This window comes from Balaenoptera borealis, assembly GCF_965194805.1.
Source record: "Balaenoptera borealis genome assembly, chromosome: 20".
Classification (NCBI taxonomy): domain Eukaryota; kingdom Metazoa; phylum Chordata; class Mammalia; order Artiodactyla; family Balaenopteridae; genus Balaenoptera; species Balaenoptera borealis.
Window position 1 is genome coordinate 4886987 of NC_138879.1, and position 855199 is coordinate 5742185.

Below are 855199 nucleotides of genomic sequence, written 5' to 3' on the forward strand. Positions count from 1 at the left end.
TTTAGTCTACTCTGCCACGGTGAGGTCATCCCCTGCAAAGTGACATATTTAAGATTGCAAGTTTGATGGTGTTCATCAGACCTATGTTCTTTTTTTATTAGTGGTAAGAGACATATTAAGAGGTGATATTCATTGAAAGCTGACTGTGTTTTAGCCATTATGCTAATGACTTTACCTTCATGGACACTTCTAAGCCTCAGAAACTCTATGAAGAATATAATTTATTCTCTCAGTTCACAGATGAGGAAGCTGAAGCTTGGAGGGGGTTAAGCAGCTGGCTTAAAATTATACAGGCAGTGCGCAGAGCTGGGATTCCCTCATGGGCCTGCGTGACCCTGAACTCAAGTTCTGAACCAAATTCATAGACTGTCCATCTTAGGAAACTGTGCGACCAAGAGAACCTTGATATCTTGTCTATGCTGTTCCCCCAAGAAAACCAATTCAAGATTTATTTTATGGCTACCTTGATTTTAATCTACAAACAAGATCAGAATAACATATTTCACCCCTTATCTTTTGAAATTAATTAGGAGTTTGGGATTAACATATACACACTACTATCCATAAACTAGATAACCAACAAGGGCCTACTGTAGAGCACAGGGAACTATACTCAGTATTTTGTAATAACCTATAAAGGAAAATAATCTGAAAAAGAACATATATATATGTGTGTGTATATATATATATATATATGTATATATATATATATATATATAATTGAATCACTTTGCTGTATACCTGAAACTAACACATCATAAATCAACTATACTTCGATTTAAAAAAATAAAAAATAAATTAAATTAAATTAAAATTGAAATTGTATTCAACAGCTTACAAGAATAATAAGAGGATTAAGTCCATCTTTTAAAAGAAACATCCAAATGGGTATAATTTACCTTCATCCTAATATTTAATTCCTGGGTCCCCATGTGGATCCTACCTTTGAGCCTAGACTTGAGAAGAATATTTCTCTAGCTAGCTTTTTTTTTTTTTTTTTAGTCCCTATTAAGTGCCCAGCATTAAAGCGTTGCAGTTGCTTTAAAGCTACGACTATCTTCCATGACTTCAAGGAACGGAATCATTCCTGTGCCTGCTTACCACTCCCTCTGTGGTGGTTTTGTTTCCCCCCATTCATCTGCTTTTTCTTCCATGAGGAAGACGCATAGAGAAATCTGTTGTGTTTTGTCCCTTTGCCTACTGTACGAGCCCTGAAAGATCGTCCTCCCATTTACAAGTTGTCTCCCAGCATCTAGCTCTAGCCATCTTCTTTCCTTTGATTTTTTATCGGGTGGATGTTTGTGCCAAGTTTTCCCCGCCTCTGATGGAGGCCTTCAATAGACCTTCACTTACTAAAATACGATTGTGTGCGTTACTCCTGGCATCCGGCAACCTTCACAACTGAATTGTGACAAAGAGCTGAGTTACAAAATTTCAACTTATGCAAGTAACTACATCTTTAGAAGGGAGGTGACCGTGACCGTTCCACTCCAAAGCATTTTCTCAAATTTTCATATAAACTTACAGGAAATTAGAAATAGTATAGATAACATCTATATAGCTGGTCCCTAGACTCAATAATCATTCATAATTTTGCCATATTTGTTTTGTCTCTGTGTGTGTAATTTTTGGTTTTAGTTTTGTTTCTGGACCACTTGAGGATAAGTAGCAGACTTCAGGACACGTCACCTCTCAAAAGCCTAGAATGTTGGCATCCTCCTACGTAACCGTATAGCACTGATGCACCTAAGAAAAACTCACAGTTGTTACCCATCATTGTCTGCTACCCAGACCATGTTAAAATGCCCCAACTGTCTTACAAATGTGTTTTAGAGCTGTTTGAGTTTTTGTTTCTGCTTTTTTACTCTGAATTAGAAGTAAGATGACAACTCTCTTGGTTTGGATCTATGTGTCCCATCCTCGGGAAAGTCTGGGGAAAGTCCCTCCTGATTCCATCCTAGGCAAGCTGGAGATGGTCAGTCCCCCTCACCAGGAGCCAATCAAATTTCCTGCATTGCACTGGATTATTATACCTACTTCGTATTTAATCTCTTTTAATCACATGTGTCACCAGACTGAACCCAGAAAGTTCAAGGTTTTCAGTTCAGTATCTAAAGAAGGCTCCTTATACCTAGGGCAAGTCTTGTTTGGGGTGATGGTGGTTTGTCCACAGAGAGCTGGCACAGACATCCAACAGATCTGGTCTTACCAGTGAAAACCTTCTCAAATGAAAACTGTTGACTGTCACCCCCAAAATAGTGTTTTTCTTTTGTTGTGCTTTGTTGTCTAGGGTCTGATTTGTTATTACGTTTCAGAAGCATTTACAGGTGAGTTGATGGATGGAATCATTGGCAGAGGCAATATCAACAGGTAAATGACCCGTTCAGACGCTGGACCTGGTCACTGGCCGCTAACGCTGAGATATCTGAGTGCTCCTGAAACCCTTCCTCATGAGACTGCGTCGAGGAGGAATCAAAGGGTGGCCATCAGAGAGCCTGTGCCTCTCGTACACCATACCCTTTGACAGCACGTTCAAGACGTTCCTGTCTACAAAGCCCTCCGTGAAGAAATGTGGGAACCAAGGTGACACCCAGCCTCAAGGTCCAGCTCTGCATACAGTTGAACAGTACCACCTTGGTCAGAGTATCTCTCTTCTCCGAGGCTCTGTTTCCTTATCTGCAAAGCAATGAGCTGCTCTAGCCACCTTCTTCTTGGCTGGCCTCACTTCAGGCTCTCCCAGGAAGGAACGCCTGGGGCTCTGAGCACTTCCTCAGAATATAGTTAGAATTTCCTCACTCGTCTCCAGGAAGTCACCTCTCTGACGCACACCTGACAAATCAGTGGACGGTCAGGAGACTGGCCATGAGCAGGCTTCGAGGGTCTGCTATGCCCTCGTCCTGCCCCAGAAGAGTAGTACAAATGATACACCTGCCCCTCAACCCTCAAGAGCAGCCCTACCTCATCCACTCTTTTAGCCCCTTCTGTGCTTCCCAGGGATTGAGAAGACCTCGCTTCACTTCATCCAATATCTTTATGAAATGGTGGGAAGTTCAAGTAAGAGTTAAGATACCGGCCCTAAATTATCTGAGTGCTCTGAGCTCTAAACCTGTCCATTGGCTGCCTCCCCCGCATCTCCAGCTGGATGTCCAAGAAGCATCTCATTCTCAACTTTCATTATGTCTTCAGCACAACTCTTAATGCCCTTTAAACCACTCCTCCCCTAATTTTCCCCAAAGCATAAAACCCACGGCTGTTTACCCAGTTGCTCAAGACAGAAACCTTGGAGCCATTCTTGATGCTTCGATTTCTGCCACACCCCAAATCCAATCCATGCACCTGTCAGGTGAGCTCGACCTTCAAAATGCAGCTGAGATGCTCCTTCCCACCAGCCCCACTGTTGTCCCTCTAATTAAAACTGCCACTGCCTCTTGCCTGAGCTACTGCAAGCATCGTCTGTATTTCCAGCTTCACTTTGCCCTCCTACTGTCTAATCACTGCTCAGCAACCCCTGAATAATCTTTTCAAAACCGTCAATCAGACCAGGTCTCTCCCTTATTTGAAATCTACAAAGAGTTTCCCACCACATTTATGATAAGTTCTCAACACGTCGCCTTGGCCCTTCCTCTTCCTCTGTTCACCTGGACCATCTCACCTCACTCCACTTTCTCCCTTCCCGGCTGCAGCCAGCTACAAAAGGCATCTCACTGTCCCTAACCACATCAGGTCCATTAGACCCTTTACCCCTGCTGTGCTTGTTCACCTGGGCTACACTTCCTTTAAATGGCAACTTTGCCACCTACAGGCCACCTACCTGCCACCCCACGCCCACTATCCCTGCCCCACTTCTCTCTGCCCTCCTGCCCCACATCATATTATGTGGCCTATGCACTTGCTATGTGTCTGCACACTGCGCCCTGTGACAACAGGTGCTTGGCTGGCTTTGTTCAACACCGAATCCCCGGTGCCGAGAACACTTCCTGTCTCGAGTAGGCACTCAATAAATCTTTATTGAATTCATGAATGAATGGAACATCATTATTCCAATTAAGACAAAGGAGCATGCAGGAGATAAGCAAAAATACCTTCTGTACTTTGCCATTTTGTGTCACTGCCTTTCATTCACTTAAAAATAAGATTTAACTGTTACGGAATCTTACCAAACTGGTCCCCAGTGCATTTCTGTCACAGTAGAACATCACTCTGTTCATTGTCTTCCTGGCCCTTCTTACAACTTGTAATTATTTTATTCGTCACTACCCCCTTTTCGTCTGTCTCATCCATTTTAGGATATAAGATCATGAGGGCAGGAACCTTTTCATACTTGTTCCAGGCCGTATCCCCAGCACCGAGCTGTTGGCCCGGCGCACAGGAGGTACTCAATACACGTGTGTTGAACGGATAATTAAATAAGAAAGTAACCAGAGCTGGAAACCTCGTTAAAAGAGATCGTGAGCTATTCAAGAACAATAAGCAGGTTTTTTCTTCTTTACTCCCCACTAAGAGCCTAACACAGTGCTTTGCACTTAGTAGGAGTTCAGTAAACATATTTATTGAGTGGAATTTCACTGAACAAGCCAAGTTTCAGAGAGGCTCCATGCCCTAATTAGAAAAACTCTTCTGGAGAGGGTAAAGGCTTGGAGGAGGAGGTGTCAGGAGACCCACGTTCCCAGCTTGGCAGGAGACAGACAAAGGGTTCAATGGACTCATTTGCATTTGTTTTGCATAAATATGCAAGCTGAGTGGCTGAGATGGTGTCTCTAAGTATGTCAAACGGCAACTGACTGTGTTCTCAAATAGGATATTCAGGATCTTACAAACCGGCAGGAGATTCCCACCCCCAAAAGAAGGCGCTTCATCTGTCCTGGTTATGGGGAGACACCCCGAATTTGGCTGAGCAAATGTCACCTGACTGGGTCCTCCCCATGCCCTGGCCACTGCCAGCCACTTCCCCATGCTCAGCCCTCGCCGAGACCTTGGCGAGCCTGTCTAAGGTGTGGTAACTTCTAACAGGGCGCCGTTGACAGAGCTTAAAACAAACCTCCCTGTTCACACAAGACTCCGCTAGATGGAAAGAGCCAAGCTGGGCTGTGGACTTGGTACTGGCTAAGGCTCCCCGGTGCAGAAGAGAAGTTTCTAACAGAAAACAGTACCTGAAAAAAAAAATCGTCTTTTCTGGAGCCAACACAGAGTGCTGGGAAGGCTCAGAGAGACCATGGGATTTTTTTTCTTCCCAGTTCATCCAGTTGCCCCGATTTGCATGGGATTTGCATAAACAGCACATTGTGTTCAAGCAGCCCTCACTTCAAGGGCCAAGATTAAGGCTGAGGATTTGTCCCACCCACAGTAGTTTTGTTCAACTTCCACTGTTGAGAAGCTCAGGGATACCTAAAACAGCTCTTTATCTACTGACCGAGGTGAAAAGGATACAAATGGTGATGGAGAATCGGAGGGGCCTGGACCCAGGGGATGGAGCGTTCTGTCTTCTCTCCCAGGAGGGGAGGTTGAACGATATGAATTTTAAAGTTGCTTCTAGTTCTGGAATTCTGTCAATCTCTGCAGGGTGCCAGGCACCAAAGGGCTGGCCTCGCCAAAGCCCGGGATGACCCTGGGAGCGAGATGTACTGCGGCCAGATCCAGGCTGAGCTAATATTTGTGGAAGGCTTTTCTGTGACAGCCGCTGTCATGTGGGAGAAGGGCGGAGATGTAACGGGAGTGGACAAGGGGAGGGATGGGCAAGACGGAATGTGGAATTCTTCCACCGCCCCACCACCGTCGCCCTGCAGGCCGTGAAACTGGGAGAAGCCCTCTAAAAGGCTCTCATTTACAGACCTCTCTCAACTCCCAGCCATCAGGCCTTACCTGGTCCTTGAGTAAGAAACAAGAACTCAGAAGCACTTGTTGGCACTGGCCAATAGCCATATTCCATCTCCCAATGTCAGCTTGACTCGGAGTACTTCCATGTGGCCCTTCCCACCCACAGTTGGCTCTCCCAGTGCCAATGGGGTCTTTGGAATTCCCTGTGTTTTTTGGCTTGGAGGAAGTTGCTTTGGCCCGAGCTCTCTCGAGCCCACACCCAGATGGCCCAACCTTAGCTTCTGCATTGTGTCAAGAAAGATCCTGGAGCATACTAGGCTACCCCAGGTAAAATGAACAGAAGTAATAACCTTCCAAGAGCAGATCGGGCAAACCGGCAGGACACTCACGAAGAGGGATGGGGGAACAATGTCCAAGGTCCCTGTTTCTTTCTCCCTCAACTTCTGCCATATGTGCAGAGTACTAGTTGCTGAGTACTACTTGTACAACTGAGCACCTGATACACGCAGCTTCTAGGAAAGCCCTGCCCTGAAAAGGGGAGAGAGGAAGGCAGTGAAAGGGAAAGGACTGGGGCCCTAAGATCTTCCTGACTTGGCTTCATTAAGCACCACTCACTTTATCTTCATAAAATCATGTAGGTCATCTCTCTTCTCCGGAGGATCACGGCCAAAGGGAAAGAAAACTGGACAGGAGTAAAATGAACAAGCAAAACCAGAACACTGGTGTCTAGTCTTAACCCTAAGGCTTGAAAGTTGTGGAACTTACTCAAGGCATTTTAATTCTCTAGGGTTTTTGCTTATCCATCTTCTTTATAAAATGGAGATTTTAAAAGTCTGCCCTACTTACCCTCCCAAGGCAGTTGGGAATCACAAAAGAAATCACACAGGTACTGATGGGGATAGACAGGTGTCAAGTACTGTTAGTCCTGGCCTAACCCATACCCAGAAAAACAGACATCCTTAAAGTGTTTTCCAACTTGTCCACAGATACAGAGTTATTCTGATCATCTTGAATTTGATTTCCCCTAAACATTTTATGATCAATTTCATTTCCTTCTTTTATTTCCTTTTTTTCTTTCCTGGAGGATATTGGAAGAAAGGAGCTAGCGATTCCTGGAGTTTTTCTATCCACATGCAGCTTCTTTAACCGCCGTTAGGATATACACGCCTGACCCATGTGAACAATAATTCATTATGACCTTATGGCTTAAGAAAACCCTTTGTGATTAGGTGACTCTAAAATAAAGAGGATTTTCCCAAAAGAAGTAGGGTGTTTGGTTTTCTACAGTCTTAGGATGCCCAGGAACCAAACTTACCGTTTAAAGATGTGGAACAGAATGTCCAGTTCCCATTTTTGATGCTGACCTCCTATCAAGCTTAGATGCCGGTGGATTATCTAGCCCAACTTTAAACAGTTTCTAATAACATTAATTATCCTGCTTCACTTCTCTGTCTCTCTTTTTTAAGGTAGCCAGGAGGCTCAAAAGATTAAACTTGAGGAAAATTTCCCAATGCCCTTAGGCTGGTTTCCCAATCAAAACCCCATTTTCCTCTGAAATCCTTGGCTCTCCATGGCAGATGAACAATATATTTTAGGCCCCCTTCAGCTTGTACCTGAGACCAATGTGCCCCAGCTATTTATTTACAGAAGGTTGGGATGCTCTTCTTTCCACCATGAAATGTTGCCAAAGTCCAGAGACTACGGATATGAGGAGGGAAAAAAACAAAAAACAAAAAAACCCCATATTGCTGCAATCCCCTCCTCCCCCTTGGTCATTAATTGTATCCTGCTGGGAGCCCCCCTGTGCGCTCCGGGTGAGCATATGTCAAACACATTTCCCTCTTCCCAGCACTTGAGGCCAAGGGTATGTTAGCCTCTTAGTTTTGAAACCTCCACTTTGAGGCAGAGGGAAAGTCAGACCAGAGGAAGGAGGGAGAGGAAAAGATTACAGCGGTACAGCGGGCTGAGGTCAGGCTCTGGGCTAAAGCCTGCAAGTCTCTTTTCCTCCTCGGACAAAGGAGGGGGGCCGGTCAGCTCTTCTGCAGGGACCAGCTGGTAGCTGGGCAGGCAGAAGGGATCCACTGTGGTGACCGGCAGTGAGGAGGCTACAGACTCAGTTGGGGATCTCCTTAAATGATGGAGCAGCTAACCCTCTCTTCACTCGTTCTGACCAGCCCCCACCCACCCAAACACGGCTGTTTCCCCTCCCAGCTGTTTTGAATTCTTCTGAGAGAGCAAAGTAGAAAAATCCTTCCTGGATATTGATTTCCCCCAGGGGGCCAGAAGGTACATCGCCAAGGGACCAGGAACAGTCTGTTATTTTCTATCAGGGGAAGGGGCAATCACACTCTGGGGTTTCCTCAGTCAGCTCTGCTCACGTGGAAGGGTCTTGCATCTCAGAGCTGCTCCCCGTGCATGAAACCCAAGTCAGCCTCAGCAATTCCCCTCAAGGAACTGGAGGCATGAGGGTGTCTTCTGCCACCCGGCTTAGCCCTCTCTTCCCTTTGGCCCCAGCAATGTGGAAAGAAATCAAATTATTCTTGCAGATCAAGGCTGACTCGAAGAGATGTTATTTCTCCAAGATACTGGAGGATCTTTTCCCAGGATCCGGAGAGGGAGCTAGCAAGCCTTCATTTGGTTTCACCCCAACCTCTCCCTTTTGTAGTATTATACACAGTACCTTCAACTCTCCATTGGTCTCATGCCTGCCTGATCCTTGGGATAAACTGTAAAACTTGCTGGGAAGTGGTTTTCAGTATAACAGGGCTACTAAGATGTCAGGCTTAGAGGCAGAGAGATCTTGGTCCAAATTTTCTCTCTCACTCTTATTAGCTGCATGATCTATCTTATCTGAACGTCGTGAGCTTCAGGGTCATCATCTCTTACAGTTATTTTAAAATTTCCTTTTAAAAGACTGAATGAGATTATGCATGTAAAGATCATGTATGTAAAGTATGTAAAGGGCACAGGACGCTCAAGAAATCTTACTTTATTATTGCAAGAAGGTTAAAAGTGGTTATGTTACCGACCAGGGTTCTTGGCCTCCTTATTCGATAGAAATTGATCAGAGGCCAGACAAGAAATTCAGGCAAGGCTTTACTGGGGTCCCTGCTGCAGCAGCGGAGAGTGAAAACAGGTAACAGGTTCCTGGGCTGGTTCCCTGTCGGGGGCGGGGGGTATGAGCTGGTTCCTTTTATGGGGTGAGGGTGGGTTATATCCAGGGGTCGGGCCGGAGGGGTGGCTCAGGCATTGTGCCCACCCCTTTGGTGGTGCTGTGTGCAGGGGGCCTGCACAGTACCCTGCTTTTGCTCCTGACACCCTCTTTTTGCTCCCAGCCCCTCAGAAGTGTCAGTTGTGTTTTTGGTCTTTTTGTATCTTGTTGTCCGTAATTTGCCCCAACTGCCCATGCACGCAGTTATTTTTAGTCCCTTATAGCTTCTTTGTATTTTGTTGCTTGAGGAGACGTGTGTCCAGGTGCAAGCATTGCAGCAAAGGGTCCCAGCTTCCAGCTTGTCTCAGTAAAAGTGACATCTGCAAGCTGTGTTGGATCGGCCACACTTTCCAGTGCCATCTCCTGGCCGTATTGCTCCCATTGCCTCATTCAAGGTCATCTCCTCTCTGGGCTGAGAGCACACGCATGCCCATTAGCCACAAACCCTTCACCATCCCAGGAAAACTCAACCCAAATGGAGACAGGCAAAAAAAAAAAAAAAAAAAAAAAAAAAGTGCCAAAGTCTGGCTCTCCGTGGACCCTTGCTTTACTTCCATTCGGCACGTCACCCACTTCTGCGCTAACTGCACAGCCGCCCTTCCCACCACGCTCAGCCCCAGCACCTCGTATGTCCCCACAGGCTGGCATCCTGAACCCAAGTCACAGCTGGCTCCTTGAGGCAGCCTGAGGCCTGACACCACCTGTAAAGAAAATGCTTCTCGCCGGTGAAGCTGCACAGGGCCCCCTCTGCCCCATCCCTGCCACTCCCCCGACGTTGTCCTACTACTGTTTCCGTGTAGCGCATCTGGCCAAAGCAAACAGCTCTCCGGAGCCAGCTCTCCAGCAAGCAGTTGCAGTACAAAGTTGGCAGGCTGTTTCAGGAAGCCTCGGCCTTCCCCCGCCTCCTCACCCTGTGAGCGCCCCTGGAAGACACAAGAAATGAGGCCACACCTTTTAACTGGCCTTCACACGGAGCCTGACCTCATTCTCTGGAGGAACTGGACCTCTCCCCGCCCCCCACTCCACTCCCCTGCCATCGATCTCATCCATCTTCCATGTGTTGGGTGCCTGAAGCCTGGGATTCACTTCTGTCCTCTTTGAGGAAAGGGATCGTGTACTGTGGACATGGGGTGATAGGAGCTAAAGGAGTAATTAGGAGGCTCAAATGAAGGAACTTTTTTTTATTATTCCATATTAATGGTTCCGTTTGCAGTTTGGGGATGGGTGAGGGTCTCAAATCTAGGAGTAATGAGAAGAGGAAAAATTGGAAGAATAAAGAGAGGAAAAGAAAGAGGGTGGGAGGGAAAAAAGAAGGGATTTTTAGCATCTCTTTTATAGGTTAGGGGATGTGAAAAATGTTTTATGTGTGTTTTCCCCTTTAAACTCCATAAGGCCATAGGTATTGATTACCCCCGGTTTTATATATAAGACACTGAGGCCCCAAAGACAAGTGTCTTGCTCAAGGTCACTCAGTTGGTAACAGGCAGAACCTGAATTTTCTGGCTCCGAGGCCAGAAACTTTCCATCAAGTTGCTGCTGCTGCCAGTAGCTTTGGGATTGCCTCTCTAATTTACTTATTCAGTCCCATCATCTGGAAAAAGGCATCTATAGACTCAGTGGCCTCCGTCTCATTCAACAATCAGCATGCATCATTTTGGCCCAGGTTGGCAGTCCTCAGCTTTGGGTGCTCCTAGGAGCTCCTTGGTAGTGGCAATGGTGGTGGTCAGGGCAGTGAGGGTGGGGAGGGAGTGGAAGTGGTAGTGGTAGCCGTGGTGATGGTAGTTATGGTAAAGGTGGTGATGATGGGTGGTAGTAATGGTAATGGTAACGGTGGTGGATGGTAGTGATGATGGTAACGGTGGTGGTGGCAGTGACCGTGGTGGTGACAGTGTTGCTGCGGATGGTGATGATAATGGTGGTGGTGATGGTGGTGTTGGTGGTGGTGGTGATGATGATGGTGATGGTGGTGATGATAATGGTGGTGGTGCTGGTGGTTTTAGTGGTAGTGATGATAATGATGATGAGGGTTGTAGTGATGATGAGTTGATGGTGGTTGTGATAATAATGGTGATAGTGGTGATGGTGATAGTGGTGATGGTGATGGTGGTGGTGGTGATGGTGATGGTGGTGGTGCTGGTGGTGTTAGTGGTAGTGATGATAATGATGATGACTGTAGTGATGATGAGTTGATGGTGGTTGTGATAATAATGGTGATGGTGGTGGTGATGGTGATGGTGGTGATGGTGGTGGTGGTGATGATGATACTGGTGATGATGGTGATGGTGGTGATGATAATGGTGGTGGTGCTGGTGGTGTTGATGGTGCTCATGGTGGTCCAACAATGATGATGGTGGTGGTGGCGGTGGTTCCATGTCCTTGTCATCACCAGTGGCAACTGTGGGGTTAATACAAGATATAAATCAGCCAACTAATTGCCTTTCTCTGTCTCTAAAATCCTCCCTTGCACCCCACACGCCACCTCCTCATCTTCTGACTTTGTAAAAAGTGTCCGGAGTTCTGAACCTTTGTTTGTTGGTAGGAGCATCTGTAAGATGATATGACAGCCTTATATTTATTTATTTTTGGAAGGATGTAAGGGAAACAGCTCCCCTTATTTAAACAAAACACAGAGTCCCCAAGGCTTTACAACTGGAGGCCAACTCTCCAGGTGGGGAGGGAGGGCTGACCGAGCAGAGACGCCGTCCCTCCTGATTCTCCTCTTCCCCTCGCCCTTTGTTCCCTGTGACGCCTCTCCCACAGCCCTCTCAGCCCAGCCGTGGGCCACTGCTCGTCCTTCAGAGCTCGGGCCCAAGTGTAGCCTGCCATCTGCCCCCTTGATTCCCTTAAGCCCAACTGAGAGACTAGAATTTCAATGAGCAGGAGACAGAGACAGAGATAGAGAGACAGAAAGACTGAGAAAAGAAAACCGAAAGGAAAACAAACAAAACAGGATGTTTAGCCAACATCCAGGTTACAAAGCTTACTTTTCTGAACCTTCACAGCTAACTCAGCCCCAGGCTCCCTGGCCATGTGTCAGGCCTCACCTTGTCTCATCAGCTCAAGGTGCTTAGGACCGTTTAGGAGACACCTTCCAGGGCTCACACACCCCAGAGCTCCTGACTTGTCTCCATGGGGAAGGGGTCAGAGCATTTATTACACATTCCTCTACCTCTAGTCACTTGGTGCTCTCGGACCCCAACCGAAGATCACCCATCTCAGCTACCCACCTGGGGTGCCCCATCCCGGCCCCATCGGCCCGGACGTCCGGCACCCCTGAGATAAATGAACACGCCCTTTAGGTGCCTGGCCTGGCTCTTCTGATCTAACAGCACAACAACCTCAGAAGCACACACTCCCTTTCTAGTTAATTTCACCCACAAAGCAACAGAGCAGCCGCCCTGCAGGAGGGCTCAGGGCAGCAGCAGGGTTGAAAATCTGGGGGCCTGGGACCACCTTCAGCCGTCTCCCCTGTTCCCTGTTGAAGGCAACGTTGAAAAAGATTTAAAAGAACAGCAAACTTAAAACCCAAACGAGAATAATTCAAACGTCCCCAGGGCTGCAAACTGTTACTTTAATGACAACTGAATTTCCTTTTGAAGCATGAAACAGAAGGTAAATAGACAAACGGTACATTGCACTTCCGCCGCCCCCCCCTTTTTTTCCCATTAGTGCTGTGTTCCTGGGCGATTTGGGGAAAATCTGGGCACTGACTGCAAGCGGCCAGCTCCCCACCCAGGGGTCTCCCAGGGTGGGAATACCGATGTGAGGGTGTTGCCGGGCCCCCGGGCTGCCCCTCTTCTGGCCCTCATGCAATTGCTCCCTTTGGGGCTTGATAAAGGACACAGGATGAGAAGATGGAAAACAAGCACGGGAAGCATATCTGGCACATTTTTTTTTTTTCTTCGCTGTTGTTCAAGCAACAATTTACGCCTGGTTAGTTGGGACAGCAGATTTTATTTATTTTGCTAGACTCCTACCCTATTCCCATCCCAGGGGTGGGGCAGGCTGATATTTTTCTTTCAAGGCTGTACTAAAAATTCCAGCCTCCCTCATGACTCTGACCCCCAGAATCGCCACTGCTGGCGGCCAGTACCTCTTCGTCCCTCTCAAGACGGATGCCGAGGCCGGCCTCCCCCGACTCCCATGCTATTTGGGGTGGCCTTGAAGCATTCAGAGACACGTAAAGCACAAGACATTCTTCCCCTCTCCTATCTCTCCAATGTGTTACTTGAGGATTGCAATTGTTTCCTTTTAGCAGAACATCGCTGACAAAACTCCTTGGAGGTTATCACTCCCCACCGTATAATGAGTCCTAATCTTTCTACAGAAGTAAAACTGTTGCCATGTCCCATCCCTCAGCTGGTGACTTCCAGGCCTCTCTCCTGAGAGTGAGAGTGGAGTTTGGGGGGAAGTCTGCAGGCTGGTACTGGGAGGGTTAAGTTAGCCTGGCCGTGGAAGGAGAGAGAGGGACCACGGCATTCTCCTGATCCCAGTTGGAGGATCCTAAATAACTCCCTTCAGCAAGTCAGCTTGTTTGGTTGTCCTGGAGTGTGTAGTGGGGCTAACTCATCCTGGCCGGTCCTTCCGGATGTAGCCTTGCTCAAAAATCAAGCCTTATTCCCCGGGGGCTGCCTCCTCCTGCCTTGATAAAGAGTCTCATCATGGATGATTCAAGGGCTTGAGATGCAAGCTCTAGTGATAGCCGATGAGGCCTCCAGCCCCCAGCTGACCTCACTTTCTGGTTGTTGACAAGTTCAGTCAGGCTGGCCAAAGAGCATCCCATCCGAGCCAAGGCAAATGATCTCCAGCTCTTGCAGCCCCTGTGCCTCCAAGTCCTTCTCCTGGATGGCACTCCACCTCCAAGCCTCCCCATCAATCATCCCCAGGTGCCGCTTCTTCCACAGGCAAACGAGCAGACCGAGATGGAGAAGGCTGGTTCTCCACTCCACGCTGCCATCGCTGGCTGTCTAGGTAGAGCTTGGCCTGGGTCCTCTTGGAGCCTCCTTACTTCTTCCCAGACTCTCTCCTTCCCACTCAAACAGTTCAGGACCTGAGTAGGTGGTTTTGAGTCTTGAGTCACTTAAAAGCATGCAATAGACCCAATCCTCTTGTGTTTAGAGAAGACTTTAAACTAGGCAGGGACACGCACGCGCGCGCACGCACGCACACACACGCACGCACGCGCACACACACACACACACGTGCATAGCAGCCCAGCCGGGACTCTAACGGGAACTGGAGGTCTTTTTATCATCCACACAGCCAGCAGCACTGAGGGTCCCCAGCTCCTGGGGTCCGAGTACAGCACTGGAAGAGGTCAGGGAGATTGCAAGGCAGCTCCGAAGTCTCTATGTGGGCACCAGACAGACTGGTCCAGGACATAATGTTTTTTCTGAGACTTCTAGAGTTAAGTAAGTATCTCTTTGGAAACACTGGAAGGGACAGAAAGTGCCAGGAGTGTTTGGGAGGAATCCTACCCCCTCTTCACCCGCACGGCCAATGCTTGGGGACCAGAGCTCACGCTGATGTACAGCTTGGGCTGTGTCCACACTGAGCTCAAGGCTGAGGCTGAAAAGGCTCCAATTCTGGTGCCAATGTAATCCACAGGGAAAGACCCAAGGGCCTCAATAATATTGATAATAAATCACACTCCCTGACCACCGAGTGATACTTTGCTGTTCTCTAAAGGTTTTTCGTATATATTATCTGACCCTCATGACACAGCTGTTAGTTAGATATTATTACCCCTCTCTCTTTTATAAAGGAGGAGACTTGGCTTGGTAAGAGCAGAATGAGGACACAAACCTTGGACTTCTGACCCCAGGTCCTTTGTTCCTCCTTTGCAGAAGAAATTTAATTAGACTTGGAAATGGATAATAGTTTACCACAACATAGGGAGTTGCAGGCTTAAAGGCACAATGATGAGATTAATAAAGGCAAGGTGACAAAAGAGTGGAGGACATTTTTCTTTTAAGAATTTTTAAATCGTTCTACCTTGGCACATTGTAAATGTAATTATTCGTTACTTTATGTAGTTAGTCCATGGTTATTGTAGAAAAATTTTTAAATGCTGATAAGAAAAAGGACAAAATAAACCATTAACTCTAATTCCAGCCACTGTATGTGTGTACGTACAGACATATGTACATATATATCCATGGAGAGTTGTTCTATTTCTTTATGCATATAAATATTATATATAAAGATCACACATAAATATATATTAATTGTACATTAGTATAGATCCCGGCATAGCTTCTTTTTTGCTTAGAAACATAGAAAAATGCTGGAACGATCTTCCCATGTCAGTGGATACGTTTATATTATTCTTTAATGATTGCCTAGTGTTCCATTGTATTGATATTATTGGACGCTGATACTGTTTTCATTTTTTTATAATTGCAAATTATGCTGTAATGAAGCTTCGTATGCACATATCTTTGTGCAGCTGTCTGATTATTTCCTTAAGATCAATTTCTGGAAGTGAAATAACTTGGTCAAAACACTCGAAGGTTTTCAATCTATTTTGCCAAAGGGTGTGTGCCTTTTTATAGTCCCAGCAGCAGTATCTAGGATTCAGAAGGCTTAGTCAAAGGACACAGGAGTAGGAGGAGAGCTGGAGGGTCAGAGAGCCAGCCGTGTTTAAGGGGACCTTGCGTGACATGAAGTAAAGGTTGGACTTTGATTTCTAGGGATTAGAGAGGTACTAAAGTTTTTGAGCAGAGATTGATTTGGCCAGAAGTGGCAAGGCAGAAGGAAAGACAGATTGGAAGGGGGGAAAACCGGAATAGTAGAGAACCCTGATCTAAGAAAGGGAAAATGGAGCACTAGGGTACTGAGATGGGCTGCGTCAATGTGGGGGGAGGACAGAGGGGGGGAAGAGATGAAGAAGGAGAAGGGGGAGAAGGAGGAGGAGGAGGGAGATAAGACAACTGGGAGTCAGGGCATATATGGAGATAATTAAAGATGATACAAAGCTTCTGAGTCTGAGCAACTGGGAGAACAGAGATGCTAACAACGCCAAAGAAAACGGAGGGAAATTTCAAGGGAAAGTGGGATTTGGGTTGAGGAGTTTGATGGTAACATCCGTGCAGAGCTGGCCCTCGGGCTGGCTGTGCAGGACACGTCAGCCTCAGAGGCGCGGGTCCAGGCGTTAGGAGGTGGCGACGTTGCAAGGAGTGACGAGCTGTAGGAAAAGAGGGCCAAGGACAGATCCCTGGAGAAAACCAACTTTTTAATAGTGAGGGAGACAGAAGGGCCACGGAGGATCGTACAGAGAGGAAGAAGGAGAACAGGGAGTGTTCTGAGTGGTGGCAGCGGAAGACCGGAAGCCTAGAGGAGGAGTGATAGTATGTTGGAAAGGATGCAAAGGGGCCAGATAGAAAAATATGGAGACGGAGCCATTCGCTTTGACTGCACTGGTGAGGTCCACATAGAACGAGACGGGACACCATCCAACTTGCCGTGAGTCCAGGTAGAACTTGGTCCCAGTCTTTGCTAAGGGCAAAGATGAGAGTGGAGCAAAGCAAAGAGTACACTGGGGCCAGGATGGTGGCAAGAAGGGGACTTCTAGGCCAGGTCCAACCAGGAATGTTTCCACCCAGCTGGCCTGGCTTCAACTATTTAAGCCTGATTGGGGGTGGGGTTGTGGTGGGCAAAAAGTCTTTTTGTGAATTATCTAAATGAATGCATAGCAAACAGGCAGGGTCAAAAATGAAATGAGATACACATATTTGCATGCTCTGTTTAAGGCAGTGATACAATGGTAACCTAATCAATTTTTTTAAGTAACATTCCAACCCAGAGTAAGAAAGATAAGATCTCATTCTCTGTTAGGGGGAGGTGGTAAAATTTCCTTCCTCTTAATTTCACAAAAAAGTTCTTTGGGTCGACACAAATACCACCCTTCCTCTTAAAACATAAAATCTTGAGGTACAGAAAAATTATTCTCCCGGAGAAGGCGAGCACTTGGTTATAATCTCCACGTCTTGGCTCTCTCTGAAGGCAGTTCCCGTAGCTACATCCCCCCTCCGAAGTATCAGAGGGCGGGAGCAACCCACCAGCTGAATCTCTCTGCTCTGCTTTGCCTTCCCCAGGACTCAATTGAGAACACACACTAGGCAGAACAAAACAGTGGCAACTGATGACAAATGGACTGAGCTGCCCCCAGGTCCCCCTCCCCACTCTCTGTTACCATGGTGACACCAGCCAGCCAAAGCCAAGAGATCAGGAAATATCCATAAAGGACAGTCTGGTGGACACAGGTGTCTGGGGAATCAATGTGAGCCAACAAGATCCTTCAATCTATTGAGGGTCAGAGGGGGATAGGCACCGAGATGCGGAACTGGGGGCTAAGGTACCAACAGGTGGGCTTTGTCCTTGAAACTAGAAGCCTCCTTTCTCTCCACAGGGAGTTGCATCATTCTGATACTTGTTGACACCATATACCAAAGCTCTGTTTTCTTTTCCATGTTCATTTCTTGTTGCTGCTTCTACTTCACCTACAAATCTGGATAACATCTAAAATGGGCAGCTGTATATATGCTCAAGAAGGCATGAAAAGAGGCAAAATATTTGAAATACGGTCACTAGAACCTCCTTCAGCCACTTTGGAAAGTAGACCGCAAGGCCCAAATGCCACCCACTCTTTCCAGTTGGAACAAACGGTAAACATATCATCTAAATTTACAGGCAGAAAGGCATCTGTTTGAAAGGGTAGTGACAACCAAACTTTGAGGAAGAAAAGGAGAAGAGGAGACTTAACCTATATTGTGGTTTATTCTTCACTATTTAGTTTTTTGTGTAACAGGAAGCCAATAGTCAAATATTAACTGGAGTTGTATCACAGCTCAAAAGGTCTGGTGGACATAATTTCCACCAAACAACCATCATCAAACATAAACATAGGAGGAAGGGAGGAAAGAATCTTCTCAGTTACTCCTACTTTTTAAAAAATGTAAATAACATGTTCCTACTTAGGTGCTTTGAAACTCGGTCATTTGAATCTTTCAAATTCTAGGTACACATCAGGATTCTCGTAACAAGCCACTCTCCACACTCAGCCCACAGCAGCTGGAGGACTGATCCAGCCTGTTGCTCTAAGCGTTCAGGTCATTGCTCCGTCATTGCAGTAGCCATAAAGGTGAAGACCAGGATTTTTGCAGCCAATTGCCAAAACCTATCAGGGTTCATTGCTTGTGGAGGGCACTCAAAACATGTTGGTTTATTGAATATTGAAAAATGTTTAAAGTCTTAACTGTAGTAGAAATTATAGCTGAATCTCCAACCATTCTTCTTTCCTCCATGGTTTAGCAGTCATGGAATTTAAGTGGAGATGGACCCCACCAAGCTGCAAGTTTGGACCAATCAGAGATTAGATTCCAGTCCTCCTGTCACAATGATTGGTTCAGGTAGATAAAGTCTGATACATCAATACATGGTCTTTTCCCATCTGAGTCCTGAGGGCAAGATTGCTAGGACTTCTGAGAGAGTTTGTTCTTACCTTTTTCAGAGAGGGCCACCAAAACCCAACTCCTCCCTCCTAGACAGCATGATATGAAGATAACAATCCGAGAGATGTGGACATTTTGCCATCCTGAAGGAAACTGGCTTGAAGATAAAGGCGGCACCAATGAGAACAAAGAAAAGAAGCAAAATAAAACCAGGTCCTTGATGACTTAATTGATCTGTTGGATCAAACCAACCCTGAATTCCACTTTATCCAGTTTTCTTTCAATCAAGTGAGCCAATAAATCCTCTTTGTTGTTTAAGCCATTTTGAGATGGACTGTCTTTTCATGTACTTGTTTGTTTTGTTTTCAAAATAAAGAGTTCTAATAAATTGTTTTAAAAAACTTAATAATAAAGAGTCCTAACCAATATACTTAATGAAACTGTCATCTCTTTGACAATTTTGTTCTTAATGGACAACAAAAATAAGTTTTGGAGTCCTGGAAACTGAAATAGCAAATGGAACCTCCCGTTTGGAGAGATACAAGCTGGGGAATCCAATCCACCAAACTGTCTCACCAGGAGTAACCTGTCCAAGGCATTGATGTTCAATCAATTCTTGATAGTTTTCTTGTTAAAGGGCATGGAAAAAGTCCGAGATGATGGAAGACATTTTGCAGTGCAAGGTATGTACTCTGAAAAGGAGATCCATCTTTATATGTAGATAAAGCTAGTATTTAAATGAATTTGAATTCTCTAAGCATAAAATGTGGACCACTGTGAGGACAGACAATGAAAGTGCTCAAGCATTCCAGAAAATAATAAGGAATTTAAAATAGAAGTGAATAATATAAAATGTAAATAATCCCCATGCCGGCTGCTGAGAGTCTCTAGGAATTCTCTTGAAATTAAACTGTTTGTCATTTAGCTGAAAAGAAGTGTTAACTGACTATCAGTCTGCAAGAAGACCCCCTAGTTTCTCTGATCAGTTACACAAGTGAAAGTACTGACAATATGATGCCAAATTTTTTTTTGGAGATTTGGTGATTTACTGGCTATATCTGTTTCCTGCTAATCAAGGGGTAAAGCTGTGTTTTGTTTTTTGACCCTCCAGAAATACAGAGTCAAGAAAATATGAGATGCTCAAGAAATAATGGTTAGTTGTATGGATGGATGGAGATGGATGGATGGATGGAGAGATGACAGGTGGAGTTTTACTGGAAAGAAGACTAATCCATACCATCCCAGCTTGTCCTAAACATTCTTTGCAAAGGCAGGAACTAGCCTCTAATTCTGTGATTACTAGCGATTACATTCTCCAATAGCATTTATCACTCACCCTGGCCCTAAAATCCCAATAGTTTTAGATACTTCAGCAAATGTCATGATAGTAGATGACCTGTAGTATCTTAGCCTTACATATCGCAGCATCTAACACATATATCTTCTTATTTATTCCTTCTTCAATGAGGACTTTTATGTGACTTAGGTTCGTTGAGTTCCAACCAAGCTATGCCCTTTTGCGGACCCCTCTAACTTTGTTAATAAAACTACCATTTTTCTTTGCCAAGAGTCCAAATTAGGAAAAATGGTCGTTGTTCCAGACTGCTCATTTGGCCCCCATATGCAACTTGCAAGCTCTTAAGAACCTATCTTTTCATTGTTTTACATCTTGTTTCCCCTTTTCCATTTCAACTGCTACCCTCTACTTCAGGTCTTCAGTAGCTTCTCACTTAAACAATATCAATTTCTTCTAAATTCATATCCTTATTTCCAGTTTTTACTCCATGCTTTTACATCTTACCCATCATAAGAAAACATGATACTGTTTCAACAGAATCTCCTGGTTTTTTTCCAAATTGAAGTCTTACATAAGATGGAAAAAAGCAAAGTTTCCTGGATAAACCTGAAATAGGGTTAGAGGAACAGACAATGCATTACCCCCCATGACAATCCCTACAGCAATTCTGCAGGACCCTACAACTCTAGCTTCTCTTCTGATGCGGCCACTGGTGCCCTCTAGGAGAAGGCTGCTGAGTGGGTGCAGAGAGCAGAGCATCAACTTTGAGATGCTAAAGTGTATGGTGTCCCTTCATCTTCACTGGGCTGTAATCACATCTGGAGCCTGGAAACAATGGAAAGTGTTCCCATTTCCCCAGCTCTGGATCTCAGAGTGTCACCTAGATACACCTCATTTCTGACATTGAGTTTTTGCTTGCAGTTGCTTTTCCTATAAAAGATCAAGCTTGCGTCTGGGACCAGGCTGGGGAATGGTCACCATTCTGTTGGCTACATTATTCCTGTCTCCTCATCTCTCTCCCAGGGACCAAAACAATACGATCACACTTCTCTAGATAGATAGATGATAGATAGATAGATAGAGAAATAGATGGAAGGAAGGAAGGAAGGAAGGAAGGAGGGAAGGAAAAAGGGAAGGAGGAAGTAAGAAAAAGATATTTAATTTAGATATGGATATGCCCAAGATTTTCACTGACCCACCAATTTATCATACCCACCCAGACCAGGACTACTGCTACAGTCCATGTCTATAAACTTGTTTTCCAAATGGAAACCTGGAGGTTGACCTCAATATTTAATTTCTTTCATCCAATATATAGTTAACTGGTTCTGTTGATTCTACCTCTTAAATATTTCTCATTTCCATCACCTTCTGGCCATCCTCACAGTTCATCACCCTACTTTAGGCCCCAAACATCTAATGCTTGAACTGCTGCAATAGCTTTCTGACAGGTCTCTCTACCTTAAAAATCGTCTCCTTCCTTTCCATTTGCTATATATATATAGATAGATAGATAGATAGATAGATACATACATATATATATATATATATATCTGTTTAATTCTTCAGCTTAAAATTGTTCAGTGGTTTTCCTTGGCCTAAAGACAAAATCGAAACTCCCTTAATTATCTGGTCCTTTCTCTGTAGTGGTTTCCTGTATGGTTGTCTCCCCAGAAACTCTTTTGAGGACTGGCCAAATCCCGCATCCCCATTCATGGGGGCTCAGAGGAGATTGTCATGGTGGAACATAAGCCTGCCCCCGGGGCCAGAGTTGCTCAGTCCTGAGTGGGCATTTGGCCATGGTTGGGTCAACCATGGTGAGTTAACTCACCAGGAACTCTGTGCAGTGTTAAACTCAGGAATCATTGTGACCTATGTTGTCCACTATGCTTTACGTGAACCTGCTGTGAGATAGAATGATGGAACCAGCAAACACAGAGAAGTGGGAGTTTGCCCCAGAGTGAGGGGCCTGATCACTCTTCAATCTCTGGTCCTAGTTGTTCCTGAAGCCAGGCTACGCCCCTACTCTTCCAGGTGCATGGCTGAGCGACTCTTCCTTGGATCCCATGAGCTACACGTGTATTCTTCCTTTCAAGTTCTCTTTTTATGCATGCCAATTAGAGTTGGGTTTTTATATTTGCAATCAAGAGTCCAAGCTATGCACCCCACCCTCCCAACCACCACCACTTCTCAGCTCCTTGAAGCCAGGTCTCAGGCATCTCTGTTATCCTCAAGGCCAATTTATTGCTGGCGCAAACCGCTTGTTGAATAAATAACTGGTTTGTTACCAAGTATAAGTTTCTAGCAATCTCCTTTTGGCCGCCTTCCTAGCTCACAACCAAAGAGAAACTGAATAATAATTTGATTTACGAGACATTTGCAGCTTTCACCTCTTCCATGCTTCCTGGAGTAGACGCACCTTCTCTTTGGAGAAAGTTTCAGGTATCACAGCAACTGCAGTGGACACTGACATCCACATGCGCTACTCATTTGATCCCCCCAACAATCCCATGGGGTCGTGCTATTGTTACAACCATCTCCATTTTTACGGATGAACCGAGGCCTGGAGAGATGAAACAACTTACCCAAGATCAAATGGTGACACTGCAACCCCAGCGTCGGTCCGCCTGGCTCCAAACCCGTGCTCTTACGATGTCGCTTGCTGGCCTTCTCCTCGGATTTCCTGAACCGATTGCCTCTGTTTTTAGAGAGAAGGAGCCCCAGAGTGCGAGCAGGTATTTACAATCCCTGTTCGTCGGTCTCCAGCCTCTTCTGCCAGGTGGAAACAAAGCCACCCGAACACCTGTGGAGAGGCGACCGGTCATATTTGTGCTGGGCTCAGACCAGATGGCCTTTCCTGCCAAAGCAGGACCGCGCGGGCCGGGGACACTGTCGATGGCCCCAGAGCATCCCGCACGTGGGATGTCACACGCCTCTCCCCCTTTCGGCATCGATGCCATCCTCCAAGCCCAGAAAGGTAATTTTAAGAGCTGGCATTTTGAGGAAGGAGCAGAAATCGGAGGACCTTCAGAGGTGGGTGAGAAGGAGTTAAGGCCGCAGCCGCGGGCAGCACATGGAGTGTGGAGTTACGCTCAGACTGGGCCTGCTGGAGACCAGGTCAGCTGTCATCGGAGAACAAAGCATCCCCCAGAGCCGCTCAAGTTGTGTTACACCCGGGAAGCCCTGAGAGCTCCCTGAAGCTGAGGAACAATGAGCAGACCACATTCACACAGGCCGCAGCCCGGCCTGCCGCTGGCCCCCACCTCCATGCCCTCCCACGGGGCCCCAGAGACCACTACACCTCCAGTGGCTGGGCGGGTGTCCAGAGAGCTCCAGCGGGGCAGGGGTGTGGGGAGATTTGCCGCGCGGGGGCTCCCGGTGCTCTCAGAGGAGGGGGACAGAGGAGGTCACTCAGGTGTGTGTGTGGGTAGGGGGAATACAGAGGGGTCCAGGGCAAGGATGGGGGTGCCCTGCAGGCACAACAGAGGCTCAGCTCAGGATTTGGGAGCTCAGATTTGGCTTTCCTGTTTCATTCTATCCAAGTCTGGGTGATAAAGAATTTTGTGCTGGGCTTCCCTGGTGGCGCAGTGCTTAAGAATCCGCCTGCCAATGCAGGGGACACGGGTTCGAGCCCTGGTCCGGGAAGATCCCACATGCCGCGGAGCAACTAAGCCCGTGCGCCACAACTACTGAAGCCTGCATGCCACAGCTACTGAAGCCCGCGCACCTAGAGCCCGTGCTCCACAGCAAGAGAAGCCACCGCAATGAGAAGTCCGCGCACCGCCACGAAGAGTAGCCTCCACTCACTGCAACTAGAGAAAGCCCGCGCGCAGCAACGAAGGCCCAACGTGGCCAAAAATAAATAAATTAAAAAATTAATTAATTAAAAAAAAAAAAAAGAGTTTTGTGCTGGAATCCTGGAAAGCTCAGATCCCTCAGCCCCAAACCTTGGAATTCCTCTTGGAAAATAGCTCAGGCTCCCAATGGGCCCCCAGACCCGTGGTAGTAGCAGAACCACTGAACAAGGAAGATTTCTTTTTATGGTCAGAGCCTATCACAAGACGTGGCACTGTTTCTGAAGCGCCTTAAATTCAGAGTTTTGACTTCACCCCCATGTGAGAATACACGTAAAATCACTGCAATCGTGAGTGTTGTCAAATCTGTTCCTTTGTTCCATGCCAATGTTTTCAAACTACCAAACTGTCACAACCTTGAATTTGCATATATTTTTAAATTCAAGAAAAGGGCTGGCCGAACCCCTCAAATGCTGAGGGTTTTTTGGTTTTCATTCAAACTTGAACATTTTTCCTTTTTTTTCTCCCAACTGCCAAAGTCATTGCCTGGTACAGTCTTTCAGCTCCAGGAGTCACGGGGTCCCTAACAGGGAAGCTCTGGGGAGCTTAGGGGGATGTGTAGCTGCATCTGGGGCTTCTGGCCGTTTCCTTCTCTGCCTGTGTCTGGATCAACTCTGGGATCTGCGGGTTAGTCACGGAGGTGTCAGCATTTATGAAGCCCACCCAGGGCCAGGCCTCCGTGGCATGACCCGGGGAAGCTCTGTCTGCCCTGTGCTCTCCCATCATGCCTTTCACCTATTGGAGTCCCAAGGAGATGTCCTTGCATCTTTAGGTCTCTGCTACACTTTTCTGAAGGGGATCGTAGGGGAAGGCGTGGCCTGGACTCCCGGACCATCTCTTACAGCTCCAGCTCTGAGATCTGAAAGCTAGAGGGAAAAGGGATCTGGTCCTTTGCAGCTGAGTAATTCAAGTGCTCACTGGTTTTCAGTTGTAGGGGCTCTTCCAGGAAGCTGAGTGTAATCCACAAGTAAATATACCAAATGCATCATAGCTCCAAGATTTTCCCAACAGGACATGCCCAAGATGGACAACCCATCACAGAATCCAAGTTCCGCAAAGACCCTAGTACTCATAACACCACCGTGTTAAGCGTTTCTTGCAATTTAGAGAGGAGAAAGTTGGGACTCAAAAGTCTTTTCGGGCTACATAAGTAGAACACAGAGCAAAATATTGACAGAGCCAAGATTTGAACCCAGATCTGTCTGCCCCCCAAAGCTCTTGATCACTGCATTTCCTGGGTCCCTTCTCCTCAATTGAATTCCCAATCTAAATTAAAAAGTCTTCAGTGTGCTACACTTACCTTCTGTTTTCTTCCTTTGTTTTCTCAGTGCTCATGAAAGATGGAACAAGATGGAATTATCACCACCAGAGGACATCCATCCCTGGTAGAACAAAGGGCATGGGTGCAGGAACCAGCCAATCGGGTCCAGAACTAACTCTGCTGACTACAGGCTGAGCACCTCGGGCCAATCATCTACTCTCTCTGAGCTTCAGTTTCTTCATGTGTGAAAGTCTGGAGATAGTACCAATCTCACTGATATTGTGGGGATTAGAGGGAGAAACCAGAATAGAAAAGCCTGACCCATTGTATGTATTCTATAAATGCTAGTTTTTTACCTCTTCCCTCCACAGGCGTAAAAGTAGCTATTAACGCCTTCCTCAAATCACGAGGCTCCAGATGAAATAACCTCCCAGAAATGGTTCCATTTTTCAACTTTCCATTTTCTTTGCTCTTTTTTTGGACCATCTTTTATTCTTCCTTAACACCTTCTTGAATCCTGGCAGGACCAACTGCCAAGAAATGTTGTCTAAAGATGCACCTTCATAAAAAGGAAGAGAGAGAGAGAAGAAAACAATGATGATGTGGTCGTGTAATGGATTCATTTTAAGACTTGGAAATGCATAAGTAAAGTGAAAAAAAAAAAAGATGAGTTTTCAGAACCCTGGACATTAGTGGTAAATTGTGTTGCTTTCATAATCTGGAATGCAAGTCTCTTTCTCTCTTTCTTAAATTTTTATTTTATATTGGAGTTTAGCTGATTGACAATATTGTGTTAGTTTCGGGTGTGCAGCAAAGTGATTCAGTTATACATATACATATATCTATTCTTTTTCAGATCCTTTTCCCATATAGATTATTAGAGAATACTGAGTAGAGTTTCCTGTGCTATACAGTAGGTCCTTGTTGATTATCTATTTTATATATAGTAGTGTGTATATGTTAATCCCAAACTCCTAATTTAAGTCTCTTAATTTTAGCAGAAATGCCCCTAAGCTTGTCACCACTGCTTCTGGATCTGAGAAAGGACGAGGCACTAAATGAGAGGGGGGAGCGTGTTCAAAGCAGGAGGTTCATCTAACACTAATGGCCAATGTGACTGCAAGATGCAGGCGGTGGTGACGCCCTTCACACCCTTCTCCAAAGTCCTTTTATGTTGCTTCAGAGTGAGGCGTCACACACAGGGTCATCAGGCTGGAAACTGGGGACCTCAGACTCTGGAGGGAAGCCACTGTGTTCTCAGGATATTGGTAACTTCAGCTTCTGTTTAGGTATCTGAGCTCAGTGGCAGCTCGATATGTCTGGTGTGTTGAATGAATGAGTGAAGAATGAGTGAATAAATGACATGGACCCCTCAAATCAAGACTTTCTCTACCTCCAACTAACTCTTGCCCAATGACATCAAAGTATTATCAAACCTCTTTTCCCAGATTTCATTTTACAAAGTCAGCTCTGCTCTTGAAATGAATGAAACTTTCACATTGATGTTGGGAGATGCCAAGCAAAGGCATGAAAAATGATTGCTGCACCTTAATGACAGGACAGGAGAGCAGAGGTGGGACATGATTGGCCGGGGCGGGGGATGGGATAGGACTAGGGGAGTGAGGATGTGTCGAGCCTGGGAAGAAGAATGAATAATAGATCTGAGTAAGACATGATTGTCATGATCATTTTGTGCCGTTCGGCCCACTCGGCCACTTACTGAATGGGAAACCTCAATTTCCTCACCTATAGAATGTGGGAACAAATACCTATGTTTTCACAAAGCTGTTGTGAACACAAATATGGAGCCTAGCACAAGGAGACACTCAGTGAATGGTAATACTCTGGGGCGTAAAGATCTGTGGCCGTAACCGCAGCGGTGACTGTTCCACAGGTAAGAACGCTTCCTGCAAAGCTCCTCTCAAGTGATTAATTATGACATTTAAGCCAATAAGAGAAAGAGAGGAAATACCTATTAGCCCAGGGGAAAGAGAAGAGTGTGCTCTGGATGATCTCCAGGGCGGTGGCTTAGCCCCAGGAGAGGCCCCTCTGATGGCCACAATGGCCCTGGGGGCCAGGACAGTCCAGGTGCAAATTGTGAAATGCATTACATCTGACCTTGCTGTCACTGCCTTCCTGGTCTGTACTTGTTCTAACTCCAGATTTTACCCTTATTCCCAGAACCCAGAGATTTCACACTGTCCCCCTCTCCCTGATATAATGCCTGCTCTGCAAACATTCATTCATTCATCTAATGCCAAAACATAGGAGACGAGTGCCAATCTAAAATAGAAACCCACCCCACAGTTATTTGCATTGGAAAGCTAATTAAACAAGAGAGCTGATTTGGCAAACGTCTTTGGAACTCTGGTTTGTTCCAAGCACTGCGACAGACACTAAGGAGTACAGAGAAATTCTCCGTTCCTGCCTTAATAACATGATATGGAGGAAAGGGAACCCTCCTACACTGTTGGTGGGAATGTAAACTGGTGCAGTCACTATGGAGAGCAGTACGGAGGTTCCTTAAAAATCTAAAAATAGTTATATCATATGATCCTGCAATCCCACTCCTGGGCATATATCTGGAGAAAACTCTAATTGGAAAAGATCCATGCACCCCAATGTTCACAGCAGCACTATTTACAACAGCCAAGACATAGAAGCCACCTAAATATCCATCAACAGAGGAATGGATAAAGAAAATATGGTGTATATACACAAGGGACTACTACTCAACCACAAAAAAGAATGACATAATGCCATTTGCAGCAACATGGATGGACCAACAGATTATCACACTAAGTGAAGTAGGTCAGACAGAGAAAGACAAATATCATATGATGTCACTTATATGTGGAATCTAAAAAAATGGTACAAATGAACTTATTTACAAAACAGAAACAGACTCACAGATTTAAAAAACAATATATGGTTACCAAAGGGGAAAGTAGTGGGAGGGATAAATTAGGAGTTTGGGACAAACAGATACACACTACTGTATATAAAATAGATGAACAACAAGGACCTACTGTATATCACAGGGAGCTATATTCAATATCTTGTAATAATCTGTAATGGAAAAGAATCTGACAAAGTATACATATATACATACATATATACATACATATATATATATATATATATATATATGTATATATATATATCTGAATCACTTTGTTCCACACCAGAAGCTAACACAACATTGTAAATCAACTAGACGTCAATAAAAAATTAATTAATGAAAAAACATACACTCCTCTCACAAGCTTTGTCAATGTGCTTGATTCTTTAAGGTCTATGCATGTTCTGATTATAGTTATAGCCCAAACTGGAAACTATCCAAATGCCCATCCACAGCAGCATGGAAAAAAAAATTGCGGGATTTTCACACAATGGACTATTTCACCGCCATGGGAATAAACATTCTACAGCTTGATGCAACCATCAGACTGAATGTCGAGTAAAAGGAGCCTGATGCAAAACCACACGTACTGTTGATTTCATCTCTATAAGGTTCAAAAATAAGCAAACGAGTTTATGATGTTAAAAGTCAGGAGAGGGCTTCCCTGGTGGCGCAGTGGTTAAGAATCTGCCTGCCAATGCAGGGGACACAGGTTCAAGCCCTGGTCTGGGCAGATCCCACATGCCAGAGCAACTAAGCCAGTGCGCCACTACTGAACCCGCGTGCCACAACTACTGAAGCCCGCGCGCCTAGAGACCGTGCTCCGCAACAAGAGAAGCCACCACAATAAGCCCGCGCCCTGCAAAGAAGACCCAACGCAGCCAAAAGCAAAAACAAAAACAAAAATCAGGAGAGGGGCCTCCCTTGGCGGGGAGGAGGATGAGCTGGAAGGAAGAAAAAGGGGCTTCCTAGGTTCTGTTTCTTAATCCCAGTGCTGGTTACAAAGGGGTGTTCAGCTCATGAAATTCATCAACCTGCTCACCGATGATCGTGGACTTTTTATAGGTATATAACTCTACTTCAATCAAAAAGCGAAGAGCTAGATGTATAACTGTGGTAGACATCAGACCAAAATAACACATAGAAAAACATACAGATTTTACAAAGCAACTTTGAGGTTGATGGTATTTGGACTCTACTGCTGTCCTAAAACATGGAGATAAAGAACATGACAGGAGGGCTTCCCTGGTGGCGCAGTGGTTGAGAATCTGCCTGCCAGTGCAGGGGACACGGGTTCGAGCCCTGGTCTGGGAAGATCCCACATGCCGCAGAGCAAATAGGCCCGTGAGCCACAATTACTGAGCCTGCGCGTCTGGAGCCTGTGCTCCGCAATAGGAGAGGCCGCGATAGTGAGAGGCCCGCACACCGCGATGAAGAGTGGCCCCCACTTGCCGCAACTAGAGAAAGCCCTCGCACAGAAACAAAGACCCAACACAGCCATAAATAAATAAATTAAAAAAAAAAAAAAAGAACATGATAGGAAACCACTTTGTTAAGAATGCTTGCTTTGGAAGAGTGGTTTTTCACTTCAGATTGTAAACTCCTAAGAAGTCGTTCTTGACCCCATCCACGCTGGTGAGAATTCATTATGACATCACCAATTCAGCTCTAATTAACTGGACCTTTATAAAAGGTGTGCAGATTCTCTTAAAAATTAGGAAGAGAGCTAAAGCTGTTTCTTCTTGTTTTTAAATTATGTATTTTTAAGTATAAAATGACAAACCAATTAACTTGAGAAAATCAATACCAATTTCAATGCTTCCTTTTGAAAAAAAACCTCTTTGAGATTTTTTTCCTAACCCATTCCCTGGACCTTCTCCCTAACATTTTGTCCCTCACGGTTCTGAGCCAATTCAACTCTGTTATAAAGGGAGACATAAACATCCAGGGCCATGCCCGATTCCTACAAAATTCCCTCTCAGACAAAGTCTGAGCGCTTAGAAGGTTGAGAATGAATAAATGTATTATTTATGCATAGATGCAGATAAGTAGATAATAAAGGCATGGTAGCTTTTCACAACCCTATTTAGAGTGAGGCACTCAACTTTTTAATGGCAATGGGGGACTTTCATTTTAGAGATTGTCTTTAAAAGGAAAAGTTTCTCAGAATGTCCATTATCCTATCACGTTTGCAAATCTACCTTGTAACCTCCAATGCCTTGGAAGATGAATCTTCATATTTGAACATGAACCTTTTTCTATTAAAACCAGTCCTCTTAAAAAAAAAAATAAGTAGGCTCTTTGGGTTAATTAATTGAATTGAAAGTGTTTTTTTCTTTTATCTTTTTTTTTTTTCATTTTCAAGTGTTAACCACTCCTAAGGCTGTTTAACTCAGAATCGCTGTCTGCTTCCTCGCCGTCCAGCCTCCTCTCTCGGGAGGGCCGTGGATACTGCAGTGGGCTGGGTACTTGTCAAAATGCAAATTCCCAGGGCCCTCCCCCAGAGAATCTGAAGAGTCTCAGCTGGAGACCAGACGTGCATTTTTTAACGCCCCCAAGTGACTGCTGCAGGTCTCCCTTGGTGGACTCATTGGGATACGTGTTATATAGAACCCCCTGGCTTCTGCATGAATCAAATAAGGAGGATCAGCTGCCCTCAGAGGCCCGGCCACTTCCTCTGTGCCCTGATTCCCTGCAGTTCCCATGTCCAGTCTACACACGGATCCCAATTTGGGAATAGATGGCATTCCAAGTAGTATTTTGTCAAGCTTAATTGGAACTAAGAGCTCATGTGGCTTTTTTGTTCTTGCCTTTTGAATGGTGCTTTGGTCCTTGGGCGCCCTTATTTAACCTATAAGGGAGCAAAGTTGCAGCAATGACTATTGTCTGCAAGGTTCTGAGAGCAGAGGGGTAGAAAAGTGAAAAGTCATTGTCAGAATTCCCAGACGGGAATGATCTTAGGCAAAACGTTGGGGGGACAGGGGAGAAGAGGGGGGAGTTAGTTTAAAACCACACCTCTCCCTTTCTGCATTTCTCTTTCCTGGGGTCCTTTCTCTGAGGCCGTTAGGGCTTTCTTAGCTCTCATCCAGCCCATCCCAGCTAATCAAGTCCCCATTCTAGTAATCAAGTTCCCATTACCTAGGGCAGCTAATACCCGTTATTAGTTAAGAGAAAGGCAATTTGATGGGATCAGTTTATGCTCATGTGTGAGTGGCTGATACAACTAAGTGATATTTCAATAGCACAGGTCAAAGTGTCTCTGGGCCCTTCTCACTCCAATTCTCTGGTTTCTCCTGGAAGAAGGCCGCCTTCCAGCCCCTCAACTGTGTACCTAAAAGACATCCTACTTATCATCGGAAAGTTGGCCATCCCACTTAGAAGCCCCTTCCCACAATCTCACAGACATATTCCACTCACAACCAGAACTGGCCAGGATCTCGTCTGAATTCTGGATAGCACTGCTTGTACACCGGTAAGGATCTGACCTGGCTTGTCCATTAAAATGCTACCATTTCCCTCATTTTTTTCCTATTTTTCCTCCTTGCCCATTTGTACATCAAAGGCCGTCCCACTTCCAAAACTCAATGGCAACTATATTAGAAAACAGCAAAGACATTCCCAGCTGCCAATGCAAAAGTAATCACCAACCTGACTGCCACGCAGCTGGTCCTACAGACAGAGTGGCCTCCGAGCAGCTCAGCGGAGTGTCGTGTCTCCCCCCGAAATCCGGGAGTAGGTCTCTCCGTCCTCCTTATACTGGGATCTTCCTCAGCGTCTAAGCCTTTGAAATGCAATGGTACCGGTAAAACCATTCTCAGGACAGACAAACGGAAAGCCAGGTTGAAGCAAACTTAGTGTCATTTTCAAATGGCAAAAAAAGGCATTGCATACTTTCTAGATTAGTCCCAGCATCCATGACAGATCTGAAAGAGAAATTCAAGACCTGGGGGTGGGGTCCAGCTGCATTCATTCATTTCACTTAATCAACAGCTATTGGGTAATGCCCCCCAAGTACACACATTCTAAATCGACACTGGTCGGGGGCAGGTGGGGTGACAAAGGTGAGCCAGAGACAAACCTTCTGGGCTGGGGAGCGGGGTAAAGCGTACTCTGGAATCATGATTACTTAAGCGCAATGAAAGAGGTATGAAATCACATGAGAGGTCAGAGAAAGAAAAGAGTTCTTCCAATTAGGACAGTGTGAGAGATGCAATCTGAGCTGGTTCTCCAAGACCTGGGATGTAATTATATAAGAATCAATTATATAAGAATCAACATCGGGGAAGAGTGATTTGGGTAGAAGCGCCAGAAGGGCAAAGGGCAGAGAGAGAGGATGAGCCTTCAGACAGACACTGGGAACCGGAGAAAGCAAAGAGAGCCCAGCGTCTCCACGTGGGAAGTTTTCGGAACAGGTAAAGGGCGGGAGGCGGGGCGGTGGGCAGGGCTAAGATTACAGGTGGGCTGCCAGAGTCACGGGACTCAGTGAGCAGAGAGAAAAGGCGGGTCCTGAGGAATGTGTCCCATTTTCCTGGCTCCTTGGGGACTTCAGGCATTCTAACAAGAGACGTGTCGCCTGCCAGCCAGCAGATGTGGCCCATGAATAAACATCCCCTCGGGGCCAGGGAGGTGGGGGGAATAACAAATATGAAGAAAGTGGTGGCCTGCCCCTCCGTGTCCCCCTCCCCTGCTCCCAGGGCAGCAGACACGCTCGCTGGCCCGAAGGGGCGGACTCAGACGGCCTCGCTCGGGGCTGGGTAGGCCGCACATTAATCCGGGTGGATTTGGCCATCTTGTGACACAGCCAATCAGTTCGAGGGAGGGGACGGCAGGAACGCCTCTCCTTTCACGCCACAAAAGGATTTTCGTCCCTTGAGAGCACAATGAAAAAAAAAAAAAAAAAAAAAAAAGCCAATCAAGGCGGGATCAGCTGTGGGCTGGTCGCTGCAGATCTGTCTCTCCCAGAGGGGGGTGAGGGGGACATATTGGTCCGTGTGGGAAACCCACAGCCTCGGCTTCTCACACATTGTTCTCCTTCTCTTCGACTGCACCCCTCCCCACCGGCCCGTACCCTCCCCTCTCCCCTCCCGAAAGAAAGCCGTTAATGCCACAAAAGATACTTTCCCCATTGTGCCCGGGACAGCTGAGAGGTCCCAGTTAGCCCTATGCAGCTGTGCGTCCTCTCCAGGGAGAAGGGGCCTGGGCCATCCGAGTGGAGAACGGGAAGCTTATCATACAAAGGAATTAAAGCCACTTGGGCTCTCTCCTTGGGCTCTCTCCTGCTAATCTAGGACTGGGGCGGGGAGGGGGGCTCTCTCCTGCTAATCTAGGACTGGGGCGGGGGGCGGGGGTGGGGAGGTTAAACACGGTTACATTTTCATTAGGTGCTAATAGCAAAAGGGCAGCTCCGGGCAGCAGGGACCAGACATTGTTATGCAGAAAGTACCCCCCCAAAGGAAGGGCAGGGCAGGTGGGGGGGGGGAATGGAAGGGGGCAGCCAGTGTTAAAGCTTGGTGCAGGGGGTGGGGGGGGGCATGCAATGGTGCGTTGTTGGCCCGGGAGTTCCATCAATGGGAAAAGTCATGTTTTCTCTAAAGGAAACAAGTTGAAACTGTTGGGGAGGGGAAGGGCTAGTGCGGGGCTGGCGACAGACTAAGGCCACATTCTGCGGGGAGCATGGGGTCCCCCATCACCAGTTCTACTCTGAGGCTTTGCCCGGGAAACTGGAAGATTCTGGTGCGCGTCTAGGAGGTGGCGTGGAGCAGGGGCAAGTCTGGGGATGGGGAGAATGAAGGTGAACCCTGGCTCTGCAGCTGTCTCACTGGCCCTGGGGCCTGGAGCATCTGTGTGACTCTAAGCCTCAGTTTCTTTTTAGTGCCAAATGGAGATAAATCCTACCTCCCCGGACCCTTAAGAGTCTTCAGTGAACTTCAAGTGCCGGGTACAAATGAGGGGCTCAAAAAGGGGAAAGGCTTTCTCCTCTCACCCTCAACAGAGGAACCCCACTCCCAACAACTCCTAAGGAGACATTTGAAAAGGCCAAAGGAAAGAAGGCAGGCTTTGATACATTGGGCGAACGTCACTTCACGCCCTGCCCCCCGGCTCCCCTCCCCCCCCTCCCAGTACAGACAGCATTCCTGCTTCTCCCACTTGGGAGCAAACTCCTCTTGTCTTCTCTGCAGTTTCCTCCAAAACCCCGTCCGGACCTCAGCTCCGCCGCAATGTCTTCTTGCTTAGACTTGAGTCCGTTCAGACATTACCATCTCCCAAGCCCTGAATACCTGTGCATAAGTAAATCAACGAGTAAGCCAGTGAGTTTTCTTCTGCTTTGCGTTGCTCCGTGTACGTTTATGAACACACTGTTACGAGGACGTCACTGTGGGAAGAGGCTGTGCAGGATGGACTCCGTGGGGATGCAGGGGGGTCCGCGGGGGAGACAAGGAAACGAACCTTCGCACGTGCAGGTCTATCGCTCTTTAATTCAAGCTCCAAGCCCGTGTGTCTCCCATCCTTCCGCAGTGCACTCAGGAGTCCCAGAAACTCAGGACTGAATTGAAAGCTAAATAACAAAGTGGTGGATAAAGAACTGCCAAATCAAAAATACGAATGATCCTTTCTACATAGCAAATGAAAAGACAAGGTTCAGTCTCGGCAGCATGAATTCAGCAGAGGCCAAATTCGTATTGACATTGACTTTCTGGACCCAGTGGGGTCAGGGTGGGAATCACACCCTTTCACTCGTGGTGACGTCACCGCCGGCTACTCCCACTTTCTCTCTGGTACAGACCTCTGCATACAGTGGTCTTGGATCCACATGGAGCCACTGAGTGCCTCTGATGAGGTTTCAGGCTCCACAAGAATGCTTTTCAACCAGAACAAAGTGCCAAGTCAGGCTAACTATCGCCAAGAGTTCCGACACGGGTTACGTACGGTGTCTCTCCATGGGAGTCTCTCCGTACTGACTCACGAAAAAAAATTCATTTGGGATATATGTGTGGATGGGGAGGGTTAGGAAGTTATTTCTTAAACTGGCCGAGAGTGTCTTGGCTGGTGCTAACATTTGTCTTATCATGACCGAGTTTCTCTAGTCATTGCTACTTTGTAGAAAGTAGTTTGAGAATCGCAGAACAATGATAATGGAAACAATGGAGTCATCTACAGTATCGCTTGGATGAGAGAACGGATAGCATTCAGAAAACCTCTTCACCGCAAATTCATAACCAGTGGTCTGATATGTAAAACCTTTCATAAGCTTCCTCTTAACTTTCATCAAATATTGCATGTGATTTTTGATCTCTTAGTAAATGTCAAGGTCCAAACTAAAGAATTCGGAGGAAGCTAAGCACGGGGGGTGGGGGTGGGCAAAATGAGGTTTCCAACTTCAACCTGGATTTCCACCCCCCCCTACCTTTGAAAGATGAGAATATGCCTCACCCAACTGGTTAATACAATTAGCATTCAAAATCTTTCCAGGTGCAATGATAGATCCCTTTAAAGGAAACTGCTTCCCTGAAGCCAACAGTGCTCAGAAATTACAACCGGTTTCAGCAATTAAGAGAAGTAAAACATTAAAAAAGCATGAGGCAAAGTACATTTGCATGCTAATAGTCCCTTCTGTAGTGCTGGGAAGCTGTGTTTTACAACAAAGCAGATAACTTTCCCACTAGAGCAATATTAACCCTTGGGTTCTCACTCTAACTCCTTGGACCCATTCTAATGTCTAGAATTCTTCTGGCCCTGGTTGGGGAAGATACGGGTTAACTTTGCATATCAATCCATTCACTGTGGCCTAATTCTCTCTGGCTTGGGTAGGAGAAGAAAGAGAAAGAGACTTAAGAGTTCTGAATGTCTTTAGGGGTAGAGAGAGGAGGGTGGAAAGATGGACCAGGGGGTGGAAAAGAACGTTTCCCTAGAGAACACACTGGAATGTGTTGGGCACAGGCACTGGTGTCAAATGAGACTTGAACTTGAATCTGGCTGTACCTCTTCTTAGTGATGTGACATTGGACACGTTACTTAAATTCTTGGAGACCCAGTTTGCTTATGGAATAAGGTGAAATGAGGATTAAATGAGGCGATGAGGATAACAGTTCTCTTCCCCAGTGACTGTCTTGGTTACTGTAACGGGACTGTAGGTGGCATTTGCAGTGTTTCAGGAGGAACATTACAAAGACCTTTTGGGTACAACAACATGAAAAAGCGCTAAGGCTTTGTTGAAGATGCAAAGCAGTCCTTTTTGCTTCATACAGAAAGTTAATCTTGGAATAAGCGCAGATTATGTGTAAAGAATCCTTTTATTTCTTTCCAAGGTGAAAACCACCAACGTATTAGATTTCTTCAAAGGTAGCAATCCTCAAGAATATACCATAGGCCCCCAGGAATCAGGAGAAAACTCTCAACCTCTATCAGAAGAAGACAAGACATTATGGCATATAGAGCTGGGGTTTGGGAGCTGGATAGACCTGGATTTGAGATCCACTTGCTTTGAAACTGCCTGGCTGTGTAACTTTGAACAAATTTCTTAACCTCTCGGTGCCCCAGTTTCCCACTGTAATGAGGATGATAAAAATCTCACACATATGAGGTAAGATTTCTGTGAGTAAGCGCTCAATATGTCAATTATTAAGGGACATTTCTTGTTTCTCTTTTTAAAACACGTTTTCCCTTGCCCTTCCCCACGACACAATGAGGAAGCAATGCCCAAAGTATGTCATGTCTTAGATACCAAGCCAACTCATTGAAGTCAAGTAAAGATGAGGAAAGAGCAATTTCTGTTCATCCACCAATGTCCTTGTCACTCACCGCAGTTCTCCTGATGGGAAAGAGAGGTGGCCGGAAGGAAACAAAAGTTCATCAAGGACTGGAAAATATTAATCTGGGAGCTCACGGATGGGCAGTGATGCGCGCTCCCCAACAGCGGGCACTGCCTTCATGTTCATGCTACCTGTGGGCTGAGCCGCCCGACACTGACGCTGCGGGCATTCACTGTGACAGGCCGGGCATCCCCGGTTCTAGATCCACTTCCAAACTGCTTTCCAAGACAGGGCTGGGGAGGGGGTAGAGAGACAGAACTTGGACTAGAAGACAAGAGAGAGCTCTGACTCTGCCAACGGCCCTTTTCTTTAGAAGGATGCCTTTCCCCCCCCCCCAGATGGGTGGCTTTTAACCATGACTGTACATTAGAATCACAGAGGAAGCTTTAAGAAAGTATGCTGGGGCTCTACCCCCATTGGTTATGATTCAATTTCTCTGAGGTGAGCCTTGAACACGGGTATTTTTAAATTTTCTAATAAGACTAAATTTATTCAAGACCCTAGTAAAAGTTTTGCTTTTAAGTACCCAATAGTATAAAAAGTACAAAACAGATGTATAGATTTCTGATATATTAATACAAAGTGCATGATGGCTACGTACAGTACATCCTACAGGCAAAGAGAAGATTGTGGTTGAGGTCTAGTAATAAATAAATAAATACAGAAGTAGCAATGATCCATATTGTAGAATATTCTACCACCAATACTGCAGCCACAATGTATTGGGCTGGCCAAAAAGTTCGTTCGGGTTTTTCTGTAACGCTGTTATTGAAAATCCTGAACGAACTTTTGGGTCAACCCAGTACCCCTCCCCGCCGTTCCCCCCCCACACCCCCCAAAAAACCTTTTCAACATAACTCAGGAGGAAGATGATAATGGCTGGGGTTCTTGTAATACACCTCGAAGTCTATGGGAGAGCTGACCTAGCTCACTGTGTAGTATGTGCATATGGTGGCTTGTAGTTTTTTCCAAAGGAAGAAATACAAAATGTTAAGTTTAGATTAAGAACTATAAAACTATAAGGTGCCCATAAAAAGTGGCTCACTCCTTATTAAATAGCTCTTCGGCGATTCTGATAACGGAGCCAGGCTTGAGAACCGTCGTCCTGCTTGGAAAATCCACCAGGAACATCCCCACCGTCCTCTTTCTTTCCAGGATGTGTTTGATCTGCAGGAGTGCTGCTTGCTATTGGCTGATGTTAGGATTACCTGGAGGGCTTTTTAAAAATGAAGATGTCTGGAACTCACTCCCGGAATTTCTGATTTAATTGGCTTAAAGTGGGGTACAGGATCAAAGATACCTCCACAAGCTTATAATTCCATATATATAGAATTATTCATTACAGCATAATTTGTAACAACAAAGATTGGAGGCAACCCAAATGTTTATCTGTGAGAGTCATTAAATAAACTCTGGTCCAACCTCAACCTAGAATACTACACATCTGTCCAAAAAGAATGAGAAAGATCTCTCTGCACTGATATGGAAAGACCTCTAGGATATACAGAAAAGAAAAAAAAAGCAACAGCCAAAAGACTGTTTATAGGGTACTATTGTTTGCGTAAGATGGGAAGAAAATCAAGAATATGCTTTTAAATTGCTTGCATTTGCATAAAGAAACACTGGAAGAATGTACGAGAAAATAATAAAAGTGGTGACTCTGGGGATGGGGGGTGACAGAATGTTTGGGGACGTGGGTGGAATAGAGACTTTTTATAGTGTCTTGACTTTTGAAACATGTAAATCACCTCTTTTCAACAATAAAGTTCTTAAAAATTTCCTCATGTGTTTCTAATGAGTAATCAGGTTTGAAAACATTTATCTAGAGCAGGAGTCAGCACGCTATAACCGGTGGACCAAATCCAGCCTGCTTCCGGTATTTTATTTTTAATTAACTATTTTAGAACAGTTTTAGATCTTCAAAATTATTGAGACTATAGAAATAGTCTCAGAAATTCCCCATATACCCTACACCTGGTTTCCCATATTATTAACATCTTTTGTGAGTGTGGTACATTTGTCACAACTAATGAGCAAATATTGATAAATCATCATTAGCGGCAGGCCAGACTTCGTATTTCCTGTTTTCCCCTCATGTCCTTCTTCTGTTCCAGGGTCCCATCCAGGATCTCACATTACATTCAGTCATCATGTCTCCTTACACTCCTCTTGGCTATGATAATTTCTCAGACTTACTTCCCCCATTTTTGATGACCTAGGACATTCTGAAGCACACTGATAATGCATTGTGCTGAATGTCTCTTAATTGGATTCGGGTGGTTTTTTTTTTTCATGATTAGACTGGGATAACGTGTTTTGGGAAGGAAGACCACGGCAGTCATGTGCCGTTCCCATCACATCATATTGCGGGTACATGCGATCAACAAGATTTATCACTGTGGATGTTAATCTGGGTCACCTGGCTGACGTAGGGTTTGCCAGGTTTCTCCAATGTAAAGTCATTCTTTTTTTCTCCTCCCTTTCCACACTGTACTCTTTGAAAGAAAATGACTATGCGTAGCCCACACTTAAGGGTGGAGTATCTACGTAAATTATTTAGAATTCTTCTGCATAGGAGATTTGTCGGTTCACCTCTCTTTAGTTATTCAATCACTAATTTATGTCGTTATGAACTCATGGTTATTTATTTTATACTTTGGGTCATACATAATATTGCTCTATTTTCTGGCTCAACCATCTTTGACCGTCAGGAGCTCTTTCAGTTGGTTCCTGTATCCCTTTAACATATCCCATCATTGTGTGGCCCTTTTTCTGGTGTTGTTTTGTTTTCTGAGCATTTTCTTATTTTCTGGCACTACAAGATACTCCAGGCTCATCTTGTATATTTCCTGCCCCACCAGAATTAGCCATTTCTCCAAGGAGCCCTGATTCTTTTTCCTGGAGAAAATCTTGTTATTAAGAACGAAGATCTGGGCATTAGGTGTGCTCATTGCTTTGGGGGTATCGTGGCTTCTAGGTTCTCTCAGCTGACAGAGGAAAGAGACATAAGTGTATATACTAACCTGCATGTACACACGTATCTATAACTATTTCTGTATGCAATCATCTGTATCTATGTTGACCTAAACATGAGTTCGTACTGATGTCTCCAACTTTATCCCGTTGTCACATGGATCATTCTAACCTCCTCTTCTTGCTCATGTGTAATCTCCCACTCCAGCAATGAAAACCCTGCTCCCACCAACCTCCATCCATTTTCTTAATTGTCCAGTCCCAATGTACGTACATAACGGTTTCAGAACTGTTAACTCGTATGCCTTTAGTCTTACCAACTCCACTCATTTCCAAACTTACTTAGGTCAGTACTTTGTTCTCTAACGCCATTCACTGATGTGCTTGCGTTTGTAGTACACTGAAGTTCTGTGGTCACTTTCCTCCTTCATCCTAGGATCTCCCAAACTCTAAGATGATTTTTTTAAATCTGTATACATTAAAGTTTACTCTTTGTGCTGTAAAGTTCTATGGGTTCTGATAACTGCTTAATGTCTTGTGCTTATCGTCATAGTATAATATGGAACAATTTCATCACCCTGAAAAACTGTGTTTCTATTCAACTCTCCTTCCCCTTCAAACTCCTGGCAACCCCTCATCTGTTTATCATCTCTATAGATTTGCCTTTTCCAGAATGTCACATGATTAGAATCTTACACTGTATAGCTTTCTCAGACTAGCTTTCTTTACTTAACAATATGCAATTAAGATCTACCTGTGTCTTTTGATGGCTTAAAGGGTCATTTCTTTTTATTCCTGAATGATATTCCGTTGCATGGATGTACCACAGTTTATTTACTGAAGAACAGCTTGGTTGTTCCAGTTTGGGCAATTATAAATAAAACTACTATTCACAGGCATGCTTTCCTGTGGACAGAAGTTTTCAAACCAGTTGGGTAAATACCTGGGAATGTGATTTGCTGAAGTGTAGGATGAGATGCTTAGTTTCAGAAGAAACTGTCAAACTGCCTTCCAAAGTGGCTGTACCATTTTGCATGTCCACCAGCAATGAAAGAGACACCCCGTTGCTTTGTATCCTTGCCAGTTTGGTATTGTCAGTTTTGGGATTTTGGTCATTTTTAATAGATATGTAGTGGAATTTCATGATTTGAATTTGCAATTCCCTAATGACAAATGGTATTGAGTATTTTTTCTTGTGCTTATTTGCCATCTATGTACCTTCTTTAGTGAGGTTCTTGTTCTTATCTTTTACTCATTTTTAATTAGGTTTTTTTAATTGTTCAGTTTTAAGAATTCTTCTTCATATATTTTTTGATACAAGTCCTTTATCAGACATGTGTTTTGCAAGTGTTTTTTTCCAATCAGTGGCTTGTCTGTTTCTTCTTTTAATAGGATCTTAATAGCAGAAGGTTTCAATTTTAATCAAGTCTGACTTAATTTTTTTTTCTTTTCTGGATTGTGATACTGGTGTTGTATTTAAGGATTTATCACCAAACCCAAGGTCATGCAGATTTTCTCCTATATTTCCTTCAAGAGTTAACTTTTGTGCGAGGTATAAGATCTGAGTCTAGATTCTTCTTCTTCTTTTGTTTGCATATGGATGTCTAATTGTTCCAACATCGTTTGTTGAAAAGACTATCCTTTTTCCGCCGAATTGCCTTTGTTCCGTTGTCAAAGGTCAGCTGACTATATCTGTGTTAGTGTTTTCCTGGGCTTCCTATTCTGTTCCATTGATCTATATGTCCATTCTTCCACCAACAGCACACTGTCTTGATGATTGCAGCCTTTGAGCAAGTCTTGAAATCTGGTGGTACAAGTCTTCCAACTGTGTCCCTCTTCAATATTGTGTTGTCTAATTGAGGTCCTTTGCCTTTTCATATACACCCTAGAATCAGTTTATCAATATGGACAAAACAGCGTGCTGAGATTTTGACTCGAAGTGGGGTGAATCTACAGGTCAGATTAGGAAGTTTTGACATCTTAACAGTATTGAATCTTCCAACCCACGAACATAATATATGTTTCCATTTATTTAAATTTTTAATTTTTTCAGCAGCATTTTTCAGTTTTTCTGCTTGTTTTTATAAATAAAATTTCATTGGTACATAGCCATGCTCATTCATTTATGTATTATCTGTGGTTGCTTTCATGTTATCTTGTCAGAGTTCAGCAGTTGCATCAGAAACCATACAACCCGTAAAGCCTAAAATACTTACTATCTAGCCCTTTCCAGAAAAAGTTTTCTGACCCCTGATCTAGAGTTTAAATTGTAGAACACCTTTTCTTCAATTCTGTTTTCTATGATCTCTTTCGTTTTGCTGGCTTTGGGAAAGAAGGCATCATCAAAAAAGGAATGAGAGCCCCTTAGCTTCAGCAATGAGTAAAAAATTCTTTTCAGACAGTGGACAGGAGATCAATAGGAGCCTTCTCTATTATCAAGATCTTGTGGGTTGGGTTGGGAAGTAGATTATTACCAGGTTTGTTTATGTTCTGAGCTCCGTGCAGCTGACCTACAGGTATCTCAGAATGCCCATCACAGCACCTGGAACACAGACGGTTCTTAACAAATGCTTGATTGATGGATGAAGAAGGAATAAATGATGTGTGACAGAAGACTCCTGCAGTGGTTCCTCTGGGGTCAGCTGAAGGGCAGAAGTGACATGCTTAGGAGCTATGAAACTGGGGACGAATGCAACAGACCCATGAGGCTGTAGCCAACGGCAGGTACATAGAAAAGATGGTCCTTTGCCTGCCAAGAAAGCTAACAGATAACATGAACACTGCTTTCTACACTTAGCAAATGTAGTCTTGCGTTGAGTCTGTATCGGTACCACTGCAATATGGAAGAGAATATGTATTAAGCATTATTTTGTTCCAGGTACTGACCTGGGGTCTTTACATATACTATTTCCAATCCACGTAACAGTTGCAAGGTATCCATTAGTATTCCAATTTCTTAGCAAACTAAGACTCAGAGAGCAAAGTGACTCCCTTACAAATGTCTTCATTTTGAAGTAATGGAGCCAAAACTAATTGTGGTGGTGTAAAGGAATCTTGAACCACACCACGCTTTTCATCCACACTCAGTGTAAGCACCAGCAAATAGCACGATGCGTTGCATAGCTCTCTGCTTTTATTCGGGTGGCATTTACAGATGCCAACTCTGGGGATTTCATAGGCATGTCACAGATGGGAAGAAACTAGCAAACATATTTCCATGGCTGTGAAAGACCATCCCTACTCCTAGTTTGTTAATCAATTGGTTGGTCAGCCAGGGGCCGTGATGTCCAGTAGCCTTTCACAGTGGGCACTGAAGGGCATCAGCAAAGGGCGAGGCCTATTTCCTGCCCACAGGAGCCTCATGCTTTCCTGGAGATCATGCACCTCCCCGTGTCCCCACGGGGGGGCCAGTGAATCCATTAAAAACACAGTCAGACACATGATAATTGCTATAGATTTATATATACAGGCATGGGCTCAGTGTGATTAAAAAACTATGGAGCCTTCAAACTCTTCAATTGTTTATGCATTCATGTATAGAGCAAATCCTCATCAGTAACCAATTTCCACTGTCCAAGTGGTCATCTTAAAAAAAAAACTAACATTTTATATCACATTACCGTTCACAGAGACCTCACAAATGCATTACCTACCTTGCAAGGTAGCTGGGGCAGGAGTTATTATTGTACCCATTTCAAAGGTTTGTGTACTGAGGCTCAGATAGGTGAGGTAATTTGCCCAAGGTCATGCAGCTAGTAACTCAAGGTCTGTCCACTAGCTTACCATTCCCTTCACTACTCTCATGTCCCCAAAGCTCTCATGCTCTAATCTTTTCTCTCATTCCATGTGAAATCCACATGTCCCCCAAGGCACTGAGAATGTAATGATGAGAGTCTGCGTTTCTTCTTCTGGAACTTCGACACCAGACGGCTCTCCAAGAGGTGCTTGGTAATCCCCTTGCCCCATGTCCAGTGAAATGAGATGGCACCAGTTCCAAGGACCAGCACTGATACAGTCTGCCTGGCAGTTGTGCAGCATCTGCAGACTCCAGCTGCCCCAGCCTAGCTGGTGTGTCTCCTTCAGTGTGGAAAGCAGGTAGGCTCAGCAGAAGCCTTCCCAATGCAGCGGCCACAGAATCTTCCGCGGACCTCTTAGCACAGGCAAGTGAATCTGCTTGAACTCTATAAAGCTCTGTGGCCCCAACCCACTCCCTCCCTCCACCCCCAAACCAGTCCCCCATTCTCAGCTCTACCACTGTCTTCCCACACCCTGTGACCTTCTAGTGTCTTCCAGCCAAAGAGAGACCTACCCCTCCCAGGGGGTAAACAAGAGAGAGGGAGATGGAAGTGGGGGCAGGCTCCTGGAGAGGATAAATGGCAATTCCTGCACTACCTTCCTTCATCAGCAGCTAAGCACCCACCCGCCAATGTCTCACATCCCTCCTGAAGGGCAGGCTGCGGTGCAGGAAGGTTAAGTGGATTCACCGTTCTGCGGACGGGCAGGGAGTATGACCCGACCCCCCGGGATACTAGGGCTGACAACCAACCCAAGTGTTCATCTTGTAATTCAGAGGACTGACATGCTTGACGAATACGAGCCCAGGAACCAGAACTGGGCCAGCATAGGCTCTGAAATGCTTCCTACATCCACCAGGCTCACTGTGAGCAGGGGCTCTTGTATCTTGTCTTACACCATCTCTATCTTTGAGCTAAGTCGGTGACATTGAGACCAAGCCAGATCAATGCATTTCAGTGGGCACTGAATCCAGGACCCCTGGCCACTTTTCCATGCTGCACTAACAACATGGACCAACACGGTTGTAATACAGCTTCAGAATGCAGGAGGGGCGTGGGGAGGATTGAAGGACGGAAGGTGAGCCGTCATGGAGCTCAGAGTATCACACCATCGAGACTGGAGAGGACCAGCCTGCAGACGCATTAAAGATGATCAAACTGAGAAGGTTCTGTGCAGAGGAGAAGAGTCTTGAGCCATTTCAGAACAGGCATTTCATTCTCTGATTCAAGATTCGCAGCTCTAAACATCAACTTGTGAAACACTCAGAAGTAACGGATAGATTTCTGCTCCAGGAGCTCCAGGAAAGGAAGTATTATTATTATTATTACTGCTGTTGCCGCTGGTGGTGGTGTTACTACTATCACTACTGCTACTGCTACTTTTTCCTTCTCTGACTCATTTTCTCCTTCAGCTTCAATTTCTTGCTGGAACCGCTCAGGAGATCATAAAGAAGGAGCTACCAGCACTCTCTCCCCACCCCGCTAAATTTGTTTAAAGAAATATGTATGAATCCATAGAGAGAGACAGATCACAATCCCAAGATTGGGCAGAGCTACTGCAGCTGCAAAGTTATAAGCCCATAAATAAAGTTTATGGTTAAACTGGCCTGACCTGGCTTTGCCCCTAGGTACAGAAGCAGTATCTTGTCATTAGTATGCAGAACACATCAGCCTAATGTCTGCTCATTTGTTCTCAAGCCACTCTGCTCTATAAATCTTTTGGCCAGGGCAGAGTAGGGAAGGGGGAGCCAAAATGAGGGGCAGACAGAAAAAGGGTCAGAAGAAGGAGGGGGAGGGCTGCCAGGAGAGTTTCACTGCTGAAACCAATAGGCGGCCACTAGCTCCTGTCGCTCGGTGGAGAGGAAAGCCACACGTCACAGAAAATAAAGTCTTTAGCTTCTCCGGTGATAGGTGGAGAAGTAAGAGACTGTGGGAAACAAAAATCTCATTCATAAAATATTTTTGAACTCTTTTAGCTCAAAAACTGAGTTCAAAATGATCTGTCCTATGCTTTTACTGAAGAAGCCAAGTCCCCTCCCCGCTTTTTTGGTTGCTTATCTTTGTTTTGTTTTGTTTTTGTTTGTTTGGGGGGTGGTTTTTTCCCCACTTTAAACAGAGCACGGTGATTCGGCTTACCCACACCACACGGGGGGCCCTTAGAGAAGCTGATGGGGGCGTCTGCAGTATCCCCATCCTTGGCAGGCTGGCACGCCGCTGAGCGTGAGTGCTGAGGAGTCCGTAAGAAAAGGATGGACAGGCATGCAGGAACGCAGACCTTGAAAACCTCTCTGCACGAGGCCTTATTGAGAATTGACTTGGTTTGCTGAAAACTGAGAGTTATTCCTTTGCTGGGCTGACTTGCCACCCATTTCTCCTGTTGTAAGAACCTAGGAATAAAGATTCTGACAGCCTCCTGCCTGGGGATTCTGCTCAGGGAGGGAAGGAGAGAGGTGGGTTCCAGGAGAAGGCAGCCCTATAGTTGCTGCCACGTCAGGGCTTTCAAATTTCCCACTAGGCAGCAAGCAAGGGGACATCTCTCTTTCAGCTTCCATCTGGGCAGAAAGAACACCTGCATATTGGAGAGGTGTGTACGGCTCCCATCAGGCAAGGACGGTGGCCAGGAAGGGCAGAGAGCTGGAGAAGAGGGCCCATCCCCCAACGTTGTTCTATGCAAGAAAGATGGTTAGAATTAACCTCGGGGCAGCCTGGAAGGAGAAATCAGAGGCTGCGGCCTGCAGGCTCTGAGTGGAGGCGTGGGAGGGATTATAGGTCCCCGGCTGCCCATCCAACCCTTGATGGTGATGCTGGGGGCCTGAGGGTACTTTTAAGCTGAGGGTTTGTATTTAAGCCTCAAGCCTGTACATTAAAACTAATTTGTTTCTTCCTTTATTCTTGGGTTTCTCAACAGCAGCCATCTTTACATTTGGGGATGGATAATTCCTGCGTGCGTGCGTGCGTGCTTGCGTGTGCATGTCTGTAGGTTTGCAAGGTGGTCGGCAGCGTCCTTGGCTCTTACCCACAAGATGCCAATAGCATCCGCCAACCGACTGTGACTACCAGAAAACACCTCCAGACATTGTTAAATGTCCCCCGGGTGCTCAGTCGTCCCCAGTTCAGAGCCACTGCCCTACGCATCTTCTGCCTTGTGCCTCCTCTGGTCACCGCCATCCACTTCGACTGTGCTGGCCTTCCACGGGCCTTCCACACAGGCAGGAGGGGCGGGGCCCCCGGGCACACAGAGAGGGAGGAAGCACAAGGAAAGATGCCCAGTTCCTGGCCTCAGGGAGTTTATTCCCCCAACGTGTTTTTAAACTCATCCTTAGGACCCAGACCAACGAGATACAAGCAGAATGACTCTTCAGGTGGGGCTTTCAGATTTAGCAACAAAGACGACAAGGAGCACATTTTTAGTGTATGTCCTGTGTAGCATTCAGGACAGGCTTATACTAAAACATTACTGGTTGTTGATCTGGAATTCAAATTTACCTGGCCGTCCCGTATTTTATCTGGCAATATGGCCTTCAGGTAGAAGTAAACGCATAAGGAAAAAATCCAGAGAGGGAACAGAGAGTCTCATGATGCAGGAATATGCCATTTTCTTGGAGCAGGATTTGACCTGTAACCAAAAAAAAAAAAAAAAATAGGGGACCTCTCCTTCATCTCACTTAATGAGGCTGGGCTGAAAGACCAGAGCATCTCTGAGTGATGGTCTAGATTCCTCTTCTGCTCCCCATTGGTGGTCTTACACGCCCCCTCCGGAGACTCTCTCTGGGCTCGGCTGCAAGAGGAAATGAGACCGTGGGCGGGCGAGTCTCTGTCAGGCTTTATCTGGAAGAGGGAGACGTGACCACGTCATAAATCCACAAGGAACAGGCACATTTGCTGCTGGAGCTGGAGGAGCAGGGGAAAACCTTCACTGGCCTTTTTCCTCTGCCATCAATCTTGCTTCCTCTTTGAAGGAGAGAGATCATTACTCACGGCCTGACAAAGTGAAAAGAGGGAAGGAGGAGCCAGGGGAGAAGAAGAGAGACCTAGCGTGGCAGGTGAAGCATCAGCATTTGGGGACCCAGAGGGGTGGAGTGGAGAGGGACAGCTGGGGTGGGAAGGGAAGATGGGCACAGCCAGGGTCCAGAGCAAGAGTGAGGCCGACCATGAGGCAAACCCAGAAAATCTGGTGTGTCTGAGTTAAAGGGGGAAACCTACACACAGGGAGGAGGGAAAAGCAGGAAGGGGGCCGCCACCAGCACAGAGACACACAAGTGCTCATGTAGGTCCTTCAGGACCATCGGACCCCAGCGTCAGCGTTCAGAAAGACGCAGCTAAAAGCCCTGGCTGGGAGTCAGGGCCACGGTCCAGTCTTGGCCTGCCTGGCTCTGGTCACTCACTTTCCCGTGCACGCCTTGGTTTTTTCATCTGTCAAATGAAGGTCCTGTTTTTTGGGGGGTTTTTAAAATAAATTTATTATTTTATTTATTTATTTTTGTCTGCGTTGGGTCTTCGTTGCTGCGCGCGGGCTTTCTCTAGTTGCGGCGAGCGGGGGCTACTCTTGGTTGCGGTGCGCGGGCTTCTCACTGCGGTGGCTTCACTTGTTGCAGAGCACGGGCTCTAGGCTCGTGGGCTCAGTAGTTGTGGCATGTGGGCTCAGTAGTTGCTCCATGGCATGTGGGATCTTCCTGGACCAGGGCTCGAACCCATGTCCCCTGCATTGGCAGACAGATTCTTAACCACTGCGCCACCCGGGAAGCCCCAAGGTCCTGATTGAAATGATTCTTACAGTCCCTCTGGTTGTCAAAATTCTGCCTTGACCGGTTCTGTTTTTCTTTCCTTTTCCCTCTCATGGGAAATTGGGAATGCCCAAGCTTGGGGCGTTCTGCCATTTTCTTCCTTCTGTGAAATTCCGAAGCTCTGAGAAACCCTAGGGAACCCTTGACCACTAAGGTTTTCTTTGAAGATGATGCAAAGAGATGCTATGTCCAACAGGAGAGCACAGCATGTCAGAGGACTAGCCATTGTAATCCTAAGGAGTGAGGAGGGAACCAGGTAAGACGGAGACTCAGTCATCCCACCTGTAAAATGGGGGAAGTAATCCCTGTACAGTTGAACTACTAGGAAAACAAAAGAGATGGCTGCTAAGGAAGCATTTTTTAAAATAGAAAAGCCCTACACAAATATATTACACATAATAACAAACACACACACAAAAAAACACACACTGAGCTATATGACTCCAGCAGTCTCTAGCCTCCAAGAGGGGAAGCAAAACAAGAGCATGTCTGGGAGGGAGGGGGTAGGTTTTTGGGAAGACGCTGCCAGTCTGTCTTTCCTTCAGGACAACAGCTGAATTCCAGAGCCTCATCAGACGGGACCTCCATGTCTCTGCAAAACTAAACGGACAAGCATGACCTCCCCTTGGCAGTTAACCTTATTGAAGCTGTCTGGGAGGTGAGACATTTATTAACACAGATGGACTGCCTTCCGAGGGGGCCCCGCTGCTGAAGGCTCAGCAGAATGAATCCTTCCCCAGATGCAATAAGTCTCTGCTTCAGTGTGGAATTTGATAACATCCCCCTTGCCAAAGGGCCTTGATGGAAGGGAAGCCGTGCTTTTGACATGGGAATAGTCAAACCATGGGGCTGAGGAGCTCTACCTGCAAACACTGGTCCTGGGAGGCACATGGTTTCATAATTCTGGATGAGCAGCTGCAAACTCAATTTCCCTGTCTGGGATCTGGGTTAAAACTCTCTACAGTGGGGATGGGGGTGGGAGGGAGAGGGGTAAAAATATCCCTGATGAGTCATCCATTCCAATGTTCTCTATACTGGAGACCCAGAACACATACCCATATTTAAGATGAGATATTCGGGAAAAATTCTCTGAACCAGCTTAAGCAGCACAGAAAATGTATCAGCTATCTACTGCTGTGTAACAAACAATCTTAAAATTTGGCACTTTAAAACAACAAACCTTTATTGTCTCACGGTCTCTGTGGGTCAGGAATCCAGGCTAGGCTCAGCCGGTATCTCTGCCTCTGCATCTCCCAGAGGCTGTGTTCATCTCAAGGCTCCACTGGGGTGGGAGTGGGGAATGCTGTCTGAAGGACTGATATGATCTGACTGATATTTTAAAGTTCTGAGTGGGTGAGTATTTTACTTATTCAGTGAATATCCAGAGCAGTGGTTCTCAATCCGAGCAGTACATTGAAACCCTAGGAGAGTTAAAATAAGAAAAGAAAAGCTTACACTCCACCTCAGAATGACTGAATCCAAGTCTGGGGGCGGGTAGTATCCAGGCATCAGTTTAAAAAAATGAAACATGGACATACATACACTACCAAATGTGAAACAGATAGCTAGTGGGAAGCAGCCACATAGCACAGGGAGATCAGCTCGGTGCTTTGTGACCACCTAGAGGGGTGGGATAGGGAGGGTGGGAGGGAGACGCAAGAGGGAGGAGATATGGGGATATATGTATACGTATAGCTGATTCACTTTGTTATAAAGCAGAAGCTAACACACCATTGTAAAGCAATTATACTCCAATAAAGACGTTAAAAAAAAAAAGAACTCAATGGTGAAAAAACAAAACAAAACAAAAAAAATGAAACAAAAAACCTCTGAGAGTGATTCTACTGTGAAGTCAGGGTCCAGATCTAGGGCCTAGAGAAGGGTTGGCAAACTACACCCCAAATGGGCTTCTCTCCCTGAGTTGAAATATCACAACAGCCTTTTCAGTCCCTCATGAAACCGTGGTGTGATGCCCTCCCACACAGGTTCCTGAGTCACAGCCTCTGAGCATTCAGAGGTTCAGAGGCAGCATCACTGGTTGTAGCCAAGAGCCGGGGCAAAGTGTGGACCATGTGCACGAGCTGGTTATGTCCTAGGGCAGGATGTGCAAGGCCCACACCTCTGTTCCCAGCGCTGCCTTCTTTGGAGAGTTTTGCTCATGGGAACAGCCCAACATATGTCCAACACAAGGGGCGTTTCCCTGGTGCAGTGGCTCTCAGCCGCGACCGATCATCCTTAGGACCCCTGTGCAGCTGAAGAGAACTAAACAGTAATCTGATGCTGGGACCACAGCAGATTCTGGGGAGTCTCATTCAGTAGGTCTGGGGTGGCAGCTGCTTCGCTGAATGTTGTAAACAGACTCTTATGCCTGGGAATCATCGTATTAGACTCCAGCAGCTAGAGCAGTGATTTCCAAACATGAACATGCATCAGAATTCCCTGGAGGGCTTGTTAAAACACAGGTTGCTGGGCCCCATCCTAGAGTGTCTGGGAATTCTGGGGTGGGATCCATGAATGTGCATTTCTAGCGGCCTCCTCGGTGTTGCTGAAGCTCCTGGCCTGGGGACAAGACTATGAGAAGCAGTTTCAGCGGATTGTGAGGTTCTCCCACGAAGGGGACTTGAAGAGGCAGAGGAGCGCGGGCTGCGTTCTAAGCACTTGAGTCCCGTTGCTAAACTATGCGCAAGGCAGACGGTGTCTCCAAAGCTCTCTACGGTTGTGTGTAGACGCCCGCCAAGTCCCCTGAGGGGCTCAGCGGGGTAGCCTAACATCAGCTGGTCTCTCCTGGAAGGCACCAGAGAAAGAGCAAGGGTGATGAAGGAAGGGTGAGGAAAACAAAGCCTTTCGAAAATGAAATTACTCAGAGCTCCTTTAAAACCCACCAGCAGTGGGAACCCGAAAGTGTAATTATATAACCTGTGAGTGTCATTAGGCACTTCCCTTCTGTCCCACCCACTTCTGCCAAGCTTTGCGTTTGGGAGAAGCAGAAGGGGGTCTTGAGAGCCTCCAGACTCACCGCGTAATGCCCCACATTCCCCTGCCCTGACAAACTTCCTCAAAAAATAGGACTTGGATCTGTCTGGAGCCAAACCCCAGAGCTTCCCGTCCATCAGTTAATATTTATGGGGCCTTCACAATGACCTAAGCAGGGATATAAAAGGAAACTGTTCCTGCAGACTGTTATTGAGCCAAAGGAGAACAAGCACCTCGCCTTCCTTTTCACAGGGTGTTGCCAGGTGGGTGGTTTGTGTCTGGGTCAAAATGAGCATTCGACCACTCAGCCCCTAAGCATTTATTGAGCACTCTGGATGTCACAGGCTCTGTCCTAGGCTCTGGAGGTGTGGCCGTGAGCGAAACAGACAGAAACCACTTCCAGAGTGGCGGGGAGAGCAGAGAGGCCCTAAGAAGCTTAGGGGCAGAAGCTAGAGGCCGATACCCACACTCGGGAGCCCCATTCTGTGACTGGGTCAGCTGGTCTGCTAGAGAGCTGCTTGTGCATTTCATATGCCCTTTTCCAAAATCTACTATTGGGGCTTAAACATCTGCAGTTTCAAGGCCAGTGGGCGAAGGGGTCTGAGTTTAGACACGTGAAATGCACTTTCTCCACAGAGGAATCAGATGCTTCTTGGATTTCCAGATCTCTTGCCTGAATGAAATATTCACTCTAAAGCCACGAATCTGAAGCCTCGACCACCGCCTGCCTCGCCCTGGGACATCTTCTCCGCAGCAACTCTTCCCCGCAGCATCTTTGTGCCAGTTCAGAGGCTGCCTTGACCCTTGCTGGAAGCTGTGGTCAGTGGTAGCTTCTTGACCTCCCATCCCCAAGGGACAAGTGGTTTTCCTACAGGTAGCGCCCTTCTTGGAAGGTGGCTGGGTACTAAGGAACCCAGATCCCCAAATCTGAGCCTGACTGGTGTTCTGAATCAGGATCTTGTGAGGGTGAGGTTCACAGTGACAGGTACCATTTGCTTTGTCCAGTGTGGCGACCCCAGTGCCTAGCACTTTGCTTGGTTCCCAATAGGTGAGTGAAGGAATGAATGAATGAATGAATCAGAAACAGTTCATGGAACTTTGGAGTCCCAAGGGCTTGTGCCAGGAACACTTCCCCACCCTCGTGCGTGTCACGTTGACCTCACTGATGACACTCACAGTGCCCATGGGGCATGGAGGTGAGACATGAGGCCACAACTGTTGTTGGAGACCCACAGAATAGGAGAAACATCCACCTGACAATCCACACGATTGTCCCGCAAGGGATGAATGGAGGGATGAATTGTGAGTTGGAGAAAAAGCAGTGGGCCTCCTTTCCTTCCCTCCTGCAACCCCGCTTCCAGACATCAGGTAACAAGGGGGAGCTGGGGTAAATTTTGAAAGAGAAGGATTTGAACTCATTACCTTTAAGAGCAATAGATCTGGGCTGAATGGGGATTGAGCCCCATATTTGGAGATGAGAAGGAGGAAACAATACATAAAAGAAGCTCAGCATGGTTACAGGGTGATACATGAATGTTTTTAGCATGCATAGCATGTTAGCATAAACACACCAGCCTGCGCAGAAAATGTATACAGAGCAAACCTAGTATATGTTCTACAAGGAAACAAGAATCAAAAAACCAGACAGAGCTTCCCTGGTGGTGCAGTGGTTGAGAATCTGCCTGCCAATGCAGGGGACACGGGTTCAAGCCCTGGTCTGGGAAGATCCCAAATGCCACGGAGCAACTGGGCCCGTGAGCCACAACTACTGAGCCTGCACATCTGGAGCCCATGCTCTACAACAAGAGAGGCCGTGACAGTGAGAGGCCCACGCACCGAGATGAAGAGTGGCCCCCGCTCGCCGCAACTGGAGAAAGCCCTCGCACAGAAACAAAGACCCAACACAGCCATAAATAAAATAAATAAATAAATTTAAATATCACAACACCAATTCATGATTAAAAAAAACAAAAACAAAAAACCAGACAAGTTCATGAGAAAAGTCCCACTTGGGATAAACAATTCCACGGACTTGTTCTCACTCTATAGACCATGCTTTGCTCTCCTCTACCTTGAGGTCTTCGCTCTTGGCAGTTTTCTGTTCCTGGGATGACAAGACTTCTTCCCCTGGAAAACTCCTATTCAGCTCTCAAAACTTAATTTTCATCTCCCACCCCCAAAAAGACTGCTTTCCCCAAGGACTACCATAGCACTCTGAACCTCTGCTATGGTTGCGTGTATAATTTAACACTGTGGTTGAACGTGTTACCCATCTATCTACTTTACTTGACTGTGAGTTCCTGAAGGCCAGGATCCTTTCCTATTTATGTCTCTCCAGTATCTGGCATGAAGAAGTCCTCAATACAGGTTTTTTTTTGTTTTTTGTTTTTGATTAAAAACAATGCAAAAAGACTGTTATACATCATGTCCAATTTGAACATCCAATAGGGACACGTCTCTATGAAGAAGACCAAGTTTTCACAGAAAGTTGAAAAATACTCCCTGCGTCCGGCCTTCCAAGTTGTGGACCATGGCGAAGACCACATGTGAACGCTGGGTGAGAGCTACCCCATCGTTCAGGAGGCCCTCTCAGGAAGCAGGGAAGCTCGTGGACGACTGAAAACTTGTTTGTATCAAATAAGCACTCGCTGGAGTGTTCAAAAACCAGCAGGTTCCAACTTGAACTTTCCAGAGAAATCATTGCCATATACCCTACACTTGGTGCGACAACACGGGCAGCCAAACCGAGAATCCCTTTGCCCCTTGATGAGGGACCCATGGGAACAGCTGGAGCTCCGGTCTCAGCAAGACCTCCAAAACTTTGTGACGATAAGCCACCCCCTCTCGGTTCCTTGCCAGGTGTCTCAGTGTTGCTGCCTGAAAGAGCGGTAAGCAAGATGAAATAACTGTGGGATTTATCGCTGTGAATTAACACCAAGGTGTTCATGGCTAATGTGGTGGTATTAAGGGCGTGGTGCAGCTTTTGGTTACCGACTGCCTCCTTTGCAGGGTTATAAACTCCAGAAGAGATGTTCCCTCCTGGCTGAAACTTGGCCGCTGGCCTGAGGTTTTTCCCTGTGGCTGGGGCCCGACCTGCCTGCTCGTCAGCCTGCCGAGATCTGCCTGCAGACACTGCTGGGGCCACGAGCTTCTGGAAGAATTGCCCATTGGAAGCCACTTCTGCTGTGACACTGGCATTCGCAGCCCCTAAAGCAAAGAATTAAAGAGTGAGATTGCCATGCTCTAGAAGTGTCCAAGTCCTTATGAAGTCACCCAAAGAGCCGCCAGGAGATTGTCCATGAAGTGGACAAGGCTGTCGTTATAGGGCAGGTAGCTAGCTGCAGAAGTGTTAAATCAAGAACGAATCTGTTATTCTTGTGACTCAACTCTCCACCTTTCCAGCAAAAGCCCTCAAAGGGTTGCTTCAGACTTGAGGATTTATTAGGGAGTGGGTAGGATGGTGCATCTTTTATTTGGATTCTGTTTCTAAGTTATAACGTTTCTCGTCCCTTGGGCAACTCTCACATCCAACGGTGTTTTGCGCTTTGCCCATTCTCTTGTCCACAAACAAACTATATCTCATTTTAACTTTCCTCCCTCCAGCAACCCTCTGAAGTAGGCAACAGGAGGTACTAGGACTCTGATTTTACAGATAAAGAAATCGAGTTTCGGAAAAATTCAAATGACTTTCCCAGATTCACACGGCAGTGACCAGATGCAAACCCAAATCATCTGATGCCAAGCCCAGCGCTCAGACTTTCCACCCTAGCATGTTCTTAAAAAAAAAAAAAAAAAGTCAGCATTTTTCTCCCACCTGGTCCCACTTCCTGCAAAGCGGACGGGCAAGAGGTTCGATGGTACTGAATTATGAATTTCCCTCTGGGAAAAGGTGTTGCTCAGTGAGCCGCGACTCTCTTCCACTTAAATTTAAGAGCAGCTCGGTTCAGTTGAGCTCAGATTTCCACTGGTTAGGGACCCAGGATGAAACGCCCTTCTGAACTCTGCCATCCAGGGTTCTGGATCAGAGAAAGAGAACCAAGGCAGATGACTCCAAAGACCATTGCCAGACCCTACACCCCAATTAGACAAGAGCTATATAATAACGTAACCTTATCCCCCAAGTCCTCAAAAAGCAATAACGTGGTAAAAGGAACCAACAAATTAGTAACCCATTACCTACAGATTTTAATTAGTGATGGGAACTAGATCCAACGTGAACGCCTCCCTAGAAATTCTTCCTGTTCCAACCACCTGGCAGGGACATTCACTCCGATCTGGGAGTGCTTTCAGGAAGCTAGCAACAACCAGCTCAACCTGCCGCATCTTCTAAGATGAAGAAAACAACCCTTGGATAAGCCACGGAAGCCCAGCTAATGACTCCAGCAAGGCTCAGAGACTAATGTAAAAGGGCAAGCGTGTTGGTCACAGTTGCCTCTGATTTCTTAGCAAATTTTGGCTGAACCATGTAGAAACCAAAGACTGAGTGACACCTCATTTTCATACTTGAAGATTTAAGTGCTACCCTTGATTATCCACCTGAACAGGATTCACTAACACAGAGTGTGTAAAGAGGTACTTGTGTTGAATTTTGAGATGAACTAAATATGCTTTATTTTGCAATTGCTTCCCTACCTGCTTAGAGTTGCTTTGGCTCACATTTATGTCTTGTGTAGCCCTTGATCACACATCAGCCATGCAATGGGAAAAAAAAAAGCGATGAGAGGGGCACGTGGACCGAATATGAAGGATACAGCACGGGATTGCACACATGAAGCGCCTGCATGGCATATGGCCCTTGGTTCTTGCTCACAGCCGTTTTCCTTGCTGACCAATGAAAGGAGGAAGAATTAGTTTTAGTGTCTCCTATGTCCAGGGAATTGTCTTCGTCACTGCCAGTCCTCAGGCCCCACCACAACTGCTGCTTCGCTGAGATGACTTGGCGGGTGATCCACAGGATGCCCGTGGGTGCTCTCTCGGCCCCAGATCCGTTGGAGCAATCCACAAGGTGATGGGAAGCAGACATCCCTTCTTTTCCCTGGGACTTAATTGAGGGTAAGCCCAGGATTGTAATCCATGTCACCAAAACTTGACTTCTTCCTTCTGCCTTTCTGGTCTTCCCCAAACCAGAAAGATGTAGATCATGTAGATCTACATGAACATCTACATCTTTTCACAGAAGGGTCAGGAAGATCTCAGAAAGCAACACTGGGAACTCCACCTTACTTATTTCCTTGTACCACACCAAGAGGAAGAGGTGCCATAGAACTCAGGAAGGCAGGGGTCCCACATGGGTGCTCCCTTTTCCTGACCTGTCCATGTCCTCACTTTCCTCAAGAAATCCACCCTTCGACAGAGGAATAGATAAAGAAGATGTGGTACATATATGCAATGGAATACTACTCAGCCATAAGAAGGAACGAAATAGTGCCATTTGCAGAGACATGGATGGACCTAGAGACTGTCATACAGAGTGAAGTAAGTCAGAAAGAGAAAAACAAATATCATATAATATCACTTATATGTGGAATCTAGAAAAATGGTACAGGTGAACTTATTGGCGAAGCAGAAATAGAGTCACAGATGTAGAGAACAAACTTATGGTTACCAAGGGGGGGAAAAGGGAGTCGGACGAACTGGGAGATAGGGATTGACATATACACACTACTGTACATAAAATAGATAAGTAATGAGAACCTACTGTTTAGCACAGGGAACTCTACTCGATGCTCTGTGGTGACCTAAATGGGAAGGAAATCTATCAATAAAAAAGAGTGGATATATGTATACATATAATTGATTCACTTTGCTGTACAGCAGAAACTAACACAACATTGTAAAACAACTATACTCCAATAAAAATTAATTAAAAGAAAAGAAATCCACCCTCCCCCTCGTTCCCTACTTACATCTTGCAAATTTAGCATTCTACTAGATGCTAATGGAGGATCTACCTCGTCGACATGTGTTTGGAAACAGAAGGAAATGAGTTCCAAGAGTTGGGAAGAAGGTAGGAACTCAAGTTCACATTACACGTTCAATAGAAAGCTGAAGCTGATATGCTTACAAGTTGCCTAAGAAGCAAGCTCTCCTCCTCACAACCAGCATCATTATTTTCTTCTTAGACACATCCCTTATGGGTCTTAGATGAGGGAAACACATCCCTCCTAATAGTACAGCTTAGATTTTGTTCCTTTTGAAAACAATAATTCTGGAATTATTGTACTAAAATATATTTGATTCCAGAGATTTACTTATATAATAAGAGTATATTATGAGTGGGTGAAATTTACTCTTCCAGGTAGATGGTGACAGTTACAATCAGATAGTGCTGGTGACCTAATCTTTCCTCGGTTTATCTCACCGCAAACTGAGGTGGTTTTCCAGAGTCTTCTTTTCATGAACAAAGCTTGCCTTGAGCTCCTTCCCATGATGAGATGAAACATAAGTAAAGTTAATAATGGAAAGAACCCCGGAAGTTTCCCCTATTGTGTGATACGTATTACATTGCTGCAAAATGACAGCAAGCAAGACGTGAGTGTTTTAACAGGGGCGGTCAGCTACTCACAGAACTTGATGGGAAAATTGGCCTTCTCAGTGGAGGAAGAATGCCTCTTCTCAGCTGAGCCCACAGATGTGGGAGAATGTGCGTTTTTTACAAAATGGGATGCTCCCTTAGCCTGCCAGATTACTCAAATAACCCCTGTGACCAGTGGGTGACAGATCATTCTCACATCTATAAACAGATATGAATAGATTACATAGAATAGGCAAAATAAATCAAAATTGGTTGAACTTTTTCAACCAGCCATGAAAGAATACACAGAAAGCCCACGGGAATTTGATACTTCCCTCTGAAGAACTCCACCAGCAAATGCGATGCTTGCAAGACCAGTCACTATTCCATGCATTCATGTGATGTGTGTATTATTTCAAAGCCCTTTCACATCTCTAACTTGTTAACATCACAGTCTATGAGGCTTATTGTGAGGACATTTGTATCTGTAGGTTTCAAGTGATAAAATGGACAGCAAGGGTAAGTGACTTTTTCACGGTCACATGATCTAATTAAAGCTATGTCCAGGATTGTAATCCATGTCACTGAAACTTGACTTCTTCCTCTCCTCCCTAAACATAAGGTTCTGGTTAACTCATGCCATCTGGGTCATTCCATTTCCAAGGAGAATAAGTGCCTTTTTTTTTTAAAGGGAATGCTATTTATTTATTTATTTATTTATTTTGGCTGTGTTGGGTCTTCGTTTCTGTGCGAGGGCTTTCTCTAGTTGCGGCGAGCAGGGGCCACTCTTCATCGCGGTACGCGGGCCTCTCACTATCGCGGCCTCTCTTGTTGCGGAGCACAGGCTCCAGATGCGCAGACTCAGTAGTTGTGGCTCACGGGCCTAGCCGGTCCGCAGCATGTGGGATCTTCCCGGACCAGGGCTCGAACCCGTGTCCCCTGCACTGGCAGGCAGATTCTCAACGACTGCGCCACCAGGGAAGCCCCTAAGTGCCTTTTTAAGCTAGACTAAAGGAAATAATAATCTAGAACTGCTTTGTCCTCTTGACCTTAAGGCACCCTTGTTAAGTGTTGACAGGCATTTGTCAGAATGAATGAATGAAAAAGAGAGTGTGCCCATCTCCCCCTCTTCCCTTTTCATGTCCTGTGGTTACTGCTCAGGTATTTCAGCCCCTGCTGTACCAGGGAACAGGATTAGACAGGTTAGCTAGGCATCAGATTTCAGACTCTTCACTTTTTCACTTTTCTTCTCAGCACGTAGGCTTGAGGACTGACACCAAGACAGGAAGAGGGAAAGTGGCAGAGGCAAAAAGGAAGATTAAAAGTTGATAGACAACCCAGAGAGATAGAGGAGAGAGTCAGAAAGTGGGGACGTAGAGATCCCAAGGGATTGCCTGTAGCCAAGCAAATGGTATTATGTGGTGGCCATGTCAGTGTTTGACCTGGAGACATCTGAAGCCTTAAAAAGGAGGGAGGGGATGAGGGATTCAGATAGAAAGCACACATGAGAAAAGTAAGTCTTATCAAAAGCGGGAGAATCAATACTGACTGTTAAATTCTGTGCATTCTAGTCCTTGACGAAAAATAGATATAGCATTTACTGAGATGACGATCTGTGTAAACTCCAACGGATAAAAAATAAATAAAGTTTTTAAAATTGTCTTGAGCTGTAGCAGGAGAGAATAGAGGAAAGGTGCCAGAAAAGATGCCTTATCAATCGTGAGGCTGATTTTAAAAGAGGCCAAGTGATCCAGGAGTGCATTAGAAGAGGGGACTCCATTTATTGCCTGGATAAGAGGCTGAGCTGACCTCCAACAGCCCACTTGAATTCTACATTCCACAGCTGCCATGTGTAGGAGACAGTCTCCCAGCCGGCACTGAATCCCACAGCAAGGTGAGGTTAAAAGCCGAAAGGACCTGCTGATTGTCAAGTTCAATTTCTTCAGTATGATGATCGAGAAGGGCACAAAATTTGGAGTCAGAGACTTGGGTTTACTTCCTGAATCTTTCACTCACTGTGTGACTCTGGGTGAATCACTGGAAGTCTCTCTGAGCCCAGTGTTTCCATTGCGTATGACATAAATGATCATGCTCATCACAAAGTATCACTGTCAGCATCATACTTGCAGAATAGGAGTGAAAGTATTCAGTGCCAGAAGACAATTTGTAAGTGTTGATGTCATTCATCGTAGAGCGTCAAGACCCAAGGGGTAAATTAACGCTCAAGTAGCTAGTTAATAAAATAGCCGAGACCATAACTTAGCTAATGCTTCTTGCTAGCTGAGAACCAGTGATTCAAGGGTGTTTATAAATGTTATAATGTGGTGATTTATTGAGATGCTCCCTTTTGCCATCTGGATTGAGCCGTGAACAAACCAATTGCCAAGGCATTCGTTTTCTTCCCACTCATCCTGAGGGTGCAGAAAAGGAGTGCTTCCCTCAGAGATCAATATGGCAGCTGCCCAAGGGCCGTGGGAGCTTTCCATTCAGCTTGGCCATGAGGAAGCAGCAGTGGGCAGCCTGGGGAAGGCATGCCAGCGTGCTCACAGAAAGCCTATCAAGGTCATAACAGAAATCTTCTGGGGTGCAGACAACCCCTATGGGGCCGAGAGGTGAGTACCATCTTAGGAAGGAAAATGGGACAAGTCACAAGCAAAGGCACTCTTCTGCAGCTCCTCATGAGATTGCCTTGTGTTGCCTGCCCAGAATGCCAGCTAAGCCATAAATCCACCCATTGGGCGACTCCCAGCAACCTGTCCATCCCTGCTGGGAAACAGCACATCCGGCCCTTGACGGCACTCGTATGACTGCTTGGCTGAGAAGTGGTATTTTAAAGAAAGAGAGAAAAAAAACCACCCTATTATTTTACCTGGTAATTGACAACAAGTTTCTCATGAGTAATTTTATAGCACTCAGGGTGTGCCGGGGTTTGATTTAACTTCTCTTTACAGGAGCCTCAAACTTGCAGTACAAACACTATTTTGAATGGAATGAAACATGCTTCAAACATCCGTATGGATCTTGTCAAAGTTTTCATTGAAATAGTCTGATCCACTGCATCATTAAAGGCCTATTTCATAGTTTCCTCTCTCAAATTTTACTTTGGGGAAGAGAAAACATCTCAGATTGGGGATCCTGAAAGATTTTAACGAATATAACAACTCAAGTTGTTATATCTCAAATCTAGTCTACATATATTTTTTTTTCCTCTTCCCCTCCTAGTATCCTTATATTCATCAATGAAATCATTTTCTATGATTCCCCACCCCCTCTTTCCTTTCTCTTGGGTACTTGCTTTTGAAAACACAGAACTTTTTCCTTCTCTTTTCCACTTCCCATGGGCACTAAGTAACGAAGATGTGTCCTTTCTTCTTTGAAATCTCTTTTATCTACACTTTCCTTTCCCTTTCTATTTGCTACCGATGTAGATGAGCTCTTACCCCTTGCAGGTGGATCGCCAGCCTTCTAACTCCCGGACACTATTCACTCTTCCTGGAGTATTTCTCATACCAGGCAGAACCACGAGAGTTACTGCAAATGAAATTAAACTAAACTAAAACAAACAGATACTCTGGATGCTGTGTATTTACTAAGTCCCCCAGCTAATCCTGATGTTCTGCCATGGCGCGAAAACACTGCCCCATTTGCTCTTGGTGGCAAGGTGGTCTCTGTGATCACAGCATCTCCTGGGACACGTTCTCGACCTCCTCATCAGCCACAAGGAGCCACATCTGTTGCCTGCTTACTGTGTGCCAGGTATCTCCTCAGTGTTTGCTGCCAACACTGTTAAGGAGCTACCACTACACACTCTTCGTGGAAGAGAAATCTTCTGCCATCAACATCTAAAACCTCAACAGAAGTGACTTCCCATCTTCCCCATGAGCGTGGACATTAGGGAAGACAGACAACATCTGAGTGAGTTAAAATCTAAACTCGCATAGACATTGTTCTCTTTACTTATTTGAGCATCAGTGGAAATCATCAAATCATTGCAGACAGCAAGTGAGAAGTGAAGGAAATGCATGTCTCTTTTGGACAGAATTGGAGGTAGCAAGCAGAGAAGAAAAATGGAAAGCCTGAAACAAACAAGTAACTGCCCGTTTAGGACATGGGCACTGCCCACCGGTGCACTGGGACCTGTGGTCATTGTCAACCTCAATGTCAACTGAGTAGCTTGGCCTTGTTTTACGTTTTAAAGAAAAGCCTTAGAGATCAGGCCCCTGACCCAGGCTGTTTGGGCAGGGACTTGTTCAAACTCCATCCTCCATGGAGTAGAGTTCTTGGACCCCTCACCAGTTTCCTCCAATAATGCTGTCCACCTTCACGTCGGCTCCATCATGTCCTTGCTAATCCCAGCAGAGTCTTCTCCTTGCACTTGCCTCCCCTGTCACCCTGGCCCCAAGAAAAGCAAAACCAGGCAAGGGGGGACGGCAGGATTACCGCAAATGAAGTAAAGCTAATCCCAGGCAAGGGCCTTTTATCCAGGAAAAGTCTCCATCGAGCCGTCATCACAGCCCTCCACAATCTCCTCTTAATAACTCGCATGCCGGAATGTTGCAAAGATTAAACCTTTGGAGGAATGTGGTGCTTTGTAGCCCTGACATGGAGCGCTCTGAGCCAGGCGAAGGGGGGGGGCAGGTGGAGGGCGAGACAAAAGTGAACAGACGCTGCAATCTTTCTGCTAAGAGCCTTTGTTCAGCTGGCACGTTATTTGGTGATCTAGATGAGGCATAATAATGCGCTTTATCTGTTCAGTTTATTATGTGTGTGTGTCATAGGTGTACATGCACGTTACTGGCTATAAAATATATATAATAGGTGCCAGAAAGAGAGAGAGAAGAGAGAATGTAAATGCCTCTGACTCAGTGAGAGTTTGCTTTCTCTTAGGCAAGCTGGCCTCTGGCACCCTGACTGCCACTAGCATCTCAAGCCCAGCAGTGATTTTTGAGAAGAGGCCATTTCATAAAGTAGAAATAACTTTTTAAAAATAAAAAATGACTGCGTTAATTCTCGCGTTCCAGAGCTTGGACAAAGAACAAGCAAAACAACTTTCCTTGACCTCTAGTTTATTTTCTGGAAGTTGCAGTGGAGGAGAGAAAAATAGGATAAGAAAATGACCAGGATACTATTGAAGAAATTACTTTACTGCATGTTCACTTCCTGTTTGCCAACCGACTATAGCAAATTTGTGGATTTTTATGTTTTCTGGAACATGTTCTTTATTAATGAAATTTTCATGGAGGGGCTTCCATTGTGGAATTTTAAAAAGAACTTTGGGGTTAAAGAAACCTGGATTCAAATCTTGCCTCTGCCGCTCGGGAGCTGTGTGATCTTGTGTAACCCTCTTTGGTTCTTGGTTAGCTCGTTTTTAAAATGGAATAGCAATACCTACCTCGGAAGTTTCGTGTAGAGTGAAGGTCATTTATGCACCCAATACACTGCACAGAGTGTTGTCATTTCATATTTACAAGTATGCACCTGGGGAGTGATTTTGTTCCAGCCTCTGAGACAGTCCTTCCTACCTTCTGAAAAATAGATGGGACGACACCATGACAAGGGGATAAGATGCTGAAGGTGAGTGGCTCTCTCTGACTGCCTTTGAGAAGCCATCCTAACCCCTTGCAGTGTCCAAGAAAGAAAGACAATGAATTCTAATCCATTAAGCTTCCCCAGAGCCTCAGAGCACATGTCATATCTTAGTAATGTAATTCTCTTACGAGAGTGGATTGAGATCAAAATTAGTTAATTTAGACTTCCCTAAGAAAAATGGGGAGACGTGCACAAAGCATCTTCAGGACCATTTGTTGCCTCTGGGTGAACTCACTATTTACAGGACATAGTTTAGAGCCCTGGATTCATGTAGGACCAAGGCTGTGCTCTGTCACTGACCATCTGAGTTACTCCCCAGTCATCATAAGTTGGATCTCTATAGCCACACATTCATTCACTCATTCACTCAGCCACTGTTTGTCTGCTTTAAGAATACTCGTGGGAGTTATGATACGTGCAAAGGAGATGTGACAGAAGGACACATCTGCTTGGAGACCACATCTTAAAACAATAATAGACAATTTTGACAAGACTTAAAAATTTTATCCTGGGCCTTTCTTGCTGCCTTCAGCTGTTTTGACATCCATGGAGATCATCAAAGACAGGAGAAGACAGGGAGAAGTGAAATGCACATTTTTATTCAGCAGCATTAGAGGTACTAAGAGGATAAAAAAGCAAGGATCAAAAACAAAAGAAACATCCTGTTTAACACACGGTCGTTGCCTTCAAGAGATATTTCATCTGGAATAGAGAAAAAACTGGGCATAGGTGTATGAAGAAATCACCATTTAATGTAACAATTCACGAAAAGTCAAAGCACTATTCTTTCAACTTTTCTGAGGGTTCAAAATTAAAAAAAAAATAAAAATAAAGATGTTACATTCATTTTCACATCAGTGTCTCAAACAAAATCTGTATTATTGGAAGAGTTTAATGCAGGAAACAGTTGTCCTAACCTGAAATGCAGAGGAAATTATCTGTGAAGGAAAAAGGACTTGGGTTGAGTCTTTTGAGATAAACCATAAATCTCATGATTATTGATGAGATAAGGAACTTTTATTTCTCAAGTACATAGGCTATGCAGACACTCTGCTACGCGCTTTATCAAACTGCCCCGTGCACCTCAACATCATTTCCCTAACATCAATAGCAATAAGTCAGATTGATAGCTCAGCAGTACCATGTGATTGTTTTTGAGGTAGATTAATGACTATGAAATATAATTACTGGCCTCAAGAAATTTCTGGACAGGAGAAATATTGAATGTTTTAATAGATAGTGTAAAAGGCGTGAGCTTTACTTCTCACCTGTTCCTCAATGAATTCTTTTTTTGAGTTTGGGGAGACTTCTTTTTTATTGTGGTAAGAACACCTAGCATGAGATCTACCCTCTTGATTTAGCCAACGTAAAAGAGGTCTTTTACATTTTCATTTTCACCACAAGAACTTAACATGGGCATTAAAAAGTGCTGCTTTTAGACGTAGAGAATGGACTTGAGGACACAGGGAGGGGGAAGGGTAAGCTGGGACGAAGTGAGAGAGTGGCATGGACATATATACACTACCAAATGTAAAATAGATAGCTAGTGGGAAGCAGCCACATAGCACAGGGAGATCAGCTCGGTGCTTTGTGACCACCTAGAGGGGTGGGATAGGGAGGGTGGGAGGGAGACGCAAGAGGGAGGAGATATGGGGATATATGTATATGTATAGCTGATTCACTTTGTTATACAGCAGAAACTAACACAACATTGTAGAGCAATTATACTCCAATAAAGATGTTTAAAAAAAAAATAGATTATGCCCAGAAACTAAAAAAAAAAAAAAAAGTGCTGCTTTTAAAGTTAAGGGCCATATTTAACTGGTGGCTTTGCAATAAAAGAATATAAAGTGGCAAAAAAAAACACAACTGCCCTGTGTGATCCTCATAATAATAACCCACGTTAGTTTTGCTATCCCATTTGACAGAGGAGAAAACTGAGGCTCAGAGGCATTAAGTCCAAGGTCTTAGGGCAAGTGAGGGTGGGAAGGCTGGGATCTGAACCTGGTATTGAGCAAATCCAAGGTCAATGCTCAATTCCCTCATTTCTCTGAGAAGCAGGATTTAGATAAGTCAGAGAATATGTCAGGCAAAGAGACCATTTTGCACCAGCATGGTGACAAAAATATCCATGGCTTTGAGGAACAGAAAAGGTTGGCTGTCGCAAGGATCACTAGCTGTTCCTACCTTCTTGCTTTAGTAAGAAAACCCTGAGTTTTAGCTGGGTTAAGGTCCCCCAGCAATAAACATACATTTCCCAGTCTCCTTTGCACCTGCATATGGTCACGTGACTCAATTGTGACCATTGAGATTTCAGTGGAAGCCATCCAATTCCCAGAAAATGTCCTCAAAGGAAAAAACTGTATCCTTCACTCCTTCCTCCTCTCTGGCTGGGCTGTGGGTTTGATAGTTGGGTCTGAAATGGCTAATCGTTACCCTGGGTGACCTTGGCAAGGTAGGTCACACAAGGGAGAGCAACAAGACAGAAGCAGCCTGGGCCTCCAGGCACTTGGTGGAGAAGAACCAGCATTCCTGTCCTGGGCTGCCTAGACTGGGTCTTTGACATAAGAGAGAAATAAGCCTCTGAGTAGTTTAAGTCTCTGTTATTTGGGGTTACCCTGTTACTGACAATGAACTTAATCCTAATTAGAACATAGTCTAATTTGACCTGAGCCAAGCGTTTCTGCAGGTGATCAGTGGGAGAGCAGTTTGGAAAGACATCGAGATCACGGAGAACTTCTCAAGTCAAGTTAAGGCTTGTGTCACTCGTTTTGTAGGCTTTCCAGGCAGACAAATATAATAAAAGTGGCATTTCCAGAAGAATAAATGCTTTGGCTGGGTTGTGTAGAGTGTCCTAGTTTGGAGAACTAATGAAAGAATTTTAAGCATTTGGGAAATCGCTCCAATAAGCCAGTTGTGAGGTGTTCAGGGCCTCATAAAGGGATGGGGCCGAGGGGTCAGTAACTGAAGCTGTAGGATTTGGATACAAAGTTGATACTGAGGGTCAGACTACAGAGTCATCAAAGATAACTGAGATTTCTCTTGGGGGGCCATGGTACCTCGGCAAAAACAGAGAAATCAGAAGGTGAAAGGACAAACAAAGAGGGACAGAGACTTCTCTTTTAGGCTTGTGGAAATCAAGACAAGACATCTAGAGAGATACAGCTGGGGTGGCCATGCCTACAGCTCGTTAGAGGAAAAGTCTGAACAACGGTCAGCATAAAAGATAGAGCTGAAATTGTGACAGTAGATGAGTTTTTCAAGGAATGTGATATGGAAATCAGACCAAAATCATAGGTATAAGGACGGAAAAAGAGGCAGCAGAGAGAGAAGTGGGGAGTCAAGAGGGAAGCGGTGAATAGGTATGATATACTGTCTTAGACACTAAGGAAAAAGCTTCCATCAACAATGCAATGTGCCAGAAAAGGAAGAGAAGCCCCAATGGGAAAAGATGATTGAAGGTGACAATGAAGAGGTAGGTTATTGCTGACCTTTGAGTGACAGTGTCAATAGACAGCTGGGAGTGGAAGCCTAGTTTTAGGGGCTTGAAGGATGAATGTCTTATAGGGGAAGAGAGGTACATTGGAGAAACTTGCCTGTGAATTGAAGAAAGAAAAAGGAGCCAGAACATCAGGTTAAAAGGACTGTGGCGTCAAAGTCTTTATTGGGAGAGGGGATTCCCATATGGATTGGTTAACAGTGATATAAAGTGGGAGGAGCCACCTCTCTAAGCCTTGGTAGCTTCGTGTGTCCAATGAAAGTAGAAATATCTACCGTGTGGGATTGCGGCGAAGATAAATTAACATCTGTGAAAAAGACACAGCACAGAGGTAGTAGTTATCCATCAAAGGTCTACTTATTCCTGAATGCCTTCAGATGATTTCTTTCATTTCATCATGTAAGTTTAGACCCAGCTAATTGGCCCTCACATGAGTCCTTGTGCTTCTGGAGATCAGATGAGAGCTCGTCATAACCCCCATACCGAACATTTAAAGAAACAGTCCATTGCACCTGTCCTTTGGGACCTTGCAGGGTCCAACAGATTTTGAGGATGCATTAGGGAGGAAGGAACCCTCAAAGGCGGTGGCTTAAACAATTCCTATTGGTCTACAGCACCCAAGGAGCATACAGAGGTATAGGAATACCAAAAGCAATAGCTTGACCACGTGCTAAGCCAAAGCATACTTCATTTCACCGAATCCATCCTATGAAACTGATACAATAATATTCTCCATCTCATACCTGAGAAATCTGAGACTCAGAGAAGTTTAGCAAGTGGTCATCTGTTGCAGAGCTCATGCGAGGGAGAGAGGGGTTTTGAGCTCATTCGGAGTCTAGAACCCACGAGTTCTACCATCATTCTATGAATCTCTTCTGGCGCAGGTGTTTTGAGACCTGGAAGCTTATCTAGCGCTCTCTCTGCTTCCATGAGCATCTTCCGAGGAGGAGTCAGCACTGACTCAGATCCTGGGTGAGACGGTCACAGGATGACAGTGAGACTAGCTAGCACAGTTACGGTCAAGGGCAGCCAGAATGAAGGACGAGCCTATTCTCAAACAGGGAGAGGTCAAGGGGAGGTCAGTGAGCCAAGTACCAGAGACAGCAGAACCCTGTCACCTTTTTCATCCAGAATTGAACCAGAGCCACAGGCCATAGCTTGAACTTCCAAACAGTCTGGCAAATCATGAAAATTGTACGCCTTCCCCAAGGGCCCTTCAGCCACCCAAAGCCACTACGCCAGGGAGCCAGAGACAGCTCGGACCTTCACACACCACAGTCATTGTGGCAGAGGCCGGCCCCCCAGATAACTCCACCCAACTCAGACACCTCCAAAGAGCTATTCTCTAAAGCACGCCCAAGACTGTTACCTCTCTAAATGAAGTAAGATAAAAGATGAAAGACCAAGGTGATCATTTTAGTTCGGCTTATGCATAATTATGCATTCATCTGTCAGAGCTCTAATTACCCGGAGATAAAGGTACCATTAGCGTTTGGGGGAAAAACTGGCTCCAGCAAAATGCATTTCTTTTGTCTCCCAGCCAGGGACAACGAACTTTTATCCTGGGAAGGGCTTAGAAGGGAGACTCCAACCTAAACCATAAAAGGCCCTCAGCCGTAAAAGGTGACGCCACTGAGATGGGCACAGCATTCTTGGGAGGTGTTGCATGACCGGGAAGCCCAGATGAGCTTCCGAGGCAAGGGCATTCCTTGAATGATGGAGAATGAGAAACGTCAGGGACGAAAATGGAGGCGTGGAAGAAAGAGGGAAGGGGAAGCTTCGGAGCCTTATGTAAAGCATTACCCTGCTACACCCTGGCATGACGTGCAAAATCTGGGGTTCCACTCAAGACTTACAGAATCAGAATCTGCATCTCCCAGGAGCCCCAGGTGGCTTACATGTTCATTAAAGTGTGAGACGCGTTGCTTTAGGGATCCTCATACCTCAAGACAACATGCCTACCGCTCATTATTAAAAACAAGGAGGTGGGCTTTGCTCATCTCTCTATTTATCTGTGTGTGTTAAAGAGGAAAACTAGAGGCAGAAATGTGTGTGTGTGTCTAAGGAGCGCTTTTCTTTTCTTTTTTAAACATCTGGCAGGAGGCATAGATTTTTCCCCTCCAGCGTTGCTCTAAAAGGTAAACATAATTGAATGGGGGCAAAGTAGGGGCGGAAGTAAAGACCATAAAACACACACGATGTCAAATTGACATGATTAATAAAGCTGAGAGGCAAAGCATCCCCCTGTGTGATGTAAGATGCGACAGACAGGTCAGGGCAAACGCTAGCGAATCAATTTCAGTGCCTCTCGCCTAAGGGCTGGAACAGGCAGCAACAGAGAGAAAACCATTTCGCAATGAGGAGAAGAGGAAACTGGCAAGAAAGAGACCTCAGAAAAGCGGGGGGACAGGGTGAGAAGGCATCATGTGGGGAGAGAAATGCCTTGGGTGGCGAGGTTACAGGTGTGGTGGGACGTTAGTGCAGCATCGAGACCACACCCACAAGATCGGATTAACAGACCGCAAACGCCAGCCATCCAACCCCGAGTTTTGAATAATTAGCCAAAGTTCTAAGGTCTGAGGACAGATTTGCCTTCTAATGCCAACGCTGCTACTTATTAGAAATGTAAATCTGGAGGAAATGTAAATTTTCTCATTGATCCTCAACTTCCTTATCTGTGAAATGGGGTCATTCTATCAACCTCACAGAGTTGTAAAGATGAAGTGAGATAATGCATGTTAGACCTTAGCACAAGTCACAAAGCCACGCCCAGTTTCAAGGGGGTGGAAAAATATTACAGACTTCTTGAAGGGAGAAGCCATTTTTTCTGATTTATACAGGATATAAATGCATTTATAAACAAACAAACAAACAAAAAACCAAAATCCTTAGTACAATGCCTGGTACATATCACACTCTCAAAAAGATAGCTATTATCCTTTATTCTTTTCCCAGCAATACTCCCAGCATTACCAATTTCCCAGCAAATTTCTTCTCTTGGCCCTGACCTTAATCTGTGTTCTGAAAGAGGGATGAGAAATGATTCATTTGCTTTTATAAGCACTGACCTCTGCTCTCTTAGGGCTCTCAAAGTATGATCACTTATCCCATTCATTCACTCTTTCAAGAATACCGATAGCTTAATGTATTAACCAATTCAATTGCACCCGTTGGAATCAAAGCATCAAAGCATCAATGGGAAGAACAATGAAAACGCACAAAACCAGGCAAGTGCCTGGTATCTTCTTGAACACATGCACCTGCATTTTCTAAATTCTCCTTAAATTACCCAGTTTGAGGGTGCCGTCTGTTCCTGCCAGAGCCTTGAATGATACAGAGGTAGTTACTAATATGATCCCCATTTTACAGGCAAGGAAACAGAAGCTTGTAAGTTTCAAGCTTACAAGCTTGAAGGCTCTCTCAAGGCTCTCAAGAAGTGCGGGAAAGGGTTTGAGTCAAATTCCTGGGCCTCCTGGAAGTGAATCTCTGCTCTCAGGAATGACTCTAGTAGGAGGTGAGCAGCTCTGCAGTTCCTGCCTTTCACGGACCATCCCCCTCCTCGCCCTGTCCCTCTGATGAGGGGACACCGTGCCGAGGAAGCCAGGCTCGGTCACTCCTCGAGTGACTTTTCTGCACAGCAGTGCAATCTGCATCTCAGACCAGATCCGCCACGCGCACACCTGTCTTCTGTCCAGATGACGGTGGCATGAGAAGGCAGGTGTAGCCTCTCAGAACCCCTCTTAGGAGGCAGAGTGGGAGGTGGGGAGGCCTCGAGAGCAATGCTTAGTGGCTGATGAGTCACGGGTGCCGTTGTCAGACACTCTCAGCCGGATAGAGGACCTTCCAGAAGTGCTGAGGTGCAGTCAGCAGCCATGAGGCTCTGAGATCAGACACACCTGGATATGAATCCCTATTCTACCTCTTATTGGGCGTGGCCCCTTGGCCTTAGCTGAGTAGCCTCTCGAAGCTTCCGTTTCCTTGCCTATAAAATGGGGATCATATTAGTAACTACCTCTGTATCATTCAAGGTTCTGGCAGGAACAGATGGCACCTTCAAACTGGGTAATTTAAGGAGAATTTAATAAAGGAACTACTTATAAAGGAGTGGGCAGAGTGTAGGGAAGTATCGGAGGCGGGGATAGTCCAGTGCCCTAGGGCTGGAAAGAGTAGGGGCCCAGCATCCGGGATGGGAGAGCAAGATCTCAGAAGAACAGTAATGCGACTTAGTAGTAGTTATGAACTCTGATGAGAGACGCAGCCAACAAGGTACCCCTGGGAGGCAGGGCTCGGCTCGATTTCCTCTCCTCCCCTCCTCGGCTGAGCCCAGCTGGAGGCCAAGGGCAAGGCTGCCTATTGATGATGTCCCTAGAGCTCAGCCTCGTGCAGACACAGAGCAGGGCACAAAAGAGTAGAGAGCGGATCTGAAGAGGAGAACCGGAAACAGCCAGCACAGTGCAATTGGGTCATCGTAGGACTCGAATGAGATCAGACACATTAAGTGCCTGGTACAGGTGAGCACGTGACAGTGCTAATTCTAACAATGACCCTTTTCTTTTACCAGTGAGGCAAGTAACATTTAAGAAGTTTCAAAACTTTTTAAAAGTTATACGGAACGGGGACTATTACTGATCATCAGTCCAAAGCTCCTCGAATGCTACCTCCCGGGTATGGATACTACGGCAGTGACAAGGGGACTTCTCAGTGCAGGTGGAGGGAACACCTAGAAGAAAAATCTCACGCTATCCATAAAATTGGTCACCTACCCACCCTTTGTAGCATCTCATATTAGGTTTTGGAAGGAATTAATAGGAAACCTCACCATCGAAAGGATTTATGGCATAAAGAAAGGATTTGGGCTAGACATAAAGAACCTACAAGGGTACAAAGAGAAATATTTGCAAAATGCGGGTCTGCCTTGACTTGATCTGAGCAGATTTAGAGCTAAGCGTTGTCCCTGCAGGACCAACACTTCTGTGTACCCATGAGCCCCATGCTGGCAGACCTAGGTGGCTTGTCAGGATTGCCCACAGAGTGGTCTGGAACTTGACTGGATGGTGGCAGTTGGCATAACCTGTGCCATCTGTCCCATTCAAGTGCATCAATTGAGGGTGGCTGCAGATTGGTTCATCCAGAAACTTGGTGAGAAGACAAACGTGAACTTCCAGGCTTAGAGATTTCCGATAGCTTTCTCAGCCTGTTTCCGCATTTGTAAAACGGGGCCAATTACATGGCCTGTCACGTTAAGGAGGCTTGAGGAGTCAGCTAGATAATTCATAACACACTGAGTCTAACAGACTGTAGCATTCAATAAATTTTAAAAGCAAACAGGAAAGGGACTTCCCTGGCAGTCCGATGATTAAGACTTTGCCTTCCAATGCAGGGGGTGCAGGTTCGATCCCTGGTCCGGGAGCTAAGATCCTACGTGCCTCACAGCCAAAAAACCAAAACATAAAAAACAGAAACAATATTGTAACAAATTCAATAAAGACTTTAAAAAGAGTCCACATCAAAAAAATCTTTAAAAAGAAGAAAAAGCAAACAGAAAAAAAATGCCTGAACCCTTCTCTTTTCCTTCCACCCCTAAAGCAAGTTAAAAATACCATGTTAAACACCAGAATGGTTTGTTTCCAGGCAGGAATAGAAAAACCGTCCATCCTAGAGGCATTTCAAATGAAATAGGCATTTCACCTCATTGATGTAGATGCAGAAAGAGGTGGCGTGGGGCGTGAGGGACAGGCCAGTTTGACCAGGGGCCTGGGAGGAGAAGCAGGGGAGGTACCATTTTAGTAGCTCAATGGTGCTCAGATGAGGTTTGACTCAACTTCTCTTAACCAGTGAGATGCTGACTCAGTTGATGAAAGATGGAAACAGTGAATAGGAAAAAATGAATCCCATTAGGCCACCTCCTCTTGCGTGCTGGCTACAGAGCTAAATGCATCACAGGCTTCCAATAACTACGAACTAATAATCAAATTTAAAAGTGAGGAAATCATTGCTCTTCCCAACCTGGCTGCCCGCCCAGCTGCTGCTCTGAGGATGATGAGCCTCTTTTTATCTGAGAGCAGATCTCCCCTTTGCCTGGAGAAACTGTTAGGAAGCCCATCCAGCTGGAAGACTTTTCTCAGCAGTGTTTGCTTGGACCGTGTCCTTTCTTTCCCAGCACAATCCTCACACCACACCCCAGGGAAACTCACCCTTGGCTTTTTTTTTTTTAATAAACAACTAGATTTGTTCCAGTTTCCTCAAGGATCAAAGTATAAAGAGTCTACTTTTGGCAAGTCTATATTGCCAAGACCGGAGTTATATTAAAATCGATCAGAGCCCAGGAAAGACCAGAGGAGAGATTCCACTAGTTCTTTAAACTAGGAGAGCCCTGGGGGTTCCATATTGACACAGACTTGGAGCTGGAAAGCACTCTCTTGTCTGCAGTGGATTTATTCCATCTCTGCCTATCTTCCCCTCGTCTCCTTCTGTTAGGTCCTCTTACTTTTTCCTGTGAAGTTGCTGACTCAATACTCTAAATAGTCAAAGGGGGTTCTTATCAGAGATGGCAAAAAAGTTGAGTTTCTCAAAGGAGCAGGGGTCGACATATATTAAAGGTGATTCTAGAAACTCTTGGTTTCTTAGGAGTTTCTGTGCCACAGAAGCTACTAAAATACAAAAAAAGAATTTCTGACAAGGGCATTTCATTTATAAAGAAGAAATATGACCTAAGCAACTTTAAAGTCCAGAAGAAAGGATGTCCACACATCTCCAAAACGCTAAGTGGATCTCAGAAGGAGAGGTATGAAGGTGCAATGCACTTTACACAGGAATCACCAAGGATATCCTCTGATGAGCGCCTTAAATGTATTTAAAAGTTTCCCACTTCAAATGTTCCATGTCTATACACACGGATGTCTAGGTTCCTGTCTATGGCCAAGGTAAGGCTCACATCTGTAGACACTGTAACTTTTCAGATGTTTTGTCTTTGGAAAAGAATATCCTATCGTTATCCCAATCAGTAAGAGAGTATAAATTATATTTCCCAAACACTGGGAGGAAGTGCAGAGTGAAGCCCAGTCTCCACCAAATTCTCCGAATTGCAGCTGTGGATTCCCTCCCCAATGTCCAGCTTTGTGGCGCTCACAGAACCTGGAAAATGAGATTCCTGATGTTGCTTAAAGATTGCCCACACATCTTTAGAAGATGAGCTCCAGAAATCCCTATATCCGTATTTACTGGACCAATTTTTGGCACGCAGGTAAACTCGATGCTTCAAGCATGCAGCCTCAAAGTCCAAGTCAGAAAAGCAAGAAAATAGAAGAGCCAGGGAAGTCCAAGAGACTCACTGTTTTATAAATAAGCTCTTGGAGGTTTCTAGTGTCAACCCCTAGAGGGGACAGGGGATGTGAAATTGTTTCCTGCATCTGCTCCGGGCCCCTCTGGAGGAAGCTCATTTTGATGTTCCAGGGTCCTGCTGGTGTAAGATCCTGGGGCACTAGGTAGACAATGGCTCACATTCTGGCTAAACAGACAAAAGGCAACTTAGGTGTCACTGGCTAGGACCAAGAGTCATCAACCCACCCTCCAGTTATCGATAAAAGTCAAGGACCCCAGAATGCCTTGGGCTGACACCTTAAGATGAATTTTCACTGACAATTTCAGAGCCAAATATATCCAAAGGTAAGAAATCTCTTAAAAAAGGAGTCAATTAATCCAGCTCAACTGTTCTTTACCTTAGGCTAGTGTTGAGAGAGGAAAGAGAAAAAGAAGAAGAAAGGAAGCTATCCCATAATATCCATCCTCAGGCCTCTGAGCCAGTTTACCTAAACGTTGCCACGGTGATGTGTATATGAGTCGGTCTTCACTCTGAACCACAATCGCTGACTTGACAGAGAACACCCGTCTGGACTCCACAGTCAGCTAACAGCCAGGGAGCGCGGTGGCAAAACTGCATTCAGGTTCAAGCCCGATAGTTCAGCTCGCTACAGGAAGTCACGAGGTTTCTGCATTTTGTTTGTTTTTCTCTCTGTATCCCCCATCCTCTTCTCATCTGTTCCTCACCTTTGCAGGGAGAGAGGAAGAACAGGCTTCTTCTGACCCATGAATCCAGTCCTCCCTGCCGTCAGAGGAGGGACAGAGCGTCAGAACTGGCAGGAACCTCGGGGGAGAAACCCTGTGATGGAAGTGACTTGTTCAAGGTCACTCAAAGACAGATTTTGTCTCCTGGTTCCCATGCAGAGCTTTTCTACAAAAACGACAAGGACCTCACCCAGGATTGCCCAGGAAACCAACATACTTCACACACATAGAGAGGGACAACAGATGTTTGATGAATCAATGAGTGACTATATGATAGAGAATGGGCAACTCTTTTTTTTTTTTTAATTTATGAGCTTTTATTTTATCTTTCATTACCTATATATTATGACTTCATGTATTATCAAAAACATATTTCACAACACTTGATATGAATAGAAAGCCTATCCATATCTTATTTCAAAATGATAAAGACAGGATTTTTAGTAAATATGAGAAAGATCTTATTTTTCTGCATCCTGTGTTTCAAAACATAGAAAATATATAATCCATGAAGAAAAAAAGAAAGAGCATGGCAAAATGTATTCTGAATTTAGCCCTTGATGTCCACCTTAATCTTCTGGGAGAAGCCCTGTAATTATACTTCATCTGAAAAAAATAAAGGTCCATGGATCGCTTTATAATTTCTCCCTAATCACAAGCTTTCTGTTTTTTTAGAATGTTTCTTTTTTTTGGAGGGAGACACAAGAGGGAGGGGATGTGGGGGTATATGTATATGTATAGCTGATTCACTTTGTTATAAAGCAGAAACTAACACACCATTGTAAAGCAATTATACTCCAATAAAGATGTTAAAAATTTTATTTTATTGAAGTATAGTTGATTTACAATATTGTGTTAATTTCTACTGTACAACAAAGTGATTGTTATACATTTATACCTTCTCTTTCATGTTCTTTTCCATGATGGTTTATCACAAGGTATTGAATATAGTTTCCTGGGCTATACAGTAAGACCTTGCTGTTTATCCATCCTATATATAATAGTTTGCATCTGCTAATGAGAATGGGCAACGCTTTCTTTTAAGGTTTCTGGATTCCAGTATATACTCACATCTACACAATAACCAATAGCAAAGACTCTTGCATCTTTACACGCCCAGTTCACGACCCAGAGTCAGTCCTCTGCCAGGACCCCAGAAGTAGCCACCTCTGCTGAGATGCAGAACTGCCAGAGTTCTCCCCAGTGAGTCATTCCCCTGCCCATCACAGGGATATCAAGAAATTGACACACCAAACTGTCGTTCAAGCGTGCGGCGAGGGGTGAGGCAGGGTGGCAATGAGAAGGAAGCTGTTTGCACGTGCTGGGAGTAGACAGAGAGTGTAATCCTTACCCATCCTTCCTCCTAGCCCCATTTTGGACCCAGGCTGCTCATTTATAAAAGTACCATCTCAGATCAGCGGTGCCTTCTGCGGCTCCAGAATAGAACCAGGCTAGTTAAAGGGGACCGATCCAATGGAGGTGTCCTTACCTTAAGTGAAGCCAATTAGATCAGCCAGTGACGCACACATCATAGCTCCCCAAATGACATCCCCAATAACACCGCTCATCTATAAATATAAGAGCGCTGGAAGACATGTGAAGCTTCTGCAGAGAGAGAAGCTGCATGGAGACACAAACCCACAAAATGCTACCTCCTCAGGATAAGCTTGCTGCTTCATGGGCTTTTGTCGACAAGCCCTGCTGGCTGGCAGCGTGCTTTGTCTCCTTAGTGGGATCCATGATGCGTTTGGCTGGCTCTAGACTTCCAGTACTACTTGTAACCTGAATCGAGGGTAGATGGTCTGGGTCGGACAGCGAGGAGCCTACAGGCTTAGAGGGGAGACTCCTTGCTTGGTGAGGCCCCACAGGGCGCCCAGGCAGGAATCTGCCGTGCTCTGCGTCCTACGCTGGGTCCTTCTAAAAGTCTAGGAGAGGGCAGGATTCAACTCTGGCTTTAGAAACTCCCTGGGGCTGAGGGCACAACACACCTAGATACCCAACGGCTTGCCATTCCCAGGGCACCACGAAATGTCTTGTTTCAGTATCAAGGCTGAGATGGATGCTGCGGCCGCTGGCTGAGAATCCCCAGGGGAAAGCAAGTCCAGTGCTCGGTACAGAAATATCTGTGCCACAAATATGTGTGGGTTTAAACCAAGAGCATCTGCTTCTGCCCCCTTTCTGGCTTATCCTATTGCCAGACCAAAGAGGAAAGAAATAGTGGTAGCGGATGAATTTTTTTTAAAAAATGGAGTTGGGGGCTTCCCTGGTGGCGCAGCGGTTGAGAATCTGCCTGCCAATGCAGGGGACACGGGTTCGAGCCCTGGTCTGGGAAGATCCCACATGCCACGGAGCAACTGGGCCCGTGAGCCACAATTACTGAGTCTGTGCGTCTGGAGCCTGTGCTCCACAACAAGAGAGGCCGCGATAGTGAGAGGCCCGCGCACCGCGATGAAAAGTGGCCCCCGCTCGCCGCAACTAGAGAAAGCCCTCGCACAGGAACGAAGACCCAACACAGCCAAAAATAAATTAAATACATTAATTAATTTTAAAAAAAATGGAGTTGACTTTGGAACCTATAATATAGTGCTTTTTAAAGTGGTTTCATCAGATTTACTTTGTTCATTCTTTTGACCAGGTTGATAAAGAAAGCCCTCTGTGCATAAGGCCACATGTGGATCATAATGAGGGGTGTCCAGAAGCCGACAGGTAGGTGTCTCTGGCTGAGGAGGTGAGTGGGTGAAGCAAACCATAGAAAGCAGGTTCTTTCTTGTTCTACGGGAGGGACGTGGTACCAGTCAGAAGGAAGTGGACGGGCTGGGCGGGGCAACGCGTGTTCCAAGACGACTCGGTGGGGATCAGAGCTCAGAGTGGGTCTCAAGGGTCCAGAGCCCGAAGAGCCAGGCAAGCCCAACTAACTCTCACAGACCCTCAGAGGAGTTTGCTAACTCAGACCTGCCTCTTCCTACCGCTGTCCTGTCAGGGAAGGCTTCAGGAGTGTAAACTCGTCTTCACAGCAGCCCAAGAAACATATATAATCATGAGCGTGAGTTTACCTTCAAAGTTAAGTACATATGTTTCCAAGCTAATAATTGACATTGTTTTTCTGGATTCTCTGCTGATCAAAATGATCAGAGACAGTTCGATCTCCCAATATTGCCAAGGCTACAGGACTGGGGTTCAGGAGGCCTCAGCTCTGCCTGTTACAAACTGTGTAACCTTAGGAAGGTTGCTAAGCCTCCGTTGGAACCCTCAAGATTGAGGCATTTGTCACCTATGATCTAGGAACTGTGCTAGGTGCTGGGGACACAAAGATAGCCAGGACAGAGACCCTGTCCTGGAAGAGTCTACAGGGACCATTAACTCCTCAGCCAAGAATTTCAAGATGACGTGGTCAGCAGTGAGATGTACTGGGGTGTGTGTGTGTGTGTGTGTGTGTGTGTGTTTATGTGCACACGCGCACACACGTGTGCTGTGGCGCTGGAGGGTAAGACTAAATTGCCGCATTTACTGAAAGCACCCTATACTTTTTTTTTTTTAATTAATTTTTGCTGGAGTATGGTTGCTTTACAATGTTGTGTTGGCCTCCACTGCACAACAAAAAGAATCAGCCATACACGTACAGATATCCCCTCCCTTTTGGACTTCCCTCCCATTTAGGTCACCACAGTGCATTAGGTAGAGTTCCCTGTGCTATGTAGTGCGTTCCCATCAGTTGTCTATTTTACACATAGTATCAATAGTGCGTATGTGTCAATCCCAGTCTCCCAATTCCTCCCACCCCACCCCTATATGTTTTATATCCACAACCTCATAGGTAGCTAATATGATCCCCATTTTACAGATAAGGACATTTTACGACTCAAAGAAGCAAAATAACATCTTAATATTATATAGTTAATACACGATTGGGGCCAGAATTCAAACTCAATTCTGTCTGAGCTCTGAATCCATGCATCATCTCTGAGCTTGGGGACTTGAGGTCTGGAGAGGGGGAATGGGCAAAACAAGGTAAGAAAGAATGTACGTCAGTGTGAAAAATACACATGCACAGATCAGTATTTTCATTTCAGCCTTCTTTTCCAAGTTCCCCATTCAGATTTCCAGCGGCTGACTGAAAAGTTTTCCCGGGGATGATGAGAATCCTACAGCCTCCTGAAAATTAGCTAACCCAACACCATCATCCCTCCCACCTCCACCGGTGCACACACACCTGGTCCCCCCTCCTGTATCCCTTACCTCAGTCAGCGTTGTAATTGTTCAAACAAGTGTCTGCATGACCCTTCTTCTTGCCCCACGCACCCAAACCCTGCTGAGTCTACCTTCTAACTTCTCACAAAATTGTTTCCGCCTCTCTCTACCCACTGGCAATGCCTTAGTTGAGACCACCTGACAGGTCTTCCTACGCCTCTCTCCTCCACGCTGTCATCAGTGTAACTCTCCAACAAACCCGCCTCATTGCGTCACTGTCCTGAACTAAGGCATGGTATTCACCATGCCTTTAGAATAAATTAAAACTCGGTCATGTCAGTCTTTGCAGGCCTGCGATCCCATTCCAACATTCCGTTCTTCCCCCGTCTGCCATCTTACATCCTACTCACTAATGACTCTGAACATTTCCCCGTTCCTGAATCACTTTCTTTTTTTTTTTTTCAGTTCAACAAACTTTACCGAGTATCCTTTTATTTGCCAAGCACTGTGTTGGGCATAGGGATGCTGGGCAAGGGTTCTCAACTGTAGCCCTACTGACATTTGGGACAGAGATTTCTTTGTTGTGGCAGCCTATCCCATGCATTATAGGATGTTTAGACCATCCTTGGCTTCTACCCACTAGATGCCAGTAGCAACTCCCCCCAAAGTTGTGATAGCCAGAATTGTCTCCAGACATGGCCAAATGTCCCTCAGAGGGCAAAATCATCCCCAGCTGGGAACCACTGTCTAGAATAAGACATGCTCCCTGCCCTCCAGGGACCTGCCCGTGGTTTGTTAGAAGTGATGAGTTCGTACACTGTGCAATGCAGCATGAGGGATGCTGAGAATACTAGCTTTTAGACAGGCTCACTCTGAGTTAGTCCTGACTCTTCTGCTTCCTTCTGGGGGACTTTGGACAATTTCATTAACCTTTCTGAGCCTTCAGTGACGCACGTGCAAAATACGGAATCTAATTTCAACTACAAGGCCTATTGTGTGCGTTACATAAGTGAACCCCTGTCAGTACTTGACATACTGAGACCCTCAAGATGTGATCTTTTCCCACCTTCACCCCACCCCTTCCACATCCTCAGGACACAGCCCAAGAGTAGCCTTTGTGCCTCTGCACATGATGCTTCCTCTGCTTAGAACCCCAGCCCTTCTCCCCTTCCCACCCTTGGAAGCTCAGCTCCGACCAACTGGTACACAGAGGCTCCGTGCTTTGTGTTCCCCATGCACTTTGCTTACATCTCTCTTAACATAATGTCCACTTTGTTGACCAACATTCCTCTAGGTCAAGGGTCAGCACACTTTCCTTTTAAGGGCCAAAAGTAAATATTTTAGGCTTTTGGACCTCATAATCTCTGTTACAATTACTCAGTTAGCCACAGTAGGTAAAAGCAGGCATAAACAATAGTAAGTGATTGGGTGAGTTTGTGTTCTAATAAAGTTTTATTTATAAAATAAAATGGCGGTGTGGCTGTGTTCTAATGAAGTTTTATTTACAAAACAAGATGATGGGCTGGATTTGGGCAATAGGACCCCTGCTCTGAGCAGTGAGCTCCTTGAGGTCAAAGCCTGAGTCTCACTGACTTTTGTGTCTAACACCTCACACAGTACCTGGTGCATCTTAGACACTATTTAAATGATTAATAGATCAATGGATCCACGATAGTCATCATACCAGTATTAATACGACACAAAACTGTAAAATCTTTTGGAGTGTAGGCATTAAGGAGCTGACCAAAACGATAAAAACAACCTCTACTGTGAATTCAGTAAAGAACGAACATGCTTGGAAAGAAGAGTAGACAACCTCCCTTCTCTGGAGCTGGGAGCTGAGGTTCAGGTGTAAGATGGCTAGAGAAAGTACAGGACACGCCACCAAGTTTGAAATTCAGAGAAATAACAAATACGCTTTGGGCATAAGTATGTCTCATGCAATGTTGGGGACATACTTACACTGCAAAAATTATTGATTGTACATCTGAAATTCTAACTTAACTGAACGCCCTTTATTTTTCTTTGCACTTTATTTAGGCATCGACTGTTGATCTCTTCTGTTTCCTTCTCTCAGCCTTCCTGCAGGAAAGCTGGAAACCTGTCTGACCAGCGGATCCACCCTCTCACCCCCCAGGAAGAGGGCCCCCCCCCACCCTGTACACCTCACACAGCAGCAAGCAGTTCTGTTGGAACTGGAAATTTAATTAACAAAACGCGAACATGTAATTTGGAGGAGGAGGGAGGAAAAAAAAGCGTTATCGCGAAGTTAATAACAGAACTATTTTAATTACGGTATTTAACAAGTTCTGACCAGGCCGCTGTGTTCTCTGGGGAAGGATTCACATTGTTCAGGAATCTTGGAACAGAGAAGGGATGTGATGGGGAGCAGAGGTGGAAACGTCACCACGCTGTGCTTTTCTGCCGTGTGTCTTCGGGTCCTCTGGCTCCGGCATTTAGAAGCCCCCAAGGAGTCGTGTTCTTCGCCTCCCGTGACTCAGAGAAGAGAGTGAGCTGTCCCCATCTTCCAAGTTCCAACCAAACAGGACCTGGGGAGGCACGTAAAACCCAGACCTGATATGCAAAGCTGCCCTTTGTCCCCACGTGCACTGGAGGGGAAAGAGCTGGATTTTCTTTGGCGCCCTGGCTCCTCCTCTCTGTGATTCCCCTGCTTGCTCATCCCCCCGAAGTGGCACCTCTCTGTTCTCTTCCCCAGATGCACCAAACAGCAGCAGAAGCAATGGGCCTCGATGCAGGGAAAAGAGATGGTGGCAGTGTCTCAGAGATGTGACCTGTGGTGTCACAAAGCAGACATAGCCGTAGTGGCAGGGTCACATGGCCTTTTGCTCTCACAGGCTAATCCCCAATCAACCAGTGGTGGGAGAGGGCCTGTCCTCAGTGTGCAAAGTAGTGGATCCCACTCTTTCGCCAAACCTCAGGAGGATGAGGTTGGCCCCAGGGAGTAGGAGGAATGTGGCCTCATGGCATGAAACCAGCCAGGCAGGGGACAGGCATGGTCTTGGCCTTCCCCATCACTGATCCTGCGTGCCATGACTCCCAGGCATTTTGTCACAGAGGGGCTTCTGTGGGGGAAAGGGACAGGCAAAGAGCTGGGAGCTCAGCCTGTAGAAGTGGCCGTAGGGGTGGGGAAGGGTCAGGGAGGTGGGGGCAGAAGGCACTGCCCCCAGGGACGTGCCTTCCCTTCCTGTCACCAAAGGAGGCTCTGCAGACCAGACCGGGGAAGTTAAGAAGCAAGGTCTGGAGTTTGGATCATGGGTCCTCAGGCATTCACGGCATCATTAAGGGAGGGAAGAAGAGAGAGAGAAAACATACGTGACATTAGTGTGATGTAGCTACACCCACACAAACAAGCTTCATAAGACAGATTTAACAGATCAAACTGCTTACAGAGTTTCATCCACTCTGGGCTCTAAAATCATCACTGCAAAGACCAGGTAGAGCTTTCTCGACGCCTTCCTTTTCTTCTTCCCCTTCTTATCTTGAACACACAGGTCACAAGCCATTGGTGAAGCTGTCCACGCTAGGAGGACAGGGATGGGCCGTGATGACCCAGGGTCCAGTGTCAGCCTGAGGGTTGATGAGGGTGTCTACACAGGAGGAGAAGCCCAGCGTGGGGTGCTGGAGCCCGTGCAAGATGAAGAAGCATCATGCGTGGGAGAGCGTGGCAATTGTGATAAGATCTGAGTGATACACGAAGGGGTTGGTCAAATGGGTAACTATACTCAAGGTAACAGAAGCCAAATTCTCACTGTTGGGAAAGAGAATTACAACTGCAGAATGGGAGAGAAAAAGAATGAACCCCGTGGTGTTGGACTGAAAATTGAGATGATGTAAGGGCATGGCTTTCAATAGATAGAAATGGATACAGAAATAAAAAAGGATGTAAATTTGAGTACGTGTGTGTGTGTGCTGTATGCAATGCCACATATGTGTGTGCACATACCTTCCACTGGGAGGGTCTGGGAGCAGCAACACCTTAGAAGTGATGAGAACATTCCCAGAAGTGCGTACTATTTTCCACTAAAGGGAACCAGGGATCCTTGGAGAAATCGCTGATTTCAGGGCTGGGTGGGGAAAGTACAAAGCGAGCCTGGATCACTCTATTGTGCCATAAATTAAGGGAGTACTCAAAAAATAATGAAGACATCTCAAAAGGGCCTCAAGTCAGCTTGAAGGAGCTCCCACTTGCCAAATCTGGGATCGTTTGAGCAACAAAATTAATGAAGGAATAGTTCATGGCTAATAAAAATAAGAATCCATGAGTCCAATCTGATATAAATAAATAACTCAAAAGTTTGATGGGAAACAGAATATTTGCAGAGTCTCAAAGTGCCTTCTCACACAAGAAAAATATTTATTTGCTACACAAGGAAAAAGGGGTAACTTTAGGATGGAGAAGTCTGGCCGACCCACATTAGTCAAAGGCTCAGCATTGTGTATCATGCATCAGGGTGTGCATAGCTTCTGTGATATCCTTGCCAAGTGTGCATCACCTAAAGGTAATCATCAGCCATCGTCAGACAAACTAAAGCTGAGAAATAGTCTAAGAATTATTGGCCTATATTCTTTAAAGTTGCCAAGGTCATGAAAGCTGAGGAAAGACTCATGGCTCAAACCATGAGTAACTCATGGTTCAAAGGGACCTAAAGTGATGTGACAATGAGATGACAACTGGATCCATTCTTGGAACAATCAGTGAAACTTGAACAGGGCCCATGGTTAAGTTGGTAGTAACGTGTTGGGAGTGTGATGGCTGGATCCTAGCTATGTAGGATACAGTTATGTATATGCAGCTATGGAGGAAGCTATGCTGTTCAGAGGAATTACATACTAATATTTTCACAGTGATGGGGCATCACGTTGGCAACTCTCAAGTGGTTCATGGAGAAAAAAAAAAATTCTCTGTACAGCATTCACAATTTTTCTCTACACTTGAGGTTGTTTCAAAATAAAAATCTAAAAAATAAAATAGGCCCATAGGGAGACATGATACAGATAGCAAAATGTAATAGGAGCCAAAGGGGAAGTGGATTTGGGATTCTATCAAGACAGAGAGATTGATTACAATTCCAACTGGACCCAAACTTGTGTTGGGAACTACGGACTCGACTGTACAGCTTCCCAAAGCATGGCGGAAACACAGAAGGTTCCAAAGTGGAGGCCCATGTCCTCCTCCCCAAAGCGCACATGATAATTGATCATCAATGAACCCGAAGCAATTGTCTTGGTACAGGTTCAATGTGGGCATCCTTCTGCTGCAGGGTGCCTTGCCTATGCCCTGGTTGTAGCAGCAGATTCCTGGGGAAGGCTCTGACCCCTTGGCCCTACACAGTGTGCTTCTCCAAGCCTGGCTGTGCTTGTAGCTGCAGCTCTCTGTCTTTCCCGCCTCAAGGCTCTACCCACGCATCTCTGTAGAGCCTGGTGGCCCAATGGGGCAAAGACAAAGCCTCAGCAGGAAGCATCCTTTCTTCCAAGAGAATGAGCTGAAAATACAACCCTTATTTGTCCACTATTAGTAAGCCTTCTAGCCACAGTTGCCCAGATGTATTCAAGCCTCATCTAATCTTTTTATCCCTACTATTTTGGATCACCACAAGGGAGATAAAGGGGAGATTCAGTGGATACTGGAATGAGATGGTTCTTCCCAGGCAGCCAGCCCTATGTCAGGGTGACATGTTTGAGGAATCAAAGTTGAGCTTCTTGATCTCTGTGAAATACACATGTGCTCACACGAAGGTCACAAACACTCCCTAAAATCTGACCTAAATGCTTATGGAAATCATGGTCTTGTCTGATTGGCTAATAAAACCTCAGAACACACTGATGCTCTCCCTCCCCCCCACCCCAACCCCAGTTTCGGTTTCAGAGATGGCAGATCCAGCTGAAAAAGGAAGGAGAAAATGCCCAGAGGACCAGTGCAGGTGTCTTTCTGCATAGAATTCCCCAGGAGGGGAAGAATGTCAACTATGCTTCTCTCTCAAATGCTGGCTTGCCATTCGGCATGGCAACAGGCAGGTCAGCGGGATGGCTCAGATCGCATAACACGGCCCTGGCACCCAGAACCACGTGGCACCTTGACAAACCAAACACGAAACTGCCGGGCTTATTCTATGCCACCCGCGCTGCCGGGAATTCAACTCTCATGTGAAGTGAGAGTTTGTTTAAAAGTGGGAGAGATCAGCCCAAAGCTCCCAGCAAATTTTATAGTGTAGCCTTGAGAAATAGGTGGCTACCATCATTCTCGTGAGGTGTTGTTGCATAAAGAGCACGATTGTGATCATCCAGCTGAGACACAGAAATGTTAGATGACCAGCCCAAGCTCCTATTTAGAGATTGGGCCAGCTGGGATGCTTCTGGCCATGAGTTTAAAAAAATAGCCATAGAAAAAAATGACTTTAAAATGAAGACATTTAATTATGCCATAAAACAAGAGGGATGAAGGTAGATGGTCCCTGAGTAGGTTAATTTGGCAGCTCAAATGTGTCAGGGCTCTGGGTCACCTTCCCTGACATTTTCTTCACTTGTCCTCATGGTCACAAAATGGCTGCTGCAGCTCCAAATATCAAATCCTGTATGAAGCACCTATCATCTGCTAAGCACTGTACAGGAATGAACTGAAAACATGGGATCCCTGACTTCTTCAGGCTTACAGTCTATTTTTGGTCCAGAGATGGCCCTGGATCACGTCCATCTACAGTGATTTCTGTTCCTTTCAATTCTGTTTGCAGAAAGCAGCTTTGAACAAATCAATCTGTACTCATATATTGTAAAACTGAGAGGTAGTTTAAGAGCTAGCATATCCAGAATTCCTTTTCTCCAGGATTCCCACTTTCCCAATTCTCCAAAGGAGTGTTATTAAATAACTTAAAAATGTTAAAAATAGAAAGCAACTAGAACAGTGCCTGGAACATGGTGAGTACTTAAGTAAGTTCCCATCCTTGTTCTTTTCTTGATATTCGAGGCTCCTGGCCACCACCACTACACCTCCTTCACTTTCAGGAAAGAGGGTCTTCTTGTCAAGTTCTTAACCACACTGTTTCCTAGTGACATAATGGACCATGACCTATAGAATGCCTTCTCTCCAAAGCTTCAATTCACCCACATGGGCATCTGAGCTAATTAGTGTTCTCGGAGTATGGCTTGTACTGTGTCCTGGTCATGAAGTCAATTGCAGATTAATTTTGTACAGAGCAAAAAGCTGTTCCACAGCTTCAGGAAACACTTCTTAATTAGTTTAACATCTCAGAGACACATGCCCTGAGACCAGAAGATGGGTAGATTGATGTCTACATGGATGGGGGTCGAGAAAGAATCTTCTCTTAATTGATGCATTTCTACATTTCAGTTACCTGGCTACCTGCAATCAAATTTAACATTCCTCACAATCTAATGAAGGAGGTATTATTTCCTTTTATTTTCACATGAAGAAACTGGGATTCAGAGAGTTTCAAAGATTTATATGAGGCCACACAGCTAGTAGTAAAGCCAAGATTAAACTCAGGGGGTCTCAGGACCTGATCCTTTTTTTTTAACCATTTTTAAAAATTGAAGTATAGTTAATTTACAACGTTGTGTTAGTTTCAGGTGTAGAACAAAGTGATTCAGTTATATATATATATATATATATATATAATATATATATATATATAATATATATTATATATATATAATATGCATATATATATATTCTTTTTCATATTCTTTTCCATTATAGGTTATTACAAGATATTGAATATAGTTCCCTGTGCTATACAGTAGGTCCTTGTTGTTTATCTATTTTACATACAGTAGTGTGTACATGTCAATCCCAAACTCCTAATTTATCTCCCCACTACCACCCGGCATCCCCTTGGTAACCATAAGTTTGTTTTCTATGTCTGTGAGTCTTTTTCTGCTTTGGAAATAAGTTCATTTGTATGGTTTCTGATCCTTTTTCTTTTTACCATTCTTGTCGCCTTTATCCAAGGGAGCCACGGATGAGCAATGAGGGTTCAGTGTAATGTATCCCTGACACTGTTATTCAAGCCTCAAAGTACCCGCTTCAGAGGGGTAAGCAAAAGAGTTCCATCTGTCCATTCAATAAATACATTTCATTCATTCGATAAACCCACTCGCCCTGTGTTAAGGACCGGAAGACTTTAGAAGATTCTAAAATCACTAAGACGCAGTAGAGTGCCCATCTTCAAGGACCTCACACCTAGGTGAGGTGATATATATGATATGATATATAGATCATTATTTTTTTAAAAATGGAAGTGGAAACAGATCCAAGCACGTCTACTACTGAAATTAAAAATATAGGGATTTTTAGCGTTTTGGGTAAGAGAAGGCCTTTTCCAAGCAAAAGGTATTGTTATGGAACCATTACATCTACATAAATAGTAACAGAGTTGGAAGGGAGGAAGAAGAAGTCATGATTTGATACCTCTTGTTGCTGTGCAGGAAAAACATTCCCTCCTGATTTTCATACCCCTCTGCCAAGTGGGAAAATTCCCCTCCAGGTCCCTGTATCAAATCTAAATGCCAAGTCTCCAGAGGGCGTGCATGGAGAAGGTCCCTGCTGATCCAGCTTTGCTGCAATAGATTAAATGCAAAAGCAGAAGCCAAGTGGGGAGGACGAGGGAGATGAAGCGACAGACTGAGGTCAGCACCACGGGGGTGTCATTTTGGGCAAGGCATCGATGCTCTTGTCAAAGTTTCCACTTCTCCGTATGCTGGGAATAACTAGTTTTGCCCCTTCACTGTTAAAACCAGCATTGGTCCCCTGGCTCGTGCCCTGGCAGAAGTGGGCAAGGAGACAAAATAGAATGGACCCTCCCTGTTCTTCATCTCGTTTGCCCAGGAGACCATGTTTATCAAGAATCCTGCCTTTAGATTTGGGGGTGTCTTCATTGCTAAGAGGAGGCTCATCTCTTTAAGCACTTGGGTTCTTCAATGTCATGCTTGTTGCCTTACAGCCTCTTCCCGTGACAAATCCTGCAGCCATCCTAGGTGGTCCCCATCCGGCGCACACTAGAGCTTTCTGGTCCCTTGACCTCCATTTCAGTGCTTTTTCACTGCCTTTGCTCTTCACCAACCAACCCACTCTCCTGGCCACATCTTGGACTTGCCATCACCCAAAACAGTCCCACCTCTGGCATTTTAACACCTGAGATCTCTGACACAATGTCCTATCTTTCCAGCTCTTTCTCTCTGCCCACTCTCTCACCTCATCACATTCTCCAGATTTGGGACATCTCCCTTTTCTCTCAGTTTGTCACCTCCCTCCTGGTGTCATTTTCTTCCCAATTAAGCCCATTTGGCCATGGCCACTCTCTGCCAATAACTAAAACAACACTGCTTGTCTTTCCACTTCCAGACCCACTGATGGACCAGGCCAACCAAAGGTCTGCTTCGGTCCCACTTCCTGATGGCTGGGCACAGCTGGAGAATTTCTCACAGACCCCACACATGGGCAGGACTACAAATGCCAAGAGCCTATCTTGGCTGAGTTCTTCACAGTGCCCAGCAATCCTCCTAGAATTTTCAGATCAATCCCATCCCTCATTTTCCTAGCAGCAATGTCAACATTTAAGCCCCTTCTGCCATCTTTCCCAACAGAGATGACCTAGCTTCTTATGTCATTGAATAAAAAAGGGGGCAATCAGGTATAAACTTCCTCACTCGGTACCCAACCCTACCTTCATCCCTACCTCCATCCCGTATCTCTAATACAAATTGGACCTTCCCTTCCATCCCAGATGAATCCATAAACTCATGCTTATTTCTTCCATAACCTCCCTCAAAGAGCTGGCCCCAATATTTTCTGCATTTTTTATTTCTCTCTCTCCATTGACTTTTTCCTCTTAGTCCATTAACCTACTCAAGTGTTTTCTATCTTAAGAAAGAGTCTATAAACTTTTCACCCCCGCTAAATAATATTTGATCTACCTATTTAACGATCATCGATCTATCTCTCTTCATTCATGATACCAAGTTTCACTTAAGTGTAGCTTACAGGTAGAGCATCTACTTTCACACCCCTCAATGCCCTTAGCTCATTAGATTTCTTCCCCTCCCTCTCTGTACTAAAACAGCTCTCTCCAAGATCACATGTGACCTCCTAATTCCCAAGCACAAGAGTGTTTTTCTGTGGTCTTATTTTCCCTTTCTGCGATGTTTACTGTATGACCCACAACATCCTTCTTTAAATGTTCTTTCGTTTCCATTTTGGACACTCTCCACTCTCCTAATTCTCTCCCTTCTCCTCAGATTCTCATCCTTAACTCTTATGTGAACTTCTCTTTCTTTACCCAACTCTCAAATATGAGTGTTTCCCAAGACTCAGTTCTTTTATCACTCGACATCCCTTCCTGTCTGTGACTTAACCATGCTGAGGTTAACCACCACCCACGTGCTAGTGACTTCTAAATGACAGTCCCAACCCAGACTCCTCTCTTGGGTTCCGCGTTCATAAAGCCTGCTGCCTGCTGGACGTACGTACTCATACCTTCCACACGCATCTCATCCGCAGCATGTCAACCTCTAACCATCTACCCCCTTCCAACTGCTCTCTTTCCTGATCTCCCTATTTCTGAGGATAGAACCACCAACCACTCTTTGTCCAAAAAAGAAAACCAAGAGCTGTGCTGAATGCTCCCCATTCTCTCATACTCGCAGGTAAATAAAAATTAAGCCTAGTCGACTCCACCTGCCCAAAATCTCTCAGGTCAACTGCCCCCTTTCCCTCACCATTTGCGCCCCACTGCTCTCAGCTTCCCTTGCCTGGAATCGTGTATAATGTCCTTACCTGGTCTTCCTGCCTCCAGCCTAATTCTGCTACAATATATCCCCAGCGGATACCAAAGTCATCCTTGTAACATGCAAAAATGATCCTCTCATCCCCATGTGCTTAAATTCTTCATTGGTTCCTTACTGCTGATAGGATAAAATGTGCCCTTCTTTTCATACCATGTAAGACCTTTTGTGATCTTGGCCCCTTCATCCCCGTGTAGCCTCAAGTTTCATCATGGCTCCCCCAGTACATGCTACTTCAGGCATCTGTAATGACTCACCATCCCAGAAGAGCCTGCCAGGTCCAAATAGGAGAGTTTTTATCAAGAGCAATTGTCTTGCAAATTGAATCACATAAGTAACATGGGTTGTCTGTGAGTAGAAGACCCTTGCTACGTGTGCGTTGATATATTTGGAGTAGGGGATGGTTGCTATCAAATCATCCTCCAAATCCCTAGAATGTTTACTGTGGGATAAGCCTCTTTGAGCCCCCTACCCCATTTTCCCACCACCCCAGGAATGAAGGCCTTGCCTTGGAGCATCTGGCCGCCGGATGGCCTCATGCAGCAGCTGGGTCGGCACCCCAGAGAGCAGACAGCCCCCCCATGTGTCACGTTGCTGTTCTCCACGTGACTTTAAATTTCCCGAAACCAAGTCTCCCTGTTGCTCTTGGCCAGAAGCAGCAGCTTCTCAGCAAGATGGGAGGTGAGGCCCAGAGCGGCCAGTTCAGCCCCTCCTGCCCACGGCTTCTTGGGTACATGACTTAGCAACAAGCTGGCCCTGAGCTCGGGAACCAGAGGGTACAGGCGGAGCCGGCCAGGAAGGGGTGCTCGCTGATTCCGGTCTGGTTTTCCAGCTGCTGAGATATTTTGCTCTCTTTAGGCCTCCAGACAAGCAAATCTTTTGGGAACAAAGCCAGGTTGAAGAGGGTAGCAAGAGAGAAATGGCTTCAAGAGAAAAAAAAAAAAAAGGAAAGGATTCTACTATGTCACCACTTATGATAGAGCAAGGATTCCCAAAATGTTTTAGGCCATTTACTAGAATTTGGGGTGGGTTTGCAGTCAAGGAACACTGGGCTGGATGGCCTCCCAACCCTTCCTCCCCTCCTATGCCCATCCCCCACCCCCACCCCACCCCCACCGAAGAATCCCAGGGTTCACAAATTTATATATCAAGTTTCTTCCACTCTCTTCTCAAGTCATTGTCAAACCGCTGGCTGAAAATGGCCAAAGACAAGTGCCACCTTCTTGGTGAATTTGCTTTCAAATCACCAGACCTGAAACTAGATTTTTTCACAATTTCCCAAGCGCAACAGTTTATGTTTTGGGGCCGTGCCAACTAGCACAGACCCATTGATCCAGGACTCCAAAAATTCAGGCCAGAACTAAGAAAGTGTATTTGGTTATTTCCTGTCATCTCCAGAGAATATCACCAGGTGTGGCTGGATTTTATTAGGACCTCTGGAGACTTTGTTTCACAAAATATAACCCTAAAAGCTAATGTATTGACTATTGATAATATATCAGGCACTGTATTGGGCACTTCACATGAATTGTGTCATTTAACCCTTTATAAGGAAACTAAGGGAGAAAAGAGAACTTGCCCACCTCCCCTCCGACCCCTTCAACCATCCCCAAATGCAACAATGAAGGAAGCCCAGACCTCCCAGAGTTTTTCCCCTCAGCTGCCCAGGGAGCTCTTGGCTTCACCTAAACTAGGCACTGTCTCAGTCATGACAGACCTCTGAACCTTTCTGAAGCATCCTACCTCTGGATCTCTGGACATCACCTCCCAGCATGTGACCTCTGAACCTCCTTTACAGGCTCCTTCTGATTTGCCTTCACCCTGGGTCCTTTCCACCCAGCCCTGGGGCCCTTGACACCAACCCCTCATTCAGGCAGAAGGATTGCTTTGGCCACTGCAGCAAAGGGCTCCCGGGCAGAATCTCAACATATCAGGACGGTCACCGTCACCTCCCTCCGGTCAGCACCACACACACGTGAATGGTGCCAAGTGGGGAAGGAAGGACAGAGAAGACGCTTCGAGAGGGACAGGGACACATCCCAGCGTCCAAGCAAAGCCAGCGTGTCGCCTGGTTAAGTTGCCTCAGTCCTGACTCTGGCCCTTCTTCAAAACCAGTCCTTCAAAGAGAAGGACACTGCCCTGGCAAGAAAGGTGATCCCTCCTCCCGAGTTCCTGGCAGCGTTAGCCCTCAGAGCCTCCTTGCTCCCTGCCAGGAGGTGAACCTGGTCAGGATGAGCTAAGGGGCAGGAGGGCCTGAACCAGAAACTCGCGGTCACCTCACCAGTTGGGACACATCTCCCTCTTGCTGCTAGGATGGCACATCTTAGGAAAAACAGTCTCAGATGCTTTGGTTGCAACTTCCCTCTGAGTTTGTTTTCAACTCCTGGTTCTTTCTCCATCCTCCCTACACCCCCTTCCCCATTCTCCGGACTGTCCTCCCCCTCCTACTCCTGTTCGCTAGCTGTTGTCCTGTCGAGCAGACGAAGGGTTAAACATTCCCAGGACTGGAGAGGCCAGGCAGAGATGCAGGTGCTAACAGGGAAAGTGTGGGCTGGAATCTAGAATGATCTGTCCCCATTCCAAGAGGTGGGGACAGAGGAGAGAGGCGTGATCCCAGATTTCACTAGAAGTCTTTGGGTGAAAATTCCGTAAATCTAGAAATGACAAAACTCAACGGAAATTTAATTAAATGAGCTAATACATGTAGCGTGCTTGAGACAATGACCGGCACACGGTGAGCTGTATAAACACTTGGAAATGAGTCAGAGTTTGGGGAAATATACATTTCAACAACGCAATAGTCTATATATTTGAGAATCCTTGAAAATGGGTACTTGACCCTGTACCTGTGCATTCTAAGTCTCTGCTCTCTTTGCCACCAGTCCTGAGGTTTTCTCTCTCCTCCATTTCAGGTCCTAAGAATCTGTGAGTTTGCATCCATGGCTAAAGATCTCTACCTTTTGTTCTTGCCACCCTGCCTTCCTCTCAAATCCAATAAAAACCCTGATTTCCCTAAACCTTAGGCTGCTGTGGCTTATATAGTGTCTTTCCTATCACCTTGGCAACAAACACATTGGCTTCATAATAATAACCACTTAGTGCTTTAGAATCAAGCAATAATTATAGGAATGCACTGGAAAGCTGATGTCAAGTAAGCTTTCCTCTCCCAAATGCATTGGCAAGGATTCTGGCTGGGTTTTCAGCAAAGACCCTTTCCGGAAGTGTCATGGGAAAAGGGTCAGAGCTGTGGAGGGAGGCGAGACCCCAGTGGTCTTATCTTCAACGCTGGCTCTGAGCCAGCCCTTCGCTGCTGCACGCTGCCCGTGAAAAATGCACACTTCTTCCCTCCAAAGCAAATAATCCCCAGTGTCCTTCAGAATCACGACTCAAAGAGGATAGAGGAAAAGGAACAAGAACACTTTCTTTCCCCTTTCGAATGCTTCAAGCAGGAAGGGAGGAATGCAGCTAAGAAAGCAGGAAACTTCCTTCACCCAAATGTGCGTAGGACCCACACTGGAAGCAGACCTCCCAGCTTTGCTAATTGCTCAAGGATTATGCCCGGTCCTGGCTGTGCTGAGTTACAGCTCAGATTCTGCCCAAACCCTCCCGTTTTCCAGGAGAAGGAAGTGACAGACGCCTCTCTCCTGAGACGTGATGAAAAGCATGAGTCACAAGAAGTAGGAGGGAAATTGGCTGCAGGGTCAGGGGCCCAGCGCACCGGCAGCTGGATGGAGCTGAAGCAAAAGAAGGGGAATCCCTAAGGGAAAAAAAACTATCTCCAGCTGCCTTCTTTCTAACCCACTCCGTTCAGAAATATGCCAGATACAGAGCGGTCGAGTCTGAGAACCAAGGAGCCATCTGCCGATACGTACTGAGTGCTGATTCTATCTCGTGCTGTTCTCCATGCTGGGCTGACGAACGGCTGGGGCGGTGGGATTCCGGTAAGGAGACAAGGGTGATAACCTAGCTTTGATGTGGCCACGCCAGGTAATGTCAGAGTTAGAGGAGATCTGAGAAACCACGGATTTGCAGAGAAGCAAAACAAGGCTCAGAGAGGGCAAGGGGTTTGTCTAAGACACAGAGCTCCCTAGTTGGCTGGCAAGACTTTGTCTGGCCCCCAGGACAATGTATGAGAACTGCATAGAAGAGCTGGTGCGTGAATCCTACAGAGACCAACTCCAGAGTGGGGACACTCCCCTCATAGCAGGTCTCCACCACTTTGTCACCTGTAGGTCATACAATGGACACACAGGTGACCGCCATGACCATCTCATCCACCTTCCTTGTGGTCTTGTTCCAGGTTAGGTTCAGTACCTGTGATTAACAAGCACCCCCAACCCTAAGAATGTCAAAGAAATCCAGGTGTGGTGGAAAGTTTTTCAATCAAATACAAGGAGGCGTGTGACTCTTTTGCTACTTTTTATTGAAAGGGAAAGGAACCCACCGCTGATGTAGGCACTGTACCACCTACCTCAGGGCCTTTCAAAAACAAACAATAGGATAAACAATCTGTGATCCATGTAGACAGTGGAATATTATCCAGCACTAAAAAGAAATGAGCTATCAAGCCATGAAAAGACACGGAGGAATCTTAAATAAATATTACTAAGTGAAAGAAGCCAATCTAAAAAGGCTACATATTTGTAGGGTTCCAACTATATGACATTCTGGAAAAGGCATCACTATAGAGACAGTAAAAGGATCAGTGGTTGCCCGGATTTAAGGGAGGGGTGAATAGGCTGAGCACAGAAGATTTTTAGGGCAGTGAAACTACCCTAAAAATATGAGACTATAATGGTAGACACATGTCATTATATATTTGTCCAAACACTTAGGACGTACACTACCAAGAGTGAACCCTGTTGTAAACCATGACTTTAGGTGATTATGATGTGTCAGTGTAGGTTCATCAGTTTGAACAAATGTCCCACTCTGGTGGGAGATGTTGATGGTGGGAGAGACAATGCCTGTGTACGGGCAGGGGTGTCAATGAGAAATCTCTGGACCTTCCTCTCAGGTTTGCTGTGAACCTCAAATTACTCTCAAAAAATAAAGTCAAAAAACCCCCAAACATCTGTGGTAGCAGGACTCCAATTCAATTCAACCAACATTTAATTGAGCTGCTAATTTCACCAGAAAAATTTTTTTCTCCCCACCATTTGCCATTTTCCGTTTTCACAATTTTCTGCTTCCTGTTTTATTTTGTGGAAATACCGATGAAAATAAAGAGGCCTCTGGTCCTAGGAGGTATTCTCAAATGGCAGTGCCCACATTTCCACGCTCACCGGGTATTCTCATTCAAAACGCAGATTCTTGAACCCTACCCCTGGCCCTTTAATTCAGAATCTCTGAGGGCTGGACCAGGTAATCTGCATTTTCACAACTTCCCCACGTGATTATTGTGGGTGCTAACTTTTGATCAAAACTGCCTCCTTGGTACCTGGAGCAGAAAAAGCCTCTGGGGAGAAGTGTGCCGGACTGCTGCGGCCTCCGTTTATAATCTAAGATTGATGGGAAAACACACATAAAGGACCATGGGTAACAGGTTAAGATCAGGAGGCATGGAGCTGACACTTCTTTTACAACAATCGTCAGACCCGACGATACAGGTCCGCCTGGGCTTTTCCCCTCCTAGACCGTGAACTCCAGTGTCAGGCTTATTCGTGACTGCCCCCCTAGCCCCTGGCTCAGGGTAGATGCTCAATAAATTAGTGCCAAACAGAAGAATTAGGCTTGTCTGGGAGAAGGCACAAGTAAAGATGCAAGCAAAGATTTTCCCAAATGATTCGATCACCCCCTCCGTTTAAATGTGTTGCTTTCCCCGGAGGTCATACTGCAGGGGAAAATGAAGCTTGGACACAACGCATTAGCTGCTAAGGAGAATGTGACCCCGGGGGGACTTTTTTTTTTACCTTCTGGAAACCAGGAACATTCTGTATCCACAAGTCACAGCTCTAGGGAGCCCTGCTTGCTCGGGGTGGTGGTGGGAGCATTGCTCAGTTTCCAGGATACCAAAACGAAGCAGCTAAACACACACCAAGGTCTCAGAGGGGAGGAACGTGGAGGAAACGTGTCTGGTGGGGGCTGAGCCCAGCGAGGCTGCGAGGCTGGGTGGCAGAGGTAAAGCGATGCCTGGGACTCAGAGATCTGCTGCCCCCCCCAACATCTGCCCGCACCCCACCCCCCAAATTGCAGAGTGCCCCGTATGCCATCCTCTAAGATACGTTTCTTTGACTCTTTTCCTAGCCTTTGAAATCGAAAATGCTCCTGGAATTGTTGTAAACCGATTCATGCTAGGAGGTATGTCACTTACAGCTTTAGTTTGTTAGGGCTATTGTAACAAAGTACCGCAAACTCAGTGGCTTCAACAACAGAAATGTATTATCTCATAGTTCCGGAGGCTGGAAGTCCAAAACCAAGGTGTCGGCAGGGTGGGTTCCTTCTGCGGCTGCGAGGGAAGGGTCTGTTCCAGGCCTCTGTCCTTGGCGTGCAGACGGCCGTCTTCTCCCTGTATCTCTCCACACCATCTTCCTCTGTGTGGGTCTCTGGGTCCAAATTTGCTCTTTTTATTAGGACACCGGTCACCTTGGATTCGTACCCACCCTGATGACCTCAGTAAAGACCCCAGCTCCAAACCAGCTCACATTCTGAGGTTCTGGGGATTAGGCAGGACTCCACCATATGAATCTGGGGGAACACCATTCAACCCTTATGCACCAATCTCCTTCCTCTGGGACAGAAGCAGGACAGAAAGAAGCTTGAGGAGAAAGGGATCCTGAAGGTTGGAAGAGGCAGTGAACAAAGGTCAGCAGCCCTGGGGGAGGTGGGGGGAGGGAAACACACTCACAATTCTGCCCAGCATTGGTCTCAGCCCCTGAGGGTCTTTTAACCGTCGTCATTTTGCTAGGGCATTTGGAGACGCCACTTTCTCCCCGCTGCATGTAACCCTCGGGGGAAATGGGCAAGCTGGCGCCCTGCCCCTGCAGAAAGGGACTGTGCAGAATTTGGAGGTCGGTTCACTAACTCCATCTCTTAAAGCCCTCAGTCGCCCCAGTGACTTGCTGACAGACTGAACTCCCTCCAAGCCTACCACGCAATGCTGCCTTTGCTCTTGGGTTGCCTTGAAAATATTATCCATTGGTGACGAGGGGATGTATTCTGTCACTTTTAATACATTTTAAGTTCTCTGGGCATCAGGCCAACCTGGGATCTCATACTGTTGCGTCACCACCTGCATGGCCTTGAGCAGATTGCTTAACTTCTCTGTGCCTCAGTTTCCTCTTTTTCGGTGGAGATAGTGGTAACTCTCTCCGTGTTACTGTAATGATTAGACAAGGCAGCATATGTAAAACATGTGCGTGTGTAATAAATGCTGGGCGCTACCCACCTCTGTGCATATGCATGCCTCCTGCTGTGTTCTACCTGTACAACAGATAACAAATGCTCCCTTGCACCTACTGTTGTGCCGTGTATAGGGAGATACTAAAAAATGTGCCCCAAATGAGCTGCGTGTTAGTGGTCGTGATCTGAGTCAACCTCATTCTTTGTGCTGCTCTCCATAGAAGCTAGGTACCATCCCAAACTCTGCACCCCATACTCTCCGTTCAAGCCCCAAACATCTTAACCTGGATATACCAGTTCCATGGATCACTTTACGGAAAAATCCTCTAGTAAAGTTTGGGAGGACACAGTCAACTGGGGTGGTAGGAGAGGGATCATGCCTCAATCTTGAGGTCCCCAGGTCATCACAGCCCGATTTCCAGGGGATGCTGATTCCCAGGGCCCCAGATAATCCCTAGATCCATATATTCAGCAAGCAAAGCCAGGTCCTCTGCCCCTGATCCGTGGTTACTTTGGAAACCCACCACCCAGGCTAAAGAGTTAACATAACCTCATTGCACAGAGATTTCTCCGTAATCTGTACACATGTCCCAGGGGTCAGGATTGTGTGAGGTGCGGCTCAGACGGCTGGCCCACAGCCCACCAAGCTCCCAGAGCCCTCTCATTCAAGTCGATTTCAAATTTAATTAAGAACAACCGAGCAGAAGCTGAGGCCTCTGGGGGGCCATCACCCCGGAGGTTGGAGACGGCCAAGGAGATAAGCATCTCATCATGAGACAGAAAGTTGGAAGAGGCTCCCATCACCCTCACCTGTGAAAACAAGCCAGCACCACCCACCAGGGCGCAGAGGCACAAAGAGTTTGGGCCTCACGGGAGCCAGAGCTGCGCCTATGGATGGTGCGGTTTGGGAAGCTATGCAAAGCACTCTCCAGAACGGTCTCCAGGAGAGCCATGCTCGCACCGTCCCCAGAGGCAGCAGAAGGGCCCTGCCTGCCTCTCCAGCTCCCTCCCAGCCTCCCTGGCCAAAAGGCCTGGCAGCAACTCCCCCCTCCAACTGGTGTGAGTTAATAACCAATGTCTGAGGATTTCAAGAGGCAAGAGAATAGAAAGGGAAGAGAGAAGGAAGGTGAAAGGGACCAGATGGTCTGACAGAACTCCGGAGTTGGAGCCCCTGGGAGGGTAGAAGCGTGGAGAAGGCTTACGGTCTTGGTGGACGAGCCAGATGATTGTTGGGTATTTCTAAAAGTGGGGTTCACTGGTTCCCAACATCAGAATAGTCCCCAATTCTGGGATGCTTTGGATCAATACAGATTCCTGGGCCTTCACCCAGATTTAGGATTTAGGAAAAGGCCACCTAAGGGGGCCAGGAAATTAGCATTTTAAAACATCCTACAGGTAATTTTGAGCCCACATTTTAGAAAGCTAAGGTAATCTAGAACAGGGATTGGTAAACTACAGCCCAGGGGCCAAATCTGGCCCATGGCCTGTTTTTATAAATAAAGTTTTATTGGAACACAGCCACACCCACTGGTTTATATATTGTCTATGGCTGCTTTTGCAGTACAGTGGTGGAGCTGAGGGTGCTGTGACCCTCAAAACGTGGTCCTTTGCAGAAAATGTTTGCCACCCCCTGGTCAAAGACAGGGCCACTCAACCTTAGCAGTATGTTAGAATGACCTAGGGAGTTTTTTTAATTACTGATGTGGACCCACCCCAAATCAATTAAGTCAGAATGGGGGTAGGGATAGCCTCAGTCATGGATAGATTCTTATGCTCCTAAGGTCTAGACAAAGTTTGGAGAAATCCTGTGCAAGTATAGAGCTGGCAATGATTCAGAATTTTCTGCTGCCCCCTCCTTTGCCAGTCACCAAGTTCAACAAATATTTGTGGGGGACCTTCTAGTATGAAGAAGACACTAATGCTAAAAGGTGATTCAGCCATACCTTCCTGCTAGGGGAGCACTGATTTTGCAACAAGTGAAACTCAGAGAATTTTCCCGCTTGGATGCCGAAGTCCTGCTCTGTCCTTAGGGGGACTTCCTTCAGCCTGCTGTGGTGGCTTCCCAGCGCTGGCCGGCCCAAGCGCTGGTTGCATCAGAATCACTTGGGGGGAAGGCCCATTAGAAACCCAGACTCCGGATCCCATCCCAGAACTCTGAAGCCAACTCTCCCAGGCTGGGGCCTGGGAATCGGTTTTGTTAACGAGCTCTCAGGTGGTCCTTAGGGCATCCAGACTTAGGGACCACTGGTAGAGATCTCTTTGAGGCTCAGCTGGAGAAAATTTGTTTTAGTCAGATTGAAGATTTTCCCCTAAAGCCAAATAGGCTCAAAGGAGTCCTTTTTCCTACCGATGATGTAGATTTGGAAGAGAGCGGATCCTGTTCCGTTTCTTGGCTCCCAGTAAGGAGAAATCAGACCAGAATGCCATGATCACTCTTAAAGTCAGTGTGTGTGTGTGTGTGTGTGTGTGTGTGTGTGTGTGTGTACATGTGTGTGCATGAGTGTGAGAGCATGTTTGTGGATGAGTGTGGGTGTTTGTGCATGTGGTGTAACACGTGTGAGTGAACAAGTTAGTGTGGGGTGTGTGCATATATGTGAATGTGAGTGCATATAATGTGCATGAGTGTGTATGTGGGTGAGTGTGTGTGCGTGTGTGGGTGTGAACATAGTGTGGGTGGGTGTGTGGGTACATGGGTGTGAGCATGCGTGTGAGTCATCACTACACGAGGACGGTTCTGGCCGGTGGTGAAGATCTCAGGGTCTACGGGAGACAGACGGGACCCAGGCAGGGCAGGGCCGGGTGAGGTCAGCGAGGTACCAGAGATGCTCAGCCTCAGGGTCATGTGCCTCAGCCGAGTACTGGTCCTGCTGCCAGCATTCAAACCCCTCTGCTTTTTACCTGCTCTGTGAGCTTAGGCAGCTACTGTAGCTTTTTTTAAGCATCAGTTTCCACACCCAAAAATGTGGGATCATAGCCATGCTTACATCATATAGACTTTGAAGAGGAAACAAAAAAGGAAAAGTGAGATATGCCTTTAAGTGCCCAGTTCAGTGCCTAGATATTAGCAATTGCTCATTTGTTCATCCTTTCACGAAATACGTAGTAAGAACTGGCTCTGGACAGGTTCTGTTGTAGGTACTGGAAATAAAGCATTGAAAAAAAATTTGTAATCCCTATCTTCATGGAATTTATGCTCTAACAGGGATGGGGAGGGGAACCCCACCAAAAAAACAACCAAGTAAACATATAATCGTTTCAGATGACAATAAAAGAACAGTAAACTGGGCCAGACTTCCCCCTAATACGGGGACACGATGTTTGGGTATAACTCAACAAAGGATGCAGTTGATGGCAATGCCTCCCCATGGGAATGGTTTGGTTCCTTCATTCCAAGATTCTCTAACTTCCTGGGACTCAAATATAGTTATCTGTGGTTAAAAATTGAGCATTCTATCAAGGAAGTTATGCAACGCAAAACAAAAATAAAAACATGAAAACAAACAAACAAAGCCCCACACTCTTGCCAGAGGTCTGTTTTTGCTGGCTTCTGTGCTAAAAGTGAATATTTATCCACATGCTCCGCAAGAAGGTGGGGCTTCCAGAACCCAACAGAAGCAGGGCTCGGTTTCCAGAGGCAGCCAGCCGTCAGCTACAGGGACGGCTGGGACCCTGAGGCCGCCCCTCCAGAACCCACACCCTCATTTTTCGTATGTAACTCTATAGATGCATGAAAGACAGGGAAACCAAGATTGTGGCAGCTAGAGCCAACCACGCTCCCAGGGGAGTTTTGTAATGGAGGAAGAAGATTTTGAAATAACTCTCTCTTCTAGCCAGTGGGAAATGAATCTCAGTTTCTGGTCAGAGGCTGAGACTGAGCGGTCCTTGGAGTCACTCAGGAGGGGCACCCGCCACCTCTCCGCTGCGCGTCCCCCTCTGCGCTGTGCCACCAGGAGCGACCGCCTCCATGCGCCGTCCGCCCGGAGGTCGAAGGGCCTTCGGGGAGTCGAGGCGAAATGCTCTATGCCGACTGTGGTTTCTCAGCCATCACCGGGGGGCAGGGGGCAGTTCATACAAACTAGAGATTTCATGCAAGTTGTTTTTGGTTTTTTTTTTAATAAATTTATTTGTTTATGTTTGGCTGCGTTGGGTCTTCGTTGCTGTGAGCGGGCTTTCTCTAGTTGTGGTGAGCAGGGGCCACTCTCCGTTGCGGTGTGCGGGCTTCTCATGGCGGTGGCTTCTCTTGTTGCGGAGCACAGGCTCTAGGCACACGGGCTGCAGTAGTTGTGGCACGCGTGTTCAGTAGTTATGGCTTGCAGGCTCAGTAGTTGTGGCTCACGGGCTTAGTTCCTCCGCGGCATGTGGGATCTTTCCAGGCCGGGGCTCAAACCCGTGTCCCCTGCATTGGCAAGTGGATTCTTAACCACTGCACCACCTGGGAAGCCCTTCATGCAAGTTTTGTTCCTGTATTTCAGTTCCGCTCATCCCCTTCACACACACACACACACACACACACACACACACACACACACACACTCACACACACTAGCAGTCGGGATCCTGGAAAGAGTTGGTTCCAGGTTGGTGAGGGTCCTTTAAAACCTATGCGCCTATGCAAACTGGGACTATTACAATTCCCCTTCAAATAAACGGGACTCTCTCCCCCGAGGCCCCACGGATACACACCCCAACGCAACCGAGCATGTTGACAGTATTCAGGGGGCTGTTTGCATTTATTGCCGGCCTTGTGAGGGAAGGACAGTGAAAAACGGGCAGCAGTGATATGGGATTCTGCCATACAAACTGTACCCTTAAAGACATTCTGGATTTTTCTGTCGATGGCCACCACACCCTTCCTCAGAGTTCATGGGCCAAGCGGAGACAGACCAGGGAGAGAAGTTATTCCCACTTGGATCTTAGCAATGAACCAGAAGAGATCACCCAGTATATATTTCCCAGTACCCGCTCTGTCCTCAGATGATACTAGATACCCGAAATGCAAAAATAAAGAAGCCATGTTCTTTTCTTTCTAGGAATGCAGAGTCCATAAGGATAACAGATAAACAGATGCATTTTTAAATGACAGTAACATCCAATCTCCTTTTTTGGACCGTTAAGGCCTTCTGTGATCTGACCTCCACTGATTTTTCTGAACACAGGTCATACTTTTTTTGCCTTATTTACTGTACTCCAGCTACACTGCCTTCTTGATGTTTTTTGAACATACTAAGAATGCTCCTGCTTCAAAGACTCAGCATTGTCCATTCCCTCTGTCTGGAAGGTTCTTCCTGCTGACATGCCAATGGCCTGCTCCCAGGCTTCTTTGGTCTGCTCTCCTGTGCCCCTCCAGGGAGGCTCCCCTGGCCGCTCTACCTGAAACAGCCCTGTGGTTTCTCCACCTACCCTCTTACCCTGCTTTACTTTTCCTCCATGGCACATGTCATGTCTGACATGAATTGTACAAATCTATTTATTATCCATCTCCCTCACTAGAAGTTGACCTCAGGTTTCTTTTGTTCCTTGCTAAATGCTCAACGCCTCGCGTATAATAAACACACAATAGATATTTACTGAATAAGTGAATAAATAAACGCTATAGTAAAATCAGAGGGTAGCATCGTCTATCCAAACCACTCACAGGCTAGTATGGGGATATTCCACTTGAAGCATCTCCCTTTCCTGGAAAGTTTCCTCTAAGCAGTTTCAAGGATCGACTCTTATTTCCCTGATGACATTTATTATAAGCATTGGAGATGCATTTCTCCGGAAAAAGAAGTTTACACCAACGTACAATGAAACCTCAGACAACTGTTCCAGATCATGTAAAAATATAATATGGAGATTTTCTAAAATACTGGCTGCAGAGTTTCATAAAACGCATATGTGAATGCCCTGGCAATCAGGCGAAACGAAGTCTAGATGGTGCCGTGGATGTCGGAGCAGGAACCAGAGCTTCATCTACTGGACCCGGGTGTTTATTTATTTATGCTTAATCTGCATATTAACTGCTGAGCACAGAGACCAGAGGAGGGGGACGTTTATTGAGATGCTACCACCTGCCACCACGTTATCCCCCCACCCCTCCCCTGCTTATTTGCATGAGATAACAGCTGTCTGTTCGCTGCAACAGGACAACAGAGACCAGGAGCTACAATAGCCAGGGTGTCCCAAAGCAGGAAGTGATAAGGGTTAGAGGTAAGGCAGGAAAGCAAAAAGGGACTAATCAGGGCGCAGATGACACTTAACCAAATGTGATTTTCCACGTTCCTACAGAAGAGCAGCAAATGCAAAACTATTTGCATGCTCCTGCTGCACGTGGCTTCTGCTAACGCTGCAAGGGTGCATAATTCAAAGGCAGAACTATTTGCGGGATCAGCCTCTGACCACAAGCAAGAGCTCCCTGTGTGAGGTTCGAAGGTGGCAGCGAGTCAGTCCACAGGGTTCTGGTTTCTGTGCTCGAGGTTTCTCTACTGGAAGGGTCCCCTTTCCACAATGACAGCCAGCACTGGTTTCTTGTTCGGGGCCTTGCGCTTGGTCATGGAGGGGCCAGATTTGAGGCTGGGAAGTGCCGGCCTAACCCCTGGACCTTCAAAGTGTGTCTCAGCCAGAGGAATTGGGTTGGCTGAGAAGGGCAGTGATTTCTGATAAAAGGTTCCCATTCACCCTCAGAGGGGCCAACCCTGCGGACACCTCGATTTCAGGTTTCCAGCCTCCAGAGCTGTAAGGCAGTACACTTCTGTTGTTTAAGCCACTCAGTTCTTGGTTTGTAATGGCAGCCCTTAATACCATCACCAATAATAGCTTCCTCTCCACGGCAGGTCTCTGGCAATTGTTACGTTCCCTCGGGCCCTCCCTGATGCCCTGCGGAGGGTGTTCATGGGACAACCGTCGTACGGTCTTGAAGGATGCTGGGTTCAGCTGACGTTCTGCATTAAGGGTTGTGAACACACCCTCTCCCCCCCCCCCCGCTCCAGATTTTCACTGCTCACTTTGTCTTAGGCAACATACAAAGACTCTACATGTACTGTCTCATTTCATCCTCATGATGACGGGTGCTTCTGTTCCCTCCATTTTATAGGTGAGGAAACAAGGGCATCCGTTCCTATACGATATTCAGGATAGACTGAGGAATCTGGGCCCCAGAAGAATCCTATTGAAAAGGACTCTACCTCTAGGTAGGGGACGGCCGTGGAGTTGTGAGTTCCCCTGATCCAAGGAGACATGTCCCAGAGAAAAAGAGGCACCCGGCCTTGGGCACATGGATTCCAGGGCTTTCTCCATGAGAGGGGTGTTGTCAGGAATGCTCGTGCATAGGCCACTCAGCATCCCTAGAACATCCCCCCAAGTCACTGCAAGCAGTGTCCCCACCCCACTGCTCCACAGGCATTGTAACTTCCAAAATCACCCGCCACACACATTCCAAATACCCCTTAGGGGCCAGTGCCTTATCCAGTTGAGAACCACTGAATCACGCTGCGTCTCATTAACTTCATCTCTAGAATGAGAGATTGTCCCTCTTTCCCAGGTCGTGAGGGAGGAGAGACTTGAGGTACCCAGAGAGCAAATTTTTCCCAACTGCAGCATCACTGACATTTGGGGTAAGATGATTCTTTGTCATGGTGTGGGGGGGTCTGTCCTGTACAGTATCGCTGGTCTCTACCCACTAGATGCCAGGAGCAGCCCTCTCCCAAGTTGTGGCAATCAGCCATGTCTCCAGACATTGCCAGGTGTCCCCTGGGGGGCAAAACTAACCCCCGCTGAGAAGCACTGATATAGAACCTCCAAATACTATGAGGTTTATAGCAGGGACTGAAGGAATTATTACTATTATTATGAGTTCATTCTCATTTGTCTGACTGAACTGGATTGGTTGTTGTCACTGAGTAGAACAAGAAGAAAGCTGGGTATACTCATAATAATCATGATAATTCCTTCATGGAATTATATATTCATATATATTAATTTTTATTGAAGTATAGTTGATTTAAAATGTTGTGTTAGTTTCAGGTGTACAGAAAAGTGATTCACTTACACACACATATGTATCTATTCTTTTTCAGATTCTTTTCCATTATAGGTTATTACAAGATATTAAGTAGAGTCCCCTGTGCTATACAGTAGGTCCTTGTTGTTTACTTATTTTATATATAGTAGTGTGTATCTGCTAATCCCAAACTTCTAATTTATCCCCCCCCCCACCTTTCCCCTTTGGGGACCATAAGTTTGTTTTCTATGTCTGTGAGTCTATTTCTGTTTTGTAAGTAAGTTCATTTGCATCTTTTTTTTTTAGATTCCACATATAAGCGGTATCATAGGATATTTGTCTTTCTCTGTCTGGTTTACTTCACTTAGTATGATCATCTCTAGGTCCATCCATGTTGCTGGAAATGGCAATATTTCATGCTTTTTTATGGCTGAGTAATATACGGAATTATATTTAAAAATGGCAACTCCTCCACCACCCCCAGGACCCCCATCCTCCTCACCTGCTGGGAACACCGCAGCTAAACAGACCGAGGAGGTGTTGCTTTCGTGGCGTTTACATGAGCTGACATATTTACTTGGACATAAAATAGATGCTATTCATTTCATTACTTATTTCATTCACAGACAGTTCAATATCACATCTGTTCTCGGTATTTGATTATGACTTCATATCAGCATCCTTGATCTTGACTTTAATCTCAAGGGCAAGAATCTTTCCGGGTCTTTTTTAATGACTTTTCATTTTAAAAGAGTTTTCCATTTACAGAAAAGTTGCGATGTTGGTGGTTAGTGCCACGACTTCCTATATGCCCCACACCAGTTTCCCCTACTGGTGACCTTTCATACATCCTTGTGGTACATTTGTCACAATTTATGAACCAGCGTTGAGACATTGTTATTAAATACAATCCCCAAGTTTCTCAGATTTCCTTAGTTCTTCCTAATGTTCCTTTTCTGTTCCAGGATCCCAGTCAGGACACCACATTACATTTGGTCCTCAAGTCTCCTTACCCACTTCTTAGCTGTGACGGTTTTCAGACTTTCCCTGTTTTTCATGACCTTGATAGTTTTGAAGAGTGCCGGTCAGGTATGTCAGAGAACGTCCCTCCATTTTGACTTGTCTGATGTTTTTCTCATGAATGCACTGGGATTATGATTTTGGAGAAAGAAGGCCACAGAGGTAAAGTGCCACTCCATCATGTCATACCAGGGGTCCACGCTCTCCCTATGCCTCATCATGGTTGACGCTGACCTTGACCACCTGGCTGAGGTCGTGTCACCAGGTGTCTCCACTGTTTTTCCTTCTTTCCCCTCCTTTCCTTACTGGGCTCTTTGGAAAGAAGTCACTAAATCACAGCTCCTTGAGGGCAGAATACCTACATAAATTATTTGGAATTCTTCTGCACAGAGAATTGTCTATTCTCCCCCATTTCATTATTTATACACTCGTTTATTTACATCAGTATGGACTCATGAATATTTATTTTACATTTATAATCCAATTCCACGTTATTTACGTTTTGCTCAAATTGTTTCAGCTTTGGCCTTGGTGGGCTCTTTCACTGGCTTCCAGTGGTCCCTTCTCCTACCCCCATGGTTGTGTATGTGTGTTTTTATTTGGGTTTTGTTTTTATTAGTTTGCATTATTTCCTTACTTTCTGGCACTACGGATGCTCCAGGATCATCCTGGATATTTCCTGCCTCAGTCCTAAAATCAGCCATTTCTCTAAGGAGCTCTCGTTCTTTTTTACTGGAGGACGGTACGAGAAACAGAGAGCTGAGTATTAGGTGTGTTTGTTGCTGCTGGGGCATTGTTCATTCTAAGCCGTCTCAAATGACAGGGCGAGGAAATCTATATGTGTGTACTAGACCATGTTCACATACACACGTACATATTTATAAATGTTTCTATATGTAATCATCTGTATCCCTATTAAGCTAAACATGAGTTCATGCTATTTCCAACTCAAATCCACTACGCCATGGATGAGTCTAGCCTCCTCCCCTTGCTTATCTGTAAATTTCATCCCAACAGTGAGAACCCAGGCTCCCCCTATCCCCCCCATTTACTTAACTGTTCGATTCCAATGTACCCGTATCTCAGCATCAGGGCTGTTAAGCCATAGCCCCATGGGAACTAGAGCACTGTTATGTACACTTCCTGCTGCCTTTAGTCTCAGAGACTAGTTTCCAAAGTTACTTCGGGCCGCACCTTTTCCTCCCAATCCCTTCAAGGAGGTTGTTTCATATATTTGTAATACAGTTAGATTCTTTGGTCACATACTGCATTCTATCCTGGGATCGCCCCACTTCAAATAACTTTAAAAAAAATGCATACGTGAAGGTTTGCCTTTGTGCTGTGAAGTTCTATGGTTTTGGCAAATGTATATACCACTACAGTACCAAACACAATTGTCTCATTGCCCTAAAAAATCCCCTGGGCTTCACCTATTCAACTCTCTTTCCCTTCTGATTTTTTTATGCCATCTATAATTTTGCCTTTTCCAGAATATCATAAAAATGGACTCATACAGTTTTAGTTTTCCAGAATAGTTCTTTCTGCACAGCAAACTGCATTTAAGATTCATCCACATCTTTGTGTGTCTTGATAGTTCATTCCTTTTTTGTCACTGAATAGTATTCCATTGTATATAGCATCAAATGTTCTTGACCCATTCACCAATGAAGGACATCATTGTAGCTCCCAGTTTGGGGGACCATGAATAAAATTGCCATAAACATTCGTGTGCAGGGCATAAGTTTTCAAATCAGTTAGGTAAATATCCAGGCGTATGATTGCTGGATTGTAGGGTAAGACTGTGTTTAGCTTTGTAAGACTTTCTCTGTCTGTCATTTTTTGTTTGTGTCTTTGTTTCCTTGTGTTTTTAGCAATGCTCATTACTAAGATGTCTGCAGGCAAATATTTGATTAATAACTTTTGATGTATTAAGGGTCAGACTTTAATTGTGGATGAAGGAAGGGAAGTCCCCGGCACAACTTCCTTCATTGCCAGTACGAGATGAAACCAAAGAGGACTTTGGGTGTGTCTGTATTCTCCCGCTAACCTCTGAAGATTAAGCCAGAGCTGCGGGTCTGGGACTGGAGCCTCCATTCAAGTTACCCCAAGGGCTTGTTAAAATTCAGACTGCTAGGACCCATCCCCACAGCATCTTATTCCGTAGGTCTGGGGTGGGACCCATGGATCTGCATCTCTGTCAAGTTCCCTGGTGATTGGATGCTGCTGGTCCGGGACCACTCTTGGAGGACCAACTCCCTAGAGGACTATCTTTCATGCATCCAAACCTGTCGCCATGTTTAGGATTTGACTTCACTGCTCAGATGGGAGACGAATCTGAATGGAAGAGCTTGGGAAGGTTAAGCTGAGGGTTAGGGAAGGAGAGGCAAGGAGTCTCAACACGTTGACCCTGGGCACACCTGTCTCCTGCCATCCTGGAAGTACATGATTTTAGAGATGAAATGGACTGTCGTGACCAAAATCCCTTCATTGTAAAAGGGAAGGCAATGAACCCAGTGGGTGGAAGCCATCTCACACGGCAACCAGGGCAGAGCCACGGTGACCTAAATCTTCTGTATCTTTCACGATAGCAGAGCTACTCTTCCTCGTTCAAGGCAGCACAGGTGCCTTTTGCGCTCAGAGGTGACGAAGGCAGAATAAAGCCCATTGCGGGAGTGATGGTATTTGAATTGTTATCTCAAACGGAATTGAACAAAGCATCGCTGCTCTCATCCACACCCCCTGGACACACACACGCCCAGGGGTTCACAGCGCCAGCACTCCAAAGAAACAGAGGGTGGGAAATGGACAGGTGGGGAGGATGAAAGATCACGGTTTTTACAGCACCTCTCATCAGAGCCATCATTTGACCATGCGGGATAAAGAACGCCAAGCACCTAGAAGGTGAGACTGCTGAAATTCTCGACTGAAAAACCGAGGGGGCAGGAGAACCAGAGTTGATGCCTTTAGTTCCTACCCACAAATAAAAAACTCCAGCCATCTTGTCCTCATAACCCTGGAGATTGCTCACCTGAGCCATTCATCTTATTTGTTTAAGATAAATTCCCAACGAGGTGTTTGGAACCGGATCCAAAAAAGGAAAGAGGTGTGAGACTAGCAAAGGAAGACAGGGTGGGGACAGAAGGCTTTGTCTGCTTTTAAATATTATTCGATGATTTCCTTGAATTTCTAATAAGCAGGTTGAAGTTTAAATTGTAAGATCTCTAACAGAGTCAGAATCCAAATAGTGCAGGAGCCAGCAGACAACAATGGCCATGGCCGGATGGGTTTCAGCTTTGTTCTCTGCAAAGACAAAGCTCCCATTGATTGAGAGGAGACCTGGGCGAGAGGAGAGAGAGCCCGTGGAGGGTTTTCATTACCCTGATCATCGTCCCCATGGCCAGGGGACGACGTTGGAGCAAGAAAGCATAGCCTTACCTGGCCAATGTGTTGCTGAGAATGACAATTTGGAGTGAAGCACACAGTTGATATTTGCGGTTCCTCCAGAGCAGGGTGGAGACGTAAGACCAAAAGGAGGAAAAAAGGAGACAAGCTGAGCTCTGCAAGCTCATGCATTCAGCAAAAATGTAAAAGCACAAACATCAGAGTAGAGAACGGGTTCTTGGAGCCAAACAGCTATGTCCTGATTTGTACTAGAGGGAAGAGGTCTTGCTGAGGGGTTATGGGAACTGAGGTCCACACTTCCTTCATTTTTTGTTTAGGAAGAATTTGCAAAACCTTTAAGCCAGAAAAGTTCATTGAATCTGTTCTCTGAGAGGCAGTGGAGCAGAGTGGTGATGATACCAGGATTTTAGGGTGAAGATTTCAATCCTGCTTGGGATAATTAATATTAAATCACATCTAAGCCCCATATTCCTCATAGGGCTTTTGTGAGCATTTAAGTGCAAACATATGCCAACATTAGCAGTGTTTTTAGCACTTATAAGCACCCAACAATTTATAGCTATTTTCCTTCGGTCTCCTTGCACCTTGAGGAAAGGGGTTCCGAGTAGCCTTTGACCATTCTTAGGATCATTCTCCATCCAAGGACCTTCAACCGGTTGCTTTCTTGCTGAAGTTTCAACATTTCTCGTTTCTTCTCGAGAACAGCTGGTCCCAATCTACTAAATAACCCCTTTGCACACTTGAAGACCATTATTAAGACTCCCTTTGGCCATAAACATATGAAGACGTGTTTAACATATGAAAAAAATGTTTAACCTCACCAGTAATCAAAGAAATCCAAATCAAAACAACAAAATGCAATTTTGGCCTATCAATTTGGTAACTTTTTTTAATGATAGTACTCAATGCTGGTGAGAGGAGGGTAAGGGGGCAATTTCGTACATTGCTGGTGGGAGCATAAATTGGTACAGTCTTTCTGGAAAGCAATTTGGCAATATGTTATCAAGACCCTGAAAATTGTCCTTACCCTTTAACCCAGTAATTCCACTTCTGGGAATCTATCTCAAGGAAATAATCGAGACTCAGACAAAGATTTCTGCTCAATGGAATTTGCTCTAGGGCACAATATTTTGACTTGTGAATAATTAAAAACTACCCAGAAGTTCAGTGATGCTGAGACACCTATTAAAAAGTTATTCAAAGTCATGTTCACAAGGACTATTCAAGGACGTGCAAAGTGGTCACTGTAAAATGGGAAACACAGGCACACAAACCGGGTACAAAACTAAACACAGTAAGATTTTAGTGGCATAATTATATATACTTACATTTTTATATGTAAATAGAAAAAGACCAGATGCAAACACAGCAAAATATTAACAGTTCTTATTAGAGGGTGATAGAATTATGGGTGCCTTTTACTTTCTTCTTTATAATTTTACAATCAAAAAAATTTGTGTGAGAGCTCTCATGGCCTTATACATGTTTCCTAAGTAGCTCAGTGTGGTCCCATTCTGCCACAACATATTGTCCACAATCTAAACAATGGAATACCAAGGGTTGTAGAGTTTCTCTAAAAAGGGCCAGATAGTGAATATGTTAGGTTTTATGGGCCATACAGTCTCTGTTGCACCTCCTCACCTCTGCTAAGGCATAGCAAAAGCAGCCATAGACAATATGACGAGTGGGCATGACTGTATTCCAGTCCATTTATATTTATAAATTAGGCAGTGGGTTCATTTTAGCCCTTGGTCTTATTTTGATGACCGCTAGACAAGATGATCTGAATCTCTCCCAGCCCCTCCCCCCAAATCTATAGTTTAAAGCAAATATAGTTGGGGAGACTTCTAGAAGGTGAAGTTCTTCCCCATACCCCTGGTGAGTCAATCGGTCCTGAAACTTTTATTCAGAAGTCAGCTAGGGGGGCGCTCTTCATGCGCCTTGTTTATTCACCGCTGACAGGTGACCACTCTTTCAGATCATTTGGTCCCCTCCCACACTGGTCGTTCTGCACCGTCCACTTTAGCCCTTCCTGCAGATGGGTGGGGGTGGAGGAGAGTTGCGTAAAGAAAGCCAGAAATTGTAGCGATGGCAGGAAAGGGGCTGGGGACTTGGCAGAGTTTGAGATTCCATCTCTCTACCATCCACTTGGCAGTAGAGGCTTCCACGTTCCTAGGTCTGCTGTTCTTCCTTCTGGCCACTGTGTTCCAGAGGGAGGGAAGGAGAGAGACAAAGATTCACTGTGCGTTTGCTGTATTCCAGGCAATGTTCGAAGGGTGGCACAAAGATGTTGTTTAATGGGCTCAGTTTTATAGAGAGACAAATCCAACCCTGAGCGGGGCACATGATGCACATAAGTAAATGTGTGAGTATGATAGGAAGCTTTGGAGATTCCCTTCTTGTGATTGGAATCCTTATTCACTCACCTGTATAAACACAGGTCCTCACCAGGTGAAGGAAGTCTTCCTCCCCACTCCCAGCTCTCTTTCCCTGTCCCAGCTCCGGTTGTACGTTTCCAAAGGAGACACCTTGTCTTGTCTAAACCACTTCAGACATTGGGCTCTTGTCCAGGAGGTAGGAATGGCATCTCAGAGCTGTCTGCATATCAGACATAGTGACGCGTTAGGAGGTTCTAAGATGAAAGTGACATTCTAGTGGGATGGACCGGGAGTTTGCGGTTAGTAGATGCAAACTGTTACATATAGGATGGATAAACAACAAGGTCTTACTGTACAGCACAGGGAACTATATTCAATATCCTGGGGTAAACCATAATGGAAAAGAATATAAAAAAGAATGTATAGGACTTCCCTGGTGGTGCAGTGGTTAAGAATCTGCCTGCCAATGCAGGGGACACGGGTTCAAGCCCTGGTCCGGGAAGATCCCACATGCCGCGGAGCAACTAAGCCCATGAGCCACAGCTACTGAGCCCACATGCCACAACTACTGAAGCTTGCGTGCCTAGAGCCCGGGCTCCGCAACAAGAAGCCACCGCAATGAGAAGCCCGCATACTGCAACAAAGAGTAGCCCCCGCTCGCCGCAACTAGGGAAAGCCCATGCGCAGCAACGAAGACCCAGCGCAGCCAAAAATAAATAAATAAATAAAAATAAATTTATATTAAAAAAGAATGTATATACGTGTATAACTGAGTCATTTGCTGTACAGCAGAAATTAATACAACATTGTAAATTAACTATACTTCAACTTAAAAAATAAATTAAAAAAAAAGAAAGAGTTGAGAACTACCAAGTGAAAATGGCCCAAGTGGAAAAAAAAGCCAGTAATCCAAAGGTTCTCTCAAAGTCCTCTTTTGGTTCTTGGTTTTGATTCCCCTGACATGGTTCAGACTTACTATCATATTTCCTCTTGACTCTGAGTCCAGGAGACAGGCACTGGGGTAAGCCAACTTTCCATAGAGATTCACTCCACCATCCTGGTAGTTCAACAGTGATGAGGGAAGAGAGGAGAAGAAGGAGATTTTTGCATTAGAAAAATTAAAAGCTTCAATGGCTTATTTTGCTTATAAAATCTCTCACACCATCACCAAGACAGAAAGTATTTATACGCAACCCTGACCTCCACCTACACCCTCCAGTAGGCTGCTTGTCTTTGACTTGTTTTCCTGTTTAGGATTGACCTTAATGCATATCTTACTCTGATTTCCCCTGGATGGAAGTGTTTGGTTATTGTTTTGTTGGAGGAGGGGTGTGTTGAGGGCCCACTGTAATTTCATTATTGCACACCACGTGCTATTTCTATTAAATCTTATAATACACAAAAATTAGAAATAGCCCAGTGTACAGAAAGATCATAGGATTAGAAGTCATCCATGCCTGCTTTGAAGGCATGTTCTCTAGAGAAGACAGGTCTCAGATTGAAATGCAGTTCTGTTACTTGCCCTCTTTGTGAATTACTTACTCTCTCAGGCTTATCTTTTTTCTATTTAGAGAAAAAAGAAAGCGCGGAGGTGGCAGGCATAATGGTATCCGTCAAGCAGTGCTGTCAAGTCAGAACAAGAGACCACCTGGGAATGCCTGGCACAGTGTAGGTGCTCAGAATGTTTCATTCCCTCTTCACTCCTTAAACAAGAAATAGTGCTACCAGCTCTGGGAGATGCAGAGAAGAATGTGGTCTGGCCCTACCCCCGGCCAGGTGCCCACTCTTCAGGTTGTGGATACAGATGACTCCAACCATGGGCATCTGTGAATGATCATGCAACGTGCTGTCGGAACAGAGAGGAGGGGGAAATTCTCTCTAACTACTGGTATTAGCGAAGGCTTCAGGGAGGGTGTGGCATTTGAGCGGAGGCTTAAAGAACAGGGATGGAGGTGCAGAAGAGTCTTCCGGGGAGCAGAATGTCAGAGCACAGGCTACAGACGGGAAAGGACAAAACACTTCAGGAAACGATGAAGCGTTCAGGATGGTTCAACACTCAGGTGCCTAAGAGTCCGGAGTGAAGGTGAGACTAAAATAATAAGGAGGCCAGATCATGATGAGCCGCAAACCACTACACTGAAAAGATTACACGTTGTGATGGCTGCCCTGAGATTCTGAAACTGGGAAATGACATCTTGAGGATGTCATTTTCACAGGTTGAACACGTATCTCTGTCTGCCCGGGACAGTTCCATCCTGTAACTATTAAGACAACTCCTTTTTACTCCCCAAAGCGTTTCTGTTTGGACACTAAATTACGTGGCCACCCTAAGTTTAGATCACCTTGCTGTCAATGGGAAACAGAAACTGGGACAAAAAGAGGCTAGACCCAGACAGGCCAGTTCAAAAGCCGCCACTCCAAGTATCTGAGTAGGAAATGAGTGTCCAAAGGCAGAGAGCTCATGGGAATGGAAAGAAACTAATAGATCAAAGACCCACTTTGAAGGCAGTTTCGATAAGATCTATGGATTGATAGAGGGGAGAAGGAGTGAGAAACACGAAGGCATACGGGGTGACTGATATCTGAGATAAAAAATGCTGCATGGATGGGGCAGAAGAACAAGGAGCCAGAAGTGAGAATCTGGAGCTAAGAAGAGGTCAGAGATGGAGACGCAGATCTGACAGACTCCTGGGTAAAATCCTGGCTGAAGAGGGAGCGCACGAGACCACCCAGGGGGAGGGCAAACCAGATGACCCTGGGGGAACACAGACAGAGGAGGGTCATGAGGCATGTGCAAAAGAGACGAAGAACCGGGAGGAGGAGAATCAGGGTGCCCGGGGAGAAGGATGTTGAGGATGACTATTTGGATCAACAGAGCCAGACGGTCCCGCAGGACTGAGGAGGATGGAGGAGGGCCGTTAGGAAGACCTTTGATAGCTCCATTTCAGCAGAGTGGTGGGAGCAGGAGACAAATCGCAGTGGGCCGGGGAGTGAGTGGGAGGTCAGGAAGTGGTGTCAGTAAGCGCTGATGATTCTTGGGATAGTTCCATCCATGAAAAGACTGGTTTGAGGGAATGGTCCAGAGAAAGGAAGCACCTGGGGGAGTTAAGTGGAACCTGAGCACATGTGAACACCAAGAGGAAGGTGCTGGAAAAGAGAGGAAGATTCTAGAGATAATCATTTGGAAGAAGATGGGAGCAGATGCTTTCTGCTTGAGTGGAGAGGCCAGCCATTGACGAGAGGCAGGACTCCTCCTTCTCTGTGGAGGCTGGAAGGAAGTGGGGCTGGACCAAAAGAAACTCTTGATATGTGAGGATGATAAGACGGCACAGTGAATGGAGGTGATGGTGTTGGCAGCCGTGATAGAAACAGTAGTGGTGCTGGCATTATGCCCAGCGGTTAATAATTATTATTACTTTTCCTCTACATGCAAGTCCCCTGCCTTGTTTAAGTTAATCCTCACGACAACTCTCTTTTACATGGGAGGTAACAGAGCCTGAGAGAGGTTCAGGAAATGGCCCACCATCCACCGTAAAAGCGGCAGAGCACGGATTTAAACCGAGGTCTTCCCGATGGCACAGCCAGACTCCTGAGCCGCTTGGAGTCCGGATAGACCAGTGGCTTAGTCCTCACAGCAGAGCGGGAGGTGAAGTCATCTTCTGTGAATGATGGGGGTGGATTTGGAGGCCTGAGGAGGGAAGAGAGTTGAAACAGCTGCTGTGAAGAATGTAGCGGGGATGGGCCAGGGAAGAGAGAGGGCACGGCAGCCTCCCAGGGGCACGCCGAGAGCTTCCGGGAGATTCACCTTGTTCTTCACCCTTACTCCCAGCCCCATTTCCTGCCGAGAACCCGCACCCCACACTCTGCTCTTTTCTTTTGCTGTTCTCTCTCCTCTTATCCCTCCCTCAAGAGATAGGAGTCACGTGGCTCAAGGAGAACAGGTCAAAGATGCTTCCACCTGCTGGAAGATTGTGGGTGATGGCCAGGGAATGGAGCTGGGGAGGCAGCCCTCAAAGTCTTTGTGCTAACAAAAACTCACAGCTTGAAAGGTCTAAGGAAGCAGTGCATTCAGTGGGCAATAATGGCTGCACATGGAATGTTTGGGAGCCATGGTCCAGTTGCTTGGATCCAACCAATAGAGAAAGAGAGCTGGAGCCACACACCTTCCCCCAGGCCAACTGGCCACGCCCCTCCACTCAGGCCACCAGCTTCTATTCCATTCACTGGCCCACCCATCCCATCCCATCTCTTTCTACCAGAGAGGTATTAATTTGAGTTAGCAGTCAGTAAAGCGAATTCCTTCATTGGAGCCCAGAACTTAAATCTTTACCTCTGATTCACTGATTCAACCGCCTTGAAAATAGTAGCAGACTGAAACACACTGGCCCTCCCTCTTTAGGAGATCACCACTGAATCATTAACCGAAGGTGTTGGCCTTGGGGACAGTCTTGAAGACACAGGATTACTCCTTGTTGGATGTGGCCCGCCAGCGCCAACAGAGCTATTAAACCATCGGTTGAATTAATAAAATCCATACGGGACCAGAGTCTAGAAGAAGCTGGGCTCAATTCAAATTTCCATAAAAGCAGCTAACAAAACCAGAGAATTGGCATTCAATTCTAGAAGTGCACTGGCTTCCTGCCTCCAAATGTCATTTTCAACACATCGGGACTCAGGATAGAAAAGCTGTGGGCTGATTCCAGAAGCTTTTATGAAAATCTTCTCAGGGCTCTCTTTTCCACGGGGTTAGAAACTCACTTGTAAGACAGTCATCACATTTGATGCTTAAAAACAGAGAAAAAGCAGAGGAAAATGACCATGTCTTCTGTTCAGGCGAAAAGGGAATCATTTGAGGGGCTGCAAGCCAGGGGTGCTCTAATTTCTACATGTGTGGGACCAGTTGTGAGATTGGGGGCAAGGGAGAGAGAGGGGAGATGAAATTTTTCATACAGAATTCTGCTAAATTTGTGTGTATTTGGAATCTGTGGGCAAATGATTGAGAAGCAGTGATGTGTGTGTGTGTGTGTGTGTGCATATTCACACACACAGGCTCCCGGCTTCTGAAGAGGTGTGTACCATTCTCCAGCCCAAGTTAAAATCAAGAGCCCGTGCCTCTCTGTAATCCCTGGTTTAAATTGGTTTCTCCTCCCACAGGCAACAAAGTCTCCTGAAAGCCCTGGCCAAGGCCAACTCTCCAACAGCTTACCATCTTTCCCTTAAATCGCCCTGAAAAGAAGCCCAGGGGCAACGAATCCCTCCCTCTTCCAGGCGTTCCAACATTTCTCTAATTAATGCAGGAGAAAATTAATTACAGAGGGATTTTCAAGACCTCGGCATCTAATGACCAGCCTAGCTTCCCGGCCTCCCCCCTCCCGGCCCCCCCCTGGCTCCCTGCAGCTCCCCATTGGTCCTGCCCTCCTCCCCCCTGCCTGTCCCCCTCCCCTCCCTTCCCAGAACCCCGAACAATACCACAGACTAATTAGGCAGGGAAAGAGTTTCTTGGCAAAGACGGCTGAGTGCTAGGTCAGTACCTTGAACAACCCAGAAGAGAAACAAAACAGCATTAAAAGAAAAAAAAAAAAAGAAGAAGAAAAAAGAAAGAAAGAAAAAAAACCCTGCTAATCCCAAGCGCATTTCCGCCAAATATTCTCCTTTTCAAGTGTTTTCTTCCTGGTAAACAAAGTTCTGTCGCTGGCTCTGGAGATTTTAGGACACGGTTGCTTAGTAATATTGGGGAAAACACGCCATCCTCACCTCAGCTGTATTTTGTTTCTCTTCTCTCTTGCTCACTTCCCCGAGAGGCCCTGACATTCCCACATCGCGAGGGACCGCCTGTTGGTAAAGAAGAACTGGGTTTTCTTTCTTTTTTTCTTTCTTTTTGGTCTAACTGCTTTCCCAAGCCAAGCTAGGAACAGAGATCATGTCCCCTAGGTCAGTCTTGCCCAGGAGGACCCTTCTGCAACAACAGGAAAGTTCTACGCCTGCGCTGTTCAACATGGTAGCCTCGAGCCAGGAGTGGCCGCTGAGCACTTGAAATGGGGCTCATGACACTGGGCAGCTGAAAGTTAAATGTTATTGAATTTTAACTCATTGAAATTTGAAACAGCCCCATATGGCTCAAGGCTTGGAGCGCCACAGCTCCTGACATAACCCCAGCAGAGCCACTGAAGGGACAGCCATAGCGTCTGGGTGGCTCGGTGTCATAGTGAGGGACAGAGGATGCTTTAGTGTAAGGAGCACACTGGCTTCCACTTGAATGAAGCCCCATCTTCTCTCTCCGTGGCCTTGGGCATCACTGAAATCTTCTGTTACGTTCAAGACACTCACACAAGTACACCTCAGGGTATGTGTTTGGTCATGGACCCCAAGTCCCCGGCACATGGGTGGGTCCCTGATGACCCCTTCCACCAGGAGTACTGAGTACCGCTGGCATGGGCCCCTTGGCAACTGCTCTTCTGGGCTTACAGTTTTGCTCCCAGAACCCGTGCTGTTTCCCACCTCCACGCCTTTGCCCACACTTTCCCCTCACCCTGCTCGCCCTGTTCCTTTGCCTCAGCTTCAGGGATTCCTGTTCAACCCACAAGGTCCTACAGACTCAGCTTGGGCATCCCCTGAACTGGGAGGCCTTCTCTTCTCCTCTCTTGCCCTCCCTCCCCTCTCTCTGCCCTCTCTATCCAATATGGCACCCATGAGCTCCATGTGGCCATTCATCGCCTTGGAGTCCTGGCTAGTGCGACTGAGCAACAGAATTTTTGTTTTTAATTTTAATGATCGATTAATTTTATTATTTAATTGTATGTAATTTTAATGAGTTGAAATGGAAATGAATTGACATTGCGTTAATTGAAGCTGAAATGGCCACATGTGGCTCTCTCTCTCTCTCTCCCTCTCTCACCACGCCCACACACATGCGCACACCCATGCACACACCCATGCACACACCCATGCGCACACACATGCGCACACACATGCGCACACCCATGCACACACACATGCACACACACATGCGCGCACCCATGCACACACACATGCGCGCACCCATGCACACACACATGCGCGCACCCATGCACACACCCATGCGCACACACATGCGCACACACATGCGCACACACATGCGCACACATGCACACACACATGCGCGCACCCATGCACACACCCATGCGCACACACATGCACACACACATGCACACACACATGCGCACACCCATGCGCACACACATGCATCCCACAGTGGCCTGGATGCCATTCTGCAGCCTTGTCTCTGTGAACAGCTGCTCCTCTGCACTGACCCAGGATCTTGTCTTTTAATGATCTTTTTATAAATCGATCATCCCCATTGGAAAGTGAACCCTTAAGGACACAGACTGTATTTGACTTTGTTTCGTTTCACTTGACAGTGGTGTCCCCCACGTCCAGGATGGTGTCAGGTACACATTCATTTCTCCGTAAATATTTTTCAGCCAAGAAACAGCAATTATTCATCACAGTTTACGCCCTACATCAGGGGTCAGCAAACTATAGCCCAGAGGCCAAATCCAACCCACCACCTACGGTCCTCAAGCTAAGGTGTTTTTGTGTGTGTGTGTGTGTTTTAATGTTTAGTTAGATTTTAAATGGTTGCCTACATAATATCCTCGATTTTGTTCTTGGCCTGCAATACTGGAAAGAATCACTTTCTGGCCCTTTAAGAAAAAGTTTGCCGACCTCTGGTCTAGATCCTAAGAAGACAGGTTGATGAGGCCTAGTGTCACCTGTAGTCAGAGAAAAGGAGAAAGGCTGCTTGGGGAGGGGCGCTGAGGAAGGGGCCCAAAGCTCGCATCTTGGGCATTTGCAGCAGAGCTGAACCCAGGATGCTGGGTAAATCGGCAGGAGCCGGTCCCCGGGCCCGTGCTTCCTCTAAGCGCCTGCCTCTCCCCGCTGCAAACAGCTCACGAGTGGGGCTTGGAGGGGCACATGATGTGGACTTCTGAGAAAGTTCTGCCTTGCCCACCCCCGAGCCACGGCAAATGGAAGAGGGGCTTTTCTGGCCTCCGTGTTGTGGTTTGGCTGCAGTAAGTAGCAGTTTCCACTTAAAGTCAAGCCCCCGAACGTGTTTTTCATAGCAATGGAAAGGTCTTCCAAAGCAACAGGCATAGGGCTTGGAAGCAATCAGCCGGCAGGCAGGAAGCAATCCGCTCTCCCCTTTCCTGCTAAGACATGAACTGGGGTTTCTAAGAACCAAGGCAAAGATTGTTCCAGGCTCTGAGCAAGGTGAGCGACAGGAGCCCCCAGAGTTACCCCATCACCGTCTCGAGTCCCTTCTTACCCTCCACCCGCCCTCCATGTCTTCCGGACCCCCCAGCTCCGAAACAATTTGCCAAATGTCAGGGCATCTGGGAGTGCCCGGAAGGCTCCTTTGTTTCCCTGCTCCGCTCACTCTTCCCAGTGGGGAAGGGCTGAGTGCACCCAACGAGCTAAAGATTTCCCTGCTGGAGAATCTATTTTCCTTCTGCTGCTGCTTCGCAGCAAAGAGACAGGAAGCTATTTAGATATATTATCTTCTTTTTCAGAAAGTTTAGAGGAATTTTCTATTGCAGTTCACACAAACATCCCGCCTCATGGTCATTTACTCATGCCCCTCATTAGGTCACCAGCGAAGAATGCTCGGCCTGATTAAACATCATTTGACTTTCCCTACACTTGCTGTCCCAGATCCAAGGGAGGAAAAGAGTTTCCCTGGCCTGGTGGTGACCAGCCTAAAGGCCATGAAGGTCCAACATAAAGTGATTCTGACTTCCCAGGGTCCTTTATAGTTTTAGAGAGTAATTTCTATGTCAACAAGTAAGAAGGTGGCCTCTATGAACAGTTTCCGGCCAGAGAATGCTGTCTTTTCAGGGGGAATCAAAGAGAATTCTTGGCAGGAAGTAGTGAGAATGCTGTTACCAAAAATGTGATATGGATTCATGGACTAAATCAGGTCATGGAGATGAATGAGGAGCTGGAAAACGAGACCAGTGTAAACCAGAATGGCTAACTGTGATTGACCTGGTGCTATGCTCTAGACATTCTTCTAAGTGCTTTACGTGTATGAATGCATTTAAAGCTCAAGCAAGTCCAGGAGGTAGGTGTTACGAGGAAATTGACCCAGAAAGTCAGATACTCACAGAAATGGCGAGTGACAGAGCTGAGATGTGGATCTGGCCTGAGTTGTCCAACAGGATTTTCTGCAATGATAGACACATCCTATATCTGTGCTTTCCAATATGGTAGCCACTAGCTACATGTGGCTCTTTGAGCACTTGAAAGCCTCGGTATGGCTGAGGAATTGAATCTTTCATTTTTTTTTTTTAATTAGTTGTTTTGTTTGTTTGTTTTTTTATACTGCAGGTTCTTATTAGGCATCAATTTTATACACATCAGTGTATACATGTCAATCTTTCATTTTTTAAAACTATAATCTATTTAAATTTAAAGAGTCACATGTGGCTAGTGGCTACCATATTTCATTCCCAGACTTAGGCAGTCTGGCTCCAGAATTCACAGACTTAAACATTAGACTATCCTAGATTAGACTAGAAATCAAAAAAGAGAATTTGGAACTATTTATTCGGATAAAGATTAAAATATAGAGACAGAGTTTAATCAATATCTTCAAAGACAGGAACATATGAGAAATTATACTAAATGGAAATGCAAGAAAGAAAAGTTTGCTTAAACTAAAAAAGTAGGTGTTTGGGTTAGATGATTGGTAATATATCTGTAAAGGAAAGAGGGTGAAATACCAGCACGGTTTGTCAAGAGAGGAAGTGGTTTCCTTTTGTTTAATCAATAAATTATATTGCGCTCAGATGTGACCTTATTAGGCCCCTGCTCTCTAGAGCCATGTGGTCTAGGAGGAAAACCAAGTCTAATCCCTCAAACAAATCAAGGCTGCATGATCCAGGGTGGATGGTGTTACTCAAGTCCGTTCATCCTGTTGGAATTCAGGTTAGATGTTTATCAGTAACCACAGGAGTGATCAAGGAAGTCTTCCTGGAGGAGGTGGCATTTTAGATGGCCCTTGAAGGAAATGGCTTATATTGGGACAGTGGGAAGTTAGAAAGAATGAATACAGTGGCAGACTTGGCAGGAAAAATGAACTGTTCTCGGTGACTGTCTTGGAGGCTGAGGTACAGGGATTAATCAAAACTGACTCTGAATTTTTTAGCTTGGATAAAAATAGTGGTTCTGGGGGCAGACACAGGAACTTTAGGGGTGGGTAGGAAACAGTTTAGGGAAATTATTACTTTGGTTTTGGGCATGTGGATTCTGAGGTGACAGCTTGTATAAATCTTGGACTAATGTTCACTTTTCAAGAGCCATTAAATATCTAGTTTAGATGGGAATAGGGTGGATCAGAAGGCAGTCCAAGATCACCTCCATCTAACACTGAGAGTTTGCTTTCCCTCTAAGCCTGACAAATCAGACCACGGCAGAAAGGAAGAGAAGCCACAGGACCCCAGACGTATCCACGTCACCCACACACACACTGGTGACAAACACAGCCCCTGCTTTCTCTGCTACACTGAGTTGACAGACATCCGGTTACTTCATCTTGGAAGTTATATTCATTTGCTGTTTAGAACGTCCTGCCCAATGACCGATTTTCTTTTAAACGCTTTTTTCCCCTGATTATATTTGTAATACCTACTCACTGCAAAACATCTGGAAACTTCAAAAACAGAAATAAGGAAATGCAATCACACATTTACACACACACAGAGACCCACGTATGTATATGGCTGTGTGTGTCGATGTGTGTATGTATATAGTTTATAGTTTTCACCCATTTGTAGATGGTATTTTAAAATACACTTTTTAAATTTTTAAAAAATTTTTATTGGGGTATAGTTGATTTACAATGTTGTGTTAGTTTCAGGTGTATTACAAAATGAATCAGATATATATATATACGATATATATATCTGATATACATACCCATTCTTTTTCAGATTCTTTTCCCATATAGCTTATTACAGAATACTTAAAATACATTTTTTAGCTCAGAAAAATCTGTACAATTAAACATGAAGACAATGCTAGCAAATTTTTGTTGAGTTGTCAGTATATTCTAGACTTACAGGGAAAAACATCCTTGGATCTCTGCACACAAACACTTCTAGAAGAATCTCTTCCTGAAATGAATCTCTAGACTTTCCCCTTATTGCCCAGGAAGTACGTCTTTCACATCTCTTTTCATCATTTGCTTATTTTCCTTTTAACCGTATAGATTCAGAGCTACTTGTAATGGACTGAGAGGCAGCCTGTGAGAGGCCAAGAAGAGCCAGCCACTGGGGCTTAGGAGTGAAACGTAGGGACCAAAAGAAGCAGGTGACCCACCAATATTCCAAACTTCAAACCTGGAACTCCTGACTCCAAAGGATGCCCTAGACAAGACAACAAACATTGAACCAGCGTAGGGGAAGACCGCAAGCAGACAGATATTAAGAGCCCATGGAGAGAGGGGAAATACTCCCGGGGTACAAGTGGAGTGGAAAAGGCAGAGGATGAGATAGGGGGCGACCAAGGGGAATCTGTGTGTTGTCCCTAAACTGTCCCAGGGAATCAGGGACTGAAATATTCCCTAGTGAATATTACCAGTGTAGACCAGGAATCTATGGGTAATTGAAACACACACACACACACAAACACACACAAGCACACACATATACATAAGCACACACACACAAGCACACACATACACACACAAGCACACACACACAAGCACACACACACATACATACACACACAAACACACACAAGCACACACACATACACACACAAGCACACACGCATACACACACACACAAGCGCACAACCTCAACCAGAGATTCTCCCTTCCTGCCTTGGTTTCCTGGGGCCTCAAACTAAGGGACTAGGAGACACCCACAAACACCAAGGGTGGATCCTTATCTGGTTCGTTTTTTCGAGAAACTGCTGGCTCCGAGCGAAGCTTGTGGGAGGAGAGAGTTGCCTCCGTGTACACTCCTTAGGAGGGGAGGAGGGGAGGCCCTTCCTCCAAAGATAACACAGCACCCCGACACCGCCTGTGATTCTCGCTCCCAGATCTTCCTAATGAGCTGTCTGGGGGAGCGGGTGGTGATTTTCAACCGTATTTTGGCCCCTACTTGCTTTTGAGAATTCCGTCTCCGCTTTTCGATTTCATAAATGCCGTTTGCAATCTTTTCCTCGCTGCCATCTTTGACAGCTTCTCAGGCGTGAAACATATTTTTGTTCATTACTCGGTCGTCCGCAACCTCCCCTTGCGACTGTCCAGCCCGGGTCTCCCTCCCTGCACCCTTCACCCCCATGTCAGACGTATAATGAATGACCGTTCCTTCAGACAAGGAGGTTGAAAACTTCTGGTCGCCAAGGCAACGGGGTATCCTGGGGTGGGGTGCTGGGGAGGGGGGCTGGAAGGAAAAGGGGGTGGGAAGCAGGAGCAGAGATGATATCATTCCCGAAGCCTGAAAGCAGCCAATCGGCTCACGGGGATGTGATGTCACCTCCCACCCCACCCCCTTTTAGCCTAGGTAGCCCCACTGAGAATTCTAGACAAGCATTGAACTGAAGTTGTATTGCTGTGAGAGAAAGGGGGTGGGGATGGCCAGGGCGGGGGGTGGGGGTGAGAGAGCTCTAGCCACCCTCTGCATGGCCCGAGCAGACACTAGTCTTCACTGGAGGCAGCCCCATAAAAATGTCATCGGCTTGGGCTCTCCCTGCGTTACAACACAATGATTTCTTTGGGGAGAAGAAATAAGAAAACCAAAGATTTATTTTGCAGCCACACCCCCGCCTCCCTTGGAAGAGAAAAACCAACCAACAACAAGTTGTGAATGAAGTGTCTGCAGATCAGCTCCCACCAACCCAGCCTGAGAATTTTCTGAACAGAAAGACGAGAGGCAGCCGCTCACGTGGAACCCGCTGGGCACATGCGCTGCTCTCTGCAGCCCTGGGGATGGCGCAGTGGTCTGGGTGCTGCAGGGTGGGAGCCTGGTCTGGGGCAAAGTTGCCCAGCCAGGTGGTACCAGCCACTGAAAGCACCGGAGGGGAGGGAAGGTGTCTGCCCCCAGGCCATGACAGCATGGGGGGGCTCAGTGCCAGGCCCCTAGGACAAGCACAGACTGTAGCTGTAGGGAGGGGGCGGGCTCATTAGAGTGCCCACCCAAGGGCCAGCATCAGCCGGGGTGCAGGGTGTGGGGTGGCGAGAGAGTTTTCCCTTGAGCCTGGGAAGCAGCGCTGTTTCACAGAAGTGTCCTCAAGAGCCCAGGCCACGGCACGGTGTGTCCAGGGGTCCAGACCAGGTTAGGGCTGCTCTCTCCTTAACCTCGAACCGTGCAAAAGGTGCAGGTTCCCCAACATGGTCTTTCTGGAGTCTTTCTGGAGTTGTCCCACATGGACCCACCTATACCAGCTTTGAGGAAGCAGAAGCAAAGGCCCCATGTCCCCTCCGTACTGTACAGACGTTGACACCAAGGCCCAAAGAAGGGAAGGGACCAGCCCAATGACCAACAGAGTCACCAGTAGATCTGGGGCTCCAACCCACTGTTTGCTGTTCTTAGTCACAAGCCTGTGATACGTGAGTAGTATTTGAAGATGGAAAGCCTGCAATTTCAGCATCACCGGTTCACCATTTTCTTTATTTTTTTATTGAAGTATAGTTGATTTATACTGTTGTGTTAGGTTCTGGTGTACAGCAGAGTGATTCAGTTATATATATATTCTTTTTCAGCTTCTTTTCCTTTATAGGTTATTACAAGATATTGAATATAGTTCCCTGTGCTATACAGTAGGACCTTGTTGTTTACCTATTTTATATATAGTAGTTTGTATCTGCTAATCCCAAACTCCCCCCCTTTCCCCTTTGGTAACCATAGTTTTCTATGTCTGTGAGTCTGTTTCTGTTTTGTAAATAAGCTCATTTGTATCTTTTTTTTTTTTAAGATTCCACATATAAGTGATATCATATGGTATTTGGCTTTTTCTGTCTGACTTACTTCACTTAGTGTGATAATCTTTAGGTCCATCCATGTTGCTGCAAATGGCATTATTTCATTCTTTTTTATGGCTGAGTAATATTCCATTGTATATAGGTACCACATCTTTGTCCACTCATCTGTCAATGGACATTTAGGTTGCTTTCACGTCTTGGCTACTGTAAATAGTGCTGCAATGAACATTGGGGTGCATGGATCTTTTTGAATTAGAGCTTCCTCCAGATATATGCCCAGGAGTGGGACTGCAAGATCATATGGTAGCCCTATTTTTAGTTTTTTAAGGAACCTCCATACTGTTCTCCACAGTGGCTGCACCAGGTTACATTCCCACCAACAGTGTAGGAGGGTCCCCTTTTCTCCACACCCTCTCCAGCCTTTATTATTTCGGTTCACCATTTTCTGCACAAGTAGTTACGTGGTTGGCATGAGTGCATGATGACCTCCACCCCCTTTCCTATGAGCTGTGAGCAAGGTCTCTCTGCAGACACCTGCCCTGCACCCAGCCTGCGTCCAGCCTCCCTTGCCCACCAGCTCTGACACACACAGAACCATAAGGCACAGCCACGCTCCCAAGGGACCCACATCCAGGAGGGGGACAAAACGGGGGTCATGAAAACATGTGCAAATTTTACCCATGAGTGTTATGAATCGGGGCTGGGGACGCTCCAGGGAAGGGGTGACATCCGTGTTTTAGCAAATACTTATTGATTTCCTACTCCGTGGCTGGTGCTGAGAATAGAAATATGGCTAAGTCTGAGTTCCACCTTCATGGCACTTATATCAAGGAAAAGAGATTGAGGCTGTAAACACACAATATCTCCCCATGAAAGCTCCAGAAGGCAGGGTCTTGGCTGTATCGATGGTGTTTAACCCCCAGCACCAAGCATGGGGCCTGGGATAGAGCAGACACTCAATGACCAAATAGAAAGATGTCTCTAACTCTGGAGACACGAGCGAGGAAGTGATACCTGAACAGGGCTTTGGGAGATAAGTAACAATTTGCCAAGTGGAAGGAGGGGCACTAATCGAAGTAGAGGGGACAACATTTGTAAAGACAGAGTGTATAAGAATAGAACAGTACAGGTTATGCTAAGGTAACAAATAATGCCGAAGTCTCCATGGCTAAATATAACGAAGGTCTACCTTTTGTTTTTGCTACACATCTATTACAAATCAGCTAGTGGCTCTCCTCCATGCCCTGGTCTGTCCTCTGACCAGGCTCATGGGGTAGCCACTACTGGAATATTGTTGATCACCACGGAAGTTGCTGAAAAAGAAGGCTTAGCTCTGAAGTGACAAGTCTCTCCTGCTCACAACTCATTGGCCAGAGCTGGTCACATGATCCCACCCAATGCCACCAGCCAGGAAATACAGTCTTACCACGTGCATGGTGGGCAAAGAACTGAAAATATTTCATGAGCAGTGTTAATGACTATCATACATGGACACGTGTGTGGCATAGTTGGGGAATATTGTTGGGGAATATGAGCTGGAGCAGTCCAGAAAGGCTTCATGGATGAGGTGGGCTTCAACTAGGCTCTGAAGACTAGGCAAGAGCCAGGTAGACAGAAAGAAAAAGGAAGGGCACTCCTGATGGCAAAAATGCCTTAAGCCAAAGCCAGACACGGAATGAAGCTGGTACCAGGCAGTTGGCTGGGGGTGGGGGAGAGTAGACTAAAGCTGCAGGATTTGGTTATTTTACTGACCGAATGCCGATCCTTTCACAGTGTCAAGCAAAATTGATCCAGCATGCCCAAATGACAGGTGGGTCTCCAGGAACCCAGGCCTCCTCTGCCACGGTTGTCTCACTACACAGACACCACCAAAACTTAGTTCATAGCACCTGGCATCCAGAGCTGAGGGGCAGAGCAGCACTGCAATAAAATCACTAATGGTCTCTGGCTTCTGATAAAACTGGTTCTCGACCGCCCACCTGCCCACTGGGCCCACAGGCAAGGCTACACGGAGAAGACACTGACTCTGTGAGTCACCTGCTCAACCTCGGACACGGCTGCTTGGGGAGGGCGAGGCCTGAACCCACCTGCCACTGTACTAGGGCAGATTTCACAGGGTTTTTTTTTTTTTAAGGTTTCTAATACTATAGTGTTATGTATGAACTGGATTCATCGGCTAAAGTGGTGTCTCTGGACTTTACTTACTGAATTTCGGTATCCTTAAGGATTTTGTCTTGTTGTAATCAAAGCAAAAAGAAAATGCTGTATAAAAATACCCAACTTCAGCAATCATTAATACTCAGATCATATACTTCTTAATAAAGAGCATCTTCTGCTAATTAGCCCTGCAGAGCGAAGTACAGAGGAAATTGTTCAAGTATTGGATTTGAGAATATTGCGTACGTTTGACAGAACTAATGATGTATTTAAACAATGTATTATGAAAAGCTAAATTATACGTATTGTAACTATGTAGAAAATATAGACTCACATAAAATCAAAATGCTAAGAATTTTTATATTTTTTCAAATTATTTTTTATTGGAGTATAGCTGATTTACAACGTTGTGTTAGTTTCAGGTGTACAGCAAAGTGAATCAGTTATCCATATACATATATCCACTCTTTTTTAGATTCTTTTCCCGTACAGGTTATTACAGAGTATTGAGTAGAGTTCCCTGTGCTCTACAGTAGGTCGTTATTAGTTCCCTATTTTGTATATAGTAGTGTGTATGTGTCAGTCCCAATCTCCCAATTTATCCCTCCCCCGCCTTTCCTCCCTTGGTAAAACCATGAGTTTGTTTTCTACCTCTGTGACTCTATTTCTGTTTTGTAAATAAGTCCACTTGTACCGTTTTTTTTAGATTCCACATGTAAGTGATATCATGGTATTTGTCTTTCTCTGTCTGACTTACTTCTCTCAGTATGACAACCTCTAGGTCCATCCATGTCGCTGCAGATGGCATTATTTCGTTCTTTTTTATGGCTGAGTAATATTTTTATATGGTTTTATATGAAGGGAGTTTGAATGTTAATAAATGTTTTCCACTTTAAAGAAATGTCAGATCAGGGTCCACAGATCCCCCAGCCGGACTGATCCGACAGGGCCAGGAAGAATCCCCACCCTCCAGCGTTCTCGCAAGGCCACCCTCCTGTCCTTGTGTCACACAGTCCCAGCCGCAGCCCCCCGACTAGGAAGCTTTGGAGACAGAAGAGTGTCTGGGAGGAGGCATGGAGGAGGAAAAGGGCCACAGGGGGCAGTGGGACTGGGGCCCTTCCTGACAGTTCAGTTTGGCTCCATTCACAGGGTCGGCGTCCTGCACTCGGGCTCCATTTGTGGCCTGTTCCCATGCAACCTTGGCCTTCTCCCTGCGGGCAAATCAGGGCATTTCCAGAAATGATTATAATCAGCCACGCTGGCCTGAGAGCTGCCCCAGAGCCCTGCCAGGACTAAAAACACACTGTTCTTCCATTTTATGAATGAGCAAACCTGTATGCTTTCTCTAAACGTTGGCGTCAATCACCAGTGTGCATTCCCATCTTGACACAAGGAAAACCACCCCAGGCTGCAAAGATGGCTTCTTCCCTGAGAGGGCGGCCCAGGGGCCACCGCCTCCATTTCTTCTGGGCCCTGGGGAGCTGCCTGCTGGGCTGTCCCCTGGCTCTGTAGAGAAAGCTCTTGCTCAGACAATGACTCAACCCCAAAGGGGCGGCAGCTCACCTCTCCAGGGGCCCCCTGGGAAGAGGTCCAGGCAAGGCCCAGCCACACCTGCTGGGGTTCAGGGCATCCTTCTAAGCTGTCCTCCTGGGAGCTCCAGGTCTCCCAGACCCACGGCTGCACCTTGCCTAGCACAGCACACACTCAGGGGAGCGCCTGCCCGAGTTGGCCTTTGGAAAGGGGTCTGTGCCGCCGGCTTTTTGTGTAAAAGCTCCATGTCCACTTAACTAACAAGTAATGATTAATATTACCCCTGGCCCATGTATCCAACTGTTAAACTGACGCTAATGAAATGAGTCTCAGGCACCATGACCAATATTAAAACTAAGTGTGAACTGTTAACTTAAATGACCCAGGCTGATTTATATATCGTGCCTTGCATTTAACCAGAATGGACGGTACTTTATATCAAAATGCACAGACATTTCTTCCACTCGGGCTTTATTCTTTCTTACTACCTCCCAGCCCCAGCTGGATCAGACCAGACCACACTGAACGGTCCTAGCCTTAATTGTTGGGATCATAGTTTTGCCTTCTTGTTGACAAGGGATTCCCAACGGAAGGGAAATTTCATGGAAAATCTAGTGTTGAAAATAATGCAGTGCATGTGACTTTGGAATCTGCTGTGATAAGCAATCTATGGAATCGGGAGAGAGAAATGATGAATTGGGGATGAACATATACACGCTACTATATCCAAAACATAATCAACAAGGACCTGCTGTAGAGCACAGGGAGCTCTACTCAATATTCTGTCATAACCGATACGGGGAAAGAATCTGAAACAGATTGGATATAGGTATATGGATAACTGAATCACTTTGCTGTACCCCTGAAACTAACACAACGTTGTAAATCAACTATGCTCCAATACAAAATAAAAATTAAATTAAAAAAAAGTTTGAGTCTTTGTTATGATTAAAAATAAATGTGTGGGGCTTCCCTGGTGGCACAGCGGTTGAGAATCTGCCTGCCAATGCAGGGGACACAGGTTCGAGCCCTGGTCTGGGAAGATCCCACGTGCCGCGGAGCAACTGGGCCCGTGCGCCACAACTACTGAGCCTGCGCGTCTGGAGCCTGTGCTCCGCAACATGAGAGGCCGCGATGGTGAGAGGCCCGCGCACCGCGATGAAGAGTGGCCCCCGCTGGCCGCAACTAGAGAAAGCCCTCGCACAGAAACGAAGAGACAACACAGCCATAAATAAATAAATAAATAAATAAATAAATAAATAAATAATATAAATAAATAAATAAATAAATAAATAATATAAATAAATAAATAAATAAATAAATGTGTGGGGCCGGGGGCCCATTTGGGGAGGAGGCTCCCGGAGGGGAGGGGCTAACTCAGCAGACTCTGCTTCTCCATCTCACCTCTTTGAGGCTGGCCTCCGGGAGGCAGGAGAAGGTCAGAATCCAGAACCGAGTTGGGGAAACCCTGGAGGCCCTTACTTCTTCCCGGGCGTGCTGGGGTCAGAGGTCTCCCTTAATTTAGATGCAAGTGACACATTCATCCCACAGAACACTACACTTACGCTAGCCAGCCCGCCTTTCTCCCAGCCCCACCCCTGGCCTCAGGAACACAGCCCATTTTGCACACCCAAGACAGCTACTCAGCTTCCATCATCTCCCCATGAATCACCGGCTCAGTGTGGGCGGGTGGCAGCCAGGAGAAACAGAGCTACAGGCAGCCGTGGTTCTCAGGCAGTCCTCGGCGGGGCACACGTGGGCGAGACCAGGAGACCAGGTGGCCACGGGACCCCGAGGCTCCTCCATGACAGAGGGCTTGGGCGTTAGGGGTTAGGCAGCTGCTGGGATATTTCCCTCCAAAGGCCTTAGAAGCTGGTGCTTCCATAGCCAGCACTGAGGATGAGGGGGTGTTCCAGGTGGGCAGATAGCATCTTCTCCCGGTAACCACCTGCCGAAGACCAGGGGGACCAATGCAGGGGGACAGGTAAGGAGCCATCCAGCCAAGGAATGAGTTGAGGCAGCCCAGAATAAAAGATGGAGCTCACCCTCCCATCGTGGCCGGCACACCTGCCCTCACCCTGCTGTGTAGCTCCAGTCGGCTTGGAGCAGGCTCATTTAGAACAAAGGCTCCAGACTCGCACTGCCAGACTTAAAAAAAAAAAAAGAAAATCACGACTTTGTTTTGATTCCTAGATTTATCACGTATTAGCTGTGTGGCCTTGGGCAAGTTACCTACCCTCTCTGAGCTTCACTTACTACATCAGTGCCACGGGCACGATAACAACTAAACCACTCACACAAAAGGATAAAGCGAGACGCTACATATAATGCCCTCTGCACAGTGCCTGGCACATGGTAAATGCTCGATAAACATTTTCGCCTTCCTTATTCTTCCCACCGGTGTAAACGTCACCACTGGAGGGGAGGCGCTCTTTCCTAGGCTCCCACCCTTTCCTCACTCAGCGGCTCTATGTCCTCAGGCTTATTCTGCTCACACCGGCTCTCCCTGGGGAGAGGGGCCACGGGTGGCAGGATCTACCAGCTGCCAGTTGGCATGGGGCGAGCTGAAAATCTCCCCGCAGAACCAGCTTTTTCAGCAGGTCCATTTCCACCTGGATTGCCAAGTCCCAAGGCCATGCCCGCGGGGTGTCACGTTCAAGTTCAGTGCTCCCCCTTCCTCCCGGCCTTGCCTCGCCTGCTCCTTCCGAAGCTTTCAGACAACCCCGCTGCCTCCGTCAGGCCCTAACTCGTCCGGCTGGCTTGCCTGGGTCCTGAGGCTTATCCAAACATCTTCATCGCTTTTCATAAATTCAATCCCTCCTTATCAGCTGCACCATCAGGAGGAAGGGCAGGAGGGGCTTGTGACTGAAGTGGGGGAAAGAGCAGCTCTAATTAGCCTCCTTGCTCCGAGGGGTCACCAACAGTTCAATCACCCTGGCTTCACGTGGCCCCGATCACGTAGTGGTAACCGAGCAGCGCACACAGCATTTGCAGCTGTCCCCGCCCCCTGCGTACAGGGCCGGGGTCCTGTCCCTGTTTCTCCTCTGGGCAGGAAGGCCTGCAAGTTGTAAATGGAAATGAGCTGGCTTGATACCCTCCGAACGTCAGTTCTATAAAAACAGCTTTGTCACCATTTCCCAATTCATAGGAGCTTCTCTGATCCGACTGGTCCCTGAATTAACTGCTACCGCAGAACCCCAACCTCAAAACACCTCTTATTGGAATGCAAAGTGCTTTGGCCAGTCTTCCAATACTATCTCCAGGATAATGACCTGGAAAGAGTAATGGGCTTGGGAGAGCTCACCGAGACCCTGGATTCTGCTACCCTTTAGCTGTGCAACTTTGGAAAAGTTTCCTTGTCTTAAAAATAAAAAGTGGGGATGATAATACCTTTCTTCTCTACCTCCCATTGCTAGGAGTCCTGAGTCAGAACGTATGCAAATATGCTTCCTTATGTGCCAAATTCTAAACAAATGACACATATTCCTAACTATCCAGCCCACTGGATGTGTGGTAACATATTGCCACAAATAGGCTCAGAAGATGCTCCTTGTATTTTTTATTCGAATCTGCCATTCCTGAAGCCCAATTTCTTCCACAAAGACCTTGACTTGAATCAAGCATCTTGCTGATAGGGTTTAAAAGCTGTGGCTAGTTTTTCACAGTGTAACCCTGTCACACAAATGCCACCCCCAGGCGCCTCTGGACACCGACTCTTCCCGCACATTCTGTCCAGGGGACCTAACACATCTGTTCCCAGATCCCTACCTCAAATCTCCAAGATTACCAAATAAACTGGTTCAATAATCAGCATTTTGAGGACCCTCCTCTGTACTAAGCCGTGTCCTAGCTCCTAGAAAAGGTCCTTGACTTTTTCATGGTTGCCCAGAAGGATTATAGATAAATGAGACCATAGAAATTGTCATCCAAACTGGAACACTCTTGAGAACGGACACCTGCTATTAGTAACTACGCTGGGAAAGCCAGTGTAAACTGGGACTCTCTCGGGCAAATGGAGAGGTGTGGTTATGGATTTTCTAAATCTTGGGAGAGAGAGGAGAGGAGGCAGGAGCAGCTTCTCAAACAGAAGTTGAAAAGCAGATGCCGAAGGGGCTAAATGAGTGAATTCTTTGGTCACCGTGCTCTCTGGGAGAAATGGAAACTCTCATTCTCTAACTTGGTTCATTCGGGGTCCCACTGGGGAATGAGTGCCCCTCCCCCATGCTCAGCGCAGTGCCTGGCACATTTACATGCAGTACGTGGTGGCCGGCCTGAGCTCCAAGGAAGAGACAGCTCTCAGGGAAAGAGACACAAGCCTAGATTCCCCAAGAGGTCCCAGCCCGAGCATTTATGATTATGATTATAACTGGCGTGTGTGCGGTAACCAGGCCTTCCGAGCACATTCTCATGCATTTTCTCTTTTGATCTGAAGCAGATAATGCAGACGGGAGCATGCGTCTGAAAGGCCACCCTGTGGAACAGCACACTGGCTGAGCAAGAACAAAGACCATAAATGAAGAAGGATGTTTGCACTATGCTTCCCGCTTGCCTGAAAACAGGAAGCTTCAGAGGCCTACTCTGGCGAGGTCTCCACCTCTTCCTTACCCCAAAGCTACATGGCCTCAGAGGCTTTCTTTTTATGACATTTTTTTTTAATGCGGCAAATCTCTTCCAAGACCCCTTTTTTTTCCCGTCTCGCTTTGTTGCAATGAGAAGCAGCCATGTCTGTTCTGAGGGGTCAGTGGGGGAATGAGGATGGCCGACAGCTGCCCCATTTCCTCTCGTGTAACCGGACACACAACCTCTGCAGGACTCACCTTCCACAAGCACCTTCAAGGAGAAGTTGTCACCCGTGGGGAATGCCAGCAGTTGACCCAATTGAAACAGCTGGGCCGACTTCCAGGACTAATGACTTGGAAGAAGTCAGAGGTGGCAGGCCGTTGAGGTATGCTTTCCTGCAGATGACAAGGACTGCAAAACTGTGAAACTGACTTGTCATGAGGATGGTATTCACTGACACCAGAAAGGAGTGGAGGAGAGCTCTTTTGCTGACAGAGGAGGACCAGGGACCAGCCAGCTAGCAACCCTGAGGGCTGGATATGGCGGAGCGGAGGCATGAGAGCGGGTGATGTCTCTAGAAGCAGCAGGCAGAACATGGTCCAGACTGGCTCCACATGTTTCTACTCTGCAGCCTCAGCAGCCTCTGGGTCTTCCAGTCTCCCGTCCTTAAAATTTAAACATGGGCAAGAGAAGAAATCTCTGAATCAGTCAGGGTCTCCAGAGAAACAGAAACAATAGGAGAGATATAGATAGATAGATAGATAGATGATAGACGATAGATAATAGATACATAGATAGATAGATGATAGACGATAGATAATAGAGAGATACATAGATATATAGATGATGATAGATAGATAATAGATACATAGATGATAGATAGATACATGCATACATACATTCATACATACATAGATACATACATAGGTATTAAGAGATTTGTCTTAAAGAATTGGCTCATGCAATTATGTTAAGGGCTGGCAAGTCTAAAATCCATAGGGCAGACAAACAGGCTGGAAATCAGGTAGGAGTTGATGCTACAGTCTTGAGACAGAATTTCTTCTCTGAGAAACCTAAGTTTTTGCTCTGAAGGCCTTCAACTGGTTGGATTAGGGCCCACCCACACTGTCCAGAATGATCTCCTTTCCTTAAGGTCAAATGGTAGTCAACGTTAACCACAACTATAAAATACATTCACAGCAACATCCAGGTTCGTGTGTGACTAAATACTAGGTACTAGAGCCTGGCCAAGGTGACCCAGAAACCTTGCCATCACAGTGTCACTCGTGAGAAGTTCTCAAGCCATTTTGCAGGCTCTGCCATCCTCCTGAACAAGAACACAAAGGTCTACCTTCAAGTGACAGCTTGTTAGTGGCAGGAGCGGTGGGAGGGTACTGTATTCACCTCTAAATCACCAGCCCACTTCGTAGTCTGCTAGAGTGAGTAGGTACCCAGTAATGTCTCTTGAGTTGGACTGAATTAAACTGAAGATATTAATTTAGCCTCATGAAAAGTTCATGGACCTGAGAATCAGAAGACCTGGGTTCAAGTTCTAGTTTTACCATCCGTTGGCGGTGGTCTTGCAGGCAGGTCATTTTTACTCTCTGGGCCTCAGTAAGATGTATAGAAGTTGAACAGAATGTTCTTCAACCCTCATCAATGATTGTTCCCCATTAAGGACACATGCCTTAATGCCTTCAGAGGCAGTTGCACTCCAAGAACATAGTGGTAACATCAGAGCAAATTCAAAGAGTAGACAGATGGTACATAGACAGATAGAGATAATCTGTAACTAAATATATCAAGTAGAATATAAAATTATATGAGTAGATATGAGGGGATCCACACGTTTTAAGATTTGGATCTTCCTCTTTCGTTTCTTAATCTTGGTCCTCTTCGGCCACTCACTGAAAATCTCTGGCAAAATCAAATGCTTTGAACTTAGAAATAACTGCAAAGAACAGCCCAAGGACTATGGACTATGTTTCCCTGTCTCCACAGCTGAAGATAATAGGGTCAAAGACAGCCACCCTGGAGAAAGACAATAAGTGCAGAAAAGGGAACAGAAAATTTGCAGAAGAAACTCAAATGGAAAAAAAGCAGTAAAAGATGCTCCACCTCGTGGTAATCACAGAAACCAACATTTTAACAAGTATTTCTTTTTTCTTCCATCTGACTGGCAAAATTTAAGTGGGTTGATACTACACCGAGTTGGGGAGAGTGTGAGGAAAATGTACTCTCACACACTATTGAAGCAGCCTTCATCGAGGTCAGCTGGGCAGATCTACCAGATTTAAATTATATTACTTAACCAAATTCTATGTTTAGGCATCTATCCCAAGGAAATACCCGCTCTAGGGTGCATGTGTGTGAGTCAGTATGGGAAGGCTTACTGCAATTTTGTGTGTAACAGTGAAAACCTACAAAAAACCTACACAACCACAAAATGGTTAATTGGCTTGTTTATATCCAGGGTATGGAATATCATGCAGCAGTTTAAAAAAGAATGAGGTATCCATAGCTATTGCTAGGGGGAATGGCAGAACAATGCATCTACCAGGGGCCAAATTTGTTTTAGAAGATCTATATTTGTGTGTATATATAGATACACGGATGTATACAAAAATATCTAGAAAAAAAGACTAGAAAAAAATGCACCAGGCAGCAGGAAGAAGAGTGAGTTTGGTCATGGCACGAGCAGAGACTGAATCATTCAACCTATACACGCTTGCAGTGTCTTATTTGTTTACAATAGCAATGTCACCTGTCAATGTCACCTGCCAATTGTCACCTGTATAATTATAATAACAATAGAAAAACAACAACAATAATACTAAAAGGACAAACAAAAGAAAGTGGGTAGATTTTACTGGTGCCTGATATTATCTCAGTGTCGTCCATCCTCTCTACTACCCCAAATTCTCCAAAGCTTAGCTAACTCTTAAGGAATGTGAAAGCAGAGTTCAGTAAATGCCACTGCAATATTTAAATGCTTCCCGTTAACCTTCAGTTATTGCGTCAGTCAGGGTCTTGGCAGGAAATGCACAACACACTCAAATTAGTTAATTTGAGGCAAGTTAGTAAAGGGATCATTTTACAAGGTGTGGGCAGGTGCAGGAAGCGGTGAGGGGTAGGACCATCCATAGGGGCTCAGCTGCTGCCCTTGAAAGAGCAGACGCCAGTGAGCACACAGGGGGATAGAGTGGGGAGGGGCTGTGAATACCCCAGCTCCACTCTCCTCCCTCTCTCCTGTCTGCCACCAACACTCACCATTGTCCAGAACCACGTGGAAACCAGAGAGGCAGAAAGACTTTTGATGCAGTTTATACAGGTTAGTCTCCTGGAGCACAGGTGAGGCACGTGGGAGGGGGCAAACAGGAGAAATCCACACGCGTGGTTGTCTACTCTAATGAGGGAAGACATGCAAACTCACAATTAGGTTTTTAGCTCAAGCATCACACATCCATTTGGATGTACAGTTATCTATTAGTCTGCCCTTTACTTTCCTCTCTACCACTAACTGGCTCTGTGCCTTTGGGCACCCTCCCACCCCAGTCCTGGTCCCCTAACTTCTTGATCTGTAAGACGAGGGTGTTGAGTGGACCTAATTACTTCCGAGGTGCCTTCCAGCTCTAACTTCCATGACTATGAGTCCAGACCTCTGCCTGAGCCTTGAGTCCTTCCCAAGGTTGGTAACCGTTGGTGACAGCTATCAGTTCAATGGCAGTAAGAAAACAGCCAACGTTGAAGGACCGGGGCAGGCCGTGCATCTGCGGGAATTTTCAAGCAGCTGCTGCCTCTTCCACGTGGCACAAAGAAGGTAAAACAGCTTTGCAAAAGTGGACCAATCCTTAACACTTCCTCTGCCTGTCTTCTGCAGTGGAGTGGTAATTGAAATCCACATTGTTGAACCCACAGGTGGTATTACTGATTCATCACTTCCAGACAAGAGGTAGGTATTGGGTAAAGGCAAAAATAGGTGACAGAGATTTTCACCTAGTCCAATGCCCCCTTTCCCTTCTATGCCCTGCTCAACCCCCAGCCCCCTGAGTCAGAATAAAGACAATTCAATTCCCAAGGAATGTTACCAAGAACCCTCATTTCTCAGCCAAAGACTCACATCTGAGGAATGTAATATGCCATACACGTTTATATGGGCCCCCGGATACCATCGAAACAAGAGGATGGTCTTGTATACAAGTGACCCCATTGTGGTTTGGCCCTGCCCCTCCAAGGCCTTAGGTTCTGAGCTCTCCTCTCTCCCAAAGACAGCCATTCCTTTGAAATCCCAGCATCTCCTTTGTCTCCAGAACATAAGGGCTCTTGGCAGTGACCTTGAACCAAGAGTGCACAAAAGCTGAGACATCATCTAACTTCAGAAGGGTGCAGAACCCAGCTTTAAGCCCAGAAGAAGCTGTAGTCACGATCACAATGGCTTAAAAAAAAATCATTCCCCACCATCTTTCCTGCAGACTTTTGGTTTCAGTATATGGTGAGTTCACTTAAAGGCAAGAATTTTATCGTGCATCTCCTTCTAAAGTGTTACAGCTGTACTTCTACTGGGTAGGCACCCATAACAATGAGACATGGAATGGAGCCAATCAGCCGAAGAAACTGATACTGAAAAAGGAAACACATCTTACCAGTGAGAGACTCTCAGGTATGAAATAAGTCCCCCAGCAATGCAGGGCATTGCTGGAGATTGAGTCACACCATGTTAAGATCTGTGCCAGGATGAGATACTCAGTGACCCCATCTTCCCAGGTACCAGAGCTAAGAAAGAAAGGGTAAAAAGCTCTGAGGAATTCTTCCTCTGAATTTACTTGATTTTGGTTTTCAGGGGTTGAGGGTCCTGAGTATTCTCAGAATTAAATACTCAGACCCATAGAGATGAGAACTGCCCTCTCATCTATGGACTTCCTAGGGGAAAAAGAAGGGAACAAACAGTAATTGATCATGAACAGACAAGCCAAACACTGTTCTCAGGGCTTTATAGACATCATTGTATTTTATCTTCATGGTGATGACGCCCATTTAAAAATGTGGAAACAGAGATAAAAGGGAAATGAAATACATTTCCCAGGATCACTGCTACCTTGCAGGGCTAATATTTAAACCTGGGTCACTCTCACTTGGAGTCCTTGCCCTGTCCACATCAGTGCACTACCTAGACATGGGTTCAGGGAAACTGAATCTGGATTTAATAGCTTTTGAGATTTCCAAAAGGCATCACTTGTATGTTTCTGCTCTGTGGGCTGTGCCACTCTTCCCAGCTCTGGGTCTGTTTCCCCACCCTCCTGACTCAATGTAAGGGGGTCTGGCCATTGCAAAGGAAGGGCTTGCTAATGAAAAGGAATGGAAAGACTCACCAACCTCAGTACCCCCATCAGTACCTGACTGCATTTTTGCCACCACCGAGGATGGAAGATGGCACCAACTACCTTTAGATGAGGCAGAAGAGGAGTCAGGCTCGAAGCAGGAGAAGCCCCAAAGCAAGTGTGCGGGGATAATGTTTCTGAAGTACTAACCAATGTTCACACTCCTGCCTGCACCTTACAATATTTCCTTGCACCCCTTGGCCTTTCCTCATGTAGTTAGTAAGGCTCTACTGAATCTACTGCATTAGAGAATGGGCAATACAGCAAAAAAACTAGGAAATAATAAATTCTTGTTTTTGAGTTTCAAAGAACGCTTTGAAAGTGTATAGCAAATACAACAAATATGTATGGGAGAACATATGATGAGGGAGGGCAAAGCAGCCCTCGGATGAAGACTGAGAGATTCCCTGCACCAGGGGAGCAAAGGGAGCCAAGCAGAGAGAGTCGATATTCTGGGAACCAGGTAAGGGTTGCTACCAGGAGCCTTGGAGCAGTAGCCGGAAGTGTGTGGCCCTGGAGGGTCTCTGGCTGGGAACAAGAGACAACCTAGCAGTGACCAGCGTGAACGAATGGCCGGAGACCTCTTGATGTATAGTTGGAAGTCTCAGAGGAGTCCCGTGTGGATAAATGATGCCGAAGGAGCGTGCTTCCCAGCCCCCAGTGCCACTGCATCCCCCCCGGAAACTTGATGCAACTCCAAAGACAAAGGTAAGGGCGGGGTGCGGCGGGGAGAACTTGAAATGCCCTGGTGGAATGGAGTTATAAGAAAATCATAGAACTACCATACGACCCAGCAATCCCACTACTGGGCATATACCCTGAGAAAACCATAGTTCAAAAAGAGTCATGTACCAAAATGTTCATTGCAGCTCTATTTACAATAGCCAGGACATGGAAGCAACCTAAATGTCCATCGACAGATGAATGGATAAAGAAGATGTGGCACATATATACAATGGAATATTACTCAGCCATAAAAAGAAAGGAAATGGAGGTATTTGTAATGAGGTGGATGGAGTTAGAGTCTGTCATGCAGAGTGAAGTCAGTCAGAAAGAGAAAAACAAATACAGTATGCTAACACATATATACGGAATCTAAGGAAAAAAAAAAAAAAAAGCCATGAAGAACCTAGTGGCAAGACGGGAATAAAGACACAGACCTACTAGAGAATGGACTTGAGGATATGGGGAGGGGGTGGGGTGAGATGTGACAGGGTGAGAGAGTGTCATGGACATATATACACTACCAAATGTAAAATAGCTAGTGGGAAGCAGCCACATAGCACAGGGAGATCAGCTCGGTGCTTTGTGACCACCTATTGGGGTGGGATAGGGAGGGTGGGAGGGAGGGAGATGCAAGAGGGAAGAGATATGGGAACATATTGTATGTGTATAACTGATTCACTTTGTTATAAAGCAGAAGCTAACACACCATTGTAAGGCAATTATACTTCAATAAAGATGTTAAAAAAAAAAAAAAGAAAATCAAGTTGTAGTTCTTGCATTTCTGAGTTTGTAGACAGAGGTTCGCACCTGCTCTCTGAGCCAGGCATCTCTCCAGGACAGACCCCCACCCCCCTGTCCTCTCCCCACAGCACCCAGAGTTCACACCCTCCCCTCCTTACCCCAAAGCCCCTGGGCACCTGCCCCACGGGCGTCTCTGCCACCCAGGAAGATACTCCTGCATCCCTGGGTGCTGCATACGTGGGGCTGCCTTGGAATCTTGGGCTTCAATACGCCCCATAAAAGACTGCAGCTCCGGTGACAAGCCCAGCCCAGCCCGATTCATTGGCAGAGGAAAATGCTGGGGCAGGAGAAAGGCTAAGCAAGGAGAGGACACTCCCCGCCACCCACCCCGGTCTCTGGGAACACCATATCTGAAGTTTATTTGGCCACCCAAGGTGCTGGGCTCTGCCAGACCCGATAACCATTCCGGTCTGACAGGCACCCACGGCCCCCTGGAATGTGCCTTTGGCCCACCTGGTAGTTCTGTTTTCCTTTTCCTCTGAGATCCCCCTGGGCTGCTGTTTTCCCCTCATCACCCTCCCTCCCCCCTGACTTACACAGCAGGCTCAAGAGATGTCACCCAGCCAACCCGTAAGAGGCAGGTGACAGGATACCCCACCATGGTGATTTTTTTAACTTTTAAAACCTTGGAAGCACTGCCAGGTGAAAAATAGTTTGAGTGGTAATTCTCTGCCTCTCCTTCCCCAAAACACGTTTGTCTTTCCATAATATTGTTTGAGCATCTGTGATGCTCTGTTCTAGGAAATGGGGAGCAGCTGTGAGAAGGGTCTGTGAGATCCCTGCTCCCAGAGGACGTACATGGTAGCCCAGGAGGGCAGACCCAGAGATGAGCCTCCCAGATCCCCCTTCAAGGAAGGACTCACTGCCTGGCCAGAAGGACAGCCTCAGCCACTAGCGTCTCCAAGGTCCCCTTCAGCTTTCAAGCTGAGGTCACGCTCTTCTGGGGCAGCCCCTGGTCAATGGCCGTGCAAGGTGATGGGCAAGGACCAAACCGTGTCCACCCACAGGGGTTCGTCCAGTGGGTCATCTCTGCTCCGGTGCCCCTCACGGGCCACAGAGACTTTCTAGGTCTTCACACGCTGATGGCCCCTCCTGCCCAAGCCTGCTTCGTCCCCTTCCTTTTATAGGGGTTATTCCCATTGTAGCATCTTCTTCCTGGGGAGCCCATCCCGTACTTGGGGGGCATGCAAACCAGGGAGGCGGCAAGCAACGACCTGTGCTATGGAGAGAGAACAGGGCAATATGCTAGTGGCTGACTTGGCAGGGGAGGACAACGTCAGCACGATGTCAAGGGCACCCGCCTTCTCTGAGAAGGTGACGTTGGAGCTGAGACATGACGGAGGAGGAGTGAGCCATGCGTGGGGCATCGGGGGAAGGAGGCCAGGCAGTGTGGGGAGGAAGATGTGTGGCAGAGGTAGAGAAAGGGGTGCCTGTGGTTGGGGCACAGCCGTGAGCGAGGGGGGAGTTACGGGAGATGAGCCAACGGGGCCGACAGCGCCTTGTGCATCACACCAATGCGCCCAGCTTCTCTCGTACGTGGAGCCAGAGGATGGCAGCCCTGTATGTGCCATGGTCCCCTGGGCAACCCCAGATTGTGATGAAACAATAAAAAGCGGCAATACCTTGTAATTGAAACACGACTCGGGGCATATTAGCAAGAGCTGCCTAGCCGATGTGGGCTGTGCCCGAAATGAGACAGGTGGGGATAATTCCAGTTCTGGCCACTCGGAAAACCGCACCGGAAGGCAAAAGAGTGAAAGCCGTGTTGCTATGTGAATACTCATTCGAATTTGTTTTAAAAGGTGAATCACTCTCAAACCTCAGGATGTTATTCATAGCAAGTCACTTGCTCCCCTCCTCAGAACTGATGGTGACACACTCGCCTGTCACTTCTCCCTGGATTACAGCGGCTTCCCTGGAGCCGAGTGGGGATGGGGAGCGGGGTTTCCTGAAACGTGGAAGAGCTCCCACCTCCCGCCCGGACACCCGGGACGCAGCAGAAATTCCAGAGAGCCTTTCCCTGAATCAGTGTCTCTCAACTAGAGGTAATTTTGTCCCTGGCAATGTCTGGGGACAATTTTGGTGCCTACAGTTTGGGGGGAGTGGGTAGAAGCCGGGGATGCTGCCAACATCCTCCAGAGCACAGGACGGTGCCAGCGCGGAGTCATCTGACCCCAAATGCACGTACTGTGGAGGGTGAGGACGCCTGCCTCAGAGCAGGGTCCTGCAGGGTGGTTCCCAGACCAGCAGCTTCAGCTTTACCTGGGAACCTTAAGAATGCAAGTCCCCGCGCCCCACCCCAGATTTTCTGAATTTTCTGCCCCAGCTATTTCCTTCTTTCAAAGATGGCAGAATGAGCCTCAGACAAGACCCATTAAGAAATTCTCAGTGTTGACCTGGAAGAGGTCACCTCGCCCCTTTCCCCATCCAGATCCCAAAATTAGAGCCGATCAAACCAGGAGCGATTCTGCCTTCTCCCCAGGGGACATTGGACAATGCCTGGACACATTTTTTGGTTGTCACGTGGCGGAGGGCGGGGTGCTCCTGGCAGCTGGTGGGTAGAAGCCAGGGATGCTGTTAAACATCCTGCAATGGGAGGACAGCCCTCACCGCGTAGAATGATCCAGCCCCAAATGTCAATAGTGCCGAGTGGAGTCTGAGAAACCCTGCCCTAAATCAAGAGCCAAATTATGCATCTCGGAACCAAGGGATGCCTTCCGGCAGGTGCCTTCAGGTGAGAAATTACAGCAGTTTGATAAACATGACCAATGGGGGCTTCCTCGCTGTAATTCTGAAACTGCAAGCACAACCTCTGAATGTTTGCACTGTCCTACTTATTGTAGTTCAAGTACCAAGAAGGAGTTGCCTTGCAGACCCTCCCTCGCTGGCAATCTCCTAAGGCTGGCTGGTAGGGCCAGCCGGGGTACAGACCCAGGCAGAGGTGTGGGGATGGGCAAGATGACCCTCCCAAGGGAGGTCCTTTCCAGGCAAGCATTCCTATGATAAGAACGTGAAATGTGGCAGAGTGCTGCGTTTTAATTAATTTTAGTCCCTTTCAAGACCACAGTTATTGTTATAAAAACACCGATAATACCAAACATATGTTGAATGTACACAGCCGGCTGCAGCCCTGGAGACCCGGGGACGTGCGAAGTCATATGTCATCTGGGCTGGTGAGAAATCAGCAGGCCCCCTCCCCTGTGCCCTCGGAGACCCAGCACCCTCCTCGGTAGGCCTGCTGTCTCTCTGTCACCAGCCAAGCCCCTTCCCAGACCGGCTTCTCCCCTCCCACCAAAGCTCAGGGCTCCCCTCCCCTTCCCCGCAGAATCTGCTAGTGCGGTGAGGTGGCGGGCCCTCCAGAAATCCCAGTTTAATTATTCTATTGGAGAAAGGGTTGGGGGGAGGGGGAGAGTCAAGAAAAGGCGCATTCTCTCATTTTGGAAGAATGCTTCATTATCTGCCTCTGGAGCGTGTGAAACACCTCTCGGGCTGTAGGCAGCGCTGAATTATTACGTGAGACGCTCAGGCGCCTGCGCTTTCTTCCTCCTCCCGTCCCCCCCCGCCCGCCCGCCCACCCTGCTGGTTGAGGGGTGCGAGCAGCGCGGCCCCACTTTCCAGGGAAGCCTGGGAAAGGCCGAGAACTACAGGATAGCTCGGCGTTGTGGAAACAGGCTGCGACCTCGCCCCATGCCTGCAGCCCCTCCAAGAACTCGTGCCCAGGAAATACTCCCCAAGAAGAGCGCTCAGGCTGGCAAGGACCCCGGAGTACCTCTGGGTCCATCTCCGCTCTTGCAAGAACAATTTCTCCTGCATCCTTGGCCCCTTGTTCATCACTTCCGGTTCCCAGGGGCCCCTTGCCCCCTACAACCGCTGAAGTCCAAGTTAAGAGGTTAGGAGTTTCCTTTGTAGCTGAAACGGAACTAGAGAGACCTGCAAGGCGGTAGCACTTTGTGACCGGGAAGTGAGTTTGTCAAAGACTTCCATAGCCACAGTCTCACGTAGCATTCCCTCCTCTTGGAGATGACAGAGCAGGTATTGTGAGCCTCATTTCACGGTGAGAAAAGTGATACCTAAAGAAGTTAAGTGGCTTATCCAAGGGCACACAGCACTTATGAGGCAGGGTCCTTGGGGGGGACCTGAGGCCCTTGTCCTCAGCAATACATCATCACCTCGTATCTGCTCACTGACCTGCCCCAGGGGTGGATCATCCCACCCTCTTCTCAGATACTCTCTCCAACCCCGGGCTTCTGCGGCCCCTGGAACACAGGGAGGGTCTGGTCCTTGTGTTCTAGGTGGCGGCCTCCATCATCAGAAGGCATCCCTTCTCAGGTTCATGACACTCGGGTTCAGGGTTACGAGCCAGATGCTGCTTCTTACGCTGGGTCCTCCCCAGGGAACAGGGGCTCCACCACTGGCCTTGAACATCCACCCTCTTCCTCCCCATCACCGCCCCCCTCCTGCGGGATTCCCTGCAGGACTACCCTCCCCCACCCAAGGCACTGAAGGGCAGGCCAGGCCTTGAGTCCATCATCTATGGACAAACCAAAACCTCTTTCTCATTTGTGGAGAATCTGATCCACGCAACCTTCTAAAGACCTGAGTGGGCTATATTCAATATCCTGTGATAAACCATAATGGAAAAGAATATGAAAAAGAATATATATATATATAACTGAGTCAGTTTGTTGTACAGCAGAAATTAACACAACACTGTACATCAACTATACTTCAATAAAATTAAAAAAAAAAAAAAAGGACCCGAGTGGGGAGTTCTTTGAGAACAGCCCCTTAAAAAGAAAAAATGAAAAAAAAAAAAGAAAAAACACACAGATTGGCATTATTGTATATTGTGTGATTAATTCATTAACTCTCACAAAAACTCCATAAGGTGAGTGCTATTTTTGTGCCCATTTTATGGATTAAGTAACTGAAACACGGAGTTGTCAAGTCACTTGCTGGAGGTCACATCACTAGCAAGTGGGGAAAAGTATGATTAGACCATTAAAAAAAAAAAAACTATTACTAGAGAGGGAGAGATAATTGCTTATATAGGAGCCATTTCTCCAGGAATCTTTCCAGGAGGATAAAAGTCACCTTCTCATTCTTTGAAGTGTCCTGTAGTTGTGAGAAGAAGACAGAATCTCAATGGAAGATTCTGCCCACATATTCTTAGTGCACGACCATCACTTTCTCCCTTGGATGCTCTCCCACAGCTGTATTAGAATAATCGGCATAGTGAATGCTGGCTGCTGTAACAAAACGCTCCCCAGATCTCAGTGGTTTAACACAAGAAAGTTTTCTTTTTCATTCTTTTCATAGTCCGAATGAATGTTGGATGGGAAAGCTTCCAAGTGGGATTTCAGTGATTGCAGGTGCCCAGCTCCCTTGATCGTGTTCTGTCGTACTCTTGGGGACAGTGAAGGAAAAAAGCAAGCACATGGATAACATCAGGAGGACATTTTACAGGGCACTGGAAATGGAGAGCATCCTCTCTACCCATATTCCATCACCCAGAAGCTAGTCAGATGAAGGCCCAAACTAACTACAGGGGAGGCTGGTAAATGCTGCTTTCCAATGTGCCTGGGAAGAGACTGTGGGATGGAGAGCATCTCGTGGGTCTCTACCATACCACTTCTTCCAGGTCAATGTCTTCAACTCCACCTCCATTGTATGCCCCCAGTGGTCACTCTGTTTCTCTTCAGATGTGATGCTTAGGATTAAACATGCTCCTCTAGACACGGCCTGCTCAGGCCAGGAGACCCTGTAGCGTCACCTTTGTGGATCTGGACACCATATGTCCATTAAGGCGGCCTACCAGCATTTTTAACATTTTTAGCAACAGTCACACTGTTGGATCAAATTAGCCTTGTGGTCAACTAAAACCCCCAGATCTCTTTCATGTGAACTGCTGCCAATGGAGGGCTCTCTAATCTAGTTCTCGTGCTTCTGAATTTTGAGACCACATGAAACCGAACAGCAATAGTTGAAACTCTTCCATCTTGTTGGGTTTGGCTGAGCATTTGGGTCCGTGGAGAGTATCAGGGATCCTAACGCTGGCATCCATCATACCGGCTTCACTCCTAGTATCATCGTAGGACTTTCTTGATCTTTTGTCAGGTCACTGATAAAAATTTAGATAAGCATGGAGACCAAGAGCCAGACTACGATTTGAAATGAGCCTTTGGTACTTTGGGTATGGTTGTTTAACCATCTGGGAATCAATCCGCCAAACAAGACTATTTTCCAGCTCACGTTTACTCTTTTAACCAGCCAGTAAAGTCAAGTGAAACTTCATTTATTTAGAGCTTGCTCTGGGAAAGTATCTAATTTCCCCCAATATATCATTCTTATCAAATTCAATATGCTATAAACCCTAGGTAATCCACAGTCATGGTGACTTACTATTAACAGAATTCAAGCTGAAAGTTAGGTGTCCTGAATCCCAGGGCTTCCTACACCATCAGGAATATCGTGTGCACCCCACATACCAAGAAAAGACTGAGGCACGTGGCCTTGAAACAGAAACCAACCCTGCTAAAGTCGTGCCAAGTGGCTGTTAGTACATCCTCTGAAATGCCCACATACTTTCCAGCTTGCAGCTTCCCATCCATCAACCTACCTCTTTGCCCTTCCAATTAGAAAGACAAGAACTATGACTGCCAAATATCATGTTGGGTAAACTACCTGGAGTCATTCAGGTATGACTCATGTCCTGTGTGTGTTCATCACATGCTTGGAGGTGGCCTCCGGGGGTCTCCCATGACACTGCCCATCAAGGTCAACCTCCACACAGCTCCCAAGGTCAAACTCAGGGAGGAAGACAGGTCTGAATGCTAGAAAACCTTCAGTTACAGAAAGCTGCCAAAAATAGGGATGCTGATACTATTTTCGGCTAGAGTACATGGTCTAGAAAGGCACAGCCAAGAAGAGGTTCTGTGGGATCTGATAAGAATCCTCCCTAATTAACACACAATTGTTTCCAAGTTGCTGTTTCTAAGGGCTGAAAATCTGGTTGCCTCAGGTAGACCAAAAGCCTACCCCTCTCCATCAACTATTGTTTCTATCATTAATTCTCTGGACTCAACTTTTTATCATACAAAGTTTAAAGGTAAATCTAAAACATGGTGAAATTATTCTGAATTCTTAATGAATGAAATCCCTGTTAATTACCTTTTAAAAAAAAATTTCAGTTTTCAGGACCTTACTGGAGAATAGGAGAAAATCATGTGTCTTTTGTGGACTTGAGTTTTAATGCTAACATATAATATTTAACCAGACAACTTTCTATGGAAGAGTCAGGCACCGGGCTATGTGCTTTCATTTATTATCTTAGTTTATCTGTCAAAACAATCATATGAAACACTGAGAGTGAATTAGCCCCATTAACAGATGGAGCTAGTGAGGCTTAGACTGGTCACAGTGAGTGACACTTAGCCAGGAATCATACTTAAACTCTGACTCCAGTAAGACTTTCCTTTTGTAAGGCAATATAGGCACAGTGATTAAAACCTACAGGCTTTTCATGGGCCCATGAAAACATTTGAAAGAAAAGAGAAAGAAAAAAAAAACAAAAACCCACTGGCTTCAGAATATAAAGAACTATGAAACCTATCTTTACCAAATGTTCAGTTAAGCATCTACAAAATAACATTGTTAACTGGTCAATGGTAATTTAACTCAATTCTCAAATAGTTATTAATGAATATATAAAGCTTAAATCACAAGAATAGATCTTTTTTTCTGAAATCTCCAAGTTAGAAAAAAATCATAAAAGTCTCCTCATTCTTTTTTTTTTCCCATCAAATTATATGTAATGTGGGGTGTGGGTGCATTTTAACTCTTTTGATAAGATGTAGGGTGGAGCCTCCAAAAATAAGAAAACTTGGGAACTGCTAAGATCTGAAACTGTCTGTGGATTTGAGAGTCTCACCTTATTATCCCTCTGCTGCACTACATTTCGTGTCCAAGTTCATACTTCTTGGTCCCTGAGATGAAACATAAGCCAGTTGTTCTTGGTGATTTTTACATTCATTTACTCATTAACTTTTTCAGTATCTTGGCTTTTAGGATACCATCAAGTTGAATGTATAGGACTTCCCTGGTGGTGCAGTGGTTAAGGATCTGCCTGCTAAAACACAGGGGACACGGGTTCGAGTCGCGGTGTAGGATGACCCCCACATGCCGTGGAGCCACTAAGCCCGTGCGCCACAACTACTGAGCCTGCGCTCTACCATCCACGAGCCACAACTACTGAGCCCACGCGCCACAACTACTGAGCCCACGTGCCACAACTGCTGAAGCCTGCGTGCCTAGAGCCCATGCTCCGCAACAAGAGAAGCCACTGCAACAAGACCCCGTGTTCCCCAACGAAGAGCAGCCCCCGCTCGCCACAACTAGAGAAAGCCTGTGTGCAGCAATGAAGACCCGACGCAGCCAAAAATAAAATAAATAAAATTTTTTTAAAGTCGAATGTATAAAACGATATTTCTTTATAAATAGTCTAAATTAAGGATTTAAAATACTGTAAAATTAAGGATTTGGGCTGAGTCGGATGGCCTTGGGGACACACTGGTATTTCACGATGATCAGAGCAAGGGCGGAACAATCCAGGAAACGGGCTTTGTCACACGTTCAGCAATAACCCGGCCCCGCTCAAAGGGACTATTTCGCGCCTAGGGACACTGACCAAGCTTTTTCCAGGAGGAGCCGGAAGGGCTGAAGGCACAGAAAGCTTGCCAAACCCCACGTCCACCCACTTTCTGCAGAGAAATCACACGCAGTGTCACCGGTCACAAGAGCCCCGACTTCCTGGAGGCAGTGTCCGGGCCAGGCATCCTGGGCGTTGACCCCACTGCCAGGAGGCTCTCTGCAGCTCATGAGGCTTTGTCTGTGTCAGAAGCCAGGACAAACAGGCAAAACCAACTCCTTGATTTAGAGAAGGTTCCAGAGAACCCAGCTAGACCTGATGGTTGGGGGCAGGGCGGGGTGGTGTCAGGGCGGAGGTCACATGAGCCCGGCTAACCACCGCTTCAAACACATACCAACAGCACCTGACGCTTTTTAGAGTATTTGCTTTGGAAGATACTTTCGAACATCTGTCCTCTGACCTAAGCGCCATGTCAACTCTGGGAGCTACATGAGGCAGAATGCTTCCACTGCAATAAATAGGTGAGGCTCAGGACAGTTAAGCCACTCCCCCAAAGCCACCCAGCGATGCCAAAGCCTTCATCAGCCCAGGGCCTCTGGTCCCAAGGATAGTGTTTTTTGGGGCTGTTGCCAATGGCTATCACCCGTGGTCTGAGCCTCCTAAAAGAGATACCATTGCACATCCTCCAGGTCAGGATACAGAAAAACAAAAGCAAAAACAGAACCTGGAGACTCAGGCCTGCTGGAGGAGGGCCTCAAACTACCCACGCTCTTGATTCCAAAATAGTGTTTGGGCATCTAAGGCCCGGTAACTGAAATGAGGCTTCTCATTTTTGTCCTCGGGAGGAGGCCAGCTGTCCTGGAAGGTGCAGCCTCCCCACAGCCCACTGCCCCTCCCACCCACTACGCTCCTGCTTTCCTGAGCTTGCGGGTAGAGCTGCCTTCTGGCCAGACTAAACCCCATTCTCTCTATGCTTTAGACACCGGGCATTCATCCTACCACGTGGCTTCTACCGCTACGCCAGCCGCTCACGTGGTGGGGGGGCAGCAGCGTCTCTCAGAGCAAGACTGCTGCGTGCTCTGCCCACCTTAGTCCTCCCATCACAGGTAAGTCTCCCACACACCTAAGACCCAGGCAGCCCCACACAGGACTCTGCCCATTAGGAGGTGAGCTTCTTGAGGACATTCTGGGAACCGGTTCATCTCTAAAAGCCCTGTCGTGTCCACCATAGTGACCTCTCCCCCTGATCCCTCCCACATATCATTCCATAGGCATTCGTTGAGCTTCCCTGGAGAGCCAAGGCTTGTGTCAGGCACCTGGGCTACAGCTCCTACCTTTGCGGAGTTCATGGCCTAGGGGACCAAATGGATAAAGAAACAATTACTATTCAAACTGATTCATATGATGGGGGGGGGAGCACAGGGCAACTGTAAAGCCAGGGAAAAAATTTGTTTAAATGTGTATAACTCAGGGAAGGTTCCCTGGAGGAGGTGATGCTGGAATAGAATCATAAAACCTGGATCAGATTCTGTTTCCAGTCAGGGCTCTGCTGGGTCATTTGGGACCAGCCCAACCGGGCAAAAACTCTTATCCACATTCATTCCAGTAGGTGCAATCTCCCCGGAATATTGCCAGGGTCTCCAGGGACCCCTGCCCCCAAGTCAGTAGCTGGTCTGTCCTATCTCCCAGGTTGGTGGCAAAGTTTCTCTAGAACCTGGAAGCTGCGGCAGCAGGGAATGTTCTGATGAGAGCCTTCCTCATGAAGGTAGGGGGGTGGCCGGAGGGATGAACCCCAGAAGTGGGCTACTCAGAACCAGTGGCCTTTGGGGGTGGTGGGGGAGATGAGGACCCTCAGGTAAGCCACCAAACTTGGGGTCTCCAGGCCCCTGGAGAGTGAGATGCCGATTTGGCTTGGCAACCTTCCCAGGTGACGAGACACGGCATAAACCTCAGGGGCAGCCATGTTATTCCAGAGGCCAGGCTTCTCTCCACAATCACATTAAGCTCAGCTGCGTCTGTGCACAGGGACGAGGGCCACCTCCTGGCTGGCCGCCAGGAACGTGTGACCAGCGGCTCCGAGCTGAATTTCTACCCCATCCTGTGACTACCTGCAGGCCGGGAGCGTGTTGGCCCAACCTGGCTCCTTCCAGGAGAGGGGCAGACGCAGCTTGGTCTCTGGGCTCCAGCAGGGTCCCGTGGGATGAGGTCTGACAGCAGAGGGTCTGGGATAACCACAGCGGGCAGGGGGTGCAAGCCACAGAATTACTTGAGGGGAGGAGGAAGGACATTACAGAGCAATTTCTTCCTTGCTTGTTATATGTGCCAGGTGCTGTACTAGCGGAACGGAGGCTCAGAGAGGCTGAGTAACCTGCTTGCGGTCAAACAGCCCAAGTGACTGCGCTGAGGTCGGAGCCTGGTTCCTCTGATGCCCATCACCCTGCTCTCCTCCCCCATGATCTGGCCTGGACAAAAGGCCCTCTTCCACCCCACCCGACTGCTGTTGGATAGAAAAGCTTTTCAAACTGTCCGGAGGTCAGGGGAGAGGGGCAGGACAGGAAGTGGGGCGTCCCAGAGCAGGGGCTCAGCGGTGCCGTCATCTGGGCTCAGCCGGGGAAGCCTGTGCGGTGCTGCGGGGAGGGCGAGGATGGGGAGCGCGGGCCAGGACAGAAGCGGCGCCCGCTGAGTGGCTCCGCAGGCACGTCCATGCTGTGTCCCCCGGGCGCTCTTGCCCACTGTCCGCTCGGACCCCCCTTCCCATGCCCCAGAGGGGGCCCCCCAGGGGACCTGTGTGCATCCACCTGGAGCCCCTCTAGCCCCGCCCACCGCCCACCTCCTGCCGGCTCCGGGGAGCCGGGCGACAACCTCTCCGCCACCCTCGGAGGCGGGTGGGAACGCTGGTGCCTGGCTCGGGAGGCTCCTGGAAGCCCCGGTCACGGATCACTGCACTCAGCCGTCGGATTGAAGGGGCCCTGGGCGAGCGCGCCTGCACGGCCGGACCTGCCGGGCCGCTCTGGATCCAAGCCAGCCGCCCGGCCCTGCCCGGCCCAGCCGCTGGGGCGCCGGGCGGCCCCGAGCAGCTGTGGACGGAGGACAGGAGTTCGGTCGGCCTCAGCTTCTCCTTCCGGCTGCCACGAAGGGCAGGGCCCCTCGGGGACCGGAGGTGGCCTTTCCTGAAGGGAGGCAGGCTCAGCGTGGCCAGAGTCCCTGGGTGGGCACCCCGGCCTGCTCTGCGGACAGCGTCCCACCCGGGTCTTGTTTAGAGTGAATCACTTGGAAGGGACCTGAAACCGTATCCTGCAGGAAATGAAAGGGCCAGGAAGAAACCAGGTCAAGCTTCATGGATTCAGGCCACCAGGAAGGAAGGCAAGGAGCGCGAGGTTTATGGAGTATCTTCTCCACGCCGGGCACGCTCGGCGCACGTGAAACCTCGCCCTTCCAGCGACGAGGTCGGGCTTTACTCCTTTCACAGGTGGGCCAAGACAATACGTGATTGGCTGGTGGTTACCTAAGCGGCAGGTGGCACAGCTAGGATGCAAATCCAGGTGTGCCCAACTCCAGAGTTGAACTCTGTTCTTCATACCCAAGACCGTCAATAAACTGATCTGATGGTGGCCTCCAGACACCCTCGCCTAAGCCCCAACCCAGGAGCACAGAAGCACACAGCATGGAAATGCTCAGAGGCTACCTCCCTCTAAGAGGCAGTAGAGCGTAGACTCAAGAGCATGTAGCCCGAGTTCAAACCCCGGTTCTGCACTTACAAGCTGTGCGACTTCAGGCAAATGTCTTAACTTCTCTGTGGCTTAATTTCTTCCTATGCAAAATAGAACTATGGACGGTCCACCCTCGGAGCTTCACAGTGAGGATGAAAGGAGGGATTCTGGGTAAAATGTTTAGGCCGGTGCTTGAATGTTGTAAGTGTTCAATAAATTGTAGCTATTATTGTTATTACTGTTACTATCAATGTCAACTCAAATGTCAGAGACCCAGCTCCTGTCACCAGACCTTCCTTCACCAAATCCCCTTGTCTAAACCCCAACCAAGGAGCAGGCTTTTCGGCAGGTTGCTGCTCAGGGCGGTCCCGCAGAGAGAGCTGAGTCAAGCAGGAGGCGAGGGCTGGGTGACTGAAAATAAACACTCATCAGCAGACCACACACTTCACCTCTTGCCCCTCCCACCGGGAACGGAGCAGGAGAGCATGAGGATTCCTCATCCCAGTGGAGTCAAGGCAAACATGTTTTTCTTCTTCAAGGGAGAGGAGGCCACGTGAAACCAAAGGCAGGCATCCCCAGACTACCACCCTGGATGTCACCTAGTCATTTAGGCAGCCGCACCTGATACAAACGTGGGGAGGAGCCGGGAGCTGGGAAATCTGGGGATCATCAGCGGTTAGGAGGCCATGGGTGGGCACATGAGCCCAGAGAGGGGTCCCATGCGCAAAGATGCACGAACACGCCTTAACTCAAGGGCCCTGGCCTCTGCGGGAGCCACAACCCTATTCAACCTTCCCCCCAGGACACAAGACACAGAGCCACAGGGCTTGGGGGACTCTAAAAGGAACACAGAGTCAGACACAGATTCCCACATAAGGTCCCTGGAGACCGGACCCTCCTTCACCCGCCACCAGGACTACGCCCAGACCCTCTCAGGGTGGTGAAAGTCCATTTTCTTTTGAAAGACAAAAGCATCTCCCCCTTCCTCCTTCCTCATGGGCCTCTGCCATAATGTGTTTCTGCAGGTTACCCGTTCTGGTATTTAACCCACGATCCTGCCAAGGAAGCCTCCGTCTGGGTACCCCAAGGGCCCCGGGTTGCAGCCACACTAAAATAGGATCACACCTTTTAAAAGATATTTCCACCTCGCAGCCTGAAATCAGACTTCACCTTTCTCCCATCCTCCACAACCACCATGCTGGCCCTCTACACACACACACACACACACACACACCCGTTTCGCTACCAGACTTCCCTAAGCCAGTTTAATTGAAAAGGCATGATTTAGGCTAATTGACAGCAGATGGGTTCGGCTGCAAAACGCAGAGAAGCATTTGCTGAACATGATTTACAGCAACGAGGCAAAACTTTCTCCTTTTTATATCTTTCTTCGAGCTCCACGGCCAAAACACCTCAGCAGAAATGAGAGGAGAAAAAAAAGTAATTAGTGTTTAATTTTTTAACAATTTTTAACTCCCTTTTTAATTGCTTTACATAAACCTGTCCTAGAATTTTACAGCCTTCAAATCTCTGTCTAAGTCTGGTCCTTGTTTCTGGTTTTAATTACAGGGAGGCTTGTCTGGCACATTAAATTAGAAGAAGAAGAAGAAAAAAAAAAAGAAACACACACATGCACAATTTCAGAAATATTTTTCTGTTGGACTCCCAGCTGAACATCTAATATTTCAGCGTGCGGACGGGAAACTCGGCCCGGGAGGGCTCTGGTGGAAGGAAAGTAGACTAAGGGCTTCTGCAGCATTATTGCATCACCTCCTAAACTGTCTCTTACTGTTATTAGGATTGAGAGACCAGTCATAGGACAGCGTCTGATAGCCCACAGTGACCCTGGACACCTCAGTTTTGCTCGGAAGGCTTCCCAGAGAAGCTGGGCGTGTGCAGATATCTTAGGCTTTGGGCAGACCTGAGGTTCTTATTTCCAAGCCAGGCCATCAGATCTTCTGCTTACTCCTCGGCAGTCCGTTTTAAGCAGGACAGGGACCAGTGAGGAACACAGCATGCACAAAACGAAGGAGATGGGCCCCCGCAGTGCAGGGCGGATGGGAGCAGATTCAGGCTGCGGGATGACCCGGAGGCTGCCCCTTTGCAGAGAGAGCCAAAGCCGGGCCTGGACCTGCAGTGACCGGCGGGACTTCCCGTGGTTGCCAATATGGCAGCCACTAGCCTCCATGTGCTGGTTTAAACTGAAATGAAGGAACCTTTAATAAAATCTAAAATTCCATTCCTCAGTTGCACTAGCCGCATTTCAACTGCTCTGTAGCCTCCTGTGGACAATGGCTCGTTAATGTACGGTACACATGTAGTGTATGGTACACACTGTATATCATATAGTGCACACGTGGGACGTTTCCATCTCCGAAGAAGGTTCTGTGGCACCGGGGTGCTCTGGAATCTTGCTATTGAAAGTGTCGGTGGTGTGGGCGTCCCCGGGGAGGTGGCTGGAAAGGCAAGATCTTGGGCTTCACCAAGACTTGGAAACTGCCTCCTAACAAGACCCCAGGTGATTTGAACACACATTCAGGGTCACATCCCTGACGCAGTGTGGCTGGCTGGGCCTGGAACGGAGGAATGGTCCGTGGATCCCCTTCAAGGTGTGCTCAGAGCGTGCAGATGCGGGGTAAGGGGGGGGGCGTGCCATAAAATGTCCTCAGGACACAACCCCGCAGGGCTGAGGCTCCCCGGCTTGTGTTCATTAGCTCTGAGGCCCCAGACCCCCGTGGCAGACCCTGCCCAGGCCTGCCCTGGGTCCCTCCAGAACTCACGCTGGGAGGCAGAGGGCTGCCTGGCGCCGCTGGGCGGGCAGCTCTGGGGATGGGGCCAGGCCAGCACGGGCTCCCCCCACATGGTCATTACCTCCCGAAAACCCGGGAGTTATTACAATTAAAACACGTTGCAGGGGGGAGAGGGGGCTGGGAGGAGGTCCCGTTAGGAAGGAACACCGGGATTAAAAGAAATTAGGGCAGTTGCCATGGCGACACAGCCAGGCCGGGCCTACCCTGTGGTTATTTCAGTGGGAACGAGATGGGGGCAGATGGGGTTGGGAAGGGGGGTGCTGGGGAACCGTACCCAGCTGCACGGCTCAGATCTCTGCTTTTCCCTTCAGACTGGGACACAGCAGCCCGGGAAATTCTCCCGAGGCTGATTCCTGATGGCCTTCCCGTTCTCTGGAACGACTGCTTATCCCGTGGACCATGGTGCCCCAGGAAGTCTACACCCCAGGCCTCAGTCTGGTTTCTTTTGAAACCAGGAAACTCCCAAGAGGCCCCCTGCTCTCACGACCTCGTGGGTGGAATGACCTGGCCTGGTTTCCTATCAGCTCAACTCCGGCGATTAGGAGACCCGGGGAAACCCAGCCACCCATTTCTCTCACCTGAAACGGGAAGCACAGGGGTGTGACGGGCGGGGTTGGAGAAACAAGGGGTGGGGATGTCTTGGAAGGGGGCCCATGCTAATGTGGGAGACAGAGATCCGTGCCGGGGCCGCCTCCAGGTACCAGCAGAGGACTGGGGTCCTTGCAGAAGGGGAAGCCTAGTTTGGTACAGCTACAGGGCCTGCAGAAGAGAAAACCGTTATTAGCTCTCCGTCTCGCTGCTGGTCTCCGGGGGAGGCCCAGCAGCCCTGAGCAGGACGGAGAGGCTGTTTGGACACCTCTGGGGGAGCAGGAGAGGATGGGCTGGGGCGGGGTGATGGGGTGATGGGGTGAGAGGGATCCAGTCTGCTTCTCCAGGCCGCGTAGCCGGCAAATCCCCATCTTCTCCGGTCTCATTTCCTCTCATGCCACCTTAGTGGGCTCAGGCCACGGGGAAAGGGCTAAAAGCACTAGCCCAGGTAGAGGGGTTTCACACGTAGGGAGGTTGGCTTCCATCCTGAAGGTTAACCTGACCCCAGGCAAGTCCTTGGTCCTCCTCAGGCACCCAGGCTGGAGACCTGTGAGCTGCCAAAGCCGCGGGCAGGAGACCCCATCTCGGAACCCTCTCCTCTCCTGGCCCCTCCCTCCCTTTTGAAGGCTGACTAGTTCCAACCCCAGAAACCACTGTCCCTCATCCTGAGCTTCCGCAGAGCTCTCCCTGTTTGTATTTGCACCATCCAAGGTGCTCCTATGTAAAATGCATGGCGTCGATGGTAGACCCAAGTGCAAGACTTGCCTCAGTCACGGACTCAGGGCGTGAACCTGGGCGCCTCCGTCAACATCTCCAGCTCACTTTCCTTCTCTGCCAAAACACCATCTCATTCACAGCGTCATCATGAGGATATGAGATGGTGGACTTCTGCCGCAACCAGCCTTCCCAATTTGCCCCAGTCCCGGGGGCTCTGGCGATGCAGAACTTTCAGTTTTAAAATCAGGACAGTCCCCGGCAAACTGGGACATGTTGGTCACCCTTCCAGGTACATGGTGTGCGTCTTGGAGGTCCAGCTACTATTGTATGTAGGGCCTTTGCTCCCTTGTAAAATTCTTTATACATTGTATGTATGTACACAAAAGTATGCATATATATATATATACACACACATACATACATGTGTACATATAGGCATGTGCCTTTTCCAAAGAGATAAACTGGGAGGTAATTATTCACATGTCAAAAAGAATATTTACCTGGCAAAATGATAAAATGTAGCATTCTTGGGACTCTGTAGATGGAAAATTCAGAGAAACTAAGCTGATGGATTAGAAAGCGACGAGCAGTCCATTTCCCAACTGAGATCCTTTCATTTCTGGGCGAACCCCACAGCATTTCTAGAAGATTCTTTTGCACCCAGCATTGCTTCCCTCTTTCTGGGGGGGAAGCCGAGCACACAGCCGCCACTGCCAGCCGCTTGTCTGGGGAAGTGCTGTCAGGAGCGGCGGTTTTCAAAAGGCTCCTGGGTGTGCTCAGCCCGGATGGGAGTTCTGAGCTGGCGTTAGCTTTTCATCACACAAGCACCCTGTTTATTTTTCTGCCCTCACCTCAGTTCAGAGAGTTCATAGACTGCCAGGTTTTAGCAACTCTGAAAGAAACTCCAGGTGGAGAGTTCACACACAAATCGAAAGCACCAATATCATGTCATCTTGCCCAAGACTTTTTTTTTTTTTTTTTACCACTTAGCTCTCGGAACAATGCGTAAGAGGGGATAGGAGAGAAAGGGCGGGAATGACAAAGGGGTCCCCATCCCCTCCCGGCCCACGTCCATCTTGAAAACCCAGAGGCACAGCTGACTGGTGCAGGCAGCTTGGCCCTGTAAGGGGCTTTCAGGAGGGATGGAGTGCCGCAGGGCAGGCCAAGTTGCAGTCCTAGCTGCTGGGCCATCATCCCTGGCTCCACCACAACGGACCCCCAGCCTGGAGCTCCAGCAGCAAAGGCCAGCTGGGCAAAGCGGGTGGCACCGAGGACCCCGTGTCTCTCCACCTCCCCTCCCCTCCACCTGATGCTCTCAGGTGCAGCCGGAGCCCTGTGGCTACGGTCTGTTTCCCGAGCTTCGCTCACTCCCGGTTCAAACCGGGAAGAGAAAGGGTCCAGCTGGAAACACATCCTTTCTCCTTCAAGGTGAGGTGACAGCGGGGCCAGCACAGCCAGGGGGGAGGATATTAGAAGGTGCTGAAAAGGGAGAACTCTCTTTTCTGCTCATTGGAGGGATCAAAGTCCTTATTTAATTAAAAGAAGGCAGATCACCTCTGTGCTCCCCGGAGCCCCAGCCTCCCCAAGGCCAAAGCAGCCCCCGGCTTAAGGCTTGTATCCAAGGGAGCCGCAAATGGTCCACCTGCCCTGTAACACCGGGCAGTTGTGCCAGGGACTTTGCAGTGATGTCTGGTCTTATTAGCTCTGACTGTCATTTGGTGAGAAGTGCCCCCTGCATCTCCGAGACTAAGGCTCAGTCTTATTTGGAAGAGAAAACTGAGCTAAAGGATTCCTGAGCCCCTGCCCATACACCCCATCTCCATCCTACCTACTTCTTCCATTGAGTTTATCAAGCTACTTTGAACTCTCTCTCTCTCTCATCTTTAACCTCTTACAGGAGACGATGGGCCTTTTTTGTGTGCCTTTGTATCCCATGCACACAGTAAGCACTACATAAATGTTCGTCTACCTAAACAGATTCTTTACAGCTTTCCTACTATGTCTGTCCAGGGGGCACAAAATCTCTATGGTACCCAGGCCAACGCCCCAGGAATCCAGGCAGGGTATCCTGGCCTTTCCTTGCCCCTCACCTCTCCTTTTCCACAATTTTCCCGAAGGAGGCCCTCCTCACACCAATTAACAACGAAAAACTGCAAACAAGCCTCAGAGGAAGAAAAGTAGTAAAGAGAAAAAACAAACAAACAACAACCGGGAGAAAAGAAAGAATGCAATGTGCATGAGTCCAATAGACCATGAGCTAGCATATCCCAACTCCCCCCCACCACCACCCCCCCAGGGAACCAAACAGGAAATCTAGAATCATTACCAAATGCACTTCCCCTTCATGCCTTGCCCCAGGCCCCCGGGGTCAAGGATGCTCAGGCCCAACTAACCTGCTGGAAGCCGCAGGAGGGTGGGGCTTTGATGGATTGATTGGCATTTCCTCCCTCTCTCTTCCCTCCTGCCCTCTTGATAGGCTTTCTCTGTGGATGGCTGGTGGGAAGGGACGGAAGCCTCTTGCTGCCTCCGGGAAGCCACAGGGCTCCGGGCTTTTCCACGCAAGCCTCCCACGGTGCTGCCACAGAAGGGGGCAGGCAGCTGGTCTCCCTTGCCCCACTCTGCAGGGAACCCTGTGACAGCCCTGGCTTTGGGAGCAAGACCTCTTGCTCTTCAAACAGATCAGAACTTTTGGCATGAAAATAAAATCTGTTCCAAGGAAGCAAGTTGTAACCCTTTTGGAGTAAAACGCAGGCCACGAGATCGAAGTAAAAAGTCAGCAGAAACCAGAGCTACAGGGACCGTGAGTTCAAGTTCATTCTCCATGGGTTATTCCTTCTGCGCGGAGCACAGCCAAGGATTGCTCCCCGGCTCTGTGCTAGCTGTCTCACCAATCCATCGAGGGTCACCCAACTCTTTTCCGTCGGGGGCCAGAGATAAATATTTTCGGCTTTGCAGGCCCCAGGGTCGCTGTTGCAAATGCTCAACTCTGCCATTACAGCACGAAAGCAGATGCAGACAATACATAGATGAAGAGGCGGGGCTGTGTTCCAATAAAACTTTATTTATAAAAACAGGCAGTCGGCCAGACTTGACCTGCCCACGGGCTATAGTTTTCTAATTTCTTGGCAAAGATTGTGCAGACAACAGGGTAATGTGATAGTTAAAGAGTATGGCCTTTGAAGTCAGGCGGACCTAGTTCATACCTCCGTCCAAGCCTTATTTATTAGCTGTGTTACCTTGGGCCAGTCACTGAACTCAATGAAGCTCAACTTCCCCATCTTTAAGATAGGATACTAATGCCTGCCTCATGGGGTACTGTGATGATGAAATGGACTAACAAAAATCGCCTGACACTCAATCAATGCTGGCTGTCAGTCATTCTCGTCATGAGGGAAAGGAGGTGGGTGGCTTTGAGTCTTTCGTGGTTGGAAAAGCCTCTGCACACATGGGTGATGAGGGTCCGCAGTGGCTTTCTGTGCAAAAGTTCATTTCCTGAAATTTAATATTCCATCGATTCCCTTCGTGACATGAAATCAGCGCTTGCACATTAGAATCATCTGAGGGGTTTTTCAATCTCATTGCCCATGCTGCAGCCCGGGCCAATTAAACCAGAATCTCTGGGGGTGAGACACCCCCCCCCCCCACTCCCAGCCATCCAGTTTATTTTAAAGCTACCCAGACGATTCCAGTGTGAAACCCAAGCTGAGACCCACTGGACTACTCGGATGCAGACAACACGGAAGAATACTCTCTTCCTTCTTGCTCCAGGTATGGTCCAGGCACGGGCAGCGTCAGCCTCACCTGGGAGCTTGTGAGAACTGCACACTCGGGCCCCACTCCGGACCTGCTGGATCAGACCCTGCATTTGACAGAATCTCCAGGGGTTTCCTGTGCGCATCCAAGTTTGAGGAAAACCAATCTATTCCACATGGGCCCCAACAGGCTTGGCGCATTATCAGAATCCCTTGCAAAGCTCAGAACATTCCTAGACCTCATCACCAACTCACTGAATCTGAATTACCATGGGTGGCCCAGGGCTTGGTACTTTCCCCCAATATTTTATTTGAAACCGTTCAAACACATAGAAATGTTATACCTGCATACCCACCTAGACTCTGTGACGTCAAGATGCCCCTATGTTTCGTCACATATCTATGCATCTATCCATCCATCGACCCATCTTACTTTTTAAACATAGGTCAAGGTAAAATGCAGACAGCAGGACCCTTCAGCCCTAAATATTTCAGTATGTACATGACATCGCTAATTTTTAACAAGGTTTCCTTGATGAGGCTATTCATCTAGGGACAGTCTTTTCCTCTGTCCAGAAAGAACAGTACTTAAGACTTGGTAAAAAGCATTCCTCTCCCTCCTAATTTTAAAAAAGGGATACTTCAGCCTCTCTCGGTGCTATCACTTTCAGTATTACCAGATGATTTCTGGTGTTTGACCTACTTCCACATTGCTCCATGAATCCCATCTCCTTTTTCCCTTGGTAGGACGTTAGAAGACAGTCACTCACTATTATCTCTACCGGATATCTTGTATTTAACTCTGTTAGTCACTGGACGCTCCAAAACCTCCCCTGGGGGACTTCCCCGGTGGTCCAGTGGTTAAGACTTTGCCTTCCAATGCAGGAGGCGTGGGTTCGATCCCTGGTCAGGGAACTAAGATCCCACATGCCATGTGGTGCAGCCAAAAACTTAAAAAAAAAAAAACAACCTCCCCTGGTGCTTTCCCTCCAAAAAGCATCTCCTGGCAAAACACTGGATCTTTTCAGCAGTGCATCTGTGGAAACTAATAGCCTTCCTCTGCACTTTCCAATTCTGTAGCTGAGAAGCTGTGGAAGAGGCTTAAGGACAACACGCTCTATTGCTGCTACTTCCAGGTTTTGGAAAACCGTGGACCAGAGAGCAGCGATCTTAACTATACCTCTGGTTTTCCCTCCATCTTGGGTTTACTTGGACCGTTACCTGCCGAATACAAAACTCCAAACTCTGTCATTCAGGGCTGATGTGAACCCCAAAACTTATCAGAGATATGTTTCTGCTAGTTTAACCCAGAAAGGAGGCTGGCCCCAGGACACAAGGCAGGACCATTCATTCTAGTCAACAACTCAAGCGGTTTTAGGAAAGAGGCTCTGCCATTCCAATAGTGCACCAGCTCTGCAGAATCTTTCAGAATCTTAGAGGTGGGGCTGCATTTCGAGCCAGTCCAGCCCGCAGCCTTCCAATCCTCCCCAAGGCACTCAGACAGACAGTCATCAAAGCCCTCAGGATAAATTAATCAGAGTGATTGCCCAATCATTGCCCAGCGATTCCCAAATACTCTTTTCAACAATCTACCAAAAGGCTGTCCCAGAGTCTGAACACCGCCCAACCACACCAAGTCACTCTGTCTTACATAACAAGATAGAAGGGCCAAGAGTGAGGCAGTAGTCACTCAGCATTTTCACCTACAAACCTAAAAAGGCCTGGGTTCTCTGACCCCCACCCCGGCCTGCTTCATGTCCGGACCACCCACTCTCTGTTTGCAACTGTCCCTCCACCCTTGAAACCTGACACCCTCCTCTGTAGGAACCACCCATGTTTAAACAAATAAATATCCCACAGTAACCAGTTCCCCGGTGGGATTCAAATAAATGTCCCAGGAAGGAGTAAGGGGGGAGGGCGAGGGTACCCTGGGCCTCTGTGCAGCTTGGCGGCCTCAGAGCGTCCTTGGGCGGGGGTTTTGCTGCAACCATTGGGTCCGTCGGTGCTTATGTCCAAGACTAGCAATGAGACCCACCCCCCAAATCGGGGAGGGACTTCATGGGTTGAGGGGTTCTGTACATGCCTCCTGGGGAGGTGGCAGCTGCTGGAACTCGGGAAGGAGCGGCAGGGATGCTGGAGAGCGGGTGCTCAGTCAAAGAGGAAGACCCCCCCCCCGAAGCTGTGCAGAGATTCCCTCTGAGCTCCGGGGTAACTCAGCCATAAACCCTGAATTCCCACTGCCATTTGGGAGGGTGGAAGGGTGGGTGGCGGAGAGGAGAAGGAATCGGCTCTCGATGACTCAGAAACACTTAAATATAACCCAGAGACTCGCCTGCAGTGAGGAGGGGATGGGTGGAGAGAAGCAGGAGAGACCCACAAGTCAAAAATCTCCTTGCCTCTGACTCAATGGAGAAAACCACCGGGCGTCCTCGGTTTCACGGAACGCGGACGGCTGGGAATAAAGGCTCAGCTCTGTCACGGGTCGGTTGGTCCACAGAGTCACTAATGAAAAGGATCTTCAAGCGTATCTGAGAAATCAGAGGGAAGACGACAATTGCCCCATTGCCACTTTAAGAGAAACTCCAGGAGTGGCAGCCTCCCCCCAAACTCCCAGTGGAGGCAGGAGAGGCTGGCCCTCCCTCCTCAGAAGCTGCCCAGTGGGTTTATGGATGGAGGAAAATGTGGACGAGACCGTGCTAGAAAGCTGGCCGCACACCACTAGTGCATAAGGAAGAGAGGGGGGATGAGGGTGACCACGTTTCAAAAATAAACACAAACCCCAAAATAAACACTGTTAATGGAAGTGACTAATCAAGGGTGTGCTGAACTTGGTGGTTCTTGATAAGATACAGGGGGAAATGCACTTGGAAAAAATAACAGATTTTTTTTCCCCGTTTGATAAATAAAGCAATGGGGAGAGGGCAGGGGGGTGATGAGGGTTCATGCTTGTTTCAACCTGGCAGCAGAGGTTGAAAAAAAGCACAGTTTCTCAATCCTGACACTATAGACATTTGGGGCCGGATAATCCTTTGTAGTTGGGGGCCTGTCCTGTGCATTGTAGGACGTTTAGCAGCACCCTGGGTCTCTCCTACTAGATGCTCATAGTACCCTCCCCTCTAGCTGTGACAACCAGAAATATCTCCAGACACTGCAAATGGCCCCTGGGGTGCTGGGTAGGGGGACAAAACCACCCTTGGTTGAGAACCAGTGGTTTCAAATCCGGAGCACGGCTGAGTTTGAAAGTCACCTACGGGCTCCTGGAAGGGCTCAGAAGGACCAGGCAGCTGGCCAGCAGGAAAGGGATGTAGCGTCTCATGCATTTGAACATTCGCTGGTCAGTAATGCTGTGCGCCAGCAGGAAGCCACCCACTGGCCTCCAGACCCACACGCCCAGAATCCTGTGGGTTAGGGAGGCCCTAAGATTTAGCCTGTTAGCAAGTGGGTACACAACTCTACTGCTTCCAAAGTTCTCGAAAAACTGTTGCCATTGGTCTCAAAGTTGCCTTGGCCGGGAAGGTGAGTGACTCTGGGCCATTTCACAGAAGAATTCTGCAGAGAAAGGACATCAGGGGTGCCAACTGGAGTCCAGTGGGCAGAGCCAGCTGTGTCACTCAGCTCCAAAGGGAGCTGCACGGGGGCCCATGGGAGTCACTTCTCAGACACCAAGTTTCTCTCGCAAGACAAAGACTGATGCGAGGGCAAGGGATGGGAGAGGGTTTTTAAAGACACAGAAATCCCTTGGCCACCCACAACTTTCTCTCTGCCCACCAAGTTTCCTGTATTTAGCACAGCTGTCTCTTTGGTGGGGGAGGGGGAGGATTATTCAAGTCCTGTAAGCAAAGCGTCAAACAAACACCTCCTGCGCCATCTTTGCTGGCAAGCACCTCCACGGGAACCACCTTTAGTCCAGGCTGCCCCTGTTTCCAGAAGAGAATCGCATCCGAGGTCATTCTGCACCCACGCAGCCTGGCCTGCTGTGTCATGAGTCCACGGGCAGCACACATCACCAAAGCGGGTATTTGCTGCAAAAGGGCTTTCTGTTGGACGGACTCGGGAATTTTAAAATGTCGGGTGCCTATGTCATTTTGCAAGAGGGAAAATAGTTCCAGGTGCTGCTACCTCACCTCCGTAAGCTCTGCCCAGAGATGGGCTGCTGGGCTGGAGGGGAAAGGTGATGGATGGGGACGAGATGAAGAGGGGTGAGAAGGTTATTGGCTGGTGCATCCTGCTGTGAGTCTTCGCCTTTGCCTCTCCCTCCCTCCACCCCCAATTCTGGAAGCCACCTCTCCGCCTGGCCGGGTGCTCTCCTCCTCAGCAATCTGCTTTCCACCAAAAAAAAAAGTGTTCTAAATAGAGCGGAACTGAGAATGGGATGCAGCCCGGATGAAGTCTTCCCCACCCTGGAGAGCTCAGCGTCCCCGGTGGAGGGCTGGTCCACCCCCAGTGCCTCTTATTCAAAGCATTCTTGACCCTGGAGCGCCCAACCCTGACGGCAGGCATGAAGCTACCATGAATGGATTTTGCTTCTACAGCACTTTGCCTGGACTGGATCCTTCCTCCCTCCTAGGCTTTCCAGGTACCTGCTCTGGCCTCCTCTCCCTGCAGGTACTACCCTCTAGGCACCCAGAGAACCCTAGTCCAGGTGGGGACCAGAGGCCCGATGCATCAGTGCTCACCATCAACTTGCCGAGTGAGGTTGGGTGGCTTAATTGACCCACCTGAACCTCAGCATTCCCCAAACCGAGGTCCACGAACAAGGACTGCAGTCTCTCATCACATCAGATTGTTGAATACTAATTTTTATTAAGTTAGAAACTCCCATTGCTCTCAAAGGGGCCTGGGCACCAGGCTGGGGGTGGACCTTTAGACATATCTCCTCCTGTGTTCTGGAAAAGTCTACCCAAGGCTCATCCCCACCAGGCACAGAGCCAGCAGCACGTTTTGGGGTCGAGGCTCAGCACATGGTTCTGTGCATTTCACTCATTAACACACACGAACAGGATTATTCCCATGCCAACCAGGTTTTATTAATGAGGGCCTCACACCCCCTGGAATAAGAACCCTTCAGCCCTCAGAAGGCAGGGCCGTGAGAAAACCCACATCTTCCAAAGAGGAAAGTGTCTCCAACATCCTCCAAGGGGCGAAGGGTCTCGCTTCGCCCTTCCCCACGTCACCAACTCGTGACCCAGGTAAGGCCCAGGACAAGTGACCCTGTGACAGCTCTGGGATGTCTCTGGGAGAAGGTTTGGGAGTGGCAGTTGGGAAGGCCATTTGCAGGCCGGGGCTCGTGGGGAAGCTGTGGTGGGGTGGCAGGGCGCACCCTCCACCCCCCGCCCCTTCCTGGTGCCACCCTGAGTCCAGTCTTTTAAGGACTCCAAAGCCAGAGCCACCCCGTGTCTTGTCCGTGAGTCAGCGTCACTCCGCTCCTCAGGGCCTCTCTGAATTCAGCACCGCCAAGAACACCAATTCATCCAACCAGGCGAAGGCAAGGAATTTAGAAAGTGAAGTGAACTTAGGCAGAAAGTAAGTTATCACCCACACTGACCACTGTCTGCTTAGGGTGTGCCTTCCCTTCCTCCATCCCAGCACAGAAGGAAAACAGGGCAGAGGGGAATGAGGAGGGGGAGGGGGAGTTTAAAATATGCAAATAGGGGCCCTTCATAACTATGCGTTTCTAAACAAGTAAACAAGAATAATCATTGTTCCAAGTTGTTTGCTTCTTTTTTTTTTTTTTTTTTCCACCAGTTACATCTATTTCAGAGCTAGGAAAGAATAAGTTAATCCTCTCTATCTCCTTTCTTACAAGCCTGGTTCAGAGCCCTGGAAAAAAAATTAAAATGCTGAAACAAGGTATTTTTTCCCCTCTGGATGAACTGCTTTACAATAAGCTACCTGCTGGGGTCAGGAAACCTGAGATCAATGGCTTTCTGCTCCCACGAAAACTCACAAGGGGGATTCATGCTGAAGAGCTTTCTCAAAGAGACGGTCACCCACACACAAACCTTTGTATCTGTTCCAGCTTTTATTTGAAACCATTTCTCTCCTCTGCTTCACCTCCTTCCCTCCTTCCTTCTCCCCGGAGAGCAGCTTCCATCCAGGGCAAGATGCCCGCCATGTCCTTGCCTTGTCTGGAGGTGAAGGAGTGATGGAAGAGACGAGAGAAGGAAGGCTTGGGGGGTTGCTCCCAGTGCCCCGGGAGGGAGCACAGTTTCTTTACTATTAGGTGTCTGATGCTCAGAAGGGGGAGAAACGGTCAAAATCAAAATAAATAGCCAACGGAAATAGGCAGCCGCTCCCTGGGAATGGTAATTGCCCAGAATGAACGTTTATCCAAACACATGAGGAAAATGGTTCCTGGTGAAGGACCGGGCTAGGAGCGCTCCTTACTGGAAAGTAAATTTGTTTACCACGTTTTATTTGTTCCTTAGTTTTTAATGCTGTTCTGGCCCCATCTCCTGTAAACAGACCAGCTTTTCCATTCTCCGGCGGTGCCAGGAGAGCCGAAGACAGAACAGACGAGCTGGTGCCAGAATCCTGAGCGACTGAGGTCTCACAGCTACAAGAACCCACACCCAGCCGGGGGGCTGAGAGAGGAGCTCGCTGGTCTGCAGTGGAGAAGAAGGGTGTGATGTGAAATCTAGGTGTGGAAATGGGGAGAAGGCGGCCTGGCTTGTGAGATCAGCTCCTTTCTCTGCCCGGGTAGAGGAGGCAACAGAAAGGGCTTCAAGAACTCAATGTGTATGTCTGATTGAGTAGTCTGCAGGGCTTCCTTAGTCAGTTGAGGCAACTGACAAGTTCTGGAGAGAACCTGGACTTGGGGAGAAAAAGCTTGACCGGTATTAGAGTCAGATGAAGCTGATGTGGTGCTGAGGGTCCCCAAGAAGGAGAATCACCGTTCCGAGGGCTGGTATCCAGGCATCATCATCTACACTCTTGGCTGGCAACCCAGCTCTAGCCCCCAAACCAAACCGAACAACCGAAAGGGCTCCCCACAGCTGGAGAGATTCAGTGATGCCTTGTCCACACTGGGGAAACGTAGATGTAGTGGCGGGGTTCACATTTGAAGTCTCCTGCTACCCAGGCGCAGAAATCACGTGAGCCCAGAGTCACGGCAGATGGGCCCATACAGTTCCACGTTCAGAGCGTAGAGCGAAGAGCCCACATTTATCGAGCGCCGCGTCCCTGGCACCGTTCTAAGTGCCACGCCTGCAGTAACTCATCTAAACCTTGCAACCACCTTACGAAGCAGTTTAAAGATGAGGTTAAGTTACTCCTTGGACGTGTCACTGCAAGAGGTCTGGTGATGTCCTAAGACAGGAACCTGAGTCTCTGAATATCTGCATGAAAAAGAGCATCCTGTTTCCACCACAGCCAACTCACATTCCCCCTGGAAAATGAATGGGAAATCGGCATTAGGTAAAACAACAGAGATTTGGGGCTATTTTGTTACAGCAGCCTACAGTGACTAATACAGTTTGCACAGAGAAACTGTACCACTGCCCTTAGGGCAGGGGCCTTACGGGGTGTACTCTAGGGCAAGTCATTGAACCTCCCTCACCTTACTTTCCTCACCTGTAACAAAGAGGTCTTAATACCATCTCACAAAGTTGCTGTGATTCCAATCAGACGCTTTGGCGGGACCTTTTAAACCGTAAAGCACTGTATGTAAGAGGTTGGGCTGTATTCTTTCCTGAACCGCCTGATTTTTCTTGGCCAAGTGTCTTACCATCTCTTGAATGTCTGAAATTGGTCTTGGTGACCAGAGCCCACAGATGACCCCCACTTTGTCCAAATTCTAATTTTACTCATTTGTACAAAGAAGAGGGGGTGGTCTTTGAGTTCTTCTCTTCCCTCAAAAGGTGAAACTTGTGCCGACCTTTCTGCTCTCCTCCCCACAGAAGTGTTGGTTCATCAGATAGCAAATGGGAACAGACTCTCCTCTCCCGGGGTGTGCTTGCTCTCAAATGGTGCGTCTCCCACCTTTGCCTTCTGTCCCCCAGTGGTAAGCCCTAGAACCCAGGAGGTCCGTCCCCATTAGGGGGGCTGCTCATCATCATCCAACTTCTCTGTTTGCGACTTGCTGGAAACGTTCATGACAGGGCGAAGAGCAGGCAGCCTCATCCACCCAGATTCTCCAGTGATACTAACCGTGAGTTTATTTGGCAAATGCGCTTGATGATTTTGTGTGTGCCATTCTTGTCTGACCAGACTGTAAGATCCCGAAGGCAAAAGACATCTCATATCTGTTGTGTTTTTCTTCTGTATTTCTCCCTATTAGACACTGTGAGATTCTTTAGAAATTCTGACCTCAACTTTTGATTTTAAATTTCTCTTTCCTACCTTAAAAATCACCCTAACTCTCAGATAACTGGCAAAAACCAGACATATTCTATTTCAGGAAGAGATTCTGCAGGGAAAGCAACCAATCAAGGAACAAGCACATTTTCTCTGCTGTTCAGAACACACTTTATTGATTAATAGGCAGACAAAAAACAGGCAACCTTAGTGGTATACACAGTAACAGATCACTAATAGGGAAAGTCAACTCAACATCTCCCTTGTATATCTACCAGGTAAAAGCCACTATGATACAACTTAAGAGCTCTGAACTTCAGGTGTCCAATGACCTTGGTATGAACCCCAGCTCTCATATATAAGACTTGAGCAAAGCCGTGGATCCCTGTACAGCTCTAATTTCTGAGGATGAGATGTCAATCACAGTGCCTGCCATGTGATCCTGAACATTATTGGGCATTTTAGGGATACATTTCAAAGTGTACGGAGTGACCCTGTTCCTGCTTTTATGAGAGAGAGAGACAGACAGACAGACAGACAGACAGAGGAACGTTGGGAGAAACAAGTTTAAAACAAGTTCAATATAAGCATAGTAAATGACATATGAAAGGTGTTCTGGTGAGGAAGGAGGGATCAGTGTTTTGGGGTACCTAGCCAGTGCCAGATGCTTTAAGAGAATATGTGACAGAGGGAGAGGTCACAACTGGTTGAGAGGGAAGAAGAAACCCAAGAAGGCGTCCTAGAGCAGGGAGCATTTGAAATGAGCCTTGAAGGATTAACAGGATTTCAGTAGCCTGGTGGCCCAACATAGATCTTTTAAAGCATAGACTCATCCAGGAAGAACTGCCAGAGGATTAAAACTCATGCTGAGTTCAATCAAAAATCACCACTGGAGTGTGAAAGGAACTTTCTTAATTAAGCAATTCCAGAACATTCCCAACTCTTGACTGCATGAGCAGTGGTGGGGAACTGCCCGTCATATCCGGGTGGGCTGGTAAGATGCCTTCTCCGTGGACAGTGACCAGGGTGGCCTGGAAAAGGGCATAGGGGTCTGACACGGAGCAACGCACCTTGGTGTGCTGTACCCCACAGTGGGTGGGTGTTAGCGAACACCACCCAGGAGACGCGAGTACCCCGGAACTGCAGTGCTTTAGAACAGACTGAAGATGCTTACGGCAAAGGGTAAAGAATGTGCCATCTAGTTTAGTTTCACTGCAGCTCATACGTGGAAACAGGATAGACTGGGTGGTTGTCTAGCTCCCGGAGGTCTGGATATCTCACTCCATGTGATACCGACCGGGGTTCTTGGCCTTCCTCAATCGATCGAAATTGATCAGAGGCCAGATAAGAAATTCAGGCAAGGCTTTACTGGGGCCCCTGCTGCAGTAGCGGGGAGCAAAACAAGTAACAGGTCCCCTTGATTGCTCCCTGAGGGGGTGTGAACTTGTTCCTTATATGGGGTGAGGGGAGGGGTGTGTCCAGGGGTTGGGCCGGAGCAGTGGCTGAGGTGGTCTGCCCACCCCTTTGGTGGTGCCGTGTGCAGGGGGGGCCTGCGCGGGACCCTGCTTTTGCTCCCGACACCTGTTTTCGCTCTTCAGAAACAGGCAGTTGGGTTTTTGGTCTCTTTGTATCTTGTTGTCCAGAACTTGCCCCAACTGTGCATGCACGCAGTTATTTTTAGTCCCTTATAGTTTCTTTGTATTTTGTTGCTCAGGAGTCGTTTGTCCAGGTGCAAGCACTGCAGCAAAGGGTCCCAGGTCCCGGGTGCCAGCCTGTCTCACATGGGGAGTGACAAGCTGATCAGTTCATCTTTCAGCACGTCAGGCTGGAATCATCTGTCACTGTGAAACCACTTAGAATAGGGAGATCTGTATCTTTTATCCAACGGCTGTGGTGATGCTTATTTTAAGTTTAATGAGAGGCAAGAGCTTCACCCAACAGCCTGGGACCTAACTTTTCGAAGAGCTCAAGGATGGAGGAGATGCCCAAGGACCACCTGGTGGGCTTGCAGCCCTGAGCCAGCGCGCCATGGCCAAGGGTAACCCCCAGGGCAGCCGGAGCCCTGAACACAGGCGACTTCACGCCCAGGACAACAAGTCTTCCGCATCCTGCGCTCCCCGCCTCTCCAAAACCCAGGCCTGAGCTACCCTTACCCTAGAAGGTGGGAGTGGGGGGCAGGCAAAGGAGGAAGGAAAGGAGAAAGAGACGGAAAACAATTTTTTAAAATAAAACCCTTCGGCAGAACCTGATAACCTGGAGTACACGGTGATCAGCGCTGGACAGCATACAAAAGCCAAAAGGGAGGTCCCAGGACAGGTCAACGTAAGACTTAATGTTTGCCTTTCGCTAAGCAAACTAAGAAATCCCCTACAGTTTTAGCCACGCAGAGCTCCCAGTTTTTATTTATTGGTCAAAACGGCAGGTGGGTTTTTTCCCCCTCCCAGTCACCCCAGGTAAACAGCAGTCCCCCTTCCCCTCTCCGGTCATCAGTCTGTGTGTCTATTTGCCTTCTCCCTCGACAGACTCTTGCTCCGTGTAGCTGACAACAAGGGCAAGCAGCTTTGAAGTAGTCTTTGGTAATGGACTTCCCAGGACAGCCCCATTTTTGGCCTGTGCAGCCGAAGGCAAAGGCAGAGAGAGCTACTTGTCAGACATCAGCTGCGTCAGGCAAGGCTTAGAACTTGACACATGGGAGGGACCTTGGAGGACCATCAAGGCCACCCACTCCACACTCCCCTCTCCCATTTTATTGATGAGAAAACTGAGAGCCGGAGAAAAGGCTTGAGTGATTTATACATGATCTTGGAGCAAGTTGAAGTTAAGGCAGAACTAGAGCCAGAGAGAAAAAAAAAAGCAAATCTTACCTACTGTATAGCACAGGGAACTCTGCCCAATATTCTGTAATAACCTAAATGGGAAAAGAATTTGAAAAAGAATAGGTACATGTATATGTACAACCGAATTAACTAACACAACATCGTTAATCAACTATGCTCCAATATAAAATAAAATTTTTTAAAAAAATAGCAAATCTCTTAAGTCATGAATTCTATCCAATATGGTGGCATTGTGGACGGCAGAGGCAGAAGAGGCTTTGGGGAATGTGTGGCCTGACTCCCTCATTGTACGTGGAAGGACTTAAGAAGGGGGACTTTCTGAGACAAAAACTTAGGTCTCCTTGTCTTCTGACTCTGTGCTTTTTATCAGCATAAGACACCTGGACCCAGAAATAAGATGCACTGTGGCTCAATATCCAATGAAGAAATTGACATTCGTGGACACTTGGCAGCCTATGAACCGCTCTTTAAAATTCTGCTTCCCCACCAGGTTGAATATCGTCCAACCTTCTCTCCCAGTTCTCTCCCACTCTGCCAAAAAGGTTGACCTCCCCCAGGCCTGGACCATCCCTCATCTGATGTGGGAAACAGGATCCCTGCATTAGTCAGAGGTAGATCTAGATAAGAGTGATGCTTTAGACCACTTCAGGCTCTGGGAATCTGGGATTCAACGTGGATGAGAAGATAAGAAAAGAGAGAAAAAGAGGAAATTGTTGCTTTTGGCACAGCAGTGGGACTTCTTCTGGAACCAATGACCGTGTGTGGGATATGAACGAAGGAAATATCTGCAATGAGTCCATCTTTTAAAAAAGAAAAATGACACCCCAGGAGCTGGCTAGCATTCCTTCAATGGCAGTGAAGGCAAGGAGAGTCAGAACAGGGGCAAAGACCCAGGTGCACAAGGTCGGGTCTTAACCTCTACACGTGTGTAATGAGAGTCCTTTCTAGGTGTTTGTGTGCTCATCTCCACCCTGACAGGCGATGACCTTCTGGGGCCACACCACGCAAGATGAGCATGATTAGCTGAAGACCTGTGTTCCAGGGCTCCAGACGCTCATGCTTGTCTTTCAGCAGAAAAGATAGAGACTTGATCCCCTCAGCAAGAAGCAACAACTTCAGGATGGCATGCCATCCTGAGAGCCTGGCTTTAGCGAACCTGAAAAGAACCTGTAATTTGCCTTCAGATTGTTCTTACTTGTCATGAACACCCCACGCTGGGCTGGCACAACCTTCTCCTCCTTCCCTGCTACCACCACCAAGTTCCGCTGCCTTATCCCAGATAAAGCCAGTGTCTGGAAAGGTAAGGGTGAGCTGGCGGGGGGGGGTCCCCATTCAACACTATCTGAGTTAAACTCAAAGGTTATCTAGGAGACTTCAGACAGAAAGTACACACTTAGGCCCAATTTACATGCCCCTGATATTTTAAGGGACCTTAGAGTTCAAAGGGATTTCAGGAAGTCTTGTAGCCAACTCCTTCCCTCTCCAGACAACACCATCCCAAAGGTATTTAGCTCTTAGTCTCGCTAAGATGCAGAATTTTCTTCTTGGCTCATTATTCTACACAGTCTGTGCTTGTATGATACGCATGTGCACACACACACACGCACACGCACACGCACACACCATAGTCTTTTTTCCATTGTTTCCAGTGGCTGTATTAGTTTTTGTTTCACAGTGAACTGTTTTCTTCTCAATGGAAAAGATTCACTTCACCTTTGTAAGTAGGACTGTACGGGAAAGGAACCTCTGGTACCTTGAATGCCTACCATGCCCATCTGTCCACAGCACGCTTCTGAAGGATGTGGTCTCAGCTGGTTCTTTATAGCCAGGTTTTGATTCAATATCATGCAGTCCTGCCACCTTGGAAACAACTGATGTGGTCAAGATCGGTTGGTGCGCCTGGTCCATCTAGAGGCTGCCCAGTGGCCAATGAAGTGGCCAGACGCAAGGCCTCTGGATGGCATCTGGCCAAACCAATCAAGAGCATCAGCCAGTTACAGCAGATGAAGTAGAAGCAGAGGCAAGGTCATCGAGTCTCCAGTAGGGTGACCAGTTGTTCCAATGTGCTTAGGACTGCCCCAGGTTTAGCACCAGGAGTCCTGCATCCCAGGAAATCCCTCAGTCCCGGGCAAACTGGGACAGATAGTCACCATCAGCCCATCACCATGGCAGTCTCCTAGAATCAGGAGCAGCAGGTGCTGATGCCAACGGAAGATCAAGGTGAGCATGGTGGTTCAGTTTTGCTATCCCTGGAAACCACCCACTGAGACTGGGTATCTTGAATGACTTGGGCTTCTTGGGAAGGTCTGGGTGGGCAGCTGCTGAGTAGACTGTTTCCTTTCTATCAATACGTTGTTTCCATGGCAACCTGAAACACACCAGCATTTACAGAGGTGATATAAATGGGTCTCTTTTCCTTAAAACCCGAAGGAAGCTAATGTGAGGCGTGTGTATACTGGTCAAGGAAGGAAGGTGAAAACCCACAAACAAGCTTCCCATTTCAATAGCACGGAACATCCCTCAGAGGTTCCCCTCATTTGTTTGGTGGTGAATCTGAGACGCCAAGATGGACCCCATTGCTTCCCTGACAAGACACTGACATCACTAAATGGTCATACATACGCAGCATCTACAACCCAGGGAACATGTATACGTCTGGCTTGAATTCTTTTTACAAAGGCAAGTCATCCATTTGCTTCGGAAAGAGAAAGTACACACATCTTTGGCTCTGCATTTTGGACAAGGTTGAACCACAATCAGCCTCCAGGAAAAGTTTTCAGCCACATATATGGTGGCTACAGAGTGAAAGGAACAAACAGGACTTGTGTTTCGTGGGGCCCCATCTATGGTCGGGTGTAGGTGTCACCAGCACACACTGGAGGGAGAGGGTCCTCAAGAAACACCATCAACTCTGGTCGCTGGATACTCTGTAATGAAGCATCATGTTCTGACATGGACCCCAACTGCCCAGCTGGAAGGAAGAGAGTCTTCACAGTGGACCATGCATCTGTGTAAACAGAAGGCGTATTCATTTTCTGCTCCTCCAGACGCACACCTGCATGCGATCCAAACCAAGAAAGTTGAACGTGGGGGACGCTAGCCTTCAGGATCCAGCTCCCTGCCGAAGCCCCCTCCAACATCCTAGCATATTAGAGCCTGAAGGATTTCCGCACAGATGCGCAACACTCTGGAGCCTGTGGGGGCCAGATCCCACATAGATGAGAAGGGATACTATTCCAAGGCTGCTTGTACAGCAATGTGCAAACACCAGCCTCTTTAGAAGAAGCAGGAACAAAAAGTAAGATCCCACTGACCTACGTGTAGGTAACTATTCACTCTGTATCTGGGTGGGAGATAATGGAGCGAACGAGAAGAACTGCTGAGTCCAAAGGCACAGCAGACGTGGTGGGTGCAGGGGGCAAGAAAGGGTGGGGCAGAAAGTCCTCTGGTTCCCGAGGACTGGTACAGGGGAGTCTTAAGACCAGACAGCAGCAGAAGAAACGTTTCCCACCGGAAGGAAGAAGAAGGCCCGGGACCCTGGCATCTTCTTTAATTGTAGGTGGCCTCCAGTTCATGCAGGTCAACACAGACACTATTCTTCAGGGCAAGGGTCTTTGCTTTCTCATCAAATGTCTTCTCCAATCCAGAAGTTTCTTTATTCTCCAAAATAAGAATTCTCAATCAAATCCAGAGCTCTTGCCTCTTAAGAGATGGTCCTATCTTAGCCAGGTCCTGTGGTGGTCCTAGTGGCAAACTTTGGCTCCACTAAGGTTCCTGGTGGGAAGTGTGGGTGAAGAGGAACAGCTCTTTACCTGTCCTGCCTTCCAGGCCTGTGGACCAAAAAACAGCATAACAGTGAGATTCCGGCTTCTGTCCTTTCAACAAATGTCTTTCAACAATGAGCGTCACCCTACTGCCTTTAGTCCAGAAAGTTCTAGCTACTGAACAGAACATACACTGCTTCTAAAAGCATTATTTTCCTTAAGGAAGAAGAAAGGCCAATTTATACCATTCAAGGAACTCCCTGTATGCTGAATCATGGCTGGGAACCCTCTACACAAATCTCACCACTACACCCATAACTGATTTAAAAAAAAAAAATACCACTGAATACAGCCTGCTCAGAGGAAGTGGAAAATTCTATTTTTCAGCATGTCCCTGTTATGTCCATGAGATATGGGGCCGGGGGCATGGAGGTGTCAGACTACCCAGTTTACACATGGGAAAACTGAGGCACAGAGGGTGCCAATGTTCTCAACATAGGATGACAAGCACCTGGTCCCTCATCCTAATGTGCACTTCAGCTGGAACGTCTCTCTGCTTTCACAAGACCCTTAACAACTAATTAGGAGATTATCCAGAGTGGATGGGGCCCCTCCAGGGAAATGGGAAGATACGACTTAACACAGTTCCCTTTCTGTAATGCTGATTGCAAGCAAATGAAGATGCACTTGGACTCGCCATGCTTTCCTGGCTTCCCACTATGCCATCTACCCCATTTCTGAGTGCCAAATATGTTCATTAGCATTAAATGCCCTCAGGGGACTTCCCCATTTGAAAATAGGTGCTGAGACCTATTCACGAACCCAGATAATCCGGGCTGCACGTCTCTGGTTCCAACAATCACCATCAGCCTACGAGGAATAACTTGCAAATCCATGCGTTCACAAGCACCACATTGGATGAGATGCCCTGAACGCAGATATAAACCAGACAGGCAAACCCCACCCCTGTAGGTCATGGTAGGGAGGCAACACTGTAAAGCACGAGGCCAGAAGGACAGCAATAGCTGAGGGAGATGCACTAAGGCTTCTGGGGGCAGTCGGGCCAACGGGGCTCCCTCCGTCCCCCTAGAGACCGGCGAGGGTCGGGCTCAGGCTGGTTCAAGGCAGCTCTCCTTCCTGCGGGCTTTGGCTGAACCCCTGGTGGGGCTGTGGGCGGCTACCGTGAAACCAGAGAGAAGGGTGCTGATTGTCAGAGATGGGAGGACACCACCTAAGGGCCTGGAGGAGGTCGAGTAGGGAGAAGACGGTTCAGGACGCTCGTCTGCAGGAGAACTGTGACGGGAGAGCGAGTCTGCCTGTGCACGAGCCAGCACCCCAAAAAAGCCAGCCAACGAGCCTAAGCAGAGGCACCCTGGTGCTCCGGGCGGCTCTCCGATCGGCGGCCAAGAGGGACACCAGACACCTCGCCCAGGTGTTGTCCAGGCCCCCTGGACACTCCCTTTCCTTTGGACCCCCAAACGCCCCCCATAACCTCAAAGTTCTGCTAAACGTCCTGGTGTCCTTTCCCCTCCTGGCCAGCAGCCCTCTGAGCTGCCCCAGAGGGAACCAGGGGGAAGCCCTTTCCCCAGGGAGACTCACGTAGCTAGCAAATTAACTGGCAGCAGCCCGGTGAATCACACAGGGACTTCCTTCTTGTCGCCTGGCAACCACATGCACTTGGCAGTGGGACATTAAACACAGAGGGGAATGTCGGGAGGCATGGGCAAAATAAAATAAAAAGCAAAACACACGACCCCACCCCATCCCTCCCCGGACTCATCCCAGCCCGGCAGACCCAGCCAAGGGGGCTGGGGGAGGGGTGGAAACGAGGGCATCAACCCAGGGGAGGAAAATGAGGTTAGGACCAGCCTAAGCAGAGCCGGACACTCGCCCCTCCTCTCATCAAACTCTGCTAGGTGCAGCATTTGTATTTGGCCAAAGACACGCCTCTATTAGCTTAGAGAAAGGCAGTGGGGCCCTTGGATTAGCAGGCACCTAGAGATTTGAAAGATTACTTAGAAACCCAGCCCGGAGGGGTTAGGACCTGGGACCGCCAGGGCAGCTGTTCTTGCCTCTCCCTCCAGCATCATTCCCCAGGTTAAGTCACTCTGCCACCTCTAGGGCCGGATCCCCTTCCCCAATCTTCTCCCACTTGAATGTTTTCATGCCCGTTTCTATGGCCACTAGGAGCTGGTTAGACAAGCCTCCAAAGCACCACCTGGCCCTTCAGACCCTGCCTCTGGCCTCTTTGAAAACTCCCGGGACGGAAGTAAAATGCATGTAGAGTTGACATGTGGAACAAACCATGGGAGAAAAACTGGGGACCAGGAAAGGAAGAATAGCAGCAAGACGGCCCCTGCGACGGGCTGAATATTAGCCCCCAAAGATACTCACATCCTAATAAATCCAGCAACCTGTGAATGTTACCTACTACAGCAAAAAGTTAAGGATCTTGAGATGCAGAGATTATCCTGGATTATCGGGGGAGCTGGGGCAAATGTAATCACAAGTCTCCTTATAAGAGGGAGGCAGAGGGAGATGTGACACAGGAGAAGGAGCAGGAGATGTGATAACAAAAGCAAGAGGCTGGAGTGAGTGATTCAAGGAAGAAAGCATGAGGCAAGGGAAGCAGGTGGCCCCCCAGAAGCTAGAAAGGCCAGGAAACAAACTCTTCCCTAGAGCTTCCAGAAGGAAACAGCCCTGCAGATACCTTGACTTCAGCCCTGTGAAACTGACTAATGTAAGAGACTGTTAAGAGAATAAATGAGTCTTGATTAAAGCCACTAAGTCTGTGATAATTTCATGGCAGCACAGAGGAAACTAATCTTGTCAATCAGGGCGTATCTTGTCTGTTTCCCCACAGACCTAGAGAAGAGGGTATCACAGCATAAATACCGATGACAATGGGGAATTTGGCTTGGGGAGGTCTAACAGCCACTCTACAGGCTGAGAAGGAAAAAGTCAAGTCTCTGAGGCAAGAAGCAGCCCAAGCTTTGAAGTGGGCTCTCAGACGACACCACTGGTGACCGTCACTGGGGCCAGTAGCTTCATCTCCGAAAGCCTCAGTTTTGCCATCTGCAAAAACAGAGGTAATATTATCATCTGCCCTGCAGAGCTTTTAGGATTAAATGAGATACTGCATGAAAAGCACATGGCACGTGGCAGATGCCAAATAAATGATACCTCTTAGGAAGGATTAGACGTGCAGATATGGGCAGACGCTGTTAAGTGCCCATCCCAGTATCTCTTCTCCCTTTTCTACTAAGCAACATAACTCTCATTTTTGGCTGGCACATTGTGGCCCAGAGTAAAAAGACTATGTTTCTCAGCCTCCCTTGGCAGCTTAGCTAGGGCCATGTGACTAAGATCCGATCAAAGAAATGGAAGTGAAAAGTGTTGTGGAACTTCTGGGGAGGCTGTTCCAAAGGTGTTTGAAGGAGCCCCATTTTTCCCTATCTGCCTTTACTCCCTTCTGCTTTCAGTGAGGACATAATGGCTGGTGCCCCAGCAACCATCTTGGACTCTGAGGGGCTCCAATGAAAATGGGAGTCATGCACTAAGATAATCTAACCAGAAGGTGGAAGCCTGGATCCCTGATAACTCCAGAACTGCCACACTAGCTGTGGATGGCCTTTCTTTGGATTTCTGTTACGTGAGAGAGAATGCTCTTCTGCCCTAGTCATTAAGTCACTGTTATTTTAGACTTTTCTACTAATCATAATGGATCCAATATACCACAGATCTAGAGAAACAGGATTCAGAGTCATTCTAGAGTAGTGGTCCTCAATGTGCAGCCCTTGACAACAGCTTCAGAAGCACCTGGGAACTCAGAAATGCAAATTCCCAGGCCCCACCCCAGACTTACTGAATCAAAACCTCTGGGGGTGGAACCCAGCATTCTGTGTCTTAACAAGCCCTCTGGGTCATTCTGGTGCACACTCAAGTGTGAAACCACCATTCTAGAGCAAGGTTTCTCAAATTCTGGCACTAGTGACTTTTGCGCAGGATAATTGTTGGGCGGGGGCGGGGGCGGGGATGCTGTCCCATGCATTGTAAGACGCTCAGCAGCACCCTTGACCTCCACCCCCTGGAAGCCGGGAGAAGCCCCTCTCAGTGCTGAAAATGTCTCAGAAACCGGCCTACATCTGGGGTCGGGGGCGGAGCGGGCAACAAAATCGCCCCCTGTAGAGAAACACCGCCTCTGAGTAGCGGTTCATTCTTGACTTTGGCTGCACATTAGAATCACCTGGGAAGTTCTTCAAACTTCCTGGGCCAAAATTCTCACCCCAGCCTGGTGAGGTCAGAACCCACTAGGACGGGACGGGGCAGGAGTAAAAGCTGTCCAGGTGTTGCCGACATGAGGCCAGTGCTGAGAACCGTTGCACGTTGCAAAGGGCCAGTGGGCCCAGAGGAGAGCCTGCTCCAAGCCGGAGAAGGCAGTGACACACCTGAATCCGGACGATGGCCGGGACACAAGATACTCCTAGGCAGAAACCGTAATGAGGGCGACCCGGGTAGACTTGGGAACGAACATCCCAGCTGCCAGACGGGGTGGCTGGATGGCGTGGAATTCCTGGTGGCTGTGTCACCTCGTTTCCCATCAGAACGGGGTGGACACCTTTCAGTGTCTCCCATGAATAACAACACAAAGCCTCAGTTTCCGCCCCTAATGAACCCAGCACACAGTGAGCCGGCTCCCACCAGGCACTATAAACATGAGCTCACGCAACAGGAACAACTGTCTCAATGAAGACAGCGATACAGCGATGGGGCCTATTTAGAAACGAGGAGCCTACGTTCTCCATCCAACTGGTAAACTCCCCAGGCAGTGAAACCAGAATCCTCTCACAGGGCTACGCTCTGAGCAAAAGGAGAAACTCCACACGTATTGAATGTAGCCCTGAAAAGAAGCTTGGCTGGGGGTCCCTAAGTAGGTCGGAGTGGAAAGGGGGGAGAGAATTAAATGAGAAACCAGCCGCCAAGCAAGAGGGAGAGCTGAACAGGTTGACAGGTTGACGCTCTGACTTGGTGAAAAGAAGGATGCAGTCATGTGTAAATTCTCTCTCCTGCCGGGACTTTTTCCTTCATTATTTCAGCCCCAGCCTGCCCGGCTGAAATGCTCAGCCAAGCGTTTCCTTGTTTCCTTTGGCCCAAATCGTGAAGTCCAGGATGTCACTGGGGGAGGCACGGGGAGGAGGTGGAGGAAAGGAGGAAAAGGAAGAAAAAGAAGAGGAGGGGAAGGAGGTGGTAAGGAAAGAGGGAGAGGAGGGACACGAGGACGCTCACAGCACCAGGATGAACCGGCCTCTCTGGTCCCTGCCTATGTCAGCCCCGCTGGGCCGCTCGGATGGAAAGATGAGCACGAGATGTGAGTCTGGAGCTCCTACAGGAGACGCGAACTCCCCGTGGGTCTCTAAGAGGAGACGGCTCAGTGGGATGGAGCCTCCCAGCGTGTGCCCTTCCCTTGCTGGGGGTTCTGCCAGCCCACTTAATGCACCTGACTGGAATAAGGTAGAAGAAATCCGGCTGCCCTGTACCAGTGCTATCAAACAGGCAAGGAGCCCAGGGGGCCTCTTCTGTTCCCAGAGTCTTTTTTTTTTTTTTTTTAAACATCTTTATTGAAGTATAATTGCCTTACAATGGTGCGTTAGCTTCTGCTTTATAACAAAGTGAATCAGTTATACATATACAATACGTTCCCATTTCTCTTCCCTCTTGCATCTCCCTCCCTCCCACCCTCCCCATCCCACCCCAGAGTCTTTTAACAGGTTCCTGTGCAAAGAATACATAGGACTTTGCGGCTCCCACTGACCATTTCCAAGGCTCCCACCTTCCCTTCTTACATACCGCCCTTCCTCACAGAGTCAGAATGCATCTCACTCTTGGGCTTCCCTGGTGGTGCAGGGGTTAAGAATCTGCCTGCCAATGCAGGGGACACAGGTTCGGGCCCTGGTCCGGGAAGATCCCACATGCCGCGGAGCAACTAAGCCCGTGCTGCACCACAATTACTGAGCCTGCGCTCTAGAGCCCGTGAGCCACAACTACTGAGCCCGCGTGCCACAACTACTGAAGCCCGTGCTCCACAGCAAGAGAAGCCACCACCACAAGAAGCCCGCGCACCGCCACGAAGAGCAGCCCCCGCTCCCCGCGACTAGAGAAAGCCCGTGCGCAGCAACGAAGACCCAACGCAGCCAAAAATAAATAAATAAAATAAATAAATTTATAAAAAAAAAAAAGAAACAGAATGCATCTCACTCTTAACTGCAACCCCTGGGTTCCCTCCAGCCTGTAAACCTCGTGTGCAAATGTCCTGACTCTTGCAAATGCGCTGAAAAATAAACTTTAAAAAGCTTCCGGATGTTCTGTTGTAGGGTGGTGTTTCTCTGCTCCTGCCTCCAGGGGCCCACACCCGATGCCCAGCAGCCCGACTGCCCAGATGAAATCTGAGGCGCCCAAGAGGCACTGCCAGGGGGCAGGGGGGCGGGGTGCCCTTCCCCCCAGGACCACACTCCGCCACTGTCTCCGTCACTCTATCCCCGCGCAGATGTGACCTTACGCACCCCACTGATTCTGCCACCATCCGCCATGCCCGCCCTGTCTCTGTCACTCTTACAGGTGAGATCTGCGACCCTGAGGTTTGATCCACATGGGGCAAAAACCTTCAAAATCAACAAAGGAGCAAGTCTGCGATTCCCAAATGATGAGCTTTGTTCTTTCTGAGCATACACCTCATTTCTCCCTTAAAATTCTTTTTTTTTTTTTTGGCTGCACCGTGCAGCATGTGGGATCTTAGTGCCCTGACCAGGGATCGAACCTGCGCCCCCTGCACTGGAAGGGTGGAGTCTTAACCGCTGGACCTCCAGGGAAGTCCCCTCCCTTAAAATTCTTATACCAACTGCCTCTGTAGCATACAGTCAAGGACAAAACAACATGGAGTGGCTCTTCCACGTAAGATGTTAGACCATCACCTGCAGGTACCTCTTAGGAGCTGGACCAGCCAGAACAAGGGAGTGGAGTTTGTGACTTGTCAAGGCCCCTCTGGGGCTGGTGGCCTCTGATCTCTAGAAAGGAAATTGCCAACGGGCAGCCTTGTGCACACACAGCCACGCACACACCCTTCCCAACACGCACACACCTGAGGGCCCGGGATTCTTTGCACAAGGTGACGCGGGCTCCCTTTGATGCTCGCCGGATGTGTTCCCATTGGGCGAAAACCAGACCTCAATAAAACCCGGCATTATCAAGAGGCCGGTGGTGGGTGATTGCACCGGCCTGTTATCTCTATGGCCCTGGGTGGGGCTACTCTGTGGCTCTCCATTGAAAAGCATTAACTTCTAGGTGGATCAAAGACGCTTCCGAACCGGCTGGCCCAGACCCCTTGTTGATCCGCAGGGTACTGTTCCCAAAGATGGACTTTAAGATAGTATGGACCCCAGTCCCAGACTCCCTCTGTCCTCTCCTTATCAGGCAACATGTCCCTCGGAGGGCCGCCCAACGGCCAATCACAAGGCCCTTCTCCTCTCCCTCTTCAGATGGCCCATTTAACAACAGCAAATGAGGGACCGGGCCCGGGCGTGTCCCAGCCCTGCTGCAACCATGGGTATCCGGGGACAGGGAGACACCTACCTGGGGACCATGAAGGAGCTCCTCTCCCCTCTGTGAGTCACGCCAGGGAGGGGGTTCCAGAGAGCAGGACATTTACTACACCCTTCCCTCAAGAGGGAGAAACTGACAGCCTTCACACCCGGTCCTTGATGTCCCTTGTTGGACTCCACTGCCTACCTTAATGTTCAAGGCCTGCGACCCACCCTCAGTGAGGACACAGAGGCACCTCTGAGCTATCTGGATCTGGACACCAAGACGGACTGCGCATCGGCCTGGAGAGAAAGAGCATGTGCACTGAAGGCAGGCAGGGGCTGGCAGGTGATTGGATGCCTCCTGAACCTTCCTGAGGCCCACGCAGGTCTGGCAGCTGGAGGGGTGCGGCCAGGTGTTTCTTCTTTGCATTCAGAGTACCTGGCTTACTGTGTGGACCTGAAGAGGCACGTGAATGAACGAATGAATGAATGAACGAACGAACGAACACGTGAATCACTAGCAACTCAGTGGCATGGACACTCAATCCTACCAACGGAAAAAGCTTCAGGGAGCACATCTCACTGGAGACACCTTAGCTCAATGACACAGAGTCAGATCGAGGTTCAAATCCTGGGTCCCGGGCAAGAGACCTCCATTCTCTTTAATCCATCTGTAAGCAGGAATAATGGTCATAGCTCCTCCATCGCAGGGTTGTTAGGAGGACAGAGGCTCAATGAGTAGTGTTTGTCATTACAGTATTTCCCTGTAGCACTGTCTCTATTAAAGAATCCAGGTAGTACGCTTCCAAGGAAGGAGGAAGTAAGGGCCTTGGTTATATTCCTGGTGTAGCCCAGACCTAAGGGGTGTACAAAACTCCAGCTCCATCTTCCATCGCTCCTTTTTTTTCCCCCTTATTTGATCCATAAAGTTGTTTCTAGCATTGAGATTAACCCTTACCTCTTTCCATGCTCTCTTGACGGCCCCTAAAAAGTCTGGGAACTCCAGGTGCAGGGAGCTGGGGAGGCAGCCACGAGTCATGAGCAGGTGACAAAGGCCATGCACAAGGCCACTGAGAGAACAGGACCACGCCCTTGATTCCAGCCTAGCTGAGGCCACTGGGAACTCCACCTCTGCCATCATGTAAAGGTGAGATGCACAGACCCCCTCTGCCTTCAACTCGTACGTCCTTCCCTGGCTTCTCTCATGCTTTTAATGTGTGTCCTGTCTTCCTTAAACCCCCGGTTTGTCTATCTCTGTCTCACTCTCATTAGAGACGCCACAGCCTGAAAAGCCAACCCAACAGGGAAGGACGGGGCTCTGTCTTGTCTGCCCCGGCCCCGGCCCGGACAGCGCGTGGTGCACGTGTCAAGGTGACAGGGAAGCTGGGTCTCAGCGCCCTGCGGTCACGGCGGGGCCAGGCTGTTCCCCAAGGCTGCAGCTGGGCTCTCAGAGGCGCTGGGAGGTCAGGCAGCAAGTTCACAGGACAGGCCACCCACACGGCACATCAGGGCCGCGGGGCTGTCCCCCGGGGCCAGCTCGGCTCTGGCCCTCGGCCCTGACTCAGAACACTCCACCATATGGCCTCCCTTGGGGAGAATGAGAGGAAGAAAAGACTGAAACCAGGGGCAAGAAAGAGCCCCACCTCCCTTGACATGCCAGGGACCCTTCCTGGACACGGGGGTGTGGGGTGCGGCTAGCACTGACCCCACCAGGTCCAGTGAAGGACAGAGGCAAGTCTGATGGCAACATGCCCGCAATGAGACTGGGTGTCCCTCTCTGCAACCCCCAGATGTGTTTCCAGGGTTTGATGTGAACTCGAAAAACCCTGAACCTTAGGCTACTTCACACTTTTCTAATTAAAGACCCAAACTGGATTGTCATGTTTGCAGAGAGAGCTTTGACCAAAAGTGTAGGCAGCGGAGCAAAACAGGAAGAGAAGGATCTTTCTCTTGTTCTCTCCCTCCCTTCTTTTTTCTCTCTCTCTCTTCCCTCTGCAAGTACAGAGGGATGGGGCGGGGGGGCAAACAAGATCTTGGCAGCCGTGGCCTCTACGGTCCCCTGGAGCCTGCCTGTGTTCTGTTGAGAGCTTTTCTCTTTTCTTTGGTCCCATAGACACCGGTCCCCATCCCGGTTGGTTGGGCAGGGGTGGTGGCAGAGGGGAGCCGGGAGAGGCTCTGGGAAAAGAGAAAGAGGCGAAGAACAGATCTTCGGGCACAGCTGCCAAGAAAAGAGCCCGAATGCCTCGTCTGGGCAGAAGGCAGCCTTCCCAGGTTCCTTGGCGTGCTGGGACTTGCTGGAAACCAGAGCCCTGGCTGGCAGGGCGAGGGCGGACAGTGGAACCAGCCGAAGGAGGGGGGCCCCAGGGGGGAAGAGGGGGAGGTCTCAGTGAATCATATAAATTAGAGACAGAAGGGATGTCAAGCCACCTTCACTTCCTTCCTCTCCTAATGGGAATTATCTCATTAGCCCCGAGCTTCCTAGAGGCTAACTTTAAATGATTCCTCTAACGGGGATTTCAATCTACAGCCCGCCCCCCTGCCCCCACTTCCCCATCAGATCTGACTCCAAGGAGAGCTAAGAAGGGCTCTTAAAGGGACAGTAGCAAAAAGACACCAGATAGGGAGGGTAGGAGGGAGACGCAAGAGGGAGGAGATATGGGGATATATGTATATGTATAGCTGATTCACTTTGTTATAAAGCAGAAACTAACACACCATTGTAAAGCAATTACACTCCAATAAAGGTGTTAAAAAAAAAAAAAAGACACCGGTTCAATCTATTTAACTCTGCAGACTTTCTCCAAACATTTCACGCAAGGTTAGTTTTGCCCTTTCACCCTTTATTTCCACTTACAGGAATTTATTGTAAGAAAATAGTCATGGACGCGGTAATAGGCTCAATAATGACACGCCTTAACGCGCCCCTCCCCCAAGATAGACATATTCTAATCTCTGGAACCTATAAATGTTACCTTCTGTGGCAAAAGGGACTTGGCAAATGAGATTAAGGATCTTAAACGGGGGAGATGATTCTGGATTATCCAGATGAGCCCTAAATGCAATCACAAGTGTCCTTATAAGAGGGAAGCAGAGGACGATTTGACTCCAGAGAGGAAGACACGATAGGACCACAGAGGTAAAGACGGGAGTGATGGGGCTACAGGTCAAGGTATGCCGACAGCCTCCAGAACCTGGGAGAGGCCAGGGACAGTTCTCCCCCCGGGAGCCCCCAGAAGGAACCAGCCCTGCCAACAACTTGATTTTAGCCCCATAAGACTCATTTTAGACTTCTGGCCTCCAGAACTGTAAGAGAATAAATGTGTGTGTTTTTTGTTTTGGTTTTTTTTGAATTTTATTTTATTTATTTTTTTATACAGCAGGTTCTTATTAGTCATCAATTTTATACACATCAGTGTATACATGTCAAACCCAATCGCCCAATTCATCAAAAATGTGTGTTTTTTAAAACCACCAAGTTGGTGGTACTTTGTTACAGCAGCCGCAGGAAACTAGTACAGATATGAATACAGTTCTTGCTACCAGGATTGTCATCAGGCCTTATTTCACAGCAAAAGAAAAAAACAAAAAAAGCATTGGAAATGTTCAAAAATTACCATGTCATAATGCTATGATGAAATAATACCCATAAACATACAGAAAAACTATTTCATAATAATGGAGTAATATATAACTGAATATGGATCCTAAATATTTTCCTTGCCTTTTGTAAATGTTTCTAATGGTAAGCATCTTATAATTACTTCTGTCATTGTAAAAGTCACATATTTATTTGCAGGGTGGTATAAGGGTTAAGGTTGGTTTGATCCCTTCCCATGAATAAAGAAGGAGGAACTGGGGACCGTTTAGCAGACAGAGGTCAGAGTCAGAGAAGCCAGGGTGGGTACCTTTCTGGGCTCTGAAGACTGTCAAGTTTCCTGGGAAACGGGTTCTCCTCTATATACACCACAGCCTGGAGGCGTGGTCCTCCACCCAGGGGCCCCTCTGGCCTGCAGACCCTCCTCCCTAACAGACGAGCCTCCCTGACGTGTAGCCCATCCCCCTCGGCCCCTCACCTCAAGTCTGCTTCCTCCAGGCCCCCAAGAAGCACGTTTCTCTCTGCCTCCGTACTCTCATGCTGCTCTTCGCAGCTGGACGATGTATTAGTTTCCTGAGGCTGCTGTAACAAATCACCACCAACAGGTGGCTTAAAACAACAGACATCTATCTTCTCGCAGCTCTGGAGGTCAGAAGTCCAAAGTCAAGGTGTCGGCACGGTTGGTGCCTTTCTGGAGGCCTTGAGGGAGCCCCCTCTCCCAGCTTCTGGTGGCTCCCAGCAAAGGCTTGGCTTGTGGACGCATCACCCCACTCTGCCTCCAGGTTCATGTTGCCTTCTTCTCTGTGTCTGTCTCCCCTTCTCTTCTCTCCTAAGGACTTGCCATTGGATCCTTAACTAACTACATCTGTAAAGACCCTATTTCCAAATAAAGCCCCACTGTGAGGTTCTAGGTGGACATGAATTCTGGGGGATACTATTGAACCCCCTACAGGTGGTCTGCAGCTCCTTTCTCTCTCCACTTCTTCAAGTCTCAGTAACCTCAGTCTCCTTTGATTCTTCCAGGTCCCAGACGTCAATTCCTTTTGGAAGTATCCAGAAGCACAGGGAGCCTCCCTCAATGAATGAACTTCCCAACAACTGGAGTTGCCAATGTGAGAGTGGGTGGCCTTAGGAGAGATGGAATTCTCTGTCGTTGAAGTGTTCACGCAGGAAACACCTCTCTGGAAAGACGTACAGGAGGTCCTGGGTGTGGATGGGGGATGGGATGAGGTAGTCAAAAGAGTTGGGTTTTATGAGAACAAGAATTGTACCTAATCCATTCAGCACAGTGCTGGGCACAGAAAAGGCACTAAATAGATGGTTATTGCCCCATCAGGAAAGAGCCCTTCAATCTCAACAGTCCTCTTTTCAATGAATGCATGGAACACTATAAAGCAACATAAACTAAGAATTAGATGATTTGTGTATTCAGCAACTCCTGGTCAAGCACCTCCTTGGTATACAGCATAGGATCGGACACTCCTATGCGCCTCTCTCTTCTTTGATGGCTAGAAGGTGACAAATCAGGACAGATCATACGGCAGGAGACACCAAAATCACCACCCCAGTGATGACGTGGACTCGGCGCCACCAGAGTTCCTACGTGGGCAGTCGGAAGGTCTCTCGGGAAAACCTAAGAGGCAAGACCCTAGGGTCTCTCTTTTTTTTTTTTTTTTTTTTAAATAGTAAGGGTTGTGATTTTTTAATGGATTATTTATTTATTTATTTATTTATTTATTTATTTTTGGCTGTGTTGGGTCTTCGTTTCTGTGCAAGGGCTTTCTCTAGTTGCGGCGAGCGGGGGCCACTCTTCATCGCGGTGCGCGGGCCTCTCACTGTCGTGGCCTCTCTTGTTGCGGAGCACAGGCTCCAGACGCGCGGGCTCAGTAGTTGTGGCTCACGGGCCCAGTTGCTCCGCGGCATGTGGGATCTTCCCAGACCAGAGCTCGAACCCGTGTCCCCTGCACTGGCAGGCAGATTCTCAACCACTGCGCCACCAGGGAAGCCCCGACCCTAGGATCTCTTTTTGCTCCTGCCCTGTCCACTGAGAAAGGGCGAGAAGGCAGAGAAGCATGTCCTGCAGCTGCCAAGGGCAGGCTGTGTGTTCAGGCTGGAGCCCAGACAAAGCACACGCACCAGGCGGTGACCTACCAGCTGTGTGAGGCCCAAGAAGCTCTTCAGCCACAGGCGGGTGCCTGCGAAGCCACCTTCCCAGGAGAGCGCCAGCCTCGGGCCCTGCTTTACTGCTAATCACCATAAGCACCCCGGTGTCTCAACCCCAACCTGGGTGGCCTTTACCACTCCTGGAGCCCTGTCACGTGCTCAGTGATCTCAGCTGGCCTCACACAGACCCTGTCAAGTAAGCAGGACAGGCGTTGTTATGATTCCCACTTCACAGATGGGGAAACTCTGCTGCAGTAGCTCGATGACTTCCTCAGGGCCACCCAGGGAGTACGTGCCCCAGTGGCTAGCCCAGGGCTCCTTCCATAGCCCAGGGGGGCAAATGGTGACCCCACCCTCTCTGTACTGCCCCCCAGGACTTTAGGGCTTCACATGTGGCAACAAATATTGGGGGATGGCTCTTCCCTCTGGGCAATGGGCTTCCTTTTTGGACCCTGGGAGCCTGGCTCACCAAAATTCCCACCTCTTCCCATTCAATCTGTCCTCCTGTTTGACGCCTGGAAGTGGAAGGGCATGGACTTGGGGGAGGGAGGGAGGAAGGCATGGCTTGTGCCCGGGCTGGGCCACCCCAAGAGCAGTGAAGGATGCTTTGGGGGATCTGGGAGGAGAAGCTGCCCATCGTGTACTTTTTTATTTTTAAAGATTTTTTCGATGTGGACCATTTTAAAAGTCTTTATTGAGTCTATTACAATATTGCTCCTGTTTTATGCTTTGGCTATTTTTTTTTTTTTTTTGGCTGTGAGGCATGTGGGATCTTAGTTCCCCGACCAGGGATCGAACCCGCACCCCTTGCATTGGAAGGTGAAGTCTTAACCACTGGACTGCCAGGGAAGTCCCCCCACTGTGTCCTTTTCCAGGCATGGAAAAGAAAGAGGAGAGGGCAGAGCTGATTTGAATGCCGTGCTCAACTCACAAGCTACGGCTTTCCCAAGCTGCCCCGTAAACGTGCTCAGAGCCGGGCCCTCTGTTTCCCTAAGCTGTCCCAAGCAGCCTCAGGACGAGGTGGGCTGCCTGCAGAGCAGAAAGGAGCAAGAACGCTACCCTCTTCTGGGGTCACAGGTCAGCAGGGCCTCAGTTGATGGTCCCGGGTCAGGGGCCTCCACGGGAGGTGGCAGAGTTCCTCTTCGGCAGGGCCCCTGGACGACGTCGCCCACACCACCCGAAGTCATGCACGGCAGGTCTGACGGAGCCCCAGAAAGCAGAACTCTGGGGGCAGCACCCGCAGGGCAGGCAGGCCGGGCCAGCCGAGCTGCAGCCCGCTCCTGGAATGCCTGTGTTCGGGCTGATCTGTTGGCTGTGGTTTCCCCTCACCAAACCTCGTCCTTTGCGGAGTCTGCACCCCGAGGGGCACCTTGAGAGATGCTCTACAACTAAGAGGTCCGTGGCCTCTTCTGCACTTGGGGTCAGGCCGGAAGGAGCCCTAAGAAGGTGAGTGGATGGTGTGGGAGCTGTGAGCAGTCAGGCCGCCTCCAGCAAATCCAGGCCAGCGTCCGGTTCCCATGACACTCTTACCGGCAGCGTTAATAACTAACCATGTCCCAGACAGGTGCTGGCGGCCTGGCCTTAGGAGTTCTCGTTCAGGGTTGAAAGTGAGTCACTTCCCTTTTATCGTTTGCTAGCAGAGTGAGTCACCGGAGCTTCACACAAGCTCTCACACCTTGGCCAAGGGACATTCATGCCCATACCTTCGACCACCTGTTTTCCAGGTCAGCTGAGCCCTGTGGAGCTGACCCTCATTGGTTTAGGCCAAACAGCATCCCTGGTACCCAGCCTCCCCGCTTCCTGCTCTTCACCCCGCTCCCTCAACTGGAACAGTGAGTCCTGACCCACCAGGAGTCTGGAGAGAGAGCCTTGACGGGTGTCCACCCAGGCCTGAGGCTGGGTGAGGTCTGTGTCACCTTTGACCTTTAATGGCGCTCTCCTACCTTCCCAACCCTCTGTCTGGGAACGGACTAGAAGTGGAAAATTCCGGAACTGATGAACCAAAGGACACAACTGTGAGGCAATAAGTCAGCTTCCTTCTTGGGAATAACAGGGGTTGAAGGTAGGTAAACTGAGTCCCATTGCTATTAACATGTTTCCCTCCTTCTTGTGTCGGGTGAGAGCAGGACTGGCCACCAAGGCCAAGATGCTGGCATCAGGCTCCTATGGTGGGTCTGGAGTAAATCTCTCAGGAGGAATCACCCAGATAGACATCTAATAAATCTCATCCGGGAAAACAAACTCATATACCTTTTTGGGTAATCCTTCTTTCCCCACTCATGTATGGTCTCTCCTACAAAATAATTTTTTTTTTGTAATTAAAAAGACAAAGTTAAAGAGAGAAAAGGAAAATATGAAAATAAAGCACAAGAGTTAAAAAAAAAACAAAACCCTCACTGAAATAGTTTGGGGATTTACTTTTTTTTTATCCTCAAAAAGTCCCTCTCGCTACCTGGTTTCTAAAACAGACAGTAAACAGAGATGACATCAAATTGGATAGCAACTGGGCGTCTCCCAGCCAGGAGCTGCCGGCAGGTGTGAGACTGACAGATTGAGAAAAGATGACACTATTTCTATCCTTAGAAGATGAAAACCAAGGAGGAGAAATGACAGCAGAGGCTGAGCCCTGGGTGTGGTGAGAAACCTGACACCCTGCCAGCCGCTGGCCTCTTGGGTGAACTCGCTTGTCTAGATGGGGTGCCAACGTGGAGCTCCTTGCTGGTGAGCGTTGTTTATCCCCCCACCTCTCAGGTATCACAGCGTGACTCATCCCCGGGGGGCTCAGAGAGGTCAGGCTCTGGCTGTCTTCGCTCCACGGAGCACCCCGTACTTTCCAAACTGCATTTTGAAATCCACTGGCTGTGGCAGTGGCTTTGGCCTGACCCCTGCAGGGTGTGAGGTGCTTTCCCTGCTACACACGTCCCGCACATAGCATCTGCCTTGATAGCACTGAGGGGACAGATGCCAGGAGAGAGACTCCACCCCCGGCTGCTGGCTCGAGGGACCGAGTGAATCATGAGGTCTGACCAGTGACCACGATGTCCCAGGGTGAAGTGGGAGGCCTGGGGACGGAGCCCGCTGCAGGGACCAGAGCCATGGTGACTCACATTTGGACCCCGAGGGAAAGTTCCGTCGGCGCGTCCTCTGGATGGCTCTCGTCCCCTGGGTGAGGTCATCCCCACGGCCGCTCAGAACTGGGACTTGCTTCGTCTTCCCAGAGCCCCAGCTTTTCCCTCTCAATTATGGTTATGGCAGCAATCACCATTTTAGCTGCCGCACCTCTCCCCTACCCACCACACACACACACACACACACACACACACACACACACACACACACACACGCACACACACACACGATGGATGGACCGGAGGAAAGAGCCCGTCCTCCCCCGGGGTGTCAGATTTTTCATCTGTAAAAATAATTCCTCTTCCTGATGATCTCACACAGGAGCCTCTGGGGCTCAAGGGCAGTGAACATGATGGTTGGTTGAAAGGAAGTCTGCTAAATCAATGCAAGTCGGTAATATATGAATATTACTGTTTACGACTACTGCTCCGTGGACCCAGCCATCGGGCCACCATCTCGCTCCATCTCCCTGGGCCATTTGGTTGGGAAGTAAAAGAGTGCAAGGTGATGGGTAGGAAAGTGTCCCCAGGAGAGCCGGTACCCAGGAGCTTGGTGCGGCCATTTGGAAGTACACTCAAGTGTGGGGGAAATATGCAGCAAAAGACTCCACTCCGCCCTTCGTCTTTTCCTTTCTCCAAGCATTTCCAACAGAGCGCGGACACATTTCTAAGGCGTCGTCAGACACGGGGGTCCTCAGCTACCACAGTCCTCAGCTACCTCTTCCGCCATATGTGTGAGTCACAGAGAAGTCCCCCAAAGATGGGCACTAGGCGTTCCATTATGGGCTGAGTTTTCTTTCTTTTTTCCTTTTTTTTTTTGTTGTTTTTTAAAAAAAATTTTATTTTATATATTTTATTTTTATTTATTTTATATATTTTTATTTTATATATATTTTCTATTTTATATTGGAGTATAGTTGATTTACAGTGTTGTGTTAGTTTCAGGTGTGTTATGGGCCGAGTTTTCAGTGCACCTGCCATCATAGGGCATTTGCTGACAGCCAAGACCGGGTCTTCCTGGCAGCATTTTAAGAAAGACCCTGTTTCCGAGGTGAGCTCTGGACCACCCTTAGCGTGCCCACCTTGGTGGTCCCTGTGACCACAGGACAGGAAAGATGAAAGAAGAGCCGTGACCTTCCTACCATTACGCCGTGCATCCCTGCGTTTGTCAAGGCCCACGTTCTCGGGGGGAGGGGGAAAGGGCATGACCTTGAGCAGCACTGGTCACTCCGAGGGGTGAGAACCCCACTGCCAGGGGTCCTTTGAGAGCAGCCTGCACCCCTCACCGCCCTGACACAACTAGAACGGGGAAACAGGGGTAGCTGGTCTCTCTCCTCCTGTAATTTTTTCCCTATTTCCTTTATTTTTTCCTCTGTCACTACTATTCTTTGCTGCCGAGTCTGCAGCCTGCCCGTGTGACCCCGGGTGGCTCCACCGGCAGGGACGAGGGGAGACTAAGCCCCAACCCCAGTGCAAGAGCCTCTGCTGAGTAAGGCAGGCACAGCCGTTGAGACTCAGCCCCTGGGAAGTGGCAGTGGGAGTTTCAGCTCATCCCCACCTTAAACATCATTCTATTGTCACGTGGATGTGAGCGAAGAGGAGAGAAAAAGCACCTTCAATGTCCCTTTTGTTCGTACCCTCATCCCTCAGCTGCCCTGGCCTCTCGGCTTCCATACAAGCCCCTAGTAAGTGGGCTGCTGGCACGGCTTCGCTCCAAATCCTGCCATGGCTCCCAGGGCCCTCGGAGGGAAAGCCTGACGGACCCAAGGCTCTCCCTGGCCTGTGCCTCATCCCCAGGCACCGAGCTCCCCCGCTTAGCTCCAACCCCACCTGCGCTCCTGTCCTCAAAGACACCAGGTGCGCTCCTGTCCTCAGAGACACCAGGTACGCTCCTGCCTCGGCCTTGACGGAGCTGTTGCTGGCAGAGACCTCACCTCCTTGAAGGCCGGTGCTCAGATGTCACCTTCTCGTCCGACCTATTCAAGGCTGCAACCTGCCCTCTACTCCCCAGCCAGCACATCTGAACAGCTCCTGTTTCTATTTTCTTTTCCACAATGCTATCGCCTTCTTATGTACTAGATAAGTTAATTATTTACTATTCTGCATATTATCGACCCGCCCCCAACGCCCCCTAGTCCCCCCGCACTGGAAAGCAAGCTCCATGAGAACAGGATCATGTTCTCTGCCTAGAACAGTCCTGCCACAGAGCAGGCACCCAAGAACGATCTGTTAGATGAATGAATGAAAGAACGAATGAATGAACGAATGAAAGAATGAATGAGGGCATCACTGCCATCCCGATGGGGTAGGGACTGTGCCTCTTATGGAATGAACTGGCATTCAGGTTGTGGGGGGGTCGTCCCGGGAGGGAGGGGAGAGGGCGGGCTAAGGCAGAGACCGCTGTTCTCAGAAAGGCAGTGCCCACAATTTGCCTGGAAATCCCCCTGGAGTCACTCATTAACCCCCCTGCCCCCGCCCCCATGGCTCACACACAGCCTGTCAGTCACCCAAAGCCACTCAGCAGCTAAAGCCTAATTTAAGCAACTGACTCTCCTTTCCAGGCCCATCCTCCCACCAGGTAATCCACACCATCATCGTCTGAGCACCCAGTCTGTGCAGGTCCTAGAATGAGCAGCGAAAAAGGGGTGGGATAAACAAAACACCCCAGTAACAGAAAACAAGCCCCACCCCCCCTCCACCCACTCTCAAGGCACCAGCTGGGGAGGCACAGCAAGATGGCAGGTGAAGTCCTGAAAGTAAGGTGATGTGGCGGGTGCAGGAGCCGCCGGTGCGGCAGGGCCCTACAGGTGTGGGGTTTTGAGGAGGTGAGGCACACAGATGGGGACACAGGGAGAGGGTGGGGAGAGCACAGAGGCGGGGTGCACAAGTAATCCAGTCTTGCGGGATATGATCCAAAGCAGGTGAGCTCAGCTGAAAGGCTTCAAATTCGAGTGGGAAGTGGTGGGCGATAAGATTAGGTGCCCAGTGAGATCTGGTTGCTGAGATGATTAATAGAAATCCGTGAAAGGTTTTTCATTTGTTTGTTAGTTTTCAGTCAGAAAGCGACATGATGAATCCTGGGTTTAAGAAAGAGGCTTAGGGAAAACACAAATAGAATTACTTTGGAAAAGAAAGACTGGAATTCCAAAGGTTGGAGCCCCTAGGGTGTAGCCCAGCTTGTGCTACCAAAGTCAAGAGCAGCGGGGCGGCTGGGAAGAGAGAAGGAACAGACTGGAAAATCGGGGTTGCAGCAACACGGATGGACCTAGAGATTGTCATACTGAGTGAAGTGAGTCACACACAGAAAGACAAATATCGTATGATATCGCTTATGTGTGGAATCTAAAAAAAGGGTACAAATGAACTTATGTACGAAACAGAAGTCGAGTCACAGATGTAGAAAACAAACTTATGGTTACCAGGGGAGGGATAAATTGGGAGATTGGGATTGACATATACACACTACTATATATAAAATAGGTAACTAATAATGACCTACTAATTATAGCCCAGGGAACTCTACTCAGTACTCTGTAATGGCCTATATGGGAAAAGAATCTAAAAAACGAGTGGATATATGCACATGTATAACTGATTCACTTTACTGTACACCTGAAACTAACACAACATTGCAAAGCAACTATACTCTAATAAAAATTTTTTTAAAAATTGGAAAATCGCTGTAGAGCAATTGTTGGGACTCGGTATTCTAGTGGATGGAGGGATTAGCATCACTCATTGGCTGCCTTCCTTCTGATTGATCCATGTAGATAATGATAAATGAGCATGAGAACGAATAGACAGGGCACCTATTGTGATCTACGCTTTTTTGTGTCATCTCGTTTAACTCACGACCTCCCCTGAGGATAAGGCATTAGCATCACCAGCTTACAGATGAGGAAACCGAGGCTTAGTAATTTACCCGAGATCATGTGCAGAGCTAGTAAGAAAAACAACAACAACACCGACGTTGATTGTATGCTTCGCATGTCCCAGGCACGGTGCCAGGCACCTAACTCGGTGTATTCTCTCGTTTCACATCACACCGTGGCAGGGATAATCCTTATTATCCCCATTTTACAGATGTGGAAACTGAGGTTTGGAGAAGTGAAGGTCACCAGCCTGTGGTCACGAAGTGAGAAAGTAGCAGAAGTAAGATATGAACCCAGGACTTCTGGGTCCATGCTGTTTACCCTGATGCTAGACCAACAGTGGCGAATTTGCACCATAATCTCCCAGTTCCAAAGCCCTGCTCTGCACAGCACAGCACACCCCTTATTAGACCATCTGCTGCCTCCAGTCAAACATGCCCATGTTCCGAGCTTCCAGCTACCTTGGCAGGACTGACGTGTACGTGTGCCTGGGACGTACAGCCAGAACTGCAACTTCTGTGGATGATGGGGTCTAGAGAGCTACAGGCAACCCAGCCCTCGCACCCAGGGAGTGGCCCCTTGCCCCACATCCTGCTTTATTAGGGCCAGGCTGCAGTCAGCAGCATTCCAGAAGCCCTGCGATCCCCTTGAATCCCGCAGTCAGTCTCTGCTCCTGAAGGGCAGCGGGAGAAATCCATACGCCCCCTTGTCTCCTAGACCTGCAGCCTTGGAGTCTGATGAACCTGATGGTTCTCCCTGCAAAATGCAAGACATCTGTGTCCCGCCTCGGACCCATGCGTCTAAAGAGCAGGCGGCAGGAACACTGATGCACGGGGCGCCGGGCGACTGGGACAATTCACTGTCACTCGGAAGGGAAAGAGGTCACAGCGCCGGTGCCAGCTCTGGCTTTGAATCCTGGCTCCCTCGCTAATTAACTGTGCAGTCCCGGGTGAATGACGGGACCTCGGTTTCCTCCTCTGTAGGCTGGGTATAACATGACTGATTGGCTTGGGCTGTGAGAGGTAAGAATGAGTTCATCTAAGTAAAAGCTGTGAGAGTACAGCCTGGCCTGAATTAATCGTGATGACTGTTAGAATTTATCAGCCCATGTCTCTGGACCCTCTCTGATGGCCAGTGCAAGGCTCCGGCCTGCCAGTTGCCACTCCAGGCGGGCACGCAGGTGCGTAGGGATATCGGGGCAACCAGGTATGACACGGAAGGAGCAGAACCCCCAAAGCAAGAGGAGCAGCAGGGCTGTGCCCTGATTACCATGTGCAGCTCACCTTTTATCCTGTCCTTCTTTCTCGGTTCAAAGCACCTACTCAGGTCAGTCACGAACCTCTGATTTCACCTGGAAAAAGAAAGGGAGGTTTACAACAGGAAACTGGATAACGAAACTCATCTTCAAGCTTAAAACGAATGCCAGCCAGCCTCCCAGGGACACAGGAGTTTACAGCTGTTTATTCTTCAATATAGAATAAAACTGCATTAATTCAGAATAAAGGGAGAAATCCATTTCCTATCCATCGTGTACATGGCAAACTGAAGAATACTTTCAAAGAAATATAGGTTATCACCATAATAAACTAGATCTAGAATAAACTAAGACATGAATGGGTAGGACACTGGATAGTCATTTTTTTTAAGTTATAACGAAATTTAAATTCACAATGGACCTTTACTACAAAATTAATCTATTGCCACAGTCCTGAGTTGGGAAGACTTTTGCTCAAAGATTTCTATGACAGTATTTCTGAATTTTTATACACTCATGTTTGAATTCATTGAATGAGATAACACATGAGGAACACCTAGCTCTGGGCACTCAATAAATATTAGCTATGCTTTTATTAATTTTACTCCTTTGCGGGTTTCTAGAGAACGAGGCTATTCCACGCCACCCGTAGAATTCCTGAGCAAACGTACACAGTTACCAGCATAGCCGCTGTTGCTGCAAAAGAATAGATATGTAATCTTTAAATCCGACCTCTGTTCAACCTAATTCAGACACCAGGAAGAGTAGTATTTCAAAAGGTGTTTAAAGATAATAGCCTCATTCTAAGCTTTGCCATCGTAAGGCTCAAAGAAATCACTCTAGACCCTTAGGTTGGCAAATGAAAACAGAGAGAAGAAAGAAAAAGGAGGAAAACAACACCATCAGGTTTGAAACAGAAAACCTGTAACCTTCACTCACAAGAGAAAGGATTGTTTGGGTGGCGTTCTGTTCCTTCGCTGGACGCACACCCATCATCGTGGGGCTTGGATCACTCGCTAGGTTTCTAGAGTTTCCGAGGATGGGGCTGGGCTGCAGCCGCTGGATCATGGTCCCCGTGCGCTCCAGCACCCCCTCTCCCAATCCTGGGGACATGTTCGCTGGGCTGGCTTCCTAACCACAGCCAACCTCAAATGCAGTATAGGCCTCTTGACCATGGAGCAAAGAACTGGACAGTTTTAGCTCCGATGAACCGTGCAGCTCTTGGGACCTAACCAGACAACTCGCAAATGCTAGAAAACTCATTGAAAAGAAGCAAGCAAAACAGCAATATGCTCTCCAACTCCAACCCCAGCATCCAGAATGGATTCCCATTCCTGTTACTATTTTATGCAAAGCCAGCCCCCTGCCCAACCCATGTTCAGCTTATTAGGTGGAAAGCATCCGATAAACTCATTCAAGCTCAAGCCTAGGTGACTGGAAATGATTCCAATCAGCCTTCCAGGGGAGACGAGAAATTTAACGCAAGTGAATCTAAACTCACCCTGCCCCCATGACATCTCAATCCAGCCAATTTAGCAGCAGACATTGGAGGGGAGATAGTGGGACACTCGAGGGGGTCTTCTTTAAATCTTATGGTGGAGGAATGAGATGGGGAGGGGAGGGACAGTCCCCAGACTTGGCTACTCACTGAAATCGCCATTCCCGCTGCCCAAGGGGAAGCCTGGGTCCCGCCCTCAGTGGTTCTGATTGGTCCTGATTAAGGTCCGGGCACTGGGTTTTTTAAAAAAAAGTTTTTTTTAAGTTCCCAGGGAAAGTCTAACATGCAGCAAAGTTTGAGGACCATCTGACCACCTGGAGACTCAGTAGGTCTGACGTGGCGGGCGGAGATTCTGCATTTCTGACAAGCTCCTGGGTGAACCCAACGCTGGTGGTCCACAGAAGCGAGCGCTTGGAAGGGATCCCCTCACACACCTCCTTATCCCCCTTCCCCAGAAACCTCATGCAAGCTGACCCCTCCCCGCTCTTCCGCTAGGGCTTTCCCCTCTTCGCCAGCTGGTTTCTGGACCTGCCCAGCTGACTCCTGCAGTGTAGGAGGGTGAGAGAGACATTACTTGTACCCCAAGAGAGAGCGGCCCCTCCCCCTCTCCTATAATCCAGTTCTAGGCAATCCAGCCTCTAGCCTGAAATACATTCCTAAGAACCACTGCTTTGAACAGAGTGGTTTGTGTTTGCTCTGCTCTTTAAAACAAGCAGGGGTCTCTTTCCCCTTTGCTTTTCTCGTCGCCATGGCCATCCAGGGCAGACAAGATGCAGGGCCTCTCGGGGGGCTGGATGGAGCACAGACGCTTCCTCTCTCTGCCCACAGCACACTGGCTTCCACATCTGCCGAGGCTGCACGCACACCTCCCCGCTGCCTTTGCATCCTCAGGGCAACAGCGGGAGGGGAGCGGATGATCCTCCCTTGGAAGCAGGCCAACAGCAGCACGCCACGCCCAACACCAAACCTCCAAGGAAGGCCAGAGACTGCCACAGGCTACCCACAGCCTGCCCCCGCAAGGTCCCTGCCTTCCTCCTGCACCTCCCAACCCTGACAGGTTCCTTCCTGACATCTCGCGGATGCTGTGAGCCAAACATCATCTAGTAGTGGTTCTCGGTCCAACCACCTCCAACCAAGATGGAAGGGGCAGGTCCTCCTGGATAACTTGGACTGAGGAACAAAAGGCCCGGCTGGTGAGACCCCAAGAAAACATTAGCCTGAAACATGTCCCATCCCATAGCAGACTGCTGCAGGAGAAGACCAGGGTGCGGAAAGAGGAATAAATGGGCTGGAACACAGGATTTCAACACGTTGTAAGCGAGAGCCCCGCCTCTGGCCAAAAAGGGGTGCCGTTTGGGGGAACTCTTGAACCTTCTGAGTGGGTCCAAAATCACAGGGGAGGGACTTCTACAAAACAGGCCACGTAGCTGTCAGGACACCAAACTGCCAGGTCCCCTTTCTAGGAACCTACCTGAGGCCGACACACCCACTGGTCACACCTGCCCAGGACTCAACGATAATTTAGGGGCCCACGAAAATGTTCCAGTTTCTTTTAAAATGAAAAGGAATAATCTGACAATAAGGTTAATGCCTATGTAACAATGAATCCAGCCTGGATTACATTCATCCTTTTATGGAGGTGTAAAATACCATGATTGATTGATTGATTGATTGATTTTTACCAGGAAAGGGGCTCCCAAAGCTAAAGGTGCCTAAGGTCACAAAATTCTTAATTCAGCCCTGAATTTGCCTACTTCCTTCCAATCTCCCGACCTCTCAGTCTTTACTGAGACCCTCTTGTTGAGCGCTCCCACTGACCACCCACCCCCTGCAGCATAAACACTGAGCATACAGCCCACCCAGGCCTATAAAAGATAGTTATACCACCTAATCTGGCAAATTCACACAGTGAATTCGAGGGTTCAATCAATAAGAAAAATGAACCTGGATCTTTTCCGGTATTTGTCTCCAGGTCAGGATTAAGGTTTATTTATTTATTTATTTATTTAAATTACCAGCCCCTGATCACTTTTAAATAAAAATTCTTGGTCTTCCCTGGTGGCGCAGTGGTTGAGAACCTGCCTGCCAATGCAGGGGACACGGGTTCGAGCCCTGGTCTGGGAGGATCCCACATGCCGCGGAGCAACTGGGCCCGTGAGCCACAACTACTGAGCCTGCGCGTCTGGAGCCTGTGCTCCGCAACAAGAGAGGCCGCGATGGTGAGAGGCCCACGCACCGCGATGAGGAGTGGCCCCCGCTTGCCGCAACTAGAGAAAGCCCTCGCACAGAAACGAAGACCCAACACAGCCATAAATAAAAATAAATGAAAAAAAAAAAATTCTTTCACGCGTGTTAGCCATTAAAAAATACATAATACTTAGCTCAGTTTTTCTTGGTTTATGAAATATCTATGTTAATATGAAAATAAATAATTTAGAATTATGATTAAAGTGAGCACTTGCCTACTGTTATTGTATCTATTTTTTCTCATCTAGTACATATTTTATACTGTTGTACACCCCTTCTTGGAAACATTTTCCAGGGACACAGTGTTGAAGTGCTCTGTATGCTGCAGTTTAACAATCAACATTTATTAAGAGCCAAAAAAAAATTTTTTTTCTTGCTGTAGAAGGGCACAAAGGCCTTTCTCTGCCTGCAGCCCCTAGTAAGCCTCTTAGCCACCATCATTATGCTATTTCTATTTGAGGATGTAAAATAGAACTACACTGGTCTCCATTTCACAGGCTGCTTATTGGTGCTAAATTAAACCATGTGTTCAACTGCATAGCACATTTCCTGGCCCGTAGTAAGTAATAAATAAATGCTAGCTATTATTATTATTGTAAAAAAAATTACAGAATTGCATAGGTTATAGAAACAAGCCTGGAAGAAAAAGCAAAGGTAACAGCTGTCATCTGGGGGTGAGTAAGTTGACGGGTGATCTGTGTTCTCATTTGTGCACGTCTAAAATGAACAGGCATTGTTTGGTAAAGAAACACAAAATGCCATGGTATTCAATAAATAATAAAAAGGCAAGGGATATTCATCGTCTTGAACTAGAAATAAAACTATAGATGCAATTTTTAAAAACAGTCAAAGTAGAAGTTGCAGGATGGCTTGTGAAATCAGAAACAGCTTGGAAATCAGGGATCAATGGCTGCCAGCTTGACCCAAAGTTGGGGTTTGAGGTGCAATCCAGCAAGGGTTCCCTTGGGACCTCCTGCAAGATCAGGGTGAGACCAGAAGTCGGACACGCCCAGACAGCAAGGGCCGCGGGGTGATCTCAGAGGCAGCCTGAGATGTCACTGATAGGAGAGCAGCGCTTTCCACTGAAGGATATGGTCAATACTGGCTTGAACTGTGTACTTGACCAAGAATGCTCGCCCTGCTGACAGGCTGCAGCCGCAGGGCTGAGCAGACCTGCTCTGTGGCATTTTCCAAATACCTGCCTTGTTACAGACGGAGGGCTCTCTGATGGCATTCACGTTTCAGTTCAGGACCTACCACTTCTCTCGGAGCCTGTTACCCGACTCCAGGCTGCAAACAGAGGCCAGGCTCCACGACGCAGCTTGCAGGGGCCGTGTGGGAGATAAGGGGCCTGCTGCCCCCCCAGGAGCGTGGACAAGAGAGAGGGTATGTGAGCCTGAGGACCGGGATCCTTGTGGACCCCGTTCGGGCGCCCAAGTCTCACAAGATCGCCTTTCCCCTCTCTTCCTTGGATCCTCTTCTCCCTCCTGGTCCAGCACAGAGGGGAGCCCTGAGGCTCAGTCCTCAGCCAGCTGAATTTCCACCCTTTCCCCTCATCCTTGATGAAAGACTCCCCCAAACCCTGGCCCTAACCTTTATCCTAAGCCCCGGTGTGCCAGCTGCCTACAGGGCAGGGTGATCACCGATTGCCAAATCATCTCAAATTCTCCACATCCAAGTGGTACCTCTCCTACCACCTCAACCAGGCTCCCCTTGGAAGCTCCCCACTTCGGTGCATTTAGCTTCACTCTCTCCATCACCCAGATGGGCAGCCCTCCCCCTAACACTGAGTATTACTCTACCTCCAGTTGGTTCTTCTGCTAATGTCGTTCATGGTCTGTCTTCTGTTATATCCCCATGGCCATGATAAGAGCTCGGGCCCTCGATAACCCCAGGTCCATAATGTTCCCATAATAAGAATGTCATTTCTTGTTTACTGTGTCCCAGCCCTTCACATGTGTTCCTTACTTAATTCCTCGTCTGGTATCACTGCTCACCTTGTCTACTATCCTTCCACACACTGGCTCTATTTCTGGCCTGGGAAGCTCCAAGCTCTTCTGTGCCTCAGGACCTTTGCACTTGCTGTTTCCTTAGTGGAACCACTTCCCTTAACTTCCAAAGTCTCTGCTGCTCAGACAGCACGTTCTCCGAGAGGCCCTCCGTGACGACTCTATTACATGGGCCACCCAAGCAGTGCAACTCGGCTGTGTCCTTCACAGCACTTAACCTAATCTGAAATGACCATATTTGTTTATTTCATTTTCGCTTGTGTCTCTGCCTACTAGATCCCCGAGTGCAGACAGCGCGTCTGTTTTGTTCTCCACTGTATGATCAGCACACATTGTATGGTACAGCCCGCTTTTGGCTGAAGGAATGAATGAATGTTAGTGATAAGGTAATTGACGTACAGAGAGATTTAACGCTTGCCCAAGGTCACGTGGCTGTGAGTACTTGGGTCAATATTTGCACCAAGCTCCTCTGGCTCCAGGGGTGAAGCTAAGTGCAACCTTGTTACTCTGCCTTCCACTGTTGCAATAACCCCCAACACGGGCTCCTCAACTTCAGACTTGCCTGTTCCAGTTCACTCTATACAGCTCTCCGGCTTATCATCCTGAAGTATCAGTTAACTCAGCCAGACTCTGCCCAGCAGCTGTCGGTGGCTGCCTGCTGCCTAAAATCAGAGGCCATGCGCACGCAGATCCACCCTCTTCTCCCTCCAGCCTTGCTGTAGGGTTGCTTTGCAGGCCTCTCAGCCCATGTTTGCTCCCCACAACCTGCAACACCTCCCTTGCCCTGCCGCTCCCCAACGCCTTCCCTTTAAGCCCGGCCCAAATCCCACCTGACTTGCCAGTTGTCAGTGAAGGCTCACACTTGAGCCACAGGACTACTGCCCGTACCCTTACGTTTGTGCTAAACACAGGATCCTGGAGGGGATAGGTTATCTATCTTCTCTCCCCAGGGAGACCTTCAATTCCTTTGGGTGGGCAATATGCCTCACCTGTTTGGATTCCTAAGCGCCCAGCACAGCGTACAAATCATTCATCATAGCAGCGACGTGCTCTGGCCCGTGGTACTCCATAAATGTAGGTGGCTGATCTCAGCAACGGCAAAGCTCTCCCAGGACTGCTAAGCCAGAGGAGCTGGACTTGCTGCTTTGGGTAGCTCTCCGAGCTCCCGTCTTTCCCAGTCCACCTCATTCTGGAGCTGCTAACATTGGTGCTACTCTGAGCTCTCTCCTGGGTCTTCCCTGAGCAGAGTTTTTGACGTGAGCCTAAAACAGAGCCCAATCCACCATGCTTTAAAAAAAAAAAAAAAAAGTGTTACAAGCTTTCTCTTTTAAAATCACATCTTTGCCTCGAGGGACACCCTCTGAATACGGCGTGTACCCACCAGCAACACGGAGGTGCAGCGTCACCGGACAGGGATTAAGGTGTTGCTGTGGTCCAGTGCCACCCCCAGCCTGCTGAGGGCTGACCCGCGAAAGTGCACGAGGCCCGGGTCACCCACCCTGCAGCCCAGCCTGGCCCCCGTGTGTCAGTTTCACCATGGTTGAATGGAAAATAAAATGCTCAACTCAAAAACACTTTTCCAATGATATTTTAAGGAAAAATGAGATCACAGGAAGTCAGGGAGGTAAATTTAAACGGTGTGACCCCAAGCAACATTTTTTTCAAAGAATCCCCTTGAGACGATTGCTCACCAGATTGGGGGGGAACACATCTGGGGAGACCTTAGCCCCAGAGACCACCTGGGCGGCAGCCGCAACACTTACGCTAACAGGAAAAGCCCCCTTGATGCTCCGTAAGGCCACACTCTGACTACAAACAGGCCTAAATGGGCCCCGAGGTCCCTTACGTTTGCAAAAGCGGCCGACAGCCCCCGTGCCAGCCAGGTCAACATTCCGCCTCTGCCAGGGATACCAAATGTTCCCTCAACCCACCCCAAGCCCAGCTCACTGAGCTATGAATAGTTATTAACGTTAACTCAGGGCGTTAATTAAAAAATGTTCAGCCAGGCAAATTCTCATACTTTTAAAAAGCCATTTGGGCAATCGTCTTTCCATGCTGCAAACTTTCCAAACAGGTTGACATTTCACAATGTTGTTTGTTTTAATCAAAACACGGGGAAAGAGCCGGTTCCCGGTTTCACTTTTCAGGTGCCTTGATTTATGGATGGGCAAATCCCCACTTAATAGCTGTACCTCGAGGCCGGGGGACAAAGAAGCTCCCACCTCCCAGGGTTGGTGTCTGGGCTGGCCAGGAGGGAAGTGGTCACAGGACCTGACGCGGCCCTTCTTCTGTCTTCCCCCCTCTCCCAACGCCCAGCCATCAGCTTCCTCTGTTGCTATTCCAGCAAACTTAGGAGTTAGGGGGAAACGGGGACTAAACCCTTAATGGTTCTCCAAGTTCTTTCTTAAAGCAGCAGCACTCAGAATCAGGCGGGATCATATGAGTGTGAATCCCACCTCTGTCACGTAGTACAAGCCTTGGGCTTTTCTGTGCCTCGGTTTCCTCATCTGTCAACAACTGGTATAAAAATAGCACCTCCCTATAAAGCTGTTTGGCGGGTTAAATAAATTAGCATTGGTAAAGCACTTATGACAGTGTCCGGAGTGTAATAAATGTAATATATGATAGTTTAAATGCCTCCCCTCCTCCCTAACGAACTCAGATGCAGGACCCCAGAAGCTAAGTACAAACAGAGTTGGACCTGCCCTGGCTGGTGGGAGCGTGGTGTCGGGCCGCCCGGTGCCCTGCTTCTCGGGGAGACACTGAGGTCCCTCCAAGGCCCACGTGGGCCCTGGGGACACAGTGTGACAGCTCATTCTGGGTACTGAAGGCTCTCGCCCTTCTGTTTGATGCACAGAAGCTTGCCCCCATCAGGGCATGAGCTCTCCTGGGAAGCCTGGCCCAAGCACTGCAGTGCCCCCCCACCCCGGGTCCCTGCCGTGTCCAGGGCAGGCAGATGACAGATGGGCAGCCAGCGTGAGGTGTGAGGTTTGGGAGGGATGCACACTCACCCCCCAGCCCTTCCTCAGGACCGCAGCGTGACCAGCCGGCCTGATGGACGCTGGACGCCGATAGCAGGCACCACACACCCCTACAGGGAAGGAGGGGTTTTCTTAAGGAAAAACCACCACGAAGCCTCCCAGCAATTCTATAACAACAAAACACAAAACACAGGCGGGCACAGACCTTGTCTAAAATCACTGCACACCACAAGGGAATTCTGATGTTGACAAAGCACCTACTATGTGCTCCTGCTTTTAGAGGAGGTGCCAGAAATGCCAAGCAGGAAGGGCAGGTCCCAGACTCACCAGGGTAGAAAACCTAGTGGGAGAAGATGACACTGAAAACAACTGATGCTCATATTTTGTGATACGTATTATAGCATATTACACGTGGGTATATTACATATTCTATGTGTACATTATAGATTACATCATATGTGTTATATGTATGTACATACATGATATGCCCAGTATGTGCAGTGAGTAACTGGGGGAGAACACGGCTCCCACCGCCCTGGGGGCAGGTGGGAGCATCTGGGCAGGTCGGGAGGGAAGGGCTGCAGGGTCATTTGCCAGACGGTTCACCTGGCTTAGTGGCAAGGAAGACGCTGGGCCTCGCCAGGTGTGAATTACCACTCTGACAATTTTTAGCTGTACCACCTTGGGCACCGGCGTTTTTACCACTTTTTTGAGCATCAGTAAAATCACATAGTCCATAGTCACCTGCAGGCAGGCAGACAGAAGGTGATCAATAAATCGCCAAGGAGAGAAAGCGAGAACGCTTGGCAAAGGCAGTGTCCGAATGAGGCCATCGGGAGGTGCGTGGCTCAGCTCAAAGCCAGAAAAGCAAGCGAGAGGCCCTCGTGGGAGTCCTGGGGCAGCCCAGCCCCGACCCTGCATTTATGTTGCTTTATCATCTCCATTGGCAAAATCGGGACCATCGTTCCTCCTCTTCCTGTCTCCCTGGGATGTCTGGGGACACAGAAGAACCAGGCTGGGGGCTGGGGGAGACGGGGTGGAGATGTGCCATTTCAGAAGAAAGACAAGCCCTGAGCGGGAGGGATGATTATTTTACTTGTGGAAGGCATGTGTGGGCAACGGCTGCAGGTTTCTTTGGGTTTATCAGAAAATCCTAACAGAAGAGGGGTTATTTAACCGAGACCAGGAAAGGAATGTGCAGATATTTTAAAATATTAAACGGAATTCCTAAGGCCTCATAATATGACGCCTCCTTTTCCAGGCTTGGCTGATTTTAAAGCCTCGAGCTGTGACTCGGGGCCGGACAGATGAGAGGGCTGATTAACTTGGCCTTCCTGATCCCACGGCGACAGGCCCCTCTTGGGACCGGGCAGCGCGGGGACCCAGCCCGGCTCCAGATATGGTCTGACACCACCAGCTCCTGGGCTGCGTGTGGAGCGTGATTTTAGACAGTTACTTAAACGAGGGTCAGAGGTAAGAGAATGGTGAGTCTCAGTCATCACATTCCAGGCTTCCAAGGAGACCAGGGACCTGCTGGGACTCTCGGGCCGCACACCCACCAGCCTATGGACAGACGTGATGGACCCAGGAGGAAGCCTGGAGGAGATGGAGGGAAAAATGGAAGAAGTCCAGCCCCGCTGCCAAAAGACTCAGAAACCCCCAAACACAGGGCTAAACGGCCCTTTAAGAGGGCAGCAATTCGCACACGAGGGCATATGCGTAAAGGAGCACAGAATAAACACATGCCTGGCCACCCCGGGGCTTGGAGTCCGATGCAGAAACTGGACACAGCCCAACTGTGCAGTGCACAGAACGCACACACACATACAGGCTGCCAAGCCATGCCTTACACCAGGACACGAGCAAGCAAAGTTTTGTCAACTCACGGAGCTGAAGGGTCAAGTCCAGAATTGGGGAAGAGATCGTGTGGGCCTATCGCCTAAGACGTTTCGTTAAGAAGTGGGCGGAATTTCTGTTTACGTAGGCATAGGCGTCAATACAAACTTCAGCGCCACTGGTTTCTCGGAACACTTGGTATACATTCAGCTCCTTCTACCTGGCTGTTCGGAGACCACACAGCTCTCTCACGCTCTTGTAAATTTCCAGCTCGTCTGTATTCTAAGAGCCTGTGGCCCTGTATTAACTGTCCCTGCTCGGGTGGATGCCCCTTGAAGGCATGGTCCACACTGACTCATCTTTTCACGCTGCTGGATTCATGTAAAAACCCTTCAGAGTTTCTCCTTAACAAATCCCACTTCCCCAAACCTCCTCCATTCAGGATGGAGATGATTATTCTACTGCCTTATATGTAGGTAGATCTGGGGGTGAACAATTCTGCCACCATCAGATTCCAGGCCATTTCCAACGGATAACGGGCAGAATTTCCCACTACAAGGTGCAAGGGATTGTCGAGAAAACCAGAGGCTGTAACGTCTGCCACTAAATGGCTTAGGAGCCTCATAAGTTAGAGAAGATAACGTCTTCCAGTGTTTCGCTGGTGGGAGTGATAGCTATTGAGTAGTTCTGAAAACAGACAGCATTCGCAATCACGTAGACAAGGCAGCAGAGAACAAGGGGATCCACAGGAGACCAGAAGCCAAGAAACCTTGATCTAGAGCAGGGTTCTCAGCACCAGCCCTAGAGACATTTGGGGCTGGACCATTCTCTGCGGTGGAGGCAGTCCCGGGCACTGTAGAATACAGGATGTTCGGCAGCATCCCCGATCTCGACCCACTAGATGCCAGTGGCATCCCCCAGTTTTGACAATCAGAAATGTCTCCAGACCACTGTCAAAGAGTGGGTGCAAAATTGTCCCTGGTTGAGAATCACCGGGCTACAGTCAGCTCAGCCACGAATTAGCAACGGAATCTGAAGACTGTCAGGGGCCTTCGTTTCTCAGAGGCCTTAAGTTTCTCATCTAAGAGATGGGGCAATTGGACTAGATCAGTGTCTCCCAAAATAGGGGCGATATATAACCTAGTGGCACCTGGGATAAATTGGCCACACTCCAACATGACATAAAATGACACTGAGCCACACAGAAATGCTTTTCCTTTTTCTAGTCTCTTTTCATCCTTTTTTTTCCTTTTTTAAAAAAATTTATTTATTTTTGGCTGCGTTGTGTCTTCACTGCTGCACGTGGGCTTTCTCTAGTTGCAGCGAGCGGGGGCTACGCTTTGTTGTGGTGCGCAGGCTGCTCATTGCGGTGGCTTCTCTTGTTGCAGAGCACGGGCTCTAGGCGCACGGGCTTCAGTAGTTGTGGCACGAGGGCTCAGTAGTTGTGGCTCGCGGGCTCTAGAGCACAGGCTCAGTAGTTGTGGCGCACGGGTTTAGTTGCTCCGCGGCATGTGGGATCCTCCCGGACCAGGGGTCGAACCCGTGTCCCCTGCATTGGCAGGCGGATTCTTAACCACTGCGCCACCAGGGAAGTCCCATCTCTTTCCATCCTGATCAAAGCAGGAAGAACATCTCCAATTGATGCTTCCAGTCTTGAACACCTCTACAATTTTCTAGCTACACAAAAGAGAAAGAATACTTCTCGGGCTCAGAGCCTTGGGAAAGCCACAAAATCTACATCTTTCACGATTTCATCGTATCTTCTATTTACACCCAGTGACCCTGGACTCCATTTGTGATAGTGATACAGGGTTTCCTTTTAAAGTGTGTTTAAGTAAATTATGAAACTGGGTATAAAAATATTAAGAAAATAATAGTACGTGTACCAGTGTACACGTACCAGCGTGGCAAAAATCATAAGTCTTAGGAAGCGCAGGAAGGGTTAACTCTGCCCTTCCCCCACAAATTTCTAACTACCCATTGGACATTTTCTTGGATGCCTCAGATTAATCTCAAGACTTGAGGTGACATTAATAATTTAAAAGTTTTTGAATCCAAGTTCCCTCTATAGTTCTGTTGTAAGGCTTGGTCATTTGTTATCTATTATGGGTTGAACTGTATTCCCCTACCAACCCCCCCAATTCATATGTTGAAGTCCTAACCTTCAATCCTGCAGAATATGATCTTATTTGGAAATAAGGTTGTTGCAGATGTAATTAGTTCAGATGAGGTCATACTGAAATAAGGTTGGGCCCCTAATCCAACAGTATTGGTGTCAGTATAAAAAGGGGAAATTTTTGCTGTACACCTGAAATTAACACAACATGGTAAATCAACTATACTCCGATATAAAATAAAAATTAATTTAAAATAAATAAACAGGGGAAATTTGAATACAGACACACACACAGGGAGACTGTCCCATGAAAGTGAAGGCAGAGATGAGGCTGGTGCTTCTACCCACTAATGAATGCCAAATATTGCCAGCAAACCATCAGAAGCTAAGAGAAAGGTCTGGAACAAGCTTCTTCTCACAGCCCTCAGAGGGAACCAACCCTGCCAACACCTTAATCTTGGACTTCTAGCCTCCAGAGCTAGGAGCCAATATGTTTCTGTTGTGTAAGCCACTCAGTCTGTGGTACTTTTTGTTATATCAGCTCTAGCAAACTCATACATCATCTTAAACTAGTTTGCTAGTTTGGCAACTGTATTTTGAATTCCTGAATCTCCTTACAGGGCAGGAAATGCAGACATAACTTGCAGAAGAATTTGTGTTCATCTAGAGATGGGCACAGATGACAAAGGAATACCAAAAAAACAAAAACAAAAAACCAAACAAAACCCTCTACACCATCTGTGTTTATATACATTTTTCTATGTTTGCCATAATTACATCTTTGCAAGTTGCATAAATTAGATATTTGCTCATTGCTTTCTCTTCTCTGGTTATCTACCCTCAGTCAGTCTCCAACTGTGAAATATGGGTGCCCGGCTTTGTAGTAAAAGGAGGCCCAGGGTGGAGGCAAAGCCAGGCCTAGAACTCAGGTCTCCTAGCACAGGCATTATCAACTAGACCCCAGAGCCTGTAGGATGCACCCTCTCCTCCCCGGAGAAAATGTCTTGGGCCTCTTGTGCAGACATTCACACCAACTGGGCCTTTCAACCAGAAGGTTCTGGCTATCCAAAGATGCTTGGAGAAAACGCCAAAGTTCCCAACATGTGGGCATCTGAAAATTCATGACCAAACGCAAACTCTCAGTTTAAAGGGATGCTGCGGTGAGTGAAAAAACCCATCAGCCCTTTGAGCCCTCCTGCAGAAAGTGCCGACCTGACATGGTCACAAGATAAGCAGCTTTGCAGGTGACCAGGGCCACCTTCCACATAGCCAAGAGTAGAAGGAACTAGAGATTTACCTTATGCGAACGCCACATCAGAACCCAGGACTTTTAGAAACCTGCCAAGTAGCCAGGACGTTGCAACTCCATCTTTCCAGTTAAGAAACATGCCCCTGCAATGATTCATCTCTGCAATAATGGCAAAGAAACTCATGATCCTGCTGGCATTTTTTTCCCACCTAAAATAAATACACCATAATTCTGCACCTCTGATCGCAACTGTAAGGTTGAGAGATCAATAATCAGGCTTGAATGTTAAAAGGAATTCCTTTTTTTCCCCTTCTCTGGAGGCAGCCAAGTATAAACCAGAGCCAAGAGAAATGCAGGAAGCCGGAAAGCACAAGCGCCCAACTGCAGCCACGTCTGATCCGCCATATGCGCCATTCCCCAGCTCCCATCCTGGAGGTGTTAATTCAAATACCGCTTGGGCATCTATGGGGTGTCAGACGCCACGGTGGCAGTTGGGGCTTCGTCAGTAATAAGCTGACAGCCTCTGCCTGTCCTGCTGGCTGGTATTCCAGGCAGGTTCACAGATCATGAACACAAATAAAGACAAACATTGGATTCTCAATGATAAAGCTTCTGTGAAGAAGAAGAGAAGAATGCTATGGGGGTGGGAAGCGAGTTACAGTGACAGCAGAGGCCCCTTGAAGGAAATGACATTAAGCTGATACCTGAAGGGTAAGACTTAAGTTAGCCCCGTGAGGTAACGCAGGGAGCTGTCACCTGCTGCCTGTACCCCAGGCATAACTGGGGTGGACCCCAGCTCCAAGGCCACACTGCAGAGAGTGGCAATTCCGAAATGGTGAAAACAAAAAACAACTAGACTTGGGAGAACACAACACCCATGAGTATAACAAGCCAGGGGAACACTCATTTTCACAGAAGTGCAGACGTGACCTCGAGGTGAGGGGAGAAACTCAGGGAGCCCTTGAGAGCAGTGTTTCCTTGCAGCACCTGCCACTGAGCTGAGAAGTTCGGAAGGGCCCAAGCAGAACCGTGAGATTGTACTTTTCTGGCCCTCTGGGTTCTGGGAAGGCATTGATGAGGGCCTCAAGCATGACCACTCAACTTATCACCATGAGTGAAACTTGATTAAAATAAAAATAAAATAAAATAAAGGCTTCCTGATTCCTAGCCTCTGGTTGGGATAACCTTCCCGAGGCAAGCCTGGAAAGTCCCTAGGCTGCGAGGTCACTGGGGCTCAAAGTTCTCCTCTTCTCGGCACCACCCATCAATGGAAAAGTACTGGCATCTCCATGGCTGGGTTTCTCCCAGGGGTCCCTGCTGGGGACATGTCTGTGACCCCTATCCACCCCCCATGGGGAAATCCCAGCCCACTGGATCGAGCCTTAACCTCCCTCTCTGGCCCAATTGGTTTCACACCCTTGAACAACCCTGCCCGAATAACCAAGCAGTCACTCAGGGCCAGGAGCCAGGAAATATGCCTTGAAAAGCAGTAAGCTCTTCAGCTCTGACAGCTGGCAGCTTGGCTGGGACACTGCCCGGCGAGGACAAGGAACATGGTGACCTGGGGGAGTGAGAAGGGGAGGAAGCCCCCATACCCTGTATAATAACAACAGAGGGTCAAGTCTCCCGGGACACGCAGTGATCCTGAAGGGGGCGCTTCCCAAAGTATAGGGAAAGCTCTGGCACGGGAAGGCAGCGGTGGACACTAGGACCCTCGGGCTTCTCTTCATAAGATGACACACCTGGCTGGCCAGGGCACACCTGGACTCCGGGGCAGGCCAAGCTCTCCAACAGTTGTTCAGTGTTCCCTGACCTGGCAGCCAAGCCCCTCGCAGACAGGGTGGGGGTTTCTGCTCCTTGGTGGGCCACGCCCTCCCCGGGCACATATTCTCTCCAGCCAAGTGTTTCGTCCAAGCCCCGGGCCCTGACCACAAAAAGTGCCCTTTTCTTCGGCGGGCTCACCTCAGACGTGAGGTACCACAGAGCCAAACCGCCTGCTAAAAGGACATCCCCAGCACATTTTTTTTCTCGTCAGAGGGGCCGTGGCTGGCAGCCACAAACAGCACACCCTTCCCCCCATCCTGGGGCCCTCCAAAACTGCTCCCTTGGTCGCTGCTTTATTTATGGCAGAAAAGCAGCTACCTAAAGGAGCTGCTGGCTTAGGTAGGATGCTCCCAGTTGACCCAAAGCAAGTGGGGCACATCTCTGGTGAGAGCCAAGCTGTCGAACAGGGTTGCACGTCAGTGCTGCTGTGCCCGCTCCAACATTTCAGTAAAAATGCAAAATATAATGGCAACGCCCTTCCCCAGGGGTTTGGGGTGGCGGGGGACCGGGGAGGGGTGGGGCGAGGGTGGACCACAGCCCGCGTGGAAATACTCCAGTGTGCCCCGGGAAACGTTCCACCCGAGTGGTGGGAGAGGAGGACACTCTTCACAAGCGTTTAGACGATTTCTTGTTTTTAAAAAAAAAAAAAAAAAAAAATTTTTTTTTTTTTGGGTCGTACAAAACCTGGTTGTGAAAGGAAAAGAAAATGCCAGCCCTGTTTGACAGACATCAGATTTATGACCGTTTTTTAAAGCCTCAAGTACGTCACAAGAACTGGCCCACCCACTGTCCTGCCCCAATTGTAAACACGGCCGGGGGCCCAGTCCCACTCTCCCCCTATCAGATCTGTGGTCCTCCACCTCTGAACAGCCCTTGTTCCCGTCCACTGGTCTCTGCTGGGTTAAAAAGATGCCTGGCTGTATATATACGGAGAGTACACCATGGAGCTCTCTGAGCTAAACCTCCAAGACAAACAGGGCCGGCTCACACCTCCACCGTCTGCAGGCAGGCCGCAGATGTTAATAAACAAGGTTGGGGTTTATGGTCTGCCCATTGATTTCTCCATCCATTTTACACCCGACAAGTCAGGAGACCGTTTTGTTTTTTTTTGTTTGTTTTTTTTTTCCCCCCCTTGCCTTAACGTACAAACTCAGTAAACTGTTGTCAGGCTTGGCGATAAATTTATGAATTTTGGCCTCCAGATGTGGCTGGAAATAAAAGTAAACACAGGGAATGAGCAACTGCCTTTCAGGTTTATGCCCGGTGAGGCTGAGTCTGCAAAAACCAGGGCCGAGAGAGACTCTCGTCTGCCCTTTTCAATGAGACACCAGGAGATAGTTTTCTTAAAGTTAGGGATGCTATTCAGAGCAGGAAAGAGATGCCAAGGTCCTCTGGACAATTTTAGGGTGAGGATTAGAAGGTAGAGATTTGGACCCCCATCCAGAATCATTCATAATCGAATCCCTCACTGGCCTGGTGGGTCACAGCCGTGGCCTACAACAACTTGGGCCAGGACACGAGCCTGTCGGAAGAAAGTCTTCAGATGAGAAAGAACCGAAAAAATGCCTTTCATGAGATCTTCTTTTCTGGTATCATTTATCCAGAAAGAAGAGACACGGAGGCATTCAGAAAAAACCCAAAGGATCAAGTGTAAACTGACAGGTGTGTCTATTCCAATCACAAACCAATAGGTTCTACTTGATTTTGTAGGTCAAAGGCTTGAAGGCATTTCAAATCAGAAATCCAGCTAACTAGCCACAGCGAGACACAGGACAGAAAACACCATATGCATCTGAAAAAGGCCGTGTGTTATAACTTGGCATTTCTTATGCTTCTTCTTTAGAAGAAAAAGAGAGAGAGAGAGAGAGAGAGACAGGGCCCTAGGCATAGCATTTGAGTGAAGTGAAAGACTGTGTGTCTTTTCGGAGTGCGTTTGCTTCAGCGAAGTCATAAAACAAAAAATTCATAAGGCAAAGGTTTCCTTGGTAACAATTCTGTGGAAATATCTGTGAAGTCGTGACCAACTGCACATACTGAAGATGCTCCCCCCCTGGAAATGGCTTGGCAAGGGGGGAAATGACAGGCTAGAGTGTGTATTAACAGGGAGGGAGCGGTTGTTGCAACCCCTCTTTGTTCCAGAGAAGAGGCTAGTCACTCATCTCCAAAAATCGAGTAACAGAACTACGTTTGCATTAAGACTGGATCCAGGAAGCCACTGGGAATTGAAGCTTCAGGGAGAGGTCATTAGCAATACACTTGGGACTTATATTAAAAGAAAATCGTTTGGGTTTTACAGCATTGGATTTTATACCTTGTTTTGTTTTTTAAATGGAACTCTAAGATGAACCTTAAAGAATTCTTCCTCTGGATGAGAAATCACAGGATCATCAAATTATATATCCTCAGGAAGATTCATGAAAGGTCCACTATCAATTCTCCGCCTCTGTACTTTGATGAAATCAGGGGCCACAGCCATGGAGCGAGCTGGCTCAGCTTATAGACCTGAAGTGTCCTTTATTTAGCCTGAGGTATGCTTTAACCTTTCTAAAAAATTAGGTGATAGGATGTAACAACGGGAGATTTTTAGGTTTTGCACAAAAATCTGGATTTCTGGATGGTCTTGAAGAATGAGAAGATCTGGCAACCTCACACCTATGTTCCTACACAGGAACAAGTAGTCAGAGCCGAGAAGCAGCTGCCTCTTTAAGGCAGGGCATGTGCTCTCCAGTGTACTGCAATCCACACCCTGCCAAAGCACATGCCTTATTCATTTGAGTTACCTTCCTGGACCCTGTAGGCATTTGAGTTTATAATTCCTGGTAAGAAAAAAAAATCATCTCCACTCTGAGGTTTCTATTTGATCTTTCCCATGTGAATGTCAACAATAGATGTTGATCCACTAAGCCCTTCTACGTACATATAAGTAACATGGCTTGGTAAAAAGACACTCAAAAATAAGAGACGACTTAACATCAGTAACTGTCACTCTTAGATTTTCCAGTGCAAGCCAGTAGCACTTTCAGTGCTGTGACACTCCAAAGTTCCCAACCGTGAAACGACTTGAGCAGATGTATTAGATCTTTATAGATGTTACTTAACAGCAGCATGAGAGGACCCAAGAAAGCAACCAACAGACACAAGTCATCTCTCTCTCCTAACACATTTTAGTAACTATCATGTATGGATCACAATATTAATATATTCTTAAGGGACTTACAATACAGTAAGTGTGCATTTGTTAAACACACGTGAATCTGAGTCAAGGATATATGAGTGTTTCTTGTGCCATTTTTAGAATGTTTGAATTATTTCCAAACTGAAAGTTTAAAATGTGTGAGCACGTGCACGTGTGTATAAAAGCAAGGCACAGCACACAAGCGGATTTTCAGCACAAATGTGTGGGACAAGCCCCTTGGAGTGGGAGGAGTGGGAACCAGGGATGCTTTAACGTAGGTCTCACACACAGGTAGCTCTTACAGTTAAAAAGGAGGTGGGGTTTTCCAGACAAAGGGAATAAGAACTAAGATTAAGCAACTGGAACCTAAATGCCTGCTGGGGGAAAAAACTGCCCAGAACGGACTGCATACGTCAAAGGGAAATGGCTGCTGCCGCTGGAGAGCCTGGGAGCCTGGGCTGGACCTGGATGGCAGGTTAAGGAGCTTATTTTCAGGATAAAATCCAGGGTAAGAGCAAGAAGGCTTTCAGCAGGAGGTGGCATACGCAGAAAGGTGCATAACCTACTAGTGTGTAGGACAGGCTGGAGGGATGGAAACTTGAGCCAGGAAAACCAATTAGGAACCACTGCCAAAGTCTAGGTTGGTGGTCACCAAATGGCCACAAAATTAAGGTCAGGGTCCCACAAGACATAGGCACACTGAGCGCTGTTAGAGGACTGAATGCATAATGTCTTACGTAAACGTTGTATTTTTCAAATATTTGGTAGACAAATTACTAAATTATCATCCAGTCAATAGGAGTCTGTGAAAAAACGTAATATTAAAACGTGTCTTCACATTCAAAAGGGTGGGAAGCTTTGAGGGTGAGGTGTCAACCTCCCGTCCAGGGTGATACCCTGGAGAACGGGGAAAAAAGAGAGCGGGTAGACGCTAAGTGCTGTACAAGATGCGGGAACAATACTTTTAGTTCAATTGTAACACATCCTGTTAAAGACCGCAGAGTATAACGCACACCCAGCAAGTACCAAAGAATAAGACATAACCCTTGTTTTTGAAAAGCCAACATTCCAGGTAAATATTAAATCATAGTGACCAGCTGAAATCACTGCCAAAAGGTAAAGAGATAATGAAACTTAGCATTGACGTCCAGACAAATGATTTTATCCTAATGAGAATGATGAGGACAACCAGAGCAGAGCACATCCGGGACCAAGAGGCCATTGGACTTCAAAGGTAATGAACTTGAGGAGGTGGACCTAAAAAAAGGACACACAGAGCTGACATGTGAAGAAATCTCAAGGCTATGGATGCAGGTTTGGGAGTCGTTTTTTCCAAGGGGTGTGGCCAAAACCATGGCAGTGGGTTGGAATTTATAGAGACCGAGGGCTGAAGCTCATCCATGAACAGAAGGTGGGATGAGAGGGAGTCTGTGGGTGGTCAGTGTGGAGTGGTCAGGAGTGAACACAGGGAGGAAAAGCTAAGAAAAGGCAACCAGATCTGAAGTGGTTTGGAGGGACCCACACAGAAGAGGTATAAAAGCTGGAGTTGTATTTCCAAGAGGAAAGGATGGCTGAGTTGTTAAAATCAAATGCAGGATTCATGGCAATCTCCTCCTCTCTGTGCAAGGAAAGAAACAATGAAGGAGCCATGTCTGAGAAAAGTGCTAAGCTAAGAAAGGGCCTTATCCGTGGTCCCAGAGAGGGTAAGAGAGAGAATTAGAGAAAAGAGAGGGAGTGATCATTCATGTCCATTTTCTCAATTGCAGGAAGGATTGTTTGGGCTCTCAGCTCCGGAGAGAATCGCAATCCAGGGTGAGAACAAAGCAGCCATGTCTTGAGAGGACAGGATGGGGACGGAGGGGCAGCCTCAATGTCAAGAATGAACCGAATGGATCAAGGTGAGGATGAGGCATGAACAAACCTGCGGGGTTGGGCTTCTGAGCTCTCTCACCTATACAGTAAGTCCCCTACATACGGACCTTCAAGTTGCGAACTCTCAAAGATGCGAACGTGCATCTGGTTCCAGCAAGGAATCGGAACCTGTGCCGTCAACTCCAGGCGTGAGTGAAATTGCAGCTTGCCCTCCATCTCCTGTTGCCGACAATCCTTCAGCTCTGCCATCTCCCACCTCCTCTCCCTCCTCCAGTCAGTACCTCTTCTTGCCTGTTCACTCGATGCCAGCCCCTGTATGCCAGCTGTTGTACTGTACTACTGTACATTTCAAGGTACTGTACTGTAAGATTAAACATGTTTTCTTTATTTTTCGTGTTTGTTTTCTGTATTATTTGTGTGAAAAGTATTATAAACCTATTACAGTACAGCACTATTTAGCCGATTATGTTAGCTGGGTACCTAGGCTAACTTTGTTGGACTTATGAATAAATTGGACTTATGAACGCACTCTCAGAACCGAACTCATTCGTATGTAGGGGACTTACTGTATTTGTGATTTGGGGAAGGAAGGGGTTAAGTGGGATGATCTGGGGAAGGAAGGGGTTAAGTGGGATAAGGGAAAATGAGCACAGATTTGTCCAGCAGGGAGAGGCAGGAAGAGCCTGCAGACAACGGAGAAGGACAAGGCAGAGACCCGGTAATGTGCCTTGAGAGGGTATTTTTAATCCCAGTGGGAGCCCCCTCCCTTGTCTCCATCCCATTCGATCCGAGTATCATTTACCTGGCTTGGTTAGAAACCATGGTAACAGGAAGCCCGAAGAAATGATTGAAATGCGAGGAGGACACAGTGCCACATGGGGCCACACTTCTGTTTTCTGGGGAACTGGATCCTTTAGCAACAAAGGGCGGGGTGACAAGTGGGCCTCTGCTGACGGTTCCAACAACCGGATTTGACCTTTAAGGGACGGGCGAGATGGCCGCGGCAGTGGATGGGCGTCAACGGAGCCCGGGTTTCCAGTGTCGCAGGAGCTCCAGGGCCTCTGGGCCAGGAGCACCCTCTCTCTCCCGCCGGCTCACGCCCACCCCAGCCCTGCTCTCGTGGTCCTTCTTCACATCCTACAAGTGGCAAGTGACCAAGTTCATCAACGGACGCAGGAGGACCTGGTCTAGACTCTGCTCCTGCTCTCAGGTCTTAGCGAGTGGCTATTTGCTCTTCATCCTTTTCCCCATCCATACCGGGTGCTTCATAACCCCAAGATCAAAAAGAAAGGTGCTGTGGACTGAATTCTGTATCCCGCCATATGTTGAAACTCTAATCCCCAATATGATGGTATTTGGAGATGGGGGCCTTTGGGGGGTAGTTAGTTCGTGAGGGTACAGCCCTCATGATGGGATTAGTGCCCTTATAAGAAGAGACAAGAATTAGTCACCAAAAATTAGTTCATAAATTCAGGGTAAAACACAGTCCTTCCTACCTTCCAGACAGGAATTTACTCTCTCTCTCTCTCTCTCTCTCTGACCCCCCACCTCCCTGCCGCTGCTTCCTCCCTCCCTCTCTCTTTCTCACCCTCTCTCCTCATAAGACTACAACAAGAAGACATCTGACTGTAAACCAAGACCCTGACCATGCTGGCACTCTGATCTTGGATATCCCAGCCTCCAGAACCCTGAGAAATAAATGTTTGCAATTTAAGCCCCCCAGTCTGTGATATTTTTGTTACAGCAGCCAGAGTTGACCAAGACAAAAGCAAAGGCTTTAGATGAACGCAGCGCTGAGCTGGGGCTGTCCACTCCTTCACGGACAAGATTTAAAGCAACCCAGAATGTCCCTTGCCCTATGCCAGGCACACATGAGGATCTCCGTGCCACGAGAAGTTTGTCCAATCCACACCTGGTGGCACTACCAACATAAACAAAGACTCCACTCCACCCCTCCAGCTCCGACTTGAAGTACATTTTCTGCCTTGATTTATTTGAGTCTGTGGTGGAGCGTATTGAAGGGCCAGTATCACAGGATCCTCACGTGGCTCCCATTGGACCATCTCCCCTGAAGTGAGGAGACTCAGAGACCCATGGTGATCCACTGGCAGGTTTCGGTGTCTCTTGAATCCTGAAGATTCTACTCTTTTATTTTTTGAACCCTTGGGAAATAGTATGAGATGGCTGCTGTCACCCTGTAGCTTCTGTCCCCTAAGCCCGCCCTGCTGGTTCTTTTCCCTGACGCCTCCCGTTGGCTCCCCTCCCGGCCAGGTCCAGAAGAGTCTGGGATAAGCGCAAAGGAAATGCCGCCGTGTCCACAGGCACCCAGAGGCTGCTCGCGCCACGGTGGTCCTTGTCAATGCGGTCACGGCTCGTAGCCAGACACCCTCGGCCCTTATGCTCGGGCCCTGCCAACCACAGACGTCTTCAAACAGAGCCTGTGAAAAGGAGCTTTGCTCCAGCCCCACTCCTGCCAACATCCTGGGAAACAGGGTCCACAAGGAAAATATTTTCTTAAAGTAACTCCCTGGTTTTGGGGGGTTTACCTGCCATAGGGGAATTATTTATTTATTTATGTATGTATTTTTAAAGAAAAGCATTGAGCTGCCCCTGTAAGAGCTGCCCTCGGAGAGAAGGGAAAAGAAATGTCACCCTCTCTCTCTCCAGACCCGCCTGAATTTGAGGTTTGGCTCAAATACCAAGGCAGGGCCGGCCAAGAGAAAGGTGTGGTGCAGGGAAGGCCATGTCCAGGAGTCCGGCAGCTGTAAACTTGAATCCCAACCCTAACCTCACCTAACTCCCAGCCTGGAATGCTATGACTCACTTCATCTCTCTGGCCTTGGTGGCACCATCCAGTAAAACATGGGACTCCTGACCTCACTGGGGAACAGGGAGATTAGCTCATGTTTATCAAGCTCTTTGAAGATGAAAAACGCCTGTGCCTAAAGGGGGCTGTTATTATTATAACTACCTGTGAAAAAAGAGAAAAAAGATTCCCATCTAGGCCTACTGATCAGCTCCAGCACCCAGGGAGCCAGAAGTACAGGGAGTCCATCCTTGCAGGCAATAGCTCTCAGCTGCTTATATCGATACTCACACCCACGGCACTGAGATTGTGTTTCCCAAAGCTTGGGATGGGGCACATCAAGGGGGTAACCCAGATTTATTTTAGGTGGTGGGCAGACAGCACAAAAGAGCACCAAATCCCAGCAAGAGGAGGCAACTCTCTTTACCTTCTTCTCTTTTAATCCTACGGATTACCTGCAAGGAGAAAAGCTCGGTTCGGTGCTGCCTGGGATGTCTGTGACATCTCCCCACGTGCTAATTTCCCTTTATTATAAAGAGAAAGATAGCCTCAAGCCCAGAGGCTTGGCAGACAATAGCATCTACCTAGAATTTATAAACATGGTTTTGATTTCAACGTGCTCATTATTTTTATATTTACTTTGGATGTATGGGAAGTGATACTGGTTCAGTAAATTTCATTTAAAACTGACGTTTATTTACCCCAGCGTTTCTCAACCTCAGCCTTATTGGCATTTTGGGCTGGATAATTCCTTGTGCCGGGGGCTGTCCTGTGCCCTGTAGGACGTTTAGCAGAGCCCCTGGCCTCATCTGCCCACTAGATGCCAGTGGCACACGCATTCGTCCCTCCCCCCGCAAGTGGTGACAGCCAAGAATGTCTCCAGACATTGCTCCGTTCCCCAGGGGGACAACACCCTGCCTCTGTTGAGAACCACTGCTTTTATTTTTTAAGTTATAAGTGATTTTATAAGCGATTACCAAAGGGGAAAGGTGGGGGGGGAGGGATAAATTAGGAGTTTGGGATTAACAGATACACACTACTATATATAAAAGAGGTAACTAACAAGGACCTACTGTATAGCACAGAGAACTATACTCAGTATTATATTATGTAATTACCTATAAGGGAAAAGAACCTGAAAACGTGTGTGTGTGTGTGTGTGTGTGTATAACTGAATTGCTGTGCTGTATACCCGAAACTTACATGATATTGTAAATCAACTATACTTCGATAAAAAGTCTTTAAAAAAAAGAGAACCAGTGCTTTTAAATCAAGTCACTTAAAAAAAAAAAAAGTAATAGAATTAAATAGTAAAGGTTGGACTAAAATGGCTCCAGTTTGGGAAAACCTGTAACAGAGAAGCAGTCCTTCTTGGGCATGTCTGCTTCAGCTCCAGAACCACAATTTAAGGCCCCAAGGGCAGGCACTGGTTCTGGATCCAGATACCATCTTTCCCAAAGGCTCCATTATGGCAGGGGCCTTGTTTGTGCTGACGGATGCACAAAAGTTCCAACCATTTCTGGAAGTCACAAACAAGAATGCTTAGGAACCATTTTCATTCCAGGCTCCTCCCAGGGGCCATGCTCCGCTTATCAGATCTCCAGAACTCAGCAGACCCCTGCTTGCCATGGCTGGAATAACTGCCTGGAAGCCAGAAAGAGGATGAGACTGGGGCAGTCACTGGGAACCGTGGGCGGAGCCCATTCAGAAATGTCTTGAGGCCCCAGAGGGGCCTTAGGACATCTCCCAGTTCTTTCTTCCAGTGGGGAAACTGAGGCCCAGAAAGAACGGCTCCCCGTGATGTGGCCCAGGGCAGAGTCCGTCTGGAGCAGAGCAGGGCCTCTTCCAGCATTACTCTCCTCCAGCCCTGCACTGTATGTGGCAACATGCAGGGTACAGAAAATGCCACCGCCCTCACACCCGAAATATGAGGCAAAGGCTTATGAATGGGCCGCTTTCAACGTTCAAAAATCAACAGCAGCAACGTTATATAAACGAACTAATGAAAACCTGCATTGGCAACCACTCGACAGCAAGAGGAAGGCTTATTCCCTCACCACCTCCAGCCCAGCTCCCACCAAGCACAGGCTGTGAGAGCCACTATCAAGGCCCCTCAGCACCGCCATGGCTGGCTTTCCATGAGATGTTTTCCTTCCACCTCTCTCTCCCCTCCCCCCCCCCCCGCCCCCCTCCCCATCCAGCATATTCATTCCTCACCTCCTTCTCCAGAGATCACAAGGAAGTTAAATGGACAAACTTCCTGGTTCATGCAAAGTTGAGACTGTCAATTAAATAGACGCCGGAAAAAATAGTCTTCATTTCGAAGATCTGGTGTCAGCTCTGCCCGAAGTACTTCTCTATCCCAGGGACCAGCACCAGGCATCTAAAACAAAGTCCAACTCACAAAAGGAACTACTCTGGACCATCAGCAGAAAGGATCTAAGAGAAACAGGGATGGTACTTTCTCAAAGCACTCGAGGCCTGGCTCCTGGGAGAATCAAACCAAAGTAAGATTGTGGCAGATATTAACAGGGCAACTTACATCGGTTGTACTATCAATGGGCCATCCTATCAATCAATAAATCAATATGCACTGAGCCTGCCACACGAAAGCCCAGAGCCAGCCCTCCAAGGACCATCCAGACCCACACACCGTGGTCTGAGCCCTAAGAACCCTGCATCCCACGTCCACTTAGACAGATGCCACAGGGTGGCACGTGATCCACTGCCAAATGCACGGCACAGTTACTAACGCTGTGAAGTCAAGAGAAAAATTTCTGAGGGCCAAGGTTACGGAAGAGCTGGGTCTGCAATGCTGAGAGAAAGACACAGGCCTGCAGAGAGACCCCAGGCTGGGTAATCCTGGCAGGAGGACGGGCACGGGCAAAGGCCATGCGGTGAGAACACACAATTCTGCGCGCTTGTGCAATTTCTCTGTAGCCCAGGCAGTGACGCCACTCAGCTCTACGCCATCCACTGGGTCAGGATGCACCCGACTGTCTATTAAGCATGATACGTACCCTCCAAAAACAAAAAAAACAAAATCAGTGCCTGAACTCGTTTCTGTTCAGCTTTAGAACGTAAATGATTGTTTTTTAAAATAACAAATTTCTACTTTGCTCAGAAGCGCTTAACAGGAGATGGCATTTCTTTATTCAAAAAGCATCTGCTCTGTTCCCATTAAGTGCCAGCACTCTGCCAGGCTTTGGGAATGGAAGGAATGGACCCCACGCTCAGGAAACTTTCAGTCTAGATTGGGATGCTGAAGGAAGGGGAAAAATAAATAAAATTTTAAAAATGAAGAAAATTTTTAAAATCTGTACTATGGATAAGTTACAGCGCTGAGTTTAAGACCATCATCTTTTCCCATCTCCACCATTTATTCAGCCTTTATTGGTCTTCCAAGTGCTTGCACGGACATGGTCCCTTTTGAAGATGCACACAAACCCCTGAGAATGAACCAGGGGTATTACAGGCTCTGAACAAAGCCCAAATAAGCCCCTTTTGTCCCTGAGAGAATCAACAGCCCTGGTGGCAGGATGTACGGTAGGTTCTATAATCTGATTAAAATCGCCTGTCGGCAGTTTTACACTCCCTTGCTCATCCTAACATGAAAAATAACTTCTTCCCTGGAGTCTTACACAGGTAAACCCAGTGACTTGGGAAGGATGGATGATTGAAGAGTTGTCTTTTGTGCCCAAGAGTTGGGGACCACTTAGGTGTCCATCAGCAGGAGAATGGACCCATAAAGAGTAGTGCGTGCACGCTGCTCCTGCCTAGGTCAGGAGCTCCCGAACTTTCTCTGTCGAGGCCCAGACAGCATGTAGTCTCTGTGGGCCAGGCGATCTCGGTCACAACTACTTAACGCGGCTGCAACGGTGAGGAAGCAGCCACAGATGACACATAAATGGCTCGGCGGGGCCGAGTTCCAATCAAATTCTATTTACAAAAACAGGCGGCAGCCAGTTTTGGCCCGAGAGCCATTGTCTGCTGACCACTGGCCTAGAACATTCTTCCCCTAGACACCTGCCTGGTCTCGTTCAAATATTACCTCCTGAGAAAACCTCTCCTGGCCATCCATCATCACTCTATCCCTTGACCTCTCTCTTTTTCTCCGAGCATTGATCATTTCTGGATCTGTGAGTGTATCTGTTTATAGTCTGCTATCTCTCTAGTGATGGAGAATGGAGACCTTTCTCTGTTGTGTTCACGACTAGCCCGTGGCACTTAGTAGGCGCCCAGTGGATACCTGTGGAGTGAATGACTGGCCGATGGCTCATTCATCCGTGCATGTCACCCAACAATGCATGTGGCTCATACTTTAGGGCAGGAGAAGACTGAGAGGTCAGCCAGGTTATCAGACCACCTCCCCGCCCCAGGGAGGCTGCGTGCAAAACCGCCCTACACAGATCTCTGTCTTTTTTTCTCCCCACTTTCTTTCTAGAATCTCCAGAGAAACCAGACAGTGAAATGCTTCTTGGTACCAGTCCCAGGTCATTGCTTTGAGTCGCTGCTGAGAAGATCCCATGAGCCAACGACATTCTCTCTTAGAAACTGCCAATCCTTCAGAATATTCCGCAGAGGATGTTAAGAGGGAGAAGACGGGAAAAGCGACTCCCAAGAGCCCACCCTACGTTTCCCCCAACACACCTAACCCTAACCCTAACCCTAACCCTAACTCTAAGTCCTACTCAGGAGGCTGAGCAAATACCTCTCCTTGTCTAGTTACTGTGGGTCCTCGAACTCCAAACCGGTTTCTCAGTGCTGACATAGTGAAACCTGCCTTCCTAAACCCCAGGGCTTCTCAAGAAGCCAAAGCCTCCACCATTGCACAGCCCACAAGACTTTGCAGAGTGGATTATAATCCCCAGCTCCCATCCTCCCTCATGATTCAAATCTCAGCTAATCTCTACTGACAGATTGGGGCTCGATGGTTCTGTTTCTCCCCAGGGCCGGGGGAGACCAGACAGGACTGCCGGCTGCAGAAAGGACATAATCCCACCAAACCAACGAAGGAACCAAACTGAAGCTTTCCCCTCCAGTGACATCTGATGGATCGCCAGTCCGGGGCTGTTCCCCCACGCCGGCCACGCCACTCATTTTTCTACTTCCTGCTCCTCGGGACATGGAAGGAGCTCCAGATAGCCTCCAGGTTCCTTATGGCTCAGTCTCAGTGGAAGTTTGTGGCCACACTTTCTGTCCAACCGGTTCTGCCTTTTATTTTTGTTTCAGGGAGGATTATCGCCATGGTGATATCCAGGTGACAGGGACAGGAGGGGGAAGAAACCCACCTGTGTTCAACCTGTAATCCCTGAGAGCATGTCAGAAAGCAGCAGCCTTGGAAAATGAGAACCCTGGCCGCTGTTTGGTACCCATCCCAAGACAGAATAAACTAGAAAACAGCTGAGCTGCGGCCGACAGGCAGCTCTCCTGGAAGGAAACTTGGTCCCTCTGGCCTCCTCAGACACTCTGCAAATCACCCCCCACGAGGAGGCTGGCCTGACAATGTCTTCATTTTCACAAGGAGCGTGGCAGAGAGGAAATAGGAAGCAAAGTCTGTGATGAGGAAAAAAGGAAAATGCTTCTCGAATGTGTTTCAGATAACTCTCTCCACGACCCAAGGATAACCACAGCACGTGTGTCTCCTGCCCCGGCAGTGCTGGTCATTTCTGTGATCGCTGTGCCCACCACGTGGCCGCCTTCTCTGCCCCTCTACCCTCCCGTGGGTGGGACAAACAACACAGAAGCCAGTTCCTGGCTATTAGCTCAGCAGCCCGTCCACAACGTCCTCTCTCTGCTCCTAGGGAACGGCCAGGCCCCCAAAGCTACACCTGCTCACAAAGAACATGAGGAAATGAGGAATTCACTGGAAACCCACCAACTAGGTTGGGATGAACCACCCTAGGTACCCCTGGGGGCTACCAGCACATACACAGGAGACAGACGGACTCAATGGGATACGAGTTTATAAATATGAACGTCTAAGTGTAGGTTACTGTTTTTAGGAAGCACTGCTTTGGTTTAAATAAGCATTGTGGACTAGTGCGTGGGACGAACCAGCTATCCAGCAAACATCACGGATCAGCGGGCTTCCACAGCCAAGTCACGTCCCCAATTCATACACCACGTCACTGACCCTCATGTGAACCCCATCACAGCGCCCTGTTTTTTCATTTAATTGGTAAGGAGGCATCCACTAGATTCCTCCTCTTCTCGGCTCCACTGTCCATAAGAGATACTCGATTTTTAAAGGTTTTCAGGTTCTTGCTACCCAGGAAGGTTGGGACAAGCTAAGGGCTTTTCCACAGGAGGGCATCACAGGTGAGCAAAAATAAAGATCTTATAAAAATATAAAACAAAGATTTAATTCAGCAATGACTGGTAACAGTGCAAAGACAAAGGCTACCTGGTATCTGGTCATTTGGTAGTCAGGTTTGTAAAAGAAAAGGCAGTGGTAACAGAGGCTGCTGTGAGGTCTATTCTTTCCCTTATGAACCACCCATGCAGAAGAAGCCCTGATGGGCTGATTTGTCTAGAAGTTGCCAGAGCTGTACGGCTGAGGCTGGGAGAAATAAGCAGCTGTAGAGGGCTCGCCTGGCCTTTCTGAAATCAATTAAAGGTGGCCAGCCCCCTCTAACCACACGATTCAAGTGTGCGGGCAAATGAGGAGACCCCGTGGTTGAATTGGTAACGTTTCTTGCAAATCATGGGTTTGGAGAAGGGTTTTGTGGAGGGAGAGTCTTTGAGAAAAATGGTGGGATGGCTACAGACAGGCAGGTTCTCCAGCAAAGCCACATCTTCCCTGTGATGGTGGAGATGAGGGTCCTCACCAGCCTCCACGGACACAGAGTCAGCAGCTAAGAGTGAGGTCCCAGAATGGACCAGACATGTCCTTCACAATGCGAGTGTGTGCACACGCACACACACACACACACACACACACACACACGAAGGTTCAGAGCCTCATCTCCTTTGCCTGGGATTTTTCACGCTGGGGAGCTGGGTGTTACCCATGGGAACAAGGTCCTCCGAGGCCACATGTTGTTGAAACTCCTCTCCCAGGGCCGACGTCACATCTCCCAGACACTGGCTCCCTTGGGAATGTGTGAACCGCTCCTGCAGAGCCAGGAGCAAAGGCTGGGGTGATTCATAACCTGTGCTCTCAGCCGGGTCACCCATGGATTCGTGGTTTCCATCCATTACTCAGTCTCGTCCCCGAGCCCGTCCCGGTGGCTGACCCCGGGCCTGAGGCCGCTGCTCCCAGCCTGGCCTTCGCTCCGTGCCGGCCCTCTCTCCTGCATCGGTCCCCAGCACACTCACTGGGTCCCGTGAGCAGCAGGGAGTGGGAGCAGGGATGGGGGTCCCAGCGGGCAGAGAGAAAAAGGCAAGAAAAAATGCTCCCTTGGTTGAAAAATTCAAAGCTCAGCTCCACTGTCACCTCTTCTATTTTTTTGCAAATTCCTTCCATGTTGTTTCTTGATACATGTTCTAATAGTTATTATCATTATCGATGCTATCATACTGTTTTGCATCTTGCCACTTAACAGAACACCTTGAAGAACCTTCCATGTCAGCACACACAAATTTACCTCACTGTGTTTTTGTTTTACTGAAGTAGAGTTGATCCACAGTATTGTGTTAGTTTCAGATGTACGGCAAAATGATTCACTCATACATATCTTTTTTTCCGATTCTCTTCCGTTATAGGTTCTTACAAGATACTGCATATAGTTCCCTGTGCTATACAGTAAATCCTTGTTGTTTACCTATTTTATATATAGTGGTGTGTATCTGTTAATCCCATACTTCTAAGTTACCCCTCCCCCCTCCCATTTCCTCTCTGGTATCCCTAAGTTTGTTTTCTATGTCTGCACTGTCATCTTTTTTAAATCACCAATGACACTTCACTCAGCTTACTCTTCTCACCATAGCCCCTAAGTTTTGCTTCTTCTGGGGTTTGTGATTCACACATTCGAGGGTCCTGGCTGCCGTAAATCCTTTCTATAACAAGGTGGAATGAGGCAGAATATAAACAGACAAATACACACGACAGGTGAAATAAAACGAGCTCCCCAAGCAAGGCTCTGTTTTCACAAGTGGGGTCCACTTGGAAAAGGGAGGAGGGACGGGGGGATGGAGAGGTGCTGGGCCTGCCCCCTGCTCTCCTGGCCCTCCCACCCCTGTTGGTACTGACCCATTCAACAACCTGGCGGGTTCTCTCCTTAAGGGACTTAAGAACACACCGCCTCTGCAAACACTTGGGGCCTGGGGGCCTGAAACTCAGCGTCTGTTTCCGAAAAAATAGCATGACCATCACTTGCAGGATTTCCAAAACTCAGACCCTGTTTCCTGTTCTCCTATTTTAAAATAGCAAAGCTTTATCTTCTTTTCTGACTGTGAGTGGGCTTTATTGCAATCAGCATTAAGCCTATAATTTTTGTTCTGGGTGCCTACACTCACCCTCCCTGTTTAATAATTAGTCATCTAGAACAGGGATTGGCAAACTTTCTGTAAAGGGCCAGATAGTAAATATTTTCAGCTTCATGGGCCGTATGGTTTTTATCACAACTACTCAACTCTGCCTTGGCAGTGTGAAAGCAGCCATAGGCAATATGCAAACAAAGGGGCATGGCTAAGTTCCAATAAAACTTTATGTATGAACACTGAAATTTAAATTTCATATCATTTTCACGTGTCAGAAAATGTTACTTTTTAAAAGAAAACCTTTAGTGTGAAAACGATTCTTAGCTCATGACCTATACAAAAACAGGTGGCAGGTTGGTTTTGGCCAGAGGGCTATAGTTTGCCAACACCTGCCTGGTCTAAAATCAAATATTTAAAGGGAAACCCTCTGTGAGTTCTTTCTTTTGAAAAGAAATGGAAGAATAATAAGAGCTAACATTTATTGAGCACTTACTACACGGAAGAACTCAACATGGAAAACTTTTTTTATTCTCATCATAATACTCATCATAACACTCGAGGGTAGGTAAATATTATCTCTGTTTTGTAGATGGGGAAATCGAGGGTTATGAGAAAACAGTGGACACGTCAAGTTCACACAGCAAGGATTTGAACCCAAGCAATGGGACTGCAGACAGAGACACAAGGACACACGTGTTCAGCATCCTTGGACAACATCATAAGGAGGAAATGAAGAGAAGCAGTCACCTGTCTCGCTCAGGCGTCGTGTGACTAGTTCAGGAAAACCTCGCATCCCAGGCCCCACCGAGGAGGGACACCCATCTCCTTCCTGCGCCAATTCCTTCTCAAACATCCTCCCAAGTGAAACAGGGCTCGAAGAGGCTCCAAGAATAGCTAGCTTTTGGGTGAGGGAAGAGGGTGGTACATTTTACAAACTGTTAAGTACTACCTTGCGGGGTGGCTCACAGAAAGTAGAGCAGTGAAGGGATAAGCTGCGGAGACGTGAACCTCAGGTCATTCGTGTCAGCTCTGGTGGGTGAACTGGCTCACTGGCTCCCGAGGTTCCACCCCCCGGCTCCCCAGAAGTAGGGTTCTGCCCACTCACAGCCCCCCACGAGAGGCCTCTGCCTTCCAGCCACTCGGGTCTCCCGAATCTTCCGTTTCTGCCTCTCTTCCCACGGCTGGCCTCCTCCTTCCAGGCTGGATGCAAAAACGCCCTGGTGTTTCTGCTGCCACCCAGACAGAAGGGGGGCAGGGAAGAGGGCTGGGTGGCTGCTTTCCATTCCTTTCAGGCTCACTGCCCAATTTCTTTCCCATCCCGGGCACCACGGCGCATCTGGGTAGGAGATCATCCCTTGGCCGCTCTGGTCTCACCACACCCGGTGGAAAGCCATGGATCCTGGATGTAAACCTACCAGAGCGAGAGAAAGCTTCTGCTGGAGCAGCACCCTGCCCACCGGACACACACGCGGCTTTCCTGATCCTCAGGGCTTCTGGAAGAGGAGGCCCGACCCACCCGCCTCGGCACTCCGAGGGGCCGAGCAGGCAGGAGGCAAGCTTCTCATCATGTAAAGCACTTGGCTCTTTCCTCTTTCTCTGCATCCTGCTAGCAATTTTGTATCCGGTTTGGGAATTCCAGGAACATCTGCCATTGTCTTCTGCCCAACCACACTTGTGCGAGCAGCGGAGCCCCAGGGCGTGATCGTGTTCCTACCTGCCGATGCCCTGTCATTAGCTGTGAACTGAGCAGGGAAACACACAAAACCGCGGCCGGCAACCACACCTGCAGAATTCCACCTCTCTGCCTCATCCCGCTCAGACCAAAGGCACAAAGACCACGTCCCTTTCCTGCAGGGAGAATCGCAGGGCGCAGAGGGCCTGTTTGAACAGCCGACATCCTCTAACCAAACAGACGACACCTTGTCAACACTGCACTCGCCCGGCATCTCCTTTCGTGTTAGCTTTTGAGTGGCAAGGTCAGGGGAGGCCGGGAGGAAACAGGCGAGGTGCAGCTGAGTTCAAGAAGAAGCACCAAACGAACCTTATCTACGAAACAGAAACAGACTCACAGACATAGAGAACAGACTTGTGGTGGCCAAGGGGGAGGGGGGAGGGAGAAGGAGGGACTTGGAGGTTGGGGTTAGTAGATGCAAACTATTACATTTAGAATGGACAAACAAGGCCCTACTGCATAGCACAGGGAACTATACTCAATATCCTGTGATAAACCAGAATGGAAAAGAATATGAAAAAGAATGTATATATGTGTAAAAAAAAAAAAAAAGAAGAAGAAGAAGAAGACCAGCTTGGGTTAGTTCTATTTCAGGCAATGCAGACGGCCTCTGTTCAGATCAGACAGTGACTCCTGGGAGAGAAGCACCCAAAATACAAGAAACGGTCATCTCTGGAGCCAGCGACTTCTTCCTGCCTCTCTGAACTTCAATCTGTAAAATGGGGTGAAACCAGAGCCTACCATTGCTTAACGAACTAGATTTTGGTGCATGTGATGCGTTTACAAGGCTGCACAGGCCACAGCCCACACTGAACCGATGGTCATGGTCAGTTGTTATTATAGGTCTGCATCCCCATTATAAACCCTGTCTTTCCTCCCCAACCGGCACACTCCTGGCTCCCTTCTGTGTCCCCCATGTCTCACCTGCCTCTACCCAGCTTATCACTGCCATGTTCTCCAGGGTCCCATCCTCACCCTCCCCTCCCCTTCATCTCCCAGACCCCCCGCTATGGGTCCACCCCAGGGCAACATCTTTCCTGGGTGTGGGTGCACATCCCCCGTCTCCCCCAGCGTCCCGTGGCACAGGGAGGTTGACCATCCCTGGGCCCCGCTCCACCCTCTCCTCCACTCCATGTGCTTTCTTTGTTCATGTGTTTATTTCCCACCATCAGGCACTCCACTCAGCTCCAAAGGGAACTAGACGCCACGCATACATTTATCCCTAGGATCTGGTATTATCTGAGGCAGAGAAGGAAGCCAATAAATGTTTAAATAAATAAAGCACTACCTCTGGCCTCTCTTCCTAATTTCAAATTCCCATCTCCAGCAGCCAAGAAGACATCTTCCCATGAACAACACCCAAGCAATTCCAGAAACTCATCGTAACCCCTCCTGCGTTATCCATCTCGGCTTACGCATGACACCCAGTTAGGACAAGAGAGACACCCAATAGACTCAAATTAAATAATTAGGGAAATAGGGAGGACCCACCTATTAGGTTAGACTTGGGCTTATACTTGTGACATCACCTTGGATGACCTCTTAACCCCACAAGCATTCAGTCCCCACGTTGTCAATTTCACCCCCCAACATCACCTGCTTCATCACCCCCTTCTCTCCACCACTGCTGAGATCCTGTGCAGACCCTTTTTGCTGGGCCTCCCATCTACCTTCTACCCCTTGCTCACCTGCCTTCTCTCCCTCCCTAGCCTCCCTCCCAGTGGGCTCAGGTCGAGCCAAGCCCTAGCTCAGAAGCCTTCTAAGTTCTGCAAGCTCCCAGGCCTGCCCAAGATCCTCCCTCTTTTTTATCCCACCCACCATTTCTCCGCTCTAGTCCTCCAGCCCTACCCGGTCCTAGGAAGCCCTGCCCAGATCCACCTCTGGCCCCAGGGCTCAAAGCATGCATCCACCTGAAATGGCCATCTTTCCTCCCCCACTCCAGCTCTGCCATGAAAGCCGGAGACCCTTCGAGGCCTCCTGAAAGCTTTTATTCCTCTCTGACAACTTTCTGCATCTCCCCTAGACACTCCTGCCTGGCACATTCTCCCACTGAAGTCGCCCAGATGCTAAGCCTGCACTCACACACTCTACCTGTGTTATGCTGTCTGCCACCCCCTTGAAGATAGGAACCAGATCGTACACTTCTAGAAGGGCCTAGAAGAAATGCTTTGCACATGGCAGCCACTCATACATTAGGAGTGTATATATAGGAAGAGGACACATAAAGGTACTTTTCCTCCTTTCATGCAATGACCACTGGGATAAGCTCTGTACAATGGGCACCAGGGTTCACATTTGCTCCCACCAGGTAGGACTCACACTTCCAGAGGCTTCTCCGTGGAGGCCTTAGGGAACAGTGCGAAACCCCGACACGCCCTTTCAGGCTCTCCAACTCCCTTCAGCTCCTGCATTCAACCATTCAGGATATTTGACCCTCATGTAAGATTTTGTTTACACCAAGGGATAAGCGGCTACAACTTTTTAAACTACTAATGTACTCCTTAAACAAGAGAAGAGTGAGGCCCAGAGAGGGGAGGTGACTTGCCCAAAGTCACACAGCTACCGGGAGGCAGATCTACCTCCAAATCTGCCAATGGACCTGCACTGGCCAAATAAGTCTACTTTCCAGAGAGAGGTCCTGCAGCTCATTGCAGGGAAGCACATGCACACACCCCAAGGTCATCACCTGGTGGGTAACTCAAGGCTTCTGCTAAGGCAGAGAGGTCTCAAACTCAGTCGTCTTCAGGGACCAGGTGGAAAACAGAAATGAGTGAAGTTGGCTGAGCATAAAAATGAATTAAGAGGTGACGGGAACGGTGACAAACCCGAGGAGGTGGCACTTTGCAGCTCCCGGAGTCTGTAGCCGAAGAAGAAGACGGGCTCTGTCCTCAGTTACCAGAGATCCAGAATTATATGAAAGACCCACAGTTGAAGTACTAGCAACTAACGCAAACCATTTCAGCACAAGGTCTACGCACAAAATAAACACCCTCATACCCAGATCTCCGGGGCCCTTTGTTGGTGAATCCCACCCCTGAGAAATGCCTTTCTGGTTGAAAGATCAGTTAACAAGACAAAGAGAAGCAAGGTCAGGGATCCAGAGGTTATAATGAACGTTAGGTCTGAAAGAAGCCTTCCGGTATAAAATATAACTTCTAAAAGTGAGTCAATTTCAAACAACCTACAGAAATCCCATCCTTGTATCCGCCATGCCCATGCAGTAGCTCAGGATAGAGGATGTTCCGGGGAGAACAGGCAGTAGAAACAAACCAGCCATGTTTTTCTAATAAACCTCTTAAAATGCTCTCCTTAAGTAACCGCGGCTCTGATTTTACAGTAAGAATGACAACAATAAATTAAAGCAAGGAGCCCCAGCGGTTTCCAGCTGGAGGTTGCTCTCTGACGGAGCATCTGAAAATTCAGACGGACGTAAGTAGGAGAAATGACCCTAGTTATCAGGGCCAGCCCATCTCCCACTTCCCTCCGCATCCCGCCCCTAACACACAATGATTTACAGAGACTTGGGGAGGGACCTCTCGCTTCCCCTCTGCGGAATTTATTTCTCTTTAATGGGCTGCCATACCTCCCCTTCCTTCTAATCTCTTCCTCTCCCTGCCGGCTTGCCCTCTCCTGTCTCTGCCTCTCTCTGCTCTTCCAAGCGACAGTCAGTGGGGCAAGGTGGCACCACGCTACTGGCTGAACAAAACGGTTAAAGGGGCAAAGCTGCAGGAGAGGAAGTGGCCTCCGGCCGCAGGGGCTGGCCTGGCAGATGTGGGTTTCCCTAGGCCCCCACCGGGCTTTTACTGGGGAAAGAAACTTATTAAAGCGAACAATCCAGCCTATGGTGAAAACTCGGAATGTAGCAGACAGTGCTGGCCACAGCGCGGGGGATGGGAGATTCGGTCCCTTTAAGGGGGACACAAATGATTTACGCTCCTTGCACACGGCTCCAGGACTAATGGGGACCAGGATCTGTAATTATACAACCACTGCAATTACTCCAAATCCCTAACCCTTTCTTGCTCCCACCCAGTTCTTGTCTTTTCCAATAAGCGACCGCTCTGAACCCTGGAAGCCAGAGGTTAGAAAGCGATGGAAGGTCTTAGAAGTTACGTACCGGCTGGTGAAGGTTCCTACCTTGGACTGTGGGAAGGTCTCCTCTGGGGGAGAGCTGAAAAAAATCCCCAGTCCAAGCAATAAGCCACCTGTTTGTCACATGTTACAAAGCTCCTTCTTTAATATTAGTTCCTTAGATCTTTGCAGCTCTGCTAGGTCAGTGTGACTCTACTTTGTGAATGAGGAACTGAGGCTCATAGAGGTTAGATGACTTGCCCCAGGTCACACAGCCAGCTAGCGACAGATCTTCTTAGCCCAAGTCTAGAATGATTCCTACTTAAGTACTCCTACCAGAGTTGTTTGGGAGCAGGCAAAAAAAAAAGAAAAAAAAATATATATATAACAGCGAAAAATGCAAATATTAAAAGTTAAAAGAAAAGATCTAAAGGCCTATCTCAGGTGACACTAGGACAGAAACAGTCAAGCAGGCATCCTGCTAATTCACATTTTTCTTTTCAACAACAGGAGAGGATTTTCCTCCCCTCAGCATCTCAGAATTATGTGCTCTCTCTTCCCTTCAGGCCCCAAATGCCTTTTAATCTTCGCAATAGCTCTACAAGGAGAGCCGTGGGGCAGGAGACTGTCAGGGATGACGGACTCCAGATCACGCATAACTTCCTCGGAAACCTGCACAAGCCCCCTAGAGGCCAAGTAACCCAGATGGCTCCTCTGAGAGGAGTTTTCTCTGGGTGGAGCCAAAGCAAAGTCAAGGTTAGGCTGTGGTCTTCAGGCCCCAGACCCCCCAGATTCTCAGAAAGAAGGGTCTCTGGGGACAGAGTCCTTGTGTTTCCACACCTGGACGTAGGCTATCTCCACCCTGGTAGACAGACAGACACCTGGGGCTACTTGACGGAGTCGGCTAGAAGTGAAGTGCATATTTATGAAGAGTGTAGGTCCACATGAGTTGTGAGAATCTCACAGTTCCACTGATGGTCTATATGAAGATAGACTCGAGACCAGGTGGCCAGGCACAAAGCCTCCATCCAATGTGAGTAAACTTCAAGGCCAATCCATACCACAGGCTTGGTAGACCAGTAGATCTTCTTTCTTTTTTCTTTTTTTTTTGTTTTGTTCTCTTTCCCTACAGGGACTTCCATGCCAAGGTTTCTGGCTGGCTCTGACCCTCCTAAGAGCAATGGGGAAGGCTGAGTGTTCATTTTGCCTAATCTATGCAAAGCAACCTCCTTACGACATCAGGAAAGGCTGGTCCATTATTCTAGCTTCAGAGATGCAAGTAATGGGTCCCCAGCTGGACTTGACTGGGGTTTTGCTCATAGAGGGGAAGGCTTTGGAGAGAAAGAAAGGGGACCCTTACCAGGAAAGCTCACCCTCTCTTAGAAAATTAGGAAGTTGTGACCTTTAGTCTGTGGGTCACTCAGCTCTCATTACCTCCTGGCTACCCTCCTCCCTCAGACACCACCTGGATCCAGGTCTTATTCTCAGCTGGCTGCCCACGAAGCCCCAGCAGGTGTTAACTGATCAACAAGGTAGTAATTTAGTCATATATATGCCTAAGTGTAGCCAACCCCTCTCAGGGCCTTCGGCAGGTCAAAAGAAGATTCTTTTTAGGCGAAAAGTCTCTAAAATTCAAAGGAAAGGTGCTCTGACACAGGGTTTCTCAACCTTGGCGCTCCTGATCTTTTTGGTTGGATAATTCTTTATTGAGGGGGGCTGCCTTGTGCACTGTAGGATGTTTAATTAGCAGCATCTAAACTGGCCTCTACCCACTAGATGCCAGTAGCACCCCCTCTCCCCACGAAGTTGTGGCATCAAAAATGTCTCCAAACATTGCCATTCGTCCCCTGGGGAGCAAGATCGCCCCTGATTGAGAACCACTGATCTGATGGTAGAGGAGGGGGGTAGAGGGGAGAACGAGAGGACCCATTTCTGAGGCCCCGTCAAATTGCATCACCCGGGCAGCTCCTTAACCAGGCCTGCCCATAAAACTCTGACCATAGGGCATTTTGGAAACCTCAAGGTGATACCAGCAGAGGGAATGACATGGGCTTCTACATCAGAAGCAAAAGCCCAAGCAAAGTCCTATTTCCAGAGTCCTCAATCCTTGGCAGTGGCAAGAGAAAGAGAGACTGTGGATGTGACAGCTAAACCCAAACGTTTTTGAGAAACCAAGCGCCACTTCTCAACTCCTTGCCTTTTCAAGGACACGACTTGTCTCTTGATTGTTTTGCTTTCGGCGCCTTCTTTGTCCACCATCATTATTGCTCCTCTCTCCCTTCATCTCTTCTAAGGAAAAGTCTTGTGATGTTTCTTATTGGTAGAGGAGGAAAGAGGGACCCAAGTTGGTTTTTATTGACCTGGGCAGGTGTCTGTCGGGCCCCTGAAATTCCCCTGGAAGCTGGAGTCAAGCTAGGACCCTGATGAAGATGCCGAGAAAACAGCAGAGGAGAAGGGCGGGAGGCAGGCCCCTGATTAATTGAGAAAACGCAACCGTGCCACGTCTGAATAAGATTGCCCCGTGGAATGCAGGGCCCTTTTTTGTGTGCTCATTCGTTTGAAACAAAAGCGAATAGAGTGGACAACAAAGGGGTCAGGGGGAGGAGACACCGGTAGCCAATGGATTCCTGCGAACAGGCCCTGTTGAGGAGATGGAAGTGCTACGGTGACAGGCAGTCAAGAGCATTTGTGGATGAAAACTGTCCACCTAAGTCCTTAAGCTCATTTTTTATTCCCGTCTCTGATGAATAGTTTTTCCCCCAAATTTAATCACTTAAACTTCCTCTCTAGGCCAACACTGTCCAGAACAGAAGCCACTAGCCAATAATCACTGGAAATGTGACAAGTCCGAATTGAAATGTGCTAAGTGTAAAATACACACCGGATTTCCTAGACTTTGTATGGAAAAAAGTAGATTATCTCAGTAATAGATTTTTTTTATATTGACTGCATGTTGAAATAAGATTGGGGATATACTGGATTATATAAAATATATTATTAAAATTGATTTTATCTGCTTCCTTTGTCTTTTTTTAAATGTGATTACTAGAACATTTAAAATTACATACATGGCTTGAGTTTTATTTCTATGGGACGGTGCTGCTCTAGGTTAATAGTTCTCACCTGATGCTTTCTTTCTCCCTCTTCTTCTACCTCTTCCCCTTCCTTGCAGACCTACCTCAGATTATCTGGATCCTTCTAAAGAGTATATCAATCTTCACTCGTTTGCCAAAAACAAAGTGTCTTCTGTACATAAAGCACTAAGTTGGCATCTGTGTGGGATACCAAAATGAATCCGAGTCTTGGATAGAAGATCAAGGCTCTGAAGGACCTGATACAGCCCATAGCCCTCATTTTAGAAGTGAGATTGAGAGAGCTGGCCCCAGGGGGTCCACCAACACAGAAACTACAAATGGTCTCCCCTCCCAGGCCCAGCCGCCATGTTGGATCAATTCCATCTAGGCAGCTGGCGAAGCTTAGCTTCCCCTTCAACACAGAAGTGACTTTTCTGGTTCTGCTTATCTTCCTGGTGACACTAACCCTGCCACCTGCTGTCCCTCTATATATCACAGCTTTCTTTTTCCCTTCCCTGGTTAACACGAGGACTGTACATCTGCCACAGAAGAACCTGTTTCGGGTTCATCCAAGCCAGCTCCTTCCCTGGTCGAGGGCTTTGGTTGGTCAAGTCAGGGGAAGTCCAAAAAGAGAGCAATGGGAGATGGTTAAGAAAGGACATTCATCATCCCAACCTACGGCATGGCCTTGGAAGAATAATTTTCATCTAAAAAGTCCAAGTTAAGAACGTCAGTGACCGGTACCGTTAACTAGAACAGGGGTTCTCAGTTGGGAGCAATTTTGACCCTACCAGGTGGCAACTGGTAACATTTGAAGATATTTTTGGTTTTCAGAACTGGGGTTGGGGAACATTACTGGGACCTAGTGGGTATAGGTCAAGGGATGCCACTAAACATCCTACAATGCACAGGATGGTGCCCCACAAAAGTGGCCCCAAAAGTGAACAGAGCTGAGGCTGAGAAACTCTGACCTGGAATATGGAGGCGACCAGCATCCTGCATCAACCACCACCAAGCAGGAGCTTGCTCTAATCTCTGGCATCAGCAAACATCCATCCTCCCCCAATACCACCTTCCAACAAACACTCCTGGGCATGGATCCAGGAAAACCTGAAGGATCAGGGCAAGAAGAACAACTGCGAGAAGAAAAACAGTACAAACATGATGAAATAAATTAGCCCGGCTAATTACCAAGTGTCTAACTTAGCACCTGGAGCAACAGCTGGTGTTACACCGAATTGAGCAAACATCACCCCCAATTCGGGCAGGCTCTGGGCACACTGACTTGCTCCTCCCTGCCTTCTTCTGGCAAAAGACTTGGCTGAGAAAAGACTAGGCAATAAAGTCTCAGAGCAGAGTGCCCGCCCTCTGGAGGTGGGTTCCACGCCACAGCTGCCCCAGATGCACCTGCACACCCCACCAAGGGCATTCCCAGAAGGGACGATTGCTCAATGCAGTAAAAGCTCCTCTTGGGCTGAGGTCCCAGCTTCCCAAGCTGCTGACTTTTGCAACTTACCCAGTCTCCTGCCACCATGAGTATTGTTTGACTTTTGCTTGGGAAATATCTAAATAGAATGAGACTGCCCCTCTCTCAGCCTGTTTGAACCGTTTCTCTATTCTGTTCCTCTGGGCCAAATTGTAGTTCCTTGATTTCTCAATTCTGGAAGACCTGTTATTTATTCTATGAGGCACCCCCACGAAGACCCACAGCCCTGTGATGTTCCCCCTGGGCAGCATGGTCTAACTAGAAGCTGCTGAGCTGGGTAGACTCTCTGGGCTACCCAGTGGCTCCGCATGACAGCCATGCGGCAACCAAACACTGCCGCATCATACGTCTCCCCAGTGCCCATGCTGCTTCCTCCCTGTCACCACTGAAATGAATCACGACCATGCGGACGCAGGTAAAGAGCGCCAGGACTCCTCTCGGGGACCACATTTCATTTTGATTTAAAACCTGCTGTCAAAGTGATTTTCCCAGATTGCACACTTTACGGGGTTGAATAGCGGCCCCCAAAAGATACGTCCACATCCTAACCCTCAGAATCTGAGACTACGTCCTTATTTGGGAAAAGGGTCTTTGCAGGTGAAATTAAGGATCTCAAGATGAGGTCCTCCTGATTACCCAGGTAGGTACTAAATCCAATGACAGGTGTCCTTACAAGAGACAGAAGAGAAGACAGACACACAGAGGAGATGGCCATGTGAAGATGGAGACAGAGATTGAAGCATGCTGCCACAAGCCAAGGAAAGCTTACAACCACCAGAGGCTGGAAGAGGCAAAGAAGGATGCTTCCCTAGAGCCTTCAGAAGGAACCCAGCCCTGGTGACACCTTGATTTTGGACTTCTGGTCTCCAGGACTACGAAAGAATAAATTCCTGCTTTTTCTGCCCAGTTGGTGGCAATTTGTTCCAACGGCCCTAGGAAACTAAACTAATACACACGTTCAACCCCACTCCTACCGAATCAACAATGTTGCCCATGTATATGGCTTGCTTAGCATAAACTACGGAACTCTGGGCTTGAGTCGTGTGTTCATTAATTCACTTTTATTAGACATCTATCCTAATCTCACCTCCTGGAGAGTTTCCATAATAACTCCATCAACAATGGTCTTTACTCAGCCCTCACATACCCCTCTGCAGCCTCTGGTCCTGCTTCCAGTTTTTTCATATCCTTTATTGCTCCCCAGCATTATGTATTTATTTGTAAACTTGAAAATCATCTGTCTCCACCATTTGAATATATGCTCCTTAAGGGCAGGGGCTAGTTCTGCTTATTTACTGCTAGAAGTCCAATAAGGAGAATGCCTAGCACATAGTAGGTTCTTAAAAATATTTGGTTGGATGAATAGAGTCATAATCCTTATCTTCAAAAGCAGAGAATCTAGAACATTCTACCGTCTTCTAATTCTAGAGCATTTTTACAAATAAAGAAGTCTTCCTACACCCTCCCTTCAGGTTACCGAGGTCTTTTATGCATATCACAGTAGCTCGGTGGGTTAGAAGCACATCAAGATTTGCCTTTGGAAAAAATGGGAATTTTCTCTGAAGGGAAATTCCTGTGCTCCTGGTGGCTAAAGTACATTGCCTAAAATGCCCCTAAATTTTTAGCAAATGACCAGTTTTTTGCATCTCTCATTTCTAGCACTTTCTTTAAGAAATACAAGTTCAGGGGCTTCCCTGGTGGCGCAGTGGTTGAGAGTCTGCCTGCCGGTGCAGGGGACGTGGGTTCGAGCCCTGGTCTGGGAGGATCCCGCATGCCGCGGAGCAGCTGGGCCCGTGAGCCACAACTACTGAGCCTGTGCGTCTGGAGCCTGTGCTCCGCAACAAGAGAGGCCGCGATAGTGAGAGGCCCGTGCACCGCGATGAAGAGTGGCCCCCGCTCGCCGCAACTAGAGAAAGCCCTCGCACAGAAATGAAGACCCAGCACAGTCATAAATAAATTAATTAATTAATTAAAAAAAAAAACAAACAAACAAAGGAGAAAAGCCCTTCCCGTGATGCACAGGTAGTTCGTGCCCACATGTTAAAAAAAAAAAAAAAAAAAAGAAAGAAATACAAGTTCAGATGCACGGTGAGTGATGATTTAGGGAAGAGATGGTGACTCAGCACACAGAGGTCACTCTGATCAACAGACTGATACGCCCCTGAGCAGCCAGGGGCTCGGAGTGGATGGTTGCCTGTAATGTTCCTGCACACCTGAGGACATTCATGCCCCTGAAGTTACAAAGAGAAGATCCAGTTGGACCTCTTCTTTAGGAATTCTAGACCCAAGAGCCCTCCATGTAAAGGAATTATACCTTTGGTCAAAAGGTGGTTGCATTTCTAGCTCAGCCCAGATGAGAGCAACAGGACCCAGATAACTGGCCATAGAGAAAGCTCCGGTCTTTCTGGAAGGCATAAATTCACTCTTTCTAGCCTTTAGGTCTGCTAGTAACATCATAGAGCTTTTTTTAAGGCAGGATAATAAGTAAACAGAAGTCTTTAGGGGTTTGATGCAGAGGGGCATTAATAGGAGGAAAAACTTGGAGTAAAGGAGAATTTGAAAGCTTTAAAGAACCTTTGACCTTCCAGAGAAAGCCAAAAATAGTATTTGTACTTCGTCTGCATTCAGCTGGAATGCTTACAAAAACTGGTCAGGATAGTGACACCTTTTCCTAAGCTTTCCATCAAAAGTGGTCTGTCCACCATATTGTTTCCCTGGCCCAAGGACCATGTTGGGAAAGGAAGTCCACCCTTAAGAGACAGAGAAAAAGAACAAAGTGATCTTCATGTAACAGAATTCAAAAGTTCATTAAAATGGTTTCAAATTTATATTGCAATCAACTTTTTTTTTTCAGTTTCTTTTTCTAAAATTTTATATCAGAGTATAGTTGATTTAAAATGTTGTGTTAGTTTTGGACGTCCCTGGTGGCGCAATGGTTAAGAATCCGCCTGCCAGTGCAGGGCACATGGGTTCCACCCCTGGTCCAGCAAGATCCCACACGCCATGGAGCAACTAAGCCCGTGTGCCACAACTACTGAGCCTGCGCTCTAGAGCCCGCGAGCCACAACTACTGAGCCGACGTGCCATAACTACTGAAGCCTGTGTGCCTAGAGCCCATGCTCCGCAACAAGAGAAGCCACTGCAACGAGAAGCCCACGCACGGCAACGAAGAGTAGCCCCCGTTCGTCACAACTAGAGAAAGCCCGCGTGCAGCAACGAAGACCCAACGCAGCCAAAAAATAAATTAATTAATTAAGAAAAAAAGAAATCAAAAAGGGGAATAGAAAATTTTAAAAAACATGTTGTGTTAGTTTCAGGTGTACAGCAAAGTGATTTAGTTACACATATACATATATCTATTCTTTTTCAGATTCTTTTCCCATATAGGTTATTACAAAGTACTGAGTTCCCTGTGCTATACAGTAGGTCCTTGTTGGTTATCTATTTTATATATAGTAGTGTGTATATGTTAATACCAGCCTCCTAATTTATGCCCCCCCACCTTTCCCCTTTGGTAACTGTAAATTTGTTTTCTAAGTCTGTTTTGTAAATAAGTTCACTTGTATCGTTTCTTTAGATTCCACATATAAGTGATATCATATGACATTTGTCTTTCCCTGTCTGACTTACTTCACTTAGTATGATAATCTCTAGATCCATCCATGTTGCTGCAAATGGCATTATTTCATTCTTTTTTATGGCTGAGTAATATTCCATTGTATTATACATACCACATCTTCTTTATCCATTCATCTGTTGATGGACACACAGCCACCAACTTTTTAAAAACTACCACTCGCCGAGTTTTGGTGAAATACGAGAGAAGAATATTCACAATTATCTAAAAAGGCTATGAATATAGTTCTCCTTTTTTGTAGTACGTATAAAGATGAAGCTGGATCTTCATATACTTCACAGCAACATACCTCTCTATAGACTGAATGCAGAAGCAGATATGAGAATCCAGCCACATTCTATGAAGGCAGACAAAGTAGAGCTTAGCAAATATAGAAAAAAAAAATGCCACTCTTCTCAATTTTTTTTGTTTTGGAAAATACAACTATCTTTCCTAAAACAATATTATAAGGTTAAAATGCAGTGGGTTTATTATTATTTCTAAATAAATAATTTCTAAGAATTTCTCGGTTTTCATTTCTGACGCAGTCAATACCATAATTGTGGCCAACATAAAAAAGCTCTTTGGGGCTCTCACTAATTTAAGACTATAAAAGAGTCCTGAGACTAAGAACCACCACTATAGAAGAATACTTGACAATTTTGCTAAATAGGGAAAAAAACAAATCGTAAAAGATTATGGTAAATGTCCGTGATCTTATTTTCTTCTTTGGGTTTTTTCCCTAGTTCCAATTTTCTATGAATATACAGTGCATATTATATTTAATGTTCTACAGATACAGCAATAGGTGAATCAGTAGATAAATGCTTTAAAAATTATTTCAGGCCTTCTCCCATCTGGGCCTCTCTAGTGAAGTCCTAGCTGGTGTCTGGTACATAACGGTAGGCTGTTAGTAGTTCTTCCAAATGGCCTGGAAGAGTTTTTCACACAAGGCCAATGACCAGTTGGCCTAGTATTATCATGTTTTAGGGAGGTTTGTCTACTTTAAAACAAAAACCAAAACAAATAAATAAATAAATGCGGGTGTATCTCATACACCAATGCAGCATTTAACCAATTCCTGTATTTAATACTGTTTTCCACAATGCAAAGAACAATATTTAGAATGTATCTTCGACTTAGGTCCAGCATTAACAATTCCGAAAACAAAATCTAGTTTCTTCTGGGAAGTTATCAAATTCTCAAAACAACAACAACAACAATATATGATCCTTTCAATTCAAACTTTTTTTAAAAAATGCTATGGGAGACAGCGGGAAAGTCATAAAACTAAACCCAGGCCGGCTGGGGCTGGGGGAGGGTTCAACTTTGAAAAGAAGGTTGGGGATTGAAGCTTGGCTCTGTTTCTTCCTGTGAACAGGGAAAATAAGCCTAAACAGCACTGTTCACACATCACTCGAAGATGCTAAGGAAAGAATAACTGGAAAAAAAAAAAACCAAACCCGCCTGGTCTTTTGGTCACTTGGCTCTTCCTGGGTGGCCCTGAGCAACCAACTCTGAGATTTCTGATTCTGCAGTCACAAAAAGAAGGCCATGGGCATTCCCAGAGGAGCAGGGAGAACCCGAGAGCTGAAGACCAAGGTGGCTGGTTCTACGAATCTCTGGAATGGGCGCCCTGGATTTCGGAAGCTCTCCAGAGACTCGGCCTGGTCCAGAGGAGGAGGTGCCCCCAAACTCCGTCCTCTCCTGCATGGAGAACCGCCAGGAGACTAGGTCTGAAAACCATTCCTGCTGACATGCAAGCAGGTGGGGCATCCAGTGCTGTTTCCCGAAGGCCCAGCATCGCAGCGCCTGAGGCTATTTCCTGATCAGCCCCAAGGCACACAGACCCCTTCTGAGGTTGTCCACACCACCTCTCCAGGCGGCTCTGGCAGGTCCACAGGGCTCCCTGGGGCTGCATAATTAGCGGGCTCCAGACCGCCCAGCCTAGTATGCTGTGGTTCCCACCCCAAACACAGCCTCCAGACCCCTCCCCACTGGCGCCACTCCTGCCGCCACCCCACACACATCCCCACCCTCCCTTCCCCTCCTCCCCGCCCCTCCTCGCCCTCGGTGGGTCCCCACAAGGCAGCTCTGGGGCTGCTGCCACCACCCGCCACCCTCAAGGACGCTCTCTAATCCGCTGGCACACGCAGAGCCAGTGGACATAATGCCGCTGTCACCACCTCGGAGCCAAACTCAGTCTCACCCCATTTGGAGACTAAGCTCTGGTGGGAATAAGGAAAATGCAGAGCGCTAAAACAGATACTGATCTCTCCCCGAGATCCAGTCCTCCCCATCTCACTCCATCCTTCTCCCCACCCCCACCCCCCGCAAAATCACAAATTCCACTATCGGAAGGCAAGGTCTTAAGAGGCCATTGAGTCCAACCTCAAAATAAATGTGAAATGTCTCTCTCTAAAGGGCTGATTCCACGGCCACCCCCCTTCTAGATGTACACGGGCTGTGAATGCACGGTCACGGTCATGCATTTGACCGGTAACATTAAACACACAACAAAACACGATCTGTAACTGTCTCCAGGCCAACCGGGTCCCTCCCCTGGGCCACATGGACACCCTACTCCCCACCCAAGCATTCGTGATGCTCTCTTCAAATCAGCCTGGAAAAGGCAAGAGAGAACACACCACTTGATGAGTTTTCCATTTGCAAGAGTAGGGACCTGAGAAGCATACCCTCTCTTTGTGCTCTACAGTTTACTTTCAGCTTCAGCAAGCGAAAGGATTTTTTTAAATATAATTTTTTAAAAAAGTTATATGACTTTAATTAAATGCACTTATTAAAAGGGTGAAATATTTGGAGAGGCCATTTTTGCGCTAGAGGCACATTTTCCAGCGTGCTGTAGAGCGTCTGCATCCGTCCGCTCTAGGCAATTTTTAATACACAAATAAATCCGCACCTGACGTGCTGACAGATTATTATGCGGTGTGGCAGCCAACAAAAGTAAACACAGGGGCACGTTTTAACCTCTTGCAGTCCCAGAGCTTTCCCTGCTGGGCCCAGCTCAGGTGGACTGGGGCTGCTGGCAAAGCCTTTCCTTCCAGAGAGCATTGTCCTGTCCTGGGGCCTGTCCTGTCCCTACAAACAGGGGGGCTCCTCCCCCATCAGGCTGCCCGGAGTGTGGCCTGAGCCAGGGGACAGGGGGTGACCAAGAGAGGGGACAGAAAGGAAGACGGGCAACATGCGGTGCCCCCTGCCTTCCCTCCATCCTGTTTATACTACGGCCATGAGCTCCACGGGCTTCTACACAGCGGGCCGGTCAGCAAGCTGCCAGGACAATCCTGCCAGCCGCCAGAGCTGGCTCTGCAGATGGCGAGCCCGGCCAGGTGTTTCTCCCAGCTTTGCCCAAAGTGCAAGTGTCAGGACAGTTACTAGAGAGCTAAAGGGGCATCAGGCTATAGCATATTATCTCCAAATACATTTTACCTCCAAACCCTCCAGGGTACGGCTCATTAACCCACTTATTATTACCACTAATTTAACAGCCATTGATGCTTCACCACTGTTATTTCTCTCAACAACCTTATTATCCTCCATGTACAGCAGAGGAAACGGGTGCTTAGAAAGAGTAGGTGACTTCGCCCAAGAAATCCGTAACACGAGCCCAAAAAGCACAAATACAAAGACGCGATCACATCAAGATTTAGCAACACCCTGCAGACATATTTCAAATTACGACTGCTGGAGAAGTAGTCTTATTTTTTCCTCTGTGGATAATATTGAGAATACATTAATTTATTTTTAAAACAACAAGAAAATGTGGGCACAATGAAATGTCATCCAATAAACAAAAAACAATTCCTGCAGCGGGTGGAAGGCTGTACCAGGTGCCCTTCAAGTATCCTGCCGACACATCTCTTTGCAGAGCTGACTGCTCTGACTCTGGGACCCACCCCCAGCCCTAGGATTTCGGGGAGAAGCTTTGGTACAAGCTTCCCATTTAGCAAGTATCTTCATTTCCATCCTGCCCCTTCAAGGCACTTGGATTGAATGCCCCCTTCCATGCTGCTTGAGAACTCTGGGATTGTGGTAAAGGAGAAAAGACTTCTCTTTGTGGTCACGCTTTCCCTCTGGTCTAGGAAGGACCAGCAAGATTTGCATCATCACACTGAAACCTTCTGCCGCCGGAAGCTAAGAGATCCAGTTGGCTGTTACCGGGCAGATGATCTTGCTTGTGGACATTTGTCAATCTCCTGAGTTTGGGGAATGCCCCTGCAGGCCTGACACCTGCTACTGAAGCGGAAAATGTCTAGTCCTTCTTTCTGCAGTTTCCCTTGCATGTAGGGAGAGACCAGTGGGCTGGGGTCCCCCAGTCAGTCCCACCCATGCCTGACTTTGAGCCTGGAGCAATAATACAAAGCAACGTAAGTCCTGAGAAATCCTCTCTGGAGAGGATGCGGTAACAGCAGCGGCAGAAGGGATGGACTGCTTGGAAAGGCAGAGGCTCTAGTTCAGCCTCCTGCACCCAGTATCAGTGGTGTAGGCTGTGATGGAAGTGCCCCGTGATTAGAAGCGATGTGGTCATCAGACCAACTTGACAGCATTTGAGACATGTTCCTGGCTGCAGAGCCTCCAAACCTGGTTCCCCCACCCTCATGGAGATGCTGAGCTAATGCAATCTGCTTTTAATAAATCTTTTTCCAGCTTAAATTAGCCAGGGGTGATTTCTGTTGCTTGCAAACAAGAACTCTGATGGATATAGGATTCTGTACAAAAATCCTGGCACGGGTACTTGGAAATTATAACGCTGAGCCTCTTAGGTTGGGTGTTTGTGTTTTTTGCCTTTATGAATTTTAACTTTGCATTGCAATAAAATATACAACAGAAAAATGCACATTTCATGAGAGTACAGCTCATTGAATTTCGCAAAGTAAACATATCCGTGTAACTAGTACTGCAGATCAAGACGCAAGATCATTACCAGTACTCCCCGAAGCCCTTCTTGTCAGCACCATCGACCAAGGGCAACCACTACCCTGACTTCTATCACCTTAGATTAGCTTTGCCTGTTTTTGAACTTCATGTAACTATAGTAATACAGCACATAGTCTTTCTCTGGTCTGTGCGTCACCTCTGTTCATCTTCCACTCAACATCATGCTCGGGAGATGCAGCCATGCTGTAGCTGTAGCTCACTCAGTTTTGAGTGCTGTATAGTATTCCAGGGAATGAATCGACCACAGTCTTATTTATTCATTCTACTGCGGACAGGCATTTGGGTGCTTTCTAATTTGGGGGCTATTTCAAAAAGGGCTGCTATGAACTACTTACAATAGCCAAGACATGGAAACAACCTAAATGTCCATCGACAGATGAATGGATAAAGAAGATGTGGTATATTTATACAGTGGAATATTAGCCATTAAAACGAATGAAATAATGCCATTTGCAGCAACATGGATGGACATAGAGATTATCATACTAAGTGAAGTAAGTCAGAAAGAGAAAGACAAATACCATATGATATCACGTATATGTGGAATCTAAAATACAACACAAATGAACATATCTACGAAACAGAAACAGACTCACAGACACAGAGGACAGACTTGTGGTTGCCAAGGGGGAAGGAGGGGGTGGGGGAGGGATGGATTGGGAGTTTGGGGTTAGCAGATGCAAAGTATTATATACAGAATGGATAAACAACAAGGTCCTACCGTATAGCACAGGGAACTATATTCAATACCCTGGGATAAACTGTAATGGAAAAGAATATGAAAAATAATGTATCTATATGTATTACTGAATCACCTTGCTGTACAGCAGAAATTAACACAACATTGTAAATCAACTATACTTCAATAAAAATTTTTTTAAAAAGGGCTGCTACGAGCATTCTAGTAACATCTTTGGGTGCAATGTGAACATATTTTTGTTAGGTATACATCGAAGTTCATAAAGTATATATATGTTTAACTTTAGTAAATGCTGCCCAACAGTTTTTCAAAATGGTCCTGTCCATTAGAATGACTTTAACTGAACTCCCAGAACAATGTTTGCCCCTAAGATATACGACACTGGGGAAGAATGAGAAAAGTAAGGAGAGCCATGTAGGTAAAAATTCATATGGGGACATTTTCCCCCTCTTAAATGATTCCATGGCAGACGTATTCAGAAGCCCTGGTATTTGGCACTTTGCCACTGGCTTGACCCGGGTGAAATGATTGCTGACAGGTCACCGTGAAAGTCAAGGGCACAGCTGGAACAAGACTTCTGAACTCTTGGCCTTTTGACCCAGCAGCAGAGATTCGCACATTCGTGGCGGTACCACTGGCCCCAAGAAACCGGCAGCCAAGTCTCCACACCTCACATAGCATCACCTCCTTGCCCAGCATCCGAGAGGAGGTTAGCATGCGGACTGAATGCTCTCGGGCCCAGCAGTAACTGAAATCAGGCCGCCGTGAGGGCCAGGCATGATGGGAATCGGGGCAGGAGTCGCGGGGACTTGAATACATTGAGAGCCAATGTCTAGTCTTAAGGTGACAGCATTACTCAGCTCACTGATTTTTGCCATCTGGGAAAGAAAAGCCCACTGCTGCCAGATTTTCTCACCTTTCAAGAGAAGCTGGAAAACGGGATTTTTAAATGAGATATTGCAATTGGCAATATTGGCGACTAACTTTAAGAAACCCATAAAAAAAAATGAAATAATGCCACTTGCGGCAACATGGATGGACCTAGAGATGATCATACTAAGTGAAGTAAGTCAGATAGGGAAAGACAAATATCTGACATCACTTATATGTGGAACCTAAATATGATACAACCATAATGGAAAAGAATAGATTTTAAAAAGAATGTATATATATGTATAACTGAATCACTCTGCTGTACAGCAGAAATTAACACAACATTGTAAATCAAATGCACTTCAATTAAAAAAATAAATAAAATATGATACAATGAACTTGTTTACAGAACAGAAATAGACTCACAGACATAGAAAACAAACTTATCGTTACCAAAGGGCAAAGATAGGGGGAGGGATAAATTAGGAATTTGGGATTAACAGGTACACACTACTTTACATAGAACAGATAAACAACAAGGACCTACTGTAGAGCACAAGAAACTACATTCGATATCTTGTAATAACCTATAATGGAAAAGAATCTGAAAAAGAATATAGATATATGTATATGTATAACTGAATCACTTTGCTGTACACTTGAAACTAACACGTTATAAATTACTCCAATCAAACATTATTTTTTTAAAAAGAAAAACACCGAACACTGTCAGCCCAACAAAACACACCTATGGATCAGATCTGGCCCAAGACCCATGGGTTGACTGTCTTCGACTCAGATGGACTCAGCACTGTACATTCACCAGAAGAGGTCTTCTGTGACCTGAATGAAAAGAACTGACTGTGAGCTCCGGGGAGCAGAGACAAGAACCAAATTCCTTCTCTCTTACGTGGATGGACTCCCTCCTTACCGATGACCCTTTTTGTCACCCTGATTAAGTCACCATGAAACTTAAAGCCCTAAACATCGTGAACGCCTTGGACAAGGTGCCTCACACCTGAAGGAGAAGAGCTCTTCCCGCTCTTCGCTCTACATCTGGCAAGGTCGTGTCATGTAATTATTGGGGTCGCTGCCTCCACCCCCAGCCCTCGTTTCACTTGGCAGAATCCAAAGGAAGCGACCACACCTGGCGCGGTGAAGCACAGCCTGAAAAACAAGGTATCCACGAAAGAAGTCATCAATGAGAAGACAGCCCCACTTCAGCAAATCAGGCCTACTTGCCCATCAGCCCCATTTCCAGAAGTGAGTTTTCAACACTTTACTGAACTGAGCCAGCTACCATCGCATGTAGGAGAGCAGGCCAGTTGACAATTTTTTCTACTTCTCCTCCAACTATTAAGCACAACTACCATCTCCCTGCTTCTGCCCTCATTTCCTCTATCCAACTGCCGTCAGAAAACGCATCTTGCACACATGCAAACAGACGCACACACACACACACACTCAGCAATTCCAAGAGTGAACAGGTGGGAACAATCTAGCAACAAACAAGGATAGAAATAAACTTGCACTTATTTTTTCCTGGCCTCGTGTCCCACTCTAGTTCCTAGTTAGGCCAGGCTCATAGTGGGCACTTAATAAACATCTGTCAAATGCCTTTTAGTTCCGAAGACGAATTTGAAAAGTCTCATATGTGCAATTAGCAAAGAAGCCAACGGCCGCTTTGGAATGACATGAGTGCTTACCAAGGATGTGTAATCTCGCCACACCCCGTAGGCAGGTTAGGACAGGTGTGTCCCCCCAGACAAGAAAAGAGAAGCACAGAGGGCTGCCGAAGCCACCTGGGCAAAGAGCAGTCAGAGAGGAGAAAGGAAAAGCCTGTTCCAGACCGTCAGCCTACTTCCAGAGTGGTCACGTGTCATCTGGTGACCACGATGATTATTCAATAAATTAATAACCTAAGTGCTCAATAAACATTAGCTACGTACCAGACACTTTACGTCATGACCTAATGTAATTCTCACAACAACCCTCTAAGGTTTGATTGCAGAGTCTTAGGAGGACAAATCGCCTGCCCAAAGACAACCTCAAGATAGTCTCATAGGTTCTCAAGTGAGGGATTTGGGGAACCATGATGCAGGGACATCTTGGCTTTGTCACAATGTGTGGGTAGGCAGGTGTCATTCCTGATGAATATCTGCATCACTCAAGACTTTCCCTACTTAAACACCAGCAGCACCCCAGTTGAGAAACACCGGTTTGCTTGTTTTTAGCAAAGGCAGAGCCAGGAGCTGAACTGGGACAAGTCAGCCTCCAGAGTCTCTGAAATACTTACTTCTCCATCCTGCGATTTCAAAGATGTTATTAACGCCACGTGGACTGCTTCCTGGTAGAATGACTGATTGCCCTTTGGGCAACATCTTAGAATAACTTCAGCACGGAGAGAACAGATCTTGATGGAGAACAAAAAGGGTGTCTCTCCAACAGAAAAAAAGATATTTAAGAACTATCCCCTACAGGGGATATAGCTCTGAATTTAGTGCCATGAGGACGTGTTTTATTTTATTATTATTTTTTGAAAGACAGAGGCATTGCTTCAAAGGCTGCAATGTCACAGAAGAGAGAGAATTGATAGACTACAGCAGGCCATGAGCGGCTCCCACATGACCAGTAAAGATGATAGATGCTCAAAGATTTGAGTGCTACGGGAGACTCTTCGTGACTCGGGTGTTCAGAGAAGGTGTCATGAAGAAAGTAGGACTTCAAAGGGGGCTTCAAAAGACAGGACTGACTCCAATCAGCGGGAGAGACGGACAGAAGGAAATCCAGCGTGCAGAAGTGAGAACCAGCCTCGGAGTTGAGGGGCACTGAGAAGACCGTCCTAGATGAATCACAGATTCTGTTTCAGAGCAGAAAGGGGTCAGCCTAAAAAGGACTGAGGAAGGATTCCATCGATATCCAAGGAATTCCAATCTATCTTGTAGGATCTAGAAATCCATCATAGGTTGTGCGTAGGGGCAATGAAAGTGATCATTTCAGAAGTAAACAGACTGGACAGGCATGGGTGTGGGTGAGGGGCCAGTGAGAGGTTCTCTCGATAAATCAGGAAGCACCTCCATGAGGTAGTAGCAACAGAAACAGCCACCAAGTCCTGCCAATCCCTGCTCAATACCCCTTTTTGTGTTCAGTTGGATAGGAAACCTCATCGGAGACCTGACAGAAGGGGAAGGGCTGAACCTCACTTCATTTTTTAGAGTCTGGTAACCAGAAAAATGATGGCACTACTGCTTTTAAAAATTACTGAGGAAGGGGAGTTTAGCCACAAAGCATTCAGCTAGAAATATGGAGGGAATGGGAAAAGGTAATGGAGGGGTCAGAGCTGTGATTCAGAGTCAGTCTTGTCTTTCTCAGATACAAGATGAGACCTCTCCCATCAGCCAGCTTTAGGGACCAGCAGCCTCAACTTCTTGCGCTAACGTCAGGTCGGCGACTCCCACTGAAACGCGTCTCCTGATACCACACCCTCACGTAGTTCTCCTTTGAACTTAGGCTGGCCCTGCGACTTGCTTTCACCAACAGAATGTAGCAGAAGTAATGCTGTGCTAGTTCCAGGCCTAAGTCTTAAGGAGATCTGGCAGCCGTGTAAGCGGTCATGCTGCCCTATTGGAGGGATCACGTAGGGAGACCATGTCGAGAAAAAGAAGCCCTGAAATGATCAGGATAATACAGAGAAAGGGCCGGTGTCCCAGTGACCCAGCTGAGCCCAGCCCGCAGCTGAATGAAACTTCCCAAGCAACTACCACCCAGACCAACAGAAGAATCACCCAGCCAAGCCCAGCCCAGATTCCAGAATCATGAACAATAAAATAGTGGCTGTTTTAAGCCCCTGAGTTTCGAGGCGGTTTGTTACACAGCAGTAGATAAGTGATACACCGCCGCAAGGCCATCAGCTGTGCCAGAGTGCCCTGCTGGTCCTTGCAAAGCTCTGCGCACGAGCACGTATGTGCCTCTCCTTAGCGATGAGAAGCATGAATATAAACAGCAGCGATACAGAATCACTGCCTCCTACAAGTGATTCTCAACTTACTGGTACCCAAGCTTAGCACAGAGTTGGCCCTAACCCTAACCCAAGCTAGATAAACATTTGCAAAATGGATGCATAACAACCAATCTCATTTTAATAAACTCTAGAGACGCCTGTCCAAAGCTTACTTATTCCTGCAAACCTTACCAGGAACTCATAACCTTCAACATCAGGAAAGATTCCTCTTCTCCAGAATGAGTGGATACCAGAGGGTCACCAAGTCCATGTTCACCAGCTCAGCACCACCCTCAGCTTCACCCAGCTCTCCTTTCATCAAGAAAGAAGGCATTTGACTCCTGCAAATGGAGAGGTGCTTTTTCTGCTTAACAAGGACCTCCCAGGGATTTTGTTAAAATGCAGATTCTGATTCAGTAGGTCTGGGGTGGGGCCTGAGAGTTTGCACTTCCAGCAAGAAGTCCTAAACTATGCTGATGTGGTGGGCTCAAGGACCACACTGCATGGCTCTCTCATTTTATAGATGTGGAGGCTGAAGAGCAGAGAGAAGGTTCTGCCGCTAATTTCAGGTCCCAGACCAAACTGCACGCTCCCCACGGAAGGGCTGGGCTTAAACCAGGGTGGGACGTCAGGGCTGCCCTTACTCAGCTACAGAAAACCAGTTTTAGCGCTGTAGCTCCCCCGCCACCTAAGAAAAGGCTTGCTGCGTTGGGTTCACCCACGGAACTTATAAAAGGCAAGTTCCCAGGCTTTCCTGCTGGAGACGGACTCAGTGGACCTGGTGTGAGGCCCTGGAAACTGTGCCTTTAAAAGAGCTTCCTGGGGGCTTCCCTGGTGGCGCAGTGGTTGAGAACCTGCCTGCCAATGCAGGGGACACAGGTTCAAGCCCTGGTCTGGGAGGATCCCACATGCCGCGGAGCAACTAGGCCCGTGAGCCACAACTACTGAGCCTGCGCGTCTGGAGCCTGTGCTCCGCAACAAGAGAGGCCGCGATAGTGAAAGGCCCGCGCACCGTGATGAAGAGTGGCCCCCACTTGCCACAACTAGAGAAAGCCATCGCACAAGAAACGAAGACCCAACACAGCCAAAAATAAATAAATAAAAATTAAAAAAAAAAAAAAAAAAAGAGCTTCCTGGGTGATTCTGATACACAGCTGGGTTTGGGATTATTCATCTAGACTCCCTGGGAGACACTGACCCCGAGAAAGGGAGACTCAAAATTATTAACTAGCCGATATGTAGTGAGGGGTTTCTACTGATTCCAGGCACTCTTATTAATTCCAGGCACTCTTATTAATTCCAATTCTACTGATTCCAGGCACTCTGTATTAAATGATTTAAACTTCACCACAATTCTATCTGGCAAGTACTATCGCTCTTCCCATTTTACAGAGGGCAAAACCGAGGGCACAGAGCAGCTGTATAACAGCAAAAGTCACACCCCTAGTAAGTGGCTGAGCCACGATCAGAACCCAGGCATTTAGCTTGTATCCACATCGTAGTAACCGCTATGTTCTATTCCTCTTGTCTACAGTAAAAGTAAGCCCCTTGGAAGATCCCAAGGGAAAAATAAACTCTGACCCAGCAGAGTAGTATTTTTCCAGGGGGAGAAATGGCAGATCTGAGTCAAATTGGGGAGACACTGGGTTAAAGCAAACTAAACAGATTTCTTCCTGCAGAACTTCTGAGACTTCCCCCAGCAGATACAAGCATATTAATTTCCAAGGCGGGGGTGAGGGTGGGATGTGCATTTGGCGACATTCTCCAAAGAATCCTTTTGTGCAAGAGTGGAAAGACAGAGAAAAGGGCATCTCGAGGTACGAGAAGGATGTCGGGAAACTCCCCTTGGGAACCACGGGCCCAGAGCTGTGCTTCTCAACCTTTCAGGCACCCACGAACCACCTGGGGACCTTGTGAAAATGCAGCTTCCCATTCAGTAGGCCTGGGTGGGGCCCGAGTCTGCATTTCCAGCTGCCAAGGGACGCTGAGGCCGCAACCCGCTTGGCGTGGCGAAGGCCTGAAACGCGGCGCTGGCCGGCTCTGCCCTCTTCTACCTCCCCAGACAACCTTATTCCAGCTCACCATCCCCAAGAGAACACGCCTTACACACATTTCCAGGGGCTCCGGCCACCGCTTACCTCCCCAAGCCTGGAACTAGTCCACACATTGCAAGTTTCATCACAGACCCTCGGGGGATCCAGACGCTTCTAGAAAAGCATCGATCCCGAGGTCTGCACCCCAGCCCTTCTCTCTGTCTTTTCCACCCATCGCACCCCTGCCCTGGCCTCCGAAAGCTCTCGTTCTGAAGGTGAGGTCCGCTCAGCGGGCAGCCTCACTCGCAGCAGGGGAAGCAGAGGAGGTGAAAGGAGGATAAAGTAGAGAGCGAGGAGGCCCCGTGAGGTCTTGTGACCGGCTGGGCCTCCTGGTGCCGCCGAGATGGCAGTGCCAACGCGCAGAGCTGAAATCCTTGGCCGGTCTCCGAAGCAAACACCCAATCCAAACAGGCCCTGGTGTGTCTCTGAACAGACTGTGTAAATAAGTGGGGGGAGGGAAAAAAAAAAAAAAAAAAACAACCAACTGGCCACAGATCCCGCTTTCAAACATGTTGAAACAAAATAATCCCTCTCTCTCTCTCTCGCTCACTCCCTCCTGCTCGTTCTTTTTTTTAAAATTTCCACTGGTGCCGAGGCCTCGGTGGACCCCGGCCGGCGGCGTGTCAGAGCCTGCAGTCTACCTGTCCTGCATAGGAATGAAGCCTGGACGCGTTACATGATCCGCCCGCGCTGCAGGCCCGGGAACCCCAGCTCCTGCCTTCCGAGCCCAGGAAACAGAGAAAAAGCTGTTCTCAGAGCTCCGCGGAGAGGGGACACCCCCCGGGGGGTGGGACGGAGGGGAGCAGGATAGGCAGGGGGGAGGCGTGCCGCATGGGACACGGTCCAATCGCCCTGGCTTTTAAGCAGGGTGGCCCGGTCCCCTAACCCTCAGAATCACACCCTGCATGCAGACAGCAAGCCCCTAAAACAGGATGTTGATGCCACAGAACAGAGCCGGAAATACAAAGCAGATCAGAAGGAACTCATCCTGGGGAACCTCTCTCCAGGGGTGTCTGAACTCTGAGTGTGTGTGCAGACAAGGGGGCAGCTTTCTTGTGGTTTGTTGCTGGTTGTGTATCGGGTTTTGAGCTTTCTAAGGGCAGGGGGGCGGGGGGACCGGGTCCATGAGTCACTGGCAGAAGAGAACCCACCTCCCCCTCTCTCTGCAAGTTCAAACAATTGAGCTGTCTTGCCCAGTTTCTTGCCAATGTCTCTTACTCAATCTTGGATCAAAAGGGCGGTGGAGAGGGAGGCCGGGAGGGGAATCCAGACGGTTCTCTGCCTCTCACATCAGGCCCAGATGTCAAAAGGCTGCTGTGGAGACAGAACCCAGAGGGGAAGGCAGGTGAAGAATCGGTGGAGGGTGATTTGACGTGCGGAGCCCTGGGAAGCGACGCCGAAGTGAACCGGACGCAAAGGACCAACTGCAGGGAGATTTCCGATCCCTGTCGGCTCACCAGCTCTCTCCACGCTCATATTTTAGAAATAGGGCCGTGACTCCATCCTTCACAAAGGCTCATCCCTGTAGGCATCTCACGTTGATTATTTACAATCGTCGTTACTAAGAAGAGGCCAAACTCAGCCGGGTGAGCCCCAATCGCCCGCGGCTGGGCAGGAAGAGAAGTCTGGGTCCCGAGTCCAAGAATATCATCAAATCCTTATGAAGCATCCATTGTTGTAATTTTAAAACACTGGTTTAAAGAGCCTGTCTGAGATTATCCAGGTCTGTGGGCAGAGCCAGGGCCACACCCATTGTGGGCTTTATGCTTCCTTTTCAAAATTAAAAAAAAAAAAAAAAAAAGCCCTTACACATGGATCTCCATTGAACATGGAGCGTACACTCGGTCTGCAGTCATAGACTCGGGACAATATACTCGAGGGAGAGCCCAGAAAAATCGGAAGAGATGATCCCAGCTTTTAAGGAATTTATACCTTTGCTGGGAGAGATCCACCTTACCCACTGGAGCTGAATGGCTTTTGAGTCCCAGATCGAACACACCTGTAAACGCAATGATTCTGCAAGCTTTCCCTCCTCCAGTGAGCTTTCTGTACCAGGCGTCACGCTCGGGACTTTCTCGGCTGGGATTCTAATCCCCGCAACCACCTTGTGAGGCGGAAACCACGATGATCCCGTGGCGCCGATGAGCACCTGTAGCCTTCGGGGATAAGCCACAGCCGGGTCACTCATGCAGGTGACAGTGTGCACTTCCTTCCCTCAAAGCTCTCCCAGCATTGACCACCTTCTGCCTGAAGTCCAGCTGCTTTCATTCACCTTCTATTCCGAACAGACAGAGCACCCGAGGCAGGCACCATGGCTTATTTACTTCCAAATGGCCCTCAGCCCCCAGCTTAGCGCCGTGGAAACAGCAGACCCTTAGACAACGCTTACTGAATAAATGGATAAAATAACTTGCAAGAGGGAAAAGGCAACTCTATCCCTGTATTCAGATATTTATTGAGTATCTATTATGTGTCTCTCATTCTGCTGGACATGGGGACCCAGCTGACCTGAAGAGCCCTCCCTGGTCTCAGGGGCTAGGTCTGGTGATGCAGAAGGTTCTAGAGTCACAGGAATGAGCTGTGCTTGCCCAAATCCCCGAGGATCCCTGCTGTGCTCCCCGCACTGGGAATCTGATGGAGACACAGTGCCTGCCACGGAGACGTTTATCCTCTAAGGAGGGAAAACAGATCCGCAAGAGCGAGACTGGAAAATGGAATCAGAAAGTTCTGGTTTCCTAAGAGAAAGGAAGGTTCCTGAGGTCCTCAGAGGTCAAACCAGAGGGAAGCTGGCCCAGGAAGTCATCCTTACATCAGCATCCCTCCTCCTGCCCTCTCAACCCACAGTGTGTCTAAGCAGAGGCCACACGCATACCGAAGAGTGAGGACACGTGATACCACCACACACCCACCAGAGCGGCGGAACCAGTCAAAGGTGACAGCACCAAATGTTAAAGAGGAACAACCAGAACACTCACACATTGTCGGTCAGAGCGTGAAAGGCTGCAGGCACTTTGGGGAAAGGTCTGGTGGCTTCTTATAAAACTAAACAGCTACTCTGTGACCCAGCGATTCCACTCCTAGTTATTTACCCAAGAGAAATGAAGACATGTGTCCACAAGAAGTTCTGTTCAACAACGTTCAAGGCACCTTTATTCAAAGAAGCCCCAAACTGGAAAGAGGGCAGGTACCCATTAATAGGAGGATGGGCAAACTGTGGGGTAGTCATTCATCTGATGGAGCAGCGCCGGGAGGTTAAGAGGCACAGATCCCTGCTACACGCGATAACGTGGATGGATCTCAGAAACATTGTGCGGAGTAAAAGAGTAAGAGGTTCAGGATGGAATACACACCGCACGACTCTGTTTATATGAAGTTCCCCTTAGAATCGGCAGAACTAATCTGGGGAGAAAAAGAATCAGCAGAGTCATTGCCACTGGGAGCGTGAGGGTGGGGACGAACTGGCAGAGGCCATGTGGGACCTTGCTGGGGTGCTGGTAGCGTCTGTATCTATGGGACACGTCCGATTTGTGCGGAACAGTGCATGTAGATTTCACCTTAAAACGAAACCAAAAACACCGTGCAACCAAATATCGAATTCCAGCTAATGATATGCACGCTGTAGTATTTGGAGGGAAGCATATGCATGCGTGTCACTTACTTTGAATGGATCAAAGAATACGGGACAGTAAGATGCCTGGAAATTAGGCTGGATATGTGATAAAGCAAGTCCAGCAAAAGTCAATTATAGAATCGATGCGGTGGGTATATGGGTGTTCAACGTATGATTCTTTCCATTTGTACACATATTTGTAATTTTCCATTACAAAATTTGGGGGTGGGGGGGATGAAGGGCATCTCAAACAGCTTCATGTGAAAAGAACATTGATGTGGTGAGTTTTCAGAGCTGTTCACACATACCCATGGAGATTTAGGAGGCTGGGGAGAGCCGAGAGGCAGGCCAGACCTGGGAGGCACTCAGGGCTGGGTTTAAAGCCACTCGACGTAGAGATTCACTTCGGGGTCTGGGTCAAGACCAAAGTCAGTGCAGCCTGGGTCTGCAGTCAGTTACTCCGCACGAGATACAATTTCCTGTTCCTCGGATTCAGCACCTCTTGGACTTGAAATACCTCTCACTAAATAGCATTTTGATGACTTAAGTGGAAACGATTCAGAAACAAATGGGTTAAGTTTCTCGGCACACATACAGGATTGAAGCAGGAAATAAAAAAGGGAAAGGAAGAAGGGACATCACGGGGCAGGGGAAGGGTCCCTGTTTCAAACTGTGCACAAAACCACCTCCTGAAAAATACTTGACTGACTCACTGATCTCCATCTCAGATACCAACAAGGGCTTCTGGGGCCCTCCTCTTTAATATTCAAACGACTTTGAAAAATATTTCTCCTCCTGGAAAGCAGAGGGGAGAGGAAATGCTTTGAAGCCCTCCTAGTTATTTAATTTTTTTTTCCAAAGGTAAAGTAGTCTATTTTTAGCCAATATTAAATAAACGTCTTCCTAAATGGTATGTTCAAAGCCTTTGAGCCTCTGATGTTGGTTGGGGTGTTTTTTGTCTTGTGTTCTGGAGGGTGAGTGAGGACGGTGCCTCTCCTTGCCAAACGTTCCAGAATCACAGAACATTAGACCCAGGAAAACTAAGCAGCCCATATGTTATTATGGAGGAGACGGAGGCTCGGACAGGCTCTGGTGACCTTTCTAGAGAGGTCAGCAGTGGCCCGGCTGGTTTCAGAATGCAGGTGGCATGGTTTCCAGGGCAGAACATTCCATTCTCCGCAGGAAAGCACCAGGCTCCGGCTCTGAGTTGACCATCCTGGGGTCAACCTTCCTGGACACGCGAGTTTATGGAAACATCTTTTATCAGTCACCACAAGGGATGATGGCCACAGCCACGCCCCCAGGGACACACGGAGACTTCTCAAGTACTTAGAGGTGAGGTAGGGCAAGGACATTTGAAGTCAGTGCGCCTTTATGAGAGAATATGGGCTGAGAGGGAGAGAGAAAAAAAAAAAAAATCACACCTACGATGGATTTTTTCCCAATTGGTCCCATTTAGACACAACATATACAAATGCAACCCGCAAAGATTATTTGGGCACAGGGCACGGGATGGTGGGAATGAACTGGGAACAGCAAAATCATGATTCTCTAATACTCAACGTTTTAGTAACAGCCCATAAATTCTTATTAAGTGAATTAACAAATAAATATAATTCACACTCTCTTCTATCATATAAGTGGTAATGCTTAGTGTAAAAGTTTTCAGAAAAGATGTATTCAGGGTAAGACACAACAAACATCAGATTCTCTTAAAGACAGAGACCACCTAGGCATCCACTGTTAGTAACACAGTATTACTTTAATTAGCTCTTAAAAATGGCCTTATGAGGGCTTCCCTGGTGGCGCAGTGGTTGGGAGTCTACCTGCCAATGCAGGGGACACGGGTTCGAGCCCTGGTCTGGGGGGACTCCACATGCTGCGGAGCGACTAAGCCCGTGAGCCACAACTACTGAGCCTGCACGTCTGGAGCCTGTGCTCCGCAACGGGAGAGGCCGCGGCAGTGAGAGGCCCACGCATCGCGATGAAGAGTGGCCCCCGCTCGCCGCAACTAGAGAAAGCCCTCGCACAGAAACGAAGACCCAACACAGCCAAAAATAAATATAAAATAAAATAATTTTTTTAAAAAATGGCCTTATGAGATCAGGGTTATAAAACCCATTTTACAGATTCTGAAAAAATGATCCACAGACAAAGTAAGTAATTGGCCAAGACCACACAGCTGGATTCAAACACAGGTCTCTCTGATTCCAGAGAGACTTCATCATATGCTCTTCATCATAGACTATCTTGCCTGCCTGGCTGCACCCAGAAGGAAGAACTAAAAATCCTGCAGGACTCTCTGAAATCTAATGGAGCGAGAGATAGGCTATCGGATCAGAACAATGATAACAACAAAATTATATTCGTATGCTACTTTCCTTTGCCAGACGGAATGAGCTTTATTGATTTTTTTAACCTAAAATAACTCTCATCGTAAACTAGAAAATTAAGATCACCTATAATCACAGCACTCAGAGGTCATCTGTTAGTCTTTTAGTTGAAAATCCTCCCCAAAATTTTAAGTGTTCTCATATGCTTTTTTTAAACTTTTTATTTTGGAATAATTTTAGATAAACAGAAAAGTTGCAAAGGTCGTACAGAGTTCCTGTGTATCCTTCACCGATGAAGGATAAAATGTCATGAATATTTTACATAACCATGGCTATCTGTCAAAACTAAGAAAGGAACATCGGTACCTTACTGTCAAACACAGATTTTATTTGGATCACCCCAGTTTTTCTACCCATGTCTTTTTTCTGTTCCAGGATCCAGCCTGGGGTACCACCTTGTAGTACACGCGTATAGTTTTTAAACAGATTGCTTTTTCTCAACCGTGCGTCATGAACATATTTCTGTATCAACATAGATGTCCAACAGCATTTTCAACAGCTCCCTAGTTTCCCATTCTATCAGTGGGTGATTCCCTCCTTTCAAAGGGCATTTCCATCAGTGTAGGATAGGCAAACATCCCTGCTGGGCACACCTGTCTGAGACAGCATCAGGATGAATTTCTAGAAGTACACTGAGAGCAGGTCAAGAGTATGTCCTTCAGGGCTTTTCATTCACTGAGTCACACTCTCCTCTTGAAAGCCTGAACCCACTTGCCTGCCCACCAATAGATTAGTAACTTTAACTGAGATTCATTTGGGACCATAAAAGACTGTCTTGGTAAACCAACTCTTCCATACTCTAGAGAGACAACCATGGGATGGGAAAGAGTTAATGGACTTTCAAGACAGTCATTTCCCCCCCAAAACCAGCCTGATCATTTTCAAGAGCCACCCCGAGATTACACCTTCATTCTCTCCCATTCCAACCAGCCCCACTCTTTGGGCCTGACGGACGGCGAGATTTTCAGGCCTTTGGCATTTCAGTTGTGGAGTTACTTTCGGGGTACGGGGCAATCCCCACTGAGTTTAATTTCCTTCTCATCGCCCTGTAGTGTCTCTTGAAACTCCCCAGAAGGGAAAGCTCTGAGCCGGCTTGTGCAGTAATGCATGTAGCAGGAAGGACAAAAGGATTTGATAGTCAGCAAAGTTATATGCCTTTTTTTCTTCCTTCTGGTGGTGAAAGGAACAGGGGGAAGGGTAGTGATTACAAAACTGCTTGCCTATCTAGAAACAGTTCAAAGAGAGCTTGAACCAGGGACCTGCCCAGCACGCTAACCGTGGCCATGGTCTCTCTTCCAAAAGAAGCCCATATTTTATCCGGAGACTCCATTCTTCAACGCAAAACACTTTGTCCCTGTGCACAGCAAAATGTTATATATTTGAGATGACTGGAGGAAAAAAAAAAAGGTCGCAGGGTAAGTTCAGAGAAATGGAGACCTACCCCACGCTGGGGAATTCTTAAGTGCCATCCTGGCTTGCAAAAAGAAAAGAAAAGAAAAGCAAAAGAAAAAACAAGCTACTGGTCAGAGGGAACGCACTTCCATGCCAAACTCAGCTTGAATTAATACACAACACAGCCTCTTAGAGGGGGAAACACTGCTTTAAACTAAGAGTCTCTTCTCTAAAGGCAACTGATTAAAAACAACAGGAAGTTAAGAATATTCTGGGAGGAGAAAGGGCTGCCCCGTGAGCTATTTCCTTCACCCCAATGTTTGCAATCTTGTCGCTCTGGTCAAGGCCACACCTTCAGGTCAGGAGGGATCAAGTCTCTGAGGCTAAGGATGCCAGGTCCATTTCCCACAGAAGAACAATGCCCATACTCTTGGACTTATTATCTCCCTGGGGCTTCTGTGGGTCTGCTTGAGTGGCTGGGAGAACCCATTTCACTTTTGAATTCCACCCAGAAACCACAGGAGGTTCTGCCCAGGGAAGAGAAAAATCTAACTGGTTGCAGGGATCTAGGGTCTGCGCAGAGGACATTCCTGTCCCCCTCTCCCAAATGGGCCCCTGGCCGTTATGGAGAAGAAGACTTCAGCTGAGGCACAGCGTATAGAATCTGAGTATGAGGAAGAAAAAAAATAGGCTTTCAAACAGAGGAGACGTTTTCTCCTGTTTGCTGATGAAGTACTGTAGTCATTCAAGAAGAAGGAGTTACTGCACAGAGAAACAAAGCCTTAGAAAGCAAAACACCATTGTTCGTGTCTTCCAGGGTGAAGCAGCCCATTTCTGCTAATGGAGTCCTTTTAGGCCAAATTGGAGATCTCTGACATTTAGGTGATTCAACCTATCAACCTTAAATTAAAACTCAGGCCATTACAAGATCAGACCTTAGGATTCGAATCACGTGAGGGTATCAGCGTGTGTTGGATCGTGAAGCGGAATTTGCGAAAAGTGACCACACTTCCATGAAGCTTGACCAAAGCCCCGAGCTATAAGCAATACTCCCTCAGTGTTGTGTTTGTTTTCTTTTAATTGTGAATACTTATGTGTGCTCAGGAGGCACAGACTGCAACAGAAAGAGGAACTACGGACAGACCTTCGTACTGTAAATAAAACATGCTGCTGGGATCAAATAAAACTTGCCGCAAATTAAGCCTGACGTTTAGGAATAACCACGGTGTTATGGCACTATGCAGAGCTCCAGCATAAAAGACAAACCTCTTACAGGGGTGACAGAAATGACACCTCTGAGGGCAGAGGGAGGAGGGAACCAGGGAAACAGAGAACTTCCCGTAAGTCCCTCTACTGGCTGGGTCACCGACGCCTTAGCCAGGACGCAGACGTGGGCAGCCTGGATCCAGAACGCCACCCCAGGCCGTGCCACAGCATAAACAAAACCACATATTCCTTTGCTCAGGGGTTTTATTCCAGTCAAGGGCGGGGTGGATGTTGCAGACCTCAGAGTGGGCTTGGAAGCACCTGCTGGAAAGAAGGGGGCTGAGGACCCCAGACATCCCCTTCCTCCCAGTGTCTCCAGGTCAGAGAACCCACAAGGCGTACTTCAAGGACAGCCGTGCCCCTCCTTTAAAGACCGTCAGTTCCTTGTTCCTTCATATCATCTGTAATCACTCCAAGTACGTATTTACTTGCATTGTAAGCAAATGTCTGTAAGAACTCCAGAGCATTTTCAGTCCCTTTGAACTTGGTTTGGCCGGTTCGTCCAGTGTCCTTTCTTAGTTTGTCCCTATCCCCTCCAGCCTCCCAGAAGAGGACTGGTTTAACCCCTGGGTCCCTCTTGCCGGCCCTCCTTACTGTGCCTACCAAGAGGTGAGCAGCGAGAGGAGGGAAAGGGGAACCAGGGCATCCCTGGACCGGCCACCCGAGCCTTCAGGCTGTAGCAAACAGATGGCGTGGGCTGGTTGGGAGCTGGGCAGGACGTGGCTGCGCTCTCTGCCAATCTCCCGGGAGGGAGCTGAACTTGGCCACCCATGTGCAGAGGGCCTTATATTGCATGTACACAACCAAGGCAGGAGGCTGGGGTCTACCAGATGGCAGAAAGTTGGACTGCAGGAGCTTTGGGATCATCCGTCCATTCACACATTTAACAATTAAAGAACCTGCTCTGTGCCAGGTTTTGGAGACACAGTGTGGAAGAAAACCAGCCACCTCCCCAGTCCAGTGGACGAGAGACCGACATTAATGTAACAGACGCGGTAACGCATCTACGGCTACAAATTGAAAAGAGCCCTTGGAGGGTTGGGAACCCAGGTGGACCAGCCTCATTGACAAATGAACTTGGCCTGCAAGGGTAGAGATGAAACCCAAAGAAGCAACTGTTGATCTGCTCTTGACTTTGGGTGAGTTCATCCTTGGAAGCCTCGACTTCCTTATCTGTAAAATGGGCCCATCTCCATGTGGCTACTGGGAGGCTTAAATGTGAAACTGCATTTTTAAGGACTTCGCTGAATGGCAACTCTCAATAAATGTTACCCTGCTTTATTAGGAGGACCGCTTAAAATAAAGGGATGAGGCTAAAGCCCACAGGGCCTGCCCTGAAGACTCCCTCCCTCAGCAAAGCCAAAGAGACCCACCCTCATCTCTTCCCCGGCAGACAGCCCTGGGCTTTCCCCGAATCTCGGAAGATTGTGATAGATTCTGACCCTTTGCATTCCCTGATCTAGCCCGATTCCAGGGAAAACCTCTAACCAGTCCCTTTATTTCAGTCCTGGGTCTCTTTAAGCAGCCGCTGCCAGCACTGTGGGAGATTCGTGGTGACTCAGCCCTGGCCCCGGAGAAGCTGGAGGCTCTATCTATCGCTCAGCCAGGATGTGGCTCTGAGCCCACGAGCTGCTGAGAGGAGAGAAAGCTGTTCTCTCGGGCCTCCTAAAGCTCCCTCCCTTCTGTTTATCAGGCTTGCTGCATCCCCACCACCATCCCCGAGGTGCACACCAGGAGGCTGGCTGCATCCTCCCAAGGGCTTGAAAGGCAAGACAATCGCCTGCCTGGACCCCAGGAGGGAGCCAAGCAACTGGCAGAGAAAGCAAAGACTGTTCCTGACTCCTTCTCTTCCCTCTCCCGTTTGACGCAGCTCACCTGAGTGTAGAGAGCTCTGCTCCGTCCCTCCTTGGCCAGGACACAGGAGCAGTGAGGGAACCGGCAAAGTGAGGGCAGGAAGCCTCGTTCCAAGATGGTGGACCCACAAAGTCCAGCTGCCCCACTTAGATCGTAACTGGCCTATTTCCACCCGTTTCCAAGCAACGGGACACAAAATCCATAGGAACCTGAGCCCTGAGCCAGCAAACTGGAAGGCACCGGGACCACTCTCCCTCACACTCCCCGCATCACATCGAGTGGGGGGCTCAGGCTTCAGGGGGAAGAAGACGCAGTCTCTGCCCAGAGCTCAGGACCCCAGGAAACTCCTTTCAGGGTTGAAGAAGAAAAGGAGCCTCAGCCTCCTGCAGGCAAATGACAAGGTCACCCAATGAGGGGGCAGCTCGCTCAAGGGTATTCTGCACGCCCACCCTCCCCGTCCGCGGATCCCTGCTTGTCCGCGGTTTAGGGGTCCTCCAGGTACCCGCGCACAGCCGGGCCAGCCTCGGGGAGTTAGGACAAGGTTGCCCGAACCCTTCCTGCTGACATACAACTCACCTCCTCTAGTTCAGACCTCCTCTGCTTAGCATGTTCCTTAAGACATTTGGGCAAAGACCTAGCAACTGTTACTCAATTTCCCTAAAAGAAAAGAAAAATCCCTTTACCCATTTTTATCCGTCTCCCTAGGACCACATTCTAATTCCATTATCTGAAACGGTGTCATCTCAAGGGTTAAGTACATGGAGGGATGCCTTCTCAGGTACTCAAGTCTGTAGGTAGATAGAGTTGCTAGGCTCCAAACTGAAATCTTGGGGATATTTTAGGAAGGGAGCCTGACATTAAAGACGAAAATCCACTCAACCACAAAAAAAGGTGGGTTTCTCTGCATGTCAATTAGAACTTAATAAACCTGACTTTAGGAAAGTATCTACAGATTCATCCTTCCTAAAGAAAAAACACACATATATACACACACACATTATTAGAGAGAAAAAAAAGACGGAAATCGACATGTTTTTGCTTGACTGAAGTGGGGTCTCTTTTTTTTTTTTTTTTTTTTTTTTACTTAAACGTAAAAACCTCCATCGTTCAGGAAACAAAAGTGGGCTGAGTCCCAAGGGAAGCAAAGCAATGGACGCATCCTTCTGAGGACCCTGTAGCTGGAAGGCCAGACCTGTGTCTGCCCAGCTCCTCTGAAAGGCCCACGGAACACCAGCCAGGAGTGAGAGCCAGGCTCTGTGCAGGGAGCGGCCCACCTCCTCCCCTTTTTAAAAAATTCATTTTATTGAAGTACAGTTCATTTACAATGTTGTGCCTATCTCTGCTGTACAGCAAAGTGACTCAGTTATACACATACATTCTTTTTTTTAATATTCTTTTCCATTATGGTCTATCACAGGATACTGAATATAGCTCCCTGTGCTATACAGTAGGACCTTGTTGTTTCCCTTTGCACTGCAAGACACACATGGGCTGAGGGCAAATGAGTCACAGACGTGGAACCCAGCAAGGAACTTTCACACCTCATTCACTACCCACAACAGCCCTCAATGGACCCCTAGGTCACGTGCCCACCCACCAGCATCTCACAGACTGCTTCACACGCTCACATAGTAGGTGTTCAAGAAACCTTGAAGAATTACACTAAACCTGCTGCAAATAAAATGAAGCCACTTCCCCCCTAACCCGTGAGGCCTGGGCCCTCGGGATGCATACTAACTCTTTCATACTTTCCAGACCCCACCTGTGTCACACGAGATTAATGAGTGCCGTGTCACCAACATCCCTGGGGTCGGCCTACTGGAATGGAAACAGGAATGAGGAATAGCCTTAGAATGGCAGAAATTCCCAAAAAGGTGGCAAAAGAAAAAAAAAAGCAGAAACGGGGACATGTTGTTTTGTGGCTGACTTCTATAGAAGCAAGGTTTTCTCCTTGTCACAGACCAAACCATGATCTGAGTTTGGAGCTTTTCAGAATCCTGAAAACCAGCAAATGCACCTAATTAAACGATACACTAAAACCCTGTGCACTTTCCAGAAGTTGCCAGAAGTCTAGAATGGTGAAAGTTGATGGGGAGCTGAGGGAGGGAATAGTGCACTGATTTTTTTATCCTAGGTTTTATTAACAATAACCAATTACTGTCCACATCCTAAACGTCAGACCTGATGCAGTGATTTATGGTTATTAGCGCATCTCATCCTCATACAGTCCTCACAGCCCTAAAGGATGGGCACAGTCATCCCTATTTTACAGGTGGAAAAACCGAGGGCTCGCAGCTAGGTGAGGGCAGAGGGAAGACTCAAAGGCCCAGCTGACTCGAAGCCCACACGCCTAACGCTGTTACACGGACTCTCTGATCACAAGTGAGGGCTCTTCTAACCCTTTGTGCGGAGCCCCGGTGTCTGATGAGGAACTGGTCCTAGGATCCGTCAGATTTCCGATCCACAGGATGGAAGGATAGTAGCACTTGGCCGGATCACGGGGGTGGAAAGCTGCCCAGGAGGGGCCCCTCCCCACGCAGCCTTCCCCAAGCCCCGCAGCTCCAGACTCTGAAGCCCACATGCCTCTGCCCAGCCTGGCAGACAGGGAGGGCCTGGAGGTTTCCATGAAAATCAAAACGACCTCCCCCAGGAGGCAGTGGAAAGTTTCAGGCAGTAGCAGACCGCTGATGGAGCAATCAGAGGCTCAAGCCTACCAGGGCCAAGCTAAGACGACCCCAGACATCCCCAGCAACTGCCCCATTGTCCTTTGGAGGGGGTTCCCCGCCCCCCCGCCCCTGAGCAGAAGACAAAAGTGAATCTCCGGAACCTTGAAGACATCACACTAAGTGCAAGAAGCCAGACACAAAAGGCCACGTAGCGTGTGACTCTGTTTACGTGCAATACCCAGAACCGGCAAATCCATAGAGACAGAAAGTAGATTCGTGGTTGCCAGGGCCTACGAGGAGGGAAGGAGGGGGGGCTGACTGCTCGTGGGTGTGAGGCTTCCTTCTGGGGTGATTTTTTTAAAGTTCTGGAACTGGACAGTGGGGAAGGTTGCACAACATTGTGAATATACTTCGTGCCACTGATCGCAAGGGTAAATTCGATGCTATGAGTATTCTACCGTAATTTGGAGGCGAAAAAGTGAGACTCTAAAGAACGCTTGAACTTATTCAGTCAAGCGTGAGACCAAACCATGGAGCCAGATCTTAGCCTCTCTGAGGCTTAGAACTGGACGTTCCCCTAAGATCCTCCAATTTATAAAGTCCGTGTTTAAAGAGAGGGTGGAGCGGGCAGAGAGGAAAGGAAGAGGCGGGCAAGGCAGCCCGGCATCAGAGCCACAGGCTGCGGCGGCTCCGGGCCCCGAGGCCCCCCCTTGCCTCCGCCCACCTGGCGGGCATCGTGGTGACTTTCTTGGGGCTGGGAGCCCAGCGCTCTCGGTCCGCACCACAGACTCAACAACGGTTTATCTGCACTGGGCAAACAAGGCAGCAGTAAGTGGCGGAACTCTGACAATATTTAATGATTCAGGGGCGGAGGCAGCTTTGCAGGATGCAGGAGGCCAGGCAGAAAACTCCAGGGGAAATTCCGTGGGGGGGAAGATAAAAGAGGCCCGTAAAGCAATTTTGACAGGTTAACAGACAGGTAATATTCCAACACTGTTTACTTAACCAGGCTAGCGCGGCATGCGGCCCCGATAGCCTCCGCAGCTGATGGTTTCACGGAAACAAAGATCTAGTCAGAGAAAACCAAATAACGGCCAGTCAGATGCTGGCAGCCGGGCCTGCCTCTCCCCCAGCTCGGAAGCCACCCGGAGATGCTTCCTGGAGACCGATCTGGAGAGATAACTTCCAGCGAGACGGATGTGGTACAGGAGCTGCCACCTAGGAACAGCTCCTTGAAAAGGCCGGGGCACCCATGACAGGGCAAAATGCCCCCATGCCCCACCTCCCACATCAAGGCAAGCCAGTTCTGAGATTCCCAGTCCTAGAAAGACAGCCTTGCTGGTCCCACCCTCTGCCCCAGGGCTGCCGGTTCAGGCTATTTAGACAGCAGTGAAATTCATGCCAGCTCCAAAATTCCAACTTATCCATCTAGATTCAAACTCCTGTTCTGCCAGCTCCTACCTATGATACTCAGGATAGGTTCCTGAACCTGCCTCCACTTCCTCATCTATAAAATGGGACCATAGTTCTCCCAAGGCTGTTTTAGGATTAATTATGTGTTCATGTAGTTGGTATAAATAGCAATACTACTGAATACATACTTAAACTAATAGGAATAGATAAATAACGTGAGGGTTGAATGGACCACACTGCCTAGTGATAGTAGGTCCCCAACACATTTTAGTTTCCTTTGACAACTGCCTCTACCACCCACCTGCCCAGATTGAGAATGTGATCTGCTGAATATAGCAGAACAACTTACAGACTGGAAGGTGCTTGATTTTTTAAAAGGTATGAAGGTTGTTCAATCTCCACCCAAGCTCTCAAAGAATGGGGAGAAAGCTCCTTATGGGGAATAAAAGAGGTGTCGCCCTGGCTTAGGTACCAGAGTCAGTCACCAAAACCACCCCCCACTCTCTGACACCTTGGCAGACACACTCAGCTACTTGATATAGTTCCATGTGCCTGTATTGCTCGGAGAACGTAAAAGTTCTCAAAGCCATTGAACCAGCACGTAAGGGGTGCCAAGATTCTGACTTCATTTCCTACAGGGTTCCCTGGCCTCTGTTACAGGACACTATTTTGAGGTTGGATTATATATTTTTAGGTTATTTGGAAAATCACTGTGGCTTTAAATAATAAAATTTTGAGTGACATCTGTCAGCCCTGATTACCGTGAGTCTGCTAAGCAGCGTTTTCTTTCTTTTTCATTTTTTAAAAGTGCAATGAAGTAAGTGTTACCCAGAAAGGCTTGTAAGAGTCTAGAGGGTTGTGTATTAAACACTCTCTTGAAACGGGTCCCAAGGTGTGGACCAGAGACCTAGCTACAGGCCTGAGGTGGCGTGCCCACGAGCTGAACTGGCAAACACTGCCGGAAATGTGGGGCCGGAATCAGAAGCTCCCGTGAAGAACCACAGGGGCATCTGGTCAACCTCCTTCATTTCACCAGTGGGGAAGCAGAGGCTGAAGCGGGTAGAGGCAGGTCTCCTAAGGCTCCGTCCAGTGCTCTCCAGCTTATCTACGAGGGCCCTGCACTTCCTCTCGTTCCATAACTTGGAGCGGCACACCAATGAGAGTTGTCTCCTGCTGTACCAGCCGAGGAATCATCTCACAAAAGGAGCCCTCCCATGAATCTCTGTCCCACCTCTTTATCTTCAGGATGCAATCATCATCCCTACTCAGGAAAGTGCATCTTCTGTTTTTTGTTTGTTTTTGTTTTTTTGTTTTTTGTGGTTTTTTTGGCTGCGCCATCCGCAGCATGTGAGATCTCAGTTCCCCAAACAGGGATGGAAGCCACACCTAAAGCGCATCTTTTGTAACTGCCTCCTGGTTATTCATCATGTGAGTCTTACCTAGTACAGGACTGGTAGTTTAAGAAATACCTGTGGCTACTGCAGTTTCAGTCCTGAGGGGAAGGTGCCATCGGCAAAATGAACTTGGAATACCTGGGCTCAGACAGCCTCTTCCTTAGAGAGCGGGGGCCCCTGGACCAAATATTTGCTGAAAGTCATCTCCACGACCCATCCCACCCCCCCCGCAGTCACCACCAAGCTCTGTATCAATAATTCGTTGATACTTCCCTTTGGTAGAGAAAGCCATGGGGACATAGGTCGTTTGCCTCTAAGCCCTCAAGGTAGTATGTGAGTGCCAAGAACATGCTGGAAACTCATCCAAAAGGGACAAAAAAACTGTTAAAAGAGTCAAACAACTTTTTTTAGCGGGGAGAGGGAGATGAGGATTGGAAACAAAGTCCGAGCAAACCTCTGGGCATTACAATCATCTGCCGATATGGTTTCACAGAATCCTCCTTTTCCTCCCCCCCCACCACCAAAAAAGTTTGATCAGCATACATTTAATGTCTGAAATTTTGTTCACCCCTCTCTCGTTAGGATGTTAATTTAGCGCCTAACACAGGAAACAGTCAATGAATATTTGATGAGTAGATGAACAAATTTGGAAGGTAAGCGTTTTAGAGGAAACAGTGAGATGGATAAATGCATGCAACGGGAGCACACACTCTGTTACAAAGATCCTGGGATTGGAGAGGGGTTGGGAGTTCCATTCAAACTGATGGGAACACCAAGGGGGGAAAGGGGGGACTGGGATGAATTGGGAGATTGGGACTAACATATATACACTAATATGTATAAAATAGATAACTAATGAGAACCTGCCGTATAGCACAGGGAACTCTACTTCACTTCGCTGTACAGTAGAAACTAACACAACATTGTAAAACAACTGTACCCCAATAAAAAAAAAAGTCTCTGAGCTTTGAAGCATCTTTCCCCATAGTGACCTCTGTGACAAAGGGAGGGCGGGACTATTCTCCACGTGTCACCAAGGAGAAAACTGAGCACCAGGCACGAAGATGAACCTCCCCAGAGTCTCAACATGAATTCACAGAAAAGCTGGGACCAGTACTCGGCTCACTCATCTTGCTGGGTATTTTCGATTTCTTGAAACGTTGTTTTAGAGACTTAAACCTCTCAAAAAATATATCTTCCACGGCCCAGCCAAAGCCTTCCAACAACACTAACTGAAGGGACAAGGAAATGATCCCACATCCCACCAGCCTCGCCAGCAGCTGATGCCCAAACAAAGTCCCCGCATGTGGCCTTTACACCCAGGAAAACAATCCTAATCACATTTCTGGAAATCGACAAGAGGCGGCTGGCCAAAAGAGGGAAGGATCAGACCACACCTCAAAGCTCTCTGCGCAAGGCACAGTGGAAGTCAGAAACACTTAACCCGCACCTGGAAGTCCCCCAACAAGACGCCAGCTGCCTGGTCAGGAACATGGTAGGTTTTTCATACACGCGAAATTAGGAAGACTCTGGGTCCATGATGCACCTGCATTAGAAGCTCTACGCTCAGGGGCCAGGTGGGGTGCAGGCGGGGTGGGGGGAGTGATGAATTGGGAGTATGGGATTAACAGATGCACACTACCATACATCAAGCAGGTAAACAGCAAGGATTTACTGTAGAGCACAGGGAACTCTATTCAGTATCTTGTAATAAACTGTAATGGAAAAGAATCGGAAAAAAGAATATAGATATATACATATATATGTGTATAACTGAATCACTTTGCTGTGTACCTGAAACTAACACAGTGTTGTAAATCAACTATACTTCATTTAAAAAAAAAAAAAAAAAAAAAAGCCCTATGCTCCAAATGAGATCTATTATTCAGCCTTAAAAAGGAAGGAAATCCTGACACAGGCTACAGTGTGAATGAACCTTGAAGAGATTATGCTTGGTGAAATAAGCCAGCCACAAAAGGACAAATACTGTCTGATTCCACTTATACGAGGCACCTAGAGTAGCTGAATTCCTAGAGACAGAAAGCAGTAAGGGGCTTGTAGGGGCTGAGGGGGCAGGAGGAATGGAGAGCTGTTGTTTAACCGGGACAGAGTTTCCCTTTTGCCAGATGAGAAAGTTTTGTGGATGGGCAGATAGCGGTGACAGTCACACAACAATGTGAATGTACTTAACACCCCTGAAATATACACTGGAAAATGGTGAAAATGGTCGATTTTATGTTATGTACATTTTACCACAATTATATAAATACATAATGGGAAAAATAATTCTATGCTCAAAGGGTAATCTGAGTTTCACCCACCTTCTCCCCGATAGGGCAGGAAGCAGGAAGGAAACTCCCTCAGCAGACGTGGTTTCAGAGTCACGGTGCCTATTACTCTTTCACCAGTGGCCCCAACACAAGACAGGAGCCAATGTGAAGGGCACAAAGTCTCCCCAGACATTCTGAGACTGTGTCCTCAAGGGGAAGCTAAAACCAACTAACCAACCAATCACCAGGCAGCTCACTGGAAAGCAGCCTTCAGTTCTGGAAACAAACGGACTCAGGAAAATCAACGTGAATTGCTACACATGAACTGTCCAAAGTCCAGAAAACTGCCACTCTTTAAAGGAGGCAGAAGAGAATGAATTAAAAACCAAGAAGGAAGAAGCAACTGAGGATAGATAAAGAAGGACCCCCCCCCCCCCCCCCCCCGCCGCCAGTGCAGCCAGGAGGAAGACTTCTAGAACGTGGCCAGCCAGGCAGAGCTGACAAAGAAGGTTTTTCAAGCATCCTCTCTCCCGCTGGGCAGGCAGGAGTTCTCTCTAGAGGAATACATTATCTTTAGCCCCTTTCTAAGAAGTCCGCTCCAAGAAAAAGAAGACATGTTTAACCAGAGATACACGCTAGAGAGGGCAGCCGGCTCTTAAAACTTGGGCCATAAACGTGCTCGAAGGCTGATTTTGCCCTTAAAGGAAAGAAAATTTATGGTTTGTCAGATAAGTAGAAAGGAAAACCCTCAGGATGGAAACCTGGCCAGATAAAAGTCTACAAATGCGTAAAAAGTTTTCTTAAAATACAGTGTCTAAATATTTCAGCCACAAAATCGTCCTAGGATCCACCAAGCTTCATTTGTAACTCCAACCAAACGTAGCCACATCTCCACAAGAAAATATTCCTTTCTTTCTTTGTTGGACGGGTTTGTCTGTGGACCATTTAGCTGGGAGAGTGTAACCCTTCCCTTCTGCCACATTAACGGTACGATTAACCGTATAGTGGTTAAGGGAGAGCGCGGTTATTGACTGAGAAGGGACAAGATGGTACCTTCCAGATGGCTGGAAATATTCTATTTCTTGATTTGAATGGTGGTTACATGGAGGTATACGTATGGAAAAAATTCACTGAGCTGTACATTTAAGATTTATTTTTTTGTTTGTTTTTAATTAATCTTTTATTGGTGTATAGTTGATTTACGATGTTGTGGTAGTTTCTGCTGTACAGCAAAGTGAGTCAGTTATACATATACATACATCCACTCTTTTTTAGATTCTACTCCCATATAGGTCATCACAGAGCACTGAATAGAGTTCCCTGTACTATACAGGAGGTTCCTTTTTTTTTTTTATAAACATCTTTGTTGGAGTATACTTGCTTTACAATGATGTGTTAGTTTCTGCTTTATAACAAAGTGAATCAGCTATACATATACATATATCCCCATATCCCCTCCTTCTTGCATCTCCCTCTCACCCTCCCTATCCCACCCCTCTAGGTGGACACAAAGCACTGAGCTGATCTCCCTGTGCTACGTGGCTGCTTCCCACTAGCTAGCTATTTTTACATTTGGTAGTGTATATACGTCCATGCCACTCTCTCACTTCGTCCCAGCTTACCCTTCCCCCTCCCCGTGTCCTCAAGTCCATTCTCTACATCTGCGTCTTTACTCCTGTCCTGCCCCTAGGTTCTTCAGAAACTTTTTTTTTTTAGATTCCATATATATGTGTTAGCATACGGTATGTATTTTTCTCTTTCTGCCTTACTTCACTCTGTATGACAGACTCTAGGTCCATCCACCAGGAGGTTCTTATTATCTATTTTATATTGGGTTGGCCAAAAAGGTCGTTCGGGTTTTACGTCGCACCTGACAGACACACCCGAACGAACTTTTTGGCCAACCCGGTATATAGTAGTGTGTATATGTCCATCCCAATCTCCCTATTTATTTTATATATATTACTCCTTAGTAAAAAATAGACACACATGTATACATATAGATTTTCTAAAAAAATCACCGCAGGTTTATTTTATGCCCAACTAGAGCCAAGCTGTTTGTTTAAAAGGGTCCAAATCAACAGCTACTTCATTCCCCAAGCTCCCACCTCTCCTCCCATGAACCCCACATTCCTGTTGTCTAAGCTGGTTCTACCAGCAAGCCATCTGGAGGAAAAAGAGTAACTGAAACTCACTTCAAGTAGCTTATGTCCTGTTTGGATGGTTTTTGCAAGATGGTAGACTGAAAATGATAAAAGCAACTAGAGATCCTCACCAATCAAGCTCTCCCCAAAGTGTGCTGACACCTGTCACTCAAGAACTTTAACAAAAGTGTCCTCTTCCTGCACTAGAGGACAACGTAGAACGAATATGCTGTTCTCAACATGGCAGGCTCTCAAATACCAAAATCCGTGGCTATTCGCACTTCGATTCCCTTTCCTCCAGGTGATTCACTCATTCAACATACAATACTGATCGGATGACCACAATAGGACCACTATTTCTTACACAGCCTGATTTTTCAGCACCTGCCCCAGACTGTCCTGGCTCCACTCCCCCAAATACACTCCTGTGTATAGGACCCCAAAATAACCAAGTACCCTTAGTACTCTGTGTTGCCCAGAATAGATGATTACTTTTCATTATCTGAACATTGTGATCCTATTAATGCAGCTTAGTGTTCCAACCCTATGACTGACTTCCAAAGAATCAGCCCTTTTCCTCCCTTGCACATTTATGATTTTGTAGCAAATGCAGGACCCAACATTGCTGAGTTTTGTCTTGCTACTTTCAGCCCATCATTCCTGCCCCTTGTGGTCGTTTGGAACACGATCCTCTTTGGTGTGCCGAATGTCCTCCTGGCTTGGGGCCATCTCTGTAAAAGTCCACCACTCTTCATCCAAGCAAGATGCCAGCAGCCACTGCGGACTCCCACATGGTTCAAAACCAGCCCACCCAAACTGGGGGATGCAAATACACTTAAATTTTCTAGTATCTACTCTACAATTTCAATCTCGTCCAGAAGCATATCAAAAAGGACCGTCATATTTCTTGAAATCAGGATGTTCTGGCCTGCAGCATTTCTCTGATTGACCAGCCCCAGAAAACTGTGTAAAGTCTGTGCCAGGTAACCGCTTTCTCTTCTCCACATCCATCCATGTTACCGCCAACTTCCTGCTACACAATTAGGAGACTGTTTTCTTGTCCTTGTCTACTTCCTCCTCCTGTCATCGCTCAGTCCCCACTGGCCTTGCTAATTTATCCTCTGGGAAATGTAATGCTTTCCCCACGGTGTATGTAATCACCATCCCCGTGGGGGGTTCACACTGGTCCCTTGGGTCATTACAAGCACGTGTTTGTGTTCGATACAGATTCCCAGGCCTGGTTCTGGACCCACTGAGTCAGGCTCTGAGGGTGAGGCTCAGAGTTGGTGCAATGAATCAGCCCCCGAGCAGAGAGCAATGCAGCCCTGGGAAACATGGGCTGAGGCTGACTCAGGTGCCCAGGCTCAGGAGAAAGAACGTCAGGTCTAGCTGGTCTCCCTGGGACCGTCCATCCCATGCCCAGCTCCCCAGGGTCTCCCCTGCTCCCTTTGTGATCCCATCATTTCCCTGCTTAGCCACCCACAGCCTCCACCTTACCCGAGCCCACAAATCCGCACTCTTCTCTCTGGCACTCCATCAGCTAGCTTCTCCCCCCGCCTTCCTGACCTCACCTCACTCTCAACAGTCCCTGCCATCTCATCCCCCGAACCTGCAAGGCACCCCACCTCCCCATTCCCCCACCCCCATACCCACCTCCATGGAATGCAGGAGGCTCGCCTTTAAGGACCGTCGTGCTGCATGCTCAGGGCTCCCGGACTTGGGTTCCCACGAAGTTCTCCTCACTCTCTCTGCCATTCTCTCAATGCCCGGGATGCCCCTCGCCGCCCCAGTTCCGTTCATTCATTCGATGCTTTTTCAGCTCACATACATCGATCTGGCCTCCTCTTTTGCCCCCTCCTTGCTGCCTCCTGCCCCCAGCAAAGGTTTCACACGCTCTCCTTGGCTGGCATTTTCCTAGACAACGAGGGGGGTAGCAGCCCTCTTGGGTCCACCCAACCTCTGGCATGATAACTCTTAGAGGCCTGGACCTTTCCATTCCTTACTATGCCTGCTCACAAGGGTCCCTCCCAGCCCACCCTCCCCAAAGGTCTTCAGGTGGCCTTAGAAACCTACAAGTGCCGTCCGTAGGAAGACCTGAGGGAGGATTAACCGTCTGTCCTTGAGGACCATGCTGCATTGCATGGCCTTGGAGCATCAAAATCAGTGTTTATCCTTCAAGTCAGCACAAGGAAAATACACCCACTGGGAAAACAGAAGCCCCCAGAGCCCCAGCACCCTCTACCAGCCCCTTTCCAGAGCTGCTCTTCCCCTGGACTTGGTCGCCTAAGGAGATCTGCATGCCTCATTGACTGCACCAAATAGAAAGGGTAGCCCTCATGGTTCCCTCTAAGGCATTCATTTGTGGTTTTTATTTATAGTCCTGCATATATTTGTGCACAAATAGATGTGCCAGCCAGGAAGCATGGGCCCAGGTACACATGCAAGTGCACACACACACACACACACACACACCAGAAAAAGCAACATTTATTTCTAAGTACGCACAGCCCAGTTAAAGATAAGTCCATTCACTGCTTCTAGAAGCCAAGAACCTATTAAGCTTGACATTTTCAATGCCAGAAACAACCCTAAAAATAAACATCTAGTCATCAGCTTTCAAAATCATATAAATGAGTGCAGATAGTAGGAATTCTAGCAAGTGTTCTCCCTTTGCTCTGAATTAATCTAAGAATTTGGAAAATGGATGGGGAGCATCTGGCCTCCAAAACTGATCCCCAAAGCAGCCTGTCTCTGACAGTATGAAACCATCTATTCTCTCCTCTGCGATTGAGGAACTGGCTGCTTGTACACAATTCACTCAGAGACCCTTTAGCCACTTAGTAGGTCCTGAAATGTGTTCAGATAGTCTCACGGGGGTGGGGATGGAGGACAGAGAAAATATTCCTAACGATGTGACCCATTGGTCACTATGAACCACAAGGCAGCAGAATGGACAGGCCAAGAGAGAACCCAGGTTAGACTATTCCTTGTACTTTAAAATATAACCACCCCACTCGCTGAAATTCCGCAGAAAAAAATCCGGTAGTTGATATGAGGTTTCCAGTAACTCTCTCTCCGCGCATTTGTTTCTTTTTTCATTTTGATTATCATCCAGGACACCAGCTCCCTGGCTGTCCTTTCTCACTCACTCCCATGCCTATCCGGACAAAAGAATCAGAATTCCTCTCCTATCCACCCACAAAGGCACTTGATGAAAAAAAAAAATTCCCCGCTAGAGCTATCTGGAGCCTGTGATACAAGAACAGAGCCTGCAATAATGTTGCAGGTTGCAGCCCATGAGTTACCCAAATGGTGGGAAAATTTTTGTTGAGCGCACACAAGCCAACTGGAAGAAACGGAAAATGTTCTCTGGCTAGAATAGCTTGTGCCTGGACCCACGATTTAATAGAGAGGAGAGGCCAGGAAATAAGCATCCTCAGTAACCTGTGCCTGGGTTTAGGATGAGAGGGGGCTGGAAACCCATATTACGTATAGTCTACAATATGTCATTTCACGGTGGCATGGGTTCAATAAAGGTGACTTCCAAGAAATTTCCAGGCTGCAAAGAAATGTCGAGACCAAACCCCTAGACCTCCTAGAAGTATCGGTTCATTTCTGTGTCTATAATCTCCCAGGAGGGTTTCGACGTTAAAACTTGAAAAGCATTTCATGGAAGAGAATGCCTTCTGCATCTTGGCTGTACACCCTATCCTCAGCCTCTTCCTTGTATCCACCCACTCTGGCCTTTCTCCCATCTTCAGCACCCTCCCAATAAAGCCCCCCTACTACTCCAAGATATGCAGCCGAATGCCTTCCGAGGGGGTATTAGCCTAAACTCAGAGTACGTAAGAACACAGAAGGCGTGAAAAAGCAATTTAAATGAAAAAACACACTAGCTTTGACCATCACAACACATTGGTTATCCATCATAATTACACGTCTCCGAAACTCAAATTCCAGCCATCAATTCAACCCACACTAAATTCCAATCACTCTTGAAAGGAAACATATCACCCCAGTTCAAAGCAACATAGTATATGAATACGTCAAAAATAATAGCCAAGGTTTCACAAGGATAATATTAATAGTTATGTCAAGTGTTCCTTTGACAACTGTCATCCATCATAAAGTTTCTCATTCTTTCATGAAGAAATACACTAAGGGTACAAGAGGAAGGAGGGGAAACTCTGACAAGGAGGGGGAGAGAAGTGACGTTAGTTATCTTATTATCAGTCAGATAATAAGAGCTAATGTTTTTTCGAGCACTACTTCCCTGATCGAGCTATGTGTTTTTACACGCACTGGCACATGTTCTCTTCCTCAAAGCCTTTCCCTCCCAGTGTGCACCCAACTTGCTGTATTACCATTCCTTAAAGACACCCCATCAAGCCTCTGTGCTTCCATACATGATGTTCCCTCTGCCTGAGATGCCCTTCCTGTCTCACCACCTCCCTGAAACATTCTTTGAACACCTCTTATTCTTCAAGGGGCACTGACTGTCCCTAGGGAAGTCTTCCCTCTGGCCCCAGAGTCACCCATCACTCACTGCTCCCCTAGAAGTCCAGACTTCTCTCCAGCCACTCATCACAGGTCACTGTCACCACTCATTCACAAGCCTGTCTACCCATCATCTGAGAACTGTCCTCAAGGGCACTGATCTAAATGAACCTTTGTCTCCCCAGCATGTCACACACAGAGCCAGGCCAACAGGACAAGCTTAACAAATATTTGTTGAATAAAGCAACAAATGAATACACTTCTCCCATGAAGATCTACAGATAAGAGGCTTTAGTTTTTAAAAGCAAAGCACATATCAAGACTCATTCCAGGTACAAGTGTTTACCAGCGGAAGACACACACCTCCACCCCAGGACAGTCCGTGGGGATGGTGTCCAGCCTGCAATTTACTTAAGCAAATTTCTCCATTGTCCATTTTTCCCAAGCAAACAACTGCTTTGCTTTTTGCTCTCTCTTGCTAAGAATTTTCAGAAAGTGAGTCTTAAAGGATTTCAGGAAAGGGTGGGAGGGTCAGGCCTCACTGTATTCATCTAATAAGGTTTAGGTCCTAAGGCCAAGCAGGGTCAGCTTGAGTCTCCCCCCATCAATCCAAGGATAACAGCTTCTTCACCTGCATTTCAAGCAGGAGAACCACCCACTGCCTGCAGGAAGCCACCCCCGGAACCAAGTCACTGGGCTGGGAGGACATTCAAACCGAGGACAGAGAGTTCTCCCTGCTTGCCGCGTCCAGAGCTGAAGGCCCTCGGGTGTGTGCACACGGCTGTCACCATGCAGTCGGAGGGTTGTGTCTTAGATGCCTTTTCTGGAGACATTTCTTAGAGATTCTACTGGTAAGGCAGAAACCCCAGAGGGGTCGGACCGCAGCACGTAGCTGTCTAGCTGGTTCTTGGATAACTGCCAGACAGGAGATCAAATCTCAGGAGCCAAGTGCATGTTCCTCTGTCCTCTTTGCCCAGAGGGCTATCACCCTCCCCTCCCCTGCCGCCAGCCCATCATCCCAGGCGGCCTCAGGGAGCAGGGCAGCGGGCTGGTGGGTCAGCCGCTGGGGAATCTTACCTGCAGCAGGCCCTCGGGAGGGTAGAGAGCAAGCCAGTCATTTAGCTCCTCTGAGACCTGTGTGTGTGTGACATCCAGACCCCAGCCCAACCTCATTCAGGTGGGTGGTCAGGCAGACAGATGAGGGTCAGGTTCCCAGCTCTGCCCCCAGAGAGCTGTGTGACCTAAGGCAAGTTGCGTAACTTCTCTGAATATGTTTCTTCATTCATAAAACGTAAATAACACCTACCTCCCAGAACTGTGGAAGGTATGGGGATAACCTATGCAGAACACCACCATCTGGGCATAGAATGTGGTCAATAAACAGAAGCTTTATGGTATTTACATTACATTTGTAGTATTTACATTGAGCGTTTAACTCTAAGCTCCCAGAGGGCAGACTTCCTTCATTTCCTATGAAGGGTGTTCTTAGGACAGGCCTGACGCAACACAGCGCTGTTGGGAATACCATGCTCTACCTGTTGGCAGGATGTACACATGGTGACACACACCCAGTAACGCACAAAGGTCTCTGGGACAGGCAGACAAGAGGCTCACACAGCATCAGCCTTGGCCTCCCCACCTGGGACAGACAGGAAACGCCAACATCCACCCAGGACCTTTTCCATCACGCTTCCCAAACTCCATCACCACGGGGCTATTTCTAGGGCATCTCCGTCCCAGCAGTAAATCCACCGGCCGGCCACCAGCATCATAAAATGGAAGCGGCAATAACACTCGCTGAGTGAAGAGTCACCTGTGGGAGCCTCAGGGCAACGTGGGACCGCACAGTGTGTTCTCAGGATAACCGCACCTTGGATGGGACCCAGGGCGGGGACTGGTTTCATCCAGTCACCCTGATCTGCCGGGGGACCACTTCTGGTTTTCACAGGTGGTGACTGGCACCCATCTCAACTGGACATCTACTCCAGCAACAGTGTGTGCGTGTGTGTGTGTGTGTGTGTGTGTGTGTGCACATGTGAATCTTCCAAAGCTGTACTGTGCTCTCCCAGACTTAGTGACTCAGGATGGAAAGAAACATCAGCAAATCCTAGGGAGAAAACCGATGGAGTCAGCTGGACCTGAAAAGGAAACAGCTCTGGCCCACACCGATCCATCCAAAAGCCCCTCCCTACAGATACCTAGCCCGGCAGAAAGTAAATGACATCACCCTGGCAAAGCCGCGTCTCCTGGTTCGCCCCGAGTCCGGCCTCCTCTTGCCGGCTGTTGGCACCATCCTCACCCTCTCCAGTGGGACAGGGTCTGAAGAGCCTGCATGCCTCCTCGCTGATTGATTCTGCTTCCACTGAAGCTCATTCACACCCAAGTGTCACCCCGGGCACTGCCCTGTTAAGCCTCACCCCCTGAGTGTCCAGTGAAAGGATTTTTTCTTCCTTGAAGGAATCTGCAGAGGTACAGCAACAAGGAGACGGGGGCCCTTAGGCGTGGGAGCCCCAGAAGTCGCCCTGACCTTTCACCCTGCCCTGGGGGGCTCTCTCTGCCTCTCCTCCCAGCTCCCCTTGCAGGGGAGATGCTTTGTCTCGAGGCATCGCCCAGTCTCATGCCCTGGGTCACGTCTTCTAGCGTCCGTGTTCTTTTCACCTCCAGGAGTGAGATTCTCCACACACATGCAAGTGCACGCACGTGACACACACACACACACACATGCTTGGAGGCGTGTTCTCCATTCGTGGAAACAAGACATGATGATACCTTTATTTTTCAGGTCTTATGACCACAGTTGAGCACGACCATTACGGAACACCCTGCTCCTTTGTTCAAAACTCCAGGGTTGTTTACTGTACAGCTTCTAACGCGGGGAACGGGTCCCCTGGCTTTTGGAGGAAGACATGCACAAAGCTCTCGCAAGGCCAGCATGAGCTGCCTTTGGCCAGATGCCTCCGCGTCCAAACCCACGGGGATGGGGGTGTAACGGGAAAGGGTGAGGGTGGAGTGGGGAGCACCAATCACTCAGCAAAAGGTTCCGAGGCCACGGCTCCGGGTCCCCGTGGCTGCGCCAGTGCCTGACAACCGGGCGACTTCGGGCACGGGACCGTGAGCTCTCCGGGTCTCACCTCCCAGCATGGGGACCACAACAGCGCCAGCGCTGGGCCCTTGTGAGGATTAACTGGAGTCATCTCCACGAAGCCCTCAGCACCGCGGCTGGCTCACGGGAAGCGTTCAATAACCACCAGCTCTGAAGAAGTTACCATCCGTTATCTACGCTTCCCTCTCAGCCACGCTGGGGATGGACCGCGGGGCGTCTGCTCCATCTGTGGCCCATCGAACTGAAGCCGGGCGCGGGCGTGATCCGCCGGAGAGCACGGAGCACGAGGCCGGCGGAGCCGGGCTGTGGGCACTGTTGCGTGTGGCTGCGGAGGGTCGTCCCCGCCGCCCGGCCCCAGGGCCACCGCCAGCCAGGGGACCTGAGTGCCACCTTCCCTGGGTCATCAGGGCTCTGGTTCCTCTGTCCCTGTCCCCTGAGTCCTGAGAAACCACCTACCCCCAGAAGGCAGCCAGGCAGCAGGGAAATTTTGAAAAAGAAGAGAAAAAGAGAAGAACGCTTTCCTGCTCCGGGGCAGGTACCCCGCTGCCCTCAGAGGAGAAGAGCTCTCCAGGCCTGCCCTCCTCTCTCTGCCCCTGCCCTCTGCCGCTCTGGGTGGGCACACGGCCTGCTGAGTCCCGCACGGCGGCCTCCCTCGGAGCTGCCAGAAGACATCAGCTCGGGCCGCCCCATAGCGCCCGCCCTGGGAGGGGAGCAGGCCTGGGGGAAGCAGCCTGAAGCCCCTACACGGGCCTGCTGCATTTGTCCTGCGGCCCTCCAGAGGGGCAGGGGCCTGATTCTGTGACCCCTGAGCCCTGCCTCTCCGGGCCCAGACCCCAGGCAGCCGGGGAAGGCTCCCACCGACATGCAGATAGATGCCAGGAGACCCCAGGCAGCTCGGAGCTCGGAGGCCTGGGTGCTGGATCCGAGAGGGGGCCACTCCCTCTGCGACCAGAGACCAACCGGGCCAAAGAGCCCCATCCGCGCAATCCTGCCCTCCCTGGAAGCTACAGTTGCAGCATCCTTTTCCAAACGTCTGAATCATGGCTTCCATGAGAACTTCTCACGCAGAAACCTAGCTGACAGCCGCCTGCATGTAAAACTTCAAAAGTGGACCCACTTCAGTGTGACTTTCAGAAGCCGGCTTGCCAAGGGAACACGTACACCGCGTATTAAATTTAAAAGCCCAGCCATTCACTCCAGTGAATAAATGGATCCCGTGAGGGGGATGATGGGCGACAGGCCTGTGCAGCGAATGACAGTAAATCTTGGAACCAAATATCCAAATATACAAGTCCTTTCTAGGTGAAAAATCGTGGCTGCTTTTGATTTCCTTCTTTGTGTTTTTCAGCATTTTATCAAAGCCCGCTGCAGAATGTTTGGAGTCGGATAAAAAGCTCCTCTTTCTAACGCCTCCTTTTTTCTTCTTAATTTTCTTCTCTTACATTCCACTCCGGCCAGCTCGCTTGAACTGGGTGTTCAAACACCTTTCTCTCCCAAGCACAAGCCCTAAGAGGCATTTTCCCGGAGCAACGTTAGGGCCACAGGGAAGCTTAAACAGAAGAAACAGACCAGCCCGGCCATTTCTGCCTTCAATTCCTCCCCCAAATCAGAGTAGAGATTAAATTAAACTTCATGGCTTCAGGGCTCGGGGTAACTGACCTGGTAAATAGCTATTGGTGAGACCGCAGAAACGTGGTACAAGCACATAAACAAATGAAAACAAGAAAGAAAGATGGTTTAAGAAGAATAAAATCAGTGGCAAGAGTCCTCTGCATGGCCAGGCCAAGGAGGGAAAACAGTGCCAAAGACCTGAGCTTCTTCCCTCGGGGGTGGTCAGTGGGGAGGCCCTGGGCGCTGAGCAGCGGCTTTGTGCTCCCGGGAAGACTGGCCGGAGGGGAGGGAGGGGGTGCTGCGCCCCACAAGCCGGGCACAGCCAGGCGCCTGGGGTTACCGGGCAGTTTGGCCCCGAGGCGGCGGCAAACGCACCGCCCGCGCCCGGTGGAGCCACAGCGCCATCATGCGGCCGCTTGGAGAACAGCCGCGCAGGACTCAGGGAGGAGGACCAGGGCTCCCAGCCTCAACTGGCCCCGGGTAGGGTCTGGAGCCAGGCCTGGGCCCGCCAAGCTGTCACTCCGGGCCCCGAGGCAGGGGCCTGCAGACGGACACCAGCTGTCCAGGCAAGCTACACAACCCAGGTCTGGCCTGGAACCGGCGGCCCCAGAGGATGCTCCGGGGCTGCTTGTGCAATCCCAGACCCGACCCACCCCTCTCCTCCAGCAGCTTACTCCAAGTGAAAAAGGTTTGCTTCCCAGAAAGAGTGGGGTCAGAGGAAAGGGGAGGTCTGATGGGCAGCAGGACTGCCGGTCACACCACCCAGGGTCGCACGGAGGCACACACAACAATGCGTCGGGAATTCAGCCTCAGGCCTGTGAGACGGGCCACTGGTACACGTGACCCCAGAGAGTCTGGGCTACAACCTAGAACACGTCTCTCTCGGAACACAGCCCGCGATCCCATGTGCCTCCCAGGACAGAATCTGGTCCTCAGAAACAAACGTTGGGATTATGGGGGAACTAACTCAAGAACATGTGATCTCCATCTTAGACCACTGGAGGAACGTGACACAGGAAAAAAAAAAGAAAATCCTTAGAACGCCAGCCGGGAATATGCGTATTACTAAGAATATTATATAACAGGAAACCATAGCAGAGGCATTGAGCAAATCACTTTATACCATCATCTTATTTAATCTTTGCAACCACCTTGGAAGACGGGCACTTTTCTGATTTTTGTTTTACAGAAAAGGAAAGGGAAGTACCCAGAGGTTAAATAACTTGCCCAGGTCTGCAGCGGGCAAGCGGCAAAGCCAGGCCTGGATCTCGGAGCCTGGAGCCTGCTCCTTTGCTTTCTGCCTCCTCAGTTCCGTCTTTCCACCCAGCTCCCCCTCCCGAGAACGAATCCAGGTTTTGTGGGACCTGAAGCTCGTACGTTTTTCTGGAGGGAGGGGCAGTTTCTTTAAGAAAAATAATGAGCTTATAAATACACATGAGCGTTTAAATCCACACCCCGGTGCAGGGCGTGGAGGGCCCGTGTAGGGGAGGGGCTGGTGCTTCATTATCTCCAGGGCAGTTCCACCTCTGCTCTCCTCCGCCTCCCCTGCAGCTGGCTTTCCTGAATCGCTGCATTCACCCCTCCCGCCGCCCCGCTGCTCAGGCCCCTGCAACTGACATCCACGCCCAGCTCATACCTGAAACTGCTTTAAGTCAAGGTCACCCAATGACACCCCAACTGCCAAGTATGATGGGCACTCTGCAGCCCTTCTCTCCTGGAGGAATGTGCAGCCCCGATGACATCTCCCCTTCTGGAGACTCTTCTCGCATGTCGGACACTACCATCTCCCGGCTCTCCTCTTGCCATCTGGCAACTCTTTCTCTGGGTTCCTCATTGGTGGAATTTCTGTCTCCTGTTCCCAGAATGTCCTGGTGAGCATGGGCAGAGGAATGAGGGTAACCTCAGAGACAAGCCAAACCCAAGGCTGCACCCCTGGCCCCTGGTTAAGAGCTGTGTGACCGTCAGCAAACTAGTCACCCTCTCTGAGCTCACTGTCTCTTCTGCATGATTAGGATTATACACCGTAAATTATTTAGAAGGTTAAATGAGATAATATATGTAGTATGCTTAGTAGGATGCCAGACACACAGTAGGGCTCCATGATCATTGAAAGCCATGGTCAGCCCTGAGAACTAGATTACTATTTCTAGCACCTACAGGATTATCTCACCCATGGGGCCCTCCCAGGAACTCAGCTCGTCTAAAAGTGCTCTTCCCACCACCCACAAGCCCACTCCCCCCCCGTTTTTCTGCTGATTTCTGAATGGCACCACTGACTATTTGGCATGGAGACAAGACATCCAGGACCCATCCTGAATCCACCCTCCACCACACCAAAAGTCTCCCTGGATCCACACCTAGGGTCCCCCCTCAAGCCACACCGTCCTATCCCACTTGTGCCCACGTTCTCCTGATCTCGCCCTTGGACCTCTGACCTGCCTCCTAGATGAGGGGCTTCCCCGCTGCGCCTACCCATCCTCCTCGCCAGAAGGCTAAGCAACCTCAAACCATCTCCGATCATGCTATTTCTCTACTTAAAACCCTGCAATGTCTCTCCGTTTCCATCAGTATGAAGTTCAACACGACCACAAAGCCCAGGATTCTCAGGCTCCTGTCGCCCATGTGTTTGCATCATCTCCGCCTAAACCTGTGAAGGATTCTCCTAAAGGATTCTCCCCCTAAAGGATCCGCTCAGACATCCCAAACTGTCTGCATTTCCTCTCCCCTCTGTGCCTGTGCCCGCATGAGTCCACCACCTGGAATGCCCACCCCTTTCTCTACCCACCACCTTCAGAGCCCAGTTCAAATGTCACCTCCTCTTGGAAGCCTGCCAGGATGCCCCCTCAAAGTTCAGGACCAATTCTCTGTGCATCCTGCATGTACCCAGATCACAGCACTATTCGAACCCTACAACAGTAGTATTTACTTCTTGTTTCAGAGGCTATGTGGTAAGTTCTCTGAGAGAACCAACATCTTAAAAGATAAGAGAGTGCAGTGGTCAAGAGGGTGGCTTCTGGAATCAGACACCCTGGGGACAAATCTAGCTCTATTTATCCTGTCGCCACAGCCGGGTGAAGTTACATCACATCTCCGGCTTCCATTTTCTCATCTATCTCATGGGATAAGTATGGGATGTCCCTTAGAGGGGGTAGGAGGGATGAAATGGCTTGGAACAGTGCCTGACACAAGCCAACGCGGACCAAGAGAAGTAAAACACCAGCCCCCTACAATCTTAAATCGTCTATTAGCCACATTGAAGAGGTTAAAAGAAAGACAGCTGAAATTAATTTTAATCATGTTTACTTAATCCAATAAATCTCAAATCTTACCGTTTCAACATAAAATCAATATTTTTAAAAACTATTCATGAGCTCTTTTATGTTGCTTTCTCCCCACTAAGCCTTTGAAACCCAGTGTGCGTTTTCCACTTAGAGCACATCTCAGTTCTCACGAGCCACACCTGACCTGCTCCCAGGCCACAGGTGGCTGCTGGCTGCTGTCGTGGGCAGCATGTTCTGGGTGACAACCCCCGCCCGCCCACGGAAAGGACTCCTGGAGGCTTGTGCCTGGCTTCCTCCCGACTCCACCCCACACGCCTTTCCCCTTCGCTGATTTTGCCCTTTATCCTCCACTGGAAGAGCCACGGGCACAACTCCATCGAACCCAGAGAGCTCCTTGGATGCAGGTTTTTCAGTACAGCATGTTCACTCTGGTCTGCAAAGCTGGATGGTCCCTCCCGCCTCTGTGCCCTCCCCATTCCTAATGCACAGCCCAATCTTAACCCACACCATCAGAGGCAACAATGCATTTAAATTTCTGAGCCAGCGTCAGACAGAGGGGTCCATTTTTATTCATCTCTGCCTCCCAAGGCCCAGCACATCACTCCGGAGGGGAATTAAATATTTCCTGAACGTTAATCACATGTACTCACTATTCCGATTGCCTTTATAGCTGAGGGTATGATAAGCTAACATGAAGAGTTTTAAGCCTACAGCGTCATAAGCGAGAGTTTTTATTCATTCCTCCCCAAGACACAGGTGCTATTCTTTCCATTTCACTGATGACTCAGAGAATTTGCCCAAGGTCACTCAGCGAGTACATCCTGCCCAAAACACATTTATGATGTGGCAAACACTAATTACTCTTATTTTCAAACAAATAGAAGGTGAGCATTCACTGTCCGGGCTGGCTGTGCAGTGCCATCTGTTTGGTCGAGGCTGGCTTGTAAACGGCCGTGACTTCTGTCTTGCTGCGCCTCTCTCTCACTCTCGCTCTTTCTCTCTCTTCTCCAGCTGCTGCAGTGTGGCCTGCCCTATCGAAGGGCCCTCAGTCCAACAGCCTGCAAGGGACCCAATCTGGCCGACAACCACTGAGTGAGCCTGGAGATGGACCCTGCCCCACTCGAACCATCAGGTGAGTGCAGCCCAGCCATCACCTAGACCGCAGCCTCCTGAGAAACCCTGAGCCCCAGGACACAGCTAAGCTGCGCCCACGTTCCTGCTCCACAGAAACATGAGACGATAATTGTTTTGAACTGCTGCGCTTAGGGGAATCGTCATGTAGCATTTCCTTCTCTCTGGAGAATTGCTGGTGTGAGCCAACAAGCCTTTATATCATTCACCTAAGTGCCTGTAGGGTCATGAGCTCTGCCATCCCATAGACCTTTGAGTCGGTTGGGATGGAAACCCCTGGGAAAAGAGCATCTCCTTTAGACCCCTAAAGCCCCCACTTTACCCCCGCTCTCCTCACACCTCCTCAGATCCATCCCTTATCAGCATCTTCCCCTTTTATACACACCTGTACACACACACACAGGCCCCAAGTGTGCATCTGCCTCGCAATTTATGATCCAATTACAAAAGCCATCAGCATCATGCATGTGTGTATTAAATAGAAGCCAGTGAAATCTTAGCAGCAGAAAAACACAAAAGGGTAGGCGGGGAGGGCTGTGCCTCTGTGCAAGTGGTCCATGAGGGGTCACAGGAGATACCTCCCAAAAACTTGAAAAAAATAAGAAAAAGCGCTTCCTGTGAAGCGTCAAACTAATTAAGTCAGGGGATAAAGAGAGAAGACAGTCCCCCAGACGAATGGCATTGGGATGCTTAGCGGGTCACACTGATGCGGCTAAAGCCGGCAACACGGAGGCAGTGGCCTCTGCGCACACAACTCACACGTGCATGCACACCTTCCAACACGTGTGCACGCCCACCCCTCACGCATTCACTCACGCACCTGCGCACACGTGGACTCACACATCATACACACTCACACACACGTGCACTCCCATGTATGTGTGTGCACATCCCGCCTACACACACAATCACATGGATACACACCTGCACTGACACTCCATGCACACACACACATGCACACACACACCCCAGGTTCAAAGAGCCGACCCAGGCAGTGCGTGCTCAGCTCCAGCTGGGGAAGAAGAGGCTGTTTCTTCGACACTTGAGGGCACGTCTCTCTAATCACTAACCCCACGTTCACCAGGCAACAGCCGGGATAATACGGTAGCCTCTTAGATGCCTTGAAACCAAAGAAGCTGCTTCAGCAGAAACCCCAAGGATTCCAACACGGGAAAAGGAAGGCTCCTGCTGTCAGAAGATCCATCCACACCCCTCCTGCTCCCTCCAGGGCCATTCTGTCCCCAGACACCCGGTCATCTCCAATCCTGATGGAGTCGGGGCCCGTGACACCAATACCCAGACCCTGGAGAATGGCAGGTCCGCTGCAGTGAGGCCTCTGACCCCTCTGAATTTCCTCTCAGCCCAGGCACCACTGAATGCTGGCTGAGCCGGGGGCAGGGGGGCAAGAAGAGGCCGAGTGCAGGAGTGCGGGGTGGCTCCCCGTACCCAAGGTCAGCGGTGCCCTCAAGGTGCCACCGTCGATGCCAGGGAAATCACTGAAGCTGAAACTGGGTATGTCAGCGCTGCTGGAGACCAGCCCCAGGTGGCCTGGCCATGACCTTGGAGAAAGCCCTGAGCCGTTCAGCCTATCAGCCTCCTCGACAGGAAGCTGGGAACGACGCCTGCATCTTCGCGCATTCTCGGGGTTAGGTAACAGCGAGAACTTCTGTGCCCGATGGACGGGGGGCAGGGTGGAGGGGGGCCGGGGGCAGCGACTTTCCCAAAGGCGCGCTCAGCAAGAGCAGGGCCCGGACGGCCATGCAGGAGTGGAGGCTGAGCCCTGCTGCGTCTCCCAAAAGAAGCAGCCAACGTACCCAGGGGCACTGCAAGGGGCCCCGCCGGGGCCTGCTACCAACAGAGCCTCCCCACTCCCGCCCCCCGCCCCCCGAGTCAAAACGCAAGTGAGTCATTAAACCTGCTCGTTATCATGGGCTTTAAAAAAACCTAGAGCTGAAAGAAACGATCAAGCACTATCCCCTCAAAACCCCAAACTACACCTAGGGACTGTCCCTCCAAGCTTGAAAGGAATGATTCCGTGATCAAGACAAGGAAAAATGCGTTTTAATAGGCATCCGTGAGCCCATGCTGATATAAATAAATGACTGAATGGATAAACTCAAGGGGGAGCAGAAACAAAAATTCCTTACAGAAGAATTCCAAACAATGTATGTAGATACTTAAACCCCTCCAGGAAATGAGCTTGCTTCCCCTCCCGCTGAGTGTGGGCTGAGCTTGGTGACTCTTCCAATGAAGAGAGGACGAAAAGGGAAAAGAAGAAATTTCCAGTGGAGAAACCTGGCAGCCCCCACATTATCCAGGTGATCAAGGTCAACACCATGCTGATATCACATGCCCCTGATACAATATCATGAGACTACTTCACCTCTGTGGTATTCTGCCCCAAACCCCAGTCCATTATGAGAAAACATCAGACAAACCAAAATTGAAGGACATTCTTCAAATCACATAACCAGTACTTGCCAAAATCGTCAAGACCAGACGAGAGTAAACGCGATGTGGGATTCTGACTGGATCCCAAACAGAAGGAAGTTATTAGTGAAAAATCTAGTGATACCCAAGTAAAGTGTGTGGTTTAGTACACAGCATTGCAACCATGCTAATTTCTTAGTTTTGACAACTCTCCCAGGGTTATGGAAGATTATGGGGAAACTAGGTGAGGGCTATGCAGGAACTCTCTGTACTTAACTTTGCAACTGTTCGGTAAATCCGTAACTATTCCAAAATAAAGAGTTTATTTTGGAAGGTGTACTTGACACAGCAGGTGGATAACTAGTTCAAACCATCACCCCCCACCCCCCCCACCCCCCCCCCGCCCCCTGCCCCCGGAACGATACAATAGGATGACGTCAGAAAGTTGTGTAGTTTCATTCCACGATCCATCGTGAAAGGCAGCAGAACAGCTACTGCGTGCCCGGGCTTGATTATCTCTAACCCCCAAACCACCAGGAGCACCAGCCTCCCTTTACATGGGAAACTGACTGGGGGGAAGTTAAATAATCTGATAAAGTCACACAGCATTCCGGCGTGCATCGGATCCAGGGCTGGCCCCAAAGCGCGTGTTCTCTTCCACGAGCCCCCACTGCCCCTTCCCAGACGGGACCCATGGAAGACCACCACCTCGTCCTATCAGAGCCCTGGGTGCCCTTCCAGGAGGGGTCCTCTGTCAGATGCCTTTCCCAGTCCCAGCCGCTGGAGTGAGAGCTTCTTTTGAAAGCTGATACAGAGAGTAACCACTAGGTGGCGAAAGACCCCACCAATGCCAAGGAACAGTGTCCGCCAAGGACAAGAGACCACACCCAGCTCAGACAGTTCTCTGCCTAAGAGTCCCAGCAGCAAAGCTTGTTGTAAGCCATTTGGGGCTTTCGTCTTGGCCAAGATTTGCGTAAGGGTAGAAAGGAGGGGTGTCCCTCACCACTGTTATAATTTTTTAGGTCCAGCTGCAGAACTAACCAAAGACTTATTCCTTCCTTGGCAAAAACCGGTAGACAGCTCTGAGCTCCTTACGTAGGGGCACACCCCCAGATACACACACACACACACACACACACACACACACACACACACACACGAACACATATATACACACGCAGCGGGGGTGGACCTTTAGATTCACTCTTCAGAGTCAAGGTTAGCAGGACTCGTCTTGACAAACAGGCTAACCATCACCACCCTGGAACACGGACATAGGTGCTGGTCCCCGTCGTTGAAACCTCACGAGCTCCAGCTCCAGAACCCGACTGCCCGGACTGGAAGCCCAGCTCCGTTGCTTACGAGACATGTGACCTTGGGCACCTGGCTTAGCTGTGGGCCTCACCTTTCTGGTCGAACACCTGGAGATGGGAGCAGGACCGAGCCCACGAGATCCACTGTGACAATTAAACAGATTAACAGGTGAAAGTCACTTAAATCAGTGCTTAATAAATGTTTGCCACTTTTTGTTGCTGTTTCTCCCCCTTGAGGGGGTATATCTGCCCCAGCCCTCAACCCTCCAGCCCTGAAGAGAATAGGATGCCTTCATAAGGGAGGAGACGGTTGCTATGGCAACCCTAGAAGGAGCCGGAAGGGACACCTGCCCTGCTGTCTACTCAGTTGTGAGAACCGAAGGCTTGGTTCACGGGGTTATCATCACGACTTCTAGGCCGTTTCAAAGACCCATCATAGCAGACCACACACCTCCCTCCGCAGGGAGGACACGGGGCAACCTGCATCTCCAGGGAGACTCCAGAAAGTTCCCCGGGCAACGGTGCGATGTTTTATCCCTGCTTTACTGAGAGGTTTTGTTTTTATTTTTTTGTTCAAGGTCAAGGCGAATGTGTAGGCACAACTGCTTTTAAACCTGTTCTAGGCTCAGACCCTGCAGCTTGGAACGACTCTGGCACCTGACCTTGTGATTCTTGTTACTCGTGTGCGGAACAGACCACTGTGTTCTGGAGCCAGCTGAGCTGCAGCAGAGCAGAGACAAGGCTCCCACTGGGGCAGGAGCCCCTCGATGTTCACAGGAAGGTGTCAGCCTCCTCCTGTCACCTGGGCAGGGGGCATCTGCTTCACACACACACACACACATACCCCCATAGAAGAGCTGCCGCCAGGGCGGGACCCGCACGGCAGAGCTTCCAACGTTGTGCCGGGGAAGATTCAGCAAAAGCTCCACTGCCAGCAACCGTTCATGGAGGGGAGAAGAAAGATGTGCACTGAGCCGTTCTTTCTAGACCAGCGGGGTCCCCAGCCCTGCAGCATCAGCACCACAGGAGCTTAGAGAGATGCAAATTCCTGGGCCCGGCCTGAGAACTACTGAATCAGACGCTCCGCAGTGGGACCAGGGGTCTGTGTTCTAATGGCCCCTCTGGTGGCTCAGATGCCCTCAGGCTGGAGAACCACCACCCTGGATATTGGAAAGGGCACTTTCGTTACACCCAACTGTCAGTGCACTGCTCCTGTGTTTACACCACAGGCCTCTTTAGAGGGACGCGACAGGGCACAAACCTAGACGTTTCCTGAAGTTCAGAATTCCCTGTGAGAACAGGATGCTCTGGGGAGCCCAGAGTTCCCGGGCGTCTCTACTGGTGACACACAGACAAAGGGGTCTGATGAGAACTGCCAGAACTGGTCTAGAAAGCTCTCGACCACTCTAGACCATATCTGTGCCATCCTCTGCGATCATACAGGGATTATAGATTTTATTTGATCCTAAGATATTTTATCCTGGCCTTATCGATGACTTCATCTTATTTTTTCTACCGTTATTTTTCCTACTTTTTTTGATATAAAAATAAAATTTAAAATAAGCTTGCCTTAAATCCTTTTAGCGACAAAGCCAGGTTTAAATGTGTTTATTAATATTTTTCAAAGGCACGTGACTTTTTTTAAAGCAATGTCCAAGTGGGGTGAAAAGGTAGGCTGGATTTGGTGTTCTTTCAGCCTCAATCTGAAGTTGGGGAAAATTTGTAGAAGCACCTGCAATAAGCTGACTTGAACACTAGAGGGCACCACAGCCCACGAGTCTGGCTGGCCCAGCAGCGACCCCGGGGCAGGCTCCAGGGATGGAAACATCAGAATAAGAGAAAAGCCTACTTCAGACCCCATAACCGTCCGGACTGCAGGAGACTGCAAGATGCTGCCAGATGCAGGCCCTCTTCGGGCTCACACCTCCGAACCCCCAGGGCAGTCAGTAATTAGGTGTCTAAGGGCACGGAGAGCTGCCAACCTGGCCCACTGGGTCTGCATTTGGATTAATAAGCTCCGCTGTGTGTCAAGCGCTGTGAGGATTACAAGAAACCGAAAAGACGATGCCACTGAGCATGTGCACAGCACGTCACTTTACAGAACATCTTCTCCTATACAGACACCCGCGTGCACAGTGCCTCATCACACCGTCAGGGCACCCTGGCACACAGTTCCATCAGCCCACCCTGCAGAGGAGGGAAGCGAGCCCCAAACGTGCCAAGGGACTTCTGCGGCCTGATGTCTGGGCTGGCTGGTGGCCGAGCTTGGGGAAGTGTAACTCAGACCGGGCGGTTAGCACTTAAGCACAGCACCTCCCCAAAGGCAAACAAGAGCCTGTTCTCAGGAGTGAGTCCTGCCCTCAGCGACCTGGAGGTGGGATAAACCTGGGGGGAATCACTGCTGACAAAGCTCAGGGCAGGTCCCCAGGATCCTCGGCCCATCGCCAGCCACGCAGGGGAAAAGCCACCGCTCGGAGGTCTGTAGCCCCTTTACCTGCCCTGTGCTCCCCCCACCCCGGCTCTTAACAGCACTTGCAGCTTGTGCTGTACATTACGACATCACATCTGCTGCTGCATCGCTCTATAAAAAGTAGGGTAGGGACTTCGCTGGTGGTGCAGTGGTTAAGAATCTGCCTGCCAGTGCAGGGGACACGGGTTCAAGCCCTGGTCTGGGAAGATCCCACATGCCGCGGAGCAACTAAGCCCATGAGCCACAACTACTGAAGACTGCGCGCCTAGAGCCCGTGCTCCGCAACAAGAGAAGCCACCGCAATAAGAAGCCCGTGCACCACAACGAAGAGTAGTCCCCACTCGCCACAACTAGAGAAAGCCCGCGCGCAGCAACGAAGACCCAACACAGACAAAAATAAATTAATTAAAAAATATATATACATTTTTAAAAATATATTAAAACAAAAAAGTAGAGTAGGAGTGTGGGTGGGTGTGTATGTTCCCCACCCCCCAGAGACACGTGGGCCAGGAGAGACCTGCCTGTCCTCGCTCCCATTCACCAGCCAGCAGTGTCCTGCCCCAGAGAGACTCGGAAAATACAAGAAAGAGACAAGGAGCCTCGCCACGAATCCACAGAGACCAGAGGACACCCCAGGCAGTGCTCCTGCCCCACGGCCAACAGGGACCGTGGCTTCCCAGGCAGAGGGTGGCCGCCCTGCCACCCAGGCCGACTCCCCGGGCACAGCTGATGTCGGAGCCAACAGGCCAGGATCGCCCTGCAAAAGGGCACAGCGGGAGTAGCCACTGATTTTTTTGTAGCTACTTCACCTTAAGGTCAAAAATGTGGATTAAATACTCTGGCTCCTTTGTTCTAGACATATTCCCTTTTTGTCCTCCACTAATAAGTATTTTATGTCAAAATAATCCCCTAGAATGGTTTTCTGGCAGAGAATGACAACATCTAGCTTTCCGACATCCAAGAGGGGGATGAATCTGTTGAAGTCCACATAAACCTCAAATGATGCATTTCCCCTTCATGAATGCCACCTCACTGCAGCCCAGAGTGACCGTGAATTCCTGCCTGGTCTACATCGGTGGTCCTCGGAGCATGCCACCTTGAAATTCTTGGCTACATACACAGCCTAAGCCAGTCCGTGCAGACCGTCACGCCCCTCTCAGCCCTGTGTCCCCCACGATGCATGAACCCAAATGCCGGGGGAAAGGGATCTGGAAGTAAGCTTTGCTTTGGGTGGAGAACTATATTCTAATTCATCCACCTAATTCCTGAAATAAGGCTCAGCAGGGCCCGTGCTTGGAGCAGATGTGAGAGAGCCCTTTTCCCGGCCACCAGGCTCATTGGCGTCCACCTGAAGGATGGATGGAGGGGGTCTCGGTGCCGAGCTCCTGGGGGGAGCTGCAGCCCCTCTCTGGGACCTTCATCTCAGAGTGAGAGGCTCGGCCATGGTAAGCTGGGCCGGGAGGCGCAGTGCCAGGGCCCACGGTACTTTTACAGGCCCGTGAAAGTGTTTTAATTTCTTTTAAAATCAGAAGAAAAAGGAACACAAATTTTCAGGCTGGAGAAAATGTTTTAATATGTAATATTAATGTAGTCATAGTTATACCAACAGAGTTAACAAAATTTTTTTTTTTTTTTTTTAAAGAGGAGGGGAATGACAAAGTCAAACGTGCCCGGGACTCATGAAAGGCTGAATGCAGCCCTGAGCAGCCTGGGGTGGGGAGCGACGGGGGTCCCAAGTAGGACAGCTTAGGCACACTTGCCAGGGGCTGGAAGAAACCCCTCCTCCTCGGCCCTGAGGGTGGAGCTTCTGCACCCCCAGCATCAGGACCACTGACTCCATGCTGCTCCCCGTAGCTTCCTGCCGCCAGGAGACTCTTTACAAACCAGGTGCGCTTGGCAAAGGTTCTCATCCAATCCCAGGGCCAGGGGGCGTACAAGGCAAGAGGGGACACCGGAGGGCTGGGTGGGCACAGAAGGCCAAGTAGATGAAGCCCGGAGCCTTCCCCTGAGACAAACCCCCTCGCAATCCATTTGCTCCCTTTCCGTTTTTATTTTAATATTCACCTACCATAAAACTGTACCATTTTAACCATTTTCAAGTGTCCGATTCAGTGGCACCTAGCACATTCCCAGTGTGGTGCGAGCATCATGCCTCGTCGGTTCCAGAACATTTTCATCCCGCCAAAAGGAACCCCTTGCCTACTAAGTAGTCACTCCCCATCCCCCCGCCCTCCTCCAGGCCCCGGGCAATCATTAATCTGCTTTCTGCCTCTATACACTGGCCTATTCTGGGTATTTCACATAAGTTGAATCACACAGTGTGTCGTCCTTCTGTTTCTAGCTTTCACGGAACAGAATGTTTTCAAGGTTCATCCATCGCTGTAGCATCTACCAGTACTTCATGCTTTCTACGGCTGAGTAACATTCCATTGTATGCTAACTCTCATTTTTTTTCTCCCCTTTATAGGCATGAGAGCACTCAGAAGGGAAAGCAAACCTCTGTGATGGTTATCAAACTTCAGGGGCAAGTGCTCAGCTCAGTGAGAGATACGGGTCTTAAAAACAGAAGAGTGGGCAAAGGCATTTTTAAATCGCAGAACGTGCAGAATCAGATACACATACAAACCATACAAACATCCATGTGGATGTTTATGGCTTCTGTCCTAATGTCCTCCCCTCCGCCCCGTTATCCAGGGCCTCGGGAAGTCCAGTTCTGATTCAGCACTTGGATTAGGGGATTCTAGAAGCAGCAAGGCGAGCTGGGTCTCCCGGACTTGGCTGTAAACCTGTTTCACCCGACACTCTGGCAAACGCTGGCTGTCGGGTTTCCCACCACCTTCATCCGTGGAGTGGGGAGGGAACTCACCATGTGTCCCCGGAGAAACGAAGTCAGAAAGGGAGGGTGGGAGGGAGAGGGAGGAGGAGGGAGTGAAGGAAAGGCTAAGAGGTGGGAGACGGCAAAGAGGGCAAGTCTGGAGAACTCGGGGCTCGCCCTGCAGCGCCCGGGAAGCAGCATCTTTCCAAGAATGAGGGTGTTTTTATTTGAAGTGAAGAAGGATGAAGAGGGCAGAGCACGAGGCCCAGAGCGAGAGGAGCCGGCTGAGATCTCCGCGGCCACAGCTGACCGAGTCCACGGGCTTCCGCTGGACCACATCTCCAAACGCCTGGTTGAGAGAACCAGGAATTGGGGGCACATTTTGCCCCTTTCCCCCAACCTCCCTGGAGCTTCAAGGAACTGGTTATGGTTGCCAGATCAGGGACTCACGTCAGTTCAGATGTTTCTATTACTAAAAAGAAAGAAAAAAGGTACACAAGTACAAAGACGTTTATGGCAGCCTTGTGCTGAAAAATGGACACCCAAGAGCCCCACATTGGGGACTCAGTAAGAAAACAACAGTCCACTGACTCACTGGCCCTCGGGTCTCGAAGGATCCTCATCAACATTGAGACACAGGAAAGCCACCCTTGCTATAAAAGCGAAGAAGAGAATGGAATCTGCACTCTGTGTACGTCACACCAACGTGACATGGACACCCCTCACCATGTCCAAGGAGACGTCCGACATATTCCATCTTTAAGGCACTGCCGGGTGTCCGAATTTTCTGACACGGTTTTAATGTCACAGCGGCCATGAGAATGTATAGTAGCAGCCTAGGCAACAATCATTCGCAATCTGTTTACTTCCCTGACGTTCCGCATCGCCTTCCCTCCTCCTACGAAAGGCCTTTCTTAGACAGGCTCTCTTGGAGTAAGCGCTGGCTGCCGCACCACACGCGCGTGTGTGTGTGTGTACATGTGAGTGCCCGTGCGCACACACACACACTCTCTGCAGTGCCACTCAGCCATTCTCAAGGCAGGGCAATGGGTGGCACTTGAGGCCAGGACGTCAGCACGGGGAGCAGAATTAGCTTTTCTCTTTCAAGGGGTGTTTGCTTAACACTCAGAGCTCCTGAGCGGGACAGGGTCACGAAAGGAGGAAGACCTCTCAGCGCCTGGAAGGAATCCCAGGGCAGGCGGCTCCCTCCGGTCCAGCTCTTCTGTGCCCCCTGATCCTCCCAGCGGGGGAGGGCAGGAAGAGAGGGGAGGGCAACGGGTAGAGCCATGGGTCAGTGAGGCCAAAACAACCTGGACGGAGGGTCCCCAAGGGACACGGAGCCAACCCGGAGACTCAAGTTTCTCCTTCAAGTGTCCTTCCAGAATTCTGCACTCCACACAGAGCCTGAACGTCCACTTCAGGGGACAAACAGTCCTTAAGCTGCAGCTGGGTGCCAAGCAGGTCCAAGAACAAAACCGAAGAAGGGTCTTCAAATACTTCCAGGATGTGGAGTTTGTGAGGGGAAGAAAAGGAGAAGCCAGAGGCCAGGAAGACGCCTGTTATTTGAAACACCCAGTTCCGCCAAAAGGTAAAATGGAGAAAAAAAGTTTCAGAGCATCGTTTATACGATAAAAGTCAGCCATCTACTACTACTCAATAGTTACATTAAGCAGATTGTGATGTCAGTTTTGCAGAATATTGTACAGGCATTAAAACTAAATGGAAAGACGAGGAACATAAGAATGTGAAAAACAAAAGGTTAAGTGAAAAGTGAGAAATCATGTGCTCTGAGATTATGATTCTGCAAAGTCCACAGAAAATGCAAACCCTTGATGATGAGGCAGGGTTCTAGTGAGAGGGGTTTTTTTTAAAAAATATAAAGTTGTTCTGAATAACAAATATGGTTTAAACAGTGGTGTAAAACAGAAACTCCCCAGAGCGCCTGGAGAGGGAGGGCAGCGGAGAAGAGCACTGACCGTGTGTCCAGGAGTCCAGCGTGCTCACCCCCAGCCCCGGGGTCAAGTCCGTCCAGAGTACGGAATCAGCATCTGCCGTCATGTTTCCCCACCCCTGACAGCCAGGTCAGGAGCGGCCGCAGCCCTGCAGCCTCCTGACGGGAGCCCTGGGGGCTGCCTGTCTCAGGGCAGAGCTTCCCACCTTCTCGGCCACGCCGGGGTGCATCCCCGCCGGGAACAAGTGCTCCCTGCCGCCTCCAGCAAAGCCTCGTGAGTTCTTCTGCCCACACTGCAGTCCCCTCTTCGCTCCCCACGTCCCAGCCCTCAGTGTTCCGTGTCCACCTCCTTCCTGACGATTCCAAGCGGCACTGTGGTCTCCCTGACCTGGGAGCTGGTGTTCTTGTTCATTCTGTCTTTATTCACTCACTGCCCTTAGGTTGTTCACTTCATACCTTCTCTGCCAACTCCGGCTTCGGGATCTGAAGGTCTGGGGCTGCGTCTGCCTCACCGCCTCCTCCCCTGCCCGTGCCAGACAATCAAGACAAGTTTGCTGACTGAATAAATGGCTCCTCCCCCTCTCTGTCTCCTTGGATTGGGGTTGAGGTGACAGGGAGGAAGAGGCCCGAAAATGAAATTAAATGGCATTTTTGCTTTTGTATGCAACAGCCTTGAGAATCAGCCGGGGGCGGGGGGTGCGGGTGGAAATCAGCAGTGCGGGGAGCCTTCGAGAGGGAAGGGATTTGCCAACATCCTCCCAGACCCCCTCTGCGGGGAGCAGGAACAATGAGATGGGAGGGTCGAGTCCTTCCTGGCTGGACCAAGTTCCAATCTTCCACTGACTTTAATTGCTAGGAAACAGACCTTCACCGCCTGTCATCATGACGTAAGTCACAACAGCCGGAAGGAGGCAGCCAGGTCCATTATAGCTGGCTGGCAAGGTGGGACGCACGGATCGGGAGCCTGGGCAGGAAGTGCTGAAGACAAGACACTTCTCAGACCCCCAGGGGCAGCCCACACTGCACCCCACCCCAGGCACCCGTGTTGCATGTTTCCGGTTAACCCATTCACTGCCACGTGCTGAAGTCTGGACACACACGCTAGACTCAATGAAAAGTCGGTGGTGGCCACTTTCTCAGAAACATACTAAGCAAAGGAAGCCAGATGCAAAAGACTACAGACGTCTCATTCCACGGACACGAAACGTCCACAAAGGCAGGTTCACAGAGCAGATCGGCAGCAGCTCAGGGCTGGCCGTGAGGACGCCTCAAACAGGCATCGAGGAGACCTTCTGGGGTGGATGGAGATGTTCTGAATCTGCATGGCGGTGATGGTCGCACAATGCCACACAGTGACTAAAAGTAACTGGGTCGTACATTTATAACAGATGAATTTTACAGTATGTGAAGTACACCTCAATAAAGCTGGTGTAAAAATAAAAAGCTGGGGCTTCCCTGGTGGCGCGGTGGTTGAGAATCTGCCTGCCAATGCAGGGGACACGGGTTCGAGCCCTGGTCTGGGAGGATCCCACATGCCGCGGAGCAACTAGGCCCGTGAGCCACACGCATGTGTCATGTCACCAGAAGGTGCAGGTCACAGGCCCTCCAATGCCACTTTTAGTGCTTTTTCTTTTAATTTAACAGGTAGTTAAAGAGGTCTACGCAGTGTGCCTGGTACTATGCTAGATGCTTTAGGGGATACAAAAGTAACAGAAAAGGGCTATTTTCAAGTTTACCGCCTTGTTGATATACTTATAAAGCAGCTCGAGGTAGTTGAGGACAAAACCTCATAACCAGGATCTAAAAAGTCAGTGCTGAAGAGTCCTAAGGTCAAGGGGGCACGGCATGGAGGGAGGGGTGCTCAGAGGAGCTGCGGGCTGGGCCAGCGTAGACCAGAGGCAGGAGGGTCGGGGAAGAGCAGGGCTTTGCAGTCCTGAGGTCCGGTTTGAAATCCGGGCTCTGCCACTTCGCAGCTGTGATGCTGGGCAGACACTCAACATCTCAAGCCCCATCGGGAATTCCTTCCAAGGTCTGTGGCAGGAGGGACGAGAAAGGCGCAGGACAAAGACCTACTGTATAGCACAGGGAAGTGTGCTCAATACTCTGTAATGGCCTATATGGGAAAAGAATCTGAAAAAGAATAGATACATGTATATGTAGAACTGAATCACTTTGCTGTACACCTGAAACTAACACAACATTGTTAATCAACTGTACTCCAATATAAAATAAAAATTAAAGAAAAAAAGAATGTCACAGGGCCCGGGCACATAGTAGGTGCTCAGTTAGGATCAGGAGAACACACTGAGTCACAACGGAGTGAAGACTGGACGTGGAGCAGCCGTGAAGGCACTGGCCTGGCAGAATACCATCTCTGAGCTCCCCTCTTCCTCCCCCAGAAGCCCCCTAACTCCTCTCCTCCTCGGCTCTGGGTCCCTGACAAACAACGAAGGAGGCCCCGACCCCAAACAGTTAATAGGGAAGACAAGAGCCATTTCCTTCAGGGAAGAAACGGTCCCACTTGGCGTCTGTCTCAGCCCAAGTGGGCCATCTTCGTAAGCCCGACGTGTCATCATAAATGAAAAATGAGGGAGGACCAAAGGCCAGAAAAAGAAGAGGAGACTCGCACCAGCCCGCGTGCAAGGCCCAGGAGTCGGGGCTGGTGGGCAGCCAGAGTCAGCAGGGCCAGCTGGGGGTGCGGGAGCAGGGCGACAGGAGAGGGCAAGGTGACCAGCAGGACCACGCCCCTCCCCAGCCAGGGAAAGAGCAAAATCCCCTCCTTCCACCGCAGCGGGGCAGGGGTGAACCTGCTGCAACCTCCGGGCTCTCCCTCAAATGCAAAAGATAGAATTTTGATGATGCAAACACCCCCCTCCCAAGCAACGTGTCAACAAGGAGCAGGAAGGCCTTTTGACCCGGGAGGGAGCACAGGCCTCAAGAGTCGACAGAGCTGGGCTGCCAAGTGGGTGACCCTGAGCCAAGTCCCGCGACCTCTGTGACCTCAGGCAGGCTCTGCCACTGGGAAAGGAGGATAAATGACAGCCCTCGCGGGGCCATCGGGAGGGTGGACATAGCCACGGAATGCCTGGCACAGAGCAGCCCACCAGGTCACTGGCAACATCGCCTGGTGCTCGGAGCCCAAGGGCTTGGGTTTGGGGCCAGGCTGTACCACTTCACAGCTGTGTGATTTTTGATAAGTTACTTGACCTCTCTGTGCCTCGGTGTCTTCATTGGTAAAATAGGGACAATAGAAACGCCTACTTCATAAGGTTATTTGAGGAATAAATGAGCGTGTGTGTGTGTCTGAGCACACCTACATGCACGTGTGTGCGCATGAGTGTGTGTCTGTCCTAGAGTGATGGATGTTTGGAACACAGAATAGCAGCAATTGCTATTATTAGCTAATACCATTAGTGCTTGTTATTAACTCTCAATGGTAGCTGAGGTCGTAACAACCTCAACATTGCAGCACTTCCTTCTCAGACCACATGTCTCTCTCTCTCCCGTCAGAGGCAGCCTCAAGGGGGTTAAACGGGCCCCTGGGCTGTCCCGGAGCTGAGCGTCCACAGCCAGCACCAGGGCTCCCCATCACGGCTTCCACGGGCGGGTGGCCGGCAGTCCAAGTTCACCCGGCGCGGGCCTCTTACAGGCAGTCAGGGCTGCGGTCTGGGGAACTGGAGACGCCCCCAGGGGGGCAGCCACACCTGGCGGAGGCCGCCACCTGCACCCATCACGTGAACAAGGGCAAGTTAATTCTCCAAGGACCGCAGGGTCCTACCTTCTGCCAAAGAGAGAAGGGTGATGGGAAACTACTTAAGGCCTACCAGCCCCTTGGGTTAAAAAGCAGAAAATCATGAGTTAGAAGTCTGAGTCACTGGGTTTGGGGAAAAAGGTCCATGGGGGCAGCAGGGGCGTCTGTGGAAAGATGACATCGTGGGGAGGTGCTCGGGGGCGGGGGGGGGGGTCTTGGAGGGTCTCCCTGCTGCTTCCAGACACCTGAGGTCTCCGTCTATACCATGAGGCGAGGGGGGCGCTCTTCTCCCCACATCCCACAGGGCCTCACCCAGCTTCTGGGGGCTTCTCCAGCCACCCTGAGCGACAGGCGGAACTGCAGCCCACCAGAAGCCTCCACGTCAAGGTAGACCCTCTATCCATCCTCTCCCCCCAAAGCCCAGGTCTCTTCTCCAGGAACAGAGCGGATAAGGAAGAGGTTCCCCCGAATCTGCCCCAGAATACAAGGCATCGGGACCCGCCACCCGGAAACTTCCACCAAGCTTGGGTCCCCGGCTTCTCAAGCCCCTTTCAGGGGCCCAGGCTCAGGGGACAGAAGCCGCGATTCTCTCTACACCCGTGTCCTCCTTGCACGCCCTCTCCCTGCCCCCGGCCCTCGCTGGCCCCGACCTCCCGAAACAAAGGTGCTTTTTTCCCTGCTACTCGGGGTCACCACATTTTCGTCAAACCTGTGCTTGTTTTCTTTCTGCTGGGGCCCATCTTGGCCGGCCTCCTCGGGCACCACCATACCCTGGAGACAAACCCCGTATTGTTTCCATAGACCTAATAAATGACAACACTCCGCACCTCCTGCCACTAACCCTGCTCGCCCGCCCAGCTCCCCCACCCCGTCCCGTCCCGTCCCGTCCTGTCTGAAGTCTCCCTTGTGCTAAGTGCCGCCCTCCCCCAGCCAAAGAACAGGAGGCTTATGTCAAGCGGGGAGAGAAACCGGCTTGTGCTGGAGGTGCCTCCCCGTCTGCGTGCTATCAGGTGAAGATCTGGTCCAGAGAGACGCTGCATCAGTGAGCGACGTCCATGAGCCGGGCCCTTCCTCCCTTCCTCCCGCTCAAGCCTGGAATGGAAGGGAACGGGGGAAGGTGGCCAACGGTGCCGCGGAAGGATGCTCAGTGAGTTTTCCAAAACACGTCTTTCCTCAGCAAGCAGGCTTTTCCTCGCCCTTTGACAAAGTCGATGACGAAAGGCGTAGGGGAGGCTTAACAAGCACAGCCTGACTTCTCTCCCCACTGGCCCAGTGGATGAGGTCGGTCAGGCGCCGTCCGGAGGGGACTGCGGGCGCCCCAGGATGGGTAATCATCAGTGAGAAGGGCTTCTGGGCTGTTTGGGTGTGGGATGTGCCCGTGTGCGGGGTCAGGAGCCGAAATACGAGACACGCATCACGCCACCCAAACACAGATTCGCGCACGGATTGTTCTGGAGTCTATAAACGGTCCCCTGAGCCTCCAGTTTTCGTTGAGGGAAAAAGAAACCAGAAAGAGACAGCAGCTGCCCAACCTCTGCAGCCAACTTCTCCGGACCCCGACCTCACACTCAGCAAGCCCGTGCACCAACCACCAGTCAGGAGAAATCAACCACCCAGGAGATGGGCACCTTGACTTCCGACCCCAACCCGGCTCTGCCTGCCCTGACGGCCCTCGGCAAGGCCAGATGGGCCAGTGGGCTCTGCGTCCTCACTGCTGCCACTGCAAGAGCCCTCCTCTGGGCAGGGTGCAGGGAGGGGTGACATACTATCCAGGGCAGGAGCGACTGAGCCAGGGGGAGATGCCAGTAAAGAGCCGGGAGACAGATGAGCCCACGGACACACCCAGACACGCTCAGGAAGCCACATGCGGGCACATCCTAAAACGCGCTTGTTTTATGCGTAGGGCTGGACGGGACTTGAGAGCTCACCCCTGCTGTCCTGCTTACAGATGGAAGCACAGAGTGGTAGAGGAACCTGACCAAGATCACTCGTCCAGGAAGGAACGAGCTAAGACTGGGACCTAGAGCCTTCGAACCAGGGTCCAACATGACTCCGGCCCTCTCCTCTGTGGCAGCCCTCTGGAGATCAGTGAAACCCAAAGCTCATGTGAGGAGTGGGTCCCATACACTGATCTGGATGAAATGAGGGTTCACAGCCTGGTGATGGGAAAGAAAGGACCGGGCACACCTGCCAAGGCAGCCACCCTGCCAGGAGGGACAGGGGGACGGGGTGGGAGCCCAACACACACCCACCCGCCATCTGGCCCCATCCGGTGGACGGTGCCATCGCGGTGTAAGCGTTCCCGGGATCGGCAGGGGCGTCAGGCCAGTAGTTCGCATTTTCTGGGTCTGGTTCTGGAAGACTGGTCCAGGGACACACCGAAGACGCAGAGACCCTCCCTCCAGCGGCCCAAGGCGAGGCTGCCGCTGCTTCTCCAGGGAGTCTACCCTCCGGCGCCATCCTCGTGCCCGTTGTCACCCACTCCCCGCCCCCACCCAGGACAAGCGCTCTGTCCCCTCCCTGCTTGTCCTTCCACCCAGCGGACTGTCCTGTGGGCAGCCACTGGTGCCCGAGGTCCAGATAACCGCGGAACGGAGCCCAGCTTGCTCGTCACAGGGGGCCCCTTTGGCTCCACCCTGAATTCCCCATCCACCCTCCCCAGCCTCTCCCCAGCCTCTCCCCCATTCACCCTCCCCAGCCTCTCCCCCATCCACCCTCCCCAGCCTCTCCCCCAGCCTCTCCCCCAGCCACCCTCCCCAGCCTCTCCCCCATCCACCCTCCCCAGCCTCTCCCCCATCCACCCTCCCCAGCCTCTCCCCCAGCCTCTCCCCCATCCACCCTTCCCAGCCTCTCCCCCAGCCTCTCCCCTAGCCTCTCCCCCATCCACCCTCCCCAGCCTCTCCCCCAGCCTCTCCCCCATTCACCCTCCCCAGCCTCTCCCCAGCCTCTCCCCCATCCACCCTCCCCAGCCTCTCCCCAGCCTCTCCCCCAGCCTCTCCCCCAGCCTCTCCCCCATCCACCCTCCCCAGCCTCTCCCCAGCCTCTCCCCCATCCACCCTCCCCAGCCTCTCCCCAGCCTCTCCCCCAGCCTCTCCCCCAGCCTCTCCCCCATCCACCCTCCCCAGCCTCTCCCCCAGCCTCTCCCCCATCCACCCTCCCCAGCCTCTCCCCCAGCCTCTCCCCCATCCACCCTCCCCAGCCTCTCCCCAGCCTCTCCCCAGCCTCTCCCCCAGCCTCTCCCCCATCCACCCTCCCCAGCCTCTCCCCCAGCCTCTCCCCAACGCCGCTGCCTGGAACCTGCTCTGAGATCCGCCCCTCCCTGGGCAGGATGTCCATCTGCAGAGCCCAGGAGAGCTCAAGGTCTCACCAAGGTCTCTCCTCCACCACTGCCCAGCGTTTCGGGGGCGGCTCTCCCAGTTCACACTCTGCACAGGCCCAAGAGGATAAGGCAGGCTCAGCCGAACCAGGGGAAGGCCCGGGAGCCGCCTGCCACTGGACGCCTGACCGCCCTGGCGGCTATGACATGACAGCACGGACTCAAGCCGGCGGGGAAGGCCCTTCTCGCCACCGCCAGACCCCCGCCCGTCTCCTCCAGGCCGCCTACCCCCGGATGAAGGAGGAAGGGTGCGCTGCAGGGTAGAACACAGGCAACCTGGGAATTTCAGGAGCCAGCCCTCCGGCCCCCGACTCACACACACCCAGGTCGATCCCCAGGGCCCACCGCTACGCCCCAAGACAAGAAAATTAGAGGAGCGGGGGCACAGATTCGGGGCCGGGAGCTGGGTCAGGGTTCCCCTCTCTAAGACGTGAGTGGGGAAGGCTTTTTCTCGGCCATACTCCAGCAAGGTTTCCCAATCCTCTTGTTTGCCAAAGCAGCCGGGCGTCTCCTTCCCAGCCCCAACTGAGCCCACGGGCTCCAGCCTCTCTGCCGCTTGCCCAGTGGAGGAGCAGGTGCCCGGGGCGCTGAGCCCTCCAAGGGCACACGGTACCAGGGACGCAGGGCAGACGATGACACACAGCAAGGCAAGGGCAGGCAGAGGCTTTAGAATCAGACACGGCAGGGCTGGAAGCTCAAGCATTCCACTGCTGGGCGACATTAGGGGAGATGCTTTCCTTCTCTGAGCCTAGCATTCCAGGTCTGGAAGACGCTGTAAGGACTGAGACATCAATCCACGTGCAGGGCCTTCAGCATGTTCCACAAATGACAGCCCAACGTGAAGAGCTGATCACGGAAACCTCTCGTTTACATGACTGAGTGAAAAGCTCTGAACCGTGTAGTTAAAAAGGGCTACACCACATAGTGACAGGTACGGCCACCTGGGGAAGCAGGGGGTGCCCACACACCCACACCCCCCTAGATGGGATGCACACCGACAGGGCACACGGGCGCACACGCACCCAGGTGGCCAACTTTATCCATGATGTTTGCTACCCAAAGTCCCTCAGTTCGAACATCTTCTAAACATACACACACACACAGCTGGGACCTGGCCCACCGAGTGGGTGAGGTGTTTCTGGGTTGTTTTTTTTTAATGCAAATAGATAACTGAAACTAGGAACTTCTCCCTGGCAAACCAAGAGAAACTTGCCAAAGAGCATCCCAGCAATTTAGAGAGGAGAGGGGAGGTAATTCTAGCAGAGTTACAGCCACTGCCCCACGCTGAGATTTCCCCCCAAAATAAAATGATAAGATAAAAACCCCTAACCCTCCCGCAGCCCCCTCCGAGGTTCCTCAGACCCCACCTCCCACCCCATGTCCAGCACCAAGTCTCTGCCGGTCTCCACGCAGGGGTGAAAATAAAGGGAGTTTTGTCCTTCTCCCCTCCTCGGCGGGTCTGAGTGAGTTTATCTGACACTCCAGCAGGCTTTGTAAACTGAGTGTCCCAGGATAAACGCTCCCTTAAGAGTCGCTTGGCCTGGGACAGAGGGACCCTCTCCAGAGGAGAATGGGAGCTTGTTCCGATGGTCTTTTAATATGGGGGGCGGGGTGTCACCGAGGACAGGCCTCCGACAGACTCTCACAGAAGGGTCTCTGTCCCAGGGCTACAATGGAGGGAATTCTTAAAGACACAGATGCTGAAAGGGGGAAGGAATTTTTTTTTTTTTCCCTAAGAGGAAGGGAGGGAGGTCAGGGCGGGAAGGAAAGGGGGTGTGGTGAGGCCTTCTCACTCCCCAGAACAATTCAGGTTATAACAAGGCATCTCAGCCTGAGAGCAACAGATAGGCAAGCAGATCAGAGGCCCCACGGAGCAGAATTTAAAAAAAAAAAAAAAAAAAAAAACAGAAAGAAAAAAGAAAAAGTTAAAAAAAAAAACCCCACTTCATCTGATGTATGCGGCCAAGGGTATGGCCATGTTATCCCATGATTTAAATATGTCAATCTTGTTCAAACTTGACTCTTGTAAACATCTGCTTTTGCTCAGAATAAAAGATGAAGATTTGATACAAAAAAAAAAAAAAGAATTCTACTCGAATCTGTTTGCTTTACGGGTTCCCGGTCTGCTTCCCAAATCCAGGATGTGAACCCCCCAGCCAGCAGGAAAGAATCACATTTTTTCCTACGTGAAGGGCCTCTATTCCATTATCAATCCTTGGAAGGCCGTCTGAGTCCAAACGTTCACTCTGGGAAAGGGGGAAGCAGAGCCCCCGAAGGCCCTTAAATAAATAAAATTCTCTCCGTCCACAGGGAGAGGAGGGTCATTTATTCTTCTAGTTCTTGATTTTGGTACAGGGTCACCCTAACAGATTTCTGAAGACATCCCAAACTATCACAAATGACGTTTTATAACGACTGCCCTGCGAGCCTGTTGTATGTTTTGATTTCGTTTAAGTTGAACTGAGCATTTCTCCAAGAAGTCAAGCTGTGCTCCACAAAGAGCTGGGAGCGGTGTGCCCACTGGGAGGGATCAGGCATTTCTTCTTCCCCACCTTGCTCCTGGTCACCTGCCCAAAACAGCGAGGGAAACAAGGAGACATCCTTGTTCATTCTCCATGCTGAAATAAATCAAGGAGTCACCTAGTCCACACCTAAAGTACGCAGGGAGGAAACTGAGGCCCCACGATGTGACATAACTTGGCCCAAACCACAAGGCAAATTTGGAGACTGAAATGGGCAGAAACCAGGTCTCCTGGCTGAGCGACCATCTTACGGCACAAGGGAGAGACACGTGCTCAGGACACCACACCAAGCAAAGACCAGTAACACCTTCTGAAAGCAAGACACGTAGCTGTTTTTCCAATGGCATGTGTTGGGATAATCTAGCCAGAGGCCATGGACCCAGCATCCACAGACACAGAGCAGCAAAATGGCAGAACAGTGTGGGCCTTGGACCTGTCAGGTCACCGAGTATATATTGTCTTTACTGGAGTCGGCATCAGGCCAGTTGCTATGAAATCGGAGAATGCACACCTCTGATTTCATTGAAGAAAAAAGATCCATGCATGTGAAACAATATATAGTATTAGGCAGGCAGTATATAATGTTATAGGTTATCAGTGCTGTAGAAGTTCAGGAAAGGAAAGATTGGATGAAAAAGAAAACATTGCAAAAGTAGACAGTAAGTGCCCGGTTGGTGAGTTTATTCAAGTCTAATCCGGGCAATTACCGGGCAAGAATATTGGATGCTATGGCCCCTGCACTGGTGAATGTCACTGACCTTGCACTGAGAGAGTCCAGGGAAGGAGAGTGGAAGGACACAGCCCATGAGGAAAGGAGCAGCGAAGAGGTCACAGGGAAGAACGGGTTGAGATAAGCTCATCGCAGACCCCAGGAAGGAAGAGCTAACTGCAGCGCCTCCTCTCCCCAGACCCCGCCCCACTCAAGCCAACAGAGGTTCCTGGGGCTGGTCATTTGCCATATTTGCCTTGCACATCCGTGGGGACATTCTTTACATAAGTCATCGCACATAAGCCAATGGAGGCTGCAACCTAAATTCTGCACCTCCAAGAAGAAAGCCAAAAGTGAATTGGACCTCTTGGGTAGAAAATGGGAATTTTCCTCCCCAATTAAACCCAGCAACATCCGAGCAAAGCTGTAACTGCAGGCCAAGCAGACAGAGCCATGGAGTTGGTCCATTTCTTTAAAATCGACACAGGGTTTAAGCCAAGAAGCGGGGAGAGAATAAGTGGGAGGAGAAATCCAAGATTCAGTCCACCTGGTCCAATAAATGAGACGTGCTCCGCCTCCCATCTGTGTCCTCCAACCTCAAGGACACACAGGCTCCTTCCTCCACCCCACCCAACCACGTCCATTAAAAGGGTCTCTTAATTGTGCGAAGGACAGAGTACACGGCGGCTGATGGGAGTGCAGCTTAGATGGGGCAACAATTTCTCACCTGATCCTTATCCCATTTGGAGGTGACGATGGCACAGCATCGGCAGCTCCCTCCAATGTCCAAGTATAACATCAGAAGGGCAAGACTGGCCATGGGTCTGCTCTGCAAGCGCAGCTAAGCTTTGAGCTCATGGAGTAAAGTGTGCACAGCGCTGTTCCAGTGACCGAACGTTAGAACCTCAACACAACACTTCCACCGAATCCCGGGACAATGGGCCAGTCTGCTTTCCTGTCCCACTCAGATACACGCACCCACCCTTCCAAGCCCTCTTTATCCCCAGAGTCATCCTCTACCTGCCCACAATTGCGCGAGATGGAAAACATGACAGGAACCCAACTCGGTATGCCCTGGCCTCAGCATCCTCCGTGGGATTTCAGTAACAAGGGACAGGAGGCTGACGCACGGTTTGGACTTGTGCATCTTCTAAGTGAACAGAGTCAGGACCAGACTATGCGGAGATCTGCTGGTTTGAAAAACAAACAGACCTGCATCTGGATCCTGACTCCGTGCTTGCCAGTAGGGGTGTGCAGTGACTTATAGCTCTCCAAAGCAGACTTCACATCTGTAGAGAGGAACGAGAGGATGGCAAAGCAGAAGAGTGAGACCTGGGGGAAACGCCTAGACCTTGCAGAGCAGTTCCGGAGAATTCCTCATCAGGGAAAACTCTAGTAGATGCATCTTTCAGTTAATTTTGGTGTTAACGGTCTTCACATTGAATTCGCTGTCCCATCTGCAGAGAATAGTGAAGTCTATTTCCAGCTCCACTCCCAGAAAGACGCAGGGCCTTGCCTCCACCAGGAGAAGGAGGAAGAAACACTGCTTTAGACTTATCGGTGGGTTATTGGGGAGGAAGAAGTGAAGGATGGGTGAGAGCTCTAGAGCCGCTATCAAGTCCACGTGATTTGTGACTTCTAGCACTTTTCAGAAAAAGCAGGGAGCCAAGCTTGCAGCTGGATGAAGACAGTCACGTGCCAGCCTGGAAGCAGATCAAGTTCGGGCTCTGCCGCCGACCAGCAAGGTGACTTTGGACGAGTAGCTTAAGCCCTGGAAGCCTCAGCTTCCTCATCTATGAAATGGGGCAACGCTAAATACAGCGGCCAGCAGCCTCCTGGGACGTCATCGCCTCGCACACCCCCTTTCCTCCCACTCCACCACCCTCCCTAAAAAGGCTGTCGATACTCCAGCCGCAGAGTGGAAATAACCTATCACCATGACAAGGAGCTTTTCTCCGCACGATGGCAGATGAGGACGGCTGGGAGCACCTGCCAGGGCAGCAAGGTTTCCTTTCGGAGCTCGTACAACCCACAAGCATGAGTCACAGCTTCTTAAACAAAGGCTACCTGTGTACCGTGAGGACAAAGCAAGGAAAATAGGGTCCCCCACCTTGAGCTCAACAGCCTGGAGGGCAAGGCCGTGTCTCTAACACGGAGCCCCCAGAAGTTGGGGCACAAGCTGGCCCAGGGATGTGCAAACACAATGGAGCCATCTACGTCGATCCACTTGGAAGGCCGCTCCAGAGCGAGCCCTCCATCTGACCAAACGGGGTAGCCCGTCTCCTCCCTGGGCTGCCAAACACAGGAGCCCGGCGAGAAGTCGGCACAAATCCACTGGCCCCAGCTCCCGTCATGGGGCTTCTCCTACCCAGTACGGGACACATGTGCCCCTGCAAGGTAGACTGGGAGCAACGCCACTAGTCAAGAGGTGCTCAGAATTAGGGAAGGTGTTTTTCTTCGCTTTGAAGAAAGCTCGGTGAGAGGGGCCACTCTAAGCGGTGGCTGCTATTCCCAGGAACAACCCTTCTGTGCAGGGAAATGGGAACCCAGTCGCGGGCGATGCACTGGGAGGCTGGACTTCCCAGCTCCCCGATGGAGCGACATTATGTCCCTTGAATAAACAGACCCTCGGAACTTCCCTGGGGGTCCAGTGGTTAAGACTCCGTGTTTCCAGTGCAGGGGGCGCGGGTTCGACCCCTGGTCGGGGAACTAAGATTCCCACGTGCTGCACAGTGAGGCCAAAAAAAAAAAGGAAAAAGAAAAAATGGACTCTCAGGTTCAGAAATTCAGAGGAAAGAACTGCTGAGGTTCATTCACCTGCCCTGCGCTCTCCCAGGTCCTACGTATCCAAAGGTAAACAGAATCAATACCCTGCCCCTACCTTAAAACGCTCTGCTGTATTATCCAGTAGCCCAATTCGTCCACGGCAAACATCTGGTGTTGTCTCTCTGCATCTTTCCCGCCCCGATTTGCAGAATCCTTGTGGCCCTGGGGAGGGAAGCTGCCTCCACCCACAGACCCAGGTGTGAGGCACGTGAGCACAGGACGCAATCAGGGCATTCCACCTCCGGGCCACAGGGATGGGTCCAAGGGTGAGCACACTTCCCGGGTCGTCACGCGGGGGTGCTGAGGCAAAGGCATCCTCTTGCGTCTGCCGGGTCTGCAGAGGCAGGGGGCCTGCCGATGCTTCTGTTCTTTCTGCTTCCACTAGGGAAGTAAAGCTAAGAATGAAAGGAAGAGGAGAAAAACAAAGAGCCAACAAAATCCCCCGACAGCACAACACCTAGACTTCACAGTTAGGTGGACAACCCCAAACTCATTGGTTAAAGCCAGTTAGAGTTGGTTTCTCTGAAACTTGCAGCTAAAAGTGACCCACCTAAAAATACCCTTCTTTTATGGATGAGGAATTGAACGCAGAGAGGCTCAGTGACTTGTACAAGGTCACACATGCATTGGTGACTGGGGCGGGACGTGGCCCCAGTGCTGGGCACGCACCACGACCTGGGTTGGAACCGTGGCTCCATCCTTCAAAGCTTTGGCGCCTTAAGGATGTTCCTTAAACTCTCTAAGCCCCAGATGTCAGAGACGAGAGTGCCCACACCCAGGGCGGTGAGGACCAAGGAAAATGGGCTCTGGACCACCCGCTCTGATCCGCCCTAGGCTGGCTTCTCTCTCTTCCCAATGTAACAGCGCTCCTGGTTGCCGGTGCTGGCTGGTGGATCCCTTATGTGGGGATGTGGAAGGAATAGGGCTGCTTGGGGACAGGCAACATCCAACGGCCAGTTTGACCAGTGAACGTGGCCACACAAGCATCTCCCCCACGTCAGTGTCCTACAGACAGCTGCCCAGGGTGACAAGGGCAGAGACAAACGTTTGGAAAAGAGGAAAGGAGCTGGGGAAGGGGGGGTGCCAGGGGCCAGGGTGAAAGAGGAAAGCAATTCCAGGAAAGGCAGAAAAGCCCAGTGGCCGGGGTGGAATGAGAAGCCAGGGCCATCTCAGCTCCCTGGCTAACCACATTCCTGGTTCCCATTTCGGAAATTTAATTAAAAACCCAAACATCTATATTTCCCAACTGGCTGGCCAGTGGCCACGGATTCCCTTCGATTCAGAGAAACTCCCTCTGCGTGACCCTGGGGCCACGACACACGCCCGGTGTGAAGCCAGAGGAGGAAGGGTCGCGGGCAGGGGTCACGGGGTGGCAACTCCCCCATAGAGAAGAAAGCCTCCTCCTGGCTTGGAATGATCCTGTACTGTCACCCCAGCCATAGGAATGGCAGCGTTGTTTCTCATTGCTTCATTTTAAAAATTTTTTTAAAAAAATCATGATAAAAAAATAAAAATGAAAAAGAACCACATTCATGGTGGCTCCAGAAACACAAGGTCACCTTCCGCCCACCGCGTAGGGGAAGGTACAGATGCCAAGAGAGGCAAAGCCGCCCCGCATCTGGGGAGCAGACCACCCGGCCCCCGGGGTCAATAAAACCACTTACTGCCGGTGCCTTCCCTACGCCCACCGTGAGGCCGGACACATGTGCTTGGGACGTCGGATGAGAAACGGGATCAGACAGAGCTTTCAGGGCTCAAGCACAGCTTCGGGAAGAAAACCCGAGACCAGAGGCGCTCATCCTAACCCAGGCACCGACCCAGGGCTCCGTGAGAGCTGCCGTAGAAATCTGACATCTCACCCCCAGGCTCAAAAGGGCGTGTCTTAGGACACTCGACTACACAGAAAAGGGTTCTACGGAAAAGCAATTTATTTTTCCAAAAAACCCCACACTCAGCAAACTTCAAATATGCAATGTGACCATGCAGGACACGTGGACAGAGAGGGTTCTCCCTGAAGTTCTCTCAGATCATGAACCCACCTCTGTCTCCCCAGCCCTCCCTGCCCCCTCCCTCCCCCACCAACACTAAAAAAATAGTCACTTTTCACAGGTGTGGGAGGTGAGGGGTTAGGGGCTCGTTCTCCTGGGTCGGTATCTAGCTGTGTCATTACACTCATCTGTGCCTTAATATCCTCTTCTGGAAAATGTGGATGACACTTATTTCAACAGGTTGAGGGGTGGCACCAGATGGGGTAGGGACATAAGAGCACTTGAAAGACTCCAGTGCAAATAATGGGGGCGTAAGGAACCCACTAGATCACCAAACGTTTTCATTTAGAAAGAACGGATGCAGCAGACTCAGAGCCGAGGGCCCCCCACGTAAACTCTCTGCACCTTACTTCCCTGGGCTCTTAGCTCTTTGTGAAGATTCTTCCTCAAAGTGAGAAGGAGATCCCAATGGCTCCCTGAGTATACACTGGGGGAAAAAAATCTAATCGTCCTAGTCAATTTGCATTTAAAATTAGTCAAGTGCCAATTCACATCCACTGGGATGGTGATTATTACTAGAAAAGGAAGAAGGAAGGGAGGAAGGGAGGGAGGGAGGGAGGAAGGAAGGAAGGAAGGAAGGAAGGAAGGAAAGAAAGGGTTGTCAAGGATGTGGAGAAACTGCAACCCTTGTGCCTTGCTGGCGGGAATGTAAAATGCTGCAGCTGCTGTTGGAAAACAGTATAGCAGTTCCTCAAAAAATTAAACGTGAAATGACCATATGACCCAGCAATTCTACCTCTGGGTATACACACAGAAGAACTGAAAGCAGGGACCCGAACAGATATTTGTACCCCTACGTTCAGAGCAGCAGCATTCATAGCCAAGAAGCAGAGGCCACCCAAGTGTCCCTCAACAGATTAATGGATAAACAAAATGTGACGTATACATAAAATGGAAAACTATTCAACCTTAAAATGGAAGGAATTCTGACACACACTACAACATGGGTGAAGCCTGAGGACATGATGTGAAATAAAGCAGACACAGAAGGACAAATATTGTATGATTCCACTTACAGGAGATACCTACAGTTGTCAAAATGATGGAGACAGAAAATAGAATGGCAGTTACTGGGGGCTGGGGGCTGGGGGAGTTAGTGTTTCATGGCCACAGAGTTTCAGTTTGGGGTGATGAAGAAGTTTTGGAGATGGATGGTGGTGATGGTGGCACAACAATGTGAAAGTACATAATGCCACTGACTGCACACTGAAAAATGCTTAAGGTGGTAAATTGATGTTATGTCCATCTTACCATAATTAAAAATGGTTTAAAATTTTTCAAAAGTTAGTTAAGTGAAGAAGGTACAAGGGCAGAAACGATCACTGTCACTTGGAGCTCCTGAGGGTTTCACTCACATACTGAAGAATTTGTCCCCAAAGGTCAGCATCTCAGACATCTTCTTTTCCACGCCTGAAGCACAACACTGGCCCAAAGAGCACTATCGCCCAGGTGCTGACCCGAAGCAACTGCACCAGTGTCTAAAGAACCATCCAAGGACTTCCCTGGCGGGCCAGTGGTTAGGACTTCACCTTCCAGTGCCAGGGGTGCAGGTTCGATCCCTGATCAGGGAGCTAAGATGCCACATGCCTCGTGGCCAAAAGACCAAAACATAAAACAAAAGCAGTATTGTTAACAAATTCAATAAAGACTTTGAAAATGGCCTGCATCAAAAAAAAATCTTAAAAAAAAATAAAGAACCATCCAGCAGGCACCAATATTTGCAGAATTAACGAGCGAGGGAATCTGAAGCAACGGATTGGAAATGCGTCTATAATTAGGGAGAGGGAATATACTCCATTTGTGACTCAGAAAGCATGGCCGAAATCCCCAACGGATTATCTGATGGGACTGCTGGGCAGGCGGAGATGGTCTCTCCCGCCCTGTCCTGCTTGGGCTCTCAGACCAGTGAAAGGAAAGGGGAGGAAACTGCTAAAGAGAAATGAGGTCAAGGGCCCACGTTTCAGGCAAAGGCGGCGGGTCTGAAAACCATTAAAATCAGACGCTATAAGAGGCATTTTCCAAACACCTGGGAGCCTCACGGACCCGAGGGGAGGGACTGATTAATTTCCGGAGACCCAGAACCGCAGTCCCTCTGTCATTTGCCCGAATGCGGCTGCTTCTGTTTTCACCATCTCCAGAAGGCAACTGGTTTCAAGACTTCTGTGTAAAAACCTGTACCAACACACCAAATACGGGAGGAGGTGATGATTCACATTACCAAAAGAATTCTTTGACAGAAACTTGCCACTTCAGCATTCCTGGAGCTTACAAACTTCCTCCAGGCCTTTCACATATCATGTGATCAACCGAGATTGGTCTTGTATAGATATTCTTCCAGGCACAAACCTAGTCTGTAAAGCAAGGGAGCCGGAGTGGTTTCGAACAGACTGTCTTTCGCCAGTGGCATAGCTCAAAGAGAGGAAATCCACCCAGGACCATTCCTGTCCTCTTGTGAAGTGAGCTGAGTGCATCCATCCTGTGATGAAGGGGGTGCTGACTAGACGTGGGGGACCCCAACCAGTTCCACGATGACAGTGGACATTGCCTAGGATGATGCTGGCCAGAAAGAGAAGTAGCAGGATCTGCCTGGGCACACAAATGTCCCAGGGAGCTGCCTCTTAAAGCTGCCCAGGCTCCCAGGGAACTCACAAACCCCAGAGGAGAGGCTGCAGATCTTATACCTAAAGCCCAGAACTGCAGTTCTTTATCGTTCATCCAAATGCAGCCACTTCTGTCTTCACTGAGTACAAAGGGCACCAGATTTCAAGACTTCTACGTCACAACCTGTGCCAACAAAACAAGTAAGTAGATGTGGGGGCCAGACCAGGTGGAGGCAATCCGGGAAGACTTCCTGGAGGAGGAGGAGGACAGAGAAGCTTTGTGGCTGGGTACGCTTGAGTGGGAAAAGGCTCATTTCTGGCTTTAGCTGGCCAAGAAGTCAATCAACTCCCTGTTTCTTACAGTGTCCACCTGTATTAAAATGGCCTGGGGTGCTTGTTAAAAATACCCATTTCTGAGTGCTACCCCCGACATGTACCAAAACAGAACCTCTAAAGGTGGGGGGAGGGTGGGGATGGTCTCTAAGAATACTCAGAATTTTACCAAATTCTCCAAGCACTTCGTTTTTATGCAAACCACAGGGTGCAGGCCAGGGGGCTGGGGGAGCAGCTCCAAGTACACTGGCTGAACTGGGTCCATGCTGATCTGGGAAGAGCTGGGCAGGGAGGACCCATGAGGAGTCACCGAGGAGAGGGACAAGGCAGGTGCAGACAGAGGGCTGTTCCAGGACTGTTTAGTCACAACATCCCCGAGCCCTCTCCCACCGACACTTCCTGTTATGACCCTCACTGGAGCTGGCTGGTGATAGAAAACGTCTGTGCCAGTGCACAAAGGGCAGGGGAGAGAGGGAAGGAGGGAGAGAGAGAGAGACAGAGACAGAGAGAGAGGATGAATATCTTTCAGTTTACAAGCTATAACAGGAAGGCTGGAAGTATAAGAAAAATCACGTCTAGGCGACCAGACCCTAATAGTAATGAGAAACTCTATCTGGACAACAGAAGTCTGGTTGGTTAAGATTTAAGTAACCTCAGAACTTCCTTATCCCAAACAAACATCACCTACACTCTAACCGCGGGCAGCCACCCCCAGCTGGAGAAGACAGCCCGAGTTTGCGTGTGTATTGTCGGTGGAAGGTTTGGACTACTGTGATCTCTGTTGCAGGTGGCAGGAGAAGGGCCTCTTTCATGAGTTTCCTCAACTTCACACAAGTGCTCTCTTATGCAAAGACGCTGGGCCAGCCTCCATCCACATGGGTGGTTTCCAAATACCCCTCCAGGCTGGCTCTCCTCAGCCCTAAAGACGAGGGGGATCCCCCTCTCCAGCCCAAGATTGCTGGACAAAACCCTCAGTCCACACTGAGGCACGAGCGGAAACCCATGTTCCCTTAGATCTGCCCAGATCACCAGTAAACGCTGCCTCTGCTGGGTTTGCACACTTAGCGCCCGACACACCTGCTGCTCAGGCGGTGTGAATCACAGGCGCGGCACGCTGGACTCGCCGCCGGCGGGTTCGGGGCTTGACAGCTGGCTCTCACACACCCGGATGTCATCGTCCACCTACACACCCCCCCAGGGCACGCTGGGACAGATCAGGCTACAACCCAATTTCTCCTAAACGACTCATTCCCAGGGGAGGTCCACGGAAGGAAGGAGAAGAGTACACAGAGATGCTTCTTCCACTGATGGTCAAGGGTCCTCTCCCCTCTACACCCTGGAGGGTCTCATCTGCCCTGCTGGCCATAAACAGTGAGGAGGGGGTGAGTTAACCTGGGGAAGAAGATGGGATGGACTTCTCAATTTTGAACCTTCTCCAGAATAAAGACCGTCTGCCTAGATGAATAAGCTTTAGCGCTCTCCTGTAGCACAGCGCTTATCGTTAAGGATCCTATATTGTACACTTAAACATTTGCTAAGAGGGGAGAGCTTCCATTAAGTGTTCTTGTCGCCAAAAGATAATAAAATAATAAATAAGAGGGCGGGAGGAAACTTTTGGAGGTGATGGGTATGCTTACGACAAAGATTGTGGTGACTGTGGTGTCAGTTTCACAGCGTATACTTATCACCAAACTCAGGAGTTGCAGACATGAAACATGTATAACTTTCTGTATGTCAATCATGCCTCAATTCAGTGATCTTTAAAGAAGACAGCCTGCTGAATCCCTCTCAACTTTCACTTTTTTACAAGACAGCACTTTCTGCCATGCAGGATCCTGAAATGGATCCCGGACCAGAAAAAGGACATTAGTGGGACAACTGGAAAAATTTGAATAAGGCCTGGAGATTAGTTCAAAGTATTCTATCAATGTTAATCCCCCACTTTGATCATCTCACTGTGACTCTATAAGACGTTAACATATAGGGAAGCTGGGTGACAGGTATAAGGGAACTCCGTGTACTCTTTGCGCAACTTTCCTGTAAATCTAGATTTCTATCAAAATCAAAAGTTGATAATAATTTTTAAAAGGACAGCATTTTAAATCCAGCTTCCTAGTAAATCTTAGTCTCTGGCATTGCTAATATAATTTCGACCCTAGTCCTGAAGGCAAATTTCAGGTTACTCTCATAACCAATGCTGATCAACTCTTTGCTTCAGGAAAACCAAAACGAAACAAAAACTGCATTCACTCAGTAAGCACTGTCTGGGCTCCTACTGTATTCTGGCTCCCAGCTGTGGTATTATCTGCTGGCTAAGTGGTGCAATCTTCCTCCAAGCCCACCTCGTAAATGTCTACCAAGAGGAGCACTCCTCTGATTTTAGACATGACTGACTTAGAGCAAAGAGAGTGATTTCTGGGAATTTTCCAAAGGAAATAATTCAGAATGTGCAAATCCTTACGTACAAAAGACACTCACCAATGCATGAATTCAAAGGGTAAAAATCTGGAAATACCTTGGTGTCCAACAATGGGAGAATTGTCACGCAAACTATGATTCAATGCCTGCAGCGAATACAGTCATTATGTGGGGAAATGTTCAAAAAAAAAAAAAAAAAAAGTGAGGGGGAATAAAGCGGGAAACAAAGTTGTATATATTGCAGGACTTCAGCAGTGAGGACATATGTCAAATTGCCAGCATTACTGTGGGAACTGGGTGTTTCCTTTCCTGATTTTTGCTCTTTTTTGCAGTTTTCTATAAAAGACAGAGAAAGGGCACGGATTACCTTTAAAATCAGACAGGGTGGGGCTTCCCTGGCGGCGCAGTGGTTGAGAATCTGCCTGCTAATGCAGGGGACACGGGTTCGAGCCCTGGTCTGGGAGGATCCCACATGCCGCGGAGCAGCTAGGCCTGTGAGCCACAACTACTGAGCCTGCGCGTCTGGAGCCTGTGCTCCGCAACAAGAGAGGCCGCGATAGTGAGAGGCCCGCGCACCGCGATGAAGAGTGGCCCCCGCTTGCCAAAGCTGGAGAAAGCCCTCGCACAGAAGCGAAGACCCAACACAGCCATAAATAAATAAATAAATAAATAAATAAATAAATGAATGAATGAATGAATGAATGAATAAAAAAAAAAGGCTTTGGTTGATGGGGAATTCCCTGGCGGTCCAGTGGTTAGGACTCCATGCTAAAAAAAAAAAAAAAAAAAAAAAAATCAGATAGGGTGCAGAGGCAGGGCTTCCGGCCATCAGTGGGACAATTTCAACAGTTCCTCTCCCAGAGAGGGTGGGGAAGGGCCACAGGGTACACGCTGCACCAGCGTGGGCAGTTCCACGGACCTGGGTGTGGCCGGGGCACAGGCTCCTGGGGGAGGGGCGGTACCAACACACATCACCTTTTTTCTTCCCGTGGTGTCTGGCTCTCCCCCTCTTCCCAAGCAGGCGCTCACGGGGGGCACGGGCACCCTGCACACAGTCCAAGGCAGACCCGTGACAGCTTGCAGAAGTGTTCTGTGCAGGAGGGACTTCTGGGCAGGAAACGGGTCATCACAGACAGACTGCCAACAGGGCTGGAGGGAGGGGAGGGAACCCCACATCTGGGAAAGCACCCCCAGGAAACCATCTTCGGGGGAAAGAGTTGAGGACAAGTGCCAAAGAGGGAGGAGGAAAGGGAGGCCCCCAGTTTATCTGTGCATCAAGGCGGATTCGCTCATTCATTCAACAGACAGCTACTCTGCACCTACTCGGTGACAGGCACGGCGCTGCTCCAAACAGCGCGCACACAAAAGGACAAGGAGAGGAGGGCGCTATGGACTCAGAAGCAGCTTGCTTCCAGCTCAGGACTCAAGACTACGCCCCTCCCCACGCTGGCCGGGAAACCTCTTCCATTAACAATTTGCACTGACGGCGGGGGGCGCGGGTACGCACTGGGCCGAATGCCTGCTACCTCCCACCCGTTCAGAAAGCCGCCTGATGGGTGGCGCAGTCCTTGCAGTAAAGCCGCTCACCAGCAACCAGGACCGGGGACCAGGGACATTCACACCCCACCCCCGGCGAGAGGGGCTCCAAGCGCTGCGCCCCGATCGCATTCTGGGTCGCCAGTGGACAGACGACGGGAGCTCACCGAGGCGGCTCAGTTCCCGAGGTAACGGGCCCTGCAGGGCGACGAGGTGAGAAGGTAAGTTCGATGGGGGGTCGGGCGGGTGCGCCCAGGACGCGGGCCTCTCCCCAGCCTGGGGCTCTGTCCCCCGGGTCAGCCAGCGGCCAGGCGGCGTTGGGAAGGGAGATGACCGAGAGCGCCCAGAATGGGCGATGACCACCGCCACCGGGCGAATCGGCTCCGCTTGGAGGCAGAGGGATGGCTAAAGTGACCTCTGGGAAGATGTCAATTACAAGAACAAAAATTTCAACCCAGAACCTCAAGACCTTCATAAAGCGACGCAGGGGGTGAAATCCCCCCTCTTCCCCCGAATCGCGGGGAAACTTACCTACAGGTAAGGGACTCGACTGTTAGGTAGAATGTGCATCAATCCACGGTTGGAGACGAGGTTGTGGGTCATCCGAGCCCGGCCGAGACGCACCAAGTAATCCACGTTAGGGGGTCCGGAGGCCCCTACCCCATTCCCCACTTTCCATCCAAGGCCAAAGCGCCGGCAGCCCCGGCCTCTGCGCCCGGGACCCGCGGAGATCGCGCTTGGATTCGCTGGCCCGGGTTCCCCAGCGGCGCCCCGGCGACCCCGGCGAGCGCATCCCGCCTCCTCGCGCTCGGAGAGCAGCGCCTCGCCTTTCTTCGCTGCGCATCGCCAGCGCGACCCCAGAGATCCCAGCCGGGAACCCCTCTGCCGAGCCCGGGAAAGCGCCAAGGGCAATCCGCTCCGGGCCTGGGGTTTGCAGGTCCGCGGGGCCCGGGCGGCGGGGGCTGGGCGCCCGCCGGGCAAGAGAGACCCGGGTGAGAAGCACCGAGCGGCGGCTGCCAGTTACGGGGTGTGACGCCCCGCGGACACACCGCCTCGCCCGCGCCACCTCCGCGCTCTGCCCGCGGCCGGACCATTCTGCCTTTAAATAGCAGCCGGGCCCAGGACGGGGCGGGGCGGGGAGGGCGGAGAGGGCGGGGAGCGGGACGAACTGTTTCCTGGGAGATGTAGTTCCGTCTTCCAGCCACAACAAACGCAGAGCAGCATAGGAATGGTTGGGGTCCGCCCGCAACAGCTGTCCTCCCCTGCGCCCTAACTCCGGAGACAAGGCTGGGATTCCAGCCTCACTGCCAGCTCCGTTAGATCTAGGCTGCCCTCTGTGCATAAGGTGGGTCACACCAAGCTAAATTCTGCCCAGGACGACCAACCTTAGTAGCCCTGGAGTCGGGCAAACCCAGCTAAGTTGCAACCCCTGCCTGCCAACAACTAGCTGTGTGACCTTCACGTTGGAGTTACCATGTATGCCTCGGATTCTTCATCTGACACAGAGACAGGATATTAGTATCTGCTTCCACTGGATCGTAGAGGGAGGTGACCCTCCAGGGCGGCCTGATCTCCCCATCCCTAAGCGCTAAGCAAACTTGATTTCAAGGCTTCACTTGTGCAAACCACTTGCCATCCTGAGACCCTCCTAGATTAAAATTCTGGAGCTCCCACGGCCCGGTCAGTCAGGCTTCAATTTCTGCAGCCGCCTCTCGTTCATTCACCACCTGCACACACTGGACGCAGGAAAGCAGGAGTCAAGCCAGAGGGGCTCACGCAAGCCTGAGGAGGAAACAGCATCGTGATAACCGCGTGGACGTGAAAGAGGCCGTATGGACCACGGGCACCTAACCCTGCCTGGGGGCAACAGCCAAGGTGTCCAGAAGGCAGGTGTCTGACCTGATTCTGGAAGGAATAGTTAGGAAGTAGCCAAACAAAAAGACACAAACACAAAACAACCACAGAGGAGGGCAAGAGAGCCATGCATATGGAGGAAACACTGAGGGTATAAAAGAAGGAAGGGGGGCAGGCTGAAGAGGAGGGGGGGCTTGTGTTAATTTCCTGGGGCTGCTGTACAACTGCGTGGCTTAGAACTACAGAAATGTATCGTCCCACAGTCCTGCAGGATATTTATTGATATGTGTATACACGTGGGTTAGTATGCACACATGTGTCTCCTTGCTCTCTCTGCTGAGAGGTCCTAGAAGCAACGATACCCCAGTAGCAATAAGCACTAGAGCCATGGTTTGTTTCTAATACCACTGTCCAATAAAAGGATCCAGGGCTCCTTGGAGAAATGGCTGATTCTAGGACTGAGGCAGGAAATATACAAGATGAGCCTGGAGCATCTGATAGCCCCAGAAAGTAAGACTGCATGAAAGCACATGCACACATGCCACACAGTGATGGGGTACATCAAAAGGATACGGAAACCAATTCAAAGAGCTCCTAATGGCCAAAGTTGGGGAATGATCTGAGCAACAAAATAAGTACAATAGTGTAGGATTATAACCCAAAGTATAAAACAAATATTCATGATTCCATACGGATATATGTAGATAATTGAATAAATAAATATATGAGGGAACATAAACAAAATTCATGTCGATATTCTGCCTTGAAGGAACTAGAGCCCAACTTCTGGCTCCTTCAGGGAGGGCTGCTCTTCCTTCCAAGAGTAAAGTGTGGAGGGTGGGCAGGGGACAGAGAACTCCCCTATCACGTAAGCATGAGAAAAATTCCAGTGCAGGGACATTCTACAGAATGCCTGACCAGTACCCCTCAAAGCTATCGAGGTCACCAAAAATAAGTAAAGTCTTCTGTGAGAAACGTCACAGCCCAGAGAAGACTAAGGAAATATGCGACTAAATGTAATGTGGGACCCTGGACCAGAAAAAGAACATAAGATCAAAACTAAGGAGATCGGAATAAAGCAAGAGTTTAATCAATAATAATGTATCAATATTGATTCATTCACTGTTGCAAGTAAAAGATGCTAATAAAAGATGCTAATCAACAGGAGGAACTAGATGTGAGGTATATGGGAACTCTCTGTACTATCTTTGCAACTGTTCTGTAAATCTATTCTAAAATAGATTAAAACCATATATACACACACACACACACACACACACACACACACCCCTTATAAATATCCACCCACATGCAGGTGGTAAAAAATTGCAGTATCTACTCTCTCATGCATCAAGTTTCCACATTTTGGGGGCAGGTTCATAGTTCTCTGTTCTGTTATTGGTCCATTTTTTTCTAACTCCATGCCATCATCACACTGCTTTAATTCTTATAAAATTCTTAGATCTTAATATTCAGTGGGACATTTCACCCACTTTCCTTCAAGCGTTGCGTGGCCATTCTTGGACTTCTGCATTTCCAAATTAAATTCAGAATTAGTGTTTTAAATTTCAAATACATATAAATGAAAATTGTGGAGGAAGAATACCTCCAGAAGCCCCTCACTGCTCACAAAATTACATGTAAACTTGACAGCCTGGCATCAAAAGCCTTCTATGGTCTGACCTTATCCAACAAACCCCCCTGTACTCCAAGCTAACTGGAATATTTGCTGTTTCCAAGCTGACCTCAGCTTTCTCTAGTCCTCACTGTAGATCCAAGTGCCTCCTCTACCCAAACTGCTTCTGCTTATGGAGCTCTGTACATATCTTCTACCTACCTTCCAAGGCCAGCTCGCATGCCACCTCTTCCATGAAGTCCTCCCAGATGTCCATGACCTGAGAGAACTCCATTCAACCAACGAGCACTTTGAGTCTTTTCTAGACTAAGTTTCTTGAGGTCGGGCATTCGTTCCTCTTTGTCATGATCCTCTTATCCCCAACGCTGCACAGAGTAGGAGCTTCAGAGGTATTTGGAAATTCGATGTAGTGCTTGCAATAGGGTTCTTGGCACCAGCGTACACTTGTTTTTACTGGTAGCGCCAATACCAATGTCATAGTTGCTGAGGTTCTCCGTTCTCTGGGAGCTTGCTGTGTGCCAGGCACTGTCCTGAACATTTACGATGCATCATGTCATACAGTCTCTCAATACGCCAACGGTAGGTGCTATTATTAATCTCATCTTAGAGAAAAGAAAAATCAAAGCTGGGAACAGTTAAGCGATTTGCTTAATGTCGTGGGGCAAGTAAAGAGCAGAGCCAGGGCTCGAACCCAGAGACGTCTCTCAGAAACATCTCTTCCCTACTCCACGCTTCCAGATAGTGGGGCTATAAATTTCCGGGAAGCAAGGGCTAAATCTTCTTACACCTGTACCTGCTGCACCAGAGTCTGTTCCAGGAGGAGTAGGTGCCCTGCTCAAGCTGGTGTCAGAACGTGGCTGGACAGGTCGAAAGCACCCAGCACAGTGTCCTTCCTATGACAAGTGCCCAATAAATGTTAGTGACCCCATGATTCCACCTGCTCTCGGGTCCTTCCTTCTGCCCCATCCCTGCCCCATGCATGCTCTTCCGTCACCCATTCTACTCCCCCTTATCGAAAGGAGATGCCTCCAACAGTCCGGCAATGGTGACAAACAAAGTGATGGATCTAAATGGACCACAGTGCAGGAGACAGGGGTCAGTGTGATGGTGGGAATAAATAAAGCACTGGCTTGGGACATGAGTGCTCAAAGTCAGACAGCTTGTCTTCATCAATCAACATACATAACACATGGTATGAAGGCACAGGTCTGCGGGTCATGACTTTGGGAAAGTCTCTAAGTTTCCATTGTTTTGCTCATCAAAAAGTGGAAATCTACCTAAGAGTAGATACACTCTGAGGCAAGATAGCATCAGGTTCAACGGGTGATCTGAGCCAGACTAAATCCTAGGCTCAAAGCCCAGCTCTGGTACTTTCTAGCAACAGGGTATTGATGGATCTGTCCTCAGTGTCATCATCTGTAGAATGGGGATAATTCATAGGGCTGTTTCAAGGCACAAATGAGTTAAGAGCTGGAAAACATTTGGGACGGTGCCTGGCACAGAGCAAGCACTCAGTAAATACCAGCTCCTCGGTATGCTCCTGGGACTTGTTCAGCTCTTTGCAGGAGCATCTCAGAAGTGCCAGGGGCTTAATCCCTCCAAGGAAAACCCTCAAGCAACGAGGGAAGGGAGTTATTGGTTAAATATCCCATCCTTTCCCTCCTTCGATTTGGCCATTCTGAATTTTACTCTACCCAGTTGCTCAAAGGGTCTCCAGTAAGATTCAGCCCTGGATGCTCAAGGCATAACCTCTCCTTAACCCACCATTAACTGACTTCCCCCCTCCTGATTCACTCCCAGCACCGCCATCCTTCAAGGTGCTTCCAAAGATAAACTCCCAAATCAATTACTTACACCCAAGTACACGTCTGCTTTGAGAAGAATCCAAAATAAGACACCACCCACAAATTGGCTTTCTTTTCTAGATTCTTTATTCGTGCCTATGATTTTCTAAGTCTCCCAGACACCAGGGTTGAAATCTTTGCATCAGTTTTGATTCTTTTGCTCCATCCCTTCTCCAAGCCCTCCATGCCTGGAGATGTCTGATTTCCACCATTATTCCTACCCTAGCTCGGGTCCTCATAACCTCCCACCTATTACTTACACCATTCTTCCTGCCTGGAATGTTCCTCCGCCTTTGCCAGGCTTGTCCTTACTGAGTGGCATCCCTATGCCATGCCCTGTGCCAGGTGTGCCCGTCAAGGCTCCTCTGGGCTGGCCTTCCCTGCCGCCCCATTCCGGTGCTGGCTCTCTTCTCAGAACCTGCTTTACACTGTGATCCATGCCGGTCATTTAACATTGACAACGTGCTCTTTTGCATCACTGATTATTTGCATTATTGGCTCCTCCAATAAATTGTTTTGTCTTAGGGTCAAGAAGCATATCATATTTTTAAAATACCCTCAATAGGGCCTTATGTCCACATTGGCTGGTTCCATTTGGCTGACAAGCTTACCTCGGTAGCAAGGTAAAGGCAGGTAAATGGTGTCCTGGCAAGTGGACAAACTTATTCATTCCCCACATTGTACTGAGTCAACCCCCAGAATCTCAGGCACAAAGCCCCACCCAAAGCGCGATCTTACAGAAAGCTGCCCAAGCTGGTAGAATTAATTGGCTGCCCCTACACGCCAACACCACCCTGCCAGTCAGTATTTTTGACGGTTTATGGCATCATGAGGGGTTAAGGTGGGAGGTGTTACCACATATAAAAAGGATAGTGTCGGGACTTCCCTGGTGGTCCAGTGGTAAAGAATCCACCTTCCAATGCAGGGGACGCAGGTTCGATCCCTGGTCAGGGAACTAAGATTCCACATGCCGTGGGGCAACTAAGCCGGCTCGCCCCAACTACTGAGCCCGTGCACCTCAACTAGGAGCCCGCGTGCCGCAAACTACAGAGCCCACGTGCCCTGGAGCCTGCGCGCCACAACTAGAGAAGAGAAAACCCGCACGCCACAACTAGAGAGAAGCCCGCACACCGCAACTAAGACCCGACACAGCCAAAAATAAATTAAATAAATAAATAAATAATAAATTTAAAAAAAAAAAAAAAGAAAAAGAACAGGGCTCAAATGGTGACATCCCCACCACAGCTTGCCAGGTCTCACAGGACCTGGCCCCCCGCTGTAAATGAACAACAAAAAACAACAAAAAACGGATAGTGTCGGCCTGAGAAGTGCTACGAAGGATGGAAGTTGGTAGTTTTCTGCCTCTGCATGGAACTGGGGACCACTCACTCATTCGATCATTCATTCATTCAACTATTTGGCACCAAGTAAGCACCAGACACTATGCAAGGCACTGGGGGTATAATTACAAAGTTGAGAGTCAAGGTCCTTGTCCTTGCGGGAGAGACAAACAATAAATAAGTGAATAACCAAACTAAATACTTGCAGAGTGTGATAAGAAATAAAGAAACCAACAAGGATAGAAAGAAGAGGCTATAATAGAGGCAAAAGAGAGTCTGACTTGGAAAAGCTTCTCCAAGGAAGGGACAAGTTACAAAACTGATTAAAACTAGATCACTGCTGGTGCACACACCTGTGTAGCCAGAGAAGGCTTCCTGGAGGAGCTGCACGCTACTTTGGCTTTAAAAGCAGAGAAGTTTGGTCAAAGGATGGTGTAGAGGTGGCTGAGGCAGAGGCTAAGATGCAGGAAAGAGGTGCGTGTGAGGGAGATGACCAGGGAGAAAAGAAAGCTTGCCCTCTTCTGCCTGAGGACATTATCAGAACAGGTGTGACACAGTCTAACCTCCAGGTGAGACGCAGCAGCCAGTTCTCCTCCACGTCTCCCATGATGGCAAGAAGCTGTTGGACTCAGAACGCACATCTTCCCCTGGAAATGCAGCGGCTTCAGAAAGCCCCAGACACCCTGGCGCCCGGGCCCAAGGTGACGGAAGGAATGGGACCCATCTAAGAATACGCCTTCTCCTTTTCACAGAACTAGCAAAATTAAATACAGCATCGCACAGAGGGGTCCCCGGGTGTGTGTGGTGGGGAATCAGAGCTTGGGACTGGCCCTGGGGTCCTCCTCGGGTTAGCAGGAAGCCCTACCCTGATTTTGCGAGAAGTTTTGTGATGCAAATCGTCTCAAAGCACTGGTCCAGGCCTTCACCTGAGATGCCCTCCATTCTCCCTTCGGTCATTTCTTCCACTCCAGAGAGGGGGTCAGATGGGTGGGAGATGTGATTGAGTGGCACTGGGAAAATGCCTCGGCCCCGCCCACTGCTCCTACCACCCCCCACCCCCCCAGGAAGGAGGAGACACACACCTGCCCTCCTCTGAGAACACTGAGGCTTTGTTTGCTGGAGGTTCGGAAATCACCTCCTCAGTTACCTCAACCAACCCTGAAAGTTTGGGCTGGACGGATTGAGGGGCAGAGCGGCAGAAAGGTGGGGTAGCTAGTAACAGCCAACAAGCACACCCAAGCCTGTCCCCCAGCCCCAGTGAGGTGAGGCCCACTGTGACCCTACCTCCCTTACAGATGACACAATCAGTTTAGAGAGGACCGAAGACCTTGACCAAGGTCTCATGGCGGGCTTTGAACTCCAGTTATTCTGACCATATAACCTGTAGATTTTCCTTTGACATCCCCTACCTCTCTGCCGGCCAGACTTCAGAGCAACTGAAGCAGTGGGTCTCTATTGCTCTAGTGAAGAAACTGCAGGTGGAAGGATGTAAGGGTGTTGAGGGGATCAGGTGACTGCTCTGGGAGAGGGGGCTGGTGAACACGACAGAAACTTGCTCCATCAGTCCAAAGAACACACAAAGATGGCCACAAAGGCTTCGTTCCTCCTCTCACTGAGAGGTGGAATCTAATTTCTCTCTCCTTGTTGCTGGAGACGAGTGACTTGTTTTCATGCCCAAGCGCACGTGCTAGGAGCAACAGTCCCAGATTTCTGAAGCCAAATTATAAGAAGCCATGCAGCTTCTTGGCATTCTTGAGCCACCATGGAAAATTCTGAGTAATCTGAGAGCACCTTCGAGAGACCATCTGTGCTCTGGCCAGACCGTCGGTGCTCTGGCCGACCACCCCAACTGAGACATCTCCAGCCAAGTGTCAGAGATGTGGGTGAGGCTACCTTGGACCCCCCCAAGACTAGCCACGCACCAGCTGAAAACCACTGAATGGCTGTCACTGATGCCACATGAGACAGAAAAACTGCTCAGTTGAACTTCGCTCTAATTCTGACCTACAAATCTGTGAGATAGAGGTCAAGGTTTGTGAGTTTTCAGCCACTAAGTTTTGGGGTAGTTCTTTACACAGCAGTGTGTCATTGCTGTTTATAGAATATGTATAAACATATTCCACACTCGGATGACTGTTTTCTTTTTTCTTTTGTGAACAAGGAAGCACATAGACTTAATTGTCAATAGCAGCCATCTGCACCCAGCAACTAGCCTTAGGGTGAAGGCATCTCAGGGGCTGGGAGAGCTAAAATGAAAGAACCAGGGTCCCCAGTGACATCATTGATCTATTGAATCCACTGGTTCTGGAGCCTGTCCTACCACTAGAACTCTTGCTATGTGAAGAAGTACATGTCATCACTGTTTAAACTCGTAAGTTATGTCAGGGTTTGTGTCACTCGCCCAGAAGGCATCCTTGACTAACCAGTCATGTTGACTGCTCCAGGCTGAAGTTTGAATGCCTAGCACACTCAGGTACTGACTCTGCTGTGTGATCTTGGTGAAGTCACTCGACCTTTCTGGACCTGTTTACTCCACCTCAAATGTGGGGAGACTTTTCCCTATCCCTCCTTATTTTGCAAGATGACCTTGAAAATCAGTGAGCTGCAAAGGGCCTATAGAAACCTGAGGCAGTGTTGGGATTTATGCATCGGTTTCTCCCCTCTTGCATCTTAAAATCTAAGAGGCTTTGCGACATCCTTTTACAAACATTATATCATTCAAACTTCATGTCCATACTTCAAGGTGACAAGTACCACACTTCGAGGTGACAAGTACCATGATTCCCACTTTGGGAGATAAGGAAACAAGGAGTGACTTGCCCAAGGTCACACAAGCTGCGGCTTGAAGCCATGTCATCTCACTGATGGTCCATGATCACACTGCCTCAGTCACCACCCTATCAAATACCTAAGCTGCATCCATCCACAGTCAGAAAGTAATGAGTTACTCCTCCATTGGCACTGCCATTACCCCATTCATTTATTTGCTTAACTGATAGCTTCTGTCTATTAAATTGTGAATATGTCAAATGGTGCTTGTTGAACTTAGTAAAGTCTCTTTAATCCTCATTACTTTGTTTCTAAAAAAAACTGCTGTTTAACAATGTCCAGAAAGAACATTAATTTGCCTAGTACTCCTCCCTTCCTCTGAGGACAGTTTCTCTTCCCACCATGTGAAGAGAGCAGACCTGCAACAAGAGAGAAGAAAGCTACCCTGCAAAGAAAAACAGTACCACACGTGTTCTGAAGACAGACTATATTCTTCCCAATCTGCCTTTGATATTTCATTCTTCCATTTGGGTTTATTTTTTGCCCCCCAAATCTTTCCAATCAATTCCTCTTTGGGTCCATGCTAGTTCCAGCTGGGTGTCTATCACTTGCAGCTAAAGTTCAGCTCCAAAACCATGTGCTAAGAGGTCGTGATAAAGACAGCCACAGCAACCATCAAGATGGGAAAGCCATCACAGCGTGGTGTGCATGCACGCATTTAAAAATAGACTGAATGGAGGTTCCTCAAAACACTAAAAATAGAGCTGCCATATGATTGGGCAATCCCACTCCTGGGCATATATCCAGACAAAACCCTATTTCAAAAACATACACGCACCCCTATGTTCACAGCAGCACTATTCACAATAGCCAAGATATGGAAACAACCTAAATGTCCATTGGCAGATGAATGGATAAAGAAGATGTGATATATTCGATATATATAGAGATCTCTCTCTATATATATATAATACTACTCTGCTATAGAAAAGGATGAAATAATGCCATTCACAGCAACATGGATGGATCTAGAGATTATCACACTAAGTGAAGTACATCAGACAGAGAAAGACAAATACCGTATGATATCACTTATATGTGGAATCTAAAATGTGACACAAATGAACTTATCTACGAAACAGAAACAGACTCACAGGCGTAGAGAACAGACTTGTGGTTGCCAAGAGGGAGGGGAGAGGGGGAGGAATGGATTGGCAGTTTGGGATTAGCAGATGCAAACTATTACATATAGGATGGATAAACAAGGTCCTACTGTATAGCACAAGGAACTGTATTCAATATCCTGTGATAAACCATAATGGAAAAGAATATGAAAAAGAATGTATATATATATATCTGAATCACTTTGCTATACAGCAGAAATTAACATAACATTGTAAATCATACTATACTTGAATAAATTTTTAAAAAATTAAAAATAAAAATAGACTGATACTTATAGACTATCTTCCAGCTAAAAGATTCCCTAAGTTTTAGAAGAAGTCGCAATAAACTTGAAAAAGACAATTGCTCCTGTTCAGAATTCCCTTGTGCTTAGGTAATGCTGGCTCCACTATCGGTGACCCATCATAGCCAAAAATGTCCATCTCTATCGGCACCGCAGGAAAGAAAGCAGAAGCTGATCAAAAGGCATGGCTTCAACGTGGAACAGCAACTCCCCTTAGTGTTAAGAGGAAGGTCTGAAGTCACCTAGGTAAGTCGGTTGAAGACACAATATGACAGAGAAGAATCCAGAAATGTTAAAAAGCAAGAGATGAAGAACCAGTACATTAACATTCAGAAGGATGAAGGAAACCTTGACAATTTCTGAAATGTCAGCTCGTAAAGCTTTTCTGAATTGTAATGATTATGTGCCCGTTTCTTAGAAGGCCTCGGTTGGTCAGGAATATCATCTGTGAGAAAGAGAGAGGATACTTTCTGTGTCTCTTTTGACTCTAATTTTTGTATTATTCAGGGTCCTAACAGCATCCAGATGGCCCGACAAACTGGGGGACTGAAGAGAGCTTAAGAAAGGGACTACATACGAGGGGATGGGAAGGAAAGGTTCAGGGAAACCAACAAGCGAGAGGGCAGAGCCTCAGGACCAGCCACAGTGGTGAGGCTGGACCCCCGCTAAGTCAGCAGGAACAAGGGGAGCCGTTGTTTCCAGAATTGAGAGAGGGCAGCTACACAGGGGGAACCACCTGCCAAGAACTGTGGCCACTTGCCTTTCACCCGCCAGTCTCTGGCCTGTTGCTCCCCTGGCTGAATCCAGAGGCCAAAAGAGCCTGTTGATTCCATGCTGATAGGGCAGCTCTTGGAGCACAGAGCAGGGTGGGGAAGGGTGGAATAGGACCGGGACGGGCAAAAGGAAGAGATCCAGCCCTTGTGGAGGCATCAGAGTGGAGAGCTAGTGAGAGGTGACAGCCCTGACCTCCCCCCAAAGCTCCAGACCTCCATTTCCAACTGGCTCTGGGACATCTTCCCCTTGGTGGCCTGCTGGCCTCTCAAGCTCAGCACATCCAAACCACATTGCTCATCTTGCTTCTCAGTTCTGGTCCTTCCCTGGACCTCCTGATTTGTTCTATTTCCCTAGTTCTGTCCTGCGGGTCACCTCGGCTTAAAGCCTCAGGGCCACTTCCCCTCTGCCCCCTCCATCAGTTGCTAAGCCCTACATTATCCTATGCTTCACCATCTCACCCATCCTGTCTCTTCTCCTTTTCTTCTATCGAGACTGCTGGCATCTTCTTCTAACTGGTTTCGACATTGCTAACATTCTCCCCTTTAAATGTATCTTACACACCGTAGCTCGATGCATCTAAAACATACCACGGGTCTTGATTCATCATACCATGACTTAAGCAACCCAGCTCCTCCCCGTTCCCCAGATATGCCACATGCTGGCCGGTCTCAATTTCTCTGTTAAAACTTTTCCTTCGTCTGGAGGAGGGACCACCCTCCATCTTCACTTCCTGGAGCCCAGCCTTCCCTCATGCTCCCCAAAGATTCTGATCTTTCCCTCCTCCACTCTCCTTAGATATTTTTGCTTGTACCTCTCTTAGGGCATCTATCCCATTCTACCTTATATAACCATAATCTAAGGGCATGCGTTCTCTCCTAGTTTCCCCACTACATTGTAAACTTGAGGCAGAAAATCACGCCCTGTTCATTTCTGTAGTTTCCCCTAGGAACGAGCCAACCAGCCAGCTCACTGTAGGTGTTTAATACCTGTGTACAGAATGAACGGATGTGACTATCGCTCCGGAGATTTTCCACAGGCCAAATGTGCAGTCTCCTTCTTGGTGTGTCTCTCTTGTCTACATCACGATGCAAATCAAGGCCAGCCCTAATGAGCCGCCACGTTGCTGGTGGAGCTCATGACTAACCCCATAACAGACCTGGACTGCTTTATGAAAGCACTTTTCAAATAGCTTTATAGCACAGCCCGGCACACAAGGTTGGGAACAGGTATCTAGAGATTTATCGGATCATTAAGGGAAGTAGGAGGCAATAGGTACTGTGTTCATCTACACAGTAAGGGAGACCCAGGGCACCTAAACTGCCCCCATGCTAAACATCAGCCCTCGGGCTCCGTGGCATCCACAAGCCACCCAAAAGCACCCGGCGAGGTCTGGATGAGCCCATCCCGGGGTTCACGTAGTCAGGGAGAAGAGGCTTAAAGTCTGAAGTCTGCGATAATGGGTACAGGTCGGGGAGGCTGGGGGGAGGCGAGAAGAGAGGGATTGTCAAAAGTGCAGTGATTTAGTGTCTGTCTCTTTCTCCCTCTCCCTCCCTCTCTCTCCCCCTCCCATCACCCTGCCTCTTGCACAAGGAACTATTGAGAAGGGACAGAACAAACGCGCCCTTATGCAGCTCCCGCGGAGTCTCGGGGCTTGTCCGAGACAGCTGCCTGTAGCACGCTATGGTTACTCATTACCCGGGTTCCCAGGCAGGAAAAGCAGCAAGCTTAATAGACCCGAACTAACCCTCAGCACAAACACTCCAGCCGTAAATAAATAAATAAGTCAGGTGTACCAGGACTGGGGGAGGGCAGGCGGGAGGGGAGGAGAGGGAAGGCAGTGCAAGCTGACCGATGGGGGGAAACGAAATGAGGGTTTCTAAAAGGGGAGGGGGAGGGGGACGGAGGAAGGAAAACTCCCTTTGGAGGAAGGACAGAGGGGTGTTTGTGCCGCTGGCTTGTCCGTGCCTGCACAGTGGACTCGAGTCTCAGCTGGCCATTCGCAGAGGTCGCGGAGAAACAGGACTTCGAGAGGAAAGGCAAGAAGGCCCCATTTCTCCAGCTCCCCGGCCCTAACCCTCCCGGGCGTGACTTGCTTCTGGAAATGATCACCTGCCACCACATTTGCTGGGGGGAGAGGTGCTGTGAGACATGGCATGAGTTTATCTCCCGCCTGACTCCCAAAGCAAATGGTCTGGTCCACAGTCGTCACAACACCCATCGAACAGATGGGAAGGGTGTGGACGGATGGCAAAGCCAGAGGGACTAAGAGGCAGGGCAAGGGCTGGCATGAGGACAGTCACAGCCCCCAATTTTAAACTATCTACACCATTGGTTCCTGACCGGCAGTGGTCTCTCTCCCCTCCCCCTGCGGACACGGTCTGGAAACATTTTTGGTTGTCACAGCTGGCGGGGGGGCGGGGGGTGGGCTGGTACTGGCATTTAGTGGAGAGAAGCCAGGATTCTGCTAAACACGCTCCAACGCACAGGACAGCCCTCAAGACACAGAACGCTCCAGCCCTGAGGTCACAGTGCTGAGCTTGGGAAACCCTACTCTGGATCTAATTCTCAGAGCCCAGCCCTCAGCCCGGGCCACCTCTGATCTCGCAGATGGCATCAGTCAGTCCGTCAGCCCGTGACAGTCCCATAAACCCACCCATTCTTCCAGGACGCATGAGGGAGGGAAATCCTAGACCCACGCGTGCCAACAGTGCCGTAATCTCCTTTTGACTGACTCTGGAGACAAATCCACAGAGGATGTGTATCAATCACATTCCTAAGTCACTGCCTGACCATTTAGCAGATTGGCCGAGTAATTTCTGTACCAAGGGGTGCGGGCACCCATTACTTTGTCTTAGAGTCTCTGCCAACCCTGGCACATTGGGGGTTTGGGAGGTTGCGTTTGGGTTTTGCTTTCTCCTTACTCAATCTGTGGTTCGCTAGTGGACCAGTCTTACACGAGACTCTCACCCTCACTGGACCTCAATTTAATAAAGTCAAGGTGGGCAGACAGGGTCCCCAGCCATCATCTCATGACCACTGCAAAGTTTAATGAGCTCTTTCAAGAGTTAAAGTGGTCCCAGAAGACCTCCTGCAAAGATGAACATGACCTGATTATGGGAGCCAAGTATGCAGTAAGTGTGGACCACTTCAAGGGCCAGTATGAGGTTTGTTTTCCAGTGTGGCCCTGGCTGCCAAGTGTTGGTGGGTCTAGCACAACCCTCCGTGTATTTCTGGAAGACTCTCGGTCTTTCCCCAGCTGCCCCAGGAATTGCTGCTGTAGGGTCAATGATTCTGTTGCAGTTGAGCTACTTCCTCAAAGGGGTGGGGGAATGGGGGGATGGGAGGGGGTGATGTACATATGCATGTAAGCGGGGTGTGCTGTGTATGTGCATGTATGTGATGTCTGTGTGATGTGTGTGCCTGCATGTGTTGTGTATGTGGTGTGTGCATGTGTGTGATATGTGTGTGTGTGTGTGTGTGTGTGGCCAGACCAGCGATTAATGCCAGAACAAGAGGGCCAAGGAAGATTCCAGAGATAAGACTGTCCTAAAACATCTCTGATTGATGGGCACCTTTAGGAAGACAGAATACCTGGAGTCTAGAGACTCCAGAAAGAGGCTGTCTGAGTTTAATTCCTGTCTCTGCTGCTTTAGAGCTACGTGACCTTGGGCAAGGCATTTAACTTTCTGGTTTCCACATCCCTATGATGGGATAATAAAAGTACCCACCTTGAGGTTACAGGAATTAGTGAATTCATGTCAAGCACTGAGTGCTGGGCGCCTGGCAAGCACTCAGCAGATGCTGGCTACTCTCGTTATTGCTGCTTTGGGAGAAAGTTCTTCCTCGAGTCTAACCTAACACGGCCTGCTCCCGCCCCTGCTTCCCAGGAAACCCATTTCCCCTGGGCTGATCACACCTCTGCCTACGGCTCCTCTGTTGGCTTCACTTGCCTCTCAGTGGAGACCTCAAATCTGCCCGCTGCATCTGTTCCCGGGCCAGACAGGAAGCGACAGGGTGAGATGGTCACCAACCTTCTGCCTCGGGGACCCCGAAGCCTCCCCTGGTGGCCCAGAGAAAGCCTGGCTGGGCTTTCCCCCACCGACGCCCACGGCAGGCGCCTGCCTTCCTCGGTCCCCCAGATGCCTGATGACAATATTATTGCCACAATAAAGCAATGACGGCCACTATCAACACTCAATCAGCCTGGCCTGCCCTTCACAACCGGTTTGTCAAAGCTGCCCCTCCCTTCCCTGCTGTTAGCTCTCCGCTTGCTTATCTGCTCTGGAGACAGAAGTCTCTGGTTGAATTGTGGCAAATTAATTATTGAACTTCATAGCCAGCTCCTGCCCACGCACACGACAATCACTCCCATTGACCGCCGAGGCGAGGCGGACTCCACCGTCACCGCAGGCCAACCGGGGAGAGAGTCAGTCCCACCCCTGGAGACGGGCTCCCAACTGCTGAGCCAAATTCCCTTCCTCTAGGAAGCCTTTCCCAACCCTTGTGTCCCTGATACCTGAGTGAAAGAGCGTCTTTATAACAACACCGGTTGCAGCAAATGCTTTCCTTATGAATCAGTAAATGGTGCTGGAGCCACAGAACTCACCAGCTTATTTCCGCTGAGCCATATAAGCCCCCGTGCCTGGCTCAGAGCAGATGTTTAATCGGGGTTGAATTGATGAAGGAACACAGATGAGTGTCCTCTCCAACTCAGTCCAAGCTACCGTGTAATCGTCCATATATACAAAATAACATCTGTAACTCATTTATTTAACCATCACTCATCGCACTTCCTCCCACGAAGTCTCGGAGGTCGGCACTGGTACCATCAACCTTGAATTTACAGATGAGGCACAGAGCGATAAGGAGGTTAAGTCACTTGCCCAAGACCTAATGGCAGCAAACCAGGATTCAAACCCAGGCAGAGTCCACACACCTACGTATCACGTCACGCTGCTTCCTGTGTGGACATCACCCTTACGTGTGGGTAACAGGAGACCTGGACGCCACCGCCCGCCTTAAGTTCTGGAACGTGATCGGTCCCGCTGACATTCTTTGCACAGTCCTCTCTGCTCCCCAGAAGGACGAATACGCTGACTTCTGTTTATTATTCCCTTTATTTTCGGTTTGACTACACGTGTATTGATCTCTAAAAACACGTTGCTTAGTTTTGCTTTTGAACTTCATCACGATGGTATTAGGTTCCATGCAGTCTGCAACTTCCCCGACCCTGAAGTGATGAACATATTTTCCTGTGTTTTCTTCTCCTCCACCATTTTTGTTTCTCTCTACTTCAACACTCCTGGGTATCATCCGTGCTATTTTAATTTATATTTCAGGATATACTTTTCACATTCCCCTCTTTATCCAGTACCATGGAAGGCTCTCTACAGTGAGGATCATAAAACGGGACCCAGGCTGCACAAAGGGTCTCTGGGCGCTTCTGGGCGGCCTGGGAACGGCCTTGGGCACACAGATCAGCATCTCCTGGGTGTTCCGTGACCTGTGGGGCAACATCCCAGGACTGCAAGGTGGTTAAGAATGAGCTTTGGAGCAAGCCTCTCCTAGGTTTGGATCCCCCTGTGTTATCAGTTACTGGCACAACTGTGTTACAGACGAACCACGGGAGCACTCAACGTCTTACAGCAAGAGGCCTTTATTCCCACATTTGCAGGCCTGCAGGTTGACTGTGGTTCTGCCAACCTGGGATGGATGCAACTGGGCGACGTGGCTTGAAGTTGCCTATTGGCTGAGCTTGGATCCCAGGCTATGAGTTGATATTAGTTTTCTATCATTGTGCTTAACAAACTACCCCAAAGCTTAGCAGCTTAGAAAAACAACGATTTCTTTCTTTCTTTCTCATGATTCCTCAGGTTGGCTGGGTAGATCTGCTGATCTCACCCGGGCTCACTCGTGTGGCTAGGGTCCCAGATGGCCTCACTCAGATGTCTGGCAGTTACTGCTGGCTCTCCATTGGGGAGCCCAGGTTCTCTTTCTCGGGGACTCTCAGTCTCTAATCTGGACCAACGTCTTCACAACATGGGGGGCTCAGGGTTCCCAAGAGGGAGTGTTCAATATGCAAGGTCTCCTAAGGGCTCCGCTCTGGAACCCACACACATCACTTTGGCCACATCCTATTGGTCAAAGCAAATCACGAGGTAGAGAGACATAGGAGACATAGGCTCCCCTCTTGATGTCACCAACGGCAACTTCACATCGTGAAGGGGGATGGACTCGGGGTGGCATGATTCATTGGTGGGGCAGGGCAGAGAGCGAGTTATTCACTCGATCTGCCCCAGGTGGGTTCAGATCCGCTCCACCTGTGTTTTTGCCAGAGCCAAGACTGAAGGGCCAGCAGAGACCTGGGACGTGCTCTTCTCGAGGTGGACCACAGGAGCCCAAAGCACCAGACCAGGAAGCCTCTGCTCCTGACCTGGGTGCTCACATTCCAGTGGCCAAAGCAAGTGACATGGCCAAGGCCAAGATCCCTGGTGCAGGGAGAGTGGGGAGAGGAAGAGGGTGCACGGAAACGGAGCAACCGTCAAGGCAATACTAGGACCTCTGTAACTTCCAGTGTTCAGCGCTGGCCCCCAAAGCACGGGTAACTCCTCCTTTGGAGGGTTAAGGCAGGGGTGACCCACTCGTCCCAGTTTGCCTGGGACTCTCCTGGTTTTAGCTCTGAAAGTCTCACATCGTGGAAACCCCCTCTGTCCTGGGCAAACCAGGATGGTTTAGGAACCCTATTTTGAGGACTAAACCTCCCAAAACCCCCAACCAGCTTTTATTATGACTAGCCCCGCTCTACAGAAGCAAAAGGCAACTTCTCAGCGGCCACACAGTCGGTGGGAGAATCTGTGTGTCCCTCGGACCCTTTCCAGCGGTTGCTGCCTACACCCCTGCCCAGCCCCTCCTCTCGCGAGGTCCTCTCTCTGTGGTCCTAGTAACAGGCCCCCTGGAGGAGAACGGCCGCCTTGTAAAGAGAGAAACGGAGGCCCAGAGAGGTTAAAGGGGGCAGCTGCTGACAAGAAACGTGGAACACCTGGGCCGGGCTGGAGCAGAGGGGGCACCCTGGAAACAGGGGCTGACCCACAGAAACAGAGGGTCTAGCCTATAAGCAGGGGGAGCTCCCCAAAGGCGGGCAGGCCGGCAGGGGTAGGGCTGGGCGGCCTCCACGTGGCCTGATCATCGGCCGGTATGGCTGGGAATGGCTGAACCCTGGGCGAGCTTCTCACCCTCCTGTAGCGTCAGGCCATCAGAAGAGAGCCCTGTGCTGGCTGCAAAGTACTTTGGTTAGTAACCTTGTAGGCAGCTCCAGAATCTCTGGCCTTATGGCGGGGCTTTGGTATTTTAATTTGCATATAAACTACTTGTGAATCTTGTTTAAAAAAAAAAAAAAAAACGAGGAGTTTTTGATTCTGTGGAGTGGAGGCCAAGACACTGCATTTCTTGGAGGAAACCAACACTGCTAGTCCGGACCACACTCGGATTACCAAGGCTCTATGTTACTGTCTGACCCTTTCTATTCTGGCGAGTGGATGCATACCCCAGAAAGGACATCATCAGTAGTTCAAGGTTCTGCAGTGATAACTTTCTCTTCGTTATCTCCATTATAATTTGAAAGCAGAAAATTTGTTTTGATTTTTTATTTCTCTGTAATCATTCCTCACTTGATTATTTTTTAATAAGTGCTTGCTCAGGGCTTCCCTGGTGGCGCAGTGGTTGAGAATCTGCCTGCCAATGCAGGGGACACGGGTTCGAGCCCTGGTCTGGGAAGATCCCACATGCCGCGGAGCAACTAGGCCCGTGAGCCACAACTACTGAGCCTGCACGTCTGGAGCCTGTGCTCCGCAACAAGAGAGGCCACGACAATGAGAGGCCCGTGCACCGCGATGAAGAGTGGCCCCCATTTGCTGTAACTAGAGAAAGTCCTCGCACAGAAACAAAGACCCAACACAGCCATAAATAAATAAATAAAAAATTTAAAAAATAATAATAAAATAAAAGCATCTCCTTCAATAAATAAATAAATACATAAATAAATAAATAAATAAATAAATGAATGAATGCATGCTTGCTCAGGTTTCACATGTACAAAATCTCCCTGAATCCTACTGAATGTATGACTCAAATTCTCAGAACTAGTTTTTTTGGTTACAATTATATTAATTTCACAGTGGAAAAAAAAAAAGAAAAGAAAAGAGCCCTGTGCTAATCCACCGAGAGCCGGATTCCAGTCCTGCCCCGGCCTCCCACTCACTCGTTGTGTGGCCCAGGGCAACTTGTCCCAGCCCCCTGGGTGGGTCTCAATTTCCCTGTTTATGAACCACCTTCCTGACTTCCCAGGCATCACTGGGCCCCTTAGAGCCAGGAGGTACCATGACAGGTCAGCCCAGGTGAGTCCCCAGATGGGGTGGTATGTTCTATTTTTCTTGAGGAACTGATAAAGAGGAGACCTGCTGTGATGGAAGAGTTGTTGGATTTGGAATCAGAACACACAGTTCTGGTCATGTGTCCTCCATTTAAAAGTCATCCTTCTTCTTGAAGTCACGGTTTTGCTTGAGTGTGAATCACAATTCTTGGCCGTGTCTTAGCTCAGCTGCTGTAACAAAATACCACAGAACAGGGGGCTTGAACAGCAGACATTTACGTTCTCCCAGTTCTGGAGGCTGCGAGTCTGACATCAGGGCACCAGCATGGTCAGATTCTGGCCTGAGCTCTCTTCCTGGCTTGCAGATGGCCACCTTCTCGCTGTGGGCTCACAGGGAGAAGAAAGGGAGATCTCTCTCTCTCTTCCTCTTATTATAAATTTATCAGATGTTATCAGGTGAGGACACCACCCTTATGATCTCACCTAACCTGAACTCCCTCCCTGAAAGCCCCACCTCCAAGCACAGTCACGCTGGGGGTTAGGGCTTCAATGTGAATTTTAGGGGGGTCCAATTCCACCCACGGCACCTTGCACTTGCACTGATCTTTGGGTCAAATTAAACGGACACGTGACCAAGCTCAGCCAACTTGAAGGTACACACCCGGGAGAGGGTCCCGGTACAGGGCTTCTGCTGGCACATCAGTCAAGTGCTGAGTGAACCAACGGGGACCAAATTGACGAGGATGGGGGACATGATACCACAGAGCACCCACAGTTTTCCCCAGCTCCCGCAGGGAGTCCCAACTCTGAGGTCTGGGATTGCCACTCCTGAATCCCTGTCCTGGATTCATTCCTCTTCCGAGGGCATTTGGAGGACAAATACTTTCCGATCGGAGTATCTTCCAAATACTCAACATCTGGAAGGACCTGTGACAAAGGCCCCCTTTGTGTGGCAGGGAAATGGGCTGGCGATAAAATACAGCACCAGATCCCGGAGAGCTGGGAATGGCAGGGGGGCAGAGAGGGTGAGGGAGTGAGCGAGGAGAATGGGCGTGAGAGCCAGGTCAGCAAGAGGTACGCCTAGGAGAGTAAGACAATAAATAATGGCCAGGGCTTGTCTAGCGCTTCCCGTGCACCAGGTGTTCTTCTAAGTACTTTCTGTTTTTAGCGCCTTATTTATATCAAAGAACACTGAAGAGGTGCTCACGGAGAGGGAAGAGGATGGATCTGAGAGCACGTGGGGAGGGATACTGAGAGACAGGTTGAAGGAAATAGAGGGAGGGTGCAGAGATGGAGGAGTTCACGCAACAAGGGAACATGTTTCACGTCTGGACAGGGCCAGGCAGAGGAACAAATGTTGCTGGAATGTTCAAAGGGGACAGCATCCCAACTCCATTTCTAGCCAGATGATTTCCTCGCTTCCTCAGAACCGTGTGCAGGTACACACAGGTACAGGTGTGCTTGCAGAAGCCTCGGTCCCTCTGTTCCAGCAGGCGGCCGCGCCTGCCTGTGTGTGCGTGTGTGCGTGCACACGTGCACCTGCGGGGGCTACGGTAACCTGGAGTAACAGAGCACGGGGTGCCGTGGCGCTTCCTACCCGCCCTGCAGCAACCCCACCTCCACCGCAGCGTGGTTCCAGCCCCGAGGCTGTCCCCAAACCTGACAGGAGCCCCCTCTGTGGAAAGTTCCTCAGAGACTGAAGGTCTGGGATGCCAAAATTCCTATCAAAAAGCCAGGCATGGGGCTTCCCTGGTGGCGCAGTGGTTGAGAATCTGCCTGCCAGTGCAGGGTACACGGGTTCGAGCCCTGGTCTGGGAAGATCCCACATGCCACGGAGCAACTAGGCCCTTGAGCCACAACTACTGAGCCTGCGCGTCTGGAGCCTGTGCTCCCAACAGGGGGGGCCGCAATAGTGAGAGGCCCGCGCACTGCGATGAAGAGTGGCCCCTGCTCGCCGCAACTAGAGAAAGCCCTCGCACAGAAACGAAGACCCAACACAGCCAAAAATAAATAAATTAATTAATTAATTAAAAAAAAAAAAAAAAAAAAGCCAGGCATGGAGAGCTATGAGGACACTGCTTTCCTAAAGTATCTGAAAATCAATTCAGCTTTTGCAGAATCTCAGAATTCTGGAGCTGGAATGAACCTCAGGAATCTGGTCACAAATGGGAAGGGGATGGATGACCCTGGTGACACTTGTTTAAAATGCAGATTCCCAGGCCCTGTCCTAGACCCACCCAATGAGCAGGGGTGGGAAGAGGGAATCTAGGAATTTGCATTTGGTAAACTCTACAGGTGATTTTTTTTTTTAAACTTTATTGAAGTATAGCTGATTTACAATGTTGTGTTAATTTCTGCTGTTACAGCAAAGTAACTCAGTTGTACATGTATGTACATTCTTTTTTGTATTCTTTTCTACTATGGTTTATCCCAGGACACTGAATATAGTTCCCTGTGCTCTACAGTAAGACCTGTTGTTTATCCATTCTCTATATACTAGTTATGCACCTGCTAGTCCCAAACTCCCACTCCTTCCTCTGGCAACCACAAGTCTGTTCTCTATATCTGTGAATCTGTTTCTGTTTCGTAGATATGTTCACTTGTGTCGTATTTTAGATTCCACATGTAAGCGATATCATATGATATTTGTCTTTCTCTGGCTTATTTCACTTAGTATGATAATCTCTAGGTCCGTCCATGCTGCTGCAAATGGTATGATTTCATTCTTTTTTATGGCTGAGTAGTATTCCACTGTGTGTGTGTATATATCTTCTTTATCCATTCATCTATCGATGGACATTTAGGTTGCTTCCATGTCTTGGCTGTTGTAAATAGTGCTTCTACAAACACTGGGGTGCATGTATCCTTTCAAATTAGAGTTTTGTCTGGGTATATGCCCAGGAGTGGGCTACAGGTGGTTTTTTAACGCACATTCAAATGCAAGAAGTCTTGGTGCAAATCATGACCCACCTTCCAGCAGAGCAGCACTGACTAATCTGAGACACACGCTGTTCATTCAGTTCTTGAACATCTCTAAGGCTGCACAGTTGTCAGCATTCAGAAAGTCTTTCCCAACTTTCTTTTTTTTATATCTAACCTGTATATTCTTCTTGAGCATGAACAAAGCGCTGGGTGAGCTCATTACATATCACCTTATTTAATATTCGTGACACGCCTCTGAGTTACATACAGGATGGAGGCAGTAAGAGAAGCAGAAGAGAACAAGAACAAGGGAGGTCACAGGAACAGGGGAAGAGAAGAGAAGACATTCCCTAGTCTCCTGGCTTTGGGGAAGCAACAAGCTGACTTCTTGGTGTGTCCCTGTCACTTTTACAACCAGAGTATGTCGAGCGGCATCAAAATTCAGAACTGTCACATTTGGAAAAAACAAATTCTACTTTTGTTTTGCCAGACTCCCTTGCAGCTAGGATTGGCCATATTACGTATTTCTCACCAGTGAGATGTTCCAGGAAGTCTGCTGAGTTGCAAACATTTGCTGTGTGTCAGTGGCTGCTTATATTATATTGTTCCGAGGTACACTGAAGAGGCAAAGGAATTGGAAGCACTGGTTTCCTCCAAAGGCAGAGTGTCAGGTGGGGTGGGGACAGCAGATACCTTGAAGGTCTGCACCAGGGGCTGCTACAGCACCCAGACCCCCAGAACATCCCCACACTGTGCAGTCACTTTCACCCCCAACCCAACAGGAGCCTGAGGATTTAGTTGCCAGAGAAACTGAACGAGAGAGAGTCCAGACATGGGCACTTCGGAGGGCAGGGGCAAAGCAGGGAGCAAAGACGGGGATATTGAAGGAATGTCCACCTGCCCCTTCACCAAGTCAGGTCTCCAAACGTTACTGCTCAACTTACATCCCCCTGACAAGACACATCTGGGCTCCTCTCTGGTAAAATTAATCATCCCAAGAGAAAAGACCCAACAATAATGATATTTGAGGGCCCTCAATGAAAAGTCTAGTTTTTCCCCAAATGCCTTCCATGGGGCTGACTAGCTTTCACATCCCATCCAATCTCACTCCTACATACAGAGCTTTCAATGAGACAAGCATCACCAGACATTGGGGGAAAGTTCCAAGTAGGACAGACAGAGACCAAAACAACAAAATGAGGTAGGGGTTAGGGGGAGAAGAAAGAAACCCGGGGGAGATGGAGGCAATGCAGGGAGCAGAAGAAACAGAAACATAACAAAAACCACTAACTCCTTTCGTTATTATCCTTGGAGAGATAGAAGAAAGTACTGCATCCCAGAAATAAGAACAAGAGACCCCAAGAAGAATTATTATGGCAATTTGAGCCCCTGGAAATTAAAAATGTGACAGCAGAAATTGAAGAGAAAAAATCAGCAGTAGAATTGGAATACAGTGTTAAGAGAACCAAGAGACAGAAAAAGACCGGGTAAATCCAGAGGAATAAGAATGAGGCTCAAGCCAGGGGTGCCAAGACCCAACAAAGAAAAATTCCAAGAGAGAAACAGAAAAAAATTAGGGGGAGAAAACTGGGAAATAAATAATATAAGAAAATGGACATGAGTTTCCAGGTTGTAAGGGGGTATCAAGGGCCCAGGACAAAGAATGAAAACAGACCCACACCAATATCCTGTATCGTAAAATTTCAGCTAATTAGGAATAAAAAGAAGACCTTCAAAGGAAGGAGGTAGGAGGGGAAGAAAGGAGACAGAGACATAGATCTCCCATACAAAGGACCAGGAATCCAAATAGCATCAAACTATTCAACAGCAACACAGGAGAGAAGGTCATGGCGTCTCGGCAGAGGGGAGGGGGAGAAATCATTTTCTTGCCTCTTCCGGCTTCTAGAGGCCACCTGTATTCCTTGGCTCACGGCCCCTTCCATCTTCAAAGCCTGCAATGACCAGTCCGTCCTTCTTACATCACATCACTCTGCCTGCCCTCCCCTCCTCCCTCTTCAGCTTATGAGGACCCGTGTGACTACACTGGACCCACAATCCAATGGAGAGGATCCAGAAGGATCTCCCCATCTCAAGATCAGCAGATCAGCAACCTTAATTCCATCTGCAACCTGGATTCACCCTAGCCTGTAACAGAAGATAGTCACAGGTTCTGGGGCTTAGGATGTAGACAGCTCTGTCTACCAAAAGGGGCATATTGCAGCTTTGTACAAAATCTGGGTCATTTTATTTAGGAAAAAGGGGAGAGGGGATGTAAGGCAGGCACACGCGAAGGATCACGGAGCAGAAAAGGTAAGAGGAGGCAGGGCCCCCCATGGCACCACGGAGCCACTGCTCCAATCCCAGACTGGACCTCTATCACATTTTAAATTACGAGAGAGAAACATACCCTCGTTTGGTGAAGCTTCCGTAGGGAGACTTTTGTTGAATGAAGCTCAATCTAAAGCTAAGGGAACTGTCACTTTCCAAGGTAAGAAGTCGACAGATAATGTCTAAAACCAAAACAGGGAGCGATGCGAGGACAAGCATGGTGTTGGGAAATATTAGGAGGTAAACAGCCAAAGAAACATCTACAGGGGAATGGAAAGAGATTCCCAGCTGAGGAAGAGGAGGGGAGAGCATCGCTGCATTTCTTTAAAAATGTCATCACACTGTTTGACTGATAACGCTTCATTTACCTGGTCCTTAATAAAAATAAGATTTTAATTTTAAAAACGATGAAAATGGTTTGGAGCACTATGGCAACAACCCAGAGGTGCAAGGAAAATACCTACCCAGGCTATGTTCCCTGGCTGGGGTGGGTCAGGCTGGAGGAGCCTCCTGGGAGACGGGAAATGGTCCCTGAGGGTGCCAACGGGGAGCACAGCCTCTGCTCAACAGGTAAGGAGGTCCAGTGCCCCCCTCCTCCCCATGCAGCTAAAAAGCGCAAGAGGTCAGGACAGGATCCAAAGTTTCCCATCATCCCTCACAACTTGCTGTTTTTAGGAGCCGCACTGCAAAGAGCGAACTAGGAGAAGAAAAGTCAGGGGCCGGTTTCCAGGGAGAGGAGAGTGACCACGGCCATTCCTCTCTGCACATCTGCTGCTCTAAGCCTGGCCCTGGGGAACAAAGCCAAGATCTTAATCACCCAGTGTCGCTCTGGCACGCTGAGCCTGTGATACACCTGTCTCCACCATCAGGCAAATGAGTGGGTTTGCAGGCAGGGGCCTGCCCCGCCAAACAATGCACCCCTTTGTCCCTGCCCAGAGCTCTCAGGATCCGCAAGGAGGCCAAATCCATCAGCGCCTGTCAGGGCCCTTGATGCACACAATACAAGTTATGAGCCACATTCTCCGGCAAAGCCCCAGGCTTCCAGCAGGCAGCTCGAGCTGACACGCAAAGTGTCAGTCAACCTTTGACAAGCCCAGGGTGGGGACCCGGGTAAGCTGTGGGGCGGGGCGGGGGGGGGGGGCGGACAGGGCACTAGCTCTCAGTCCCAGAAGCCAAGCAGGGCCAGAGAAGGTGTCCCTGGAACTCTGATGCATCCTTTCTAAAAACCAGCCCCGAGCAAGCTGCATTAAGAAAAATCGTCTTCCCGTGTGGGCAGAGGGCTTTCCCAGCTACTCGGGCACAGAGGATGGGCACATGTGCAGGGCACGTCCCCACCCCTGGCTCACGTGGCCAGCAGTTTAAGGTCCCAGAACCCTGCCTGGGAAGGCGGGAGGATGGAAGTATGAATTCCCGAATGAGATTCCCTACAAATGTGACACCAGACAGAAAGGTGTTTAACTCTGTCCTTTGTAGCCAGAGAGGTGGCAGGCGCTATAGAAGTTTGGGGGTTTTGTGTCCTAAGAGAACCCAGAAGTGGCCTCTGCGGACGCTGCCCAGGTTATGTGTGTATTTTGCGACAAGCTTTGCGAACCATCCCTGGCTGCCCTATTCTGTCCGGCCAGCCCCTCCTTTCCCACTCTCCATCCACGTGACCCCCAGTCACCGCGGCCAGGAATACACAAGTGCTTTCCTTGGGCAAACAACTGTTTCTTCACAGAATCCTAGGTTGGCCCCAGCAGTCAACACAGAGAGCAGGGACGGGAGAGGAGGGTGTGTCCCTCTGGGGTGGGGTCGCTGGCACCATCTGCCCAGGCCGTGTGTGCGAGTTCAGAGCTACGATTAGCGCCAACTCGGCCACACTCCCCGGACCCCATTCCCCGGGCTTCCCCCACAGGCTTCTTTACGGGAATGAAATGACATAATGAATGAGTTTTGAGAAAAGCACAAATTCCTTTAGCAATACAGGATATCTGAGCTGAATCATACTGGGTCATATTTTATTGTTTTTGACCCAAGGCCACTGCTCAACTTAAAGAGAAGGAGTAAGACATATACAATATTTAAAGTAAATTATATAATGTTCCATTGTGTATGTCTAAGAAAAAAACCTTTCCTTTTCAAGATACATACGGACCTGTTTATGCATAAAATGACACAATGTCTGAGCTTTTTTTGTTTGTTTGTTTAAAAATAATGAGGAAGGGCTTCCCTGGTGGCGCAGTGGTTGAGAATCTGCCTGCCAATGCAGGGGACACGGGTTCGAGCCCTGGTCCAGGAAGATCCCACATGCCGCGGAGCAACTAAGCCCGTGCGCCACAACTACTGAGCCTGCACCCTAGAGCCTGCGAGCCACAACTACTGAGCCCGCGTGCTGCAACTACTGAAGCCCGTGCGCCTAGAGCCCGTGCTCCGCAACAAGAGAAGACACCGCAATGAGAAGCCCGCGCACTGCAACGAAGAGTAGCCCCCGCTCACTCCAACTAGAGACCAAAAGCAGTCAAAAATAAATAAATAAATAAAATAAAAATTATTTTTTAAAAAAAGACAAACAACCAACACCCATACAAAAATAAATAAATAAATAATGAGGAAGACGGAGGTGAAGGGGGCCAAACTGGCCGAGGGGGGGATGGTTGTCGGAACTGGGTGGTGGATACATGGGGTTCAGGACACCCTTCTGTTTACTGGAGTGTAGGTTCAAAATTCTTCATAATAAAAAGGTGAACAAAAACAGACTTCAAAGAGAAAAAAAAATGAGTAAAGAATAAATCTGCCAGTGTAAGAACTTACATAGGCGTTGTAAGGCAACTCATCAGATCTGGCCTTGCTTTTACATTGTAGTGGCTAAAAGAGACGTGGTTTTGGTTTTTTTAACCAGACAGTATAAAGGTGACTAAGTCCCTGCTCATGTCGGACAATGAACCACTCCGCATTTTTGGTAGGACTCCAGAACAGCATCTAGTGACACTGACTCCCAAAATATGTCTGCTGTAGTACAGACTTATGTCACAGAGTAGAGATCGCGGGACTGAAGGCAGTTCCTAAACTCAGGATACACTGTGATCAAAGTTGTAGGGATGGTTTTAAAGAAGACGCCACACATGAGAATAGACTGGTGGTTGCCAAGGGGGCGGGGGTGGGGAGGGATGGACTGGGAGTTTGGGGTTGGCAGATGCAAACTAGTCTATAGAGAATGGTAAACGACAAGGTCCCTACTGCAGAGCACAGGGAAGTATATTCAATGTCCTGTGATAAACCATAACGGAAAAGAGTATGAAAAAGAATGTATATATAGGTATAACTGAATCACTGTGCTATACATCAGAAATTAAGAAAACATTGTAAATCAACTATACGTCAATGAAATAAATTTAAGGAAGAAAGGCAGAAAGGAAGGAAGGGAGGGAGAAAAATAAAGAAGATGTCACAAAGACTTACTGAGTAGAAGGAAGGGCAGATCGACTAGCTAGCATGAGTGGCAAAAATCACTCTTCATCACCTGGTCCTCCCAAGTAAAGCATCACAAACAGCCTGAAGGACATTGTCATTATTTCTGTAGGATTTTTGTGAGAGCAGCAGTTCCATTTTTAACTGGTACATTGCTCACGCTAATGGTATCTGCCGAATCTTTTCCTCTTGCTGTTTTTGTTCTTAGCGGACTGAGGTGACGATTAGAGAGGTAATATCAAAAATCACCAGTTAATGCCTGAATCATAACACCTTGACATCCGAATGCACAGGTGCTAGCTTTCCTTCTCATTGGCAAGTTCCTAACCTTCTCAACTTATTTAAGCATCTAACACCCTGAGCTGTCTTCATCCCTCTTTACACCTGCCAACAAAATCTAAATGAGGAATGGTATTGACCCATGCATGAGACACGGGAAACACAGGAAGTCAGTGACCGAGCAACACAGCATCAGGTGCTGATGGGTCATAACTCCAGGGGCCCAACGGTTGGGACCAGCCTCCCTGACCAGTAAAAGGAGGGAGGAAATGGATGTGCTGAGCTGACAGTGGAGGAACCTGGGTGTGGCAGAGAAGGGCGTGTTTCCGGGGGAGCCCTGTACCCTACTTGTTTGCTGCACTTTCCCAAACCACAAAGCCCTGCTAGGAGCTCCCCTGCCAAGGCTGGTCGCAATCTCCCGTGCTATCTGCATTGTCATCTCTCATGCAGATGCGCAGTCAGCGCCGTGGATGCTAAGGGCGCTCCCGTGGGGAATCTCGCCTTTTCCCAGAGCCAGGTTGTCTGGGCAACCCGGCCTAGAGCCGCACATATCTCCAGCGGTGGCGACGTTGCCAACTGCATCCCAGTTAACTTCCTTCTCTCCTTTCCTACCTGCCCTTCTCCGCCGGCCCTACCACAACCCTAACCTTAAGATGAGCCTAACCCATGCTCCCCTTTGCGTCCTGGCCTTTCACAACGAATATTCAGGATGACAGAGCCCCTTGAGGAAAAGATCTCACCCGGCTCTCCCTTTAACCTTGATGGCTGTGTCATCCAGCCAGAGGCTGTCACTGTGTCTGGCGCCTGGGTCCCCTGAGTGCTAGGAGAAGTGGCCCTCTGCCTGGTGGGGCTGTGAGGAGGAGGATGGGAAACTGGCATCCGAGTTTTTCTGGTTTGGAAAAAGAGGATTTTACTTTTCAGCACCTGCCAACCTGACAGGTTTGCCAAGAATTTTACATTTGCCAAGAGTTCTACATTAAATAAATACACACCTACATCACCTCCTCCCCCCAGGCAGGCATAACCTACTGGGTAAGGAAACAGCTCTTAGGAAGGAGGACCATATGGGTTCATGAACCTTTCTGGCTTCCACAACATAATCCATCCTCACCTCCGCCAGATGACCTGAAACATCTCCTTTGTGTTCAAGTTTGGGTTCCAAAGCAAGAAAGTTAAGGCTTGATTTTGACCTACAAGATTGTTGTTCTTTTTATCATACAAGTCTATTATACACATTTTGAATGTACAGCTATATATAAAAAAAAAAAATCCTTGGGAACTTCTAGGTCTATACGCTCTTATAGATCTGGTTACTGGACTCTGTTTTGGGGGTACTGTTGTCCTTTCCTTTTGCCTGCAAAGTGTAGCCAATGGCTGAGCCTTAGATAGCCATGGCCATGGAATTCATCGTGTTGGGAGCTGATTTGCAAAAGTTCCTAAATCTAACTAAAGGCAGTGACCAAAATGAAGACACCTCCACACTTAGTTTGTGCTAGCTCGCTATACAACAGCAGAGAACTAATACAACGACCCTCTCCTACCAAGTGACCAAATATGACCAATGTCTACGTGGAAGAAACCTGCAGATTCACGAACCGTTTACTTAAGAGCAGTCTTTTTTCTTTCAACCTGTGTTGTAGGCTTGCAGTACACGAACGCTTTCACGTTCCTTATAATTTCACACGTTCAGTTCAATCAGCATTTTCACTGAAAAAGCAGGAAGGGAGCAGGTTCCTGTTCAAGAAAACCTTTCATGAAGTATAAACCTAAGTACTAACCTTACATCAGTTCATTGTTCTTTTCCATGGGACACCCTCCAGGGTGTGGTAGTGACCAACGTAGTCTGCAGACCCCCGTGCATATTGAACTCTATCCCTAAAAGGCAAAGGTCCGAGAAGGGAGTACACCTGTCACACCCTTACCGCACATCTGGAAAGCTGAGACAAAATGGCTAAGTGCCTCTCCTCTCTTCACACGTTCCCCCACCCCACCGTCCCCGCCACCCTCCCGGCTTGTCCTGTATTTTCATTCTTCCCTGGCACATCCTGGGCTTCTTGGAGGTCATGGCTCCCGCATCAGTGGAGGGAGACGCTAGCCTGGCCTTAATCCCCAGGGCTGGGTCCTCACCAGCTCCAAAGAGCCTAGATCCATACCCTTCGCTGCTGATTGGAGAGAGGCCAGTGAGAGACATTAATTTTATGGCTCGTAGTTTGCCAGAGAATGGGGACTACGTCAGAAAAGATCCCACACAATTTCCAGTCTGATCTTCTAACTGCGGGTAGGATCATGGGGTGCAGGGATGCTGGGATACAGGTTCCAAGGTTTACCCTGAACAAAGAATCGTATGTGCCTGTCTTTGGGCCACATAATCCCATTGCCCTTTGAGCTCATCCATCCACTCACGTCTTCCATGTCTTGGAACAGAAGGCAGTAGCAAGTGCCCTAAGGATGCTGGGGGGCCCTGAGGCTGTGCAGCCCCATCAGAAGCTGCAGACCTCTCAGTGACAGCTCTTGGGGACAGACGGTGGCCATGTAAGGCCCCTTTGCGGTCAAGCCTCTGGCAGGGCCAGGGCACCGTCAAAAAGATGAGAACCAAAAGAGAAGAGGGTTGAATAGGTGCAGGGCCCGAGGTGGGTGCAGGGTCGCTGCTTCCCACAACTCCGGCAGCCCAGGTCCAGCCTCCCTCCTGCGTTCTGCTGGAGGGAAGGCAAGCCGTCCACTCGCCAGGAGGAAGAACTAAACCCGCCTGGAGGAACCTCCCTGCCTAGGAACACGCTGCAGGGCTGAGCTGTGTTAGAAAGATGGTCAAAACGTGAATTCACTACAGAGGCACAGTGAAGTTTCTGCTGACGCTTCGACGAAATCCCCTAGGACTGCAGGCCTCCCCGCCCTGCGGTCAAGCGGAGTAAATTTAAAGCACGCACGGGGACCAGAGGTGCACCTACCTTAAAGCCAGCGAAGCCTGAACTGCAGCGACGCTGGTTCACAGGCGCCCCTCCAAAGCTTTGTGCCTAATTTTGTGTTTTGTACTCGAGTACTGTTTTTCCTCAAATTACACAAACTCCAGATTCCCCCAAACCCGGGTCCATCATCAGAGGGGACAAGCTGGGAGTGACCAGCCGCAGTCGGCAGGAGCCCCGGGAAGCCAGGGGTCCCTTTGGTGGGGTGGACTGGCCTCGCGCGAGCCCAGCGGCGTTACAGGGGATGATGGTTACGTCCCTCCGCAGGCGGACGACGGAAGGAGGCGGTCCCAGGGCGCCGGGAACGCAGCGGGCTGCGTGCGTGCAAAGCCCCGCCCACCCCCGGGCCCGCCCCGCCCCGCCCCGCCCCGCCCCGCGGACCCGCCCCCGCCCCCAGCAGGTAAACAGCGCCGCGCCAGGGCCCCCGCGGGAGAGCCTCTGCGCCGCGCCCCGGGAACGCGCGGCCGGGCTGGGAGCGCACCTGCGGGCAGGCCAGTCGAGCCCAGGACAGTAGCCAGGCGGAGATGACCCGAGAGCTGGGGAACCCGCGCCTCTGGAAGACCCTGCCGCAGGGCCGACCCTGGGTGCTGTAAACACAGAAGATCGGTGCCTTTCGTTATGTGTAATCATACCTCAATTTAAAAGGAAAAAAAAAGAAGAACAGCCCCTGGGCTCCCATTTAGCCAACTTTCACGGAATCAACCAACTTTTACGGAAGGTGGAGGTGTGCAGGATGTTGCATCAAGAAAGCCCTGAGGAGGAGGGACGGGAAGTCCATTTGGGCATCCTCCGCGCAAAGCAGAAACGACTCTGCCGCTGCCCAGCACCACCTTGGCGAGTAAGACTCCTGGACCTCCCCGGCCTCACTGTTCAAGTGCGGTTATAATATAGAAGTCAAGGAGGACTCAAGATGACGAGGGCGGGAAGCACTCTGCCTGGCGCGCAGTCTAACCAATGGCCTTCTGGTCCCTCCGTCAGCACGGCAGGATGAGAATGTCCCCAAAGCAGATCCAGACGCTCATACCTTCCTCCACCTCCCCACGTCCCATACCAGTCCCCTGGGATGAGTCAAGGTGTCCATCAAAGGCAAAGCCTTGAGGGAATGAGATGTTTCTGCCATCAGACAGTCAGGGATCTGAGAGACAAGAGGCAGTCCTGGTAAGTGGTGCTAGCAGCTTTAAAAAAAGACAGTTTCCAAGTGACTGAGAGAGGAAAAACTGCTGAGCCTAGTTTACCGGTGGCTCTGCTGATATGCTGGCCCCATCTAGAAATGGACTGCTGTGGTGTTAGAGTTCCACTGAGGGTAGCAGGTGAAGAGAAGAACTCCCAGTGGGGAGAGTTCTAAGCACCCATTTCTACGTCCGCTTTGCCTGAAAGGAAAGATGATTTGATGCAAGAAGCTACACCAGTTTATGAACTGTGACAAATGGTCTGGCCACATGGTCAAGCACTGGAAAGAAGCAAGATTAGAGGTCTGGTGACAGAGACGTTTGGGGAGGCAGAGATGGCTGCGCCTCTCAGGAAGGGGCAAGTGTGGAAATAATTGTCCCTCGAGTGAAAGGTCACCCATAGTCTCCACTGTGGAGGAGACTCTTACTAATTAAGTGGCCAAGACTATCTACGAATGACAGTTTCTTTCCCCGGGGACATCGTTGCTTTCTCAACTGATTCAAGAATAAAAGTGGCCATGTTGCCAAAGATGGAACAATGCATGGATTCAACCACTTGGCTGTCCATCATCCGTCAGGCCTGGCCAATGAGTGCACATAGCATCGGTGATTGACCCCTGACCCCAGATACTGATGATACTCCAATGGTCCCACACACCGCTTGGTTGCAGACTGATTACTTTGGACCTCTTCCATTACGGAAGAGGCAGGCTCGTATGTCTGGATTTAGAATAGACTTCCTGTCCGTCCTATCACCGTGGCATCCTATAACATTAGTTCTGACCAAGGGATTCACTTTACAGTCAAACAGGGAAGGCAACAGGCAGATATCCTTAGAATTTGATCCCACCATCCAGAAGCAATCATCTTTTTTGAACTGAGACACGAATTATTAAAGATTTGGTTTTATGACTAGCTATGAGACAATATCTAATGAGGTTGAGATACTGTTGGCTAAGATGGGTGTTTGTTCAGAATGAGTATTCAATATGTGGTGTTATTTCTCCCATAGCCAGACTAGGCAAGTCTGGAAGAAGGGAGGGTGGGGATGGTGCCACCCCCATTTTACCAAATGACACTCTCTTCAACGTTGGGTTCCACCTGGTTAAGACTGTTTGAATCCAAGAAAGGAATGCTCCACCACTGGGCGGCTAGCCACTGGGGGAAAAGGGAATTCTGAAGTTTCCACTGCGTGAGGTACGGCTCTGTTATCTAAGCAGGGAGTTTTGTTTGTTTGTTTGTTTTTGTTTTTAAGACAAAATGGAGCAATCAAAGTATATGTAGATGTCGAACAGCAAAAGAGTGAGGCTGTCATAAACATATTTTTTTCTTCTTTTGGCTCTCCACCATCTGAACTCATTCCCCAAATTGGAAAATCCATTATTATGTGAGTCTTAATAAGAGGGCAAGACCGGTTAGTTCCTGGACACAGGATCTAAACTCTGCCAGCTAGATGATCCTGCCCTGCTCAGAACGCTGAATGTGAAGCCAGGACACAGAGAATCAGGGTCACTTTAGAGCTCTTTCCCATGGTGGTGATGGCAGCAGTCTGAGTAATGGTCCAGTTTGGAGGGACCACGGCATCCAAATCAAGCTGTTTTTGAGATGCGATTGGGCCATAGTCCCAGACCTCTAGTTTTCTTGGATCCAACCCATTTTCAAGCCCGATTTTCTATAGATCCCACGAGTTCCCTGATAACCTTCCATTAAATTCTTTGCCTAAGTAAGCTGGAGTTGGATGCTGTTGTCTGCAACCGTGAATCTAGCTAGCCCTTCTCATGTGAGCTCTTTCCTTTGCTTCCCCTGGTGTTGGGTAGGGTAGATATTAGGACTAGCTTTAGTTAGCTCTTATATGATCAACCCTGGAAAGAAGCAGCTTTGAGAAGGACTGGACGTAGCACAGGTCATCCACAACAATATCCCCTTTATTGGTATTAATCACAGTTATGAGGTCTTGTCCATCAGAAAGAAGTCTGCATTATGTAGAACGACATACAAAGACATAAAAATACCCATATGCCAACCACCCAACCAACGAATCTCCACCAGTCAAACCTCTGCATGTGTCTTCACTTTTGATCATCAGTGCTCCGGAAGAACGTACATAGATCTAGCGTAGGGTTATAGGGCATTCCCAGAACAGAGTATTCACCCTTGGCAGCAATGAGACATGTAAACGCAGGGCAGGCACTGGTAACACAGTGTCTGAATACCTGCCTCCTGGGCTGCCTGCCTTGTCAGCAGAGCCCACTCAAGGTCCCAAAGGCTCCTATAACCAGTGAGGACGGCAGGCCTTAGCTATGTTGGAAGCAGACAAGTTATGTCACCCCTGATGGAGCAGCTGTGTGTATAAGGGAGTAGTCTCGTTCAAGTCATTCTTTAGGGTCATTTTAGAATGATGACTTGACTCAAATTTACTTTAAAAGGGAAATGTAAAAAATACCTCTTCTTTTCCTACCCCTTTTCCTGTCTTATCCTGAGCTCTCTGGCCAAAATCCAGCAAAGCAGCTTAAGAGCTCTGGGTCAGGTTATAAGTTACCGAATAGTCAACAGAGAAGGACCCAGTGCAGATTCCAAATGTCTTTCGTTCACTTAAATGAGCTTAAGTGGCTCCCTCCGTAAGTAAATGAAGGGGTTGAGTTCTAGCAGTTTGCTGGTGTCCCCAAGTCTCTTAGAAAAATGAAGCCTATAAGCTTATCAAAACACATGTCTGGGGGACTTGGAAACCACGGCAAACCGGTTTGCTCTTGGAATCCAGAGAGAGCAGAGGTCTCCGATCAAAGCTCTACCCTGTCCTCTTTTCACAGGGCTCACTGTGTGTTCACAGTTGTCCTAATTCCCTTAACTTCAATAGTGTCAATCTTTGCCTTAAAAAAAGAGAAAGAGAGAAAGACTAGCTGATTTTCTTCCCTTTGTCTGTGTCTCGCCCCATGCAGCGCCCCCCCTTGGGGGAGGCAGAAGAAGGCATGTTCCTCCTTGGGCCTTGGGAAGTAGGTTGCTTTGTCCACGATGCTCCTGTTCCAGTCTTGATGGACAGAGGATCAACGGTAAAAGATCGGGAAGGACAGACAAGAGCTGTCCTGGCCATTCTGCTCTGAGTCACTAGGCAAAGATGCTTGGGAGACTTCTCTCTCGGTAGCTTGCTTCTGTAGGTGACCTTGAGGAGTTGCCATTGAGTCCAGTGAGGGAGACCAAAGGTACAAAAGCAGAGACTTCCCTGATCTGTAGGTCCTTGGTTTTCCCACCGAAGAAAGATTCCATGTAGTGGCCAAGCAAAAATCTGTAGTTCCGTGACTACCTGAAATTCCAAATAAAACCACTATCTCCCTTAAAAGAAAACTAAAAATTGTCATAATCAGAGTCAATCAGGATAATGAGACAAAAAGGAGGGAAAGGAAAAACGTTTTGATGTGAAGAAAGAGGCTGTGGTCCTGAAGAAGCCAATCCCGGCCGTTTCCTCGTGCTGCCTTTCCCGGGGTCCGAGGCACTTCAGCAACTAGCCCAGACCAACGTCCAACGACATCATCACCACAAAACCCAGGATGGAGGCCCAGGACGCCAGTTTCCCGTTACCACTAGGAGGGAAGGAAAGGAAGAAAAGGAAGACCTTGATGCACTGCGGGACCGCGTCCAGGCTGAAAGCATCCTCCGCAATGTCCAATTCCAAGAGAAATATGCTACTACTATTAATAATAGTCATAATAATATTGACTTGGGATTAACAGATACACTACTATTTATAAAATAGATAAACAACAAGGACCTACTATATAGCACAGCGAACTATATTCAGTATCTTGTAATAACCTATAATGGAAAAGAATCTGAAAAAGAATATCTATCTATCTATCCATATATATATATATATATATATATATATGTATGTATAACTGAATCACTTTCCTGTACACGTGAAACTAACACAACATTGTAAATTAACCATACTTCAATAAATAATAATAATAAGTATCATTTATTGGGGCTTACTATATATATGCCAGGCAAACTGAGTAACTCATGTAATACCAAAGGATAAACACATGAAATCAGTACTATTATTATCCCCATTTTACTGTGGGGAAACTGAGGCATAGAGAAGTAAGTAACTTACTCAAGGTCACCTATCATGGCTCTGCAATCCATGCTTGAATAATAAAAAGCAGCAATGATTTCCTGAAGATATTATGTAATCTGACCTTGAATACTAGCCTCAAAATCATTCTTCTATAAAAACCAAAACGAAACAAAGAGAGGAATCCTCCATCCCCAACACTTGGCCTATAGCTAGACAATGAGAACCTGAATGAATAGCTGTGGTCAACATTTAAGAGCTCACTTCTCCCTCATTCCAGCCCCAGATAAATCTAAAGAGAGAGAGAGAGAATATATGAAAATAATAGTCTGTTTCATTGGGGGTGGAGGGCAGGGCATGTATGCCACTGCCTAGTATCACCTGGTCTGACTCTCCACCCGCCTGCCCATTATTCCTCTTTTAGTTTCAAAGAACGCAGTTGGGGAGGGGGTGAGGATGATCTTGGGAAGGGGCTGGAAGGCGTGGGAGTAAAGAAAAGAGTAGCAAATAAAGACAGGGCAGATCCAGAGGTGGGGGCCAGCCGGGCTGGGACAGAGACAAGGACAGGTGAGGGAGGGGAAGCTCTCCCACCTGATGTGGGCTTCGGGGATGATGTCATCCATGATCACATAGACCATGGCGCCGGCAGCAAAGGCCAGAGCATAGGGCAGGATGGGCTCCGCCAGCACCACGGCAAAGGCACCAAAGACCCCGGCCAGAGGCTCCACCATGCCGCTGAGCTGCCCGTACCTAAGGAGAGAACAGAGACACGTCCCACCGCGGGGAGGGTCAAGCAGACACAGGCATGCTCAGACTGCTGACTCAGTTCTAGAAAACCATGCATTGTCTTCCACATCGGATTGGCATGACAGTGCCAAAGCACTTCGCTGTTTTTTGTTTGTTTGTTTTTACACCACCTCTGTCTCCTTTCCCAACTCCCTATTACAGAGTTACAGGAGACACCCCTCCCAGGTTTATTTTAGAGTTTTAAGTTTCCCACATTGTCCTTTTAAAATAATGACATTACTGAGATATAATTCACATACCAAATGGCGCACCCATTTAATGTGTACAGTTCAGTGGTTTTTAGTATATTCACAAGGTTGCAACCATTTCACCACCATCTAATTCCAGAACATTTTCATTATCCCGAGAAAGAAACCCCACACCCACTAGCAGCCACTCCCCATTCCTCCCTCCCACCAGCCCCTGGCAACCACTAATCTGCTTTTTGTCTCCAGGGACTTGCCTATTCTGGACATTTCCTATAAACGGAGTCATACAATAGGTGATCCTTTTTACTGGCTTCTTTCACTTAGCATCCTGTTTTCTAGGTGCATCCACGTTGTAAAAAGTTATCAGGACTTCATTCCTTTGATGATTGCATAATATCCCACTGTGTGGATACACCACATGTTATATACCCATTCACTGGCTGACGGCTACATGGTCTTCTGAAGGATAGGACACTTGACGAGGAGTGGTATGGACATTTCCCAAGGACGGCTGTGCCTGGTATCTTTGGGGGTTCCGGCCACAACGGCACCCCTTCTGAAGGAGCTGTACCCACCTACCTCCGCCGACAAGGTGGACCTACCTAGCCATGTATGTAGTGAGGACCTGTCCCCACTGCCCTCCATCTTGGATTAAGGTGAGATTTCTCCTTTCAAAAACTCCCTTTATTTGAGCTAGTGAGAGTGGGTTTCTATAGGATGAAATCACATGAGCCCTGATTAAAACAGCAGCCCACGTGAGCCCTGAGAATTCAGTGCCAGGAGGTAAGCCAGTACCTGAACCCCACAGCTAAGCCCTACCGCCAAGAGACTCCTGTACAGGCTGAACACCAATACACGAGGTGTTGGGACATCTTTCCCACTGTTCCTTGCTGTGGGCACTTGGCGAGATATTACTGGCTCCGAGCCTCAGTCCGTTCATCTGTAAAATGGGGGTGAGAGACAACTTCCCCTCCATTCCTCCCCAGATGACAGGATAGGACTGTGGACTCCCACCTCCCCCCGCTTCTTCCCGGCCAGGAGCAGACGGTGGGCACGGGGGAGACACTGTTTGGACCGTAGCATCCTCCAAGGGGCCACCGCTTCCTGGCTCCGTGCTCGCACGCATGGGCCTGCAGACTCTGCAGCTCTTGAGTGTGTCCAGTTAAACAAACACTTTAATCTCAGGGTCTGGACACTGACCACAGATACCCCCCCCTTCCCTCCCCTCCTCGCCCCTGGAGTTTCTCCTGTATGAGATGGCAGTCACGGCTTCCGGGCTCACGGAACTCACATTTGAAAAAAATTTCTAGGGCCATCTTGCTCTGCCCTTCCCCCGAAACCTCTATTCCGTAGTCTCCAGCAACGGAGAAAGAGATGACACAGGATGGAACTAAAATGATTTAAGTATATGCAAGAACCTGTAAGTCACAAGGCCCTATAAAATGGAAGGCGTTTCTTAATTGTTGTTATGAGCGGTCCTTGCGTGCTCTCAGCGTACATTCTAGAGCGGCGGCTCCTTCCATAAAGAGGGGTTCTGAGGCTCAGAGTCCTGAGCTGAGGGGCAGAAGAGACTGCAGCCTCGGCCTCACCACTTGATGAGCTGGCTGGTGACACTCCGGGCCATGATCCCCTCCTCTGAAACCTGGGGCCTTACCTGACAGGTCACTGAAAAGGTAAAATTAGGGAACAGACTGGAAAGCCCGCTGGGGGCTATGAAAACACGAAGCGTTGAGTACCACAGGCATCACCTTCCCAGATGCTGTTGACATAATCCTGGTCTTCGCTGTGACAAGGGTCACGACAGGAGCTAATGGGATGACTCTTGAGGACAGGCTGTGGTGAGCGCGTCTCCTTAGGGCATGGGACAGGGAGAGTGGACACAAGGTCTGCCTTGGTTCTCCCCACCCGAGAGAGAGAAAACCCCCCAGAGTGGGCGTGTCTATCCCTGGAGGGGTTTTGAAAATAGGAAACACGGCCATTGGGGGCTGAAGGTCAAGAGATGAGTTTCTGGAGGTTTCTCCCAGCTTTGGGGGTGCAGCATTCAACCAGGTTGTTGGTGTTTCCAGAAGCTCTGGATTCACTTCCGGGCCAGAAGAGGCTGCTCTTGCCCGCAGGAGGACTGCTCTGAGCTCCACATCGGACCCGACCCTGGCCTCCGACAGTGGGCGTCTGGAGCACTTACCAGAAGGCTCTCCAGGTGGAGAATCCAGCCCCTCGCAGCGGGAGGCTGACCGCGAGGCCCTCCGGGAAATTCTGGATCCCAATTCCAATGGCTAAATTCCTGAAAGACCAAGAAGGCACGTGAAGGCGGATGTCCAGAATGGAGCACCCACACAGACGGGGGCCCTGGCCTCTGCCCAATGCCCTCCTATGGTATTATAGAGGCCCCAGCGGATCCCTGTGACAGGGGAGGGAAGGGGAAAGCTTAGGGCATGCGTGCAGGTGGAGAACACGAGGAGGAGGGGGACACGGGTCCTCCCCGCTTCACGCTGTCCTTGGTCCCTGGAGATGCTCCATGTTTCTGGACCTTACAGCACGGCGGGGAGCACGCTGGTTGGGTGTTAGGAGAACCCGAGTTCTGCCACTTAGCTGCACGACTCTGCACAAATCGTTGAACTTCCACACCTCGGATCTTTGTATGTAACGTGCAAGGGGTCACGTGGGGACACTAACTTCAGCCATGAAGGATTGCTGTCACCCAATGACCTGATTTCATGCCTATCAAGTCCCGAGCACATATGAGGTGTTCGGCACTTTGGGGGTTCCATTCCCTTACGGCATAGAGATGGAGAGATCACATGTTGTCCAGAAGCAACTTCAGAAACGGGACAAGGAAGAATGGATGCAGACCCCGATGGGGACCCAGATGTGGGTCTGGGCTGGGCTTCCCCACGGGCGCTCTGCGTGCTGCTCTGGCACTGGCACTGCGCTTCTTGGGGCCCCCGGGGAGCTCACGGTGACCCTCTGCCCTCCTGCCTCTGCAGGACACATAGGGGCTGGGCTCTGCGAATTGGTCACTTGGTCAGAGCCAAGCCTTGAGAGCCTGCTTTGCACACAAACCAGGTATTGGAGTACAAGGGAAGGAGAAACAGAAAGAGACGGGGACAAAAGCGATACGTGACCCCCCAGGGAGGTCCCCAGGCACGCACATAAATTAAGAACCCTCATTCCCCATGCAGCAAACTACCATGACTAAACTGCATGTCCATTGGCAGAGGAAGGAAAGGCAAGATGGGAAGGAAACAGGGTCAGTCTGAAGGCAACAGGAAGGCAGTTTTAGGGTATCTCCCCAGACGAGATTCTACCTTGGCTGGACAGGTCCACGAGGACTCACCTGGTCACTAAGGATCTCAAGGGCATGAGATGTGGGTGCCGCTTGGCAAGCAATGCTGGGATGTGGCCTGAGGGAGTTGTGGATGGATTGGATAGAAAAGGGAAGCTCCACTGTCACTTGGCTTTCCGGTCAATTTGCTCACGTCCGTCTACCTTGCTGCCAACAGGAATCCACCCATCAGCTCTGGACAGCGGCCAGGGAGTGCTGTCGACCAGCAGCCGGCTCTACCCTGTCCTCCTTGCCCACTCACCCACCCCAAGATCCTGGGACAGGGACACACTTCCATTAGGCCACAGCCTCCTGTTCTACCTCCAGCAGAGAATACCTACGATAATCCCCAGTGTTTAATATTTCATATCCTTTTTGTTTGAGGGCCTGAAACTCAGCCTGTGTTTTCTTTTATTCCCCCAACTCACGCATGCATCCTTCATACGGGACTCATAGCTCCAGACATCTTGGGAGGAGGGAGCCTCCACCCGGGAGCTGCCAGGTCAAGGAGACTCTTAGGAAGATCCTGACCCTTCCAGAGTCTTGGACTTACATTTATCTTGCATGGGCTTCCTTTAATCAACTCTCATCCTGTCCCCTCTGGACAACTTCATGGTGTTTCCCCTCAGCATCCCCCCACCAGCGCATCAAAGTGACAATGAGCCTCTGAAAAATTATTATTAGTCTTTTGATAAAGGAACTGTTCTGGTGGCTTAGGGCTGCCAGGGTCATTGAGCGTGTCCCCCCAAAGCCAGGCAAAACTCTTCATAAGATGAAGTGGGCAGACAGGAAGACACCCCGCCTGGCATGTCCACAAAGGGCCCCTGGCGGTACCGCTCAGTGGGCGCTGACCTCCCCTGCAAGGTTACTGGCATCCTTGCCTACGTTACCTAAGGCAGCTCTCTCCTTTTACTTCTTAGAGAGGGAGGGGTTCAGACATGCTCTGACCTCATCCCAGGAGCCAGAGGACAGCAAACAGGGCCAGTAAGTAAATATTTTAGGCTTTGAGGGCCATCGGGTCTCTGTTGCAACTATTGAACTCTGTCACTGCAGTGGGAGAGCAGCCAATATGTAAAGAAAAGTGCATGGCTGAGTTCCAATAAAACTTTATTTATAAAAGCAGCTCGGGGGCCGGATTAGGCCCACGGGCTGCAGAGTTGGCAGACTCCTGCCCTAATGCCTGAGGGGTACAGAGAGATCCGACAAGACGGAACCACAACCCTGGGCCATGAGCCCCCCACACCGCCCCAAGGTCCTCGCCGCCCGGCACACAGTAGTTAAAGTTTGGGCTCTGCAGTTCGTCTTCTTGTGTTCGACTCCTGGGCCCACGATATGTTGGCTGTGCTACCTTCCATTCCCCCTGCCGTGAAATTCAAAGAACAATACAACCCCCCGGCATCCCAGGGTTGCCAGGATGATGACCTTGGACGGGCCCTCTAAAGCCCTCGGCACACAGGAGCTGGCGTGTCCTGAGGGCCTAATCAAAGTCTATTGTGGGGTGGAGGTGAGCATTATCACTAAGGTCCCAGTGTGAGCTGATGACAGGAGGGGTGACAGAGAATGGGACTGACTGTAGGACAGTCAGGGTCAACAAGAGGACTGACTCAGCTTCAGGAAGCAGAGCTGGGCCAGGGTGAGGCTGAACCCTTTCCAGCTGGGAGGTCTTCCCAAGAACTCACAGGTCCCATTTCCGAGACAGGCTCAGAGTACTTGCCGCCCTGGGTCAAGACTCATGCCCTTGCCAAGTCCTGCGTCAGACAGATCTGACTTTGGCCCACCTGTGCTTACATCCCCACCAGCACTCGTTCATTTGTTCTTGTTGACACTTCTGTGAGACATTTACACCCCTGTAAGGTTGGACAGGCCAAGCGTACCTCCTTGGAGAGCCGCTGTGAACATGGAGGTCTTTCTGATACCGTGCTCCTGCCTGCTGGTCAGTCTGTTTGCGGGGCACAGAAACTCCCAGGAGCCCCAGACTCATGATTCCCCTGGGTGGGCATCCTTCCCCTGGTCACCTCCAGGGTCCATCCCCGCTGAGACCCAGGAAGTGCCCAGAGATGGATCCTCCCCTTGACACAGAAGGGACATGAGCTGCTGGGAGGGCTTACGGGGCACTTTGATGAGCTTGGACTTGACTGTCCTGCTGCCTTTCTGAGTATGGACATCCGCAGTGGATGACGAGCCTAGAGGGTCGCCTCTGGGTGACCCTTGAGATTTTGTCCGAGGCAGAAGTACCTCTGCCAGGTGAGGGCTGGGAGTGAACCTTGGCCCACACCTTCTCCACAGCAGCCCAGATCTGCCCCAATTTCACAGGAGACAACGAGAGTAGGAGAAATTAGACAGGGTCCAGAGAGAAATCTGGCTTGTGATTTTTAGGCAAAAGCTGCTGTTCTGCTCCTTTGCTTTCTAAACAGTCTTGTGTGCAAGGCGGTGAGCCCTGCTGGCCAGCTAGGATTCCCCCCTTTCTGAGTCCCTAGCCATCACTCCCCAGCCAGTCTAAAGGGCAGGGTAAAAGGGTCAAGAGTGTCCTTTCTTGCCTCAAAAGGCCCGAGGACAAACACCTCTGTTGTCAGGGGCGGGGGGATGAGAGCCGGCCTCGGGGGGTGGGGCTGGGGGCTGGTTTGGGGATCAGAGTCAAGGGTCTCGCCTCTTCTCACCTCCTGGGTCCCGGGTCTAGGAATCCAAACCCAGCTTTGGGTCACTTTGTCCAGCCTTGCTCAAGTTACAGGACCCTGACAAGCATGCTCCCACCAGCCCTGGGCAGGAATACAGCCTCTTCTAGAGGCTTCTGCTGTCACTTTCATAGCCCAAGCTGACCCTGAGCTCCTATTCCAGGAGTGGGGAACATCTGAAATATATTTCTGGTGATGGAGTGAACCTTAAGGGCAAATCCTTGCCAATAGTTCATTAGCCCCTGCCCTGCCTTCTTGGACCGACCCTCACAGCGGGGTCTTTTTCCTCCAAACCTTTTCACTATCCCCTCACTGCTCCCCAGATGGTTGAGTGAATACAACCAGCTCCTTGACCTTTTGCAAAGGTCCAAGGTTTCTTTCAACGAGGAAGGTCAAGGTGTCTGTCCAGGCCTTACATCCCTCGTCTGACAGCACTTTGCAGCTGGCTCGCTGTGCAAGGCCACCGCCTGTCCCCTGTGCCCACAGGCAGGCGCACGACTCACCCCAGACCTAACCGGGGAGGGAGCTGCCGCCCCATGTCGCCAGTGAGTCGGAGGTGGGGTCCCCCGTTCGAAGTCCTTGCCATGACTCAGGAGTGACTGCAGCCATCCGCTGGGCGGGCTCTGGAACCTCCTTGCATCCCGCCCGGGAGCCGCCATCCTGATAAGCAGCACAGAAACCCCATTCTTCTACGCCTGGTGAGCCGCATTCCCTAGGCCCTGCCCCGGCTCTGGCACGGGGCTGCCAGCCCAGCCAGGCACCACACCCTCGGGATCCTGCCAACCTTTCTCAGCAGGGCGCCGCCTCGCTGGGCGACCGTGGAATCTCTCCTGAGTGCACCTGGGCTCCTGCAGCCCAGAGCAAGGGCTGGACTGCAGCTTCTCTGCCCTTCCCGCCTTCGTATACGTCCCTTCTTAACGTGGCTGTCCTCTGCACACACACACCGGTGCATCATGTTCCCTTGGCCTCTGTGTGCTGTGCGGCTGTAGGGGTGACCCCATGGAAGGGCTCAGTCCCCTCCACACCCTCTACTCTGCTCTTCCACTTGCATCAGCCCAGGAAATCGAATGAAACCCCCTGGGTATTCTGATAAGCTGTGGCGTCAGCAGCGGGTCTGCAGGTTTCAGGAACGTGATGACCACGTCGAGGACCACTGGCCTAAGAAGTTATCAAAGGGGATGAGGATGAGGATGGCGGCCACGCCCACCTCCAGCTCAGGAGCCCCCACCCTGCTACCTGACACCCAACAAAGGAGTATGCCAGGGCCGGCCCCTGCTGGGAGCCGAGGACACCAGCGGCCACTTGTGACTGAGTCAGGCGGCCTGCAGACTAGGTCGGGGCGCTGGAGGGGATCCTGGGAAACCGCAGGAGCATCAAAGTGGAGGGTCACTGGGGACACAGGACATTTCAACAAAAGTGATAGGGGATAATGGCCACCGTGTGTCCAGGTGAGAAGCAGCAGCAGTGAAGCCGGGGCTCAGGGTGGCAGGGCTGGTCCCTCGGAAGCCCGAGCTCAGAGCTGACTTAGGAGCAGTGGGGGCCATGACTGGCTGGCAGGGGTGGGCGTGCAGCCTCCACGGGCACTGGGCGCGGAGGCTGCTCCAGGCGCGCTCACTCCCTCCTGCAGCCCCCCTGTACTCCCCCCGTGGCCTCCACACCTACGGACACCCTGCCGCTGCCGGCCTCCCCAGGGCATGGGGCTTGCTGGGCTCTCCCCTCCATCCTTTACACTTGGGAAGGGAAAGCCCAAATGAGAGGCTTCTTTTCCAGGATGGGCTATGAAGATTCCAAGCAGGATTCAAAAGCAACAGGAACAAAGACGCAGACGTAGAGAATGCACTGAGGACACGGGGAGGGGGAAGGAGAAGCTGGGACAAAGTGAGAGAGTGGCATGGACATATATACACTACCAAATGTAAAATAGATAGCTAGTGGGAAGCAGCCGCATAGCACAGGGAGATCAGCTCGGTGCTTTGTGACCACCTAGAGGGGTGGGAGAGAGACCCAAGAGGGAGGGGATATGGGGATATATGTATGCATATAGCTGATTCACTCTGTTATACAGCAGAAACTAACACACCATTGTAAAGCAATTATACTCCAATAAAGATGTTAAAAAAAAAAAAAAAAAGCGCAACAGGAAAAGCCCAAACCCTGGCCCTTCGGAAGACTCGAGGCCCCTGCCTTCTGTGTTTTGTTCTTCCAGGCAGGGGCACAAAGGCACCATGACCAGTCTGGACCTCAGCGAGTCAGCGGCAGGGAGAGGGAAGCGGGAATGAAGGGTTCTTTAAGGAAGAAACCACAGGCTGTCCCTGACAGGGTCCCTGCCCTTTGGTGACAAGTCAAGCTCCACGGTGACCTGTTCCCCGGGACTTAAGGGAGCAACGAGGGAGGGAATCCTGCGAGGAGGGCCGGGAAAGGCCGGGAAAGGCTTGTCTATGGGAGAACGGGGCCGGGAAAGGCTTGTCTATGGGAGAACGGGGCCGGGAAAGGCTTGGCTATGGGAGAACGGGGCCGGGAAAGGCTTGGCTATGGGAGAACGGGGCCGGGAAAGGCTTGGCTATGGGAGAACGGGGCCGGGGCCGGGGGGGGGAGAGGGGGGGAGAGCAAGTGGAGGGAAAAGAGGGGAAGGAGGAGGGAGGGTTAAGGGCAGGGTGTCATGGGGCAGTGGTGGGGGGTGATGGCTCCTGGGGGCTGGGCTGCACGTGCAGGCGCTCCGGGTAGGTGAGCCCAGGGTCTGTCCAGAAGGGTTACCTCTGCAGGGGAGCTGGATTTGGCTTGGACTGTTCACACTTCTCTTTTCCTCTCCCTTAAGAACCTGAATTTTCTAGGAAGGGCAGACCCAGTCCAGCTGTTTTTAAAGTTCATTTCCTAGGAGATTTTTTTTTTTTTTTTTCACATGCCAAGATGGAAGAGAGAATGGCGGGAAGGAAGAAGACAAAACCTCTCTCCTCCCCTGACCTGGGGGAGGACGTGAGCAGCCACGGCTTCCCTAACCTCAGAGCCCCCCTGTCCGCAGCGTAAGCAAACACGTAAAAGTCACAACTCCCCGACTGCAGTCTGAGTTTTGTGATGGTAACTGGGGTGCCCAACTGCCCCGGTTTCCTGGGACACTGGACGTTCGGTGCTGAAACGGGGGCTGTCCGGGGCCAACTGGGATGAGGTTGGTCATCCTTGGAAGCACCCAGAAGCCTGGTGGGTGGCAGAGGCAAACTTGGGTGAGAATTTTAATTTGCCGCAGAGGATGTGCACACAATCTTGGAAGCTGAGATGTTGTTTTGTTGTTGTTGTCGTTTTTCACTATCCAACGCTGCTGATGGTCTAACGCAAGTTCCAACTGCTCCTGGACCCGTCAGATACATCTCCCTCCAGCCCTCACCAGCCCCAGGAGCGTCAGGTCGGTCCACAATGAGTGTGGCCCTCTGTCTCCAGCCCAGCCCCGAGCTGGCCGGGCACGGCAGGGGCAGGAGAGGTGGCCTCCCTGCAGTGACAAGCGGCAGGCACTTTGCTCTCCGTCTGGGGTAGGGACACAAGCGGACTGGTCAGCCTGCTTGGGGCTAGAAGGCAGCTGGAAACCCTGGGGCTGGGGGGACCTGGAGGGGGCAGGGAAGGCACGGGGCTCACCCCCAGGTACTGACTCTCTGCAGACAGAGTGGACTGGGCCCATGGGGGCTGCCAAGGAGGCGCAGGCAGGGCAGTGGGTGCCCACGCCCCAGTCTGGATGCAAGGGCGGAAGCCAGAGCCCCAAGGTGCCCCTCCACTGCCTCTCGTATTCCTTGCTCTCCCAGCCCGCGGGGGCAGATGGCCAGGGCCTCTGAGGTGCAATGCTGGTCCTCCAGGCTGCCAGCTTGGGCGGGGTGGTGCTACCCACCCTCACCTTCAGATACCAGTCATCCCAAGAGGTGGGCGACAGGAAGGAAGGCCGTCCCAGTGGGCAGGTGCTTCTGCTTCTTCTTAGAGGCCTGACCCCCTTTCCCTCCAGGGGCTGCCTTCCCAGCTCCAGCTCCACCTCAGAGTTAAAAGTCACCCAGGCTGCGGGGCCTTCCGAGTCCCCTTGTTCAACACCTTCTTTGTTAGTAGAAAACAAAAGCACAGAGAAGTTCAAGGTCTCTGCAGGCAGTGTGACTTGCCCGCATCCCCAGGTGCACCACTGTGACCCGCTGCGTCGCGTTGGCTTTTACTTTGTAAATCGGGCATAAACTGCCCCATTTTCAGGGCTCTTCTGAGGGTGGGGGATAGTCTCTGTGAAGTGCCGGGCACAGCTCACAGCCCAGAGTGGACGCTCCTTAAATGGCAGCTTGCGTGAAAACTGCCCGAGGCTCCTGAATGAGCCGGACACTCAGGCCCCTCGGTCCCCGCAGCCTGGTGGCCTTTCCGACCTCACACGAATTTCACCTCCAGCTCATGCTCCTAACCCTTCCAGATTCTGTGACCTCCGGGTCCGAACCAAGGCTGGCAATAGCAGCTGGCGGCCAGTGGGGACCCTCTTCTCAGGAGTGACCCCAGAATCCAGCACTGAGCCCCAGCCATGTGTGAGAGCTCACGCGGCACACGAAGATGTTCGGAAGGGCCGCCATCTTCAAGGGGTTTACAACCTAATAGCGGGTGAAGAAACCCACCTACAAATGCCTACAGGACAGCATAGAGCTTGCCAAAGGCCATAAGAGAAGCACAGAGCCTACAGGGAGGAAGGTGATCCGGGAATCCTTCCTGGAGAAGGTGGCACTCAGGATGGACTTTGAAGGGTGGGGAGCCTTTCGATAGCTAGAGAGAGATGGGGAGATGCTTCTGCTACAGGAAGAAGCGACGATGGAAGCAACAGTGTGAGATGCTAGGGCAGGGCAGCCCAGGCCTGCCCTTCTCTCCTCTTCCCCCATTTAAAGCCAACGCACAAACAAGAGCAGAAAATGCTTTGGAGTCAAAGCCTGACTCTCCTTGGCATCATCTTCTAAGAATCTTTCCTGTGCACAGCTGAGTCTGCCAGCTTTTCAGGACAAGTGCTAAATGCCCCAGCTCCACCCCAGGGGTCTTCGCAAGGCCAAGTATGAGGTTGCATCCCAGGAGTCTACATCCATCTTTGGAGACCGACCCCTGTGCTGAATGAGACCCTTGAAATCCATGCCTTAGCCGTCTCCACTCAAGCCTTTCACTTAAGAATGTCTCCAGGGGACTTCCCTGGCGGCCCAGCGGTTAAGACCCCGTGCTTCCACTGCAGGGGGCGTGGGTTTGATCCCTGGTCGGGGAACTAAGATGCCGCACAGCCAAAAAAAAAAAAAAAAAAAAACAAGAATATATGTCTCGGGCCTTGAGCTTGGGGAAAGCTTTCAGCAAGGGTCGGAAGCAGCACAAAGCCTGTGCCAGGAGCAGCACAGATCCCGTTGCAACAACCTGCGGCGGAAACCAGCTTCTCTTTTGTTACCACGCCCGTCAGAGGGAGACTAAGGTCCTCCGGCTGGAATAAGAGTGATGATAATCATCTCTGCCGTTTATGGAGTGTTACTAAGTTTCAGGCGTGGTTGGAAGCATTTTACAGGTAGCAACACGCCTCGCCCTCGCAACCAACTCCTAAGTGTTTCCTACCATCATTATCCCCATTTTACAGATGGGGAAAGTGATGCACAAGGTTCAGTGACTTGTCTCCAGGGCTACCCAGCTGGGAAGTGACAGAGGGTACTCTTAACCACTATTCTGTAAGCCTCGGGTCCTCTGGGCCTCACACGGACCCATCAAAGCATCGTGGACACAGACGGTTACCTGGGCTCAAAGCCCCAGCAGAGAAGCAGGTGCTGCCTCATGCCTGCTGGACCAGTGAGCTGAGGCTCTGGCCCGCTCTGGTAGACAGGAGAGAAGGCCAGGTGGGGCAGATGTTAACAAGTGGCCTCCAGGGTTAACGGGGTCAGAACATCCTATCTACAGCAGGCTTCTTGACCTTGCCGCTCTTGACATTTTGGACCAGTTCATTCTCTGTTGTGAGGGCCCGTCTTGTGCACTGTAGGATGTCTAGCAGCACCCCTGGCCTCTACTCGCTAGATGCCAGTAGCACCCCGCTAGTGGGGACGACCAAAAACACCTCCAGACATTGCAAAATGTCCCCTGGTTAAGAACAACTGACCCAGAGTACGCAAGAGTTTAGGTGAACTTGCTTCTGCAGCAAATATCTGAACGCTGGAAACTGCTCAGACTGCGCAAGAAGAACCTCTGATCTTGTCCATCTTATTTGAGAATTTCTAGGCTCAGTGGAGTCGAGTCCTCTAGGGAGCTTAGCTCAAGCAAGACAGATTCCTGGGGTTCAAGGTAGAAACAACACCTGAGAACCACCAGGCCTCTGCTCCCTTGTTCCAAAGGCAGTAGCTTCCGAAACTCAAGGTTGCACAATTCTGGGGGCACACTGTGTGCTCGGTGAATGGCACCCCCTGGAGTTGTGCAGTGGGACATTCCTGCTGGAACCCCAAGCACAGATTATGCTCAGTGTAGGGGTTAGTTCTGGGGTTGGAGGTGAGGCGTCCTGGGGAGGTGGTAGAGAGAGTCCTGGTTTTCTCTGAAAATTGGCAAGTGAGCGTCCCTGCAACCCGCAGCTTGGCTCTCCAGGCTACGTCCTCTGGCCGGCTGAGTATGCAAGGAGCTTGGCATATTCCTGACAAGACCTGCTTCACCTCGGCTTTCAGATCCTCCCATGAGCCATGAGCGTGTGTGTTCTTGCGTGGCAGGCCCTTACATACTGTTTTGATTGTTATCACCCTGCCATGAAAGGCCTGATTGTTCAGGCTCTGCGGTGACATCACCGCTTCCCACTCGAGCAGCTTGTCGAGGTGTGTGATGAGCCCGCAGGTGGGCTGGGTGCTCTCCGCAGGGCTGCCCGGCCCTACCTGCTCAGTGGAGCTGGCTTAGCACGCAACGGATCTTCCCCCACCCCTTCTTTCTGTTCTGGGAGGCTTACTGCCACGGGCTGGAAAGATGAGATGACCCGTGGGTTCCCTACAAGTCCGCCGCCCTCCCCAAAGTGGGCGGGGAGCAGCCCCAGGAAGTCAAGCCACAAGGCAGGGTGGTGTCTGCGGGTGATTCAGGCCACCTCTGTGCACTTCTCCTTGTCAGAAAGCAGAGAAGCCTACACACAGCTAGGGGATCTCTAGGTCCCCGAGGGATGCCCTGGGGACCTTTACTTGCTAAGTATCCCAGCAAGTCAGTCAAGCCTATGCACAGGCCAGGTATGAGGCTGCCTTATGTGATGTGAAAAGCACCCAGGGGTACATACCCGAGAGCAATACGCTTATATATTCACTCAAAGACATGTACGAGGAGGTTCACAGTAGCCCTATCCATAATGGCCCCAAACTGGACGTGAAGCAAATGCCTGTCCAAGACAGAATCAATCAATCAATTGTGTTCCATTCCCACAATGGAATACGGTGTACAGCACTGAGAATAAATAATCTCTGGTGCCATGCTACAGGGTGAAGCATCTTAGAGACAGAATTTTGACTGAAAGAAGCTAGACACAAAACAGTAAAATGCTCTGTGATTCTATTTACAGAAAGTCTCTAAACAGGCAAAACTAAGCTGTGCTTTCTCATCCGTGAATTGATATAAGGTGCTGGTGGCCGAGAGCAACAATTTTTTTGGTTAATTCTCCCTAATATACTTGGAATTTTATTTTATTATTATTATTTTTAAGCCATCTGCTCCAGGAGAGAACCAAGAAAAGTCCATTTGTATACAAATCACTAACCCTGCTAGAAAATAAACCCAGCGTGGTATACTTATCAGAAATAATTAAACTTTAACTTCTTTTATAGTAAGGTCAAGAAATATCACTCTTGGGACTTCCCTGGTGGCACAGTGGTTAGGAATCCACCCGCCAATGCAGGGGACACAGGTCTGAGCCCTGGTCCGGGAAGATCCTACATGCTGCGGAGCAACTAAGCCCGTGTGCCACAACTACTGAGCCCATGTGCCACTACTACTGAAGCCCACACGCCTAGAGCCCGTGCTCCACAACAAGAGAAGCCACCGCAATGAGAAGCCCACGCACTGCAACGAAGACCCAACGCGGCCAAACAAAAGTAATAAATAAATGAATAAATTTTTTTAAAATCTATTTAAAAAAAAAAGAAATATCACTCTTATTTTAAACACAATGCATTTGAGCAAAATATAGGGACTCTAGAATAAAGGCAGGCATTCAAGTCCTGGGTGGGGGTCAGACTTTTGGGAAGAGCATAACCTCCTTTTAATAAAGATGTTTCATTGAAGCTGAATGTACGTGCAGAGAAGAGCACATATTATAAGTGGCCGGCTTGATGTCTTTTCAGAAACTTGCTGAATTTCATGAAACCCACACCCAGATCAAGAAACGGGACAGTACCGGCATCCAAGAGCCCCTCAGCCCTGGGCTTCCTGCTCCTCGCTGCCCTGGCCCCAAGAGGGGCCATGATCCTCACCTCTAACCCGCGAAGCTCAGGGGTGCCTGCTTTTGAACTTCACATCAACAGTTTAGGCAGCCGTGTAAGACCCCAGTCGAGGGTTATCTGGGGGTTTGGATGCAAGGGCTTTGCATTCTCATCTCCCGTGAACTTGGCATGTCGGTAGTCTCCTTAGGCCGTAGGCTTGGACCTCTGTACAGGCGCACCTCGTTTTCTGGTGCTTCGCAGATATTGCGTTTTTTTTTTTTTTTTACAGATTAAAGGTTTGTGGTGACCCTGCACTGAGCAAGTCTATCGGCGTCGTTTTCCCAACAGCATTTGCTCACTTTGTGTCTTTGTGTCTCATTTTGGCAATTCTTGCAAATGTTTCAAACTTTTTCATGGTTACTACATTTGGCATGGTGATCTGTATGTAACATCTTGGATGTTACTACTGTAATATTTTGTTTATATTTTTTTAATTCAAGTATGTACATTGTTTTCTTAGATATCACGCTATTACACAACTAACAGACGACAGCGGAGTGTAAACATCACTTTGACACGCACTGGGAACCCCCCAAAACTCGTGTGACTCGCTTCGTGGCAGGGGTCTGGTGTCTCTGAGGTGTGCCTGTATAGGGTATTTCCTCAGGATACCTAAGTTCGTCCCTCTGCTTTCCTATTCACTGAACGCTGTAATCAAGTCCAGATCAACATTTTAGGGGAGGGCTTGGGACTAAAACATTTCGTTCTCCAGCACACGAAATACCATTGCAAACCACTAAAACATTTTCCAGCATTTTGGCACTTTCTTCTAAAGGGCGTTTTAAAGTGCCTTTATAAGCATTTATTATTTCTTTCACTTAGGAGGTATAAGTGCGTTTTCCATTTTGTACATGTAGGAATCAAGGCCTAGAAAGGGTGAGTGATAAACCTGAGAAGACAGCCTGGGTCACTGCAGTCGGGGAAACGGTGCTGGACTCCAAACCCTTTCCCACACCTCCTCTCTCCGGGAGAAACAGTACACGTGGCCAGTGAGCCAGGTGGGACCCTCCCCACCGCCGCCACCATCTCCTCCTTGGTTTACTGGGCTCCTTGCTTCTCCCCTTGCCCCTAGAGTCTATTCTCTGCTACGTCTGCTACGTCTGCTTATGATGCTTCTCTGCTCAGAACACTGCCCCGGCTGCACATTTAACTCGGAGGCAGAGCCCAGGTCCTTCCCATGGCCTTGGTGACCCACGTGCTCCTGCCCTCCATTCCTCCCTGGCCTCTTCGGGTACACTCTTCCCCTGGTTCCTTCTACTCCAGCTTCCGGCCTCCATGCCCTTCCTCAAATGTGCTTGGCTACTCCCACCTCAGGGGACGCATCTACTGGAACATTCCTTCTCAGATATTTGTGCCTCACCGCTTCACCTTTTTTAAGACTGAGCCGGGGCTTCCCTGGTGGCGCAGTGGTTAAGAATCCGCCTGCCAATGCAGGGGACACGGGTTCAAGCCCTGGTCCGGGAAGATCCCACATGCCACGGAGCAACTAAGCCAGTGTGCCACAACTACTGAGCCCGTGAGCCACAACTACTGAGCCCACGTGCTGCAACTACTGAAGCCTGTGTGCCTAGAGCCCGTGCTCCGCAACAAGAGAAGCCATTGCAATGAGAAGCCCACGCACCTCAGTGAACAGTAGCCTCTGCTCGCCGCAACTAGAAAAAGCCCGCGCGCAGCAACGAAGACCCAACGCAGCCAAAAAACCAAAAACAAGACTGAGCAGTATGACTTTTCCAAGGCTGGGTCATAAAAGACACTGCAGCTCCCGTCTGTCTCTCTGGACCACTAGCTCTGGGGGAAGCCAGCTACCATGTTGTGAGGACCCTCAAGCAACCGTAAGGGGGCACCCATGGGACAAGGAGCTGAGGCCTCCTGCCAGTAGCCGTGCGGGGGCACCACCTTGGGGAAGCAGATCCTCCAGGCCCCGTCCAGCCTTCAGACGACGGCAGCCCTGGCTGGCCTCTTGACTGCAACCTCAAGGGAGACCCTGAGCAGGGGGACCATTCAGCAGAGCCGCTCTCGAATTCCTAACCCACACACACAAAAAAGTGACATAATGTTTACTGGGTTGAGCCAATGATCTTTGAGCTACTTTGTTATACGGTAATAGATAACTAAGACAGCCACCTTCTCAGTGAAATCCACCCTCATCCCCTTCTCTAAAATGTAAACCACCCCAGCACTGTCATGCCCCCTTAACTCTAGTCTATTTTTCTTTTTTGTTCTTTTTTGGTCAGCAACTCTTACCTTCTAACCTACTGTATAATGTACGCATTTTTTATGTTGATTGTTCTTTTGTCACCCTCCCATCTGACCTGGCATCAGAACAAGCTAGGAACCTTTGTCTGTTCCCCGATGTGTCCTGAGCACCTAGAAGAGTGCCAGGTGCGCACAGCGATGAAACAGACCTACGTACAGACAGGGGCCCGTGAATTCTAGCAAAGGCTGAGGTCTTGTCGGCTCCCAGACGCAGGCAGTCAGTCAGCAGTGAGCATGTCACAACTCCCTGGACCTCGGTGTCTTCGGCTGTACAGGAAGGAGGTCACACTGGGCGACCCACAAGCCCTTTTCCAGACCCTAAGCTTTGTGGCTCCCACACGACGATGGCCTTGTGGGTTGTCCAGAGTCCAGGGGCTGCAGAGACAGGCCCCCGCCTTGGCCAGAGCTCATTTTCCTGTCTGTGCACATCTGGAAAGCCAAAAAACCAAGCCCATCGCATTGTGCGCATCTGGACGGCATAAACCGATCATGCCAAGAGGAAACTCCGAAACGGCTGCTCAGCGAAAACTGCAGCACAGGCCACACGAGATGGGCTGAAAGGCTCCTTTCTTTTGCAGCCGCAAAACAATCTTCTGGGCACGATCTCAGAAGCTGAATGCTCCGCGGCTGAATAACATATGCTCTCAATAGCCTTCGACGGCAGTCGCTGCCACACTGCCTTTTCTGCCTGGCTCTCGGCCAACGCAAAACTTAAAGAACCGGGACATTTTCCCCCGCTCCTCCCTTGTTCAGACCGAACTATACCTTCAGTTATCCTCGGGGCCTGTGTACCAAGTTCAAAGCTGAACACCACCTCCCCCTCCTCCTCCTCCTCCGCCCCCTCCTCCTCCAGGGAAAGTAACTGGACCGCAAGCTTAATGCAAACTGAACAAGGAGCTTTGAGCTCTGGTGGGAAATCACCGGTTGTGTGCATGTAGTTAGAACGTGCTTGACCCTCCGTCCCTCCACCCTTCCGTGGCCGGGAAGAGATTACTACCCCTTAACATGTAGTCAGTCTGACAACCAGTCTGGGCTCCCAGAACAAAGAGGGAGGATATTCCTTTGCAAATGAAAGGAGTTTCAGGGGCTCGGGACTTCCTGCTAGCTCTTCAGCAGTGCGGGGAGGGGGAGAGCAGGCAGGGAAACGTGGGGTTCTCTACACCTGCAACTTCACAGCTGGTGACGTCAACGGCTTGATGGCCAGGACAACCTGGAACACAGGAAGACTCAGGTTTGCCACAGGGAGGCTTTGGGTCAATGTCCTGTGAACAAGGGGGACGGATGCAGAAGGCCTTGGGGTTGGGGTGTCTGGTCATCCTTCAGCATCCTTCTTTAGACTTCTCTTAAAAGTACAGGAACACAGGAAGTTACAGCCCTGAAGCCCAGCCCTGAACCCTTGCCCTCAAACAACAGCATGTCCTCAAGACTCAGAACATCGACGTCGGTGATACCACTTTCTACTCTGAACCCTAACAGCACTGAAGGCACACGGCCCGGAGCCCGCAGCCCCCTGCCCCTGGGTGCAGACTGGACCTGAAGAAAACCAGGCGAGATGCTGGAAAGAAATCTGAAGGAAGAGGAAGCTTTTTCATCCTTGTGCTGTGTATTTCTGGGATGCTTTCTAGCTAGCTGGAGACTCAGAGCTTCGCCACTGGGCAATGTCTCTGTTTTCTTGGCTTCTCAGTATGGATAATCGTCAGCTGGAAGGTTCCGCGCCCGCTGCTGTGCACGTGCTACTGATGACACCAAGACGGTGGGCGAAGCAGCCACCCCGAATCAGAGCCACTTCCTTTAGAAATGCCTGGCGGTGACTGCAGAGGGGCCCGGCTAACAGCAACCACAGCCAGGGCACCACTGTGACTTACTGAGTACTGTTCAGGCATCCTTTGGGTTCACCCTGGCAGTGACCCGATGGAGGAGGTGCTATCAACCCATTTTATAGATGAAGAAACTGAGGCTTAGAGAGATCAATCTCTCTCCCAAGTTCACCAGCCCATAGTCGCACAGCTAAAATTCCAGTTCAGGTCTGCTGATTCCAGAGCTCAAAGGCTTCACCCATGTGTCCTACGCAGCCCACCACACTCTGCACACAGGGCAGAGCGACAGTGGATCTTCCAGTTTACGGCGGAGGTGGGGGGGGAGCCTGTGATTATGAGCAGCATTTCGTATCATGAAGCCATCTATCACCAATATCCCACTGCAGGGCGGGACCTAGCACAAACATTGAAAAAGATCCCTGTTTGTTTAAAATATGAATGCTGTTTAATGATCTTAAAAAGAGGTTCCCGGTATTTTCAAAGGAATGGCTGGCTTCTGACACATGTCTGGTGTCCTTTTCTCTCTGGACCAAGTCAGTAACTGCAAAGAATTCCTTGGCTATTATATGTAGATCTTAATGGTTCAGTGGGGGGGAAAGTGAGCACGTGTGCGTGTGTGTGTGTGTGTGTGTAGTGTGTATGAGAGTGTGTTCATCCATCTATAGAAAGAACAGTAGTTTCACACACACACACACACACGTGAAAAAGAGCCCCTCCCCCCCACCACATACATGTAAAACGTGTCAGTCATCAACAGGCCACCATGCTGCCTTCTGTAGCTACGGCAGACATGTTCAACCACCCAAACGCCTCCTTTGTCTTCCTGGCTCCCCCTATGACAAGACATCCCGGGAACAGCTTCAATGCCGACAGGCTGGGCACATCCCTATGAGGCCAAGGAAGCTGGCACAGAAGAGAACCCAGGTCTCCAGCCACTGCTCTCTGAGTGCTATCGGTGAGTGACGACCCCAGCAGGGGCCCCATGTCTCCTGGAATCCTAGAGCCGGGCCTCCCCAGGCCTCATCACTCCCGCCAACCTTAACAGTGTTCACCACACCCACGACTCTTGCACGATTACTTGCTTTAAGTCAACTCCCTTTCTTTTCTTCAAATTTATTTTCAAGTAAAATTGTAAGACTGCTATAAGTGGAAGAAACCATTATTTGCCTGGCACAGGGAGTAACTGTAAAGGCACACATGTTGAAAGCAAATCAGAAATGGTGGGTCGAATGGAAGCAACCTAAGTGCCCATCGACAGACGAATGGATAAAGAAGATGTGGCACATATATCCAATGGAATATTACTCAGCCATAAAAAGAAACAAAATTGAGTTATTTGTAGTGAGGTGGATGGACTTACCGAGTCTGTCATACAGAGTGAAGTAAGTCAGAAAGAGAAAAACAAATACCGTATGCTAACACATATACATGCAATCTTAAAAAAAAATGGTTATGAAGAACCCAGGGGCAGGACAGGAATAAAGACGCAAATGTAGAGAATGGACTTGAGGACATGGGGAGTGGGAAGGGGAAGCTGGGACGAAGTGAGAGAGTGGCACAGACATATATACAGTACCAAATGTAAAATAGATAGCTAGTGGGAAGCAGACGCATAGCACAGGGAGATCAGCTCGGTGCTTTGTGACCACCTAGAGGGGAGGGATAGGGAGGGTGGGAGGGAGGGAGATGCAAGAGGGAAGAGATATGGAGATATATGTATATGTATAACTGATTCACTTTGTTATACAGCAGAAACTAACACACCATTGTAAAGCAATTATACTCCAATAAAGATATTAAAAAAAAAAAAAAGAAATGGTGGGTCGATGTGGATGTGATGGAAACCTAGACGCTGGTGGGTGGTCCAGGGAGGGACCCCAGCCCCTTGCCACCTTCTACAGTAAAATCTCCGATAGGTGTCTTCCACAGAAATTCCAGATAACTGCGGGGTGGGGTAGGGAGAAGATTCCCAGTGCACATGGTGTCTGTAGCCTGGATGATCGCATTGTTCCAATACGGTGCCTGGGAGGCAGATGAAATTAGTCAACACGCTGAAAATTCTGCAAATGGAGCCTGGCACACAGTAAGTGCTCAGTAAATGCTCACTGCTTTTCATCATCTACAGTGTGCAGAGAAGAGGTAACAGAGCAGGCCTGAGACTGCTCGCCTCCTTAGAAAGGCCTGTTTGCAAGGCTGGCACTTGGCTGGCATCTTAGAACTTGAATGGTAAACTGTCCCCTCCGCTGATAGAAAACTTTCCCTAAATGATAAGAGCGTTCACTGCACCTAAGCTGTTTGTGCAAATAATATTGTTTATGCTGAGCACCTGCTTTCCTTCCAGGAGCCTGGAATTTTAGCATGTGGTAGGCAGAGGGCACTGTGCGACCGGCCCCCAGTAAAATCTCTGGGCTCTGCGTCTCTAATGAGCTTCCCAGGAGGACAATAATTTGCACGTATTGTCACCATGCACAGAATTAAGCGCATCCTGGGTGACTCTACAGGGAAGGGACTTTTGGAAGCTTGTGTCTGGCTTCCTCCAGACTTTGCCCCGTGTGCCTTTCCCCTTGGCTGATTCCTGCTTTGTACCCTTTCACTCTAATACATCTTAGCTGTGAGCGCGACTCTATGTTGAGTCCTGTGAGTCCTTGAATCGCAAATCTGGGGGTGGGCTCGGGGACCCCCAGCGCAAGAAGCAGCAGCAGGGGCTGGACCCAAGGGAAGCGGCTCACAGAACCCGTCACAGCCCAGGGTCGTGGGTGGAAGGCAGCCAGGGCCCCTGACTCCGTGGACTGGAAGTGGGACCTCAGGGTCGGGAGGGCCAGTGGGCTGGAAGAGGGTTGGTGCACAAACCCGAGGGCCAGAGGTCACAGCGGGACCACAGGAACCAGCAATAGAGGCCAAATGGAGACGGTGCCCAGTGCCAGGTGTGCCCTGTCACATCACGGTGGACGCTGCAGGGAGAAAGGCGGCATCCGACCAGATGCCTCTCCCCTCGGCCAAGTGATGGGGGACACTGGGAACTCGGATCTCCTCTAGGGAACCGGAGAAAAGGGAGGGGGAATCTCCAACTGACTGTGTTTACATCCTGAGCTGAGCAAGTTTAAAAGTAGAAGTGACAGGGCTGTCTTTAAAGGGCATGTGTTTACCAGTCAGGGCAAATGAGGGCTCAGCGCAGGGATCCTGGGGTGCGGGGCTGGTGGTCCTTACACCTGAGCGTGCATCGGAATCACCTGGAGGGCTTGTTAAAACAGACTGCTGGGCCCACGCCCGGAGCATCCCGGAGACTGGGGTGGGCTCCGAGAATTTACTTTTTTAATGAGTTCCCAGGTGACACCCATGCTGCCAGAAGACGCACACTTTGAGAACCACTGATACAGAGACATACAGTTACGTGTCCCACGTCCGGATTGTCTCTGAGAGAGGAGAACCTGAGGAACAGGCCTCTGCAGCTTAGGAGAAGGAAGAATTACCTGCCCCCAAACTGTATGAGCAACGCTAGGCAATGCGAGCTTCAAGAGTCCACCCCACGGGCAGCCGCTGGGCCCACGTGGGGCGGCTGGAGGCTGTCTGGGCAGAGCTCTGGGGAAGGGGAACTGTGGCTGGTTCCAGAGCCTTCCAAGAAGCTGCACACGGCGACCCTGTCTCAGGGACCCTTCACCAGGCGTCGATGTGCAGGGGATGCCCCAGCCAATGTCAGTGTCCAGGCAGGACCCTCTTCACAGCGGGCAGGTCCTGGCCCTGCTGCGGGATCCTCCCACCACATGGGCACGCGTTCTCTGCTCCAGAAAGGGCTGCAGGCATCTGGGAAAGCGACTTTCCCCCGCTATTTCCGTAGACCAAGGAGGCGATTTGGCCGCCCAGGGAACACTGGTCATGTCTGGACACATTTTTGGTTGTCACATCTGGAGACAGGTGACTGATAGCGAATGCGGAGAAGCCGGGGATGCTGGCACACATCCTACGACACCCACCCCTGTTGCAGAGAAGTATCTGCTTCAAAATATCAATGGCGTTGAGAGGTTGAGAAAGCCCACCCGAAACCCTGCACAGCACCCAGCGGGCTCTTACACAGGATACGCGGCATCAGTGGAGAGTGGTGATGTTGGGAAAATGAAGCTAGAAGGGCCCTGCTCGGTTTCCAGAGTCTAGCTGTGCCGAGAGGGTCTCCAGAACGCAGTGTAGCCCAGGGCCAGGCACTACAGCAATGGGAGGAGTGGAAGGAGGGAAGGAGGCCCACAGAAGGCCTCTCCTCTGCCACCAAGGCCACGGCCGTGGCCACATCACCACCTCCAGGCCCAGCGAGGCCCACCGCACTCTCAGTTTAGCCTGAATCCCTAGCTTAATCCAGCTGCTTCTCCCCTGATGCATCTCAGGAAGAGTCAGTCACATTCATCAACTAACAGCCCATGAACGGAAGAGGAGAGGCCCAATTTCAATGGCATTCACGGAATAAAAACATTTGTACCTTTTTGGCGCTCCCAGCACATTTTCCTATAAAGCTGTGTTATACATGACAGGTTGGGTGCCCGCTGAGCTCACAAAAGCCCATGTAACTCCTGCATGAGCGGTTTCTAAGGATTTAAATACCTTACGGGTTACATAAACCTTGTGGGGGAGTTCAGCACCTGAATCACCATCTATAACCTGTTTGGTTTTTTTTTTTTTTCCTATGGGAAAACGCCTTCCCTCTGAATAGTGGGAAGGAAACAAGAGGGCACTAAGGAAATGAGCATGAAACGGAAAGGGGGAGACTGGAGGAATGGTCCCTGTGCCTTGAAACTCCGAGGAGTGAATTCCTGTGCCCTTGGTGTGACGATAATGAAGTGATTTGGCGATGGATTGATCCGTGGGTAGCTGCTGAGTTCCTATTCTCTCTCAGACACAACGCTGAGGATGCAAGAAAGAGCAGAGCTGGCCAACACAGAAGGGGCAATAACTCCCGGGGATCCTGTTTTGCAGGGAAGGGCAGGAGCTATTGGAACAAGAAGGACGGCCATACCAGACCTCGGGTTCTTGAAGATTCCTTAAGGGAAGCTGGCCAGGCACGAAGATGAAGACCACGCGAGGCAACGGCCAGCCTGTGCAGAGCCCGGTGGCCGGAAGCTGCCGGAGATGCTGATGGTGATTGGAGGCAGGAGCAAGGGGACGATAGCCTGGTGCAAGGCCAGTTTGGAGGACACAGTAAGGATTTCTTTTCTTAATTGTAGTAAAATTCACGTAGCATGAAGTTTACCATCTCAACATTTTTAAGTGTACAGTTCAGTGGCAGTTCGTACATTCACGATATGGTGCAACCATCGCCGCTGTCTAGTTCCAGAACATTTCATTGCCCCAAAAGGAACCCAGTACCCATTGGCCACCATTTTCCATCCCCTTCTCCCCGCAGCCCCTGGCAACCACGAATCTGCTTTCTGTCTCTGTGGGTTTTCCAAATCTGGACTGCATATAAATGGAATCACACAAGATGTGGACTTTTGTGGGTGGCTTCTTTCACTTGTCACAGTGTTTTCAAAGTTCATCTGTATTAAACTCTGTGCCAATGCTTCATTCCTGTTTATGGCTGAGTCAACATTTTACTGTGTGGCTCGACCACATTTTGTTCATCCATTCATCCGTGGCTGGACACTTGGATGGTTTCTACCTTTCGGCCATAGTGAACAGTGCTGCTATGAACATGGGTGCACACGTTTTTGTCGGAACACCTGTCTCAGTTATTTGGGGTAGAAAACAGGAGTAGAATTGCTGAGCCGGATGTTGGGGATTTGGTGTTTGTCTGAGGAGCAGCTGGAGACTGTGAAGTAAGAGCCACACGATCAGAACGGTGTTTCTGAGCCTTCGCTATGCTGGCATGGGTAGAGGGTCAGTGGAGGCAGGAGTGGCCGGCGGGGGGATGGTAGTTCAGGTGAGAGAGGTCAGACGAGAGAGGCAGGGGGAGGAGAGAAGTGACAGATCCCATCCTCCTTGTTCTGCCATCCCCTCCTGCTCTTCCCATCATAGCTTTGGACATCTAGCCTCAGGTGAGAAAGAACCATTTTCCCCTGAAACTACCAGAGGGTCAATAGCGGAGCCTAGCGCAGGCCAGACAGGTGTGTCAGCTGATTTTGAACTTCTTCCCAGCTGGACTCTGAGAAACTCACTGGTCCCCCCCAAAAGCTTTACATGATCTTTGTATCTTCTGGCCAAGCCGCGTGGCTTGCGGCATCTCAGTTCCCCAAGCAGGGATTGAACCCGGGCCACAGCAGTGAAAGCGCCAAATCCTAACCACTAGCCCACCAGGGAACTCCCTACGTGGTCTTTTTTCAAGCTAAGAGTCCCCATTACTATGTCTGGAGGAATCTTCGTGTCCAGACCATTGCCTGTAACCTGGCCACGCAGCTCAACTCCTCACCTCCAGTCCCGAGGTGATTTCCACCCTAAGGGATGCTGTTTATTGAAATGGAGTCTCTGCTATCTCCGTATCAACCCTCTTATTTATATAACTGCTTGACTTACGAGTCAATCTCCAGCACAGGATGAAAGTTCAAATCTGAATAAGTTAAGACCTATAGCATTACCTTGAGGCACCATTTCTTTAAAACAAAAACAAAATGTCAGCGACACAAAACAAAATGAAAACGGTCCACTGGCACCTCGTCCCTCTGCAGGGGACCAGCCTCTAGGAGAGGACCTCTTGCCCAGAGTCTTTACAAGGAGCTATTTCCATTCCTGTTCTATAGTTGAGGGTGGTCCAGGAAGGTGCGGGCACTAGACCCTCGGACTGAAAATATGTCATGTGGCCAAGTATCTTCTGAAGAAGGCTTTGCTTCCTGCAAAATCTTCTGGGTGCCTCCAACATGCTACTTCCTCACAAGCAACTGTGCTTGGCAGAAGACCTATTCAAGACCTTCCCATGTAGCTAGCTCTCAACAGGTCCCAGGTGGAAGGAAGGAGGGATGGGCAGCTGAATGGAGAGAACAGACACTCCCATGGAACAGAGAAGACAGACAGCCAATGCCATGATCGCTTTGGACTTGCTACTGCATTTCCTAGAGGCTGATTTGGATGACAAAGAGGACAGAATTGGGTCAGCAGGGGATTTCACAACCCACACTTGACCTGTAACAGCTCCTGCTGAGAGGCAAAGAGGTGACCTGGTAGAAAACTTCATGTAGGTAACCACAGAGCCGGGAAACCAAAGCCAGACATGGTAGTGGAGGATGGGTTCCCCAAAGAGCCCTGAGTCTCTGCGATGCCATCGTCTGCATTTCCCTGGAGATGACTGAGTCCAGGCTTCCTCTCGGAGGTCTGGCAGCTTGGGGCCCTTCCCAGGCTCAAAGCAGGGAACCATCTTGCCTTTTCAACACTGCACATCCAACCGCTGCTGGCAGAGGGGCCCTTTAAGTCCTGAGGTTGTGCCATCCAAGAGCTTAGATTTCCCAATCGACATTTCGAGGGTAAATATTTGCAGTGACTCACAAGAGAGGTTTTCTGATCTCGTTTTGGTCCGCAAGGAGCCATGGGGTTAATTCCTGTTAACAGCTTGGGATTATCCACAGGCTAGGTCCTAAGGTGGGTTTGTCAGGCTCCCTGGACAGCTCATGAGTCAGGACTCACTCACCCTCCCGGGAAGCATCTGGGCTCCCCGCACCAGAGCGCTTACGGGACCACATCCTGGAGAAATCAATGATGCAGGTGTCCAGCTTGTGGGCTGGAGGCCGTGCCCAGGCTCGTGGGACAGGCAGACAACTTACGAGCGAGGTGACACATCATAAAAGTGAAGAGTAAATGCTAAGAAGCCGAAAAGCCAGGACAGATGGCCTTTCTCTCTGACCAGGGAGGCTGATGGAGCCCCCACCCTGGGTTGGGGCAGGCCGGACAGCCAGCCCTGACAACAGTGACCGAGGACAACTCATGGGACTTTCCTCCAGACCCTACAAAGCTACTGTAAACCCGGGCTTCTGCAGCCTGGGGCCCCTGTGGCTTGAATTTGTCAGCACACGGGTTGTCCCAGGCCACTGAGAGTTTTGGTGAAACGTCCAGCTCATGGGTGACAGCTATGTCACCCCATGGCCTCTGATTCCAGCTGACCCGATTGAGGATGGGCCAAGCAAGGGATAGAAACAGTGCTGAGCAGGAAAATGATCTTCTATGAAACTTCGCTGAACAGACATTCATCTAGTTGACAGAAATGTCCGGAGCGCATCCTAAATGCCACGTTCCACACTCTCATGAAGACCGGGGGCAGACAGGTAGAGAATTTCAGGACAGGACCTAACTTAGAAAGGGTGGTTAGAGATGGACTCTTCGAAAAGGCGAAATTGAAACTGGGATCTGAAGACTGAGAGTGAGTATCAGGGGAAAAGAACCTTCTGTGCGGAGGAAAGAGCCAGAATAAAGGTGAGCAAGACCTTCGTGTGCTCAGGAAATGGGAAGAAGTCCTATGTGGCTGGAGCCTACTGAGTGAGGGGGAGACTGAACTTGAACTTTATGCCAAATGCTATGAGCCCTAAGAGAATGAATCTCAGGAACATGGCACAGGTTAGTTCTCATGATGGGTTTGAACCAGGCCCCTCATGCTTTCTGCGTGGCCTCTGCTGTCACACCCTTACAGATGCAAGACAGCCAGCTAGGATTAGGGGATGCTTTGGGAACACGGGCAAGTTTCTGCTTTCGAAACAGCCAGATTTCCAGCCTCTGAATGAGATCCATCCATGCCGGACCCCGTGACCCCCACCTGCAGGACCAATCTTGGTTGAACACGCGATACCCTTAGGAGTTCCCAGTCCAGTAAGGTGAGATTCAACATCCCCTCTTCGCTGTTCTGCAAACTGGGTATCTGTCTTCTTCCGACGCTTGAACAAGTCCCTGCAACTCAGCTCTGTCGCTGGCAAGCTTCCTGCCTGATGCTGAGTTTTTCCAGGACTGGAGCCTCCTCTCACTAGTTGCCTGCCCCTCTGCTCCAAGAGCCCACGTCCTGCCAGGACCATCGTCCCGTGTCTAGAGCCCTGCTGTGTGGCGACAAAACTTCCCAAAGCCAACTGCGATCTGCCTGTGCTTTCAAATAGCACTCGATCCTGAATCCTGCCACCGTCATGCCCCACCTGCCTCCAGGACCCCACGTTATGCGTTACTCTCCGCTGGTTCTCGTTGGTAAAGACGGCTGCCCACTACCCCTCCCCACAGCCACCTGGAGCCCTTCCCTGCAGACCCTGGATCTGCCTGGCTGGTGGAGCCTTCTCTCAGCATCTGGAGCTGGGCGCTTCCGTCCAGGGAGGAGGCTGCGTCCCAGGGCCACGCCTCTGCCCATCTCTTCTCCAACTGCTGCTGTGAATGCCCCGCTGTGGCCCGAGATATAACCACCCAGGGTGCCCACCTGAGATGCCCCACAGGCAGGCATCAGGGATGCGTTCTAGTTTATGAGGGGAGATTGCGAGCAGACTGACAACCAGCAGATTTCCCTATAGTTGCAGTAGAGGAGATTTAAATCCGAGTGTCATCAGATGAGGGACATAACGGGACCTCTGCAGGTCACTTGGTCCCTCTCTCTGCCACTTGCCATTAAAGGTGGAGAGTGTTGGGACTTCCCTGGCGGTCCAGCGGCTAAGACTCTGCCAATGCAGGGGGCCCGGGTTCGATCCCTGATCAGGGAACTAGATCCCGTGTGTCGCAACTAAGAGTTCACACGCCACAACTAAAGATCCCGCATGCCGCAACTAAGTGTTCACATGCCACAACTAAAGATCCCGCATGCCGCAACTAAGACCCGGCACAGCCAAATAAATAAATAAATAAAATAAATAAAATAAATAAATATTGAAATAAGTAAATAAAATAAATAAATAAATAAATAAAATATTTTTTAAAAAAGATGTAGAGTATTGGTGCTACCTGGCAAAACATTCATCCCATGGCCTTGTGGCCAGGCAAGAAGTCTTGCAGGCTGTTTACTAAAAGAGTAAACAGGCTCTCAAGAGGCTTCTAGAATAGCTACTTTCCAAATTCATCAGGCTGGGAAACGCTTTTCCTCCAGCGAAGTCTTGGACAGAAGCACAATACTGAAAACAGATGAGAACAGAGTCTGGCTCCCCACTCCCACCACGGAAACTCTAGAGACAGTTGGAAAACCGTTGTGGAAAATTCAGAGATCCCAAGCAGTGGAGCCGTAGAACCCTGGAGGATGAGGCATGGAAAAGGGAAGGTCCCTAAATGCTAACAGGGACGCAACGACAAAATCCTAACAGCCTTTTGCTGTTAATAAAATAGTAAACATATTCATATTTATACAAATATATAAAATATGCTTTAACGATAGCTACCTTTTACTAAGCAAGTGCGTGCCCAGGCTGAGCTAAATGCTCCGTATGTTCTGTGGTTGAACCTCCAGAATCTTTGTCAAGTAGGTGGAATTATCCTAATTTTATACAAGCAGAAACTGAGGCTCCAGGAGGCTAAGTGACGTCCCCAAGGCCTCCCCCACCCTCCCGAAGAGTCACCATTTAAACCCCAGGTGTGCCCTACTTATAACCACTGGCATCAGAGGGCAACTCTCTGTGAAGGGCTGCATGACTCCAGTCCAACGGCCCAAGCTGATTACAAACCAGGAAGAACCCAACAGCTCTAGAGGCCACTTGACCTGATTGTCGAATGCTCTGGGCTGATTTGCTTGAACTTAAGGAAAGACAAATGTGCTTTGACACCCCAGATCTCTCCCGGGCCTGCTGGGGCCTGTTTCCGCCCTCTTGAATGAGGAAGCTGTGCTTTGCAGGCACCCGGCAGAACGAGAATAGGCCCTCAGATGCCCGAATGAAGGGGAAGGAAGGACAAAGTATCGCCATTGTTGGAGATGGAAGCCGGTGCCAGGCGACAGGAGGGCCCCGGGGCCAAGCATTACTGCAGCAAGGGGATGATGTTAATATTTTCCGGGCAAACAATGTCACTTTTCTAACTGCAGACCATGCAGCCACGACCTGACTCTGGACAAACAGCTCAACCCAGGCCAGGCCAATTGTTGGCTGCCAGGCCATCACACGTGTGTCCAGGGCTGGGCTGCCCTCCCCCTGGGACAAATGTCCCCTCTGAGGGCTGCTATACAGGAGAGGGGAGATGCATTAGCTGCCCCCTGGGTGTCCCCTAGAGGCTCCACGAGTTTAACAGGGCTTCAGCTGGCAACGGGAGGAGGTTGTTAGGATGGGAGCTGTTCACAGATAACGTTTCCTGGAGGCCTCAAATGGCCAAGTTACCTTCCACAGGGCAAGGGATGGTTTCAGGCAGACCAGAGGTGACCGTAGGACCCCAGGGGGAGGGACTGGTGTCAACTGTCATGTGTACATCCCTAGAACCAAGCTGCTGGTTCTGATGTACAGGGGTCCAGGAAGAGGTGGGAAGGGCAGGATTCCCCTTGCTGGGCAGGCTCTCCGGGTGCTCAGGAAATGGTGCTGTGGCAACTCCATCCCCGACCTTGCTCCACACGTGAAGCTGTCAAGTTCATCTGTGACATCTGTCCACTCACCCTTTAGGCTCTGGGCACCCCTCTACCCCCAGACACCCAGGGTTCTGCCTGCCGCCCAGGCTGCTCTCTGGTGCCCAGGGCCCCTCTGGGAGCAGGCATCTGAGCTGCGCCAGCCAGCGCCCCACATTCAGCCACCTGTGCTAGGGAGTCCTCCTGGACTTTTTTCTTTTTTTAATTGAAGTATAGTTGATTTACAATGTTGTGTTAGTTTCAGGTGTACAGCCAAGTGATTCAGTTATCCATATATATATATATTTCAGATTCTTTCCCCTTAGACGTTATTACAAAATACTGAGTATAGTTCCCTGTGCTATCCAGTAGGTCCTTGTTGGTTATCTGTTTAATATATAGGGCTGTGTATATGTTAATCTCAAACTCCTAATTTATCCCTCCCCCTCCTGATCTCTGCAATCAAAATCCTGCACAGGGACAACCTTGTAGGTGATCAGCCAGATCCTTGGTTTCATGCTAAAGCCTTACACGCGTGATTCTAAATGCAACTGAAAAGATAAAATCTCACCTCCTCTCACCTTCCCAAGACAGATATATGGAGGAGGATTTGCCTTTCCTAAGAAATTAGCCAGCTCTTACAAGTGATCGTTTGAAAACTTTCAGCTGGGCCCTTGTGCAGCTACTGAGGAACACGGAAGGCCTGATGGAGCACCATTTAAAAAAAGGAGGAGATTGTACACTGAATGCCCATATGACCCAGCAATTCCACTCCTGGGTAGATGCCCCAAAGAATTGGAAATAGGCACTCAAAAACACAGTAGTAGTACATTCATAGCAACACTATTCACGATCGCCAAAAGGTGGAAACAACCCAAATACCCATCAGCTGATGAACGGATAAACAGAATGTGATACGCATATAATAGAATATTATTCAGCCATAAAAATGAATGAAGTACTGATAAAAGCTGCAATGCAGATGAACCTCAGAAACATCATGCTCAGTGAGAGAAGACAGACACAGAAGGGCACATAGTGTATGACTGCATTTACATACAATGTTCAGAACAGGCAATTCCATAGAGACAGAAAGTAGATTAGTGGTTGCCTGGGGCTGGGGGCAGGGAGAATGAGGAGTGAGCGCTTAATGAGGACGGAGTTTCCTTTTGGGGGATGCAACGTTTTGCAACTCGATAGAGGCAGTGGTTGTGCACCACTGAGAGTGTACTAAACGCCACGGCATCTTGGAGAATTATTCACAAGTGGACACTATATGAATAAAGCGTGTGATTGCACTAGACTCACACGTGAGTCACGTCCACGTGTAGGTGCCTTTCGTGCCTGAATGTTATCTCTAAAACCCAGATGGATCCTTGCATACTTGTGGATTTCCGGACCAGATATTTCTTTTCCGGCTTTGTCACTGTCAAAGTTTGGTCAAGTGGGCTAAGTAGGCGGGGTGACGTCTGGCGTTGAGGAATCAGGAGACGGGGGACAGGCCTCTCCCCTGAACCCAGGGAGCCTTGACCTGACCCAGGGAAGAGCAATCCGTTCCCCTGCCGACCGCAACTGCACGGTTATCTATTTGTGCCGAGCGCGTAAGACTGCTCAGACCCCAGGGCAGCGAGGTGAAGTGGGGTGAGGAGAGAGAGGAACATCTACACATACGCACCCAATGTCCACGAGACCCTGTGCTCCCCGGTGAGCCGGCGGCCGAGGGAGAGGGAGAAGCAGAGAGAAAGGCACTGAAAGGTCACAGCTGCATCTCTCAGCAGCATTCTGTCAGCTCTCTTCCTCTCCTCACCCGAACGGGGCTCTGACCTCGCCAGGGTCCGCTTTCTCATGTGAGACCTGTTTGCCAAGAAGTGACAGCATGACACGCAGCTGGAGCGCACCCAGCACAGCGCGAGTGTTCAAATCTGCCAGCATCCCGCTGGTTTTATCAGATGTCAAGAACCTTCGTGGAAACCAAACATCTAGATCAATTTTCAATTCGCGAGAGCCCTCAGACGAAAATGTAAGAAAAGGGCTTCCCTGGTGGCGCAGTGCTTAAGAACCCATCTGCCAATGCAGGGGACACGGGTTCGAGCCCTGGTCCCGGAAGATCCCACATGCCGCAGAGCAATGAAGCCTGTGTGCCACGACTACTGAGCCTGCGCTCTAGAGCCCGCGAGCCACAACTACTGAAGCCCACGCGCCTAGAGCCTGTGCTCCGCAACAAGAGAAGCCACTGCAGTGAGAAGCCCGCGCACTGCAACAAAGAGTAGCCACCGCACACTGCAACTAGAGAAAGCCCGTGCACAGCAACGAAGACCCAATGCAGCCAAAAATAAATAAATAAATAAAACAAGTGGGGCTTCCCTGGTGGCGCAGTGGTTGAGAATCTGCCTGCTAATGCAGGGGACACGGGTTCGAGCCCTGGTCTGGGAAGATCCCACGTGCCACGGAGCAGCTGGGCCCGTGAGCCACAACTACTGAGCCTGCGCGTCTGGAGCCTGTGCTCCGCAACGAGAGGCCGAGATAGTGAGAGGCCTGCGCACCGCGATGAAGAGTGGCTCCCGCTTGCCACAACTAGAGAAAGCCCTCGCACAGAAACGAAGACCCAACACAGCCAAAAATAAAAATAAAATAAATAAATTTAAAAAAAAAAGCATCAGCCTCAAATCCAACCCATTTCCTTAATAAATAAATAAATAAATAAATAAATAAATAAATAAAACAAGTAAATTTATTTTAAAAAAAAAAGAGACTGGAAACTATTGATCGCCTCTGATGAATTTATGAACAAAGGGGTGTCACTTCACTTCTAAAAAAAAAAGAAAATGGAAGAAAAGAAGGGAAGTACTAATGTCGGAAACCAAATCCCCCCTCACCCCCCACCAATTTAGGCTGAGCCTCCCCGTCAGGCACATCCGCCAGCCACCCCCTCTCCAGTTGTCCTCTCGGCCCCCAAAGGGTGTGTGAGCTCCCAGGCCCTCAGAGGGCCACTTCTCCGGAGCTGGCCGTCCCGCACACTCACGGCCTGGGGAAGCTCCTCCCTCGCGCCCTCCCATCTTTAATCAAAACAGACGTGGAGACTGAGGAGCAGCCCGAAAAGAGCGCTCGAACCAGAACCTGCCTACCTGCCGGGAGGGTCCTGGCCTGGAGAGCGCTTGTAAACGTTACTAAAATACTTTATTTAAAAATTAGATCACTAAACCGTCCTCTCCTTGGGTGGTCCCGGAGTGGCAAGCGTCCTGCTTTCCAGAAGGGTGGCAGGTACCGCATTACCTTGGGAAAACCGCTTCATCCTCAGCAACACTGGGTCCACTGGCCAACCGAGACCCCGAGCAAAGGGGACCTCAGTCTCCCCGGCCCCTGGCCCACCTCTGCCGACCGCAGCTGCCCCAGCCATCTTCCCAGAGCATGGAACTGGTCACACCGTCCCTCTGCTTGGAAACCCTCCCCACCATCTACACCAGGGTCAACAAACGATGGCCACTGGCCGCCGCTAACCTGTCCCGTTTCGGTAAATAGAGTTTTATTGGCGCCCGGCCAGACCCCGCCCATTGGTACCACTGTTTACGGCTGCTTGGGGGCTACAAGGGCAGAGCTGAGCAGCCGGTGCAAAGCCTCAACGTTCGCTGCCTGGCTCTTTAGAGACACAGGTGGTCACCTTGCCGTGCCCTCCTCCCTGCCCTGACGCGCGAGGGGACGGTCTCAGTCTGCGTGCCGTGCTCAGGGAGTCTGGGGGGAAGAAGAGGGTGAGGAGAGAGAGGAGGTGGGGCCGGGGTCCCCAGCCTGAAGCCACGACTGGCGGCCACCGCCTCCGGGAAACAGGGCCTGGCAGGAGCCGAGGCAGCGCAAGGCTCTCACCTGCTGAGCGCGCATGCTCTGGGCTTCCGAGACCAAGACCAGGGTCGCTGGGTGCTGTGTACTCGACCTCCCAAGATGCACGGTGCGGTCACTACTGGACTGTGGAGCGTAAACTTAAACTAAAGATGCTGCTTATTCTGAGCATTTTGCTGTGCATTTTCTCATTTATTTAAAGTGCAGTCAGGAAGGCGGCTCCGGGACATTCCCGGAGCCCTGGTATCCTTTGCGGCTTCCTGGTCTAGCCTCCTGTTTCACAGGCTTCAAAGGAACTGTGTCCTGATGTCTCTCAGGGTTGACGGTCCCCGTGACCTCAGGGGCTGGCCACCCTGCCGTCTCTAGGAAGCCTCCGTGGCGCCCCCCTCTGCAGCCCCCAGCACTGGGGAACCTCTGGTCTCGCAATGAGCTGGCTCGGAAACGCCTCGAGAGACAGCGATTCTGTTGGGTTGCAGACCCTGAACCAGTTGAAGCTCGGCTCCCCCCAACTGGTGAGGCCCCCCGGACCCGCTTGCTGTGGGGTTGCAGCTAGCACTCTGTGAGGGGAGGTGAGGTGTCCCCTACCCCCGAGCTGCTTGGTCCTTTCTGTCACCTCCAGTGGTTGAGGTCAGGTGGCAGGAAGATGACCACACGCCAGGGACACTCAGAAGGGCGACTTACAGGGTCCCATCAGGGTCTGTCCACCACAATCTGAAATAGCGTTTTCCCTTTAACCAGCCCTGGGCCACCTGAGAAGAGACATGGGGCTGGGGTCAGCCAGACGACCGTCACTGGGCCGCCCGCAGACAGACTCTGCCATCCTTGCTCTGTGGCCTGGAGGTGGGGGGCCCCCGGTGGGCATCCACTCCACATTCTCCTCCTGGGGCGGGCGGGTCCCTCTCTCTCAGCCGCAGCCTGGCGTGTGGTGTGCGCAGGGCCGCCCTCCCCGTGGTTGAGCGTAGACCTTCCCTGGGTCCTTCCTTCGTTTTCTCCTCTCTTTAAGAGTAATCTGCCCCTTTTCTTGGTCTAGTACAGAATTCCTTGCTTCTCCTTGGCAATCAAGGGAATGGCCTACACAGAGGTCAGAGGTCAGGAATGCCAAGAAGGGCAGAAACGGGACCCTTCGCCCCTCCTCCTGCAGGCCTCCCTGACCTCCTGTCCACAGAGGACCCACCTCCACCGCCACTCCCGGCCATGCTCGGCCTCACTGCCGCCTTGATTTCTCTTCTCAGCGCGTGTGTCCACCTCTGGACACGTTCGCGCTTGCGAGCTCACCATCAGCCCTGCCCGCTCGAAGAAGGCAAACTCCATGGGAGCAGGATACTGCCTGGGGTCCGGCTGGCTGCATCCTGAGCCCAGTGGGCACACGGCAAGTTGTTCCTGCTGGAAACGTCTTTACTCCAGGAGAACCTCGCACAAAGCAGGGTGCGGTGGGCTACACGGTGGTCCCCGAAAGAGACGTCTGTGTCCCGGAACCTGTGAACGTGACTTTACTTGGAAAAAGGGTCTTTGCAGATGTAATCAAGGCTCTGGAGATGAGATCATCTGGGCTTTTCCGGAAGGGCCCTAAATCCAACGGCAAGTGTCCTTATAATTGACAAACAGAGGAGACACCCCAGAAAGAAGGCGGGAAGGAGGGCCGTGTGAAGACGGAGGCCGAGCTGGAATTAGGCTGCTGAGAGCCAGGGGTCCCCTGGAGCCCCCCGAAGCTGGAGGAGACAAGGAAGGATTCTCCCGAGGAGGCTTCAGAGGGAGGGTGGCCCTGCCCTCGTTCTCGACTTCCGGCCTCCAGAACTGTGAGAGAATCCATCTCTGTTGTTTTGAGCCTCTCGGTTTGCGGTAATTTGTTAGGGACAGCCACAGGGATTAATGCGGAGGGAGGAGCATCTGTAACACCTGGATGCCAGGTGGGGCGAAACAGACCCATGTGTGAGGCAAAGAGTCTGCGAGCAGACAAATAATAATTAAGGAGAAAAGCATATATAATTACAGCTTGCAGAGGGCTCAGGAGGAAACAGTTTGGCTGGTGGGATCGAGAGGAAACGAGGGTGAGGGCAGAGGGGGAGGCGGGGCGTTTCGGCCCAGGTCTCAGGGGTGGGAAGGAGTGGCAGAGCTGAGGTCTGCACCTGGGTCCTCACCTGGTCCTGCCTCCGGCCTCTGCCTCAAGTAGCTTCTTCCTTTAATCTACCCCCATCCTCCACCCCACCAGCGGACCATCTTCCTAAAGCACAACCAATAATAGTCACCATTTCAAAGGTGCCTATCAGGACAGCTGCAGGATGTGAGGTGACAGATACGAATTCGCATTCTACAGATCAGAGACCAGAGGCTGGGGGGTTAAGTGACACTTGCACGTTTAAACTGAGATCAGACTCCAAAGCCTGTTCCTCTTTCCCCTGGGCTGCGTGGACCCCTCACCGTCCCCGTCTTATTCCAGAGCCTCCAGGGATGGTCCACCGCCTCACATGAAAAACCCATACTCTTGGGGGAGGACAAATGAGGAGGCTGGGATTAACAGATACACACGACTATATATAGATAACCAACAAGGACCTACTGTATAGCACAGGGAACTATACTCAGTATTTTGTAATAACCTATAAGGGAAAAGAATCTGAAAAAGAACATATATAAGTGAATCACCATGCTGTAAACCTGAAACTAACACGATATTGTAAATCAACTATACTTCAGTTTAAAGAAAACCCCAAACCCTTATACCCCTTGATGGAACACTCAGTGCCCCTAACTCTCATTTCCACATAAATCTTCTTCTAATTTACTGCCACGCACCATCAGGAACCTTCCAATTTACCTATAGAGACCTACTCCCTCTTTTTAGCGCCTCCATGAACCTGTATTTATTATACATAAATATCATTATAGATAATGTTTGTGTTATATTATCACTGCCCACATTTTTTGAGCCCTGCTATGGGTTATGCACCAGACGTTTTACATATATTATCAACTTATTACTACAGCAGCCTCGTGAGAAATGTTTCAGCGTCTGCCTTTCGTACACGGAACTTAGCCCCCCGGGGCCCCAGGTGACGTCTGTCTGAGCCCAATGCATTCTGCTACACCGTACACATAGCATTCTTATTTCTTTCTGCTAATAACATCAACTTTTATACGGCCTTTTATGGTTTTGCAAAGTACTTTTGTGTATGTCATTTGACTTCAAAAACTTCCACTCCCACACGAAGGCATCTCTCTTCAATTTGCCCCCAATAGGGACCAGGACACGGCTGGGTTGGAAGCAGGAGGCCACGCACCCAACTTCCCCTAGTTTCCATCAGTGCCCACTGCCACCAAACCAGCTCAAAGAAGCCCAAAATCCAAGTGTCCAGAACAATGAGCTCGCTGTACTGCAGGGCAAATCCCCGGATCGGATCACCACGGCTGAGCGGTCCCTCTACGAAACACTGAGGCACGGCTGGGGACGGGTCCCCGGCGGGCACCACACCCCTGAGAGCAGACCCCGCCACTCCATGATCCCAGGGGCTCAAGAGACACTCTTCTGTCTGATTCGATCTCTACGTGGCCGTCGGGATGCGCTCGGAAAGGAGAAAATGCAGGTCACAGCGCTCTGCCAGGGCCCCCTGGCCGCAACCCTGGGGCCCGGCAATTTATTACCAGACACGGGCCACACAAGCTCCGTTATCACAGTTACAGCCTTGTCCGGTAACAATGTTGCCTTTCAAATTGTTTTCCGCCTGGGACAGTGGATTTATAAACGGAACTGGTGACTAGGAGTGGAATCGCAGGCTGCAAAGACTAAACGCCTTGTTCTAAGGGGGCCTGGTTTAGTATTATCCTGATAAGATAAACACAGATGATGACCTGCTGGAGGTGGGGTGCTTTTATACATATGTCTCCGTGTCTGCGTTTACTTGGGCACCGGCTGGCGTTCGGGGGCTGCCTCTCAGTCCAAAGGGAGAAGAGAAAGCCATTTTCTGGATCTCTTTCCAGTGAGGAAGTTGCGTATAATTATAAGACGTTAGGTCTGTCTCCCTCTAAACAGCTCAGAAATATACTGATTTGGTTACTTTCCAAAAGGGTGGCCCTAAAATTGTCATGCTGTTTTCAGGGCAGTGAAGCTGGGTGACCCACATGTGGGGTTAACGAAAGCAGGCTCCTACCTTTGTGTATGTTTACAGATTTCCACAATAAAAGCAAAAGTTATATATAAGAGGCAATTCTGGCTGAATAATTACTGAAGCTGGGTGATGGGCATATGGGGATTTATTATTAAAGTTTTCTCCTCCCTGTATGTTTAAAATGTTCCGTGGTAAAAAGAAAAAAAAAAAGGGGAAAAAAAAGCACTTTGGCTGAAAGGCAATGGCTTAAAACCCCCTCTCCTCTCATTCAATCATTCAACAGATGTTTGTTTGTGCCACATACTGTCCGAGGTGGTGGGAAAACAGTGTGGACAGGACAGGGTCCCTGGCCCCGTGGAGCTGACATTATCCCCAAAGTTCAAATATTCCTCCAGTGTGAACTTCTGGCTGGGTTTCCTCCAGGGGACCCTCTGGGGGTGGGTCTTTGTCGGGGGGAGGGGGGGTTTGAAATCATTCTAGACTTTGCTGGGGATTGGGGGAGGGGCTGGCCTCTGGGGAATCTGTCCAGTCTGTTATTCCTAGGAATCTGGGAGCAGGATGGAGGGACAGGGGCTTTAGGAGGCCCCCGCAACGTGCGCTGGGACCTGTTTATTAATGTCATTCATTAATAACAGCCACCCCATTGTCCCTGAGAGGTATTTCCAGAGAGGCTCCAACCCACTGGTCGCCTTGGGGGCCTGCTGTAAACACTCCGGACAAACCGCTGTCTATCCCGTTTTGAAAGGTCTCCGGGGGCCAGGAGACAGAGGCTGGCAACAGCTGCCGGTGCTGTGAACGTTGTCAGCTAGGGACCAGGGGACAAAAGCCTTCTGTGCTGCTCTGTGCTGTTAACTGCACCGCATGTGATTCCTCTTAATTGGCGGCGGGCGGGCAGCTGAAATCCTGGAATTGCCAGCTTTCGCGTTTGCCGCGTACGTTCATCCTTCAGGAGCTGTTTTCAGAATCTGGGTTGAGATGGAGTCCCACGCCTAAAAATCAGTCCAGGGGACACCCCCAAGGGGAAGTCTGCCCTCTCTGGAGCCGCACCTGCGCTAGCTCAGCCAGGGCCAGACAGAAGACGAACGACAGGGCTTCTGGAAAAAACGGGAGCTCTTGGAAGAGGAAGGTCAAGAACGTGAAAACCTGGCTTTGAGGTCAGCATGTCCCCGTGCTCCTTCCAAGGAGCTCCTTCAGGTCGCTGGCTTCTTTGCCAGGAGATGGGCAAGGTTTGCATCCGCTTCTCTCTTTTTTTTTGCAAAGTTCCTATTCTTGAACCCTGTGCTTGTTCTGATGAGTTTGTTTGAAATGAGGAACTGGCTTCGGATTTTCTGGACGGTTTCCCGTCAGGCGGAGAAGGTGATTTTCAGACTCAGAATCCTTAAGTCATTCCCATGGAATCTCTGGGGAGTGAGTGCAGCCGCTCAGGAACCAGACGGTTTGAAGGGAACCTAAAATGCCAGGGGAACATTTGACTGTTTCTAGACGTGGCACCAAACATCTAGAGGTATTTACCCGTTTTGAAGCATCTCCTGGACACGCTACCACAAAAGTGGGGGCCGGGGGCTGCCAGGGAGGGAGGAGTTCAGATGGCACAGCCCCTGCCCTCGGGTTCTTGGACCCTAGCAGAAGAGACATACGACGAGTCCAAGGTGAGCTGACGGGGGGCCCAAGAGAGGGAGAGAGGGAGTCCCCACCCTGGCCCACAGCAGACCTTGCGGCCCAAAGCGCCAAATCAAGCATGGCTTTTATGACACGGCGGCGGGCCCCTTGAACGTTCCACCCCGGGGGCAGAGTTTGGAGATGTGGGCAGCGCTGGCCGCGTCCTGCGGTTCTCATCCAGATGTCTGGCACGATTTCAGCCTGACCCACAATGCCTCCCCAGGAGGTCTGAGACCTGGAATTTCGCCTGGAGAGAGGGAGGCAAAGAGGAAGCCAGCCAAGCCTCTGATGTTGGGTCTATGGGAGATGGGGAGCAGCTGCTCCTTCCCACCGAGGAGGGTGTGCAGGACGGTCTTCAGGGGCAGCTAAGGGGGAAGAGCTCGGGGCCAGTGAGAGCCCTGTCGGAAGAAGCCGAGTGACGCCGTTTACTGAACAGAGACATTTGTCAGCGTGAACAGATCACCAGTTTACCCCGGATGCACCAATCCACGACCTACGCATTTCCACTGATTTGCAAGTGGTTTAACTCTGTTCTTCTGAGTCCGAGCTTAGGGACCTACTGCTTTTTAATCTTGAAGCAGCGCCTGGTACATAGTAGGCTTTCAAAGATTTGAAGGACGTATTGGGTTGGCCAGAAAAGTTCATTCAGGTTTTCCCATAAGATGTTACAATACTGTCTATGGCAGTGGTTCTCAAGTGTGGCGATTTGCCCTCCCCCCGCCCAGGAGACACTGGGCAATGTCTGGAGACATCTTGGGCCGTCACAGCTGTGGGGAGGGGTCCCACCGGCACGTAGTGGGTAGAGGCCAGGGATGCTGTTAAACACCCTACAAGGGACAGGAGAGCCCCCATGACAAGGACAATCCGTCCGAAATCTCAACAATGCCGAGTTCTGGCAATCACTTTTGCACAAAAGCAGGAAGGATGCCTGGGAGAGGATGTGAATTTCTTTTTTCCGAGGAATTTTAAGAATGGATTCCAGCTGTCCTTGTGGGTTTGGGAGTCTGGGGTGAACAAAGAAGACTGAAATGGGCAACTTGATCTCTTGAGCTCCGTCACTGCCCGTCACCAGGCACCAGAGCTGTGGATCGCCTCCTCTTTGTTCTTCTGCCTCTTTCTCCCACTCAGGTTTATTTCGTAGGCTTTTCCTGAAATGTTAGGGGCTTTCCATCAGGAGTGGACCCTTTCCAAACCATAAGGCAGTAAAAAGTCCCACCCATGGGACCAATGTTCCTGTTGTGTCTGTGCTTCGGGATGGAGACAGACAACAACGTAAACCCTGTGTATCAAAATCAATCCCTCTAGACTCAAGTTCCAACCTGCAGAAACTCTACGGCCAAGTCATGAGGTGCAGAGCTGATGGCCTTTTCATTACAGCAGTTCTGCAGGGGAAAGAGGGGGCAGAACTATGACAGTAGGAACACAAGCAGGCAAAGGAACACCTTTAAAGGGGCATCTTCCTGCCCGGGTGAAAGAAACAACAGCAGGGGCCCCGCCCATGGGTGAGACCCTCGGGCCGTCTCTGCCCCATGGGGTTCCAAGCGTGTCACCCACATTCTTTGTCTCGACACCAGGCCTGTGAAGCACACACAGTAAGATTTTCTTGTTCCAAACCACTGTTCTGATGCGCTGAAGTAGTTCTTCTAAGGCCAAACTGAGGAGCAGGCAGATCCAGTCTAAATCCTTTTCAGAAAGTGGGAACATCCCTTTGTGAACCAAGATGGACTCAAGGTTTTTAGGGACCAAGACCTTGAATGAATGTAGGAGAAGTTTAGCTACCTTCCACCTCAGCATCTCTTTGGGAGAGACTTAGAAATTAATTTGTTGGTTTGATGATCCCTAAAGCTACTTAGAAATTAATATGTTGGTTTGATGATCCCTAAAGCTATTATTTTTACTATGAAGTATATGCTACATGCATGACGCTGTTCTGAGCAACTGACGCGTATTGACGTTGACACGAGGGAGATAGTCTTATCATCCCCAGTTTACAGATGATGAAACCACGGCACAGAGATGTCGAGTAACTTATTCAAGGCCACGCAGCTCATCAATGGCAGAGCCCAGACTTGGACCCAGGAAGGCTGGTTTCAGAGTTCATGTTTGTAACACTGTGCTAAGCTACCTCTCTGGAGAATAACTCTCCAGTTCTTCACCATTTAGACTAAAGAAGTAAAGGAAGCAGCTAACTTCACAGGTCCTAAGAAATAACAGTAAAAAGCAGTATTTTGCAAACTTTGAGTTTGCAAAGTGCTGGGCAGTTTACCAAGTACTTTTCTTCAATATGATCTCCAGTGGGTCCTGCAAGGCCCTGAGTTTGATGGTTGCCTCTATGCATGCAATGATGCTATCACCAAAAAGAGCCAAAGCACCATCTCTGTGTGTGTGTTACATCCAAGAAGGACCAATGGAATCAACCATGAAGGACCAAGAGTATGAAGGCCCCCTCTCATACCTCAGAGTGACCAGGAAGTTCTCTCTGGGGACCCCCACTCCCCCACTCTCAGTCCATGCGGCTCGGCGGAGGCTCCATGCCAAGCTCCGGAAAGCAGGCTGAGATGCCACTCTGGACAACGGTTTTAGTTCCATCCTTCCAGTCCCAGTAACTGGTTCAAGGGGGAGTACATGATGTAAGTTGGTCTAATCAGACCCCAAGAGAGCTACTGAGAGGAGACGAACTGTCTCTGTCGGACTTGAACCTGGGAGGACACAGGACTGGAGACGTTAGCAGGAAGCCATCTTGCCACCAGGGAGAACCTGAGAATCAAGCCAACGCTGAAGAAGACAGAGCTGAGGGAGAGAAAAACAAGCAGAGGCCTGATGTTACAATTTGTGGCCCTGGATCAAACTGTTCCTGAAGTCAAATCCCTGAAGTCTTCATGTTGGTGAGCCAGTAAATTCTCTTTTCAGCTTCAGACAGTATGCATTATGCTTCTGTTTCTTACAAATGATAGAAATGAAAACTAAAAATATCTTATTAAAACAGTTGCAAAAGGACACTATACTGGTTGGCAACAGAGTGAGGAAAAGGTTAGTCACTGAGATCCTGCTCCCTCTCCCCATACCTCTACCTAAAAGGAGAATGTAATGGTAGGAGAGCATGGGAAAGAAATGGGGTTGGGTTTGTTATTTTTTTTAATTTATTTTTGGCTGTGTTGGGTCTTTGTTGCTGTGCACGGGCTTTCTCTAGTTGCGGTGAGCGGGGGCTATTCTTCGTTGCAGTGCACGGGCTTCTCATTGTCGTGGCTTCTCTTGTTGCAGAGCACAGGCTCTAGGCGTGCAGGCTTCAGTAGCTGTGGCACGTGGGCTCAGTAGTTGTGGCACATGGGCTTTAGAGCGCAGACTCAGTAGTTGTGGCGCACGGGCTTAGTTGCTCCGCAGCATGTGGGATCTTCCCCGGCCAGGGCTCGAACCCGTGTCCCCTGCATTGGCAGGCGGATGCTTAACCACCGCGCCACCAGGGAAGCCCGGGGTTGGCTTTATAGGAACTATTTCGATAGGAGCAGTAGATTATCTGTGAATGTCATTAGTTAATTCATGGAATTGGTTCCTCTGTGAGTTATTCATCAACCCTCCCATCTATAGCCACATGGTACCCTCGACACCAGCTAGCCATTTGCAATTATTGGCTCTGGGTGACGGGCTGGACGGATAAGGGTGCATGGGTTGGCCCATCTCCTCTACCTGAAGGTCAACATAAAGGGTCTGGCACCCCAGCAGATGGAGGGCTACCTAGCTCAGTGGCAAAGGACTAGACGCGTCTTCCCAAACACATTCACTACCGCAAAAAGCTTTCGCTTGGACCAGTTACTTCTTTATGAATTCTGGACTGAAGACACGCAAACAGGGTAAAGATCAAGCAAGTGTCACTTGCTCCCCGTGATTCTCTTCTCCACGTATTTCTCTCTGGTTTCACAGCCCCCAGGAAACCCTCAGCGATTTTCTATCCCCCAGCATGCATGGCTCCCAGCTCCGAGCCGTCTGTGGAAGTCCAATTTGAGTGTGAGGGGCCAAGTAGGTAGATGGGGCCCCCGGGGTCTGTGAGGTGCTGGGACTGGCAAACAGCTGCCTGCCGGCACCCTGGGTTTCAGACGTGGGGTCGCATGGTGTTTGTTTTCCTGCTGATTGAATTACTCATGCCTCATTTGCCCACTTCCCTGAAACAATCTTTTCTGGATGCATTTAGAAACCTGAGTCTCTGTGGTTTGTCTGGACTGGTTTCTATTTGTGGAGGAGAGTTCACTTGTCTAGAGCAGAGAAAAATGGGTCCTGCAGAAGTCACGGTATCCCTGGTTTCCCGTCACATATATTCCTGCTGTTCTCTCCAGCAATCAGTGTTCCCCATGGAATGCTTTCATTCCCACTGGAAGCTCCCGATGGAACAGGGGCGGGGGTGATGGGGGAGCTGGGAAATCTTGCCAAATCTGCAATGTTCCTAAATGATTCTCAATTCTCAGAGAACAAGAAACACATTGCAAGCTTCAAGGGCAGTGGCAGAACAAATAATTACTGAGTCTGTTGGTAAACAGACCCAGAGAAGACAACTGAATTCAGCTTGTTCACTCCTGCCTGTCAGACAGAATTTAATACCATCCTGTTTCTGTTTTTCTTCTACCCGTGACCCAAGTCACAGCTTGCTTAATTTCTGTTTACACTGTAAGCCTCGTGGTGATGGAGGGGAAGAGAGGTCTGGTCAGAGTGGGGGAAAGGACACGCTTTCCCAGAAGAGCGCCCGGTAGACCAGCGCTTCTTAACCCACAAGGGTCCTCAGCCTGGACAGCCCAGCCCCATTAACTCGGAATCGCTGCAGGGGAGAATCTAGAAATCAGTGCGTTCATGTCCCCCAGGTGATTCCAACGTGCAGCCAGGTTTAGAACCACTGCCCGAGAGCTACGCTATCCAATGTGGCGGCCACGAGCCACATGTGGCTGCTGAGCGTTGCAAACATGGTGCATCCGAATCGAGATGTGCTGTGCATGCAAAGTCCTCACCAGATTCCCAAGAGTCAGCATGAAAAAGGCAACGTAAACTACATCATTAACAATGTTGTTATGTTGATTACAATGAAAACAATGTGGGCCTGTCCTGAGTGAGAATGGGTGTCTGTGTGTAGGCAGGACCATGTGGGTAATGCCGTGCGGTAGACCAGAAATCCATAAGGAAGCCCTCCGGGAAGAGAAAGACAGAAGAAACACTCGCATGACTTAAAGCAACTCTTAAGACATCATCGGGCTTCCCTGGTGGCACAGTGGTTAAGAATCCACCTGCCAGTGCAGGCGACGCGGGTTTGATCCCTGGTCTGGGAAGATCCCACATGCTGTGGAGCAACTACGCCCAGGCACCACAACTACTGAGCCTGCGCTCTAGAGCCCACAAGCCACAACTACTGAGCCCATGTGCCACAACTACTGAAGCCTGTGCACCTAGAGCCCGTGCTCCGCAACAAGAGAAGCCACCGAAATGAGAAGCCCGCGCACCGCAACAAACAGCAGCCCCCGCTCGCCACAACTAGAGAAAGCCTGCGTACAGCAACAAAGACCCAATGCAGTCAAAAATAGATAAAATAAAATAAATATATTTAAAAAAAAAAAAGACATCATCATTTTCATTTATAAGGAGCACAAATCCCTAATCATCCCCCTGAGCACACCCACACCCACACGGGCACATAAGCTTGTTGTGGTACATCGTCCTGAAGTCTTGGTTCATTTTCTCTCCACCAAAGAGAACATGATAAGGAAGGCAAATTCTGTGGTGTGGAACTAGAGTTTCCAAGAAAAAGTCACAGTTCGGACTTGAAACCTCTTTTTAATCCATTCTTCTCAAGCACGGCCAAAAGATATCCTCAAAGTATAACCGGTTTAAATGATAAAATTTTTATCAGCAAGAGGCAAGTCACTAGAACTTAAAGATAAACGCATAATCAATGATAATCTCCGAAGAACAATAAAGAACTACACAGTCATAATCTTGTACCAGACATGGTGATCAGTTTGCTTGCCAAATCCAGTATGCCAGTCTGCTCCACCCCATTTCCCTGTGTTCCTGCCTGAATTCTGGACTTTGGCAGAGAATTTCCTGAGCAGCCCCAGAGATTCCCACGTGTGATGGTTCATTTTACGTACCAGCTTGACTAGTCCACAGGGTGTCATGATATTTGGTCAAACATCATTCCAGGTGTTTTTGAAAGAGTGTTTTTAGATGAGATTAATATCTTTTTTTTTGGCTGCGTTGCACGGTTTGTGGGATCTTAGTTCCCTGACCAGGGACTGAACCCGGGCCCTGTCACTGAAACTGCCGAGTCCTAACCACTGGACTGCCAGGGAGTATCCAAGATTAATATCTTAATTGGTAGAGTAAAGCAGATTGCTCTCCACAATGTGGGTGGGCCTCATCTCATCAGTTGGAAGACTGATTAGAAGAAAAAGACTGACCCTTCCCGGAATAAGAAAAAAAATCTCCATCAGACTGCCTTTGGACTAGAACTGCACCCCATTGGCTCGTCTGAGTCTCAAGTCCGCCAGCCCAGAGGGGCAAATTTGAACTTGCCAGCCTCCTTAAGTGCATGAGATAATTCCTTATAATAAATCTTTTTCTATATATATATATATATATATATATATATATATATATATATATATATATATATATATATATATATGTACACACGCATCCTACTGGGTTCTGTTTCTCTGGAGAACCATGAATAATCCATCATGCCATTCCTAAAGTCTCAACTGCAGTCTGTCACCTCACCTCCTAACACTGGGGATGGTCTCAGGGAGGAGTGGCTCAGTGTCTTGTCCATGATGCCTGAGCTCACAGCAGCTGAAGCGCCCACATCCCCCTGACTAAAGCCATAGCAGCCCTGGGGGAGGGGGGCGGGGATAGGTAATACAATTCAGAAGCATGAGGAAGGTGGACTTGGACCAAACAAGCAGGAGATGAAGGAATCATGAGATCAGTTGCTTATCCTTTCTTCTACCACCCCTTTTGCACCTTCCAACACACAGTTCTGAGACTCAGCAGTCCCATTCAGTCTCTCTGAAGATGTTCTTCATGACCCAGGACTGAGAAGAGAGAATTACTTTTTTGAGAAGCTACAACCATCTCAATGATATGCCTTCGATCTCCTTTTTGCCTTTCCTGTGCCATTCACTTCTTTTCCCCCTCACTCTTGCTTCTCTGGGAGTGTACCTCCTAATAAATTGTAGAATGTCATCTTTGCCTTAGGCTCTGGTTTCTAAGAAACCCAGGATCAGATATTCATCCTTTTTCTTCTTCAATTCATTTGCTTGACCAGGAAAGAGCTAAGCTCTTTTTTGTTGGGAGCGCCCACACATTGGACCAGGAGTGGATACCCAGCCCAAGGTGAATAGAGGCTGGTCCTGGACCTGTTGTTTGAGGGTCCCTCCCTGAACAAAGACGAGATGAACCAAATATCTTCCCTTTCTCAGTTAATTAAAATTTAACAGAGAGAGGTGTACTCAATGGACAGTGGTTGTTGGGCAAAGATATTACGGACTGACTGACTGACTGACTGCCTTATTGAGCCGTGCATTAAATGCAAAGAATGTACGTAAGTATGTGCATGTGAGTGTATGAGAGAGATTTTCTAGACCTTATTTCAGTTGTTCACTAGGCTGCTGGTTTTCTTGCTCCTAATCTCCTGTATCCTTTCAATGAATGTCCCTTTTCACTAGAGCTAGTTTCTGATCAATCTGAATTTAATCCCTTTATAAGTAACCTGCTTGTCCTACCTGGACAGTTTTGTGACATTTTATTTACCTTTGTAATTCAAAAAATTTCCAGGGATATGTCTAATTGTGAGTTTCTTTTCATTAAATTTACCTGAAATGTGGTAAGTTCTCTTCCACTGCATCCTCAGACTTTTTTTCCCCCTCCAGGTCCCTAAAATTTTTCATTATAGCTTTGATTGTTGTTCCTATTCTAATTGATCTGGTTGCCCCTTTGGGAACACATGGAAATCTCAGAGTGATCTATCCCACCAAACACACCTATTACTTGCCCTCTGTCTCATTTTAATCTATCTTTAATCTATCCTTTTCCACTTCTCATTTTTTAAATAGAAAGTCTTCTAAAAGGTAACAGGGAAAGAACATTTGATGTATCGTTAGAACCAGCTAAAATCTTGGATATGGCCCTACCAGAAAGCAGTGCTTGTGATTCCGAGGTTTGAGTTTTTGGTCTGCTTTGAAAGGTTTCCCATGCTTTGCTGGGTGATATGAGGAACCTTCCAGACAGCTTACAGGTAATCCTGTAAGCTTACAGGTAATCCTCCCCTGGAAAGCTGTAGCACTTCTCTGTTACTCCATCTATAAAGACCCTTGGTCAAAGGATATGCTTTCATGTATTAAACTAAACCACAGAGGGAAACAAATTGAATTTTTACCTTGAAAGTGAATACCATGGGTCACAGTTGAGACATGACCAGCAGCAGGATGGGACAGGCCAGGGAAGGCCAGGACCGACAATATGGACAGACTAGACATTGTAGGAGTAATGGGGAGAGGTGAGGTCGGTGGGTATCAGGACAGCATGTAAGAAGAGTTAACCCCAGGTAGGGAAACAAAAGTCAAGATCCCGTCGATAAGGGGAAATGGGAGAAGGCAGTACCAGTGAGGAGGAACAGAGAAGCAGCTCAAAATTCATGCAGACAAGACAGTTTAAAGAGTCCATGTGAAGGTAAAGGTAGAGGAGAAGAAGCAGGTTCAAGCATGCAGAACATGCCATCTGAGCCTGGGGCAGTGAGGCTCAGCGCCCATGGAGTGCACGAAGGATGAGGACTTCTGTATCCATAGACCAGGTGGGTAATGGGGTCAGAATCCAGGCTGAAGGAATTCATAGCCAGAACCTAAAACCCAGGTCAGAAACTAAGTATCAAGGTGGGAGCCAAGTACAGGGGAGGGGTCTGACAACGAGTCTCACTTTGATATTGTACACGCATCGTATACAGCAGGAACTACTCCTGCATTCTTTGAACAGAATGTAGATGGGAGAGTTTCGAGGGTAAGTGACAGGCCAACCAACTATCCCAGAGAAGGCATTGGTCATGAGCCATACTTTCCCTAGTACTGATTAGCAATTGCTGGGTCAGCAGGGTAAAACCCAAAGGGTTCTCATATTCTGTTCCTAACTAAATGATCAAACTCACCATTCTCTTCTTCTCCCTTGGAATCCCAATCTGTGTGAGAGGCACTAACATCTAGCTGTACAAATCCAAAAACATTAGGAGGTTTTCTAGTCAGTCATTCTCATTCCTTATATCTAATTGGACTCCAAGCATTACCCTGATGCTAAAACCAGACAAAGACATCACTAGAAAATAAAACTAGAGAGCAATATTTCCTATGAATATAGATGCAAAATTCCTCAACCAAACCAAATATTGCAACGTATAAAAAGAAGCTATACATCATAACCAAGGGAGATTTATCCCTGGAATGCAAGATTGGTTTAACAACTGAAAATCAATGCAATATTCCATATCAATAGGATTAAAAAAATGAAAACCAAATAATTATCTCAATAGATGCAGAAAAAGCACTTGACAAAATCCAACACCATTTCATGATAAAAACCCTCAACAAACTAGGAATAGAAGGGATCTTTCTTGACCTGACATAGAGCATTTATGAACAACCCACAGCTAACATCATGCATCATACTTAATGGTGAAAGACTGAAATCTTTCTTCTTAAGAACATGAGTAAGACAAGGATGTCCACTCTTACCAGTTTTATTGTGGAGCACGGGCTCTAGGTGCGTGGGCTTCAGTAGTTGCAGCACGTGGGCTCAGTAGTTGCGGCTCACAGGCTCTAGAGCACAGGCTCAGTAGTTGTGGCTCACGGACCCAGCTGCTCCGCGGCATGTGGGATCTTCCCGGACCAGGGCTCGAACCCGTGTCCCCTGCATTGGCAGGCAGATTCTCAACCACTGCGCCACCAGGGAAGCCCCGACAGATTAACTTTAAAAACATTATATTAGGGCTTCCCTGGTGGCGCAGTGGTTGAGAATCCGCCTGCCAATGCAGGGGACACGGGTTCGAGCCCTGGTCCGGGAAGATCCCACATGCCGCGGAGCAACTGGGCCCGTGAGCCACAACTACTGAGCCTGCGCGACTGGAGCCTGTGCTCCCCAACAAGAGAGGCCGCGACAGTGAGAGGCCCGCGCACCGCGATGAAGAGTGGCCCTCCCTTGCCACAACTAGAGAAAGCCCTCGCAGAGAAACGAAGACCCAACACAGCCATAAATTAAATAAATAAATAAGCCCTCCTTCCTCCTTGATAGTCTATAATTTAAAAATATATATATATATATTAAGTGGAAGACACCAGTTACAGAGGACCGCATGTTATAAAGTTCCATATATACCTAAATATCTGTCTATCTATCTATCTACAACGAGAGGGGCCACAATAGGAGAATCTGTAGATAGAAAGTAGATTAGGGGTTGAAGGGGTCAAAAAGAAATGGGGAGAGGCAACTGCTAAAGGGTACAGAGTTCCTTTTTCCTTTTGAGGGTGATAAAAATGTTCTAAAATTGACTGCGGTGATGGCTGCTCAACTCTGTAAATAAACTAAAAACCACACCAATCTGTGTACCTTACAATGGGTGAATTACACAGTATGTGAATTATATCTCAGTAAAGCTGTTACCAAAATATGTTATTAGGTATATTTATAATGGTTATAACAAATGTTAATTTTTCAAGCATTGTCTGGTACACACCGAGGGGCATGTCATGCCAGGTTCCTTTTTAGTCTTTAGGTGGGGACTCGGGTAAACTCTCAGAGTGTATTAAGGCGGCAGAAGACCCAGGTTATGGACCGTCATGTGGCGTTACCGAGATGTCCACATGTTATACGGCACACAGGTTGCAGCGACGACGTCATGGTTCTCTAGTGACATAAACTGCTCGTGTATCACCAACAAGCAGATGCCGTAAGGACCTAGAGTCAGAAGAGAGACATGCGCCCCCAGCTACCAGCCAGCCCCTGGGTGGGGGGGTCTCCACATGCTGCAGCCACAGCCGCCTGCACCCTCAAACCAGCTGCTGGGGTTGTTAACAGCTCCCGAGGGTCAAGTGCCAGCTGCCCAGAAGAGACTGACCTTCTCGGCTGTGTACTCCTCAAGGCAACCCCATTTTACAGATGAGGAAACTGAGGCTAAAGAAGAAAGCTTGAGTTTGAACACTGCGTGTGTTTAGACCCCGGAGAACAGTAACCCTTTGTAATCACGGGGCTGCTCCCTGAACCTGGCCGGAAGGTGGGCCCGCCAGGAGCCCGCAAACTGTGCACCTCCTGCCCCTGCCCCAGGTTCAGACCTGGGTCCTCGGGGCTGCCCACCTGCCTGGCTGAAGAGGGAACGTGGATGCAGGAGGCCAACCATGAGAGGTTCACTTGGTCGAACAACAATTGACGGAAAAGTCTGGAATCACAGACCTTTATATGTACATATTCAACATCACCTCACCTGGCAACACCACAGCTCCTTGACGCTCACTTTTTCTCCCCCAATTTCTTTCTGCTCTCCTTCATGCAGGGCTGAGTAACCGGGGCAGCCACTCAGGGGCCTGGGCACCAGGAAGGTCAGGGTCGGACACACACTCCCCAGGCACCCGGCCATGATCAAGTGGGGCCCTGGGAGCCTATGAGGGTCTGCACTCCTCCAGAAAGCACCCCTGCCTTAAACAGCAGATAAAAAGCACCATGACAACGTTCCTCAAGAAACTAAAAATCAAATTCCCACGTGGTACAGCAATTCCACCTCTGGGCACACACACAGAAGAATTCAAAGTAGGGTCTCAAAGAGATATTTGTGCTCTCGTGTTCACAGCAGCACTATTTACAATAGCTAAGCTAAGAGGTGGAAGCAACCCAAGTGTTCGTCGACAGAGGAATGGATAAACAAAATGTGGTCCATACATACAACGGAATATTATTCAGCCTTCAAAGAGAAGGAAATTCTAACACAGGCTACAACACGGGTGAACCTTGAGGACATTGTGCTCAGTGAAATAAGCCCGTCATAAAAAGACAAATATGAAATGACTCCCTTTCTGAGGTCCCTATAGAGTAAGCAGTCAAATGCCTAGAGACAGAAAGTAGAGTGGTGGTTGCCTGGGGCTGGGGTAGGGGGATGGGGGATTGTTGTTTATGGGGACAGGGTTTTAATTTTTTAAGATGAGAAGAGTTCTTTGGGCTTCCCTGGTGGTGCAGTGGTTAAGAATCCACCTGCCAGTGCAGGGGACACGGGTTCGAGCCCTGGTCCGGGAAGATCCCACATGCCGCGGAGCAACTAAGTCCATGCGCCACAACTACTGAGCCTGTGCACCTAGAGCCCTCGAGCCACAACTACTGAGCCCATGTGCTACAACTACTGAAGCCCACGTGCCTAGAGCCCGTGCTCCGCAACAAGAGAAGTCACCGCAACAGAGTAGCCCCCGCTCGCCGCAACTAGAGAAAGCCCTCGCGCAGCAACGAAGACCCAACGCAGCCAAAACAAAAAAAAAAAAGATGAAAAGAGTTCTGGAGATGAAGAATATGATGGTTGCACAATAATGGGAACGTACTTAATGACACAATCATACACTTAAAAATGGTTAATTTTATGCTATGTATAGTCTACCACAATTACAAATTTTAAAAATAAAATGAAACAAAACACCATGACAGGTTGAGAGAGACATCACAGAACAAAGGAAGAAGCTTTTTTCCTGCTTTTTGAACAAGAGAGCCTGCATTTTCATTTTGCATGAGGTCCTGCCAATTATGTGGTCTTTTGCCCTCCTGCAATAAAAAGCCAGCATTTCTTTCGTTGTCATTCACCTGCAATGAAATGCTGGCCTTAAGAGGATGCATTCTCTGAAGCGGTGCCTCTCTCCCCTGACTTAGGAAAGCCGCAGCCTTGGGAAGCATAACACCCTTCGGAAGGGACAGTGGGAACGGGGTGGGGGGGTCCCCTAAGCCTTTCTTCTCCACTTTCCTTCTAGAACCGTGGTTCTCACGCCGTGGGGTGCAACCCAGCACAGGGGAACCCTGTTGAAAATGCTGATTTGCCCTCCCACACCCCACCCTGAGATGGTCAAGGGCGAAAGCTGGCCCGGAGGGGGCTGAGGTCATTGTGCCAAACAGAAGGCTCGGGCCGCAGCAGTTCCCGGTGCCAGGCTGGGTCAAGGGGCATTTTGGCCAGTGGTCTTGAGCAGGCAGCAGTGGTGTGACATTAGGGAACGAAGTGGCCTTGGGCATGTCACTGTCCTTCTGTTCCTCTCCTGCATGAAACGAGGCTCTCTGAGGCCTCTGCCAGAGCCAATGCTAAGTCAGAAGGTCACCACGCATTTGTAACATGACATTTGTAACTTGGCCTCTGTGACTTTTTTCATCGCTTCCCCCTTCCCTGCACTGAAAACTAAGTCAGGCCCTCAGTCTCCTGCGAAACCTCACCCCACCCCCTGCGCAGGTCCAGGGCCACCTCCGACTCCCCTACCTGCAGGCAGGCAGGCATGACATCTTGCAAACAGGGAGCTGGGTGGAGGCCCCCAGCCCTCGGTTCTGGACAGAACTAAAAACCCGACGACCTATCTGATGGACTTAACACCAAAGAAAGGAAATTTGTCTTTTAAGAACAAGTGAGAAGCCGATGACTGAAGTCCCAAAGAATTTTGTGGTTGGACCTTTTTTCCTGTTGTTTGTTTTCTGGCACAATCTGTCTCTGTTTCTGAGCCGAGGGCCGTGTTCCCCGTGACAAAGGCCTCTTTCTTATGACAGTTTAATAGCTCCAGTGCAGGGGACAGCCCGGACTCCCGCGGGCCAGCGTCTGAAGGCAGCCTCTCAGAAAAGGAGAAAGCTGCTGCTTTCCTCCAGTTGGGTTCAAATTGAACTGAGAGAGGCCTAAGGAAAAAAAAAAAAAAAAACTAAAACCAAACCAAACCCGAGCCTCCTTTTGAAATAGGAAATGAAGACCAGCAAAGGGGTGGGGAAAACAAAATGCATCGGGATAGAGAAGAAGATGGATTCAAGCGTCATGCTCAGAGCTTTCCATCCACCGCGGGAGGAGGTGAAGAAAGCCTAGTGGGGCTTGGAAGATGTGGATGGACACTGGGGAGACCCTATCTATCGGTTCCCTGTGGCCACTGTAACCAAGGACCACAGATTGGGTGGCTTAAGACAACAGAGATTTATTCTCATGGTCCTGGAGGCTAGATGCTCAAAAGCAAGGTGTCAGCAGGGCCATGCTCCCTCTGAAATCTCTAGGGAAGGATCCTTCCTTAGCTCTTCCAGCTTCGGGCGGCGGCCGGTAGCATTTCTTGGCCTCTGGCTGTGTCACTCTGATCTCTGGTTCCATCACCACGTGGCCGTCTCCCCTCGGGGTGTCTCTGAGTTGTCACCCGGCGTCCTCCTCTGTGTGTGACTTTTCTCCTTGTCGAATAAGGACACCAGTCGCATTGGATTTAGGGTCCACTCTAATCCACTGTGATCTGATCTTAACTCTCTACGTCTGCAAAGACCCTCCTGCCAACTAAGGTTACGTTCTCGGTACTGGGGGTTAGGACTCAACATTCTTCTCTGGGGGATGCCATTCTACTACAACACCGTCGTTCTAAAGACCCGCCCCCCCCACCACCACCTCTCCGTGTCCTGGAGCCTGTAGGCAGGTAACTCTTCCTGGGGAGCTCTGGCCTCGCAGTGACCCAGCCCAGCCGTCTGTCCGCTTTCCAGGAGGTGAAGTCCCAAAGAATTTTGTGGTTGGACCTTTTTTTTGTTTTACCTTTTTAGCTGGAAGTTGGTCATGACCTAGCGGCCGCCCGGAGCATCTTGGTGCCGTCTCTTTGCAGCGCTCTCTTCTCGCTCCCTCTTCCCCTCAGCCCTTGCTGCCTGGAGGCACCTGGCAAGGGTTACGGTTCCCTACTGTGGCAACAAATGCCAGGAGTGATGTGCCACACGATCTTGAACATGTATGTTTGCTGCCAGTGAGGCTGGCTGGAAAACCTGCCCCTCCCTGAAGAGCTTTCACATCTGCTTCTGTTTCCCAACTCGCCCAATGAGACATGATTTTAAAGACGCTCTGGACAGTGGAATCAGAACTCCTGGAGCCGACGCTCAAAGTGCTTACAATGGGAAATTACACACTTTTTACAATGGCGCTGACCTCCTTTCCCACACCACATTGGGGGCCAGTTTTCAAGCCTCTACGGTCACAGGAGGCAGGAGGGTGTCAGGGTTAAGGGCACAGGCTGCAGGGCCGGGTTGCCTGGGCTCAAATCCTGCCTCTGCCCTCACTCCCTTGTGCCTTGGGGCACATCCTGCATCCGTAAAATGGGCACAGTGATTTCTCCCTCACAGGCGGCTTTAAGGATTAGTGAATTCCCCAGGAGTCAAGGAGCACAGGATCTGCCCGTGGAAAGCACTCAGTACATGTTAGCTTTCGTGACTGTCCCATGATTGCCAGAGGCAAGGGTGGGGTGAGAGAGCCAGCAGGGGCAGAGGTGTTAATTCAAAACGTGCCACCTGCCGTAAGCATGACCTCAGGGAAAGTTCCCAGGCTCTGTGTCCTCCCCTCTTTACTGGGATGGCAGTAAAGACTGAGCAGTGCATGTAAACAGCCCCTAAAGGCAGCCACTAGTGCCACGTGGCGAACCCACCGATGCGCCCAAGCTGCCTCTCTTGGCTGGCCCGGCAAAATGCAGTGCAGTCAACACCAGCAGCCCAACCGAACGCTGCCCACGGCTCTGAAAAGCACAGTCGCTCTCGGCCTCTCGCCGCTTGTAACGAGCTGTCCAGGAGGATGGACCGGGCAGCGATGGGACTAGAGGAGGGAAAAGTCTGTGTCATCTCCAGCGCCTGGGAAAGCCACAGAGAAACGACGCTGCTGTTCTCAAAGAGCCTTGCGGGGTCCGAGCCTCCCCTGAAGCCTGCTTCAGGCTAAACGGAGTGCACGTTGTGTAGAGATCGGTCCCCCGTGCCAAGACGGCCAACCCTGTCGCCGGGGACTTGGGTGGAGATGGCCGGGGGCCGTGCAGGGGGAGGGGCCCGGCATAAACGGCTCCTCGTGCTGCTGCTGGAGAGGGGCTGCCTCCGGGCAGACACAGGAGGGCACTCAGGGCCTCCCTCCCTGTTCTGGGCGTGTAACTCGTGCGGTGACACGGGGGGGCCTGAGAGTGAGTCCAGGGAACTGGGGGGGGGGGGGTGGGGGGGGCAAGAGGGAAGCAGCAGCTCGTGCCGTCTGGACGGGGCTGCCCGCTAGAAAACCACCTGCAGAATTCAGGCGGGCCGTCGAGGCCGGGTGTAGAGCAGCCCACTCCCAGCCCGGTCCTGGGTCCCCCGTAGGGTAGAGAAGAGGCTCCAGGTGAGGGTGCGGGATGGACAAATAGCTACATTCACTGAGCAGGACCAGGGCAAGAGCCAACCAGCACGCCAACTCCGCGCTGAGACACGACAGCAGAATCAGCCTGGGAGGGCCAAGGCGGGGGGGGCGGGGGGGACGGAGGGGAGGGTACTAAGGCCTAGTGTCAGGCATGGAGCCCACGACACGGGAGAGCAGAAGCGACACCTAGAGACCCCGGCGTCCTGGACCCGGGCCTCTGGCCTGCGTGCTGGGTCCACACGGACTGTGGAAGACGCTTCTGAACCGGTTCTCTTTCGGGGGTGGGGGGGGTGGCGAGGGGGGACACGGAGCTCTTGTCCTGGAGGCCGGGCTGGGACAGGGATGGGCTGGGCATCTCTCTGGAGTGTAGTGTCTGAAACAGGCAGGCCAGGAAGCAAACATCACAGCCACACTGTATACAGCCTTCCTACACGCCGGCCCTGTGCCGGGGCTTTGCGCGTATAAACTCAGTTAATTCTCAGAACGATCCATTGAGGTAGAAACGATTATTATTCTTCTTTTGCAGATTAGGAAACAGAGGCACAGGGGAAAAAAAAAAAAAAAAAAAGCAACGCATCAAAGTCGTACAGCCAGAGACCTAGGAACATACCTGGCCCTTCGCCTTACCAGCTCTGAGGCTGTGGACAGAGCACCTCTCGGTGCCTCAACTTTCTTGTCTGTAAAATGGGGCAACTCAGGGGTCCTTCCCCCATGAGTATTCTCATGGAAAAGCCAACAAGAGAACGAAGGGCGAGGACAGTGCAGAACGGAGCACACAGCAAGCACACGGCGGAGACCACCTATGGTTGTAACGCTCGGCATTCCTGTGGTTTAAGGGCCGAGAGGAAGGGGATCGGCCCTGGGAAGGGCTCCTGCGATGATGATGTTTGGGGAATGGAACTTTCAAGGTTAAAATAAACTCTTGGGGGCTTCCCTGGTGGCGCAGTGGTTGAGAATCTGCCTGCCAATGCAGGGGACATGGGTTCGAGCCCTGGTCTGGGAAGATCCCACATGCCGCAGAGCATCTGGGCCCGTGAGCCACGGCTACTGAGCCTGCGCGTCTGGAGCCTGTGCTCTGCAACAAGAGAGGCCGCAATAGTGAGAGGCCCGCGCACCGCGATGAAGAGTGGCCCCCGCTTGCCGCAACTGGACAAAGCCCTCGCACAGAAACGAAGACCCAACACAGCCAAAAATAAATAAATAAATAAATAAATAAATATTTAAAAAAAAAACTCTTGGCCTAATCTGGATCCTTTTGTTTTGGCAGAGAAGGTCATTTCTAAAACTCCCTTCCTCAAAGCGTTAAATTTAGAGTTACCATACGACCCAGCAATTCCACTGCTTGGTATGTACCCAAGAGAAATGAAAACCTATGTCCACACAAAAACCTGTATGCCAGTATTCACCGCAACACTATTCGTAATAGCCAATAATGCTGAAACAACCCAAACCTCCGTCAACTAACATGGTACGGCCATACAACAGAATATTCTTCAGCCATGAAAAGGAGTTACAACACAGTTGAACCCGGAAAACATGATGCTAAGTGGAAGAAGCCAGACATGAAAGACCACACATGGTTTGATTCCATGTACATGAAATGTCCAGAACAGGCAAATCCATAGAGACAGAAAGTAGACTCGTTCGTGGTTGCCAGGGCCTACGAGGAGGGAGGGAGGGGGACTGACGGCTCGTGGGTGTGGGGTTTCTGTTGGGGGTGACGAGAATGTTCTGGAAGCAGAGAGTGGTGAGGGCTGCACAGCTCTGCGGCTGTGCCCTGGGAGAAGCGGGTGGGTAGAAGGGGAGGATGCAGGAGGGGGGATTAAGTCGCTCCCAGGTAGGATGCCGTGCCCAGCTCTTTACCGTCCGGTCTGGAAGCCGGCCGGGGTTGACTCTGGGTTTGCTCACAGCTGGGTGCCATGCGCCTGCATTCCAGGGCTCTGGGCTCAACGGTGCCACTGGGAGCCAGGTAGGAGGCTTCATTCCTGCTGCAGCATCCACCCTGCATGAACGGCGGGGATGGGGAAAGAGAAGGCAGCCTGGGAGCCATCCCTGTGGGCGCCTGGCCTTCTGCCCGGAGCGCAAATGGGGTGGGGTTGGATGGATGGTGACGAGGTCGGAGACGCGAGCTGCCCTCACACAGGCACTGCTCAGCCACCTCATTCCCCAGAGAGCCGTGTCCCAACCCTGCAGCGCTACCCAACAGCCCTGAGTCCCACGGGCGCCCCAGCTCAGAGCTGGGAGAGGGCGCTTCGCGCCTACCGCTTCTGCTGCCGCCCCCGCCCTCTGGGAACGCGCCTGTGCCACATCACGGGGCCTGGGGAGCGCGGGTCCCGGTCCTCTTCCCCACCCCCATCCCCCCAGTGCAACCCCGGAGGCCTCCCTGACTGGGTCCTCAGGGCTCCCCGCGTGCGCAGCTGCCCGCAGGGGGCGCTCCACCCCCTCCCCACGTGTGAGCACCTGCTTTCTTCGCGGCCGTGGGAGCAGAGGACAAGGGTCTGGAGTTGCCTGTGTTCCTTGACTTCTCTCAGCTCACACCGCAAACCCCGTTTTGGGCAAATGAGCATATTTCATGGGTGTCCATGTCAAGATTTACACCCTGTCCTATAGCCCCCATTTCCACACAGCAGCGGGAAAAAAATTAATCAATTAAATGGAGTTTCCCCTTTTCCAGGATCAGATTCTTTCCCAAGCTAAACTGCTCTCTTTTTTGGATAAAACTAGTAATTCAGGAATCAAGATCCTTCCCGAGGCTGTGACTTCCTCTCTCCCCACCCCGAGATGGCTTCTGTGTACACGGAAAGATGATAGGGAAGAAAAACACAAAAGAAAATAATAAAAAATACATCATCCTGGTTTAGAGAAACTGGATTTTCAACACAGATTAAAAGACAGTAGTAGAATAAATTGAAGAGTCAAGGTCATCTTTATGCATTAGCCAATGGGACTTAACAGACTAATTTGTATTAAGAACATAATTACATATTATTATTGCACAAGGTTTTCGTGAATTTGAATGGAGCAAGAAAGAGAGAGAGAAGTAAGTTCCTGTCTGGGGGCAGAAAGGACTTTGTTCTATCCTGAGTTTATGAACTAATTTTTGGTGATAATACAATTTCTAAGAGAGAGTGATTGGCAGTGAGAGCAGCTTTCTCTCAACGCCTTTACTTTGCAAATATAAAAGGTGGTATTTCTACATCAGTCTTCACGTGCCTGGGGGACATTTTTATTGTCCCACAAAGCCTGGTGGTCTTAGAACCACAGATGCAACCCACCTCTCTCACATGACACACGTGGAAACTGAAACGTCGGTAGTAAGAGCCAAAGACGCGGGCAGATGGCCAGGTGCGTGTTACCCAGAGTCAAGCTATGACGTCCCACTACCGCACGGTGGCACTGTCTGCCAACCACGGCCTGCCCTCCACCACTGCCAAACGCTCTTAATAATTCAAGGTAAGGCGAGCAGCTGTGTGGGAGGACCGGAAAGAAGAAGTTTCGGGAAGGAGCTGTCAGTAGATGACTCTAGAATTCCAGGCAAGGTGGTTTGATGGGTTCAAGAGAAGGGCTTGTTTGCATATACTAAAATGGATCTGCTAAAGTGCCACCTGCTACTGCAAATAAGCAACAGTGCAAGAATTTCCTTCCAATTCTGCTGACGTGATGGAAGGGAGGGGTGGTGGGGAGGACAGCACGGGTGTGGCTGGCTGAGTCAGAGCGTGTCCTCACGCCGGGGTTCCACGTCTCAGGCTAGAGACCACTCTCCAGGGAGCCTAGGCTGGGCTTTGGCTCCCGCCTCCCCGCCGAATGCTGAGACCCAGTTCAGTGGGCAGGGAGGGGGGCAAGCTGGGCAGCCTTGAGGAAGAGACGGTCTCGTCTGGGAACTCGGTCCCGCCACAGGGAGGCCTGGGGACACTGGGAGACCAGCCTGCTCCTTAAGAGACGCTTGGGCGAACTCTAATGAGAAAGCGCATCTTTTATTTCCCTAAATCCCCTCCCCCCGCCACGTGTTTCCCTGAATAAACTTGAGCGGAAGCAGGGGGACACCTTGCCCAGGTGGATGCGCACACACGGGTCTACGCACAGAGACGTACCCATCGACTGCTTGTCCTTGTTTCGAAACAAACGGCTGCTTGGCTGATTAGCAGCTGCTGTCTTAAACGAGCGCTGCTATTTCAACAGGCATAACTGGTTTAGAAGCCGGGCAGAAAGATATACCTGACTTTTGCTTTACTCTTTGATCCGAGGGGCACACCCCCTAAAATTTATTTTGATGCCTGCATGTGTAACTCAACGAGCTATGTTAGGTCCGAATGCAGGCTAAGCTACCAGGCGTCCTTTGCTAAGCGTCTGGGTGTTGACTAGCATCGGCTGGTCGGGGCGCTCAGCAGGAAAAAAACCAAAAATCCAGGCTACGCTCTGTGGCTTCTGCGTGGTGCGCCGTGAGGTGTGCGGCCAGGGTCCTCTGCCCGAGCCTGTTCCGGGATGCCTGCGGTACCTGTCGGTCAGGGTGTGCTCCCGGATTACAAACGCCTCTCGACTTGTGCTTAAGTCAAAGCTTAAGTAGGAAGCAACGTGTGAAGTGAAATGCTGGCGCATAAATCACCTCGCTCTCCCTGCTGGTTTGAATTATGCCTGCGACGGAGTTAAGTGAGAGCGGAGGGCATGTTTCCTCTCCGGAGCACGCGTGCTCTGGATGTAATGACACTTCAGAAAGGAAAAACCGCTGAAGCAGCCAACTCCCCAAGGACAGGAGGTCTGAAGAATTTCTTTGCGGTGAAACCCAAAGAAATTGCTGTGGGACCAGATCAGAAAGAAGAAAGCTGTGTTTCCCTTGAATTACAGGCAGCCCTTTGCTGGCTGAGACTCGTCATCCTTCAGGGGATGTTGAATTCTGAAGGGATCCCCCGACGATGTAGGCTATCTAGTGCAGGAGGAAGGTGGGCCAGGTGGAAGAGGGCCGGGGGCGGGGGCGCTCCATAGAGGTGATGAAGTAACAGCATTGGAACACTAGATGGCAGCAGCCGTACACAAATTATATGCTGGGACCCTACCTGTCCTCTTTCCTGGTGTCAGAGCCTTTGATGGGGAACTTGGGTATGGCTGTGTTCCAATAAAATTTCATTTACAGAAGCGGGTGTGGGCCATATTTGTCCCACACGCCATCATTTGCCGACCCCTCCGCTAAATGAACAGAGAACTCTCTCTGGCTCAGCTAGCTTGGTCCACACGTCCCAGGCATTTGCCAGCTAACTCTTTTCTTTTCCCGAATCCATGCAGACCCATCCCTCCTTCCCTCTCAGCCCCTTTCAGCTACCTATGTGATTACTTATGTCTCCCGAACTTGAATTCTCCCTCCCACACGACAACAGAATCGGTTGACAAATGCTGCCTGTTTGTTCTGCACTTAAAACGTTTTCTTCCGATCAATCTCTCTTCATTCCCACCATCGTCAACTCATCCCTTATCTTCCTCGCAGCTGCTATAACACGTAGCAGTGGTGTCAATAGCATCTGTTCAATTGCTGGGTTCTTCACACGGATCTGTCTACCTCTTCCCCCCAAAAGTATTCCACTGAGCCAGACTAATGTTTAAGTCTCCTCCTGGGCTTTAACATTGCTGGGCACTGGAACCCACCAAGGCTGTCAGCCTCTTGCTGAAGAACGCACTTTTTCTTTGGCCTTCAGTCTAACTTCCACAAAGCGCCACACGAATCCCATCTCGGTGACATCTCCCACCCACCAGCTCGCAGTACTAACTGCCCTTATCACCTCCGCTTCTCCAGGCGGACAGCCGCCACGCTCCTGTTTTAAGGCCACCCGTTCTATGAAGCGCCCCTGAGATGGGGGAAGACCTTGCCCTTCGTCCACTGGTTTCTTAGGTAATTTGGTTTGCATCCCTCCCTGTGCTCATCTTATGGCACCTGACGGTTTCACCGCCCACTAACCAATTATTTTAGCTATCTCTTTTGTTACTGATTTTCAATTACATCGCACTGAGGTCAGAGTGTGGTCTGAATGGTATTGATCTGGGGGTGTTCTGACTTTCTCTGTGGCACAGTACTGTAATCAGTTTTGGGAAACATACACACATGTGCTTGGAAGGAATGTTTAAGTTTTTCTAATTGCTGGGTTGGGGGTCTACATGTGTCCATTATGTACATTTGGTAACGCTTTATTTTATCAGTGTCAGAGAGGGGAATGGTACTCCCCACCATGACTGCAGTTTTGTCTGCTGTGCCCTGCAATTCTGACAATTTTTCTTGAGCATTTTGAGGCTGATGTTGCTAGAAGCTTACGGATGCGGGATCGTTCTGTCATCCCGGTACACTGTTTCTCTTTTCATTAAGCACTGACCTTTATTCTTTCTGTAGCTGTCTGCCTTGAAGTCGGCTTGGTCTGATACTGACATTGTAATACCTGCTTTCTTTTGATCAGCATTCACCTTGCGTCTTCTTTCATTCCTCTATCTGCCACCTTTGCACGTTGTGCTTTAGGTGTGTCGCTTGTTAATTACATAGAATTGGAATTCTAAAAAGCAAAACCTCGCTCTTTCAAAAGATGTATTTAATCGTCTGATGACTGTTTCTGCACCCCTCCCCTCAGTGTTAGCCTGTTTTCTCCTTTTTTTCTCCCTCCCTCCCTCCTTTCCCTCCCACGAAACCCTGGTCTGCAGCATGAGCTAAGGGCTGAGAAGGCTTACAAGCCTTGCCTGGGGGCTGTTCTGAGTTTTACCACTGAAGAGTAAGATCAGAGGAATCTGAAAGGAAGAACCCAAATCACAAACTATATATGGATTTGTAAGTGGGGAAGACAGGCTGAAGGAGCGGGTCTGCATGAGGTCACCCTCTTTCCCTCTCTGTGGCCTGCGTGAACATGCTCTCCCCCCACCCCTACTCCTGATACCCTGGACACAGTGGTGATGCGGGCAAAGCTCTAACGGCTCTGCCCACCGGCTGTGACGGGGGTGGGTGGAGTGTAGGGGCATAAAACCCCCCAAGGATGCTTGTTTATCAGAGGGTTTTATGAGGCTGAAAATACCCAGTCCAGCGCCCCAGCCCGATCCCAGCTGGAGGGCCCTGTTGAGGGTTTATGTAACTCAGAGAGGATCTGTCTGGCCTAGGGAAGGGGGGAGTTGGGTTGGAAAGGCTTTCGCTCTGCTTTCTTCAGAAACGTAAAGATTAGCAGAAAGTGCAAGTGACAGAATAGAGGGACATCGGAGTTGACATCTTGAGGTTGCAGGAGACATGGTGCCACCAGACAGGAAGCCGGGCCCGTGAGCGCAGTGCGTGGCGCTGGGCTGTCACTCGCTGGCACAGACATTTCTGGAGCACGTGCAGCTCCCCGAGTTCTGGGAGGACCTGGCCTTTGGATGCTTAAGGGGTCAGCCCCGCAGGGCTCCTTAGCACGTGCCCCCCCCCCCCCCCACCGCCCAACACTGCCCACCCCTGTCGTTCCTTGTGGTCTAAACCAAGTCAAGATCAAAACGGCTGTAGCTGTACCGGGGGACAAAGCCCAACTCCCCCTCCCCGGCCCAGGTCAGGAAGAGCAGCCCGCAGGGCATGACGAATCACAGTCAGCCCTGGATTTTGGTGACACTTCTTACATTCTAAAGGCTTCTCCCCATCCATGGCTCCTGTGATTTTCGCCACAGGCATCTTGTTAATGATGACCCTGGAGTCAGGGCAAGGAAGTGACTTGGGAGTCCAACAGGCAGGAAGAAGAATTGAGAACAGAGAAAATCTCAACCTAGAACTGTGCCAGCCCGCATGTGTGTTCGGGGCCTCGTGGAGCAGACACGTCCCTCAACACGAAGCATTAGAATTCAGTGACTACAGCGACACACAGGGGCCCCACAGCAGCTGAGGGAATCGAGAAAAGGAGGTGATGGGCTGTAAAGAGGCCCCACGCAAGGTTGGGAACAAGGTAAGAGGGGAGAAAGGGATTCCGTGAGGAATGAGTTCCTGGCAACCATGATCCCTAGACACAGGGCAGATCATTAAAGGAGGTGGTGCCATTGCCTTAGGCGGGTAAAAAGTAGAGTTTGAGATTATACCAGTCAGAGGGCAGTGGAGTGAGAAATGTGTGGTTTCGATACAGAAACCAGGGGCCCCTGGACCATCTCTTTGACCTGAATTATGTTTTCAAAATAATTGTGATTTCGAGCACCTTTTAGACAGTGTGCGTGCCGTCTGTTCGAAGTTCACCTCTGTCCTCGCCACTCCCAACTGTCTCCACCTGCCTGTCTGCACTTATCTGTTACCTCTTAGTTCTCTACAGGCGTCTGAGTTTGCCGCCCTTGGACAGAAGGCTCCACCCACCCTCCTTCAGCCTGGAGGCTGTAGTATTCCTGGTTTTGTGGGCACAGGTGGACCAGGTAGCTTATCTCCATGATGCCTCTCTGTGGTCCCAAGGCTGCAGCCTTATCTAGGCCCTGTAATTCAACAGAGCGAGAGGAAAGGAAGAATCTACAAGGCCTGCTGATTGTCTAGGGAAGACGAGGGGAAACAGGAAGCCGAGGATGACAGTGAGTTTGGCTTGGTCGACCGGGTACCAGGTGGTGATGGGGAACCCTGGGGTTTTGCATGACAGCGGATGGGGACAATAGTTCGACTTTGGAGATGCTGGGTGCGGGGATCCTGCGAAATACCCGAGCGGAGACATACGGATGGTGGCCGGACCCGTAAGAATAAGTTCGGGGGAAAAATCTAGGCAGAAGATCAACTTGGGCATCACCAGCAAACAGATGGAAAATAAAGCCATGGGCATGGGGCAGAATCCCCAGAGAGAGTGCGCTAAGTGAGAAGAAAGGGTGCCCTAGAGATGGAGCGCTGGGGGACATCAACATTTCAGGACGGGCCGCAGGACACGAACCTGCAGAGCCTGTGAAGAAGCAGACGGAAGAGGGAGGCAACCCGGAGAGGCCAGTGGCCAGAAAGAGAAAGCGAGGGCTTCTAAAGGAGAGAGCGGTGAGGAGTGTCAGCTGCTGCCTTCGAGGTACAGCTGGGCCTCCGGATCCTGCCATCCCCCCACGGCTGAGTTCGCAGATGCGGAACCTGCGGAGGCAGGATCCGTGGATACCGAGGGCCGACCGTGGTACTCGAGCATTCGAGGATCTTGGTATCCGCCGGCGGGTCCTGGAACCAGTCCCCCCAGGACACTGTCTTTATCATGTACTTATACGTTTAAAGCGTTTGGAGAACAGCATGCGATTATATCCATGGTTGGTTTTCAAAACGGTCACCCATCAGACAGCTCATTGGAAAAACGTGGTGTAAACCTGCTTCTTGATAGAGTACCTCTCTCAGGTATGAGGGTCCCTGACCTCCTCCTCGCCTCCGCCAGTCAGACCTGGGGGGCTGGGGCTGCTGCACAGTTATGTGCAGACAGCTCACCCGAGGCAACAGGCACTTCCGGGCACCACCGGGTGCAGTGCCACGCTCTAAGGCACTAGGTGTCGGCTTACCTGGCACTCTCAAAGGTAGCAGATGCCGTCTTTTCTACAGCTCCAAATCCAACTCCAACAGCAAGACCCTCTGAAACAGACATAAAAAAGTACAACGGGTTAGGAATCATTTTTCTATAATACATGCATGTAGAATCGAAGCTTGCTCAGAAGCCAAAGCCAGCAGACTCCTGTGGGCTGGATTAGAACTGCTGTCCATTTGGGGTTGGGTGATGGCCCGACTCGCTTGGTGGGGAAACCCTGGGACACCATGGAACCAGTTACACACTTCATCACATTGGCAAATCCCCTGGTCTTTTTTGCATACTTTATAGTTACTCAACAGGCTTATACTTAATTAGCTGTTAAGAGCAAGCAGTTTCTTCACTTCTTCCATAAGAAATCAGAACAACAGCATTTTGATGTGACACAATACAGGTTAAAAGCAGATCTTGCTAAGGCTAATCTCTGAAATGGGTGCACCGCTGTATTTGCAAATGCAAGTAAAAGAACTCCATAAAAAAATGGATCTTACATTTTTTGGGCTTCCCTGGTGGCCCAGTGGTTAAGAATCCGCCTGCCAATGCAGGGGACACGGGTTCGAGCCCTGGTCCGGGAAGATCCCACATGCCGGGGAGCAACAAAGCCCGTGCACCACAACTACTGAGCCTGCGCTCTAGAACCCGTGAGCCCCAACTACTGAGCCCACGTGCCACAACTACTGAAGCCTGCGTGCCTAGAGCCCATGCTCCGCAACAAGAGAAGCCACCTCAACGAGAAGCCCATGCACCACAACGAAGAGTAGCCCCCGCTCGCCACAACTAGAGAAAGCCCGCGCGCCGCAATGAAGACCCAATGCAGACAAAAATAAATAAATAAATTTATTTTTAAAAAATGGATCTTACATTTTTAAATGTCATTGGATTTTTCCATTATGTGTTGATTTTGCAACTAGAAACTAGAAGTTTTTGAGTCCCAGAGTTCATTTGAATTTGACTGTTTTAATCCTTTTTATTAATTAAAAAATGCTTGCCAAAAAAAAAAGGTTCATCCCCATCACTACGTCACATAAAATTGCACGAGGCTGCCAGAAACAGAAAATCCACGGAACAGCAGCTTCAACCAAGGGTCAGCAGACTATAGCCCAGGGGCCACATCCAGCCCACTGCCTGTTTCTGTATGGCCTGCAAGCTAAAAATGATTTTTTTTAAAATTTATTTATTTTATTTATTTTTGGCTGCACTGGGTCTTCATTGCTGTGCGCGGGCTTTCTCTAGTTGCGTCGAGCGGGGGCTACTCTTCGTTGTGGTGCGCGGGCTCTAGGTGCGTGGGCTCAGCAGTTGTGGTGCACAGGCTCAGTAGTTGTGGCTCACGGGCTTAGTTGCTCTGTGGCATGTGGGATCTTCCCGGGCCAGGGATGGAATCCGTGTCCCCTGCATTGGCAGGCAGATTCTTAACCACTGCGCCCCCAGGGAAGTCATAAGAATGATTTTTACATTTTTAAATAGTCAAAAAAAAAAATCAAGGAAAGAATATTTCATGACACATGAAAATTATACGAAATTCAAAATTTAGTGCCCATAAATAAAGCTTTATTGGCACACAGCCATGCTTGTTTGTTGATGAATTGTCTGTAACTGTTTTGTGCTATGTCAGCAGAGAGTAATGAGAGACCAAATGGTCTGAAAACCTAAAATATTTATTATGTAGCCCTTTAAAGAAAGAGTCTGATGACCCCGGACCTAAACACATAGGGTTTTATTAGCTCGTGCAACGAGAAGTCCAAGGTTGATATGGTGGCCCAATGACGTCATCACAGACATTGACGATCCAACCTCAAATGGCAGGGACTCTTACAGTCTGCTCTGAGATGGTGTGACCATAGTGTAGCTTGAAGCTTGGGGATGGACAGAGGATCTTCCGAGTCCTGTCCAGTAGGAGTGAGCTTGCCAAGTTCACCAACGCCCTGATCAAATGTGGAAGAGCCGTGCTGGTCTGCATATATCTGATGGAGAGGTAAGAAGGGCTATGAAAAAGAAAGAAGGAAGGAAGGGAGGGAGGGAAGGAGGGAGGGAGGGAAAGGAGGAAGGGAGGAAAGGAAGGAACTGCCCCAGTGGCCTGGGATCAATGGCGTAGAAGCACAATGTTAAGACCCTTTCTGACATCTATGGGGGAGTGCAACCCCAGTCCAAATAGGAAAGAGAATAGCCAATATTGGTCAGAATCAAGACCAAGGGCTTGGGGCCAGGAGGAACTTTTGTTACGAAGAGGGAAGAGGTCAAAATCTACCGAGTGAGAAGGGCGTGTCTTCTTTTGGGATTCACTGCCCTTTAAACTGCCCCTTTTTGTCCGTGTGTCCTGTTTTGTCCATGTGTCCTGGAGCGGGCCCAGGACACTGGGATTATAATACTGGCTCTGGGTGGCTTGTCCCATGGTGAGGCCAAAGAGCTCACCTGTGACCCAGTTTGGTTCGCCAGGAGACCACAATGAGGCTTGGAGCCCAAAGACCCTGCTAAAGCATGAAGTGTTCCATTTTGCCTCACCTTACCCTTACGCTCTGTGCTTTGGTCCCGTGGGGACCTTGTGGGGCAGCTGTGGCCCCTGGAGGCTGTTGGTTGAGCATCTGGGATTCTGATGCCTCAGCAAACATCTCCCCACATTTCTCGTAACAACCGACCATGGGATACAGAGTCCTAGGACTCCAGAGGTGGAGGAAACCCCAGAGACCGCCTGGCACGACTCCTGGGCCACTGCCAGATCCAGAAGCCAGGGGTTTGGGAGTCTTGCCAGAACCAGACAGCAGGATGGAGGCTCCTGGGCCCGGGCTCCCTGCGTGCATGACACACACCACAGCAGGTGCAGAGAAGCCCCCGCTACCAGCTCTTGGCTAAAGCAGCAGCCGAGTCAGCGCTGCCAGAGCAGCCAGACTTTTCAAGATCAAGGTTTTAAAATTTTATTTATTTTTAAGGTGCCTGATACCAATTCTTAAGAAAGGCTGAGTCTTCATTCACCAAGCCTATCCTCTAGGATGACTCTAGGTTCCAAAGTAGGCCTTGTAATTCAAGATCTTAGTCTCTCTGTGGTCTTTCTCTGGAGAAATGAGGGGCTGGCGGCCCTTTCTAGGCCACGCCCCGAGGCAGAAGCTCATGAACTGAAGGTGGGAGCCGTCACCTCCACTCTACGGATCAGAGAGGAAAGGTGACGATGAGCTGGTCTGAGCGCCCAGCTGGGCTCTGATTCTGAGGTCCAGGCTTCTCATTCTTTACAGCTGCTTGTCCTTTTCTTTCTCTTTCAGAAACTTCCTCTGAGGGTGGGCTCTGCAGAAGCCACCACTCCAGGGAGGGGGGTGGATACAAGTTCAACACTTTCAGGTTTGCCTGATGCATCTGACAAGCTTCAAAAGGAATGAGTGTCCTAGGTGAGGTGCCGGATATTGCCTAGAGCTGAATTTCAGGACGGGCTGGGGTGAATACATCTGAGGGTGTCAGGCACCCTTGCCATTGGGAAGGAGGCAGCCTCTTTTTGTGCAGCCCTTGCATCTCAGGAGTTGGCCATGGTCCCGAGAAGATAAAGTCAGAGGACACCTGAGGCGGTTCCACCTGGCCCGTCTCCTACCTTCGGGGAGCCCAGCGTTTACAAGCCTGCTGTTCTTCACCTTGTTTTGTACCAACACGGCCCAGACCACAACCCACTCCCATTGGTAAGTGTGGGTCTCCAGGGCGAGGTTCTTCACCAGGTGTCAAAAGCTAGGCAGAGACTGACCAGGGGTTTCCTGACATCAGAGGGGCAAATCCCTCCCTTTGAAAAAACTTGCTTTTCTAAACCATAAACAACAGCTGGTGGCTCTTTTGTTAAAGATTTTGCTCTAATTAGTCATTTTAATGTTAATGATAGTGCGGTCCTGAGGACAGGACCTAACATTAATTGGCAAACTAACCCTTTCTAGTTATTTAGCAAGCAGCCAGCAGCACTTGGTTTACTAATGCTCACAACGGCTCATTAGGTTACCCAACTAATGCAGGAGAGAAAGGGCTCGCCCACAGTGACACAGCATCAAGGGGCAGAACCAGGCTTGACCCTCAGTCCCCCCCCGGCCCCCCACCACCCCAGTTGGCTGACGTGGGCTGTGGTTTTCTCCCAGGTGTGGGCGGCAAGGGCTGGCATCAGAATATCTGTATCCTAAAGAGGTTGCGGGCAAAGTGAACACAACCTGCCTCTGCCCAGCCCTGTACCTTGGCCACGCCCAGAGTGGGTACCATGCCCCCCCACCCCCCCACCCCCGCCAAACGCACACCACATGCTGCCTTAGGAGGTGGCCAACTCCGTCTCCCCCTGGATTTAGAGTAAAGGAGAGGAAGAAGAGGTGATGGAGGAAGGGAATGTAATTGTTACCGTCTCTGAAGGTGGAGGGATTACCTGAGGGCAAAACTAATGAGAAACCAAGACAAATGACCCACTCGGAACATAAATAAGGGAATGAAGGCAGACACTGAAGATCAACAGATGGTAGAAGGAACCCGCGGGATGAAAGAGAGCAGAGGAAAAAATGCAACTGGCATTCACACCCCCAGGTCTTCCACCAAACGTGCAAATTAGGGAGGTAATTAAGACAAGAATCCAAAGTGGCTGGAATACTGTTAGTAAGCCAGACCTCTTTTCACAGCTACTGCCATTAATTCAGATGCAGACCGAAGGAAAACAAACTTCCAAACCTGGGGTTATAAGCCCCCGGGATGCAGGGTGAGGCAGAGTCCTAAGGGCAAACTTGAGAATAAGCTCTAAAGCGGATTCCTCCAACCCCACACCCCTGCTCCAATCTTCTCGGGGGGCGTTGGAAGGTGGGTGTGGCGGCCTCTCTCCATCCCCCATCCCTCCTGAATCTCCGTCTCTCCTCATCCTTGGGGCACGGTGGGGATGGAGGCGCCTGGGCTTTTTGTTGAGACGGACCTGGGCTCAAATCCTGGTATATGATTTACGGTTCTTGTACAAAGGAAAGAAGGATGACAATGCTTTGCTTACAGGATGGTATGCACCCAGCAGGGGTTCTCACTGCTGACATTCTGTTCTGAGAGGTTGGCCTGTACAGCCTAAGACGTTGGGCAGCATCCCTGGCCTCTACCCACTAGACGCCAGTAACACCTCCCCCCAACCATCCCCTCCCATCAAGGGGTACTTTTCACAAAAATTTTAAATTATTCTAGAACGCTCTTGGAGTTTACGTAGGTGGTCGGAAAGTGAACGGTTAAAAACTAGTGTTGGGCTTCCCTGGTGGCGCAGTGGTTGAGAATCCGCCTGCCAATGCAGGGGACACGGGTTCGAGCCCTGGTCTGGGAAGATCCCACATGCCGTGGAGCGACTAGGCCCGTGAGCCACAATTACAAGAGAGGCCGCGATAATGAGAGGCCCGCGCACTGCGATGAAGAGTGGCCCCAGCTTGCCGCAACTAGAGAAAGCCCTCGCACAGAAATGAAGACCCAACACAGCCATAAATAAAATAAATTAAAAAAAAAATTTTTTTAAACAAAAAACAAACAAACAAAAAAAACTAGTGTCTTAGTCCATCCAGGCTGCTATAACAAAATACTGTAAACTGGCTTCTGGGTGGCTTAGAAACAACAGAAATTTATTTCTCACGGTTCTGGAGGCTAGAAGTCCAAGATCAAGATGCTGACAGGCTGGGTGTCTAGTGAGAAACTACTTCTTGGTTCTCAGATGGTGCTTTCTCTCTGTGTCCTCACATGCTGGAAGGGGCAAGGGAGATTTCTCGGGCCTCTTTTTTAAGGGCGCTAATCCCCTTCCTGAGGGCTCCACCCTCATGACCTAAACGCTTCCCAAAGGCACAACCTCCTCATACCATCACTTTGGGGGTTAGAATTTCAACATATGAATTTGGGGGGCCGAATGCAAAACATTCAGACTATAGCAACTAGTATTTTTTTTTCAATTGAGGGCTTAGAAGCTCTTAGTTTGAAGCACATGGGGTGGAGCTCACAGATCTTCTGTAAGAGACCTCTCCAGCCTCCAAAAACAGTGACACCTATGTGATTGCGGCCTTGCCTGACATTCATGGGCATTGGGTCCCATGGGTGGATGGGAAGGAATGCCTGTGTGGGGTAGAGAGAAAGGGCGTTATCTTGGTTCAGCTGAAATCCCTGCTGGGGTGGAAACAGGGCAATCCGAGCTGCTGTGGGGACATCCTGCTTCCTCCTGCCTGGCTGTGCTCCTCTGAATGTGGGTCCAGCTGTCAGATGATCTCAGCAAGAGTGGAGCTTCTGCAATGGAACTCAGTGGTCTGACCAGGGCTGAAGCCTGTGGGGTCTCATTTCTCTTGTTCTGGGTAACAACAGCAACGCAGGAAATGAGCAGTGATGTTATGACTTTTTTTCCTATTTAACTGTTGCTTTTTTTTTTTTTTTTTTTGGAACTATAAAACAGCAGTTTCCTATGATCCAACCTAATGAGTTCTGGAAATATTTTTTTAAATATTAAATTTAAGACAGCAGCTAACATCTCGTGGGGGCTTAAGAAATATTCAACACAGCCACCAACAATGACGACGACAAACCTCAAAGCTGGAGAGATGGGGAATTCTCTGGCAGTCCAATGATTAGGACTCGGAGCTTTCGCTGCCATGGTCCGGGCTCAATCCCTAGTCGGGGAACTAAGATCCCACAGGCCGTGCAGCCAAAAAAAAAAAAAGGTGGAGAAATGATGCGAAACAGGATGGCTTACTCATCCCCTTCTCCATTGAGGACAGAACAAGAGAAAAACGAGTCAAATTGCAGCCAGAGGGCTTTAGGCAAGGGAAAAGGGGAGGGAAGAGGGTTTTGAAACATATGATTAGCTCGTTGAAGGGAGGCTGAGAATATCCCTCCCCTGGGTGGAGAACTGGTCTCTGAAGGTGGTGCTACTCCCCAGTCAGGGACGGCTGTAATGGGGAGAGAAGGGTGAGATGAGAAGAATGGAGGGGGTGGCCTCATAATGTCCCTTCTAGCCCTTTAACATTACGTGTGGGCCCAGTTCTAGGAGAAAGTTTGAACATCCACTTATTCGTTCCCAGGTCACTCATTGAAAATAGAGAAAGAACCATCTTAGCGTATCTGCTGCTGGATGGGACCATGGCGGCCATGGGGGTGGCCTCAGTAGCCGCCAAGGGTGCCGGGCGAGTTCAGCTTCGATTCCTCCTCTGCTCCTGCCCATCTGGGCACTGTCACTAAGCTGGGAGACAGGTACCAGGCCAGGTGAGGGGGCCGTGTCACATCACATGACAGTAGGGGTTCCCTGGCCATCAAGGGTCAACATGTGTGGCTTACACACACCAATGGGGCAGTCCTGCTGCCTTCATTCCCACTCTGACCCCATAGCTTGGCTGAGCCTTCTGGGGATACTGGCCCCCAATATGCTAAACCCCCTGCCTGGCCTGTCTTTGGCCGCAGATTTCTAGCGGGAAGGAAACCCAGGAAGGTGGGAACTCTGATCATATTACACATTTATTAAACAAAATGTTGGTATAGCCCAGCCAGGTATTGCCACAGAATTCCTATAGGGTTTCGAAAAGGCCCTCTAGAGAATGGAAGTTATCAACTTAGTGTTATTTTTTTGGAAAAAGTAGTTCGACGCACTTTTCTACCATGGATTACGAACCCTGCTATTCATAGCGGATGAAGTTAAGTGTTGGGAAAGATGAAAAATAGCGGTGTTCCAGAAGAGTTGAATTGAACTCCAATTCTTAGCAATATCAATAAAGTCATGCCTTGGAGTGTATTAAGAGACGTCCATAGTTGAAGATACTCTAACGTGAGTCCCGCTCTAATTGAAACAACTTCCTCATTGATGTTTGCAAGTGTGCGGGTTTTGGGTGTTTTTTGGTTTCGTGCATATTCTACTGTCCGCAGTTAGGCTCCCCTTACACAACGATGGACCCAGAAAACCATGCTCCTCCAGTCACTCCAGCCAAAAGCTACTCCCATGGCTTCACTCCCACTTCAGAGTGTCACTGGAAGGAAGTCGTAGGGGGAATTAAGCCAGATACCCCTCCTTGCTGAAACGTCCGAGGCTGAGAGCGAGCACGTGCACGGGCAGAGCAGATAACCCAGCTTGCCACCCGCTTCGTGAAAAGGATGTTCCTCCCCACAAAGGACCGGGATACCTGGGCAAGGCAAAGGCAGGTGAGCCGGGGAGTCAGCTGTCCCCCAGCAGCATGCTGGTGTCACCCACTCTGCGCCCCTCGAAAACCGACAGGATCGAACTGCGAAGGGTCCTACCCAGAGGATTTATCGGCCCTCAGGAAGTGGACGGCCACTGACCCCTGCTCCTCCTCCCCTGATTCCACCCGAAGAGGCACCGCAGCCTGGGTCCGTCCCAGGCCGGGGCGAGCAGCCTCGCTGCGGGGAAGGGCAGCCCGGGGCCAGCTGCCTTGGACTCACACCTACACCGCTGTCGGTGCACCTGGCTGCACTCTGCCCTGCAAGCGGCGTCCTAACCCCTGGACACGCCTGGATGGGGGACACGTCTGGAGGTGCGGAGGGGTACTTAGCCATGGTTTTGTAATTCCTCTGGACTAGAGAGCCTCAAGAAATTGGGAGGAAAGGCTCTGTTAAATCCCTTTGGAGGACTTTTCAACAAAATTAGACTCTGGTAGTTCTTTTAGGATGATGAAGAATCCCCATTATCATGCCCCATAGTTGACTCCCACCAAAGCATCTCCAGAAACCAGGCAAGGGAAAGATTTTGACGTCTCAGATCACTGCTATGTTTTGGTACGTCGAAGGCAGACGGTGTAGCACAATGATGTAGCTAATGGGGGCAGTGGGGGGAGGGGAGGGGTACTTGCTTTCTTACAGGGAAGTTAACTCAGGAGGAAATTAACTCTCAGCCCTGCACACCCCAGTTCTGGGGCTGCCAGGTGAGGGCCCACGGGCTCCTCAGGGTGGGCCCCACGTGGTCCGGATCATGAGGCGTGGACCTGTCCGCACAGCCATGGCGCCTCACGCACAGGATGGAAAGCTCAGAAGCTGTCATTGTCCTGGCTCTCCACACCTTGTAGACAAAGCTGACCTACAGGAGGAGAGAGCGTCGCAGGCATGCTGACAACAAGAGAACTGGCCCGGAGGTGTTCGTATCTATGTTTCTCATCCATCCCTGGAGCCCGAAGCCCGGCTGCACCTCCATCCTTCCTTCGTGTGTTTGAGGTGCACCCACATCCTTTCAACACCCCGCTTTTCTCCTACACCACTCTGAGTTCTCGCTTTGCAATCTGCAGCCCAAAGACTCAACAATTCAGCCAAACTCTGTCCTAGGCGTTCTAGGTTCATCATCTGGCTTAAACCTGTCCAGACCTTACAAAATTGATACTATTTGTATTTTCCAGAAAAGGAGACTGGGGTTCAAAGTGGTCAAGCAACATGCCCAAAGCCACACAGCTTGTAAGATGCTCAGCCCACATGTTCCTTCTGGTTCAGAGCACATCACACTGACTTCTGGTTTAATTGATCATTATGACTCCTCCCTGCTCGGGACCCAAAGGACTGAGCACTGAGTCAGTGTCAGCAAGAGGGTCCACTTGGGTGCCATCTCTCCAAATATGCGTCAAATAGCCATTAGGTGTTGTGTAGGATACAACACACATTGTGAGACGTGGTTCCCATCTTTAAGGGATTCACGATCTAGAATATTCTTTTAGAGTCATAAAATTAGAAACGTATTTCTCTGCTCAAAACGTTTAGAAAGAGTGATCTGGAGAACAATGTTGAAATATGAGAAAAGCTGGAGTCTGGGGACAGAAGGGAGGCGGGGGACTGTCTGGCAGAGATTGCCGTATTCGGGCACAGGGTGAGGACCAGGTTCGAGTGGGCGGATCAGCCTCAGAGCGTTGCCAGGCACTGGCGAGCCTCGGTGAGGCCCCAGGCACGAGGGGAAATCGCAGGGGATGGCTGAAGGGATGCCGAGATGAAGTCTAGGAAACTGGCATAAAGGCGTTAACTCAAAGGGGAGGTTTGCAAAGGGCATTGACTGGGCAGAAAAGGATGAATACGGTTTTTGATATGTTGAGTCCAAAGTAAAAAGTCATTGAATGCAAATGCTCTAGGTGGCTCCAAACGTATAACAGGTTGGGGATGAGAGGTATGAATTCAGCGAGCCATCTGCAATTCTAGCTAACAAGTGTGGAGGCTCCGTCTGGGCTCTTTACTGAACTGTTTAATCTGGTCCTTTCAACAGCCCTATGAGATTGGTACTATTGTTCGTCCTGTCAGAGATGTGGAAACTGGTCTCCACACCCCTGGGCTCTGCTCTCTCCAGCTTTCCTTTACTGCTTTCCAGGATTCCCTCCGTTCAAACCCTCATTAGTACTAGTACTATCTCAATTGCTACTATCTCCATAAACTTGAAGACCATTTTCCAGTTTTACTTTGTCAAAGACTTTAGGCACATAAAAAGGCCTCATTTCACACTCTTATTTTGAAACTAAAAGGTGGTTGTTTTCCATTACACTGCTTTTTAATCATGGCGATATCCTTACACATGGAAAAAAATTCAAAATGCTCAAAAGAGTCTAAAGTAATAAATTTCCCTATCTCCACTTCCCCACCCCTAGGTCTACTCCCAAAAGGTAAAGTATTTTTTAACAATTCTGATTTTCAATTCTCTGATGGGTATCACTTTAAATAACATGAATACATTGGTTTCTTAATTTATCACAGTCTTGATTTAGATAGTCTGTTGACAGCATGATGGTTTCCTCCTTATCGACCTTACTCTGTTGAGTCTTCCTTATAAATGTTGAGGAATACAGAGCACATGCTTCCGACCTCTGCTTTCTTTCTGCCTTTATCAAAGTTAGAGCGTTTGATATTGTTCTGTAAATAACATTTCATTTATGATTTATTCTCAGGCCAATTCAAAAAAAATGCAATCCAAATAAAAAGTGAATTTACAATATTGGTGCTAACATATTATTCTTTATATAATCAGGTTGCTATGTGAAGGGAAGGAAAAACAATCCTAAGGCTTTAAACTCTTCCCATTTGAAGAAGATGGTCCCAAGAGTCAAGGCCCAGTGGATTCCTTCTTGATTCTTTTTGGCATTCTTTCCATCTTCTAGGTCTTTTTTTTTTTTTTTTTTGAAAGGAGAAATAGATAAATTTATTTTTATTTATTTTTTTTGAATTTTTGAATTTCATTTTATTTATTTTTTTATACAACAGGTTCTTATTAATTATCTATTTTATACGTATTAGTGTATATGTCAATCCCAATCTCCCAATTCATCACACCACCACATCTTCTAGTTCTTAGATACCATCTTCCTTCCTTTCTCTTCTTTCCTTCCTTCCTTCTCCCTCCCTCCCTCCCATTCTTTCCCTTCCTTTCTTCCTCCCTTCCTCCCTCTTTCTTTCTCTCTCTCTCCCTTCCTTCCTTCCTTCCTTTCCCAATTGTTACTTTTAACAATTAAATACATACAACATTTACCATCTTAACCATTTTTAAGTGTATGGTTCGGTGGCATTAAATACACTCACATTGTTGTGCAACCATCACCGCCATCCATCTCCAGAATTCCTTTCACCCTGCAAGGCTGAAACTCTGTCCCCATTAAACTCTAACTCCCCCTCCCCCTCCCCCAGCCTCTGTCAACCACCAATCTACTTTCTGTCTCTGTGGATCTGACACCTCCAGGTCCCCCCTACGAGTGGACTCACACAGTATTTGTGATGCCGCCTTTCTTATGTGTCCTGTTTCCCCCTTCTTGGGTTCCTTCTTCATTTTGTTAGAGGACCTCCTTGAGCTCATAAGAGATGAGTGGGTGATAAACTTCTGAGTCCTTGCATTTGTAAAAATAATTTTGATTTTGCTCTGTGACTTAATAGCTTGACCTGATAAAAAAATTCTACGTCCTGGATGACCTCTGCTCAATATCGAGGTCATTATTCCATTATCTTCTCGGACCCAGTGTTGCTGCTGAGAAGTCTGATGCTAATTTGATTCTTGGTTCCTTGTAGTTAAGCTAATTTTTCTCTCTGGGAGTGCTTAAATTTTTTCATCCTTGTTTTTTGGAGTTTTGAAATCTCACCAAGATCCATCTGTGGGAGAGGTCTTTGTTCATTCATACTTCTCAGCACCAGGTAGCTCCTTTGAATCTGCAAGGTTGTGTTTTCCTGCCCTTTAGGACAAATTTCCCTGCATGTTTCTACTTCCATTTTACAGCCTTGCCTTTCTGTCTGTGAGCTGGAGGCTTGTTTTCTGCTTAACCTTCCAGATGACCAGCTTGGCCTTTCATCCGGCATATTCTTATCAGTCTACCCAATTAACTTCAAAAAAATTCTTTAACAATTACAGTATTAATTTTGAGGAAGACTTTCTTATTCTCTGACTGTTCCATTTTCATAATAGTCAGTTCTTGCTTTATGGGTATAATGATATCCTCTTGAACTGGATGAACATATGACTTAGAATTTTTACAATCTTTTCTTTGGTCTCTTGGGTTATCTGTTTTCTCCAGGGTAGGCTGTCTTATTCATTTTGGTCCTTCTTTCCTATTCTCTGGGTTTTTCTCCTATGTCTGGTGGTCCTTAGCTCTGGGAGTGCATTTATAGATGCAGAACAAGGCTGACCAAGGAGCTAGAAAGGGCTTCCTCTGTGGTTGGTTGTACAGTCTGTCTCCTCAGGAGGCAAATAAACAATTTCATTTCATGAGGTTACTGCTTCGACTTGGCTTTCGAGGCAGAGAGGATGAGAGAGGACCAAGGAGGAGAAGAGAAAAGTGCAGGAATAATAAAGTTAAGTGTCATCGATTTTTAGATTACAACCTACTACAGTGTTAAAAATGATTTAATAACATGTTCTCCACATAGCTACTTCCTAAGCAAAAACACCAGGTGCGATGGGCAGCAGCGGGGTGACATCTGCCAGGAACGTGATATAGGAGGCGCAGAGCATCTCTCGGGAACAGGTCCGTTCTCACACATACACACACACACACACACACAAAATTCACACACGTGTAGGCGGAAATAGACTGAGAAGACGGCCTAAGTACACGGGAACAAAAGTCTGACTCAGTTGTTTTAAATGCTAGAACACTGGAGCACACTTTCACAAGCCTGCCTTATTATATATACACAACACCTTGATGGTGTGTCATATAGAAACTCAGATCTGGTCTCTCTGATCAGGGACAGCAAGCTCAGGACCACACACACACGGGGACCCTGAGGGAGGAGAACGAACCAGCCCCGGACGCTGGTTTCAAATACCTGCTGGGGTCACGGTTGAAAAACAAGAAAGGTCTATGAATTTGTCTGGAAATAACTTAAAGGAAACCTTTGCAAGTAAAGTGTTAATAAAGAGATGGATGAAAGACAGATTGCAAAGGATGAAAGAGGAGCAGGAGGTAAAGAAGTGGGGGCAGTGGAGTAACAGAGGGAAGCAGATGGGCGAAGAAGTTAGAAGGAAAAGTTAGGACCAAACCCACCAGGATGAAGCAATGGTATTTTGAAAACTAACCAAGAGAAGCAGGAAAAGCACAGAGGAGCGAAAAAATCAGCGAGCAGAGGAGCTGGGAGAATGGCCTTGGATCTCAACCTGCACAAGCAACAAAATTGATGACGGCTGGCTGAACAAGGTAGCACCCAGGCAGCAAAGGAGCAGTAAAGATGATCCCGTAAGTCACTGCAAAACACTTGGCAAATTTAAAGTCCAGCGTAAATGCCGGATATTAACAGAATATTCAACTCAGCCAGCAAGGTGCTCTAAAGCCCAGAGGTCTTCTTTTAATTAATGTCAGGTTTGATCCAAGACATTCCCAAGACACATGGGCGGGCGCTCAGAGAATCCTCCCCTGACCAGCTTCATCAACAGCTCCTGCACTCCCGGAGAACCTGCTTTCGTGCCTGGCACCTGCAATCCTGTGTTTCTTATGTGGGAGATGCAAGACAGACGTGGGCTATCTCTGGAGAGTAGGGGACCAAGAGATAGCTGATAGAGGAGAGGAATATGGCAGACATAGGGGACACTGTCATAAACCCAATGGGGGTCAGCGTTCTAAAAAGAAGGCTGAGATTTAAAAGTGCTTCACTAATTAAACCTATAAGCTTTCACACAGCAAAGGAAACCATCAGCAAAATGAAAAGACAACCTACTGAATGGGAGAAAATATTTGCAAATGACGTGACTGACAAGGGGTCAATATCCAAACTGCATCAACGGCTCATACAACTCAATATCCAAAAAACAAACACGATTGAAAAATGGGCGGAAGACCGGAATAGACATTTCCCAAGGAAGACGAACAGAAAGCCAACAGGCACATGAAAAGATGCTCCACATCGCTAATCATCAGATTAGCAAAGCCTGACCTTCAACAGGGACCCAGGAGGCCGTGGATATGCCGTTTCCCCCAAAGGAGTGGAGTTTGCCGCCTTGACCTCATTTCCTTAGACCCACTGCAGGCCTTCCCTCCATCCCTGCTCAAACACAACCCTCTTCTACAACTACAGACAGACAACCTGAACGCCCGGGAAGTTCCAGCCTCCCCAGTATCTGTTCCTTATTATTTCCTGTTCATTATTGCTTGCTGCAGCTCTTCTGACTTTTAGGGCCCAGCTAGACTGTTGCTTGTTTGGGATGAGGAAACAGGCCTTGACCTCCAGCAGATAAGTGTCTGGTCTTTCTAGAGGTTCTCTCCCTAGCCTGTGGTTTTCAGGTGGCTGCTGCAGGGTGGAGGTGGGGACAGTCTGAGCCGCATCTCCGGGAAGAGGACGTAACTGTGGAAAGGCTTTCCAAGTGACTTAAATTCTCATCCATGAACCCTCCAGTCTCCTCCCCATCTTCTTCCCCTCCTACAAAAGGAAAACCAAGGTCCTAGATCAATGTTTTCCCAATGGAGCACCAGTAACAACTGAAGAGGGTTGTTGTTTTTTTTTTGAATTTTATTTATTTTTTTATACAGCAGGTTCTTATTAGTTATCCATTTTACACATATTAGTGTATCCATGTCAATCCCAATCTCCCAATTCATCCCACCACCACCACCCCCCCACCGCCACTTTCCCCACTTGGTGTCCATACGTTTGTTCTCTGAAGAGGGTTCTATAGTCAAATATTGGGTTGAACCATCTGATATAACTGCTATTTAATTGTTGCTTTTTTTTCCCCCCCTGGAACTATAAAACAGCAATCTCATATGGTCCAACCTAATGAGGTCTGGAAAACCTGAATATTCAGAATCCACATGAACATTTTAAAGGCTCGAAGAATTCCCCACAGTGAAGAAACCTGTACAGCTTTGTTTTCCAAATGTATTTGACAATAGAACCCTTTTATTAGATAACACCTGTTAACATCTTGCAGAACCTGTGTTTTGTGGGACTTGTTTTTCGGGAAACACTGCCTGGGAGAATTCAAAATAATTAAGAGCTTTCTGAGCTGGTCTCAAACCCGTCTCCCCGATCACATCACTGTATTTGAATAAAAGGAAATTCACTCTTCCGTGTGTCTTACTCAATTTATCCAACTCACAGGACTTATGGAGTGTTCACTCCATCCACACCAGGCATCTGCTTAGAATTGTGGATGCGCTGAAACACGAGTGTTCCAGCCAAGGAAGCAGCCCTCTAAGGAGGAATGACCAGCTTGGCTTGGAGGAGTCAGTGAGGACTGCATGGAAGAAGCGATTTTTGAATCGAGGTTTCGTGGAATTTTCCAGAAAAGAAAGCTGGTGGTCAGTGCCCAGTGCGGTGAGGCAGCCCCAGCTCACCTGGCCACACCCAGTTCTGTTCTCAAAGCCTGCGTCCCAGGAGCCCAGATCACCTTGTTAGCAGAACCATGGACCGAAGCCAGCCGCCCTAGCCAGGCACGACGTAACTACCTGCATGAGTTCTCTTACAACAGGACGTCCTGGTAAGGAACTCGTAACTAACAAGCTACCACCAACCGGAAGAATTCGGGAAAGGTCAAAAGGAGAGAGGAGACACCAGCCCGTATGTCCTACCAACCTCCCAGAATCCTTCCTGCTGGAATCCACCTCGGCTGAGCGATGTGCGCGCCACCAGGAAGGACCCTGCATCACAGTGACTGGCCAGAGCCAACCCGGAAACTAACCCCATCACCATGAAACCCGAGACTGCGAGCCACGTGGCAGGGCAGTTCTCCTGGGTTCCCTTACCCCACTGGCTCTCCACCCGGGCGCCCCTTCCCATTAAAGTCTCTTGCTTTGTCCGCACGTGTGTCTGTCTCCTCAGACAATTCATTTCCGAGTGTTAGACAAGAGCCCACTCTCGGGTCCTGGAAGGGGTCCCGCTTCCTGCAACAACCTGGCAAACGTGATTATTCGTCAGCTGCTTCCGCTGCCTTGTTATCCCCCATCTCCCTTGATAATGGTTTACTCCATTTCTTTTGGATCCAATGCTTCGCCATATGTTCTGAAGTTAGAGCCCAATGGGAGGCCCGGGGCCGCTAACCACTGGCCTCTTTCCCAAGACCCTTCCCCCTCTGACTCCTTGTCTGTCTCTGAGCCTCGTCACACATCTGGCCAAGGATGTCCCAGGTGGCTGAGTGAGGGGCCATCATGATGGCTGACCTTTTGGGGGGGGTGGGAGACAGAAAGTGGGGTCTCAGAAACTGTGGCTCACAGAAAGGGGAGAGTGCAGGACGAGCCGTGTGCTGCGCTGTCCCCCACTGGTTTGCAAGCCCTGGGCCTTCACAGTAGCAAAGCAGTGGTGGAAACGAAGGTAAAACTCTTCTGCACTTGCCCGGGGCAAAGGGCATTTCTACAATTTAGAATGATGTCCACCCCATTCCCACTCCCCACCGCCCCAAATTTCCCTTGATTCATCCGTAACGGTAACTGAAGTGGACCCCCTGGCGGGGAACTGTGCATTGGCTCCAGGCACTGGGTCGTTAGCAGGGACGGCAGACTTCCTCTTACGCTTGCAGCCCTTGGGACCACCCTGGTGCCCCATGCTTTCCCCTAAGGTAGCCCCAGGGTCTGTCTCATGAACAAGAAGAGCCTAAGTGGCCTCACCAGTGAGACAGCGCATGGACCACCGGGTCTGGACAGAGTGACGGGGGCGCAGACGTAAGCTGGCCTGTCACCCGACTCGTGTTCCCAGATCAGTGGTTTGGGTCTGACCCTGCATCTGGCAGCAGCTGTATTACACGCCTGCAACTTGTAGCCCAGAAATAAGAGGGAACGTGAATAACGGCAGGTGTGGGAGAGGCCGGTCAGCCACCAAATTCTGCGGACCTACCACAAAGGGTCATCCGTCCAGTGACGGTGGAATCAGGTCAGTCTGACTGGAGGTACCCGTCACTGATGTGCAGCTCGGGGAAGCTGGGCTGGCCAGGGTGCTTCCCTCTCCAGTGAAATCCCAGCAATCTATCCCCGCAGCCACAAACTTTTAAAAACAGGTCAATCGCAAGCCATCTGTTTTTCAAGCTGGTAATGGCATATTTGTCCGTTTCATCTTTATCTTTGTGTTCTAAGGTTCCCCCCAAAGAGAGATTTTTTAAAATGTTCTCTCGTCCTGCAAAGGACAGTCTGACTCAGAGCTTGGCCCAGCGCTGGTAGCGAGATAACAAGACATTTTTCATCAGCCTCTGGGGCTCAGACAGCACTGCAGCTGTCAGCCTGTGCGGGCTTCTCCACAGTTGGCAGCTAGAGGGTGGGCAGGAATCACCAAGCCCCTGGGAGCTCCTCTTGGCAAAAGAGGCCACAGGGTGTTGCGGTGGAACGTGAGATGCAAATCTAGGAGCGAAGGTGATGCCTGAGTGGCCTGAGGTCATTTACCAGTGGAGTGTCCTTCCATGAACTAACCCAGGGGCTTCGCGCTAGACCTGGGAGGGTAGTATAACACCTACCCCACAAGGTTGAGGTGAGGGTCCAGGGAGATGGTGTGCATGAGAGGTTTCCCCAACAATAAAGCACTATGTGATGCAGGCCGAAACCAGCGGCCTATGTTCAGCGGCCATAAAGGTGGAAAGAGAATTAGTCTCGAAGGAACCAGAGCCCAAAAGGGGGTCTAATCATAGCCCTATCCCTCACTGGGTGGAGGAAAACCTAGTAATTTAGTCATTTTAAACGTGTTTTCCTGGTAAAGGTAGAATTTTCCAGTCCTTGGGACTTTTGGTTTTCATAGATCCGCTTATCTTCTAGAAAAAGGGGGAAAGAAATCACTCATTCTTTTATAGTCATGTTGACCAACGGCCAGAGATGCTGCCCCAGCCTGCATCCATCCCAGACGGGCACCTAGTTTTGCCACCTGTGAAACGGGTGAAGGTGCTCTGTCATTACCTTTCCTGTCTAAAGGTAAAGACGGACTGATCAATATCTAGGCAATGGCGCCCGTGTACCACAGACCCACGGGTCGGCTTGGCCATGGGAGGTTCAGTCCTTCGCCTCCACACACTTAAGGATGGACTCAGGTTGGGAAGCATTGGTGTCATAGAGGTAACTGGCACACAAGGCTGTCTTAGCTGTTGCTTCCATGAGCATCATAATCGACAAACACTTCCTGAGCGTCTCCTTCTACACTGAACAACTGAAGCCAACAGAACATTGTTATTACTACTGTTATTGAGGTGAAATTCACATAACATACAAGCCACCGTTCTCAAGCGTACGATTCAGAAGCGGTTTGTGCATTCGCCGCCATGCTGTGTAACCACCACTTCTATCTGGTTCTAAAACACTTTCATCACCCCGAAAGAAAACCCCATATACATTAATCAGTCACTCTCCCTGACCTCAGCCCAGCCCCTGACGGCCACCAGGCTGCTTTTTGCATCTATGGGTTTGCCTATTCTGGATATTTCATAGAAATGGGATCATACAATACAAAACAAAAACAAAAACAAAAAAACACCTTTTGTGTCTAGCTTCTTTGATACTGTTTTTGAGGTTTCATCCCTGTTGTAGCATTCAGCAGCACTTCTTTTTATGGCTGAGTAATATTCCACTGTACGGGTAGATAGTGGATAAAACCCATGCTTTGTTTATCCATCATCCACTGAGGGACATTGGTTTCCACCCCTGGGCTCTTGTGAATTGTGCTATGAACATTCATGTACGACTGTTTGTTTGAGTACCTGTTTTCAATTCTTTGTGATATATACTTAGGAGTGGAATTGTTGGGTCAATGGCACCTTTTGAAAGCACAGATTTCAGCATTGTTCTCCTCTACTTAAAACCCCCTAACGGTTTCCCTCCGCACTTAGGAAGATGTGAAAATGGAAAGCTGTTCCATCTGGCCTTGTCTATCTCACCCTGTGCTCTCTCCGTAGTCCAGCTTCCTGGACTTTGCAAATAGTCATGCTTACTCCGACCTCTGGACCTTTGGCCCATTGCTTCCTCTGGTTGGTGGCTCTTCCTCTCTCCACTCTGCCTGCCTAGTTAACACCTACTTAGCTCTCAGATCTCAGTTTTCATACAACTTCTTCAGAGAACCTTCCTGAGCCCCCAAAACTAGGTCAGGCACGCCCACTCTAGGCTCCCAGGGCACCTTCCACTTGTCCTGTGCTACAGTTTGAATTGCATGTTTACTGCAAGTATTTCTTTTGCTGATTTGCTCAGTAAGTATTTATCCAGCACCTACATTGGACTGGAGACTGCTCTAGGTACTTAGAGGCAGCAATGAATAAAACAGTCTCTGCCCTTTTGGAGTCTACTTTTTTGTAGAGGAAACAGAGAAGACCAGATAAACAAAGGGATAGAATACAAGGTCAGGTAACGGTTAAGTACCATACAGAAAAGTAATCCTGGACTGGGGAGAATACTCCACAGGGAGCTACTTTCAGTGGGATCATCGTGGGAGCCTCAAAGAAGAGGGGCTTGGATAAGCATCCATCACCCCGCAGACTATGAGCTCTGGGTAAGGGGTGCCTGTGTCTGTTTTATTTCCCATCATGTGAATCCCCAGCATCAAGGCAACTGCTTAGCACATAATAGGATAAATGGATAAATGAAACGACTCTGCCTTCAAGGAGCCCTAGCACCCTCTGTCCCTGTGGTCATCCCTGGTAGCCTGGAGGAACCCCAGAGTCAGAGGGTAGTCTCCCAACCACTGACGCAAGCAGGAACTAGGGAGCAGCTTTCTCTACCTCTCCCACCCCCAGACCTGCCGACTCCAGCCTCCCCACCCCTCCTTGCTTCTCTAGTGCTGGCATATGGCAAAATCGCTGGTGCAGCGGGATCCCAGGCAGCCTCTGAGAGATGACCAGGTGTGAGCCAGCAGGGCTCCCACTTGGATTCTGGACTGAGTTTCTCAAATACCTTCCCCCACCCCCTGGCCCAGGTACCCTTCACTGCTTATCACCCCCCCAAGTGGCCTGGAGTTCACACTATTAGCCAGTGGCTCTGACTTAGAAAAAAAAACCCTTAATACCAGGTGGTAAGATCCTGGAGCCCATGATATTCAACAACTCTTTGCCCTGCCTGGTACGCACCTTCCCAGTGTATCTCTCATCTGTGACACAGCAGAGCAGAGGTTCGCAACCTTTAAAAACCCATTAGTTACATACAAGGGAATAGTATTCAGCCTTAAAAAGGCAGGCAATTCTGACACATGTGACATGGGTGAACCTTGAAGAGATCACGCTAAATGAATAATCCAGTCATACAAGGACAGATACTGTATGATTCCACTTATATGAGGCACCTAGAGCCGTCAAAGTCATAGACTCAAAAAGTAGAACGGGGGTTGCCAGTGGGTGTGGGGAAGAGGGAGTGGGGAATTATTATTTAATGGGTACAGGGTTTCAGTTTGGGAAGATGGAAAAGTTCTGGAGATGGATGGTGGTAACAGTTGCACAACAATGTGAACGTACTTGATGCCACAGACCTCTACACTTAAAATGGTTGAAGTGGCAAATTTTATGTGATGTATATTTTGCCACAATGAAAAAAAATACGAGGTGCAGGGGGAAAAACGTGTGCCCTCTTTAGATGTAAAACTTACACCATATCTAACATTATTGGGACATTTGATATAAATCAGCTCCTTGATTAACAAACCTCTACGGAAATAGGAAGGAGACCTGCTTTATTTCCAAATATCACCCCCAAACCTTGATCTTTGTGGAGAATCATTTTATAGGTAGGCTAGGCTGCTGATGAAAACTGCGGGCACGCTGGGGACAGGAGGAATCTATCCTTAAGGCCTCAGTAATCCCTGACAGAACGGAGCACGGTTCAGCACGGATGTGTTGTTGAATAAACCACTCAGCAAATTCATTAGCAAGTCAGGACGCCAGTCCAGATACTCAGATCTCTAGGTACATTACCCTTCCACTAAACTACAGTGACCCTCAAGGTACCTGAGATGATGAACCAGGAGCTAGAAAACCAAAGGTGAGTTCTCAGATCTGGCCACTAACAAGGCAGCGGTGGTGGTGGATTAAACACGTCCTTCTGGCTCTTAGCTTTTCAGTTTCCTTATCTGCCGAAGGATGGTGGAAAATACATTCATTGTTTTCCTGGGATGCCAGTTCTCCTAGGAAGCAGTTGGCTCCTCACATAACTAGCTGTCTTTCAATCAGAATTCAGCACTAGGGCTGCTGGACAGCACCTCGCCACCAATTCTTGATGACCACTGGTCTTCCCTCTAACTCCAGGCTTCCCACCCCCAGGGTGTGCTCATTCGCCTGCTTCCTCCTGAGGAAGCCTCAGCAAACACACCCAGAGCCCGCACCCCAATTACAGATAAGTAACAGACACCAAAGTGGGGAAAAAGAAAAGCAGAGACAGTCCATTCCATGTCTCTAGAGATTATAGCCTGTCCTAGGTTGACCAACTGCGGTGGCCATGAAAATGCATCCTTCAGATCTCCTGCCGTGGGGAGCACGGTGCCGCCAGCTGCGGCTCTTCACAATCCAACACCACGTCCCCCTGCCCCCAGCCACTCCCGGCCAACGACTGGTGATGGTGGGGGGGATGCCGTACAGGACAGGAGACATCCTAGAGGATGCCTTTGGCTCAATGACCTTCCCCACATTGTCCTGACTGAAACATTCTTGGAACTGTGCCCTGGTTGAAGGCTCTTCCTCCCCAGCCCTCCTTCCTTCTCCCTCTCCTTTCCCAGGTGCCAGGCTTGCATCACAGGCTGAAGGCGCTCCCTGCCACCTCCTGTTCCCACCTCTAATCTCTTCTTGGTACCTTCGTCTTGGACGACCTGAGCTGATACACATCACATTGTCAAAAGAGGGAAATACCCAATAAATGCCCTGCAGAACAGCATATGCGTTTGGAAGAGCAGCAAAAAAAAAAACGCCTTAAACTTCTCCAGACCTTACAGTTTCCATTTTAATAAGTGTGTATTAAGCCCCTGCTGACGGCAAACGTGCACATCCCACACTCACAAGGCAGGCTGGCTTTCTCGTCCCCATTTGCACATGAGTAAACTGCAAGAGACTGTGATAAATGTATAAGCTGCTTATAATTAATGATGATAAAAATAATGGTCAACATCATTTAACATTCACTGCATGCCAGGTACTGTTTAATACTTTTTATGTTCTGCTTGTTAAAAAAAAAAAAAAAAAAACCCCAAAAACAGCCCTACACTTTAGGGAAGGATGAAGAGTGAGAGCACAGATGTGTACTGAGACCCACTGGTGCGCTACCCTCCAGAGGAGGTGACCTGGAGGAGGAATACGGAATCATGACATCCCTGGCCCTGCAGGCCCCCCTTGCAGGCTGCCTCCACCCCCCGCCAATCAGCCTTGCCCTGATGACACAGCCTCCGAGTTGAGTCCCACGGCCTGACGGATTATCTTTAAAGCTTCCTGCAGCCGCCTCTGGTTTCACACCAGGCACCACCAGTGAGAAGACAGGACAATGGATAATCAAGCGCACGGCTCAGATTCCTAATAAAACAAGACGGTGCTGTAATGCACCCATCAGCCGTGGCTAAAGCCAAATGCAAAATGAGAAAAAAATAAATGTGTGATTTACAGAAAGAACTATTTTTCTCTTTTTTTTTTTTTAAGACTTTTTTGATGTCGACGATTTTTAAAGTCTTTATTGAATTTGTTACAGTATTGCTTCTGTTTTACGTTTTGGTTTTTTGGCCGCGAGGCATGTGGGATCTTAGCTCCCCGACCAGGGATCGAACCCGCACTCCCTGCATTGGAAGGCGAAGGCTTAACCACTGGACCGCCAGGGAAGTCCCCTATTTTTCTCATTTAGATGTCAAACAGTCAAGGAAAATGTAACGTCTCACACCACGTTAATTTTTTAAGTGCAATAAACTGGTCATCAGAAAAAGAAACAGTGGGTTACTCCCCAATACCCTCACCTGAATTGCTGTTATCCTTCCACGCCACTAAGGGCAGTCTTTGGGGTTCCCATCCTTCAGGCCATACTTGTTCCTTCCCCATTACACCTGAGTTCTCTGTTCCCTTACTGACACATCCAAGTTCAAGACCTTCCAGGTTTCCAGCCCACCAGTACCCCCCAGGTTTAGCACAGTGACATACACCTCTGCCCTCTACTTTCCTCGATCCATTTTTATATATGATACCCCCTCCCCTACCAGGTCTCGAAGCTACCTGGGGTTGGGGACCACAGCTCTGCCTTAAGCATCTCCTGCATCTCCAGGGCTCTGGTAGCCAGACAGTGAGTGTTCAAAACCACATGCAGAATGACGGACCCTGCTCAAGAAAATGCTGTCTGTGGTTCCGGTGAAGGGAAGAAATGAATAAGGGAACCCAGTCCCCACTTGGCAGGACTCAGCCGGGGGGAGAGACAGAAAGAGAAGGTACGTGGGACGAGCTGCAGAATTCCTAAGTTCAGGTTGGAGTTCTGTCACCCACACTGCAGACGGTCTGCCCATAGCACGGGGCATGGCTCATGACGGGTGAACGAATGAATGAAACAAATGAGTGAAATGAATAGAAGGAGCGATCAAAAGAACAGAGAAGGGGAAAAGGAAAGGGAGAGAAACACACAGATATTCTTGGATCTGGAAGAGCTGGTTGGAGAAACTTTGCTTTGGCACAAACTGTCCTGAAATGCACTGGAGGAGAGGCACGCTTCAGCCCTCGGCTGGTCTGCTGCTTTGAGATGCATCTTCTATAGACAGGGAGAGACCGTCTTCCTCCATCACCCACGCACGGGATAGCATGGTGTGGTGTCCCCCGCCGTGTGGCCGAAAGCACAGGTTGTGACCTGGCACGAGGCTGACCTCCACAGCCGCTAGAAGAGGACCTGAACAACTTAACCATCGCTGACCTGTCGACCTGGAAAAAACCTCGGGCTTAACCATGAACCAGGTAGACACTTCTTCAAGGAGGGGTGCAGGGGCTGGAAGCCACAACACCGACCTTCCCCACAGTTTCTGAACTGGTAGGAGGAGCTTAGCCCACAGACAGAGCCTGCAGCGCGAGGCATGGGTATTTCCTATCAGCCTGGCTGTGCAATTAAAAAGCCAAAGAGCAAGGGATGATATTAACCAGGCCAGAAGCACCAGTGGGGACAGCTTTGAAATCCAAGCTGCTTGGGCTTCCAACTAACTGCTCTGGGCCACGTGTCTCTCTTGGGTTGCAGGACGTCACGGCATCATTGTTGGTTTCTGTTGTTCTCTGCATCCTCACGCCGCACGGTGACTTGGTCCATGGAAATGCAGGGACTCAAGTTGTCCGCAATTGTGGGACAACAGCACAAAATCTCCCTCTTCTTGCTCCACTGATTTATGCCCGGCTCCTGAGAAACTGATGACTTGGGAGAGCTTGCGGCGGCTTGCCTTCCCTCCCCAGAAGCGCTTGGTGACGGCTTTAGGTAGTAAGAGCACTAGTTTCCAAGCAACCAAATAACAGGTCTTCCGTTACAGCTCTTCGTTTTGCAAAAGCAAAACAGAGCAGCAGGTAAGTAAATTGGCCAAGGCGACATCTCCCTGGAAAAGCCTGAGCCTGCTAAGATCCTACTAAGACCGCTTTTCACCAAATAAAGGAAAACAGACTAGCCTGACCGTGACTTGAGGGGACTCCCAATCTTGCATTAATTGGGGGTGTCAATGGGCCCTAAGAATCCAATCACCCAGGTAGCAACCCAATCAACGGCTGACAAATAGGCCATTTCGGTGCCCCGTTCTTTTTTTTTTTTTTTTTGGCTGCGTTGGGTCTTCGTTGCCGCGCACGGGCCCTCTCCAGTTGTGGCGAGTGCGGGCCACTCCCCGTTGCAGCGCGGGCCTCTCACTACGGTGGCCTCTCCTGCTGTGGAGCATAGGCTCCAGGCGCACAGGCCCCAGCAGTTCTGGCTCACGGGCTCTAGAGCCCAGGCTCAGTAATTGTGGCTCACGGGCCCAGTTGCTCTGTGGCATGTGGGATCCTCCCCGACCAGGGCTCGAACCCGTGTCCCCTGCATTGGCAGGCAGATTCTCAACCACTGCGCCCCCAGGGAAGCCCCCCGTGCCCCGTTCGTTATTGAAAAAATTAAAAAGCTTTTTTGAAAAGGAAACAGTGGCCTCTGGTTTGAACAGTCCCCCATCTGTCTGAATCTAGCCGTATGCATCTGCCACTTAGGCTAGATTGCTTTACTCTTCTTTCTGAGCCAAGGTCAGGGGGACATCTCATTTGCCCAAGACGACCTGGAGCTCAGAAAATGACGTCTTCGTCCTCTCCTCCCTTCTCTTCCTCTCCACGAGGCTCAGGCACTGACACCTCGCCCCTCTGTTCTGTTTCACGCCGGATGCACCATCTTCGGATTCACGCCTGTCTACCTTTCAGGCACTCGTTGTCAAGGGAGTCGTGGAGCCTGGCTTCGCAGCAGGAGAAAGGAAAAAAGCTCCGGCTCATGCTGTGAGCACCCACTTCTCCCACCACCCCAGCCCTTTTCTCTGCTCCACTTACTTTCCACAGCCCACTTTCCATCCCTGAGACCCTTCGCTGCGGAGCTCACCCCAAGTAGCACCTTGGCCCTGTCTCTGTAACCGCTCCTGTGGTTCTAAGCCTGGAGCACTGCTAAAGACTCCAGACCCTGGCAGCCCCATCTCCAGGCAGCTGGGGTGCCCCGCTGGGAACACTCCTCCCGGCTGGTCCTTGCATGGGCTGCATCTGAATCATCTGCGGCCCGCCTCAAAAATAAACATTATGGAGTCAGTGAAACACAAAAGGGCCACGGAAGCTATATTTGTGACGAGTGGGCCAGACTGATCCTAGCCCTGTCTACTGGAGTCACTGGGGAACCAGGTCCAGGGCACAACTAGATGGGGTTAAAAGAGCTCTCACAGCTGACCCAGCGGGAAGATCTACATCCTAACAGAAGCCTCCAGGAAACAAAGTCTTTCCTAAGGGATTGCATCTTGTAAGACCATCATGGCGGCACTGGACCTATAACATCAACTGATTACCTGGGAGCAGCCGCAGGAAGCCAGGCTACAAGGTACCAGCTCATTTCAGTGGGTGAGCCTCAAGCCTCATCACTCAGGAATCGCCCTGCCCTGAGCTCAAGGCCAGACTCTACCTTAAGGCATGTTTTCCGCTCTGACTTGAAGGACCAAGCTAATTCCCTTCTCTGGAGCTGGGCCAGAAATGAAGGAGAAGATTTTAACTCCTGCCCTTCAGCTGCTGAGGAGAGGTGGGTGCTCGCCGGCTCCATATTTATGCACTTAATTTCTGAACAACCACGGATATTCACACAGAACTCCTCCACCAGGCCTTCCCCAGGTCCCCTGCGGCGCTGAGCTATTTATGAAGTCTTCTTTTCCAGGCAGATCCCACAGGTTACGTCTCCTTGGATCAGGCTCATCCGGGAAGAACTGGGAAACGCAGATGGGCAAGATGCCCCTGCTTGGGCGAGACGGGATTACACGCAGCAAGACGGGGACGTGTGTTTGCAAGTGCCAGATGGCAGGGTGGAGTCACACACCGCCCCCACCCCGGCATGTCCACTTGGTGCCCATGCCGGACAGACGCTGGGATCCTGCAGGGACCCACAGCCACTGCCTCCGTTCTTTCTCCCCCCCCACGAACGCCCACTGCACTTGACACTTAGCAAATGCAAACCATCCTGGGATCGCGCAGGGCAGGCATTAAGCAAAACCTAGAGACAGGGTATTGATTTCAAAGAAGACGTCATCCATTCCATCCTACAGGTGCCAAACTTGTGGTGGTCCAGAGAGGTGAAGTCACCTGCCGGGGTACCAACCTGCCCACGTAAAGCACGGACTCTGCCTCTTACCTGGTCCCCACCTGCCGCAAGTCCAGGAGTCCAGGGCCCGGGCTTTGAAGCTGATGTTTACAGTTCATCGCTACGTGACCTTTCCCAGCTGCACGTGTCTCATCTGTCATATGGGGCTGTCTGGCCTGCCTATCTCTGGGGGGCTGTGAGGATCAGCTGAGGTCAAGTGTGGACCTGCTTTGTGCGTTGAATCCCTCAAATCACACTCGGCTTCAGTATTTAAATAAGACGTAAAAAGACAACAGTTTTCCTCTCGGGAAACTGTAAGTCACACTCCAGGGAATAGGGTACTAGGTTCATCCTGAACCCCAGAATATGATCTTACTTGGAAACGGGGTCTTTGCACATGTAATTATTTAAGATGAGGTCTTACTGGATTAGGGTGAGTCCTAAATCCAATGACCGATGTCCTTCTAAGACGAGAAAATAGAGACCCACAGACACAGAGAGAAGGCCGTGTGAACACGGAGGCAGCGGTGGGAGCGATGCGTCTACCAGCCAAGGAATGTCAAGGAGTGCCAGCAGCCACCGGAAAGCTAGAAGAATCAAGGATCACCCCTAGAGCTTCAGAGGGAGCACAGCCCTACCACCCCCTGGATTTCACACTCCTAGACTCGGAAGTGTGAGAGAGTAAACTTGGGTTGTTTGTAGGCCACCCGGTGTGTGGTACTTGGTTATGGCAGCCCTAGGAAATTAATACAAACAGTCATGGAAGTTTCTGGGGCGAGCACTGTGCTTTAAGTACATTTGCTCATCCATCCTTACGCGGGGGGGGGGGGGGGTAGTATTAGACCACCATCTCACAGAGAGGACCGCGAGGGCTTAGAAAGGCGATGGAACTCGGCCAAGTTCACAAGGGCCTATGGAGACAGCAGGACTCAGGACCCGATCAGCCAGCCTCGGTCTCAGCCACTGGACCACGCGGCCAGCAGGGCTGCTCCAGCCTTCTCACTGCCTGCCACCGTGATCAGCGCACGGGCCCCGATGGAGCGAAACGCAGTTACTCAGAACCTCTGGGGAGCCGCGGTTTAGTTAGATTGCCGTTCCCACAGCGGCATTTCACAGATGTTATCCATTCCGTCCTGCAGGTGCCAAGCCTGCGGTGTTCCAGAGAGGTCAAGTCAGCTCTAACGACCTAATTAACACGGGTTTTCCTCTAGCTGAGGGTCCATCCTTAAGCACGGATATTTTCCTTCATTTCGATAGAAGTTGTTCTCAAAAAAACAACTCGTCTTCCTGCATCCTTAATTTAACTGAATGTCGCTTCTGCGTTGATGACTCAGAATCAGCTCAGAAACATTCATTACCGCGTGGGGACATGAGACATGATGGCCTCAGACATCTGGAGGTAGGAGGGGATGTCAGTCCTCATTAGAGCCACCCAGCTGGTCTGCTGATGGAGGTGGCATCTGCATGAGTGACACTTGGTCGTCAATTTTATGTACCAGTCATTGTTACTAGGGCATTTGCGTTCCTATCTCCTGGTTGTCAGGAGGCCTGCACAGAGCTAGACCTTTCTCTTTCACATTTCATTTAGTCTTTCTTCCTCATCGAATGAAGGTTTGGGGAGCAGATAACCAAATTTCTTAGAGTTGGTCAGAGACTAAGGATAAGTAGTATTCTGGACTAAAGCATTCTTTTTTTTTTTTTTTTTCCAGTATAGCTGACTTACAATATTTTGATAGTTTCAGATGTACAGCAAAGTGATTCAGTTATATAAATACAATAAATATATATATATATATATGTTCTTCTTCAGATTCTTTTCCATTATAGGTTATTAACAAGATATTGAATATAGTTCCCTGTGCTACACAGTAGGTCCTTGTTGTTTATCAATTTTATATATAGTAGTGTGTATCTGTTAATCCCCAAATTCGTAATTTAATCCCCCCTTTCCCCTTTAGTAACCATAAGTTTGTTTTCTATGTCTGTGAGTCTGTTTCAGTTTTGTAAATAAGTACATTTGCATTATTTTTTAGATTCCATATATAAGTGATATCATGTGGTATTTGTCTTTCTTTGTCTGGCTTACTTCACTTAGTAAGGTAATCTCTAGGTCCACCCATGTTGCTGCAAATGGCAAAATTTCATTCTTTTTATGGTTGAGTAATACTCCATTGTATATACAGACCACATCTTCTTTATCCATGTGTCTGTCAATGGACACTTAGCGATTTACAATAGCTAAGCATGGAACACTGGGATGCATGTATCTTTTCGAATTAACAGTTTTCATCCTCTCCAGATACATGCCCGTTCTTTTGTGCATCAAGTCCATAAGCTTCAGGATTTTTCTGATCTTTCTCTTGGAATGCAGAGCCTTTTACCCCTGATTTCCTGTAACCCGGCTGCATTCTCCATGAAACAGCTCTTTACCATCCTACTCCGACCTTGTTGAACTGCAGAAGCACCCGGTTTCTGGGGCTGGGAGTGAATTAATGAGTTATAACAGGCTGCCAGCATGCACAAGAGCACGCACACACACACACACACACACACACAATGTCCACCTAGTGTTCATCTACTTTTTTCTCCAATTGGCAGGATGGTCTTTAGAAGGCATTTAGGGGGCTGGCTTAGAGAGCCTCCCAAAGATCCTGGGACATAAGAGGTAACTCTTGGCTGGCTTCTGCTTCTCCAGCACAAGCCCTTAAGAGCTAGTTCATCTGACTGGACCCCCCATCACTTCACTCACTGTAGCTGCTGAGGAAAGGAATGCCACCAATACCCCACCCTCACCCACTCAACCCTGTCACGGCAGCATCTCAGGTTAAAGGGGAAATACACACCTCCCGGTCTCTACTTTCATTTGCCGCGTTCCTGCTGAAATACGTGATCCCCAGACTGTGCTTAACTTACACACAGTCCGTGGTGAGGAACACCATCAAACTCAGAACTGCCTTTAGACCAGGGCCATCCGGCCCGCTTATGGCCCCGCAATGACGAGGGGGCTCCTGTCTGGGTCTCCTGCAGCCACTCCCCTCCCCACGGAGCAAGGAGTCCAAGGGACCCAGGAAGCATGTCTACCTGTAGCCCACACTCCCTTCTATTCCGAGTGTGTGGCATCAGGGGTTCTTTTCCCGATGACCCTGGACCCACTTCCAAGGCCAGCACGGACTTTCTCGTGGTGATAAAGCGTTGACCAGCCCCCAGCCTGGGCACCCAAGGCCCACCAAGTGGCCAAGGTGACACAGGGCTAAACCTTATGGTCTCTGTTTCAACTCGAACATTTTGTGGATTCAAGCATGATGGGAAAAAAATGCAAAAGGGAGTAGGAACTCTGAGTGGACCAAGGTTGTTCAGAGAAAGTAGTGAGAAGAAAGTGATTTAACTGCAGCGTGAATGCAGGGTCAACCAGGCCATCTCTGAAAACCCCTCCCAAGCAAGACTGACTATAAACGCCCTGGTTTCTCTTGGTTGGGGGGCTGACTTTAATATCCCTGAGCTGGGCATTTCCACATCGTGAGGAAACAGAGCTTTCCTAAGAGGCCCAACAAAAACACCACAGTTGGGCTTCCCAGGTGGCGCAGTGGTTGAGAGTCTGCCTGCCACTGCAGGGGACACGGGTTCGAGCCCTGGTCTGGGAGGATCCCACATGCCACGGAGCAACTGGGCCTGTGAGCCACAATTACTGAGCCTGCGCGTCTGGAGCCTGTGCTCCGCAGCGGGAGAGGCCACGATAATGAGAGGCCCGCGCAGCACGATGAAGAGTGACCTCCACTTGCCGCAAATAGAGAGAGCCCTCGCACAGAAACGAAGACCCAACACAGCCATAAAAAAAAAAAAACAAAACACCTCAGTTGTGATTTAAGAGCTGACAGTTATAGGATGAAAGGGGCAGTATTCAATTTGTGGGAATTTATTACATGTCTCCTACACGCCCTGCACAGTATGAGGAGCCATGGGGGTACAGAAATGTTTCCAGACTTTTACAAGTTCATCCTTCCACACGGACCGGAACTGTTCTTTCCTTTTGATCTCTTCTCTGTATGAGATCAGCATTCTTTTTATTTTTTTCTTTAACACATTTCCTTTTTTTAAATTAATTTTTATTGGAGTATAGTTGCTTTACAATGTTGTGTTAGTTTCTGCTGTACAGCAAAGAGAATCGGCTATACGTATCCATATATCCCCTCTTGTTTGGATTTCCTTTCCATTTAGGTCACCACAGAGCACTGAGTAAAATACTGCCTAAATTAATTTCTTTCTTTCTATCCCACACTCATCATCTCGGCCCAAGCTCTTATCACCAAGCTGGTTTGACATCTTCAGTTTTCTCCTCTTTCCTGTGCTTCACCTATAACGCCATCACCAAAATAAACATTCTCTGCAACAAGGTTCGAAAAATCTACATGCATTTCCCACTGTCGCGCTGCTTCCTGAACCCGCCCTTCTCATCCTTTTGCTCCTCTCCTGTGCCATCACCTCCCCCTCCACCGCAAGCCAAGAAAATCCACTTCAGAGAATCCCTTTCCCCAGAAACTTTCGAGGAGAGATTAAACTCCATCCTCTCACTCCCACCTCCTTGGAAATGCTTTGAAGTTTCCACCAGTTTATTTTATTCCCTTTTATTTTTTAATAGCTATAGAACAACTACATTTATTTATTTCACATAGGTTGAGTTTTGGTACTTTGCAGTGTTTGAGAATTCGGTCCAGTTAATCTAAGTTCTCAAATGTGTGAGCACAAAGTTGCCTATAGTAGTTCCTTAACATTCTTTTACTAGCTGCAGGTACTGTAGTGATATCTCCTGTTTCACTCCTAATATTAGAGATTTGTGTCTTTTTTTTCTTCTTTCTCTAGGTCTCTAAAGTTCTTTTTTTTTTTTATACAGCAGGTTCTTATTAGTTATACATTTTATACATATTAGTATACAGATGTCAATCACAATCTTCCAATTTATCACACCACCACCACCCCCTATTTTATTTCCTTTTTAATCCAACCTTATGTTGGGGGTAGGAAGTGGAGCTCATATTACCAATATTCTTGAAAAAAAAAAAAGCAGATCCAGGACACTGTTGTTTTTAAAGAACAGGCATACAATACATTTGGTCCTGGGAAGATACTTCAGACTTTCCATCCATCACCACTGGGGGGAAGGGAGGAGAATCTAAAGATTCTATTTCTAGAAAGACTCTCCCACATTGTAGTGGGTTGAACTGTGTCCCTTCCCAAAAAAATACGTCCAAGTCCTAAGCCCCTGTACCTGTGAATATGACCTTATTTGGAAAAGGGTTCTCGGCAGGTATAATTAAGGTCAGGATCTCAGCTGACAGTGTCCTGGATTGGGATGGACCTTAAATCCAACGGCAGGTCCCTGTAAGTGTAGAGATGGGGAAACAGGCAGAGATACACAGAGGAGGAGAGAGTGTGAAGATGGAGACAGAGACTGGGGTGATGTGTCTATAAGGTAAGCAAAGCCAAGAATGCCAGCAGCCACCGCAAGCCAGGAGAAAGGCACGCAAGAGATTCCCCCTCAGAGCCTCCAGGGAACCGACCTCATCAACACCTTGATTTTGGACATTTTGCCTCCAGAGCTGTGAGCCATGAAACCACCCGCTGTGTGGTGCTGTGTTACTGAAAACTAACACACCTGGCTGAGCCCCCGACACACACTTTCTAGGGACAGAATCTGAAGCTACCACTTTGCTAGGTGGGGAAGACAATGGGGTCGAGGAAGATGGCAAAAGAGCCAACGTTTCACCCCCACCTGTCATGAAAGCTGTCACTGAAATTTCCACTTGTTCATTTGAATATGAAGGGGTCACGGTAACACAGATGGATGACAGGGTCACAGCCCATCAACATGGCAAAACAGAGCTCAAGTAAAAGAACAGAGCTGCAGACTGACCCCTGCCCACCCCGCAGACTCCCCAAACATCCGCCTTCATAGGATGGGTCCTGATGTAAGCCCGCCCTCTTCCTGCCCTACAGGTCACCTTTCGTTCCCAAATTACCCACTTTTACTACTGTTAACTACATAGAAGACTCAAGTTACTCATCTTTGCCTTTTCAGCTTCCAAAGCGATCTGTCACCCAGGACTGTCCGTTCTCCCAAAAGGCCTCTCAGGTTCCCTCGTTCCTCCATTTACCCATCACAGCCCCAGCCAAGGTCCCTGCCACCTCGTTCTGGAACGATCTGAACAGCTTCTCAGCACCCTGCTTTCAGGTTCCTCTCTCTAAAGTGACACTCTAATTGCACCCTTTCCCAGGGACCTGTCACAGCCCCCGGCCTCCTCTCCTCCGTGGGTGTTCACGCCTGCCTCTGCCCCGAAGACGGTCACTGCTCTGTGAAACCAGACGTTCTTCTCTGTTCCCGTCGGGCTGGCCTTCCCGAGGGCCCCCTCCTAACACGCACACTCATCCCTACGTCTGTGCCTTTGCGTCCACTGCTCTCCTAGCCCTGATGCTCTCCCCACCCCTCGTCCATAAGAACCTCCACACAGCTTCCAAGGTCAAGTTCCCAGTCCCACTTCTCCCCATGAAGCCGATTCAAAGACAATAAACTAGTGAATAGAACAAATAGGAAGCAGACTCACAGCTACAGAGAACAATCTAGGGGTTACCACTGGGGAGGGGGAAGGGGGAGGGGCAATATAGGGGCCGGCGATTAAGAGGTACAAACTGTTATGTATAAAGTAAGCTACAAGGATATATGGTACAATGCGGGGAATATAGCCAATATTTCATAATAACTATAAATGGAGTATAACCTTTAAAATTTGTGAATCACTACATTGTACACCTGTAACTTACATAATATTGTACATCAACTATACTTCAATAAAAAAACAAAAACAAAAACTCTAGACGCCTCAATCATCTTGCCGTTGCCAAACTGCCCTAATAGGAACGTAGCATGTCTTACACGCACTTTCATTAAGTGACTTACAGATCTCGACTCAGCCCCAGGTAGGACCCAGCGATAGAAAGATGGACCAGAGCCAGTCCCTGCTCAGTAGGAACAGGCAGCCCGAGGGCGGAGGCAAACAGGTAAGCGCACAGGTGCAAGTCAGAGTCATGAGCGCCGGAGTGACGGGAGCCCACGGAGGGGAGCGGGTGACCCTGCTGGGAAGGGCCACGTCCTTCAGTTCAGCTGCATTTCTTCTGTACGTACACCTCCAGGCTGAGCCTCGGGGACCCACCGTGGAAGGAGGCGTAGGAGCTCAGCGAGGTTAGAGATGTGCCGATCTTGACTCAGAGGTGTTCCCGTTTGCCTGAAGTCTTCACGGAGGAGGTGGCTTTTGAGTTGGATGTTAGAGGATGTATAGGGGTTTGCCAGGGAGTGAAAAGGGGAAGAACCCTACAAAGAGAGTGAACTGCTGCCTTTGGAGGCTGGCTTTCTCAGAGAGCGTGGCCCGTGGATGGGGCGGTGAGGAGGAGGGTGTGGCTGGAGCCGGGGGCTGGGATGCAATGGCAGGACAGGGGGATGGGGCTAGGGCAGTGCTGTGCTAGGAGGGGCCTCCTCTAAGTGTGCTCTTGCCTGCCTGTTCACCTCACTGGCCCAGACCTCCCTCCTGAGCTCAAGGTTAGTATATGGGGTTTAAGAGATGGACGTCTGCCCCCAGAGGAGCTACAGGAAGCTCACAATCCACATGTCCCGCCAGAAGGCCCCAGCTCTCCTCTCGGCCTGGTTCCTTCTCCTGGACTTCCTGTCTCTCTTGAGCCTGAAACAGGGGCTATTCGCAGTTATCCCCTCTTGCCCGTACCAATCAACTGCCAAGCCCAATAAATGCTGGACCTCCCCCAGCAGAGACGCCTAACTAACATCATTACTGTGGCAGCCCGAGTCCACGCCCTCGGAATCCATCCTCTCCTCCTTCCCCAGTAACAGGGTCTTAGCTGGGCACAGGGCTGTCAAGCCAGACACTTTATTTCTAGCCTCCCCCATAGCTGGAATAAGGCATATAAACTATCACGACACAAATGCCCTTCTAGCTCACACAAGCCACTGCATTTCAGGTCTGTGACAGACACTTAGGCAGTACCCCAGATAACACAGGCGCTGATGAGCTTCTGCTCCGATTACTGCAACTGCCTTCCAACTAGCACTTCACACCTCTAGTTACCCCTTTCAAATGTGTTTCCCATGATGCTGCCAAAGTGATCTGGGTCAAGTGTACATCGAAGTGGCATTTCCCACTGCCTGCAGGATAAAGGCCCTCTGGCCCCGATTTTAATCAGACGACAGCCCTCAGCAAGTCCGAACTGCTGGCAGATGCAGGATGAGCCTGAACATCCTTACACCGGGCAGAACAGCATTCGCTATTCATCGTCCTCCCCACCACCCCCCATGGGATGCTCTCCTCCTGTATCTGCTTCCATCCCCCTTTAAGACCCAGCACAGGTGTCCCACTTCCAGGAGGCCTTCTCTGACCTTCCCTCACCCCTCCTCCATGCCCTCCTCATAGCTGACTTACCTCCACGCTAACACCAGTCACACTGTTTTGAAATCATCTGCCAGTCTGGGAGATTCTTTCCTAATGTACAGGGAGCACATCTAACAAGGCTTTGTAACACCCACTAAACCTTTGTTCAGCTGCTTTCAACTGGAGGGAAAGTGGCAGAATGGATGGAAGGTAGAAGATGGGCTTCGGCATTTACACGGTGATACCAGAGAAGATCTGAACATCCACTAGATACCATACATGAGAGAAAACAGATCGAGGATATCACGGTTCTTTCTTGGGGAAATGAACTGTCGTGATATTAATGGACATCGAGACTATAGCAAATGATGCAGGCTCAAGGTTTTTAACATGTGGAGTTTGAAGCTTATAGAGCATTCAGATGAATTGTGACGAGGCAATAAGCAATATGACCTGCAGCAGAGGAGAGAAGTTTGAATGGCATATATTGATTTGGAAGTTATCAACGTACAGATAGTCTGAAGCCAGGGTGGCAGGGAAAGATGACCAGGACGCAACAGTGGATTCAGAGATCTATGGGTCAGATCAAAGGGAACATCAATTTCTAAAAGGCAGCAGAGGACCGGCCTGCAAAGGGAAGGGAGAGGGAATAGTCAGAGACAAGAGGTGCCCAAGTCAGACTGTGGTGGACTGAAGAATTAACAGGAACCGGAAAAGCAGTCGTGAGTGTAAATTTCTAAAAGGTTAGGGGCTTTCAATGCCTCCCTGGCCCAACTCAGCCAGTGCGGAAAGGCTTCTGGGGCCCTGGGTCCTTCAGGAGCGCGGGCTGGGCTGTCCCACAATTCAAGTGCAGGTCAAAGAGTTGTGGGAACAGGTGGGAACAGGTGGGGGAGCTCTGGGGAGGGAGGATGAATGAAGCATCCAGAAGTGCTCAGAAGATCAACAAAGCAGAGCAAAAACGTCCCAGGCAGAGGGTTTGTCACCAGAATGTCAACCTAGCAAGCACAGTTAGAGAGAGAGTATTTCCTAAGGCCTCGACCTACTTTGGAAAAGAAACAAGGAAATAGGATGAGGGCTTGAGGGGGATATTATCACTGAGGATAATTCCCTTGTCTTCCTCTCTTCTTTCTTGCCTCTCTCTCTCTCTCTCTCTTTTCCCTCTAAGGCTAGAAGAGATGTTTGTAGGCTGAAGGGAAGAAGCCAGACAAGGAGAAAGAATAAGGAGAGAGAATAACCGACAAAACTTTAGAGAGCGAGAACAAGATTGAGGAAAGATGGCCGGAGAGTGTGTGAGATTACGGAGGCATCAGCCCTGCAGTTTTGGGGCTCCTCCATCTCTGAAGAGGAGAGAAGCTTGAAAGGTGGGTTGTGGTTTCATTTACGCTCACAGGTAGAGAGAGGGGAGTGAAGGAACTTCCACCCAGATGGCCTCACAGTTTTCAGAGAAGTTGGAGGCCACAATGATCAGAGCTGGGGAAGGTGGAAGGACTTGGTGGGGACTTGAATTTCCTGCTGCTGGAAGGAAGGAAAAGACTGAGGAGAAACAAGTGCTGGGCAAATGGCTTTCTTTTTTTCCATGTGTTTTTCTTGCCCTCCCAGCTGAAAATCTGAAGAGCTTCAAGATTAAGGTATATATGCATCTGAATCTTCCCGGTCCTGTCACACAGAGATGCTAGATGCATTTCACATATAGGTATGCAGAAAATACCTTGGGCCAGGAAACTATATTAGCTTGCCTAGAAATGATCTTTTATGCTCAAAAAAAAAAAAGCTTCACTGGACTGGTCAAAGCTCCTCCTTCAGACTGCTGAATATTCATCTGCTTTACCTGGCCGCATGAGGTTTTCCCCTCCCATCCGTGGATCACGATGGGGTAAAGGATCAGAAACCTACAGGGAGGTTGGAAGTAGCCTCAAAGGGCCATGAGCACATGCTGAGGTCTTGTGGCACAACCTTGGCTTTTAGTAATTTACTGGACGGGAAAGCAGGCATCAGGGCCTGGGCACCCAGCTGGCATCTGAGAGACACATCACCCTACCCCATGTACAAACGTATGGGGAGCTTCAGTTAAGACTCTGAGTGTGCCAGAGGAGCCAATGGAAAGTTCTATTCTTAGTTAATACTGTAACTACAGATGCCTTTGATCCTGACTCTTCCAGACAATTAGCCTATAGCCTGTGCCTGCAAAATTTTTACATTTATCTTCCTGTCTTACTGTAAATAACCCAATTTCAAAGGCAAATGCTCTATCCACCCTCCCACATATATGCCTTATTTTAGACATCTTGCCTTTCCATCAAGATAGGAAAGGAGTCCTAGATACCAAAATAAGCTCTCCTCCCCATGCCTAAAAATGCTTAGTGAGTGAGAACAAAAGATTTCACCGTGAATTCTGGGGTCTTTTCTGAGATTAGAACACCCCGGGACATTCTTTGATGACCAGGGGGTACGCAGAGCGACTTCCTGATCTGTCTTAGACCCGGCCCCCTTTCTGTTCAGGTGGGAAGTGGGATCTACATCTGGATGGGCGATGAGATTAAGGGATACTGGAAGTAGTGCTATGAGGGATGCTACAGACCGGGGTCCTCGAGGCAGCCTCTAAGCATAGAAGCAATCCCATGTCTTTAAGACACAGTGCAGGGGACCTGGTATCAGCTTACTGGGACAAACACGCCTCAAGAGGCTCTGAAACAGTACGCCTCCGGCATCCACCATTTGTCACTTTTGAAACCCAAAGGTTTCAAGGCAATTCCCCTTTTAAAAGTTGAAATGTTGGGGTTCCGTAGTTGCTTCCCCTTTTCTTGGAGTCCTTCCTTCTAACTATTCAGACCGTCACGACTCAGCCAATGTCTACTGACCCTTGGGGGTAAAGATAATTTTTAAGGTAGCAAAAGTCAAGCAGGACACAGAGAATCCATCTCTGGTCAGCTAAACTCAACTTCACAGCCACCATGTCTGCCACATCCAAAGTCACCGTGCCCCTCATCCCCTGCCCGTTCCGTCCCCCTCCTGGGATGCACTGTCCATCCCGGTTGATTCTCCTCCCTCCCTGGACCCACTCCCTGGACCAGTCCGGTTATCATGTGCCCTTGTGGCGCCATGTCCCTCTCTGCTGTAGGTAGATCTATCAGGGTTGAAGATTCACATTTATCTGTATAATTCTTTAATTAATGTCCTTCTCCCCACTGGGCTACAGCAGGGCAGGAACAGCATGTTTTATTAACCACTGTATCCCCAACACTTGGCACAGTTCAAGTAGCCTTTGATTTATTAATTATTGTTTTCCCAGCACTTAGGGAGTCAAATAACCTCCAATTACATTCTCTGGGCTTGGGAAAGCGAGGTCATTTCCCCACTGATTAGACCCAAATTAGCACCCGAGGCTATTTCCTCCTCACCTCCTGGATCCCTTAATCAGAAATTTCTTCATCTAGTTCCTTTGCTAGCACCCACCTGCATCAAGCTCTCCCAACGGCCCTCTTGCCATTACTTCTTCTGGCTGAATTCATTTTTCCCCTGCTTCTGTGCATGAATAGTTTTCTCTAATGATCTCTTTCATCTGAGAATGATACCGCATTCGCATCTGGAGAATTTCTGAAGATTAGTTTGTGTTTATCCACTTTCTTTCACACAGAAGAGAAAAAAAGTTAAGGAAGTTGACCGACTTCACACAACCAGTTAGCAGTCCCAGTTTGTACTTTCCATTCCTTAATTTTTCAGCAATTTTTGCTTCCTGGCTTTCTCAAAACCAAATTTCCATTAGGCATGCTTATTAACCCACCCCTGGAAAAGGAAATATAAGATTAATACACACAATCTGGGGGGCGAGCGATAAATTAGGATTTTGGGATTAAAATATACACACTACTGTATATAACACAGATAACCAACAAGGACCTACTGTATAGCACAGGGAACTATACTCAACATCTTGTAATAACCTGTAATGGAAGAGAATATTAAAAAAGAATATATATATGTATGTTTATATGTATAACGGAATCACTTTGCTATACACCTGAAACTAAGCCAAGAGTGTAAATCAACTATATTTCAATAAAAATTTTTTTAAAATAATAAAATAAGCTTGACCTCCTAGCCTGGACTTTTGGATAATTTATGAACAAGATCAAGCTTCATCTTCTATTCTTGTCTGGCAAACCTGGAGATGTTTGTGCAGGGAATTTTACATAAATTTGGGTTTCTGGCTTCTCCCAGAGGACAGAAAAGTCCTGGGGGAAATCAGGGCTGGGGGAAATCAGGGCTGGGGGAAATCAGGGCTGCCAGGATGCTATGAAAAATCAAATCCACTCACCGCCTAGGATTCAAAGATGTATAGTAGTTTCTAAAGCAGCAAGGGAGGCTACTTATCTATGGCTACACAATGGGGACCTGGGAATAACAAACCGGGCAGAATATCCATTTATTTTTCTTTTCCTGTAGATAAGGCATCATTTAGTGTCAAAGTTTCCTGTGCCTCTAGGAGAGCAGACTGGTACATCCAGGACCGCAGGCTGGGCTAATCCCAGAGGTTTTCTGACTGCGAAAAAAGATTCCATCCTGGTTGCCCACGGTCAAGTTCTCACAAACGAACATCCGAAACATACACCAAGCGAACTGGACAAACAGAACCCGGCAAGGAAGTAGGCAGCCCTGCTCTACAACAGAACTGCGCTAGCATATTTTCCTTGGCCGTATGTTCTTTACACCATGGAGAGACCTGAAATCGCATCTCCAAGGAGTGAGACTGTAGGAAGAAAATGCTTCTTTCAAAGGAAGCGATGAATTTCTGAAATTCATATCACATTTGCATGCAAAGTTCATAGGACACTGAACAAAGGAAGAAGGGAAGCTGAAAGAAAACAACTGGACCAAGTCCATATGGTCACTTAGCCAAGTCAAGGTCAAAACCCCTGACTCGCTCCCTGGCAGATCATCTTTCCACGAAGCTAGTGGTTCTCAAAGTGGGGCCCCCAGATCAGCAGCATCATCATTACACAGGAACTTGTTAGAAGTGCACATTCTTGGGCCCCATCCCAGACCTACTGAATACGACACTCTGTAGGTGGGATGCAGCAAAGCCCTCTAGGTGACCTCGATGTCTGCTCAAGTTCGAGAACCACTGCACTAGGTCAGTAATAGCAAATTATAATAGCAAACACTCGCATTGCGTTTCCTGCGTGTCAGACACTGCTTTAAGTCCTTTACAGATATTATTTCATTCAATGCTCATTGCAACCCGATGATGTAGGTACTACAGTAACCTCTCATTTTACAGAGAAGGAAACCTAGGCACAGAGAGGTTAGGACACTTTTTTTTTTTTACAATGTGTTCTGACCACCTCTTATTCACCCCAGGAGTGAGGGAGGGACTCCCCACCCTAAATAGCGTGAGATGGCCAAACACAGGACCCCTGACACTGGGCAGATGAGACTGTCAGCAGTTTACTGGTCACAGACGTTCACAGCCGGGGGAGGAGGGACCCCACACGCCACGCAGGGCCACGTGGGGCTTGGATTTAGGAACCGAGTGAGCCAGAGGGGCCCTGGGAGGCAGGCTTTGTAGTAACAAGAGGGTGAGGTGGCTCTTGATTCCTGAGGGAGGAGGTGAGTGGCTCGTTTGAATAGTCCTGCTGGCTGGGAGGTCCAACAACTAGGTTGAGGACCAGGTGGGGTGCAGCTGGAGGGGCTGATAGGGAGCCCCATCCCACTGGGTGGGGAGCATATCTGATGAGAGCAGGGAACTCACGGCTAGAACTCTGGGGGCCCTTTGAGGCTCAACGATGTCAGGGCAGCACAGAGAATTTCAGGCCTTAAAACAGACAAGGTCACCTGGTAGGAGGTGACAGAGTCAGGATGTGAAGCCAAGCCCATGTGTTCCAGAGTCCCTGCTCTAGTCTTAATTACCATTCTACCTTGTCTCCCCACTGCCTTACATCAAACTGCATCGGACACCACTGCTAGAACTGCCATATCCCCCTTGGGCCAACACACCCCTGGAAAAGCAGCAGGCTGAGTCAGCGAGGCTGTGCATAGCAAGGGCAAAGGTCTTCCTCCTCTGAATTCAACGCTCCATCACGCAGTGGCCGCGCTCCCTTCCCAACCCCTCCACACAGCCCTCTGGTAAATCAGTAAGGGCATACCCACGGTCCAGTGTGCAGGGTATATTCATTCACTCAGCAAATAGCACTGATTCTTTTCGCCAGAACTGTGCTAGGAGCCAGGCGTGCAAAGGCAACACGTCACAGACCCAAGAAGCTCCCAGCTGGGTAGGGGAAATCAAAACAGGAACGTAGCATCTGGGGAACGTGACAAGGAGCCTTCTGTTCATCTCTGAGATGTTTCGACCGCCTCCTGTAGGCTCTGGGGAGTCGGCAGAGGCCCTTAGTGGGGGATTAATGAGCAGTTTGCCAGTTTAGGAAGATAATTCTGGGGACAGACGGATGGACTTATGGCAAGCCTTCTAGACACAAGTCCTTGTACAGTTTGTAGGACAGTCAACGATCAGATCAGGGGCACAAATTTCCAGGTTGTCGCCAAAAAGGGGCACATTTGAAGAGGTCCTGAGGCTGGGCAAGTGTTCTTTGGTTAGTCACAGGCCCTACCCCTCCCTATTGCCTTTTTTGAAAAAAAATATACATTTATTTATTTATTTTCGGCTGCGTTGGGTCTTCATTGTTGCGTGAGGGCTTTCTCTAGTTGCGGCAAGTGGGGGCTACTCTTCGTTGTGGTGCGTGGGCTTCTCACTGTGGTGGCTTCTCTCGTTGCGGAGCACGGGCTCTAGGCACGTGGGCTTCAGTAGTTGTGGCACGTGGGCTCAGTAGTTGTGGCACACGGACTCTAGAGCACAGGCTCAGTAGTTGTGGCGCACGGGCTTAGTTGCTCCGTGGCATGTGGGATCTTCCCAGACGAGGGCTCAAACCCGTGTCCCCTGCATTGGCAGGTGGATTCTTAACCACTGTGCCACCAGGGAAGCTGGTCTGCCTTCTTTACACGAACTGCTGGGTCCACCAAAGCATTTATAGCTGTAACCCCTGGACTGGACAAATTTTTTTCTTGAATATAATACACAGGATTTCATGACAGAATGCATTGTGTGGAACAGAGAAACGGACAGATAAGGGAGGAAAGGCTTAAGGATGATAGATTTTGGGACTTCCCTGGTGGCACAGTGGTTAAGAATGGTTAAGAATCCGCCTGCCAAAGCAGGGGAGACAGGTTCGATCCCTGGTCTGGGAAGATCCCACATGCCATGGAACAACTAAGCCCATGGGCCACAACTACTGAGCCCACGAGCCACAACTACTGAAGTCCGCGCGCCTAGAGCCCGTGCTCCGCAACAAGAGAAGCCACCGCAAAGAGAAGCCCGTGCACCGCAACGAAGAGTAGCCCCCGCTCACTGCAACTAGAGAAAGCCTGCGCGCAGCAACGAAGACCCAACGCAGCCAGAAACAAATAAATCAATTAATTAAATAAAATTTAAAAAAAAGGATAATAGATTTCAAGCTTCAAAGGGGGAAAATGCCTCTTGATATGCACATTGTTCTGTCTGAATTGCTGGCATGAGGGGCACAGAAAGGGATAAGCGATGATGGTAAACAAGCTCTGCTTCTCGGAGATTAGGGTTTAGGGTAGACCTGAGCTGTTTCCAAACCTGCATCCTGAGTCCTTTCTCCTTTCATGGCATGGCCAGTAGAAGCAACACAGTCCTGCTTGGCAAACGTGAACCAGAGCTCTGGGCTTCCCGAGCCACGTCCCCACCCCCACGTGAGCACACAGGGAAAAGACTGAGTCCTCAGGCTGGGAGCTTGAGAGACCCACGTCCCGCCTCCAGCTGATTGCAGCAGCCTTCAAATCTAGGCCACGGTTAGTACCCAGCTGTGCCTGAGATCTGTGGCGTTCTCCCCAGAGCCACCCCGGGGAAAGGAGCTGATGGTAACACCTGGGAACAGTCACCATAAACTGCTCACGGTGGGTCGCGGCGCCTCCTTTCACCCAGAACAAGGGAATTCAGAAGCTCACGCTTATTGCAGCCGTGTGGTCCAGGAGTACAAATCGCCCAGAGTTAGGAAAGAGGCTTGTCCAAGAGAAGGCAGCACAGCCTTGGAGAACGGAGCAGAGCAGACCAGCCCCCCAAAAGCCAGCCAGGGCAGTGAGGACCAGCAGAGTGCGTGTCCTTCTTTCCTTGGGTCCCAGGCAATCATTTTGCTAGTTGAGAGAGAACATCTGGTAAACCGCGCCCCCGACTAAAATCTACTCTGCTTCCCACTGCTCTCGAGATGAGCAGCAGAATATTGAACACGCTCCCTGAGGCGCTGGTGCCCTGTCCGCCGCCCCATCCCAGCTTCACCTCGGCCGCTCCCGGCTCCCCCCGCCTGCACTCCAGCCGCAGGGGCCTCCTTTCTCTCCCTGCATCTCGTCACGCTCCTTCTGGGTGCGGGGCTCCTGTGCACATCTGCCCCGACAACCACCTCTGCGCCTGGTCAGCCCTTCTCTTCCTTCAGGTCTCGGGGTATCCCTCGCTTCCTGGAGCAAGTCCGCCATGGTGCTCCTGTTCTTCTCCCTGTCTCTCTGTATTAGCTACCCACTGCTGTGCGACGAGTTAGCCCCAAACCTAGCAGCTTAAAACAACAAACGTTTACTATCTCACACAGTTCCTGTGAGTCGGGGGCTCTGAGATGGAAAGAAAGGCACTGGACACATCGATATCCACACTGCACGAAGTGGATGGATGCCTTCAAAATTCCAAGGGAAGAATTCCCTACCGTAGAATAGAATTCTGTACTATCCTATAGTCAAGTGATCAATCCAGAGTGAGGGCATACAGTCAGAATGGTCAGCATTAAAAAATCTATAAACAACAAATGCTGGGGAGGGTGTGGAGAAAAGGGAACCCTCCTGCACTGTTGGTGGGAAGGTAAATTGATACAGCCACTATGGAGAACAGTATGGAGGTTCCTTAAAAAACTAAAAATACAATCACCATATGACCCAGCAATCCCACTACTGGGCATATACCCAGAGAAAACCGTAATTCAAAAAGACACATGCACCCCAATATTCATTGCAGCACTACTTACAATAGCCAGGTCATGGAAGCAACCTAAGTGCCCATCGACAAGATGAATGGATAAAGAAGATGTGGTGCATATATACAATGGAATATTACTCAGCCATAAAAAGGAACGAAATTGGGTCATTCTTAGAGACGTGGATGGACCTAAAGACTGTCATACAGGGTGAAGTAAGTCAGAAAGAGAAAACCAAGTATCGTATATTAACGCATATATGCGGAATCTAGAAAAATGGTATAGATGATCTTATTTGCAAAGCAGAAATAGAGACACAGATATAGAGAACAAACATATGGACACCAAGGGGGGAAAGGGGGGTGGGTGGGATGAATTGGGAGATTGGGATTGACATATATACACTATTGATACTATGTATAAAACAGATAACTAATGAGAACCTAATGTATAGCTCAGGGAATGCTACTCAATGCTCTGTGGTGACCTAAATGTGAAGGAAATCCAAAAAAAGAGGGGATATATGTATACGTATAGCAGATTCACTTTGCTGTACAGCAGAAACTAATACAACATTGTAAAGCAGCTATACTCCCATAAAAATTAATTTAAAAAAACAAAAAAGCAAAGTGAGGGTATAATAAAGACTTCAGCTAAGCAGGGCATCGAAAAATTAATCTCCACCCTACTCCGGATTATTCATCTATTTGTCTATTTAATTTGTGTGTAACAAATTACTCGAAAACTTAGCCCTTTTAAACAATAAACAAGCATGATCTCTCAGTTTCTGTGAGTCGAGAATCCAGGAATGGCTTAGCTGGGTGGTTCCGGGCAAAGGCCTCTTGTGAGGCTGCTGTCAGCACGCTGGCCGGGGCTGTGGTCATCTAAAGGCTGGACTGGCACTGGAGATGCGCTTCCAAGCTTGTCCATGTGGCTGCCGGCTGGAGGCTTCAGTTTCTTACCACCTGGGCCTCTGCAAAGGGCTGCTCACGATGTGGCAGCTGGCCTTCCCCAGAGCAAGTGATCCAAGAGAGAAAGCAACCCAGACGGAAGCAGAGACTCTTGACGACCTAGTCTGTAGGGTTACCCTACCCACCGTTGCTTCTGCTTTTCCCCGATCATGAAATCCAGCACACGCAAGGGAACGGAAATTGGGCTCCACCACTTGGAGGGAGGAATATCGAAGAACTCATGGACATATTTTTAAAACCACAACCTCCCAATATGTGAGGTCAGAACCTCCTGCTCCATGGCTCAGTGGTCACAGCGTGCCACGCTTCTGCTTCTTACGACTTGTCACAATGGCGGGCACGTGTAATGTGTAGGGTGCTGTCTGTCTCTCTTTCTAAATTCAGGACTCCATGAAGGCAAGGACCGTGGCACAACTGGTGAATAACACAGCATTTGGTACATAATAGGGGCTCAATAAATATTTGTTGGATGAATGAACAAGTAAGTGACAGAATGAACAAGGAACAAACAGAAGGGGAAAGAAGGATGGGGAAAAAGCAGGATACAGAAAACGCCTACAAGGAAGAAGTCAAAGCTTTTTTGTTTAATATATAGGGCAAGGCTAACACAATGACGTGCAAATTCCACTCAGAGCAGCGTGCCAGGCAGCTGCCCTTTCTTTTGACTGCAGCTCAGACGCTCTAAGTTATGAGGAGCGAGCCCTGGGCTCAGCCTCGAGTGGCAGGAAACTCCTTCGATCAGCTCAGCAGGCCTCTGGTCACAACAGAAAACCTGTTTTCTGAGCATATATGAGCATGCAGAGGAGACTGAAAGTCACATCTCACTTGTTAAATGAGGCTTCCTTCCCCGTCCTCCTGGTAGTAACGGTCTTCAAATCCACCGGCTCCCATCAACAGCACCCAGGGAAGCCAGCCGGCCGGTTTGCCCTGTCTCCTTCACTTGGGGTCATCCCACATGCATGGCAGCTCCTTGCCCTGCTGTTCCCCGCACCCCTGCTCCAGGGTCCTGGAAGCACGCCCTCCCCGTGGCGTCGGGCTGTCATGACCAATTAGACGGCAGCCTGAGACGTGGTCTCTGCAGGCGGGACCTTCCAGCTTCCCCCGGGGAAATGTCAGATGGGGGGCGCGGGGGCAGGAGGCAGAGGAGGGAGGCCGGGGAAAGGTAGGGAGAGGGAAGGATGGAGACAATGTTTCACCAATGGGAGGCCAGAACGCAGGCCCTGGAGAGGACACGCAATGTCCAGAGCAAACCGCACACACCGAGATCCAAGAGCGTTGCAGCACCCAACCCGATACAGACGCAGCACTGACCGCGTGCAAGACACGGGAAGTGCTCGGTATACGGCAAGACACCATCCCCGGTCCTGATGTTCAAAGCGCGCACGCGTGCGTGCACATACACATGCACACACACACACACACACACACACACACAAAAAGGGTAAATGACAATATAATGCAAGGTGGCAGATGCCACAGGCTAAATAAGTGATTCACACGAGAGTTGTCAGAACAGAGCTGCCCACTGGGATGAGGCACCCCTGAGAGTTTCTGCAGGAGTTGGGGCGGTAACTCCCCAAATTCCCGCAGCGCTTCGGGGAAGACTACTCCCAAACTACTCCCTGCCCGTGCACGAGGAGTGCGCTCTGCTTTCCACGCGCAGGGCACTGTGACAGCCTGAGACGAAGCAAGGACCTGCCCACCGGGAGTTTACGCTCTAACTGAGGACGCGAGGTTCCCGTGTGCACCAATACTTGTGATCCAAGCAGCGCGTGGATCACAGATATTACTGGGAATGATAATAAATAAAAACAACGATGTGCCTGAGGAATGCCCAGCAGTCTACTCTACCGGGAGGCGATGTGGAACCTCTGCAGGGCTCAGTTTCCACAGCTGCAGAATGGGTTTGTGATCACTGACTGCGGTAAGGAACAAGGCGGCCACCGGCAGTACAGAGGCCTTGAATGTCTTTCCTTCTTCCTCCTTCCCTTCCAGCAAGGGGATCAGGCAAGAAGACAGCATTAGACAAGGGCTTTAAAGGATGGGGTGCTGGGAATGGGAGGTGCTATTTATTACAGGAAAGGCTGGAAAAAAAGGGCCAAGGGTTTGGGGAAGGCTGACTGATTGCAGTACACATAATCAGACCAGTGGGTCCACTTCCTGGCTCTTCGTAAGTGCCAAGTTGGCAGACACGGTCTCGTCTAATCCTCACCACTAACACATGAAATGCAAACCATGAGATGCAACCATCGCTGTCCAGATGAGGGGACTGATGCTTAGAGATATCAAGCATCCAACCCAAGCTAGTGGCAGAGTCAGAACCCAAACCCAGGTCCTTTGCTTCAAGATATAGGCTCATAACCACTTCTTCAGGCTGCCTCTGGGGGGCGCTTCATGCCAAGGAGTGGAAGGCTTGATGACAGCGTTTGCATCTAGGATCTGGCAGCCTAGGAGTGAGTGCCCTGTGGCCTGAAGGAGGCAGTGTCCCTCCACCTCTCTCTCTCTCTCTCTCTCACAGGAGTGAACAAGAGGGAGTAGCGGACTTGACTTGGGACTTCGGGAGTGCAGATCTAGAAAGGAGGGGGCTGGACGTAAGACTGAGGCATCTACTTTGGGTTCCAGGGAGGCTGGTGTTATCACTGACAGAAGGAAGGATTCCTGGTGGAGAGAGGATGAGACGGGCTTGGGTTACATATGTGAAGTGTGAAACACCCCAACCTATCCAAATGGGTCTTAACCTGCTCAGGCTGCTATAACACAACACCATAGACTGAGTGGCTTAAAATATAGAAATGTGTTTTTTCACAGTTCTGGGGCTGGAAGTGTATGATCAGAGCATCTGCATGGTTGGGTTCTGGTGAAGCCTCTCTTACTGGCTGTAGACAGCTGTCTTCTCGATGGATGTGTCCTCATAGGTGGAGAGAGACAGAGCTCTGGTCTCCTCCTCTTCTTATAAGGACACTAATCTCATTGTGAGGACTCCACCCTCATGACCTCATCTCAACCTAATTACCTCCCAAAGGCCCCTCCTCTAGATACCATCATGCTGGTGGTTAGGGCTTCAAAATTCATGTGAATTTGGGGATGACACAAGCATTCAGTCCGTGACAAAATGTCAGCATCTAGCTAGCGGAGTGAAGTGATAAGGGGGAGCTTGAGAAAGAAGAAAGGTCCAAATGTAGAGAACGAGAAGCATTTGGACAACAAGAGTTGAAAACCCGAAGGGGTGTGAGAAGGCCAAAGCAAGAGAGAAAGGGGCCAAGGGTGGGGGACCTGCCTTGGCTGGTGGTTGAGGGAAGAGGAATTGGTGAGGGTTTGGCTTGTGCACTCGGACATGAATGAGTGTGTGTGAGTGTGCAAGGGCGTGTGTGCACACGCATTGTTCATGCATGTATACATGAGAGAGAGAGAGATCACGTGAATGCAAGCAAGCAGGAGGGAAGCCAGGGAAAGGCAGCGTGGAAGCCAAATGTGGAAAGCACTCCAGAAATGAGGAAGGAGGAGAAAGTCAAAACTGTATAATGCTCCACTAGGACCAGGAGATGCAGAAGAATTTAAAAGCAGCTAAGAGACTTAGCAACCAGGGGGGCAACAGATTAATATATAACCGTTTTCATGAAGTGATAGGGGACTAGACACTGCAAGCAAACTGAGGAAGGGGCTAGGCAGAAGACAATGACTCAAAGGACAGCAGGGCCAAAAGAAGGACTTGCAGGATGTTAGAGAGATTTGCTTGTTTACAGATAGAGAATTGAGAAGGAGAAAACAAAGAGTCCAGAGCGGGGAGGGTACTGCAAGCCAGCTCCGGAAATGGGATGGGCTGTCTAGAATTTAGAAAACAGGGAATGAAAGGGGCAGAAAAGTGAAATGCCAGAATTAGTAGTATATTTATATCATGTGACTCAAAGATGACACTTAAAACTACTGTGCCACGCAATGGGATATTATTCAGCAGTAAAAAAGAATACAGTACTGGCACGGACTGCAGCATGGATGAACCTTGAAAATGTTATGCTCAGTGACAGAAGGCAGACACAAAGGATCATATATTACACGATTCCATTAGTATGAAACGTCCAGAACAGGCAAATCTGTAGAGACAGAAAGCGGATTATCAGTTGCCTAGGTCTGGGGAGGAATACGGCTAAGGGGTGCAGGGTTTGGGGGGCAGTGAAAAGTTCTTAAGTTGATTGGGGTGATGGTTGCACAACTCTGAATATACTAAAAGCCATTGAACTGTACACTTTAAATGGGTGAGTTGTATGGTATGTGAATTATACCTCAACAGAGCTGTTAGAAAATTTACTATGTATGCATATGGATGTGAGGGGCCTTTGGGGGTGATAAAAGTTCTACATTTGGATTATACGGATGTTTGCACAATTATAAACTTACAAAAAAACACTGAATTGTACATTTAAAACTGGTAGATTTTATGGTACGTCAATTATATCTCAATAAAGCTGTTTAATAAAATTTTTTTAAAACTTCACAATGTAGGTAAAACACTCTACAATAGAGCTTCCGTACATTCAGATTAAAACGCTTCAAAAATATACCAAGCCATCTATCAAATGAGAATTACAGCTCTGCAGAATCACCGTGAGGATAAGAGAAGATCTTTTTCGTGACCCACAGAAGACTCTCAATAGAGTACAGCTCTGATTAAGGGGAAGAATCTCAACTCTAAAGTTGCAGCCTCTGAGATACAACCCAGGGAGGGAGATAAGAGGATTTCCCCTTCTGGGTGGAGAGTAGGCTTGTGGCCCCAGGGATAAACTTGGCCCTGAAATCACACTGGCCAATGTGAGTGGGGAGGGGAGGGAGCGAAGAGATGCAACATCAAGGAATGGGGAAGGGCTAGAAAAGTCATTTCTAGCTGTTGGACAAGAGAGAACTGTGCATTGTAACGGGCAAGGCTTTGTAGATGCCCTGGGGGAAGCAAGAAAGAGGATGGTCATATGTGTCAGCTGGCTGTGTTCCCAAAGCCCAAAGGATGTGTCAAAGTCCCCATCGCCGATGAGCCAGCCCCAGACTGCAAGTGTCCACAGAATCCCTCTGCCTGTTGGGACAAGCCACTGAGCGGTCCTGAGGGACCCGCAAGGGCAAGCACCCAGCCTCAGCTCTTTTAAACGCATGGTCCCTTCTACCAGACAAGAATGGGATGTCTTCCCCAACGTTCAGTGCAGCACTATTTACAATAGCCAGGTCATGGAAGCAACCTAAATGCCCATCGACAGACGAATGGATAAAGATGTGGTACATATATACAATGAAATATTACTCAGCCATAAAAAGGAACGAAATTGGGTCATTTGTAGAGACGTGGATGGATCTAGAGACTGTCATACAGAGTGAAGTAAGTCAGAAAGAGAAAAACAACTATCGTATATTAATGCATATATGTGGAATCTAGAAAAATGGTACAGATGAACCGGTTTGCAGGGCAGAAATTGAGACACAGATGTAGAGAACAAACGTATGGACACCAAGGGGGGAAGTGGCGGGGCGGTGGTGGTGGTGGTGGGATGAATTGGGAGATTGGGATTGACATGTATACACTGATGTGTATAAAATAGATAACTAATAAGAACCTGCTGTATAAATAAATAAATAAAATAAAATTTAAAAATTCAAAAAAAATAAATTAATTTTTTTAAAATGGGATGTCTTTCTTTCTTGTTTGTAGAAACAAGGGCTTTGGTTTTCCCATCAGCAGATTAAATCTCAATGCCATGTGCTGCTTTTAGCCACACTGCACCCCTGAAGCACCTGCCCCCGGCCTCACTGCCCCTGGTTAAGGACCCCCAGTGCAGCTCCATCCCGCACGGTACAGCAGGGGCAATGCTTCCAGAATCTTGGGCTCGCAAATATTGTTATGGGGTCACACTCTCCAGCCAGCCTTTCGGCCAGCCAAGGGCTTGGCAAGTGACCTCAAATGCAGACTTCACTGGCTGTGTCCCTGCCTTTGCAGAAACAATTAAGGACCATGAACCTTTCCAGGGTTGAAGCATCTCTGCATCCAGAATCTGCACCACCTGCTTGGGCATGAACTCTTGGGCAGAGAAAACCAACACACTCAGGGGACGCAAAGAAGCCAGACAGGCTACCGAGGGGCCTGGGCTGTGCCGCGCTAGGCAGGTATGGCGTGCCACTTCCTTTGTGGACGCAGGGCTTAAAGAGTTTAAAAGATGATGGTAAGCCCCGCGGTGAGGTTCCTTCTGGTGTCCTTTTTCCATCGCTTGGCAACAGACCCACTGAGAGCGGACCCCGCCCCAGCCAAGTCCTCAGACCCTAGAGGGCAGATCCCATCAGTTTTCTCAGCTTTGCATCTCCACGCCCGGCACAGAGTGGACCCTTGATAGGTATTTAATAGAATAAAGGATGAGTCTCGCTTCATCCTTCCGCCAAGCTCCCCACTGTGGCCTTAAACGGAGGGGAGGTGAGGAGGACCATGGAGGTGAAGATGATTCAGCCAGGATTCAGGTATTTTTGCTGCCGCCCCGTGGTAAGATGCCCTTCTTTTTCTCAGGCCTCATCAATCACACCCCATTCTCACCAACCTTACACACGAAATGAACTCTTGGAGACAAATGCCTGCAGTCCATGCCAGAGCCCTTGTTCCTGTTTCTACATTTCTTTGTAAACATTGTCCTGATATATTTTTATTCTGAGTCCCCACGTTTGAATGTGAAGTCCTAGGATCGTGGAATCACCATCTATGATTTCCCCGGAGTCCTGCATGGATCTCTGTCCAGCAGCCACCGTCATGGAAAGCCCTGGCCCCAGTGCAAAGCCAGCAGGGGGCCACACACCCGTGTTGGAAGCATGCACCCCGCTTCACTCCCACTCCCAGCCCAGGCCAGGGTGTGTGGCCATGACTTGGAATTTAGAGTCTAGAGTTGGATACAATCTATTACAAAGATACCTAAGCAATTTAACTGCAACTCTAAGACTGCAAAACGAATGGTTAACCACACAAGAAGGTAATGTGCTTTCAAGCAGCTTAAAAGCTTTTGCTGATGAGGGAGGCAGAGTGGAGTAGTAGCAGGACCACCCAACAGCTCAAGAGCCCTGCTTCTGGTCCCATCTCTGCCACTACCTGGCTGTGGAAGCTTGGACAAGCCAGCCAGTTTCTTGATCTGTAGAGTGAGCATACCAAGGTAAACTAGATAATTTCCAAAGTCCCCATCAGCGAAGGACTTTACTATTCTAGGACACATGGATGAACAAGTGCGATGATAAATAAATACCAGGTCTGTTCTTGTAACTCCCTCCTGTGCGTGTAAATATCGTGATACTATTTCAAGAGTCGCGGTGGGTGGGGGAGGGGCTCAGTTCTCACATGAGCAATCCTACCTGAGAATCAGCATCCCTCCCCCTACTTTTGGTGACGGCACCCGCCTTTCTTTGAGAATGCCCCCACCTCCAGCCCTTGCGGTCTTGACGGACTGCTGAACAAACCCCATCCCACCCTCACCTCCAGGCTGCACATGAAACTCTCACCCACCCTCACCCCGGCCTGCTGGCATCCCAGGCCTCTACAGAGGCCAAGCTCGAGGGAGGCTGACGGGCGAGCTGGGGTGCCGGCAACAGCAGACCAGCTTGTTAATTCAGTGGACTTTGCAGTTAGCACGTGGAGTTGGCCGCAGGCGACGCCTGATGTTCGGTTTGTCCTAAGTGCTGTCGGGCATCTGAGGACAGCGGATTAATATTCATGAGGGCAGAAGACCCGGCCGGCATTCCCTCCTTCTGTTGATGGGTGAGACACAGCCTCAAGCCTCCCTTCCCCCTGTTTGCAGGCTTGGATTTGAAGATGACCTCATCAGTTCGCTCGGGAATGGCAGGTGGGCTCCCACATCAACTCGAGGCTCCAACGGCGGAGACCAGGAGATGGAACTGACTTGTGTCAAACTTCTCTGGCCCCGAGGTCCTTTAAAGCATGGAAATCGGGAGAGACACCTGTTCCAGTCACACCTGGCGATCCTTTCCACTAATGAAAGTGGCACCTGTCATTTTAGTGGGATTTGGGGAAGAAGTAGAAATGCAGGTGCTAAAGCTGCCATGTTTAAAGGAAGTTTGCTTAACTATCTGAAGTCTCTGTTCTGTTTTGTTTAACTTTTAAAATAGAGAAAACACTAGTAATAATAATCACGGAACAGTATGGTAAGAAAATGTCTTTCCCAATTCTAAAACAGTATTGGTTAATCTACTGAAGCTAAACATATATCTACCCTTCACCCAGCAATTCCATCCCTAGGTATATACAAGAAAAATGAGTGTACATGTCCACTAAAACACACATGGCTTTTCTTCTAATGGCTCCAAACTGGAAACACCCAAGTATCCAACCACAGCAGAATGGACACATGGCAGCATATATAAATCAGTGGAATTCTATTCAGCAGAATAATAACAATAATAGTAAATGGATGCAACATATTCACGAAAGAATCTCAAAGCAAAAGAAGCCAGATACAGAAGAGAACATGCAGTATGATTCCACTAAACGATATTCAAGAACAGGCGAAAACTATTTATGATAAAATAAGTTAGGGAAGGGAGGTAAGGAAGTCTTCTGTGTTGCTAGAAATATTTTGCCTTGACCTGAATAGCGGTCACAGGGTTGTAGACATACGTAAAAATTCTTTGAGGTATATATTTAAGATGTCTTACTGTGCATGTGTTATAACTTGATTTTTTAAAAAGAAAAAACATCACAAAGTATAATTTTAAAGCTTTGTGGGAAAATATTTTCTGAGGAAAAAAAAAGATACATTTTATTTTTAGAAACCCACCTGGGTCTCAGAAGTAAGGGGAGGGGCCGGGCATCTTTGTACATCAGAGGTGCAGTCACTGAGATGCTGTAACTAAAACACAGAGCTTAATCCTTCCTCCTCCAGCTCTGGGTTCAGTGGTGTGATCCTTGGCAAGTCACACCTTTTCTGAGCTTCAGCCATGACGGACATTATTTTATTTATTTATTTATTTATTTATTTATTTGGCTACATTGGGTCTTCGTTGCTGCGTGTGGGCTTTCTCTAGTTGGGGCGAGCAGGGACTACTCTTCGTTGTGGTGCTCAGGCTCTAAGCACGCAGGCTTCAGTAGTTGTGGCACGCAGGCTTCAGTAGTTGTGGCACGCAGGCTTCAGTAGTTGTGGCTCGCGGGTTCTAGAGCACAGGCTCAGCAGTTGTGGTGCACGGGCTTAGTTGCTCTGCGGCATGTGGGATCTTCCCGGACCAGGGCTTGAACCCGTGTCCCCTGCACTGGCAGGTGGATTCTTAGCCACTGAGCCACGAGCGAAGTCCAACATTATTTTTAATGTTCACTTCTAAATTCTTTGACCACTGAGTAAAAGGTGGGATTTTTTTTTTTTTTTTTGACAAAAAGGTCTTCTATCTCTTTCCTCCTTTTCAACCAGACACACAATTTCTTTGCTCTTATCCTCCCACCACTGACCGGATGAGAAGCTCTCAGCGTTCAGAGACCACATCACCTGTGTCTTCTCTACTCAACTAAGTACCTCAGTGAGATGAATACAGCAGACACTGTTAGATGAAAGAGCCTTATTTTGCCATAGAGTATATTGGATCTAAAGCAAAGACTTATATCTATAAACCTATGAAATCTACAATAAAGCTGATGCATCCACAATAAAAATTCTATCAGCCAAGCTGTCTAACAATATAAGGTTTTGGAGAGAGTTAACTATTTCTACCAGCCAACTTAATGGACCCGTGAATAAACTGCCTTTTTCCCCCACCTCGAACTTGGCTTTAGTAAAAAATGATATTGTATTTCCTTTGGCCAAAAATAAGAAAAACTAAACATATTGTGTTTGGAGAGAAAGCTACTCCCCGAGGTCATCTTAATTTAACCAGAGATCATTTCTGTGGGAAGACAAGTGTCTGGGCATTCAGTTTGATGGGCTGGCAGCCTTTTTCCTTCAGCAGATCTTCCCCCAGAGTCGAGTGTAAGAATCAGCACCATTATATCCTAGACATTTGGGGCGCTATTTGAAACCAGAGCAACAATAAAAAGTAATGTGAACCGGAATGATTTAGAATCTAGAGTCTAGGGTTGGATACAACCATTACAAAGATGCCCAAGCAATTCAATTACAACTGTAAGGCTGCAAAAGGAATGGCTAACCACACAAGAAGGTAATGTGCTTTCAAGCAACTGAAAAGCTTTTGCTGATGAGTGAGGCAGAGTGGAATAGTAGCAGGACCACCCAACAGCTCAAGAGCCCTGCTTCTGGTCCCATCTCTGCCACTAGCCAGCTGTGGAAGCTTGGACAAGTCATCCAGTATCTTGATCTGGATAAAATGGGTAAACTAAGTAATATCCAAAGTCCCCTTTACATGATGAACTTTACTATTGTATGATACATGGATAAAAATTGCAAAGATAAATACAAAGTCTGCTCTTATAACTTCCTCCTGTGCCTGCAAATATTTTGACAGTCTTTAAAGAAGCACTGTGTCTGGGAGGGGCTCAGTTTTCGTATGCTCAGAATCCCTACCTCTTCTTTGTGGAGACAGCACTCTGATTTTCTCTGAGAAACCCCACCAGACTAGGCCAATCAGATTTTCTCTTCCAGAATTAAACCTTGAGCTGAACAATACAGGGGCAGAAAAGAGTTGTTTCTGAGTCATTATGGTGTCAGCCCTTTGAAGAGACTGTCTATTAGCTGACATCTACCATTGCAGATCTTGGGATGTCTCACCCTCGGTCCCCCAAGGCCTAGCTATTCCGTTTTCCTTTTGATTCTCTGAGTTACTCCTTATACTTCTGATAAACTCCTTGGTATGACTAAGCTGGCCAGAGCTGACCTCTGTTGCTTGCAAAGAATCCTAACTGACACTGAACTCTTTTCTGGTCTATCGTGGGACTTTATCTTTTGAAGTAATAGAATTGTATTCATTTTAAAGTATCCTAAAACAAAACAAAACAAAACTAGATTTTAAAAATCTAATAAGACATCCCTTTCCTTTAACTAGAAAAAGTGGAGCTATTGCACATTCCGAGTCATAAACTTAATTTTCTGCTGTCACCGTACTCAGATTAACTTGGTAAAAGAGCATGGCTCTTTATCATGCTGGACCAGAACTAAGGTCAACTGCATTCAAGTATCAAACCCTGGAACTAGTTCTGTCCTCCTCTATAATCAGGGATATCACCAGAATCCTTTGCAACTCTCGGCAGCATCCAATCTACCAAGCACTCCCTGGAGAGAAAAACAGAAGCTGATCACTCAGCCAAAAGCCCATTATGGCACCTCTGGGATTTCTTCTGCCAGGAAAGCAATGAGCTTCTTTTTAGCAGGTGGTCCAAAGCTATGCCAGAGCTATGACTTCCAACGTTACTTTTGAAAAGAGTAAAATGCCTATGGTCAGGGCAGAATGGCACAGAGGGGGGCTTCAAGGAAGGACACCTACACCCCATTAACAAAGACTAGAGTCAATCTCCCTGCTAGTGTGGCTTTGGGACCCAACATTGAAAACTTGTCACTGACAGTGCTACTTATTTATCGTTGGGGATGGCTGGTTATAAGGCTTTGAGGATGACTTTCTTGAAAGGGCGCAGGGAGACATATCATGGGACTTACCTGGTCTCAGAACTGCTGCTGACAAAGACAACCAGCATCACCCTCTCGTTCTAAAACCGTGCTGTCCAATACGGTAGCCACGTGTGGCTATTTAAATTTGAATGAATTAAAACTAAATAAGATTACTATCCGCATATCCAATATGGTTGCTAGTGGGTACCATATTGGCCAGGGCAGATACTGACTATTTCCATCACCGTAGGACGCTCTCTCTGTTGGACGGTACCGATCTACACAGAGGGGCCTGATGCTCTGTGCAGGTCTCAGTGAGGAGCGGTCCCTCCAGAACGGTGCTACTCCCCAGTGGTCCCAGGGAAAGTGGGGGAGCAAGGAGGACAACCACATCAAAGACCCCCTTGAAGAGAATTATCAGAGTAAGGATGAAAGAACGTCTCCTTACTCAAGACAAGGGAGGGGCCGCCCCAAGGAAAATGCCTGCAGCGCTCGGCACGCTTCCCTGGGGAACTGCTCTCTGACCGTCTCCTGGAAGAGTCCCGAGGGCAGAAGGTGGCTAGGAGAACTCCAGTGGCAGCCTGAGGAGGGGGGGCTGCCTGGGAGTAGCCTGCATTTCCAGAGGACAAAGGGGCCAAGCGAAGGGGACCTGATACAATCTGTAAAGGTTCACCCCTCAGAGGTCTACCTACAAGGGCACATTGACTCTCATGGAACTGGTGCAGAGAGGACCACTGGGGGTGAGGGGGACTCCTAAGTGGTCATCACAAGAAGCCCTGCCCCCACCAGTGGGTATTCCCATGAGGAGGCTCAGAAGACCCCTCCAAATTAGGACCCCATGAGATACAGGTTCCACACTTGAGCATATGCTACCTTGAGGGCACCAGCACTGAATCGCAACCCTGACCTTCAGGGAAGACCTTCTGGCAGCTGCCACCCAAACACAGCCGCCTCCCCACCTCTTCCTTCTCTCTTCCTTCAACTGCAAGGCACCAGCAAGATGAGCAAAATAGGGGGTTAAAAAAAAACACACAAGGAAAAGAGAGACCACCCACCTCCGACCCACTGTAGGCCGCTAAGGCTAATCACACCAGGAGCTCTTGGTGGAGAGGCGGCACTGAAGTTACGGTGGACTGGCTCGTCAGCACTGAACGTGACAATCAACCCAAAACTTACTGGAAAATTTAGGTATCTGCTCGTGAAAGCATCCAGGGGTGAGGAAGGGAGAATCAACAGGGGAGTTAGATAGACAGGGATGTGAAAATAAAGCCATTCTATGATGTTACCCTACAAATTCAGAAGGTTCTAGAAGAAATGCATGAGAAAGGTGTAGCCCAGGTAGGACAGAGGGATGCAGTAAGCCCATGAAGAGCTGGTGGTGGTAAGAGAACAGCATTAAGAATGACACCAGAGACCTGCCAGTTTTGGAAAGTAGACCACTGGCCATGGCAACACCATAAGGCATAGAGAACTAGCTCCATCTTACACAGAGAAAATGGTGGCTCAAAGAAATTCAACAGCTAGCGCAAGAAGACTAGTGAGTGCCCAAGCCGGGATTCAAACTCCAGTGGGCTCTTCACCACCACACTGCCACTTCTGCAGGGAGTGGTCTTGAATGGGGGGCCCTTTTCAAGAGGTAGCTTAAGCACATCACTGGTTCTGAGACTCTCTGGTAAACCACTGTGTAGGGCAGAGCTGATGCTGATTTCCGATATCTGTTCTCCCCCTTTTCTTAGCAAGAGAACACAGTGTACTTGAACTTTCCAGAAGGCAGAGCAAGAGTTTGAAGTTGTCCTCCTTGGTACTATCGGAAGAAAGGAGTGATGGCTGGAGCTCCAATGGCGATCTTGGACTATGAGGCAACTTTAAAGCCACATGCAAAGCAAAAAACTAGAAAATGCCTATGTCTCTGGATTTGTTTTGTATTTGCCGTACCCATGCTGGACTGCCTGTCTCCAGACTTCTTTTCAATGAGAGAAGAAACCATTGTTTGAGGTTTTCTGTGTAGGCAGCCAACCCCTTATCCTAACTGGGAAATCAGAAAGACCACTGGAGAGATTACATACCATAGTCTTCAAAGTCCTACATGCCTCCTTCGAAAGCATCTTGACAAGATTTCTGTGGGCTGAGAAAAGTTCCTGACAGTGGTCTTCCGGTTGTAGAGTATATATATATCTCCACGACCGTATTCCTCAGATTGGGCTTGAACTCAGGGATCCCTACACCTTTTACAGGCATAAACTCCAGACACAGCTTTGAGCAACGGTGGCATTGGGGAGTTATTTTTTAAAACATCGCTTAGCTATTTCTTTTGCTCTTTCTTCCCACCCCCATCCCTGTGCTAGGGAGAAAAAAAAAAAAAAATTAGCCAGGCAAGAGTACATTCAATTCCCTTTCTTAATTAGAAGCAAAACATTTGGAAAGCGGTGGCACAGTCGCTTGAAGAGCATTTGCAAATTATCCACGAGCGCAAAGCTAGCATATTAAGCAAAGCAACGGGGGTTGGAGAATACATTCCAGGCTAGTGGAGAGGGTGATCCAGACCTGCAGAGGCATCTGTCAGTCGCAGCTGGTGCAGGGCTCCTAATCCCTTCACTCATTGCTGGCCACGCACGGAGAAGGGCTCGCGTGAAATACAAAAACAAAAAACAAAAAAACCCAAAGTGCCAACAGCATCGCCACGAACTCTATCATCCCAAACTAACACAGCAGAGCACCTAATGGATTTTAGGGAAGCTTTCAGATAAATAATCATTTCCTGGTAGCGGAGATTAGATTTCATACACCATGGCTCAGCCCAAGCTGAAGCAGAGAGATGTGAAGAACAGAGTTCTTTTTCTAAAAGAAAAATTCACTTCTAATCCACTAATAGACAAGGAACTATGCCTTCCAAACTCTGTGGCCTGGGGAAGGAAGTAGTTATCTTGATCATGAGCATTTTCTGACTTCAGCGGTTCTTGGGAGCCAGCTGTGTCATAGCAGATGTAGGAATGGCTGACTACAGCAGATCCTGGGCTTCCTTTCACCGAAAAATGTTAAGAGCAAGTTGGCACACAGTAGGCACTCAATGGATGCTGGCTATGACAACGCCATGACCTCCCAAGATAAGCCAGGGTATTTCATTTTTAGACAGTTCTAACGGAAAAAGCTATTCCTTAAGCTGTGCTAACATCTATTCCCCTGTACGTTTCACTCCTTGGTTCTACTTCCGGTTTGGAAGGGAACACAGGATGAACCCAGAGTCTTTTCGCCATGGTGGTCCCTCTAAGATGGAAACTAGATTCTATCACCCACATCTGCTTTCTCCAGCCTAAAAGGTCCAGTCATTTGAGCCACTGCTTCCTCTTCGAGTTTCTAGCCCAGCAGGCTGGAGACTCTCATCTGCAGGCCCACGGGTGTGGAGCTGTCTTCTACCCTTGGGAACTCGGAGGAGGGCGCAGATGGACCAGGAGCCCCGAGGGGAACCACTTCTTGGGGTTGACTTAGCTTCCCGGCGCTTCCTCAATGCCTCGCAGAGAGGAGGTGAGCAATGAATACTGAGACCAGTAAATGACTGAATGAACGATTATGGCTCTTACTGAATTAAAACCCAAATTCTTTTTCTTGCTCCTGAACATGCTTTTATCACGTGTTTGGGGGATCTAATTTCAGGACTCTACTTGGGTCCCTGTTTCTACTCATTTTCACCTCGTTAGAGCCCATCGGAATTCCAGTGTGTTGAGATCTTCTGATTTAATGACTTAATCATCCCACAAATTACCTGTCCCTCCCAGCTTTGTGTCAGCTACAGACTAATTGGCATGCCATCAATATACTCATCTGAGTTGATTAATTATATTTGGCTTATATTCGTATTACAGGTTTTTTAAGGGGCAGGGTAAACATCCTTTGTCTTGTCTTTCTGAACGGAGGGTGTTATGGACTCAACTGTGCCCCACAAAACCCATATGCTGAAGTCCTAACCCCCAGGACCTCAGAACGTGACCTTATTTGGAAATAGGGTTGTTGTAGGTACATTAGCTAAGATGAGGGCACACTGGAATAGGGTGGGTCCCGACTCCAACATGACTGGTGTCCTTATAAAACAGACACTTATAGCGGGAAGACGAACGTGACGAGACACAGGGAGACGACGGCCATCTACAAGCCAAGGAGAGAGCCTGGAACAGACCCTTCCCTTGCAGCCTCAGAGGAACCACCCTGCCGACACCTTGATGTTGAACCTCCATCCTCCGGAGCTGTGAGGCAATAAATTTCTGTTCTTTAAGCCCCTCAGTTTCTGGTACTTTGTTAAGCAGCCCTAGGAGACTAATACAGAAGGAGAGGAACACATGGCCCTGGGGGCCCTCTCAGCTAAAATTGTTACCTCTGAGACATGAAGAAGCTTTATCTGTGCCTTAAACGCGCCAGGGGGGAAGGGAGCATTTAGGTACCACTCCTGGATGTGGTCCCCTTCAATTCTTCAGCCTGCTGACACAATAGCATAGAGCAGATGTGAACTTTTGTGGCTTTGACAAAGAATCCCTTGAGGATGGCCGTGAGGATTTTTTTTTCTTTATTACGAGCGCCAGAGTTCAGAGGAAGATATCTAGGTTTATCGATTACCACCATCTGAAACATGCAAATAATTCAAAGATGGAGAATGGAAAAGGGCATGCTGCTGCTGTGAAATCTCCAAAAAGAACATCTCACCCCCATGGAAAGAGAAAAGCTGGGACAATAAATGAAAACTCCGAATTCAAGAGCCAAGTTGTGTAACAGCGGGGGGTGGGTCCTGGGGTCCACACGTCTGATAAGAAATCAGGATTAAAATCGTTGCTTAATTCTGTCTGTATCAGAAAGTGCTCACTGATAACAAAAAAAGATGCAAACCTCAACTCCCTGTTTGTCAACTTGGGTACTAACTCAGCTGTGTCTTGGATAACAGATCAATTTGTTAAAAACGCACACAGCAGAAGAAGCTACTTCTCTTCTTCCAGTTGTCAGAGCAAAACTCCTTTACTCTTCTGTCCAGCAACCTGAAGGAAAACAAGGGAATTTGTGGCTTGGTTTCCTTGACAACCTTATCTTCACTCCAGGCACCGTCTCCTGTCTCTAAGCAACAGCGCACTCTTCAGAATTACCGGGAGGTAAAACCCAGCACTCATCCGGAGTCTTTGAGGACCAAGCAAATCAGGGCAGAGCAACTGGTCCCTTACAGGGCAGGGGCCCAGGAGCACGGAAAGATGAATGGACCCAAATGTCCTCCCCAGACCCCATGCACACCCCAGCATTCCCCCCGAGTCCTTGGCGCTTGGAATTCCACGTCTCCACCCTCCTCCCCTGGTTTATTCCTCTGTCCTCTGCAGGGGTCAGTGACTCAGTTCATCAGCTGGCTTCCCCCCCACACGCCCCACGGCCGACAGAAAAGCCCTACGTGGCCCTTGTGTGAAGGAGAGGCTGACCCTGGAGCACAGGGCACAAAAAGGAAAGCTAAGATGCCACCGTGACTTTTCGTAAACAAATGGCTCGGCTGGAGAAAAGTGTCTGATTAAAAGAGAAGGGTTGCTGGGTTGACATTTAAGAAGACTTTGTTTGCACCTGAAAACAGGATTCAGAGATTTTTATTTCTTCCCTGGCACCAGGTCCCCACCTCTGCCCTAGCATCTCTGCGCCAGGAAGCGTTTCTGAGAATATACAGAGAGGAACAAGTGAACAGAATCTCTGGAAATGAAAGCTCTGAACCTTAATGACAGCAAGAGAAGAGAGCTGATGAGTGCGAAGCTCGGAAGTTGAAAGGGAATGAGATCTGGAAGGCAAAGGTGCCGGTAAACGGCGCTTTCGACTGCCGTGTCCAATAATCAGGATCACTGCTGCTTACCTGGTACCTTTATGTCTCAGGCAGGCTCATTTCCACGAACATAGTTCGTTCTTAAATCACCCGTGAAGTAGGGGTTGGGGCAAGAATTATTCACCTTCCTTCCTTCAACTTGGAAGTTGAAAGTTGTCAAACGTAAGGATCACACAGTTATTTTCAAAATGAGATAAAAACTAGAGACTCTGATTCCTAACTCTTAATTATCCGCGGTTTGGCTCGTCTAAACTGCTATAATGCAAATGCAATTTCCAAGTTTTCTTGTCCCCAGGAGCTGTGAGTTATTTGCTGATTAATGTTTTTCAGGAGCCCATTAACATGACAGATCTGTTTGAGATTCCTGTCCTTGTTCGTTCTCCCTTGAGTGGAATTATTAAGTAGAAAAGCCCGATTTCACCGTCAAGCCCTCATCCAAGTTCCATTTCCAATAGCTGCTTTGCCGAGGGTGGCGCTGAAGCCGCGAGCAGGGGCTGCAAAGATCAGCTGATTAGGGACACTTCCAGGGTCAGGAAAAATACCAAGTAGTGGGAGGAGGAGATTAGGGGCTGGGGGAGTGACTGTGCTGAGTGATTTGTAGGACACGGGGGCACGGCAAGCTTCGGCACAAGGTCCGGGGCAACAGGAAATGGGATCAAATATATACTCCCAATAGCTACCAACCAGGGCAAGGGCGGGCAGAGTCACCGCTGATTAGGGCGAGACCTTGAATGAGGATGTGGTGCCGCCCCTTCGGGCAGGTAATACCCAAAAAACACAGACCATGGGGTTGTCTAGTCTCTAAAGAATGGGGCCTCTGAAGATGGGTGGTTTGAAATGGCTTGAAATTTTAGTCTCTAAAGAGTTGGGCCTCTGAAGATGGGTGGTTTGAAACGGCTTGAAAATCTAGGTGTTGGAGGGAGCTCGGGTTCATGGAAAGCCCCCAAGGGGCTGCACACAGACTCAACTGGCAACCTTTAGGCTCGCTGTCAGGAGCCGTGCATCTTTTCCTCTCTGCGCCCAAATCCCCAGGCTGAGTGCACCACCTCTGAAGGGGTCTCCACGTCACCAAGAAGATGTGAGCCCAAAGCAACGGACGTTGTTGAGTGAAGTCACATCTGTGCTAAGCGGGGAGCTCGAATGGCAATTAGCTCCCTGAAAAGGGAGACAAACCAACGAGGGCAGGGATGGACCACAAAGTACATTTAGGCGTCATTTCACTCGCTGTACTTAGCCAGAGAAAGGAAAAGAAAATGGAATGTTGATTTCAGGATTCATCCTTGGTTAATTGGTATTTGCAGAACACAGTAACATTTTAATTATTTTCAATGCCACATCACAACAGCTATCAAGGGAGTACAGACAAAATAGAATAAACAGGGACTTATTAAATACATAATTAATGTGCACTAAAATTAGCATATATGAATACGAATGAGCTGAGACCATTAGAAAGTTCGCACCTCAAATGTTATCAATGGATGAAGCTGCACCTCGGATGTCAGCGACTGATTAAACCTGTTACCTGCTACAGCTTCTGAACAAATGAGGTCACTCAACAGGGGAGAGGCAGGCTTGTCAGAAGATGGCACGGTTCCCTTGGTGGGTTCTCAGGCTAGCGCGAAGGTGCTGGGTATTTTTATAAACCAAAACTTTAGAAACGCCACCATTCTCTTTACAGTGAAGCAAGGACAAATCCAGCTCTTGTCAAAGATCATCGCAAAGCCAGCGGGGACTCTGGAATTTTTAGTTAGCAACACAATCATACCTTCAATTACTGAGGATGGCAGCAGACAGCACGGGGGTGCTGTCCTGGGTGGTTTTTCCAGGAGCAGGAAAGGGTCTGAAGGTATTTCTCACTGCAGCCTTGGGCTCGGATGGAGCCGCCCAACTGAACAGAGCAGAAGTGATAAAATTCTGGCAGAAAAGATGACTGCTGACAGTGAGGTGATCTGTCCCGCACCCACGGAGGCAAGTCGGCGCTGTGGCTATGTACCACCTCCTAGTTACCTCGTCAACTATTGGAAGAAGGAGAACAGCCTGATGTCCAGCCAGCCAGTGGCTTCGACCCTTCCTACCTGCCTGTGTGCGGGGCCTCTTCTCATCCCCTCTACTGTGGACGGAAACACTGGCAATTGGTCCTACAACGTCTGGGCTCAATCACAACTCTTTAAACAGTAAATATGATTTTTTATGCACCATCTTCAAAGTCTTCGATGTTCACTGAACCAAAAGAAAGATCACACCTTTGCAGTGAGAGCTTGTCTTGATTCTGCTGACTTCCTGTGAGAATCGATTCATCCGGCACTGTATTATAATATGTGTGTATAAACTTTCTCCTGTTGGATTGCAAACTCTTTCAAAGTAAGGACTGTCTTGCATTCTTTTTTGTACCTCTGGGAGCACCTACGTCTGTGCCATCCAAAGTGGCAGCTACTGTGGGACTTCCCTGGTGGTCCAGTGGGTATGACTCCACGCTCCCAGTGCCGGGGGCCTGGGTTCGATCCCTGGCCAGGGAACTAGATCCCACATGCATGCCGCAACTAAGAGTTCACGTGTCTCAACTAAGAAGTCCTATAGATCCCGCATGCCACAACTAAGACCCGGCACAGCCAAAATAAATAAATAAATATTAAAGAAAAAAAAACCCAACGTGGCAGCTACTAGCCCTGTGTGGCTACAAGACACTTGGAATTTGGCTAGTATGATGGAGAAAATAAATAATTTAATTTTAATTAAATTAAGTTTAAATTTGAAAATGAAAGAAGTATAAAATCTTTTTGCATGACACACAATTTTTTTTTTCGGTAGGGCGACATTTTACTTGAATCACTGAAAATTTCACTTGAATCATCCAGAATACGATGTGCCAGAAGTGTAATATACACACTGGATTTCAAAGACTTTAGTATGAAAAAAAAGAATGTAAAATAATCTCAATTTTTAAAATATTGATTCTATGTTGAAATGATAATATTTTGGCTATTTTAGGGTAAATAAAATATATTTTAAAAACCAATTTCACCTGATTTTTTAAATATTTTTTTTTAACATGGCTACTCGAAAGTTGAAAATGACATGCGTAGCTCGCATTATATTTCTATTGGACAAGGGTGATCCCAATGCTCTATATATAGAAAGTATCCAGAAAGTACTGTTGACTGATTGATTATCCGAACACGATAAACATGACTTCATCACCTCTCATCTGGTGCCCATTATAACCAGAGAAAAGCATTTTTCAGGCCACGTATCTGGCTTAGATATATAACCTGTGACCAGGAAAGAGAACACAGAAGACTAGTGACAATGGAATAAAATCACTTGTGCCAATTAATAACCTCCCTCCTTCTGAAATGGGTTAAAAGTGCAGAACAACAATAGGTTGTAAAATGAGAGAAGAATTCAGAGAATCAGACCCGAAGAATACATTCCATTCTTATCTCAGCCGCAAATGGGCCTCTGGGCTTCTTGGCAGCAAAGGGTGAAAAAAAAGGTATACACACTAAATTACAAGTATCGTTTCAACAAGGGAGACAAAGATTTTCCAGGCGGTGCATTCTGAAATAAATATTTAAGAGAACTGGGTGATGAACTGGGCAGTGTCCCCAGCAAAAATGTGACAATAAATGCCACGATGATTTTCACATGACAGTTAACGTCCTTTCTTCAAACTCCAGGGTGAGTCAGGAGCAGCTTTTCTGTGGGGGGCTAAGCTGACACAGACCAATGCTGTCGCCTTGCTCGGGGGGTGGGTGTGCGTCTCTCTAAAGACAACACATCACGCCCAGAGGAGAGGGTGACTAGCTGACCTGGGAGCAGCTCTCCGTTGCCCCCGGACACTGGACGTGACACAAGCCTGCAGCACGATTCCCCCTGCACAAGCCGCCCTCACCCTGTGCCGCCCCCACAAAACCAGATCAAAACCAAAGGGAACAAGAATGATGGCACCACAGGGATGACCCTGTACCACCCTTAATTTATTAAAAAAAATAATAATAACTTGCAAATTTTGATCTCTAAGTATTTTATTCATAACGTATTTTTTGACACACCCCAAGACTGAGAAAAACCATCTCAGGAAACAAAATGTCTTCCCTAAATAAAACTCGTCCCAAGGCAAGCTTGGGTAGGCTCTGAATAACTGGAGAAGTTACATTTCTATGCGGTCCATCCAACAGCAGTGCCATCCAATAGAACTTCCTGTGATCATGGAATTGTTCTCTGTCTGCTGTCCAATATGGCAGCCATAGCTGCATATGGCTCTCCAGCACTTGACATGTGGCAAAGTACAGCTGAGGGTCTAGATTCTGCATTTTCTTTAATTCTGATCAATAAAGAGGAGAACATTTGGTGGCTCCAGGATTCAAGCCCGGGCCTTTCTGATTCTAAAGCCTGTGCTTGCCCACATGGCTAGTAGCTGGCATTTTGGGCAGTGCACCTCCAAAAGGGCTTCACGCAAACCACGTTCCAGCCAAAATCTGCCTGCGCATAGTAGAAAGACAATTGGAGGTGACTGGAAACTTTGAGTCCTGATACAAAAATAGGTTCAAATTCTCTTGCTTCAACTTTTTTCTTCAATTTACATAATAGGTAGAAGGAGGACATAACCTAGGAGATGTGGAAATGGGTCTCAATTTCAAACCCTCATCCTTGTGCAGCCTTAGAATGTAGGCTTCTTGATCTGAAGGCCAGAGTGTAGGGCACAGGCATCTGTGTGTCTGCTGGCCTTGGGGCCGGAGTTGACGGCGAATCTCAAAGTTGCCGAGTCGCTTTCCAGGGATCACGCAGGGATCCGAGAGCTGCGATTTCACTCGCTGGGTGTTCATGCTGCCGGTTCTCAGCTCAAACCCAGCAGCCTGATTTGGGAGCGTGCTGTGAGTTTCTGCTACGGCACATGCTCAGGAACACAACATGCCAAGCAGAATGTCACCCCACACAGGAGCCTGTGCTAATTATAATGTCAGGCTCCCCACTGAGAATCAGATAATTACAGGAGAACATTACAGTGTTTCCAAACTCCTGGAGTAAACGCATCTTCACGTGTAACCTCGTGAAGGTGCAAAGCAAAGTGATCTGAGATGGTCCCACTCGAGACCACCGAGACCAGAACCAAACAATCTTTGGGGAGCAAAGGGAAGCCAAAAGTAGGTGGGAGGAGGGGCGTGGGGACCAGGAAGAGGTTGAGGGAGATTAACATTGTTCGGGCCCTACTGTGTCCTGGGCGTCGTGATCTGCACTTCATGGCAGGCAACACGGAGAGTGGCCTTGCTTGTTGCCATGCTGTCATTTCCCTGAATACTGAATAGCAAGATAGATGTTATCTCCATTTTTACAGCTGGGAAAACTGAGACTCCCATAATCTTACGTAGGGACACCCAGCTAGTAGAGTTGGTGGCTGCAGGGTCCAAGCCCTGGCCTTTCTGACTCTAAATCCTGTGCTCGGCCCCTCCCTCACGTCTCCTTCCTTGACGTGGTTGAAGCGGTGACCGTCTGCCTGGGAGTCCCGACCGTCCTCGCTTGATGGTGGTGCTGGTGGGTGTGTTGGAGCTGCACGGTGTTCACCCCGCACAGATATCTGCAGGGAGCCCCCAGCGGCAGGTGCCCTGGCGGGGGTGCGGCCTCCGCTCCAGGCTTCCTCCGCCCAGATCTCCTTGCTGAAATGAGCCTGCGGCATCAGGAGTGACCATCACGGAAGCTAACACCTGACGTGGCAAGCTCCAGAAAGTGAGACGCACTTGCTGAACTTTTCTGGAATCATGGCTGAAAAGCTCTGTGATCCACCGGAAGAAACGCAACGGAGCTCCCCACGGCAACAGGCAGCCTGGAGGCGGCATATAGAGATGAGTGTGAATCACGGTCTACCAGGACCTGCTGTGTGACCGTGAGCTCGGTCTTTGACCTCTCTGGGTCTCAGTTGCTAAAATGTAAACCAGGGGTGCAAATACCTAAATCATATACGTGGAGCACTTGACGTCTGGAGCTTCGAAAGGCCCCAGGAAGTGGTGGCCTCCGGTGTCATCAGGGCATTGCATTCCTGCCAATGATTTGCGGTTTGGAGTGGGGCTCAGCTTACTCACTGACTGAGCCTGGGTGTCTGGCTCACAAAATGCCCCTCCAGTTTCTGGGAGCGGAGCAATGTGAAGCGGAGGCTGCTGCGTCAGGGTTTTCCCTGGAAAGGTCCACGGCTATTAGTAGAATTTTCTATTCACTCTTTGCCCCAGGAAAATGAAGACTCAGTAAGTTCTTCTTTTGAGCTGTTGGCTCCTTTCCGCACACGCTCAGTGCTGTTTTGTCAAAGCCACAGCATGTGGAGACCACGGCAGAATGAAGCAAGTGCCCAGGCTCAGGCCACCAACAATACCTGGAACCTGGGAGTGTCATCTTTTCCTGGTAAAGGAGACTCTGCAGATATGATTACCCTGGATTATCTGTGGATGGGGTAACGACCCCGGATTACCTGGCTGGGGCCCAAACTGCAGTCACAGGGTCTTCATAAGAAGGAGGCGGGGGAGATAAGATACAGAAAAGGATGCAGTGTGACCACGGAGGCCGAGATATAGATAGATATATGTAACGAAATCACTTTGCTGTACAGCAGGAATCAACACAACACCGTAGGGACTTCCCTGGTGGTGCAGTGGTTAAGAATCCGCCTGCCAGGGGCTTCCCTGGTGGCGCAGTGGTTGAGAATCTGCCTGCCAATGCAGGGGACACGGGTTCGAGCCCTGGTCTGGGAGGATCCCACATGCCGCGGAGCAACTAGGCCCGTGAGCCACAATTACTGAGCCTGCGCGTCTGGAGCCTGTGCTCCGCAACAAGAGAGGCCGCTACAGTGAGAGGCCCACGCACCGTGATGAAGAGTGGCCCCCACTTGCCACAACTAGAGAAAGCCCTCGCACAGAAACGAAGACCCAACACAGCCATAAATGAATGAATAAATAAATGAATAAATAAATGAATAAATAAAAAATTAAAAAAAAAAGTATTTGTTCCTTCTTCCCATAAAAAAAAAAAAAAAAAAAAAAAAGAATCCGCCTGCCAGTGAAGAGGACACAGGTTCGATCCCTGGTCCAGGAAGATCCCACATGCCACGGAGCGACTAAGCCCGTGCGCCACAATTACTGAGCCTGTGTGTCACAACTACTGAGCCCGTGTGCCACAACTACTGAAGCCCACGTGCCTAGAGCCCATGCTCCACAACAAGAGAAGCCACCACAATGAGAAGCCCGTGTTCCCCAACGAAGAGTAGCCCCTGCTCACCGCAACTAGATAAAGCCCATATGCAGCAATGAAGACCCAACGCAGCCAAAAATAAAATTAATTAATTTTTTAAAAAGGCACTGTAAATCAACTATAATTCAATAAAAAAATAAAAATAAAATAAAAACAAAAGCACTTTTATCTGATCACATGAATCATAAATATTCATTATAGAAAAGTTGAGTTATAAATCTCACAAAACACGCAGGAAATAAAAATCAGCCATAATCCTGTAACTCCATAAGCCCAAGAATAACCAACCACTCTTAACATATTAGTGTATAAATCTGTGGGGTTTTGTTCCCTCAAACAAAATCACTTCTGATGAAAACGTCAAGTGTCTCATTTAAAGCCATGAAATGGGGTCTAGTAGGAGCCGTCAAGGAGGACAAGCCAAACAATTAAAATCAACTGTCCTGCTGTTCTAGAGACACAGGCAGTGACCTCCAGCTCTCTCTGTGTCACAGTCACAACCAGCAAAGCAAACTTGACCCCTGGCTCTGATGAGAGGAAAATATAAAGTGTGTGATTCACCCAGCCTCTTTTTCTATGGACCTTTATAAATCATGTCAAACAGCAAGGAAAGTCCAGTGTGTCCCAGAGACCCACAGAAGTTAAATGCGTCCCTTAGCCCACCTGGCGGCCAAGGTGGATAGGAAACTGAGACACCTGACTCCCCTCCTAGAAAGGAGGCCAGGTCCCCAAATGCACCAGCCATCCCTGGAGCCCGAATATATAATGTGCTTCAATATGAACTGTAACGTGGGTTCCAAAAACAAGATGGCACAGGCCTTCTTGCAAGAAGCTCCATGTATGGGGGGAAACAAATACATTCAAATAACTGCCATTCAGAGTGATAACTATCAAGACAGAGGCAGACACAGGATACAGGGAGGTGTCACCCAGGAAGGTGTCACCCAGGAAGGTGTCACCCAGGAAGGAGTGATGAACACTGTGAAATAAATGAAATTAACAATGTACTACTTGTCTCCTTTTTCACCAAATCATCCAGTGCCAGAGCTGGAAGGAACCACAGTGATAATTAACACACACGCCTCCCACCCCACCCCTCCCCGCCGCCCCCCCCGCCTGCCAACCCCACCAAATTTTCCGATGGAGCAGTGCTTGAATGAGATAAGTTCTAGAATCCCTTTAAGCTCTAAATTTAACGTTCTCACGTACACAGACCATAAGCTACTCATGAAAAGAGATTAGTGGGAACTCGATGGCTGGTTGATTTTTAATTCCACTCTGATACAGAAAGGGAGCCTGTTTTCCGAAAGCCTGGAAACCCCTGGAAGGCTCCGAGCCCAGGAGTCTGTATGACGTGGCAGGAGAAGCCCGTTAAGGGACAGTGTGCTTCCAAGGCTACAGAGTGGGGTTGCTTTCACAGAAAACATGCCGTTTCCTTGGGAGACCATTTTCCAAAGGACTCAGCTCCCCGGGCTGAGCCACAGAAGGAACGTGGGGTGAAGGGGGAAGCACCCCCATCCTCGGGAGCCTTTGCACCCACCCCTCGCGGGGGTGAGCGGGGCTCCCGTCTGCCAGCCTCCATCGGGCATCACCCTTTCCTCCTGAAACATTTCAAGTGCTTGCACGGCTGGACAGTTTGTTTCTCTAAAGCAGGGGTTCCTTCCTGCTCTGGAGCCGTGGGTGGACCTCGTGAGATGTGGGAATACCCAAAACTGCCTGGTAACTGGTTTGTGTGCAACCTTCTCTTACGAGAGGGTCCAGAGCTCTTAGCAGATTCCTGGGGGGGCTGTGAGCTACAGAAGTTTCAGGACTCATTTATCCTTGCACACGTGTCTAAAATAAGAACCCAAGCGCCCTGGGTGTGCGCTCACGTCCGCGTGTGGGTCCCCGCACTCCAGAAACCTCTGGGAGACAGCACACGCGCTAATAAGATTTCCTTTTAACTCCTACATTAAAAAAAAATTTTTTTAAACAAAATGTCATCCCTAGGACATATAAAACTGAACCAGCCAAGACAAAAAAACTTCAAAAAAATCAATTATCCATTTAGTTGCTGTGAAAATCTACCTTTAAACCCAGAGTCTCAGGGAACATCAAAGGTCTAGTTAAATTTTTAATAAACCATGAAGGCTAGTGTTAAAGAAGAGACCTTTTCAAAGAAAAGCTGGCGACAGACAAGCTCTCGAAATGGTTCTCATCAAAAGGCACGAAGCTGCCAGAAGGCAACGGTGGGCGAGTGAACTTCCCTTTAGATTGAAGTTAGGAGCTTGAGACTCTGGGAATGAGCCCCAGGGGGTCTTCAGAAACACATCTATTTATATTTAGACCTTTATTCTTTTTCAGCTGGTTAAAGAAGGAGTCTTAAATGGTAGAAAGACAGCCACTAACTATTATGACTGAAAAGACAGCCTAAGTAACTTCTCTTCTCGAATGATTAGCATTTAACAGGTTGAAAGTGACCGTGGAGGTTTTGGAGCTGCCCTCTGCAGAGACCCTGGTCTCTCGATGAGCTCTTTAACATACTGGGGGTGAGTATGACCAGATCCTTCCACCCAGGCAAATCCACTTTCGTCAGATTTGTGTGCTGGGGTCCCACGTAAGACATCACCTCAAGATGTACTGAATAGCCAGCTCTCGGAAAACAACCAAAATAGTTGACTCAGAACCCAAAGGGAAAAAGCCAAGAGAGAAATGAGAGGGAAACAGATGCTGAAAAAAACTGGCAGCAAATTGGCCTATACGATCCTATGATAGAAATTCTTAAGATCATGATAGAAATAAAGAGAGGAAAATGCTTCTCATCTAGAGGAAGATCCGAGCTGAGTGATTAGACACGATGTTCTGACAGATTTCATATATATACTGCAACAGACAACATATTGATATTTTCATTCCTTAAAGATGACCAAAAAAAGTCTTCATTGCACAAGCAAAAGACTATAAGGTACACACAGGGGAAAAAACTCGGTTTGGCCGTGGCCTTCGCTTCCACAGTATTGAAGCCAGAAGATAACAGAGCAACATCTATAAGAGCTATAAGGAGAAATAGGTGCCTCTAGCAAAAGCTATGCCCAGTCAAGTCTTTGCTCCTGTACTGGGGTAACAGGTTGACATTATGAACTCTGCAAGGACTCAGATAATATATCACCTGGGGCTGCTCCCTGAGCAAGGTTATCACTCAAACTTGAGTTCCAAAACTACGAAAGATGGATCAGAATGTTTAAGAACACAAGACTGAAGGAGGCAGGAGTATTATCAATGCTAATAACAGCTACCACTTTTCAAATGCTCAAATGGCCCAGGTACTGTATAGACTGTATATATATATATAATCTTATTTAATTATCAAAATTGGTGTAGTTCATTTTGTAAATAATATCCCAGTTATCTCAGTAGTAGCATTATCTCCACTTCATAGATGAGAACGCCAAGGTTCAGAGAGCTCACGTCATTTGTCAAGATAAACTAGTTAGTTAAGTAGTAGAGCTGGAATTCCGCAATGTAACCCAAGGAGTTCCTCAGGGTCTCTCCATTTGTTTTTTTAATAATATCTTTATTCTTTTTTTATGCTTATCTGTCTTTTCTAGTTACTCTATATAAAACATACTATTTTTGAAATAGAACACCGGTAAGTTTTCTTTTCAATTAAAATAAATCCAAAGACACAAAACAAATTACTCCAAAATGTTAAAAAGGAAAAGATTGGTAATGTAACAGGGAAGAACCTCTGTATTCTGTTACAAATTCGTCACTAAAGGGATGCGGCCTGCAAGCTTAAATTATACATAATGGCCCATCGCTGGGAACCCTGCCTCCCAGGTCATGGGCATGAAAATACCCTTGTTCAGCTCAGAGGAGACATCGCGACCAGGCCCACCTGTGAATCACTGCAGGGAGGACGAAATTAACACACCCCCTCCGGAGTCTGACTGGAACCAGGAAGTGTCTGACTTTACTCCCTCCCCTTTTAGTATAAAAGAAGCCTGCATTCTAACTCAGGCAAGATGGTTCTTTGGGACACGAGTCCACCGTCCTCTCGGTCTGCTGGCTTTCCGAATAAAATCGCTATCCCTCACCCCAACAACTCTTCTCTCGATTTATTGACCTGTCACGTGGTGACTCGGTTAACAGTGAGGACATCTCAGAAAGATGTCCCCATGAAGAAAGCAGGTAAGGCAAACATCAGTGTACAACTGTACTGAATTCAATACCTTTAAAAAGGATTAAGAGGAACCAGAGACACTCCGTGTTTACGAGAGATGCAAGCCACAGCTATCGGGCAACAGCTATGAATTTATGCCCAAATGACTTGGTATCACATATGTGAAGAAAGGAACTCATAGGTGGAAACTGGAGTGATACTGTCTGCAGTAACTGGGACCAGAAGTTTTAACATGCAATGATCCATCTAGAGCCGGAAACCCAAAAAATAAACTCAAGAAAGATTTGCACTCCCTCCCCCATGCCCCGTCGAGAAAGGACCGGCATCACGATTGCCCAAGCTCCCTTTCCAGCCAGGCAGCTGAGCCGACAGAGTCACGTCCCCCTCAGACCCGAGGCTGGACCGCTCGGGGCAGGACCTCACCTGGGATGTTGTGTATGGTGATGGCCAAGATGAGCAGCACGATCCTTCTCCAGCCGCTGCCGTCGGGCAGCGCCGGGTTCCCCTGAGACGGCACGGGGGCAGCTGGGCCCCCTGGAAGGCCGGTGGTCACTGCCTTCTTCCTCTGATACGCCTCGCCATTCTCACTCTTGTCTGAGCAGAGAGAGAGGGACGGAAAGAGAGAGTAGTTTGAAAACGGGCACGCCAGTACTTGGACAAGCATCAGCCGGAAGAAGCTTCCAGGGCCGGGAAACAGTCTACTTCCTAACTTCCTAAGGGACCGTGTGTGCTTCTGCCTGGCCCTCCCCGCCTTTGTTCATTCACTTACTCATTCATTCATCAATCAGTCCTTGAACAGACATTCAGTGCCCAACGTACGGGTACCAAAAAGGGTAAAAAGATACATGTTTATGTAGAGCTGATTCACTTTGTTATACAGCAGAAACTAACACACCACTGTAAAGCAATTATACTCCAAGAAAGATGTTAGAAAAAAATGGGAAAAATTTGAATAATATATTGCTAAATGGAAAAATTATAATATAGAACGTGATAGCACAATTTTGTTTACATTTATGTACCGAAAACAGATTGAAACTATAAATGTCAAATAGTAAGCCATGGTTATCTCTGAGTACAGGACTTATCAATGAAAAAAAAAAAAGAAAAAGGGCAAAAAGATGAAAATGGGGCATCCTAACACTGCCTGTTTAAGAGAAGCAGCACTGAACACAGATTCTGGAACTAGGCTGCCTGGCTCACGTCCTGACTCAGCCACTCATCAGCCGTGTGGTGCGAAACAAGCTATCTAACCTCTCTGTGCCTTAGTTTCCTGACTTATAAGATGGGGTAAGAACAGGACCTATGCCACAAGGGTTTTGTGAGAATTAAATGAGAGGCTGCAGCAAAGTGCTCAGACCATACAAAGTGCTTATGTGTGGGACTGTGGCTGCGGTCACACGTCCCCTCCCTCCTGCAGGAGGTGACCCTGCTCTACAGGTCACACTGACTCAGGGGGAACCAACTCGGATGCCAGGCTCAGCCAATCAGATTCTCCCCCCAGGGATGGGGGACGGGAATGGGGAAGGACCACGTGACCCCCAGTGTGGGCTCTGCATCCGAAAGGTCATGTGATATAAGGGCAGCCACAACGTACGTGCACGAATGGGAGGAGGGGGCAGCCGGACAGAGAGACAGAAGGTAACAGATGTACAGAGACCAGTAGAGATGGGAAGCCACGCAGCCAGAGACAGACAGACAGACAGAAAGACAGACAAATGGCAGCCTGGGTGCCATAGGACATTCTGACCCTCATGGGCTGACTAAGGTACCCAGCCCTTGGGTTTCATGAGCTAACCTTCCTTGCAAAAATCCCCCTTTGGGGGGAAGGGGGTGAGGGATAAATTGGGAGTATGGGATTGATGCACACTGCCAGATACAAAATAGATAAACAACAAGGATTTACTGTATAGCACAGGGAACTATATTCAATGTCTTGTAATAAACTATAATGGAAAAGAATCTGGAAAAAAGGATATACATGTATGTATAACTGAATCACTTTGCTGTACATCTGAAACTAACACAAAATTGTAAATCAACTATACTTCAATTAAAAATAAAATCAAAATAAAATGAAGTTCCCCTTTGGGTATATATTTGAAAAGTGTCATTTCTTAGGGCCAGATTATGCCAAACACCCACGGTCTCCTGGGTTATTTGCTAATCCCTAATGGAGGCAAACTGCCTGGGTCTGAAACACAGGACCGAGACTGAGGCAGGGAACCCAGGCTGCGGTTCACAGCAAGGGAAGGATCTGTCAGACAGGTTTCCTGGAAGACGAAGGGAAACACCTGGGGACACAGATGGAGACAAGCGTCCCTCCATCATCTGAACCTGCAGAGCTTGACCCAGATGTCACAGACAGGTCACCAGAGCCCGTCTTTGGGACATCCACCACAGGACAGGGCAACCCGACAGCCCAGTGTTGGCTCTGCTATCCCAGGGGGATTATTAGTGGCCCCTTTCACTCCCCAAAGTGTCCTGGTTTGAAAGATACATTTTATGGCTCCCCAGGTTGGGGGAAGAAACAGCAGAAGCTTGACTAATGCTCTGCTCAGATGGGGCCCAGCCGACTTGAAGGGTAGGAGGGAACTCTCCGTGGTAACTACTTCTCTTCTCTAGGGACAAATTTTTCACAAGCAAAATCATTCTCATCTCTAAGCTGAAAATAGCAGAAATTTTTTCCCAAAGTCAAATTAAGAAACTTTGAGGATTCCTTTACACCTGAGCCCAGGCATTTGGTGCGGCCTCTCCTTACTCCTGGAAGTAAAGCAAGAAAAGGGCAGTTATCTCACCCCCTCAGGTGCTTCAAGACCAGGGTCTCACTCTATAAACTGCACCAGATCTTTGATTCCCTTTCTGGATGAACCTATCTTAGTGGAATACGGTTTTGTATGCCAAAAACATGAAAAGAAAAAACCACTTCTTTTGAAAAACCATTATGTGTTTGTTGATTCAAATCAAGCCAGTGCAGCCTGAACAGTAAGAAACAGCCAAAGAGCAGGAAGACTCACTCCTCCCTAGTTGGTTCTCTCTTAGAAACAGCTGGATCTCAGACCCACTGGGGAGAAGGCGCCTTTTATCGATCCTCTGAAATGCCAGGGTCGCCAGCCCTCCAATGGTCAGTAGGCACAACTCACAACACTGGCCTCTGGAGGAGGCAGCTGTCTCAGGGGATAGCAAAAACTCCTCCTCGACAATATTTGCACGAGCTGAAGCTAAATATTCACCACGTGGTATCTATACTGTGTGTGTGCGTGTGTGTGTGTGTGTACACGCATGTGATTACCGCTGGGTACCATCTTTCTTGCCTCAGATATCAGACCGTCTTTGTGTGTGTATGCATAGATGTGTGTTTCTGCGCACACACGGGTGTTTTTATACTGTTGACAATACCTGATGACTCGGGCTGCAGAGGCTGGTCGTGGAACTGAACAGAACATGTGGGATTTCAAGCCCATAGACACTAAAGGCACAAGCAAACAGGCCCAAGTGCCGTGTAGGAAGGAAGCCGAGTGGTGATGGAGGGAGCTCAGCTGTCTCCTGGACCAGTCAGTGGACACCACGGATTCCCTGGACCTCCTCTGCGCACACGGCCCTGATCTGGATGCTCTCCGGTGGGCGCTGATAGGGACAAAAAAAAACCATCTCCTCCCTTTGGGATTTTATAATTTAAGAGAGGACAGACAGGGAAGACGTGAATACATTCCTGTAAATCTAAGGGACAGAAATTCACACTCTCTAACAAGCATGGGAGGCTAGACTGATTCCTGTCAGTGTCACAAAAGGATGCGACTCTGAATTTCCTGCAAATAATGCACAGAGAACAACGGAGATGGGCGCCCCGTTAGCAAATTCCAGCACCAAACACGCGTTTAATAGGAACATCGAGAGGCATAAAGAGTTATTAACCGAGCCGAGGATGCACGCCTCGCCTTGGGGTCCCGAGATGTGAAAACTGATGTCACTGCCTTTCCTAGTGGGAAATGGGAGGGTGTGAACGTCTGATGCACTTGAGAAAGTTAAATAAGTCACCGTTTGGTAACAGTCACTAATGAGTCTGCAACGAGGAAAAATAGCCCAAATAAATCATTACAGAGAGTCCGGATGCATCCCCAGCAATGAATCCTCTTGTCTCTCCCAGAAAGGCTGCTTAAACCATTGCACACCATCTAGTAAAATGCCAGCGCCGTGGACAAAGGGACCACTTAAAGGAGGCCTGGCATGGGGTTAGGGGTGTTGCCAGAGTAAGCACCCGTGAGATTTCCTGGGAGGGGAAAGGTCTGGGCATTTTTCAAGTAGGATTTGGCAAAGAGGAAGGACATTTTGGGGAAGGAACACCCGATGTCGGGTTCAGAAATGAAAAACGTCAGCAGCGACATCCAGGAAGAGGTGATGCCAAGAACTTATTCTCAATTGACCCTCGATCCTTACAAAAGCCCCATGCAGTGGAGACCAACCCCTTTAACAAACAAGGAACTTGAAGAACAGAGAGGTGGAGGAACTGGTCCCAAGTCACACAGCCGGTCCAAGATGGATTCAGGAGTCAAGCTGGGTCCTCTGCCTCCAGAAGCCACTTCTTCACCAGGGCCCCGTGGTTGACCAGGGGTGGGGAGTGGAGTGGTGACCTGCCCCTTTGCTCGCCAAAAAGGGTCACGAGTGAGTCACTGCAGTGACATTTAGGAGCCTGAAACCCCAGATGTTTAGTTCAGAGAGAGTCCGGTGAGCTTGCACTACACGACACCAGAAAAGGCAGAAAAGGCTCAGTGGGAACCTCGTATCTGTAATCAATCACTCCTGCTCGCAGACAAACCTGAAAACATTTCAGGCAAAGCTGTTTCTTAACCCATCAGACCTACTGTTTTTAAGTGTAAAGCAGCTGGTAAGTAGGACATATTTATTAACACCAAGCACGGGACACAGCGTTACAATCCTTTCGGGAAGGTGGAAAGGAAAGACTTCAAGGTTGTCCATCATCAAAAAACATTTAAAAAAAAAATTAAACTCAAGCGTCTGTGAATCCACACAAAGAAGGGGCCCAATGCTGGGGCTCGGCCTACCGTCCCCCGCTTCATCCTTCCGGGAGAGGCACCCCATCGCTAAGTTCGAGAATGAGAACCGCAGGAGAACAGACAGACCGATCCAAAGCTCACTCTTCCCGCTGAATCACCGGGTGACCTTATTGGACACCTTTTGTTCCCTGCTTTCTTCTCCCTCAAACAAGGGACGTGATTCTTATACCAACATGTTATATTGCACAGCAAAAACAGAGCCAGGTCTGGTGGGCACAAGCCGGGGAAGGGGCGGGGAGGGAATAAGCCTCCTCCCCTTGACGTGAAAGGCCTTGATGTCTTTAGTTCATAGGCTCTAAACCATTTGGGATCAGCGATGCTTTTGAAAGTACGGTGGAGCTTACACTCCTCCCTCCAGCAAAACAATACACAGACGATTTAAAAATAATGTTTGAATCCTTATGGACTCAAGGTCATCAGACTGAGCGCATCTTGCTAGATAAATGCCACGGTAACCTTCGTTTCATAACCCGGGGGCCAGTCTCAGCAGGAACACAGGATGTTTGCTGTCCCTGTGATGATGTAACCGGCCAAATCTAATAGGCCCAGTGATACAAGCTCAGGCCTCCGAATAACGGCAACACTAATTAACAGATCACCAGCCACAAGAGCTTTAAAAATGTCCCCAAGATATCACTGGAGATGATCTGGTCGAATTAGCACAAATATAGGCAAAGCCTCATCTGCTAAACACAGAAAGCTTCAAATCCCTGGGAAAACTCCTTCTTTCTAAACCCCTGCTATAAAACATAAAATGAAGAGTGATATATATTCACTATGCACTGTGCACACACAAAATCCAAAGGCTGATCAAAAGCAGGGAAAGAGGAGGATTCATTCACTTATATTTCTTTCCCCTTCCTTCTTGTTTCCCAGAGAATCAGAATAACTTGGGGAGAAGAAATTCAATTACCAACATGAGTGTGGCAATGTTTGCTGAGAAATTTGGTTCTGTTTCTTCCGTCATCTGTAGGATTGGCACAACTTCCTTTATATAATGAAGGCTGAATTTGAAACACTGAACGTGAAGCAACTACTCAACATGGGTTGCAGCAACCTTGGCACGTAGGGAAAGCAAGGCTCATGGAGGCCCTTCTTAGCAGCCACGTGGATCTTCAAGGAAGAGCCAGCGTGGTTCTCCCCATCTTGGCAGAAGACGCCTCAGCTTGGAGACATTCAGAACTACAGCCTGTTTCTGTCTCTAAACCTGTCCATCATTCTCATACTGTTTCCTTTTTGTAAAGCTGTAAATATAACTACGTGAAAGACCATTACCCAAAGAGAGTCACCAATATCCCCGACACACTGACTGCCACTTGTTCCTACCCCTCGTCCAGTATGTGTACGTTGATGTTTTGCACATTTGCAGCCAGCGCACGTGGTAGAGACAACAGATGCTGGAGCACACGGGCTGCTGTGGGATCACGCTTCCGTCAACTGTGGGATCATGGCTCTGTCAACCATGGGTCTGTGGCTCTGTCAATCATTAGCCATAAGGGCTTTAGGCAAATGCTGTATCTGTGTCTCAGTGCCTTGATAGTAAAATGGGTTTCATAGCCATATCTGCTTAGGAAGGCTGTTATGAGGACTAAAACATATGTAAAGCACTTGGCACGGAACCTGGCACCTAAAAGTACGATTCATGTTAGTTATTGCAATTGGTTATACATACTTTTTTTTTTTTTTGGTACACTTCCTTTGAATTTTATTTTTTCCTCATACATTTCGTTTTATTTTATTTTTATTTTTATTTCTTTTTTTCTTTTTTGGCCGCACCACACGGCTTGTGGGATCTTAGTTCCCTGACCAGGGATCGCACCTGGGTCCACAGCAGTGAAAGCCCAAGTCTTAACCACTGGACCGCCAGGGAATTCCCTGGTTATACATCTTAATATACAGTTTCATATTCCACTTGTTTCTTTTAAAACTACAGAAATATTTTCCAAATTTCTTAGCCTCTGGGACTCTAGCTTTTAATGGCTCGAGGGCATTTTTGCTTAGTTCCAAGCCAATCATTTGCAAAACCATTTATTTTTTATTCAAGTCTGAGCGGTTGCTCTTTCTTTTCCAGATGCTAAAAGATATAGTGCTTCTCTCTTGCCACATGGGGGCGTACTCTTCTGCTCCCTCCCACCCAGGATGGGCACCCACCCACCCAGGGAAAGTACTGCCTGACTTCACGAACCAATTCTCTGTTTTACGGCTTCATGATTCATACATACCGCTGGAACATGTAAAAGGGCTGACCTATCACAGGAGACAGAGCTTAGCACATGAGGGAAAATTCCTATTGCAGTTGGGGGTGATGGGGAATCTTTGTGCAAAGATCCTTAAATCTTTCAGGTGCTTCCCTGCTTGCTTGTAAGTAACTGCCGGCCAAAAATTGGTTTCCTAATATTGAACTACAGCGGAGCTGTATCACACGTGAGTTTTACAAATGCAAATGCAGATAGATGCATTTGAAAAGAAACAAGAAAATTCCCTTCTTTGACCCATGGCTCCCCTTCCACCTTCCAGTACTACCTCCTGGAATTAATTTTGGATTCGATCTCCCAAGAAAGGAGAGGCGTCAGTGGAAATGGAGAGAAAAACAAAACAAACTCATTCTTGGCTTTTGATCTTGGGGGGTAAGAGGCAAGTCCTGGTGGTTTAAGAAAGAAAAAGGATTTTCAAGGGGGGCGGGGCAGATTTTGACTCTTCAATATTTTGCCTTAAATGCTGTCTTTAGAACCCCATGGGCACTTGAAACGTGCCTCAACTGTCAGGAACAGGGAAGCTGGGGGGTGCAGTAGAGTGTGATATAATGCAGTCTATCGTTGGTCAAGAGACAGAGGAAAGAGGAAAGGAAAAACGATGCTCACGCCTTTCCTGGGAGAAATTCCTTACAAGGTCACCCACCCAGGAGTGTCCTTAGATCCTCCGGAACCCCCTGGAAAGACCGACATCTAGGCTGCAAATGTAAAGTCCTGGCATAGAACCAACGGCAGGACATTCATTTAAATGTCACCAATTTAATAAGTTTAGTGGGTTGAACTGGTCAAGGCAGGGCTGGTCAGCCATTAATCCATCTCACCTTTGGGCAAGTACCCCCAGTACAACTCTCCTTCCAATAACCTCATTTCTGATTCTAAAGGTATAAATGCATATTTAAGCAACCTTGGAAAACCTCAAAGTATACAGAAGAAAATTGAAATCCCATCAGCTAAAAAAAAAAATTTAGAGTTTGGTATATTTCCTTCCAAGTTTTTTCAGGTGGTTTTACATAACTGAGATGATCATATTATACAACTGCAGACTATTTTTGTTCCCATTAAACGTAACACAAACATTTCCGCCATATGATTAAAAACCCTTATAAGCATTTCAAGCAGTACAAATTACTATTTACATTCTCATACCATTGAGCATTTAGGCTATTTCTAAATTTTTTTCCCTATAAATATCACTGCAAAATCTTTAACCTATATAAACAATCAGAGATCTTAATCAAGTTCCCAGAAGCTGAAATGCTAATCAAAGGGCCTCGATGTATTTGTCTAATTAATTTCCAGAAAGGCCATGCCATTTATAGTCCCCTGAGCAGAGTTTGCAAGTTCTCATCATGCCATTTTTTAGTCAGCCTGGGTATTTCTCATTTACAAATAAGTGCATTCATTTATGGGAGAAATGACATTTCCCTTCTTTTGTATTTCTTTGACTACAAGTGAAATTGAACATTTTTCATAGTTCCAGGCATATTACTTTCCTCTTCTGTGAAAGGTCCTCTGTCCAAACAAGGCCTCTTTAAGGAATGAGAATATGATTAGCTATTTCCTTACAGATACGAGTAATTTTCCTGTGATCCACTTATGTGTGTCAGTGAGTAATGAGATGGAGCTGGGAGCAGCAGGTATTATTACACATCAGATGGATGAAACCACCTGGTCACACTGGAATTTCAGCCTCCATTTGCTAAATCCCTTTTTGCCATTCCTCAAGACGGCAAGGTGCCCTTAAAAAAAAAAATGTTGGACAAAACTCTTATTCAAAAACATACATGCACCCCTATGTTCACAGCAGCAGTAGTCACAATAACCAAGGCATGGGAACAACCTAAGTGTCCACTGACAGATAAATGGATAAAGAAGATGTGGTATATATATATATATATATATATACACACACACACACACACACACACACACACATACAATGGAATACTACTCAGCCATAAAAAAGAATGAAATAATGCCATTTGCAGCAACATGGATGGACCTGGAGATTATCATACTAAGTGAAGTAAGCCAGACAAAGACAAATACCATATGATATCACATATATATGGAATTTAAAATGTGACACAAATGAACTTACTTATGAAACAGAAACAAACTCACATACATAGAGAACAGACTTGTGGTTGCCAAGGCAGGGTTAGGGTAGGAGAGGGATGGATTGGGAGTTTGGGATTAGCAGATACAAACTACTATATAGAGGATGGATGAACAAAAAGGTCCTACTGTATAGCACAGGGAACTATATTCAATATCCTGTGATAGACCATAATGGAAAAAAATATGATAAATAATATATATATATGTGTGTGTATAATTGAATCACTTTGCTGTACAACATACATTAACACAACATTGTAAATCAGCTATACTTCAATAAAATAAAATTTTTTTCAAAAGTGTTACCTGCTTTATTTATACCGCCACCTGGTATGGCCCCAAAAACTAATTTTTTTTTCTCTCTCAATATTCAAACACCACTCTTTTCTTTTTTTTTAATTTTTTCTTTTTGCAGACAGTGTACTTTTATTTTTTAATTTATTTTTTGAAGTATAGTTGATATAATAGTTTGCATCTGCTAATCCCAAACTCCCAATCCATCCTTCTCATCCACCCCCTACCCCCGGGCAACCCCAAGTCTGTTCTCTACGTCTGTGAGTCTGTTCCTGTTTCATAGATAGGTTCATTTGTGTCGTATGAAACACCACTCTTTTCAAAAGCAGAGGATATTTGAGAGCTTCTCTTGCTTCCCTAGCCTTCTGTCCCCCCACACCCCTGGGATTCTTGTACGCAGCACAGCAGTTTTGCAAACAGTACATATAGGCAGACCTCAGAGATACTGTGGGTTTGGTTCGGGACCACCCCAATGAAGCCAATAGCGCAATAAAGCGAGTCCCACAAATTTTTTGGTTTCCCAGTGCATATAAAAGTTATGTTTACACTATGATGAAGTCTATTAGTGTGCAACAGCATCATGTCTTAAAAATATCTTAAAAATACTTTATTGCTAAAAAAATGCTGACCATCATCTGAGCCTTCAGTGAGTTGTAGCAGTAACATCAAAGATCACCGATCACAGATCACCGTAACAAATAGAATAATAATGAAAAAGTTTGAAATAGTGTGAGAATTACCAAAATGTGACACAGAGACACAAAGTGAGCAAATGCTGCTGGAAAACGGCGCTGATAAAACTTGTTCGAGGGACTCCCCTGGTGGCACAGTGATTAAGAATCCGCCTGCCAATACAGGGGACACGGGTTCGAGCCCTGGTCCGGGAAGATCCCACATGCTGCGATCAACTAAGCCCGTGCGCCACAACTACTGAGCCCATGCTCCACAGCTACTGAAGCCCACGCGCCCTAGGGTCCATGCTCCACGACAAGAGAAGCCACTGCAATGAGAAGGCTGCACACGGCAACAAAGAGTAGCCCCCGCTCGCCGCAACTAGAGAAAGCCCACACACAGCAACGAAGACCCAACGCAGCCAAAAAAAAAAAAAAAACTCGTTCAATGCAAGGTTGCCACAAACCTTTGATTTGTTTAAAAAAAAAAAATCTGCGAAGCTCAGTAAAGCAAAGCATAATAAAACGAGGTCCGCCTGTGTAGCAAAAAAATCTAATGTGGACAGGACCCTTGCTAGAGTTTCTGAATTTAGCAAATAAAAAGACAGGGTGCTCAGTTGTACATGAACTTGAGATAAAACAAAAACTTTCAGTATATCCCGAATATTGCAGGGGATATACTTATGCTAAAAAGTATTCATTGTTTATCTGAAATTTGAATTTAACTGGGTATCCTGTATTTCAACCAACAGTCCTACTTACCCAATCTGGGGTCCGAGTTCTCGGGCACGGAGAAGTTGGGCAGACCGACTGCACTCTCCTCTGAAAGCAGCCACACAATGAAAAATCTTTCAAGGATGCACTACATGGGTCATGTATAATCCAGGGTAGGAAAAGATTCTGTTAGAGACCAAGGAAACTTCATGGAAAGATAACTGAAGTACGTATGTATGTATGTATTTTTATAAATTTATTTATTTTTGGCTGCGTTGGGTCTTCGTTGCCGCATGCGGGCTTTCTCTAGTTGTGGCGAGCAGGGGCTACTCTTTGTTGCGGTGCACGGGCTTCTCATTGCGGTGGCTTCTCTTGCTGCGGAGCATGGGCTCTAAGTGCACGGGCTTCAGTAGTTGTGGCACGTGGGCTCAGTAGTTGTGGCTCGCGGGCTCTAGAGCGCAGGTTCAGGAGTTGTGGCGCACGGGCTTAGTTGCTCCGCGGCATGTGGGATCTTCCCGGACCAGGGCTCGAACCCGTGTCCCCTGCATTGGCAGGTGGATTCTTAACCACTGCGCCATCAGGGAAGTCCCAACTGAAGTATTTACTTTGCTTAGTTACTAACCTTTAGGCAGAGACACAACTGGAGTTTAAGAAACATAATGAAAACCTTATTTACAATCTTTGTAACTATAATAGATTTCTCCATTTATCATACTAATAATCTCAATCCACACGATTGTCAGAGGGTGAAATGCAGTCTGTGTAAGAAGGCTGATTAGATTCCCTTGTCTTTTCAGTCAGTACATATTTTCCAGGCCCTGAAAGTCATCCATGCCTTAGCTTTGATGTTTATGAATAAGCAATTGCTTTGCTACAACAGAGAAACAAATAGGTCTGTGTAATTGGTAAAAAATTAAATGTACGCCAGAAGAAGAAATGGGTTCACTATTAGCTAAAGATTTCTCATCCATTAAGCAAACCACCCACTAAAACGTTGTTTGTTCCAAATAGCTAAGTAAGATAATAATTTCTACTCTCGGTCACCGGAACCAAGATTTCCAATAAGATTAAAACGTCCACCTACCAGGTCAGCTCTTCTACTTTAAAGGGACAAACAACCGCTTTATCAACATGAGCTCATTCCTGATGAATTAACTGTTCTCCAAAAATAAATCCCAAGTGGACTCCAGAGCTGCCTCTAATTCTTCTTAGCTTACCCTACACATTGTGTTCAGTGCAAACACCCTGGTGGGGAAGAGACCTCCATAACTACTGGGGGATCCACCAGCAGAAGACATTTGCTTCAAAAGAGTTCCAGCCCCCTCAGTAGAGAAAGGGCATTTTGGAGAATTGAAGACTGCTTATAAGAGCTTTGCAAAGGACTCTCCACCTCTCCGGGAAAGATGGGGGCTGCTCACTTGACTTATACGGTTGTAAATTACCAGGTCGAGGAGGAGTCGTCCAAGAGGACAGCACCTATTTCAGGCTTGTGTCCAACTGCTAACATGAACTTCATAGTCATTTGGGTCACTTTCACCTTTGACATAAGGCCGCTCTGCCATCTCCTCTAATTCTGAGAATAAAGATTCGTAGCCAAGACCACTGTATCTCCAAGCGTGGAATGAAGACATCCATTGCTGTGCATGGTGGAGGCTCTTAAAAGATGACTCCTGGACCCCCCACCAGTAGCTCCTGAATTAGAACCTCTGGGAGAAGGGCCCAGGAATCTGCATTGTACAAGCCATATGTCCCTTCACTCTCACCCCAACATATTTCTGATACAGACTATACTCTAAAAATGAATGTTTCGGACTGCCCAACTACAAGTGAGTCGAGGGATTACCTCTGCACTTAAATTTACTTTAGTCCAGGGACTTCCCTGGTGGCGCAGGAGATAAGACTCTGCACTCCCACTGCAGGGGGCCCGGGTTCGATCCCTGGTCAGGGAACTAGATCCCACATGAATGCTGCAACCAGGAGTTCACATGCCACAACTAAGGAGCCCATGTGCTGCAACTAAGGAGCCTGCCTTCCGCAACTAAGACCGGGTGCAGCCAAATAAATAAATAAATATTTTTTAAAAATTTACTTTAGTCCAAATACTACTGCCTAATTTGGTGTCTCAAAGTACTAGACAGAGATATACCTGACCCTTAGTCATAGCTGGGCACCTAAAGATTCATATGACTTTTTTCCAAACACGCAGTGGGAAAGGTAAAGGAATTTAAGACTAGAAGGTGAAAAGTAATTGAACTGTCTTGATAGGAACCATCATTTCCTTACATCAAATAAAAATCCTTTTCTTTTTTTTTTTTTTAAGAGGATAGGGGTCATCTTAAGGAAATGCAATCACCAGCAGAAGAATTGAGAGAAAAATAAATTCCTTCAAACCAAGACACTCTCTCATCTTGCCTAAGTCGATATAGGGTCTATAGACAGGGACTCTATAGGGTCTAAATCAATATAATCCCTCTGTCTAATTATATATATAGCGTTTCCTCTTTTATCCTAGAAGTTGGTCACCAGGAATCAAAACATGACAGGATAGATGAAAACTCTTAGCTTCTATAATTAAGAGAGTATCCACACTGCCAATATTAACACACAGCATGACATTCTGCAAACCACAATGGAAAACAAAATCTTTCTTTTGTGAAAGGCTGCAAAACTGAAAGGAAAACATGGTGCTTCTAAATAGGTTTAAGTGAGACTAAAATTCCACAAATATTTCTCGGTTTATGGATTTTCTTTGCTTTTCGGGATACAAACAGTTGATGCTGGATCACAGGATAATCGCTGGAGATAACAACGAAAAAAGAAAAAGATAAGCACAGGCCTGAAGATTTAGGGTTTGTTTTTGTCTTTGCTACAAGAAGGTCAGAGAGCTGGGGCTTTACCCGGATGCAAAGGAGACTGTAAGTCCATGTCTGGCTTCAGTAGGAAGTGTTTCTTGGTCACAGTCCCCAGTGCTGGGCAACAGAAACCAACTCATTCATCGGAAGTGTCCCGAGGGAGGGGCTCGTGGAACCAACCCAGGAAGGCCACAGAACCCACCCTGGAACCCAGACAGGGCCAAGGGAGACCAGGAATTCCTGCTCCACCCACAAAATGCCCCCACGTTGCCCTCAGGGTGGCACCCTTATCCCCAGTGTCCCAAAATGCTGGCCACTCCTGCTGTAACACTGCCCCCTTTGCCGTCAGGCCCATCTAACTGGCCAAGTCAAGGTCACCTCCAGTTGCCAGACAGGCTGGAAGTCCAGCTTCTATCCTGAAAGCCAGGCTCTGTCTTTCACCAAGACTTGCGAGATGGGGCAGAAGGGAGAGTCCCAAACATGCTCAAGGGGTTCAAGAGCCAAGCAGCTAGGGGAGAGAGGGGCAGAGAGAGGGAGGGAGAGATTCATGTCCTCAGACATCTAAGTCTTCAATGCCTTATTCTACATTAAAGTTGCACCATATTTTTCTCACTCTTTAGAAAGACACAACGAAATGAACGGAATCTATGGTAGACAATTCTCAAGCCAACTTCATCTCCAGTTCTGTACACGTCACCCTAGGAAAGTCCCAACCGCTCAAGGTTTTTGCCTCTTCCAAGTGTAACTGAGCTGAATTAGACAGACTCCAGGGCCCCTTCCAGCACGAACCTTCTGGGCTTCTGGAGACAGCCTCTGACACAGCTGGCCTAAATGACCACTCATCCCTGGTGAGTAGGAGAGAGCAGCTGTTTCCAGTGCCAGAGTTTCTAGAACTCTGTTCTAGCCCAAGAAATTCCCCAAGATGAGTTTCATGGACCGCACATTCCAACCGTTCATAACATAAGGACGTGTTCTAAATGAACAGCAAGTTCATCTGCCCCAGGGGAATCAACCTCTTTTGTGCCCTCAAGTAAAAGCACTATTTTCCCTTAAAATGTATTAAAATATTTTCTGACAATACCCAAATTCCCATCCATTATAGGAAATACACAGAATACTGATGAGCACAAAGACAGACAGAAAACCACTCACCACACAGAAGTGACCGCCTTTCAAAAATCCTAACAATCTTTTCTATATTTATACTGTGTGTGGATAAATGCAAACACACACACACATCTTTTAATTGAATCATACTATTTGGAAACATGACTTTACACAGCAATAAATCGTAACTACATTCCATATCATAATACATTCTCCTGTATCAGAGGCTCTCAACCAGATTCCCGTTAGCTGCTAGAGGTCGAGATGGGCATGATGTAGAATTTCCAGTAGCCAAACAGAGAGCTAAGAATACATACTCAAACATATATACAATGGAACATTACTAAGCCATAAAAAAGAACGAAATAACGCCATTTGCAGCAACATAGATAGACCCAGAGATTGTCATACCAAGTGAAGTAAGTCAGACAGAGAAAGACAAATATCATATGATATCACTTATATGTGGAATCTAAAAAAAATGGTACAAATGAACTTATCTACAAAACAGAGTCACAGATGTAGAAAACAAACTTAGGTTACCAAGGGGGAAAGAGGGGAATAGGGATAAATTGGGAGATTGGGATTGACACATACACACTACTGTATATAAAATAGGTAACTAATAAGGGCCTCCTGTATAGCACAGGGAACTCTACTCAATACTCTGTAATGGCCTATATGGGAAAAGAATCTAAAAAAGAATGTATATATGTATATGTATAACTGATTCACTTTGCTGTACACCTGAAACTAACACAACATTGTAAATCAACTATACTCCAATATAAAATAAAATTAAATTTAAAAAAAAAGAATACATACTCAAGATTTCTTTTCCTGTCAGAAGAAAAGATGTGCTTATGGTCCAAATCATTTCAATGTCAAGCACAACCAATTAACTTCCAGGCCTCGAGTGAGGTTTGGTGTTTAGAATAATAAAAGGTGGCTGGACAGGAATGATAAATCACCAGTTTAAAATTGGCCAAATGTTGGTGGAACTTAAAAGGGCCAATATTTCTTGTTCTGAGACTTCTGTGATGTAAACGTTATCTTTAGGAGTGGTTTCTGAGCCCTTCCTTCTTAGGCTCAATTTAAACGGTATATGAAAAAGAACATGTGTCTAGGCAGGGGTGCTTTCTGCAGCTGACTTTTCCATCATATTTAACATTTTTCCCGTGCATCATTTATTTGTTGTCTGTTTGCAAGGCCATCATCGCCTCTTGTGTCTGGGCCTGAGCTTTGCTCACAATTATATCTACGGCGCCCAGCACGGTGCCTGGCACAGAGGAGGTTACTTAAATATTTTGTGTACTAACCCTATTACAGGTGCTGTCCTAACTACCCACTCACAGAAGACACTACTTCAACCTAACCCTCCCCAGGAGACAAAGGGGGAAAAAAAAAAAAGGAGGGGAGAGCAGTTCCATGAATAGTAAATGTCAACCTGAAAAGCAGGACAATCAAACTCATAACCTTATATAATCACCAACCCCTCCCACCCCATGACACACAGCAGCCCAAGATGAAGCTGATTCTTGCTTCATGACCCCCTCTGCTCCCCGATTCACGATCAACTATCACTGACCGAGTATTTGTTGTACACCCTGCAAGGCCCTAGGTGTTCAGTGACCTCGAGAACTTTTTATCTTCTTTAATCCTAGAAGCAGCTCTAGGAGGTATGAACCCTATCTTACAGGTAAGGAATGGGTTAGCTCCGGGCCCTACCCAACACCTTCCTTCCAAGTAGCTGCCCAGCCGCTCTCCCCAGCTCCACCCCCTTCCTGTAACTGACAGCCTACAGTGTGCGTGTGTGTGCGTGCGTGCGTGCGTGTGAGAGAGAGAAAGAGGGCACACATGTGTGACCACACCCAGATTATGATCAATTTATTTGCTTTGAGGTGGTCTAGCAGTTTCTCCTCATCCTCTTCGGGGGACTGTCAATTAAAGCAAAGGACGGTGGGCTTCCCTGGTGGCACAGCGGTTAAGAATCCGCCTGCCAATGCAGGGGACACGGGTTCAAGCCCTGGTCCGGGAAGATCCCACATGCCGTGGAGCAACTAAGCCCGTGCGCCACAACTACTGAGCCTGTGCTCTAGAGCCCGCGAGCCACAACTACTGAGCCCGTGTGCACAACTACTGAAGCCCGCGTGCCTAGAGCCCGTGCTCCACAACAAGAGAAGCCACCGCAATGAGAAGTTCACGCACTGCAACACAGAGTAGCCCCCACTTGCGACAACTAGAGAAAGCCCGTGCACAGCAACGAAGACCCAAGGCAGCCAAAAATAAACAAATAAATTTAACCAAAAAAAAAAAAAAAAAAAGCAAAGAACGGTGGGCGGGCCCAGCCTGAGTTGCTGGTGGGCTGGCTGAAGGCGCCCAGAACTCCAGGAGACACACACCAGGGAAACACGACAAGGGGGAAGCCCACAGCAGGCTCTCCGGCACTTTCCTCTTTTCTCACCTCTCCAGGCTTCCCTCCTTTCCTTCTTCTCCAAGGTAACGACACAGAGTTTCTCTGTCACCGGGTATGAAGGATGCGGGAAGAGCGGTTCTGGGGGACCAGATGAGACTCTGGGTTCACTCCCTTTACAGGAGCCGGCTCCCCGGCCACCCAAGTTCCCAGTCTTACCACTTCCTGGTTATGCATCTTTAGGGATGTCACTTGGTACCCTTGGATCTCAGTTTCCACGCTTGCCATGTGTGGATGATAATACTGCCCGCCCTGAAGGACAGGTGAGGGGAGATGGGGGGGTCCCCTGGTGGGCACACATCAAATACAACACGAACCCCATCTCAGCAGTTCCCACCATGAACTTGTATTACATTTATAAAAATATAAAAGAAAGGCTAATGGCGTGTCTAGTACACCTCGTCCATTCTTCACTTAAATCCCCCAAATCAGGAGGTTCGTAGTGAAGGAGAAAAAATTAGATCATGATAGGACTGAATGTAGAATTTTCAAGTACCGTCCAATCCCAACTCTCCACGCCCGCACAGCAGAAACGTGCCTTGGCTGTTAATGTGAACATTTCAAAATTCCACAATCATACTGACATTTTTAACTTTCAGGAAGGATCCCCTGCTGCTAAAGATAATAGGGACTTTCCATCAATAAAAGGAGAGGGCTAGTGCCCTTCAAGATCACTGTCAATTTTGCTTTGGAGTACAAAGTAACTTTTTTTCCCCTTCCTTTTCTTTCATTTAAAAAAAAATAGATTTACTGATCTAATGTAGTTTACTACAGAGGTTAACAGTAATACCAGTTTGCACTTCCTAAAAAATGTTACAACCAAGGAGATGGGAGCATTTGGAATCCCTGAAGCATGCTGGTTGGTTGGTTGCTTATCCAGATATACATAGATAGACAGATGGATAGACAGACAGGCAGATCTACATACATAAATACATACGTGAGCTGTGTAATATATATAAATAATATTCCGATGCTATTTCATTAAGCCATTATATTTCCATTTTCAGATTTTTTTAAATTATACATATACGTATAATGATTTTACACACACACATATATAATTTTAGAACTCCTCCTTGGAAACTGAAACTTAATGGCTTAATGAGATAGCATCAGACAGCTAATTGCCGGGAAGAATAAGCACCACTCTTTACTCTCTGGATTTGACCATAAAGACAGTTAATAAGGGAAATGGCTGGGAGGAAAATTGGTTTCTAAAAACTAATCAAGCCAAAAAGAATGCAGCTCCCAGCAAGGGAAACACATCTCTTTCTCTACCATTTTTGGTTAAGAGTTGGGGGTCTTCAAAGGGTGGTTGTCTTTGCGTAACCATTCCAGCGGCACTCTGCGTAGACGGCCCCCTGCCTCGGAGGGGGCTCCGCGGGGATCCCTTCCCATGTGCGGGGAGGCTGAATCCCCGAGCCTTCTGCTTTCTGAGGCTGCTGGGAGCCAACAGAGCAAAGACAGAAACTGGTTCTGATTTGGCAGGAATAAGACGAATTAGGAATCCAATGGAGTGGGGCTGACCAGTGACAACAGCATGGGGACGAAGGAGGCCACACTCACGCTCAAACGTGGACCCCGCCTGGCGAAATGAGACGATTTAATGGGGACAGAACGGAAACCCTTGCCAGGCTGGGAACACACTTTCTCATGCTGTTCCCACTCAGCGACCACAAGGAACCCATGAAGGATGGCTTGGTTTCCAGTGGGAAACAAAGGCCACTCAACAGAGGTCCACAGAGGGGGAGAGACGTGGCTGGGGAGAGCTCTGTACTCCTCCAGCTTCAGCTCAAAGCAGAGATGCCTTCCTGAAAATGAAGGCTTCAGAAGGACAGACTCTCCAAGGGATGTTCACATTATTACTGACCATTAATGCAAAAAAGGACCACAGGGTTGCAAGACAGAGCGTCAGTCATCCTCAGGCCACACTGTGGCGCTTATTACACAAAGGGGGTAGGGAGGCCAAGATGGGTATGGTAGGAGCTGTCTGTGAGCAGCTGGACGGTAGAAGACCCTAACAGAGCCCAGGCCAGGTTTAGAGTCTTTCACGGTGGCTCTCAAACTTGAGCATGCTAAAGTGAATGAATGAATAAACAAAAAACAACGGAAGATCACCATTTAGGGAGCCTGAGCAAAGTGCAGGTTCTTGTGTTCATTTCAGCAGCACACGTGCCAGAATCAGAAAGATACAGAGAAGACTAGCATGGCCCCTGAGCAAGGATGACACCCACACTGGTGAAGCATTCCATATTTTTCTTTTTCCCTTTATTTTTTTAAAATTTATTTATTTAATTTATTTATTTTTGGCTGCACTGGGTCTTTGTTGTTATGCACAGGCTTTCTCTAGCTGCGGCGAGCGGGGGCTACTGTTTGTTGCGGTGCGCAGGCTTCTCATTGCAGTGGCTTCTCTCGTTGTGGAGCACGGGCTCTAGGCGTACGGGCTTCAGTAGTTGTGGCACGCGGGCTTCAGTAGTTGCGGCTCACGGGCTCAGTAGTTGTGGCTCGCAGGCTCTAGAGCGCAGGCTCAGTAGTTGTGGCGCACGGGTTTAGTTGCTCTGTGGCATGTGGGATCTTCCCAGACCAGGGATTGAACCCGTGTCCCCTGCCTTGGCAGGCGGATTCTTAACCACTGCACCACCAGGGAAGCCCATATTCCATATTTTTGAAATAGGGAGTTAACAAATTGTCGACTGAAAAAAAAAAAGCACAACCTAAAAGCTGAGAATTATGTTTTATTTGGTGGACTTGCTGAGGACTTCAGCCCGGGAGACAGCCTCTCAGATGGCTCTGAGGGAGGCTCTGAAGAGGCAAGGGAGGGAGCCAGGATATATGGGAATTTTTGCAAAAAAAAAAAAAAAAAAAGTCAGAACATCAAAAGAAAAACCAGACATCTGTATGGGAAGATGCAAGAGTCTGGCTCATTGAAATCATGCCTTTGATGAGCACCTTAACCACCTAGGACCAGTCTCCCGTTTCTGTCCATCTCAAATCCCCTGAGGGTGCACAGTCCAGGGTGGCCACAGTGGCTGAAGGCTTGATGGCCTCAACATCCTTTGTTTACGGACATGGCAGGTGACATTCTTTGTCCTCAGAATCAAAGGGCATAAAATTTCAGTTAAGCACGATGAGATGCCTCAGTTCTTGAGATCTGCTGTAGCACTCAGTACCAACAGTCAACAATAACGTGTTGTACACTGAAAAATTTGTTACGAGGGTAGATCTCACGTTAAGTATGCTTACTATAAGAAAACAAAATTTAAAAAGAAATATCACCTAAATAACTTTTATAACAATTGTACTTTAAAAGAAATTTTTAAGTGCAGATTCTTGGAACTCATGGTAGAACTGGGCAGGGCTCAGGAGTCTGCAGGTATAATAGACACTTTAGAAAACATAACTTAGGGGACAGAGAAGGATCCAGGAAAACAATGGAAACCCATTAGGAATGGACTCCCAAGCTTGCTATGGCCAGCCCCGATCTCTTGCCAACTGTTCACTGGGCGTCTTCACTTGTGGGTCTTCTCATCATTTTGCTCACCTGGCACCGAATGGAACACATCACCTTATGCCCCAAATGTGTTCCCACTCTTGTAATCGCTCTTAGGATAACCGATTCCATAATCACCTCCACTTACCAAATGAGGAACGTGGGAGCAAGCATCAGTGCAGAAAGCCCAAGGAACCCACACTGAGAAACCCTGTTCCGAGGGGACCCAAGGGAAACCCACGGAGGGATGCTGGGGGAGTGAGTGCGGAGGGGACGGGGCACGGAGGTGTGCTCTGCCTGGGGGATAACCTGCCACGCCTTCACTCAACGGTCCCTGACTCTGGTCCAAAGCACATGAGCAAGAACAGAACATCCGACCCAGACAGAGCTACCTGGCGCTTTTCTTGAAATTATTAGAGTGTAGCATTTACCCACCCTAAACCCCCCTGCCAAGTTCTCCCCTGCCCACCAAAATCTGTCCCCCATTTTGCCACTGCAGCCCCCAGCCTGCGGAGAAGTCAGGTCTGGGCTCAGCCGAGCCTGTAGGACCGCCGGTGCCAGAGGCAGGTAGCGGGGGTGGGCTACACGTAGCAGTGTGCCTGCCGCCATGGCAACCCACAGTTAACCAGGGATGGGGAAGAAGGTGCTCAGCTAACTGAAACCCAGGCAACGTTCTAACTCAAACCCCGAGGCAGTCAGTGCTCCGTTAGATTCTCTCCTGTCCTCTTTCCCCACGCCCCGTCTTTTCTTGTCACCAAGTGGCTTTAAACCATCTCCCCCCTCCACCCACCCCCCAAAATCACCTCCGAAGATGAGGCTTTTCATAAACCACTGAGCCAAACCTCCCTCCCACTCAGCACACCCAGGCCCAGGGCAGCCTGAGATCCCCGCTCTGTCTGTCTGTCAGCTCTCCATCTCAGAGGAAATTCTGTTTGCCCCAAAGATTCTTAGGAACGCCTTGGCTTCCCTATCGCTTCCTCACTGCGGGAACCCAGGACAGATATTCTCACACGGTGCTAGGACTGAGAATCACCTGGAATTTTAAAGGCAGGTTCCCCGGCTCCGTCACTAGAGAGTTGACTTTGGCAAATCAGGGGCAAGCATAAGCATCTGTATCTTTTTTTCTAGCACCCCGAGGAGTCTTGATATAAATAGATCAAGAGTCACCTGGTGAGAACCGTAAACCAACCAATTTGGGGTTTTCCCATAGCTCTGTATTTCATAGGGCGGGCTGAGCTCAGCTAAAGCTGGACATTTAAATGGCCTCTTGGCCATTAAATGAGCCACAGACTGTGAAAGGGTTAACAGGAGACCCCCTGCTGCTGCAAGGGGAGTTCCCTAACACATGTTCTGAATATGCTGGATGCACACAGGAAACACCTCCTAGGATCCTCACCCTCAAGGCACGCCTTCTCCAAGCTGCGAGGTGGGACAGGAAAACAAACACGCTCAGAACCCGAAACATTCACGAAGAACTCACCGCTTATAAAATGAGTCCCTACTCAAAAATTCCCTCCCAGCCTAACAGTTTAACAGAAGTCCTAACCCACCTCTTACGTCAGGTCTTGAGGATCGTGAACATTTGTTTGTATTTTCATTTGCTTGTCAAATGTATGGAAACGTCAAATCACAAGTCATGAAAAAGATACAAGTTCGTGAAGCTGCAGGAAGTGAGGCTGAAGGATGGCTTGTTGCTTGGCAGAACCTGGGACACAGAGGACCTGGAGAACAACTGAAGACAAGACGCAGCAGAATTTTTTTGCAGATTTAAGTCTCTGCCCAAGATAGGTCAGTTTTCAGCAAGATTAAAGATTAAGATAAAACCAAAATCTCCCTCCACAAACACCTAGAAATGATGCATGAAATAAACAAATCAAAAGGATTTCAAATACACATCTGAGTTTGCAACAAAGAAAGGGAATCAGGAAGCATAAGGAGGCTAGAAACCAAAGCCTATACAACAAAAGCAGTCCAGAGGATGCCTAGGGATTAACGCGGTTTCCAAGAACAGGCCCTGGGTGTTACCGTCCACCTGGGGGCCTTGGGCCACATCAAGTAGGAGGTGAAATTCTACAAATGCAAGTGTCACAAAATTCTGTCCCTGTGTGGAAGAGTGGGCTAGAGAAACAAATCCATCCAGCTGCACAGAGGGACAAAAAAGATGACTACATGTTTCTGCCTGGTCTCTGGAGAAAAAAAAAAAAAAACTAGTAAAATTAAAACCTTGGGTTTACACTTTGAACAGGTCAGACTTCTGAGTTTCTGCTTTCTGTATGGGCTAGGAAACCCCAATCTGAACATCACTGTAGAAATTGGTTCCAGGCTAATGTTATGGCAAAAAGGTCTTACAGAAACAAATGCAAAACTACTCTGAAGGGTTTTCCACGATGCGGGACACTAGGAATCCTTAAGGAAAAATGCAGCCCACTAGAGAAGGATTGATGCTAAAATGTTACGAAGCCTAGAAGAAAACAACACACTATGAATGGAAGTCAGTGGACACACACAGAGGGAGACACATGGCCTTTATGTAATAGACATGATTTAAAACATACATGCACCCCAATGTTCATAGTAGCATTATTCATAATAGCCAAGTTATGGAAGCAACCTAAGTGTCCATCAACAGATGAATGGATAAAGAAGATATAGTATATATACAATGGAATACTACCCAGCCATAAAAAAGAATGAAATTTTGCCATTTGTAAAGACATGGATGGACTTGGAGGGTATTATGCTTACTGAAATAAGCCAGACTGAGAAAGACAAATACTGTATGATATCCATTATATGTGTGATCTAAAAAGTAAAACAAACTAGTGAATATAACAAAAAAGAAACAGACACATGGATACAGAGAACAAACGAGTGTTTGCCAGTGGGGAGAGGGAAGGAGGGAGGGGCAAAATAGGAATAGGGGATTAAGAGGTACAAACCATTATGTATAAAACAGATAAGCTACAAGGATATATTGTACAACTCAGGGAATATAGCCAATATTTTATAATAACTGTAAATGGAGTATAACCTTTAAAAATTGTGAATCACTGTTGTACACCTGTAACTTATATAATATTATACATCAGCTATACCTCAATTATATATGTATATAATATATAATATATGCCTAACCTGATTAAAGACAGAAGAGAAGAAATGAAAACCATAAGAAAAGAAGCACATGTAACAAAGAAAAAGCAGACATCTTAACAAGAACCCACTAGGACAATTAAAAAATAAAAACTATAGTCATTTCACTTAAAAACTCAACAGACAAGTTAAATAGTAAACTAGAATCAACTCAGTGACTTATCCATGGACTAGAGAATATATCTAAAGCACAGAAGAGTAAAGGGATGGACAATATTAAGAAATGCTTAAGGGGCTTCCCTGGTGGCACAGTGGTTGAGAATCTGCCTGCCAATGCAGGGGACATGGGTTCGAGCCCCGGTCTGGGAAGATCCCACATGCCGCGGAGCAACTAGGCCCGTGAGCCACAACTACTGAGCCTGCGCGTCTGGAGCCTGTGCTCCGCAACAAGAGAGGCCGCGATAGTGAAGAGGCCCGCGCACCGCGATGATGAGTGGCCCCCGCTTGCCGCAACTGGAGAAAGCCCTCGCATAGAAAGGAAGACCCAACACAGCCAAAAATAAATAAAATAAAGAATTTAAAAAAAAAAAAAAAAAAAAAGAAAAAAAAGAAATGCTTAAGACACATGGGAGATAAATAAGAACACAGAATATACATCTAAGTATATAATAACTGTTGCAGAAGAAGAAAATAAAAAATATGAGGGAGAAGCAAATTTGAAGAGATAATTACTAAAAAACTTTCCTGGAATAATATAATAATAAAATGAGCATTCACATTAAAAGAGCACTCCAAGTCTTAAAGCAAAATAAACACACACGTGCGCGCGCACACACACACACACACAAAGCTACATCGTACTGAAAATAAAAAACACCAAAACAAGTGAAAAATGTATAAGCAACCAGAAAACTGAAATAAGGCTGCGGTCGTGTGGATTTTTATGATGCTTGCAGAGAATATATAACCTATAACACAATTCTTTAGTTTGATGGAAGCAGTCTAAATGGAATAATAAGGAATAATATTGTCAAAATGCTAAAGGAAATAAACATTTCTGTCAACCTAGAAATTTAAGCAACTCAATTTTTCTTTCAAAAGTCAGACCAAAATAAAGATATGTTTAGATGAGACTAAGATTTTCCCTTCATGGATCCTAAGTGAAGAAATATTAAAGGAAAAATAAAAGAGAATCCAAGAAGGAGTGCAATGCAAGAAGCAATAGTGAAGAAATTAGCAAAATGTTGGAAAATAGAAGCAACCATTGATTATTAAAAAAAAACAATAATGCTAAGTGGTAAGCTGAATTTCAATAAAAAACTTCTGCTCTGCCAAACACAGTATCAAGAATGAGAAGACAAACCACAGACTAGGAGAAAAATCTTTGCATAAAGAACTGTTATCCAGAATATACCAGGAACTATTAAAACTCAACACATAGAAAACAAACAACCCAGTTAAAACAAGGGCCAGAGACCTTAAAAGACTCCTCACAAAAGAAAATATACAAATGGAAAATAAGCATATGAAAAGATGTTCCACGAGATATGTCATCAGGAAAACGCAAATTAAAACATAAATGGGGGACTTCCCTGGTGGTCCAGTGGTAAAGAATCCTCCTTCCAATGCAGGGGACACGGGTTCGATCCCCCATCAGGGAACTAAGATCCCACGTGCCGCGGGGCAACTAAGCCTGCAAGCCACAACTACTGAGCTAATGTGCCTCAACTAGAGAGCCTGTGTGCCGCAAACTACAAAGTCCACGCACCCTGGAGCCCGGGCACCACAACTAGAGAGAAGCCCGTGCGCCACAACGAAGAGCCCATGCTGCAGCAAAAGATCCCACATGCCTCAATGAAGACCCCATGTGCTACAACTAAAGACCCGACGCAGACAAAAAAATAAAAATAAATAAATAAAACAAAAGTGGGATACTGTTACAAACCTATTAGAACAGCCAAAATCCAGAACACTGACGACACCAAATGCTAATGAAGATGTGGAGCAACAGGAACGCTCCTTCACTGCTGGTGGGGATGCAAAACGGTACAGCCACTTTGGAAGGCAGTTTGGTGGTTTCTTACTAAGCTAAACATACTTTTACCATATGATCCAGAAATCCTCCTCCCTGGTATTTACTCAAGAGTTAAAAAACTTGCACACAGATGTTTACAGTGGCTTTATTCATCATTGTCAAAAACTGGAAGCAACCAAGATATCCTTCAGTAGGTGAATGGGTAAATAAACTGTGGTCCATCCAGACAATGGAATATTATTCAGCAGTAAAAAGAAATGAGCTATCAAGCCACGAAGACATGGAGGAACCTTGAATGCATATGACTAAGTGACAGAAGCCAGTCTGAAAAGGCTACAGACTGTAAGAATCCAACCATATGACATCCTGGAAAAGGCACAATTATGGAGACAGTAAAGCAGTCAGTGTTCTCCAGCAGGTAGGAGGGAGGAACAGATGACGAGGTGGAGCACAGAGGGTTTTTTAGGGCAGTGAAAATACTCTGTATGAGACTATAATGGTAGATACATGTAATTATACATTTGTCTAAACGTATAGATCGTACAAAGCTAAGAATGAACCCTAATGTAAACTATGGGCTTCGGGTGATAAAGACGTGGCAACGTAGGTTCCTCAGGTGTAACAAATGCACGACCCTGATGGTAATGGTGATAATGGGGGAGGCTATGAATGAGTGGGGGCAGGGGGTGTATGGGGAATCTCTGCACCTTTAGTTCAATTTTGCTGTGAGCCTAAAACTTCTCTAAAAAATAAAGTCTATTTAAGAAATAGCAATACGAGTGACTAATCTGAAGGTATTAAAAAAAAGGGTACAACTAAAATATTAGAAAAATAACATGGACGATGAGGGGGAAAACCAAGTTAAAGCATTCTACGGTCCTTCAATTGTTAGAGAGAAGAGTACAGATACTGATTAATTCTGAATGTCACTGAGTCAAGTATGCATGTTAAAAAAGTAAAGGTAGCCACAAAAGAAAGAAATTGAATTTAAAACTTCCAAACTGGGAATTCCCTAGCAGTCCAGTGGTTAGGACTCTGCGTTTCCACTGCAGGTGGCCTTGGGTTCGCTCCCTGGTCCGGGAACTAAAATCCCACATGCCTCAGTGTGGCCAAAAAAACAAAAAAAAAAACCTTCCAAACTAATAAAGACTAAGGAAAAAAAGAGGGAGATAAAGAAAAATCAATCAACCCCAAAAAAGTACAAAAAAAAAAGGGAAGAAAATGCATGATAAATAAAAAGGACAAAAGAAAATGTTGAGAAGCAGTATCAACCTTGAACAAGGCCATGCCAACACCCACAGCATGCCTCCAAGGTAAACAGCCTCTGGTATTTTGGACGAGGCACCCATGCATGCACATATGTATACACAAACACATTAGATGCAAGATGGTATCATTCATAAAAGTATTGAAGGAGATCAGAATATGCCTCCCTCAAATATACCACTATGGCATATGGATTATTTTGAGCTTAAGGCACTGAGAAACAGCAGATACAGAAGGAACTCTCTGTCCTCTCCCTTTCTGCCCAAAAGTGGGACATAACTTTCCCTTTGTAACGGTTATATAAATTTTCATTTGTGAAGGTGTGTCCCTTCCCTGTACCAGGAAAAGGCAAACACCAGAGATGGCTTGAACCTGAATAACAAACCTTGCTAAATAGCCCTTATCTACCATTAGTTTCCCCCATGTATTTGTCTTCCCACAATTTATGGCCCCTATAAGTCCAAATCTGTTTTCTTTGTCTAGCCACTTCTCTATGATTTATTGCCTCTTGTTAAAATGGTAATATAAGCTCTCAAGGCAAACCATTTTATGAGTTTTCATTTCTTTTCTGTGGAGCCCATGTGCACATAAAATTAAAAATAAAATTTGTATGCTTTCCTCCTGTTAATCTGTCCCTTGTCACTTTAATTCACATGCCTCATGTACAAAACATAAGAGTATAGGAAAAGCTTTTTTTTTTATCATTTCTATTCGCAAATTATCAAGGATTAAATAATCTCAATCTCATGTTAGCTATTCCAGAGAAGTAACTGGGGGAGGGGAGGAAGAAGAAGCAAAACACCCCAACTTTGGATGAGACTGGTATTACCTTAATATTCAAACCAGAGAAATACAACATAAGAGATAAAAATTTTAAGCCATACTCATTTAAGAACATAGATGCAAAATACTATGCATATAAGGGAGCTATCTTTAGTATCTTTCAAAAGGTATCTATCAAAAATCCATAGTAAATATCACATTAATGGTAAAAACAGAAATCTTCTCTTTAACATCCACATGGTATGCAGAATTCTAAAGACAGAACCCAAGATACCCCCTCCCCCCTGTGTACACACCTTGTATGACCCCTGGGACTGTTAATACAATGGATTTCACTCCTGTGATTAGTCACAATTGACCTTAAGACAGGGAGACCTGCCAGGTGGGCCTGGCCTCATCTCATGAGCTCTTTAAAAGAGAGAGTTTTCTCTTGCAGGTCCCAGAGGAGAAAGTCAGTGATTTCCCTGGGGATAAGGCTCAGAAACATGCATTTCAGGGGGGCACCCCCAAGTAAGTGCCCCAGTGCTGCCACCCCTGAGTGGTAGCAGTGGAAGTAACAAGCAAGCAGCAGACAGCACTTGCTGACTGGGCATTTGTCAAGAAGTACATTTAGAAGTAAGTGGAATTAAAAGCCAGATTCTTATAGGGAAGGGAAAAAATAATTTCCTCTACCCACTTAGGTTCTGTGCTAGGGGCCCTGTAAATTAAACTGACAAAGACAGATTAACAAGAGAAAAACAAACAGAGTTTATTAACATGTGCAGCGTGCACACACATGGGGGAAACTCAGTGATGAGTAACTCAAAGGGGTGGTTAGAACTTGGAGCCTATGTAGCATCTTAACAAAGAACAACAATTTGTAGAGAAGGGACAAGACAAAGGAAAAGAAATTTAGGCTCTTAGGAGTGACAAACTGGGAAGGTCAATATACAGGGGAACTAATGGAAGAAAAGGGTTGTTTTAGGAAGGCCTGTTACAGATTCCTTGGTGCCTTCTCTGGGCTGATAAGAGTCTCTGGAGGTGAAGAGTCCTGCCCTTCCTAATGCAGGGAGGGTCTCCTGCTCACGGGCAATTTTATGTCCTGTTTTTAGGTAAAAAGAGGGAGGTCAGAGAGCGTGTCTGCATCTGCCATTTCTCAAGTGTTCTTAGCTCCAAATAATCAATACACCCAAGAAGCATATTTTGGGGTGGTATGCTCAGATCCCCTACATTCTCAAATACTGGTGTGCATGTTAAATATGGAACCCTGGGCTCCTTCCCCTGAGAATCTGGTACTAGAAGCCAGTGGCAGATTCCTATTTCTAAATTGCATTTTTAAAAATTGATTTTCTTAATATGAAAAGAGCATAAAGAAGAAAAGAAAATGGTATGTAATCCCACTGCCCAGATAATCCGTGCTGACATTCCAAAGCATAAAAGTCATAGAGATACATGGTGAGAAATGCAAATAGAACAGAAAGGGCTGAAATGAAAACTCGGAGTCTCTCTTCCGTAGGTAACCAGTGATCACAGATCTTAATGCAGGCTTTCAGAAAAAAATATTAGATTAATACCAGGATTTATGTCCTTTTCAACAGTCTTTTCCCTACCCAGAAGGAATGAGAGTGTATCCCGTTTTGTAGTTTGCTCCTTTTTTTTGTTTAATATAACCTGCAGATTTTTCTACACATCTGCACTTGAAAAAACCTACCTTGTTCATTTAAGTAGGTTTAAAGTAGGGAAGGAATCACATCTGCAATCAGTGTCTGCGGTGATTCTAATGCGGGGGGTCAGCAGAGCACGCTGAGAAAGCCTGACCGCACTCTCTCTGCTTGCAATGTCAATCCACGCAGAGGCTTTGGAAATGCCATCCGCTCCTCCCTAACAAGCAGAGCCCTGCAACGTCTCTGAATGGCCTGCATTTCGGCACTGCTCTCACAGTAGGTGGGTAAATATTCCTGTCCAGACTCTCTTCATCCACCTGCAATGGTCTCAGGATAACTGCTGGGGGGTCAGATGGCACTAAGGCAGGAAATTATTCCTGGCTTTAACCTCTGAAAACGGTGTGCCCTGAAGCAATCAGTGCGCTTGCAAAGCACCATGGGCAGACCCCAAATCACCACTCATCCATTTGCAATCTCGGTTCAATGCCAAAGCGAAGGAAGCAGCCAAGGGGCTGGCCCTGCACAGCCCCGGAGGCTCTCCAGATGCAGAGAGACCCCTCCCTCCCCTCCTCCTCGGGCCACACTCTCCTGTAGATCTGTGGTTGACTGTTAAGTGGCTCCAAAGACAGCGTTGCTGTTGATTGGTTCAAAGCATCATTTTGCAGTCTCCCTGATCTTTCAGTTGGAAAAGGTCTGCCTGCTAATGAGCTTATGATATCCTTCACCTAACTATCTCCCCAAATCCCCGGCCACCCCCCCTTCCTGGCTGCAGAGATGATGTCTACCACTGGACGATCCGCAGCTGGGAGGCCTGTGAGGGTGCTTTCGCTCTTGTCCAGATGCCGGGGCCTGGGAAGGGGCAGGTGGTCCCATCCAGAGGACAGAGTCCTGGAGGGAAGGGGAGCTGGAAGCTGAGACCTAAATCCCGAGACTTATAGCTCTTCCAGCGGGGGAGGGGGGGGTGGGTCCCAGATCTCCACCCACACCCCAGCCACGTCCTCTGAGGGTGCCTTCCCGCAGGCGGGAGAGCCTGGGACACAGGCGTGCTCCACCATGCCCCCCAGGAGTGGTCACCTGGACCAGGCAGGTACAACTCACCAACTCTGCCAGATGCTCAGACTCGAACGTTCTCTTGAACTGAGAACACAGCACCCTGGGAGCTGTGGGGTAGCCCTTAACTCGCTGTGGCACAGCTGGCAAAGCACGTTTGCAGAGTGAAGAAAACAGAAGGAAAGCAGAAATGAGAGGCCTTGGTGAAGAGGCAGAGTAGAATGAATAAACATGGGCCCTCAGCTTTGCATTTCCTAATTGCAGTACCCACGAGGCCCCACTGATCTCATTGCGCTTGGATTCAGTGTCCTGAAAATGCAGTCTCCTTTCCTCCTCTGGCTAGTGTGGGTTTCCCTCCCTTTCAACTGCAAGCTCATTTTTTTTTTTTTTTTTTTTTTTGATAAAGACAAAAACCACAGTTGCGGGAAAGTCTTGATGGCTAACAGTGGAACAAGAGAATAGCAGGTGGGAAATAACCACTTAAATGTTTGCCCAGGGAAAGCAAGCCTGTGGGAGAGATGAGCATGGATGATTTTCTCTCCGAAGAAAAGAGAAAACTCCTGAGTCCCCTCCGCCTCTCCTGATGGATGCGGGGACATCTACGCTCACTCCCCCCTGACCCCAGACCCGATTCTACTCCTAAACGGGGGGAGAGCTTCCTCCTCGGCAAGGCCGGACGCTCAGAGGAGGAAGAGCTGGGGCATCTGTTTCCAAGGCTGTTTGCGATGCTGAACAAGCCTCACGCCAGGAGAAAGGGGAAGCCCCCGCTGCTTGGTAGTTCCAGGTCCTGTACATCTTTCCCGTTGGAGCTGATACAGGAGCCGGAAGTTATCAGCCCAGAAAAAAAAAAAAAAATTGAGGTGTCTGTCTCCTGCTTTCACCTTCAAAACCTTGCCCCCAGAGACACCACCAGGGGCAACCCTGAGAGGAGAGAGAGAGAGCCGTCGACACATGAGCAGAAGTGCTCCTGATGGGGCCGGGGCAGGGGGGGGGGGAGGGAACGTGGTGGCCACTGGGGGTGCTGTCTGTATTGGCCACGCCGAGCTAGGGCCCCAGCCCCATCCCTCCCCCTCCCCGAGGGAAAGAGCACAGCCAGGGTTTCCCACCCAGCAGTGGACAGAGCAAGCTGGACAAAGATTGCGGGGCTCGGGGCCCATTCACAGCTGACGCTTTCCCCTGAAAACATGGTCTAATCCTTCTATACCCCAGATGAAACTACGGGATGTTACAGTGGCTGCAGGTTGAATAAACTGGGGGGAGGGAAGAAACCTCACAACCGCAACACCCAGGAGGGTGCATGTATCTCAGACACAGTAGGAGAGACAGAGCAGATCGCTGTGGAGAGAGGAGAGGAGGAAGATGGGGGCTACTTTGAGGAGGGAAAGCTGTGGTGCAATTAGGCTGGATGCTGGAAGAACATTTTGAAGGTTGGTGGGGGGGAGACACAAGGAATGTAATTAAGTGAACTGCAGACATTATTTTAAATCCTGTTCACATTAACGCTGCGTATATTCCACTTAATTCATCATTACTGAATTTGCCAGCAAAGCTGCAGGGTGAAACTTCAGCCCAAAGCTCAATTACACCCAGGCAGAGTGGAGCATTTTTCATGTCCCCGAGAGCAGCCCAAAGAGAAAGATGCACTTTTCATAACATCCTGGGTGACAGGGACCTTTCTGAACACAGCGGCCACCCTCTTGAGGACTCCCTAGGAGGGCAGAGGGACCCTGGAACCCCCTGAGGTCATCCAGCATACGCTGGCCAAAGGCTCCACAATCCACCCATCCTTCCTTTACACACACACACACACACACACACACACACACCATGCATGTGTCTGTCCTCCTACATTCATGTGGTTCATATTCATTACGCTGTTTGTATGTGCTCATTTATTCATGATTATTTGTCCTGAAGTCAGGGTTTCTTTCCTAGCCCATTTCCTTCCTTTTCCCCTAGAGCACTTTCAGTGCTACTGTGTTAGGCACCTCCTTCTTCGTAGTTAAACCTGGAATTTTTCTTGTGACATCATTACGCTCTGCCATGTCCAGAAACCTCCAGCTCACTGGGTGGAAATAAAGGCTGGATTGTGATGGCTGAATAAAGAATAAACAAACAAAGGGCGACTGTGGGCCACTTACAGAGAGAAGTTGGCAGAAGGCAAATGCTTCTTACCAGGGGCTGATGTCCCCTGACCCCAAAACCAAAGTCAAGTCGGGAAGAGCCAAGGGAGCATGTCATTCAGTTCTAAATGTTTGACAGTGCTTGTTAGAACATAGTGCTAGTGGGGCCGCAATCACCGAAACTCACATCCTATGGGACCTCGGCAATTTCCCTGTGCCCACAGCCATGACACGAGCCCCCAGGCCCCAGCCAGGCACCCAGCATGAGCAGGCCCTTGGTGATGAGGTGACCAAGAGGAAGCGCATCACGTGACTTAGTGTCCCACCTGGTTTAGATGAAACGTAATTAAGCACCATCTTACCAAAAGATTCAAAAGCGTCAGCATCTCAATCAAGAAGGGCAGCACCACACGCCCGAAAGATCACTGTACGTGTCTGAGAAAGACGTGTTAAGTCTCAAGTTATACTGAGAAAAGCTGGGGTGTGTTAAGGGGTGTGCTTTTGAGGGGAAATGCTGGGAAAGACTTGGAGATAAGCATTCACGTCTTTCCAATGTAACTGTGTGTCCCTCTCGCCCTCTTTTCTAGTTGGCTTCCCTCTTCCCTCCTCTCTTAAGCCATTGCTTCGTGATCATCTATCACACTGGGTCTTTGAACAGTAATTCACAAGGCAAAAATTATCGGTGGCTTTATAATCAGGCCCATTTCCCTGACTCCTTTGAAGGGCAGGCAATTAGACCCACAAAGATAAATTATTTTCACTCTGGTCAGTGTCATGTTAAAATGAGGAAAGAGGGGGAAGAGAGATCCAAACCTTTATTTGCAATTGGCGTATCATGCTCACTCAAACCCACCAATTAATTTTTTTTCCAATTACTCGTGAAAGATAATTAGGGTAGAAGAAAAATCAGCAGCTGGGCACAGAGAAAAATTGCAGGTAATTTTCGATGAACGGGATTTTTCTAGCCACTGGCCTGGGCTGACCCTATGGGGAACCCATCAAACGTGCTGCCTGGGATAGATCACGGAGTCGTGATAGATTTGGACAGACAGAGCCCCAAGACGAGTGTGCTTTATGCTGCTGTGTGGTGGGCTCGCGTTTTCACACCAAGGGCAAGTGATTGGACGGGGTTTGTCTTCATTCTGAAAACGGCACAAGCAGATCCCTCCTCTCCAGAACTGGAGGTGCTCCCCTGCAAGAAGCAAAGCTCTTGGAAACACGGTAGCTCCGTCACACCGACACGGTCAGCCTTTGCTACTGCTGCGGAAAGGGTGTCACTTGTCTTGGAGATTTCAGGGGAAAAGCCAGCCTGTCAGTATACAGTTGACCCTTGAACAACGTGGGTTGGAACTGCGCGGGTCCATTTGTACACGGGTTCTTTTCAATGGTAAATACTGCAGTAGGACACCATCCGCGGTTAGCTGGACCCCAAACACCAAGGAACCGCGGAGGGCAAGCATCCACTCTAAGTTATACCCAGATTTTCAACCGCGAGGAGGGTCGGAGCCCCTAACCTCTGCACTGTTCAAGGGTCAGCTGTATTTTCTTTGAATATTTCAGGAAAACACACGAACGTCCAGCCCAAGGGCCTTTGTCCTATTTGAACACACCAAGCTTGCTCCTACCTCAGAGCTTTTGTTTCTGCTTTTGAAACAGGAGGGAAGGGGGCAGGAGACAAGCCTTTAAGAATGACATAGCTGTTGAGGATATGACATAAACTGGTTAGAACCGGTTAGGTCCAAGATGGTGGCAGATTCCACTTCAGGTAGACCTTGAGCCTCACTATACACTCACTGTAATGCATTATTAGCTAAATGACACACCCACAGGTGCCAGGACAGTTCCAAGGCCAACCATAAAAGGCCAAAAAGTAGGCAGTGGCCCAATTCCTGGAAATCCCCGCCCCTTCCCTAAAATAGTTGGAATAATCCTCCCACTCATTAGCCTATGAAATTACCCAGCCCATACCAGCGAACCACGCCATATTTCGGGGCCTCTCGTCTTTTGAGATGGACCACATTCTTTCTATGGAATGTGTATCTCTCTAAATAAATCCACTTCTTACCTACCACTTTGTCTCTCACTGAATTCTTTCTGCGATGAGACATAAGGAACCTGAACTTCAGTAAGTCCTGAGACCAGGTGTGTGATTTCAATTAAAAGACAGTGGGTTCGGGCTTCCCTGGTGGTGCAGTGGTTAAGAATCCGCCTGCCAATGCAGGGGACACGGGTTCGAGCCCTGGTCCGGGAAGATCCCACATGCTGTGGAGCAACTTAGCCCGTGTGCCACAACTACTGAGCCTGTGCTCTAGAGCCCACGAGCCACAACTACTGAGCCCACGCGCCACAACTACTGAGCCTGTGCTCTAGAGCCCGTGAGCCACAACTACTGAGCCCACGTGCCACAACTACTGAAGCCCACACGCTTAGAGCCCGTGCTCCGCAACAAGAGAAGCCACTGCAACGAGAAGCCTGTGCACCGCAACGAAGAGCAGTCCCCGCTCGCCAAAACCAGAGAAAAGCCCACACGCAGCAACAAAGACCCAACGCAGCCAAAAACAATAAATAAATAAAATAAAATAATAAAATAAATTTATATTAAAAAAAAAAAAAGACAGTGGGCTCAAGTCCCATTCTGGGTTTTGGCTAGGTTCAAGTCCCATCTGAGTTGAATGGTTTCATTTTTCCCTGTCCATTTGGTACAGCCCTCTGGGTTGTCCCCTTACCTCCCCTTACCTATTCTCGGTAAATAATCTCAGGACCCCATTTAAAGCATCAACGCCCGCCAACACCCCCCTGCCTGCTTAATTTTTCCTCCCCATCACTCACTGCCATCTAGGTCCTGCGGGTTCTGCCTTTTCACTTTGCTCATCACTGGCGGTCCCCCATACAAACACAAGCTCTAGGAGGGCAGGAGGGGTTGTCAATTCATTTAATGTCCTACCCCCAGTACCAGACACAGGGGAGATGCTCAATGAATACTTACTGAATAAATCAACGAATGAATGAACAGAAAAACCTGTATAATGGAACCAGTGGGAGGTATTTCCATATCACTGAGGATGTGGGAGCTGCTCATTTGCACCAGCAGCATTTAAAGATGAAGGCAGAGTGTGATACATAAAACCTCCCGGGTGAAAAAAAAAAAATTAAGTCACAAGGAATAAATCTGGGGGACAGCAAGGAAGAGCACAAAGATGAAACAGGAAGCCCACGTTCCCCAGATGCCAGGGTTGGAAAAAGTCTTTCGGAACGGGTTTGAAAAAGTTTGTTTCAAAAAGGCAAAATATGTCTAAAAAGTGATGTCGTGGAGTCAGAAGGTATTCGTGAGTCATGACCGGCTTCAGAAAGCGTTCAGAAGGAAAACCCAGTTCACAAGCGGATCTGACCTTCCCTTTAAGCTAATTTGCACCTAAGGACAACCTCCAGCATGGGCGGTCCACAGGTGCGGTCCAGTGCAGGTCTGGCTTTATCTCATTGGCCGGCTCCACCCGGCAGGCCCTTCAGAAGGACCGGCTTACGGGCCCCTTGTTCCCTTAAATAATAACATGTGGAAGTAAACAATAGGTTACAAGAAAAATACAGACCATGCTCCAGAGCTGAGGACCTCAAATTCCGGGTTGAGAAACAAATGTGATGTACTATACAGGATGCAAAGTAAGGACCAGAAGGCTGAGAAAAGATCACCATAAGGAAAGTGGTCAAGTCACAAAACCTCACGCACTGGTTGCAACTGATGCCATGAATCTGCCACCAAAAAACTAAGCCAGAATCTACATAGGGAAAGGGAAAGTCAAAGAGAATGATGTCATTGTGCTGTATTTTTGCATAGCTCTTATTTTCAAGTTAAAAAACAAAACAAAACAAAACAAAAACCTACAACTCTCCTTTTGTCCTTGTAGCATCCGACAAAGGAACAAAAGTCGCTGTCCTCTTTTCTGCCCAGAGTTACACAGGGATCCAGGTCTCGCCTGCTGGTCCTGGGTCTGACACTCTCGGCTGCAGCATATGTATGTGGTATCAGGCAGAGAGATGAGCAAACAAACACAAGAGGAAAAAGAGGATAAATACATTACCAACCAAATAAAACCACTTCTTAGTGGTTCTTGGATGGAGCCTGTCCCATCATAGCGGTTCAATTACGAACTGTCAGAAACGCTGACTTCGCAGCTGCTGGGCAGAGAATCTGGAGAAAAGCTGCAAGTACGGGTAATTACACCACTTTATTTCTAACAAGCCTGCCCATCTGACTCAACAGCTCTCAAACCCCCAGCTCATGGCTGCTCTGAATGAGACAGGAAATCTACCCAGGGAGAGCTGGCTTGACCGATAAGCAACATCTCCATGAAGGAGTGAGGATGCCAAAATGCGGGGAGGATGGCGAGACTCTGAAATCACACCTCTCCGGCACCAGAGTCCTTTCCTTCGTGTTCAGGCACCACTCTGTGATCAGGCTTCTCAACTGGTGGGTTCTCATGGGCATAAACAGCAAGGCAGGGGACTTCCCTGGTGGTCCATTGGTTAAAGAACCTGCCTTACAATGCAGGGGACGCAGGTTTGATCCCTGGTCAGGGAGCTAAGATCCCATATGCCACGGGGCATCTAAGCCTGCATGCCACAACTGTTAAGCTCATGTGCCACAACTACTGAGCTCGTGCGCCTCAACTACAGAGCCCGTGTGCCGCAAACTACAGAGCCCACACGCCTCAACGAAGATCCCACGTGCAGCAACTAAGACCCAATGCAGCCAAAAATAAACTAAATAAATAAATAAATAATAAGTAATACAAATTTAAAAAAATAGCAAGGCAGGGTCCCGTTCTTCATGGAGTTTACAAGCGAGGAGGGCATGATGTCGCAGGGCTGAGATGAGCAAAGTGCAGGATGTCCAAGTGCAGGATGGAGGCATGCTGACTGCGCCTGTGAACCCTGGAAATGACTCTTCATAAGCACAACCCAGTGAGCTGTCAGAGCTGCCCTAGGATTTCTGTCAGCCTGCACCTGCCCCTTTCACTGCCACCTCCAAGCATTGGGGGCATCTGGGCAAAGAGGAAGCTGGCAGTAGCTGAAGAGTCGAGGTTAGGCTCCAGCCACGTTGCCCAGGATGAGGCACAATGCCGTCTGCAGTTTGCCAAAGAGACTTGGACCCTTAGCCCAGCTCTTATAGAGCTATAGATCCAACCTGTTGCCCACCCCAGGTTGAGATGGTTAGCGGGTGCCAAAATAATTCAATGGGGAAAGGAAAATCCTTTCCAAAAGTGGTGTTGAATTTCAATATGTTAAAAGAGGAAGGAAGGAAGGAAGGAAGGATGGATGGAAGGAAGGAAGGAAATCTTAAATCTTGACCCTTCCATAACACCACAAACAAAAATTAATACAGGATGCTTTACAGACTTAAGTATAAGGCTAAAACTATAAAGCATCTAGAAAAAAATATAGGACAGTCCCTTCACAACCTGAGGGTAGGCAAAGATTTCTTAGAAAAGATACAAAAGGCACAAACCACAGAAGAAGAATTTGATTAATTAAACTTGATCAAAATTTAAAAGTTTTTCTCATCAAAAGATGCCATTAAGGGACTTCCCTGGTGGCGCAGTGGTTAAGAGTCCGCCTGCCAATGCAGGGGACACGGGTTCGAGCCCTGGTCCGGGAAAATCCCACATGCTGCGGAGCAACTAAGCCCGTGCGCCACAACTGCTGAGCCTGTGCTCTAGAGCCCGCGAGCCACAATTCCTTTAGCTATACTTCAATTTTCTTTTGCTTCAGCTAAATCCAAATATAATCAAAGTTAATACTTATTTTTAAAACAGCATGGACCGCGATGAAGAGTGGCCCCCGCTCACCGCAACTGGAGAAAGCCCTCGCACAGAAACGAAGACCCAACACAGCCAAAAATAAATTAATTAATTAATTAATTTTTAAAAAAAACAAAAAACAGCATGGAACCCCCTTTCTATAGTAATTAAATTCTTTCCATCTATCCTTCCTGTTATCTGTAAAGATGCAAAGACAGATTCTAGAATTGCATTTACGAAATAGTTGTATTGATTATTTCTGGGAGGTGGATTATATCTGGGATTATTGGGGGAGATTTCTTGGCTTTTCCTCTGGACTCTTCATATTTCTTAAATGTTTACAAAGAGCATGTTTTGTTTTTGTGAAAATGACTAAAGTCGACAGGAAAAAAAAATAAAGTAGGTTTTCTAGTCCTAATCTTAACAGCATGTTCATTTCTTTCATAATACACCTCGAAAGTGATAACCGCGTGTATATTTCCATGTGTTTATTTAACATCTGTTTCCACCACTGGGCTCTGGGACCTGAGAGCAGAACCAGGAATGGTGACTGGCACACAGTGGACACACACAACACATTTGCTCTGAAGAGGTGGCAGAAAGAGAAGCAAGATAATTAGCTTCTCTGCTCATATATTTTCTAGAGTTAAAAAAAGTCACCAAGACTGACCCTTTCTTTTTTTTTTTTTTTTTTTAGATATATCTAAAATGACAGAATAGTCTCTGACTTCAGAGACTGACCTTTTAGAAACCCCCAGGGCTTTATTTCTAGTCTTTCATCAGAACCTGAGGGCAGCAGAGCTGTCACCTAACTAACACCTCCATACTCCTGGAGGAATGAAACAAATTTTAGCATCATGAGCTGCTTCTTTCAACAGGTTCCTGGAGAAAAATGAGAGAATGTGACTAGTAGATCTTGATTCTTTCCTAAAACTGATTCCTAAATTGCTGGGATGGAAGGGTTGGGGGGGAGGGGGGAGGGGGGAGGCTACCATCCTGGTTCCACTGTTTGACCACAGAAATACTCCTTCAAAGGCCATGAAAGCCATGCCCATTTGAGAGCTGCAGACCCAGACAGAGCAGTAATGGTATTTTAAGGTAATACACGGGCAGGGGTATCTCTCGTTCTCCCTGTGTTTAGTGACTCTCATCCCCTTCTCACTTTTGAACCTTTTTGCAACAGTTAATTCTGCATTCCTCCTCTGGAAACAGGGCGAAAGTAGTTTCTGCTCTTCTTTAATAATGAATCCGTTCTAAACGTTCTTAGCAGCTTAAGTGCTCTGTACTGTTGCTGCTTAAACTTTCATTAGGAAGATGAATTGAGATGCTAAACCATTTAACATCTAAGTGGTTCTTTCATCTATCAGAGAGTGCACGGTGGTGCAGGGATTTTAGAAAAAAAGTTTTATCAAGAGTTTCTGATAACCAAGGATTCTACTGTATAGTACAGGGAACAATGCTCAATATTATGTAATAACCTGTAAGGGAAAAGAATCTGAAGAAGAAATATATATACACACACATACGTATATATAACTGAATTGCTGTGCTGTACACATGAAACTTATACAATACTGTATATCAACTATACTCCAATAAAAAAATTTTTTAATTAAAAAAAAGAGAGAGTCTGTTTTAAATAATAAAAATAATAATAAATAAAACTAAAGAGTTTCTGCTTTGGTTTTCAGTCTGTGAGAGGTACCTGGTGTTAGTCTGAATCTTTGGAGCCCTGGAGCTGAACTGCATTTCAATATGTTCCCGTCTCCAAAGTGAATTCTTGTAAAGATCAGGACTAGCTTCTCATGACAACAACTAAGAAATTTGAGACTGGGGGAAAGCGCCTGAGAAATATAAATGTTAGCTTTCATCTTTCCCATCTTTCCCACATCTTGTCCCGAAAAAGTGATTTTTAACTTTTTCTGTGGTCAGATGTCTTTGAGAATTTTTTTTAATTTTTTAAAAATTAATTAATTTATTTATTTATTTTTGGCTGCGTTGGGTCTTCATTGCTGCGTGCGGGCTTTCTCTAGTTGCAGCAAGCGGGGGCTACTCTTCCTTGCGGTGTGCAGGCTTCTCATTGTGGTGGCTTCTCTTGTTGAGGAGCACGGGCTCTAGGCGCATGGGCTTCAGTAGTTGTGGCACGCGGGCTCAGTAGCTGTGGCTCGCGGGCTCTAGAGTGCAGGCTCAGTAGTTGTGGCGCATGGTCTTAGTTGCTCCGCGGCATGTGGGATCTTCCCGGACCAGGGCTCGAACCCGTGTCCCCTGCATTGGCATGCGGATTCTTAACCACTTCGCCACGGGGGAAGTCCCAGTCTTTGAGAATTTGATAAAAGGTATTAGCTGTCTCCTTAGAAAAATGTACATGTACACAAAAATTTCTTGCAACTCCAAATGGCTATTAATTAATCCTAGGTTATTAACTTCTATCCTACAGAGAAAGTGTGGCAGGGACAGAAGTACCAAGATGCTGTATGAAGTGGCTTCTGGGCCAGCAAGACCCCCATCCTTACCCCACATCTTGGAGCTAATGCTCAGCTGACTCTGATCCCATTAACTAGAAAATCAACATCAAATTTTGGACAAAGGAAAGCTTACTTCATACTGTACTTATAATTCTTCCTTAGCCTTGAAATTTAAGTCCAGTGAAAAGTTAACCCACACATAGAAAGTTTAGTTTCTTGAATTGACACTTCAGCTTTTCAATATTAGTCACTACTTAGGTCTAAAGAAGTAATGCAAGTAAACACAATAAATGCTGCAGAAGGGCAGAATACACACACACATGCATATTCTAACATTTGTTAAAACATTATCTTTCAGGGCAACCACCTCTGGAAAACTGTGAGACAGAGATGACTACCTCCATCCAGAAAGACAATAAATAAGAGTCTTCTTTAAACCATTATTTAAACATGGAGCAAAATATTCTCTCCTGACCAATCACAGTGATCCACTTCAACACCAAAACGCACAACCTCTTTAAAAACTATAAGCAAACAAATCTGAACAACAACCAAACACCACCTCATTCTGCAGAATCTAAGAAGGACACTGAGAGACTTGGACATAAAATCCCACAAAGCCAAACCCTCTCTGGGAGAGAATGGCCAAGGAGGAGAGACAAGCGGTCTGAAGGGACCTGCTGCTCTGGAACAACTCTGAGAAGCGGGGGTTGCACTGCCCAGCTGTCTCAAACAGCCACAGAGACACACCGGACCCCACGCAGCCGAAGCTCCAGTCCAGAACGGCACAGTCACGGTACTGCCTGAGGGAGGACCCCAGATGGATGCTGGTCTGAACGGCAGCAGGGCTCTGTTTTAGGCAGAGACTACTAAACTGTCTCCTCAGTAGACGTACAGACCTACCGGGATGGAGTTTTTTTTTTTTTTTTTTTTTAAATTAATTAATTTATTTATTTATTTTTGGCTGTGTTGGGTCTTCGTTTCTGTGCGAGGGCTTTCTCTAGTTGCGGCGAGCGGGGTCCACTCTTCATCGCGATGCGCGGGCCTCTCACTATCGTGGCCTCTCTTGTTGCGGAGCACAGGCTCCAGACGCGCAGGCTCAGTAGTTGTGGCTCACGGGCCCAGTTGCTCCGCGGCATGTGGGATCTTCCCAGACCAGGGCTCGAACCCGTGTCCCCTGCATTGGCAGGTGGATTCTCAACCACTGCGCCACTAGGGGAGCCCCGGGATGGAGTTTTATGATTTACCTGTGGCCGTTTAACTGTGTCAGGCACGCTGAGGAGGCCCTGCCTACACCTGCTGGTCCTCCAGCGAGCTGGGGAGAGATAAGGTCTTGGCGGGCTCACTCCTTGGTGCCCCTGGACTGCAGCCACTGTTGCAGGAGCACTGGAGATGCAGGGATAAACAGAGACCAAGTTGCTGCCCTAAAAAACTCACCGCCTAGTGCATCTGAAGGAAGGGGAGAGGAACATACGGATAGTTTCTGTTTTTTTTTCTTAACTGAAGTATAGTTTATTTACAATGTTGTGTTAGTTTCAGGTGTACAGCAAAGTGATTCGGTTATATATTCTTCTTCCGATTCTTTTCCCTTATAGGTTATTATAAAATACTGAGTACAGTTCTCTGTGCTATGCAGCAGGTCCTTGTTGTTTATCTATTTTATATATAGTAGGGTGTATGTGTTAATCCCAAACTCCTCATTTATCCTCTTTCCCCTTTGGTAACCGTAAGTTTGTTTTCTATGTCTGTGGCTCTATTTCTGTTTTGTATATATTTGTATCATTTTTTTTTTTTAGATTCCACATATAAGCGATATCATACGATATTTGTCTTTGTCTGGCTTACTTCACTTCGTATGATAATCTCTAGGTCCATCCACGTTGCTGCAAATGGCATCATTTCATTCTTTTTTTTATGACTGAGTAATATTCCATTGCATGTATAGACCATATCTGTTTTATCCATTCATCTGTCCATGGACATTTAGGTTGCTTCCATGTCTTGGCTATTGTGAAGAGTGCTGCTATGGACATGGGGGTGCGTGCGTCTTTCCGAATGATGGTTACAGGTAGTTTTAATGCAAAATGGTAACACTGGTGCTAGCCTTGCTGAGGCTCTAGGGTAGCAAGAGAAAGTAATGACTCTGCCTGGAAGGTCAAAGGAGTCTTAAGATCGAAAGAGATGACTGAACCATCTTGAAGGATAAGTGCTTCTCCAAACAGATGGAACATTTCGTAGAGGCAAGGAAATGTCAAAGAATGGGGCTCTCTTTTTAGAACAGCAAGTAGCTCCTTGTGGCTGGAATGCAGGGTGTGTAGGAGGGGGACGATAAGAGATCACGCCACAAAAACAGGCAAGAGGCAGATAATAAAAGCTTTTTGTTGTGTTAAGCACATTGGGTTTTATCCTACAACTGTTGGAGGTTTTAAGCCTAAATAGAAAAATCATTGCATCAATTCTGCATCTTTAGGAAGTTCACATTCATAGCAGCATGATGATGGATTAGAGAGAAAATCCACATTCGTCCTGAAATCTGGTGGTACATCCCTTGGAGGTTTCAACATAACCAGAATAAAGGCAAAAAGATATTTCTAGACCTCTATTCACTAAGGATCAGTATGCCTGAAAGATGTTCATTAAAAACATGTGTGACATTCTTTCCTCGTTTTTAAAATGGAAACACTGACATCTGCGTCAACTACAAGCCTGATACGTGAAGATGAAATGTGCATATCACATTACATTTCACATAATGAAAATGCAAGGAAGAATTACAGAGGCTGTAATTCAAATAAATCTGGTATGCGTTAATTAAAAGCATAGGGCTCCCTGACCAAGTATATTAACTACAATCTCATCTTGGTCAATATGTGCTCCAGAACAAAAATTCTGTGAGATTAAAAAAACAAAAAAAAAAGGATAAGAAAAACTGATTTTCATAGCCAAATAAACATAAAACAGTATTTTCAGAAGCTTCTGTTTATAGCAAAGATGGAGTAACAGGGGTTGGATTTAACCTTCCACCCGAAACAACCAAAACAAAACAGACAAAATATATAAAACAACCATTTGAAGTGGGCAACAGGAAATAAAAGACAGTAATCTCTGAGACAGAGGAAACAAAGGAAATGAGCCCTGTGATGTTCCCAAGTTACCATCTTGAGAAAGGTTCCAGGATGCAGGCAAGAAGAGGGACCTCGGGGGGAAGCCGGCAGACTCCTGGAGTTGAGGAGACAGAGCTGACGACGCATAAGCATATGGAAAGATGCTCAACATCATTCGTCACCAGGGCAATGCTCATTAAAACCACAAGGAAATACCATTACACACCTATTAGACTGAAGGATACGGAGGAACCGCAACACTAAATCATCTGAGCACTCCGGAGTGTGACATTCTAAGGAAGCCAACAAAACTACTTCTTCAACTCCTTTTTAAGGGAACACAGCACGTACACCCACAGTTCAACAGACAAGGAGAAGAGAAAAGCTCAGAAAACCCAAGGGCGATGGTAAGGAAGATGCTTCCGAACGCTTGGAACGCCATAGTGTATTGTAAATGTCACTGCCCTGTTCCTAGTTTCTTTGACCACTCCAGGACTGACCCCAAGAGCTGCAGCTCTCCACGGATGCCTTCTAACCATGTCATCCGGCTGGCCTGCTCTGCTATTTCTCTCTCTCAGGTCTCTTCAAGCAATCGTTTAATCTAGTAGGCTGAGTGTCATCAGGAGCTTTAATCATGGGAAGGGGTCACGTCTGACTTGAACAAGACTGGGTCGCCTGCTTTTCTGGATGAAAGATCTCACAGCCTGCCTGAGACAGAGGATGCTTTTAAGTGGAATCATCCGGAGGGTTCATCCCTCAGCCGCACGTCACTTGGGTGGATTGGCTCAAAGGGAGGAACGGGCATGTGTGAGCGGAAACTGCGGAAACTACGGTCAAGGGCTGTGTTCTCTGAAGAGCACCCTAGTCTCTCCACTACCTACGATTAACGCATGCACACCGGAGGCTGCTCTGCTGGCGGACCGGCCCTTATCAGAGCTGCCTGCACCGGCTCCGTCTTCTCAGTAATGCTTCCTCTGTAAATCCTCTATAAAGCCACAGAGCGCTGCTGCCAAAATATCTGGATGAGGGCTTCCCTGGTGGCGCAGTGGTTGAGAATCTGCCTGCTAATGCAGGGGACATGGGTTCGAGCCCTGGTCTGGGAAGATCCCACATGCCGCGGAGCAACTAGACCCGTGAGCCACAACTACTGAGCCTGCGCGTCTGGAGCCTGTGCTCTGCAACAAGAGAGGCCCGCGCACCGCAATGAAGAGTGGCCCCCACTTGCCACAACTAGAGAAAGCCCTCGCACAGAAACGAAGACCCAACACAACCATAAATAAATAAATAAATAAATAAATAAAAATTAAAAAAATAAAAATAAAAAAACGCAGTTCAAGTACTTTCTAAAAAAAAAAAAAAAAAATATCTGGATGAAAATCACAGAGGCGACCGACCCAGAGTGGCACCTTCTTGATGCGTCCTTCTGGGTCATATTTAAATATGCAAAACCGATGCTCAGGCGTCATTTATACCAAAACTTTTTAAAGTTTCATGGAGGTAGGACCTAGCCACTTAGTTCCAGGGAAGGCATTCCAGACTCAAACCTCTGTTCTCTGGTGCACTGATGGATCCAGGGTGAAGTGACCACATCTTCTGAGGTTTGACCGAGAAATGACCATTGTCGGCAGGTTGTAAGGGAGAAACAGCCTATAAAAATGTGTTCTGGCCTCATCCAAAAGACTTGGTCTGGTGGAAAGCCATGAAGATGGCTACCATACGTGTCCCATCCCTCTTTATTTTAGAGGGAAAGAAATGCTATCCTTATATAGCATAGGTTGAAGACTGACGTGTGACCTTCTCCTGCTGGGCCAAGGAGGGACTGGTCTTTAGCCCGACTCTGCCCATGGGAAGCAGAATCTGTTATTCTGCCCACCGTGCCCCCGGGCCTGCTGGCTGCCCCGAGGTTGGGCCCTACAAGGCAACAAGTCACCGCAGACGGTCCCGGATAGCGTTGGTCCACGCGCTGGGGCTGTTACCCAGCCAGAGCAGGAACGGTGCATTCTTTTCCATTGCATTTCAGACGGTGAATCCTCAGAGCATTATTTCTACCCACCCAGTTCTTCATCTACTGCAGTACAAGGCTGTGCTCAGAAGTCTTTAGTTTTAATTCTTTAGGAAGACAAAACCGCAGTAAGCATGACGACCTCCAGTGAATAATCCGCTCTCAGCTTCATGCAGAGTTCAGTAAGAAGGAACAGACACCCTGTTCATTTACCTGTGCTGTACCTTGCTTCGGATTTGCCAGGTAGCCTTCTGTTCTAAACTATCATACTCGGTATTTTAACGACCGGACTGCATTGCTATGGTGGGATATGTAAGCAAGAAAGTTCTGGGGTCTGTCTTGAATGGTAGATTTTAAAAGGAAAACATGAGAAAAACTGAAATATATAAAATAAGAAATAGATGAGATATTCTGTGTTCTCGGATAGAAAGGTTACAAACTATAAAGCTACTAACTCTTTTCAAATTCACAGCTTTAATATAATTCTAGTTGAAATAACAGTAGAATGTTTACACTGGACAGAGACAGCCTAAGGCTCATCTGCAAAAAAAGAAAAGTTCACAATGAGCGGGACTCATCGTTAAGTATTTTATAGAACAGTAATAATTAAGACATCTTTCTTGCTGTAGAAGGATACTTAACTTTCTTTAGATTTATCATCACCTTAAAAAGGCTATTTCGACAAAGGCATTACACACAGCACTCAAATGATTTTGTGTGTATGTTTCTAGAGTACATTGAAAACATAGCAATTCTTATCCAGTTGTCTCAAGGACTTCTGATGATACTTGTAGGTTATCAAAAGAGAAGAGATTTCCTGTGGACTAGATTTGGATTCTGAAACCAAATGCTAGGTTTTTCCTACATTTTCAGACCAGCTACTCTTCAGCATCTGTTTCCTCACTACCTATTCAGGTGAAATAGCTTGTGATGGAGCCTGGAATGTCAATGCTTCCTGAATACTCAAGTTTCGTATTTATTCAAATCAAGCATTGGGTCTACGCAGCTGTGACTCTATTCCAAAGGCGGGATTAATTCTATCCGTACTCTTGACATCCCTCTAATACTGATAGCTAAGAGCTCATCTCTCACAAGGATTGAGTTCTCACCTAGACCCTTCCCCGTTCATTGAAGATTTAAGCTCCATCATGTAGATAAACCGTCCAGTAGCTTAGTTTCAACCCCTTATTTGGTTCCTTACTTGCCTCACCTTCAATGAACTTATCCTACCCACTATTTTACCCAGTGAATCCCAAGGGCATTATTAATAATGGAACTACCTCCAAATTTTCAATTCTAGGCATCCCAGATGGCTGACCACCTGCCTTCTATCCTTCCAGCTCCTCCCTTCTGAACCCGCAATCCAAGAATTTTTTGGTCCCACCGGCACCTCTGTTTCACTGGCCCAACCACCTTTTTACTTTCAACACTCACCTTGTGTCCTCACTTCCCTCCTTAGCCAGCAGCGTTCCTGTGTTACAACCAGCCTCGCACGTGCCTAATTCATGTCAACCTTCCATCTTCTCTGCACCTGTCCCCAAAGAGCTGAAGGGGCCTGGAGAAAAGCATCCTGCCATGATGCCTGGCTTGACCTGAAATCTCTCTGGGCTCCCTGACATTTCTACGGCATTCCCCTCGAGAAGACATGCTCCCACTTCCAAAGGTGTCCGTCTACTCCATACTTTCCTTCTCAATTTCTCCAAACCTCCTTCCTCCCAGTTGATGTTCTATTTCTTCATTCTTATTTCACTGAGACACTGAAAGAGATCCCTCTTAGCCTGCCACCACCAGATGCACCAGCGTTCCTGTACCTGCATCATCTGCTCTGCCTTCTGCCCTGACACACGTACAGGTCATCCGTACTCTTACCCCAGCCCTGCTCACCCACCAGCAACATGGCTCCCGCAGTCCTCCTCTCCCCTGGATTGCTTCTATCAGCATGCACCTTCTATGGTGTCCCTCTCTTTAAAAAAGTCCTGCCACAGATGTCACATCCGCCTCCGCCACCTCTCTATTCCTCTGCCCCCTTCCTACAACATAAACTCCTCAAAAGAATCTTCTGTATTCACTGCCTTCGCTTGCCGGTCCCTCCCACTCCCATCAGCCTTTCATGTCCACCATTCCACTGAGACGGCTCTTGTCCAGGGTCACCGGTGGGCGCCATGTGGCCCAACCGACTGGTCACCTCTCAGACCTTATCTTGCTTATCCTCTCAGGATTTCACATGGTCATCAGTTCCTCCTTCTTGAACATTCCTCACTCAGCTTCCAAGATGTTATTTATCCTCTCCTGGTATAACCGCATCCTCACTGGCCACTCCTCACGTCTCCCCTACTGGATTCTTCTCAACCTCCTGACATCTAAACGGAGGGTCCCGGGGCTCGGAACTCAGCCCTCTCTCTCCTGCCCACACTCACTCCCTAAGGGATCTCAGCCAACCCCACGGCTTTGACCACCCGCACATTTATGTCCCCCGCCCCTACATCTCTATGAGCTCCGAAGTCACGGCTCCATCTGCCTGCTCGATATTGCCACCTGGATATTCGCAAGGCATCACACACGACACTCCTCACACCCTCCCCCCGCCAAACGTGCTCTCCTCCAGCCATTCACCCAGCCGCTCAATCCAAAGGCCTCGGAATCTTTTGGGCCTTTCTCCTCCTCTCACAGACCCCGTCCATCAGGAAACCCCATCAGCTCCACATTCAACTCCACCATTATTTCCTCAGTCCAAGTCACCCCTCCTCCACTGCAATGTACCCTCCCAACGGATAACCTGGATGCCACTCTTGTCCCCCAGCCCCCAGGATCTCCTTTTCACGTGGCCACCAGAATAATACTTTATAACTTGAGTCAACTCACGGAACTCCTCTGAGCAAAACCTCCTGACGACTTCCTTCCTGTCATACTTGGAATGAAGTCTGAAGGCCCTAGTGGTCCAAGGCCCACTCACCCTACTGGCTGCCTGTTCTCTGGGTTCCCCTCATTCACACTGGCCTCCTGGCTGTGTGACACCAAGCACTTGCCCGCTCCAGGGCCTTCTCAATGATGCTTCCTTAACCAGGAGGTTCCCTTTGGCTGGGATGGTCCCCTGACGAGGACACCCTCTCCACAGACACTCTAACGGTCCCCTCCTTCTTTACAGAAGCCACCTTCTTAGAGAGGCCTTCTTCCCTGACTGCCTTCCCTAAAGTAACAGCACAGTCACACTTCCATTCTGGAAGTGCTTCATTGTTCTCTGCTTTATTTTTCCCCACAGAACCAGAGAACGTTGTCTTATGTACTGTTTACTATTTGTGTCCCCCCTATTGGATGTCAGTTCTGTAGGGCAGACACTTTGTCCTTTTCAGGATGTTGATGTAGCCCCAGGATTTCGGATGGCACCAAGTAGATGCTCACTGGGTGAGTGGATGAATGAATGAGCCCATCAGTCAGTCAACTGGTCATCAACTGAAGTTAGAAGCTGCACCCCTTGCAAAGTCTGTCTAGCCTTTCCGCTCTGTATCAGAAAGGGGTCTATGCAGCAGGGCAGGATAGCACCACAAAAACTCTGTTTTCAAGTCCATACCCTAAACCCAGCAAGGAAACATCTGTGAAGACCGCGTACACTTCTCCTGGGGCTTTGCTTCCTACTTTTTCATCTGCACCATTTTCCCTGTGCCTGTGTATGCAGTAGGTGGCTCTGAGCAGCAGACAGAAATGTCAGCAAGCAGAGCTAGGAACAGTTCCCAATGCTTTCAATAGCTCCCTTTCTGTCCCCATGACGAGAACAGTCACTGGTTGCATCTATAATTTTCTGTTTAGGTAACATCTTATTTGCATGCTGAAACCATGTCCTTTTCCCCTATTACTGATGTAAAAGATTGCTTCTTTCTAATTATGCTGCAGGCACTCAGGGAATTCAAAGAGCAGAAAATATGTCAGGAACAATTTACGAATGGCGGCTATTTGTGTGCACGCTGGCCTGGACTACAGCAAATATAGAAAGGGAAAAAAATGCTCATTAAAAATTCCAGCTCTCCTCAGCAGACCTCTGCGTGCATGTGTTCTCCCAGTGCTAGCTAAATACAAACCCAAACCCTACATATGAATGTGACTGTGGAAAAAGTTCTTTTTCCCCATCTCTTGACTGTTTTCAGTGGGAGTTTAGAAATGAAAGTTTCCCTAATTGCTCCGATCCCTCCTTGAAAACTCCATTTCTCTTGCCCTCAAGTCACTGTTTCTAGAAACATGCATTGTCTTCTGTTTTTGTTAACTGAGCCATCCCAAGAGCTGGAAAATTCCTCCCAGAGTCGTACGATCAGGACTGAATAATTATTCCACGGACACTGAGATGAAGCTATCGCCCATGAGATGGAGGACTTCAACATTCATCTCAAGACTCGGAGACTAAAATTTTTTTCTACATTTTCAACTCCATTAAATTATAAGGTACTCAAAAGCCTAAAATATGCCTTCTATTTCTTTGGTATCTTACCACAGTGCTAAGGAAGGGACTGTACAGAGCTTTCAACATATTAACTTTCCATCCATTAACTTGTGGTAGCTGTGAACAAAGCCACTCAAGAGGACCCAAATCCATCAGTTCTACCCATGACCAACAGATGGGGTGGTGGTTCCTTGTCGACTTGGATTTAGGAACGAGAGGTCTTTCAAAAGGCCTTCTGGAACATTCACCAGCCCAAACAGAGAAGCTTCTCAGCATCGTATAAGCCATGGCCTTTTCAGAGTCCCATGCTGAGACATTACTTGGCCTCCTTGGTCAGCTCTAAGCTTGTTTCATTCAAGGTAAGTGTTGGGGGGTAACCAGGTACAGTCACAGAGCTCAAACATAACCATGAAAAGGCCTAAGAGTCAATCAAGGTTCGAATAAACTCTTACATTGTCCCAATATACACTGACTCTGAATCTAGGGCAAATCCCCATTTTCCCATTGCAAAGGAAAGAGTTGGCTAACTTGAATACGTAAACTTTCAGAGATGCAGAAGTGGATGGACTCGTCAAAAGCCTATTTGCACTACTGAATTCAGTAATTTAGTTCTACGTGAGTATTTAATGTAAAATATTATATATTAGCTTAGAAATGTTGCACTTGCTCATTCTCATGTCACAGAACGGTTTTATTCCATCTCTGTATCTCTGATGCCAGTGCTGTTGCATTCACAAGAGGGACTTCTTGAGTCATCAGGTTTCAACAGCACATCATTTCTACTTTTGCCTAAGTTACTCAAGGTTCGACTCTTTCATAATCCACATAGGATGCTGTCACTGTAATTTTATTCGGAACCACGAGGACCCACTTGCGCAGCACAGCACCAGGATACTTGTTTTGTTTTGTCTTCATTCATCGTGGCGGGAGTACGTTTGACTAGCACTCAGTAACCTCATGTTATATTGCTCGGCACGGCTGGCGTGCCTTAAAGAGCAATGGGCTCTGACCCAGCGAAGGGCTGAAAGCAGGTAAATGCACACAGTCAGATGACAGGGCAGGACCAAAGGCAGGGAAACGTGTAAGGAGGCCACTGGGATGGTCCAGGCAGGTTACAGTGAGGGATTCAACAAGACCAGTCTTAGTAGGAAGAAATTCAAGAAATATTCAGAAAGCAAAATCAGCAGGGCTTGATAACTAAGGGGATTTGGGGGATCAGAAAAGGAGGAGAGGTAAATGATGCTGAGATTTCTGGCTTGGGAGGCTGAGTAGACTTGGTTCTGTTACATGCTTCCTGGTATGAGGAATAAAGAAGACAGGGAAAGCTGAGGTCAGGGAAAAAGGAGAGCAGGTATTTCATGTTAGACCCATCAAACCTAAGTGGCTATCGGACAAAAAAGTCAAGATATCCAACAAGAGCAGGGATATTTGTTTCTGACACCCATGAAAGAGAGGTGAACTCAACAATCGATTTGGGGGCCTCAGCCCATAAGTTCTAAGTAGAACTGTGAGCCTGGAGTGAGATCCCCAGGAGAGAATGTGAGTAAAAAGAAAAGAGGGCTGCTGATGAAATGCTAGCGGGAAAAAAAAAAAAAAAAATTAATTCAATGAATAGACAAAGAAGAGAAGCTCCAGAGGGAGATGGGGAAAATATCACCAGAAAGGAAGAATGAGCTGAGAACCGGGAAAGAGAAGGGATCACAGAAGCGAGGGGAAGATATTTCGAGAAGAGGCAGAGGCTAACCCTTGTAAATCTACCGGGAATTTCAGCAGATGACACAATATCCCGTTGGACCCAATTTTCCGATATTTAGGAGTCTCTAGTGGTCAGGAGGTCATGAGAGATGAAGAAATGAAGACAGCTAATGTGGCCCTCTATTTTCAGAAGCTCTATTGAAAAGATGAGAAAAGAAAGTAGGTGGTGGCTAGATAGGGGTAGCGGTGCTGAAGGAAAGATGTGGTTTTTTTTTCAAGATAAAAGATAAAGAGGCATGTATGAACTGACCTGAAAGAGTCAGGAGAGGAGCAGGGAGAGGGGAAAAAGGAATCTTTGATGGAAGACCAGGAGGGCAGAACACAGACCGACCTTGACCTGTGGGAGCAGACACCTCACCTTCTGGGTCTGAAGAGAAGAGATGGTTGGTAAATGGGTAAATTTGGAGCGAGGGGAGCAGGAAGCTGAGGGTGACCTTGTCTTACTGTCTTTTACGAAGTTGTTTGCTGAGAGTTAGAAGGATGAAGGCAGGGAAGTGGCTTAAGGAGTCTGGGGAATCTTTGAATAATCACCTGAATAATCACCGAACGCCTGGTGGAAAGAGCTGGCCAAGCCTTGATGGCTGGCAGAGTTGGAGACCTGGAATCCGGAATGGCACTGATCCCCGGGGTTGTGTGTGATCTTTCTCAGCGGCCCTTGGCAGCTCAAGTCAGGAAGCAGAGGTGGCTCGTAGGACTGGACAAGGCTGAGGTCGGAGGACAAGGTGTGAGGGAAGTGAGAGAGCTGGGAAAAGGGCAATTCAGAGGATCACCAGAAACGTCAGAAAGAAACCAAGGAAAGGAGGGATGTCCAAAAAAAAAAAAAAAAAGTGCAAAACAGAGGTCTCTGGAGGAAGTGGGATAACAAGGGGCATGGAAAGATAGGATGCTGAGGTCAGAGGACAGGATACTGACGTGTAATTGTGAATTGAGAACAAGGCCCAGGGAGTGACAAGGGAGGACCAATGAAGGGCACACCAAGAAGTGTCCACATGGAAGCTGAAAGCGGTGGTGTGTGTGGGGGGGGGGGGGTGTTGACAAACTCCATTTCCCAGCATTCCTGGCAGCTACGTGGGTCACGTGACTCGGTCCTGGCCAATGACACGTGGGCAGAAGAGATACATAACATTCCTAGACTTGACCCCTGAAACATTTCTCACAACAACCTCCTCGCTTACACTCTTTCTTTGTCTGTAGGTCAAAGGCAGAGGGTCTAGTGGGGAACCCTAAGACCCTGGGGGCCACCAGATGGATGGAGTCTGGGACCAGAATACAGCAAGGAGCATGGGACAGCGTGTGGAGCAGAACACCCCTTCCCAACCTACCCAAACGGGACTGTGGCTGAAGCAAAAAGCAATCCTTTACTGGGGCATTTGGGGCTGTTTGTTACAGCAGTTAGCTTGCGTTGACTGAAACAGGAGTGCTAAAGGCAGGGAGCACGAGCCTCAAAGAGGAAGGGCTTTTAATGAAGGGTTAAAATAAGAGTGATACGAACCCTGCCTCTTGGTTGGTTCCACAGCAAGAGGGGCTGAGAGAAGGAGCCTCAACTTGGACAGGACAGCACAGTAGGTGCTCAATAAAGATTTCTTGACTAAACGCTATGAAGGACCCATGTAGATAGAGGTAAGAATCTTGATTTTTACCAACTAGTGCACAGGATGAAACGAGCTTCCATGACAAGATAAGGAAAGGCATTTATAACTCTCTTTTCTAATTATAAAAGTTACTGAGGGACCAGAATAGATGACAATGAAAAAATACAGAATCTTCTTCTCTTGAGAGTCATAGCGGAAGAAAAAAAAAAGATAATTATCTTCCTGGCGAAGAAGAAGGATGAAGAGAAATAGTTTAATAATATTGTATAGTTCCTTCCAGGTTGAGTGGTCCATTTCCCCATTGATTTGGGATGATTTTTTTTCCAGATCTTTTCTAAGTGAGCAGCAGACTATATTGAATCTCTCAGTTCCAGGGCTATAAAAGACACTCTAAATCTCTAGAGATTCTAGGTGAGATGACACCATGCTAAAGCAACTGGTCCACAAACCAGGCACTAGGCTGATTCACACACAATCTTGGGAGTTAGAAAGAGCTCAGCATGGCACTGTTCAGGGAGATTTCTTGGCCACTGCCCACCAAACTCCTTCTCCAACTAACTGACTCACTGGATCCAAGAGACGAGCTGAAGGGATGAGAGCAGCTCGTAACTCATTGCCAACATTGATGTATTTTCCAGGGTAAGTTGTCCAAGAGGCAATTATGTTACATCGATCACCAGGAAGTGAGGTCTTCATCATGATAGCTGTGACTCTGATTTCAAATATGGTGCCCATCAGGATGAGGGCAGGGTAGCACGGAGCGGTGGGGCTACAGAAGGTGCAGCTGGGGTGCTGGACTGAGGTCGGACTGGGAAGGCCTCCTGCATGAGGCTGGAGTTCGGACTTGATCCTACAAGCAGCAAGGAGCCATCGAGAAGCGCCGCAAGGGGGGACCGCTGCATCCTATGTGCCGCCGTCTCCCCAGAACCTAGCACGGTGACTGACACGTAGCCCTATCTTTGCTTAAGTGATTAAAATCAGAAGAAGGTGGAGGTCTGGGCGGGTTTTGGGGGAGGGCGGTATTTCAAGAGGAATACCGCTGGTAGCACGGCTGGGAATGGGGTGGGGATGGGAAGGAACAGGCGGGTGGCAGGGGAAGGAGGGCAGCAAGCAGGGGACAAGCCAGCTGGCGAACATTCCCCAAGATGTTAGCGCTTGGAGAGAAGGCAACCTCCCTGGCCCGGTTTGAAAACTGCCCAGATGGGCCAAATACTTCCCTAAATGTGCGGTTCAGATGAAGAAGAGCCTTTCCCGACCCTTCCTCTAAAGAGAAGCAAAGCACTTCAGCTGCTAACTCCCCACCAGCCGTAACAAAGTCTCCACTTCCATTTTCCTCCTCCTTCTCTATCTTCTGTTCTTCCGACTCAGCGCTCCCCACCATAGTGTGCTTTGAGATCAAGGAAAGAAAATTCCACGTTCACATCACCTTCAGCAAAACCTGGTTGAGAATGTTCAATAAACTCTTTCTCTCTGAAGAACGGTTGGAAAGGGGTATTTTATTTAACCAAATACTGTAGTTCAATGAAAATTGCTAATATAGATCATACACAAGTTGCCAATTTTGAAAGAATTAGTGGTTAATAAAGCGCACTAGTCCCAAAGCCCTATTAAAGATATTTTTAATCCTTTATTTTTCCTGCCGTGTGTTTGTATGATTCAGTAACTGTAAATCAACAGTCCTCAGCGAATCTAACTTATTTTATGGTACTATGAAAACAGTTTCCAAGTTATATGATTTTTCAATAGATGGAATTTTTACAACAAATATTAGAAACATATAATATGATCCACAGCCCAAGGGAGCACACTGGGGAGATTATCCACAACACTCCTTCATTCGCTCGGTAAACATTTATTAGCGCTGTACCCCACACACGGCTCCAAAAGATGAATAAATACCAGGCTGGAACTATCCCACTTCTGGGTATTTATCCACGTAATGTGAAAACACTCATTCGAAAAGATATGTGCACCGCTATGTCCATCGTGGCATCATTGACAACAGCCAAAATACGGAAACAACCTAAGTAACCCATCTGTGCGTGAATAAAGAAGATGTGGTCTATATGTACAATGAATTGCTGCTCAGCCATAAAAAAAGGATGAAATCTTGCTACTGCAACACCATGGATGCACTTGAGGGTATTATGCTAAATGAAACGTCAGTTGGAGAAAGACAAATATTGTATGATTTTGCTTATATGTGGAATCTAAAACACGAACAAAAAACAAAATAAAGGAACAAACCAAACAAACAAAAATAAGCATGTAGATACAGAGAACAGAGTAGCGGTTACCAAAGGGGGAGGGGTGGGGGGGGGACAAAACGGGTAAAGGGGCTCAACTGCATGGTGACTGATGGACACTAAGTTTTTGTAGGGTATACAGAAGTAGAAATATAATGTTGTCCCCATGAAATGTATATAATGCTATAAATCAATATTACCTCAAGAAAAAATAAATTCTACATACACAAATGTGTGCACACGGGCATGTGTACACACTGGCATGCACACACAAACACGCATACATGCACACAGTTGCGTGCATGTACATACATGTATGCACACGTGTACATACTCATATACAAACCTGCATCAACATGTGTGCACAAGCATGCACATATGCAGCATGATACACATGAACACACATCCAGATGAAGGCACACGTACATGTGCGTGCTAGTGCACATGCATGCACACACTCCAGGCCCATGTGTGCACACTTGTGCACACACTTGCATCACGTCTGCACATGCACACACACAGACATGTTTGCACGTACACACATGTACACACTCGTATACACACGTGAATGTGCAGGGTGCGTGCGTGCATGTGTACGCACACTTGCATTCATGTACACACGTGCACACACATGCATCTGTGCTCATGCATGCACCACATACACACCGCCCTTGTTTTCTTTTGTCTTCTACAGTGGCCAAGCCTGGTAGAACCCAGATCTCTTGCCTCCAGACCCAGCACTCTTTCCTCCACAGCAGCCGCTCAACGCTCAGGGAAACTACTGCCAAGAGAAAGCAGACGATGTTTCTTGCAGGGCAGGAGGTGACGTTTCATGGGTCACGCGGTGTCCAGCCTGAGTGGCTGCCAAGTGTCCAGAGATGTCTGGGTAAAAGCCACTTAACTGAGCGCCATCAGCCCAAGTAATTGGGTTGCAACCTCTCTGACTTCATCCAGGAACCTGAATGGCTTTTTAGAAACCCAAACATGGAAAAAGGAAACCCAGCGACCGTCTGAGGTGGGCATTAGCTGTGTTGGGCTTAACAGTGCCTCGGCTGAAACGGTCTTGCCTGGGTCCAAGCTGGGTGAACAGGAAGCCCCACTGCCCTAACTGTACCCACCCACCCCCAGCTTCCCGCTCCTCCCCTCCGCAACCACTACTTGCTCAAAGTTGGAGGTGGAGGGGAAGGAAAAAAAGCTCCTGGAATCTCCCTCCTAAGCCTGCACCAGACCCTGAATCCCACTGGCTTCCTCATCCACAAGCCCAACAATCACAGCCATCTAAAGGTTTTTGTTTTGTTTTTCTGTAAATCCCACGTTCTTTGTGTCGAGTCCTGATTCGAGGAGGGGAGAATAGAATCCTACCACAAGGCAAGGGTCTGATAGACTTGGTGATCCCTCTCATTCTCCTTCATTTCTTCAACACTACAATCCCCCTTCACCAACGTTCACCACCTCTAAAGCACGTATCTCATCACTGGGATTACGACGATGGACAAAACAGAGATCCCAAGGTCTCTGGAACTTACATTCAGGAGGGCAGACGGGCCACAAAGAAACGCACGTGTAAACAGGAGGTCTGCGCGCCGTGAGCGCGGCCAAGAGAGACGGAGAGGAAGAGTGGCTGGGGGTGCTCTTCAGTGGGAGGTGATCGCCTCTCCACGGGGTGTCATTTGAGCAGAGAGGTTAGTACAGGAGGACCAAGCCCTGGGGACAGCCAGAGGGAAGGGCAGGTCGAAGGCTCGTGCGTTTGAGGACCTGCCAGGTCCAGTGAGGATGAGATGCAGAAGAGAGGTGGGGGTCACAGTAGATGAGACCACAAGGGCAGCCAGAAGCCTGGAAGCCCACGGTTAGGTGCCCAGGACTTGGTTCTGACACAATCTGATTTGCATTTTTATAGGGGCACTCGGCTGGCTCGCCGGAAAACCGGCTGTAGGAGGGACGAGTGAACGGGATCGGTGAGGGGGCAGGTGCAGCCCCCCAGGGCAGAGAAGATGGCGGTAAGTAACTGCGAGCAATTATTTCACGGGAGCCTCATCAGACAGCCTTGCCCGCAGTTATGAACGCAGCAACAACAATGAACAGCAGAAGCCACGCTTGCAGGCGTTTCTGAGACACTGGGCTTGGAGAGCGGATGCTAATTAGGCAAGTGCAGCCGTTGGAGGGTCCGCATCCGCAGGCAACCACGCAGAGGGGGCCCTTGTTTTCAGCTGCTTCTTCCCCCTAAGCAGAACGCAAGCTTCAAAATATCACCTTCACGCCTATCAGAGAAAGAAAGCACGCCGCCCTCCAGAAGAATGTTGCATGAGGTCATAACACCGAAGAATCCATCAGAATACCAGCAATGCTGGTAAGACGTGAAAAATAGGGTTTAAGCAAAGTTGGCGAGCGAGCTTTCTCCCTGCAGATTTATGAGAACCAAGGCTGAAAACCAAAGAGGTGGCCTCAACGGCTGGAATTCCAACGTGGGCCAGAATCGTGGGTGATGAAGGCTTTTAACTGCAGGTACTGGACCTCTCATACCAGGCAGGAGGCTGTCCTCGCCCACAGTCCTCCCTCCGCCGGGGTGAAGGCCACTGCATCCCGAAGATGATCAGCGCGGGGCTCAGCGTCCGACCCCCAGACAATTCATTAGAGGCGTGGGCTGCAGGGGAAGGTCGGGGCCTGGCAGTAAGAGCCCTGCCCTCTCGGGCTGGGGACCAAGACAGCAGCCTCAGGCGTGCCCTGACTCCCTTTACGAGAAGTGAAGACCCAGGCGAGGCACGGATGAAAACGACGCCCCGGGTGGGAGGACGGGGAAAGCAGACCGCAGGGGAGAGGCTGCAGCTCACACCTGGGTACCTACTGAAAGATTCCATCACTGTCTTCCCCACCAGTCTGGCAGGGCAGGACCACATCCGCGTTTGCGCGCCACTCCACTCCCAGTAGATGGCGCTGCGCCTGGCACGCTTTATGTGTTTTGATGATACTGGCTGCAGTGGATGGGAGAGCATCCCCTGCCCCCCAAAATTCACGTCCATCTGGAACCTCAGAACGTAAGCTTATCTGAAAACGGGGTTGTCGCACATGTGATAAAGTTGAGGGCATACTGGCGTAGGCTGGGCCCTGAATCCCACGAATGGGTCCTTATAAGAGGAGAAGACACACAGAGAGGGAGGAGGCCATGTGAAGACGGAGGCAGAGGGTGGAGTGATGCAGCTACAAGCCAAGGATTGCGGGGAGCCACCAGAAGTTAGGAAGAGGCGAGGAAGGAGCCTCCCCAAAAGCCTTCAGGAGAGCGTAGATGGCCCCGCTGACACCTTCATTTCACTCCTGGCCTCCAGAACCATGAGAATACAAATTTCTATTGTTTTAAGCCATCCAAGTTTACGGTCATTTGTTACAGCTGCCCTAGGAAACTAATACAGAAGCTCAGGGAGGAACGAATGAATGAATGAATGAGCAAAGGAAAGGGAAGGCTGGTTCACACCACCACACCAAGAGCCGGTATATGTAGACAGGATAACTGGACATGCTTTGAAAACCAGTAAAAGAAAGAATAGGTTTGACATGCACCTGGTGGAAATAAACCAGAAAGCGTAGTATTAGCTTAAAAACCGCTTTGTTCTCGAGGGCACCCCTCTGCCCAGGAGGGTTGCTCGGTAAGACCCAAGGCCTTTCCCTGGCACTCACTCTCTGTCCCCGTGGCCATTACAGAGTAGAGCTGGCCTCACAAATAGGTAGTGGAACCCAAGAATTATTTTTTTCCTTTTAGTCAAAGATGCTCAATTGTACTTAGGAAAAAGTTTAGGAAGAAGGTCATTCGGAAGCTCCATCCAAGGACACAGGAGCGGCCACAGGCAGAACAGGCATGCAAGGGCAGGCCTGGCTTCTTGGACGGATGCTCCCCAGCAAAAGCCCATTTCAGCCCCTGGTGCTGGGTGTCTTGGAGCTACACCTCAACCTGCAATAGCTCCTAGTTTCTAAGACGCCCCTTGTCAGGCATGAGAAAAAGAATCCAAGTTTCGGGCTTCCCTGGTGGTGCAGTGGTTAAGAATCTGCCTGCCAATGCAGGGGACACGGGTTCGAGCCCTGGTCCGGGAAGATCCCACATGCCGTAGAGCCACTAAGCCCGTGCGCCACAACTACTGAGACTGCGCTCTAGAGCCCGCGAGCCACAACTACTGAGCCCGCGTGCCACAACTACTGAAGCCCGCCTGCCTAGAGCCCGTGCTCCGCAACAAGAGAAGCCACCGCAATGAGAAGCCCGTGCACCGCAACGAAGAGTAGCCCCTGCTCGCCGCAACTAGAGAAAAGCCCGCAAGCAGCAACGAAGACCCAACGCAGCCAAAAATACAGAAAGAAAGAATACATTAAAAAAAAAAAAGAATCCAAGTTTGCCCGTGCTCTGCAGCCACCACTTGTAAGAAGTCCGGCAGCTGTGAAGACGTCAGATGCTTTACTTGCTGGACCGAGGCTGTAGAGGCCTGAGCTGCACCACGGCACAGAGGGGCAGCCAACCCCGAGAGGAATCAGCAGACACGAGATCTCCCGGAGCCTGGCAGCACCAGATCATTCATCTTCATGTTTTTATTTTCCATTAAATTTGAAAGGGGGGAGGTGGGGAGAGAAAAGAATGGGGGGAAACAATCATAATTCTTCAAAAGAATTGGGCTTGACTGGTCTTTTATCTGTCTGGAATGATCTGTCTGCCTGGAGGAAAAGGGGACAAAAGATCCTGGAGGCTCGATAACCAGCCTCCTTCCCTTACCTGTGAACTCAGCTGCCTCTGCCCTGAAACCACCACCCTGCCTTCCTCTCCACTTCTGCCGCATACAGAATGGGAGCCTGTGAGCTCCCGGGCAGGGAAACACGCTGGTGGCCACGATTCTTTCTTTTTTTAATTCCTTGGGTTTTTTTTTTTTCTTTTATTTTTTCTCTTTTTTTTGGCCGCGTGGCTCGCAGGATCTTAGTTCCCCGACTGGGGATCGAACCCGGGCCCTCAGCAGTGAGAGCGCCGAGTCCTAACCACTGGACCGCCAGGGAATTCCCCACACTTCTGGTTACCGCTGACTGTGGGACCGGATGCTGGTCGCTCGGGACCCTGAGATGAAGAAGACACAGCTCGGGCCTTGCTGGGGAAAGGGACTTCAGAAACCAGTAATTCCCAGCAGTAACTCCTGCAGGGGAGGGGAAGACAGAGATGAAGGAGCAGTGACCACGCTCCATCCAAAGAGGGAGTGAGGGAGCCCGGTGATGGAAGCCGGGAAGGACCCTTCCAGGAGTAAGCGTGCTGTAAAATGAAGGTCTGTGTCCCCACAAAACTCATAGGTTGAAACCTAATCCCCAGTGTGATGGTATCAGGTGCCGGGGCCTTTGGGAGGTCAGCAGGCTGCACCCTCACGAACGGGATTAGCACCCTTACGAGAAGGAGACTGAAACCGAGAAGAGTGACCACTGACCGCAGAGAAAGGCAACGGCGGGCGATGCCACTGGGTCACAGCTGCTGCTGGAGGCCTCTCTGCTGACCACAAGCCTCTGGCCTCTCACCCCATCATTCTTCTTTTTTTTTTTTAATTTTATTTATTTTATTTATGGCTGTGTTGGGTCTTCGTTTCTGTGCGAGGGCTTTCTCTAGTTGCGGCAAGCAGGGGCCACTCTTCATCGCGGTGCGCGGGCCTCTCACCATCGCGGCCTCTCCCGTTGCGGAGCACAGGCTCCAGACGCGCAGGCTCAGTAATTGTGGCTCATGGGCCCAGTGGCTCCACGGCATGTGGGATCTTCCCAGACCAGGGCTCAAACCCGTGTTCCCTGCATTGGCAGGCAGATTCTCAACCACTGCACCACCAGGGAAGCCCCACCCCATCATTCTTGACCTTCGACCCCTATGCTGTACACCTGTGCAGAAAGCCACAGGCTGCACGTGATGGAGGTGACCCGGCCATCTGGAGCGGGGTTAGGAAGGGAGGATTGTCCCCAGAATTCTGCTCCCTGTCCCCATCTGTCGCTCCTAGGGACACCGAATTTAAGACCTACAGGCCCCTGGACAAGCGCCATGCCGGACTGCCCACCTGGAGGGGCAAAACCTCAACTGGACGTGCAACCGACCGCCTGTCCCCACCCCTCCCCCATCCATTCACTGTGAATTAGACTCCCCTGGACTGCTCAGGGGGGGCCCTGCCAAGAGGAGGACAAACAAAGAGACAGCGGCAGTGCCCAGCTGGCCCTCAGATGTGCCAGCATTTTCCAGGCCATATTCCACCCGAGTGCCTGTAAAGCAAGACAATTTGTGCTTGTTAAATATGGGGGCATGTTGACCCCTTACACGTCTTCAGAAAAATCATCTCATCACTAGGTTCTGGTCCACTTAGAGCTCTGTCTACAAGGCACTGCGAACATGCCAGGTGTCCTCTCTACCAGGAGCATCTTGGGAGCAGGGGCACATACGTAGCCTGGAGCACGTCCTCAGGACACGCCTCTCAGAGTCGACAGCACAAATGCAAGTGCACACCTCTGCGGACACATTGTGTCAGGCCAGCCCCGAAGTCCAAGTCACCTCGGTTCTTCTTTTTCTTGGATGGGCTTCTCCTAACCTGATTCCAGCAGATACTGATCCGATCTGCTCTTAGATTTCACTTTCCGAGAACAGGCGCTTCTGCGTCTCCTGCATCACCTGTCCTGGCAAACGCCATTTCCATGCTGCTCTAACCTCTGGTTTCAACCTCCACCCCTGCAATGACCACTCGTAGCATTGAAAGTAAGAAGGTCTCAATGCTTAATGTTTGTTTTAAGCTCACAACTAGATAGATTACACCAGAAGGGCAAGAATGAGGAGTCCAGCCAGAGGACACCTAAAAGTTCCTGTTAAGTCATACGGGAAAAAGATCAGATCCACAGAGGTCAGTGATGGCAAAGGCAAGCAGGTGGGAAATTGGCTGGGGGTTCGTGTCCAGAGCTCTGACCCTGTCGAGGAGTCCAGAAGAGAAGGTGAGGGAGTCAGCCAGAAATCTGAGCTGCAAACGGCCAGGAAGCCGTGCCAAGGAGTCCTACGAAGTCAGGATGGAGACATGGGCACTACAGGTCAGGATGGCACCCCTGCCTTTGGAAGCAGCGTTATGGTCTCTACTTCCTTCCTACCCAAACCAGAACTGGGCTTAGGGCTCAGCTGAATCTGAGCCTACAGGAGGAAAAGGTAGATAGCCTCTGGAGCACAGGGCTAGGGAGGTACGATGCCAGGCAATTTCTGATCCAGTGCCCGGAAGGATGCCCATGCCTAGGGTATTTCAGTTGGCCTGCTGTGTTTCAAGAGACAAACACTGAATCCTCCTGACTCCAAGTGATGACAAGGCAACTCATCTGAAATAGACCCTGTTTCATGAAACGTGGCTCTAATAGACAACAAAGAATAATAACCACTGGCAGAGCTCCTTAAATAAATCTCATAAAGGGCCTAAAATCAAAATCCAGTTATGTCTCAGATAATCCTTCCCCTCTAGGGCAACCTTTACAGACCCCTACGGTATTTCTTCTCTCGTCCACCTGATGATATTCGGTTGGAAACCTAGATGCAAACGTGACAGAGTAGATCCAGGCCACCCTTCAAGACAAATCCCGCCAGCAAAGCCCCTGAGTCAACTCCTGCATCTGCAAGCCAGGGTAGCCTCATCAAAACGCCTGCTCCTGCCCGGGAAGCTCTGACAGCTAGTTTCCCTACCTACCGCGTGAGATACCGCCGTCCAGAAGCCAGAAGACTGGATGATTAAAGCCCCACACTCGCAAGGGGAGGGAAGTGGGCGGCAGGGCTGGCATTTAGGAAGCAGTGATCTTTCCCGTGTTTTTCTTCAGGGGTCTCTCCCGCGCGCCTTTCTCCCGGTCCTGGGAGGGGTGTGGAAGGAAAGCACTGTCAGAGAGAATGAGTCAGGAAGATGGCATTAGACCTCCTTCCTACATGGAGCCAGAACCCAAGTGGAAACGGGCACCCATCTTCCTGCCTCACAAACATCCTAAAATAGCTGTCCTTTCTCCCCCTCCTCCCCGAAGACAACGAACAACTCTAACTGCTCCGCATCCCACCTCCACCCAGCTGGGCCCCCGAACAGGTCCCGGCACATCTTCCTACCGCGTATAGAGATGACAACCCCAAACCCTCCAGCAGACAGCTCTGCACGCAGGGCCGGTGCCATAGGACGTGGTGAACCAGCCCAGGGCAGTCACAGAAGAAGAGGGAGGGTTAGTGTGCAAGGGGGAAAAGAAGGGGATGGAAGGAAGAGAACAGCTGCTCCTGGGCGTGGGGATGTGCATGGGAGTGGAGGGGGAAGGCAGAGAGAACAGCAGAGAAAGAGCTGGTCTCCAGCCTGCCTCTCATCTGGTCCACAGAGCACTCAAAGCATCCTGGGATGCCCTTGGTCAGGCCTCCGGGCAGGCATGGCCCTGATGACCCTGCGGGGCAGGACCTTCCCTCCTCTTCTCTCTCTCTCTCCACGTGTTCTTTCTCCAGGACCCACCACAAGCGAGACCCCAGACTAGCCTCTGGCATCCCGGGCTGGTCCCTTCTGCGACTGCCCTCACCAAAACCTCAGGCTTCAGTGGCCAGACCCCCAACGTTGGCATATTAACCACCCAGCCTGATAAATCCACAGGTGGGAGTGGGAAGAACCTAGGAGCCTCCGTGCTTTTTCAAATAAAGGGCCTTTGAATAGTATTCTTCTGTAGGTAGAAGGCAGGAGGAATCATGGGAGAGGGATTTCGGGGGAGGTAAGGTCTTAGCACCCCCTCCAAAGCACTGCTGGAATGTGCTTCCCATATGGACCAGGCCCAACTCACCACCTTAGAACCCAAGCAATATGGTCACACCTGACCAAGATGGTACACAATTAGCCACATGACACCATGCAGCTATCCATACCATCTCTGCCAGGAGCACGAGGAGAGTTACCCGGAGACCCTTGGCTTACTAGGCTGGCTCTCAACGAAAGCAGATCCACACAGACCATCATGGCGGACAGGTCTCTTAAGCAAGGCTCTGAAGAAGCATCTACTCCCATGGAAATGACCACCACTGTCAGTGAGAGAGGAGCTGGGGATGCCATGGGAATGACGCCAGGTGGGTGATACATAACAGAGGGCGAAGGGACCCCAGGATGCTGGCAGTCAGCACATGGGTGAGACCTGTACCCTGGCTGGCTTAGCTTGGGCTGCTGGGACATATCATCATAGCCTGGGGGGGGCTTAAACAGCAAAAACGTATTTCTCACTCTCCAGGATGCTGGAAGGCCAAGATCAAGGTGCCAGCAGATTTGGTTCTTGGCAAGGGCCTGGTTTGCAGATGCTCTCGTTGTATCCTCACGAGGCTGGGGGCACAAAGAAAAGCCAGCTCTCTCCTGTCTCTTCTTACAAGGGCACTAACTTCATTGTGAGGGCCTCGCCCTCATGACCTAGTTGCCTCCACAAGGCCCCACCTCCTAATGATATCACATCGGGAATGAGCGTTTCAACAAATGAATCTGGGGGAGACACAAACATGCAGTCCAAACAGCAGTTAATTCCAGTTTGACAGGGAGCAGAGACCTTTGGCTGCCCCCATGCCGAAACTATGACCGTATCTACTCAGGCAAGAAAGGATGCTGACCAGAGACATTTCCAAATTTTAAACCATGACCAGAGATGTTTTCACATTCTCCAAACCATGGGAGACCAGTTAAGCTGTCTTATAGTATATGAAGATTAACCGAAAAGTATCTCCATATGTGGAACCCCAAAGCTGAACTGAGATGTCTCAAAACTATACTGCTCAGATGACTGAAAATGATCTCAGAGAATGGTTTCCTTAGAACTGGTGCATTCTAGAAAGTTCTAACTAGTCACGTGCACCATTCTGGCTAAAGAGGGTTCAACAGCCCAGAAGGTATGAGAAGTGCTGTCCTGGGGAGAGTACTGACCTTTGAGAGGTCTGGCACTTCAGAAACCCGTTTAACTGGAATCACATTTTCCGAGCTCGTTTGCCCAGAGAATACTCTTTTCACTAGTCATCTCCTGGCACCCAAGGGAAGGGTCTCCGTGGTATACACTCTGGGGAGACTGACTTGGAAAACGATAAAGGAAAAGCTGCTCCAGGGGTTTATAAGCTGCACTTCAGAGGTTCAGGAACCATCCAAAATCCTAAGGGAAAATAGTATATACTTTTAGGGAAGAGGATTCTCGGCTTCGATAGAGTCCCAGTAGGCCCGTATTGGCAAATATAAAGAGTTGCTTATCTGGGCCAAATCCCTTGCACATCAGGAAACCGGGGCCAGTTTGCTCGCGTTTCTCTGGCAGTTACTGGAGAAGGTTGGACCAGAACCGGAGTCTCCTCATTCCTGAAACTCTGTTCTTGGACCACAATCACCCTGGCCACAGCTCCAAGCTTCCCACCATATCTCTGTGGGACTTTTACTGTAGACTCAGTACAGATTCTTTTCTCTTGTTTAAAACATATTAAAACCCACCTATAAACTAGGCAATTGAGTAATTATACCTTTAGAAATAGATCTTCCCCACACATGCAAAATAAAATAGTATCACCGCCTCCACCACACAGACTCGGAAATTAACCAGGTTTTAAAACTTCACCCCAAAACATTCTGCTTGTAAACATCCTGTGCTCTCCCTCACCTTGCACCTCTGTGACGTGCTGTGTCCAGGAAAGAGCTGATATCGTATTAGATATTGCACAGAACGGACACTGAATAAACCGCAGCATGGGCCTGGTCCATATGGGTCCTAGATTCATCCATGGAACAAATCTTTCCTGAGCACCTGCTGTGTGTCAAGCACTGGTCCAGGCACTAGGAATGTGACAAAAGATAAAAGGTGGACAGAGAGGGCCCTCGCCCTCAGGGAAGTGACATTCTAATGGGGGAGGTGAACAAAAAGCCAGTAAATAAATAAACAAGATTGTATCAAGAGAATAAGTATAAGAAAGAAACAGGTTAATGTGGTCCAGAGAGATAAGTGGGCTATAGGAGCTGAGGAGTGAATGAAGAATGAAGAGGAGCCAGCCGTGAGAAGAGCGGAGGGACAGGCATTCTAAAGCAGAGGGCACAGTCTGTGCAAAGGCCCTGTGGCAGGAATGAGCTTAGTGTGTTTGCTGACTAGAAAGCAGGCCAATGTGGCTGGAGCAGGATGAGTGGAGGGGACAGGGCGTGTGAGCTGAGGCTGGAAAGGTAGCCCAGACGCAGAGCACACAGGGCCTCATCTGCCACGAAAAGGAGCTCGAGTCTGGGAAGGAGAAGGAATGCAGAAAGCACAGAGCCAAGCTCCTTTTCGTGGCAGATGAGGCCCTGTGTGCTCTGGGTCTGAGCTTCGTTTCCAGCCTCAGCTCATCCCTTTTCCCCTCCACTCATCCTGCTCCAGCCACACTGGCTTTCTTTCTATTCCCCAAACACAGCAAGCTCCTTCCTGCCCCAAGGCCTCTGTACGTGCTGTGGCCCCTGCCTGTCTGTGGCGTACCGAGCAGTCCAAGGGGACTGGAGTTCAACGTTCGTGAGTAAGAGTGGAGGAAGCCGAGGCCAGGGGCCAGCTTGTGAGGGCTTTGAGCTTCAAGCTGAGGACTGAGACTTTATCCTGGAGATGATGGGAAGCCAGTGACCAATTTTAAGCAGGGGAGTGATAAACTGGAGAGGTGAGACTCCAGGCAAGCAAATCTTTAAGGCGTCTAGGGAAATAGCCAGGCAGGAGATGACACGAACACGACACAACCAAGTGGGGCAGAAGCTGGGAGGAAAGGGATGGATTTGAGATGTTTTTAAGGAAGAGAATCAAGTGGGCATGAAACACCCAAAGGAGACTTTGGGATTCTGACTTGGGTGGACGAGTGGCTTCATTCAGCAGTGGAAGGAATACACAAAGACAGATTTGGACAGTGAGAAATAAAGTTAGTTTTGGAGAAGTTGAGTCTGATGGACATGTCACTTTGGACGTTTCTAATAAGCAGTTGAAAATTCAGGGCTGGTGCTCAAGAAACAGTTCTGAGGTACATTTTAGGATTTGGGATTCACAGGCATACTGTTGGGGATAATTGGTGCTGTCGGCATGAAAGAAATCACCCATGGGGCGTGCAGAAAGTGGTCAGCCAAAGAAAAGTAAGAGCTTCAGAGAGAGCCAGACCCTGGTTTATCCTCCGGCTTTTCCACCTAATACATGGGGGTGTTGAACAAGCAGGCCTCTGTGGGCCCCAATTTCATCTCCAGCCAGGACAGTCCTATAATGCGCACCCTGCAGGGGTTTTTGCGAGTTTGCGCTTCGCGGCGTCTGCAGAGCGCCTGGCACACAGGAGGTACTGAAGCCACGTCCACTCTTAGAAGCAGTCAAAGAAACAGGAGAACCTGGAGACAGTGACGACTTAAATCAAAAGAGGAAGGGGTATACGTATAACCGATTCACTTTGCTGGACACCTGAAACTAACAACGCTGTAAATCAACTATACTCCAATAAAAATTAAAAAAAAAAAAGGAGGAAGGAGTTATTAATATTATTCACACCCTGAAGGTCACGTAAGACGAGATGATTAAATACGTAAGACAGGGTCCCCAAGGAAAGCAGCTCCAGCAGACGAGTAGGGGAAAGATCCTGCAGGCATCACACTGAGGAGTGAACGTTGGGTTAGAGGCACCAGTGAGAGCATCTAACTTGGCGCTGTTTGTGCCAAGGGCACGCTGACGTGGAGAAGGCAGAGGACGTAATCAAGACGGCAATCGTACGCGTGACCCCCCCATCCCAGCCCTGACTGCACCATCCCACGGCCCCGCCCCTGAGCTCCACCACCTTCTCTAACTTCTCCCCCATCCCTCCCGCTGCCACGGGCAATTAGCTCGAAAACTTTGACTTGTGAGATAGCTGACCATCAAGAGCTCCCCCCAGACACAGTTCCAGGATGGCAGCAAAATACACATCCCAGCTGCTTTGTTTCTTCTCGGGTAACAAAGTAGGAGTACAACCATTCTAATATTTGTGTCTAGTTCCCAAAAGTCCCGATTTATACTCTGAATGCCCAAATGTCCTCAGCCTACATTTCAGATTGGTGTAGACCAGAGAAAGTTAGCGATGAGTTAAGAGGGCAGCAGCGAGACAGAAGATGTAAGGTCCAAAAAAACATTTTTTTAACGGACAGCCCTGAGCATCTTTATAAGCTGAATGAAAGAAATCAACGCAGGGGCTACTGTTGTAAAAGCAATAAAGGAAAAGCTAACTGTTGAGATAAGCTCCCTAAAGAGATGAGAATACAGCTGGAGAAATTAATGCTGCAGAAAGAGGGGGGGTCTGACTTCCTCTGAAAGGAAGTAGTAGGAGGAGTGCAAAGTCAAGGTACATTTCTTGGCAAAGGGGAAGGAAGTTGATGGAGTCCCTTCCCGGGAGGCTCTATTTGCTCAGTAAAATAGGAGGTGACATCATCTGTTGAGAATGAAAATTCTGAAAGGCAAGGACGAGGCAGGAGGTGTGGGGAGACAGGTAAAGATTTGGACTGGTCACCATGGGAAACAAGCAAGGGAGCACATGTGGTGTGTGTTAAAGGCTCGGGAACTTTCGCTCAAGGCTCATCCTTGGTTAGAGACCATGACCTTGACGGGGAGACCACCTGCAGTGTCATGGGGTTATGGGCCAGCTCTCCGGCAACCAGGCCACTTCTCTGGTTGAAGAACCAAGAAGAGACCTGGTAGAAAAAAACCTCAGTGTGCATATATCATAATCACTGCGCCATATCCTTCCAATGTCTCCAGTTCCAGTCGACAAGGGAAATGTGTAAATATCAGGGAGTCTGGATGTCAGCGTTGGAAAGTTAAAATGTGCAATTGCAAAAGGAAAAGAAATCCGTACGTAAAAGTCTGACTATCTGAGCCTTTTGTTCATGGAGGGGTTTTGTTTTTTTGCTTTTGTTGGCCAGGCAAGTCATTCCACTGGCGTTCGAGGGGCACCGTTGGATGAGTTTCTTCTTAAGTGGGAAAATTTGATTGATTCTTTCTTTGTGGATATTTTGCTGCCCTCACGTCGGCTGCGCCCAGCCTTGAAAGCTTGTTGTCACCCCCACCCCAGGTGTTAATCATGCAGATGTTTTGACATCTAGGGGATCCTGCCAATCCAGGCGACCTGGGGAATGACGGTCCCTCCCAGGACTAGCTAATTCCTAAAGAGAGTAAACAACTTACCTGGGAGAAGAATGCCTCTTAGACACAGACCAACCATCACCTTATCAAACTCTCACACACCAGGCCAGGCACTGGACCACCAGGGACAGCTCCTAGAGCCCGAAGCTTACCGGAATTACTCAGTCAGTGCTAAGCTCTTTACCGTGCCTGCCTTGCTTTTCCCACGGAAACCCCGGTAAAGGCTCTGGTCTGGGCTTTCCCCTCCCTCCTGCCCTCTGTCTCCAGACCCCACCCCCCCCCACCATGTTTCTGCGGCGGCCCTGTGTGCCCTGACATGCCCCTTCCTCTTGGGGAATGTAGGTAAGAAATTCTTCCTTCCAGGTCATCGCTCAGTCACCTCCATATCAAAATCCCACAGGGCCAAATGAGACACCCACTCCCCCTCCCCCACCTCCATGCTCCTCTCTCCAGCCATCACCCCTGTCCGGCTCCCCGCACCTCTAACTCACATGCTAGCCCCTTGCTAATCCTGGCAGCGGGTGACAGCTGAGCCAGTCGGATGAGAAGCCCCAAACCAGAGGGACCAGATGGTCCCGAGCATTGCCAGCCTGGAGCAGCTCACGCCGTGGCAGCTCCTAGATTCACACCTTGGTGACTGTTTTAACTGAAATGTCCCAGAATTTGTTGTTTTTTTTTTAAACCGCTAAGTAGACATTTTTAAGAAACCTCCACTTTTCTCTTTGTGCAAACAGAAACCAGCCACCTACACCCACGGAACCGTATGCCGAAGTCTAGTGCCGACGGCAAAACACGTGTCCACGCGTCTGGACTTACCCAGGGATGCTCCGGTACACAGAGGAGATCTGGTCTTTTGTTTTACAAAAGGGGATTGTGTTGGGGGGTAGCCGCTCCATCCTTCAGAACAATGGGAATTTCTGCTCAGTGAGTGAGCCCTGGAGTTCACTGCATGCGACTGCTCCATTTATCTCAATACTACATATAATACTCCACAGAATACTCCATTAATCTCAATACTACATATAATACTCCATGGAATACTCCATTAATCTCAATACTACATGGAATACTCTACGGAATACTCTATTAATCTCAATACTACATATAATACTCCACGGAATACTCCATTAATCTCAATACTACATATAATACTCCATGGAATACTCCATTAATCTCAATACTACATATAATACTCCACGGAATACTCCATTAATCTCAATATTACATGGACTACTCCATGGAATACTCCATTAGTCTCAATACTCCATGGAATACTCTATTAATCTCAATACTCCATGGAATACTCCATGGAATACTCTATTAATCTCAATACTACATGGAATACTCTATGGAATACTCTATTAATCTCAATACTACATGGAATACTCCATTAGTCTCAATACTCCATGGAATACTACATGGAATACTCCATTAATCTCAATACTACATGTAATCTCCAAGACAGGGCATGCTGGAAGTCATCTCACAGTAGTGAAACGCACGCACATTACACACGTGCACACACACACACACACACACACTGTGCACACACACACCCAAACTTAAAACAGGAGAGAAGAAAGACCTTAAAACACTATTTGATTGTCTCGAACATAAATATAACCATATGGCACTAATTCTGGCCACACTGGCTAAGGCAGGCCTCCAGGCTCCTACAAGTATTTCTGGGAGGCCTCAGGCCAGTCCCAGGAGCTCTGCCGAGGTCCCACTGCTATGCAGGCGGCAAGTACTGCATCTTCCTTTTCTTTCTTTCCTAGTCTTCTTCTGGGCCTCCTAACCTGGAGGCAGCCATGTCCAGCTGTCATCACGGCGGCAGCTTAGCTGGGACCTACGGCCACGTCTCCAGGATGTCACTCCTCCTATTTCACAAGCCCTCCTTTCTCTGCTCTCTCTCCTTAGTACTTGGGGAGGAACCCAACAGTTGAAATTGAACCAGAGGCCAAGTTCAAAGGAGAAAGCCCAGCCTCCCCTTGACCCCTGAGCCTGTCTTCCTGGGCCCACGTGTGGCTGGCTTCCCTTCTCCAAGAACGAACGCTGCCAGGAGGCTCCCGCGTCCCATCTGCACCTTGACTCACGTCAAGCCCACCTGATCAATTTATCACACGTGCCCAGACAGGACGGTTTCCCACTAGCAGACACAGCTTAAGCTCAAGCCAGGAGTATACACACGCCCCATACACACAGGGAGACTGCACACTTAGTCAAGGTTTTGATGGAACTGTACACTTCTGAGAACTTCCACAAATTTAACAGGGTAAGAGGAAGTTGGAAAGAGGAGGGGTGTAAACGTCATGATTGGCTAAGGGCTGCCCTCCCTAACCTCGGTGACCAGGTAAGAAGTGATCCTCCCCTTGGTAAAATGATACCCAAAGAGGCGAGCAGCTCCCCACACCCACTGCGATGCCTCAACCACTGTAGGACACATAACGCTGCAGAGAGGAGGCTCAGACCCCAACTCATGCCTCCGAAGCTGGTTTCACAGAATACACCTCTCTGTGTTATCCATCCGGGCCCACTACAAACTTCCCAATTTGCCACGGCAGACCTTAGAAATGGAGGAGAAGAGACGGAGAAGGTGCTGGAAGACAGCCTCTGCCCACTCTTACAAAAATGTTTTAAAAGGTATAGAATAGGAACTGGCAGGAAAGGGGTAAGCTATTTCAGAAAAACAGAAACGAACAACCAAACAAACCACTTTACCGTGATCATAAAGATGGGGAGACAGAAGTTTACAGTCCACAGCGACACTGACGGGCAGCCTAGAGAAGCTTCAGTAACATACATGGAGCCCAGAAAGCCCGGAAGTGGATCTTCCAGAAACGAAGAGAAGGTCAACAACTGACAACCCACAGGAAGAGAGGTTCAGAGCCCTCTGACCGTGAGGACCCTACCTGGGGTAGAGACCAAGCTTCAAAGGGTGACCGGGCAGCGCAGCCGCTGGGGCTGTGTCTGTGACACTTGGCTTTACCCCAGTGCCCCGCTGGGAACGCACGATCTGGCCGAAATTCATTTTCATAGAGCTCTGTTGACAAGGACAAATCCGGTCATGATGAATTTCAAGGACCTCTTGAAATGCTGTGTGGCTATAGATTTTCACAGTATTCAACGATGTTTGCGAGACATGGACCACAAGCCGGAGCTTAGATTATTTTCCATTTTGGTAGAGAGAGTGACAGTAATAAATTTGGCCTGGATGGCAATTCTCTAAAAGTCTTACTAAACAGGTTATAAACTTAACAATTTCTCTGCCCACCAAACACTGTCGGAACCATTTAGACGTAAGTAGATGGGTATTCACCAGGGGAAAGTTCACCAGAGCTGGGACAGACACCAAAGCCAGGATGATTGTCTGAAAACTCAAGTCAGGCCATGTTCGAACCCAACATGGCTTGTTGGACCCCTTAGCACCAAAGCCAAGCGTTGCTACGACGTAGGAGGCCCCCACTTCACCTCCCACCTCCCACCTCCTCCTGCTTGGGCCACACCTCCCTCTTGGTTTCTTTGAACATGTCAGATGCAACACCACCTGAAGGCATTAGCACCTGCCGTCCCTTCCTCCTGGAAAGCTCCTCCCCCTACATACGGGCACGGTTTGGTCTTTCACCTCCTTCAGGTCTTTCTATAAATATCACCTCTCAGGTGACACCCCCAACCCTGCCACCTAAGTTTACACCACCTCCATCCCACACTCACGCACCCACCCACTTCCTATCCCCTCGCCTGCTTTGTTTCTTTCCTCCTAGCCGCCGACACTGTCTAACATAGAATGTATTTCACTCACTTGGAACTTCTTCTGTCTCCTCCACCAGAATGTCAGCTCTCTATGTCGTTTTCACCATCGGGTTCATTTGTAGTACCCAACTTCTGCTTACTATTGTATTGCCCGGTGCCTAGAACACATCCGGGAGGCACAGGAAGGATCTGCTCATTGCGGGAAATGGATGACAAGATAAGAACGCAAGCCCAGCGCACTGCTCCCTCTCCCTGCCTGGACCAATGACTACGGAACTGTACTTTGTGAGAACCTGCCCCAGTGCTGGACTCGGGGGCGGGATGTGGGCAGTTGGGTGCTGAAGGCTAGCGCTCTTCCTCGGTGGGGATGCCAAGTCAGATAAGAGGGAGGGTAAGGACAGGTGAATGAGACCCGCAGGGCAGCCACTTGTCGCAGGAAGACTTACATTCCCTAAAAAAGTGAAAAAAAAAAAAAGATAACAGCTACAACTTGAACACTACTCAGTGAGCAAATTGGAGTGGAGAGGAGGAAAAGAAAAAACAAAAGCAGTCACAATAATAATAAGGCACAATATCCTTACCTTTTCCCAAGGGGGTAGGTCGGGGGAAGAGCCCTGGGGTGTTCTAAGACACCCTGAAATTATATGCAGAATTTTGTGGGACTACGCATACTTCTGGAAAAAGATCTATATACTTTTCATCAGCTTCTCAAAGTGGCCGTTGACCAAAATAAAAACTTCCAGAAACACTAACTTACACTTGAATGTTTTCTGTAATTCGTTTTAGTCCCACCAACGCCCATGTATTAAGTGCTGACTACCATACTTCACCAAATCTTAAGACACAACGATTTTAAGACACGCTTTTATTTTAGATGGCATGTCAATTCCACTATGCCATTGGCTGTAAGACAAATACTAATTTCAGAGATGTTGAAAATGCAAAGAAGAGTGAGTCCTGGAAACTACAAATTACACTGCATGTCAAGCACCATGCTAGTCCCTTTACATATTTTACCTGAGTCCCAATGCAATAACATTATGATTCCTATCTTATAAGCAACAATTCCAAGAACTCAAACCTAGGTTTGTCTGAGAAGCCTCCTACAGAAGCATCCGAACAAAGAGACAGCTCCCACTGCTGCAGATCTTAGCACCAGCGAAGAACCTCTCACAATCAAGTGCACTGGGAGACACAGAGAGGTCATTCTAGTTGCATATCAAATGACTGCAGAAGCACCCAGCTTGAATCGGAAGCCATGCTTCAAACAAACTTCCAAATGCCCAGAGGAGAGTTTCACATTTATTAGTCTAAAGAGCATCTGCTCCTCCATCAACTTCATAGCCTTCTCTCACTTCAATAAGCAACTATTTAAGTGGAATTTAATGATCCAGAACACACAGTGCACTGTGCTGAAAGTGGGATTCAGAAATAAAAGATGCACGATTCCTTGTCAATTTTAAAATGCATCCCTACTATCAAAGCATTAACAAAAGAACGTCTCCAAAGGTTGGGGTGGGATAGTGCATGAGCACGTGTGTGTGCTATAGAGGGTGAGGAGAGAGAGGCTGAGATGAAAACGCCCACTGCACTGGGTATCTTCACAAACAGGATATGCTCCCACCCCCCCTGAGGAGTTCTTAGGAACTCAGTGAGTAAAACCACCCCCAGGGAAGAATCAGAAAGAAATCTCTCCAAGAAAACAACCTGCAGCCTGAATGTAACTGAAAGCAACATCAACCTTTGTGGATGTCAGCCTCTGAGATTTGAGAGCTGCTTGTTACAAGGCAAAGCTGATGCATACAGCCTGTTACACTCAGATACATGAAGTCAACGTGAAAACTCTCGGCAGCACACACTCTAATGTAAGGACTGTACCTGGAGTCACATGTGAGCCCTCAGGCTTTTAAATCTTCATCTTTCCCGGGAAGGAGCCTTAGAGCACAATTGGCTCTATATATCAATACATTCTTCTTCAAATTTTGGGTCAATGCCATCCTCTTTGTGAGTCACCTAACAGTGAAACTTACTAATAATGAAAACAAAAATGCAAACCATGACTTTTTTTTAAACCAGCCAGGCGGTGGATGACAAATTGTATCTCGAGCTTGTCCTCATCTCTCTTCTCAATTGCATTCTTCTGGTAGCCTCTCAATTAACCTCGATGGCTCCTGAGACCAGGAGGAGACCAGCTAAAGCCCCAGAGGCCAAATAGTCATGAGAAAATGTCCTAGACCACAGTACAGGGAATGGGTTTGCCTTGGGAAGCCCCCTGTTGGAAAGCAGCAGGGCCAAATTATAATTCAACAATTATCTTGGGGCTTCCCTGGTGGCGCAGTGGTTGAGAATCTGCCTGCCAATGCAGGGGACACGGGTTCGAGTCCCGGTCTGGGAAGATCCCACATGCCGCGGAGCAACTGGGCCCGTGAGCCACAACTACTGAGCCTGCGCGTCTGGAGCCTGTGCTCCACAACAAGAGAGGCCGCGAGAGTGAGAGGCCCGCGCACCGCGATGAAGAGTGGCCCCCGCTTGCCGCAACTAGAGAAAGTCCTCGCACAGAAACGAAGACCCAACACAGCCAAAAATAAATAAATTTTAAATATATATATAAATAAATAAATGAATAACTATATTTTTTAAAATAATAATAATAATAATTATCTTGAATGTTTTGGAGGAAGTTACTGAGAATATTGTTGTTGTTAAAGATCATGCCCAAACACACACACACACACACACACACCCACACACAAGACTGCCTTTTTTAAAAAAACTTGGATTGTAAATCAACCCTCAGAAGCTTCCTAAGAAACTTCCAAAAGTTTTCCAAATAACACCATCCTCCCAAGTTGACCGCTTCCAGGGAGCCCAAACTCATTTGTTCAGACGAGTTCTGCGGTGTGTGTTCACATGTCAGTTTTATTACTTTTTAATCTGTTGTTATTTTTTGACCCCAAAAGGGGGTGCTGAGCACCTGGGCACGGCGGGCCCTAGCGGTCCCTTCTTCTCCTGATCTAGCTCCACGGGGGCTCCCGGGGATCGGGCTGAAGCGAAGAGCAGACTGAAAGCTCAGGACGCGGCTCCACCACAAAGAACTGTCCCCCCCCAAAGGCCAGTAACCCAGCAGTCTGTGGTTCTCATCAGGTGCCCGGGTGGTCTCCTTCCCACAAAATGGTCAAGGCAGGTGTTCTGAGCACGATGGGTTGGGAGGGTCCTCGTGTGAGGGTCCAAACAGGAAAGAGGCGAGTAGCTACTCCAGAGCACCTAGACAGACATCACGGCAACCTCAGAAGACACACCTGCCCCCTGATTTGGAGGCAACATTTCTGTTCGATGTAACGTTTTTTAAATACTGAAACTTCACATTTTAAGTTTAAAGTCGCATCTCTGTTTCTGAAGGGGAGGGAAATAGGAATCAAGGCGGATGAGTCTCTTCCCCTCCTAGCTGCCCCGGTGGTGTCCCTGGGGTCTTGGAGCCCTTGGAAACTGTAGATTTAATTCTCGTTAAGCACCCTGTAGATTAAAGGAAATAACCGCCAATAGGTTCAAAGAAGACACTGTGCTTAGAAAATAAGACGACGCATCTCTGCGTTCAACGGACGGTGCTGAAGGGTCCCCTCCCAGGAAAGGCGAAGTGCTTGTCTACCTCCATGGACCCACCGCAGTGTGACGCTGAAACGTCCCTGCTTTGCACACGTGACTTAAATGGGAAGCCTGGGCGGGAGGAAATGAAGAGAGCAGTGGGAAAACAGAGCCTCTGCAGTCCCGTCCGGGAGCTCCCCTAATCAGACTTTCAGAATACAAGTTCTGAGTCAACGTGTCCTGTTCTGCCGGTCAAGACAGATGATCAAAACTTGCCTCTGTGCGGCCTTCTGCAGTCAGAATTTTAAACACGCTTTTGGGGCCCCAGGACTTCCCAGGGGCAGGCCGGCGGGGGAGCCGGGAGCAGCTCAGCTCACGAGTTCCGGGAGCACCGCTTCAATGCCCATCGAGTTGTAGCCTCTCCTTTTCCCTCCTTTCGCTGTTAAAACATCACGCCCCCAAAGGCTTCACTCCACTCGCCCAATCCTGAAAACTGGCTGAGCGACAGGACTGCTTAACCCAATCACTAGCAAAAAAGGCGGCTCTGGAGTCTTGGTCAGATCATAGGATCCCGTTAGATGCCAGCGTGGAACCTTTATTTGCATCCCTGCTGCCCTTTTCCAGTCCGAGCCAGGCAGAGAACAGCAAAGGGGATAAGTGAGGTACAGGTAGGGTCCTCGAGTTGAGGCGTGTTGGAACATAAGACCCTGCGAGAAAGGAAATTAATATGCAAATCTTCTGTATCCCCTGCTTGTGGGAGACTTGCCAGAAGCAAGTACAGTTTGACACCAAGTGGTCAATAACTAACCAAGTAGCGCCGGACGACGGGTGGGTTGGAAGATTGTCACCGAGACACTTGAAGGATGACTTCAGGGAGGGGCCGGTTCTCCATAATAAATCTCACGGGCGCCTAGACTTGTCACGGCGCTCCACCCCAAATGTACGGCAGGGACCCTGTCAACAGATCGCTTGGATGAGCTTAATTAGCGCCGCCGGCCTTCCGCTCTGCAAAACCAATCCGAAGCAAAGTCCTGGAGGAGAGCTTCACCCAGATCAGATTTTCTAGAAAGAGGGGAGGGGCCCCAGGGTAGAATCTGCCCACGTGGGTCTCCATGCACGGCGGGAAGAAAGGGAAGAAAGTGCCTCCGAAGAGCTTTTCCGATTACTGTACCACCCAGGAACAGCTGCGCTGGGGCTGCAAACGGCACTGCTGGGCCCGGCAGAGCCCGAGAGAATTCTCCAAGGACCCTGTGTACTGAGGGGGAGGGGGAGAGAGCGGGAGGAAGATCACTGGAGAGGGGAGATGAGGAGGGGTGCGGAGAGGAGATGGGAAGACGCAGGTGAGAGAGACGGGAGAGATGGAGAGGCCGAGAGAGGAGCGACCAGGTGAGGTGAAACAGGCAAGGGAGGACACGCTGCTAAGCAAGCCGAGAAGTCCTGGGGGGCTGCGGAAAAGACGGGGAAAGGTCACCACGGCCACTCCCTGCGGAAAGCACAAGCTGCCAGGCCAAGCTCAGAGGAGACACCTGCAGCCCCTGATGGCCATACCTGCCGCCACTTCTGCTCCCCTGGGAGACTCTGCCTGGAAGCCTGTGCCCAAGCTCCCACTCAGGACCTCCAGGGTCTCAGACCAGAACCCGCTGCCCCAGACTTTCAGGTCCCATGAGCCCTTCCCCTAAAGGCCAGAGGGGGCAGGGGGGCCCTCTCCCCGATGTTCTTGGTTGGCTGATGAGCGAGGAATTGTGGAGCAGGAAAGGGGTCTCAGCCCACACGTTCACACTGCACAGGAAGCCCCTCTATAACCTCCCTGACCATTGGTCACCTAGCTTGTGCTTGAATCCTTCCAGTGACGGGGAGCTCAGTCCAGTCATGATTCCATGAGCCCCTGTTACTATCACATCTACCACATATCCTGACTCTACCCTCCCCCCGCTCTTCACCACATACACACACACACACACACACATACACACACACACACACACACACCCCTTCTCCATTCACCCCATGATTCTCTATTATTTTTCACATCAATCTTATCATACATTTTTCCTTAACCACACTGGCGCTCCTTTAACTTCTTTAGGGATTTCCTTTTCCTCTGAGAAACCTCCTCTTCCAGTTTAAGGACAATCTGCTCTTTTCTAGTGTGGATACTCCATCCCTGATTTGTTGCCCTGAATGTAAATGCTGTCCATCTTTCTGAGCACCTCGAGAGCACTGGAGACACAAGGGTGTTTAATGACCAGAGAAAAACACATCCAAACCCAAAAGCTCTCTGTACTTTTCAAGGTGGGCAGCAAAATCTCTACAGTCTGGGTCAAAAAAAAAAAAATCCCACATTCAGGCACCCTGAGTGCTCTGGCCATTTTTACTGCTGTCCAGACAGAATAATAACTAATATTCACTGAGGACATACAAAGCAGTAAGCACTATTCTAAGCATTTTACTTGTATTAACTTAGCCTGTCTTCACTGTAACTCTGTCAAGTAATTACTATTATCCCCATTTTAGATACAGAAACTGAAGGAAAAGGCAGGGTAAGAAGGTTGCCCAAGGTCTAGTAGCTGCTAAGAGGTGGAGTCAGAATTCAAACCCAGTCTCACAGTTATCCAGTATTCTCTGACCCACTCCAACTCTGTACCGTCTCTGCAGCATGCCACCTTTCAGGAACTTGACGGCTTTTCAAACATCAATGCCTTTCGTCTACCATAAACGTATAGATGACATTGTACTTAATGGTGAAAGACTGAATGCTTTCTCCCTAAGATCAGGAATAAGGCAAGAATGTCTGCTCTCACCAGTCTTATCTGACATCTTAGTCAGTACAATTAGGCAAGAAAAAGAAATAAAAGGCATACAGATTGGAAGGAAGAAATAGAACTGTTAGTATTCACAGACATGACATAGAAAATCCCAAGGAATCTACAAAAGAACTCTTAGAACTAATAAATGAGTTTAGCCAGGTTGCAGGATACAAGGCGAACATGTATAGATCAATTATATTTCTGTATACTAGAAATGAATAATTAGAAATTTAAAACACCATACCATTTATAATAGCACCATAAAAGGAAATAATTAGGTATGAATCTAACCAAATATATGTTAAGATATATATGCTGAAAACCACAAAACACGGATAGAAGAAATTAAAGACAAATTAAATAAATGGAGAGCTATACCATGTTTATGAAATGGAAGACAAGATTATTAAGATGTTAGTTTTCCCCAAATTAATTTATAGATTCAATGCAATCCCAACCAAAAGCCAAAAGCCCATCAGGATATTAACAAGCTGATTCAAAGGAACTAGAATAACCAAAACAATTTTGAAAAAGAATAAAGTGGGAGAACACACAATACCTGATGGCAAGACTTAGACTAAAGCTACCATAATTAAGAGAATGTGAGATTGGTGAAAGAATAGACATATAAACCAAAGAAGCAGAATGGAGAGTCAAAAAGTAGATCCACACAAATATGGTCAATTAACTTTTTACAAAAGCACAGAGGCAATTCGATGGAGAAAGGTCAGTCTTTCCAATACATGGTGTTGCAACCATTGGACATCCCCATTAAAAAAAAGCCTGAACTCCAAACTCGACCTCACTCCTTACCCAAAAATAACTCAAAATAGAAGGCTCTGGGCGGGAGCACCAAGGACATATTCAAGACCCACTTGAGGGATGGTCAGCGGTTTACATATGTTAGGGTGAACCATATAAAATGCCCAGATTTGTTTCCCGAGAACGCTTGAATCTCCTTGAAGGCACATGTCTCCTAACTGTTTCTATGTGTATGACAGGCGCTTCCCTACTAGAAAGAACACGATCAATGTTTACTGAGATTGACCTGAGCAAATCTTTCCAAGACCTGCCGGGGATCGGGGCGGCAATACCGCCGCTGAGCCTGCTTTCTTAGGGAAGAGGGCAGAGATCTCTGGCTCACATATCTGAGAGCTGCGAGAGACATCGCATGCTTCCTCTGCCCTCCTCAAGGAATGCCTCTGCCTCCCCCCCGCCCCCCACTCCCAGGCCAATGACTAGTTTGGGGTCATCAGGAGTCGGGAATCCTGAGAGTCAGCCCTGTTTTGGGTAACCAACTGTGTCGCTGGCATATCCCTCAACATCTCCAAAATATTGCGACCCTCAAAATCGACAGCTGATTTAGTGTTCAGACACTTCGAGCTGTTTTCTTTCTCTGGTCCCAGGAGGGGAAATGCACCAGAGAGAGGAAAGCAGAACAAAATACCAGAACGCCCACAGCCCAAAGAGGAGATGGGAGTCCGAACAGGAGGTACGCGCTGACAAAGACAGCCCAGGTTGAATGGAGCTTCTCACGGATGCCTTTTCTTGCAGGCAGGGCTGCACTGACCTCATCCCAGACGCCGGAGTTGTCACTGTTGATGACACAGGTTCAAAGCCCAATTCCTCATCCACCCCATCAGCACATTCCTGCTCTACGGCTGCCTCTCTCAGTAAGCGGCATTCGTTTCCTCCCAGTTTCATGGGCTCAAAACCAGCTCCCTCCTTGGGCTCTTTCCATAAAAGCCAGAAGGGGGGAAAAATAAACAATCGAGATGGGAGTGAATAAATAGAAAGGACCCCTAAAGATCTGAAATACTTGAAACCAAAGTGCTGCCCTATGCTTCTCCAGCTTCAGGAGCTTCTGCAAAAAGTAACATCTGGGAAACAAAACGAAATGATCTGAAAAGAGCCCGGGTTGCCCGGCTTTGGCAGCAGGCACCCCGAAATCTCTGGGTGATGAAAGCTTGGCAGGAATATCCTGACGGGGATGGCGTTGCCCAAGACACTTGTCTGCTCTGCTTCCCAAAAGCACATTGAAAACACATTTCCCTGTTTAATAGACTTGTGAGCTGAAATGAATGTGTCAGAATGCTAATAAATAGGACAGAACCTGCTAGCCCAGCAAATGTTAAATTTTGCATAAGGAGACAGTATCCCTAACTCCTTGGTAGACGCTTAATGGATATTTCAGACAAAGAGCCCTGGCAGCTGCTCTAAAGTCTCCCGATGAATTTAAGTCGGTTTCTATTATTGCCAGGATTAGCCTCCTCTTGTTTCCTCCCATTTTCTCCCCTCTCCCTCCCTTGTGCATGACAAAAGGCCCTCCGGCCTAACCAAGCTCCCTGAAGCCTGGCCACGGAGGGGGTCAGAGCGTGGGGCTGATCAATGGACTGGGTTGAAAAGGGTTCCCCCCAAATTCTTGTCCACCTAAGCCTCAGAATGTGACCTTCCTTGGAAATAGAGTCTTTGCAGATGGAATTAGTTAAAAAGTGGTCATACTGGATTAGGGTGGGCCCTAAATCCAACAACTGGTGTCTTTGTAAGAGAAAAAAGAGGGTGATTCAGATACCGACACACAGAAACACACACAGGGAAGAAGGCCACATGACAGCGGCAGTAGAGGCTGGCGTGATGCGGTTACAAGCCAAGGAATGTCAGGAGCCACCAGAAGTTACTAGAATCAAGGAAGTTATTGGAGTGTGGCCCTGCGGATGCTTTGACTTCTGACTTCTAGCCTCTGGAGCTGTGAGAGCAAACGTTTCTGTGAGGACACACCGTTTGTGGTACGTTGTTATGGCAGCCCTGGGAACTCAACACAGTCAGGAGAGCACACCTACACGTTCCAATGTATATGAATATGAATCTCCCCCGAAGGTACCTGAGCCGATCATGTCAGGTGATGGTGGTGGTGAACAGCATTGCCCCACCCCTTTGATTTCATTAGCAGAGAGCGCACACCTGCCAGGAGTCTTGTAAGATCGGACTTCGAATCATTTGACTTTCTCTCTACTTGCTGTCTCAGAGAAACTCTCCAACTTCATCCAACTCTTTTCCACACTTAGCATTCCCAGCACATCCAGGTACGAGACAAATAGATAAAGAGACAGAAATACAGTGAGAGAATTTAAAAGATGGAAGGAAGGGAGGGAGGAAGGAAGGGAGGGAGGGAGGGAGGGATGGAAGAATGAAGGAAGGGAACCTAGTAAGAGCTTGTGCCACCTGGTGTTCCTTCAGGTGGGTTACCATCCACGGGAAGACAACGTTTCAAAAACATTGTTAAGCACTATTATGGGCTGAGTCGTGTCCACCTGAAATCCATGCACTGAAGCCCTAAGCCCCAGTACTCACAATTTACCTGTATTTGGAGATAGGGTTTTTAAAGAGGTAATTACATTAAAATGAGGTCATTGGGGTAGACCCTAATCCACAGGACTGGTAAGAGGAGGAGATCAGGACACAGGCAGAGGGAAGACCAGGTGCGGACACAGGGAGAAGGCAGCCGTCTACAAGCCAAGGAGAGAGGCCTCGGGAGAAGCCAACCCTGCCCACACCTTGATCTCAGACCTCAAGCCTCCGGAACTGTGAGAAAATCGATTTCCGCCGCACAAGCCACTCATCCTGTGGTGCTTTGTTAGGGCAGCCCAAGCAAACGTATAGAAGTACCAGACTGCCTTCTAGGCCTGGGCCTCATGAAAATGCACTCCAAGTTGGCTGCCTAGCTCAGAAAATCGGGACAGGAAAAGAAATTAAAAAAAAGCAAATAAACAGGAAAAGTGCTGTTGGAGTGGTAAATATGAGGCAGGCAGAATGTAACATTCATCAGAAGCAGAAGAATCTATAAAATGTATCCACCTAATAATGTTCCCCTGAGTCAAAACACTCAGGCCACCCACACAGAGCCCTGTTCCGGAGGGTATTTCTGTACCACTTCCTTATTTTATTTAACATCCATGATGCTAAAGAGCTCCTGGTAATTATTATCGTTGAACACTTTACTTTATCCTTTGGCAAAGTATTTTGGGTTTTTTTTTGTTTGTTTTTTGTTTTGGAATTAAGACGTGGCATATTTTAATAGCCTAATAGCCTCAGTGCTATTGCCATGTGCTGACAGGTTGGGTTCGTGCCCTTTTGAATGAAGAAGCCCAGGTTACAGGCCCTCACCTGGAAAGGATGGAGCAAAAGCTAGGACCTGCCTATTTTTCAGGTCCCAGGCAACTCCTCTCAAGGAGGCCAGGAGAAGACTTGAAAATGTCCCCTGACCAACCAGTTATAGAAAAAAAAAAAAAAAGAGTCTAATTGCTAAAACCACATGCCAAGACATTAAATTACATGAATAACTGTGAAGTCATTCTTTCATCTGTAGAGAGCTTACTGATAAAAATTCAAAATTACGAATAACCTCTCAGAGACTTCCCTAAACACATTATTTTGGAGACCTAGTCATAAAAAAAATAAATAAATAAATCAAAATTTCTCCTAAGAGCTACATCTGGCTCCTGATCAAATTTAAGTGTACTAAATTTGACTGGAAATATCGGTGACAGAAGTCAAGAAGACTTGGAAAATTAGAAGATATGGGAGAAGAAAAAGGTGATTGTCAGAGGAAGCTTGAAGCTGTTTAAAAAAAGTCCTCTTTGCTTCCCTGGGATTCGGCTATCTTAAAGGATTTTGGTGCCAAGGAAATCTAGGAGCTGGGAGTTGAATACACGTGGCTGGTCTTACAGAGTGAACAGGCAGCTGGCCTCCGAGAAGGGATCTCACCCCACAGCGACGGCTTCCCAGCCCCAGGCCCACACGTTGTGCTGGAAAATATAATCCTCCAAAGACCAACCAGTGTGAAAACCCTTCAGCTAAAGAAACTGTCCCCGGTTAGGACGTAACACATGAGCGGGAGTAAAACACTGTCGATAACTGATGCCTCCACGTTCAACAGTTGATCAAGTCTCTTCCCAGAGGCACCGAAGGGAGGATACTTAAAGGCGAAAACAGGGGAGAGGAATGATTCCAAGTACATGAGTGAAAGACAACAGTATGATACCTGGAGGAGAGGTGGGGGCGCCTTGGAGAGGGGGAAGGGCATCAGAGCACATCCAAGCGCCTTCCTGACTCTCAGTGGACAAGCCCTGTAGATGCTCATCTCGGGGTCGGGCACTTGGGAACCTTGAGCTGGAAAAGGCAAAGTCTGTCTCCCAAGATCAGCTCTAGTTCTATGGGAAGATGCCACCCAGCAAGTCCAGAGCACAACCAATGAGGAATTCCTAAGATACAAACAAATACATGTGACTGGAGTTGGCAGTTTCTCCAAATTTATAAGCCACTTGACGCTAGGTCTGCATCGGTTTCGTTGTGCAAAACATGGTTGCTCATCTGCCAGGCTGTCCAGGTAGAATTATCATTGCCAGGTGAATTCTCCTAACATAAAAGAATAAGGCATCAAGGAAAAATGTGTTTCTAACCAGAGTTTCTTACGGCTTACTCTTGCCTGACTTAAATCGCCGTTCACTTCTCCACCCAACAAGCTTTGGAAAGGTTTATAGATAATAAATAGAAGCCACTTCACAACTAATTTCCCAAATTAAATCCACCTCTTTCTGTCCTGGAGAATAATGCCTACTTCTGTTCCTTCCACAGGTACACAAAATTACAGACAGTCCTCCATCTGCCATGATAATGGATCCATGAGAAAAAAACCCTTGAAAAGTTTCAGCTTCCTCTCTCAGAACAAACAACATATGGAAATGGGGCAGTTAACAATTACCCTTCTTTAAAAAAAAAGTGGTTCTGACAAACCCAGGGGCAGGACAGGAATAAAGACGCAGACATACAGAATGCACTTGAGGACACGGGGAGGGGGAAGGGTAAGCTGGGACGAAGTGAGAGAGTGGCATGGACATATACACACTACCAAATGTAAAATAGATAGCTAGTGGGAAGCAGCCGCATAGCACAGGGAGATCAGCTCTGTGCTTTGTGTCCACCTAGAGGGGTGGGATAGGGAGGGTGGGAGGGAGACGCAAGAGGGAGGAGATATCGGGATATATGTACACATACAGCTGATTCACTTTGTTGTATGGCAGAAACTAACACAACATTGTAAAGCAATTATACTCCAATAAAGATGTTAAACTAAAAAAAAAAAAATTTAGCCTAAAGAGAGTGCTAGTGAGAAAAAAAAAGTCCACTGGAGGCTGAATGGGGGAGGCTGAGGCAAAAAAGCCAAGTTCTAGATAAACACTGGGGTCGTGGAGCCATCTGAAATGTGATGGACGTTATAGATCTTTGCCTTCCAAAATCACGTATCTTTTTGCATTAGATTCCAAGAGGTTCATAAATCCTTTGCTGCCCACTCATGGACCCCAGATGTACAGAACCCCTGGCCTTGTTTCTAGAATTTACTCGACAGTAGAATTGCCCACAGAGGTGTATGCATGAAAGTGCTCTCTGCCACTTTCTTTATAATAGCAAAAGAGTGTAAACACCCTAAAGGGCCATCAAGAGGGGACTAATTAGGTAAGATCATGGCCAAGAATAAGAATCAATGAATGCCCAGGAAACAAAAACCAAAATGTGTTATTAAGTGAAAAACACAAGGCACAGAATAACGGGCCAAGTATGATGGTATAAACATAATATTTCTGAAAGGAAACACAAGAACCTAGAAACAGCGTTTGTGTCTGAGATGGGAACCTAGACCATAAGGGATCTGAAGGTGGAAGAAAATTTACTTTTATTTGTAATCCATGTTATTACTTTCTTAATTAAAAGAAAGCTAGCTGGAGAGAGATAAATAGTTGAGGGGGGTGGGAGAGAGAGAGACAGACAGAGAGAGAGAGACTGATTTATAAGAACTTCTGGTCTAGCGAAGTCCCAAAATATCCCCGGCCCTGAGAACAGTTGATATTGTAAAACATTTGGCACCAAGACGTACACAGGAAGGCACTCATAAATGCATAAATGCTTTTCCCAGCTTGGGCTGCTGGCGATGCTCAGAGCAGCCTTACCTCCTCTCCACAGTGTGGTTTTTCTGGCTTTTCCTCTTGTTGAACCAATTATGGGACATTATAACAGCAGCGCCAACATTATTTTTTAAAGGCTGATGTTATTCACTAAACACCCATTAAACCAATCTCCGGGCTCCATTTACAGCTAGCTCAAGGGCAAATCCAGATGGTAGTACAAATAACACGTATTCAGACTTGATCTGCACAAGGCCAGCCATCAAATAGCCATTACCAGTTTTAAAGTCTTCAACTGCCTGACAGCCACAGGTGTGTCCAGGTGAGAAGAAGAGCAACCTTTCCGGAGGTGGCTGGGTTCCCTCGGTCTCTGCAGACCATCTTTGCGCTCCCCCAAGGGCTGCATTTGCCTCTGTATCTGAACAGTTAGCAACAACGACTGAGGGTTGCTTGGTAACCTGGTAACAGGCGATGCCTAGGTGTTTCTGAGCAGAGGACGGGTTGCATCGTCTCCCACGCAGTCTCCGCTCACGGCTCCACCCTGGGGTGGCCAAGAAGATCCAGCAATCCTGGGAGACTTTCCAGGAAAGTCAACTCCCGCTGGCCCTATATTCCCATGGCCCCAGCGGAAAAGGTTCATCTCAAAGGGATCGCCCCTTTTTACCTTTTTTTTTTTTTTTGATTGATTGACAGGCACTGAACCTTCCCCCCTGTGGCCTTGAAGATTGAAAAAACGGGATAGAATAAAATCTGCCCAATTTCTTCATCATAGAGAAGGCTCAGAATCAGGAATGTAAATATGGCATTGGAGTGATTTGGGTATTTCTGTCTTATTAAAAAATATACTGGTCTGTAGTTTTCTTGTGATGCCTTGATATCCATTTGGTATCAGGGTATTACTGGCCTCAGAATAAATTAAAAGGTGCTCCTATTCTATTTTTATAGCAAAAAAAAAAAAAAAATCAGGACCATAAAGTCTCCTATTTTATTTTTATACCGAAAAACAAAAAAAGAATCAGGACCATAATGTCTCCTATTTTATTTTTATAGCAAAAAAAAAAAAAAAAAAAAAGAATCAAGACCATAAAGTCTCCTATTTTATTTTTATAGCAAAAAAAAAAGACAATCAGGACCATAATGTCTTCATAGGGGATCACAGGAGCTCCACGACAGGACAGCTGGGGAGAACTGAGAGAAAGCCTCCTGTCCCTGTGTTCCCACGACCCGGCATGGAAAATGACGATCTCTGCTGGGGGATGGTGCCCCACGCTGGCCACTGGCAGCTCCTGACTCTCCAATAAGAGGAGAACAGCAGACGGCACCGAGCGGTTCTGATTTGAGTATGAATGACAAGCGTGACTGGACACAGCGGGCAGGTTTTTCGTGCTCACCCTCTATTACTTGAGCTCATGTTAGATGGATTTTCGTTTCCTGATTACATCCCACATCCAAAGCGGCAGGCGGCAGTGAGCCGCAACCCAAGTGGAGAAGGTATTCGAGTTCTCCATGAATAATTCATGCAGGACATAAGCTGAACACAGATAATTGAGAACTGGCCGGGGCATTGCTGTAACTTTTGTACGTTTACTGTACCGCGGTCTAGCGATCACCTCAGCCGACACAGGGTGGAAAGAGCAAATTAACGTGCCAGCCCGGAAACATGAAAGGACTTTCTCCCTTAAATCACTAACGTGAAGACAGCGACTGGTCACCAGTCTGTTTCTCCCCGGCGCACCTGTGGGAGAACTCCAAGCGAGGCAGGAGGCAGCCGCTCTCAACACCCTTTGCCTGGTTTTAGTTCCCGAGTCTGAGGTTTACAGAAGTGGGGAGGGGGAGGGACAAACGTTTCACAGCCTTGGTGGGGGGGGGTGGGGAGAGGGGGAGGGGGTGGCGCTCGCCCGCTAAACGTGGGACTTGAATAAATGCAAAGGAAAAAACAGGCATCCACCTCTCCTGGTGCAAACTGGTGCTTAAATTAGCCAACTGCCCTTGGTGAGCCATGACCGGGCAAGGAGCGGGGAGTCCTACACGGAGACTGGAAACCGGCATGATCCTCTGAACTCCTTCTCAGGGGGCACTGGCCCAGTCTGCACCTCCCCGACGGAGATTCAGGAATTCCTACCCGATTCCTCTTGAGGGACGCAGTCCCTCTAACTTAAGACAAAAGGCATGACTTTGCCATCAGTGTTTTCAGGTTTTCTGGCTCCAAACTGAATCAGTGAGAGCAACAGTCAGTTTCCCCAGATGGACCAGAAAGATGAAAGTCACGTAAATGGAAAGGAACATCCAGGGTCCATCAGGGAGGGGGAGACCGAGGGACAGATGTCCATCCACTCCAACCCAAACCAGTCCAATCCCATCAGAGTGGCCCTGGCCCACTTGTCCAAGTTGGAAAAGCAATCAAAAGGCCCTGTTACCTCCTGTGCACTAAGCGGGTGGTTTGGAGAACCAACGGGGAAGGAAAGCACGGGGCCAGACGCTGGCTCAGGGCCGTGCGACAGTGGGGTGGGTACTTTGCGAGGACAGGACACAGCACCTGGCATTTCCCTGCCATCCCTCCCGCCACCAGGCCTGAGTCTCCCCTGTCTCACTCGGCCCCGGGTCTGCAGCAGGGAGCTTGCCTGAAAGAAGCCCAGCTCTACCTATCCGGATGGAAAGTTCACTCTCGGGGAAGAGCAGCCTGGGACCCTCAGCATCAGACTTCTTCATCAACGCAGGGTCGAGGTTCAGTGCCAGGGCCATCTGGGGGTCTTCTGCTGCACCCTGAAACGAGAAGCAGGGGCATCACCGTAACACCTCTCTGCCTTCACTCCCCCGGCCCCTCCAGCTCCCGGCAGCCAAGGTGGTTTGCCCTTCTCTACCGAGAGCCCCGGGCCAGCCCCAGCTGTCAGGCTGGGCTGAGTCATGAGCAAGGCGACAAGCTTTCCGGCTGCAGAACTTTGAGGATGACAACAACGGGACCTGAGGCGTCGGTGCTGATCCTAGAAATGGGAAGAACACACACTGGGAAAGAGCGGGTCAAACATCAAACCCCCCTCCACGATTCATCACCGCCGGGCAGATGGCAGAACGGACTCAGTTCCCCAACTGTCAAAAGAAGCCTGGAGGGCAGGTCCGCTCAATGGCAGCCTTGGAGCAGGCACCAAGGTCACCACCTCTCCAGAGATCAAAAGGGGACGAGAGTCAAACAAAAGCACCTCAAAGGAGGGAAAGTGACAGTCGTGGAGGACACAGCACAGTTGGAGGCAAGCCCAGACAGCCTTAAGTCACCATGTCCCTTCTGCTTTGTCCGTAACCAGTCATTTTGACTGCTTTTGCATTAACTACGCAGTCTTGATTTTGATCCCCATGTTTATTTAACAAATATTTATTGACTGCCAACTGTGTGGCTACTTGGTGAACGAACAAAGTTCTAGCTCTCATGGAGCTTATGTTCCAGTGGAACACAGGAGGAGAAAACAGGTGAACCTACAATGGGGCTGTGAGCTTCTCCTCCAAAGACATCGGCAAGAAGCCGCTGACCCTAGGGAAGGTGAACAGAATCATCTCGATGGGGAAAGGAACGGCAGGTATTTTTTGAAAACCAGGCAAAAATAGTTCTAAACAGAAGTTTCCATTTCAAATGTGTGTCCCAGGACTTCCCTGGTGGCGCAGTGGACAAGCCTCCGCGCTCCCAATGCAGGGGGCCCGGGTTCAATCCTTGGTCAGGGAACTAGATCCCGCATCCATGCTGCAACTAAGAGTTCGCATGCCACAACTAAGGAGTCCACGAGCCGCAACTAAGGAGCCCGCCTGCCACAACTAAGACCCACTGCAAATTAATTAATTAATAATAAATAAACGTGTGTCCCTAATAAGGGAGAGAAGAAGGCTTATTAATCCAATCACTGAAATGTATCTATTCATAAGCAAATACTGAAACTGTTTTCTTGGGTAAGTTTCATGAATGAATCTCACAAATGTTATGCCTGGCTGTGTCTTACACACACACACACACACACACACACACACACACACACACACACACACACACCCCTTCTTGTTTTCTCATCATCATGTTGATCAGGGATCAGAAAGAGAAACTAATGATTCTGACATTTTACTTCATTATTTCTGTCCAACTAAATGTGAACAACGAAAACATAAACCCTTCCTCTCACATCCTCTCATTTCCATTTCTCCAATATATTGATATTGTCCTAATCATTTATTTACAATGTCTTCTATAATGCATTTTTTTAATTGAAGTATAGTTGATTTACAATTTTGTGTTAATTTCTGCTGTACAGCAAAGTGATTCAGTTTTATACACACACACACACACACACACACACACACACACACACACACACACACTCCTTTTCACATTCTTTTCCATTATGGTTTATCACAGGATATGGAATACAGTTCCCTTATAATGCACTTTAATAAGGATGCCGACACCTCCTTTAACTTTGCTTTAAAAGGGAAAAAAAGCCTGGTGGTGTGGTTTGAGCTGCCCTCGTTAAAGTTCTTAGGACCCTCTGTAGAATCCTAGGGGCTGCGGGCTTTCACCTGCTCTGTCACTGAGAGAGGCACCGAGAGAGGCAGACCGTCCCATTGTGTGACCGTCCCATTGTATGACCGTCCCATTGTATGACCGTCCCATTGTATGACCGTCCCATTGTATGACCGTCCCATTGTATGACCGTCCCATTGTATGACCGTCCCATTGTATGACCGTCCCATTGTATGACCGTCCCATTGTGTGACCGTCCCATTGTGTGACCGTCCCATTGTATGACCGTCCCATTGTATGACCGTCCCATTGTATGACCGTCCCATTCATTGTATGAGTCAAGGTTGACGCTGCAGATGGATGACTCTTGGGGACAGAAGGGACTTGGGGAAGGCCAGCCTCTCCCCCCACCCCACCCCCACTGAGTGACAGCTGGTGTCTGCGCCATGTGCCTCGGGCCACATAGTCGCAGCTCTTTGTTTGTTTATAAGCTTTAATTATTTCTAATCCTACACCTCACGCTGACATCTGAGGAATCACTGCAGCCATAAAAGACGTGTTTCACTAGGAGAGTGTGTGCGTCGGCTGGTGTTTCTTCCTTTGTCTTGCTTCTTTTTAGAATGTGATTGATGCGGAGCTTTGGGAAGGATACAGAAAGAGAACCACTTCATTACAGCAGAGATGCGGCCACCTTAATATGCTCGGGGCTGCTGCTTTGATGGGGGCTGATCAGTCGGGTGCAGCTGGGAGAGACCCTGGTTTTAATCGAGGACAGCAGTTTTCAACTGGGGTGTCTCTGTCCGCAAGGGACATCTGGCAATGGGCGTTTTTGTATGTGGGCGTGGGGGGAGAGGAAGGGTGCGGACATCTAGTGGGTAGAGGCCAGCGATGCTGCTAAAAGCCCCACGTCATGCAGGACGGCTCCCACCACAGAGGATGATGCGGCCAAATGCCAATAGTGTTGAAGTTGAGAAACCCGGCTTCAGAAAGATTTAGGACGATCAGGACCTCCCTGTATTGCTGGTCATGCTGAGAATGCACAGACCCTCTTTTTGTTGTCAAGATAAGAATTTTCCCGCTTCCTCCAGGAAGCCTGCCTTTCACGTGTTTGGCAAACTTATATTAAGCATCAACTGTGCACCAGAACCATTTTAGGTCCTGATGGTACAAAACAGTCAAGTCCCCTCTCCTCACGGATTTTCCAGAGACAGACAATAAACTAACAATAAATTATAAAGTCGAGGGCCAGGTCGGGATAATGTTGAGAAGAAAAACAAACTCATCGCCATAGTTACACAGGACAATTGTCATGTGTACCAGGTTCAAGCCCCGTGCCAGGCATTCTTCTAGCATCTTCTAGCACCTCATTATGAAACGCAAAGCTGGAGGGCTCCTCCAGATACGGTGCTGAGGGAGGTCTCTCTGAGAAGGTGGTGTTTGAGCAATGACCTGAACAGAAGGGAACAAGCCACACTGACTTTCGAAGATGGGGTTTCAGGCAAGGAGCAGGAGGGCACACACCTCGCACCACGACCCCCCTGCCGGCCACATCCTTTGACCATTTCATCAACCTACATTCCGCTGGTTGTACTGCTTTATTTCAGCGCTGGGGGCGGGGTGTACTGATACGATCCCACCCCAGCTTCGCTTAGAGGCTGCCGTGTAAAAAGCTGGACAAAACCCCAGCAGATCCCACTTGTACCCACCCCCGTCCTGGGCACTCGGTCCCACGTGTGGCCTTGGGAAGGGCGGGGCAGCTGTGCAGCGTGGGAGTGGCAGGGGGCACCCACAGGGTGACGCCGGGGGGCAGCTTCTAGGCCCCGGCGCTCCCTGAGAATCCTTGAGCCCAGGCACCGGCCAGCCTCCCGGGGCTCCTTTCACGCTCCCTTCTGGATTCCAACATCCCCTCCCTCCACTCTCAACTGCTCATGAAGAAAACAGAGAAATACGTCCCTTGGAATTTCAAGGAACAGCCTGGCAAGGGACACCAGCCGTGCCTTGGTGGCTTTATCCTGACGTCCGTGATGTTGCGGGAGAGTCAGGAAGCACCTGCAGGGCCACGGGGGCTCTCACGCTGCAGGGCTGACGCCACCCCTTACTCCCTGGAGCCCTGTCTGCTCACCCAGCAAGGACACTGCACGTGGAGGGGATGCTGCATTGTTTCTTTTACCAGAGCCTTAAATAAACACAGCTTTGGCCTGTGCAGGGGCGACCAAGTCCCCCGGGGGCGGGGGGGGGGGGGGAATTCCTTCTCTACATCTTCTTGCTTTGCTGAGCATGCCCCCTCTCTACTTGATATCAACACTGTCTTTCACTTCTGAGGCTTTTTTTTTTAATCTCTGCAAAGCTTTTCCATCCGGGCTACCTCACTCAATCCTTGCAGCCCCGTAAGGACGGTGAGGTGAGGGCGTGATCCCTTCCAGGGCAAACATCTGACTAATGCAAGCTGTTCTCGACTTTGCACCGCGTCCCTGAGAGCCCGCTAGGCTGCCCGTCGGCGGGGCGATGAGTCAGTCACTCTCCTCCCCGTGACCGTTTCATCTGAGTTCCCGGGACTCTGGGCAGCAACTCAGGGTTGCTGTGTCGCCTTGTAGCTCCCAAATGTCAAGGCACTGAAACACAGGCTCCTTCCCAAGCTACAAATCTCCCCCTCCTTCTAAATCACCCGCCACCCGCCACCCGCCACCCGCCACCCGAGTGCTTCCCCTGCCCTCCTCCCCCGTCCCCACCCAATCCTCCCAATCCAGCTCGGTACAGAGAGCGGGGAGGGGGCTGCTGGCAGGCGCCGGGCGACATCCATCCAGGGCCAAGGAACCTGAGGTCATTGTCCTCTTGTGACTGTTATTGTTATTATTATTAATGGTTGGGGCAAATCCCTGGCCCAGAATAAACAGAGCAACTTCCACCCACTCTGAAAAGACAGCGCCAAGAGACACGAGCTGGAAAAGCCTAGCACTTTCCAGAAGGAAAAGAGGGAGAGTGGAGAGACAGGGAAAGAAGGAGGAAACAAAATGAGGTGGGAAGGGAGGAAAGCAGCCCTGCAACACGCTCGACGTGAAAGCAAAAGAACTTCAAAACATAATATGTACGTCTCCCCCAAGGAATAAAATCCAGACGCTGTTCATCGGCGTTTGCTGCCCCAGGAAGACAACTGCTGGCTGCTGACGTTTCTACAGCCCCAAAGAGACGAGCCACAAAAGGACTGAAAGCCTGGAGCGCAACCCGACAGGATGCAGGCGCCTCCAAAGGAAGTCTGCGACGGCAACGACAGCCCCCCACGCAAAGCACAAATGGAAACTCGCCACGAGGTCCCGAAGCCCCGCAGGCCCCGCAGCCCCCAGAACTCAGGGCAACCAGCTGGATGCGTTCGCCCGCATCCCAACAGCACCCGCCCCTGCGCTCACCTGTCTCTGGTTCTCCTCCCGCTGGGACATACCATTGCTGTTACCAGCCGTCAGGGGAAGCAGAGCACGTCAACCTCCGATACTCGCCCACGTGCTCGTGGCGAGCCCGACCTCCGCCGGACCCACACAGGCACACCCTCTATCATGCCGATTCGGGCCACGGGGGTCCTCCGGGATGTCTCTGCGCCTCCCCGGCCCTGTGGAGAGCAGTCTCTTTAACTGAGCTTTGTCAGGGGGCCACGGGTCCCTGATGAAGAGCAAAGGGAAAGGTCGCAGGATTCACAGGTGCCCCTTGCCAGCCACACACAGCCCGAGCAAGGCGGGCGCTCCACCCCAGTGGGGAAGCCGCAGCGCGTCCCCGCCCCGGGGACCCAGGCGCACTGATGCTGGGGGTTGGGGGGGCCTGGCATCCCCGAGCAGACTTTGTCCTCTCCCCCCACCGCCCCACCAGCTGCTGCCTCTGCCTTCCCCACTTAACCCAGACACACAGGGTGAGGGGAAACAGTGGATACTGTTTTCATTACTAAGAAATTGCAATAATAACGACACTCATACCACGATCTGAAATTATTCCACATAATGGAAAAAAAATTAAATGTCGCCCCTGATCACCAGCCGGAATACGGGTGATGCTTACATAACAGATGACCTTCTCTCCCGGGGAGGCCGGTAGCGCCCTGCTGCCTGGGGCCAGGCGGGCACGGGGCTGTGAGCGGCCGGCCTCACAGCAAACAGGGACACAGAGTGGCAGAGGGGACAAGTAGTTGCTGTCTTCCCTGCCTCGTTTGCCTACACATTGAGGGATCCCGGGTCATAGCCAGGAGCCCTAAAGACAAGGAGAATGGCAACCCAAAGTCCTTGGTCCCTACTGGTTTGGGAAGCACAGTTCATCTCGCCTGAGCACACTAGGATTCCACCCCAACCCAGTTCCGTCCCTTCTCCCTACAGTAACAGCATGGCATCTCGTCTGTTGCCAGTGAAGCAGGTTTTCAAGCTTCTAATTGTTCCATCCTTGATGCTTTTAAAATCCTGGCTGAGGAAGCCTGAGCTCCCTCTTCCAGGAAGCCTTCCTGGATAAACCCAGCCTAGTCGGGATTAAATGCGCCTCCCTCTCTGTGCTCCCCTGACATCCCACACATGTTTCCCTCATCACATTTGCCAAACTGCGCAGTAACTCTCGGTTTCCTTGGCTATCTCAAAATCGTGAGATTCTCAAAGCAGGAGCTGTGTCCTCCGGCTCTCCTATGAGGGCCTAGCACAGCGTCCAGAAACCAAGAACTCAGTGAATTTACAGGAATGAGCTCCGAAATGAGAGGGGAAATGCTGTATAAGACAGAAGACAAAGATCCGGGTAAACACAAAATGTTTAGGCCGTGAGAAAGAAGGCAAAGTGGTTTAGTGCAGGGAGGGCAAGAAAAGGCTTAAAAGTATCAAGAGTTTCTAGGTAATGACAAAAAGCATGACTTTCTACCCAACGCCAGCTTCTCTCCCCTTGATGATTGTGTAAGGTCCTCAACATCAGCCCTGAGACCACGTGGGGATGGGCAGCCCCCTACCCTGTGACTCTCCACCCAAAGGCTCCAACTCTACTCCCCTTCCGGGTACAAATACTCAGAGCGGGGCAGCTCAGCTCACTTCCCGGAAGGTAAGATCTTTCCACCCCGAAGCCCAGGATCCCACCAAGGCCACATCTTTCAGCTTCCCCCCCATTTCCTCCACGACCTCAGCCTAAAGCTTCCCAAAGGCAAAGTTAATTACAGAGTTCTAGTTATGTTTAAGCTATGTAAGTATGCTGTTACTCAAACTATCTTTTTAGGGACAAAACCTTCTCCTATTTCTGATGCCAAATTACTATTCATAATCAAGCCTATTTAATCACGTACAACAGATTCTAAAGCACCACACAGCTCTCTCTGCAAAGGTACAGCTCCCTGAGGGTCTGCAAAGATAGCCCTCCAATCGCCACTCCACATAAGTGGCTCTGTGCTGTGTTCCAAAGAGCCAGGTTTCCTACTAGCATGGTTGACAGAGAGACGGCGAGTGGCAGAATTTTCCAAACCATTATGCTTTTTCTTACAACTCAAAATATGACTTTTCCTTAAAACAATAATATAAATCTAAATGAACGCAAATACCTAAGTACAATGAAGTATTTTCTTTCTAATCCTCAATGATTATCCTTAATCCTAGAAGTCATTAAAATATATCTATAAAATCCACATTGACACACTACTATATATAAAATAGATAACTAATAAGGACCTACTGTGTAGCACAGGGAACTCTACTCAATACTCTGTAATGGCCTACATGGGAAAAGAATCTTAAAAAGAGTGAATATATGTATATGTATAACTGATTCACTTTGCTGTACACCTGAAACTAACACAACATTGTAAATCAACTATACCCCAATAAAAATTAATTAAAAAAAAAAAATCCAGGCTGAGCCTTTTCTGACTTCTTAATATTTTGAGAACCCCCAGCTGGTCTTTCCAGGCAACTTTTTCTGACCTCTGTTATCCTTTTGGAGAATATCAGATTCCTCCAGAAATCTGCTAAAAGACAAGATTTCTCTTCTCAGGAAAAACAATGCATGCGTATTAGACACTTATTGTTGGTAACAAAATACCCCAAAACTTAGTGGCTTAGAACATCAATCAGTTATTATTGCTAGATTCTTCTCCATGAGGCCTGTCGTCCTCCAGCAAGCTAATTGGGCTCATTCATATGGCAAACTCGGGTTTCAGGGGCAGCAAGAGAAGGAAATATCCAATGTCAAGTGCTATAGTCAAGTCTGCTTGCACCACATATGGTACCACAGCAGGTCAATGACCACCCAAACTGAAGGGATGGATAAACCAACTGTACCTCTTGTTGTGTGTGTGGGGGCGATGGGGGGGGGGGAGCCAGGGTCATGTGTCATCGTATGGATGACAACAGGGGGAGAATTTGTGGCCATCTGTGCAAACAACCACAGCACATAGGCACAGACAGACAAAATGCAGCCTTCTTGATCCATGGGTGAACCTCAAAACTCAATCTCACACGCCTAAAACAGTGCTTCTCCAATGGGGACCCAAGGACATATTCGCAGAGGTCGGAAAGTTTTCTATAAAATTTTTTCAAGTTTGTATTTTCATTTAAACTATAATCGAGGGCTTCCCTGGTGGCGCAGTGGTTGAGAATCTGCCCGCCAATGCAGGGGACACGGGTTCGAGCCCTGGTCCGGAAAGATCCCACGTGCTGTGGAGCAACTAAGCCCGTGCGCCACAACTACTGAGCCTGCGCTCTAGCGCCCACGAGCCACAACTTCTGAGCCCGCGTGCCACAACTACTGAAGGCTGCGTGCCTAGAGCCCATGCTCCACAACAAGAGAAGCCACCGCAATGAAAAGCCCGCTCGCCGCAACTAGAGAAAGCCCGCGCACAGCAACGAAGACCCAACGCAGCCAAAAATAAACACAAATAAATAAATTTTAAAAAATAAAATAAAAATAAGCTATAATCGAAAGAAAAAATAATAACACCACAATCTGAATCACCAGGGTGGCCTCTTTATAGCCAAATCCTACCTCTGGATTTCAGTGCCTTTGTTGGCCTTTGTGTTTATGACGGAGCGGGGACCGAGCCGTACTGCTTTCACCGTTGAGGGCTAATTGTTGAGGGCAGGCTCAATGGACAGATGATACTGGGAGCCAAGCTCAGGCCAAATACCTTCGTGAAGCCCTGTGTAGATGGGGGAGGTTCCCAAGTAGTTCTAGAACAGCGGGAGAACTGATTCCTTCCAGCAGTATTCCTGGGACAGACCTGCCAGAAGCAAAGGCAGCTGATGGCGGCAGTCAGCACACCTGGCTCTCGGAATTGGTGGTTTATTTTTGGCAAAACCTCGTCTGCCACATCACAAAAATGTTGTTGGTTTTGATTTGATCGGTTTTGTTGTTTTGATGTGAACTGACACGTTCTGGTTTCATGACTGGGGAAGATCCAAAAGCATAAGGACTAACATATACCTTAACGTCATGCTCGTGCGTATTCAGGCTTATAAATGCGTCTATAACGGGACAGTCAAAATAGCTCGAATCAACCTTGGGACTGTGTGAGCTTTACTTCCTTTCAAATGAATACGTACATTGAGTCAAACGGCGAAAAAAACACTGGTCTACAGGGCGAAACAACGGGTTCTCCTCCTCTGGGTTTCCCTCCATATCAACTCTCCTTCAAAATACAGCAATGTCTGCCTTCCCTTCTCTAAAACTGAGAACTTAACAGTACACAGTGACCCAATGATGGTTCTTCTATGCTCAGAATAATGGAAACTGTTGAAGTCACAACTCTCTGGGCCTCCTGTAGCCAAAGCAGCGTGTTGACCGAGACACCATACACACTTCTGTGTGTGGACACAAATCTCCTGAATCACCCCTTTTGTCCTGAGCAGCCATTTCCCAGGGTCCCCTGTTCCTTGAGATGCTTCAAGAGAAAGGATTCCACAGATAAACGTGGAAAACTTGAGCACGGCCGTACGGAAGAGACAAAGACTCTAAGTCCCACAGCAAAGAAGCGGTTTTGTTTAAACCTACATTTCCCATATTGATTTGGCCACACACAGAACCTATTAATATTCAGCAGATGAAGCCTTAGGGAAAAGTGCTCAAAGCAATCCTCTTCTGTTCCCAATGCTCAGAACATTCAGCAAAATACTTCTGCTTACACTGGAATATGATCATATTTATCCAGAAAAAAATCAAAAGGCTGGATGAGGTATCTTGGACTCAAATATCTATCACTTTCACAAATACAGGTCTGTTGATCATCCTTAAAGATGAGTCAGTAGAATGTATTGTGTGTGTGTTTCTCCCCTTGCAGTCACACCAGCTAGAGATTATGAAAACCAAGAAGGTAATTATTCTATAAAACCCAGCCCTTCCTTTTTTTTTTTACTACTATAAATAATAGTAACAAAATAATAATTATATACATATATATATATATATTTTTTTTTTTTTTTTTTAAACAGTCTTTCTATTGTCAGTGCTGGAAAAGAGATCTTTACCAGAGCACCGCTGAGGAGAAAAAAACGAATGTTTTTGGCTCATCACCAATATATAGCTTTGACAACCATAAAATCATAAAACGATTTTTCTTGACTCTAGGAAGAAGAGAGAGAGCAAAAGGGCATCTGTAAGACAGTCACGACCCACAGGGTGAACTGATGACTCAAGAGGCCTCTTCCCATAAAATTCTGGTGAGGAATCAAAGTACTAAAACAATGCAACACCAGATCCAGGGTGAGTTGAGGCACAGAAGATGGAGTGGGTTGGAAAGAAGTATCCTTGGTATTGACCCCAATGTTTGCACAAACCCTCTTGTCTATCCCGTGCTCAGCTTCTAACCGCCTTTTCTTGTGTTGTCACACTCGATCCTCAGTATCTTTTTGTGATGTAGACAGACAGACAGCGCCACTACCCCTATTATGGGCTCAACTGTTGCACCCCTACCCTACCCCAAACCCTGCTAAAATTCATAGGTTGAAATCCTAACCCCCAGTCCCTCCGAATGGTCCTCTATTTGAAGACGGGCTCTTTAAAGATGTAATGAAATTAAATGCAGTCTTTAGATGGGATCTAATTTAATATGACTGGTGTTCCTGTAAGAAGAGGAAATCTGGACACAGACATGCATGGAGAGAAGACGATGTGAAGACACAGGGAACAAGACGGCATCTACAAGCCAAGGAGGGGGGCCTAGAACAGACCCTTCCCTCATCAGTCTTGGGAGGAACCAACCCTGCCATCACCTTGACCTTGGTCTTCCAGCTTCCAGAACTGGGAGGCAATAAATGCCTGTTGTTTAAGCCACCCAGTCTGTGGCACTTTGTTACGCAGCCCTAGCAGACGAATACACCCCCTATTTTACATTTGAGGGAACTAAGTCATGAAAGCTCAGGGCCTAACATCACACTACTCATCAGAGGCATGAGCAAGATGTGAACCCAGAACTTCGGATTCCAAATCTCCCTACTCCTCCCACCACCATGCTGTGATCAACCAGGGATACACTAAGACAAGGGGGGGCTTCAAGAAGCAACCCCACCCATATCAACCCAAAGGGTGTGCCTGGGAATGCACATACTAGGTGCCAATTTGTGAGTTGTGAGCCAGTACATTCAGCGGAGAGAGCTGTCCAAGTGTGATGTGCACATGGAGGGGTGATCAGTGGCCCTGTCTGTGGTCCTGGCAGAATCTCAGAGATACGGAGCCACGAACCACGCGTGATGGCCCATGAGAACTCACTTCACGGATGCAGATGGACAGAAGCTAGCACGATTCTATGGGGTAAGGACCCGACCGAAAACCAGGTCTCCAGGCTACAAGGGAAAAATGGGGGAATGTTACTATGGTTGTTAAAGATGATCTAAAATGAGAAGTAAGGCAGAGAGAGGTTGGTCGCCAGAAGGGACAGAGGTGCCCTCAGCGCCGTGCTAGGGGCCTCGACCCACCAGACATCTGTGCAGGGGATTGGCGTCCAGGGAATCGGAGCGAGAAGCACCCACTCCAGACCAGGAGAGGAAGTGCAGCAGCGGGACTGAGACGTCAGGAAGGCTTCAGTGTGTGTCTCCTGAACCATTTCAGGCAAACCACGACCTTAACCGCAGTCCACCGGAGAGAGGCCTGGGAGGATGGGGTGGGGAGGCGGGGGGCAGGGTGTCGGCAGGGCCCCGGGGTGCGGGAAGGACTTCACAGCATCGTCCCTGCCTCTCAGCCTCACAGCCGATGCCTTCGTCCATCCCCCAGCCTCGGCCCCTGTTCACACGGCCAGCCGTCTTCTCAGCAGCGTCCCATCCCCATGGGGCCTTGACCAGCAGGATCTGAAACCTCGAACTGTTTCTGGAAATAGTCTTTCTGCCTCCTGATAACTGCTGCCTCCAAGGCTGAGACACACAGCTTCCTAAACGGAACTGTTGACCAGGGTCTACAGCCCAAAGGAAGCCGGCTGGGAAAGGTGGAATCAGGGGCCAGTTAGTGACTCCAAGGATGGCGGGGAGGGAAGGGGAGGGAGAGGCTCTGGAAGGGGGTGGAAATCCCTGTGCATTTTTATGCTAAGGAGCTAGTGTGCAAATGGCAGGCAAACCACTTCAAAACAGAAGCTGTGGCTTTGAAGAACATGCTTGATTTTTTTTTTTTTTTAAATGGGGCTTAATCCAAAGCATCACTCTGCTTGGAGCAGAATTAATTATTCAACTGATCTGGGCTTGATGAGGGCTTGGCAGCTGAGAAGGGTTCGAAGCAGCTTGCTTCTAAGGAATTTTTTTCTGCTTCCTGCTGTGGGTACCTGGGGACCAGCATCTTCCCTTTTTCTCTCTTTTCCAAGCCTCAGTCCCGGAGCAAACAGCCAAGCTGAGACACACAGCAGGGCCATATGAGGTCTCAGCTGCTGCACAGCAAATTACCACAAATTCAGGGCTGAAAGCAACACTCGTTTCTTATCGCTCAGTTTCCACGGTTCAAGGATCCAGGAAGGGGTTCAAATGGGTCCTTTGCTCAGAGTCTCACTGGGATAAATTCAAGATCACAGCCAGGACTTCCCTGGCGGTGCACTGGTTAAGAATCCACCTGCCAGTGCAGGGGACACAGGTTTGAGCCCTGGTCCGGGAAGATCCCACATGCCACGGAGCAACTAAGCCCGTGCGCCACAACTACTGAGCCTGTGCTCTAGAGCTCACGAGCCACAACTCCTGAAGCCCACGTGCCACAACTACTGAAGCCCGCGCGCCTAGAGCCCGTGCTCCACAACAAGAGAAGCCACCGCAATGAGAAGCCCGTGCACCGCAACGAAGAGCAGCCTCCGCCTGCCGCAACTAGAGAAAGCCCGTGCGCAGCAGCGAAGACCCAACGCAGCCAAAAATAAAATAAATAAATCAATTTATTTTTAAAAAAAGAAAGATCACAGCCAGCTGGGGCTGAGATCCCATCTGAGGCTCTCATCCAAGTGCACTGGTTCTTGGCAGAATTCAGTTTTTTGCAGATGAAGGCCAGAGGTTCCCATTTTCTCGGTGGTGGTGCTGGGGACTCTTCTCCCAGCAACCAGAGACCACCCTCAGGTCCCTGCAGGCAGCCCCCACGGTGGGCAATTCACAGCACGGCTACCGGCTTCTTCAAGGTCAGCAGCGGACGCTGTCTCACGTCATATCCCTCTGACCTCAAGAAGGGCCAAGACACTCTTTTAAGGGTTCACCTGATTAGGTCAGGCCTACCCAGGATACTTTCCCTATTGATGAACTAGAAGTCAACCGACAGACGACCTGAGCAGTAACTAAGGGGAGTGAAATCCCACCGAGGGGAGGGGATTCCACGGCGTGCACACCAGGGGGTGCGACTCATAGGGGCCATCTCGGGATCCCACCTACACCACAATCCCTGTAGTACAAAACTCTCTCTTTAACATCCCTATCACCCTAAGATTTCTAGAGTCTAAATTTTCCCTTCGATGACTAAGTCGGAAGGCATACATTATGGACAAGATTTAGTGGTCTACCAATTCTTTGTAGCACAAAGTCTCCATCAAAGCCCCAACCTCATACAACACATCTAGTATCTTCTGGCTCATCAATAAACCACGGCAAGGCGGTGGCATATTCCAGGAGTTCTAACAGGCAGAGGTTTCGGCTCAGCCATCACTGCGGAAGAGACCAGTGGTGGCCATGGGGCCAATTGATCCATTAGGTACAGGAAGTGTAGAGCCCAGCACCCATTTTTAGGGGCCCCCCAGAATGTTTTAATCTCTTTAAAATAAGAAGAAACGAATAATAATGAAACATAATAACGAATCCAGCCTGGATTATATTCATCTTTATGCCAACACAGCTGTAAAATATAATTTTCCATCTTTTTTTTTTGGTGGAGGAAGGGGTCCACAAAGATGAACGTTCCTACGGCCCCCAAAGGTCCAAAGGTGGGCCTGGCAGTGGTGCCCCTTCAAGGTACACATGGGTTTTCCTTGCACAGCCCCCCAGTGACTCCAGAGGGCATCTGACTCTGCCTCAGAAAGAGGACTCAGGCAAGCCCAGGGTCCTACAGTGGTGACCTTTGGACTAAGTGAATTGAAAATACTGAGTGACAAAGCAGGATAGATCCCCGGCCACTGCAGGACAGTGCTGATACGCTAATTAGTCTGATGGGAACATATCAGCCTGAAGTTATAAACACGGGGCTAATAAGGCCGTGTTTAGTCCCTGGATGAGCCCCATGGTTATGTCGGAGACCTAATGACCATCAACCACCTCACCGCTGGGAGCGGATGGCCTCCAGGGGGACGTAAGGACATAAACGAAGCAATTAAAACCCTCCTCAAACGCCAGGAAATGGGCATAAGACTATTTATTATCAACAATGTCAAGAGGATCATCATCTTATTAAAAAAGAAACAGAGAGAGGAGAAAATTGAGCGTGTCACTCGGTGTCAGAGGTAAGTATTAGGGTGACACTTGGGCATTAAGATGGAAGGGGCCAGAGACATACCAACACGAGCTGGAGGAAAGAAAGGGCGGAAAGATGCCAAGATGGATAAAAGCATAAAGAAGACGGAGAGGCTGAATGGGTGAAAAGGAAACCAGGATGGACAACGAAAGATGTAGGAAGAGGCAGGGGTGTCACCCCCCGCAAGAGCTGTGACACTGGGTCACACAGGGAGCTCTGTTATTAACGTACTTCAGCTCTTGTTCGTGAAACAAGGGGATTCAGACTGGATAGTCCCTAAGGCCTGTTCTACACCCAGCCTTCTATGAATCTATAAATTTCTAGTTCCAGACAAAGACATCAACTCTCACTCCATGGAAGACAGAATCCCACCAACTACTCCTCCTCCCCACCCTAACTTTGCAAGCCGCTGAGACAGTGCATCTCAAGGAAAAAGCCCCTGGCTGCAAGGTGGGACTCCATCCCAGGTGGGTCAGGGGGACAACCCAGCAGAGGGCAACGGCACGGCCACCCCAGACCCTCAAGGGCGTCTCACGGGGCCAGAGGCTGGCACCTCTCACCGCAGCGCGTAGCAGGCCTGCCGTTTCTCAGGTAGAGGCTCCTCGTGGGAACATCACACCCCGTGGGTTCTCGAGAGGAAGAATGCCCATCTCTTCCGAGGATGGATTCCCCCGGCTTCAAGGCGGGGCCTGAACAGAGGAACATGTGACGCCCACACAAGCCAGCCCAGACTCTTTCAGGCAAGGGCGTTTCTCCCCTGAGGATGATCTGTAGATAACTCCCTCCCCATCACACAGGGAAGCCGGGGAAAGAGCCACACATGAAAGATGTGAACGTCTGGAAGGTGATATTGTATCTAGATATTCACGGACCTGCTACAGTTAGACACTATACCTTTTTACTATAGAGAAAGCACCCTGCCAAGAGGAATATGCATATACAAGTGTGTGTGTGTGTGTGTGTGTGTGTGTGTGTGTGTGTGTGTGTCCCTGTTATTTGGAAGACCCAGATACAAATATATCATGGCAGAAGTCCTCAAATTGGCCTCCACATCAGAGTGCCCTCCTGGGAAGGAGGTCAAAGGATTGATGTGTCCACTGACAGAGGTGGGCTAATTTAGGAGAGAAAAATCACAAGCATCCCTTCCCAAACTAGAAAAAGAATCCACATGGAAAGCTCCGACACAGAGGAAAGAGCCTTTTGCAAAAAAAAAAAAAAAAAAAAAAAAAAAAAAAACCCACAAACCCACCACAGACAAAAGGTACTGACTGCGTTTCTCCACCACATAGCCACAGGTGGAAAAATATAGGAGGCGTTCACACTATACACCTTCTGAGCGGATGCAGGAGGCCAGCAAACCAGCCCCCGATTAACGAGAGAGCCGGTTGGGGAGACAGTCACTGCCAGGATATGAGAGACACGAGGGAGGGTTAACTGTGTCCTGGCCCCTGGACCACACATCTAAGGCCAGCACTTCCCTCTGCCTGCCAGGTTCTTTTCCACCTGCAGCTGTTTGTTGCTGTTGCCCGCCCCGAGGGCAACTGGGATCATTCAGACCCCCTCTCCCCCACCCTCCTCCTCCTCCTGGCGGCCTCATCCCTCCTCTAACCTGTAACATCCTCCTGCTTGCCCCGGGCACAGGGACGGGGAAAAAAAGATTAATGTGCTCTCTGGGGGGAACCGGAAAGCAATACTGGGATTTGGCAGTAGAAGCAAATGCATATCTGGAAAATTAGCTGTTGCCCAAGAAACCCCATGAGCTGCAGGGGCGAGCAGGAAGGGAAGGCGTGTGTTATTGAATTTAGATGGGTGCCCCTGCGCAGGTAAATACAGAGAGCCTGAGGCTCAGTGCAGGAAACAGTTTGGACCCATCATCACAACCTGGCTGCTGGCTGTTCTTTGTCTCTTTTCCCCCCCATTTCTAATTGTCCCCCCGACAGGACAATCGTGTGGAGGGAAGGAGGTGAGAGACCGAAGGGCCACTGGCCGGGCTTAAGGCCACACGGAGGCAAATGACTAATGGCTGTCGGGTCCCCTCAGCCATGCTGACTGCAGGCCACCTGCCTCCGCCCAGATCCACACCTGGCCTGTGGGTGCAGGTGGGTGGGCGGAGCCGAGGGCCACGTGACGTCCACAGAGGCCCCGCCTTCCACCCAACTTTCTCACCTTTACATTTGCAGTACTATTAATTTGGGCTGGTAATCAGGAGCTTATTACAGGTGACAAGCCATTCATCAGAAGCTACCGCATTCAGGTCCCAGCTACACTGCACTAATACAGGATTTCCCTTTTATGCCTGAAACAAAGAAAATCCTGGGCATATGTGCTGTCGAACAGCCAGACAGGCAGGGAAGAGAAGCCACTAATAAGACAAAATATATTACAGCCCCATCAGCTTAATATCTACATGAGAAACCCAGCTTTGACATCTTGCTGAGGGCAAACTCGCTGATGAGAATTAAGTCAGCTGTAATACACCAGGATGTGCCCCAGAAGGCTCTTGTTCTATGCCTATTAAAAAGGCGACTGGGGGATTAGCTAAGAGAACGGCAACCCAGGGGGGGCCTGAGTCAAAGGACTAGGAGTCCTGGGGTCACGCAGGGCTTCTAAGCTCCCCAGGCGGGGAGGGGAAGCTGCCCCATCAAAAGCAAAGCAGAGAACCAATGGAAACGCTTCTCCTGAAAGGACTCAGGCAAGCTCACCTCAGGGTGCCCGGCATCCTCAGAGCCCAGCCCGCTGGGCTCTACTCCGTGTTCCCGCGCCACTGCACCTCCTCGGGATGCGGGGGACTCGGCATCCCCGCCCCCCTCTCCAGGGCGCAGGACACGGGCTGGCCGTCGTCGGCTGGACCTGCCCTGTGCTGCTGGATGGTAAAACTGCAAGGCTGACTATCCTGCCTCGGAATCACCCAGACCTCTTGTTTGTTCACATTCTGTGCTTTTTGATCAATCCTTGCTTACCCCAAGAGGGAGGTGGGAGGAGGGAGACGACAAAACACGGTGTGTTGGCTTGCTTTCTAGGGCCACCTCTCAGGACAGATTTGGGAACTGGTTGAGAGCTTGAGTTAAGGTGAGATTTCTGGTAGCCAGTTACCTCTAGAATCTGCTTATAGAGGTGATCAAGGTGTGTATTCACCATCCCTTGTGCCCACGCACACATTCTCATGTTCTCTCTATCTCTGAAAATCAGTTTATTTCTCAGGTGGCAAAGAAAGAAGTTCTAGGTGGATTGTTCAGCTGTGCCTCCTACAGGAAATGGCACAATGCCCCGATTTCAATGAAAATCTCAGCCCTTTATTCCCAAACCCCTCCTGACCGAGAATGTGCTTTCTCCTGTCTTCCATCCAGATGGAGAGCAAACATAAAAATCACGAGAGTGAGACCGCCATCAGCCCTTGTGATCAAGAGCTCGTCAAGGAGCTCTGACTGGAGCAGAGAGCAGATGGGCCATGGTTCCAAACAGCTCGAGTCCATCCTGGGCTGGAGCAGAGTGTGAGGGCCGCACCTGTGGGTCAGGCTCTTCCTTGCCCAGAAGGAGGACCACCCCGCCCCAGAGGAGGACTGCTGTTAGGAGCCCACGGCTCCCTCACCCCAGTGTAACTGGACACAAAACACCTGAATGGGTTCACAGTTTGTTTAACTAAAGAAGAGAAGCCAGAGGCAGTGAAGGGGCTGCAGACCTCCAATGAAGCCATTTGGGGAGACAGGATTTTATCTACAAAGCATCTGTGGTTTGCATAAAGGAGCTGGAATCCAACTCAGGGACACAGAGATCCAAGTTCTGCCTGCAACCTGCGGGGACTTGAGTGTCCCTCTAGGATGAGAGTAAATACATTTATACAAGTTGAGCAGGACGCCTCGCATGCGATAAGCCCTCAATTAATATCAGCTGTGATCATCATCAACCTCATTATTATTACACGCAATACTATTACTGGGACTGTCTTAGCAGTGGAAACACAAGGAAGGGGAAAAAATGGACTCACTATAGTTTGTCAATCACTCAGACCTAAGTGAGTGGATAAAAGCATATCCCAAGCAGAACAGAGAGAGACATTTTATGATTATCAGCCACTGCTTTCTCCCTACGCCACGGATGGCAACCACCATGGGCTGTCACTTCAGGAACGTGCACGGTGAGAACCAGCGGGCAGAAGGGGTGGAGGAAAGGGCCCGGAGCCCGCCCCGGTTTGGCCATTACCATACAGATTGCTCCCCTCCACCCTGACCCCGACCCTTCCGCTTGACAGATTCATTCTGTGGTCTCCCCATCCAATCGTAAGCCTAATATTTACCCAGAGAAAGCAGTATTTGTGTGCGTTGCCATCGAAAATCCAATAAGTATGAAGAAGAAAAGAAGCTGCCTGCGTATGAGGCATGAGGGCAAACACAGCCAGCTCTTTAAAGAGCCATTGTGATAATCAATACCCTCTCCCATTTCCATTCAGGGGCCCTGGGCCAACCAAGACTTAATCATTATTTTCCATCGTTACATCCCTCAGAGAAGCTTAAAAAGGAAAGGTCATTGTTTCAAAGTTTGCTCTACTCTATTTGCCAAACACAGATTATTTCCTGGGGTCCGTGGGGCTCCCTTCCCAGACTGTATCAACCAAAGGCAGCCGCACTGGGCCTTCTGGAGCTGACTTCAGAAACAGAATACTGTTCCACCTGTGGAAATCACTGTAGTCATCACATTCAGTTGCCTGGCCTCCTAACCCAGCCTCCTCTGCCAGGGTGAGGCTTTGGACAGACCTCTCATGGGACATTTTTTTTTCCTTTGTCCAGAACTCAAAAAATAAATACCAAACTCTGTGGTAGGTCGGGCAGGAAGGAAGGGGATGCTGTGGGTTGCTGGACACCATGACCAGCTCCTTCAGTCTGATTCCTTTCTCTCCAGCAATCACAGAGACTTCCAGCCGAGTCCCCGTGCCCACCAAGGATACCTCCAGGCCCTCTTCTGCTTGTCCTTTTTATTTAAGGAATTTGAGCTCACAGTAAAATAGAAAAATTATGCAATCTCTCTTTTCCTTGAATGGAAGTCAGTTCAAATAACTAGTTAAGATTAGGTTCGAAGAAACATAAAACCCTACTGCAGTGCCTCAAACACATAAAGGGTTTATCTGTCTCACTCAGCAAGAAGGCCAGGGTACAGTGGATCCAACGTTGCCAGGAGGAACCATGCTCCTTCTGGCTTCCCGCCCTGTCGCCCTCAGTGATGGGTGTGGCATCCCCGGGTGCTTCCCATTGGTCCGTGAAGGAGAAGGGGTCGGGAGAAGACGAGAAGGAAAGCCGTCCCTTAAGACTTCTCTGCCAACCCTATCACGTGGGTCTAGCTGCAAGGGAGGCTGCCAGACTGAGGATTCGTAGCTGGCACATCACTAGATCCAACAAATTTGGGGTTCCATCAGAAAGGAAGAAGGAGTGAGTGGAGACAAGCAGACCTCACTTTATTGCGCTTCGCAGATACTGCATTGCTGCGCCATTGCTGGCTTGAAGGTGGGAATGGCCACGTGAGAAGGAATGTGGGTGGCCTTGAGGGGCTGAGAGAGGCCCCGGGCTAACAGCCAGCAAGGGAACGGAGACCTCACTCCTACAACCCAGCTGAGTTCTGCCAGCAGGAACGAGCTTGGAAGGGCGTCCAAACTCCAGGTGTCGATGCTGCCAGCCAACATCTTGACTTTAGCCTGTGAGATCCCAGCAGACAACCCAGCCACGGCAGCCCAGGCTTCTGACCTACAGAACTCTGGGTGCTGTTGAAAGCCACTCAGCGCGTGGTAGTTTGTTACAGAGCAAGAGAAAGCCAACACAGCAGGGCAGAGCAAGTGGTGTGGCCCAGGGGCCTGGTCCGTGCAGGACAAGGCCCATACTGTACATCACTGAGGCAGTGCGACAACGGCCCCTGGCCCTGGTGAGGTACGCCTGCCACAAGATTTAGATTTACCACCTGCAGAAGCATCAGAGAATGGGAAGAAGCCAAGAGCAGCTCCCTACCGTGCCCAGAGAGGGGCTCAGCAGGGTAGGTGGAGACTCCCCGCAGGGTGCCAGCCCTTTATATAATAGATACAAACGAAGGAGCTCAACAGAAACCCTCACACAGCAACAATGAGTGCGGGGAGGTGAGATGAGAGCCGCATTAGTGGTGAGATCCAAAGGGCAACAGCTCCCAAAGTAAATAAATGCCTTCATTCAACAAAGCAATAAAGTGGCTGAGACGGCTGGGAAAGCACCAGCAGCGAGCCAGCTGCCTTGGAGATGGAAGGTACCCAGGAAATCGACTCTGTCAGCATCCGTTCCCAGGGGCCTCTCACCCACATAGCTGTGGGAATGAGAACCAGCTGTGAGTCAGCAGACCACCAGGGAAAAGGTGACACAGTGTCAGTCCCCAAAGCTCTCCATCATCGTCGGCTTTCTAGCTGGCTGTTGGGAGCCATGGGGGCCACCAGCCTCCAGCCTGCAGGCAGAACTAGGGAGTCAGAGAACCCGGCTGCCCCCAGCTTCCAGGCCGGGCCCCCATCTGTAAACGCTAGGATAGCACTCACCTTACCTGCCCCTGGGGGCTTCCTTCCTTCCTTCCATCCGCAGATATTTCCTGAGCATTTACCGATGTCACCCCCTGTGCTGGGTGCTGGCGACCCAGCTGGGACCAAGCCTGACAGCTCCTGCCCTCAACGAGCCTACATTCCGGTTGGGGAGACACTTGGTCAAGAAGCAAAACACACTGCTGCAGAGCAGAAATCAACACCACACTGTACATCAACTATACTTCAATTAAATTTTTAAAAAGTTTTTAAATTCAAAAGAAAAAGAAGCAAAACACAAACACACAGAAACAAACCGGGGAGTGAAGGATGGTGACAAGTTGTAGGAAGGACACGAACTGGGAGAGCCATGCACGTCGCCGGGAGGTCGGGGAGGAGGAGAGACTTGCGCCGAGGCAGCCGCGCACAGAGCTGCTCAAAGCCTAGCAGGCAGGGAGCAGGGGGCACAAAGCCCCAGAGGAGGGACGGGGCTTGGCGAGCTCACGGTGACCCAGGCAGAAGCCAGAGGCCACGGCTTGACCTTTCCCTTAGTTCTAAGTGCAAAGGAAAGTTGTCAAAGGGTTCTGAGCAGGGAGGCAGCGTGCTGTGATGTATGTGCCAGTGCGGGGGGCGGGGGGGGGGGGGCGGGGGACCTGCGGGGAGGCTCCTGCAGAGGGGATTCCAGGAAAGAGCCCATGATGGATTAGGACGTCAGCGGTGGAGATGCAATGGATTCCAGAGACCTTTCGAGAAAAGAGCCAATAGCACTTCTCTGTGAGAATGAAACGAAATGACAGGTCTTTATTCTCATCACACGCTCACTGCAGGCCGACTCTGGATGAGGCGATGCCCCCAGCCCCTTCCAAGAGGTGTCCGTCAAGCCAGAAACTTAACAGACAAAGACGAATCCGTGGCACCGATAATCCGCTAAGGGAGCGTTGAGAGAGAGGAGGGCGGGCCCCATCTGAGAGCACGTCGGGTCAGGGAAAACCCCATCTGTCCTCAGCTGGCACTTGAGAAGCAGCAAGAAGACAGAACATTCTAGGAAAGGAGACTGGGAAGGCGTGGAAACATCCGATGCTGGAAATCATTCTGGAACCATCTGTCTCCTCCCTACTCAGTTGACTGCAAAGAGGCCATTCAGCGGGGCTCCCCCCCAATCCCACCTACAACGTCAGACCTAAACAAATCGTGCCTAGAGCAGGTGGCGTGCCAGGAAACAAAGACCTCAGGCCAAGCGGCTGGCAGATTCTCAAACCAGTGCTGCGGCCACCCAAGGTGTGGGAGGCGTGCCGAGGCAGAGCCGCTCGCCAGCTTCCTGTGACCTGCCCTCTCCCCCCCGTGCCTGGATCCACTGACCGCCACACCTGTTGTCCAGGTGGGACAGCAGCCGTTCTCTATCCCCAGCCAACCTGGTCTGTTAGGATCATGACATCCATCTCCGCGTCTGTAACTCCCTCCACCAGAAGCTGTGCCAGGATGCTGGCCAGGTATCCCGCCTCTCCTGGGAAAACCCAGCAGACTCAGACCCAGCTCCTGCCTGAGTCCAAGCATCTCCAGTGCGTGTAAACCCCCAATGCCACGGCCCCACAACTCATGGGCTCCGGACCTTTTGGGGTATTAACAGTGGACTGAACTGGCCTAAATTTCTCACATTCCTTTAGACGCTGTGGTTCAGATAGCTCAACCCTTTTGGGGAGTTTTGCGTAAAGCCCGTACACACCTACCCTCCCCACCTTCCTACCACTTCTAGCTTCCTTCCTGGGCCACCCCCAGCCTATTCCTCTGAAGTTCCAGAGTGACTGACAGCTCACCCAAAGCATAAGGAGTGAGAGCAGGATAACTGCTCCTGGAAGATCTCGATTAAACCCTGTAAAGCTTTTAGAGTCGCACGTCTTGGTCTTTAACTGGTGCACACAGGGATCTTGTTAAACCCCGATTCTGCTTCAGTGGCACAGGGTCAGGGCTCCGGGTTCTGTACTTCTAACAAGCTCCAGGTAATGCTGATGTGTAGGTCATGGACCACACCTTGAGTGGGAAGGTCTCAGATGAGACTGGAGTATCCCAGACACAGTCCTTTCACAATCCTCACCCACCAGCTTTAACATCTCCCAGCCTACTTTCTAATACAGTTCCATAGATCGGACGTGGAAATACACATCACAAGTTGAGATGAAGGCACCAACTGTGATGAAGCATCTTGTACACACAAATACCTAAATGCACGTGAGAAATGAGGGTTAGAGCACCAGAGATGAGCCCTACTGAACTTCTGGCTAAAATATTTCAGTAGTCCTTGTTCTTTCGCTATCCCATTACTGCCGTCCAATTAAGTTCCTAAAGCAAAGGAATAATGACACTCAGCCTTGAATGGTGTGATGCTTACACCCAGCTTTGAGAGATGGAACTAGTGCTTCCTGGTGAGGATGGGGTGGGACCCACAATGCACACCACTGGGCTGCTTCCTTAGTTTTATTGCAAAATCTCGGAAGGAAATGGACAAAGCTAAAACATGGCGGGCCCGCAAGGAGGCCCCAGGCTTTCCTTGGAGTGACCACTGCGGTGGGGTTCACCAAAGGGAAACACTCAAGCCACTGAAACACGAACCAACATCCACAGAGCTGACCTGAAGAACCCACCAGGCAACATAGCTGAGTAAACAACAAATCGCACCAGCAGGAGAGCTCCGAGAGCCTGGGGACCCCCCTCATAAGAACAGTTACTCAACTCAACTGCCTTCCTTGCGGCTACAGAGGAACTGGGAATGGGAACAGTCCACTTGTCAAAATGTTTCCACCCCTAAGTAGATGCAGGGCCAGAAGACACACCAGGAGCTGAAGCCCATTTTCTGTCCAGCTGAATCACGGCTCCTCTCACCTAAGTGGACTCCCAGCCAAAGCGCAGCTGGAACCCTGCAGTAGAGCCAACGCCAGCCAGGGCACCTGGAGGGAACAGGTGCCACACCCTGGAGCAGAGAGTCAGCACATGCTGCCGAGGAGACCTGGGGAAATCAGGAAAGAGGTGTCAATGAGCCAGTGGGCTGTTTCCCACTGTAGGGTCACAAGCATCTTTTGGTAGTTAAGGAGGAGGAAGGATGAAGATGTAAGGGAAGGCCATACTCTGCCATGAAACAAAGTCCAGATTCTCTGAGGTTTGGCACCTGAAGGAGAATCATCAGGCAGAGAAAGTGCTCTGGGGGTGCCTCGCTCTTCAGCATCCTTGACCTTGATGGCGCCACACAGAGAGAAGTGGAAAGCGAGGAAGAAAAGGGTAGAGGCAAAATGCCTGTGAGGTTGTGCCGACCCTCTGGGGATGGACTGTAGCCGTCGCACTTGTCGTGTGAAAGAGTGAAGGTCCCACGATCCTGGGAGTGAAGCTGCGCTTTGCAGGCTTCTTGCTTATTTCCTTGTCATCCTCCCTCTGTCGTTAACAAAGCCTCTAAAAACGTCAGCCTGTCTCAGCAAAGAAGGATCAGGCATTTGGGTCCATACGTTCATGTTGAAGGGGGAGTGATATCAGTCAGAGTGAAGATCGGGGAAGGAGGTGGATCCCGTTAGGTGCCTGCCAAGGAGTCATCCTCCAATCTCAAACCTCAGGCTCTGAGTTTTCCTTAAACAAGAAGGAAGTTATGGGCTTCCCTGGTGGCGCAGTGGTTGAGAATCTGCCTGCCAATGCAGGGGACACGGGTTCGAGCCCTGGTCTGGGAGGATCCCACGTGCCGCGGAGCAACTGGGCCCGTGAGCCACAATTGCTGAGCCTGCGCGTCTGGAGCCTGCGCTCCGCAACAGGAGAGGCCGCGATAGTGAGAGGCCCGCGCACCGCGATGAAGAGTGGCCCCTGCTTGCCGCAACTAGAGAAAGTCCTCGCGCAGAAACGAAGACCCAACACAGCCATAAATAAATAAATAAATAAATAAATAAATAAAATTAAAAAAAAAAAAGGCAGTTATTTTTGCTAAAAGAGTCTCACTTAAGATAATAATAGTTAATATTAGCTGAAATGTCAGGCACTGCGATTATTGCTTTACATGGATATTTTCATTTAACTCTCTCAAACGATCCTATGGGGCAAAAGTGATTTTTTTGTCCTCATTTTACCAATGAGGAAACTAAGACTTGGAGAGCTGAATGAACTTCCTTAAGGATATACACATGGTAAATCCTGGAGGAGCCGGGAAATAAAAGCCAGGCGATCTGACTCCAGAGTTCTGCTCTTACGATGACCACCTATGCCACTTCCCACCACCCAAGATGCCATAAATACCAGGACTATGGTATTTATGGCTCCAACAGTAACTCCAACAGTAACTTTGAGGTAACAGGAAACTTTGGCTCCAACAGTAACTTTGAGGTAACAGGAAACTTTGGCTCCAACAGTAACTTTGAGGTAACAGGAAACTTTGGCTCCAACAGTAACTTTGAGGTAACAGGAAAAGGGATGGAGGGGGAGGTGCACAGACCAGAAAGAAGAGAAGGTCACCAGCTTGGTCAGAAGTCCTCCAAGCAGGGTCCACCCCAGCAATCCCTAGAGTTCCCAGCAACAGCCATCCCAAAAGACTTTTTAGACTCTGGCTGAGCTGGTTTCCTGGTTGGCCTTTGAGGTACGGAGCATGGCTCTCTCTCCTTGACTTGCAAGTACAGTAATGCCCTAGACTCAGGCTTCTGGAGTGTCACCTCCCTGAAGCTCTGAGAGCCACCGTCTCAGGAGCCCGCCATCACTAGAGGAACCTTCACTAAGCAAACCACTTTCTGCCTACACTGGGCATCTAACAACCCCTTTTTGGTTTACTTTCCCATTCCAGTTGCCATCTGGTGAGTCTTTGCCCAAGGAGACCAAGAATTCAACAAAAAAACAAACAAACAAAAAAGTCAGGGACTCCAAAAGTGGTTATGCCATTGCCCCTTTGATACTCAAGCCCAGGATAAGCCAAAGAAAATCATATCAAATGGCTGATTTACTTGCTTTAAACATATTCACTCCAGCTCAAGGAGGCTTTAGTCTGGTTAGCATCTGAGATACTTCTGCATGCTTGGTTTCTTCTCTGCAAAGGCTCTGCTGAGTTTGCTAAAAGCCATTTAAGTCTCCAATGGATACTTCCTAAGCTATGTTTCCCAGCTGGCAAAATGCCCTCTGTCCCTCAAGTGACTGCTTCCCTATTTGGGAACCTGGGGCTGTTAACTTACTCTGAAGAGCTCTCTGACTGCAAGCCTGATGTCTAGGGAACAGCACAAAGTTTTTAGGTCACTTGCCTTATAAGAAAAAGCCATTCATTGAAGCCAAGTAGGATTCTAGAATCCATTTCTCACCTCTGCTTTGTCCCACTCCTTCGTCTCGTTTTAACAGAAAAATAAAAGGACTGCCTTACTCAATATTGTTCAAAAATAGAATACACCATTTTGTGAAATAATAGGTTACTGGTTCATAGAATTGTCCAAAAACAGAGGGCACCATGACCACCTGTCAGACAAGCTGAAGCCAAGATTTCCATACTGGGTGGACTGTCTACCTGGAGGCCACCAGGTCCCTTCACCTTTAGGTCCTGTCCCTGTGGCTCATACGGTCACTCCATAGATTCCCTCCCCACCCAGGACACTTTAACAGCAGTTGCAATGCTCCTTTTGCTGGTACGCTAGACTCTCATTCATCCAACCTTCTGCAAAGCCAGCCCTACGAGGTGAACACGAAATTATCCCCACTGTCCTGAAAACACAGGATTAGAGCTTTGGAAATCAGACAGAATGGGGTCCAATGCACAGCTTCACCGTTTTGTTTTGTTTTTTTAGCCATTTAACCTTGGGTACATTATTTAACTACTCCAAGTTTGGGTTTCACCAACTGTAAAATAGGAGCAAATATTGCCTATGGTTCTAAAGTTTAAATAAAATCACCTGTGCATTGTGTAGTTCAGGATGCCTGGCTGTGAAGGGCACCAGTAAACATGCACTTTCTCTCCTCTGCTCCTCTGAGCACCCTGCCTCTCTGCCCCTGCCTATTCTGTAGGTTGATCTTGGACAAAATGACAGATCCAGAGAGATCTGAGTCACAGAAGCTTACTTAACAACACAGGCTGGACACATTTTGACAAGTCCACATCCAGCCTCCAACTTCATGACTTCACTCTTCACAGCAGATGCTCCAAACCTTCTCTTCTCCTCTTTAGCTTCCAATCAATAATCAAATATCTGCCAAACAGGTAGTCTTCTGAAATCATCAAACTTGAAGTTGTAGGGACATCCCTGGTGGTACAGTGGGTAAGACTCCGCACTCCCAATGCAGGGGACCTGGGTTTGATCCCTGGTCAGGGAACTAGATCCCACATGCATGCCGTAACTAAGAGTCCACATGCTGCAACTAAAAGATCCCATGTGCCGCAACTAAGACCCAGCGCAGCCTAAATAAATAAATAAATACTTTTTAAAAAGATGCCCAAACACAAGCACACTGCTGTGTGATACACACGACCCCATCTCCCTCTGGTTTGTTTGAGATCCTGAACTGCCCTCTTGCCCTTTAAGTGCACGGGTTTTGTTTGTTTGTTTCGTTTTATTTGTTTCTTGGCCACACCAAGTGGCTTATGGGATCTTAGGTCCCTGACCAGGGATGGAATCTGGGCCCCCGGCAGTGGAAGTGCCAAGTCCTAACCACTGGACCACCAGGGAAGTCCCAAAGGGCATGGTTTTTGTCTCCTCCAAGAGTCTGTACAGTTCTTGAGGACATGGACCTCTATTTCTCCTCTGTTTCTCCACCATGCCTGGAACAGTGCTGGGTTCAGTTATTACTTAAACAAAGCAGGAAACACCAGCTAGAGCTGAAAGGGCCCAACTTATGATGAAAGATAAACCCATAGGATAGATGGCTTTATGGCAAAACAGCTATAAAACCCCCAGAGAGCATGATGACAAAAACATTAGTGTTCCCACAAGAGCTGCTCAAATATAAAGCCAATCTTGCTCTTTTTTTTTTTTTTTTTTAAAAACAAGTCTTGTGTTAATGAACTTCCCCACATCTGCCCCAATTTCAGTGTTAAATATTTTGAATTATTTGGGCTATTTTCCAGAATTTCATTGTATCCGTAGGCTTTTTGCTGTTCCCAGTCAGGCAGCCCCATCACTCAGATTGGGGAGAAAAGGAAACCAAAATTATTGATAAAGATGTTATTGTATATACTTGTCAGAGAATCATCTAAAGAACAACAGCTGTCTATAAGAGTATTCACTTTGGCAGTTCAGTACAAATAGTCTGGAAAAATCAATAATTTTCCTATGCAAAAACAATAGCCAGATAGAATATATTATGAAAGAAAAGATCCCATTTACAACAGAAACTAAAGGAAATGCAATACCCAGGAATACACTCAAAGAGAAATATGAAAAATCCTGATGAAGAAAACTGAAAATGCTACCAAGAGACATAATCAATGACTTGAATAAGTGGAGTTGCGTACCTTGTCCTTAGATAGGAAGTCTCATCATCCTAAATCTGTCACTTCTGCCTAAATGAATCTATAAATTTGAAACAAACCCCATAAAAATACCTACAAGATGCTACTGAAACTAGAAAGTTGATTCTAAAGTTTGCATGGAGAATCAGTCTATAAGAATAACCAAGAGGGACTTCCCTGGTGGCACAGTGGTTAAGAATCCGCCTGCCAATGCAGGGGACACAGGTTCGATCCCTGGTCGGGGAAGATCTCACATGCCGCGGAGCAACTAAGGCCGTGTGCCGCAACGACTGAGCCTACGCTCTGGAGCCTGCAAGCCACAACTACTGAGCCCACGTGCCACAACTACTGAAGCCCGCGTGCCTAGAGCCCATGCTCTGCAACAAGAGAAGCTACTGCAATGAGAAGCCCACACACCACAGCAACGAAGAGTAGCCCCCGTTCACTGCAACTAGAGAAAGCCCGCACGCAGCAACAAAGACCCAATGCAGCCAAAAAATAAATTAATTTATTTATTTATTTAAAAAACAAAGAAAAAAGAATAACCAAGAAACTTTTGAAAAGGAAAAGTAATACGGGGGGGGGGGGGACTAACAGACAATAAAACAAAATTCTAATCACTGAAACAGTATAGACACGACTCGATAGACCACAAAAGGTTAAAGCAGCACTGTACGATAAAAATATAGTGTGAGATGCTCAACATCACTAATTATTAGAGAAATGCAAATCAAAACTACAATGAGGTATCACCTCACACCAGTTAGAATGGGCATCATCAGAAAATCTACAAACAACAAATGCTGGAGAGGGTGTGGAGAAAAGGGAACCCTCCTGCACTGTTGGTGGGAATGTAAATTGATACAGCCACTATGGAGAACAGTATGGAGGTTCCTTAAAAAAATAAAAATAGAATTACCATATGATCCAGCAATCCCACTACTGGGTGTATACCCAGAGAAAACCATAATTCAAAAAGACACATGCACCCCAATGTTCATTGCAGCACTATTTACAATAGCCAGGTCATGGGAGCAACCTAAATGCCCATCGACAGACGAATAGATAAAGAAGATGTGGTACATATATACAATGGAATATTACTCAGCCATAAAAAGGAACGAAATTGAGGCATTTGCTGAGACATGGATGGATCTAGAGACTGTCATACAGAGTGAAGTAAGTCAGAAAGAGAAAAACAAATATCGTATATTAACGCATGTATGTGGAACCTAGAAAAATGGTACAGATGAGCCGGTTTGCAGGGCAGAAGTTGAGACACAGATGTAGAGAACAGACGTATGGAAACCAAGGGGGGAAAACTGCGGTGGGGTGGGGATGGTGGTGTGCTGAATTGGGCGATTGGGATTGACATGTATACACTGATGTGTATAAAATTGATGACTAATAAGAACCTGCAGTATAAAAAAAACAAACAAACAAAACAACTAATACTAAACTTTCATTGGGTTATTTGTGTGGAAATATGTTAATATAAATGTTTCAGACATTACATGAAATTTCTAAAAATCTTATATGTTCTGGTATAATGTTATAAATCATAATTCTAGTTATTACTTTAAAATGTCTATCTCAGAAATAACTAAATTTCCTTGTCAATTGCATTATTATGAACTTTCATCAAATCTTTAACCGTGGTCATTTTTAAGTCTTTTGTCATTTACAGACAGTTCTGGGTGTACTGTGATTCTTTTGCAAATATGTTCCTATAAAAGGGTTTCATCTTCAAGGAATTCATGGAAAAGACTCTGACAAGTACAGGTTTCTGGTAACTGACTGTACTGCTGAACTGAATGAATAAGCATTTTCAGAACTCTAATGAAAAACTGATGAACTCATAAAAGTGCTAACAAAAGATCAAGACGAAAAAAAAAATTAATTACATGGGACTGAGTGAACTGATGAGGATGATTATAATTTTTGTGACTTTCTGTTTGAATTAAAAAAAAAATCCCACAAGGACTCAGAGGCAAAGAATATACAAATCAATTTTCACTGCAAAGTAAAGGAGCTGTTACAGTGGAGGATTACTGGACTGAATGTCAATATTATGACATAGCATGAGTGTGTTTCGTGTTTGGTAATTGCAATCATTGTTGCTTTTGTTGTGGTCATCCATTTACAATGCTTGGTGTCAGTCTATTTATCGCTTGTAAAAATAAAATACAGTGTGTGTGTGTGAAAAATATATATATATATATAGTGTGAGCCACAAATACAATGTTAAATGTTTTAATAGCTACAATAAACATGGTAAAAAGAAATGGGTGAAATCAATCTCAGTAATATATTTTATGTTACCCAATACATCCAAAATATTACCACCTTAACATGTTGGCAATAAAAAATTACTAATGAGATATTTTATATATATGCATATATATGTATGTGTGTGTGTGTGTATATATATATTTAGTAAATCTTCCAAATCTGGTGTGTAAATGGTGTGTGTAAAATTTTACATTTACAGGACATCTCTGTTTGGGCTAGCCACATTTCATATGCCGAACAGCTACATATGGCTAATGGCTGACACGTTATTCACCTTAGGACTAAAAAATCCAGAAATGAAAAATAAATACTTCCTCTAATTTAGTGAATAATATAGTTGGCATTTCATACCAATGGAGAAAAGTATGTATTATTCAACAAATTAGGTATTAGGACTTCCAGGAGCCATCTGGAAATACATGGATCCTAATCTCTACCGCACTTCTTATACCAAAATGGATTCCAGATGGATCAAATGTTTAAATGGAAAAAATGGAAACAAAGGCATAGAAATAATAGATAGTATTTTGAATCATCTTGGAATGAGGAAGACTTTACTAAGTAAGACTCAAGAAAAATTATTAAGTTCAAATAAGTACAAATTAAATGAAAATCTACATAGAAGCACCATAAAGTTGTAAGTGACAAGCTGAGAAAATAATTGTGATAATATGACAGATAATTTCCTCAGTATGAAAGCAACTCCAAAATAATAATAAGACCAACAACACAATAGAAAAGTAATAGAAAGATACAGACGATTCACAGAAAGGGAAATATAAATGGCTTTGAAACATATGGAAAGATGCCCAAGCTGACTTATAAGAAGAGAATGCCCCAAAAGACTCCACAAAATACCATTCTGTCTATCCCTATCGATAAAAAAAAAAAAAAAAAAAAAAAAAATCCAAAAGTTTGCTAAAACTCCACAGTGTTGAGGGTGTCCTTCTCAGATATCGCTGGTTAAAGTGTGAATTGGTACAAGCTCTACAGAGGGCAACTGGGGAATTCCTATAAAAATGGAAAATTCACAAACCATTGTATAATCCTACTCTTAGGAATTTCTACTAAAGACATGTTCACATGGACCCAACTGTACACAGTAGATATTCTCCCTTCTGAAGTGACACAAACTGGTCATTAGTTAATTTTAATAGTGGACAAAGGGTTGAATCTCCCTTCCCCAAATAATTTTAATTTCAAGCAAATAAATGTGCGTTAACTTGCCCGTCCTATGATGTTAACACAGAAGCCATTTCAGTGCATCTAGGTCAACTGATCAAGTCTGGCTTCATCTACATTGCAAAAATCATACCCATAATATTTCATTTACAGTCTTCCGATCTGGCTTCTTTAAAGTGGTGTAAAGACTTAAAGATGTGGGAAGAAATCTGAAAACAGAAGCGTTCTCAATTTTTCTGATTCGTTGCCCAGTCTTTGACAGCTGTCTCTGCTATGCCTTATTTGACAGAAACTTGGTGATTCAACACTAGCAAATCTATTCAAAGTGGTTGACTGAACTTTCATCAAAACTCCTTTTCCTTTTTCACCCTCCTATTTCATCAATTTGTGTAATATTTGGTTACATCAAACGATTGCAACAAATACAACTGGCATAAACAGTCGCATTAAACAACTGACTCTGGGGGAGCTGAAGATAGGGCAGGATCTCACCAGTTGGTATTCAAAGTGTTACAGGTAACAAACACAGAGCGCCTGTTAATCAAGCAACTCCATTAAGTCAAGTTCAACATCAGTAAAAAATGTCTATTTAATGGACCAGGATAGTCACTGCACCACTGTTTATAAGAGTAAAAGCATGTGAATCAACCTAAATGTCCCTCAACAGGGGACTGGTTTTAAAAGTTACAGGGCCTCCATTTGATGGAATACTATGCAATTGTTAAAAAACAACACCAAAAACCAAAAAACCTAGATGGCTCATTGAGATGTGCTGATATAGAACCTTCCTCTAAGAGGTGATGAAATCAGGGCGCGAAGCAGTTTCGACACATTTATACTTGGGTGCTGAGAGAGACATAGGGCGCTTTGGCCTCTGGGGAGATGAAACAGGCAACAGGTAGACAGGAGTGAGAGAGAGACTCACTTTGCACTGAGCATGCTTTCTGTACCTTCTGACTGGTGAGCCAGGGGCATATACAGTTTTATTTTTCTCTAACAAGAGCAAGCGTACTCTCCACCCTGTCTCAATAAAGATTCCCGATAGTGGGAAAGAAGACATGACATGGGGAAGGCTGAGAAGTGGCGGGTCACTGAGAAAAAGGAGCCCTGTGACCTGCGCCCACTGCTGGGCCCGAACTCCCAGATGGATCTGGGAATCAAAGAGCAGGGATCTCCAGACCCTCGTTCCCGGGTGGAGCTCGGGGCAGGCAGCACGCTCCGGAGAGGGGGCAGCAGGGGGTGTCCAGGCAGAGAACTCGAGACAGCCTCACCGTTTTCTTCTGACCCAAGGTGGCCCTGGAATAGTGGAATAATCCTGGGAGCCTCAAAGCCACGCTGAGATGGGGGGACCGGGGGCAAGCCTATTAAGTTTCCACCATCCAGGGTGGGGAGCACAGCGAAAACCAGCCTTTGCCCCCGTGCCTCCCCCATGGAGGAGAAAGGCCTTGGAGAGGTCCACAGAGCGGAAGAACAAACCCAGCCACCCCCAACCCCACGACAGGCAGAGAGGCAGCCTAGACACCTGAAGAGGCTTGGTACTGCATATGGGCCAAATCCGGCCCACTGCCCATTTTTGTAAATAAAGTTTTATTGAAACCCAGCCATGCCCATTCATTTATGGATTGCCTAGGGCTGTCCTCACACTACAGTGGCGGAACTGAGTAGTCACCACAGAGACCATATGGCCCACAAAGCTGAAAATATTTATCATCTGGCCCTTTACAGGAAAAAACCATTGCTGACCCCTGGTCCAGGGAACACAGAACAACTCAGCAAGACCACGGGGGCCAAAGAGGACCCAGATCAGATGCCTGTGGTCCTCAGCCCCTGAAACGATGTGCCAGGCTGGGGAGTGGGGAGGAGGGTGGGGAAAAACTCTAAGTTCACAAGGACTGAGTTTTTGCCATCCCAAGAGAATGAGAGCTTGGAAAGAGATATTAGGTACATGGAGTTTGTGGACCGAGATACACTCTCATGGCCCTTACAGGGCTGCAGTTAACATGTGATCATGATCCCCAAGAAAGTGGTTTCATGTTGGATCAGGCCAACATAAACCAGGACTTTGATGAGGACCTAGGGGCAAACTGATGGAAGCTAGAAAATGTCCAGGCCCATCACCATTAAATGACCTCAGTGGACATTATTTGCAATGTTACTTGCTAATTATACAGTCAGCTGGACCAGCACTTCTTAAAAACTCAAACACAAGTTCCTTTTTCAGGCTTCCCTGGTGGTGCAGTGGTTAAGAATCTGCCTGCCAATGCAGGGGACACGGGTTCGAGCCCTGGTCCGGGAAGATCCCACATGCCGCGGAGCAACTAAGCCCCTGCGCCACAACTACTGAGCCTGTGCTCTAGAGCCCACGAGCCACAACTACCGAGGCCTGCACGCCTAGAGCCCGTGTTCCGCAACAAGAGAAGCCACCGCGATGAGAAGCCCACGCACAGCAACAAAGAGTAGCCCCCGCTCGCCGCAACTAGAGGAAGCCCGTGCGCAGCAACGAAGACCCAACGCAGCCAAAAAAAAGACTCCTTTTCTCTGGGAGTAAGCTTAGGCACACTGAATCCAAAAAGCTTCCCAGGGGCCTGGGTTTTATTCGGGGAGGCAGCAGTTCTCAAAGTGGGGTCACTTTGAGACCCGGGCCAGCCTCAGCAAAAGCCCAGGGACTTATTAGAAATGCAAATTCTCAGGCCCCATTCCAGACCTCCTGAACCCTCACCCTCTTGGGGGGTGGGCCCAGCAATCCAGGGGATTCACGAGCTAAGGTGTGAGAACCACTGCAGTCGGGCAAAGCCTTTTACAGGAGCCAAGAAAAGTACCGTCACACTGCATCCGGCAGGCAGTCCCTTGTGCCACAAAGTATTTCATCAGGCCCTGAGTCATCCACCATTTCCCCCTGGAAACAGAAGACTAAACGAATAAGGAGGAAGGCCATGAGTTTATATGAAATGTTAACAATATCCCAAGTCTATTTCATTTACTTCTAAAGCTAATGATTCTGCTAACCAGTAACTCTGGCGAATTGTGTGCAATAACCCTCTTATAGCATCGATCTTCTCTGGTTAGGAAACAAAGAAGTCGCTCCCGCTAACGATTCAGCCTGCACTGATTTAGTTCATCAGAGCGCTAGGTGGCCCAGCCTACGGCCGGCTGGGCACAAGGTCATTAACTCATGGGGGGCTGCAAATCACCCATGAGTGTGCCCACTCAGCGTGGCACCAGGCACAAGGCAATGAGCTGCTTGGCCTGAAGTGGTCGGGGAAGGACAGCCATAACAGGCTGGGCAGAAAGAGCTGGAGGCACCCGGAGGGGATCAAGTCACAGCATCGCTCTCTGAGTGTCCGCCCACAGCTCCACTGGCAAGGCTGGTTGCGGTACCCCCCAACGTCAAGCAGTGCTCATCTGAGATGTTCATTTCTACCCAAACCCTTCTGACTAGCATGGAGCCCCAGTTTCATTTCTCCCCTATTAACGCCAATGTCTGCCATTTTAATATGGCATCTATTAATCCCCCTGTTATATGTACCCTACCTCCCTGTTATGGGTTCAACTGTGTCCCCCCCAAAAGATGCTCTAGTCCTAACCCCCAGTACCTGTGAATGTGACCTGATTTGGAAATGGTGTCTCTGCAGATGATCACGTTAAGATGCGATCATTAGGGTGGGCCTTAATCCAACGTGACTATGTCCTTATTAAAAGGGGAAATTTGGATAAAGGGACGGAGACACACAGAAGCCAAAGAACTACCTGGAGCTTTCAGGAACATGGCTCTGCCAACACCTTGAACCCAGCCTTTTAGCCTCCAGAACTGACATGATAAATTTCTGTTGTTTAAAGCACTCAGTGTGTGGCACTTTGCTACAGCGGCCCTAGGAAACTAATACACTCTCCAGGGAGACCCTAGTTCCCCACGAGGCAGGAGGGCACTGGGAGCTGCCTCTAAAAGCGGCACCTACCAGTCTCTGCACGACCTACAGGGGGAGATGCTGAGGCAGAGATTCAAACCACAGCTGGCGAGCCAGACTAGCTCTGCTGGTTCCCAAGCCTGGCTGTGCACCCGAAGCCCCCGGTGAAGCTTCTTAGAAATACACATGTCTGAGCCCTACCCCAGGCCTCCTAAATCAGAATATCAAAGGGTCGGGCATGAGAAGCCCCCTGCCGAGCACTGACCCACAGGCTCCTCCGGGGCCCCTCCAACCGCCGGACTCCATCACTGCTACACGGCTGTACCCTCCACCACCGGCCGCTCCGAACGGGCCCCAGGGACCAGCAGCACCAGCCTCGCCTGGGAGCCTGGAAGACATTCAGAATCCCGCGCCCACCCCAGACCCACCGAATCGGAATCTTGCGTGTTCGCGAGATTCCCTAGGCAAATGGTGTACACCTTCAGGTGTGAAAAGCGCTTGCAGATGCTCGAGGAAAGGATCAACAAATGAGAACCGTCTGAGAGGCAGCGCTGCAGAGTCGTCAACGGCGTGGACACTGCAGCTGCACTCCTTCACGGCACCACTCTGGGACTCAGGACTTTGATCTGGAAAATGGGGATGACGCAGTCAGTACCTGCCTCATGGGATGGAAGACAATGAGTTAATACACAGGCACGGCTTAGAACAGCACCTAGCACACAGTAAGCACTCAATAAGTGCTACTTAGCCCCCCAGAAAGCTAAGGGATGCCCTAGTTACTGTCTTCAACTACAATGACTACAGTTTTTTACACAAGAAGGGGAAGAATAAAAGGGTAGGATGTTACGGAGCTCTGCAGAGACCCAAAGTTCTCTCTCAATAAGTATTTACCAGAGGGACTTGTGTAAAGTATACTCAACTTGATTGAATGGGCACGTAGCAAAGACTCTGATTTGCAACAAATAGAACAGAATGAACAATTCAGCCCACGATCCAGTGAAGAACTCAATGAGAGGAATCTGCTGCTCCCCATGGCAAATTGAGCCATATTAAAAATGCTCCCCATGCCCTGAAAAAGGAACAAGAATGGGCTATTACAGGAACATGTGGGTTGCATTAGATTTCTATGGAAAATCTCTGAAAAAGAAAAAGATTTTTTTTTCTTTGAGTGAAGACAAAGTTCTGAACCAGAATACTCTCTCCAGGTCCTTCCCCATTCCTCAAATTTATGAAATTTACAGAGAAAGGTGACATTCTAAAGTCAAGCAGAGGGACTTCCCTGGTGGCACACTGGTTAAGAATCTGCCTGCCAATGCAGGGTTCGAGCCCCGGTCCAGGAAGATTTCACATGCCACGGAGCAACTAAGCCCATGTGCCACAACTACTGAAGCCCACGAGCCACAACTACTGAAGCCCACATGCCACAACTACTGAAGCCCACGTGCCTAGAGCCCGTGCTCCGCAACAAGAGAAACCACCGCAGCGAGAAGCCCGTGTACCGCAATGAAGAGTAGCCCCCGCTCAGCAACGAAGACCCAACGCAGCCAAAAAAAAAAAAAAAAAAAGAAGTCAAACAGAAAGGGTCTCCCTCATCCACTCGCCCATCCAAAAAATGACATCTCTTAAAAATAAACAGCGGGGGGGCGGGGGTTGGGGGGTACTATTTCTTCCAATGTTCTTGTCCTGGACCCTAGAGGAGCAAAGCCTAGTTTACACTGCATTTGAGCCACAGCATGGATGGTTTTAAAAGTGTCCATAAACCAGAAAAGAGATACACATAAAAGATGGTAACTGGTTTCTATTTTTTTTCTTTGTTTGTTAGCTGAGTAGATCTAAAACAAATGAAAAAATTCCCAGGCTTGTGTTTTAAATAGCCAAGTGTTCATTTTGCAAGTATAGCTATCTTTCATTTTATGAAATCAAAACTTTTGTTTTTTAAAGTTAACTATAAACAGTTGATTTTTTTTTAGGAAAAAGATTCTATTTTGCCACTGATTTTCACTTTTTAAAATAGAGGTGCCAAGCTTTTGCACAGCAAAGGAAACCATCTACAAAACAAAAAGACAACCTACTGAAAATATTCACAAATGATATGACTGATAAAGGATTAATAGTCAACATATAAACAGCTCATACAACTCAACATCAAAAACAAACAAACAAACAACCCTATTTTAAAAATGGGCAGAAGAACTGAATAGACACTTTTCCAAAGAGGAAATGCAGATGGGCAAGAGGCACATGAAAAGATGCTCAACATCGTTAATCATCAAGGAAATACAAATCAAAACCACAATGAGATATCACCTCACACCTGTAAGAATGGTTATTGTCAGACAGAACACAAAGAGCAAATGTTGGTGAGAATGTGGAGAAAAGGGAGCCCTCGTGCACTGCTGGTGGGAATGTAAGTTGCTGCAGCCACTGTGGAGAACAGCGTGGAGGTTTCTCAGAAAATCTAAAAATAGAACTACCATATGACCCAGCAATTCCACTCCTGGGTATATATCCGACACTAATCTGAAAAGATGCATGCCCCCCAATGTTCACAGCAGCATTATTTACAATTGTGAAGATATGGAAGCAACCTAAGGGTCCATCAACAGATGAATGGATAAAGATGTGGTATATATAAATATATATACAATGGAATGCTACTCAGCCATAATAAAAGAATGAAATTTTGCCATGTGCAGCAACGTGGACGGACTTGAAGGGCATTATGCTAAGTGAAATAAGTCAGAGAAAGACAAATGCTGTATACTATCACTTATATGTGGAACCTAAAAAATACAACAACAAAGTAGTGAATATAACAAAAAAGAAACAGATTCACAGATGTAGAGAACAAACTAGTGGTTACCAGTAGGGAGAGGGAAGAGGGGAGGGGCAGTATAGGGGTAGGGGATCAAGAGGTACAAACTATTATGTATAAAATAAGCTACAAGGATATATTGTACAACACGGGGAATATAGCCAATATTTTATAACTATAAGTGGAATATAACCTTTAAAAATTGTGAATCACTATATTGTACATCTGTAGTTTATATAATATTGTACAGTAACTATACTTCAATTAAAAAAATAGAGGTGTCATATTTGAAAAGAAATTTCTCCCCCAGTAAATTAAATTGAAAAGCCTGGATAGGAAAATAGTCAACAAGAAAGTCAAATAACCCTATTAAAATATGGGCAAAGGACTTGAATACACATTTCTCCAAAGATGCTACACAAATGGCCAACTTACGAAAAGAGGCTCAACATCACTAATCATAAGAGAAATTAAAAACCACAATGATATATCATCTCACACCAATTAGGATGGCTACTATCAAAGAAGGAAGCAGGAAGGGAGGGAGGAAGGGGACATCACAAAAGAAAAGGAGAGAAGGGAAGGGAAGGGAAGGGAAGGGAAGAGAAAACAACAGAAGAGAACAAGCTTTGTTGAGAATGTGGAGAAATTGGAACCCTTGAGCCCTGTTGGTGAGACTGTAAAACGGTGCAACTGCTATGGAAAACAGTATGGAGTTTCCTCAAAAAATTAAAAACAGAACTACCATACGATCCATCAATCCCACTTCTGGGTTTCCAAAGAATTGAAAGCAGAGTCTTGGTGAGATATTTACAAACTCATGTTCATAGCAGCACTACTCACAATAGCCAAGAGGTGGAAGCAATCCAAACATTCATCAACAGATGAATGGGTAAACTAAACATGGCATACACACACACACACACACACACACACACACACACACACACAGTGGGATATTATTCAGCCTTAAAAAGGAAGGAAATTCGGACACATGCTACAACATGGATGAAACTTGAGGACATACTAGGTGAAATAAGCCTGTCATAGGGACTTCCCTGGTGGCACAGTGGTTAAGAATCCGCCTGCCAATGCAGGGGACACGGGTTCGAGCCCTGGTCCGGGAAGATCCCACATGCCATGGAGCAACTAAGCCTGTGCGCCACAACTACTGAGCCGGTACCCTGGAGCCCGCGAGCCACAAATACTGAGCCCACGCACCTAGAGCCCGTGTTCTGCAACATGAGAAGCCACCGCAATGAGAAGCCCGTGCACTGCAGTGAAGAATAGCCCCCTCTCAGCACAACTAGAGAAAGCCCGCGCACAGCAACGAAGACCCAGTGCAGCCAAAAATAAAATAAATGAGTTTATTAAAAAAAAAAAAAAACCTGTCATAAGAGGACAAATACTATATGATTCCACTGACACGAGGTATCTACAGTAGTCAAGTTCATAGAAACAGAAAGCAGGATGATGGTTACCAGGGAACCACTACGGGGGCAAGGAAATGGGCAACTGGAGTTTGATGGGTAGAGAGCTTTCGATCTGCAAGATAAGCAAGCTCTGGAGGTCTGTTTCACAACAATGTGGACATACCTAACACTACTGGATTGTACGCTAAAAACAGTTAAGTGGTAAATTTTATGCTGTGTGTTCTTTACCACAATACACAAAAAGAAAAAGGAAACAATACTCGCCAGCAGTATGTACTGCATGTTCCCCCCGACCTTCTTTTTTCATTGTCATAGGTGTGTAGTGGTACTTCCCTGTTGTCCTAATTTGAAATTCCCTAATGACAACAGATATTGAGCATTTTTCCATATACTTATTTGCCATCTCTACACCATCTTGGCCAAGTTGTCTGTTCACATCTTTTACCTATTTGTAAATTGGATTTGTTTATTCCTTTATGGTTTGGTTTTAAGGTTTATTTGTATATTTTAGATATAAGTCCTATATCAAACATTTGTTTTACCAGTATTTCCTTCCAGTCTCTTGGCTTATCTTTTCATTCTCTTAACAATGTCTTTCACAGAGCAGAAGATTTAAGTTTAATAAAGTCCAACATCAATTGAAAAAAAAAAAAGAAAAAACACCACCAACAAAAGAAAACAGTCAGCCATCCTCCTTAAATGCTAGAGGCTGGAGTTCCACAGCACAGCCAGATCTTGGCTGCATCTTAAATTGTTCTCTTTACTCTGGTATCTCCTTTCCTCTAATTGCTTATTACTTCTATTTGCAATGAAATGATTTTCCCATGATAACAAGGAATAATGAGCACGGGGTCCAAGTGTCTCTTAAATTGCTTGGAGCAACTATCATGCCTTAAAACATGATTAACAGCAAGGGTATAAACATTCCATTATGTCAAATCATTCTGTTTACACCACCCCAAGATATGTCTTAAGGATAGAGATCACCTTTAAACAATGCAGTCTGGTGTCTTTGTTTTTCCCTTTTAATAGAATTCTAAAAGAGCATCTTCTGTTCTAAGAAATTAGCATTGTGGTTGGGAAATATGTTAACTTATACTGACAATTTGTCATGCACCCTCATCTCCTATAGTTTATCAAGCCAGGCTCTGAGTGAAGACAGTTTTTCTTATTCTACTGCTTCAAGCTGTAGACTTTTGCATTCATGAAGAGAAAAATAAGTTCCCGCCTTGAAAATTAAACACAGTCCATTGCAGAAGAGTATCTATCAGTATTTGAGTCCTGGGATATTGTTCTTCCAAAGATGGTCTTCGCGTATGGGTATCACAACACTCAATTATTTGGGGTCATTACTGTCACCTAGGATAAAATGAATGTTCTTGTAAGAGGCTCTCCAGCCATCAATTTCCTCTTTTGGCGAGAAGGCATCCTAAATTACAAAGCATAAAAATGGACAATGCTGCACATACTATCGGACTATTTGCGGATGATGTTGTAAATGGCTTATCTATCTCATTACATGAAAGGCATAACATCACAAACATTCCATCTCAGGAGCAAGCCTTAGGCTGAGAACTTAATTAACAAAATAAGAATTGGTGATGTGGACTGCCCTTGTGTCCCGCCTGGTTTTCAAGTTAGAACGTTGGAATCCAAACCAGTGCAGTACCTTGATGACCACTAAGAATCAATTCTTACAACCAGTTACAGACCCAAAGACTGTCACATTTTGACAACTTGATTCTCAGTAGTTATCAAAATTAGCAATGTAACAACAGTCGCTACGAAATGACCAGGAAGAAAAACAAATCAGGTGGGGTTCAAGTATAATGGTGTAAATACATTCAAGGTAGGCATTTCCTTTTAATTTTAGGATTTTATAATAATTATCTCCCTCCCCCAACATACAGACACACACACACACACCACACACCGAAATCTTACAGATTTTTTAATAGCCTATATACAAAAATTTAAGAGTACTTTAATTATATGACTGTCCAAGGCTAGGGACCATTACTAAAAAATGTGGAAGATGTTTTGGTAACCACTACATGAAAACACAAACTCCACTGATCCACTGTCAAATACAATTTTCTTCCTTCATTTTGATGTCATTTATTTTTATTATTTACAATTTTATCTATAGTTTTTAAGACTCCTCCTTAAGGAACTATTTCAGAGATGAACAGACAACAACAAGATCAAAATCCATGCACCTCCCACCTACAGTTAATAAAGCTTAGCCTTTTACTATAGTTGATACAGATTTTTTAAAATAAAATGTTGCAGAAAGAATTGAAATTCCTCTCTCCTCCTACCACTTAGAGATATTAAGTATCTTGAAAAGCTCATGGGTACCCTCCTTAGCCATGTTTTTACACTTTTCATAAACAAGCTTATATAATTTTTTTTTTATAAATTTGTTTTACTTATTTATTTTTGGCTGCGTTGGGTCTTCATTGCGGTGCGCAGGCTTCTCCTGTTGCAGAGCACGGGCTCTAGGCACACGGGCTTCAGTAGTTGTGGCGCACGTGCTCAGTAGCTGTGGCTCACAGGCTCTAGAGCGCAGGCTCGGTAGTTGTGGCGCACGGGCTTAGTTGCTCCGCGGCATGTGGGATCTTCCCGGACCAGGGATCGAACCCATGTCCCCTGCATTGGCAGGCGGATCCTCAGCCGCTGCACCACCAGGGAAGTCCCTATAATTTTATATATAAAATACTTGTATATAAAATAGGTAATGTTACTTGACACAATTTCAAAATTTAAATAGTATTTTACTACGTGCAGCATTCTGCAACTTACCTCTGGTTTCTGCTAAACATTGGACATTTATCCATGCTGATTTATAGATCTAGCTAATGTATTTTTTTTTATTATTAATTTATTTATTTATTTATTTTTGGCTGTGTTGGGCCTTCGTTTCTGTGCGAGGGCTTTCTCTAGTTGCGGCAAGCGGGGGCCACTCTTCATCGCGGTGTGCGGGCCTCTCACTATCGCGGCCTCTCTTGTTGCGGAGCACGGGCTCCAGACGCGCAGACTCAGTAATTGTGGCTCACGGGCCCATTTGCTCCGCGGGCATGTGGGATCTTCCCGGACCAGGGCTCAAACCCGTGTCCCCTGCATTAGCAGGCAGATTCTCAACCACTGTGCCACCAGGGAAGCCCTAACTCATGTATTTTAACTGCTGTTTAGCACACCGTTTTATGAATTTATCACAATTTAATTACCCACTCATCTGATGACTGGTATTTTATTTCCAATTTTTCACCATTACAAGAAGTGCTGCAATGGAACATTCCTACGCCTGGCTCCTTGTGTACATTTGCAAGAATGTTTAGAGAGCACATCCCTGAAATTGGAATTGCGTGGTCATAGGATACATGCATCTTCAGTTTTACTAGATATTTCCAAATTACCCACCCAGATGGCTGAATTAATTTGCACTCCCACCAACCGGGCACGCAGGTTCCCATTTGCCCAAATCTTGTTAAACAGTATTATCAATTTTTTTTCATTTTTTGTCAGATATAATGGGTGAGAATTTAAACTGCATTTCCCCAATTACTAGTGATGTTGAACATCTTTTCATGTATCTGTTGGGCCTTTAGGGTTTCCTCCTCTGAAATTCCTAATCAAATAATTTGTTCATTTTTTGAGTATGGTTTGCCCTTTTCTCATTGATTTGTGGGAGCTCTTTATATATTCTAGACATCAATACTTTGTGTCAGTTATATGCATTGCAAACATCTCACAGACTTTGGCGTGGCTTTAACTTTATGGTGTCTTGTGTCAGACAGAAGTTTTTTTGTTTGTTTTTTAATGTCAGCAAATTTTAAAATGCTTCTGTTTTATCGTTAGCCGGCTACTCATTAGAATCACCTGAAGAGCTTTTGAAACTACTGAGGCCTGAAACAGTAGTGACAGAAGGAGATCAGTGACGGCCTGGGATTAGATTGGGGGTGGGGGGCTAACTGCAAAGGGGTACAAGGGAATTTCGGGGTGCTGAAATCGGCAGTTTGGTTGTGGTGAAGACCACACAAGCGTATGCACAAGCAAACCACACAAACATACGGAGCCAACAGCCATTCCTACGAATACCTACGTTCTCCTCTTCTTTCTGGACACAGAGGTAGATTTTATTCGATCCAGCCTGCCTACCTCTCTTGACTTCATCTCTCACCGCTGTCACGCTCTCTGCCACAGGCTGAGCGATGGGTCCCAGTTTTTATCCCTCCCCGCGTCCTTGCCGTGGCCTTACTGTGTGCATCGCATATTTCCCCATCCCTTGACTTCGGGCTTGGTCATGTGACTAAGAACTGACCAGGAGAAAGGGGGCAGGTGACATGAGCACCGCACCAGGCCTGACCCATGAGCACTGAACGCCTCCGCTCCGTAACCAGCTCCTCCGCTTGCTGTGTTCACTTTTGCAGGAAAGGCACCAAATCCACTCGGCGTCCCAAGCCAAAAATAAGGATCAATCTAGATTCTTGCCTTCCTTTACTCCTACGTCCAACTGATTACAAAATCCAACTATTTCCTCTAAACATTGTTTTTAGGTCTACCCATTTCTTTCTGAAGTGCTACCCTAATTCCTACCCTCCTCTTTTCTCACCTGGCTTACTGTCATAGCCTGAGTCTAGACCAACATCCTCCACTCTGCCCTCCATTACCCCAGAGCCCTCCTTCTAAAACCCAGATCTGAAGAAGTCACGCCCTTGCCCCCAAACCTTCATTCTCACCATTGCCTACAGAAGAAAAGCCAAACTTTTTGTAGAATACGCCACACCCTCCATGTGTAATATGCCAGCCCTGCCTACCTGTCCTGGCCCCGTCTCTCTCCACCACCAGGATCTCTCTCTGTGGCAGATGCACTCACGGGCCCCAGTTCTTTACTTCTCTTTGCATCCATGCTCTTGCCATGGTCTCATCACGGGCATAGTTTATATATGGCTACTTTATTAGCTTCCTAGCGCTGCCGTAACAAATAACCACCAACTGGGGGGCTTAAAACAACAGAAGTTTATTCTCTCACAGTTCTGGAGGCCAGAAGTCTGAAAGCAAGGTGTCAGCAGGGCCGGGCTCCTACTGACACCTGTAGAGGAAAGGAGCCTTCCTTACTTCTTCCAGTTTCTGGTGGTTCTGGCAATCCTTGGCATTCCTTGGCTTGTGGTGGCAGAACTCCAATCCCTGCCCCCTCTTCATGTGGCCTTCCTCTCTCTGTCTGTTTCCCCATGTCTCTTCTCCCCCTTTCTATAAAGACACTAGTCATATTGGCTTTAGGGCCTACCCTAGTCCCGTATGACCTCTTCTTAACTAATGACACCTGCAAAGACCCTGTTTCCAAGTAAAGTCACATTCTGAGGTTCCAGGAAACAAGCGGATTTGGGGTGATCACTATCCATCCCAGAACAACCACCCTCAACCTTGGATCCTGCCATGTGACTCGCTCAGTCAATAATACATGGATGGAAGTATCCGGGTGTCAGTTCTGGGCCTCAGCCCTAACAGGCCTTGTTTGCTTCTGCTCTTCCTTTCATGGCTCTGCCCTCGCTGGAAGAAAAACGTGCCCTGGCCCCAGGTAGATGACAAGAAGACACTTGGAGCAGATTCACCACGCCCATCTGCAGTCCTGCAGCTTAAAGCAGTCAAGATCGGCTGACCTCCAGCTGAGCCACAGATGCATGAGTGAGCCCAACTGACATCGGCAGACTTGTCCCAGCCAGTTTACAGGCAGCTGGGAAATCAATCCTTACTGACTGTGGTGTGTCACTGAGATCTTATGGTTGTTTGTTAGGCAGCAATGGCTAACGAATACACATGCTTTGTACCACCACAACAATGAACTAGTCAACCTGCTGTAGTGCATCTTTAGATATATTGTTCCCTCTGTCTGAAATGTATACCCCACCACCTCCTGTCAAGGCCATCTACCTGACGAATTCCAACTTAATCTTTAAGTCTGAACTCAAGCACCAACTTCAGGAAGCCTTCCCCAGGTAGACTGAGTCACGATTTATCAGGGCTCTCATCTTATACTCTTCCACTATAGCAATGACTGCTCTGCCATTGCTTGTTTATCTAATTATAAGGCTTTTGATCCCTGGGACTAGCAAAATGACTGGTACCAAAGTTTGGCACCAAATGAATCAAAGAAAAATAGACCTGGTGGGGACAGGGCAGTAGGGGGTAAGGGGGGAAAAGGGAAGAAGAGTCTCAGCCTAGGACAGAAGACAGCAAAGGTCTACAGAAGTGTGCAGGTCCAGATGCCCATCACAGTGTGATTCTGACACATGCAGCTGCTTTGGGGGTACTCCTCATGGTAATAAAAACTCATCCAGTCACCAAGCCACAGAACAGAATGGGAAAGGGAAGCAAAAGTCTTGGGGGGAGGGGGTCCCTGCTGAAACATCTCAGTGAAGATGCAAGAAAAGCCAGACCACATAGGATTCCAGAGAGATGGAATGGAGCTGATGACATTTTCTGTGACGATAACGACAGAGAAGGGATTAAAAGAGAAAAGCAGCCAACACACACACATACACACAGACACACTTACAAATGTTTCATCAAGCCTGAATCCACAACTTGTGCAAATAAGAAACATAACCAAAAAGTTATCCCCAGCTGCTTCCACATTTCTTGGTATAACTCATATTTATGAAACACCTACCGTAGGCTGGCCAGACTATGTGTTAGGTACTCTATAGGCATTCATTTTAGTTAATCCTCATGGCCACCCTCTCAGGTAGGATTATATCCATTTTACAGATAAGGATACCAAGGCTCAGAGAGGTTAAGTAACTGCCCCAAGACACACAGTCCTGTGAATCCAGGGCAATTTGATCCAATGTCCATGCGTGTTCCAGTATGACACATTGCCTCTAAAGAAGCTTTAATGCAACCGAGAAATGTGGACTTGGGTGGGGAGCATGGGGGTGTTAGAAAGAATGACGGTACACTCCATCTAATGATACGTCGCTACATAATGCCATTATGGAATATTGTTATATCATATATCATCAGGTAACATATCATTGCATTCTAGTGTATCATCATATAATATAAATAACCCAGCACTAGCCCCAACTGTAATGCCAACCTAGAACTCCATCAGCATGTAAGCCCAGCACAAGCTCGCACTTCCCCGGGCTCGTTATCTGCCAGTCCTGCCCTAGATCGTTCCTGCCATTGAACCGGAGGAACCTTGGGCATCACCAAGGAGCCAGTCTGCTGGGACTCCTCCAACTGCCGCTCGCTGTACCATATGGAAACTTGATACGCAAGCCCTTCTAGCAAAACGGGGAGGGGAGAGCAGAGTCCGGATCAGGGTGTCAGACAAAGCGGGCAGTTATTTTTACGACAGCTGTCAGGAGACTAAGGGGAGGAGAAAGGCAGGGGTAACAGTGCAAATGCACCAAAAGGAGACTGGAGCCCCTGGGATTGAGGAAGTGAGGAACACAGCCTCACCCAAATTCATATTTTATGGCAAGGCAAGAAAAATTTAAACATAAAAAAATTTCCTCTGCCCTTGGGCCTCCTCTCCCCCCACCACTGTGCATTGTGTGTCTGCATTATGTCTCCACCAAACCGCCCCCATCCACAGAAATACCTGCTCAACCATAAAGGATAACATTCTCCTAGTGTTAACAAGACAACTCCTTAAAAGATAACATTCTTTCTTGATCTTATAAGAGGTCACATGACCCAGCACTGATGACACTCAGATCTGGATTGTGTAAACTGTCAATAATACGTCATTTAATGGCTCTGACGAACCTAAGGGCAGAACAGGAATAAAGATGCAGACGTAGAGAATGGACTTGAGGACACGGGGAGGGGGAAGGGTAAGCTGGGACGAAGTGAGAAAGTAGCACTGACATATACATACTACCAAATGTAAAATAGATAGCTAGTGGGAAGCAGCTACATCACACAGGGAGATCAGCTCGGTGCTTTGTGACCACCTAGAGGGGTGGGATAGGGAGGGTGGGAGGGATAGGCAAGAGGGAGGGGATATGGGGATATATGTATACATATAGCTGATTCACTTTGTTATAAAGCAGAAACTAACAACACTGTAGTAAAGCAATTATACTCCAATAAAGATGTTAAAAAAATTTTTTTTAAATAGTAATACATCATTTAATGTACAGCCCTCTGTCTCAAAAAACTTAATGTAACTGTGCCTTGACTTCTAAGGGGTGGAACGATCCTCTGAGCTTTGTGAGATGCTGTTCCCAGGTTATAATCCTCATTTAGGCTCAAATAACATTTCCCATTTCTATCTTAGATGGACTGATTAATTTCTCATCAACAAAACACATAAACAAACAGAAAGTATCCCACCAAAATGCCTCTGGCATCTAAAACAAGGGTACAGAGGCCCCCGAGATAGCATTACACGACTAACACTGATGCTACCCAAATGTCTCAGTGGTTCAGGGTTATCAGTCAGGATGGGCTGTGTTTTGCTGCAATAACAAACTACCCTACTCTTCTATAAGCAGGGGTTCTGCTCATTCCAGCCACCCAGGGACCCAGGGACAGAGGCTCCTCCTCAACACATGCATCTGCCATCACCACCTGGGCATCCCTGGGCTTGCTACTTAGTGAGACGGGTCTTTATGCATCTAGATCATTCGTAACACACAAGTGAGCCTCAGTTTCCTCATCTGTAAAGTAAAATTAACAATAGCACTGACCCCACAGGATTATGCATGTAATGTATAATTACATGCCCACAGTATATGCTCCACGACTGCCCACAGTATATGCTCCACGACTGTGAGTTATTCTTATGACATTTCCCACACAGAGAAAAAATACAACAGGAAAAGATACAGAAAGCAAATGTTCCAAGACATGAATTATAGTTGCTCCCATGCAGTGGGATTAAGAGTAGATTTTTCTTATGTCTTGGAACTTTTCTATTCTCTAGACTTTTTTTTTTTTTTTTTTGCAATTAACACATATAATTTTAACCATCAAGAAAAAAGGGCCATGTGTAAATGCATACAACGTGACACCACTAAAGCCAAGTTTAAAAAGTAACTAGCCTTAAAGAACCTTGCAAATCAAGAGTCTACACACTACAGCCCGTGGCCCAAATGCAGCCAGTGCCCTGTTTTTGCACGGCCTATGAGCTACAGATGTTTTTCACATTTTTAAAGGGTTGTAAGGAAGAAAAAGGAAACGAAACGAAAAAGGCAACGGAAACCATAAGAGGTCCGCAAAGCCCAGGATACTTACTTTCTGGTCCTTTTCCGAAAAAGTTTTTTGACCCTGTTTTAGCTCATCTGACCACCTGATTCTTCACAAAGTCAGCCTTCTCCCCTCTACTTTACTTAGAATTGTTTGTTTTTTTAAAATGCCATACGCACATATGTAAATACACGCAATACGTACAATTCTCCTTTTCATTCAACGATCCCACGTTTAGGAAGTGTTTGTGGTGTTGGGAGGTGTTAGAGGGGCCAGAGCATCTAGCCTGGTGCAGGCGCTGATGTAGGCTGGAGGATGCAGTGAGGGATAAAGTCCCAGGATCAAACACACACTCACTGCTTCCTCACGTCACAGCAAATCACGTTCTGAGCCCCCTTCTCCATGCCAGGCTCTGCGGCAGGTGCTGGGGACTCAGGGCAAACAAGACTGACCAGGCCACTGCCCCCAGGGAGCCGCCGGTCCGCCAGGGAAGCAACTGCCAGGCAGGGGCTCGGCGGGGAGAGCTACAAAGATGCAGGGGCACCTCGCCCAGATCGGAGCTCCGGGAAAGCTTCTGGAGGAAAGGATGCCTTTGTCCTGACCTGAAGGGGAACCAGGAGTTGGCCAGGTGACGGCTAAAGGAGGAAAGTGGTTCCCGGCAGACGGAGACCGCGAAGAGAGGCTCAGGATGACGGAGGGCACGTGTGTCCTGAGAACCCGTTGCAGCAGGTGGCGGCTGGTTCAAGTGGCGGAGGACCAGCCTGAGCTGAAGCTAAGGAGGTAAGGAGGCGCCTGGAGGAGCGCCCTGAAGAAAGTCCGTGTTAAAGAAAAAAGAAAAAAGATAAAAAGGCTTGGACCCGATGGGGAGATCGCAAAGGATTTGGGATGGCGAGTGAATGGTCAGAATGTTTTTTTTTTTTTAATTTATTTTGGTTGCACCAGGCAGGCTCCTTAGTTGTGGCATGTGAACTCTTAGTTGTGGCACGCATGTGGGATCTAGTTCCCTGACCAGGGACTGAACCTGCGTCCCCTGCATTGGAAGGTGGATTCTTAACCACTGCACCACCAGGGAAGTCCCAGAAATGTATTTCTAATAAGATTACTCTGGCTGTTTCCATTGTAACCTTGCTGAGAAAAGGCACTTAAAACCGAAGCTAGCCTGAAGCTACAGCCAAACAGAACTGCACTGCCCCACCCCGACCAGCTCCCTCCAGACCTCCCCTCCCTCTGGCCCTGTTAACTGCCCAACTGTCCTCCTGGCCACTCCTTATTGAGAGCTGAGCTTCAGAGAGCTTTGCATCTGTTACTCCAGCAAACTGTGGGTCGTCTGAGCTGCCAGCAAGGCTGCCCACGTGGACTGACCTGATTTAACCACTGGTTAAGTGGAGATCGTGATACATACCCCCAAGGAATGAGAATTAGGGTGTTCAAACAAATCCTGTACCCCACATTCACAGCAGCACTGTTCACAATAGCCAAAAGGTGGAAACAACACAAATGTCCGTTAACGGAGGAATGGAAAAGCAAACGACGGCACATCCATACAATGGGAGTGTTCAGACATAAAAAGGAATGAAGTTCTGACACAGGTTACAATGTGGATGAACCTTGAAAACATTATGCTGAGTGAAAAAAACCAGACACAAAAGGTCACAAACTGTATGACTGCATTTACATGAAATAGCCAAAATGGGTAAATCCATAGAAACAGAAAGCAGATTAGTGGTTGCCAGGGGTTGGGGATGAGGGAGGGAGGGAGGGGGAGGGGCCGCTTAGTGGGGATGGGGGTTTCCTTTCGGGGGGATGGAAATGCTTTGCAACTAGATAGCAATGCTGGTTACACAAAATTGTAAGGTACCAAATGGCACTGAATTGTTCACTTTAAAATGCTTAATTTTAGGAGTTCCCTGGTGGCCTAGTGGTTAGGATTCCGGGCTTTCCCTGCCGTGGCCCAGGGTTCAATCCCTCGTCAGGGAACATCCCGCAAGTCGTGAGGTGCAACCAAAAATAAATAAATAAATAAAAATTAAAAATAAAATGGTTAATTTTATGTTACGTGAATTTCACATCAATTAAAAAAATAATTCTTTGTACAGTTGGTTTACACGATGGTGTTAGTTTCAGGTATACAGCAAAATGATTCAGTTATACATACACATACATATGTTTTTTCACATTCTTTTCCATTATGGTTTATTACAAGATATTGAATATAGTTAGTTCCCTGTGCTATACAGGAGGTCCTTGTTTACCTATTTTAAGTAGAGTAGTTTGTATCTGCTAATCCCAAACTCCTCATTTATCCCTCCCCCACCCGCTTTCCCCTTTGGTAACAAGTTCATTTTCTATGTCTGTGAGTCTGTCTCTGTTTCATAAATAAGTTCATTTGTGTCATAAAGAAATACACTTTTAAGGAGACCGTGAGATATAGAGGATTCTGGGTACCCCACCTCCCAAGTTTTCTGTCTGTGCCCCTCACATACTACAGCTTTCCAGGCTCCTCCAGCACACCTTCCTGGACTGTTCTGTGATTCCCTCACTTTGGTGAGTGCCAAAAGTCCCCTAGGGACCTATTTTAAAATGCAAATGCCTGGGCTGCATCCCAAGAGCTTATAAGTCATTGAGTCTGGGGTGGGCCCAGGCACCTGCATTTTTGAAGCCTCCCAGGGGATTCTGGTGCACTCTGAAGTTTGCAACCCATAGAACCAGGTCCTTTCCCTCCTTTCGTCCTGAGACTGTACCTTCATCACCTACAGGAAGCCCTTCTTTCCCTCTTTACTGAGTCCTTTGCAAGACTCTGGCTTCCAAGGGAAAGAGAAAGGTACTTGAATTGCAGTGAACCATCCAGAAAACATCACTTGAATCAAAGCAAGTTATAAGTTGCCTTCAAGTGCTGGCCACCAACCTCGGCTGAACATCAGAGCCTCTGTGGGGATGTTTTCATTTAGATACCTAGGCTCCACCTGGGACACCATGACTCAGAGCCTCCAGAGGGAGGCCCAGGTGTCAATATTTTTCTAAAGCACCAAAGGAAACTTCCCAGCTCCTTCCCACCCCGTCCCCACCCTCATTCCTTCTAACACACTTCCTGGTCGAATTCCTAGGAAAATGTTGACTCTAAACAGCAGTGTAAGTCTTTAGAGTCTTACGCAAACATAATTAAGAAAGCAAATAAAGCATGAACAAGAATATAACAGATTCAAATCAGATTAAGTTCTTCTATTTAACTATCTGTGCCTCGTGTCTATAGTGCCCCAAAAGTGGTCACTTGCCAAGGAGCGTGGATCTGCCTCCAGAAAATAACTCATGGCTGTAAAGCGCTTTCAACTTTGAGGCTCTAAGGAGTTTTCATAACAACGATCTCATATGATCTTCCCAACATCTCCATTCATTCATTCATTCATTCATTCATCAGATACCTCCTGGAGACCTACGATGCCCAGGTATTGTAGGGGTCACAGGGGAGACCAGAGCAGACCTGTCCCTGCCTTCAGGCCACAAGTGATCAGGTCCACCGGTGATGACAGCACAGGGAAGAGACAGGGCAAGATGGGGGAGGTGCCAAGTGGAACCAAGACCTGGGGTTGCCAGGGAAGCTTTCTGATGAAGGAACACACAAAGTGCACCCTGCAGGGTAACTAGGAGAGGGTCTGCAAACGCTGGAGGGACAGTGTTCTGAGCTGGGCACCATGCCAGCGTGTTGGTGATGGCCTACTGGCTTTTGCATTACATTCAGAACTCCCTTGTCTCGCTCAGGTCGAGGCAAGGTAAGTCCTCCCATTGCTTACCCATGCATTTGGAAAAGGGAGGCTCTGAACGGGATCGGCTGGGATTCTGGAGACACGGTGTGCTTCTGAGACACAGGGCTGAAAATCCCTTCCCCTCCTCCCAGTCCTAAGGCACAGGACAAAAGGAACCGCAGGCGTGGAGCTGCGCAGAGCACCTTCAGAGGGCGTTTCCATTTACTACTGTCGCTGATATGCCTTCTGTCATTTATCCCTGGGGCTCGTTATGGGGATATCGAGCTAAAGCTAAACAATGTTTTAGCTTTTCCAGTGGCTTTATTCCAACTCCTTCCTCTCAAAGAACTGGCCAAACCAACATCTACATCCCCAAACTTCACCCCTTCTTTTCTTCTTTGATACCAGAACTCTAACTCCTCTGGGGTTATGAGTCCCCAGCCTTGAGGTGAGCCGTCTACACTATCACCAGCACCACCACAATCCGAGAGAAGACGGACAGGACAGGCGTGGCCAGGACCTGCTCTATCGGGCACTGACGCACCAGTCACCTAGCGAGGGGTACGCCTGTGAGCCGACAGACACGCCCCGCCCCCCCTTGGGAGGAAGGAACTATGATGAAACGCACACCCAATTCCTTTAGCCAGCCAGCCTCGTAAATCATCTTTGCCTCCGTCATCTTTGCCAACCAGCCACTGGTTCAATAAATTTCCATGGTGGTCTCTAGATATTTCCCATAGTCTTGCCGCCTGGCTCAACGGAGGGCAAGAGAATACAAGTATTCAGTCACCACTTTACGGTCTGAACTATGAAAAGGTGTTCTAAGCATGGAGAAGGCAGTCCAAGTCTCAGAAGGTTCCAACCACGCCTATTTGCGTTCCAGAATCCCCACCACTTTATTAAAATAACAAGGATCATTCAGTGCTTGGGGAGTTCCCTTCAGCAAGCCGGCCTGTACTGAAATGGCCGCTTCGCGTGCGTTGTGTGTGCACGTGCGCGCACACGTGCATGTGTGTGTGCAAGTGTGTGTGTTCATGCCAGACCCAGTGAAGGTACCTGGGGAATACACAGCACCTACAGAGGCAGGTTTCCAAGCTCTGACTGGGCCCTCTCAGGTGCTCTGCGCCACTGGCTGCAAAGCCACAGATATTTCTCCTGTGGCCTCAACGAGCCAGGACTGGGTGCGCAGCTAACACACCCAGGCAGACACAGGGGTACAACAGCAGCCCCCGCCCCCACCGCCTTAGAAATCAAAGGGAGCGAGTGGAGAGGAAGGGAGTCTGTGATACGCGTTCCCAGCAGGTAAATGCGCAGAGCAAGGCATCCACAGGATGGCTAACCCACTGCCTTCTCTGAGAATCAGCAAGCGCACCACGCGAGGAGACGGCCTCAACCCCCTTTTGAGCCCCTCTGCATGCCAACGGGACCAAAACCGACACCCGAGCGCCTTCCTAAAAGTCACAGGAGGCTGCAGGAGGCATCGAAAGGCAAAAGAAGCAACCTCGGCCACGGCTTCCACAGGCACCTTGGAAATGGGTGCTTGGGATCCAGGGGGACCTGAGTGCCAGCTCTCTACAAATACCACATTGTGAAGGGCCTGCGGCATCAGTGGGCCAAGAGCCCCCCAGTATGATGAAATAAACTGGCTTTCACAAAAGATTCAAAACGCTCCTTTGTCGGTGACTCATCTGAATGACAAGGTTTTGGCAACGCTCGCCAGCCCAGGACTCACCAGCCACGGCTTCCAATGCCAGCAAGCTCGCGGGTTTGCTCCATTAGAAACTGAAGTATTCATTAGCGTCGTGTATTCATTAGCGAGCTCTGCCCACTCAGCGTGCCCGTCCAAGTGCCAGCTTGCTCTTGCTCAGAACACCCAGTGCCTGAACTGAGGGCCTCCATACATCCACAGGGTGAGCTACCTCTCAATCTTAGTACCATAAATATCAAAAGAAACGGAGAGGGGCTTCCCTGGTGGCACAGTGGTTAAGAATCCGCCTGCCAATGCAGGGGACACGGGTTCCAGCCCTGGTCTGGGAAGATCCCACATGTCGCGGAGCAGCTAAGCCCGTGCGCCACAACTACTGAGCCTGCACTCTAGAACCCGCAAGCCACAACTACTGAGCCTGCGTGCCACAACTACTGAAGCCCGCATGCCTAGAGCCTGAGCTCCATAACAAGAGAAGCCACTGCAATGAGAAGCCCGCGCACCACAAAACAGTAGCCCCCGCTTGCCGCAACTAGAAAAAGCCCGCGCGCAGCAACGAAGACCCAACACAGCCAAAAATAATAAATAAATAAAATAAATAAATTTATTAAAAAAAAGAAACGGAGAGGATGCCGTTATGTGCTGAATTGCTCCCGCCCACCCCGCAAACTCATATGCTGAAGCCCTAACCTCAGGACCTCAGAATGTGGCTGGATTTGGAGGTGGGGTCTTCAAAGAGGTGATGAAGTTAAAAGGAGGCCCTTCGGCTGGGCTCTAATCCAATCTGACTGCTGCCCTTACCAGGAGTGGGAATCTGGACACACAGAGTGACACCAGGGATGCCCACAGAGAGGAAAGACCACGTGAGGACACGGTTAGAAGGAGGCACCTGCCAACACCTTGATCTTGGACTTCTAGCTTCCAGAACTGTGAGGAAATACAGTTCTGTTGTTTTAGCCACCCAGCCTGTGGTGGTCTGTTACGGCAGACCTAGGAGATGAGGACAGATGGGTGCACAGTTAAGCAAAAGGGCTGTTTGCAAAACCCCATCCCTCTTCCACCTGGTTTCCCAGACAATGGGGCCGCCCAATCCACCCCCACGCCCAGCCTCCTCTGATGACACGGTCACGTCCCCACGCTGGAGGAGTCCGGTGATTCAGCTGGACGGAGGCTCTCTCCAGGCCAGCTGAAATGTCAACCGTCCATCAACCCCATGACGCACCTTAGAGCATCAAATAGAAGTGCACATCTCAAAGCACAGCAAAGCAAAAGAAAGGAGATGTTAAAACCGAGGCAGGGAGCCGGTTTTCACTGTGAAGCTAGTTGGGCTTATCTGATAATACCAGAATTATGCTATGGGCTCTAGAGGTGGATGCCACTGCGATTTCTCCTTCTGTAAGCGATTCTTGCCATTCCCCCACCCCCAATCTCCTCTGCTAGGTATTCGTTCATAAAGTAGTAGAATCAGAATCAGAACGCTAAAGATGGAAAGGATCTATGAAGGGGAGGAAAACATGCATCACCCCTGAGGGGGAAAATAATCACCTGTCACTTCCAAACAGTTGTCATGCCTGGTCCCTCATAGCGACTCCAGTGGCCAGAAATTGACACCAACAACAGTCAGGTGCATATTAAAGGTATGCACACATCCTGCTCGTTTAAGTTTTTAGCGGAGGCATCTTCTTTGCCATCACAGCGAAAACTAAGAGAAACTGAACAGGACTGGGACACAGATACATGAAGGAGGGCACTGAGGAGAAGGTCGCACCCCTATCGCTTGCTGACTTTCCTGCCCCGGAGCACGTTTGGGCGGGGCCGTCAGCCTCGATGCCCGCCTGAGGGTCTCAGGCAGAGTCAGACACCACTACCTTCCCTCCCCCTGCAGTCCTTGGGCAGTCTCTTCGGATGTCAGATCCCAAGAAAGGGAGGGGAGGGTGCGGGGAACACACATCTCCCAGAGAGAAGGTTGCCAAGATGTAAAGCAAAGCTGGAAAAGCAAGTGTCCACAACACAGCCAAGATGTTACCACTTGTTTTTCAGGAGACACACAACAAAATGACATTTTCCAGAGGGACATATATACATAAGCAAAAGCACAGAGCAATCTAACTCCTCAATGACAGGAAAATGGTCCGGTGAGCTACACTAAGATGGAAAGATGTGGTACATGTACTAAAATGACTGTGGATAAAAATCGTTCTGAATTTTAAAAATAACGCACAAGAGAATGCACAGATGGTTCCAACTGTGTGAAATGTATGCATGCACGTACATAAGCAAAGAGAAGGGAAGTCTAAATAAATGAGTCAGGATTCATGTAGCTATAGAGTTGATTTAAAGCATACTTGAACAACACAAGCATAGGGGACAGTGTTTCTATTTTGATATTTATAGGACACAACATAATTCGTTTTCTTAAAGAAAAACAAAAAAAGAAAGAGAAAAGAGAAAAATCTAGAAGGATACCCACTAAACTGATGACAATGGCTGACTGGTTTGGGAAGAGTACGGGAACAGGAGAGCCTCTTACCCCGGTCAGGCTGCTTGAACAAATTACCATCGACTGGGTGGCTTATGAACCGCAGAAATTTATTTCTGGCAATTCTGAAGGCTGAGAAGTCCAAGATCAAAGTGCCAGCAGATTCAGTGTCCGGAGAGAGCCCACATCCTGGTTCACAGACAGTGTGTACGTGTCCCAAAGTGGCAGAATGGGAAGGGGGCTCTGAAGGCTCCTTCATCAGGGCACTAATCCCATTCCTGAGGGCTCCCACCCTCATGACCTGGTCACCTTCAAAAGGCCCCACCTCCAAATACCACCGCATTGGAGATGAGGTTTAACATATGAATTTTGGGAGGACACAGTCTATAGCAAGAAAGGAGTGTCACGTTAAATTTTGTTTAATTTTTATAATGACATTTTTGTGCTGTGTTGATGTAATACTAATATGACTAAAAAGAAAGACACAAGCCATGGCGACACACATCCACCCTCCTCCTCCTCTCCCCTCTACCCACCAGTAGAAAATCACAGTTTTAAACTAAAGGTGAAGTCTTCCCACCCACTGCCATCCTTAACTGTATACAGAAGCAAACTGCAGAGGTCATAAAAATGTCAGTATCTCCAAACAGCTGTTCAAGGTCCGTTCCCCTTCTCCCTAGAACCATGCAAGGGGAGTGCCGGGCTCAGGCTGGCCCGAGCCGCATTCGCCATCGGCGTCCTCCTGTCAGGCCTCTTCCGGGGCCCGGCGGACTGCACCTTCCTCGCCTACCCCGCCTCTCTCGCCCTCTCATTAAGATATCATTTGGCAAAGCCTCTGTAAAACCCTGTCAGCTCATTTCCCATTAACAGTTCCCGCGTGAGCCTTTTCTACTCTATCCCCAGATAAATACATGAAAATAAATACCCTTTCCGGGAGCGATTTGATGCATCCGAAGTTAACACAGCTACCGTGGGTTCAGCCTGACAGGCTGTTGTGAGTAAAACCCTTTTCATGAGCGATACGGTGCTCCTGCTCCAAAAGGGGCACAGATACACCTGAAAGGCTGAACGAACGGAGATGCAGCTGGAGAACAGGGTCGGTTGTTAACCATTTCCTTCCCACCCACCCAGAGTCCTGCCACCCTGAACGTGTAAGTATAACCGGGGTGGACATCTCCGACGTGGGCAGGTGGTGGCACCTGTGCTTGGACGGTCACGAGTCAATGTCAGAATCCTCAAACCAGGGGCTTCCCTGGTGGCGCAGTGGTTAAGAATTTGCCTGCCAATGCAGGGGACACGGGTTCAAGCCCTGGGCCAGGAAGATCCCACATGCCACGGAGCAACTAGGCCCGTGCACCACAACTACTGAGCCTGCGCTCTAGAGCCCGCGAGCCACAACTACTGAGCCCACGTGCCACAACTACTGAAACCCGTGCGCCTAGAGCCCGTGCTCCACAACAAGAGAAGCCACCGCAAGGAGAAGCCCCCGCACCGCAACGAAGAGTAGCCTCCGCTCGCCACAACTAGAGAAAATCGACAGGCAGCAACGAAGACCCAAGGCAGCCAAAAATAAATAAATAAATAAATAAATTTTAAATATATATATATAAAAAAAAAGAATCCCTCAAACCACACGTCTGTGCTGAGCGGACTCCTGCACTGGCTCACTTCTGCAGGTAAAATAAGGCAGAGACTGACTCACTTCCTCTCAGCCCGTCAGATTCCACGCACGGTCCTCCCAGAGGACAGGAAGGAGGGCAGGGGGTTTTCTGCAGGCAGGTCCCCCTCTCCCCTGGGGCCTGTTCTGCAGGATGAGCCCCTCCATCACCAGTGCAGCCAAAGCCTTTTGCTCTCACTTCATCCTCTTCCTGGGCCACGTGCTGAGCGGTGGGGTTCTGTCATAAGGTGGAATGAACAGGAAACTGAAAAGATCTCAGTCTGAATTGACCCACAGAACTCCTGGTTCCTAAACTCCAATCGCAGCAAGTATTCTGCAACCAAATTCTAGCCCCGGCTTTCTGCCCGACAGAGGACTGTATTCCCCTTGGCTGCTCAGTCAACCCACAGGGACTCAAGGTCAAAACCCATTAACTTCACCCACCACTCCCCAGCCAGGCCTAATTTTCTGTGTAGTCTATCCAAGACTTTCCCCTGGGATCTTCTCTATATTCAAAGCATATTGTAGAACAAACAGGAAGCAAAAGGTTAAAAAAAAAAAGACCTGCTGCACAGAACAAATTGGTCAAATGACTGTTTACACTGCCCAGAGAAAGCTGCTACATTCAGGCAGCTGGTCAAACACACCTGGCCCCCACTCCCCGGCCCCGGTATCAGGGAAGGGTGACCCTTCGCGATTGCAAAGAGCCCTCTGCAAGATACTGCCTTAGAAGCCCAAGTGGGCCCGGGTGGGAAGGGCGGAATGAGACCAGCAGGGGCTGTGCACAGCAGCTGAGCCAGCCCCCTGTCTGCTGTTCAGGAGTTAAGGCCCCTGGCTGCCAGATTTTCCTGCCAGGGCAAGTAGAATACACTCCAGCAGCAAGTTTACACATAACCAGGGCGGACTTGAGAGCAGAATAGGGCAATCCATACTGAGGACCTCTCAAAGCTATTACCAAGCAGATGTTCCTTGACAACAAGGAAGCAAAGGGCCCAGGGGGCGGAAACTGACACGGCCGTTCACGCTCTCGATGAACAAGAATGACACACCTCCGAGACAACATCACGGCTGTCCAGCCAACCATCACATCCAGCTGTTTGGGCCAGAGGCCGGCCGTTCTGGGACATGGGTAATCAGTTTCTCACGAGCGTCTGGGCCACGTTCCGACGGAGAAGAAGGCAGGTGGGCCGGGGAAAGGATGTGAGCCTACCTCCTGGGGTACATGCCCAGACGGCTCCAGTGAGCCCGACCGGCTCCTGCCCACAGCGGCCCAGCAGAGAAGCTCAGCTCCTCGACATGGTCCTCCCTGTGCCTCCTCCTCCCCTGGGTGAACAGGGAATTCAAGCACCAGCTCAGGTCTCTCAGGGGGCTTCTGCCCACCTCGGGGACCTGTTGGGACACTGCATCTGGTAAGGTGACTTGTGCCTGCACTGGGTCCGTATTGACGCCCACCCTTCAGCCGAGCCGGTTTTAGCCGATGGTGCTGGGTCAGGATCTCGTGGCCTGGCCTTGGCTCTCTCTGCTCAGTGACCAGAGCCAGACTTCAGGCTGGGGTTCATTCTGTGCTTCTCTGTAAGCAAGTACATGCTCATTCCCCAAACCCAACCCACCAGCACTATTTAGGCAAAAAAAATAAAAAAGCTAAATCGCTGGCACACCCCAATTCTGGCGCCTTTTTTGATTTTTTTAGTTTTCACTTGGCAGCCCCTAAAGGGAGTTATTCTCAAGTCGTAAGAAGGAAAAGTGGGGAGAAGGGGCACATAACCGGTTCATGGCAGAAGTGAGCGCAGCCCAAGGCCCTACTGCCCGGTCTCCCCACCTCACCCTCCTATGAATAAGCCCTTGTGGATGGGATGCTTTGTCGACGGTCTTACGCTGTAGATGGGTGTGCTGTCATCTCCCTGGAGACATCATAAGCTCTCTAAGGGTCAGGACCACCGTCATGGGCACTCCCTTCCCCCAGTGTCTAGGTCCACTCATATAGACAGTGTTGCACCACACGACGTCAGCTGTACTCTATATTTATAATGAGATCTGACATTTAAACTATGAACGTATCAAAATGTAACTAAGGAGATGATGAGTCAGACTACCAAGCGCTTATTTTCTTTTAGGCATTAAGTCACAATTCCGTTCCTCCAGGTAAAAGCCCTACATGGCTTGAAATATCTATTTCGATATCACTGGCTACTTAACACAGACACGAGTTGGCATGTCAAGTTTGAACAGAAGTAAATCTACGGCACAGAGCTGGACACATCCTGACACAAGAGCCCAAAGCGGAGTGGTACTCACCTGGTGAGGCATGAGGAGGTCAGCCAGGTAGACAAACGCAGCTCCGAGGGTGAAGCCGACAGCCACAGGGAAAAAGGCCAAGGCACCAAAGCCACCAGAGGACGTAGCCATCTCCACCGCCGGGGCCAGGAGAGACCAATAGGAAGCGGCCAGCATGACCTGCAAAACCACGATAAGCAGCAAACCATTAAACCATCCCCTGAAGGCCTTCCAAGTGGGGACTTCCCTCGCTCTCTATGGCCCAAACTGAACCCCACAGTCTCACCTGGGTTAGGCCTTTAATCCTTGGTGGTAGGTACCACCCCAAAGCACAAAGCCACCATGAGAATTCTAGTGTTGTTAAGAACTCAATGTGGGGTAGGATGGAGTTGACCTTGGGAAGAGGGAATCTAGTTTGCTGTCATCTAGCCTCTAATTCAGTGGTTCTCAACCACTGCCGGAGATATCTGGCAATGTCTGGAGACATTTTTGGTGGTCACAAGTAGGGCTGGAGGTGAGGGGGAGGTTACTAGTAGCATCTAGTGAGCAGAGGCCAGAGAAGCTGGTAAATGTCTCACAACGCACATCACAGCCCCTGACAGCAAAGAATTATCTGGTCCCAGAGGTGAGCAGCACTGCTGAGAAATTCTGTGCTAATTGAATACTACCAGGACCAGGCTGCTCACTACTTCATGAGCTCCACTGCCTTGGACATGAGACAGCTCTAATTACTACAGAGTTCTTCCTTAAGTAGAGCTGAAATCTGTCTCCCTTCGGTTTTTACCTATTCGCACCACGTCTGCTCTCCAGAGCACTAAAGGAAGGTGTCTTTCCCCTGTGATGTGTGACAGCCCTTGAAATATTTGAAGACAACCAGTGAGATCATGTCAACTCGGTCTCATCAATTTTCTCATCTCTAAAAAGGAAGAAGGGAACTTATATTTACGGATCACCTACTATTTCCAGGGACCAAAGCTTCACATCTGATATCTTATTTTATCCATTCCAACAGCTCTGGGAGGAAGATGTTGTTTTCTATTGCTATTTGTAGATAAAGAAATTGAATCTCAAAGTAATAAGATCATTTGCTCAAGGTCACAGAGCCAGGAAGTGGCAGATCCAGGGAAATGAGCAAAGTGGGACCATCATCACCTCAGTAAGGGGGAAAAACAAAAGGGAAAAGGGAGAATTGAAGCTGGACTCAAATCTCGGGGAGGTCAATTTGATCAAAGGTTGTCCAGCATTTAGTGAATTTAACACTCATCCACAGTTGTTTACTCTGAAAGACACCATGACATCTTGGCTAGAGCACACCCACTACCCATCGTAACCATATGACAGTCAGCACTAACATGTAAAATGCTGAATGGGATTCTAAAATTAATTATGCCTTGCCTTTAAAAAAAATATGCGTCATCCATCTCCAAAATAACATTCAGAGTGACGGAACCAGGTATTGCGAATGCAACAATAAAGAACAGATCCGTGCAAAAAGAAAATGATTTCTCTTCTTTGATGCATCATCTACACACAGTCACCGGTTTGGCACTGGACTCTCCCAGCAAAAGTCTTAGCGCACCTGCCTCAGAGACTCCCAGAAACAATGAAAATGGTTCATCAGTTCAGTTCCATGGGACCACCAAAGGAAGCTTACGGGAGCCTTCTCTATGCCAGGGGCTGATCCATCCCTTTACTGGACTTTGTCTCACTTGCTTTAGAATTCAACAACCTTCCATAACGGCCACTCACGGTAAGCTCCCACCAAGGATGACCAGCACAGAGGCACAGGCATGTCCAGCAACCTCTATCCCTGCATGTTGCAGGGCCTCCCATCTAGACCATTATCACCAGTAAGGCCACTCACCTCATCTTCCAGTCCTTCCCCACATCCCATCCTTGCCAATGGTGCTTGGGGTACTTCCCCCAGCCTCGGATCCCCATCGCCTTCTCAACACCAAGTCCAACCTCTTCTGTCAAAGCTCCTTTCCATCCCTATGCATCACTGGGTACCAATCTTTTCTCTGTCCCCTGCATGTGAGCAATATACAATATTCTCATGGACGAGTGATGCAAGGTGAGGCAGAAGGGATGTGCCTCTCAAGGGAGGGTTTGCCGGAATCTGGGACGCTTGAAATGGAAAGGCATCCCAGACGATTCAGGTGGGTCCCCTCCTTGAGAATCAATGATCCTTTATCCTTCCAGTCAAATCCAGAACCCAAATGGATTTCCTTCATTTCTTTTCCTCGCCAGCCTCCCTGTCTCCCACATAAACTGGAACATGACCAAGGATCAATCTTGAAATGAGATTGGGTTGCCTGGGCACTTCCCTGGCAGTCCAGCGGTTACGACTCCGCGCTTTCACTGCCGAGGGCGCAGGTTCGATCCCTGGTCACGGAACTAAGACCCCGCAAGCCGCATGGCACGGCCGAAAAAGAAAAAGAGAGAGAGAGAAAAGAGACTGGGTCGCCTGTCTGAAATGACAATAGGGCCCCGAAAAAAGTTTATTTAAAGGGCATATGTGGGGACTTCCCTGGTGGCGCAGTGGTTGAGAATCCGCCTGCCAATGCAGGGGACACGGGTTCGAGCCCTGGTCCAGGAAGATCCCACATGCCGCAGAGCAACTAAGCCCGTGCGCCTCAACTACTGAGCCTGTGCCTTAGAGCCCGCGAGCCACAACTACTGAGCCCACATGCTGCAACTACTGGAGCCCACGTGCCTAGAGCCCGTGCTCTGCAACAAGAGAAGCCACCGCAATGAGAAGCCCACGCACCGCAACGAAGACCCAACACAGCCAAAAATAAATAAAATCAATTTATTAAAATAAATAAATTAATTAAATAAAGGGCATATGTGGCAGACAAAATAATGACTTTTTCCCCAAAGAGGACCACATCATAATCCCTAAAACCTGTGGATATGTCACCTTACGTGGCAAGAGGGACTCTGCAGCCGTGGCTAAGGATTTTGAGATGAGATGATCCTGGATCTGGGCGGGGCCAGTGTCATCACAAGGAATCTTATGAGAAAGGGAGATGGGTCAGCATCAGAGAGAAGACGTGATGATAAAAGCAGAGGTCGTAGTCAGAAAGGAGAAGCTAGAAGATGCTTTGCCGCTGGCTTGAAGATGGAGGAAAGGTTATGAACCAAGGAAGGGTGGTGAGCTCCAGAAGCTGGAGAAGGAAAAGAAACAGAGTCTTCCCAAGAGCCTCCAGCAGGGACACAGCCCTGTCGCCAGCTTGATTTTATCCCAGTTAAAACCATTTTGGACTTCTAACCTCCAGTACTGTCAGATGATACATTCGAGTCGTTTTAAGCCACTACACTTGTGGTACTTTGTTACAGCAGCAAGAGAAAACTAACACAGCATATAAAGGCATACGTTACTTCTTTTTTTTTTTTTTTTTTTTTAGAGCAGTTTTAGGTTCACAGCAAAATTGAGCAGAAAATACAGAGAGTACCCATATGCTCCCTGTACCACATATGCACAACCTCCCCACTACTGACATCCTACACCAGTGGTACATTTGTTACAATCAATGAACTTACACTGACACCTCATTAGCATCCAAAGTCCATAGTTTACATTAGAGATCACGCCTAGTGTTGTACATTCTATGAGTTTGTACAAATACATAATGACATGTATCTACCATTCTGGTATCACAGCTAGTAGTTTCACTGCCCTCAAAATCCTCTGTGTTCCACCGTTTCATCTCTTTCTGGTCCCCTGCAACCCCTGGCAACCAGTAATCTTTTTACTGTCTCCATAGTTGTGCCTTTTCCAAGATGCCTTATAGTTGAAATTGTACAGTGTTGCAGCCTTTTCAGACTGGCTTCTTTCACTTCGTCATATACAGTTAAGATTCTTCCCAGTCTTTGCGTGGCTTTATAGTTCTTTTTAGGGCTGAATAATAGTCTGGATGGACCACCGTTTATTTATCTATTCACCTACTATAGGACATCTTGGTTGTCTCCAAGTTTTGGCAGTTATGAATAAAACTGCCACAAATATTGTGTGCAGGTTTTTGTGTGGACGTAACTCTTCAGTTCATCTGGGTAAATACCAAGGAGTGTGATTGCTGGATTGTATGATAAACCTTTTTTTTTCTTTTTAATAATCCCCCAACATAGGTGACTTCCCTGAAACTGTCAACACTAACAAAGCTCCTTTAAATGTTAGACATTTTTTTAAAAAATCTGGATGTAGTGACATATTAACTAGCTGATACAGAAGCAGGAAGTAGTATATCTGATTAACCTTCAATTACCCCTAAGAAGCAGGGCCTGGAGGGGATAGTCTAGCAAAGAGGAGATGGTAATCACTGGGCCCAAGACTTCAGGGAATGAACTCAAAAAACAAGTCATTGCCAACCAATCCCTTTATGACTGCAGATGGTAGATACCAAAAGCCCTCCTGCAGCTGCAGCCCTGCTTATAAAGGCAAATTGGGCCACAGCGTGATAGGGGAGAACAAATCTGACTCTATATTGGATCTGTTTCCTTTACTTTAACCTTTGTATTCTATTGCTTTTTTTTTTTAATAGATCTTCATTGGAGTATAATTACTTCACAATACTGTGTTAGTTTCTGTTGCACAGCAAAGCGAATCAGCCATATGCATACCCATGTCCCCATATCCCCTCCCTCTTGAGCCTCCCTCCCATCCTCCCTATCCCACCCCTCTAGGTCATCGCAAAGCACCGAGCCAATCTCCCTGTGCTATGCTGCTGCGTCCCGCCAGCCAACTGTTTTACATTTGGAAGTGTATGTATGTCGCTGCTACTCTCACTTTGCCCAAGCTTCGCCCTCCCACCCCATGTCATCAAGTCCACTTTCTATGTCTATCGCTTTATTCCTGCTGAATGGATAAAGATGTGGCACATATATACAATGGAATATTACTCAGCCATAAAAGGAAATGAAATTGAGTTATTCGTAGTGAGGTGGATGGACCTAGAGTCTTGTCACACGGAGTGAATTAAGTCAGAAAGAGAAAAACAAATACCGTATGCTAACACATATATATGGGATCTAAAATAAAGAAAAAGAAAAAAGTATTCTATTGCATTTGCTACAAGTTAAGAATGTTGCCCATAGCTTGAAATATACAGGATAGTCCATTCTCAGGACCCTGACTAACCCTTTTCCGTTCATACAGAGATAAAAAGTTGCAGAACAGAGAATAACATCTGTCTTACGGGAGGCTTGTAGGAACATCATGACCTGACCTACTGCGGGCAGCTGCAAGAACAAAGGATTCTGACACCAAGAAGTTGGCCACAACCAACCACGTCCCCTCCCCTTTTAGTATAAAAGAAGCCTCAATTCTAACTAGGGTAAGACGGTTCTTTGGGACATTAGTCCACCATTTGCTCGGTCTGACGGCTTTCGGAATAAAGACGCTATTCCTTGCCCCAGCACCTCGTCTCTCGATGTACTGGCCTGTCGTGCCCTGAGCAGTACGAGCTTGGACCCGGCAACAGCAGCTCCAGACCTAAAGGTATCAGACGTAACCGTGAGGAGCTGACGGTCGTCCCTCCCCCTTCCTGCCTTTGTCTATAAAAGGAATGCATAATCAGGTTCCAGCGCATGTGACAGGGGCCTCGCTGTACCCCGAAGTCCTTTCTGCTTCTTTATTCCCCAAAAGAAAATGTAACGCCCAATCAATCAAATGAGCCACGGGACAGCTTGTGTTGGAGCCCATCCTCCAGCTAAATGTCGCTAAGACCAAAGCAGCCCAATTTTTTGCTCAGTAATCAAAGATGCTGAAGGGAGTGAGCATTTCAATAACAACAACAGCTCCTGAAAAAAAGAGCTAAGGAGGAAATAAACAAAACACGGACTGAATGTCTAACTTCGGTCCCTGGCCGCTTTGTTTGGTCTACCACAGGGCTCAGAAATCTGAAGGGTGGACAGAGAGGGTCTCAGGCCAGCTGGTGTTTGAGAAACCGTGTGTGCTCCTCGATTCTCCCCAGGCCCAAGGGTGAACCCCACCTCGCCTCTCTTCTTTTTCATGTGCTTCCCCTGGCATCTCAGCCACTGTCATGCCTTCAATGTCCATCTCTACGGATGGGCAAGCAAATGAATGAACGGCTTGAGTTAATTAAAAGAATTGATCTTGGACCTGTTCATAATTGCCAAAAGATGGAAACAGCCCAGATGTCCATCAACAGATGAATGGAGAGACAGAATATTCCATTGGATGGAATATTTTTCAGCCATGAAGACGTGAAGGACTGAGACATGCTACAACACGGATGAACCTTGGAAACGTGCTCAGTGGAAAAAAACAGACACAAAAGGTCACATAGGATTCTACTGCTATGGAATGTCCACAGACAGGAAACAGATTCGTGATTAACAGGGGGTGGTGGGAGCAGTTCCTAATGGACACGGGGTCTCCTGTGGGGGAAGGAAAATATTTGCAAGTGGGGCTTCCCTGGCGGTCTGTGGGTTAAACTCCACGCTTCCTGTGCAGCGGGCATGGGTCTGATCCCCGGTCGGGGAACTAAGATCCCACATGCCACGCGGTGTAGCCGATCTATATATATATATTTGGAACTGGGTAGAAGTGATGGTCGCACAACACTGTGAATGTACTAACTGCCGCTGAATCTCATACTGTAAAATGGTTAATGCAAAAAAAAAAAAAAAAATGGTTAATGCTATGTGAAGTTTAACTTAATTTTTAAAAAGTTGAGCTTGGCCTACCCACCCGTTAGGACCCTATCTTGTACCACTGCCCCCATCCCCGGCTGTGCGCCGGACCCTCCAGCCCCCCTGCCTTGGCCCAGGCACTCCCACCCGTGAAAATGCCAAAACATCAAGACCCATCTCTCATGTCCTTTCTTCCAAGCATCCTACACCCTTTGCCTGAGTCCACGTATATCATGCAGGATTTAGAATCAGGTCCGAGTTTGGATCTTGGCTCTGCCACTTACTAGTTGGGGAGCCCTAGACAAATAACCTAAGCTCTCTGCAGCTCAGTTTCAAGAAAACTAAACATGGGAGCAGTCAACTATTTAACAAGGTTGTTTGAAGAATTCTATGGGGCAATGCGTATACCGCACCAATCCAATTCCTGGCAGGAAGTACATGTTGAAGCTGTGCTGTGTTGGACTCTTCCCTCTCCTGAGCATGCCTTCAACTCAGCAGGCTCTCACCCTCCTCCCCACCTCACCCTCGACCCCTCTTCTAGGATCAGGGCTGTGCTACGAGCATCTCTGCATGCTGGTGCCACCCATCTGAGTGGTCCTGGACGGAGCAGCTGTTCACTCCTTGTGGCCCAGATGAGTGCTCTGTTATCCTTGCTAAGGAAAGGGAGCAATGGGGGCGGAGAAATTGGAAGAAGGCGTAATCAGGAAGTGATTCAACACTCATTTTTTAGTCTATTACCTAAGTTTTAAAGTGATTTCACCTTCCAAATCAAGTACTGTATAGGCTCATACTCAAATGCCTTCACTCCTTTGACAAACACGGGATGAGTGAGTGTTTAAAATAATGGAGTTTTTCTCGGGTGTGGAAAGAAGTTGACAGAACTTCCAGAGCTTCATGGATACTCCACTGAATAGTCTACTGATGCAATCACACTCTTACAGAGTTGAAAGGGATTTTAGGAGGCTCTACCTAGACCAAAGGCTTCATTTAACAGATGGAAAAACTGAGACCCAACGGGATTCAGTGGCTTCCCCAGAGCCGCAAAGCAAGCTCATGACATCCAAAGCTGACTACACCAACCCGGATCAACTTAGTGCCATCCTTCGGCCCTACACTGACCCAGAGTCTTTTAAGAAATCCTAAGAGCTGCAGAATAAAGACAAGGTTTAAGCTGCTGTCTTCCTTATCATCAGGCAAAGCATCCCGGAACCACAGGCCGGAATGAATCAGCCTTAGCAATAACCAAATGTCATCAAGCCCATGGACATTTTCCACCATTGTGATAGGAGCTAGTCCAAGAAAACCCAGCAGTAAGGAAATATTTGGCGACCAGTAAACAGTGGTAATGAGGTTGTTAAACATGGTCCTCTTCGAGATACATCAGACCTTACAAACCTAAACCCATTAATAGCCTGTAACTGCCTTAGGGGTAGGGAAACAAGTAATTATGTAGCTAAAACTATGATTCCCTCCTAGCCGCTCAGCTAAAGCTGGGGTTTCAAAACAAAGCCAAGGTTTATTATAATGTGAGCCTAGGGCTCTGAACTGAAGGCAAACCTTCCTCTCTTGCAGACAGCACCTTAAAATAAGAACACTCTAACACAACATGTAACCTGGATTGGATCCTGGGAATAGAAGAAGAGCATTAGTGGGATGACTGGTGAAATCCAAGTAAAGTCTTGGGATTAGGTAATAGTAATGTACCAATGTTAATTTCTTAGCTTTGACAAAATGTACTGTAGTCTTGTAAAATGTTCACATTAGGGGAAACTGGATAAAGGTATACGAAAACTCCCCATACTATTTGTGCAACTTTTCTGAAAATCTAAAATACTTGCAAAATCAAAGAGTTTATTAAAAATCAATAATAATAGTTACTGAGGGACTTCCCTGGTGGCGCACTGGTTAAGAAGCCGCCTGCCAGTGCAGGGGACACGGGTTCGAGCCCTGGTCCAGGAAGATCCCACATGCTGTGGAGCAACTAAGCCCGTGCACCACAACTACTGAGCCTGTGCTCTAGAGCCCGCGAGCCACAACTACTGAGCCCACGTGCCACAACTACTGAAGCCCAAGCACCTAGAGCCCATGCTCCGTAACAAGACAAGCCACTGCAGTGAGAAGCCCGTGCACCGCAACGAAGAGTAGCCCCCGCTCACCGCAACTAAAGAAAGCCCGTGCACAGCAATGAAGACCCAATGCAGCCAGAAATAAATAAATAAATAAATTTATTAAAATAAAAAGTTACTGAGGCCTAAGAGAAGATTGAGGGGGATCATTCCAGCTGAGAAGTGTGAAGCGTGCACGCAAAGACTTGAAGACAAGAGAGCCCAGAGTTTGCTTTCTGGGGTCAGCGAAGGGCTTGACCTGGGGCCACGCTATTCCTGGTAGTCAGAGGGGACGGCGTGCCTTACACGCTTCACTTCCTTGAGACCTACAGCCTCCTCTCTGTGGTTTAGAGAAGGTGAGTCACTCTCCCAAGGGCACCCAGCTGGAAGTGACAGAGCTGGGATTTGAAACCCAGACCATGCCCTTAATCCTGAAGCTGTGTTCTGTCGCTTACATGTTTCAAATTCCTTTAAAACATCACAGCAAGATACTTTTTGACCCACCTCCTAGAGTAATGGAAATAAAACAAAAATAAACAAATGGGATCTAATGAAACTTCAAAGCTTTTGCATAGCAAAGGAAACTATAAACAAGACGAAAAGGCAACCCTCAGAATGGGAGAAAATATTTGCAAATGAATCAATGGACAAAGGATTAATCTCCAAAATATATAAACAGCTCATGCAGCTCAATATTAAAGAAACAAACAACACAATCCAAAAATAGGCGGAAGACCTAAATAGACATCTCTCCAAAGAAGACATACAGATGGCCAAGAGGCACATGAAAAGCTGCTCAACATCATTAATTATTAGAGAAATGCAAATCAAAACTACAATGAGGTATCACCTCACACTGGTCAGAATGGCCATCATCAGAAAATCTACAAACAACAAATGCTGGAGAGGGTGTGGAGAAAAGGGAACCCTCTTGCACTGTTGGTAGGAATGTAAACGGATACAGCCACTATGGAGAACAGTATGGAGGTTCCTTAAAAAATTAAAAATAGAATTACCATATGACCCAGCAATCCCACTACTGGGCATATACCCAGAGAAAACCATAATTCAAAAAGACACATGCACCCCAATGATCACTGCAGCACTATTTACAATAGCCAGGTCATGGAAGCAACCTAAATGCCCATCGACAGACGAATGGTTAAAGAAGATGTGGTACATATATACAATGGAATATTACTCAGCCATAAAAAGGAATGAAATTGAGTCACTTGTTGAGACGTGGACGGATCTAGAGACTGTCATACAGAGTAAAGTCAGAAAGAGAAAAACGAACATCGCATATTAACGCATATATGTGGAACCTAGAAAAATGGTACAGATGAACCGGTTTGCAAGGCAGAAATAGAGACACAAATGTAGAGAACAAACGTATGGACACCAAGGGGCAGGGCGGGCGGGGGGGGGGGGGATGAATTGGGAGATTGGGATTGACATGTATACACTGATGTGTATAAAATAGATAATTAACAAGAACCTGCTCTATAAAAAATAAATAAAATAAAATTCAAAAAAAATTTAAAAATAAAAGCAATATCCAACAACAACAACAAAAAGAAATATCTTTAGGGCATGTCATAGAGTTTTGCTTTTTTGAAAAAAAAATATTTTAAGTGTGAGTTAATGTATGCATTTTGATTTTAAGTAGGTTAAAAAAAAAATTTAGACAAAATGACCCCCAAATCATAGTAGTATTGGGAGATGATGTTCCAGGGATTTCTCCATGGCCATGCAGACCAGGCTTTCTGAGCTAAGAACATGTTTGATAAGCAAACATGCTTTGTGAGCTAGAGATAATATATCCTAGAAAGATTTGGAGATGAAAACTCTTCTCTTCTCTCCTAACACATTTGCTTGTACTCCAGCATAATAATCTAGAAACTCCTTCCCCGCTCCCTTGGAAGAGAATTCCTTAATGAATAAGATCTCCCGCTGGAGGAAGGGATAGGCAGCTGTAGTAGCAGGTCCCATGTAAAACTGATCTGCCAGTTTTGCGTTTCGTCTCCTGTAGTGCAACCCCTGCACGCACAGGTGAACTACTGACTCTCATCCTATGGCACTTCAGCAATTGGGGGGAACTGCTTCATTTGCTGATTATGCTGAGAGTAATAAATGGTCCGTTCCTCTGAAAAATAAATAAATAAATAAAAACAATAATGCTCAGAATATCACCTACTCAGTATGTCTAATCGGAGAGTAATTCCCCTCTAAGTATAATGTTCAGTGTCGACTATGTTTAACTAGCAGTATTTGCTGTGCTAATGTGTCAATCCTAGTGCATTTTTGAATGTCATAAAACGTAAGTTGTAGAGCTTCTAGTTAAACATGGCTGATGGAACACAAGCTGCTCGCTCCCAAATAGGGTGAAAGTAAAGGGATGAGGAGGAGCTCAACCACAAAGACAAAAGGACCGAGAGGGGATGGCAGTCATGGGGTTTTGGAAGCTAAAAGAGGGAGCAGGTAATGACTGACAGACTCCCCCCCAAGAAGGCTGACACCTAAGCCCAGTGGAAGCAAGGGGGTTCACTCCACAGAACCCCAGAACAGCGCAGGGATGGAAGGCCCTGGAGCCACTGGAAATGGGCCAATAGAGAGGACTGGTGGAAAACATGGGTCAGAAGCCATGGCACCCCAAGATTCTCCCTGTATCCCACGCGGCCAAGCAACCACGGCACCAGCCACTCAGGGACCCCCACCAGCTAAGGGGTGGACACCACAGTGAGAACAGGAGGAGAAAGGGGAAGTCTACGTGCTGAATGGGAGGGCCCAGCGTGCTCTGATCTCAGCCCAGCCTCTCCCCCAGCCCATCCACCCTGACTCCCTGGGGGCTGCTCCCTCCAGAGCTCATCTTCCCTATATTCCTTGCGCAGGTGTCCCCACGTCAGGCTCTGCTTCTGGGGAAGCTATAGACTTACCTCCCTGACGCCCCTTCTCAGGAAGATACTCAAGGATGTGTCTGCTCCATGGTATGAGGGAGTAAAACAAGAAAGTCGATGACAGGGGAAAGGAATGAAGGGCATCCCCAGGTTGGTGGTAAAAAAGGATGTCAAAGCGACAGTTCAGCAGGCACGGAGAACTAGACCCCAGACGGGAAGAGGGGCTGGAGAGCTCCGGGAGAGAGCAGATTGTAGAGCCCTATAGGTTTGAATGTGTGCAGGGGAGATTTTACACTTCTCAGTGGGAGACTGGTGGCCGATTAATGACAGGCCCAAAAAACTAGGCAAAGGGAAAAAAGGAGACCATCACTAACTCTGGAAAACACCAAAATTGCACAAGAAAGGCAATAAGTGAATACCAGGTACAGTCTTAACAATGTAAACTATTGTTTATTACTAACCAATGTACTTCTCTGTGTGGTCAAATATATACCACAGAAAATTTGCCATTTTAAAGTCTAGACAACTCAGTGGCGTTAATTACATTCACAAAGTTGTGCAACCATCAGCACTAGTTCCAAAATCTTTTCACCACCCCAAACAGAAACTCTGTAACCCTGTGAAGCAATAACTCCCCATCTCCCCTCCCTCCAGCCACTGGTGACCTCTAACCTACTCCCTGTCTCTATGAATGTGCCTATTCTAGACACTTCATATCTGGGGAATCCTACAGTATTTGTCCCTTTGTGTCTGGCTTATTTCACTTAGCATAATGCTTTCGGGATTCACCAACATTGTCAGAATTTCATTCCGTTTTAAGGCTGGACAATATTCCATGTTTAAGCTGTGACTATCGGACGACTGAACTAACCTAAAAAATATAATGTATCTGCAGCGTAGGATGCAGGTGGGGGTAAGAGAGCCCGATCCTCACCTTCCACGCCAAGAAATCACGGGAGAGGTTTAAAGCTGAAAAAGTCAAGAAACGTCAGAGTAGCATGCAGTTGAGCAACGTGGAGGCAAAAAAGTGAAGAAACAGCTAAAATGGCTGTTCACACTATCCCTCAGTAGGAGTCGGGGTGGGGACGGTCGGCAGACCTTTTTATTACAAGCTCTGTAAAGCAATCTGACTTGTTAAACGATACGTGCATATATCTTGGGGAGAAACTTTTTTTAATAAATTGATAATACGATTTTAAAATACGTAAATATATAAGTAAATGTCATAAATAAATGTATGGTATGATTTCTTTTAATGTTTTAACCATAGAAGACCCTGAATTCACAGCGAAAACCCAATGCGGGAAAAGATCTTATGGACAAAAACTGAATTTTCAGACGTGTTTCTGCATGATAATGAGTGTGTTTTTGTTGAAGGCTCCTGAATCGCAGCCTTGACACCAAAAGGCCAAATGGGACTTTACGAGGAGGAGACATTTAAAATCAGCAGACAATCAACTATACACGAATAAAATTTAAAAACTGTTTTAATGTAAAAAAAAAAAAAAGCAGCAGACATTTGCAAGCTCTTTCTCAAGTTGCCTGAGAGTAAAATCCCCCATTTCCCTTCCATAGTTCCCCAAACCTAGCAAAACTCCTATGATTCTTTTTCTCAAAATATCATGCAAAATGCCACAGGGATCCATATTTTATAATGCTATTAATTTCCCTCTGGTATCAGGGGTACCAGCATAGAATAATCAAAAGCAATCAGCTAAACACCTAGCCCACAGCAGGCAAACCTTTTCATTTCTGCTTAAGTGCTCATTTTGGGATAATTTCAGCTCTGGAAATATACATGAATTTGTGAAGAGTTTCTTAAGGGCTACATCAGAATAGTCTGGCGTGATGGGTGCAATTAAGCATTTCTTTTATGACAGTAATGACAGTTTAAAGACTGGAAGAAAATCCAAGCTACAAAACAAAATTTCCCTTTTAATAAAAAAGGGGGAGGAAATTATTGCACAAAGATTATTGACGACACACTGAACATCAGTATCAGCTATTCAATGAGTACGCTTCTAAAGAAGGTACACGTGGAAGTCTACAGAAGACAGAAAGAGTTCAAAAATAACAGCACCCAACTCAGAGCCTGCCACAGACTAGGACCTTCTTAAATGTTTGCTGAAGCACATGAACATGGACTGTACCCCAAGAAGGCCACTGCATAAATAAGGAACGGGCACAAACTTGCAATCCATATAAATCAAGGCAACAATTGCTCCAAAAGTACGGAAGCCAGGTAATGCCTCTAAGTTCTGTCTCCAAATCAGATGTTAAATTAATTTTTAAAGGTCGATCGACAAGTACCTAATCAGTGACTATTCCACGACCAACATTATGCTAGACCCTAGGGGGCTGGGAGGGAGGAAGAAAGGATACAAAGGCTGATCTGAGTCCTGCCTTTGAGGAGCTGGCTTTGTCCCACAATGAGAGAGGCAACAGAAGACGTCTGAAAGGCATCAAGAGTGATAAATGAAGAAAGCCTGCTGTCATTCCAAGAAAGGAGATGACAACGTTGTTAAAAAATAAAACACCAAAGAAAACGTGGTGAAGGGCTCTTGAAAGTTGGACATGGTTTGGAAAGGAAAATAAAGGTGTGACCCTCTAGTTGGGAAGATCCGTGTGAGCAGTCCAGGAGGCAAGCTTGCCAAAGCTTACGCTGTGGGCACTGCAGGGTGATCCGCCTGGCAGGGGTACCATGAGATAGCTGGGCATAATAAGAAGTCTGGGTTCCCTGGTGGCAGAGTGGTTGAGAATCTGCCTGCCAATGCAGGGGACGCGGGTTCGAGCCCTGGTCTGGGAAGATCCCACATGCCGTGGAGCAACTAGACCCGTGAGCCACAGCTACTGAGCCTGCGCGTCTGGAGTCTGTGCTCCGCAACGAGAGAGGCCGCGATAGTGAGAGGCCCGCGCACCACGATGAAGAGTGGCCCCCGCTTGCCACAACTAGAGAAAGCCCTCGCACAGAAACGAAGACCCAACACAGCCTAAAATAAATAAATAAATAAATAAATAAAAAGAAAAAAAATGTGGTGGGAGGGGGATCTAGAGGTCTCCCCCTCTTTAAAAAAAAAAAAAAAAAGAAGTCTGGCAGAATGGCTTGGCCTCAAGGCAACGAGCGGGCTGTTTCCCGCTCTGGTTGCACAGTAGAATCGCCCGGAGTTTTCCAACTACTGGTAACCTCTAATCTACCCTCTGTCTCTATGAGTTTGCCAGGGCCCCTCTACAGCCTACTGGAACAGACTCTCCTGGATGGGAAACCAACAGTCCGGGTGCCAGGCTACTGACATGATCTAGACAGGAGACAGTGAAGGCCCGACCAGAATGGAAGCAGAGGGATGGGGAGGAAAGGAGAAACCAGCATGCGACCCTCCAGAATGAGGCCGCCCACGTCCATTCAGTATCGAGTCACCCATCAGAAGCCCACGCTGGGTGGCCACATAAATTCCGCATTGAGTCAGCTCTCCGATGCAGCATGGCAATTCTTAGCCATGACTCAAGCCTGAATCCAGTTCATAGGGGGGCTCTATCTGTAACCAATCTTTTATCAAAAAGCCCTCATAACATACCAGCTTCAAGTAATTTTACAAAATGAAGCCTAACAGCTCAAAATTATAATCATTTACATTCAGCCTCAATGATAGCTATTAATTGAGGCAGACTCGCTTGAGTGACCTAAGTCTTGCTAGCTACAACCTACCCGGTGAAAATGATGCGCAGGGGCCTGGCCTACCAGTTTGCATGTGCTCTCCAAACTAGGAGAGAGCGCTTGAGCTTAAAAAAAAAAAAAAGTCTACCCTATGACCCAGTAATTCCCCTCCTAGAGACCTGCCCCAAGAGAAATGAAAACATACGTCCACACAAAGACTTACACGGGAATGTTCACAGTAGCTTTACTCAGAGCCTAAACCTGGAAAGAACCCAAATGGCCATCCACAGCAGAATGGACTAACCCACTGTAGTCCATTTATAAAATGAAATATTATAAGCAATATTTTTAGCAATAAAAAGAGAAAAACTACGGATATCATAACGACATAGAGGAGTCTCAAACTCATTACATTGAGTGAAAGAAGCCTGTATATAAATACACACACACACACACACACACACACACACACACACACACACACACACAGCCCTACACTGTGTGATTCCTTTTAAAGCACAAGTATATGCAAAACCCATTTATGGTGATAGAAATTACAAAGCGGTTGCCTGAGGAGAGGCAGAACTGACTTAGGTAACAGAAGTTCTTTCTGGGGTGACAAAAATGTTTTTGATCCCATTTTGGGTGGTGGGTAGACAGATGTATACAATTGTCAAAACCCTTTGGGTTGACACTTGAAGATCTGGGCATATTATTACATGTAAATTGTATTCATTTTTTTTTAACTCTTAGGAAGGCTGCCCCAGATTCTAATGAGCCACATTTGCACCACAGATAGTACACTGTGCATCCAGGTTCCAGGGTCCACCCCAAAATGGTTCCTCTGGGGGTAGGCTTGGGTCATCCCACACAATCACCAAGCACCTGCAAGGCCCAGGCCCGGAGCTGAGAGTCAGGCCATTCTTAAACACTAAGTGCCAGCAGTGTTAGAAGAATCTGTCAATCATACCGCAGAGGATCTCCCAGCATCCATTCTCAGAGACCACAGGTCTCCACTGGTGAGGTCCTAGACTGTAGTTAAGTGCCTTAAAGCTAGGACAACCACCCAAGACTTATCTGGCCTTGGAATTTACCAACCAACAACCTAATTCTAACTTCCTCTGCCAAAAACAGAGGAAAAAAGAGCTGAAAAAGAGTTAGCCATCAATACGTATATACAATGGAATATTACTCAGCCATAAAAAAAGAATGAAATAATGCCATTTGCAGCAACATGGATGGACCTAGAGATTATCATACTAAGTGAAGTAAGTCAGAGAGAGAAAGACAAATACCGTATGCTATCACTCATATGTGGAATCTAATCTTAAAAAATGATACAAATGAACTTATCTACAAAACAGAAACAGACTTACAGATATTGAAAACAAACCTATGGCTACCAAAGGGGAAACATGGGGGGGAGGGATAAATCAGGCACCTGGGATGAACACACACACGCTGCTATATGTAAGATAGATAACCAACAAGGACCTACTGTATAGCACAGGGAACTCAGCTCAATATTCTGTGTTAACCTATATGAGAAAAGAATCTGAAAAAGAATGAATATATGTGTATGTATAACTGAATCACTTTGCTGTACACCCGAAACTAACACAACATTGTAAATCAACTATAATCCAATAAAAAATTTTTAAATAATAATAAAAAATTTTTTTAAAAAAGAGCTAGCCATCAAGTCCAGTCCCGCTCCAAATCTAAGTTCCCAAGTGGAACTCAACTCAACACACATTTACTAAGTAACTACAGTGTGTAAGATGCCCACCTAGACTGGAGCGCCTACCAGCAATGACCTTAGTTACACTTAAAATGAGACTGTGACGCTCCAAAGTCAAATACTATTTAGACCTTTTGCTTCTGTTCGCCATTCCTCCTGCACAGACCCGCCGCTGTGAATAACAGAGAGGTGTAAGCATGCATCAGTCCTTTCAAGGCACATTCAGCCAAGCTAGATGTGGGAGGACTCCCAGAATCTCTCAGCCTGCCAAAATCATTAACTCCGTGTAGACTAAAAAAAAAAAAAAAATGGGGGGGTCCTTATCAAACCTCTTCACCAGCTGGTCACCAAGAGAGTGAGAACGTGAGGTTGCCCAAAGCAACCTCTCCGTGGCACCCAGCCACCAACCCGTCAGCACCCTCTCGACTTTGGCCTACTGATGGGCAACTGCACCAGCTGGCCAAGCCTCCTCACCCCAACACCACCACGCACTCACGCTGATCCAATCTGCTCCAGATCTGGCTGGGATGCAAGATCCGCGAACACGTGAAGGAGAAGAGAAGAGTGGGCCGTCTGTCTCCGTGGAGAGAAAACTCCAAGGTCTAAGCTGCTTCGCTGATCCCCCTCCAGAGAGGGGACAAACCACCAAACCACTGGCTCTGGGGCTTCCCTTCTGGCTCGAAAGAAATCGTCAGGGAGGCTTAGGGACGGGATCTTCAAGGTCAAGAAGGAAAGATGCCACCCCTCATTCCAAACGAAATCACACTTTGTTTTCGCCGCACGTGAAAACCTGGGTTCTCAAATGGGATGCAGGAGACTGCCATCAGTACCGTGGCTGTGATCCCTGGGAGATGGAGGGCAACAGGTCCAGAGTAATGGGGCAGAATCTCAAGAAGGGACTTGGTGGAGGATGAAAAAAAAATATCCCACCTAGGGCTGCCTGATTTAGCAAACAAAAATACAGGATGTCCAGTTACATCTGAATTTCAGATAAACAATGATTTTTTTTTTTTTTTTAAGTTTTTGGCCGCACAGCATGAGTTCCCCGACCCGGGATGGAACCAGCGCCCCTTGCACTGGAAGCGTGAAGTCTTAACCAGTGGACCACCAGGGAAGTCCCACAATGAACATTTTTTTTATTTGGGACAGGCTTATACTAAATACTATTTATCTGAAATTCCAATTTAACTGACCATCCTATATCTTATCTGGCAACCCTGGCTAGCCCCACCAGCAATTCTGGGGCAGATCTCCCATCTTTTTTTTTTGTCTCTCTTTCTATGAAAAGCAATACTGCATAGTGGATAGAAGGCAGAACTCTGGAGTCAGACTACCTGATTCAAACTCAAGGTCTACCACGTCACGCTCCCAGCTGGGAGACCTTGGGTAAATCTCTCCAGGGCTCTTATTTCTTCATATGGAAAACAGAAATAATAGTGACACTCAGAAGTAAAATGGGATAACAATAACAACAACATTTACATAAAGACTGAGTGTATGCCAGGAACTTTCTTAATCCTCCTAACATTAAGAGTCAGATACTATTATTATCTCTACTTCAGAGATGGGGAAACTGAGGCACAGAGAGGTTACGTCATTCACAGTTGTTACTAACAACAGTCAGTAAGCAGCAGAGCCAAGATGCAGTCCCAGCCACTGTGGCTCTGGAGTCCCTGACCCAGAACACTGTCCCCAAGGTGGTGCTTATCTCCTAGAGCTGTTTTAAGGATTAAATGCAATAAAGCATATAAAGCACTTAGCACAAAAAGGGGACTATGATAAGAGCAAATGACTGAAGAAAATAACCAAATAGGAAAAATGAAGGCTCTCAGACGGAACCCAGGGGATTCAGGGAGACAACACCTGTTAAAAGAAAAACCTATCATTACTACCATAGAGCTATGGATGCATGGACTATATCCATGAAAAAGCACAGGACACTGGAGGAAAAAAAACAAACAAACCAAAAACAGGGAGAACAAGAAATCATTTTCAGAAATGGAAACTCTGAAGACAACAACAACAACAAAAACATTTGCTCTTTTTATGGCGTTAAAGTCGATGAAACTCCCCACCATGCAGAATAAAACAGCCGAGATTTTATAAGAAACCGGGAGAAAGGAGAGGAAAACGAGAAGCTCGGTCCAGGAAGTCCAATAGCCAACTAATAAGACTAATAAAAAGAGAATAGAGGACCAGCGGGGGAAACTATTAAAGGAACACCAAATAGCATTTACCAGAACTAAAAGACACTGGTTTCCAAATCGAGAAATTGCGGAATAAATTTACTCAGAAATGTGGGAGAAAATTTCTCAAGAAACAGACAAAAGTGATTACTTCTAGAAAAGAGGACGGGGCCATGGGCAGGGGCGGGGAATGGAGGGGACTGATTTTTTTTCTTTCTAAGCCTTTTATTAACATTTACTCATTCTACATGGGTGCATCTATTATTCTGATAAAAATAAACAATGGTTCCAAAAATTGAGCCCCACTTATATGTCCAAAAAGTCATTAGTGAAAAATACCACGGTTATGTGTGCAGTGTAATGGGCTTCAATTATCCCTCAATAAAGATGAAAACAAATATTATGGTCAATTTGTGTAATGGAGTACCATGCAACCCCCAAAACAACAAGAAAAAGTTCAAGATTTATTGTGAAAGAACACATTTTTAAGCATCACGTATGGCATGATCCCATTTTTAAAATTATGTGTGAACAAAGAAAGTACAGAAGAGCATGTTGCCGAGAAGAGACATTTGGAGGCGTCTCCTGGGGATGAATAAGAGGGACACTTAGTAACACCGAGGACTACAGAGTGGAGGAAAACTCTTCCAAAACCGTAATACCCAAGTTCACTGATTTATATCAATCCCTAACCCCTCATGTGCCCTCCACCATTTCCCTTGACATGACATAAGAATGATCAACAGGCAATGGACATTTGCAATGTGCCAATCACTGTGCTAAGTGCTTCAAATACATTTATTCGTTTCATCTGCATAGCAACCCTATGATGGAGACAATACTATGATCTCCACTTAACAGATGAGGAAACTGAGGCTTACAAAGTCTAAGTAACTAGCCCAAGCTCACATAACTCGTAAGTTGAGAAATCAGGACCGAACCCAAGCCAGGTGACTCCAGGGCTCATGGTAACACCAGAGTACATGCCTGCTAAGAAAAAGGCTTTTACCTCTCGGTGCCCAGGGCCTCCTGCCTGAGCTCAACCCACACGGCTGATGGTTTGAGACATTTCCTGGCATGACTACATCCTGAGAATTTCATCATAATTAAATCGTGGGGAAATTTTCAAAGTGCTTCAGAGATGTAATGAGTTTACATTCAATTAGTTTCTTCCTTCATTGGAAGAATCAGAAAGACCGATTTCCTTACAGACTCAGCAGGGAGGGTTTCTCACTGCCTATTTGGAGATTTCATTCTGAGGTTCCAGGAACCTAAATCAGTGCACACAGAGGATCTGGAGAAATTGGGCTGGGCCTGAAGGCAGCCAACCCCAAAGAAAATCTCAAATGCACGTGCCACACTCATTTAACACTTATTTCAAAAGTACCCTCTACAAGGGACCAAGTCTCAACAGTGAAAATGACAGCCTCTGCCTTCTAGGCACTTCTAGTTTGGGAAGGAAGAAGAAGAATGAAAAAGCAATTAGAATCTAGAGACAGGTGCAATACAGAATAAGTACAAAGAGCTACAGATGCTTGTCAAGGGGTATTAAATTCCATCTTGGAGGGGGCTGAGAGATTACAGTGGAGAAAATGAGATGTAAATTTCCCTAAGGAGGAAACTTTCAATGGCAAGGATCTGGAAGGGACCAGGCTCCCAGAGGGACAGAGCAGGCAAACCCTGAGGGCTTTCAGAACCAGGTCCATAATGAGAAAGCCAAGGTGGAGTGAATGATATGCAAACTCTCCCTGGAACAGTTGGCAACAATTTACTTCCAACTCAACTTGCACAGTGCCAGGCGCATTCCTGTTCCAAGCCAGTTAGTTGTATGCTGGCTCTCACCAGCAGGGAGGGGCTCTCCCTCTCCAGAGACTACATGAGGTAAGGTCGCACTTAGGGTGATCCACATTGACTCATGAAATGGGGGTATGAAAGTATTCAGGCACACTAAGGCTCTCAAAGGAAGCACAAATCTATGGGGGGGGGGGGGTAGGACTTATCCTTGCTCTTGCATCCATCCATTCATCCATCCATCCATCTATTTATCCTTCTATCCATCCATCCATCTCCATCCATCCAAATCCATCCATCCATTCATCCATCTATCCATCCATCCATTCACCCATTTATCCATCTATATCCATCCATCCATCCATCCATTCATCCATTCATCTATATCCATCCATCCATCCATCTCCATCTATATCCATCCATCCATTCAACCATCCATCTATCCATCCATCCATATCCATCCATCCATCCATTCATCCATCCATCCATTCATCCATTCATCCATCCATCCATCCATTCATCCATCCATGCCTCTATATCCATCCACCCATCCATTCAACCATCCATCCATCCATCTCCATCCATTACCCATCCATCCATCCATCTGAGCATGTTTATTTGTTCGCTACATCAAAAAAAAAATATTGAGAGCCTCCCATATGTCAGGAATACTTCCTTAGCCTCTTTACTGATTTGCTCTTTTTAAAATTGCACTGGGTTTCCCTGGTGGCGCAGTGGTTAAGAATCCGCCTGCCGATGCAGGGGACACGGGTTCGAGCCCTGGTCTGGGAAGATCCCACATGCCGCGGAGCAACTAAGCCCGTGCGCAACAACTGCTGAGCCTGTGCTCTAGAGCCTGCGAGCCACAACTACTGAGCCTGCGAGCCACAACTACTGAAGCCCGTGAGCCTAGAGCTCCGCAACAAGAGAAGCCACTGCAATGAGAAGCCCACGCACCGCAATGAAGAGTAGCCCCCACTCGCTGCAACTAGAGAAAGCCCACGTGCAGCAATGAAGACCCAACGCAGCCAAAAATAAATAAATAAATAAATTTATTTATTTGTTTGTTTATTTATTTTTTTAAAAAATAATAATAAAATAAAATTGCACTATGCATGACTCCCACACCTGCCAGGGCACTCTCTATCCTCCTCCTTTCCTTTATTGTTCTCCATCATATGTACCTCTGTCAGACATACTGTATGTTTCACTATAGAGTTTCTTTATCATGTGACTCTCTCTCCTAGAGTGACAGTCACTCCCAGGAGGGCAGGAATTTTTGTTTGCTCTGTTAACCGTTTTATTTAACATGTCCCTGGCATGCCCTGGGTTGGGACGGGGGAGCAGGAGGACCACTGAAGGATCCCTTTTTTTCCCCTCCTGCCCTAAGCATCCCATGCACAGGTCAGAAAAAGGAGTCCAGCATGGAACACGGCACACTCTTCATCTATTATATGCAAATAATAAAACCTACAAGCGACAGGATTACTGGGAGGGTCAGATGAAGTAATGGATGGGAAAAGGCTTTGAAAATTATGAAGCAAAACACCAACGTCATATAATAGTATTTGGGACTCATGAGCCCATATGATGCAAGTGTCCCCTGAAGTGCACACATGGACACCCCCCTCCCCATGGATTTATTTATGCATAATTACAAAGTGTTGCGCACATTCAAATAGGTGATCTATTTAAAGGTTATGCATAGGCAATGACTTCTGTGCCCCTTCCTCCTGCCTTAAATACGATACTAATCCATTTTCCCCTTGTTTATACATTTAACAGATATATATTCTTTCCAGCCTCCTGGAGAACTAACTCACTTAGCCCCAGGGCTGTCGTGGTTGATTTCTTCACAGAAGACCAGAAACAGCTTCAGAAACAGAAAGGTTTCCAAAGAAATGAAATGCTATAGCAAAAAAAAAATTGGAAAGAAAGAAAAAGAAAATAAAATCTGTGTACAGGTAAGATGAAGCCTTCCCTTCCCTTGCTTGTCAACTGCATGATTCTCGAGCAGCTGAATCTCCATCAGGCCTGATGGTTCTGTTCCCTTCACTATTTGCAAGTCCAGGAGGGAAATCAGCTCCTGGCCTCGAGCCAAAGTCAGATGTGGGCTTGAAAGCCAGGGCACCCTGACAGCAAAGATCAGCTTCCACGGGCAAGCTATTAAAGCGTTTGTCTCCCTGGGATTTCGTTCTCTCTTTGCTCCAGAGGGCACAGAAGCATTAAACAGTCATGACTGGATTTTTCCTCCCACCACGTTCTCGAGGTAGGAGGGGAAGGATTTCAGTCCCGGTGGAGCCGTGACATGCTGCCTGGAGGTGACAGGACTTGCCACTAACCATGGAGATCCTAAGCAGCTCAGCTGGAAATGCACCCCAGGCCTCAGGACTCCCTGTCGTAGCCCAAACACTCCCTTAACACTCTCTTTACTACTGCGTCGTGGGCTCAGAGCTCTGCTTCCTGGCCTCAGATGCCTCAAGAGGGGCTCCTCTCCCCCAGGGAAAGCATCACTCCTGAGGTCCCATTCCTCAGGCTGGGAGGCATGGGGAGGGAGTGGGGAGGGAGGCCCTACCTCCATCCCACATCCGACCCTGGACCCTGAGTCCGACAAACCTCTCCAGGCCCTGGGAAAGGCGGCAAACATGCTCAGCCCATGACTACGGCTCCTCTGAGCTCCACATTTCTCAGCACCCTCGTGGGGGGGCCGGGGTGGGGGGGCAACGAGAGGAGTGAAATCCACAGTTCGGCACCACCCAATGCGCTGCCCACACACCTGCCCGAGACACACCGGGACGGGCTTTCTCTCCATCTCTCCCGCCCTCAGCAAAAATTTACAACCATAACTTATGGTCACCAAATGAGGCGGGGACTCCCTTGCAAAGAGGGAAGAAGATTCCTTCCTGAATTTAAAAGGAAATTTGGGGACTCAAAAAAAAAAAAAAAAATCAAAGTTATACAGGTGCAGGATGATGAAACCAAGAAATGCTGAAGCATGGGATATAAAAAAGCAGTATTTGACCCAAGTCTCTTCCAAATCCACAGCCCGGACATACCCACTCTCAAGAAGCCAAGTGTCCCCCCACAGCAAGATTCCAGGGAGATTATACTACTGTTAGCCACAGAATGCCGCCTCGCTCAATGGCTAATTCTTGCCTCTAGAACAATGCAGCCCTTGTACTGAGAAAAACTGAGCCGGAGCCCTTTCCTCCCGGGAGGCCAGAGCACCGATGACTAATCCCGCCCATGAAGGTTTTGCTTCTCTGTTGCTTGCAGAGCACAAGTTAAGCTTCACCGGCTCTTCGAACTTCTTCCTCGGGTGTTTAACACACCGAATGGAAACTTAGAAAGCCAGCACTCTGTCTCCCTGGGTGGGATGTCCAGAGGGAAGCTAAGAGGCAGGTGGGAAAACAAGGCAAAGGGAGTTCCGGCGAAGCGGTCCAGCGACCGCCGGACATGGCAACAACGAAGGCACTAGGCAACAGAGCAGGAAGACTGGTTCTGGAAGGGTAGACTGTCAACAGGCCTCCCCTCTGCAAGGGAAGGGGGTGGATGGCAGAGCAGAGCCGTGATGCTTTGCTGGCTCCTCCCGCTAAGAACGAGAGTACTTCCCAACCCCCCTGAATCTGGTGGGGCCTGGCGACTTGCTTTGGCCAATAAAACGTGGAGGAGTGACTCTGTGTAGAGTCCAGGCCTCCAGAGGCCTGGCAGTTTCCACCCGCACGTTCTTGGAACTCTTCCACTGCCCTGTAAGGAAGCCTGGGCTATACTACCGATCCATGAGGCGGACAGACCCCATGTGTGGACAGAGGGCCAGACAACTGGTAGCATGAAGGCCCTAGACCGTGGGTGAGGCCCTCTTATACCCTCCAGCCTAGCTGAGCTGCCAGATAGATGCCTGCAGCCTCACGAGTGACCCCAGGCGAGCCCAGCAGAACCACCCAGCTGAGTGCAGCCAACCCAGAATCATAAGAAATAACGGAGTGTTGTTGACTTAAGTCATGACGTTCTGGGGTGGTTTCTAACCAAGCCGAGGAACGTGGGGGCACATCTGCTGTATGTTGGCTACTCAACATGCATCACCCCCACGCTGGCGACAGTACCTCACTTTTGCTTTGGAGAAATCTTCTCTGCTCCCCGCCCCCATTATTAGTCATGATTAGTCTTTGCTTTTTATCTAATGGGCACATGCCCAGCCCTGGCCAGTTAACATGCCACATCCCCATGGGAACAGGGGTTAGCATTCAGGGATGAACACATAACCCAAGTCAGGTCAGTTGCTCGCTGCCCATGAAACTCAACTCCAAGAGGTGTGAAAGAAAGACCTCGCTCATCTGGACGTTGAGCCTGAGAGGATGTGAACAGACTACTGAAAATGGAGCCACACAGAGAAAAGCAGTGCCAGGAGATGGAGAAAAGCAGTGCCAGGAGATGGAGAAAAGCAGTGTCAGGAGATGGAGAAAAGCAGGTCCCAGTGATGGCCTTTGATCCAGAATGTAGCAGATTATGAGGCCAGTTCTATGCCTGGACAGTTTTTTTTTTTTCTTTTTTGGGGGGCTGAGTTGGGTCTTCATTGTTGCACGCAGGCCTTCTCTAGTTGCAGCGAGCGGGGGCTACTCTTTGTTGCGGTGCGCAGGCTTCTCATTGCGGTGGCTTCTCTTGTTGCGAAGCACAGGCTCTAGGCGCACAGGCTTCAGTAGTTGTGGCATGTGGGCTCAGTAGCTGTGGTGCACGGGCTTAGTTGCTCCACAGCATGTGGGATCTTCCCGGACCAGGGCTTGAACCCGTGTCCCCTGCATGGGCAGGTGGATTCTTAACCACTGTGCCACCAGGGAAGTCCCCATGCCTGGACATTTTAATTGCATGGACCAATACATGTCTTTTCTTCCTTATGCCAGATTGAGTTAGGTTTTTCGTCATTCGTGACCCACCCCCCCCCCCACCAAGACCCTGCCTGATGCAAAGAGACGGAGGGACTTATTTTTTTACTGTGCACCCTTGTACTACTTGAATTTCTTACCAAGTTCGTGTATTACTCCTCCATTTCAAAAGAAATTAAAGAAAGAAATAACACAGCCTATTTTTAAAAAGAGCATGTAGAAAATGTACACAGAGAAGGTAAATCAATGATATCTTAGGGCTCAAAGCTCTCTCTGCACTAGGCTGTGTGGCCGAGAGCACTAACTGCCTGCTCAAGTTTCCATTGTTCTCTCTGCTTCAGTAACAGAATCCCAGTGTAAAGACCATGTATCCTAGCCTTCTTTGCAGCTAGATGAGGTCTTACGAATAAGTTCTGGCCAATGAGCTGTAAATGGGGCTGTCATGCAAGACCTGCAAGGAACCTCCCTCCCTCCTGCCATTTTGCTGCCTGGAAGGCAGATGTGATGGCCTGAGCTCTACCAGCTACCTTGGGCCAGAAAGAGAAAGGCTCCCATCTGGGGCAAAGCAGCGAGCAAAAAAGGAGTCTAGATCCCTGGTGACTCCATGGAACTATGTTCCCAGCCATGGTCTCTGGATTTCTTCTACATCAGAGGAGTCTTTCTTATTTAAGTCACTATTTTTGGGTCTCAGTTACTCTCAGTCAAACCTAATCCTAATGGATACAGATCACTAAAAACAGAGTGAGCTGCAGGAAGCATCACCATCAGTACAACTAGCTGTAGGTGGCTGGTTGCCATGGAGACCACCCCAACACATAGATTCCAAAGTACAAACCCACTCAAATGAGAAAAGCCTGATGTAAACCTAAGAGACCCCTCCCCACCTCCCCATTTCTGGGAGAGTCCCCCTCAGCCCATAAGCCAGGATGGCGAAGCTAAATTCTCTAACAACCCCAGGGGAGGTAGCCCCAGGAACACAGGACTTCTGATGGGCTTGAACCTCCTGGGCTACCTTCATAATCAAAGGACTGCCAAGTCCCCGAGTTCTCCAGCAGGAATGTCTTTTGCTGTCTCCCCTCCTAACTCCTCTGCCTCTGCCCAAAGTCAAGGCTTCTGGTGAGTCAAGGTATCACCTAAAGTAACGCAAGAGCCTCCAGGCAACCTGCCCACAGCCAGCCTCCCCCTACATGCTCCCTATGGCCACGTTATCTGCTACCAACAGAATGCGCTTCCTGGAAGCACAGCTCTGATGTCACCCTCTCAAAAACCTCCAGGGTCTCCTGCATCGATCTAGAGAACAGAACACAGACTCCCTTCCACAGGACCCCAGGTTGGTCACATCGGGCCCCAGCCTACCTTTCTGGCATCACCTTCCAACCAAACCAATCACCACTCCTGTATTTTCTTTCCACTCTGTACTTCCAATTTGCTGCTTTTCCGCCTATAATTCATTTCCTTCCCCTCCTCCTTCCCCACCCCCAGATTCTACGGATCCTTCCAACCTGAGCATCGTCCACAAAGAAGTCCCCTCTATTCCCCAACTAGAAATAACCTCCCTGTCCCAGGGGGTTCCCATCACCTTTTCTCAATTACCATTTTACAACGGCACGCTGACCTGTCTCTTGATTACAGGTGAATATGACCTCTCTTCCCTAACCCACCTTAACCCCCCCCGCAGAGCGGGATTATACCTTACTTCTTTGCATACTCCCCACAAATACACAGTAGGTGTTCAGGAAATGGTGAGATGGCTTGGCCTGAAGATGATTCTCTCCCTGCTCCCGCCTTCTGGTCCAAGACAAAGGGCTTTTCTGTGAAGAGAACACGTGTTTGGGCCATCTCTAAACTCACACGGGCCCTTCACAAAGCTTTGATTATTCGCTCCTCTCCCCCCTTGTGAACTAGCCACTGGGGAAAAGCAGTAACACGCCACCCAACACCAGCCTTGGCACAGAGCGCTATGTGAATAACGTGTATAGATAAGGTCCTGGCATGTGAAGGCTCAAGGACAAAACTTAACCGATATTAACTTTGACCCCTTGTGCTCAGAGTATCTTGCAAAAGAGCTGACACTCGATACATGCTTTTTAATGTGATTTGTACTAAGATGCCTATAAAAAATGATGTCAGCTACTCCCTCTCTTTTACTTAAATTGCAGCAGAAGACATTTAGGTTAGATAAGTTTCTAATAAGCTAGCTAAACAGTCAGATCACCCGAAAAAAATAAAGTGTATAAAGTCTTTCTTCGCTAAAGTCTTTGGGAACAAGCTGTGCTCCCACCATCTGTGCGGACTGGGTGAAACACTGCCCTGTCTGAGGACTCCCAGAAGGGCCCACCAGTCCTGAGATTTTTTTTTTCAGACGCAGTACGTGATCCAAGGAGGACAGTGCATGAAGGGAGAATCTAAACTCAGGCTCAAGGTCTCCAAACAGTAAAGATTCTGCCTCCCATCCTTCATTTGCGAGGGCCAAGGAGCCCCGAGGAAGAGCCTGAGTTCCCAGATGGCGGATGTCCACCATCGCTTGACCAACTGGAAAATACACCTCTCTCGTACAACAACTGTCCCCTTCCACCCCAGGCTGGTGTCAAGTCCAGCCAGCCTCGGGAGCCAGCTGCCAAGTGCGCGGTGGACTCCATTGTGGCAGCCTCCATGGAGACCAGAGGCGGGGGCCTCCTCCTGGGCTCCCCGTCCAAGTTGCAAGGCCCCAGCCTCCACGTGCACTGCTCCTCTAACCATGACCCCAGCCCAGCGTGCTGGCTCCGCTGGATCCTCAGCCCCACAGAGGTAGGGAGCCTCTGAAGGGAGTCTGCTTTTTCGAAACCCCAGCTCACTCTTCACTAAACCACGGTTCCCATCACAACAGGGGTTCTCAGCTTTGGCCACACAACGCAATCACAGGAGGGGGCGGGGGGAGGGGGCTCTAGAAACTACTGAAGGGGGAAGGGCTCTAGAAACTACTGAAGCCTCATCCCACCCCCTGGAGATTCTGATGTAGTCCCAGGGTGCGTCCAGGGCATGGGGCTTTTCACATCTCTCCAGGTGATTCTAACGTGCAGCCAGGGTGGTGAACCACTGCATCGGAAGGAAGGGAGCTTCCCCAAAGCCAGAGAGCTCCCTGGAATCAAACCACCAAGGACGCTAGGCCAAGTCAGCTCACTCTGCTAGACCATGGGTGCCAATGACAGTGGCAAAGTTGAGTTCGGTTTGAGCTGGGGGACACCTGGCTTTATTTCACCATCTCAAATTGCACACGTTCATCTGTGGCTGTCCGTCTTGATGGCCACAGCGTGCCTTATGTGACAAGGACAACAGAGCAAAAGGGTCCACATAACTCATCACGCTTCACTGCAAAGCCATTCCCTGGAGATTCTTAAAGGCCCCCTTCCAGCACAGGGAAGTGGCAGCACTGACTTCAGGAGCAAAGGCCAGGCCCCCGGGAAATCACCGACTCGGGAACATCGGACACTCCAGGCAACGTTCCACGACCTCCAGCCGGGGGCCCTGCACAGCACAGAGCTGTGGTCCCCGAGGTGCATCACCTGCAACTACATCAGGGATCAGCAAACTTCGGTAAAACGCCAGATAGTGTTGTAGCCCTGCTGCAGCTCTCCAGGGCTGCTGTGGTAATGCAGAAGCAGCCGCTGATAATATTGATATGTCAACAAATGGGCGTGGCTGGGTTCCCATAAACCTCCGTTTACAAAAACAGACAGTGGGGGGAAAAAAAACCAGACAGAGGGCTGGACTTGGACCACTGGTGTAGTGTGCCCGCCCCTCCACTAGATCAGAACTCTCTTAAAGACAGAGACCCTCTCTCCTGGCACTTTTTCAACTGCTCAGCACTTGACACAGTGCCTGGAATACAGGAGGGGAGGGGAGGGGAGGGAGAGGAGGGGAGGGGAGGGGAGGGGAGGGGAGGGGAGGGGAGGGGAGGGAGGGGAGGGGAGGGGAGGGGAGGGAGGGGAGGGGAGGGGAGAGAGGGGAGGGGAGGGGAGAGAGGGGAGGGGAGGGGAGGGGAGGGGAGGGGAGGGGAGGGGAGGGAGAGGAGGGGAGGGGAGGGGAGGGGAGGGGAGGGGAGGGGAGGGGAGGGGAGGGGAGGGGAGGGGAGGGGAGGGGAGGGGAGGGGAGGGGAGGGAGAGGAGGGGAGGAGAGGGGAGGGGAGGGGAGGGGAGGGGAGGGGAGGGAGAGGAGGGGAGGGGAGGCGAGGGGAGGGAGGGGAGGCGAGGGGAGGGAGAGGAGGGGAGGGGAGGGGAGGGGAGGGGAGGGAGAGGAGGGGAGGAGAGGGGAGGGGAGGGGAGGGAGGGGAGGGAGGGGAGGGAGGGGAGGGAGAGGAGGGGAGGGGAGGGGAGGGAGGGGAGGGAGGGGAGGGAGAGGAGGGGAGAGGAGGGAGAGGAGGGGAGGGGAGGGGAGGGGAGGGGAGGGGAGGGGAGGAGTTACTGTGACTCTGGGGCACTCACATCTGACTATTTGAAGCCCTGCGGGCCACTGATGTACACTCACACCTCCTTCTTCACGGGAGCAGGGGAGGAGGCCCCCAGACAAAGAGGAACAGATATTCCCCAAGGATGGTGCCCTGGACCAACTGTACAGTCAGCCCAGGACCACAAGGAAAGGCAGAGAGAGAAAGCAGGAAACAGGGGTCGCCAGGCCATGAGAGTGGAGGCTGCCCAAGGATGCACGTGGGGAAGGAGAGGACAGGCGATGGGGCGAGACGGGGGCCGGGAGGTAACAACATCGGTCGGGGGCCCTGGGCAGGCTCCGGGCCGCCCCACCCCAGATGCTCAGACATGTGGGCGCTGCCACCAACGCAAACGCGGTTCCTTCCCATCACCGCAGAGAGAAGGCAACAAGTATCACTTCCTCCCCTGCACTGCTTACAAGGGCGCTGGAAGTCTGAAGCATGAAATGGAAAAGAAAAAAGACAATAAAGATAATCATCATGTCTCCTTCCCGAGTGTTTTTCTTCCCTTTCTCCTTTCTTCCCCTCTCGCCTCACCACCCCCGCTTCCCCTGCAGCAAGACCTCGCTCCCCCCCCCCCGCCCACCCCCCCACAGTGTGGAGTCAGGATGTGCTGGGAAGGCAGGGCCTCATCTTGGTGCCCACAGGGTGAGGGGAGGGCCCGGGGGCAGAGCTGTCACCACGTCGTCCTCGCGCCCACAGGAACCACTACTGTCTGGGGGCTGGGGGCGCCGGCCAAAAATCAGGCTTGTCCCCTGTGATGCGTTCAGTGTCTCCTGCCTGGCCTTGGCATGGCTTGAGGACATTCAGCTGAGACACAGAAGTTTCCCACCGGAAACTGGTCATTTGAGACCTTTAAAAAGAAAGTGCCTTGTGGAGAAGTGGCAGGTGTTCCTTAATGACAAGCATCCTGAATAGTGAATAGTCCTGGTTAGAGAAGGGCCCTTCCCAGGACTTCCCTGGCGGTCCAGTGGTTAAGACTCCCCACTCCCCATGCAGGGGGCACAGGTCCGATCCCTGGTCGGGGAACTAAGATCCTACATGCCATGTGGCACGGCCAAAAAAAGAAAAGAGGAGAGCCCAGCCCCACATCTTCTTCCTGCACTGGGCCACATCCACCTTGTCACATGAGACCCCTGTGACAGGTGGCTCAAAGTCCCGCCAAGCCCACCCTGGAATATGCCCTCCCTGCACTGAGCACCCACCAAAAGGGCGGCCTTAGCCCTAGAACAGACCAACATCACCTCCCTGGTCTTGGCATCCCAGTGCAAGAAAAAAGCTGCAGAGAGTAAAATCTAGGAGTCCCTGGGGCTCCCTGGTTCCTCAAATCTTGAAAAAGCAGATTTAAGAGAGGAGTCCGCATGGGACAACAGCCAAGAAACTTCCAAGGTAACCTGTCCACAGTCCGAGTGATGCTGAGGATGGAACCCGCTCAAGGTCCACACTGCTTCAGCATCCCCAGGAGGTCATCGGGGGCCCTTCCCCTCGCTCAGCCTCCTAAGGAGGAAAATCAGGGAAACACACAGCAACGATCTTGGCAGGAGCCTCATCAGGGCCCACTAGAGTACTCATACTGTCTGATGGTGGCCCGGCCCATTTCAGTGTGGTCCAAAAGACCTCACGTTGAAAAACCTCCATTAGGACATACCAGGCTTCCCTATCTCTCAGGCAGGAAGAAGGAGAAAAGGTAACGGCAATTATTACTTCGTAATCCAGGAGCTGTAGAGCCAGGAGTATAAAAGCTAGGCTTTCTGAAGCCCCAATTCAATGGCTACTCTGCACCCCTGGCCCTTCTCTCTCTCCTATTTACTCTAGAAGAAACCTTTCCAATGGATCTGGCTGAAATCTCCTCCCTGAATCTCTCATGCTACAATTTAAGTCCATTTCTTCCCATCCATTTCTCCATGGAAATGGAGAACAGCTGGTCACCATCATCCCTCCAGACTCAAAGGCCATCACTGGAGCATCATTAACTTCCAACAGCGAGCCAGTTATTTGGAGAAAACATCACTCACCACTTGCGGCACAAAAGCAGACTCAGCCAAAATCTCCTTAAGAAAAATCACGTCTTTCATAAAGAGCCAGCTCCCTATGGGATTAAATAATAGATATTAAACTGCCTTTTCATGCCTAGAAGTAAGTTTTTTGACTGGTAGCCTATCTTTCTCTTCTGCAGTTTCATGGTCATATTTATTCCACACAAGTGTTTCCTCCTTGAGAGAGAATATACACTGATTTAGAGATTCCTAGTTAGTTCACAGAAAAGGAGACATCAGAGGGACTTCCCTGGTGGTGCAGTGGTTAACAATCCGCCTGCCAAAGCAGGGGACACAGGTTCGAGCCCTGGTCCGGGAAGATCCCACACGCCACAGAGCAACTGGGCCCATGCGCCACGGCTGCTGAGCCTGCACTCCGGAGCCCGCGAGCCGTAGCTGCTGAGCCCACGTGCCACAACTACTGAAGCCTGTGCACCTAGAGCCCGTGCCCCGCAACAAGAGAAGCCACTGCAGTAAGAGGCCCGCGCACCGCAGTGAACAGTGGTCCCCGCTCGCCGCAACTGGAGAAAGCCCGCACGCAGCCACAAATAAAAAATAAATAAAATAAATGCAACAGCTAAGTGATATTTTAAAATAATAATAATAAATTAAAAAAAAATACCTACGTCCTTCGTCCTGGGAATCTCTCTCACAGAAATACTTGTTGCAGTGCACAGTTATGTACTGTATTAATGTCACTGCAGCATTATATTGGAGACAGATTTTAATACACATATGACACATACATAAATGTACGCAGAACTGACTATAGAAACATGTTACATCTGTGCAAGGTACAATGGGACCCCAGTCAAATGTCTGATGGCCAGGTCTCCCTTTTTCTAGATTCAAAGCACCTGAAAGCAGTGTTGAAGAAGCAAAGCCTTTAGGGTATCAGGCACTACGGCACATCTAACTGTCCTGACACTTTGTATGTGCATCATAAAAGTTCTCCAAAGATACACACTCAGGGTTAATGGCGGTGACCTCTGGGAAGCCAGTGGGAAAGGAAAGGGGATTTTCTTCTTCGTCTTTTTTTTTTTAAGATTTTTTTTAAAAAATTATTTTATTTATGTATTTATAGCTGCATTGGGTCTGTTGCTGCGCACAGGCTTTCTCTAGTCGCGGCAAGCAGGGGGCTACTCTTTGTTGCGGTGCGCGGTAGGTTGACTGTATTAAATATAAATCGGTCCATGATAAGTACAAGCAAATCTTACAGCTTGGACTACTGGGGCTCTATTGCCTTTCTCTAGTTTGGGGAGGCATTTACAAGAATCCACTTCTAGTCACCAATGCCACTGAATTTTCCTGAGTTTGAGTCCCAGCTGTCTCCCCCACCAAGCTTTTACTTTTCTCCCTGCATCGGGAGACTGGTCAGGAGCTCCTCTGTGCAACTAGCATATTCTCAAGGTCACTGTTAGAAAAGTAAATGACTTATTTTCTAATAAAGACACAAAGATAACTTTTAGAATCTCTTTTTTTCCACCAACTATTTTAAAACTCAGAAGTAGAACTATTTTAGATCCTCATAGTGAAAAGAACATAAAACACTGGTCTGATGATGTTTCTTTAAGGAACTCTTAACTTTTCATGTTTTAACGCTCCCAAATTCATTCTTACATGTCCTGAAGACTGGTATACTCCACCTGTTTTTTGTTTGTTTGTTTCTCTCCTTGTTTCATCTTGGGTTTTGTCTTTTGTTATATAAATCTTACAAAGGCTTTTGGCCTAAAAGAGTAAACTAGATCAGGACACCCAAGTGCCAGGTCAGCACAGAACACAGTTCTGAAAACTTTGTATCTGTGTAACCTCTACAAGAATTTTGAAAAACTAGGTATCCTCTCACTCATTTTGAAATTGACATTTAAAATGTTTTCTATTACTCAGCCATAAAAAAGAATGAAATAATGCCATTTGCAGCAACATGGATGGACCTAGAGATCATCATACTAAGTGAAGTAAGTCAGAAAGACAAATACCATATGATACCACTTATATGTGCAATCTAAAATATGACACAAATGAACTTATCTACGAAACAGAAACAGACTCACAGAAACAGAGAACAGACTTGTGGTCGCCAAGGAGGAAAGGGGATGGGGGAGGAATGGATTGGGAGCTTGAGATTAGCAGATGTAAACTATTATATACAGAATGGATAAACAACAAGGTCCCACTGTATAGCACAGAGAACTGCATTCACTATGATGTGATAAACCATAACGGAAAAGAATATGAAGAAGAATATACATATGTAAAACTGAATCACTTTGCTATACAGCAGAAATTAACACAACACTGTAAATCAACTATACTTCAATAAAATTCAAACAATAAAAATAAAAAATAAAATATTTTCATCTCAAATTTAAAGAGTCGCAAAAGACACAAATTCTGGCATGTAAATATTGATGTGTTTAAATAAAACTGTTTCATCAGTCGTTTAAATGGACTAAACAGCATAGAGAAGGAATTCCCTGGTGGTCCACTGGTTAAGACTCAGCACTTTCACTGCCGGGGCCCAGGTTCAACCCCTGGTGGAGGAACTAAGATCCTGCAAGCCGTGCGTTGCAGCCAAATAAATAAATAAAAATAAACAGCACAGGGATTTGACTCTCCCATTATCCACTTAAAAATATACACAAACTAAGCTGTGCGTTTATGTCTAATGCACTTTTCTGTTCGAGGGTTACATTCTACACGCAAAACCACACGTGCAAGCTCTTCTTCAAAAGTCAAAAAATGTACGTCATTCTTTTTTCTCCTCGATTTGTACTTCAGTTGCATTTCCCCACAGAATTTTATCCTAGAGCAACTTACATTTTATGCTAGAAAGTCTATCACTGGTTTCTTTATCATACTGCTTTGCAAAAAAATATTTCTATACATTTCCATTTAATTTTTAAAAATTCCCTGTGAATCTAGGGCTCCAACTGCTTAAATAACAATTTCCTGGATTGAGTGACCATTAAAACATTAGTGGTCGAGGGGCTTCCCTGGTGGTGCAGTGGTTAAGAATCCGCCTGCCAATGCAGGGGACACGGGTTCTAGCCCTGGTCCGGGAAGATCCCACATGCCGCGGAGCAGCTAAGCCCATGCACCATAACTACTGAGCCCACGTGCCACAACTACTGAAGCCCACGCACCTAGAGCCTGTGCTCCGCAACATGAGAAGCCACAACAATGAGAAGCCCATGCACTGCAACTAAGAGTAGCCCCCGCTCACCGCAACCAGAGAGAGCCTACACGCAGCAACAAAGACCCAACCCAGTCATAAATAAATAAATAAATAAATAAACAAATTTAGAACTATTAGTGGTCAAGAACACATTCACAATAACAAAAATTGAATATGCTGTTTCATAATTATTAGACACTCAAAAGTAAAATATTCTTGGAAATGCATATTCTCATGGATGAGGCTTTTTTTCTTATTTTTTCAATTCATTCATATAACTGTGAATAAACATTAAGAAGTTATTGCTAGAATAAGACAGGGCTAAGCATCAATTTTATTTCTATTTTTCTTTGGGTTCTTTCTTTTCTTAAAGTAAACAAAGAGAAAACGTGTTCATGTAAAGAAGATAGAAAAAAATAGATATATTGTTATAATATTGTCATTTTGTTCTTTGAACTCTATCCAAGGAGGCTCAAAATCCCAGAGTGGTCCACCATGGACATTTACATTAAAGGCTTTTTTTTTTTTTTGGCTACTCCACACAGCTTGTGGGATCTTAGTTCTCTGACCAGGGATCAAACCCAGGCCCTTGGCAGTGAAAGTGCTGAGTCCTAACCACTGGACTACCAGGGAATTCCCTACATTAAAGGATTTCTCTGCTAACAATTTGATTCAAAGGACGGGACAGTCTCTGAATTGCTAAAGGATGTGTGTCCAGCGATCAGTGGTTCAAGTCCTTCACTATCTCCACCTGAGCACCAACATGCCAAGGGTCCCTCCGTCTGTGCGTGGAGATGCTGCTACCCAAAGACAAGGAACTAAGGCAAGAGTGCATCTTCCTTTCGTAAAGTAGGAGAGGACAACTGTGTCGGGGAAGGTGGGAAGACAGAACCTGCCACTGGGGTATTCTCAGGCAGAGCAGTTTGGGGAAAGAGAACAAAACTGGAAGCTGAGGACCTGGGAACTGATTTTGTGACCACTCTCCATGCCCTGTGAAACACCCAGAATGTCTCCACGGATGCCAGTCTCACAGCTGCTGACTCAGAGGACTTTCGGGAGGTCCCACACCCGGGTCAGGTTTTGCGGATCACAGAACTACAAAAAGAGGAGAAAGGAACCAAATTCTGAGCAACCAAAAGGAAAAACCACATATTAACATGCCTTCTGATGTGACTGATGCGACTGGAATACACAGCACCACTATGACGGTGATTCATGTGATTCATTCCTGGAAAATGGAATCTGCATTAAGTAAGCCTTGAGGTCCAACTCCCAGCTTACAGGAGACCCAGGGGACAGAGGAACAAGTTCAACAGCACCATAAGGAAGCAATCTGTCGAAGTCAGAATGTGGGACAGTCTACAGATGAATGATCCAGTTTCTCTAACATATTACTAGCGTGGGGGAAAAAGGCAGCGGGGGGCGGGGGGGCGGTGGGTACTGTTAAAGAATAAAAGCGACTAAAACAATTCAGTATGAAACAAATTCAATATGAAAATCTTGTTTGTATCCTGATTCTAAGAAAACAATTTTAGAAGACAATTTTTTTTTTAAATGGCGGAAGTTTGAGTGTGAATTAAGTGTTGGATAATAATAAGGAATTATTAATTTTGGTAGGTGTGATAATACCATGGTGATTATGTTTTTTTAAAAAAAGTCATTCAGGGAGTTCCCTGGTTGCCTAGTGGTTAGGATTCAGTGCTTTCACTGCTGTGGCCCAGGTTCATTCCCTGGTCGGGGAACTGAGATCCTGCAAGCCGCATGGTGAGGCAAGAAAGACAGAAAAAGAGAGAGAAAGACAGGAAGAAAGAAAGAAAGGAAGGAAGAAAGGAAGAAAGAAAGAAAGAAAAGATAGAAAGAGAAGAAAGAGAAAGAAAGAAAGAAGGAAGGAAGGAAAGAGAGAGAGGACGGAAGGGAGAGAGAAAGAGAGAGAGGGAGGGAGGGAGGAAGAAAGAAGGAGAGAGAGAAAGAAAGGAAGGAAGGAAGGAAGGGAGGGAAAGAGAGGGAGGAAGGAAAGAAGGGAGAGAGAAAGAGAAAGAAAGAGTCATTCAATTAGAGTTGTGCGTTGAATTTACAAGTAAGATCACATGATGTCTAAGATTTGCTTTTACACAATATTCCACCTCCCGAGAATATGGGGTGGGAGGAGGGGGAAACACGTGAAATGAGATTAGCAAAATGTCAATAATGATTGAAGCTGGGTGGTGGGTACCTAGGGTGCCTCATAGGATTCGCTCCACTTTTTTACATGTTTGAAACTGTCTTGGGGACTTCCCTGGTAGCACAGTGGTTAAGAATCCACCTGCCAATGCAGGGGGCATGTGTTCGATCCCTGGTCCAGGAAGATCTCACATGCTGCAAAGCAACTAAGCCCGTGCGCCACACCTACCGAGCTCTAGAGCCCACTAGCCACAACTACTGAGCCCGAGCACCACAACTACTGAAGCCCGCGTGCCTAGAGCCTGTGCTCTGCAACAAGAGAAGCCACTGCAATAAGAAGCCCGCGCACTGCAACCAAGAGTAGCCCCCTCTCGCCGTAACTAGAGAAAGCCCGCGCACAGTAACAAAGACCCAGCACAGCCAAAAAAAAAAAGATAATGTCTATAATATAAGGTCTTTCAAGGGTGAGGAGGAGGAGAGAAAGAGAATATTTAATTAGTGCCAGCAAAGCTCTGTGCTAAGCCCTTCCTAAATATTATCTTATTGGAAATACTTATTTACAAGTCCTGAGACAGGTGCCAACAAGCTTCTTTCACTGTCTAAGGAGAGGCAGGGGCATTTAGTACGCTGGATGCAAACAGGGTCAGCGAGAAGAGGGAGCCATTAGCACCTGTAGATCACAGAGATGCAGCTTGGCTGCAGGCGGAGAAACTGGAAATACCCCTTGGCAGAGAAATAACAGAATAAACATCCTCCACTTACATCCCTCCTACCACGTGCTACTTACCCCTGCAGCAAAGCCAAGGCTTCCATCTAAGATCCGCCTCTGAAAATGAAAACAAGATGTTTCAGTTTCTAAGGGATGTTCCGTGGGACAAGAGGAAACCATAGGCCTAAGAGAGCCACATGAATAAAGTCTGGCCCATGCCTCACTTTGCGAACCTATCTGGAATCCTGGACCCAAGTCTTTATAAAATGGGCCAAGAACCAGGGGGAAAAATTTTTTTTAAAACCTTCCATCCATCCCACAGCCAATCACAGCATTCTTTCAGTGTGACCCTTGCTTTTCATTGGTCCACGTGTTTTGCCTCTTTCTCGGCTCTCCCTGTGAACTATGGCTATAAACCTTGAGTAAGTAGCTGGTCTAAAAGATGGAAATTGACCAGTACTGGCAAGGAGCATGTGGGCCAACCAAAATCCTCCCACACTGAAAGAGGCAGTACAAACTGGTACAGCCACTTCGCAAAGCTGGCAGCACCCACTAGAAGTAAACCTTCACAAGCATACCCTATGACCCAGCAGTGCCACGCATAACTACCTAACAGAAATGCATATTTGGATTCACCAGACGCATGTACAAAAATGCTCTTTGCGGCATTATTTGTGAGAGCTGAAAACTAGAAACTACCCAAAAGCCCACCAAGAGCAGAATGGATACACCATTAGGTTGTGTGCATACAACAGAACACCATATGGAAATGAGAACACACATATATACGTGAATGGAGCTCACAGTCAGGCAAGGGCATTCAGTAGACTGGAAAATAAATAGGGTGAAATCAGCCCGACAGAGAAGAGCATATACTATACGATTACTCCATTTTTATACTATACAAAACAGAGAAAACGAATCTCTGCTGTTGGAGAGCAGGAGAGGGGATGCCCTTGGAGTGCAGGTAAGGGGTGGGGGGCAGTGATTGGAAGGGACCCTAAAAGGGCTGGTGGGAGCGGGGGGATGGGGGGCTGGTCCTGTTCCAGCACTTGATCTGGGTACTATTTTCACTGGTGAAAAGTTATCAAGCTGTACACTTATAAAATGTGCATTTTTCTATCTGCTTCGTAGATTTCAATAAAAAGGGTTTTTTGGGGTTTTTTTTAGGAAGTGGCCTAAGTTAGGGATATAATCTATAGCCACATGGACACACTACAGATACTCTGAGATGTTTATCACCCCAATCCCTGAGCCTCCCAGTGAGGTCTGGGAAGCTAGTGCTGCCAGGTAATCATCACCAGCTACAGGCACCCTCTCCCCACCTCTGTGTGGCTAGGGGGTGGATGGAAGGTTCTGACCCCAGTGAGCCACACAAATGACATTCTTCTCTAGGCATGCCACGACATAAGCCAAGTTGGTCTAATCAACTAATTTAATCAAAGCAGACAGATATAATTCAAAAGTCAGGTAGAATCATCCTTTCAGCATTCCTCTGGATCCTGAAAGGAGAAGCATTATATGTTTCTTAAGATCAGTAAATCTGTTCTTCTACTTTCAGACATTTGTCTCAAGGAACTAATCAGATGTGTGCTCAAAGATTCATGTTCGTCATAACACTATTTCTAGAAGCAAGAAAAAGAGACATAAACTAACTGTCCAGCGGTTGGGGACTGGCTAACTCAACTGCAATGCATTTTTATGGCGGGATATTCTACAGCCATTTAAGTAACCAGAGTAATCAAAATAACCAAAAAACCATTTAGGGATAGGGAGGGGTACTTATAACATCCAGTGAGAAATGCTGGTTATAAAAAATCACAGACAGTTTCTTCTCATTATGTAAAGAAAACAGATAGGTCTGTACTTATGTATACTCAAATACAGCTGAATAAATTTGAACAAAGATGTTCAGTTTTCCTTTCAGAGAAGTGGGATCACGAACTTTTTTATTATTTCTTTCAGCTTTTCCATATTTTCCAAGTTTCCTACAATTACAACATGAGTTTTTCAATCTAGAAAATGAATCCTGAGTGAAGTTGAGCCAATGTTGCCAACAGCAGCAGAGGGCAGATGGCTGAGTGTCTACTATCCCAAGGGACCATCACCACAGCCCCCATTCTAGTTGGGCGAAAACGGAGGTTCACCAGGGAGCGGGAGGGGAAGAGCCAACCCCTGTGCGCTCACGTCTACGGCTGGCTTTATCCCCTCACGCTGTAACCCCTCCCCACTCCTCCCGCACCCCTCCTGCGCAGAGAGGGCTCACACAGCCCACCTGGGCCTGCTATCTTTAGAAGGTCCCACTTTCAAGGTTAGTCCTTGGCTGGTTTCTGGGAAGCTGGCACTGGGACTGCTCGCCCCACTCCCTGACCAGTAAGGGTGGGTCCCTGTGCCTGTTCCACAAACAAGGTGATTTGTGCACGACACCTGCTTTCCTTCTTTGAGTCTGGGATTTGGGTTGGGAGCTCAGCACAGATGCCCACGTGACCAGTCCCCAGTAAAAACCTTGGGGCCCGAGTCTGCACTGGGCGTCCCTGGGCTGACACGTGGTCCACGTGTTACTGCATTTTCGTTGCTGGGGGAATGAGCACGCTCTGTGCCCCCTCACGGGGGGAAGGGGGCACTGGATCCCAAATCTGGGCACAGGTTTCTCCAGACCCTGACCGTCTCTGTCTTGCTGACGCTATCGTGTGTCCTTTCGCTGTAATAAACCTGAGCCAAGAGAACAACTCAACGCTGAGTCCTCGGAGTCTAGCGAATCACCAAACGCGTGGGTGGTCTCGGGGACCCCCGTGTGCCTCCACACAGAGAAAGGACTCAGCAGTTCCTCCTACTGGCCTGGGGATTACACTAACGTGAGACAAACGAGTGGCTCTGCGGCTCCCAAGGGGAAGGGGGCACCTCTGCGATGGCTTCTCCCTTTCTGAGGAGCCCCTATAGCATCGGCCGGGGCCACACGGGGCTGTGGAGTTCCACTCGGGTCTCCAGGGCCAGCTGGGCCAGTTAGACCCCAGCTATTTCGACTCAGATCTCGCCTTCTCAATGCAAAAGAAACTGAAGATGAGATGAGATGAGATAGTGAAGATGCTCTGCCCCAGAAGGGCGTGAGGACGGGACCCCAGAAGACCTGGCGTGGCTGTCAGGAAACGGGAGGAGGGTTTGGTCACCTGTCGACAGTAACCCGGGACTCCTCGGGGATGTGGGTCTCCCCAGGCGGGGGAGGGCAGTGGGGGAGGCCCCACCTCGTCGGCGACATCAACACTGCTTTTCAGGCTCTAACACAAGAGTGCCCGGCTGGCCGGCTTCCTAGATGGGTTTTGCTTTCCAGATCAACCTCCCAGCACGCTTCCCTCGCTCCTCGATCACTTGCTCGCTAACCACCCCTACAGCGTCTGTGGCTGCGTGAGCCACGCAGGGGCTTCGCTTTCATCAAGGTATCGATGGCTGATGGTTCCAGGCCGTGGACTGGGGGGGTCAAGGTTGCAGGAAAGAAAGGACTTTCGGGCACAGGAGGGGGGCGTGGGGAGGGGAGGGGAGGGGCGTGGGGAGGGGAGGAGAGGCGCGTGGGGAGGGGAGGGGCGGAGAGGGGCGTGGGGAGGGGCGGAGAGGGGCGTGGGGAGGGGAGGAGAGGCGCGTGGGGAGGGGAGGGGAGGGGTGTGTACGGGGGTGTGGCCCTGGGGATGTGAGTGGGATGCACAGGGCCAGCGTAGGGGTGGGGGGCGAGGGGAGGGAGAGGAGCGTGGGAGTTTTCGTGGAGTGTGTAGGAGGGTGTAGCGTGTGGCGGAGGGAGAGGTGGAGTCTGGGGGACCTAGGGGTGCAGGGGTGGGAGGGGTGGGCAGATGTGGGGTCTATAGGAGCCTGGGAGGCAGGTGTGCGTGTATTCATCCCAAAGAGGGTGAGGGAGTCCATGAAGAGCCTGGAAATGGGGTAAAAGAGGAAGCGGACAGACCGCCCCCCCCACCCCCCACCCCCCCGCTTCCTTTTCCCCAAGGTCTTTTCAACCATCTCTAACTCAAGGCCACAGGGCAGGAGAGGTACAAACCTCACGCACATCACCACCTGCTCCGGACCCAAGAGAAACTAGACGGAAGATAGAAATCAGGCAGAGGGCTCAAGGAGGCTGAGTACCTGGTCTTCTCACTTCCTGCTCCCTCTGAGTCAGGAGAGGGGAAGCAGGGGACCCAGGAGCACGGGCGCAGCAAGCTGGAGGGGACAAGGGGAGGAAAGGGGGCAGAGCCAACGTCACCCCAACCTGGAGCTGTGCCCAGCGGCACGAGCGAGTCTGCAGCCCGGCTGGGCGGAGGAGGGGTGGTTTCAGAACTCGCTAAGAGAGTCCCCGAGAACCCCCAGAACCGAACCGAGGCAACTCACCTGTCCGCTAGAGAATACGAACACAAGAGCTGCCCCGGCTGCCGTCATCCCCCAGGTGAAGAAGGTCCCCAGCAAGGCCTGGGACACAGGGCTGTGGCCTTGGAGCATGCTGGATACAGCTGTGTGCAGAGGAGCAGGAGAGGGTCAGCACCCGCGGTCCCTCCACCCGAGCTGGCCCACGTCTGGGCTGCTGGCGTGCACCCTTCCGCCATCCATCCCTCAGTGACCTCAGTGACTCGGCGCAGGTCGGGCGGCTTCATCCAGCTTCTCCCCGTGTACTGGAAATCATCTAACTCCAAAAGGAGGGACATGGGGACACGTAGGGAGATGCCAGAGGAGTAGATGCCACGACAGAAGGGACAACATTGGGAAATAGTTCCAAAGAGAAGAAGTGCAAAGAATGTGAATTATTTAGCCTGGAGGGAGGGCGCATGGGAGGGTCCGCGGCTGCAGCCTTCCGGCACATTCTGCCTGTTCTACCTGGCCTTGCCTATCGTCCATCAGCGGTTCTGTCTCCTCCAAACACAGGTGACTAGCTCCGATTCCCTCTTGAAGCTCTTCCACCTACACCCTGATCACACTTCCAATAGCTCCCCGGGGCAGTTCCCACGGCGGTTCCCAAGGCCTGCAAAGGGTACACGCCATAGACTGACCTGCGACTAGCCCAATAACTGTTCAACCACTGCACCCTGCGTGGGCATCGGATTCCAACTCAACCCAATTATTCCCAGAACCTTCGACAAGCCCCAGATGGTCCAGCTCCAAGTCTCTCTTTATCCGGTTTCCTCCCAGCATGCCTTCCTCCCCGCCCTCCAGCCATCAGACCCAGTGAATCCTCTGTTGCCCACCTAACACCAACTTCAATTCCACGCTTCCCTGATTCCTCTCCACTCCCGTCCGAGGGCACATCCTTGGTGTTTTCTTTGTGTGGGCTTGCCCCCTTCATCTTTTATATCATTCGTTGCTTAAAAACAGGGATGATGCTTTTTCCCACTTGACCCCCCTGTAAAATAGGGCCTTCTGGCACCCCAAAACTATGTGTTGAATTGAAAAGGGCCAGCTTAACTTGAATAGGACACTCAGCGAGAACAAGGAAACAGAGACCCAAGGGGCATTTCCCCCAGTCCACTGAGCACGCTTGCTCCCAAAGCTGGGGAATCGCCTCTAGACTTGACATGTTTTCAATCCTAGCTCTAAAATGACAGGGAATCAGACGCTCCCTGTGGAGAGTTACGAGGCGGAGAAACCTGTTGGTTGAAAAGCCCTGTATTTTGGTACATAAACATTGGGGCTCAGGGCCTCATCTCAAAGGGCTCATTCAGCTCGCCCCCCGCCCCCGCTGTCTTCCAGCAACCACAGGGCTGGACACGACCCCACTGGGCTCAGCCCTGCCAGGCCCTAGGGGTCTGTGAGGAGCCCGCAACCTGAGCTTGCAGATCAAAAGCTGAAGATTCTGCCTCTGACCCTGGAAGGAAACCAGGGCAGAGGGTGGAAGGGCCCTCTTATGCCACGAGGGTCAACAACACAGGAGGATTCAGACCTAGGAAGGCTGTGAGTCCAGGTGAACCCAGATAAGCCCAGGTGAGCCCAGCTGTGCCCAGGCTCAGCCGAGGTGCCAGGAAACCTCGGAGAGAAACAGAATCTCTGGATTCCGATTGGGTCCCCATAGTCTAAGTGGAGTTCAGAATGATGACTGCACCAAATAAAGAAAAGCAAATATTAAAAAAAAAAAAAAAAAAAAAACCACCTTTTTACATGTCATCTAGTTAAGGTACCCTAAAGACAATGGTTCATGTTTGTCTCTAAACCGAGACATCTGGATCATTACACCAACCTTCTTTTTCTAGATGCTCGTGGATAAAATTTCAAACAGCATTTACAAAGAAAGGCACATAGCTACCATCTCCTCAGTACTTACCGTCCAAGACAGGTCATAACAAAAAAACAACTTTGTTTTTCAGCGTTGAATGTGCCTTTTAACAACTACAGAAAAGAGGAAACCGTTTACATTCACCAACGGGCCAAAGTCAACATGGGTTTTGTGGGCTGGCAAACGAGGGAGCTCGTGGGTGTTCCCGGGGCTAGTGGGAGGGGAAAACACCCTTCCAAGACTCTATTTACACCCGAGCACCCTGAGATGTAAGAAAAAGGGACACAGAGGGAAGACCAAGGCCGCCATCCTTCCCATCCCTACAACAGCAGATTTATTGTCAGCAACGCAAGCTCAGTGGCCCTTGGAGAAGTTTCTTCCATTTGCTGTTTTAAATCCTCACTACTCAAAGGGTGGTCCCAGAACCAGCAGCGCTAGGCGCCCTTAGGAGCTAAGTTAGAAATGCACAATCTCAGGCCCCACCCCAGACTTGCTGAATCAGAATCTGCATTTTAGCGAGTTCCATGGGGGTACTCTTATGCACATCAAAGTGGAAAGCACAGGTCTAAAACTGGAACAACTTCTACAAGACCAAGAACTTAGAAAGTGAGTTCTCCTGCCCTACGAGGGACCAGCAGGGCCACCGCCACAGAGACCCTAGAGGACAGAAAGTTTTCTCCAGCAGGTAGACCAGGAGCGCCTTGAGAGCAGGGAAGGTCAGCCAGGGCACCTCAAAAGCCGCTTCAGCAATGGGGCTCAGACTTCCTTGTGAGCTGATACTAATACATAAACCTGGGTTACTTTGCAGAAGGCAGGATTATTCTCTGCCTGCTCCGGCTTTAAAGATGCCAGCACCACCCCACACGTAGCAGCACACGGCTCCTGGCTGATAGAGGATTTATTTATTTTCTCTTCCTTTTAAACCTGTTACCCTGCTTCCAAGAGTCAGCTTCAAGATGCCAATGAAAAAGTTGCAGAGGTGGAAAGAGCACTTCACGAAACCTACATACATGTCCTGACTTCGAGAGTGGAACTGAGCAAAATGATTCGGGTTTGGGCTGACGTGACTGCGGAGAATGTTCTCTAATACCTGTCTACTCAAAGTGTGGTCCGAGGACCGGCCGACCTGGGGGTTGATTAGAAATGCACCCTCTCGGGCCTGCTGCATCTTAACCGCATTCCCAGCCAAATTCAAGGGGTCCCGCTGGCCCCCAGAACCAGAGGGAGGGGACTCGGAGCAGCTGGACTTGTGGCCACGGCCGTTCCCAGGGCTCCCGGCCGCCCCCCCCCCCACCGGCCCACCGGGAAACACTAAATTAAAAGGAGATCTTGGGGAACCACTGTCAAAGGAAGGCAGGTCAACAGCCTCCAGCTCGCCCTGGAGAGGGGCCGAGGTGGGGCTCCGGGCACCCCTCCCCCTCCTCTGCCACCTGCCGAGGCCGCCCCGCTTCTCCTCCGACCCCCTCCTCTCCCAGGGGCTCCCCCCTTCCAAACTGCATGGGGCTGCCCTTCCGAGTCCCACGCTCTGGTCGCGCTGGCCCCAGCCCCCGGGCCTCCAGCCCCACCGAAGGCGCCGAAGGAGAGAAAAGCCGACTCACTTCGGTGCCCTCTCAAGCCCCCACTCCACTTCCATCAGCCCCGCAGCCGCTGGCTCCCCGGCTCCACTCCGCGGTCACTTCCTGCTTCCCTCCCCGCACACGTGTCCCCCGGCCGTGAGGCCCCGCCCCCACCGCTGCGATTGGCAGATCCGGCCGGGAGAATAAATTCTCTGGTTCACAGCCTCTGCGGGCTCGGGAGCAGATCCGGGCGGGTGGAACAGAGCCCTGCAGAAACCTCTGCGATCTTCCAAGAAGCCCCAGAAACCCAAGGAAAGGACACCTTTCGCAACGTCCCTGATACCATTTATGTTGCTACACTTTGGCAGCTGAGTCCAACGCCCTGGGTGAGCAACAGGGCAGGACACGTTTGGAGAGGGTGGGAAATGGAATCTCCCACCATCAGCATCCTTCTCTAGGTCAATGGCCCTCAAACTACAGCGCCCAGTGGAACCACCCAGAGAGATGTCAAAACACAGAATGCTGGCACGCTCAGAGCTTCTGGTTCTGGAAGCCTGGGCGGGGCCCGAGGTTTTCTGTTCTGAACTAGTTGTTGCTGATACTCTGGTCCTGGGACCCCTCTTTGAGAACTGCTGCTTTGTTCTCCAGGCCTTCTAGAAAAAGACCATGGGGTAAGATAGCTAGATTTAGCCAAAAATAAAGACAGGATGCCCAGTTAAATTTGAATTTTAGATAAACAGCAAATAGTTTTTTAGTGTAAGTATATCCTGGGCAGTATTGGGGAGATACTTATGCTAAAGACATATTTCATATTTGTTGCTTATCCGAAATTCAAATGTAACCGGGTGTCCTGTATTTTATCTGATGACCCTAGCAGAGGTAACCAGAAACACTGCCCATAATCACAGTGGCCACAGACCAGAGGATCCAATAGGAGCAGACCACTTTTGTCCATAGTTGTGGGCACTGATGATTGCACCAGATCCATGCACTGGGCCAGGAAGGGAAGACGGCGTGGTGACAGTACGTGGTTTCTGCCTTCGGGAGAGTCCCAGACCAGGGAGAGAGCCAGACCAGCTGTCTTAGTCAGCTCGGGCTGCCGTAAGAAAATACCACAGACTGGGTGGCTTAAACAATAGACATCTGTTTTCTCACACTTCTGGAGGCTGCAAGTCCAAGATCAGTCCAAGATCAAGGTGCAGACACAGTGCCTGGTGAGGGTCTCTTCCTGGTTTGCAGATGGCTGCCTCTCACTGTGTCCTCACGTGGCCTTTTCTTGGCGCACGCACAGGAAGGCAGAGAGAGGGATCTCTCTCTCTCCCTCTTCTTATAACGCCTCCAGTCCTATCAAACGAGGAGCCCACCCTTATGGCTTCATTTAACCGTCATTACCTCCTGAAAGCTCTATCTCCAAATGCAGTCCCATTGGGGGTTAGGGCTTCGGCATATGAATTTCATGGGTGGAGCCCTCATGAATGGCATTGCTATCCTTATAAAACAGGCTCCAGAGAGCTCCCTTGCCCCATGTGCCACGTGAGGATACACAAGAAGTCTGTAACCCTGATACGGCCCTCACCCAATCACGCTGGCACCCTCATCTCAGACTTCCAGCTTCCAGAACTGTGACCAATAAACTTCTGTTGTGTATAAGCTAACCCACTCTGTGGCATTCAGTTACAGCAGCATGAAAGGGACTAAGACACCCCATTTTACAGATAAGAAAACTGAGGCTCAGGAAAGCTCTGTATTGAGCCCAGGTTGACAGGGAGGTATGGGAAACCACGCCCAGCTGACTCCAGAGATGGTGTTCTTCCTGCCTCAGACATTCAGGACTCACAGGATAGGACGGGACACCCTGATCGGCAAAACGTCTCTCTTCCCTTGAACCATGCCAGTGCCCTAAAGCAGGGTGGCCAACCCCCAGGAGACAAATCCTGCCATTTCCCATCTTTCCCACTGAACCCCTTACACACACACACACACACACACACACACACACCACCAACCCAAACATACAAATTGCCTCTGTCTTTCTTGCACTCACTGATGGTAAGAAGTGCCCGAGTGTTGCCCAAAAGAAAATGTTTCCTTAAAGCTAAGTACACTGGCTCTTACCTCCAGCCCATCCCCAGTCCATTCCCATTCTCTCCCTCCAAAGCAAACTGTGCCCTGCAGCCTCCATAAGCTGGGGGAGGAGAGGAGAGATGAGTGTGTAAGAACAAACTAATGAGCAGGGGCTCATTAAAAGGTGGTGGGGGACTTCCCTGGCAGCGCAATGGTTAAGAATCTGCCTGCCAATGCAGGGGACACGGGTTCGAGCCCTGGTCCAGGAAGGTCCCACATGCCGCGGAGCAACTAAGCCCGTGGGCCGCAACTACTGAGCCTGTGCTCTAGAGCCCACGAGCCACAACTACGGAGCCCACGTGCCACAACTACTGAAGCCTGCGCACCTAGAGCCCGTGCTCCGCAACAAGAGAAGCCACAGCAATGAGAAGCCTGCGCACTGCAACAAAGAGTAGCCCCCGCTCACTGCAACTAGAGAAAGCCCGCGCACAGCAACAAAGACCCAACACACACAAAAATAAATAAAATAAATTTATAAAAATAAATAAATAAATAAAATTTAAAATATAATAAAATAAATAAGAGGTGGTGGGTGCCGTGCAGGCAGAGAGGGCTGCCCCCCAAACGTCCAAAGGCCATAGAACGAACTTGACAGTCAGCAAGGTATCCGCAGGGCAGTGGGATGGTGGCCCTTTCCAGAGGAATTGCTGTAGCTTGATCTGGTTAAGCAACCTGCCAGCGGCAAGCACCTCCCACTGGAGCATGGGGTGGGGTGGGGTGGGGTGGTGTGGTGTGGGGCGGGGTGGGGTGGGGCGGTGTGGGGCAGGGCCGGGGGTGGAGGGAGACAGCTTCACAGGAAGTGCTGGGGGAGATGGAGAAGGGACAGGAGAGGGACACAAGTGGTCCAGCCCAGTGAGTCCTCAATCTCTTCACTGTTGCTTCTCTTATTCTCTCCTCCTCCCCACCCCTTCCTCCTCCTCCTTCTCTCTCTCTGTCTCTCTGCCCCTGCTTTCCCTCCCCCTCCCTCCCTCCCTCCCTCCTTTCCTCTCTGAAATCTTGTTTCTTTTAGGAGGTACTGCAGCAATTAAGCACAGGCTTTGGAATCTGACAGCCCAGGAAGAAGCCCAGCTTGGCACGTGAGTTTCCTTGGACAAATTCCCCAACCCCTCTCAGCCTCAGTGTCCCCATCCTGGGTCTGGGCGTCATCACCCTGTGCTCTCTCTACAGGTGACTGCAACTGGAACAAAGCGCCTACCATCCAGCAGGGCACCCATCACGGCAGGCTGAACGATCATTATCCCTCGACCCTCACTCCCTCCTTCATTTATTCACTCATTCATTTATCCAGTGGATATGTCATGGGCCTCTGTTGGCTCTGCTGGGCCCTGGCACACGGAGATCAGCTACACACAGATAGTGTGGCCTGGCCCAGCCTCTCAGGCCTCTCATTTCTTTCCCTTTCCTGAAGTCTGACCACTGATGCATCATGAGGACCGAGATAAGCCTGGGGCGCAGGTTCCTTCCAAGTGCGGATGGTAAACCCAGCTGAACTGGCACTGATATCCTGAAGGGATTAAGGAAGTGAAAGTAATAGGAAGTTCAAAGAAGTGCTATTGAAATGTCAGGGGTTTTTTTGTTGTTCTTTTAGGGGATTTTCTAAGTATGCCCCACCCATACATCCAGAATTCATCCACTTTGCCCAAAATAACAGCTCTGACTCATCATCCTGCCCTGATTCCCATTGTGCATCCCCCCCCCCCCCCCCCCCCCGCCACCAGTCTGTCCTCCAAACAGCAGCCAAAGTGATTTTTTAAAGACGGAAGTCCAACCACATCAGTCTACTACTGCAAAGCCTCTGAGAGCTCCTCCTTGCCTTTGGAGTAAACTAGTGGGTAGAGGCCAGGGTTGCTGCTAAACATCCACCACTACTCGCAGCCTCCACAGCAAAGAGTCATCTGGCCCAGAAGGTCAATAGTGCCAAGACTGAGCAGCCCTAGTGTAATCCCATAAAATAAATCTTCTTAGTATGAAGTGATGACAAAACTCGCTCTTTAAAATTTAACACACCCTTCAAGAAGCATCCAGCCTCAGTCAAGGCACTAGTTAGCATTTGATTCACCCTAAAATGCAAGAAAGAAGAGAACCAACTGTCCAGCCAATCTTTATACTCCAATCACTGCAAAAAATACACCTACAATCAAACCTCCTAGGTGCTCAATTCCCTCGACCCTTCTGGGTTTTGATTATTTAAGGTTCTGATGTCAGGACACTATGACATCACAGGGCTTCCTAAATGGAAATGCCTGGAACGGCTTTGGCAGGTGGAACAGGTCTAACTGCCCTTAACATTTGCTCTCCAATGTGACTGATAAACTGAGGAAGAGGAGATTCTAACCCACCTTTTATCTAAGCACCATCCAAAAGAGCCAACAGCGACTTGACACCACTTTTCTCAGCCTCGTACAGGGAAGAGCTGCCCTCGAGGGCTTGGGGGGGAAATGGACTCAGCAAGCACATCCCTTCTCACCTTTGTCTAACTGATTAATTCTGAACCTGCACCAGCTATGTTGGAGGGAGGGTATAGAAGTACAGGTTCTCTAAATGTCCATGGACAGATGAATGGATAAAGAAAATGTGGTACATATATACAATGGAATACTACTCAGCCATAAAAAAGAATGAAATAATGCCATTTGCAGCAACATGGATGGACCTAGAGATGATCATACTAAGTGAAGTAAGTCAGACAGAGAAAGATAAATACCATATGATATCACATATATATGGAATCTAAAAAGTGAACTTATTTACAAAACAGAAATAGACTCACAGGCATAGAAAACAACCTTATGGTTAACAAAGGGGAAAGCAGAGGGGAGGGATAAATTAGGAGTTTGGGTTTAACACATACGCACTACTATATATAAAATAGATAACCAACAAGGGCCTACTGTATAGGACAGGGAACTCTACTCAATATCTTGTAATACCCTATAATGGAAAAGAATCCGAAAAAGAATAGATTTATATATATGTATAACTGAATCACTTTGCTATACACCTGAAACTAACAACATTGTAAATCAACTATACTTCAATTAAAAATAAATAAATAAATTTTAAAAAGACAGTAATATTTCAAACCCCCCCCCCAAAAAAAAAGAAAAAGAAAAAAAAAGAAGTGCAGGTTCTACTGACTTTATACAAACCTATTATCGGGAGAGAAGTTTCCAGTAAGCTCAACCACCAGCTTAATTAAGATATGGAATTACTAGGTAAAAACCACCACTGATTAAATACGAAATCAGCCCTGTCTCCGAGATGATCACTGGCATAAATCCACTTTCCATCTTTTCTACATTGGCTTCAAACAACTCTCCTGGCATCTCATAAGTAATTCTATGGAGTCTACTGTGCTCGGTTTTATTCAGGGGAATCACTGAACAAGTAAACTCTACTTCAAGCCTGTTCCTTTAGAGCCCTGTGGATCACACGAATAGCCTGTTGGTTCACTCACTCACTCAGCAAACGTTTGCTGCACACCTACTACGTGACAGGCATGTCTGAGGCACTGAATACACATCAGCAAAGGACACAGAGACAACCTGTGCCCTCACGACGTTGCCAGTGCAGACGCTGCAGGCATTGCCTTGAGTGTGTGTTGTAAATTAAGGCTTATGATGAAAGCTGTTATACAGTATTATTCGGCTGCTTCGTCCCTTTTCTTATTCTCCAGGAAAGAAACACCCATGCCTTCCACTGCTGGGCAATCTCCCCAGCCAGTGAGGAAAACTCAGCAGGAGAAAACCTCCTTCTTTTGGTGGATAGAGAGGCAACTGACCCACACAGCCAAGCTTGGGGCCCTCACCTGCAAGGGGGCTGCTGGGAGCAGAGAGTGTCCCAGGTGGCGAGGACACCAGGGGACATGCCAACATCAGCATTGCTGATACTTGCCGAAGAGGCCTCGGAAGAAAAGGAACTCAATCTAAGATTGATTTTTTTTTTTTTTTATTCTAAAGGAATATTCACTTGAATACCAACATTTCTCATTTTTTTCTTCAAGGGGCACCTTAAAACGGCATGAACTTCAGAACCCACAAAACCTGATGTGCCCCAGGTGGAAGATTTGAAGATCTGAAGCGTTGGGAGATCTGAAGCTGGAAAACAGCTTTCTTCGGCAGCCAGAACAGTGTCCCCGCCCACGCCCCCACCGAGATGTTCACATTCTAATCCCTGAAACCTGGGTGTGTTACTCGACTGGCAAAAGGGTCTTTGCTGATGTGACTGAGGATCTCGAGATGGGAAGATTATGCCAGATTACCCGGGTGGGACCCTGTAATGACAAAGGTTCCTCATAAAGGAAGAGAGGGAGGCAGCACGTCAGAGTGAGAGAAGGCGGAGGTCAGAGTAGTGCAGCCACAAGCCAAGGAATGCGGGCAGCCTCTAGAAACTGGAAAAGGCAAGGACCCCTTAGAAGCTCCAGAAGGAACACGTGGCCTTGCACTTTGATGTTAGCCCTTCCGACATCCACAACAGTAATGATTTATGTTGTCTGAAGCCACTAAGTTTGTGATGATTTGCTACAGCAACCATAGGAAACGAATACACTTCTTTTGCCTGGAAGCATCTAATTTCACTGACACCTTTCCCCAGTGGAACTATGAACCACCAGGACCCTCACCCTTAGTCCACTAGGCAGGACCAACTACATAATTTTGGGGGTCTGGTGCAAAATGAAAATGGGAGGCCCCTTAATCAAAAGGCAGTGGGGGGAATGGCCATTAAAAGTATTAAAATATAAAGCCTTTTCCTTTTCTCTGCATCTGCTCACTGCAGACTCCATGGTCCCATCAGATTTTGCTTATAAAACACAAGTTCAGAGATAAAATTATTAGGCATCTCAGGACAGTGACAGCAGAGCATTAACCCAGGCATGGAGCCTTTGGTGGGTGCGGGGGTGGGGGCGGCGGGTGTGGAGTCAGGCCAGGGTTGGTTATTCAGCAAAAAAGTCCACAGAGAGATTGAGAACTAGGATGTTGAAGATGGAGGGAAAGTACAGACAAGACCACAACTAGAGGCCAAAGTCATCAAAGCCAGCCCAGGGAGGGAAGCCGTAGACACCCCAGGAGACGGGAAACAGGGGCTGGACACCCCACAGAGGGAGCCTGTGGTCTGGGAAGGAGATATTCCAATTCCTACTGGGAAGGAGAGATTAGGCAAGAAAACAAGCAGGAGCATCTCAGCAACCAGAAACCAGTGGACCAGTATCTGGGGTCTCCAAGTTTTCCAGGGGCCTATGAAATGGTTACGAACTGAAAAAAAACATATTGGGTTTTGGTTCCCAAAAAAACAAACGGTAGAAATTTAAATTAACAAGTGTTTAACGCAATGTCTATAAAACCTTGTTAATTGTTGACTTTGATATTCATAAAAATTTAATTACATTCGGAAAACAATCTCTTAGTGTTTCTCCCTTCAAGAGAATTCCTAAGTAGGCACAATAATGGCCAAGAAATCACAACCAGTCATAAATTAAATAAGCTTCGAGACAAATCATTTCAAAAGCAAAATTATAAAAACACTTTCTGATTATTTTATGGGGGTGGGGGGCAAGTACTTAATGTGGAATGTGGGAGCATTGTAATATGCTTGGGCAATATGGGGTGAGATCTCCAAAAGCAGGAGTCGTTTAGGGAGCTACAAAGATCTTAAGAGGCCCCAGGGAATGGGGAGGGAGGCTGGATTCCAAGAAGCTTTATTTCTTTCTCCGAGTGGGAGCAGAAACAAAACTCATGTGTATTTGCTGTAGTTTGCAGACGGTTGGTGATAGGGACAAAGTAGGGCTGGGTGAACCTACCCGGAAAGGATGATTGTTTCCTACTGTCACCGTCGTCCCCAGGGAATGGGACCAGCAAGAAGGAAGGAAGCCAAGGAGGAAGGGACGGATGGAGGGAGGGAGGGAGGGAGGGACAAAACCACCTCTCTGTGCTCATGCGAACTATCTCAACCTAACAGGGAGGTTTCCTAATTCGGTTTCCATTCTTGGACTTCTTATGGGTGAACTGTGCAACCCCCAAGTTCACATATTAGAGTCCTAACCCCCAGTTCCTCAGAATGTGACCTTATTCCTAGACAGAGTCTTCCCGGAGGTAATCAAGTTAAGGTGAAATCATTAGGATGGGCTCTAACCCAACAGAGCTGGTGTCCCTATAAAAAGGAAATGTGGACACAGAGACACACACCGAGGAAAGACAACATGAAGAGACGTGGGGAGAAGGCAGCCATCCGCACGCCTGGGAGAGAGCCTGGCCAGACCCTTGCCCACGGCCCTCAGGAGGGACCAAGCCTGCCGACACCCTGACTGGGGGCTTCTGGCCTCCGGAACTGTGAGACAGTAAATTTCTGTTGTTTCAGTCATGGTCTGTGGTATTTTGTTACAGCAGCCCTAGCAAACTAACACAGGGCTAAAGGTCACTGTAGGCCACACCATAAAATTTAGCGCCAGGAAGAACCTCCAAGAGCCTCTGGTCCTGGCCCCTCGCTTCACAGATGGAACCCTGGACGCAGAGCTGGAACCCACACCTTCCACCAGCCCCATTTCTCCCATGTCTCACACATTTGTGAGTCCCTAATCCTCCCGGGCTGTCGGATCAGAGTCCTAGCTTTCTGGCCCAACCATGAAAATGATTATTGTAAGCAAGACTACAGGGAAACGAGTCAGAATACCAAAGCTCGGGCTTCCCTGGTGGCGCAGTGGTTGAGAATCCCCCTGCCAGTGCAGGGGACACAGGTTCGAGCCCTGGTCCGGGAAGATCCCACATGCCGCGGAGCAACTAGGCCCGTGAGCCACAACTACTGAGCCTGCGAGCCACAACTACTGAAGCCCGCACGCCTAGAACCCGTGCTCCGCCACAAGAGAAGCCACGACAATGAGAAGCCCGCACACGGCAATGAAGAGTAGCCCTCGCTCGCCACAACTAGAGAAAACCCGCGCGCAGCAACAAAGACCCAACGCAGCCAAAAATAAAGAAAGAAAGAATACCAAATGTCATAAAAATGTTTCGAGTACTTTCCAGGCAGACCCACTAACAAACAACTGACATTCCCAACCCCCGTCTTAAACGATCCTGCAAGCAAGAGGTACGAATACTATAGTTATTTTCATGGTGAGACAGACTTCTACAACTATTTAAAAATACTATTTCACTGAGACTTCACACAGACTCACCCTGGCCTTTTACCCAAAGTTGTTGTAATTGGTGAGGTTTTACAGTCCTGCGACATATTCTGGAAGCATCAGCCGGGACCTGAAACAGGTAGCAATACAGACAGAAAACCTTACACATAAGAGGCACTCAGAAAAAAAAAATCATTTGTCTAATTAAATGGAATGATAGAGCCATGCAAACTGTCCTGGACCCTCTGTTTCCACTAATGGGGTTGATCTGTCAGTGTGATTTCCCAGGAACTCACTTAATAAAATGATTTAAAATATAGGGAGGAGAAAAGATATTGATCACTCTAACGCTCAACAAAAGAAGGATAGTTCAATACATTACAGAACATAAAGGCAGTAGACTTTCAGGCAGTTAGTCAAAACGATAAACACTGTAGCAGCAGAGGAAATAATACATGATATGGTGCTTTGTGAAAGAAGTAATATACAAAAATATATGCCATTTGTTATTACAATGGCAAAAAATACACAAATAACAGAAAATTAAAATTCATACAAATTAAAGTAGTTGGATGATGAGAGTGTAGAGTTTTTCCCCCTTTCTACAACGTTATGTTCTTTTTATAATTTATTTTTTCTACTTCATTTATTTATTTATTTTTGGCTGCGTTGGGTCTTCGTTGCTGCGCGCAGGCTTTCTCTAGTTGCGTTGAGCGGGGGCTGCTCTTCCTTGGGGTGCGCGGGCTTCTCACTGTGGTGGCTTCTCTTGTTGCAGAGCACGGGCTCTAGGCATGCGAGCTTCAGTAGTTGTGGCACGTGGGTTCAGTAGTTGTGGCTCGCAGGCTCAGTAGTTGTGGTGCACGGGCTTAGCTGCTCCGCGGCATGTGGGATCTTCCCGGACCGGGGCTCGAACCCGTGTCCCCTGCATTGGGAGGTGGATTCTTAACCACTGCACCACCAGGGAAGTCCCCTCTTTTTATAATTTAAACACAATGCAAGCAGGTATAAAAGGAGATGAATCCAGAAAACAAGGCTCACTGAGCTTAAATAACATGACTTAAGGTCAGTAGTGAAACCCAATGTAGACTCTCCTAACTCTATGCACATGACTCCCAGTCAATAAAGTAGACTCTGTGCTTATATCCAAAACCACCTGGATGCTTCGGAAAGCCAGGTTCCCTTGAAAATTCCCACGATGTGTTTTAATCGGTCATTTCCCACGGATTTTCTTCACCTCATTAGCTCTCCAACAGGCCAGCTGCAGGATGAGGTCGTCTGCACGTGACGAGAACCAGAGGCGGTTCCCCCTGTCACCCTCCCACCCACGCATGTTCTCCTCCCAGAGCCCCTGGGACTGCCTGTCGCCACCAGGCAGGGCTGTCACGATGCAGGTCACGTTTCGTGTCTTGCAGCTCACAGACAGATGGTTGGCGGGGCCTTGGCCCGGACAGAACACGTGAGCCCCGGGGTGCCCGCAGGCGTGGGGGCTCCCACCACCCGCCGGAGGCCCCACCTCTGACCATCTCAAAGGCCCCCTAGATACTCCCAGGAGACCATGCGCTGAGGGCACAGCGCTCACACCTAAAGATCCTCTTCTCCTCCATCCCAACCCAGAAAAGCATACAGTTCGGGCCTTCACACAGGGCCCCTGACACGTACCCAGCTGCCTTCAGGGGGGCCTCGTGACAGTTGGACTTTAGAATGTCTCCGGAGGTGCCTGCTTCTGGGGTGGAGAGGGCTATGCTGAGTTCTTCCAGAACCTTCCACAGTCATAGCGGGGAAGCACTCTCTAGTCCATTTTAATACCAAAATCTACTCTGGGTTCATTACAACAAGCATGGATGATCTAGTATGTAACCACCTCTGTGCTCTCTCTAAGCCACTGTTATTCCGTCTCCAACTGCACTCCCCTCCAAAAAATAATTTGAAAGCGTTTAGTCAAACAAATGATGTTAAAGCAAGAATTCGTCCTCTTCCTCGTTTTTTAATTCATCAAAGACACACTGAGGTAACTACCAGTCAGAGCTTCAAATCAACATGAGATACCAGGGCCACAGAACTGAGAGGGCTTCACTCCAACCAAAAGCAGAAGAGATTGGATTTGAAGTTGACTTTGCCTCGTTCGGCTTTGGGAAATATTAATAATGGATAAACACCATACTAGGCAGTCCCTCCAAGCTCAGGAACCCCAAGCTGGGAATCATGGCTGCAGGGGGTGGGGAATAAATGAAACACATAGTCCTCGACTTTGAGAAGCCAGGAAAACAACAAATAAATCACGCCAGACAATGAACATGCGAGCAGCTCCCAACCCTTGTCCGTTGCTGTTCTAACGTGGCTACCAATGAGGTTTTCAACCCTAAAGAGAATGATAGTGAATGTGTGCCATCCCTTGGGTGAACAGAGAAGACACTTCAGAAATACTTGTCAAACAAACGAGTGGTGGCCTGCAGTTTTTTTTTTTTTAATGAATTTATTTATTTTATTTATTTATTTTTGGCTGTATTGGGTCTTCGTTGCTGAGTACAGGCGGGTGGGGGGCTACTCTTCACTGTGGTGCAGGCTTCTCATTGCGATGGCTTCTCTTGTTGCAGAGCATGGGCTCTAGGCACGCGGGCTTCAGTAGTTGCAGCACGCGGGCTCAGTGGTTGTGGCTCGTGGGCTCTAGAGTACAGGCTCAGTAGTTGCGGTGCACAGACTTAGTCGCTCCGCGGCATGTGGGATCCTCCCGGACCAGGGCTCGAACCTGTGTCCCCAGCATTGGCAGGCAGATTCTCAACCACTGAGCCACCAGGGAAGCCCTGCAGTTTTTTAAAGACTCTTAATTTTTACAGCACACACTCCCGGGGCAAGACTTCTAGAACGTGATCTCACCAAGACCTCTAAATGCCAAATTAATCAAAGAAGTTGAGTGCACCTGCTCCTCCAGGATGCTGTTGAGACTTGAAGTGACAAGGCTGGCAGCGGACTTGGGGGAGGAGCTCACCCTAAGATGGTCTCTTCCCCGTAAATGCTTATTCATTCTCTTCTCTTGAAGATGTTTCCCCATCTTTGAACCCTTATTGGGCAAGACTGCGGTTACTACTCAGCTGGAAACCAGTGCCACACCCATTAACTGCTGAACGTTTTAGAACAGAGATCATTAAGGGTTGGAATAGTGAGGGTGGGAACCTATAGAACAGTGAAGGATGTCGTGGGGTAGACCGAGAGGAAAGGAGAAGGCATTCTTGATGGGAGACCCAAAGACCCAGAGACAGAAATTAGGCGAAATGTTTGGAAAACTACACAGAAACTGGCCAAGCCATAGCAGGGAGGGTTTAGACAGCATGCTTACTGATTCCAACCTAAATCATCAGCAATGTCACATCAACACGGATCCTACATTCCATCTAGCATGGTAACCCTTAATTATATAAAACCTTGGACCTTTTTTAAAAAAATGAATCATACAGGAATACCCTGGCGGTCCAGTGGTTAGGACTCGGTGCTTTCAATGCCAGGGCCAGGGTTCAATCCCTGGTCAGGGAACTAAGATCCAGCAAGCTGCGCGGCACAGCCAAAAAAAAAGAGAAAAAGAAAAAAGAGTCATATTTGTCAACCATTAGGAATAAAAGAGTCATACATTTGTCAACCATTAGGAATATAAGCTACTTAAGAGTTTGGTAACATCTCACACTTTTTTTCTACCCACCACAAAACTTATTTCCTTGAGGGCAAAACCCTTGACAACTGTATCAGTCAGGAAATGCTGAAAGTTTTAGAGCAGTGGAGCGGCCTGCTCCGAGGAGGAGGTGGGGAAGAATCTGGAAGCAGTGGGTAACAAGGATAGGAGGAAGAAAAGTCAGGGTGTTCAGAGAACAACACAATTCACAAGGAGAGAAATGCAATCTTCCTGGAGACACAAAATGTGCCCCGACGTTAGGCGGTGGCGTTTCCTGACATCATACCTGCTCCTATTCCCAGAACAGAAGAGAAACTAAAATAACGAAATAAAAGGCTTTTCTTGAGTCCCCACGGCACGGGACTCAGAGCCTTCCTCATTAAAGGAAATTTGAAAATTGCAACCTTGCCTTTCCTGGGGTTATAGCGGGGCTCATAGGGTGACCAACCATCCAGGTTTCAAAGGACTGATGGGTTCCTTGGAAGCAAAACTTTGGGTTTTAATTGGAACAGTTCTGGGCACACCAGGAGGAGTGGGTCTCTCCACATCACATCACTTACGTGAAGGGAAGCTGACTTATTCGTGCACAGAGCTTTGCTAGAATTTTCCATTACCCAGATTGAATGGTGGGCGCCATAATCCCAGTCCCTCCCCAGGCTTAGGAATCTCGAAGGTCAGGTTAGTACCTTGCTACCCAACGAGTGACCTATGACCTTGCAGCAAGGGCTCCACCTAGCAGCCCCCGGGGCGGGGGTGAGCCTGGTAGAGATGCAGAGTCTCAGGCCCTGCCCTGACGTGACGAAACAGAACCTACATGTAACAGATTGGGGACTCCGTCCCAGATGGAGGGACTAGAATTATAGCACCCACCACTCAACCCCGAGGAGCAGGAGATTTAGGGATAAAATTCGTTCCTTAAGTGGTCCGTGTGTCTGCGCATGTGCTGTGTCTTTTCTCATTTCAATATCAGGGGAAACCATCCAAAAGTGGTGCTGAGTGGATTACAGCTTTGTATTAGCAATGACAGCATCCCGCTGCAGGAAGGCCACGGGGGATCCTGCCTCAAGAGTCATCTTATTTCCTCTCTTCAATCTCTTCTCCAGATTTCGAGAAAGAGCCTGCAACAGGCCAGAACAACAGTTCAGATTCAGTGGTCGCTTGGTTTATTAGGGCAGCATTTCTCAGCCGCAGCACTGTTCACATTCTGTGCCGGATCGTTCCTTGTTGGGGCAAGGGGGGCGCTGCCCCGTTCATGGGGGGACGTCTAGCAGCATCCCTGGCCTCTGCACACTGGGTGCCAGTAGCAGCCCCTCCCAGCTGTGACAACTAGTAATGTCGCCTAAGGGGCCAAACAGCCCGCAGTTGAGTACCACCATCTCGGACAAAGAAAAGATTAGGGCACCGAGAACTGAGAGGAGAGATTAGGGCGCTCTGCCTGCCAGGGAGTTCGTTCAAGTCTCGAAAACTAGGCCAGGCTGATCCCTGCAGGCTCCTGGAGAAAACCAGCTGGGTGACCTAAGGCCCACCCCATGTCCAAGGTGACATTGTCTGCAGTGACACTAATGAAGACGAGCAGCCCCACTGTCCTCGGCTCATGCCGCCTGCCCCTCCACTTACAGCTGCTCTTTGTTAGTATTTAACCACAGAGACAAGGAAGGCCTTTCTGCTTTTTTAGTAAAGTGCCATGCTGAATGATATCAGAGGATTTCTAACAGCACTGTTTAAAAAAAAAAAAAAAGACTGGGTAGTTTCTGTTAGAATCACCATAGTCAACCATCTGGTTGAGTCCTCAGCCCTAGTGACAAGGCGTAAAGTCCTGGGCCCTGGCAGCTCCATCCCCTACTTTTGGCAGTGCTGTCTACTGTCTGAGTGGCCCCAGAAAACCTGGGGACAGGGGAGAAGCTCCCACCTCTACCTCCAGGCCAGCCTGAGCCTCACCCTTGCTCAAGGAACGTAGACAAGGAACGACTCTGTTTTGTTCATTTGAAGACGCACGAACCACCACCTCACCCCCCAATTTGGCATCTCGGAAATCTGACTCATCTCGCAACGTGACACTTGCCGTCAGCCAGGTGGCAGGTGGGAAGCAGCCATCACAGCCCGATCAGGCTCCAACACTGGAAGCACAGGCATGAGATTCTCAGTAAGGCCTTGGAAGTTGGGAAGGAGCAGAGGGGGACTCTTCTGGCCCCTGGGAGAGAGACGGTCATGGAGCACGGGTGAGGAGGTAGGGAGTGGCATTCCTGAAGGAAGCAGAGGGGGCCAGTCCTACATCCACACTTAAAGTGTGGGCCCTGAACCGGCAAAAGCAGAGTCACCCGAGGTCTTGCAAGACATGCAAATTCTCAGGCTCCACCCCAGACGTACTGAACCACAAGCCCTGGGAATGGGGTCCAGCAACCTGTGTTTCCACAAGCCTTTCAGGATATTCCGATGATGCCCAAGCTGAAGAAGCACTCCTCTATATTTTTGGCTTAAATCTATAAAGTTGGCTTAAATCAAGAGATTAGCACCAATGGCTTTTATTTGTTTTATGGATTCTTTTAAGAAATGCTACATCAGGGCTTCCCTGGTGGCACAGTGGTTAAGAATCCGCCTGCCAATGCAGGGGACATGGGTTGGAGCCCTGGTCTGGGAAGATCCCACATGCCATGGAGCAACTAAGCATGTGCGCCACAACTACTGAGCCTGCGCTCTAGAGCCCGCGAGCCACAGCTACTGAGCCCGTGTGCCACAACTACTGAAGCCCGTGCTCCTAGAGCCCGTGCTCCACAACAAGAGAAGCCACCACAATGAGAAGCCTGCGCACCCCAATGAAGAGTAGCCCCCGCTCGCTGCAACTAGAGAAACCCCACACGCAACAACGAAGACCCAACGCAGCCAAAAATAAATAAATAAAATAAATAAATTTTTTTTTAAAAAAAGAAAATGCTACATCAGCAACACTCTAAATGAGGACTAAACTGTATAAGAAAAAAAAAATACTACCTAAATACTCTTGACCTGAGAAGTCAAATACGAAGAAGTGTCACAAAATGATTCTCCTTCCAGTTAATTTCAATTATATTGCCTTTATATCTATTCATAACATATCTGTGTATAGGTATCTTTTCCTTTATGTGTATGTAATAATAGAAAATGAAGCATAAATGAGTTCTTTTAATAAGTAAAACTTAAAATTTCTAACTATAAACAAGTCTTATAGTTTGGGGCAGTATCTTCTTTTTCTTTCTCAGTGGTTCACAGAATAACAGCACCTTGTCAAGCTGATGGAGTCTTAGATTCAATAAAATGCATGTTCTCTTAGCTAATGTTGCTTGGTGTAACTAAAATCTCTTGTGATACAGTTTAATCCGTTTCTTCAGCAAGGCTAGACCACAGTTAGTCACCATCTTCTATGCAAGGATGTGTCCTACACTCAAAGATGATAAATGGACCTTTTCTCAGCCTTATTTTCCCCCGCTAGGCTCTTGCTCTGAACCCTGCATCAGTCCCAATCCTCTCAGCGTCATTGTGGCTTTCCTTGGGTGCTCCTCCTCAATCACAGAGCAAGCTGCCAGGCTAAGTGGGACATCTGGATGACAGCTGTGCACTGCTGGCAGAGGCCGGCTTCAACCCTTGAAAATGAACTGAGTTAGGGTATCCGCAAGGGCCTGTGAACCCAGAAACAAAGCCCCCCGTAGGACCTAGCACCCCAGAGTTCTCAAGTTAAGTCAGGAAACCAAAGAAGGCAGCTAGCACATCAGCATGAGAAGCAGCCCTCAATGACATTCAGGCTGCCAGTCGGCAGCTCCTGGACCTTTCCACCAGACTTCTCTCTCAGGGCCTGCGTGAGCTCTGAGGTCCTTTGGTAGTCTGACAGAAATTGACTAGAGGCTAAAATAATTGCTTTGCAGCCAGATAAAAACAACCTAGAGGGAAACAGGATAGGAGCCTGGTGTCTGACATGACACAAGAAGCAGCAGTGGGCTTAGCCTTCTGGCCGGGCCTCTGGAAGCAAGCCCAGCCCAGAGAGAGAGACAGGCCCTTCTTTTCCTTTGGGCGTCAGAGAATCAGAAAGTTCGGCTGCAAAGATGGACTTAAGGAGGCATCCAAACAGAATAATGCCTCGGCGCTGAGCACCGTACAGCATGGTGGCTTTAAATACTTAGAGGTGATGTTCAACATTCATTGAATGAAAGGGTCCCAGATAAGGGTGTAGATCTTGGGATCAGCATACGAAAACTTAAATAACTTGCAACGTGCAGTTTATTTGTTTTCACTTGTTGCGGGCGGTCGGAGGGTGGCGAAGGGGATGGGTGTTTGTTGTGCTGTTTGGTGGGCTGTGTCTTCCCTACAAGGATGAAAGTTCCAAAACACACTGTTCAGCCTCGAATCACCAGCCCCTAAAGAAATGAACCTGAAAAAAAAAGAAAAAGGACTTCCCTGGTTCCCTGGCGGTCCAGCGATTAAGACTCTGCACTCCCAATGATTCAGGAGCACAGGTTTGACCCCTGGTCGAGGAAGGTCCCGCATGCCACGTGACATAGCCAAAAAAAAAAAAAAAGAAAGAAAGAAATGAACCTGCACAGGTGGTGGTGCTCAAAAATAAATCTGCTGAATTCACCAGTGACTCCATTGGTTCAAAGCCCTCCTTCTAGCTTAGACTGAAGATTCTCAACTGGTCAGGCTGGGGAGAGGGGCGGAAAGGGCAGGGAGATATACCAGGATCACGTCGGGAATTAGTTTAAATTACATACAATAGCTAACACTTTAGCTTGCACAGGGAACCATTTTAAATACTTAACCCTCATCTGATCTTCACAACAACGAATGAGGCTAGTGACTGATACCACGCCCACTTTACAGATAAAGAGGGGGGGCACGCCCCCATACTAATGATTACAGTGTCTGAGATACGCCTCGACTGGCAAGGTCCTGTAATTGAGGATGACTGCCGTGGGGACACTGCTGGGGTGGGACGGCCACAGATCCTTCATTGTGTCACGGCAGAGGCACAGTGGAGAGCCACTGCCTCGGCTTATCTAAGTCAATGGCTGAACCAAATCAGCGGTCATCTGCTGAGTTGGGACGTGGCACACCAAAAAGGATAAGCATCCCCAACCTCATCTCCCAGACGTGGATGTGTGGCCTCTTCTTGAACACCACCCATGACTGGGACCCTACCGCCAACCTAGTGAAGGCGTTACATCTCTCCCCATAGCATTTCTACCCAGTAGGTCCAGCTTTGCCTCTGGAGGCTCCGACATCTCTCTCCTGTGACCTAAAGGCAGCATTCAGCTTATCCCAACTCTTCCCTCTTCCAACCTAAACATGGGTTTTTCCAACTGTTCTCCCAATGACCTGGCCCAGGTCCCTCACCACCCACACTGGTTCCCTCAGGGTGTGGTACGGCTGAAAAAACACCCTCTCAGAGAGCTCCCGGCCCTGCCTGCCCTGCTAGGGTCACAAAGCTTCCATCCATGCAGCCTGATTGATTCTTCTTATGTTTTCCCTCATCGTTTTCCAATTTGGAAAATACCAAAAAGAATAAAAAAGAAAAAATAATCGTCCCATATATTTCTGTGTATGTGTGTGTGTGTGTGTGTGTGTGTGTGTCTGTGTATATATATATACATATATATATATATATATATATACATATATATATGTACATGTGTATATGTGGGTATATATGTAGGTATACATACACCTATATACACATATACATATATACACGTGTATATATGTATATAGGTGTGTATATGTATGTATTCACACACCTATATACACACCTATACACACAGCTATATATGCATGTGCACATGTACATATGTACACGTGTGTATATTTGTATACGTGTATATAGGTGTGTATGTATGTACATTTGTTTATATACATGCATACACATTTATATATCCACATATGTATATTCACATATCTATGTTTATATACATATATACACACAAACATGTGTATACATATAATTTAAATTATATAATGTTATATGTTTGTATGCATTACTTATATAATTTCAAATTTATAAATATAAATTGATTTATATGAAAATCATACAATTATTATATTACTATTACAATATTGCATAATTATTATACTATTGTACAGAACGATCACATTATTTTATTTTATACATATATATATCTAATTCCATAACTTCCTTTTCTTACCATAGACGTCTCCCAAGCTGGTCCACATGACATTACCTCTTCCTTCTTGCTCACGCTGTGCGGGACTCCACTGCGGAGATGAGCTGCATTTTAACTGATTGGTCCCCTCCTGGGGGACTTCTAGGATGTTTCTAATCTCTTGCGAGTATCGACAATGCACTAGTGATTACTCTTGTGCCTCTATCCTGAAGTGTGGATGAGGATACTTCCCCAGGATCCATTCCTGGAAGTGCAAGCTGGGCCCTCAGGTGTGTGCAGGTTTTCTCTTGACAGACGTCAGCAAATGACACTTCTGGAAGAGCTCTCCAAATTCCACTTCCATTATCAGTGAGTGGGAATTCTTTTTCTTTTCCAAATATGATAGGAAATAACAGCACTTCATTGATAACCTTCCCCCAGTGTTTGGGGCCCTCCTATGAGCTAATGTGCCAGCTGTGTCCCCAGAGAAACACGGGGTTCAGTGATTGAGGGCACAAGCCCTAGGGTTTTCACCCTGCCTCTACCTCTTATTGACGGTGCCTCGATTTCTCCATCTATAAAATGGGAGAACTCAGAGCTGCCATGATGCAGGAATGGTACAGGTACAGCACTTAGCACAGAACCCTTGCCCCTCTCTTTAAATGTAAGCTAGTCCGTGGAATTCCATACAACCTACACGAGCCACCTCCTTCTCTCACTTCTCCCAACCACCAATTCACCTCTGGTTCTCCCACTATTCTTTGCTTTTTTGTCTTCCTCCTTAATCCTCTTGATCTTCCTGACTACACTCTTTTTTTCTTATCCTGGCACCCCATCTTTTTTTAAAAATTGAAGTATAGTTGATTTGCAATGTTGTATTAGTCTCTGCTATACAGCAAAGTTATTTAGTTATACATACATACACATATGTGTGTGTGTGTGTATATATATATACACATTCTTTTTCATATTCTTTTCCATTCTGGTTTATCACAGGATATTGAATATAGTTCCCTGTGCTATACAGTAGGACCTTGTTGTTTATCCATTCTATATCTAAGAGTTTGCATCTGCTAACTCCAAACTCCCAATCCATCCGTCCCCCTTGGCAACCACAAGTCTGTTCTCTAAGTCTGTGAGTCTGTTTCTGTTTCATAGATAAGGTCATATGTGTCGAATCTTAGATTCCACACATAAGTGATATCATATGGTATTTATCTTTCTCTTTCTGACTTACTGCGCTTAGTATGATCATCTTTTAGGTCCATCCATGTAGATCCTGGCAGCCCATCTTTATGTGCAGATCCCCTTCTCTCTGTTTTGACCCACACCTACCTGGGATGTTGCCCCTGTGGGCAGCTCTCAAGCCCACCCAGCTTGCCCAAGCATCAGGCCCACTTGGTGAATGCCTTGTTAAAATCCCATGGTACCATGTGCACAGCACATCTACCAGCCAACTAAGCCAACGGAGAAAACTGATGGATGGCACCAATGCAGCTTCTCCCCTGTAGCACACGAACCATCTGTAGAGTAATCTGTTCCAAGAACACACCCCGGGACAGGCAGTAAATTAACAAGCGTTGGTTTGAAGTCTTTCTTTACTATTTGGAAAACACAGACTAAGGTGAACGTCCCTTGTCTTTTGCCATAACCTCCCTTCCTTGTGTTCTCCTAAAATCCTACTCGGCAAATTCACAGTTTCATCCACAAGTCTCTAGGCATCCAACACACCTGGGCCAGGAGCATAGCTGTTCAGTAATGTCAGCCAGAACTTGTATTATTGGTGACCTCTGGAAATGACCTAACCCCCATTCCCTAAACCCACACGTGGGCCTGCACTTCCATAAATAAAGATTTGCACCTGTTGCCGCCCCACTGCTAACCCCCATCCCCAAATCTAGAGCCCAGAAGTAAAAGGCAACACAATTAGCCACATACAACCAGAAGAACAGGCTCAGTCAGTGAGGAGGTTGGCATTGGAATTGAACAGGACCAAAGCTGCTTCATGATGATTTTTCTGCTGGGTGCAGTGACCTTTCGTTCCATGTTTATTTGGAAATGACCTTTAAGCAGCAATCAACAAAAATGAAATGCTTCAAAGGAACACATTAGATAATGCAGATGTTCCCTAGTGATAAGTTATGCCCAAGGAATACAGGGGAATATAAAAGCAGCTCTGCCCTGGGAAGCCACCATCTAGCCTGTTCATTAGACTAATAAGTGAATACAGAGTTCTCGCAACCTTTGTCAATCAGACCACTGAGGACCTGAAGCCAGGCTGACCTGGGCAGGAAACATGATTATTTCCAGAATGGAACCCAAACTACCAGTTGACATTTCATTTTAATTCTGTTTGGAGCAGAGGTAACTGTGTTACTTGGATGCCCAATAAGTGATTTACCATCTTTCAGGGAAAAACATCCCAGAGGTCTGGGCTAGGTGGCAGTTGGTGAGCTCTGCATGCCCCATGCTGGCCTCATTTCAATGGAAGACGTCATTCATTTACATTAACGGACTCATTACGGAGCATCTACCGAACACTGGGCTCTTCAGGAAGTGCTGGAGAGGCTTACACGCTAGACAGAATTCAGCCACTCGAGGTCAAAGCCATGGGATACAACTGGGACGCTGAGCCCACAGGGGCAGGACCCTCTCCACCAGGGCATGTTTCTCTCCTTCAACTGCGTCTCCTCCATTCTTTCTCTCCCACTGTCCCATTTTCCTCTTTCTTCCTTATGTTTAACCCTACCAATGATGGCAGTCCAGAAATCACCAAACGGTGACCCCTGGAGTTTAACGAATCACTCACCCCGAAATAGAAGCAGCTGAAAAGAGAAGCTCAGAACCAAGGGCTGTGGCCTCCTCTGCACCTGATTAGAGAATCCTAAAATCTTCTGAACCTCAATCCCGGGACAAATACTCTTCCCTGCTCTGGGGGATCCACTAGGGGGATCCACTGAGGAGGATCCATCAAGGGAGAGGGTATCCTTTCCTTCTGGGGAAGGGGTCCTACAACATCCCCTGGCCCATAACATCTATCACTGCCCCCAAGCAAAGCCCACCTCCCAAAAGGACTTCCATGGAGCAGATGTGACGTCCAATCCCAACTCTCCCACACCCAAGGACACCCTCACCTCCAACCCCTTTAGAAAGGACAGAGGGAAGTCACAGCCTCAGGACATGTCTGCCAGGGGACCCTGCGGAGGCCACAGATGGGAACCAGGCAGCCCGGAGTAGGCAGGGGCTTTGGGATTCCAGGATGGCTGACTGTGTAAATTGTTCTTCTCTTTGATTAAAGGTGATTTATGGGGGTTGGGGACTGTGTGAGGAGGGTAGGAGCTTTTCAAGATTCAGAAGGTGAGGGAGAGAGTGGCTGGAAGTCCCAGCCCAGTTCACGTGCTAGGTTTCCCACCAGCTCACCAGGGCAAGTCACATCACCGCTCTGCTTCTCGTAACGGGATGGAGCCCTGAGTGACCCCCAAGTGGCAAACGTCTGTGATCCAAAACCATTGAAAACAGGTACTCAAACTGAAACGGAGCAGGACCTTCTGGTCCTTCCCCACCATGTCCTCAGCCTGCCTTTTGTCTGTGGAAACACTTTAGCCAAACAATAAGTTTAATCAGAGAAGTGAGAAAATGCAGGAACAAAGGAAAACAGTCCAACGAGACCAAATAATAACAGTTTAGCCATTAAGCAAAGTCAAGGACCTTTAGTTCTTCCTCAAGGGCTACAGATAATATTCTGAGCCATATCCTGTGAGCTGTCTTATAGATACTGAAAGCCCCATCAGGTGGAGGAAGTTAACTACATGATGACCAGACTGTAGCCATGACATAAGCTGCCACAGTTCCAAGAACTGGCCTCAAAGAAATGGGAACAAACCGACCCTGGAATTAAAGACTAACTGTACTTCAAACAATCAACTACTATAAAGCTACAGTAATCAAAACAGTATGGTACCGGCACAAAAACAGAATATAGATCAATGGAACAGGATAGAAAGCCCAGAGATAAACCCACGCACCTATGGGCACCTAATCTATGACAAAGGAGGCAAGAATACACAATGGAGAAAAGACAATCTCTTCAATAAGTGGTGCTGGGAAAACTGGACAGCTACATGTAAAAGAATGAGATTAGAATACTCCCTAACACCATAAACAAAAATAAACTCAAAATGGACTAAAGGCCTAAATGTAAGCCCAGACACTACAAAACTCTTAGAGGAAAACATAGGCAGAACACTCTTTGACATAAATCACAGCAAGATCTTTTTGACCTACCTCCTAGAGTAATGAAAATAAAAACAAAAATAAACAATGGGACCTAATTAAACTTAAAAGCTTTTGCACATCAAAGGAAACCATAAACAAGACGAAAAGACAGCCCTCAGAATGGGAGAAAATATATGCAAAGGAAGCAACTGACAAAGGATTAATCTCCAAAATATACGAGCAGTTCATGCTGGAGAGGGTGTAGAGAAAAGGGAACCCTCCTACACTATTGGTGGGAATGTAAATTGATACAGCCACTATGGAGGTTCCTTAAAAAACTAAAAATAGAACTACCATATGACCCAGCAATCCCACTACTGGGCATATACCCTGAGAAAACCATAATTCAGAAAGACACATGCACCCCAGTGTTCACTGCAGCACTATTTACAATAGCCAGGACACGGAAGCAAAACAATCAAGACGACGCTGATCAGACCACCGCATGACCAATTTCAAGATGACCGTCAGAGCTGACTGACTGGGCTGTTTCTGCATGTAGCCCCTCCTTCTGCCTACGAAAGCTCTTGCCCACTGATTGGGGGTGGGGGGGTGGGGGAGTTGGCCTTTGTACAGGAGTCCACCCTCCCTCTCCCACCCCCGGTTGCCGGCATCCGAAATAAAGCAAACTTTCCTTTCCACCAACCCTGCCTCTTTATTTGCTTTTGAGTGGTGAGCAGCCGGACCCCACTTTCGGTAACAAAACCAATCCTTGTGGCCCCATGTTCATAGCAGTACTACTCACGGTAGCCAAAAGGGAGAAGCATCCCAGACATCCAGCAACGAATGAATGGATAAACAAAATGGGGTCTATCTCTACCACGAAATACTATTTGCCCATAAAAAGGAATGAAGTACTGATACGTAATACAATGTGGCTGAAGCTCGAAAACATTATGTTCAGTGATAGAAGCCAGATGCAAAGGACCACAGATTGTATGATTCCATTTATATGAGATAGGCAAAGTAGGTAAATCCATAGAAACAGAAAGCAGGAGTGAGGAAAGCGTTTTGTAACTAGAGAGAGATGACAGTTGTACAACACTGTGAATGTATTAAATGTCACTGAATTGTTCAGTTAAAATAATTATATGGTATATGAATTTCACCCCAATATTTTTAAAAGTCTATGAGATGTAGGTTCACCATAGTCAAGCTCCAGCGGTGGTTTTCTGCAGATGTATTTACCTAACTAGGGAACGGTTAATAAGAGAAGACTTTAGTTTGGGAGAAAGAAAAAAAAGTGACACTGGGGTTTCCAGAACCACTTCCTCCATTTCTATCTGGGAAACCCCATTGTCACTTTTTTTCCTTCTAAACGTAGCTAAATTAAACTCTTATTTCTCTAGCGGAATTATATGTCTATTTGTTATTAACTGTCTCCCCAACAAGACTAACTCCAAGAGGGCAAGGATTTGCCTGGTTCAATACAGTAACCCGGTGTCTGGACATGGGTAAGCATTCAATAAATATTTTTGAGTGAATGAGTGAATGAAACTATATAGACTATCCTGTTTACATTTTTTCCTTTTAAAAACAAAGCTATAAATATGTTGGTGGAAATGTAAAATGGTGCAGCTGCTATGCAAAACAGTACGGAGGCGCCTCAAAAAATTAAAAATAGAACTACCACATGATCCAGCCCTCCCACTTCTGGGTATATATCCAAAATTATTAAAAACAGGATATTGAAGAGATATTTGCACTCTCACGTTCATTGCACCTTTATTCACAATAGCCTAGAGGTAGAAGCAACCTAAATGCCCACCCACAGATGAGTGGATAAAGAAAGTGTAGGATATACAACCAATGGAATATTATCCAGCCTTAAAAACAAAGGAAATTCTGACATATGCTACATCACAGATGACCCTTGAGGACATGATGCTAAGTGAAGTAAGCCAGTCACAAAAAGACAAATACTGTGTGATTCCATTCACATGAAATATCCAAAGTAGTTAGACTCTTGGAACAGAAAGTAAAATGGTGGTTACCAGGGGCTGAGGGGAGGAAAAGTTGTTGTTTGTTGGGTATAGAGTTTCAGTTTTGCAAGATGAAAAGGTTCTAGAGAGCTAGTATACAGCAATGTGCAGATAGTAAAAAATATTGAACTGTATGCTTAAAAATGGTTAAGACGGTGCAATAGGAAAACTCGGTCTTTCCCTCCTGGGTGTTGACCTTACACTCACACAGAACACTTCACTTCTCACAGACACTTCTGTCACCAAATATGGGGGGTGGGTCCCTCACCAAGCAAATCTCCACGACCCCAGCTGGGTGTCCTACAACTGAACTCAATTCGGACACTATCTACCCAGACATGACATCAGATCCTGCAGGTGAAGAGCTCGGTCCCACAAGGCTGCTCCCCACCCCACTTCGGACGCAGATCACAAGTAATGGGTCCCCAGGTTACCCACAGCTTCTGCCTGACTTGGCTACATGACCACCTCCTGCTTCGGGTTCATTTAATTTGTTAGAGCTGCTCACAGAACTCAGGGAAACACCTGTGTTTACCAGTTCATTAAAGGATGTGAGAAAGGATACAGATGAACAGCCAGATGAAAAGATACACAGGGCAAGGTCCAAGAGGGTCCTGAGCACAGGAACTTCTCTCCCTGTGGAGTAGGGGAGGCCCTTCCCAGTACGTGGATGCGTTTGCCCACCTGGAAGCTCCCCAAACCATGTACTATCGGGATTTTTATGGAGACGTCCTCACGTAGGCATGATCAATTTTTTTTTTTTGCCACACCGCACAGCATGTGGGATCTTAGTTCCTCGACCAGGGATCGAACCCGCGTCCCCAGCACTGGAAGCGCGGAGTCTTAACCGCTGGACCCCCAGGGAAGTCCGGCATGATCAATTATTAACTCTATTTCCAGACCCTCTCCCCTCTCTGGAGAAGCGGGGAGAAGGGGGCTGAAAATTCTACGCTTCCAGTCATGGCTCGGTCTTTCTGGTGACCAGCCTCCATCCAGGAGCCATCCAGGAACCCCCCAAGAGTCATTTCATCAGAACAAAAGATGCTCCTACTACTTTTTAAAAATTTTATTCAAGTATAGTTGATTTACAATGTTGTGTCAATTTCTGCTGTACAGCAAAGTGGCTCAGTCATATACACATACATATATATTCTTTTTCATATTCTTTTCCATTCTGGTTTATCCCAGGATATCAAATATAGTTCCCTGTCCTATACAGTAGGACCTTATTGTTTATATTGTTTATACTAGTTTACATCTGCTAATCCCAAGCCCTAGTACTTTTATCACTTAGGAATTCACAAGGATTTCCGGTGCCAGGGATGGGGTCATAAACCAAATATTAAAACGAGATGGTCCTAGTGCTCTAATCCCTTAGGAAATTACAAGAATTTCAGGACCTCTGTGCCAAGAACCAGGGGCAGAGAGCAAAATATATATATTTTCTATCATTTCACGGATGGTAAATTTTATGTGTTTACCACAATTTTTAAAAGCTATAGACACACATACAGATAAATGTATAATTATCCATCTTTAATTTTTTTTTCGTAAATGGGCCTGTGAGAGGGCAGTTGCACCCGTGAGACCCTTGCTGCCTGGCTTGGAGTGGGACCACCCTGGTGGGTGAGGCTTTGGACAGCAGCACCCTTGAGGAGTCCTGGGCTTCATCTCTGGTCTCCAGGAACCCACCAGCACAGATCGGAAAAGCGTTACGTAGCTGGATGGAGTTGCAGGGGGACCATCCAAACAGGCTTATGAAACAAGAGTCATTAACAAGAAAAGCTGGCTACAGCTCTCTATGCCAATCACTAGGCTACACAAAACACGGCCCAGAAAATGTCAAGATCCATTGACAAATCAAAGTGGGTTTCTCCCAGAAGGCAATGGGACCCAGGAGGGACTGAGCGGGAACCAGAGGGGTCTGCTAACCTGCCCTGTTGGAAACTTTCAAAGGGAAGGAGGACGCAGGGGTGAACTGGGTCCTCGTGAACTTTGTGGCTCAAGGGTGGGCAAACTACAGCTCTGGGACCAAATCTGTTCACCGCCTGTTTTTACAAATAAAGTTTTACTGGAACTCAGCCATGGTCACTCATGTATGGGTTGTCTAGGGCCATTTTTACTATAAAGTGAGAGTTGAGTAGTTGCAACGGAGACCACATGGCCCTCAAAGCAGAACGGTTGCTCTCTGGTCCTTTCCAGAAGTTTGCCAACCTCTCCTGTAGTGAAAGAACCCAGTGTCCTACTGCAGGGGAGGGCAGACGTTTCACTCCTTATTCCAGAGCCAACAAGTTTTCTGCTCTCTTTTGTTTCCTCTGCTGTTCAGCCAACTCCCAACCGTGCCCACGATGGCACGGGAGATCCAAGCCGCGGATAACGCGAAGGCATTTATGACTGAGTTTAGATGCTAACAGAAGCCGTCCATCTCCCTCTACTTCCCCCAGCAGCTTTACCCTCCTAATGATGCGTGATTTAGGCTGACGTGGAGATGCACCCACACTCCCAGAGTACCCCTCCACCACCCCGCTGACGGCAAGGTGGGGAGGCAAAGGCAAACTCAGAGATGACAGCTTTGTGGCCGGCGGCCAGACCAGGAGAGGGCTTCACAGGCTCCCCCAGTAGATGCCCAGGGAGAGCAAGGGGCGGGGGCGGGGGGGGGGGGGTTGAAACTTACTGTCCAGCCAAAGACCTGAAAGACTGGTGGGGCCTGCCTCTCGGGAAACGCAGAGGCACCTTGAAGCTACTAAACCTGGAAGGAATGTTTTCCGTGGACTGTAGGCCATGGCCTTGGAACTCAGGAAGCCTGCAAACACGCGAGGGAGACCACAGAACATCAAATAATACCGAAAGAGAGAGAGGGAGAGAGAAGAGAACTGTGCCAGTGCAGTCAACGAGAAACTGCCAACTAAGGAACCTCAAGTCTTTTATGGGATGAAAGACGTAAGGACATTTTTTTTCATTAATGGCCAAAAGAGAGGTATAAACGTGTACTATGAAACCAGAGGAGGGGAAGATGGTTTCCAGAGGCGCTCCAGAAGGGTTTCTAGAGAGGTGAGACCATGGACTGGATGTCGGGATGGGCAGGACATGCCCCGTGGCCACTCCAGAGGGTCAGCGTCTGTCTACCCTGTCATGGGCTCCAAGCATCACTCATCAGAAGTTGTTCTGCTGGGATCCCGCAGCCTCTTCTCCACCAGAGCTTCCCCAGGCCGAAGAGTAAGAGTAGCAGCAGCACAACTAGTCAACAGGCTCTGATCCTGGGCCAGGCCCAGCCCTTTCCGTGAATTTTCTTGCCTAATCTTCAAATAATCCCATAGTGTAAGTTTATCTCCGTTTCTAGAACACTATCCAGCATATAGTAAACTCTCAGAGAATATATATTTGTATATTCATTGGTTAACTATTTGTTTATTAAGTTGAATAATTCCTGTTTTACAGATGGGGAAGGGGTAGTAGGGTGGCTAGATTTAGCAAATAAAAATACAAGACAATCAGTTAGATTTAAATTTCAAATAAATAACAATTTTTTTAGTTCAAGCGTGTCTCAAATATTAGGACCCTGGGCATCCTGTATTTTATGTAGCAGCCCTAGGAAGCGGGGGGTGGGGGAAGAACTAGCCTAATTCACAGAGCTAAGGAGATGTCAAAAACACATTCACGCCCAGGTAGCCAAACTCTAGACCAGATTCTATGCGTCTCTACACTATACCACGCAGCCTCTCCCCTCTTACCCTCCCATGCCCTTCAAATACATCACTGCTAACACGTTTAATACATTGGATGGTAGTTAATAAGTGTACATGTTGATTTCCTCTCTTAGAAAATAATCTCACCCTGTTCTTTGTAACTTCTTGGGGTAAACACAGCCAGTTGTCTTTAGGAATCCATTCTCCTCTTTGTCCCCAGTTAAAGAAACCGCAGCTCTTAGCTGGGCACATGGCCACCCTGGATAAAGACTACATTTCCCAGGATTCCTTGCAACTATGCAAGGTCACGTGACTAAGTTCTAACCAGAACTTTCCTAAGAGGAGGAAGCGTGCCCTTCCTCTCTGCTTCCTCTTTGCTGCTGGTGGGACTGCAGTGTGATGGCTGTCACTGTAGCATCTCTCTTGGGCCACAAGGGACCTGGGGATGAAAGCAACCCCCAGCAGAGCAACAAGACTGGAGGAGACTGGGTCACTACACTGTGGGACACAGAATCAGCCCTGGACCCTTGTAGACTTTTTCTACCTAATTTAAGCCATGGTTCTTTTGGGTTTTCTAAACTTGGAGTTGAACTTAATCATAAGTGATGCATGGCCTCAGCACCTAGAGCAGGCAGGTGCTGAGGCACTTGAGAAGGACTCGGAAAATTTGTTGGAAGGATGCTTGCTATATATATGACCAACTCCCTGCACTCTAGACTCTAGCCCGTGAATTTCCTTCCCTCACTAGCCTCAATAAAATACATGGTTAAAAAACTCACAGAATCCTTGACCTAGGAACATCTATATGTAGTTTTATACTTCTGGAGAGAAGGGGAGGATGGCTAGAAAAAGAATATCCTCTTTTTCTTGGATATCCCCCAGACATTGAGACTTCAATGGTGTATAAAGATGAGTTATTAATAATATCATATTGGATTAAATGAGCTAGAATTGCAGTAACATGAAAAATCAAAAGACTTCATCACAGAACTCCTATTATTATGTAAATGTACCACCACTTGGGAAAATGACTAAGGATGAGATTCATTATAAGTAATGTTTTCATCCCAACCTTCATAGCCCTTTGAAACTTTAGATATAGGACCCAATTTATTAGCTAAAAGAAACAAGAATCCCTCTAGAATTCTTTTCAGTGGCTTCCATAAAATTTTAAGCTTAAATCACTCATAAACTATAAATCATGCAAATATCTGGTATTCATTTTTAAAGCTCCCAAATTCTGAAAAACTCTCTTGATCCTTAATGCATTTCCTGGCGCTACTATCATTTTACTGCATAACAAAACTACTGGATTAAAGGTATACAGGGTAAATATATGGAAATAAATGGTAATGTGTGAATATCCATCAGAGTTTTCAGTTGCATGAAATAGAAACTAACTCTGATTTATTTAAACAGAAATAAAATTTATTAAATGGTTATTGAGTTGCTCGCAGAATCCTCAGGAGAAAGAGAGGTAAACAGCCAGGTGCAATCCTATAATTACACCACAGAACTAACCCAGGGAGGACAGTGGTCCTGCAACACGGCCCCTCTCAGGGCGTGGATGCTGCAGTCTAGGACCTGGACATGATCACTGCTGTTGCCACCACCTTCACAAGAACGGATGATTCAGCATGGTCCCTTCTTCTTTCTGTCACCAGCTTCTCATTCAGGACCATGTGCAGATACCTATGACGAGGATATCCCAGCTCATGGCACCCATGCCCCTGTTGCAATGGAGGCTAGGAAATGTCATATCTGGTTATTCCAGAGGGGAGCTCTGTCTCAGAAGGGGGACAGAGGGACAACCACAAAGACGAGAATCCATCACAATGCAATTTGGTTGAATGTAGAGTGAAGTAATCCAGAAAGAGAAAAACAAATATCATACATTAATGCATATATGTGAAATCTGAAAAAATTGGTATAGATGATCTTATTTACAAAGCAGAAATAGAGACACAAACACAGAGAACAAACGTATGGATACCAAGGGGGAAAGGGGGGGTGGGACGAATTGGGAGACTGGGATTGACATATGTACACTATTGATACTATGTATAAAGCAGATAACTAATGAGAACCTACCCTATAGCACAGGGAGCTCTACTCAGTGCTCTGTGGTGACCTAAATGGGAAGGAAATCCAAAAAAGAGGGGATATATGTATACGTATAGCTGATTCACTTTGCTGTACAGTAGAAACTAACACAACATTGTAAAGCAACTATAATCCAATAAAAACTTTTTAAAAATTAAAAAATAAAAAACTTTGGTTGAATGTAATTTTATCAGGATGACAGTCTGATCCAACTACTGTCCTCATGTTTTCCCCAAGTATTAATCATTCTGGAACACCCTGAAGTGGTTTTATAACACTTTATTTTTTCTGCAATTCAATTTTTTTTCTGCCTTGTGGTTTTTACTTCTAATTTACTTCCAGCCCTGCGTATACAGAATGGCGAAAAGTTAGAAACAGCCTTAACATCCACCAATTCATTCAAACGAATTAGGGGAGATTACAAAGCCATCTGTATACCAACATAAGATATAAATACATACTTGGTTATTGCAGCGACTTTGCAAACTTTAAAAAACTGACAAGCATTGCCAAAACAGCAAAGCAGGAATAATTGCACAAAAGTGGGTTGAAATATCTTTTAACTCTCCCCATTCCAAAACATTCAGACTTTTTCTTTTATTGTTTATTTCCTCTCTACTTTTACATAATTTGGGAGATCCCCCCCCCATTTCAGAAGGAATGTGTACATATTAAAAGTAAGAATATACAGAAAAGACAAATATAAAAATGCCCACGTGGGCTTCCCTGGTGGCGCAGTGGTTAAGAATCCTCCTGCCAATGCAGGGGACATGGGTTCAAGCCCTGATCCGGGAAGATCCCACATGTCGTGGAGCAACTAAGCCCGTGCGCCACAACTGCTGAGCCTGCGCTCTAGAGCCTGCGAGCCACAACTACTGAGCCCACGTGCCACAACTACTGAGCCTGCACTCTAGAGCCCGCGAGCCACAACTACTGAAGCCCACGCGCCTAGAGCCCGTGCTCCGCAACAGGAGAAGCCACTGCCATGAGAAGCCCGCGCACCGCAACGAAGAGTAGCCCCTGCTCGCTGCAACTAGAGAAAGCCCATGTGCAGCAACGAAGACCCAACACAGCCAAAAATTAAATAAATAAATAAATAAAATTTAAAAAAAAAATGCCCGTGATCTGACTGCTCAGTGGCAAGTACCATTAGCTTGAAGTCAGTGGCTTGGAGCACAGGCTCTGGGTTTAAACTGCCAGAGCTAAGACCCCACGACCTTGGGCAAATTCCTTGATCTCTCCACGCTCCATTTTCTCTTTTATATATATAAAAAAAGGATGTTAACGTCCCTTCCTTTATAGGGTGGTTGTACGGATTCAAAGAAATAAGGTCTGCCAAGCTGTGAGCAGACACCTGGTGCAAAGTGAACTTCTGAAACACTGGCTGTATTTCAGATCCTCGACCATGCACGGATCTAGTCATTCTTACGAAAACAGCACGTTTCATCAAGCCTCTATTACTGGACACCAAGGTGGTCTCCAAATGTAACAGTTACCATCAGCACAGAACAGGAATTATTTGCTTAAAAAAAAATTTTTTTTAGGGACTTCCCTGGTGGTCCAGTGATTAAGACTCTGAGCTTCCAATGCAGGGGGCGCGGGTTCGATCCCTGGTCGGGGAACGAGGATCCCACGTGCCGTGTGGTGCAGCCAATAAATAAATAAATAAATGAGAATAACTGTCATTGTTTTAAAAAAATTGTTTTTAAGCAGAGATTTTAAAATAGGGAGGAAATCATAAAAAGAAAACTCAAAAATCCTTTTTGAAAAAGTTGGTAAGATATTATGAAATTGCCCCACGGTCCACCAAAATTATCAACTCAAACGTGCACCACACACACACACACACACACACACACACATACACACATTCCTTGGAGAAAATAATTGTTCTCTCAGCCAGCGTGCTTTGGACCACATCTCCTGTGATGAGTTTCAGGAGCCGAGTCCCACTCCCACCTGGCTCGGGAAATGCCCCCATTGTGTGTGCGCTTTGCCAGGAGTTTCACCGCAGAGGTCGGATCTGTGGGAAATTCATCCAGTGTTGCCCAGCAATGCTGCTGCCAGACAGGCTGCCCCTTTGGGTCCTGCAGTCTCCTGCTGGCCAGGTACCGGCCCGGCACCAGCATATGCAAACAGCAGCCCGGCACAGATGGACCACAGGGGATGACCCAACAGCAGGTGAGGATGCGGTGGGGCAGACAGATCCCCTCCAGGAGATGCAAACCCCAGAGCCAGCAAACCCACGTTCCCGTGGTTGACCTGGAAGGTTCTTACTGGCTGTCTACACTCCCATGAAGACCACCATCGTCTGGCACTGGGGCGGTGGGAGAAGATAGAATAATAAACCCGTTCTGGACGTCTGCATTTTTCTCCCCTCCTTCCTTTGGCTCCTTTCCAGCCGAGAGCACATTTCCCTAGTGACAGCTGGTCACGAAGATGGAGCTGAAATGGCGCCTGGACCATCTGTTTGCTGCCACCCCCCAAGGGACCACCCTCCTCCGGAAGCACCTCTGGACCCTCGGAGGCCCTGCGGGGCCTTATCCTTTCCAACTCTGCTTCCTGGAAACTCAGTTCTGTTTCCAAGTAGTGCTGGGGCCCTTCCATTAGCTTATATTCCATTCGATGATAATATTCTCTTTGAACTTGTGGGATAACCTTGGCACTTTCCCCTTGGGCTCCTTCAGCGATCCGGGAAAGTGAGCAAGGGCATGGGGAAAAAAAACAAGGGTATGGGAGTCAAAGCAGCTCCGATTCTGCATTAATTGGCTTCAAGAACGAAAGGAAGTCCCTGATCTCTCTGGAATGAAGGTGGGAAGTTCATTTCTCCCAGGAAGATAAATCCCTGTTCTGTTCTAAGGATCGGATGGGAGGTGGCACCTAAAGCGACACCTCTGGGAGGTGCAGAGAGCACACAGCGGATATCTGTACCCCCTCCTCCTCCACCCGTTCTCTGTGCACTTCAGAGCTGCTCATCTGTAAAGCATTCATTCTGCCAGCTCTGGTAGGACTATTCAACGTAGGATTTTAAATACGACGTGAAAATATGGCATTGACAACGTTGAGGAAGCAAGAGGGCTGTTATTCTGCCTCATACTGACAATATCTAAACCACCCTGCCTGGCTTCCTGTCTCCTGTTACTTCTTAATTCAGCAGAAATGGCCACACACCCAAATCCTTTAGTGGCAGACCTCTCGGACAGCTGCTTGGACCCCTCCCAGGATAACTCTGAAGAATGCTCTATCAAAGGGAGCGATTTGCTGGGAAGAGCAGCCCCCGTACTTCTGTCCTGGCAGGTTTTTATTACAAACTGTATTTGCATGGAAACAGGATTTGTTCTTGGTTCCGAAGCTGCTCCTGTTTGTTACCCCAAATAAAACCATAACTCTCCCCAGTCACTATGATCGGGTGACGTTTGCCAACATCAGACAGAGGATTGCAGGGGATGGGTGCCAGCCTCCGAGTTTTTAACGAGAGATTGGACAAAGCCGAGCCTGTCTGCAGATTTCAAGAGGACATCTCTGCTCAGGGAAGAGAGGGACACAGGGAAATAGCCCCTGCAGAGCTGTTTAATTTTCAATTAGCAGAGGGAATCTAGGTCTTTGGTTTTTTCACCGGCTGTCCAACATTTTACAATGTTAATACAGAGGATGTCACCCGCCCCCCGGCCCCCAGCCCTTGGGCAGGGAGAAAGACAGGAGAAGGGGAGATGGGGTATTACGTGCTGTCAGTAAAGCACTTGCCCCCGAAGACAGTGACTCCTGTGGGAGGGGTGAGCGAGGGAGGGACCCGGCAGCTGGCGGACGGCACAGATGGGTCTGTGGTCCCTGGAAGCATGTTGGGCGCTAAGGAGAGTGGGGAGGCTGAGGAAACCAAGCTGCCGGATGTGCCTGGAGGAAGACGGTATGTTCACATGGAGCCACATCGTGCATGGAAAACACCGGAAGGCCGTGCACGGCATTTTTACAGAGGCTGGTATGGGTAAGAAGATCACCCAGCTTTTTTCTGCTTTGTTAATTAATTAACTAATTAATTAAGTTTTTTGGCCATGCCGTGCAGCACGTGGGATCTCAGTTCCCCGACCAGGGATCAAACCCGCGCCCCCTGCACTGGAAGCACAGAGTCTTAACCACTGGACCGCCAGGGAGGTCCTAACCCAGCTTTTCTGTTTGTGTTTTTTACTCTGTGCTCCTCTGTGCTTTCCAAGTTCTCTTCACTGAGCACGAATTCTTTTGTGATTAAAAAAATAATTTTTCTTTTCTTAAAGAAAATATGTATTCCTATGAGCGTGATCACCAGGAAAATGGATATGGGCAGGAGTGGGGGCCGGGAAGGAAAAGGACAAGCAAGATCTCTTTTGAAAATGTACATGGGGGCAAAACACGGGGCTGGTTCTTCCCACCACCTCTATCCTGCCCCCAAAAAGGCCCAAAGTCCCAATCCCCTCCTGGGTTGGTGCTATGGACTCAATGTTTTTGTCTCCCCACCCCCAAATCCATGTTGACGCCCTAATCCCCAGTGGGATGGTTGTTTGGAGGTGGGGTCTTTGGGAGATAGCTTAGGTCGTGAAGGTAGAACCTTCATGAATGGGATTAGTGCCCTTATAAGAAAAGACACAACAAAGATGATCTCTCTCTCCACCATGTGAGGACACAGCAAGAAGGTGGCCATCTGCAAGCCAGGAAGACAGTCCTCACCAGACACTGAATCTGCTGGCACCTTGATCTTGGACTTCCAGCCTCCAGAACCGTGAGAAAATAAATGTTTGTTGTTTAAGCTCCCCTGGCCTGTGAGATCTTCGTATGGCAGCCCAAATGGAGTAAGACAGGTGGCAAGAATACGGAAGAAAGGACGAGGGTGGGATGAAGACTTGGATCCCACCTACGGGTGGGAAGTGATGCGATCATGGCTCATCTGTTCATGCACCAGTGTCGACGGCATACCAGGAACTGGCTGACTTCAGAGAAACCTCCTGGGGCGATGGTTTAAATGCAGATTCCTGGGCCCTTCCCCATCCACTAACTTAGGAAGTCTGGGGTTTGGGCCAGTGTCTTAGGCCATTCTTGCGCACACTAAAGTTTGAGGGCCAATGGAGAGACAAAAGACACGAGAAACGGCCAATAGTGAAGGACCTGTGAGCACAGCTTGCTCCCCATACAAAAGAGGGGGTGTGTTTCAGTTGTGGGGTGGGGGAGGGTCAGGAAGGCATCTCTGAGAACTGGAGTGGGTACAGTGCTCCTCAGCTGCAGGGACAGACAGACCTGGCCCTGTCACTTTCGAACCACTGAATGGGTTGATGTGTCTTTTCAGGCATTTGTAATCTACAGAGTTGCCCTCCATCTCGTGTTTAGATTCCTTGCAAAATATCTGTTGAAGAAACGGATGGTTCACTCCATAGAATCATCTTTGTTAGACACAGTCTGACTGCTTTACTCCCTTCCCCCAAACCCTTGCCTGACTGCGCTTGAACACAAGCAGTTCTGGAACTTTAGTGAGTGTAAAAGTCACCAAGGAATCTTGCTACAATCCACATTCTCCAGCCCCTTCTCTGGAGATTTCATAGGTATGTGCAAGGGGCCCAGATTCAACATTCTTAGGAAGCCCCCTGGTAAGTCTAAAGCCAGTGGCCCACAGACCACATGCACAGGAAACTCTGCCCCTCCCCCAGTTACCATCCAATAGATTATCCGTATGAGTTTCCTAGGGCTGCCATAACAAAGTCCCACAAACTGATGGCTTAAAGCCAAAAAATGTATTCTCTCATGGCTCTGGAGGCTGGAAGTCTGAAATCCAAGTCTTGGCAGGAACAGACTCCCTCGGAAGCTCTAGGGAAGAATCCTTCCTGGCCTCGTCCAGCTTCTGGTGTTGCCGGCAATCCTTGGCTTGTGGCCGCATCCCTCCAATCTCCGCCTCCCTCCAATCTCCACCTCCGATGTCACACAGCTTTCTCCCTGTGTGTCTGTATCTCTGTGTCTCTTCTTATAAGCATGCCAGTCATACTGGATTAGGACCTACCCTAATGACCTCCTTGTAACTTGTGAGAGACTGATATGCAAACAGGCAACGGCCAGACCGTATGTAAAAACAGATCTCTGACCTATAGCCTGTAGCCAGTCCAGGAAGCCAACCCATTATACCTAAGACCTTTAAAACCTTGACCCTGGCCCTGCCTGCCTTTCCCTCTCCCATATTCTCTTTTCCTTTCACACCAAACTACATTCTGTTTCCCCAAAAGGACCCCCATTCTACTGTCAGAATTCTAAGCACATGACACTGAGACCATCTGTAGCCTCCACCACCCAATGTTGATACCGCTTGGTGGGAGCGAGCCCAATGCCAGGTGCATCTGCCTTTACACCCAGCGTGCAAGCATCGTGCCTGATACGTACGTACAGGTGCTTAATAAATATTTGTGGTTAAACTGCACAGCCAAGCATATGCTTCACCCTTTGTCCACCCTGAAAATTCTTTCTCCTCCTTTCAGACCTCACTCCAGGGTGGGCACGAGAGTTCACCTGATGAAGACTCCCCGCACCCCCCTACCCCCCTCTCCAGGCACAGGCAGGATTCCCCTGACATGTTCCCCATTTGTCTGTCTGGCCCCCTAGACAGCGAGCTCCCTGAAGCCTAGGGTGGGTTTTTCATTTCCCTGTCCCAGCGAGAACTACAGCGTCTGGAACTATATTGAGTAAATGGTCAACACGTGTTTGCCACGTGGATGATCCCTGGACCAAAAATGCTCAGATTTTTCCTGCTTCTTCTGTATGCCACACCCACACCCACATCCCTGTAACGCCCGCAGGAGCTTCCCGGCTGGGTGAGCTTCTGCAAACACAACGCAGGAGAAGCCCCACTTGCTGTCCAAGTCCATCTTTCCTCCCGTGTCTTCAATCTCCCTCTCCCTCCCTCTCTCTGTCCTGTTACAGATAACGTGACATTTACCACCTTTCAAAAAAACTCTTTCCAGCCATATGCTTTCCTCTACCCATCGCTGTCTCCTTCCTCTTCTCAACTAGGCTGCTGAGAACTGACTACACTCGTGTCTCTACCACCTCTCCCTCCACACCTCCACCTCCTCAACACGCTGCCATCTGCCTTCTGCCCACACCGCCTCCCAAGGCGCCAGTGACTTCCTGGATGTCAAATCCAACATTCACCTTCCAGTTCTCCTCTTCCATCACCTACTTCCTCCACCTTCCCTCCCTGGGAGACTCTCTCTGCCCCTGCCATCCAAGACACAACCAGGCGCCCTCTCTGCTTTTCTCTCTCTGCCTCTGTGTGTGTGTGTGTGTGTGTGTGTGTGTGTGTGTGTCTCCATCTCTCTCTCTCTCTCTCTTTTTCCCCATTTCTCCCCACCACCACTTCTCTCTCTATCTCTGTCTCTAAAAGGACCCACCTCTTAAATGTTGGCATTCCCCATTCTCTTCTTTTCTCATCCTTATATTCTCTCTGGATGACCACATTTTCTCCCTTACTTCCAACTATCACCCTTAGATAATAACTCCCAAATTTAAATGTCTAGCTCAGTTTCCTTCCCCAGAGGTATCCAGACTCACAGATCAAACCGTTTACTAGGCACTCCCTCCAGCATCCCACAGGCATTTCAAACTCAGTTCAAGCAAAACAGAACTCACTCCCTTCTGCCCGCAGTGTGCTCCTCTCCTCTGTTCCTCTTAAGGCAAATGGTGCCCCCATCTACCGAGTTACTGAAGCCAGAAATCTGGGGTCCTCGTCTTCCCACCACACCCCCACTCCCTCATCCCCTAGATCCAATAGGCCATGAGCACTCCTGAGTCTTCCCTCTAAAAGCTGTCAAATTGTGTCCCTGTTTCACACCCTTTGCTGCAGTTCAAGTTCTCAACAGCTCTCTCCTGAATCACCCCAACAGACTTTAACTGGTCCCCTCCCTCCTCCAACCAAAAGTCATCACCTTTGATCCACTCTTCCACATCTAGACCGGTTGTCTCCATGAAAGGAGAACTTGATTGCATCACACTCCTAATAACAACCCCCAACATCCCCTCATTTTTCTTCAGCATAAAATCCAGCAAGACATACGTAGCATGGGCACCATCTGTCTCTTCAGTCTCAGCTCCTGCCATCCATTCCCCCCTTTACCCTATGGACCAATCATAAAGACTCTTTGCCTGTCACCAGGCTCTTCTTTGCCTCTGGGCTTTTGCATACATTGTTCCCTTTACCTGGAGCATCTTTAAGTTCCTTCTCTACTCTAAAATCTCCTATTCATCCTCCAAGTCTCAGCCAGTGACCCTGCTCTGGACATCCTTCCCTAACCCCTCTACCTCCAGCTCAAAGTTGGGTTTAAGGCCCTTCCTTGTGCACCCAAGATAGCCTCTGTGTCTACACCATGATGGACATGTTTGTACCTTATTCAGACAGGACCCAGCACATAGCTGGTGCTCAAGAGATTTGGTTGAGTGAATAGATGGACAGATGAAGGGTCAGAGAGGCAGGGGAAAGAAAACAGGATAAGGTAGCAAGTTGGAAGGCAGGTTCATGGAAGAGAGAGTTTCAAGAAGGAGGTGGTCAATTACATCATTTGGCCCTGAGGCCAACTGACAACCATCTGCCATGTGTAGACACCCTAATTAGAAAGAAGTTACATTTCCACAAGTCTGAGGGAGCCACTCCACTTTGCTAGTCATAGCTCCAATTCCCAGCAAAGGATTCTAGTAATCAGAAGCTAAGCCCAGAGTGAAAAGACAGGCACCATTCCAGCTCCACTCCCTTGGTGGGCCCACCAAGGGAGTGGCCACTCCACTCCCTTCAGTGGCCACCATCCCCACCATGACCAGATTATACAGTGTGAGCTACAGAGTGGGCAGCAAGTCATCCTGTGGGTTGGGACCAAGCAGTGAGCTGATCCACGCTCAGTAACACTTAGCTAACCAAGTCAATAGCCAAGTCCAAAGCTAACCAAATCACTAATACTTAGCTGGTTAAAAACAAACAAAAACTAAAAACACTCACATAGATAAGCAAGCAAAACAGAACCAAACAAATGAATAAAAACTCAAGTGCAGACCACCTGTAAGGACATCTGGTTAAATATGGCAAATGGAACACATGTAGTTTTCTCTTGTCCCTTCCAAATTCCTCTAAAATGACAGTAAAGAAATTTCAAAAAGCAAAAATGTGTAAGGAGAAAGAGAATGACAGAAGAAATGACAACAAACAAGAAAATGCCAATAAAAATTTGGAAGCTGGAAAACAGACAGGGAGATAACTGACTTTGTAGAACTGAGAAGGTGAAATATGACTCCTAACGGGTAAAGCCAACCAGAAAGGAAGCCAATTCACATGGCAGAACTCTAGAAAAATCCAGGACTTAGAGGCTCCAGGTAGGGTTGGAAAGAGGATGGTTGAATGACTTTATAAGAAGTGGTTAGAGTGGAGGGGTGGGCGAAATGGGTGAAGGGGATCAATTATATGGTAATGGATGGTAATTTCACTTTCGGTGGTGGTCACTTTGCAATGTACATGGATGTTGAATTATAATGGCATATACCTAAAACTTATACAGTGTTATATACCAATTTTACCTCGATTTGAAAAATGAATCAATACTTCCCTTAATCTTTATTTTAATTTTTAAAAAAGAAGTAGTTAGATCCTTAGATCCATTCTGCACACTCCCTTAACCCCAGTTTAATTAAATAAATAAAGTTTACTCTGTGAAGTGGTTGAAACAGCCAGTCTCTGGACTTGGGGACACCAGGTCCACTGGAAGGTGGGGTTACGCTACAATACTACGAACAGGGAAACTAGACGAACATCTACATACTGAACAGTGAAACCCTAAACCATCTTCTCCTACTTTGCTCTAATAGTACTGGTAGCCAGGCTTATAAAGTCCCAAGATCCAAGCTTTGGGGATTCCCGGGAATCTAACCGGCCTAATGAAAACAACCTACAGATTAGGGAGGTTCCCCAAGCAAGTGACCTGATCCTCACCTGATAATCCTACAGTGAATCCACCAGTCAACAGCCACACCTGTGTGCAAAGACCCTCCAATACACATTATAGTACTTCACTCTTAAATACAATCAATCAAGGATCGCCAAGGACATCTGCAGAAAGATAAAAATAGATAAAGGAATCTGAAAGAAACAGATAAGAAGTAGAAGGAAACTAAAAATAGTAAAATCCTTAGAAATTTGAGACCAAAATATTACATCCATGAAACAACAGTAGAAAGCTATAAAGAGAGTATATATAGACTAGAACAAGCTTTTAGGAATTAAAAATACAACCGTTGAAATAAAAAGTCAATAGAAGCATTAGAAGATAAAAGATCACTCAGAAAATAAAACAAAAACAACAAAGAGATAGAAAATAAAAAAGAAAAGTCAAGGGAATTGGAGAAATGGTCTCTCTGAATAATATGACAGAATGAGGGACCAGTGACAACAGAAGTGGAAAAATCTTCGAAAAACTAACATTAACAGTACCTTTCCAAAATAAGGGACACAAGTTTCCAGATTATAGATTAAGCCCACTGAATGCCAAACACAACCAATGATAAAAGAAAAGAGTGATTCACACCAAGGCATAGCCTTGTGAAATGTCATAACACCTGCAATGAAGAGAATATTCAAATAGATTACAGGGAAAGGAAAGGCATTGGACACATCAACATCCATACTGGAAGCCAGGATACAGTGGATGAATGCCTTCAAAATTCAGAGGGAGGAGGTTTCCATACACAGTCAAATCATCAGCTGAAAGTAAAGACATAAGAAAGACATTTTCAGATAAGCCCAGTGTCAAAAAATTTACCATGGTCATATCTATTGCCACATAACCAATCACCCAACTTTTGGTGGCTTAAAACAATGGACATTTATTATCTCCCATTTTCTGTATGTCAGGAATTCGAGAGTGTTTAGCTGGGTGGCGCTGGCTGGGGGCTTCTCATGAGGGAGACATTACAGTGTCAGCCAAACCTGCAGTCATCTGAGGCTGGGGCTGGAGGACCCATTGCCAAGCTCATTCATGCGGTTGTTGGCTGGAGGTCCCAGTTGCTCACCATTGTAGGACTGCTCACAACACGGCAACTGGCTTTCCTCAGAAGGGATGATCTCATCGTAGATGGCGGGGCGGGGGGGGGGGGGAGGGGTGGGTGGGAGGAGAAGAAGGAGGAGGACCAGGAGGAGGAAGGAGAGAGGAGAGAGCAAGCTAGAGAGTCAGAAGCCACAGTGTCTTTTATCCCTTAATCCCTGAAGGGATGTACCATCACTTTGGCTGAGTTCCACTGGTCACACAGACCAATCCTGGTACGATGTGGGAGGACACCAGGAGACAGGGTTTATTGAGGGTTGTCTTGGAGGCTGGCTACCACATATCCTTTCTCAAGAAGCTCCTGGAGGAGATGCTCCACTAAGACAAAAAAGTAAGCCAGACACAGAGCGAGAGAGAGGAAACGGAAAACTAACATTGAAAGCAAGAAAGAAAATCCTCAGGATGATGGTGAAGAGAAGTCCTGAGAGAAGAGTTATACAGAAGACTTAGAGGACAATTGGTCCAGATTGAACAGAAGGACAAAGGGATCCAGGAAGGATGCCTCCAAGCCCTCACCCCAAAATGGAACCAATATGTTGAATAAATTTATAGAGAAGTGAGGTGGATGGAGTTAGAGTCTGTCATGCAGAGTGAAGTAAGTCAGAAAGAGAAAAACAAATACAGTATGCTAACACATATATATGGAATCTAAGGAAAAAAAAAAAAAGGTCAGGAAGAACCTAGTGGCAAGACGGGAATAAAGACACAGACCTACTAGAGAATGGACTTGAGGATATGGGGAGGGGGAAGGGTAAGCTGCGACAAAGTGAGAGAGTAGCATGGACATATATACGCTGCCAAACGTAAAATAGATAGCTAGTGGGAAGCAACCACGTAGCACAGGGAGATCAGCTCTGTGCTTTGTGACCACCTAAGGGGGTGGTATGGGGAAGGTGGGAGGGAGGGAGATGAAAGAGGGAAGAGATATGGGAACATATGTATATGTATAACTGATTCACTTTGTTATAAAGCAGAAACTAACACACCATTGTGAAGCAATTATACTCCAATAAAGATGTTAAGGGCTTCCCTGGTGGCGCAGTGGTTGAGAATCTGCCTGCTAATGCAGGGGACACGGGTTCGAGCCCTGGTCTGGGAAGATCCCACATGCCGCGGAGCAACTAGGCCCGTGAGCCACAACTACTGAGCCTGCGCGTCTGGACCCTGTGCTCCGCAACAAGAGAGGCCACGATAGTGAGAGGCCCGCGCACTGCGATGAAGAGCTGCCCCCACTTGCCACAACTAGAGAAAGCCCTCGCACAGAAACGAAGACCCAACACGGCCAAAAAAAATAAAATTAATTAATTAATTAAAAAAAAAAAAAGATGTTAAAAAAAAAATGTATAGAGAAGATTTTCAACTCTATCAGAATTAGGAGACGAATTGTGGATAGTTACATAGACAAGTAAGCAAGTTGTTTTGTTTTTTTGTTTTTGAAAGAGGTAATCATTAACTCCATGGAAAACAAAAGGCTCTATAAGAAAGAGGAGGCCAGCAGAGAATAGTGCCTGGCTCAGCTTTAAGTAATATTTACATAGTTATAATAAGGCAAACACTGACCACTGATTTGACAGAACGGATGATAATTATGTTGAGAGGGAAGGGGGTAGGGAAATTCATTGTATGAGTAATGAGTTGGGGATTTTTTATGGCAGGAATAAATAATCAAAATAATCTAAAACAAAAATCAAGAAATGGAAATGCAAGTGTGTTATTTAGAAACAAGGAGGTAAATAATTAGAAGAAACAGCAAAAAGAATTGAAAGCATTTGCCCTTAGGCACTGTCAGAAATGGAGAAGGAGGGAGCAGGAATATGCTGTTTTTCATTAAAAGCTTCATCCTACCATTGACTTTCTGACCATGTACATACATTCCTTGATAAAAATTAAACTAAATTAAAAATAAAAAGATTTTACTGGCCAAACAATTCCTTCTACCGGCTTGTACTAAAGATCAGCATATATTATCAGCCTATATTTTACTATCTGGACCTCAAATTGTGGAGAATGATATCATTTTAGAAGATACATTAACCAGGATGAGTAATTCGAGCCCACCAGGCAGCCTCGGTCTACACAGGGCTCCACCGCTGCCCTCCTACCCCACTGAAGAAATGCATCAGTGCTCATTAAGTCAAGCACCGCTAATTGCTTTTTGACCAACTGCCAGCTTTGTGGCAAGATACCAAAAACAGGGACAAAGACAGTTTTAGATGACAGCCCTTTTTAGCCTCTTTCCTGTGTGTGTTATAAGAAACCATGAAAAAACATTTAATTTCTGAAAGATCCAGAGGTACATCAAATGCAGTTATTACCCTGCAGGCTTTCTGAGCACTTGCTAAGGATTAGGGTCCGAGGTAGGGGCTTCTGAGTTCTCTCACCCTGAGAAAGCACACTCCGAAGTTTGATCGCAGAACTTAGAAAACAATTTTTCTCCATTTTTCTCTGATATGGCTCTTTGTTTACTGGATAAATGGACAGATGGATAAGCGAATGAATGAAGGTCTGTACATTTGTAGGAGGATCATGTTCAGATATAATCTTCAGAAGCATGACCACGTTGTCAATGCCCATTCTACATTTTGGGTTTGTTTCTTTGTGCCAATCACATCAGAACTGTACATCAAAGGGAGTATTGGCTATTTTAGGGACCTCCCTGGTGGTGCAGTGGTTAAGAATCCGCCTGCCAATGCAGGGGACACAGGTTCAAGCCCTGGTCGGGGAAGATCCCGCATGCCGCGGAGCAGCTAAGCCCATGCGCCACAACTACTGAGCCCGCGCTCTGCAACTACTGAAGTCCGCACGCCTAGAGCCCGTGCTCCACAACAAGAGAACCCACTGCAGTGAGAAGCCCGCGCACTGCAACGAAGAGTAGCCCCTGCTCTCCTCAACTAGAGAAAGCCCGCGCGCAGCAACAAAGACCCAATGCAGCCAAAGATAAATAAATAAATAAAGAACTTAAAAAAAAAAAAAAGGAAGTGTTGGCTATTTCTAAATAGTCTAACAAAAGTGCTCATATTGGAAAACTAAATATGCATGCAACGTCGCTGTTGCCAAATCATTTTTGGAACTCCTCTTTGAAAATTCACTTTGGAGCCCAAAGCACAATGTCGAGAATAGACCCTCTGGTGACAAATCATCTCCTAGGGCCGGGGCTGGTTTCTGGAACTAGTTGTAATCTGCTAAGTACTTTCAAATTTATATATGCCATGTATACTTAGAATAGTTGTATATGAAAAAAAACTTCTTTACGAGCTGTTTAAATGAGCTTATTATTGAAAGATCCCTAAAGTAAGTCGTACTGCAGAGTCCCACGGCGAGGCCAAGCCCTAGCTCCCCTGTCACCTGCCCTGTCTGGTGGGGTTAGGGCTCCGCAATGTGCTCACCTACCTCTACCAGGAGCAAAAACACCTTCTGAGCCATGAATCTGATTATTCAAAAGGGTTCCATGTGCCAGCAGGCTAGAAACAAAACCCAGAAACTGTCACACTTCACAACCCTCAATAAAAGGGTCTTGCCAGGGAGAAAGATGGAGTGTCTGAAGTGGCACAGAGAAATTATGTTTGGTAGCAGCCACGGGACAATCTGTCAGAGAAGAGATTTGGCTGCAGAAGGTGGGGGAGGGGGGAGGGGGAGGAAGAGGAGGAGCCATTGGGGGCTGTCGGGGAGCGGGGAGGACACACAAATGACTTGCGGGGGACGGAACTCTCAGGGCTCCCTCCCCAGTCCAGCCATCTGCTCTGGGCCTCAGGCACTGGGCAGGCACTGTGAAGCTTGCGACCAGCAAACAAAGCCAACAGGCCGGCTTCCCCACAAGGAAGAAGGAGAAGCGCCATTTGTCTCTCACGTTTGGGAAGTGGCCAGGCCCCATCCCCGGAGCCTCACCCGGCTCAACGTGGCCCCTCCTGGCGCTGCAGTTAAAACCAGTGACACAAATGAACTTATCTATGGAACAGAAACAGACTCGCAGACATAGGGAACAGACTTGTGGTTGCCAAGGGGGAGTGGGGGTGGGGGGTGGGGCAGGAGAGGGATGGAGTCGGAGTTTGGGATTGGCAGATGCAAACTATTACATATAGAATGGATAAACAACACGGTCCTACTGTAGAGAACAGGTAACTATATTCAATATCCTGTGATAAACCAGAACGGAAAAGAATATGAAAAAGAATGTATCTATATGTATCACTGCATCGCTTTGCTCTACAGTGTAAATTAACACAACATTGTATCAATAAATCAACTATACTTCTATTTAAAAAAAAAACACAGTGTCAATGCCCGCAGGTCATCACAGAGCCTCCTCCCACAGAAAGGAGGGACAATTTATCCTCTTTGCCTCAAGGAAACTTTTGCACCACCCAGCGCCAGCCTCTCCTGAGGCTCCGGCGTGCAGCCCGAGGGCGGGTACTAGGCTCCCGAGAGCTCTTGCAGACGCTTCGCCAGCCCCAGCCGGCCCTACAACCTCCCCAGGCAGAATGTGCATCCGCCCTCAGTGCCTCCGCATCTCACCCCAGACAAGGCTGCCAAAAGCTGCAGCGGCCTCACTCCCAGCAAGGCCGCCCAGCGGTATAGGGGCCGGGGAAAAGGGAGATCCTTGCCAGTGATGCCAGAGGAGATGCAGCTACCACAGGCAGGGGAGCCGGGAGAGGCTGCTTCTCCAGAGGATTTCAGAATCCGCAGCAAATCTGGGCTCCAGACACTGCGATCTTGTTTTCATTCCATCAGGGCTGCAGCCCAAACCCGACTGGCAGGAGGTGGGGGGGGGGTGGGGAGGAAAGAGAGAAAAGAACAGCCAAGGGATGGGGTTGGGGGCCCCATCCTGCAAGCCCTGGGGCCCAAGCTGGCAGAGGTCTGCTGGGGCGGTGAGTTCTGTGTGCTCACGCCACCCTGGGGCCAGCAAAGGAACTGCAGCCTCTTTGGAAAGAGCATTTAAATCTAGCAACTGCAGTTACTGAATTAACTCCCGGCTTTTGCTTCGTGGGGGACGGAGGCCCTCGGGCATCTGAAATTCCTGATCCTAAGAGAGCGAGCTACGGACGAGATGCCTCTCCTCTCGGAATGAAGACCCCTCTGCCAACATCAGGCTGGCATCTCCACTTGGAGATCCTCTCCTGTGGGCTTGGGCCTCCCCCGAAGCCCTTTAAAATGTAAATATTCTATGTCCTGTGAAGGGTGAGCTAACGTTGTGGCCACTAACACAGGAAGAAAAGGACAAGGGGGATGTCCACAGTCAGAAGGAGTTCTCTGTGGCAAAAGGACACAGTGGGATTCCTCACACAGGTCCCCGGCTGCTGGGACGCAGAGGAGCTCAGACCCCAGAAGCGAACATGCCAGAAACAGGAGGCTGACCCAGCTCAGTGGTTCTCCAACTTGGCCAGGATGAAATCTGCCTCTGATCTTCCTTGACCTAAACACAAACAAAACCACTGAGACCCATTTACTGGTTCTGGCCCATCTGTGGGATCATGGCCCACCTCTCAGAAGCTGTGAAATACCCATGCCTACAAGAGACAGAGCATCAGTAATGAGTACCTGCCACAGGGCACCAAGGTGCTGCCCCCATGTCACCCGGGTACCCCTCGACGAGACGAGGGTGTTCGTTACTCAGTGGCGCTTGTCCTTATGAGGGAAAAACTCTGGTTCCACCTGCCTGTGAAGCAGATGCTCCCAGGCCCCACGCCTGCACCAATCCTGCCCAGCGCCCCCTCTACCAGTGACACAGGGTTCCTGGAATGGTGGGCTGCATTGTGAGTCCAAAGCGGCCCCGGTAAAGAGGTGAGCTGCTTGCTGTCTGACCCAGGACAGAATTTTCCCCTCCCTGATCCAAAGTTCCTGCACCTCTAAAATGACAAGGTTGGACTTCCCTGGTGGCTCAGTGGGTAAGAATCCGCCTGCTAATGCAGGGGACACGGGTTCGAGCCCTGGTCCGGGAGGATCCCACATGCCGCGGAGCAACTAAGCCTGTGCGCCACAACTACCGAGCCTGCGCTCTAGAGCCCGCGAGCCACAACAACTGAGCCCGCGTGCCACAACTACTAAGCCTGCACTCTAGAGCCAGTGAGCCACAACTACTGAAGCCCGCGCGCCTAGAGCCCATGCTCCGCAACAAGAGAAACCACTGCAATGAGAAGCCCGCGCACCGCAACAAAGAGTAGCCCCCCGCTCGCCGCAACTAGAGAAAGCCTGCGTAGAGCAACGAAGACCAAACGCAGCCAAAAATAAATAAATTTACAGAAAATAAAATGTTTAAAGTGAGAAGGTTTAACTAGCGGAGGTTCTCTGCTCTAGTTGACATTAAAGTCATCTGGGGAACTTTAAAACAAATAATCTGGTCTCCGTCCCAGGTCCATTATATCAGAATCGCTAAGGATGGATCTAGGGCATCTTTAGTTTTTAAAAACTCCCCAGGTGATTCTGCTGTGCCACCTGGTCATGAAGCCCTGACCCCTTCTAGCTGCTCTCCGAGGGCCATCTGGCTTCCCTGAGTCTATAAATCTGACCCTAAAAGCAGCTCTTTCTTTCCCAGGAGAAGGCCTGCCCAGAGAGCAAGCTAATTAGGCAATTCAGCATGGAGGTGGGAGGGGACAGGTCACACAGCAGGACAGCGCCAGACACATGTTACCTGGCTCGACCTGGAAGGGGGAGGAAAAAGGGTCCTAGAAAAGACTAGATGGTTGTCTGGGCCTCGGAGAGCTTGGAAACAATCCAGAACTCGTCAACAAACACCCTGAGATTAGGGGATAAATGGCAGGGAAAAGAGTTTAAAACAATTAAGGTATGCATAGTCCCTCCTCCACCTCGATCAGCCTCCGGGGGTGACTGGAGGAAGGAAGGACCCCCTTCTCCGCCAAGCTGCTCTGCATAATCCTGCTGTAGGCATTGGTCGCTGTGTGGCCTTGAGCAGAGTACTTAACCTCTCTGTGCCTTGGTTGCTTCATTCACAAATGGGGAGAGTCATAATGGTGACAGGCTTCCTAGGGTTTCAGCAAGATTACATGAGTTAACATAAAGTGTCCACTACAGTGCCTGGCACACAGTAAACACTCAAGAAGTGTTCAAAATTATTCACAGGGAAGATTCCCCACGGCGAAATAAATTGGGAAAACACTGGGCTGAAGATAAATAGGTTTCTTCATGAAAAGACTTCTCAAAATAACAATATTAATAATAATGATGGTATGGACCTCAAAGGTTGAGAAGATTAAGTGAACTGACGGATGTGTGGAAAGCTCAGTCCCCACCACGCACATAATGGGTCCTTAATAAGCATTACCCGTGAGTGTTATTAATAAGCACGGGGGTGGGGAGGGGGGAGCTTTAAGAGAAGGAGCGGACATGCAGTGCTTCCCAGGCTCGTGCTCTTTTCCTGCAGAGCATCTGGCAGAAACTGTGCAATAGGCAGCACGTGCTGGGAAAAACCCCAGAGGGGGATGGCCACGTGTTTTCCAACTATGTCGCCAAGGGGCTGAAGAAAAGGATCTAGGCCAGGGTGAGAGCTACAGGGATTTGGTTACCAGGAAAAGGATATGGATGGAAGAAAGTGCTGGGTCAGAGGGTGGGGAGAACTGGGAAGCCCCCCCTCCAGCTTTCCCACACTCATGTGCAGGGTCGTGTCCCCATGGGAGGGGCAGGCGCCTGGGATCCAGAAGAGCTGATTCGACATGACTTTGCCACTCTCTAGCTGGGTGACCTTGGGTAAGTCACCGGGCCTCTCTGAGCCTGGTATCTATTTACCTGTATTCTGATGGAACGTGGGCTATACACTTGAGCATTTCTAAGGTCCCTTCTCAATCCAGGATTCTGTGTTGATGGGCAGTTCTGCCCCAGTGGGGGAGGGCAGAGAAAAAGGAACACTATCTAAACCATACTGTCTTCTAACCATGATCCCTGATTCTAGACTTATTAAGGGTGGTTTTCAGAGAGGTTCTGACATCTGCTCACTCACTCAGCCATTGCATTCCCTATGGATTGAGGAATCTCATAGAGAAAAATGGTGAGTGTCCAGCCAAACTCCTACCTGCCAAGGGGTGGGGAAGAGAGACGGGATGAAAGGGCCCACGTTAACCCCTTCTGTATCTAAAGAGACTGTTCAACCCACCATGCCAAAAGGTCAGAGTTTTAAAAGAGTTCTGGTGACCATATGTCATATTTTCCAAACTAACCGTCAGGACCCATGATGTCAGAAAGGGTTTTTCGTGCCACTGGGTACCAGATGCAGCCTCAGAGACAGAATGTGGAAGCTGACATCTCAATTTTGGTAAAAGGCACATGGTTTGTGGGTGACAAGGGACAGAACAGCTGAAAACAGGAGTAGCCCAGGGAGTCCAGGTAACATGAGCAACACGCAGGGGACCGTCCCTTCCTCTGTACGTTCTCCACAACAGGAGCGCTGCCCTTCCCACCTCTATAGAAGCAAGGAGCCTCCTCCTTGGCGTTGCCATGGAGACAGTAAAAACCACCCTGGATGTGTGGATGGGCACCCACCTCTCCCAACCGGGTCCAAGCCTCCTCCCAGGACCCTCCTACTTTCCTCTAGGCTTAACTGCGAGACTTACTTCCACTAAACTGATTGCAGGGTCACGATTCCTCCCCCATTTAATTTATTACTCCGCTAAGAGCCACAATGACCTACTTGGGACTTCTGTATTCACATCAGAGCCCCTGGGCTGTGAACTTCTCACCAAAACGTTGAACTCAGCGGCACCTCCCCATGATACAGGCAGAGCACTGGCCCGGTCCTTGGTCCTGCTCCTGTTCTTAATTTCCTGCTGTCTATTGTCTCTCCGATAAGTGCTGAATGAGGGAAAGGTATTATTTAATTGCTTTAAAGATATCAGACAACCCAGGGTGGAGGTTATCTCCTCTCCAACCCTTCTATTTTTCTGGCTCAAGGTTGGGTTACTTAGTTACTTAGCAAACTGCAGAGGAACGGGAGGCAGCCCCAGCGGTGACAGTGCAGACTTCATTTGGCAGATGCAGGGGAAGTCGAAAGAATAGCCATCAGGACTCAAAGAGGGACCGGAACCTGAGGGTAGCCGCCAAGTGCAGGTGAGAGCAAGATCAAACAGCTCTCTCAAGGCATTCAAAGCCAGGAGAGGGAAGCCTCCCTTATCCGGACAAAATCAACAATTGTTCTAGATTACACAGTTCCTGCTGTCAAGGTCAAGGTTGTTCAGACCCCACTCACCCAGCCCTGCAGTGGAGACAGGCGTGCCTGAGCTGGATGGATCGGGCCAGTACTTTTTCTAGGCTGGACTCACCCCACCTGCCTTATGGGGAGGCGGGGGAAGAGAAGGCTTCACAAGGAAAGGACAGCGAAGGGGGATTTCACTGGATCAGATCCCGAGATAAAGAGCATTGTTGGAGGAGGTCATGGAGAAGACATGACAGCCGGTTGACCTGAGAGCCGGACCAGGGCAATCTGAGGCTCGGTGCCCCCTCCCCTGTCCTTGGAATGTACATTCCCTCGCTAGGAACCATCTCAAAGCCTTCAAAGCAATGTGTTGTCGAGACCATCGGGACTGAATACATGACTGAGCCCCCTTAAGACCTCTATATAAACTTCTAAGATTTTGGAGGGCAGGCGCAGAGATCTATGCATTTTGCAGCACCCAAGATAAGCCTCATGTGTGACTTTCCTGCTTCTTAAAACTGCCACCCACCAATCTTCAGTGGCTGCCTTTCTTCCGTCTCTTCTTGCCCTCCCTGTCCAGGGGAGGCAGTTTTGAATTTCACCGGGGAAACCCCTGAGGTTGCAACCAAGAAGCCTACTAATCGCCCCAGCCAGCTGCCCTGAAGGGAGATGGTTATTCAGCTGGTCCATCGGGGCAGTCTGCGTTTGCTGGTAGTATTTATATAAAACTAAAAAAAAAGCACTGTTCCATCAGGCTTACCCTGAGGGTTGGGAGGGGACGGGAAGGGGGAAATTGAGAGCCACTGGTTCATTTCTTGTATAGGTTAGAAAACCGATTCTTCTTCAAAAAAATGACACAGGAGTTTGCCACCAACAGCTCAAGACCTTTGAAAAGATAACATGGTTCCCGGGAAAGGAATCTGAGACTGGAATAGGCATTTCCTGGATCTTCTTTTTCTTCCTCTTTTCCTGGAAACCAGTTGGGTCACTGGTTTTTGTTTTTTTTTTTTAATTTTTTTAAAAATGTATTTATTTTTTGTTCATTTATTTTTGGCTGCGTTGGGTCTTCATTGCTGCACGCGGGCTTTCTCTAGTTGCAGCGAGTGGGGGCTACTCTTCATTGCGGTGCGCGGGCTTCTCATTGTGGTGGCTTCTCTTGTTGCGGAGCACAGGTTCTAGGCCCGCAGGCTTCAGTAGTTGTGGCGCACAGGCTCAGTAGTTGTGGCCCGCGGGCTCAGTAGTTGTGGCTCACAGGCTCTAGAGCGCAGGCTCAGCAGTTGTGGCGCACGGGCTTAGTTGCTCGGCGGCATGTGGGATCTTCCCGGACCAGGGCTCGAACCTGTGTCCCCTGCATTGGCAGGCAGATTCTTAACCACTGTGCCACCAGGGAAGCCCTGGGTCATTGGTTTTAAACTAGAAGTTGCAACAGGTGCTATTGCAGCAGCTCTGCCCCCCCCGACACCCCCTCTCGAGCATGCAGGGTTCTCTTGAGCTCAATTCCACTCTGTCTCCTGGTACTATGACCACCCCTCCCTCTTCCAGCTGGTGGTGAGCAGGGGCACCCCTATTCTGTCGAGCTACCCGGATAACGATTCAAGCCCCATTAGGACTGACATCTCAGAAAGAGACACATCCAACGATAACCCTTGATTTCCACCCTCGCGGTGGGTACCCCAAGACACAGCCTGGCCCAGATAGAAACTAGCAGTTGATTGCTACCTTACCTGGTGGTTCCAACTTCCCAGGCCACTCACCCACCTCTAGGGCTCACTGCACCTGCTAACCAGCCTCCTGTAACTTTCACTGGTGGATTGCAAATCAGATAACAGCACCGTCAGAGCCAGCTCAGCCCACAGAGGAAAACTGTAGCTGGCGTTTGCTTTCTGTTTTCCCATCTTCTAATACTGTACTCAGGATGGTGAGTGTGTATGTGTGTGTGTGTGTATGTGTGTGTGTGTACTTGCAGGAGGGTGAGGAAGGAGAGGCTGCAGGACCAATTATGACATTAAACTTGGAACAGAAGCTGAATCATCACAGTCAAAAAATAAACAGCTCTACCTGTACGCGCGACACAAAACCTACTTCATGCACGTTTGTATGCATTTGCTCCCTCACAGCAGGGAAGAGGAGGGGCTGTGCCGAGTCAGACCAGCAGGTGCCCACGGTCAAGGTTATGATAGGGGACCGGCTGCACGGCCACTGCGTCTCCAAGCTGTGGAAAGCTGGGAGAGCTGGGATGAGACGCTCCCTCGCTGGGCCTCTGACTGCTCCCGCACCTGAATTTTGGAACCCGAGAGCGGGCTCACACCCTGTGCGGAGGGGCGTTGGTCACTGCATGGAGAAGGGCCTTTCCCGGACCCGTTTTCTCCCGCTCCTTCCCCTGGCCCTGCGCCCGGGGATGACCCACTGCTTTGCAAACTTGTCCGAATGCAGAGACGGCAGAGGTCGCGGAGCGAGTGTGGGTCGCCGGGCGCCACTCCAACTGCCTGGAACAGGCTGGGTGAAACAGAACAGACTGTGAAAGCGGACGGAAGACAGCGCGTGTCCCTGCCACGGGTCTTGGGGAGGCCGAAATCGCTCGACCCTTCGCTCCCCGCACGCGCGTCCCCCTCTACCCGCGGCGCCCGCGACCTCCGCCCGGAGCCCCCCGCAGGATTCTCCGCGCGGCTCACCCCTGTCCGCCCACAGGACCGGGAGGGGGGGGGGTGGAGCGAGCTGCCGTGACGTAATCGGGGGGCGTGGGGAAATGAGCCGAGGGGCCCGCGCTCGGCACGGCCAGTCCAGGCGGCGCAGCCACCCGCGCGCGCGCGCGCGCTCCGTCACCCGCGCCCGGAGCCTCAGTCCGCGGCTCGGCGCCCGGGATCTGCGGGCCCAGCGGGCTCTCGGCGGTGCGACTCGCGAGCGGAGCGGGCAGCTCTGGACAAGCGGCTGCGCGCCCGGCTGGGTTGGGGACGGCCGCTGGGTGCCGGCGAGCCGAGCTGGCGGATTGCAGCGGAAAAGCAAAGGTGAGCTGTGTGGGAGTGCGTGTGTGTGTGTGTGTGTGTGTGTGTATGTGTATGAGAGAGAGACAAGCACTTGGGCACCTGGGTGCATCTGCGCTGCATGGGGGGTGCCCGCGTCGGTGTGCCCGAGTGTAGGTCCCGGTGCGTGGTTCTCCACCCTCGTGTTTTCGGGGGTGATTTTGGTGGGAATGAACGACAGCGGGTGTCCCGGCGTGAGTGGGGCGCCGTGGGTCGTGTGTGCTGGAACGGACGTGTCCGCACAGCTGCATGCGGGTGTGCGTGGCGTGCGCCCTTGTGCAGTCCTGTCCCCCAGCCGAGTGTCCAGGTGGCAGCTTCGATGGCGACAGTTTCTCTCTCATCCGCCCGCAAAAGAGCCCGGACGCGAGGAGAGCGAGGCCGGGGGGGACACCGCCGGGGCTCCTGCGGGCGCGCACCCGGGATCCAAGCCTGTGAGTGGGAGGCGGCGGAGCAGGAAAAAAAAGGAGTTTCTCCCTTGTTCTTTCTCGCCGGGCCTGGGACACAGATCCCGAGCGGTGTAGGGTCTGCTCCCCAGCGCCCGGGCGGAGAGAACAGGATGCCTAAGTTTGGAGAGACCGAATCTCTGAGTGGCCTGCGCCCGCGAGCCGGCGGCCAAATCCCCAGGCGGCTGTCGCCCGCTCCCAGCCGTCCCTGATGCCCCGGCCCCTCTCTGCCTTCAGGGACGAGGGTGCTGGCGGGACAATCTTTAATCTCCTACTCCTGGAAATAGCAGGGAATCCTTCAGGAAACCCTTGGGTCTGATGGCCAGCGAGGTGGATGGCGCAGAGGAGGATTTTCTGTGCCCGCCTGGAGAGCCAGCTGGGCGGTCCGGAGTCTCACCTCTCCCCACTGCCCTTCGGCCAGCACTGCCTCGGCTTTTCCCAGGCGCACCAGCACCTCGGTGGCCCGCACCTGGCTAATGAGTCTCCCCCCACCTGTGGGGCTCACGCTCCAGCCGCCCGGAGACCCACTGGGGTTTAGGAGGCCCGAGGGAAGTGGGGTGGGGCCTGAATGGAGGGAAAGATGCTGGGAGAAGGGAAAACTGAAGCTGAGCAGGATTTAGGACCACCCCGGATGCGTGGTCCCCATCCCAACACTCTTAGGCTGGGAACCACAGCCCCTCTGGGAGGGGAGGGGATGCTCTAGCCCATTCTCACCCTCCTCTCCAACAGAGCTGGAGTCAGCCTCAGAGGAAACCAACAACCAGGCATTTCCAGTATCTAACAATTCTTAGGCTGGAAAAAATAAAGCAGAAAAACCAAACTTCCTGGTGCATTTAACCACAATCCAGCAACTAATGATGCCTGGCATTGGACTCCACTTTCAATGAGACACAAATGAAGCGAAGTCGCTCAGAGACCTTAGGCAGCTGACTTCGTTGTTGACGCAATAAAATTCACTGTGATTCAAACTCATTTCTTCTTTGGAGGAGCCTTCTCACTCCGGACTGGTTCCCCAGCTTACCATCTCTGCCACCTTCACCAAGCTCTGAACTCTGTCTGTTGCTGCCTCTCTCAAAAGTGGAGAATGCTGCTTCTCAGCCTAATTTCAAAAAAAAAAAAAAAAAAAAAAAAAAATGACCCTATGCAATTCCATCCCATTGTGTGAGACTCTAGCTGAAAAGGGCTAGAGGTCAGCATTCAACCAACCCACCCTCACCTGCCTGCATCATCACCCCTATCCCCAAAGCTCTACACAGGGCTTCTGCAGCCCAGAGGTCTTCAGTTTTACCCAGACATAGGAGTGTGACCTTGCACATCACATAGATGGGACCCTGGAAATGCTAGTGATTAATGTATACTCCAATACAGGCGCCTTAAATAAGATTCTGGGTCAGAAGAATTAAAGTAACTAACAAAACAGATAGAAATGATATTGGAAACAACCTATGTTAACCCAGGGATGCCAAAGATGGTTTCTTCACAGCTTCTGTTTTTAACAGCTGCCAGTTTATGCTTTTTACCCAGTGCAGACATTGAATCCTGGGTCCCCAAAGCACTCTGCAGAAAGATCAGCCACTAAGTCCAGACCCCACTTTACAGGCAGTTGTGTAGCAGGGAAATCAGCACAGAAAGGATAAGCAATGCACCCGGCAGTGCAGAATGAACCAGAGGCAAAGGTGGGCGAGCATCCTGAGGCATTTGTTGCTGGCTAAGTCCCCTATAACGCATCAGCAGTCTCTCCAAGCAGAAAGGAGCTATCTCCAGTCTTCACTGAGGCAGCAGGAAAAGCGCCCTGCTCAGAGGAAATGTGTCCGCCAAGTGAACTACTCCCGCTATGAGCTCAGCACATCACCCCTTTTCCAGCCTCCCTCTTCCCAGAATGACCTCTTACCTGCCCTGCTGGCTTCGTGCTTCATGTATTCAAGACCCAGCTCAAACATTCCTCATGTGAAGCCTCCTCTGAATCCCCCAGCAGAGAAAGGCGTTCTTAAATCCTTTGTTCGTATCTCCATGCAATTCACACCCTGTAAGAGTTGCCATCCTTCCTGTCTCCCCTCCTAAGTTGTCACCTCCATATCTTGTTCACTCCTGTATCCCTGGTATCCAGAACAAAGAAGCACCCCAGTGATGTTTTCTGAATGACCGTAGATAAATCATTTAATTATGTGATGAGCTATTGTTCTATATCTTAGGCCAAGCCAACAGTGTTACAATTATTTTCTCCGCACGGAGGTAAAACAGGGATCAGCTGCCTCAAACCAAAGCCCAGTTAACAGCCAATAGTTTTCCAGTCCACTGAGCGGCAGCTGTGATGCTGTGAAAAGTGCGGAAGACTTGGGTGTCCTGTGTTCAAATCCCAGCTCCACCAATGAGGTCCAAGGGAATGGGAACAAGTTCCTTAAACTCTCTAAGCCTCAGTTTCCTCATCTGTAAAATGGGGATAATTATCCCCACCTCATAGGATGGTTGGGAAGGTCAAGGGGACAGCGGATGTGAACGAGCGACATCCGTGCTTGGAATTCACTTCTGTGAATGAGCCTTCCTCCCTCACACCGGCTCCTGTTTTCATGCTTACTCGGGGGATCACAGGCAAATTCTCTGGGGTGTGAAAAGATAAGCATCCTGCCGAGGGACTTGGGAAAGGACTCTCCGAGGCATGAGGCGGTCAAGCACGGAGTAACGAGAAACAAAAACGGAAGAAACAAAAATCAACTACAGCATACATTTGAAAAATAAAAGCAAGCCAGATCTTTATTTTTAATATTTAAGACTATAAATTGGTTCATCGTGTAGGCAGCTTTCAATAAATTAGAAATGAGTAAAATGGTAGGTGAAAAAGGGAGAAAAGATAAAATGTTTTAGAGTTCTGATGATGAAGCCAGCGCAGTGCTGGGCATTTTCACCTCCACCGCACCACTTCGCCTTCGTGACACCGCCACTGTAACAGGTGAGAGTCAGGGCGGTTAAGTGCCGGCCACGGGGTCACGTGGGCTCCATGGGTGAACCCTAGGTTTTTTTCACCTCTGAAGTCTGGGATTTTTTCCACGATGGGATTTTCACAATGGAAAGACTCCAAAGCAGTCGCCAAGCCAACACAGATTTCCTCAAGGGGAAAAGGCCAGGAATGCCGGCGTCAGACCCCTCTGAGGGCAGACCTCTCCAAGCTCTGCCTTTTTACAGTTCGGACCAGTTAGCTTCTTAGGAATCGCTGTGTTGCAGCCACCGCCAACTCCCACGTGTGCATCACCAAAGGTGACAAGATAAACTCTGATGACTTAACTCAAACCCTTCCCCCCCAGTGGAAAAACAACTCAAAAAGCCCGCACGCTGATGAGAATGGGCTGGTAGGCTCACGTTGATGTGAAAGATAACACACTTTCCAATTGAAGAGCATCTGAGACGGCAAACCAGAAACACGGAAAGCTGGTGAGAACTTAAGTAGCCTCTGATTGATGAATCAATTTTCCTTTTTTCCTTGCAGATGTCACAGTGGATCCTTTGCCTCCAGGACCCATGAAGGGGAGAATAAGATCTTTGGCTGGTTGGAACTAGCCTAAGACTGTCAGGCAGCCATGGATCTGGCATATGAACTACTCAATGGGACCCAACCTTGGCTTTCCTCTCCATTCGACCTCAATGGCTCTGTGGCTACAGCCAACATTTCAAACCAAACAGAGCCATACTATGACCTGACCAGCAATGCAGTCCTCACCTTCATATATTTTGTGGTCTGCATCGTTGGGTTGTGTGGCAACACACTTGTCATTTATGTCATCCTCCGCTATGCCAAGATGAAGACCATCACCAACATTTACATCCTCAACCTGGCCATCGCAGACGAACTCTTCATGCTGGGTCTGCCCTTCCTGGCCATGCAGGTGGCTCTGGTCCACTGGCCCTTTGGCAAGGCCATCTGCCGGGTGGTCATGACTGTGGATGGCATCAATCAGTTCACCAGCATCTTCTGCTTGACAGTCATGAGCATTGACCGATACCTGGCTGTGGTCCACCCCATCAAGTCGGCCAAGTGGAGGAGGCCCCGGACAGCCAAGATGATCAACGTGGCTGTGTGGGGGGTCTCTCTGCTGGTCATCTTGCCTATCATGATATATGCTGGCCTTCGGAGCAACCAATGGGGGAGAAGCAGCTGCACCATCAACTGGCCAGGCGAATCTGGGGCATGGTACACAGGCTTCATCATCTACGCCTTCATCTTGGGGTTCCTGGTGCCCCTCACCATCATCTGTCTTTGCTACCTGTTCATTATCATCAAGGTGAAGTCCTCTGGAATCCGAGTGGGTTCCTCCAAGAGGAAAAAGTCTGAGAAGAAGGTCACCCGGATGGTGTCCATTGTGGTGGCTGTCTTCATTTTCTGCTGGCTCCCCTTCTACATCTTCAATGTCTCTTCAGTGTCTGTGGCCATCAGTCCCACCCCGGCCCTCAAGGGCATGTTTGACTTTGTGGTGGTCCTCACCTATGCTAACAGCTGTGCCAACCCTATCCTGTATGCCTTCTTGTCTGACAACTTCAAGAAGAGCTTCCAGAATGTCCTCTGCCTGGTCAAGGTGAGCGGCACAGACGACGGGGAACGAAGTGACAGTAAGCAGGACAAATCCCGGCTGAATGAGACCACGGAGACCCAGAGGACCCTCCTCAATGGAGACCTCCAGACCAGTATCTGAACTGCCTGAAAAATCAATCAATCAAACGCCAAGCTCTGCCAACCGGCCGTGTGCTCCCCACCCCACCCCCTTTCCCTCCCTCATCCATCACCTGGCTTCTAGAATACGGAATTGCTCAGCATGAGTCCACTTCAGAGAATGGCATTTGAGTCGGTTTGTCTGAGTGAATGATAATGTATTAAATTGATTACCTCCCCCTTAAAGTAAACATTTAAATGCAGGCAGACATTTCAGAGTCTGGAGAGGTGATCTTTGGAGACGCTGAAGTTCAACAAAAAGAGAAAACCCTATCTGTGTGTTTGTGTGTTTAAAACCCAATATGTAATCTTGTGGTCTTATATTTATACTTGCCTGTTCCTATCTAGTCCCTGTATAGTCATGACCTACGTTTCCTGAGTTCATGTACACAAGTAGCAAGTTCAAACGTGCATAGTATAGGTGGACGTTTATTTCAATATGGTACCCGCAGGAATGGACTTACCATGAAGCCAATAAAGTTTAAGCTTCAGGGATCTCTCTTGCTTTGGCAGTATGTTCACATGGCCATATGTTTTTGTAAAAAAAAAAAAAAAGTAAAAGTAAGATAGTTTTGTATTCTTTTCCTTAAAAAGGTCTTAAATTGTATAAGCTTCCAGCCTCACAAAACCTGCCTCTGCCCCTGGGTATTTGCTTCATTAACTTCAGGCAAGTTAGATCGAAGTAAAAAGGGAGAGGGAGAAGGTATTTGAGGACCCAGAACATAAATTCATGTGTTCTCTCTTCTTAGACATAATCAAAGAATTATTCATCTCCCCAAAAGGACTTAAAATGGTTGTGGTCATCGATCACCGTATTTATCAAGACAAGGCCTGCTTTGTTATAAGATTGCATTTTTTTTCCTTCTCAAATTGCTTTAATTTTTCTTAGGGAGCCGTGGAGGGGAGTGGGGTTGGGTGGAAATCACTAACATGAAAGGCAAAACATGGACCATAATTCTTGTAGGGAAACAGTTTTATTCTCCCCACTGTGAAATAAATGAATAAGAACGAAGCAAAATTGCACCTTCATGAGAAACCATGAAACGTTTTTTTTTTTTTTTTTAATGCCAGACATGGCTTTCCAATGAAAGAAAATGGAAATGTAATTCAACAACCCCTTAAAGCGGCTTTTTAAGAACTGGATACAAAGCTGGGTGCTAAGAAAATCACAGTGCACGAGAAAGACCCGAGGACATTGTTCCTAAAACATCACCGTACGCAACAGCCAATAAATATGCAGCATGTAGGGGTGTGTAGGTGTGAGCATTGGAGGGAGCCCCATCCCTCACGGGTATGGCCATGCCACCTTGCTCACCCACAACAGACACACTAAACATCGACCTTTAATCCACGGATTCCCTGAGCTACTCCTCAAGCACTGTTACAGACAGGCACTTCACACCGTCAGTGACGTTTTTCTGTCCCTGAAATTGTAGCTGGGCTTGTATACAAGCAATAAGAAAAGAGATGATGCCCATTTCATTGGCTGATCACAATTTCCAGAGTACAAAGAAATACACACTCGGGTGTTTGCAAGGATGCCATCGTCTCTAGGTTTGTATGAAAGCCTCACTCTTAGTGTCTCACGTATCAATTACACCATATTTAGGAGTGAGCTTGCCTCTTCTGGCTCTCTAAGCAAGGGCTGCCTGACAGCTAGAAAGACTAAGAGCTCCACCTGTGGCTATGGTGCTGCTTTTCTTCTATCTGCCTATGTAATTCATGCCACCTCATTCCCAAAAGCACTGTGGCCCAGAAAATATGTTCAGTAAGTAATGATAGATAAATCCATGCAAAAATAAAAAGAGGCTCTAGTGGAAAACTGATGAATTCATAAAAGTGCTAACAGAAGATCAAGATGAAAAAAAAAATTAATTACATGGGACTGAGTGAACTGATGAGGATGATTATTAATTTTTGTGACTTTCTGCTTGAATAAAAAAAAAAAAATCCCCCCCCCAAAAAATTAAAAAAATAAAAAGAGGTACAATTGTAAGATGAGACTCTCTGGAAAGTTGTTACACAAAACGCATGCCGTAGGGACTTCCCTGGCAGTCCAGTGGTTAAGACTCCACGCTTCCACTGCAGGCGGCGTAGGTTCAATCCCTGGTCAGGGAACTAAGATGCCACATGCCAAAAAAAATGCATTCAGTAAAATCCCACAAGGTTACCAAAGGAAAGGTCAGCTGCAAGGTCAGCTCAGGACCTCTTAGCAGCCACAGCTAATGGAGAGTGACTCCCCTTCCTCCTCCTCCCTTCTCCTCTTTCATAAAAACAAGCAAAGATTTGCAATGAAATGCTTTAAACCCAACTTTACCATTATTGTAATATGTGATGTTCCTGGGTCTTTGCATAAACGCTGACATTTACTTAGAGAAGTGATTCCAAGGGACCAAGAATCTGTAGAAATAATTTCAAGACAGATAGACTAATTCTATAGCACTCCTGCCCCTGCAATCAGAGAAACTGCCTGCAAGGAGGCCAGGGTCCAAGCAGCCATCTAAAGTCTTAAAACACATACCCAGGTAGATGGCGGGTATTCAGCAGCAGAATGATCATCCTAAGGCTATACAACGGGGCCTTTCAGCCTGACGTTATAATTCTGTCCAAATAAGAAGTCAGGTTTTTACTTTATGAGGAGATATTCTCCACTTTCTGAACTATCTCTTTCTAGGATGATTGGCTCTCCAGTTGATTTCTTTTCTTCAAAAGAGGGGATACACATTTTCATTTAAATGTCAACACCATTTTAGTTCCAAAATTTAATCCTAGCCTCCACTCAACATGTAATTATGAAGACAGATCTGCTGGATGCCAGGAGAGAATAAAAAGTGATGTACTCCACTGATTTTAGGATATCTGAGCATTTGGGTTATGCAAGCTACTACTTACCTTCCATTCGCATGGGTGGTGAAGAGCTGATTAAACCTAAGCGGATGTAGTGAGAAAGGTATCAGGAGAGATGATAGGACATTGGGGCCTGTGTGGAATGATGTTAGCTTGTGTTTCAGTAACACAGAGAGCTGAGTAATACTGGACATGGGGTTGGAACTTTGGTGAGGTTCATGCCATAGCTTGGGACAGTCTAAGAGGACACGAGGACAAGGACACTGGAGGATAGAAGGACGCTGCATTTCTTTCTTTTGCTTGTTTTTATGAAGAAGAAAAGAGAAGGAGGAGGAGTCACGCTCCATTAGTTGTGACTGCTAGGCAGTTCTGAGTTGAACTTGTAGCTGATCTTGAGTAACGATGTGTGATTTTGCTGCATGCATTTAAAATTTTTTTTAATTGAAATATAGTTAATTTACAAAGTCATATTAATTTCTGCTATACAGCAAAGTGATTCAGTTATATATATTATTTTTTATATTCTTTTCCATTATGGTTTATCATAGGATATTGAATAAGTTCTCTGTGCTATACAGTAGGACCTTGTTGTTTATCCATCCTATATATAATAGTTTATTGCATGCATTTTTGTGTAACAACTTTCCCTACAGTGTCATCTTATAATTGTACCTCTTTTTGTTTTTGCATAAACTTATTTATCTCTCATAAGTGGTAGGCAGAGAAGAAAATGTAGGCTGGTGGCTGGGACTTCAGAGCTGGCAGTGAGCTGGGGTCTGCTAACACAGATTCATCCTCTCCTCCAAGACAGAATACAGGTATTGAAGCTTTCGGCCCCAGCTGCCCTAAATAGGAGCCTCGTGCTGGAAAAGTGTACAGCCTGGTCATTGACAAAGGTAGCAAGTAGGTGGCTGTCAAGATAGATGTTCGTAATCAGCCCCAGACGCGGCTGTCCAACCAAGACCGTCAAGTTACAATGAAAGACAGAAACGAACTTTGGCCTTGTTGAAGAAAGGTGGGAGAGAACCTTCAAAAGGTTCCTTACATGATGCAGAAGGTCTGGTGAGTATTTCTGAAACATGCATCACCACAAAAAAATCACAATATTCAGCGGACCAAGCATTTGGGCTTATAAGTAATAACTTATAATCAGCCACTTGTCTAATCCATATTTTTTGCCAGATTCAAAAACACCAAATTTCCTGTCAAACGTTCTAGCAAAGCAAACCTTCACCTAAGTAGTTGTTTTGCTTCTCATATGTGAATTTCTGGGAACATTCTTATAGGCAAAGCCTCTAATTTTTTTTTTTTTTTTTTTTTCCTAGCAGCTCATCTAGAAAGTAGGCACCAGGGACTGTATTCTGCTTACAGCCGAAAAGCTTTTATAGCAGTTACCCAAGTCAGCAGACCATCAGGGCTGAGAATAATAGCTCAAGGCCAAGCTTTCACACCTGCCACTCTCACCGCCAATTGCACTGACTGCCCACCCTTTCCTTTAACTTGGCAGTGACTGAACACAGGCTGGGCACCTAGTTTCCTCGTTTAGACGTGTCGGGTTGTAGGTATCTGAACTAGGCTTAAAAACAGAGTAAATATTAACCAAGACTTAACCAACTTGAATAGAAAACATGATCGATTCTCCTAAGATTGCAAGTGCGTATAATATCATTAAAGGAAACGCTGTAGCTTCATCACTGGGCTCCATGAACGTCTGCTCCTGTAGGACAAAGATGTTCAGCGTGAGAAAGCTGATGACACAGAGGCTCAAGTTCAGGTGGGCAGAGAGGGAGTTTTCATGGAGAAGGAGGGGCTTTATTTTTTTCATCTCTCTCCTCTCCTGGCATCACTGAAGGGCCAGACTCAGGGGAGGAAAAGACCTCTTTGCCAGGATATGTGTCTGGTCCGGAGAGGGGGCTTATCTGTGACCCTGATCCCACAAGGGCTGGAAGCAGAAAACGAATGTACTGGTTAGAGATAGAATTGCCCCATCCTTTTCGAAAAGCCTGTCAAGGAATGGGATGCAAGGCCCACATAAAAAGAAATCCGAAATGACTTGCCAGGGCTTTACCCGCTCCAGTTATTCAGAGATGGGACCTCCAATCCCTTAAGCAGTAGAGAAGGTCCCTTGGCAGTGGCAGTCACCAAAGAGAGAAAGAGGGGCGTGCTGTGAGCTACCAGATAAGGCTATTGTAGCCCGGACGCAGAAGACACAGTGGTCCCAGGTCCTTACAAAGAACAGATTACAAGGTAGCCGGTACGGGGCCCCTGAGAGAAGACTGCGAGTCTCAAAAGAAGAAGAGCCACCATTAGCAGGACTACCTGTAGTGGCGCCAGATACCACAAAGGAGCAGTGACGCCCTCCTGGACAGTGTGTCCTGCACCCCCAACCTGGCCGACGGCTGGGTATCAGTTCCTTTGCGGCTCCTCATCCTCCAGGCCAGGGAACATAGTCATTCCTGAGAGAGCTGATATTTTTTCTCACGGATATTGGGTTTTTTTGTTGTTGTTTTTGTTTTTATAAATTTATTTATTTATTTATTTATTTTTGGCTGTGTTGGGTCTTCATTTCTGTGCGAGGGCTTTCTCTAGTTGCGGCAAGTGGGGGCCACTCTTCATCGTGGTGCGCGGGCCTCTCACTGTCGCGGCCTCTCTTGTGGCAGAGCACAGGCTCCAGACGCGCAGGCTCAGTAGTTGTGGCTCACGGGCTTAGTTGCTCCGCGGCATGTGGGATCTTCCCAGACCAGGGCTTGAACCCGTGTCCCCTGCATTGGCAGGCAGATTCTCAACCACTGCGCCACCAGGGAAGCCCAATGGATATTGTTTTTTAACAAGAACCCCAAATGGTTCTCAAATAACAAAACGAAGGCTTAGCTGTTTTCTTAACATTAACCAGAATCCCACTACTTCGGAGAAACGGACTGTCTTCCAAGGCTCTCAAGTTCAGCTCAACTGGTACCTTCGCTGCACTGGGTGCGCTCAGACACACACAGGTGACGCAACGGAGCGCGTGCACACACATGTGATGCACATACACGTGAAGGACACGTTCACACGTGTGCCCATGACATGCATGCACACACATAGGAGGTGGACGTGTAACACACACTCACGTGCACACACGACGCACCTTCTGTATCTTTTGGGCAAGACCTCCAATGCAGAGATTCTCCAAGGCTTTCAGCTGAGGAAGAGAACTAGAATCTGACTAACTCATTTGAAGTCTAAGGATATTGAGTCATTTTTTTCTGGCAGGGGAGAGGGACATTGTGCCTGCAGTCATTTGTCACCTGGAGGATTCCATGCCAGGTCACACACTGCACACCTAGCCCCGGCCAGCTGTCCCTGCAATAACATCTCAAAATTAAAAAAAAAAAAAAATACGGTTGGCAAAAGGTTTATCATCTCCACTAGTCAACCAACCTAAAGTGCAGGTCCTGCTCACAGCAATAAATTTGTATAAGAAAAACAAGACAACTTCTTTGCAGAAAAGTCACTCCGAATAATTTTTAAATTGATTCTCATCAAGGACAGTGTTTCCATAGGCCTTCCCCACCTGCCGCCACGCTTCCTAATGCAAATCTTAGGTTGCACATTTTGGGGGAAGCTGAGATGCTCGGCCACCGAGAAAATGAATCACGGTTCTCCTTCTCAGCCGTGAACACACTTCCACAAAAGCGTGTCTTCAAGATAAAAGAAGCCCTCCCTTCATCCACCGACCCCACCCCAGTCCATTTCCATGGCTCGGGATGCCTACATCAGCTCGTCTCGTGCATTTTAAGTACCAGCCAGTACGTGACGGGGAAGAATGTCTTCTTACGGCCTTTTTCGATGAACAGGAGTCTCCCGGGGTCATTCTCAAGATTATCTAAAGTTAGCTTAGTCCCAGTTGCACTGACAACTTGGGAGTCTAGACACTCGTGGAGCAAAGGCTCAGACTGGAATGAAGACTCACTTTGGCTTCCACTTAAACGCTTTTTTGCAGATTAAAATAGTCTCCTACATTCCAATAGTACACAGAGTAATCAAAGTTCATGAAAAAGAGAATGGAGACATCGAATTTCTGACTAAAGGAGGTAATGTTAAAGTTGATGATAGAGGTTCGTACAAAGAAGGCGAGAACTGGCTCGAAAAGAAGGACGTGGTGGGGAGAGCCAGAGGGCTTTTACCATATGTTGGTACTGTCACCATAATAAAGAATGACTATCCGAAATTCCAGTATGCTGTTTTGGCTGTAATGGGTGCATGTGTGTTACTAAAACGTGAATCCTAGAATGAAAAGAAGTTCCTGGGACCAGACTCAAACAAGATCTGTTGAAAAAAGAAAAAGTAATATATTTAAAATGTTCCACTTTCCGTATAAAAGGAAACAATGTGGAGACGTTTTTGTCTTGTTCGAATAAATGATTCATCAGTAAACAAAATAAAATAAAATAGTCCCCTAAACAGCTCTCCCAGGGGGATGGGCCCTATACTGTTTATCGCAGGCTCGTTCTGGGAAGCGACAGACCACAGCTGTTTCACTGTCCTTCTCTCCTGCACCTTCACGCGACCCCCTCTGCTTGCTCCCAGCTCCAAGGGCTTGAGGACTGGAAGGTGGCACCCGTCTCAGCCACATGGCGTGTTGCTGGGGGCTATCTCTGCAACCAAGGAAACCCATTCCTCCTCCATCTTGAACAGAACAGCTCTAGAACAGCTGAGCAGACCCAAAATCTGGTTTGCCATCGGCAACATGGTTCTGGGCTGTTGGGCCAACATGGAGATGGGTATTCAGAGGGTTTGGGATCTCGAGGGCTTCCTTACAGCCTCGGGGACTGATAAAGTAAATCCTAATTGCTAGAGAAGAAACAAAGCAAGGCACGGAAGTGGCAGCTCCATTCTTAAAGGGTGTCAAGGTCAGTAAGGGTCCAGAGGCCCAGTCAAGACAGGGGACGGGCTGCCTTTGAACAGCCCACATTTCTTAAAACTTAGCCTATCAGAGTTTGTTTCCTTTATTTCCTCTGTCCATCCTGCCAAATAGTGTTCTCTAATATTTACATTTAAAATTTGAGATTTTTGAAATGATTTCTCCTTTTGAGCATTCCACCTGCCCACCTTTAAATAGAGAGGGACACTTCATTTTCATAAAATGAGGCTGGGGGACCTCCCTGGTGGTCCAGTGGTTAAGACTCTGAGCTCCCAGTGCAGGGGGCCCAGGTTCGATCCCTGGTCGGGGAACTAGATCCCGCATGCCGCAACTAAGACCCAGCTCAGCCAAATAAATAAATAAATATTTTTAAAATTTAACTTAATTTAATTTATTTATTATTTTTGGCTGCGTTGGGTCTTCGTTGCTGCGCGCGGGCTTTCTCTAGTTGTGGCGAGTGGGGGCTACTCTTCGTTGCGGTGCGTGGGCTTCTCATTGCGGTGGCTTCTCTTGTTGCACAGCAGGGGCTCTAGGCGCGTGGGCTTCAGTAGTTGTGGCTCGCGGGCTCAGTAGTTGTGATGCACGGGGCTTAGCTGCTCTGCGGCATGTGGGATCTTCCCAGAACAGGTATCGAACCCATGCCCCTGCATTGGCAGGCGGATTCTTAACCACTGCGCCACCAGGGAAGCCCTAAATAAATATTTTTTTTAAAATGAGGCTGGGAACGGATTTTGAAGGAAACAGCAGAGAGGCATGTACTCCTGCGGGTGGATGGTCCAGAGCCAGGCCTCGTTCATTCTTCTTCCCCGTCTCTCCATCCTTTCCATCACTGCGTGGCCTCAGACAGAAGCAGTTTAATACGTGGTTGAGCGGGAGGAGAAGGTTCCCAGTTAGAAGCTGCTAACAAGGACTGGCTTCCCGTCTGTTTGGAGGAGGAAATCAGCCAGCGCAGCCCCACAGGGCCACCGAGCTCACCCTATCTGATCCCAAGTAGGCTGCGTGGCAGAAACGAACACGTCGTTGTGAAGCAACTGCGCGCCAATAACAATTTACAAAAAGAAAGTAACGGCAGACGATTCAACTACCCAGAATGATTTGAAAGCTTCTTCCCCAGAAGAGTCTCCGTTCGAGTTTCCAGCAGCCTGGGAATCATCTCACTAGGGAAGAACAGAGTGCGGAGTTATGGTGTTGACGTTTAGAATGTGGTGAAGGTCGTCTAGTGGGCAGAGTGCATTTTTCCTCAATTATCCTCACTCCTCTTCCATAGTTAATCTATCCATCGCTCCCCAGCTGTCACTCACCGTAAACAACAGCAGGTTTTGACAAACAGTAGATCAATCATCATCAAAGGAGACTGAAGACTCTTCACACACGCTCTCACGTGCAATTCGCCCCCTTTTCTGTTCCTTTGAGAGGTCCCAGCATTGTTCCTGGCCCCCCCTTTCTGAAGGTGGTGGAGATAAAGAAATTCCTTCCATGCTCTACGCATATGAGGAAACCTGGGACATCCAGAAAAAGCCTTCAGCAGCCCCAACAGCAAAACAGTTTTAATTATGTGCTATGATGGATGGTTTTAATATGCCGAGCATAGGTGTGCACAGAAGCTAGATATTTTTACTATTCTCATGACATCTTGAATGTGGTTATTTTTGCTAATATGTCATTCCTGCATGTCCAATATTTAGACAAAATAGCTAATATTGCTTGTGTTTTCAAATAAGCTGCACCATCCTTGGTAATTGCATGTGTTTCCTGTCAGATAAATTTACCTCGATCTTTGCTGTTACAATTGATTCTATATACTAGAAAGCAGAAAGCAAATATTTTTTTAGTGACTTTATTTATTTTTGCAAGTGTACTGTTTTATAAACTGCCTTCACATGAAATCACACCCTCAATTAAGGGACTTAGGGTGAAGTTTGTTCAAGAGGCCAGCTATGCAGACTCACCTCGGTTCCCACCTACTTCTGGAAAAGACTTCAGAGATTCAGGAAAATGGGCCAGAGTCCTAGGTGACATAACCCACACTCCCCAGGTTTCCTAAAACACGGAACTGTAAACTTTAGAATTTTACAATTTGTCTTAAAACTCCCAGCCCCCAAAAGAGTGTACAAAACATTTCCTAGACGTCTTAGCCATCATTTGTCCAGTAGCAAAAGAAAAGAAAAGGCTTAAAAACAACCACCGGTGAGTCTCATTTTGTTCACAGCCAGTTTTTAACGGTCCCATCTGATTTCTTCCAGATTTTGTAACCTGATTTAAATAGCATGACTAAGTCATTGTAAAGCAGATGATGAAAGGGATGCTCTAAAAATGTCATAAAGACATGTTAGCTTTGCTGACAGCAAAACTGACAGAGAAATGTCAAGAGTTTCAAAATCAGGTCAAAGAAAATGACTTTTTATCACCTTCTCATCATTTCTTTCACTCAAAATCAAAACATAACAAAAATTTCCAGGTACTTAAAACAGAATCTTAACTATGAATTAGACTGTTAAAATCAGAAAAGAAAATTAGCTAACTTCTGGATGCACTGAGTCCTGTTCTAAGCACTTTATATTCATCATCGCATTCAGTTACCACAAGAGCTCTATGGTCCAACTGTTACCCCCATTCTATCGATGAGGAAACTGAGGCATAGAGTACTTACATCACCTGCCCAGAACCTGATTTCTTTTTTCTTTTTTTTAATTTTTAATCAGTCATCAATTTTATACACATCACTTTATACATGTCAATCCCAGTCGCCCAATTCAGCACACCACCATCCCCACCCCACCGCAGTTTTCCCCCCTTGGTGTCCATACGTTTCCAGAACCTGATTTCTTAACCACATCACTGCACTTCCACCTATGGGAGGTGTGACCTGGAGCCTGGGCCTGACATTCCCAAGCCCCTGCTTCCCTGTCTGCAAAACAGGGATCACGCCACCTACCTCCCAGTGTGGTGTAAAGACTGGCTGAAAAAAAATATTTTAAATAATTTATCACATCACCAGGTACACAGGGGTGTCCAGTAAACATGAAATTCCCCTCACCTTGAATCGCAGCAAGAGAAGACCAGAAACTTTTGGGTTATTAAACCACCAACCATTTTCAAAATTGGCTAATATTAAACCATGACTTCTAATCCTGCCATTAGGAAAGCTCAGCTGGCACTAACACAACCGACCATGTGATGCAAGGTGAAAGCAAGTCCGGTGCAGAAAAGTAAATGCATTATGTGTCTGTCGATAAGGTGCTACATGATTTCTATCTACACAGAGTGTTCCTTTCTGGCTAGAGGGCTTTCCTCCTCAGCTAAGCCTAACTAAACTTCAGTCTCTGCCCGAATGGACCAGGGCTATAACGTCTCACCTCCGTAAACAGAGCCTCATATTGTCCAAGTGTTCTAGAAACTTAGGGTTCATGGCATGTTCTAAATATCTGAGTTCTTTGTTCTTCCTCCAGGGTGAAAACATGGTTTGGCCTGGGGCCTGGTGCTAATCAGAGGGAGAGGATCACGCCATTAATCCCGGGTCTATGACCATCTGTATCGCTCACGGGTCCAGCTGGAAACAGATGGCGCACTCAGAGGGGTTTAACTAAAATGAATGTAATGAAGGAGCTGCGTACAGGGATGGGGAGGTGTCAGGGGATCGCAAGAGATGGATGAGGAGCCCGGAGACCAGGTAAGGATGGAGGACTTCACCAGCCGAGTGAGAGCACAAGCCATGGGGAAGGAAAGACCCAATGGGAGCTGTGCCTGTAAAGTAATTCGGCCAGAATCGCAGTGCATCCTTTTGCTCTCCTCCTGAGACAGCCTGGGACCTGGGACCTGGAACCCTTTGCTGCACCGCTTGAGACAGGCTGGGACCTGGGGCCCTTTGCTGCACTGCTTGCGCCCGAACACAGGTCTCCTCAAGCAACAAAATACAAAGAAACTATAAGGGACTAAAAATAACTGCGTGCATGCGCAGTTGGGGCAAATTATGAACAACAAGATACAAAGAGACCAAAAACACAACTGACACTTCTGAGGGGCTGGGAGCAAAAACAGGGTGTCCGGAGCAAAAGCAGGGTACTGTGCAGGCCCCCTGCACACAGCACCACCAAGGGGGTGGGCAAAACCCCCAAGCCACCCCTCCGGCCCGACTCCTGGATATACCCCACCCTCACCCCATATAAGGAACCAGCTCAACCCCCCTCAGGGTGAGTGAGCAGGGGAACCTGTTACCTGTTTTCACTCTCCGCTGCTGCAGCAGGGGGCCCAATAAAGCCTTGCCTGAATTTCTTGTCTGGCCTCTGATCAATTTCTATTGATTAAGGAGGCCAAGAATCCTGGTCGGGAGCACTCCCATGGCTGAATTCAACCAGAGCCGGAAGGCAAGAGGGCCAAAGGAGGTAGTGCAGAGAGGGCAGCCTCCAGAGAGGGGCGCAGAACGGATGGGGTGAGGGATGGAGAATCAGGATGTGGCCCGTCCTGAGACACCCCCCTTCCCGGGATCCCAGCACTCTCAAAGCTGCCCACCGTCTATTGGAATAGCTGGAGCAGGTTCATTAAAATTTCCACCGAGGTACAGGCATAACTGAGAGGCCCTCGGGGCCTTCCAACGTTAAAAGCACTCTCTAAATTCTGAGAAGAAAAACTGGATTTTCAGAATATAACCATTGGACAGCTTGGGAGCTGCAGAGGGGATGAAGGCTTAGAGCGCCACCCGCTCGCACAGGATTCCAGGTGGTCAACACCCAAAGATTCTGCTTTGGGCATGGCCGATGCAGAACGCAACTGTATGATCTCCCTTTGCAAGATGTAAACTCATCAGCATGACTTTTCAAATTCCAAGGTCAAGTAGTGCACTCTTCCACAACTGCCACCTATACCAAAAGCACATCAAAAAACCCAGGCTATTCAATACATTTTAGTCAACTGGTGGCATTTTCCCCCAAACTCTATTTGCAAATACCCAAACTGCAAATTTTCTGGAGCCTGAGGATTCAGAGTCTTTTATCATCCAGCCTTGGGCCAAGCAGGTTGCTTCTGATTTACCTAGTACAACTTCAAATACAACAAAAACAAACAAACTTCACATCCCAGTAGAAATAGAGCTTCCTGCAAGCACACCTCCTCCTAAAACCCTGCAGTTTCCTCAGGGATCTGATTTCCCCAGTTGGAGTCTTTGAACTCTCAATGTTCTAAGCCCTCCTTAGTTGACAATTATAATTTTAGGTTGTGTGAATCCCAGGATGGGACGTGATCCTGACAATGGCTCATCCCTAGGAAAGGTAGACTTGAAAACTGCTTCCTCCCAAGCTATTTCTCCAGTTATGCTGTATCCAAGAGGGAAATATCCCACCAAACCATCATCATTACAGCTGAATATTCTCAGGAGGCAGCTACGGGTGCCAGGGAGGCCATAGTACTTCTCTAGGTAAGGCAAGGGCAGGATTACTGTAAGAAAACAACTTCTCTTATAGATCTGTCCTTAAGTTGAAAACATTCAACCACACTGGAAGGGATCACCTTCCCTTGAACTTATCCTGACCCTCAGGACTGCTGTCCTGGAGTATCAACGTGTATGAATACACTCATACATAGCCCAGAAGCAACAGGATAAGGGAATAAGAAGGTTAAATGGACAGGAGTCTATTCTAATTCCGTAAGTAACATTCAAAAGCCCAAAGAGGGGCTTCCCTGATGGCGCAGTGGTTAAGAATCCGCCTGCCGGGCTTCCCTGGTGGCACAGTGGTTGAGAACCTGCCTGCCAATGCAGGGGACACAGGTTCAAGCCCTGGTCTGGGAGGATCCCACATGCCGCGGAGCAACTAGGCCCGTGCGCCACAACTACTGAGCCTGCGCGTCTGGAGCCTGTGCTCCGCAACAAGAGAGGCCGCGATAGTGAGAGGCCCGCGCACCGCAACGAACAGTGGCCCCCACTTGCCGCAACTAGAGAAGGCCCTCGCACAGAAACGAAGACCCAGCACAGCCATAAATAAGTAAATAAAATACAATAAATTTTTTTTTAAAGCCAGGAAAAAAAAAAAAGAATCTGCCTGCCAGTGCCGGGGACACGGGTTCAAGCCCTGGTCCGGGAAGATCCCACATGCTGAGGAGCAACTAAGCCCATGTGCCACAACTACTGAGCCCGCGCGCCTAGAGCCCGTGTTCCACAACGAGAAGCCACCGCAATGAGAAGCTTGTGCACCGCAACGACGAGTAGCCCCCGCTCGCCGCAACTAGAGAAGAAGCCCACGTGCAGCACCGAAGACCCAACGCAGCCAAAAATAAATAAATAAGTAAAATAAATACATTTATTTTTTTTTAAATTCCAAAGAATTCACATATTTTGGGGGAGAGGGGAGGGCTGATCAGATCATGAATTAATTCAACATTTCTGAAATTAGAGTAGTGAATCTATTCCTTTCTTTCATAGGAATTCTAAGGTAAGGTGTACTTTGAATATTTACAGATTTGTCAGCATACCAATAAATTACTTTGTTACAAAGTTAAATTATTGTTCATGCACTCAGCAAGTATTGAATGGCTACTGTGTGTCAGACACTGTTCTAGAAGCTGGGAATTTGATGAGATAAAAGACAGACAAGATCTACGCTTTTTGTTGTAGGGGAGACACTCAACAAACAAAAGCACAAATAAATGAAGATGTAATCACAACACAGTGACAAATGCTATGATAAAAATACATAGACAGTAAAGAGCGGTGCCTAAGGTCATGGACCCCAGAGCCAGACCGCCTGGTCTATATCTCAGCTCTGCTACTTCCTCAATCATTTGGGGCAAATTATACAATCTCCCTTGGCCCCAATTTCCTCTTCAATAAAGTGGAGATAAGAACAGGATCTAGTTCAGAGGTCTTTTTGTGAGAACTGAATAAGATAATTCATATTAAGAGTTTATAACACTGGCTGACATATAGTGAGCGCTTTATAAATGTTAATGTTTCCTACTTTGGATTGGGGTGGCCCAGGCAGGCTTCTCAGAGGAGGCGACCGCCATGTGAAGATCTGGTAGAAGAAACAGCCAGAGCAAAGGCCTTAGAAAAGAGTGAACCAAGCCTTGTTTATGAAACAGAAAGAAGACCAGTGAGGCTGGAATAGAGTGAGAGAGGGGTGGGATGGGATGGGGACAGGTCATGCAGGGTCTTGAAGGTCTTTGATAGGAGTTGGAACCTGACTCAGAGGGCTGGGAAGCCACTGGAGGTTTGAAGCAGGGGACACACAAGGCCTGATTTATACTTTTGAAAGATTCAGCTTGCTTCTATAGTGAGGAGAGTCACTAATGGGACAGGAGTAGAAACAGGGGGAATTAGAAGGTAATTTGAGGGACTTCTCCAGCAGTCCAGTATTTAAGACTTGTGCTTTCACTGCAGAGGGCACGGGTTCGATCACTGGTCTGGGAACTAAGATCCTGCGTGCCACGTGGGGTGGCCAAAAAAAAAAACTAAAAGAAAAAAAAAGGTAATCCGAATGGCTCAGATCAGAAGCTGATGACCTGGACTCGGGCAGTGACAGTGGAGATGGAAAAGGACAGGGATATATTTTGGATCTGGGGTCAGCAAGCTATTGTCCATGGGCCAAACCTGGCCCTCTGCCTGCTTTTGTCAATGAAATGTCATTGGAACTCAGCCATGCCCATTCATTTACCTACTGTCTACTGCGGATTTCCTGCTACAGTGGCCTTGTAGGATAGTTGTAATGGAGACCACAGGGCCTGCAAAACCCATTGACTATCTGCCTCTTCATAGTTAAATTGCATCAACCCCTGTTTTGGAGGAAGAGTCTATAGGATTTGTAGATGGATTAGGTGTGGATAGTGAGAGAGAGGGATGGAGGATTATGCCTGGGTTTTAGCCAGGAATAACTGGGTGGTGCCATTTCCTGAGATAGGGTTGACTTGGAGAAGAGTACAGGGTGGATGGCAGGAAGAGAATTATTATTTTGGACGTGTTAGATTTGAGACTTCTCTTAGACATCCAAGTGGAGAGTCTAAGGAGGTGGCTAGATGTATATATAATCCAGGAGCACAGGGCTGGAGTAACAAATGTCGGAGTCATCTGCAAACATCTGTTCCGTTCTCTCCATTTCCACTGCCATCATAATTTCCATCTGAACCACGGGAGTAACCCTCTAGGTCTTTAGGCGACAGGACAGGATGGAATCACCTAACAGGGACTGAAGACCAAGAAGAGACCAGTGCTAAGCCTTGAGCCTGGGTCCATGCAACATTAAGAGGTCACACAAAGGAAGAAGAGCCAGCAAAAGTGATTGAGAAGACAGGCCTAGTAAGGTAAGAGGAAAGCTAGTGGAGCGTGTCTTGAGAGAAATCAAAAGGCAACTGTGTCCACAAGGGGCAGGTCAGCCGCGCTGCTGAAAAGTCCAAAAACTGAGACGCGACTACTGAAACTGACAAGACGGGGAGGGAGGTCTTTTAGTGGATGCAGTGATGATGTGAAGACCCCTAACGGATGGCGCTGGAGAAGAGAATGGGAGGCGCCTTGTGGAGACAGCAATGGCCAAAGGTCAAGACCTTCCGTTGTGATGAGGAAAGGAGAAATGGGCGGGGGCTGGAAGGAGACGGGGAGACAAAAGAGCATGTTTGTAAGACGGGAGACGCTAGGGAATATTTCTGAGATAATGGGAACAATCTAGCTGAGAAGGAGAAAATTATGGAGGAGAGAGAAGGGGGTGAGGTCTTTGAGAGGTGGGAGGGGTGAGATCCAGAGTTAGATTTAGTAGACTTAACATGAGGACTTTCCTGATTACTTCTGTTTTCTCCATACCCGTGAGAAGGCTCATCAGCTAGGGTGGAATGGTGGGGAAGGGGAAAAGACAGCGTAGGAGACTTGAAAAGAAGTGAGAGCTTGTGTCAGAATCATCGGCTTTTCATCAGATACCCTTTCTATCCTCCATGCGTCCAACACAGAGCTAGTTACAACAGTAGGTACTCAAATACACACTAATTAAGGGTAAAACGCTTGCGGTGTGATTTTTCGACATCATCCTTTTTAGTCAAGGTGCCCAGACACCCAGGCTCCCTCTATCAGGTGTGATGCCTGCCAGGCTATTTGTTGAAGGCAGGGTCTCAGTTATCTGCCAACAGTTAAGTCAAATAACCATCCCTTCTACGACAAATGTCGCCTCCAGTTGACACAGGCTGATAGACACTGACATGAAGATGTCAAGACTACCTCTCGCGAGGCTCTCTTATCCCGTTGGCGTGTCAGCCAAGGGGAGGGCAAACACCAAATGTCTCAATCACACCGGGCAGCAGTGCATAACTCAATCTTCTGTCCGGCCCCTCACACTGCTTTTATTGACACAGTCTATCCTTTACCAGATCAAATTTCCCTTTCTTTGCTTTGCCTTCTGTTAATTTTTTGTCAGATTCCTCTCCGTTTTTTTTTTTCTACCATCTTGCTTTCTCCCTTGCCATTTCTCCTAGCTGAGCCCCAGTTAAATTTATTTTAATTTTCCTCAGTTACTTTGGCTCTTCCATTTATCATCTCTCCTCTGGTGTGCCCAGCCCCCATTCCCTCCTCATCGTATGAGAAAACAGCCTTCCCTCCAACAACATCCGAGTACAGACAGATGTAAGACTCAGCAGGTTCACGCTTCATACTGCACACTGACAGGCCAGAGACGCAGCTACCTTCCCTAAAAGAAGAGGTATTGAAACAAGGCATCGAAGGGGGTGTGACATAGGTGAAAACTGTCTTACTTTTTTAGTATTTCAGCTATTAGGCAACTGATGACAAAAGATTCTTTTGCCTTTTCCAATGCGTCCTTTGAGCAGATACTTTGTGATTATGTGACATATATGTATGACGCCATTCACTCATTCTGCAAATATTTATTGAATCATTTAGTCAGAGAGCTAAGGTCCAGATGCTAGACCACATAACGCATAAAAGAAGGACATGTGGTACCTGCAAAAATCTGTTTTCAAAAAACCATTCTATTTTAGGCATCATGCTGGCTTGCTTGCTTGTTATATTTCTATTAAAAAGTAGGGAGAAATCCGCCCCCTCAATGTTCTGAGTGAGATAACAGTGCTGATGGGCCCAGAGAAAGTGAAACTATCAGAACATGCTCCCAGTTTTATAAGACAGCCCTCGAGCATGCAGACAATTTGGCTCCCAGGCACGGCCACCCCACGTGTCATCTGCCCCCCAAATCACTGGAGAGCCGCTCCAGCTTGGGTCCCCCAACTGCCTGTCCTTGTATTTCCTTTTTTAATAAATTTATTTATTTTTTAAATTTATTTTTGGCTGCATTGGGTCTTCATTGCTGTGCGTGGGCTTTCTCTAGTTGCTGCGAGCCGGGGCTACTCTCCTTCTCGTTGCGGTGGCTTCTCTTGTTGCGGAGCACGGGCTCTAGGCACACAGGCTTCGGTAGTTGTGGCTCGCAGGCTCAGCAGTTGTGGCTCACAGGCTCTAGAGTGCAGGCTCAGTAGTTGTGGCGCACGCGCTTAGTTGCTCCGCGGCATGTGGGATCTTCCCGGGCCAGGGATCGAACGCATATCCCCTGCATTGGCAGGCGGATTCTTAACCACTGCGCCACCAGGGAAGTCCCTGCTTGTACTTGTAAAGCCCCACCTTTAGGCAAAGGGCAGGAGGCAGTGTGGGTACCATCTGAATTTTGCTTCAGAATTGTTTGGCTCTTCTGGCTCTTGATGTTCTGAAATTTTCTTTGAAGCTAACGATACAACAAAGATCAAGGACTGTAGAGTCAAACTAACTGGGATCTGAAGACACACTCAGCCGTCGACTACCTGTGTAATCTCAGATGGACTCCCTGGTCCTGCTGAACCTTGCTTTACCAATCAAATGAGTGTAGGGCCACCTATGCTATAGAATTATTGCGAGAATTAAAGATATATGCGGAGTGCCTAGGTGGTGCTCCAAACTACAGCTATTATAACTGGCAGAATGTCTAGGTTTGACTTCAGGAGCCCAGGGGGATCTACATGTAATCTCTTGAACTTAAATACTGGATACTTAAAATTCTACCCAAAGAGATTTAACGTGAAAGGAAGAAAATCTGACATCACGAGCTGCCACACGATACACACATATGCACTCATCTCTAAGCCAAAATTAAAAGATGGCAAAAAAACGAGGAGGTGCCTCTTACCTGTGTGCCTCCCTGAGAGAAAAAATAAATAAAAGACTATTTCTCCTCTCTGCCCCTGGTTCAGCTCAGTTCCTTGCCCAGCTGCTGAAGCTGAGCTCTCTGCCCATATCCTGGTTTTATGGGGCGACAAAGCAGAATGCGGAAGAGGAAAGGGCTGCCTCTTCAACGCAGGGAGGATGGAAAAGGAGATGTGGAGAATAAGGAGTCAAAGACACAGAGCTCTCGCAGCGCTCAGGCCAGAAGCCGGCTTGCTAGCAGCCTCCGTTAGGCACTTGGATCTGCAAGCAGAAGAGCAACAGTGACATCTTCAGGGCAGGCTGGGGAGCGTGGCTAGGGAGGCAGAGAGAAGGCGTAGGGAAAGCCCTGCCTTCAGAACACACGCTGCAGTGACGTCAGCTGACGAGCTCGCCTTTCCTCTACCTGAAATGACAGGTGTGCGCGCAAGTGCCGGCCACCCCGTGCAAACCCTAGCTGATTGCGGACATTCCCCCCTCTTGCCGTTTGAAAGAGGCCGGCCAAACTCTCGTGGAGCTGGAAACTCGGGGAGTCTGGGTCAGTTAGGGTCTCTAAGGCAAGCAATTGAAAGTGTTTTTGCTTTTCAAAGAAATGGAATTTATCAATAAGATATCAGACAACTCATGGAATCTCTGGGAAAGTTGGGGAACCAGGCTCAGCGAACAGACAGGGACAAAGGGAAGCTAACCTTCAGAACCCAGTCAAAACACGCCTCAGAGCGATTCAGGTGAGGACGTCATTGTGGTCACCCACAGCTGTCGCCAGCACCACCGCCAGCACTGGCAGCTGAGCGTTGCAGCTGGATTCAGTGTCTCTGCTGCCCCTGGAGACTGGATGTTCGCAGGGGACACCTCTGTCACCATCTGTCCCTGCTCCTGGACATCACTAGCTCTCCATCTATAAAGTCCTAGGCGGGACTTCCCTGGTGGCCCACTGGTTAAGAATCCGCCTGCCAATGCAGGCGACACGGATTTGAGCCCTGGTCCGGGAAGATCCACATGCCGCGGAGCAGCTAAACCCGTGAGCCACAACTACTGAGCCCGTGAGCCACAACTACTGAGCCCGCGTGCCACAACTACTGAGCCCGCGTGCCTAGAGCCCGTGCTCTGCAACAAGAGAAGCCACCGCAGTGAGAAGCCTGCACACCGCAACCAAGAGCAGCCCCCACTCGCCGCAACCAGAGAAAGCCTGCACGCAGCAACAAAGACCAAATGCAGCCAAAAATAAATAAATAAATAATAAATGAAAAGTATCTTTATTAAAAAAAAAAAAAAGTCCTAGGTGGTTGTGTCTGATTGGCTGATCCCAGCTCAGCTGCAAGGGGAACAGATCTTGCCGTAAGGCGGTAATTTTCTCAAACACAGAAAAGAGGTTCTGCAGGTGCTGGGAAGTCAAACACCAACAAGTGTCCCTACAGAATGGCACTGCAGTGACAGCAAAGTGCAGACCTGCCACCAGGGAGTGCTCTGAGTTTGTGGGAAGTTGTGTGACAAAGTAGAAAAGGCATTCAGAATTCTAGGTCTAAGGGCTGATTCTGTCCCTTAGTAACCATGTGACTTGGGCAGGAATAAATAAGCTTCTCTGGTTTTTTGTCATGCATAGAATAATTATTCCTACCTACTCTGCAGGGCTGAAGTGTATGGGAGCATTTTGTGGACAGGCTTTGAAAATGACACTGAGTAAAATCTGTTTGCCTCTCTGGGGCCCAGGTTATCCACCTGTAAAATTCCCTAGATCGTAAGGCTATTGTGAGGTAAACTAGAATATTATAAATGAATGGTTTATTTACAGGATTCACCTCAAAATAATGGAGGTGGTGGGAAGGAGAGGGAGTGGGTAGGGATATACATGAGACTGACCGTGACTTAGTAAGTGTTAAAACCCAGCTGGTGGGCCCATTATACCGTTCTCTCTACATTAGTGTGGATATGAAATCTTCAATAGTAAATGCTTTTTTTTTTAAATGAAGGATCTTGGAAATTCTTAGAAGAGACAGGCCACACTCTCCAAGTTTCATTATCACTGAGTCAGCGTTAGGCGTCCTCCCCCCAACCCGGCCCTCTTGCCCCAACCCCAGGCGTTGTTTTCTCAGGCATTTGGGTCGTTTCCTCACTGCCCAATACCCTCCTCTCCAGACTGGTGCCAGTGTAAGGTTATATCAGGGGAAACATCTTTGATGGTATAACACTGGTTTGAAACACAAAACGAAAACCCCAAAGAAATAACCAACAACAAAAGAAAACCAGGGGCTTCCCTGGTGGCGCAGTGGTTGAGAATCTGCCTGCCAATGCAGGGGACATGGGTTCGAGCCCTCGTCTGGGAGGATCCCACATGCCGCGGAGCAACTAGGCCCGTGAGCCACAATTACTGAGCCTGCGCGTCTGGAGCCTGTGCTCCGCAGCAGGAGAGGCCACGACGGTGAGAGGCCCACGCACCGCGGTGAAGAGTGGCCCCCGCTCGCCGCAACTGGAGAAAGCCCTCGCACAGAAACGAAGACCCAACACAGCCATAAATAAATAAATAAATAAACCCAAAAGTTAAAAAAAGAAAACCAGAAGCAAAGGAGCGCGCACACACCCCTTAAGGGACAGCCTGTCCCGGTGCTCAGGCCCGGTCCAGAGCATCTATGAAGTTACTTTCCAATGCACAAAAACGGACTCACGCTTCCCTTTTCCTAACATTGCATTAGGTGGATGACAGGGTAAATAACGAATAACAAGGACGCCCCAGAAGGCTGCACGCCGAGAGCCAGGGGTGAGGGTCCAGCACCTACGGTCAGCTCTGTGCGCCCACCCGGCTCCCAGCCGGGCCAGGACACAGGGGCGGCCGAGGGAGCCGAGGGGAAGGGGACCAGCCGAGAGTGCAACTGCGCCGTCTCAGGAGAAGAACCCCTGTCCCGGGGCCGCGATAGACCTAGTGAGGGACACGAGCATCACGAGAAGGCGTTGCAATCAGACCGCGGGCGCTTGATTATAATTACCTCCGACTTGGAAAGGCTCCACCCGCGCTGGGAGGGTCTTCAGGTCCGCTAGAGGCTGGACCCGCAGAGGAACCGCCAGCCTTAGCGATCCAACAACCACACAGTTTCCCTTTAAAAAAGTGCCGCCCATCGGCGGCCCCGCCCCTCGGCCGCCCCGATGCGCCCCGAACAAGCATGGCCCTCAGCGGGCAGGAAGCGCTTCCGCCCCCAACCAAGATGGCCGCCGGGCGGTAGCGCCGGGCGGAAGTAGCCTGTGGGGCAGCTGACGGGTCCATCATGGCGGCCACGGCCGCCTCCACCGCTCTGAAGCGGCTGGATCTGCGGGACCCCGCGGCGCTTTTCGAGAGCCACGGCGCGGAGGAGATTCGCGGGCTGGAGCGCCAGGTTCGGGCCGAGATCGAGCACAAGAAGGAGGAGCTGCGGCAGATGGTGGGCGAGCGGTACCGCGACTTGATCGAGGCGGTCGACACCATCGGCCAGATGCGCCGCTGCGCCGAGGGGTTGGTGGGCGCCGTGAAGGCCACCGACCAGTACTGCGCCCGCCTCCGCCAGGCCGGCTCGGCCGCGCCCCGGCCGCCGCGGGACCCGCAGGTCAGCCCTGGGCCCCGGGTCCCGGCCCCCGGCCCGGCCGCTCCCACCCCCGCGGGTCGGTCGGCGCCCCCGGCGGGGCCTCACCTGCCTCAGGAAGAGCCCCCGCCGCCCCCCTGCGCTCGGCTCCTGGGGGGACGCCCGCGGTCCTTCCCTTGCTGCTGACCCGTTCTCCGCGGTCCCTCGGCCGTCTCCTCGGGAGCCTTCCCGCGCTTCCGGGCCTCGCCCCGCTCACCTCACTCGTGGGGTCGCCGGGCTTCTCTTCCCACCTGAGATGGAGACGCCAGGGGTCCCTCGCTAGACAGTTCAGCTCGTTCCCTGTATCACGTTTCCTGACATTGTTTCTGGAACAGAGTTCTCCCGTGTTGACACCGTCCCCCCAAGTCGTTCCTTCCTTCCAGCCCCGCCCCCACCCCACTCCCAAGAATAACTCCCACGGCCCCAAAGAGCTCTGCTCCCCTCTGTGGGAGTCGCTGGAGGCTAGTAACCAGCCAACAAGCTCTCGTCTTTTAATAGCGGAACATTTTCATTTTAAGGAACTCAGGTTATTCTAATCAGGTGATGCGAAGTGTTCCCCCCTGCCCCCCGCCCCAGACGCTAATGATTCGACCCCACGTGGAAGAATGCTGATCCTAATAGTGGAGCAGCCTTTTGTGCTCCTGAAGAACGTTGACTCAGGGTGGCAGAGTGAAAGGGTGTGGAGAGTGAGAACGGTAAACACTTGTCCTTAAACCTGGGAGATCCTTGTAGCGACGTGCAAGAAGAAATTGCAAAAGTACAGTTTCGCTCCAGTTTGGAGCTTTTTAATACAGTCTGGGTTTTAGAAAAATGCAGGTCATTAGGCTGGGCTCACACGATAGAACCATAGAAGATTGGAAATTCTTCGCTAATTTCTGAAATGAGAGACTTCATCCCTCCCTAAGCTAATTTGTGCTGGCTTGTTTTTGGAAACATTTGTTTTTATTCCTGTTATATCTTATTTATTCTCAGTCAAACCCACAAAAATTTGAGTGCCTTCTGTGTTCAAGGCACAAAGAATCAGAATTCTGCTCTAAAGGAGCTTACAATCTAGTTGAGAAATTAAATCCATGGAAAGTTGATGAGAAAAATGTAAACAATTTAGAATAGCAGAAGAAGACATTTTAGGATAATGGGTGATTGATTCCCAGAATAATTGTGTACATTTACCATAAGAATTCTGAAGGAAGTCACTTCAGGCTCGGGTCCTTCTCAGTTAGGAGAGGCGTTTAGGATAGATGAGATTTAGAATAGGGGTCTGGAGTATGTAAAGACAATTAAAACCAAGTATCAATTTGATTAAAGCAGGGTCGGTCAACCTTGGTGCCGTTGACATTTTGAACTGGATCATTCCTTGTTGGAGATGCTTATCCAGGGCATCATGGGTTGTTTAGAAGCATCCCTGGCTTCTTCCCACTAGATGCCAGTAGCACTCCTGTCCCCTACTGTGGTAATCAGAAATGTCCCCAGAGACTGCCACGTGTTCCCTGGGGGATGAAATCCTCCTCCTCCCCACACTTGAGAACCAATGGATTCAAGGGTCCCTAGAGGGACTTCCCTGGTGGTCCAGTCTTAAACACGGGTTAAGACTCCCAATGCAGGGGGCCTGGGTTCGATCCCTGGTGAGGGAACGAGATCCCGCGTGCCGCAACTAAGATCCCGTGTGCCACAGCTAAGACCCGGCACAGCCAAATAAATAAATAAGTTTTTTTTTTTTCTTTTAAATGGGTCCCTGGAGAAAGCAGTGGAAGGACAGGAAACCCTTGGCCACCAGAGGCTAAGATACTAGGCAGTAAGGAACCTTTTAGAACTGAGCAGAGGTACGATCTAAATGGCCTGTGAAGAAGGTTAACTTGACAGCAAAGGAAAAGGATAGGTTGGAGGGGACAGAGAGTGAACACGGCGCAAGCGAAATGTTTTTGGCTTCACCGAAGTGTGAGATGATGGTGACTTGCAGTAGAATCATGGAAGTGGTAGCAGAAACCTAGGTTGTAGGCGCTTCCCTGGTGGCGCAGTGGTTGAGAATCCGCCTGCCAATGCAGGGGACACGGGTTCGAGCCCTGGTCTGGGAAGATCCCACATGCCGCGGAGCAACTAGGCCCGTGAGCCACAACTGCTGAGCCTGCGCGTCTGGAGCCTGTGCTCCGCAACGAGAGAGGCCGCGATAGTGAGGGGCCCGCGCACCGCGATGAAGAGTGGCCCCCGCTTGCCGCAACTAGAGAAAGCCCTCGCACAGAAACGAAGACCCAACACAGCCAAAAAGAAAGGAAGGAAGGAAGGAAGGAAGAAGGAAAGAAAGAAAGAAAGAAAGAAACCTAGGTTGTAGAGATGTCGACAGAACCATCAGAAGGACATGAATTTCCTGGGATCTGGGGGCAGAGTGATGATATATGTAAAGATACTGAGGGAGGTCAGATGGCTAAAATTTTTGGTAGGGAGATGAATTTAGTTTTAGATCACTGATTATAGAATAGCAGCGAAAGTTCCAAGGGGAGAAGTCTGGCAGCGGCAGAAAAGGCTCGACGGGGATTCGGGGCAGTGGCGAGGACCACAAGATGCGGTGGTGTTCTGCCGGGCGCTGACGTTTCAGGGAGGAGAATCGTGAAGGGAGAGGACAGACCGAGATGAGTGCAACGTGAAGATTTGGTGGAAGGTCGGTGAAGAGGAGCAGCCAGCAAAGAAGCCCACGATGCACTCAGAGCAGCAGGAGAAAATGTAGGAAGGCCGAACGTCAAGCAAGGGAAGGGGAAAGCTCACGCGAGGGGCGGTGCATCGGCCCCCTGATACCCTGTCTGTGCGATGACCAGATTCGGTTTGCCCCTCCATGGGACGGAGCAAAGGTGCAACCGGTGGGAAAAGCTTGACTCCAGTAATTCTGCTACACGAACCTTGGTGCCTTGCTGAGCGGCATTGAATCTGGCTTCATGAAAGCTTTGTACCCCCCAGATACCCCCATACTTCTCCCCTAGCCGGCCCCACGCTGACCTTGCTTTTGTTTGTCCTGACTTAGCTCTGTGCCTTTCCCCGCAGCTACAGCAGCCGTCCCAGGAGAAGTTCTACACCATGGCTGCCCAGATCAAGCTACTGCTAGAAATTCCTGAGAAGATCTGGAGCTCCACGGAGGCCTCTCAGTATCTCCACGCCACACAGCTCTACCTGCTGTGCTGCCACCTTCACAAGCTGCTCCAGCTGGATTCTTCTAGTTCCCGATACAGCCCTGTCCTCTCCCGGTTCCCTATACTCATCCAGCAGCTGGCGGCGGCCAGCCACTTCCGGTAAAAAGACCTTCTCTGGTGATGGCCGTACTCCCCGACTCCAGTTTTATGGAGTGTGTCTCCTTTCCTGAGGTACTGGGGTTCTTCTCCCAAGATGTAAAAAGCTCCCTGTGACCTTTGCCATCCTCTCTCTAGGTCAGCCATCCTGCATGAGAGCAAGATGCTGCTCACATGCCAAGCCGTGTCCGACCAAGCTGTGGCCGAGGCCCTGTGCTCTGTGATGCTCTTAGAAGACAGCTCTCCGCGCCAAGCCCTGGCGGACTTCCTGCTGGCCAGAAAGGCAGCTATTCAGAAACTGCTCAACCAGCAGCACCACGGTGGGTGTGGCTGCTCTCCACCGTTTGCGCCGTAAACACGGGGATGGAGCAGGCCAAGCTGAGGGAGGCCGAAGCTTCCACAGCGTTCTCTGTTTCTAACTTTACTGAAGGAGATTCTTAAAAGAGGATGGTTTCTTCTCGTAGGTGCTGGTGTCAAGTCTCAGATTTGCTCGTTAGTGGAGCTGCTGGCCACCACTTTGAACCAAGCTCATGCCCTTTTCTACACTTTACCGGAAGGTCTGCTGCCGGATCCATCCCTGCCATGTGGCATGCTCCTCTCTACTCTGGACAACGTCACCGGCCAGCATCCTACTGGTGAGCTCTTAGCCAGCCTCTTTTATTTTCTGGTTCATTCATTTACTGAGCATCTGCCATCTGCCAGCTACTGTGCTGGGCTCTGGGGATACAGCAGTGAATTGGACAGATATGGACCCACTTTCATGGAGGTCAGAGTCTAGTGGTAGAGGCAGATGTTGAACTTGCAGATATGCAGATATCTGCTTAATATCAATATTGGTCATTGCTATAAAGGCAGAGTACAACTTGACTTGGTAGCATTGAATGGAGGGACCAAGGCCAGAGACTTCCTTGAGGACAGGATATTTAAAGTGAAACCTGAAGGTTGAGTAAGAGTTAGTCAGGCAAAGAAGAGAGTTCCAGGCAAAAGGCAGAGGAGGTGCAAAGGTCCTGAGGCAAGGAGGATGTTAGTATATGTGGAACTGAAAAAAAAGCAGGGGAAGCTGAGGGGAAGTGGGTGAGGGGAGGAGTAGCATGAGAAGACACGTGGCCAGTTTATCGTTTGGGACCAGAGAATACAGCGCTGTGTGAACAGAGCAGTGGATAGCCTTCTAGGACCTTCTAGGCTTGGTGGTCCTCCTGTTATATGTTCCCGTGCACCCTGTACTTTTATTTGTCAGCATTTGTCCCAATTGGAATTAAATGCGTTTGGCTTTTATGTGGCAGTGGTTCCCCCCGGGGCTGGAGTGGACACTGAGAGCTCACCATGAACCAGGTGACAGACGATGGGGGCAGTAGAGATGGAGCTGATTGGGCAACTCGGACATGTGTTTAGCAGACAATTTGATGAGGGATTGGCTGCAGAGGGTGTGGAAGGAAGGGGTCCAAGTTTACTAGAAAGGAGTTTTTTGTTTTGTTTTGTTGTTGAAGTATAGTTGATTTACAATGTTAGTTCCTGGTGTATAACAAAGTGATTCAGTTATATATTCTTTTTTAGGGTTCTTTTCCATTATAGTTTATTATAAGATACTGAATATAGTTCCCTGTGCTATACAGCAGGACCTTGTTGTTTATCTGTTTTATATAGAGTAGTTTGTATCTGCTAATCCCAAACTCCTCATTTCTCTCTCCCTGCCCTTTTCCCCTTTGGTAACCATAAGTTTGTTTTCTATGTCTGTGAGTCTGTTTCTGTTTTGTAAATAAGCTCGTTTGTATCATTTTTTAAGATTCCACTATAAGTGGTATCATATGATATTTGTCTTTCTCTGACTTACTTCACTTAGTGAGATAACCTTTAGCTCCATCCATGTTGCTGCACGTGGCATTATTTCATTCTTTTTTATGGCTGAGTAACATTCCATTGTATATATGTACCACGTCTTCTTTATCCATTCATCTGTCCACAGACATTTAGGTTACTTCCATGTCTTGGCTGTGGTAAATAGTGCTGCAGTGAACACTGGGGCGCATGCATCTTTTCAAATTAGAGTTTTCGTCTTTTCTGGATAAATGCCGAGGAGTGGGATTGCAGGATCATATGATAGACCTATTTTTAGTTTTTTAAGGAACCTCCATACTGCTCTCCATGGTGGCGGCACCGATTTACCTTCCCACTGACAGTGCAGGAGGCTTCGACAAGGAGTTGGTTTGAAAGGGCTGCTGACGAGTTTACTTTTGAAAATGTTGCCTTGGAAACAACTGAGACCTTGGAGTGGGAATGTGGGGTGGAGAGGCAACTGTGGGTCCAGAAGAGAGCAGTGAGCGGTCTGGCCGGGGAGACACACACACACACACACACACACACAGTGCGTCTGCAATGGCTGTTGTTTGAGGCCTTGGGGTGGATGACATCATCAGCAAGAGGAGGGGATGACGGAGGGCTGAGCCTCAGGAAACTCCGGAACTCAGAGGTCAGACGGAGGAAGCACAGCCAAAGGTAGAAAGGAAACGAGCAGAATGTGTTGACAGCCCTGAGGTCATTTGCAGACACAGACGTGTGTTAAACAGTCTCCTTTCTGGCTCACTTTATCTTTCAACGGAAGTTCTCCTAACGGAAGAACTTTCAACGGAAGTTCTACTTTTAAAATGCCAAGCATTCCATAGCCCTCATTTTTCTCCTTTCTCTTTTTCCCCCCATTCCTTTCCTCTCTGTCCTTTGCCTTCTCAACCAATAGGATGGCAGAGTTGGAGGGAAGCTGCCACACTCCCTCCCTGATGAGGGGAGGCATGGACATACTCTGTGCTTTCTTTTTCCCCCTATTTCAGGGGTCTAGTCCGGCTGCCCAGAGGAAGACTGGATGATTTTTGGAAATTCCTTCCAGGTCCTTTATTAATTTGCTGTTCAAAGGATGGTCCCGATTACCCCTCCCTTGGCCTTCTCCTTAGGAAAGGGCATTGGTGTTCTGCAGGAGGACATGAAGCTGTGCAGCTGGTTCAAACACCTGCCCGCATCCGTCGTCGAGTTCCAGCCGGCTCTCCGGACGCTTGCGCGTCCCATCAGCCAGGAGTACCTGAAAGACACGCTGCAGAAGTGGATCCACATGTAAGTAGCCAGAGCTTTCCTGGCGGGGGACAGGACCCACCCAGCCTCGCCTGTGACCACAGGAAGGAGGGAGAGCCCTGATCTTATGGCTAGTGCTCTGGGTGAGGCCAGCCCCACCTCAGCCGTCTCTCACTACCCTCACAGCGCTTAGCCCCCTCTGGGAGAACCAAGAGGGAATTTGTCTTTCAACATGTGACGTAGAGGATTTTAGACCCTCTTTATGTTAGACTTCTGCCACTCCTATGCTTTTATTTAGTGCAGTGTTGTGTGTGTTTGTTTTTTTTAATTGAGGTATAGTTAATTTACAATATTGTGTTAGTTTCAAGCGTACAGTAAAGTGATTTAGTTATACATACGTATATATATTCTTTTTCAGATTGTTTTCCATTATAGGTTATTACATGATATTGAGTATGGTTCCCTATGCAATACAGTAGGTTCTTGTTTACCTGTTTTATGTATAGTAGTGTGAATATGTTAATCCCAAACTCCTTGAAGTGTTTATATATTTATAAACACTCTGATACATAATAGATATTTACATAGTAGGACCCAGGTAAGAGGTTTCCAAGTGGAGTCCAGCTATTTTTCTTAATAAAGGTGTGAAAACCATGAAACTAATGAAGCCCAAGAAAAGTGATTTTGTTGCAGGTGTAATGAAGACATTAAAAATGGGATCAGCAACCTGCTTATGTACGTGACGAGCATGAAAGGTCTCGCGGCGATCCGGGATGCCATGTGGGAGTTACTTGCCAACGAGTCGATCCATCACAGCTGGGATGTGGTCTGTCGGCGGCTTCTGGACAGGCCTCTCTTGTTCTGGGAGGATTTGATGCAGCAGCTGTTCCTTGACCGACTGCAGGTGAGGTGGGAAATCGCGTGGTCCAGCTGTTCGGTGGCCAATCCCGGTGTGATCTTTTGATTGCCTGGGGAGATTCCCGCCACTCGCTAAGTATATTCTTTCCCTGCCGACTTACCCCAGGGGTGACTCTTCTGGATAATGAGCCATAAAGATGAACAGATTCTGGTGCTGAAAACGAGGCCAGGCCTCTGTCGGGTGGTTGGGAGCACATGCACGTCCATCAGTGATGACGTCGTTCTCTGCCACCACCGTGCCATCTTTCTGAGCGTGGCGGAGAACACTGGATGTTGGGATAGATTGCCACTTAGTGCTCTGGTTTTGAGGTTTCCTGGAAAGAACTGGGATTTAAAGAACTCTTCTCTCCTTTGCTTTCAGACTCTGACAAAAGAAGGCTTTGACTCCATCTCCAGCAGTTCCAAAGAGCTCCTCGTTTCAGCCTTGCGGGAACTTGAAAGTAGCACCAGCAGCTCCACTTCAAATAAGCACATCCACTTTGAGCACAACATGTCTCTCTTCCTCTGGTCCGAGAGTCCCAGCGACCTGCCTCCCGATGCTGCCTGGGTCAGCGTGTCAAACCGGGCTCAATTTCCGGGCAGTGGGCTCTCCATGAAAGCAAAAGCCATTAGCCCTTGTGTACAGAGCTTCTGTTCTGCCCTAGATTCGAAACTGAAGGTGAAACTGGAGGACCTCCTGGCTTACCTTCCCTCTGGCGACCCGTCACCCCCCAAGGACGTCTCCCCCGCGCAAGCCAGGCACTGTGCCTTTGACAGATACGCAGACGCGGGGACCGTGCAGGAGATGCTGCAGGTGCACTCCACGGCCTGCGTCGGGCACATCACGGACTGCGTCCAGGCGGAGCTGCGGAGCATCCAGCAGGCTGTACAAGGGCAGCAGGACGCTCCCGACGGGGTCCAGCTACACTCGGTCCTTTTCATGGCCAGGCTCTGCCAGTCACTGGGAGAGCTGTGTCCCCACCTGAAGCAGTGTATCTTGGGAAAATCAGGGAGCACCGAGAAACCAGCAAGGGATTCTAGGGCTCTGAAAAAACAGGGCAAGGGCAAAACTCAGGAAATAATTCCCATGCAGGCCAAGTGGCAGGAAGTGAAGGAGCTCCTCCTACAGCAGAGCGTGATGGGCTACCGGGTCTGGAGCTCGGCGGTTGTGAAAGTGAGTGACACGTACACGTGTTCCTTCTGTGCCCGCCGGGAAGTCCCCATTTGTGTCTCCTTTTTGTCCTAGTCTAGGCTGGCCAAGCTCAGTGAGGCCTTCCAATAGTAAGGGAATAACAGTTCTTATTTCACACGGTTATTTTCATTTATCTCTGCCAGACAGCTCAAATGTAAAAACTTTTCCATTCGTTTTAGCCTACATTTTATAGACAGAAACCCTGGATTTTTTTCCTTCCATCTGATGAGAATGAAAGACTTTCTCCCTGGACAAGGGTCTCTGCTTTCTGCTCTTCAACCTAAATATCATCGTCTCCACTGGTGTCTTAAGAGGTGGCCCCTGACATCTGTAGGGTAGTTGGCAACCAAATCCCCGTTGCTGGCATCAGCGGTCAGTGAGAAGAAAAGTGATGTGTGCCACTCGCCATCCCACACACAGCGCAAGCAGCAGAAGCTGGTCTCAAGATGACTCGAGTAGGTTGAGACAAACTCCACAAAGGCTCTGAGTGGCCTATATGGATATTTGCTTTCTATCACCAGGTTCTGGCTCATGGATTCACCCAGTCATTACTTTTAGATGACGCTGGCTCAGTCCTGGCCACGGCCACCAGCTGGGATGAAGTAGAAATCCAGGAGGAAGCAGAGTCTGGCAGCAGCGTCACGTCCAAGATCCGACTGCCTGTCCAGGTGAGCAAGGGCCACCACGAGGGGCCCGCCACTGGACAGGGGAAAGCCTGCTCTGTGGAAAGGACCGAGACTTGAGAAGTAATCATTCAGCGTACAGCTTGTGAGGAAGGGCTGCAAGTAGTACGTGTAACTTTCTACTCTGGGGGCAAAGAGGGCGTGGGGCCAAGGAGATAGGAGACTGTTCGAGGAGTCAGTGCATGAGTCTTGCCTTTTGCAGCACAGACTCTGTGCCAGTTAGAGAACCACTCACCCTAAAGTGGAAACAGCCACGGAAAACACGGTGCCAGGCCACCAAGGGAATGACAGCGGACGTCACTCGTATCTGTTCACTGGTCTGCTCTGAGAGGGGCTGACCGGAGGGGTCAAGGTCCTGGCGTATAAGCCTAGGTAGGGTAAATGAATCCACTCTTAGCCCGTCTCGTTGCATTGGTGCAAGTTGGCAACTGGACATTCCTTTGTTCTTTTAGCCGTCCTGGTATGTACAGTCCTTCCTGTTGAGCTTATGCCAGGAAATTAATCGGGTTGGAGGCCATGCCTTGCCCAAGGTGACGCTGCAGGAGATGCTGAAAAGCTGTCTGGTTCAAGTAGTAGCTGCCTATGAGAAACTCTCAGAAGAAAAACAGGTGAAGGTAGGTGTGTGAATTTTTTCCCATTAAAAACAAAAACTGTAGCTTTTTCTTGGGTTTGGGCAGTTCACACCCAGGATTCCAGGTGATAAGGACCACTTGCCCCGGGCTATCTAATCGGTTGTGGCTTCCAGCTCCTCGAATTTAATCACACCCATTCCCAAGGGTCAAGCTGGTCATCACTGAAAAGGCAGTTCCGTACCAGTGGCGAGGATGAAAGCCTCAAAGTTTTGTAGAAAGACCTGCTTTCCAAGCTCAGCACTGCCACGTGGTCACTGCAGGCTTTGGGCAGATCATTAACCTGTTTCCTCAGGATGCAGCGGGGTCACGTGCGCTGCCTTGGTGGTGGTGGGGGGGTGGTAGTGTGAGGGAGCGCGAACAGTAGCAAAGCACAGCACACCCGCGGTGGGGAGCTCCTGTCGCCCAGCCCTCCACGCCCTCAGTGCTCTGCAGCCCTCTGCCTTTGGTGTGTACTCCCATTGCATTACTAACATTTTTGAGACAGGACCAACTCCTGACTTGCGAAGGAGTTCAGATTAAGTCTTCTCTCCTGAGTTTCCTCAAAAGGCCTCTCCTTCATGCCAGGAGCTTTTTTCTTTTAAAATGACTGTCTACAGCACCTGAGACCTTTTTTTAAGGGCTGGGTCTCTTCCCTGCCATTAGGTTTTTAGTTTTGTTGAAGACCAGGTATCTTACATAACTTATTTTTGTTGTTGTTATGAGATTAAACTGGCCTTCTGAGTATAAAAAGCTTCTGAAATAACCAGCTGAAACGCAGCCAAAACCTGAAGCTGTTTATTCTCAGATAACAAGTCATCTCCCTTAATGGGTGGGGACGGGAAATTCATTTGCAGAAAGAAGGTGCATTTCCAATGACCCAGAATCGGGCACTGCAGCTGCTTTACGATCTGCGTTATCTCCACATCGTTCTGACGACCAAGGGTGAAGAGGTGAAAAGTGGCCGCAGCAAACAGGACCCCAGGTAGGTATGCTCACCCCCCACCGCATCCCTTCCAAACCTGCGCAGCCCTTTTCTGGGAAGCCACTGGAGTCAGCCTCACGTTGCCCATTAGTTGTGGTTGTTTTCAACAGTAAGGGCTCATGTTACCAGCAAGATAAAGAACGACCACCTGCTGGATAGATTCCACAGTCAAGTGCAGTAGGTGGAATCGCATTCCTTTCTTCTGAGTCAGCCTACCAACTGTGGGGTGTGATTTGAGCCTCCGGTACCCTTCCCAGAAACAAGCTGGGGAAGTTGTGGACTGGACTTGGACATCCCATCAGGTGTAAACTCCTGAGGATCATTTAAGCTCGATGATCAGTGACAAGTGGGGCTAAGCCAGCAAGCAGTTAAGGAGAACAGACCCAGTTCCAGGGTTTCTCTAGCACTAAAACACCCAAAGATTGGTTTCTGTCCTACAAAACGTGGAGAATGACCCACTCAATCCTTTTTGCAGAGTTGAGAAAGTGGCTGACGACCTTGAAGCGCTCATTGACCCGTTTGACCTGGACGTTTTCACACCGCACCTCCAGGGCAACCTCAACCGCCTGGTGCAGCGGACTTCGGTAAGCCCGGAAACTCGCTCACCATGAACGAAGCGCCACGGGCTCAGATTACAGCACAGACCTGCCCAGCACATAACGCTCCAGGACGTAGGGGGGAGAGGGGCTAAGACACAGAGCTGAGTTTAGTTACAGGGGCCGAAAAGAGGATTAGATCAAACCTCAGGGCTGAGGCAACCCTGGGATGACCCCTTTAGCTGTGAATAAGGACTATTCAGGTTTTATCAAGGCCTCAGAAAGAGGAATACAATCAAAGAGCTATTCGACTCGGAGATTCTGACCTGTGGGCAGTGATAAAAGTGATCTTGGAGCATTAACACACTCAAAAGAGCATCTCCCCAAAAGGATGGTTAGAAACAAAGTAGTGATTGATTACCGACAGAATTTTCTTTTAAGCGGACAGTTCAACACCCAGCCTATTACCGTGCTCCGTCTCTCGTCTGGCAGGTTCTCTTTGGATTGCTGACGGGTACAGAGAATCAGTTCACCCCCAGGAGCAGTACGTTCAACTCCCAGGAAGCCCATAACATCCTGCCTCTAGCATCAAGTCAGATCAGGTAATGATTCTGAGTGGTTCCTGCTGGGGCCCCAAAGCTTCCTGGTCCTTCTCCTGAAATGCCCTCATCTTGTCTTGGAGGTTTGGACTTCTTCCACTGAGCATGACAAGCACTCGAAAGGCCAAATCAGCCGGCAGAAGCATCGAAACCAGAGCCCAGGTTAGTGCACAGAACGAGAGGTTCATCCCCATCCATCCTGCCCCGTCTCCCACCAGACCACCCGATCAGCTCCCCTTTAAATAACCAATAAAGAACCAAATGACAGGATGCACTAGTGCTGCTTTTAATGGCGGCGCAATATAGAAGTACAAGGTGTTACTAGCTTGAGCTAATAAGAGGTTTTAAGAGATGCCCACTGACACTATCAAGTAGCCTCATAAGAGAAATGTATCTCGGGCTGCCAAGGCTGTAGCAAATACACAGGACGGGACGGAGAATACTTCTTGTGTTTAACAGGGTAAGAGAGTTAACTGCTAACCCTTCCTTCACTATGTACTTATTTGGAAAAACAATTGCTTTGTTCCAGTGATGGTTGCACCTCTCATTTCTTAGTCGGGTGGGAAATACAAGGAAATGTGCTTTCTCAAGTTTACATGTTCTTGTTAACACACGTTTTGTTTCAGTAGGCTGCCATCCGTTAAGCCTGCGGGAGTCCTCCTGGGTATTTCTGAAGTGTGTTGTGTACGCATGTGTCTGAGAGCTCCAACAGCTTGCCTCCTTCCAGCATTTAATCCTTGTTTGCTTTCTGATTAGACAAAATATTCGCCAGGTATCCTTTCCATATTCCCTGCCATCAAACCCAGTAAGATACAAAATCCTCGTCAAACATCTGGTTTTAAAACTTGGGAGATGGTAGTAAAAAAAAAAAAGTTTTTGCACAAGCCTCCCACTCTGTAAGCCCAGGCCTGTGCTGTACCTTTCCCTCACAACTCTCCGTTTCTGCTTCAAGTAAATGACCTTTCAGCTCTACCCGCATGAGAGAAACAAACCATGGAGAGAAGGTACACGTTTACCCTCTTCCTACCGTCCTCAGCTTCAGATTTTACTTCCGTCACGTACTAAAATCCCGTTCTGCCCGTGTCCTTGCCCAATCTGGACTAAGCAGAGTCCCCTTCTAGAGCTGTCCGTGCTTCTCAGATCTGCTGTGTGTGCTGTGTGGACCCCAAGCGGAGTGGAGGGCGAGCAGGCCGGGGGCCCAGTAGACGCTAAGGCACTTTCCTCTACGCACAGCGGCAGGCTGCTGTCCCCCCGGCACTCTCCCGAGCAGACGACCCGACGCACGCTGGCTCCTTGTTCAGACAGCTTGTCACCGAGGAGGAGGACTCGTCTGCGCCCTCACTGTTCAAACTTGGGTGGCTCTCTAGTATGACCAAGTGACACGGGACAGTCCGTCTCTCTAAATAAATACTCCTGCATTATTTCTTCTAGAAGTGCCTCTGCTCATTTGTTTCTAAGCCACACCAGTCTTTCCAGTTGCCGTGGTGGAATGGGGCCCCCTGGTTCCCGTCGGGGGTTACTTTAAGCATAAAGTGAATCCTTGTCCAATAGTTTCACAACACTTGTGACTTCAGACACCAGTTCAGAGAGCTTACACTGTGTCAGCCTTCACCAGCGCCTTAATTCTCGACACTACAAGGCGGAATTATCAGAGAGCACACACAAGCTGCTGCTGGACAAGTCTGTGAATAAGACAAAGTCATTTACGTATTCCTTGACTGTCCGAACTGAGCAATGTTTTCTAAGTCTGAGATGTAGGCTCTGGAGGAATAACGGTAACAAGTTTATCTGGGGATCCAAGGGTCTGAGAGACCTTCTCTCTGGAAATACAAATATATAACAAAGAGAGAGGACGGTTATCAGGGCGGGTGCTGACTTCATACAGTCTGACTGCAATCTGGTGGTTCTCCTGTCACAGAGGACAGAGTACTTTGAACAGGACATCTACATACTAAGAGGTAGTATGGCAATTAATTTCAGTGCAAGACTGAATCAAGCTTTCTATGTTTTGGAAAAAAACTTAGGTTTTTTCATGGAAAGTAGATACTCTTTACTAGTTTATTGAATTTAAAAAATTGAAGATCCCGCAAAATGAAAAGGCCTTTTTACAGAAAGTAGAATTTCTAAGTGACAGATCTGGAAATCAGTCTGACTTGGACAAACTATGGATTCAACACGCAGATGAGATTTCCTCCTACTGTTGACTTGCCCTGGATTTGATAACCCACCCTCAAAAGAATCCTATAAAAAACTGCTTCAAAGCCCCTTTGAAATCGCAATAGTGCAGCAAAACCACAAGTAAACAACGGCCTGTTAACCTGTTATTTCAAATATAGACTGAAAAGCCAACAGGCATCTTTTTGTGCAATTATTTTTTAAAACATCGTTAAGTTGAAATATCAAATCTGCGCAGCGCGGTCCCTTCACAGAAGGCAAGAAAGTGCCGGCACATCATGTGGGAGGCCGTCCTCGGTGCTGCAGGCTGTGAAAGTGGGCCTCCTTCAGGGTCTGGTTGATGTGGAGGTACGGGCTTTGGCACAGCGCGGACGGCGCGGGCGCGGGCTGCGGGCCGTGGGGGCTGGACCGGGCGGCGGGGTGGCTTGAGCTGCTCTCCGGCCCGCTGGCCCGGTCCGGGCTGTTGATGCTGCTGCCGCTGCCGCTGCTACCGCCACTGTCACTGCTTGAAGACTGGAAAGGGGGGAAAAGACACGGCGTCACAGTTAGGCTGTTCGGGGTCTTAGGAGCTTAACGGGGGTTTAACTTCAAATACCCTCTTTAGGACTGTTTTTCCTATTCAGTTTGAGGAGGATCAGCATGAAAACATACGCTGGGTTTTAGAGTTTACAAAGCATATTCACTAAGATATTTCGTTCCGTCCTCACACCTACCCTGTGAAGTCCAGTGGGGTGATGACCCAACACACACCCCCAGGAAGAGGCAGGGTCCGGACTCCAGCATGGGCCCTCCGACCGCAAATCCCTTCCACTACATTTTTTTTTTGGAATTCCTTTATTTTTATTATTTATTTATTTATTTATTTATTTTTGGCTGTGTTGGGTCTTCGTTTCTGCGCAAGGGCTTTCTCTAGTTGCGGCGAGCGGGGGCCACTCTTCATCGCGGTGCGCGGGCCTCTCACTATCGCGGCCTCTCCCATTGCGGAGCACAGGCTCCAGACGCGCAGGCTCAGTAGCTGTGGCTCACGGGCCTAGTTGCTCCGTGGCATGTGGGATCTTCCCAGACCAGGACTCGAACCCGTGTCCCCTGCATTGGCAGGCAGATTCTCAACCACTGCGCCACCAGGGAAGCCCCCACTACATCTTAATTCCTTTACGCATCTTCCCTGCTTGCTTTTACCACGCATTCCAATCATTTCCAATAATCACAGAAGGGAGTTCTCAGCCTCCAAAGGGAAGCATCAGTCATTGGTACAGGGTATGAAACAGGTGTCCTCATAAGAAGTAAGGTGGCTTCTGGGCACAAGTGAAAATTTTGACAACTTTGTGGTTATCACCTGATGGGCACAAAACTGTATTCTCTGAAGGCAGAACACATATCCTGAAAGACTTTTTAATTGAAGTATAGTTGCCGTACCATATAAGTTACAGGTGTGCGATATACTGATTCACAATTTCTAAAGGTTATATCTCATTTATAGTTATTATAAAATATTGGCTATACTCCCTGTGTTGAACAGTATATCCTTGTAGCTTATTTTATACCTAGTAGTTTGTACTGTCCTGAAAGACTTGAATATACTTCTTGTAGAGTTACATTAGCATTTTTGCAGTTCGGTATGTGTATGCATGTGCATATGTGCACACATGTGCCTAATTTTCTGTTTAATATCCCTAATGTTACTTGGTGTCTTAGTCATCTTGAAGAAGCTACTCAGAGTTCCCTGGTAAGAGTCACTCTCAGAAATCGCCTTCCTTCCGATGCTAGGATCTTCAAAGGGAAGGCAATGGTAAGGATGGATCCTTTTCCGAATTACAGTATTTGACTATTTCTAATGAATGGTAACCCCAATAACTTGATTAACAGCACCCTTCTCTATTTACAACTCAACACAATATTGTGCTGGAAGGAATCAATGCATGAGACACTTAGAATTCTAGAGGCTAATGATCTGGTGTATAACTTTTTAAAATCTTACCCTTTGATACTTCTCCATTTATATTCCCTTATACAAAAACACTAGTTTTGAAATGCCTGCTTACGACCGTGTGAAATCTACATGTAAGGAAAAAGACTGGCAAGAAACAGATCATAGTAGTTAGGTTAAAATGGAGGGATTATAGTTGGTGATTTTTTCTACCCTTTACTGCAACTTTTTGCAATGTGGTTATTATCTATTTTCATTATAAAAGTAAATGTATAAATACAATGTTGTTTCCAGATGGATACTTTAAAGGCGATTTTTAAAATACTAGTTCTATCCATTTTTTGATCAAAAGTTATACCTAACAATATGTACACAAATAAACTTATCTAAAATGGCAAAGAAAGCAATGTTCACAAAAGGCATCCAGTCTTAACATTTAAACCAAGAATTATCATGGTCCATAGGTCATTTGGAGGCACTTACACTTAAGAGGTCACTTAGCCCACTGCCTGTAGGTAGTAGGAGACAACCTATCTATCTTCTTAAAAAAATAATTCATGAAAGCATTATAATGGGCTGAATAAGGTCAGATGGCAGGGTTAACAGCAGCAGCAATTACATTTACTTGAAGACTTAAGTCAAAGCCAATTCAAAAACAAAAATTGTGTTCCATGAAAGTCTCCCCCAGCCTAGCGCAGAATCAGCTAGAACTGCCGCTGACACAGCCGGCGAGGCCGTAACTCGGTGACGAGCAGCCACTACACTGGGTAAGAGGCCCACCGCACAGAGCTCTCTGTCTCCTCTTAGTCTGTTGTCTTTACTGTTTCTCGTTACAGGTACTGTCTGAGAATTCAGGCAAGAACTAGAATCAGTTTCTAGTAAGTCACGTTTCCATCTCAAATTATATTTATTTCACACTGTAACAGCAAAGGTGACACTATTCTGAGAAAAGATAAAAATTCTTTAACATAAACAGGTTAAAAAAGATTGCTGTACAATAACTGTTAAAAAAAGGAGAGAGAGGGAGACAAATACACCTGCAATTTCTAGTCCATTTTAAGTATCTTGTAACTCAGATTTTTAGACACGTATAACAATGTTTAGTGTGGCCCTGTTTATAATAGCTAAAAATGGGAAACAACCTAAATGTCTAAAAATAGGGAAACTGGGACTTCCCTAGTGGCGCAGTGGTTAAAAATCCACCTGCCAATGCAGGGGACAGGGGTTCGAGCCCTGGTCCAGGAAGATCCCACATGCCACAGAGCAACTAAGCCCATGCGCCACAACCACTGAGGCCTGTGCTCTAGAGCCCACGAGCCACAACTACTGAGCCTGCGTGCTGCAACTACTGAGGCCCGCGTGCCTAGAGCACATGCTCCGCAACAAGAGAAACCACCGCAATGAGAAGCCCGCGCACCGCAACGAAGAGTAGCCCCCGCTCGCCGCAACTAGTAAAAGCCCGCGCACAGCAACAAAGACCCAACGCAGCCAAAAGTAAAATAAAATAAATAAATAAATAAATAAATAAATTTTTAAAAATAATTTAAAAAATAAAATAAAAATAGGGAAACTGGTTAAACTATGGTATATGTATATAAAGTGTAATACATGAATTACAATCCATAACGATGAAATTCTATTCTGCTGGTAACAGTGAGGATAAGAGATGTACATACACCAAGGTAGAAAGAGATCTTTAACATCTTTTTTATAGGTTACAAAACAACGTATAGTACGTCCACTGGTTTTTAAAGTGTTTTCTTTAATGTATACATGTATGTACACCAAAATATTCTGGAAGGATATACATGCCAAAATATTTAGAATTTGGACCTCCTCCTTTTTAAAAAAACTTTATTTTCTATAGCTTCTACAAAAAATAGTTCTTTTGAGGGCAAAAGACAGTCATGAGTAAGAGAACCAAGGAGTGCTACTACAAAAGAGAGTAAGGTCTCCAGTCACTCGTAGCTTCAAGACTGAGACTTAAAGAAAACACTGACACTGTCAGTAAGATTTTAGGAAGGCCGTTTGCCTCCCGTGACAGCTTAAGAACCCCTAAACTGCTTCAGCTGACTCTAGCCGACGATGCTTTTAGACTAAGAAGAGAGAACCTATACAGAACCTGGGAATCTGGGTGAACGCACTTTACACTTTATTTTAATACACGTAAAACATTACAGCCTACTGTCATTAACGGTAAGAAAAATACATCTCTTTCAAAGGTGCACTGGTTCCTATTTTCATCCTACTCAGACCGGTCTTGGCATTGTCGAGCGGCTTTAGGGAATATCTCACCATCTACGGAAGGACAAGCAGCAAGCAGCAGAATAAAAGAAAGCAGTGCAGCTTGCTAAGGGTGACTGTTCTGTGAAACTTCTCTTCAGTGATGCACAGGTATATCTGGTATGTACTGGGTCACAAAATATGGCATTTCTGTGGGACCGGATCAAAAAGTTTGAAAGTTACTGAAATGGGTCTTAACGCTGTCAGCCATCAAAGTGGTCTAACTCTGTGGGATAAAGGAAAGACCATTATTTCCTTTTGACCCTAAAAGCATAAAACCAAATTTTAAGTCTCTATCAGAGCCTTAAGATGTATGAAGAAGTAAATCGTTCTGTCTTATAAAACCAAAAAACTCGAGACAGGGAAAAAATTGTATTTCCCCTGCTTAGTGGAGCTTCTCTGTATCAGATTGCTTGGGGGGCAGAGAAGAAGAGAAGGGAGAAGTATTAGAAAGAGTTTTCAGGAGCCTTGAGAGAAGGTAGAGCAGATAAAGGCAGAAGAACATGCACCATCTTTAGCAGAAAGAATATATATAAATCATGGAGCAGAGGACAGACAAGTTGAAGTTCATTTTCTTAGTCCAAAGGGCTCAAATCATACAGCAGAGGTAAAGAGCTCCTGACCCCTCAGCTAGGCCTGCCCTGAATTTTATTTTCCCAGGGTGTGAAGTCAGTTTAAGAGAGAGCCCATTTATACCCGTGGTAGAAACAAAATAGCTCTAAAGACACTTTCTACTAATAACCTTTAGAAAGTCCCCCAGGTGGGATTGTTACTGAGTCTCTGCTTCATAAAAAGAGAGCCAGAGTATATGTGTATATTTATTACCTAGAGTTGGATGCTTTCTGTTAGTTAGAAAAGCAGATCAACCGCGTATTTTATTTTCTTTCAAGCCCCAGCTTCCCCTCACATCCATCTCCCCATCCAGTGGTGCTTTTAAATTTACGTGAGCCTCAAAGGAAAAAAGAAATCTTGCTCATTGTATTACACACTCCATCCCTGGAGTCAGAATGAAGTTCATCCTAAGGCCACTGCAGAATCTGAATTAAGTGCAAGGGATGATCCTAGCCAAGTCTATCAGAGCTTCTAATGTAAAACTCTGTGCTTCCAAAGTGCCCAGTGATTTAAGAGAGCTCCAGGTCTGCTAATACCAGTGAGACCATAAGACCCCAAATGCATTCAGTGGGCTAATTAAAACCACTTTCTAAATATGCGAGGGAAGAAAAATACAGGTGGTCACTTTTCTGTGTCAGTGAGTAAATGGCATATCCTTACAAGATAAAATTGGACCACGTCATCTGTTTGAAGTTTCTGCCTAAAAACATGTATGTATTCTCATTACTAAACATAACTTTCAGGTTCAATATGAAACTGCCTGGGGTAGCTTTCCTTGCTGTGAGTTGATGCAACACATTACCAATATTTCGAGGACTTGAACTGTGAGCAAGGTTTCTAAAGAGGACACTACAAATCAGGTTAACTTTCGAAAGGACTGTTCCTGCATTTGAATGGCTCTTTTGAGAAGTTAATTTCAGAGTTAATTTGCTACCGGGTTTTAAACACACAACCTTAACACCTTACCCCAGAATCTGCCAAAACAGTTTTGTCTGTTAGGCTGGTCCTACTACTAGGACAGATTAATGATGAGAATGAACAAAAACAAAGAGTGTTAAAATACCTTCTTTAAAAATTATGCTAACTATTCCCAGGGTCATCTAAATTCAGTGCTTTAAAAAAAAAAAATCACCTAATATACTGCCAATTCTTATCAGTTAAAACAAATGGATTTATAGAATCCTAGTTTTAATGATACATGGATTCCCCTGGTTCTGTAATGTTTTTATCTGTCATGCCTCTACACCCCAACTAAGAATACCCTTGGGATTTTAGGGTTATGCCATCAAAGATTTTCCCTTCTAGTAGAGACAAGAAAAAAGACAGAGGCTGTTCCAATTAAGCCACCTCTGTTTTATTTCCACATCTTCTCGCTCTCTACTTGCTGTTACTTCATAGTGATCTAAAAAATCAAAACGGTCTTGGTAAGTTAAAGGTATTTTTAAAAAGTTGGGATCTTCATATTTTAAAAAGGTACTGCTTTTGTTCACTCAGGTAGCAGTACTTCTTATAAGGCATATACCTGCATACCAGAAGCCAGATTTACTGGAAGTGTCTAATGTAATTTGTAGATAAAGATATTCAAGCTGAAAATAAAGAGCATTATTCCTACAAGTAAAGCTACAATTCAAACCAAAATGGCCAGACTAAGAAAATGGATTTAAATAAGTTAAATCTAGCTAGTTTTTACCCATCCAGTACCTGTCTGAGGTCAGGGAATGGAGCTACCTTTGTAAAGGACCCAACAGGAAGATGCAGAGTGACAAATCACTTCACTCCTTGCTCACCAGAGAGAAAAATGAACCTGCCTTAGACATTAACTACCAGGAATCATCTAGAATGGCTTTCAAAAAACATTTTTAGGGCTTCCCTGGTGGCGCAGTGGTTGAAAATCTGCCTGCCAATGCAGGGGGACACAGGTTCGAGCCCTGGTCTGGGAGGATCCCACATGCCACGGACCGACTAGGCCCGTGAGCCACAATTACTGAGCCTGCGCATCTGGAGTCTGTGCTCCGCAACAAGAGAGGCCCGCGCACCGCGATGAAGAGTGGCCCCCACTTGCCACAACTAGAGAAAGCTCTCACACAGAAACGAAGACCCAACACAGCCATAAATTAAATAAATAAATAAATAAATAAAAACTTTTTCATTCCTATACCTGTATATTATATCTCAATTTAAAAACCAGTATCCTAAGGCTCACAAGGCATTAAATCTGAGTCACTGGAGTTAAAATTCAATATCTTCAATGCAAACACAGATTCGAGTTTTGAAAAAAACCACTAGACCCCAATTTCCTTACTTCTTATAGCTACAAATCTAAAATTGCTGTCCAGCTAATACCATGTCATAGCATCTACTCAGAAAAATATTTTCCAGCTAAAAGACAGAGGGAGGAAAATTATTCTTCTCTGTTCCTATGATTCAAGAGAAGTCTAGAACCTAGTGGCCCTGGGTGTATTTAGCAAAGTCCCTCAAACTTCCGATCTGTCTTCTGGGAGGCGGCGCACGCCGTGGGCAGGAGCCAGCCGCTCACACTCAGACTCTGGGGCTCCCCAATCCGCCTCTCACCAGCTATGTATCTTTGGGCAAGAGACTTTATTGTTCTGTGCCCCAATTTTTCCATTTGAAAAGTAGAGATCACAATAACCACCAAACTGACAGGAAGAAAATGTACAAGTAGATTCAAAGTTTCTCTTTACATAACTAATCTGGCAAGTCGGTTCACATTCTTCAGCTTCCTAGAATCTAGGAAAAAAAAGAGGCCCATACTATCTCCATTTTACAGATAAACATGACTTACTTGTGGCACAGTTCGAAACAATTCAAACACCTCGTGTCTTATTTCCCAGTACTTGCCAATGTTATCACATTTAGGAGAAAAAGATGAGTTCTGGAAATTAATTATAAATAACAGTTTTAAATCTCTCTTACAACGAAAACAAACTTCCAAATGAAAGTTCTTTATGTTACAAGAAAAAAATTCTAAACTTAAGTATCTCAAGAAAGACACAGGAGGGGCTTCCCTGGTGGGGCAGTGGTTAAGAATCCGCCTGCCAATGCAGGGGACATGGGTTCGAGCCCTGGTCTGGGAAGACCCCACATGCCGTGGAGCAACTAAGCCCGTGCGCCACAACTATTGAGCCTGCGCTCTACAGCCCGCAAGCCACAACTAGTGAGCCTGCGTGCTGCAACTACTGAGGCCCGTGCGCCTAGAGCCTGTGCTCCGCAACAAGACAAGCCCCTGCAATGAGAAGCCTGCACACCACAACGAAGAGTGGCCCCCGCTCCTGCAACTAGAGAAAGCCCACACGCAGCAACGAAGACCCAACACAGCCAAAAATAAATAAATTAAATAAATAAATTTAAAAAAAATAATAATAAAATAAATAGATAAAGACACAGGAAATGGCTTCTCTTAACTTAGTCTCTTAAGGAAACTTACCCCGTTGGCCCTTAGAATTAAAAGATACCGTTTTCATTAACAATACACTTTGTCATGTAAATTAATAAAATTAAGAATCCACTAGTAATGACCTGTTTTATTATTTCCCCCTTTACACACAATTGTCAACAAGCAGCCAAATGTCCCTAAACTGGATATTTTTATGCTATAAACATAATGATCTACTCCAGTGGTCACGATTCAATTATTCAGTACTTAACTTTCCATTTTAAAGTTTTCCCCTGCCTTTTACTGCTCTAGTTCTCCCTGGGTTCACTCAGACTCATTACTCCAGGGGAGGGGCGGGGATAAACTGGGAGACTGGGGTTGACATAAACACACTACTATATATAAAAGGGATAACTAATAAGAATCTACTGTATAGCACAGGGAACTCTACTCAATACTCCAATGACCTATATGGGAACAGAATTTTTAAAAAGTGGATATATGTGTATGTACAACTGAATCACTTTGCTGTATAGCAGAAACTAACACAACATTGTAAATGAACTATACTCCAATAAAAATTAATTAAAAAAAAAAAGACTCATTACTCGACAGCACCAGACGCCAGTAAATGTGCGGAGGGTCGGAGGGTCGTGACCGCCCGTGAAGGATCTACTGGTGAGTTCAGATTACCATGACAGGTAAAAAGTACCTGTATTGACTGTTACTTATTACAAGGGCAATCCAGTCCATCCTTCAGACTAATGATTACAGAGTGGTTTAACCACTGAATTTCTCTGGACAAGTAAGAACCAGACATGTGAACCCACAGGTTGAATAACAATACACTGTCTTCTTCTGTGAGAAGAAGAAAGGTATTAGGGAGTGAAGGTCATTCTCTACAAACAGCAATTAAAACAAACCAAAACTATAATACTAAGGAGTATTACTCAAAATAAGAGATCAGAAATGTTTGATTTTTTAACAAATGACAATTTATACTCCTGTTCTCAAACATCAGAATTGTAGATATAGGGAAAAAAGATCAATACAAAAAAGATCTACTGTACCTTTGAACTAATGCAAACATCATATAGCAGGATTGACATACAGACACAAGTACTGAAATATTCAGGGTGATACCGTGAAAGTAATCACCACATACTCTTTTTAATGAATAGTCTTATAACTCAAAAGAATAATGGAGATTCAATTCTGTTAGTTTTATCATTAGATATTCATGGCAGCCTCTAATCTTTGGTTTTCTTCCAAAGAAAAAAGAGATTCCCTAGTTTCACCAAAAGCTCAATTACTTTTCTGTTAATCTTAAAGGAGAAAAAAAAAAAAACCCAAAGGAAAAAAAAAAAGGTGATAGGAAGATTTAAAAGGGGGGATAAAAGCTATAGAAATTTAAGTCTCCATGTAGAAGGATCTAGTCTGCACTGGTGCATCAACTGCTCCTGAATGAGTATTACCTACATGACAGTTACCGATTTTTTTCTCCCTGAGGGAATTACTTTGGATTTCTGGTAAAGACTGGATATAGGTCAAATCCTATTACTGAGAACTAATTAAAGTACAAATTACTTTGGCTGTGGAAGAACTGTGATCTATGGAATTCTGCTTTAAATGATGAGGCTAGGGCTTAGGAATCTTTGCCACCGAGGAGTTTCTCTCTTAGGGTGACAGCTGTTAAGGGTCCAATCTTTAGGTGCATAATTTAATAGCAGCACCCCTTCAGCGTCAGCTTCCTTGCCCCGCTGCAGACCAGGTGCTCGAGTGCACAGGAGGCATAGTGAAGCACCCAGGAAACCAAAGTTTGAACTTTCCCCTTTCCCCTCTCCCCCCACTCCACTCTGCTTCCCACAGGTGCTCTTTTCAGAACAACATAATGAAAACATAAACACAATTAAAAATAGGACTTCGCGTACACATACATTATATATTCCGAATGCTTGTACGGTTTCTCTTAAAAACATGGAAAGCTTATCTTTAGGAGACATGGAAGCAGCAAAATATACTTGTCTTAAGGACAATTAATGTTTAGAAACGATTAGACAATAAGCTGGCTTCTGAAATACCAAACAAGGGTTCAAAGATGGGCTTTCAAAGGTCCATAAAACTTCTAACATACAAATTCTGGGGTGCGTGTATGTATGACTACGTGCAGACATAGGCTGTTTTGCTGGGGAGAGGATGTGTAGCTTCCTCAAAAAGGCCATGACTCAAAAAAAAAAAAAAAAAAGGTTAAAAACACTGCAATCAAATAAGATCACTTTTCTTTATTTAAAAAAATTTTAATTACACGGAAGTAACTGGGTTATTAGCTCAAGCAATGAAAAGAGCAGATATTCTGGACCACACTTCCTACCTCTGTGTCCCAGGAATCGTGAAAGACAGGGTTTCTACTACTCCTTTTGGTCTGTGGGGGGAGATGGTGGTCTTCTTCACTGCCATTCCTTCTCCTTTTCCTGAAATTAAATCACAAGGAGAAAAAAAAAAAAAATCCAACAATTGACCTTCTGGACACTTCAAACTATAAACCATGACAACATATAAATTTGCCCTCTTGCCTGAAAAAAGATAAATCATCATATGATATCCCAATAGGTAAAAAAAGTTAGAAGTACACTGTCGCCAGGCACGAAGAACAAAAATATAAAATAGCAGCAGTATGGTCGAGCTTAAATTAGTAAAACTCATTTCTAAAAAAAAAGCTTGCCAATTTGAAATGCCTGCTGGGAACAAATAAGATCAGGAAGACATTAATGACTAAGCTCTCAAACTCTACCTAATTAATGTGATCTTTTCCTACATTTCCTGAAGTTACAGTTCCAAGTTACCTAATTTTACTCCTGTCCGTACGACAACATCTAAGACAGGAGTGACTGCCTTTGCCTATTTACACTTAAAATCCTTATAAAAATGGTGCTACACAGGAAGAGCACTGGAGGTTCTGGTAGCCTCTAATCTTTCATTTTCTTTCATCCCTGATTTCTCCCCAATTATCACATTAACACAAAACCTCTCTGCCCTCTAACATATTAAATTACTTTTCTGGACAATCACCGGAAAGGCTGCTCTTGGACACATTAACTTGATTCTTCTGGCTACACCACCTGGTATTATGAGAAGTTACTTCCCCAGGTTGTTACTGTGAGATTGTAGCACCAGCCACTTAAAATGTCCAGGTTTCAGGAAAAGTCACACATATTTCTCAGTCAAGTGTTCTGAGATGTACAAGAAAGACAAAATTTGTATGTTTTCTATGCAAGAATCAAGTGCTATCAGGACTTCCAAACCCCAGTTAAAAATCAGAAATAAATTAAAGGAGGTATAATTTTAAGTCAAATTACATGGAACTGTGCTGTCCAATACAGTAGCCACGAGATATATTTGTTAATTTAAATTAATTAAGATTAAATAAAATTGGAAACCCAGTTCCTTGATCACACTGGCCACACTTTCAGGGCTCAGTGGCCGGCCACCCATAGCTAGTGGCGACTGTATGGGACCACACAGATATAGGATGTTCCTACCACTGTAGAAAATTCTACTGGGCAGTGCTGGCTAGAGGCCATTTTATACAGAGCAGCACAATCTATTACAATGAACACTCTTCAGGGTTCAAGTTTCTATAGCTAGAGGGTAAAAGAGCTTTTTGGAAAGTACTGAATTTGAACATATAGTATCTTCTATACAGTTATACTTTCTATGTGAGTAGGGTGGCTTACTGTGGTAGGCCCTTAACCCTACGGCTCTGAGTTGAGGTCTGGACATCGGAGAAAATTTAAGTTATCACCCCGAGCTCAATCCTCTGTATTTGTGAATACATCTAACGTTATTAATGAACGAGTATGGATCCAGTTTAGGCTTGGAATGATAAATAATGGGTGTGCGGTTCTGATTAAGCATTAACCAACCTGCAGAGGGCTACACCGTTTACCTCATTCTAAGACTCAGTTGTTTATAAAATAAGATCTCCTTATCTTTCTCTCAGGGGATTAGATCTTATCCTGAAGTACTGGAGGCTAAAAACTAGATAAATATCGGGTTTTAATTATCATTAAATGGATGTGCTAGTTGAACCAAGAAATTGCTCAGTTCGTTCTAATATGACCACTTCCAGAGCACTGTCTGATGGAAGGCCAGCTGACGCACAAAGAGAAACTCCTCAAACGACAGCGTGCTGGTCCCCAAACTCCTCCTTTATCAGCATGCCAACAGCTGATTGTGCCTGGGCTGCTGAGTCACTCTAACCAAACTCATGAGCCTGACCAAAACTTTCCAATTTCCTCTTTTATAATAGGGGATAAGATACATCTTTCTAGCGACAAGACTATGAATGTCAAGTGGATAGGCTGGTTTTGAAGATTTCAATTAAACTCTGGGAAAGTCTCATGAAATATCCCTGCCTCATAATCAGTTGATTTCTCCAGGTACCAGAATCATCTCTTTGGCCTCCTGGGAGTCCTCTTCTTTGCAGGGCACTAGATTAAGGATGAGCCCTACCTGTTCTTCATTCTCCTTTTTCTAAGCTCTTTGCAGATTTCATCCTTGAAACATTTCTCTTTTAACAACATCATTCATAATTGTCAAAACTACAGCTTCATGCTTAACCCTATCCACACAATCAGTCAGATTGTAACTTTTCACATTAATGCCATAGACCAGGTTACAATTTGAGCAGCTACCCTAAAACTGATTACATTCTCCCTAGCCATCTAGTTACAGATTATTGTTTAGCATCTGTTACTTCTAAGGATGGCCGAAATACATCACTTTTCCTCATTTCACTTCTCTCCAATATTCCTGTCATCTCCTAGAGACCAAGCATAGAAGAAATCCTAGAGTACAGAGACTAGTGGTTTTCAATTTTTTTTAAAAAAAGTAACAGAACTCTTTCGTCCTACCAAAAAAAAAAAAAAAAAAAAAAAATCCCTCTATTTCCATAAGAGATAAAGGATCTGTTTTAAAGTAGAAGCCTCCCTCCCACAAACCCACCCCTCTTGCAGTTTGAAAAACCACCGTCTTAGACCAACCCTTCATCTTAAAATTGAGGAAACAGATCCAGAGACCAGAACTGACTTGGAGATGCTAAGACAGCTGGAGCTGCTCCATCATACTCCACGACACACGGGTGCAGAGAAACGCCTGCCAAATCAAATGCCTTCTTTTATAGTAAAGAAGTTACCATGTTGAGATTGTGTGAACTAGATAAAAGGAATCTGTTACTAGTATAAACACATTCAGATTACCCGTGTACAGCACAGAATAAAAGAAATATTTTGCTAAGAAATATTTCGACTTTTTCAGATATGTGAGACATCCCAAGGAACTACTGGAAGTACAAACTGGGTTTGGGAAGGAAAAAAATGGCAGTTAGATCAGGCTTACTGTACCTAAGGATCCTGTGACTAACTCCAGTAGCAAGTTGGTACACCTGGCCCCTAATTTCAAATTTAGTCCACTCTTCTTTAATATACAAGTAGAGGCTTTATGCCCCACTCACTGCATGACCCAAGTCAATATGCAGAAGTTTGGAGAACCCTAGATTCTCGCTATTGGCCCAAATAACTTCAGGGTGCTTACGAGAATCTCAGTGCCATGAATTTACCATGCTCCAGAGTAGGGTCCTTGTGGAAAGACTGTCAATTACATTCAAAGCCAATGGAAACACAGAAAGACAAGAAAAGATCCAGCATAATCTACCAAGGCAGTCCTATCTTATTCACTTAAGCCTCACTGAGATTTTACAGAATAAAGGAAAAGAGCAGTGAACCTAGAAAGACCCACTGAGCTCTCTAAATCTCTTTCCTCATCACAAATATGAAAGATTGAACTTGCTGATCTACAGTTTTCAGTTCAAACTCCACGATGAGGGATTTTTCTAATTTCGAATAAAGCCGATCCTCTTCATTCTGGGTTACAATCCCAACTTTCTCCTCCCCACCTGTTTACAGGGGGAAATAAGGGGAAAAAAAGAAAAAGAAAAATCGCAGCTCGGTCCGGACTGTCCTAAGTCCGTGTCAACGAATCATAACATCGCCTAAATTAAGACCCGGGCCTAGGCTCGGAGAAAAAGTAGTGCATCACGATATAATCCTACCTCCCGCCTTCCGAGTCAAACGGCTCCGCATCCAAACAGTTTAGAATCCTGCCTGTTCTTAATGCTACAGCCGAGAGAGAATCCACAAGCCACTTTGGTCCTCGGCCCTTCTGTGTTCACAATGGCCCAGGACACAAGTTCTTCGGTCTAACCTAACCCTTTCCTGCTGCGGGGTTAAGCCCAAGCCTTCTTTCTGACCTTGGGGAGACCAGCTCCCCGCCCCGTCCTCTCACAGACGCCCTAGGGGCTCCTCTCGAAGATCAGACATTCCTCCCATCCCCCTACCCTCCTAAATTTAGGACGGGGAAGCTTTAGGGCCATCGTCTCTCTTCCGGGACCGATCAGACTTCATTCCAAATAGGGAAAGATAGGGGGGAAAAGATGGGGCCGAGAGAAACCTGGGCCCTGGGGAGTCACTCCTTCAGCGCCCCCAGGGACCAGGTACCCGATCACCCGCGCATCCCTCTCCCCTCCTCCCCCCGGACTGCAAAGCACCCAGATGGAGACCTGCCGGGCCCACGCTTGCTCGGACCCCGCGTCACGCGCCCCCTCGGCTCCAACCCCCAAGACACAGCAACCGGCGAGGGGCTGGAAAGGTGGAGGGTCCCCTGCGGTCTCACCTGGGGCGGAGGCGCTCGCTCATGTTAACTGATGGAGGCGAGCGACGCGGCGCCGCTCCACGAAGAGAGAGAACAGAGGGTGTTGTGTTCCGGCGGCCGCCACGCCCACACCCTCGGGCCTTGGGTCTCACCGCGGCTCCGGTGGAAGCGGCCGGCGGTGAGTACCCCTCTGTGGGACCCGTACCACCTCTACTTCCGGCGTCTGCTCCGCGCCCCCCCATGTCGCAGCCGCCGTGGTACCGCCCACCCGCGGCTGCGCAGTGGCGTGACCCCGGCCGCGCCGACCGGTAACCCCGCCCACAGGAAGAGGCGGGCTCGGAGCGACCAGGAGCTTCTGGGAGAGAGGACCTCGTTCGAGGTCGCCCGAGCTTTCGCCTGTTCGCAGCCGAGAGGGGATAGGTTAAGAGTCAAGCCAGGTTTAAATTAAATTAAACTATATCAGAATAATATGATACAAGTATTTGAGTTAAATCCCTGTGGGGGTCACAGTTTTTTTTTTAAAAAGCTGAGAAACATCAGGCAGTGGTGCGGACGGCCTGCCCCGGGTCCCAGGACTGAGAGTTGGGAAGTGGCGCGTGGGCTGCGCTGGGCGGGGTTGGTCGCGGGGCTTCGGGGTCTCATCCGTATTGCGAGGTGAGGCGCTGCCGTGGGGGTAGTTTCCACGGGTGGGGATGTTTCCTAGGGCCTCCGCCGTAGGTCTGGGGATGAATGTGGCGACAAGAGGAGAGTGGGGGGAGGGCTTCCTGAAGCCGAAGAGTCCACCCCCTTAGGCGTCCCAGCGGCTCCGGCGCCTGGGGCTGGGGGGCTGCGGAGAGGCCCCAACTGGGAAGCAGCAGGACTGCTTTCCTGAAAACGTTACGGGCAGGGGGGGTACGCCGGATAGTACTGCTGGAGGCGGGGAAGTCCGCTGGAGAGCGCAGGAGCGGCGGGCGAAGATTAGCCTAACTTTGAGGTCCGCCCTGTGCCCAGGAGGGTGGTCAAGTCTGCTTTCTGGAACAGCGAGGTAGCACTGCCCTGCAGGTGACTCGGTTATTTGAATTTGCCCCAGCACTTTGCCCCATTTATTCATTGTATGTGCTGTCGAGTGACTTCCCTAATTGTGTCTTTCAGATGCCGACATTAAAAGCGCAACTGGAGAACGCAGAGCGAGGCATGCAGATCCAGGAGAAACAACCGCAAAATCAGCATCTTTCTAGAAAAGCTTTGGTAAGAAAGCAGTTAATAGGGAAGAACCTTTGTATTCTGTTACAAGTTAATCACTAAAGGGATGTTGCCTGTAAGTTTAAATTACACCTAATGGCCCTTCTCTGGGAACCCTGCCTCCTAGGTCATGAACATGAAGCTAAACTACCTTTGTTTAGCTCAGAGGAAACAGCCTGACCAGGCCCACCTGTGAATCACTGCAGGAAGGAAGAAATTAACACACCCCCTCCCGAGGCTGATGGGAACTAGGAAGTGTTTGGCTTTACTCCCTTCCCTTTTAGTATAAAGGATGCCTGAATTCTAACTCAGGCAAGATGGTTCTTTGGGACGCGAGTCCCCCATCTCAGTCTGCCGCAGCTTTCCAAACAAAGTCCCTAGTCCTCGCCCCAAGAACTCATCTCTCGGTTTATTGGCCTGTCCTGCGGTGAGCAGGATGAGCTTGAACTCGGTAACGTTAAGGCATCATTGGTGAGACATCACTGTTCAAGGGTGCAGGAAAGACCTCAGTAGGATTAAGTGTGAGGATGGCATGGTGTGGAAGCACATGCCTCTGCCAGGTCTCTTCTAAAGTCGTTAGCCTAAGGGCCTTGCACTGGCTTCCGTTGTGTGTATTTTTGTAAATAAACAGTCCCTAACTTTTATTATATTGTCAAAGGGGTACCTCCAAAAGAAGAATAGTTGCTGTAAAGTCTATTGGCAGAAGACAGTTTTGTTTTTTGTGGGTTTTTGTGTTTGTGTGGTTTTGCCTGACTTCATGTAGGATAAGGTGGGTCCGTTGCTCTGATGGATTGGCCAGGGCCAGGCCCCTTGCTCGGTTCTGAGAATACAGCTGTGCACAGGGTCCACCTGTTCCCTGCCCTCTGGAATTTGATAGAATAAGAAATGGAAACAGAATTAACTCATCTGAGCTTTGGAATGAAATACTTCCTTTTCCTGACTGGAGAGACTAATAGAGGCACCAGTGGTACATGGTGTAAGTTTTTTTAAATGTTTTTATGTGGCATAAATTTCACAAAATTGTCAAACTAAACAAATTCGCCGTTAATCCATTGTACTACATACTGCAAGTAAAAAATGGGGGACCATGTCACCTCCACTTATTTGTGTGTTCGCTATACTTCTATATATGTGTATGTATATATGCTTATTACTAATGCGTTAAATGTTAGTAGCATTTCATTTTTCATGCTTAGACAATAGAAGCTCTAATATTTTCTTCTTGCCCCAGTGGATCTTCTGTATATCACTGTGGAAATACTAGTCTGAGCCACCTTGGAATCCCAGCCTGAGTTTTTTATTCTTTACCATTCTTCCCTTGAATGATGTGTTTAAGGGTTTATAACAGTTTCTTTTTTTTTTCTTTTTTAAGATGTAATTTAATACTCTTTTTGATTTTTTTTTTAATTTATTTATGAATTTGCCCCAGCACTTTATTATTCTTGGCTGTGTTGGGTCTTCGTTTCTGTGTGAGGGCTTTCTCTAGTTGAGGCAAGCAGGGGCCACTCTTCATCGCGGTGCACGGGCCTCTCACTATCGCGGCCTCTCTTGTTGCGGAGCACAGGCTCCAGATGCGCAGGCTCAGTAATTGTGGCTCACGGGCCCAGCTGCTCCGCGGCATGTGGGATCTTCCCAGACCAGGGCTCGAACCCGTGTCCCCTGCATTGGCAGGCAGATTCTCAACCACTGTGCCACCAGGGAAGCCCCTTATAACAGTTTCTTTATGCTCATGTGCTATCCAGTTGACTTGCTACAATGGTAAATAGCAAACATTTTATTCTGATTGGCATTCTGGACATCTTTTCCTTCCACTAAGCATTAATTCACTAGACTTAAGTCTTTTGGTCTGGCTCACCTCCTAGTTAGGGATGTTGAAAAACCTCTTTGGTTGTCTTTTGTAATGACCGATTCCTAAGAGACTTTAAGAAGTGTGAAATACCAAGCAGAAATGGAGCCAGGAATATTGATCTTAAAATCCAACTATGTCTGTTTTGTACCTATGGAAGAAAAAGAATGGGTCAAAAGGAATTTTTTTAAATGTCCTTCAACCTAGCTTCTTTCAAATGAATTTAAAAGGTACAACACCTAAATAAAGTATTAGTATTTACTCTATGGATTGTGTGCTCCCCGTAACCTCACATTTCTCTTTTTCAGGAATGGGAGAGTGCTAGTCCACCCGGAATGGAAGTGTGTCCTTACTGTAAGAAGCCATTTAAACGATTAAAATCCCATTTGCCGTACTGTAAGATGATAGGATCGGCTGTGCCTGCTGTTTGTCAGTCCAAGCCGGCTACACTCCCACGTGCTAAAAAAATCAAAGGGCCAATCAGAGACTCAGTTAAAGCAAAAGAGAAAGGGTTAGGGACCGATAGAAAGAAAAGAAATCCCGAACTGAAAGGGGACAGATCAGAACAACAGACAGTTAAGTCCTCTTCACAACTAGCTGTTGGTTTGGAAAAAACAGGTAATACAAAGGCTGATAAAGATTTCAAGAATCAAATTCAACCCTCCCTCAAAATGCTAAAAAATACTGAACCGAAGATTACTTTCCAGGGGGAAACTACAGCTCAGTTTTCTGCATCAGAAAACACCACTCCTAAAAAAGAGCTTACTGAAGATTTGTCTAAATCAGGGGAAAGTAAAAATAACCCTTCAGAAACTGAAGCTTCTTTAGCTCTTGGCCCAATGGAACCTTCTCTGTCAAATCAAGATAGGAAACATTCTTCAGCCTTCCCTAATGATGTACAAGCCACTTCTGCTGATTTAAGATTGGATAGAGTGGATGCCCCAAGACAGAACCTTCTCATAAAATTACTAGATATGCCTCTGGGCGATTATCACAGTTCTCCCACGAATCTCAATTACGGGGTCAAAAGGGTAAGCACATCATCAAGCAGTGAGAGAGATTCCAAGGCCGGGGATCACCTCTTGGGAGTCTCTACTAGAGACTCTGGGACTTGGGAAAAGAACACAGAATCACAAATTGCAGCTTTTAAAGTTAGCCCGTTAGGTAAAATCCAGGTCAGGGAGAACCAGGGAAAAGGACTTGACCTTGCAGCAGAGGCATGTGGGAGCCAAGGAAATGCAGAGAAAAGTGCATTTGCAACAGAAATGCAGGAATGGGCCGCCATGAGCGATGATTCAGTCATGGAGAGGAAATCTCGAGGTGAAGGTCTCCCAACGGGGACAAACTGCAGTGAGCTTCTCTCTGTATCACAGTCACGTAATCAAAGTCTTGCCTCTCTGGCTATGAAATTTCTCCAAGAAGAGAAGGCAGAAGCCTGCAGCCATAATCGAGTCCCTGCTATGAAGGCATTGACAAAGAGTGAGGAACAAGCTTCTCTGACACCCAAGTCGGGCTGTCGGCTGCCAGCATTGCACCCCAGGGGCCAGCATTCTGCACATGCAACCCATCATCACGCTTCTAAAGGCCCTTTCACAGGTCAGATCGGTGCCACCGACGGAAAGACCCTATCCAGCTCCCTGGGGCTGGAGTGGTTTCCAGAGCTCTATCCGGGTTATCTTGGACTCGGGGTGTTGCCAGGGAAGCCTCAGCATTGGGGCACATTGGCCCAGAAGCCTGCGCTCATCAGTACCCAGGGGGAAAGCTGCTCACAAGGTAAACACGCTCCCGCTCCCACTCAAGCTCATCCAGACAGCTCTGTGCCTTTTGAATCAGTGAGGTTTAGAACGCCCACATTCTCTCTCACTTGACTTTACTCGTACCTAGGCATTCTAGTGCGCTGGACTTGTAGGTGTTCTCAGAATGTGACTTCTTGCTCCCAGGGGTCAGTAATGACAGTGGTTTATCACTCTCCCTTCCCCTCCACCAAGAGGTGAAGGTTGGACTCCGACAGGCTGACCTTCTACATTTGGAAGAGGCATGGCCTCGTCTAGAAATTGGGTGGGTATTCAAGCTGAAGAGACTCAGGAAAAAATGAAGACTTCAGGGTCTGCCTCAACAGAACAAGCGCCGTGCTCAGATTTCAGTCAGGACCAGGTTGGGCAGAAAACGGGTTCCAGACGTGTGGTCAGATGCAGCATCCGGCAGCCTAGAGCAGCACAGGAGGGGAGCGCAGGTGGGGTTCTGGCTTTGGGGGCGGGCTGGCGTTAAAGCTGTCCGGAGGGGCACGGCAGTCCAGGCAGGTGGAAGCGGGGCCTCGGGTGAGCCGGTGAAGACCAGGGGCAGAGGGTGTGGCCAGAAGGGAGCGGAAATCCATGCCCTGGAGAAGGTAGGCCACAGAGAATAGGACCCAGGAGTAGAGCCAAAGATGCAGCCTCTAGACTCGAGAGGTTAGGTAAGAAGGATGGGGGGAAAGAGGCTGGACGTCACCACTGACTGGATTGTGAGTCTGTCTCTCCCGAAGCTCCCTGCATGCTCCTCGCTGCTGCTGGGATGGGCTCGGCGGCGGCGGGACGGACGGACGGAGGCCCGGGTAGGAGCCAGGAGCTTCCCTGCGGCCCCCTCGGTGCCCTCGCTTTTTTCTGCTGAGTCTCACCTTTGGTTACTGAACTGCTTCTCTAATGACGAAACAGAGAGTGTCTCCATTTTCCTCCCCAGAAGCTTTGGATTACCTCTTTTGTTTGGGTTTTCTCGGGGCGTGGTTAGGCGTGCTCACAGCGTCCATCTCTTCTTGCCTAGCGTTCTTTGGTGCTTTCGGGTTATTTTGACAGGAGACCCAAAGCCACTCCGAATAGGCTTGCAGCAGAAAAGCTTGTATTTTCCCTTCCTAAAGGATACATTTTTCCCCTCTACTACGTTTTGTGAATGATCACATATTCACCAAGCCCCAGTTTGGCTGTTGTGGAAAGCATTTTCTTTTGTATTTTAATTATCCCTTTCTAAAGGTTTCAAAATGGACGTTTATTAAGAGGGTTGCTAGCTTAAAGCTACGTTTCCTTCAGCTGCCTCAGTGGTTAACCAAACCCAGGTCTACCATCTTCACTGTCTTTACCAAGTTGTAGTATCAAGTCCCTGCTCCATCTTAACATAGAATTAAATACTCACCTTTGCGTTGCTTTGTGGTGTTCAGGGTGCTTCACCTAGCTTCTGATTTTGGCCTCACCACTCGGAGAGGTGGGCAGAGTGTTTTTCTCTCTGTTTTGCAGGTGATGAAACAGGCACAGGGGAAAAGTGATTTGTCCAAGGTGGTGATGCCAGTAAGTGGTAGAGGTGCGAGTAGAACCCCGTCTCCTGAGGCCTAGTTTAAAGCTTTCACTCAACCATGTTGTAGAAAATGCGCCACAGCTAGACGCACAGGTGGTGTTTATATCTCCGAGCTTCTCTGTGGTTTTCAGTGGCATAAACACAGCCCGTAGCAAATCTCTAGCAGGTAGAAGGGCTTCTTTGTATTCTTTCCTACCTTCTGTAGTGCTAAGGTGAGTTCATTTTAGTGGGAAAAGGGAGGGAACTAATAATGTTGATCAGGTGATGGCGGTTTCTGGTCGTTGTGTGAGATGCCTGATGTAATTATCTCCTTTAACCCTCCTGACGGTTCTGAGGGGCTGTCACTGCCAGAGATTGCCCTGTGTTGTGGGCGAGGGGTCTGAGCCTCAAGAGGGCTCAGTGACTCGCCCACGTTCACCAGTAAGTGGCAGTCGGGATTCAAATCCAGGTCCATCTGCCTTGACAGACATCCATGGTCATTAAACTCAGCCTCAGGCTTATTTTAGGGCAGTTAGTGGTCAATATCACGGTTGATTTAAGTTATTAGTAACACGCCCCTTAATAGGTCCCAAGATTACAGGTAATAATAAGGTAAGAGATAACAGTAACCCGTGTCACCAAATCACTAGGCTTGTGAAATTGAATATGGGGGGAAAAATACAAGTTTTCCTTTAATAGTAAGTTCTTCCAGAATAGTGGCCAGAAGCGCTTTTGTTCTCCTTTATTGGTCACAGTCTGTAACGTGTGATTAGTTTGGGCTTCTGTATCGGGGAAGGTGTAGCCATCACTGTGCCTCTAGTTCTGTTGTAAACCGAAAAGCTGTTGGAAGTTGGCTCCACCATTAACGGTCAGACTGTGATGCTGCTACCAAATGAACGGGAGACGCTAGAGGAGACCCCAGGATCTCAGTTAAGGTCAAGACCCGATTCCTCAGTTGGCCAGGGACTTCAAGGCCATCCAATCTACAAGGATAAAAAAGTAGTGTGGCTCTGCAGCTTTGTACCTTCACCTGGCAATGACTGTCCCCAGTGACTGCAGGGTTAAGACTGACCTCCCACGCAGTCTTTGCAGAAGAGCTTGGGTTGTATGTGCCCTTATTCAGGCAAAACCTCTGATGGGCCACTCCTCCTCTATCTCAGGAAACCAACACATCCCTTTGATACTTAAAGGCAGGGCCAGTGAGCTAAGAGTTACTGAGTTAACTATATATCAGGTGTGATACCTGCATGTTTACCTAGGTTATCTTAAGGAATCTTATACCAGTTCTGGGAGATGGGTATTATCCCCTTTTACAGACGAGGAAACTGAATTTCAGAGAGGATGAGTAACTTGCCCAGTATCCAGTTTCTAACGTTATCTGATGGTCTTTGCCAAGGTTTTCCAGGCAGTGTTTCTTGCACTGGACCGTTGGGCTCCAGGATGTCGTCCGTTTTCTTTCCTGCACGGGGAAATACAGCTAGTCCTCGTACATCAGGTACCTGAGTAAACTTAGGTGAGGTGATTCTACCAGCTGGAAAGGCACCTAGGGCCTTCATTTTGATGAAACAAGGTAGGACCAGAAGCTCTCATGGCCGATGAAAAATGGCTATGTTTTGAGGACCTAGGCTAGGAAATCCCAAGGCAGACTGATGGTTCTGAGGATGCCACCACGTTGGGCTGCAGTGAATCAGGTGTCAGGGGATCGGGCTCATGGAATTCGGCGGCACTAGGAGCAATCTTCTGAGCTTCAGGGAAAAAGGTTCCCATGGACCTCACTACCAGAAGGAGTAGTTTTCCTGGCCTGAGAGAAAGTAGATTTTAGAAGTTCAAGATTTAAATCTCAGGAGACTCAGCAAGTACCAGGGTCTGAGAGTTCTCAGCAGTAGAGGACTTCGTTCAGAGGAAACCTCTCAGAGCCCCAGTCGCCTTGAGAGCATTCAGCTGGGAGGGCTGGCTGGGCCTTTGCAGAATTAGGTGCCTTGGCTTTGGGGCTGAAAGTGTAAGAGATCTACATCCTAGGTTCCCAAATCTGGACAGTTCACAGTTTCACGTGGTCATTTTTTTTTAAGAGTAAAGATTGTTAGGCATCGTCCCCAGAGATTGATTCTGAAGCGAGGCCTCCGAATTGTATTTTCAGACGTTTCCTCGGTGTCACCGAAGGTCAACCAAGTTTGAGAACTGCTCCTGGAGGTGATGGCCCTGGCGCAGGTGCCTCAGGCCCAGCGGTGGGCTGTTCTCAAATTGTGGCAGGGGAGGAGGTGGTTTGGAGAAAAAAACTTGGTGTAATTACAAAAAGCAAAATGTGGCTGACGGGGTTACCAGAAGGTCAAGTGAGAACACTTTATAGGTCATGGGTTTTTAAAGGCCAAGAAACAGCTAACTAAAGGCTGTTCTCTAACCTGCAACCAGGATTTCCATCAGTAGGGTATCCGTGTGAGGTGTTTTGTTTTTTAAATTTATTTATTTATTGGCTGCATTGGGTCTTCGTTGCTGCATGCGGGCTTCTCATTGTGGTGGCTTCTCGTTGCGGAGCACGGGCTCTAGGCGCGCGGGCTCACTAGTTGTGGCTCGTGGGCTCTAGAGTGCAGGCTCAGTAGTGGTGGCTCACGGGCTTCGTTGCTCCGCGGCATGTGGGATCTTCCCGGACCAGGGCTCGAACCCGTGTCCCCTGTATTGGCAGGGGGATTCTTAACCACTGCACCACCAGGAAAGCCCCTGGGTAGTGTTTTTACATCCACAGCAACTTTTACCACACCTGCTAAACCTGTTGTAAATATTTGCTTAATTTACCCTTTATCCTAATGAACCAAATCAAGACCAGACAACCAGCAATGGTAGAGATTCTCTGCCTGTCATTAAACGTGGAAAATAACAGGGGCAGGGAAAATGTAAATACATAGCCTAAACTCTCCTTTCTGGTTCTACTTTATAGTTATTCATGTATTGAACATAAATAAGAAGTGTGCTGGTCAGCAGTAGTGCTGGGCTGGGCTGATAGAGCTGGCTTGTCGACTGTTGTAGTGACAAGGAGCAGTAATTAACGTGACAGTAGAAAGTCATGCTTTTTGCTAATAAGATGTTTAGCAGCTGAGAGGAAGTATAAATGATTCATTTCATTAAGTATGTACCCCTGGGTCATCTGGGCACTGTATTTATCGGATCAGAAATGGATCTAGGTCCTGATCCCCAGGGTCCCTTAGTCTGTTGAAGAACCTTTTCTTGATGTGGAATAGACGGCTTTGACCTTCAGTGGTTACCAGTTAGCCTCAGCCCAAGGCAGACATTAATCCATCTATTTAGAATACACCTTTCCTGCAGCCTCGCCCTGGGAACCTTGGGCACTGAGTGTTGGGGAAGAGGATGGATTTAAATGAATTACCACAGTGACTGTTTGGAACCCTAGTTCCTTTGATGGAAAGAAGTTCGACGGCCGTAAGAAGTTTGGAAGCCCCGGCCAGGCTCACAACCTCCAGCTTCTCTCTGAGGAGGCTCTTGGGAGCTGTGCAAACAGGTGAGGCTGGAATCACGACTGCTGGGCTCTGTTGCTGGTTCCAAGCATCTGGAGAACTTTCTCTGCCTTTAGCCATGGCTGTTACAGCAGGCTCGAGAAAGAGAAGAGGACAACCTTGTAGTCTTACTACTCTCCTGCTTGTGTGGTTTCATCCTGGAGTCTTGACAAAATTCAAAGTATTCTTCCTGTTCCCCTGCTTGTCTGTTTTCATCCAGGAGTCTGATGTCATTAAAAGCACCGAAGCTAATAATAGCAACTGCTATTTATTGAGCAGCTTTCATTTTTTCAGTACTTACCCCTGCCTCTCTCTGCCACCTGCCCATCTCTGCCTTCCCCACCTTGATTGTCCCCAAGCCAGGAAGGCTCAACCTCAAGTTAACCAGCTGTATTCATCTCCTCCCCATGAAAGATTTTAACCAAACTCCCCAAAATAAGAGTGACTAATTTAAATTTATTAAAATTAAGGTCCTTCTCGGTTTTAGCCTTTTCATCACACGCCGCCTGCGCAATATAGTGGTATGTAAATTCTTTGCAATTCCTTTGCGTAAGCTAAGCTGGTAACCTGAGTCCCTCACAGGTAAGGGCCCCTAGGGGCCTTTCCCTCTAACAGTGAGACCTGCTTCTCTTCCAACAGGCTGGGTCAGGTGTCGCACCGGCGTGAAGAGCAGAGCAGCCGGCGGCATCCTGATGCTCTTCACAGGATACTTCGTCCTTTGTTGTAGCTGGAGCTTCAAGCGTCTGAGTAAGCCTTTCTCTACTTTCAGCCTGAATTACAGGTCACATCCCATTATAGGCACCTCCAAGGGATTTTCCGAACTGCTTTTTTGTTTCTCAGTTTTGCATTATCTGACATGCCCTAGAGAATGAGCTGTTGCCTGAGGGGTTTTTTTTGGAGGTTTTTTAATTGGAGGTTTTGGTTATAGTGGCCTTTATAAGATTTGAGTAGAATTTACATAACTGCTGTTATGCTCCATTTAAGATTGTCACTGGAGATCTGGTGGGCTTTGTGTTTTCTCCTTAAAGCTATTTGCCTGTTAGAAGATCAGGGCTCTTCTCCAAGGTGACTTTTTAATTCCTATGTAAGAGCTTCCTTTTAGGATTGAAACCAAATAGTTTTATACCCCAAGAGAGAGGAGGAGAAGCAAAATACAGCTGTCACTCATCAGTGTGTCTTAAGGCTTAGAGCTGTTTTATTTACTCAACTTTTTTTTTTTTTACTCCACTTTTAACATTAAAAGCACAACACCTTTCTAGTGACACGTTTCAGCTTGCTCCAAATCTTACCAGAAGGAAAATGCCTAGATTTCATTGCTCTTTTAGTTCCAGATAACTTTTGCTCATTTTTTTAAGTATTGTTTTATAAAAGAAAAAAACCAGAAAAAGCCCAGTATTCTTCCACAATTTAAAAACAAAAAAACCCAAACGCTTTCAGATGAAAACTTTCAGTATAAAAGTGTAAGATAATCATTAACACTGGAGGCCAGTAGAATTCACAAGCTTCTAAAATATCAGATTTGACTCTAACTGGATTTGTTGGCTAATTCAGTACCAGTACATAGGGTGCAGGTCAAGCAGCGGGAATGTGTCTGCACCAAACTCTTGCATCCTGACTAGCAGGGCATAGCTGCTGGCCCTTGTCTAATATGCATGGCCATCCGTGAGAAAGAGGAATTCCTTTCTGATCATCCCCGCGTAAACGGAGATGCCTAAAATCCCAAGTCATTTCTTTCACAGGGAAAAAGCCTTCCCTGAAAGTTTTAGCTGCCTGAAAGAGACCATTTAGGTGAAGCTTGAGGTTATTTTTCACATCTCTAAATTGAGACTGAAGAAAGTGAGACAAACTTCTCATTGTGCTTAAGACTTTACTTCTAAATTTATAAAACAAAATTATAACAGAATGATCTGTAGAGTCAAGACGTAGAAACAGTCAACAGAATGGCCTCTTAGATCCTTATGTTTATCTCTGTTTATCCTAAGAGCTGCAGCGCTGGTGTAAGTAGCATTGACCTGGACACCACGTAAGGAAGCTCCGGCACTCCAAGGCAGGGACGGTGGAGATGGCCGCAGTGCAGATTTCACAGTGGAAACCTGTCCTGGGGGCGGGGGGAGCATGGAAAAGACACAGTTATTGGAGTCTAACAGTTCTGCAGGAAGCCAGGTTTTTAATGTGGACAGATCTGGTTCTGTCTGGATATTTCTTTTGGCTTGTTCTCAAAAGTGACTGAAAGTTACTGAGAAAAACTTCAGTTTGTTTAATCATAAAGGCTGATGTTATTCAAGGGGACAAGAAGATGGCAGAGTTCGTCATTAAAATTTTTAAATAGCTATTTCCTAACAGCTCATATCTCAATTTTAGATCTGTCTCTCTAAAATTATTCTCTATATCTTGGCATTTTACTATTCATCTCTGCTAGATACTCGGCTACATGTGCGTTGGTACAGAATATTATCTGAAGTGGCCGGAAAGCAGCACATATCAGCCCCTTCCCCTTGGGAATGGTTAGGCTCTTCTGGGTCCTTGACCAGATCTTGGCAGGTGTGAGAAACATAAAAGCAGAGGGTGGGTTCAGAGTTGCAGGTGAGCCTCTGAAAAATCCTTGGCAGGTTATTTTTTAAGCTAATTAAAGCAGCACACTAAACAGGAGGCTAAATCACCTTTTCCACATCTTAAGTGAGTATAATAGTGAGCAAATGGTTTCTGCTATCATCTCTTCTTGGAAGCTTTTCAGAACTCCACCCCTATCCCTTCCCAAGAATTTCAGTGCAATACTCAAATATTCCTCCCACTTTGTTAGGGTTGTTTTTGGCTGGTGGGGTTTTTATGTCTCTTCCCTCATCAAAATATTCCATGTTTTTCTTAATTTTCTGCTTTGGCCCCTAGAGAATAACTTGGATACTTGTAAACGCTTCAAGGACATGTAATCTAGATCTCACAGATGGATAACGGTTTTCAACCTCTTTTCCAACATTAGAGGTTGATTACATATCAGATAGAGATATGCCCCTATCAATCAATTGATGGGTCTGTCTGTGTCTTCCCTTTGCTTGTGATATCCTCAGGCCAAAATGCATGCATTCAGTCCCTCTTTTGTCCCAGCTCCTTCAAAACTATGAAAAAGCAGGTGTGCTGTTCTAAGGCCAGCATTCATGTATTTGCACACCTCTTCCTTCTCTCTTCCCAGAACTCGATGCTGGCTTATCTTCTGCTGTATCTCCCTTTTCTATTCTTCAGTCCCCTGTCCCCCCCCCCAATTATCCCCAGTGGGAGTAATTTAATTCATCAAATTCTCATGGTTAAGGAAAAGGTGTGCTAGAATTCTCCATAAGGAAAAATTCATGGTTGAGCAAGAGTATACTAGAGGTAGTTATTTTAGTTTAGTATGACAGAATTTTCAGAACTCCAAAAACAGTACCTTGCCTTTGGGACAGGCTTTGTGGCCTTTCGTTGTAAATGCCCTGTAAGAGACACGGCCAGGGAGGGGTCTCCCTGCACCTGCCCCTTTGCCTTACTCTAGATCAGAAATGCTCAGGGTACAAAGGTAGGTGAGAATGACCTCTCAGTTATGTCCTCTTCCCCAGTCCCCTCGAGCCCAGGGGTCAGCAGACCACGACAGCCCACAGACACAAGCCAGCACGTGGCCTATTTTTGTAAATAAAGTCTCCGTGGGACCCAGCCCTGCATCTTTGGTTAGGTGATGGCTGTGGCTGCTTCCACACTGCAGTGGCAGAGTTGAGTTGTCGCAGCAGAGACCGTAGACCCTGCAAAGCTGAAAATGGTTACTCTCTGGCCCTTTACAGGAAGCGTGCCAAGCCCTGCCCCAGATGGACAGGACGCCTCACGGGCTCCTGTGTCGGAGGGATGAGGACGACTGGGGATCCCCGCGCTGGAGCATTTGGTTAGGAAACGCGTTTCAGGAGGAGAAGCCTTTCTGGACTCAGTACCTAAGCACCTGAGCGTTGCCTCTTCAGCTCCCCACAACATGTGAGTGCAGTGGTGACGGCAAGAGTAAGCTCACAGCCCCCCAAGGTTGTCATCAAGATCATTTTTGTCACTACTGTAAATAAACTAGCGCCACTTGTTGTAATCAGAATGCTAAAACATCATGAAAGGGTTTAACTCCGTTAGATCACAATAAATACTTTACATCTCTGAAAGTAAGTTCCTTAATGAGAAAAACTAACTACTTAATGACCCATCAGTCCTGAAGGGATATCTGCTGCTTATTGCCCAGTATGTTGTGTTAGTTTCAGGTGTACAGCATGGTGATGCAGTTATATATATATATATATATATATATCTCCTTTTATGTATATGTATTCTTTTACAGATTCCTTTCCCTTATAATTTATTACAAAATTTCGAGTAGAGTTCCCTGTGCTACACAGTAGGTCCTTGTTGATTATCTATTTTATATAGAGTGGTGTGTATCTGTGAATCCCAACCTCCTACTCTATCCCTCCCCCTCCCCCCCAGCCCTTTTCCCCTTTGGCAACCATAAATTTGTTTTCTACGTCTGTGGGTCTTTTTCTGTTTCGTATATAAGTTCATTTTTATCATTTATTTTTTGTAGATTCCCCATATAAGCGATGTCTTTCTCTGTCTGGCTTGCTTAGTATGATCATCTCCTAAGTCCATCCACGTTGCCACAAATGGCATTATTTCGTTCTTTTTAATGGCTGAGTAATATTCCATTGTATATATGTACCATATTTTCTTTATCCATTACTCTGTCAATGGACATTTAGGTTGCTTCCATGTCCTGACTGTTGTAAATAGCGCTGCTTTGAACACTGGGGTACATGTATCTTTTTGAATCATGGTTTTCTCCAGATATGTGCCCAGGAGTGGGATTGTAGGATCATATGGTAGCTCTATTTTTAGTTTTTTAAGGAACCTCCATACTGTTCTCCATAGTGGCTGTACCAATTTACATTCCCACCAACAGTGCAAGAGGGGTTCCCTCTTCTCCACACCCTCTCCAGCATTTATTTATTTTTTAAAATACATTCTTTTTATTTTTTAATCAGCACCTTAATAGATTCACAATTACTTTATCAGTACTGATCTTTTTTTTTTTTAGCTGCATCAGGTCTTAGTTGCGGCATGGGGATCTTTCGTTGCAGTGTGTGGGCTTCTCTCTAGTTGTGGTGCACGGGCTCTAGAGCACGTGGGCTTAGTTGCCCCGTGGCATGTGGGATCTTAGTTTCCCAACCAGGGGTCTAACCTGAGCCCCCTGCAGTGGAAGCATGGAGTGCTAACCACTGGCCCTCCAGGAAGTCCCTCCAGCATTTGTTATTTGTAGACTTTGATGATGGCCATTCTGACCAGTGTGAGGTGATACCTCATCATAGTTTCGATTTGCATTTCTCTAATAATTAGCCATGTTGAGCATTTTTCATGTGCCTTTGGCCATCTGTATGTCTTCTTTGGAGAAATGTCCATTTAGATCTTCTGCCCATTTTTTGTTTGGGTTGTTTATTTTTTGGATATTGAGCTGTTTGAGCTGTTTGTATATTTTGGAGATTAATCCCTTGTTGGTCGCATCATTTGCAAATATTTTCTCCCATTCTGTAGGTTGTCTTTTTGTTTATGGTTTCCTTTGCTGTGCAAGAACTTTTAAGTTTAATTAGGTCCCATTTGTTTATTTTTGTTTTTATTTTCATTCTATAAGACGGATCCACAAAGATACTGCTGCAATTTATGTCAAAGAGTGTTCTGCCTAAGTTTTCCTCTAGGAGTTTTATAGTATCCAGTTTTACACTTAGGTCTTTAATCTATTTTGAGTTTATTTTTGTGTGTGGTGTTAGAGAATGTTCTAATTTCATTCTTTTATATGTAGCTCTCCAGTTTTCCCAGCACCACTTACTGAAGAGATTTTCTCCATTGTATATTCTTGCCTCCTTTGTCATAGATTAATTGACCATAGGTGCGTGGGTTTATTTCTGGGCTTTCTGTCGTGTTCCATTGATCTATCTTTCTGCTTTTGTGCCAGTACCATACTGTTTTGATGACTATAGCTTTATAGTATAGTCTGAAGTCAGGGAAGCTGATTCCTCCAGCTCTGTTTTTCTTTCTCAAAATTGCTTTTACTCTTTGGTGCTTTGGCTATTTGGGGTCTTTTGTGTTTCCATATAAATTTTAAAATTTTTTGTTCTAGCTCTGCAAAAAATGCCACTGGTAATTTGATAGGGATTGCATGGAATCTATAGATTGCCTTGGGTAGTATAGTCATTTTGACAATATTGATTCTTCCAATATAAGAACACGGTATATATTTCCATCAGTTTGTGTCATCTTTGATTTCTTTCATCAGTGTCTTTTAGTTTTCAGAGTACAGATTTTTTCCTTCCCTAGGTAGGTTTATTCCTAGATATTTTATTAGGTTGGCCAAAAAGTTCGTTTGGGTTTTTCCGTAACATCTTACTGAACTTTCTGGCCAACCCAATATTATTCTTGATATGATGGTAAATGCGATTGTTTCCTTTATTTCTCTTTCTGATCTTTCATCATTGGTGTTTAGAAATGCAGATTTCTGTGTATTAGTTTTGTATCCTGCAAGTGTACCAGATTCATTCATGAGCTCTAGCAGTTTTTTGTTAAGAGTCTAGGATTTTCTGTGTATAGCATCATGTCATCTGCAAACAGTGACAGTTTTACTTCTTTTCCAAATTGGATTCCTTTTATTTCTTTTTCTACTCTGATTGCAGTGGCTAGTACTTTAAAAACTATGTTGAATGAAAGTGGCAAGAGTGGATATCCTTGCCTTGTTCCTGATCTTAGAGGAAATGCTTTCAGCTTTTCGCCATTGAGTGTGCTGTTAGCTGTGGGTTTGTCATATATGGCCTTTATTATCTTGAAGTAGGTTCCCTCTGTGCCCATTTTCTGGAGAGTTTTTATCATAAATGGATGTTGCATTTTATCAAAAGCTATTTCTGCGTCTATTGGGATGATCATATGGATTTTATTCTTCAATTTGTTAATGTGCTGTATCACACTGATTGATATGCAGATATTGAAAAATCCTTGTATCCCTGGGATAAATCCCACTTGATCATGGTGTATGATCCTTTTAATGTACTGTTGGATTCAATTTGCTAGTACTTCGTTGAGAATTTTTGCGTCTGTGTTCATCAGTGATATTGGCCTGTAATTTTCTTTTTTTGTGGTGTCTTTGTCTGGTGTTAGTATCAGGGTGATTGTGGCCTCATAGAATGAGTTTGGAAGTGTTACTTCCTCTGCAATTTTTTGGAATAGTTTCAGAAGGACAGGTGTTAACTCTTTGCTACATGTTCAATAGAGTTCGCCTGTGAAGCCATCTGGTCCTGGACTTTCATTTTTGGGGAGTTTTTTAATCACAGATTCAATTTCAGTACTTGTAATTGGCCTGTTCATATTTTGTTTCTTCCTGGTACAGTCTTGGGAGATTGTACCTTTCTAAGAATTTGTCCATTTCTTCTAGGTGTTCTCCATTTTATTGGCATAGAGTTGCTTGTAGTGGTCTCTTATGTCGGTTGTAACTTCTCCTTTTTCATTTCTAATTGTTTTGGTTTGGGCCCTATCCCTTTTTTTCTTATGAGTTTGGCTAAAGGTTTATCAATTTTTGTTTATCTTTTCAAAGAACCAGCTTTTAGGTTCATTGATCTTTTTTATTGTTTTATTAGTCTATTTATTTCTTCCGTGACCTTTATGATTTCTTTCCTTCTACCTTTTGTATTTTGTTTGTTCTTTAGTTGCTTTAGGTGTAAGGTTAGGTTGTTTATTTGAGATTTTTCTTGTTTCCTGAGGTAAGCTTGTATCACCATAAACGTCCCTGTTAGAACTGCTTTTGCTTCATCCCATAAGTTTTGGATCCTTGTGTTTTAGGTTTCATTTGTCTCTAGGTGTTTTTTGATTTCCTCAGTGATCCATTGGTTGTTTAGAAGCATATTGTTTAGCCTCCACGTGTTTGTTTCCCGCCTAGAGAAGTTTCTTTAGCATTTGTTGTAAAGCTGGTTTGGTGGTGCCAGTTCTTAAGCTGTTGCTTTCTCTGTCAAATCTGAATGAGAGCCTTGCTGGGTAGAGTAATCTTGGTTTTAGGTTTTTCCCTTTCATCACTTTATATTGTGCCACTCCCTTTTGGCCTGCAGAGTTTCTGCTGAAAAATCAGCTGATAACCTTATGGGAATTTCCTTGTTGCTTTTAATACTTTCTCTTAATCTTTAATTTTTGTCAGTTTTATTACTGTGTGTCTCGGCGTGTTCCTCCTTTGGTTAATCCTGTATGGGACTCTCTGCGCTTCCTGGGCTTGGGTGACTGTTTCCTTTCCCATGTTAGGGAAGTTTTCTGCTATTATCTCTTCAGATCTTTTCTCAGACCCTTTCTTTCTTCTTCTTCTGGGACCCCTATAATGTGAATGTTGGTGCATTTGATGTTGCCCCAGAGGTCTCTTCAGCTGTCCTCATTTCATTCTTTGTTCTGTTCCGCAGCAGTGGTCTCCACCCTTCTGTCCTCCAGGTCACTCGTCCGTTCTTCTGCCTCAGTTCTTCTGCTGTGGATTCCTTCTGGTGTAGTTTTCATTTCACTTATTGTGTTCTTCAACTCTGTTTGCTTGTTCTTTGTATTTTCTAACAACTCTTTCTTAAAACTTATTGTAGCTCCTCACTCCACATGCATTCTTTTCCCAAGTTCTTTGCCTTGGTTCGCAGGCTGCAAGAATGTAGTTTTCTTGCTTCTGGTGTCTGCCCCCAGTGGGTGAGGCTGGTCTAGAGGCTTGTGCAGGCTTCCTGGTGGGAGGGGCCGGTGTCTGCCCTCTGGGTGGGGCAGGGCTGTGTCAGGGGGCATGTTGAGAGGTGTCTGTGGGCTCAGGAAGTTTTTAGGCAGCCTGTCTGCTGATGGGTGGGGCTGTGTTCCCTCCTTGTTGGTTGGTTGGTTGGCCTGAGGCCTCCCAGCACTGGCGCCTGTAGGCTGTTGGGTGGGCCCAGGTGTTGGTGCTAATTACCCAAGCAAGAGGGCTGCCCAGGTAGGTCTGGCCCAGGCTTCTGTGAAGTCACTGCTTTTGTCCTGGGTCCTGGTGCTCTGCACCCTCCAAGAGTGGAGGCTCTGTTTCCTGCACTCCTGTGGGGCCCCTGCAGTCAAACCCCACTGGCTTTCGAAGCCAAATGCTCTGGGGGCTCCTCCTCCTGACGCCAGGCCCCCAGGCTGGGGAGCCTGATGTGGAGCTCCGAACCCTCACTCTTCTAGGAGGAAGTCTGTGATAAAATTATTCTCCAGTCTCTGGGTCACCCACCCGGGTGGTGTGGGAATTGATTGTGTCACACTTGCACCCCCTCCTACCATCTCGTTGTGCTTCCTTCTTTGTCTTTGGATGTAGGATATCTTTTTTGGTAGGTTGCAGTCTTTTTTTTAATCGATGTTTGTTCAAGTTATTTGTGATTTTGGTGTGCTCATGAGAGGAGGTGAGCTCAAGGTCCTTCTACTCCGCCATCTTGTCTCCAGTCTGAATGGCTTTCTCCTGCTGGTAAGCCATCAGAATGAAGTGACCAAGTTTAGCAGGGCCTTGATCTCTGATATCTCCCAGTCTGTTTCTGTTCCAAGCCAAAATAGCATTTTCAGTTGTAGGTACCAACATATTTAACATCACCTAAGGAATAGTTACTCTTCAGTTTCTGTTGTGGAATGTACTTAATTATCTCTTTTTTCTGGGCTTCCAGTGCGAGTGTCAGTGTAAACTATCTGTGTGACCTTGAGCAAGTGACTTAACCTCTCTGTGCCTTGGTGTCCTCATCTGGTGTTTGGCAGAGGTGCTTTGCAGCTGTACGTTGAGAGAGATAACAGCAGTTGACAGCCCCAAACCAGCTCCACCTTGACCCCAGGAATGTGCCTGTGCAGATGAGCTGAGCATTGATTCTTAAAATGATGTGGGTGACTTTGAAAAAGCCGTCTGAAGTTTGTCTAGATTCTGGAATTATTTGATTACGTCCACAAAGTAACAGGGAAAGGTTTCCCTATCTACGCATTGCTGCCCTCTGAGGTAGGGAAATCCTTGAAGACCTCTTATCGAGTCTTTTAATGATTTCTTAGTAATGTTCAAAATAGTGTAAGAGAGTTAAGGTCAGCTGATAACTGATTGATTCTTTTCTTAGATTCAGATCTAAACAAACACAGCATGATCCAGGGATATGTCTCTTGGCTCCAGTTTGCAATATTGTAAACTTGCCTTACGAGGATGCATGTGTTGTTCATACTATGACGTAAGTTTGTTTGCACAGCCAGGCCCACCCATTTATGTGATCTGGCAGATTCCAGGAAGACTAGAGGTTCTTTTCAAAGCTGGAGTTGTCCTTGAGTGAGGATCTGCTCTGTGCAAAGCCAGTGTGCTTCAACCAGGAGACAGGAGCTCGTGTCTCCACAAAGCCAGGAGAGAAGTCTGGAATGCTCTTAATAACATGCTGTTCCGTTTTAAACAGCCTCCTACATTTTGTCTCTTAAAATTGTGCTCCGCATCTTCCCTGGCATTGTGGGAGCTTCCCTGGGTAAGCAGCAGTGCTTAGGTTCTGCTTCCAGGGCAGCCGCGTGCCTTCCCGAACACGGCTTCCAGCAATGTGTGTAGAAACGCAGCCTGAGAATTCCCATCCACCCTGCAGAAGAGTTAACAGTGATACCCAGGCTTCTCTCCATCCTCGAAGATTTACCAGGAAGGTTCGGTTACTGGAGGCTGGAAACATTCACAGGCACGTCTGGACACCCTGCTGTAACGCGCATGGTCTGTATAAGGTGCTACCTACTTGAGTTGAGTTTAATCCTGAGTGATAATACCTGAAATACTGCCTTTTTTCTATATATATTAAAATATTCAGCTATTAAGAATAAATCATTTTGTATTATCATCAGTGGAGTGTTTTATACTTTATGGGAAGCCCTATCTGCTGCTACTATTTCTTTCGGTCCTTTTTTTTCCTGATTTACAGATTATCCAGTTACCCTCAATACCTGCTCCCCCCGCCCCCGCCATGTTCGTCCTACATATAACTGTTAACCACTCTTCATAACAAAAATATTTTCAAAAAAATATTCCTCTGGGGCTTCCCTGATGGTGCAGTGGTTGAGAATCTGCCTGCCAATGCAGGGGACACGGGTTCGAGCCCTGGTCTGGGAAGATCCCACATGCCGCGGAGCAGCTGGGCCCGTGAGCCACAACTACTGAGCCTGCGCGTCTGGAGCCTGTGCTCCGCAACAAGAGAGGCCGCAATAGTGAAAGGCCCGCGCACCGCGATGAAGAGTGGCCCCTGCTTGCCGCAACTAGAGAAAGCCCTCACACAGAAACGAAGACCCAACACAGCCAAAAATAAATAAATAATTAATTAATTAATTTAAAAAAAATTCCTCTATTCTGGTTATTTGCCTCTCCCAGACACTTACCTGTGAAATGGGTAGTAGGTGTGTCCTCGGGCAAGTTATCTAACTTAATTGGAGCCTCCTTGGTCCGGACTGTAAAATGGGGCTAATTATACCTACTTTGCAGAGATTTGGTCAGATCAAAAGTCTTGCATCTGTTAATTCCAGCGAAGTGTCACACATAATAGGAATGAAATAATAACAGCTTTTCTAACACCTCCTGTGGCCTCATATTGCGTTCACATCCTGAACTTGAACTAAGCGAGAGAGGCCCCGCCACAATCCACGCCAAAATCCAGCTACCACCTAGGTGCTCACTTTTGTCCGCCTAGCGCCGTGCAGCCTTCCTTACCTGCAGTCTCTCGTTTTATCCTCACGACCAGCCTGTGAGGCCAGAGCTGCCCCCACACTCGTTTTCTAGAATGAGGGAGCAGACTTGAGGAGGTTAAGTAATCTGCCTGCATGGCTGTGTAGGGTTCGTCACATAGCAGCCCAGGGTGGAGCTGGCGTTCAGACGCTCGAATCTGTCTCCAGGGCTGGCTATCCTCTTAGCCCCGGCCTCACCCTCCCGCTCCAGGCCGGATAAGGCAGCTGCCTCCATCTGCCAAGGGTAGGGGGCCTGGTCCTACCGCGCACTGTATATTGTCCCTCTTGTCTCCATTCCTCCAATCCAAAGGCACAGCCCTGCCTCCCTGCTCCTTTCCCTGTGGATTAAGTTGCATTGGGGTTTGACTCAGACAGTGACCTAGACCACACGCATTCACTGATCCACGTCACTTCCTTACGTCCCCGGGATAAGCCTCACTCGTACCATCCACCTCCAATTCCTTACAGAAGGCATGCACAGAATCTCGTCTTACATTTAGAGAAGCCATATAGGGAAGCAGCTGTCATGCTAAAGAAACCACTTGATTTAATTGTCTGTTTACAGCAGCAGCTGAGGCCGTGTGCACAGGAAGTCCACGTGCCGCCCAGAAGTGTCGGCGGCAGGACGGGAGCTGAGCAGAGGATAGTCACTGTTTCCCATATACTCGAGCTTTTGGTTTTACGTACATTGTGCTCCCCCGTTTTATGAATAACTCGTCCCTGCCACACTCAGTCAGCCTCCGCTCCCGCTGTATTTTCAGGAGCTCATTCACTTACAGGAGGAGAGGAAATTGAAACAGGCTGCTTCTGAACCTCCTTGCGTGGTTAGGCAGGCAGTGGGCTAGCTGAGAACAGGATCCCCCAGGATGGCCTTTGGGTGTCTTCACTAGAAGGTCCTTCAGTTCCCCAGACCGACCAGGGGTATTTTCTGGTAAGTTCTACCAGTTGACTCTTACTTACTGGCATAATGGCTCATTTTTCAACACTACGAGAGAAAATGTTAATGGTGTGACTTTTAGTAAATTCAGATCCTAACAAAAATCCTAAATTGTCTAGGGCACCATAGGAGATGGCTTTCTGAGGAACTTGATGGATTCTGCTCATAAATGAAGCTCCATTTCTGGCCTGAAAAAGGCCTTGAGATTCAAGCCCCACCGTCACTAACCCAAAGAACAGGGCTGTGGACGCATAAAGACCAGGAAATCCATCGTGTGAGGAAGGCAAGGCCTGATAGTACAATTCTCTTGCAGACTAGAGAAGGCAAAGGTCAGGACAATTCAGAGGCCATCTCATGAAAGTGTAAAACATGATTTTCTTCCTGAGGAACCAGAAGATAGCAACCAAGAAACGTAAGGTGTGACATTCCCTTCCTTACCAAGCCGCCCCCGACTGTGCCACGTCTTAAGGCTATTATGTATAAATAACTCAAGGGATCAGATCGTTAGGCAGCAAAATAGTGCATGAAAGATGTTTAACTTATTAGCCTTTTAAAGAAGTAAACAGTCTTGTCTGGCAGGAGATGCAAATAAGATGAGGCTACTGAGACCTTGAAATTGGAACAATTTGGTCTACCAGCTGAATTCCCCCATTCTCTCTTAATTTGCACTCCTAAACCTCAGTCCGCTTTTATCTTGCTAATCACCCCTCGTCTGGCCCTCAACGGAGCAGTAGCCCAGCTCATCACCACTCACCCTGTAACACGGGCCCCGATCCAGGGCCCTGAGCCCCAGGCAGTAAGTGACCCGGGGCTCCTGGGGCCTCATCTGAGGGTGGAGAAGCAGACACTCTTTCGGGGAAGGGGGCTTGTGCGGTTCCCAGGCAGAAGCAGGTGCCGAACCCACTGGCCGGATGACAAGCTGCAGAGAAAGTGAAGCCAAGAGGAAACATTATAGACGCTCCCTGTGTACAGAGAGGGCAGGGACTCCAGCCAGGCGTTCAGACTGAAACCAGGTTGTGAAATGCCTCCGTTTACACCTTAATTGCCGAAAGCATACCTTTTGATGGACGTTAGAAATGGGCTTGTGAATTCCCCAGTGTTGCCGATCGCTTCCCACCCGCTCTCAGCGATCCCACTGGGAACCAGCAGGGGTCACCCTCCTCCTGTGCCAGCGCCGTCCCAGCCTAGGGCTGTGTACAGAACCCCTAATTAACAAGAGCTCAATTGCTCCCCCCAGCCTTCATGCTCCCTCTCTTTGGCCTCTGTCAGACTTTACTGGCAGGCCAGCATGCAGACATCCCCACAGGGACCAGCAAGCTTTTTCTGCAGAAGCCCAAACAGTAAATATTTTCAACTTTGCGGGCCATCTGGTCTCTGTTGGAGCTACTCAACTCTTGCCATCGTAAGCATGAGAACAGAGACAGTATGTAAATGATTAGCTTGGCCCTGTTCCAGTGAAACTATTTATGAGCACTGGAATTTTCATGTCCACACATCGCAAAATGTTACTTTGGATTTTTTTGTCACCACCTTTAAAAAGTCATTTTTAGGTCCCAGGCTGTACAGAAACAGGCAAAAGGCCAGATCTGACCCTGCAGGCTGTGGCTTGCTGACCCGGGATGGAGGCTCTCATATCAAGACTTGATATCAGTGGGAGGAGGATCCGTTCCCACAGGGACCAGGCATAACCAGGATGGCCCTGATTCAGAACAACTCTGGACCACAAGTCCTCCGCTAGACCCGAGGTTCTTGAATAAAAACCACACGTGTTATGCGGCTAAGGAGAAGGAAAGCCTCAGGGGCCAAGGCTTTCTCTGCCTGAAGCAGAGACGATGGAGGAGCCAGGGGGTCTGGGAGGAGCGACCCCGTATGCGTGCCTTTCCCAGGATAGGTACTCGGAGCAGATGGTGTGAGAGTGAGGGCATCTGGGAATAGTGCAGGGCTGGGGAGCAAGGGTTCCCCAGGGAACCGCGCAGTAAAGGAGTGAGCCACATCTGTCCCCCTCCTTCCTGCACTCACCTTCAGGTAACTTGGGTTGAATAAAAGATTCATCTTGGGACTGAGGGAGGCATGGAGAGACATAGTTACAGCCGGGCTCTAACCACCCCCCAAACACACTGCCTGCTCATTAACATGTTCTGCACCAGCCTGATGCAGGTTTCCTGTTCTCAGAGCCCCACAGGGATAGGAGCCGGCACCCCAGCCAGGGAGAATTGCAGAGGATGGGGGTGGCGGGTAGGTGTTGAATGTCTCTACTCCTGTTTCTAAGAGCTATACACCCATCCCCAGCAATGGCCAGGCACTAACAGGATGGGCTAGAGTTCAGTGCAGCCGACAGCACCAGGAGGGCTGGGCGTAGGGTGAGCGAGAACATTGTGGGTACATGCTCGCCGGACACTTCACTCCCCACCTCAGGCCAGTGAAGGTACAGAAGGATCTAGGTCTAGAAGCCAGAGAGTGGGCCCAGCACTCGGGGGGAGTCACACTTACTGTGCAAATTGGCATTTGGGTCCCTCAGGGCAGAAGCTAGCTAAGTAGTTAATACACATTATCCTGCGGACGTGGCGATATTTACACAGGGGACCTGCTGGGCAAAGAGAAAACAGAAGGATCTTCTTTAGCTAGTGGGGGAAACACACATGACAAAGCTTACCGGCAAGGGGAAGCACCAACTTCCCAGCCACATGACTGAGATGGGAAAGGGCACCTCAGAATGTGTGGGAGTAGGTGTCAGCTGGCCAGGCCTGTAACAGTAGCGTTAGAAGTGTCCCTAACACGCTGTCTTGGAGGACTTACATGGATGTGGAGTGTAGCATGCTTTTATTTACTTAGCTGTAGAAGGTTTGGCTGAGCAAAGGCCCACCAATCACACATCTTACTAACCCTCCTTCAGCCTCCCTCCCCTAAAATCCTCCCCGAACCAGGGCTGCCAGGAGCTCAGTAAGAACAACACACCCAGATACCGGAAAAGAAAGGACGGCGGTGCTCAGAGCACGGGGACCCAGATGGGGGCCCTGCCTCCGAAGTTTGGCCAGATAGGCACAGTGAAATGTATTTACGTGACACCCAGATGGGTAAAGGGAACAGAGAAGTGTCTCCTATGGGTCAGACCCGATGCGCAGGGCTGCCCAAGGGGTCCTACTTCCACCCGGCCCAACAGCCCTCAGGGGAGCTGGTCCCCTTTTCATATTTGCTCAAGGTCACACGGTCAATACATTCTGAAGCCATTGGGATTTGAACCGCAGTGAGCCTGCTCCAAGAAGCCCATCATGTACCGCAGAGGGTTTCCACTGCAGGGAGGCTGGGGGGAGCTACAGAGAGGCCTGCTGTGGGATTTCAACCTGGGGCAGACCTCCACAGGCCGCATCAGGAATGTGCATCCTTCCCCTGCCGGGAGACTCCCCCCAAATCCTGCTCCCCCATGTCCCCTAGAGCCCTCTTTCTGTCAGGGCCTCACCGTCCTTGCAGAAACCTTGGTCATACCACGGACAGTCCCGGGTCTTGAAGGCCGGCTTCACATGGAGAAAGGGACATTCCTTGTTGTTGCAGCCACCTGAAAATCCCAGTGTTCTTTGTGCATAAGTGGGTTCATCTTTGCAGTCACTTCTGCCCTCCTGGAACAAGATTGACCCTGCCCCTTGCATATAAGCCACTTATCTGCCTTCTGGTGGTCAGCAGCTTTTTGAGGACAGCAAGATATTTCTAAACCTTCCTGCAACCTAAGAAAGGCAGATCGCAATCATACTGGCTAAGCGGGACTTGGGTGTGAATACACACATCTGGAAGAGTTGGGGCAGGGCCAGATATCCAGAGGTATTTAGAGGCTACTTGGGAGGAAGGAACGAGGAGAGATGGGGAAGGGGAGGACCCAGAGCCAGCAGCTTAAGATCCAGGAAGACATAGACGCTGCGTGAAGATGTTGCCATGCACGTGGTGAAAGCTTCATCTCTATGATGAAACCTACATGGCTTCCAGAGTAAAGGGGTGCAGTTCTTTCTGGGGGAAATGCCAAGAAGAGCAGAGCACTGCTTCAAAGTTGGCACAGGGATTAAGATAAATGCAACACAGAGGGACATCTGTAGTTTCGCAAAGCCTGTGCTGTAATCTGTCTGGGGATTAGACCAAGACCCCGGGCTCCTAGGAGGAGCCAGCCCTGTTTGCATAGACCACAGGAGTTGGGGAGGGAGTCTAAGCCCTCTTAGCTTCCCCTTAGGGACCCAGGGGCTCTGAAGGAACCAAGGGGGAAGATTCAGCCCTGTTTTCACCTCATTCAAATAGAGAATTGGTGAGTGTTTCCAATCTCATTCTCCTTAAAAGCCTACAGTTTAACAATGAAAGATCAGAAGGAGAAATTAAGGGAACAATCCCATTTACCAGCACATCAAAAAGAATAAAATACCTAGGAATAAACCTGCCTAAGGAGGCAAAAGACCTGTACTCTGAAAACTATAAGATGCTGATGAAAGAAACTGAAGATGACACAAACAGATGGAAAGATATACCGTGTTCTTGGACTGGAGCAATCAATATTGTCAAAATGACTGTACTACCCGAGGCAATCTACAGATTCAATGCAATCCTTATCAAATTACCAATGGCATTTTTCACAGATCTAGAACAAAAAAAATTTTTTTTAATTTGTGTGGAAACACAAGAGACCCCAAATAGCCAAAGCAATCTTGAGAAAGAAAAGTGGAATTGGAAGAATCAGGTTCCCTGACTTCAGACTATACTATAATGCTACAGTCATCAAAACAGTATGGTACTGGCACAAAAACAGAAATACAGATGAATGGAACAGGATAGAAAGCCCAGAAAGAAAGCCACGCACCTATGGTCAATTAATCTATGACAAAGGAGGCAAGAATATACAATGGAGAAAAGATAGTCTCTTTTCAATAAGTGGTGCTGGGAAAACTGGACAGCTACACGTAAAAGAATGAAATTAGAACATTCTCTAACACCATACACAAAAATAAACTCAGAATGGATTAAAGACCTAAATGAAGACCAGATACTATAAAACTCCTAGAGGAAAACATAGACAGAACACACTTTGACATAAATCACAGCAGTATCTTTTTGGACCCTTCTCCTAGAGTAATGGAAATAAAAACAAAAATAAACAAATGGGACCTAATTAAACTTAAAGTTTTTGCACAGCAAAGGAAACCATAAAGAAAACAAAAAAGACAACCTAAAGAATGGGAGAAAATATTTGCAAATGATGCGACCAACAAGGGATTAATCTCCAAAATACACAAACAGCTCATACAGTTCAATATCCAAAAAACAAAAATCCCAATCAAAAAATGGGCAGAAGACCTAAATAGACATTTCTCCAAAGAACACATACAGATGACCAGTAGGCACATGAAAAGATGCTCAACATCGTTAATTATTAGAGAAATGCAAATCAAAAGTACAGTGAGGTATCACCGCACACTGGCCTGAACGGCCATCATCAAGGTCTACAAATAATAAATGCTGGAGAGGGTGTGGAGAAAAGGGAACCCTCGTGCACTGTTGGTGGGAATGTAAATTGGTACAGCCACTATGGAGAACAGGTTCCTCAAAAAGCTAAAAATAGAGTTATCATATCATTCAGCAATCCCACTCCTGGGCATATATCTGGAGAAAACTATAATTCGAAAAGATACATGCACCCCTATGCTCATAGCAGCACTATTCACAGTATCCAAGACAGGAAAGCAACCCAAATGTCCATTGACAGATGAATGGATAAAGAAGATGTGGTACATACATACAGTGGACTATTACTCAGCCATAAAAAGAATGAAATGATGCCATTTTCAGCAACATAGATGGACCTAGAGATTATCATACTAGGTGAAGTAAGTCAGAAAGAGAAAGACAAATACCATATGATATCACTTGTATGTGGAATCTAAAGAAAAATAAAAACACAAATGAACTTATTTACAAAACAGCAATAGATGCACAGACATAGAAAACAAATTTATGGTTACCAAAGGGGGAAGAGGGGAGGGATAAATTAGGACTTTGGGATTAGCAGATACACACTATTATATGTAAAATAGGTAAACAACAAGGACATACTATATAGCACAGGGAACTCTACTCAGTATTTTGTAATAACCCATAATGGAAGAGTCTGAAAAAAGAATATATATATATTATAGAATATATATATATATAACTGAATCACTTTGCTGTGCACCTGAAGCTAACACAACATTGTAGATCAACTGAACTTCAATACATTAATTAATTAATTAAAGCCTACAACTTAGCGCTTTTCCGAGCCAAAAGGAACGCCATTAGTGTCAATTCCACTGGTTTCCAAGCAGCTCCAAAGAGATCTATTTTTTTACATTGGGCTTGTGCAAAGCAAGGTTTCACCTGAACCTTCAAGAGTACCACTCCTTCCCCAGAGTTTCAACCCCACTCTTACCCAGTTCTCTCATTTCACAAACGAGGACACCAGGGCTCAAAGAGGAGAAACGTGTCCATTTCCACCCGCTTCCTCATACTGACAAAGGGTTTTCTTCCTGCTGTTGGTGCGCAGCTCTCGGTACAGTGCTAACTCTGGGCTCCATCCTTCTGAGGAATGGAACTGACGTCCCCCCGGGGGCTGGTGAACATGGGACAGAAGGAGACTGTGGGAGGTCCTCTGTGCACGGGGGTGGGCTTTTCCACCCTGGCCTGGGTGCCGGCTGTGCGTTCCTCTCTCGGCCAGCAGGTGGCACCGCACCCCACCCGCCCGTCTGCCTGTCAGAGCCCCCTGCCCAAGGTACCTTTGCGAGGAGCACATCCAGGAGCCAAAGCCCCCGGGCTCCCTAGCTCCTTTCAACTGCCCTTTCCCACTCCTACATCTCCCCAACAGTATTTTTTAAGTAAAACGATTTACTTCCAATGAGAACTGTAATTATGCTTTGATATTAGAAAAAGGTATTCATTCATTTACTCCAAGAGCAAAAACACGGGTTACCTACTGTAACCACCGGTGTATACGTCCGCCCTCACAGGAGGGATTATTTGAGAGCAGAGCGGACCCAGTTCTATTCCCGTATCCGTGCCGAGCACGTCCCCAATCCCCAAAAGAAAGCCAACCAAGGTTTTTGAAAGAATAAAGTGGCGTTTTAAATTAAGAGTTTTTTAGGTGACGACCAAGGGGGACCAGGCCCCATATACACTTTGTCCTTTCTTACAAGGGGCACATGCGGGCAACCCTCATGAATTGCCACCGCCAGGTCTCAAGTCCGAGGAGTACGCAGGAAACAGAATTTGAGCTTGGGGGAAGCTCTTACTGACCTTGGGGGGCGGGGTGCCTTCTTCCTGGATACCCAGGAATGCCCCCCCATGGACACTAATGAGGAACAGCTGCCCGCAGCCCCCAGAAGTTTCAAAGCCAAGCCGCCTCAGTCAGAGGTGTCCCTGGAGGCTGGCCCAGCTCTCCCTCCAAGTCCCTCTTCGGAATACAGTTTGAAAACTACTAGACTAGATCATCCTTAAGGCTCCTTCCAGCTCTGAAAAGCACTGAACTGTAAAAGTTTATGGAGAAAGATAAGACCTGAAACACATGCACAGATCCCGTTCTTAACCCGGCACTGGCTTTCCCCTATGTAGCCCCTCAGATGACAAAAGACTTGAGTCAGAGGGGGGTGACATGCGGGTCCAGACCTGACCACACAAGGTCATTTCAGGGGCCGAACTTCTGAAGCTCGTGATCTCCCGTTTACAGTGACCTTCTATTGCCAATCAGTGATGCTAGTTTTCCATTTACCGAAGCGATGTAAAGTTTTCTTCTAAAAGAAGAGTTAAAAATAGCAAGATGGTGCGCGTCGATGGGGCAGGTGCTTTGCGGGGACGTGGAGCACCGTTAAAGTGCCTGCTGTTTGGGAAACACTGGTTCCGACCCACCCTAGCCCATCCCGGGGCTTGAGAGAGGGCCTGTTCAAGGCTCGTTTCCAGACAGCCAGTCTGGGTGCGTCATTAGCCGGGAGTGGACCAGGGAGGGCAACAATTCAGCCTTTGATTCCAGCCCTCTCCTTCCCTCGGCGGGACCGGCTGCGTGTGCCTGAGCCTGCTGGGGCAGTGAAGCAGGGCTCAGAGGACAGTTCCAATTTTTCTAGGGGGTTGGAGAAGCAGGCCCCCGCGGCCTGGTCTGCCAACCTGGGACACGCGAGGCCTCCTTTGGGGGCCCCTCCCAGACTTCATCCCATCCCTCGGCCCCCACTGCTACCCTCCGGGGTGGGGGGCGGGCACCAGGAAGGGGCATTACCGACCAAACTTTGAGTAGAAGTAGCACACTGGCATCCTGGTAACGTCGTACTGGTGCAGGAACTTGCACTGGTCGCCCTTCTTGCACAGCCCCCGGAGCCAGTGCTTACACACCACCATCTTCTCCCCTCGGTCGTGCCGGAAGGGGCACAGCTTCCCTGGGGACACCAGAGCACCCAGCTGGGGGTCCCCGCTCGCCTAGAGCCTGAGCCCAGCTCACCCCTGGAAGGAAGTCCCACCGTCCCTTCCCCTGGAGCCTGGGGGAGGCTAGAATTGGTGGCCAGACACGGCTTAAAACACAGCTTCAAAGCCCTCTCTGCCTGGCGTGGTGCCCTGGCCCTTCTCGAACCCCGGGGAGCCCCCAGGCTGTCAGGACACCTTCTGTGGCACCCTCTGCGACCCTCCCCTCCAGCCTGATGGGGTGCTCCTACCAGACAGGAGAGCCCTGGTTTCCAGCCCTGGCCCCCCGAGCCGCCACCCATCCTAGCAAGGTGCCAGCACAAAGTAAGGCTCATAAAGGACCTGTTGAATTCACATCTTAAAAAACCAAATGTTCTGTTTCCTGATTCCAGAGATCTAACATGGTGACGTAGGAGCCAGCTTGGTAACAATTCAGAAGGAACTGGAAACGCTATATTTCACTCTTTGTCATCTTCACTCAGCTGGTCTTGCCGTCGGCAGGAAGGACACCCCTCAGTTTCTTAGCAGGACCCGTCTCGTGCTTGGCCACCTCTCCGATAGAATTTGTGGGGTGCTGGGGAGGCGTTCTTCTTAAAGAGCCTTACCCTCCAGCCCTGGCCATTGGCTTGCCTGGGTCTGACCTTCCAGACCTAAGAACAGTTTTATTTCTTTGCAAGAGGGTATCTCTGTGAACCACTGTTCTAGAGACTGGATGGACCAAGCTGAGGAGACAGGATCCCAGGAGGCGTCACTAGTCCTGGCTTCACAAAGCCTGGAGTGACCGACAAGCTCATTTCCCTCCCAACCCATCGTCCAGGGCTGCCCCAAACACGGACGAGGCATGTGGCAAAAATGGCCCCAGGTCCCCCCCATGCCTGGGCCCCTCCTGGCCTCCCAGCTTCCCAAGAACAAAATCACTTGGATCCCAAAAGCAGGTCCTAAACTCATTGAGTTTCTTAACCTGGATCTCTAGGGGGGACTGGAGACCCCCAAATTGGAGGCAAGGCTTCTGGGGGCAAGTGGGTTTCCATCGGAAGAGCCCGTGAGTGGTTCGGGAGCCAGAAGAAAAGCTGGGAGCCGCTACTTTTCAGTCAGGTACCCCACACCCCCGCCGAAGCGCTGCTTTTGGGGAGAAGGGTTTAGAAGAACGGTTTTTCCGTTTTGTTTTGTTTTTTTGGCCACACCGCGTAGCATGAGGGATCTTAGTTCCCCGACCAGGGATCAAACCCATGCCCCCTGCGTTGGGAGCTCGGAGTCTTAACCACTGGACCACCAGGGAAGTCCCCACGGAAGAGCATATTGTTGAGCCACGTTGGGATGGGGGAGAAATAAGGATGCTTGTTGTAGCATCTCAGAGACTGTGGCCAGAGCTTTCTTAGGACACAAGAAATGGATGCAGGGACTTCCTGGTGGCGCAGTGGTTAAGAATCCAGCTGCCAATGCAGGGGACATGGGTTCGAGCCCTGGTCAGGGAAGATCCCACATGCCGCAGAGCGACTAAGCCCGTGCGCCACAACTACTGAGCCTGCACTCTAGAGCCCGCGAGCCACAACTACTGAAGCCCGTGCGCCTAGAGCCCGTGCTCCACAACGAGAAGCCACCGCAACGAGAAGCCCGCGCACCGCTGTGAAGAGTAGCCCCCGGGGGCTTCCCTGGTGGTGCAGTGGTTGAGAATCTGCCTGCCAATGCAGGGGACACGGGTTCGAGCCCTGGTCTGGGAAGATCCCACATGCCGCGGAGCGACTAGGCCTGTGAGCCACAACTACTGAGCCTGCGCATCTGGAGCCTGTGCTCCGCAACGAGAGGCCACGATAGTGAGAGGCCCGCGCACCGCAATGAAGAGTGGCCCCCACTTGCCACAACTAGAGAAAGCCCTTGCACAGAAACAAAGACCCAACACAGCCAAAAATAAATAAATAAATTTAAAAAAAAAAGGTTTCTTTAAAAATTTTTAAAAAAAGTAAAAATAAAATAAAATAAAATAAAAAATAAAAAAAATAAGAGGGATCCCAGGGCCAATCTCTATCCCATGAGCATAGCCTTACCAGATTTAGCAAATAAAAAAAATATTAAAAAAAAAAAAAAAAGAGTAGCTCCCAGCTCGCCGCAACTAAAGAAAGCCCCCGTGCAGCAATGAAGACCCAATGCAGCCAAAAATAAATAAATAAATAAACTTATATTAAAAAAAAAAAAAGAAATGGATGGAACGGCTGAGCAGGTCCCAAATCAATTCGCAGGACAAGAGTAGGGGGAAGGAAACCACTCCCCCGGCTGGGGGAAAATAAAGAGGTCGGAGGCCTCCTGGGAGCACGCAGCTGACACCCACAAACACTCCCACCCCACCGCCAGCAAGGCGGAAAGAAGGGAATGTCTCCTTCCAGGTAGCCCTGCCTGCCCTCATCAGTGCGAGTGAATCAGGGACATCCTAGGGGCGTGGGGGAAGGTAGGCTTCTGGATGGAGCCCCCAACTTGCCCTTTGCCTACTTTTCATAAGACTACAATTTTGTCCCGTCCCACCTTCCCCTCCCCAGGTGCAAATCCAACACCCTATTCCAGGCCAAGCTGAACCCCGTGTGGCCTAGAGAGCCCCAGCTGCCACCCACCCCCGACCCCAGGCCCACCTGCTGACCACAGGCCCACCTGCTGACCGACCTTTCTCGCAGAGCCCTTTAGCGAAGAAGCTGCACACAGCTGAGCCCGACTCTGGAAGGAGAAGAAGGCAAAGGAGGGGGGTAGCTTCCCCAGAGGCTGTGGCTGTCAAAGGGCCTTCACCCCTCAGTCAGCACGTCTCCCTTCTACCTGCCAAGGCTTGGGCCTGGGGGTCCTCAAGTCCTGGCCCTTGTGATGCCGGCCTCAGGAACCAGCCTTCAGCCTCCACACCTAAGCCCCCCAACTCTGAAACGGAGGTGCTGGAGGGGCCCAAGTCCAGCCTGGGAGCTCGGGAGGCCAGTGTGCTTCTTCCCAACTTCTTTCAATTTACCTCTCTTGGGTCTCCTTGCCCAGAAGCCAGCCCCATTTTTTTTTTTTTTGGAGTCCTGGAAAGGACGTAAGAGGGGGGCCTGAGACGCGAGGGGCTAAGCTGGGGATCCCAGATGGTGGGCCCAAGCCCCCTGCTCCTTCTCCCTGGTGAGCGGCAGAGAGAAGGGGCCGCCCCATCAGGGAGCCAAGCAGAGGGGCCTGCAGAGAAGGCTGGGGGGTGGGGAGGGAGGGGGAGGGGGGTGGGGAGGGAGGGAGGCGGCGGGGTCCCCGTCCTCACTCACTGTCCATGCCCTGGAAAGGCAGGAGCCCAGTGCCCTTCTGCATCTCTACATCCTTCTCGAAGGTGAAGGTGATCTGCTCCAGCCCTGCAATGACCTCCTGCATCCTCTCTCTCCTGCTGGGGCTACTAAAAGTTGCTCAAGCCCCCCGCAGATGGGCCTAATATAGCTCATCAGAGGCCCTTAAGGGGCCAGGCTCTGATGCGGAACCCCATCACCCCGGCTGACTGCCGAGCCATACTCCCCAGGCACAGCTAGACAGGAGTTACCTATGCAGGTGCAGACGCCCCAGGGCCCCAGTCCCCTCCACCTGTACGTAAGTCCCACTCCCAATGAGTGCTGCTGGGGAAGGATGAGCAAAGCCCCACACGCTGCTTATCTCTGCATGTTCCCAAAGACGCCCATGCAGACGTTACCAGGCCCGTGTTCGTACTTTTAATGTAAAGACACAGCCACCGGTGAGCTGTGAGGAGAGTTGCACAAACCAGCCCCGGCGCGGCTGCGCTGAGTCTTCTTGATTCGCGGGAGCTGGCGCTCGGGAGCCGGAGGGCCTGGGGGCGGGGCGAGCGGTGCAGAGGGAGGGAGCCCCACCCCGACCTCCGCATTTCCCTTCAATCAGGCCCCAGCCCAGCCCTCCCTCTGGGACTCCTGACGCCCCTCCTCTGGCCTGAGTGACAAGCCAGAGTGAGCTCTTCACGGGAGAGAGGGAAATGGACCGACATCCAGAGAACTCGGAAACAGCGGGATGAATAGCGCTTTGTTTACCACGCACACGATCCCGTGCTGGGCCGGGGGGTGGGGAGGAGGTGAGACCAACCGGAGGCCGCGGCCTCGCAGCCCGGGCTCCACCCGCCACCCCGGCGCCTCCCACCCCTGAGAAAGTGCTTTGTAAACGAAATCTCTATGCAAATGTTGTTTTATCATTATTACACCACCCCTGCCCCCAAGGCTGGGGACGTCGGAAAAGGCTTTCCAAGGAGCATCTTCGGGCTGTAACTGGGGCAGGCTTCCCCCTCCCCCTGCTCTGGCCCCCAGCGGGCCTTCCCTGCCGACGGAGCCGAGGTTTCAGAGCTGCTGGGGAGCGGATGCCCGCCACCCAAGCGCCCTCCTTCCTGGACCCAGAAGGGCGAGGCGGGCAGCGCCCTGTAGGCCTGCGGCCGGGCCAGCAAGAGGGAGCCTGCTGACTTTTGTTTCCGCCTGGCTGTGGCTCCCACATTCGTTGTTCTTTTGAACCCTGGATCAGAAAAGAAAACGGCTGGAGAGATAGACACCTGGAGCCCAGGCGGGGCTGGGAGGGGCAGGGAAGGGATCCCGGAGTCTCCAGAAGCTGGGAGCTCCCTCCAGCTGCACCCCAGGGAGGCAGAGGGGCGGAGGGTCCCTGGGGTAGGCGGTCTTGCTTCTTTGGGCCCTTTTCACGTACACTGATTAGTCTCCAAAACACCTTCATCTGTGGACACAGGCTCATGTCAGGCTCCTTCCCGCCAACCTGGCAGGTGGCAGCTTCAACATGGAGGCCCAGCAAGGCCAAGGGCACGTGGTTGGGAAGGTGATAATGATGGAATTCAAACCCAGGTCTCTTGGTGATCTCCTTCCATAAACATCCCAGAGCATCTCTGTGCCAGGAACTGGGGACCCCAAAACAAAGGACTGTGTCCCTGCCTTCAGGGATGGCCCAGTCAAGGGGGGGAGACTTTCACCAGCACGGTTCTACCACGGCGGGTGTTGGTAGCAGAGGGACAAACGCCAAGAGGGGAGCTCGTTGTGCAGGGGCAGGGAGGGGTGGCGGGGAGGGCTCTTGGAGGAGAGACGGGTGGCGATGGGGGGTTGGGAGGCAGAGTGTTGCAGAGGAGGGGCCAGAGGTGTGAAAGCATGGGGCCACGAAGCAACGTGGCAGGCCGGGGGCACGGTCAAGGGTTTGGTTCGGTCGAAGCGTGGGTTTAGAGAAGGGCAGCGTGGTGACAAGACTGGAGAAGGAAGTAGGGCCCCGAAGCTGGAGTGCCTTTCAGGGCTCGGTTTTTATCACGAAGCCAGCGGGGAGCTCCTGCAGGGCTAGGAGAGCAGCACACAGCACCCTGAAGAATGGAGTGTGGGGAGACCACTTAGTGATGATAAAAAGTAAGAATTACAGCCCCGGAGACATCAGCGGGGGTGCCTCTCAGCACCTTGGTGGCCCGAAGAGTTCATCAGGAGGGCGGAGAGGGAAGGAGGCCCCGTGGAGAGCCCTCCCTCCATCCACACCCAGCCCCGCAGCCCCCCTCCTCTCCCAGCCAGGGTCCCACGCCCAACCCGGGCTCCCGCCCCAGAAGGTGTGCACAGGGTGTGGCTTCCAGGGACTCCCTCCTCCCGCTGCCTCACCGTTTATTTGCCATAGAGTGACAGCGTCTTGCGTGCATGGTTGTTTTTTTTTTTTTGGCTGCGTTGGGTCTTCATTGCTGCGCGCGGGCTTTCTCTAGTTGAGGCGAGCGGGGGCTACTCTTCGTTGCGGTGCGCGGGCTGCTCACTGCGGTAGCTTCTCTTGTTGCGGAGCACGGGCTCTAGGCGCACGGGCTTCAGTAGTTGTGGCGCACGGGCTCTAGGGCGCAGGCTCAGTAGTTGTGGCGCATGCGCTTAATTGCTCCGCAGCATGTGAGATCTTCCAGGACCAGGGCTCGAACCCGTGTCCCCTGCATTGGCAAGCGGATTCTTAACCACTGCGCCACCAGGGAAGCCCACGTGCATGGTTTTTGCTTCCCCAAAATACCTTCTGTTGACTTGTCTCCCCCAGGATGATACACCAAGTCCTCACCCCTGGTACCTGTGAATGTGAGCTTATTTGGAAACTGGGTCTTTGCAGATGCAATTAAGTTAAGGATCTCAAGGTGAGATCATCCTGGAATTCAGGTGAGTCCTGAACCCATGACTGGTGCCCTTAGAAAAGAGAGGGAGATCGGAGACGCTGAGATACAGAAGAGCCCCAGAGAAGAAGCCTCGCAAAGACGGAAGGAGACTGGAGGCTTAGAGCTACCAAGGGACCCCACAGGTGGCCGCCCTCACCAGAAGCCAGGAGAGAGGCACGGGCCCCTCCTCCCTCAGAGGCTCCAGAAGGGGGACTTCCCTGGTGGTTCAGTGGCTAAGACGCCACGCTCCCAATGCAGAGGACCAGGGTTTGATCCCTGGTCAGGGAACTAGATCCCACATGCCGCAACTGAGAGTCTGCATTGCCGCAACTAAACATCCCGCATGCGGCAATGAAGATCTCGCATGCTGCAACTAAGACCCAGCGCAGCCATATAAATAAATAAATAATTAAAAAAAAAAGAGGCTCCAGAAGGAAACAACCTATGACACCTCAATTTTGAGAGTAAATTTCTGTTGCTTTAAGCCACCACCTTTGTGGCCATTTGTTATAGCGGCCTTAGGAAACGAATACACCTTCCCACTTGGAAACTGAGTTTCGGAAGTCCTCACCCCTTTTACAGATGAGCAAATAAAAATGCAGAAAAGATGGGTGATTGCCAAGGTCCCACAGCTAATGAGCATCTGAATCCGGAGTCGGATCTGGGTCTCCCACCTCCCAGGCACTTTGCTTCTCCTCTCTCTCTCTCAGAACTGGGGGAGTTGCCCACTCGACACCCCCCATTTATACTCCTACCTCACGGCTCCCAAGTGGACCAGTGCCCTCATTGTGCAAAGACAAAAAGCGAGCCCCAGGCCAGAGGAACCCTGGCAATGCCTGGAGGAGGGGCCGGCCTGGGAGCAGGGGGCCTGGCTGGCTCTGGGATGTCCCCTCTGGAATCTCCCCGTCCGCTCTTCTGTGCCCTGGAGCTGATGCCGAGCATTTGTGTTTTCATTTCTTAATTAATTCATGGCTGCAAAGTGGACGCACAAATCACTGCACAAACAGTGGCATTAATTTTTAATCACCATCATTATGAGGTTCTCATTTAACTCTGGCTTCAGATTTCCCGAATCATCATCACCCAGCTCCTTTCCCTTTATAAACGCACAGCTCTGAAAAGCAGTGGGTGCGGGGAGCTCTGGAATTCTCTGGCTGCCTGGAACTGGCCGAGGTCATCCTGCTCGGCCCAGCCATGGATCAGTCCCAGCCGGTGCTCTTCCGGGCAGCGTGTGGCCACGCCCCCTCCACCCCGGTACCCGTGCATCTGCCTTACTCCCCACTCAGGACCTGAGTTGGTGGAAAAGGGGCCAGGCTGGCATCAGACAGGCCGGGGTTCACATCCTGGTTCTGTCTGTCCCCAGTCTGCCACCCCAGGCCAGTCATTTAATCACCCCTCTGAGCTCCAGATTCTGCATCAGTAAAAGGGGACCCACATGTGACCTCCCTGGGGGGCTGAGGTTAGTGAGAAGTCCACGCGGAAGCCTGACACTGGAGGTACGTGCCGTGAGGTATGAGCTGGTGCTCGAGGCCCCAGGTGTCCGCCCCTGGGTCCGTGGGGCCACCCCTTCTCCAAATGTATTAATCCTTCAGGCCCCTGATGAAAGGTGCCGTGAGGGGCAGGGGACTCCACGCTGTCCAGCTGCTGCTGGAGCGGCCGCTCTAAGTCCCGTAGGGACGGGCCTGCCGCTGGAGAGCTGCTGGGAGGGGCTGGAGGTCAGAGGAGCCCCGGGTGACCCACAGCTGCTGCTCCGGCCCAGGGATAATGAGCCAGCGTGCCCTGCCCCCTCCACTGCTCTTTGTGCCCGAGATGCCACTTGGCGGGGACAGCTGTTGGCCTCCCAGTAGCCACTTGAAGTGCAGGGCAGCGAGGTCCAGCAGCCGGGATGGTCCTGCTCTGTCTTTGCCCGGGAGCTTGGCCTCTGGGAGTCTGGTGGTTCTAGAAACTCTACTCTGGAAAAGGCATCCCTCTTCCCTAGGGGCGTGGGCCCAGTAACAGGGCAAATGACCCTGCCCACATTTCCCATCAGGGCCTCCTCTGGTCCTCACTGCAACCACTCAGGTTGCTTCTGCCCATTTTACAGATAAAGAAACCAAGTCCCAGAGGGGTGAAGCAACTGCTTAAAGCTCACACAGTCTGTAGATGTCAGAATGGGGACCTAGACTCCCAACCATTGCTCCTAATTACTAGGACTTCATCAGGGGAGTGTCACCATGTACAATGCATTCTCTCTAATTCCCACAAAACCCCAGAAAGAGAGGCATTCTTCTTTCTCTTCTGCAGTCGAGAAAACCAAGGCTCAGTGGCTTACCCGAGCTTCCCAAAGACCATCAGCTCGGTCTGCATGACCCCAAAGCCAAGCTCCTTTCAGCTGACCAAGCTGCAGTACAGGAAAGGGCCCCACCCCTTGCCAGGCCGGTGAGACGACCAAGACCCCTGAGGCCCGAGACTATGCCCGGGCCTATGGGTGGGCATGTGGATTATATTTCTAGCCAGAGAGTCAAGGAGACAGGACCTTTTGGGCTCAGGGGGGTCAGTCTTGGCCCAGGGGATGTCCCAGTAGCTTTTCTCCTCCACTGAGAGAGAGAGATTGAGATTTTTTTAAATATAAATTTATTTGTTTATTTATTTTTGGCTGCGTTGGGTCTTTGTTGCTGTGCACGCAGTCTTTCTCTAGTTGCGGCGAGCGGGGGCTACTCTTCGTTGCGGTGCGCGGGCTTCTCATTGCGGTGGCTCCTCTTGTTGTGGAGCACAGGCTCTAGGTGCGTGGGCTTCAGTAGTTGTGGCTCGCGGGCTAAGTAGTTGTGGCTCGCGGGCTTCAGTAGTTGTGGCTCGCGGGCTCAGTAGTTTGGCTCACAGGCTCTAGAGGGCAGGCTCAATAGTTGTAGCGCGTGGGCTTAGTTGCTCCGCAGCATGTGGGATCTTCCCGGACCAGGGCTCGAACCCGTGTCCTCTGCGTTGGCAGGCAGATTCTTAACCACTGCACCACCAGGGAAGTCCCGAGATTGAGATTTGAAGATACTACACTGCTGGCTTTGAAGATGGAAGGTGGAACCATGAACCAAGGAATGCAGGTGCCTCCAGAGCTGGAAGAGGCAAGGAAACAAATTCTCCCCTAGAACCTGCAGAAGGAAAGCACACCTGCCAACACCTTGATTTTAGCTCGGTGAAGGCCCTTTCTGACCTCCAGAATTATAAGACAATATGTTTGTTGTTTCAAGCTACTAAATTTGTAGTAATTTAGTACAGTAACAAAGGGGAAAGTCACTGATAAACAGGCAGTTGAATCCTACAATGTGGGACACAGGGGCATTTGCAGAACTACTACAAGACTACTTAGCTCTCACCTGGATGGCAAGGACAGGTTTCCGGGAGGATGTGAAACACAGCTGAGACAGGTAGAGCGTTGTCAAGGTGGTAAAGAACAATGTTCCCAGCAGCAGCAGTGCATTTGGGAAACCACTTCTGGCTCTGCAGGGCTGAATCTGGCCGGTCGGCTGCTGAAAGAGGTTCAAGGAGCTGGTGGCTTGGGAAGGGCCTTGACTCTGAGGCCTTGGGAGTCACAGAAGGAGCTGGCCTTGCAGCATTGGGTCTGCTCAGGGTAGAAAGTCAAGATAAACCATAATTATGAGCAAAGTTCTAATATCTATTCCTGCATCCCGGTGGATGGTCCTGTGTACCTCCTGGGGTGCATGAACCCCTCGCCCTCACTTGGAGGAGGGAGAGGAAGGTTTTTCTAGAACACAGGCCGCCAGCTGGTTGCCGACACCGTGATGGATTAGTTCTCCCTGCCCCGGCCTGGTGCACTCACTTTGATGGATTGGGGTCAAGGTCACAGGTTTGACCTGCCTTTGGGTCAATGGAGTTGGGAAGAAAAAGTCCATTTTCATCACGAAAGACTGCCCTCTGGTCTGTTATCGCTAAATGATTCTTGGGTCACAAGGCAGACAGACAGGGTACAGATGGAAAAACCCTCCAGGGCCTGACTGTTGACAGGGAGTCAATGGTGCCCACGCTGTGTACAAAGCCCAGGGGGTGTGGGCGGCAGAAGCGGGCAAGCAGAGGGCAACCCCTCCCCACTCCCAGCCTGGACAAACCACCCTGACCCCTGGGTGGGGTCCCAGGAGGGAGAAGCTCGCCCACACTGACCTTCCCTCCTGTTGGGCATTCAACAAATCCATCCAGCTGCCCTTGCTCTCGCTCCTTGGCTTGGCTTTGAATTCCATCTCTGGCCCAAGACTCCCCATCTAGATGAACAGTTCCAAGCACGTGGGGACTCACCCACTGTCTCAGTCAGCTCGGGATTCACGGACGGGGCATAAACAGCAAATATTTAGTTCTCTCACTTTGGAAGGCTGGAAGTCCAAGATGCAGGTACCAGCATGGCTGGCTTTTGCTGAAGGGCTCTCTTCCTGGCTTGCAAAGGGCTACCTTCTCACTGTGTCCTCATGTGGCAGAGAGAGAACACGTTCTGGTCTCTCTTCCTCTTCTCATAAAGACACTAATTCATCATGGGGGCCCCACCCTCATGACCTCATCTAAACTTAATCACCTCCCCAAGGCCCCGCCTCCTAATACCATCACACTGTGGGACCACCTTCTCAGCACACTCCTCAATCTGACCCCAGGATGAGAAATTAGAAAGCCACCTCCGTGTGGCTGCTTCTCAAATAATACCCACATAGTAACATGTTACTGGCTAAGAAGAAGGGCCAGTTTTCTCAATTAAAGTAGGTAACTGAAGATGCAAGTATATCTATTTTCCCCCATGGGACTCCATAAGCCTTTCTGTGCTTTGAATAAAAAACACGTGACCTGAAAACATTTTTGTCTTAGATTGGCCTTTGTTTTAAAAAAAGAAAAAGAAAAAAGGTGTCTCGCCACTCCTATAAGAGCAGTGGTTTTCACTGCTGCGGGGGCGTTTGGCAATGTCTGGGGCCACTTTGGATCAGCATAGGGCACAGCCCACTGGGGAGATGCTCCCAGCATCTCGTGGGCAGAGGCCAGGAATGCTGCTCAGCACCCCACAGGGCACGGGACGTTTCCGGATAACAAAGAATGATCCAGGCCCCAGATGCCGAGAGTGCTGAGGTGGAGAAATCCTGCTCTGTCTGGTAGAATCGAAACTGCATCTCTGGACTTCCCTGGTGGCGCAGTGGTTAAGAATCCGCCTGCCAATGCAGGGGACACGGGTTCGAGCCCTGGTCCGGGAAGATCCCACATGCCATTGAGCAACTAAGCCTGTGCACCACAATTAAACTCTAGCCTGCACTCTAAAGCCTGTGAGCCACAACTACTGAGCCCATGCGCCACAACTACTGAAGCCTGCGCGCCTAGAGCCCGTGCTCCGCAACAAGAGAAGCCACTGCAATGAGAAGCCTGTGCACTGCAACGAAGAGTAGCCCCCGCTCGCTGCAACTAGAGAAAGCCCGCGCGCAGCAACGAAGACCCAACGCAGCCATAAATAAATAAATAAATAAATTGCATCTCTTGGATGAATGACTTGAACGGCTTGGGTCTGACCCTCCATAGAGTTGGTTTTATTCATCTGCACCCTGGCATTAAGTCTTTGATTTACCCTGAGCGGAAATGCAGCTTGATGGGGTTCGCATGACCTTATCTGTTATGAGACTGTTTTGAAGACACTGACTGGACCCCACCCCTGTCCCCTTCAGAGATCTCACAGGGATCCCTCTCAGACCTCAGTGTCAGAAAAAGCTTCTTCTGGGATTGTTCCAACCTCATAGACTTTGTGAGTCTTGTAACGGGTGGATTTCCCTCTTCACTTTGACTGATAGGAAGCTCAGAGCCCAATTTTCAGTCCACCTTTGAGCACATTTCTGGGTACCACCCTCTTGGTTCATTGTACTGTTTGTTCCAGGCTTGTTTTCTCTCTGATTTATTTTTATCCTATTGTATGTTAAGTATTTTTGTAAGCTGCTTCCAATCCTTTTTGGAACAAAGCAGGGTAAAAACAAAACAAAAGAAAATTCAGCAGAGCCCTGTGGCCTTGGCAGGCATGTTTTTTGTTTTTGTTTTTTTTAAAGATAGATATTATTTTACTTTACTTATTTTTGGCTGTGTTGGGTCTTTGTTGCTGTGCGCAGGCTTTCTCTAGTTGTGGCGAGTGAGAGCTACTCTTCGTTGTGGTGTGCGGGCTTCTTATCGCGGTGGCTTCTCTTGTTGTGGAGCTCGGGCTCCAGGCGCGCAGGCTTCAGTAGTTGTGGCATGCGGGCCCAGCAGTTGTGGTCCGCGGGCTTAGCTGTTCCGCAGCATGTGGAATCTTCCCGGACTAGGGCTCGAACCCGTGTCCCCTGCATTGGCAGGCAGATTCTCAACCACTGCACCACCAGGGAAGCCCTTGGCGGGCCTTTTTTAACAGAGCAAGTTCATTTCAGGGTTGGAGTCCCGGCGGGAAGGCAGCTCTCCCTGGCTCCTCCTGTCCCCTCCTGGGAGTCTCCGTCTTGGAGAACAGAAGCTCCGTGTGTAAGAGCAACAGGCTTCAGAGGCAAAGCCTCCAACCTCCATCTGCCTGCAAATACCTTTCCTCCCCCAAAGCTTTCTTTCCAGTCTCCCATCTGGCAGTTGGCAGGAAGCCACAGGGCCTTGAGAAGCCTGCAAAGGGGAAGTAGAGAGACAAGCTCTCCTGCTTTTATTCCTAACTTTGCTTTCCTGCATCTTTTTTTTTTTAATTCTGTCTTTTTTTGTTGAAGTAGAGTTGATTTACAGTGTTGTGCCAGTCTCTGCTGTACAGCAAAGTGACTCAGTTATACACATAGATACGTCCGTTTTTTAATATTCTTTTCCATTAAGGTTTATCCCAGGAGATTGGATATAGTTCCCGGTGCTATAGAGTAGGACCTTGTTGTTTATCCATGCTTTCCTGCATCTTAACTCAGGGTCTTCGGGGTCCAGGGATACTTTGCATGCAGGTTATTGCTGCGCCAGGAAGGGTCCCCGCCCAAGTGTGGAGTCCGGGCATTTGGGAGGCTGCTGTGTGAAGGCCAAGGTAAGCCAGGGAAGGGTAGGGGTGCCAGACACACACCTGAAATAGCCAACCCTGCCCCCTCCGCCACCCCGACAAGGACCACACTCCCAGCTCTGCCCCACGCAGTCTACCGGCTCAGCCTTTCCCACGTCTGTCACACCACAGAGCCAAGCCAGCCCCGTCCATCTCACAGCCTCTGCTCTGCTCCACTCACCAGACTTCAGCCAGTGCCGCCTTCTCCAGCCTCTGTCTTCCCATCTGTAAAATGGGTGGAGGCGGGTGGTGAACCAGATCCTAAAATGTGAAGATCCTAAGAACCCCCTTCCCGCAGGTGTCCCGAACCCCTCTATTCCTTTTCTATTCCTTGTGTGCACTTTCTTCTGAGAACATGGTGCAACCCTGGTGAAGAGGAGGGGGTGGCTGGGGTGTGAGAATGGAGTCGAAGGGGAGCCCTACGGGACCAGCCTGGACCCCAGCGGGAGCACGGCCCTGAGGCTGTGGACAGAGACGGAGGCCAGCGCTGAGTGGCCCTGGGAATGGCAGGGGCTGCTCTGCTCAGCACAGTTGGCACTACCTGCGGGGCCCTTTGGATGATGCAAAGTGGCAGTAGCTGCTGAAAGGGTCCTGGAGCTGCCAGCACCTCACCTGGCAGGAAGCACACCCACCTTTCCAGCACACTTGGCACTACCTGCGGGGCCCTTTGGATGATGCAAAGTGGCAGTAGCTGCTGAAAGGGTCCTGGAGCTGCCAGCACCTCACCTGGCAGGAAGCACACCCCCCTTTCTCTTGGGCACACCCCTACCGGCGGGGCTGTCAGCTCCGCCTCTCTCTGCACTGCTCTGCCCAG

General features: G+C 48.3%; 6 protein-coding genes and 5 long non-coding RNA genes across 39 annotated transcripts; 6 read left to right on the plus strand and 5 right to left on the minus strand.

The window, feature by feature from the left end:
- Window positions 1-167267: 167267 nt before the first annotated feature.
- Window positions 167268-324644, minus strand: LOC309618471. Of its 2 annotated transcripts, XR_014238502.1 has the most exons (6): window positions 324043-324644; window positions 314632-314971; window positions 197779-197846; window positions 183943-184194; window positions 169413-176226; window positions 167268-168651 (listed from the first exon to the last, which is right to left on the minus strand). It is a non-coding gene; the product is annotated as an uncharacterized lncRNA (long non-coding RNA). The 2 variants fall into 2 exon arrangements; XR_014238503.1 differs by lacking the exons at window positions 183943-184194; window positions 314632-314971 and having other exon boundaries at window positions 324043-324643.
- LOC309619195 lies at window positions 319395-322674 on the plus strand. Its single transcript, XR_014238817.1, has 2 exons — window positions 319395-319425; window positions 322308-322674. It is a non-coding gene; the product is annotated as an uncharacterized lncRNA (long non-coding RNA).
- Window positions 324645-358576: 33932 nt separating the features above from the next.
- Window positions 358577-781702, minus strand: SLC39A11 (solute carrier family 39 member 11). Of its 19 annotated transcripts, none has more exons than XM_082372228.1 (10): window positions 780698-780813; window positions 695940-696058; window positions 691647-691685; window positions 653136-653294; window positions 591736-591856; window positions 501868-502038; window positions 427130-427199; window positions 363919-364017; window positions 361333-361491; window positions 358577-360244 (listed from the first exon to the last, which is right to left on the minus strand). In XM_082372228.1, the coding sequence occupies exons 2-10, from the start codon at window positions 696045-696047 to the stop codon at window positions 360166-360168; spliced, it is 1005 nt and encodes a 334-aa protein (XP_082228354.1). In that variant the 5' UTR covers window positions 696048-696058; window positions 780698-780813; the 3' UTR covers window positions 358577-360165. The 19 variants fall into 19 exon arrangements, with proteins under 19 accessions (XP_082228354.1, XP_082228351.1, XP_082228339.1 ...); XM_082372225.1 differs by having other exon boundaries at window positions 591715-591856; window positions 780698-780812; XM_082372213.1 differs by lacking the exon at window positions 780698-780813 and adding an exon at window positions 699408-699535.
- Window positions 522135-538069, minus strand: LOC309619191. Its single transcript, XR_014238813.1, has 3 exons — window positions 537476-538069; window positions 524047-524228; window positions 522135-522248 (listed from the first exon to the last, which is right to left on the minus strand). It is a non-coding gene; the product is annotated as an uncharacterized lncRNA (long non-coding RNA).
- LOC309618474 lies at window positions 702298-708730 on the plus strand. The gene is made up of 3 exons (XR_014238506.1): window positions 702298-702341; window positions 702499-702565; window positions 702657-708730. It is a non-coding gene; the product is annotated as an uncharacterized lncRNA (long non-coding RNA).
- Window positions 748118-759315, plus strand: SSTR2 (somatostatin receptor 2). The gene is made up of 2 exons (XM_082372231.1): window positions 748118-753663; window positions 757603-759315. Exon 2 carries the CDS (start codon window positions 757694-757696, stop codon window positions 758801-758803), a length of 1110 nt encoding a protein of 369 aa, XP_082228357.1. The 5' UTR covers window positions 748118-753663; window positions 757603-757693; the 3' UTR covers window positions 758804-759315.
- Window positions 780931-794565, plus strand: COG1 (component of oligomeric golgi complex 1). 5 transcript variants are annotated; one of them, XM_082372207.1, is made up of 15 exons: window positions 780931-781288; window positions 784334-784578; window positions 784714-784895; window positions 785040-785210; window positions 787518-787674; window positions 788326-788536; window positions 788912-789703; window positions 790243-790389; window positions 790857-791018; window positions 791870-791997; window positions 792473-792581; window positions 793026-793135; window positions 793216-793294; window positions 793759-793796; window positions 794366-794565. In XM_082372207.1, the coding sequence occupies exons 1-14, from the start codon at window positions 780974-780976 to the stop codon at window positions 793759-793761; spliced, it is 2811 nt and encodes a 936-aa protein (XP_082228333.1). In that variant the 5' UTR covers window positions 780931-780973; the 3' UTR covers window positions 793762-793796; window positions 794366-794565. The 5 variants fall into 5 exon arrangements, with proteins under 5 accessions (XP_082228333.1, XP_082228331.1, XP_082228332.1 ...); XM_082372205.1 differs by having other exon boundaries at window positions 793762-793796; XM_082372206.1 differs by having other exon boundaries at window positions 793759-794565.
- A 611-nt stretch (window positions 794566-795176) lies between these two features.
- On the minus strand, window positions 795177-810598 carry VCF1 (VCP nuclear cofactor family member 1). 3 transcript variants are annotated; one of them, XM_082372235.1, is made up of 4 exons: window positions 810253-810598; window positions 805895-805994; window positions 802933-803022; window positions 795177-795820 (listed from the first exon to the last, which is right to left on the minus strand). In XM_082372235.1, the coding sequence occupies exons 1-4, from the start codon at window positions 810471-810473 to the stop codon at window positions 795584-795586; spliced, it is 648 nt and encodes a 215-aa protein (XP_082228361.1). In that variant the 5' UTR covers window positions 810474-810598; the 3' UTR covers window positions 795177-795583. The 3 variants fall into 3 exon arrangements, with proteins under 3 accessions (XP_082228361.1, XP_082228362.1, XP_082228363.1); XM_082372236.1 differs by lacking the exon at window positions 802933-803022 and having other exon boundaries at window positions 810253-810551; XM_082372237.1 differs by lacking the exons at window positions 802933-803022; window positions 805895-805994.
- Window positions 795827-802276, plus strand: LOC309619194. The gene is made up of 3 exons (XR_014238816.1): window positions 795827-797096; window positions 798071-798112; window positions 799457-802276. It is a non-coding gene; the product is annotated as an uncharacterized lncRNA (long non-coding RNA).
- Window positions 810599-810698: 100 nt separating the features above from the next.
- Window positions 810699-830978, plus strand: MTNAP1 (mitochondrial nucleoid associated protein 1). Of its 4 annotated transcripts, none has more exons than XM_082372209.1 (6): window positions 810699-810885; window positions 811363-811458; window positions 813607-815071; window positions 820002-820109; window positions 820744-820851; window positions 823908-830978. In XM_082372209.1, the coding sequence occupies exons 2-6, from the start codon at window positions 811363-811365 to the stop codon at window positions 823970-823972; spliced, it is 1842 nt and encodes a 613-aa protein (XP_082228335.1). In that variant the 5' UTR covers window positions 810699-810885; the 3' UTR covers window positions 823973-830978. The 4 variants fall into 4 exon arrangements, with proteins under 4 accessions (XP_082228335.1, XP_082228334.1, XP_082228336.1 ...); XM_082372208.1 differs by lacking the exon at window positions 810699-810885 and adding an exon at window positions 810892-811272; XM_082372210.1 differs by lacking the exons at window positions 810699-810885; window positions 820002-820109 and adding an exon at window positions 810892-811272.
- A 2615-nt stretch (window positions 830979-833593) lies between these two features.
- Window positions 833594-846269, minus strand: CPSF4L (cleavage and polyadenylation specific factor 4 like). The gene is made up of 5 exons (XM_082372238.1): window positions 844492-846269; window positions 843884-843934; window positions 841057-841209; window positions 836244-836339; window positions 833594-835370 (listed from the first exon to the last, which is right to left on the minus strand). The coding sequence occupies exons 1-5, from the start codon at window positions 844592-844594 to the stop codon at window positions 835273-835275; spliced, it is 501 nt and encodes a 166-aa protein (XP_082228364.1). The 5' UTR covers window positions 844595-846269; the 3' UTR covers window positions 833594-835272.
- Window positions 846270-855199: the final 8930 nt, after the last annotated feature.

Coding starts and splice junctions, on each gene's coding strand:
- CPSF4L (XM_082372238.1), bottom strand. CDS start 844,594: ATGCAGGAGGTCATTGCAGGGCTGGAGCAGATCACCTTCACCTTCGAG. Junction 843,935..844,491: donor GCCTTTCCAGGGCATGGACA/GTGAGTGAGGAC, acceptor TTCTCCTTCCAG/AGTCGGGCTCAGCTGTGTGC. Junction 835,371..836,243: donor CCAAGGTTTCTGCAAGGACG/GTGAGGCCCTGA, acceptor TTTGCCCAGCAG/GTCCCCTGTGTAAATATCGC.
- MTNAP1 (XM_082372209.1), top strand. CDS start 811,363: ATGCCGACATTAAAAGCGCAACTGGAGAACGCAGAGCGAGGCATGCAG. Junction 815,072..820,001: donor GGGGGAAAGCTGCTCACAAG/GTAAACACGCTC, acceptor TTGGAACCCTAG/TTCCTTTGATGGAAAGAAGT. Junction 820,110..820,743: donor CTTGGGAGCTGTGCAAACAG/GTGAGGCTGGAA, acceptor CTCTTCCAACAG/GCTGGGTCAGGTGTCGCACC.
- VCF1 (XM_082372235.1), bottom strand. CDS start 810,473: ATGGGGGGGCGCGGAGCAGACGCCGGAAGTAGAGGTGGTACGGGTCCC. Junction 803,023..805,894: donor ACGATTCCTGGGACACAGAG/GTAGGAAGTGTG, acceptor ATTAATTTCCAG/AACTCATCTTTTTCTCCTAA. Junction 795,821..802,932: donor TGTTTCGAACTGTGCCACAA/GTAAGTCATGTT, acceptor CCCCCTTTCCAG/TCTTCAAGCAGTGACAGTGG.
- COG1 (XM_082372203.1), top strand. CDS start 780,974: ATGGCGGCCACGGCCGCCTCCACCGCTCTGAAGCGGCTGGATCTGCGG. Junction 790,390..790,856: donor AGATCCGACTGCCTGTCCAG/GTGAGCAAGGGC, acceptor TTGTTCTTTTAG/CCGTCCTGGTATGTACAGTC. Junction 791,998..792,472: donor CGCAGCAAACAGGACCCCAG/GTAGGTATGCTC, acceptor TCCTTTTTGCAG/AGTTGAGAAAGTGGCTGACG.
- SSTR2 (XM_082372231.1), top strand. CDS start 757,694: ATGGATCTGGCATATGAACTACTCAATGGGACCCAACCTTGGCTTTCC.
- SLC39A11 (XM_082372227.1), bottom strand. CDS start 696,047: ATGCTCCAAGGCCACAGCCCTGTGTCCCAGGCCTTGCTGGGGACCTTC. Junction 502,039..591,714: donor TAGAGCTGGGCTTCTTTCAG/GCAAGCTCCCTG, acceptor CTCTCTGCTCAG/ACAAGAGTGAGAATGGCGAG. Junction 419,670..427,129: donor GCTACCTTTGAGAGTGCCAG/GTAAGCCGACAC, acceptor CCGTTCATGCAG/GGTGGATGCTGCAGCAGGAA.